This window comes from Rousettus aegyptiacus, unplaced genomic scaffold, assembly GCF_014176215.1.
Source record: "Rousettus aegyptiacus isolate mRouAeg1 unplaced genomic scaffold, mRouAeg1.p scaffold_m13_p_2, whole genome shotgun sequence".
Classification (NCBI taxonomy): Eukaryota; Metazoa; Chordata; class Mammalia; order Chiroptera; family Pteropodidae; genus Rousettus; species Rousettus aegyptiacus.
The window spans coordinates 50,148,110-51,301,542 of record NW_023416295.1 but is presented as its reverse complement, the minus strand read 5'-3'; the positions used below and the strand labels follow the sequence as shown (position 1 = coordinate 51,301,542).

General features: G+C 35.5%; 4 protein-coding genes, 1 long non-coding RNA gene and 2 pseudogenes across 18 annotated transcripts; 6 read left to right on the top strand and 1 right to left on the bottom strand.

The window, feature by feature from the left end:
- The first annotated feature begins 67,652 nt into the window (after positions 1-67,652).
- Positions 67,653-220,267, top strand: LOC107521057. Its single transcript, XM_016165443.2, has 3 exons — positions 67,653-67,752; positions 78,224-78,655; positions 220,109-220,267. Exons 1-3 carry the CDS (start codon positions 67,747-67,749, stop codon positions 220,265-220,267), a joined length of 597 nt encoding a protein of 198 aa, XP_016020929.2. The 5' UTR covers positions 67,653-67,746.
- Positions 220,268-246,989: 26,722 nt separating this feature from the next.
- On the top strand, positions 246,990-312,670 carry XIRP2 (xin actin binding repeat containing 2). The gene is made up of 9 exons (XM_016165442.2): positions 246,990-247,150; positions 269,484-269,644; positions 274,592-274,729; positions 293,180-293,290; positions 293,675-293,747; positions 294,369-294,499; positions 295,153-304,528; positions 306,606-306,739; positions 311,164-312,670. The coding sequence occupies exons 2-8, from the start codon at positions 269,588-269,590 to the stop codon at positions 306,698-306,700; spliced, it is 9,981 nt and encodes a 3,326-aa protein (XP_016020928.2). The 5' UTR covers positions 246,990-247,150; positions 269,484-269,587; the 3' UTR covers positions 306,701-306,739; positions 311,164-312,670.
- Positions 312,671-343,163: 30,493 nt separating this feature from the next.
- On the top strand, positions 343,164-918,066 carry B3GALT1 (beta-1,3-galactosyltransferase 1). 10 transcript variants are annotated; one of them, XR_004955559.1, is made up of 14 exons: positions 343,164-343,257; positions 497,096-497,173; positions 702,872-702,911; positions 706,955-707,047; positions 809,886-809,950; positions 812,507-813,725; positions 829,943-830,010; positions 847,932-848,155; positions 849,521-849,607; positions 850,284-850,343; positions 894,832-894,948; positions 905,347-905,438; positions 912,995-913,030; positions 917,937-918,066. XR_004955559.1 is itself a non-coding variant. In XM_016165373.2 (6 exons), exon 5 carries the CDS (start codon positions 812,732-812,734, stop codon positions 813,710-813,712), a length of 981 nt encoding a protein of 326 aa, XP_016020859.1. In that variant the 5' UTR covers positions 343,164-343,257; positions 497,096-497,173; positions 702,872-702,911; positions 809,886-809,950; positions 812,507-812,731; the 3' UTR covers positions 813,713-813,725; positions 829,943-830,468. The 10 variants fall into 10 exon arrangements, 2 of the variants coding, with proteins under 2 accessions (XP_016020859.1, XP_016020858.1); XR_001599483.2 differs by lacking the exon at positions 706,955-707,047; XR_004955561.1 differs by lacking the exons at positions 343,164-343,257; positions 706,955-707,047 and adding an exon at positions 399,040-399,483.
- On the top strand, positions 840,396-840,513 carry LOC118614169 (annotated as a pseudogene).
- LOC118614014 lies at positions 841,085-841,203 on the top strand (annotated as a pseudogene).
- On the bottom strand, positions 883,797-1,151,162 carry STK39 (serine/threonine kinase 39). Of its 5 annotated transcripts, none has more exons than XM_036236021.1 (20): positions 1,150,749-1,151,073; positions 1,099,701-1,099,813; positions 1,086,177-1,086,285; positions 1,082,869-1,083,010; positions 1,081,603-1,081,658; positions 1,061,065-1,061,174; positions 1,060,715-1,060,816; positions 1,058,479-1,058,612; positions 1,050,706-1,050,754; positions 1,050,538-1,050,603; positions 998,779-998,847; positions 998,168-998,290; positions 998,040-998,069; positions 990,397-990,459; positions 988,542-988,609; positions 944,351-944,403; positions 939,603-939,671; positions 897,029-897,093; positions 885,285-885,343; positions 883,797-884,299 (listed from the first exon to the last, which is right to left on the bottom strand). In XM_036236021.1, exons 1-20 carry the CDS (start codon positions 1,150,945-1,150,947, stop codon positions 884,254-884,256), a joined length of 1,725 nt encoding a protein of 574 aa, XP_036091914.1. In that variant the 5' UTR covers positions 1,150,948-1,151,073; the 3' UTR covers positions 883,797-884,253. The 5 variants fall into 5 exon arrangements, with proteins under 5 accessions (XP_036091914.1, XP_016020854.2, XP_016020851.2 ...); XM_016165368.2 differs by lacking the exon at positions 1,150,749-1,151,073 and adding an exon at positions 1,100,225-1,100,537; XM_016165365.2 differs by lacking the exon at positions 998,779-998,847.
- Positions 1,127,837-1,130,007, top strand: LOC118613621. The gene is made up of 3 exons (XR_004955564.1): positions 1,127,837-1,128,082; positions 1,128,215-1,128,344; positions 1,129,573-1,130,007. It is a non-coding gene; the product is annotated as an uncharacterized LOC118613621 (long non-coding RNA).
- Positions 1,151,163-1,153,433: the final 2,271 nt, after the last annotated feature.

Genomic DNA, 1,153,433 nt, shown 5'->3' with positions numbered 1-1,153,433 from the left:
TTGTTCATTAGATTGTTTTCTTATTTCTTTAAAGACAGGAGCCAAGTGATCACTTAAAACAAGGTTTCATAAACCACAGTGTGCATCTGAATAGCATACAAAACCATAGCCCCTTACCAAACTGTTGCTGTCCTACATAAAGAGATTGAGAGTAAATTGTTACAAATGTTTATAGTGATTGGCATTGCTACAACACTTAAGTTTGTGATCAGTAGATGTATCACACTGAATAGGGTCTAGTATATTCAAATGCTCAACTCTTCTCATATAAACTGTGTACTGGTCATGCATGATAAAACCATATATCTGTTTATGACAGATTTGAATTAATAGAAAGAAAAAAATAACCCTGGTCTTTAACCAAGGTAGGTTTAGAAGCACTGACCTGGGTGATCTGAGAGACTTTGATATCCCAAACTACTTCATAATAGAGTATGAAATGGCTACATTGTTTTCATATTTCTTTCTCGTGTTAAGGCATTTAAGGCTCTTAAAATACAAATTATTTGTAGTTTGGGTCTTAGTAGATGCTCCATGGTGCAGTTGATATAACCCCTCCTCAGGATTAAAGGACAGACCTTCCCACCCCCACCCTGTCACTGCTGGGAAAGTTGACAGCTGTTTGCTGGTAGCTGAGTATTCCCTTCAGGTCTTTGCTCTGGACTGAGAAGAGCTGCCTCATCTAGTAAGTAGCATGCCCTCTTTTCAGGGGCAGGAGTTAAGAGGGGGCAGTAGCTACAGGGCTACTATACTCTTAGTTGGTATAAAAAAGGTATTTTAAGGATACGTACTTTCCTCCTTCATTGCCAGGAATAACCTTTTCTTTTCTACATATTCACAAATTCAGCAATAACTCAATTTTTCCATCATAGAATAGCCAAGGATTTCAGAGCTGGTAGTGGCCCTATTCTGGAGTGAATACTCAGTGATCACAAAGCACTAAAGTCCATTCCAATCTCAGTATATAATCTAAGGAACTGGAATTGTGTGCACTAAAATAATTTTCATTCAAAAGAGCTCAAAAGCATCCCTTCATATTTACAAATCTCTATCTATAATTTATAGAGTCTTATCACATTGCTATGACCAGCCCTGAGAATTCTCCACTTCATAATACCTCAGCTGCTCCAGGGGACTCCAGTCACATAATTTACTTCTGTGCTATGGCAACTGTGCTCTTCAGATAAGCAGTATCAGCGTCACCTGAGAACCTATTAAGTTTTGGAATCCTAGGCCCTTCCCAGACTGATAGAATTGGAATCTGCACTTTAGAAAGATCCCTGAGTATTTCTTATGCATACTGGTGTTGGAGAAACCTTGCTTTATGTGACTGAATCCTCTGGAGTTCTTTATATTTCAGTTTGCATAGCTATACTCAACAACCCTATTAGAGACACATTCTGCAATACTATCTTTCTCGTTCACTCCAACCATCATAGTATTTACTTCATACAAGAAAGTTGGAGGAGTGAACTGAATGATAAAGGCTAGAATGATAAAAAATGCTCTGTCTTCCGTGATCCAAATAAATTAATAAGTGAAGACAAAATACCATATGATACATACACATAAAGAAAAATATCGGTTTATTGAGACATAGTCCAGAATCTGTAAAATAACTCACAAGAACAAACCTGCACAAACCTACTTCCCTTTTCAGCCTTATCTTTTGCTACTCCTACCTCAACTAAACACATGCACGCATGCGTGCACACACACACACACACACACTTAAACTGATAGGCTGATCTATTTTGTTTTATCCTGAGCATTCCATGAGTTGTCTCTTTCTGAAATGTTCTTCTTTTCATATTCTTCTCACCTAAAAATTTATATTCATATTTCAAACTTTATAGTAGATATCATTCCTTCCACAAAGCCTTCCGTAACTCCAACAGAATCCTGTATTTCTTTCAAATTCTTGGATGGTATAGTGAGTGTCTGATCCTTTAGGCTATAAACCTGGGTTCACCATTTGACCCAGCACCCAACAGAGATCTAAGTACATACTGATTGAATCCACAAACAGAATGGAAACAGACTGGTTGCACTCTTATGTAATCGCACGCACTTAATCATGTACATCCCATTAGCTTTCTGCATTTATTTTGTTAGAAACAAGTCACAGGTAATACTCAGACACAAAGGCAAGAAATTACACAGTTGTTAACAAAGAGATAGGGACCATGGGTGCCCTCTTAAAGTCTGTTCCTCACAAAAGTTATTGTTAAATGTTTATTTGTTTTTGTTGTTAATCTTCTAATTTATTTTAAAAATGAAACTTCTCTAATATGAGATTCAAGTTAGTGTTCTATAAAACAATTGTAGGGAGATTTTCTCAATTGTATTTTCTTTAAGTCTATGTTGTTGGATTATATACCCCTGAATAAACCCAATTTTCTCTCTAGAGTTGGTTTCCCTATTCCACAAGAAAACCCGGCTTGCCTGCCAAATGGGTATAACATATTTATCTTCCTGACTTGAGTCTTTGGATATTCTTTATTTCTGCTAAACTTAGTCAATAATCAAGTTGTTTGCTAAGCTGAAGCTTAAAGCATGTTGGCAGCTACATGTAATTCTTATACATTTTTCTTTTTACCTGAGTAGTTTTAATTTTCTCACATTTCTCCAATTTTTTCTAATGAGTTGGTAATACCCGGTCAGGCACCTATGTCTATCAAAAGAAAAGAATTTCAAATTTGCCTCTGCCAAAGGTGCACATTGTCTACATTTTGTGCAACTAAACATCTTCCGTATCTGTAGAAATAGTGTAAGTCTTCTTAAAACCTACTTTAGCTATACTATCCCTTCAAAAAATAATGAGAATTACACCTTTTCACTTCTTTCGCAGAATGATAGGTATTAGGATAAAGAAAGGTAGAATGGATAATAGTTTTTATCATTACATTTAGGATAAACAAATTCTTAGTTTACTTCCTAGTAATATGGTGAATATTTATTCAAGCTATTTGCATCTTCCAATGAGCTTTTTCATATTTATGATATATTCGTATGTGTGTGTGCTTTAATTTTTTTCTTTCCTTCCCAACTTACACTGATATTTCATGGTTTTTAATGTTTTGAATAGGATTTGTGGTTCTTGCCAAGGTTGTCACCACTAATGGAACCATAACTTTTAAAAAGAATAAGAAATTATTGCCAATCCAAACCAAATTTCTAAAGTTAGTAAAATTTAAATATAAGACAGTATAATATAGAAAGTAGAAAGATGATTACACTTAAACAATTAAATATGTTAGTGTTCTTTGATTATGTTGGAAGAGGGGAGAGATTAATTTTTGACTGCTTTAAGACAAGTATTCATGTAAAATTTTGAGGTTAACCACTAAAAATTCAAACACAGTTTACTCTCTAAACAAGGAATGGGGTAAAGGAATTAAAGTTATCTTAATTCAATAAAAGTTGGGCATGAAATATAGAAGAACATGTGGACTAAAAAAGGCAAATTAAAATGATAGCAATAAGTGTAGGCATATAAATAAATGAATTATAATACGATTTGATTATTTTCACCCAATAAACTAGAAGCATTCTACAATTAGATAAAACAAATCGATCCATTATTTTTTATTAAATATACCTAAACTTAATGACCCAGAAAAGGTTAAACTTAAAAAATAAAAAATTAATAGAATACCAGTAAAATCCATGCCTTCATACTCCCCCCCCCCCCCCAAAAAAAAAACCAACTGGGAGTAACATTATCAATCTCAGATAAAATAATACTTAAAGGTTCCTTGGTGTTATGACAGGTTCTAGGAATGGAACAGGAAACATACAAGGTGAACCTGGAGCATCTTATAGTACCAGAAATTAGAAATGAAAATGCTAAAAACAAAACAAAACAAAAACTTCACAAACTATCAAAATAAATAAAGCAGTATTAGATTATGGCCAAAATTATAAAATAAATACCCTTGAGCCCAAACTCATATAAATAAATGACTGGCTAAAAAAACTAAATGAGTGAGAAGAGACAAATATTCCATGCTGAAACTTCTAGATAATTTATATAGGTAGTCTACCCTGCAGGAGGTGGAGTGTAACTCCCCACTGCTTTAGTATGGCTTGTAAATAGTTACTTCCTTCAAAAGAGTGCACTATGGAAAAGGGGAAAAGAGCAAGTTTACAGTGGAGAATTGTGACAAACACTACTTTAACTAATGACCAAAGTCCATATCAACAGTTAAATTTTGTTGATAGTATGTACCTTTGACATGATGTGCTGAAAACAGTACTTTGCTTTTGTGATTTTCCTCCTCAAAACCCATAATCCCAGTCTTATCAAGAAAATATTTCAGACAAATTCTGTATAGCTGGCTAGAACTCCTCAAAACTGTTAAGGTTATCAAAATTAAAGAAATATCTGAGAAACTGTCATAGCCAAAAGAGCCACTATATTTCCAAAAACTGCTTATAACTTTTATTTTTCCTTAAAACAAGCATGCAATTGCCTAACCTTGCCATCTATGCTGGTTAACTCAATATCAGTCAGAGTTGTCCAGAGAGAAAAGAACCAATAGGATTACATATAAAGAGAAAGAGATTTCTTATCAGGAATCAACTTACATGATTATGGAAGGTGACAAGTTCAAAGATCCACAGTCAGCAAGCTGATAGTGTAGTTCACTTAGTCCAAGTCCAAAGGCTTGAGAACCAGGAGAGCCGATGGTGTAATTCTAGTCCAAAGGCCAGCAGACTTGAAACCCAGAAAGAGCTGACATTTAGGTTTGAGTCTAAAGACAGAAAAGAACAACGTCCTAGCTGGAAGGCAGTTAGGCATGAAGAATGAATTCTCTTGTACTTAAGGGAAAGTCAGTCTTTTTGTTCTGTTCAGACTTTTAACTGATTGGACGGAGGCTATCCACATTAGGAAGAGCAATCTACTTTTATTCAGTTTCTCAATTTAAATGTTAAACTATTCCAAAAATATCCTCACAGAAACGCCTAGAATTATGTTTGACCAAATACCTGGCCACCCAGTGGCCCCGTCATATTGATACATAAAATTAACCTTCATACTCTGATTTCTATAAAGCTCTTATATATGCCACTCAAAGGGTACTGATTTTCAAAAAGTTTAGTAATGTACTGTACATATCGTGCTACTATTGGCACATTATAGGATAATTCATGATCATTAAGTTCTCCAACACTGTACTAGAAATATCTAGAAGTTCTACATACAGGAAATCCTCCACAAATTTAGAACCCTATAATCAATTTAGACTGTCTTTCCTTATGACCCATAGTGTCTGGCTTTCTCACAGCTACTCATGTTAACCTATGTTCTGTTGAAGTCCACCTCTAGTCTGGCCATGTTGGTTTAGGCCAAGTGAGTTATAAATATGAAGATCCCAAAGATGACTTTTTCAGTAGGTGCTATTGGTTGCTGTTCTGTTACAGGTGAAATTCCTCAAAGTTACTGGGCCTCAATTAAATAATCTTAACCCCTTTCTTGATGGTATGTATCACTCTTACCACCTACGTCTGTTTCTCCCCAGATCACACCTGTCATTGTGTCAATCCCCTATCTTTTCTTTCTAACTCTAACATAACAGTTAATTTTGGTTTATTCTTGTGTTTCTAAAATCTAATGATGAGAATAATTAGGAAATCAACTATAAAAAGAAAGTTAATAGGCTAAGGTAAACTAGATCCTAATATATAATTACCACTAAAACCCATTACAATACAGCCAATTAAAACTTTAGTTTTTTGTTTCTTTGCTTTTTTTCCCCCTTCATTAAACAAAGAGACTTCATTTGGATGATAATGCTATCTGTGCTGTCTCACATTATGACTTCTTTCTTAACACTAACATGCAATGGTTTTAAACACTCGACTTAATTTCTATTGGAAATGTACTGTGACTTTTTCATCTCAGTAGTCTTCAAGTGCACACAGAAATCCATGAAGCAGTCATTTACAGTGTTTGGTATCCCAGCAATTGCATTCTAGATATGCAAACACTAGAGACAGGGAAACATTTATGGATGAGTTTCACGCAGCTAGAATCATATCAACAACTGACAAGATGAAGATTGAAGTTGTATATCTGTCAGTTCTCAGCAAACTTGCACACATTTAAGGACTAAGTTAACCAAGTCATCTATTTTGTCAAGACATTATCCAGTCTGTCCACTGGCTTCTGGAGAGGCTATGTTTAACACATTCTAGATTGATAGTTTCTATTCTATTTTTTAGCTGTGTCTTCTGATACTGCTAGAAACTCATAGGTTCCAAATTGCTGACTTTCAGTAAAAGGGGCTCCTTACTTCCATTGATAAAATGAATCATTTTGCTTATGCATATGACCTTGAATTCAGTGCCTTTTTCTTCAGAGGAGAGCTATCTATGTCTTACTAGGAACTGAGCATATTTTTTCTCTGTCAACCATAGAAAGAGTTGTTTGCCATGCTCTTTATACCATATGCCTTAGGAATTTGGCTGAATTCTTATCTTTTTCCTGTCATTTAACATTTATGCTTATTCAATACTACAAAGATATTGCTGTAATATTTGCTATCAATTCTGAACTAGAAGAGACATCATATGTGAAAATAACCATCAAGTACAGAATGAATAATACAGGCCTATAAAATGTTAGAGTTAGAAGTAACCCTCCTTTGTCCATCATATCATAAATGAATAAACCGAGACTCAAAAGGGTGAAGTGGCTTGCCCAAGGCCATAATGCTAATTAGGAAGAAGTAGAATTTTGGCTTCTTAACTCATACTACAAACACGATATTGCCTCAAGCATTTATACTTCAGAAAAAAAAGTTCTTAAAAAAGAGAAGAAACTTTTCAATAGAGTATGAAGCAAATCTATTGAACAAGTTAGCGCTTTTTGTCAGTGTCTTATTCCATTTCTTCAAATTAGATAATTAGTCAAATTATAAGATTATAATTTAATTATTATCTAATTAACAGAATTATCTTGATTGCCTACCTATGTAATGGTCAGATTTCTTTGAGATAAATAGGCAGAACTCTGTTAGTTGGACACCCCGATCCACCACAAAAACTCTCCCTGCCAATCTGGGCCCGAGTTCAGCTTTGGTTTGTTCTAGGTTCTGCCATATTTAAAGTGTTATATTAGAAGTCACCCATTATCCAAAAACAATTAAAAGGCTGACTCTGAGGGAGAATGTATTAATAATGGTCTGTGGGGCCACATTCAACTAAGTAGATATAGCATCATGCCCCTTTCTATTAATAAATTCATTTTGCCATTTGAAAATTGATTTTTTAAAACAATTAGAATAGACACTTATTCTCTGACCTCCAGTTGTCACCAAAACTCACAGGAGATTACATATATATATACACACACATATATACATACATATGCATATATATGATATGTATGTATATATGTGTGTATATATATATCTATATATAATCTTTTCTTTGTAAGAGAACATTGATATCAAGTGTATACAATCATGTTACTTTAGCAGGTGATCAGTCACCACTTGGAATAAAGAACACATGAATGATGATAAAAGGACATTTACATGTGCATTATTTAAGTTAATTTGGATAATTTAATACAATTTAAAAAATACACACATTTTATTTAGTGGTAACTATGAAGAATATTCTTTAAGTTCACATTTTTATTTTTTTACTGTTTCCCCTGTGAATTTCCCTATATATCTACAATGTATTTATGCTTCAATTTCTAAATGGTTTACTAGAGAACTTCAAAGCCTAGAAATCTTCCATTTCCTATCTTAAGTTGAATTAGACTCTATATTGATTGATACTTAATCACATAATCACAATTTCTTAACATAGGCATTGTTTATGTTTTAGTTATAAATTAATGCTTAAGTCATCGAATTACTCAGGACATGAATCCTCTTTTTATGAAGTTGTCAATAAACGAAGGGCACTGTTTTTGAAACTTCTAAGGAAGATAACTTTTATAATATTATACATCTAGTATGGTATGGGGCTCAAATTTATAGTCACATGGGACACATAACTGTGGGAATACTCTTAAATAATGTTATCTTCATAAATTGCATATTTTCCAGCTGTGTGCAATTCATGAAAATTTGATATTTATGATCTAGGTTTGAAGTACAATGGATACTAAAGTTGTGATAGAGCAGAGGAAAGTAAAGTCTCCAGGTAGTTTCATGTTAACACGATAATCACATGTAAAATAAATGTGTTTTAGTTCAGTGTCACCAAAATGTCAGGAAGCTACTTGTAAGGTAGTAATTTAGCCACCTTAATAGATATTCAAGAATAAAGCCTAACCCCCAATCTTCATTTTCAGTAAAAGAATGTAGAGATCTCTGAGAGAATTTGAACTTTTAATACTAACATCCAACAGAGAGGATTTTCTGCTTGCAACAAATAGCCAGTAGGCTACCGAAAACACAAACCACTGGGTGACTTGGAAAATCAGGATTCAAAATATGATATCCTCTGGCATAGGTTGTTTATAAAATGTAGAAGGAAAATTCTAGAATAAGATAATAGTCTATTTTGCTAAAGAGATGGTTTCACAGTTAAAGTGTATGACTACATAGCACCTTACCTTGAGGAAGTTAAAGCATTTGCCAATGTAGTTAATAACAAAACTAATTCCAAAGAAAATAGCAATCATATTAATGAAGCTTTGGATTTTATATAGATATTAATATATTTTTCTATCTATAAAAAGTAGTACTATTACAAAGCAATTTATAACCAAGGAGGGTGAATGGAATGATTGTGTGCCTTTTTTCACTCAGCAAAAACGTTTTGAGTATCTATTATGTTCCAAGCACCATGTTAGGTTTTCATTAGCACATTCAGAATATAGTCAATAGATTGTTCTACCCTGGTGAAACACAAAATACTCCTTGGATTGTAGATGCATCCACAAGCAACAGAGGCTGATGTAGTCACATTTCATCCCTTAGGTTTAAAAATCTGCTTAGAAATTTTACTTCAGAAAAAGCACTTTGTTCTTGTTTGCTGCTCAGTGGTACTTCAAAGTGAATCCAAGGCCCGTGTGAGACATACATGAATAATAATTTAGAATTAATTTATTTTACATAACCCTCATTTTTCAAAACATGGCTTCCTTTATATCCCAAATGGTACACAATAAATAATTTAGAGTTAAATAGAACATTGACTCTGCATAAAATGAAGATAAACTTGGCTCTCTCAAGTAGAATAGCTAAGAGATATCATCTGCTACTGATTGCTTCTAAAATATTAAGGAACCTATTCTCAGAATACATGAATGGAATAAAGTTAGGCAAAGGATACAGTTATTTTTCCTGGCAAACCTGACAAAGATAACTGTTTCCTAAGTTGTTGCATATACCCAGGGAAAAACCTATACCTTTCATTTGAAAGGCCTGATTTTGTAGTGGGTTCTTATTTTTGGGCATGTGTGTTTATGCCCATTTGTGAAGAAAATTAGAGTTGGAACAATACAGGAATGGGAAAGGACATGGAAGGATTTTTTTTTTTCTAAAGGGTCACTTTTCCTATTCATTGATTATATTGTCAGAAAGAATAAAATAAAAAAAAATCAAACCTGATCACACAATGCTAGTGCTATAAGGGACATAAACATTGCCTAGATCAATTCTCTAGTGTAAGAATTGAGTATATCAGAATTGAGACTATAAGGTGAACTTATACTTAGTTACTAAGGACAACCAAGTAAATGCTAACAGGGTCAGAACTAGGCTACATTATATCTGAAAATTTATTTTGAAAAAAAAAAAAGTTCTGAAAAAATTTATACTAGTAAGCAACTGAAGCTTGTGACACTATCAGGATTAGTAAAAATATAATATATCCTAGTAAATTATATTTTGGGGGAATGGTTAAAAAAAGAGCCCAATTTGGAATGCATATGTATATATTTTTTTCCAATAATATGAGTAGTTAGTTGATAGATAAATGGATAGAGAGATAGACATATATGTACATATATCCTTATACTTATACATATATACACAGATTTAAGTAAATACTAACAGTAAGGATTTTATCTCTTTTTGGAATTAAGTTTCTTTAAAATAAAAATCTTCCATATTTAAATAATATACACCATTTAAATTGGCATTTAGAAAATGTTATCTGAAAATTAAAATATCACTTGTAAATTACTTAAATTAAAAATAAAATTTAGTGTTCTCCCTACAAGCGTTTAGGTCTAAAAGAAAAAAAAAAAACATACCTGTGTTGAAACTTTTTTGGTAGCTATCTTCTCTTTAGATTTAAGTTTTAATGAACAGATCTAGCATGTAAAAGAGGCATGAAAGGCCAGGATAATATACTGAATAGTTTACAAACATGAATTATTTCTCATAAACATAAAGGAAGAACAAATATTTTAATGTTGAGTTCTATTCACCTAGATGAGAACATTTGTAGCTCCACTATTGTAAAAGTCAATATTGAGCCCTCTTTAGAGATCGTTTTCATTATATTCATTTTCAAAATTGAAAATCTCTCTGGTGAAAATCTATAATCTGTCATTATAGAGGAGATATCTATGCCTCACACCTGGGAACAGAAAGCTCTACTGTTCTAATTTTGGCACAGATGACAACCCCTCCGTTGTCAGCATAGTGATCCATTTTCCTAGCCTCTCTTTCTTTGCCTAGGAAATTTCTTTGCTCTTCTTAAAACCTTTCTGATAAAGATCAGTTTTACAAAATCTGAGAATGCATTTTTCAGATGAAAATATTCTTGATTATTTAGAAGAAATAAGAGCTAAAAAAACCCCTGGTAACTTATTTCAATTGAATAAAGTGCCCAAGGGCCTGAACTCAGGTAAAAGTTTATATGACCTTATCATACATTCCATTCATCAACTCTCTGGGGCCTGGAAATGAAGGAAGAATTTGAATAATTTGAGTCAACAAAGGTTTATTATCAAGACTAAGAAGTAGAATAAATCACTGTGAAATCGTAACATTGCTTTTGATGCATGTATTATACACAGCTTCCATATAAAATATGACAGCAAGTATCATCTTTCACCTCAGAAAATATAAGGGAAAATATTCAGTTTGGATAGAACAATATTATCAAAAAATTACCAATGATTTTTTTTTTTTTTTGATATTTGTGCTTCTCAAATATCATTGTGGCAGGACAAAATGCACTAAATCCCTGATAGCAAATTGACCTCTGGGCTCAACTAGCACCCAGATCTTGGTTTCTAATATCATTCTCCAAGCAAAGGAACCAGAGGTTTTGGATAACAGTCTGACTCTAGGAGATGGACAGGACAATTATAGGAACATGGAGAATCTTATAGTGCCAAGAAGTGTTAAAGGGGGGGAAAAAACATAATTGATGAAAATATGTCAATGGGGGCATAAGAGCCAACTGAAAAGGTTCCCAATGGCCAAATCTGGAACAGTTTGAGCAACAAAATAATATTGAATTATAACACAAAGTATAGCAGGAATATTCATGAGTCCATATGTATTAAATTATTGGATAAATTAATAAATGGAGAGGAGACAAACAACTTATGCAGAAGAATTCCAAATAATTTATTAAAGAAAGGGGAGCATAACTCTTTGCTCCTCAAGTGTGGGTTATGCATAGTAACTGCCTTTCAAGGACAGTATAGAAAGGGGGGGGGGAATAATATTACAGTGGAGAGTTCTGACGTGTACTACCTAAGCCATGTGATCAAGGTCAGCACAAACAGTCACACATCATATTGATAGCATGTACCCTTGATAAGATGCGATGAAAATGTCATTTTACCTGTTTGATCTTTTTTCCAAGTAATCTATACCCCAGTCTAATAATGAGAAAAATATCATACAAACCCCAGTTGAGGGACATTCTACAATACCTGACGAGTATACCTGAAAACTGTCAAGGTCGTCAAAAACAATATAGTTTGAGAAATTGTCAGTTAAGAAGAACCCAAGGAGACATAAATGTAATGTGGAATCCTGGACAGAATTCCACAGTAGAAAAAAGCCATTAATAAAAACTAAGAAAATCTAAATGAATGATAGACTTTAGTTAATAAGATATTAATATCAGTTTGTTAATTATAAGAAATGTAGCATACTAATGGAGCATGTTCAAAATAGGGGAAACTATGGATGCCGTCTGTAGTATCTTCTCAAATTTATCTGTACATCTAAAACTGGTATAAAAGTCTTTTATTATTTTTTTTAAAAAAGTTCTCCTAGAGTAATATATAATGAAGAGATAGGTAAATGTGAACCTAAAGACAAAAGGCCAGAAAAAGCCTCTTAAGCACTGCAGGAGATACATGGGAGAAAAATGTTTATATCCAGAATCATACCCGTTGGCAGGATTTTATGTATTTATTTTACATTTACTCCCTATTTCCAATATGTTTAGTTGCAAACTGTGAGAGAAAAAACTGGCATTGAATTAAATCAAGGTTTCGGTAATGGAGACAGCATAAACTTTTATAGATTATTTAAATCATCTAGTCCTCAATTTTCTGAGAGTGGAATAGTTCACTCGTGAAATAATCTAAGACTCTAATATTTTATATTCTAAATCGCTTGATAGATATTATTAATAGTTTGAAAAATACCTTCTGTTCTGAATCTGCTAATGTAATTTGGGCACGTTATATAAACATGCCTTTTAATTCCTTTTCGACCCTCTTGTTATTATGTTTCTTCATAGGATACAATATTCTAATATTAAAATAAACATTAGTATGAAATATAGTTCACAAAGTAGTGAAACTTCATGTGATGCTTTAGTAGAAAATAACTTTTTACGTAATGAAGAAATAAAATACATTTTGTAGGTATGTCAGTGGGAATTAAAAGTGGTTGAATACAGAATCAGTTTTTATATGTTCACTTCAAGTTGTGAGTGCAAAAAGCAATTTTTGGCTAATTTTTTTCACTGCAATGACACAGTGCCAAAATATAAGAAATCACCCATTATATTCAAAAGGGAAATATTGTCTTTCAGAATTCTCAAATCAAATTAATTTTAACATACTTTTTCTATAACATTCAAAAATATATAATTGATAATTTTAAGTGACATTTTCTGCCTTCAATAATTTCTATGCATGGTAATAAATGCCTTTATAAAATTATTAGAATTTTTTACTAAAATTCCATATTATAAGACAATTATTTTTTTTTATTAACATTAATTTAGAGAGTAACTGAATTAAAGTGGTGATGATAAATGAAGCTGAACTTGTTAGGCATTAAAATTCACTTTATGACAATGAATGATGTGTTTTTAACTATAGGACAGTGCGGACATGTTCTTTTCAGTATGATGAAATTAATTTACAACTGAGAAAGTTCCTCCTAATACTTTTGTTGACCCTCCATTAAAACCGCACCAAAACTCAGATTTCGAATAAGGGTTCATTTGTAAATGGTAGGCTCGCTCTTAAGCAACAAATGAATTCAATTCATACAGGATCATGTGTAGTTCTGAATCTTTCTTCTTCCTCTTCTTTCCCCAACCTACTGGATGCTTATTCTGGATATGTAGTTATCTTTTATTCTCATAATGCTTCTACCGGTACCATGTTCATGGACTTTCTAAATAGCTTTTCCATCATCAGGTTGAATTTCACCACGTATACACCACAGCTTGAATATTGCATTTAATCAAGAACCAATTTTTAAAAATCAACTGTGTTAAATCTAACTATGAATACAGTAAAACACACATTTAAATGTACAGTGTAACGATTAGAAAAATGTATGTGCCTTTGCAACCACTACCACAGTTAACATATACACCACTTCTATCACCTCCAAAAGTTCTCATTATCCCCCTTCCTGACCCCCACCCCCTATCCTGGCCCCAGGCAGATGCTGTTCTGCTTTCTATGACTGTATATTAGATTTTCCTTTCCTATCATTTCATTATGTACATTACGTAGTTTTTTGCTTGATGCTTTTTATGTTTAGCATAATGTATTTTTTTCTTTTAGGTTTATCCATATTGTGAAATATGTGAGTAGTTCATTGATTTTAGTGCTGAGTGGGATTCTATTGTGTGGATATTCCACAATTTGTTTTTTATTCTCCAACTGACAAATAATTAAGCTGTTTCCAGTGTTTGGTCTAATGAATAAATTGTAGCAAACATTTTTTGTGCATTTTTTTGTGCCTTTTACAGATGTATGTTTTTATTTCTCTTGTGTTATACACAGGCTTGATTGCTAGACCAAAGGTAAGAGCCTGCTTAATTTTATAAGAAATTGCCAAAACTTTTCCTAAAGTGGTGGTACCATTTTTACGCTTCTACATATAAGGTATAAGCAGTCCAATTCTGAATTCTCAACAATTGATTTTGGCAATATGTTTAATATTAGGCATTCTAGTTGATATAAAATAATATCCCATAATGTTAACATTTCTCTGATGACTAATGATGCTGAACACCTTTTCATATGCTTATTGGCCATTCTTATATCTTTTTTTGTGAAATGTCTATTCATATCTTTTGTCCATTTTTAAAACTGGGTTTTTAGTCTTTATTAAGAGTTCTTTATATATTTTGGATAGAATTTCATTGACAGACATACATATTGCAAATATTTTCTCCTAATCTATGACTTGCATTTTTATTTTAGTAATGTTGTCTTTCAGATAACAAAAGTTTTTAATTTTTATGATGCTAATTTTATCTATTTTTATTGTTTTTGCTTTTATCTGAGAAATTTTAGCCTACTCCAATGTTGTGAATATCTCATTTTATACTTATAACCTTCATGTTTAGACCTGTATTCTATTTTGAATTAATTTTTGTTTATAGTGAGCAATAAGGCATAGAATTTCTTTTTCACATGAATATACAGTTGTTCTAGCATCTTTTATTGAAAATATTTTTCTTCATTGGATTACTATTGCTTCTTTGTCAAAAATTAATTTACCATAGACATGGGCTATTTCTGCATTCTCTATGCTTTTTCTCTTGATCTATATGAATTTTTTGTCAAAACCATACTAACTTGATTACAATAATCCCCCTTTATCAGAAGAGAACACATTCCAAGACCCCCAGTGGATGCTTATAACTGCAGATACTGCCAACCAGGTATATACTATTTTTTTCTCTACTCATATACTCATGATAAAGTTTAATTAATAAATTAGGCACAGGAAAGGATTAACAATAGTAATAATAAAATAGAACAATTGTAACAATATACTACAATAAACACTATTAAGTAAAATAAGGATTGCTTGAACACCAGCACTGCAATACTGTGACAATCGACCTAATAACTGAGATCACTGCTAAGTGACTAACGGGCAGGTAGTATATACAGTATGGATATGCAGGAGAAAAGGATAATTCACATCTCAGGCAGGATGGATTGAGGCTGTAAGATTTCATAACGATACTCAGAATGACTTGTAACTTAAAACTTATAACTTGTTTATTTCTGGACTTTTCCATTTAATATATTTCTGGGCTGCAGTTGACCACAGATAATTGGAACTGTAAAAGGGGGACTATTGTACTATAGTTTTATAGTAAGACTTGAAATAAAAAATTTTAAAATAGTTTATCTGTTCTAAGTTCTTTGTATGTCCATATATATTTTAGAATCAACTTGTCAATTTCTTCAAAATAACCTGTTATGATTTTTATTGAGACTTTGTTATAACCAATTTGAATTCAAAATAAGTGAGATAAAGTGCTTGCACCCATGGGGTTCATTTGTTTTAACCATGTACCCAACATACAGAAACAAGAGGATTGAGAGAATGATTAAATAATCCCTGCATAATCAGTTATGACAATGCTGGATGATGACAAAGCCTTAAAGTTTGTGTGGTGCTATACAAATTTTAGTTTATGCTCAGTATAAATATATGAAAACATTTATCTACTGGCAAAAACAAAGCATATGTTCTGGAAACAAGTGTAAGTTAAAGTGGCTTGCATAATTTGTGATTCTTTGGACTTGGTTATGAATCTTCATTTCCAAGGAATCTATGCTTTTATGAGGGACACGACTATCACTAAATTGAATTGGAAATTGAGGATTCCATCTGGTAACATTAAGTATCTTGTCCTGAACTGATAGGCAAAGATGATAGATCCCAGCCATCAAGGGGTATTATGGTTTCTGTTACACTAATAGGGACAAGGAAAGTATGTCAAGAACCTAAGGGATTCTTTCAGGCACCTATTATTTCCATTTCCAGTGGTAAAGTTAATGGAGACTGATAGCAATCACATACAGTCAGGGGCACAGGCATCTCAGATCTTCATGAATGAAGATTTTGTTCACCCAACAAGTGAAGAACTGTTAATAGTTGGAGTCTTATGAAAGAAAGTAATATATAGTGAGTAGTGGCAGAAGGAAGACATTCGTAAAATGTTTATGGTGGCACTGAATAATTGCAAAAACAACAGCAGTAGCTAGACATATCTATCATAGATCATCTACTCATCTATCTACAGACACACACACACACAGACTTTTTTCCTCCTTCCTTCAATACTTTAGACAAGATATGGCATTATATTGGCATTTAAATTATATAATATCATTGGATGATTGTGTCTGATCAAGTAAATAGATAAGTATTAGCCAAAAGTTCAGTTATTTATAAAACTTCTTTTCCATATTTTTAAAAATCTCCATTTGTATGATGTACAGTTGCACCCTGTTGTGATCGGTAGTTTAGATATACACAGACGTGTGTTTATGGGAGTAGCTAAAGTACTGAAACAGACTAGACCAAATATTTTCTGTTGATGTTCAGTACCATCTCTACCCTTTTAAGATTTTCTGTCAGCCACAAGGATTGCTATGGATATTACATTTCTAAGATTCTCGTAAATGTTCAACCAGCGCAAGTCGGTGGCCAAATATTTGAAAGGCAGAAAAGCAGTCATTATTTTCTGATGGTGATCATGGGCAGAGGCTCGGGCAAAGGCAAATGGCATGCCAGTTTTTTGCTGCAGGAGGCTGAGATCATTTGTGGTGATATCCTTCTGTTCTGTGTATTTACACTGACTTCCTAAAGGCTAGATCTGGCCTCAATGAACTATGTTTCTCAACTATTCCAGTTATTCTGTAAATTCTATGTAGATATATTTGGGTGAAGTAATGACAAAAATAGAGTATGATGTGGGCTTTTGAGGTATTGAGAATGTTCTATTTTTAAATTTGAGTCCTGGGTCATGGATATGTTTACACTAAGAAAATTCATTGAGTTGTACAGTTATGTGTATAGTATATAGATACACATTATACTTCAATTTTTAGTAACAATTTAAAAATTTTAGTAACAATTTCTGCTCAAAAGATGTAGAATAGCTTCTATTATTCTGGCTGATTCCTGATTGATACACACATATAAATCAGTAAATGGGAGCTATATTATTATTGCATATCTCTTCATCCTCCCCCCCCCCCCTTTTCACATCAGTTTAGGTGTGTTTGGTACCTATTTTCTGAGAAAGATGCCAAGTTTCACTTTGTTTTCTGTGGAAATAAGTCATCTGAGGAAGATATGTATTTGCTTCTTCTTTAGTGCTCTTATGGAAATATTGACTATTTTAAGGTTTTACTCTCTCAAGCATGAACTGACATTAATGTCGAAGTCTTTATCCTGATTTTTTCTGGTGGAAGTAAATATACAATATATCACATATAGTATGAAATAGCTTATAAATCCATCATTGAAAAGATGAGGACTACAACAATATTAAAGGAAGGTATATAAAATAAATATTCAGATACACAAAAAGCAGACTATGCAAGGTGTAGGATGTGCTTTATGATGATTCAGTCTTCTGGAAAAGAAGACCTCTTTTTTTCACATAAGTTATGCAGCTCTATAAGGAGTTGAACCATGACCTAAACTTTTATTGGATAGCTAACATATGTCAGAAGATTTTATTCTTGCTTCCTCAATCCCTAGAGTTTATTAAACAGTAGAGTCAACTTTTCCCAGATTTCCATTAATTGTGTAGCATGACCATGAACTAGAACAGTTAGTCAACTCCTGCACAGTAATCTTCCATATTTGTTCTTCTTTGGAAATTTATGTTTACGATAATATTTTTTCCATGGTATCTTTTTCCCATTAAAAGCCTGTTTCATCTGTACTGTATGCTGGATCTAGGTTATGAATGTTCTCCTCCATATTCTTGTTTAGCTCGAATAGGAAGTTTCTACAATAATATGGTCAGCAGAAGTGATCCAATCTGTAACTTCAACATATAAAACTCGTTCTTCCCATTTTCAAAGAAAACTTAACTTACCACAGGCAATCAGTTATAAACTACTACCTTTTCCTCTGTTTCTTAGTGAAAAATTTTATGTGAATCGGTATTCAATTTTATGTGAATCAGTATTCAATTGAAACAGAACTTTATGGAAAAAGTTAATTATCATTTCCATTTTGACTAAACCTTTTATCCTCCCTGTCTAGAACCATTGCTGAAACATTTCCATCTTTCACTTTTTCCCATTTTTCTGAGAGTGGACTCAATAGTTAAAGCCAGACTGCTGAGGTTCACCTCCCATCTCTGCCACTTATTAGTTGTGTGATCTTCAGTTGTTTGCTCAACCATACTGCTCATTTTCCTCATCTGTAAAATGAATATGATCATAGGGCCTATTTCATGAGGTTGAAGAAGGATTAAATCTTTTATCTTGAACAGTACCTGGCATGGAGTTAATGTTCAAGAAAAAAATTAATTTAAAAGATTGACTGCATTTAAAACCACAAATTTAATAGTATATTCTTATCTTCTCCCAGATTTCCATTTTCTGGCTGAGAACAATTACTGCTTTAGGCTTCTTTGCTTTCTATTTCTTTGCTTTTTATTTCCATGGTAGCACTACTAGCCAATTTCACTTAGGGACTATTTCTTATGCGGGATAAAGACATCACTTCAAAAGAGTTCACTGAATAGGCAACATCAAATAGAAAACAACAAAGTCTTGTTGAAATGGATATGCTATGAGGTCTGCTGTATTTAGTTACCAGCCAAGACCTTCTTCTGCTCCCTGGCTTCAGTGTATGCAATTCAAATGCATGCCTCAAGCAAATGACCTATTCACACATGTCACCTTCAGAATCAGGAGTTAGTTGTCATAAACACAGATGTTAAATTCATTTAGTTTAAGAGTCTACTGGAATTTTAGATTTTTAAGCTAGTTCTGATTTTTAATTTTTCTAAGAAGAATACATGTTCATGAAGATATTCATGTAGCATATAAATATGTATCAACAGATATTAGCATATAAGGAAACAAGAAGAATGAACTTTGCATGAGATAATAGCTTCTTGAGAAAACACAGAGACACCAATGACAGTTATAATTGCTCATCTTGGTGAGTCTCTAAAGAAAGAAATTTACTGAAAAAAATCAAAATACAATATCATATACAGTTAGGAAAATATTTAACATGGGTGGAATTATTGTCATTGAATCTATGTTCCCACTTTCTCTTGATGTGCCAGGTATCTGGACAAGTGAGTCACCTTGATCCTCTGTAATAGATGGTTCTCAGTATTCATTTAAATTAAAATATAGCATTTCCTTTCTTGAAATCAGTTCAAAAGAAAGAAAGGACTCAGTGATTTTTAAGCAAGATGGATGCTTTTCCTGGTTTTGTGGCTAACTCAAATCTGGATCATATGGCCAATCCCAAGCATCAGCTATATCATCAATTTAAAAGATAAAAACTCTGTTAGGGGTAGGGGAGGATCAATTTGGATTGTGTTAAGAATGCATAACCTACCTCCCAAACCCCACTTATTTATAAGATTTAATTATTGCTAATTCTTGTTATGAAGATCAGATAAAATATGTTTTTTCACATTTTGTTTTTCTCATTACTGTTAGTGTTCTGTGCAGAGGTCCCAGTAGGCTATTAGGATATTATGATTGAATCACTGAAAAAGACCATTTTAATTAGCCACCATTTTTTTTAGAGATGGAAAGCTTGGGAAGGATACTTATTCACCTTTAAAAACTCCATGATGTCACACGTAAGAATTTCTAAAATGTTTTCTTTAACTTCTATGTATGGTAAGACATTCACAAAAGGATGTGAAGCAGAGTTGGGGAAAGAAAGACCTAGATCATTAGTATGATACCATATGTTCAAAATATAAACAGCTAACAAAAGTCAGTGTTGAGTGGGAATCTCTAAATCTGGATCATGGTTAGACAGTGGTAAAGGCAGTTCTGAGAAGTTCAATAAACTTAAAGGATTGGTGGGTATGTCAGCTTTGTCTTGAATAAGTTTGAAAGTCCAAAGTAGTAAGCTAAGAATGGGTGTCTATTGGGACTGGGTTCAAGACAGACAGAAAGGCGGGAAGGAATGGAAAGTGAATAGGTGCATGGTGTTTAAAGATGGAACTGGCTCTTTTTGAATGACAACCAGGCAATTGTCAGATGCATAGCTTGATAAATAGACTAAAATAAATGATCTCTTTAGGGATTAGTGAAGCATATCTGTCTATTTCATCTATCAATTTACTCATCCACTAAATTTGACAACATACATTGAATGCCATACCTTCTGTGCACAGATCTTGAAAATACAGAGAGGAATAAAAACACATCTGAGTTTATAGAAGCAAATAATTAGAAATACATAAATAAGTAATTACCAATTATTATATGTAATAGAAAAGAAAATAATTATGTGCTTTGAGATACTATAATAGGGGAGCAGGAATTTAGATTAAGTTATCAGGGAGGGTTTCTCTGAGAAAATGTCATTGAAACTGAGATCTGGAGATGGAATTATCCAAGCCTTGAGTGAGGAGAACAGCCTCTGAGGTAAAGACAGTAACAGGTTCAAAAGCTCCTGAATCAGGAAAAGGCTTGTAAGGTTGTAGGATTCAGCATTGTGAATGAGAGAGAGTAACACAAGGTGAGCATGGTGAGGTAGGTCAGTCTTGAAGGTGTTTGTAGATCATGGTAAATATTACGTTTTATCCTCTGTGCAGGTAAAAACCATTTGACGTTTTGAGAGAGAAGTGATATGACCTGATGTATGTTTCGTTGATATCCTCTGATTGCTTTGAGAAATGAATGGAAAGGATATTAGAAGGTCAAGGAGAAATGCAAGAGCATTTGTCTAAACTAGTGGCAAGGATGAAGGCAGCGTTAATGAGAAATGTTGGCATGTAGACAGAGTCCGTGGTATCTGAGTATACAGAAAGCATCAGGGCAGCCCTCAGACATATGGGGCCACGAATGACATGAGTCTGCTTGGCAGGCTGGACAGCTGCGGCTTTGGAGACTGGTAAGAAGACATGTATAATTAATTTTAAAGCCTGCTGAGATCAAAGAAATAATGAAAATTATTACTAGCATCTACATGTGCCAAAAGGACAGCTGGGATCTGTCTAGGCCTTAAATTTATGAGTTCTAACTACAGTAAATTTTCAGTAAATTGTAGAATCATACAGTTAGTTAGTTATCTAGTAAAATCACTGAATCACAGGTAAATTAGAATTCTCTCAACTGATCTGTGAACCTTTTCACGTTTATGAAATTGTTTCTTTGGAGAAAAAGTTCATTGTACATTGGAAGAAATAGGGCCCTTGTAAAGCAGAAAGGTGTCAAGGAGAATCGGCTTTACAGTTTGATAAATAGATGGTCCAAATAGAGCTGTTCTATCAGAAATAATAACTTAGAAGTTCTACAAAAACAATTTCAGTTGAAAAAAATTTTAAAGGGTGGTATATAAGATGTATACTTGAGTTTAAAACAAACAAATTCTTATAAAACTAGAACTAGATATTAAAACTGAGCATAAGTAACATTTAAGGTAAGAATTGGCATCAGGATGGGGTTTAGGGTTAGAGTAAGAGATGATCTCAAACCAATAACAGTACATTGTTAATAGTGAAAATGTAGATTATTCTTCCTAAAATCAAGATCAAACAAGGATTTTTCACGAAAATTAATTGAACCTTGCTCTGTAAATATTAGCCAATGCAATAAATATATAAAGTTGGGAAAGTTATTTTTATATATTATATAATTACATGTCTAAAAGTTCAAAACAATCACCTAAAAGATTATGAAAACAAATATATATATATATATATATATATATATATTTCTATACACGTTTTCCTAAACCTTGCACAAAAAAATATTTTTGCTGCAGTTATTGTTTTAATCTTTATGTCTTTTCCAAATTAAGGTTGTAGACGTTTAAAATAGATTTATGGGAAATGTTCACCTAATCTAGGCAAAAATATAAAATGACATAAAAACAAAAGAAAAAAATGGTTGTCAGTCTCTATAGGTCTTCCCATTTCCATATATACTTAAAATTATATCAGTTGCTCAAGAAAAAGTAAGTTAAATGAAAATTTATTTGATATGTTTGTGAATAAAAATCTGGAATTGCTTCAAATAAATGGGTCAGTGTTATAGTGACCTATATTAAAATATCTGCAAGTTTTAGAACTATCAAAAAATAATTTGAGTTATATATTCCAACTAAAATATGTTGCTTAGGTGAAGATAATGTAATAACTGTAATTTCCATTGTTTGTCTTTTTGCCTTTTATTTCAATACTAAATTTTTTTACACTCTTAGTTCAATCGTTCCAGCTTCAGAAGCAGCCAAAGAATAAAACTACATATTTCTATGAAATGGGGATATAAATTTCAATTCAGAACTCAATATTACATAAATAAATTCTAAGAATTCCCCTTGATTTTCACTAGAACTATTAGAAATAGCATCTGTAGATTTTAATGAGCATTGGTGGCATTATTTCTGAGAAAGCCTTATATTTAAAGGAAAAATTCATGATCAATTCCATTCAATACTGCACTTAAAATTAGAAATCGAAATAGGTATGTGTATTTGTGTGCATTTTCACATATAGTTTTAAAGATCTATTTTATATTTAAAAAAATTTCTTTCAGAGCATTTCTTTTGAAAAGTAAAACAAAACTAGTAACTACTTTAGCAGTGGTTTTTAAGGGTATTTAATAGTCAATTTATTCTGCCAGACTATATCCTTTCAAAATTATTTGAAGCAGTTATTTTACAATTATTGAGATAACTTCTTTGGTAACAAAGAATAATAAAAATATTCACCTATTACCTGGCTGATACAGAAGAAAAAGGAAGCAGAATTGGACAAGGTTTTTTGAATAATGGTCATAATTCTCAAACCTAATAATATATATTAACACACATCTAGGTCCATAAAAAACAAACACTTCAATTCAGGTAAAAATTTATTAGTCACCTGTAACATAACCTTCTGTCACACAGTATTGGTGCAACCTCAGGCAATTAAATTTTCCTCTCTCACTTTTGGTTTCCTCTTTCGTGAAAATGGTGATAATTTCATTTCTTTTGTAGGACATGTAAGAATTAAATGAGATCAAGCGTGTGAAAGCTTTTAACCAAGCACCTGACAGGGATATTGAGTGATTGCACAGTTAACATAATTTTGCATTCTCCAAAGAAAATGTATACCCTATACAGGAAATATGTGAATAAGTATCTTTCTGAAAGCTTAGATAATGACTTAGATTTTATTTTCAGGCTAAATGTCCATTTAAAAAAGCCTCTACACCATGTAAGAGCAGGGAGTTATTAGAATGATTATTTGGGAGCTGGGTCAGAGATGTCGAAACAAGCTTACGAAACAAAAGAAAACTTTTCATCTTCAAGTCACTTAAATCAAATATCACTTGGCCCTAATTATGGTACCTAAAATTGAAAAGATATAGAGTGTTGAAAAAATTCAGTGTCTTTCTATTTTCTTTTCATCTTTCATGTCTAACCTTGAGTATTTTGGAGCCGAATTATTATTATTATCAAGTGATATTTTGGAGCCCTTTTTAATGGAAAGATCAACAGATTCAAAGTTAAAACTATGTCTTGGTATGGTAAGAACTGCAGTGGAAATTTAATTCATCATTCCTGACAAATGATAGAGAATGTATAGTCAGTAACATCATGAAAAGCACATCTCTCTTGAAAAACAGTGGGGAAAGAGATGAAGGACACCCTAATGTTGAGGTGGTCAAAAAGGAATGAGTGAAGAGTCTTGGGGAGGGGGCAAGTAAAGACAGTAAAACAAGAAAGGAACACAGGCAAACAAAGGTCTGTCTGACTTGGTCAGTCGTACCCTGAGCAGAGTGAAGGGAGGGGTAAGGTCAGGGTAAGGTAAGGTAGCTGCTGGCATAGAGGAGAGCATCAGATAACTCTTAGAATTACCCTGGCTCCTGGGAAACCTGAACTCCAGTGGGAAGCAGGTACATTTAAGGTAGTCCGGGACCTTAAAAAAAAAAATAAAAAAGAAGAATTGGATATCAGAAAACATTTTGTGATGATGTAATGAGATCTCAGTGTTGATGGATTCATGCCCTGAGGAATACAATGCAAGTCCTGTCATTTGAAACATGTTGAATTACAGAGGGAAATCTATTCTAATATTCTGTGAGGACTCGCTCTGATAACATCACATCATTTATGTTATGGTTTAAAAATTTGCAAGTTTTGCTTCATTTTGTGACTCAAGAGCCCACTAAGCAGAGGTACCCGAAGTTAGTCAGAGGTATTATTTTGTGTTTATATTGAACTGGTTTTTTGTTTGTTTTTGTGTTTAAGATCTGATGACTCCACATTTCCTTTCTTTATCTAAACCTAGCCAACTGTGAACTCCGAATCCCTCAGATAACTGGACCATCCAATTAGGGCAGCTATGAAGCCTATGTGAAGCACTTGGGTAATTGGTCCTTTACATTGGACCATGAAAGGGAATAGAGTAGAAGCAGGGAATAAACACCCTTGGCTGCTTCTCATAGTTGACTTGTCATTTTTGCAGCTCTCTGTGGGGCAGGCTGTTACTTTGTGTTAGCTGTCATACTAAGTCAGGGAATGTTTGTCACTCACCATAGTGAGACATTTCCTAGGTATGCATATTTGTGCAGTTTTACATTAACAAAAAGAAACAGTGTTTATAAACATCCTAATATTTTTAAATAGGGGGACAGAAATAAGACAAAGCACCTAAGCAATGCTTAGTTTTTCTTAGCAAACTGAAGCTACCTTGTTTTATTTTGATAAATGATGCTAATGAAGCTTAGAGTCTTTTACAGATGTGTAATTCTTTATTTTACTACACTATTGTTTTCCATTATTTTCTGTTAAGGCACCTGCATGCTTTTAAACACAATCTGTTTGACAGCCAGCGTTCCCACAGCATTGGTTTTGGCACAATATATTTAGAAAATGAATAATCAAAAATGAATCTACCGCAAAACCTTTTTTCCCATAATAGTTCTTATTCTTATTTTTCTTGTTGCAGATAGGACAGTGAAGTATAGGGCATTGTCAAATTTCCCCTGTCAAAACTAGCAAATGTGAACTTGTTGCTTGTAGTAGTAGAATCCATGTTTTTGAATCAGGTTATCCTTACTGACTTACTGGAAAAAAGAGGATATGAAAAAAATACCATAGGTAAGCATAACCTATCCATGCAGTTCGGTCATGGGTAATGTTACTTCTTGAAACTGTAGAGTTTACCAGTTTGCAACAAAAAATATTTTATGAGGTCCTACTAGTAAATCAATCTGTGGAGGTGGAAATACATGACATCAGGGACTACTGTCAACATGGTCTTGACCTTGAAAGTTAGTTGCCTTATGAGCACTCAACAGCTTTCCCTGTCTTTTCCTCTCCATCTTGAGAAATAGGAAACATCAGAAAAGGCTAGCTCAAACAAGCACTCTGTGCTTAGGCTTTGTTCTAAAATGTAACCAAGAATTTGGACTGGGAATAAAATAGGGGCCCTGTTTCTTTTTTTGTTTCTATCTTTTTGGTCCCAAGAATGAATGTGTCTGTTAAGGACTCCTGGTAGCTAACTAGGCTCAAATTTAGAGTCTAATAGTCATTGATAAACAGGGACCTCTCACACTGTGCTTCAGGGAAAAGCTGCATTGAGCTGCAAGCCTCCTGCATTTAGCTCCTGCCATCTGAGCTGATCCTTATAAAGGAGTTTGTGGAATCGTATTTCAACCAATAGGACCGAGACATTCCTCATTTAACCAGAGCTGCCAAAGCTATATCTTCATTTACATCTTCACCGACCAATCAAAGAGCCTCCATCTGACCAATCCAGACAGTGCTTTTTGGACCAATCAAACAGTGAAGACTTGAAGCTCTAATCTGCATAAGCATGGACCAGTAAGAGACTGGGAGCAGGAATCCTTCTCTACATAAGCCAGCTTCACCTTTGTCTCAGTAGTGCACATTTTCCCTTTCCACCCAATACTGTGTTTCCATAGCTGGAGTCGAAACATCAAAGACATCTTGCTAAAAACTAGGGTAGAGAAAAACCATCTGGGCAGACTAGACTAGTACAGAACTGTCCAGTCAGAGAGGCTGAGCTGCAACACTAGGCCAAGTTGTCTGGCTCAAGGGCCACCTTGAGCCCATGGTCACCTCACAGTCATGCTGTTTCATAATTGAACTGTATGTAACACTGTCGAGCTGTTCCACAGCCAAGCTGTCTCACAATTGAGCTGTTTACACTGAGTAGTGTTTCTTCCTTCCTGTACCCCAAATTAGTGATTTCTATTGGCACTGAATTGATACCAATGACCATCAAATGATAATCTCTTAGATTGAGGATATTCACCACAAATACTGGCAAGTTATGGCCACATATATGGACCACATCTGACTTTTTATGTATGTATTTTATGTTGTTTTTGTGTAACTATAGACATATTGCCTACTAATTTTTAAAATTCAAATAGTTAAAACATGAAAAGAGTGAAAATCACCCATTTTTCCTTTTTTGCTCTCTATCCCCAAAGTAAACTGGAATATATCCTTTCAGAAATGTTTTAGGGTATAAATAAACACTGTGTTAGAAATAGTATCAATGTGGCCATGTTTTAAGCCATATTTAAAGTTATAATGTGTTCAGCTTTTCTTTGACCTTTTAATAGATTCATGACCCTGTCAAATTTTCTCATTCAAAATATAAATAAGATGATTCTGTCAACCAATACGCAGCCCATGTTGATAGCTGAACACTGAATATCAACTCTGTTACTTTTCAACTACATTCAAGTTTAGATTTTATGCAGTCTTGGGGATGAGACTGGAAAAGTGTGGTAATAGCATGTCATTCTATTATATTCACTAAACCATGGCTTATTTGGTGTATGGGTACAAAGTTAGAGGCAGTTTGAAATATGAAGTTTCTTATTAGATCCTTTAGCATTTCGCTAAATCACATAACAAAAAAGAACTGCAGCAATTATGTAATGTAACCTCCTCCTCCTACAGATGGGAATACTGAGACATTGAGTGGTCAAGAGACTTGTCTGAGGTTATAAGTGCAGGTCTAGATCAGAGCACTTAGTCTAGGTTATGTCCGATTACACATTATTTTCTGGGATGAATTGATACTTTCAACCGAAGTATCAATTGGGTTATAGTTTGCCTGTATTACCTTTTAAAATCTGTTTTCGATCTTTTTTTTTTATCCTGAAGGAAAACTCCATAAATTTACTCTGCTCCTATAACAGCTCTCTCACAACCATGTAAAATAGCAAGTTCCTTTCATCATAGACCTTCGATTATTGATGGTAGAGCTTTTCTACAAATCTTATGAAATCGCATTTCTTCTGTGCTAATTCTTTTGGTGCACTGTTATTGGCTTATTCTAATCTTACCCTTGGCTCTTAGTTTTATCATTCCAACAACTCTTCTTTGTCTCATTGTCTAAATGGTACATGGATTTAGGCCACAGATTATATAAAATTCATTTCTTCACAAATTTAAAGAATTTAACTTAGTTCAAAATCTTTATCATCTAATATTTCAAGCCCCAAAACTATGTGTTTATAGGAAATGTAATCCTACTTGATACCAGTTTTCTTAAGGTCTCCATGTGTATCTAGCTCCAGACACTGGGTGAGGTGGCATTCTTTATATAAACAGTCTTCAGTGCTTACGTAGTAATGCTCAGAGTCTGTCTATGCAGAAGTCACAAGAAAAAAAATATTCGAGAACTTCATAAATACTTTCAGAATACACTCAGAGGATTTCAAATTATTAAAGCTTTCCTCTCCAACCATGGGACCCTGGTGACGTTATTGGGCTGAGGTCATTTTAAGTAGTGACTGCAAGAATGAACTTGGTAAACTATTGTTCTATCAGGTATGATATTGACATTTTGTTTATCAGAATGTCAAAAGATCTATTCTAAAGAGTCTAGGAAATAAGGCATCTATATTTTATTAATGTGAATCATAGACTTTTCCTTCCAGGCCTGGCTATATTTTGTACTAGTTGCTAACAAGTAATCCAGATCTAAACAGTAATGAAGAATGGGAGAATGCAAATCCCTGTTTATCTTATCTCTGACTTTTAAGTATGAATGCTTTATCCACATGTAATATCACAACTGACATGCTCCAGGCAACAGTAGATGCCAAACTATTTAGAGGCAATTATCATAAATTGAGACTAATTTGACATCAGTTGTTCTTGCCCCTCTTGATTTAAATTTTTTTCACTTTGTATCCTGATTCTCTGTAACTGCTTTTGATGCCTTAAATTTTGGCAGTTAGTTTGAATTATTTTTGATTAATAAAAAGTACTTACCATTCAGCTCTCCTTCATATACTTCTGATTTTGAATCTCTAAAACACATGAGAAATTCTCCTTCCTAGCCCTAATTCTAAGTAACATGAGCGATTGGTTTAATTTCTTCTTGAGAATGACTGGCTAGTCTCAACTTTCTTCAGAAACTACTCTGCCTCTGTCCTTTGGCTTCACCAACACCAATCATCCCCAACAGGTTCAATATGCTCATAATTGTGCCCAAAATGACCTGGAGGTTCACAAACCTGTCATATATTAAATACCTTTGGAGTTACTTCTCTCCCCACTTCCCCTCACCCCCCCCCCCCCCAGTTTATTGTACATTCAAGTAGTACATACAGTACAGGGGGTTAAAATATTTACTGATGTCATTTGCACAAAGATTATAATCATTTTAAAAACAGTTTTATGAACCAAATTTACAACTTCATTTCCTGGAAAATATATCTATTTTAACAAAAAGCAGTATCAGCGAAAACTGCAGAATAAGAAAAATGTCAACCTTGAAATGTGGAGATTCGTTCTTAAAAGCTTAAAAGAATTTAGAGACAGTGGGAGAGTGTTTAGAGAAGTGAGGTCAGGTGAAAGGAGAATCTCAAGAGACCATGTGCACATGAAATAAATATGGCTCTGAAAGAGGAGACCCAGAGCAGGATGATAAATCTGAAGTAGAGAAAGCACCCTGTCACTGCTCTTTCCATGAGCTCAGATCCTTCATAGCAATGTAAAGAACAAGATATGAGAGATCCAGGAAAATTTTCATTTATTCACTTTATCCTTTCTTCTTTTCTTCTTTCTTTTACTTCAAATAGATTATAGGTTTGTTTTCTAGGTAATTTTCTCTAAAATGTGTTTGGAATAAGCCTGAAAATGTAAATATGTAAAACTGGGAAGGTGTAGGAAACAAAAAGTAGGTCAAAAAAGATACAAGCCGTGCTTATTTGTACATTCAACAACTATTTTACTGAGGTCCTACTTGTGCTAGACTTTGTATAGCACCTTAAGCATCCCAAGGTAAATAATACACTCGCCTCAAGGAATATGTAGTTTAAAAGGAAGGGATTCAGATAATTGAGGTCTATAATAGAGAGATATATAGATTACACTGTTGGCAATGAGAAGAGATGAAGTTTTCTTAAGTAGATCAGAGAAAGTTTCATCAGAGAGGTCATGGTAGACATTATATGGGAATGGGGAGGTAGAAATAAGAGAAAAAGAAATTATAGATTTTTTTTGTGTGTATGTGTGTGGGGGAATGTCTGCAATAGGAGCTAAGTATTGGACATCTCAGAAAATCTTGAGTATTTTGGATTTCTGGAAAGTGGAATCAGAGTAGGGTGTAAAGTGAGAAAAAGACTGACATGTTGTCAGAGACCAAGTAATAAAGGACCCTGTTAGCATACCAAAAGTTGGGGATTTATCTTGTGAGTAATGGAAATGATAATTTTGAGCATCAGGATAGAATTTTCTTAGAAAAAGGAAATTTTAGGTGGGCACATATGAAATTTCATCTTTTTGGTCAAAAAAGAATATCACTTAAGATGATATAACAATTTCATAGTGAAAGGAGATAGTGATTTTAACTAGAGTAGAAGTTTTGAAGTAAATAGACAGAACCAACACATAATTAGGATTACCTATAGGAGTAATACTGATTAGTCAAAAGTGAGAAGTTAAGGAAAGAAGGGAATCAAATATCATTTATAAGATTCTTGACTTGAAAGACTGGGTAGTTGATGGTTCAATGCCTAATGATGTATAATAGGCAGTCAGTGCTCAAAAGAGACATCTAGCCTGGAGGTAAAGATTTAGTAGTCATCAGCATATAGATGACTCTGATTTCCTAGGAGTAAATGTGATTGTCAAGGAAGATGATGTAGAATAAGAAAATAATTCTGCAGATTAGACCAGCTATTGGAGAACAAAAGATGGTTACACTGGAAAATATTTCTAGAATTAATAATCACGTACATCTGGAAGATGTCATATGTTTTATTTTATAGACCTTTTAACCACCTGAAGATAGTTAAAAAAAAATTTGCTTCAAAATTATCCAGTCTAAGGATCCAGGAAGCCATTGGTTGAGGAGCATTAGGAGAAGGGACAAGACTGTTAATTCCTCGATATTTTCAGTTGTGTTAAGAAAACAAACAAACAACCCTTCAGGCACAGAAGATACTGATGGTGTCAATCAGAAGATGTGAAGAATATGGGCAAGGCATGGTCAGTCTCTGCTACAAATACCTTTTAATTATATCCTGCTCTATCAACTCTTCATGTTTTTTCTTATTTTTCTGGAAATATGTGTTACATTTGGAAGAAGAAAGTGTTGGGGTGGAAACAGAGATGAATAATAATGATTGGAGATGCATTGGTAGATTGTTGACAAATGGGCTCATTCTAACATTTTTTGGTTGTTGTTGTTAGTAGCTTAAAACTGAACTTGGTGTGAGTCATATGTCTAGGACAGGACCTCTGCACTGACAGATGCAGAGTGTTGTTTACTGCTTTCTCATTTTCCCTTTGGCTTTCTTCTTCCACTGCTGAATACCCGATGTACCTAACTCCTGCATACCTAATGTCTTCACACTGCTCTCTGTTTGCCTAACTGATCATTCCCAGTGTTCTAAAATTATACTGTTTCATATTTCTTCTCTCTTCTCCAATCCCCTGTTCTGTCACTGTCCTCAGCTAAGAAACAATGTAATAGTGATACTACAGTGCACAAAGAGAAGCCCCTACATTAACTCTTAACATTTGCCGATTAAAGCAATTCCCTTCTCAGACTGTATGATAAAAGTGTGACGAGCAGGGGAGGAGATATTTTGGGGAACAGAAGGTGTTCCAGCACCTCTGAAAACATCTCATGAAACCATAACTCATACTCAAATTTGATTCTATTTGAAAATGACCTAGGCTAGAATTTTAGAGAGTAAATAGCAGACTCTGGTGCTCTCCATTCTAGCACAGTCTGTTAAAGATAATTTTAGCCAATTTTTTTTTTTTGTAAAATATTATTATGTTCCATCAGTGAACCCTGGTGAACCTTGACCTTGAACATGTTAATTGTTCATTTAAAAAGTATCTCTGTGTCCCAGTTTGCCTGATAGTGCAGTACCTAGGAGGAAAAACAAATTCTGTGCTTAAGTCTGGCCTCATCAGCATCGTGTGCATGATGTTGAGTAGTTTGACCCTCAATTTTCCATTCTCTAGTAAAAAGGGAAAAGGAAACATTACTTGATTTTTTGTTTGCAGTTCTCTCAGTGTGAGATGGCAACTGTAACTACTTTGACTCAGTCTCCCCAAACTCTACCATCTTCTTGCTCACCCTGTGCTTCTCCTCTACAGATACAGATTACACACACACACACACCATATATATATCATATATATAGATATATATTTTTTTAAGCTGGACTATACTTCTATCTTCTACTTCTCTTTTAAGAATGCATTCAAAAGAGATGAATAAGTAGAGCACAGGGGATATTTTTAGAACAGTGAAACTATTATTGTAATGGTAGACCTGTGTGTCATCATACATTTGTCAAAACCCCTAGAATATACAATACAAGGAGTGAACCCTGATGTAAACCGTGGACATTAATGTTGCCTCTTCATTTGCAACATATTTCTACACTAATACAATATGTTAGAAAATAGGAGAAATTGCAGAAGCCGAGGGGGTGTATGGTACTCTGTACATTTCACTCGATATTTTTCTGCGAACCTGAAACTGCTCCGAAAAAAATCTGTTAATCTAGAAAAAATGTTAAATATACACCAGCCTTTCCACTTCCAGATATTTAAGAGAACTGAAAACATATGTCCACACACAGGCTTAAAAACAAATGTTCATAGCAGTTTCATTTTCAGTAGATCAAACTGGAAACAATCCAAACATCCATCAACAGATGATTGGATAAACAAATTGTGGAAAATACATACAATGGACCACTACTCAGCAATAAAAGCAAAGAACTATCAGATGATTCAGAATAATTATGTGGAGTTAAAGATCAGATGAAATAGAGGGGTTATGAAGGAGATGGAGAGTTTTATGGTGATGACGGTCATGTTCATTATCTTGATGGTTTTATGAACATGGATTGTGTTGAAATCCATCAAATTGTCTACTTTAACTATGTGCACCTTACTGTATGCCAATTGATATATACAATAAAAATATAGAAAGATTCAAAGAACTTAACACTTTCCTCTGTCTTTCCTCCCTACCCTTGTTCTTCCCTATATTTTCTACCCTTCCCAGACCATATACCAGTCCTGAGATGTTTATGTTGCAAAAAAATGTTATCCGTCAGTGTTTTCCTACTTCTTGCTTTATCTATTAAGGGTTACAAAGCACAGAGAAAGAAACATCATTATTATTTCTCAGCACCTACTACTTTTTGAATGTCATCAGTATACATTGTTCCACCCTATGATTACTCTATGAGGTGAGAAAAGATATATGCCTGTGGTCTGCTGACCTGCTCAAATCTTTAACCCACCGCATTACTGCTAAGTTTAGAGTTCTTTGGAGAAGGGCAATATACCACTCAAAGGAAACTTCAAAAGGAAGATAAATTTTAAAAAGTAAGGAGCTTTTTCTGTAGCACCATTTCTCAGTGTAATGCCTTATTGTATATTACTAAGATTCCAACAATACTGTCTAATCCTTTAGAGATCAAACAACATAAAATGTCTAAGCTAGTCATGTCAATAATTCACATTACCTTTTTAAAAAAAGAGAGCCAAAACATATCAGCATAAGTCCAGTCTGTTTCTGTAGGCTAAAGGGAAAATTTTAATCTTCTTACTTTATTGTTATTTTTTTATAAATTCTCTTCTTTCGAAGCAATCTACTTCAACATTACCATTGACAAATAATTTTCAAACTCTAACTCACTATGGGATTTCATGCTAGTTAATAATTGGAGTATTAGCTAGGAGCCCTCCCTAGAAGCAGGCTGCCTGGATTTTTTAAAAATAATTTTCTAAAATTATAGTTGTCATATGCTATTGTACTAGTTTCAAGTGTACAACACAATTATTAAACATTTATATAACTTACAGAGTGATCACCTTGATAAATCTAGTACCCATATGACACCATACATAGTTATTAATTATTATTGACCATATTCCTTACACAATACTTTACATCTCCATAACTATTCTGTGACTACAAATTTGACTTTTTAATCCCTTTCTCTCTTTCACACACCCTTGCAATGCCCTCTCATCTGGCAAACATCAAAATGTTCTATCTATGAGTTACTATTTTGTTTATTTTGTTCTTCAGATTATACATGTAAGTGAAATTATATGGCATTTGTCTTTCTCTGTCTGACCTACTCCATTCAAAGCAATACCGTCTAGGTCCATCCATGTTGTTGCAGATGGCAAGATTTCATTCTTTTTTTTATGGCTAAGTAATATTCCATTGTATATAGGTACGACTTCTGAGGTGAGTCTCTAGTAGGCAGCACATATAAGGGCCTTGTTTTTTATCTATTCAGCCACCTTATCTTTCGATTGGAGCATTTAAACCATTAACATTTAAAGTAATTGTTGATGAATATGTAGTTATTGTTATTTTATTATTTATATTTTCTTATCTTTTTTTTTTTCTTTCTTCTTCTTAAAGAGGTCTCTCTAATATTTCATGTAATACTGGCTGGGTGGTGATGAACTTTTTAGGTTTTTCTTGTCTGGAAATCTCTTTATCTGTCCTTTGATTCTAAATGATAGTTTTGCTAGGTAACCTTTGTTGTAGGTCCTGGGATTTCATCACTTTGAATATTTTCTCCCAAACTCTTCTGGCCTGCAAAGTTTCTGTTGAGAAATCAACTTACAATCTTATAGGCACTCTCTTGTAGGTAATCAACTGCGTTTCTCTTGCAACTTTTAAAATTCTCTGTCTTAAATCTTTGGCATTTTATGATGTGTCTTTGTATCGGCCTCTTTGGTTTTATCTTGTTTGGGACTCCTTATGTTTCCTGGGTTTGTATGTCTATTTCCTTTGCTAGGTTAGGGAAGTTTTCTGTCATTATTTCTTCAATTCCTTGCTCTCTCTCCTCATTCTGGTACACCTAATGATAGAAATGTTGCTATGATTGATGTCCCTCCCAGAGGCCCCTTTTAAACTATCTTTTTTTTTGGATTGAGACCTTTTTTCTTGTTGCTGTTCTGTTTGGGTGTTCTCTGCTACCTTATCTTCTAAATCACTGATTCAATCTTCAGTTTCATCTAATCTGCTGTTGATTTCTTCTAAGGTATTTTTCATTTCAGTTATTATATTCTTAATTTCTGACTGGTTCTTTTTATGTCTTCTATTTCCATTTTTATGTTTTCTATCTCTTTGTTAAAGTTCCGAGTTCATCTACTCTTTCCCTAAGTTCATGGAGCATCCTTATAACCAGTGTTTTGAATTCTGCATCTGATAGATTGCTTGTCTCCATTTTGTTTAGTTCTTTTTCTGGAGCTTTGTTCCCTTCTTTCATTTGTGACACATTTCTTTAGCTTCCATTTTTGGCCGCCTCACTGCATTTGTTTCTATGCATTAGGTAGGGCTGCTATGTCTCCAGGTATTAGTAGAGTGTCCTTATGTAGTAGGTGTACAATGGAGCCCAGTGGAGCAGTCTCCCTGGTCACCAGAGCCAGGTGATCCAGGTATGTCTCTTCTATGGGTTGTGTGTGCCTTCCTGTTGTAGTTAAGGCTTGGTTTCCATTTGCATGTCAATGGGAGGCATTGATCCTCTGGCTGATTGGCTATGAGGACTGGCTGGTGACTGTAGTGGAGGAGCTGTTGTACAGGATCCTACAAAGCAGGATCCACTTTAGCAGGGCACTGGTGCCTGTCCAGTCTGCCCTTGGGTGTGTCATCCTCGGATGTGGCCCCTGGTGGTGCTCCTGCTCCAGCTTAGATTGAAGCCAGTCACTGAGCTTGTAGGCTGGGACCTCCTGGGAGGGGCCCTGCTGCAGGCCAAGTTCGGCCACAGCCTGTACTCTGCCCAGGGTCACCTAGATGGCTGCCACCCATGCTGGGTTGGATGTGCCTTGAGAGGCCAAGGCTGCAAACCAAGTCTGGCTGGTGGCAGCCGGACTTGATTTGCAGCCTTGGCCTCTCAAGGCACAAGCTGGGCTTGAGCCTGCTCAGCAATAGGTATAGGGCATGCCAAGGCCAGATGCTGCTTGTTTCGGTTTTGTGAACCTTTGAGAGATTTTAGGAAAGTCCTCAGCATGAGCCAAGACAGGTTATTTGTGTGGAAAATCTATTAAAAGTGGCTTGAATGGGCCTGCAAATTGAGTGGGGCGGTGTCTCAGAGAATCATCAGGGTAGGATAGCAAAGTTGATGGAGACTCAGATACGGTGGGGGAGGGCTCAACAAAAGACCAATGCCCTCTGCCAGCAGGTCCGGACAAAGCTACCTTTTCAGCCCTTGCTGTGAAGCCAGATAACTCAATTCCTTTTTGTAAATCCCCGATGCCTTTCAAGTTGCTGTACTAGTGCTGGAACTCAGAGTGAGTGAGTCAGTCAGCAAGTAAGTCCATGTATGGGGCCCTTGAAGAGAAATGTTGGTAACTCCAGCTGCCTTTTGTCTCTCTCAGCAACAGTTTCTGCTGATTTCACAGCCAGAAGTTGTGGGTACTTTTCTTCCCAGCACTGGAACCCTGATTGGGGTGCCTGGTGTGGGGCTGAGACGTCTTGCTTCTCTGGGGAGATCTCCGTAGCCAAGATAGCGCTTCCAATTCTCAGCCACCACACACAGATACAGGACCAGCCCATTCCACATCTCCATCATTCTAACCATTTTTGAGGCAGCGTTTGCTGTGTGTTCGCAGTTGTAGGACTTCTATTCAGCTAGACTTAAGGCGACTCCCAATGATGGCTGTTCTGTAGCTTAGTTGTAATTTCGATGTCCAGGCTGCCTGGATTTAATGTCTTTGGTGTTTTAGCTTCTTTATCTGCAAAATACAGGATTTAATAGATGACGTCATAAAAATATTGCATTTGTTGTAAGGATTAAATTAGATGTGTTTAGCACAGTTTTGGGCACATCAAAAGAATAAACATATATTTAGGTGATATTATTATGTTATCATAATGGCATATAACATTAGGCTACTCATGCTCGAAAGACATAATGAAGCTATTTTCTGTGATAATGTGCTGATCAAAGCCATTCGTCTCTGTTCCAAAAATGTTGAGCAGTAAATAACAACTGTCATCATTTCTAAAGAAGTTCAGATGAAATGTTAGTGATGACTAAATAATACAATCATAAACTGAGGATTTAGTGTGATCACACACATTCTTTTATGCATGATTAAATTTGTATAATTGTAAAGTAGCATTATTTGAAAATTATGTTATATCCTGGGAAATCTGCACCCTTTTTAGAGGCTTGCTATCTAATCATTTATTTATTTATTTAACAAATATATTGAGAACTTACTGTATGCTAACCACCATTCTAAAAGTTGAAATACAGTCAGAACAAGATGTACACAGTTCTGCTCTCATGAAACATAGTCCAGCAAGACAGAGAGGGAGAGAGACAATAACAAGTAACTATTTCTAGTGTGATGAGCCATTGAAGAAGTATGGAGTTATAAAAGGGTAAATAGTAAGGGATCCCAACCTAGTCTGTGAGAGTAATGTGATGAGGATAGACTTAGCCCCACGAAATGTGCATTCAAAACTATTACCTCATTAAATCATGTTTAAGATAATACTTCCTGAATTTGGTACTGACTGGCTTTGTGATTTTGGCTAATTTACTTAAATACTCTAGACTTCAATTCCTTTGTTTATAAAACAGGGATAATAGCATTTGTTTTAAAGGATAATCTGATGTTAAGGAAAAAAGTATGAATTACTGGCCAATATTAATTATTGAGTATCTACTTATATATCAAAAGCATAACTGTCATCTATTCTTAGAATCGGAGAGACATTTATATTTTAAAATATTGGATGTTATTGTCATTTATCTAAATTTTATAGAGACAAATATTTATTAGATGGTTATAATTTACACTTTTCAGAATGACTAAAATAGAGGTGCAACATTTGTGTATCTGTGTTCTCATGTGGGGGTGGCTTCTGCTTTTCTTAGTGTTGAGTCTTATACAACTTTGGTAGTAGTAAGTGAATTATTAAGTAGAAATAAGGAGAAACTTGGTTGAACTGTTGAACATGAAGCCCGACTTAATCCTGGTGTGCGCATGCACATATCCTTTCTCTCTCTCTGTCTGTCTCTCTCTCTCTCTGTCTCTCTGTCTGTCTCTGTCTCTCTCTCTGTCTCTCTCTCTGTCTCTCTCTCTCTCTCTCTCTCTCTCTCGTTCTCTATAGAAAAAAATGGGAAAAACTATTTTCCCTGGGATCAGACTTTAAGCCTAAAAGTACATCCAAGAATATCTTTTAAATTAGAAAGACATAATTCTTTCTGATAATAAATAAATACTGTTTTGGTGCAGTCAGCTAGAACAAATAGTATTTAATTAAAATAAAATTGATAGTGTTGTAGAGATTGGGAAGATATATTTTTTCTAGGTGGATAGAATCATTCACATCTTTGAACATATTACATAGGGTTAGGTGAAATTATATATAGGTTATAACTATTAATCAGAAAAGCAGCTATTCCAACATCTAGTCCCTATGATTTAAAAAATATACTTACACTTACTAATTATGACATATTTTCTATGGATTCTAAGATATGCCTACTCACTTTTTTTTTGTCTCACTGAACACTTTCAAATGTTCTTAACTTCCTTTGCCAATACATAGGTCCCCAGTTAGTATTTTCTTTTTACTTTCCCCTACTTCAATATAACCATACTCTTTTTCACATTGTTTATAAATTTATGATTAAAAAGCCATCAGAAATTAGGACTACTCTGGTAGCTAAAAGAAAAAGCAAACATTAAAAAATAAAGTCCTCATAGAATCTTTAAAAGGAGAAACAGCAAATTTATTTTAAAATCACATCTAATGGTTAAAATAATAAGCAAAGCAGAAGCAGTGATTTTCAGAAATAAATGTTAAAACAGGATGCTGTGCTTAATGCAAAAATTATAACATTGGACTGTAAGGTTCATAAGATATATAGATGTAAAATGTATAAAATGAATAGTACAAAAAATGGAGAGGTAGGAGAATTATAGTAATATATTGAGAGAAATACATAAAATCAAGCTCTAAATATATACTGTCTACATAAAATGGGGAAAAAAGTTATATAAAGATTTGGAGAGATTGAAATAAAGGTGCGGAAAGAGATCTGCCATGCAAACAGCATAAAAAAGTGTGGCTATGTTAGTATTAAATAAAGTAGATTTTAAAGATACAAATTTTATTCCCAATGATAAAGAAAGTCATTTGGTTATAATAAAAGATTAAATTAGAAAAATATTACAATTAAAAATGTTTATATATTTAAAATATATCAAGGTATATGAGGCAAAAAACTGAAAGATTTAAAGGTAGAAATAGAAAAATGTTATAATGATTACTGGTGATATTTACGCCCCATTATCACTAATAATTGATAGAATGACTAAGTGAAACATCGATAAGTACATAGAAGATTTTAGTGACATTATCAACTACTTTGACCTATTCGATCTATTTGATATTTTTATAACACCATGATCAGCAATAGACATCCTGTAGAAAAGAATAGATATTATTTTCAAAGGTGTATCAACTAGTTACCAATATAAAACATATAGTAGGCCATAAAATAAGTCTCAACACTTATCAAAAAAAAAAAACTGAAATATTAGAGAGTTTCTTTGATTACCACCAGAACTAACAAAATAGGAAATAGAAAATCTGACTTCTATATAGCTATTAAAGAAATTTAATATGTAGTTATAAACTGTCATTCAAAAAGAATTTGACCATATATCACATACATTAATGATAGAAACACTTAGCAAATTCAGAATAGCTAAGTTAAGAAAATCTATTTTCACCACTTTTATCCTGGCCTGTTCAATAAAAGAGAAGAAATAAAAGATATAAAGATTGGTAAGAAGTAAAATTTTCACTATTGGCTTATTTAAATAAAAAAAAATTCTAAGAAATCTACAAAGTAAACATAGAGTATATAGTTTGTAGTAATTTGTTACACAGCAACAGAAAACAATGTAAAAAATATATTGTGGTCCTATATAGTAGAAGCAAATATTTGGATAATGAAATTAAGAAAAAAAATCTCATTTAAAATAGTGTCAATGAATAGTTGGGAATAAAGTTAACAGAAGAGGTGAAAGACCTTTAAATTAACAGCAAAATATGGCTGAAACTAAAGACTAAACAAATGGCACTATGTATATATATATCATGTTCATGAATTTTGAAAATTAATATTAAAATGTCAATCTCCTCAAAATTAGTCTATAGTTTCACTGTGACCCCATTTAAAATTCCAACAAAAATATTCTAGGTAGAATTTGGCAATTTTTTTTTAACTTACATTGATATGCAAAGGACTGAGAATAGTCAAAACAATCAATAAATTTTTGGAGTCACACTACCTGATTTTAAACTTAATATAAAGCTACTATTTAAAATAACGTGATTTAGACAGAGTATAAATAAATAGCTCAATGGAGAGAAAAGAGGATTTGGGAATAGACCAGGACATAAATGACTTTCAACAAATATGCTAAAACATTTTAATAGTAAAGGATAATCTTTTCAACAAATAATGCTTGATAAAGTGAATAAAGAAGGGGAAAAATTAATCTCCAATCCTACCTCACAATAGTTTAATTTGAAATGGATCATAGACCTAAAGGTAAACACTGAAATTATAATACCTATTGAAAAATATATCAGGGGATGTATCAGGCAAATGTTTTCAGAGGGGACACGAAAAAAGCATCAACCATAAAATGAAATATGATAAACAAGATTTTACAAAAAATTAAATATTCAGCATATTAAATTTAAGAATGATAAAGCAGTACAGACTGGGAGAAGTTATCCCCAGTACATATGTTTGACAAAGACCTCATATTTAGAATATATGAAGAATTCTACAAATCAATAACACTAAATGCAAATAAATCAACTAAAAATCAGCAAATGGAAAAACCACAAAAAAGATGTATCAATGGCTAAATAATCATACAAGAATGTGTTTAAAACATTAGTCATCAGTAAATGTCAAATTAAAACCAAATTAGATACTATATCACATGTACGAAAATGGCTAAAATTCAAGTGATTAAGTAAGCTCTATAAAATTTTGATGAGGGTGCAACGCATCTAAAATGTTTGTTACTGGAGGACATTTAAAATAGTACAACTATTTTGAATGATATTTTGGCAATTTCTTTTAAAATTAAATATGTAGTTATCCTATGACCCAGCAATATCACTCCTAGAGAGAAGTGAAATATATATCCATTAAAAGCAATTTTATTTTTACTGTCTTTAAACAATATAAATGTCTAATTAATATGATCATGAATAAATAAATCATGATACATTTAGAAGAATACAAAGCAATCGGTAAAAATGAATAAACAACAGTTTTATGAAATTACATTAGTTAATCACCAAAACATGTTTGTCTACCATAAAAACAAAAGTCAACTAGGTATTCTGTCCCTCCCTCTCCCCCCAAAAAAACAGATTTATTTAGGAAAAAGAGAAGATTGCAATCCTGTACAAGCAGCCATGATGAGCCACCTGGAGGAAGAGAGAAAGAATCAGCAATCATTGAGGTTAAGGAACTTTTCTAAGAAAATAAGAAAATATGATACTGTCAAGTATCAGAGTCAAGATTAAAAATTAGGTCTTCTCTTTCCATGGTTAGTGCTCCATCCAATGCACCAGATTTGACAAGTGGACAAAAACAAGGTGATTTCTTGACAAACTCATAAAAGCAAGAGAACTGAGAAAATCTCTCTTGTAATAGTTGCCATGTCTTAGGTTGTACACTAACAAAATATTTTTAAAACTTTTAGATGACTTTAATAAAATGTCCATACAAAATAAAAGTGTTTAAACATCTACTGTCTATAATGCTTGTACTAGACAGAGAGGAATTATGCTGAAGGATGTGTGAAGTATATTATAGTTTACACCTCAGAGTTATGAACTCCCTTCACTCTGCTCCATTTACAGCCTCTACATCACAACCTTCTTTTTACCTACTTACATTTTTAAGGTAGACTTTAAGACAGTGAAAGTAGCAGGTACTTCAAGGTGTCCCAGAATTTATTATTCACAGAAATTAGCACATATGTCAAAGTGATGGTAGACCAGAAAATGTCAAATTATGGTTAAAGTAGTTGTAAAATATAATATTGAAAGTGTTGAGAGGAAAAGTCTGATTAAGAATCTCATCAAAATTTAGATCCAACTTCTTTGAAGGGAATGTAGGAATGAGTGGGAAGATTGAAAATTATTTGATCAATGGACAGTAAAAATAAAATTCTGGATTTTTATTTCAGTTCAAAACCTCGAATGCTTCATTGACATGGACCCTTCTCAGCTTCCTGCAGGGTTAGAGTATTTACTCCCTCTTCTTAATATTGTTTGCCAACTAACCATTTCAAAATTACAGCTAAATTAAAGACATTGCCTGTTATTTGCTGTATACTAGAACTCCGATTTCCCCTTGGGGAGCTCTAAACTCATTCAATGAGGCATGCACTTAATTTCATTTGCAGAGTTTCTGCTATCTAACTTTATGCAAATTAAATGAGAGCATTTATTGCTTCTCCTGTATGCTAATGGGACTTATATTGTTTGTCCACATTTAATGCCCTAATATTTCGATTTCATGGTCTAATGTTTAATAACGAAACAGTAATGGATTTGAATGTACTGTAAAGAAAAAAAGTCCTTCAGTTTATTACTTTCCTATGTCTCTACGGAACCTTAGACTTCTAGCTCAGAGTTGCCAGTTTAGGTGCCTACAGAAACCAGACAGGCTATAAATGTGTGAACTAAACTTAAAGTAAGAAAATAGAGTAGGTTGGGTCCTATGATAACCTGAAGAAAAAGATTGTTTTTTTGAGGAGTGAAAATTAACATTAAGAAAAAATATGTAAGGTACACAAACATATCAAGTATCTGTGAATGAAATTTACCCTAAAGCTTCACTAGTTTTCCAACCCAATCTTGCCTATCTCTACCATTTTAAAAGTTAGAAAATAACCAATGAACAAAACACTAATTAGCAAAGTCATTTATGATTCCTAGTTTAGTGCCTGAAAAACGATACCATCAGTCTCTATACGTGAGAGAAATTGCTCATATTTATAATTGTGACCTGGAAGAGGAAGGGAACATGCATCATAGGGGAACAGATTATTGGATTAAGGCAAAGAAACAGAAAGCAGAGATCAGAGTGCAGTGTATATTAATGCACAAAATGATAACCTAATAGAAAATAGATAAATTTATAAGGTGGTTAAGATAGCAGGTATGTTTTAGATGATTGAATTAAAGTAGAAAGTGTCAACTATATAAAGAGAGCAAGACCATACAAGTTAGTAGGAGCATTAGGCGAACTGACAGATATGGTCTTTGTTTTTCTCTATTTTGGTTTGAAGCCTAAAATCTTAGACTTAATAACAGGCATTTTCAAGCCACCAAACTACAGATGAAACTGACAGTGTATATATCTACATACCGCTTATGGTTTTGGTAATTAATTGGAATATGTCTCTTTATGAATTTAGGATTTGGAAAAGAATCACAGGATATTCATATAAATTGTTATAAGCAGTGAAGATTATTTAGAAACAGGAAAACACATCATATATATCATTTTTCTGTGTCTTTGGAAAAAGAAGAGGTGCCAAATGCAAGTACGCTAGCTTATGTAAGCAATATTTGAAAAAAAGAACAGTGATCCAAGGAATTCAGTATATGTTTGGGACACATGATGATTTTAAATATATTAGCTCCTCCATTGTGCGGTTACACCAATTGCTGGAATTCTCTTTGCTACTTTAGAAATAATTCACTCTTTTGGCCAGTGTACTTCTTCAACTAAAAATATGTAAAACATTTTGAATAGGTGACATTTGGCTGGAGTTTTCAAATTTGTGATTTTTAACTCTAGGAGGTGTTCTGAACAATGTGTTTCTAGTTCTATAAAAATCATTTTATTGATGGAGAAAGCAGGCAGGAAATGTCTGACATTTAATATCTGGCATTGTAAAAAGAAGCTTTCTGGAGGCAGATTCATCATATATGAATGGAGAGATGAACTTAAAATTGAGAACTTGTTTAAGTGTAAAATTGAAGAATATGAGCTAAGTAGGTTTCTTTATAAACCTGGGTGAAGGGTTTGAGTAGCAGGTGCAGTTTAATGATTCAAGTAATCAAAGAAGAAATGTTTCAAATGAAGAGGATGTTTCAGATGAAGAGGATGTTTCAGATAAAGGAAACAGTTTGGATGGAAGGAATTAGGTGGAGCTCAAATCATAAATCATATTGTTGATGTCTCTTTCGGAAATTATTCAGAGGGAAAAAGAGGCAAATTGATCTCTCTCAGAAGGAAACTGCCAGGGAGTTGACCTAAAATTCAAAGCTTTTAAGAGCTTCTCCAGGTACTTGATACTATAAACAATGGGGAAAAAAACAACTTCGATGTACTCAATATCTATATTTTAGTATCTGAATATAAACTGAAAATAAACTATTTTAAACAAGTGATGAAAGTGACCTCAAACAATGTAAAACTAGGAGAAAATTGTAACTTTAGAAAAATTCTAAGGCCAAATATGCTATTTGAAATTAAGGTTACTGGTGTTTTTGATTTCTGATAATACTTGCATGCCAAAGATGATTTTCAAGTGCAACTCTTATCTGTTAATCTGATGGATTAATTTCTTAACCTGACAAGTTAAGTTCTCGCGCTTGCTTGTCAGCTGAACAAAATTGCTTGATAAGGTAACACTGAAAAATGTCTTGTCCAGTGCCACATACTCCCAAAGCACTTTTCCATACATCTTCCCTTGATATTTCCCTTGGTGAAAGTAATATTTTTACTACTGAGAAAATAATCAGATTCTAAATTATGAAATTAGTTATTAATGGATTTAAACTTTCTACAATATATTTTTACTTTCAAATATTATATTTAAGTCAAATGACTTCTTATTTGTTAACGTGAGTGCAGAAAACAAGAAAGCACACTTTTAAGTGCTTGTTCTGGCTCACCGTAGTCCATCATAAAAATGCCAGAAGAAATGGGGTCAGTGACTTGGCAAAGCTCATTAAAAGACTTTCCACATAGATTGTTTTATATTTTAAATTTATTATAAACGTAAGTACAAATTTACAATGGATCGTAAGCTTCTCGAAGTCAGGTTTTGTGCTTTGTTTTCCTCAGTAGACCTGTTCCTAGCACAGTACCTAGTTATTAGAATGTCTCTGTAAATACGTTCTAAATAATTATATTTTGTAGAAAAAATAAATTTTTGAGCAATACATAAATGATTTTATAAATGACCAATTTCCAGATTCTATTATTTTAATAGGCATTAAAATGTATAAACATGGTATGTACAATAACTGGCATTTCTAGGGCATTTCCTAAAATTTCAGTATAGTATAAGTGACAGATATATCATACTTGGTAGAGAAAATAACCTTAATTTTGTATAACCCTGAGGGAAGGATAAGATAAAAAATGGATATTCTTAGCCCCTTCAGTGCCCTTCATAATAATTTGAAGTACCATGTTCATAATTCAATCACATACTTCCTTGAGTGATATCTGCTTATAATGATGGTGCTTGCTTTATATTCTGAGAGAACTTGGTTTCTTCCACATTTAATGGTACATATTTTTTTCTCTATGAAAGTAATAACAAAAATAATCAAAAAATCAACAATTATTAATTAAAGCCCTATTCTAGGTGATCTGGGGCCACAAAAAATAACCATAGGACTCTTTCTTTAGGGTACCGCAATGCAACATACAAATTTACAACCAAGATATATAAATTTACATTGTTAATGAAAATATCAGAGTATACATGGAATAATAAATAAAACACCCATGATAAAAGAAATCAGATATAGCAAATGTGGCGCTTTAATTTTGATGGTTTTCTGTTTTTAAATTCAAGTAGAAACAACATCCCATAATACTGGAATCTAAGATGTGTTCCTTGATTTTTCAATAGCATCATAGTCTTCAAAATATTTTAAGCAGAAAATGTGGTTTTAAGGCAATAAAAACCTACTTAACTTAGCCCAAGATGAAGAGATTGTGAAAATGCATATTTTAAAAATTTAGAGAAAAACAGAACTAGATTTCAGCAAAGCTGGAAACATCAAGCTCCAGGGAACTCAGCTGTAGAAGTTCATGGACCTTTACTCTAATGATCTGCCATTACCTCAGCTAGCAATGTATTAGGTATCCACAAATCTTAGTTCAGATTCTCAAAAGGGAATCTGATTAATTCAGATTAGTTTATGGAGTGGTTCCTCTGGGTTTGGATAGCTACTCTTGGTTCAGTCAGCCATGTCAGGGAAATGACATTGCTAATTAAGGATAAGCAAGAGGAAACAACATCTTTCTTTAGTAGAGATATTTTCAATGCCTATACATATTTATTGATATGTAAATGTATAATAGAAAACAGACTATACTAGATATTAATAAAACATAATTATTTTTTTCTAGAAGAGTATATTCATGAATGAATTATTGACAGCTTTTAATGTCTGAGTATTTAACATCAATGCATGGCATATAAGCCGCCAATTGCTTAAGTCAAAACTCAGGTATCCTTCATGACTGGCCCCCTTAACTTACTCCACACATCCAGTCACCAAATTCTAGCTCTTCTATATCCTAAATAACATATTATATTGAAATTGTCTATCCATGAGTGAAACTTTTCCATTATAAGATCCATGCAGGAATGGGTTTTGTTCATCTTTTTTTTTATATTTGTGTCTCTAGTGCCTATCACGATGATTGGTACCAGCAGTCCCAGCTGACACGATTGTTGCCTTGTGGAATTCTACAGTAGGCTCAGCTAAACTGTGACCACAGAAACTGTGTGATTTGGTTAAGCCGCTAAGTTTGTAGTAACATTGTTATGCAGCAATAGATAATATAGCCAACTTTCTTTCTGTATCATATTTTTTAAAATAGTGAAAAAGCCTTGTTTTAAATTCTGAATCTATGGCTTTATTTTCTACAATAACCTAACATTTATTTAGCATTTGGTAACAATTCAGTATTCACCTGGTATGGGGCTTAGAAATAGTGGGATGAGTCAGCAAGACGAAAACCAGATATGGATAAATTATTGATGTTTATCTTTAGGTTCTTCCTCCCTGCTTCCTTTCCACAGTCCGGGACTGACATTGTATGCCATTGCCCCAAACTATCTCAGTTCAAAGGACTTTTTTGTTTTAGTAAGTAATCATCACTGAATCTTTATTTAGCTTCTTTGTCATACGTCTACACCTCTTAATCTTTCCTATAAGATGTCATGGAAATATCAGGTGCCTTGTTTTTGTCTCAAGTTCAGATTAATCTATCATAAGTGTTTCCTTGTTCCGGGAACAAAAGGTACATTCTACTCCTATTCAGAAACTCATAGACAGTTATGGTTCTCAATCTGTAAAGTTCTATAGTGTTATAAAGAAGATAATTCAAAATTATCATTTCTTGATGGTACCAGCAACCGTAATATTCTGAGACATCTTAAAAATCTTGAGACCTAGAAGAAACCCATTCTAAACAATTGGCTTAATGGTATGTGTGGGAAAATGAATGTTACTCAGATACTCAGAAGACATTCAAAACTACATGAAAGATGTTGAAATAAAACTAAAGGTAAGGCTTTTTTACATGCATGTAAGAAGCCCTCCTGATCCTTCATTCTGCACTGCTATATATGTGTATGAGCTTCTGAAGCTATGTGTTGACCTCTCCTCCTATTAGGAGACAATAATCTTTTAGATGGAGGAATTCCTCCTTTTCCTCTGCTTCTGGAGATAACTTAATCCACATTTGTATCATGTTTCCATGTGCTTCTAGAATTCCTGCTTTTAGGAGTGTCAGAAAGCCCTCAGATTACCCTAGAATAAGACTAAGTCTTTAAGATATCATCACCAAAGGCTTGAGCTTTGTAATAGGCCATCTCTAAAAATAAAGGACACAGACCACCCAAGGGAGCATTTAGCTGTTAACAATATTATTCAAGTAATTAGAAATTGATCAAAATGAAATAATTCTGTATTCAGAATAAGCCTAGACTAGACAAAACAAGAAGACAGAGGACATACACTTTAAATTAGGAACCCTAGTCTAGCAAGAGACATTGAGTAGACAGTAAAATTTCAATATGTGTATGTGTAAGCAGCTCTGTTTTTATGTTAGGTAATCTTTGTTTTGGAGATAAAAGATCTGTTCCCTTGAAAAGAAGCTCTGGGTACTACGCTTTATAAAATCACATTGTATAAATTTAATGAATCTTGAAATTTATTCAGCTCTTAGCATCTCAAAAATTATTTGGGGTGGCACCTGCAAACAAAAACGTAAAATACTTGATTGTAAACACCAATTTTATTGTAAAAGAGTAAACAAAAGAAAAAGAACTCATCTGAATAATTTGCTGCAACATATGTTCCCATCTAAAAAGACAGAATGACTCTATAAACATATTTATATGTAAGTAAAAATCCTGAGAATTACCTACTTATAAACCAATAATTACTTCTTTTTCAATAGTGTCAAGCTCATAAAGAAATTCAGCCTTTGAAATTCACAATAGAACATAGGTAGGAAATAAGAGTCTTTATTGCCTAAGGCCAGATAACTTTTAAAAATTATTTAGTAATTGCAATGTTTGTCACTTTTTTCCTAAAACTGTGGAATTTTTAAAAAGATTTAAAGAGGAAAATCTGTGTAAAGTTTTTTTTTTAAAGAGGTAAAGTATTATATAATGAAACAAATGCGAAATTTAACATTACTTTAAAAATCATTTAATTTTATTTTGTATTGATAAATACAGTTACTGCAGAACACAAAACTGTCAACTGATGGCATGGCATCCTTTCTGAGTAATTTTGATTTGTGCACTAAAATGAATGGCTAACCTTTTATGAAAATGTAAAATAGAACCTAATATTTGAAAGAAAAAGGATAGCAATTTAAATGTGTAACAATGATAAAATCTAGTGTTTTCTATTGATGTTTTAATGAACCATATCATCTACATTTTTATGATTCTATGGAAAAAATTATATTTAAAATATTTAGGAAAGTTTCAAGGTATAATTCTTACACATTTTTTGACAATGCTTTACTTTGTCCTTGATAAATACTGTTTATATTTTTCCAATATTTTAATTGAATTTGAGAAATTAAATCTATATGGTTGACCACTAAACAATAGGGATTTGAACTGTGCAGATATAGTGAGCTACTTTTTTCAATAAATACCTTTACTGTTTTCAATTCATTGTTGGGAGTCCATGGATACAGAAAGAAGCACTGTATACATTGTTCTATGCCATCTTATATAAGGGACTTGAGCATCAAGAATTTTGGTATCTTCATTGGGGTCCTGGAACCAATCCACCATGGATACTGAAGGACAACATGCTTTAGGGGAGTCAAAAGTTATATGCAAATTTTTAACTTCTTGGAGGCCATCACCTCTAACCCTTACATTGTTTAAGGTCAACTGTGGATACATTGGAATTTTTCATTAGACTTTATATAGTTCTAAAAATTCTCAATTTTATATATTCACATTTTTGAAGTATAAGATCTCAGACAACTTAAAAAAAATTCATATGTATACTAACTTAATAATAATATGGCATTCCAAGATATTTAGATATCTTCCTCAAAAGCTCCCTGGAACAAAATAAAAAATTGAATGGTACTAAGTGATAATAGTAACTAGGAATAGAATGTATACATTTGTAAGCCTTGGCATAACAGTGCACAGCAAAGGTTGTAAAGGAATATAATGTTTTATAAAAAGAAAGTGACTATAGGCTTATTTAGTGAGGAAGATAAATAAAATAATATATCGGAACAGGATTTTGTAAAGTTAAAATTTAACTGAATGTGAAAACATGTAGATTTTAATATTATTTAAAACAACATAAAGGACAGAATTGTTTTGCTTAGCCTGAAGTTGTACGTGTGAACCTTACATATTTAACCATGTAGTTAACCATGGAAAATAGACCAGATGGTGGCCAAGCAAAACAGTATACAGAACTTTGAAGATTAATCGTGGATTTTTTTTTTTTTTTTGCCTCCACATCTCATAAAGTAGACTGATAAAGCTGATTGCCACTGCTCTCTACCAGAATCCAAATATCAACACCTAAAAAATGACAGTTTCAAAGAATATGAAACTGTCATCTTTTGGAATGGTAACATCATGAATTTGAAATAAACTGCAACAAAGCATACATCAAGTAAATACTTCTGTAGCCCTGTAGGTTAAGTTATGAATGGCTCTGAAACAAAGTAAATTGTATATACATGTCTATTAGAATTCATTACTAGAAGTAGAAAAATCTATATAGGAAACCTCAAACTTAATCCAATAGTTTCATTTTTAACATTAATACGTACTTTATTATTATTTTTGGATTAATACACAAAGAATATTTAAGTATGTTTGTTTTGTCAGAAATATCTTCACTGTAAGTGAAAAGTAGGGCAATTACTGGATTAACTAAAGAAAATTAAGTAGAAGCACCATAGTGTTAGACTTAAGTGGAAATATCCGTATGAAGCACACATTTAGAGAAAATCAAACATTTATTTTGTACCTGTGTACATTGAAATATCTAGAAATACTGTTACCCCAGCAACATGAACCTAATATGCAATCTCAGATCCTTAAATATTATTTCTAATATCATTTTCAAATAAAAGGACACAAAGTGCATTTGAGCAAAGGAAATTTCATATCTGGGTTAAAGAAAATACAAGATAGGTCTGACGTATCTCTGTGTGCACAGAAGAAAGTAAGTTTTCATTACTAGATAGCATAATTTCAGGAGGACACAGGAGTCCTATAAAGAGGTTCCTACTGGCCAATGTTTTAAAAATATAAACATCCAAAAGATGTGGCTGGTTGAAACATATTGAAGAAATGAAAATTAATAAGTCCATAAAGAAAAAGTTAAGTGTATTGAAGTAAAATAAAAAGTATTTCTGTTTTATTTAATCATTTTGATATTATGTCACATTGTATTTTATCTTTCATTCTAAATAAAAAACCTCTGGGGAGCCTGAAGTGATCCAACAATGCTGCTTTTTCTGAAGCACAGCAAAAGCAGATACATCTACTTTCTAGAGAAAAGTGTGCCCAAAATTGTGCCCACAGGACTACCACAGCTAAAATAAAAAGATGTACCCACAAAGATTACTGCATATATGAGAAAGCACTATGAGTATCAACAAAAGCAAGGCACAACCACTTATACACAAGGAATGTTTCAAGAAACAATAGCTGCAGTTGCAAATGTGAGTATACCAATTTTGACAAATACATTTTTATAAAATGAAATTTCAAGAAATGAACATTGTAATGGTGAAAAGTTATACATGCACAGTGAAATCTCAGGGCAATTAATTAATTTAAATTAAAAAATTAGAAATCCTAATACAATAGATAACAAATGGAATAAGAAAATAAAAATTTAAAAGCCAAAAGGAGAAGAAAGAAGTAGGAGAGGAGAATGAGAAAAGGTCAAATGTAAGATGAGAGATACAAGACTTAAATTATCAAATTTCACTAAATGTAAATGGCAAAAAAAATTCACCAGTTAAAGATGAAGCTAATATAGCATAGTAGATAGAATAATGGCCTCCTCAAAAATGTTCAAGTCTGAATTCCCAGAATCTGTTATTATATTAATTTCCACAGCACAAAGACTTTGTAGATATGATTAAGTTAAAGACATTGAGATAGGGAGATAATCTTGCATTACTAGACTGAGCCCAGTGTAATCATAAGGGTCCTTAAAAGAGGAGTCAGGAAGGTCAAGGGTGGGGGTGGTGTGGCCAGAAGTCGAATCTATTGCCAACAGGCAGTGATTTAATCAGTTCTGCCTATGTAATGAAGCCTCCATAAAAACTCAAAAGGGTGGAGTTTAGAGAGCTTCCAGGGTGGTGAACATGTGGAAATGTGAAGAGAATGGTTTAATAGGAGAGAACGTGGAAACTCTGTGCTCTTTCCCCGTGCTTTATTCTATACATCTCTTACATCTGGCTGCTCCTGAGTGATATCCTTTTATAATACTCTAGTAATCTAGTTAGTAAAATGTTTTTGAGTTCTGTGAGCTGCTCTCGTAAATTAATTGAACTGGAGGAAGGAGTCTTGAGAACCTCAGATTTATCGCCAGTCTGTCAGAAGCACAGGTAACAACCTGGATTTGCAACTGTTATCTGAAGTCCGGGGCCGGAATGGGGTGGCAGTTGTCATTGGAACCCCTGATCTGTAGTTGGTAGGTCAGAAGCCATGGCGATAATCTGGGCTAGCAATTAGTATCTAAAGCCAGGTTTGTGTGTTGTGTGGTCAGGGCAAGGGGGTCAGAGTCTTGTACAATTGACTGCTTAACCTGTGAAATCTGATGTTATCTCCAGTAGAGAGTGTCAGAAACGAGTTGAATTTTAGGACACCGAGCTAGCATCATCAGAGAATAGCTCGTTGGTATGGGGGAAATTACCCTGCTTCAAACATTGGAATTGGGTCTGGAAACCAAAAGAATTACATAGACAACAGATTTTTTAAATAAGTGAATAATATTATAATGCCTCAAAAAATTCCTAGAAGATGTATTATCAAACCCAGTGGCATATATGTATGTATATCTATAAGCATAATCACATGTGTATATATCTATACACACACATATATATATATAGTTATCTATATAGCAAAAAATATCAATAATTAAACCAATATTTTAATCTAAACCCAATATGGCATTGGTTTTGTTTCTCAAGAGAATTCTTTAATACTAATATCAGTACCTTCCAGATAGAAAGGGAACATTCTTGAGTGCTATACAGGACAGTCCAGTAAAAGAAAAACACAGAAGTGACCATATGACTTAGCCTGACATAGATGTCATTGTGATCCTTGGTAGCAGCCGTATTGGTGAAGTGTTAGGAGCAAAAGCTTGATTAAAGAGAGTTGAATTAAAAAAATAAAAGTGAATAAATGGAAATGGTGACTATAAATAAATGATTCCCTCTCGTATATATTCAATGCATGTTTCTTAAGTAAATTTTTGCTTCAGGAGTTTAGAACCACATATTTTTATCCCATAGTACCTAATGAAGTCATCTGAACAGTATAGGTACTATCTAATATTTGTTAAATAAAACAATGTATATGATTTTTGTCCAGAAAAATGAATCATATTGCTAATTGGTAGAGAGAAAGACATTCCAATATTTACCTACAAGTAGGGTAGAGAAACCTGTACAAGACATAAAATTTGTTTTGAAAACAGTGTAGAGATCTGCTGTGTCAGTTCAATAATGGCTTCTAAGATATCCATATCCTAATTCCCAGAATCTGTTAACATTACTTTACGTGAGACTTTACTGATGTAATTAAGATGGGAAGATTTCTTTAGGTTACTTGAGTGGACCCTGAATGCAATCACAACTGTTTTGCAAGAGGAAGCACAAGGAGACTTGGCCAGAGAGAAAAAGGCAAAGTGAAGATGAAGAAGAGAGATTTGAAGACGCTGTTAAATGGAAACAAAGTTTTGCCAACTCAAAAATTGTGCCTTTTGGAATATTGATTTTAAACTAGCTATTAAAAAAGAAATGACTCAGAATGAAACTTTGACCATTCCCCTCTTCCTTTCTAAGAGACTGAGAAGAAAAGGCCTACTCCAAGAAGGAAATTTTAGGATGTTCATCTTAGCCTTATTTGAATTAAGGTAGATAATAAGGTACTGAGCAGGGCCTGGTAGCTAAATCACCCACTGTGTCCCATTGAAGCAAGAATTTGCCTGCCATGTATGTTCCACTCTTCCTCAATTACCTGCAAATTGCCCAGTTTCACTTTTGAAATCTAAGATCCTGTTCCCCTCTTTTCTTCTTAGTTCAAAATGTCATGTATACCCAATTTTGCTTCACTGTCTTTGGAATTTTCCTGCTTATGTGAATTACCTGTGTGCACATATTAAAATTTGATTTTCTTCTGTTAACCTATCTTTGTTAATTTGATTATTATCCCAGCTATAAGAACTTAAAAGGTGGAGGAAATGTATTATTATTATTATTATTATTTTTAGCTCCCACATTGTGCTGCTGGCCTTGAAGATAGAAGAATGCAAGGAAAGCAACTCTAGAAGCTGGGAAAGTCAAGGGAACAGATTCTCCTCTACAGTCTGAAAAGAAAGAGTGGCCCTGCTGACACTTAGCTTTTAGCTCCCTTAATTCATTTTGTATTTCTGATCTCCAGACTGTAAAATAACAAATTTTAGTCATTTTAAGCCACTAAATTTGTAGGAATTTGTTGTAGCAGCAATACTAATATACCCACCCTCCTAGTATAGGGGTTCACACTATGGAAGACTTAAAACAAGATTTGATTGACTATGTGGAAGGTTGGGAAGTCATTTGATTTTAAACTGGCTATTAAACACTCTTCTCAGTCTTTGACAGCATAAGGAATCTGAGTCTTATACCTTGACCCCTAAACGAGCACTAATAGTTTTCATATGAAGAATTAACTGGACATGTTTTTCTGATAACGGAAAGGAAAAGAGAATGGGCATCAGAGTTTTAGTGGGTAGCTGAGTGAATCTATGAATGACATGATAAGACATATAGGTAGTGGTAGAGAAAACATGAAAGGGAAAAAGTAATCATTAAAAGGAATTCTTCAAAGTAAGAGTGATCATGATGACAACTCCAAGACAAAGTAAGTAGGCATTAAGTTAAAAAGTTTAAAATGATTCGACAATGTTAAAAATGGGAAACTAGAGGATACTGCTCTTGGCAGAATTGGTAAATAACAGAAACATTAATCAGTCAATCAATCAATCAGTCAGTCAATCTGGTATTGGTGAATACCAGAGACAAACAAAAACAAAAACACAGAACAAGATTATTATGGTGGGAAAGATTAATGAGCCATTGGTTTATTTGTTGCATTCCCCATGAAAAGTCAGTAGAAACTGAAAAATCTTAATTTGCAATTTTGATGAATAAGGCTACAGACAGATTTGTATTCATGAAGCCCTGGCAACAGATGAGCCATTTTAAAGAGACAGACAAAGGTTGAAAAGTTGATGTAGAAGATGAGAGGTAAGAGAAGGAACTAAAGAATAGCTTGGAGAACATCCCATAGCAGAAAGGTGGCTAGCTATATGATTTCTACTTTAGTCTGACAGCCTAGATATATATCAGATTTCATAGAATTAAGCAACACATATTGAAAAGAAAGAAGTGGGTTAACTCTGCATGTTTCTTCCTTATGATTCTTTCCATTTAGGTTACAAATAGCTTTGACTTCTTAATTTTAAGGACCATATACTTGATGGCTTGACATTTCCTTCTCCGGGCATGGGTCTATGATAGACTAATAACTTTTGTTGTTAATGAACTTTAAGTGTTGACTCCATCAATATTGTAAGCTGTAATGTTGGTGTTTCATGATACCAGTCTTATCATCTGTATCTTGGGAGTCCAAAGGACTTATACATTTCCTCTGGTTTCTTTTATGCAAATATTTAGACAGAGATGACTCTTAAGGCTAACTGTATTGCTTCTCTCTTTGCATTTGATTTGGAACAAGATACCCATTGAACTTAATTTTAGAATTCAGGTATTCATATACAGGCTTTGATGAAAGATTCAGTTTTCTTCATTTCCTCTTTCCATTGTCTTATTTGTTTTCTGTTTTTTCTTTCTGCTTAATGGCAAAAAAATGCTGTACTTCAGCTTCCTCAAGCAACATTCCATGATTGGCCAAATCAGATAGCTCTAGTAAGGTTAATTTCAGATCTTCTGGAGTCAAGAGAAGATGAGTGATGCTCCATTGACCATCATTCCATCTACCAAAATAACAATTTTATTTTAATTGTGAAACTGCCAGGTGCAAAATGAATCACCACGTAGTTTAATGAATTTTTACATTCTTCTACTCAAACAGAAATAGAACAACAGATGGCCATAAATTCAGGGAAGCTTAATGAATTGGCAAGTTATGACATAAAGTAACTTGGAAAGGAGTAACTTAAATGAGTATGAACAAAGGAAGAAAACCTTCATATTATTTTGGAAAATAGAACACATTGTGATTTATGATCTGTTTTCTTTTAATATTTCCTTGATATGATTAACTTAAGAAAATCAGATTCAAATGAGTACAACTCCTTTTTTTAAAAAAAAAATTATGTAGCAAAAATTGGTGTTTGATTCTATCTGAACTGCAGGTTAGCCCCTTAACTCTCCAATGTTACCCTCAAGAGGCACAGTGCCATATACGTTTTGGGCCAGGCACCCTGAAAGTTCAAGATTCTATAATAAACAACACTGATGAGGAGAGCCTCTAGGGCAGAAACTGTAATCTAGGACAGGACTGAGTCATAAATTTCTCACTGAAGTTTGCTGTATATCCTAGAATGAAAATAAAGCATAATTCAATATGCAAATGCCAAAGACATAGAAAAGATGAGAGAGCATTCTTCAAGGATTAGATGATTTATGGGGAGTGTTCTTTACCATATATTTTTTAAAAATTACATTTTCTCACATTAAGCATGTATTTATTGACAGACCTTGTCCAATACATACAGAAACTGCAAAAATATCTGATGGTTGTTTCTGTAATCTTTTAAACAAGGCCTTATACCCTCTCCATGTCCAATCAAAAGCAGATTTTTCTGAATAAGGTATATAGTATGAATATAACAAAGAAGTAAAGTCACACAAGTAGCCAAAAATTTTTTGTGGAATGCTGACCTATCTACTTTATAGGTCGACTTTAATTTAAGGGTCCAAACTTAAATTTTGTACAACACAATGAGATGGTTATTATAAAATGACATTGTTATTAAGTATATTCGCTGGGGTGGTGCAGGGGGGAATCCCTAATGAACCTCCAAAAACCAAAAGAGTAATAAAGTGTAACTTGAGAGTTTCCAAAAATTTTTAGCTTCCTAATTAGAAGAACATAGATTTTTTTAAACTTTATTCAACCTACAGCATCAGTTGGATTCAACTATGCGTTTTTTAAGTCCTTATAACATTTTTACAGTGTACAGGGCAATAAAAGTGACTTTTTTTCATATTTTCCTCTGATGTCCAGTTTAAATAAGAATATATTAACAAAAATAAAAGTTAAGAAAGTAGAAGTTACTCAAACCTCTCAGGATATTGGAAAATTTAGAAAAACACAATAAATAAATTTCTTTTATTTAGGCAATTTGTTTTTACAAAAAACATTTCAAATTTAAAACATTCATTTAAATATTAAGATGCAAAATATGATCCTACTAATAAACCTTCTAAAATCTATGTTTCTGATTTTTGAACATTCATAGATATAGTTAAAGTAACATAATACATAACTTAAAAGGGTTCTTTGTCAATCTCCGTAGCCCTATGTCAAAATAACTGTGTTCTATTCTTGTCTGTCATTTGTTATTCATATTATAATTAGAAATCACTAATTCTCTCTGAAATATAATATTCTCATCTGCAAAATGAGAAGACGATATGTTTCTTTAAAAGGATTACTGTGAAGATCTAAGAAAGTGTGAGAGAAATTAATTTCCAAATTACAATTGAAGCATAAGGTATTACTGTTATTAGGACATTTATTAGTTTCTGCCCCCCTCAAAAAATTATTAAAGCATTTACAAATTTGTAAAGTGGCATATAAAATGCCGATACTAAGCATCAGACTTCCATGATGGAAAAACTTATATATTGGAACAGGTTTAAGAAAAAACGTCATCTACTCAACAAGTATTTATGAAATGTCAAGTTCTATGCTGGGAATAGAATAGTGAACAAGATAGAAACAACCCTTTCCCTTATCAAGCTTACATCCTAAAGCAGGGTCTGTAAGACAGGGATCATCTGATACATATTAAAATAGATATTTCTTTCCTTGCTTCAGATTTACTGAATCACAACCTCTGATAATGGAACTTGGGAATCTGCATTTTCAAAAAACATCCTCTTAAAGAAGATGTGGCACATATATACAATGAGATACTACTCAGCCATAAGAAAAGCTGAAATACTGCTATTTATGATGACATAGATGAATCCTGAGTATCATGCTAAGGAAAATAAGTCAAATGGTAGGGGACGAGAACCATATGATTTCACTCATATATGAGACATAAAACAGGAACAAATGAACAAACAAAACAAACTCAGATGACAATATGGCACTTACTAGGAGGGAAGGGGTCTAGGGGAAAGATGAAGAGGGTGAAAGGGATCAAATATACGGTGAAGGTAGGAGACTAAGCTTTGGGTATTGAGCACAAAATGCAATATATAGATGATATATTATAGAATTGTACATTTGAAACTTATGTAATCTTATTAACCAATGTCACTCTAATAAATTTAATACAATTTTAAAAAGACATACTGAGATATTTTTAGGCACACTTAAGTTTGACATCAATACTCCATGGAGTTTGACTTGTATTATTAATAGACCACGAAAGTGCCGGTTGTCATTTTTTTCCTTTGTTGTTTATTTGGTAACTCTGGTTACCAAATGGAAGGAGTATGGCATTGTAGAGAGTGGGTAAGATTTCAAGATACGGATTTTGTTAAAGAAATATTGCACTGGACAAGTTAAATAATCAAGGAAAATTTTATTCAAGACTATTGCAATAGGGAAGAGTTTGGACTCAACTCCACTGGAACAGAAGTGGAAGTTTTAGGTGCTGGCAAGAAACAATTGAAAAGTAATGGAGAATATTGATGGGAGGGTGGTCAATGTGATGAGACCACTTGTGTTTACTAATTGGTGATTATTGACTTTAGGCTCCTATCCTCTCCCAGAGACAAGGAAATAGGGCACTATCTTTCTTAATGATTACATTTCAAAAATATGGCTTCTAGGTCCTTGAGAAACCCATATTCCTGGGTAGTAAAATTGGCAAGATTTAATTCTCAAAAGATCAAAGAAAGGATTTACAGTTGCAAGCTCTCTTAAGTAAAAGCACTAAGAAAAGGAAATTGGGGAACTTAGAGTTAATAAGAAATCTGTCTAAAGTTTAGTCAAGCTGAAGGAAAAGTTAAGGCTGCAATTGGTCAGTTTAACAACTGTCTCTCTCATTAATTGTATGAAATTGAACAGGCCATCTTCCCTCTTATGACCAGGACAATTAAAGTGATTACAGGGCTTCTATTATACCTATAATGCTAAAAGTCTGTGCTTCAAAGGCTATTATTTAGCCATTATGCATTGTTATTGTCTTACTGAGTTTTATAATGTAATAATTTTTTAAAATGAAATTTTAAAATAAATTTCAGGTATACAGTACATTGGTTAGACATCTACAATATTCATAAAACGATCCCCCCAATTGCTCCCTCCCTCCTCTGGCCCTCCTCTTAACTATCATATTAATGCTAACTGTATTCCCTCTGCCATGCTCCCCATGCCCAACTATCAACTACTAATTTTACTTCTTTAATCCTTCGCCTCATTCTCCCAGCCTCCCAAGCCCCCTCCCTTCTGTCTACAAATAAAATATTGTAATAATTTCGAAATTGTGTGTAAATAGCCTTTGGCCCTCCTCCAGACTCCTAGGCCTTCCCTTTCAATACTAGGGTCATGTTCATCTGATATTAGTTGTTAAATAATTTGAATATCACTTCTTTATGTTACAGTCCACTATTCTATAGTTAGTCTGAAAATGACTCTAGTAAGAACTTGGCATTAGCAAAAAAAGAATTCCTAAGATTTCAATATGCCATATTTCTCTAAAATCTATACTAGCCACTGTAATATCTCCATTCTCTCAAAAAGACTCTGGTATTCACTAATATTTGTTTTTCAGACCTTAAAAAAATCTCCCTTTATAGTCAATTGAAATTTATTGATTTTCATCCTGTGCAAAATGTGCAGCAGACTACAAAGGAATTAAAATATTAACTTTCTTTTAAGGTTTCTCATTCTACTAAAGGGAGAAAGATAAGTAACTTATCTAAAAAGTGCTAGGAGAATACCTGATTAATTCTGATTGTAAGTAAAGTAATGGATGAATTAGATCTGAGATGTTTGGGAGATTAAGACCATTTTTAGTAAGGTACATTTGGGGATGGTTTGCTTGGATAGAAGATGATTTAGGGGACCCATTAGAATCCTCTTCAAATATTTAAAGGTTTTTCATGTGGAAGAAGAATTAGACTTGTTCTGTATGGCCCCAAGGCTTAGAACAGACTTATCGGGGGAAAGCTACAGGGATATTTGAGGTTAATGCAAGAAATAATTTTTAAAATTAGAGCTAATGCCCTGTTCTGTCCTTATACAGCACTGCTGCCAGAGTACTTTCAGTGAATTAAGTCAGAGATTAATTCATTAGAGTCTCTCATCAGACTATAAGATCCTGGACAAAGACAGCATGGGATTTAATTCAATATCTGGTGACTTTTTTTTTTTTTTTTTTTTAGCACATATCAAGTATTGATGTATATTAGTGAATGAATTAATAAATAAAAGTAAGTTTTTAAACAATGTTCCAGCCCAGTCTGGAGGGCCCATGCAAAGATATATTGTAGGAGAGATATAGGTATCAAATTATTCTTTAGCCTAGGTGAATTAACAAAGCCCAACAGAAATGTCTCCTTAGAACATGATTCCCTAAAGCAGTGGTCCCCAACATTTTTGGCACCAAGGACCAGTGCTCCTATGAGAATCTAATGCCTGATGATCTGAGGTGGAGCTGAGGCAGTGATGCTAGTTCTGAGGAGTGGCTGCAAATACAGATGAAGCTTCACTCACTCATCCACTGCTCACCTCCTGCTGTGTGGCCGGGTTCCTAGTAAGCCATGGACCAATTCCGGTCCTCTGCCCATGGGTTGGGGACCCTGCAAAGGGGCCTGGATGCACATTCAGCACATTAGGTTTCAGACTTCAGCAACCAGGTTGATGCACACAGATCAGATATGGGTAACAAAACCCAGAGACCCTCTTTAATTCAAGTCTTAAAGAAAATATCAGTGTCTAGTTGAGAATGAATAAATGGATATTCAAGAATGGTTATTCCCTCTAGATTTACTGTACAGTCAAATGTAAGTAGTATAATTAGGCTCTGATGTAAACTTGCAGTCTTTCTCCTTTTAAAAAGAAGGGAAAGTCTTCCATCGCCAAAATTGGATCATCAATGTACTTTTGGTATACTTACTCATCACATCACTCCTTAGAGTAAGGCTAGCTACTATAAATTAGTCAGAGTAGCTATATAAGATGAGAATTATTTTCAAGTCCTGGTCTAAGGAAATACTCTATTTCTAGTCTAGTGTGCACTATTTCAGGTCTTGCTATGTTCATCTCTCTCCCACTCATGAACTTAAGTTGACTAGGCTGGAATGATAATGTTCTTTAGCACTATTTCCAAATAATATCTACTAATATGATTTCTTAAATTCACTTTTAGAATTAATAATTATTAAAATTCATTTTAAATTTAATAATTTCATTTTACCGTATGGCATATTTTAATGCATATTCAGATTTCTGACTTCTTTCTGAGGAACTTAATGTTTCACAAAAATAGGACTCTTTCTCTGGTTTGAGCATACTGTTTTCATTTGTTAAATGTCCTGAGTCTTTGGAGATGGGAAGGATGCATTAAACTCTTCTTGTGGAAAGAAACACTTAGGAGACACGTAAAAATGGATCTCTCACTGGGCAGAAGTGACGACTCAATGGCACATCCGGTTTCATGCCATTAACTTACTCTCCTGGGCCTCTAAACACCAAAAGCTCAGAGAATGATCCCATTACAACATTACACAGACATTATGGTCTTCTACACCCATTCCAGCTGCAAAGCTTTAATTTGATCTTTATAAGTTAACAAAGGTATAAATGAAGTCAAGAGGGAGAGGCATGATGTTCGTAAAAAGTATTATGACTTTTTTTTAAAAGCAGCACAATGATGGCGATTCCCACTTGGTTTTAAATATACTAATACTTTCTTCTCTCTCTCTCTCTCTCTCTCTCTCTCTCTCTCTCTCTCTCTCTCTCTCTCTCTCTCTCTCGTATTAAAATTATAAGAATCAGCCCTGCCACAATTTATTCTTGGACTTTTATCATCTTTATATCTAACCAGTCACCTTACTTGTCCAATATTCTAGTTGAATATCATTTCCAGATATATTAAGCACATCATTTATAGGAGCTCCAAATAAAGTGACACCCAAACTGTCTTTTATTCCTCTATATTATGTAGAACTGTCTCTATATCCTGACCAAAGTCAGGATGTATTTTGTCTATCAAGTTCTCTGTGTCTACTGTTCTTGTCACTCTGTCATAGACGGAAATTAAGTTAATTTGACAGGATTTATTTTCACAATGCCAAGCAGATTTTACCCAGTAGCCCATGATTTTCTAAGTGGCTGCAAATTGATGTTTTGATAATATGTTTCAGTAAGTTTCCAGCTAAATAGCGATGATGACAGGTATATAATTTTTAGGGTTATCTTTTGTTTCTTTAATCTTCCCGCGGTGGGAAAAAAGAAACATGCTAAGTACTGCATTTAGTCTTTCCAATATAGTTAAATCCCCAAGTCCTTTTTTAATTAAAAGATATTGAGTTAATTGTTCTTCACTAACTTTGGCAAACTCTTAAAAAAATGTTGTAAGTCATCAGAACATGCATTTCAGAATGTAACTGGTTTATGAAATTAGTCTTACAATAGAATCTGTATATCATTCCCTATATCTTTTTTCAAATATATTATAACTGTCCTATATTTTAAGCTTTGAAATAAGATTTAAACTTATAATTTGAAGGCTAGCTAAATTTCACAGCTATTTACATAATTTATAGTCCTTTTAATATAAGAATATTCATTGGTTAAACATGTAAGATTTAAGATACATACATTTTAGATAAATCTAAAATGTATTTCTGGCATTGGATTCATTTATTCCCCACAAAACAGGCAACATTGTCCTGAATAATATATCACTGTAAGAATTATATGTGAAAACATCCATCCTGGAATAACATCTCTTAGAAAGACCAAATAAAAGTCAGACAGTTAATTAGAATTTGGTGATTACAGTCTCCGAGGAGAAAGACTTTTAACAAACTCAATTGGAATAATATATAATTTAAATATATAAAATAAAATTATCTCAAAAACAGTGGCCTTTTATAGTCTGTAGCAGAAGATAACTGACATTTTAAAGCACTCTTTGGGTGCCAACCACTTTACTTAAAGACTGCTAACAATTTTAATAATACTTGATTTCCCAGATTTCATTGCCAATAGGACTGGCTATAGGATAAAGTTCTGGCCAATAAGAGGTAGTCAGGAGTTTCTGTGGAGGAAACTAACAGAAAGCATCTTCACTAAGAGAAAGCATTTGGTCCTTCTTCTTTCTTTCTTCTTAGAACATGAATGCAATTTTTAGGAGTGTGCAACTATTTGGTAAACTTGAGGATGAAAGTCACATGCTAAGAATGATAAAGAAAAACTGATGGTATAACTTATCCTGGACTACTTCCGAATTCATATATGCATGAAAATACTATGGTATGGTTTTTTATTTAAGCCACTGTGGCAAGAATTTCTGTAATTTGTAGTCACACGAAATATTAATGGATTTTAAATATTATGATGTACAATGATTCCCAAACATTATTTTAGTCATAATATGATTTCTTTAAATTGCTTTATATAGTATATACACTTTAAGCATAAAAGGATTGAAAGCATTGCTTCTAAGTTGAGGGAAAGGTGTTGAAGGGGCATCCATTCTAAGCACACCTGACTGTCCTGCTTCTGGAAAAAAAATAAACAAGCGATTCAAATTAAAATAAGTCTTTGTTGTTTACTAAAGTTTGAATTGCAGACCAGAAGGAATGGAGTGCTTATCAGTCAGAGGTTGAAAACCACTACATTCTGAACATATCAAAATTTCAGTTTTACTCTTAGAGATGAAGAAATTCCAGAACGCCCTTGACAATTGCCTATATTCCTTTTGAAAGGAAAAGCCTGATAAAACCCAGGTAGGATTGATGATAGCTCAGGATACTCAGTACAAAAGGGGAAAGTTTACCTGACAGTTCTAAGTAAGCAAACCTCAAAAGGGCTAAAAGAGCTTCTAATAAAATATATTTGAAAGAGGTCTTTGTGTTTGTCCAGCAAAATATTAAGGGCTTATTCGTTTGCTAAGACTCCTTTAGCTACTGACATGCAGTGCTGTCTTATGGAGAGGCTAATATCTCTACCACTCTCCTCTAATACAGGTTTCACAGGCAACTCTACTGGACACCCAGGTCCCTACAGAATACAATTTGTGAATTATTGATATTGCCTCTGTTTTATTGAATAAGTAGTAGCAAACCTTATTAGAGAAGTGTCCTACTACAGATTAAACCTGTTCTCGATAGCTAGAGAAGTGACAAGGTTCATCCCAGTGTAGGTGAAAGGCTTATTAAAAGCAATACCCCTCAGCAAGTAAAAATATTAGGAATATCTGTAGAATCTAGAATTCAAAGTTAGTAGTCTCATTTGTTTTGAAGATTTTTTTTTAAAAAAAGAAAAACTGATACACCTCTAAATATAGGCATCAGAGTGAGAAAGGAAAGTATTTCTAAATCCCTGGGATAATTTTGCTGAGACTAGTCCTGACCCAGCACCTATAGGCTGGCTATTGCCAGAGGAAGTGGCTCTGAATGTGAACAAAGTTGTTCTGAGGACCCTGTTCTAATTAGAACAATTCTTGGGGATGACCTTCCTCCAAGACATTGTTGTGAATGGGCATGAGCCTGGAACTCATTTGGACCAAAGCAGAGGACTCTGGACCTGTCTTTGAATTCTGGTCCGAACCACTGTGGACAACTTTTGCCACAGGAACCAGTAAGATGCACTGTCTTGGCAAGTGCATCTTTTCTCCAGCACACACCCAGTCTCATCCTGAGCAGCTCCATGACTTCCAACCAGGATACTTGATTGTAGACCCCCATCACATGAGTGAGTTCCCTAAAGTAAGACCTAGAGTGTTGGACTCACCTCTTAAGCTGAGGATTTCTTGAAAATATAAAAGTGAAGAATTTATAAACTTTCTACTAATCCTTTGGCATTCAGGGAAAGTACTGGGGCACATTTTTGAACCCAAAACTCTACTAAAGACCATCCAATTTATCAATGTCTAAAGAATACAAGGCCCTGAGAGACTGAGTGACTTGACTGAATATCTTTAGGTGCACATTTGCCTCTGGACAAGTGGCTCTCATCTCAGCATTTCTAGTTTTCTAAGCATAATTTTACCATATATTTTCATTTAATCATATGACTTTAAATTTATTTCTGAATATCAGATCTATCTTTAACAGATAATCTCTTTCCACTAAAAATTCAAAATTAATTCAATTCTTTAAAATTCAAAATTAGTTGATAACCTTTGAGAAAAGTTTTCAATATGTTGATTGGTTTTTCCTGTTATACTCTAAAGAAATGTTTCTGTTGAATGTCATTTGTGGTGCCACATAAAGAGATTATTCTGATACTGTGTAACACTTTCAAAGTTCCACATATTCCCTCTAAGAAGTGTTCTATACAACTATCTCAGGGAATTATGAGTCCCATTTTATCTCTGAGGAAACTCAAGTTCAAGGTCATGTGATGGCTGAATAGAACATCTAGGGGAACAATCTTCGTACGCTGAGTGCCAGTTCTATATATTCTTTGCTTCTACACTATAAACAGCATGCACATATTATCACCTCCATCATGCTCCATTCTTGGTCTCTATCACATTCATTTATTGAACAAGAAGGTGATCTTGATGTTGTTTCTGTTGTAGTTCATCTCTTGAGGAAAAATCCTTAGATATTCATTTGCCTCTTTACTTACAGAATTTAAGCAATATCTGAATCTTTCTTCATTTCAGAGGGACCGATGTTTGCATTACATAATGAATTACCAAGTTCCCATTTCCCTTTGATTTGGGTGTGTTTGAGAGTGAGATATGGAAAGGGCCATCAAGTGTGGAAGCACCAGGGATTAGGTTTCTGCCTTCAACACCAGTACAAAAATTCTCTTCACCAAGAAGCCTATTTTAAATTTTTTAATCACAGTAGTCATTTACCAACATACTTTCTATACTTTCTGATTACTATTTGTATGATATTCGTTGACATGTTTTTCTATATTTTTTCATGGTAAAATATACATATAACATAAAATATACCACTTAAACTATTTTTAGGTATATAGCTCAGTGGCATTAAGTTACATTCACATGAGTGTGCAGTCATCACCACCATTCATCTCCCAAATGTTCTCATCGTCTCAAACTCCCAAACTGAAACTCTGTACCCACTAAACAATAACACTCCCTTCTCCTCTCTTAGCCTCTGGTAACCACTATTCAATATTCTATCTCTATAAATTTGACCTTTCTAGTTATCTTAGATAAGTGGAATAGGACAATATTTAACTTTTTGTGACTGACTTCTTTCACTTAGGATAATATCATCCAAATAATGGCATGAACCATATTTTATTTCCTTTTTAAGACAATAATCTTTCATTCTGTGTATATACACATCTTGTTAATGCATTTATTTATTGATGGACATCTGGTTTGCTTCCTCATTTTGGCAATTGTGAATATACTGCTATGAACATAGATGGGCAAATAACCTGTTTGAGTTCCTGCTTTCAATTCTTTTAGGTTATACCCTGAAGTAAAATTGCTGGAATCACATGGTAATTGTACATTTAATATTTTGAAGAACCACCATACTGTTTTCCAGAGCAGCTGCACCATCTACATACCCTCCAGCAACATACAAGCATTCCGGTTTCTCTATATTCTCACTAACTCTTGCTTTTTTCTGTTTTTCTGTATGTTTTATAAATGCTTAATAAGTACTTGGCATAGTGCTGTTCCTACTGTAAACTGTTCCCAAGTATTTATTAAATTAACAAATGCTGTTGCATCTTCTCTAGTTCATTGATATTTCTGTTAATATAGCAAAGTATTTTTTTTTTTAATTTGAGGTCCACGGGCTTCGGGTATCATAAGTGGTGCTTTGCAAGATTCCCAGGCCACAATTCTAGAGCTATTGAATCTGGAATACCATAATCCGGGCCTTAGGAATCTGCAATGTTAACAGCATCTCAGGTGATATTGGTTCATGAAGGTAAGAAGCAGTGCCTTTGACCAGACTGTAAACCCTTGAAGGCAGGGCTTTTCTAATCCTTTGGCAGCTTTTCACAGTAAACTCTAAAACTTCGTTTTTCTTTTTTGTTATTAATATTGAGATTCATATTTTAAAACTTATGAGAGTAGGTTTGGGGTGGTTGTTTTCCTACAGATGTATTCTGTATGTGAGCATAGTAGAAGTTTGCCTGTATTACAGAATATCAGCTTAGTGCTAAGTTACAGGTTTGTCTGGTGCCTGGCCTCTATGGGGTAATCCATAAAACATTTTATGATACCTTCTTTTATTAAATACTAATTTTCCACATCCTAAAGACAGTTTCCTGGGATGCTGTGGGATTGGTCCTTTGACTGAGGATGGGTTTTTGTTCTATAGAATTTGGAAACAAAAGCTGCTTCAATGAGCCTTTACCTGGTAAACCTTGTAAGCTGAGTACCCAGCACAAGCAGGGGTTATGGTCGAAAGTGCACTTCTCCGTTCCATGACTTACTAAATAATGTAGCTCCCAGAGCTATGAGAGATTTGGTGTCTTGTAACCGCTATCTAGCGACGTATGTCCATCATGCTTGATATTCATTAGTTAGATGAGATCAGTGAGTTAAAGAACTGTTAAATTTGTGTTTTCCTTTAATGGATATGTAACTGTGGTAGCCGAGGCACAGAACAGGAACTTAACAGAAAAGGACATGGCGGTAAGATAAGCTTATTGCAAATATACAACTTCATAAATTCTTTTAATAATTTGTCTTAGCAAGGTGCTTTGCCGGTTTTCTTAATAAATGTGAATAAGGAGATAAAAGAAAGAAAAAATAAACAAATGCATTATTCCTATGTATTTCTTCACATATTGAATTATGCATGCATCTTATTAGTGGCAAATTAAGTAATGTACTAATTTTAGGTACGTTTTCAGAAGGAAAACTAATTTAAAATCTGTTTTAATGAAGTTAGAATAGCCATAAAAATTAATAAAATTGGGGACATCTACTATTAAAGCTTTAGTAAGATTTTTAAAATATATGTTGAAAATGCCATTTCTTTGAAACTCTTAGATCGTTTCACATTCTTATCAGGTAGATGTTCAGCAACTATTTGTTAAACTAATTTAAATTTTTCCTGCTCAAAATGATCAATTAATTTTTTTTGACATTTTTAGTTATTGCCTTTAGGATTTTTTTTCTGTGAAAAATAAAAAAAGTTTTGCCTGAGAATATTTTGCAATCACAACAAAAGTATTGATACTTGGTATCAGAAAATGTAACCAAAACAAAAATAAATTAAATTGTACTAATATTGCTATTATAAACCTAATATTTCAAATTCTTATCATTTTTGGAAGGTGCTAATTGCACTTATTTCCCTGACCTTAACTTGTTACAACAGTTGCAAGACTGAGGATTTCCTTGGCAGTGAATCTGGCTCAGTGACAACATAAATTTGGCAGGTTCTCGGAAACCTTTTGTTTTGTAGTTTGAAACTGCAGCTTGCTGATTCTGATATGCCTTACGATCTTCTTGTGTTATGTCATCTTGTTGGAATCATTAGCTACTATTTTAAAGGAGGCTTGCATTATACTGCAAAATATTTTTCCTTTCCATGCACGTGGCTATAGTTACCAATAATGAGACACCTACACTAAAATAAAGTTCTATTCCACAATACATTTTTATTCCACTCTGATGTTTTTTTTATTCTTTAATTGGTAGACCCTTCTCATTTTAACAAAAAAATTCTAATTGTAGTTAGTATTAAAAGTGTTAAACTATATCTGAAAAAAATGTCTATATTATAGTCCTATTAAAAGGGATTTAGGGGACATTCTGATCTTTTAAATGCAATGTTGAAGAGGATGATAGGAAAAGAGAGAACCTGTAGAAACCAGTAGAAATAATGAGAATGGAAACAAGCAATTGGCACTGTTTCAAAAAAAACAAGGTAAATTTATTTATTATTGAAATTATTATATGAAACAGCTCTGTCGTGAAATCCAGGCCCTCTGTTGCATTCTGTTTTCAGAACTTAAAATAAATGATTAAGTAGAGTGAAACACAGTTAAATAGCCCTCTGAAGAACACCCGTTTTCATTTGGCAAAAGGCTTTTCATCCGGGCCCCTATAATAAATATTTTGAGGAGACTTCTCAAGTTTTTGGAGCTGAGTTTGTATTCTTTTCCAAAATAACCTTTGGTGGTTACTTGACAAAGAGTGCCATGAGTTTAGAGCAATGGAAATGACATCACTTGTAGTCAGGCTCAGGTATCATTTCATAGAAGCAATATAAATAAATGTATATATAAAACCACTAGAAGGAAAAAGGAGAGATTGCATGCTGATTCTAGGGAAGGTTTGGTAGTGCTGTAATTTAAAACAAAGATGACTGCAGTAAACTGACTCTTGGGTTTGAATTACCTTCAATGGTCATTCTTTGCTTAGTGAAAATTGAGAATGTTGGAATTTGATGCTATAAATATTTAAGTAATGGTCGGTGGAAAATTTAAAAATATTCCAGAGAAATTCATAATTATTTTAAAAGACATTATTTTTTTTCTTCCATAGAAGAAGATAGTTTGTTGCTGCTAAAGACAGTATTTATTTTTTCTTTAAAAGTGTAGAAAAGTCTATTGCCTTAAATTCCAATACGCTAACAATTATTTTGATCTTTTAAAATGCTTTTAGTTTTAGGACATATGCATGTATTCTAAAATAATGAAATATATTCACTTTTGTGTATTTCTTTGCTTAATATTATACTGTAAATTTATTTCAATATTTCTATGTTTTCTTCATATTTACTAGTCAACATGGCTACCTAATTTTATTTTGTTGCTAGACTATAATTTATTAAAATATTCTTCTTGCTTTTAACTCTAGATTTTTTTAAATGACTATAAAAATGCTGCAAGGGACATTTGTATATAAAGAATGTTCTTCAGTTAAGTTTTTTGTTTAGGATAAACTTTCATTTTTGGAAATACAAGTTTAAGGTGTCAGCATTTTTGTCACTCTTGCCATTTATCAGGCTGTTTAAGACTTTTCACTTGCTATCGTTCTGTGATAATCATGTATTTCTTAGATTTGCAAACGTGTTTCAGATTGATAAATAACTCTGCTTTAAACTAGAAACAGTAGAAAAGTATACCAAATTCAAAGCATGTCTTCAAATATAAAAAAAAAGTTATGATTTACAAGAAGTCTTAGTAAATCAGCCATATAAGACTATTTACAAAGCTTGTTTAAAATTTGACTTCAGGGAATTTCAGTGGAATGGGAAAGCATTTGGTAATTTTCCTTCTCGCCAAGAGTTACTTAGACTTAATTTTTCTTTGAGCAAATTGGCATGCTTGACAGACAAAATCATTGTTGTTCTTGTTGTTTTATGAAATGGGCCACAAACCTTATATTATTATTATAATCAGAAATAAGTTCAATGTTATAATAAGAGAGGCAGGAGATAATTCTTACAATTACAGAGATCACAAAATATAAGGACACCTTTGTGAGAATCAGTATTTAATACACTGACAACTTAGTTTCAGATAAGTCTTTCCTTTCCTTGCTTAAAAATTCTCCCTCTACACACTTGATACTCTTTCACATGAGAGAGCAGGTAATCTGGAGGAACATGAACTAAAGTCTTTAGAATCCTAATGTAAAGTCAGTTTTTATGTATATACTAAATCTTGGCAGATTTTCTCTCCATCAGTCCAGGCAAACAATTACTCTATTAGTATTTCTCAAAGTCTGGATTTCATATCTCATTCTTTAAAATCAACTCAGATGCCTATTGAATAGTGAACTATAGCATCTTCGATAAGTCAGGAATGATTCTCTGAAGGAGTCATGCCTTAAGTTGAGACCAGAGCATAATTAAGAGATACCAGGAGAATAGGAGAGGGACGACTACTAAAGCCAAAGGAACAGAATTTGCAAAGTTCCTCTAGGAGGAAACAAAAAAAAGGAATATATTACACTGAATAGGCAGAGTGATTGATGGAATGGAATCTTTGTTGAAAATCTCTTAAATTACCAAAACCATCCCCCAAACAAGGATAAATATAGAGTTTATTTACTTAGAGTAGACCAAAACGTTTTATGTGTCTTATGTGACCATGCAAAATAGCACATATTTCTGTAGACATGCCAATATTGGTTGTGTGATACCCTGATGCTTTTTTTTTCAGGTCATCAGTTAATCCTGTAGCTTCTATGAACATTTTTCAGTTTTATTCTACCTCAATCTACCTCACTACAACCTCAGTCTCAATGCCTCAACATAGTGAAGGTGCTCACTTGACAGAGGAAACCAAAGTCCAAAATTCCTGAACTCAAGTTGTTCTTGAGCATTACTCACCTGGGTGGTGAAAGTGACAGGCAGGTCCCACCAAACTCAGCAATAAGATTCTAGATATGTGAACAGAAGTAAATGCCATGTGAATTGAAGTTTGTCTTACTGTGTGAAAAAGAGTATGTATGTGTAACCAACTGGCGACATTAGCAGCATGGTCACAGGTTGACCACCTTGGGATCTTCATTGCAACTCAGTTTTCTTTTTTTAATTAAATTATTTTTATTACAAAATATACAGTTACTGAGGAAAGTAACTCCCTGAATGTTGGGAAAGTCTTCTCATTTTATACATAAATGTTTCAACTTACCATGTGTTCTTTAATGGTGCCAGCTGTTTTTTAATAAAATAAAAATACAAAAATGTTATTTGCTAAATGTAATAATTATTAACATACTTTAAAAACTTCTCAAAGTCATGACTTAGATGAATAATTAATCAATTTCTACAGATATATACACTAAGAAGGAATCTAATGCTTGCCTTTTATAATTAGTGATTTTTGCCTTATATTATGATTTTGATAGAAGGCAACTCCTGAGAATGTTATGGACATTTTATGATAAAAGATTCTCCCATTAAATACATTTAGAGCAACAATGAATTATTTGAGCTTCTTTTGGTCTGAAAGACTTAACAAAGTCTTTAAAATGGAATAAGTGCACATTGTAGTTCTCTCAGAATGGGATGAATATTAAATTTCCTAAACTTGTTTAGATAACACTTACTATAATGCTTTCTGAAGAACATCATGGAAAACTAGAGTTTAATAAGACTTTTAGGAAAATACCATTTTCTGCCATATTGTTTGTCATTCCTTGACTAGGTTGTATAGGAAGAAGAGTTGTTTCCAACCACATGTCACACCCCGACAGACTTGATAATAGGAGAACAGTGGCATGCATCATCGTGATAATACTGAAAACGTTTAGCATGACTTACTTTTAGAATTAAGAGTCAACGGCTCTTATTGAACAAGTATATTATAGCAGTCTGGGTCCAATCAGGAAGTAGAAACTACATAGTAAGTTAAACAGGAGAAATGTAACAAAAAGAATTAACAGCTACAATGGAAGTGTAACCATAGTATAGTTGGAAGTACTACATGGTCCCCTGGGGCCAAGGCAGAGTCACCAAGGAAGAACAAATCTACAAAGAGTTAAGACCTCCTGGGAAGAGGCGTGTGGTTCAGCCCCCAGAAAGCAGAGAAATTGCCTGGTTTAGCCAGGCTGGAGCTGGTCTGGAGTTTTCAAACAAGCAATTAGGCCACCCTCTGGGGTTCAGACTTAATAGGTGATTAGCAAAGCCATGCAATGGCAGTCTGAGCGCCTGTCTGGGCAAGAGGACTCCAGGACACTTGAGCTATGCAGGGGCTGGCAGAGGGAGCAGCACATCTGTGTTCATCTCCTGGGCCACAGGCAGGCTGCATGCAGACTGCTCAGAGGCATGCAGAATTTCCAGCTGTTGCCTGTGTGACCCTCCAGGCCACAGGTAACTATAGTTTGTTTTCACGTTGAGAGCGCTATGGAAAGATTATCCCCAGTCCAAAGCATAAAATTATAGATGGGTGGTGTTCAATGCCTGTGGCCGGGAAGATGCCACTGGCTGTTCTCACATCCATAACCCCCTGACACCTCTCCCACGCAGGTAATTTCAAGAAGCCTCTTCCATCTGCAGTGTTCCTCCAGTGCCCCCTGCTGAGAAAGCTAAACATCGAGCACTCTTTAAAGAGAAATGCTTAAAGGGATTTAGTTGTTTATCATGAAGCAAATATTGAAGGGTGCACTTGGAGCTGAGAGACAATAAACTCAGCACTGACACAAGTATGCCATTTATCATTTATAATGATGGACTATGTGGCAGAGTGCCTTACCACCCCATGTCACTACACAACATAAATGCTTATACTACTGTCTGCGTTTCTCACTATTCCTTCCAAATGGAATAAAATGTGAAGGAATGACTATCAAATCACTTGTTTATTTGTTTGGTTTTTAAAAATTTATTTTGAAATAATTATAGATTTGCGGGAAGTTGCAAACAGTGCGGAGAGATCTTGTGTACGTTTTACTCAGTCTCCTTCAATAGTTAACATCTTACGTAACATTCCATTTTTAAAATGAGGAAATCAACATTGATGCCATGCATATCTGTACTTGTGTGCCATTTTATCACATGTGTAGAATGCTACTTTTATTTGTAGTTATTAATTCTTTATAACAATGGCAATTGAGATACAGTACTTTTCTATCCCCACACAGATCTCCTCCCTTTTGCTATCCGTCTGTAGTTAAACCCACCCCAACCCTACATTCATAACCCCTGGCAACTATTACTCTGTCTACATACTATCTATAATTTTTTTCATTTCAAGAATATTATCTAAATGCAATTATACAGTATGTGAACTTTTGAAATTGGCTTTTTTCACTCAATACCTTTTCATATATATGCTAGATAATGATTTTATCTATTCCACAATCTCTGTCCTTTAATTCTTTTTAGACCCTTTGCATTTTATGTAATAATTGATATTAAATTCATGCACTGCTTAACCACAAGGATATGTTTTGAGAAATGTGTCATTAGGCAATTTTGTAGTTTTACCAACATCATAGAGTACACTTACACAAACCTAGATAGTATAGCCTACTCCACACCTAGGCTATCCAGCATAGTCTACTGCTCCTAGTTTACAAGCCTGTACAGCTTGTTACTTACTGCACAAAACAGCATGAGATTAAATTAAATACAAGAGAAAATGATGCAATTAAAACACACTGATAAGTGTGAGATGTATAAGACTGCTGCCAGCATTACACAATATACCGTTTCACAGCAAAATTTTTTTAAAAATAGAAAATAGTACACTCTAAAATAGTGGTAAATAATATAGTAAATACATAAACCAGTAACATAGTCATTTATTGTCATTATCAAGTATTATTACTACACATGATGAAATGTGCTATACTTTTGTGACTGGCAGCACAGTAGGTTCGTTTACACCAGCATCACCACAAACACGTGAGTGATGCATTGCACTCCGACATTACTACAGTTATGACATTGCGAAGTGATAGGAATTTTCCAGCTTCATTATTCTCTGCGGGACCCCATATGTGGTCCATTCTTGACCCAAACGGCATTGTGAGCCTCATGACTATATCGGGCTTAGGCCGCTATTTCAGTTGTGATATCTTTGTTCCACCTTTTTTGTTTCACTCTTTCCTTTGCCATGCCTTCTGTGAGTTACTTGACTATTTCTTAGAATCCATTTTGGTTTATCTGTGGTGCTTTTTAACATAATGCATATATGATGGCTTTTCCGGTGATTTCTGTAGTATCACATTATATGTATGTAACTTATCAGTCTGTTGGTGTCAGCCCATTGCCAGTTTGAATGAAGCATAGAAACTTTACTTTCTTTATCCCTTTACCCTCCCAAGTTTATAATAACTCCTCTTAATATATCGAGAACCATATCAGACAATATTATACTTTTTGCTTCAAATAGCAAACATAATTTAGAAAATCCAAGAGGAGAAAGTCTAGTACATTTATACATGTGTTTACTCTTTCTAGTGTTCTTTTTTCATTCTTAATGTTCCAAGTTTTCTTCTTTACAATTTTCTTTGTATTTCAAGAACTCACTTTTCCATTATTTTAGGATAATTTTGATAGTCAGAAATTATCTTTGTTTTTCTTTGATAATGTCCTCATTTTCCATTTGCTCCTGAGGGATTATTTTTATAAAAATAGAATATAGGGCTGGTAGTTATTTCTAGTAGCACTTGAGAAATATTGTGCCACTTCTTCCTGGCCTCCGTGGTCGCTGATGAGATATTCACTGTCATTCAAATTGTTTTTCCCGTATAGATAAGGTGAATTGTTTGATGTAGGGGGAAGAAGCCCACACATATTGTCGATGTGTTTCAATATTTGCCTGAGGTATGGCAATTGTTTATTAAGTATTTTCTATCTTGCTCAGTTGCCCCTTTCTCACTTATTTGGCTAAAGAAAGCAAGTGTTTCTTGGATAATTTTCTTCGTTCCCATTGGTGTCTTTGGGTTACTGACTCTTCAAGCCACATGTTCTAGATATAAGAGACCAAAAGAAAACCCAGAAAATTCACAACCATATTGTTCTTCAAATCCCAAAGTCCAAAGGCAGTTTGCTTTCTTTCTACCTTTCAATGTACTTTTTTTAATATAAAATTTCTAGAATTTTAAGCTGCTTTTAGTAGAAGAAATAGAGAAAAATATGTTCATTCCATCCTTATATAGAACCAGAAGTTCCAAATCAGTTTTAAGTATGAGGATATTCTTTTCTATAATAGAAAAATGATTTTGCTCCCCCGCTTGCCTATTTTTCTTCCTCTTAGCTTTTCATTCCTAGCTATGCAGGGTTGGCTCAGAAAATTTTTTTTTATTAAATAACCTTGTGAGGTCACTATTGCCAGCTGTGAAAATGTCTCAACCATTCTCTTGTTAATAAGATCTTTTTCAGCATCTATTTACACATGAGACACAGGCATTTCCAGCATATGTTGATTAAATTCTCAGCATATGTTGATCAGTTTCCCAAACAGATATTCAGGTCTTGTTTGGTTCTACTGTTTTACTGAGTCTTTCTATAATAAGTGACTAATCCAAACTTATTAATTAGCAATATTTTTAAAGCCAAATATTTCAGTCTGTTCAACCTGAATTTGTGGCTTAAAATACCCACTTTCTTCTCCAAAGCACTCCAGTAGGAGGCTCATGTGTAACATAAATACTTGAGTGATTAAAATGATGATATTTCAGGCCAGCTATGAGATTGAGAGTGGAATTAACAAATATTGAGGCGTCTAATACACACTAGAAATTTTATATGCATTATCTAATGTATTCTTCAAAATAAAGCAATGATGTATATAAAATCCATTTACCAATGAAGCTTTTGCAAGGTCATACAGTTAGTAAAATCCAACCTGGAATTGAACTCCTGCTATAAATATAGAGCTAGCCAGCAGTTCATGGACCATTAGTAGACCAATAAATCAATTAACTGGATAGGAAACATTTTTTTTTTTAATTGAAGGATGTCAGAGTAGTAAATATCACCAGATATTTTACATAGTAAAGGAAACAAAGTAAAACAATAATTTCTTTTATGTATATATTTATTAATGTTGCATATATACTGATTCCAATGCATAACTTGTTTTTCATAATGTGGTTTGCTAAGAAGTCTGGAATCATTGTATTAGATGACCTTTGAGACATTTCCAGGCCTTAATCTAAGTGAGATTGTTCTCCATACCCACTGGGCTAATACTTTTCCAGGAAAATACATCATCCCTCAAGAGCAAATTTTATTTTTTAAAGCCTCAAAAGTGCAGTGTAGCATCTCTCGGTAAAAACAGTAAGTGTTTCTATGGCAAAAAAATTGTGCTAGTGTGTAACTCTTGCTACTTATGATTTGTGTGTGTATGTGTGTGTTTCTGGTAAGAGTACCTTTATCCATTTGATTTTTTTCCCCTACTAACTTCAAAATCAATAATAAAAGGTATAATTCTAAACAGTTTCACAATGAGATATGAATTGGACCCACAATACAAGAGACATTGCACTTCAGGAATTAAGGGAGCAGATTCTGGAGTCACACAGATATATTTCCAATCTACCTGCTGTCACTAAGAACCCTGGGCAAATTACTTCTAATTTCCTTACCTAGAAAATAGTAATAATAGCAGCAACTAACTCACTGTAATATGTGATATATATATATATATATATATATACACATACATATATGTATACATATACATACATACATATATACACACACATATATATCAATTTAAAAACATATATACATATATATGTATGTTGTTATCAAAGCATTTGCCTTATAGCAAAAAATTTAATAACTGTTAGCTATTAATCTGTTACTTATGAAGTAAGACATTTGCAGAAACCAAAAATTTCGAAGGAAGTTTTGAACTGTTACATCCTTTTCCTTAGGGTTAAACTTATTAAATTGCCCATTTCTCAGAATGTACTAAACAATGAATGAACATTGTTCAAGTTTTACATTGTAAACACTTTTACACTGATTTAACATAGAAGGAAAAGTAAAGAAAGTATTTTCTAGATTTTGTCTCTTTATTTTCAAATGCCCCTGTGTTGGTTTTCAACCAGGGGAGTTCCCTGGGTGGAATTTGAAAATGGTGCCCATACACTGACGGAGACAAAGAAAGACCGAAAAAAGAGGCAGACTGGTCCAGGTTGAGAGATGGTCGTTTAATCAGCACTGGAACCTACATGCGAGACTTGCCTTGCGTTACTGGAAGATTAGTTCATCTCTGCACCCACCTGCCAGAATCTCAAATGTTTATACAGAGGTCTTAATTGAGGTTAGTCATGTATACAGGCCAGCTGGTATCAACAACACATTACTCTCTCAAGGTTACATTCTTGAAATGGCTTCTAGTGCTAAACAGTGAGCTGAATGTACATTCCAAGGACAAGGGAGGGAGTAAAGAACTTCTGGTTGCCCGAGTTCAGTCTGCTGGTTAACTTATGGTCATATCCTCTCAATGACCTCCTCTGACACTGTGACTGTACCAATCAGTCCTTTCCATAATTTGTCCAATTCTAGGCTAACTGACATAACCTTGTAGAGTAAAGTCAAAAGTGAGAAATTATATAGCAAAGCTGTATTTCCACACTGAGACATAAACTTCAAGAGCTAGCATTCCTAAACATAGTGTTTTGAAAATGACTTCTATGCCTGAGCATATCTTTGATTAAAGGACTTTTAATGTTGCAGGACAACCTGGAGCCACCTATGTTCCCAATGCAGAAAGGCTCCCTGAACTTACTGAGGCAGAAATGGGAATCCACTGATTACCAGAAAAGTGAGTGTTGTCACAAAGGCAGTCATTGCAGGCTCTTCCAGCCTCAAGAAAGCAAATTGCTTCAACCTGAACGAGAGGTAGTGTCAGCCCCGGGACCTCCAGATCCAAGTCTGCCCTGCAGTATAGGAGAAGAGATGTTGAGCTCAGAACCTGAAGAGAAGAGCCCTGAGGACAGGGATGACAACTTCAGGGAATACAGCCAGCAAGAAGTGCTGAAGGAGGATTCTTTGAGTGGTCAGCGCAGAATAGAGCGCTTCTCCATCGCCCTTGATGAGCTGAGGAGTGTGTTTGAGGCTCCTAGGAGTGGAAATAGACCTGCTGGACGAGCTGAATATGGCCAAAAGGTAAGGAGCCACTACTGAGACTCGACATTTACAGTTGATGAGCTGGGTGCTTGCCTAGCTTGCCATTTATTTCTAAGTGTATAGTTTCCCCCTTCACCTGTACTCTAGACAGATGTCCTGAATCAACTATATAATATGGCATGAAATGTGGCATCCTCTGTTATTGACTTTCTCTATGGTCTGTTCCAATGGGGACTTGACCTCCTTTCACTCCCACTGAAACTGCTCTGACAGGTTGGTCCTCTTATGCTTATGTTTATGTGCGTGCCTTGTTTCCACAACTAGGTTGTAAGTTCCTTAGAGGCAAGGACAATTCCTTACCGCTCTTTGTATTTTAAACATCTAACAAATGGCGCTGCATTTAGCTAGAGCTCAGTGAGAATTTATCAGTAATGGTGGTGAAATGGAACAAGTGAAGGCTTTGCAACCACAGTGACCTAGATTTTAATCCTAAAATCTGCCATTTATATCCCTAGGTGCATGACACTTAACCTCATGAATACAGATGTCTTAATCTGCTACTTTACAGGGCTCTTGTGAGGATTATTGATAATATATTTAAACCATAAACATAGTGTCTGAAATATTTTTCAATGCATAATGCTCATGCCTCAGTGATTATGGTGTACTATAATGTCATATTTAAAATATGTCTATTAGCTAATGGGGTCATTTCATCAAATGCAGAAAACAGGATTAGCAACATCATTAATGAAGACCACATTTGTATTTCTGTTGTCAGTTAAAAGCAATCACTGTTTAAACTGAAATTGCTTGAATTTATTACTTATTATCGCCTCTACATAGAAGATTATAGTTGAATTTCAGAAATAATAAATGATCTCAGGTTTTCCATTGGGAAGCAAACTCTATGCTTTGTTAAGTTTTTACATAGTGACATTATCAAGAATGTACAGTCCTAGTCATGTTAATAGATAATTAGCCTTCAGAGAAGGCTTTACAGAAGTAGAAATTTTTTCAAAATAAATTATTTTTCTAATACTTTCTTCCAGTTTTCCTGGGACATATATACTAGTTATAGCAAATGACTCCACTTGGTTTAATCAGAATAAGAAATATGAAGTTATATTTATGAGGTTATACCGAAACTAGAGGATTTTCCAAAAATACAACGATTTACCAATCCCTAATTGGAGAATTTTCTTTCCCTCTTTTTTATTCTACAGATGCAATTCTTTTGTTTATAGCTTTATAATATCTTTTAGATGGATGTCTAGGGATTCAGATACAATTAATATATATTTACAATGTCATTTATTTCTTATCTCAATAAGTTAATAACAGTAAAATCATAGAAAAAGGTTTCCATTCAGTTTCTGCTGACTCGTGTGTATAACAGGTTTGGACATTTATCTGAGATAACTGACAAAGAAATTGTCAAAAATAGAAAAAAGTCATCCTTATAAATTATATAATATTACCTATCCTCTTCTGGAGCAGATGTAGTTACTTAAATGCAATGTTGAGAAAATGAATCATCATTAAGAGGTTCTAGTTGAAATGTGAGATTACTACTATTGGTATAGTATGTGATTTTGGATCTAGTGCCCATAAAAATAGTTATGGAAAGAAGCAAATATATGAAAACCTCCATTTGGTTTGCAAAAATGAAATTTTGTTAGCATATTTAATACACTGTGTTCTACGTATTTTAAGGTACTATGTCATAATATGGTATTTTCCTAAGTGTATGAAACATGGATTGTACATTGAAAATTTCTCTTTCACACATGGTTTTAATAATCAGTTTGTATGAATGAGTCTTAGGAATGTTTGCAAAGGTCTCTACATAAATTCCATATGACTTCTAGAACAAGGAGAAAAAAAGAAAAAGAAAAAGGGGAAGCCAATGAGGACTGAACTTGCTTTCTTCCAGTGAAGGATTTTTGTTACTAGGCATCTGAAAAGAATCCTGATTTAACTTAATTCAAAATTGTGTATTTCATGCCAAAGCATAGTAATTATATGCAATATAACCCTTTTCTATTGATCCTTTTCTTCTTTATCTTATCAATATTTATGCCATTATTATAAAGTAATGAGATATTTATTTGCATAAATCATGCAAAAATATTTTAGCTACTTTATAACTATGACACATATTTATGGAGACTCTAGTGGGATATTGATGATGTGAGGCAAAGTATTCAATATTTATGATATTGAAAGCAAGGTCAAAAAATAATTTTAGATAAGAAAAGTTCTTGGAATTAGCAAATCATCTCAACAATAATAAACAATGAACTGCATTTCGATGTTGCTATTGAAGGAAACTCCAACATTGGGCACTTGTTTAAAAAATATTAATATATTGAGGTTTAATCTAAAGTTCGTAGAATTTTTAAAGATGTGAAATATTATATACGTAAATAAATAAGACACACATATTTGTTTAAAGCATTTTCTACAAAAGTAAAAAAATATGTCTGTTTATAAGAATGCCAATTTAAGAATAGTTTGGTTTAGGAAAGTATTTGTTAATTGGAAAAAGGACCTGCAAGAGTCAATATTATTTTCTATAAGTATGAAAATTCATTAAAGAGAAATTATCTCAACCTCCATAAAATATTCACTCTATTATAAAGCTTTTGTTAAAAACAATTTATCCTAATATTATTATAATAGAAAATGAGACATTCTTAAAATAATTTTGCCTGCTGACATTTTATAATTTCTAAAGAAGGATACATCCCATTGTTATCATTTCTAAAACACCCTATAAAAGCAATTTACAATGAACTTTTAAACTGAAGATTTTTATGCTCATGAGGCAGACTCTAATTCAAAGGGATAGATTCACATAGGCATTATTCCAAATAAATGGTGTGGAACATGATTTTAAAAGTTTTTGAGTTTACGAGAATCTATGATTGTAAATTTTGGAGATAATATCAAATTCACTTGCAACACTAAGAAATACATTGTTATTATATAATGCAATGTATCGGTTAGCTTTTGCTGCATAACGAACCACCCCAAAATTAGCAGCTTTAAATATTAAGCATTTATTATTGCTTACAAGTTTCTGCTGAGCTGAGTTCATCTAGTCTTTTCTAGTCTCACTTAATCTGTTCCCAAGTCATTTGAGGTTTGGCTATTCTAAGATAGGTATAGATCTAGGACAGCTCAGCTCCACCCCATGTGATCTCATCTCTTCCAGCATATTGCCTAGATTTATGCACAGGTCATAGGAATTTTAAAAGAGAAAGCAGAAGTGCATCAAACTTCTGCTGAGAACTTGCACCACTTCTCTATGTTCTGTTGGTCAAAATAATCTCAATACAAGCCAGATTAATAATGGGCTGAAATAGACTCTACCTCTTGATGGGGAAGATTGCAAAATCACATTTACAAAGGTAAATAGGTATAAGGAGAGGAATAATTGCAGTCATTTGTAGACAATCTGCCATAGGAAGTTTACTTAAATATATTCAAGAACCAGAATGGTTTAACCTATCATAGATTAGTGCCAAAATCAAAAAGAAGCTCTTATACAAAAGGATCTATGTTATTGGTGGACAAAACTCATGTCTTATTCTTCTTTTAGATTCAATTAAGTAACCACATTGATGATAGTTATTGTGGAAGGAAGAACAATGACCTCCCAAAGATGTCCATATTCTAAGCCCCATGTCACCTGACATGGCAAAAGTGACTTTGCAAGTGTGACTAAGTTAAGGATATTGAGGTGCAAAAATTTTTCTGAATTATCTTAGGTAAGAACTGAGTATTTATAAGAGGGAGTTAAGAATGTCAGAATGAGAGTCAAAATCAGAGGCATGATGACAGAAGCAGAGATAGAAGTGGTGAAGGGCCATGACCCGAGGAATGTGAGTAGCCTCTACAAACTGGAAAAAGCCAGGAAACCAGTTCCCTCCTAGAACATTCGGAAGGAATGCAGCCCTGCCTATACCTTGACTTAAGCACAGTGAATCTGATTTCAGACTTTGACTTCTGAAACTATGAGATAATACATCGGTGTTAAATTTGCCATTAAATTTGTGGCAATTTGTTACAGCAGCAATAGGAAACTAATATAGTTATATTGTAGGTTTTGTTAAAGTGTTAAGAAATGGTTGGGTAGTACATGATTTTGGAGTTTGTCTTTGTTCTTTCCTGATAAACATATTCCCTATTTCAGAATCACATCTTTGACTTTCTTCTATTTATAGTTGATGGTAAGAATGCTTATAATTTTAAGTCATCGAATAGCACTAACAAATTTTAGTTCTCAATGATAAGTATTTTATGTGTAACACAGAGTCACTTAAAATAGTGAATTTCTCAGAAACAGAAGGAGTTTGAGGGAAAAAGAGAGAAAAGGAAAGAAAAGAGAGAAGAAGGGAGGAGGAGTGGAAGGGGTGAGAGACAGAGGGGAAGGTGGAGGGAGAGGGAGAGGGAGAAGGAGAAAGGGAAGAGGAAATGAAAGAACAATTATATAGAGAATATTATAAAAGAACAAATAAACACAAATATTAGTGGGATATACATGCTTACATTCATGTTTCTTCTATGGGTGATATAGTTTATGTGGAATATGCAAGCAATTTTTTTAAAAAATGAACTTAATTCTGGCTGGACAGTTCTGAATAGTAGTTGTATTTATACTAATTTGGAGCAGAACAAGTTGATGTAAATTATTTTTTTCTAGTTCCCAGTTGTTATCCAGGCAGCTGGGACAGTGGGGCCACTGAGAAGTGCCCTAAAGGATCCCTTCAGCCTTCACTGTGATTCCACTGTAAATAAGGAGTTTCTTGATTCAGTTAAATAATTAATTTTACCTTTATTTCATTCATGTCTTTAGACTTCAAATGACAAGTTATCTGATTTTCACAGACTTCCTGTGTTTTCGATTCACAATTATAATCTTTCTCCAAAATTCTACTCACTTGTACAGTCAGATTGAATTTACATAATGCCCCAACAGAGACTGTTCCATTCATTTACTTAGGCCCTAGGTTGACAAAGACCATTCAACATGAGCTTACTTGATAAAAAAAAAAAAAAAAAAAAAAAAAAAAAAAAAAAAAAAGGAAGTGCAATCACCACATCCTAGCCATGTTGCCTTAGAATGCATCGATTCCATCTCTTTTATAATTGGAGACTTGATGAAGAGCATTAATATACAATATTAAGGGACCATGGGACTGTGGATTTATATGTGCATCAACAATTATTAAACATGACATAAATAATTAAATATGGTACAGTTTTCAGAATGTTATTTTCATTTCTTCCAATAATCAAGGGCTCTGGTTTTTCATTTAATGACCAATTTGTCATTTTTACTTTTTACATAAAATCAGGCCTTTAAAAGTACAGGTGAATCATGGCTTGCAGTTTGGCTTCCTCTACAAAATTACTTCATTAGATACTTGAAATTATGTTTGCCTCTTAAACTCAGGCATGTTGGGACTTGGGGATTAATTTATTCCTAATCTCAGAGTAGGAATCACTACTTTTCAGGCAGTTACTTCTGTCACAGCCTTCTGACTCTCCATCTCCGACCCTCCTCTCATTAACGTTTCTGAGATAACTTCTATTCAGCACGATATATTTTGTAAAAGCATTTAACAGGAGATTACAGTCTTGAAATTATTGCTGAAAAATATGTCTACCAAATTCTCAAAAATTAAAAGCTATTTTTTTTCTATGGGAAGAGTTTTGAAGATCTTTGAAGAAATAAAATATTTTTTCTTTGCTTGAAAAATAAGCAAGTAGTTTTTTTATAAAGCCGAAGTAAATATTTTTCTAAGAAAGATTACTACCTTTTTGTGTTATAGGACATATTATACAGAATCATAATTTTTATTTCATCATAGCATATAAAAACATATTTTATGACTATGGGTCAGTTGGAAACCTTGGCTCAGCTACTTCCTCATTGTTTGCATTTGAATGAATTATTTCATCTCATTAATGCTAAATAAATTTCCACAAATATAGAATGAGAAAATTAATACAGCACAGGATTTTTGTCAAGATAAATTATGTAACACCTAAACAGAAAGAGGTATTTAAAAGGTAATGCCAAATTAAAATTAAGAAATAACACCAAAATAGCACCAAATGAATATTTCTTCTGTTCTCTCTTCTCTGATACCATTTCTGTAACTCAGTACATATCCTTGGGGAAAATATTTAGTCTCAATGGACTTCTGTTTTCTCACCTAGAAAGGCAGAGTCTTTCATTATATGGCTTCTAAAAGTAGAAAGTTGCTTTGGGCAAAGCAACTTTTATTTCAAATCTGACTTCTTAGTTTTTTGGGGAGGCCCCACTTAGAAGGGTCTTTATTAAATATTCAGTGGAACAAATGCTAATGAAACTTTCAAAAATGAGTTACGATCTCATTTTGAGATGATGAGACAACCGCCATTTGTTAAACTACAGTTTTCAAAGCTTTACAGAGATATGTTTACCACTTTCATTGTGCTTTCCAATTACAAACTCAAAATTTAAATCTAAAAGAGGTGAGATTTGCAGGGTATAAAAGTATTTATTGTATTTACACAGAGAGAGAGAGAGAGAGAGAGAGAGAGAGAGAGAGAGAGAGAGAGAAATTAAACTTAGACTCAATGACACCACAAGTATGATGTTTTGTTTCATTTTATGCAGCTTTTTCTAATGAATAATTTATTTGTTTTTTCCAAGTAATGTTGTGTTCTTTTATTGTTCATTTCACACACTAGTATGTTTATTTTACGGTCTCTTGTCCAATGTTTAATGTTAGTTGGAAAAAAATAGCTCTGTGATCTGATCGCAAAATTTCCAACAAACACATTTGCAAGGCTTTAGGAGGAAACTACCATCTTGTCTCATTTGTGTCTCACAGTTGTATATGTATATGTATATGTGTATGTGTATGTGTATGTGTAAGTGTATATGTATATATGTATATATGTATATATGTATACATACACACACCCACACAGTCAAATATGATATTGTAGGGGAACATTCTATAAACAGCTGGTCATTGTTCTTCAAAAGTGGTAAGGCCATATTGGGCAAATACTAAAAACTGCCATAGACTGGAGACGTGACAACTAAAGTTAGAATGGGATCTGCTATTGAATCTTGGACCAGAAAAGAGGGCATTAGTGGGAAAAGGGGCAAAATTCTAATAAAGTCTGATTATTACTTGGTTTCAAAATCATAAATTGGTTAAATAAAATGTTGAGAGAAAGCTATAAAAATAGTATGTAGGAATTCTCTGTATTATTTTTGCAAACTTTTTCTAAGTCTAACATTATTTCAAAATAAAAAGTTCAGTAATTGTTATGATCATCGTTGAGGCTTTAGCACTGCGGAGTAGAGGATTGTGGCCTCTTTTATTGTGATTTTCCAAACCTTTTTTTATGATAATTTATTATATTAGAATTATATGTTATTCTTATATCCCCTTGAAGAATGTGATCCTTAGCTCCTTACTCCTGTACTTTTAAAATGTTAGAAGTTTCAGCCTATAATCTCAGGATCTCTGCAATTATTTTCCTAGCAAAGCAAATTTAAGAAGCCTAATCAGTAATTCAGAAACTGAGTGTGTGGACAGCCTATGGTCAGATCTGCTTTAAATTTATATCCAGTTTTCACTCACTGAATTCCACTATATTTTCAGGAGTAGAATTCTTCTCTTTTTGCTGTCGTTGTAATTATCGTTGTTTATACCATTGGTAATGTCTTGACTACAGAGCTTCCAAGTCCTTGCTTCAGTTTTAGTAACTCAAATTATCTTTTATCACCAACTCAAACTCCAGAAGCCATAACTATTGCTTTCTGATGCTGATTTGACAGCGGGCTTTAATCTTTTTAATGCATTGCCATCCACTCCAAAATGCTCACCCTCTTTATTTAGCAGGGATTGGGGGTGGGGGGACATATAATATATTGTCTTTTGATAGATTTCCCAATTGCTCCTAAAGTTTTTTTTCCTACTCTTTGGAGCTAGGTCCTCTGATGGCCAAATTCATTTACTCCATAGATTTTCCTGTCTGGTTTTTCTCACTGCAAACTGAACCTCAGGGTTGATATGTAAAGTTTTCTTTAATGTAATTGCCTTTTGCTATTCCTCAAATGAAGTTCTTTATCTGAACTTAAAAGTCTGAAATCTTTTGTCGGAGTTGAAATTCAAGGTATGCAGTATGGAGAGCAGTGCAGGCCCTGAGAATTCAGAATGGATGTATCTGTAACAACAGGGACAGTGGTACTCTCTTCCTAGACATCAAGCAACGTTTAGATACCAAACTGTATCCTTATTTTAGTATTTGTTTAGCACTCACTATATTGTGCATGGAAAACAAATGGTTAACACATTTTTCTACTAGGAAAAATATTTCCATATCTATTTAATGCATAGTGAGGAGTGAGTGCAATGAGTTCCAAACACCTGAATCAAATTCAAGCTCCATTACTGTTTCTCATCTACAACTACCAAATATGATGATTTATGATACTTAATAGTATACTAACTTGTTTCATGTCAGTGTAAGTCATTTATTGGATGCCATGAGACAAATTGCTTTTAAGCATGGTAATGCATCATAATGTACGCTGTTCTCTTTCCTGCCCCCAACCCTTCATTTGTGGAAGCATGTCAGGAGCATACATTTAAATGAAACAAAATGTTCTGATTTCAGCCTTGAAATCAGAATTTTTTTATTAATGGTAAAGATGATGTAAGATATTTCCATTCTGATCATAATGATTTTATAATTTAATATGTAATCTCTTTCCCATTTACCTTTATTTTTGAGTGTTAGGAAGAAATTTTTCCTTGTGTCTTGACATATATTTGAAATTCTCATAGGAAAAGAAATTCAAGCTATGAAATAATAACAACAAACCAGGAGTTCCACGGACAAATTCTCATTCATTCTCATTCTCATTCTCATTCTCATTCTCATTCTCATTCTCATTCTCATTCTCATTCTCATTCTCATTCATTTTCTCTCTCTCTCTCTCTCTCTCTCTCTCTCTCTCTCTCTCTCTCTCACACTCACACACACACACACACACACAAATGCATAAGTTTTTAAAATATTTCCTATTTAAAAGTAAATTTGAGAGGTTGTGGGACGTATATGTCAATGCCTCTAAAACTTACTTATCCAGCACCAGCAATTATGTTTTTACTGAGATATGATTTGAGTGTGCTCTTTGGTTTATAGCTATGGGCTTTTTTGCAGGGCCCATACATTCTTGAGGTTATCTCTGAATGCCTCACCTCATCCTAATATTGGTCTGCTCCTAGGCCTCTAGAGGAAGAGGCACTGTGCTGCTGCTAATGGCTAGCAAGTAGTAATTATTGAGCACTGAGTATTTGTCAAGCACTGTGCTTCATGGGCATTGCTGCCATTTAATACTCCTAGCTACCTTAGCAGGTAAAAGTTATCATTATTCCCATTTTACAGCTATGGAGTAGAGAAATAAAATAACTTGGTAAGTAATAGAGCAGGGATTTGAACCCATTTCAGAACGTACAATATTTAAATACCACTCTCTGGATTCATGCTGTCCATTTTCATACAGGATCTCACTGCTATGTTTCTGGTACGGATGGGTCCTAGACAGTCATAGAAATCACCAGAACTTTTAAACTTTCATTGCCACAGAAACTACCACGTATACTCAATTCTAAGATACAGGCTTTTTGGCTTGTTAACATCTTTGAAATTGACATGCTTTTTATAGTCGATGGCATTTCATAGTTTGTCAGGATTCCCCCCTTTGCTGGGGGTACATAAAATAGTGATGCCTTTTTACTTTTGATAAAACATGGCATAACTAAAATGCATATTTTGAATACATATAATAAGTTCTCAAACATTTATTGTGCGCCTAAAATGTGCTAAACACTTTACATATATTTTTCTCTTTGTTTTCATAACTACCCTATGAGTTAAGTTAGGTCAGCATCACCGTAGTGCAGATAAGAAAACAGAGGCTTAGTATATCATTTTTGCCTGTGAAGTATACTTACCTCTCTGAAGAAGTGGTTGACGAATCTAACCCAAACAGGCTGAGTCCAGAGACTTTACCCTTAAATTCTGAGGAAGCTAGTTTTTGTATTGTGCTTATTTGGTTAATAGAGTTTTAAGTAAGCTGAAATTTTCTAGTGTACTGGACAAGTAACTTTGTGCAAATTAACTTTCACACTAACAAGGAGTTTTATAAAGAGGTGAAAGCAATCAACGTTGGGTTGTTGAAAGAATAAATATTATATTTCTTTCTTTTTTCAGGGGCTGGGAGTAGAAGCAGAGATTAATTTAGTGCAACCTGACCTAAAGAAAGGTATTTAGAGATATTTGAAGAAAAAGAGAGAGAGAAATAGAGGTTTGAAAAAAAAGAGAACACTTCTTTGGTAGTTTAGTTTATCCTGCTCATTCTCCTTCAACTCCTCATCTCTCAGTTTCTCTTTCCACTTTTCACTTCCTACCTAGCCCTCGTCACTTCCTACCCAGGTTACTACAATATCTTCCTTTCCAGGATCTTAGTCCTGGAGTAAACCCTTTTTGTGCAGGCTTGATCTCAGTGAATTAGTCTCAGCTCCTCTGGTTCCCACAGCTGTGAACTTTGTGTACCATATTATATTCTTGCATATATCATATACATGCATTCTACTTTATAGTGCTTCATTGCCAATTATGTAGTCAGTAGCCACATATAGTTATTTTAATTTCAATTAAAATTAAATTAAATTAAAAATCTACTTCCTTAGTTGCACTAGCCATAGTTCAGGTTCTTAATAGCTCCAGGTGGCTAGTGGGTACTATATTAGATTGCATGGATATAAAACATTTCTATCACTGTAGAAAGTTTTATTGGGCATTGTGCTCTATTGACTCTAATACAGGGCTCCAACTTCCCCACTTAGAATGCTCTTAGTGTTTCTAGGTGCTCTCAAGTCTTTCTGATTTATTTCTGCCTTTTCACTTCATACATACCTCAAGTAGACTATGCCTAGCTTTCTCTTTTTCATTTTGTCCTTAAATGCTCAGATGTACTGTGTTGGTGGAACCTATCCACACAGCAATGCCAAGGGATGGAGAACGCAGTGCAACATGAATCTGCTTGCAATAACTTATTTGTCATGAATGCCAAGCATATTACTGGGACTAATTGTATCCTTTATATAAAGCCCAAAAGGAGCTTCTCAAGCAAGCTTAGATGGATTTTCTTATTTAATGAAAAAAAAAAATTTAATCTATTTCTCTCTTATGGGTCTTTATTCCATACAAACACTTGCTTAGCAGTGCTGCATTGGGCCTCTTTAGGCCTGTACACAGGTTTTTTGGTTTCCTTCAACTATTGTATCATAATAATATTCCAGAGCTTGATGTCTCCTTTTTAAAAAATTTATAGACTTTTTTATAGAGCAGTTTCATGTTTAGAGAAAAATTAGATGAAAAGTATACAGTTCTCACGTGCCCTCTCCCTCCAAGCTCCATTTTCCCCTATTAACATCTTCCATTAGTGAGCTACATTTGTTAAAGTCGATGAGCCATTATCGACACATCATTCTTAACTAAGGTTCATAGTTTACACTAGAGTTCACTCTTTGCGTTGTACATTCTATGGGTTTTGACAAATACATAATGACACGTGTCCACCATTACTATGTCATCTAAAATACTCTCATTGCCCTAAAAATCCTCTGTGTTCTGCCTATTCATCTGTCCTTCCTTCCCCCCTTGGCCCCTGGCAATCACTGACCTTTTTGCTGTCTCCATTGTTTTGCCTTTTCCAGAATGTCATATAGTTGGAATCATACAGTATGTAGCTTTTTAGATTGGCTTTTTTCACTTAGCAATATGCATGTCTTTTTGTAGCTTAATAACTCATTTATTTAGACTGCTGGAAATAATATTTCATTGTATGGATGCACCGTAGTTTGTTTATCCATTCAGCTACTGAAGGACATCTTGGTTGCTTCCAAGTTTTTGCAGTCAGGAATAAAGCTGCTGAAAACATTTGTACATAGGATTTTGTGTGAACATAAGTTTTCAACTGATTCAAACACTAACTAAAGAGTATAATTGCTGGATCATAAGGTAAGAATGTGTAGCTTTTTAAGATACTGCCAAACTCTCTTCCAAAGCGTTTGTACCATTTTGCATTCTCACCAGCAATGAATGAGAATTCTGGTACCTCCATATACTTGCCAGCATTTGGAGTTCTCAGTGTTTTGAATTTTACTCATTCTAATAATCGAATAGTGGTTCGATGTTCCTTTTCTATTTATTATGTCTTGTTGATACTTAAGTGACTTGTTTAATTTTTCACTACTCTTGGTTGGTTCTGATTTGGGGACATAAGCTTGTTTACTTTTGTTTATGAAATATACACTTCTAGTCCTGTCTTATGTATTTTTTTTTTACTCTGTATCCTTTCAATTATAATTCCCCAGACATTTTATCATTTAAGCATAGATTACACATTTCTTTCTTTTCTTTTCTTTCTCTCTCTCTCTCTCTCTCTCTCTCTCTTTCTTTCTTTCTTTCTTTCTTTCTTTCTTTCTTTCTTTCTTCCTTTCTTTCTTTCTTTCTTCTTTCCTTTATTTATTTATTTTTTAAAGAAAGATAACCAGTGGTCTATAGCACTTATATCTAATTGAATGATTTCTAATACTCAAGGTGAAACATTCATAGATATAGTTGTGCTGAATCATATTTTCTTTCTTATTCTTCTTCAGCAAATAAAAGCAAAGTCCCCAAGGATATTCAGCATCTGAGTTTCTTTGCTGCTAAGAGAAAAAAGGAAAAAAAATGTGTAGGTGATATTCCTATCATTTCAAAGAGAATGAGGGGGTGGAAATGAAGCACAGATCCTGTTTTCTTGTAATGCCACTAATAATAACTTAGAAGTGGTAGCTAGAGTATAGATGCTATATAAGCAAAAATAAATCTATACTAAATGATTTCTAATATTTGAAAGGTAAAAGTAACTGAAAAGTGAAAATCAGTTTACTATAAACACCTTCTCATAGCAATGTATTTTGTCTGAGTTTTCCCTGGAGTTTTTCGGCATATTGCTTAGAGAGTTCTCAAAAGAATATATCTAATAAGATCTTTTCCATTTATTATTTTCCACTGAGAGGTGTTTTTCCAAAGGTAGAAATTTAAAAGCTATAAATTCTTCCAAAGAAATTATTTCAATTCCAGTATAAACATTACTAAGTCTTCTCTCAGCATAAGAAAATTATACTGATGTTTAACCAGCAAATGAAGTTCCGAAATAGATAATCATGAAAACAAGAGGCAATCCAGTTTTGGTAAAGATATGACAATTAAACTTACTGAATTGAATGATAAGAATCTTAAAGGATAGAGCCGTCCTCAGATGTCATTGAGTCAAACTCTGTCCCAAAGTTGAAATCCATATTATGTTGTGGACAGGTGACACCTCAGCTTCCCTTTAAATACTTCCAATTTCAATGCGTTCATGATTTTGCATAGCAGTTATTTCTATTGTCAAATGGCTCTTCTCAGAGAGTTAATTCTCATGTTGAATAGAATGTGGCTCCTGGGGATATCCACATTTTGAGTCAAGTTTTGCCCCTTGAAGCAATACAAAAGATTCTCCATTTGTCACTGTGGGAAATGACAGGTTATGTCTAATCTTGAGGGCTCAGAACACAGTTTAGCAGTCAGAGGTGAGGTTGAGATACTCCTGAGTGATTTAGGGAAAGTTAAGGCCAAACCTCTTCCTGACAAGGGCATGATATGACTCAGCAGGTTTCAACTAAGGAAAGACAGATGCCCCAAAACAAAATAAAATAAAACAGAAGATTAAAAATTAATTAAGGTGTCTAATTCATAGGTCAGCCAGTATACATGAGTATCTTTATCTTTTTTTCAGATGTTTTAAAAATCTTTGTTTTGGGTTTTATGTTTTGGGTTTGTTTTTTGTTTTTTGTTTTTGGTAGACATATCAGAAATACATTAGTAGACCCACCTGAGAGTGGCAGCAACTATGACAGAGACAGATGTCATTGGCCGTTTTCTTCCAAGTGTTAAAATAAGCACTTGGGTTAGGAAGGTAGAGGATTTGACAACTGTGGGTTCCATCCAGAATTTTTATTATCTTTCTTGAGTGCAGTTCACACTCTTCAGAACTCTTAGCACCCTGTGGTGCTGACATAATATGTCCCATTTGAGGCTTTGCTTTTTCTGGCTAGGCTTCAAACCAAAGACTTGTAGCAGCTTTATTTGCATAAATAGATACCAAATGTGTCATTTTTGTCTTTTTTACCGCTCTTTTAAAAAAAATCTTTCAATTATAACCACAGTCACAGACATATGTATACTAATTTTTTTTTACTGATTATGCTTGCACACAGCCTCTTCTTCCCATGTCAATGATCTCCTGTCATTACACACAGGTTAAGGACTTGAGATGAAGGAAAGGAGGCTTTCTAAGTGCTTCTACTGCTATAACTCTCTTTGGAGGGATGCCAAATAATAGAACATAATCTTTTCTCCAAGTCATCCCAACCAGCCCACATACAATCAATTCTGTCTCTCAGCATCTAGCTCTTCCCTCCCCCACCCCCAGCTTTATCGAGGGATAATTGACAAAATTATAAGATATTTAAGTATAAAACATGATGATTTGATATGTTTACATTATGAAAGGATTCCTCCACATCAAGTCAGCTCATTATTCACCTCACATATTTACCCCCACTTTTTGATAAACTTAAGTTCTATTTTCTTAGCAAGTTTCAATTATATAATACAATGTTATCAACTATAGTTACTATGTCATATATTATATCCTCAGACTTTATTTATTTTATAATGGAAAGTTTGTACTCTTTTACCAATCTTTCCCTACTCTTTCCTTTCCCCATGATATAGATAGATCACATTTTCTCGACTCATTTATACATTGAGACACTTAGATTGTTTTGATACTTTATATTGTGATAATGCTGCAGTGAATAGGGAGCCCAGATATCTCTTCAAAATAATGGTTTCATTTCTTTTGGCATATACCCAGAAGTGGGATTGCTGAATCATATGGTAGTTCTAGTTTTAATTTCTTGAGGAAACTTTATACTGTTTTCCATAATGGCTGTACTAGTTTACTTTCCCACCAACAGTGTAAAATGTTCCCTTTTCTCCACATCCTCTCCAACATTTGTTATTGCTTGTCTTTTTGATAATAGCCATTCTAACAGGTGTGAATGATATCTCATTGTGATTTTGATTTGCATTTCTGTGATGATCAGGGAGATTGAGCAGCTTTTTATGTACTTGTCCATTTGCATGTCTTTTTTAAATGTCTATTCAGGTCTTTTGCCCATTTTTAATTGGGTTGTTTGTCCTTTGCTATTGAGTTGTATGAGTTTTTGTATATTTTGGATATCAGCTTCTTATTGGCTATGTGGTTTGTACATATTTCCTCCCATACCAGAGATTGCCTTTTCATTTTGTTAAGCAGAAGATTTTTCAGTCCAATGTATTCCCACTTGTTTATTTTTGCTTTAGTTGCTTTTGCTTTTTGTGTCAAATCCAAAAAAACATTGCCAAAACTGATGTAAAGGAGCTTATTCCCTAGATTTTTTTCAAGGAGTTTTATTGCAGGTTTTACATTCGAGTCTGTAATCTATTTTGAGTTTATTTTTATGTATGGTGTAAGATAGGGGTCTAGTTTAATTCTTTTGATGTAGCAATCCAATTTTCTCTGCACCATTTATTTAAGAGACTTTTTTCCCCCACTGTATGTTCTTGGCTCCTTTGTCAAAAACGTAATTAACCATATGTAAATAGGATTATTTCTGGGGTTCCTGTTTTGTTGCATGGATCTATGTGTCTGTTTTTATGCCAATATCTTACTGTGTTGATCACTATAGTTTTGTAATATAGTTTAAATCAAGAAGTGTGATGCCTCAAGTTTTGTTCTTTCTCATGAACATTGCTTTAGCTACTCAAAGTCTGTTGTGGTTTCATACAAATTTTAGGATTGTTTGTCCTATTTCTTTGAAAAATTCCATGGAACTTTGAGGAATTATTTTGAGTCTGTAGATAACTTTTGATCTTAACTGTAGTTTAAGATGCCAATTTTTAAAATGATGGGAGAATAATATTGCAAGATTTAAATGAACCATTTAAATTTAAAAATTATTGAGGGTTCTGTAGAGCTAACATATAGTTGACATTTTGTTTCTTGATCATAAAATGAATTTTTTGTCTGTCGTTTAATATTAAGGATTGTTACAACTTTAATAACATGCAAGCTTTTCTCTCCTCTTTCCCGCTGCCCAATACATTGTGCCAAGCCTGCCCTACTGCATTTTCTCTGCATTAAAAGGATTACAGGCTATACTTATAATAATAACTATATTTATAAAAAAATCTTGTTAACTCTGAAGTTCGACAGCTGTCAGCCTACATTCAACATTGTTCTGTGAAATATCTGAGGGAGGGCTCAATATTAGGCATTGAATACTTGGCATAAAAGATTGATACAGTTTTTATCAAGCCATTTAATTTGATTTCTAAGTTAGAATTTCACTTTTTTAAATCACAAATTCTTCAAGGTCTTGTAATTATTAATGAATGGACATACACTTAGGGATATTATCTTTGCCATTGTCAGATATGTTTGGAAAATTGCAGTCAAAAAGAGCACTAAATTTATATTGCTTTTTAGCTTATAGTGTAATTTAAATTTCTCAGCTGTTGTAATGTAATAGATGCTCCAAGTACCATAATCAACTGAACACATTTGCTGCAACTGCCTACCTTTAAATAAATACATACCCCAGTGTAAATATTTATATATGTGTCTGATTCCTCCCCACTGTTCTCATGGGAAAAGACTATGGCAAAATTCATCTTGCTGTCCCTGGTGCCTAGCAGGATGATAAGCACAGGGCAAGTATGCAATCAATGTTTGTTGAATAAATAAATCTATTTTAAAGCACTCCTATGCCTTTGAAAATGACGTATATAAGATTTGAAGTATAATCCCCTGAGCTTATTTGGTTTTCAGAAGCACTCTTCTATTACCCCATTCATTTGGCGGGGTGGGGATATATTTGCTGATTTTATGTTGAAACACAATTCTCAAATTTATTTGTAAAATGTTTTTTCTGTCTACCTTTCCTTCCCCATTATTACAACTATAAATAATCTACAATTATTGAAATCTGGTCAGGACAATAATCTATACATCCATTACCACCTAAAATGTAGAAAGCCATCTGTCTTGATTTAAAACAGCTACCATTCCAATCTGCTGCCACCTATCATTTTCATCGTTGCCATTAAAGAGATTCTTTGAGCAGTAGTGTCTATTTTATTGTGGCATTCAAAAGGAACAAAAAGCCAACTGTAATAATCTCTTGCTTTTATAACAAATAGCCAGATTGATCTGCCTTATACAACAAAACCGTCTTACTCAATGGCAACATTTTGTTTTCCACATCCACGCTAACATTAGTGTTGCATCTGACAGGACAGTCACATTTTCAATTGGCACCATTTTGCTGTTCAAGCTTTGTGCAGAATTTTTTCCTAACATGAGTCATTTTGAATGTTTACTTCCTGCCAAAGAAATATAATCTCATTGTCTGAGAATTTGCTCAGTGGACAGACTATAGAGCAGAGGAAACATCAGCCCTGAACAGTGTTTTTCATGTTTAAAATGTAGCCCAGGAGTTTACAAATAAAACAGCAGGCATAGTGTACCAGTCATAATATAGTCAGCAATAGCTCAAAACCCTGAGAGCACTGTTTATTTTAAATAGTCAACTCTCAGTTGTTCCTGTTTTGGGGAGGCAAAGATGAGTATGGCTCATTGAATTGAGAATATAATTTTAAAAGACTCATGTTCACCATTAGTTTGAAATGTTTTCCTACTCAATATTATTTTTCTGTATTTATTTTCAAAAAAGAAAAACTAATGTTTTAGTCTTTGTGTTCCTCACTGGTATAAACTTTAAATCTAGGACTTAAAATTAGTAATTAAATAAATAATCACAGTAGAAATAGCATGGGCAAAAAAAAAAAATGCAACAGAGAGATAAGAGGTGTACCACTTTAGGTTGATCAAGGCAATTTCCAATTTAAATAATGATATTAGTTTCCTATTGCTGCTATAACAAATTACCTCACACTAAGTGACTTAAACAATACAGATTTATTATCTTACAGTTCTAGAGGTCAGAAGTCTTACATGAGTCTCATTTGGATAAAATCAGTGTTGAAAGCCCTACATTTATTACTGAGGTTCTAGGGAAAGTATGTTTCTTTGTCTTTTCCAGCCTCCAGTGGCAGCCCATATACCTTGGCTCATGGCCCTTTTCTCCATCTTTAAAGCTATCAACAGTGGGTTGAGTCCTTCTCACATAGTATTATTACGACCTCTTCTCCTGCCCCTCTTTTATCTTTTAAGAACTTTTGATCATATCGGGACAACCCAGATAATTCAGGATAGTCTCCCTATTTTATGGTCATCTGAGTAGCAACATTAATTCTATCTGCAACCTTGATTTCCTTTGCCAATTAGTCTAACATTTTCACAGATTCTAAGGATCAAGACATGGACATCCTTGGAGTCCCTTATTGTACCCATCACAATAGTATAATAAAGGTCACATTAAATCATGAATGTACTTTTTATTTTATCTTTCTAATGTATTACCTTATCACTAGTTGGCTCCTATCATTCATCTAGCTATAGAGGAGATTAGAAATTTTAAAGAATGTTAAAAGAAGGCTTTTTAAAAATCTAACTTCTGATATCAAACATTGAAACCATTGAAAAGAATTTAAAATAAAATCTGCCTCTGCTTTTAGTATATTAAAGTCTAAGTCTAGAAAAACTAACCCAAAGAGTTTTCTCTTCTTACAAGAAGACATTCCTTCTGTCTGTGACAAAAAAGCCGTGACGTTTGTTGCTACAGAGTAGAAGTATATGAAATGGTAGTCATTAAAGAAAAGTTAACCATTCTTCAGACCCAAGTGAGATCTGGAAAAAAAGGAAAAGATAAGATGCATAAGTGTGGGGAGAAGATAGTATGGAAGTCCCAGGGAAGGCTATAAGGAGCTAAGTCAAATGTTTCAGCCAGCAAGCACTACTGACCTCTGAAAAAGTTTGCAAGAGGACAAGAATTTGAATCACATCTGCCCCTAGGGTTCATGGGATATATCTATTAGCAAGAATACCCAGGGCACACTGTGCCTAAGGATTCTGCTCTGACAAGAAGTTTCATAATACACATTCTTCCCTACAGACTTAATATCACCAAAGTGGAAGAGACTAAGGGAAGAGGAGTCCAAAGAGACAGCATTTTATCTAGAAGAAATTGAGCATTACACAAAAGGATTCATTCAATTGTCACAACAGACTATATTTTCAATTAAACACCGCTAAAGAGTATATGGGACTTGTCACAGAACATGAAATTAATTAGGGAAAAAACAATAACAAGAAACAGATTTCCAGTCACACTACATTCAGATATGCAGAGAAAAATGAATCTTTACATTCTTACCTACTGGTTATGAGAAAAAGCAAAGGAGGGGAAATTTTAATTTTAGACCTATTCACTAAAACTTAACTTTTTTGATAGTATAAGCAATTTCTCTTGGGAGAATAAAATTCAACTTCTGTGGGTTCTCATTTCTTAATCCTCCAATCATCTTCTTGCTTCATCTTAAGATTATGTCTATACTAGAAGCAGAGGAACAAATTACCATACTTGTTCATTTGTTCTCCAGAAACATAGCCTATCTCCCCAGACTGCAGGACTACTGTCCTCTGATTCTGTAGTCTGTGCTTGGTTACTTTGCAGTTTATACCTTTGACTAAAATAATGCTCATGGCAAGCAATAGCCATTATCTCTCATTTTGAGTCCTCTTTCCCCTTGAATTCTAATGACCTCAGGTATTCGAGCCTCTCCTTACCTTCCATACAGGTTCTGTGGCCAGAACCCCAGTATCTATGACAGAATGAGGATTTTCTGATTACAGTAGGCCTATGGCAAGTTCACTGCCTTTAAACTATATTATGACAATGATCTTGAATTAACTTCTCTCAGAGTGATTTCCCTTTCTTTGGGAATGGCTAGATTTAAGGGAAGTACCGGAGTGCTAACTAAAGCCCTTTTGTCTCTGACCGTACTGTTCCACTTTTTAACTAGTTTTATATATAGCAAGTTGGTGCTCAATGCACTACAAAGAAGTCTTCTCCAAAGTCTTAAATAAGGAGCAAAAAAACCAAAACAAAACAAAACAAAAAACAAAAAACCACCTTCTTCGATTTTCTCTCATTTACTCATAGATTTATCTTCGATGGAGGAAATAGGAACACAAATCTACGACTCCATTTTCCTCTTTCTGTTACTTCTTTTTCCCACTGTCTCACAAGAGCTTTAACTTAAATGGCTTTTTTTTTTTTTTTCCCAAGCAGCATCCTCTTGACTTAAGCTTAATAACAAGAAGAGTCTCTTGAATTAAATTGCAAGTGATGGCAACCAACTCAAAAACCTAAGCAAATTGGATGCTCAGAGAAGGGTTAAACCGTCAGCTAATAGGATGGAAAGTATGTAATTGAACATCATGAACTACTCTAAATAGATCATTGAGCTCTGCGGGGTCTTCTTCTCTCTCATTTCTTCTCCCTACTATTATATTTTTCCTTCCCAATAATGTCAATGAGTTCTTGATCAGTGTAAGCTATGTTCCACCACATGTTAGGGAATATGACATCTACCCTATTCACCGTGATCATCATGCTGGGAAACACAAGCTCCTTCACTCAGCATCTGAGTTTTATATTTTACAGGAAAGACTGATTCACAGTTCCATTTTAAAATCTAGGAAATATGTACTCATCTGACTTTGATTAAATGTCCATAACAGGATTAATCAAATGTGGCTTAGGGGAAAGGTCAGATAAGAACATGGCTATCAGGGATTCATCCCTTGTTAATATAGGGTGATTCCCAGAGAGGGTGGAATCGCTATGAGAGAAGTTAACCCAAGATTACTGATATCATTTAAGATTCTGGGTGCCCTTGGTCCCATTTGCCTTGTGGAATTCAAATGACTTTGTAAAAATTTTGCTCCTTCCAAAATGTTTAATTTATATTTCTATTTACAGAAGAAAATAAACAGCTGATGCAATAGAATTCTAGTGAACTTTCCTCACCTCCTATCTTGCAGCCAAACATGATTACAGGTCAGCAGGGCAATTCGTGAATGAGAATTGCTCCAGATGGTCAGAATGAAGCAGAGGGCCCCCAGAAGGAATTGCTCTTGGGACTTTATTACCTTGACTCAAGTTCCTTAGAATTGTGGAATTACAAGAGTGAGATTTTCTTAGAATTTCCACTATTTAGTGTAATAGACAGTGGAGAAAGTTGTTCCAGATCGTCATACCTTTGTTTTCTTAAGTCATGAATTTCTTGGTCACTTAAAAAGTCTTTTGAATTTATTATTTTTCATGGATAAATAATTCTCAGTCCTGGAACAGGAATATTTTAAAACTATATAGAGGTCGTCTTATCCTCACCCAACACCAAATTGTTAGGATAGTTAGTGATAGAGACACAAGGAATTACTGTAATTTAACAATGCAAATTTTTAAACAAATGACGAGAATATAAAACTAAGGCTGAGAAACAGGTATGGATTTTCCTTTAGGTTCTAGTTCTTCAGAACATACCTTTAGAGCTAATATACTAGATTCTATTTTTCTGTGCATTGCTAGTGGTAATTTTTCAGAGCTGGTAGAACGTTAGTAATATCTAGATTGTGTTTAACATAAGGTGCCTTTATTATTTTTAATTTGATGCATAACGGTACCCTTCACTTTCTCATATGACATATTTCAGAAGTTAAGGCTATCTGATTGCAACTTTGAACATCATTTATGATAAACCAGTTCTTGAATCTCTTGATTAGCTGGAAAGATTCTCTTCTTTCCTCACTGTTCTAATAAGCAACCCTCCTGAAAAGTACTGATCACAGAAGAACTTTCCTTTTTCGATTGCCATTGCTAATGTTCTTATATCTACTGCTGAAAATGGAAGATGATGGCACATATCTTGGATTTCTGTTTATAGCATATATTTCAATAGTTCATGAGAGACATAGTAGGTGCACAATAAATTATTGAGTGGTTTAATGATTGATATATGTCAATATTGAAATTATTTTGGGATAAAGAAATTTGATTACATGAAGGTATTTTTGTATATATTGTTTTCTATTTATGTAGATCTATTTGAATTAGAAACATGATAAAATGGTATCTGAATACAGTTGCTGACTGACATTCTGTCCATTTTCATACCTCTAAAATAGTGATTCCCCCAAAATTACAGTAGAAGCTTTTCTGCTTTTCTTATACTATACCACTCTTTTTTTCTTCTACTCTGTATAAAGAGTTGCATTATCTCAGAACTTTCCTGGTGGAAAAAAGTAAAAGATTGAGTTGTGGATGTGGGTGTTAGTACACATTTTGAAGGTAGGTAGTTGTGTTCCTTTGTACTCATTACCTAAGCAATTAGACCTTAATTTCCTTAATTGTTAACTAGAAAGAATGGACAAGTTGATGACTAATTCCAGAAGTCAGAATGGATTTGGTAGTGCAGCAGGCACAGTCAGCATCAAAATACGATCCGATGTTTCTTTCCAAGGGAGGAAAAGGCAAATCATAGTACCATGCCATAAAGCCAGTGAAGAGAACTAAAAATTCAGAAACAAGTGGAATATTAAAAAAGAAGATTGCAAATGAAAAATAGTACTAGTAAAGATCAAATAAGATCAAGTACTAATATTAAGATTAGGCAAAGGCCCCAGTATTTGTAATGTGGCTAGATCTGGAGACAGACATTAACGAACAAGGTTTTGCCCTTGGAGTGCCTTTTATTTTGTTACGTTAATTTACATGCAGGAAAGTGTACAAATTTTGGATATACCACTAGGTTTATTTTCAAATGTATATGTTTCTATTTACCCATTTAAGCATCACTAAACCTAAAATTTAACCTCAGGAGCTTCCCTCATGTTCCTTAGTAGTCAGTAGTATGCCCTCCCCAGAGTTAATGACTGTTCTGAGTTCTGTCATTATGGCAGGTTCTAACTTTCTATAAATGAAACCATAGTCATGTATTCTTTGGTGTCTGGCTTTTTTCATTCAACATAATTTTTTGAGCTTTTTTCACTGCGTTTATCATGATAGTTTGTACATTTTTATTGACAAGTTGTAGTCTATTATATAAGTATCTAGAATTTGTTTATCTATTTTCTTGTTGGTATAGATTTGAGTTGTTTTCATTTTTTGACTATTAGTTTTGAATAAAGCTGCCATGAAGCTTTATGGGAGACATGCATTATTTCTCTTGAATAGGAGTGGGAATGCTGGCACAGTTGCTAGCTCACGTTTAGCTTTAATAGATTAAGCCAAATCATTTTCCAAAGTGACTGACCAAATTTACATTTCCACTATCAATGTATGACCGTTTTAGTTATTTAGTAGTCTTGCCATTATTTATGTCTTTCAATATTTTTCATGTTAGCCTTCTAGTGGATGTGTAGTGCTTTAATTATGGTTTTATCTGCAGTTCCCTGATGACTAATGATGTTAACCACCTTGTCAATGTTTACTGGCCATTTGGATATCTTATTTTTGTGTACTGTTCAGGTCTTCTTCCCATAATTTTAAATTGCTTTTTGTGTTTTTCTTGATTCATAGTATTTCTTTTTTTCATATATGCTGGATTCAAGTCTTTTGTCAGTTTACCATCTCTCTATTTGTGTCTTGCATATTTGCATTCTTAATGAAGTCTTTTGCTCTTCAGAAGTGCTTTAGTTTAACAATCTCATGTATACATATTTATTTTAATGTTCTGTTTCAGAAATTTTTTACCTATCTAATATTCTGGTGATATTCCTATGTTTTCTTCTATAAGCTTTATTATTTTCACTTTTAGATCTATGGTTTAATTAATTTTTGTGTATGGTGTGTGGTAGAGGTCAAGACATCTTTTTTTTCCATATAAGCATCTATTTGCTCCAGCACCATTGCTTGAAAAAACCACTCCTGCCCCCTGACCCCCACTGAAATGTTACGGTACATTGGTAAAAAGTCAACTTACCCTCTACATGTGGATCTATTTTTGTACTTACTATTCCATTCCTTTGGTCTATTTGTCTATCTACATGTCAATATCACTGTCATTATTGTAGCTCTCTAATAAATATTAGAATCTAATGAACTTCCTCAACTTAGTTCTTCATCAAGATCATCTTGGCTATACCAATCCTTCATGTTTGCATTTAAGTTTATAGAATCATTTTAAAACAGACACACATACACATACACACACACACCTTCTGGAATTTTAATTAATATACATTAAAACTACAATTTAGGGTAAATCAATATCTAAAAATACATTAAAACTATATATTAACTTAGGGAGAATTGTTACCTAGAAATATTCAATTTTTAAGTTTTTTTTCTTTATTGAAGTATAATTGACATATTAATTTCAGGTATACAATATAAAGATTCAGTATTTGTACATATAGGGAAATAATCTTCATAATGTCTACTTAACATTTATTATCATACATAGTTACAAATTTATTTTCCTTGTAATGAGAACTTTTAAGATTTACTCTCTTAGTAACTTTCAAGTATGCATTACAGCTCATTTACCATAGTCACCATGTTATACATTAAATCCCCATGATTCATTTGTTTTAATCACTGAAAATTTGTACCTTTTGACCCCCTTCATCCATTTAAATCACTCCTCACACCCCCACCCTGCTTCTGGCAACCACTAATCTGTTCTTTGTATCTATGAACTCCAGGGTTTTTTTCTTTTTCTTTTTCTTAGATTCCATGTATAAGTGAGATCATGCAGTATTTGTCTTTGTCTGACTTATTTCACTGAGCATAATGCCTTCAAAGCCCGTCCAAGTTGTCATAAAAGGCAAGATTTTACCCTTTTTTCTAGCTTTTTTAAAAAATATACATACCGGACTATTATATATGCGTACATATTATATATATATATTCAGAAGTAGAATTGCTAGATCATATGGTAGTTCTATTTTTAATTTTTTAAGGAACTTCCATACTCTTTTCCATAGTGGCTGCAATAATTTATTCTCCACCAACAGTGCACAAGGGTTCCCTTTTCTTCACATCTTTGCCAACATTTGTTATTTCTAGTTTTTTGATAAAGCCATTCTAACAGGTGTGAGTTGATATCTTACTATAGTTTTGATTTCCATCTCCCTGATGATTAATGATGCTGAGTTATCTTTTCATGTACCTTTGGACCATTTATAGATCTTCTTTGGAAAAATGTCTATTTAGATCTGATGATTCAAAAAAATTTTTTTGTTTTTTTGCTGTTGAGTTGAATGAGTTCTTTACATGTTCTGAATATTAACTCCTTATCAGATATATCATTGGCAGTTATTTTCTCCGATTCACTAGGATGCTTTTTCATTTTGTTGATGTTTTTATTTTCTGTGCAGAAGATTTTAAGTTCGACATAGTCCCACTTATTTATTTTTGCTTTTGTTACTTTTGATTTTGGTGTCAGAATAAAAAATGTCATCACTAAAACCCATGTCAAGGAGCTTATCGCCTCTGTTTTCTTCTGGGAGTTTTACGGTTTCAGGTCTTACCTTTGGGCTTTTAATTCATCTTGAGTTAATTTTTATGTATGGTATATTATAGTGGTCTAGTTTCATTCTTTTGCATGTGACTGGCTAGTTTTCTGAACACAAGTTATCGAAGAGACTGTCTTTTTTTCCTAATATAAAACATCTCTAATTACTTAGGTCTTTTAAAATTTCTCTCAGTAATATTTTATATTTTTCAGTGTAGGGATCTAATATATTATTTGTCAGATTTACTTCTTCGCGTTTGCTATTTCAGAACCTATATGTGAATGTTATTTTTAAATTTTATCACTTTAACTATTTTAGTGTTGTTTTAAACATAAATTCCTTTGTTCAAAATGAAAAAAATTACCTTTCATCTTATTGCAAACATAATACATGTTTATCATAGAAATTTCGAAATTCACAGAAATGTGGAGACTGATCTTAAGGTGACCCCCAATAATCTCTGCCTTCTAATATTCATGCCCTTGAATGAGGGCGGGACCTCTGATTTGCTGCTGCTGCTTTTTTTCATTCTCTGACTTACTGTTTCCTTTCTTCTCTTAAATGTATTTCCAGTCTCTCCTATAAACATCCCTATGAGTGCTCATGCAAGACCATTTAAGCAAATACTCTCTAAACATTTGCTCAATCTCTAATTTGTCTTAGCATAGAGAACCTAATATATGTATATACTTTCTTTAAATTTTTTTAAACTACAGTTGACACACAATATTATATTACTTTCAGGTGTACAACATAGTGATTAAACATTTATATTACTTATGAAGCAATCACCCCATTAAGTTTAGTATGCATCTGACACCATATATAGCAATCAATAGAATATGGCCAAAAAAGGATGTTGCCCCCATGATTATGTTAGTTATATATATGAATCTAACTTGCTTAAACACTAGAGTCTCTGTTGCTTGCTTAATTTTAAAAGAAGCAAGCTATTATGAAGTAAGTGGTTATATTGGAGAAGCCCAAGTGGCAAGGAACTAACTAACTATAGGCAGCCTCAAAGAGCTGAGGATGGCCGTTAGCAAAACCAACATCTTCACTTCTTCTGCTGCAAGACAGTGAACTTTGCCAGCAAGCCGAAGGATCTTGAAAGTGAATTTTTCCCCCAGTTGAGCTTCTGAGGAGAATGCAGTCCTGACTGGCATACCGAGTACAGCCTGCTAAGACCTGAAAGCAAAGAACCTAGTTAAGTCATACCCAGACTTCTGACCTGCAGAAACTGTGAAATAATAAATCTGTGTTGCTTTGAGCTGCTAATTTTGTAGTAATTTTTTGTCTACCAATGAAAAATGAACACATACCATACAAATGAAGTATACACATTAATTTGGTCCTTTATAAGGCCCTCACCTTTGTCATCTATGGCCACACCTTTTGCCAGTTTCCATTTTAAAATACATAAATTGTGTGTGGATGCTTCAAAAGTCAGCATTTCTCAAATTTCCCTGATTCAGAAGGTGAATCTGGCACTTTTTCTAAATTACAAAGTGTCACCTTAGGATACTTTCAGAGGAGTTCAGTTATAATCAAGGACATGAATGACTCTGAAACTCTTATTGTGCTCATGAAGTTTTTGAAATTCATTATGAAATGTTAAGAAATGTCTAATAGATCATAACAGCAACTATTTTATTCAGGAAATGAGTCTGTTAAATGGGAAAATGGTGATTACATAATGTTCTAAGAAAAAATTACAGCATCTAAAATATATTTTCAACTGTGAAAAATAGATTAATAGGCCAATATATAAATAGAAGACTAGCAGATAGAAGTACAGCTAGCTAGACAGAGAGATGAACTAGAAAGAATATTAAAATGGTAACAATATTTGTATCTGTGTCCTAGAATATTGGGGCTTTTTAAGTGATTTTTATATTATTCTTTATGCCTGACTTTTCAAAAATCTTTGCATGTATTTTTTTATCTCCCCCAAAAAGTCTGAAAAAGAAATGATCAGCAGAACAAATATTCTATAAAAAGAAGAGGAAATCATGAAAACATGTTATATCATGTTTAACATGAAAACATGTTAAAGTTATATCAGGGCAATTAAATATCTTTCTTTAAGAAGAGAATCCTGCCAAATATTTTTACCTTTTGATGCCGGAAGATGTTACTAGAAGATACTACTAATTACATGACATTAGCCTGGCGATAAAGATATAATAAAGGAACAGTAACAAAACACACTTTTCTGATTCTTTTCTCTGTCTTCTCCGTGAAAATTCTAGCTCTTCAAGTTTTTCCCAATTAACTCTGAAATTTTCCAGAAATGATTTAGTTATTCTTTTTAACATTGAGTAGGCACTGCCATCCTCAGCTTGCTGTATCTATGTCAGCAAATGAGGAGATCAATGCTGCTACAAAACTGTCTAGTTCTAGCGAAGCTTCCAAGGCTGCCGAAGGCCCCATGGAGGTGGCAGGGCCACATCCCTCTTCATATCACTTCTGTTCTATATGAAACTGCTCTCTCTCAGCCCAGGCTTGTAAAACTCTTGACGCTGTGGGCATTTTGGAATCCTAGGACAAGGTTAATTTTAGGAGTCATATAAAGATCCCTTCAACAATGTTGTCTTAAAGGTGTATAGCCTTTTGAAAATGTACAGCTTATTTTCACAGATGTCTCACTTTCTTTTTATAAAAAACTTTAAAAGGCACAAAAATGAATTGCCTGATATTATTATTTCCATCCATTTATAAATAAAGAGAGGTCCTTTAAATTGTAGTCAGGTCCAAGGGCACACACCTCATAAACAGTAGAGCCTGAACTCAAACAAGCTGTCAAGTCCAGGAGTGTTCATTACGATCTTTTCATAAAAATCTAGCTATAAGCATCAAATTCTATGTATTATTTAAAGACCATCATGTTATACATATTTCATAAACTAGTACTGATAAACAATTCCTAAGAGGAGACAGGAAATTTCAAAGTCATTACTTTCAAAATATGATCTCTTCATTAAAAAGTTCTGTTTTTCACTTGTATTACAAAAGATATGTGTGTCAGGTATTTTTTAAATGCAAAATAAATGCTTTGAATGTTAAGTCATACAGCATTAACCAAATTGCTGGCATAAGTGTTAAAAAATAATTAACAACATCAAAATATTACCAATTAAATTGAAATTCTCAAATGGTGTCTCTTACGTTAGTAATGAAAATATCAAAATATAAATGAATCATCAGGAATACTATCTAAGGAAAGATGAATAAAATTAAATCATGCTTTCATTAAATTTGAATTTGATACCATCAGATAGAACAACTAAATACTTTTAATCTAAATATTGTACAAGAAACTTTGTTTCTTTTGCTATTCAGAATAAAAACATTTTTTCTTCAGGATTCACATGAGAAAAGTAACAAAAAGAATATAATTTAGATATACTGTATCATTTTCTCTTATCTTAAAAAGTAAAATAAAAGATAACTTAGATGATATATAATTCATTTTTAACTTTAAATACAGTAACTCAAAACATAAAAATTTAAAAGATAGCCAAAACATTCAAAGTGAAAGACTTTTTGAAGACTGTCAAAAATGCCTTTGCTTTCTCTTCACTATGTTGTTGCTCTGAGCAGAGGATTCTTTTGGTCTCACTTTAGAGCCTGTTTGGACATATTACTGCCTTCCCAGGATTAGGCAGAGTATTGAGCCTTTATAATAGTGGACATTTGGAGATTTGGGTCATCGTGTCCTTCTATACACTTCTTATGGCAAACAATACCCTTCCATTTCAGTTCATGTTAGGGTAGATACAATGGGATCCCACCTCTGAAGTGGAACAGGTAAGTAACTCAGTATGGTCGTCCTACATCATAGTGACTGTCTAGTGGTAGGTCAATCAGAATGATGTGCACCTTGTATGGAAACAACCCAAATTAGAATTTTTGAAAGTCTTTAATTTGAGCTGCTTTTTCAAGTTTTATCCAGCTGCTTCTCCAAAAGACGAGCTGGGTCATTGACACGATCTTTAGCCTTGACTTTTCTATCAGGATGATTTTCCCCTAGTGTACAGATTCCTCTTCCATATTGGCTTTGGTTTCATGTCCTGTTCAGTTAGTTTATAAATAGCCCTTAGCAAGAATTCACACACACTAAATGTCCTGATGTATATAATTGGGTAAAATGGCAAATAATGAGAAATGAAATATAGGTGGTGGCAGCCTTTTCTCTTTGACCTTCTGATTTTTTTTTCAACCAAAAAAATGAATAATTGGTACAATTAAGGTTGGCATGAAATTTACTGATTTTTTAAACCACAGTTTCATCTTTAATTTTCCTTTACAAGATTCTTTTAGTTATTGATCTTAATGTGTTTTTATTTTTATTTTTGGTTCAAATTAATGTGTACTACTAATGATTATTTTTTCAAGGTATATGTATTTTTAAAAACTGTCGTTATTCTGTCCATATGTCCTTTAGAAAAAGAATTAAATTTGTTTGTGTTTTCAGTCAGATATCCAAAGCAATAATTGTACTTTCTGTCCACAACGTTATCTGGCGAATGTCAATTTGAGGTCGCCATATGGAATCTAAAAACAAACAAACAAACAAAAAAAACAAACCAAATTTATACCTGGGACAGTGATACAAGCTGCTGCCGGAATAACAGCGATTATGAACTCTGGGATGGTCATTACATTTCATTCCTTCTCAGAAACAGATGCCTTTTAGGAGAGATAATGGGAGTTAATATTCATGTCATAGGAGAGGTGGGACCAAGAGGTGTTTTTGATAATCATGGCCATGTCAACTGCAAGTTATAGAAGCTTAACTCGAACTTAAAAAATTTAAGTTAAAAAAACGCGTATTTCACCATGTAACTGGGATCAAAAATAATATTAACACATATTTAGTATATGCTAATATTTTATGTGCTTTAACTAATCCTATCTTCACGAAAATCCATATGACCCGGTATTATTACTGTTTTCACCATTCTCCTCCTTTTCATTTTGCCATAGAGACATTAGGTAATGTGAATGGGGCACAACAGCTATTAAGCGGCAGAACTGGGATTTCTTTGCAGGCAGCTTGGCTGCAGAGATCACATATTGAATAATCAGGCTAGGGGGCCTCAGTGCTGCTGGTTCCTGAGGGAACTCTCCAGAACCGCTATGGGACCTGCAACCAAACACTTGACAGCAGGACTCTCTTGGTTCATCTCATCAACTCTGTCTCTGCTTCTCTCCCTTTGTGGACTATATTCTCTTCTAGTTAGACTAGCCTTTCTGTCTAGCAAGAACTCCTCCTTCAGGAGCCTCAGGTTACTGACTGAAAGCAGTAAAAGATTGGATCTGAGTGACCTGCCCACTTCTATGGCTTGGAACAAATTACCTGAGGAAAGAGTGTTAGAAAGCCTGCTGAACAAACAAAAACAGCTCCACGTTCCCCTGTAGTTCTCATCTGCAAAAGTTAAGGAGATTTTACTCTGTTTTTTTTTTTTAAGTGAATTTTGCCATTCTTATAGCATAAAAATAGGACTGCATGTCTTACACAGATTTCAAAACCCATAATAGGATGTTTTAACAATTAGTTATTCTAGGAACATAGTTTAGGATCTATGAGCTTTTCGAGTCCCATGGGAAGTTCTGAGAGCTTGAAGAAAACTTTGACTCAAAATAAGAACAAAACATAAAATATGTAAATATCTAATTAAATGTTAATAAAAGTAACCTATTGGAAATATAACTGTAGTCCCACTCAACACATATATAAGTGGATTTTAATAGGTTTGGTATAAAGAGGACTGAGTTCTTCAGAGGTCTAGAGGCTTTGGGGCACTAAATATGGCACTGTTCCTCTAATGTGACTCTTAGAGGAGCAAGGTACCCAAAGGGGTTAGAAAAAAGTGAATGTTGTCACCATCCTATGAATTTCACTTGCCACCCTGGTCTATGTCACCTTAAAACAAATGGAGCTATTTAAACTTTGGTTATCTAAAGTTTCTTCCAACATTCACACAAATGAGAAACTCTTCATCTAGTGTTTACTCAAAGAGTGTAAAAACTGATGATTATGATTTATAGAGCTATTAAGTGTATTTATGTATTTTAAATGAAAGTTCTTGAACTAAAAATAAAGTATCTTGATTATTGTGGTTAGACTTAGAATTATAAATGATTCTGCAGTGTTTAAGAAAACCTAATATTGAAAATGATAAATTGTTCTTCAGTTGTAAGATATGTTATTTTTATAAGAGCCCTCTGTCCTTAGGCTACTAAGCAGACAAACCATCTATTTGCTTATCCTTTTTTCATATTTTACTTAGACAAGGAGAATCTCCTTTCCTTTTATTGTGATGCTTTATTTTATTACTGTGTTGCCGAGTTTTTATGTGTAGTCTAGATAGCTCTTGTTTTAACTTAGGTTTCTGCTTCTTAATGCAGTTATGAAAACAACCAGATATGCAGCAATGATATGTGAAGTGACATGGTATTTATGACCCATTTTCAAAGGACATAATTTTACCCAAGGATTTGAGGGGATTTTTATAAATATACAAACTCATAAATTTTTATGGAGGTAGATAAGGGATTATTTTCTAAAAACGGAAAAATCATGATTCTCATAAAAATATGAAAGGACTATGTGCCGAATATTTTAACTCATTGGTTAATGAGGGAATCAGTAAGATGTCACAATCACTTAAAGAATTCAAAGTACTACATATTGATAGTCAGATAAAAAGTACTTAGATTAATTTATATATATGTGCAAAATTGGTCAATATTCAAAGGGCAATTACCAGATTCCACTGAATACAATTTGGATCTCTATGAGAAAATATTATTTTTATCGCTACCATTTATCTAAAACTTAGGGAGCTGTGAAGTAGCTCAAAAACAGTGAAAAGCACAGTATCCCCCATGGAATCTGGTAACACCAAAGGGTTTGATAGATACCTTGTTTTTACTGCTCCATTTCAAATCTTTCATAATTTTTATTGAAAAAAAAATCTATCAATAAATAGATACAGATAAAAAAATCTATGTATTTTAAAGTAAAATGCCAAATACCAATATTAAATTAATTTTAATTATAAAATATGTGACATCTAAAGCATTTCTAACTTTTGGGCCATGTTTATTGTCTCATTTTTTATAGTTCCTTTAAAACAGAGGTTTCTAACCTGGAATACATGGGCACCACTCATTAATATTTCATGGGAAGAAATAATTTGCTTTCATCAAAGTTTAGAACAGTGTTTGATACACAGTGGTTTGAAACCAGTTCTCTAGGAAGCACTTTGGAAGAAAATTCTGGGATGTGAATTTACTTATCAAGTATTTCATCAAATATAGACTATATAGCAGTTCTACTTTCTTAGTTTAAAATTTATTCATACACTTGAAAACAGAATCTTATTTTCAAAAAAATAATGTTTTCTCATAGCATTTAGTTTTGACATTTGTATTATTTATTTGGTTATTTTCTATTATTTTAAGAGTTGTGTTCAGAAGCCTGTTGTGTGTTGGCAGAACATTATAATATTCACCTGTCTCAGCTTTAAGAAATGGAAGAAAAGGAGCTAAGAATTTTAGAGAGAATATGTCAAACCCAGTTTAGTTATCTCAGGAATATTATTTTTATAATCCTTTCAACACTTCTTATGTGCTAAGAATTATTATCCTCATTTTATAGATATTGAAGCTCAGAGGGATTGCACATTTGTCTGTGTCTGTACTTGTTCCCAAGTGTGTTTAACTCTGATATCTACACACTGTTATTGCTATAGCACAGTGTCTCTTTAAACTTTCCATACTCAAATCTGCCAAGAGAAAGTTGTAAAAAAAAAAAAAAAAAAAAAAAACGTTTTAAAAAACATAAACATGAATAGTGGGCCACATGTCAAAGATTCACTTAATTAATTAATTAATTAATTAATTCATAAATCGACAAAAATACAAGATAGATGGTTCCAAGAGGATCCGAAAAGTACAATTTTGTTGTAGTCAAGAAGTAAAGAAATACCAACATATAATTGTTAAATTGAAAACAAAATAGATTATATCCTACTGGGGAATAAAATAATGACTTTTTGGAGTTATCTTTCCTACTAGTACTCTACCTCGAAAATCATACCTCAGGGGATTTGGATTTGTTTGTTTGTTTGTTTGTTTGTTTTCTCTGAAGATTAATTTCAAACTTATAGGCATGTAAAACATCTGGGCCCTTGTTGGTAAAACAGAATTATATCCTATAACAGAATTAGATAAAAATTAAACAGGTTTATTAGCAAGTGCTCTAGCGTGATATTTAAAAATTAAAAGTTATCATTTTACTTGATTTCCAATTTGAAATAAATTATTATTTTACAGAATACAGTGATCTGAAAGTGTGGGCTCTGGAGCAAACTGCTTTGGTTCATATGCTCCTCCCTCCCACGAGCTCTGTGTCCTTAAGCACCTTACTTAAATTCTTTGTGCCTTCGTTTCCTAATACTTAAATTGGGGAAAATGATAATGGAATTTACCATAGAAAGTGTTATAAGCGTTAAGAATAAAGTGTTATAAGCGTTAAGTGAGACTTGCATGTGGCAAATAATGAACTCAGCAAGGTTGATCATTCGGTTTACTTCATTTTCATCTTTTTCATTGTAGCCACAAGGTGGGGCTTCGGTAGTTACAACTTTGGGGGTTTTGCTTTGTTTTGCTTTCTTCCTTGCTGGTTTCTAGATATTCTTTCATTACCTTATTTTTATTTCTTCATATCAATGCTTCCTTGCACTTAACACTATTACATTTTATGAACCATGTTTCCGGTTGGTCAAATTTATAAGTAGTTATGCTCATGTCAGATAGTCTATCAAGTATGATTAATATAATATCACTACAAATAGAATAAGCATATTTATGATTTCAGGACTAGCTCATCAATCAATGATTATGAAAAATTGGTTCCAGAACCAATACATTGACATAATGTAAAATTCCTTGAATTTCATATACAAATTGTGTTTACAACTATGACATTTCTATAGTTATTTTCTTGACCTTAAAACTATAAAAGTACTTCACCTTAAGTGTGTACTTTAAAAATCTGAATAACTTAGTCTTAAATCCTTGCTTTTTAAAAAATTTTACTCACTTTTTCCACTTTTTTGGAGTAGAAACTGAACTGCAGACTTCACATTTGGATATAAAAAGATATGTCATCTGTACAAATGATTATTAATTACATACAAATAATTGTACAAATGTAATAGCTATCAGTTTCTTAAAACTTCAAGATATTACTCCATGCTGAATAATTTAAATGAGAAATGTAAACCAAATGCTAAAGGTAGCATTGGAAATATTCTTGATTAGAGTATCTGTGTGTAGCATTTGTTTACACAGCAACTGAAGGGCTCTCCCTGGTTGTTTTGCTATTTGAAGAATCTTCAAAGACTCTCAAGTACTTGTTGTCACTGAGGCAAAAAGTAATTTTCTTCTCATTATAATATCTGTCTTTCCATTTGTGTATTTAATTGTGGTGAAGTCTTGGGAGTAGCTTCTGACTTTTATATAAGGAAAAAGTGAGAGTAGAGTTGTTGCTTTTGACAATTCACAGATAAAAAAAAAATGGAAAATAGGTTGAAGGCTGAATTAAACCCAAACTATAAAAGCTTTAATTAGTAGAAGCATAATTATAGGGAGCTATTGTAGAATAAGTCTAAATTGTATTAAAATATTTTTTTCAACTGTTTTGAAGATGGAAAAAGCATGTTTTACACTACAAACAATTTCTGCAAATTACTGCCCATCATTTCATTTCATAAATTAAAACTGAGTGCTAAAATAGAAGCTTGTTACTACCATTCTTTTTGTTTAGTTCAGTTTGGAGTGATATCTTATGGCATTTTTAGAGTGGTAATATTGTTTATTTCTGTTGTATATGATGAAAGCTGTCCAGTCATTTTCAAGGTTAAGGAAATCAATGATTATTAAAATGACTAGATAATACTAAGCTCCCTTTTAAAGAAGCCATTCAGTCATTTGATCAATAAATGAGCAATTATTATATACATTCACAGCACAAAATAGGATCCCAGCATTACTCGTGGTACAACCAGGGATACTAGGAAGAACTAAAATTGATGCTTGGATTTTTCTTTTTTTTTTTTTTAGCCTCTTCTTTCTTTGGTCCCAAACACTTTCCAAAGAGCCATGAATAAACAGGGATATGACAATAAAAGAAGGAATAGAGAATGGAAGATAAAAATATTGAGTTATTACTACACAAACTATTTTAAACACAAATGTCCATATATTTAAGAATATATAATATTATAATTAAGCTTGTTCTTTTTAAAACATTGTCATATTAGAAGTTCCTTTATGAGTTCTTTGTCTGTAATGATGGCTCCTAGATTTTTAGATTCCATAATGCTGTAAAGATGATAGATAGATAGATAGATAGATAGATAGATAGATAGATAGATAGATGATAGATATAGACATATAGACATATAGACACACAGCACATCCTCCAATAATGTCATTTTGTTCAAAGGGGTTTCATTATAATGTTGATGAGAAAAAAATATCCATTCCCAGCCAAGGCCACTGTCTGTGTGGAGTTTGCATGTTCTCCCCATGCCTATGTGAGTTTTCTCCATTTTTCTCCCACATCCAAAAGCTGTGCATGAATTGGTGTGTCCCAGTCTGAGTGAATGTGAGTGTGTGGGACTGTACCCTGCAATGAAAGGGCATCCTGTCCAGAATGGGTTCCCACCTTGTGCCCTGAGCTGCTGAGAGAGGCTGTTTTCCCCAAATAGGAATAAATAAGTTAGAAAATTATTATCTTTTTAAAATGCATGCATAGTTCACATTTATTTCAATGTTTAATATTAGAAGTTTTGGTATTTATTTAGAAGTTTGGTGATGTTTTGGTTACCAGAAATATGCTTAACTCTTATTTCTATCAATTAGGCTATCGTAAAATTGGTTTTGTCATATGTCACTTTGCTTAAATACACAGTTTCCAAGAACCTATCACTTGGTTAAGAGAGGACTTACTGTACACGCACAAACACACACACACACGTTATTTTGCCAAGTAGTAACATTAGGAAAACAACTACAACTCTCCATTCCCTCCATTATTTTACCAAATAAAGTATAATTTTTAAATTTAGAAAGGATATTGTTGCAAATGAAGGGAGAGTCCTTCCAAGGGAGAAAAACTAGTTGACAATTTGAACATGTCATGTACTGAATATATTACACCACTTTTGGATACTTTTTTTTTGTCATCTGTCATAAATTCGTCAAAATTCCATTACTGACTCAGATAAAGGAATCACTAGACCAGAGGTTAAGAAGCATGATGCATGAGCCTTTCATGGTGTAGCTCCAACCTGTGTTTCTACTCTCATCTTTTGCAAAGTTTATCAATGAATTCCAAGCTTCAGCTTTACTGACCCACTTGTCACACCCTGAAAGAGCACATGCTTTGGAAGGTACAGGCTTGAGATCTGACCTCTCTAGAAGCTACTTCACTTTCCTGAGCCTCAGTATTCTCATAAGAGAGGCAGGTCATGATCATAAGGTTGCACTTGGTACTCAGGCTCCACCACTTAGCAGTGTGACTTTGAGAAAGTCACTTAACCTCTGTGTACTTCAGTTTCCTCATCTATAACATGAAGACAATAACAGTACCTGCCCCACTGAATTGTGTGATTAAATGAATACAAGAAATTTCCAATGTATAAGCACATTTATCAGTTTTCTATTGCTGTGCAACAACCCCCCCCCCCCGCCCCAATTTAATGGTTTAAAACAATGATTTAGCATTTTTCACTATCTTTAGGTTCAGTGGGCAGTTCTTCTACTCTACATGTGTCACCTGAGGTCACTCATGGAACTGCATTCAGCTAGTAGATGAGCTGTGCTGGGAGGTTTCAGAAGCCTTCTTTCTCATGTCTGGAGTGTTGATACTAAGAGTCAATGGCTTGCTGACACTTCTCCATATTGCCTTTGCATCATGAGATGTCCTATCTTGCATCATTTTTCCACATAACCTCTCTCTCTCGCAAAACATACTGGACTTCCAAACAGCATGATGGCTAAGTTACAAAAGGATAAAAATGGAAACATCCAGGTACTGTTAAAGACTAAGCCTGAACTGACACAGCTTCACTTCTGCTGCATTCTAGTTGATTATTGCAAGTCACTGAGGGAAGGGGAAAAAGACTTGGCTTTTTGCTAAGAATGCCATGCACATAGAAGATGAGAAAAATTGTGGGCAGGCAAGATAGCAAAGCACATAATAAACTTTAGTTATTATTTATAAAATGAAGTTAATGTTTTGTACCTACTCAGATTGTTGTAAGGATTAAATGATATATATGTCTGCCTGCTATTGTCATTGACATCAATACTAATGATTTTCACTTGTAAAAGATTCTCAGCTCGACTGCATTTTCGCAAGCTATAATAGCTGAAGTTCTGCCATAGATAAATCATCTCAGCACATGATTCTCAGGTCTTGGGCATTGCAGCAACAAGAGACCACCGCTACTCCTTGCCTACTTGGGCCGTCAGAACGTTCCAAGCCACGGATTGTCCTGAAACTTTCAGTTTGTAGAGAGAGAAGTGTAGGAGGGAACTTATATCTGGAAAAGCGGTTTTATGAAATAATGTCTGCTACGAAAACAAAAACAGCTATTATGTTCTCTCAAACTCAAATTCAAATATGTTTTTGGCATTTTAGGCTGATTTGAGAAGTTTAACTTTAAAGTTTTTCTTCCTGACTTGGAAAAATGAAGTTTTGAACCTAAGCTATTTCTGAATTGGGACCTATAATGTCAAGAAGGTAGATTCAGACTTAATTTTTATGGAGACCTAGTTTTAATAGTTAAGTACTGTTTGCAACTTATAATTTACCATTTTCAAAAAGACTAAACCACTAAACCATTAACAAAATCTATATTCCCTGCCTATCCCTTATCTTTTTACCCTTTTCCACACCAAATCTCTTTTATACTGTTAATGTTCACTCAGTTTAAAATGAACAGAAAGCAAATTATAACATATTTTTTTTTAGGTAATAGCTGAATTTCCGAGGTTTTCTTATATTGGTATTTGACTTTATAAAGTAATAGATTTAAGAAACATCCAGTGGAAACATGAGAAAATCCATTCTCCTGGGATTTTTGCAATTAGAAAAAAAGCATGTCTAGAAGTATACATATTTCATACCTCTTTATATCCAGAAAGTAGGTTTTTATCACCATGAATACCAATTATTTTTGGGGATTAATATTAATATTCCCACATGAATCTTGAAATAATAAATTATTATCAGTCTTCCAAAGGTTTAGTTTTTTGATGTAGCAACTTTGATCAGTTCATTGTATTTTAAAATGTAAAAGAACAATTTAAATGCTTGACTTTACTCTGTGTCTTTTTTTGTTCAGATGATCCATGATATAGGTTTAAAATGGCTTATTTCAAATAAAACTCGAATTTTAGACAATAACAGTGTTTCAACAAATGTAATAATGGACTATAATTTTATGCCCTCAACTATGTTCACATCAGTGTAGATTGTAATAAAACAAATGATTAATAAACTCTCCAATTTTATCATGGGACACCTCAATTAAATTGTACATATATGGATAATATCAAATTCAATTTAAAAATTAAGTATTTTTATAAATACTATTATTAGCGCAGATGATGCTAGACATATGTCAAGTAACATGTATTTCATTTAAAGGGCCTAGCTTATTTGTTCCTTAAAATATCATACTGCTTCTGAGACCAACTAAGGTACCCTAGCTCATATATGATGTTCCTGTCCTGTCATGCAAATGTAACATGTATCACATGCTCTTAATAGAAAATGCACAGTGTGCATAAGATTGCTAATTGCAGAATGAAGGCTAATACTATTCTTAAGCCTCTGCAAGAGAAATAATACAATACCACATCAGCATAAATCTAGAAGATCCCTTGGAGATGTAGATTTCTAGGATGTTATCAGCCATGTAAACATGTCTAAATTTTTGGATTTGATTAAATTATAATAGCAACAACAGAATGCAGTTGTCATTCTTCAGGTTTTATTAGTCTGTGCTTGTCTTTGGAAAGGAAGTAGAATGTTCCATCAGCTCTGAAACTAGTCTAGTTTCTGAAGGTGAGGATTCAGGATCACTGCTTCTGGTACACCACCTCCTCAAAAGACTCTTATTTCACACAGGGCTTCAGTACGCTACAGGATGTCCTTATGGCATTCTTATTGTCTCCCTAATGGCCACCCACTTTCCTTCCTTCCTTCCTTCCTTCCTTCCTTCCTTCCTTCCTTCCTTCCTTCCTTCCTTCCTTCCTCTGTCCTAATTCTTACAAAGTGACCATAAATCAGTACCCTCCCTTAGCCTGCTTTCAGTTTTCCAAAGACAAAACATTATTTTATTTTATGCTGATATGTATAAAAGCACTATGAATGATATCTTCATATTAAGATACAAGAAATCATAGAAATTTTTTCCCACATAATTTATTTTTACATTTTATTTTTAATTATAAAAGTAAAAAAATATTAATAGTAGAAAAGTGGTTTATAACCTCATCTTAGGTTACTAATATATTTTTATATAGACCTATTAATCTTCTCTGTGTGTATATGTTTGTGTGTTTGTGTGTATGGGCAGACCTCACTTTGTACAGCAGCGTGAGACAATCTATTAAAATGATCATGCAAGCTAAACCATACAAAGTAATCTTAATGATCAATGGGAAAAATTACAAATGTCCCACAGTCCATAAAATGTTTGTCAAAATATTGAAAACTCTCCTACTATCAATTATAAATGCATGCAGAAATTTAAAATTAATAAAATGCATGTTCAGTAAACTTCAATTTAAAACAGAAATATTAAGAAGTAAAGTGATTATTTCTTTGTAAAACACATAAATTTTCTTACCGAATGTAATAAAAACACACAAATGTTCATAGTGGCATTCTTCATAAGAGCCAAAAATTCGAAACAACCTAATATCCATCAACTGGTGGATGGATAGGCAAATGATTTTGGTATATCTACACAATGGAATATTATTCAGCAATAAAAAAGAATGAGTTACCGATACATGCTATGACTGGGATAAACCTCAAAACCATTATACTGAGTGAAAGAAGACAAACACAGAGACTACATTTCATATGATTACATTTATATAAAATATCCATGAAAGGGAAATCTGTGGGGACAGAAAGATAATTGGTTGCCTAGGGTGGAATTTGAGGGGAACATGAGTAACAGTTAACAAACACGAAAGATTTTAATGAGGTGAGGGAAACATTCTTAAAATTCTAAATGGTGATGGTTGTACAACTTGGTAAATTTACAAAAATCAAAAAATCATTGAATTGTACCCTTAAAGTGAGGGTGCAATTTGATTATAAAATGTTCCTCAATAAAGCTTTATATTTTCGAAAAACCTTATCAAGAGTGGTTTGAATAGTGATTGCCTTCTCATCCATATAACTTATAATATGGAGTAATAATCTTTTCTGTGCCTTGGTAAAATATTATATTCCATTTCAAGTCTGAATCAGCTTCTAGAATTCTATCTTTTTCACTATCAATACTGTGAAATATTTCTGAGTATTATTATTTAACATGAAGATTTGGGGTTTGGGATTTTTTTGTTGTTGTTAGCATCTTCTTTTCTGGGACATCTTCATTCTTTTTATCACAATTATTTCATTTATGTCACTCACTTTCTCTTCACTAAGTAAGTTCGTTCCTCTGGCTGATTATCTAGAGTCTCTCAAAGGGCTGCAGGGTCAACATTCCCACACTTAGCTTTTTTTTTAATATAACTTCATTACATTTGACTGGAATTTTACGTTCAGCATTATCTCTTTTTATTTCTGTGCCGCCTTTCTATTTTTGTTGGCTAATTTCCTCTTTCCATTATCCATTTTGAAAAATGTCCAATGGATTTATCACTGGAAGACAATGCAACTTATACTTTACTGTCTGTGTGCAAAATGAACAATAGATGTGTAGTGAGTAATCGCGAGCAGAGTTTAAAGAAGTAATATGATTCATCATCGATCACAATGAGCATCTGTTTTGCGTGTGTATGTGTGTAGTAATTTATAAACTGAACAGCTAGCAGTGGAGCTTTTTTTTTTTTTCCTACTTAATACAATAACCCACTGCTAATATTCTATAGTAACTGAAATTAGAATTGTGGTTTTGGGGAACTGGTGTCATTTAACTAAGTTATAGTAACTTAAATAACTTCATATTGAGATTCTGCAGAGCAGACTGCCTGCATATTGTGTGTGTGTGTGTGTGTGTGTGTGTGTGTGTGTGTGTGTGTGTGTGTGTTTGAGAGAGAGAGAGAGAGAGAGATATCACTGTTTCATATTATTTGTTATTCTGGCTGTACATTGCATTTAGACTTAAGTAACAAATCGTGAGATAGCCTGAGAAAGAGTGGTAGTTGTGATATATATGTAAATCATTGACTTTATAACCTAGCACAATGTAAGATGCAATTGCACAGAAACATATTCTGCATTATATAAAGCTGATTTTGTTATGGAACAGTGTCAGGAACTTTCTTTGTTATCTTAGATCTATCTCTCTATGTGACTGTTAGCTACTTGCTGAGTGTTGATAATAGCTGAATATAATTGCAAACTAATAAAGGAGGAAAATCTCAAGAATTTAATATAATTGGCAATTTTGGATCTAAGAGTGGTTTATGTCTGCCCTTGAAATATGAGAGACTTTGCAAATTGTGTTTTTTAGACTAAAATAATGATAAATTTCAGTTTGCTGCCTGAGTATTTTCCAGAAATGCACTGATAGAGAAGACCAGATGACATTAGGTAAAGCGACTAGATGCACGCCAGACGGCTGTAGGGGTAGTTGAGAAGTTGTATAAATTGCATATATATGCAGCAATAACCAAGCTGACTCAAGTGCACAGGTAAGGTAAAGCTGTTGGATTTGACAGAGAGAGAAACTGAGGACAGGTTTTATTTTTCTTTGACAATAGATTTTTAAGTGTTTATATTAAAGAGCATTTAAGAGTTTTCGCTAACTTGGAGTCTGGAGCCATACTACCTACATTCTCGTCTTAGGCCCAGCTCTGCAGCGTGTGATCTTGGTGAATTACTATGGCTCTCTGTGCAAAACCATCATATGCTTTAGTGTCTCTCTACACTTATTCTACTAATAATAGCAGCTGCCTCATCGGGTTGTGAGATTAAATGAAAATCCATAGAAAATCTTAGAACAGTGCCATGCAATTGGAAGTGCTTAATAAGTGTTAGAATTATCATCATCATCATCATCATCTTCATCATCATCATCATCATCACTATCATCATCATTGTTTTATTTTGTTTGACAAAAAAGTATCAGGAGTATGCCATCCATCTTTCTGTGGTGAAATTGCTTCTTTCCACGTCTTTCTCTTTCAATGTACATCTTCTTGTTCTGATATCTTAAAAATTAAATTATCTGAACCATAAATGTATTACAACTTGTCACATCATGTGCTCATGTAATTTTAGTAGAAAAAAGGATTTTAGAGGCCATCTTTCCTGTTCCCCATTTTGTCCAAGAAGGTCAGGAGGCCTTCAGGACTGGCTCCTCCATCTTATACAGTGAATCCTCCACTTCCCGTAATACTTTGGCAGGAACATCTCTGTTTCTTCCAACTTCTTAAAGTAGAAACATTCCTGAAAGAAAGCAGACAGTCTCTGTGGTGATTCTTATCCTCTGGATACAGAAGAATCTTTTTTTTTAAATGGAATTTTGACCTGATTGTACTCTTGTTTCTTCTCTTACTGTTGTCTTTAACGTATATCAAAAACAATTTAAAAGCAAGAAAGTGTAAGTGTCCTGGTTATAAGAAATAAATCTGAGCCATTTCTCTAATCAAACCATGAAAAGTTGCCCCTGGAGAAAGCTAGATGAAACAAGGGCAATGGAGACCTTTTGTGGACTGGTGTAATAACTCATTTTTGTGCATTTGCAATGCTAGACTTTACTATGCAATTCTGCAGACACAAGCCAAGAGCAGTGGTGTGATTAGATTTTTAATCCCATTAACTTTAATTGCTTCTCAGAAGATGTATACTTACAGTATGTGTCTGGTTTTAAAAATGCAAGGGAAAGGGAAAGCAATGAAATGTTTCCTTCATTCTAGATTTTTTTAGAAAAATGGAAAAGCAAGGAAAACAGTGCAGAGGCAACCAGTTATATAGAAATGCTAGCAGTTTTTTAAAGACTCTATTTACGACAATGAGATACGCTTTTGAATATAGAAATCCTCCTGACTACTCTGAAACTTCATTGTAGGAGGGCTCATTTCCCTGCTATTCATTCCTTTGGGTTGGACTTTGACAACCTTACTGTGCTTTTGATAGTTTGCCCATAAATAACTGCATTGAAGAAGATGAGGCTTTGAGGTTAAACATCTTCTATTTCAAGGATACAATCCCAGTGACTATCCTTGTGATTCCAAACAAGGTTTATTAAACACAAAGCTGACCTAGTGGAACTGATAAACACAATTGCTTTAAGGAAATAGAGATGAATTGTAGCTGAGGTTTAGGAAAATAGAAAGCATAATTGAGTAAATTAAAAATAATTTAAAATTACAATTGTAATAGTGCTTCATTTATTTTTACCCTGCCAATGGTCTGTAAATATGAGATGTTTCAGTATAGCTAAACTTACTGTTTAATAAATGAGGTTATTAACAAGAAAATCCATCTTATTTTGCAGAATATCTGTTCATTGGAGAACATTGGGCTGAAAGTGGGGTTGTTTTCAACTTAGGAAATCACAACTGTAGCAGTTGGTGAAAAGGGGATATGTTGGTTGAACAATGAGAGAAAAGAAATAAAAAAATGAGTGGAAAAGAAAATCCCAAAACAAAATCCATCCTGTCTAGAGCCCATAGACCAAGTAACAGAAAGAGAGAAAAGAGAAGGGAGAAAAGGTCAAATATGTGAATGTGTCAGTTTAGTTAGCACAACTGTACTCATGAAAAGGGCATGCGGATGTTTCAAAGATAAGGATCCTAGGTCTCCTACCAAGATCAGGTTGGACCCTTTTTGTAACCTTTGATGATACACTACTGGATATTTTCATAAACTCAAGGAATCTTGGATTGAATGAGCCCCCTTCATTTTGAAGCTGTACACTGCTCTTGAGAGGACAAATTTATGAGGATTTGCTTCAGGCATCCTTATGAATCTCAGATAAAAAACAGCATGTAATATTGGAGATAAACTTAGTATGGGATAATAGCCTTCCTTTGGGACTAAGTTAGTTCATCCACACCTACAAATCAGAAAATTGGGATCAATATCATTTATCTCAATAGAAGCAGACATGAGCATAATTAATATTTGCAAAATGCTTGAAAACAAAAGTCAAGTCAGGAGTTTTTTTTAAGGACTTTGTTAGAAAGACTAGAAAAGGTTTTTTTTTCCCAAGCTTCCTACTTTGAAGAACTTACTGGCACATGGTAACCATCCCTCATATTTAACTTCTCCAGATTCGAATTAAACTCTTTGAGAGGACACTAAATCGTGCTCTTTGAGACACATGATTGCCATTAAAAAGCTCAGTTTAAGTGTCATTATTGCATAGATTGCTATACTTGCTCAATTAGCATAACATGAATGTGAAGAGTGCTATTAGTGTAAAGTGCCACTGCATACTTCCCCTCTCTGGGATTCCATGGTATTTTATGGATTTACTGGCAAACCTGCAGCTAGGAGTACAATTTGCAGAGAGCAGAGTTACCCTCACTTCTGGGTGACAGGATCAGAGCCATTAACAACAATGATTGAGTCATTTTGTATTAATTGTCATTTAGGGCTTATTTCTTCCCTTGAAGAGAAAGTGACCTGCCCAGCATCAAAAGGAACTTTGTCAGAGAGCAGAGAAACATGCCTCATATAAACTCATCACAATGGCATCAAATTAAAGCATGCAAAAGTAGAATGGGAAATCCATCTAGGGGATAAGTCTAAGGAACAGCTTAAATAAAACCATAGAAACTATATGTATGGTTTATACCAAAGTGTATGAGAGGGCAACATAATATTGTTTTGCTATACGGTACACTGAGGGCAAATTTATCTTATTAAGACTAGATTGTTATACAAAATCTAAATTATTTCAAGAGGCAGAAACAAATGCCTCATACATCTATAACAGGAAATTATTCATGCAATTCATTATAATCATATGTTCAAAATTTATTTCAGACTTTTTTCAAATGCTAAAAATAATCTAGTAAAAAGCAATTCAAAGATTTTTTTTTTTTTCGGATGTGGTAATGAAAAAAGATAAGACAATAAAAGAATGCCTTGTTAAAGGCATCCGAATGGGAAAATTTATTTGCAAGCAACCACTCTGATAAGGACCTAATATCCAAAATATAAAAAGAACTCATGTGACTCAATAACAACAAAAATCAAATGATACAATCAAAAAATGGGCAAAGAACTGAACAGACACTTCTCCCTAGAGGACATACGAATGACCAACGAATATTTGAAAAGATGCTCAACATCGCTAGCTATTAGGGAAGTGCAAATCAAAACCACAAGGAGATACCATCTCATACCTGTTAGAATAGCTAAAATCAACAGCACAAGTAATAACAAATGTTGGAGACGATGCGGAGAAAAGGGAACCCTCATACACTGCTGACGGGACTGCAAATTGGTACAGACACTATGGAAAACAGTATGGAGGATCCTCAAAAAACTATGAATTGATCAACCAAATGATCCAGCAATCCTTCTACTGAGTATTTACCTCGAAGACTTGAAAACCCATATCCGAAAAGATATTAACACACCTATGTTCATAGCAACATTATTCACAGTGGCCAGGACATGGAAGCAACCAAAATGTCCTACAAATGATGATTGGCTAAAGAAGCTGTAGTACATATATACAATAGAATATTACTCAGCCATAAGAAGAAATGAAATACTGCCTTTTGTAACAACATGCATGGACCTCGAGGTGATCATGCTAAGTGAAATAAGCCAGACAGAAAAAGTTGAAAATCACATGATATCACTTATATGTGGGATATAAACCTAAAAGCAACAAATGAGCAGGACAAACAGAGACTCGTGGACATGGACTATAGCGGGGTGTAAGAGGAGTGGGGAGATACGGTAAAGTGGGTCAAATATAGGGGGGTAGGGTGAAGCAGGTAAAGGGGATCAAATATATGATAACTGAAGGAAACTGAACTTTGGGTGGTAAACAAATAATAGAATATACAGATGTCAAATGATAATGTACACCTGAGAATTATATAATCATATTAACCAATGTTACACCAATAAACTTAATTTTAAAAAATGCCTTGTTAAAGTTTATTAATTTGTCACAGGACTGACCCAAGATCAGTAATTTTTTTGGGGGGGGCGGGGTGATGGTCTTACTCCACCTTCCCTAATGGTATTTGTTTTTCGTTTTAGGGAGGGGAGGGAGGGAGGGAGGGATGGTTTGAGGGGGGAGGTTTCGAGTTGGGTAGTGATTAGGGCTTGGGTTCTGTGCTTTCGTCTTTCTTCTTTCTTTCTTCTTTCTCTCTCTCTCTTCTCCTCCTCGGTGTGGCTTCTTTCTTTCTTTTTAGTTTTTCAAATAGTATTCTTAATCTCATTAAATTCTACTCAGTGTTGTTCAAATATTTATTCAGGAATATTTGTTACTTTCTAGAAGGGATTAAAAATTAGAACAACCCTCAACTTCCTCTCTCAGGCCAATTTTCTTTCTCACATCTAAGTATCTTAATACAATGGCAGCCACTCAATAAAAATGTTAAAAAAAAAAAAAGGTTAAATAAAATTTGTTGAGTAATTCATAAGCAACATAGATCTAAACTCACACCGAATAACTATTTGGTTATTTATATTTTACTTTGACAATTTTTTGATTCATCTTCTTATTCATTTATTTATTCAATCTGTTGGAGATTCACAGATGACAAGTTTATCACTCCCATAGAGTTATATGTCAGGGAGAGGTAGATTGAAACAAGTAAATAAATAAGATAATTTTAAATAGATAGCAATGAGTATTAATGAAAGTAATAAGAAAAGTGTCAATGAAGAATAAAGACATGGGAGAAGAGAGAATATTTTACAAAGGATGGTCATACATGGCATGGGTAAAGGAGAGATATTTGAACAGATGTCTCAGTGGTAAATGAATCATCAGTGAAAAGATTTTGATTATGAGAATTCCAGGAAGAGGGATAAGTTATGGCAAAGGAACTAAGGCAGATGTGGGATGGTTTTAGGAACCTAATAGAAAGAAGGTCCAGCTAGGCTGAAGCAGAGAAAATGAGATTATTCATGGAATAAGAAAGAATGCAGGGAAGTAAGCAAGATCTACATCATGTAGGATTTTGTAATTAATGATAAAAAAATTTTACCTTACTTTTAAATCATTGGAAAGTCCCTGAGCACTTTTAAACAGAAGAAGTCTATGACGATTCTGGCTACTCTAAGGAAAATGGAAGCAACAATGGTGGAGGTAATTACAGTTATCCGTGAAGAAATGATGTGTTCTAAAATTAGGGTTGCAAGAGCAGAGAGAAGTGGTTGGACTCAGGATATGTTTGTAAGGTAGATCTGACAGGAATTGTAGACAAAGCAGATGTGGGACTGAAGGAGAGGAAGTAAAGACGACTGACATGTTTACATTTGGAAGATATAAATAGGTTGGGATTGAGGTGGTCATTGTATTGGGCATTGTAATTTGATTCTACAGATACACTGACTCTAAACATATGGATAAAAATAATTAGGGCTTGAATTTCTACTATAACAGCTATTTTGGATCAATATCATTTAAAATTATATGGTTTCATTTCTATATATTCAATTGGATTAAGCAAACTGTCATTCTGTTAATATATACATGAATTTTGTCTCAGAATATAGAAGGATGTTACAATCAATGAAAGTAAAAAAGTTGAAATTCTGTTAGATGTAATGTTAAGCCATATAAACTATATTTTTTCTTAAAAAGTCAGTATAAGTTTAAATATGAATGACTGATACTAAAATTATCACCTTAAAACATTTCAAATTATATTACCACAAATAGATTTTAAATGACTTTTAATAAAGAGTAAAACTTATCTACTAAAATGCATTTACAAGTCAGTCGAGACTAAGTTTGGTCCTAATTTCCTTTTAGCATTTGTCCACCTAAGTAGATACATGTCTGTAGCTTTAGAACTATTGGCCTGCTATTTACACTGTCCACCTTCATAAGCTAATTGGACAGAGTGAATCTTTTGGGCACTTCTGAATTAGCTGTGCTCGTATATATAGTTAGCCTTCGAATATCTTTCAGGAATGTTAGACAATATTTTGAAGTAGGTTTAGTTTGTCTCCAGCAGTCATCATGACCTCACTCTGATCTACACCTTCTCTTCCTGAATCATTCAGATTAGATTTAATTATGCCACAGAAACAAACAATGCTTATAATCAGAAGTTTGGTCTTGGTTCATGTTCATGCTATATATCCACCTGGTAGTTTCTGCTCATCATAGTCATTAAAAACATGGTCCATCAGAGCAGTAATGACCCTGAACGTTGCCGGTTGACCACCAGAGGGAAAGAACAAGGAGAATCCTATATAAATTATCAAGTACTGCAACTCAAAGGTGATGCATGTATAGTAGTTATACCTACAACTTAATAAACAGAACTAGTCATGTAGCTTAACCCAATCATAAGAGCCAATTTTGACATGTGCTTAGAAGGTTGAGTCAGTGATATTTGATGAATAACTAATATACTGATATTAGTATGGTCATTTCTCTCATCTCTCTCTACTTCTTCCTCTCTCTCCCCCTCTCCCCATCTCTCTCTCTCTCTCTCTCTCTCTCTCTCTCTCTCTCTCTCTCTCATATGTATATACATCTTATTCTGCTTTTTGACAAAGTCCATGCATATATAGATATGATAGTGATATTGGTGATGCAGGTCATAAGGTGTGTTCGTCACTCACCAATAATGCTGATATTACATCTATCTATCAGTTCACCCAGAGGAGAGAGATGATGTTCCTCACATGTGCTCTAGTGGTTTATTCACTTTTATAATTTCACATAGGCAAAAATGAACAGGTTAGAACTTCTGGAAATTATCAGCATCAAAAATAAAAGGCAATACAGAGCTTAATGGATACTCAACAATGACAGATTTGTATAAAATGATGCTATGGCCCCAAAATTACATCATTTGAATTCTACACAAAACTACTTAAGTTAGCATCACAGGTTAATGCATTGAAGATGTTTGATTTATTAATATTTGGCATCTGCACATTTGAGGGTGTCTTTTTATAACTAGATTTTAAAATTCTCATAACCTCAGGAATATGTGCTCAAGGAAGGGAGATAAGAGGTACATTCTGCAAGAGAAAGAGTCTTCTTCTAGCTAGTGAGACTTAGGCGTCCTTTACTTATAAGTCAGACATTATAGTTTACACAGAATAGTAGAGGCTCAGGGTTGTATCCCTGACTCAAGATCCACTCAATATATGGTACACAAGTTCCTTAATCTTAAGGTATGTGTTCTAGCCATACACTCAGATAAGCACACAGCAAAAGTAACAGTTTTCCTCAGAGTCTTCTCCCAACATGTATACCCTTTTTAATTTCCTTTTCTTCCCCTAAAAATTTAAATATAGCACTTTAATTTTTTTGTTTTCCCTTTATTTTATGATTCCACTCCATTGTTAGCCAATCTCTTGAGTGAGTTATTGGTCTTTGTTTGCTCCACCTAAGTCAACTACTGTAAAAAGACATGCAGAGGTTTGGATTGTGAAGGTGGGCAATGAAGAAAGCACAAGCTATCAAAATGTTTTGATGTCAGTGTAAATTACAGATAATCAAACCATTTGCAAACAGAAGCCAATCTACAGTTTGTGCATATTCTAGCTGTCCTGTATTCTAGCACCTTGCTACTCAAAGTATGGTGCTTGCACCAGCAGCATCAACATCACTTAGAACCCTGTTAGAATCTCAGGCCCTTCTCAAATCTACTAAATCTGATTCTGCTTTTTGACAAAGTCTATGCGTAATTTATATTCACCCCAAAGTGAGAGAAGCATTACTTATAGCCAAGTACTGTGCTATATTTCTTTCTCCTTTCCTGCTTTGAGTTATGAAATATTACATTACAAAATATCATTTTCCATTGCCTTACCCTTGATAGTTATCTGGAGTAGTGGGAAGGGAAAAACTCATTCCATTACCCTGAATCTGAAAACATTAAAACTAAAATAAAGTATTTACAGAAACCCTGTAGCAAGTCTTTATAAGAGATGGGCTCACTGTTAAGAGTCAAACTTTCCCCAGGTTAAGGAAAAATTGATTACTTTCACATATTTGAAGTCTTTTGGTTGGGAAGCTAACATTTCTTAAATTATACGTAATTAGTTTAAAGTAACTTTGATGAGCTTATTATTCCAGGGAAATCCCATAAAGCACAAATGACATGTTGCTAAATCATATCAATTCACATTTTGATTCTGTTTTTCAGCACAAAGTAGTCTAGTCACTTCTGGAGGAGTGATAGAGAGATACTTTTATCATTTTCTCTAGCATGTTGGACACTACATGATCAGAAAACTAATGTGAACAAATAAAGGGACGTAAAGGGAGATGCCTTTATCTTATGCAAGGAGGACAGAGGCCTTATGCTTATACATAAATATGTATGGGTATGCAGTTTTCTACCAATAATCATATAATAAGCTCTTATCAGGACTGTGACTATAATCAGTGGAACATTTCGCTACCCAAAAGAATAGTTTTACCATTTTAGTCATGTAGCACATAACTCTATAATAGTAAATAGAAAAGGATTTTTTTTATCTGACTCTAAAAGACAACAATGATGATTTTGAAGTCAATGAATATATAAATATATACTGCTGATATAACTTGTTTGGTCATAAGCCATTAAATTTCTATGTGAATGATTGCATGTTTTAAGAAAATCTCACAAATAAGCACAATCTGATAATTGAATATAACAGATCTTCTTTCCCCAAAAGGATATATTTAACTACAATTACAATAATATGTCACATGAGTTTTTAGAGCTTCAAAGAATATCTGAAGGTTAAATATATAGATGGAGGTACTAACCATTAGAAATGCATGAAAGTGGAATGAGCGTCTTAGTAGCTAATGAATCCTTCACCAACAAAGGAATTCCCAAAGAGACTCAGTGTTGACTTGGAGGACATACTTTGAGGGTTCATCCAATATGAGGAAAGCTTTCTAGTTTTGAACCTTTCAGGGTCCAAGTATTTAAAATCTTTAACATCAAACTAATATTCTTTTATGCATATAAATTGATATGTAGAAATACTTAATGAAGAATATCTGATCCCAGAAAATTTAAATATTATCAAAAAACGTTTTGAGAAAAACCATGCAGAGAACAGAAAATCTGTTCTATTCAAACATCAGGTAATAAACCAATATGACTATTTATAAAAAACAAGAGGATTCCAGCTTTCCTGGTGATCTCCAGGTGCCACACACCTCAAACACTTTCCCCTCAAACTCTTAATGTTTTATTTGCCATAAAATTATAGGACATTCAAGTTGGAAGGAAACTTCTAAATGCTTTGTTGCAAAGTCTTTTCGCATATGAGGAAATATTTGGAAGCTGGTCTATTGCCACAATGTTCCTTTATATTGAATGTTCTCTGTTTTCAAAAACATGTGTAAATCATGCTAGACAGTTAACTCTTTACAAATTTGGTTTTAATATTTTCAATTTTTTTCTACAGACGTTAATATAAAAACATTTTTGACTGACAGAAACAAAGCACACAAAGTATTATGATAGTATTTAGAAGACTGATCAGCATCCAACTTTTAGTTATTAACAAGGTGGTTTCATGTTTAAAATGTCAGCTTTAAGGGCCTGAGCTATGTGAATAGTTCATTTGAATACAAGCAGAGGCAATTAAACAATTTATGCTTTCAAGTGGTTAAATGGTTTCAAAATTAGGGCAATGATATGTGCCAAGGGCAGTTTATATCACTATTAGATCCCATATTTTTGATTTCAAAGGAGCTTAAATAATAAAGATAATTTATTGCCTCACATAACAGTAAAGCCCTGAGACCAAAGTGTCAAGAAGAGTTTTATCAAGTTTGGGTTCCTCTTCTCTGCAATTTTAACAATTACAACATGCCCCATGTGTCCACTTTATCCTTAGTCCTCATGGTAGGGCAATCATTTCCAGAAGTTCCTGGGCCTACACTTTTCCTTATTCCCATCCAGGAAGTGAGTAACATCATTGAATAGAAGTATTAAACATCATTTTGATGAGAACAAATGAGGTAAATGCCAATTTCTGAAGCAATCACAGTAGCAAGGAGATAGGATAATTCCACCCAACCTCAAGACTAGGACCCTTTGAGCAGAAATTCAGAGGGATTGGGAGGACAGCACAATGCTTACCATATAATATAAATTTATGTGTAGTCAATATTCACCAATTATAGAGGTTCCATGTTTCCATGTGTGGAAGTAGTATATAAGAGCTACAGCCTTTTAATGTGATAAATAACTACTTATTAATATGAAATGTAATAATCCATTAAAATAATTCAAAAATCTTGCTGAGTTTTGTAATGTCTTTTGCAGTCTGAGTGAAACTAAAACATATTGCAATAAAAAACTTTTTAATCATTGTTTCTTTAAAAATGATTAGAATTGTAAAGCTTTATGTATAATTTTTTCTAAAAATATTTTAAAGCATCCTAACTGAGAAAGCAATTTCATGCTTGCTTTTTAAAGAATCTATTCAAAGAACTCATTAAAACCATTCATTTAAATAATCTCGTGTATGTTCATTATGCTGTGTCCTTTGGGAGAAAAAAAAAATGTATATGAACTGCTGCCAGAAAGCAAATGAAGGGAATGAATGTTAAACGTAAAAGGTTAGCCCTTCATTAAAACTGTTTAAATAAGCAGTAACTCCTCATGTACCCTTAAAAACCCTTCCAAGAAACATTTGTACACATTTAAGACAGCAAATTAAAAGCAGAGACAAGGAAAAAAGTCTATAGGTCAGTTTCATGAAATGTTAGCATTTGGATCAGTTTTGCTTTTCACTTTTGGTTCTAGATGACTGAAAGGGACACAGTCTGCCTGCATAATATGATATGTTCATGAACAACATGAACCTAACTCTTATGGGGGTCCTATAAATGGCTTTTTTTAGAAATTACTGCTTTGAAAAGCATCTGTATGTTACGTAAAATCCTTTGTCTACTGCATATGCTTCAGGCTTAACATTGTTACCCTTACTCTTTGATAACAATCTTTAGGATCTGAAATGGTCTTGATGAGGGAGACATGAGTAATCTAAAATGATTTGATTTATTGTTTAGTGTTATAATATGGCATTTCTTTTTCCCTTGTTACCTAAGTATGGTAATCACTATAATTTTACCTGATTGTTATATACGTCTCAAATGATATGAGTTCTTGGCAAAGAGATTTCTTATTGCATTTTTGAGGTGATTTGTAATTGTCATTGTTCTTCTTTTTATTATTATCTTCCCCCAATTGAATGTTGGTGATTGACCAAGGGTAATAACATAACAAGTTGGACTTAATATCTGATTCTCAAATAATGTGGTGAACTATTCTTACTTCTAGATTTCATTGAACATAAAGGAGAACACAATGGTTACATTCTCAATGAGTAAATAGGCATTTGAGGGAATCATCAAAGATATAAACAAATGAAAACACATGTGACTTTAGGAATATTCAATCTTGAGGGACACCAATCCTCCCAAATTAACATATAAATCTAAAGTTTTTCCAATAAAAGTATCAACAATATTTTCCTTTTATAGCATAGAGAACTGATTCTGAAGTTTATATTTTAAAATAAATATATAATTATACATTATAAGGTTGTAATAATGAAGACAGTTCACAAATGGAGAAATGACACCAAATACAAAGACTGAAAAAAGGGCCAAATATATATACCAAATATATGGTAAGGTGTCATCCAAATTTTTAGGGGAAAGAGAGATCATTTAATCTAAATGTTGGGACAATGCAATGACAATCTAAAAAATTCAATAGCCTGAGTGAGCAAGTAACTAAGGGGAACATTAAGGGCAGTATGTCTATTGAGATTATTTTTCCACATCCCATACTCTTTTAATAGTAAATCTTTACCTCGTAGTATTTAATACAATCGTAATTTTAATTATTTGATAGTTCTGTCACTCTCTTTTTTCTTCTGGAATATATACTACATCAGAGAAGGCTGTGGATGATTTTGCTGATTGTTTTTTAGAACCTAATACACTGCCTGATTCATTGCAGGTGCTCATCAAATGTTTGTTGAATAAATGAAAGCTAATATTTTAAAAAATCCCAATTGCTTCTAGGAGATAGTTTGAAAAAGGAAAGATGAAGTCTGTAAATTTAAGTAATTTATTGGACTCTAATGATATTAATTTGGGGAGATTTTTTAAACTCAAGTATTTTGGTTCATTGGAACAAAACTTCAATTAATTACTTCTGATATTTTGGACTCCCTACTCAGCTATTCTCTTCCACAAGCTTGTGATTTCTGAGGTAATAAATGAAAACTATTTTTCTTACTAGACATAATTAGTTCCATTTAAAGATACAGCATTATATTCCTATCATGACTTTTTTTAAAGGTAGCCATTTTACAGTGGCTTCTTTCAGTCATTCTACAAAAACAGACATTGACCTACAAGGTTAGATGTAAGATTATGTCAAAAAAACTAATGAGAAATATTTTGTAGATATCTTATGTATCCTTAGAAAATTATTTTTAATTATCAAACTCAGAGAGGATATTTGAACAATGGGGCATACATAGTATTGCAAAACTAATTAACAACTTAGGTGAAGGGCATTGTTTTTGTACAAGTAGTATCCACAATTAATTAGCTTAACATTCGCATGCTAATTTTTAATACAAGTAACAGAAAAATACATAATGTATGTGGAAGTAAACATAAAGAACACTTTCTATGAACTGGATGCATTCTCAAAATTCATATGTTGGACCTCTAATACCCAATATGATGGCATTTGGAGGTGGGGCCTTTGAGAGGTTATTAGGTTTAGATGAAGTCATGAGAACGAACCCTCCATGTTGAGATTAGTGTCATAAGAGGAATGAGAGTCAGAGCCTCCCTCCATATCTCTGCCACGCAAGGATACAGCAAGACCACTGCTATACTGCAAACCAGGAAGAAGGTTGTCATCAGACCTTACATTTGCCAGTGTCTTGATCTTGTACTTTCTAGCCTCCAGAACTATAGAAAATAAATATTTGCTGCTTAAGGCAACCAGTCTATGGTATTTTGTTACAGCCTCCCAAATTGACTTATGCAACTGTTTTATCATGTACTATATGTCAGATAGAATGACCTTCATATGCCTATCTATGAATATTCAACAGCTCAGTGATCTCCAGAGGAAAGCAGCTACCAGCAACGGATGGCTTAAACTAATCAGCATCTATACCTGCTACTGGATCACCTTCCCAGCTTTGCTGAGGAAGATTCTGTCAGGAAGGAAGAAAAAAAAAAAACAGTTTAATGGGCACTGGATAGTTTGCACTAAAACAATAATCCCTTTTGATTCCTTTCTCTCTTGATTCATATTCTGCAAACCCCACCTGTAAAATAATTCTTTGATTGAAAAAAAAATACTTATTATAGATTATGATAAAATGAAGGCATCATAAAATTTAACTATTAAAGCAAACAGTTATTTTCTGACAAAGAACATAGGAATTATACAATCAGAAGAGCTTTTTGCATATACAATTCTGGCACCATTACCAGGTATGGGAAACATAGGAATAGCTAACTGTCTCTGGGGCATAGTTTGAATCTTTATTCCACTATGTCATCATTTAGATTTAGGTATTGGTGGTAAAGAAGAGGGATAAATTCCAGACTAAAATGGGACTTGGCCAAAGACAAGTGGCAATTTTTGTAATCAAATATTTCAAGTTCCAGGTATCTTAATAATGCTTTCTAAATTTATCATTACTCTCCTCACATAATGTGAATTTTGAAAGTACATTTCATGTTTCAAAAGATTTTTCGCAATTTTGTTTTAGCTTAGCTTTTTCTAGGAATGCCTTTTTCTAATTTTATTAGTTTCAAGTATACCGTACATAGGTTAGACATTTATATAGTTTATAAAACAATCCCCCTTGTTGCTCCTTCTTTCTTCTGGTTCTCCACCTAGCCAATACACTAATGTTAACCACATTCCCTATGCCATGTTCCCCATCCCCGTGACCATCTATCAACTGCTAATTGTACTTCTTTAACTCTTCAGCCTATTCCCTCAGTTCCTCAACCCCCTCCCCTCTCTCCATTACCAAATTGTCCTCTATAATCGTGAGCCTGTTTTTGATTAGTTGTTCTTTTTGTTTCACATATAAGTGAAATTATATGGTATTTATCTTTCTCTGTCTGACTCATTTCATTCAGCATAATAGCCTCTAGATCCATCCATATTGTTGCAAATAGTAGGATTTCATTTTTTTAATGGCTGAGTAATATTCCATTGTATATATGAATCATAACTTCTTTATCCAATCATCTGTTGATAGGCATTTAGTTTACTTCCATATCTTGGCTATTGTAAATTGTACTGTCATGGATATTGGAGTGATTTTCGATCTTTACGAATTACTGTTTTGGTTTTCTTTGGATAAATACCCAGAAATGCAATTACTAGGTCAAAAGGTAGATCCATTTTTAATTTTTTGAGAAAACTCCAGATTGTTTTCAATAGCAGCTGTACCAATTTGCAATCCCACCAACAGTGTTATGAGGCTTTCCTTTTCTCCACATCCTTGCCAACACTTACTGTTATTTGACTTATTGACGATAGCCATTCTGACGGATGTGAAGTGATATCTCCTTGTGGTTTTAATTTACATTTCCCTGATGATTAGTGACCTTGAGCATCTTTTAATATGTCTATAAGCCATCTTATTTCCTTTTTGGAGAAGTATCTGTTCAGGTCTTTTGCCCATTTTTAAATTTTTTAATTTTTAATTGTTTGTTTTTGTTGTTGAGTTGTATGAGTTCTTTATATGTTTTGGATATTAGCCTCTTATCAGATGTATCATTAGAGAATATCTTCTCCCAATCAGTCAGTTATCTTTTTATTTTTTTGATTTTATTTATTTATTTATTTTTGCTATGCAAAACCTTTTTAGTTTGATGTAGTCCCATTTGTTTATTTTTTCTTTTGTTTTCCTTGCCTGGGGAGATATATCTGAAAAGATGTTGTTGGCAGTATCAGAGAGTTTATTGCCTATGTTTTCTTCTATAAGTTTTACAGTTTGGGTCTTACATTTAAATCTTTAATCTATTTCGAGTCTATTCTTGTATATGGTATGTGAAGGTGGTACAATTTCTTTTGTTTTCTAGCAAATTCTTTAAAGGGCTGAATCAACATGGCTTGAATTATTGCTTCATAACATACCATTTACATTTTGTTGGCTATTCTCCTTTTGTATGTTTGCCACAGTTTGGCAAGTGAAAAAATTATTTTCAAAAAGGGACAAGTAATTACGAATTTGACAAGGAATATAGTATTTTAAGAAAGAAATATTAAGTGAGAAGTAATTGGTTATGTAGAAATTTGATGTTATTTACAACATTCCAAAAAGTATATTTTTTCTTTTTTCTTTTTTCCCCTCTTTAATTCCCTGCCCCCACTTTCAGAAAATATATTTTTTCTTTAAAAAAGTTTTTTTCCCTTTTTTATTTTTCCACCCCTCTCTTCCACTCCTGGCCCATGGATGTTGCCGTTTCCCCTTAAGAACTGGATCTCTGAAGGTGGGGTGTCTCCCCTATGTGCTCACGGTGAGCACCCGAGCACCTGGGGGCCTGGCGAACCCGGGGTATGGTCGGTCCATGGCTCCACCTGGAGTGCAAACCCAAGACCTTTTTTGTGCAAAGAAGACATGCTAACCAATACGCTACGGAGCCCCCCGTCCCCCAGCAAATGTATTTTTTTCCAAACATAACAACATTTTCTGTGAGAGTTTCTGTTATTAATTTTTAACTTTAGGCTTTGTTCCAAGTTCCTTAAAAACATTGAAGATATAAGTGTGGCAACAGTTTTGTCAGGTGGTATAATTATTCCCTCTTCTCAGATGACTATATATAAAGCTAAAATAGTAAATTTATTCACCCAAAGTCATACACATACAAAGTCACAAATGCAGGTCTGTCTGGCTACAAGATCCAAAATCTAAGCAATGCCACTGTGGAGGAGGGAAAATCCCTCCTTTTCCTTCTTGATTCTTATGTCTGGTCAAATAATTAAAACAACATAAGACAGATTAACAGGGGAAAATTAAGTTTTAATACATATTCATGGGGAATTCATGTAAGTATAAAAATTCCAAATATGTAAGGCAAAATAAAGTATATATGTCATTCTGAACTAAAAAGAAGGAGGTAAAGTCTGAGACATTAAAGGGAAGTCAGGCAATTCACTGGGAGATAAAAAAGAATTAATGTTTAATAAACAAATGTTTGCGGAGCCATCTAAAGACAGTGAGATACAGACAAGACTTTGATCAAAACAAAAGGGCCTTTCTAGATTTCTCCCTGTCTACCCCTGTAGTTCAAATTAAACTATAAACATCGATTGTGATAGCTCATTCCTGGAAGAGGCCTTCTATCTTAAATTCTTTTAGATAGTTAGGGAAGAGGTCAAAGGTTCTTCCTGAGCCTCTGGCCCTGAAAAAATAACTAGCTTAAAATAATATCCCAAGAGAGCACATCTGGAGGTGGCAAACTCTGCTCCCTATCACCACTCTCTGAGGCAGGTTCTCACCAGGTATGTTCCATAGACCAGTAGTTTTGGCATCACGTGGGCACTTCAGAGCACAGCAGAATCTCTGTAGTTTTCATCTGAGAAAACTGAATAGACTCTGCATTCTAGTAACTTTCCATTAAAGTGCTTTAAGGTATTTGTGTCATTGAAGACCAACGTTGGCCCATATAATGCAGGGTCTCAGTTATTTTCCATGTATGGAGTAGTTAAAAAAAAATGAAAATGCCATAATGGGCCTAATCTTATACTCAGATTGTTAGACATGAAGTCATTTGGTAAATCCTTTATTTTACAGAGAAGATACAAAGACTGACAGAGATAAAATGATTTGTCCTATAATCCATAGACATTTAGCCAAAGATGAATCATATAGCTACATATTTATTACTTAATAAATACTCTTGAAAATGTATTTTTATGTACAGATAGGTGTTTCCAATAATTTTTATTAAGTTTTGGATATATTTATTGCTAATGAGTGTTTATAATAGAGAGGCCTATAATGTTATAAAACCGAATTTTAAAATTGAGCAAATGAAGAGGTCTAGTGTAAATAATGGCAGAGTGCCTCATAGCAGACAAACCTATCAGAGATAAAACTTAAGAACCCAAAATACATTGCAAAAGACAACTATTCTAAAGTACCATCAGAACAACCAAATGTGGGCAGAAACAGGAAGCTGTTTTTTCCACTGAAAAAGGAGTATATCCTGAGTGCAATCTGCAGTTATCTGTCTTTTATCCTGAAATTACTCCTAGTCTGCTTAGTGCAAGTTAGCTAGAAGCAAACACAATTTTGCAATCTAACTGGTTTGAAGGTTTCAGAGGACAGAGTTTGTGAAAGACAAATTCTGCAAGAAATAATAAAGGGAATCTTTCAGAATTAAGAAAAATGACATAAAGTAGAAACTCTGCTCCAGACAGAGAAATGAAGATCACCAAAAATGATAATATGTGGATTAAATACAACACTATTATTTTTTCTTTTCTTTCCTTTAAAAAATAAGGAACTATTTAAGCAAAAATAAAACCTTATATTGTCGGGTATATATACACATATATTTAAATATGTGGAATTATATACATATATACGTAGTCCAAGCTTCCTACATTTTATGAGTTGGTACAATAGTAACTCTAAATAAACTGTGATAAGGATAAATATTATAAATAGCAACACTATCACTTGAAAGTAATAACTAAAGAGATAAAGCTAAAAGGAATTAAAGCATACTACCTAAAACTGATTATATCAAAAGAAAGCAGGATAGGAAGAACAAAAGAAGAGCAAAGAAACAGGTTAGACAAGTATAAAAATATTAGAAATATGATAGACCTAAATCCAAACAATAATAATATCAAATAGAAATTGAGTAAACAGATAAATAAAAAGTAAAAGCCATGGAGTCAAAACAGATAAGTAAAAAGTAAATGCCAACAATTTACAGTTGAATCACATTTTAAAATAAAAAAACAACATTGATTGAAAATACAGTGCTAAAAAAGATTCACCATACAAATATTAGACACAAGAAAGCTGGTATAACTATATTAATATCATATAAGATTTCAAGGCGAGAAGTTCTTCCAGAGATCAAAAGTATAGCTTTGTGATGATAAAAGGTCAATACATGAGACATAAATTATTATACATATATATGTATGTAATAAAAGAGCTTCATACTACATGAGGCAGAGACTGACAGAATTAAAGGAAGAAATAGATCCAGAATAGTTGCAGATTTTAACACATTTTTCTCAGGAATTGATAGAAAACCTAGAAAAAAATCGATCAAGACATAAGATTAAACAATACTACTGAAAAACTTACCCTAATTGACATCTATGGAACAATACATAAAATAAGTACAGAATAGACATTCTTATGACGTGCATGTTATATATTCTCTATAGTGTACCATATAGTGGTACAAAATCTAAATAAATTTCAAAATTGAAATCTGAAAAAATATAGTCTGTGACCATAGCTGCTTTAAGTTAGAAAACAATGCAAATTAGAATTCCAAAGTAATGCCAAATATTTAGAAATTAAACTACATCTCTCTGAATAACAAATGTATGAAAGAAAAACTCAAAAAGGAAGATAGACATTATTTTAAATGAAATAAAAATGAAAACATATATAAGAAAATTGTGATATATAGATAATAGAGTTTTTTGAGAAAACTTTATAGCTTTCAATTATGTTAGAAGAGAAACATTTAAAGTTAATTAGGAAATGTTCCACCCTGAAAAGCTAGAAAAAGATGAACAAAATAAAACAAAAGTAAGTACCAGGTAAGAACTTCTAAAGCTAGAAAAGATATTGATGAAAGAGAAAACATATGAACAGGATAAAAATTAAAAGCAAAAGAGTTTTTTGAAAATATTAATAAATTTGATGACAATTTAAGAAGATTGATCAAGAAACAAGGAGAGAATACATAATATTGGGAATGACAATATTATCACAGATCCTACAATATTGAAAAAATAATGTGTATTATGAGAAATCTTTACCAATAAAATTGATAATTTTGAGAAGATGATAAATTTCTTACATAACCAATATATATCAAAACTGATTCAAAATAATAAAAATATGAATCACCCTATATCTATTTTATACATAGAATTTTGTTTATATTAAAAATCCTTTTAATAAATAACATTTCAAACTAAGAAGTTTGCATTTCTGTATTTGATCTTATCCTTTATCTGTAGAAATACCAAGTTCTCCCTGAACTTGATGAAATTCACTCCAAACCTTGTAAATTGTCCCAAGACAAAGAACCAAAGCAGACATGGGACTCGTCTCATGAATTTCCTTCTCACAAATAATGCAGTGTTTTGCCACATGTCATAGAATACCGGTAATATATTGTTTTATGTATTTTGTACATGTTTATAATCATGTATGTCAGGAAGATTGTCTTGTATTGGTTGACCAGATGAAGAAGTCCCTAGTCTACATCTCTACCAATTCCTTCTGTCAACATTTAAATATCGTCATGTCTCTGCCTCAAAAAATAATAACAAACATCGCCCTTAAAATCATATGTTTTCCTCTACTTACCACCTCTTTTCTCTACTTTCCTCTATGACCAATATGATCATCTAAACTCTCTTGATATCCATTCATTTATTATCACACTGTAATCTACCTTCCAGCTTTACCAGAAGACACAAGGGGACATTTTATGATTATCAATTATTTCCTTGTTAGAAGAAATTAAAGAATATTCTAATAGAATATTAGAGGGAAAATATTTCCTCAGATCTTAAGAGGGATTCAACTTGTATTTGAATCTTAACAAACTCTCTCAAATTGGGGAATTCTCTGGTTTATTTAAACAAAAATATTTACTTTGGAGAAGACACATCAGTTTGAAACAACTCTAGTCAATACTAGTTTTGGAGACTCCTCATGGTCAAATGAAATAATCAGTTAAAACATGAATTAAAAATTTAACACAATTATTATGTTATTAGAATAATTACTCCTGGAGACATTTTCTCATAATATTAATGTTTAAATACTTGAAAATAAGCCTTTCAAATGTTACTATAAAAATAATGTTGCAAAATAAAATATAGAGATTACAAATATATATTTACAGGGAAAGTGATTTGTTTAAGAACGGTATTATCCTAAAGTTTTCTTATGAATACTTAAGCATCGGAAACATATTTATTTTTATTTATTTATTTATTTATTTATTTATTTATTTATTTATTTATTATTATAGTGACATTGGTCAATGAAATTCAGTAAGTTTCAAGTGTACAGTTCAACAATAAGTCAGATTTATATTGCATTCTATGTTCATTGCCCATAGATTTCTGTCACATGTATTTGACCCCTTTTTACCTCATATTCCTCTCTCCTTCCTCTGGTAACCACAAGTTTACTGTCCATGTCCATGATTTTCTATTTGTTTATCATATTTGTTTGTTGCTTTTAGATCTATATCCCACGTGATGTGTGGTTTCAGGAAATTCTTTTTTAAATAAAGCAAAATCTGATTCTGTGAATATGAAGACACTCATATCAAGAACGAATGTACAATATTTGAATAAAATTTTGATTGTATAAAATTTGAATAAAATCAGAGTTGGGTTCTATCACTCAAACAAGAGTCCTGACATTGAGATAGGAGAATTGGCTAAGGCTAAGTCATTTATAGGCTAGCGAGTAATTCACGTTGTAAGGCTCAACTCAGATTTCACTTTTCTTTGAAATCAGTTCCAACTTCTGTGCCCTGATCTCTACCCACAAACCAAATGTTCTTATATAATTCAATTTATTCTGATCCGCTGCTTACTTCATTGAGTCGTAAGTTTTTGCCATGTAACCTTTAGAGCTACTATTTGCTTATGTGTTATATAATTCTTTATTTTTATATCTTGCACAAAGTTAGGTTCTTAATACAGTTGGATTGATATAAACACATGCTACAACTCTTCTCCCTTTCTCTTTATTAAAAATGGAAAGCAATTAAAGTAGCAATTAATGCAATTAGGAGTATAGCTAGGTAACTCCAGCTAATAGGCAGGTGGCAGTGGGGAGGGAGGGAGGGAGGGAGAGAGAGAATAAGATAAAAGTAATCTATGTAGTTACAGGAGCTTGTAACCATGTGTACCTGCTCAAACGTAGTTGTTTTTTCACTCACTGGCTAACATTGTCAAAATGTTTTATTTATGAATACTATTTTAATTACATTATTAGTTCAATTTCTTTACCAGATAGTCTTAGTGTTGTTTCTGGGTGTGGAGAGCTGTTAAACATTTCTGATCACTTGGCTCTGAAAACAACAGTAGTATTACTCTTAGGATCCAGTTGCCACCAGGGGGAAGCACATTTCCAAGGTCAAGTAATCTAGTCAGCTGGGAGGAAAAACAACATGGTAGAGAAGGGCTGTTAATTGAGAGAACTGATGGAGCTAGGAAGCCATTCCCATCTTTCCTATAAGGACCAGAGGAGAGGGACAAAGCACCAGACTACACCAGGGAAAGAACACTTGTCCTGAAGGGCCACCCAGATCTGTCAGTAATGTTTGTATGTGATAGAAGAGGTTTTAAAACTGAGATATCACTTTGTATATTTGAATTGACTAGGTTATTTTATGATACTTTGGAATGGCCAGAGGAGTGCTTTGAGATTCCCACCCCTCCCCTGCCACAGCAAGACATTCTAACTCACCCCATGGTGAATTTATTCTCTCATTGTCCTCAGACTTTTATCAACATAGGGTGGGAATCAGCATAGCCAATATCTTCAAATCCCTGTGTAAATGATATAGTGTTGCCACTTGCTAGAGAATTCTCATAAAATATTTTCAGTTCCTTCAAGGCTGCATGAAGTAGCAATGCTATTTCAACTGATACCTTCAATGTGGAATATTTACACATTGTGACATTCATTTTGTTGGCAGTCACTTATCCATGATAGGTAGATACATGTCAAAAGCGAAGAAAGCATCACAAGATAAACAGCATCAAACAAGCCACATTTGCCTTTAGAGTTTGCTTCCTCTCTGGATGTTCATGTCATCAAATAGTCCCTAGATAACAGGGAACTGCTCATTTTGCAATCAATTTTTAAAAAGTTACTTTATGATATTCTGAATGTAAATTTTTAAAACTGGTCATGAGAGATTGACTTGTTAAATGTTCATCCGAGATTTTTGTCCTGAATTACCTTAATTTTTTTGCACTGTGAGATGGTGTTATAAAGCATATGTTTAGATAAATGATTTTATACCAGAGGCTGCACAGCATATATATGTTGTATTCAGATTCTTACTTCTTTCTTTTTACACACTGAGAAAGAAGCAGGATTATCAAGAGTTAGTATTATGCATTTGGGGGATTCTACAGGCATTGTAACATTGTGCAAAATACTTTCCAAGATTTCCAAAATATTTTACTTTATCACCAGGCCTAGAATTCACTGAGTTCATAGTCTCATTTAGACATTAAATAAAACCTGATCATCTAAATGGTGGGTGATATTCAACCTAATATGCCATGTTTAAATCTACTACTTTCCTCTCAATGTCTAGCCCATGTCAGCAATTCTGAGGATTTGGTAATTTTGACTGGGACGAAAAGGGGTGGGGGAAAAGTAGTGTAAAATATGCCTCTGAAAGCAAGATAAACTAATCTGAGTCATCCCTTCGTTAGTTCTGAGTAGTCAGGAGGCAGCATTAGGACAGTGTCTGCCTAAGGGGTGGGACTTGGTATGGGGTAAGTTAGGAATTAAGGCCCAAAGATAGACTGATCTTGATTCAAACAAACAAACAAAAACAAAACAAAACAAAACAAACAAACAAAACACTGGAGGAAGGTGGATGGCAACAACAGGAAGATTATCTAAACTGAAACAGGAAAACCAAGATAATTGCTGGCAACCTGGAAACACCAACATCTACCCACAGGACAGCCCCATATGGAAGTCTTGGCTTGCCAACATCCATACAAACAGTAAGATGTCTGAGGTAAATCTTAAAATATTGTTATGTTTTGATGTCTTCACGTGTTCAGTAATGACATATTCACTAAAGTTAGACCATTTATGAATCATCAGTGAATAATGACATCCTCACCGGTGAATAATATAATTAACATTAAAATCTTTTTTCCACAAAATATTTTAAAAGAATGCATTTAACTAGCATCCAGATTTGATTTCTAAAACACATTTTTCAATTAAAGGAATCAGGACTCCTTGTGGAAATAGTTTGTCCCAGGTATTGGGAAGAGAAAATACAAGGTGTACCTGGAATATTTTGATATACCGGAAAGTAAGTAAGGAAGTGTTCAAAAAATATTGGGATAATACATAAAGTATGTCGTATACTATTTGGAGTTCCCAGTGTCCAAATATAGGACAAACTGAACAATAAAATAAATAACAACAGTAACAGATTATGACCAAAAGAATAAAGTAAATATTCATGCATGAGTCCATATTAATATAAATAAATAATTGAATAGCGTAAAAAATGGGGAGGAATATATCCTTCCATACAGTGGGTTCTAATTAATTAATAGAAAATGTATGGTAGAAGCGTAAACACCCATCAGGCAAACTCCACAGCAATTGTGGCAGGCAAAAAACATTGAACAAAAGTCAGTGAACAAAAGTGTGATGAGAAATACTGGCTCTGCTTCGTCTCAAAGCATCTTCCCATAAGATACTCTTTAATTGCAAAGGAGAAAAGAATAACTTTGCATCAGCAATAATAAAATGTGAACGTCATATGCTTCCTGCTATGACACACCGAAAAAGGCATAACATCACCTCAGTTGTTTTCTTGCCAAATATATCAATCTAATAACTAGAAAACATCAGAAAAACCCAATCTGAGGGGCAGTCTACAAAATAATTGCCAGTATTCTTCAAAAGTGTCAAAACCCAAAAGACAAGGAAAGATTGAGGAACTGTCACAAATTGGAGGAGACAAAGGAAACATGACAACTAAGTACAATGTGAGATACTAGATTGGGCTCTGGACCAGAAAAAGAGCATTAATGAGAAAAATGTTAAAGTTTGAATAAGATCTATAAATTAGTTACTACTACTGTATTCATGTTAATTTCCTGGTTTTAATCATGTACCATGTAGGTTATATAAATGATGCCATTTGAAGAGTTTAGAGTAAATTTGTACTACATTTACAACTTTTCTTTTTAAGTCTACAAATATTACAAAATATGTTAAAATGAGAGATGTGTGCTTTATTTTTTTATTTTAACAAAAGCTTCATTAGAACTTTTAACAGTTGTTTTTAACTTGAATACTTTTATTAACTTTTTAATATTTTTTGAGTTGCCTTCTTACTGCTTCTAGGAAATGGCTAGTGTATATACAATTGTAGAAATGACCATCTGGCATTTGGGTATATGCTTGTCGTGTAGTTAAATTTTACTAAATTTAATTGTTAAGGAAAAAAAAAATTAGTGTTTCCTTTAAATGATGCTTTGCCACAAGTGCTGCCTCTCTAAATTGTTGGATATACTCTCAAGAAATCTTGGCCAGAATCAATTAAGGTTAATAATCAGTTGTGATGTAGCATGATCAATAAGAAACATTTTCTGTAAAAATTGTCATATCATCTCAGATTCCTGAAAATATTTTCTTTTGCTGTAAACCTTAAAGAGATTGAGAACAGGTCTCTTCTGAGTCAATTATAAAATTAAAGAAACGCCAATTAATTTCTCCATTTCTTCTAATGGGGAAATAAAAGAAAAAATAAAAACAATTATAGAGCAGTTTTGTTGTGAAACTGATTTTCAAATTTAAATTTCTTAGCAGGTGTAGCATATCACTGCTGACCTTTTAGGCTGGTATAAAATATGTAGCAGATTGAGACTTGAGGAAAATTCCTTACTTTGTCTGTTTCCCTAAAGAGAATTGACTGTAGTCCTCGTGCCAATTGATCAGATGCCACTTTCTATCTCCAAACCCATGCTTACACTGTCCTGAGGCTTGCTTTCCTCTGTATTCACCAGCCTAATTTGAATCATCCTTTACTTTTCAATTCATTACCTTCATGAACTCTCCTTGATATTTTTTCTCCTTGATGTGACCCTCCTCTCCTCTATACTACCCCCTTCTTTTCTATGCCCTTTGAATAATATGATCAAGTGACCAGCCACTGTGATTTATAATTACTTCATGTTTCAGACTCCCCCACTAACTTGTATGCTCCTTGAGTTTTATTCAAGGGCTGATCTTAATCTTTTCATATTTCTAATCTTTGGGAGAATGCTTGATACATAATAGATGGGCAGGAATTATTTGTAAGAGAAATGAGTGAATTTGTGAATGGTGTGGGAGAAAAGAAGATAATTGGTAACTGTGAAATAATGGATGTATTAATTAGCTTGATTGTGATGATCGTTTCACAATGTCTATTATATATATCACAAAGCATCATGTTGAATATGTTATATAGATATAACTTTTGTCAATCATACCTCAATAAAGCTGGAAAAATAAAATCTATTCTGCTTTACATAAAGAGAAAAATTTTTTTTAAAGGATTAAAAAAAAAGTTTCAGTTCAGGAAGTAAAACAAGCCTAAGTTATAAGCTCATAAAATGTGTAAACCTAAGCAAATTCTACAATTTTTCCTTAGGCATATTTTTTAGTATATTTCAGGATTCCAGGTATCTACCATAATGCAGTAGGATTATAGTCAGCCTAAACCAAAATGATGCTTTGTTGTTCACAGTTTGGCACTCTTTCTTACTACCACCCCAATTCACAGAGAGGTGTGCACATACATGCCCTTGCGTGCGTGCGCGCGCGCACACACACACACACACAACACACACACAAACTCACTTCTCAAATTTAGGAACTCATCCAATCTGTAATTCTGGCCAGATCCCATCTCCAATTTAAAATTAACCTTATCTACTCTCATTCCAAAAAGACAAAATTACTTCAAGAAGTAATATTTTTCATTTCCAGATAACATTTATATATGAATAGGGAGGCCTTAAATAATAATATACCTAAATGAAAATACCTAGATATGACAGGAAAATGAATGAATGTTAGTTTGCTTTGCTTATACTGGGGTGGAGGATGTTCAGTAGTCCTAAATTTAGGATTATCTTTACATTTTGAGGGATGATCAGAACACATATTTTAAAAACATGAAAAGTTATTTTCACAGAATTTTCAAATAATTTCTAGTTTTTTAAAATGCCTTTTATTCTTTACATTCTTAACCTTATTTCCATCATAACTCTGAACTGTGCCTTGCACCTTATAGGCATTTTTTTTTTTTTTTTTTTACTTAAAGAATCTCAGCTTATAATTATGTAAAATTTCCCAGGTTCCAACTCATGTCTTAAGTGCAAACTAATAATTCACATAGCTTAAAAAAGCTATATACACACACACAAAAAAAGCTTAAATAAAGAAGTAGGTTAGTTGCTAAGAAAATCTGGTTCAATATGTCATTCATATAGTCAGTGGTTCCATTTAACTACTTAATGCCTTTCCAGTCTTTGTCACTCCACAAATATAAATTACTCAGAAATGACATTTTGAAGTGACTTTTACAGAAAATGTGTGCTTTGACTTTATAAAAAATGAATTTCTTTATGTTCAGATGGCTGGAGTTTATTGGGAGACTTTTTGGTTTAGAGGTTGATTTCTGTAGGTCACATAAAACAGTTTCAACCTGAGAAATAGGAAGGGATAAAATATGTTACATTATGAAGTACATAAAAACTTTACACATTCCTTATAATTCCTCTATCATACACACCAAATGCATGTGACTCCAAATGCTGTTCTCTTGAATTAACTCAACACTTAGAATATCTTCATAGTTAATTTCTAGAAACTTAAAAATCTCTAAATTTTTAATTCAAATTTGATTTTTAAATTGTTTTTTTTTACCTTTCAGTGAATTTTTGATAAAATGGGCATCTATTCTAGATTTTAAGTTAAATGTTTATTTTTAACTGATTTTATGGTATAAGAAAAATACCTAACTAAAGTGACATATGCACATATGCACATAGAAACCAAAAAATAAATAAGTAAAGCATGGCTATTTTTTATTACAAACTCAAAATAAAAACATATGGATTATTTTACTAAACTCTAGACATAACAGGTTTGTAATAGCCACTATAAGTATATTTGAGTCTCAAGTATAATATTTGCTTGCTCAGGCAAAGTCATATGCTCTAGAATTGAAAAGAGACACAGAAAAGTTGTAAAAAATATTGAATTATAAGTTTCAAACATTTAAAACATCTTAAAGTTAATGTGGTTTGTAAACATATATTGCTTCTAAAACACAACTCTCCTCTATTTTCCCCACCTCAATGACAATAGAACCAATACAGAATAGGTATGTAGAGGGGAAACTTCTAATTTTCCCTCTAAACTGGAAAAGACAGCCATAAAAATATCCACAAATTTCAGAGACATCTCTTTGACACACTGTAGATTACACTAGGTAATGAAAGGGCATGGTCAATTTATAAATCACCTATTAGACCACTGTTACATCAGAAGGAAATCAGTGAAATAATGGACCCCTTAAACAACACTGAACTTGAAGTATCAAAAGTTAGAGTTGGGGTCAAGGGTGGTTCATTAGGCCAGCCAAAAAAACTCAATTTAAATCATTTTTTATAACTGGAAAGAAATATTTTAAGTCATAGGACAACAACAGTCAGGAATCAGTAAACACCTAATGGCCATTATAGTGATTTGAATGAATTTTTCACTGAAATAGTGAAGCTGTTTTTGATAATTCAATTGAGTCCTTGATTAAAAAGTTCCAGTTGACCAGTAAGTAATAGTGATTGCAGAAATCAATCCTGAATATAGTATTTGTGTCAAGGGGAAGTTTACTTGCCTACTATAATAGCAGGAATGCCGTTTCCAGGAATTGATCAGTTTTGGTGATACTGTTAATGACTGTCTTGCAAAACTGGGCTTGGAAACTGTGCATATAAGCTCTGTACCTACTGTTTCATCTAAACTGGACACTTTTGAGAGTAAACGTGCCTGCCGTTAATATGAGATAAGGCTAGCAAGTATAAACAGAAACTCCTGGCAGACCAGACTGTATTGTCACCCTGTCATATCTGGCAGGGGGCCCTGGTCTTTGTGTGGGTCAAGACATAGTAGCTGCCCTTTCAGTGAACTGCCTGCTGAAACATTGAAGTTATTTGTTTCTTTCATTATCTACATTGGACAAAATATGGGAAACTTTTCAAGTATGAAAAATGTGTCACATTGCGTTTGGCACTTTTGAGAATGATTTCACCTAAAAAAAGAGAAGAAACTAAACAAAGATACATTTACTCCTTAAGGATTATTCATGACCTGTCTAATGCATACTTCATTTTGAGAGCTAGGTCTCAAATAGTAAATATCCTCATGTCTTCAATGCTAGGAAAAGGTCTCTAAACCAATTTAAACCAAAGGGTCTGAGGACTGCTCAATTTTTGTAATATAGTTATATCTTTAAAAATCTTATTATAGAATGAGAACTAAAAACAAAGGTAAATAGATAGATTATAGATACATAGATGAATTCAGCACAAAAATATATATAAAAAGGAAATATATATTCAGCACAGAAATATATATAAAAAGAATAAGGAACAAATTCTCAGCGTATTAGTCTCTCTTAGTGGTATGTAACACAAACTTTCTCTGGCTGAGAGAAAAGGCTTTGGGATTTTGGAGGTTATGTTATAGCATATCAAATCGTTAAAAATACTGCAGAACTAGTCTTGGAAAATAGGCAGGGTTTCTAACTTGCAAGAGGACAAGAGAGACATGTTTCATAGGGAGAGGTGAAGACATGTCTCCCACTAAGACCCATAAAAGGTGAATTTCCACCAAAACAGGAAGACTTAGGAGTTAGCTCTCAAATCACCAAGGTCTCTACAGCTTCCATGCAGGGATAAAAAGCAGGTTAATTGAGGGGGGCGGGGAGGAGGGACGGGAAGGAAGGAAGGAAGGAAGGAAGGAAGGAAGGAAGGAAGGAAGGAAGATTAAGTTGGCCTCAGAATTATCTGAAACCAATTATATAAGAGCATGGAAAATGTATAAAACTTTGGGATGAAAAGCCAAAGACCCAAGATTTTTATAGTCGGCCAAGTTGTCATTCACAGAAAACAGCAGCAATACATTTTAAAGTACAAATCTGTCAAGAAACTATCTAACTCTGCACCCTTCATGAAGTCCTGTAGCCTAGTAGGAGATTAACATAGAGAAGTAGTAGCAGTCCTGAAACTTATATTAAGCATGGAATTGCCTTCCTAATTATAAATATAGCTTCAAACTTAGTTAAATTGATAGTTCTTTAAAGACAACACAAATAGTGTAAAATAAAATAATTTTAAATACATGAGATTATAAAAGGAATAAAATTTGAGAAGCAAGAAGGAAGATATATACTAATATAAAGATATATACTAATATATTCTCAGATAAGAATAAATTAATTATTTAAGAAACTAGAAAAATAGATAGTAATATATATAAAATATTTATATATACGTATATTTTTTGAAAAAATTAGGTAAATCAAAAGCTACAATAAATAAACTGAGCTAAGGCTTAGGGATCATATTTAATAAGCAGTTACCTTATTTTGATTCAGTGAGGTCTACAGTCAACAATATTCTCAGTACATCTTTTCTTCTCATTTTTACCTATACAGTAATTTTTAAGCTCTGAACATAAAATTATCATTATTTGTATAAGATAAAGTAGAAAACTAGAGAAAACATGGTATTTGAAGTAATACTATCACCCAATAGTTACCTAATTATTACTCTCAATGAAATCCTTATCAATATCAGCTCTGCCTATTATTAGTTAACTGTGTAAAAATAGAAATGAATTTCATCCTCCAAAATCTAGGATTTTCTAAGTGCCCCTAGTGTAATAATATATCTTTTGACTTTCCGATATTTATATGCTTACTCAGTTTCAATTTATTATGTTTGTGATAATTGTCTTCTCTATGAGACTTTGTAATTCTCCAAATGTCTTGCCAGATCAAAGAATCATAAATGAGACATTAGCAGAGAACATGTCCATTTTTTGTTGATATTTCTAAAATGCTATGCAGCACTTAAATTGATGTCCTTATTTTCTTCATTTTACCTTTCATGTCAATCAGCCATAGTAAAAATTATTCTTTAATTCCAACTACTTTATTTGCAATATTTTAATTTAAAATAAAATATTATTTGAAAAAACTATCACTAAACTTGCTCACTAATGTAATACTCTAATTCTTGGCAAAACCATGTGATTTCTTAGCAATACATATATTTCTCGAAAAACCTGCTAACATACATGGCTTGTTTCAGGTTGAATGTGGCCCAAATATAATTGAATAATTATATGATAATATAATTTTTATAAGGTTTTTATCAAATTTCAGGTATCTAAAATCTTCAGATAAAAATAACTGAACAGCCCCAACTGAGAGAAAGTCAGTCATAAGCCTGAAAAAGTCTGTTAAAAATCTAGTTTTAATAACCCATCATTAGACAAATCAATTAGACTGACTCAACATCTAGTATTCATACAGTAGCTGTCATCATGATGTGAGTCATAATGTTGTTCTTACTGTAATTTAAGTATGTCTAAAGTGATTATGATAGGTTTTTAATGTCTATGAACTATTTTTCACTAAAAATAAAAAAGGACAAATATTGAAATGTTTGAAGGTTTCTATTTTTTTTATCATCACATATGAAAGAATTGTTAATGTCTTAAAGGTACAATTCAATAGTTTTCTCCTCTATTTCTATGAGTATTTACCTTTCCTTACTTTGAACTTTTATTTCATTATTACCTCATGTCGTTTATCATTATCTGTATTATTCATATGCATGACTTATCTTCTTTCCTAGAATTTAAATTCTTTGAGAGTAAGAAATATTTACCAGAGCATTAGGCCTAGTATCTTGCACATAGTAATTTTCACTAGATATTCGTTAAATGAACAAAAAATTAATTAATTAAATTATGTTAGTAAAATAAAAGATGATAATGTCATCTTTGTCTGGTAAACAGCTCTTTAAATAGTCAAATGCAGTTGATATGGTGTTAATGTATTTCAAGACATATTGTGCATCCCATTTGATTCTTGAATTGTCAGATGCTCATGGCTTATTAACCCGGTAGCTTATGAAACTTAAAAAAGAAAAGTCTCTAGGTTATTTGCATATTTCTCAAAGCCATTACTTTTTATATTTCTCCTATTGAATAATTCATAAAATAAACAGTTTTAAGTAGAAATACCAAGAGAAAATAAAATATGTCTATATTAGAAAGAGAAGAAAATAGAGGTATAATTTGACAATAAAAACCATGTAATATTCATTAGTTATGAGTGAACAGTATGTTTAAAAGAGTCTTATTTTTTTAGTCAATGAATGCTTGTGTAGGATTGTCATACATAGGAAGGAATGACCAAAAAACAGAGAACAATTCTCTTGAATTTTCAAGTTATAAGACAGAAGAATAAAACCCTACATATTATGTGATAGATTAAAAGTTCTGTAAAAAGATGACTAAAAAGGGAAAAGGAAATACTCAGAAGGACAGAGGCCACTAAAAATCAGTTGGAGGGGCAGTCAGGAAACTTTGTACTTTAAAGTACAAAATATGTTTTATCTGTCTAGTATCTGTGTGGAGAGAGGCAGTGAGAAGCAATCCAGACACAGAGCCCAAAAGTATAAATCTATGGAAGGATGAAGTATGAAAGATTTAGAGAACAAGCTTTAATTCAGTGTTGTTGGGGTATTGATTATGAATGAATACTTGGAGTAATTGGAGAGTTTGTTCCTAAAGAAAGCAACTTAGAATGACATCAGAAAAAAATGAGACTTTAAAAGAGTTTCTAAACATTAAGTTTTATTGTTAAGGCAATGGAAAACTGTTGGAGATTTTTAGGTGGTAAATAACATAAAGAAATTTGTATTTAAACTAATAACTCCAGTCGATGCTACAATTAAAAATAAAAGAGAAATACAAGAATATATTTAAGCATATATTTTGGCACTTGTCTCAATACATTGTTTTTCTCTTAACATCTTCATCCATACTGGAAAACTGAAATTAAATAAACTGCAAAACATTAAATCACTGGATAGCAAAGCCTAAATTAGGATGCCCCTTTTTATTGTTGGAAAAATTTTAGTTATGAGTTTTCTATTCAGAGCCAAGAAATAAATTTTGTATCCTTTCATTCTAATAAATCTGTTAAATCCCTTCATTCTAATAAATCTGTTAAATCCCTTCATTTCAAAGGTTATATAAGATAAAAGAAAGAAGTCCATGCGATATATATATATATTTTTTTTGTAGAGCATTATAAGGAACACCAAAACCCTTTTAATCTATGAAAATAGTCAGCAATATAAGAAGGCAGAGGCTACCATCATTTATTAAGTGCATATATGTCAGTTACATTTCTACTTGCATTTATGTATATAATTCCATTGATTCTCACCTACCCTGTGAGATGTGCAGATGTGGAATCCGAAGCCAAGAGAAATTTAGTACTTTCCCCAAGTTCATCACAATAGTAGTAGCAGATTTTTTTGACCTCAGAAACAAATCCGGTTAATAAGGTTTAAGTAACAGCTATTTTCAAGATATTCTCTTAGTGAATCTGATCTGGTATAGGTAAATGCATCTAAAATACTTAGAATTGCAATATATTAGACCGCAAATTGCATAGGAACACAGTATAGTTTGTAAAAGAATGATGTTCACTGTCTGGAATAAAACGTGTAGATAGATCCTCACAGGAGTGGGATAATCGAAGGTCCTCCCAGTAGTTCTCCATGTATAATCTTCATCTATAACTGACATATGCCTAGTACGATGTACCAGTGTGTTTCCCAAGTGAATTGAAGGGCCTCTTATCATTATATGGCATTGATGGGGTTCCTATATAGCAGATAGTCCAAGAAATGACAATAAATGCTAAATAAATTTAAAAAAGGAAGCAACTGAAGTATTTTAACAGAAAAAAGTGCCATTGGCAGAAAGATTTTTTTAGCCTGTTTGTTGTGATATGTTTGCAGGTAACAACTTAGAACTATTTTAGGGGCTTTTCCAATTTTTCTGAGCATAAGCCTACATTATAAAATGGTAAGGAAGTGAATTATTTTCCATCCTAAGTATACATACTCTTCCCACTTACTCTTTAGAAGATAAATGAGTGAATTTTATAGCATTATTGAGAGAGTAGATTAGCCTAGAGCATAGGTACTATCTTTTATCTATTTCATTTGCCCTTGCAGTGACTACAAGTGATGAATCATAAGATGATCTAAGTGGAGGGAAACTTCAAGACAATGCTGTAGTTCAAGCTCATCATTCACAGATGAAGGAACTGCAAAATAAAGAGATGAAGGTCACCCAGTAAGTTCATGGGTGATGAAAATATTGAGAATTATTTAGAAAAACTGAAGATTATTTAGAATAATTAAAAATTTCTAGAACAGTTATAAAAATGTTTAGATTATTAAAAGTACAATAAAGAAGGCTGTAGAATGAATGACCCCATAAGTAACATATAGGGATTATTCAGTAGAAATTATGTAGCTGTTATCAATTTACCCAGAAGTTAGCATAAAGCAGAATGAAGTTAAGTTCTTTAGTGGGAGAAAAAAAAACAAAAGCATCTGGAAATATTGGTCAAGTTTTACATATGGCAAGAAGACTCTATTAAAAGAACTAACCAGTTACACAACTATTTTCTAAACCAAGACTAGAATTCAGCCTAAAAATTCGTGACATCTCTTTATCTCTGAGTTAGTATATGTTTGAGGGTGATAATGTGATTGTAACTCTATTTAGTCTGGTGCATGCTACATCAGAATTGTAACTCGACTCAGTTGTAACTATAGAAGTATGTATGTGATAATTTAATGTGTGTTATATTATATTAGCTTACTAGGGCTGTCATAACAAAATCCCACAGTATGGCGGCTTAAATAACAGAAATTTATTTTCTCACAGTTCTGGAGGCTAGAAGTCCAAGATCAAGGTGTTAGCAGATTTAGTTTCTTTTGAGGCCTTTTTCCATTGTTTGCAGATGTGTTCTAAAATAGTTTTTCCTCTGTATATACACAATCCTTGTGTCTCTTTATGTGTCCAAATTTCCTCTTCTTATAAGGACACCAGTCAGATTGTGCACTCTAATGGCCTCATTTTAACTTAATTACCCCTTTAAAGGACCCTGTCTCCAAATATAGTAATATTTGGAGGTATCAGAGGTTAGGGATTCAACATATGAATTTCAGAGAGACACAATTCTGCCAGGATATCTGACTTACCTTTTGAATGTTAAATTTATGAGGTTATATACTATATTAATTTTATTCCTCACTGTATTCCAGAATCTAGCACTATGCCTATCTTGTTTGAGATATTCAGTGTTAGGTTTGAATGAATGAATGCAGATGAGTTTGAAATAGGAGTGACAAAAAGGCATTTTGAGTTGTTTGTAAGATATCTAAATATTATTCAGAAACCTATTTTGTTATCCACAAACTATATATAATGTTAGAAGCTGTCAAGGATTTTTTTTTTTTCCCTAGGAATTATAAAGGACAGTGTACATGACAAAAGAATGCCTAATTCCAGGAAAAAAAAAATGAATGAAGTGTGTAAAAGATTTACATTCTTTGACAAAAAGGAAGAAAAAAATAGCTTGGTATTGCCCAAATGGGAAACGTTAGCTAAAAACTTGTATATGAAGTACTGCTGCATTATTTTTTTAAAAGACCCTTATCACTTATTTATAGAATATTCTTCTCTCAAAATAGAATATGCTCGTGACGTTTCTGCTTTTAAGCTGTACTGCATGGGGGCGTTCAGTTAGCTGATGGGCAAAACAGTCCCTTCTGAGAGTGAAAATGACACTGTGTTGTTACAGTCAAGCTTGTTATGTACAATCCTTTGGGTACAGAGGACACCAAGCATCCCAGAAAAATGCACACGGCTTTCCTGTCAGTTGCTCTATGAAAAATCCTTTGGGTGAATTGAAATCATCATTAAAATCCTATCATATCAGTAAATTTATTTTTTGTGTAATACTTTTTTCTTCTTTGAGTAATAGTCTGACCATTAAAGATTTAAGGCCTATGTGTATTTTACCTTTCACATCCTCTTATAGTCTCATCTTTTCCATTCTTTTTAAGGATGTTTGCTTCGTATTTTACTAATATAGAAAAGTAATTTAAAAATCTATATATAGGAACAATAAATAAATCTTTCATGGATTAAAGAATTGAAAAAATTAGATATACTATACCAAAGGAAAATCACCTCAAACAACTTCACTTTTAATGAGCAACATGTTGTATTAAAAATATCACTTTGTTTCTCTAATTTGTAGATCTTTTGATTCTTCAAAGATGTTGGCAATAATTTCTATAAGAAATATCTAATTAAGACATTTGAAAAAGACTAGATTTTTAGTCTAAATTAATGACACATCTGGAAACCACACTTAAGACTAGGAGCTGAAATGAGATTAGAAGTCATATAGTTCCAGATTCAGAAATCTTAGAGTTAGAAAAAAATGACATTACCGTGAATGAGTTTTGAAACCGATAGAAACATTTCTAAATTATACTTTAAAATCATGCAGTCAACCTTGCTAGAGAAAAAAGTGAGTTATCTTTCTAATACCTAATAGAAAATGATTTTACAAGATCATTACCCAAAAAAGATGTGATGAAGTCTATGCAGTCAAAAGTATAAGGGGGAAAGTATTACAGAAGTGTATCAGGCACTCAACTAACTGAAATATTAGGCTATTTGGGGGGGTTTTATATTTGCTGTATTTGACATCTTTTGAAATGTATATTTTGTTGGATATTTTCTCACTCTAAATATTTACTTCAGTACCTATTTTTATATTCTAGTTATTTATTTCTGTTTGTTTTCTTAAAGATGGTTCCCCAACTTGCAAAAGCTTCAGGCTGGACAAAGCAAGGATCCATTTTTAGATTAAATTTACTTTATCTCTAATGCCATTTTATCATAGGGCATCGAGCTAGAGGTTTTTTTTGTTTTTTGTTTTTTTTATGTTAAACTCAAACTTGACTCGAATCTTTTACTTATAGACCCAGGCTTGATCCTCAGAGGCTAAACACAACAACTTTAATTTTTCTTCCAAAATAGACCTATCACTCTCTTTATTCTATCTCATTTTTGATGGAAAGTATCCTCAATTTCTTCAATTACTTTTAATATGGTCTCTCTTTTCTGTCTGTGCTTTATGTCATTCTTAAAGTATGTTGACTACAACTGTAATAAGCAAGATATAATATGACAAATTAATAATAATCATAAAATACTATTATAATATGACAGTATTTTTGCTACCCCATTTTAGATACTATTCATAATATAACTAAAAAAAAATCATCTTTTATTAGTGAGGATAGCCTCACAATTAACCTCTCTCCCAGGTAAAATTGACTATTCAGCAACATCATTTTTTATATAATCATCTTATTCCCATTAAATAAGGTATAAATCTACCATTATATACTGTTCAATTATCCATAAGAAAATCTTTAGATATACTATGCCTGCCAAATATCTTTACTCTGCACATAATAAAACCGTTCTAAGAGGAAACTCTTGGCTCCATATAGCTAATCTTGGTGAACTCATTTTTTCAGTAATCTTTTTTCAAGTGCTCACAAAATATATTTTAATAATACAGTATGTAACTTTTTATAGGAATGGCACTGTTCATATTTTTTGGACATTTAATAGAATTTACTTCCTCCATATTTCTAATATCAAAATGACATTGTTGGGATATACTCCTTGGATCTCTCATGCTCCTATACATCTTGCTGAGGGTGGGTGTGCAGGAACATAATGCCCTAATTTCTTTACTAAATGTTTATTAAATAAATGAAAACTAATATAAAAAAACCAATTGCTTCTAGAAGATAGCTTGAAGAAATAAAAAGAGTATGTAAATTTAAGTAATTTATTGGGCTCTGCTAATATTCATTTACAGGGGTGTGTTTGCAGCAAGTAACTTTTAAGGATGAAGTAAAGATTTCTGGGACAAAGAACTGGCTTGCTTCCTGGTCTTCTAAAGTAGTGAATTTCTTAGACTCAGTGTTCTTCTCATGTAATATAACATACTGTGCACATAGGTATCCATCTAGACCCATCTGCATTCATCCTTGTTGGAAAAGGGGTGTGGGAAACTGATACAAACACACATCTGAATATATCTTTTGTTGTGAGTAATAAAGTCTTTTGTCTCTGGCCTAGGAAACTTATGTCTGCCAGCACCGTGCATGACACTATGACAGGTTAATTTACCAGTTATAATAGGTCAAATTTCAGACACTTGAGAGTTTGTGACAGTCTTATTTTCATTATGTTTTCTTTTTATCTTCATTTCACAATTTCTCAAAGAGGTTAATAATGGCAGTTGGTAGACTTCTGGTATAAAATGCCTGTGCTAGCCAAAGACTTTCTGTTTTTCCTGGAAATCATCCAAAGGCAACAAGAAAAAAATAAAATAAATATTTAATTTTCATTTGGGATAGAAGTAGAAGACACACGTAATGGCAACTTCCAAAGTACATGTAAAAACTGCCAAAATCAGCAAAAACTGAGCAGAAGTCCTATGGAAAGGAATGAAGTCATGGAGAGTGGTGAGAGAGCCCAGAAACAGTACATCTCAGCAAAAATACTCATCCTAAAAGGGAAAGGTGAGGCACAATGAATATGTTAGGCATTTTATTTTTTGAAAACTGGTATAGGAATGTGGGGATGAACTGGCATGGTGACAGAAGCCTCTGCGAACCAAATTTGGTTTTGAGGAGGTAGAGATACCTAAACAATCATCCAAAAAGGTAGTATATTCAGGAAGCACTCTGTCTATATCTAGATCAGAAATAACCTAGATGACTATCATTAGAGGACTACTTAAGTAAATTATGGTACATCAATACAGTGGGGTAGTATGCATCTGTTTTTAAAAAGACAATGTAATTGAAGATGAAATGCAAGGCGATTAAAGCTTCAATTCAAATATGATTACAGCAAATTTAAATATATAAAAATTCATTAATTCAAAATGATAAAAAAGAATACCCCATCAATCACTATTACAGGATGATGGAATACCAGTTCATTATTGGAAAAAATGACAACTATCCTGTGTTTCCTGTATGTATTTCACAATAACCAAAATGTTTGTGAGTAAAAGTTTTTTTAACACAGAATTACAGCAAATTAAAGCAAGAGGGATGATAGAATTATACAATCATGATTTTGCAACTCTTTATAAAATAAAGGACATAGACAACAATCATCAATAGCTTTCTAAAGGATCAAGAGAGTGTGGAAGGGGAATTTTATACAGCATGAACCAGACTGAGAGCATCTAACCCACTCATGAGTCACTATAAGTGCAACTCTCTCATGATACATGCATCCTGCTAAGATGCATCAGGAAGAAGATAGAATGACTTATGAAGGATGCTTGTAAATAATTACCCTAATAAAGCACCCCACTCTAAAAACACCTTTAGTTCTAACTATTCCTTTATAAGAAGTAGAATGGAAAGAGGACCATGTTAATTACAAGGAGGATACAGTCAACCAAATCTTAATGTAGAAATGGCTAAATCTAAACATGGGAAATTCTACAAGACAAATGATTCTTAGATTTAAAAAAGAAAAAAGATCGGGGCAAAAAAGGAGAAATGTTATAGATTAAAGATTTAAGAGCCTTATCAACCAAATGCAATGTGTAGACTTGCTCAAATAGGGAAACAAGTAAACAAATTATAAAAATTAGTTTTGAGCAAATATAGGGAGGACTTGAATATGATCTAAGTTTTGGATTATATAAATGAATTATTATTAATTTATCTGGGTGTGATAGTGGTATTGTGGTTATGCAAATAAATAAATACCCTTATCTATTAGAGCCGTATACCAAAATATTCATTGGAAATAAAATATCTGAGATTTAAAAAAAATACTCGAAGAAAAAATATGAATGGGGACTAGATGAAGCAAGAGTAGTTGAATATTGATAATTATTACTGGAACTTAATTATACTATTCTTTCTACCTTTATACATTTTGAAAGTGTCCAGAATAAAAAATCAAAACAGAAAATAGGAAATCTCTTTATGTATGTATGTGAAAAAATTACCAAAATACAATGAATAGGAGATAACAAGTTGGCAGAGATTGTATATACTTTGCTCTCATTTGTCTAAAAAGAAGAGAAAGAGCAATAAAAATGTAGATTTGTATTCATGTAGTAATATTTAGAGAAGCAATGGAAATTTACATAAGAAGTTAATAGAATTGGATACCTATGGAAGGGAGCAGAGTAGGAACTTAAACATCATATGAATTTTATTTATATCAACACAAATAAACAAAAGTAAATAAGGTAATTATAAAATTAAATAAGTACATGTTTAATTATGTACCTCTGTAAATTCTGTATTTTCACTATGTTTAATTAATATCTATTCAAATATAAGCAAAATGTATAGAAAAAAGGAAACTTAGAGTTTTATTCTTTATGTTTTCTCAATCACTTTGTATCCATTTAATCAAGACTGTTCAGTAGACTTCCTTTCACCTAATATATAATTTTATAAAATTGTGAAAATATTAAGTCATCATAACAACAATTTTTAAATATATATAAAAATAGTTTTAAGGGATAACTTCTCTTTTACATTAGCAGTTTCTGCAACTCCTTATTGCCAATATTTATCCTTCTCTTCATTCAGAAGAGTTGAATGAGTTTCTATTTTCATTTAATGAGTTTTTACTTTAATAAGTTTATACTATACTCTGGTAATATCAAAATGAATCAGACTAGGTTTATGTCCTCAATTTAGTCAGATGTTTCCAAATAATTATAATACAAGCAAAAAGAGAGAAGCAACGTAAGAGCTAAGTAATTCAGCTTTCTTCTTATGGTTATTAAGATTACACCACAACCTCCACGTATTAATCTATATTTATGGGTCTGTCTAGATTTAAGCTTTACTGTCATTATTTTGACATAACTAAGCCTTGGGTTCATTCTTTATGTCTCCTCATCTCTGTCTTTCTATGTCCTTATAAAGTTTAGTGGTCAGGGCCAATGGTTCACTGGCTACATCTCTCTTCTTTCTTCATTGTAATTGTAAATGACTTCTTTTGTGAGTGCTTCTCCTTTCACCACTTTTAGAGTCTCTCTCAGGCTAAGGGATTGTATCCAACATTATTTCTTTTATTTTGAAATTTACTTCTCATTATCTAGCCTGTTGGTCTATGCCTAGATTTCTTCATTATCACAGATTCTATAATGGCTAACCATAATTCTCCAATGTCCTATTATTTTCAATTCATCAACTGGTCCTAACATGATGGTAAAATAAAACAATAGCAGTAAAACTTCTTGTCAGTTATTTTTTTCTTTTCAGTGGTAAAATCAACATTAAGTCATCAATTAAAATGAAATTTTTTTTTCAGGCATTCTGTTTTTGCACCAAATTATCCAGAAATTGCCTACCTAGTTAAAATGTCTACCATTACATAGCTTATCTCTGATTTAATTTGTCATCTCTAATATGATCATCCCAGTTATTTTCTCTTTCTCTTTGTTTTTACTATAGTTTTTCAGTGCATTTCTGTTCCAAAGGACATGGATTCTTGTGCAAATATGTAACATGAAATACTATTCATTGTTCTCTAAGTTTTTGTTTTCTTTTATGAGTATATTATACCAAAGGTTTTCAGGCTTTTGATTTCCAGTATGATTTTCAATGTAAAACATATTATAAGGAAAATCAGTTCTAGAATAAAGAATAATGACTCAGTTTGATCTTTGCTATTTCCTGGTGCAGACTTTACTGATCATAAGAATCAGCTGGGAACCTTGTTAAAATTCAGATTCTGATTCAGAAAGTCTGGATGGGACTGAGATTCTGCATTTCTAAAAGGCTCCCCGATGATAATGATAATTCTGGTTAGCTTTGTATAGCAAAGCTCATCTTCATATTAAAAAGTGTATAATAAATGCATCGATTATACAAGAAGTACTAACTTAGTATAAAGACTATCTATGTGAAAATATAGATAAATATACTAACTACAATATTATTGTTTTTACTGTTTTTTTAAGACAAATTTGTTTGCCGTGTACAGGTCCTATTGGACATGAAATGCAGATGAAGGCCTATGATTTAATTCATGTGTCATATCCTAAATCATTATTTAAAAATGGCATTCCATCTTTTCAGAGTATTACCTCTAAGCTATTGTTTTACCTGTCCATTTAGGAAGCCATTATGTGCTCTGTAAGTCCCATCGATTCTGGAACTGAGTTAAGTGCTGTGTTATTTTCTTGAGAGTGGCCACCCTTAACCTTCGTTCTTCCATTTTTGCCTTTTTCTTATTGTAGGTGTTTATTTAGCATTCGTTTTAGCTGCCTGTCTAGTTGTCCCAAAGACATTCCGCTCTATGAAATATCTCCAGGGCTCTCTTTGAGTCAAGCCTCCCTGGTTTTCTGTCATTATTTTACATTTTATTTCATTTTAGGTTATTACATTAATTACAGTCTCTTGAATTCTGGCACTTAAGCACTGCCACCTTTCTCCTAACTGGAAGTGAGGACTTACCCTCATGGATATTAATGATCCCAGCTCTGTAACTGCCCCTCCTAGCATCATCCCAGCCTGCAGAGGAAAGATACCAATAAACTCCTTAGTGATACTGGTGTCTCTCTCCCCAGTAAATTCCTGATGGTCTGGATGAATGTTTTGTCCTCTGGGCCTTCCTGTGAAACATAATCCTCTGTTAGGTCCTCTGACCTCACATACTATATTTTAACATGCTAAATTTCCTCACCTGTTTATTTCTCTCCCATCTGCCAATACAACTTAGGCATTTCTGCATGGTTCAGCATAGGGCATAACTTCTTTAGGTCTGTAAGAACCACTCGAGCAGCGAATTTGCCTTATACCCTAGGGTAATCACAGGGTGTTAAATTCTGTGCTCCCCCAAAAGTGCCCCCAAGTGAATGGATCCTTGATTACCTAACCTTACATCTCACCCCATTGATTAGATACTTTTAAAATTCAATTCCAGATTTACTTCCCTTGCTTCTTTCAGTGCATGCTAACTAATGCTCACAACTCCTTCAGTGTGTTCTATCTTTCCTCCCTTAAGAATATCCTCACCTGGATGATGCTGGGATTTAACCCTAGTTAACAGCTTGGCAGTCAGGGAGGAAGTAGGCACAACTTTTGAAAGATGCACCTGTTGCCTTGAGAGAAGAAACCTCTATACCATCTTCTAGCACAGCAGACATCCTACCACTTGCTAGGAAGGGTAAAGCCTGCTCTGCAAGTTCTGATGTTTCAGGGAGTTCTTCAGTGCCAGCACCCTCAAGGGCATTCATCCAGATGTCTCCAATCTATATTGTGGAGTACCAAGATTTTTCAACCAGAGTCTTGACCTCAGCATAAAGGACCTGCCCTGTTTAAGCATTTGGACATCTCTGGAGCTCTATGAATCTAATATCAAGTCATGAGTTTTTGGCTCAGCTGAGTTCATAATGTCACTGTAGGAGCCAAAACATGCTGTAAGTTATCAATGACAACCGTTGGCTCTCACACTTAGTCTGTCACTGCTAACTAATATCCCTCAATTTCTCATTATCCCTTCCAAGAGGTAAATTCAACATGGCAATTACAAGCCAACTCTGAGGTCCTTGTAGGAACTCTTGCTCTAATATTTTTTAAATGCCTGAACCTTTGCACCTATATGGGTCTTTCCCTGTACAAAGACATTTCCCCAGGCCACCTCCAGTGAAATCTTCAGTAATTAGGCCGCTGCTTTTGCTGGGGGCTATCCATACCAAAATATTCAGGATTGTGTCCTCTTCACTTACCCAGAAAAAAAAAAAAAAATGAGCCAGTCCTCAAACTCCATTTTCCTTGGACCACTTTTGGTACCACCTGTGTTAATTCAGGTTTTACAAGAAGCATTCTCCAAAATGGGATTAGTCATGAAAGAGAGATTGTGCAGAAACTAAATAAAAAGGATAAAAGAGAGGAAGAAGAAATAGAGAAAACCTATTTGGTCCATGATAAGAGATCTGACAGCTGAGAAAAGAGAGGGGAAAGGACAAAGGACATGGAAGATTCTCAGATGACAGCACAACAAGCCAAGAGGAGTGGAGCCAAAGTCATCCATTAGAAGAACCCCATATCCCACAAGAATAGGCCAGAACAAGTACCCTTCAGCTCTCAGTTTTTGGCTCAGAGCAGGTCAAGAGAAGAATGGCCTCTCCATGGACAGAGTGATGAGTCCAGCTGGGGCTGTCAGTGAACTACGTTTCCTGCAGCAGGAGACCTGAACAGTATATTTTGTTGGCCTGCAGAGCCCTCAAGCATCATTACCTATCACTTGCTGACATTTACTCATAATTCAAAATTTAGCATAGTGTTTATTTCCACTAGGAAAACGTCCCTTTCCACTTTCTTTATCTTTCTCTGTTTTTGAAACATGCAAAACTTTAATCCATCCCCCAGGTTCTCAGTGTACACCAAATGTCTGATCTTTGATGTTGAGCACCTGGAAGGCAGGGATTTTTTTTTTCTTTTTTAATCTTCGAATTCTTACTGCCTAGCACAGTTCCTAGGATGTAGTAAATACTGAACAAGTGTTTGCTGAACAAATAAATGGTTGCACGAGAGACCAAAGGAGGTCTACTTGGTTAGATGTTAAAAAACCTGTACACCATATCGATGAAAACAAAGTGCTAAGAAAACTCTAAAATCTCTCTGTAAATAGTAAAATATGTTCAACTTCCCAGGCTGTTTAAAGACTTAAAACTTTGAAATGATTTAAGAAGCAAATAACTCCTCAAGGTGCCATTCAGTCCCTACTGTTATCAAAATCTGACAGTCAACCTATTACAAAAAAACAGTTGTAGTTTAAACTAAAAACAAGATATATACTGTAATTACAAAAAGTAGTGACCTGTGCTCACTTCAGCAGCACATATATAAGAAGTAGAGATAATAATAATAATAAAAGAATGAGAAAGATTAGCTGATGAAATAAGTTACCACAGAGAGAGTGAGGAATGGATAATACTATTAAAAAGGGTGAGAATTTAGGAGAAATATAAAGGGACTGACCTCTTTGCTACAAATCTAGTCTCTAGGGCAGTATGGTTGTCAAGAATTTCCGTCTTTATTAAAGAAGAAATTCAAAGTGAAAAAGAACAAGGCTATAAAGCAAATGTCAAACATGCCCAATTAACCAGTTGGGATTAAAACCTTCGGTCTTGCATTTAAACTCAGATTTACAGTGTTTGCATTCATTTTTTTACTGAGAAGTAGCAATGTGGTTAGAAAATTTTCCCATCGATTAAAGCAAATTTAATTTAAAAATATTTTCATAATGTTGAATTTTTATTAATAAGACATATGGTAAAAAAATATTAGGAAATTAGTTATATATTTCAGGCATTATGAATTTTTTAAATTATTACACTTTCTCCATCTAAGAAAAATATCACATTTTGATTAATGCATTAAAACTTGGATACATTTTATAGCAGTCATTCGTATTGCCGATCTAAGTGCTTCTATTTGTACCAAGATGACTTTTTAAAAGCTTGTATTTTTATTTTCTAGTTTTCAATAAACTTTAGCTTTTAGGGGATAGTTGTTAATATCGCTCATTCTTTCAGGCATAATCAAGACCATAATAAAAAAAAAATATCCACAAATCAACTTGTTTCCATCTATATTAGAGCACTTGTTTCAATTTTTCTGTTGATCGTATACAGCCAAAATTGAAAGTGAAAAGAGAAAACCAGGATGAAGGAATGTGTAGATTATCCTAAATATTAATACTAAAATATTCACTTTTATCTCATCTATCTGGATCTTTCAGCAAAAAGTTTATTAATGGATTTTTTTGGTTACTTAAATAGTAGCTAAAAATATGTTTATATAATATTTACACATAATATTTAAATAGTAATGAACATACGTAATAACCAATTAATAGATTTTAAGAGTTCTAAATCTGTATCCTTCCACCATCAACAAAGGCCACAGATTATTATTTAATCTTCTAAAAGTGAACTCGTGTGTATATATATATGCTAGTAAAGTATATTACATATACTGCTATATACACAATATATAACACCCTGTATTATATAAACTGTGTATGTGTATTCTACCTGGAAAGTTCTTTTTTATTATGATTTCTTGAGAGTAGGAATTGAGTCTACTCAGAAATATATCGCTCTAAGTGTCTCATACTGGACAACGCATGTTGTTAATTCAATGGCTGATGCTTTATTTTTACACCTAACTGCCTCAAATGAAGGAATATTTCTCAATATTAGGTGGCTTTCTTCCGTACTTCATAATTATTATTTGTTTTAGCCCACTCTGTTCTGTTTCACGTCATCACATCTTTCTCTGCTCAAACGACTAAGTAACATTTATTATTTTTATCCTCGAACTAACTTTTTAAAAATATAATTTGTTCATTTATTATCAATTAGAAACAAGCTGCAATTGCAGTGGTCTTCAAAACCTATTTCTTTTATTCTTAAGCTTACATGAGTGGTTACCAAGTGGATGGGTCCCCAGGTACCCTTCTGATTCTTCTGAGCCCTCGTCCTCACCCCAGCTACATGTTAGAAGCACATGGGAAAATTATCTTTAATGGTCCGTGTGTGAGGCAGTCTAATCAGCATGCTTTTAAAATTTTCTAGATCATTCTCATATATGATCATTTTGGCACCTATTATTCTAGAGAAGCTATGCTTTTAGATGTATTTTATAGTGTGATTGCTTATAAGGTTTTATTTGGATAAATTGTACTCTACAAAGAAAGCTGAATGTTATGCTTTATTGCTCTATTTGCAATGTAGCTCTTTTGTCAATAACTTCAGTAATTTTTGCAGGAAAAGTTTTACGGTAATATAACTATTTGTTAATTATATACTAATATCTCTGCTCCCAAAGGATGACATTATTTAAATTATATTGCTATACTATAAAAAGTTATTAGCAGTGGTATTGAACTTTATTAAACCTCTTATTTTTTGGGTACTACTTTCAGGCTCTATTTCCCTTTTTTTTAAATAAGTGATTTCTAAATTTTGTTGGAAATTTTTCTTTTAAAAAGTTGTCATATTAGGAATGATTAATTATATGAATAAATCTATAAAATTATTGTCAACTTTCTTAGTTTTTAGATTTATTTTCTATATTTCATCATATTAATGCCTTTTAATTTAAAAATTGTTATTCCTACAAAAGTAAAGTTTTAAAATATAGGATAAAAAGTAAATGTTAATAATTTATTCATATCTAACATGTTAATTACCACTACAGTATTTTTCAATGTTTGAAGAACTTTCCAAAGCAGCTTTAAAATTCTGAGTCAAGATTTTAATATAACTCTTTAATTTTTTCTCCTACAAAACACACACATACACGTACACACATAAACATACACACACATATAAGTGTTATGGTAGAATATTCTTATAGATAACAGAATAGTAATATATGAAATTGTAAGGGTAGCAGTATTTGGGGTTCCAGAGACATCAAAACTTTCCAAGCAGAATGATTAATCAATAGCATAAAAATTTAAAAGCAAATAAGATAACCTGAGAATGGTTTTTGTAATATATGTAAAAGATATATTTATTTTATTAATACCACCTTGTATTTATTAAGTGCATGTTGCTGGATATTATTCTAATTATTAATTTATTTAATTTTTCTACAACATATTGATCACATAATATTACATGCTAATTTTTATAAGTAAGAAAACTGAGTTCTGAACATATTTACAAACAAGTAGAATCATGAGACTAGTAAGTGACAGAGTTGGAGTTTGAACCAAGATGTACAGGTTTTAGTGATTAGATTCTTAATTACTCCACAATCCCACCACTCAGGGAGCACAGATAATCCTCCAAAAATAAGCATAAGCCAACCATAAACATATTTACTGTGATAAATATCTTCTATGACTTTTTTCTATACTTTCATTATTTTTATTTTTTGTACTCCATTCAGATTATATTCTGCTTCTTTAGACTGATTCATGAACTGGAAAAGAGACTTAACTTCTGTGTTCCTCTCCTTTTCTCCATGATTTTAGTATAAAATTCTGGCTGAATTCATACCCCTGAATTTTTTTTCCTCCTTAGAATTGGGAGATTGCTGAAAGCCCTATTGGTCTCTTAGCTTCTTAGCTGCTTCCCTACCCAGCTTCTTGTCTTCTTGTGCTGAACTAAGAGCAAACAAGTGCCTGGAAGTGAAAAATAGTGTGAATAGTTTTGAGCTTACCTCAGAGAGTTCATTTTTCTCCTCTTGAAGTTTTTCTTCTCTATTTCTGGATCTTCAGAAGCTCTAAGACACAAATGTCTCCATACAGACATTTTTCTTTCTTTTAAATCAGACTTGTTTTCAGTGTCATTATTGATTTGGTACAAGCTTTGCCACCTTGGCCAGAAATTGAAGTGCTTTATGATTTTTATATTTATTTTTATATAAAATTTTGTCTATATTTAGTTTACTAGCAAATAAAAGCCAACATTATATTTAGCTGAATAAAAATATTAGATACCCTTTGCTTATGTGTTATCAAAATAAAGTGTTAACAGGATGGAATGCCATAGTTTATATTTATTAACTACATTTGGTTGTTTGTTTCACAGATATATTTTACAAATAATGGAGAGTATACCCATAAAAATGCACATAAATTTTTCAAAGTTTTTAAAATTTTTTTTCAATTACAATTGGCATGCAATATTATATTAGCTTCAAGGGTACAACATAGTGATTAGACGTTTATGTAACTTACCAAATTATCACCCCATCTGACACTATACATAGTTATTACAATATTATTGACTATATTTCCTATGTTGTACTTTACATCACCATGACTGTTTTTATAACTGGCAATTTGAACATCTTAATCCTTTCCCACTATTCACCCATACCTCTTATTCCCCTCTCATCTGGAAACCATCAAAATGTTCTCTGTACCTACATGTTTGTTTCTGTTTTGTTTTTTTTTTATTTATTTTGTTTTTTAAATTTCACATAGACATGAAATCATATGATATTTGTCTTTCTCTGTCTGACTTATTTCATTTAGTTTAATACTCTCTAGGTCCATCTACGTTATCACAAATGGCAAGAGTTCATTCTTTTATATGGCTGAGTAATATTTCATTATATATATGTACTAAATCTTTACCCATTAGTCCACCAATGGATACTTAGGTTGCTTTCATATCTTGGATGTTGTAAATAATGCTGCAATGAACATAGGGATGCATAGGTCTTTTTAAATTAGTATTTTGGATGTTTTAAGATCAATACCTCAAAATGGATTTGCTAAGTCATATGGTAGATCAATTTTCAATTTTTTGAAGAACCTCCATACTGTTTTCCATAGCAGCTGCACCAACTTATCAACAGTACGGGGGGGGGGGGGGAGGGTTCCCTCTTCTACACATCCTTGCCAACACTTGTTATTATGTCTTGATGATAGCCATTATGACAGGTGTGAGGTGATAGCTCATTGTAGTTTTAATATGTATTTCCTTGATGACTGTGAAGTTAAGCAGCTTTTTATGTCTATTGACCATCTGCATGTCTTCTTTGTAAAAATGTCTACTCAGGTCCTCTGCCCATTTTTTAATCAGATAATTTAGTTTTGGGGGTTAAGTTGCATGCGTTCCTTATATATTTTAAATACTAACTTCTTATCATTAATGAATATCTCCTCTTTTCCCATTCAGTAGGTTTTGTTTTGTTGATGATTTCCTTCTCTGTGCAAAACTCTTTACTTTAATGTAGTGCCATTTGTTTATTTTTTCTTTTGTTTCCTGAAAAGAAAAATGCATATAATTAAGAAATGTGTAATATAACTCTGTAGTTCACAATCTATTAAAACGCTTCCATGAATCCTAAATTTATTACCTTTGAAAATACATAGCACAGGAATTATCTTTTTATATCCACAGTAAAGAAACTTAGAATGTTTGAATTAGCTTTTGCCTTTTTATTTGGCATTTGTGCTGGACATTTTTTTAGAAACACTAATTCTTTTCAAAGTGCCAATTTATTTTAAAAGAAGAGAGACTGAGAATTAGAAGACAAATGAAAAATGATAGTGTGAAATAAGTAAAAGTAGTAATGGAAACTATGGTAGAAAGTTCCCTGCTGGGAGACTTTGATGAACATAGTGGTCTTCGTTTTGCTTCAGTTACAGCTGCTATTTACAAGATGAAGGATTTAAGATTTCACATTCCCTCAGGCTTTGATTTGGAAGAAACTATCTCAGGAATGAGTTTTGGATGCTGGCTGAGTTGCCACACATTATGGTTATATGGAATTTTTCTTCCACCTCAATACTTGAAATTTTAACAGCATCTGTCTTATCTACGTGAAACAGCATACAACTATTCATTTTGAAACCAGTTGCCAATTTACTTGATATTTTGCTTTCTTGTAATTCCTAAAGTGACGAGGGATGGAGTAATTGCCACAAACCTGGACTGTTGTTTGAGGTGGAAGCTACCTTTCAGCTGTTGCATCTGACAAAGTATACTCCAGTGATATAGACAGGATTTCAGCAGTGATTCAATCTAAATCTACAAGCGTCTCTAGATACGTCGTTATCACAGATTTACATGATGGTCACAGGAAATCTGTGAACACAGAGTCCTTAATTAATACACGTTTGAGAATTTTGAGCAATATCAATACAGTTAGTTTAATTACTTATCTATTTCATTATCCAAGTGGAATGAAAGTGATAAACAAACCCACAGTATGCAAAGTGGATTGTATACCCGGGAAGCCACTATATGACAAAATGATGTAAAGCAAATGATATTTTGGCAAAGAATTGTTAGAATGGGAGACACGCACAAGACATGATGGCACCATGCAGGCGGTGCTAGAGAGCAGTCTACGGGAAGGAAGTCCTAGGACTGCTTCCTACAGAAAGAGAAAATGTTGGGAAACTGGGACAATTGAACCAAAGACTGGAATCTGGTAAAAGGAATTTGCTAGTGGAACTGGAAGGGTTAAGAAGATAAAACAGGAGAAAAAAGGAAATAGCAACAAGCAGATGTAAAAGAAAAAATGGGTCAAGACTGACAATACAAATATTGAGCATCTGCCAGGACATTTCTTGTGTAATTGCTCTGGCTGCCCATTGGACAGAAGGAAAGAGGCTTGAAGGATATGCACGAGGCCACTGAAATGACACTCTATTGTCTACCATAATTGTTCAAACCTTCCCGGAATTCAAACTTCTTCAGGGTATACACAAAGCTCTTGTTTTTCTAAAGTCTCACAATTTCTCTTCAGGCACTCTGGGCATCAACTAAACTTCATTATCTGTTCATGGAAAACACCCAGTGCCTTCTTCTCTTACAGCCGATTTCATACTGGTCATTCCCCTTCATCCTCATATGTGCATGTCCCAGATCTCCTTTAAATCCCAACCAAATTTTTGCCTTTTCTACCAGCCAGTGTGAGAATTACATGAAGCCTTCTGTATCTCCCATTAGCCAGAAATAATCCATCGGATCCTAGAACTTGTTTGATACTTATTTGTGCCTTTGCACAACTATTCTTTCCTAAATTGCCTTACCATTAATAGTGTGTATGACACCTCCTTTAACTCATTCTAAGTTCTTTGATAACTGACACCATGGATTACACACTTTGCCTTGTGCACAGTACTTATAAAATTAAGTTGAATATAGTGGACGCTGATAAAATGATTTTTAACGTATGAATGGACAGTTAAATCAATTAAACATGATAAACTATTGTGGTTTTTAAGTTTATATATATATCATACTTTATAGTCAGTCTTATAATTTTGTACTTTCACTTAACCTTTTTGAAATATATCAGTTTTAAAAAGTAATCCTAAATCAATAGAGCAAAATATTAATATCTGAATAAACATAGTGGTACATGGTATATTATGTTAGGATTCACATTTACCTGTTTGAACAAAATATTTCATAATGAAATAAATTTTAAAATGCACATAATTATGGTCTACTTAAGAAACTGTGGGAAATACCTATGAAGAAATTTAAATGATGACCATCTGAATCATTAAATAAATTATATAGTCTTTATCTAAGTGTGAACTTGCCTTTAGTAAACAAATGGTAACGTTAATATGAAAGTGAACTATCAGGTTAGAATCTATTTTCTGCAAAGTTGCCATTGTAACTTCCTACTATGAAGGTACTTCATCAGTTTTTTTGCTCTTTGACTTGAAGACTTTGGGGTTGTTATTTTATTGCTTAGAAATAAAAACTAGAATGATGACTATAAGCTAAGGATATAAAAACACTTCAGAAAAAAAGATAAGCAAAACTTTAAACCTACCCTCAAGAATATTACTTTCTGGTAGGGAAAAAATAAATTGCAGTACAATGTAATAACAAAGTTCGTTCTTAAAATAGCCTTGGAGAGTAAATACTCTTGTTCTTCTTTTACATAAATAAGAAAATTGAAGCCCAAGGTAACTACTACTTATGCTCTACAACAAAATTAGTGATATTTAGAGTTTGTTTTATATTATTATTATATAAAAAATTTATGTGGGCTATTCTTAAGCAAAGGATAGATAGTACCTAAACTCTTTCTAATCCAACTAAAATCTTAGTTTATGATATTTCATTTTATTTAATTCATTGCCCTTGCCCTAATATCATAGTACATATGATGGGGTAGGAATAAATATAGATTTTATACTGTTGATTCACTGTATTATGTAAGTGGTTTACTCCACATATGATCTTATTCAAAAATACAAAAGTATTAACCAGTTAATCTACAAGATCACATTTGGTATAAAATACCTACTATTTTCTTCCATGACTGTACATAATAGTACTTTTTAATTTGCAGAATGATGATCCATTTATTTATGGCTGGTTAGGCAAAAGAGAAAATTAGAATAAATTGAGACAGATACAGAGAAGGCACATATACCACTATAAACCAAAATAAGCAGCCTGATCAAAAAGTCATTTTTAAATAATTGATAGTAGAAACGTTAGGATCATTGTTTTATGAGACCTAAAAGACAAAATCATTGTTTCTACCCTGATACCCAAATAACTTCATTACCAGAAATTAAGTATTAAGTGGAGGCAGTTTTCTTAAAAGACATGATCTAATTTTTTTTTTCTTTAAATGCCTATTAAATTACATGTTGGTCTAGGTATCCAAAAATAAGAAGAAACTTTCTTTTGGTAACGCAGCTGGCCCGTATAGTTAAACATGGAGATCCTGTGTGGAACACCCAGACCAAGCAGGTAGTTAATGTGTGGCTCAGAAAGATGCCGCCCATGATGTTTCTACTCTGGTGGCATTCTCCCTCACCCATTCTTCTACTGCCTGTCTCCATCAATCATTGCTGCATTTATATTATCACTATTTTTTATGCAAATGCGTAAATTCTCTGTTTTATTTTCTACATGTTTTCCAAAGTATGCCTTCTAGTCTATAGATATATATAACCAAGAGAATCCATGTCTTCAGTGTGATATGAGGCATATGGAGATTAAACACACTGGTGATTACTTATTGTGTGACTATGTTTACATATGTGTTTATTTTTGTGTATATATACATATACACACAATGTATGTGTTGTGTATTTTATATAAATTTTTTTTTCATTTGACAAAATATGATGTTCAATTGTGTTTCAGTCTATCATTTAACATTTGGGTCTTTTCTCATTGGTATGTTTTAAAATAGCCAATCTTTATGAAGATCCTTTAGGTAAGGATCCTTCACAGAGCCAACTATAACATATCTAATATAATGTAAACCAAGTGCTAAATTCTATTCTTAGATATAAACCTGATTATTGTTATACACAATGGGAAGAAAAAAATTTTTTTACCCAATTTCTTGTTTCATTATGTATTAGTATTTCATACAAATTTGATAATTTATCATGTTTTACTCTAAGTAATTCTGTATGGTAATAGGGTCATTAAACATTTAACTTGAAATTTTCAATTACTGACCTTTGATATCTTACATTCCTCTTTGTTCTCAAAATATCAAACAAAAGAAAAACCCACATTACTCAAGATATGTTCATCATAATAGCAATTTGGTGGAGTCAAATGTTCTTGGTAAGGAGTAGGCTTAGCTAAAAGACACTCTTCTCCTTCTCTCCCTTTTATCCAATCCATATACTCATAGAACTTCAAAGATAATGCTGATATTTGGACTCAACTTTCGCAATTAAAATAGATTATTTTCAACTGTGGTACGTTAGTTTTTATTACAGAAAAAAAAAAAAACAGCTCTGAAACTTTCTGTGTAGCTCACAATTTTATGGATCAGAATTTGTGTCTGAGCTAGCTGTAGTGTTCGGATGTCTGGGATTACCTAGACTCACAAATGATCTGTGCTCATGAAAGGTAGTTAGGGTTGAATCAGAAACCCATTCAAGCTTCACATAGTTTCTATTTTCATGTCCTTTTTGATTGTACCTTAGTGTTTTGTAAAAACTTTGAAAATTTATTCCATTTTTTTAATCTATGCTAAGGCCAACAAAGAGGAAAGCCCTGTGTCTATGCTTAAATAAAAACTGAAGGCAACAAAAAAGAAAAACAGAGACGCATAGACACCAACAACAGTTTAGTGGTTTTCAAAAAGAAAGTGGGGAGAGGAGAGGTAGATAAGGATAGAGAAGTTTGAATATATGGTGATGGAAGGAAATTTAATTTTGGGTGGCGAACACAAAATACAATATATATATATGACATATTGAAACCTATTGTACACTTGAAATTTATATAATTTTATTGACCAATGTCACCCCAATAAATCTGATTTAAAAAATTGTTAAAAAAAAAAAACAGTGTACTTCTGGGGACTAAGTAATGGTAGAGAAAATACGATTCAAGAGCAACAGATGTGGAGTAACTCAGTTCAACTACTCTCTGCCTAGTGATTATCTTTCCAGTAGTAAAATGTTGAGGCTTTATGTGTATATTTTAGTGAAGGAGGCAATTCCTTGCCAGAAGGTGTTTTTCATCTAAGATATTATATGGACCTCTTCATATAATAAAATTATAATCTAAAAATTCTGTGCTATAGGAATAAATATGAAAGAATTTATGTTTCATTTACTGGAGATTATCAGAAATATAAGCCTTTCTCATCAGTGATCATGAAACATACCCCTTGTTTTAGTCGGTTGGGGCTGCTATAACAATGTACTATAGATGGGGTGGCTTATAAACAGAAATTTATTTCACACAGTTCTAGAGACTGGAAGTCTGAGATCAGGGTGTCAGCATGGTCAAATTTTGATGAGAGTCTTCTGACTTTAAATGCCAACTTCTCCATGTATTCTCACAAAGCAGAAAAAGGCAAGAAAGCTCTTTGGGGTCCCTTTTATGAGGACACTAATCTCATTAGATGGGGTTCAACTCTCATCACCTAACCACATCCCAAAGGCCCCGCCACCAAATACCAGCACATTGGGGGTTAGGATTTCAACATATGAATTTTGGAAGGGACACAAACATTCATTCCATTGCATTCCTCTTGGCTAAAAATGTGAAATGATGACGTAGACTCATCTCTGAATATGCTTATTTTACCTAATATTAAGAAATCAAGGTAAATGAACTGATTTATGATACTAGCCTAGTATATTAAAAAATATATATAGGAAAAGAAGGACTGCTTTTAATAAAAGTGAAGAAGTAGTAAATCAATAGAATCTAAAAATCACAATCTAATCTCGGACTAGATAGTTATCTCCATTTATGTATTTTTAGGGTGATAGATTATATTTTTATCTGATATTTTGGACTATAAGTTCTAGAATTTAATTTTATGTGACATGCATTAATATATCAAACATTTGCAAATTTAAATGAGACCTAATTTCATAACTATGTGGTATATACCACAGGCCTTTCTTCATAAATATATCAGAGTCAATAAATACCTTCTATTTTATTTTAATTTTTTTCCTTTCTCACTAATTTTAATTTTGAAAAGTGAAAATGTTCCTTAATAAGGATACAAGAAAAATTAAACCAGTTCTTCTTGGAGAGAACGAAAACCTTACCTGGATTAGAAGTATTTTAATATGAAAAGTAAGCAACAGCTAGGGTGACATTTACTCAGGAAATTGAGTACATATAGGTTTTGTTGCTGGACCTGGACTTTTTGAGTCACTAGGGGAGAATAAAAGTGGGCATTGTTCTCATTTCCTGCTAAGCCTGAAGTTATAAAATCAATGTTGGAACATAAATGTGAAATTACTATTTTTATGGATACATTTCTGCTGATTGATTTAAGTGGTTACTTGTTCATGTCTGTATGTTATCTCTCTATATATTGAACATCTCAACACATATCTCTAGTTATTGAAAGTCTTTCTGTTCAGATTGATAGCAAGAAATGTAAAGTTTTTTTTCTAAATGAATGTTAGAAATTCCCAGTTTATATAAACTCTGTTTTCCTTATATTTTCACTTCCCTAAGGTCTTTTCCAAGAGATATTGTGACAGAAAGATTATGAGTTCAATCTGTACAACTAATCACTCTACTCATAACCACATGATACCTTTGTGAGTTTGGGCAGATTATTTAATATTGCTGAATGTTAGTTTTCTCAGCTATAAGATAGGAACATATATATATATGTGTGTGTGTGTGTGTGTGTGTGTATATATATATATATATATATATATATATATAAAATTTGTTTAGTATAGCAAGATAATGCAGACACAATGGGCCATTTTTAGCCAACTAGCTGGATACACAAGTGAATGCAGATAGCTCTTCCATATCCTCCTTTCCTCCATATCTGCTTTCACTCTGTTACAAGGGATAAGTTCTGGTTACAAAATTGAGGAGAATTGCGGATGGGTTGAAAATGCCTAGTGGCAATTAGACCTGGATAAACTAATAAAATGGGATATGACACCAACAAGGCTCCTCGAACTGGATTTGTTCTCCTAAGATTAGAGGAGACAAACAAAAATTAATGTAATTTCTTGGAAACTTGTTTAATCTTGGGCAATTTAACCTCTAAGTTGGCATTCTCATTCATAAACTAGTGATGAAAATAGTATATTCTATAGAGGTGCTAGGTATATTAAATGACGCTGGATAACAAAGAGTCAATAATTAATAATATCCATTATTGTTGTTATTATTACTTGTATTATCTAATAATAATATGAACTCTTTGTACAAGCTGACCTTCAGGACCCTGATAACAAGCGTGGAAAATAACTGGGTAGGAGGCTATTTTTCCCAGCAATGCTCTTACATCCCAAGCCAAGGAGTTTCAGCCTTTGGGGACATAGGCAGTCTACACTCCCTACATTTTCATGATGGGAAATTATGCTATAAAATTTCAGCAAGTGAATTTGTGAGCAGAGGCATAAATGAGTAGAACTAGGACAGGAGAAGAATAGCATGGTAGCTTCTAAATGATGACCTTCTTTGGTAAGCACAGAATTCTGAGGTCTAGGACACCCGGATTTCATATGTAAAGACTTTAACACAGTGCAGCAAGCATTCAAGAAACAATTGCTGTAATTATTATCTTTGATTCCATTTTCCACTTATTGCAAGAGCTAGATAGCTGAAGAAGAAAATGAACTCCTGAAACAGCTTCAATCATCTACAATAGCTGTTTTCTTGGCATGTCAACAGTCTATGATCACTTGAGTTTAAAATAATGACACAGTATTGTAGTTCTGGCTGGCTAATGAAAATGGAGACAACTATAAATCTTGGGGGATTTTCTCTTTCGTGAGAAGTAAAAAAAAGATAAGCCAAAACATATTAAAATTACAGGATGTCTTTATCACTTTACTCAATACTTAATATCTCAACATCTTGAAGGATGTGTAGAATTATAATAGGCAGAAAGGTAAACATATTCTAGAAAGAAGTAAAAACATAATAAAACCATAGAGGAAGCAAAATGAGAAAGAATTCATGGAAAATATGAGTAGTCAAATTCTTTGGGGGACAGGGCTTCCCTTTATGCATTTTCCAGTTATTACTACATAACAAAACAATCCCGAAACTTAGTGCCTCAAAATAGTGATTTGCTATTTCTTATAATTGACAGGTCAGGTCTTCTGATCTATATAGTCTTGGCTGGGGTCACTCACATGGCTGCATTCAGCAGCAAGTCTAGCTGGAGTGCCTCAGTTCCTCTTGGCACATCCTTTCTCTCAGCCCATGAAGTATCATCCACCAGGGTTTCTCCATGCGACCTCTCTGTCCATTTAAGTCTTGCTTTTTTTCTGAAGTGCTTTTATATTGTTAGCTTATAGTAGTCATTCTAGTTTTTATTTCTGAGCAATGAAATAGCATTTGTGATTTATTTTTGTATTCTTTTGGCACATAGAGTATAAATTAAGCATTGAGGTTCATTCTTTTATGTTAGATATTTAGTTGACCCAATACAATTTGTTGGAACTCTCCAATTTTCTTGGAACTTTTCAGAAATCTTTGATAACACATGTGTGGGTCCATATGGAATCTATTGTGTTTCACGAAACTATATGTTTATCTTCATGCTAACATAACACTCTTAATTACTATAGAATTATAGTATTTTTTGAAATCACATAAGTCCTTTATCAAAATTTTTTTCAAATTTACCATAGTTATCTAAATTTTAGAATTATCAATTTTTTATAGAAAACTTGAAAGAATTTTGATTAAGATAGCCTTGAATTTTTAGATCACTTTGAGAAGAATTTATTTCTGAACTATATTAAGTCTTCCAACCTATGTTTATGCATTGTCTTTATGTATTGAGGTATTCTTTAATTTATCACAGTAATATTTTGCAGTTTTAAAGCATACACTATTTAATATATATTATTAAGTTTATCCTCAATTATTTCATGTTTTATATAATTGAAAATGCCATTCTTTTATATCAAGGTAGCAGGTGACATTTCATCACTGAACTATATATTTCATCTAACTTGTTGAGTTTTTGGATATAAAATTGTTTATAAAATTTCTGTGTAATGCTTTTAATGCCTAAAGAAGTGATATCCTCCTTTCATTCCAATATTAACAATTAGTATCTTTTCTCTTTCTTCTTCATCAGTCTGGGCAGAAGTTTATCAACTTTATTGATCTTTTCGAAGAACCAGCTGTTGGATTTATTGATTTTTATTAATTTTCTGGTTTTCATTTTATTTTGTTCTGTTTTTATCTTTATCATTTTCTCATTTTAAGTTTAATTTCATCTTCTTTTTCCAAGTTCCTAGGCAGAAGCTTCTAACATTGCTTTGAGATCTTTCCTATTTTCTAATATAATAAGCATTAACTGGTCTAAATTTCCCTTCAAGAACTGCTTTAGTTACACCCTTTAAATAATCTTTGTATTTTGGGTCTTCAAAATGTCTAATTTTTCTTGTTAATTTTTCTTTACATAGTTGTTAGTTTACAAATATTTGGATATTTTTCCGGAAATCTTTTTGTTATTGACTTCCAGTTTAGTTTCATTGTGTCCAGAGAATATATTTTTTTATAATTTCAGTCCTCTCATATTTATTGAGATTTAATTAATGATCCATCATATGGTCTATCTTGGAGAATGTCATGTATGCACATGCTTTATTTTCAATATTTTCTATTGCTATATCTTCAAGGTTACTGATCTTTTATTCTGCAATATTTAATTGCTGTTAATTTCACATGTTATGTTTTTTTTATATATAGAACTTCTTATTTTTCTTCCATTTCCTTTTTTCTTGTGCTCATGTTTTTTTCTACTCTTAAAAATATAGAGATATTTATAATATGTATTTCAAAATAATGAAGATATTTGTAATTGCTATGACATGTCTGAGAATTGCTTTTCCTACTCTATTAAAGGACTTTCAAAAGCCTTCTGTAGTTTTTAGTTTTCTTTATTCATGTACAGATCATAAGTTATCCAAAGACTTCAAGACCTTTCTGCACATCTTTATGTGCTCTCCAGACCTACACTCCTTTTATAGTTTGGAAAATTCTCAGTGATTATTTCTTAAAGTTTGCTTTTGTCTATTCTCTTACTTTACTCTGCCTGGAACACCAGTTTTAGTTTAATCCTATTAATCTTTCCCTAAATGTCTTAAGCACTTTTCTACATGTCTTACTTTTTTCGCCTCTATGACTCAATATGGGTATTTTCTAATGTCCTGTATTACACTTCACTAATTCTGCCTTAATATGTTGTTTACCAAGATTTTCCTTAGTAGAGATTTTCATCTCTAGAATTTCCATTAGATTCTTTTCTCTCGTGAAAATCTCCAGCTCACTTTCTATGCTTCCATCTTTTTCTCTAACTTCTTGACTATATTAAGCATAGCGATTTTAAAACCTTCTTCAGCTAATATCAGTATATGAGTCACCTTTATATATCCATTCCAGCTGTTTGTATTTGGTTTTCAGTCATGTGGCTCTTTCTTTTACAAGAATAACTTTCTTTAATTGAATAACAAACTGTGTATAAATAGTTTTGGAAGTTCTAGAGAAGGTAATAGCAAGTAGTTTTGGTTTTGTAGGCCGCACATGGTCTCTGTCTCGTATTTGTCTTTTTCTCTTTCTTTTTGGTAACAACCCTTTCGAAATAAACGTTTTAGCTTGTCGGCTGTAAAAAATAAAAACGGTGTACAGCAGATCTGTCTTAGCAGACAGTTTGCTGAGTTCATGGTGATTGGTACTATATTGGTAGTTCAGTGCTGTGAAATCTTGAAAAGCTGGATTTAGGAGGTGGAAACTAACTGTGAACTAAGAAATAGGATGCCAGTGGTACAGGCGTAGACATCTTTCTGAGAGCAAAGTTAAAGTGGAGGCAGGAAATGAAGTGGTGATTAAGTAATCGACTACTGTAAAAAAAAATTTTTTTTTCAAGAAGATAGTCTAGGGCAAGGTCAAAGGTAGGGTTGAACAAATTAGGACTCTGGATTTTTTATTTTTTTATTTCCCAGATAAATATATCTGGAGGGGAAAAAAACGTATAGTTTATATTGGAGCAGCAAAGCATATTTTATAAACAGCTTTCAAACCACATATTAATAAATAATATGTTTGAGGCTCACTTGTGAATACCTAGGACAGCCCAAGAATAGTATTAAATAAATGACATCTCTTGTGTCCTGTTTCAATACAAAGTCAGCCAGATAATAGCATGCATTGTTTGAAATGACAACCTGTATACTTATATAGATTAAATAATGCAACTTCTTAACCATGGTCCTTTAACCACTATCCGTAACACCTTAAATAGATATTTTTAAATTTAATCTAGAACATACATAGAAAAAAAGTGTTTACCTTTCTTATGTAGAGGTTATTGTAATTAATATTTAGCAGTTGTTGGTAAAAAAAAAAAATAATAATAGTGTTGAATACCATCATTGTAACATATTCTTTTATTGCCGTGCTCCAGAGTCTTATCTTCTATTTGCAGGATTTACCCTTCCTTCTAATTGGCAGGTAGAGTGGTTGATCTTAATTTAAGCAGAGACTGTGCTGAATTGAAGCTGGGTGGAAGCCTGATAATGTTCTCTCTGCTATAACCATGGTCCTCCAGCATTTTAAATTAAAAACATGGTATAATCTGCAGACCACTCTTTCTTATATGCCCTGCATTCTAATCACCATCTTGTCAGAATTCCAACATTTTCACTCTACTTTCCAGAGGCTTTCTGTTCAAATTTTTAGTCTCTCACCTGACACATTCCCAGTATTTGGAAAATATCCTAAAGGGAAAACAGGCTCTATGCTTGAAACCTCCCAAGCCTCTGCTGTCCACCCTCTGCCCTCCACTCCTCAGGGGCCTTTCCCAGGGATTCCGGGCTTTGATCTGAATTCTGTTATCCGCCCATGCCCAGAATTGGTATATACCCCTGAAATAAGCTGGCAAAGGGCAGCTCACTTCTCTAAGTCAATTTCCTCTTTGTCATCTTAGTCTTTATATTTTTCATTGCTTCTGCAACTCTGTCTCCTTCAAACAGATGATTTCTGTTTTTATTTGGCTTTCCTTGTCGAAAGAGTCCTGCCCTGCCATGAGCTACCCAATCTCATTGGAAGCAGAGCTCTTTAAGATGGTTTTATATTTAAGTGAAAAAACAACAATTTAGCCTTACAGAGTCTGAGCTCAATCTATATTCCAATCATATCTCAGCTACACGGTTGAGTGCACATAATGATTCAGTCCTAACTTACTGAATGCTCCAAATATTTTTTTTTAAATTTGTGACTAGAATTCCTTAATCTAACCCCTTTGGATCTCTGCTTGTAGAAGTCAAATCCACTTACCTCTTCTCCATAGTCATATGCTTCTTGAAAATAGGGACCAAGTCTTGCTTATTTTTGGATTCCCTGATCTCTCATAGCTCAGAGCTCAGCAGGAACCCAATAAATATTTGATGACCTTAGTTGAGTAGCTTTTATTTAGTGTTTTGACACCTTTGCCCTTTCTTTCTATGGCCTCCTAATCTAAGAAAGTTCAGTTCCAGGTAAGTTTTTTATTAGCTAGGCTATTTTCCTGGTGAGAACATCAAATTTTGAGCTCACTGACCTTCAGGTTAGCCACGTAGAACCAAATAAACAGAAGATCTAATATCTAAATGAATTTAAGTAACTGAACAGCCTAATAAAATCGAAATCTTTATCTTTGACATATTCTGAATTTAATGACTGAATATAGTTTGAAATTTAAATTTCAGTACATTGTTCTTTAAAATGTCCATAGGACCTCAGATGGCTATTTCTTATCAGTCAATAAAAATAAGCTTTCTTTATTTTTCCCCCAACATTGACTCCTAAAAAAAATGGGCTTTCTTATCATCATTTTTATCTATTCTGTCTTATTATGAGGTTTTATTATAGGGACAGGCAATATATCTGCTAGTGGAAAGTCTGCCATTAAGACTTTTAAAGATTTATTAAATTGAAACGATCTAGGTTCACAGAAAGTTGTTTTATCCATACTGTGATTTTGGCATTTTCCTTTAAAGAACAAGTTTGTCTTGATGACCTTTTGTTAAATTGATTCGGAAAGAAAAAGTATCTTAAAGGTTAATGACAATAGGCAATAGCAACAATGTTGCTTTTAGGAAGTTTCTCATGCTGGCATCACTGTATTAACTGTAGGTCCAAATTACATCTCCTTTAAAATTCGCAGCAACATCATGAGGTGGGTACCTTTACCACCCTTCTTTTGTAACTAAGGCTTGAAAAAATTGAGTAGTTTTCCCAAGACCCAACATCTAGTAAGTGCCAGGATGAGGGTTTTACCAAATTTTGTCTGAATTCCAAGTCTCATTTACTTATGAGTTATTAGCTTTCTTCAATAAGTCACCAATAATGATTTATTAGAAAAGAAGTCAAAATAATAGTCTATGAACATATGTGATTTAAAGTATTGACCTGGATCTTGTTAACATAACATAAATTAATTTTGACTATAAACTGATGTGAATATTTTCTTTAAAGTATCTCCACCAAGAAAATGCCCATTATTAGGAAGTAACATTAGTCACAAATATAAGAATTCCAGGAATATATACTGCTGTGGTTCCAACATATCTGAGCAAGCATGCTTGAGGAACTGGAGAAGATTGTTGTCAGAAGTCTATTTTATTTGGGAACTGAACTATCTTACAAGAACACACTTATAAGAGAACTTGGTCTCATGTTAAAGCTATCATTTTCTGAAGGGAAAGGGGATTCTGAAATAGAGTGGGGTCTGTCACCCAAATGTAGCTCCTGACCCGTTTCCTCATCTATTCTTATCTATAAGAAATAATTTAAATAGCTATTAAATCGCATAAGGTAGCACAACAAAAACATGAGAGGTAAGAAAAAGGGGAGAGTTTTATTAACCCAATTTCCTGTGGAAGGTAATAGGCCGTTATGTAAGCATAGCTCCCAAGAATGCAGTACATTTGCGGTGCCGGTGTCTGATAGATGTGGCATCTCTTGTGAGAAAATGAAGCATCAGCCATTCTCAGTGGGCATAGACACGTGAGTGAAGAATCAGTAGCGTAGATGGGGAACACATTCAGCCACTACAAAAGTGTATTTTGTGAGTGACTTTGCTCATAACTATGTGAGAGACATTATAACTCAGTATTAACAGGAACTTAGCAGTGAACTACTACCATATGGCATGCATGGAATACAGTGTTTAAAATAATGGTCATTTAATATAGCAGCACAATGGGGTAAACAGTTTTTAAATCTATAATGTATATATGTGGACATATGAATTATATATATATAGAGAGACCCATATGTAGGTATATGTATATAGGTATATGTGCATGTATGTGTGATATGAGTGTCTATGTATATATGTGATACATACATATATATTATCCTGTTTATAGAAACTAACATTTACCTCTCTGAAATTGAGTTATATATATTATTTTATAAGAAAATGTATATAGAAAACATTTATATATCATATATTTTGCATACTACCCAGCTAAAAATTTACAATATTAAATTAGCAAATATGTAATTCCTGACTGGATTGTCCTTCCCCCACTTTCTGCCTGGCAGGCTACTTTCACTTCAGATGATAAGGTAGCCTTCACTCTTCAGACTGGGCCAGCTGCTTCTCCAATACTCTGTTTTCCTCTGTCACAGCACTGATTATGTTTCTTCAATTGACATTACCTATGTCACACTATTTGTCACATATAGACTAATAATATATACTCTGTATCCTCCACCCAAGTAGAGTGCCAAGTATCCAATAAATAATTCACTTGTACTATATGTTCTCCTAAATCAAAAACTTCTTCAGAGGAGTATTTAACAATGGTTTGTACACTAACCTGGTTTAGTATTAGGTCAGCTTTCAATCAGTAATTACATTGCGCACATCATTATTTATATTAAAAACATTTATCCTCAAGTAAAATTTTTCCATCCTTCAAAGAATTTAGGAAACATCTGAGAGGCCGAGAGAGTCTTTACTAGCCTCCTAAAAGTCAAATCATGTAAAAGATCACATACTCTGCATAAATTATATACACAACATTTTACAGTACAATTTTAAGTATAAATTGTTGGAAACATTATGCATTTTCCAATTTAGTATTATTCTATTGGTTAACAAAAAAAGGAGAAGAAAAATTTTAAAAACCATAATTCATTCAATAAACCAAAATAATGGTTTTGAAGGTGAATTGAAGATCATTGCAACTCATTTTAAACACATTTTAAATGATCATTAATTCAGCCTTCCAGATTTGAATTACTTCAAAAATAATTTACCTTTTCTTTGAATCACCTTTAATTATTTATGAAACTTGAATTTTGAGCTTTGTTTTTTTATCCTTCACTTTTTCTAACAAGTTATTATTCAGTAAATCAATATTTAAATGTTCTAAAGAAGATATTATTTTTTAAAAATCTGAACAGATTCCTTTGTAATGTAAATAACAATTATTTATTTCATCTTTTATTAAATAGCAAAGATACTATTAAACAAATAAATTTTTATCTCTGAAGGATTCATGTTTCTGATTTGTAAGGACAACCTGTATTTTTTTCAATCTGGCAACCAGATTTCACTGTTGTCACATTCATTATTTAGTGCCTCATTTAGATTCAATTCTCTTTTTTTGCAGCAAATGTCCACCTGTCTCAAACTTCTGGTGAAATTAGAGGCTCAAGTAAAGAAGAAATAAATAAATTAAATTTCGAAAAGAGTTTCCTTGAATGTATCATTCAAAAGCTCTCTATTCTCATAAATATGGAATACTTTGATGGTTATGTGGCCCTAATTAAAAGGGCTGGTTTTCCATTTCCCATTTCTGAAAGTAAATAGCACCCATTATGTTAAGCAGGAAAAAAACATAAACGCTTAGACAGTAAACATCTTAGATGTGAACTTTATCTTTGAATGTTAAAGCAAGTTTAAGTTTTTAATCATGTATTTCGGCTCAGAGTTTTTAAAATATTTTCTTCACTTTAAACCTTCATCTGGCTATTTAGTTGAAAATTTTGTTCCCACTGAAAGTCAGCATGCTTTAGGAGAAAATAAATTGGACCAGGTATCAGAAGTCCCAGTTTACAGTACCAAATTTTTTCCATTTAATTAAAGAAGTAATCTCACACATCTAATTACAAGAGGTTCAAAATTGTCAACTATAAAATGAGGATTAGATATATTATCTTGATGTTTGCTCCCAGCTTTAACATCTACAATTGTGTGTGTGTGTGTGTGTGTGTGTGTGTGTGTGTGTGTGTGTTTTCAATCTAAGTCCTATTATTCATTTTTGTATTCCTAGCACTTAGAACACTGTCGGTCCCTAGTGGTCCTGTATCTGTTTTTGTTTTTTGTTTTTCTGAAGGAAGGAGTCAAAGGCAGAATAGAGGTGGGAAACAAAGGAAGAAGGGAAGGAGGAAGGGAAGAAAGAAGTATTTAGAAATATGGTATAAAAAAAGACTATTGCATACTTAGTAGGCCTTTTATCTAGACACAATATCGAAGAGCTATTTACTTTTTACAATCTAGCCCTTTCCTCCCATATCTGGAACAATTCACTCACTTTGAGTTTCATTATTTCTAATGGTTTCACAGCTGCTATATCTAAATATTGTCATAATTTCTTAGCATCAGCCAATTTTATTAAATCATTTAAGGCTTGCTTTTTACTGCCTCTGGGTTTTATTTCCTCTGTCCTTTTTTTAAACATTATCATTTACATCCAGGATCAAATGTTTTAAAAGGGATTTAGGTATAGTCTTGTCTTTTTTAGGAAAGCTTGGCTTTCAGCAGCATCTAATGAGCATTCACTCTGCTAGTCCAGCAGAATGGGCAGTTCTTTATTTGAATTCTCCTTGAAGGAAAAAATAGATTCCCAGAGTACAATGTCTATACTATGCAGAGGATGATATCATGAGAGTGGGTGACAGATGTTTACTAATTATGAATGAAAAGTGTGGCTCACTCCTCTAGCTTCTATTTTTAAGTGTAAATGATCTAAAATTATTAAGTTTTCAAATGATAGGTGGAAGTTAAGGTAACCTCACCAAAGAAACTTAGAAGCGATTTATATGGCATCCAGGCAATTTCTGCCTTAGAGTATACTCAATCTTTTATTTTAATGCTGACACCTCAAGCTGAAAGTCTCAGTAACTGTTGAAGTTAAAATAACACAGCAGAGGGAGGTGAATAAACGGTTATAAAATACATGATGAATGTTCAGAAAACATTGTTATATGCAAAAGGAAACCCACAGAAAAGAAAAAAATGAACTTGCAAAATGAATCAAGAAATAAAAGACAGACAGCTAGTACACAGAAATGAATGCAAGCTGGAGAGAAAGATTATTAAAGAAAAACGAGGACAGTTTGTTCTTTAGTTATAGTTTATAAGCCTTAAAATATTCTTTTTTAGTTTGTTAGCAGTACTTTATTAGACTTCAGGTTGGCTAGTCTAGGTGAATTGGATACATGTTCAAGTTGTAAAAAATAATTTTATATAAATATATTCATAAGTATTGAATGTATATTCATTTTGTGGGGAAAAGGAGTGCTAAGAAAATATTTTTCTATTTTAAAATAACAGCTACTATGATTATTTATTTTTGCTTTTTTTCTAAATGATTTTTGGGAAAAGAAAAATAATTATTCAATAAAAGAAAATATTTGTGGAAGTGATTATTAACTGAGCTTTATCAGCTTGGATTTAAAAGCTTGTAAAACACTTATTTTAATGGAAGTGTATGCTTCTCTGCTATTATACTAATTGTCACCTTTTTTGGTGTCTATATTGAATTACTTATTTAACAGATAATTATTGAGACTAATTATGTAGCAGGTGCTACTCTTGGCACTGAGGATGGAGCAGTTAAAAAAAAAAGGTAAAATTCTCTTCTTTTTACATCAATTTTCAGGTGAGGAGACATGAAATAAATAAGTAAATACCCATACATCGTGCCCTAAGTGCAATAGAGAAAGAATGGTAAATGCTAACAGCATAGAATCTATAGAGATGGAGAGAGGATTGTGATTTTAAATAGTGTGACCCAGGGAAGTAACTGAAATACGTCTGAGTAAATATCTGAAAGTCAAGAGTCAGTAAACTGTTAAGAATATCTGTGGAAAAAGTGGTTCAGCCACACCAAACATCAAGTAGTAAGGCCCGAAGACCAGAGCATGTCTACAATGTCAGAGAAAATACCTATATGCCACTTTTAAAAGTCTGGCCATTGCCAGAGTGAAATGGGAAGCTGTTGGAAGATTTTGAGCAGAGAAGTAATATCATTTGTTTTAAGTTTCTGCAGGATTATTTTGGTTGTCCTTTTGAAAATAGACTGTTGGTGTCCAAGAGCAAGAAAAACTTGATTGCAATATTCAACCAAGATATAATGGTGGCTTGAACTAAAGTGGTAGCATGGGGGAGAAAATGGCAAAAAATGATTTGATTTTGGCTATGATAATATTGTAATGATGACCGTGGACATTTAAGTCAATTCTGAAATAATAATGCAGGGAGACAAAAGTAAAAATGTTTCTGTGAAAGCTTCAAGGAACTGACTAGATAGAAAGGAATTTCAGAATAAAACCTCAGAGAATCTTAAATCACAGAGAGAGAAAACAGGACACATAAATTTCATTGGCCCAGAATGTACTTGCTGACATTGCTGTCGTAGCTGATATTTTGATGGACTCTCAAGAAAAGAGAGCAGAAATTTATATGGAGTGTACCAAAGGGCAAAAATCCAATGGGATAACTTAAATTAATATGGTAGAAACCTGAAGGGTCAGACCCTTTTTATGGAAAGTATGGCCTGGAAGTTAGGTCACCCACTACAGCAAAGAAAGCAGAGCAAAGGGGTAGAAGGGAGGAAAGTGGGAATATCCCAATTTCATTTTAGGGGTTGAAAAACAAATATATGTATTTCACTAAATGAATTAACTGATGAATTTGTTTTCTATGTGAATATTAGTTTATGCTTTGGAGTCTTGGAATAAAATAATTTTCTGTAAGTTATTATTTCAATGAAACTATATTTAATTTCCCTGTGAAACTATGATTTCAATTTCACTACATGAAAGAACCATTGCTAGAGAGAAATATAGCCATTTTAATGATCACAATTTTTTATTTAACCCTAGTTTATACAAAAATTTAATAAACATGACATTTAGGATTGTATTAAGGAAATATTTTATAATTTTCAAAGTATTTAGATGTGAAAACTTTGAAGCTTTTGAAACAACAATATACAATAACTCTTTGACCTGAATAGATAAAGTTCAATTTAATTAGTTTTTTAAAAAGCGAAGTCACTTGACCAATAAATAATGTAGAATTTGCATTTGAGTCTACTTTTAAATCTATACAGGGAGACAAATGTTTAAATTTCTAAATGAAGTAATATATATATATATATATATATATATATATATATATACTGTTATAGCGCTTTGGAAAGAACTCAAAGAATATATATTCTGATTCCTTTCAGTTAAAAGGAATCAGAATATATATTACATGCTTACTTTTAGTAAAAATATTCTTCTCTTAGTAAAATAGATGAATTGAAGACTGTTCTTGCATGAAGTACTCTCAGTTTCCGAGAATGTCTTATGTTATTTATCTAATGCAAATAAAATAAGCAATCTCTAATTACTGGGTCAGAAGTCAGAAATTATTTAAATATAGATCCTTGAGCTTAAGATTGGAATAAAGCTATTCAAGAATTAACAGAAATGAGCACACAAAAATATATTGCTTGCTTTGATGTGTGATTTGCTTTGAATTTCTTTAAAATATTCAAGGGATATTGTTTGATTCCTTATGTGAGAAAGCATAGATAGCTACAAGTAGTGAAATCATGCAATTATACCTTGATCGTGTATTTTAAGCAATTGAATACAATCACTTAAAAATTATAAGTTTATAAATCCTGTGTCCTATGAAATGTTTTATTGTGTACTATTACATTTATGGCAATAAAAATCTTAAAACTTTTCCTTCAGAAAGAATAGAAATTATAGGTGGGCAAAATCTGCAATGTGTAAAGGTATTAAACATGTTATGAAATTAGATAAAAGTACAGAAATGTTTATCTGGAACTTATTCTACAACATTTTACATGTGCTCACTCCCTTCTCCAACCCCATAAAAGCAAATCAGTCAAAAATCCCCCCTAATCTTTATCCTAGCCAGCTCTTGCATCCATCATGTGTCTGCTCAAACTTTACGTTCACAGCACCTCCATCTAGGTTGCATTTCCATGTTTTAACATCACTGCCATTGTCCCACTAAAAGCCACTTCATCTCTCTCTTACACTGCTGTGTGCCTCTTTGCTGAGGTCTTGGCTTCTGGTTTAGTCACAATGTAATCTACTCTATTATAGCTAAAATGATCTTTTTAAAAGTTAATCTGAATATGTCAAGGACCAACTTTAAAACTACAATAAATTTGTGTACTTTTTAGTATAATGTTTAAAATCTCTAACTTGGCCATAACATTCTAAGATTATAGTGCAACCAGTCACTTCTCCAGCCTCTATGATTGTTCTTTGTACTACAAACATACTGTCTTCCCTAAACTTATTAGCATGTGTTTCCTGCTGTCTAATACTTTCTGGAAACTCTTCCCTATCCTTTATCCTAGCCAACTCTTCCTCATTCTTCAGGATTAGCTTATACTTTACGTTCTCTCAGAAAACTATTCATTACACCCCTGATTAGGTCACATTCCCATAGCACTCTGAATTCTCATCATGCATCTAATTACAAGTTCATTCTCTATCTTCTCGATTAGAATTAACTTCTAGGTGGTGAGGAATTCTGCCATTTTCCCCTGTACCTAACAAGTAATTAGCAGTCAATAAATGTGTTGTAAGTAAATAGATAAATTAATGACCTGATAAAAGTGGAGTAGTAACTTTTGTACCACAATAATGTCGACTCAGTATACCAGCAGTGTGTCACTTAGGATGCTTTGTCCTCAGGTAAGCCACTTTCTACCTTACAAGATGGTTGCCACAATTCTGAGCATCACATGCACAGAAGGTAGTGTCCTGTAGATGAAGAGCAGCTATTAGGGAGTATTTTTTAATAGCAAAGACAACTTTTCCCCAAAACCTGTTATAAGAGTTCTCTTCGTGTTTCATCGGCTAAGCTACCAAATTTCAGAATCTAAATAACTGCAGTCATCTGCTAATTGTTCTTTCGAGTAGCAGTGGTATTCCATGAAGAAGCAATTAGTTCAGCTCACAAATGATACACTCACATAAGTGAATTTCTTTAAGGCAGTCATCATACTTTAGCACGCAAGCAAAATGCCTTATGCTTACTTCTCATTATGTTATGAAGATTACTGAAAAGACGTGTACTCGAGGGTGAAGCTTAAATAAAATCCATAATTTCTACTGCTTCAGCAAGGGCATTCTTAAGTAAACGTGTGTGTGTGTGTGTGTGTGTGTGTGTGTGTGTGTGTGTGTTTACTTTTTACTGCAAATGGGCTTCATAGAACAGAGGTCAGAAAACTATGGCACATATCAAAACCAAACCTACAGCTACTTTTTTAAAAATAACGTTTTATTGAAAGACAGCCATGCCTGTTTATCTACATATTGTTCTCTGATGTTTTTGCATTTCAACTACAGAATTTAGTAACTGAGACAGAGACTGTATGCCCTGCAAAGTTTAAAACATTTCCTATCTGGATCTCTTCAGAAAAAAAAAAAAAAATGCTGACCCCCACCCCCCCCAGCATAGAAAAGTATAATGAAAATTAAGAGATTTTAGTGTCAATGCCTTGAACTGGATTAAGAAGCCAGCACTTTTACTCACCATGGCTTCTGCATAATTGGATTAAATGCCAACTCAGCGAAAAGGACACTCATGAAAGTAATGTTCTCTTTTAGGACCCACTGAAAGGGTCTTGGGGATGACTTAAAACTGTGGACTACAGTTTGAGAATAGCTCTCCGAATCAAAACATGCACTCGTATCCAAATCTAATTTAAATTAATAGTTTTACCTCTTCTAATACAATGCAAACATTTTTTAAAACTTTAATTCCATTTGCCCCACGCATAATTTATACGCTATTGTTGTGATATGAATTCTTTATATAACTCTACAGAACATTATTATTTTCATTTTTGGCAGTTAAGATCACTCAAATATCTTTTCAAATATTGCTTTTTAAATCTCCAAACTTCTGTAGGGGAATACCGACCATCCATCTGAAAAAAAAAAAAAAAAAAACTTTATGGTATTTTGTTTGCTCTGTGGCTGGTAGAGATGATATATGTTCTCTATTTTTATTTGTTTAAAAATATCTTTATTTCACTTTTCTATTGGAAGGATATTTTGCTGAATAAGGCATATCTTTATTATGTGGAAATGAAATAACTAACTCTAAATGTCATTTCATTGCTGTTTGGCTAACATGGGTTCTGATGAGATGTTAACTAACAGTCTTACTGTTGTTGCTTACAATGTGATCCAGAATGTTTTTTCTTTGTTTTTGACTTTCTGTCATTTTTCTATGATGTTTCTTTAGTGTCATTCTCCTTATATCTATAATTCTTAGCTTTATTGTAATTTTTATACCTGTACTTTGATGTCTTTATTGGTTTGCGGAAATTATCAGTCAGTTATCTCTTTCAACTTTGCTTCCCTCATGTTCCCTCTCCCATCCTCTGCTGAGACTCCCGTTATACTTATGGTAGACCTTTTCACAGTGTCCCATATGCTTCTTATGCTCTTATCTGTATTTTGCATCCTTACTTATCTGCATTTTACTTTGTATATTTTTTCTGACTTATTTTCCATAAATTCCCTCTTCAGCTGTTTCTTGTATTATTTAAACCATTATATTAAATTCTTAGTTTTAGATATTGTATTTTTCTTCTTCTAGAATTCTCTTTAGGATCTTTTTAAACATATCTCTCTTGAATTTTTTAAACTTGTCTTTTTGTTTCCTTGACCATATTAAATCATGGCTTGGATTTTGTATCTGATAACTCTAACTTTTCTATTGTTCCTATGGTTTGTTTCTCCTTTGGTCCTGAAGCTTTATATTCTCATGTCCCTAGTTATTTCCAAATTAATTTAGACATCACATATGAAAACTTATAGGCTATAATTATTAAAGTTTTCTTCCTGTGGAAAGAATTAATAATTATATCTGGAAGGCTATTATGGGTACTAGACATTCAAGATCATCATAATCCAATCAGGGATTGAGATAATTTGAAACTGCTTCTAAGTCATTTTTAGTGCTAGTCAATTGTCAATTGTCAATTCATTCTACCCCCCTCCCCACTCTGCATAGTTTGTAGTACCTCAGGGTTCATTCTCAAAGCCTGGGGCATTTACTAGATCATTGTCTCTCCTTGGGGGACTTAGAACTCTAATTATTTGTCACTTTTTCTCCACAGTTTGTCAACAGCCCTGCTCAACCTCTTAGTCTCTCTGCCACTCTTTACTGGATCTTGGCTCTATACATTTACACTACTTTTAAAACTTTCCAATGCTTTTAAACAATTTTTAAATATTTTGTCTGACTTTATAGCTAATGTCTATTGTTTGAAAGATTGCACCAGATTACCTAGTCTACCATTATTGGAAATAAATTTTGGATTGGTAAATCTCTGTCATGGCCCATTCTGCATATTACTCTTCATTAGCTCACTTTGTACATTCTTTGCCTTTGAGTACTACATAGTTCATATCCCATAATATTCTGATACGTTTACTTTTTAATATTGTGGATTTCAATAGTAGCAAAGTTTCTCAGTCTCTCCATTTGCAAGTGAGATTTTCATACTTGAAGAAGAAAGACCTTATCAATTGCACTTTTATGTCTCAAGTACATTCTGATCTTAATTTCGCAGAACTGCACAATATTAACACTAAAAGTGAAATAGTTTATAAAATACATCCCACCAAATAATATACTTTTTAGAGGAGGGATATTTTTTTCCTATGTGCCATTGCAGTTTGCTATGCTTTGTCCCTGTATTGCATTCTGAATTTAGTTTCCATGTTGAATCTAAAAAACATTTTCAACTAGGCAACATTTCTTAAACACTATAATAATTCTTGCCAATTTTCTTTAATGACTATCTTGACTTCTTGACTACACCATGTACAGATTATACAATTAAAAATGCTAATGCCATGGGTCCACTATGGTTTATCCAGGGATTGGCTTTAAGAGAATTACTTAGTAGTAGAAACTGGTAATTATTTGTGAGTTGTAGAGAGATATTTAAGCAAATTACAAGCCAGATACTGATCTAGTAGAAAAGACCTACTAATAAAGAATAGGGAACATAATTGAGATATAAACAGATGATAGCAGCAAATTAAAAAAAATATATGTATATATATAATAAATATGTGTGTGTATATATATATAGTGCCTAGATAAGTAATAAGAATTAAATGCTTTATCAATCTCATATAATAACATGATTGTACAATGATGTTAAAGGAAAACATATTGTGCAAATAGTTATAAAAGTGAAATTGTTTTTTTATTCTATAGTATTCTAGCTTGAACTTGGATCAGAATGTTTCAATTTAAACTTTCAGAAATAATAATGTAATATATAATTAGTAATGTTAATTAGTATTATGATGTAATATAAGTTAATATAATAAATAATGGTAATAAAATATTAAATAAATGATATAATAATATGATCAAATATATATTTGACAATTACATGTATATACTATGTATATCACTGCATATGTTTTTTTTTTAACTCATCAAAACTCTTGTACATATTACCTCATTTACTTCTCACAACAACTCTGAGAATTGAAACTGGGAGAAACATCATAGAAATTACTCTACCAGGAAATAGTTAAATTGAGATATGAACACAGGCTTATCTGAACACCCAAACCATGCTTTCTCATTATAATATACTGTCAAATAGGAGAAAAAATTGTAAAATCAGATATCATAGTAGATTTACAAACATGTAATGTACAAAATACTGTGCAAAGAATTCTGGTTGTGGAGAGGATGGTTAATTTATAAAAAATTCTTTGAGAAATGTTTACTTCTTTAAACTATTTTCAAATCTCTTATATCATCAGGGCGCATAAAATCTCTAAATCTCTGATGTTATATTAATAATAAATAATGTAACAGTTGCATGGAAATTATTATCCTGAGGGTACACTCTCCAATTTAGTAGCACCAAATTTTCCCCAACAGAAGCAGACCACTAAAAACTATGGTACTTCCCCTTGGCCTGAGAAGGAAGCTACATGTAATGTTAATATTTTCAGAAGACTCCTTTAGCAATTACACTCTAATCACTCACCTGGGACTGAGCATATGTCATGCTGAATTGTCATTTGTCTTTCTAGATTAAAAGCAAGTAAGCATCTTGCCTGCAGTAATCACTCAGGAACCACTGGTTGACATGGAATCAAAGAGCTCCCTCTTGTCAGGTCTGTGTAGGCACCTTTGGCCTCAGACCTCTACCTGTCTCTCATTCCTCTCCTCATTAGTAATTTCTTGCTCTCAAGTCCTGGATATAGTCATGTTTTAACACAGTTGTCCTCATTTTTTTTTTTTTTTTGCCAGCAAAATAAGTTATGGAGAAGATAAAATAGAAGTTTATTTCTTACAGGTTCAGATAAAAAATGATTTTTCTTTTCTTACTTATTTTTCTGTTTTTATTGTTCTTTATTCTGTTTTTCTAATATCTTTATCTATCTTTAACCAGATACTCAAGGTCACTGGAAGGATGAGAAAAAAAACTATTAAACATTTCGAGTTTGTAATTTTGCAAAACTGAGATTTATCTTACTCATTTCTTCCCTGTATTCTACTTCTAAAAATAGAGTTAAAAAAAACTATGATAATAATTTCATACATTGAAATACTATTTAGTTGTGAAAATGAATGAAGGTTTATATGTGAAGATAGAAATAATTGACAAGATTTATTGTTAAATAAAAGTTAAGGTATAGGACTGTGTTTAGAGTATAACCTCATTGTAAAAAATAGCGAACTTATTTGAATGTGTACATATATACTTTTATATGCTTTGCCTATTAGTGGAAAAATATGTAAGAGTAGTTTCTGAGTTATCTGGTGGAAAGGAGATTTATGTTTTACTCGTACACTTTCATATCTTTAAAAATTTTTATAAAATGCTTAAGGTAATTGCAATCAAAAAAGTTTATAAAGTGATACAATTCAAGGTTTCTCAAAATATGATTATAAATGATATAGTGCATTCATTTATTCATCTACCCATCCAAGAACCACTTATCAAAACTCCAGAATGAGCTGCCTAATAAACCTGAGTTATTGTTGAGAAAGAATGTGGAGAGTAGAGGAATCAATGTGCTTCTAGGGCACAATCATTAGAGAGTGTGATATCACCATTTCTGAGGTTAAAAATGAATGCTCATCTGGCCAAGATGAATTTCACACTGTGTGCAGGTTGCCCGAGTGTAGATTAGTGGTCTCTACTGAAAGATAATTGCCTGTGTAGGGAAGTAAGTGGTGCCCGTAGAGATGTTGAACGTAAGTAATAAGAACTTGATTGGGATTAGCTGGGACACCAATTCATAGAGAGCAACTTAGAAATATCGGAAACAGAATTGTCAGCATCAGTGACAGGAGGACCACTGCAAAATGTAAGTGCTAGGATGAAATAACCAGGATCCTAGAGCAAAGGAATAATTTGGGATTGTTGCTTTTAAAGCTCATCCTTTCTCAGTGGCCATCACCTCAACATAGCCATGTGTGAACTACTTTCTGTCAAAAAGAATTGCAAAAGTATACATATTGGCCTTCATATAAATAACAAGAAGTAAATATCATAGAGAAGCAACTAACTTCAAGACAACTAAGAATTACAGTTACAGTTTGAAAACATGCTCTATGTGAAAATGATATTTACTCTATCATTAACCTAGATATATTGCTATAAAGAGTTTTATTGAAAATCTAGCATTTAAAATGGTGATGATATCATTCTTAGGTGGAATAAAAATTGTAATAAATGCTCTCCTTTAATCTCCATAAAAGAACCATCTTCAGGAAGATCAGAAAAATGAAGAGAACATTGACTCAGTTTTTATTACACACCTCCTCTGCATTTGAACATGGTTTGATCAGTTCACAGTGCCACATTTATTTTCCCAACTTCCTATCTTTCTACTGCAGTGGTCCCCAACCTTTTTAGCACCAGGGACTGGTGCTCTTATGAGAATCTAATGCCTAATGATCTGAGGTAGAGCTAAGGCAGTGATGCTAGCTCTGGAGAGCAGATGCAAATACAGATGAAGCTTCGCTAGCTAGCTTGCCACTCACCTCCTGCTGTGCAGCCCGGTTCCTAACAGGTCACGAGCCGATACCAGTACTGGTCCATGGCCTGGGGTTTGGGGACGCCGGCTCTACAGGATATAGCAAACTTTGTCGGTAGCAATTTTTTCATTCTACTACTATTTGGTTTCCAAACAAATTCTTTTTTCCCTTTGAGATTCAGGTCATATTCTTTATCTTCTGGGCCATTTTATTAAAATATAATTTTTCTATAACTGTCCTGTCAGACAAAAGATTAATTTCCTGTAAATAAAAAGAATAAAACCCTTGCAATTTTTCCTACTACACTCTACCAGATTAACTTTTTATTATTATTTTCAAAGGAAAAATTGTATTCTATTTTGGGACAGTTCTTGGAGAATTGTTTTTTCTTTTTAAATTAAAAATTATTAGTTATGATATCTGAAGAAGATAATGGTCTATCACAGACAAAACTTGCTATAGCTTTTTTTTTTTCCCTTTGTCACTCTTTTGGATTGGCCTCTTCTGGATTTGCACAGTAAAATCTTTCTCTATTTCATAGCTTACAGACATTTCCAACAAATCTCAAGATTAAAGGGAGTCATCACTGCTTCCAGGAATTTATGATGCCTACAGTCAGCAAACAGACTTAGCTAATATTACAGCAATGCTCTAGGCTACAGAAAAGCTGTTCTTTGACCAGATGTTATTGCAGAGAAGAAAAATAGATTACTCTTTATATCTTGGTTCTACAGAAACCTTTTATAAAGTAGTTATATCTAAGGAAATACAGAAATTTACTTGTCAGAAAACACTTCAACTAAATGGAGTAAAAAACTAGCTATGTCCTTGACCAGCTTTGTAAAAACTCATACTTATGACCTCACAGGAAAAAAAAAAATAGTAAAATGCCAAGGCCAAACTGCAGCTAATTTTAAATGTAGCTGCTCTTGTCACTAGACTCTATTAAGTTACTGCATTATTACCAGCACCAGTTTTTCTGCCCTAATCTGTATTTCTCCTATTGGAAAAAGGAGTCAGCTGACACTCCAATGAAGCCTTGCATATTATAGTTATTGTTAGGGCTCCTTTAGAATTTTTCTTACAAAGTGTTCACTGGGGTTTTGAATGAGAACAACAATCAAGCTACTAGCACATCAGTTGAATGAACTGATGCTTTTCCATGATTAATTATCCTAAATGAGAAGTTATTGTCTTTTATTCTCTTGGTTTTTTAGTATTTTTACTTGGTTGGAATAATCATCTCACTTTTGTAACACAATTTATTTGAGTATTTTTCATGTTACATTCTAATTTTCTAATTTATTCTTTTTTAAATTAGTTAAAAAATGCATCCTGATAAAAATTTCAAAAATACCAACTCATATAGAATATAAGTTATAAGTTTCCCTTCACACTTTCAATAACCCTACATAACAATTTGATTCCTTCTCCCAAAATAACCACTGTCCTTGCAGAATATTCTTAATTTGCATTTATATACACTCACAGATTCTAATTTTCCACTTCTAACACATCAGATGACCAAGCAATTTAAAGTTGTTTCTAAAGTAAAATTAAATGAATAAAGTAATGACCTGAACCAAATACTGTGCTTTATTGTATGAATTTACTGACGTTTCTTGGCTTCTTAGAAATATTTACTTGTTTTTATGTGTCCTTTTGATTTAATAGTTGTAGTTGTCCAATAAGTTACCTCTGGGTACATATTGTGTTTTAGTAGCTTTTTTTTAATGTTGCTTATTTTATTTCTTCCCATGTGAAATTGAGTTTTTGCCATTATTAGTAGTGTTAGACATGTATGAATTAAATCAATTGACACACAGCCATATCCCTAATGTATTTGTATAATCAAAGTTACTTTCAATTTGCTTTCTTGATCACTCACAATATCTATTTATAATAACAATTATCCTTATTCTGCATATACCTTTTACTTCATTTAAGCCACTAGTCTAGATGATGAAGTCATCCAATATAAATGTTTACAAAAAATAAAGCCAAGTTTCTCAATAAAATTTTTCTGCTAAGTTAACCTAGGAATTTATTAAATTAACATATCAATAGCCAATTCTACTTGTGGTTAATAACTGATTACCAAATGAGTTAGTTTTTTTAATCAAAGTTTATTTTGAGATAACTATAGATTCACATGCAGTTGTAGGAAATAGAGATCCTGTCCACCTTTACCCAGTTTCCCACATGGTCACATCTTGCAGAGTTCTAGTACAATATCATAACCAGGATATTCACATTGATGCAAGGTACAGAATATTTCCATCACTGCATAGGTTCTTCTTGTTTCCTTTCATAGTTTCACCCACTTAAATCCCAGTCTTACCACCTCCTCAAATCCTTGGTTACCACTGATCTGTTTTTCATTTCTATAATTTTGTCATTTCAAGAATGTTCTATAAATGGAATCATACCATTTGTGATCTTAAATTGGCTTTTTTTATTCAGCATAATTCTCTGGTGATCCATCCAAGTTGTTGAGTGTATATATAAATAGTTTATTTCTTTTCATTGCTAAAAACTATTTTATGACATGAATGCACCAGATTGTGTTTGAGATTCTTTATATATTCTAGATACCAGTCGCTTGACATATATGTGATTTACAAATACTTTCTGGTTTTTTTTTCTTGTCTCTTCACCCTCTTAACAAAGTCTTTTACTGAACAAATGTTTTGTTTTGTTTTTACTATAGTCTAAATTTTTTTTTCAATTACAGTTGAAGTCTAATTTATCAATATTCATTTTATGGATCATTATTTTGATGTCAAATCTAAAAAATTTTCAGCTGGATCCTGAAGAATTTCTCCTATGTTTATTTTCTAAAAGCTTTATAGTTCTATATTTTACATTTAAGTTCATAATCCATTTTGGTTTAATTTTTTGTAAGATTTGAGGTTTACCTTGAAGTTTTTTATTGTTTTCCCCTGCTATGGATGTCCAGTTGCTCCAGCAATTGTTGAAAAGACTAACAAACTGTTTCCTTCATTGAACTGCTTTTGTACCTTTGACAAATATTATTTAGGCATATTTGCATAGGTCTTTTTCTAGGTTTTATGTTCTGTTCCATAAATATATATGTTTATCTGCTAATACACCACAGTCTTGATTACTGTACCTATATTGTAATTCTTAAAATCAGGTCGATGCTTCCTCTCGCTTTATTTTCTTTTACAAAGTTGTTTTAGCTTTTCTAGTTCCTTGAATTTCCATACAACTTTTAGAGTAATCTTGTATATCTACAAAAAAAAATGTTTTTATTTTATATGAATTTCTTAAACCTGGATGTTATTTTGAGCAGAATTGGCATCTTTGCTGTCTTCTAATTTCTGAGCACAATATGTCTCTCCATTTGTTTAGACCTTTTTATTTTCTTCATGCATGTTTATAGTTTTTAGCATCTGATTCCTGTACACCTTTTCTTATATTTACACTTACACATTTTATTTCTGACAAATTGTAAATCTTCTTGTGTTTTTAATTTCAATGTCCAAGTGTTCATTTCTAGTATAAAGAATATGATATTTTTATTTGTATATCTTGTATCCTGTAACATTGCTTAACTCACTTTTTAATTCTAGGAAACTTTTTGTACATTACTTGGGATTTCTATGTAGATAATTGTGACATCTGGAAACAGGAACAATTTTAATTTTTCCTTTCCAATCTATATGCTTTTAATTCCTTTATTTGCCTTATTACACTGGTTATAACATTCAGTACTATACTGAATCAGGCTGGTGAGAGTAGACATCCTTGCTTTGATCCCAGTCTTGGGTGGGGAAGCATTTAGTCTTCACCATTAAATATTATGTTAACTCTAGATTTTTAGTGGATGTTTTTATCAAGTTGAGTAAAATCCCCTCTATTCCTACTTTTCAAAGATATTTGTATCAGGAACTAGTGCTTAATATTGTCAAAAACTTTTCATTAAATCACATAATCCTAAGATTTATCTTCTTTTATCTATTAATATGGTGGATTTCATGGATTGTTTTTAGAATATTGAACCTGCCTTGCATTCCTATTATAAATCCTACTTGTTCATTGTATAAAATTCTTTTATACATAATAAATTGTTTGTTAATGTTTTGTTAAGAATTTTTATATCTATATTTTTGAAGGATATTATTCTGCAGTTTTGTTTTGGTACTATCTTTGTCTGGTTTTAATATAAGTGTAATACTAACTTTATAAAGTGAATTGAAAGGTGTTTCCTCCTCTTCTCGTTTCCAGAAGAGATTCTGCACATTTTGTGCTAATTTTTCTTGAAGGACTTGGCAGATTTCTCCAGTGAAACTATTTTGTGTTTGAATATTTTTGTGGGGGAGTTTTTAAATGACAATTTTAATTTTCTTAATAATTTTGGAGTTATCCAAATTACCTATTTCATGTTGGATAAGTGTTGGTATTTAGTGCATTTTAAGGAATTAGTCTCTTTCATCTAAACTGCCGTGATGAACAGAGAGATGAACACATAGTATTCCTTTCTTATCCTTCTAGGGAGTCATAAACATAGATGAAATCACAAAGATGAGATTATCTAGATAGATAGATAGATAGATAGATAGATAGATAGATAGATAGATAGATAGATATAGAGAGAAAAGAGGACTATGACAGAACAAGAAAGAAATAAGACCCCTCAAAAAACTAAATAAATAAGAAAGAAATCAAAGAGTAGCTGGAGAGATAGGAGGTAAGTCAGTAGAATGCACTGTCACAGAAGCCCAGGGAAGGAGATGATGTCAAGGGAGGAAGGAGCCTGGAGTCTTAAGTGAGTTAAAGACTGAGACTTGTTCATTGATTTAAGCAGCAAGGAGGATATTGAAGAGATTAATGGCATGGCAAGATCAATGAAGTGAATCAGCGGAAATAGAGCTGGATTGGGATAGGTTGAGAAGAGAGTGAGAAGTAATGAACTAGAGGTAGTGGCAGTAGACAGTTCTTTCAAAGGTTTGCGAAGAGGAGAAAGAAGAGAGGGAGCTCCTGAAAAGTAACCAGGAGAAGATTTCAGTTTTGTTCTTTTATTTTTTAGCATTAGATAAGCACTGGCATCTTGGAATGTTTTTAGGAAGAATCTCTTAGGGAGAAGTTAAATGTATTTAAAATATAATTTTTGAAAGGTAAGATCATAATGGACAAATGAAAATATATAGTCAAAGATTTTATATAATTCATTCATTAATGAAGGAAATGATATGGAATGACCTGTTTCAGCAGCATCTGAGAAACTAAGATATTTATAAAAGATATTTAGAGTAAGACTACTGGGTTAAATATAAAACTTATTCATGACCAAAAAGCCATAATCATTGGAGGTATCAGTTTTACCAGTGAAAACTTTTTTGCATTTCTGTCGAATAAAAATATGCACATTAATATGCCTTCTCTTAGACTTTAGACTTTTGATTAGTAGTAAACATATGAGGTGAATTAAGTACATTCTTCAAGATAATCAATTCATAGCTTAGCTCCAACATGATATTAAAATATGCTTCCCACCTGTCTGGACTTACTCTCAAGTATTAGACAATTTTTCTGACAAAGAACATTAGAGAAGCTAGACACCTATCTTGTAAGATGCGCAGGAAGAGGACAATGTTCTCACCCTGGCCGCACGTTGGAGTTGCCGGAAAAAAGTTTTTAAAAGTACTTAAACCCTACCCCACACTGAAGGATTGTAATTTAATTAGTGCAGAGCGGGGCCCCAGCAACAGTCAGAGGTGAGAACCATGGCAGAGATGTGGCAATAGGGGCACAGGTAAGACAATTAGCCTTAGGAAAAAGGAAGACACAGGTTAGTCCATAGGAAGGGGGAAGGGTGGACTGTAGGTGCAAGTTCATAGATTTGCGAAAAAAAAAAAAAATAGTGCCTGCCTGTTTTATTTCAAATGCTCATGAAAATCCAGTGAAAAAGTGGTTATAATTTCTTTGAAGTAGAATAATATTTGAATTGGGTTAAATAGATTCTCCTCTCTTCCTTTATAGCTTCCTTATGTACATGAACAGAAACAATGTTTCCAGGTAAATCTAACAGTCTTCATAAAATTTTAGTTGTTAAATTCATCCTCTTTAATTTAGCTTCTTAGGTATTCTTTGTTTACAAATGTGATTTCTTAACCCATAGCCAGTTTTGAGAGCAAAACGCCGACTGACAAATGACTGTTTCACCTTTCTGATGTGAGACCAAATAGTCTCCGTGGCCTGACTTCTGAGTGTGCATGATAGATGCTCATCATAGAAATAACGCATTCTCCTAAATCAACTCATGGTTTTCTGCTGCAGTGGTTGGACGTGTACCCCTTTCTAAATTAAGATAATGCTTTGAAATGCAGAGAAATGAGAATAAAATACTATGGGATCTCCATGAAACAAGGAGTCTATGTGACTGACTTGCAGAGTTTAGCACTGAGCACAGTCACATGACTCACCATCTCTGAGAACCATTTTACCAGCCTGTAGGTGCTTCTACCAGCATGGGAGCTCTTGAAGGACAAGTTCTTGACTGTTCATCTTTATAAAATTTTAACGCTGTATTTGACAGATTTTTTGGCACTTGTCAGGTGCTCAATAATGTTTGCTTAATGAATGGATTATGCTTATGAAACCCATAATTGTTCCAAAGGCTACAGAAATAATTACAATTCAAAACACACAGGTTCAGAGTTAAGAAGATTGACTATTTCTTAGTATGGCACATGCTAAAGTTCAGCAATTTATTTATAGGATGATTTCGTTTCTGCTTTTCTCCCTCATTGCTGCAAATGTTAAACATCAATCTGTCACGCATACTAAGTACTGATCTAATTGGTCTGTAAGAGCCCTCTTTTCCCTTTCAGCATTGTAAAGATGTTATATGGATAATCCACTTAGAGCTTTCCTTCTGTGCTACTATATTTAAAATAGCTTGTTGTGTTGTTCATGTGGGTTTATCAAATGAGTTTCTAAGAGATGACAAATCATAGAGTGCTAGTGTGCTTTCTATTTTTCACTGATCCTTCTAAAGGATTTCCCTCAGTCACAGTGGGGCGGATTTCCCTTGACATTCTTTGACCATCTGTATGTAGCCCAGTAATACAAAAATGGGAACTCTCTCAGGAAAAGCTTTAAAAAAGATGAGGTCCTTTCTGCACTTCTTCAGTGCCACTCCATGAACATCTTCTCTCAGGGGCCGTATGTGGCTTCCTAGAGCTCAACATTGTTATTTCTAGCAGACAGCACAATCCTCAAGGGGGGAGAGACTTGAGCAAGCTTTCTTTGCCATCTGTTCCTCTGTGGTATTGAGTCCTATATTCCTTAGAAACAGCAAATAACTATGTTAGAGTGTGCAATACCTTCATGAGTCTCAATATAGCTACCTCCTGATGCAGAACAAGTCTAACTTGGAATGAGAGCACAATGCCTCCAAGGCATTTAAGGCATTTTATAGGTATTATATTAAGTAATTGTTCTAATTAGCATTATACCAGGTCTGAGGTATCCTTGTTTTCAACTATAGTAAAGAAAAAGAGTTACAGGTTGTTTATGATACATCAAAGTTCCCATAGCTCATAAGAGATGAAAGAAAATAAAAGCTCCCTTTCTTTGGTGGGAGGTAGAGGGGGAAATAATTAGAAGACTGTCTTCTATAAAACATGGACAGCCAGAAACTTTATGAGCATATATCTCTGGCTCTTTCCTTAACAAAATCTCAATATGGCATAATTAGCTCATGAATATATATATTTATACCTTATTAGGATCACATTTTCCTGAATATTCAGTTTAAGGTCTATAAAAGAGTTTACAGTCAGAAATCAAATACATTCTTCTAGAAATCTTTTAAATGTCTCTTTAAATTTGGGAAATATCAGTTTCCATCTTAGTGTTCCATTGATGATTGTCAAAATTGTGTACTGAAATATCTATAGAGTAGGTACTACATGTTTAATGCCTACTCTATCCAATGCCGTAGTTTGTTTTCACTCAAAGTAGCAATATTATCATAAAATTACGGATGAAAAAATAGAAACTCATCAAGGTGAAATAATTTTCTCAGTTTCGCTGAAGCTGGAAAGTGGTGAAGTTGGGTTTTAAACCCAGGTCTGACCAGCTCCCAGCTATTTCCACCATGTCACCCTAACTCAACACAATTAGGCAAATATTCTGTCAAGAACATCGTGCTCCTCTGGTAAACATAATTGATTCACTCTGAGCATTGTCAGATCCTCATCCACACAGATATACATTTTTTTCATTATATTCTTTTGCATATCTTTAGTATTTGAATACAGAACATAGTTCGAATACAGAAATTTGCTTTTAACTCGTTCATGAAACTCTAGGGAATATTACTGGGTTATCTCATTTTCAAAAGTGAAGGAAAAGTGAAATAAATGAATGTAATAATAGGAAAAGAAAACACTTTGCATTCTAACACTTAAATCTCAAATGGCACATCAGTTTTAAAATGTGTTAAAGCAGATTAGCTTTAAAAGGTTTAGCCATTAGGGGTTTTTCCTATGCCAGTAATATGGTCAATTGAAACTAGTTAGAATATTTTAATAGAAGTTTTCTTTTCATTAGAATTATTTTAAGCCTAGATATAGCTCAAACTAATAAAGATAATCATGAAATACTTTAGGGCCCTATTTAAGAAAATGAAAGTGATTGGGGCAAGTTGCAGAATTTTATTCTTGACTGAGAAAGGAAAGAAGGCAGTATTTCTGTTTTTTTATGGAAAATTAACTGCCTAAATGTGATGCCAGAATGAAAATAAGGGTACATAGCACTAAAAGTCTGCATCTCATGGGGAATTTGTATTCAGTTCTCCCCGAGCATAAAATGCCACAGGCTTTCTCAGGCATACAGCAAGTCAAATGAACATGGTCTCTAAGGAGGTGAGAAACAAAGGAACATAATGATAAGCACTGCCACTCAAAGCTCAAATAGCAACATGATTTTTTTGTTTTGTTTTGCGCATGTGAGGAACTACAGTGAACTTCGAAACATAACTCTTTCTATTTTGAAGCATCTCTCTGTTAGGTCAGTAGCAAATAGCAAAATAATATGTACATGCCCAGTTTCTAAATGAGAACAGTTAATCTAAAAAAATTAGGAAACATGCACACAAGTCCTGAGTCAACTTTTTCCTTCCCTGAAATCTTTCCTCCAAGAATATTATATAATAGTGCACCCATATTCAGAATATTTTCTTTAAAATTTAGGACACGTGAGTTTTAATTTTGGACCCAACCAAAATGAGGTATGAACTAGGACTCAATTGTAAAGTCTCTGTGTTTAATTTCCTCCACAAAGAAAACGGAGGCAATAACTCTAACCACGTAGGGCACAGTACGGGGATTCATACCCACAAAGTGAATATGTGCTGAATAGTTTTATACCCATTGCACAATCTAGGAAAGGCGAGGAAGGAACAGGCTCATTCTGCAGAGAAATAACATAAAAGTCATGGGAAAGTTTGAAGGCCGACCATAGTTAACAGCAACATTGTTTGTGGCCCCAGAAGCAAAGTAGACGTGACCGTGCTGACGTGAATGTTCAGCCTTGCCAGCCTCTCTAGCAGAGCCACAGGTACCGGAGAGGATCTGGTTCTATCTTTGGGGAAAGCCGAGGTCCCTGTGACTGAGCTCTCCTGAGTCCTGCAGCTGCGTGACAGCCCCACCATTGCATTAGTAAGCAAAAGGACCCTCTTTGAATAAATATATTTGTGAAATTTTTTGAGTGTTATAAGGATTGATAGGTGCATTGCATTAGACAATCTACAGGAATTCAAAAGACTGTCTTTTATTTTGAGAATATTTCTTAGTGCATGCTTTCTCCATTCCTAGCCCTATTTGAGGCACAAGGAAAGAAAGGCAAAAGATTGAGGAGACATTAACTTTGTTCCTGAGGGCAATACTATCCATTTCTGTAATCCTGAAGAAGAAATGTTGGGGAGAAGTGTAGTGCACATCTCAGGTTTAGGGATAATATTAAAGTTTTTTTTTTATATTAAATTTATTGAGTTGACTTTGATTAATAAAATTATATAGGTTTCAAGTGTACAATTCAATAATACATCATCTGTATATTGCATTCACGTTCATCGCCCAAAGTCAAATCTCCTTCATTCTAGAAATAAGTCAAGGTGAAGAATGGCCTTAAGTAATGAATCTAGAATTTAGGAAAAGAAATTAAATGTAACAGAAAATGTAATATAGAGAGAATGACTTTGAGGGTCAATGCTATATATGCATTTATAGTTTCTTGCTTTAGGTCTTTATGCCAGAGAGTTCTATGGGACTTTGTGCCTTAATTTGTGCTGACTTGTCAAGGGCCAGATAAGACTTGCATTCATTTTACTTGAGAACCTAAAAATCTGTCAGAATTTAATAAAATTGACTGAAATGCAGACAGAGTCACAGTGAGAATATATTTGAAAAAGTCTGTGTTTTAAAAATGTTTATCTGTCTTTAATTGGGAGATTATAAAATAGTCTGGAAACCTTTTACCTGTGGCTTTGTCTCAGAATCTAGGGCCTTGCATACTTTATATCACATGTAAGACCCACAATGAAGAATAAATATAGTGAGGTAAATATGCATTCAAAAATTATGAGTGCACAACTACTTTGATAGTTGTTCTGTTAAATGCATCCCATAAGGGTAGCTCAGAATCAGTATTGGTTTGTAAGGAGTTTCCTGTCTGGCTGCAGAGACACAATCAGTTAAATAAATCTATCATTTTTAAAGCTACTAAGATGCTTACTCACTTTAATAGATAGGTTCAATGACCAGTTATATTCTTATTTCCCCGTCTAAGTGTAGTATATTAGTTTGTTAGGGCTGCCATAACAAAATACATAGACCGAGTGACTTAAACAACAGAAATTTATTATCCCACAGTTCTGAAGGTTGGAGTTCATCACCTTGCCAGCAGGGTTGGTAATCTCAGAAGCCTCTCTTCTTGGCTTGCAGATGGCTGCCCTCTTGCTGCCTCTTCACATGGTCATTTCTCTGTGTACATGCATCCCTGTATCTCTTTGTGTGCCCAAAGTTCCTCTTCTTATAAGGACACCAGTCTGATTGGATTAAGGCCCACCCTAATAGTCTCATTTTAACTTAATCACTTCTTTAAAGGCCTTATCTCCAAATACAGTCACATCCCGAGCTACTGGCATTAGAATGTCAACATATGAATTGGAGGGGGCAGGGCAAAAATTCAGACCATAACAGTAGTAAGTAAGAAAAATGAATTAATTAACTTCACTAGATGTGCTGTTCAGTACATAATAGAACAGGAGACTGTAGAACTACTCAGGAAAAGAGCGCCCATAGGAGTGACATAGAAGGCATTGATTTTATAGTTGATTGTACAGTCAATAAAGATTGATAAAAGTATTTTGAAAATCTTAAAAATTATTGATACATTTCCTTCCCTGGAATATTATAGCTTTTATTTTGTTATTTAATATATAAACCCATTCTGAAAGAGCAATAAAAATACCATGAGAACTGATGACCCATTTTTTATAAAATAAATTGTTTTATAGTATTTTCAAAAAACATCTTTTCTTGCTTATGGCTAATAATTTTAGTACTCTAATTATTGCTCTCATGTATCATGATTTTTTAAAGTTTAAAGTTATTAAAATTATGATGAAATGATTTTGCATTAGACTACTAGGAAAATGTAAGTGCTAAGTTCTATCTAAAGAGACATTTAAAAAGTATTGGCAGTGAAGTTCTGGGTTGTTGTCCATAGAGTAAATTTCATTTTCCCTTCTCTCTCCAAGAGAGTTAGCCTGTTCTCTTTATGTGTACCCCTTTCATTCTATGAGACATGTCTTCACAATCTTTGGCCATCTGTAGATTATATTTTCTTCTGAATGCTTTATATGACTATAAAATTCAAATATTATTTGAGTCCATTCAACAAACATTTAGTAAGCATCTGCAGTGTTCAAGAGAAGCAATGTGTTAGATTCTCTGTGGGATATAAAGATGAATTGAGCTTGTCCTAATGAACTGACAGTGTAATGGGGAAATGCGATGTGTCGAAATGACTAGAGTTCAAAATAGAATGAGAAAGGCATTAAGGAGAAGGCAAATATGAAAGTTCTGATGTGGGAGGGATTGCTTTTCACTGTGGCAATCGGAGAAAGCTTTCTAAAGCAAGTAGCACTTAAATCTCATGTGAAAAGACAGTTGGAGTTTCTGTAGGAAAATATGGCAAGTGGGGCATAGGGGTGGGGAGTGTTATTTAGACAGGCGTGTGAATACAAGTTTAGAAGCAGAAAGTTCAGAGATGATTTAAGAAATCCCAGTTGCTCTCCCTTTCGCAACAGCTGGAAAGATAGCCCAGCACAGACTGATGGGACCCAGTAGAGCCATGTTGAAAGGTTCTAAATGTCAAGTTACTAAGAAGTTACTGGAGAATCTTGCAGTCCAGTTGACCCAGCTGATAAACTCAACATCAAAATTCTTTACCAAGTGTGCTTAAATGGGGGAGCTAGCCTCATGGTTTCTTTTGACCCTATTGAGTGATACATGCAGTAGAGTGTAATAAGGTTGTGGCAATCATCATGTTTTCCCCATCGAATTATTGCATTTGCTTATTTTCTTTGCTCCTGTTTCTGGATACTATGTGAATATAACATGTCATTAGACTTTGAAAATTCCACTCAATATTTATTAAATGCCTGCAGTATACAAGACATGATGCTATGAGAAGTATAAAGAGGAATAAGACATGTCTATATCTATTAAGGACTTGATATTTTACCAGTCATCCCATTCTAACCCATGTTATTTCAGTTTCTGAGAGTGATAAATAAATTGCACTAGGAAGACAAGTTAATATAACAATTAAAAATATCAACTTAGATTCAGAAAGACCAGCATTTGAGGCCTAGGTATAGCACTTCCTGTGGACTTCGGCAAGTTACTTAAGTTACTGAGGCTCTCTAACCTTAGTTTCTTCATCGTAAAATAGAAGTAACTGCCTCATAGTATTGTTAAAAGTATTTAAAAAGGATGCAAGTTGAGCAGAGCACTTGGTATTAAGAAACACTGTCTTTATGATTTCTTTAAGAGTATTTCATTTCTCTAGTTTTCTTATTCCTGAGTAGAAAAATGAGGGCCACTGAAGCTGAATGATAGGGTATGTAGTATGTGGAGGTAATGTTTTCTGGTTATTTATAACAAACTAATCCCAAAATTAGCTGACTTAATACAATTTATTTTTATCTCTCATGGTTCTGTGGGTTGCCTTAACTCAAGTAGACAGTTCTTACTCAATCTTTCATGCAGTTTCAATCTAATGTGGCATAGGACAACAGTCCTCTGAACTGAAGAGTCTGCAGGAGCAAACATCCAGGATGGCTCGCACACACTGCAGGCAGTTGATGCTCCTGTCGTGTGGGAAATCAGTTGGGGCTGTAGATTGGAACACCTACAAATGCTCTTTCCGAGAGACTTGAGCTTCTCAAAACATAGTGATGGCCTCTGAAAGGAAGCATTCCCAGAGACTTGGCCAGAGCTGCAAGAACTCTTCACTTGAGTATCTAATCACCTTGTACTGCCCCCTCCCACTTTCCCTCCCTCCATCTGTCCGTGTGTCTCTCTCACGTGCGCTCTCTCTCTCTCTCTTCCTCACTCTCTTGCTCTCTCACTCTCATGTCATTCTCCAGGGCCTTTTGTTCCTAGGTAATCTTAGTTGTATGCATACCTACTATATTCCCTGGGAGAAGTTGCCGCAAGACCTACCCTGACTCAGAGAGGTGCGCAAATCGACTTTACTTTTTGACAGGATATAGAAGATGACATTTCACATGAACATGTGGATGAGGGATGCTGTTGGCACTTTGAGACCATCTTTGTAGAAGTACTGTAAAAATAGTTAAGGTGGACAGTAGTTGTCTTCATTTTTCTGATGAGAAAGTGAAAGATCAGGGATGTTAAAGAATTAGCCAAGATTACTTCATTAAATGGAAGAGCTTAACATTCAACTCTGGTCTTCTGAGTCCAAATTGGGTCTTCTGGGAAAAAGTACCTTCTGCTCATTATAAGCTCCTTCAGAGATGGGAAAGACCATCAAGGCTCAAAACAGTGATCTCCTTCCAGCTCCCTACATATCAAAATATCACCCTCACCTTCTCTATCCGTACCCTTGTCCATCTCCTCCTATAAGCCTCAGTTTCGTCATCTTTAAAATGAGATAATGGTACTTTCTCATAGAGTTGAAATGACAATTACATGAGTTTAATACATGTAAAGTGCTCAAAATGGTGACTAATATGTAATAAAAGTTCAGTTCTTTCTAGCTATTGTCATTATTGCCAGCATCTCTTTCTCCTCATTTTCAATTCTTCCTAAACTAACTCCATTCAACAGGAACAGTTTTACCAAGATTCCTTCCTAACTGCCCATACCAGGAGACTTTTCCATTACTTTTTTTTCCTCTAAATCCCTGATACATTCAAAATGTCCTACATCCTTGGCATTAGTGGGTTTCACTCTCCCGTGGCTGCTTCTGGCAGCCATGTGTAGTAGTAGTGCAGGTTGTAAGCTGCCCAAGGTCACACATCTAAGAGAAAGCAGGGCATGTCAAAAATATAGTCATGTCTATTATAACAATTTTCCAGCAGATGGCAGTAACACGTTCTGGTCTAAGAAAAACAGTATATGATGACAACTTTTTGACAAATAAAGTGTCCTGAAAAAGAGGCCATTTTTTCTAATTCACACAAAGACTCAATGTGGACTGAGAGCGGCCCTACTTCTGACTATTCTTCCTCTTCTACCTTCACTGGATAATCTTCCTTTGCCTGTCTCTTAAATGCCAGTGAGGTTCTTTCCTCAGCTTTCTGACTTACACTACGTACTCTTACTTAGGTAATTTAATAGACTCTTACTGCTGTAATTATCACCTTCTTGTTAATGAGTCCTAAATCGTTTACTCCAGCACAGATTTCTCTTTTGAGTTCCAAAATTCTAGCCACCTTCTGGATATTTTCATATATCACCACGGAAAACTTATGTTCAACATGTCAAAAACTTAATTTACTACCAGGTCCTCAAAAATGAAACCCAAACATCATTTTTTAAAGCTAAACTACTCTGTTGTTCTTTATCAATATTTTCATGAAAAAGTTTAGTTTAACTTTCATGTGTGAAATGTGTATTGGGAGAATCAAATGAATATATATTTGCGGGAATCCTCCTGTGGCTCCATCAAAAAAAAAGCATTGTCCCCAAACTGAGGCTGTGGCATATACTTGATCCCCCAGGATCCCTCCTACATCACATTGCACTGTGTGGTGGGTCTAGAAGGGAATCTAAAATTGGCCTTCACTTCTCTGAGGCACTGCTTGGTTTGGGGAAGAGATTCAGCCTGTTTTATCAATTTCACAGATCCATCTAAATTTGAATGTCTGTGAGTTATGCTAGACTTTATTCACTCCTCCAGTACTTTATTCTACAAAGTACTAAATGCCTAAATATGTTTTAATATACTCTACTCTCTCTATTTTTCTCTAGCCTTCCTATTATAGGCTTTCCTGTTTCTCAGTTGGAAATTTTAAAAAGTCCTTACTATACTTACTACATATGATGTTGCCATCTTATCCCACAATGATATATTTTTCATATAGCTAACAGATGTATCTATCTAAAGTACAAATCTAATATTTTCACCCCTATATAATTCACTTCCAAGGATTCCTGTTACCTACAGGATAAGTTAAACTACAGCCCAAGATTAGGCTGAGATACCTTCAGGATGCTTTCCCTGGCCACGCCTTCCAGGAATCCCCGCACTGTATGTCCAGGATGCCTACATTTTCTTATTATACACACTCCTTTTTGTGCCATAAGGTTCAGTCGATGTCTCTTTCTCTGCCACTAGATTATGAGCTTCTTGAGGGCCCAACTTGCACCTTAATCACCTTTATATTTACAGTACCTAGAACAGTTTTTGAGACATAGTAAGTTTTCAAAAGTGTTTTTGAAGGAATGAAAGATGAATGTCAAATGGAATGATTGAAGGAAGTTTATAAAGGCATTTGCACTGAGGTTGGTTTTAAGATAAGTGATACTTTTAATACATAGAAGGAAGAGGTAAAGCCTTCCTGGAAAGAGATTGGGACAACAGGATTATAAAACTCCAAAGGCATGAATAAACAAGAAAATGGTTCATTCGTAAATTATTCAAGCCATGTCTAGATTTTTCTTTTTTCCTCAACATAGCAAAATTCATTATGGAAAGGTTTCTTCTCTTATCTCTCATATTTTGGTAATTTTCCTTTCTTACTGGCCTTCTTTTTATGTTAGCATAAAATTTCCTGTGTTTGTCTATTTCAATATTTTTATTTCTCTAAAGACAAGAACCCACTGAGTTTGGGAATGTGCCTGAGCAAGCTCAGCATTTTAAATATAGACTAGACAACATTTTTATTTTATTAAGCTGCTCATCTTCTACTCCCTCCCACCTCATGACCTCATCACTCATGGATCCATACCGAGAGGAAAATATATAAAATAATAAGGCAAACCTCTTTCTTTTGAAATTCCTGGTAAGAGTTTCTAACCATTTTAGGTGATCCTGTAGCTTTATGGTTCCTTGTGAAGTAAATGCTAGATCGTGATTAAAGGTTGGCATTTTCCATTCTCATATTTACATATATATGTGTATATATATAATCTAAGATTATAATTATACATTATATTAAAGAAAGAAATGTATATAAATAAAAAAGAAAAGTCATCTCTTTTAAGTTTAATTTTTCCCTATTTTCCATTGTTATCCTGGTTTCAAGGTGAATTAAAGCTAGAAAAGATTGTAAACATTGAGAGATTTTACTTATTTAGATATTATTTAAGCCAGAGCTTCCATCAGTGCTTCTGGAACTATCTCTCCATTATGAGCAACTTCCTTTTTACCCTGAACCTCTTCTCCAAATGCTTCCTCTACCTTCTTGCCTAAACAGAGCACGACTCTCCCCTGAAAACCACCACACCTGAATCCTCCTCTTGTACTTTGAAGCCACTCCTCTCCCACTCTCTTGCTAAAAACTGCTCATTTCAGGCTCATGGCAGTCAGGTATACCACTCTTGTCCCCTTTTATCACTGTTATTTATTAAATTTCAATTAATTTTTTTTTGTTTACCTTTGTTGACACTTGACTTACAGTCTTTTGTAGCCTTCCAAGCTCTTCCATTATACTGATACATCATGAAAGCCTCTGAGCTCTTAGCTTTTCTCCTATATAGCAACTTTCTCCTCTACTTCACTTTCATTTCCATTTTCATGGTCACAACTTGATCTTAGTAATTGTAACTGTTCTACTTCCTAAATCACTAAAGCAAACATCTTGGTCAGCTTTCTGTCCAATTCTCTTTGCCAAGTATTCATAGTTATAAGGATTCTTTAAACTCACCAGGATTCCAGTCTTTTGATCCTCTATTTTCTAATCCTCCTTTCCTTTCCTTTCGTCTCTTTTAATCTATTTTACATTCTATGGTGTATCATTTTAATCATGCCCTTAGTTCTCTTGATGGTAACCTACATTTATTCTCCTGTACTTGTCCCCTCCCATGCTTTAGCCTACCCTGCAATTTGCATTTTATTTTGATTTTTTTCCTCACAAAACCTCTTCCTGGCTGAAGTCAGCTATCGACTTTCTCATTGCCTGAAGTAGAACCATGGAGAATTTTAAAAGTCATTCAACAGGGTCTATCAGTAGCCCTGTAAATTTAATATTACCAACCTCAAATGAGATCTCAATGCTGTATTAGCCATGGTCATCTCTGTCTGCTGATCTCACTTTCCCATTCCCAACGGCAATGAGATTAAACTTTCTTCATTCTCTTCAAATGCGCCTCCCACTTTCATCAGACCCCACATCCTAACGGACAAAAAAAAAAAAAAAATGATTCCAGACTGGAAAGTTTTTATCAAGCTACGAAGCATTCACATTATCTGTTTCTACATTGATTTTACCTTCCTTTCCCTCCATGACAACAGGAATGCTTTATGTTTTCCAATATTTGGGTTGTATTTCTATCTATGCTTTGGGTTCCATCTTCTTCCCCCTCTCAGGAATTTTACATCATTGCTTTTTCCTTCCCTCTTCTATACAGCCAACCTCTCTCACTAAATCCTTCCAAATGGCTTTTCAGCATATGCAGGTCTCTTCCTTTAAAACAAAACACATGTCTCTCAAATTACTGCTCTATTTCTCCTTCTAATGCTAAACTACTCAAGAATTTATCAGTACTTACTATATCCCAGTTAATTCTCTACCCATTTTAATCATCCTTCCCACCATTTTACTTCCACCAAAACAGTTTAGTGCACCAGTTTATATTCATGCTGCTAAACTCAAAGGATGTATTGAAATCCTTACTTAATTTATGCTCTCAGTACGATTTCCGTATTATTAAAGATAGTCTTCCCTTCTGATTTTCTTCCTTTTTCTTGTCTGCTTTTCTCCTCTGCCATAATGTTACATGTCAGCATTTTTCAAGACTTGGTTCTGGTCTTATTCCTCCTCACACGGGAAGCAAGTTGATGGACATTCATTGTTTCCATCACCAGTAAAGGCAGATGACTCACAAATTACTTGTTCAGATAGGACCTCTCCTCTACACTGCAGCACTACATGTCCAACTGCCTTGAGACATGCTGGCACCCATCATAATCTGTCTTCCAAACCAGACTCCTTCTGGTGCTCTGGCATTATTTAATGGTACCACAATCCGTTAGTTGTGTACACCAGAAAGAAAATGAAATTTCTCTCTCTTTCTCACAAACCTTAGATTCAGTCCAGTACCTAGTCCTGTCAGTTTTACATCCTAAATAGCTTTCAGTTTAGTTTACTTCTATTTTCATCACCACCCTTTGTCAAGGAGTGCTGCTAAACATCCTACAGTGCACAGAATAAGCCCCCCACAACAGAGAATTATCTGGTTCAAAATGTCGGTGGTGCTAAGGTCAAGAAAACCTACTTTAGAGGTAGACTGAGGTTTTCACACTGTAGACTGATTCTGTGATGTGTGCAAATGTACACACACACACACACACACACACACACACACAATTCTTCTGAAACTCCCTATTCAGCTAAGACTGGAATAGCTAATATCACCCTCCAAAGCCTTCGTGATCCAGCCTGTACTTACCTTTGCAGCTTATCCCTCACCATGTTCTCTCTCAGGCTCTCTACTCGAGCCACATTTCTATCGACTATGCTTCCTTCCAGCCCAAGACATTTGCACTTGTTGTTTTCTCCACCTGAAAGGTCTTCAATTTGTTAAGCCCCATTTTATCCTTCAACTGTCAGCTGAAGATCGTTTTCCCAGAGGAGCTTTGCATGACCTTCTTCATTAGATTAATTTCCCTATGTTAAATACTCAGATTATGTATCTCTTCTTCTAGATCTATATGTAGTTACCTATTTACATTGATTTATGTGCTTTATTACTCTTTGTTTCCCGCATTAGACTGGAAGGTACAAAAAATAAATATTTTGTTTTATTTTATTTCAAATAAAATTACACTACAAATGTTTGGTTATTGACTGTTAGATGTTTGGTGACTATACTTCTTCACATAATATGAGAAAACTGAGTCTCATACATGTCAAGTAACCTGAGCAAGGCCACACAGCTATAAAGTAGCAAAGGGAGGGCTTCACTTCAGATTTCTCAAGCGCTGCATTGTTTCTCTCTAAACTGGTGTTTTATGCATTTGTCTAAGCCTGTAGATTTTTTTACTCAAAGCAAATCTTTTGTAGATGCACAGTGTATAAAACTGATGAAAAGAGACTAAAGCAGATCACTGCTTTGATTACAGACAGCTCAATTCAACCTCATCTAAGTTCTTTTCATCTGTGTACTGGCCCCTCCTCACTTCTTGCCAGGAGGCTAGGGAACTTGCCTCGTGATGACTTGGGTCTGATGATTGAGGCTTGAAAACAGGTCTACATACTACATTCATGTGTGGACTGTCTGAGGGGTCCCTAACTGCCTCATTATATAATGCACTCTTGATATTTGTGAATTCGAACTTGAGACTGCCAATATCGTATAAGTTAATATCATCACTGGTTGAAATATTTGCTTAAGCAGTTTCACCCAATCAAATTTCCTTGCTTCTATATGAAAGAGAGAGATGATCCTCTCACATCATCAATCAAGTCCATGGACCATGCTCTGCATTCTGCCCTCCGTCAAAACAAATATTTTCTGAAGGGAACCACTATTTTTTAAGCATCTTCATTTTTTCTTTATTTATCTTATTTTATTTTTGCCAAAGCTAGGATTTGGAGTAAATTGCTGAAACAAAAACAGATAAACAGATTATATTCACTTCATAGCAGTCACTTTATATGACAGTGGGAAAGGATACCAGAAAGAACTGAGATGAGAGTGCTGTGCACTTCCAGCAGCTAAGGAGCTCATGCCCACATGCCATGGGATGTCTGACATCGTGGCTAACAACATAAAATGTCACTACTGTTTACAAACCTTTGGGTGTTTGATAATAGTAGGAAACACAAATGTTAACGGCAATGCAATGAAAAAAAAAGTAGAAACCTTTTCCTGTGTGTTTCTCCTATAAATGTTTTTAGTTCCAGTTATAGGTCACAATAATGAAGATAGTATGCATCATATATTTGGGAGGTATTTAAAGATGAGATGATTAGGCACATATGAATATTTTTAAATTATTTATATAATTATGTGTATGTAAATGGACATGAAAATTAGATAATATAAATATGCCTAGGGGTTATTTTTCCAACCATATTATAGATATGGAAAATGTACCTACTCTAAGAAACACTTTAGAAATTTTAGCTGTCTCTCAAATTTGACTTACACAAGTATATTTAAAATGTAACAAAACTGAAGGATAACATCACATCATTGTTTGAATGGCTGTCGTTTAGAAAACACAATCTCATATACAAAACTCCAAAACTTATGAGGAGCTATTGAAAATATTTCAACATATTACTTGAATTAAAAAATATATATATAAATTGTTTCTCAACCTATCTTGGCTTATTTACTTAATTTTTACAGGTTTTATTCAAAATAATCATATAGACTTGTTTTGTTTTTAGTTAGATTACATTACTCAATCTATAAAATGAGAAATATTACACTCCTTATATTTGAAATATCCTCTATACTTATTTTTATTTGAGAAACTTTATCTCTCCAATTTTGAATTAGTATCTCAAAGAAGTAATTTTACAATCTTCATGAGTTGCCAAAATGTACTTACTGTATGTTGGCTGAATGGTTTTGTAATTTGGGAGCTCTATAATTACTAAGATTATCATTATTAAGTGAGCATAACATTTAAAAAAAAACAATTTTTTTTCTGTCTTAAGTATATAATTTTGCTATATTGCTATTTTTTGAAATTCCTCATGAATATTTCTCAGCCCTCAGGAAGTTGCATGTATTAACATATTACATTTTATCGTGACCCTTATTTCTACTTTCTCCCTTTTACAAGAGAAAAAAAACACACACTTGAAAGAAAAGCTAATTCAGAAGTGGAACTAGTGGCAGAAAAGTAAACTAAGCTTCAGGTATGTGTTTGCAGTTCTTCACTAAGTTATCAAAATTTTCCCCAAAGCATATTGGGAAACATCACTCACAGAACTCCCCCCGCACCCCCGCCTCCACTCCCCACTGCTGCCTTCTAAACTCCCTGAAAACCACATCTGTTTCCCACTGATAGCTTTTAACACACATTCCTTTAATGTCTTCTAACAGGAAGTGGAAATAGAGAGAAGTTCGTGTTCACCAACATTTAAGAATCACTTTGGGACCCAGTCCAATGACTCCATAAAAGATTCAGACAAGAAAGGTGAGGAAATATCTTTTGACAAGATGTCACCTGAAAGTGGTCACAGCAACATCTTTGAAGGTTAGCCTAATATTTTGATATGATCTCTTGGTATCATACATTGTACAACATAAATGGTTAATAAATAAATAATATATAAGGGTTTAATTTAAAAATTAGTAAGAAAGAAGATGAGAGAATATAGCTCAAGAAACACAATTTAGGAAAACTAGAGGTATTTTTAAATATCCTTATCTCTATTATATTTGACTTAAAATTTTAAAACTCAGAAAGATATGTTTAATTGATTGTAAACCAATGCAATGAGCACTTTCAGTATTGGGTTTTTGGAACAATGCATTTGACCATCATCTTACATTTCTTTTTGTGAAAAGAAAGGGGACATATTTGTCTTCTTGTCTAAGGGGTAAAAAAATAGATAAAATATAAGTAACTGTCAGGCAAAAGGAAAATTAAAAATGCCTTCAGCATCTCTTTTTCAGACAATTAAACTAAATGTGCTTAATGAATTTGGAATAAAAAGTAACATGATAGTGTCAATTTAAGGGAAAACCTCATAAATTTGATTAAAATTTTACGTTGTTATTAAAAATTTTGTAGCTAATATGTTAGAAATTACACTATTAATATAATTTTTAACTATGACAAAAATGCAAAATATAAATATTTTTTTTCAAAATACAGATATTATTTATCATTTCTGATTAGTCAAATTCTGCATTTTTCCATTTTAGCCAGGTAATGCATAATCTAGAATTTGTGATGGTCATTAAAGATAATAATTAGTACAACTTTTATGACATCATTTTGTGTATATATAGTTATATATATTCAACTGTCAAATTGCCTGTCAACATGAGCAATGTGAAATAGACTCTGGAATATGACAGTTTGCAATTGGAGAAAGCAAATAATATACTCTGCCCTTAAAACTTTACTATTCAGTATCTTTTCTGAATCAGATTATGAGCATCTCCTGGATTCGTATTAGGAATGCAAAGCCTTGGGCCCCGCATCAACCCTATTGAATCAGAATCTGCATTTTAACAAGATCCTCAGATGTCTCAGGGGCACACTAAAGTGTGAGAAGCTATACAGTATTCTATGACATACAAACTGAACAACAGCATAATTTACGTATGATTTGGCCCATTCTGACTCCATTGGTTTAAGCATGTAATTTGGAGTGGGAGGTAGGTATGGGAAAAATAAAAAGGGGTTGCTTTGCTTATGATGAACTGGGCATGAATTTCTAACTGCATCTAAATTGGGATCTCTATCTTTCATTTTCAATTTATTTTCATATGCCCGATTGATATCCTAATATGATTAGTATCAGTCTTGAGGAATTTACTCCACATATTTCTGACCTGTGATTAAACTTTATGTGTACTTGGCTGAATGCAAAAGAATTAGATTAACAGAGGCCAAAAAGGAAGTTTTAGGGAATGATTTATGTTCTGATGATGCTGGCCAGTAGAGATTTTAGAGGGGAAGCAAATATGAGGTTGGCAAACTGATCAAAGTTACATGAAATGAGCAATTCCACTCATCTCACTTCACTTCTCTCCTGTGTTTTCTTTGGTTTCCATGTTAAGATTTCAAAAATCTCTTTATGTTACAAGCTAAGAAAAGGTGTTCTGGAAGGTAACCATTTTTTAGTATCAACATATGACTTAAATTTAAGAGTGACCTCAGATTTAAATGTCCAAGTATTTTGAAAATATCAAGAGTTAAACTTAAAATCACAGGATGGGAATATCACACTAAGGATAAACAGCAGTGTGAAAAATGACATAAATGGAACCATTTTAAAATAGAGCCAGAGCAGCCATTTCAGAGAGATGTCAACGCTTGTCTTGTTCCCCAAAACTCTGAAATGGACCAAAGCATAATTGTTTTACAAACAATTGTTTGTAAAGTCAGAAAGAAATGAGATATCCTGGTAGCAAGAACTGGTGATTATAGTCCTTCTATCTGAAGATAGAATCATTAATTAATCACGTATATATAAGAAGAGCTCACCCTGTCAGCACCAATAGTATTTTTTTCTTTTCTTTATGTAATTATTTCTTTCATTTTTTTCCTCATAAAAACCACTTGCTTTCACTTTGTGATCAGGACACTATTTGGGTTTCCGCCTGAATCTGTGCTTCCAGAATTGATAGCCTCACATACTACTAAAACGTTTGAAGTAGTCTCACGAGTTTCATAATTACTTGAGAGTAGTATGTATTTACTGCCCTTTCATAAACAGTAGAATTTTTAAAAATGGACTTACAATAGATCATTAAAATGTAGCTACATAATGTTCTGCATTTTTAGAATTTAGTAAAATCAATGTAAAAGGACAATTCCATCTGGGAATTTAGGACTAGTGCTGGTCGTAGGATTAGTTCCTGCCCTTTATCCTCAATTGCACATCCCTCGCGGGTAGCAGCACGGAAAGGCACTGGCATTCCTACAGGGCCCTTCCTGTGCCTGCTGAAACACTCCCAGGTTGTGTTTAATTGCTCTCACCTCCAACCCTGATTAGATTTGTTCCACTCTCCTCACCGATGTATTGGTGTCAGATAAATCATAGTGTTTCATGTGCATTCCTTTCACATTTTCTTTGGGATGTATTCTAATGCTTAGTTGTTCCAATGATTCCAGGAAGACTTGGCTCATTGAAAATTAAATATCAAACATGACACATCCACAATTTGACAAATTTGGGTGATGTAATAGATATAAGAGAAAAGATAAATGAATTCATTTAAATGGTTTTGACTAACCGTATTGTAGTTATATAAAAATCTGATCTGTGGAATTTCCTTTAGTTATTCAAAACCAGTAAGATGGAAAGTGAATACTGGGTGTCTTAGGTACTGATGAACATGGTTCGATCTACTTAGGTTTGCTCTACTTGTATGTAGAGTAAAAACCTATTTTTTTTTCTGCTGAAAAAATCTGGTCAAAGGATGTTTCAGATAGCTTCGGTGACTGAGTAATGTTCGTCAAGTTTAAATTACTTGGGATTTTTTAAATATGACAATTACTTGCTTTTCTCTTTTATTCTCTGAACCATAATTTTAATATTAATCTTCCAAGTCATCAAAATGTAAAATGCTAACAGGTAAAATATACATTCAAAGTCACTCTTTCAAGGCTTTTGTAATAAACCTTAGAAATTACCTGCTGTATTTCTCTCTTTATTCTGCTCCATTAAAGCTAAATTCATTCTCTTTTCTTATAATGGCCATTCATCTTCTTTGCAGATTTTACAGAACAAGCTGAGTGTTCTGTTCTTTTTAATTTTCTTCTTCTCTTTAAGTGATAGGATCTTTTCAGTCATTAATGTTTTTAAAATAATTGATCTATGTGCAGCACATGTGTTTGTATGTGATGATAGCTATTTATATATCTTAGTTTTTGCTTAAAATCAGACATTTTAGAGTAATACTTTTGTGACATAGAAGTGATTCATATGTGTGCTGCTCAGTGTGGTAACCACTAGTGGCTATTAAGAACTTGAAAACTTGCTAGTGTGACTAAACAACCTAATTGATAGTTTTATTGAATTTTAATTGACTTAAATGTAAATAGTCACTGTTTTGGACAGCACAGATGTCATTTCTCCAAGGAACTCCTTGTCCAGCCTTCTCATAGGAAGAGACCCAGATCCTAGTTATTCATTTTAATTTATTTTTTTCTCTGTAAATTTGCCTTTATTAAAATGTATGTGGATAAGCATAAAGAGGATTCATGTCAGCAAAATAAACAAGTAACAATAAGCCACATATTATAAAGGTCGTCTAAAGAGTCTCTTCTCTGTAGTATTTACTAGTGAAAGAATAGTTTCACTTGTGTTCCCTTTTCAACATTCTGAAAAATAATAGTTTTATCATAGGGACAGAAATATCTACTGTGAGGCTATGCATTTTCCGTAACATCTTTTCTAATTGTCTTGGGACTATGAATCCTCTAAAGTCAGGAAGGAAACCATGTTCTAAGTACTTAAGATCAACAAAGTTAAATGAAATGTAGTAACAGGATACTATTAAATTAACAGAACCTTTCTTTAATTAAAAAAGGGGGCTTCATTTTGAAACTTATAAATAAATCAGATTTTAGTTATAGAGTGGCTCTAGCAAAGGTCATTAGCACCATTTGTTCTACTCTGAGTGATTTGTTCTCTGTAATGAGACACAGAGGACAGGCTCTGAGACCTAGTCTCTGGACACACCACAGTGGACCCGAGACTCCCAGCACTTACTCTGCTTCCAGACTTGCTGCGTGACCCACCTTCTTTCATGCCTTAGACAATTTCCTATAAAACAGCCATGTTATTTTAATTCACATAGGAGACATTTTATTATTGGAAATATTTTCAGTGAGTTACCATTTTAAATAATCCTGCAGTGACCCCTTTACAACAGGGATCCCCAACCCCAGGGCCACGGACCGGTACTGTCAGTGGCCTGTTAGGAACTGGGCCACACAGCAGGAAGTGAGCAGCAGGCGAGGAGTGAAGCTTCATCTGTATTTGCAGCTGCTCCCCAGCAGTAGCATCACTGCCTCAGGCATTAGATTCTCATGGGAGCACCGGTCCCTGGTGCCAAAAATGTTGGAAACTGCTGCTTTACAAAGTGAAGAACTCTTTTGCCACATCAAAAGTATTTAATACGTTTAATATATTTACTCAATTTGAGGGTGCTTTTTCTCCCTTTCTTAAAGCGGGTTTCACCTGCAGTATTTCAATGACTCCCACATGTTCCCTTTAGTCGCTTTTATAGTCAGTGAGTCAAAATGAATTCCAGAGTTAAATCATGGGCTCTACTGGAAGAGTCAGCTGGGAGTTTGCTATTCTGAGGAAATTGTAATGAAAGGTCTATTCATGAGGTCTTTCACATGGCAGCTATAAATCAGCCCCTTGGAATGTTGGAAAATATCCACTGATTAATATTCAAAATCCCAGGACTTCATTTAGAACTTGCGCATGGTCATACTTAATTTTAAAACATAACGTCATCAAAGAAAGAAAACAAATACAAATATCCCTCTTTGAAACCATTTATTCATTTTACCTCCTTACAATTAAAAAGAACTAAATATTATTTTTAAACATTCCGATTATAGAATCAGAAATGTATATCTATTCCTAGAGATTATTTTTGACATGTTATTTTCATTTGTCCATTTATTCATTCATTTAGCGAGTATTTATTGAATACTTATATGTGCCAGGTACTAATCTAGGTGGTTAGGGACATCAACGAATAAAAGAGACAAAAAAGAGAGAAAAACTCCTGCCCTTGTGCAGTTTGTAGTCTAACAGGGAGAAACAGCATAAACAATACAAATAGTGAAGAAACAGATTCCATAGCAGAAGATAATAAGTGCTATAAAAACTATGGATTAGGGTAGAGGAGATGAGGGATGGTGAGGGTTTGCAATTTTAGTTAGGACGGTCATGATCAGCCACAACAGAAAGATGACATTTAAGTGAAGACTTGAAGAAATTATTTTCACTTTATCTTCATTGTTAGATGCATACAAAGTCATATTTTTAATCTGTTCAAGATAAATATATACAGAAAGATTTAAGGCAGAATCCTTCCTGGGTGATCCCAGGTTCTGTGATTGAAGCAACTATATTGCCAATTTCTCCACAGTTACTTAAATCAGAGGAAAGATATATATCAGTAAAACCCTTATACCTAATGACTGTTACCAGTGCAAAGTGTATGAAACTCTTCCTCCCTTTGTTTCTCAATATGCACCCTATGTATTTAGGATATTTATTGCTCTATTGTAGTCCCTACAGGATAGGCCCAGACAGGAGGCAAGGGATTCAGGCAGAATCACAGGGCTGGCTGAAGACTTGGAGCCTACACATGGGAGCCAAACCAAGAATTGGTTATTCTAGGGAAAGGGACATGAGAATTGTGTTACCTAATAGGTTTGAAATTAGAATGTCAGTAGAGAGATGAAACACAAGAACCTCACATCTTAAACTGAGTTCATGATTCCATGTTCTTATCCAGGTTGGCACAGCTCTGATGGTCGTCAGTCTTCCAAAATAAAGGCAACATTAGAGGCTAACAAATGTGGTAGATCCACACTGGACAAGTTCGTTGACAGGTGTTGGTGATGCAAGCCTAGCAGGGTTTAAGGATTAAAAATGCAGTCACTAAGGATTAGTGCATGACTAAGAAATCTCGTTATTTTGAGGCAGTGATGTTGAATGAAAAGGAAAATGATAAAGGAGGAAGAGATAGGAGGGAGGAAGAGTAAAGGGACAGAGAGACAAAAACAGAAATAGAAGAAGAGAGGAAGGAGGAAAAGAGAAAAAAATAATAAAGTAGTTCTATGAAGTTTTGGGAAGCAGCCAGACTCCAGTTATTAGAGAATTTTTTTTTTAATGTCAGAGACAAACAATGCTGAAGCAATAGCAACACCTATAAATTCAGCAAACATTTTCCGAGCACATATTATGGATCTGCCCCTGTGTTTGGTATTGGAGAGGAGGGTATGTGAAGACACAGACCTTACTCCTAAGTAGCTTATAGTTTAAGAAAGGAGGCAGGTTCATAAACAAATGTCACTGTTGAAGATGAACACTGCTGTAGTAGAAAGACACACAGAAATCAAAAACTCTTTATCTACAGTTATGCTCATAGAAGTGCTGATTTTCTTTTCCTTTTATTTTAACTGTTTCCACTGATTTTGAAGTGTGATAAGAAGTTGAAAAAGAAGAGAAAGAAGAGATGTGTGAGAGGTAGGAATAAGAGGAGAGTGGACATTCCAGGTAGATCTGGCAAAATCATGAAGGGGCTTTGAATTTAAGGAAGTGGGGGTTGGAGAGATAGGGATGCTCACATATGTTTGATGCTTAGCAGTTTATTTCAGCGTATGTCCGTATGTCCCCACGAGCTGGGGTCAGAATGAGTTCTAGATTCTAAGCTGGTAGTGACACAATTCAGGTCGATTAGACTCAGCTGCCAGGTTAAGAAGGATGGTTTGAATGGAAAAAGAAAGACTTGATTTTTGTGCTTTCAGAGTTGATTAAAACGTTCATTGACATATTTGAACAATGTTCACAAAATTGAAAGAGTTGGCTGTTTTTCACCATGATAAGAAGCTAATGTTCTAGAGGCAATCTTAAGCTTTAGATATCTCCAGATATGACAGGAGGGAAAAAAACCTAATTTTCTAAAAATCCATTTTTTGAGGTATATGAAGTTTTAAATGTGTTTATATTTTCCAGTTTTGAGCCAAATACTCTTATTAAAAATGTGTGTTTTCTCCATAACAATTTGTTATGCAGATTTAATATTAGAAGTACCTTATGTAAATATTTAACTTTAAAACATAATTTCTTATTTCTGGTTAGCAGCTTTGGATACCCTTTAAAATACATAGTGTCATGATGAATTATAGAAACAATAATTTATTAATAATAAATGTGAAAACAAATTATAACACATGAACCTTTCTCTTTATGGAGTCACATTTGCAAAGAACTACATATTTCTATATCCGGCTCTTTTTCCACATCTATAAATATGAGGTTAGGGCTAAAATAATGTTCTATGAATAAATTCTGCACGTCACAGTTAGAATTCTTCATTTGCAATTTCTAAACTGATGAAATAGTATATGAGGCCTCAATTAGAAGGTACACAAAGTCCTAGCCAAAGGGTCTCAAGAATTCTTGAAGAACACCACATAACTTTGTATTGCCTAAGACAAAAGGTCAGTTATTCCATTTTGTGAAGATCATTAAAAAAAAAACAGAATCAGTCCTTGCCAAATACAATAGGAAACTCATTCTGTTTAATATTTTATTTGGTCTAATATTTCAGTACTTAATGTTCTAGATAGTTCCAGATTTATAATGAGATATGTAATCATTCTCTAATGACTTGGTAAAGCCATTGCTTTTCTTAAACATCAGGGAAGAATTTGATATATCACCTCCAAACCTATTTTATATCATCATGTCACAATACTTTCGACTCATTGCTTAAATATCTTTACTCCCCATCCCTAATGATGACATATTGCCTTCTGAGAAGATAGTGTCAAATCATGGGGCCTATTGCTTTTCATTGCAGTATAGACCAGAAACTACTAAGGAATTTTAATATTAATTTATAATGGATTTAGATTGCTAAACAGCTGGTAGAAACAAAATATAAATCCCCTCTGGAGGAATGCACTTTCCACTGGGCCTCAATAAAATCCCAGAGATAAAGTTCCAATGAACATGAGCTCACCACCAACAATCACAATATAGACGAGAAACAAGGATATATAAGCATTAACAAGTATATAACAAAGCAAAAGTAAACCAATGTAGACATCAGATATGAATTAGAAATTCTAGAACGAGAACTCTGTAAATTATAGAATTTAGTTTGTAAAATATCTAGCATTCAAGTTAATTGGAAATGGAGGGACTATTTATTACTTGGATAATTGACATTAAAAAGATTAGATCCTCTTTCAATATCCACATAATTTCTTCCAGTTGGTTTAAAGAGATAAACATAAAACTCAAAATTCTAACAAATATTAGAAAAATTCTAGAAAGATATATTTTTTACTTTAGAGTGGAAAGGAATCGATAAGAAACACTAAAAACAGAAACCAGAAAGAGAAAATATAAGAAATCAAATATGATAAAAATGTATAAACTTCTGTTATATTAACTAATTTATTATATTAATATATTATCTTACACTATTACATTAATTTATTATACTATGCTGATATAATATATTAATATATTAACTCATTAAAAGACTAGAAAAGCAGAAAGAAAATATTACAGCACAAATAACCAACAAAATATTAATATCCAGGATATATAGGAAGCACTCAACGAAGAAGAGACAACCAAATTTAAAATTAGGTAAAGCACATGAACCAACATGAAACTCTAAGTGGATAAGAATATGAAAATGTGAATAGCACTACTAATAATTGGGAAAAATAAAAATTAACATAATAATTAGGTATAGTGCTTTCCATCAAAATGAAAAAAGGTTGTATAACAGTTTGCATTTGTAGGATGTATTAAGAAATAGAACCTCATAAATTTTTGTTGGTAGTACAGAAATTATATGGTCTCTTGGATAGGCAATTTAACATGTTAATTAAAATTCAAAATGTCACTCCCAAAATTCCATATCAACTTCTATTTATCTAATATAGCACTGTATGTGAGTACAGTCAGTAAAGAAGGATATTTATGACAGTATTGATTTTATTAGAGAAAAATTAAATACAGCTAATATGTTTATTGATAGCAAAATAATTAAATAAATTCTGGTTCACCCATACCATAAAATATTACATAGAGTTGATAAGAATGAGATAGTTTAGTTGGTACTGCTGTAGAAAGATTTCTAAGGTGTGTTATTAGGTTGTTGTGCTGCTTTAATGTTTTACAGCAAAAAAAATTTCATGTCTTACTTTTAAAATAGAAAATTTTAAATTTAATTTTAAAAGAAAATGATTTTAAAAATAGAAAAAAACTTTTAAAATAGAATTATTTTTAAAAAAGTAGAAAACCTCTTAGAGTAAGGCAACTTTTGATTAAGATATTAAAAATTTTCATGGTACTATGAGTGGCATACATGTGTGTGTAAGAATTGTAAAAAGCTAAGTTTAAATTTTATAATAGCAATATAAACAAAACTATCACATTAAAATATAATCAGTTGGACAGTGAAACTGACCTTGGTTTTTTATTTGATTCCATTTTTTTTAGAGACCACTATTTTTTAAATTTCTTTTCAATTCTCCAGAGGTGTTTTGGAGATTTTTGAGTTTAAAAAATGTTTGTTAGTGAAAATATATCTTAGGGGAGGTTAATATAAAATCATATAATGAGATAAAATCTATTTGGGGGCACAGTTCAATTTATGACATTTCATTGTCTGAAGAACATAGTCTATATTCTTTTACAGGTTTGCAGAGGAACGAATTCAATGTTTATTCATTTATCACTAAGCAATCTGGACTGGGTCCCAGTGGCTATAAGACTTTGCCTAAATTGTTTGATTTCAACTGGCTCTTAATTAACAATTTACATATCTTAAATAATATTGGAAGTTATGAATGGCATGTAAATATATAGATTTAAATATAAATTTATAGGCTGAATTCCTATTGAGGCCAGGCTGCCACATAAGAAAAGAAATAATAGGAAATAAATTTGAAGGCAGAAAAAAATTAACAAAAGAAGACAGATCATGAGAAAACTGATTCTCTAGGGAGCATAGATATCTACGTTTTAACAGAGGGTATTAACACCAATTATGTGTTAGACATAGGCACTGACAATGCAAGGATGCATAAACATCCTCTCTGAACTCTCAAGTCTTGTGATCTAACCCAGTGTTTCTGAAATCACCTTCCTAGTATGATTATTATAATGCAGGTTTCTCAGTGCAACCTACAGTTTAAAGCAAAATGAAGTTTAATCTGTATTTATACTCTCTAAATATCAGTGTATTTTAATTAACTTCCCAAGTGATTTGTTTGCATTCTAGTCTAGTGTGATAAACTATATTATGGTGGATTATTGTTTGCTAAGAGAAATTCTACAGAATTCCAGCAGCTCATTTACACCAAGGTCTGTCCTGTTTGGAGAGAGGCTGGAGTTGGGCTGGAGTGGGATCAAAGTTTTGAGTTTTGGGTAAGGGCCAGTCAACATGAAAATAACTAACAGTAAAAGGCACAAGAACACAAACAAAAAGTACTACACAAATTCAGATTACCAAAAAATTTCCTTAGACATAAGAAATAAGGAAAACAATTTTCAAGTGGACCCCGGGATCCTCCCTCTCTTTCCATTCGTTTAAGGAAATTATAAATCGGAGTTCTGTTAATGAAGCAATGTTGCAACACCTGGGTTGAATTAATTCACTTAACAAACATTGGTTGAGCATTTTTTTATATAGTAGGCTCAGAAAACACAAATATGAGTTAAGAAAAAGCTCACAGTTTAGTGTAGAAGACAGATATAGATATAAAAATACTAAGGTAAATGCTAATAGATCTATAGAAATCACTATTAATTTATTCAAGGACCAAATTTATGAAATGACTACTGGATACCAGTCACCAGATATACCATGGTGAACAAAAACATGGTTGCTGCTCATGTGAGACTTTTATTCTAATGGGGAAAGCAAACAATAAGTATTTAAACTCATAACAAAATAAGTGATTACAAATGGTGGGAGTAAAGGAAGAAAACTGAGTGCATGTGGTTGCTGTGGGATTAGTAGGGACAAAGGAATCATTTAAACATAATCTTTAAAATTCAATTTCTAACTAGATTTTGAAAGAATTAGCTTTTGAGTCTGGCAAGATATTTCCTGTTTATGTGTTAGTAGACTGTCAAACGACTATAGAGGTGACGTCAACTCTCATCCTGTTGTCGTATTTGTCAATTTACAGCAACTCCTGGAGTGAGCTCCTTGTGGCTGACAGTTCTTTCTGTGAGGGGAATGTTCCAACTATGTACTTTCATATCATTCAGCTCGTTTACTTTTGAGACCAGCTGAGTATTATCACTTATGATTTTTACAGTCTTAATTTTTACGTATGTAATATTTTACTTCCTCATAACAGTAAATTTGATGTTTTCTGTGACCAACATAATCTGGATTTGAAGAACAAGAAGACGAATTGAATCATAGTTAAGCTGGACTAGAAAAACAGTGTAAGAGAAATCTCAACTCTAGATATGTGAATAGCTATTTTAATAAGAGAGAACAGAACTATGGTGAATTATTTACCACTTTGATGTCGCCTTAGTGATCACCTTGAAAAGTACAAGATTTTACAAAATGTAAAATGCTTAGATGACTTAAAGGGATGTTAGTGTTCTGAGCAACTGGCATTAAAATAATAGATAAAATGATCTCAGGATATATTCTTCAGATGCTCCCTTAAATGGAACCCCTCCTCCAAATGCACAGGCAACTTCTACATATATCTATACGATGATTCTGGCGTGTTCTACACTATCACGATTTGTCGGTCTTATTCAGAATTACATAGCAATATGTGTCCTGTGTAGTGTATATGTTCAAAATACTTGTTGAATGAATAAATGAATTAATGAGTTTCGAAATATTGGAATCATTGAACATAGTTGTAACTTGTGAGCCTATGAGAATATGTTCTTTCATATATACACACGTGTGCTAGAATAGTTGAGCATGAACTTTAGTGATAGGCAAACCCAGGTTAAATCCTCTGTTTGGCACTTACAAATTGTATGACCTTGAGAAAGTTACTTAACTAAGCTTTACTTTCCCACTCATTAAAATAGTAAAACTAATAATAGCTATCTGTTAGGCATGTTGTGGGTATTGCCTGAAATATTACGTGAAAATAACTTAGTACTCTGCATAGCATTCAAAATGGCACTAGTTTTAATAGAAATTTAAAACAAATTTAGTTTGCCAGCTAGGGGAAGTGCATTCTTTAAAATTTCTATAAGATATAATTAAACTATTTTAAAGCATTTTTCTAAGATGTTTCCTAATTATTTGAATTGAGAAATAACTGTAAGGTCATCTAGTGCAAGGCAAGTTATACTTGTATTCTCAGTGCCTAGAGACATTCCATGAATATTATTTGGGTGAATACATGATTTCCTAGTTTTTGACAAGATGATCAGATATGCATTGCGCTTTGAGAGCATAAACTTAAATAATAAACTCTGCAAAAAAAATACTGTCTCAAACAGAGCCTGCCATATCCATATTTTAATACTCTTTGAACAGAACTTTATTTTATTACTGAGACTTGAAGAGTAAGAGAAACTGACCTGTCAACCTAAAATGACAGTTGAAGCAAAATATGAATAGCTCTTTGGCAGTCAATAAAAATGGATGAGGGGATAGACACTTTTCAGCTAAACTTCAAAGATAATAAAACTAATGGTTCTTAGTTTTCCTCTTCCAAACACCATTGCGTTTTTAGACTTTCTTTTTTCTTGCTTGCTTAATTTTTTTTTTAGTTCATGGTCTAAAAATACACGCATTAAACCATTGCTACATATTTTCCCAATTTCCAGTGTAAACAAATCAAACATTGCTTGTAAAATTTACTTTGCTTTCTTACTTACAACACAACAAAATGCATCGAGTGCAATAAAGGTGAAAACAAGCAGTTTGTGTAGTTTATGACATTCAAATTACATTCTTAAAAATAGTGGTAGACTCATGAGAGAGCCCAGTGTTTCTAGTTATATATTCCAGATCTGTTCCTCATATCCTCTCAACTTTCATTCATTCATTCATTCATTCATTTATTCACTTACCTATTTTTTGTTATTCTATATTTTATAACACAAATATATACTGTGGGTATCCTCTTGACTTAAATTCATTCTTCTTGCTTGGGATAGAATATGATCCTAGTATGTTCACTGGGATGTCCCTATATCTCAGAATCCACATTTACTTTATACAGATGTTGTTCTTTATTTATATGAAGTAAAAGTAAGAAGCCTATGCATAAGTTATACTGTATAAATATACATGAATAATAGTTCAGAGGCTATATTTTGTCTTCATTTTTTAGAAACACCAAACAGATATGAGAGAGAGAGAGAGAGAGTCCGCTAAAAATAAGTGATATTTCATTACTTTTAGCAAAAGTGTTGAGAATCCAGAATCTTTGCCTTTCTTTTCTCCCTACAATCAAAGTAGCTTGTATAGTGTTATAAATCCCATGCTCTTAGAAAGAAAACAATGAAATTCCTTGACAAGGCTGCTGGAGAACATTATGAAAAATGTTGCAACAGGAGGAACAAACAGTATATGAGCATATAAGCCCGTGCACTGATGCAAAAGGAAAAAAAATGTTCGGCTTCATTTTGGCCATAGTAACATATTTTAGTTTGATATCTGTCTAGGCTTTTTGATGAAATATTGTAGGAGAGGCTATTAAGTGTGAAAAAAAAACTATGAAAACTATTTCTCCCTGAAAATAAAGGCCATCCCACGTAAAGTTATTTATCCATTTAATAAATGCTTAAAACAGTGTTCTAGTTATGCTGTAATATAAAGTTTGCCATCAGAACCTATAACTGCATGTAAAGAAAGAAAATTTGTAATCAATTATGTCTCTTACCAAGTAACAAAGTAAATATCCTTACAGAATAAACCTGAAAATAGCTGATTAAACAATGTGACAAAGTTTTCGTCTCTGAAACTACAGTTTTTTACTTATAGCCACTAGTATGTTTACAATATAAGATTTTAGAATATTTCAGGATGCGGTTATGATATAGGATGCTAAGTATATTTTTATCATGTTATTTAGCTTTTGCAAATTTGAAAGCACTAGATTTATTTAAGTGACATTTTGAAATTTAATTTAAATGAACTTAACAAATATGAAATGGAGCAATATCAGTGTTTATGCTTCTATTCATCAAACCAGCATTTATGGAGCACCCACAGTGTCCAAGGCCCTATGAAGGGCACTGGGTACCCAGGAGTGGCAGTGCGGAAATGGCCCCACCCTTACAGAGTTTACCAGTTAGTAATAATAACACAGTTATATTGTGCTTTCACAACATGAAATGCATTTCACAAACATTGCATTATCTACTTCTTATTCTTCGAGATAACTATTATTATTCTCTGCATATATTATTCGAACTTGGAAATTTTAAAACTGGGATATTAAGGAATAGCTGCAAGTACATATAAGAGTTATTCAACCACAAAAAAAAAATCATCATTTATACTTTATTGCACTTAATGGTTTTGTCAGTAAGTTTCCAATTGGAAGACAAGAACCATGTAGTAATTGAACAGAGAAGGTTTAAAATAAAGAATTATTAATTGTAGCAGGAGATAGGAGTAACAGGGAATTGAGGACCAAGAGGTAAAGAAAACTCTAAGGAATGCAGAAATAGCAGATATAGGAAATAGCCATTACTTGTAGGAGTAATGCAGAGCACCCAAAAAAGAAACAAGTCAGTCAGACCTGTTAGAACAGCTTCTTCTTGATGAAGAAGACAAGAAATAACAAGTGGTGATGAGGATATGGAGAAAAGGGGACACTTAGCACTGTTGGTGGGAATGTAAATTGGTTCAGCCACTATGGAAAACAGTATGGAGAGTCTTCAAAAAATTAAAAAGAGAACTGCCACATGACCCAGCAATTCCACTTCTGGGTATATACCAAAAGGGAATGAAAACAGGTTATTGAGGAGAGAGTTGCACTCCCATGTTTATTGCAGCATAATTCACAATAGCCAAAATATGGAAACAACCTAAGTCTGTCGATGGATGAACTGATTAAAAAGATGTGGTATATAGCTACAATGGAATATTATTCAGCCATGAGAAAAAAGGAAATCCTGCCATTTGTGATGACACAAATGGATCTTGAAGACATTAAACTAAGTGAGATAAGTCAGACAGAGAAAAGCAAATGCTGCATAATATCACTTATATATGGCATCTTAAAAACAAAGACAGAGGCTGGGCTATGGGGAAATAGCAAAGACATTTAAGGGTATAAACATACAACTAATGGATAAATAAGTCCTGGAGATCTAATACATAGTATAGTGATTATAGACAACAATATTGTATTATAAATATCAAATTTGCTAAGACTAGATCTTAAATATTTCTACCACACACACGCACACACACACACACAAAATGGTAATTAACAGACTTACAAATATAGTGGACAATTTGGTGATGAGCAAAGAGGAAGGGTGTTGGGGAGCTTGGAGAATGGGGTGAAGAGTTAAAGAAGTACAAATTAGTAGTTTATCGTTGGTCACAGGGATGGGGAGCATGGCATAAGGAATGCAGTTAGCATTAATATAATGGTAGGTGGAGGGCCAAGGGAGGGAGTAGGCAATTGGGGGGATTGCTTTATGAACTATATAGATGCCTAACCAATGTACTGTATACTTGAAACTAATTTAAATAAAAAATTCCAAACAAAACAAAACAAAGAAGTTGTGATTATTATGACATGATAAAAGCGCTAGCTACATTACAATGTAATTATATTACAATATATAAATGTATAAAATCAATATGTACACTTTAAACTTCCACAATGTTATATGTCAAATATATTTTAAGAAGACAAAAAAATCTGTAAATGGGCCCTTACCATGAAAGACTGAGATCCAGACCTATTTGGAGAGGGTCTACTGTGACTCACCAGATGGCAGAGAAGTTTATTGAGGGGCTGCACTGGGAAACTGACTGGGAAATCACTTTCTGAGGTGCTAAGAGATGCCATAGAGAGGTGCTGTGTGCTGCCGGCTGCAGAGAACTACAGAAGAAGCCTGCTGGGAAAGAGGAGGCACAGAAACCAAGAACTCTTTCTCCTCCCGGTTCCCTCCAGCGTCCTCTACTGACGAAGCTTACCATCCTGCCAAATGGCAAGAGAGAAATGTTCCAGCATGGCAAGTAGAGCAACAGAGAGTAGATTTGGAGCTTAGAGGAATAAAATGATCAATGGAGTATTAGTATATCAAGAATATTTAGATAAATTATATCATAACATTTATTTGTCACATCCAAATGATGAGATAAATATTTTATCCTTATAACATGGATAAATTCATTTAAAATATGTTATGTAATCATTTCTAAAAGATAAAGAATTTTGAGATCAAATGTTTTGCCCCTGATTATAAAGAGTAAAAATTACAACCTGGTAATCAAAAACATTGAATTTGACACCAGACTGTTTAGATCCAATTTCTGACTGTTAGAATTTGGATGCAGTATGTTGAGGAAAATATTGAACCTTCCTTTATCTCTGTTTCTTCATAAAAATGAACAAAAAAATTTAAATATTTTTTTCGATTAAAAAAATAAATAAAAATGAACAAAAGAAAGGACTTACCTCATATATTTCTTATGAAGGTTATATTAGATGATGTTTGCCATGTACTTGGAATATATCTGGCAAATATATAATATTTGTAGACTATTATTATTATTATCATCATATTTTAATCATATTTTATTAAGTTAAATCTTCCATTAAAAAATCTTAAATATCTAGGATAAAGAATAAAAATATACAAGCATCTTGAGAAGAAAATCAATCACATACAAAACAACAAAAGTCAGCTACACTGAGTATTTATCCCACCTGTGCAATGCTAGAAAACAGGAGAATGACATTTGCAAGTTTGGAGGAGAAGAGATTATTAATAAATAATTATATAAACAATCTAGTTGTCTATTATTTATGTATGTATATAGGCAACAGAAAAATAAGCCATAAACAATATCTGACCCACAGAAGTTCATCTACTTGTAAATATATATTGTCTTATGACCAATGACAGCATGTTTCTTATTTGAAAAAAATTTAAATGAAGTTTATTGTTTTGTTTCTCTTATAAATCTAATGTGAGATTATAAAATGAAATTTTAAAAAATAAAAATTACGTATTTTCCTACTCAGAGAGAAATGGGTATATTTCCTTGTAGTTTTTTCCCTATGTATGTACGTGTATATAAGCATAAAGAAATATATGTTTTTAAAAATGGGTGTTCTAGATATGTAGTGATATTCTATATTCTACTGGATGTGTGGTGGTATTTGATTTATTAGTTTTAGTAATTTTGGAGGTTTTAAAATATGCTATCTGAAAATAATGTTAATTATACTTCTTCCTCTAATCGTTATATTTCTTTTACTTGCTCTATTACATTGGCAAGACACTCCAGTATGATGCCAAGTGGAAGGAGTGAAAGTAGACATTTTTATCTCACTCTTAACAAAGACTTAACATTTATTTTTTTTATCATTAAATGCTATGTGAGCTCTAGGATTTTCTATACATAGTTTATGAAGTTTAAAAAGTTTCCTTTTATTTTTAGTTGTTAAAAGTTTTAAGTGGTTATTGAATTGTTGTCAAGTATGTTTTTTCAGTTATTGGAATGATAAATGCTTCTTAAAAGTTATAATCTATAGTTATCTTGAATGCTTTGGAGATGGAAGTGAATCTACAGCATTGTTCAGTTAAAAAAAGCACATGTGGACAATTGGGCATATAATTCTCCCATTTGTATAAAAATGAAAAGTATAGTTTTATATATACATATATGTGTTCATGTGTTTTATGCATATATAAATATATATGTGCGCTTTTATATAGAAAGAACATTTCAGGATACATAAAAAACTTAACAGCAATCTGTTGCCCATATGAAAAAGGACTGGCTGGGTGTCTGAGCTAGAGGAAAGGTTTTACATTATACATATTCTCTTATGCTTGTGAAATGCTGACTATATATAACTGGAAAAAAATGCATACCTCTATTTCTTGTAGTTATTAATTGTATTTAAACTTAAATATTCTATTAGCTTGGAATATATTTTGAAGTGAAGTATAAGATGAGCCTTTGAAATAATTTTTTTTTCAATTATTTATTTGAGTTTTCAAACTTTGGGAAATTTCTTCTATATTGTTATGTTTCTTAAGCACTCTGTGATTCAGAATGGTTATTATTATTCCACTAAAAGGAATGTTTATTTTAGTCTTAGTTTCACAGCATTTGAATTAATGTAGCTTCATAAATTGTAATTTTTGTTGGGACTAGTGTACCATATTAGTTATCAAGTCTTTTACCTCACTTTTCTTCTTTTTATATTTATTCTTCTGATGAAATTTAAATTTTGGTCACAACCAATACTTACCTTGACCACATAAGTTAAAGTGTTTACTTTTCTCCTTCATACTACTGATTTCTTCTCCTTCATAAACATCCCACTATATATGAATACTTGTGTATTTACTAGCCCATTAATGTATTGATGTTTTGTTCATCCTATAAATGCTATATCTAGCACAGCACTTGACATACAGTTGCCCCATTAATACTTGATGCCTTACTCACTCAATGAAAAGAAACATGAGTGACTGAATAAATTTATCAAACTCCAAAAAAATACAAATTGATTTTATTTCCCCTGCCTTTCTCCATTCTTAACATTTAATACCACAGAATTTATTTTAATCTGTGATTAGAGCTCTGAGCTATTATATATTAAGACAAGATAAGATCAGGTAAGATAATTTTATGAATACTGAAAATGTATTATTTTTATACATATATTTTTCAAAGTTTTTTTTTTGTATTTACATTCAATTTTGTGTCTATGGCTACAATATTTGTTTGGTTTTAATTAAAATAATTAATCTTTTTATACATTAAATTTCCCATTCTTCTATTCTTGATTTTGAAATCATCTTTTGAAGGCTTGCAGATATATTTTAGTTGCTTCCTCAGTGAGGATATTTTCATCATTTTCTTTGAGAAAATTTTATATATCAAAAAATATGTCTCTATAGCTCTCATACATAAATACAAAAAGCTTGCTATAAAGAGAATCCTTTATTCAAATTTATGTCCATCATAGAACAAACAAAAACAAAACACCTTATACTCAATATTCTACTCTATCAGAGTACACATGTGAAGATTTCTGAGGCTAGCTTATCTTTTTCCTTGTTATTTGTCTTTAAAATTCAAAAATCTATAAGGGCACATCCAGGTGTCTCAATGAGTCTTAGGTTTTGTCCTCTCAGATCTTTCTTGAGCTCAAGATTTTTTTCCTTTTCTTTTAAATTTAATTATTTACGTCCTTGCTATTTTCTCTTTATTCTTCTGAAACAGTAATGTTTCTTTGATCACATCAATATCCTTCACATGTATCATTATCTAGGTCATCAGGGTTTTTTTTCCCTTTGATTTTGTTTCTGTATTATAGAAATAATTCTCAAAATTTTACCGACTTCATTAATTGATTTTATTTAATTATTTCCTTTGTGCTCTTTACTATCTATCTCAAATGCTATTTTAATTTTTCTATTGCATTTTGCATTTTCTTGCAACCTAGTTTAGCTTTCACCTTTTCCACTTTTTTTTTTATTTCATTCTATTCTCTTCTTAACACCTATTACAGTTTTGTAGAAGTTTTTCCTCCTGAATCTTTTTGAGCACATCAAGAATATAACTTGTAAATTTTTCAGCTACTTCAGGAATAAATTAATTTTGAAAACTGTGTCATCAATTTGCTTCATCAAGTCAGTGTCTCTTACCATCCAGCAGTGCTTCTTGATGGCATCTTATTTACTTTACTTGCATTTTGTTCAGATTAATTAGGGCTTGGCATTTCATTCTGATAGGTTGGGTGAATTTTTCTTATTCTGCCATCACTGAACACTTGGCTCTTTTCATTTCTCCCATATTTTTCTCCTTTTTCTCTCTGAACTACATCTGAAATCTTTAATTTTTGGTCCTATCCAAATTTGCTGAATAGAAGCTGAAACTTCTACCGCATTTCTTACAATATTAACTTAGGTTGTCAAATACAATGTGTAAACTTTCCTCTGTATGGTGTCAGGCATGAAAAACTATACAAAGTTCCAGCATAAACTCTCTAACGTGTTTCCTTAGGATCCTAACAACCCCTCCCATCTCCTCCCTTCTGTCCTGACATATGGTACATGGATAGATATATACTGAGAGGGGTAGGGGTGTAGATGAATCAGGACTATAGCTTGGGTTAATCCAGAAGGCATTTCATGTGGTATTGGGGTAAGACCTCCTGGTTTTGGTCATAGCAACATAAAACTATATAATGCATCAAAGTCTTTCTGTGTTATTTGTGAAACTATATATTTACTTCTGATTTGGAGGATACTCTATGCAAGGTATCATCTAAAACTGTTATTCGTGTTTATTATTCTCCATAATAACCAATATTGAAAATTCTGTACAAACTTCAGCATATTTTCTCCTCCATTTTCTCCTTCTTTTTTCTTCTTTTTCACATTTCTCATTTTTGTCTTTGCATTCTTCATCTTCTCGCTCACACGAATACACAAACACATACACAAATAACCTAATTATTAGCAAATGTGTGCTATTTTATGCTATATCTTCTTTTTCTCCTGTACTGTTTTAATTGAAAGTTAATAAGAAGTCTATCAGGAACATCTAGTCTTGCATCATTTTTTAACCAGGTAGCTACATAATATAATTCACCTCTTTTTTTCTGTATCTAATCCATAGATTCCCTAGAGTTCTTTTACTCATTCTAGTCTTTCTTATAAAAGACTTGTCTAATCCAAATTATATTTAAAGGATAAGGATTATTCACATACTGAAGTACATAGTGAAGAACATTTTTTCTTTTTATTTTTTATACTGGGAACCAAGTCAGTAGAAATCCCCTTGAGTGCGAACCCCAATAGCAAGTCAAGAGGGTCCTCATTTAGTTTATTATCAGTTGATTACACATCCCTGTTTGTCTCGAACTGTCCCAGATTGTTCTGTTGTGTTAGCATAGTTATTAATAGTGCCCCTTTCACCCTCAAAAGCACCTGCTTTGCATGATGAATTACATGATCACTCTACAAAAAACTATGAGATATGATTTAAGTATGAGTCATATATGCGTAAACACCTTATTCATGCTTCCTTAATATCATAATCTAATTTTAATGGAATTTAACTTAAATAGGTAAAAATTATAGTTAATTAAATTCAACTACAATTCAGTCACTAATACCCTGATCCTGCTCACACTATAACTGAATGGATCATGCTACCAACAATGTTCAAAGCAGATTGCTAAGCCTTAATTGGTAGGCTATGTATGTTAGATAGTAATGCAGAATTTGAGTATGATATATTTAAGTTCTCTTAAATAAAAAAATAAATTCTAGATTATTTGTTCTTCATTCTTGAAAATCTTAAATGGGCCGCATTGGTCCAGGGATTATATATGAGATGACTAAAATATAGTTTCTCTGGCTTTAAAGTCCTCATTTATCCATTCTTCTTGTCTCTGGGGGTGTCCAGCAATAGTCCACTTTGCTACCAAGAACAAAGAAGGCCTTGACAGAGACTAACTATTGCAGGCCTACACTATGCCTTAACCACAGTATTTATTAATATGTGAAAGAGGTGATTTTTCTTAAAGCCTATCATCCAGCACACTTAATAGTAATTAGATAGAACCTTTAGATGAAGGTCAAGATAAATAATTTATGCCAAATAACCCAAATGTATGGACAGAATTGAGTCAATAAAATTGTGTCCAATCCCACTTTTGCTGATTATTAACTTTTATCTCTGGAGAAGTTACTTAACTTCACTCATCCTGTCTCCTTCTATGAAATGGTGATAGCTCTAACATCTTTGGGTTTCTGTGAAAATAAGAGAAAATAAATGTAAATCACCTAATTAGATCCTTGGTACAATCCTTTTATAAAGTATAGATTTTAATATTAAGAAATTAAAGGGAGAAGAAAGATTTACTGCTTTTCTTAGAAATAATATTAATGAATAAGAAAAAATTGAATAAAGTGAATTCCTAGATATGCATATCTTTTATGTTAAGAATAGGCTTCAGCCAATAAAAGATAGCACCAGCAAAAGTAGAAAAGGTAATAAATTTATGATGACTAATGACCTAGTAAAGAAACATGTAGAATTTTGAACTCACTTAACCAAATACATGTTATTTCAGGTTATCAAGAACACTTACAAATATAGACTCATAAGTGGACCTAAATTCATATAACAGTTTTGCCTCAGAGGAAGGTCTTTAGCAATAGTATGACTTAATATGTTAATGCCTCTTTTGTTAAATATTTTTTTATCATAGATTTAGATAAGATACGAATTTCAACTTATGAAGAGAACTGTACTTGATGGCATAAGCAATATGCAGTGGCACTGTTACCATCCACTTAGTCATAAACTGAACATATATAAAGGAATGTAGATGTGACTTGTCAGTTTCATATGCAAATAAGACAGATTTTGGTGAACAGTAGCTGTATGATTCAACTCTGTCGCATTGCTGCAGAAAATCTAGTGAGTACTTTTTGATATTTAATATAAAACATCTAAACCAAAGCTTTCTATTTTTTATCTGCCTGTCTTCCAGGTTACTAATCTTCTCTATTACTATCTCCAATCTGCTGTAAAACCTGTTATTGAGTTCTTAATTTCTGATATCATATTTTTAAATTCTGAAATGTCCATTTCATTACCATTTTATAATTTTAATTTTCTCATAAAATTCTCTGTATTTTATATACTTTATTTCCTATATTTTCATGAAAATATTAATTATAATTATTTTAAAGTCCTTATCTGCTAATTAAAATCTCTACATCTGTTTCTTTTCCCTGTTTTTCTCTTGATTATCAATAAAAATGTTCTGTCTCTTCACAAGCTTAGTATTTTTTTAAGTAAAAGTCAAGTTTTGTGTTTTTTAAAACAAAAGTGAAAAAGTTTATGATCTTGTTACTTTAATTAGAGAGGTTCAGCCTTTCACCTGCTAGGCAGAGTGAGGGCGGGGAGAGAGAGGTTGATGACCTTAATTTAGGTTTTCATTCCGACTCTGTCAGATCACTTTCTCCTCAGCACTAAGAATATAGTGAAATCTCTGTTCTACTTTTCAGAGGTCTTCAGCATGGATATTTAACCTTATACTCTTAAGCTTCAGATTTTGGCAAATACCTTATGGGGGAGACAGGCTGCGTCAGAGCCTGCTGAAGTAACCAGTTTTATCCTCCTAAGCTTGATCAAGTGCCAGAATCTTTCTGGTTTATCTGTCTCGCATCTGCCAGAGGCCAAGACTGGATCCTTAACTCAGTCTCTAGATAACTCTATACTATAAAACACCTCCAGAGACAGAGCAGTTATTGCAGATATTTTAGAGTCAATTTTTCTTTCCTTTAAGGACTTTTACCTATTACTTGTGCTCCCAATGGATACTTGTCTTCTAAGTATCATGAAAAAAAAAAAATGAGAGCTGTTTCACTTTACTTTTCTATGTTTCATCTTACGATTGTAGCCTGCTATCTTATAAAATCTGGGAACTTAGCAACTATCTAGGGGAGAAAATCAAATTCGAGGTCCCATCTCTCTCCACTTGTCACTCCTCTCTCGTGTAACTGCCAAAAGTTTTCTGTTTTTCTTTACCCCAGCAGCAGAGCTCTTCCTGGGCTGAGCCCAGATTTTCAGCCCTGGCTGCATCTAAAATTGACAGATAACCTCCAGGGACAGCCTCAAAGCCTCAGCTCACATTTGAAATGTTCTTACCTTTCCTGAATTATACTCCCTGTGGTCCTTATTATTTGGCCGATCTCTGATGTCTTACATATATTATTTTCTTGTAATTGATCCAACTTTTCTAATTGCTCTTAGTGGGAGCATTGATCTGATGCTAATTATTCCATCTCACTAGAGGCAACAGTAATGTAGGTTTCAGTTGAGTACAACATAGGTTTTAATAAATAGAGATATCTAGGCACTATGAAAATAAAGTATGTTTATGGATTGGATAGGGAGAAAAATTTTCCATTTAAACTTTCTAAAATTTTTGATACAAGGAATTACCTTTCGTATCTTTCTACCTGTTTATCTATCACCTATCATCCATCTACTATTCATCTAACCATCTGTCCACACATCCATCCATCTTGGTTTCACAGTAATTTCATAGCAATTGATTAGATTTCTATTAAATAAAGAATGAAAATCAGTGTCCAAAATAACTGAAATAATAAATGGTAAGTATTTATGTGCTAATTTTTTTCATTGAATAAAATGAACACATCAGATTGTATAATAACTAATTCTATAACTGAATTTTTTCTTTAATCTTAGGTTAGTCATTTATGTATGCTGCTATAAATCTAACATTTATTGCTCTTAATCCATTATCAACTATTGCATAAAATTCTATCGAGGTTTCTTATTTTATATATTACTTTTTTTCTTTTAAAAATGAAATGGTGATAGTACTAATCATTGAGTCTTTAGACTATTATAAACATTGGAAAATATATAATGAGAAAAATATAAGAAACAATTTATGTATATCTGTTTAAATCAAATATATTTCTTTCCTGAAAGGGCAAAAACAGAAAATTTGAAGTAAGATTATTTTGAGTGAAACTTAAAGAAACATTTGAAGAAAACTGTTCAAACAATGGAATGAAAAAGCAGATACTTTTGAATAAGGAGAGAAAAATGAAGAAGGTAGAAGTCAAATCTTTGAGTAATTAACAATATTTAAAAAGAATAAAACCATTAGCATCTATAGGCAAACACACGAGTAAAGCTGATTTTATTGTAGGACTGACCTCCTCATAACTTAAATTGAACTATTATAATTTTAGATCCAGTGCCATTTTAAGTATATGGTAAGGTAAAGTAATAATAATATTTTAAAAATATTTATCCTAGGTTTAGACTGTAATTAGTATTTTATATATATATATATATATTATGTCACTTAATCTTCACAGCAAACATTTAGAGTAGCTAAACTTAGTCCTGTACAGTCATAGAGGAGTAAAGTGAAGCTTAGACAACCTATGAAATTTGCCAGGTCTCAGAGCTTACTTAGTGTCAAAACAATGCTGAAATCCTGTGCTCTAAATCAGCGAGTTCTTGAAAATGTGGCTAGTGCAATTGAGGAACTGAATTTTTGGTTTTGATCAATTAAAAATTTAAATAGTCACATGTATCTGGTAGCTACTACATGGGACAGCACAACTCTAAAATAATTAGACTATACTGGCTCTCGGTCCTGAAATCTTGTGGAGTATACAGGAACATCGTTTTAGAAACTTTTTCTTAGAGTTAATCAGCTAGAATATCACTCCTTGAACTACTTTTAATAGAAATCAATATTGCCTATGGAAAAGAATATAATGTATACGGTAAATCGCTTATTTGTAAGCATTTTGCATGAAATGAACAGTATATAAGTCTGGTGCTTTCCTTAAGTCGGAGAAAATTTCCTCTTTGTTTGGATTTGTTGTGAGAAAATTTGGATACACACTTAACACCAAACTAGGAAAATAATAAAAGAGAGGAAAGATAGGGGAAGCTGGTTGTTTGATATCGACTTAGAATGTATTAGATATTAATATTATGCAGCCAATTGGCAATTCGGGGTGAATTCCCTTACTTCTTCCAGGCTGGGTTTGCAGGGTGTGCTAAATAGAGTGGCAGCAAAGGACATTTAATATGATTCTCTCAGGAGCATGTGAGGTGATTCCTTTCCCCTTCCTGTGCTTCCTCTTTCCAGGTGATTTAAACATAACATTAATGGACAGAAATCACAGGGCAGGTGTGACCTTCTTTCTCTCTAGAGTGCCTTTTCTCCCCTTCTTCCCTCACTTTTTTGAATGAGAGAACACTTTATTTTCTCTATAAAGACACTATAGTAGTGTTTTGCTTTATACGTGAAGTCTCAAAAAGTAAACTAATGTTTTCTATACTCAAGAATGTTTTGTAGATAAAAAGTGTTTCCTCTTCCTAAGAACCCAAATTCCACCAAAAGAAATTAGAACTTTTTCTACATGTTTAATTTTCATATTTTTGTCTTAAAAGAATGAAAGTATGAAAACAGATGCAAGTAATTCAAGTGTTTTAATCCCTCCTTTTCCTCATTAGTGCCGGTTATTTTTTAGGCTTTGTTGAGAGTTGGCTTGCTGCCAATGGATGTAGAAGAGAGTTTGATTGACTGCACATGTGTTAGAGCCAGGCGTACATACATACATACCGAGGACAGTACAAGGCAGAGTGCCCTCAGAGATGTTCTTCTGAAAAGAGTGGTTGACTCAAGCCCCACCTATACCCAGCTCAGTTCCTAAAAATAGGTTCTAATTTGCATCCTTGAGACGTGGGGCTAAAATAAATTCAGCCGTCTCATGTACTTGCTTGATAGACCCTTCAGTGGAGCTGGCCTCCACTCTACTGATTGCTTTCAGGGGACTGGGAAATTCGCTGTGCACGAAACAAGGGAGGAAACTAGACTGTGAAGAACTGTAAAGATATATGACATTTCCACGAACTTGGGGTTAAGTCTAAATATTACAAAAGGTATGTGTAATATCATCTTGATAAATGTCTGCTTCCAGGGCGGCAAAATGTTCTTACTGATTATTAAGATCGATGAAGACCATAGGTCGAATTGTAATTTTTATAAAGGGAAATATTCAGTCAGATTTTGTTTTTAAGACAACATTTAGTATTATTTTATATTATTAAATTTTGAGTTTCATATATTAATCTCTTTGCAAAATTATCATTTTTCATATTTAGTATTAAAGAATAATGAGCCAAACTTGATAAACAGTCATGAGTGAAAATTATAGTTCAACTTCAGCCAAAAGGGGAAGCTGAAAACAAAGTTTATCTTTTATGATCATAAATTGATAATATGTGCATTGAATGTATTTTAAAATATAAACTATATTTTGTAAAATTTGGTGAGAGAAAGGGTTTGAAATATTTTCAACTGTTCCAGCTTACTCAGAGAAATGTATGAAAATTATTCCTTCTACAGACTTAGTTTGATTTTGCACTTCTTGCTCCAGCCACAGTCTCAGCTCCTCTGGGGGCATTACTGGAGTAAAGATTAAAGAATCAGGTTCTTACATGTTTTGCAGAATTAAGAAAAGCACTGCCAGTTGGATCTGCCAGACCTAATTATAGTAACTACAAACTTAAAGGGAGAAGACTGAGATTTTACTTTAAAAGTATCATGGCCTACATACTATTTCAAGTAGATTTTTTTCTGTCTCCAATTGCCTGTGAACACTTTAATTTGGTCCTGTTGTTCTGTAAGTGTTTAGATGTTAGAGACTGAAGTGATTTGGAAGACACATTATAACAGAATCTCTTAACACGCCAACTAAAAGCAAGGAGACTTTAAGATTACATAATACAGGGTTTAAATTTAGCCAGCTGGTGCTGAACTGAAAGATTTTATTTTTACCAGAGCTCTATTTGGTCACTGATGAGCTATAGGGTGTTTGAATTATTTTAAAATTTCATGTGCGATGTGCCAAAGGACAAGTCAACTATTACCTCAGCTACATTCAAAACCATGAATTTAAACATGAAAGAGCACCTGTTTTGCGTTTTAGAAAATATGACCACTGAGTGGCAAAAATATTGGGTGAGAAATGAGAAAGCCTTGAACTCTATGCTTACATATTTCTCTACTTCCCTGCCTAATATTCTTGCTATCAACACGTAATTGAACAACTAAATCCATTTTTTAAAGTCAGTCAGCATTTCAGATGTCTGCAATATGAAAACGTGCCAGCTGTTTGGGGAAAATGTAGTCTGGAGTTTTGAGTAAATGTTTCTACTTTCAGCCAGTGTTGGGCATCTTTAAGATACAACTTCCCTTAACCACCTGAAAAATAAAAGTAGACATTTTTTAATGATCACAGAGAGCTTTACCTCAGATAATGGTCATGTAAAAATGTCAGCCTGGACCTCAAGTCTTCCATGATTACAGAGGAAGAGAGGGTCATTTGCCTTTCCTCAAATTTACTTTTGTGTGAGAAGCCCACAAAGTTCATGGATAATTTACTGTCGTTTACCATTGGTAGCTGTCTGCTTATTCAGTAGTTCCAGCACTCTGCCTCTCACTTATACATATTATGACTGAAACACTTCTACACATCGGTGTTCTGTTTCGTAAAATATTACTTATGATGCAGTGATAAGGGAGTTGGACTCTGCTGGTAACCATGGTACTGGCAACTGATATTTCCTCTCTTCTCTCTGCCTCAGTCTGCCTCTCTGCCCGCCTCTCTCTCATGTACACATACACGTCTGGGCATTAAGAGACCATTTTGTAAAACCTGTTTGATAGCTGGGAGTCATGTCTAGATTTAGTAATTTATAGAGCAGGGCAGACACTTAATAAGTGCCTGGCAGTGTAATTCCAAGATTTTCGATTGAACAATCTGTGGGGGATAGAACTTAATTGACATTACATTGTCCTTTTAATTTGCTTCCCACCCCCTTTTTTTTTAAAGCATTCAAGTTACACTTTAAAATTTAATTAAATTGTAATTTGTTTTTCCTGCCTCTGAAACAAACCCTTGCTCATTCAAATTATAGGTCCATCTCTTGCAGAGTGGTAGATATCTTCAGAATTTTCTCATTCAGAAATGACTCCTTTAGAACACTGATTTATTCTATGTAAGTGTGTGGTCTTTATATGACTGTGTCATATCTTATGTTTTGTCCTGACACCACGTTTGATGCCAAATGTGTGGTGTTTTCTCACGACAACCAGTTCTCCAATTCTCTGACACCAACTGGTATATAATAATTCAACTCAAATCTGACCCTAACTGCTATAGTTAAAGCAAATCCCACAGATAGCCCTCACTTCGGCTTCCAACCCAGAGTACTACTCAGGAACAGCCAAGATGGGGGATGAGGGGGAATGGAATAGAGCTCCCACGCCCCCTCTGAGCTGGCCACCACCCATCAACACATTCACCAACCTGGAAAGCTCACCAAACCCTATTTTGGATTTTATAAAGGTTTCATCATATAGGATTATTGACTAACTCATTGACCATTGGAAACCAAATTCGATCTCTAGCCCTCTCTTCTTCTTAGAGGAAGGAAGTAGGGTTGAATAATGTTCTAGCTCTCTAATAATTTGATTGGTTTCTCTGACCACAGGCCCCCATCCTGAAGCTATCTCTGCTTCCACCCAACCCTGCCCCCTACCAGGCCCTGAGTCATCTCATTAGCACACAAAAGAAACTATCTATCACTCAGAAAATTCCAAGGGTTTAAGAGCTCTGTGCCAAGAACAGGGGCAAAGACCAAATACTTATTATACTACATGTGTTCATTGTGTCTCTTCTTTGAAATGCTACCTATGAACTCTGGAGTAAAAATTTTATGCTATTTATTTTCCTAATCATTGGACTCTATCTCTTGCAAATTTAACTATACTGTATTTTTTTTTCCTTTGTACAATATAAACAGTGGAATCACAAAGAGTAATGACAATTAGAGAGTTAAGCAATGGAAAAGACTAAGATTTTATTTTCTTTTAAGAAGTTTAAAATCAGCAAATTCAATGAATCATTTGTATGAGTTTTGACACAACAAATGATAGTGTGGCTATGTTTAATGACTCTTAGAAGTTTATGGACTTTATGATGGCATAAAAATAGTCTGCCAGTGAGCAGCACAATAGGTAATCCAAATTCCTGGTAGAGTAGCCATAGTTCTTAAAAGGTCACTATGGATAAAAGGGATTTATTGCATAGATAACAGAAAGAACCTCAGGGGCTATTTGGTTTTACACCTTTAATTTCTAGAAAGAAAACTGAAGCACAGAATCATCAGATTTAAGCAAAAAGATCTAGAAACCATCTCCCCTGACTTACATGTCAGTGCTCTGTGACATTCTGCAAATCTTTGTGCCATAGCATCACCTCCAACCCCATTCCACCCCCTGACTTAGGATATATTTTAAGATAAACCTTGATAAAACTTATTTTTTCCATGTATAGCTTTTGTCACTTTTTAATATGCATCTCATGTTTCTCTGAAAATCAAAATATGTTGTGAAAAAGAAGACCCGATTCACATTTTAGTTAAAACTCAAAAAACGGTGGTCAATTTATTTTTAATTTTACTAAGCATTTAAGTTTTCTCATCTTCTGTGTTAGATGAGCCCTTCCCCTGACCCCACTATCTAGTCATTGGACATAGTATTTTTCGATACTCTTTTTGGCAGACTTTCATGCAGATTTTGATTTCTGTCTTTCATATTTTTCTAATTATATGCAGGATATATTCAGTTTGGTGAACTGAATGCTTTAGGTACATCTGACTGTTCAGAAGTAAATAATTACCAAATTTCTCCAGGCATACATATGACTTAAAATAAATATAATTCTAAAAGAATTTCTTTTGGGAAGTTTCCCTGTTAGTCAATGATCCAATAACATCATCCCTGAAAATCTGAATATATTAGCATGTATATTTCAAATGTGTTAACTTGGTAGTTACCAACACAGAAAAATTCCAAAAAAAAAAAATTCACATTACCATTAATTTTAAAAACAAAGTCCATGTTTTAAATGTTTTCAAAACATGTTCTCAATGTTATTCATTCAAAGTTCAATAAATGCCGAGTATAAAATAATGTTCAAATAACACTTATTTTATTTCGTAATTCACAGGAACTTAATTTCATTATATAAAATGTAGATACACCTCACATTACAAAGTAGCTAGGTTTTTTTAAAAACTATGTATATTAAATTTTGGTATATAAAATCACAGTCCCCTTCCCACCTCCCGCCTTCATCTCCTCACACCCATCGAATTGCATTATAGCTTCTAGGGTTCCTTATCAATGTCTCTGCTTTTTATTATTTTGTTTGTTTTTACTCAGCACTATAATTATAAGCTTTATCTTATCTTACCATTAAGCCTTTTGTCAAATAATTAGAAATTTTTAAGTAACTAGAGTAAATAAGTGGTCCATGGAAACAGTGAAAAATATTTCTGTAAAGCCAAGGATTACCTTTCAATTGATCTGGTTTTTAAGTTAGAATTGTTGACTGTGGACACCAGGGTCATATTGTCAATTTGGAATCTTCTGGGAAAGAGACAAGAATAGAGTTTGTTCCATGGTATTAAAGGGTTATCAATTCCAGCTACAAGCTTTGTTTAAAATATACTGCCTCGCTTCTGTTGGATCCTGAGCCCTTTTCCTGAGAACTGGATAGAGTAGAAGTTGGCTATTTTGCTGTGCAGGGGGGGTAAGCCCTGCAGCAGTTTCCACAGGGAACACAGGGCCTAGAACAAGGGGTGACAAAGGAAAAGCGACTGAGGGCGATCAGCAGCTTGATCTGCTCCTTCTGTCCTCTGTGCCTTCCTGGGGAGATCAGGGTGGGTCAGAACTTCATTACAATCCTGACTTCTTCAGTAGAAACTACGCTAGCCTTCTGAATCCTAAAGGACTTTAAAACATTTATTTTTTGGAATGTAACTGTATTAGTGTATGTCCGCTTTAGTCACTGACTCATATTCTGAAGTGGGAATATTTTCAGGAGTCTCATCATCCATTTGTCATCCAGAGCTGGACAGCAGCCCCAACTTTTATGCTGTAAAATATCAGAGAAATGAAATTTGAAAAGAAGACATGTGTTTGTAATTATTAGTCTTTTTTTTCTGAAAAGATCTAGTCCAGCTACTGCAATTGTCAACTCAAAACTACTATTTACAGTTTGTAATACTCTACCTTTTAAATAGAAGCAACAAATTATCTCGAACTTCAATTTTCACCTTTTTGTATTTACTTCACCATTTCCACCCAACTGTCCCCATTATGTTATGTTATTATCATTTCTTTCCTTTAATCTTATATATACATACATATATGTGTATTTGTATATAAATATGTATATGTGTATATTATTTTCTATAAATTATGATGTTACTTGTGCCTCTATATTACTCTCTGTCTTTCATATTCTCAAAGTCATTTGGATGTTCCAGTAAAGATGAGAAGTCCTCAAGTAACAACCAATGACAATATTGTCTGTCCATAATGACACCTCTTTTTACCCATCATGTAACATTGTGTAGAGAGCCTGACACATAATTTTGTAAATGTTTGTATTGAGAAAGTGTCAAGCTACACTTTATGATAATAATAATAGTAATAGTAGTAGTAGTGGTGGCAATCACCATTTTCTACAGGATTATTCTTCCATGAATAGGTATATAAAAAAAGTTCCAGGAGCTGATAAACATAATTTCATCATTGATACTTACTTTACCTTTTGATCAATCTTAATAGTTCCTGAAATTAGAAAGATTTCACAAATGAAGTGTATGTACTTTCTCTCTCCTTTTCTCCTTCCTTTTTTTTTTTTTTAAAAAAAACTCATTTCTTTTAAAGATGTCTGGAATACATTCCTTAATCCTAGAACTATAACTATCCTTAAGTTATATGAAATGGCCTCAGTTTACCAAAATCAGAAAAACAGCATCTCCTAGGGCCAGAAGCGATTCCAAACAAACCCCACATAACACTTTGCTGGGAAACCAGAAAATGATGTTAAATAAACCGTAATTAGTTGAACATAGACTTTAGAACCAGATTGTCTGGATTTGAATTCTGGCTTCTACATTTACCTACTGGTTGACTTTGGGCAATTACTTATCTCTGAGCCTATTTCCTCCTCTGAAAATGGAGATATTAATAGTATATATCTCATAGGGTCGTTCTGAGTATTAAATAAATTCATATTTGTAGAATAATTAAAACAATAGTGTCTGTTACATAGTGTTTTATGTTTTTTTCTTATTACTATTATTATTATTATTAGTTATGTGTCTAGTATAATATTTATTTTCCAGAGAGCAGTATAAGAATATAAAGTACCAAGTTATCCTAGAGAATACAAAGTTACAAGTTATTTTGGATGTCAAACATTCAAAATAACAGCACATTCAAAAATTGTTTAAGAGAGAAAATTGTCTACCTGATTTAATAGGTTTTGTTGTTAAAGGTATCCTTACCTTGCAAGAGGGCACTTGAGTTAAAATTAAATTTCTGTCCTCTCTGGAGTTATAGAAAGCTATTAAGTGCACTCTTTCCATTATAACTATTCCAACACTTGGAACTAATAACCTTTCTGTCATCCTTAATGGTGTCAACATCACATTACTTCAGGAAACCAAGTTCTTCAATCACCTCAACCCTGATGACAGTTTCCTCTCCAATAGTGCTGCTTGCAGCCACATATTGGACCTTCTCATTACTTTAACTTAGTTCTTAGGCTCTCAAAATATTCTCCCAGAACATTGTTGTTGTTTTTTTTCTTTTCCACTAAAACCGATCTTGACCCTCAGCATAATCTCACCATTCTCAACACATCCAGCCCATCGGCCCCTCTGCCTTTATTTGCCTCCTCTCTCTGTATGTTGGATTCATTCACAGTGTCTGAGTAAAGATGGAAGGAGTGTTCTCGCTCAGGAGGGAGGCTCCAATAGTTGAAGAGAAAGCAAAAAGATCCTGAGCCAGAAACGGTGCAGTGCATTAGGTTTAAGGGATGAAGCTACACCATAAATATAAAAATAAATGAGAAGTTAAGAAGTAAGGAGGACTAGGGACAAGACAGGATGGAGCCTGTGATGGACTAGGGCGTGTATTTCAAAACTAAAGCCAAGAGCAATTCGGGAACGTTGGGGCATAGTGTTAAAGGCTTCTGACTTCAGACTTCAGGGATAGGTCTAAGAGCTTAAAAGAACCATGCAACACCTAGAGCCACTAAGCCTGGGCTCTGTAATTAGCTGTAATAGCTGAAATCGAGTTTCCATTGATGTGTTGTACTATTTGTCCCCATATTCTTGAGCTAAATCTACCTCACCAAAAGCCAATTCAATATTTTTCCAATAAATTGCTATTTTTCTCCCATTCCCAGGCCTGCCTCTCTCCTTCTCTCCCCACTTCTCTCTCTCTCTCTCTCTCTCTCTCTCTCTCTCTCTCTCTCTGAGAGATGATAGAGATATAGAGAGATAGAGAAGAGATATATAGGGATATAAATAATAAATATATATGGTTAAAATAAATGTTTTGCACATATATTAATACTCAACAATCACTTTATTCACTTTTAACTGCCTCCTTATCACATTTACCATTATTTTTGACAAGTTCAGATGTTATCTGTTCCAATATACAACTTGGACATTAGAGAATAGGAATAAATTTGTGGGTAATATTAAAGGGGAAAAAAAAGCCATGGTGAATTTTAGAAGGTTTGGCAACATAAGATTAGGGATTAAATAGTTATCAGAGACATATTTGGAGTGTAATATGGATAAAGCTGAGAGCTAATGGAGGATGTATATAGTAAGACAAAAAAAAGAATACTGGGGATGGAGGCTTGGAGACTATAAATGGTTAGGTGTCAGGAATTGTGTGTGTGCATGTGTGTTTCAGGAGCCTAGTCGTGATAGATGAGTGATATTGATGTCTGGTCTAAACTACTCACCAACTCCACACTCAAGTTTGAAATTTTTTAAAGAGCAATGTGGAAAGTACTTTAATGCTCCAGCATTTTTTTTATTTCGCCTTATAAGATATTTTCTGTAATAGCAGGTGTCAGGTTTGGTGAAATTTATGACATTTTTCTCAACTCTGCACTGCTGGGAAATGGGACCTAGGTCTTTCTGCCACATCTGCTTTGCTTGGTAGGCTTCCAACTCTCGAGTGCAGTAGGACACCCTGAAAAGGTCTTCCCTCTACATCTTGTAAATCAAGTAGGATACTACTTATGATTAAGTGATCCTCCAAGGCGGTGTGTGTGTGTGTGTGTGTGTGTGTGTGTGTGTGTGTGTGTGTGTGTGGTGGTGGTGGTGTTTGAATGTTCTATCTAGGCTTGGCCCACTGGGCTGGAGAGTCTAGTTATTTTCTTCTGGACTGAACTGTGGTGGACACATGAATGTATTTGGAATTTTTTTAGCTACAACACTTTTTAATTGCTTACTGCAGATATGTAAAAAGAGGAGAATTTTTGGCAAAAATTAAATTTGGCAGAAAGCCCAAAGTTGACTGGTTTCACTTTCCAAGCAAACATTTTTTTGTGCAGTTCTAATTTTCACCTGCTCATGTGGTAGTCTTGCTGAGCATTTTTGGTGATGAGCTGGATTTCGTTGTGGGAGACTTACAGGTTCACAGGCAAGAAGTTTATTTTTGCTCCCTCCTGGAAGAACAAATTCCAGATTTCACATAACTTCCCTGTACTGTTTAAATAACTTCTGTTGCAGAATTTGGAATGTGTTTTCTACTATTTAAAAAGAAGTAGAAGAGAGAAGGTAACAAAATTTGTCAGCAGGAGCCGTAAAAAGATGGGCATTAAATTTTGCAATATTATTTTAAGACAAACTCAATCAGTAAATGCTTAATAGGCATCCACTGTGTATAAATCATGATGTTAATGTTAAATATCTGTGAAATTGGCTGTTTTTATCTCAACTGTCTATTTTCTTGTTGGCAATCTAGGAATTTTAGTTCCGGGTAATGATAAAAATTTAGTAACCAATTATGCTAAAATTTTAGGAAAGGCTCTGCCTCTCATTGTTAGAGAAAGTACAAACATAGTCTTAAAAATGATTGATATTTCTCTTAGTCTCACATAAGGTCCTATTAGGGGTATTTCTAGACACTGTGTGATGGCTATCCTTCCATATTCACAAAGTATGTGTTGCCATTTGAGGAACTTATGAAGCTAAGAGATTCTTTTGACTGAAATCGTGGTAGATTATGGTTATGCAGGCTACTAGAAGACTTAAGAGATGGAAACTGATTTTGAGTCCTGGCTTAGTGGCTGCTACTTTGAAGTTATAGCTAAGTGTCTAAAATTTTAAAAAACAATCTTTAAAGACAACCAAGGAGATGCTTAACTTTATGGTCTGAGTTCCCTTTCAGGTGAGTTGTTTTTGTACAGTGGAAGGTCATACTAAGTCCAAGTGACTTCTCCATTTGCCCAAGACTTTTGATGCCTAAAAGAAATAGTCTAGGAAAGTGATTCTGTTTTAAAGCTGTAAAAGCCTAGCTTCATATGGAATTTTACAAAGAAGCTCAATATATATTTTATTAATTGCTTTTTACATTTCACTCTTCCCAACTTTCTTCCTCTCAGCATCTACTAAACTTGAGTTTAAATACCACTGGACTAGGATAACTTTTGTCTGTAAGTTTTAATTAAATTCTTTTTTGTTCACAGATGTTACTGTCTTAATGTGCATGGAAAAAGAGCAAGTTTCAATAACATTTCAAGGCTGTTTTTGACACTTCACCCTTTAAAAACAGGAGTGAAATACGTAGCATAACTGAGTTCCTCCATTTATGGTGCACTTATACGATTAGGTTTTTAATCTAAGGGAAAAGAAACAAATGCCAATGCCAAATTTTTAAAGATAAGTAACTATAAATAAATTAAGGGATGATGAGACTGAAAAACTATGTACTCCATGTGTATCTTAAGCAGGAGAGAATATTAAATTACTTCCACTCTTTGGACTGTTCCTAGAACCAGCATGTCATTAAAAATCTGACATCATCTCTTTCATTTGAAATTACAGGCTGCATTTGTATGCAAAGGGTATTTAGGACATGTTAATTGTGACAAGGAGAATAACCCAGCACCTGACTGATTCAAAGTTTTGATACATTAAAATTATGATAGTTTTAATTTGTAAACATCCCTGTTCTGAATTTAAAAGACTGTTCAAAATGTATACAGCTTTATCTGGTGTCCTCTACAATTATAGGGACAGTAATTAGAAAGCAGTAGTGAGAGTAAAATATTTGAACAAGATACCAATTATCTTTCATTTTTGAGCACATTAGAAGAACCTATAGCTTTGGTAAGAAAACAGTATCTTTTACATGGATTCTTAACATTTCTGCTTCAGTTTTATATTCCTACCCAAGATTAAATGATTAAAGACCACAAAATTTTGAAAGCATTTTGTTCTTTAGGTAGAATGTTGCTAAGTACATCACTGTTATGAAAGAGTGAATTTACTCCAAGGAGATGGTTACTCACCAAACAATATGTTACATTATTTAAGCATTTTCACTTTTCTCTTTGGTTGCTTAGCTTTTCCAAATAATGTTCAGTAAAGAGGTATGTGAAATTAGTGTGGTTTCCCTTCTTTGATCAAGTCTGCCAGCCATAAAAGTTAGGAAAAAAAAATAAAAACAATATGCTGCTGCTTGTGAACTTAGAAAAGCATTTCAAAGAAAGACTTACTTAAGATCATTGAAAAGAGTCTGTGTAAATTCAGAGACTGAATTTTCTAAGACCATAGGCATATTGAATTAAATACATTTATTATTCAAAGGAAACTGACAGTTATTAAGAGAAACGCTTCCACAGCAACAGTTGTCTAAGTCAGTGAGAGTCAGAATTTGATGATTTGGGTTTTCTTTTAATATCCTTTGTCAGAATAAATTTCAGATACTAACCTTAAAAGGAAGGTGAAATGAGGAAAAAGGGTTAAGAATCAAGGAATTCCTAAAAACATATCCAGAAAACCTCAGGCTGTTCCAGAATGCAACTACTGCAGAAATTATTTAAGCTAACAGTAAGTAACTTTGCTGACCTCTGCCTACAGTCAAACAACTTAAAGGTGGGCAGGCCAGCAAGATGTTTTCAAAGCTGCAAAAATATTACAGGTTCCTCTCCATTGCATGACTGTTGCTTATTTTTGATTTGTTAATTGCCAAGAGCATACTTGGAACTAAACAAAACAGTTCAGTAAGTGTGGACTGGCTTTATACGGAGTTTTATAGAGCCTGTGAGGGACAAAAGTGGATCAGTTTAGGGAAAGACAGATACTAGTTTGCATGAGTCATCTCTCTCTCTCTACTAACAAATCGCTTCGACCCTGGAATGAAATCACTTTCTGTGTTTTGGAGGCCCTGACAGTTTTAGAGGTGCTAGTGATGTTTTAACAAGTCTGTTCTGCAGGGCCTCTCAGAGGCAAGTCCGTTTGTGGCTAATAACAGACTAAGCTGGATGACTGTCTCTCTGGTTGAAGGAATAAAGTAAGCACATTTGCTTGTCATTTCTCAAGTTTCAGCCTTAAAAAAAAAAAAAAAAAGATGATCTTCTCACAAAGGTACTGCCCACCTGCCCACTGTAACTGAGTCATATACAAAGGAGGATTTGGATCCTGGGAATCACAGGGAAGTTTTGGGGGAGAGGAAAAGCAGAAATGAAGCAGTAGGGCTAAAGAGAACATGTAGGAAATAAAGAGTGAGAAAAATAAATTATAGCAAAGAAGTAGTAATTTGGGGAAAGGTAGAATAATGTAAAATGATATGAAATTCGGGGATTTTCTAGAACAGAGACTTCAGGGAGAAAGGGATGGAAATCAATTTGAATAGAATACCTATATTCAAATTAACCCAATATAAAAATGCCTCTCCGTTTAGGGGTATACTTCACAATGCAGTTTTGTAATGCTTGGGTATTTAGTAGAGCAACAGTGGACTGATCAAAAATGCGGAATCCAGGACCCTTCTCTGTGCCTTTGGTAGGCAGCGACAAGTGTAGTAGAGAGTAGGGAGTGGCCCAGTCATCCCCACCTGGCCAGTCCGGGCTGGAGTCACTGTGCCAAACCCATTGCTCAGAGGCCCCAAAGGGAAATGAAAAATGTGAATAATTTATGGTTTCATCATGTCACTTAAAATACACAGGACAGGGGAAAATGTAAGGAACCATTTGGGGAGATAAAAGGAGCAGATCTGCCCCTGAAGTGTGATATGTTAAGGTAGCTTTCATGAACTTAACATTTTCAGAGGACTGCCATGTTGTTTGCTGGTAAAAAACTGATAATTCACCAGCTAGTGCCTAAAACATAGGTAAACTAACACTTTTAATGTCATATACAGTGAGTTAGTAATTTATTCCCTTCAATATGCTTTCTCTACCCCTGAGGCCTTATGAGTAGGCCTGTGCCGCCTTCTCCACTCCAGTCCCATTGTGTAGTTATTCACTTTTTTATGATTTATTGTGTTCTCCTTGTTTCAGAAAATGTGGTAGATACTTGGCTTATAAAGAGGAATGGAACGTCCTTACAGGAGGCCTTAGAGTCAGAAGGAACTGAGTCACGAGTACTATCCTTGCTACTCACTAACTTCAAGTTTTGGAAAATTTGTATAACTTTCTAATTCTCAGACTTCTGTCATGTCAGATTATCTAGATGAAAATACCTAGAGTATATAATAGCAACTAGGTGACTGAACGCTAGTGAGCATTCATCATTTACTATGTACAAGATACTATGTAAAAGTCTTTATTTTTATGGGACCTCCTTTAGTCCTCACAGGCAACCGTAGGTTCTATTATCATTCTCATTACATAGGATAAGAAGTAGGAGGCTTAGAGAGGTTAAGCAATCTGCTTAAAGTCAAAAGTAAGTGTCAGAGATAGAAGCTTCTGTGTCCAGAGGTGATGGCTGCTCTCCCTGCAGATCTGCCTCCTCCAGGATAAAGTACCCAAGACAGAACCTGGTGTAAAACATGTTTACAAAATTAAGTTAGCTCTGCCCTGTTTTGGAAGACCTTGCATGTTGGTGGAAGGTGAGAGAAGAGGAGAAGGCAGATGGTCTTAAAGATACACTAAAAAGTAATAAGTAATACAAATAGTAGAATAATATTTAAATGTTGGCAAAGCGTAGCTGAGGGAGCTACTCACTGCCTGGGTTGAGTGGAGACCATCTGAAAAGAAATTAAGTCACTATGAAACTGCATGTAAGTGACTTTTTAAGCCTATCAAACCTGATTGGGCTTTATCTATTTTAATCTGATTTCATCTCGATATAAATAAATGTGGTCTAGGGGGCGGGGATATGAACTGTGAGCCACCAAGTTCCTCAAGATTCCCCTCCTAATGGAGGCTTCATTTTGGTGTTTCTTCAGACGGGTCAACTTCCTTAGCAGATCCAGCCATCTGGGAACTTATTTTATTTAGAAGTCAACATATCGAAATGATGCAAACTATTGTATTTTTGCTTTTAGAGAAAAGGCCAGATCAACCCTTCTTAGAATGCTGTATTTCTTGAGGATCTCTCTGGTGTTTCTCTTTTCTTCCCTTTTCAAGTAGAGCAAGACTGAATATAACAGTGATTAATAATGCCCAGCCCTTGAGCGCTATGCTTGGACAACAGTAAACAGGAAGTAGATGTTTATTGAATGATGACTAAAGCCTTAAGGGAAAGGTTATCAATTACCGTCATTGTATACCTGAGATATAGATTTAAATAAGAGGACACCTTGATGGAAGCAGGACACCACCGCCCATGCCCTGGAGCAGAACAGATCAATAGAAAATAAGAGCATTGGTCCTCGCTTTGCATTTTCCATCCTTTACAGTAAAGTTCATTCTTCTTTCTATTCATTTGTATTCATACCTAACCCTGTCTCAAGTTTGATCTTCATGGTGACCAAAAAACTCTAAACCGAAGAATTGCTTTGATTTCTAATTCTAAACAAAAGCTTATAAGGACGACAAAGGAGCCACTTAGAGCCATAGAAATTCAACTTATTAGTTTCTTTGATTTATCCCTAGATCATTTAAATAAATATTATCCAGAAAAGATCTGTGTGATGTTTAGGAAGCAAAAAGGAGAGTTCATACCCTTAATTAAAATTTTACTCTGTAATAAAATATTAGATTTTAATGAAAATATACTTACATAAGTAACTATGAAGAGTTGAATAACTTTGTATTCAGAAACACCTGAACTTAGTTCCTAGCTCTGCCATTTACTATATGATTTTATCTTTGGAATGTTACTTTCCTCATCAGTAAAATAAAAATAATAGCACTTATTCATATAGTTGTTACAAGAATTAGTGGGATGATAGAGGTAAAATGATTAACACACAATTGACACTGATTAACAAATAGTTATCATGATTATAATGCAACCTAAGTCCAATTGTACTAAGGAAATGTCCAGCAAGAGATTTATGCTGTAAAAATTTGTGTCATCTACGAGCACTTAATGGTTTTAATTTATTTAACCATTGCAAAGAAATTTGTCATTTTATTCGATTATTGATTTTTTAAAAAAATAACTAGTCAATTTGAATTAATTAAGCAATTAATTCAAAAATAGTTGATAGAAATACGATTAAATTTTTAAACGCCCAAACTAGCAATATTAAGGTACTAATGATTACTTAATTTTTGACTGAATTCTGTTCATTCATAACTTCTCCAGTACTATCCTACTAATTCTTGTAACAACCATACTGATAAGTGGTATTATTTCCATTTTACTGATGAGGAAAGTACTAAGAGCACTTCTTTTTAAATGATAGGAGATGCAGAAAACAGAATGCATCGGGCGGAATAGGATCTAGGGAGGATAGTTTAAAAAGTGGAATATGGTTCACTGTGTTCATATGCTGGCTGGATGCCACAGTATAGTTTTTATGCTGTCATGGTATACACTTCCATTCATTTTACTCTTCACCCCTTCCTCTCTATGTTTTTTAAGAACTGTAAATCAATGCCAGATCGAACTATACAGTTGCTCTTTCATTTTATTCTCCATCCATTTCTTGGTTTTATAACATTCAAATGAGGATAAAATATATAAAGCTCAAATTGATTATGAATTTGAATTGGCAGCAGCATTCTGAATGTTTAAAAGAGATGAATTTTATTATTATCTGAGGGATATGCAAATATTTAGAATTATAGGAGATTTATTCATGCTAATGGCTCTGAGCCTAAGATATATCCACTGGTATGATATTCTGTACACAAATCTGAGCTGAGTTATAGATCAAATATTTAAATTTGATAGAATTGAGTTCATCACTCTCCCAATTTAGTTCTAAATCAATTTTCCGAGTACTAAGCAGTCGACTTTTTTATAATGCATCCAGAATATAACAGTGAGGCTATTGATGTGTTGCTGAAAGTCTGCTTGCTTTCTTATAGTGGCGTCTGTATTTGTGTCAGCCTTGCGGGCTTCCGTGTGACATACCAGGTCACTCTCTGCCTATATCTTAGTTTGGATTAAATAAAGGCTTCTTGAATTAATTTTAGAAAATTTTGAAGAGAAAATTATTAAATTCTTGTTTTTCTGCTCAAGAGTTCAAATTACTATTAAACCTTAGAATTTCTCTTGAGTCATAATTATATGCTGGATTAGCAATCTGGGGCTATTTTATATGCATATATTTTTATTGTATATGCAATATAAATCAGTTCTTAACAGAAAAAAATGCACCCCTTTGTTGTTTGAATTTTCCTTCATCTTTTTATTGAGGAAGGTGATTATTTGGGTTTGTTTTCGGTTTTTGGACACTTGTACTTCTTTGAAATAGCATAGAATTGTATTGAAGTCACAAAACCTGGAGCCAGACTGCCGGGCTTCTCCGGCCAGCTCTGTCACTCACCAGCCACCTGACCCCGAGCAAGTTTTATAACGACTCTGTGTCTCTGTTTCCTTATCTGTAAAATGGAGATAAAAAAAATAAAAATAGTCTCTACCTCATAGGGTGGTTGAGAACATTAAATGGATTACTGTCTGACAGATAGAAAGCACTTTATACATATTTGCTTTTATTTTTTACTGTGAATCATTCTTTTGAGTTATTTATTCATTTTTTCAGTAATGTTAAGTTTTGTTTTTATTTTTTTCTGACGAGTTGATGTTCTTTACTGAAAATTAACACTTCAGCCTATCTATCAATGCTGTCCCTCTTTGGTGTTTCTTTTGTCTTATAAATTCCGTTTAAAGAATTTTCTACTTCCAATTTTTTATGCTAAAAAGTTCAACTAAAATTATTTCATGAATTACTTCCACTTCTCTAGAATTCTTTTATCATTTTAAAAAATATTTAAGTCTTTCGGCCATCCATTTGTAATACGTGGTGTGGTTGAGGAGCTCTTAACGTTTTCCTCAGAATCGTTACCCATTTCATTTTTCCCAGCATGATCTGTTGATGCTGCCGGTGTTTCATCCCCCTTCCTGCATCTTTCTATATTCCACATATTCACATGGCCAACTCTCTCATGTTTCAGTGCAGAGTTTCACTTCTCAGGATGCCTTCCCTGCAACCTGCTCATTGTCACACCTGGTGAATTATGTTCCCCCCTGCCCCACCCCCCATAGGCTCCAACCCATCTAGTGTAAAACTAGTAATTCTTGGGTTTTATTTGCCTATCTCTGTCTCCATCTAGACTGAAGGCTCTAGAGCATAGTGGACATGTCTTATGCTTATTATAGATAACCCATATTTACTTAATGATAATAAATATATTAAAATAAACCTATTGATTATATAGTTCAAATCATATTTTTAAATTTCATATGGCAGAGATGGAGAGAGATATGTTAATGTCACCCACAGCAACTATATTCCTATAAAGTCCTCACTCTTTCTTCTTACTGATGGTCCTTATGTGCTTCTGTGCTGTGCTATTCAGCATGTAATGGTTTTGCTGTGCATCTAAGCTAAACAGCTTCATAGTGGGCTGGTATTTTCTATCTATAGGATAGCCATCTATCTCATTTAATATTCTTTGTTTTTAGTCTATTTTGCAAGAAAGGAATGTAGCCATGATGACTTTTATTTATTTATTTTTACCTGATAATTTTTGCCCAATATTTTCTTTAAATTTTGTGGCTTACTTTAGGTTTGTTTCTAGGTATATACTTGGATTTATTTGTCTTTTCCCTTCAGTGTGAAGTATGACTTGTGTTTATTTTCATAATTTTTAATTACATTTGATTTTACTTCTACCTTCTCCTTTTGCTATTGTATTTTGAGACGCTTTGTTTTCTTTTTGGTTAACTTTTGTTACTTAGACTGACTTATGTTGCCTTCTCACATGGGTACCAACTTGGATTCATATAGACTCTAGTTCATAAAATTAAAATTTTAGCAGCCAGTAGGCGATTCTCTAATTCCTTTTAGTTTTCAGTGTTATAGAGAAGATATATGGATGTGTGAATTTTATTACCTTAGCACAGAAACTCTTCATGTATCTGGATAATTATAATTTTTTTTTTTCTTGAACAGAAAATGTTTTACCAGGATTTGGTGACATATTGGTGTTTTAAAATTAATTTTATTCTTGATTATGGTAAATAATTTTTATTTAAGCCCAAATTTTATTTTCCACATTTTTTTCTTCTCTTATATCTTATTGGTTCTGTCTTCTCCCACCCCTCCTACTGAAATACTATATTACCTTATAGTTTGGATTTTTCTATCCTCTCTCCCTGTCATCTTCTTTTATATTGCTGTTAATTTGGTAGTGATTTACTTTCTGCAGTGCATATTATTCTATTTACTGCCTTCAATGTGTATTTTAATTCTTCTAAAAAACATTAATACCTCTTCTTCTTTTCTAATCTCTTACAACTTTCTTTCCTACTGATTTCACTTCAGCCAGATCTCTACTGTGAATCAGACATGGTTAATATCAGTTTCATAACCCAGATATTAGCAAGTAGTCTCTTTATGAAATAAAACTCAAAATATTTTATCCTTTATTCTGTAGATTTTCACATTATTTATATTGGGTAGGCAAAAGGAAAAACAAATAAGAAGACTCATATATTTTTAAACAATATTTGTGTAGGCTGGTTTTAAAGCACCTAGTGTTTAATATCTGTCTTTCATATAATAACATTCATTCTATTGTCACACAATCATCATTTCCATTTATCCACAACTACAGTTTGGGAATGTGCTGACCATACCTTTAAAGTAAAAAGAAATATTTACATTTAGAAAATATGCTGAGTTTGAATATTGCTTTAGGAATAAGATTATGACAAAGTGTTTTACCTTGTAAACCCTGCCATATTAGACATTTTCTGAGTAAATTTTTTCTTGATTTTGACAGTATTTTTTACCAACATACTGATCCTAGCACTATGTGTTAAGCCATTGACTTTTATTTTCAAATTGTTACTCTACGAAGATCTTAGGATTATATTTATAACTTGTTATTTCAGATTTTTAGACAATTATTTAATGAGAAATGAGGATAGATTTGTCATTTCTTACTATTGTAAGAACATTTTTATAAACTATTGAAATTTCCTTAACTGCTAGTTAGTAAAATGGTTCATAACAAATGTACAATGACCTTTTGGAATGTCTCTTGATAATAGTCTATGCATATGTCTAAGAATTCTTTCACTAATAATAGAAATTGTGAAATTAGGAAAAAATTCCAAGGTGTATTAATTATACTTACTATTGCTCATTGTTTTCTGTATCTGACTTCTTAAAGCTATTATTTTAATACCTCTAGGCCAACATGATAGGGTGACTGTACAGTCCCTTCTGTGTGTGATATCAGGCATGTGAATAATTATTTAAGAAAATAAGAGTATTCTGCATTCTATTGTATTACTGTGCTTATTAAAAAATGCTTTATATGTGTACTCTCCAAAGAAAATAAAATTTAAGAAGGTATGATAAATTTTTTGACCTGCATAAATTCGATTGATTTAGTCACTTAGTTACTTCATTTTTAAAAACTACAGAAGAGAACACGTGTTTGGGGATGGAGAAAATAGATCACTAGTTACACAATCTCTCATAATTTAAGAGAATATGAAGTAACTATAAGTTGGATCTATCTGTAGTATATAAATATTTATATTTCAAAAATTATAATATATACTTTTCCCAAAGAATCTCAGAATTCTCATAAAAGACATTCTTAACCCTTGTACTTAATAGTTCTCATGATAACAGCTTGAATTTCTTAGTGCTTTATTTTCTTTCCAAGTGCTTCCCTACATGTTCTTTCTGTTTTATAGGATTTATTCTACCATACAAAGAATTAATATTTTGTATGAATTAGAAATTATTTTCTTATCTTCAAGTAAAAGAAATCATTTAGTATTTAAGATGCAATGGATTCTAGGCCTGGCTATGCAATTAGCTCTGAAAACTTGGGAGAACTCACTGAATTTCTTTGGATTTTTGTTTATTCATCTGCACGATAAATTACCACTAAATCTCAGAAATAAGTAACTTCTAGTACAGTCATTTTGTGATGTTAATATTTATAATGTCTTCTAACAGAAATGGTCATCTGAAATTTTTATTTTTCCTTCCTCTTTTCACAGGCCACTTTAGCCTTATAGAATGTTCCTCTACTGTCTTAAGTTGCATACTTACAGGTTCCATGATTCTCTATTTTTCCAGGCATTTTATGACAATAGCATCTTTATTTGTCCTTCTACATCTCCTTTGTCTTTGAAGATTGCCTGAACACTTTTCACACTATTCTCCAATCTCATTGCATTCAAGCCTTCTGAAATAGCTCATTACGAGGTCAGGCGACCAATGTTCCTATCTTTCCCCACACAGCTCTAAGAAAGGGCTGTCTTATCAACCTTAAAATTTAAGTCAGGTGTCATCAGCATCAAGATAGGGGCACTGCATTATGGTAGACTAGGCAAAAAGCATCACCTTGTTTTTCAAATAAAGAAATTAATAAAACATTGACTTAAGAGGTTAGGAGACAATATGGGCATAGCTTGTTGGCTCAAATAAGTTTTCTATTCCATGACCCTACCTAAGTAGACAAAGTTACGAATGGGACAAAGGGAGAAAGACAGAGAGAGAGAGAGAGAGAGAGAGAGACAGACAGACAGACAGAGACAGAGAGACAGAGAGATATTAAAATGTGGTGTCTTTTCTCTGATCAGAAAGGCCACAAGGCAATGAAATCCAAATCTCATTATACTCAGGACACTGAATTTCTGATCATTGATTTTGTGCATTTCTCAGTGGGATGAAAAAACACAAAAATTGAATATTTGAAAAGTAAATGCTATTTGTAAATTTTAGCAAAAATAAACTCCTGACTTTCTGTTAAGATTAATAAAAGAATGACATGTTTATGAAAAATATACAAAATAAAAGTTAGGGGATCAGGTTTCCATAAAGTCTAAATAATGATTATTCACAACGAAGAAAGAAAAGTACAGTTGAATATAAACTGAACTTATCTGTGCAGATAGATAATCCACAGGGAAAAAAAGAATGAAAATAGATTTTCTTTAACATGTGAAAAACTTTCAGTGGTTTATGTAAGTCTCTGTTTATCAGTATCAACTGGAAGCATGTACTTTTGTCTGGAAATGAGATTTTAGATGACAGGTGAATTTCAAAAAAACTGACATTTTTTGTGAACATATCAGTGTTATACAATCTCAGCATTTATAATATAACTTCTTTTTCATTTTTATTTTGTATCATTTGAAAGTATGTTAATAAATATATTTACAATTTTAATTAAAACATATGGAAATGTTTATTTGAATAAGAAGTCCCTTTGGAAAACCAAAATCTCAAGGAGTCAAAACAAATGATTTTTAATCTTTTCTGGGTCTCAGTTGTTCTCAACTGCTGTTAGGTACAGAAATCTTAAAGAAACTAATAGAAAAAAATAACAATTAAATAAGATATTTCAATGGAGAGGCTAGGGGAGGAGCTAGGAAGAACAGGGAAGGTAAAGGACAGCTCAGCTCTCTGTTACCTGGGGTTCTTCAGGCCTTGGTTCACAGTGATTAAAGCAAATCAATCCAAATAACAAAGTACAGACACCAAAAGAGCCCTACTCTACGAGTCCCAGAAACTACTAGTCCTAATGTGAAAGATGGGGGCGGGGTACATGAATGAGTGATGAGTGTGTGTGTGTGTCTACACACACACACATATATTTACATAGATATACACATCCATCCATCCATATATATACACACATGCATTTGTGTACACACACACACACACACACACGCTCTTATATTTTATACAGCGATCCCAGAGAGAGCCCTTGAAATGAGTTTGGAATTACAATATGCTATAAGAATGAATAGTAAACTATTAAACAAAGTGATAACAGCAAAGAACACTAGAGTAAATATGAAAAACTAGTTTTGAAAGTGGCTCTGGCATATAAAACTAAATAACCATGAAGGATTCTTATGTTCCTTTCACATAAAAGGAGCTGATTAGACTATGTGAGATTATGTAATCTCTAAAATGTTTCTGTTTCCTATGGCTATTATTCTGTGATCATGCAATCAGTCTTTTGCTCTGTTTCCAAGTTTGTAATTCCAACTACCCTGTATTGTCAGGTAGACGGCTTAAATGGGGAAATATCAGACTATCTGAAATGAGTGATTAGTTAAGCTTTTTCTTGTAGTACTATTTCTTTCTTATGTCACACATACCTCTATGAATAAAAGAAATAAAAAACAGTCTATAATTCTCATAGCATTCACATATTTTAGCTAGATCCATCTCGAGCATTGTGGGGTTGGGAGAGAAGGAAAGAACAACTTTTAGACCTGCTAAAGGTGAAGATCAACCATCAAATCTACCACGTGTTAATTGTGTGATCAAGGAAAAGTTTTTTAACTTTGACTCTCTGTTTTCTTATCTATAAATTTTAGAAAATGATACCACCTGCCTCATGAGGTTGTTTGAGAAGTAAATAAGATAATATTCATACAGCATTTAGCATAAAGCCAACACATAATAATGTTTATTATTAACACTATTTATCTCTTAATAAATAACTATTTCTTATCTGCATAACTGGAGTATGAGAATGGGGACAACATTTCTTTTTTTGATGTTCGTATAGCATATGCTCCTATGTAGGCATTTGGTAGCTTTGCTGGAAAGCTTGAAGAAAAGACGGTAACAGTGAAACATAGAAAATATTGTGAAATGTTGAAGTCTGTTTTACGAGACCAGATATTTTAAATGCCTTCATAAGGTGATGCTTTTTTCTATGCAAAGCCTGACACATATCTGAGCATATGCTACGTTTCTTTTCAGTGACTGTTGGCCCTAACAAAACTGCGAGTGGATTTGCAGAAGACAGTGCTTCACTGACTGAGTGTGTGTCAGACCTCCAGGAGGTGCTGTCCTTGAAAGAACGGATGGAGAGGTACCAAGCAGCTGTTTCCAAGGGTGACTGCCGCAGCTTCTCTGCCAATGTAAGCTGCTCCTGGTGGTTTTGTGTTAGACAATATGCTTGTTGTCTGCTCTTTACATACCCTCCTTATGTTGTAATATAAGAAGACTACTGGACAATGGAATACAGTGGAAAAAGCACAGAAATATTGTGAATCAAATTTAGATGATCTGAATTTAAGCTTCAGCTCTGCTTCTTATAAACCGTGTGAATTTGGTCTAGTATCTTCACTCTTCTCAGAGCTTCAGTTTTCTTGACTGAAAAATGGAAATAGCCATCTACAGCAGACTATCTTAGTGTGGAGTTAAAGAGATAATTTATGTGTAAGCCATAAAGCACTGTATAAATGTGTTATTATTGCCATCATTATCATTTAACCTATAGCTATTCTCCTCAGGAAGGTTGGGGATTAATTTCAAATTTTAATAATGTGGGCTTGCATGCCTCTCTCCTTGGTCTCATGTATAGTTCATTTAAATTCACTGGCAGTGTAATTTCTTTTGCTTTTCTCCTTTCTCTGTAGGTACTAAATCCATTAGCAATATCTTAATCAACATAGAAATGAAGGAGATTAGCAATGTAGGCACTCTGCTAAACCAATTATGATTATAGGAAACAGTAGGATTCAGTAAGACCACCAGTTTTTAGAGTTAATGAATAATAAAGTCATATTCAAAGAATTTGTTGGATTCCATATTTTGCAGCCTTCAATCCACAGGACTTGATGAGTCATTTTATTAGTAGCAGCTTTATAGCTTAATGGAATATAAGTATACTATTTTATAATTATAATCTCCAAATTAGCAAAGTTGTTCATTTAACAGAGAGAGAGAGAGAGAAAGAGAGAGAGAGAGAGAGAGAAAGAGAAAGAGAGACAGAGAGAGAGTGAGTGAGAGAAAGAGAGAGAGAGAGAGAGAGAGAGAGAGAGAGAGAGAGAGAGAGAGAGAGAGAGAGAAATAGCCAAAGAGCCAAAATGGGTGTATTCTAAAATAGCTACTCTTAACATTCTTTTTTACAAATTAGAGACAAGGCCAACTGTGCCAAACTCATTAACAATATTGCAATTCTAGATGACATTCAAGTTTTTACATAGTCTTTAAAATATGTTTTAGAAGCAGCATAGATTTTGAATGAATGTACGAAAATGACATAAGTAGGTAGAATACTTCAAAAACTAATAGTATCACCCCAGCATCTCCTGCCAGTCTTCTTAGATAGCACCCCCTGCTGGATCATTAAAGAACTTTACTACAAATTAGTGTTCTAATTAGTGATTAATCTTGGGGAAGCAAGCTAATTTTAAAAATACTTAAAGAATGGTTATTTAACAAACTATCTTTTATTAAGTAAGACATCTATCTTTCCAGGCACTAAAAGAATATACCATAAAAACAAAAGTTTGTATAGGGCATGATTTTTATGTATAAATGCACTAGAAGAGAATAAATTGGGCACATAAGGAAACTAAATTATCATTATCTAATACAAAAAATTTTAATGTAATTTTCTGGAGATAATTTACATGTAGAAACTTAATAATCATCTTTCCTGCCTATATAAAAACTGAGGGAAAGTGATTTATGGAGATCATGTAATTAGTGACAATGCCATGCTAAATTCCTAGCCTCTTTTAACTGTATTCAACTGCCTCCTCTCATACAAGAAAGCATCTTTGGCCCAACAGATGCCCTGGTATTTGGCTTGGCTCTAAGTGAATATTTTGAGAAAAAAAAAAATTTCTGTCTACGCAAATAAACCCAATATTTTATGTGCAAAATCTGGAAGTCACTGATTCGGGCCCAAACTGAATCCATTATAGTTCAGTCACATTGAGATAGCTGACAATGATCAGTTTCTTGTTGTCCTAGACTCCGCCAGATGGCATCCTGTTGAACCTAAATGAAAGCCATGTTCATGAAAAGGCAACAGACTGCAGAATCCCCCTAGAAGAAAAGGGAGAAGTAAAATTTTTAAGAAACAAATTTAAATGCCAGATTCTGTGCTGTTCAACTTTATTTTCTTTCTCTTTTTCGATACTCACAGAAATCTGTGAGAAATATATTGTTATTCCCGGTTTATAAGGAAGAAAAGTGAGGTTCTAGTCCAAGGTTTTAAATATCAGAACTGGGATTAGAATCACTGCCTAACTCCCCAAATTATGTTATTTCTATTCTGCCCTAGAACTTCAAGACAGTTCTTTGTGAAGGAAATTAATAATTATGTAATATGTTTACCTAGGTTTAATTATTAGGTATTTAAATTAAATTATTAAAATAACTTAATATCAGATAAATCCTATGTTAGATATTTAAGTTAATAATATAACTTTATTACTGTATACTCATTAGATTCTAAATCTTATTTCTGAGTCCAAGGATAGGAAAGCTAGAAAAAGGATAAACATGAAAAGGTTTGATACAAAGCAATCTAAGTTACGTGGTCGTTTATAAGAACATAATTAGTTACGATGTTTAGTACATGGTACTAATCAAAGCAAAGTCATGGGAGTGATTTCCATCTAAGCCAGCTCATGGCTGCCGACTGCTCCTGCCAACTCACATATGTAAACCTTCATTTACAAGCTGAGGTGAACAAGAAACCCTTATCACCACCACTAAACGACAGCTGAAAGCAGCGGTCCCCAACCCTTTTGGCACCAGGGACTGGTGCTCCTATGATAATTGAATGCCTGATGATCTGAGGTGGAGCTGAGGTGGTGATGCTAGCGCTGAGGAGAAGCTGCAAATAGAGATGATGCTTCACTTGCTCACCTGCCACTCACCTCCTGTGGTGTGGTCTGGCTCCTAATAGGCCATGGACTGATACCGGTCTGTGGCCAGGGGTTTGGGGACCCCTGGCTTAAAGGACTTGTCTCACTTTTGTGGGCAAGTAGCAGCTGTAGTGTAACAGCAGCACCAGGGATGTTAGGAATAGTGGTAGGTAGTACTAGTAAAACAACCAACCGTATGCATTTTGGTGTGTAGCTTATTCTGATTCCAAAGCACAATGCTAAAGGAAAGGAATGGGTATATCTATTTTTTAAAAAACTATTTGGTAGCTGAGAACCAACTTGTTCAGTGTAGGAACTGATATTTTTGAGAAAATGAACACACTATGAAAGTATCCATTCATCAGCATAATTACTGAGGTTTACTGGATTAATTTCCACATGATTTGGATATTGTTTATAGTTGTTGGAAAGAATTAGGTTCTTCTTAACAATAATTCCCTTAATTTCTATAATTTAAGATTTGTATATTTTCTGTATATGATCGATCAAGGAAGGCTACTTATGTAAATTAAATGAAAGAGGGGTAAAAAAATACTGTAGCCTTAATTCACCCCTCCACTTCATTATCTGAAGTTTCAAAAGAGATGCCATACTTTCTCATGACTTTAACATGTATCAGATGGCAATAATTGACCAGGACTTACATTTGGAGTTTATTGCAGAATCTGATAGACTATATATATCTATTACATATAAGTATACGATCTTATCCCTTCTTTCCATAGAACCAATGTGCATATTCTTAATTATTTAACGGTTCATGTAATTGGGAAAGTTTAGGAAATTGATAAATACAACCACTTGGGTGTTTACTAGTAATTCAGCTAATCTTAAGTATTAATTAAATCTCTAATATTTTGGAGTGTGGGAAACCCCAAGACAGTAATTGTACTTCTAGTATCTGTTTGAAAGAATACAAATTGGTGTAAAGATTTCAGGACTCCAAGAGTCCACAGTCCATGGTATGGAAACCCCAGCTCAGGGGCATTCAGGGCATCCACTTACTTTCATGTCTCAAGGCTTCCAAGGTTATGTCAGGACTGGAACAGACCTCAGAATACCTCCTGTCGTTTGAAGTGTTACTGAGTCTCCCTCCTCCCAGTTTTCAGCAGACCTGTAGGAGGGCAGGTTAACATGAGGCCTGTTTGCTTTCCCATCTGGGCCTGAGTGCCTGCTGAACTGGGGAGTATGCCTGAGTTATCAAAACCCAAACCCTTGAGTTTATAGCACTTCCCACTGGGTTCATAAGATCTCACAAGACTCCTCAGTGTTTTTCAAGTTGCTCCAAATGATGCCTATTAAAATAGACTTTGTCATCTGTAAAATGCAAACGATAGAGTAGAATCCTTCTATTCTTAACTCCTCTCCCCATCTCCCACCAATTCTCACACACCAGTGCTAAGAGCTGAGTCCTGGAGTAGCATAGCTGCTGTTTTTCTACCTGTTCTTTAAGGCTAATGATTATGACAGATAGCTATGATTAAGACAGACAGATAGGAGTTCAAATTCTAGCTCCAACATGCACATCCTAGCTGTGAGAACTTAACAAGCTACCTTACTTTTACAAACCTCAATTGCCTCATTTTAAAATCAGAATAATAAGTGTCCACATCTCATAAAATATAAAGAAGCATCAAATGACAAAATATATATAAGTACATAGCAACTCACTGTGCACTATGTATTAAGTAGTTGTTATTGCTGATATTAATATTTTTGCATAAGAGATACTCTGAGTCTATTTTGTTCATCCTTGATGATTTAAATATATTTTTGGAATGAATCAAATGTTTTTAATATTCTTAATGTGTTGCCTAGATAGACATTTTGGACTTTAATAAAAACTTTATTGTGGGTTACAATTGAATCCATTATTTTAATTTTTACAGTCTGTGTGTTATTAGAGAAATACATTCTAATAGGTCTAATCTCTAGACATCAAAATCTGAGATAAAGAGAATTAATATTTTGAAGATTCTTCTAACTTCTGTCAAAAACTGATAAATGAGAAAACAACATGGAGAGATTATCTTTACTAAGTTTTCTGTAAGAGTCTACTGAAATAATTGTGTATATTGTCTATTTAATGTATCACCCATCAATAATTGAATTGTCAACTATTAAAAAAATAGCATAAGAATACTATCCTGAATATTCCTTTTTCTTAAATCAACCTAGATTATGGAGGAATCAGAAATGTGCACAGTGCCTGGTGGTTTGGCCAGAGTGAAGAAACAATTTGAAAAGGACAAAATTGCTTCTTCCTGTAATACCTTTTCTCAGTACCAATACCAGCACCAGAACAGATCTGAGCAGGTAATACTACTATTGTTAATGGATAAATCATGTATAGTCAAAATGCTTTCATTTCAGTGCCAATGTTGGAATTGCCTCTTTAGTAGTATATTTATTTTCATTACTCATTAACAAAAATGGTACATTTTAAATGTTTTAGAAAGCCATTTTTAAAGCATATCAATTTATTGATTTACTTAGAGTATTTTGCCACATTTCTTGGGAACCATGCTGGAATATTCTTCCTCTCCGGATGTAATTTTGAAATATAAATAAAAATTAAATAGCATCGGTTACTCAACAGGTAAAAAAAAATGTTGACAACAGTGATTATATTGAGCCTGTGCTTCTAAATGATAATTCATGGTAAACTATTCCTGGTTGTTGGCATAGATTAAATTTGAAGCATTATTCAGCTATTTATTGTGTTGAGTTTTCAGTTTTCTTTAAATATCATTATAAATTGAGTAGTAGAACCCAGATGTTATATAAAGCCATATAATGCAACTTTAAAAGTTATCTTACATAAAAGACGTCTTTCCCCATTTCTTTCTTCTATTATCATATATCACCAAATATTGCCATGAGATATAATGATTTTTGAATGTGAGAATCTAAGTAATAAAACTCATTAGACTGAACTTGGCTCTTTGAAAAAAAGTAATTGCACTATAAACAGCTGCACTTTCGTCCATGTTTTCCATGAGGATAAAAGTAAAGAAGATGTCTGAAATTTTGTACTGGGAGAGGTCTGAAATTTTGTACTTTTTTTTTGTTTGTTTTATTTTGTTTTGTTTTTTTTAGAAATCCCTAGGCTTCCTACTTCTTTTCTTCTTTCCTTCCTTCCTTCCTTCTTTCCTTCCTTCCTTCCTTCCTTCCTTCCTTCCTTCCTTCCTTCCTTCCTTCCTTCTTCCCTCCCTCCCTCCCTCCCTCCCTCCCTCCCTCCCTCCTTTCCTTCTTTCCTTTCAACCCATTTTTAAGTACGTATTATCTTACCATTGACATAAAGGCTCAAAGTATGTGTCTAGCATAGTGCTAGACACTATGAGCCAGATCACTTGGATCTAAGTCCCTGCTCCTTCACTTATTAGCTATGTGACATTAGCCAAGTTCCTTAACTTGTCTGTGCCTCAGTTTCCTCAATTATAAAGTCAAGGTTATAATAGTACCCATTTCATAAGTTTGTTAAAAAGATTAAATTAGTTCTGCTTGTAAAGTGCTTAATAACATGGTTGGTCCATTGTAAGTAATACACAAGTGTTTGTTTTAAAAAATTAAGTATCACTTGGATCGTATTTCTTATTTTTAACTTCTCAGCCTCGCTTTCTCTGAACTACCCCCACTGTCACCCAGGTTTCCCCCAGATAGTCATAAAAAATGCAGAGAAAGAGCAAGAACCTTTTTCCTGGAAGTGCCAGGAATAGGCCTTACCACATCTAATTGCTCTAAATGGAACACATATGCTCCCCGAGCGCTGCATAGCCAGAAGAGGATGCTGATTGGCTGAGGCCATTGTACCTGTTGACCTAAGTGGAAATTCTCAGCATATAGTTATCAACAAAGAATAAAAGGATTCTGGGTAAAAACAAAACTAACCAAGCAAACTATACATACACACACACACACACATGCACACACACACACATATATATAGGGGGAGAGAGAGAGAGAGAGAAAGAATTTGCATACCCTAAAATTTACACATTTTAAGTGTACAATTTAATGACTTTAGTATATTTACACAGTTGTGTAATGTCACCACACACACACACACACACACACACACACACACACATAATCTCCATAATAAGATGTAGTTGCCACTCTGTTAATACAAAATAATAATGTGTGTGGGAGTAATAAAAAACCAACCATACACTAGAAGTCAATATCTGCATGACTCTAGTGACCCTTCAGTTTCATTATCTACCTCCAGATGTGCTAATGATACCCAGTAATTCCATGAAGAATTACTAAACCTAATTCATAATGCAATGCAATATAAATAAAATATGAAGAAAACATATACAAGATAAACTAACAAATACTATTCATTCAACTCTATGCTGAAGCCTGAAAGGGGAAGTGAAAGAAAAAAAGTCATCTGCACCTTAGAAAATTAATAATATTCATTTATAATGTTCATTGCAAATTTAAAAATCATATGCAATTTGGTATTACAGTAGAAAATGTAGAAAAATCATGTCTTAAATATTAAATTAAACTTATAAAGCTATTGAAAGTTATTCTAAAAATTGCTTCTTTTATCAGCAGGATTTGAGGATGAGACATTTACTGGTAGAAACAGATAATTTTGTCTTACCTAAGCTATTGTCAACTCTGAGTGTTTTCAATCTCTTGCTTGTTGGAAGTGCTTGAGATTCATCTCTCTGCTAACTCTGCCCCTGGCCAAAAATACATATTTATTTTGTTAACATATAAAATTAATTTGGAAATCAGGTTTAATTAGAGTGAAGGGAAAGGACATTTGTTTTGGATTTCTAACATATTTTATGTCACAATTAGTAATAATTTTATAAGGTGTAATAATAAGTCCAATCTGCCTCTTTCCTTCCTAACGTACTGAAGTCAGATGTTTCAGGGTAATTAGCTGACAATTTGGTAACACTTTTCTGGGAGATCAACAGTAGGCTAAACAAGTTTTGAAAATTAAAGTATCTGTGAGGTTAAAGATCCCTTCTGTTTGCTGATTGGTCAGACTATTTAATGCCTATTGAAAAAGGAGTTCTGAAATAAAAATAAATTGTGGTACACGATATAGAAAAATTAATTTATGCCAGACCTTTTAAACTTGGGATAATATTCTATTTATGTATTCTAGACTTGTCTTGCTTTTATGGCTCTGCGAGTTTAACATTTAGCAGTATCGCCGCTAGCCTGTGGAATATCTTTATGTAAATTAGAAAAGGCCTCTTTGGACAGTAGGGGTCCCTGGATGTGAGAGGCACAGGGAGAGGGGTCAGCTTCTTAAAAGAATGTGTTGGGGAAAATTTATTAGGTGGTTCTGGTAGTTAGTACTAACCATTTTTGACATCACTCATTTAGATTCTGCTTTTCAAAACAGTCATTACTGATTCCAGTAGCTGTGGACAAAAGCCAACCCTGCTTAAAGGATTACAAGCCGCTCAGTTTGTGTCCTGTTGATATTTAGGTTAGAAATATCGCGTCACTTTTGTTTCTGACTTTGCTTTAAGATTGAGTTCTCAGCATTCCATGTTAGTGAAAATCAGTAGGTCCTTAATGTTAAAAAGGAAAGGACCACTTAAGAGGGATGTTTTCAGTCTGCTCACTACAACAGGCTCCATTTGGAAAGACCATTCTGAATAATCTATCCCTCATCCTTACAAGGGTGTCTTGAAATATGCCAGAGAAGATATTAGAATATGTTATTGATGTGCAACTGCCACTGTCTCTTTTGTGAATTCATTTTCACTTGCCCATTTAATGGTTTCTGTTGTTGTTGTTTTTTTTTTTTTAGGTGTTCTTTTTTTCCTTCTTTTTCATTTTTTTAACAGCTTTATTGAGATATAATTTGCATACTCTAAAATTCGCCCATTTTCGGTGTACAATCCAATGACTTTGTATATTCACAAAGTTGTATAGTGTCACCACAGTAGTTTTAGAACATTTCCATTTCCCCTCACAATAAACCTTGGACCCATTAGCAGTCTGAGATCTTCATTCTTTGTGCCATAGCCTACACCTAGGTTTGGTTTTCATCTTTTCTTGTGAATTTCTTTTTTTATTTTAATCTTTATTTTTTCATTAGAATTGACATTCAATATTATATTAGTGTCATGTGTACAGCAGAGTGGTTAGACGTATATAATATATGAAGTGAATCTCCTGATTAGTCTAATCCCCACCTGACATTATGCATAGTTATTACAATATTATTGACTATATTCCCTATGCCGTATATCACATCCCCATAACTATTTTATAATTACCAATTTGAACTTCTTAATCTCTTCACCTTTTTAACCCAGCCCTCCAATACTCTTCCCATCTGGCAATCACCAGTTTGTTGATTTGTTGTTTGTATCTATGAATCTGTTTCCGTTATCTTTGTTCATTTATTTTGTTTTTAAGATTCCACATATAAACGAGATCATACAGTATTTGTCTTTCTCTGACTTATTGCACTCAGCATAATACCCTCTAAGTCCTTCTATGTTGTTGTAAATGGTAAGATTTCATTCTTTTTTATGGCCAGGTAATATTTCACTGCATATACATACCACTTCTTTTTTATCCAATTGTCTATCGATGGGCACTTAGGCTGCTTCCATATCTTGGCTATTATAAATAATGCTGCAGTGAACATAGGGGTGCTGATGTTCATGGGAATTTCTTCTTCAATTTCCTTCTCTCATATTTATGAAGTACTGAGTAGCTCTTTGCTTATTAATTGTGAAGACAAAGCCTTTTTTCTGGAGTTGCTTCCCCCCCCCCCCCCTAAGTAAGGAAAGCACAGGGAGCCCAAAGGTTTTTGGAAGTAACTAGTGTAATACAGAGCTTAGGTCATCGCTTTCATGTGAAAATGGTTGCACTGAATCTATGTCAAAAGTCTGACGTGTTCTCGACCTTCCCTCCTGCTGCCAAATCTGATATGAACTGGGAGGGGAGGGGCCGCAAGACAGTATGTATCTTTCCACATACATCTGCTGTTGTAAAAATCCTAATGTCAACATTAGCACTCTTTAACATTCTTTGGATTTGGAACAATCCCTAGACAATTTTAGGCTGATAAAAATCATTTTTGACAGATTCTGACAGATATAATCTGACATCTGTGTGTTTTAGACTTTTTAAAGGTGACCCATAATTATTTTCTTGCAAACTAAACATATTTTTATCAGCTAAATGTCCACATTGCAAAGCATTTCTCATAAAGGAGATTTAAAACTACCTCCAGCTTTCTGCAAACTCATAATTTTTCAAGGTAACAAACTGCTATTAAAAGCCCCAACCTAACCTAGATTTCTATTGACACATAAGATTATGACCAAAAGCATGTCTTGTTTTGTCTTTTAATTGTGTGCACTAATTTCAAATGACTATTACAACTTAAAGTAACCTCACTCAAAATGAAGCAGTTTAGAAAAATGGTTAGACCTTCCTGCTCCAGGGTCAGACATCTCAGGTTAGAATCTTCTGAGGTAGCCACCTAATCTCTTCTGCAAAATGAGATTGAAGTAACAGATGTGTTTTAAGAACAATATAGGATGGTCCATGTAAAACTCTTACCTGGCATATATGAATTGTTCAATAAACAGTAGCTATTCTCATCAGTAGTATTGCCACTATATCTGAGAGACCATAATCAAGTGGCAATTACTCTCAAAGTAGAATATGATTCATAAACATTCTATGAACATGTAAAAAGACAAAAAAGGATGACATCGTCCTGCACCTCACACCTTAGTTTTCATTTCTTTGGCCTTAGGAGACAGAATCTATTCCCTAGGAGCTCATTAGGTAATTTAAGATTAATTTAAAATTAACATGCTTGTGTACTCTTTGGCCATATCCTGCTCTGGAGTAATCAGTAACTTTAGTGCATATTTTAAAAATTGTAATAGCAGGTCTTCTTTTGAGGAAAAGTGCTTAACCCCAACTCTAGCAAATGACAAGATGAGGAGACCATCTTGGAAGGAGAAGGAAAATAGGTGTAAATATATTTTGTGCAGGTATGCTATAGCTCTGGGATGCCATTATAAATCAAAGTTTGTTTTTAAGTGGGAGCAAATGAATAACACAGCATTTGCTTTCAGAGACTGCTCTATTCACAGTATTGTGACAAGATGTACTGAGAGCAAAATAATATAATTAATATATGAATTGAATCGGGCAGGAGAGAAAAGGCTACGCTGCTTGAATAAATGAGGAAAAGAGGAAGAATTGAGGGAATATTGATTTTTTTTTCAGTTTCTGCAAGTGTTGTGGTTTCTCAGCATATTTTAGCTGATGTATATATAGAAGGGAAAGAAAAATATATGTGAGGAATTGAAATTACCTCATGACATTTTCTGGTTTGTGCAGTTGAAACAATGAAGATAAATATATTTCTACGATTGTCTTAATAAAATATAGTGAATGTGTTTTTTTAACATACAATGTTAATATGTACAAATACTAATAAATAAGGCCCCCTATTTGCCAGAGAACTGTTTATTTTCCTTTGACACAGTCCAAGGAGTCACCCTGACCTTTCTCCAGATAGGGGGATAGATACACTTAAATATTACACAGGCCAGTTGATCACAACAGGACACCAGTGCGTGGGACCTTGATCTTGAGGGAAATACAAACCAGATATGACAAAAGCCTTGTCCTCAAAAAGCTCCCAAGTATGGCTAATACGTAGACTAGACTTAACAGTCATACTCTATCAAAAATTAAAACCCTAACAAATCTTTCACCTCTTTTCCCTTCCGAATCCAGAACCATTAAGTTGTTTATTTTCTGCAACTGTTTCTCAGTGCCCAACCCTAAGTAGACTTTGGTGATGGACAGATCACAATATAAGATTAACTTTTAAATGCTCCAAATCAGGAAACCAACTGTTTGCTAAATAAATTAAATAACAAAACAATGGCCTCAACCAGTTAAAGTCTATAATCTACTTGAGGCCAGACCTATACAAACTGTTTATGCAGAATTCATTTGATTGGTATTATCTATTAAACAAAACATCCCAGTTCCTGACTTTGCCATCTAGTAGGCCAGGTTTGCTCTACACTCATAACTCAATTTTCCTTTCAACTCAGCAAGAAGTGGTAATGCAAACTCTGATCCAATTGTGGGTTTGTAGATGCATATTTCATGAACTGAATTTTTTCCCATCTACTCTTGCATTCAAAACGCTCTGTTATGCTCATGATTACCCATTTAATTACTGCTTTTCACACCTGTGTCCTGGCCGCTGCTGCCTTGCCACTTTGCAGCTGGTGACTTCCTTCCTACTGCTCTATCTCCAACTGTGTCTCTTCTCTTCCTACCCCTGTCTACCTTCCCATAGCTCGGTAGGTAGATCATAATGGAATCCCATGCTTTTTTTCTACAGAAATCAAATAATAAAGAATTATATTTTGCGAAAAATTCCTGCATTTAGTACTGCTTGCACTGGAATGAGGTAAAGCAAAGGCAAAAACACAAACTAAACAACTTGTCTTTCTCGGGATGAAAGAAGAGAGACTTTCTCTACAAGCCCCAACAAACTACTAATTCTTCTGTTTCCATTAAGGTTTGCATGAGCCTGCTGTCTAGAAATGTACCCCTACACCCCTTAAAAACCCCTATTATGTGCCTCCATCCCAGGATTGGGGTACAGGAATGTAGTAGTAGTGGGTTTCAATGAGTCCTCTGACGTTTTCTACATCTCTCCAGACCTGAAGCAGGACACCTTTTCAGAGTCCCTGATATATCGCCTCCTACCTCTTTGACTGGATAAGGATTCAGAATCAAATCACTCTCCCGGTTAGGCTGGGACATGGAATCTCAGTGGGAGCTCTGATCACCTAAGTCATTCACTGAGCCCTTAGTGAAGTAGCCCTCAACTCTGGCAGTACACAAAAATTCCACAGGCAGCCCAAGTAATTCTGATTTAATTGTTCTGTCATATGATCAGGGATCAGCTCTCCAGGTGATTCTAATTTTAACAATGAACATGACAGAGCAAATCTGAGCTAAGATTTGCTGTCCCAGAGATGACCACCTCCCTTTTAATTTCTTATCTGAGACTTCTCAGTTGCCCACTCTATTTTTCTTCACTCTGATAGGAAAACCCTCTGTTTGTATCAATATTTCTCTTGAGATGCCTATTACAGTCAAAAAATAGCACAAGGGGCTGCAGAGAATAGAGGAAGCTAGAGATTAAACAAATCATGGTGAATATAATAAATGTCAATCATCCAAACAACTAATTTACTAGTACCCCAAACCCAGTCAACTCTCATGTTAATGGCAGAAAATATTTAACTCGTGTTTTTGCATATATACAAAGTTATATTTCAATATTAAAAATAAACTAAATAATAGAATGATATAAATAAATACAGCAAAATATTAAAAATAAACCAATTAGAATAAAAATAAACTGAAAAAATAAAGTATTTTTAGGTTAATCCATACTGATACTCATAATTAATTAAAATCGACATTTAAATTATAGATTATTGCAGACATGAATTAAAAAAACTTTGATTGCATAGAATTATATAATCTATACACCTAATGTCTCTTGAGTTTACACCTTTGATACTTCTATACAAATAATTCTATTTTCTGAAAGACACAGCACTTAATTATAAAGTGATAAACCTTATTAAATAATGTAAACATGCACATAGTCCTTTGGTTTTTTACATAACTGAACCAATGTCTGGTCTTCTACCTAGGATACAAGATGTGCTCATAAAATGCAATAAGGCTGTTTTCTTTGATCTACTGACATCAATCACATTACTTTAGAGCCACACACTGTGACTCTCAACCTCTGCTGTCCCCAAATGAAATTGATCGTAATTGCTAACTGTCTGCTGAAATGTGACCATAAAGCCTTGGTAGTGGTCCCCTTGCAACTTCCAATTTCAGCTTCTTTCTGCAGAATCAGTTAGTGTATGAGTTCTGCTCATGCATAAAGGGATTCACTCCTGTCCCACCTGCAGCAGCACTGCAGGCCATCCCAGTGCATCATTATAAAGGGACACATTATAATGTGAAGCTTCTCTCACTGTGAAGACATCCTCGAAATGTTTGGGTCTTTTGCAAAAATTGTATCTTCTTGGTGAAATAATGTAGTCTACCCATTGTGTGCATTAAATCTGTATTCCTCTACTTTGCTGTTAACTAAACAAACTAGTCTGGTGACATGGAGGGGTTTAGAAATATGACCGTCCAAAGGGTCCCCTGTCACTGTTTCTCAGACAGTCAGGGCATTAGTGAGTAGTACAAATACCCATGAGTGAGACTGAATAGCAAGTACAGATTCAAATGCTTTCAAAGAATTTTGAATCAGTGCTTTTCTTTCTACAATTCATCTTACTCATTCTCCAAAATAGAATTTGAAGGAGCAATGTTTACCCTAGTTACTAGAATACCACAAGCACAGCTTTTTGTATTAATGGTATTGTGGGTTTCCGGTTTCTAGAAACCTTTTCTTATAGAACTCACTTTCAATTTCATTGCAGAAGACAAAGGCACTTACAGATACACCCTTCACATCTTTAAAGTAAAATGAATTGGGATTGATTTAGGAAAAAAGGAGTGGCATTGTCCTTCTCAGGGCCCAGAATTGTTGAGAAAGTATCACTTGGATCCTTTCCTCAAAAAACACAAAATTACAGCACAGAGTTTCATGTTCTCAGTGCTTGAACAGATGATCTCAAAAAGTATTTCGTGTTGATAAAGATGTAAAACACAGACATTTTTTAGCATAATGGAATGTCTGTGTTCTTTTATGGGAGAGAGTGGACATTTAGAGAAAGTTGGAATAGAAGAAATATATTTGTATAGCCCCTTCTTCAATAAGAAGTTTCATATTAATTTAAAAATATAAGTGTGCTCTTTGCATAATTGTACTTAAAAGAATTCTCAAGTTTATTGACAATACGTTATACTAACTAAATTTATTTTTAAATTGTTAGAATGGCAAGCTGTAGAATTTTAAGTTCTTAGATTTTGCTAATTTTTGAGGAGCAAGGAAAATTATGATGAAAGAAATCATTAACATCACAGAATCATTATGTTTGTAGGAGTTACTAAAATCTTCAAAATATGTTTTTCCACATACTTACTTTTATGAAAATGGGTGTTTTCCATAAGCATTTGATATTATTAGCTCTTTCTGCTTCTTTCGGGTCTGGCATTTCTAGATAAACCCATCTTCATGGGTCTTTGAAAATGATTAGATTAAGTCGAACTTGTCCATTCTTTTGTATGTTTACTTATTTATTAGTTTGCATAAATACAAATGAATTATCATGTTAAAAAAAAAAACAGAAAAACACAAGGCTTGAGAAAAAGAAGAGATACTAAGAGATTCTATCTTTAGACCATGCTATTACAGAGCTATCATTCAGGAAATTTTTTCAGTTTTTTCCAGCTTCTGTGCAAATCTCGACATCACAGAACATAAGATTACATCTTTTTCTAATGGCCTTTTCTTGTGCATGTTCTTTATTCTTCTCTGTCCTGATTAACCTATGCAGGCATGGTAAGGAGCAAGTTATTGTTCATCTCTTTAGGAAACAGTGGGTGCTACTTCATTTCCAACTCCTTCAGCACAGGACACATTATATATATATACCAGCAACTAGATTCATGACAAAAGGAGGAGGCAAGCACTCAATCCATCTTCTTTATCCTTGGATAAATACTAAGGCCTTCTAATGACATTATCCTGCTATGGCGTTTGAAATTCATTTATTTTCTTCAGAAGACAAATTAAAATAATCAAATGCTACAATCCATTGTATTGCATAGTGTTCAGAAATATTCGGGGGGAGTTTTTGGGACTTTGATTAAAGTCCATTTTAGGCTAGGGTTCAGTTCACAAGCCTATCATAAGCATTTGTACCACTACGCTAAAAATATCAGCAAAGTCCCTCTTTAATTGCTGATATTGATATTTCTATTTGTTGAATCTTTTTACTTGATACCTAATGTGATATTGATAAAAAAAGATGTTTCACTGAGTCACGAACTCTAAAAGAAAGAAAGCAAACTATGTGGTTACTTGATACAGTAGTGAAAATTATATTATGATGAAAAACCCAGTGACCTTGAAAGAATTAATACTCAATAAAAATTACTACACATAATTATTAACTTTTGGATTCTTTGATGGCATTTCAGAACTGTGCAGGTCTATAACATATTTAGCTATTTGAAGATAATGGCCCTCCTTTCTTGTCACTATTTATTTTAGTTATTTTTAACTAAATTTATTGGGATAGCAGTGGTTATATAAGCTTCAGGGGTACAATTTTATAATATATCATCTGTATATTTCATTGTGTGCTCACCACCTAAGGCCTAGTCACCTCTCATCATCACATATTCGATCCTCTTTACCCTCTTCATCCTCTCCTCACAACCTCCCCCTGCCCCGCCCCTTTCCTTCCAATAACCAACATACAGCTGTCTTTGTTCATGAGTTACACTCCACACCCTGGCCAACAAATGTCCCTTTAACAAATTACCTTTCCTGTTTAAATTGGTCAGAACGATGCTTGAAATTGGAATAGTAGATTAAATCCCTGTGAATTAACTGTTCACTAAGTATCAGTCCATGAGAGATGAACAATAAAAGAACTGGATAGGTGATCAAAAAACCACACTCTGATCATGTCTCTGTAGACTCTTTCCATATCTTAGGGACCAGAGTGATTTGGAAGAGTCGGAATATGCATAGGCACCTTTTTGCTTATCTCTCTGAATACCCCTCTACCCCAAATTCAGTACTTCTCTAGTTGGAAAAAAAAAAAATGTTTATATTGGAACCTGCTACTTTTTTTGTTTCTAGGCTTAATTCTATAATGAAAAATTCATGATAAAATTGACTGACGTAGCCACAGACAAACTACTTTTATTCGATCTTTTTATTTTTTCTTTTCTTCTTTTTTGGGGGGGTTGGGGTGGAGAACTTGTGCACTATGTGTCCTGAGTTGCTTGGAATACATTGACACAAAGTAAGTGTGCAATGAATATTTGTTAACTGAAGATAGCAAACACTAACGTAGCCCTTATGAACCAGATTTTCACATATAGTAAATTACTTCCTCCTTACAATAACCTCCTGATATAGTATGATTATTCCTATTTTGTACTAAAAATGTACACATGGAATGTCTAAGTAACTTCCAAAGGAATTAAACGAACATGATCCTAATGAGGAGGGTTGACTCCAGAGGTTGTGGCCTTGAATTTCGGGTGTTTTTTTTTTTTTTTTTTTTTTGAACTGATGGTCATGAAGCATCCACCATATGTCAAGTATAAAAGATTCAATGATGAGTATGATATTTTTCCCTCAAAGAACTCACTGTATCAGAGAGACAGACATATAACAAATAACAAATAATCACAACTGCATTATGGTAGATTCTATGATGGAAAATATAAATGAAATTTGTTGGGACACAAGGAGGTTGTGATAAACTTTCCTCTGGATAAAAATTGTCAAAGAGGACATCTGAAGGCAAACAGAGAATGCTTCAGCTGAAAATTGAAATAATTTTTTACATATGTAAAATTAGATTATAGACAAAAGAAACAATGAGAAATTTTAAATAGCATGACATATTTGTGAATGTAGTGAGGTATGGAGCTGGAGATGTAGGCAAAGGCCAAATAATAGAGAACATTATATGTTATGGTAAAATTTTTAAATTTATTCTAAGATAATCAAGAATCATTGAAAAAACTTGCACAAGGGAGTAATATGAATAGATATACATTTAACAAAGATTTTTATGATTGTATAGGATTGACATAAAGGGAGGCTAGGTTAGGTAAAAGAATATATCTTAGGAGACTACTGAAATATTGGATTAAATATATGAAGACATAAATGGGTCAGAAGTTCTAGAGTAGAGAAGACATTGACTCAGGAGACAATTAAAGATAGAATTGGCCGGGCTTATAAATCAATATAAAATATTGGTGAGGGAGAGGTAATAATGAGGTATAATAATAATTCTGTTTCCCTATTTTTGTTTGCATTAATTAACATAAAATATGTTACCTCTGTTTTCTTTTTCTCTAGAATATTTTTATTTTTTTTGGCAAGCTTTGTATTTGCAATTTCACTGTTCCTTGAGATTTTATTGTACTTCTATGTTTATTTTTATCTCAGTGCCTCTTTGATTTTAAGATGCTTTATATCTATGTTAGATTGAAATATTGCGGGTGTATATATATATTTTTTAACATATATCTACATAAAGTTTCTAGAAGGCGTCTTTTACTGCAAATTGAATGTTTTTATATATCTTGCTTTTTAAGTTTGTCAAATAAATATTATGTATATAACTAATATGTTTGATGGCCCAGTTGAGAGTGCATCTTTTATATGTTATTTTTATGAATCTTCAGCATTTTTTGGACACTTGAGATATGACTGTATAAATAGTACTTTTCAGAAAGAAGAGGACAGAATTCTAGGAGTTAAAGCTGGCACTGCTTATTCAGAAACCAATCTTATTTTGAAGCCAAATATTTCTACTTTTAAATCAAGTATTTTTAAAATGCTAGGTTTTGTTCTTTATAGCTAAATATAACCAAAGCATAATTGTTTTGAGTCAAGAAAAAATTGAAATGAATTAAATGATAAATAACACTTCTCTTAAAAATGTATGCAATAGTTTGATTAGCACCATGAAGATCTATTTATTAAAAAAGCTATTTAAAAATATATTTTCCTATTTTGAAAGGTTTTTTTTTTTGTTGTTGTTTTTTTTTACCATTGTGTAGATATTTGTTGCCTTGTGTGTATTTTGGTTTATTAGTACAGGTTTCTCCTGTGTCTGGTGATGCCAACTACTCATTACAGCATCACAGCACTGCCCATATTCTTTCATGGATGTCCTAAATACTTGGAATGTTGTCAAGAGGCTTCTTTCTGAGGACATTTTGTAAAGCGATTGACATGTTATTGTTATACACAGTATGTCCACCTACTAATTATGAATTATCCAGGATTAATGATTATCAGCCAAAATACCAAAAATGAAAATCCTGGAATTATGTGAAAAAACATTTTAAATCTCAATTTTTAAACTAGATTTTTATAAAATCATAATTTTTTTACATTCCTAGAGGGGAAAAAAACAATATGACTACTTGATCATGCATTCACTCCTTCATATTTTGTCTATCAGAATCTAAATATTGGGATTTGAGGATGCAGGAGTTCAGTTAAAGGATAGTTTCATATTGTTAAATAATGACTGTGAAATGTGATAGGTAGATAATAGAGGTGTGTAGTAACAGTACCGGAATACAAAAAAAAAAAAAAAAAAAGTAACAGGAATAAGTAACTTTGTCTAGAAAAGTTGGGAAAGGTTTCAAAGAGAAAATAATTTTTGAGCCAAGACTTCAAAAGTGTGTAAGCGACTGTGGAAAACACTTAACCAAAAGCTCAAATCCTTGGAATATCAAATTTTATACTGTAAATTTTAAAGTAAATTTTTTTCAAAATAGAGAAAACTCAGAGCAAAAGAAAACATGTTTAAATCTGAATATATTCAAATTTAGACAAACGCAATAAATCAGCCACAAATTTTTATGCTCATCGCTTAAAAGAAAGAACTAATTATTCTTTCAAACCTTGAATCCATTGACTTTTTTTGCTAACAAATGGCATGTTTTCAGTGTTGTTTATGTCTGTTTGACAAAGATGTAAATAACATTAGACATCATAACTCTTTCTAGTTTTATTTAAAATGAGATTAGTGGTGGGTAAAATTGCTTAAATACTAGCATTGAGCATGGACTGTTTTTTCCCACTCTACTGAGGCAGTTATTTACTATTCTGCCAGTCTTTCATCAAATTTTTTTTTCTATTGGCTATACTTCTAAGAGTCACAGTAATAGTGAGTCATCATTTAAAAAAAAAGAAAATCTGTTCTTTTCTTCCCTTACTCATTATTCTAGAATGAGTTTGGATTTTATTGGTAGAAATGTACAATATTTTTTCCTTTAATGATATTAACAATAGATTGTCAGATAGTCAGAATGTCGACTCTTTCCTGTACTATAAATATTTCCTTAGAAGAAGTATATATCAGGGATAAATTTTTGTAATAAACTTGGCCAACATATGAGCTGATGCCAGATTGGCATGAACTATACAAGCACCATAATATTGTTTTGCAAGTGTGCAATGTTTTTTCCTTTAGATTCTAAAATTAGAGCACATGTCATCTTTTTATTTCCTTTAAATGGATGAATGAGATTAATGAACTAAGTTTAACTGCGATTTAGTGACTTATCCAAGAATATGACATACCTAGTGGAGGAGGCAATTAGTACTAATCCCTTATTTCTGACTCCTGGTTAATTCACCTGTGAAAAGAATGGCATTTTGTCTCTTGTAACATTATCTATACATTTGAACTTAATTTTAGGGAGCCAATTTCATGAATTGTTTTGTGTGAATTTATATATGGTGTTCTGGCCGTAATTCTTTATTACATTTTATTTGTGTAATTTAATTTCTTCCTGAGCATTGTGATGGTCCATCCTTTTACATAACTATATAGATATCAGCAATTGGGAAGAATAAAAGTCAGATTTAAAATCCAAACTAAATTAGTCATAAAATATAAAATGGTAAATGATGGAAAGAAAACCTCGGAATATTTTAAAATAGACTTTATATAAATTAAACTAGACGGGGGCAGTAAAATTGATGTGTTGAAACTAACAGCAATTACAGTTCTATTTAGTAATAGCACATAAGTGCTAAAGTAGATTCTCACAACTCTAAATTTATATACCTTTGTACTGTTTTTGTTGTGTCATCTCTTACAAGAAAATATGTTTAGAGATGATAGACACAGATTGTTTTTACTCATGTAGATACATAGTGAGTATAAAACGTTTGCCCCAGAAAATGCTAATTTTTAAATTGTATCCAAAATTTATTGACTGATTTTCTAGTCCCAGTATTTTACTTTTGTCTTTCTCAACACAGATTCATATCGCTAACTGTATTATTTCAGCCTAATTGTTAGCAACAAATATCAGAAACTAAAATTTCTATGGGTTCCAGGCAGGTTTTTAAAAAATGTCAACTTGATCTTAAATATTGGTGAGGTATATGAACGGTGAATACCTGAAAAGTACATGTCCCAAATAAAAATGTTGGCCACTAATTTGTTCAGCAAGCCACCACTGTTTTGGAATGTGAACCCAGTGCTGCCAGATCTTCAAAGTTTTCAAAAGCAGGTGGAAATCTTGATTTTTATAAGTGTTAACCAATTCGAAGCTTTGAAAACACCCAATCGGCCAAATAAGCATGTCTCTGGTCCACAGCTTGTCCCATGGGCCCCTAGGTACAGATGTGATTCGATAGTAATGATCATGGTACCCTTCAGTAAAAATCTGGTCAGGTGTCCACTCTCCTTTGCTCTTTCACTGTCTGTTTAATTAGTACTTCCTATTTCTCAGTGTGTCATAAGAAAGCCATGGAATATTCTCATCATATCCCTAGAGATGGAAAGCCTTGTTATATTTGTAAACAGTTGTCATGCAGAGAGTTGATATTCATGCCTGCGCATTTCTTTTATCTACAGTCTTCAATGATTGTTATTGCTCCCTCCAGTTTAATGTTATTGATATCCTTAAGTAAAACTTGATTATGCAAAGCTTCTATTACATAGAATTCTGATTATTTGAATTGAAAGCAAAAAAATATGGTTTATTTTATTTATTTTCTATGTTCCCTCTTTAGAAAGTAAAGTATGTATTTTGTTCATTGTTCCATCCCCAGTTTCTAGGATGTTCTCTGGCCAATAGCAGGTTGAATTAAATTAATTTATTAATGGAAATTTTCTATTTTGGTCATTTATTCATTAAGTAAAATTTTCCTTAGCACTAACTATGTGTTGAGCACATTATTAAATGTCATTTGATATGTGTGGATCATTAACTTGAGCTAGAAAACCATTCTGCTTAGGAAAAAATTACTCTGGTCTTCAATGTAATGAGATATAATCTACATTTTTTTTTCAGCTTTATTGGGTTATAATTGACAAAATTTTAAAGATATTTGAAGTGTACACTATGATGATTTGACATACATATACATTGTGAAAGGATTCCTCCCATCTAGTTAATTAACATTTCTAATGAAATATAATCTGCAATTTAAAGTGTGAACCTACGTTCTGCCCTCAATTCTCTGTAAAACTTTTAGGAGGGTATCAACTTTTTTTCTTAATTTTCTTTCCTAGAAAAGTGTACTAAATAAGATCATACAATATATCTCTAAGTAAGTGTCTGACTGCCAGTTGGTTAATCAGAATGTCAACCCTTTAAACCAAGTACCCTGGGGGAAAAAAGCCATACACTACAAGTTCACTAGACCCGCCCCCTCACCCCCCGAAAAAAAATCACAAGTCAAAATCTCATGGATTAATTTTAAACTTATTCTTGGTTTAAAGGATTAGAATTTGATGGTGTAAAACTACTTAACTTCATGTAAAAAATAAATAAAACAAAACCTTAGTGTTCCTATTTAAGTAATAGTAATAATGCACCTTTGTTCACTTGACTATTCCCTACTAAGACAAATTTTTAAAAACCATATTTGTTACCATATTTGTTAGTAGATATCAAGATAAAAGTGAACTCCCAACTTCAACAATTTCAAATACATGTGTTCTTGGAAAGTAATCTGTCTATATCCTTATGTTTTGATGTAAAGATTTTTAGCAGTATGTCAGTTGCTTCATCTTATCAATCAATCATATACTTGTGACAGATCACATTCTGTAGTAACAGCAGGGCTGGATCAACAAAATTAAGAACTTCAAGCTTACAACTCAGCTTGAGTCACCTGTGCTAACTTAACCAAAATCAAAAGTATCTTTATGTATGAAGAGGGATACACACTACCATAATACAATCTGTCTATATGGGTTATATTTAATGGTTACATCCTTTCATTGAACTCTGGACTTGTCATTAAGCTAGCTGGCCAACTTGAAGACTGACATGTTTTTCTGTAACATGAAAATTTGGCTTAAAACAACAAATATGTTTTTTTTCATCAAGAATTTTCATTTTCTTTTTGAGGTTCATATTTCTCATATTGGGTACAAGAGTCATCATTAACATTTGTTGCTTACTAAGGGTAGTAGTTAGAATAAAGGCTCCCAAAGTTATCTATGCCCTAATGCCCAGAATTTGTGAATATGTTAAATTACCTGGTGATGGAGAATTAAGATTGCAAATGAAATTAGGGCTGCTGATAGAGATAATTCTGGATTATCCAGATTGGTCCAATGTAAGTACAAGGTTATAAATGGGAGAGGGGATAAGAAATGAGATTCAGAGAGATGATAGTGTGAGAAACTTTCAGCCTGATAGGGGAGAGGGCCCATAAACCAAGGAAAATGGGTGGCTTCTAGAACTGCAAGGCAAGGGAATGGATTCTCCCCTAGAGCTGCAGAAAGGAAAGCACCTTTGTGAAATCTGCCAATACCCAACGAGCCCCATTCAGGGCTCTGACCTACAGAAATGTAGATATTAAATTTGTGTAGTTTAAAGCCACTAAGTTTGTGGCAATTTGTTGCAGCAACCAAAAAAACTAATAGAGCAAGGAATCTTAATTTTTTTTTCAAAAGTATCTGTCATCGAAATTGCACTAATAAAAAAAGTTAAATTTTTCAGACTTTTCTTAAGGTATTATTGTTCATTCATTCATTCATCCATTTTCAGGAGGTAACCCATAACAGCCAGGTCAACATTTCAAGAAGCAGCCAGGAAATGGAAAGAAATGAACAAGAAGTTTCCAAAGCACATAAAATGGATGTTCTTGGAACAGAAATGGTAACTACCTAGAAAGACAACACTTTCCAAATAGCTTTCAGAACTATGTAGAAATTCTGACCTTGTTGTGAGGAATTGCTTTTATTGTCCTTTATATATTTAAGATCAATACATGCCAATGTCTCCCCATTTTGGGGTTCACATTCTTTGAAAAATAAAACAAACACCCTAAATATATGAGTGCATTTTAAGTATAAATTCATATATAGTATGTTATAGCACGGGCACATGCATTAAAATAAGCGATAGAGGTTTAATTATCATCTTTCAGTGTGCACTGAACTCTTGGATGAAAGTCACTGTGAAATAAAGAATATATGTGCAGTACTGAAATAATAGACTTCTTAAGAACAATTATTTATTTAAAATTATCTTTAAATACAGGCCTCTCATCTTGAAGAGCACACCAAGGAAATAAACCAAGCTTCTCAGTTACATCAGTATGTTCAAGAAACGGGTAAGAGTTTCATTACTTGACCCCAATATACCTTTCTTTTATTCATATGTCTGTGTTTGAGTGGAAGACTTCCAAAGCACAGTCCCTCTCACTAAGTAAAGTTAGTAACTGTGACTCATGATCCCAAAGGGGACAGGATAGTATTTCTGTATATAATTAGGTTCTGCCTGTGGTGATATGTGGACTAAGCTTCTAAAATAGTTCATTGCCCATAACTCTATGATGTATTCATCCTAAAAGCCTAGAAAGTGATAAGCCAGTCACCTCTGAACTGCTTTTTGCCTCAGGAAACTATAATGGAATTTAATGTTTATCAAGCTCCCTGAGAACAGAAACATTATCTAAATCATATCATTCTTAATAATAGATTTAAATACTTTTAAGTTCAGTTCTCCAACCTGCAGATAGGAGACTAGGCTACAGGCAAATATGGGTACAGTTTGTCTTGCCTATAAATGGGGAATGAGAAGTTTTGCTGTCCTGGAGAACTAAAAGGGAAGATTTAAGCCAATTGTGACTGAAACATTACTTGGCTATATCTGTATTTTAGTTTTATTTTGGTTTTGCTTATGAAAGTCTATCTTCCTTTTGTGTTCTTTTGCTGTTCTTTTCTGTTTGTAGTCATAGATACACCTGAAGATGAAGAAATTCCAAAAGTTTCAACTAAGTTTTTAAAAGAGCAATTTGAAAAGTCTGCTCAGGAAAAGGTCCTTTATTCTGATAAAGAGACAATCCCAGCCAAGCAGATTAAGGTAAGACAATTTCTCTACACAAAAACATATTAATCATAAAGCCAGATGTAAATGTGTAGCATTTTCAAATTATTGAATGTTCAAGGTGGTTTTTCAACAACAGAAAATATTCTGAAACAGTACTTATTCTGTTCCATAAGATTATTTTTCTATATGGCAAAAGTGATAGAGTTAGAACTTTTCTCACAAGAAAAAATTATGAAGAAAAAATTATGAATGCTCTAAATTTTAATAACTAACATTAGATAAAATAATAAAGTCAAGTTTAAATGTCAGATACTATTTATTCCTGTTTAAAATTCCAAGAAAAACAAAACAACCCTCAAAAGTACGTTAAGACTTATATTTCCCTCTCGATTACTCAGCATAGGCACATTAAGTAAAGGAGGAAAAAGAATCAAGATTATGTGTAAATGTTAAAATACTGAATTGCTGATATATTGAATGATACATTGAATTTTAAAATGCATGTGAATTATAGGAAAGATAGTAACAAACACTGAATATTGCTCCTAACTAGATCTCTAAATAGAATATATCACCTGTTTTTCCCAGTGGAGATGTCATAGCAGGTAGACAGGTGAGGAGTAATGCCTAGGAAGTCTCTTCCACTCCACCCATCTTTATAAGATTTGATTTTCTCTCACTTAAAGATTGAAAGTGAATATGAAGAGATTTTAAAGCCATCGTCTATTGTGAGTACCTCTTCCACTTCTTGCACTTCAACTAGCCAGAGGAAGGAAACATCAACCACAAAAGGTAGTGACCACAGTGCCACTTGCTCAACTCTGGCACAAGTTCATGCCACTCCTTTGGGAAAAACAGAAGAATTTCCTCCTCCTCCACCAGATATACTTCAAACTCCAATAGATGTGACAGCATTTTCCCAGTCCCCTGAATTCACCAGCCCTCCTAGAATATCACCAGTCCCCAAAGAATTATATTCCAAGCAAAGAAATTTGTATGAATTAAACCGCTTATACAAACACATCCATCCTGAGTTAAGAAAAAACTTAGAAAAAGATTATATCAGTGAGGTTTCTGAGATTGTTTCCAGTCAAGCAAACCCAAGGAGCTCAGTTTCAGCCGATGTGCAACGAGCCCGGTATGTTTTTGAAAATACAAATGACAGTTCTCAAAAAGATCTGAACTCAGAAAGAGAACACTTGGAGTGGGATGAAATTCTGAAAGGGGAGGTGCAATCCACAAGATGGATCTTTGAGAATCAGCCATTAGATTCCATCAACAATGACTCTCCAGATGAAGATAACATCTCCAAGGGTATTGCTGATCAAGAAATCATTGCTGGTGGTGATGTGAAATATACCACATGGATGTTCGAAACCCAACCCATAGATACACTGGGGGATCATTCTTCTGGCACTGACGAAAATGCTGAGAAAATTCCTGAGCTAGCCAGAGGAGATGTCCGCACAGCCCGATGGATGTTTGAAACAAAACCATTGGACTCAATGAATCAAATGCATCAGAATCAAGAAGAATCAGTGGTAACTGCCATAAAGGACATAACTGGGGGGGATGTGAAGACCGTGAGATACATGTTTGAAACTCAGCATCTGGATCAACTTGGACAGCTTCATTCAGTGGATGAGGTTCACCTACTGCAGCTAAGGTCTGAGCTCAAAGAAATTAAGGGAGATGTTAAGAGAAGTATAAAATGTTTTGAAACTCAACCATTATATGTTATTAGAGATGGTTTAGGTCAAATGCTCGAAATTAAAACTGTTCAGAGAGAAGATGTTGAAAAGGGAGATGTGAGAACAGCACGTTGGATGTTTGAAACACAGCCCTTGGACACAATTAACAAGGATATTCCAGAAATTAAAGTTGTCCGAGGAATATCCATGGAAGAAAATGTCAAAGGTGGGGTGAGTCGGGCAAAGTGGTTATTTGAAACTCAACCTTTGGAGAAAATCAAAGAAGATTCAGAAGATCTCATCACTGAAAAGGAAACAATAATAGGTACAGATGTCTCCAGAAAGTGTTGGATGTTTGAAACACAGCCGTTAGACATTCTGAAAGAAGTTCCTGATGCAGGTCCTCTAAGATCTGAAGAGATAATAGGGGGTGATGTACAGACTACTAAGCGTCTATTTGAAACACTTCCAATAGAAGCTTTAAAAGATAGTCCTGATGTAGGAAGACTTCAAAAAATTACTGCCTCTGAAGAAGAAAAAGGTGATGTTAGGCACCAAAAATGGGTTTTTGAAACCCAACCTCTAGAAGAGATTAGAGATGATAGAAAAGAGTACATACGAACAGTGAAACTGGAAGAAGTTGACAGAGGAGATGTAAGGAATTACACACATATCTTTGAATCAAACAATTTAATTAAATTTGATGCATCACATAAAATAGAGGTGGAAGGAATCACAAGAGGTGCTGTTGAGTTAAATAAATCACTCTTTGAAACAACACCGCTGTATGCCATCCAAGATCACCTTGGAAAATATCATCAGGTAAAGACAGTCCAACAAGAAGAAATCCTAAGAGGTGACGTAAAAAGCTGTAGGTGGCTTTTTGAAACAAGGCCCATTGACCAGTTCGATGAAAGCATTCATAAATTTCAGATAATTAGAGGAATATCTGCTCAAGAAATACAGACTGGAAATGTGAAATCTGCTAAATGGCTGTTCGAAACCCAACCTCTTGATTCCATTAAATATTTTAGTAATATGGAAGAATTAGAAAGTGAAACCGAGCAAGCTACAGATATTGTGAAAGGGGATGTCAAAACCTGTAGATGGCTTTTTGAAACCCAGCCAATGGAGTCTCTTTATGAAAAAGTCTCATTAACGACTGGCAGTGAAGAAATTCATAAGGGAGATGTCAAAGCCTGTACTTGGCTCTTTGAAACTCAGCCACTTGATACCATAAAAGATGACTCTGAAGCAACAGTCAAATTGCAAACTGTAAAACAGGAGGAGATTCAAGGTAGGGATGTTCGTACAGCATGTTTGCTTTTTGAGACAGAAAATTTGGACAGCATACAAGGAGAAGAAGGAAAGGAAATCAAGGCTGTGCAAATGGATGTCCAAGCTGAGGATGTCTCCAGCATGCGCCATAAATTTGAAAATCAGTCCTTAGATTCCATAAGTTCTAGTTCAGAGGAAGTTTTGAAAAAGATCAAAACCCTAAAGACTGAAGATATTCAGAAAGGCAATGTTTTAAATTGTAGGTGGCTTTTTGAAAACCATCCAATTGATATGATAAAAGAAGACCAAGAAGGTGATAAATTAGTTAAAACAGTGACAGACATACAAGGTGGAGATGTAAGAAAGGGGTGCTTTATTTTCGAGACTTTTTCTTTAGATGAGATTAAAGAAGAATCCGACTATATCAGCACCAAAGAACAAATTACTGAAGAAGTAATAAAGGGTGATGTAAAAAGCTACAGAATGCTCTTTGAAACCCAGCCACTCTATGCAATTCAAGACAGAGAAGGGTATTACCATGAAGTGACAACAGTTAAAAAGGAAGAGGTAATTCATGGAGATGTACGAGGGACAAGGTGGCTTTTTGAAACAAAACCATTAGACTCAATTAATGAATCAGAAACTGTGTATGTTATTAAATCTGTCACGCAAGAAGATATTCAGAAGGGAAATGTTAGTTCTGTCAGATACAGATTTGAAACGCAGCCACTGGATCAGATTTCAGGAGAATCACATGATGTTGTGCCCACTGTAGACTATATTCTAGGTGGGAATGTAAAGACAAGTAAACAGTTTTTCGAGTCTGAAAATGTTGATAAGAATGCTTATATAAGAACAGTAAGTGTCAATGAAACACAAAAGGGCAATGTTAAAACATCTACTTGGCTATTTGAAACCCACACTATAGATGAGCTGAGAGGAGAGGGGTCAGAATATGAAAATGTCAAAACAGTTGCTCAGCAAGATATACAGAAAGGTGATGTTAAGCAGGCAGTGTGGCTTTTTGAAAATCAGACTTTGGATTCTATTAAGGAAGCAGATGAAAGCGTCACAAAAATCACCAAGGAAGAAATTCCTCCTTCTGATGTCAAGACAACTACTTGGCTCTTTGAAACTACACCCCTTCATGAATTTACTGAAAATACAGTGGAAAAGGTAGAAATTATTGGCAAGAGCATTAAAGAAACCTTAGAAGAACTCTACTCCCAAAAAGTTATAGAGGCTCCTGGAATCATCATTGAAGCTGATGAAGTTGGGGATGTTCGAATGGCAAAGTATAAGCTAATGAATCAAACATCTCCTGAAATCCAGAAAGAAGAAATTATCAGGGCTGATCTCAGAAATATAATGGTGAACCTACTTTCCAAAAGAAACTGTACAAAAAGAGAGATTTTGGTTAGTGAAGAAGAGAAAGGAAATGTTAATTGGACCAAAACTCAGTTATTAAACAGATCAACAGAATTTCATGCCGAAAAAGAAGAGATAGTGAGTGGTGATGTAAAACAAGCGATTAAAAACCTGTTCTCTGAGGAAAGATCTGTAAAGAAAGGCATTTTAATTCAGGAGGATGAAAGAGGAGATATTAGCATGACCATCTATTGTCTACTTAATGAAAATGCTGGTGACACAATTGAGCGTGAAGAAGTAATAGGGGGTGATGTGAAACGTACCATTCATAGTCTGCTATCTTCTATATCAAACAATAAAATATCCGAAAAGGCTAAAATCGATGCCTCTGAGAGGGGAAACGTTCAGTTTTTCACAACATGCATAGAAACTGGAGCTTTGGATTATCTCAAACAACTCCAGATGGGGTCAAATGAAACAGTAAGAGCTAGGACACAAGAAAGTGAGGAAGAAATAATTGGCGGTGACGTAGAAGGCACAAAATTGTTATTAAAGAAAAGGCGGTCTCAGGTTGAACATACTGTTAACGAAACTGACATCATCCCAGGAGATGTGCATAATAAAGTTAAGGTTTTCATGGCAGAGCCTCAGAGTACATCTTGTAAGACACCCAAAGAAGAAATTATAAAAGGTGATTTGAAATCAACTCTAAATTCCCTCAGCCAGGCCATAAATCAGAAAACAGAGTCTAAAACAGAAGTTATAAAAGGTGACATGCTGGCCACACTCAAGTCACTTAAGGAGTCAAGCCACCGATGGAAAGAATCTAAACTGCCTAATGTTATCCCTGGTGATTTTGAAAAAGCTATTGAATGCCTTGAAAAGACCACAAACACAAGGACAGAAATCCTGAAAAAGGAGCTTATCCGAGATGACCTTGAAACATCATTAAGGAATCTGAAAGAAGCACAAAGTGCTTTCAAAGGTGTAGATAGAAAAGCCGTAATCAAAGATGATGTGCAAGCTGCGAGGATAGACTCCTCACAAGAGCAGAAAACAGAGATTCATCAGGTGGCTCTCCAAACGGACAAAAAAAGTGTTCTTCAGCCGAGACCAGGACCATTTCAGCCAGCAGCCAGGCGGCAAGGGGGAACAGACACTTTCAACCAAACTACAGGCAAATCTTATCATGGGAATTTAATAGAAGAAAGAACTGAGGTTAACATTTCAAAAGCCCCAAAAGGTACTGTAAAGATTGTTGTAGATCGTGAACAAAACAATGATGCTCTTGAGAAAAGTCTTAGGAGATTATCTGATTCACACCACAAAGGCATTAAAAATGTGTTGGAATCAGAGGACAGAATGGGTGTCTGGATCGATACCACAACACAGCAGCATCTTAGAGATGACCATACGAACAGACAATTGACCTCAACCATGTCAGTGAAGGAAAATCTAAACACGAAGGAATTAGAGACAGTGAGAGAACAGAAAGATGCTGTCCTTAACTCTACCCAATCTATTGATAAAACAATTGGAAAGCAACAGACTCGATCTTGCAAACTGAGGAATGACCACCAAAAAACTGAATCTTCCCCTGTAAACAGTTTTAAAAGTACCCGAAATAATAAAATATCAACAGATATACAAAGCTCTAAGCCTAGTCCAACCCAGGCTCCAGTCAACAAGACAGCTGGAGGAAATTATGAAGTTTCGGGAGACTTCCAGAAGCAAACTTTGTTAAAGCAGGAAATGCAATATTCTAACAAAGATATAAAGAAAAAGAATGTGAACCCTCAACCACTGTGGCAGACTTTGCCTGCAGATCAAGACATATCAAATATAATAGAAGTGAAAGTCTCCGAAAAAAGCCACAATAAACTTAAGGCAACTGACACAAAGCAGAAGACTGATGTCCATCCGAACAGCCAAGACTTTCTAATGAAGACAAATACTTCTACAGACTTAAAAATGGCAATGGAAATGTCCTTTAATCCAATCAACTTGAACCCTGAAAACAATGTAAAAGAAAGTGAGTGCTCTCTTCCACCTCCGTCTCCACCTCCTCCTCCACCTTCCAATGCATCATCTGAAATAGAATTTCCTCTTCCTCCTCCACCTCCTTTAATGATGCTGCCTGAAAAAAATGCATTTCCTCTCTCACTGTCCGCAGAGAAGATAAAGGCTGAATTCGATAATTTCCCAGGCCTCCCTCTTCCTCCACCACCAGAAGATGTGAAATCTGAAAGAGAATGTCTATCAGTGTTTCCACCACCTCCCCCTCCTCCAACTCCATCTCTCAACTCACCGCATCTCCTTTCCTCCTCTGTTCAAGAAAAGCACAGTGGAGCATTTGTACAACATTCCCTAGAGGAAGCCTCAAGCTCTCAGCAAACTCATTCTCAGGCTAAAATCATTAAAGGAAAATCAGGAGTACGTGTGCCACCTCCCACATTACCCAAACCCAAACTTCCCAAGCATATAGAAGATAAAAAGCATCATGGTTCTCCAAAAGTTGAATTGGAAAATTCCCTGACGGATTTGGAATGTAAAATTACTACCTCAAATGATCAAAATGGAGTAATGATGGTGACTAGCAGTGAACACACAGAGACAAAGAAGAATATGTCTAGAAAAAGTCTTGGGGAAAGAAAACAATTATCTATAGACTCTACAATGTCTCTCTCACAGACAGTTCCAGTAACTTCACCACCCAAGGAAAAGCAAGGAAAAACACCTCTCGTAAAATCTCATTCATTTCCTATAGGTTCAGAACAACAAAGTCCAAAACCTTATATGAGAAAATTTAAGACACCTTTAATGATTGCTGAAGAAAAATACAGACAACAAAGAGAAGAGCTTGAAAAACAGAAATACGAGAGTTCTTGTTACAACATAGTTAAAAAAGAATGCCAAAATCAAAACATATCAGAGTTGGAAAAGAAAGTGCTGTTAAAAATAACAAGTGAGGAGGTTCCCCTTCCTGGAATAGATTCAGGGGTCACTGTGGCCCAACACAACCCAAACTCTCAAAGTCATCCTCAACTACTAGGCAGATGTTCAGCTAACCAGCTTTCCACAACACCAGCGGTAACAGTTTCTGGCAAGAGTCCCCAACACATTCTTGCGGCCTCAGAAGACAAAGACACCATGACAAAAGAAGTTTTACAGAGCTCAAGGGACATGATACAATCTAAATCAGCTTGTGAAATTAAACAGAGTTACCAAGAACGTAGTGTACCACTAACACAACAGAAGGAGTATCTGGAACAGTTGAACGTGCCCCAAAATAAACCAGTTTTCCCAAGTTTTAAAGTTAGAACCATCAAGTTTCCAACTCAAGATTATAAATTAAATGAAACAACCCACAGTGATGAAAGCCATAAAAAGCAATCTGAAGTTGATGTTCAAAGCATTAAGAAACAACAGTACCAGGAAACCAAGAACACTGAAGCAAGCACTGAATATAGTAATAAGCAATCTGTGGCTGAAAAATATTACCAATTGCCTAAGAAGGAAAAAAGAGTAACAATAAAATTGCCTACAGAACCTGCAAGGAAAAGCCATGAAATAAAGCTCAATACAGTTCATGAGAAGCAAAGAGATTTTAGAGAATCTGATAGTGGAAAACTTCCAGTAAGTGAAGGAACAATTCAGGGCCCACAAATCACTGGACCAGAAGAAGAGAGACTAATAGTTGAAACAAAACAAGAACATTTAAATAAATCAGAACAGAAGGTAGTCAAGCAAAAGGTTACTGATACGCATCTTGATTCACAAACTAAGAATTTTCAGCAAACACACATACAGATTTCTGAAAGTCAAGTTGAACCTAAAAAATTGCCCCAGCCATATAATAATCTTCAAGAAGAAAAATGTCTTGGAGTCGAGGGCATACAACAGAAACAAGTCTTTTCTAATACTAATGATTCAATACAGGAAATTACACAGAACAAATCTTTATTTTCCTCTGTGAAAGAATCCCAGAAGGATAATGGAAAATGTACTATAAATATATTGGAATTTTTGAGAAAACGTGAAGAATTACAACATATTTTGTCTCGGGTAAAACAATTTGAAGCAGAGCCAAATAAAAATGGCCTTAAAACATTTCAGACACTGTTAAATCTTATTCCAGTATGGCTATTAAGTGAAGAAAAAAGAGAATATGGAGTTCGCATTGCTGTGGAGAATAACATAGAAAAAATCAAGGAAGAAATCACACATATTAAAACTCAAGCAGAGGATATGCTTGCGTCCTGTGAAAATATCATCCAAACAGCCATGATGTCCTCCAAGGCAGGAAAGCAGAGAAATAAACCCAATGGTCTTAATGAAACATCATCTGAAGTGTCTAATGTTAATGTTAGCTATAATAAAAACAATGAACAGAAAGAAAACACCACTGTAGAAAAAACACAGCACCACGAAGTAGCAACCCACCATGAAGCAACTACTCATCATCATGTGAAAACCCATCAGGAAATTAAACTGGATGATCGTAAGATTTCTCCTCCCTCTTTAAAAACACGGTCACCGTCACCAACCTTCATAACAATTGAGTCTACTGCTCGGCGAACGGAAGCCTCTACTAAGGATGAGCTTTCTCAGTCCCCTACAAGGGATAGCGTTGCTGAACCATCACCAAGAAGACCTGTGTCACAAACATCTAGAATTCACATAGCAAATACCTCCTCTTCTCCACCCAGGAGTCGCTCTGAACAACTTGGCAAACTCAAAGACACCACTGCGAAGTTATCCAGAGGGGCCATCCCATGTTCATCAGTAACCCGGGTTCCAATTGTAGAGAAGAGGTCTGAGATCATCACATCTCCCGCAACACTTCGTCGTCAAATTAAGACAGAAACTCGTGGTAGGGTCTCTTCCCCTACAATAACAATACCTATAAGTGTAAATCATGTTGATAATGGTTCCTTCAGAGATTCCATGGAAGCTCAAGAGGAAGTTAGGAAAGTAGAGAAAAGGGCGACTTATGTTCACAAAGATGGAGTAAATTCCACCCAGCACATAATGCCGGAGACAGAAAGTTTCGAGTCAGTCGAAATTATCCGCAAAGTGGAAGTGCCTCGCCCGTCAGAGCACATGCAGAGATATGAAGCCACCAACCAAACTGCTCAAATGGCTGAAAATTTCATGAGTGACCATGAAAATGAAATAAACAGATGGTTCAGGGAATTTGAGGATAGCCCAGTTTTTGAAGCAACGTCAAATACAAGAGTTTATGTAAATGGAGAAGCAAACCATAACGTAAAACAAGAAAGTCATACGTTTTGTAAAGAGGAATTTGGATTAACATCTTTAGAAAATGCTAATTTTACAGGCTTTAATTGTAATCGTCCTAGAGAAAACATTCCTGTTGAGCAGCCCAGTGTACGCTCTGAAACGAAGTCGCTAAGTGAACATTTCTTGGGGATGGATACATTTGATAGTCAAGTAGTTGGGTCGAAGATGACAATGTCTTCATCACATAACTCAGAAGCTGGCAAATCTGGCTTTGACTTCAAGCATGCCCCGCCGACCTATGAAGATGTCATCGCTGGCCATATTTTAGATATTTCTGATTCACCTAAAGAGCTCAGGAGGAATTTTCAAAAGACATGGCAGGAGAGTGAAAGAGTTTTTGAAAGCCTGGGATATGCAACCTCAGATGCTTCTGCAGCTGAGATGAGAACCGCCTTCCAAGAGGAATCTGCATTTATAAGTGGTAAATAAGCTTGCAAGATGTGAAGTAAGATTAACCCATTTAAAAGCATGTGTTCCATATCTAAGATATTTGCAGTTAAGAGTGTGTGGAAGAAACCAAACAATATAACCTATGTCCTCTGTTTACAATGCTTGCTTTTACTACTTTCCCTTTAAAAAAACGTAATATGGTTCACTTGCACTGTGTGAGAATAACAAATAATGTTGCATATGTAGATTATTGAGACCTTTATCAAGGTAAATAAGGCTTTAGATAAAGCAGCAGATATAATAATCGTTACCTTGATAGTATTAATGAATATGTATAACTATATTAACGATTATACACCCGTAACACATAATTATATTCCTTATTAAAAGTTATTTCATCCACTTGTTTGAGACAATATTAGATAATATTCCTTGACCTACTATGATGTATTTTTAATTGCCAGACCAAAATGGTATTTACATTTGAATTCAATACAGCCTGGTAATAATCCAAGAAATAATTTACACTCGTGATATGTGCTTTAAGGATTTTTATTGATTGGTATCTCTGACAAAAGTGTAGGTATAGAATTTGACCTTCTGTATATTTAATTATTGTTATTGAGTTGAAAGGAATTAGCTTTCTCTAATGCCAGATTTGTATGACATTTTTTTACACCTTCCTTAAACTCAGAATGATAGCACAATTGTCTTCATGCACAGATGGACATGGATAATACATTTTAAAATTTTGATTGCATATGGAAGGAGAGAGGTATAAAATACATGAACTTAGTACATCAGAGAATAGCTCATTTATTTATATTTCCCTACATTTTACAATTAATGAGCCTTCATAATAAAAGTATTTGGCATAATTAATGTGCATCATTAGGGTGGTCATTCTTTTACACAGACTGAAAGAAATAGCAAGCTTAAAAATAAAAGCTTCTGAAACTAATAACTATGCCTCCATTCATATTTGCAACATATGTGTCTAGTTTATCGGGTTAATATGATTTCTTAATGTGCTTGCTTCTGGCATAATTAAGCAAAGCTGTCTAATTAATTCTGCATGCTCAGTTTCTGTTACAATAGCTAAAAACATATAGAAAGTATGAAAAAAAAACCTGGTGTTAAATATAGGAATATTTCCTCTGCTAGAAACAAATAAACAAGCGATCTCTCAGTAGCCTTAAATGAGCCTCGAGCACTAAAGTATATATATTTATTTGTATATCGAAACTTGAGCATATACACTTTCATGTATAACTAATAAGAAAGCTTAGTTATTCTCACTGTATCATTGTGAGGATCAAAACAATACTGAGGGGTAAGTTCTGTGTCAGTTTTGAACCACTATGCGAACAGTGGTTAGTAATGTAACTACTATTATTCATAGGAGCTAGCATTCACTTGAGAGCAGCAGCATGTGACCATAGGTACTTGAGAGCAAGGGAAGAGGTAGAGAGACTATAAAAGGCAGACGTGCAAATCCAAAAAGCCCTAAAATCCAAACCCATTTAGATTGAGGACAAATGGTCCTGAACATTTCAATGTAATCAGGAGTCTCATTGGATTAAAGTTAAGAACTGGTGTCACAGAGTCAACATTGTCATTAAGAAAATATTTAAACAAATACAATGTCCTCAGCTGAAAAGATATGTACACATTTTAGAAAAATCTCTCAGAATGCTTTCAAAAATAAAAGCTTTGGAACAAGTTATGTGTAAACCTTTATATATGTGGAAAGTTTAGTTATCTAGAATAAGTGTTCACAGGGCTCCCCATGGGTGAATTTACTATATATTCTTTCTAATATATTAAAGTTAATGAACATATTTTACTCATGTACATTTTATTAAATAATAAAAGTCAACTTGTACAAAGTATGAAATAGTATAGACACTAGAGTAAGGTTGATTGTACCAGAGTCTCAAACCTGGTGGTAGGATGGATTATATCCAGAGAAGCAATTATCAGGACAATAGTCTTAAAGCTTTGTACTTAAACTGCATGGCCAGTTAATATGCTGCTGTTGTTTGTTTTATTTTTACAATGTGATTGAAGGTAACGCTAAATAAGCATTTGTAAATTTTCATTTTTAGAAACTGCTGCTCCAAGACAAGGAAATATGTATACTTTGTCAAAAGACAGTTTATCCAATGGAGTGTCTAACAGCAGACAAGCAGAGTTTTCATAAGTCCTGCTTCCGATGCCACCATTGCAACAGTAAACTGAGGTAAACGTCTTGTGGTCTGTGGCACAAATATTCAAGAGCTTGCAGTGTACTTATAACATCATGTTTCTAAGAAGATGTAGATTTTTCCAGATCTTACTGCCATCAGTTAACATAACCACAAAAGGAATGTGCTCATATTCTGTTATGTTTGCTCAGGATGGCTATGACTGTTTTCCTTTGGAAATATTGCTTTCCTAATCAAATCCAGAAAGGTCCTTTTTGTCCAAACATGGAGATCATATAGATAAGAAAAATTAAGTGTTTCCGTGCAAATCGAAATTATGAAGTTCCTACTTTAGTCTGAAGTCTAGACTCTAGATCAGGATTCAGTAAACTTTTTCTGTAGAAGTCCAGATAGTAAATATTCTCAGCTTTGCAGGGCGTGCTGTTTCTGTTGTTACTCAACTTTCTAATAGAGTGGAAAAGCAACCATAGATCACTGAGCAAACCCATGCGGCTATAAACTAATGGGCCTAGCTGTATTCCAGGAAGACTTCATATACCAAAACAAGTGGTGGGCTCTGGAGTTTACCTATGTTCGGGCTATTCGATCTAAGTTAAAAAAAAAAAAAAAAAGTTAGAATAATGTCAGTGTCAGGTCAAATAAATACTCTGTTCATTCTCTGGTGAAACAGAAGCATCTTATCAACACAATTAGAAAATGTACTCATTTTCCAAAACTCTTGAAGTAAAAACATTTAAATGAATATGGTGTTTATTTGGTATGTCTATAGTCTGGGATTCTGATATGTAATGATTTTGCTAAATCCAATACGCATCTCTCAGACTATATCTTTCCCGACTTTAATTGACAGTGTCAAAAATGTCAGACATCCCTTATTGCAGCATTCTTTTTTCTTGGTTTCCATGACACCAGAGCATAATGGTTCTCCTCCCACTTTCTGGGTGTTCCTTCTCAGATTCCTGTGTGGGTGATTCTTTTCTCTGCCCATTACAGAGATGTTAGACATCCCTAAATTCTGTTACGGACGTTTATTCTTCTCATTGTTTTTATTCTTTCTGGTTTATTGCATCCACTCCCATAACCTTAATCATCATCCTTGTGGCAATAACTCTGAGATCTGTACCACTAGCCCAGCTCTCTTCTCTGTGTATCAGACACTTATATGTCAATGATTAGTATATATCTCCAATTAGATTTCTTGTAAGTACAGCAAATTCAATCTGTCCCTTTTATCTTCTCTCTACCGAAATTCTTTCATGATCTATATGCTACTTTCTGAGTAAATGGCATTAATATTAACTCAATGACTGAAATTTTCTGACTCTTTCCTCTCCCTTCATTCCCTACACCCAAGCAATGACCAAATTCTGTAATTTCTGTCCCATAAATACCTCTTGAGCAGTATACTTCCCTCCATCCCTACAGCCCAGGTATCCTTCAAGCAAGTGTCATTTCTCACTTCTGTACTAATGCAACAGTTTTTCTAAGTAGTCTGTCTCCCTGCCTTCAGCATATCTCATCACCATCACCACCACTACTAACCTGCACCAATACCATGCTCCGTAATGTAATGAGAATCTTTCTAAAATTCAAATCCAAGGTCATATCCCTGTTTAAAACATTTTGTGATCATAGCAGATATTGAAGCTTAATAACTATATTTATTAATTTATGTTTGCAAAATGTTATTATTCTGTTTTTGTTCTTTTTTTTTTTAATCATTATTTAGAGTACTTTTACAGGAGATTCTCCCCCTCATCTACTATTTGGTAACAGAATTGGTGGAGAAAAGACACTATAAACATATAATTCTTTCCTTTTCTTTATAACTTTTGCCAATGTATCAGTTATTTATTTAACAATATAATGAAATGGACTCTTAATCATCCCCTAGAGGAAACCAATTTAAATTTTTTTTAATTATCTTTATAAACTCACAGATTTACATATGATTGGTTTCAATCGGATGCGATTATTGTCATTACTGAAGGTCAAATCAATCTATCTTTGGAGAGTAGAAGCCCCTTCAAGTTGTTTTTTGAGTCCTTGGACAAGATCTTAGTAATATTTGCTAGTTTCTTCATCATCTAAATATTGTGTGCTCACTTGTACATTTACTGCCCCAGGTCTGCAACCAGTCATTTCTCCAGGTCCTGATTTCTTTGTGTGAGAAATGGCATTTCAAGACAAAAATCTCAATGCTCTTTCACTATTTCTAAGATTTTTTAATATTAAGACTACTTAATATATATAAAGAAAGAGTGTATCATGATTTTATAGTGATATTGCAAAATCGATTTCAAAACCGTATTACTTCTGCTTAGTATCTTCTCTATGACATCAATACCTTCTCTCTTCCACTTCAGGATTTCTGGTTCTCAAAGACAAAAGAAGTAACAGATTTAGAATATCTCATATTTGTCTGGACAACAGTTTTGGAATAACAAAACTCTCAGAACCAATAATTTGGTTGTCAAAACATTAAAAAATTGCATTTGTTCCCCAGTCACTCACATCCTATTTTTAACAATTGTTTTATTATCTCTTCAGTGTCATATTACATAGTCATTACATATCATATTATCTTCTTCTTTGCCCTAATGATATTTCATCTTAGTTTATAGGTAACAATATATTTAGTGCTCTTACTATGACTTATATTGATGTTTCTATAGTCATTTTGGTTGTTTGAACTTGTTTTCTAGTAGATTCCTCAGAAAAGTTTCATGGAAATGATATTCCTTGAGTTCTTACATGCTGATAACAATTTGTCTATGATATATAAAATGAAAAGTCAGTTTTGCTGAAAGTAAAATCTTTGGTTTACATTTTGTTTCATTCAAGTATCTTAAATGAATTATTTCATTTTCTTCTGGCATAAAGTGTTGGAAATATCTGAAAATCTAACTTTCTTTTATGAGTCATATGCTCCTTTTTTTTCTTTGTCAATACATAAAAAATTTTTTTTCTTTTTATTAAAAGTCCAATAATTTGACTAGCATAGTTCTTGGAATTGGTCATTCTGGGACAATAGTGTCAGTTATCCAGTGTACACTCTGAGTTTGTAGCTTCATACATTTTTATATCAGGAAAGTTTTTTTTAATTATACCTTTTCATATTTAACCTGTTTCATCGCTTTATTTTCTTCTTTTGGAACTCCTGTTATCTATACATAGGTATTTTGTGCCTATCTTTATATTTATCTTTCTCTCAAATCCTTATCTCTTTTTTCATTTCTGATTGTAAATTTTTATTCTATTTCTTAAGATACTTTCTGTTGTGTTTATTTGCTCATATATATGTGTGTGTGTGTATATATTATATTTATATATATTATATATATATGTTAGTTTAGTTTTTATTGCTGACATTTCTTCTCTTTTATTGCTATTTTTCCCCTGACTCCTGGCACCTTGTTTACAACTTTTTTTAATTCCAATTTATTGTATTCTTTCAGGTCTTTTATAATTTTCTAATGTCTTCTAGATCATTTCAAGATAGATTAAAATGTTAATGTTTTGAGAACATGTTTTCTAATATGTTTCCATTGTCTGCAAGGATATTGTAATGCTTTTTATGTTATTATTTCTTATAATAACTTTGTGTTATATTTGGCTTTGGTTCTTTTCTGTTGCTCCTTTTTATGTGGAATTCGTTTTTCTAGATCTTAGAAGGAGACAAAATTCAGGATAGTTTTTCCCAGTTTTACAAAGCCGCCTCTTCTAATATTCATATTTTGTTCAAAAAACAATGATGGCTTGACTTCTAGGATTTCCTGTGCTGGCTTTTCTCTCCCATGTCAAGACGTACTTTTTCATTTCTGTCATCATTACCCAACTCAGTTTTGGTTCTATGCTTATTTTTTTCCCTCACTATGGAGTCTTGTTCTGAAAAGTGATTTCACTGGGTCAGCTCTAAAAGTTTAACTTCTCCAGTCTTTTCACTCTTTCCTACCACAGGCCCCTGCACTATTGGATAGGGTAAAACCTCTCCCAGTTTCAACTGCTGTGCTCTGATTGGGGTGTGATACTTTCCAGAAAATACTTGGCTATTTTGTGATCTTGTATTTTCAGGTCCATCAGGCACCTTCTTTGCTCCCTCTGCTATCACCCATACAAATGCAACTATTGTGTAACCCCTCACATAAATTATTAAGTTAGCAAAGATTTAGTCCTATCGTTTTGTATCATCCATAACTACATATGCATTATACTATAATACTTGTTATACCAATGCCTGACATAAAGCATGAAATCCTAAGTACTACATGACATGTACCATGTAGGATATTAGTGGTAACTATTATCTAACAGAAATGTTCAATTAATAAGCACATTCCTATTGCCAGTAAGTTAATTGCACTGAATCTCTGACTCTTCCTTGAAATAATTAATTCCCTATGAATTTACAGGGTATATGTAGAATGCTAATTTTTTTTTCTTTTGTTCTTTTTGGCAGTTTGGGAAATTATGCATCACTTCATGGACAAATATATTGTAAACCTCATTTTAAACAACTTTTCAAATCAAAGGGAAATTATGATGAAGGTTTTGGACACAAACAGCATAAAGATCGATGGAATTACAAAAATCAAAGCAGCTCAGTGGATTTTATTTCTAATGAAGAACCAAATGTGTATAAAAACAGTGCGGAAAACACCCCCGTACCTGGAGATCTTAATAAACATATAGATGCCGGTGACAGTGGAAGGCAAACAGATGATTTCAGAAAATTCCGGGAAAGGGGCAAATTAAAAATCATTTGGCCCCCTTCTAGGGAGATGCCTAAGAAAACCCTTCCCCTTGAAGAAGAGCTCAAACTGAGTAAACCTAAATGGCCTCCTGAAATGACAACCACTACATCCCCTGAATTTAAAAGTGAATCACCTATAGAGCACATTAGAACTCTGGAAAATAAAGGACAAGAGCAAGATAACATTTATTTCCTGCAGCCATATCTGCAGTCCATCCATATGTGTCAGAAAGAGGATGTTATAGGAATCATGGAAAAGGAAATGTATGAAACAAGAAAAGATGAGAAGAAAGGAGGAAATAAGCATGTGCAAGATAAGCTGAATGAGGCTGAAGAGACAAAGAACAAGAGGAAAAGTGAAATGGATCTTAATGACAACAATAATGTGGTTGTGCAGAGTGCTGAGGAGAAAAATGAAAAAACTAATGAACCTGATGGTGCAGAAGTTTTACAGGTTACTAACACTGATGATGAGGTGGTGCCAGAAAATCATAAAGGGAACTTGAATAAGAATAATAACAACAATTATGTAGCAGTCTCATATCTGAATAATTACAAGCAGAAGACATCTACTTTAGAATTTTCTAATCTATTACCACTGTCAAGTGAAGCAAACTACACTGCAAGTGAATATCAAATTGAAAATTTAGCAAATGCATCTAGAATCTCAGAATTACTTGGTTTATTTGAATCTGAAAAGACTTACTCAAGGAATGGACTAACTATGGCTCTCAATAAACAGACTGACAGAGCTACTGCTGGCAGTCCTGTGCAGTCTGCTCCCACATCAGGCCTTAATGGTGAGTTAATAGTAAAGGCAAAAACTTCTATAGTCTCTTCTGACACAAACATCCTAAACATCAAAGGAAATCACTCAAACAACAAAACTCTTCACTTTTTCTTTTCTAACACTGTGAAAATCTCTGCTTTTTCCAAGAAGAATGAGAACATTTTAAAGCATGATTTCACAGATTCTGTAGATCAAATTAAAAATATGCCATGTTTGTATTTAAGAGAATTTGGGAAGGAAATCAAACATTGGCATGGTGGACTAGGAGCAGCCCACATTAATGGAAAAACAAGTTTTCGTGCTCTGAGCAATGAATGTGCAGCTAAGCCTACATTTCCCAAAGTGGACATCCAATCTGAACAACTCACTGTGGAAGAGCAAATTAAAAGAAATAGGTGCTACAGTGACACTGAGTAAAACAACTTTGGCTACGTGCAATCTATACTCAGGCACTAAGATATGTCGGTGTCCTAAAAGAAGACTTTGGGGATTTTTATAACATTCGTTGACCTCGTAATGTTCAGAAATCTCATATCTATCACAATGGGATATTCTTTGTATTACACTGTATAATGTTTTTCGTAATTGGTATGAATCTACTTTTATCCTGAATGAAATGAAGAGATGAAACAATATGACTGTGTTTTCCTGTCAGGTGACATTTAAGTCTATCACTCTGTTTTTCAACATACCAGAAAACATCATTGATGAGATTCTGCACTGCTGATATTTATCATAATTCTTATACTTTCTCTATAATTTATGCTGAAATAAAATTAAATGACCTGAGGTGCAAACAAAATACTTCTGTTACTTTTTACCGTATATGTTGTCATTCTAAGTATATATGTTTTCAATGATTTAGGAAGTATTTGTCTTGGGGCAAATATTTAGTACACATGCATGCTCACACATACACTTGATCCTGGAAAAAATAAAATAATGAACCAAAGCCACAGTATTATTAGAAAATACAGCATTTTCTTTCTTTCTTTGCTCTCTTTTATAAACACAAAAGGATTATTATAGTTCTTTAAATAATTGCCTATATTAAACTACCATGGACCACATCTACAAAATTTAATAAAAAATATCACTTTTCCTCCAGAATAACATAGAGTCCATACTCAGAAACTAACTGAACTGGAAAGAGTTTGGAAGTTATATAGATTATGCATTGCATTTTTTATTGCTTACTATATCCAATTGATATATATATACAAATCATATACTATATTTTGTCAGGTTTCTTTTTATATTTAATGGGTATAAAATATTTCCATTAGGGAAACAAAGTCTTCTGAAAATTTGGTTCCTGAATTTTTTGCTCATTTCGACTTTCTTCAAATATATTTGATAATTCTGAGAAAAATAACATGCTTATAACTGAGTGGCTTCTCAATTTACATATGTGAAAACAGTTCATATTTTATTTTCTCTTACATAAACACAAACCATTTCTATTAAGTATGAAACCAAAATCCAATAGTTGAAATAGTTGAAAACTATTTCTTTTTAGAAATTATAACAAATTCTCTCTTGTTAGTATGTTCTCAACAGACATCTAAGACCTACATTATTAGTATGCTAGGACTCCCATTCAAAATACTACAGTCCAAATGGCTTAAACAGCAGAAGGTTATTTTCTCATAATTCTGAAGGCTGAAAGTCCAAGATCGAGGTGCGGCAGGGATGGTTTCTCCTGAGGCCTCTCTTCTTGAGTTGCAGACAGCTGCCTTCTCGTGTCCTCACGTGGTCTTTCCTCTGTGCATGCACATTCCTGATGTCTCTTCCTCTTCTTACGTGGTCACCAGTCCTATTAGATTAGGGCCCCACTCATATGACCTCATTAACCTTAATTAGCTCTATAACATTATCTATAACATTATCTATTATCTATATCTCCAAACATTGTCACATTGGGGATTAGGACCTCAATGTATGACTTTTGTGGGGACACAACTTAGTTCATAACATACATTTTTTTTCCAATTTAATTGAATATTCTGAAAGTCTGCCAAGAAAATGGCAAACTATGGGGCTACAAATTTTTATTTAAATTGAATTACCGTACTTTTGTACTACTCCTTATATATTATTAATGACGGCATTATTTCTATAATTATTTATGGTAAGATAACACAAAATTTCCACAAAGATGATTTATAACATTCATGACATAATAATTTAATGTATAGTTTCTTAATGTCAGTTGCCCTTTTACAAAAGTGGCTCTTGCTTTATAAGAATTCTTCCTTGGGACTCTGCCCACTTAATGTTGGTAGCCCAGTCTACTGTTCGATTATATTAAAACTTAGAATTCAAATACACTAATAAACACATTAGAGAGAACAATGTAAAAATATGAACTGTGTTTATCATTTATTTAATCAACAAAGTTATTTTAAAATCTTTATTAGAAATAATATTTTGTTTGAAATAGTATCATATCATAATTGTTGGCTCCATCACTTTTCTTGTGTGACATGTAAGAGTTAAAAAAAATCAAATATGCTTAAGAAACCAAATATTGTTTTAATTTAATAATAGTTATTGCTGCACTCTAATTATGACAAATTTTCCAGCTAAATAAATAGCAATTTTTAGGTACTAAAGTATAGCTAACTACACAAATCAAAAAATCCAGTAAATTTTTTTATTATTGTAGAAATGAATGTGTTTGCTTGAGCTGGCCATCTTCTCTTTGTATACAGTCTTCCTGTCATATGGATCTGTATCCAGATTTTTTCCTCTTATAATGACACCAGTCCTATTGGATTAGGGTCCACTATAATGACCTCATTTTACCTTAATTACCTCTTTTAAAACTCTATCTCCAAATATAGTTATGTTCTGAGACTGAGTGTTATGACTTGAACATACTAATTTTAGGAAGACAATTCAGCCCATAACAGCAGTAATCACATTTCACCTTCAGTTTTTTTAAAATACATATCTGTTAATATTATGAAACAACTAATAATATAAAAATTAATATTTTCAGAACATAATTCTCTTTCAAAGGAATCAAGAAAGGCCCATGATAGATGATATGCTTTACCAGAGGCGGCTGTGTGGTGACAGAGCTTAGCATGTAAGGGGTTTTGAATTATTTATTCAAGACTGGGCCTTTCAATGAATCTTGCAAAAATGTTCTATTCCAAAGAAAATTGTGCTGAATTGTCTTTTACAGCTTTCACGCAATCAATCCTTGTGACAGATTTGGGGCTCTGGACAGCATGTTCTTTGGATTGAGACAATGGTTTTCCCATAGTATATATAGTAAAACTGCAGAGTGCAAACCTACCACCAATTTACTAGTGTGCAACCAAATGTGCATCTGGCATATTTTTTCCTAAGCTGACAATTTTCTATAAACATCTCTAGAGTAATTTCTAAAAGCACATTGTTTTTTTAAAGAACTGAAAGATAGAAAAAGAATATTTTCTCTGCTGTGTTTGGATAATTCCTGACTGCTAGTTATTATCTGATTGAGGAGTAGCAAAGTTTTCCCATTGCTAAGAAAATGAACTTAAAGAAAGACAATCACAGATGTTGAAGTGAAAGAGAAGAGCAATGCATTTTTTTTTAATCTCTGGAAATGTTATTGAGAACCAAGGGCGATTTCCAAATCCAATGTAAAATTTTGAAATCTACAGGTTTTAACAGTAATGTGAAATCATATTTTAGAAAAATTGAATTTATGTGGAGATCAAAAATAGATAAGGAACATGATTCAAAGTAAGAGCCATGAGAGCATGTGAGAGATACTGAAGAATGCAGTCTCAATCCCCTGGAAATTAACCTGAATAGGAGACAAGAAATAACTTTTGGTTAAATATAATCCAAAAGTAATTTAATCTCACCTTTTATGAAGTCCTTTAGAAAGGCTCATTTAAGCTACCTAACAAGGTCCATTTAGCAAGGATATTTCCCCTAAAATACTATGAGAAATTTTAAAACCTTAGGTATTTGTATGCAAATAAAGTGGTAGAGAGAAAATAATGGTAGTAAAATGTCAACATTGTGATCATTGTTTTTAAATATAGTATATTTTTGTAAAAAGTCAACCGATCTATAGAAAGCTTGACAAATAAACACTGTCAACAGCCATTCCACAGACATTATAAAGACTTTGGTATATGTTGGAAGAATGATTTTTTAAAAAGATAAATCATGTTATCTTCCATATAAGTTGGCCGACTAGAAAGAGAGCCATTCAAAAAAAAAAAAAAATTACAGTTGATGCTTATGGATGTGGAGAAAACCAATCCAGGAAAATGTATAACCATGGAGAATTCTCTTAAATTCAAAGACCTCAAAATAACAGTAAATAAACAAGTGGAAAATTTTTCAAGTTTGAAAACTAAACTGTCTCCATTTACCACAGTCATAATTTACTTAGATGTAATTTTGTGGTCGAGAACTATAACTCACAGCCAAGTACCCCCTTCAGGAATGAATGATTTACTTCCCCAGGTGCTGAAAGTGCTGCCCACAGAAAACCCTCAACTTTCAGCCACCTACCAGGATTGCTTAGATGAAGAGATCCACTTTCCCCAACAGGGAATATTCAATAAGTGATCAATGAAAGTATAATTTGGCACAACTCTGAAGGGTTACTCTAGTGTCAGTTACCCTATAGGGTTGGCTGAGGCCTCCACTGAACCTGCATCACAACTCAATTTCTCCTTCTGCCCAATCCTGCTTCTTCACCATTTCTTCCATTCTCTTGATGCCAAGAGCACACCCTGATAAACTTCCTCCACATTCATTTCTGTCTCAGAATCTACTTCATTGAGAACCCGAAGGTGAAGAACCAGCTGGTGCTAGGAGTGGCCCAAGAAAGCAGACACTGGGATGATGTTTTAGAGCTGAATTATTTGCTGTCCAGCTGACAGTGGCACAAGATGGCAGTGCAATTGTCAAAATTCTCAGCAGTGGTGAACTAGGATGGCTACACTGGTTGAAGCGAATGCATAGCTAGTGCTATGTACCAAATATTTGAGACATGCAGGAGAAATAGCAATTACAATGAAAATGGAATTGAACAGCCATTGCTAAACTCTATCACTCTGGAAAAAAATTAACAAGAAGCTGAAAGTATTAATCGACAAGGTTAAAGCTAGTAGAATTGGAAGTGTAGCTGAGGCCCATGGAAATTTCAAGTTTTTGCCAAGGTAAGGGACTTGTTTGGAAAAGAATGGGATCCAGAACAAGTGACCGATGCAACTAAAAACATTGAAAGTCCAGATTCTTCTGAACTCTCTAAGCCTATAAAAGTGTTGCACTGCTTCCTGTCAAGAGTTAGCACCTATACGTTTGCTCAAAGATGATACAGATGCCTCTCTTCAACTCAGCTGGGTACTTCTGCTGGTCTCAGCTATCCTCACTCAAACATCAGCAAGTCTACTGGGAACTATGCTCTAAAGCTGTGCTTGCTTGGAGTACTGTAGCTGGGACAGCTCTGCACTAGGTGATTTTCATCCTCCTCCTGAGACCAACTATTCTGAACACACTCTTCCCATGGTGATGCCAGATTAAAAGAGAAGAAGGAGAGACACTGGGACACTATTACTTCAGCCTCATTCTAATGGCTGAACCAAGTCTTGTAGTCAGTCAGTGAGAGCACTGAAAGGCTCAAGTGGTACAGTATTTACTTACAGCAAGAGAAGAGAGAGTACACAAGATCTAGCCCCTTTCAATGCATTGGGTCCCCTAGGCCTGATAGATCACTCCACAGCTGACACGGGCAGTAGGGCCACACTCATCTCACTGCATACTGCCCCTTGCCCAAAGAACCATTCGTGCACCGTAGCTAAGCAGTTCCAATAAAAGTTGGCACGTGCCTGATACACAGATAACAGGGGATATACGTACTGATGATGCTTTGAGCTCTTTGCACGCAATGTGATTTTTGAGCTTGCCAGCTTGTCTTTTACCAAACACAAGGTTCTTTTGGGGAACAAAGGAGAGATGTCTAGCTGTGCTTGGACCCATCCCACACATTATCATTTTAATTTAACATCATTTCTGATGAATGAGGATTTAAAAGATTCAAATAAACAATAATTGGTAATGACTACTACTGTATCCACCCTCTAATTGTATGTTTCGTAAGATAGTGGCACATGTTTACTTATTAATTTTTATGGTGTTCCTTTCATCCTCATTAAACTATTTTCTTTATGAGGAGGATAAACCAATTAAATGATATTTCTGGAAAGTATGCCTGTCTATATTGTCTTTATTTGCCCATATAGAAATTTCCTCAAACAAATTAGTTAAAAAAACAGTTCCAAAATAATTCACTATTTCCTGAACTCTCTAAAATATTTATTGTTCAATAAGTTTCAATGATTTTGTAAGTAAGATGAAGTATAAACACAATTAGCACTGCAATGTCTCAGAACAAATAATGAAAAAAATATATTAAATTCTATGCCCTGTCATTAACTGATATCTTCTCAATCTTAATCTCTGAATTTCATACTCTAAGTATGCATGTTTGTGTGTGTAAATGTGACTATCAGTATGTATTAATGTCCAAACTATGAAAAAATCAATATCAGAAGTTTTCCATTCTACTCAGGATGTTTTTAGCAAACCAATACATTCAATCTTAATGTCATCAAAATCATCAACTCTGAATACATATTCAAGAGTTAATAACATTTGGATAAATGGATAATATTTATGTTACCAATTGTAATATTCAAATTATTCATTTTACTCCTCTCAGTTTTATTAATACCAGCATTAATTTGTTGTTGTTGATGTAGTTATAGTACTTATAAGCAAATGCGCATCCATTAACATAATTTCTTATAACTATATTACAGTTATTCAAAACATTAATCTCTTTTACTTTCTCATCTGTACTATTCCTTGCAATTTATCTATGCCCAGGGCTCTAATTATCTCCTTAATACCAATAACTCCCAAATGTACACCCCTCTCCTGAGCTCTCTTCTAAATGCTAGAATCATATAGACAACTGCCGACTTCACAGTTTTTCTTAGATGTTTCAATGGCACCTTAAAGTAAATGTGCCTGAATTTAAAAATCACTCACTCTCATCTCCAACCTCAAACTTGGGCCTCTTTCAGCATTTCCTATCTCAGACACTGTAATCCATCCAGTTGCTAAAACCATAAAACTGGGAGTCATATTTTATACCCTATTTCTTTTATCCATTCCCAATGAAAATCTCTTACCAAATCCAGGTGATTTTTACTACTCAAATAACTCTCATCTTTTCTTCCTAGCACATAACACATCTTTAATTTTACATGTTTTTGTAAATTAATTACTGCCAGTAACACTCTACCACTCCTGCTTGCTCTCCTACTCCCCATTTGACCCCCCACCCTGCCATACTGACTGGAAGGAAGCTTTACAAAGACAGGGACTGGTTCTGATTTTACTCTCCATATTTCCCCAATTCCCAAGAAAAAGTTTCAGATGGTAGGCATTTGATAAATTGTGTTGAAAGAGTCAATCACTATGTAAATGGGAAATTTGAGCCACTATATACATTATCTTAGAGTAACATATGAATATTGATAAAGATACCTACTGGAATAATTTTTGGATCATATGCAAAGTATCAATCACAGACCATGTTGCTAGTACATAAAAATAATACTTCTAAAAGAACTGCAGTTATACTCCCAGACTGTACATCTGAGACCAGTGTCACCCTTGGGTATTCCAGAAAAATGGCCGAATGGGTAGATTTTATTATTACTAATAGGGCTAAGCAGATTTTACAGAAAAACATGTGTATTATCTTAAAGATTGCCAATATTAATCTAGTACCTAAGGACAAATTTATATAAGCATACACATATATATGAAATTCATATTAATATTTATTACGATAGCCTTAAAGTATATATTTTTCCAGATATAAAAAGTTAACTCTTTCTGTAAAATAACTTGATAGAACATTTAGGTTGGATAGTTAAAAGTTAGAATAATGATCTGGTGATAGTAAGTTACCCTTTGATTTGTTGATCACATTTCAAAAAAATCTACCCACATACAAATAACATGGTGTTATAGATGGAATTTTAAAGGAGCTATTCTTCTAGTTATTCAAAGTATAAAAATTTGAATGGTAATACCTCTATTATTTTTACTAACAATAAGTTTACATATCGCTTTGTAGTTTATAAAGCATGTTGATGTGCTTTATCTCACTCAATCTTCACAACAATCCTACACTGTATGTAAATCTTTATCTCATTTGACATACAATGTAACTGGGGCTCAGAGAGGTTAAGTATTTATTCCAAGATTACTCAGTGAACTAGAATAGGAGAGATTTTAGTATTCCTAGTTTATATGAGAAAAACAAGATTTAGAGGTAGTAAATTGCCCAAGATCACATTTTTAAGTACTGTGACACAAAGACATGAAAAAGAGTTACTGTTTCAAGTTCCATACCCTTTCTTCTTTTTAAGCATCTCTGTGAAAGTATTGTAATTTTGCTATCATGCATTTAACTATTATTCTCCGGCTTGTGCTTTGCTCTCACATTATCATTGTATATAACTGTGCTGTATGTATATGTGCATATCTCACTTATGCATATATGTACATATATTTGTACATATACACATATATGCAAGCACACTATTCTAAAATTAAATAAGCACCATTGCTTAATCAGGAAAGATCCTACTCATAATTTGACTGAAAAAAATCATAATTTATTGGTTTTTACACATGCACATTCATAATTTCAATGTACTTAGAAATTTAGCACATCCATCATTTTAATGAACATAGATAACCTGTGGAGTCCAATGGTCTGGAAAGATTTTTAACAAGAATTGAAAAAAAAATCTGGATTAACCATTACTTAACCAAAAATTATAGATAAGCAGAAAACCAATTGCTGTTAGAGAATGCCTATGCATTTCCATACAAAAATCATGTAAATCAGTAAACTGTAGCAATTAGCTTTTGCTGTATTCTAAGCTTATAGCAAGGGCAACCACTGTGTTCCTTGATCTTTTTTAATCTCACAAATATTCCATGAGTATGATATGAGATAAGGTTTTATTATTCCTGGTGAAGAGTCTGTGGATTAGGGAAGTTAAATTACTTGATCGAATTTACCAAGTTACTCAGTTTATAAGTGCCAAGGCACAGACTGAAATCACTTCTAACTGACCAAAATGTCCATTAATTATGGCTTTTCCATATTCATCTCTCAACATTTCATTTTGTGGGTAAAAATATATATACGTGAAATGTTCACACACACATATATGTGTGTGTGTATATACATATACACACACATACACATGCACACACACACACACATATACACACAAGTACTTTAAGGGTGGGAAATTTTCAAATGGCCAACTTTTGCTTCCATTGTTTAATGTTAAACAGGGTGTAGTTCTAGGAGATATTCTGTGCAAAGATATGCTAATGATAAGAGTGTAGTTATCCTGTGTAAAGATATGTTAATGGACAGCCTCTGCTCCTGTAAACCTGCTTGCTTGCTAGAGGGGGTTCTGGGGCTTTTAAAGCTATCCTTTCTGGAGGCTTGGGACTGATCTCTTTCTAACCCTGCATGGTAGAGTCGGTTGCCAGCCGGCTAAATAAAGGCTCACAATTCATCTCAATTGGCTCTGTGGGTCTTAGATTTGATCGCACTACAACAGTATGTATCAGTAACGTGCCTATAAGTGTACAGATTTATCTGTTTTACTGAAGACACATATATAATGTTTATACATTTTGTGTATAAGTGTATCCATACTCATATGCGTGTTTGTATACACATACACACGAGTATATTATACCATGAATACAGCTGGGCAGCTATGCCCATACAGTCCAAACACATTTATAATGCTAAGTAGAGGACGAAAAAATAAGATTATTTATTGAAAATGTCATCGACCTCAGGGAATGGAAGTGAAGGAAATATATCAATCCTCACGCCTACCTTAAAGGCAAGTAAAAAGAAGAACTGCTCTTTTTAAATTGATGAAATTAACAAAAACAATTGAATATGGCAAAGAAGAGATGTCAGGTAGGAATCAGCACATGTGGGACCTGGAGGCTGTGAATAACTTAGAGAAAGACATCAATGCCTCTGCTGCTAGTAATTACCTCATTTTCTATGTGGCCGTGAAACAGGGCGGCATCTGTCTCTGTGCCAGGAAATGTCAAGATATTAAAGGTTCAACCCTAGTTATATGAAACAGGACAGAAACTCTTCACCCTAAATACTAAACCTTTTAATTTTCAAAAGTTCGAAAGTTCTGAAATATTTAGGCTAGAAATACTTCCAACACTGCAAGATGTTTAAATGGCTACTTTATAAAGAAGAAAGGAAAGGCTTATGCCTGTTTTTTAATTCATAAGAAAATTATTAGATCACTAGCATTTCAAAGAACCCACTTTCATTTACCTGTAAAGAGATTGTCTGCAGAAAATGTTAAATTCCAGGCTGGCATCTCCGACTTACCCAGGCACTGCCTCCCCTTCACCCTCACCTGTGTCCTAGGGGAATAGGAATGAACTTCAATATCAGCAGAAGTAAAACATAATGGCTACATTTACAGAATAATTTCCTATGATATTTTTATTCCGAGGCAGAAAGAAAGGAATTATGAGCATAAATGGCATACCCTAGATTTCTGAGGCTTCTGCTTTCAATGGCAATATCCTACAAGATCCAACTAAAGACCTTCCCTGAGGTCCTCCTTTTCATCTTTCTCCTACCCTCAGGGTATGCAGCCACTTTCACACCGGCGTTTTTAGCTTTTTTATTAGCTATGAAATCCTGCCTCTGTTTCTCTTAACACTAGCATATGATGAGTACTCAATGACTATTTGATAAGTGAATGAATGAATGAATGAATGAATGTCATAGGTGCCTATGCATACCAAACGGCAGCACTTTGCAGAAGCATCTTCAGTCCTTTGTTTCCTAATCATAGCTAATAACAGAGGGTAAAGGGATAAGAAAGCAAGGAGGGAGCTTATATGGAATGACTACATTTTGCCAAAGTTTTTCAAAACAGAGATCTATTAATAGCCATTTGATACTTACATTATGTACATGGCATGTACTTTAACATCATGAATTTTTAATTGAAGTGATTTATGTTCATTTAGTTTTGACAAACATAATTCTGAAATAAGATATTATCTCCATGCAGAGAATTTGAGTCTTAAAGAAGTTAAACTATTTTCCCAAGACCATTCAGCCAGAAAGTGATAATTCCTAATAAATCGTGGGAGATCATTGGAAAACTGCCCAAGACTTAGTATACCTAAATTAACATGGGAAATTTGGGAAGGAAAGACACGTGAGAAGTAGTAAAAGAGAAAACTGAATAGAGAAACTGCTTCAAAGAATGTTTTTGATTTTTACTTTTATCGTTACTTTAAATGAAGGTGGTAATGATCAAATGAAGAAAAGTAAAGGGTGTATCAGCATAACTGGATCTCCATCAGTGAGAACAGGTAAAAATGGATTGGTTCGAATTTTAAGATTGAAACTCTGGAGGGAAAGAAGGCAGTTAGATGTAAAGTATTGGTTATGGGCAGTAACTCCACACATAATAGACTAACTCTGAAATCTCAGTGGCTTAAGACAAGAAAATTTTAATTCTCGCTCAAATCACAATGCACTGTGGGTTGGTGAGAAAGTGACTCTGCTCCTCAAAGTCTTTCAGGAACTCAGTCCTCCCGTGTGGTGTCTCTGCCTTCCTCTGAGGCTCTGGAGTCTCGTCGGGTGACAGGCAGAGACAAAGAAAATGAGGCTAACCAGTGGAGGTTTCTCCCAGGCCTGGAAGTGGGGCACATCACTTCTGTCTACATTTCATTGTCCAGAACTCAGTGGCACAGCCACACTTACCTGCACAGGAGCCTGGGAAATTTAGTCAATGTCAGGCCTCAGAAGAAAATAAAAATATGTGTAGAACTGAACCTCTGCCACAAGGAGGTAAAATCAAGTCCAGACTTTCAGATGCCCAATCACATCTATTTTTTGGTAAACTTTCACTTAATATTATTCTTTAAAATGTGCACTTGTATGATTTATAGTTTTATTTTTATTTAAAAGCTTCCTTCCATAGATATTTTAAATATGTATAATGAATCAAAGCAGGCATGTAGGCAATATCTAGGAGGTTGAGCACTAGGCTGAGGAATATCCAAAAGGCTGGGAGCACACAGATTCAGGAGTTAGCACCGGGAGAAGAGACCAGGCAGGCAGATACTTTACATGACAGAACCAAAGGGAGGAAGACTGGGGGATTTCAATCAAACTCGAATCTCTGGAAGACCTGAGTTCAAAGCAGCCTCCGGTCATAAAAGGGTTAAGAGGCTTCCCAGGTGGTAGGCATGTGGCAGAAAGAGGCTGTAATAATGACTCAGCTAGGACAGCTGAGATGTAAAGCGCAGTATCGCTCACTTAGAACTAGGTGAGAGTCCAGGCTGACTTGGTTGCTGTCCTCGGCCTCACCTGCAGAAGTTTTTCAAGACGCACTGCCGGAGACAAGAAAATTTCTACTAAATCTGTAAGAATGTGCAAAGAAGAAAAATGGTAAGAACAGAGATTATGAATGGGTTGGCAAAGATACGGATCCAGCTTCGAATTCTGAGTGAAAAGGGGACAAGGTCCAAAGCTGATCATTAGTGTTCTTAGGTAAATGTGCTGGGGGAAAGGCATTCTAAATCTGAACATGAATAAGTTTGCCGCTGGCATTATCTACTGCTTTGTGTTTTCTGTGACCTATGCTTTTTTGCTAGAGTAGATTGTGGGAAAATTCACATTTTTGGAGGCAGACACTGGCTCGTGACAGATCCATGAATCACATAACGTTACTGAAGTTGCCACCAACTGCTGTAGCTCTGCCCCTTCTACAAGGATAGTACTTGGTAGTTGGCCATCTAAGACAATTTAATTGGACTACATAGTTTTTTTTTCTGTGATTTTGTGTGTTTCCTCACGTTTTTTGGGGAGGGAATTGTTCAAATTGGGTGCCAATTTAAGCATTTAAGCTTAGGGAGAGCAATGCAAAAATCTAGGACTACTTTAACAGATATGGTTTTTACTTTCAATCTGAGGTCTTCATGTATGGCAAAAGAAGAATTTTGTTCTTGTGAAGAGAAAAAGAAAGTGTTCTTTTAGAGCCTGGGTGCATGGAGCAGAATTGACATTTGACATATAAATGGATAAGTTATTTTTTCTTTCAAGAATTAAAACGAAGTTGTATTTATAGAGATACCTGGTTTGGATGCCTAATCAGACACAGGTGTTTTCTAAAGCCTATTTGAATTCTAATTGTTGAAATACACTTCAAATAAATTAACAAGTTAATTCTATGGCTATAAGATGACTAGCATCTACTATGAGTAATAGGTTGAAATAATTTAGTGAAAACAAAGAAAGGAATTTTGCCTGTGAAGGAGTTGTTTCTTTTTCCCCATCAAATAAATGACTTATAATGCACTAAATAGGAATATAAATAGATTCAGGTGTCACCTTACCTTTCAGTTGACTTTTTCAATGCCAATTTTAACAATAAGCTGTTAAATTCTCATACTAATGAGCTTAGATTTTTGGAAAATGTGTTGTACTCTATCTACCGGTATAAACATGTTGTGCTTAAACTTCTCTCATACTATGTGCAACCAGGCTCTCATATTATGCTTTAAATTTTACTTAATTTCATCATTATTATGTACAAAATAGAAATGCAAGTTTCTTTTTTAACCCCCTCTATAAAAAGTCTCGGAAGCTAAATGTGGCTAAACTTTTTTCCTTTTTTCTGGATTTTATACTCTTGCCTGTTGTGGGACCTTGTTCCATCAATTGTACTTCTTGTCTTCCAGAACTGCTACCTGTTCTTTTCCATGTTCTGATCACTTTTACTTTAAAGAAAAACAACACTTTTTAGATTATGCATTCTCCTTTAGCTACACTGTATCTCTTCTTCACACTGATGCTGCCTGAAAACATATTGTTTTTAGTTGCAGTTGATTATTCTCTATTTTTCCTATACAGTTCAACCAACTATAAACTAGAATTGCCCAACCTTTACTAGTGGCATCCTCATTAGAGAACCTAATGACCACTTCTTAATCTGTGTGATTCTGGCCCTTTAACACCAGTTCAGCATGACTGTTTCCAGGTACTGTTAATGCTTTTTCTTGTCCTCCTGACTCAATAACTGTATTTTCATACTCTATTGACCTCTCTGGACCTGATAATGGTTTCATTCTCCCCTTGACATTTTGAAACTTTGTGTTTCACATGATCTTTGGCCTTACCTTTTTTTTTATGTCTTGGAGATCTTTTTTTTTTTTCTTTTTTTTCTTCAGGCAGGGATCACTGACCAAGTTCCTTAAATTATGGAAACTCTTTGCAAAGCTGGTTATTTGGAAGTAGCTCCTGAAGGAGAAGGATTATCTAACACTGTTGGCTATTCCCTCATTGAAACCATCTTCTACCTTAGCTCCTCTGATATGCATTTCCTCTGGTTCTACTCCAACTTTATTTATTTATTTTCTGCCTTTTCCATGTATAGCTTCTCTATCTTTCCCTGGAATGTGTATTCTCCAGATTCTTCTTTTTCAGCTCTCTCTCCTTATTATTATACTCTACCTAGGTAATCTTATTCACATCCACATTCATCTCATATGAATAAATTCCACTGCTGTCTCTCTAGCCGTCAAGACTGGACCTTTCTCCTGAGCTCCATTTCTTTGTTTCTAATTGTTTGTTCTTCCACAAAGAATTTAAACACGGCAAATTGACGTGTTCTCCACAAGCATTACCCTTTCGTGGATTTATTTGTGTGTCTGTATGTTCTGGTACTGTAGGATAGCCACAGTACTAAATTCAGCAAACTGGTGATCATCCTTAATTTCCTTCTTTAACTCTTTGTTTCTGTGTGTTCTCTCTCTCTCTCTCTCTCTCTCTCTCTCTCTCTCTCTCTCTCTCTCTCTCTCTCTCTCCCCCCCCTCTCCCTCCCTCCCCCTCTCCCCCCTCCCCCCCTTTTATTCTTGAAGCCCTTTCTCTTGCTTTGACTAAGTTAACTTGTATCCCATCTGTGCCTTTCAACATCAATTGAAGCATCACTTCATTTTGAAAATATTCTTACCCCTCTAGACTGACTTAGTTGCCTATCTTCTATACATTCTATTGCCTTTATGCGCAGAATTATAACAAATTGTAAAAGATCTTGAAGTTGAAAATGTGTGTGTCTATTATGTCTGTGTTCTCAGTTATAGGAAAAAAGTAAGTCAAGGCTAAAAAACTAGAGGCATAAACTTGGACTTCATCCGCACAAAGTAAATATGGGTAAGGATGAAATTGCCTAGGCAGAATGTATAAGGGCTAATGAGTTGAAAACATCAGAATTGGCAAGAGCATAACAATACATTTAGTTTGCTAAATAAATGATTGAACTTTGTAGGGAACTTTGAGTTCAGAATTTAAGACCAACAACATTTGATGCTGACAAATTAATAAACGACCACAACCAAATAAAACAGAAGCATAAAAATACATGCTCGAGGAGTAACATAAGCTGAAAAAAAAAAAATGAGAGCAACCCAAAGGCTTTTGGAGATGATTTCACTCAGACAAAATAAGAAGCAAATTTTGAGAAAATATTTGAATACACCAAGAACAGAATCGAATAAGATACTGGAGAAGAGAAATAATGCCAGAATAATATGTTGATTATAAAAATTGGAGCAGGATAATCAGATAAAGAATAATATGCTGAAGTAGATGTACCCGATGCATGTGGGACTAGAATTAAGAGAATAGCAATTAAATTTCCAAATCACACAGAAAAGGAGATATTGCTTATGGCATAATCTCTCTTATTTTTAATGTTTAGACTCTGATTGCTATGAAGATGTATTAGTTTCCTATTGCTGCTCTGACAAATAACCACGAATTTAGTAGCTTAAAACAACACATTTATAATCTTACACTTTGGGAGGTAAAAAGTCCCCAAATTAAGATATCCACAGGACATTATTTCTTCTAGTAGTTCTGGGTGAAAATCAGTTTCCTTGATTTTCCTGACTTCTTAGAGGCCTCTTGCAATCCTTGGTACACATGTGCCAGCATAGTAGCAATCCAGGATAATCACATCATCCCAATATCTTTAACTTACTCATATTTGATAGGTCCTCGAGCCATGTAAGTATCATACTTACAGATTCTGAAGATGAGAATCTGTATATCTTTGGGGGTAGAAATATATTCTAACACTGGTAGTCAAAATTAGGCAAATATTTGAATTTCATTTCCTTGTTAACATTTGAGAGTCTATTTTCCATTTAAAAACAATCCCTTACATTAAGAGCTTCATACTTTCTTAAGGTATTTTCACATTCATAATCACACTGGAGCCCTAAAACAACCCTGTGAGAGAGATAAGAGTGATATTATATCCATTTTATAGATGAATTTATACACATGTTCATGAGTTTAGTGGCTTGTCCCAAGGCATGTGACTAGTGAATACCAGATTTAAAATATAACACCAGGTTTTCTAACTATAAACCTAGTGTTCTCTCCACAGGATTCAAGGAACATTCCACAACAGAAAGAAACAAATAAAACAGTAATTTAGATGTTGATCCAGCATTATATCTTTCCTAAGTACATGCCTCATCTTGAATATAAGTGAGAAACTCGAACACATTATCCCTTTCAAATTTTGGAATAGGGCTGAAGAACAGAGTGGTCTGGCAGACAGAGGACATAGAAACTGGTATAGACTTAGTATACTGCTTGTTTCTGTCCCGAGTAGCAAATACAAATACCCCTGGAGTTGAGGAGGGCTTCTAAACATGGAAAGTAGATTGAGTATAGAATACAAGCTCAATCATAAGTAGTTACTATCGCTCATCTTCCTTGACAAGGAAGAAAGAGGAGCAGGGGGGCCTGGAGCAAAATGAATTACACTTAGCTTTTCAGAAGGGTCAGCTTCTTCACAATACCAGACAATTGTTGCTTTGGAGAAATGTAAACATGATGTTGCTGGATAATTATCTTTCATAAAGGGATAAGACAGACATTTGAATTTTTATATTAAATCTCAAAAATTTTAAAGATTAGCATTTTAAACTGCATAAAGACTAAATGGCCAGAGAAAACATGTATGAAGACCAGTATATGATTTATAGCCTAAACACATCAATACTACTATACTTTTCTGTCCAAAAATTATTTGAACATAAAAGGATGGAAGTTATTGAGAGGTAGCCCCCAAAAATATAGAGCATAGAATATTGTCTTAATTGTTCTTTACACATTCTAAAAAATGACATCTGCCCCTTCATATCTCCTTTTTAAAATTTATTGATGGAAACATTGATGATAGCATTAATAATTATTTCATAGCAAAACAAAGGAAAGAGGGCGTAAGTGTAGAAATAAGAATTTTTTTTTCTATACTCACCAAAAAAAAATTATCAAATCACCAAAAAAAGATTTTAGTCTTAACAATATGATGAGCAATTCTGGAGCAATAGATCCCTCATTTTAGTGGGAGGTTATTTTTACACTCCAACTCCCAAATCAGCATTATTTTTAAGTGATAAGAGTAAAATAGAAGAAATATCAAGTGAATCTTATATTCTATAAGTTAAGAGGACATTTAGGATCAAGTGAGGATCCCCTTTGCCAAAAGCTGCCAGATCAGAGCAGGGAGATGTTCATAAGTTCAGGCATCAAGGAAAACATGGATGACCTTGACAGCAACTGTTTGCTGCTATGCAGCAGATACCATCTGGAAAACTAGTAAGAACTTACTTGGTAGGTAAAGGACAATGGCCTCAGCTGACAAGAGTTGGCAACATCCAGAAGGAAGATGACTTCCCGGATTGTAATTTTCGAAATGTAGACAATAAAATGAGGTGTGTGGTGGTTCTGATTATTGAAACTCACTTTGAGTCTTTGGTCTTCTTGGTGAGGAAGGTGTTAAATGTGTTATACTTGAATGTTCATGGGTTCGGAAAGTCTCCATAAGCCTGAATTTTGAGTGGTAGAAGTTGTGTAACCCAAGAAATGCCTCAAGTAAAGTTTAGATTTTTTTAAATAGCACCTGTTCCTCCCATTTTTACACAATTAAAATAACTATTGAAAAAAATCAATGTAATTTCATAACTGAAAGATAATCATTGCTATTTCCAGGTATATATTTATATACCTTTCTTCCAGGTAGGTATATATTTATATACCTTTCTTCCAGGTAGGATCCCATTTAAGGGATCCATTGACCCCCTTAAATAATTTACTTTTAGTTTTTCATATTGAGATTCACTCCATCTGTTATAAAGTTCTGTGAGTTTTGAGAAATGCACATGTCATATATCCACCATTGTAGAATTGCAAATACTAGTTTTACTACCTTAAAAAATCCAGTGTGTTTCATCTATTTATAACCCCCCAACTTAAACCCCTGGCAGCCACTCATCTGTTTAATATCTCTGTAGTTTTGCCTCTTCTAGAATGTCATACAAATGGAATAACACAGTAGGTAATCTTTGCAGACTGGCTTCTTTCACTTATTATTATGCATTTAAAATTCATCCATGTATTTGTGTATCTTGATAGCTCATTACTTTTACTTTCCTCTCTGAATAATATTCAATTGTATGGATTACTACAGTTTATTTATTCACCTATTGAAGGCCATGTTGGTTGCTTTAGTTTTTGTGATTATGAACAAAGTTACTTTCAACATTTGCATTTGGGCATAAACATTTGTGTGGCCAGAACTTTTCAAATCAGTTGGGTGGATTCACAGAACATAGTTGCTAGATGGTATGATTTGCCATGTCATCTAATAAAGCATAGCGACGGTTAATTTTGGAAGAAACTGCCAAACTGTCTTCTAAAGTGGCTGCACCATTTTACATTCCCACCAGTAATAAATAAGAGTTACTGTCGCACCACATCTTCAATAGCAGTCTTTTATTTAAAGCTATTTTAATATGTGTGTAGTGGCATCTCGCTGTTACTTTAATTCACATTCCTTAATGACATATGATTTGAGCATATTTTTATATGTTCATTTGCCGTCTGAATATCTTCTTTGGTGAGATGTCTGTTTAAATCTTTTGTCAATTTTTAAATTAAGTTGTTTGTTGTTGAGTTTTAAGAGTTTTTTTATATTTTGCATATTAGCTTTTTATCAGATATATGTTTAACATTTTCTCCCACTGTGTGGCTTGTCTTTTCATTCTCTTTACTGGGTCATTCACAGAGTAGAGTTTTTAAATTTAATAAAGTGCAACTTATAATTTTTCACTTTTGTGGATCAAGTTTGTTATGTTTAACCTGCTATTTCCACTTAACAATACAGTAGTGCCTCTTTATCCATGAAAGATACGTTCTAAGTCCTCCAGTAGATCCTGAAACCGCAAGTAATACCAAACCCTATACATACTATGTTTTTTCCTGTATATACATACCTATAATATAGGTTAATTTATAAATTAAGCACAGTAAGAGATTAGCATCAATAACTAATAATAAAATAGAACAATTATAATAATATATTCTAATAGAAGTCATGTGAATGAGGTCTCTCTCTCAAAATATCTTATTTTACTGTACTCACCCTTTTTCTTGTGATGATGTGAAAAGATAGGATGCCTACATATATAATGAGATAAAGTGAGCTGAATAATGTAGGCATCGTGAAATAATGTTAGGCCACTCTCAGGGTTAGTTGAACAAAACACTGTGATACTGCGACAGTTGATCTGATAATCAAGAAGGCTACTAGGTGACTAAAAGGCGGGGAGTGTATGCAGTGTGGATACACTGGACAAAGGGATGAATCATGTTCCAGGCAGAAAGGAGCAGGATGGTGCAAGATTTCATTGCACTACTCAGAATAGCCCACTATTTAAAACATATGAATTGTTTATTTCTGGAATTTTCCATTTAATATTTTCAGACTGTAGTCGACAGCAGGAAATTGAAACCACAGAAAGCAAAGCCATAGATTAGGAGGTTCTACTGTAGGTTTTGAACATATTTCTTGCTAATAAACATACATTTATAGTTTCAAAAAACAGAAAAATACAGAGAAAAGAAACAGGAACATTTTCTAATTGTTCATTAAGCATAACATTAGTACAAAAAGTTGGTTTTGGTCTTATGAATAAATGAATGTGTTTTTTGAAACAACTTCCATTATATTCTCTGCATTTTTTGATTATCTCTTCTTAATTTAATTTCTGTTCTGCTACTACCACTGTTGCATTGTCAAGGCTGATGCTTACAGATAATCTGAATGTCAACATGTCTTCAGTTATGCTACTTAAGTGATAAACTAGTTCTTTGTGATATAAAATAAAAAGCTTTAACATTTAAAAAGGGACTTCAAAGAGGAAAGACTTCATTGAAAGTAAATTTAAATTATAGACTCACTGACTTTAAAGATGAAATCTATAAGCAAGATTAAGATTATGGGTGCTTCAAGTCCCTTGGATCATCTTTGATTAATAATAATCTGGATAAGGAGATTCTATAAATTAAAGGCTTAAATTTAATATTCAATTCTAGAATTTGTACACAAATTGCCTTTCAATTCTGATCATGTTAATCAAGTAAATTAATATGTGATATGTACCTGGGGAAAAAATACCTTACTTAATGTCATTATATGCTTTAATCTTCATAATTTTCTTGCAAAGTAGCCACTATTATTCCCATTTTATAATTAGTGGAATTTATTTGTTGAACAGCTCAGTGAGAAGTAGTAAGCTGTTCAAGAAACCAATTTCCCTTTTCTTCTGGACTAGAGTATATTTCTCAACCTATCTTACAGTTAATTTGGCCATAACTGTATATTATTTCCAGGCCTGGCCCATAAAAAATCACCTACATAATCTTCTCTTTCTTTCCCTGGGCTTCTATCAGCCTCAATGGCTGAATGTAGTCAGTACTTCCTACCACTAAAGGACTTTATGAGAACAAGGAATAAACTTTTAGTAACTTAAGCCAATAATATTTCTAGATTTATCTGTCACAGCAGCTAGTGTTTCCTTGATTAATACATAAATTGATACTGAAATTGGGATGCTACAAAACAAAAACCTAAAATATGTGGCAATGGCTTAGTAGTTTGGCAGTAGGCTGTAAGAAAGTTAATATTGTGAGTCCGAAAGATGTAGAATGGTGACATATAGAGGCACAATATTTGAAAAAAATGTCAGCAATAAACTGAATGATACCAAATACTCATTGAACCTTTAGAACTAGAGGAAAAAGTTGGAAAATGAATTTGTAACAGTACACATTATTGGCTAAAAGCTAAATTAGGCAAGATGTTAAAAAAAAATGAGGTGAGGCCAGTCAAGAATTGACTGGTTTACAAGCAGAAATCAAAGAGAACAGTACAAAAACTAAAAAATCGGGGACTTAAAGTGTTGACAAATGTGACTGATGCTGGTCCTCACATACTGGGGAATACGATAAAAAAAATACATTGAACAACTTGATGCATTTGATTTAAAATGCATTCACCTCACCCATTTTTGTTATTTTCAAAGAAGTTTCTATTGGATTGAAGGGCAGGTGACAGAAGGGCAAGGATAAAAACGAATCAATTAAGCTTGAGAATTACGTCTAAGAAAGAATTTCAAGTGTGAACAGTAACACACAGGAGTTTCTGAAAACAAATAAGACAATATTCTATTAAAATTTTGATGAATCATGTTGTCAAATACATCAGAAGTTCGGGCTTTAAAAACAAGAGCAACACGGAACGGCATAGGGAATGCAGTTGGCATTAATGTAACGGCTGGGTGTAGGGCCAGAGGAAAGAAAGAGCAATCGGGAATCATTTTATAAACTTTATAGATGTCTAACCAATGTATCGCATACTTGACACTAATAATAAAATTAAATCAAAAAAAAAAAACACACACACAAGTACAACAACATCAATGACAACAAAACTTGTATTCTTTAGGGTTTGCAACAACCGATGGTTTTCCAAACTTATACATGTAAGAGGCAGAGGAGAGCAGATTCCCCAGCATCAGCTTCACATGGGACCGTGGAGAATTTTTGTAAGGGAAAATTCTTCCTGCAGGTGATAGTGAAGTCATGTAGAAATGTGCACAAGAGAGTTCCTTTCAGAAATTAGAATCAAGGCCTCATTAAGGAACGTCCTCTCACCCAGACAGGGGGCCTTCACAAGGCCTACAGTAAAGTTTTCTTGATTACTAGGAACCAGTGTCTCCTTGTTATCTCCCATTATTCTCATTTCTAAGATAGTTTAATCGCTACATATTTATCATTGTTCATTGGGAATGGGGGGTGGTAGATAACTAGTCTTTTAGTTTATAGTTTATGAGGAAACACATCAAATTCTAATGGAAAAGAATATGTAGCACACTAAAAGCCTGATTTGGAACCAGTTGCATTATCTGGTCGGGAACTGGTTAATTTTTCTGACTATTGGGGGTGGGTGGAGGGATAAATAAAATAAAAAAAAAAAAGAGGAGCTTGTAGTAGAAACTGACAAGCTGTTCACTAAAAGCATTTCTGTTTTCTCCAAGTACTCAGTTAGTTAGGCTGCTGTTCCCAGTCTCCCATGCAGTTGACGTGGCCATGTCACTGAGTTTTAGCCAGAAAAACATAAGTGGAAATGATGCATGCCACTCCTAAGTAATCCTTCTTGCTTTCATATTCCATCTTTCATCTCGATGTTGATTCCCAGAATCATTTCGAAATCTATGTGTTGAAGATAAAAGAGCCTAAATAACTGTGTGGAGCAAATCCCTTTGTTTCTGCTTCTCACCACTCCAATAGGATAAGAACAAGTGGCAAATACATTTCTGTTGTATGAAGCCATTGGTATATTGGGGTTTATCTGTTGCAGGGTAACTATCCTAACAAATACTTTAAGAAAGACTTTTCAGAAAAAAAGGATACAGTGAAATGGCCCCTGGAATTCACTTGCAATGAAAAAACATGTCTGCTTAGTGGGAAAATCATAAGCAAAAATTTAAGACTGAATTGAGCTTTAAAAGAATGAATGGAGGTTGAGGCAAGTCAACTACCACAGTCTGTGATTACTTCTGCTCTAACATATTTATTCATAATACTGAAAATTATCTACATAGCTAATGTTCATTGAGCTGTTATCGTTTAGATATTGAACCAAGCACTTAGATTATATTATCTCAGAACTAGATAGCATTACCCTCATTGTATAAAGTGAGGAAACTGAGGCACAGAGAGATAAGTAACTTGGTTAGATCATACATCTAATAAGAGGCAGACCAAGAATTTTAACTCAGGTTGGTCTGTCTCCAGATCTCCATTCTTAATTACTTCATTCTATTGCTTAGAAAACAAAACACTACAAAGCATTCCTGTCATTAGCCATTTGATATAAGTGAAAATGCATATAGATTGGTGGAGGTTTGGTAGCCGAGTTTCCAAAATGATTCAAACAATGCTTCTGTTAAACACATATTCAATTAATCATTAAAACCAGCACTCATTGTACTACTGTCACTCAGTTAATGTTCAGAAGAAAAGATAAAATATATATTTCACTTATGTTTATGTCATTGTAGACTAGCCACTCTATTCCAGTGAATATAGACATAACACAGTAATGACTTAGTGGTTAATTTTCATTAGTTTCTCATTAAAAGTCAATCAAAAACTGATATTTGTACATTTTCTAGTCTTCCCTTTTATTTTCTTCTTTTGGCGGATCTGAAATTGTGCTTCATGCAATTATCCTCTTCAGAAAATTATGATGTTCTTGCCCCTAGAGGCTAAAGCCTTACAAAGAGGATCTGTGTTCTAGTGCCAAGACCAGTTTGTGGAAATTATCTTCCATCTATTGCTTTTAGATTCCAGGGTCTTGTGTTTAATTGCAGAAATAACAGGGTTTGTTTTTTTTTTTTTTCATGGACTAAAAGGACACTCATTAGTTACATTAAAATACTTGATTTAAATGCTATGTTAAGATGTTTCCAAGTTACCACAACTTCTTGAGACTTTATATAACAGCCATGCGTTGTCCTATTACATTTTTATATACTCGACTAGGGAATACAACCTTGAGGTGCTATTAGAAGGGCTGAGATTTATTCAGGGAGATTTGCAGTTAAGAATTAAAAACCGCAGGGCCATGGCTTTATGAGGGCTGACCATCCTGGAAGCACTGAAAAGACAGTTAAATATAAAGTAAAATACATTGTCACCTATCTTTCTTATGCATGTTAACAGTAATTCTAATATAACTTTTTCAAGACTACTTAAGCCTAATAGAGATGTTATAAATGTATCACATGGAGAATCTGACTTATCTTACCTCATGCAGCCACATTTTGCAATGTCCTTTTCATAAATATTTATAATTAATGTCTCAATTGAAAAGTACTTGTTAATACTCAGAATTGCTTTTCTAAGAATAAAGTACTCAAGTACATGACTCAAGTCATGTACTTGAGTACTTCAAGTACTATATAGGTCTAACTTGTGAGTATAATTAAGAAAAAAACTGAATGCAGTGTATACACATAAAATCTCAATCAAAACAGTAAAGGATACAAAAATAGAAGCCATTTTTATTATGAATTTTTAAGATTAAATGAAATAATGAGTTTTTTTATTCAAAGACATTCACATAAACTTAAGAATTCACATTTTGTTGAGAAAAAATCATCTGTAGAGGAATAGAATTATAAATATTTTAGAAAGGATTATAAGCCTGGAACATACATATCTATCTAGACTATAAAATTTCTAATATTCTACTTTAGGTAAGCTAGATTTTAAGAAAATTCTAAAATGTGAAACCAGATTTTCACTTCAATTAAATGAATCCTAATAAGAATATTAGGTTTTTCTACTACTCTTTAAGAATTGATTTCCACTTTCTCTTTCTAATCACATCTAAAAGCCTTTTCTGCTAGCAGCTAAAGGCAAATGATCTTGACTGACTCTAGTAACTTAAGTTTTATGGTATTACACTCATAAACACAAGCTCTCAACTCCCTGGTTTATTTTAAAGCCTCAAAAATTCTTGATATAGTAAGGGTATAAAATATTTTGTTTAGTATTTTTATTTAAGGACTTCAACACTGAGATGTGCAAGTCTATTATATTTTTCCTCATTGATGTAAAGTGTTCCATGGCACTCACTGGGTCTCTGTGTAGTTGACATGCAATAAAGGCAAAGCAGCAATGGCTTACCTGCTTCACTTACCGACTAAACAACATAGCCCACCACCCCGGCACTGTCAGGTCAACAGCCAGTATACTAGCAGATGGCTAGCAAAGTACTGCAATATGCTTGTGATTTGGTGTTACAGACATTTAGAGAAGTGTATTTTAAATATCGATTCTGTTAATAAATATTAGTCCACTGTTAAATAGACACCAAAAGTTACTGAATATAAACTGCGTGTGGCCAATCTCCACAATAATGTGACAACAACAACAAAAAATTGCTTAAGGAAAATGTTATAGGTACAAAGATTAAGGTAAGTTTTTAAAACAGAGAATATTTTTTAAGGAACAAAAAAGCTTTACAAAATAAATTTTTAGAAAGTAATTATCAAGCTGCATGGTAGCATAAAGTCCTATTGATCAAAATTTCTCTTTCTGTATGAACTTCACAGACTTGCATGACTTGGCATTAGTAAAAGCTAATGATGATTCATGCCATTAGCTCCAGCGGCCCCAGTTCCCTAGGAACTTAGCTTTGACCTTTTATTAGCACTTTTCTTCCTAGCAAGTAGGAACTTTCTGCAGGCACACTTCCCAATCCCCTTAAATCGCCTGGAGGTTCAGTTAAAAGCATGACTGGGTTATGGACTAGAATGCTAAAGGAAAATGAAGATTCAGTCTAAGGAGAGAACGCATCTGATGTGAAATCTGACTATCATCCTGGCAAACCCTGGAAAATAAAACTACATGTTAGGTTTTCATATGTAGTAGAAATACTCATAATTACAAGAAGCATGTTAAATGTTATCAGTTGGCTTCAATTTTAGCAGCAGTTTCTCCTCTCCTACCTCAAAACCCCATGCAATATTTATACATTCATTTTGTTCTTTATCAAAACTTTATTGACCTCTTAGCACTATGTTATGCACTTAAATAGCATTCTATTGTGGTTACCTGGAATTCATTATTTTTTGTTTAAATTATTTAGTGTCTTTTGCTTTAAATGACTTCTGAAAGAAGTCTTGATCAATGAACCCACGGAGAACCAACATGCAAAAAACACGAAAACGCTGTTCCTTCTTTCCTTACTCTTTCCACCTCTCACTGATCCTCTCACACTTGCATACCCCAAACCCTAAAGTACACAAAGTACACATACACGTTTCCTTTCCACTTTTCTACTTTATGCTGGACCCGTGTAATATACAGCTGCTCTGTAGTGATTGGGGCTGAACGATAAATCCTGATTATTAAAAGAGTTTGTGTTATCTTATTCAAGAAAAGAACCTAATTCTAAATTGAAGATGGATTCTGTAGAGTATTTTAAGAAATATAATTTCTTTAATTTTGGTAATGGGTTGATTTCTATAATATACACACGGAGGGGTTGCAAATCTTTGTAAATAATTTTGTTTAGATAATAAATACTCAATAATTTAAGAGTTTATAAGACTTTATGTCATAGTTCTTTATACAGCCTTTTACATAAAACATGACTCCACCTCTATTTCAAAATACTGAGCTGAAAATTACATAACTCTTTTCCAATATTATAGAAATATACCCACTTGAACTATCCTTTCCTCCTTCTGTGTGGATCAAATTGTTTTACCCTAATCACACTACGATAACATCCTCTCAAAAGAAATCAAAGATATCACTCAATCCACCATCTTTTGTCAATACTTAATTGAGGGCTGATAGAATCCACCTTTGCTCTCCCCCTAAATACCCCACTATCTTAATTATATAAATGGTCTTCTAGGTGTGTTGTTTCTGTCTACACATTGTCCTTGGATATCTTTTACATTCTCTTAGTTTCAGTAACTCCCACTCTATTGATAATCCTCAAATCTCAGAAGAAAATTATAATGTGCTGGGAAAGGTATAGGGCTAGAAGTCTCAACTTTAATAAGTGACTTTATTTTGTTTACTCATGTGTGGGGGAGTGGGGGAGAACCCTGGTACTGGTATATAGATTATAATATATATATATTAGTTATGATAAACCGAATAGGATCCAATTGCACTCTGGTGGTTTTCATTTTTTGGGGGGTCTAGATTTGCTTCAATCTTTTAACATAAGAGACTCATACAGTAATATTTCAACATGGGCATAAGTAATACTCATTTTTATCAATGTTTTAGAGTTTTGAATATGAGAAGAGTGGTTTTATGTGTTTGAAGTTATCTAATCAATTATGTTATGTGGGGGAAATAGCTTTATTCCAGATGCAATTGACATTCAATATTAAACCAAGCAGGTTATCCTTTATTTGAATCATGTTTTCAGCCTTTCAACTATGGGAAAAACATTCTTACTGGACAATATCAACAAAATAGTGCACCTGACAGTCAATTTATCATAAAATTAGTAAAAGAACCTCTTTGGAATTTCATATGTTCATATGTTGCAATAGGCATTCTGTATCCATAATACACAGGGCTATTGTGGAATTAAAGTAAATCACATTCAAGAGAGGGTAATATTATCATGAAATTCCAGTGTTCTACCTTTTTGGAAGGGTTTTCTGCAAAAAAGCCTATTGTGGCTTGCAGTTCCAATTATAAGTTAATCCTCACATCTAAGAAAGGCAGCTAAAGGTTTGATTTTGTTTTTAATCTCTATTTTGCAGATAAGGAATGCTGGGAAAGTTTAAGTGACTGACCTGCAATTATTCACCCGGTCATAACTAGAGCTGGAACTAGACTATTTCTTTTCTCTTTATTCAGTGTTCTGCTTGTTAGATGTAGCTTTTGACAGAACTGACTCTGAAGTATTCAGTTTATATTCTTGATAATATAGATGTTTTGCATCAATTAATACAAAATTATTTAATATATTTTCAAGATTAGGCAAGTGGTTATTAATTTAAGCAGTGTCTAAGCAAATCTCTTCCTCCACGAACAAGCTGAGTGAGCTCTATCATTACAGGTGGCGGAAAGGGGGCATATCTAAGTAGGCAAAATAAAAGTTACTTAATTAAATATAATTATCTCATTAAATAGTCATATAATTAAATAACACTGTACTTTCTGCCCAATACATAAATTTCTGCCCATGAAATTCACAGCAGTGCAAAAAACCTAACATCAGCATGCCATCTTTTCAGTTGCTTCTAAAATTTTCTTTAATTTTCCATCTTCATTGATTTTCAATATTTCATGGTTTTTATTGTTAGCAGGTTGTCCATTGTGCAAGTTTGTTTTGCTTGGAGCTGCTATGCATAGTAGTAGTCATATGAGACATTGCTGTTATATTTGTATGCATGCTGTCAATTTTCTTTAACTTTTTTTTTGCTTCTGTAAGATAGTCATTTGATTATCTTAATCAGTAAGGAATTTGGTACATAGGACCCACACATTTTCAGGATTAGCTGTTGCAAAATATCAGGTAACATGAAAAAATCTTACAAAATACTGGAGAATAGTACATTTAGCAGGGCCCAGAGGAGAGGTTAGAAAAATCATGTGGCTATTTTTGTATGCACATCTCTGAAAGTTTCTAAATAGCTTAGAACATTCTAAAGTTTGATAACATTTTCATATTTTACATGCTTTCTTTAGTCAAGGTTAGCCTTTTGATTGAGAGCATTCTAAACTAATCTTTTATCAGGTATATTTCTAAATTGTCATTGCAATTACATTTTCCAGTTTTAGAATTTAAGTTTTGATATTCCTACTTTTTGCAAATATCAATTTCCCTTTCCCTCATGAAGTTTGAATAAAACACTATTTTTTCTTTCTTTCCGGGATTTAAACTCCATTCCTCTATTGATAACCTCATGCAGTTAATGAAGGTGTTGATTTCAAGTTACACAATAAAAAAAAATAGTTTAAAAAAACTAAACAATAAGCACAAAAAATGTTTCTAGATTAAAAATTCAAAGTGATGTGGTACATATCTGTGATGTGGTACATATTATTTGTTTTAGCATGGTTGATTCCTGAAGAAGAGTTGGTCAAACTCCCAAACTAGATTGGTCAAATGACTGAAAGGGGAAGGGCACATGATAATTGGGAAGAATGGTGGTGATGTGCACACATTTTCTCTAGTACTAAAAGATGGCAGTACACAAGTGTACTCTGCAATCAAATTTTTCTCATAGTGTTCATAAAACTTAGGGTTTATTAGGGGTATCAACAGGATACATGCACTTATCTTAGAAGGTAAATGAAGAAAGGAGTGATCATTGCAAAATGAAAAGGGTCACTTAAAATATAATTAGAAACGGCAGCAGCCGCATAGCTAACACATACTGAATTCCAACTGTGCGTCAGACAACTATGTAGGTGACATATGCACTTGATTTTTGACCCTCACAATAACCTTGAAAGATAGGTATGACTAGCTCCATCAAAGAAAGGTTATTTGGGGAAAGACCCACACCTATTAAAGCCTTCGTGTAGAACTTGGTTTACTTTTTAAATGCAATGTAGGTTAAAGACTCATTACAACTCTGGACCACTCAGACATATTGGCACTTGAAGAGACTTAAAATGCTTCATAAGGTAAGATCACTACAGTGTTGTGAAGAGAATGGTGTGGGAAAAGTTTGCCACTTTTGTTTTCTTTCCCTTTCCTTGCTAAATAACATCACTCTTTGGTGTCTGAGTCACACACACTCCCCAAACAAGTAAAAAATCTATTGTTATCATTCAAGGGAGGTGGGGTGGGGGTGGGAGAGAGCAAACCAATTAGGATGCCTGCTTAAGCTTTTTCTCAATTGTTTCGTAAGGTGTTTTGTTTTGTTGGGTAGGTGTGAGCGTGTGTGTATGTGTGTGAAAGTGGAGGAATTTATTTGGAGGGTAGGGAGAAAAGGTCTATTCTACCGATAACTTTAAGAACATTTCTCCATGTGCATCTTTCATTGCTCGGGCACACTTCTGTTATGATTACTATAAGGAGTGGTTCGGAAGCTCATAAGTAGCACTCTTCAGCTGCAAAACCTGCCAAAGGGAGAAGGACGGGGGCGCTGTCTGGTGACTGTTCGCGTGATTCCTTCAAGGCGGCGACCACCTCTAAGGATTCTCTCTCCAACAACGCCGTTTGTACACGGGTCCCACAACCGCTGCGCAGGGATGCCAAGAGGCTGAATCGCCGCACGGAGGCTCTGGGGACAGAGTCACCCCGGGGCGCCCTTCTCTGCCAAGCCGCGGGCTCCCGGCAGTGAGTAAACGCCCCAGGCCCACCTCGATGGGCCGGGCGGTCTCACAGCACCTAAGGTTCCGGAACCAGGAGTCTTCCACCCTGCGCCCCTCCCACGCCTCCCCCATCCCAAACCCCAACAGCATCACCGCCTCTCCCGGAAACAAGCCTGCTGAGCAAAGGCGGAGGAAAACCTTGGGCCTTCCGCTCTGATTGGTCTCCCCCCGCCGCGCGGGGCGAGGCAGCGATTGGCTGCCGGGCGTTGTCAGTCGCCGAGGCCAGAGCCTTCGCCGGGGAAGCGCAGCCCGGCTCGGGTGCTCCGGTTGCCGCCGCGGCAGCTTGAGCTGGTGCAGCTGGGCGAGCTCGCGCGGGTGCTGCTGCCGCCGCCGCCGCCGCCGCTGCTGCTGCCCACTCCATCGCGCCGCCAGCGCGGCCAGTCTCGCAGGCGGCCGCCGGGGAAGGGCGGCCGAGAGAACAGAGCACGAGGAGGTGGAGGCGGAGGCAGAGGCGGCGCAGAAGTGATGCTGGAGCCAGGCATCCGGACAGCGGAGCATCAGCATCTCCGGGACCCCAGCTGCAGCGTCCCTGTGGCCCGCGGGCCAGCCGAGCGGCGGGAGACTACGCGCTCCGCGGGTAAGGTCCGGCCCCGCAGCTCCCATGCAGCCCCCGGGACGACTGGTGTTACCTTTGGGTATTAAGACGCTCGTTGTGCCCGGAGCATCCTGACAAGGGTGTTTGGGACCCGAACAGCGAGTCCGGACGCACGGCTAGGCTGATGCCCGCGCCGGTGCCACTCCTGCTCGTGTGTTCTCCCCTCCGCGCTGGCGGACTTTGATAGTGTGGGGATGGCATTGTGTGCGTAACATGCATGTGTGGGCGCGCGGTTTGGGGCACTTTACAGGGAGCGCGATGGGTTCCCTCTCAGCCGACGTCTTTCAGGGATCCAGCTGGGATGGAGTGAGTAGGATGCTCTTGGCTCAGCGGGAGGGAGAGCGCACGCTACGCACGGGAAAGTCTCGTGGCTCATTACGAGCAGGGCAAATTGAACTTTATTGCCTTAATGAAAACAGCTGTGGACCCAGCAGACCAGGAGAAGGCGCATTTACTGAATCTTCCCAAAGTCTCACTTTGCGCTGGGGACTTCGGGAGGGAGGGTAGGGAAAGGGAAAGTAACAATTGGTCCACCTCGCTTAAGGAAGAAAGAGAAGGGGAGTGGAACTACGCTTTAAGAGTGGCGACCTTTTTATGTCTGACGTCCCTTGTGGGAAGCTCGCTGCACTTTTCAGGAGCGCAGATTTGGGGATGGAGAGAGGACATCGTTAAGGGGATGACCGAGGCTGCTCTTGACCCACGTCAGCTTGGGGCAGGGGTGTGGGTTGTAGGACTGCGCGGCCGAAGCGGGGTCGGGTGCGCATCCAGGTGGAACCACTTCCCAGTGATGGGGATCCGGACCGGCGCGCCTCGGGCAACTGCGTACAGCCCCGCGGCTCCGCCCTCGGAGAAAGTTCCGGCCCGCGGGGGCTTGGCAACCAGACCTAGAGCACGTTAACCACCAAGTGTGGTCCCGTTTACGTTCCCAGATTACTCTGGTGCCTACACTGTTTTTATTTTGTATTTTATTTTGTAAAGCCTTTGGGAATCAACACCCGCGCTCGAACCTTTCCGTAGAAGGCCAATTTTGTGCGCTTGCTGCAAATGGGTGGTGTGGCAGGGCGCAATCGGAATTGCCGTGGTTCAGTGCAGTAGTTTCTCGATTCCTTCTCAGGACGAACAAAGTTACTCTTGGAGATTGTTTTGCATGTGGCCACTGTCTCGTAGAAGTCGCTGCTTGGCAAAGTTGTTGAAATAGCCACTAAGGAACTGTCCCCACTCTTGTACAGATGAAGATAGGTTGTGGTCCTTGACAGAGGCGATGGGATTGCGATGGGAAATGGAAGTGGACAGGACAGCCTTCTGCTTGCCAGCTAGAATCTTTGGGAAAATAAAAATTGACTCAATACAGGGAGCACTTTCCATGTTATGTGGCTCCTTAATCTTTTTTCACTGGAGGAATCTTTTGCCCCAAAATACAACGCAACAAAAATTAAACCCGAACCACAGAAACCACTTTGATTGGACTCATTTCTGATTTGGTAAAGCAGAAAAAGTGAAAGTAAGACACCTAATAGAAGTACTGTAGAAAAATCAGAAAGGAGCTGTCCAAAATGTCAGCATTTTCAACCATTTTTTTTTTAATTGTAAAAGTTTCATTTTCTCACAATTGAGAAATGTAAATTATCCTGAATAACTTACTGGCAAACTAGCAGTGACGTTAGTTGTGTCCGAGGATAGTTGCACGTTTTTTTCATCACTTAATTCATGAACTGTAAAATGGAATTTTGAGTTCTATTTTAATGGAACACATATATTGGATTTGGATTAGTGAAAAAAAAAAAGGTAGTAGAGATAGTCTCCTTAGCAGTCATCACATATATGGTTTACAAGTCTCGTTTTCTGATATAGGTAAAGTATAGCTTGTGGTTGTTACACTTCCATACAAAATTTACCTGCTGCCGGGTGATTATTTTAATGTTGTAGTAGTTGTTGTAACTTTCAGGACTTTATTAAGATTATTAAACACGTTAAATAGTTGACTTTAGTTTTGAGTTTTACTTATGCAATGCTATGAGCCTGTAAAAACTATTTTCCCCTATAGGTTGATATGGGGGAAATAGGATTAAAATGTGTTATCCATTATTAATCAATAATTTTAAAATAAACTTTAAAACAAGTTACCAGAAACAGCCAATAATAAAAGTAGAACTTATAAAGAAAATTTTAACTACTTGGCTCAGGAAGTGGTTTTTCACATTGCTATCAAGTAACATCTTGTCAATCCACTGCATTATGTATTGAGGTAAGCCACAAGTCTTTAAACAGAAACAGAGCCTTTTTACTCATTTATAGATTTTTTTTTTTTTTTGGAGGGGAGACTTTTACTTTGGGATTTTTTTTTCTCCAGAAAATTATATGTTCAAAACTACGAAGGCAAAATGTAATCCAAGAGAAATGTTTCAGTGAGATAAATATTAGAAGTATGCGGTAGGGTCTATGTTTGAGTGAAAGCAGATATGATGCAGGGTGTTTTTTTGGGAAGAGGGAGGCACAGGCTTAAGAGAGTAATAGATAGTGTTAGCCACTTAGTTTATGCAAGCAATTCAAGTTCTGCTACTTCTGCAAATTTACTTCAGTTTTGACTTGTTTTCTGCAGGGCAGCCCATAAGTTTAGACTCCCATGTTTTCTAGATGGATTTTAGTAAGTCAAGTAAATGTCAACTGGTCAGGATTCTAGACCACTAAATTCACTTTTTGATCTATACCAGATTTTAATTTCAATACTGCATAACTTCTGTAAAAAGATCACATATACTATAGATAGCAATGCAAGAAACAACATGATCTTATTAAATAAAAACAGTCATGACTAGAATTTCTACATTGTTATATAAGATAGTGAAACTTATTTAATAATAATTTGTTTTCATTTAAATAATACTGAAATTGTTTGTATGTGTGTGTGAAAACTAAAATCTTTAGAGGAATTAAAAACCTCAAACAGACCAGTAAGTCAGAAACTCATTCTTATATTCTCTGTCTTGCTCTCTTTCATTCGAAAAGCTGTAAGAAGGAATGCAACCACCCTGTATTTAAAACAAATTTACCAACCCGTCTTGAATGATGATTGTACTTCATAAGGCAAAATTCTCATCATCTTAAGTAATCTACTAAATAATTATGGTTTATTCAAGTACAGTTTAACACATTGTACCACATTCCTACTATGTGCAAGACACTGATCTAGTTGCTTTGACTATATCAGAGAATAAATCAGACAGACCTCTGCTCTCATTAAGCCTATATTTAATTGGTGTGAAATAACTCATAGACAAAAAAAAAAATAAGTAAATAACTCATATAGACTATCTCCTACTAACCTGTTTTATATACCACACCCCATCCCCCATCCCATGGCGTAGTCTCTTTCTATCTCATTTTTCTCTCTGATCAATACATACCCACCCACAAAACAACACAGATATATTCAAATTAATCTAAGAGTGAAAAGTAATCATGGGGATATTCTAATATATTGTTAGTCCCGAGGCTGCAGATCTGAACAGCACTGCATATGATGAGGATTAAAGGCACAGAAGGGATTCAAAGATGATTAATCAATGAAGTGACAGATACCTACTCTTTAATCTTTAAAATATATTTGTAATATTTTTCAGAGGAGCCTAAGTGGAAAATATTTATCCTATAACATTCGTTTCAAATTAATAAATTTTAAACATTTTTAATGACTATCCAAGATTAAATCTACATAATCTCATTTAAAGGGGATGAGCGAATTGAGAGTAGTAAGAAAGAATCTAAAAGCATAATTTTAATGACAAACATTCTGCTTCTTCCACGTTCACAGTGATGAATTCATGAACTTTTGTAAAAGCTGATCAAAAACCCTAGGGTCTGAGCTAAAAGTTTCCCTAAAGTTTTCATGATATGATCTAATATGATCTAAAATACTTCCAGATTTCAAAATAAGTTTTTCTTTAATTCAAAATCAATTTGGTTATTTAGTCAGTCCAACGGCAGGTAAAACCGTGCAATATTTTCCCAGGTTCTTTTCTCTTAATGCATGAAACAGTGTGCAATGATGATGATTTCAGTTTCATTTTCTGTGCTATTTCATTATTTCCTATAGGGTCTTTAGCTTGCATCTGAAAGGAATTGTTATATTTTTTTACCCTTGTATGAAGAATGGAACCTAGCTTGACTTTCAAAAATTGGTTTGTGAACTATATTTTCGTATTTGAGGAAGTTGAAATTGTACTCCCAAGAAGTCATGCCACATAATGAATTAATGCCAACTTATCCACGGGTTCTATTATAACAGGATATTAGTGCAGGACACATGATGCTAAGTCATTTCTGAATGGATTTCCATCATTCAAGAAAAATTTTCAAGGTTGGTGCTATACAGTTCAGTTTTAGAAGATGGGGACAGACATTCTTATAATGCCATCTCAATATTTTATTTATCTCTATTCAAGAATACATGGACTAACCACTTAATCCTATTAAAAAGATCCCCTTTTGGTTTTTCTCCTTTTTATCCAAAATGCAAAACTTTAGGAAAACAACATTTTTAAAAAGCAAGGAAACTGACCGTTACCATATCTAGCACACAAAGTGAACTCTTGCTGATTATGAAACTCTCAGATGAGAGCTAAGCAAGAATCGTATACTTGGAGCTGGAAAGAACCTAGGCCATTAGTCAAGTTTCTCTTTGTATAAGGAAGAACTTTATTCCTGAAAGTTAATATTACTTATCCAAAGTCAGTTGAAAGTAGACCTGGGTCTGGAAACATTAACTACTAAGTGTATAAGTTAACCCCATGACAGTAGTCCATGAAATAGTTCTACATTTTGTAAAATAGTAATGTAAGAAGAAATACTGTATCTACCCGTTTGTGTATATACTTATTTTACTACCTGGCACAGTATTGTTTTAGTATTATGTTGAAATCAAGAAAATGATGAACTGGGATGCATTTTGAAATGTCATCTAAGATTTATAGGGTTAGAGGTAAGTTTGCATGTAAAATATTTGTACTTAATTCAGTCATTATGTCTGTAGAATTTCTTTTAATTATTTACTAGTGTCTCTGAAACAGGATTTCTTATTTCCAGAGGTCTGTAGGCTTCAAAGTGATTGCTAGGTGAGTGTCAAGAACTCCAAGAAATACCAAATTTTTCTGCAAGCTTTTCCCATTCTTAAATATTCCAGAGTAAGAAAAATTTGTTTAAAAAAGCTTAAGAGCTAAAGCTCTAATTTAGCTTAGAAGAAAACCAAAAAAAAAAAAAAAAAAAAAAAAATGCAGAGAGAGGGAACCTGCATGGACATGGAAAGGATTTTAAGAATTACTGTCTCTCTTATCGCTCAAGGAAACAACAACAACAACTTTTGCTAGTTTCTATCAGAAAACAACCCCACAGTGGTTGGAAGAGACATTTCATTGTCTTAAAATGTAAATTTGCAACTGAAGAGATGGTTTATAGCTGATATACAACACTTCGTTCTGAGTTGCTCCAGTTAGCATTTTGTTTGCTCTTTACTATGAAGTGTTTTCATGACATATATAGATTATATCAGAGCTGTATCAATTATTCACTGAACAACAAAATTTGTGGGTGACTTCTTCAGGGCCCTAGCACTCAAAGATAATTGCCAGAGGTAGAGGTTGATTGTATACAATTAGTTGTAAATTTAAATACTACTAGACAAAAAGAATTGCATTAAGGGTATACAAAAACACTATGGCTACATGAATAGAGAGTATAAACCAATAGATTTCTCCATTCTGCATCTGTCTGTGCCAGTCGGTGCTGGTGAATTTCCACGATAGCCCATCACTATTTTAGTTTCTATATCTATAAAATGAGGATAGCATCTCTGATTTCTTGAATTCCAATTTTTGAGTTAGGTGAATTAATATAAGTAATATATGTTGACTTCTCTGAGTGAACACAGCTATCTAATTACAGGAGAGGTGCTTTATTTTATAACAACTAATAAATAATGGATTGCATTGATAAAGTTATTTTATTGATAATTTTGGTTTAATTTCCTTTATTCAAAGAGATTAATGATAATCGTTAGTTTCTAATCTTGCTGACCAAAATACAAAACGGTCTGATCCTGAAATTTCTTGAAGGCAGCTAAACATAGTCATTTTCCCCCCATTGTTGGTTTCTTCTCTCTGTGTATGATTCTGTCTATCTCTGTCTCTGTCTGTCTGTCTGTCTCTCTCTGTCTCTCTCTGTCTCTCTCTGTCTCTCTCTGTCTCTCTCTCTCTCTCTCTCTCTCTATACACACACACACACACACACACACATATGTATATATGGAATGTACATTTAAAAAAAATAATTACTCAATTTTCCCAACACCATACATATATTTTTCCACAGATTTTTCATTATTGTATATTTTATGCTTTATTTTCACATATCTTAGGGTTTGTGTCTGAGCTTTTACTTTCTTCTGCTTGTTTGCATGTTAATATATTGTATTAATTACTGCCATTTTTAATATCTTTAAATGGTTGACAGTACAAATTCCTCTAAAAACAAATAGAGGGAAAATATAAAGGTTTGACCTTATAAAAATTAATTTAATTTTTCATCAAATATGTCATAAGTAAATAAAGGAAGTATTTTCACCACAAATTACTAATAATAGTTTAATATTCACTCTTACAAAAACCATTCAATGTTTTCTTCTGTTATAGGACTTATCTCAAAATATTGTGATTCCCCAGTTTATATCCAATACCTGCTAGACTAAAAACTTGGAGAAACTCATAGTCATCATTTTATCTTTAGTTCCTTCAGCATAGCTGAGATACAATAGGCATTATTTGTAGCTAATAAAAAATTAGTATATCACCAGAAAAAAAGATGAAGAAATAAATTGGTAACCTATGAAAACTAGAAATATGCAAAGCCAATAAGCATCTAAAATTTTTAGTGATAAAAAGTAAAGTAAATTTTTTTTAAAAAAAATGATAGCACTTTTGAGTTTATCAAAATAGCAAATATTACAAGTGAAGGTTGATTCATTTATGTAAGTTGATGAGCATGATAAAGATCAGGTGAACTACAGATTCTCTTAAACTGATAAAGCTATTCATTGTTGTTCACAGAATTCTGTTACATGTTACAGTAATTAATTCCGAGTAACTTAAAGAATAAGATCCACAGTAAAAGACAAGTATTCATAGCTTACAGAATCTAAAGAAAAGGAAACAGAATAACTACAGAGCCATGGAAGCAACTGATGAAATCTTTGCCAGTTACTGTCCATGTGCCAATTTGTTCTAGACCCAAATTTCCAGAATGAAAAGTATGACTGACAGGTGTCATGTCTGTGCTTTAGTCAGTGGGTCACTAGGGCACCTTCCTTGCAACTCCTACTAAGACCATATTCAAAGGGAAACCGAGGAACTTTTCCCAGGAGAAGGGAAAATGGAGCTGGATAGGTAAAAACAAGATACCCACTATATCGAAAGCCTTAAAAATATTCCCCTTATTTCAGTAATACCACTGCTAGAAATTAATTCCATGTAATTAATCAGAAATACACACAGTTTTATTAAAATGTCATTTGTAGTAGTTTGATAGTAAATAATCTCTTTGACCAATCATAGGGGAATAATTACATTATGATATATACCATAAAAACCATGATTTTGAGAGGCCGGTAATCACACTGAAAAATGCCGATGAAATAATAGTGAATAAAGCAAAATACAAGATTTAATATGAAGCAGGAACTACATTCACATATACAAAAGGCTTAGATAAAATATTAACATTTGAGGGGCTAATATGGGGATTTTATTTTTAAGTATATAAATTTTTTTTGCTAATAACAAGCATTACTATTACATAAAAACCTATACTAAATCAACAAAAGAATAGAGAAATGATAGTGCCTTTGGCTTCTGGACAACTATATTGGAAGCAAAGGATTGGATTGATATACATAATTTTGGAAGGAAAGGAGTTAATTGTACAATATTCTTTTTTTCCACAGTAAGTTACTATATGTCAAGCAAAATTTGGCTAGTTTCCGATTTGGAATACCTTTTAGGAGTCATTTTGAACTTTGTTTTTCAATTCTTTATTTCAATGTAATAGACTTTGAAATGTATTTTCATTTTATAATTCAATTGAAGGTTTATCATTGGCATAGCAGGTTTAAAAAGAATAAAAATAGTTACATGTATTGATATGTGTGAGTATCTCCCCAGTTACCCTGCTAGTTCTCATTAGCTCAGCTGAAATTGAGACAATATGAGCTATTATGTCTTGAAGTAAATTCTAGTTTGGCCCAGTTATTTATGAAACACAAGTAAATATTCTATTAAATTTGAGTATTAAATATTTTCTCCTAAAAAAGGAGAAAACCATGTTTCCTTATATAAATCAGGAAGCAAATATAGCTGAATGTTTTGAATATTTTTTTCCTTTTGGTTCATACGTACAGTTCAGAAATTATAACTGCCAAAAAACAAAAAGATCTGGATATAGGAATCAATAGAATTTTCCTAAAAGCACAAATGCATTCATACTGTAAGACATTTTTACGTTTCAGTTTATTCCTCCATATTGGCGGAGCTCTGTACAGGATGATTTTGATGATCTCATGAATTTTACTTAAATAAATAATGCAATTACTGGAAAAGAACAAAAGAGGAAAAAGAAAACCGGTTGATCATTGGTTCCCTCTAATGTCCATTGCCTTCTTGTAGCTCATGGAATTGTGCAATCTGACAGCTAGTCAAAGCACTAAATTTTTAAACTTTTTTTTTCTCTTTTTCTTCAGTTTTTATACAAATGATAACATTTTATATACATGTTTTTCTTACTGCTTTTTAAACTCAATAATCTTGGAAGACTGTCAAAATTGATACATACAGACTATCCTCATTCATTTTTAAAACTCTATGTATTACATTTGTTGAAAGTACCATAATTTATTTGACAGTTCCCTTCTGATGAACAATTATATTTTTTCAAATCTTTTGGCTAACATAACCAATGCTGTCATGAATATTCTTGTACACATTATTTCACATGTGAACAATCTGTAGGACCTAGAATTAGAGTTGCTGGATTACTTCGGAAGTGTATGTTATTTATTTTCACATTTGAAGATATTTCTTTCCTTGTCCTCAGTTGTATGACTAATAGTGCTGAGTTAGACTGGACCAAAGACTTGAATTCATGACATTTCCCTGGAGACCCCTGCCCAGGTTTACACTTATCAGCACGCTGTGTGTGTCCGCAGTTTATTCAGAATGCGTTTGCTGATCTTCCATCATCTACTTAAGCATCTTGACCACAAAGACAGCCACTGGAAGAGGGAGCTTTTGTCAGATTGTTGCTTACTTTCAGCTATTCTCCTTTCCCATCCTCTGGCCTAATGGACTAAAAAACCATACGAACAACATGGAGCTTGTTATTTATCTACTAAATGACAATATCAAAAATAACTGTGTCCCCATTAGCAAGGATGCAGTGAATCTGGTGCTTTTGAAACCTGTTTGTCTCAATTAAAATTGGCACAACCCGTTGGAAAAGCAATTTAGCAGTATATGGGGGGGGGGACTATAAAAATATTCATACTATCTGATCCATTAATATTCCACCTGGGAATCTATCCTAAAGAAACAGTATAAAATGTGGGAAAGGTCATATGTTTAAAGATGTTGATGGATGTATTATGTGCAGTAAAAAATCAGAAGCAATTCAAATGGCCAATAATACACTTAGGCATGTACATTTGAAGATAATATGCAACCATTAAAAGTAAATATGAAGATTATAATAAAAATACATAAGTTATAATGTCTCTTGGGGAAATATGGTACTAAATTATATACAAATCCTACTATAGCTAGATAAAAACTAAACACATGAACACCGAAATTATAAATGTATTATAAAATGGTGAGAAAATAGGTGATTCCTTCTCTTTCTTTTTTCTCCAGTTTTCAAGAATATTTTATGATATTTGAAAATTAAAAAAAAAAATCAATGTTCTTTTTCATCTTTAATATTTTGCATTAAATATATGAAATAACTTTTGATGGTTCTAACTTCTTTGCCACTAGTCAGTGTTGTGAGATTTTGCATCTTTTTGTACAGTTGAGTTCATCCTAGAGTTTGCACTGTAATGCATATACTCTTCAAAAGTGCTCTCTCTCTTATATATCAACACATTGTAATTATTGAACTTTCTTTCAGATTTATTCCTCATGATAGATATTTCTTCTCTTTTCTAAAAACAGAAATTCTAATGTTTTAAACCATCCTGAACTTGCCTCTTGCCTATTTCTCATACTTAGTTCCATAGTACTGTCCCATATGCTCTTATCGTACTGATTTTCTCTAGCTCAAAAACACTAAGCTTAATCAGCCTGCCTCCTAATTCTTTATTAAATTTACATATTTCATTAAAACATACTCTGTGAAAGCTAATAACATGACCAAATATCATACATATAAATATACTTACTCCATGGAAGATGTTAACACTAGATAAGATTGCCCATAGTAATTGTTTATCTTTAAGAAAAAATAACTAAGTATAATGAGATAAAGACCCTTATTTGTTACCTTGAAGAAGGAGGGAACAATGTGAGGTGTGTATTTTTCCCAACTGACTCTGGAAAATGAATGCAGTGGTGTTATCTGTCTTTATTAAAATGCATATTTCATATCATAGACTATCTTGTTATCTTTGCCTAGTCGATTATCACATTATCTTCTTAAGCACAAGTTAATTTCAAAGAGACTGCAATGAGAAGAAGAGTGTCATCTCATGTGTAAAGTACTTCGTTTTACAGTTCTATCTTCTTATCTTTCCTGTCAAGTGAACTGATTTTGAATTTCCCTGTAAGAAAGATGTTATTTTCTGAGACAGTACACCGGTGATTAGATAGAGTCATTCTGAAGTCACCGCCGAGGCAGTGGTGTAGCTAGCCGTTTAAGGGACTTGTTTTGGACAATGCCCTGTTCATGGTCTGCCAGAACATATTTTAAAGAATCAGTCTGTTTTGTTCATGTAGTGATAAAACTCCTCTTTCTCTTTCCACTGTAAGTCTTAGGTATATTACTGTCAAAATCATGCCTGCCCTTATCTTCTCCTACTCGAACTCAGAGATTTCACTCAGCTATTCCAAAGTCTCCAAGAACACCAATTGATAGTTGAAAACTTTGTGGGTATCTTCATTAAAAAGATCTTCGACAGCCTCTTATGCTCTAAAAATATATTTATTTAAAATTGCATTTATAGCTAAATGTTTAGTTCATGATTAGGAATAGGTTTGACATATCAAAATTTGAAAACGTAGTTAAAATATCATTTTAGTAAATGAGACAAGTGTTCCTATCTCATTAAGATTTTTATTGAGAATAATATTAATGACAGTAAATAATTTTGGAGTGTTACTACATTAGATATATAACAGTTAATCATTTTATGAGAGTTATATGATTTAATACTTAGTAAAACCTTGTGAGGGATTTGTTATCTCCATTTTATAGACATTGAAACTGAGAACAGAATATAGGTTAGGTAACATTTCCAAAGCTCAAAATTGAGTGTTTCATAGAGCCAAGTCTCTTTTTGGGGAGTGTGAATAAGAGTTGGGAGTTGAGTACATTTATTAAATTTCTATAACCAATTTCCTGTTTAGAAAAAAAAGTGCAGCTCACTGTCAGCGTTAATTTAATTTTACATAAACACGCTCTTTGAGTCTGAAGCAAATCGCATTTTCAATTTGAAAACAAAATATAGAAACTTTTCTTGGAATTATTTCTAAACAGAACTTCTCTCTCTCTAATCCTAATGTAACAAGTGTATATGATGAGCAGTATTTAATAATTTAATAATTTTTTTGTGTGTGGTAAATGTTAAAGCATGGAACAATACAAAGCAGAACATCACATTCAGCACGAAATTATTGCTTTTTCTTTCCAGACCTTCTCGCCATTATTTGTTTCCAAAGACTATCAATATTGTAGAGTGGTGCAATAATAATAATAAAAGTGAGATATTTTGTGGCAAACTTTGGAGGTAAGGTTAGGACTGTAGTCTGCGAGTTATCTTGTAGTAAATGCTACAGCCAAAAGTGCCATGAGCAAGTATTCTTGGTGCAAGCCAGAAATGGGTTAAGGCTCACTTTAAGGTGATAGTTTATTTTCCTTTTTTAGTTGGTGATGGGAAAATGATATCCTTTACTTGATTTTCCCCTGTAACTTGAATAAGATGTGAGAACTGTCTTATACCATCAGTGGCGTGACAAATATTTATAATGACTACTTTTTTCATCTACATAAAATCATGAAGAATAACCAAAAATATCTAAAGCAGTGATTTCAGTTTTCAGAAACTCAATGATTAACTCCTGTTTGAACTGGGAATTTGAACCTAAAGCTTTGTTTCCTGAATATTTTAAAGTGATATTTATTGCCGTATTTATATCTACACCTTTACCAGTTGCAATTGATTTACCCAGGAGGATCTGGCTTAACATCTAAGAAACCATGAATTATAATCGTGGACATTTTTTTTTTGACTAAATCTATTAAAACTGTATTTGAAGAAACTGACTTCTAATAGTTTAAGATTGAAGAAGACTATCAAATGTAACATGGTCTCTATTTGGCTCTATGTGCTCCAGACCTAAAGGTTAGATTGGGCCTTAATCATTATTACTCAGTTTTCCTTTCCTTACATTTCCTTTGCTTCTTTTAAGTTAGTTTTTACACATCCAGTGTTCACTCAGAACTAATGTACTCTAAACTCCCAAATAAATAGCAAGATTTCAGAATATATGAGAATAATGAAATAGATAATACACAAACATAGGAAAGATGAAAACTTACATTTTATGTACCTTAGATACCCACTTCTTTTGTATTACTTTATATTCACAAAACTTTTTTTGTTTGATAGAATTACTGTGTTTTGCACATGATTATATGATCTAGTAGGCCTCCACAGCTGCATTTACCTACTCCTTAAAAATTAGTCTATTTCCTAATCTCAGTCATCTCATGATTTAGAAAATATGTAGCATTTATAGTCTCTTATGCCTGTCAAATCCAAGAGCACAATTCATTAACAATGAGGGATGAAATGATAAAAATAATTTGTAACAAATTTAAGTTCATAATTTCGAAAAAATTTAATTAGGAAAGTACAGATTTTGCAAAGTTGATATTATGTTTTTATTTTAATTTTTCAAATAGAATTCCACAATTAGGAAAAGTGTTTAGAGACTTTTTATATGTTTTATTCAAATTTTGTTTCTTAGCAGATGATGTCCAAAACAGGCAAAAACTATAACTCAGCTAATCTAATAATAAACAGGATAAATTAATTTTTGGATATTGTACATGTGCAATACCTATTACTTTTAATAGAAATGTCATGTACATACCACAAAAACAACAGACAAGAATATATAAGAGATTATCTGAGTACACATCGGAAACAAATTTAGCAATGTATAATATTGTTTATGATTTATTTTTTCAATGGAATGCATTATTTTTACTCAGCAACTTGTATGTGGATTGGTGAGCTGTTATATTCCTTGTATAGTGCTTATTTGTCCTTTTCGGTGAGGGGCTAGCTTAAAAGGAAACAGTTCAAAAATATTTGCCATTATTTGTTTAGTGTCTATGATGTGCTAGGTATTGGGAACTGGGAATACAGCAGTGAGTAAAATAAAACCCCTCATGGAACTTTAATAGGGAGTGGGTGTTGAGAGAAAGAGAGAGGAGGATGGGCAATAGGAAAGGGAAAGAAGGCGGAGGGAGTGGGGGAGGGGAGAGAAGAAACAGATAACAATATAACATAAAATATCAGGTAGTGTGAGTGCCATGAATGAAAACAAGGCAGAGGAAGGGCATAAAGTCTGGTGGAAGAAGAGTTACAGTATGTTTTAAGTAGGGTGGTTAAGCAAGGTTTTTTAGAGGATGTGATATTTGAGCAGAAACCTGAATTGAATAAAGGAGCACACCATGTGACTATTTGGGGAAGAATCATTCAGTCAGAGGTGCTACAGAAGGAATGAACCCGGTGTGTCAGAGACACTTCAAGAACCCAGTGCTTCTGAAAGGAGTGAGTGAGGAATAGTAGTAGGAGACGAGGTTAGAGAGTTAGCCAGTATCCTCCAGTGAGCCCTTTGTAGTCTGTAGAAAGGATTATAGAGTTTGAAGAATCAAGGGTTGAATGGTTTTGGTTGGGAAGGTGGGTGATATGTTTTCTGGCTGCCATGTGTAGAACTGACAATAGGAAAAAAAAAGCCTGCTAGGGAATGAGTTAGAGGCTATTTCTGAGAATCAGTTGAGAGGAAGCAGTGGCCTTGAGGCATGGAATAGAACTCAGCTGTGTTCAAGGACTCCTGGAAATGACTTATTTTGTTTGCTTATGTCTCACTTTTGATTGTACATGTAATATAAGGTAATGGATGAAACCAAGATTCTGTGGACCTATTTGGGAGCAGTGTTGTACACTTATCATATATGTGTATTTTATTTTTCCTAAGGCAACTTATTAATAAAAACACTAAAAGATTTGACCATGTGAAAATTAAATATGTTCATTAGCATTTCCATCTTCTTAGATTTAATTCTTACTACACAATTATCATTTTATATGCTTTCTTCTCATTTGGTTATTGCTCATTGAGAGGAGAGATACTCTAGAGTTATACACAAAATTTTATTGTGTACTTAGATTAAAAAAATTAATCAGTTTAGACTGAGTTGTAAGAGACAGAAATCCAATTAACAAAGGCTTAGGATAATTGATTGGCTTGCATAATTGAGCAATCCAGGGGGTAAATTTAAGTATATCAGGATCAGAGGTTTCCACCAATGATATGGGTGTATTCTCTAACCCTACATCTTTGTATACTGGCTAGCTTTTGTGTGGCTTCATTCTGAGGCAGTTTTTCTCTCTCTTCTACTTCACTTTCCCCACCCCAAAACTGGCAATCTTCAAATTAAAATGCCAGAAAGTGAGTAAGGTTCTTTACTGATAACTCTGGGAAAGGCCACAGATTGAGTCATGTAACCTAATCAATGTGGCCTGCAGAAGACAGTGCCGACTCACTCATCTGCACATTTCTTTTTGGAACTTCATATAAGGGCTGATCATGACCCTGAGGAAAATTAATGGGAGTCAAAAAAAATTATGCCCACTTCATTTGACTTACTTGAAATAAATTTCAGGGTTTCTGGATTTCTTGGAAGCTGCCACTCTATATGGGGTTAACTTATATGAGAAGAGGTTTTTAAAGTCTGAGGTGACAGGATAAACCTCATTGTCCTTTGGATGAATACATTGCTTAGTGGCCATTAGTTAACAATGAATGCTCATCTTCTGTTAAACATTGCTTCCAGTAATAATAGACACATTAATTGGAACCACCCTTTCCACCAAGAGCAACAAGAAAAGTTGGATGGAATTTTAAAAATGTAAAATTTTTTGAAAGACAGTAAAGATCATGAAGAATAATCTGGGAAAGGACAAAACCCAGCATTTGAGGATATTTTAATTGTCAGGAAGAAATGACAAAGAGGCTGATTTACACTTTCATGGTGTTGTGTGTCTGGGTAAAATTCAAGAATCTTCAAAGGGTATTCACTGGCTAACCATCCTCGTGTAGGACCGGACTTCTAAAAAGCTGCACCTTAGGAGTAGGCTTGTTGTAAGCAGACTAGTTTCTGCGTGGACTTGAAACCCACTTCCATGTCTTATGGGCAGGCAGCCTGGAAAACCACAGGGTTTGAAATCAGATTAAGGTGGTTCAAGCTGGCTAGTACCTTGAGTGCTTGAAAGAAGAAAATGAAAAGCCTCTCCGGGGGAAATGCATCATCCTAGGGTTGAAATGCTTTCACAAATAAGTTTACATGTATGATATGCAGTATACATTCAAACCAGATGTTGACCAAGTGATTGAAATTAATATTGTCAATGAAGGATAGACAGTCATGTGTCTTCATATATGATGCCCTGAGAGGAAGACAGTATTTATGTAGTGTTTTGTAGTGTTATGGTTGAAAATGTATAATTTGAATCTAATCATTAGGAAGCAAGAGGTAAACCTTAATGAGATTATTCTATTTAAAGAGAGCAATACTGCATTGTTCAAATATGTTAGTGTCATAAAAGACAAAGACAGAATGAGAAATCTTCCAAATTAAAGGAAACAAAAGAGACATGATAACTAAACATTCTACATGGTCGTAAATTGGATTCTGTACCGGAGGGAAAGTATGCAAAAAAAATGACATTATTGGCTCAATTCCTAAAATAAGATATTGAATGAAGACTGTATTAAAATCTTTTTCTTAGTTTGGGCTGCTACAACAAAGTGCCAGACTGGGTGGCTTGAAAAGGACAAATATTTATTTCTCAAAGTTCTAGAGACTAAAAATCTGAGATCAGAGTTCCAGTGTGGTCAGGGTCTGGTGATAGACATTCTCTAGGTTGCAGACTGCCGACTTCTCATCATATCCCCACATAATGGAAAGAACCAGCTAGCTCTCTGGCCTCTTCTTATGAGGGCACTAATCTCGTTTATGAGGGCTCTCCTCTCATGATCTAATTACCTCCCCAAATCCTCACCTCTAAATTCTGTTACATTGGGATTAAAGTGGCAACATATGAATTTCGAGGGTATACAAATATTCAATCCATTGCAGTGTTATAACAATGTTAAGTTAAAATTGCTAACCGTCTTGTGATTATATAGGGTAATATGATATCCTTTTCTTAGAAAATAAACACTAAAGATTTTTTGAGTTAAAGAGTCAGATATGCAAATTTTTCTCAAATTGTTCATTTTCCAAGTCGTTTCATTTTCTAAATGAACAGTTAAAAAGAAAAATTAGGCCCACTGAGACCTAAGATGTTTAAGTTATTAAATGCAACCTGTAATACCACTAAATTGAGTATATACACATATATGTACACACACACACACACACACACACACTTATACACATTATTTTCATTGAGTTAGGCTAAATTTGAAATTTTATGTAAAGGTGACAAAGCCAATTGAAAAAGTCATATTGAAATTACAAATTGAAAATATAATAATTGAAACTAAGAATTTGTTGAATAAGTTTAAAAGCAAATTAGATGGAGAAGGAGGGATTTAGCAAGCTGGAAGATGGGACATAAGAAACCAACATGATTGTAAGATGAAGATATAAAAGGAGGATAAAAAAAGAAACAGTGTGGGAAACCTACATGCATTTAATTGAAGTTCGAGAAGAAAGAGACAGAGGCAGAAGCAATATTTGATCAGAGAATGCCTGAAAATTTTCCAGAACTCACTAAAATTTCTAATCCAAAGATTTAAAGAGTCCAAGGAGTTCCAAGTAAGTTAATAAATAAATAATAGTTAGACATGTCATAACGAAAGTGCAAAACAGAAATGCAAGAGGAAAAAGGAAGGTTTTCTTTAACAGATTTGAACAACATCAAGAACATCAATGAAAGCCAGAAGACAGTGAAATGTTATAGTCAGTGTATTGAATGAAAAAGAAAACCTCTTATCTATTAATTAACTCAGTGGAAATATTCCTAAAAGAAGAATGGAATAAAAGTAGTTTTCAGATTAAAAAAAAAAAGTCAGACAGAAACTAAGTTTATCAACAGCAATCTGCTGTATGAGGCAAGAAACACTGAAGAGCAGAGAGGATGATAAATGTAAAGATAATTCTAAATAAAATTTGGCTTTATAAAATATTAATGAAAATTAATAAATCGAATCAAAATAATTAAAATATGAGTTAAAGGGAAGTTAAATGAACTTAAATTGTTTTTTTTTTTTTTTTTTTGATCATTGACTTGTCTGAGGAGAAACATAAGACTTAGTTAAGATGGAGGCTCTAAATAAGATGAACTCAAATAAAGTAGATGGCGGTTGCCAGAGTTTGGGGTATAGTGGAAATGGGGGGCTCTTGATCAAAGGTACAGTCTTTCAGTTATAACATGAGGTTCTGGGGATGTAATGTACAGAACAGTGACTATAGTTAATAATGCTGTATTTTTAAAAATTTAATAAATTACTCAACTTATTTAAATTAAAAAAGAACCAGTTCGTTCATTTCACCCACCCCCACCTCTGCCTCTGGCAGCTATCAATCTGCTCTATTTATGAGCTTGGCTTTTTGTTTTTTTTATATTTTAGATAACACATATAAGAGAGATCATATGGAATTTGTCCTTTTGTATCTGATTTATTTCATTCAGCATAATGCCCTTGAGCTCCATCCATGTTGTCACAAATGACAAGGTTTCATTTTTTTATGGATGAATTATATGAATGATATTCTATTGTGTATATATGTAGATATAGAGATACATATCACAATTTCTTTATTCATTTATCCACTTACATGGTTTCCATATCTTGGCTATTATAAATTATACTTCCATGAACATGGGGGTGCATATCTTTTTGAATTAGTATTTTTCTTTTCTTTGGATAAATACCCAGAAGTGGAATTGCTGGATCATAGTTCTATTTTTAAGTTTTTGAGGAACCTTCATACTGTTTTCCATAATAATTGCATCAATTTACATTCCCACCATCAGTGCACAAGGGTTCCCTCTTTCCCACATCCTTGCTAATATGTGTTATTTCTTGTTATTTTTTATAATAGCCATTTTAGCTGGTGTGAGGTGATATCTCATTGTGGTTTTGATTTGCATTTCCTTGATGATTATGATGTCAAGCATCTTTTCATGTACTTGTTTTACAGTATGTACATTTGTAAAATCATCACATTGTACACCTTAAATTTACAAAATGGTATATGCTAATTATACCTCAGCGAAGCTGGATAAACTATTTGTGATAAAACAGTAGATGTTATTCACGTAATATGTGTAAATAGGTTAATTTAAAAATAGCACAAAGAACAGACATAAAAATGTACCATTAAACTGTAACTACAGTACTACAGTAGTATTCTATTTGGGAATTTTGTTTGCTTTCTCTCTCACTTCCTCAAAGTACACTCAATTGTGTTAAGCAGTGTCTCAATATAGTGATCTGGTAATTAATGTGCTAAATTCTGCAATATCTTGGATTTTCTTCTTCTTTTATGGAAAAGCCAGTATACCATCACTTTGCCATTATCTGTGGAGAGTTTACTAAACTCACTCTCTTTTCAGGTTAATTTAGAACATATATTTTGCCTGCCTTTTCTCTAATTTTTATGGAGAAAGGCATAGAGCATATGTTGAAGTCCACATCCCAATCTCTAAATCGTCTTTTAGTAAATGACATAGTGTCATTTAAATAACTTTACCTAAAAAATTGACAGACTACTACTCTTGATCAATATGTTAAATGATTTAATGTAACAATTTTAATTTAAACATAAGTAGGTGCCTGTATATAGAAGTATTAAGGGTATCATTAAAGTCTAAATTTAGGCTGGATCTCCCAATCCAACAGTATTCTAAGTACTCTGGTACTTTAATGACTCTAATGTAAGAGGCTAGATAAAGTTCCCCTCCAATGCAAAGGATTCAATTTTTTTTTTCACCTGGTAAAGACAGAAAGAGAAAACAGTTTTCTGTTTAGTCAATCTGAATGCTGTCATTTGCAATTTCTTGATTTGGGACTATCTCTTTGTAGAAGGTGGTCTCTAGTCCTATTTCTGTCAATTGAGAAAATAACTTATTGCTATTATCAGATGACAATTGAAATAATTGTGTATCCGATGAATGCATAGCAAGGTAGTCTACCCAACAAAAAATATCCTTTCTTTGCAGACTTGTCAAACCCTGATCCCTTTAAGTCACTTAGACTTTCTTCATCATAGTTTCTCTTGGCCAAAGAAAGTGCCCTTGTCTGTTTTGAATGCATTTCTTAAATCTTGAAATACGTTAAGAGTGTCCCTTTTCATGCACCCGCCGAGAGTAACATGGCTTTGCCATTAGGTTAAAATACTCAGACCATTTCCTATTACATGAATCTTAATCCTTAACAAAAAATATGTTGTCAACAATATTAGCCAGATGAGATTTTGAACAGAACTTATAGTGAACATTATAAAATATTCTCTACTCATGTGTGTATTAATACTTCTTGGGATTGGTTTCCAGATTTAAAATGTGGAAGAATGAAATTTTTTAAAAAGGCATTTGGGAAAAATTGTCCTAGATGCCTAGGAATCTAAAAGTCCTTTGGGAAGAGAGAAAATTGCTCGAATGATGTCTTTGCCATATAATAATATAACCTGGCTTCCTACCAGGTAACTAGCAACAACAATTTTACTTAAAATTGTTGTGAATATTATAAACTAATTGGTATGTTGCCAATGTGTTCTTTAATACATATTCCTTTGGATGTTCATTAGCTCCTCCAATAAAGACATAATTTGTGCCAGGAGTTGATGTGTCATTTGTGCTTTTACCAAATTAATTGTATGTAATCAAACTATAGCTTTATTTTGTTGTTTTTATATGTCAAAATATTTAAAACTATTAATAGTGATTTTTTTTATCCTTTTAAATTGTCATTTTTATTCAGAATCTGTATTTTGTCTTGGCTTGCATGCAAATAGGATAGATTTCTATATAGACAGTTTTTATGAGCATGACAATGCTCTTCACTTGGCCTGCTAAAATGTTTTGATACATTTCTAATGACTAAATTAATGCTGTTTTGTGTTTTAAAGCCTTACAGGATTCCAGACCTCCCCTTTCTCTTATGACAAATAAAGGTCAAAGAGATATTTTATATAAATTATATAGATCTACAATCTCATATCTCAATAATACTCTCTTAAATTTACATAAATAGGTTATATAAATGTTATTGACTGTCCATTTCTAGAGAGCTATTTCATGACTCGGTGTGTCTTTTAGATCGAAAAATATCTCCAGAACAGGAATATTTAATAAATTATATCTTTTAAACATTATTATAATAAATCATGCATATTTAGTAAGAACTATGTTATAGTGGTGATAGTAATATATATCCATTGATTTTTTGAAACTTAATTGAAATATCAGTTCAATTAAAGGCTTTAGGAGAACTTGTTCTATATAATAAGAGCCAAAAAGTAATAAACTATGCTTTTGTTCCATATCAACCCATATTTAAAATACCCGTTCACTATCGTAATATACATCTACCTACATGAAGATGTTCCCAGAATAGTTGCTGATCTAGATACAAAATGAAGTTAGAATTGTTTATGTTATGTTTATATGTCAGCAGGAAACTGAACTTTTTCAGTCCTGGTGGAATTCTTTCAGAGTGCATTACCCAGGGGCCTGTGGCATAATGTTTGGTTTTCTATGACAAAGGGAGGATAGGAAAGAGCTGCTTCCACCAACTTCATCATGCCCTACCTACTTTCTCATTCTTTTTTTTTCCAGGGCTTGCAGGGAGATGTTCACAGCTTGTCATATTTTCTATCTGGAAAATGGAGGGAAAGTTGTACTTTACTTAGCTCAGAAGAGTTACATGAGGGTAAAATTTGTATCTTGAAAGCTTAGATTGACATAATACTTTATAATTACTATGAAATTCAAAATGTTTCCACCTCCCTCTTATCTTTCCATTGCCAAACAATCCCATTTAAGCGCAGTCAGTTAAGCAGAATTAAGTCTTCCCTGCAGACCTGACTTCACCGACTTCCTGTTTACTTCTAAGGCAACAAGTTAATGTGGAGAGATCTTTTGAAAATGTAATGAGAGTTTTGTTTCCACACAGGTAGAGAAAATGTTCTATTGGCTTGACATGATAGAATATATTTTAAAGCTTTCCTATCCATTATATCATATTTAAAAGTCATTTTATACATTTTATCTATTAATAAAATGCAAGTGTTTTTCAATACCTGGTCCTTTATGTATTTATATAATTCCTCACAATATGAGAAGAAATGCAAAGCATTTGACCAGAATTTTCTTTTACGTTTAACCAGGCCCTGGAAATAAAAATAAAAATTTTAAAAATTCTGCTGAATTTCTCCTTTTACTAAGATTGTAAGAAATTATGGAGATAGACGGGAGGTTGGGAGAGCTATGATATTTGGTCCAAAAGGTGCCATACCAACCTCTTTAGAATTTTTTATTTCTTGGGAGGAAATGGTAAGGAATACTTTATATACACCTAAAATATTAAAACGCATGTATGACAAGAATAACAAAAACTAAATGAGGTTTGGCATTCTTTCACAAAAACCTTTACCATATAATTCTTGCATAGCTCAGTTCCTGGCTATGCAAGGCAATTCCTTGCCCACAGCAGGCAATTGAAAAATAATTGTTGCATATATAACAGCCTTGCTATTATCACTTGAAGTGTGACTTAAAATATTTTGGCATCACATTCGCTATGTAAAGGGGAGTTATATCCACCCTTTATTTTTGCCTGTAACCCATTGGCCATACTGGCACATGCCATTACTGTAAGTCTTGTCACTCTCCAACTGAGAGTTTTCAAACGCCATGCCGGGCAGATTGGACATGCCCAGAGGTTACTGCCCCTAGAAACATCCTTAGCTAATAGCAGAATAGAGTTACAGATAAATACTTATCTTTTTTGCTCCCCAGGAGGGTAAATCTGAGTTATGTTCTGTGTTGTCTCTGCATTGTCTAGCAAGGCAGTTGCATAAAGCAGTAACCTACTCAAAGACACTTCCACTCTTCTTGTATCTCATTTGTTCCCTTGTTGGTGCTTCCTGAGATCAGCCCCTACATAAACTATTTTCTCTCAAATCTTCCTCACAGGCTCTGATTCTGAGAAATCCAAATTAACATAAGCACTTTCCACAACATTCTAAGGACAGTTATAAGGGAAAAATCATAGCACAGCTGCTGAAGGGATACACTAGTCAATTTTTTTTTGTTTTATCAATCTTCAGTTTGTGTTAATCCTCTGAGACTTGGTAATGTAACTAATCTATTTTCTCAGACCACAAGGATCAAGTGGGGTAGATATCTGATGATGGGGGAAACAAACAAAAAGAACAGCTCCAATTATTTCATTGTGAAGCACTATAGGCATTTAGAGAGCTACATAAATAATGTGTGTGTGTGTCAGAAAATAGACTGAAACATGTGGGCTGTTCAGCATTGATCAAAACATAAATGAACATTGCAGACAATGTTAGAGTCTGGATAATCAGCTCAGCTACCTGAGATGGCAGTTGAACTGACAGATGACTGCTTTAAAGGAAAGCATGTGCTAATAGGACTCTGCCAGCCTCTGGTGCCCTCCAGGTGTGAAGAAAAAAGCCAGGGTGATTTAACTCTTTTAACACAGTGCAGTCACATTGTTCCTAGGGGTGATTTGAGAACACATTTAAAAACACACAAACCTTTTGAGCACCAAATCATGGTGGTCTGGTGTACTTTTTATAATTGAGTAATGAAGCCTACCATCATATTGAAATTTCAAAAGAAACTTTCATGTTATCCTCAAATAACATCACAATATTGAATGAATATATATTTCATATTTGCAATCCAGTATATAAACGAATTCCTTAAAATAATCAAAAGTCAGATAATTAAGGATAACTTTTGTCATAGCAATTATAGTAAAATATATCATTGTATTATGATTTTTATGCAAAACGTCACTGCTTCTTGCTCATAAAGAGAATGATAGGATTTTTTATTAAACAAACTGCTGAATTTAAATCCTGAGATTATTTCACTTAAAAGTGAGAAAAACATTTTCAGAATTCCTGGAGGTGAGTTTTCGCATGACAAGTATTCTCAATTCCAACCTAAAGACCTAAAATTCATTATTAGAAGTTGAATAAAATTTGCAAAAACATTTTTTGAGTATACTCAAAATCAGTTGGTTATACCCATTACCCAAATTATTATGCTATGTGTTTAGTTTTTTTTGAAAATTAAATATTCTGATGATTACATCAAGAAAAAAAAATACTGTTGAAACCCAAATAGTAGCAAACATTTACCCAAGTTTCATTCTCTAAGCAAATCTAAATATAAGACAGGGGTTTTTTCTTATTTTTTAGACAAACAAATGAGTCATTTTTACTTGTGATTCTACTCTCTAACTAGGTCCTTATCCTATTAAGAAATTTGATGTTTAGGAGGGGAACAAATACCCAACTTGTGTTTCTGTAGTTATTTTCTGTAAAATATTTTTTTAAATGTTCATTAAGATTTCATAATTATTTAAGTTTAACATTTGTTGATCTTAATTATCCAATTTGGGTTCAGAAATGCAAGCCAACTGCACTCCTTGGCTAAGGAGACGAAAAAATCCCTTCTCCAATCTCCTGGATTCCCTGAGGTGCCTGGGCTTACAGCCAGCCTCCCTGGGAGAAATGCTCAGCTGCTGTGGCAGATAGACTACTGTCTTCATGGAGGCGGAGAAAAGTCTCTCTTACAAGCTGAAAATCAGCCACAGAGAGCCAGTTGCAAATAGGACAGCAGGGTCCCTGGGAAGCTGGGAGGCTCTAGCCTATTGGAGCCTGCAGGGTGCCATTTCCTGTGAGAAACACCTTTTTTTTTTTGTCACCTTTGCTCTCAAAGGAGCTTGAGCCACTTCTTTTTATAGCTGTGAAGAAGAAGAATGACTTTCCGAGGTGCCTTAGATGGGTCAAATAGGCATTAGAGTATTCAGCATTAGATGCCATTGCCTTGCTTTGTGATGGGTTTTAGGATTCTTTGTGAGGAATAATAATGGTTAGGGCAAATTGAAGATTGACCTTTTTTTGCTCATGTTGTCTGTCTGGAGCGCATTAGAGGCCAAGCTACCATTAATCTCCATGCCCTTGATCTCATTTCTACAATAGGCCAGTCTGCATGCAAACATTTCTAAAGTCTTCTGACCTCTAATGGTCTAGACATGGCACTCATGCACAAATGCAGCAAAAGCTTCAAATGGTTTTCAGTTATCAAATACCTGTACAAAGGTACAAGTGATAATAAAATTTCTATAAACTTTGGCCACTAATTAGAAAATAGAAGAGCATACAGAAGCTCTATAAGTCACACACTGGACTTTCTAAGAATTCTCTTACAAGAATAACACCACCAGCCTGATTACTTTTGACATGAAGGGCAAAATAACAAAAAAGCAAAAAACAGAAAAAAAAAAAGCACATATATTCTCTTTAGTTGAAACTCAAATGAAGAAACTTTTCTCCCTGTTATTTAAAAGAGGGGCATAAAAAGACAATACATATGATTGTGATTCCTCAGATATAGGTACTTTATCACACACAAAGAAAAATCTATTAATAATTAATAATACTGGCTAATGCCATTGAGTGTTTACTGTGTGGCATAGCCCTATGCTCGCCCTTTGTTATGGTTATTCATTGGATTCTAAGAGGTTACTATGTAGATGCATTATCTATCTCCATTTCCATATGAAAATATTGTGGCTGGATAATGACCTGGCTACTTATGTGCCTTAGGTTTCGTACCTTGGAAGTGATTACAATTTGAACCCAGATCTATTAGAATCCTATGTTGGTGCGATTAATCACTATCTTATATTGCTCGTCTTTTTTAAAATGGTGTACAACATGATTTAGTATATGTATATGTTGTAAAATGATTACCACAATCAAGTTAATTAACACACCCATCACTTCACATTGATACCATGTGTTTCTGTTTGTGGCGAGAACACTTAAGATCTATGAATTTCAAATTCACAGTACAGCATTATTAACTATAGTCACCCTGGTGTATATTACATCTCCAAAACTTATCCATCTTATAACTGAAATTTTGTACCCTTTGAATTGTCTTATCTATCTATCTATCTATCTTTATTTTCTGAAACACAAAAATACAGGCCTTTTCCAGCTAGGTTAAAGAGTGTGAATATTATGAATTTTTTAAGTGTTTCTTAATTTATGCAATTCAACATCCTGGACTATTTTTTAAGACTCTACCTCTAGCACTCTAGATCTAGGCTTTACACTTTCACTGCCATCTCTTTGTTCTTCTCTTCAAAACCTCCTTACCCCAGTCCTTATGAGCATAAAAACATTTTCAAAGCATTTCAAATAATGTTTCCTGTATAGATTATAAGCTGATGTTATTTGGCCATATTTTTAGAAAACAAATTTTTAAAAAATCAATTGAAAATGTTTAAGTGGAAAAATGAGAAGCAATTCAGGAGTGGGCATTGTGCCTGTTATAATGGCTCTTGAAGAAAAATATTCACCTAAGGTTTGCTTTTTACAATAAAAGGAAGATTTCTGAATTTAAATCCATCAATTGCCATAAAACATAATCTTTACTTTCAAATATTTTAAACAATGAACAACATAAAATCACATTTTTAAGGAATTTTGGTAACTGGGGCAGAAAAGAAATCATTACAAAGATCAAAGATTGAAAAGAGAAATGAACTCAGGTTAAAAAGCTATTATGCATTAAAAAATAGAGAAAAAGCTAAAATATAAGAATAAAATTAAGCCAAGGCCTTTATGTTACTTTTTAAAAAGGTACTTTTATTTTTTAGAGCAGATTTAAGTTTATAACAAAATAAGAGGATGGTAAAGAGATTTCCCGTATAACCTCTGCCCACACATAAACAACCTCCCCATTATCAACATCATCACCAAAATGGTACGTATTCTTACCCTAGATGAACCTATATTGGTACATCATAATTGTCCAAAGCCTATAGTTTATATTCCATTGTCTAGATGTACCAGAGTTTATCCACTTACTGATGAATATCTTGGTTTGCTTCAATTATGAGGAAAATTGCTATAAATATCCCATGTGCAGGTTTTTGTGTGGACATGGTTTCAACTCCCTTGTGTAAATACCATGTTCCATGATTGCTGGATCATATGGTAAAATTATGTTTAGTTTTGTACAAATTTACCAAGCTGTTTTCTCAAGTGGCTATACTATTTTGCACTCCCACCAGCAACAAATGAAAGTTTCTGTTGCTTCACATCCTTGCCCACATTTGTCAGTGTACTGTATTTTGGCCATTCTAATATGTGTGTAGTGATACCTCGTTTTAATTTGCATTTCCCTGATGGCATATGATGTGAAGCATCTTTTCATATGCTTATTTGCCATGGGTATATCTTCTTTGGTGAGATGTCTCTTAAGGTCTTTGGGTCATCTTTTAAAATTGGGTTATTACTGTTGAGTTATAAGAGTTCTTTGTATATTTTGCATAACTGTCCTTTCTTAGATGTTTCTTTTGCAAATATTTTCTCCCAGTTCGTGGCTTGTCTTCTAATTCTCTTGATCATTCCTTTTCTTTCTTTCCAGCTTTACTGAGGTGTAATCAACATATAATATTGTGTAACTTTAAAGTGTTTGATGTGTTTATTTGATGCACTTGGATATTACAGTGATTATCACCAGAAGGTTAACTAACACCTCCACCATATTACATAATTATAACTTCTTTTTGGCAGTGAGAACATTTAAGATCTATTTTTGTAGCAACTCTCAAATATATAACAGGGTTATCTATAACCGCAATACCGTGCATCAGAACTTATTTATCTTCTAACTGGAAGTTTGTACCCTTTGACTAAAATCTACACATTTGCTCAATTCCTCAGCCTCTGGTAACCACCATTCTACTTTCGGTTTCTATGAGTTCAGCTTTTTGAAATTGCATGTATTAGTAAGATTATACCTATTTCTTTTTCTCTGCCTGACTTATTTCACTTAACATAATGTCTTCAATGACCATCTATATTATCACAATTGACAGGATTTTATTCTTCCTCTTAGCTGAATAATAGTTCATTATATGTAAATACATCTTTATCCATTCATCCATTGGCAATTAGGTTTTTTCCATTTCTTGACTATTGTGAATAATGCTGCAATAAACATGGGAGTGCAGATATCTCTTTGACATCCTGTTTTTATTTCTTTTTATGTATTTCAAGAAATGGAATTGCTGCATCATATGGCAGTTCTATTTTTAATTTTTTGAGGCACTTCCATACTATTTTCCATAGTGGATATACTAATTAACATTCCCATCAGCAGTTCACAGGGTTTCCTTTTCTCGACATTCTCACCAAATATTGTTATCCTTTGTCTTTTTGTTGATAGCCATTTGACAGGTGATATCTCATTGTGGTTTTGATTTGCATTTCCCTGATAATTAGTAATACTAAGTATCTTTTCATATACTTGTTGGCCATCTGTATGTTGTTTTTGGAAAAAATGCTTATTCAGTTCCTCTGCCAAATTTCAAATCAGATTTTTTTCATTATTGATTTATATAAGTACTTTATATATTTTGGATATTAACCCTTATGGTCTGCAAATATTTTCTTATTCTTTAGGTTCCCTTTTAATTTGTCGATTATTTCTTTTTCTGTGCAGCAGCTTTTTTGTTTGATGTAATCCCACTAAGTGAATTTTGCCTTCGTTGCTTGTTGTCATATCCAACAAATTGTTGCCAAGACCCATGTCAAAGAGCTTTTTCTATATTCTTTCTCTTAGGAATTTTATATTCGTTGGTCTGTCATTTAAATCATTAATTCATTTTGAGTGGTATAAGATATGGTCTAATTTCATTTTTCTATATACGGTTACTCAGTTTTCCCAACATCATTTACAGAAAAGACTATTCATTCCACATTAAGTATAATAGGTTCCCTTGCTAAAATATTAGTTGACAATATATGCGAGGAGCTATTTCTGGGTTCTTGATTCTGTTCCATTGTTCTATATGTCTGTATTTATGATAGTATCATATGGCTTTGATTGATACAGCTTTATTTTTTTGTTTGAAATCAGGAAGTATGGCGATTCTAGATTTGCTTTTCTTTCTCAGGATTGATTTAGGTGTTTGAGGCTGTGATTCCATACAAATTTTAGAAATTTTTTTTTTCCTCCTTCTGTGAGAAATATCATTGGAATATGGTAGGGATTACATTGAATCTATAGGTGACTTTGGGGAATATGGACATTTTAACAATATTATTCTCTGCCTGACTTATTATTCTCTTCTTCCAGTGCGTGAACACAGGGTATTTTTCCATTTCTTTGTGTCTACTTCACTTTCTTTTATTAGAGCATTATTGTTTTAAATGTACAGATTTTTCACCTTCTTGTTTAAATTTATTCCTCAGTGTTTTATTGTTCAATGCATTCTTTTTAAATATGGAATTTTCTGTTTTAACAGATGATGGCGTAACCCTCAAAACCTATTAACGTATACTATACTCTCAAAGTTAAAAATACGAAGGATGCATAGTTATTGAAGTGTAGTGAATAAATTCTGAAAAATTAGTACTTATAAACCTATTAGAGAAAATAAATCTCTGAGCATTTTCATTTATACAAAAAATAGTCTTAGAAAAACATGTGCTAGCATATATAAAGTTATTGGTTTTAGCATACCAACTGTTAGACTAAGTGTCTTAAACCATAAAGTTGAATATTTGCTATAGATGATATCTATTTTTCCTCTCATACTATCTCCTTATGTAGCATTAAATTCCACCTTTCCACTATTCTCGGCTTCTAACATTTCCTATCAATGTGCAGAGAAAACAGAGGATCACCTCAATATCCAGATACCACAACTAGTGAAACCTCTGCCTATTCCCACCAATAGACTGATTCTTTAACTAGGTCAGGGTGGAAGAAGCATTCCTGCATTTTACCGTTAAGATTTTTTTCCTTCATATCTTTCAGGAATTTTACCTCCCTCTTTATTGGCACTTCTCAATGCACATTTAAAGATTTCTTTCTATCTTAAAAATAATAACAGCCACAAAGTACCTGCCTGTCTCATAACTCATTTTAACTGCCACCATTTTTCCTTTCACTTTCTGAACTTGTCGAAGTGATCATCTAAACTTGGACCAGTATTCCCAACTTCTGTTCACTTCTCAACTAATTCTAATCCAACTTTTGTAGTTAGGACTCACTTGAAAACCTTTCAAGCCTTTCAACATTAACACCCAAGGTGCTAAATATACAGGGTACTTGTTGGTCCAAGATTCTTGCTTGAAATCTTAGCATCTTCCATTGCCTTTTACTGCTTTTTTCTTACTGTACATGATAGATAATTTCACAGCTTTTATATACACATTAACTTTGACTAGGTGGCACAAGGTTTAAGAAATAACAGACCCAAAGTAGAAAAACTGAAGTTGTATCCTTGTGCTTCTAAGGACATGGTGATTGTTTTTTCTCCTTTCATATTTTTATGGAAAGCATTTACATTGTAAAAGGATGATAAAATGCCATTTTATAGGATTGCATTTTCTGCCAGAGAACTGGCATGCAAAGCTATTAAGCTATTTTATTGTAATAGAATTGAAAACAATAAAAGAAACACTTATAGAATTAAATCTTGAGGTAACTGTTACTTCTGTCTTTTATATTTTTCAAAAGTTAAATTGAATTTTTTTTGTATGAACTAAAAAATGATCTAAGTCTAATTATTAACTATTCTACCCATGAGCAGCGGTATACTGTATCCCGAGATGTTTGCTCCTAAAGAGAGATGGTTATACATAAAATAATCCATAAAGAATTGATCATGTCTTTCAAAGACTCCAACGTAACAAAGACTTAGCATATTTCATTAGATTGAACCATCTGGGGATAATGTAATATGTTTACAGGTTAAAAAATGTATGCTATCTAATACATATAAGCTTTCTAATAAAAGAAAGAACACTAATATTGAGTGACAAATTATAGAAATGGTTCATTTCTCAAATGAACTATTTCTGAGGCAGAGGAATCTAATTTTTAAAATTTTAAAATTTGAGTGGTCTAAGAATTTAGCCAGTGATCCAGTTGCTCTTGGTGAGTGAGGAACTAAAAGGTGAGACTTGCTGCTCTTGTGTATTACCTACATGAAATAAAGATATATATTCTCAGAAAAGTTAGAACCTAGTTATTCGAACATTTAAACAAATTAATGGTTAAATTTATTGCCTAATTTCTATAAAGAGAAGAGTTCTTCCTAACATATTTTTAAAGTGATTATTCTGATACAAGCTCTCTACTACTTTCCAATTGAAACATTCCTGAAAATATATTTAATACGTGAATATCTGAAATAAAAACAGTAGAACCTCATAAATGAACTTCAGCTCCCAGAAAGTTAAAGAGATAAAATCCATAACTATTCTATAAATACTAGAATTTTATGGCATAGAATTTATAACATTTTTTAAAATTAAAAACTGGATTAAACACTAAATATAGAGAAATATGTCTAAAATTTACCTGATCTACTTCTCTAAAGGCATGAATATGCTTTATTTTTCCTATAATGTGCTAGATAATTTAACAGCTTACTTGAATGATGTTTAGGAAAATAAAGTTATTTGGAAATTGAAGTATTTGGTGATGATTTTACAAAGGAAAGAATAACAGATTCTGGTGCTCACTTTGATGGCTTCTTATCAACTTCCTTGAAGAGTCTGTCAGAAGAAATATGCCCTGCAAGTTTTCTTCTCTTGGTAAAAGAGCCTCTAACAACTATAGATACACGATTGCACACCAATCATCTTGGGATTCATCACTTTTGGCACAACTAACCATTTCTGTTTTGTATTATTTCCAAAACAATGGCTTTATTTTCTATTTTCTGGCCATTTTTAATGAAACAAAGGCAAGGAGCAATAAAACATTTATTATTATTGCTTAAACAGTCATTGCTGTATAGATGGATATTTTTGTGTGAGCACAGCCATGCAAGCAGGCAGGCAGATAGTCCCACATTCAATAGCTTGAAATATTAGTTCACCAGATGATGTTATAAAGGTCATAATTTAGCAGAGGAAACAAAATTTAAGAGTGTGAGTATATAAGGTGTAAAACTGTATGTGACACGCATGTTGGATATGTGAAAGATTCATTTTAGGTGATGAAATATACCCTAATTACAAGTTGGTTTCTATTATAGAAAATCCTTGGTCAAGGCTTCTGTGGTCTTATTTCTGTATTGAACTGTATTTATTCTATCACTTTGAATAGATTGGTGCTCAGAAAATGTTTAATGTATGTGTGATTATATAAATGAATGGATTAATGAATGAATGAATGGCTACATTGTTGAAATGCCAGGTTATTAGGAAACTCAATAACTGAGCAAGATAGGGAGCCACACTAAACTTAGAAAATACAGAAGGGATGTGAATAGTGAGCATATACAGACAGGATGTAAGAGTAATAGAGCTTTTTTAGGAAGGAATGTAATGCGGGAGAAAGCATATTGCAGCGATGAACACCTATGTTTATATTCTGCTTATGGCATTTTAAACAATGAGAATGTCAACCAATTATTTACAATTTATGTCTTTTCACTCATAAAACTGGCCCTCAGTTTTCTCATTCATAAAATGGGAACAATTATTTTTTTTTTCATCAGGTTTTGTGTATAAAATGTTTAGTTCAGTGCTTCACATTTTGTAGACATTCAAAAACTCTAGGTTTTTCTTTCCTTCATTTGAGAAGTTGTACTTGTCCTTTGCCCAAGGCATCTGGGACCTAGTGCCCCACAGTTTCATTTTGAGTCTAGAATTTAGCATTGGCTCAGTTTCTTGGTTCCTTTTTGAAATATGGCCAATGATATTGTCTTACTAGTGGGGGCTTGATAGAAACAATCCAGGCCACCGGCATTCTCCATGATGGCTTATTACTTTGTGGCTTATATGTAACTGTGATTAATGAGTACTGTTTCAGCAGGCACAAAATTTGGCTACACTATCTTGGCTGGAAATGCACTAGTACCCTGCTTCAGCGTGAACACTAATATTGATTCAAAATGCAATTCAAGTTATCACTATAGGTTTTGAAATTCCTATGGACATGGGCCAGAATTACCACACCTATGATTCTTTTCTTGGATGTTAGTCTAAAGCTGAAATTAACAATAAGTTTTGTAAAACTCTCCAGAAATGTAGGTGGCAAATCTATATCTATGGAATTCTCTAGTTGTTCTTATTGCTTTAGTTTATTACAGTTAATTCACAGTACAAGGCACATGACTTTATGATAGATGATGTAATATAAGGATAATAATTATGAGTAATCAATTATTTATAGCTTGTCCACATGGCACTAAAATATGTGCTTAAATTTGTTGCCTGGTGCTGACTTGTATTTGTTATTGTTTCTAAAGCTTCCTTTTTTTTTTTTTAAGGTTAAGTTTAACTAATAGCATGTTTTAATTTACTCATACCTATGGCTTTTATTTTATTAGGACCTGAAGCCACCAAAAGTAATTTTTGCCTAGTAAATATAACACAAATTTGCTGTGCAGAAATTCTTGAAGCAATATTATGAAAATGTAAAATTATATGGTCATCTATTGCACCAACAGGGGCAGTTAAATAGTGTTAGCTTGCTAGAGAAGAGTCACAGGATACAAAAAGGTAACACATGCAAATCTACAATTTATTGCATGAAAAATGACAAAATAAAACAATAGCATGTAATTAAGTATAGGCATCACATCCAAAGGCTGTTTCACAGCAAGGACTCAGCAAAGGGAAAGTGCCAATTTCAATTGTTGTCCTTAATAAAGACCATACTAGATGCACTTTTTGTCTTGTTGAGTCCCAACCCCAAGAGCTCCCTCGGTGAAATCTGAAATTGGCCATTCCTACATGGAGGGCAAGGAGAGACCAAAGAAGAAGGCATACCACTCCAGACTGATACGTGGCATTTTTAATAAGGGAACTTATATATGAGGATTTGTCTTGGGTGCTGTAAGACTAGTAGATCTCCTCACCCACATGCCACAATCTTAAAGTTTATGTAGAGGCCTTAACTGGGTATCATCACATATACCTTCTAGATCAGTGGTCCTCAACCGTTTTGGCACCAGGGACCAGTGTCCTATGAGAGACCAATGCCTGATGATCTGAGGTGGAGCTGAGGCAGTGATGCTAGCTCTGGGGAGCCTCTGCAAATACACTTGAAACTTCCCTTACTTGTCAGCCACTCACCTCCTGCTCTGCAGCCCGGTTCCTAACAGGCTACAGACCTGTACCGGTCCTCAGCCTGGGGATTAGGGACCCCTGGTCCAGATATCTCAAAAACATATTACTCTCAAGTTTGAATCCCTGAAGCCAGCTCCTAGTGCTCAATAGTGGGCCAAACTTACATTTCAAAGATGGAGGGTGCGTGAGGAGGAGCCTCTGATTGTCTACGTTCAGCCCACAGGTAACTGGTAATCATGTCCTCTCAATGACCTTCAACATCTCTTAGATCAGAATACCTTTGGAACCAGGGAGTCTGAAGTGGAGACTTAGCCCAGATGACTCTGTTGGTCACACAGGCAGATAGATTTTTGCTACATAACTAGCCCAATTGCAGGCTCTATAATTGTCTCATGTAGGCTAAGCACAAATTATAAATGTCATTATTACCAATAATCAATGCTGACAAGCTGGTACAAACCTTCGAATTCCTTAAATCTATGGTTACAAAACAGCATTATTAATTGATACATTTCACACCTTAACCAGGTGTCAGTCCTGTGTAGGTATATTTAGTAACACAGCTCAGGCCAACTTCAGGTCTGCTGATATTAGCCCTTATAGCATACCCTTCTGAAACATGTTTAAGAAAATTAATTCTAGTTAGTGATGGCAAATTGGACATGTGCATTTACTTTCACTCTTCTCTGAAATCCTGTTAAAGTGATAGAAAGGGTAATTTTTAGAAAGGCATGAACTCACAAGGACAAAAACCAGAAAAGGAGATAACAACAACAGAATTTTGGAAATTAAAAGTGGATGGACAAATGGTAGCTAACCTAGCAGCCCTAAAAAAAGTTAAATCCTAAGGTAATTGCACAGAAAGCCAGGAAGCTAAATAGCTTATTTCACAGCTCTCCAAAAGGCTTCAATTGGTGCTAAAAGGTGCCTTTGGAAATAAGTATAAAACAGAGCTAAAACCAGGAGAAATTAGTCCAAATTCTGTTTAAGTTAAATCCTCAGATCTTTTACTGCTTTCTGCCTGCCAAAATACTCTACAGATATAGAATTTTATCCTCAAAAGCAGTGTTAGATTGGTATTTGAGGCATGAGACTGGTGCCTTTTTCAAGTTCAGATTGCTAGTTCTTTACTGAGGCTTCATTAGAACTTGGTTCCGAATTTCTTTCTACCCACACTTAAGCCACCTTAGAACCTAGAATGATTCTGCAAGGGAATTATTGGGGCCTATAGGTGTATATCCTATCTGTAATGAGATATGCAGCTCAAGATTTGGAGGTGGACAGTTTCGTGACAAATCATTGGTTGGTGGTTTGTAGAAATCAATAGATGAGATTTAGATAATAAGATAAATTATTTAAGTTATTATAATATTTCAGGGAAGTAAACTAGCTTAGCTCAAACTGTGGTGTTACTGGTAGTGGAAGGACAAGGGCGTATTCGAAAGACTTAAAAACGGCATCTCTTCTTAGTTGTTCGGTGGCACTAAGAAACTTTCCTATTTAGGTTTAAGGAGCTTTAAAAAAAGCTTTGTAGTGTGAGAACACTGCATTTCTTGTCTCATAATTTTCCTACATTCTGGATGGTAGTTTACTAAAACTTTTATTCTGCTGCTTATTTTTATTTTATTATGTCAATCAGCATCATTATAATTGAATACAATTTAGCACATGGCCCTATTTATATTGGATAATAAATAAATACAATGCAATTAAACAAGTATTTTAGGTATTTACTATAGTTAAGTCTACCAGTGACCCTCAAAATGACTTATATACTATGCACAAAAGAATTTAGTAATAATATGGATCATTTGATATTTGACTACCTTTAAAATTAGTATGCATGGACAGCTAACCATCTGGTATCTCCTCCTAATCTTCCTCAAAGAGGAATAATAAGTTGGAAAGTAAAGGGACTCTATTCATTTTTAAATAGTCCCTGCAAGGTGATTTAATCGTGCTTTTTAATTCATTATGTTAAAGACAGCTGATGAAGCATGAAGCAGTCATTTCTGAAGTTAGTTTTAAAGGAGGTCATGAGCTGTTTCATTCACGTTTACAATTCCCTTTGAAACTAACTTTGAACCAGACATGTTTTGGGCAATTGTCTGTCTGCTTGTCTGTCTCTCTGTCTTTCTGTAGCTATATAGTAATATTGAAAGATTCTCTGCTGTTACTTGAATACTTATTGAAGGACACAGAAGGTGAAATGGGCAATAAAAAGAAGTTTTCAATGCTTATATGAAAGATACTAATATCACTTGTCTTCATTAAAAAAAAAAACAGGATAGAATTTTAGAGTGCTAATCTTTATGAGAACAAATTTTATTTATAAGAACAAATAAAATATAGTGAATAAGGTGAATGCAGAGATTTTAACAATTGAAAATATTCAAACATAATTAAAATTTTATTGGTACTGACTAATTCTGGTATCATCTCTTAAGAATTATGTGTTCTAGACATGGGGTAACTTTTCTTTGATTGTGGCAAAATAATTTTCTAAGATCTTTTTCTCCTCTTAGGTTCAAAGTAATTACATGCTGTAGTCTAATTTTTAATGTTTTAGTATTCTTAGTTCATATTCTTAGTTTCTCAGATGTTTTGTGAAGCTCTACTATTATTGCTTTCTTACTTGAGATACTCAAGCATTTTATTTCCTCTTTTATATTTCACCATTTGGAGTAATTTGTAGCTTTGCTACATGCCTGGGTCTCTAGGTTAAGCTCCATTCTCTTAAAAAAAAAAAAAAAAAAGAAAAAAAGAAAGAAAAAAAACCCCTAAATATTTCTCTTTATCTCTCAGTTGGTGTTTTCTCCAAAACCTTTTCAAAAGAAAAACAAACACAACAAAAATAGCAACACAGCTCATTTTTATTCCAAAAAGTAAACCGACTTATCTTTCTAATGACCAGTGCTTTATTTCTGGCCATTTATTGATTTACTATAGAAGTCCTATTTGTATACTGATAACCACTTCTATTTTCTCCCCTTTCCTACCGGCTTTTCATGCTGGCAGAAACAGACTGCGCTCACGTGTTCATTCGCTGCGGATGCGTACAACTCCCCGCTAGTGAGAGCCTAAGCCGGTAATGATACATCTGTTCTTCTTACCAGAAGTCGATGTAGACAAGCTAATTTAGCCAATGAAATAAAAGCCGATAGCAACTGCAGGTTGTAAAGATATTTTCTTCCTTAATAAGGCATATGGATAACCACTTATTAATATACTGTCCACCTTTCTCAGCTCGACATCTTAGAAATAACTATTGATAAACATTCTCTACTTAACCTACAATTACATTTTTTTAATAGGTAGGAATAATAGGAAGCATATAATTCCAGTATATCTTTAAGAACTGTAGAGTTTTAGTGCCGTGTTGATTTTTAGAAATTATCTAATCATTTAACACCTTCATTTTAGAAATGAGAAAATGGCCTGAATTTTATCCAGATTTCCCCAACTAAATGGTAGAAATTTCTAATTCATTTGTTAGTTTATTGCTGACTACATTGTTGTGAGAGAATAAGTTTTGGTTTAAAAAAAAACTAGATAATTTGCATTAATTATTGATTAGTCTTGCTTTATTGAAATTATAGTTACCAGGGAATGGATTATTTGCTAATATTCTGTTGGTGGGAATCCCAGAGGAAAACCTGACAGAGTTCACCCTACTTCCACAAATTACAGCTAAATCACAGACTGAAGCAGTTTTGTACATGTCAACCTGAATCCTACTGCCTTAGGCCATCTAAAATAACTATGAAAGTAAGCATCACGAAATGGAGTCCTTAAAAACTGCATACATTTCCCTTACCTTTAGAGGGTGGGCATTGGGATTCATGGTTGGTGAGTCTTAGGGTTTACCCAGAATGACAGGATTATCATCCAGAAGGCATTCACACTAATGTCATCAACAAAGATGCTGGTCAGACTAAATAATTAGTTGACATTCAAGTTAATCTCTGAAAGATGTTGCTGTTGCAGTACTGTAGCACAGTGTAAGGTCAACTAGGGCATTCTTAACAGGAAAAAAAGCATAGATTAGTCTAGCGTGGCAGGCTGATTATTGTTCTCTGTTCCATTCTTTTCTTGGTGCTTGACTATTGATTGGTGTTTTTTTTTTTCCTTAGTCCTTTTTCTAGGTGTAGAAGTTGGGTGTCTCCATTTCCTAGGTCCACTCTTTATCTCCTTAAAATATACATACTTGTTAGTAATTCTTTTTTTTTTTGTTTTAGCTCTTTACCAGTCTATCATAAAGTCTCTAAACTGATGAATGCAGCAGGCTTTATAGTAATTTTAGTTTTTTCTAATCAATAAATGACCTATAATAATTTTAAAGGTTCTAAACCTTCCCCACAAGTGTCCATATCCTGATTTTGTCCTTCATTTGTCCCATGAAGCCCAGTCAATTGTAACCTCAGTGTGTAATCACATTTGAGAATAGAGTTATATTTGGAAATCTCTTCCTCAACTAGTATGGCTAGGTAGAAACAACAGAATTTACACAGTTCTCCGCCAGGTTTCCAAGGTTTACCTTTCTTCTTTACCTTCCTGCTCCTTTTCCATGGATAGAATTAGGATGTAGAAAAGCCAGGAGTGGTTAGAGCAAGGTCAGAATGTTGAACAATACCAATATTACATTAGGGCTGGTTCAGACCTATAGTTGGAGGTGAAGTCCTTTAATTTTAACTGATAAATACACTCCACTATGGAAGAGTCAAAAGATACCATTTTTTTGTGGCTTCTTATAAGGAGATGTAGGTAACACAATGTGAGGATTGTAATATATACAATTATGTCTAGAGAGTATCCATCTATCATCCATTCCTTTGCTGCACTCCTCACACACATGCACACACACGTATACATGCTCATATCACCACACGCACATGCATACTTACATGAACACACACATACACCACAATAAAACATTTCTCAGAGTACTTTGCTTTGTGAAGAAATATCTGAGCAGCTGGGTTTCCTGTGTGATTTGTTTTCTAGCAGTAACTTTAGTATTTCGGGTATATAATTAATTCTTTCAGACTACTGAAATAGACTTGTATATTCATTTGCTAACTGTCATCCTAACAATTTAAAAAAAAAAACAGCAAAAGAATGCATCTTCTTTGGTTTCAGATGTCCCCTGAGAAATTTATTCTTAGAGACAATGTTGTTAGTTGCATAGTTGCTGCATGGGATATCTTTATTTAAATTATAAACCTTAGGTAAAACTAATATTCCTTTGTATTCAGTGGTTTTTTAGTACTATGTAAAAAGTATGAAAAGTAGTCTGTTAAAGAAGCAATCGTTCATGTGAATTTGTTTTCTCAGGTTACTGCTAACAAAGAGTAATCAGTGTCATTTCTTTTATTGGACCAGTTCTCTGGGTTCCCAGAAACCAATTAAAAGAGGCTTTTCAAGTGTATAGTACTCCCTTCCTTTGACTGCCACATGGGAAAAACTCTGACAACCAAGCAGACAATTGGTCTAGCAGCTTTTGCTGTATTCTCCTGCATGAATAAGGGAAACACTGAATGTTATGGACTGAAAAGGTGATAGAATTGCATATTTCAAAGATACTTTTGAAGGAAATGACCTAATTTTTTGTTTTAAGAAAATTAAATAGGGCAAAATGGTTATATACAGAACACAGAAACCATCATTTCTTATATCATATATAAAAGTATACAAGAGTCATCAAAGGTGTTAAACTAGAGTAAATAGACTTTTAGTCATCTAATGTTTGGTCTTGGCACACATAGCTTGGCAGATTCTCAATAACAGACTATCAAAGTTTGTGGAGGGAATGCATCAGTGTGCAAAATTAAATCATTGGCTCTATAGCTGTTTAGCTAATGTTATTTCTTTGTAAGCAGGAATTTGCTAAATAAAATATAAATAAATTAAAGATATACTACATTTATAAGCAGATATATTCATTGTTAAAAATATCAATTATATCTTCTTTCATCATTACTTTTCAACATTGTACTGGAAGTTCCACTTAATGAAATATGACAAGAATAGGAAATAAAATGTATTGAGATTGGGAAGGAAGAAATACATTTTTTCTCCCTCACAGATGACATGATTATATATATAAAAAATCCAAAAGAGTCAACCAAAAACCTGGAATTAATAAGCTATTATAGCAAAGTTGCAAGATACAAGGTTAGTATATGAAAGTTGATTGTTTTCTTATATACCAACAACGTAAAAGTGGAATTTGGAATTGAAAACACAATGTCATTTGCATTAGTACTCTCAAAAATAGAATACTTAGGTATAAAGCTAAAAAATATGTAATACTTACCTGAGAAAAACTATAAAAGTCTGATGAAAGAAATCAAAGAACTAAATAAATGGAGAGAGATTCCATATTCATGGATAGAAAGACTCAAGATTGCCATGATGTCGGTTATTTCAAGCTTGTTCATTAGACTTAATACAATCTCAATTAAAATCTCAGCATTATTTTGTGGATATTAACAAACTGACTGTAGAGTTTATATGGAGAGGCAGAAGACCTAGAATAGTCAACACAATATTGAAAGAGAAGAATAAAATTGGAGGAATAATGCTACCCAACTTTAAGACTTACTATTAAGTTACAGTAATCAAGACAGTGTAGTATTGGTAAAAGAACAGACAAGTAGATCAATGAAACCAAATAGCCCAGAAATAGAGCCATACAAATATAGTCAACTGGTCTTTGACAAAGGAATGAAGGCAACACAATAGAGCAAAGATAGTATTTTCAATAAATGATATGGGAACAACTAGACATTCACATGCAAAAAAGAAAAAAGAAAAAAAATTAGACACAGACTTTACACCATCACAAAAATTACTCTAAATGGATCATATACCTAAATTTAGAATATAAAAACATAAAATTCTTAGAATATAGCATAGAATGAAATGTTTATGATCTTGGGTACAGTGATGACTTTTTAGATACCACACTAATGTCATGATTCATGAAAAAGTAATAAGCTAGACCTTATTAAAATTAAAAATGTCTGCTCTAAGAAAGAAAATGTCAGGAATGAGAAGACATGCCACAGACTGGAAGAAAATATTTGCAAGACATATTTGTTGAAGGACAGCTACCCAAAATATACCAAAAAACAAACAAAACAAAAAACAAACCCAAAACAAAACAAAAACTCCTCCAAACAAACAAACAAAAAGTCTTACAACTTAATAAGAAAACAAACAACCTGATTAAATAATGGGCCAAAGACCTTAATAGACATCTCACCAAAGAAGATATGCACATGGCAAATAAGCATATGAAAAGATACTTCACATTATATGTAATAAAGGAAATGCAAATTAAATAACACATGTATTAGAATGGCCAAATTCAGGAACAGACAACACTAAATAATTGGTGAGAATGTGGAGCAACAGGAACTCTCATTCATTACTTGTGGGAATTCAAATTGGTACGACCACTTTGGAAGAGTTTGGTGATTTCTTATAAAACTAAACAAACTCTTACATATGACCTAGCAATCACACTCCTTGGTATTTATGCAAAGGAGTTGAAAACTTATATCCACACAAGAACTTCACAGGGAGGTTTGTAGTAGCATTATTCATAATTGCCAAAATTTGGAAACAAATCAAGATGTCCTTCAGTAAGTGAATGGATAAATTGTGGCACATTCAGACAATGGAATATTATTTAGCACTAAAAAAAAAAAAAAGAGCTATCAAGCCATGAAAAGACATGGAGGAACCTAAATTGCATATTTCTAAGTGCATGAAGCCAATCTGAAAAAGGCTGTATACTACGATTCCAACTTCATGACATTCTGGAAAAGGCAAAACTATGGCGACAATAAAAATATCAGTGGTTCCCAAGGATTAGGTTGTGGGAGGGATGAACAGGCGGAGCACAGAGGCTTTTTAGAACATTGAAAATATCCGGTATAATATCATAATGATTGATATATGTCATTATACTTTTGTCCAAACCCATAAAGTATACAACACTAAGAGTGAACTGTAATGTAAACTGGTTGGATGATTATGGTGTATCAGTGTATGTTCATTAATTAAAACAAATGTTCTACTCCGGTGGGGGATATTGATCATCTTAATTATCATGGGGAAGGCTATGCATGTGTCAGGGCAGGGGCCATAGGGAAATCTCTGCATCTTCCCTTCAGTTTTGCTGTGAACCTAAAACTACTCTGAAATATTAGTCTTAATTTTAAAAAATCAATTGTCTTAAAATTAATCTTAATTCAGTGAAATAGAATTAAAATGACAATGGGTTTTGGATGAATGTTTATACATGTCACAGAAAGGATAGATCTTTACATTTCCCAGTGTCCCAAACAGTTGGTTTGGAAGGTGATTAGTAGTAGTCAATAGAACAGGAGGAGAAATGATATCCATCAGCATGACCTTGAAGCCACTTGATGACCATGAGACCAGAGATGAAGTAACCTAGATTCCTGATTCACTGCTTGAAGGACAGCCACATTTTTTAAGCCACTAAAATTTTGCGAGGATTTTTTGCTTATAGAGCATAGCTTCACCTATCTAGATAAATAGAACTAATATTAAGAATTTCTGCAAAGCAGCAAAATGCCAATAACAGGCAGTTAATTTTGAAGGCAGACAGATATAAAGTGAGAGAACAGATAGATAAATGGAATTAAATGGACATTCAAAAACAATACATGTATACTGAAAATTTAGTAGATGATATAGATAACATTGCAGATCAGTAAAGAAGTGCAGAGTACATTGGCTACACATATGAAAAATTAAAATTGGACACTGAGCTCATACCTTATTTAGGTATTGATTTAAGATGGATTAAAAACCCAATATGTATAAAACAAGCATGTGACATTTAGAAGAAAATTTAGAGATAGGATTTCATTCTTAAAAAACACATGTATGTTTAAAAATATATATACAAGCCATAAAAAAGTGATAAAAATGAATATATTGAAAGACCAAATAAATAAAAGGAAAAGGAAAAACTACATACAGAGAATAGGTTTTGCAATACATATAATCAAAAAAGCACCAATATTTGGCATATATAAAAAATCCTTCAATAAATAAGAAAATCTAATTTAAAAGTATCAGAATGAGACATCCAATGTTTATAACATTGGATTGCCAAATTATAAAGGCTAAATAATCAAGTATTAGGATGTAGAGGAACAGAAGTTCACATGAAATGTGGATGGCATTTAAATTAGTATTAACACCTTGGAGAACAGTTACCTCAGTTTGAAGATGTGCATAACACTTGACCCAAGAATTCTTCTAGGTACGTATTCTAGAGAAATTCTTGAACATATGAAAGGAGAAACTGCATAACAGTATTCAAAGTAATATTGATTACAGTTGCAAGAGAACAGAAAACATTCAAATCTTCTGTGAAGGGATATAACAAAAACTGCATATATCAACACATTCAATTCCCAAATAAGAATGTTGAAACTTTAAAAAGCAAGTTATACAATGTAATACAATGTATGATGCCATTTATATAAAGTTTAGAGACATACAAAAAATACTAAGTAGTAATTTAAGAATTTGAATTCCTATGTGTAGAGGGTTGGGGATGTGTGGATATGAATGTGGGTGGATGTAAATAAAGGACATGAAAATGATGTAAGAATTATAAATATGCAATTCAAGAAAATAACGGAAGAGAGAATTATGTACATGGACCTTCTCTTGTACTTGCAGGGATTTATTAAGTTAGGAAATGGGTGATTTGCAAACATTTATTTCTTAAGCTGTGTGGAAGATTCACTGGTGTTTGATACATTATTCTGTTTATGTCTTTTGATAGTCTTAAAAGTACTTTATAAGCAAATGAGAGTTTCAATTGGGTAATGGAAATTCAAAACAAGGGGAGCTTTCCATTTCCAAGAAAGATGAAATATTTCATCTCACTAAAAACAAATAAAGAAGCCAATTAATTACAGAAATGATATATTTGAAGGTATTAGAGAGCAATGGAAACAATGAGAACTAAAATAAGTAAAATTCCAGGCAGGGAGAACCTTTCAGAAGTGAGCTAAGGATCTGTAGTTCACCTGGGGGCAGTCATTGAACCTGCATACAGACTGCAGGTTCAGTTGCCAGTATGGGCGAGGCTCAGACAGAAGGTCATTGCTAGAAATGAAGAATCTAGCAGAACTTCATATAACCTCATATAGAGTAACAAAATTGGAACTTGAGGAGTCTCAAAGGCATGTACAATTTCCAACTCTAACATTTGCCTAATTTTGAGCAAAAATTAAGCTTTGAGCAAAAACTTTGTATAAGGAGAATGAGTTTCTTTTGTTTGTGTTTGGGGAATAAAGACCTGCCAAAGGTGGAGGCAAAAAGAGGTACATGAAAACAGGAAGTGAGAGTTGAAAGTATTTGAGGGAATGGCAAATTGATTTTGATAACCTTCTCAATCTTTTTATTCTTAGGGTAGCTTAAAAATTCTGATATAATTAAAGGCCGATGATACAGGTTTGACCCATGAAGGAGGATCGCTCTGTGGGACAGAAAAAAACAACAGAAAAACAAAACACAGAGCATTTGACAATGGAGCAGAGCTGGTATTACAAAACCAGGGACTTAAGGGACCTCAGAACAACACGCAGTCTCCTCAAGACATTTGTCAAAATCTGAACATATATGTGCAAGGTAGGAGCTACAAAGTAGGCCATAAAAGGTGAAATTTTTTAGTCTTTTGTTGCTGCAGAGACAAAGATTTGCAAGGATTTCCAAGGAGAGCCATAAAGGGACGTCTGTAAGAACAAAGGAAACCAGGGCATCCAGAGTCCTAGCAAAGTAGCCTCCTCACCTTGACATAACTCTCTCAATGACTACATTAAAGTTATCAGCATCACCTCACACCTACCCCACTCTTTCTACCTAGCAGAAGAAAATAAACCTCTAGTTGAAGATAGCATCATCAGGAGCCTCTAGCATTAAAAAAAAAAAAAAAAAAAAAAAGTCTATCATTCAAACAAAAATTACTAGGCATGGAAAGAAAACATAGAACCATGAAATTGATTTTAGTTTTTATTTTTTATTTTCTATGGGGACATTGGTTAACAAAATCCAATAAGTTTTAGATGCACACTTTGACAGTAAGGCATATACATTTACACTGTGTTCACCTCCCATAGTTAGATTTCTTTCTGTCACCACATATTTGATCCCCTTTACCCTATCTACTTTCCCCCTCCCCCCACCCTCTGGTAATGACTGGTCTCTTGTTCATGTCCATGAGTTTCTGTTCATTTGTTGCTTTTAGGTTATGAAATTGATTTTAAAAGAAACACAATAGACGAATCATTTGTGTTGGCAGATATTCACCTGAAAATAACTGTGTTCAATATGTTTAAGATAACAGAAAAATGGGAACAAAGTAAATTAAAAGCTATCAATAAAATCAAACAAATTCTACAACTGAAAACTGACATTAAGATTTAAAGGATGGATTTGACAGCAAGCAACAGAACAAAGAATCACAGAACTTAATCCAGGACATTAGAAAATATGCAAATTGAACAAGAGATAAAACAGCATGGATAAATAGGAAAGACAGATCTAGAATATGGAGACAAATAAAAGACCTCCCCCCCCTCCCAAAACAATTCAACTAAGGCAAGGAAATAGAGGTCGTTTGTTTGTTTCTTTGTTTGTTTTTTGGTTGGTTCATTCCAGGACTTCACTGGAATTTGAGGATGTTCTGATCAGACTAATGATTTGAAGTCTCATTCACTTAAAATATTTGTTCACCATTATTTTAGAAGATAGGTTGATATCAGAAAAAGGCAAAAATGAAGATGTCTTCTCAGCCTTTCTCTCTTTTAGTGACCAATTAATTCAGCTCTGGTTCCAAATACACATTCTTTTCTCAGCTCTGTAAATGTACTTCTTCAGACTAACTTTCTTTGGAAGGATATTCAGCAGACCCTGCTGTTACATGAGCATGACTTTTATAATTTTACTGCTTATCCAAGGAGCTTACAAATATTTATTCTAATCACGTGGAATATTCTTTCAGAGAGGAGTTCTGAAAAATTAGAATTTTCTTCATCTTATTAAAATTCTAGTAAATTTGGGTGTTGTTTAAATAAATTAATGGATGTAGCTTGGCTGGCTGGATCATCACTTCTTAGTTCTGTTTTTCTTGAGCTCAGTGATATTTGGTCAAACCATATAAAACTTGTGTTGAGCCATATCAGAAATAACCAAAATAATCAAAGTCAGAAAGTCTTTTAAAGCATCTGAAAGGTATTGCTTTAAGCAATAGAGAATTGTAAGGTTTTTAAAATATAAGATTCCGAGGAGAATTAAAGTGAATAACATGAAATAAATATTAACAAAATGTACATCTTAAAGATGTCTAAAAAGATAAAGGTCTTGGAATCAGTGTTTCCAATGGAGTTTAACAACAGGGAAAAAATAACTTCTAAGTTACTTCTGGAAATGAGTCGATGTCACATTTTCTGGCTCTTTAGTTCTCTTTTTGTTTTCCTCCTCTTGTAATGTCTCTTTTGAATTTCCTATCCCTTGAACTATAATTCCATTTCTGGCATACATAGCCTGGTATGTATATTGAACATACAGTTTTTGACTGGTCATGGGACATTTTTTCTGTGCCCATTGTCACAGTGTTTAACACCTACTTTTACTGCTTTCTTTTTCATTGTCTCAACAATTAGCTGCTGGGTTCCTAAGAATGTGTTCAAAGGACAAAAATCACAAAAGCAACTGAGCTCTTAAGGTGGTCCAAACATATCACCCCAAGGGGACATTCAAGATTTATTTTTCTTTCTCAAAAGAGGTTTCTTGTCCTTCCTATTGTAATGTCTGTGAATATTGTAAATCAAAAAAAAAAAAAAATCCTGTAAAGGTTAAGAACTAGCTTCATTTTCATACTAAGTGTGAAGCTGGTTGAATGAAAAATGAAATCCATATCCAGGAAAGGAGCAAAAGAGCAAACTTGCTTTATGACATTTGACAAGTTTTGGTCAGATATATCCATATTTTTGTGAACATGCTAACAGTGATTTCCTTTGTTGAAACTCAGACTAAAGGAGGATTTTTATTCTAAAGCAGAAAGATATAATTGATGTTAAATAAAAATGATTAATCTGTTAGAATATCTTTTTCTAAATCTGGCAAGCTGGAGGGAAAAATAAAACCTGTCCACTCACCCTCCAAACAAACTCACTTTCACTTCCAAAAGTGAAAAAGAGTCAAGAAAAGCAGCATAACTGAGAAACTATTTCATATCATTTAAATTCATTTAACATCCTATTGTGCTGATATTTTATTTTGATCATGTGCTTACAATCAACATTTTTTTCCTCCCTCAAACTAATCAAACACTCTGAAATTAAATTAAACTTGAGGCTAGATGAATGCAATGACAATTTACAAACTCTCCTTCGGGATGTAAATCGAGTTCAGAGCAACATGCTAAGTGAAAAAGGGAAATATTTCTGAGTCTCATGGAGATAAGGACAAATCTAAAAAGTAGGTCCTGATATTGAGTGAAAATAAGACTTCTGGATCAAGACAAGTGCTCAACACTATCTGTTTTGGATGGTTTATTATTTCCTTTTAAATAGAATTAAATCTTACTAGATTAACTATGAGCTTTATAGTCGAACCTCAAGGGGCATAGAAATATCATATTAATATTGATTAAAAAGAATGCATGATTACATCTGAAAATAATGTAATCTTGCAAGTCAACTATAATTGAAAAATTTAAAAAATATTTTTAAAAGAATGCATGATAAGTTTAAGATTCATTAAATTACTTTAGCAAATTTCCTCAAATTATATTCGATAAATATGGATTGAAAAAGAATAAAAACCTCAATATTTTACTTAGAGAAAACTGAAAGATTAAGCTATAAATTGAATTGTAACTTTAGTGAAATATTTATATCAACTTCAAAAATAAGGTAGTCAATTTTAATAAGAAAGTAGTAATGTAACATAATTTAAAAATATAAAATTTTCATCATGCCTTAGGATTTAACCAAAAGACGTTTCCTGAAACATTGAGACAGTTTCAAATGAACGTTCTAAGTTATCCAAAATCAAGTTCAAAATCACCTCTGTTGTAAGAAAATATAGACAAAAGTGTTAATTATGGAATTTTTGCAGCAATAATGTTGTTTGGGAGCTATCTTCAATACTTAAACCACGGCCAGGAGTAAGCCATTAAGTCAAAGTCCTTGGGATCCTCCAGTTGTAATTTAAATTATGTAGCCATTTGATTGTGGTTTGTCATGTCTTAGTCCTTTCAGGCTAATATAAACAAAAACACCATAGATGGAATGGCTTATAAACAACAGAAATTTATTTCTCACATTTCTGGTGGCTGGGAAGTCTAAAGTCAAGGTGCTGGCAGATTCAATGTCTGATGAGAGTCTGCTTCCTGGTTCATAGAGAGCCGTCCTCTTGCTGTGTCCTTACAAGCTGGAAGGTGTGAGGGAGCTCTCTGGAGTATCATAAAGAAATCATTCATCTTATAGGGGACTTCTTTCCCATTCATGAGGGTGGATCCATCACTAATGGACTTAGAAGCCTAGAGATGGAAAAGGATGAACCTAACTGGATGAAACTATAGGAAGCTTCTTTTTACTTTATTGACCATTAGGAATTCCTAAAGCAAATTCAGTTTTGCAAGAAATGCCCTTTGCCAAGGGGGCTTCTAACCAGCGCTGTCTCTCCGATTATCAGATTATCTTCCCAAATGGTTTCTAGGAATTGTTTTTGAGGTTTTGCATCACAAGGTTTTTTGTTATTATTGTTGTTTTTGCTTTCTTTCATAGGAAAATTAAATTTTGTGTGTACTGTATCACTCTTCAAACTCTGTGACTTGAGATTCACAAGAACTGATTATACTTGAAATTGGCTTTACATTTTTCAATATCACTGTCAGTGCCAGTAGAGTTTATATAAAAGTATGGATAGAATGGATTCCTACAAAATCTGTAATTCTGTTTTGTCTTGGGTTTAGTATCCATAGGCTTTCTGCTTTTCCTTAAAAGTATCACTTATGTCTGTGACCAGGTAAAAAAAGAAAATAGAAAATAATTCATGTATCTTTTTTCCTGGAAGAGTTGAATTAGTATCTAGAAGACTCAAACGTATTAATATCTCCAGAAATGAGGTATAGTTTAGAAACACTAATTTAGCGTTTAGGGCTGTAGAAAGAATTGACACTGGTTTTATAGTGTGGATGACCTGGGTAATCATCTCATGCCCAACACTTACTTTATTGTGTGATCTTGGGCATTTCTGAATCTTAATTTCTTCTTCTCTAAAACAGTATTAGTCATTCCCGAATTACAGAGCTGCTGAGATGATCAAAGTTGGCATAGGTAAACCCAAATTTAGCATATCACCTGGCATGTAATATATATTCTGAAAAAGTTAACCCGTAATATTAGGAACAGTAATAGATTTTAAGACAAAAATTTCAGTAAAATTAATACAAGTTTTAAATCACATTGGCACACATGCACACATTTAGCCAGGTTTTTTTTCCTGATGCCTTTTTTATAATTTTATATTGTTTCTTCTGTGTTATGCAACAACACATGAGATGCACCAGAACAATGTTTTGGCAATAAATTCATTTTTTATATTCTTAAAGGACTCTGCTATCTTTAATTGCATACAGTATCTTCATACATAGAAATCAATAAGATAAATTTTATTGACAAAGATCTCATAGGTTAAGATTTGCCAGAAAACAGAGTCAATTGATGGAATCTGGCATGCTTAACCATGTTAACTGAGCTAAATTCAAATTTCTTAGTCTGTTGTTCGATGTCTTCTACGAACTGTTTTCTTCTGCCTCAAACTTATTTTCTAATTCACTTCTTATGTAGACTGAACTTCAGTTTCTAGCAAAATAAATTATTTTTTATTCACTTAGGATATAAGGCAGTTCTACCCCACTCTATTTAACTCATTCTAAAAGGCATTTCTCAAGGTCATCTATTTCAGCAAACCTTTCCAGATTCCTTTACTAAAAGCACTTACTCTTCCTCTAATCCCCATTGTTATTTTTCTATAGAGGTTTTATAATATCTCTCTTTCTACACTGCAGTATAATTATATTTCCCATGTCTCATCTTTCCAGGTATATTAAAAGCCCCTTAAAAGTGGGATCCATGCTTGATTAGTTTTTGTGTTCCTGCAATAATGAGCAGAGGGCTTTACACCTGATAGGTATACCATACTTATTTGTTGAACTGGTCATTCAAAGTTTTCTGTTCAGGATATAGCTATTGAAATATACTAAATGACAGTTGATGAGTTAGATAACTCAGTATGAAGACACAGCCTTATAACTTCTTATATGATTTGTTTTACATTTAATTTATTAAAATAACATAATTGAGGAACCATAAGATAACTGTATTTTTTCAGGCACAATAAAAACAAAACTAAAACCCAAATCATCAAGAAAACTTGTATTTCTGGCTTCCTTGCATGCCTATGATTTTTACATTAATTTCTAATGGAGCATTCTATACTTAAAGCATTAAACAGTTTATCTTTAAAACTCTTCATTTTCCACTATAAATAATATTCAAGAACACAAACCTTAATTCCAATCAGTGTAGTTTATAAATGAAATATAAAAATAGAACTCCATTTATAAAATGCTTTTTACAAAGGGTATGATATCAGTGCAAAGAACTTTAAACGTATCTTTCTACTTGTAATTTCCAATAAAAACTAATCAGCATTTTCACAGGGATAATTTTCAATAAAAACTAATCAGCATTTTCACAGGGATAGCAAGCAAAGTATTATTTTCAGTTTTTTAAATCTTCAGTAGAACATAGTAGTTGAAAAGATTTTAAATGCATGCCAAAGTAACCAGAATCATAATGTAGGTAATTCCACTACTCATTTACGGTGGGCTTTTTGGTAGATTCCTACATCTCTTTGACTTACAGTTTATTCTTCATTTGAAAATGAGGGTAATAACACATTGTCTGCCTACTCTGTGGTTGTTGAGAAGATCACCTTTGATTATAAAAGCAAAGAAATTTTTAATCTTTGAATTGTTTATCAAATATAAATATTATAATTGATTGTAATACTTGTTTGCAGTCTTTTTAAAAAAATTATATCAGTGTGGGTACGGTTCAGGGGCAATTGGACACCTTCCACATGTTCTCAAGAAAAACCTTGTGCTTGATAAAGAACATGCTGGAATGCTCACAAATCTCATTGCATGAAAGAAGCTCAGAGACAGACAATACATATACCCCATTCCCTCTGTATTTGGCACATGTGGACTTTTCTTGGAATTGCCTAGCTATGAGCTACTATGGCCCTTGCGCCTGCGGGCACTTTTCTGTAGTTCAGACCCCACAGAACAAGGGTCAGGGTGCTTCTACTGCAGTATGAAGCAGGGTGCATGCAGCCACACTGTCCACGTGGGTGCCGAGGGTGCCGAGTGGATCCACCAGCAACGGCTGACTGATGCATATGTGAGAGGCTGGATCTTGCATATCTTTCTCCTCTCACTGTAAATAAACACCATACCATTTGAGCTTGGTAAGTGCGTTGTCTATTCTCAGAGACCTTGAATCATGTACTGATCTCTTCCCTGAGTGGCACTTATCTGCCTTTCAACCTTGGCTATACTTGTTATATTCTATCCTGGAGTACAGCCTGACCAGTTAGTGAACCAATATCATTTCAAGTTTTATTGTCATACTGGAGGTGTATTATAACTTCTCCATGTTGTTGCAGATTAAGAAGCTATTCTACAGCAAAAATGTACCTCATGACAATAAAATCAGCCTTTGCAATTTTGCATTAATTCTTGTTTATGGCATAAAACATAAAAAGCAGTTTTGCCTTGGAAGGCTGACTTAGCTTTATGAAAAGAGATTTGGTATGGCAAATCAAATAAAGTATACAAGTATGTGTGGAAGAATGGTCAAGATGAAAAGCTTACTTAGGGTTTAGGAATATTGTTATATTTCTGAAGTTTGCATGTGTAATGAGGAACATAGTGATAACAGAAAATAAGATGGAGGTCACGGGCACTGAAAACTTTGAGGAATATGAACCGATCCACTTCTTTTTCTCCCTTTCCATGCCTCCCTCTGTTGTTTTGAAGTGTTATCTATGTTCACTAACATGGGTATAAAGACATGTACAATTGCTACTCTATTTGATTTTGATCTTTGACACAGCTAATGAGCCGATGTTGTGGATTAATAGCTATAACTAGTGTGACTGGCAGAATCTTCCATTTCTATGAGATAAGAAAGTTCTTTATGGGTTTTGTTAAAAGACCATTGCTATTTGCTTCTCTTCATTATCAATGTATTAAGCAATATGTGAATATTTTGTTTCTCTCTTTGATATAGACAAGTCTATAGGGTTTGTTTATATAAGTCGATCAGGAGTATGTGAGATAGTTCACAAAATGTGCACTGTACCAAGAGGAGGAAGGATGTATGCAATAAGTACTAGTGGTTATATTTAATAATCTGGTATAGATAGTCCAAAGAATATATGAAAGTGATGGATTACCCACAGTATCAAAGGGAGAACTGACTATTAAGCAGACATCTTTCATCTTCTGGGAAACAAGAATTAGTGCAAAATTGTAAAAGCTGATTTTTATTGTCATGAGATACATTTTTGCTGTAGAATAGCTTCTTAATCTGCAACAACATGGAGAAGTTATAATACACCTCCAGTATGACAATAAAACTTGAAATGATATTGGTTCACTAACTGGTCAGGCCGTACTCCAGGATAGAATATAACAAGTATAGCCAAGGTTGAAAGGCAGATAAGTGCCACTCAGGGAAGAGATCAGTACATGATTCAAGGTCTCTGAGAATAGACAATGCACTTACCAAGCTCAAATGGTATGGTGTTTATTTACAGTGAGAGGAGAAAGATATGTAAGATCCAGCCCCTCATATATACATCAGTCAGCCATTGCTGGTGGATCCACTCGGCACCCTCGGCACCCACGTGGACAGTGTGGCTGCATGCACCCTGCTTCATACTGCAGTAGAAGCACCCTGACCCTTGTTCTGTGGGGTCTGAACTACAGAAAAGTGCCCGCAGGCTCAAGGGCCATAGTAGCTCATAGCTAGGCAATTCCAAGAAAAGTTCACATGTGCCAAAGAATCTTACGACAGTAATTATAATATTCTGGTAATGAGACATAATGTAATAAATAGTAAACAGTGAGATTTTTGGGTGCTAATCAATTATTACTAATGGAGACTTAAAAAGAAGCCCTCTGGGGGAAAGTTAAGGGCGAGGAAGCAGAAATGACAGCGATTATATCTCTGTATTGTAAGTATGTAAGATTTTCACCAGTTTATCATTATTGATCAAACTGTGAGAATAAATGAGTTTCCTTCAGAGGCTAGGGTTTCACTCAAATGGTAATAAGGTAAAAGTAGTCTGCCTCTTTTATTTCCTCTCTCAATTGGGGAAGAGAACTAATTGTATGAGATGAGGGGAAACATTGATTTTCAAGAATTTTATTTGGGGTTTGCGATTTGAGGTCTCGATGTGGTATATTTTGGGTGCAAGATTATTGGTCAGGGTTGCAAGTGTAGGATCAACAATTTGTTCATAGTGTCCACCAAAACTTAAGCCATATATATATATATATATATAAAATATATATATATATATTATATATATATAATATATATATATATTTTTTCCTAAGGTGGTGGAATATCTTATCCATTCTCTCTCTCTCTCTCTCTTTCTACACACACACACACACACACACACACACACACACACGTTATATAAATATATATACAAGTTATATATATATATATACAAGTTATATATATATATACACAAGTTTTATATATATATATATACACACACACACACACACACACACACACAGGATATATGTGTGTGTGTGTGTATGTGCGTGTATATATATACCTGATAGCCAAATCAGGACAAATATGAATATCATGAGGGGTAATCTTTTTTATTACTATAGCTAGTATCGTTGCAAAATCTGAGTACATTAGATAATTAGCAGTATAAAATATATATTCTGAAATTTTGAAATGTATCAGTTTTGGAGATTTGCATGATTTTTTTAATTTCCTGTGTTTCACTGTTCGTACCTGGCTAAGTCACTTGGAATACCTAATATATGCCTAATATGTGCTATGTTTGCTGTTTATCTGATACCTTCTAGAGTTTAGGGGCAAGAATTTAGCATTGCAGTTTCGAATGATGGAATGCCAAGCCTCCTTTTATTTCCTGTGATAATAAAGGATGGCATAGTCATAACTATGGTTCATCAATGAGAACAGTGAAATCTTACAGAGCTAGTTCAATTCATAAAAGCATGAAATGTGGATGTGGATATACTTTTCTAGTATTTTTCTTGTTTTGGAAAGATGCTGCCATTTTGACACATAGTCTCAGGATGTAATAAGTCATGAGGAAGTTTTCACTAACTGTGTTTCAGCTTCTTTGGTAGGCACATTTTAGAACAATGCCCTGCTCAAGTTGTCAAGCTATGTAATAGCTCTTAGTTTTGTATACATATTTTCCTGACTTGTCGTCAAGCCATAGTACCATCCTTTCTTTAAAATAGCTAAAGCCTCTTCAAGTTATTGTCAACTTTTCTTATTTCTTCCCTCTCATAGTAATATATCCACAAGTATAATTGTTTTTTTCTTTGTGAAATCTTTTGCGACTGTTCTTTTCTTTCTACTTCCTTTGCCACTGCTTAGGCTAAGACCCTTATAACGTAGTTTATTAAGAACCCATTAACAGGACTATATGCGTCATCTATCATAATATTCCATGAAAATTATTCTGTACTTCAAAATCTTTCAATTGCCTCCCATTGCCTGTACCACATTTACTGTCTGCCTGTGCAGTTTAACTCTAACTTATTTTTCCGTCTTTATTGCTTATAATGTCATTATACCAACCATCGATTCCCAGTAAATTGATGCACTAGAACATACCACAAAGTCTAGATTGTCACCACGTTTTTTGTTCATTCAGTTCTTTCTCTTCTTCCTTTTCTTAAAAAATCTAAATTCTTCCCTCTCCTTCGTGGCTAACCTCAAGTCTTATCTCCTCTATAAAGTCTTGCTAAATTCATCAGTGTTGCCCCAACAATAACTACAGTTATGAGGCTTTAAATTATATAATGTAGGAGACTAGCTAAATTTATCATGTAGAACATGGTCAGTAAACATGAGTTTCTTTACTTCCACTCTTTTCAACATATGTCTCAGGACGATAATGCATTTTCAATTTAACCTTGCAGGTAACTATCTCAAGGACTATCGAAAGTTCTCAGAGCCCTACAAGTAATTTGCAAATTACAGTTAGTCTAAAAGTGGAAACTGGGTTGATTAAAATTGTATTGCATAGGTGAGGAACTGAGGGTTGAATGGGCTCAATGCTCTCATGAGCTATGCTAACTTGCAAAGTTGAATTTGTTGAGTAACTGTAAAATGTACCTATGTATTATATTAACAACTTTACAGGGTCAATAAGTACAGAATATTGTCTAGAAATATTAGTCTTTTGCTTTCAGGAAATCTGAGATATGTATAATGTTTAAAGATAATGTCATTTTATATATACTTCTGGATTTACTGTTCAATATTAGCCTCCTACCATTTATCTTTCATGAAAAATATTTATTGAACTATTTAAGGTATGAAACTATTTACTAAAACTAGTTCTTGACCTTGTTTTTTATATTTCTGAAATTCAGAATACCTTTTCTTTATAATTATTTTTCAGTCTTATGATTTTTAGTCCAAATGATTTTTCTCAAACGCTAAGTTTAAAATGTGTGCAATTATTTTGAACATTTGTACTGAATTCCAGTTATCAATGATGGACATTTTTAATGTAATAAAATGTAGAAAAATGAGCATTCACAGCTTTCTTTCCTTAAAAAGGAAAACTCATGATAACTCTCCTGAGACATTTTCAGTGTTGAAGAAAGAGACCAAGCCCTAACATGAAGGGTGACTCGTACAATACAGTGTTTCCAGGTTTGCCGCAGTAATGTGTACAGCAACTGAGTATATCGAATTTTCCAGGGAAAATGAGAAACGAGGCACAACTGGTGGAGTGTGAAATCCTAGATTGGTTAAACCTCCTCCAGCAGGATAGTCACCACCCTACTGCTCACCTCCGCTCACTGAAGGAGTTGCTCTAGATCTGATGGTAAGGTCGATAGTTCATTTACAACACATTGTGAGCAGTGGCGTCTGAAATGGACATTTTGTGCACATAGCTCAGTACTTGTTGTTACTTTGCTTTTGTACTGACTCCACCAACTAATGAAAATGAAATAAACCCTCAATACACACATATGTCCTTGGCCAAAATTTGGGGAATGACAGATGGATGAGGATGCAGATTAGAGTGATGCATTTGACTTTTTAATGTATCATTGTTCTAAAACTGTAGCGTAAGGTGTATGATTTTTCATAGCAGATATAAATGTATTAATGTAATTGTGCTAAATTACATTTCTTCTATCATTCTAATTTTAAATTTCTGTGTTCTAACACTGAGTGGGTTGGAGTATGTAAAAAATGCATACTATTGAAAGTCATATTTAAAGAAAGCTGATTTTGAATCTTTTTGTAAAGTGAAATTTTTGGTAATCTAAAAAATGTAATTTTTTTTAACATGTTCTAGAATTAGAACATAGTGGTTCTAATTTTATTTATATTCTAGAATTTAAGAATTTTCTAATAGATGTGAATAAGGTAACTGCTAAAGTTTGGTTTTAATAAAATATACATAGTCATGTATTTGTTAAATGTATTATATATATTCATTTATATAAACTACTACACTTGTGATGCATGTTTCAATGATTTGCAAGGATAGTGGGTTATCACAACTTCAGAGTACTATTACACTAGCATTAGATTTTTAATAAATGTGCTTAATAGAGGTCTTGGACTACTATTTGATTTGGGCAGTGGTTGCAATACTAGACCAAATTAGAATTCGTGTATTCTGTAATGTTACCAATATCAAGTAAAACTCTTCTATTTTTGTGCAACTTGGGTTCATCTTTCATTTTTTCCATTGAACCCCTGGAACAGCTTTCATGCCAAGTCTAGAATTAGCAAATGAAGTGTAAATAAACTTTGAACAGTAAATTAAAACACACACACACACACACACACACACACACACACAACAGCAGCAGCAGCATATTGGTAGTTTGCAAATAATAACTTATATGAGTCAAGCATCATTAGATTGGCATTTCAGTTCACTGATCATCACACAACAGATAACTCTCAGATGGTTTCATAATTTAAATGTAAGAAAGAAAACCATAGAAATACTGAACAAAAACAAATAGATACACTATTAACCTTGTGTGTAACATGACTTGCAAATAATTTCCTCAGTTTAAATTGTGTATATACATATGTATAACCATGATCATGTACCTGGGAATATACATCTGTACAGAATTATACAGCACTTTTTTAGTGCTTCTAGGACTTTGCATTGCATACAAGTTATATAAAGTGTATAATAAGTACACAACCACATTTACATTTAATACTATTCAAAATTTGTATTTTAATATTTATCTTGACAGTTCTTTGACTTTTCCAAGTTTCATCAATTAACTTGCATTTCTTTTGTATTCTTTTTTTTAAGTAGAATAGGTGCAAAATATTTAATTCATGTCAGAAATCCAGGAGAAAAATTTGTGATTAAATAAGAAAGGCAAACATTTAATTTTTTTTTCTTTTGGAAGTTGGTTTCAGTGTTGTTGTTATTATTATTAGTAGTAGTATTTTAAATGCCAAAACATAATAGCACTGGTATCTATGTTAGCTTTACTCTAAAATAGAACATTTGCTGTACTAAGTCACATTTGGATACAATTTGTCACTCGGATAGTTTGTTAAAGAGGAATTTTCTTCTTTTTTAAATCTCTGCCACTACAACTTTGTGTCAAATAGCCAATCAATTCTGTCAGAGACCAAGATGGTGCTTAAGAAATTGAAAACAGTTCTGCTGACAGGTTCACTATTCATTTCTGACACCTGACTGGTACAATATTGAGCACTTTAATTTATTGAAGTTGCTATTCGGAAAATAAAAGCCAGACATTTTCCTCATGGAACCTATTTCAACATTTCTTTATATCTGTTTGGATACAGTTCATAGCTCTTTAATAAAACATTGAACATTCATCTTTTTAAACTGCAATCTAAATGATAGGCAAAGCTATTAACTAATTTGAATCCAAGATTCATTTTTAACATTTATAGAAATCATGGGATATCAAAAACTAAGCATTTTTAAAGTGTGATCAAATGAATTTTGTTTTATTTGGTTATGTCTTCAAAATGTGGGTATTTTGAACAGGTTTTAAAATGCAAATACCTATTTTTTAAAAGCCCCTTTCACTTATTTCATATAAAAATTATTATTAGGCTTCTTTTTGCAGGGGGTGGGGTAAAACCTATAGATATGTTGATCACTTGGATAAATGCTGGGAACCAGAGCTAAGATGATCAGGAATTGAGTCTGAGCCAATTACCTTAGAAAGAACCAAGATCAAGCAGGAGAAGCAAAATAAGCCCATAAACCCAGAGTCCTAGGAATGGAAGCATGTATGAGGAGCAAGTACAATTTTAGAAAGGAGTGAGAGAAAAAGCATTCTGGGTGATTTTAATGAACCGCATTGAAGTTTAGGACTTACCTTTTTGGCCTGTTCCTTAGAGGTACACTGTTAGATTAAGCTGGTGGAATGACAAAACCTCCATTCTCCCTGATGGATTTTGTTTGGTTCTGTTGGAGACAGTATGTGTAAAGATTTTTTTATCATAGTTTTTAAATTATGAATAAAGCTAAGAAAATTTATCCAGTTTTGTAGAACATGTTGGTAGACTTTTTTCTCAGTAATAATTTTGTTTAACAAAAGGCTCCATTTGAAATTGTCAAACCTTATACTCATTAAATCATACGTTAATAGTCTTTTATTTTGGTGTGGTACCTGACTCACAAACACTACTTTGCACTCCATACACTACTATTATGCTAGAGGATTTTAATAAATTTTACTTGTACAGGTTGTTAATTTCTAGTAAACTAGACATTACTGTTCTTATTGACTATGTAAGCTAACAAAGAATTGCTTTAGCTACAATCATTATTTTAATTCATACTTTACATGCAAAAATCTATTAAAATATTGTAAATTAAAGTAGCTCAAAAATTTGTTATTGCCATTAATTAGTGTCATCTTTAATTGCACACTGAGCCTACATAATAGATTTTAGAATATCCGAAGGCAAAAAATCTTGAATATAACACCCTCCCCAAAACAAAAGCTGCATACTGCTTCCTTCTGTGTTACCCACAGTAAATCTCTGCCATTACCCACAACTGAAGTGATTCTGAAAATTTAGGGTACATACTTTCAGGTACAGTTTAAAAATGTTCATTCCTGACACAGTATGCTTTACACATACACATTGTTTGCATACATCCTGTATAATTCTGACATAAGAGTTCCACAGCTCACATTTTGAGATTGTCATAGTACTGGCTACAGAGGGCAGCTAAGCTGTTGGTGCCAACAGTGCAGCCTGGTGGGAAAGATTTAACTAAAGTTTGGACATTTAGCAGCTTTTTCCTTTTGTCCATTCAGGAATAAAATTTGCACACACTCCCAAAAGAATTTGGCTAAATTCATCTTAAGAAATATGTTTATTGGTCTATACATCTTTGTCCTAAATCTTTTTCTACTGAAGCATTTCTGTGGTTAAACCAAGGAAACATTATGTTCTAATTTCCATGGTAAAAAAAAAAAAAAAAAAAAAAAAAAGCAATCTTTACCACAACAGGAAAACATAATTACTGTTAGTATTAAAATCTTATTAGGAAAACATAGAGCCTTACACTTTGAAAAGAATTAAGATATAATAATCAAGTACTGCCATAAAGAAGCACTCAAAATTCTCTTTCAAATTTCCGTGGACGTTTCTATCTAACTTCTCCATGCATATCTGCTTTTCTTAGAGATGATAGAAAATAAGAGTTAAAACATCCAGACAATGATTCAAATTTAATTTACAAAAGTTTTTCTTTTTTTTTTTTTAAGTCAAAATCAACTAGAATATCAGACGGTTGTATATGAGGAAATGTGAGATATAAAACCTTGATTTTTATATATTTTGACATACAGAATTTGTAGGTTAGCAACTGTAATATTCTGCCAGACAAATAGGTATGTGTGGTAAGCAACTATTTTGCTATTAATAGTGGTGAGGAGTATTTCAAGCATTCTGCTGAATTAAAATTTGGGCAGAGAATATTATTGCTAATAAGGGACTTATTAGCAATAAAGTTCATTTACTATTATTCTAGATACAGGATTAAGTGGTTTGAGAAACACTTCATTGGAACAATTCCTTTAGTAGGAATGATTTTCATCAGTGGTTCCCAGAGTATGCTCTCCCGATCAGCAGCATTGCGTCACCCTGGAACTTCTTAGAACTGCAAATTCCAGGGCCTCACTTTAGAGCTACTGAATCAAACTGTAGGAGATACTTGTGGTTTTCTATGCATTTTTTAAATTTAAGACCACTGATATGCATACATGGAGATGCCATTTGTGGAGGGTCACATATGACCAGTTGCACCATAAGAAAATTCTATATGAATCATCTCTTCCAAATGATACAGAGAAAATTCTTCAATAAGGAAGAAAAAATAAAGTGATCCAGCAAAAACTGACAATGCATGGTAGTGTGGAAACCACAAGATGCAAATGGAACAGAGATTAAAGTCAGGTGTTTAGTCAGGGTGCTGGCAGTGGCTGTGCTTCTGTATACACGGCAGATTGTGATCCATGAACAAAAATCCAAAAGGACAAATCGAAAGAAAAAAAATCTGTGCTTATCCTTTGTCAGAACATCTTACTACTTAGCATTCTTGGTGACTATTCATCTGTTTCCTTCTTGTCAGCATGCTGACAACCAGCACCAATCAACACTTATTCCTGTTTCCTTGTTTTTCTCCTCTGTTTTTCTTTCTAAAATCTTCTTTGTCTCAAATTAGAGTTTCAGATTCTAAGAAAATTACCTGTAGCAGAGTTAAAAAAAAAAAAAACCCCACATATTTCACAGTTTAAGCTATATGGTTTATTGTAAGTCCTCTTTTTACATAAAATTATGTAAAGTTATACATAGATTCTTTATAATGAATAAACTATTCCACTTTTGACTTTAAAAAGTCTTTAGACTTTGCATGACTGACAAAAATAATGTTACATAAGAATACGAAGAAAATGTAATTAGTGCCATGAGATAGATCTATATTCCACCTCTTTTTCTATCTGGCTTTATTCTCTTTTCTTACTTTTCTTATTTCTGCCTATCTGTACACATTAACTTCTTGTAACTCTAAAATGTTACATTTCATTTTTCACTTCATTATCCATGTCCTTACTTTCCTTCTTTTCCAAGTTTTCTGTTTTAAAAGGAGCATTTGTTCCCCAAATCTTGGGTATAAGATCCCTTTTCAATTCATTTTCTCATTCACTCATTCACGTATTCATTTTTTGTTTCTCCAGGTTTATTTAATTACACTGCTATTTTTTCATCCACATCCTTTTGTCTCTTTGCTGTGGTCTGTCCTTTTTTTTTTTTTCCTGCTGGGCAGTACTTAACTGTCTTTTGATCTCGCCCATCTGAGCACCTTCTAATATTGTAATTTTTTCTTTCACTTTCTTCTCATTTTCAGTCTTTTTTCAATAAAGTAGTTAATGCTTTGAGAAAAGTACATACTATATGTGAAGTTCTAAACATATGCTCATCGTAGCAAGATGAGTAAATTATGGTTCTTGCCCACAAAAAGGGAAGCATGCACAATGACTTTTGACTCAGATCTAAAATGTATCCTGTCCAGTATCAGCTGAGCCCTCAATATTTGATGATAATGATTTTACTCATCCTTACTTTTAACACTTTTATACTTGCCTCGTTTTCCTCCCTCAAAGCCCTGTCTAGTGTTCTCTATCGTTAGAAGATAGCCTTGCCTCCAGATTTACAGATATCATTAGTCATACAATTTCTTATTTTTTCAAATCCCTCCCCTTCTTCCTCCTCAAGTCCATGGTTCTCCTGGTAAACCTTGCAGTCCATCTAAAGGTGGATGCCTTCCTCCTTATTTCTGTTGTTTCTCTTACTGTTCTTATACACGCATGTACACTTAGACAGCACTTGTGCTTTGTATTTACCGTCAGTGTGGATAATAGCTGATATCTTCGTTGTGTTTGTCCTTTCAAGTGTGCACAACACGTATATTGCTAGACTAGGTGCAGTCAAAATATGCATGACATCCTCTTAAAACCCACTGTTATTTCCGGGAGCATTGGGGTATTATTTGGACGAAAAATCTGAATGGCTTAAAATTACTTTTAAGAGTGCCTCATTAGTAGGTGGAAAATTTTTTCTTGGGTTTTAAATGTCTGAAGTGTAATGACAGTAACAAAATGTGAGCTATAGGATTTCGCTTTCTCAGATGGGCATTGCACTATGTCTGATTTTTTGATATTAATACAGACTCCAAAATAGTTTTAGAATTTCTTGATACAGGTGGTTTCTGGGGCTTCAGAGAATGAATTACAATTCAGGAGTTAGACCTAGAGAATTGCATTTAGGACCTTCCCCCACCTTCCTTCATTAGATCAGGAACTGAAATCTAAGAATAGTCTTGGAGTGGGAAGAGATCAGGAAGAGTTATGTTCTTCCTGCCCTTTCAGTTTGGAGCATTTGGTAAAGCTACCAAAACAAAAAACAAAAAAACTGGAAACCTGGCTTCAAAAACTAGCTTAACACATAGGTTATGTATCATTTGGTCTCACTAAAGTTTGAAGAGTTTATTCCATTATGAAAGGAACAGAGATACTGGCTCCTACATATCTATTGTTGTTATTGCTGCTGCTGTTACTGTCACGATATTTTTCTTAATCACCCATAGTTTACAAGATGCTGAAAAGAAGATATAAGAAGATTATATCTCTTTCCTTAGGGAGCTTATATTCATAATATGATATAAACACACACACACACGTAAAATGCCTTTTTCAAAATTCTTGAGGAGAAAAAAAATCTGCCGTGTTTTGCTGTTTTGAATCTCTTGTTTCTTTCATTTTATTTCTTCTGAGTGGAAATATAAAAACAAATTGCCCTAAAATCTCTAAACCATAAAAATGAAGGCATACTTACTAATATGGCATGCAAAAGAAATCAGGGTGATAATAGTGATAATAACTTCCATTTATTGAATGCCTTTGTAGTGCCTGTAACTATAAGTACTTACACAAAACAGCATGGAGGAAGTAGTTATCCCTAACTTATGTAGAATGAAACTGAATCTCAGAATGATTAAGTGACTGGCCAAAGGCTACATACATGTGAGATTCTTGTGTTCCTTTTGTATAGCAATTTAGAAAGCATCAGAAGAAAGAGCAAAATTACTCTCAGAGAACAACATTGAAGAATGTAGTATCAAAGACACATTGTAAAGTTTGAGAAAATTTTTTGAAAGACCAGTAAGTTTGAAGTACTTCGTAATTGCTTCTCTAAAATGAAAACAGTTCCATTCTGTGTACAAACTGCTGGCAACTGTGGCTCACCAACTTGAAATCATGTACAAAATTCAGTATATTGGTGCAAAAAATTTAAGTTACCTCTTTGGTTCCAAAAGGTTACTTTCATGTAGGTAGTAATAAAAAGAAATTAGAATTGGGAGTTAAAAGTAATATGCTAACAGTAAATAGGTTCAGGTCTGTAGAGAATTTTTTAAAGCACTGTGTTTTATGGCATTCGATTTGTACAACAATCCTGTGGGATAGTCAGGATTTAAACATGTGGAAATTGAGACTATGAATAGCCAAGGAACCATACCACACATAAATGGTGGGTCTGGGACAAGAGTCCACATCTTCCGATATCCACTCTTGTGTTCTTCAAAACATATCACGATCCATTAGGAAAAGATCAAGTACAGTGTTTCACCTGACCATTTGTTATCTCGTTATCTTAAAACATAATGACTTAAAACAATAGCAGTTATTTACTTGCTGATATGCCTGCAGTTTGGGCATCACTTTAGGGAGTAGTTCATCTCTATTTTATGGGGCATTAACTGGGGCTGGAGGATCCACTCAAAGGTGGTTCACTTGTATGTGTGCCAAGTTGGTTTAGCTGTTGGTTGGAAGGTCAGCAGGGGCTGTTAGCCAGGGGCTTCAGACCTCCTCATTGTGGGCTCTCCGTGAGGCTCAGAGTAATTGAATTTCTTATTGGGTATCTGGCTTTCTCTAGAGTACAAAAGCAGAGGCTTCCAGGCCTTCTTAAGTCCTTGGCCTAGAACTAGTACAGTATCATGTTCATCACATTCTATTGGTTAATACCAGTCACAGGTCTAGTCTAGACTTAAAAGGGAAGAGGCTACACCTTGCATAAATAATGGGAAGCATAGTCCACTGGGGGCTACTGATGTAACTGACTTTAATATTATGTAGAATTCAGAATATTATGACAAAAGACAGACACAGTACACATTTTCGAAAGGTTTCCACCAAGTCAGGCATTTGTAAAAATAAATTTCAGTTAATGGGAAATATTCTTTAATTCCTCCAGTGAGCCAGATAAAGAATCCACTGTAATTTGAAAAGAATTCTAAAATAATAACTGTATATTTTTCTTTTAGCAATTTGGTAATCTGACTTGTTAGATCTTTTCAGTGATGATATGATTCACTACCCATTGCTTAGTATTGGATCTTTTTTGGGAAAGTGTCCAACATTTTCTACCATTCTCTGCTGGGTATAGAGCCAAGAGAGTAGCCCCTCATTCATATCACTGCGTTATCTTGGAGAAATCACTTATGTTTCATAGAGGAACATTTTTGAAGAATCTGCTAATAAAATATTTTAGAGATGAGCTGTAGATTCATGTCTAATGTATCCGGTTCTCTTCAGGAAGAGGAACCTGCAATCCTATTAAGAACTGAAAAATCAACTATTGTCTCCAACTTTACATCTGGGAAAGGCAATGAAGTTCTTTTCAGTTAAACATATAGATTGGCCCAAAAGAAGTTTGATCAAAAATTTGAACATTTATTTGCCCGCTAAATAAAATGCCACATACAACTCTCCCCTGAGTAAGACTAGCCTCTTTCATGGGATGTGTATTAAATACTATGTATTCCTTGCTAACATCCCCTTACACTAGTCTAGTAGTCATTCTTTAAATCATAAATAAGAATCTCTTAGGTATTTCAAGGGATAGTAAATCAAATATAACAGGACTTCAAAAGCAAGAATTTTCCCATTTATTCTTCTAACAATCTCAGCACAAAAAGGAATTTTCTGTCCATGAACACTAAACCGTAGCACTCTATGAATGCTCCTTCATGTAGCAGCCAGGCTAAACAGCCAAAAGACCAAATAGCTATAAGGAATACTTTTTTCTAAGAATGAGAAGACCAGAAAATGCGAGGGCTCTGGAAGCAGTTAAATTGGAGCCAAGGAAAACTAATTTGAGGGAAAAATTGTCTTTTGGAGCATGTGACCAGAGTGCTCAAGTTCACACAAGTTGATAGGTGCCTTGAAGTTTTGTTCCATTTTTTTCCTTTATTACTTTACTTAACAAGTAAGGGATGTGTACTTTAAGTCCAGAGGCTATTAATAAAAATGAAATTTCGTTTAGTCATTATTGCACTGAAACATAGATCCTGAGTCTTCAGATTTTAGAAGCCTTAAGCTTCACCGTTTCCACACCATGATTTCTATTGTTCCTTGTCTTTATGTCCTTCACCTGGTTCCCTAGATGGTAGGAGTAGCTAAGACAGATATTATCACTTCATGGTTTAACAGAAATTATGTGAATAAAATGAAACTCTCAGCCAGAATTTGCCACATATGATCCAGACAACCCTCGTTTTTCAATTCTGCAAAAGTCTGACACTTTTGTTGCTCCTACTTAAGCAGTTTTCAGAGAGGAATCACACTCACCTGAAACATCTGATGAGGAAACATTAATTAAGACTTTATATGATTCACAATTAAGTCTCTAAATTTAACCTTGTCTGTGTTCAAATAAATATTATCCTTACTATTGATAGGTCTGTTATCAATCCATGCTCTTTTGAGTCCGGATCCTTGACTCTCCTTGGTTCCACTGCAAAATGCTGCAGTTTTGATTTTTTTTTTTAATATGCAAGTTATGGCTTTTCTTCCCAACTCCACCCTTATCAGTATTCTTAAGATGGGATGCAAAGCAACCAGTTTAAAATGAGGAATTTATCACTAAATCAATTATTCATAGGGAATCAGCTTGACTGTCTTTTATCAAAAAATTTACTTTTTTAATCCAAAGGGAATAAGATCTTTTTGTATTGGGTAGATACAACTCATATCGTATGTGTGTTTGTGTATAACTCAGTATTTTTGAACAGGACAGAGATCAGTCTATTTTCATGCATGCTGAGCTTTGCATAGTAAGACCTCTATGTACTGATATGTGCATGACAAAATAGAGTGAAGTCGGTTTGGAGGCCTTGCCTTTTACTATCCGCATATTCAGAAGAGTAGGAAAGAGTAAGGGAGTACAATACTCTATGACTTCAAACCACAACATGGGGAAATCAAATGAAAATTTGCTAAGAATGATAGTGTTTGAAATATTTTGTATTTATTAGTTGTGTGAAAGATGGGAGAGGTTTTCAGGGAATGGCAGTAGCATAGAGGTTTTATTTTAAATGATATCAGACAATATTAAAGTTTGAAGTATTGCACTGAATAAACTAGAGATAGGAAAATATTTGACATCAGCTCACTACTAAGTCAACTGAGCTGTGAAACAGTTGAGTAAAAATATATACCTTACAAAGGTAGTGGTAGTAATACTCAATTTTGTTTTAACCATTCAAGCATGGATGGGAGTACATTAAGTGGAGGAAATGAGGCTAGGGTGATTTTATAGGTCTGGAACAGGATTGCTTTTAGCTTCAGTACAGCATGTACAGCAGCCAACAAGGAAAGGGATATGTGACATTAAGTACTATAGTGGTTATGATTAAATAAGAACTAAGTTTTAGAGGGTATCTTAGCAGGATCACATTGGACCAATGAACAAAGTGAAATTCAACATAGTACAGATAAAAAATACTATCCTTTATTAAAATTATTTTTACTTATTTTTGGAAGGCGCTAAAGATTGTGTGTGTGTGTGTATGACAGTTAAATTAACAAAATAAGCTGGAAGACTTACTTTCATTACTGAGACTTTGTAATCCTCTATGTTTTTATTTTGTTTGTTTCTTTTTTTTTTTTTTTTAATAATGGAAGCAGTGATGGCTGAAATTAACTGTAATTAAATGCAAAGCAAATTGGTGTTCATTTTTTTAAGCCAAAGTTTTTATTGCTATACAAATGTTAGTGCATTCCCATTGCTTGTATTATGAGATTTTAATATACTTTACAATGATCATGCAAATACCTCATTACCGTATATACATAGGAGTTTAGTTTAGATTTCAGTTTCTTAAAGGGCCAAGATTGTATTCATTTAACTACTGAGCCTGTGTATATGATGGTTAATTTTGTTAAGCATATTTCTTGCAGAGGCATATTTAATACCTCATGATAATGTTTGCAAGGACAGAGTGACAGAACCAGGAATTCCTATAACATTAACATTCAATGAACAGTGACTAAACATATACTCTGTGCCAGTTCAATGCTAGGCCCTGTGGAAAGAAAATGAAGAAGATAGAGCCTAAACTCCAGCAGAGTTACATACACTCAAACTCAATTTTGGTGATTTTGTGATAGGAAGATTAATCTCCTGGAGGAATTAGAGAATTAAAGAATGGCTACTTCTGATGGAAAGGCATTGAGGTGGGATAAGAAGGTAGAAAACATAGGTAGATATAATTAATTGGTGATATTCTAATTATTTATTTGGGTTCTACATGGTATTTGTTATTTTTTAAAATAAAGATACCTTATTTATCGATTTTGTGTACCTAATATCCTCATAAGGAAGTGGAGCAATAGTGATGTAATAGAGATGGAAGGAATAAGAAGGCACAGCAATCAATGGGAAGAACTATTGCAAAATTTCTTCTAATTTGTATTCACAAGAATAGTTGCTCTATGAGGGCGGAGTTTTTGGTGTGCATATTTTTGTTCACTGCCATATCTTTGGTGCCTTGTACACAGTATGCGCTTAAAAACATTTTTTAATGTTGACATAGTATGTCATAAAATTCTAGTCATTTAAGTCACACATCTTTAATTTCTTTCAAAATTTTATAACTATGTTTCTATACTAAAGAGTATATATTACTGAAAGGGAAACAAGTTCTTTAAGATCTAAATGTTGTATTTTTGTTATCAATTCTAAAATTTCTAATGAGAGATGAACTTTTAGGCAAATATTAGAGATTTTAAAACATTTGTTAACAAAATAAAATGGATTTAGTCATTTAACTTTAAAATATATATTTGCCATAATTTTTAAAATTGGTAATCTACAAAAATGTGTTAAAACATTCAAATGATAAATTACAGTTTTTAAAAATTTTAAATAGTACTATATCAAAGAAATTAATTTTGTAATAAAAATATTCCCACAAAATCTGGATAGTTTTATTAGTTAATTCTCTTGTGCATTTAAAGAAGAAATAAAATCAATCTTATATGAACTTTTGTAACAAACCATGATCAAATCATTAAAAGAAAGGAAAATTATAAACCAATATTTCTCATGAGTATAAATGGGAAAACTTGTAACAGGATGTTAGCAGATTGAATCCAGCAATGCATAAAAAGATAAAACATTGTGACCAAGTGGGCTTTATCTCAGAAATGAAAAGCTAATTTAACATTCAATGTTATCACTTCCTATAGTTTACTGTATTTACAGAATAAGGGGAAAATATCAATAAATGCTGAAGCAGCATTTAACCAAATTACCCATTTATGATTAAAAAAAAAAAAAACTCAGAAAACTCAGACTAGATAGAAATATCCTAAATTTTATAAAGGAAATCTATGAAAAACCTTTAACATCTTACAGTACTGAAATATTAAATGATTTTTGTAGGACTGGGGACAAAACAAAGAAACTCACTCTTAACCACTCCTACGTTTTGTGGAGGCTCAAGTCAATAAGGGGAGAAATAATGAGAAAAGGTCTAAAGATTAGAAATGAAGAAGAATGAAAACATGCTTATTTAGAAAATGCTAAAGAGTCTAAAGAATAACTTCTAAAATTAATTTAGCAAGATCACATTTTAACAAGTAAATATACAACAGTCAATTATATTTCAGTATGTCAAAAGCAAACAATTAGAAAGTGAAAATTTAAAAATTTATGATAAAATCAAAGCAAAAAATCTTTAGAGAAAAATTGAAGATGTGAAAGGCCTGTAAACTAAAAACTATAAAACATTGCTGAAAGGAATTAAGGTAGACCTAAATAAATGGAGAGATGTATCATGTTCATGGATTCAGAGACTCCGTCTTGTTAAGATGTCAGTTCCCCTCAAACTGATTTACAAATTCAAATCATTCTCAATTATAATCTCATTGCAGACCTTTTTTTTTAGAAATTTATGTCTAAAATTTATATGGAAATACAAATAACTTGACCTAGGATAGCTAAAACAATTTTGCAAAAGAAGAAAGCTATAGGATTCATACTACCTGATCTCAAGAAATACTATAAAGGTATGATATTGAAGACAGAGTGATATTTGCGTGAAGATAGACAAACAGATCAATGGAATATAACATAGAACACAGAAATAGATCTACATGTTGTAGCCGATTGATACTTGAATTAGGTTCTAAAGTAATTCTACCGCTAAAAGAACTCTTTTCAAGAAATAATTTTGAAGCAATCGAATAAGTTTATGGGGGAAAAATGAGCCCCAACTCTCACTCTTCTATACATTTTAATATAAAAACTAACTTAAGATGGAGCATAAACCTAAATTTAAAAGCTGATGATTTTGAAGCTTCTAGAAGAAAATATAGAATATATTTAAAACCTTTTAGGTAGACAGGACACAAAGCAGAAAATCTACAAGAACATAATAAATTGGACTCCATCTAAATTTAAAACATCTGTTCTTTGAAAGGAAAAATTGAAAAAGCGACAGGCTGAAAAAAGTATTCTCAATAATTATGTCAAAGAACTCAATATATACATCAAAGAAAGGACTGGTATCCAGACTGTATAAATAATTTATATAAATCACTAAGAAAAACAAAGACAAATAAAAAGAAAGCAAAAGACTTGAAAAAATACTTCATAAAATATCATCATGGTTTGAGGAAGCAAAATGATAAAATTAGCATTTAAATGTTGACTTGTAAATGCTTTTGTTTTAAAGTAATTTTTTTCCAAATTATACTCCGATTTATCAGAAATATCTAAATGAATGATTTTCATTGTAGGCTGCATATTGGAATTACTTCGGCAGCCTTTCAAGACAGCTATGTTCAGCCTCCATCGCTGACCAGAATCACCTGCGTTAGGGACCTGGGATATCAGTATTATATGAAAGCTTTTTAGTGACTGTAATGTGCTGTCAGAGTTGAGAACCAACACTCTGATATTTACATGATGTTACACTTCTGACTCTAGGTTTGAGGGATGCTTACATAAACCATGCTGAATTTGTACCATGAAAATCTGATTTACCATTGCCAACTTTATGAAGATGTATTAGGCATTTTACAAGAGGAATCTATGGGGACCAAGTAATACTAACTGTTAACGAGAGTATGACTTGTTTTAAGGATCCAGCTGTTTTTAAGGATTGTCTAAAAAGCCTTTGGGGAATTGAGGCTGCAAAATTGGCAACCAACATCTCATTTAATGGTTTATTTACCTACAATTTTGATCAATTTTTCTTCTTTCTTCGATGATATAGATAGCAGGATCCTTTTAAATTTGGATCCGGTGTGTTGGGCATAGCCTATTACCTCAGGAACCGGTGCTGCCAACCATGTTTTATTAGAGGTTGATGGCATGAGGCAAAGGTGGCTGGTTGTAACAATAGTAGCAAGAATAAGTTATTGAGCTTAAATTGAGGCCATTCATTTTACAGTTGCAGGATGTCATTTTCTCATATCTCCATTAACAGACTTAGCAAGTCACCTTTAAATCCCATTTGCATGGTGCCAGTGATTCCACCATTGAAGATCGGGACAGTACTAGGGAGCATTTCTCTCCCCGAGGATAGTACAGGTACATACTGGATGACCCTTATGGAATGACACACAGTACTTTCCGTGAAAAAACTGACATGTTATGTGCTGAATATGTGCGCTCTCTTGGGGGAAGCTCATGGGATCCTGTAGGAAGCTTGGGTGGTTTAAATTCTAAACTCTTGTTTTTGAAATCTCTCGACTCTTATCCACTCATTCCCTCACACACGCTCTTATGTTCCCTGATTTATGTGTCAGAAATCATTCAGTTAGCTGCTCAACCTAGAAACCTCTGATTTGTCTCTCCTTTCTCCCCACATGCTGATACTCACCCAGTTTCTCCAGAATATCTCATATTGTCTCACATTCTCCGTGCTCACTGCCACTGCTCTGGAGCCAGACCTCTGCATCTCTTTCCTACGCCATTGCCGTAGCCCCTGCTCATGCCTCTGAGCAGCTGGCCCGGGCTGGCTTTCTTTTTTCTCATCTAAATCATCATCCACACTTCACACCTCTTACCAATGGATAAAACCTTTATCTTGTCAGTTTTTGAAGGCTAAAATCCCAATCTTCGCTAGCTAGACCAAAAGTCCCCAAGGGAACATTGATTAATTCTCTTTGTACTTTCTTAGCCCCATCTTTCTTTAAGTCTTCCTCAATATCATCGTCATCATCCCCACCACCACCACAGTAACAACTTCCTATGTGCCAAACACTGTGCTAAGAACCAGATTATCTCATTTAATCTTTACCATAGTCAAATGCAGTGGTGATGCAGAAAAGGAAATAGAGGTTTGGAGTAGCTCAGTAAAATATAGGAAGCCAGGACTCCAATTCAGGACCACTGAGACCCCAGAGTCAAAGTTTTCAACCACTGTTTCCTTGCCATTCTTCCCTAAAAGCAAGGCAGTCTTATCCCCAACTATTTATCCATGCTGTTCTTTCTGCCCCAGACACTCTTTTCTGCCTGCCAATTTCCAACTCTTTCTTGAAAGATACTACCCAAAGTCCACCTTCCTCATTCAAAGGGGTTGTGGAAGATTTTAAAGACCACTCTGTTGGAAAATAATATGATTAGGATTGAAATGACGTAACTACTGCTCTTCTTTCATCAAAATTGTTGCTTTGATAGACATCACTAGCATAGGTTTGGGAATCTATCCAAGATAGCTCATTGACTGCCAAAATTCCTCTTCGCAGCCTCATCTCAAGTTTCTTGGAAGATGACTGTTTAAAGAGTTCTATCAGCCTATATCTCAATTGTCCATCCAGCAAACATAGTAATCATTAGAAAGAAAATTCTTTACAAATTTCTATTTATATTCTTGGGGACTATATTCCATGTAAAGCCAATGATACCTAGTTTCTTTGGTCTCTTCTTTCCTTTCTTATTTGTCTTACAGGCTGCAGCTGTTAAGTCCAAGCAGATTGATGTCCTACAAGGAGACTCTAAACCTTTAGTGGCTTTTGCTAATTGATATGGACTGCAGTTGAAATAGATACACAGTGGGAAGTCCAGTTATCTTTTCTTCAGCAAAAACCTAGCACTTTTCCATAAAAGATGCTAATGAAGTTCAGCTAGATTTTGAGAGCTCTCTGGGTGCCTGGGCAGGCCATGTTGTGTATGATCGCACTACTCACTCTTTATGAAGGAATTTCTTTAATGCAAAATGAAAATTCTACTTCCCAAACTTAGTTGATTTGATTACTGCAAATAGCGGTATTAATTTTATGGTGAGAAATCAAATGGAAAACTAAAAAGTGAAAACATATAAAACAACAGTGTAAATAATGGTTTTTAAATCAAAGTGAGCAGTGGAATAAATTGGGAACATGTTTTCAAATATATACCAACATAGCCATCTCCCATTTCCTTCAGACTCTGACTCGGTACACCTGGGATGTTGCTAGGTATTTAAATTTTTTTTTTCCTCCAAAGCTTTTCAAGAAATTTCAATGTGCTATACTGGATTACGAGTGGAGTGGTAGTTTCAAACCATGTTAATAGCCTTACACAGCCATAGATTTCATTCGCTAATATCCAAGTCTAATACTGTGTCACCGTCTGATGTGCAAATTCAAACTTCCAGTCAGAGGCTTAGGACACATGACCTAGGAGCTTAGCTCCTATTGTAAAGTGTTCTTTCACTTCAGGAATTAGATACGACCTTGACCAATCTTTATTTCAGTGGTGTTTCAAACTAGTTTTAGGAAACTGAAACTTCCCCTCTTCACCCTCCCCTGCCCTCCCCCACCCCCCCACACACAGTAGAAGTAGCCCTAACTATAAAATAGATTAAAGAGAAAAGCAATTGGATGAAGTGAGGACTGTTTAACTAACCCCCACTTCCTCTGAGCCTTGAGTGACCTCCTAGGTTCCCTTAGGGATTCATGGTTTTAACCAGTGGTCGTCTAACTATCCTACTTCACAGATAAAGAAACTGAGGCGCAGTGAAGTGGCTTGCCTTGGAAACCAGTGTTGGGACACGAGAATCCTCACTGCCAATCTAATACGCTTTTCATTACTGTATATATTTACTTCTTTCAAGGGAGGGTGTTTAAACAATATACTGGTCTGCTACTATCCTCATTAACGTTTTGATCAACAGCACGCCATTTTTTAATTCAGCATTATGATTACTAAAATAAAAGGGAAAATACATGTAAAATCAAATTAGTTTTATTATCCCATTAAAGGAACCATTTGATTTTGTCAGTTGGGAAAAATCTAATAAAATCAGATGTATTAATTAAGTAGAGTAATATAATGAAGCTCAAAATAGTAAAATTGGATCTGGAAAGGACCCCATAGAGGAAATGATATGTTATTTCATCATGTGAAATCTCGTGGGGGTTTCTCTTATATTTTTTCAACTGCAAAATGTAGAAATTATTTGAGCCCCCTGCCCCATGGTCAAAACAAACAAACAAACAAACAAACAAACAAACAAAACTAAGAGGCATTACAAAAGGAAATTATAATGGTAAAGAAAAACAAACTTTAAGTCAATGTTATTGCCTTACTTTAGCAAGTACTAGGCTTACCTTAACAATCTCTAAAGAAAGGCTGATTCAGTTTAAGTTGTCACTAAACTCACACATTTTAGTTTTAAATATGTCTGTTTACTAGTTAAATCATAGACTGTATTGATTTACATGCGTTGAAATTAGGTCGAATAACTAAAACATATAATACTGTAGACATATTTTATTTAGAAAAAGAAAAAAGAGAATGCAAATCTTGACTGCCAGCCCACACCCAAATAGCTAATAATGCCTTATTTTCTACAACTGGCAGAACACAGAATATTGCATTTCAAAATTCAATTTTCTTCATTTCATGATACCATTGAAGTATATTTGAAAGGAACATATGTAACGTAATGGAATGACACTTATTACATCACTAGTGGCATTTCTTAAAGAGCAAAACTTGAATAAAACTGTAAAACAAATATTGAATATTTTTGAATAGCAGGTGATATTGGGCAGAAAGATAGATTTCTTCTTGGCAGCATGAAATATAATTTTTAAAGGGAGCATTTTAGATGGGGGAGAACTTCTGGGGCATTATAATACTAAAACCTGCATTTATTGGGAGGTGCAAGATGATGAAATAAATATATATAACAAAATAAAGGGAGAATAGACTTAGAGCTATGTAATTCACTGAGGAGGGTAGAATAAGCTTTACCTGGAAGGATTTAAGATTTCCTTGAAACCCATTGAAAGCTTCTGTGCAATCTGAGGGAAGAATTTGGCTTTAAATCATCAAACAAATTAAAAATAACATAAAGTTTTGTTAAGTAAACCGTCTGTTTCAAAGCATCAGGAGAGAGACTGAGGAAATCTCCAGGAAGGCTCTTGGGGTTTAGGAGTAGGATAGTCACACTGCAACTGATGCTCCTCTGTGCTTGACTCAAGTTTGTTATTGACCCCAACCTAGCCAGACTTGAAGGTCATATCTGTGGATTAGAAAGTGAAAATGCCTGAGGTCTGTATTCTATCTGGGTAACTGGGATACCAGTGCTCAATAACAAAGAAAAACAGACAAACTCATCTGTAGCCATGGTTCTAGACCCTGGCTGCACACCAGGATTGCCTGGGGCACTTTGAAAAAAGTCCCAATGCCTGGGCCCCTCCTCAGGTCAATTTTAATCAAAGTCCCCAGGAATGATGCAGAGCACTAGAAGGAATTGTTAAAAACTCTGCAGGTGATTTAATGTGCAACCAGCCTTGAGAACTTCTGTAATAAGGATACTGTAGCAATACTTCCTATAGAAACAAGGAGAGACATCTCCCTTATGTTGATACTTGGCAAATTTGACTTCTGTAAATAGAAAGACAAGGAGGTCTTCACACTTAAGGGCAAATGCATGTTTTTTTGTGGACAGAATAATTTCCTAGAATGTAAATTATCTTTAAAAAAAATCTGGAAGAGACATTTCCAAGAATATATCAGATTTTTGGCTGGCAGGAAGAAGTCACAATCTGGTTACAGAGAGAGCCAGTGTATTATATAAGAAGAACATCTTGTTATAGACTTAATTCTGTGATTCTCATGTGCCTGCAAACATTTTTGATGGTGAAGGCAAGACTTAGGTTATTTTTCCCATAGCCAAAAGTATATAAAGCATATTGTATATGAGGAATTTGAGATTTGTATCTATGTTCAGCATTCTAGTTCTTCTATTTGCAAATCAGAAAATAAATTCAGATGTATGGCCTTTAGTAGTTTCATTCAGTAGAAAGTTGAGAAAATTAAAATTGTTAATGAACTGACCACTGATAAGACCAAAGTGATTTTCAGTGATTTGGTGTCATTTTACTGTTTCAGCGTCAGCTTGAGTAACTGGCATGCCTGTAGGAAACAACTATCCTAAAAATAAGAAGACGTACCATTAAGAGTATCACCATTAAGAGTGTCTGCTGTAGATAGTGTGAATAAATCACCTTCCTGATGCTACCTTGTTTATGGTTGGCCAAATACTTCAGGGCCTAAAGAAGGCAGCATACATATCTCATGCATCAACAAAACCCCGAAATGGGAAAGTCTAGGTGATTGTACAGTGAAGTAGAATTGCATGGTGGTGTAGGAAATTTGCTTATTTACAAAAGGACCCTGGTCAGAGACCTGTGGTATGAGAAGCAATGTCCAGACACCTACAGGGAAAGGTGATCACCAGATGAGTTACAACCTCATGAGAAGAAGTTCTAGAAATAGCCCCGTTCTGAGAGGGACACCAGCCATATTACAGAGGGATCAAGGCAGAAGCCCAGACCTATACACTGGGCCACTGTGGAGGAAAGAGGATGAAATATCAGCTAAGTCAGGCCCCAGGACTAAGCTATCGGTGCTCTCTATTGATAGGCTCCAAGTCCCAACAGAAAGTAAGACTAAAGCTGTTCAAGTACTTACTGCGCCAACTAGGATTTATACTGGGACTGGAGCTAGACTGGTATGCAGATGTGGCTAAATAAGTTGACTCAAATCGGGGTGGAGGGGAGCTATAGAGATGCTGGAAAAATGAGGCCAGAGCTGATGGAATTGCTCCCAGGGTACATAATGCTGCTCTTGCCGCTTTCAGAAATTGCCACCAGTGATCCACCATACTTCCTTAAAGATGAGCTCGTTCTCACTTGGCAAAATAATTCTTTCCTCTCCTACTCTCTCATTGCCATTGGAGATGGAGCACCAGATATATTGGAAACAGAAGGTTCTCTTTAAAGCTCTCAGACTTTGACGTAGGTCTAAGCAGAGACCATCAACTGGAGTGCACACAATAGCATCATCTTTGGAGCTTTTTCAAACTAAATGTACTACTACCTTCTCTTTATCTCCATATTTTCCTGAAAATTCTGATTATGTCCTCTCTGTTGCCTTAAATTATTGATGGACAAAGAATATGCCTACTATGTGAAGGAATCTGGTTTGTTGCCTTCCTACATGGAGATTATGCTCTTGGTCCTATTATCTACTGTCGTTGTCATGGCTAGGTATCTTTACTGTATTATAGAAAGTCTCTTAGAACACAGCGATACTATGCAAATGAGTAAGTGAACTGGATAACGGTACATTTATATGACAGTCTTAATTATAGTTCCAGGGTTACTATATCATGATTCTTTTTCAACTTGTGAGCTCCCTGGAGCTTGTTTTTGTTCCTTTATTGTAGCTCACTTATTATTCAGAAACTTTTACATAACAGTTTTGCTGCTTTGATAAGATTTAGAATTACCTTATAATATTGGATTTTAGGCCTAATAAATCAGTAGATGAAGAACACTTGTATGAATCATGGAAATAACTGATGAAAGAATAATGAATGCTCTTACACCCACTGCTGGTTGCTTTAATGATAGCTTTCATTGGGTAGGTGTAATTCTGTTCAAGATCAATCTGGATTAACCTGATCTAATAGATTTTTATGGCAGATATGGGCTTTCAGAATTTCCTGTTTTTAGAGGATCAGTAATGTAAGAGCATTGTCCTCCCAACTACCATTATATTTTTCGGTTCTTTATCTATGAGGACTTAATCCAATTTCTCCCTTCAATGCCAGTTTTTGCAATTTATTTTTCATCCTGCTATACATGAAAGGTGACTAATATAAGGAGAGCAGGTTGTCTACTTTGTTTCAACTTTTGATTTTTGGGACCTAAAGCAGAGCCTAGGACAACGAAAGTATGTAGTAAATCCCTGTTGAGTCATTAAATGATATAACCTTAACTACCATCCCTTGATATAAGGTGAGGGTGAATCTGATTAGCAAGTGCACACGTTTTAAAAGTGACTAAATATTGAATCTATCCTACAACCTTATCAGACTTGACTTTTTGGTCTCTGAGGAGCTCCATAGTCTTCACCACTTCTATGCATGTAATAGTCTTCTGTGGCATTTGAACTATCAAGTCACTGTTGTTACTTTCCTGTGACCTTATTCATCTTTTCTTACCCCTTGGGTCCTACCAGTAAACTAGATCAGAAATACTTTTTCCTCCCTTATCTGCAAATTGTTCCTTCACATGACTTCTATAAATTTTAACAATCATCTAACTAGGGAAGTTTTCTCTCAAGGACAAGAGGGTTGGTAATGTGTTAGAATCTGAAAAAGGGCCAAGCCAAGAAAAAAAGGACAAATCCCCCCAAAGATGCTGCTCTTCTAGAGATAGATACTTCTTTTTAGCCTGCTTCTTTTATCTCTTTTGTTTAGAATGTAAGCCCTTCGAGTACAGTAGTGTAATCCATTATATCTCAAACTGCTCCAGGTAATTTTGATGCTCAAAAATAATACACTCTCACTCATCATGGCTTTAGTATGATCCATGGTGGGAAAGGTCAGAGTTAACAGAATTATTTTGATTTTGATTTTTAAAACTTATTTTGAGATGTATTGTTGTTTTAAGGTTGACTTACTTTTAAAATTAAATAAGATATAATTACCATTTCTTGGTTAATAGTAGCTACTCTATTTGAGAATTTTGTTTTTTAGAAAACAACAAAATAGCACAAAGAACATTATAACTTAAAGATAACAGAAACAGTATTTTAATATTTACTTGACTCTATATTATTATTTTAATTCAACAAAAGTTAGTCATGCCAAAAGCAGTTTATAATCCACATAATATATGACATCCATTGATATATATCATAACACATTCTTCTTTACAATGAACACTTCTGAGAAAAACATATATTTCTAGGCTGGATGTGAACCATGAATATTTCTGTTGGTGGTTTATCGGGGTTTTGTTTGCTTTATAATCACATCTGTGATTTGGTGGAACCCCACCTGAACACCAAGGTTCATTAACGCAGATTTGGGCAACACCAGGAAGTTCCAAGGGAAGGGAGTGTGTAGATGCTAAGACTGGGGATTCTGGGGATTCTGGGGATTCTGAGGAGAGCATCGAAGGCCGCATGGATCTGTTCCATGTTTTGTTTCTTTCCTAATAGACACACAACATGACACACAAAGACATAGGAGAAAACAAACCAACCAAAGGTCAATTTACATAGCCCTTACTTTTCTTAAAAATCAGTGCTGCTGTATAAGACTTTTTCAAAAGGTAAGTGATTATGAAAACCTTTTAACTTCCTGTATTTCTCCTTTCAAAATTAGAGATTGGTCTATCTCAGTAAAGATGCCCTGCTTTCAATGAGACACAGATCCACTGTTTAACATTTTAGAGGTCATCTCAACAAAATCTTTCAACATAATGGAATTTTTTTTTTCAACCGCAGGCCTACATATGTCACCTATTAATGCTCATTACATAAGGGGGAGTTTAAGGCAATAAATGGAGCAGAACTTGCCTCATGTTTTAGAGCCCTTGTTTTCTTGTCTGACTTTGCTTTAATTTATTATAAATTGGATATGGAGCAAACAATATTCTTTATCATTATATTTAAATATAATAATTTTTACAACTTATTCCTCTGAATTTGTCATCTAGCTAAATTTCCCCCTCCATTATTGGAGCTAGTTTGTTGAATTGGAGGCAGAGATAGTTTACAGTCCAAAGGCACCACAACTTTGTTATAGTTAACATTCTTACCTAAAATAAATCAAAGCTGTGAAACTAATCCAAAATAAATAGCAAAAAACTTACTGCCTTGCTGTGTACCGTTTAACAATGAATTCTCCATCAACCTTTGGATTATAATGATTTCCAATGAGTTTGTGTCCAACAAAAATTTGGGGTCAGGAAAAGATTGAAAACTAACCACTTCTACTGATTTAAGCATTCATGGTTTTAAGTCAGAACACACTTTATTTTCTACATCGATGCAGGAGAAATTTGGCAGTTCTAAATTTCATCTCTCTTTACCAAAGCCAGATTATCTCAAGGTTAGTCACTCTGTTTAGTTCATAAACAAAACTGCCCTAAACAAAATTTTGATTATATACAATGTTCTCTGTTGTATTTCTGAAATTATAGCAACAGAATTTTTTAAATACTCCAGATTTATACATGATATTTTGATATTGCAGTTTGATGCAGCCCTATTGTAGCAAGGTTCTTTTTTATTTTGGCATGCCTTGAAGTAGTCTTTTTGGTAGGAGCAATTTGATGTGAGGACATTTTTATAAACTATATATATATTTTTAAAAATTATCTTCAGCAAGTCATTTCTAAGTGCTAGGCAAAATAGATATTTTTTCCTCTAGTCTTGAGAAGCACTCCACCAATTACTTCCTACTTCCTGCATCATGGAAATTGGAAATAAGGAAGTTTAGGGGTGGAGTGAAGTCTCTGAGGGCAGAACTGCAAACCACAGAAAATTACTCTCAGGTACTGAAACCTAATGGTGTTTACCCAATTGGATTTGACATTGTTTAGAACCAGTGATTCTTTTTCTTCCTTCCATTGTCTTTTCTTTGGAATGTAATATCTATGAGTATTATCGTAGGCCATCCCACTATTGTATTTTTGGGAGCAGATAATTTATTCTCTAATAAATTTACCAATCCACAGATGAGGGGAATTTTGCCCCAGAATGACTCATATCTAGAGTCTCATCCACACCTGGTTAAGATGATATTTGTGACTTTTGAGCTGATGATATATAGGTGAGAGTTTTTACTTTGAACTGATGCTGTAAATGGGTTGAAACTCATGGGTATTAGGATGGGATAAATGTATTTTGCGTATGAGACAGATGTGAATCTTTGGTGGGGGTGGGAAGGCTAGAAGGTAGACTATAGTAGGCTGAATAATAACATATGCCTATGTCCTAGTCCCTGAAACTTGTGAAGGTTACTTTATAAAGCAAAGGAACTTTTGAAAGTAATCAAGTTAAGAGGTTTGAGAGTGGGAGATTATTCTAGATTATATGGCTGAGCCTGATGTAATCACAAGGTTCCATAGAAAAGGGGCATAAGAGGAGTCAGAGTTACCTGAGAAGGTGATGTGGTCATTGAGGCAGAGATTGAAATACCATGTAAAGATGGAGAAAGAGGCTACAAGCCAAGGAATATAAGTGGCAACAAGAAGCTGGGAAAGGCAAGAAAACCAGTTTCCTCTCAGAGACTCCAGAAAGAATGCAGCCCTGCTGACAGTTTAACCGCAGCCCAGTGAAACTGACATCAGAGTTCAAAAATAATAAAAGCGATGTTGTTTTATGCCACTAATTTGTAGTAATTTCTTACAACAGCAATGGGGTTAATACACAGGGTCTATATAAAACTGCTATATAATGATTGATATTGGTGAAAAACTGATGATTCTTTGGATATTAAATTCATACTTCTTGAGAAAATTCAAACTAGTACAGAAAATAAAGCTATATAATTGAGGTTGGAGTTGAAGGTCAGAAATGTCTGCTGTATACATTAATGGGTAATAAAGCAGAGAAATTTTTGATAAAGCCATTTTGACTAGTATCCAAAAAATTGCATCAGAAACCGTTTTCATTGGTCTTCCGGAATATTTTCTCTCCTTGTCGCCCACCCCCACTTCTCCAGAGCATTTCAAGTTAGACCCGCAGAGACCTTGTTGAAGGTTAAATGAAGTTCAAGGGCTTCAATTCTTAGTTTCCCTGCTGAGACAAAAGATACATTAATTAATGGCTTTTATGACTACTTGGCTTTTACTGGAAATAAAACCAAATATTTCCTCTGAAAATTTTATAACTAATTGCTGTTTAGCATAATTTGATTTAAATTTCTTATGGAAAACAGTTGAATGGAAACAGAGTAGATTATTATAAATTTAAAAGTTTCTTCATTTTAAGATTAGTCATTATATGACTAAAAGCCTGTATATCATTTATAAATATTATTTTACAGTATATTTTCTGTTTTGCTGTACTTTACTGGTTGAGATACCTGTTAAATAGAATGAGCCTTTGGAGGAACAAAAAACTTACTTCATTAAATAGACTAAAATCTTTACCACCAGCAAGTCTCAGAAAAATAATTTTTTCCAGACTGAAACATTTTCTAGAGACTTATATCTATCTATATCTATACCTATACCTATGTCTATATCTACATCTATCTCCTATTGTATATTTGCATGTTTTTTTTTATTTTGAACATCGTAGAAGGAAAATCTTACAATATATATATCATATTTATTTTGATTTTTAAATAATATGTGTAATATAAATTAATTTTTTCTTAGTGATAAAGTATTAGCAATAATTTCCCTAGCCAAAGCACAAAAACACAAGAATGAGCCCCTTGAGATTATTAAACCCGATTGTACATGAGGTCCAAGATATGCCCAAGGAGAGTCATAGGTATGGCTATGTGAACTTTCTGAAAAGTAATTTTAAAAAGGGTGGTATCATCCCTTACATGACTTAGTGTGTATGAAGGAAAAGGAAAAATGCAACTTGTCTTGTTACTGCAAAGTGGAAAAATTCCTTCAGAACGTCCTCGTGAAGTTGCATGCTCTAACGCAATGAAGAAAGCCCTCAACAGTCCTCAATAACCTTATGGTTATTGCTACAATAATTTTACAAGACTTTTTTAAAATAAAGAGCATTCAAATTGGTTAATGATGTAAAGCCACGTAAAGTTTGAATAAAAAAATTGTAATCAGAATCTGCCAAGTCTAGTCCAAGACTTCTTGAAAAACTTCGAAACTGTGCTTTTTAAAAATCAATACAATGTTTAGAATAAGATTTGTGTTTGTTACAATCCTAGGTGAAATCCGATTTTTGTATCATTAATCATCTTTTATTTGGATGGATATCCCTTCTTTCCTTCCTTCCTCCCTCCATCCTTCCCTCCTTCCCTTCCTTCTCCTTTTCTTCTTCCTTCTCCTTTTCCCCCCTTTTATTTAACTCCCTCCCTCCCATTCTTCCTTTTGGCCTTGGTTCTACCCTCCCTAGCTTTCTTTCTCCCTTCCTGTCCTTTCCCCGCCTCTTCTAGTCCTCCTTCTTTTACTACCTAACAGGACAAATAAGTTGAATGTAAAATGCTGAGGCCATTTTCTGGCGCAAATATGAAGAAAACTTTTAAAATGATTCTCAGGTTGTTGAAAAGATGAAGGGAAAACCTCTTCCTCTCAACCTAAAAGGCACTATGTTGAAATGTCATTAATATAATTTGAAAACATCTTATTCTCACTGGCTCCCTAATTGTACTGACCAGCCCTTAATGCAAACAGACTCTTGGACATTTAAGAAAGGGAATGGAAGATATTTAAGAGGGGAGTGATCATTTTCTACTCAAATGTTACATATTACATATGTAACAAATGAGATGTTAAGAAATGTGTCATGTCTTTTCTTGATATTATAGATTTATTACCTAAAGAATAAAAAGTTGTTTTTCCCTGCATGCCTTTGTGTTCTCAGGTTCTGGATTTTGTCTTCCCATGGGTGAGTGGAGTTTATCCTCATTCCATCTAAGAACATCTTCATAAATTAAATATAGCAGATCAATAAGCAGAGTGCTCTGTCTCCCATTTTGCAGGCAGTAATAGCCTATGTTCTGCCGCAATCTAACAAAGAAAGCAAGAAACTCTAAGATTAGAATTATTAAACTAGGTGAATGGCTTCATTCCAACTTTGATTTGTACAAAAGCAAAGCAATATGACATTTCTTGCACCTTTAGTATTGTGAAACAATTAATCTTTATGGCCCATACAAAATAATAAGAAAAATTTTAATATACAGTAGTCCCTCCTTCTCCATGTGGGATATATTCTTAGATCCCCAATGAATGCCTGAAACTGGATAGGACCAAACCCCATGTATATTATGTTTTTTCCTATACACTTAAAAGAAACACTTTATGGCTTCTCTTTGGCATATCTGAATTGCCAGCATAACTACTCTTGCGCTTTGGGGTCTATAAGTAAAATAGGGGTTACTTGAACATAAGCACTGTGATACTGTGACAGTGGATCTAATGACCAAGACAGCTCCGAAGTCACTAAAGGGTGGGAAATGTACACAGTGTGGATGCGCTGGACAAAGGGGTAATTCACATTCCGGGCAGAATGGAATAGGGGCTGCACAAGGCTTGATCGTGCTACTCAGAATGGTAAGCAGTTTAAAACTTGTGAATTGTTTATTTCTGGAATTTTCCATTTCATATTTTAAGAATGCAGTTGACTAAGGGTACCTGAAATTGGAAGCAAAACTGTGAATAAGAGGCAACTAATATATCTCTGTATTTGAAATCTAGTTCACTGGTTTACAACTGTAAATAATGTGTTTTATTCACTAACTCGAACAAGTCTATGGTTTAGTCTTTGAGGATATAATCAAAGTCAGTTCAAGTTAGTAGTTGTGCAATTGAATGAATAGGTTCCAAGGAATGACCAAAAATCCTAAATCTTCACCTTGTTGGTTCAGGCTCGGCAGTTACATTTTCCATTAGGTAATAGGAAAAATACTTGATTCGATTTTGCCTTTCTAGTCTCTCTCTTCTCTGTCACTTGCTCTGTTGCTAGAGCTATACCTCTCTAGCTCTACCTCTACCTTTATTTTTATTGCTACTTCTGTCTATTATTCTCCAACTCTTAAAAAATAATATTTAATAGCTAATTTTTACAAAGTGTTTAATGTGTGCCAGGTACAAATCTACGTCAATCTTATTTAGATTTGAAAGGAGGGTAAAATTGAGAACAAAGCAGTTGTACTTTAAAGTGTTATAAAAAATAAACTTTGATATATATTTTAAAGCATTAACCATTCATGAGAGGAATACCCGCTAAGAATATTCATGAAAGAAATATCCATTGAGATGATAAGTCTGACTAAACTAACTCATCAGGATATCATTTACTCAGTCACTCATTTAATTTATCCTTCCCTTTCTTCATAAAGTATTATCTTAGGTGCCTACTGTATATCAAGAGTTATTCCAATAGTTTTAGCTACAAAACAAAAGAAACTTAGTTTTCATCCACAATAACCTGTGACCTATAGTGGATGTTGCATTTTTATTCTAGAGCTCTGTCTTAAGGGATTTGTATTCTGACACCATTATATCTAATGCCAAGATGACATTTTCCAGCATGGACTTTCATATGCTAAGACTTTACTGACTGCAATCAGTCGGCGGGGTTCACAGCTTCCAGCAATTTGAGTAACCCTAGATGTGGCAAACAGTCATGGCCATATCTGACAGAAGCATATTTACAGCCATGACAGGGCAGACTTCACATTTAACTGAGATGCCTTGGATAGCAGTGGTGCAGGTGGCTTCACTGGGCGTGTTATATAGAATGCAGTCAGCCATAGCCCTCTAGAATTCTAGAAACACATGGACCAGCAGGAGCAGTGCATCTTAGTAATTGAGTTGAAAACCTCCTATCAGGAATCTCTTGCAAAATAAGTAACGAGAGTTCCTTAGAGTGTATCACATATCTTTGGTCTCCTAGAGATCAGAATAGTCGTTAATTTATAGCATGGATAGAAATAAATTGGTTAAAACAAAGTTTAAATACCCCCCCTTTTCCCTCTAAAGTACGAATGAAGCAATGTAAGTCTAATGTAATAACACCTGTGCCACTTGAAAGTACATATTTCTGCCACCAAGGCCAGATGGCTCGTATTCATTCTCTCTCTCCTTTCTTTTTTTCTTTTATCTTCAATTGCTTAAAATTTCGATGTAATTGTTTCATATTTTAACATTTACTGTTTGCTCTGTTTTTCCTGAGATTTTTTATTGCCTTTGTTTTTGCTGGTTCACAGAAGCAGTGTATTTCTTTATGCTTTGAAATTATTAAGTTTTTCAGTTATGTAAGGAATTATTTTTCCTCCTAGTGAGATTCTTCCCACAGTCCTTGATCTTCTGCTCTACTATGGATTATTTGTTTTCTACACATGCTTTACAGTTGTCTTTATGAGACTTCTCTTAGATGTACTTCTGTGTTAGAGGCAGTGTTTTCTGAGATTTTATAACTTCTTGTTTGGCCCTCATGTTGCTTGAATACATATATTGGTTTTTCAGAAGCAGGAATTGAAGAGTAAGGAAGTACAAGTTAAGAGTTGAATGAGAGGAAATGTGTTTATTGTACTTTGATCCTTGATTAATACTTCATTGGGCATGAAAATAAATCCAAAATTATTGTTCTTTAAAATTTGAACATGTCACACCAGTATTATCTAACATTTATGTTTGCTCATCAGAAGTCTGATAACAGTGATTCTTGTTCTATTACCAGAGATCTGATTTTTAGTCTTTATGGGTTGTGAGAGTTTTCTCTTTCTCTTTGGATTTGTAAAATTTCATTGATATGTGTTAGGACAGGAATTGCCTCATCCATTCTGCTTAGTAGTAGGTGAGCCGTTTCAATCTAAGGACTTAACTTTCTTCAGTGCTGTGTAAATGTTTCTGTTACATTTTTGGTAATTTCACCCCCTCAATTTCGTCTGTCTTTTTTTTTGAAATCTTTTTAGTTGGCTCTCTGTTCTTGAATGAACTCTATTTTTATATTTTGCTCACATTTTTCTATCTCCTTTACCATCTTGATACAAAATCTACTGTGATGCTTTATGCATCAGCACACCGCCCTCTGCTTCCTATCCGCTTTTCCGGCTGAATCTGTTGGGTTTTTTACATTGGAGGTGGGGGTCATGGGATCCTGTTCTCTGACTAGACCCTGGAGATATGCCATTTTCAGAAATTAGTTGTAAACTCATTCTGTTTTCTTCACTGTTGTAGATTTATGCTGTTCCTTGTGCATATTCACCGTCAATTCAGTGGGATTTGGAAAGGGCTAGAGGGAAAACTTACGCAGCAGTTTTACCATCTTGAATTAAACAGGATGCACATTCTCAATAGCTTAATTGCATGAAGAACCTCCTAAAAATCTGGCTTTGTGGAGGAAATCTATCCCAAAAGATTGTCATCACAGACAGGAAACAAACTGCAGCCTAAACTTCCATATACCTGAATTAAATAGGAAATTCTACTCTTCAGTCCAACATCTAGAACTCCTAGTAGGCTTGCCAGTGAGTGATACAGGGAGAGAATTTTATTTTGCTTCAGTCTAATTTTTTACTTTTTTTTTTAAATGCACACATATGTAATCAATTTGAGTAGGCAGGTCTCAAAGGATAGAGTTAGAAATCATTGTCACTTTTGTCTTCTACTGTCTTCTTAAAGCCGTTTGGTGAGTGAATATATGTTTCTTCACTGGAAAGCCCAAGCCAAACCAAGAGTTATTACTAAAAGAGTCTCGATTAAATAAATTAAGTCGCCTGGGTCCCATATAATACATAAAATTTGAAACTTTATTTAAAATTAGTCTTCCATCTTTTCTTGCTCTTCTCTCAGCAGGGTGACCTCTATTTTCATCCCAGCTGTAGTTAGAAGAAAGCAAAGGAAGGATGATCTTGTGTTCTCTGTTTAGCAGATGTTTAAAACTGACTCCTGTTGGGACTTTTGTGAATTCTTTGAAGAATTCTCTATTAAGTTTCTCTCTCTGCAATGGTCTTGAGGTGGGCATGGCCCTTCCTTCGCTAGGCTCTCCTGAGCTCCCTAGCTTCAGTTTCTACACACAGGCTCTTACCACTGAGGTCCTCTTGTCCTGGCGGGCTTCTTCCTTTAGCAGGATCTGTTTAACAATGACTCTCTCTCTCGCTAACACAGTGCATCTGTTGCACATCAGGTTCTCTGAGTAATCCCTTGGAATTCTTTGTTACTTTTGTTCGTGGTTAGAAGATTGTACCCTCCTGAACCTTCTTTCTCAGAGATGGATTTCAACCCCAGTTCTCTTCAAATAAATCTTACTATCAACTTCCAGCAGTCATGGTGATCACTCTCAGAATTCTCCTTGATGAGCATCTTCACACCTCAGCCAAAAACAAGGAGAAGAAAGTCACATTTTAACAGCATGTTAAACATCAGTTAATACTTTTTAGGATACAGTATTGAGGACAAATTCAACTACTTTTTGTAAAAATCTGTGAACTAAGGAAAATTACTCAGACTTGAATTCTATAACTGTTATAGAATTTTGTTAAATGCAATGAATTTACTGGAAATTAATGTGTTGTTACCAATAAATGGTTTGAGATACTAATTTGGTGGTAAAAGTTTCTGAGTGAAAGCTGACAATGTACTGGTTTTTAAGTAACAGCATGTATTTGAGTAGAAATTGGTTTGGAGTTAAATAATAAAAATATAAACAGTTTCATTAAGGGACCTAAATGGAAGGAATTGTTAAAATGCCTACAAATCAATTTTATTATTAATATGATAAAATAATTTTAGTTTCTCAAAAAAGTTCATAAATAACTATAGATAATTTTGATCTTTATGAATAATGGAAAATCATTAATTTAAAGAAGTATAACAAAAAATTTCTGTTGATTATCTTACATGCCTGTATATCCCACTTAAAAAAGTCAAAGACCTAACAATTCAGATGTAACCCGGAAATGTGCATCTAAGCACAGTGATTTATACACATAATAAATGTAGAAAAACTACTGCCTGATGGAATATATACCTGGACCACTATTCTGATCTCAGTTCTGACAAATTGGTTGTAAGTTAACAGCCAAACAACTAGTAAGGCTTGCTATGTACTAAGTGTTTTCTTGGTAACTAATGTACTCTAATTAAATGAGCCCCCCCCCCCCCACACAAAACTAAGGTAGATATTATTATCATTTCCATTGTACAGACAAAGAAGGCATAGGGAGTTTAACTTCTCAAGATCACACTGCTAACAAATAGCAGAATTTGGATTAAACATCAGGTTGTCCAGTGCCAGAGTTCTGCTTTTAAGGGACAAGATCCTTCCCATGAACTTCCCAGTGAAAAGTGGAAGTTAGCATGATGTTTGAGTTGACCAATAAATACATAGGAGTCATAACATGAGATTTCTGAAGTTCCATAGTTATTCACATTTCCATTGCACCAGGGTTTGGGAGATGATCAGAAGGTATTGGGAAGTGCTTAGCAATGCAATTTTGATAGTGTGATTAAAATTCAAAAATTTTTAATAAGTACAAGATGGAATAATAGGAAGACCCACCACACATTGCATTTGCCTTTAAATAATGAATGAGATTTGGCTAACTAAAAGCATTTTTTTTTTTAAGACTAAGATTTGTTTGCACAAATATGGTTTTAGTTGAATCAGGGTGAAGCTAGAGAGTTATGCGATTAACAGTATGATGTGACCAATGAATTTCTGATTGTGGCCGTATAAAAAGTGGCTAGAACCAAGAAATAGAAGCCCTGCTCTAATCTACACTGGAATGACCCAATTAGGATTCTGCACGCAATTATGAGCAAACCGGACACATTTATAAGGGATACAAGTTAATGTGTAAAAATCCAGACCCACTTCTGAGGAAGATGGCATTTAATATGGGCCTTGTAGGAAGAGGAGAAGGAGAGTGGAAAGGGGACTCACATCTGAGTTGTGGATCAGGTTGATGAGGAATAGTTGACTATTATCTTGGAAAGAGAGAAAGGAAAATGGGGGACATGATTTTTTTTTTTTAATATAAAGGTTAAGGTCTCTTCATAAAAAGGGATGAGAAATTTTTTTTTGCTTAATCACAAGAGGCAGGGACAGATGTGTATAAACAGAAGGTTTCAGGACTATATAAAGAAGTACTTTGTCACAGAGTTGGCAAAAATACAATGGACTACTCTGAAATTAGTGATCAAAGATTGAACTAGAAAAATTTTAATTAACGAGTTGTTCTGTTTTGTTGTTTTGTTTCTCCACTGTTCAGTATGACTTGTTTGCATGGTATTTTGGCTGATGTACCCAACTTGACTAATAATTTTGAAATCGTGCAGTTGTGTCATAGTCAGTATAAAATATTTACTATAACATAAGTCCTCTTTTCATAGTGAAACAATGTTAGACGGCACAGTCATTGTTCACTCTATGTAGTTTGCTTGAAGACATTTCCATTAACCAGAATGCTTTACCTTTGTGTAGATTTCAAGTGCTTTGATGATTTGTACTATGCTTAAATAAAGCACATCCTGTCACGAAAATGAATGAATGCCTCCTGGCACTCTTCATGTATTCCTCAGAGTTTACAATAATTAGGATGCTTGTTTAATTGCTATCCTTTTATTTCCACTGGGTTGTGGCAGTTAAAGAGCAGCATTTAAAACATGTGTGTTAACACACAGGTAATTTATAAACTCGTTTTTGAGGTATGAGCACAGGAAAATATTCAGAATGTCAGTAGGTCAATATTTTAATAATTTCGTGCCCACTCTTACTAAAGATGTATTTGTTTTGCTCCTTAGACAGGAAGGATGACCCTGTGAGTGACTGCGCTTTGTGACTCTGTTCACTTTAGCCACAATAAGTGTGCATCATGTTATTATAATTCAATTTTTAGAATAAGACCCTGTGAGATTTCTTATAGATGCAAACGGTTTATAGATGCAGTTATTTAAATATCTATATGTGTCGTTTTTCAATTATCAGGAATAAATATTTTATATCAATATTATTAAATAATTACTTAAAAGGACTAATAATGCCTTTAGCAATTCTAAGTACATCCATTTTATTACATTAGGAAAGTTTAAAGGATATTGAATTTCTGAAGGTTGTTAATGTTAATAATTACAGTACAATAATTGTTTTCTAAATGCTGTTTTTATTATAGCGATCCTTTTTTTAATTATAATGAGCCTTTTTCTTGGGGTGTTATTACTGTGTCAGAATGGGTCAGAAGGCGAGGTGGTATTATTCCTTATAAGGAATTAATTTGCATGTTCATGTTAAAGGCAGGATGCACTTAAAATAAAGAGAATCTGCTTTGTTACATTATCAAAGGGGCTTCTTCACATATCCATTTGGAGCTATAGAATTACTTAATCATTAGATTCTTCATGCCTTCCTATTTTATGTGAAATGTAAAATATTGAATGTATTGTGTGGCTTGATTCTGTCTCATTTATTTTAAACCTTATTATGCTTTCAGCTATTTCTTAAATTAAACTTCCCTATGGAGAATTATGGAATAAATAAGTCTGACTGTTATCTTGAGAAGTTCAAGAAAGCTATAGTGAAATGTACACTCTAGGACTCAAATAGAATTACATTTAAAAAAACTATGAACAAATGAAGTATTAAACCTATATTGATACGTAAAAAGTAAAAATAGTGGAAGAAATATTGAGAAATAGAGCAGCTATAAGGATGGATGGTATTTGGGGAAGTGTTATTTTGTTAAGTTTTGACATAATTGAAATATTTTAAATTAATCATTTAAAATGGGCACCCAATGCAAATTCTTGCCTTTAACCAGGATAGCATAAAAATATGCAAGGAGGGAAAAGATTAAAATTGGAAGGAAAGCTCTTAGCAGGAACCTGGATCAAAACTGACACGTATTATTAGTTATGAAGAATGATGTCCTGAAACTGATATGCTTAAATTTGACAGCTGTGGTAGATGAAAGATCACCTGATTTTCATTCCAACATACTACAACATGTCATTGTTCAAAGAATACTTTTTTGAGATCATTTCTAGGTTTAAGCTATTTTTTAAAGTTATTTTATATTGGTGGTACTATTTAGTATTTGCTTCCCACGGGAAGATAATATTTAAAGCTATGACCCAACTTCAGAAAAAAAAAGTTTTTAAAAAAGAGGTATATTGACTTTATACCATATGCAAAAAGAAACTGCATATTGATCGTAGGAACAAATGTGAAAGACAAATCAAAAAGGCTTTTAAAACAAATCATATGGGACTCTTTGTATGATATGGTGTTGGCAGGGATTATGTAAATAGCATATGAAAAGTACCATGTAGGAAAAAATGAAAAATAAGAAAACCAGGTTACATTTTAACTACAAATTTCTGTTCATGAGATGATGTCATTTAGTAAAGAAACCAGCCATAGAGTTAGAGAACATATTTGCAACACTTTGATCTGCCAAAGGACTTGTATCGAGAATATGTAAAGAATTTCTATAAATCAATAATCAGAACACAATCAAACATAGAAGTAGGCAAAAGTCTTAAACAAGCACTTTGTAAAAGAAATATCCAAGTGACCAATAAAAATATGCAAATGTGTTCAACTTCATTGTAGAAATAAAAATTGAATTTGTAACATAACATACATTTTCACCAAGTGGCTACTATAAAAAAGAAAAACCACACCAAGTATCGGCAAAGGTATGAATGAGGCAACTGATACTCTCATATGTTCGTAATGGGTTTGTAAATTTGTACAACCACTTTGGAATATTGTTTAGTAATAATTACTAAAGTTTAACATATGCATACCTTATAATGCAGCAATTGCATACCTACTATAGAGGTAAAAAAATGTGTACATTTCTTCACCAAATGTCATGTACAGACTTATTTTTGGAAGCACTGGAACTGGAAATAGCTACAAAGAACTCAAATGTCCATAAATACTGGAGTATATTGGAATGCCTTACAAAAAACGAGAAGATGATAGAAAAAAATAAGAATACTACAAACTAGATGGATCTCTCAAGCCTAATATTGAACAAAAGACAGCATACACAAAAGAATACATATAATTCCACTGTGTTAGAAATAAGGATGTCTTTGCAAAGGGATAACATCTGGAAAAGGACAAGAAGGAACTTTGTGGATTCTGGTAATATTCTATATCTTCTTCGAAGAACAGATTATACAGTATGTTCACTTTGTGAACACTGAGTATACAGTCTGTGATTTGTATGCTTTTCTACATGTAGATCATGGTACAATAAAACTTAGAGGAAGGGAGGAAGGGAGAGAGAGATAGATACAGACAGACAGAGACAGAGAATAGATAGGAATGGAAAAAATTGGAGAACACAGTTAGCATTGTATTGACCCTTTGGAATTTACTGAGGCTTTCTTTTTGACCTTATATATGGTCAATTTCGTAGATTTTTACATGTACTTAAGCAGATTATGTATTTGGCTTCAGTAGACAGGATTTCATGTGTCTAATGGCTCAAACCTAGAAATGGTTGTAAAATTGTTTTGTTAAGCTTTTTCTCTATCACTACATTTTTTTTTTTTTTTTGCATGAGCTACATTTTCTGAGAGGAGTGTGATAAAATCTTCAATCCAAAATTTTTATTGATGATTTCCTCTTGTTTTGTCAAATAATCTTTTATATATTTTCAAGGTACATTGTTAGAGGTATATGTATTTATGATAAATGTATCTTGTTCATCTGTTGCTCATTTTAACGAATGTAACAACTTCTTTGTACTCCATTTTTTTTCCTTAAAGTTTTCAAATGTTAATATTACTGGAGCTTTCTCTGGGTTCATATTTGCCCGGTATATCTTCCTCCATTTTATTAATATCATAATTTCTTGTCTTTTTGTTTAGTGTCATTTACATGTGTAGTAACTCTTTTTTATGACTTAGCTTTATCTTCTTATCCATGTTTTCAACTTTTTATACTTTGATTTTGTTTTATTTTTATTGATTATTGCTTTCTTAGACTATAAAGGGTTTTTTTCCTGATGGTTTAAAAGTTACGTATTCTAATTTTGTTTGTTATTGTAGTTGCTATAAACATAAGAATCATATTCAGGTTATTTACCCCAATTGTTGTATTTAACGTATCAATATCTCCCCTCTGACAAGACAAGCACTTTAATAGATGAAGTAAATTATTCTTTAGTGATTTACTATTAATGTGTGTGTATTAGATCAAGAGGTGAGATCTATTTTTTATTGTGACTGATTAAAAATATTGGAAGCCGTCAGTCTGTTCTATAGGCCCCTTTTTAAAGGTTAGCATATTTCTTTTAGATCTTCAGTTTATTTCCCTGCCCCAGTGCATTACCAAGATCATTTTTATTCAGGTATTTACTTCGGCACACATCCAGCAGGGGGTGGTTCTCAGAATGACTGAAGAACATTCAGGTATAAAACTTAAAATAGGAATATCTCAGCAATCAATCTGCTGTGTTCCTTTAACCAAGCTCTGAACATTCTAAGCATAATGACAAGTTATTATAATGTTTGGAAATGGTTTCAAAAGAGACAAAGAAAAGAAAAATATTAAAAATTAAAATGATTTTACTTCTTATGTTTCTTTTAAGAAAAAAATACCTGCCAATGATCTGAAAGAGTGGGAAAGAGAGAGCCAAACTCCTCATGTATAGTCAGTTAATGCTAATGGAAGCGAGCATCCATTAAGGTTAAAGAGTAATTTTGATGAAAGAGGGACGAGAAAGACTTACTGTTGATACCTAACCTTTATGCTTCCATTGATTTCTCATTTTGCAACATCATTTTTTAAATCTTATCTATATCTATACCATAGTTTATTGCACTTTATATAACTCATCGACTTTAGAAACTGGTAAGACTAATTAAAAATTAGAACAATTAGAGTTTTTTTGAGAGGTGATAAAGTTATTGTTCACTCTGTAGTGCTTATGATGTACAGCCATTATCTATTTTGATTGGCCAGTGTTCCTACCGTACATGTTTTAAAATATTTTTTACTAACATGAGTGATTTAAAGTTGTCTCTGCAAATTAATTTCACAATATCCTTTGATATAGGTTAACATTTATTAAATAGGGGATGGAAGTAAAAGAGATTCAATTTTTTAAAGAAGAGCCTTGCTTTACATATAGACAATACAAAGAGTAAAGACAACTTTTTTTTTTTTTTTTTTTTTTGCCTAACCTCTGATCAATGAATCCTAGCAATTTTGATGAAAACCTAAAGACCACTAGTTTCTTCTTACTACTTCTTGAGAGAACGCAAATAGAATATTAACTTTGAATTAAGAAGACTTGAGCTTAAATCTTGACTTGACAATTGACTGATTATGTAATTCAGGCCAAGCATGTAACAACTCTAAGATACAATTTTTTTTTTTTTTTTTTTTTTTTTTTTTTGCTAATTAGCTCTGATTTATAAGGTGCAAGTAACCAATTAGGTTATAATGTTCACTTTATGAAAGTCATTTTTGTTCACTGTGTGTTACATTTCTCCTAAAGTGGCACATAATTAACCATGTGTCTTCTTCTTGGTTCAGTGCTTTTTATAATAACCACAATAAATTAAAGGTTCCAAATCATAGATTTCAGTGCAGAAAAATAAAGTGTGCTTTGTCCATAAAAGTCATTTATGTGAATTCCAAATTTACATGTGGAATCTTTAAAAGATTAAGTTATGGTAAAGATTTGTTACATTCAAAATGAATGCTTGTTCACTCTTATGAATGTAGGGTAATTCTCAGTGTAAACACTATTGGAAACAATCAGCCAACTCTTTTAATGCCACTAAAAAGTTGACAGTGCTATGGATTAATTAAATATGTTTTCATCTCTCACTGGGCTTTCACAAATATTGTTTTAAAAATCTTGACCAACATCAATATGAGGAGTATGAAGTACATTCTTTTAATGCGTGGTCCAGACTTCTGTTTTAATTTTTTAACAGGTATTTTTCAAACTAATATACATTTAATGCTTTTCAAGTGAGAAATCTATGTTTATTGAGTGTTTACTACATGTCTTACGTGCATTATCTCATTAAATTTTGTAGCAACTCAATGAGATAAATATATTTTACCCCCCTTTACAGATTAGAAACTGCATCTCACAGTGGTTAAGTCAGTGGCCAAATTTACATGGCCAGTCAATTTCCCAGTCAAGACGTGTGCTCTCTTAAGAAGTAGTTAAAGGAAACAAATATTATTTAAGGTTTTACTAGAAATTTCTAGTACTCACTGGCCCACCATTGAGAGGTGGCCCCGGGAAGAATGGCTTGTCTACAAATGAATAGTTTCATGATTTTACTTAATCCATTAGGACCAATGAATCACAAACTATCATAGTCATGGTTGTTGAAAGTACAATAGTCCCCCCTTTTCAGTGGTTTTGCTTTTTGTGATTTCAGTTAGCCATAGTTATTGATGGTCCAAAAATATTAAATGGAAAATTCCAGAAATAAGCAATTCATTTTTCAATCGCACGTCATTATAACTAGCTTGATGAAATCTCTCACAACCCGCTCCGTTCTGCAGAATGTGAATCATCCCTTTCTCCAGCATAGTCACACTATGTATGACCTCCACTCATTAGTCACTTAGTAGCTGTCTTGGTTATCACTGCGGTGATATTGCAGTTCTTGTGTTTATGTAACCATTATTTTACGTAATAAAGGCCCCAGCAAGGTGGCAATTTGGATTTACCAAAAAAGAAGCTGTAAAGTGCTTCCCTTGAGTGAAAAGGTGAAAGTTCTTGACTTAATAAGGAAAAAAATTCTATAATGAGGTTGCTAAGATCTATGGTAAGAAGGAATCTTCTCTCCTTGAAATTATGAAGAAGGAAAAAGAAATTCATTCTAATTTTGTTAACGCTGTGTCAGAGTGCCTGTGCTGTTCACTTCACTTCATTTTATCATGTAGGCTTTTTATCATTTGACATCATCACAAGAAGAAGGCTGAGTACTGTACAATAAAATACAGTGAGAAAGAGACCACATTCACATAACTTTTATTCCAGTGTGTTATAATTGTTTTATTATTATTACTTTTAATTGTTATTAGTTGTATTTAATAGTTATTGTTTTACTGTGCCCAATTTATAAATTAAACTATTATAGGTATATATTTATAGGAAAAAACAGTGTATCTAGGATTCAGTACTATTTATGGCTTCAGGCATCTGGGGGAGGGGGTCTTGGAGCATACATACCATCATGGATAAAAGGGGGCTACTGTTTTTAATACAAAAACAAACCCTTGGTTCTCTGGCAAAATACTAGTTTTCCTATTGCAACGGTGACTCCGACACTATAATGAGCATTGTGCAGATCTTGATCCAGTAATTGTACAATATGAATTTCACGGCACAATCAGGTTGGTGTATTACAGTAGTAGTTCCCGGCACTTTTATGATGTTAAACACTATTTATCGTGTTGCAGAAGTTCCACTGTGTTTTGCAGTTTAAAAGAGTTTCTTAGCTCTTGAAAATGGCATATTTTGATCAGAGTTTAACTTTCACTTAGAGTTTGTGTGTGACTTATTTCCACTTGGATGTCCTACCTTGTGATTTTATTCTCCTTTGATTGAAAGCAATTTCAGGAATCACTTATATTTTCATCATGCCACTGACTTCCAAAGTGGCACATAGCTCGCAGTTACCTTGCTTTTTAAGCATTTCTAGAAAGCTCAGATCTCCAGATATCTGTGAATTAACTTTAACCATTCCTACTTTCTTTCATTTTCTCTCTTTGGATATGGGTATAAAAGCTATGACTTACTTAGGGGAAAAAAACAGCCTGATGCAAAGTCTTATGTCCTCAAAACCTTGGAGGAAGCAAAAGTCATGATATAAAGACTGAGTGTGGGGAAAGGATTATGAAAAAGGAGAGCTAATGGTTTTTCCTATGGCAGTTTAAGGAAACATCAGAAAAAAAGCCAATTGCCTCAGTGTCATGGAAAAACAATTTCCCATTATCTTTCTATGTTAAATGATATTGCAAAGCTCATGCAGAACCTCAACAGACCTAAAGGCAATTGTAGAATGGAGTTTGTACTTAGTGGAGAGAGACCTTCCTCAGCCTTTTCTCATAAACAGGACTGTTAGCTTACCTAAGGTTACATCTGAAGCCACTTTCCTAATTTCTTCCTTCTCCCCTTTGCTTTTTTCTTCCCATCTGAACAGGAAATGCAGAATGCTTAACTGAGGGGTCAAGTTGCTCTGGTGGCTGTTACTCCCTTAGAGAATACTCTGTGTTCGCTTTTGATGAGTGCCATAGAATCTACTATCCTCTATGTGCTGCCGTTGTTGCCTTCATTAGTGTCCTACTGTGGGAATGACATAGTTCTGTGTTAAATAGTTTTCTTTCTTTTCCAGAAAAAAAAAAATCATTAGGAAACCGACTTTGTGCCCTCTGGTTTAGGAATGCTACAATAACATGAATATATATATATACATATATATATATATATAGAAAAAATATAAATATATATATATCTATATCTTGACTATATATATCTAAATGAAAAAGAGCAAAATATATCTAAATGAAAAAGAGGTCCATCGTCATATCAAATAAAGAACTAATAAGTAAGCCTCAGAATTTAACCTGTTGGGAGCTACTGTGCTTTATAATAGGATCACAAAAAGAGGACAGAGTACCTTACCAGAGTAAATGAGATGTTAGTGCTCAGTCCCTGCTCATGAAATATAACAACCTTTAAATCTAGTTTCTCCTTCCCTAGAATGATTGGCATTATACTTACTACAGATGCATAAGTATTTATGAGATGACTTCTAATTGCCTAGCACCATGCTAGGCAGTGTGAAAAATATAGGAAATGTGCGAGGCATGTTTCCTGTCCATAAGCATAGCCTGTGTGTGAGAGGTAATAACAGAAGAGGTCATTAAATTGCCAAATCAGGTATTAGCAGCAAATACCCATAGGAATTTAGAAAAAGTAAAAAACTAATACAAGATAAAGCCTCTACATGGTCTATACTAGGGGGAAGTTGGGACAGAATGACTTCATTCATATCATCATTCAGAATCAGAGAATGAAGAATTTAAAATTATACCTGAGTTTATGTGCTTTAACGCACCAAGATGCATTCTGGTAGCTTCTTCAAACCTGAAAATACACAGTGATGATTGTGCTCACTATTTTCAGTGGCTGTCGGCTTTAGTCACCACCTTTAATCAGAAACAGTTCCATGGGTCTAATAGTGTCGAAACCAGTAAGCCTGATAATAGTGTTATTTCCCAGCATATCCCGATGATACTATAACATGAAGTAATTGAGTCGACTAAAACCACTGCTAAAATCAGAATAGCTGGTTTAAGCAAAATATATTTTTTCCTTTAGAATTGGAAATTATATAAATATATATGATTCAGGAATGATTCAGAACTCACATATGACTCCTGTGCATTGGCATCATCAATATTGCTTCTGTGCAATTTATTGTTTCAAATGACAAAATCAATAACCAACAAACAAAATCTGGAGTGTGCCTACAGCATACCTTCTGAAGCTCAGTGTCAGTAATGAATAATGGATAGAATAATAGTGAAGAATGTATAGAAACTGGATGGCGTGGCAAACTAATGAACAGTAACTACAAAAAATAACAAGAAGCAGAAAATATAGTAAATTTCTAGATGAGCTAAAAGTAATGTGGGAGTTCCTGATAAACCTGAGGATTAGCTAGTACAATATAAAGTTGAGTTATCAAGTTGTTACAGTTTTGTTTGTATAGACACACTGTGTATTTCAAGAAACAAAGACAGATCCATAAACCAGAAAAACTTACGGCACACTGGGGTTAAGCCATATCACTGCATGACTTCAGCATGTCTGTTGCATCTCTAAAAGTGTTTTGAAATAGTATAAATGACTGCATGCCCAGTGTGGCCGTTACAGTCTATGTCTTCTATTATGACTGGCCTTGAAAACAGTGTGACCCATTATATACCTGTGTCCATTCTATCATTTGTACATAGATTCAGTCTTAGAACATACATAGTAATTACTCTAAAGCTTCTTTGAAGCACAAATGATGTACACTTAAGTCCTATCCTCCAAAATTATTTTGATGCATGAAGTAGAAGAAAGGCATAGCGATAGTTACAATAGCAAATAGAAAGGGACATTATTTGGTATTGGAATGTTATCAAAAGCGACCTATACTAACATCACCAACTAGACATATTTAAGTGGTAATCTTTGCTAATGTGAAAATGATAGAATAGAGACATTTAGTATTTATTGAGTAGAATAATATAATACACTATAAATATGACATCATTATGGATATTGTACAAAGAAAAAAATTAAAGATCAAGCTCCTAATCATTTGACACTATGGTATCCAAAGTGGTAGGTTCTAAACACATATGGCTATTCAAATTTAAAGTTAAAGTTAATTAACTTTGTAATTTAATTCGATTTAAATGTAATTTAATTTTAAATTTAAATTAATTCAAATTAAATTGAATTTAGTGTTCAGATCTATAGTTGCACTAGCCACATTACAAGTTCTCAGTGGTCAAAGATGGATGTTGGCTACCATATCGGACAGGGCAGAACTTTTCATTATCTCAAAGTTTTTTGAACTTTAGAGCTAAATGATTTTAAAATACATGAAGACAGGGTACAGAAAACAATAAAGCAGATGCAAACAGTTACTATCACAGTATAAGAACATTTAGTAATCTCTTGGGTTCCGCTGAATTTTATTTAGTTATTCTTTGTGTAGTTTGTCATTGAAGACTTCATGAAGGAGGAGGCAAATGGAAGAAAGATGTTAGTTTCTCAAGCATTCACATATTTAAAAGGATGTTCAAATGTTATTCTTCCTGTCTCAGCATTTCAGCTGAATCCACAAAGCTAAGAAAAATGAGTCTAATGCTCCCACTGAAACGGAGTGCCTAAATTACACATGCACTTTTCTAAAAGGGGTGGCCAAAGATGTTTTCATGAGTGTTGGCACATTACCATCTGCTATGGCATGAATCATGATCCCCTCTCCCCAATTCATATGTTGAAGACTTTAACCCCTAGTGTGAAGATGGTATTTGGAGATGGAGCCTTTGGGAGTAATTAGGTTATGGTGGGGGAGCCTTCCATGATGGGATTAGTGCCTTTATAAGAAGAAACACAGGAGAAGTCTCTCCTATGAGGATACAGTGAGAGGGTGGCCATCTGCAGGTCATCAAGAGGGCACTCACTCACCGAGAACTGAATCTGCTGGTACCTTGATTTTGGACTTCACAGCCTCTAAAACTGGGAAATCCTTATTAAATATGTGTTGTTGAAGCCACTCAGTCTGCGGTGTTTTGTTATGGTCCTGAGTCAAGGCAACCTCCTTTCAGCTTGCAGGTTGATGAAGCATGGTAAATAGCCGGGATTTCTTCAGAGACAAGCTATATGAAATGCTGTGTCACTTCCTGTCTTTAGTGGAGGGAAAGAGGATTCTTTCCCCTTCACTTCGTGCCACATGAGGGAGACTCCTAAAGAAACCTTGGACATGCTTTGGTTGAGTCTTCTGGAGATTTGGGGATGAGATTATGGATACCTGATTTATGCCCATTAAAATGTAAAGGTCAGTGGCTGGCAGCTGGGCAGGGTTACCTTTGACAGCAGAGCTAAGAGCATTGCTCAGGGAATGGCCTCTTCTTCCAGATATTGGCAGAGCAGAGGTGCATTTTCCCCACAAGTATGGTGTGGACTCCATGTAAGAGCCAGGCTCATCTCGATACAAGCCAAGAGTCATGTGGTGTATCACTTTCAAGGGTGAGACGATTTACTGAGGAAGTCATGTGAAGTAAGTTATTGCAAAAAAGGATTGAGGAAAGACAGAAGCATTAGCCAGAGGAAGCATCACTCATGTCAAAGTATTGCAGATGGAAAACCCTCAACAACAGGAGTCTAAAAATACCTCAAAAGCATCCCAGAAAATAAAAAGCAGCATCGGGACATCAAAATTTGTAAGGCACCAATAATTGGTTAGACTTACATTAGTCAAGTGAGACCATCTACTTTTTGCTTCGCCTTTGTCTTCGCATTCCAACCTGGGGAATCAAGAGTCAGTGCTACAATTGAGGAAAAAGAGCTGTGAGTGGAGATGAAAGAAGTTGACTACATCCCCTGTTCTTATGGGGGTGTGGGGCCCAGGCTTCAGCTGGAAGTAGGGAGAAATTTTCAACTAGATGAGTGATCACATTAAACTGGACTAACCTTTGACATACCGGAAAGCAGCTTAAAAAAGCAGGAGAAAGGAAATGTCATCTCGTTTGAAAAAAGAATCTGTTTGCTTCCTACTCACAACGCTCGAGGATAAGATTATATAATAAAACATAACATATACCAAAAATATTTATCCCCAATATACTTAATAATTAAAACTCTTTTTTAGTATAAAGAGCCTTTAAAAGTGCACATGACATATTATTGTCCAAATCAAGCTGAGGGTTTCCATTCAAATTAACAAACTAAATATTTCTGCTCAGGGTTTATCACCATTGTTCTTTGCAGCAATTGGTACCTACACAAAAAGGTGTGTGAGTAATCTGCGATTTGGGCAGGACCCAGAAGTCCTGATTTCTAATCGTGTTCCCGAAGCTGCTTGCCTTTAATTCTTGATACTTCTTTTTCCACATTTGCAGATTAGCAATGTTAACATCCAGAGTATAATCCTTTTCCCTTAAAACAGGAAAGTTCCCTTTATTTATCTCTTTATTGTCTGTGCCAAGAACAGTACCTAGTGCATACTCAATAAGCAGTGAATAAATGCCTTTCCTGCCTAGCTCACAATACTGTGAAGATCAGATGAGGTGATAGACATGACAATATGTTTTAAGCACTACACCAAAGACAGAGGTATATACAAAGTAGCATTTTGCAAGATGGAAATGCTTTGAAATGTCCAGATGCTGTCTTTCCCAGGCACATTTGGCATCTCTAATCATTCAATTACAATTTACTAAGTGCCTAACATGTTATGTGTTTTGATGTGTCTATTCCAGTCTGTCTGGAGTACGATACATGCCATAAGTGAAAGGGTTTTAAAAAGGAACCAAAGAGATAAAGAAAAAGAAATTTTGGAAGAAAAAATGTCTCCCTAAGAATAAAATATAAGGAAATTCGGGATAACTCTCATCCTACAAAATGAGGATAGGTGCCAGAAGATCTGGTTTTTATAGGCATCTAAAAATGATGGTGACAATAATGTAATTCTAGATCAGTGGACTGGCAGACTAGCATAATATACAAGAAAACCAGATGCCAGAGCTTCATTGATCACTGAAATGTCACCTGCTAAAATGCCAGAAGGAAGACATAATTAAAATTATGTAATCCAAGGAAGAGCCTTTTTTCCCCCAACTTGAAACTTTCAAAAGTGTTTTCTACATTAATGTGTGTGTTGATTTCCAAAATGATGAAGCAGAAACTAGTTTGCAAGTCATGTTTAGATTGCAGCAAGTCTGTAAGTCCTAGGGCTCTCTCATCCTCTACTCATTTTTCTGTAGCTGATAATGAGAATATATACTTTTGTAATAGCTATTCCCTTTTACAGCCAAGGGGGTCCTTGTGAAGGATTGTGTACTGACAGCAATAATAGGAGACTTACCTATACGACACCTGATTTTCAGCAGCAGGCAGACAGTGAAATTTGAAAGTATCCTGTTTAGATTTTGTGCCTCGGGGTGAGCATAGAAGGAAGAGAATTATTTTTCCCATCATTTTGTAGTCAACATTGCATTTTAACCAAATGCACACACATATGCCTGTACTTCTTTCCCCAGCTGCTCCTTCTGGTTAATTTGTTTACTTCTACAAGCTGCATCTTGCCAGTGGTTTTATCAGCCTCTCCTGCTACTATAAATCTACCCTATTACTTATTATGCTACAGTAAGTAATTTGTATTTGTGACTGTAAGCAGTGTTGGCAACCTCTCTGGATGACAGGCACTTGATGATGCCTGCAGTCTTTATTTGTCCATGGCAGACAGAGCCCTGCTGTTTGTGTCCTGCACTGAGTGCAAATCCAAACCCCAAGATTTACACATTCCGTTGGCAGTTGCTATTTACCTCTTGAAAGGAATTTGAAGTCTACGACTGCTTTAATTGTTGTTTTGTATGTGATTAATACTTTTTTCATATTTTTCATGTTTCTTTGACATAATGCAGTGACAAGTTGCATAGAATTATCAAGAGATTCTACACAGATTTAAGTGCCCGCCATGGAATACTAAAGAATGGATCCCACCAAAGGCGGGGACGGGGACCCTCACTAATTTAAAAGAAACATTTATCTTAAATAAGATGAGTTTTAAAGGATTAAGAGCTGTGTGGTAATATAGCTGAGAAAAGCTACTTTTTCATACATCTCCAAATGATGTATAATTCTCCAATTGCATGCTCTGCGAACCACTGCCAGACTTGGGTTATCAGAATTAACTCCTCTGGCAAATTAGTATGGGAATAAGAGAATTACTATACTGTATAGTCTTTCACTTGATATTCAGCACCTGAATTGCTCAGGTTCTTTTCTTTTTCCTTTTCATTCTTCGTTTATGCACACAAATGTATATTTGTATCTGAGTACCAAAGCTATAATGATTCGAAACTTTTGTGTATGATTCATATGCACTAACTTTGTAATTATGACCACAGTAGATGCATGTGCAAAAACAGAGGCACTGAGAAAAGTGTGTCAGTTGAATTTAAATGAAATTAGATTTTCTATTTAAAAATCGACTGCTAAAATATTATCCTGACATGAGAATAGCATATCATTTGTTGCTGTTTTGAGGCAACTTTTCTTCCTTCCATCAGTAATTTGACCTATAAGCCCCAAAGCAACAATTCGGAAATTGTTTCCTGTGACATCAAAGAAAGCTCTTCCCCATGTAAGATGCATGTCTCAAACCAATAAAATAGAAATGAAGCAACTTGAACTGCTGTTTAATTTGATCTCTAATCATTACCAATATGATGCACTAAAGTCTTTACCTCTATTCAGGATGCTTTCCTGAAAAATCATGTTCATAGTTTATTGGTCCACTGGCGTGCTGACAAAAATGTAAATCCTGAGGGGCACTCAAGATTTGTTTATCATTATTTCAGTTTATAATGGGCACAGTGAAACAGTGTCTCTTGTATTCTCTTTTGTGTTCTCAGTTTTGTGTTCTTTAGCACAGTGACTGGTATGTAGAAAATCTTAAAAATTATCGAATGAATGGATAGATGGATGAGTGAATGAGTATAAAATACTAAGTGATCTGACAAATTTATGCAATTAGGTAATGACAAAGTTATCAGGGTTACTCACTCACTGCTGATAATTATGAAAATTGGCAAAACCACTTTGAAAATGATATAGCATTATCTAGTTAAGTTGATGATATGAAGAATTTGGTGTAGAAGTTCTTGAACATCAGGAAGCTCATTAGATAAGAAGCTAAGGTTGGAATTAATAGATTGAGATTAGACCTGACATCTTTCCTTATTAACAAATATCCATAAGATTCTGGTGCTGTAGCCCAAAGGAAGCACAGATTGGGTGTAATTGGCATGAAACACATGGGTTGAAAACCCACCATGAACAAAAAGTTTCTGTTTCTGAGTTATTGAAAATTTTGCCAGAACCTTTTATGAGTTTATAAAAAACCTAAAGAATTTTGCTTTTTTCTTTTTTAGTGTGAATTTTGACTTATTTTTTAATCTCAAAAAATATATAATATGACATTCTAAATGTTAACATTTACAAAAGGCATATACCATAGAAACTACAAACAACTCTTGTTTTACACTACAATAGCTCCTCTAGAATTTCTATAAATAAAAGCATTTAGATCTAAAACCATAACTACTTTGGGTGTTTTTATAAAGCCTTCATATAACATTAATTAGTTTTTCAGTTCAGCTATTTAATCAAAGAAAACTAAATTTTAAAATGACACAATAAACTCTACCTGAAAGCCTGTTTATTCTAATACTTTTTGTAATCTGGAAATCAATATAGGATGTTTTGGGAGTATTGTACAAGAAAGTGGATCTTCATTTTCCTTAAAGAGAATTATGGGCACCAGTAAGAGGACAGTGTCATGGTAATTACATTTTTCAATCCCACATCCCTAAGTAAGCTCAGGGAACAAGGCTCATTGTCCTGATAGGACCAGTGGGAAAAGCAGATTTTTTTTTTGTGACTCTCCATTCTGGGAACATGCTTCTCCTGTTTAATGGAAATGGTCCAGATTTCAGATATAATAGCCCAGACTTAAGCTGGAAGTGGGGTTGGAAAGACACTAGAAAGGCTATCATGAGTTTGCAAGATGTATTTATTCTGCACATACAGGAGACCAATGTTTATGTAAGCACTTTCATAGCAAAGTCTACATTACTTTGTGATAAAATCATTATCATCCACTTTTTATTCTGTTACCAGTCTTTTATGAGAAGAAAAGAAATAGCACCTGAAGACTATGCTTCAAAATTCAGATTACAGAATTGAAAATACATAAGTAATAATAGCAATAACTACCATTTACCAACGACTTAGACTAATAAAGCACTTCATATTAGATTATTGGTTATTCTTCACATTATGCATTAAGATGTATAACCTACCTTGCAGGAAAGAGAAATTTGCTAGAACAGATTTTAATTCAGCCTTCAGGGTATCAATAGCAAGATCATTTGAATATTATTTAGATATTATACTTGAAACTTTGAACATAATATTCTAATTCCAAATTCTTTTTCATTCGTATTTCTTTATTTGTATGTGTTCTCCTTGGTTAATGTGTTTGTTGTTGGGTTGATTGGTTAGTTTGGACTGTGGTTTCAAAAGGAACTTGAAGCAGCTTACATATGTATAGATTAACAAACACAATTTGCAGAAGTATCACTTTTTACAAAATTATTTTCTCTGACTCAGCTCAGTTTCTGATCCTGATCCCCAGGAGCTGGTAGAAAAATTAATCACAGTGCTTCCTACATTCTTACTCATTGCTGGAATGGTTCCACAGCTCTTGTGTCTTTTAGAATGCCATGGCCATTTTTTTTTTTTTTTTTTTTTTTTTAGCTCATCATCTAAACAGATGACTTCAGGGAAGCTCTACTGCCTCTGGCTTCGGAACCCCTCACTCTCCACCACTTCTGGGCTAACCTGGGGACCCTCAGGCTTTTTGTGAGACTACCTATGATCTAACCTGACGCATAGGCTCTCAAGGGTCTGACTACCTCCTAGTAATACTGCCAAAGTCAGGACTCATCATTTCCGTTCTGGGTCCATTGGCTATTCTCTGATTTTCCTCATTCTCCCCTATTCATCCATAAAGGCCTTCTCTCTTCCTTTTCATTCTTCTACAAACCCCTTTTACATTCTTTTAAGGATATAAGCATTTGGAAAGTAAAAACAAGTAATATTTGCATGCTATTTGTGTTTTATGGATGCTTCTAATAGTATCACACCCACAATATAAGCTGAGAACATAACACTAAAGGACAACTGAAAAATAAGCAGTTTTATAAAAGTTTAAAGCAATTTGTACAAGAACTCAACTCTTTGATTTAATTTATAAATAAGTATATTCATATCCATGTCATCACATTCCAAAAGAGTTTGGGGCGTTTACACAAATACAATGCACTACAAAATGTAAAACACATAATGAAGGGAATCTGAATGTGTATGAAGATGGGGGTTTTTATAAAGTAGTATAAACAGGGTTAGGATTAGTACCCAATATTATATGCTAAAACTGAGTTCAAATTTCTGAGTTTCCACCCAGGTGGAAATACCAACACTCAAATACTTCACAATATCCAAAAGATAAAAATGAGCCAGGTATCTAGAGAAGCATAACTGGCTGTTCTTGAGACCTGAGAGAAATTTCTTCCATGGATCAACATAAAAGAGAAACTCTCAAATAACGAACAGTGTCCTCTACTTAAAAAATAAAGTATTTCTGATGAAAGCAAGTACAAAACACCAACTTCATTGTGAGCATAAAGAATTGCTGTAAAGACAATCACTGGCCAATAAGAAAAGGAAATTTATGTTAGCCTCTGATGTTGCCATTATTCTCCATAATTATTTATTCAACACATATTTATTGAGTGCTTGCTATATGCAAGGCACCAGGTAGACCCTGGGAATGCAACACTGAACAAACAGATCAAAGTCCCTGTTCACAGAGAACTTGAATTAAACGAAGAGGAGGCAGACAACAATAAAAGTAATTAAGTAAAATGTGTAGTATGGTAGGAGACCATAAATGCGATATATATATATAAAAAAATAGGAATGAAGATAAACAATGCCAAGGGTGAGTGTGGGTGATCTCAATTTTAAATAAGGCTGAGAGAGGCCTCTCCTGGAGGGTTAGAGAGAAGGACGAATATATCTGAAGTAAGGCAAACCAGATAGAGGGAGCAGAATAGCTGTTCATTAGTGTTCTCAGAATAACAAATGGATCATTTTGACTGAAGCAAGAAAATGAGGAGGAGAGTGACAGGAGGTGAGGTCAGGGAGTTAATGAGGGGCCAGACCCAGTAGGACGTTGTAAACCCCTTGTTGCCTTCTCAATGTAGTAGGGTCTACAGAAGAATTTGAGCATAAGAGTGATATGATCTAACTTACATTTTAATGAGGTCATCTGATTCCTCTGTTAGGAGGTTCTTGGATTTATCCAAGTGAGTAGTAATAGTACCTTATATCCTGATGATAGCAACAGAGGTGGTATAAGTGAGTCAGCACTTGTATATATATGTATATATGTATAATTTGTTTTTGAGGTTAAAGACAACAAAATGTGATGAAGGATTACTTATGGGATATCAGAGGAAAAGAGGAGGCAGCGTTGGCCCCAGAGTTGTGTGGTCTGAGCAAATGGAAAGATGACGTTGATACTAAGTGAATAAAGTGAGAGAGGTACTAGGGGAAGATTATATTAGTAGCCGGTTTCAGGGAGAATAATATCAGCATCAGCATCAGCATTGTTGTTGTTGATACTGGTTTCCTCAGAGCAAAGTGATGGCACACCTCCAGAATGTAATTCAGAGAAAGCGCTTCAATGAGAATCCGTGAGAATGCAGTGTAAGTGTGCAGATTGTCGATGCTCTAACTAAAGGAAGGAAAATATTTAGGATATGAGGAGAAATTAATGAAGTGCTTATCCTTTGGGCAGCCTTCCACTTATTTCTTACAACTGCAATGTTGATAATATTTGGACAACAGAATTCTTTGGCATGAAACTGTCATGTTCTTTATGCTGCTGCCTAGGGAAAAATCCATGTGCTTAGTCAATTAAGCGGGTAGTGTAATTAATTATCTGCAATGAAAATGAAAAAAGAGTTGTAGTTGAAGAGATAATCATTTCACCTTCACGTAGAGGAAGGTGAGGGAGTAAGTGGTTGGGGTAAATATTTTCCTCAGAAAACAATACTTAGACAAATGGGAAAAGAAAAGGCCCCCAAATTTTTTTCCAAGGAGCATTGCTTTAATAATTTTGGCCTGGCAAAATTTTAAAACAGTATTATTATTCACCTGAAATAGAAACATTTTATTAATGGACCTATGAGAGTTTAAATTTTAAAATAATATAACTTGATGAATTATGCAAAACTAATTAAGTTGCAAAATTGCATTTCCAAGTAGCTAAGTGGGTTAACCTTCTATAAGATGTTATGGTTACAAGACAGTTTCATGTTGGAGGACATCTCCTTCAAATAGAGATGTTTTGATTTTAGAATTTTATTCCTTAAATCATTTTTCTTGACAATAATTGGACATCATGTTCAGTTGTCTATTGAGACTTCTCTTTGAGTTAATGAAAATACATCATTGGCAAGTTTCTATTTATTGTTACTGTTTAAACACGCTTCCATACAAATCAGCCAAAAGCAGTTTCAAGTCCTTAGGGTACTTGTTAAGCCAAGATGGGCAAAGCCTACTCCTTTTTGAAACCCCTAAAAATTTTCATTTGAAATTTAGTCAGTCTTTCTGGAAAAGATGATTGCTTGAGAATTTCAAGGGGACAGTATTCCTCCTCAATCTAAAAAGGATATCTAGAAAATATAAAATTCGGGGGAAATTTGCAGCAACACTGGAAACTAGGGAATAAAACCATAAAATGCCACTAAATTAAAATGCTTTCTGCTAGAATCAGTGTAGATGAGCTTGAATAAGGAAGAACCTACTTGTAAATCACTGGCCCAGAAAGGAAGGATTATCTCACAGGAAGTACGCAATCACTGTCCTAAAGGACGTAAGCCTTCCTGGGCTTGAAGAAGTGAACTGAGACTGACCAGGCAAACTCCATGGGTCAGTAGAAATCCATTACATTGTAATATCACTGGAGCTGAGAACTCAGAAAAGTAAAAGGAACTGAAAAGCTGCATTAATGATGAAAGCAATGATTTGGGTCAGCATGCTAGTAACTTACAAGATGGAATTGAATTGGAACTCAGGAGCCATTGGTCTGAAGAAATAACACTATTCGTGTACCTAGAAGAAAGTTGAGTCTCACTAAATCTAGCTGCTGACCCAGAGGATTCTGCAAAGATAGAAGAGAAAGCATGCAGAAACGAAGTTGGCCTACTAGGATCATTTTTGCCTTAGTGGCCCCACTTCTCTCACATACTATGTCAACCCATTAGCAGCAAATCCTCCAGTTTGATCTTCAAAAGAATTTCTCCAACAGCATGCAAGTGGAAAATAGAGCCTAAGAAGGATCCCCTAGCATAGATAGGCTTGTCACCTTTGAAAAATAATTCAAAGAGGAACATATGAAAAGATTTTATAATAAAATAGAGCATAAATTATTTAAGAGGCAGAAGAAAAACATTTTTAAAGAAATAGACTTTACTTTTTAGAGCAGCAAAATTGAGCAGAAAGTACAGAGATTTCCCGTATACCCACTGGCCCCACACATGCCCCACTTCTTGTTAACGACACTCCCACAAGAATGCTGCATCTATCACAATCAATGAACCTGCACTGACACATCAGTATCACTCAAAGTTCATAGTTTACATTACTATTTATTCTTGGTATTAGTATATACTGTGGGTTTGGAGAAATGTAAATGACATGTATCCATCATTATGGGAATATTTCTATTACCTTAAAAATTTTCTGTTCTGCTCCTCTTCATCCCTCTCTATACCCTTCCTCATCCCCTGGCAACCACACTGATCTTTTTACTGTCTCCATAGTTTTGCCTGTGCTAGAATGTCATGAAGTTGGAATCAGATTGTGTTGACTTCTATCACTTAGTAATAAAATTTAAATTTCCTCCAGGTTTTTCCATTGCATGATATCTCATTTACTTTTAGTGCTGAATAATATTCCATTGTCTGGATGAACCACAGTTTATTTATCCATTTACCTATGAAGGACATTCTTTGTTGCTTCCAAGTTTTGGCAATTATGAATAAAGCTGCTATAAGCATCCAGAAACATTTTCTTTAAAAAGGTTTTATATATGGAGAAAAAAATTCTAACTTCTATTTGCTTTGCCCTTTTGACAAAGGAAGAAAATGTAGACTAAAGCAAGAGATAAAAGGTGAAACAAAACAGATTATTAAGATGGATCTGTCAAAGAGGCAAACAGAAGTTTGAAGAGAGATCAGTAATATAAAAAAGTAAGGTTATGAAGTTATAGAAGAATTTTTAAATGTTTTAAAGCCAATTACGAGCAGAAATTGTACAACAGAAAACTGAACATGTTATAGATCTCAGAATGTGAGTAATAATAACAAAACATTTAACTGAGCAGAAAAAAGATGTGATGTGGAAAACAATTGTTGAATTCAGAATATATTAAAAATGATATTAAATATAATAGATGAAAATATTTCATAGTTAAAGATATGTGTTAATTAACAAAATTTATAGAATTAATTTTAAAAGATTAAGACTTGAATATATTAAAAATACTGAAACATAAGCAAAAGGAATCCAACAAGCATTCCAGAAAGAAATAGTGAATAAGTAACACTTTTCTTCCCAAGGCCACTGTATTCTTCAATCTCTTTTCCACAATTGAAGAAAAGAATAAAATAATTAGCCTTTTGTTGCCTTTCCTGTTTTATTTTGAAAAATTTCAAATATATACAAAAGTAGAGAAACTCATATAATAAACTCATATGTACCTATTCCCCAGCTCAGCATTTATCACCTCATGTCAGACTGGTTTCATCTATATCTCTACCCACTCCTCCCGCCCCAGTCTTGGAAGCAATTCCAAGATATTGTGTCACTTCTTTGATAAATACATCAATCCATATCTCTAAATACAAGGACTCGAAAAAAAAAAAAGCAAAAAAACCAGAACTACAAACCATTACCATACCTAAAACTTAAAACTGCTATAATATAATTCAGTAGCCAATGAGTGTATTACTCTTCCTCAATTTTATGTATTTACATTTGGTTTATTCAGATCAGGATCCCAAATACATTCACAAATTGTTTGGTTGATTAAATCTCTAAAGAACAATTGAATCTAAAAATGTCCCCTCATTCTTTTTTCCTTACGATGTTATTTTTTGAGGAAACTGTTATTTCTCCATTCTACAGAGTTTGAGAGAAATCACATTTAAAAATTCTAAATTTAGTCATCTAGTCATTATTTGTGTGTGAGATTAGAAAATGTGTTACCCATGTACCTTTTATGAAATGTAAGCAAACAATAAAATCTATGAAAGTAATCTCAAATTAGAAATGTTGTGATATAGAACTGACAATAAAAATAGGATTATGTCTTAAAATTACAAGCCTGTTTTACAAAGTGGAATGAAAATAATTGGTTTTTAAAAGCAAGGATAGATAATGTATGCGTCTATAATCCTAGATGATTTCAATAAAACCATATTAAATTGATTTTTTTCTTTCATAGTGATAACTCAATACATTTTTCTTCATTGTTAAAGTAGGTAATTAGAAAAGCAAATGTTAAGAAATTGAAAGCAAATTTTAAGATGTATACCATTAAGTGTTTTCAACAACTTTTGCTTAATAGTAATCACAAGTACAAATATATTGAAGAAGGCTTATCTGTTTATTACTCATTACCAAATTCTGGACTCAACATTTCCAAGAGTACCATATCTTTTTTAATTAATAGGTCATTCAACAAAAGTCTGACTTTTTTTGCTCATTAGGGTGCCAAATGGTTTTTCGTTACGTATCTTCCTAGTATAAATATTCTGATGTGAATTCCAACTGTATTTTTTCTCCTTTTATTTTAAGATCGATATATTCTCAATGTGAGACCTTTCAATGTTAGCTAAGGAATGAATAAGTGATCTTAAAGAATCCTTTTATTTATGACACTTGAGAGTGTTTTATAACGTGAGAATCCTCACATGTATTACAAGTATTGCTCCGTGAGTAATGGGTTTTCAATGTTTACTTCATTCAGTTGCTTCCCTCGTATGAATTATATGTTCTCCAAGAGGATTCCCTCCTCTGGTAAAAATTCACATAGGAGAGAGTCCATGTCTAATCAGTGTGGTAGAGACTTCAGTAACCATTCATCCCGCAAGTGATGTAGTGAATTTATGCTGGAGAAAAACCATTACGAGTCTCTATGTGGGAAAGGCTTTGATGCATACTCTAGCCTTAGACAACATCAGAAACTTCATACTGGTGAGAAACTCTATAAATGAAGGCGAATGGGATGTCATCCAGAATGTGCATCTACATAGACACTAGAAAATTCACACAGGGGGAAAAGCTATATAAATATAATGAAGATGTCAACCAGGGAGCTAACCTTTATTCATTCCAAAGAACACATGGTAAAAAAAACTCCACATCTGTAATCATTGTTGAAAGGCCTTCATTGTTATCTTTTAAGATTCACATTGGAGAGCAGCCCCAGTTCTGTAATCACTGTGGTGGGGCCTTCAGTTGAGCTCTAGCCTTGGTGTGCACAGGAAGACCCTGAATTGGAGTAACACATGAAATAGGAAGAAGGCAGAAAAGCCTCTACCATCTACCAAAAGACAGCTGCTTTAAGAGTATATACTTACTCCAAAGGATATGTATACTTTAAAAAATACTGGGATATAGGATGTGGAGAGAAATCCTAAGAAGTCCTGGACTCAGGGAAGAATTTTTTTCTGAGACACAGATCTGAGAAATGTAAGCCTTCTAGTTTTGCAATCTTACTTTATGCCTGGGCAAACAAGGGGAATGTCCACATAGGTACTAGTTTAATAAGGACTGTCAGGTAATAATCTAAAAGTTATACCAAGGGCTTTAAAATATTTGCAGTGGGTTAGATTTCTTGACTACTGTATCCCTGTTAATATAGAATTTAATTTTGTTGTGATTGAAAAATGTTGCCTGTTTCCATGCTTCTTTTGAGAATTGATTGAGTTTTAATTGGTATTCTAGTAAATGATTTATTTTTATAAATATCTCAGTTGATTGAAAAGATTATGTGGTCTCTGTTTGATGGGTATAAATTGCTGTGCCTTTTTGTCTTGGTCTCCCTCTTTCTCCATCTCTACCCTCTAAGTGCACATGCATGTACAGGTGTGTGTTCTGTACACATACACATTAGTCCAGGTCACCATTATGTCCCATCTTGATGACTGCAGTAGTACTTAAATAACCTGCCTTCCCAACACCTGTATTCTACATGGTCAGAATAATCCTTTTGAGTGACTCATGCCATGTCTTCTCTGCTCAAAACCTTCATCTCACTCAAAACAAAATTTAAAGTGCTTCCCGAGGCCTAGACCAACTTACACCATCTGGCCCTAGACAACCCCTCTGACCTCTCCTACTTTTCTCCTTTTTCTAACTGCTCTGCTAACACCAGCCTCTTTGTCCTTCCTTCAACCTGCCAATTATAGGCTCACCTCAGATGTTTTCCATGTACTACCCACTCACTGCTACGTTCTTCCCCAGAGATGTGTATGACTTGCTCTCATCACTTTCAAGTCTCTGCTAATAGATGTCCTTATTCAGAGGTCCTTTGGCCAACCGAATAGAAGTGACACGTATCCATTCTCTTGCCCTTATTTGATTTTCTTTGTTGTTCTTAACTGCCACTTAGAACACTGCATATTTCTTTATTGCCCACATATTTATTATTGATTTAATGTATTTGCTCATTGTCTGTCTCCCTCCACTGGACTAAAAACTACACTGCAACATCCCCAGGTCCTGGAACAGTGGATTTACTCATAAATATTTGGTTAGTGAATGCGCTCCACTGTCATCTCTCACTTTTCATAGAGGTATAATCTACACCACCCGAAAATGAAACATGATGTGGGCTTCTAATAGTCATTCATCTTGCTTTTACCCTGCAGTTTCCAACTGAGGAGCATTCACTCTAGTTTGGTACCGTTGGTTAAATAGCCTAGCTTCTATGTTAGTACTGAGAGGTATTATTTCTGAAATTTGTCCCTGAGGTTAGCTGCATACTGGTTTTTGGATTATAATCTCCATCTCTTGCATTATACAGAGATAAATGGTAGTCGAGGTATGTTTCCCAGTATGAAAAACAGAGGGAAAACCAACGGCACAGTTCTCATGGTATTATGGGGGAACACACTATATTTTCTTGGGGAGTGTATCCTCCAGATATTTAGTAGATTTTAATTAAATCTCTCTTTTTGAGCGTTTCTTGTTGAGGATGGAAGGTTCTGGATTTCTGAACTCCCACAAGGTGGAGCACTTTCCATATCAAGGGGTTCTCGAATTCCTTCCCTAATTGAGGTAACGGAAGCTCATACAGTGCAAATGAGAAACATTGCCTTCTGATCTTGGGGGGATAAGTTGGGCCTAAAAGGTGAAATGGGTAGCCTTGCATGTGTATTCCCCAGTTTAACACAAAAGTCTGTGAACATTAATTCCAGTACTTCCTGTTTGAATTGTCTTCCAGTTAAGCTGCCTGTGTGGGCAAAGCATTCTTCTAGAAGCAGCAGGCACATGTTTTCCATTTGGATATGATAACTTATACACTTTGGGAGGTAGAAGGGGTGGAAATCATTGTCTAGGTTAGTTTTAATATTTGTGTCCTCATTCAGCTATCCGAAGTCATCATGCAATGTTCGCAAAATCAGAGAGATTCTCATGGAGTGAAGTCAGTTGTATCCTCTGATTTTGAACTGAGAGAACCATACTTTATTAAAGAACTCACTATCTAAGTATGATTTTAAGGCTTGGAGGTGGGCTTGGTCTGTATGTTCAAATAGCTTTTGCTCTTCCTCATCATTTCAAGTGATGGAGACAATGAATATTTCCCCAGTGTCACATGTTTCTCAGTCACATTCAAATCACAAATGCTCAGCCATTTCTTTTTCAAGAGTATTTTATGCCACCATTGGGTCCCAGATTGCCTTGACTGTCATAAGAAACAATGTCTATGACTTGCATTGGAGCAATTCACATTTTCATTGCTGATATCTGATCTATGACAGACACTGGAAAATTGTAGTCCATGAAGGTAGACCTGTTGCCCTTAGTGCCACCTCACTGTGTAGCAGTATGTTAAATGGGTTGTTAGTGAGGCTGAAATAACAGAGTAGGAAAAAAAAATAGGTGACAACTTCTCCTGTGTCGTAAAGGTGATAGAACATACCTGCCTTGCAAAGGAGATTTTCAACTTTGAGTCAGCACCTGCAAAAAAGATAGAAATGAAGAAAAGAGGTTAGAGGTTTAGAGAAAATTTCTTTATAACAAGTCGTTAGAATGCTGTGGCAAATTCCCACATATAAGGTGAAGAGGGGCGAGGGTGCTTCTCCTGTAACCTCAGATTGGGGAAAAGTATATACATATATACCCACATCCAGCAACTAAATACAAAATAACATATATTTGAAAATAAAGAAATGTAAAATATAGAAAAATATTAATAGAGTTGAAATATTTATATGAAAATTAGGATTCAAAGGAATTAAAGTGGTCTTAGATGATACAGTAACCACAAACCTTTATATATCAAGCAATATAACTTTAAAGTGTAGAAAGTACAATCTATTAGTATAGATGAAAAATCGACAAGACAATGATCACATTAAATTTAACACTACTATCTCAGATATCAGAATATGAAGGCAAAAACCTATTTAGGATGTAAAGGATTTGAATAGCAAAATGAACACTGATTACATACATATATGTATTATATATAATATATAATATATAAAGTATAATATTAAATGTGTATATATAATATGTATGTGTATATTATATATTATATATATACATAATATATGTAGTATTCAAGGAGCAGAAGGAAGTAACAAAATAAGGCAACTTTGTTATCTCCATCTGGAAAGACCATTTTACTGGTTATTAGATCTCTTAAATTGATCCTCCGTATCTAGTCCTAACCATTATTTTACTCAGCTTTCTTCTTGAAACTTTAAAATGAGTGATCATGATTAATTTTTGATAATTCTAATTAAACATAATTGGTCACTGATTAAAAAGGATAGAGTCTAGATTGACCTGTACTAGTTGTTAGATTGGGTTTATTTATCTCCAATAGCCCTCAAGGATAGTGAATCTAGAATCTGATTGCAGGATCCCTGGCCAACATGGGTTTGATTGGGCATATGTTTGGTCAAATGAGCTCTAATAGTATATGTCATGAATAGTTGAATTCCAAGGTTCCTGAAGAGATCTGGAAACTGCCTGGGCCATGATTCTGCCTGGGCCATGATTCCACTTTTGGCCTTTGTCCTAGCACCCGCAGTATGAATCAGTGGTGGAGAATTGTTCATGTTAGAGGGCTGTTCTTTTTTCTTTATTTGGATCAAACTACAGAGCTAGCAATTCTGCGAGCAGGGGAATTAAACAGGTTTGTACAGCCTTTTTATTAATGAGCCCACTCACTGTTTACCCTTCAGCCTTGCTCCCAGTTCTGCTGCTTCAAGTCTTGTGTTTGTTAAAAGTGAGAAAACTCACTTTTTGGCAGTTTTGTCTTTATAGGATTGTGAGTTCTTAAATTTTTCATGGATTTTTCATTAATTTTGTACCATACATATAATTTCTTTCAGAAATTCTTCAAGATTTGATTTGACGACACCCTTTCCTGTTAACCACCATTATAATACTGGACTAAGTCTTACTTTTATTTCCATTCTAACATTTCAATGAGATTTGGGATGAACAAATATAATCAGATGCCCTTCTGATTTTAATCATCAAGATTATTGAATTTTGATATTTTATTATTAAAAAGCAATACATCTTTTTTTTTTAATGTAAGGTGTCTTTTAATATTTACAAAATAATCACTTGGGACAACTGTGATTCTGATACCCAGTTCTATAAATTACTTGTAAGTAGTTGAAGTAGGATATTTTGCTATTTATGGCTTCTCTATTTCACATTTTTAACTTTTACTGAAGAGATATATTGAAAATCTGCCAGGATAACACATTCAGAAGCAGAGATTCTCAGGAAGAATATCAGCTGCTTTGTCTTCACTTCCTGAATTCTGATCAAAGTTTTCAGACAGATGCTCTCACATCCTACTCAAACAAAAGTCATTGCCAGAGTTTGTAAAGGGGAGAGAATCCATCCTTCTTTTGACACTACTAGCAAATAATGATAGTGACCCCTCCTCATATCTGCATCTTGTAAGTTATTAAAAAAAAAAAAACATTACAGATATGATTTAAGGAGGGGACTATACTGGGAAGAGGTCATGGTGTGGCATCTTAAACATGACTATTTTGTTATCAAGCAATTGTGTTTGGGGGAATCATACCTGCAAAGCTTGTTTTCAAGTCATTCTCTAATTGTAGCTCTTTCGGAAATACTCCGTGGGTCAGGACCACGAACTCTTTTGATGACTAGGTATTTTCCACCTTTAACTTCTCCTCTAAATGATAAAAGGATCTTTTATTCCTTTGCTCTATAAGAATGTAGCATATAGGGACTTTTATCTACCAAAGAAGAAAGAAAAATGAATGTGCAGTGGGTAATTTAATTCCTAAAGCATTTCATCCTTTTCCTGGGAGAAACTCTCAGCCATGCAACCTTCAGAATATAAACAAAAATGAATGAATGATTTAGCAGTAATATTGTTTTCAATTTTGACGTGAATTAAAAACTGAATGTTATTCAGAATATTCTTTCATTCAAATTAATGTTCCCTGGATCCCTCATACATTATTCAGAATGTTGTGGTACAATGACCAGTTCCATCTGAATGCTATATGGTTTATTTTTCTCTAAATAGAGCCCCTACCAGCTGCATGAATAGCCATAACTCAATGACACATTTCTTTTTAATGTAAAATCATTTTTAAAAATATTTTTTCTACTTATTTTTAGTTACTGTTTTTATTGCCTTGCTGGTTTCTAAGTGGCTGAATAACAGCATAGATTCATCAAAGAGAGAATTACTACTCTTCTCATATTTTTGGACTAGATGATTAATTTTAAAATAGTTCATACTCTGTAAACAATTCATGATCATATTATCTGTGTCTCTCAGGAGCATTTGAACTATTTATTGATAATAAAAGAGACAGAAGAGGCAAAGAAGTCATAGCAGTGAGCTGCCTAGCTGCACACTCATTGTTTTCAGTCTGGGTAAAGCCCAGAAATGGACATTTTGTAGCATCTTTCAGATATACAGGTGTAAGATTTATGCTTTGGAAATGTTAAATCACAGGGTTTTTCAAACTTTAATGGGAAAGTAATCAACTAAATATCTTATTAAAATATAGATTTTGATTCAGTAGTCATTAGAACAGCCCTAAGATTCTAAATTTCTAAAAAGCTTCCAGATAATGCCAGTGCTGCTGGTTCAGAAAACCAAACTTCGAGAAGCAAAAAGTCCACAGACTGATCTTCAACCTTGCAAATCCAAAGTCACAATTTTGCTAATTCACATAGAATTTGATCATGAAAAGATGACATACAATAACAAAAGAGACAGGAGGCTGATATATAATTGCTGGTTTAATTATCGCTTTGGTTCTTAATCTTGAGTGCCATGAGAATCATTTATAGAATTTCATAGTTCAGACCAAATTCAGGAAGTTCAGATTTACTAGGTCTCAAATGGTTCTGACATCAGTAGTTGTTCACATTTCCCAAGTGATTTTAATATGCAGCCACATTGAGGATAACTGATTTACACTGACAGTTATAATTTCATATAGATCAAATCCCAATGTTAGCTGAACAGCACACTCTCCTTCCTGAAGAGAGGTCTGTATAGGGAGCCAGAATGAGGTGGGTGGCTTGCCTGGGGTATGTAGAATCTCAAGGGAAGGGGTTAATAACCCGAGTGGCTCTCCTAATCAAGCCTGATAGGTACACCACCAGAGGAGATCTCACTCCTATTTTCTACAGTAAGGCAGACTATCCCACCTCTCTTATTTTTCCTTATTCTTCAAAACGATTTCACACAAAGACTTAGACATTATTCACTTATTCATGTTTACCTTAATCATCTATTTCCAGATCCCTAAAATTCTCCTCTCCCTTGATTGAAAGTGGATGTCTCAGTATCTCCTCCTCGGTTCACTTCATAGTTTATGCCTTAGAATAGATTTTCTTTATATCTGTCTGATATTTCCTGTTATATTTCTTGCTTTTTAAATTTCTTTCTTGGAGAGTAAGCCTTATTTCCAAATTATTTGACAGCCCTGCCGACTTTATATTTCCTAAATCATTTGTTCAGTATCAATCAGATGAATATATGAAATGCAATGTATACATTCTGCTAATTTTCACAAAGCTGATGCATGAGTTATATTTGAAGACAAACTGAAATGAAATTAAATAGAGACATTTTGGTTTAGAGTAATAGAACAATGCTATATTTTTTGTCATTTAAGTAAAAGTATTTACATGAAATTGAAATCATATGTACAAAGACACTTCAACTTGAAAACTAGACAAGGACAGATGGAGTGTTTAACTGACTTTCTATTTTAAGTGAAGAAATCATTGACCAAGTACTATTCTTTTTTTGGAGGGGGTAAACTTTTAGTATCATTAAACTCAATGGAAATTTGAACAACACATCATCTTGAAAACATGTAAAAGGAAGGAGTTAGTAATCAGGATTTCTTTGTAAAGTTTTGTCAGACTAATTGAATTTTCCTTTCTGTCAGAATGATAGGACTGATACCTCCATAGAAATAACAGCTGTAATTTACCTTGACTTTAAATGAGCTTCAGCTTCTATTTGTTTGGCATACAGATTACAGATTTTTTTAAAAGTAGTCTAGACTAGAATCTTCTTGCATCATTAGAGTTTTATTTATCTACACCAAAGACTTATCCAAAATTATCTATGATTTTTGTATCTGTGCACTAAAGTTTTATTAATATCATAATCATGTCTATGTTATATTTATATATTCTCAACACACAACCGCATATAAACCGCAGTTATCAGATATAATAATAATAATGACAGGAATATTGCATGTATGTATGTATGTGTGCATGTGTGTTTGTGTAAACTACGGACAGAGCCAAAAATCTTCAAGTGGATGTCAAGACTGACCTCTGGATAAGCCCTTACTTAGAGCAATATCACTTAAAATGGATAGCAAATTTAATCAGGTTCCTCCAGAGAACTGAGCCAGTAGTATATACATATGATGGAACAATGGCATTGTTATTTTGCTCCCCTATCTTGAAGCCCACCAAAATCAACAAAACTAAATATATGGATCCTTAGGGGTGATTGAGGCCTGAACATTGCCTAAATAGTGCCAGAGATTATATATATATATATATAAAGGTATTTATTAAGAAATTTACTCACGTGGTGATTATGGAGGCCGAAAAGTCCCACAGTGTACCATTAGAAATCCGAAGATCCAGGAAAGCCAATGGTGTAATTCTGTCCAAGTCCAAAGACCGAGAACCAGGGTTGCAGATGGCTTAAGTCCCAGCCAGAGGGTGGAAGAAGACTGATAACACAACTCAAGCAGTCGGGCTGAGACAACAAATTCTCCCTTCCTCCACCTTTTTGTTCTATTCAGGCTCTTAGTGGATTGGATGATGCCCACTCATATCTGGTAGGGCAATCTGCTTTACTCACTTCACCAATTCAAATCCTAATCTCATCTGGAAATACCCTCACAGACACACTCAGAAAAAATGATTAGCCCAGTATCTAGGCACTCTATCGTCCAATAAACTTGACACATAAAATTCACTGTCACAGGTAGCCATTTCCATCCCAGTCCTTCCCACCCAGTGCCCTTCCACTCTATTAACTGCCAGCCCTGGAAGACCTAGAATCAACATCATTTCAGGAGAAGAGAAGAGAAAAGAAAAAGGAATCTGGGGAAATATATGGAAGGAAAAATGCTTTAAAAGTTCAGAGACCAATTTCTCAAATATAATTATACAGCAGGAGAGATTTGGTTTGGATTTGTGCCTCAGGTAAATATCATCTGCTTAGTTAAGTGTCAACCTTGTTCTCCTGGAAAACTGAATATGCTAAGAGAGAAAAGCAATGTTAAAAATAATAACCCCCTTAAATAAGATTTTGTAATAATAAACCAAAGTCCCATCTGTTATCTCATTTGCTACTCAGCACATCCCTCAGAAGTAAGATGGCAGTTGTCATTGTAATACTAGGTTTTCACATGAGAAAATCATGTTTAATAAATGTTAGTCTTTACCATGCTAAAAACAGTCAATTTAACATACATGTACTGAATACTTGCCATTTCCATGCAACATTCAGGCCTCACCTACCCCAAGGATCCAGAGACATATACTGTACCTAAGACCAAATAAAGGACAGCAATAAGTCAGGGGAATCTCTCCTTGAAGAACATGTTTCAAAACATCAACCCTTTATTACAGCTTACTAACAACATTTGCAAGAATTTTTTGCATGTAAGTTCAGCATTTCAAATAAAAACCTATCCACACATAGGGTTCCATGCATGAAACATTTCCTACTTTTTCCCTGATTCCTTTAAATTGAGAACCTCTGAAAAATGTGCTTCTACGTTGGATTTTTCATAATGTTGATGCTTGCTTTTAGGGAAATTCTGACTGGATTAATGTTGGCTTTCAGTGGTTTCCAAGTTTCACCAGGTTTGAAAACATATACTTAATATTGTTTGGGGGATAAGGCAATTTCCTTATTTCATTTATATATATGGTATATATGATATATTATATATTTATTATATGTATATATTTTTTAGTTTTGTTGATTTTGACAGGCTTCATATAGGGGACAAAATAAGATGCCATTGCCCTCTCCTCTTGCAGCAGAATTCAGTCTTCTACTCTTTTTTTCTCCTCAAATCATGGAGTCTTTTATTGAAGTGATATGAGCAGGAATTTATAACTACCTAACAATGGTATGCTGGATTTTAACTTTTTCTGTGAATGTGAGAATTTGTATTTGAAAAAGTATAGGCTTATATTCAATGAGAAGTATCTAAACTGTATAAAGTATTGCTTTTCTTTTTTTGTACAAAATGTATAAACATATCAACAAGTACATGTTTTAAAAATAAATATAATTTGTAATAGTTTGTTCCTACTGAAATGCATTTGTGCAAAGGAAGTATAATTTATCCAGAAAATCATTTAGAATTTCCCCCAAATATTCAATTTTAATAGTGAAGTAACACGTTTTATAAAATATCTTTTGTCTGTATGTAAATTTGATACAGTGCTTTATATAAACACCTTCCATCCCAAAAGACACTAATAATAAGTTATGAAAGGTAGCAAACTCCTTGACATTAAAATTTCTATATCAGTTTTTTATATATATTAATCCCATCCTTTTAGCAAAATAAAGGTTAATGGTTTATGGCTTCTCCCACTCCACAGTGTTTACAAAGTAAAATTTCTAGTCAAGATATAAATTTTTAGAACAAATAATCGAAAACAGACCCACAAATATAGAGGACAATCCAGTGATGGCCAGAGGGGAGGGGGGTTGTGGGGGCTGGGAGAAAGGGGTGAAGGCTTAAAGAATCAACTTCAAATTAGCAGTTGATTGATCGTCATGGGAATGGGGAGCTCGGCATAGGGAATGGAGTCAGCAGTAATATAATGGCTGGGTGGAGAGCCAGAGGAGAGAAAGAGTAATCATGGAGATCATTTCATAAACTATATAAATGCCTAACCAATGTACCGTATACTCAAAACTACTAATAAAATAAATTTTTTTAAAAAGATACAACATACCTGGAAGTAACTTACGGTAAAGTAATAGAAACTCTATGACACTGAGCTAAGTCTGCCAATAAATACAAATAAACAGCATATTTAAGAACTTGGGAACACCAAATAATACAATTCAGATTTAGACGGGATAGTTTAATATCGCTAAATTCTTTCTGATTTTTTTAAACATGCTTCACCACCACAAGTTGAACAGCACCAAAACAGAACCTAGCAAAATGAAGAGCACTCATATATGTTAGACAGAGATATTGCCTCTCTTGGAACTTTAAATGCCAACTTTAGTTGGGCTTTTCTAAGAAACTATACGAATGAATCAAGGACATAAAACAGAACTTTGAAGGAAATCAAACATTAGCTTCCTGTAATTACATGATGAGAAAAGGATTCAGAAATGGACATTTCAGTTTTAAAATAAATGAACTATGATTAATATTTCAAATGTTCTTTTACAATTTTAAATGTATATTAAAAAAAACTTTCATAAACATTAAAGTCTTTGGTATAAAAGTCATAGCAATTAATAGCTTGTTTCTTAGTCTCTCCATAATCTTAGTCTCTCTCATAATCAATGAACCAAAGATTTTCTCCCAGTTATGCAAAGCCAAATAGTCAATGGAATTGATTTCAGATTTAGCATTTTTAAAAAATAATTGCTCAAACATATACGAAGTTATTGTAATATTTTTAAAGACTTATAGGACTATGAAAAAAATTAAATTCTTGCACTTTTACTAGTAGAGAATTCCGACATTACAAAGTATTTTTCTTTTTAACCCATTTAAGAATTATAACGTGCAGAAAGATGAGAGATTTTTGTTATGCAGGTATATAATTGTGCTTCAGCCTGTAATTGCTTTTGAATTTGTTATCTTCCCTCTGAAAAGAAAATAAGAAGACAATCCTGTGAAACTGATAAGATACCCCAGGTGCTTTCAAGCGATTCTTTTTCATACAGAAACTTCTAAGCAAGCAGACCATTGTGTGGGTGGGTAGGTATCCTTCCTTCACTCCTTTTCTTTTTATCTGGCAGACTGGATGAAGTTAGCTAGAGAAGACCTGAGGGAAAGGGCACTTGTGAATGGAGAGGTGTAATCTCCTCTGATAGAAGCTGAGTCTCTGCAGTTTTCCTCTCATTGTCACGTTAGCTGGTCTCTATCCATTGATAAGAAGACTCATCATAAAAATAAAAAATACAAAAAGAATTGTTGAAATTTTATTTTTCTGCCACGCTAAAGTGGAACAATAGCTTTCAACATAAACCCAACAACTTTGAATAGCCCGTGCAATATCTTTGTGGCTCTTCTCACATTCTAAGGACAAGTCTCAGAAAACAGTCAGCTGCGTTTTTTAAAGTTAATGATCACGTCACACAAGGTTACTGGTACACTGTGCTGGGGTCAGAGCCTCCCTTGGCCTCAAGCCAGTCCTCCCTCCCTTCCCTATGTCACTCCTCTTTATTTCTAATATTGGTGAAATACAAAATTTAGGTGTGCTGTAAATTCAGTAGAAGTCTACTCTGGAAGCTCTTAGGAGGGACTGACTTAATTCAATCTCAGGCCTTTATTCTTAATGGATTATTCTAAATGTTCTACTCTGAATAAATATCTACAGAGTCAAAGATTTCAACTCGTCACATTTCCTTAAAAATGAGGTCCAGTGAACACATATATAGATCACCTGATTTATGGCAGAGACCATACAGTGCATTGAAGAAAAGATGATCTTTTCAATAAATCATCAATTGAATATTAGAGAAATAAATCTAACACCTAACTCATACTATACATATAAATCAACTGCAGATAATATCAGATCTATGTGTGATAATTAAAACAATAAGATTCTCAGAAGAAAACACACAAAACATCTTGCTAACCATGGAATAGGCAAGGTTTTCTTAAATAGGAAACAAAAGTGCTAATAATAAAATAAAAATAATAAATAGGACTATATTAAGGTAAAGAACTTTGGTTCATCAAAATATACCACTAAGAAAGTGAAAAAGCAAGGCATAGACTGGAAGATTATATTTGTGTGTGTGTGTGTGTGTGTGCGTGCGCGCGTGCGCGCGCACGTGCGTGTGTTTAGAGAGAGAGAGTGCACTCCCGCATCCACAAAAGTACACGCTTGTGAGCTATAGTTTGCTGATCCCGGTATAGAAAGTGGAGGCTGAGAGACAGAATCATTTTATCAAAAAAAAAAAAAAAAAAAAAAAAGACAATTTCCCATTAAGCCTTTGGAAGAGAGTCAGACTTTGAAAGGACTGGTTCATCACATATAAGCCCATTGGTCTGTCAAGAAAAAAAAACTTCCCGAATTTCAAAGGTTACCAGATTTATGATCAGTCTGTTCATAGTGGGAATTTAATATTCCCCCATCCTCCAAAAATATGATTATATTTGATCAAGACATATCTTAAGAAAACAGCATTGCATCAGCCAGAGGTTAAAATGTTTTATTAGAGTATGTACTACTTAAGTTTTCATTTATTTGGGGGACTTTAAATCAGATGACCTTGTTTATTTTCTTTGTTTTTGCTTTTTTCTTGGAATGCAAAATTCAGATTCCTGGTTAGAATGTGATGTGCATATTTTTCCTTAACAGCAGCAAGATAGAGTATTAGTTTTGCATCCACTTATGAAGGGTTCCCTACAATCTCAGTTCATAGAGATTATTGTAAAAAGCATAATGGTTTTGTATATATTTCTAGAGATTTTTAAATATTTCGCTTCATCAAGGGTATAGGTGTATTAGTGAAGATGGTTTTCTCTATAAGGGAAAGAAAATTTAACTCAAACCAGCTTAGAAATATTGAGAATTCTGAGGGTTTCTATTAGCTAAATAAATTCAGAGGTGGTTCAGGAATTAAGTTCATTTCTATTTCCTTCTGTGGCTCTGCCTTCTCTGTGTGTAGGTTTCATCATGAGGCTCTTTATAGAATGCCCACTGTACTTCTTGTTTCACATTTATAAGTAGATCAAAGGCAAAGAAAGTGACTTTGAAAATTTGGCCCATAAATGAAGTTGCTTTCCCAGGAGCCATCATCAAACATGCCTTACATGTCTTTGGTCTGAACTATTTCATACATCCATTTCTTGAGCAAATCCTTGTTGCTAGGGGAATAGTCCTGGCTTAAGCTGTACATTTTGAATGAATCTTGAATGAATCACTGCGGCAGGTAGTCTGGAGTTACCTTGGGTAACCTAGCCAAACAATTCTCAAAGTATGGTCCCTGAACCTGAGAATGGCACCTAGAATATATTAGAAATGTAATTTCCTAGACCTCATTCTAGACCAGTTGAATTAGGAAACTCCAAGGGAAGGCCCCAGTAATCTGTATGTTAATAGAGTCCTCCAGGAAAGTCTCTGCACATTAAAACTTGAGAACCCCTGTTTGTTGACTAATCAGAGGCTACATGTAGAGCTAGAGACAAACCCTCAAACTACCTAGCTACTAATTAATTGGAAAAATGTGAAATGTATTACAGATATAGCCATAAAGTCAACCCCATACCAAGCATATAAAGTATATTTATTTGATAGTGAAAAATTTTCAAAAGCATGTTAAAAGTTGTAAAATGTCATTCCTTAGAGTGTGTTTATATGTATACACACACACACATATGTATATATACATATTCTAAACCATTTTTTTTTGTCTTGGTATTTTCTTTTCTTTCTTTTTATACTTGCTTTATTTATTTTTCTTATGGTGACATTAGTTAACAAAATCCAGTAAATTTCAGGTGTACAATTTAACAGTAAGTTATATATATTTTTCATTGTGTGTTCACCACCCTTAGTTAGATTTCTTTCTGTCACCACATATTTGACCTGTTTTACCCCATATACCTTCTCCCTCTTTTCTTCCCCTCTGGTAACCACTAGTCTATTGTCCATGTCCATGAGTCTCTGTTTATTTGTCCTGTTCATTTGTTGCTCTTAGGTTTATATCCCACATATAAGTGATATTATGTGGTTTTCAGTTTTTCCTCCCTGGCCCATTTCACTTGGCATGATTATCTCAAGGTCCATCATGTCACAAATGGCAGTATTTCATCTCATCTTATGCATTCCATTGTATCTGTGTACAATAACTTCTTTATTTAGTCATCTATTATAGAACACTTCGGTTGCATCCATGTACTGGCGACTGTGAATAATGCTGCTATGAACTTTGGTGTGCAAATATCTTTTCGGATATATGTTTTCAAATCTTTGGGGTAAATACCCAGTGGAAGGATTGCTGGATCATATGGTAGATAAATTCTTAGTTTTTTGAGGAACCTCCACATTGTTTTCCATAGTGGCTGTACCAACTTGCAGTCCCACAAACAGTATATGAGGGTTCCTATTTTTCTGCATCCTTTTCAACACTTGTTATTACTTGTCCTGTTGCTAACAACTTTTTAATAGGTGTGAGATAGTATCTCATTGTAGTTTTCATTTTCATTTCCCTAATAGCTAATTATGTTGAGCATCCTTTCATATGTTGTTTGGCCATTTGTATGTCTTCTTAGAAGTGTCTGTTCAAGTCATCTGCCCATTTTTTGATTAGATCTTTTGGTTTTTTGTTGTTATTGAGTTGTATGAGCTCTTTGTATATTTTGGATATTTAGACCCTTATCGGAGGCATTACTTGCAAGTATATTTTCCCATTAGGATTATTGTCTAGAGTATATTTTAAATGAGATAAATGCTTATCTATTTAGATTGGTTTGTTTTTCATTCTTTAGATTGGTATCCTTTTATGTGATTGTAGAAGTTACTTTATTTAATGTGACCAGATTTTTAAATTGTGTTAGATTTAATATAGAGAATAGAATAGCATGCAGCAATGTGAAACTTTGATTTGAATGTATATTTACATGCATAAATATGTATATGCTACTGTGTTGAAATATAAGATGCTTAACAACTAGCTGTCTAGGAGCAAGCTATTCTGGTTTATAGTTTGCCACTTTCCATGGTGTAAATACTACACCACCTTCCTACCCTTATCAGATGCCAAGCTACCAATGCGACACTATTGAAGGTAGAGTTGGGCAAGATGTGCAGTGTACACCATTATATAGTATTTCAACTGAACGATGTAAGATATGTAAATAATGTAAAGACCATATAGTAAATTTATTAGAACTTGATACATTTTGAATGTTTATTACCTTTATTTTTAATATAGTTCATTTTATTTTAAATCGTGTAATGTTTAATAATGGCCATTTTTAACCACTGTTTTACGGCATTCCTGAATGTTTAGCAATCAAGCTCTTGTGAGCTGGTATGAGCCAAATCAAACACACCACTAGATTGTGTGATAAAGTCTGAATGCCACTGTGTTAGCCATTCTCATGCTTATTGCTAACTCAGAATTAATGAGAGAAAATGGCAAATGTAATAAGCCTTTTCAAGACCTTTGTTCTTTCTCTGGACTACCTAAACTTCTATTAAGAGAAAAATTCATCCACTCCCATTTTCTGTAGTCAAATTATTTTCTCCCTAAAAGTTGGCAACTATATTCATCTTTGACTTGCAATTTATACTCCTCTTGATCTACATTTGGGCACTGAAGAGAGGAGTTGAAAACCATCTGATAGCTAAAGGTTGGTGTAATTTTGTCATTAACTGCAGTGAGGAGATAGGAATAATAATAATTTAAATGTAGTTAGCTCTGTTGACTGTTTCATGTTCACCATTCTAAAAATTCTTTCAATATAAGCTTTTCTAATAGTAATCTTTATCTCACCATAGTATATTATAAAAAATAAATATTCATTAAACCCTTGCTGCCTATGTATTGTCTCTAATAGTTAATTAAAAGATATTAAAGGAGGTATCTTATTCAGGGGACAAACTTCTAAATATGACAAAAGGGTAAGTTCATTCTGTGACACTTTTCCTGAGTTTTTTTGAACATGTTAATAATAAATGAATTTATTTAAAAGTAGAACTTAATTATTTTACTTTTATTCTTCAATGTAATTTCTAAGAAAAGTCAAACTAAAAGAGAAAGACTTTCTAAAACATAGTTCACTTAAATGATTTATATGAGGAATTCATTATTAGGTACCAAAAGTCCGTGATTTCTAAAACATATATGTCTTTCTATTTAAAATAATGGGTTGAAAAACCCAAAGCATCAAGGGGATAATCATATAATACCATTATTGCACTGCTTCAGTTATTTTCTTAAATATGGTAACCTAAAAATAAACAATAAAAATGAAAGTTCTTGGCCTCAGTGAAATAAACATTCTTTTTAGGCAAGAATAAAATTTATACTATTTAAAATAGCCTTTTTTTCTTTCTAAGAAGTTAAAATTGTTCTTTCCTGCAGCAGATTTTATTTGGCCATCTGAAAGTTCCATGACATTCCAATTAAGAAGAAAAATATAATTCAACCTATATCTTAAAAAAAAAAAAGCATTTTGTGTGCTAGTAGCAGCCAGTCCTTATGTTTAGTAGAATCAAAATTCACCTGATATAAAGAAGGACAAGGGAACACTGAATAATGGTTATGAATAGGGGATGTTAAAGTCAAATAATCCTAAATTAGAAACTCAGTTTTTCTGATTATTATTTGAATAACCTTAAGTTACCTAATTTTCCTTAATCTAAACCATCAAATCTCTGACCTGGATATGAATGGAAATATTTATTTAAAGATTCATTGCAGGAAATTGATGCTCTAATAGATATGAAGCGTCAAGTGCAATAAATGGGAGTTACAATGTTATAATATGAACTCAACACTCTGATTTTTATTTGTGTATTATTCATAGCATAATTGACCACAAGAACATTTTCCAAATTTGTATTGGCATTTTGGTTTATTCTGTTCAATTCTTTATGTGTTGACAGAACACATAAAGAATTGAACAGAATAGACTAAAGTAAAGTATCTAAATGATTCTCAAGAGGGAGAGTCTTTTATGCATAGAGATAGATGGATGATAGATAGATAGATAGATAGATAGATACATACATACATACATACATACATACATACATACATACATACATACATACATAAAAAGAAAAATAGATAGCTTGTTTTTCCAGGCACAGCATTCTACAGTTATTTTGGAGGTACCTGCTAACTGCTCTTAGTCCTTTGTATGAATCTTAAGATTTTATTTCCGTTCTGGAATGTGAAGAAGAAAGTATTTACGAAATATTTAAGTATTAAGAAAGAGGAAAGTAAGAGAAAAAAATCAGTCTATTGAACTTGAGTATGTATTTTTGATATGATTAATAAAGTGTTCATAACAAAATCAAAGATGAGTATATTCAAATGTATTTTAGAAAGCATTCCAAAAAGCAAATATAGATTATTTTTAATTACCTAAAAAATATTGTCAAGTATTTGAGATTAAACTGTAAAACAGAATAATGCCATGATAAAAAATAACTTTACATCACATAAAGGGAAAGTGAACAATTTAATTAAGATGTGACTAGATTTCTTTTTTCCTCCCTTCAATAAGGTTACTTCTTTCCATCTCTATGGGCCTTTCTCACAATGACCTTTGTGAAAGAAAAGCTCAATGACATTGCCTGCGGAAATCATCTGTTACTTCCAAGTCAGTCACAGGTTTTGCTTCAAGGCAAGAAAACACTTTGCTCCCAATCACACCTCAGCTGGCTGCCTTCAGAAAGCCTCGCCCCTATAAATGCAGCAACTCCATCTCTTACAGTCAAACAAATATTTTAATGAATTCCTCAAGGAAATGTTACTTATGTCCTGGTTTTATTGATATGTCCAGGGAGCTGTAGAGTTTTGTTTGTTTGTTTTTTGGAAAAGAAATAAGATGCTAAGATATCAAAAATAGAATAAATTTGATAAATATGGCTATATTCAACATATACATTAAGAAATATACATGCTATTTATAAATAGGGTGGTCTTGAAAATATTTTTCTGTAAACGCTATTCACTTGGTCTCAGTAAGATGTGTACCTTCTTGTATAACTATTAACTACTATTATGTTCCATTATATGAAAAAAATAACACCACTATGTTGTGGCAGTAGCCCTTTGGATGCAAGCAAATTTATTTACACTTCCCTTTTGTCAATCTAATGACCAACAAAAACAGGAGACATTCACATTCTAGAAATGAGAGGGCAAATTTTAAGGAAAAGAGGAGGCATGCTTAAGAAGGAAAAGATCAAAGCCAACGTACCTACTCAGGGCTTCATTAATATCATGCATCTTTATCTGGGATAGTCTATAATTATTCTTTATTATCCTGGAGAAAAGTAAAAACAAAAGTACAGAAGCTCATTTATTCTCTTGACTTATTACTTAATGTAGGGCCTCCCCTAGGCATTACTTTGAAAACTTATAAATAGTCTTTAGCACCCTTGTTGAGTTATAATATTACTTAGTAGAGCAAATAGTAAAGAACAAAACTGTCACATTAAGATTCTCAAAAGAAGACTTTTATTTATTTGAATTTTTATTCCTACATATTTGTAAACTCCACGATATAAAGTGTTGACTGGTGATTCTTTGTTTTGTCCTGTCAGCTAGAGTTTTGACGTGATGACATATAACTGGCAGGGTTGTGTTCCTTATAGAGAATGGGAGCAGAAGGCCATTCCATGGTAAAGATAACGAGATTAATAAACTGGCTTTTAACTCACAATGCCATTTTGTGTAGCATTTGTATTTTGTCAAAAATATTTGTTTTTCATGACTGGAAAAAAGCAATCAAGTAAGCAAATTAATTTAGCATACACTTTATAAACTTAATAAAATATACATACATATAGACAAGCTAGATTATACAATATGAGATTAATGTGTTCATTTATTCAGCATTTATTAAATGTTTAGTGTTCGTCAGACACTGTTTAAAGCATTAGAGTAAACCAAAGACCCTACTTTATGCAGCTTATATTCCAGCAGTGGAAAATAGACAGTTAATAAACATCCAAACAAATAACATGTATAATATGTTAATTAGTCTACCCTGTGCCACCCTGAACATGCCCAATCCGTCCGATCTCAGAAGCTAAGCAGGGTCAGGCCAGGTTAGTACTTGGATGGGAGACCACCTAGGAAGACCAGATGCTGTAAGTGTAAAAAAAAAAAAAATGTTAGTTGGCGATAAGTGCCTAGAAGATATATAAAGCATAGTAAGAAGGTAGAAAGGAACAGAGAGTGATGTATTTGTTGTTCATTTGGAGTCTCAAGGGCCATTAAATTGTGCTTTCTGGAATGATGTCAATCTTTGTAAAATTCTATAGATGACTGATTTTCACAATCCAAAGGACTATAATGTCATTAAAAAATATTTATGATTTTAGGTCTGTGATAAACAGTTTTTCAATATAAATTACTTTGAGGTGGACTGTAAAATGGTTTTTTAATCAAATCTAATCGAAATATAATGGGGACCTGACAAGAAAAGATAATTACAGACTACTCTTTCTCATTACATAAATGCAAAAATCTTACCCAAAATATTAGCAAACCAAATTCTATGACATATAAACAGGATAATGCATAATGATTCAATTGGGTTTATTTCAGTGATGCAAGATTCAAAAATTAAATCAATATAACTTACCATATTTGCAAAATAAAAGAAGAAATGAGAAGTTCATCTCAATAAATACAGAAAAGGAATTTGATAAAATTCAACATCCTTTGTAATTAAAAAATAAAACTCTTAAACTAATAATAGGAAAGATTTTCCCAATCTGACAAAGTATTTTTGATATTATACTTAATGATGAAATGCTTAATACTTACTCCATCAGAACCAGAACAAGGTAAGGATTTCATTATAGCCACTTCTGTTTAGCATTGTATTTAGAAGACCTAGCCAATTAATAAAATGAAAAGAAACAAATATCAAGGGTTTAGGGAAAAAAATGACATGGTAGTATATAAGGACAGGACAAAAGAATCTACAGAAAAATTGTTAGATTAATAAGTGAAATTAGCAAAATCTTCAGACCTGAAGTCAACATTTTCAAAAAATGTATAATATTGTGGTAGATTTGAAAAGGTAGTTACTAAATATAGATAGATCAATAAACATGTGACATATACAAGAATTTTGTTATAGGTTGAATTATATTTCATTGAAAAACAAAAACAAAACAAAAAAATATGTTGAACCCCTAACTCATAGTACCTCAGAATGTGACTTTATTTGGAAATAGGGTCTTTGCACTGGTAATCAATTTAAAGAGATGTCAGTAGGTAAGCCCAATGAAATATGACTGGTTTTCTTATAAAAAGGGGAAATTTGGACACAGAGACAGACACACACAGAAGGAAGTTGATGTGAATACACACAGGGAGAAGATGGTCATGTCACTGGGGTGTTGCATCTACATGCCAAGGAATGCCAAAGATTGCACACAAACCTCCAGAAGTGAGGAAGGCAAGGACGGATTCCTTGAGAGTTTTCAAAAGGAACATAACCTTACCGATAACCTTCAGAACTGTGTGATAATCAATTTGTTTTAAACCAACCAGTGTTTGGGACTTTGTTACAGTAGCCCTAGGAAACCAATATGGTTCATAGCAACATTATTTATTTAGCTAAAATATTTAGAAATAATCCAAATATCCATCAATAATAGCAAGGATTTTTTTTTTAATGTGGTATGGTCACATTGAAATAATAAATTTATGCATTGGAATAGAAATAAAAATGAAGAGAACACTGCTACAACCAGATACAAATAGATAAATATGATAGATACATATAAAGAATTAAAAAAACAGTTAAACTAATCTCTGGTTTTAGAAGTCAGAATAATGATTACCTGTTTGGAAGAAAGAGATAAAGTGATTTGAGAAGATACGAAGAGGTCTTCTGTGGCACTGTCATTCCTGAAATAGTCTGAAATACTCATTCTACTACTTAGAGGACTATAGAAGCTAAATCTATAACATAAGCTACTTAGTGGTATCTTGAGAAACATAGTGTCATCATTATAATTGTGGACTCTGGAGACAGCCTACCGAAATGTAAAAGCCCAGCCCTACCACTCGCTAGTTAAATAACTCTGGGTAAGTTACTTCTCTGTGCTTCAGCTTCCATCTGTCAAATAAATAACATTATCTATCTTAGGGGATTGTTATGAGGATTAAATAGGTTAATGCTTTTAAAACATTTAGAATAGTGCTTATGTATTTATTTAATATGTTATTGTAAGTATCAAATATTTAAATGTATGTACAACATGTATTTATTATATATGTATTATATATATGATATATATTAAATAAGAAAAACAAAAAAATTGAACTATAGAATTTTAAGATTTCACATTTAGAATTAAAATGCTTTTCTCCATTTATACTAAGTCTGTACTAACTAGTAAGTAGTACATGGGCACATACACTAAAGCGTTAAGCAGTACATATGAACAAATCTGTCCATGATAAGAACACATTCTGAATCTTAATAAAATGGATTTTAAATAACAATAGTACTGAAAATGTGATCTAATAGACACTTGCAGTCATTGTAAAATAAAAAAGTTAAGTTAAAAATATTATCTATAAAGAGACTTTAATAACATACTGTCAAACCATAGTTATCTTCCTAGAAACATGAAACTATACTGAAAAGCAGTTTCTAATTATCATTCATATTTTTAGATCTCAATACATGATTTTAATTCATATGTATGATCATTAAAAATTCATGGCAGATAAGTAAAACAGTTGTTAGCATTGAAAAGTAACTAGTCCTATGTATCTCCAAAACTTATGCAAATTGTCCAGTGTTCTTTATTTCTATATTAGTAGCAAATTTTATAAAATTATTTTCATAGGATTTGCAACAAAAGGCTGTCTTCCTAGAGTGTTAATTCTCAAGAATAGAATTGTTATTTTATTCTGAACACTCATTTGTCCACTTTCAAAAATAAACTCCCATCACAGTAGCTTTTCTCTGAACCATAATTCTGATATATATATTCATGAGTTCTAGGACCAAAGACTCAGCAGTACATCTCACCAACTTCAAACTCAGTGTCTCTTTATTTGATTCTTGCTTTATCCCAAAGGGAATTTATTTGATGCCATTTTTTCATAATACCAAGAAGGTCCATTAAGTCCACTGGCATAAGCATCCCAGAGAATGGTCTTATTAATCATTTTCTGCTGTCAGATCAATCCAGAAAGTACTAAAAATTGGTTAACTTATTTTTCTGAGTTGTAGTAATTAAAGATTCAATAGAAATAGTATTCGAATATGTTCTTCCTTTTCTTTTATTAATGGATTTTAATCTCAGTATCCTAACTTTAAATTGTAAATAATACTTAGATATATTTGTAATCTCATGTAGTTCTTGGAATGTGTAAAGATTTGGATATTAAAGGATACTGTACAGAGTGATGTCAGATTATTTTAATAACTATATTAGCTATTAGGTATTCTGTTTTCTTTTATTTAAATGTTAATATCTACATTGTTGGAAACAGAAGAAGCTGGAGAGAAATTGAAACTCTATGAGCTGAAGTCGCCCATACCCCTGTAACCTCTACAGCCCACTTTTACTCTACTGACTGCACAGTATTATGATCCATTCAACCTATATTGAAGACTTTACCATGTTACTTAAGATTATATTCAGCAGTCTTTCAGTTTTATTTTACTTTGTGAGATACAGAAGGCCAGTTTCCAGGAGCTTCTTCCTATTTAAAGAATTTCGAAAAGCATTGAGGAAATGTAAAAGTACATGAACCTACTTTTCCATGTAGCTTGATCAATTTCATGTAGCTATTGTAAGGGAGCATTCAGAGACTCTATCCTAAGGATTCATTATTCTACACAGAAAATAGGCTTCATGACTTTGGCAGCTTGATATTTTGTTATCCTTTATACAGGTAGGAAAGAACAGGTTGATTGAAGAGATTCATTATAAAATGTAGTTTCAGCTCCTTGATCCTGTCCAATGGGGAACAGTGAAGAAGAATCTGCTAAAAATAGATAAGCAGAATGCTAGATAAACAAAATGAAGAGACTCTCTCTTGTTTAGGTTTCTTTCCTAAAAGAGCCTGTGGGAACTGTTATATCTGAACAGGACCTGCTAATTAATTAGCACATATTAAATATATGTGCATTTTGAAAATAAAAATTGACATTTGGTTTATTAAAGCCACATAAATAGAACTAAGACTTGGTGAAAAGACACATTCACATATTCAAATTATTCTTTCATAGATGGAATAGTTTTGTCCCTTCAAAATATAGCTGAGAGGAGAAAAAAAAAAGTTAATATACCAAACTCCATCTCCTAAATTACTCCCACTGAAATTGAAAGATGGGTTTTGGAGTCGAAGGCGTAAGAGAGCAGATGTAGAAACTGAGATTTTGGCAGGCTGTGTCAGAAACTAATGAGCTTCAGGGAAATCCAGCTGATACAGAGTTTGGGTAGATTACTATCAAAACTATAGGATGTCTTAAAAAAAAAACAAAAACTATACAGTGTCTTAATGCCTACAGTGAGCCAGCTTCTAGGTGGTACATGGAAACTGACCAGAGATAGCTTTTCCAGATTACTTATCGGATTATTCAGCATTACAAAAACTATCCACTATAGTATTATTCAATATATCTAGAATTAACTTCATATGTATGTGTGCATGTATGTATATACACACATGCATACATACATACACACATACCACACATACTTCTTTTGAAGCAGGAGTAAAAGTTCACAGTACTTTAAACTCTTAGTGGGTGCCTTATATGGTCCATCAGTCACCATAAAACTATAGATGGCCTTTTCTTCATTGTACCTACCTAAACCAAGCCTGTGGATAATATTCAGCTTAAGGGCTCACCAGGAGAGCTGAGAACCTCTAGCCAGATGTGAGAAGAGTAGAAGGATAGTATGAACCACTATAGTAGGAGATAGTGCTAGCAGACCATGGAAAATAGGGGTTTATACACCTGAGGCAAGCGACTTCCTTTCTGTAATTGGTCCTCTGATGGTTTTGCTATTCACTTCCTTGCTATGATTGTCTGTATACTAACTAGGTAATTTCAATGTGTTCAGTATTTCTCTGTGTGTTTCAGTATTGTTTTCAGTGTGTAAGTATAATTAGTACATGTTTGTTATTTTTACACATCTGGCTATAGCTTTAACAGGATATACATATTAATCAATCTTTATATGTTGATGCTGATGAGATCCCACAATAAGAGTTCAAGTCAGAATTCATACATATACATTTTTCAGTTAGTCCTGTTATATCAATATGTGTATTGGGAAGAGTGGGAAATAAAAGTGGAGGTGGGAGATGTTAACAGGAAGAGTAGAAATCCCTTTATCAAAGATGGTAGCCCCCAAGTATATTATATTTTCAAACTACCTCAGCACCCTTTCAATTTATGAGTCTAATGTAGTATTTCCTATTAAATCTAATCTCACTGTAAGCTCTCTATCTTGGGTCCAGTGGATCCAACTTGATGACTCACACCCTGCTGAACCTTCATTGACTTCCCATGACACTGTAGGATAAAGTTAAACCTCTGGTTATAATCTAAGAAATCCTATCACAAATTTATCCCTGTCTACTAACTGCTAACTGTTGTCTAAGAAACACTCATGTATCTTTTCTCTGAACTTTCCAAGTTCCTCCTCTTTTAAAGCCTTTGCTTTGTTCTTTCCTGTGTTTATTGTGCTATTCTTCACTCTTTATTTTTGTAACTTAAATATAGTCTTTATTTGGCAGTATCCAAGGAGTAAAGCTGTCAAATGTGAAGTGAAACATGGTAAAAATGGCAATCACCTGCAGTGATGTCAGTATTTTAATTTGTTTGGAATTCTTTATTACAAATTGCCATGTACATGTGGGTGAGGTCTAAATGTCCTTCCTATTTTCTGTGAAAAAAGTAAATGAATGTTAACTCATTTTCTTTGTGGAACATTAAAATCGCCAAAACCAAAATTGGACTGAATTTGACTACCTAATTGTATAATTAATTTAGACACCTGTATCAGATACATTATATATTCAGAAATCTCCAATGAGTTTTACTTAAAACCTTAAAGTCTATTTGTGGAGGCTAATTAGTCACAAGTTCAGATCTTATAACTTTATTTTTTCAATCAGTAAACATTTATTGAGCAACTGCTATATACCAATCACTGTAAAAGTTAGCGCACCACATTTCCAATTATTATGTAGATTCTAAAGAAACATGACCCAAGGATAGACACATTTGGAATAATCTGTAAAGATATTTCACTTGCAAACTTTACCTGAGAAGATGCTATGTGCTCATCGCTGTGCTAGGCACTGAGAATATAGAGCCCCTGATTTAAGAAGTTTGTACTCTTTGGCAGAAATCCACTTTAAAAAATTTGATATATTATCATAAGTACAATAAACATGTTAAAGGTACAGAGGTCATAAAAATAAAAAGGAAGGGAGAGTAATCAATTAATAGTGAGAGAGGTGGCAGCAGGTCAAATAGGGTGGTTTTCCTTGTGTCTGAGAGTATTTCAGCTTTGAAAAGAGAAGCAGTGCGTATTATGAACATAGAATCTATTCAGTCTTTCTCTTCCACCTGAAACTAGAGTTGGTTTTCTTAGTTTTTTCTCTCCACTGCTTTTCTAGAAAGATTTTGCCTTTGGCTGATCAGTTCTTTGATTATACAAGTTAAGAGAAGGAAGAAGGGGAATACGTGAGTGAACTAGGACTGGGTGAGAAGTTTCTCGATAATTTAGAAGGAATGTTGAGAAGGGGCTTTTCTGGTACATGAGGAAAATAAACAGGAGAGAAAGGTGGAGACTTTTTAAAGTATGGCTCTTCTTAGACTGTATATCACATTTATGGGTTTAAGAACATAACTATTCTTGGAGTAATGTAGAGTAATGGATCCTGAACCCATTATGTTGAGGTCTGGGACTAAACCATATGGGACACAGAAAAATAAGTTTACTGGGAAGACAAGAGACATACATCGAAATAGAGAAACAAGACAGAGGTAGAAATGCATGAAATAGCACAGGGTCTTGAGCTGACTCTAAAAAACTCAGTACTGAATATTGTACAGAGGGAATGGAAATGTTACAGAATGGAGATGTTAGTATATGAAGCTGTGTGTATATGATTTACCACTGGAATATTCTAATCAATCAATTGTTCATACGTCAGTAGCTGTTTTGACTTACTGTTTGTATTAAATTGGCAAACTGGCCAGCTAGTTGATTTGATTTCTCATTAACACAACCTTTTTCATTGCCTATACAGTACGTTTGCTTGTAGAGAAATGCCGACGTGAAATTAGAACAGATTGATCTGTCTAGAACACTTGCGGTATCTTTGAGCATCATTATCTGTCTTTTTCCTTGTGTTTCAACTTCTATTTATTTTGCCGTGATAGTCTAGCAAAATTTTGTTAATATAAGCATCACTTCATCCCTGTGAAACTGATTGTATTATCTCTGGGCTGTGTTATCACTATCTTATGGCCAGTGGTAGATTTCAAGTGAAATTAAGACTAAGCTTCAGTGCCTATCACTTACATGGGCCTGTTGCATATAAATCTGGTTTTTGACTGTAATCTTGTCTTCTTAAATAGAGATTCCAAAGTTGTATAAGACTTAGGCTTCATAAAAGCTGAATCTACTCCTGCAGTTTTCTCAGTTATAAATGATGTGACACAAGTTGAAATAGCTATCAATAGTACTTTAGTCAGTTCTTGAAGCTGCATTGTAGGTTCTTATTATCACTATTTGATAGACTCCTAAAATTTGATGTGCTTTTGACCCAGATATTAAAATGTAAATTATTCATCAGGTAGTTTGTTCTCCAAAAGGAGTATATAAATGTGATTCTGAAGTGATTCTAAAAATTTGAATTGCCAATTCAGATATAATTACTGGATGATTAAAGATTTTCTCTCTTCATAGTAACAAATAAATATACATGCAATACCTTGTAAATATCATATCAAATTTTATATATCGTCTTACTAAACAACTGTATTAGTTTGCTAGGACTCTCATAACAAAGTACCACAAATTGGGTGGCTCAAAAAACAGAAATTTTTTGGATCACATTCCTGGAGGCTAGTAATCTGAGCTCAAGATGGCAGGGTTGGTTCTTTCTGAAGGCTGTGAAGAAGAATCTGTTCTATGCCTCTCTTCTAGCTTTTGGGAGGTTATTGGCAATCTCTGTTGTCCCTTGGTTTATGCTGCATCACTTTGATCTCTGCCCTCATCTTCATATGGTGTACTCCTTGTGTGTGTCTGTGTCCAAATTTTTCCATATTAAAAGGACAGGAGTCATATTCGCTTAGGGGCTCACCATATTCCAGTATGGCCTCATCTTAATTAATTACATGGACAATAATTGTATTTCCCAATAAACTCATATTCTGAGGTACTAGGAGTTAGGTCTTCAACATGTGAATTTTAGGAACATGCAGTTCAATCCATAAAACTCATAATCATAAATGGATCAGAAAGAACACTATGACATTCATGCAATTGCTTTGCTTCTGTTGTGGACAGAATTTAGAACTCAAGTTGGTAGCTCTAGGTATTTATCTTGAGTAGATACAGCCAGGAGTAGGACAGCTAAAAGTACTGAGCGTTTTTTAGAATGTCAGTGGACATAGTTATAGGTATTCATTATTTTTATGGCCTGGAATTCAGGAAATGTCATATATTGCCCACTAGGTTTTGACCTCAAGTCACATTTCAATTCAGGGGACTGCAGATTTACAAAACGACTGATTCTAAAGTATACAAAACATGATGCATTTTGTCCTATTAAACCTCGACAGCTTTGGGGGCTTTTCCTTGAAGAGAGTAATACTATTTACAGTTTTGAAATTCTTTCAAATGTTTTAGGGTCTCAGTATTTTAATAATCATTTGATGTAAAAGTCTACTCTCTCATTTAAAAATAGACGTACCTCATTCAAAATAAATTTTAAAAAATTTTTATCTGCACTTCTCCCTGAGATAATTTGGCTTCCTTAAATATTTGAGCAAAGCTGAGCAATGTATTTCATCATCTATAGTCCATATTTAATTTAAGTTGATAAAATGGAATCATTTAATCATTTAAAAGAAGGAAATTAAGAAAGAAGAGGCAAAGAAGAAGGAAAAAAAGAAATGACAATGACCAAATGTGAAGACAAGAAAGAAAAAAGTCTTTCTTCTGAATTTTTAGAAAGCCTCTCAAGTATTGTAGTCCCGTACATAGTTCTTTCTGCAGAAGATAAAAGGAGCAGATTGGCCAATTACTTTTAAACTGTTTGATCACATCCATGTCTTCATTAATTATTCAAGCTTTAGGAGTCATCAAAGAATTCTAAAGCATAGCTCAAAAAGAGCAAAAACTAAGACATTGGCAAATGCTTTTTATGTTTAAGAGTTCTCTCACTTATGAGCATGTGTGCTTTTGAATGTTGGGCTGATTTAAACTCTGTAACATAGGGATAAGGTTGACAGTTTAGCCTTTTGGAGAAAGGGGAAGAACATAAATTAAAGATACTTAAAAAGTCATATCCTCAAGTAGAGCTAGAGGTATAGGATGAAATGACATCCTTAGTGTTATGTGACCCACTCTCAGCTTGTCCCTGTTATGCGATCATCCTTGCCCCAGCTGCACATTTGTTGCTCTAGGCCAAGAAGTAACTGACCATATACAATAATAGAGCCTGTGTCTTTAAATAAAAACTAACTGCAAGAACAATTTAAGGATCATAAGAAGAATGGAATGCAATGACTGAACAGAAAAAAAAAAAAAGAAGGGACGGTGCAGTGAAATCCTATAATAATGTGAAAGCGAGTTCCAAAGAAACATTTTTATGAAGTTTGAAATATATTACTTTAGTTTTATCCCAATTACAAGTTATCAGACCATTTTATGGGCACTATAATGTCACTGGAAGTGCATGTCTAACAAAATAATAGAGTGCGTTACCAATTCTTCGGTGATGACCACAGCAAGCTATTAGACCCATTCGTCAATGTACCTTGGTGCCCAATAGTTTTAAAGAATAGATGGTTGTGGACATAATTCAGTATTTTAAATATATAATTTCTCCTCATACACACATTCCATTGAATCATCAGTTCTGAGTACATGCATTTGTCCACCCATGCCTTTTCAGTAAGCTCACTAAAAACTCAACAACAAAAACACCTTTTGAATGACAGAATAGAAAATACTAGCAGTATATGATTAGCATTTGGAAAGCCTATTTATCATTTTAAACAATTGATATTTTTATATATTTTGGGTATTGTGCAAGTTGGCCCAGAACATAAAAATATACTACTATATACAAAGTAGACCTTTAAAATAGGAAAATCTGCTTTGCAATAAAATGGCTTAGAGGTCAGAGATAGTAGTATTCATGCCAGTATAAAGAAATCCTTTACAATGGATACATTTAACAAGCTCTGTAAAAGCATTGATTTCGATATTGTTTATAGCACTATCTTTATGCAGAGGGGCTTGCTTTCCCAATTTTAGCTTCGACCTTCATTGACCGATCTTGTGTTGCCAGTCCTAAACACCACTACTCTTCATGTTTTCAGCTAATTTAATAACTATTAAAATGAGTGAGAAAAAAAAAAAAAAACCTAAAGGAAAAAGAGGAACGCAAGAGAGTTTTTCTAAAGAAAGAATTACACTTGACCCTTGAACAATATGAGTTTGAATTGTACCAGTCCACTTATATGTGGATTTTTAAAAATAAATGCCTGTATTGTTTTTGATCTGAGGTTGGGAGTATGGTAAGGGCTGCCTATATGCATTGATCTACGGATTCTATACAGGGGACTTGAGCATCCATGGATTTTAGTATCCATGGGGTGTTCTGGAATCAATCCCTCTATTAATACCAAGGGGACAATTCAATTTTGGTGGAGTCAGAAGTTACACACAGATTTTTTACTGAGAGTGAGTGGTTCAAGGATCATCTGTACTAGCTTGCTGTCTGCCTTTGAATGAGTTGACTCCATGGACTGAACTAGGTGATCTGTAAAACCTCCTTGCCCAGATCTAAAGTGATGTAATGCTAAGTGAGGGGACTAAAATAAAAATTGTAAATGACAAGTAAGAGCAAATGATGGTGTAAACTTTCCAAAATCGCTTAAAATTAAAAACTACTTTTAAAATTTAGATTCAGAATTGCAGTGTTTTGGATTTTGCATTTTTAAATCTCAGACATACTACTTACCAGTTCTGGGACCTTAGGCAAATTATTTACCCCTATAAACCATAATTTCCTACTCTGTTAAATAAGAATAACAATACTACTATATAAATATATGAGAATTAAAGGAAATTATATAGGCAACAGTTTAATACCAACCAAGTGATCAATAACATTAGCAGTTATTATCCAGATGTAGATTGGCAATGATTAACATATTCAATTACTTATTCAAAAATACTCATGTGTATTTTATGTCAACCATTGTACTAAATGCTGGGGCTCCAGTAATTGCAGAACAATCTTTTCTTCCCCCTGCTGGTTATTATTTGATTATTTGAATGTGGATTGTCAAGTGTTCATAGGAGAGCATATATTTTGTATGTATTAGCTTTTGTTTTTAAAATATATCTGACTGAGAAGGCAATGTAACAAGTCACAGGCTCAAGTGTATAAGAAAGCAACTCTCATTTGTCTACCACTAAGCATAACCCAACTCTCTAGTCCTTTTTTGATTGGTAGCAGAAAATATAATCTTGCCTTTTGAAGGTAATTTGGCAACTTCTTGTCTCAGGCTTACTCACTTTTGGTTGAATTCAGGATTTTCCACCACCACGTTTTTTCTAACCCCTGCTTTCTTCTTCCTGTTGAGTTCTTATGTATTATCCTAAAATCAGGGTGTTTGATATGTGGTTGCATATCTGTCATCTGCAGTCATGGTTGCCATTTGATTTCTGTCCTGTAGGCATTGATAAAATAGAAGTTACTCTTTGAGACCATGGAGTTCTGCCACTGCTGATCCAGGCCCCTGATTGGCTCTCACTGACTATATGGTCCTCTGAAGTTTAACAACATCCTTTATCTGACTCCTAGCTAGAGCTGCTTATCCTACTACCTTTGTACACCTATGGAATTCTCTTGCATCAAGCTAGAGTAGCCCTTTAGGCTCACTGATTCTTAGCTCTTAACTCTCTTTTGTTCCTCATCCATGGTATTGAGAATTTCTGTTATTTCCTCTGTACTTATGAGAACTGAAGAAAACTTGCAAAGGATAGGGGTCCACCGCAAGCTTTCTCTTTACCTAGATCTGCCTGGCTGACATTTCTACCTACTGCAGCTGACTAGTTTGATGAAAAGTAATCAGCAAGGATTCATGACTTTCAGAGTAGATGGGGGTTGAGGAAGAGCCCGGTTGGGACCACTATAGCAGAGGCTTCACAGCTTCTCCAGCTTCGCTTTTCCTTGCCCTGTACCTTAACAATAGATTGTCCCCTGAAACTTGACCCAGAGCTTGGAACGTCCCCTGCTGAAGAAAGTTGCCTTGAAACTTTCAATTAATGCCCTTATGTTTACTAGTCACAATTCTTCTGGTCTAGAATTCTTTCTAGACTACTCCCATCTTTGCTCTTGGGTTGCTAATGCCACCGGAAGACCACGTTACCAGAAGGAAGGCTCCATAAAGCATAACAGACCACCACTCCTCCATCCCCTGCCCCCGAAACCATCATACAGCGTCTAGAATAATACCCTAATTTTCCCTTAAGTACTCTAAGCTGGACTGAGAAAGTAAGACAGTTTTTGAACCTATTCTCAGATCACCAGTGCTCTGACAATAAATGCTTATTCTAAATAGCCCAAATCTTGTGTTGGTATATTGGCTGAGCCCTAGACTGGGTTGCCCTCCAGTTTCAGGGTGAGTCACCAGTGCAACAGTTACTAATATTTGGGGGAGTTTCTGTCAACCAACTCTCCAGAGCTTTAGTCCCAAAGTAGGTTTAGGGACCCCCATACTATCTATACTCTTTTTCTTCTCCCTTCCCTCTTTTTTTCTAGTCCAGAAAGGACTTTAATTTTTATTTTCTCTTCTTTTTTCTTTTTGGTAATAAAATTGCTCCTCTGGCATCACTAATTTTTTTTTTTTTTTTTTTTTTTTACCCTCTCTGTGGTCTAAATGCTTTGCTCCAAGTCCTGCAGGATTTAGCTCTTGATATTTAAATCCAAGCTTTTGGAATTTTTTTTCTCTTAAGCTGCTGGTACTTGCAATTCGAAGCCATCATTTTAAAGACTATTGTCTGCACTGTTGACATACAAAGGTCAAATTAATTGCTCAAAGGCCAAAAATGTGATTCTTTGTTCTTTCCAAGCAACTATACCCTGAGGCATAGAGAAAATCCTCTTTGCTACTTAAATACAGTAGAAAAATAGAACTAAAAGAAATTGAAAAATCAGCACTTAGCTTAATGGCAAAATACCCTACAATGGAAAGAAATCCACAATGAAATAAAATGATAGGTGTACTGTGTATTTAACTATATTCAGCTGTCTCCATAAGCTAAAACAAAAGCAGAAAAAAAATATGCCGATTATATGTCTTTGTATTCTAACTTAAATATTGTTCACCGAATAACACACTGTTAAATTGTTTTTGCTGTAATAGATGCCTTTACTGAATCCGTTTTTAAAAATCTTTTAACATGAGCACGCCATCTTGGTCAAAACCTTCTACCTATAAACATCATTGATTCATTTATTGAGTGCCTACTATATGCCTTAAACTAAGGATAAATAAGTGAAAAAGAACAATACATGCATCCCTAATCTACTAAATACTGAGAATCCCTCAATTCACAAGTGAACATCAGAAATCCTCAAATTTATATCCCATAGAGTAGAACCTCCCAAAACCCTACCTTTCCAAGAAGTTCAAGGTCATACCTGGAGTCTTCACTTGTTCTATCTGGTTGTAGAATTAACTTTTTTTTTTTTTTTTTTTTTGATATTTCCTTCTCCATTGCTATGTTACTGCTGAGGGGATGTGAAATCCGTCGCCCCAGTGGCATGGGGTTGGGGGTGGTTCGGTTCTTCCCCATCCACACAGCAAAGATTTTACAGGTCAGTGAGATTTAGAAGAGGTAAGATTTATTGAAAGTACATTTTAGAAAGAAATGGGCCATGCTAAGGAAGGCTGAAAAGATAGAGGACAGAGTACACTCAAAGGAAGGAGCAGGTTTTCAGGGAAGAAAGCCATAACCATACAGAAGTGGAAAGTTCTGTTTTATATTAGGGCCAGTGATGGGAGGTGCTAGATGATCCTCACGTGAGGTCATCTTAACTGATAGTTGGCTGCCATATAACACTTTGCCTACTGTGCATGTGCTTACCCAGAATTCAGTCTGTTATAATTAGATTCATGAACTTCCAGGCACAGGCATGACATTATAATGAGGCTGAGGTTATGGGCAGGTTGGGGTAGTACCTTCTGTGCAAGCATTTGTGGCTGGTTTAGCCAGCAGCTTTTATGGTTTTCCAGCTCTAGGATTTAGGTTAATTTAGAACTCTAAAAGGAGTGTGTTTCTGGAAGGTCCTTAAGGAAGATCTTCAAAGGAGGGTTCTATGGTTACAGGGCGGGGCCTTTGCTTCTGTCATTCATGCCTGCCTAACTACCTAACAACTAGAGAGAACATTCTGTTAGATCCCCAAAGAGTTAATTTAAAATATACAATTTTAAGGCTGATTTCTATAAAAGGTTTTGTTAAATGAATAATATACAGAAAGAAATGTGTTTTTAAATAATTAAAATACTTCCCACCTAATAGCTATCATTTCCCAAGATGCAACTGGTTTTTAGAAGAGTAAAAGATGATGTCATTAGTTTAAAGAAGACATTTGGCATAATTTCTTTCTTTAGGAGTTTAAAATGGATGCAATACAAATCCATTTCTTCTTTCATTTCTTCGTTAATAAAATAATCTAATAATTGGATTCTGATATTACTAAACTCAAATTAATAATATATCACAATCTGAAGAGATGAGTGATATTTTACAGCTATACTTTCAAAGTTCCAGTAGGACTAGGCTTTTTTTTTTTTAAACAATGACATTTATTTTGAGCCTTCTTTATTCTTATAGCACATGATCTGATGGGAAGTCAGGATGAATTAAAGATGATCATGAAATTGAAATAACTTAACTCTTACAGGATACCATAGCTTTATCTCTTAGACACTAAATGTACACAAATGCAAAATTTGAAATACATTTTTCACAATCTTTTAGGCCAGTTTGTATATTATATAGAGTCTTTTAAAGGGGAAGACAGAAACAAGGAGAAAAATTTTCTCTTTGAACCCCAGCATTAAATCATTTTCATTACAGTTACTTAAAATTACTTTAAAAGTATGCAAACATAAAACCAGCATAAACACCTTATCCCTATACCTCTTACAAAATATAATTACAAATAAAATACAGAAATATTTAAAAACCTGAGAAATTCAGTTTCACAGTACTGGTTTTTAATGTAGAAGGAGATATTTTGTTGAAATGGATTATCTGTTCACCACATGAATATGCATTGGATTGCTATACACAGGTTCTTAAATTCAGTATGTCAATATGGTATGCACTATAGTGATAATTCTCCTAATATTTTGTTGAATTCTCTTTGTGCAGTGTCATCATTAGCCTTTTTCCATCTCTGTTCTTATTTATACCTCTTGGTGCCAACATGATTGTATCTATAAACATGAGCACTGGGTTCATTTTAGAGTACATGATTATAAGATAGTGCTTGAGAAGACCCCCCCCCCCGCCCCCAAATCATTTAGATTATTATCATGAGACTCAAAACAAAAATATAAAATTAGAGGATAATTTTTAAAAAGACAAACTCAAGATTGTTATACAAACATGAAAAAAAATGCTATCAAAATTTTAACTTGATTATTAATGTAGAAACTAATAAGATGTTATCAATTGGCTCAAGAGGGAATTCAAAATACCACACATACATGGTTGAGCCAAAAATGTTTAATTAGATCTACAGATATATGCGAAACTGCCCTTTTTCCCCTTGGAATGGGAGAAATCAATTTTCCCTCCACCAGAAGAAATTTTCTTGTCTTTGGATAAGTATTATTTAATTCCTATCAGTTATCCATAATTTATAGCTTTGTAACAGCTCAATTGCACTCCCAAAGAATCACATAGCCAAGAAGAGTGTGCCAGATAATGCATTCTCCCCATTAAAGATACTCAGTTCATTTCAAAGTCTTTCATAATTTGTTCATTTGGTGTATTTAAGAGGAATATGCAGACCATGTAGAACCTATCCATTATCTCTGTGAACACCTTGAAGATCTCCTCAGCTCAGTCATCTCCCTTGAGAACTGACCTCTAGCTACAGATATGTGTCTCATATGAGCCTTAGTCTTAAAGGAGTATGTGGCTTTCCCCTCAGATATAAACATCAAGCAACCTGTTTGGATGAGTTGAATGACTTCTAAGTGAAAAAGAACTGTGATAACTAATCCTAGATGTTTTATACATAAAAGTTTTGCCCAAGGGCAGAGAGTTACAACAAAAAGCCAAAACTTCAGTAGGAATGATTGAACTTTTTTGTTTTTGTTTTTGAGGGGAAGGGCAATTACCACATACCAGGTAGTGTAATAAATAATTTATATATTTTTTATTAAATATCACAATAACCCTATAGGTATGTTCATTTTATGGGTGATAAAATTCTGCCTGAACTAGCCATAGGGTAACTATTAAAGAAAAGCTCATTATATGAAAAACAGAGCAAACCCAAGAATATGAGTATTTAATGAATTCTGCAACTAATAATCAGGATAGAATCTTAACGACTGTGTTAGGTAACACATGTCCCAAAATTACATACTCAGTTAATACATATGAAACACATCCTAGTCCTTTCCACCTCATCTGGAAAATTAAATCTACAACCTACATTTTTTCCATAGCCTGACATATATATTTGTCTTAGCACTTGCCAAATGACATTAAGTTATCTTTTTATGTGTTTATATCTCCTTACATTCATTGGCTAAGCTATGAGTTACTTTAGAGGAAGGGTTATGTTTTATTATGTGTCCGTTGTGCCTTGCACAGTGATTGCCCATATTAGGAGCTAAATATATACTTTTGAACTTATCTAAAGTATGCATATGCAGTAAAGCTAATTCTTCAAATTAAACCTCCAGAAAGGGTCAATTCTAAATCATTAGTTGCAACAATTTTATTTCCTTTTTCAAAATGTTTCAGTACTATTAGATAAATTTTACTGTATAATAGATTCATTAAATTTGGAACTGCTTAATATTTGCTCTAAGGACACATGGGAAAGGTTTGTCTTATCAGTGGATACAGACCTGCAGACTGAATGTCATGATGTGACATCTTTGAGAGTTAGTGGGAGAGAAAACTGTAACAATTCAAAAACCATTAGAAATTATCTAGACCACAATTATGTATCCAATAGATTGAGATTGAGAAGTCTTAATTTCAGTGCTTATAAGTTTCTTCAGATCTCACAAACTCAATACCACATTTTCCCTTAACATATTTCTTAAAATACCAGTAAATATCAAAGAATGACTAAGGAACTGGGAACACAGAGAACTGATGTTCACACTGGCAGAAAGAAAGAATAGAAACCAAAACTAAAGTGAGATTGGGAGAGTAAAAATTGGAAAAGTGGAAGGAAAAATTACACTAAAATGCTAGGAAAATGTTCCATTGCGTTAACATTCTAGTTATCAAGTATTTGGTTGGAGAATAAAAATAAAACATAGAATTAAAAAAATATATATTACTTGGTATATATGTACATAAACATATTTTTAAACCATTAAATATATTAAACCTCTGCAAACAGAAACTATATTTTCCTAATCAGCAGTAGAGGATTTCTTTTGAATTTATCCCTGACCAGAGTAAGAAAGTAATTAAAGTGTCATTCTACAGTTTGGATTTCAATCCAACAGTATTTTCTGTGAATATATGGAATAGTTCCCATGTGTAAGTTATCTAGATTCCCAGTTCCTTCAGAGCTTTAGTGGCCATTCTCTGTCCTGCCGGTAGAATGCAACCCACACACAAAGTTTTCTGGTCAGAGACTGAGAAGGACAGTAGAGACCAGTAAGAGGCAATGCTGTGGATGCTTGGCTGGTTAAATATAGAGCACTCATTTATCCATTATAGCCTTGGTGTAAAGTAAACTTGTCATTCCAAGGCTAATTTCTGAAATACTCAATATTTCCTAACATGTTTCCTTTAAGAGCAATATCTTAAAAATCATGTTGGTTTCTTTCCAGAGATATCACAAAATAAAATAAACATGATTCATGTTTGGAATTTTTTTTAATTATATTTTTTCATTTTATAAATCTTATAAATGACTCCTCCCATTTTGGAAAGAATTTTGAACAAATAGGTTAGAAAGCCATAAAAGGGAATGTGATGATTTCTTTTACCAGTTAAGCTAAGAAAAATTTTTATGTGCTTTAAAAATTGGAATGTCCACAGGGGGAACTTTGCTTTTAATATATTTGCGAACACTTTATATTGGAATGCTGGTCTATTTGTGGTTATACTTAATAAGTCAAATATTGTACCTGTTACAGGCTTGGGTTTGTATGCATAATGAGAATGCATAATGCTTGTTGCTGGGAGAGCCTGCAGATCCCTTGCTGGCAGCAGAGTCACCAGAGGTAGATACACCTGTCTTCCCAGCTGGGATTTGCTCATGGGAAAGAGGGCCATTTAACACCATGTTATCCTCATGGACAGCTGTATATATAAGCTGCCTTAGAGTGTAAGAGTCCTAAATTTTGTTTTAAGGAAAAAAAAAAAAAAAACAGACTTCAACGTCCCAGTGAAATTTGACATGAAAAGTATTTTGATGTTTTGATTCAGTAAATTTAGAGGATATATAGGCTTGGTTTGTTTTGGTCTGATCACTCTAACAGCTTTTAATATATCTGCGAACACCAATATTTTCAGCTCAGCATAAAGTAATTCATTCTGATTTGATGCAAGCTCTTAGTTCAAACATGGAACTTCTCTCAATGCTATAGTCATAAATCTTTGTTTTTGTCCATTTTAGTTGTCTCTTTTCCCCCAACAGAATCAAAGCCCATAACAGGGGCCATGTCTATATTGCTTGCACTGTTTCCTCTAACACACTGCCGCTGTGTTAGATCTGGATATACATTCATGCTTAACAAGTTATTGTTAAGTGGATACATGCATAAAGAATTAGGAGGTTTTTTTACTGCCCAGAAGGAGATATAAATATTTCTTTTAAACACTCCCTGATTCAAAATCATTCCAAAACTGAGAGGTCACCTTGAACCCCTTTCTTTGTTTTTTTTTGTTTTTGTTTTTTTGTTTTTTTTATTGAGGTATAATTTACTTACCATAAAATGTAGATTTTTAAGGGCATAGTTCCATGGAGTTTTTTCAAGTGCAAATACTCGTGTAACTATTACCCAATCAAGATGTAGAATTTTTTTTATTATTTGAGAAAGTTCCCTCATGCTGCTTCACAGTTAATCTCTTACAACCACTGTGCTGATTGTCACCATAGTCTTCTTTTCCCCCTTTTCTCGACTGTCATATAAATGTAACCATACAATATGTACTTTTCGTGTCTGGATTATGTCACTTAACTTTAAAGTTTTTAGATTTATCCATATTGTTCCCATTGATATTTAATAGGAATAATGGGAGTTAGGAAATTACCGTGTTAAAAATAGTAAAATTAATAAGGAAAAACTGACTATATTATATTAAAAAACTACTGTGTACCTCTCTTTGAAAGATATATTAGTACCGTCGTCTTCAATCTCCAATCACTTGCTCTTAAGAATTCCGAAGATATAAAGAATCAGATTCTTAGAAGTAGACAGTTTAGAAGTGCCATTCAATTTACATCATTGTCCTACAAGTCTCCGTGGGTAGATTATTTGGCAAGACAAACTGACCTAGTGGGGCCCAGGCTTCTGACTTCTCTGATTTTTACACAACACTATGCCATTGGTTTACCTTAGGATAGTTCTGTGGGTAAGCAACATCTGCAAAACAGGTGATAGAGGTTAAGAAGGAGCTCTCAAATTAGATATTTCTCCTAAAAGTCTGATTTAAAATATATTTTCAGCAACATATAATTCTTTGGGTTGTAGAGAGTAGTGTTTGAGTAGAATTTCAAAGAAGGTTTGCAAAGAATAGTAGTCAGTTTGCAGGCAGTGGAAAGAGGCTTGCCAAGAAAAGCCTGTAGAAAATGGATTCATCGAATTACAGCAGTTCGTGATCGACTGCCAAAGCCAGCTTATTTTCTTTCCTAGTTCCAAAAAAGAACGCCTAACACTTTGTGGTGATGGAAGCCTATCTTATAGAACATGCTGACAGAGCATACTTTTTCCTGGCTCAGGTCAGTGTTATTATAAATTTGATGGGGTGTTTAGGGCTCTAGTAGAGATTTTTAGGTCAAAAAAAAAAAAATTAGACATTAGAGATTAGGGACCAAAATGTGTTAGTTTATTTTGTAAAGCAATAAATCAGTCTTAGTGAAGCCATAGAAAGGACGATATAAGCCTAATAATTTCTGACTTCTCTTGTGGAAACATTTGCTGTTACTAATGAGATAAAGAATAAAAATGTGATCTAGGTGACTAGATAAAGAAAGAAAATGTAAACAATTATGGAAAATACTTAATATGATATTATAACAGGTGAAGACACCGTCCATTCCAGGATGGATAAAAGAGAAATTAGAAAGGATTTAAAGAAAGAAAATTCCCTTTTCAAATGAAGTGTTCTTTAAATACTGATTATTTTGTCCAAGATAGTTTGATGCAAGATATGTGGAAATTTCATGAAATGGCAAAAAGAGAATCTGAACAACTTGAAATGGAATTTAATGTTAGCTGAAGCACACCAAAAAGATTATTTATATATTTTTATTTCCCCTCAGACCTGGTAGAGACACTTCAAGAACTGCTCAGGCCCAGAGTGGAGGGATTGTGTGAAGGCATGGACGTTCTACCCTGAGGTAAGTACAGAAGTTTTCATTATAAGTTAACAGCTGATTCCTACTTTTGGTTTTATGGACTTTGAAAATGAATGAAAATCTTATGTAAAAATAGGTAGTATTATCAGAAGTATTACAGAAACTCTGAATTTGTTGATAGCTTTGTAGTAAGTAGTTCAGGCTTTATACCTTTCATGTGAAGTATGTTCAGAAATAATTCCTTGGCAAATATTATTTTTGTGTGCAAAGTAGAATAATATGTAAAAGCAGTAGAAATTTCCAAACACTGATCTAGCCATTTTGGTTTAAAACGTCGTTAGCAGACATGCTCTCGTGAGATGCTTCTCAGCCTTTTTCCTATCAGGTGCATGTAGACAGTGATGATATTCCTATAATACACTGCAGAGGCTGCTCACAGCCAGAGACGACTGGCGCTGCCATGCAGCTCCAGAGCAGCTCCAGCCTGAAGGGACTGAATCGTAGTACAGCCGTACACCGCGGTTTGAAGGATCTGCAGGGGAGCGGTGGAAGCATTCCATCTCGAAAGCCCTAAAGTTTCACCTGCTTTTTATGCCTCCTTACTACCAGAGTCTGTGTTTAGAGAAGCTTTTTTGTAGAAAAGAAAGATTCTTTGAGTCCTAAATTTTCACTTGGAGTTAATTTTAAAGATTTACCAGTATTTCCAATTTTAGTAATTCTTATTCAATATCAATAAACTTGAACTCAGAGTATTTTCCTCCTCCGTCTCCATTAGCTCTCTCTAGGAAGATCAACAGGAAGATCTAAATTGTGGTAAAACTCCTTGTTGTCTTAGGGCTTTGGGGAGGTTTATCTAAGACAAAATCTTCCCAAGGGTCAAAAGAACACCCCATGGTCTGAAGTAATTGTTTAGCGTTGGGCTCACTTCAGTGTTCGGGCTGGTCCAGCAAGTCCTGATTTCATTATCTTAGTAGTCATTCAAAATATGATTAAGAATTCAACAGATTCGGAGCTTGACTCAAACCCAGACTGAATGTAGCAGAATCATAGTTTCTAGCTAATGGGACCTGGATGAGTCTCTGGTATTTCTTTGCGCTTTATTCTAATATATCATTGTCTCGGGTACCATCATAGTTACCACCTCAAGAATAAGAGGTGACAGCTCAGATGTGTCACTATGAAAACTCTGGTCACAAAGCTGTCTTATTTTACCATGATTTTTGTCTTGTTTTTGTTTGGTTTGGTTTGGTTTGATTTGGTTTGGTTTTATAACTTCTGTCTTAGGTTTTGCTTTTTTTTTTTAATTACCAAAATTTTTAGAGAAGTTTAAGTTTACAGAAAAATTAATTGAAATTTTAAAAATTAATTGAAAACTACAGAGTTCTACATACCTCTCTCCAAAAACATATATAATTTCCCCTATTATTAACATCTATTATTAGTGTGGTACATTTGTTATAATTGATAAAACAATATTGTTACATTATTATTAACCAAAATTTATTACGTAAGGATTCACTCTTTGTATGTTACATTATGTGGGTTTTGAGAAATGTATGATATGTTTCCATTGTTATTGTATCACATGGAATATTTTCACTGCCTATTCATATTTTTCTCCCCTTGATGAAACCCTGGCAACCTCTGATCATTTTACTGCCTCCAGAGTTTCACCTTTTCAAGAATATCATATAATTGGAATCATATAGTACAGAGCCTTTTCAGATTGGCTTCTTTCACTTAGCAATATGATTTTAAAGTTCCTCCATGTCCTTTTATGGCTAGATAGCTCGTTTATTATTATTATTATTTTTTATTGCTGAATAATATTTTATTATATGGATGTACCACAGTTTGTTTATCCATTCATTTGTTGAAGGACATCTTAGTTGCTTTCAGGATGGATAGCTACAAAAAAAAAAAAAAAAGCTGCTATAAACATTTCTCTGACAACTTTTGTGGGACATAAGTTTTCTGCTTCTTTTGGTATAAGCAAGAAATGTGATTACTGGATCGTATGGTAAGAGTATGTTTAGTTTTGTAAGAAACTGCCAAAATGTATTTCAAAGAGGCTATACCATTTTGCATTCTCATCAAGCAATGGGTGAAAGTTCCTTATCAGCATTTGGTTTTGTCATTGTTTTGAACTCTAGCCATTCTGATAGGTGTGCAGTGTTTGCTCATTGTTTTCGGTTTTTAACACAATTAATTACAAAAGAAATCTTGAGTGCCCTGTAATCTGGACACTTAGCCACTAGAAATGTCTTCGGTATTTACTTGGTAATGACATTGATTAAGAACCTGAGCTTTCCCCTGGCAATATCCACTGTGGTAACACAGTTTTATGAGATAAGTATATATGTATACCAAGTATGTCTGTGTGTCTATGTATAACCACTGTAAGCCAAAATAAATTTTAAACTGTAGAAAAGAATTTAAAAAATGTACACTTATTTGAACAAAAAGCACTGCAGCCCAAGAGACACAGAGTCAGGTAGCAACCTAAATTGTGTGCCATTGAGACAAAGGGGAGACCATCTTTTATAGCAAAAGTATTTGCCAAGGTTCCCAATTAGGTCCATTTTATGTAAACGAGGTATCCAAATTCATACACTTCTGATTTTTCCAAATCATGCAGTTCTGATTGGTTGTTATAGAGCAGTTCTGACTGGATGGGGTAGGTCTTAGTCCATTGGTCGAAACACAAAATCAAGAATTCCCTTATAATAGTTGACTCAGATGGCATTAACAAGGATGGTTTGGGAAGCCAAGAGTTCAGTCTGAGGTCTTGCCAGTATACAGAGTACATGAGAACCCCCTGTCAGCAAATAGCCACTAGGCTTTTATTAGTTATTAAATTTGGGCCCTCAGTTGACCATGGAGAGTCCATCTTAGCAGATAAGAATTCCTTCTTAGGATTCACATAAATGATTCTTTCTTCTTAGAGTCCACATTACTATTCTGTATTATAGGTAGAGATCATAAAAAGCAAAGAATTTTCTAGTAAAACACCATTAAAACGAAAATACGAAGAGAATATCAAGGATTGTTTCTAAAAAAAATATGTGTATTCTATAATTGTATATTAAAACAGGTCATGCTTGATATTATTTAAAGCTAGCTTTCTGGCATGAACAACCGTTTTATATATAACTGACATCAAATTAGGCATTTCTAATTTTTCTATTTAGTTAAATTCAGCCATACAAATAAAACCATAGGAAGAAAGTCTTCATAATCTTTTCAAATTATAGCAATTGTTCCGTATGCTTGCTCCATGTTTCTGCTTTAGATTTGGTTGTATTACTTTATAAATATTTTTTACAAGAAAACTTTCATATTAGAGAGTTACTTTTTCCAATAGAAGGGCTACTACTTTCATATTTCTATCTTCAAAACATAGTAGAATGTATTAAAGAAAAATTTTTCATGGCAGTTGTTAAAGACAGAAAGGAAGACTTTTCAAGACAGACTATTGCAATAGAATTCTATAGTAGGGGAGAGAGAGTGGACTCGACTCTAAATACAACAAGGACAAGTGGATATTTACAGTCAAGAAACAGGGCGGGGATGTATGGATGGAAAATTGCTAAGAGTCCAGGAGATCCTCACTAGACTGACTCTACAGGATTCTTGAGGAGGGCAAGCCGGGGTGAAAAGATATGGAGGGCGGGGAATGGGGAATGTGATCAGACATCAAGAGAAGGTGATTTTCTCTAAAGTGACTTCAAAGGATTCTTGCTAAAGCTGGACTAAGCAGGCCAAGGAGAAAGCCCAAGGTCAGAGCCTAGTAAAAAAAGAGGATTCAAGGCAGCCTGACTCAGATAAAATATACAGATTTTCTACTTTGTAAAAAAGTTTAACTCTAGTGGAGGAGGAGTTGAATAGAGGGGAAAAGATATTGTGCTGTATTAGTGATCACAGATTAAATATATATCCAAATTTTATAGAGAAGTAGAATGGTAAGAGGCGTGTTGGCATTAGATTACTTTAAATCTAGGTTACTAATTCATTGATATTCCTGGTATATATAGAAGACTGGCTTTTCAAACACCTAAATATCTGAGTAATTTGAAGGGTCTCTGATTCTTCACTTTTAATTAGCACCCAGATTATTCCATTACAGGTGATCTGTAGACCATACTTTAAAACACTTATTTGTACCTTTTACGGTTCTCCGTGCAATATAATTGATTTTCAAAAGTACCCCTGAGAATACGGTGACAGAGAGGTCAGGCCTAATTGTGGGAACCAAGAGAATGTGCCAAGAAGACTGAGTAATTTCATGGGACCTTACGATAATACAGTTGATGGAGAATTTTTCTAAGAATCTGAAGATGAGAAAGCAAGCTAAAGAGATCATCACAAAAATTGTGTCCAAGATAAGAAGAGTTCAAGAGCAAAATGTGTATTTTGTAAATAGAATAAGTATTTTCTAAATAGATAAACTATCATACCATTATATCAATATTCAGTGAATTGTTTATTACAAAGGTGTCAATTATAATATTTACAACCTTATGGAAAGTGATAAATACCCAACAAGTCCAAAAGTGTAGAAATGATGAAGTCAATCAATATTGTCTTCCCGATGGAATATTATTTTCTCTGCTTTGAAGAATAATAACTTTAGGAAGTATCTGATATATGTTATATCAAAAGAAAAACGAGAATCCACAACTATATGTTATATATGACTCTTTTCACATAAATATGTATGTACATGTGAAATTTCAGGTGTTTTAAATTCTAAAAATTTCTTAGTATTTGGTACTCACAAATCCGATGCTAGAATCTAAAACCTAATTAAGCTGAATCAATAATATTTAGAATCAGAAGCTTTGGTCATTAATTTTTAATAGTCAAAAGTAAATAGTGTTCAAGCGAAAAGGTATTTTAAGATTATGCTACTACTGAGCCCCAAGTAAATTATCTAAAGCAGTGATACCCACATCTTGCCAGTTATCGGAATAATTTGGGAGACTTTTTGAACATATGAAGTTCTTAGAAACTAGAAAAATGATTCAGTTTTTGCAACTCTGAGTAGAGCCCCTGAAATTTGAATTTTTCAAATGCTCTACTGGTGACTTCATCAATTAGCAAAGCTTGGCAACCACTGCTGTGGGGAAGACAGCTTATATCTACAACAATTTCTGCAGTGATCACTACCCCCCGCCCCACCACCACCAAGAAAAAAAGCAAAATAATGTCAAATTCTAGAATATTTAATGTCTGTAACATGGTAAATGAAGTTCCAAGGATGGTAAAGTAACTAGGATTATTTGAGAGGGCCTTCTGGAACAGGAACCTTATAAGTGTTGGTGTCAGAGGTAAGATGATGCTACAAAAACCAAAAGCTTATCATCATCTTAACAACCTTCATATTAAAACAGAAAGTAGTGAGAAAATGAGACCTCGAAACACTTAGAGATGGCAGTGAAAGAGTGACACCATTTTGGGATGCCATCTCTTTTTTTCTCACCAATCCAAAGTATAAGCTCTATACCTCTTCCCTAGAGGCTGGGTCCCTTTCCAGACTTTTCCTCTCAAGTTAGATACTGGCTTTGAGGTGAGGAATGCCATCTGGGAGAAGAGGCTTTTTAGCAGTTTGGAATGGAAAGGCTTGTATAGTTTATAAAACAGCATTTCTTAAGAGGAAGAGGAGAAATGTGAGGAAAGGCACATCAGAATATTTGTGGAAGTACAAAACATTTATTATTTATGTTTATTAAAATAAATTATGGCTTTTAAGGCAGAAGATCAATCACAGAATAAATTAAATTTGCACCTTTACAAATATCTTTGCTTTCCTAGAAAATGAAAGGTGGAGGGGAGAGGCATTTCATTGATGCGGACTACATGTACTGGACCAAGCTGGCTAAGCTTCTTTCTTCTGTGGACTCGATTTTGTCTCCAGTACAAATGCTGTTTAAACTTACATTTCTCTAGCTCATGTTGCCCAAACTGACAGTAAATAAGTTTTATGTCACATAGGATCTAGAACTTAGGAGGTCATCAAATTTTCTTAAATGAAAAAAGTCTTTACCAGCTTGACTAGAATCAATTGAAGAGTGGGTGTAGATGAGGCTAGATGTGATTGGTAATCATATTGAGCAGGGCCTCAAGTCCCAGAATAAGGAGTTTTAAGTTGATATTAAAGGTTCCTGAGGATATTAAGAAGATAAATTTGGATTTTGAAGAAGAAAATCAGCTTACGGTAAAGGAGATGGATTAAAGAGAGGGGGAACAGGAAATGCAATTACCATGCTAATTAGCTAATTACCATGAGAGGCAACCTGGAGTAGGCTTTTGGCAGTGAAAAGAAAAAGAAGGTAGTAGATAATATAGGAAAGCTTTTTCAACTCAGAGTAATATTAATTAATCATCTACTAAGTGCCAGTCACTATTCTAGGCCACTGGGACATCAATGCACAAAATAGAGTGTATATTCTATTAGGGGAAAGCTAGATAAGGAACATAACTAATAAATATAATAAGTAATATATATAGCACATAAGAAGTTGGAAATGTTATGGGAAAATATAAATTTTAGCAGAGTAAGGGGAATTAAGGTAGATAACGGCAGCAATTTGCAATACTAACAAGAACTGATGGTCAGCGGGCCTCATTGAGAAGGTGAGATCTGAGCAAAGATTTTAGGAAGGTGAGTGAGCCAGTACCTTGATGGAAAGGCATTCCAGGTAGAAGGAAACGGAAAAACGAAGACCCCAAAGTGGGAACGAGCCTCGGCATTCCAAGAACAGCCATGTTTTGATTTTAAAATCTTTCTCAAGGGATGATGCTCAATTGTACCAATCTCCACTACTGAAATGCAGGATTTTGCTGCAGGAAAGAATCCTCCTCCTTTGCAGTTTTGCTTCAGGCCAGATTGGATTAAATTTCTAAAGGACAAAAGAGATACAAAGAAGAGTGAAGTAGGCCTTGGGTTATACCTGTAGATAAATCAATGAGATGAACTGAAGGAGATTGAAGAAATCAGAGGAAAAAAAATAGGATAGTGTTTGTTTTTAAAGCTGTGTAAAGAAGCTTGACTAAGAAAAGGAAGCTCCGGGATGCCAAATGCAGCAAAAAGATTAAGGGGGTATAAAGATTGGAAAGACAAAAATCAATCCAATAGGGTTGAGAGAAGGGGTATCGAGGTACTAAGGCCATTGATGATCCTAGAGAGAACAGTTTTAGTTGACTGAGAGCACAGGTTTACAAAGTATACAACTGGCCATGTTTCCTATACCAGACACAATGAAAAATCAGTGCTGTTAAAAATTAGTATCTGAGACAAGTAATATATTAGTTTCCAGCTATCCATTAAAGATATTTTAATAATGTTTTGAAATCTGTCTGTGATAAAAAGTGTTGACAAGTTAGAAAGAGTAAAATTAAATGTGTTAGGCTTCCAACTAAAGATGTGCGCAACTTCTCCATCCCCTTTGCTCTTCCTGTCTGCTCTGATTTCATAACGAGGCACAGTACTGACATGTTGAAGAACTGAGGGCTCTCTCCACATGCTTTGATGAAGTGATGTTGCACTATCACTCAATTTGCAGAAATTCTGTAGCCCGAAGTGTGGTTTTCATTAGCTCATCACCAAAGCTTGTATTTTATTAATGCATCAAGGCTGTTTTTAGGACACGATGATGTTCTGGTTTCAAAAAGCCAGCAGAAACACATGGTTATCACAGGGTAAAGAGCAGAGCCTGTCAGTATTTGATAGCCTCTTCAATAGATTACTTACTGGATTTTTTTTTTAAAGTTTGTAAGAATTAAAACAACAAAAAGTAATGACTCAGTACACTTCTGTCAGAATGTTAATAAAAAGGTGTACAGAAGTCAGAGACTTATAAAATTGGTAGAGTCGGCTGTGGTTCCTGCTCTCTGCTATGACCTAGAATTCATTGTTTCAAATATCTTTTTATGTTATGTAGTGAGTCTGCCAGAAAAAAAAAAAAGTTGAAAGCAATAGGAGATTCGACATTTAAAGAATGAAGAAAAGACATTTTAATATAAGAAAAGGGATGATATTGTTATTCAAGGGAACAAATTGGGAAAATGTGTTAAAGTTGATGTGAGAGATGGTGGCAGTTATTTAGAATTTCAGGATTGATTGCAAGGAACTTTCCGAAGGAGGTCAGATTCATATTTAAAGTCAGTCCCTTGCCCCCTATTCTCTTCTTTCCTCTTCCTTCCAGATTCCCATCATCCTGCCACTATTAAAATCTACTCTCAGGAAAGGATCCACTGTCAGTCTTTTTACTTCACATGAATTTAATTAAGTGTGTTACTTCTTTTAAGTGTAAGGTTGTGTCTCTATTCAAAATAGTTACAAAACAGCCTGCTCTGTCTGTATGTAAGAATTGGGGAGTTTTATGCGTTGTTTTTTTTTTTTGAACTGGCGATTGTACTTTTATATTTATTTTTTTGCTTCTGTTTTATATTTAAAAAATATGTAGTTCTCATAATTACAACATAATGATAGTTTCCTTGCTTTTAATTAACCTTTTCCTTTTAAACTCCACAATTAATTTGGCTGAATTTGTTAAAAAAATGAAAAATGCTAACTATACTAGTTCTATGTATTTTTACTATTTACTGTTTGATATAATCATCATTATATTTAAAATAAAATTAAAAAAATAAAATCTCAATTTTATATTCTGTGATAAAAACCACCGCAGTTTTCTTGAAGGCATTGTCACAGAAATGATCTTTTGGTTTTATTTCTTGGAAGGGAAAAAGCATCAGTCAGAGTAGTAAGATAACAATCTAATATATTTGGTCTTGTGAGACTCAGTGATTTATCAGTAAAAAGAAATGTTTACCAAAGAAAAAAAATGAGCATATTTTGTTAAGAATACGAGTGTTGAATTCCTATATTTGACTGTGAATCTGGCAACACTAGAAGTAGTTACTTAGAAATAAAAGCTTTTGTAAAGCTTTTTATTTGAATTATTTATCCTAATTGCATAAATAACAGAATTCTTAATTTTTATAAGCACAGAAGTATGCATGTTATTAATCCTTCAAGATCTGAAAATAATGACATATGCTTTATAGAAACAAAGATAAAAAATAATGTTTTATCAAAGTATATCAAAGCTCTACATTAAAGGATGAAAGAAATAATGTTTTTTCTCTTCCCTAGCAAAGAGCAGCAAGAGAAAAATATGGGTGGAAGAAATAAGCAAAACAAGTAAGAATGTGTGACTGGGCTAGACATGGAGATACCATAGTTACATTAACTTGATTATCCGCTTCCTCTATGACTAGAGTAATTTAAGTAAATCTTGAGGATGGTAGGGAGGGGTTAAGGAGAGAGTGTTTGTGTGCACACATACACACGTGTGTGGAAGAGAGAATGTCAAAGAGATAGACAATGAGAACAAGCTTAGATGGAAGAATTGGGATTTAAAGAGATGGAGGTACTTGATTACCTTTCAGGTTTATAGTTTGACACTCTCGATGGTTTTCGTTGTTTTGGAAACCATTTTACCTTCTTGCATCTGTTTTTTTTTTTTTTTTTTTTTTTTTTTAGAAAAACATTCACTAAATGTCACAATAGCCTCACAGAAACAATTTAATAGTTCCTGCTAAAAGCTTGTAAGAGCTCTCAGAATAGAAGATGCAGTTTTGCAAAGGCTTTCTCAGACTCTGTCAATTTTAATTTAACAGATAGAGAACATGATGGGTTCATTTACCAAACCATCATTTGTAGAGAATAGAAAGCAAGAATAATTCTTTAGAAACTGTTAAAATTCTAGTTAAATAATGGCCAGAAAATTACAAGTTCACCTTCTACTGTGGCACTTGAAAATTGTAGCTTCAGTATGCTCAGTTTTATTTCACTACTTTTAAATGATAAAAAAAAAAAAATCAGAAAAAAATTCCCCTGGGGTACCTTTGACAAGATCTCTGAAGAAATTTCTCTTTCTCTATACTTGTTTTATGAGTCGTGGGATTTCCTCTCCGTTTGACCATATCTGAACAATCTGGCTAGAGCCATCACTAGAGTAACTGCAAGAGACTCTTTGCCACACTAGGATCCCAGACAGAACTTAGCAGGAAAAATAAATGCCCATATTGTGCTTTTTATGAAAGCAGGAGTATTTGCCTATAGCCACATTTTTGTGTGTGTGAGCATCAGTAATTCATAAATACATTGCTAACACATAAATATAAAGACCAATATGGCTGATGATTTTTTGGCCATTGTTATTGGAACTTTCAATTCACTTGCTGATTCTAACTATTCCTACTGAGAGTAGAAATAGTTTCTTGAAGAAAGATCCATAGGAAGAGATTAATGCCAATGAGATAATTATAGGCTGTTTAATAATAGTTGATTGTTTGTACCACAATCCTTTACTGATAGCAGGTCTATCATACTATCTGGGAGAGTGAAAGTATTAACCTTATTGAATAATTCAATTATTTCATTGGTTTGCTCCTAAACTCCTAAAGTAGAATTCAAAATTGACATGTAAGGAATACTGACGTAAAAAACTTCATGATATGTAAATTTTAATTAAAGTGCCATGATCATTAAGTTATTGCCCTCTTAATTAACTTTATAAGAAGCTCTGTGGTAAAAGTAAATGGAAATGGGCCTCAAATTCATAAAACTAAAATACTCCTTAAAGTGGATATTTTGAACTAATTTATTTTTACCTTCTGATAATATATTCATTAAATCGTAAATGAAAACAACTAGAAAAAGGCTTATTTACTAAAAATTCTAAAATATATTAATCACTTTATAATTATAAAAATATTATAATGTTTTAATAATGCTAATACATAAGACATCCAATAACTAATTCTAGTTTTCAAATCTCCTTTTCAGTTTTTCCACTTAAGCTTTTAAATGTATTTTTAAATATTTCCTGATTTTAGCTTGAAGACAGCAGTTAACCAAAGTAAAAGACACCAATACATTTTATGCACAAAACAAAACCAATGTTTTAAACAGTATGAAATAGATTATAGTTGCCTCTTAGTTGTAATATAAATGTAAAATTAATTAGATTTTTTTCCCAAATTTGGAAACTTTTTTGCCCCTAAAGACAGCTCTCAGAAATATTAATTCACTCATCCATGGCAGCAAAAGAATGTCAGCGAAGTTGGGCCACCATGGGGCTGCTCTTGCAGTAATTAATTAAATACCTTGGACTTTACCTTGAAGTGCCTGGCATTTAGCCTTCAAAGTAGTGTTGAGTTTGAGACAAGTACATGAATGAATTACATGTGACATTTATGGCAAGACTCTAGAGTCCATTTCTGCTCTAAACTCTTCAAGTGTTAATTCCTTGGAAGTTTTAAGTGTCCTATTGAAATAAACTTGTCTTATGTTGCTTCTACATTACATTTTTCTCTTTCAATAGAAACAAAAGACAAAGGACTATGACTGGTTCATTCATCTAAGGAACATTTACTAAAAGTCTTCTTGTGTTAGGAAATAAACAAGATTTAAATTTTAGTAATGGACACCACACATTAAACATAACGTTTTAGTAGTGGAGATACACATTAAACACATTTCACCAATCTTCCCATAGGTACAATTATAAGGAACACCATAAAGAAAAGAACAGGGTGAGATGAGTACATATAACAATGCCTTAACATAGATAGTTCAGGAGACAGGTGAAGATAAGGGGAACATCCTAGTAAAAGCAACCAGAATGTTATAAGGAAATAGTCATTAGGATGTTTCCTGGACAAAACTGTAAGACCACAAATTTAATTGTGTAGGATTTTAATTAATACTTTATGTTATAAAGTATTGATTATTTCATAATACACTTAAATTTAAGGTTATCAACATACCACCTGCTGAAACTTCTTAAATTTCTCTTTAGAATCTTTCTTCCTACTCTATCTCATGGATTGACTCAACTAGTACAGAGGTGTTTACAAGCAGAGAATAGACTTAGTGGATATTCATGTGTGATTATTTGTGGGAAATTCAGGGGTCCATATACTTCAAATCAAGATCCGCAGATATGGCTGCCACGAGGCTTCCCTTCACTTTATTGCCACCTAGGCTACTACTGAATCTGTAACACTTGCTAATGTAAAAATGATGTTACTTTTTTTTTTCATGTTAGACTCTTTAATATTCTAATAGTTTATATATTTTATATGATAATGTCAAAATGTCATAGGTTGACACTGAAAATTAACTATCAACGCAATCTCCAACCTGCATTTCCAGCATCATCATCTACTACTTCCTGACACAAATGCTATGCTTGGGCCAAAGTAGTTGTTTTTTTTTTTTCCCTCTAACAATACATTAAGTTATTTCACTTGCAAGAAATTTTCCCTATCTTAAATGCCTACCCAATTTCTCTTCTTCAAAAGCCTACTCAGTCTTCATAAGATCACTGACAACTTTACTCTGGAGTGCTTTTTTACCTGAGCTCCAATTTTAGAAATCATACAAGCTCTCTAACACTCTTTCATATTTCTGGATGCTCATTTACGTGGTAATATTTAGGAAACCGTGATTGCCTTCCTTGTGTTAGAATTTCAAATGCCCTTTATTTTGTGCATGGGTTCCATTTACCTCACATATCTATATAGTGTCCTATATTCTAGGTATCCTTTTTGTTTCAAATTCACCTTTGTAGTTTAAATCCTTAAAGTCAAGGTGCTTTGCCCAAATCAGTGTCCAATAAATGCTTGTTGGTGGGTTGCTGAAAAAGAATAGAAACTTAGTAATAACCACCAAGCAAAAGAGCTGCTGTATCATCACCAGGAACTTTTTGGCTCCCTGGATTAATATGCAGTGGGTATAATTTCATAATAGATTAATTGCTACCATCATGAAGCAATTAAAATACCCTCAGATTTTAGAAGCTACACTTGAATTATAATGAATTTTCTTAATTCTGTGTCAAGCCCATAGGTTGAGTATCTACTATTATTTAATTAGCCTTATTTATTTAGTGGTAATCATCTCCTGAGACTATGCAGAACATCGAATTAGAATAGATACAATTCTAGCCTATAGTTCATATCCTAATATTAGTTACAAGTAGTTAAACATTAGATATTGTATGCAAGTATGCATCAGTCATGAAAATAAGCTCTAGCCAGTATCCAAGATCTCAAAATAAATCCTCTTAAATTTAAGGTATTCCTTTTTTCTGTTATCATCGTGATTGATGTTCATGGGAAGGCAAATTATAGGACTATTTGCTATATAAAGATGCCTCTTTTAAACCAGTGATGAAGGAAAAAAATAGAAAGAAAGTGACTTATCGGAGAGTAGTATCTTCTTTCAATTTCCATTGATAGCTGGCTGATTAAATTATGGTACATCTATGTAACATAATACAGCCATAAGAAAGAACAAATATGTAATTCTGTACATACTGATATAAGGAGAGCACCAGAATATATAAAGCGAAGAAAACAAGATGCAGATCATTCTGCATAATATGCTACCATTTGTATAAATATAAATAAAAAGGAATATGGAAGAGTCTACATGAATGTGCAAAGATGTATCAGGATGATTATGCAATGGGCTGATTATGAAAATGACTTTGGAGGAGAGGGTAGATGACTAAAATGAAGAAATTAGAAGGAAACTTTCCACTGAATAACTTTGTATTTTCCAAAATTGGAACCACCTGAATGAGTTAACTATTAAAAAATAAATAATATTAAAAATTTTAAAATAAAAATATCTAGGGAGAAACAAAAGAAAGGAATAATTTTCCTAAGTGTGATGGAGTCAGTGAAAGTTTTCTGAAAAAAGACTTCTGTCAAGCCTCTAAGAATCTGAAAAACATCTTCCAATCTCCTCTTTTTGATATTGTTAATACTCACAAGTGCTACAGTGCCAGGCTCAAGAAATATGATTAGGGATTCCAAGGAAAGAGAAATGGAGTGAAATCTCCTGACTCCATGGAAGTGGTCATCTATAAAGTCAGTGTTTTTGCTCATGAGATGTTCAGTCAGCTTGGAGTTCATGCACATTTTCAAGGGATGATGGAGAGCTGCCCAGAACTCATCACCTCCCCCCTCCCCGCCCCACCCCACACATACACACTTCATAAGAATGCACTTTAGATCCAAGTGTATCGAGCACCCTCTATATACCATGTACTTTTCTGGAATCTGAAAATAACATATATTACAGCAAACAACAAATAACAAAAATCCCTGCTTTCAAGAATCTTACATTGTAGTAAGAGAGACAGATAGCAAATATGCTATGTAGGGAAATATAAGATATATTAAATGGCAATGATGGCTAAGAAAAAAAAAACTGGGAAAATAGAAAGGAAATATCAAAGGTAGAATTGCAATATTATTAAGATGTCCAGAAAGACCTTTCTGAGAGGGTAATGTTTAGTTGAAGTCCTGAAGGAATTGAGAAATAAGCAAGCAATGTAGAGATCCAACTAAGAGCATTAACAAGTGCAAAGACCTTGACATGAGAGAATACCTGGTAAGGTCAATGAACGGTAAATGTGTCTGGAGCTGAGTGAAGAGCAATAGAAAAATGAATTCAGGAAAGTGAAGGGAAGAGAGGTTGCAAATCATATAGGACTTTGTGATTCTTTGACGGGAACTTGGCTTTTACTGAGAGAGATGAGAAGCATTTGTAAGGTTTTAGAACAAAAGATTGATGTGATCCATTTACATTTTTTAAGGATTATGGCCCAGACTTGTGTAGAGAATAGAATAAAAGAGGTTGAGAGCAGAAGTAAGGATGAGACTTAGAAAACTAATAAAAGTGGAGAGAAGTAGGAGACTAGCAGATATTTTGAAAGTAGATCCACTAGGATGGGCTGACTACAGATGTAGAAAGTGAGATAAAATTAAGAGTCAGATTGTCAAAGCAGATTCAAGATAAATTGTAGATCTTACCCAGTATTAAGTTAGCTAATGATTCATAAAAATAGGTAATAAATAAACACAAGCCAAGCATTCTTCCCTTGGAAAGGTATGAAGCCATTAGTGCAGGTGTCCATAAAGTGTTCTTTTCATGCATGATGACGTGCTGTGGTTCAGGTTTAACGTGAGAGGTTTAAATAAAGTATGTGATACATTGCTTACACAGGAGTCATCTCAGTTATGAAACATCTTCTTTTTATATCTCTTTAATTACATACCATGGTATATTTCATGGACCCATGCCTTATAAGTTCATAAATGCCAAGGTGGTGGTGGTCGTTTTGGTGGTGGTGGTGGTCGTTTTGGTGGTGGTGGTGGTGGTGGTGGTGGTGGTAGTGGTAGTTTTTGCAACATAAAAAATTCTGGACAGGCCAGATGCATCCTACTAAAACCATTCCATAGATGATTCTTCACTCTTCCACTAGTGAATATTATTTGTATATTTGCTAAGATTATCATTGACATGTTTAGAGAAGTTAACAGGATCATCTCTTTCTTTCCTAGATAGGTTAAGAGAGAAAACAGATTGCAAGTCTGCTGCTAACCCTTGCCTTTCTGGAGAGTCAAAGATAATGTTCAGGGGTTTTCACCTGAACAAGGACAGAGTTGTCATTAACTTTGATGGGAGAGACAGTGAGAAGAGCAGTCCCTGTGGATTAAAACTGTAGGAGCTTGATTTTGTGCACGCTCTGTATAAAATGGTAGTTTGGCATTTAGGTAGAAATGAAAATTAGTCAATTAGCTGTATGAATCTGGAATTCAGGGAGAAATCTGGAATGTAGATACAAATTTGAGAAGTATTAGCGTAAAGACAGTACTTAAAGCCATGAGGTGTGATCATCAGAAGAATAATAGAAGAATAAAACTTAAAATAACAACATTAAAATTAATTTTAAAATATTAAGAGCCTTAAAATCTACATACAATTTCATTAAGAAATTTTATTTTAATTATTCACCCTGTGGGATAATCACCCTGTAGGATGTTTACTGTCATGTTATTTTAATGAAAAGACACTGAAAACAATAAGTAATGGAAAATAAATTAATTGTATTCATTTATCCATTAAAAATAAAGGACAAATACATGAAAAATAAAAACAAATAAAATAGATTAATAATCTAATTGATTTAGAAAAAAACAAAGATATTATTTGCATAGATTTTTTTTTTTAATCAAGAAAGTCTTCCTAATGTTGGCAAATAATTATCTCTGAATGGCATGTTTTTCTTTTTCTACTTTTCAGCATTTTTAAATTTTTCTGAATATATTATATATTCAGAAAAAAATAAATCATCTGTAAGGAAGGAAGCAATGAATTATATGGAAAACATAAGACAACTAATAATGTAGACTTGAACTTTAATATAAAGAACATTTTTAAACTTATTACTTTCATTCTCTCCAAACACATTTATTATGAAACTGCCACCATGAACCAGCACAAGGATACATCAGCAAATACATGACAAGTCTCTTCCCACATGGAGCTCACATTCCAATAATAAAGAAACATAAAAATAAATATAAGATCTGTTGGCAAGTGATAGATACTATGAAGACTTATGGAGCAGGAAAGAGGGCAAATTGTCATATTGATGATATACTTTGAACTAAAAGTATATAGCTGTGATAGCAGGTATCCTTTTCTAATTCCCCAGGTTAGGTGAAGAGATTTCAGTATTTCAAAATTAGTATGATACTTGCTACAGATATTTTTATAGACAGTTTTTATTGCTTATAGAATATCCCTTATATTCCTAGTGTTCTATGAGTTATGAATAGATTTTGAATTTTATCAAGTCTTTTGATGTATTTATTGAGATAATTATTTTTTCTTTATTAATGTGGTGAAATGTATTAATTTTCAAGCACTAAACCAACAGTCCACTCCTGGAATAACCCATTTGGGTTTTTATTTATTATATAAATTCTTATAATATTATATATATATTTGTTATAAACGCAAATTTGTATTTCTATAAATCTATGTTATTTATATACACATATTTATAATTTCTTTAAATATATTTATATTCAGTGGCAAAAAATTGAGACAATTGCTGTTATTTCTTTTTTAAAAGTTTGGAAGAATTTATAGCACCATCTACTGAGTAAAATTGCCACGCTCCCCCCCAAAGTTAGAATAGAACCTATTCAAAACTCTAGATATAACTACCAGTTCACAGAAAACTTGGGAGTTTCAGGAACAGTTAAATGACACATGAAGAAGCAATCAGCCATCTGTCAAATAACAAATTTTACAGGATAGATGACCTAATTTCTCTATCATATTTAATGGTGAAATATTGAAGTCTTGCTGTCACAATTTCTGTTTCCAATTTTATTTTCTACTTCTTGGCATAAAAAGGTAGTCCATCATAAAGAGTTAATTTTTTAAAAAAATAAAAAGATATCGTTAGTTTACAAATGTACAATCTTTGCTTCAATTTTGTTTCTGCTGCTGTTATGCTAATATACCTTGCTTTTTCCTGCTGTGCACGGTTTACTTTAACCTTTGAGAAAATTTTCAGAATTGGTATATATTTTACTAGATACTTTTAAAAGACATTTTAACTGCATTTTAAAGAGTATATCAATCATCCTGTTTTGTTAAAAAAATGTTTAGAACTAAATGAGCAAAATCATGGCAGTTTTAAAAAATATTTATTTTTGAACATTAGATGATTGTCACCTAGCAACAATTCCCTGTAGGAAACAGGAATAAGAATTGTCCTTTTTCTTTCTTCTTGCCTTCCAATCTCTCTTTAATTAATGTTCCTTATTCAGAGACATTGGAAGCATGTGGCAATGAAGAAATAAAGTTCAGAGTCCCAACCCCAGCCTCGCTGAAACAAATATAAATGAATAAATTTGGGGCTGTCACATAGTAACAACTGGCAACCTAAGTATTAATTACTTTATGAACTAAATTTAAACCTAGTATTATTTTTTATTTGTAGTCAAATAATATAAACTATATAGAATAATGACTAAGTAGACTTTTTTTTTTTTCGTAGCTAAAGCCTTCTGTCTACCTATGGTAATAAGGGTAAAATTACTAAAACTCTCCCAGTCACAGTCTTTTCATCCATAACCTTGGAATAATAATTAGACCTACTTCATAAAGTTGTAGTGAAGAAAAGGTGAAATGTAAAATGAGTAGCTGGTCACATAATACCTGGTTAATAAATATAAACTACTATTAAATTTTTTATAATCTTCATCTTGCTACCATTATTATCATTGTGATTTGTATTTTCTACTTAAAAATATACCAAAACTCAATTAAGAAAATAATAAGAGCATGAATATTTCAATAAGTTAGAAACTAATTTGACTATTTTTAATATTGTCATTCAGTCATTTTACAAGTTAACACCTTTAATGATATTGCATTTCCTAATCAAAATAATACTGAGCAATAAAAATAATGTTTTCAGCATGAGCTAACATAATATAGCTTAGAAAATCCAGAAATAACATAAGATATTTTCCTCTGGAGGTAAGGAGATACATAGATTTTAGTTAGATACCTTTAGAATTGATGTACATCTACTTCAGTGTTGTTATTTCATTCAATATGTTGAAGGCCAACCAAGCATCTTTTAAGAAACACACTTGAAATGGAGAAAGTGTTCACTTCACATTATCTCATATTTATATTGGAGTTTACAAAAGAATTTTTAGTAATGTGGCACTGGATGATGTAAATTAACATAGTCCTACTGATTAAGCATCAGCTGAGAAACCATTAAATTAGAGTGAATAGTAAATTGAAATGCTGAAAGGTGCCTCTTCGAACAGATTACTATCTCAAGGACGATGTACAGCTATTTATTGTTTTGTCTTTATAATAAGTGTAAAGCTACCTCCATTATTGTTTATTAGGATGGAATATTTATATTGGCTTTGTTTTTGATCTCACTACCTTAAATTACTTTATTTTCCTGGGGAAATAAAACCTATCATAAAGCAAGTCCATCTAAAAATTTTACTCAAAAATGCATGATGATAGAGTGGTTTAAATTTTGGATCCTCTTTAGGACATATTTAATGAATCTCCCCAATCTTATTGGGCAGTCAAGATATTATTAAGTGACTTTTATGCTGTGGTTGAAGAATATACTAGTCAAATAAGTGACTTTTAAAAATCAGCTTTATTTGATCACAAGACAAACTGTATCAATTTTCCCGGCCTGCTTATATATTCAGTGTACTCTAGTGGTACCTATTATGAAGCAAAGGTTAGGCAGAATTTACTATTAATTTTAATCATATTTGCTCATTCAGGGTTTTCCTCTTTTTCTCTACTATCTTTTCTATACAACCTCCTGCATTTAAAACTGCCTGTGTATATAGCAAGAAGATTCTGTTCAATATGGTGAAAAATTTAACAATATTTTTTCTACCAAGGAACAGTTGTCATCTGTCTTCCGTCTTCTATCATGCCTTTATTATTTCTTGTTTGGACTGATGCAAGAAATTCTGTAATGATTGCTCTGCTGGTGTCTTGCTTCCTTTCAAGCCATCCTTAACACTTGTGCCTGAGAGAGTTCTCTAAATCTGAATTTGTTTTTTGCTTAAAATTTTCCAGTGGTTTCATATCACCCTCAGAATTAATTCCAAACTTTACTGTGATACACAAGACCATGTTTACTATTCTAATTTTGAATTCTGACCAACATGTCAGTGAGTTTATATTCCAGTTCAGTAATTAGTTATTCAGATCACCTTTGGCAAGGCATTTAATCTCTGTGGGACTGAAATTTCTCATTTGTAAAATGTTGGGAATACTAGTATTATTATTGAGAAGGATTATTGCTGGAGATTGAGTTAATCCGTAAAATGCTTAGATGCTTAGAAGAATGCCCAACATGAAGTAGAAATTATATAATTTGAGCTATTATCATTATTTGTTGTTACTTTTGTTATATATTTGATCCAGCTCTAGCAAGCCCATGTACAAATACTATGCTGCAACCATAATGATCTGATTATACTCACTGAGCACTCCTTTTTCTGTCTCTACAACTTCTACTTTCTTTTCAAGATTTATCTTATCCTTTGACCATGTGACTACCCGCATATAGATTACCTTGTCCTAGATGCTATCTAAATATTTCTTTATATATATAAAATTTAATCTTCTTGACTATGTAAACTACAAAATCATAAGTGCTTTCAAGGCAGGAATTGGCTGTTTTCGATTTTTTAAAATCTATGCACCTCTAACAGAACAGAAACTAACATAAATTAGGTTCCTGATAAATAATTGAATAATTGTGAAATGGAGACAAAGAGGAAAGCTCTCCTCAAGTAGATTTTCTTTGTCAAAACATGAAGTTATCACTTTCTACTTTATGTTATTATTGATATTTTGATTCTGTGCATTTAAAGAGAAATAAACTAATCCGATATGAGGAAGCTGTCTTTCCCTTAGTGCCAATAAATTAGTAGCAGCAACCCTAGGTCATACACAAACAAGATTTTGTATTTTCTAAGGGAGACACTATTTGTTTAAAAGAATCATAAAAAATTTCTTAAAGCAAAATAGTTTTTAGTCTAGAAAGAGTTAAACATATTGCAAATAGTATACCGAAGTAATTTCTAATGTTAACCAGTTCTAGCCAGCTAGTATAGTGCCCATGTAATCAAGAACGGCTTTTCTGAAATTATGTATACTTTTTATTTTCCATTTAATAAGTAAGCCTCTTACTTTTGCATTGATTTCCATTATTGTGAGAAGAGCAGTGGTCCAGAAACAACCCACAAATTACATTATCTAATTTAATTAAGGTGAACTGGAAATTTCTCTAAAAAATTCAAGTCACCAGACAACTGAAAATGAAACTTTAAACTAGCTTCGTAGTAGACATAAGCTTCTGCCATTTACCATCATTATCCACTCTTACATTCTTTGACAGAATTTATGAATAATTTCACTGATACAACGATGCTGGATTTACATAAGCAAAGCAGGTGTTTCCAAATGTTAGTCTATTGCTTAGTCCCAAACAATGCTAGGGGAAAATCATTACCTCTAATTTTATGAACCATACCTCTGATAGTATGGCATTCAGGTCTATAAAAGCTATTTTATTAGACCAATATAATTTAATTTGATCCACATATCTGTGAACTCTCCTTGCCATAGGTTTTCCTGGTCAGAGGATGCAATGTGCTTCCAATAATAGAACTTTGATATTAAGTGGCTTTCTGGGAACAGATAAGAGCCTGGGGCAAGGAGAAAGGTTAAGACTGTAAGAAAAGATCAGGCATTAACTATTTTCCTTCAAGTGAGTTGTAGCAAGTTGGCACACCTAGGAGATCCTAATGTGGAAAATGAGAAGCTGACTGACTGACTGTGAATCAAGAGATTTTATTCTAGATTTTCCTCTGAATATCTCAATCACCCATCTTTCATGCAAAGACAAAACATTGTGAAAACAGCTCCGAAGTTGATGTTGATACCAGCTACTGAATCCTGAATTCTTACCAATCATTTGCTTTCTGTTACCTAGATTGTGAGTATTTAATATTCAGTACTTATTTGTCTTACCTCTCTCACCTTTTACCCTAGTATACCAAAGATTTCTCTTCCTTATTTGATTATTCTTTAAATCAGTTTTGACACTTATTTCACATAAGGCTCCAAACTGTGTGTGAAAGGGTCTGGTAAGTTCAGTATCTTACATTATTGTAAGCCCCCCCCCTTTTTTTTTTCTGGAAAGAAGAAAATGAGCAGTGTGAGTTTACATTAAGCTTAAGAAAATAAATTTCCATTTGCTGATTTTTGAATAAGTCAAGAGTCAGCTAAGTTGGTTAGAATATGATGCTAATGAGATTAAAATTGCAGGTTTGATTCCATATAGTGTAATTAGTCTTATGTAGAGGAAGAAAACTGTTCAAAGGCCATAATTTTGATCCCCAGAGGAATTCTTATGAAAGGAAGATCAGGATATGAGTTTTTAAGAGCTCGTGGCAAAGTGAGCTTTCTTCCTTGGGTAAAAAAAAAAGGACAGATGAAAAATTTAAAATAATTTAGAGCATGTAGTTTGTCAGCTGGCCAATAACATCATCATTTTATATGAGGCTGTATATCATCATTTAAATGGGCACTTAAATGGAGTGTGAACTCAGCTTATTTCTGCTTTAGCTCCACATCATTGGAAATCACTTAGAATCAGTGGGAATACTGAGCACAGATCAGGGCTATAGAACGTAAAGAATAATTGAGAAATGGTCCCCTGCTAGAAAATTATTAAGAATTATTCTGTAATTGCTGTAAATGTTCTATCAAACTGAGCAATACCAACTTGAAAAATATTTATATTTGTATTAGCTACATATACTAAGATAAGCAATTATACTAAATGTAATTTTACCTTGTTCATTTCTGTTATTGCAAATCTTAATTAACGTGGATATATGAATATATTTTACATATGCCATATGTTTTCTTTACATTAGCTAGCTATTGGGGTATTAAAAGTAAAATTAAAAACCCAACCTAATTTTAAGCTTATTGAATATATTAAATTACTTTTCAATTATTTGATATTTTAATTAAAAACTGTATAGCTTTTTTTTTAATGGAAATATGTGGTCATTGTAGAGAATTTGGAAAATATATAAAAGTTCAAATGAAATGAACGTATAAAGTACTTACCTCATTCACTAAAAACAAACATGTCTTAGGAGGTCCTTTTATGTTTCTTTTTCTTTTCTTAGAAAAATGTATTAATATGAAAAAAAAGAAATATATGTGCAAAATTGTAGCCTGTTTTTTTCTCCCCACTTTCCTGTCAGCTGTTCAAAAACAAGTTTAATGACTGTATATATTCCCTCTTAGGTATATACTATAATTTATTTGTTATCTAAGTCTTAAAATTTATGGTTATTTATATATTTTATTATTATATATTTATATTTTTTTAATGCTGCAGTGAACATATTTATCTACATATCTGGCTAATTTGTAGACCATATATTCTACATGGGGTCTTCAGATAGTCTTAGGACTGAGATTGTTAGGTAAGAAGCTTCGAATATTTTCAAATCTTTTACAAATTGCCAGATTTCTTCTCTCTCTGCTAAATTGCCACAATTTATCCTGCCGCCATCAGAACATAAGGCACTCAATTAGTCACTGTCTTACCATATCTACTATTATAGAATCATAATTACTACAGTTTTATGTAATTCCTAGAATTTGTTTTCCAAAACCCTCTTTATTTTTAGGCCAATTTGTGTTTTAAAAGACATAATTCATATATATTTATTATGTTATATAAAAATTATAAGGTATTGTTTAGAAAGATCTATTCTAGCCACAAAGCAACATTAGTTTTTTTGTAAATTGATGAATATAGACAAATTATCAACATAAAAAATATGAGTTTGAAAAGGTAAAATTGTTTAAATGTTGACCAAAATATATATCATTAACATGGTCATTTTAAGACACAAATGACAGGTAGTAATGTGACTTCTGTCATAAGATTTCTAGAAAGGAAGTGACAATCCAACTGTTACACTTTTACTAAAGAGTAGAGCTGTTAAATACTTCGCTTCTTGGAGGACAAGTCTGAGAAGTCTGTTAGGAAGGAGTCTTCGAAGGGGCAGAGTAAACTCTCTCAAGAGTTGTTTGATCACATGTTCCTTGGGTTTGTCTCTTCTCCCAGTTTTCTTCGTTTTAGCTTAAAAGCATACTCAATTAAAAATGCTTAATTAGCAGCAGATTGACAAAATTTCCAGATTTCTCTAGATTTTATTCATAGCTATAGCCTAAAATGTTCATGAAATTTCATGAATGTTCATGGACTAATTTTTTACTATCAAAAGACATTTGATCAGATGGAAGAAAGAATACCCAGTAATATGTTTTTCAGTGTTTCTTATGTATTAAATTCACAGATTAAAATACATTGCTAATTACCAATTTTTAAAAGTTTCTCTCAAATGAAACCTAAAAAGGTTTTTAAATTCTGAAGTAGAAAAGCATAGTGCACATTGAAATGAACAGACTAAATCCTTACCTGATCTTCCTGAGTTCGAAATGAAATATGTTTCCCTTCATTGTTATTAATGTGAAATTTTAAATGGTATCCATTGGAGTTTCAAATTAAATAATGAGTTTTCTTTACCAAGAATAGAGTTCATTCACTGGAGTTCCTCAGGTGTGCTTATAGATTCCCATGGAATGTATAGTAAAAGTACTACAAAGCAGGAAAGTACTTTCAAGTACAAAGAACTCTATAAATATTTTAGAGTGATTTTCAGTCTAGGATTATCCCAAAGCATAATGGTAAACCAGGGATGTTCATGGTGGTGGTCCCTTGGCCCTTCCTCCCTTTTAGATGCCTTTGAATACTGTGACACCCTCCGAAAAGTACCTTCTGTTCCATGAGCATTCATACACCAGACTTTCTTTATTTTACCCTAGGCTTAACTCTAGTTCCAATTTAATCTCACTTACAGTTCTATGCTATTAAAACTGAGGTTATCATAGACTTTTAGAAAGAACATCTTAACTCCAAAAGAACGACTTCCATGATGGGAATTATGATCTTGTAGTCGAAGATATATCTTGTACCAATATTTGAAATCATACCAATTAACACAAGAGTGTGTAAGTGAAAAGTAATTCTCTTTTCCTCTCTTGTTCCTCAGTCACTCATTTCCCTTCCTTAAGAACAACCATTATTAGAAGTTTCTTGCGTATCCTTTCAAAGATAGACCACTCATTTGTAAACATTTATGTGAATTCCTAATAATTTTTACACATGTAAGACCAGCATAAACACAGTATCCTGTACTTTGCCATTTAAAAATTACATATAGAGCTGCCTTACTCTTTTTAATAGCTTCATGGTCCATTAGATGGATGCAGCATCATTGATTTAATCAATCACTATTTTTGTTATTTAGGGTATTTTCAAACTTTTATTTTTAAACAATGCTTAATAATTATTCTTGTGTGTATGTAGGATTTTCTTAACTATAGACTACGAACATCTTTAAAACTTTTATTATGAAATGCCAAATTGCCCTCCATAGATATTGCACCAAGAGATCACCACATAGTTGTTCTTTACCTTCACTAATTCGGCATATCACACATTTTTATTTTTTCCACTGAGAAGCAAAAATTATGACATCTTTAAAGTATGAATTTCTTAGATTATTTGCAAACATCAGATATTGCTAAAAATGCTGTAATGAATTTTCATACACATATGCTATTTCCTAAATTTACATGGATTTCTATAGTATAAATTATTAGCAGAATTCCTAGGTAAAATAGTAACTGCATTTTTAGTTTATGCATGTTGCCAAATTGCTTTCCATGACACTTTATGTTAATTATATTTCCACTTCCACATGTCTCTAAATGAGAATGCATGGTTTTCCATATCCTTTAACAACTCAAGGTTATCAACATGTTGATATTTGTCATTTTTACAGAAAGAAAATTGTGTTTTGCTGTATTATTTGATTGTTCATTTTGGTATATTTCCTTTTTATTTTCTAAATTGGAATCATATTCTTTAGTTTCTCAGTCTAGTTTTATTCATTTGACAAAATATTGAGAACATTTTCCATTTATTATATATTCTTTATTTTGAAATAATTTTAAACTTACAGAAGCATTGAAAACATATTACATTTGTATTTTTTCCTTCATTTATGTATTAATATCAGTATGGACTCATGTATATTCTAAATTTTGGAATGTAATTCAACAATATTATTTACTTTTTACTCAAATTCCTCCAGACTTAGCCATTGGGAGCTCTTTCCCTTTGGTTTCTGTGTCCCTTTATCATAGGCCCCAACCTTTTATTACTTGAGCATATTGGTACAAGATGCTCCAGGATCATCTCGTATTTTCCTTGGCCAAACCTAGAATCAGCCATTTCTCCAAAGACCCTCAATTCCTTCATTGGACAATAGTATTTAGAAATGAAGATCTAGGAACTGAGTATGTTTGTTGCTGTTGAAGTGTCAATGCTTCAAGGCTCTCTCAGCGGACAGAATTAGGTAACACACACACACACACACACACATACACACACTCACACTCACATACATCTGTAATTATGTCTTTATCCCTCTGTACACATATTAAGGTAAACAGGAGTTTGCAATTGTCTCCAACTCTAATCCAGTAGCGAAGGGTTTATTCTAGTCTTCCTTTCTTATTTATCTGTAACTTCCCGTTACAACAGTGTAAATAACCTGGCTTCCAACATCCACCATTCATTTACTTATTTGTTCAACCCCAGAGTCCATGCAAAGTGTTTCAGAATTATTACCCTATACCTATAGGAGAAACAAATTTATGTCTAAGAAATGTTTGATTTTTTTCACTTACGTGTCATATTCTTGAGATATTTGAAAATTGAGTTATTAGCCTAATCTTATTTATTTATTTATTTATTTATTTATTTATTTATTTATTTATTTACAAGTACCGTTTACACTAAGGAATTAGCCCTTAATTCATAATGTGAGTTGCAAATGTTTTTCTAGCTCGACATTTGACTGTACATGTGTGTGTATTATTTATACACATGCTTTTATTTTAAGAAATTGAATATGTCAATTTCTTCTTTTATGCCTTGTGGATAAAAGATTTTTTTAAACTTATTTTTTTTTTCACTTGGAGAATATGTTTATACACAACCCTCTGTGTGGCTTAGCAAAACAACTACATGCAATATTAAAAAATAATAATATAAAAGGATGATTTCACCTCACTTGTATATCCAAATCTATATATTCACAGATGTACCCTAAATCCCATTTATGTAAGTGGAAACCAGTGTTCAACTATTTTGTAGTTTGGTTTTATTTACTCTGTTCTTAGCAGAATTTGGCTTAAAAAGAGTATAGATTTCCTGCAAAACTCTTTTAAAGAAACATTCAACCAACATCATAACTGGCCTAACTCAAAGCACATAATGGGATTGTTTCATTTCTAGAGGGAAAACATCTGAAAGTCTTCATTTGTAGGTTTTTCTTCGACACACAAAATTCTTAGGACCAGTCACAGCATCTTCTGCGAATTGGTTGCTCCTCAATTACATACTGAAGTTACTCTACTTTATAGTGCAGATTCTACACCTGTTTTGGCACTGAGTTTTTATTACAAAAGGACTAAGCTGTGGTGAACCACTGGGAGAATTCTTGTTTGACAAGTGTATTAATATTTTAGGTGTATCTGCTATGTTCAGCACTCCCATAACTATAATAGATTTTAAAACTTAGTTTTATAATAAACAAGAAAATCCCAGCTCTTATATAAGAAGTATATAGGCTTTTTTTTTACATCTCAGGCAACAACACTATGTTTCTGTCTAGTGTTTATTTAAGGCACAAACAGAAATAGGTATAGACAAATAATTAGGTTAATTGCTAATCGTGAGTTATCTATTATCTCTTTTCCCATTGACTTTTTTAAAACATGACTTATATTGTACACAGTCTTGAAAGTTTCACAGTATAGACACTTAATTTAAATTTCCCTATTTCCCCTCAAGAATAAAAACTATTAATAAACTAGCTAGCATGGAGTTGCTTAATTCTCTAATTATTTAGTATTCACCTATTTCATTTTTTAGTCCACTGTTTAATTTTTAAAAACAAACTTTGCTTTTCAAATTTATGGATATGATGCAAAATGAATGTTTTATTTTTATCATGATTCATTTAAATTTTTCTCCATTGCAAAAGCAAAATACATTCATAATGATATATTTAAGAAAAGTTCCTTAAAATTAGAAAAAAGAGAAATCGCTCATATTCTCACCTTTTTCTATTTATAGGGTTATTTATCTTTTTCTTCTGTTATGTATAGAATATATTCACTTTTTAACTTAATATTAGCATATAAATATTTCTCATGTTGTTATAACTATTCATTATTTTAATTGGCATAAAATATAAATCATCTGAAATATTTTAGTAAAAACTAATATTAATTTTTAATATTATTTAAGTTTTGGAGGCTATAAAGTATTCATCACAGCTGCTCAACTCTGCTGATATAGTGTAAAAGTAGATATAGACAATATATAAACAAGCCATAAAATAGGTTTAGAACACGGGCCATAGTTTACCAAGGCCTGTATTAGACTATTAGACAAACTCAGTAAACAGAAGCTGAGAAATAGATTTTTATTCAAAAATAAGTAAACCTACTTTCTTCATTTAAATGTCTGTAAATATTTATTGTATTATATTGTATCATTTTGTTACACACTGTGAGTATATGTGTCTCTTTCTCTTTGTCTCATAGGCACAAATACCCAAGAATTCATGCTCATATACATGTAGACACAAACATAATTTGCATTTTTATCTTTAGGGATCTTCCAGTGGAGGAATTCAATTTGGACAATTTAGATCTTGAAACACAGAATATTTTGGCTGCTTCATTTTATTTTGGAATTTATAATAATACACACCGTTTTTTTCTTACTGATTATAAAAACAATACACGATCATTGTTAATATTTAAAAAAATATTGCAGGTAGTCATTATTAACATTTTATTGTATTTTCTTCCTGATTTTTTTCTACGAATATATATTTGGGTAAGTTTTTTTATATTACAAAATTTATATCCAACTATATATATTTAGCTTGTATATGCTATTTCTAATTGATGTTAAAGAACATTTTTTGTCCCGCCAGCGGGACCGGTTATTTGGTGGGAGAACCGAGGAGAACCCAACCTAAAGAGGGGTGACACGGACGAGAGAAAAGAGTGGAGGCAAGACAGTATTCTGATCAAGCCTCAAATTTTATTTTTGGATAACAAACATATTTATACGGCAAGAACAAAGGGGGGCAGGCAAAGGGTACCTGTTGCAATATGATTGGTCTTCAGCTGGTGGTGTGAGGAGCGGTAAGGACAGGGGGAAGTACGAGGTGGGGGGGAGAGCAGGAGACTATCAGCACCTTTGGTGGTCAGCCAGCTTCTCGGAAAGACTTGTTTATCATGGGTTTGGTTCTCACAGCCTGAGGGCTTGAGAAACCAAGGGCGCAGCTCCCAACATCTCCTCCCTTTCTATTTTAGAAAGGTGGGCCTTAACCGAGTGGGGGAACATTGACCTGGTTCCTCCCGTGGGCTATATACGCCCATCTATTGTTGGCTCTTGGTATCTTTTGGGGAGGAGAGGCAGAGCCGGTTTTAGATTGTGATTTGGATACCAACCTCTATGCAAACCAGGTATGTTCTCAGGGAAGGACAGAGGGGACCGTCTAGTGGGTCTTCCCTTGCAGTAGCTTTGCATCTGCACCCATCTCGATGCCCATACCTTCCCTTGGTCTATCAAAGGTGAAGGTAGACATTTCTCTGTCCCTTATGTCGTCCCCATAGGGAGAGGGGTATTTACCGCCAACCAAACCTGCTGTACCAAGGTCGAGGTCCCTCTTGGGCCAAGGTGGAGAAATTTAGGGCTGCGCCGACTTCTTCCGAGGGCTCTGTCATTGAGATTTGTTGGTAGTATACCGTGGGCCCTTTTGACAGTGCCGAGTCAACCTGTCTTTTGATTAAATCTGTTATTCTCCTGAACACCCAGGGGCCAAAAGTGAGCAATAAGAGCAAGCCTATGAAAGGTCCTAACAGACTAGGGAGCACTGTGGTAAGCCAAGGGGAGGCAGAGAACCAGTTTTGGTACCAAGACTCTTGTTGTTCCCTAGCTCTTTTTCTATTTTCTAGACTCTTTTTTACCTTGTCAAGGCTATTTTGCACAAGGCCTGTCTTATCAGAATAAAAACAGCATTCTTCTCTGAGGGCCACGCAAAGGCCCCCTTCTTTGAGGAAGAGGAGATCAAGCCCTCTTCTGTTTTGCAAAACTACCTCTGAGAGGGACGCTACAGAGTCTTTTAGGTCTTGTATTCCTTCTCTGAGGTTATTAAGGTCTTTGTCAATAAGAGATTGAAGTTGTAAGTATTGGTTGTTGGAAGTGACTAAGGAAGCAATGCCAGTGCCTGCTCCTATGGCACTGACACCTAACAAGACAGAAAGGGTGATAGCAGTGAGAGGCTCACACTTGTTACGAGACGTGGCATCTGGATCTATGAATTGAAGGAAAGTATTAGGGTCGTGGAGAAAAAATCGGGGGAATAAAACAACAACTACACAGTAATCGCGAGAGGTCAAAAAGTGGGATGTAAAAACGTATGGGGTTAAGCCAGAGGAGCAAGCAAAATAAGTGCCACTAGCAGCAAGCACATATGAGAATGTGTGATTGATTGTCATGGTTTGGTTACATATGGGAATTAGGCTGGTCGGGGGACGCATTGCTGGTCCTATGAGACAGAGGCCTAAGCTGGAGATAGATGTTAGGGTGAGGGCTGTAAAGGGGTCTTGAGTATGTAATAAAGCACCGCTATCATTTGTAAAAAGGGGAGGTTCAAGGGTCGCTATGCCTTCATAAAAAGGAGGGATAGGCGAGAAGCAAATCCAACATTCTTGATGGGCTGTGCTGTTTTTGTCTCTGAGAGCCTCTAATGAGGCATTGATCAAGTCAACTATAAGTTGTGAAGAATCAGGAGGCCCAGGCAGGATGGTAGGCTGAAAAAGGGTGGTTTTTTTATGGCTGGGCTGGGGTGTGGCTGTAAGCTTAGGAGCAGAGCGTTTAGGTTTTGGAGCAGTGCCTTCTATTTTGGATTGGCGCAGGACTGGGTTAGGTCCCAGGTAAGCCGCATTTCTGTTGGGACTTTCTTTAGAAAGTTCAATAGAGAAAAGCATTCCTTTCTCTTTCCCTGAAAAATAGCCACGAATGCCCCAATGTCTTTTCCGGGTGGTTTGCCAATCATTCAGGTCGGCCTTAATGATAGATATTTGGAGGGGGTTGCACCACCCTGGGTCGCTACAGGCTTTATAGACTGATGTCGGGATGTTGTTTAGATCATTTTCAGGAGAGGGAGGATTAAGCCTCTCTACTTGTATGAACTTGTCAGAGGCAGGCTTCCAGCTTACATCTCCAGTGGTTTCACAGCCCCAAGAGGCACAATAATAATCAGCCTGGAGACCACATTTATAATCTAACCCTCGTGGCCTATGAGCGCCGGGACAGACATAGTATCCCCCTTGTTGCAGCCAAAGAGAAGTGCGACCCCAAGGGGAATCGCAGGCTGGAACGGTGTGATAATGGTCCGAATTATTGGGTGCCTTGACTAGCGGAAGGAAATCTGTGGCAAGTCCCCATAAAGGGTCCCCTCCAGCTGCCAGTTGGCAAAGATCTACTTGAAGGGAGGCTTTCTGCGGTTGGGGGGCTAGGGAAGAAGAGGTGTTGACAATATCTCCTGCCTGATTTCTGATGATCCAGGTGAAGTTGTAGAGTGTGTAGCTTGAGGAGGCGCTTACGGTTTGGAGTGCCCCAAAGATGGCGAGCCATATCGCAGAGAATGGAGACATTTTTGTAAAGTACCTGGAAAAGAACACATTTATACATTTTTCTCAGGGGACAGTTCCCCTGGTGGGTTGATGAGTTTTATTAGCCTCCCAGGCAGCCATCGGGCATTTTGTGTTTTAGAATCATAGATACATGCATGTCCCTTGCCCCAGATAAGGACAGGGTCGGGACCATTCCATTTTGATGTCAGAGGATCTTTCCACAGGGCTTGTGCATAAGAGTTTGCAGTAGTAGGGTGCCAAAATCGGTCGGCTGCAGACTTTCCATCATTATCGAGTGTCAGGAAATTAAGGACAAAAAGGGCATGATTTAGCAAGGTCTTATTATTGTTGTGTGGGGGGTATAGGATACCTTTGGAGTGTTGAAGTTTTGTAAGCATATTCTTCAAAGTCTGGTGTGCTCTTTCAACAATGCCCTGGCCCTGGGGGTTGTACGGAATGCCTGTAATATGTTTGATATTTAGTTGAGCACAAAATTGTTTAAAGGAAGTACTGGTGTAGCCTGGGCCGTTATCAGTCTTGAGAGTTTTAGGTAATGGTAGAAAGGCAAGGCATGAAATCATATGACTGATAACATGTTTGGTGGCTTCTCCAGACTGTAGGGTTGCACAGAGAAAGCCACTGAAGGTATCTATAGAAACATGTATATATTTCAGTTTACCAAAAGGGCTGAAATGAGTAACATCCATTTGCCACAGTTCTCCAGGAGTAAGGCCGCGAGGATTGACGCCAAGATGGGGTTCAGGTAGTAGGGTAAGACACCCCTGACATTGGCGCACTATTTGGCGTGCCTGTTCCCTAGTAATGGAGAATAAAAGGCGAAGAGTCCGGGCATTTAGGTGGTGTATCTGATGAGCCTGTTGAGCTTGTTGAATGGGGTCAGTAGAAGATATAGCCATAACAAGGTTGGAAACTTCTCGAGAGGCTCTATCAACAAGATCATTACCAGTACTTAGGGGGCCAGGGAGACCTGAGTGAGCACGGATGTGCCCTATAAAAAAGGGATGAGATCTGGCGAGGATGAGGTTTTGGAGTTCTGAGAATAAGGGGGAGGCATTAGTGGAGGGTCGAATAAAAGGGACGGTCTCCAGAAGGGGAACTGATTGACTTATATAAGCACTATCGGTGAACAAATTAAAAGGACTATTAGGGAGAGTCTTAAAGACTTGAACAACTGCAAAAAGTTCTACAAGCTGTGCGGACAAGTAGTCGGTCCTGATCTTAGTAAGCTGTCCATTAATACTAAAGGCAGCAATTCCTGAAGAGGAGCCATCTGTGAAAACAGAAGGGGCTTGTGGAATAGGACGGCTCTTGGTCAGGGAAGGGAAAACTACAGCCTGGTTTTTAAGGAATTGTATGAGTTTGTCAGCAGGGTAATGATTATCTATCTTTCCTTGAAATGAAATACAATTGACAGCCCATTCATCTGATGTTTGTAGTAGCCATTTGACCTGAGCTGCTTCATAGGGCACAACAATGATATCAGGGTCTTTGTTAAAAGCTTTAGGGAGCTTTCGCGCCCCATTTTAAGTATTTGTGCGATAAGAGAGGGGTAGACAGGGAGTATCTTAGAAGGAGTTGCTGGCAGATGAAGCCAATATAGGGGTTTGTTTTGCCACAGGACACCCGTAGGTGTGAAGGTTGTGGGAAGAATTAGTAGCCACAGGGCACAGGCAGGGGAATAATATGAGATATTTTGATTTAAAATGGCCTTTTCAACTAAGTTTAAGGCCGAGGCTGCCTCAGGCGTCAGGGTGCGTGGAGAAGAGGGATCAGGATCTCCTCGGAGAATGTCAAAGAGGGGCTTTAGATCTCCGGTGGTCAACTTTAGATATGGGCGAAGCCAGTTGATATCACCTAACAGGCGTTGGAAATCATTGAGGGTCTGTAAAGAGTCTTTCCTTAATTCAACCTTTTGTGAAAGGACCTTAGAAGGGTGTAACTCGAAACCTAAGAAGAGGAAAGGGGGCTGTAATTGGACCTTTTCTGGGGAAATCTGTAGTCCTAGATCTTGAAGAGCATCAACTAATTTATGGCTGGTTTCAAGCAAGATGGCAATATCAGAGCCTGCCAGGAGAATATCATCCATATAATGGACAATGTATAGGTCGGGATGTGTAAGGCGAAACGGATCAATGGCCTGGGCAACAAATTTTTGACAAAGGGTAGGACTGTTTGCCATACCCTGAGGCAAAACCTTCCATTGAAATCTTGGGGAGGGTCCTATGCAGTTAACAACTGGGAGGCTAAAGGCGAAACGTTTTCTGTCCTCTGGATGTAAAGGGATACAGAAAAAACAGTCTTTTAGATCTATGACTATCTTATGATATCCTGCAGGTATTGCAACGGGGGACGGCAGCCCTGGTTGGAGCGCCCCCATGGGAACCATGGTCTTATTGATTTCTCTGAGATCTTGAAGAAGTCTCCATTTACCCCCTTTCTTTTGTATAACAAAGATGGGAGTGTTCCAAGGGGAGGTAGATGGTTCAATGTGGCCAACATCTAACTGTTCCTGCACTAACTGTGTGGCCGCTGAAAGTTTATGACGGGGCAAGGGCCATTGATCGATCCAGACAGGGTGGTTGCTCTTCCACGTGATTTTATCTGCCTGGAGTGCAGGGGGAGCAACGGCCCTCACGAAAAATTTTTGATGTCGTACCCTAAGCCTGTCCGTGGGGCCCTGTGTTCGGCCTCTATGGGAACGGTAATACCCTGATTATTTTTTCCAAGGCCCTTGCCCGGGATGAACCCTTGGTTTAGCATTTGATGAGTAACGGTAGCTGAGGGACTGAACATTAAAACTCCCATCTGGCTCAATATGTCGCGACCCCACAGATTCACGGGAAGCCCGGGGACAATAAAGGGGCGGACCGGACCAGTGTTTCCATCAGGGTCTTCCCAGGTGAGGAGTTGAGAGCTTTGTAAGGTGTTTTGAGAGTGTCCTATGCCTTGGAGATGAGTAAGAGAGGGCTGGCAAGGCCAGGAAGAAGGCCAGGAGGCCTTTGCAAGCACTGTAGAATCAGCGCCCGTGTCAAGGATGCCCTTGAATTCTTTGCCATTGATTTTGAGTGTGTGGTATGGGCGTTCCCGAGAAAGTTGCTGGATCCAGAAAATATCAGAGGAACCAGGCGTAGACGTCCCTCGGGAAGGCCCTAGGGAAGGATTAGATGTGTCGAGGGGTAGGGGTAGAGCCTGAGCAAGGCGTTGACCTTGGTGTATATAAAGTGGGCCTCTGGAGCTACTGGCTAATATCTTTATCTCCCCGGAATAATCACTGTCAACAATAGAGGGAAAAATGGTGATGCCCTGCAAGGTAGAGGAGGCCCTTCCAAGGATAAGAAAAAATGTTTTAGGGGGAGGGGGCCCAAAAACGCCTGTGGGGATCACCTGAGTCCCGCTATCGGGCTCTAATATGATGTCGGAGGAGGCACAGAGGTCCAGTCCTGCGCTTCCTGGGGTGGCCCTGTAAAGGGAATGGACTGATTTTGGGGAAGGGTGGGTAGGGGCTGAGTATGTTCTATCTGGCTGTTCCCCGAGGCCCTGAGAAAAGGGATTGGCTGAGGGGCCCGGGGCTGGCCCCTCTGCCCGTTTCCCTGCTGGCGAGTGATGGGGTTACCGAGTATGTCGGTGGTGGAGCGGCAGTCTCTAGCCCAGTGTCGGCCCTTTTTGCAAACAGGGCAAGGTGTCGAGGGAAGAGAAGGTCCTTTATTATAAGGGCCCTGAACCCTGGGTTTGTCATGGGAACCGTGGCATTGACGGGCAAAGTGCCCTGGCTGACCGCATTTGAAACAATTTTTTTGTTGGCCAGGGTTGGCCTGGATTACAGCACCAACCGCTAGATGAATGGCCTGAGATACCTTGGAAGTAAATGGATCAACGTCTCGGCACAAGCGAAGCATTTCATCGAGCGTCTTGTCCCGGGTCTTACCCCTGAGGACGGCTCGGCAGGAGGCGTTAGCATTTTCAAAAGCCAATTGTTTGACTAACCTGTCATTAGTGGCGTCGCTTCCTAGAGCGCGCTCAGCAGCCTCTAGAAGGCGACTGACAAATTCACTGTAATCTTCCTGGGGACCTTGGATAACCTTGGTGAGTGGTGTGGTGGGGGTGCCAGAACTAGGAAGAGTTCTCCAGGCCCCAAGAGCGGCATTATGTGTCTGAGAAAGGAGTCCAATAGGGAGATTTCGTTGTCGCTCTTCAGTGGCATATGTCCCCTGACCAGTAAGTTTTTCAAAGGTCCAAGAATGAGAGCGGGGATTTTTAAGATTATTAGCGGCTATAGTCTGGCAGCGGTCACAGAAATCAGCCCGCCAAGTTAGATATTGGCCACGGGTGAGGACAGCCTGGACTATGCGGAGCCATTCACAAGGGAGAAGGTGTCCCCCTCGAGACAGTGTTTCGAGGACAGATAAGGTGTAAGGAGCATTAGGTCCATAAGTCCTGACAGCTGTATTTAGTTCTTTTAAGTTTTTGAACTGTAATTTATGGAACTCTTTACGCTCCGGGGCGGGGGGAGGGAGTTCGTCGTCACTGCTTTCTTCCTCATCATTATTGTCAGCAGTGTCCTCTCCACCTTCAGGGGCATCAGGGGGATCAGCGGTGTTAGAGGTAGGAGATTCAGGTCGTTGGGATCGGGTGATGACAGGGAAGGTGAGGGTTTTTGGTTTGGGGTTTTTGGAGGGTTTTATGGGCAAGCGTTGGGCGGTAAGGACAGTCTCTTGTAAAGCAGCCTGAAAGGAGGCTAGTTTGCTCTCTATCTCGGCCATCTGTGCAGCAAGCTTATCTTTGGTTTGTGAAAGATTGTTGCCGTTGGAGGCGGGGAATGGCAGAACAGGCGCACAGAACTGTGGATTGTAGGGTGGGCAAGTAGAAGGCCAATCTGGGTTACGATATCGTACGGCCTCATCTTCTAAGGTGGCGGCATCACCAGGATCTAAGGGGTCATTGAGTGGTCTTTTAGTCAGTAAGGGATTGGTAAGAGGACTTTTAGGAGAAGGGGGATGTTCTGTGGGCAAAGAAGGGTATATGCCTTTAGTTGGAGAGGGATCGCTCATGTCTATAACGACTGAGGGACATCTAGAGGGGGGCTTCTCAGTGGGAAGAGGAGCAACGGATGCTGAGCGAGACAGCGGTTTAAGGCAGTACTCCGTTACTGACAAGAGTTGTCGTTTTTCGGGGTCATCGGAGGCGGTTTCTACAATATCTCGAATTAGTCCCCAATAAGAGAAAGCAGCGACGGGGACGGCATCAGGGCCTTCCTTTTGTAACTTATCGTTTAAGTCTCTGCCTACCTTTTGCCATTTTTTTGGATGGATTTCAGGTCCATTAACTATGAACCAGGGACAGACTTCATCAATGAAGAGAAAAAATTTGACTAAATCCTTCTTTTTTACTCGGATTCCTCGCTCCTTGAATGAGCATTTTAAGTCTTTTATGAATTGTGCTTCTCTGGACAAGGTTTGTCCCATTTTTCTTTGTTTTATTTATCTAAAAAGAAAGAGGGATAGGAACTGAGGAAGTGAACATAGGTATCAAGGCAAAAAGGAGGAGAAGGGAACTTAACTTCTCTCCCGCGTGGGCAGCCGGTTAGTACAATCCGCTAACACGGACCCCCTGGGGTGCGTTGCCTACGGACGTCCCGCCGGCTGTGCCTTTGGGCATAGACAAGGCTCTTTTACAGAGGCGGCAGAGGAGGGATTATACCAGAGGTCTCGATGTGGGCAGTCGGTTGGTATAATCCGCCAACACGGCTCTCAAGAGGCGAATCGCAGACCTACCGCTCTCTCCAGGGCGGAGGGAGAGGTCTACGACCGGGATGCCCTCTGAGTGGACGACTTCTGCCTTAAAGTCGACTGACACACTGTATTCTCCCAACTCAGAAAAAGCAGCCTCTAACCTCAGGGGTGGACGGCTTGTGCCGAGAAGCGGGCTAGAGAGAAAAGTCCCAAATCCTTTGAAAAAAAAGGAAAAGACAAGAGGACCAAGAGAAGACAGAGGGAGTTTATGCTCAACTCTTTTCTCCGTTTAAAATTTGTTACTTATGATCCTAGCAGTCCGTGCCGAAACTAAACTAAGGCGGATGAACACTCACCGAAGACGGCGATCTCCGGTGAGCCGAAGACGAGGACCTTCCATGAGCGGTGAAAGGCAGTCTTCCCTGAAAAACTTCTTCTCTGAAAAACTTCTCCTTAACGAGCTGCAGCCTCTGTTATTTCGTAGTCCGCCTGGGTAAGGGTTCTGCACTCGGGCCCCACGTTGGGCGCCACCTGTCCCGCCAGCGGGACCGGTTATTTGGTGGGAGAACCGAGGAGAACCCAACCTAAAGAGGGGTGACACGGACGAGAGAAAAGAGTGGAGGCAAGACAGTATTCTGATCAAGCCTCAAATTTTATTTTTGGATAACAAACATATTTATACGGCAAGAACAAAGGGGGGCAGGCAAAGGGTACCTGTTGCAATATGATTGGTCTTCAGCTGGTGGTGTGAGGAGCGGTAAGGACAGGGGGAAGTACGAGGTGGGGGGGAGAGCAGGAGACTATCAGCACCTTTGGTGGTCAGCCAGCTTCTCGGAAAGACTTGTTTATCATGGGTTTGGTTCTCACAGCCTGAGGGCTTGAGAAACCAAGGGCGCAGCTCCCAACAACTATATATATTTAGCTTGTATATGCTATTTCTAATTGATGTTAAAGAACATTTTTCTATTTTGTTCTAACATTTCTTTAATCTGGGGATTTTATTACATTTTATGAATTTATTATAATTTAATCATATCCTATAATGTGATGTTTATATTCCTTCCACATTTTGTTTTTTCATTTCTGACTTATTTGGGGGAAATTCCTAAATGTAAAATTATTATGGTCAAGTAAATGAAAGAATCTTATCTTTTATATAGATCGTAACAGTTTATTATAAAAAAAGTTTCAAAGTTTCAATTTACAACCATGTCAATTGTTTTTAAGTTGCCCATCTCACATAACTCTTTCAACATTATGAACTTGAAAAAGATCTATTATATCTTTTGTCCATTTTTTCTACTAGAGTTTGGGTTATTTGGTTGATTTTAATCAATTTAAGGATATTAAATTTTTATTCACTATATTTGATATAAATAAGTGTCTTCATTTTGTGACTTATACTTTCATTTTACAGTCATGGAAAAGAATAATAAATTTATGATTACTTTTCCAGACTAAAATCAAAAGTCATATTTTGTCATTTCGTTATAAAAGTTTCACTTATTCAGATGAGTTTGGTTAGTAAATTAACTGGCTTATTTTTTCACAAAACCACAAATAATAGAACTTTATTTCCAAACTCCAGTGTATTCATAAAAAAATCAGACCTATATTACATGATGCTTTGTAGCACAATAATAATATATATTTGTATATAATTTTTAAAATATTTTTTATTTAGAATTTTATCCTATTCACTTACAACCTTATCCTCTTCCTTTCTAAAATTGAAGAAATCAAAGGCATTTTAAGATCAAGTGGCTTTCCAAGGATTAGCTGCCTTTGCAATGGCAACACCAAATTTAGAACCTAAAGTCTATCCACTTTAATCAGAAAATATATTTTTAAAGACATTTGTGTTAAATTACTCCCAGAATTGTTTTTAAAAAGAAAACAATTTGAGAAATTGTTCTCCTTTGATTTTCGGTGAAGGAAGAAATTAAATGAGTGTGAAAGCTATGATTAAGTCAGATACGAGGTTAAAAAAACAGAAACTATGTTGCAAAATGCTATATCCAGTGATGAGATGGGCCATGCATTTTGTTTTCGTTCATAGCAGCCAGCACAAAGAAGTGAACATTTCACCCAGACTTAGAATACAAACCACATTGGAAGTCATTTGGAAGTGCATGAGGCCAGACATGATCTAGTCCCTACGTGTCTCTCTAACCTCATTTGTTCCACTCTTTCACTGCACTTGTATTGTTTTTTTCAAGCACCCTGCACTGGCCTCCACTCTATTAGGAGAAAACATCAGCATTTTTCCTGTCATGGACTTTGCCTTTGCATTTCTTCAGACAACTCTACTCTCAGGCTCCTGCATATCTGGCTCCTTTTTATCCTGATATCTATTTTGTGCTTCTGGAGTCCTGTTGCCCTGTTAAGGGAACCTCTCCTCCTCCATTTATTCACTATCACATTGCCCAGCTCATTCCTTCACAGCACTTTCTGTGATCAGTTGGCAAGAGACCATGCTTACTCCTTCAGGGAGACAATATTGATTAGTGTCAAGACTGTATACTGTTAGACAACCTAAGTTGAATTCTACTTTGCTGCTTATGGTTGTGTAACAGTAGTCAAGCCACCTTCTCTAAGCCCGAGTTTTCTCAGGTATAAAATGTCCTTAACTAAATACTTTTACACAAAATACAACTACATACTGTATATAGTTCTTTTGTTGTTGTTGTTAATTCTTCTTTCATCAATGCAGGTCTGTGGAGTAATGGAAAATAAAATAAATTAAAATAATGCATTTTACATCAAATAATGCACGAATTCTTGCAGTAACTTTTGTTTTGTTTTCTAAACATAAATCCTAGGATTCCTAGGCGATTTCCTGTTTTTCAGCTTTGTGCTTTTGACTCTCATTCCACTTCTTTCTTCTCTGACCCCTTTTACAATAAAACTCTTCCAAAGGGCTGTTTATACTCTGTCATCTGCCTTTAAGTTTTGGTCACATTTCAGTTGGATTATCTTTCCTCCCACTGCATGGAAACTCCTTTAATCAATGTCTCCAGTGGTCTCCACCTCATTAAACCCAAATCATTTCTCGGTTTTCCTCATACTTGACCTGTCAGCGAGATTTGGCACATTGATCACTGCATCCTTAATGAACACACCCTTCATTTAGCCACCAGGACACATAAATTCCTGGTTTTCCTCCTATTCCACCAGCTTTTCCTTCTCTGTTGTTATGACTAGTTTCTCCTCATCTTCCCAACTCTAAATGCTAGGATATCTCAAGAGTAAACTTGATTTCATGTATTTCTACACTTATTGCTAGGGGGTTTCCTTGTCACATGTTTGAAAATACTACCCTACCCTGGCAATCTCCGAATTAATCCTTCTGGTGTAGAGGCCAAACCTCTACACCAGTGCCACGTTCTTAACATTTACTTCCTTGACATCTCCAGGGGGACATCAAATAGAAGTTTTAGGCTCAGCACAAGCAAAACTTAGTTCCTAATCTCACTCTCCTCCCAAATGAGCATCACCAATAGCTGCCCCATCTCAGTGGCAGCCACTCCATCCCTTCAGTAGGTCAAGCCAAAACGCTCGGAATCATCTTCAGGTCCTCTCTCTTCTCATCCTATCTTTTAGTAATTTCTGTTGATTATATCTTCAAATACATCTAGAAACTAAGCACTTGTCATTCCACTTCGTCGCCACCACTCTCACCACTTTGTCACTGCCACTCTTAGTATAACCCACTACCATCTCTCACCTGGATTATTTTAATAGCCTCTAATGTAGTCCCCCTGTCTCCACTCTTACCCTCCAAATCTATTCTCCATTATAGTGGTCAAAGCAATTCTTTAAAATCATAAATCAGATTATGTCACTCTCCTTCTCTCAGCTCTCTAAAAGAGTCTGCTTATATTTAAAATAATACAAAAAACATCTTTACTATGGCCTATAGACTTTTCTTGATCTAGTTTACTTCTCTGAGCTCATTTCCTACCAGTCTCTCCTTGCTCATTTCTTCTTTGAACATGAAAGCCCATCCAGTCTCTGTGACGCTGATCTTGCTGTTTCTTCTGCTTGGTCTTCCTTTAGACATTTGTATAGTTTGCTTCTTCATTTTATTTAAGTCTCTGCTCAAATACTACCTTCTCAAATAGGTATTACCTCTCTACTGCCTATTGCTAACTAAAATAGTACTTATGTTTTCCTCTGTCTCTTACCTGGATTTTTTGTTTGTTTGTTTATACTTAGTACCTTACATATTATGATTTTTTGTTTGTCTCTTTTATTTTCTGTTTTCTTTGCTAGAATGTACATTTCATGAAGGCATAGGCTTTCTAAAATTTCCCAACTCCTAAATTGGGGCCTGGAACTCAAAGCATCACTAAACATCTTCTAAAAGAAAGAAATAATGAATGCCCTCTTTGCAAATGTATTATATACATGCTGCTATAATAATTCCTTAAATAAAATTTAATTTTTTTGTATGTTGGATTGGACCGATTAATCCATTTTCTTTGAGAGTAGTTTTAAGTGAGACCATGAAACAGCTACTAAATAATATGAGAATCAAGGGTGGAATATAACCCCACAGCTCATTTGAATCATCCGCCACCCTCTAGTCTGCCTAACACTCAAGCAACCATTCATCTTTATTGAAAGTTTGCCTTATTTTTACGACTTTTTCAGTATTTCACAACTTTGATCAGATACCTTTTTCAATATTTACTTATTCTTTCAATTTAACATCTATTTTTTAAGCCAAATCAGATTTGATAATAACAGTTTAAGCTCATCTTTTGGAAATCTTCTGGGAAAATAGAAAATTAATTCGTATATAAAATGCTTAAGTTGATTAACCTGCATATCGAGTATAGGGGTACATAGGAAGAACACCAGTGCTTTTTGAATGTTGTCAAATGGATCACATGTGAATAGAAAGGATTTTTTTAGCCATTTTAAGTACTTTATGGTTTTTATCATGAAACTTGTTTTTATCCATTTAATTTTTTAAAACTCAGTGTTATATAGTCTGTTCATTCTCCTACTGAAACCCAGACACCAAAGTTCACATAGCAAATGAGCAATAGTAACTTTAAAATATTAATTCCAAGGTCTTGTATGTCAAAGTAGTAATTCATCTCAATGTCATGTTATAGTTTTAAATAATAGCTTTTCTATTTGGCTCATGGAAGAGCTCAACATAAATCCGTTTGGGCATGAGTTGGGGTGAAAATGGCAAAAGAAAGGGAAGGGAGCAAAACAGAAAGAAAGATATTTTAGAGATTGGTGGCGATTTTTATGTTTGTTACCCTGAAAAAGATTAAGGGAAGGGTGAGAACTCTTAAAAAAATTTTTTTTTCCCATACTGTGTTAGACTAAGCAAAATAATTGATTAGCCATCAATAAGAAGATTGAAGCTAGCAGTGAGGGTAGGGTTACCCTTCAGAGAATGCATCATTAAAGCCAGGCACAAAGGCATATCACGCAAATTAGGAAAGTCTAAAGCAATTATTCAATTTAAATATTGCATGACTTACTTCAGATAAATAAGTAAACATACTAATGTAAAAATAATACATTGTATTATAAACAAGTAAAAACATAAATTTTAAAAAAGAAAAGTAAACACCATGGTACCACTATCTAAATGGAATCATTATTAATATTTTTAAACTTCCTTCCTCTGTTCTATGCATTTTAACATATTAGCGAGAGTATAGTATTAATTGCACTATAATTAAGTATCACACCTTTTAATAATATTATAATACACCTCCATTCCTTAAAAATGCCTAAATTTAAATATCACACAATCATATCTCATACTTTAGCAAGATATGTTAATTTATTTAGCCATTTAATTATTTTGAATATTTTGGTTACTTGTAACAGTCAATGTTATATATTTTACAGAAAATTTTAAAATATTTTTTGGAGAGAATGTCCTTTTTTAAAAAAAAAATGAAGCAAATATCCTGAAAACTTGTGTGCTTACCAGTAGTGGAAGGGAAGGAGGAAGAAGAAGAGGAAGAAGAGGAAGAAGAAGAAGAAGAAAAGATTATCTTATTATCTTAGAATAAGTAATTAGAGAGTGTCATAAGCTATAGATTTTCTTTGTATTGGAAGATACTTCCATTTATGGTAGGGATGAATTGGCTAAAAGGCCCCAGGATGGGCATGACTGCACAGGTTGGACTTTGTACACCTCTGGGGATGTGACAGCAATGGTGCTCCCTTGAATTCTCTAGTCCACAACCTACACAACACAACAACCCATCATGTGAAAATTGTGGCCCTCTGGTCTTCCTAGCTCCGAGGTGCAATCTGCAATGTAATTTCGGGAATTTATTAGAAGTGAGGATACCGAATCTCAGAGAAAATCAAGCTTGGTCAGCAGACAGAATTAAATTAGTGCTTCAGCATTTTACTAGTCAGGTTTTATAGAAAGAGGTGACTTTCTCTTTTGAATTTGTTCAGTCTAGAAGAAAGAGAAAATGACAGCAGCAGCAGCAGCAACAACAAACAGACAAAAAGCATAGCAGTATGGAAGAGGCAAACCTTGTCATCCCCTGGCTTTAACTAATGCTATTTTACTTCTCAGGAATAAATGGCTGGCATAAATTATGTTTTCAAAGCAATTAGATTAGGGAATTTTTCTTCTATATTAAAACAAAAAGATGTTGTTTGTATCATTTCTATTAGACAATTCATATTAGTAGAATACAATAGTAATAAGAGCTTTGATTATTCTTTAAACTAGGTTTGCTTTCCTCACCAACATGAAAAATTTAAAAAGAAAACAATTTTAGTTCATTCTTGAATAACCCAAATAGTATTTTAGAACATTATGTAAATCATAGAAAATACTGAATTAAATATGATGCTAAAGAGATTTTTAGCAGGAAATTCTTAAAAATACTTAACTGAGGATTCTTAGCTTTCACAAAAAAAAACCTATACCTGCATCATCTAGAGTACCAATAGATAATATAATTTATGGTAGACTAAAGAATGTGAAAAAATTTAATTTATCCATCAGATCTAATTGTACCTTGGAATCTATGTGACAAATATTTTGTGTACTCCAAATTATTGACTTATTACTGGTAAAAAGAATCTGAAGGTAACAGATCTGATTATAATAGTTTATTATTGTTAATGTAAAAATGGTAAAAAGATAAATATATGGGGCTTTTTTTGCTAATTGTTAAAGACACTGTACTAAAAATTAATGACAAATAGTTCAATAAGAGTAATGGAAGTATGTTAATAGCACTAAGTTCATATGAATTAGTCAGCCTCTATTATTTCTCCAATAGTGTAAGCATGATTAGAATTCTCAAAAAAAGCTTAAGAAGAATATAGTCACTTTTATTTTTATTAAAAAAAAAAATGAGGGCTAGACCAGAGTTAGCTTTATCAATAAAAAAAAAAAAATCTTTGTAATTCCATACAAAGAATACAAATGAGACCTCCAAGGACGAAGAAAAGAAACATCCAAATATGCAAATATTTGTAATTTCCTAGGTGGTACAGATATCCACTTTCAGCAAAGGTTAGACAAAAATTATTCATTATTCCAAATAAACCAGAACAATGCATTAGTTCACAAAGACAGGTTGCCTTCTTTAAACAAAGTGATGTATTTTAAACCTTAACCTGATATGATTTATGGTACTTATGTTTTATAAAAAGACAGGAAAGGGCTGATAATTCCTTGACATTACAGCATAAACTGTAGGTCATATAAACATGTAGAAATTGAATTATAGTAAAATTACTTGCAGAGCTATACTTTCTCCTCTAATATAGCTCTGTTCATAGTTAAGCAAAAATCGCTTTCATTCTCTTTTCAGAGCTTTATTTTTGAAATGTACAGAAGGTAAGCTGAAACAAAGATAACATGATTTGGTTTACACAAAATAAAAATGAAAATAGGAAATCATCAGATGTGATTTTAAATTAAATTTAATTCCAACAGCTTTTTGGAAAGCCTTAATTCTTTTCTATTTTTTAAACTTTGGCTAATAGTCAAATCAATAATGAATTCCTCTTTCTCCAACTGTTAAAAAAAAACTCTTTCTTAAAGGAGAAAAGTCATATTGAATATGTCTCAGATTTTGTTAGGAAAAAGTAGAATCCATTAAAACAAATTAGGCTAAAACAATTACAAAATGGTTGGTTCCCCCATTTTGTGTTTGGTAGAACACTAGTCATCTGTCATCTTTTCTAGTTCCAAAAGAATCCTGCTGACTCTATACTTGTCTCTCCTCAAGGTTTTCCAGTCACGCTAGGGTGATGTCAGATAGGAAGAAAACCATTTAGGCCAGAAGTTGCTTGAATTGCCTCTATCCTAGGCCACTCATTCAACCTGTGGACCAAAAACACCTACACCATGTAATTGAGCCCTGCTACTCAAAATGGTTTCTAGACCAGCCCCATCTTTCTCTCCTGAAAGCTTGTTGGAGAAACAAAAATCTCAGGCCCCACCCCAGACATAAGGAATCAGGATCTACATCCACATTCTAAGTGGATGATTCATATGCACATTAATGGTTGAGAGATGCTGCTGTAGGCTATTTATTTGATGCCTGAGCACTCTTTTTAGTAATCCTAATGCTCTTTGGTTTTCTTTTAAGTATTGAAACTATGGATCACGCCCTTTTGATTCAAATTATGTCAAAAACCAGATGTTTATTTTCCGTTACATCTTAGAGATGCCAGTTAGTGTTAAACCAACTTATCTGGTTTTTATGATTGTTTTGTTGTCCTTACATTGTTGACTCTCTTTGGTGAGCAAGTGTGTTTCACCTCACACATGTCTGTTTTTCTACTGTAACATTAAATTAGCTCTTATTTTATCACATTCCCTATTAAATCTAATTCTAAGGAATTAAATTATTTCCTCTATCAAACCTTGAGAAAGAGGAATCAGGGGTATGAGGAATATGAAGTGACCTCATTCAAACAAGGCTACCAACCAAATGACAACAGTGGATACTCATGTAATATCATTGAAATGATCACTCTTCAGTCTTGGCACATATAAATCAATCATCAAAACAACCCAAAATAAAAGCATTACTCATGCTTTGTTTGGGTGAAATTCTGAAATTACTTTAAAATAGAGGTATTTGTTCTTGCCAAGCAGTAGCATTTATATAATTAATGGTGTGTTCTTATTTTTTTAATAGTTTCTTCATGCTTGTGCTTTTTTTTTTTTTTTTTTTTTTTTTTTTTACTGAAGAGTAAGTTCTGAGACTGAAGTTTTCAAATGGGCTACTCCTTTTTCCCTTTAAGGTAAAAAATTTTATATATATATACACACACACACACACACACACACACACACCTACATACATACATACTCCTTTCTGATTTTATTCTGATTATATGATCAGGAAGTTAGACTGTCAGTTCTAGCTTTTCAGACTCATTTCAATTCAAGATACTGCTCTTGCCCAAGCCATGTTTCTTTCATTTCTGTTTTCCTCCTTATCTCTAAGTCTAATTTATTTTACAGCAACCAAATTATATATAAACAATATCAAATGAGAAAATTGAAAAATTTTATAGGTAAATTGAAGTTATAAAAGTTTTGCGGGTGACCTTTTTCCTGTTTCACCTCTTTCTTATAGGTATTTAAAAATGTCTCACACAAGATTGAAACTATCTGCACACAGTAGAGTAGATTAAGCTTTGGAACAATTGAAGTTTTTCTAGAGTAATCTGGATATTTCAGTTTTAATTTTCGGAAAAGCCTGATATACTTAGAAATCACCTTAATTCTCCACTTTCTTTTAATTCCTACAGTAAGATTTTTCTACAGCTACCATAGTAGTCCAGGAGAACAGTTACCGAGGGTCTGTTAGATGTTTACATGTGACAGTTATTATCATCCTCCTTGAATGTCTCTAGGATCAGCAAGCTCCTACTTGTTGGCTACATAAGGCTGTAATTATTCAACTCATTTCTAATTAACCTATGCTTCAAATTTCCATAGTGGTCAATGTCTTTAATATAACCATTTCCCTTAAAAAACAAATCTAGTGGAAATGGAATTGGGTTCAGATTCAAGGCTTTTTGTCCTGAATCTGCTTGCTGTTTGCTGACTGACATCCTAGAAGAAGCTACTTGAGCTCAATTATTATTATTTTTTTTTATGGCAGTGTTAATACTGACACTGAACTTAGAGGTTTATTTTGAAAGGACATTAAATGCTTTTTTGTAAGTTCTTCTGAACTAACATTTAAATAAATCTATTAACTGTTTTCAGCTTTTATTTACTCTTTTAAATTTTTTTCTTTATATCCTTTTAATTTGTGAGACAAACATGTTTCAGCTGTTATCTTGTATAAATGAGGTGAAAATGATTTTTCTGCCTGTTTTGATAAGAGAAAGGATCTGCCTTTTTTATAATTTGCCTATACTCTCTTTGTGTTTTCAGTAATTTCCCTCAGTTGTATTTAATTTTCCTTTCTAAGATAAGTTTCAAGATTTAAATTAAGGCTTAAAAAGTGATTCTATTTTGAGGTGTCCTACAAAACATAATTCTCTGTGATGGGGAACTCAGATGGTTTTGCTATATGCTTGTTTGGTGAAAATGTGAGCAAGTCCATGTCTTATCTTTTCCACCTGAAAAATCTCTTTATTTGGAAGAAGTAAAAAGCACTGGCACAGCTTCTTCCTTACAACAAAAGTACATATAGTGATAAAGAAGCCTTTGCTTGTTTTTATGCCAATAAAATGAAATCTAAATTCATCAGAATGCATTTACAAAGGAATGAAAAAGTATTTGGAATGACTCTAGTAATCACTGGTCTACTTGTACTTTATTCATAAAGATGTGGACAAGATGCGATGGAAACTCAATAAGTGAAATTCTCCTCCTGTCTTATTTTGAAATGCATAGGTTACATAGGATAGGCAGAATCTTTGCAGTACTGTAATATTCTAGGGATCTGTATGCGATTTGGCGTTAAGACTTTTTCTTTTGTAAAATGAAAGTCAGATAAATTAAAAAAAACTTACAGTGACATTCTGTACATGCATACTGTCTCTTACTTTTTATACTATACATTTTTAAAAATTATTGCAGAATAAATTGAATATTTTGAAGTATGAGTTTAAAGTTTTTGGTGTGAAACAATAGCTTTTTATAGTTTCATGGGAGGTTTCCTAATTAAACATTCATTTTAAGAGATTAGAGAGACTGAAAAGTGATTGATTTATTAGTTGTCACTTAGTTCGGACATTTTGGAGGGAAATATATACTAAAAATCGGCTGGGTCTATAACAGAGAGAAATCTTAATTTATAGGATTTATCCTATAGAGCAGGAGTGCTTGTTTTTGTAAATAAGCAAGCAAAACAGGTCAAGGAATTCTATTTAGTACTTATTTAGAAATTCATTGAATTTTATATTTATTTTAAATCAAATAAGAGACAAATTCATTTTGAGCAAGGACTGTATGCTCTCAGGAAGCCAACATCAGATAAGCTTTTTGAAGTTTCTTAAAAGTATTAATGCTTTGGTAAATGAGATAAAACTATTTTAATACGAATAGATATAGCATGATTCTGCACCACATATGAACACATTGGGAATTTGATGGGATGGGAGTTGGTAAAAGTCAAGAGAAAAAAGATGTATTTAAAACAATTAAAATTATGAAAAAAGCAAATTGATCATTTCAATTTAAAGTGTTGTTTTGAGAGTCTGGAAATGGAACATTAAGTTGCACATTCATCTTAAATAAGCTTCTGTTAATGGAAGTTTATTTCATTTACAGAATAGTATTTAGAACTTTAAGCTCATTATCATTAACAAGATAAAGGACAAAATAGAAAAAGAAGTGCTGGGAAAGATGTTGGGATCGGAGTCAGAAGAATAGGGCACAGTCTCGGTATAACATGACTTTGAACATGGTGCTTCACCTCTTCCTTATTTCTTTGGAGACTTATACCTATTATAAGTGTATTTAGCTATAAACAGCAGAGAACCAGTTATATACTGGCTATAAACAAATACAAGCTTATTTTTCTTACTTAGCAAGAAGTCCTTAAATACATAGCCCAAGGCTAATACAGTGGCTCAAAAATGTCATGAATTCTCAGGTTCAATCAGCTCTCCTTAGTTTGTAGGCTTGTAACCTTATGGTTTGCCCTCCAGGCAATGTGTCACATTCAAGAAAGACAAACCAGCAATAGATGAAAAGCTATGTGTACCCTCTTATCAGGAAGGCATGCACCTGTATAGGGCTCAATGGCCAACATATGGAGACTCATAGATTAAAGGGAGAACAGAAAGCAGAATTGTCATGGTTGACTTTGACTAAATTTTATCCAACATCTGGCCCAGATAAGTACACTGGCTGTCCTCAAAAATACCAAGGAAAGGAAAATGGATTGTGAATGGCTTACTAACAGTGTCAACCACAAGGGTCCAACAGACCCTAAAGAGGAAGATTTTAAATGAGGGGTACTCAGAGTTATTCAAACTCATGTTAAGGGCACAGGCCTCCAGATAGCCACATCAACAGAAGACACCTGACACCAATGGCAATAAGATTGTCAAACAACAAGGCGAAGGGCATAGCCCTCCATAAGACTGCTCTCAGATCAGACACCAGCTACAAATTTGGAAGTCTTCAGGACCACCCTAACTTCAGACCAGCTGGCAACAAATTTAGAGTCCCCAAAGACTACCTTGGGTTCAGTAATTCACAGAATGATTTAAAGAACTCAAAAATGCCATAGTTAATATTGCAGTTTTATTATAGTAAAAGGATACAAATTAGAACCAGCCAGAGGAAGAGACATAGAGCAAAATTAGAGAGAGTTACAAACACAGAGCTTCCACTCATCTTCTCCCGTAGAGTCCTCCTGGATAACATCACCTGGTCCCAGCTACAACTTGAGACTCAATGCTGAGACTGAATGACTCTAAGAGTATTGCCAACCAGGGAAGCTCACTATAGCGTTTGGTGCCCAGAATTTTTATTGGAGCTCAATCACATGCTGCTCATATGCCTGCCCTTTAATCTTCAACTCCTTTAGTTTCTAGTCCCTCCAGAGGTCAAAACTGCTATCGAGATTTCTAAGCCCCCATTATATATCACATTCTTACACTGCCTGACAACCAAAGGCTCCAGGAAAACAAACAAACACCTATCCATCAGGACATTTCAGGAGCCTAGAGATCACTTTCAGTAACTAAGAGCAAAAGCCAGACCTCTTTGGCTTAAAGAAAATCTTCACTATGCAAAGGGGTTGAAAAGAAGTTCTGACACAGCTCTCATATAATTCTGGTATCCAAATTATCACCAATTTACAGCATTAGGTTCCTGCTTAATATGGAACACCTCTATAATTATTTTTTGACCTCGAATTTTTCTCCCACTCACATCTTCTCTTGTGGTGCAGTCAAGGATCTTCCAACACCAACCTAGAGTAGTATGAAGCATTCCTAGCACCAGAAAACTGTCATTTCTCCACTGCTTCTGCATTGAGCCAAGCCTTCTCAAGGTCAAGATGCATCCTTATCCTTTACATTCCTTCACTCTACCATGACCCCTGGATGTTCCCCAGCATTCAGCATTGCATCCTGGATTTTACTATTCAGTGTCTGTGAGCCGAGCACACAGGCTGCTGGACAATGATCCCTCACTAGCTCAGGAAATACCATACAGTTTCTCTGCCTCAGATGCTATCGTGCTGTCATTGTTGCTGCTGCTGCTGCTACTACTGGAACCTTCCATGTGGAGAGCAGCTACATGTTTCACCAGACCGTTTAGTGGTCATTTTATTGCCCACATGGCTAGCTCACGTGGTATATCTGCACATTAAAATCTTTGTCAAATTCCTGAGTGGGAGAGTGAGAGACTTCTGGGTCTCTCCATTATTTTATTGGGGTACATACAAATATTGTGAATTTAATAAAACTCGAGAGGCAAAGAAATTAAATGATGGGGTGAAAGTCCCAGAGGTAGTGAGTGGCCAAGCCAGGACAGGAATCAAGGCCCTCTAACTTCTTCCCTGATTTTCCTAAGTTGCCTGCCAAAAAGAATTGGATCCAGCAGACTTGCTGCATGAAATTTTCTGCTTACAGAAGCTCATGAGCATCAAATCAACAACAATTTCTGTGGCTGTACCAGGATCAAAATCTCTGAGGAAGGAGTCCCCTCCCTTCATGACTCTGGGGTCATAAACCCTTCTTTAGATCAGTGACCTAATCTAATCTTTTAAGTGTTAAACTCTTGAACCTTTTTCATTTTATAAAGTCACTGGGTCTAGCTCCATCAGTCTGCTTTTACCCATGATAGAATTATGGAGTTTCAGATCAGTTAAGGAGCTAACTCTCTTTTTCCAACTGAGAAAAGGAAGTAGAGAGAGATGCAGTAAGGAGCTCATGTCTCCTTCCTCTCTGCCCACTGTCTACTAGGGGCATGTTTTATTTTTCTGCATAGAGAAGGAAAAATGGAATAGAAATAAAGCTTATCAGAGATTCATCATTCCTTTTAACCCCCACCAGGCCATTCAATATCCATCCTTTTTTCTCTAATAAATGCTTAGACTCCAGTTCCCAGAAGCCCTGCATCTCGGTATGTCCACATGACTAAATTCTGACAATGAGAAGTAAATGGAAATACAGTTTGCTATTTCTAGAATGTCTTCCCAAAAGAGGTGGTGTGGGCCCTTCTTTGCCCTTCCTTCTTTCCTGCCGCCTGTAATATAGATCATGGCTGGAGCTCTAACATATGTTAGATCAGGGGCATGGAAATAGAAGCATCAAGCTAGAGAGAACCTTGGTTCTGACACTGAGAAGATGTCACAGCAGCTCTGGATTGCCTATCCAGAGGTGTGTGTGTGTGTGTGTGTGTGTGTGTGTGTGTGTGTGTGTGTGAGAGAGAGAGAGAGAGAGAGAGAGAGAGACAGACAGACAGACAGACAGACAGACAGACAGACAGAGAGACAGGGGAATGAGACAGAGAAACAAACAGAGACATGGGGAAAGAAATTTTTGTCCTAAATCTGAAATTAAATTACTCCTATTTGGGTTTTGTGTCACATGCAGCTAAACCTATTCAACTAAATTTCTAAGACTGAAGTGAATCTAAAAGGACTTAGCTTGAATGGACTCTTTTAAATATATATTTGTATTTTGCTTCTTTAATATATCTTGTTCAGGAATATATTTCACCCAGTTCAAGTTCCTGGGGAGAGTGTCAGAAATGGCTTAGCTATACTCAGCAAGTGTGCTTCTGTTCCCTTAGTGTGGAGTTGCCACTGGAAGGGTGGCCATCAGCTTCTCTTTGTGCCTGCGATGACATCTAGCCAGTAGGGTTTCATTCTCTGCACCAAGGTGTCTGGGGGTCCAAATGGTTTCCTGGACTTCACAGTCTACCTAAGTGCCAATCAGCGAGTATTTTTATGTAGTCAGAGAATATGAATCTGTATGATTTGAAACCTTCAAGAAACTTGCTACCTTCTCCAAACCTAATTTTATTACCATTAAAAGCTTATAATTTCATTTTCTCTTTTATTGTCTATGTTAGGTTATCCCAAGACAGAGTAGTTCCACTCTTAATGCTTGATCTGATGAATAGCTGTACCACACATACCTTGTGATTTGATATATTCTCAGTATTTTTTAAGATTCTTGGTTTTAAAGGTCTCAATTTTTAACTTGTGTCTTTGATTATCTACAGTAGTATTTTCTTCCAGTTTCTACCTTATGAATCTACTTATCTTACCACCAATTCAAAATTAATTATAGTAGGTGGTTTTAATCTCAAAAGTAAATATCTTTCCCATCTCTGTATCACTATCCACTAAGAGAGTGAGGGGAAAGCAGATGGAGTCTGGAAGTTAATCTTAGATAATGAAGTAATTTTGTGCAGTACCTACATCTTTTTTTAAAAAAATTAACCACATTTATTATCCTTTAGATGAAAGTCTAAGTACTTGATTGGGAAGTCATAAGAATTGAAAGCAAATAGATCAGATTTTGTAATCTGAAATGCAATAAGTCTCTGGAAATTTAGTTTTCTTTCAAAAGTAGCCTGCCTGCGGCAGTATGACTAAGAACAGAAAACAAACTCCATATGTTTTTTTACAGTAATAGGGAAGGTATCTCAAACCCAGAAAGCTGAGTCAACTTTATGACATCAACATGGAAGGGTAGAAATTGTGTGATGATCACCTCAATTTTGGTAAGCGAGCACTCTCTATTATCCTGAAGGCTTGATGTATTTGGGGGTACAGTGAGAAGGCATGATAGCATTGAATTTCCTGTATCCCATAAAGGATAGCTGCCCCTAGAGGTCGTGTGACTCCTATCTAGAGCCTAACCAATGTTGGAAAGTGCGCGTTTTGCAGTGGGACTTGGTGGCCTACTGTGACAAACAACTGCCAAATCTCAACTTAATCCAAAAACTTTCTCATTTTAGTTATAGTCTAGTGAGGGTTGGGATAGCTGGTCAACTCTTTAATTAGTTGTTCAGGTACCTAGTTTCTCTGATCAAATGACCTTATTCTCCCCCAAGGTCCACTGATCTCTCCTGGATCTGCTGCATTTAAAAAAAGATGGAGAACATGGAGGATTACACAGAAAGTTTTGTAGACTAGATCCATATATAGTTTATTAATTTTAGTCTACCTGCCCAATTGCCAGATCTTAGAAAGCACACCTGGCTGTAAGGGAGGCTGGAAAATGTGGTATCCATGTGAGCCACAGAGGAAAAGGAAAGCATTTTAGAAAACAGCTAGCTAGAATAATTACAAATGAGAGAGGAGACAGGATACAAAAAGGTAAAGAACAAAAAGCAAATATATACTGTTTCAGTTGAGAGGAAATGAGATTGAAGACATTGGTAGAGATATTGCTTTTGAACAAGGGGTAGAAAAACTCATTCTCTGAGACTAGAGAGAAGGCAATATAGGTGTTAAAAAGCATTAATAGAGAACTTTACAACCATATTTCATTATAATTTCTAGGGGAACTCATGAGACAGTAGATCCAAGAGCAAGAACATCACATAAAGTACCAAGAAAGCAGGAAGGGATGAATATCAGCTCTTGGTTGGCTCTCTAAAACAGTGTGCTCTGGGGGCCTCTGTATTTTCCTGGAAAAGGGGTAACTTTTTTTTGGCACAGAGTCATCTTGTGCCTAAAGGGCTGCAGATCACCCCGATGAGGTGCCTTTTTCTAATTCGACCATCCAGAGTGAGCATCTTTTCCTAAATTCCACAAAGGTATCATGTGGATTAACAGTGGCCCCTCTCAACATTAGGGGTGACTTGGACCAGACCAAAGCAGATATATGAGAAGTGGTGCTGTGCCTCCCCTGGGTGGAGCTTTGGAGCATGCTAGAAGGGACATTAGAGAACTGTTCTCAGGTCCCCAGAGCTGGGTCTTTGCATTCATTATGACTGCTATTTTATTTAAAATTACTCTTTATCCCAGTATTTTAAAGAGACAGTAGAACATTTCTGTCATGTCCTAGGGTTTTAAAGACTTATTGTAGTGAGGCTGTCAGTTCTTCTTAGAACCTTACCTTCATTACTAGTTAACTGCTGAGGACTTGCAGCTACATGGATTTTGCTTATGCGGAAAATTGTCAATGCTGCAAGCAAAGAAAGGTATATCTAACTTTACCCTTAACTAACTAGATGACCTTGAGAGTCTTTTTACATCTTGGACCCTGCATTGCCTCAGCTGTAAAATGCTCTCATTTTGTTAGTGCTGATGGTTCCTTTAATACATGATGACCAATTTCCCTTTCAGTTCTGACATTTATAGATTCTAGGATATGTAGCAAGCACAATATTTTAGACAAAGACATTTTCATGTAAAAATTTAGGAAACCCAGGAAGATACAACCTTGCATTTATCAGTTTTAATGAAAATAAACAAGACTACTTATTTAGAATGTAAATGTAAAATATCTTTATAAAACTTTTGTAAACTACTCAGTAGCACTATTATAAAGCAGATAAACAAATTTATAACATAAACCTGTATTATTTTGTATTAGAACAGTGCTTGTCACATAGTAAACACAATATAGGTGTATGTTATTATCACCTTCATTACTATTATTAATATCCTTTCCTCAGTGGGAGCAATATAGATTAGTAGTCCAACTTTATTAAAGATAAAAAATTCTTAAAAGCTAAGGTTGCATTTTAGTGGAGTTTGAAATGTGTGTATAGGCCCCTTCATTCTGGTGTAGCTTTGGCCTTCCAGAAGGAACACTAATGAGTCTTTACTGAAATATTTTCCTTTGTGAAAACCTATTGGAATAACAAAGAATAGTAAAATTGCATGGAATTCCTGGCAAGATAGTCTTTTTATGGTTTTAGTCAAACAGTATATCACATTTTGTTGTTTTTTTAAAAATGTGTTTTGAGTCCTTGAGTTTTTCCAGTGGTCACCTTTGTCTCTCATTTCTTATTTCTTAATAGCAGTCTTAATCAAGCTTTCAGTACTAGAATGTATTGTTAAACATTTTGGGAGGGTGTATCCCTGATTATATGACCAAAACATATCATCAAGTATTTATTGTATCATTATTGAGATACTTAATCCCTATGCAGAGAAGAATTTTTAAGATACCCTAGTAGATTTTTATAAAGATTTCAAGGATAACCAAATCCAAAACAAAATTTAGGTCTTAGCATAAAAACTATTCATATCAGAAGAGAAAATGAGGGCAGTATCTGCATTCTGAATTAGAATGGTAGTAGGCTGAAAAGTGAGTCAATAATAACAGTGTTTATCTGGCTTAACCAAATTGACCATCATGATGTACTGATACTTAGGATAATAATAGAATTAAATTAGAAGCAAACTAAGAAATCAAAAAGTAAGAAACCTTTCTTTTCGCATGAGGAAATTGAGACCCAGAGAGCATAAATGACTATCAGAAGGGAGCACACCATTTATGGCAGAACTTGGACTGAGGAGGCCCTTGACTACAAGCCAATTTTTCTTTCTGTTTTATATGTCTCCAAGAAAACGTGCAGAACCCTATGGCTGCGTTCCATTCCCAGCTCCACCTAACAGTGAGACCTGGCAACAATCAAGGACCCTTCAGGCCTTCCATTCTTATCTGTAAAATGATAAGGCTGTACCAGACAAGCACTTAGATCTTTGATAGCCCTATATTGCTTAGATTGCCCTGCAATGGGTCATTTTTCTTAGTAATATAAACTAGATCTTTTTCTTGGGAACAATTTAAACTTATAATTTTGCAACTGTAACTATGGATATGAGGCTCTTAATCATCAAGGCATTTTTTTCCTAAACACTTAAGCTGATGCAATTTTCAGAAATTCAGAAAACAAATTTTGCAATCACTTTTCATAGTGATTGAAAGAAGGTAAAAGGACAGATATGAGAGACATAATTATATGGTACATTTAGTCAACGAATATGCAGGCAAAATGTCAAAAAATAAGGGCATCCATCAGACACTTTAACTACCACGACTCACTGCAGTATGGATTTTCCTCCTTGGAATCTATGTTTGTTAGCAGCATGACCTCTGTTCACTGGCCTTGATTCTAATTCTGACCCTTTTGCCTGCAAAAAATATGACTTTGAGCAAGTGATGTTTCTAAATCTCAGTTTTCTCATGTGTGAAATGAGAATAAGAATAGTTCTTACCTCATGTTGGTAAAGGAAATAAGTGACAATCACGTATATAATTGTTTAGTAGCATACTTGACATATAGCAAACACTTAAGAAATATCCTTTCTGAATAGTTAATTCCTAAGCTGTACAAGTTGTTAAATAATTTGAACATCACTTCTGTCTACAATGAAGCATGATTGGGAAGAAAGACAACATCACCAAGTGGAGAGACACCTGGACTGCTGCCAGCCCACTGAGGGAGTGCTTAGGAGGTAGTGGCTGGATGAACCAATGTTTAGATGCCAGATATCAGACTAAGATAACACTAAAGACTGCTTCGAAACTGAAACTCTTTTAGGAACCAATATTATGCAGATAATCTGCCTACTATCTTCCTCCTTAGTATATAAAACTCTTAGTGTTCTTCTTTTCCCTTCTCTTCAGTTACAGGGCTGGTATGAAGAAAATTGAATATATGGAATGAGAAAATATAACACTTTATAAATGTGCATTTCACTTTTGATTTTCATTGCTAATCCATAAAAGTCATAGCAAATCTTCCATGAAATGTTTTTTTGCGTATTTGCCTGAAGATTACTTTAAGCTTATTCTTTATTTTTTCTTACCAAAGTATAAAGCTATACTGCTAGTAAAATTATGTTTTGAATTACTTGCAAGGTACTTAGAACCTTTAGTACACTGAGATAATTCCTTGTGTTCTTTCATAGTATTTTTTTTATATGTCTTGACATTTGGTTGCCATAAAAAAAGATCATGCAGCTCGTCATATAACTTTTATTAAATAATCATATACATGATATAGGACAAGGAAATACAAGGTAAGACGTGCCTACCTTTTGAGTTCCTATCATAAATGACACGATAATGACATAAAGTGCCGAGTGATATACAAATCCAAATTGGTATGATAGACTTATATTTCGACTCACTGAACTAAGCCAATGCAACACATAAAGGACTTCTATTATGTGTATGCTTCAGTTTTCAAAGTCACAGCTTCTATCTGATCTATCTGGGAAATCTCAGGAAGGCATTAGGTTGTGGAGAAGGCATAAGAACAGATGGCTACTGAATGTATTACGCTTGAATCTTGTGCCATGGCACCATGCTCTGGGAATTTCGGACATATTATCTTTTGTAAATCTCATCACAATCTCATGAAGTGAGTGTTCTCTTCTCAGTTCAGAGGTAACTTTCCCCTGCGTCACACAAGGAGTCATAAGCTGAGAAAGAACTGCAAAGTCCTTGTTTCCACTATCCCACTTTTCTAGGATAAAGTAAAATTCAATCTTTTACAGACACTTTTTTCTTACCAGTATATAGCCCAACTACTTGTCACTGAATTACCACATCTGGAGCTATTTTATCTTTTTGCTTACATTTTACTTTTATACACTTATGAAAAAGCTGCATTCTAAAAAGAAACACAGGCTTTTATTCAGACATAAAAATAGGCTAATAGCAATGACAGGGATGACTGTGAAAGGAGAAGAAAAGCAAATGATATTGCCAAATCTATATTAGGAGTTACAGTGTTCATCAGAAAAGAACTTGAGCATGTCATATTGTGAAGTAGCATATGATAGAGGACACAATGTGGTGCTGTGACTGATTTCATTTAGCATATGGTGTGTTGACATATCCTATTTCCTTGGGGGAACGCACTGAGGATGAAAGGAATCCTTCGAAAGTGTATTGAATAATCATCGGAGTCTGAATGGATTTTCATTATACCACCATGCACAATGACTCTGTGAGGCTAATGAAATACCAGACTCTGAATGTATGCTGTACCATCCACCAGTTATTGACATCAGTCAAATATGAATTATTTCAGCAGGATGGACTCTCCCAGGGGTATTCCATTGTTCCTAGGGACGGTATGGAGGGGACCAAGGCCAAGTGCCACTTATTTGTGAATTGCCGTTTTTGTAATTATAACACAATAACGCTTCACATTTTCATCAGTAATTTGAGGGACCAGTAATGAAAATTAAGTATACAAAATAAGTTCTCTCTCTATGGATGGATTCAGCAACATTATCAAGAGTGTGCTTAAATACATAATTATGGAGCATTCGCCTACTCAGAGGTTAGATAAAGAGAATACTGATTTAATCATGATGCTTAAAATTTAGCACAAATGAGGCATTGGAAGAGAAGCAACTGAACACTTAAATAAGAACCAAACAAAGCACTAATTTTTCATCTGAAAAGGCCCTGCTTACTCATTTATCTATCTACACAAAGTGCAATATACAGTTTTTGGAAACAATTATTGTCAAGCATGCAAGCCGAAGTATTAAAAATGTAATATAAGGACACCATAGGGAGATTAAAGTAACATAAGGAAGTCTTTATAGAATCTTTCACAAGTTCTACTCTTTTTTTTTATTTCAATAAAAAATGGTTTTATTTTGACTAAAATATTTAAACTGAAGAGTCTCACTGCTTTATTAAAACCTGGAGCTAAGACAACAAGGGAATGTTCACCAAAGCATCGCAGAAACAGACATAGTGAGTAGACTTTTTGTCCTTTATCTTCACTAGTCAGTGACGTCTATAGCTGGGAAATTTTCCTTCACTGTAGCTTTAGTGAGTAATGAAATTCTAGGTATGCTTCTCTCTTCAGGGTGCCATTTAGAAATAATTGTTCTCTTATGGAAAAACTGATTTACTCCTTACTATGTACAAGGCTTTTATAGGTAATAGTGTGCCTCTTTTATAGTTGAAGCTTAGGGAGGTGAAAAGGCTTGGGGAAGGGAGGAAGCGTGCCCTTGGGTCAGGCCAGAGCCCATTGTAATTCCAGAGCTCATCTCTTAAAATAAGCCATTTGACTACGCATTGTAGATCACTCTATATTGTAGAATAATAATATATACTACTGCTAGAATTACTAATGGTACAAGCTAGCTAGCTATATAAAGCACACAACTCTTTTTCTTCATATATCACAATGTTAATAGTAAAGTGAGTTTGGAGATTGATTATGTGATCGAAAACTTTTTAATATGAACACCTTATTTTGTATATTTTTTTGAATTATGAACACAGACAGATGAGTAGTGTTTGTTGCCAAGAATTCTACCTTTCCTAATAAAAAGTTATGGATATTTTTTACCTTCTAAATGAAAACCATATCTTAATACAAATAATAAAATCTTGGTTGCAGAGTCGAAGTTATTCTACCTTATTGAAATTTTGTTTGTTATGTATCATTTAATATCTAAAAGTTTCTGTTAAACAGAGAAATGTTATATTTTAGATTTCAAGAACAAACCAATATTTGGCAGGACACAGGGCAGAGCCTGTTTTTTCTTCTCTTTAAAAGACAGAATACAAGAGCAGAGAGCCCTATGTTCTGCCACTGTTTGTCAGGGTGATCATGGACAACACCCCATCCGACAGCCCACAAATGACGATTTTCTTTAGTAGCTGGTGTAGGCATGCGTTGGTTTCTTTAACCCACCCAACACAAATGAACTTGACGTGCATCTAGTCCTGTTCCACATAAACAAACATCATTGGTTTGATTGGAGACCAAAAGAGTGTGTAGTGAAATTTCATCCTTGGAAAGGAAGAATCAAACCTATTCACTGGTGTCACTTTCATAGTAGTTTTATATTCAGTCTAAATCTTTTGAAAACTATGCAGTTGCACCTACGTTTATTTAATTACTTTGCCCATAAGAGAAAAAGGGAGGAAAAACCTTCAATGCATTCAGTCACTTTTTTTGTTTGTTTCCTGCTTCAGGATGTAAAACAAGTGGGGTCAAGAGGAGTAACACTGAGTTCTGGTTAAAGTTACAGTGCTCATTAATTTTTTACATTTTTTTATGCCTCATCTTTGCAAAAAAGTGGAGACAGTGTCTGGTACTGTGAAAAAAACAAGTCAGTTATCGGGGAAAAAATTGCCTTTAAAGCTCATTTTTGAAAAAAGTATAGCTTAGATAAAATAACATGGAAAGAAAATAAAAAGGAAAATCAAGGTCTACACCTGATTCACAGAACTGTGAAGATGATCGTGATTTTTATAATGATGTAATCCAATCTGCTCTGTGAAAATACATGAAGTTTAGTGGAATTATGGGATTTGCTGTTTAATAGCATTACTGAGGCTAGACCCCACATGTCTAGTGGCTGAATAAAATGTACTTGAGTATGGATAGAATAGAAGTTAGAACTTAACAAAGGAAGGGTGTGCCTTTCTATGCTGAAGTTCTGAGTGATCCATAAGGACTTTCCCAAGCAGTGCCAGTGGGTAAGCCTTCTTGGAGTGGGAGGGAATTTGAGTGTGAATACAGCCAAGATTGATCTGTCCCGGGAATATGCTTTTTCAACAGCAATTTTTGAATATTGGACCATAGACCCTCATCTGAATCACCTGAGGCACTTCTTAAAGTTGGAGATGCTAGGGCCTCACACACTACTATTGAATCAGAATCTCTGGGAAATGAACCAGAGAACGGACATTTTAAACAAGCTCTTTGGTTTTTTTATGTGGACTCAGGTTTGTGAAAGCACTTGTAAAGAAGCTGAATTAAAGTGAAATGATGTCCCCATCCCTGCATGAAACTTGAATATACCCTTTTTTTTAACTGAAGAGATTGTGGGGCTATATTAAATTGATATTAGGACAGTGGCTTTGATTAGAAAGCTGAATTTTAAAATTAAAAAAAAATAAGATAGAATTAATCTGCAAGACTGTAGATATTAATACCTGATTATTTTTCAAATAGTGTTCAAATGAAGATAATCCTTTGATTTAAATATAGGAGTTGTCTTTTATTATGCATGGAATTTTCATTTGATTTTGATAATCCAAGGCCATTTCAAGGATGTATTAAGCTTTCTGTATCATTTGAACAAAGAGATCATTCTTGAAGTTATGTATTTTAAACAAAGTGAAATGATAGTAACAGGATGAGTACATTGATTTTTGAAAAAGATTTGCTCTGACTATATATGTTTCTTTGTAGTGTTTTTAATAATGCTGTGTTTTTAAACTTCATGCATTTATACTTTATTTGCTTCCAAGATATTTAATTGATAATAATAAGTGATATAATTTTAATGTAATGAAGGAATTATATTAACTAAAGAGGCATTTTGGATACTCTGAGTGGTATATTTAGTTTTGTATTTTTTTACCAGTTGTCAAAAAAGAAATGCAAAAAAAAAAATTACATCCTAGCATTCAAAAGTTGTTTTTTGATTTTTCTTTAATTTAGCTCTTTAATTTAGCTCTTTAATTTTTCAGAGAGATTTTAATAGTGGTCTGAGAACAAGGATTATATCTTCTAGTGATCTTGGGAAATGTGGCTGTTAAATCTTGGAGACTCTTGGTACACATTACCAAATCAAAGTCTAGAGGGTATTCCACAGTTAAAAATAAACCTGTTCAATTTTTGAATCTCAGTTCAATTGTTAAACAAATTTAATTTTACAGGCATAGACATTTTAATAATTTTCTTTGAAAACTATTTTGGAAACAACATAATTCTCATTCTGGTGAAAAGAGCATCTATTTCTTCAAGAAATACATTCTCCCAGGTATCACATTACGAAAGAAATTCACCTTGGGGGAAATGAGGCTTTTACAGGGGACATTAAATCACACAACAGATAGGAACTTCAACAGAAAACACAGAAGAATTCTTTGTAAAATCATTTCTTGTATCTACCCTCAATGAATGTCTCTGCATTTAAATTAAAGTAGACTTCTATATCAGTGATTCTATAGTAGAAAAATCTCATGTCTTTCAGATGTGCACCTTTCCAATCATGTGGCTTGACACAGACTGGAGCTCAGGCTACCTAGGAACAGGATTTCCTTTAACTCTCTTTATTAAGTATCACTTCTGGCAGCCAGACTTTTGATAGCCCTGGAGAGAGCAAATAGGAGATTATACTCTTTGAGTGCTCTGTGTTTCTGATTGAAGGGTAACAAGCATAAAAAGGCAGGATTCATACTTGATTAGAAATGAAGAGAAATCTCTTTTTTAAAAGTGATTTTTTACTTTTGAGTTACAGTTAACATATTATATTACACTAATTTCAGGTGTACAGCACAGTGATTAGACATTTATATAACTTACAAGGTGATCACCCCAATAAATCCAGTACCCATCTGACACCATACATAGTTATTACAATACTATTGACTACATTCCCTGTGCTATACTTTACATCCCCATGACTACTTGGTAACCACCAATTTGTGTTTCTTAATCCCTTCTTTTCCTCCCACCCCCCCAAACTCCTCCTCCTGTCTGGCAGCCATCAAAATGTTCTCTGTGAGTATCTGTGAGATTGCTTCTGTTTGTTCATTTATTTTGTTTTCTTAAATTCCACATATAAGAAAAATCATATATTTATCTTGCTCTATCTGACTTATTTCAGTTAGCATAATACCCTCTAGGTCCATCCTATGTCTCCCAGTCTTGGTAAAGCAGCCTTATATAGTAGGTATCCTCTGGAACCCAGTGGCACAGTCTCCCTGGTCACCTGAGCCAGGTGCTGCAGGTGTGTTCTTTGCGTGGGTTGTGTATGCTTTCCTGTTGTAGTTGATTGCTATTGGCATGTCAATGGGAGGAGTCGACCCTCGGGCTGATTGGTTGTGAGGACTGGCGGTGACAACAGTGGAGGAGCAGTTGTACAAGGCTGACCCTACAGAGCAGGATTTGCTTTGGTGGGGCTCTGGTGCCTGCCAATTCTGTCCTTCAGGTGTGTCTTTGTGGAGGTAGTTGGTGGTTCTCTGATACAGTCTGAAGCTGGCCCTGGGTGTATTGGTTCTGGGGCCTATTGAGAAAGTCTCCGTTGCTGTCCAAGATCAGCCACTCGCTGCCTGTGCTCTGCCTGAAGCCACTTAGTATGAACTACAAAGTGATCTGCAGATGGTTTCTACCTCCGTTAGGCTTGGGGGTGACTGAGAGAGGCTAAGCTGCAAGCTGAGACCAGCTTGCAGACAAATCCCACTTGGGTCTTACCCAGAGTGCCTCACACAGAGTTTTGCTGCAAAGTTTTCTCCCAAAGCACGTGATCTCTGATCAGGTACCTGAATTAGGGTTCGGTTAAAACTCTAAAGTTTAAACTGTGGAACAAGATTTTTCAACCTGGACTTTTCAAAGATCAAGAGTAACTAGCAGTTCTAATCAACTATAAGACTTTTATTACTACTCTTATGGCTCTTTTGAGTTTAAGCAAGTTTTCTTTGCAGTATACATGAGTAAGCCAAAACATACAACCTTAGGCAACTAAAAATAATTGACCTGCTAATTGAGTCATTTAGACACTTGAAATTTTATAAAATTATAGTTATGAACATAGTACAAGACAGAAAGAAGAAAAAAGGAATTCAAAATCAGGGTAGAACTTAAATAGCTTTTGCAAGAAATGAATAAGATGTCATGACCTAGTTGTGACAGAACTATTGATAACAAGAAAGAAGGTTATTTTACAGATGCAACTTGAAAAAAATATGGAATCTAAGTCCTAATCATTACCTAACTATAAGTCAGTAATGAACATTAAAAATAAAAATAAAAGAAATATTTCATTCGGACAGCCAATATTGTAAAACCAGACTGTAAGTAAAAAATAATAGTAATAACGAACATAAATGCAATTAGTAGAAGCAGAAGTAAAGGTCATTCATTTACATTATTAATAAGTATAGGCAATTAGTATAATGGTCTTTCCTTCTGTAAGTATCTGCTTGCTAGTAAGTTCTTTCACTTTAATAACATTTCATGAAATATACAAATGCCGTGCGTTTAGAAATATTTCTAAATAAGTAAGTTTGATATGTCTATTCAGATTTTTTAATTAGAGGCATAAATCCTTTTTCATTTTTAAGTTTTTGACAGATTCAGCTTTATGGAAGACCCTTCCAGAAAACATTTTTCAGATTTGGAGTACTTTCTCTCTTAGTTTTTTAAGGATTAACTATCCCATTACATTAAATTTGCCACAAACTGTACACATATAAAATGAAACTAGTCTTTCTTGTATAGTCATGTCTCACTAACCAAACAAGAGTTGAGATTCATGAATATTTAAGAAATGCCAGTGTATCTGCCTGAATATCTGGTACACATCCACCTATTAAGGTCACAACCTCCACTTTGCACAGAGTGCTTCATCCATCTGGGATTGGATCTTTTGTTGTTAATACAGTCCTTGATGTTATCATCTGGTAGGCAGCACAGCTCAGTTTATAGCAAATACATTCATATATTTCAGTCCCTCCACTGACTTTTGAACAGACCCAATTGGTTGCTGAGTTATATTGGTGTGTGGATGCCTTAGGTTAGAGGGAAGGAACATTGCTAGTTGCCTGTTAATTAGAAATAATGAGGGAAAGGAAATTAAATCCTGCTGCCTCCTTGCCCCAATTCAAAGAGACATTGATCAATTCATGCTTCTAAAAGTTCCCTCTCAAATTATCTCAAGTCCTTAATGGTGCTTACACTAGTTCCTGCTTGCAAGAGTTTCATATTTGCATTTTCTGCTTTGCCCAAAGGTGATCTAGGAGTCAAAAAGATGTGCTGAGATAAGGCAGGTGGGAGGCGAGGTGAGGAGCTGTTCCTAGTCTTCAAAGACACAGATTTGTCCTGAAAGTAAATTCAGAAAAATAAAGAAAAGCTTTTTAAGCTAAGAAAATACAATATTTGTATTTTACATAAATTCACTTTCGGTGTCATTTGATTATCCAAGGAAACTGCTTTTGGTTTTGATTAAGTGAATTGGAACATAAAAGGTGAAAACTTTTAAAAACTATTTAGAATATTATTGAATTTTGTTTGACACCAGAGATGACAGCAAATGTGATTAATTGCCACTCCTAACTGCAGTTTCATCCCACTGGTTATTGCTTGTCAGTATCAATTAATAGCTCAACCAAAACCTCATTCATTCCAAAATATTAAAGAATGATGGCTTGTGGGAATTATGCTAAACTAGCACTTTCAATTAGATTTTGAATTTTATCGGATACTGAATAATAGTTTATGAGTTTGTAATAGTACCAGTAAGTTGTTGTTGAATGGTAATTACTATAATTATGTGTGTTTATCTAGAGATTCATAATTAGTATTATCTTCATGTTTAAAAATAGACTATTGTACTTAAATTTTCACTTAATGTATAGTTTCTGAAGATTATTATATAAAAGAATGGGCTTCAAAATTATCAGTTCCCATATAATCAGGCATAAGTGTAATGATCACGACTATCCGCTTATCTGGAGGGAAAATGGTTGAAGGTAAACAACCCGATGAGGTGCAATTTGAAAGATGAAGCTTCTGTATATTCTATAAGTGGTCTGAACTTTATGTTCAGGTTTTTTTCTAAAATGTAAAGAATCGGCCATGTGGGGTTATAAAAACAAGGATATCTAAGAGTAGCAAAATTGAATGAGTCCTGTTTTAAGGATTTAAAGTACAGGTAAACAACTTTATAATTGAAAGGATCGAACCTTGAATTTCATTTTACTTTCAGAACCTTTTTGAATTTGCTTCCAAAATTATTTTTTTTCATAGTATTTGTTTCCATTAATCCTTAGAATAGTAGAGAAAGCATGTACATTTCAAATTTGATGTCATAAAATATAAGCTTTGCACTTTTGCAGTGATAATGTATACACCAGTTCTGGTCTGTGGCCTGTTAGAAACCGGGCTCCACAGCAGGAGGTGAGTGGCGGGCAGTAAGCAAAGCTTCATCTGTATTTGCAGCTGCCCCCGGCACTAGCATCACTACTTCAGCTCTGCCTCAGATCATCAGGCATTAGACTTCTCATAGGAACACTGGTCCTTGGTGCGAAAAAGGTTGAGGACTGCTGGTCTAAAGTTAACAATCTACTAGGACAAATAGCATTTATATAATATCTTCCAAAAGTAGATTTCAGAGAGTTTAGCAATCCAGTCCTGAATTTAAAAGCTTAAAACTGAGATCTGATAAAATCGTTAATCTGGAATACTTAAGTAGATTGAAGCCAACAAAATGTAGCTTCAATTCCTTTTTTCTTAGCATAATTAAATCAGTGCAGTTAACTGAAAATTAAAGAAAAATTAGGGACTGTATGTTCAAATGAAGTGAATGTTGAAAGAAGGTCTGGTTGTTTGGGAAACATGAGGATTGTCCCAACTCATTCAGTTGATCCGAATGACTATGTGGTAATTGTACATTAATATGATTGAAAAATAAATGAATAGACTAAGTCACAGGCTTCAGTTTCACTTTTATAGATTGCTGTTTTCATCAATTTGATTTATTGAACAATTGTTCAGATTGTTTCAAAATTTTGTATATTGAGCTCAAATTATATTTTGTTCTGTGTTATTATTTCTTCATTCATGAGTTGCGTACCTTTATCAGTGTCGATACAAACACAGGAAATATGGAGAGCATAAAATTAGGTAATGAATAGATTTGAAGCAGATGACACCATATGAAAGAACAAGAATGTTATCTCTCTTGTTCTAGATACATTTCTTCCACAAATGCTGCTGGAAAAACCATTAACCATTCTGCCAACACTTATACTTATGTTGAATTCTATGTCAAAGAAAAGTTTCACTTATGGGTTGTTAAACAATGTTTCTTCTAGCAACCTGTGCTATGTATTTGTTTTCTGAAACCTTTTTTGAAACCTAAGTGCAGAATTTATAACAATGCTTTTTGAATTAGATGGCCTGTGCTCTATTCTCAACCCCTCTCTACTTATTAGCTCTGTGACTTACAGAAAGTAACTTTACTTCCCTTTGCCTTGGTTTTCTCATTTGTATAGTGGGAATGGACAGTATATCACAGTCCTGTTTTAAGGGTTAAAAGTACAGATAAACACTTAGAGAGTACCTATACACAGTAAGGACTAACATAAAAGTTGTCATTATTATTATTGCCTTTGTTCTGTTTATATTAAGGATCGACTTGTCAAATACTGACTACAGTCTTGGCTTAAGTGTGGATATGGACTCTCATAGAACACTGGTATACTCTTTTAATTTCAGCCAGTCATTCCAGCCTATCAATTTGCTTTAGGACCCCAATGCTGTTTTACAGTTTTTAGGTATGTAAGATCTGCAAATATGACAGGTTTGCCTTCACATCTTCATATAAGCCATTCATAATAACATTCAGCAAGTCACGCTGAGTGTAGAGCTCTTTGGCACGTCAACAGGGGTCTCCTTGCCAGGGTGAAACTGATCCACTAATCTTACACTCTTTATACAGTGGTTCAACCAGCTTTGCATCTGCTTAGCTAGATTATCATTCTGCTCACACATCTCTATCCTGTGTATGAGAATATCATGACAGAGATTGTAGAATGGCTTCTGAAATACTTATAAAACTAACAATGTCTCAACATTGAATTATATTAATTGAATTTTAATATAGACAACCTGTAGGCTTACTCAATTATCTCACTCCTTGCAGAATACCTATAGCTGTATCCCCCACATATAAAGAACTAAGGGAGGTGAACCAATGGAATAGTCATTGTTATTCTAATTATTATAACTTTACCGTCATGGCTTTCCAAATGTTTTTTAAAAAAGAGTTTATATTTTTTTTAATTTCTAAGATATATAGGAAATACATCTGAATATCTCTTTGTTTTGTAGTCACCCCTTCAACTGTGTATAATTGTCTCTAAATAATCCTATACTTTTAATAAATCCCATAAATGAAAATCCCCATGCTGCCCAAGTATGATGGTACCTATCCTTAAACTGCATATACACAGTTTATAAGGAGAAATCGCTGGAGAGAACAGCAATAAGTATCCTACCTCTCATTCTCTCATTGACCATTATTCCTAGGAGCACCAGGCTTAATGTATTCAGAGACTTTCATCATGTCCTGTCTCCTCTCTCCTTTCTTCCTCCTTTCATACATTAAGCACTCTCCTCTTGAGCAGACAAGTACTTGGGCAAATGAACAGCTCGAGAAGCTGATGGTTCTTTGGCATCAATGAATATGAAATCTTAATAACTTCAAAGGGCAATTATGAAATCTCCTCTGTCTTGGTATGATATATAATACTTCCACGACCTTCTGCACTCTACTCACCTCACCACAATATTTAATAAATGCCTGGGACTAGGAGAACCTGTATCATGGGAAGACAGTTAAATTGAAACCAAGGGACTAAAATTCAAATACTGATACTATCGTATCTCGATTGCATTGAAAAAGTTCCTTCTTTGTGGCTCAGGATACTCATTTTTAAACTGGAAAGATAAGACTAGATTAATAATTGTATACTGACGGGGAACAGAGTTTGCCATCCCCAAATATGCCTTTTAGGATACTGATTATTTTAAGCTGGTTATTTTTAGGAAACAAAAGACTGAAAAGGGACCTTCTACCCTCTGCTTTCACCTGTCTAAAGGAGTTCAGATAGGAAAGCCTGCTCCAGGAAGCTTTAGCATATTCACCTCTACGTAATCACCTTAGTATATATAAATTGAGTGTGGCAGACAGGAAGCATCCAAGCAAGTCTGTCTTTAGGTTCGCCTCTGTGTCCCATTGGTTCTAGGTGGCCCAGTGAGAATTTTTGTCTACTATGTTTGCTATTTCCCATCTACCTGTGAAATGCCTATTTACCATTTGAAATGCTGGACCCTTTCCTCCCTCTCCTTAGTCTAGAATGACACACAAGCCTCAACTGCCCAGTGATTCCACAGGTCTCATTCTTATGGAACCCTTGTATATATGTACATGACAAATTTCATCATTTTCTTCTATTAGTCTGTTTCATGGTAATTTAGCTGTTAGTCCACCCAGAATAATTTAGAAAGGTGGGAGGAAAATTATTCTTTCTGCCCCTACAATTTCAGTCAGTTAAAAGCAAACACTTTTATTTTTAGTTTGATCATCAGCATCTGTACAAAGTAATGGAATGATACCCTGAGCCTTATGAATGGTGGAGCAATAAGGCATTGCTTTCAATTAATCGATCCATACGAATTAATTGATCTTTTAATTTGTGCTTCATGATGCCTTTCATAAAGAATGTTTCCTTTCCTGACTCACCTGTACCTCTTTAAGCTACATCACACTTCTGATTTGTAGATAACAGCAATATTTTTCATATCGAATATGGTTTCAGGTATTATAAACATTGAAATGAATTTCCTACAGGTCCTAAAATGTCTGGGGAGAAATATCAAGCAGCATACTTCATCCAAGGACATTCTTAATCTGTAAAATTAAATTAGAGTCCCCATAGTAATTTGCTGAAAAATATTAAGAGAAGTCAAGCAAGATGTTCCCCAGTGAAAAACAACAACAAGAAAATCTACCCCTATAGTCCTATGATACACTTACCTTTTCAAATTTGCCTTTGAAAATGAGTATATATAAACCATGGTAAATGAACCAATCAAAATGTATTCTTTATCTCATGTCATTCTATTTACAAATTTATTATCTACTATAAACCTTAAGCAACAGAAATGTTAGTGAATACATTTTATTATTTTATTTTGATTTTTATGAGTACTCAACATTATATCGGCATGTGAACAATCACCCTTATATGGTTGTAAAGCACAGCGCTGAGTTGTGGAAGGGGCCATGTGGATTCTACCTAGTTTATCTCCCTGGCAAGAAGAGCATACCCAAATTATCTCAATGGAATAAGAAGAAAATTGCCCAATTATAGATGTGAAAACTTAGTTAATGAAAAATTCTAAGTGTTTTTAAGGATAAATCAAAATGCAGTGGTGTCGATACGATAGGTGGTGTCCATGCTGTGGGTTCCCCAGACCCATGCTTGCTCCATTAGCATTACTTCTGATGAGAAACTGAATTTTAAAATGCCACTGGAATGATGTGTTAGGCCAGGATTTTTCCTATTTGCATCACTATATTCAAAGAAAAATTTTCTTGCAGTTATTTGGGGCACTTTGAATATCAAGCACAGGTATCTTCAGCTTCTGTAATAAGTGTATTTTCTTCAAAGAACTGAGCAACTGAAATCAGATGTTCTAATAAGAGCTCTTCTAACATCATAACAGGTGTCCTGATAGAGATGAAGAAACAAAAATAGTCTGGGTTGGGAAGGTACGTATACTCATGAGCTTTAACATAGTCTTTTTTCTCATTTCAACAAGTTTCAGGGAAATCCCAGAAGTTGAAAATTAGCAATGCTCTCAAAGTTAACAAGTAGTGAGAGTTGTGGGGACATTTGGAGGGCAGATGTGCTTTTTACTTGCAAAACTCTGATATTCAAACCACAGGATGGGATGTGTATAATAGGAAATCTAATAATATAGTAGGAAGCATTTCCTTTCAGCAGAAAAAGAGGAACATACAAAAGGAACAGATGGTGATAAGTTTGGTAATAGGGCAAAGCACTAAATAGTCTTTGACAGAGCTTGCCCCCAGATAGAATGGCAGTGGTGGGACTTAAATCATTTTTCACATTGCTCATTGACTTTCTTTGCCTACTAATAAGCCTTTGGAGAATGAATTTAGTTTGCAGCCTGACTTTGCCTTTCTCTGTTAAAGTTACATGTCTTATACTGAATTTGTTTAACCCTATGACCCCAATTTTGGTTTCAGGGCCCTCTTTTCAATCCTTTCCTCTTTAAAAGGTAATTTTATAGAAAGCAACTATTGCTATCAACTATTCTTTTTTTAAATTTTGCATAACAACCAGGAAAATCTGAAGAAGGAAGTGATTCTCAGCTTTAACTGCATAGCAGAGTTCGTCAGGGATTTTTTTGTTTTTCCTTTAAATGGTGATGCTCTGTTTCCACCCCCAGAAAAATTAAATATCTATAAATATCTAAATTTCTCTCTAGCCTGAGCAATCTGTCCTCAAGGAGTACTGATGCTCAGTATGAGCTGATAACCTGTAGGTTAAAGCCCTCAAGAATAGGAAGGTTTTTACACAAGCTATGGTAACTTGCCATTTGATGCACTGCCGAGAAAAGAAGGAATTTAGCTGAATTGGGAGCTATCTATTCTCCCCTGATGCTACAGTACCATGGGCTTATTTTATCACCGTGCTTATCCTATTTTATCATAATCGTGGCTTTCTTTGTCTCTCTCTTTCTTCCAGTCATAGAGGGCAGGGAGTAGATTTTAATATCTTTGTCTCTCAAGTTCCTAGTCTTTATATAATACATTGTTGAAAACCAACTTCTGAAGAGAATAGGCTTTTTTTTCCTAATATATTTGTCAAGTTTCTAGCCTTTCTGTAGTTATCAATAGTAAGTGACTGAAAAATAGTAGAGTTCAATATTTTATTAACTGAACTTAACCTGTTGCAGTGGCAAATTAGATTAGTGCCTCACAAATTTTAATCATTCTTGTATCTTCTTTACAATTTGGGACACACAGTGTTGAATAAAATACAGATATTTTGATGTAATTCCTCAGGATTGTACTGCATCTTCTGCAGACAGGCAAGGCCTATGGTAAGCCACAATGGGCTCATGAAAGGATAACTTTTAAAGTCTGTTTCTGCTTTTATCTAGATTAAATAGGACACTAAAATTTGTAATTTGTTTACATGATGAAAATGGAACTAAATGCTTTAAGAAACATATTTTGCTGTTGTTTCTCTAAAATAAAACCTTATCTTTAAAACAAAAGTAGCCCATTGACCTAACAATCTCCTTCCCCTGATTTCTCTTATCTAACTGGGCTTTTATTTAACTGCCCATTCTTCCTCTCTCTGGGTGTTAGGAACAAAGGTCAAACTCGCCCCTTCCTTTTCTTACACAGTTCCTCAGCCTTGGAACTTTGAGGAGAAAGTCATTTTAGCTACAATAAGAAATTGTATGTAACTTCACAAGGAAACAGAAACTTCTGCATCCTCCCCATCCAACCACTTTGTGGAAGTGCAAACTATTCTTTGTTGGGCTTGTCTTTACATCACCATATTATATAAGTGTTTCCAAATTTCATTTATGGAATTTCAGTTATACTAGTTTCATTTCAAACTACTAAAAAAATTTGCTTTCTAATATCCAGGGTCACAGTGGGAGAGATTGGATTTTGTTTGTCAAATTTCTGTAGTCTTATTTGCAGGATACAGTATCCAGATGAAGATACAGTAAGAGATCTTTCTAGGAACTTTCTAGCCTTGCAGTGATGGGGCAGGATGAGGTTGGAGGCTGCAAGGGTCTAAAGAGAAGGGTCTGTAGAGACACTGATATATGTTCACTGTAGTTTCTATTATTAGACATCCAATTTAAAAATTGGGGGTGGGGAATCAGAATGACCTCTTAAATCTTTTATTACAAAACGTACTCCATTCACCCCGTTCTAAGCTCAATATAAGAAATACTATGTTCTATTTATCCCAAAACATTTCATCCTAATAAGCTCTTAAAATTAGTCAGTAGTATTCCAATTTGATTCATCTTTCTGGTTTCTATTCTACAGAGTAAAGGATTACTTATTATCAATCAATAGCATTGAATGCCAGCATCATAATAAGATTTTAAAAACTATTCCTGCCAAAAACATGCATACAATTAGTGATGGAAACATATATTAAACAAGTAATCTCAGTGTAACATATTACGTGCTATAGTTGAGAACATACAATATGTTTAAGAGTGTTATGCCTTAGAAGTGCTAGAATAAATTGTTAATAATCATTACGATACTTCTTCAACTGAGTGATCTATTATTAATTTATTCAATAATTTATAATCATTCCCTATTCTTCCTCTGAGATTTTTAATCCATTAGAAAACATACTTGCCTTGAATGCAACTGTAATAAACTAAATACCACTGCTGGACCGTTGCTTTAAAACAGTTCTTATGCAGATACATTTGAATGTTACTAGACCTCAAAGTACTTGTGAACCGAGTATTTTCTGATTCCAGCCCTGCCGAGCTTTCCTGATCCATTCATGCAATTCCATCGAGTGAAAATCATGGATCACAAAGTAGTGAAAAAGAACTGTATTGTAAGACCAACATAATGTCCATTAAATCAGAACATTAATTTCAGAAACACAGAGGCTTTTGAAAAACCATAAAGGGGTTTACAAATTGTTCGAGAAGCCACACTCCAAATATTTCCAGAAGGTAGCTACCATTCCTATTTATGTATTTGTCTTTTGGGAGCCACGTGGGCACAGCAAATTGGAGTGCCCAGAAATTGTTTCCTGGGTCTGCATTATGTTTCCGTTTATTAATAACTGTTGGACTCGATGTGCTTTCTCTGCCGTGCATATATATTATGATGATACAGTAGTACTCCTTCTGCCACAGGTTATCAGCAGCTTGCAGGGTGATAGTACAAGATAGAAGGATAGTTCTTCTCCAGTGAACTGATTTAAAATGCAGGGAAAACCAAATCCAAGTTTTTTGATCTATCTCCTAGATTATAGAAACTAAATATCTCTTTAGTGATTAAAACAGCAGCTGTTAATGTCTTGGAGTCAGTTGACCACCTTAATTATCTTGCAATCTGGCTAGATTCCTCTTCTTTTAGCCAATGTGGGGAATTCATTCTCTCCAAACTAACTACAAAGCCAAAAAATTTTAAATGGTCCTGAAAAGTGAGTGTTGCAGTCTGCCATGGGTTTAAGGACTTGGTATGCTATTGTTTTAGTAGTAGTAGTAAGTGTTATGAGGCTAGCTTTGTGGTTAATATTGCAGTGGCATCATAAATTTACTCACACTACACTCAGATGTGCCAGAAAAATGTAATGCCATTATTCTGTAAAAGAACTCTTATCTCTTTCACTAGCCTCCATACACTGAATAACAGAAAGTAGAGACATGCTAAAGTTAATCCGAACATAGCTTGAGCCAATAATTTACTTTCTCTAGATTAACTTTCTTTTATTTCAACATTTTCTCTTTTTTGTATTTTGATCCTTTCTAAGATGATGTTTGGGCCAAGGGAGGACTAGAGGTCCTCCAGGCCCTCTGATGATCCTTGGGTTTGTGCTGGCAGAAGACTACAAACAAATGACTCATCCAGGCCCATCTCTGGGCATTCTACAGGGACATGCTGCTTAACTTAGAGAATGGTACATCCATGGTCTAACTTCTCAGGTTTAGATCAAAGGCTAGGGATGACTCAAGGCTAGCTCTGTCTCATACTTATATGGCCCACTGGCTCTCACTCAGCATTCCTGCCATGTGGACACTGAAAGACCTGGAGGCTGCAGTGTACTCTCTGCCAGATCATTAACTCACCCTAGTGACTTAGCTGTGGCATCTCCCTCTTGGACGATATTCTTTTCTCAGGGCAACTCTGCTCTCAGTGTTGCCTAAAACTTCTGTAACACACCTGTAGCTTCAGCTAAAGAAGCAAGGGCTCAGGATCTGACACTCTTCCACCTTTATCACTGTTTTTTTCTTTTTTTTTTTTTTTCACAATCCCATAAGTGGCAAGGGGGAGGCTCTTCTTTTATTTGCTTGTGTCATTTCTCCTTCTACCATATGACTGCAAGCTTCACAATGTAGTTGGCAAAAGGGGCATCTTCTTTACATTAAGGAAAAAATTCTATGATCTATCACTCTCATGATTAAATGTTGTTATTCATATGTAAAGAAATTTAAGAAATGCATTCCCTCTTCTCTCTCCCTTCCTTCTTTTTCTCCCTCTCCTTACTCTTTCTTTCTTGTCAAAGTCCGTTGTTGTTTTTAAAAGCATGGAATACCTGTCACTTCTCTGGGATGTTAGATGTCTGTGGGAATGTTTTTTAAGGTAAATTACAATGGACTAGTATATATTTACAAACATTTTTTATATATCTCTGCTTTCAACATCCATCTCAATATGCCCACATCTCAAACTATTGTGCATTTCTTCAGTTAGTGTGAATATCATCCGTGATGTTTAATATTTTAAAACTTGATAGCAGTATACTTGGGATATTATATTTGGTATTAGAGATGAGGAAAAAATATTGCTCTCTACTAGTTTCTCCAACTCAGGCTCTGGAAATAAGACTGATAGAAACAGATTAATAAGAGAAGATAAAGTCTTACTATAAGTGCAGTATGCATACGCATGGAAAAAAGAACTCGGTGATGAATAACTCAAAGGGATGATTAGAACTCGAGGTTTATATAATACCTAAGCAAAGAACAATACTTTATTAGAGATATGACAAGACAAAGGAAAAAGGTTTTGGCTGGTAAACTGTGGAAAGATAAATATATAGGAAAACTAATGGAAGATAAGGGTTGTTATAGTAAGGTTTGTTATGTAGATTCCTCTCCTTGCTGTCTCTGGGGTGATAAGTAAGAGTCTACAGTTGCCTTTAGTGATTAATAAACATCCTTCCCTTCCTGGTAGAAAGAGGGATGACAAAAAGGTGCGCCCGCACGCGAGTGTGTGTGTGTGTGTGTGTGTGTGTGTGTGTGTGTGTGTGTGTTCAGTTGCCTTTAGCTTAAAATAATCCTCATGTCAGGGTGTCGTATTTTGGTGTGGCATACTCTGAACCCTTCACTCCCCTATTTGAAATTCTAAAAAGCATCATATATTAAAAATCATGTTGGTAGCCAGAGAGAGAGAGATCTGGGTTAGAAGTTGTGATAATGTAGGGAGGAGGCAAGAGAACTAAAATGTTAAATCAGGCTATATTCAGAGACTGCAATAGGCCGACCAGCCCTGCAGCCAGGCCACAGGGAAACCTGCAGAACAAAGGGAGATTTCTGCTCAGACTGCTAACAACCCATTTCCCCACACCCTGAAGGGAAAACAGGAAAATAGAGTCTTTAAGTGGTGCACTACATAAAATAAAACTATTCATTCCCTATGGCCAAAACCATGGGGAACCTATGGATCAAAGGCTGGAAATTGCCAGCAGGCCTTTCATGCTACATATTCTTACCTTCTCATGCTACATACACTTATCCTTCCTCACTGTATGTCCATATCAAAGGGAAATGAGTCAGCAAAGTATTTAAACTATAACTTATAGGAACTAAAGAATGATATATAAACTGAATTCCTGAACACTCGGGGGTCTCTCACTGTCCTCATCTTTCTCTATTATCTCTGTCCTTCTGAGTCACTTTGGCTCTCTCATTCTCTGCCTCTGAGAGGAGACCATGCTCTGTCTATGGAGTGTTACGCCTTCGCTAATAAACTTTCCTTTTGATGCTAACATGCATTTGAATTATTTCTTACACTCTGCCAAGAACCCTTTTCTCAGTACAGGGCTTCAGTCTCAGGCTCCCGCACCCCCCCCCTTTCCCTTCCCCTCCCCTCTGTTCCCCCCACCCCCGCATGCCTCTCTACTTGGGGGAATTTGCCCTGCCCTGCATCAGTGAGATAAAAGATCTGTAAAGGAGGAGAAAAACATAAATTGGAACAAGTGTAAAATAACAAATTTAAGCAAATTGCTCTACATCGTACTGAACCAGTCTCAGTCCTGTGAATAGGTCAGTCTAGATAAACAGTCCTGTCTCATTTCTGGAGGCAGAAATATGGTTAGGAAAGGGCAGCTGTTTAAGGTAGGCCTCTGTGGTGTGAGCGCTGAGGCATTTAATGATGGGACTTGCTGTGGAAACAAAAGGAAAACAAACTTTAATGGTTAGAATAAACTATAAACCCAGTTTTTGAGCAGTCAGTTTAGATTTCTAGATGTTAGACTTCAAACATATTTTGATAGTAGAATGAGAGCCAGCAGAGGTAAATTTCCTGTTTTGTAGCATGAATGTCTCTGCTGATGGTATATACAGCAGTGTCACAGTCATGATTATTTTTCGGAGTAGAGCATGGGAGCTTCCAACTTCAGCTTGCAGTGCTTTATCAGACTGTCTTAATAAGGATCCCTATAGTCAGAGTTTAATTCTCAATGATGCACCTGGTGGTGGGCCAGGGAAAATTGGAGACCTTAATGACTGACATATGTATAAAAATACAAGACCCAGTTAACAAAGAGATGAAGATAGTGCAAAGATAATGAACATACAAAAGGGTGGGTTATATTTTTTCACCAAAACAGAATTTCTTCCCATTTCTAGCGAAGATAATCAAAATAAGGCTCACTTGTTTACAAAATAAGTCTAGTCTCATTAAACTTGGCTGATTATTTACATAAGCAATGCAAGAATAGTGATTGACCATGCAGGCTTTTTTTTTTTTTTTTTTTTATGTCTGCTTTACCGGAACTTTTAATAAAGAATCTCAGGGCTAGAAAGTCAAGCCAAGAACTTGCCATTAGACATTTCCTTCAATACCTGTAGATTTACTGAATTTCTCTCTTCCTGAGATTTCTAAAATGTATTAAGATTCCTGAGCCTGACAGTAAATGATCTTTTTTATTCACCTTTAAGTCTGGGAACTCTGTAAGCCATATACCAGATCAAGTTTTTCAAGGAGCTTTATAAACATTGGCTCCATAAAGTCAATTTAATTCCTTAAATCTGTCCAGTCATATCTGATTTTATGCACATCATTCTCAAGTGTGACATTCCCATCAAAGCCTCCATAATATAACCAATGTTTTCAATTTTGTCCTACTACAAGGAGAACAGATTCTCATTGAACTTGTGCAAACAACTATACTATCATGAAAATAATAATATTCAATAAAGGTTTTCCAAATTTTAGAGAAATTGGATAGAAAAATAAATATTTCATTTTTATTATAAAAGCATAATCTACCAGTTTTCTGTAAGCCATAGATAGTTTAAGAAAAAAGAGAAAAAGTGTTTCCTAAATATGGAAAACAAAACATTAAAGAGCCAATAGTTTCAAAGAAAACATCATAAAGAGTATAATTCTCTTCTATTCATTCAGATTCATGTAATTAATCTTTGTTCTCCTTGATCTTCAGTTAGTGGTTTTATGACTCCATCAGTTTCTCCACTACAGTTCTGGAAATTCTTAGTCCAGTGGCATAATCATAAAAGTTATCAGAAATCTGTATTCCAGAATACTTGTCAGAGTTTTTTTCATCGCCCTCTTTGAAGACAAACACTTTTGGACTATAACTGATTGCAAATGCTTTCAGAGAAGAATCAAAGTAAAGCAGTAACTATAAGTCACAAAAGACAAAGTGGTCATGGTTAAAGATCTGATGAGAGTTCATTACAATGCAGTTGATGAGGAAATTTAGTTCTGTAACACAACATTTTAAGGTAATAACTAACATTATGACTGATAATCTTATATCAGGAAAAATGGACAGTTAGGAACATTGACAAATTTCTAGGAATTTCATAAGACTTTGGAAATACTTGTATTAACAACATATATTTATACACATATAACCTAAGGAAGGTCAAACATTTTTTTTCTGCTTTCAGATGTTGTGTTCAGAATTTTCACTTTATTTAAAATTTTTTTGAAGCTTTCAATTAAATTTAATATACAGTATTATATTAGTTTCAGGTGTACAACATAGTAATTAGACATTTATAAAACTTATAATCACCTCAATAAATCTAGTACTCATCTGACACCATACATAGTTATTACAGTATTATTGACTATATTCTGTATGCTATACTTTACATCCCCATGACTATTTTGTAATTACCAATTTGTACTTCTTAATCCCTTCCTCTTTTTAACTCAGCCCCCTAAATGTTCTCTGGCAACCATCAAAAAGTTCTCTGTACCTACGAGTTTGTTTCTGTTTTGTTCATTCTTTTATTTTTAAACATCACTTATTTGATAATGCTTACCATATAATTTAATATATCAAATAAACCTAATCAGTTTTAAAATTTCTTTTTTTACAAAGTGAACGAACAAATCCTCTGAAATTTTCCAAGGGCTCTTATGGAAATTTCAGTTTGTTCAAGGTCAAAAAAGACTTCATTTAGAATTTGATTATGTCAAAATTTAGCATTAGAAGTTTGAAAAATCACAGATCACTATGAGACAATACTTGGTTATTTAAAAAAAGGAATAATAAAGAGTTAAAATGCTAATATAGTAAGCCACTTACTTGAAAAGAAAAACAAAACAAAAACAAAACCTTAGCTCTTTCAATATTGAGCCTACTCAATTTGCTTCAGTAATCAAAGACCTGATAAAGACAACATGAAATACAGGAAATTATCCTGATAAGACAAATAATTTTTTTTCTAGGCAGATTATTCAACAGGTAAAGGGGAAAAAAAATAGTTATATTCTGGCAGATGAAACAATTTAGCTGTTTTGTAAGGACTAAAGCTTTTTACCAATATTTGTGGAGAAGACTTTTAAGATTTTCATTTTCCCTAATATGTAATCTTATGAAAACTGTGGACTAAAATTTGGGCTAAGGGCCCTTTAGAAATACCAAGTAGCAGGTTTTCTCCAAAAACCTCTTTTTTCCTTTTTTTAAAAAATTTTTTTCCTTCAATTTCAGGCAGTTTAAAGTAGCTGCTTTAACCAGGAGTTGTCTCCTTGGATGTTTACATTTTAAAGATACAATAAGGTTTACATCGAAAGGGATAGAGAAAGGATCTAGGTTTTTTTTCTAAGAAGGAATTCAGAAGCATGTTTGCTTATTATCAGAAATTTTAAGCAATTGCTATTGATGGTTTTCTTTTCCTTAAGTATGGATAGTCCAGTAAATAATTTGTGGTGGGGGATTCAATATACATTCATAAAGAGCTTGTATGGGAAAGCCTCAAGCTACTGGGGTCTGATTATAAAATACGGGACAGTAAACCCAGGATTACTGTGTGCTCCCAGGATCTTTGCTAAAGCTATTTTCTGGCTATCAGTGTTTACTTAAGTCTCACAACTGCTAAGTGCCTTTTATAGTTCTTAACTTCTGTTATAAATCCACTTCCTAATCTTTTTAAGGATGGGGAAAGAAACTCTCTTTCTTCTTTTAATTTAATCTACCCATAAAAACCAATAGGACATATGTTTAGGATGAGAGCTCTCAAAAAATCATTTTAGATATTTTCCAAGTCAAAAATCCTTCATTAGAACTTCAGTGGGTAGGATCTCCAAAGGTATCCTCATTCCAAAATGTGGTACAAACCAGAATGCCTTCTCGTGGAAAAACCAAGGCAACTTTTCAGACATAGAGTAAATTTTTACCTTGGACACAAGAGGCATCCCTGGAGTGGATGCAGATGATGTAGCCCTCATGATCCGAAAAGGTTACTACCAAAGTCAGTAAAAGAAAGCAGAGACCTTCATTGTCAAAGGCAGTAAGGAAACTCAGGTTTCCCACAAAAACGAGCTGCCTTCAGACTCTTTATGATACCAGGTAGTTGATATGGGATCACATGTTCCCAGCACTGACAAGGCAAGGAAGGGATAAAATAACAGAGGCTCCTTATTGGCTGAGACCCCTTGTTTGGATGGGTTCTCTTGAGAGCTGGCACAATCAGTAGGGATATGTTTTGGGTCCCCAGCCTGACGGATGATTGCCTGCAGATTCAGCCCGACAACCTGTGGCTCCTAGCAAGCAGAAAAATCAGGGAGAGTATGCTCTCACTGGATCTAAGACAACTTCTCAAGGCCCAAAACAAGACAAAAAAAAATCTCTCTTTCTCATTCTCTCTCTCTCTCTCTCTCTTTTTTTTTTCTTTTGATATGAAACTAGTGACTCACAGAGAAGTTTATTTAAACATACTGGTATGATGAAAACTATAAACTCACCAGTCTTTAAGGCCAGCTCAAATAACATGTTAATAGGATTTATGCCTAGATTTTACCCTATGATTTTCACCCTTATGAAACCGGAACAAAAGATGGAGGCAAAGGGAAATTGTTGCCACAGGAAAGAGAAGCACACCGATGAGAAATAGCCAAGCGACACACACTTAAAGAAATAGTTTACACAAGTGTTTTGTCCTGTTAATCTAATTTTGGAAAGGAGAAATTTTTACCACTCTTTCTTGACCAGATCCTACAGACAGATCTAGGAGGCTAATTTTGGTAAGAATTCTTAACTTTTTTTTCCAGTTTGGTCAGTTGTCCCAAGATCTAGATTGTAGCCTGTAAGGATGAGTCAGGTATTTCTCTCATCTGAGTCACCAAAACTATAAAAAAGGAAAAAGTTCTTCTATCTTCTTAGATTCAGTGGCTGGGCCTTCAAAATAAAATAACAAAAGACAGATTAGTGGGAGAAAAACAAATGTACTTTAAAATGTGTGTTACACAAGCATATGGGAGAACTCAGTGATGAGTATCTCAAATGGGCAGTTAGAATTTAGGCTTATACAGTATGTGAACAAAGAACAATAAATTTTTAGAGAAGTGACAAGACAAAGGAAAAGAGGTTTAGGCTCTTCTGGGTGTGAAAAAAATAATGAGAGCTAAGAGCTAATTAGTAAGGTTTGTTATTCAGATTATTCTGGTGCTGTCTTCAGGCTGATATGAATCTATAGTTGTCTCTGATGATTAAGGATCATCTTGTTCTTTCTGATAGAAACAGAGAAGGGAGCTTTTCCTATATCTACTTCTTTTCAGTTTGCTTTAGCTCAAAAGAATCTTTATGTTAGAGCAGCATATTTTGGAGGGGCACACTCAGAACCCCTTCAGTACTGATCATGAATATTAGGTTTGTGATATCTTAATGATTCACTTTTAATATCCATAGCCTTAATTCTTAATTTTTTAAATATCATAGTGTTTTTAAGAATCTGATTTAAAAATTATGGATTTTTATCCCCCTCCACCCCCAATATTTTTGTACTCACAAAATTCTGCTTAAAGAAAACCCAGATTACAAGTTTTACATCTAGAGTTACCTTTCAGTCATGACAGAATAGCTTATATCAAACTAACCATTGCTGGAAAACAGCCATAATAACAAACTAGCAATACTAACAAAATAACCAGCTGTCCGAAGACATTGGAGAGCAACCAAGACAACCAGGGACATGGATACTAAGATCCCACAGGGAAGGGAAATGTATTCAAGTAAACTTGAAATTTGTTTTTTACTTTCCAACCCAAGATTCTTGTCATTCCTTAAGTGTCATGGGCTGAGAGGCTGAGCAGAATGTGGTAACCTGGGGCTTTCATTTCATAAGGCTAAGGATGTGAAAATTCTGATTAAGAGTCACCATATTGCCAAAATCTTTAGCACCAAGATTTTCTGGGAAAAAGCGGCGTAGTGCCCGCCTTTACCTGAGGCATTTGCTAAGAACTAAGCTTAAAGGCAAGTAGCACTCTTAGTAGTGCCGTGGTTCTGAGCAAAATGAATTTAGAGTTCAGGGCTTATATTCAGGGTGGACAGAGAATTCATGTACAAAATACAGATGTAGGTCCTACAAATCAATTAAACGAAAAATAGAAAACCCCTTTTAAACATTAGGTAACTAATTTGACCAGGCACTTCACAAAAGAGGCTGTTTAAATCGTTTAAAAAATAGAGGAGGGTGCCCATCTCATTACCTCATTGGTCATTGGAAAATTATAAATTCAATTCATATTACATACAACTAAATACCCACCATAATGGCTAAATGTTTGAAAAATGACAATTGCAAGGATTTGAAACAAGTTGACACTTATACACTACTGGTAGGATTTAAATTTGTATATCAACTTTAGAAAACTATTTTGCCAAATCTATCAAAACTGAACATTCATTCTATCTAACACAATATTGTACCCAATACCAATGAATAGCTCCAAAAGATAGATATAAGAAGTTTGTAACAGCATTATTTGTAATATTGAAAAATTAGAAATAACTCAAATATCCACAAATAATAGCGTAAATGAATAAATTTTGATATATTCATCTATGGAAGAATATACAATAAAAAATAATATAAATACTTCTTGAACATAGTGTTCAAGTTAAGCAGGCACAAAAAAATGTGTAGTGAGTGTGTGTGTGTGTGTGTGTGTGTGTGTGTGTGTGTGTGTGTTTGTGAGAAAGAGAGAACTCAAAAACAGACAAAACTGATCTATGATGAGAGGTCAGAATAGTAGTTAAGTAGGAAGTAGTTATAACAAGTGCATTTGCTTGTATTCACAAATGAAGCTGTACACTTTTTTATATTATAAAAATAATATATTATTGTATTTATGTTATTCTTTAGTTTTTAAAAAGTTCACCTAAAAGAGGTATTCAATTTATGAGAGACTATTGGTTTTGAACAAAATCTCATAATCCTTCCTTATTCCAGACAGCAATGAGCAAAGTCCAAAAGGCCCCTTTAGGTTATCCTGCACGATAATAAAAGAAGTCACATTTTATAGATGCTTCTGAACTACACATTTACAGTTGGTCATAACCAATAGCCCAGTGTTTGAAGTTATATGCTAATCGATATGCCTTATGGAACAAGAATGTCGGAATATTCATAACCAGTTTGAGGCTGAGTTAAGGAATATGAGGGTCCATTATACTATTTTTCTACCTGTGTATATATTTGAAATTTTTCATAAGTTTTTTTAAGGAATGAAAATACAAGCATCCGCCAGTTTAGTAACAAAAATACAAATTATATTACAAGTGGATTCCTATGGAGTAGGAGAAAGAAGAGTCAGAAAAAAAATTATCTACAGTATTGGATGATAAAATATGGTTTGCTTCAGCTACAAATTTTAGTTAAAGATCTTGTACTTCTACCTTCTTTCTAACAAACTAAATCCTATTTCTATTTCTAGAGCTTAGCCTAACCCCACATTCTCTAAGAAGCCTTAATTACTACTCTTGCCTCTGAACTCCAGTTGCTCAAATATTATTTGTTATCATTTAATTGATTCTCATTATATTCTGTGTTGTCTCAGTTGTTCTGTTTTTATGCATGTTATTTTTTCTTTGAGATATTTTATTGCATGCCTGGGAAACTTATCATCTCTAGGAGTATTAAAGATTCAATATGTTTTTATTTATAATTTACTATTCTTACATTAACATTTTATTAATTTTTTATTTGTTGAATACTTATTTGTCAAAACCTTTTTAAACATGGCTTGCTCTTCTTAGAAACTACTTATTAAATATGCTCATTAACTTAGATAGTCTTTGGAAAATCCATATGAACTTGCTATTTTATGAATCAGGTAATTTAGGCAGAGAGAGAGGTTACAGGATGGTTACAGAATATCAGATAGTAAGAATGGGAGCTCCAAACTGAAATTCTTAAATCCACCTCATGTTGCCACTTAATTGTTTTTTGGGCCTAGCATAGTACGATAGGAAAATAAACCTTCCAAGGTGCTTCAGGAATCTAAAGCATTTTCTTTAGAGTATTGACTTTTTCTTAATGAAAGCAGAATTTTCTTTATTTTAGAATCCATGTGACATAAAGTCTGTTCTCATTGAAACTGAATTTGTATTTTCTTTACAATACTATTTGAATTGTATCATTAAAATTTAGACCTAAATTTCTACAAGTAATATTAAACTGTTCACCGCTATTTGCAAATTCTTTAGCCTGGTACTTCAATTTATTTATGTTAGCTTAGAAAAAAAAATACAACCTCATGAGATTAATGAAGAGAGAATCTTAACTAATTCTTATTCTTTGAAAATAGAATTCAGGTCCCATTGTGGAGTCAGAGAAATAGCTGCCATGTTGTGTCACAAAGGCTCATTAGATGGAAGGTTGGTGCACCAGAGATGAATGCTGTTGTTTCTAAATAGGGCTTCTAATCAAAACATTTGGGCAGATGAACAGAAAACTAATTTAAATCACTTGAGAATTCAAAAGCCCATAATCATCACTGATAACATTGTGGTATATGTTTCCTATTTCTTTTTTCCTATTCAAATACTAACTGACCTTTGTGTTAAACTAAAAAGAAAAACAAATACTATCATAGAAAGAAAAAACAAATACTATCATAGATTTCACATATTTGCATAATTGACAAAATATTGTGTGTATTAAATGCTGAAAAGACTTGAAAGAAATAGTGAAATCTTAGACTTTTTTTATATACTGTTAAATTGCTTTCTTGAAATTTTTAACCAATTTCCACTCCCCATATAGCATATAAAGGTGACAGTTTTCCATATCCATTCAACAATAGCTATTATTTTTCAATCTTTATCAAATTTAATGGCACCTCAATATTTTACTTTGTTTTTATGTAATTACTGAGGTAGTTGAATATTTCCATGTGTTTATTGACATTTGAATTTCTTTTGAGAAGATTTATTTCTTTATGACATTTCCCCCCTATTATGCTTTTCAGGTTTTTTGAAATCAGTTTATAAGTTCACTGCTGCTCTCTCATGCTTTCTCATGATTTTATTTTTATTTTAAAAATCTAGCCTGACTAAAATTAATTTTGTTACAAGATGTAAGGTAGGGATCAAAAAAATTTTTTTTAAATAACTACTTTATTTCAAACTAATATGAGGGAGGCAGATTTAATTTGTGGATGGAGCAGTTTAGTCATGGTTGTTGGGCCTGGGTAATAGCTCCTGGTGGGGAGGGGGTTACAGTGGTTTGTATACTTTTTGTATATTAAAAAATAAAAGTTTAAAATAAAATATCTATTTATTCTAATACCATTTGTTAAATACCCTATACTTTCCCCCACAAATTTAATATCTCGATTTTATTACATACTATTGATATAATTGGGTCTCTTTCTAGACTTTTATTCCATTCCATTAATCTCTCTTCCCTTCCTATCCTGACACTAGTACCACTTGTTAAGAATTTTATTAGATTGCATTAAAATTATATATCATTTTGGAAAAACATTACTGTAATCTACTTAAAATTTCTATTACAGATACAATAAAACACCGGCAGTTTTCTAATAGCATAAAATTAAGAGTTTTATTTTTATTTAATTAGTACTGAAAGGCAGAGTGCTCTGAAGAATAAGCTCAGAAATAAAATTTGGGCTCATCTCCAAGGAGCCCACAGAGCTTTAAGGGACACATTTTGTATATCGAATTTATCCTTAATTTTATCACTTTCCCTGGCTTTATTTCCTGTCTTCCCGGCCTAGTTTGATTACCTTTAAAAGTCTTTTGAATTGTGTTTACATCTGCTAACCACCTTGCCTCCTGTTTTGAAATGACTTGGAAGTATAAATAAAAGCTTTCAATAGATTCTCAAAGGAATTTATGATCATAAATATTAAGAACCACTGTTCTAGACCATTTAAAATGACTCATTATTGGCCAAAATTGAATACAATTTTATAAGTTTCCTGACACCACATTATTTAAAAAGCACATGACTCAAATGGCACTAATATTATTTGAAGAAATATGTGTGAAATTAAAATGTTAATATCTAGAAGGCTGACGTGAGATAAAGTAACACTGGCAAAGTCCATAGCGTAATGCTGATGTTGCAGATTAACTGCAATAAAAACGCTCAACCAAAAAAACAGAGAACAGGAAACAACAGATAATGGTATCTGGTCATACCAGATACCATAACCTCATTGACAGAACTAACTAATTAACTTCCTTCCTTCCTTCCTTCCTTCCTTCCTTCCTTCCTTCCTTCCTTCCTTCCATGCATCCATCCATCCATCCATCCATCCATCCATCCATCCATCCAAAACTTGTTGAGTTCTTGTGTGCTAAGCACTGTGATAGGCACTGGATTTATAGCAATGAACAAAGCAGACAAAAATCTCTGTCTTCTTGGAGCGTACACTCTCATGTGAGGACAGAAAGAATAAAAAAGATAAATACTAAACTAGATGTTGCTAAGTGTAATGGAAAATTGGCAAGTGTATATGAAAGTATTTGAATTTTAGAGAGGGTAGCCCAGAAAGTCTCACTGTAAAGGTGATGTTTGAGTTGAAATTTGCTACCTAAAATCTCTTACTTGGGAGCATATCAAACATGTCCAAGACAGCAAAGAGGTGGTAAGTCTAAGTGAAGTAAGGTAGGGAGAGAGAGAGAGAGAGAGTAAAAGTGATGAGATTAGACAGTGAGGGGTATTGATGACCATTGTAAATTCTCTATCTCTTACAGAAACACTGGAAGATGTATAGTAGGGGAGCGACTTGATCTGACATGTTCTAACAGGCTTATTCTAGCTGTTGTTTTGAGAGTAAGTAGAGAGGAACAAGGTCAGAGATAGATGGACCAGTAGGGAGCCTATATCTATCTATATGTATGGATGGATATGTATGTATGTGTCTCTATGAATGAATCTAAAGATATTGAAGTGAAAAAAAATTGCAGAAATACATATATACAACAATACCATTTATATTAAATGTAGACATTCACTTGTAATAATTCCATCTATTTTGTATGGCTACAAGGTTTGTTGGTTTAAAATAATTTTTAAAAGTCTAAAAGTGTACCATAAAATTCATAATAATGCTTATAGGGATTGGGCAAGGGAACAAGGTTTGGAATATTAGTCAAAAAATTTCAGCTTTGTTGATATACTTGGAATTTTAAAAAAAGAACAATGAATTCATGTGTGCTTTTGTGACTGAAAATTAATCAGAAATAAAATCGTTGACATAAATTGATGAATGTAAAAAAGAGGTACAAGAAGCAGTTCAAATCAAAATCCTTTGGCATGAGGTGATGTAGGTAAAGAAGGGGATAAAATCAAGGGCAGTGCCAAGGTCTCCATATTGGATGATGGGTGCTGAGGTTAAACCACAGTGAGTTTGGGAGGAACTCGATTTGGCAAAGGAATTTTCGGGAATGATGAATTTAAGGCACAGTCACAGAGTAAAACTACAGTAGATTGAAGGTGAGGGAGGGAGTGAAGTATAAATTGAGAAGTTACAATCAAGACATAGGCTGAAACCATGAAAATGGATGAACCATCCAAGGGACGGAGTTGAACACAAACAAATGAAAAATCAAATTTTTCACTTACTTTTCTTTGACCATATCTGTATATTTACAAGATAAACATGAATGTTTATTATATACCAACTCTCTCTCTCTCGCTCGCGCGCGCTCTCTCTCTCTCTCTCTCTCTCTACCAAGCTCTCTCTCTCTCTCTCTCTCGCTCGCGCTCGCTTGCTCTCTCTCTCTCTCTCTCACACACACACACACACACACACACACACACACACCCCCCCCCCAAGAAGACTGGAAGGATGGAATGCAGTATGTTAACGGTGCTTATCTTGGGTGAGGTAACTTTTGCTTTGAAAAGTGATATAGTATACATGTCAGAATCATAGACTTTGCTACTTCCTGCTTGAGTGGCATTAGACAAATGGGCGCAGAGTCAGTCTTTAGCACAGAGTGCTCAATAAATTGTAGATTCTTTACTTTACTGGATATGTTGTATATTTCTGTAAGTTTCTTTTCTAATCAGGACAGTATTATTATAAATAATATTCTGGATCAGTTGATTGACTCAGATACTAAGACTATATAGTAAATAATGCATATATTTCCTGGTGTGTGACATGACCAGACTATTATTTAATGTATAACATAGAACCTGATTTGTCATCATATTAAGACAATTTTTTCCAGTATTTTTTAAACCTTCTGAAATCAAATAGCTATAGAATCTTTTATGCCTTCATAGCCTTACATTATAAATGTGCATGAATAATGAACTAAGGTATAGGGATCTACTTGCTCTGAAATTAATGGTGGAACTAGAAGTCAGGCATACAGCAGAGGATGCAGCACGTTAGGAGTTAGAGGTGAAGAAGGGGAGATAGGGCAGGACGCCCATATTGTGAAAGCAGAGAAAGAGTTAGGATGAAGACAACACTGAAAGATAAACATTAGGAGACTAAAACTGGTTGTAAAGCTCTTTGGGAATTATAGGGCAAAAAATAGACAAAAATAAGTCATTATGTCTGCTCTAGACCACCCACTCACTTCACATGTGTCTCATTAATCTATTTTGCTATTTTAATTCTTCTTGGAATTAAGAATGATTGGAGCAAAGGTGGTTCTGGTAAATTATAGAGAAGTAAAGCCTTCAGATTGTCCAAGAATATTTTGAAATACTCTGTCTTTATCTACATGTGTGTGTATATACACAGAGGAATTTATAAAAATATTATACTCTTTATTCTGTTTTACATTTAAAAAATAAACTGGAGTCCCAAGCTCAAAGTCCTATGGAAATTCCTAGCAATGGCCAGTGTCTTTCACTTATGACTTCATCATGGGGGAGAGCCCACAAAAAAATGTAGCTAGCACACAATTCAGTACTTATGTGAATTGGAATATAAGCTTATATATTTCAATAGAATAAAAATAAAAATTGTTTCTCTATTTTAAAATATCAAAGACCCATGCTAGAGAGATTAAAGGGCTGTTTTGTCTCTTTCTATGTTGTTATATGCATGAAATGGTTATTTTCTTTTATTTCGGAAGGAGTCAAGCTTTTCAACTCTTTCGACTTTATCTTCTTACCTTCTAATTCTGCTCTTTTGCAAGAGAAGAAAATGTTCCTAGGAGCCTTCTTAGAAGAGATAATTTCACAGGACTCCCAGAATTTTAATTATTATGGAGATCCAACTAATTTCTCTGCTCCTTATTTTCTCTATAATATATAAAAATTCTCAGCAAATATTGTTGAAAACCATAACACAATTAAATAATATGTGTTAAGATAACCATATTAGTAGCAGTTGAATAATTTTAAAGGAAACATGAATGACATTTTTTTTACAAGGTTTTCTTGGGGAAGCCTCAATGTAGTTTTTTGTAAAATAGGGATGGTATAAATAAACAGTTGTATGAACTAGCTGGTATCAGGTTTATAGAAATATGTTGCAGGCTATAAAAAATTATGCAAATGTCCAGTTGGTCCTGAAAAACACATTAAAGTTCAACCAAAACCCTTGCTTTAAGGATGATAAAAGTGAGAATGAGAGTACATATGACTTACACAAGGGTGCACAATTAGTGAGTGGCAGAACAAAACTCTAGATTTAGTGACTACTATTCCAAAACATCATTCACTAATGTTGATAATATGTGTCCATTGTCATGTTTTAATGGACCATTTAATACCCTTCTAATTCTCTATTACTCAATGACTATAGCTACTATCCAGGGGAATGTGTAAAATCAGTATGAAATAATGCTGGCAACTGACATTGAAGATCTGTTTCTGTCTTAGAGAAATGTGAGAACTGTGGGATTTCTAGGTCTTGTCACATCACTCATCTCCGAATTAGCTCAGCTTGCAGTCATTGCCATGTGTTCTCTGGTACTGTTTTAAGTAAGGTATTTTTGAAGCTAAAGCCCTAGGATTCTGTAAGTTTCATTCAGGAGAAATATTTGATTCCAAATCTAGACAGTCATTTTGTAGATACATGTTGAAGTCACTCTGCTATTGGGGGGAGGCACATAAAAATAAGTCCAATAATGCCATCTTTGACTATTAAGAACAACTTTGCCTCCATAAAAATAGCACCCCCAAGCTATGTTCAGAAACTTAAATCTCATCAGATTTCCCGATATTTATATGTGGGAGTAAGTGACAGTGAGAGGGTAGACTATAAAATAGACCTGCTTACTAAGGGGTGCCTACATGAAGTAGACAATTCTAACAGATATTCAGATTTAGACTGACAGATGGAATTACATAAATTTCATTATTGCTGAATTGACGCAAAACTGAAATAGAGAGTAATCAATCAAAGTAAGCCACTTTTATGTTCAAATGCTCAATTCTAGTTTTGCATCTCTCTCTCTCTCTCTCTCTCTCTCTCTCTCTCTCTCTCTCTCTCTCTCTCTCTCTCTCTCTTTCTCTTTCTCTTCTCTTTCTCTTGCATATGTGATGTATATATCGATTAGGGAGACACAGCCATGTAACTTGTAAAAAGAATCAATGTAAAATGCCTCAGATGTTTGGTGTTATGCAAAATTTAAGTTTTATCACTAATAAAGAACAATACTCTTAAAATGGAAAGAGAAAACCCTACCAAAAAAAAAGTTAAAAAAGCAATATTTGGAAAATTTTTATGTTATAGACTCAGATTTAGACTCAAGCATAATTAACTTAGTCTACCATGAAGAACTAAAATAAACTTTTCTCTAACACATTCTCAAACAGTGTATCCAGTATTTGTGCTTTGTGGAATAGGATTTCCTTTATCAGCTTTAGGTGTTTATTAACATATATAATAGGCCTCTTTCCAACAATTCCTGAACCGGCTCCAATTATTCTTTTATTGGCTTAAAATCAGAACTGCTTAAAACTCTTAGCAGATAAACTCTAATATAAAGGTGACTTAATTAAAATGTGGTAGAAAAGGCATACATTCTATAATTTCTTTTAATGTTTTGGACAATCCTATGCCATATCATAGAATATTAGTGTTAAAGTTTAAAAAAAAAATGTTAGATAGATTGAGGCTATCTGGTCCAAATGGCCTTTTCTTTACAAGTGGGAAGAATGAGGCTAAGAGAGTGACAGATTGCTAAAGGTGAGCCACACGACAAGTAAAATTAGGGCTCTTTGGTTTACGATTCTCAATATTACGCCATGTTTCCTGTATCTGTGTTTGCTTTTGATATTGGTTATTAGCTATAAAGTATTCAGTTCACTCTGATTCAGAAATTACTATAACTAATAACATTTTATGATGAACAGAATTTCATTATTTTTCATTGTGTTTTGTCTGACTTTTAGAGTCTAGAATATAACACATTCATAACTGAAGATAAAATAATCAAGGAAGTGAAAAATAATGCAATTCCATTTTATGAAGAGAGCAAATCTAAAAACAAATAGCATTTTTGCTTTTGGTTTTCAATGATGTTATCAAAATCTTCATCTATACTGCACATTGAGGAGCCTATTACAAGCTTTGTTAGAAAATAGACTTCACATTGCATATGTGGCAAAAGGCGGGCAATTTTTCATGATGCATGTGTTGGAAGAAGCTGTGATTTTATGGGTGTTATTTTTTCTCCATGTGTCATAAGAATATCCCCAAATTAAATATTTTTGTCATGTGTCACCAAACTATGTGTCAGTTTGTAGTAGAACATTTCATTTTACATCTTATGTAGTCCTAACTTTAGATAAACATAAACTAAAATCAGATTCTTTGTCACTGCTTTACTGCTAAAATTGATGTTGCTACAGAACTGAACAATACTGATGCAGTACCAACTGCACATGTGTTTTTTCCCATTTCTGACAGGTTATTTCTGTCAGAAAGTTAGTTGTATCCAGGGTATTAAACACTTGGTTGTTGATCATTAATTATAGATATGGAAAAAGACAGCAATAAGCAAAAATAGGACATTTATCTCATTTTTATCTGTATGTAGCAGAAATGTGTCTCCATATGGATGTATGCCTTTGTAAGCATTTGATGTTATACATTCCCAATCTACTTTCGTGTCACTTGCTGCATTATTTATTTCTCTTCTGTATGGAGGCAGCCAATTTAAGATAATAACAATTCTTAAAGGAAAAAAATTCTCAAGTATTATCAAGAGTGAAATGATCTTTAAAACCAAAGTAAGACAAAATTCAGCTAAAACCTAAGAAATAACCAGTATTCCAGAATTAGTCATCACCCCTCTTTTACAACTCCAAGGCCGCAATTTTATTGAGAGGCCAGCCTCACTGTTCACCATCTATTTCCTCATCCTAAGAGCAAACTATTTTCTATACTTAAATGACTCTTTCCTCATTAGATATAGTTTACTGGAGTCACAAGGAAAGGCCTTGCTGTCCCATGATGAAACACATACCCCTGTATGACCTCCATGGAATCTGTATCTTGAATAGAGAGAAAATAAGTAAAGACTTGGTGTTCTTTCATGTCCTGACCACAGTGTTCCACTCAAAGGCCATTTCTATGGCTTCCTGTCCCTGACACTAAGGCTCTGCGCTTTTTGCTCACTCTCAAATTTAGGTCTCTCTCTACCTCCCATTGATTCTGTAAATCCCAAATATCCCTCAAATGCATTTCCTTTTGCCTAAAATAAACAGAATAGATTTCTGTTTTTAGTAACTTATATACTGATACATAACCAATTTAACTGAAAACAATAAAAACAACTTCAACATAAGCCACATTTGCCTTCTAGATAATTAGAATTATACTGTTGAACAATAATGTTGATAAAGAAGTTTTGAATTAAAAAAGAAGCAAGAGAGAGGCCAGCCCCATAAAGTAATAAGATTTCATAGCTTTTGTAGCCTTTTTCAATGTTTAGCCACAATTTTTTAACAACTTTATTGAATTATAATTGACATATCATGTAATTCACCCATTTAAAAGGTACAATTCAATGATTATCATATATTTACAGAGTTGTACAAACATCACTATAATCAATTTTCGACCATTTTCATCACCTCAAAAAGATACCTGTACCATTTCACTATTATACCCTAAACCCCCCATCCCCTGGTTTCCTATCTATAAGCAACCACAAATCTACTTTTTATCTCTACAGATTTGCCTATATTGGGCATTTTATAAATGGAATCATATAATATATAGTCTTTTGCGACTGACTTCTTTACTTAACATAATGTTTTCAAGGTCTTAGTTTCATTTATAGCATTTATCAGCATGTCATTTCTTTCTTTAGCCAAATAATATTCTGTTATATGAATATACCATATTTTCTTTAACCAACCCATTGTTTATTTATTCAAAAGGTGTTATCACCATGTGGTTACTATAAATAATGTTGCTGTAAGCACATGTACAAGTTTCTCTGTGAACTTATGTTTTCATTTCTCTTGATTATACATTTATATAATAAGGAGTGGAATTGCTGGATTGTTTAGCCACTTTTAATTTTTAAATAAAATTTATTTTTATTTCTAACTAGATTCTCTTACTGTCAGAATATGTTATTTTGACTTCTGTGGAAGACAACTAGATCCTTTTTGTAATTGACTCCCAGGTCGTAGAGAAGATTAACTTATCTCATGGTTTTAATTCCAGTTTAAATAATTCGGATTCCCTAAATATTTCACACTTTTAAAATCTACAGATCTGGTCACAATTACTTTAATCTGAAACTGTTCTAATATCTTCATAACTTATATTTATACTTTGTATAAACTAGACTTCCACGGTTAGAATTTTAGTGTTCATTTATTGATCACTTTCTGTGTACATGTACTATGCTAAGTGTTCTGTGTACATTTTTCTAATCCTTAAAACAGCCAAGTGAGATAAATATTATTTATTATCCCAGTATTACAGGTGAGGGAACTAAGGCTCAAAGAAATTAAGTAACTTTCTCTTGACAGTAAATAAGAATTGCACACAGGGGTAGTTTTCAATGTATATGCCATCAATTTAATTAAGTGTTTACAAAACATACCTCCTATTAAGATAACCAATTCTAATTCTTCCTTAGGATTGGGCAGTTGTGATCTTTTATGTGTTTTTTTAAACCTTATCCCCCTCTACTCACAACTTTATGTATCTCAAAATTTGAGCCACAGAATGATGTAGTGGAAGGACCTAAAGCCCAGGAGTCAGAACACAGAGATAAATGCCAGCTCTGTCTTTTTAGCTGTGTCTTGGATTACTTCCTGTTGGAAATCCTATTAGGAAAGTCAGTAGTGTTTTTAGAACCTTGGATTCCTCATAGGTGAAAAAGAGGAAACTACTGTCTGGGCCTCAATCATGAGGTAGTTGTAAAAACTGAAGGAAATAAGGGATGTGGAAGTTCTTTGTCAGTTGAACATTACTACACAAATGTAAAGATGAAAGGAACCTTCTTAGGCAGTCCCTTCTTTTGCACCTGTGATCCCTACAAGCCAGTCATCTATATATTTTTGCCCACGGTACTAACAAGTTGTTAGAACTGCTTTCTTTGACTCCTTGTTCAAGTTCATATTTGAGAGCTATTTGTCTCTGAATGTGATCCTTACCTCTTCGCCTCTCTGAGTCTCAGCTTGAATCCCTTTTCCTTGTGGTTCGAAATGTCTTCACTAGATACATTCTATTGTGAAATGCAAAAGATTGCTACCATGATTGAGGCATCCAAGGAATACATAGCTGAGGAGTAAATGAGCAAAACATTTCTTCAAATTCAAGTCTTTAAAGAAAAATATTTCAAATCCACATAGAACAGAACTTGCTGGAATTTTGAATAATTTAAAATTTCTATGGCTTAATTGAGTTATCTCGATTAAAACAACATAATAAGAAAATTTCAGTAGAAAAATTGCCAGTAGAGAAATAATGAAAATAATTACTATGTTTAAGAAGAAATTTCCTGAACTGAGTGTATTGTTCATACTAAAAATCTGAAATCATTATAATCTACAATAATCTTTTTCTTCACATTGCAGATACACAATAAATACTCTGTTCCGTAATGGGTTGTGACCTCTTTTGGTAAAGAATGGTAGCTCCCCAAAACAAAGCAAGCATGCCATGATAATTGCTCAGCTATCCCTGTATATTATATTTGATTACAAACCCCACCAAAATGCCAACAATCTGCTCCCCTGGAAGTAGGAACTTTCAAAGGATTTGGAAGCTTGGCTAAATATCAAAAACAGAGTATGATCGGTTACTGAATGTTTGGCTGTATATTTTGATACTGTCACCTCTGTTAGGAAATATACCTAGAATCACGTAACCATTTTGTTTTGTAGCTTACTGTAATTTTCATTCATTTATGTCCTGGACAAAGAAGGCATTGTACATTTATACATTACACCTGCAATTAAGATAATACCATATCTAGTGTCACACTGGGCATAGCAACAATGATTCAGAGTAGGGCAAAAAAGGCCAAGGCTGGAAATTTAAAACAAATGTCCATTAGATGTAACAGATCTAGGGAGATAATTAGTCAAGTTCAAGGATAGGAGAAGTAGACAGTAAGCATAGGAGAAATATAAAAAAAAATATAAGGAAAATACAGGAAGTGTACAAAAGTAGGAAATGGGGGCAGATAGGAAACTTTGGTGCTAGGTCTGTGATGTTCACAAAGAAAGATGGGACGAGGAGCAAGAAGGCAGACAATATAAATTTGGGAAGGACATAGGCAAAGAAGAGTGAGTGAGTTTTTGAGACCTGTGCCCTCTAAATAGGTTGTAGTATTTGGTTTTAGAGCAAACATATTCAATGTCTTGCAATCATAGTTATATCAATGCACAGGTGTGTGTGACATGATGAGAGGATACACACTACAGTGAAGATTACTTTAAAAAAAGCACTAGTCTTTCTAGAGGTCTTTTATGTAAGTAAAATTTTCCTTTTTATTTTTTTGGCAAAGAGCCTACTTTTTGTATCCCCAATGCTCGGAAAAGAGTGGCAGTACAGAATGTATTGACTCGGAAGTCTCTAAGTAGAGCAAAAAGCACCAGTGTATGCTGTTTTCCCTCATCACTGGGGAAAAATATTAATAATTGCTCCATTTATTGAGCACTGTTTTGGCTGTATATTGCTATGCAACAAACTGCCCCAAAACTTAAAAATTTAATGACTTAACTTAGAACTTCGTAGCTTACATAAACAAAACTATTATCTCTTGAATCTGTGAGTTGATTATGCACAGCTGAGGGTTTTCCTTTTCCATGTAGTGTTATCTAAGGTTGCAGTGATCTGAAGGTTTTGACTGGCCTGGAGTGTCCAAGATGACCCACTCACGTGGCTGGTATTTGCTCTTGACCATTAACTGAAATGAGACTGTCAACTCAAGTACCTTGAGTCTCCTCCACATGGCCTTTGTATGTGGCTTGGAGTTTTCATGGCTTATTGGCTGCATTTAAAGGAGTATTCTCATCGTGAGAGTGAAAGCTACATATCTCTTAAGGTCCAACCTTGGAAGTTATTCAGCAACATTGATGCTGCATTCTTTTGATTAAGGCAAGTCTTAGGATGGGCCCAGATTCAAGGTGATGAGAAATAGATGGGGAGGAGTGGCAAAGAATGTGCAGCCATCTTTATTTCACCACAATTGCCCACTATGTTCTAGGCACTGTGATAACTGCTTTATCTATTGTATCTTATACAAACCTCTGAACCACAGAGAAAGTTAAATATCATCAATATCCTGTTTGTCAATTAAGAAAATTGATAATGAAAGCTATTAAATTATGGAGTTCATAAGTGGACGAAGGAGAATTTGGATCCAAGTCTGTCTATCTCTACAGCCCTAATTAGCCATAGAGAAAGAGTATAGGGATGGCAGCTTATGCGTTTATTAAGTAAATTGTATAGCTCTATTAGTGGATCTAAAGTTGTTGGTTTGGTTCCCTCCGCCATTCCTTAAGATTATTATTTTAAGATTATTCATATGTTTTTAAGCCTGTGAGGCTAAATTGATTAAATTGTCTAAAAATCCCCATGGTACAATTTTCTGTGTTAGTTTGCTTTGCTTCTTCCAAGTAAATGGGTATATTGAGTTCTTATCACTTGGGCAGTTACAAAGATAAGATTAGGACAAATATGCCTCTGAGTTTTTTCAGTCTTGTCCAGTTCTGGTCTGATCAACTATGTTTAATTGATAGAAACGTAGGAGGAAGTACCTAACTGAATTGAAAGTAACTATTATTACAACTAGATTAAATCTTAAAGAATTGTACTGTAAAATATGCATAGACACCTCACACTTTAAACCATAAAAATGTATTTCCTTACAGTCATTTATTATAGTTTTCCTTGAGTATTCTGTCTTTTTCCGATTCTGTGCTTTAAGGCTGTAAAAACTATTTGACTAAAAAAAGTATTCAATCAGAAGCAGTGTTGTCTGTATAAACAGCTGGTTGGATGGATTTCTTTTCTGCTTCAGTTTACTTTTCCACCAAATAGACCAATTATGTGACTATGGCTTATAAAAGAGAGATATAGAAAAGTTAGAACTGTTTGAAGTTTTGAAATTCATTTGTAAGGAAAGATTAAAAGGCCGGTGTGATTTATTTTTGCCTAGAAAAAAGAAAATTGAGGAAACCTTAAAGTATTCTCAGTGATAGGAAGAACAATATGCTTGAAAGTAAGACAAATGTGAATGTGTTGAAATGACAGTTACGGGGTAGTTAGACTCTTTACAGGTAAATTTCACCAAGAACAATCTTGTAAATGTAGGATTAGACTTTGAAATAAGGCTGCAGACTCTTTTGCCATAAGTTCCTTTAATAATGCTGAAGATTCTTACATAGTTTATAGCATTGAGGGGACAGATTCTATATGAAAGCATGGAAATGAAGGAGCTTACTTGCAAAAGGTCTTATAGGTTATGATTTTATGAAATGCTTTAGTATGTATTCTTGGGTTGATGCTTAGGAATATGAAGCCAGACAAAGTTTAGTAGCTTAATCAAGGTTATTGACTGAATCAATGATAACAAAACAAGGTATTAGAAGATAATATTTCCTTTTGTAAGTAGATTCTACCCTTTGTAGAAAGATAAAAGGGAAAAGGGAAGGAAGGAAAGAAGAAATGAAGAAAGAAGAGAAAATCAGGATGATCTAACTACATTGCAATCAGTCTTATATTCTCAGAAATTTAACACTATAATTTTTTCTTTTTTGCTCACCAAGAATTTAGTATGGGCATTCAGCAAGCATCAGACCTTGGAGTCCTCTTCTAAGTCTTCGGTTTCATGCAAAGATAATAGAAGAGAACATAGAGAATCATAGAGCAGCTTTTTGTGGGTCATGACTTTTGCCCACATTTATTAGTCATATGACCCTACCTTACTGCAAAGGAGGCTAATACATATAAGTTAGCTGTGTGCCCAGGAGAGAGAGAGGGAGAGAGAGGGAGAGGGAGAGACTAAGAACAGATCCAGACTTTCTTTAAAAGCACTTCTGAAGCATGAACTATGGCACTGCCAGTGTAATACTGGAATGCATTAATGATTCGAGCACAAGACCATTTTTAATTTTTTTAACAATATACTTTATGAACAAATGTTGAACTTTTTGTATGGACTTCTATTATAATTTCACTCAATATCAAACTTACTGTGAACTCTACAAGAAATTCTTAGAGCTGAGCAATGAAATAGTGTAATTTTTAGCAAGTGCCAACAATTTCCATGTGAATGGGGCCTTTATTAAACATATTTTAACACTCCTGTGGATTAATAATGTGTTAGCAGAAAAAGACATGTTGAGCTTAGTGCAATTATCCTTCCATCCCAATTATACTATGACATTAAATCCTGTGACATTTAATAAGAAAGGCCATTTCACCCATGGCTACCTCTAATGCAGACGATTTATGCAACAGTATTCCCATAGAAAAAATTATGAAAAGAAGGCATTCCAACATGCTGATCTGTCTAACTGCCCATGTAAATTAAATAAGGTGTAGCAAAATATATAAATTGTTAATATTATGATTACCTGGTACCTGAGACAAAGAAAGTAAAATTAACAACACCAGCTTTTAATTCATCAAAATTAAACAAATGTAGATGGATAACTAATAGGGGAGAAAGGTGCTTAGTAAATAGGAATTCAGGAAGTTATTTTTTCCCATGGAAGGCATTTAAAGCTTTTTTATATAATGTGTATCTGGCATATTTGGCCTATAACATAGCTTAATATTTGTTGAGACAAATTAATTTGACATGACAGTCATAAAATCTCTTAATTACCGTAGGAGTTGAAACTCATATTTGAGGTTGAATTTTTATTTTTTAATTTAAGGCATTTTGATGTCTTAAATGTTCAATTTCATTTTTTTGTGTGTATGCTTAACCTGCCGGAGATTGTATAACATATCTCCTTCCAAAGATTTATGTCTGACATTGATTTTGAATTTATTAGGAGTTTTACTATCGAATTATGGGATTAATTCATATGAGATCAAGTACTAAGGAAGAGAGAAGTATAAGAAGTGTCGAAAAATATTTGTTAAGGTACTTATTCATTTACCTTTGTTTCTGATATTACACTATCGACATGATGAAAAACATCAAATGCAAAAGAAAACAAACCATCAAATCAGATACTTATATGGCTACACTAGATTTGAAATGACCAGAATGAATTTTTTATTTACATAAATAAATTTCTCAGTTGTTTTGTTTTTAAATACAGAAACATAAAGTTTTCAAGAGAAACTGCCATATTTACAAAGAGCCACATTTTTGGTAAGCTGAGAGATGTAAGGGAAGATTTTTTCCCTCTGCCCTCTTAAACTCTATGACTAGATCTAAGAATTAAACTGACCAAAAAAAAAAAAAAGATTAACAGGAGCAAAGCATGCAAATTTTATACATGTTAATATTTGAATGTGTTTGCAGAAGGGTTCATATGTAAGAAATAAAAGTCCAAAGAAGTAGGTAGGCCTGAGAGCTGACATATTTTAACAAAGAATGGTATATTGTGGAGATATGACAAGACAATGGAAAAAGGGGTTTGGGCTAAAGGCAATAAGTTGTGGGAAAGCGACTGGGAAATTAATGGAAAATAATGGTTATTTTAGTAGATTTGTTTGTACAGACTCATCTCAGGGTCAGCTTTCTGTCCTCAGTGATAAAATATCCTCCTCTTCTGAGTACAGGGAAGGAATCTTTCTTGTGGGAAATTTGTGTCCTGCTTTTAGGTAGAAGGGGAGAGATCAGAGAGCCCTTCCTGCATCTGCTGTTTCTGAATCACCCTCATCTCAAAATAGTCAGTATGCCAACGTGGCATATTTTGGAATGGCATGTTCTGATCTCCTTCAGAGCTTTGTATTAGTTAGTATTTGTATGTATGTAATTATACATACATATAAGTAAATAATTAGGAAAAATAGCTGAATCATGGTACATTTTAATCAAATGGTCTGAAAAATTATGACTTTTTAAATCAGGGTTTTTAAGACTTTTAATACTCAGATCCATATTTAAGAAATGGTCCTAATCACAGAATACTGGAATGGAAATAGCTCTAATAACCCCAAGGATGTTCACTATTCTGAAGACAGCCCATATCTATGATAGAAGTAAATGTAAAGGACCATAATCTTTAGATTAAGAACTGCCCCCCAATATCAATAATGTTAACTCAGAATCCCTCTTTCTCATAAATGTAAGTATTACTGTGTTCTCTAGACCAAGGGTCCCAATCCCAAGGCCATAGACCAGTACCTGTACGTGACCTGTTAGGAACCCAGCTACGTAGCAGGAGATGAGTGGCGAACTAGTGAGCGAAGCTTCATCTGTGTTTGCAGCCTCTCCCCAGTGCTAGCATCACTGCCTCAGCTCCACCTCAAATCAACAGGCTTTAGATTCTCATAGGAGCACTGGTCCCCGATGCCAAAAAGTTTGGGGACCACTGCTCTAGATGGATGTGGTTTCATCTGGCAGGTAAAAGGCCCTCATTAACTCAGTGATAGGATTGACTCCTAAGGATCTTAGAGTAGTTTATCGTTAGAGGAACAATATTATATGTATTATCTCCTGCCCATTTTCATCCTAAGTGTTGCTTCTTAAGAGTAGGACCCATGGCTTATTTATCTTTATAACTTCATGGCTACTGTGTGGTTTATTACTGTTGACCTAACTGGCAGCTAATCAGTTGTTATGATCATATAAATATTTATATAGAGACCCTAGAGGCCAATACTAATCTATTTTCTTCTGTGTTTTCATGACTTAGATTTAAAGGGAAACTACAAAAAAGTAAAATCCTAGCTCTCACTGGAGACCGTCTTTACCAAAGGAATAGTTTTTACTCTTTCAACTAATAATATTTGGAGCAAAGTGTGCCAGTTTGTATGCTTTGGACTACAAGTAACAGAAAAGCCAACTCAAGCTGATAGAAGCAATAAGCGAGCAGAGCATAAGATAAGATGGATCCAGTCAATCAGTAATGTCCTCAGATCCTAGAGTTTTTCTCCCGCTGCTCTACCATCCAGAATGTTTTCATTCTGAAGCTGTTTTCTCTTTGATTTAGAATGACTTCCAGTGGCTACTACATACCACCTTGCTCAAGTCAAGAGGGAAATAGAAAGCTTAGCATTAACTGTTTTCTAGAAAGAGATAGAACATTCTCAGAGGTCATCATCACATATCTTCGTATATCCCATTATCCATCATTGTATCTTGTACTATTCTTAAACTAATCACTCCAAAGAAGATGGAATGTCCAAAGGCCGATCCCCCCAATCACTCTTTCCCTTATCCATGGAAAAGGAATAGAGTGGATTGTCAAAGCCAATCATACACAGTGTTGCCACAATGGAGTAAGTGCAAGAAAGATGATCAGGGAGATAAATGAGAAGTAGACATGGAAAGAAGGCACTAGAGACCAAATGGGACCACTCTTTTGCCAGAGAGAAATAGAAACAGTACAAGCCAAGCAAGTCAGTGAAGTTAAAAGAGGAAAAGAAATGACAAATCAAAAATAGATAGAAACCATTTTATTAAAAAAAAAAATTAGAGTGCTCAACATTTGCAAAAAAAATAATAGAGATATTTTTCTGAGAGGAAGATAAGGATATTCTTAAAGAAAATAGGACAAAAATAGATTGACAGACTGTCTTTTAATTAATGTTAACTCATGATTTGAGATAAGGGTTACATATGAGAAAGACTAACCTATTGATCCTGTTTGCATGGATATGTTTTGTTGGTATGGAAATATTTAACCACCCAAGTGTTGACATATTGGATGGTTTGTTACATGTAGGCAGAATATAGACAATGAGAAATTCAACTGTCCTTAAAATCAATGGTCTTATCTTTGTGATGGGCCACAATGGGCCTTCTCTGTGCACATTGGAAAATGCAAGTTCTTTATTTTATTATCAAACTTATGTGCAACTACCAGCTCCAAAACTGACACTTTTACTATCCAAACATGTCAATATGTAGCCCTAGGAGACTGACAAATTCCCCTGATCCAAGGAGGAACTGTCACTAAGGCAAGCTATCATTAAATATAGATAACAATAAGGTGTCCTCTAATAGCATTTCAAGTGGAAAATAAGAATCACTCCTGGTAGTGATTCCAAAATGTCTGCCTCTTTAACAAGTTTCATTTTGACCAACTCAGATCTCAAAATCTAGGGAGTGTGGCAGATCTCTGTGTTTAGAACAAGTGTCTGTAGTGATGATGGGATCAGAGAGAAAACTACATCTGGATCAAGACAGAATCTAGGAACTAAAATCGGTGTCACATGCCAAGCGAAATATAAGATGTTGGAGTCATAGAGCCAATCTTGGTTCAAAAGTTGTTTTAAGGGATCCTCTTTTCGATTTATTTGGACAAAAAAGAAGAACCTACTATCAAGACTTCAGTCATCTGCTTATTTTTTATGTTGATTGAGTTTGCGTCACAAGTGCTTCACTTATCATATTTCCTAGACAATAGAACAATCCTGGGCATAGGTACAATTTCTCAAAATATGTTTGTTTTTAAGAACTGAGTCTCTTATGATATAACATTCTATATCTGTTCAAGTATAGCAAACTGTCCTTTTAGGAATTTACCTGAAGCCCTTCATCATTTTCTTTCATTTTTCTCAAAATTCTCCTTCCGGCCAAATCCAGACTGCATATTGGAGTTTCACTTATGATAAGTGTTGAAAAGTCACATAAAGTCATTTTTGCATTAAGGCCCTGGCAAGATAGTTGCTTTCTGAAATAAATAAGTCCACACACACACACACACACACACACACACACACACACACACACACACATTATTTATGGTATAAATAGATATTGCCAGGGAGTTGTAGTTAAGAAACTGTGTGGCCTGAAGTGCTCTGTAAGAAGGATGTCTGTGAGAATTTCAGTGTACCAAGCAGATTTTGAGGCAAAGCAGTGCCCTGGAGTCACAGTTTCATCTTGGCCAAACAAGCTCAAGCTTTGTGGAAATGAATTAACAACAGTATCACTGACCTGTAATTCACCAAAAGGCAGTTTTCTTCACCTAGTAAAGCCTAATCTTTTAATGTTTGAAATCCACAGTTTTAAAATGACCATCTGATATCCACCTCTTAGTCCTCTCATATTCCACTGCTGCTGTAAGAAAATTGGGCCAGTGTACCTGGAGCACATCTACTTTAACCTTAAGGATGAATTTGCCTTATGAAAGTTATTTTTTCTCCCTTGTCAAGTTTAAGCAGAAACATGTCAGACACAGAGACTCAAAAATCATTTACAGTCTGGGAAGTAAAATCCATCATATTTCTTCTCTGATGGAAAAGAATATCTACAGATTGTTTAATTTAAAAAAGAGAACAAGTGGCCTGTTGAATTGCTTTGGTTCTTAACATTACTGGAAGAAGGCTGATGAAAGTGTCTTCATATATAATCATCAACAGTGGGACTTTTTTAGGAAGTTGGTGATAACTTGTCAATAAACAAAAGAATTCACTTCATTCTAAAGCAGTATGCGGATCTATCTTTCATTGTTAAAGGACAGTTAAGAAAATTACCAATTTCTATGAATGATCTAGTTTATAGCTTTTATTACTGGATAGTTAACTTGTGAATAGTGGACTTAAAAAACCAATATTTTCTTCCCTATGGTAATATGTTTGTAATAAATGAGATATAAATCTTTTACATTTTTTTCCTGAAATCAGAAGTTGAATAGTTTAAACAGACATTACTGGGGCCATTTCTTTTTTTTAAATGATGAAGTGTGCTTCATCATTTTGCATTTTGCATTCTGAATCATCATAGAATTGCATAATGCAAACTAACCAGTTCTCTGTCCTCTATTTTGTAATTTACCTTAAAACATTGACTCTACTGGACTCTATACTGTTTTGCATCCGGAAGGTGATCCAGGTTTCTTCATGTCTTGATGTCTAATATTTAAAATTTCTATATCCTTTTCATAGCTTTTCAAAAATATTAAATTATTATTGCTATTTCTCATATGTGAGTTTTACAATAGAAGATTTTTTAAAAATCTTCTTTATCTTGAAGAATAAAGTTATTGATAATAATGCCAGACTCTAATGGTGAATTATGGAAGAATTTATGAAGATTTAACAACTTGAGCAATTCTAGGCCTTTTTACACTTTTGACAATAACTCTTATCTTTCATCCTATCGAGAAAGCAGGATATGAAAGATATAGTTCTGTTTAAAATGTATTTATATACATGTATTAGGAAGAGGAAAGAAAATATAGGTAAAACAAATACCAAATATCGACTAGTAATTATCTCTTATTTATGAACATATGTGTTTTTGTTTTTGTTTTGTCTTATTTACATTTCTAATTTTTAAAATAATATATGTTACTTCTATAAGAGGAAATGTTTTAAAAATAATCTTAAGCACTTTTCTTCTGAGGATGTCTGTCTAGATATTTTGGAAGGGAAGCCCAGATTTGACAAACCTGGTAATTGGCAATTAACTGAGTTTTTTCAGTGGTTTATCTTTTGGAAGGCACAATAAAAAATAGGTTAAAATAGTGCAGAACTTCTCAATATTTTTTTTTGTTTTTAGAAATATTTACTATATAAAAAAATCTAAGAATTTAAAAATAATTAAACATCAAGGATTTTTTTAGTATAAAAACACCATTTTCAATAATTCTTAATATAAGAGTTTTTTTGAAAGTATAATCTACCAGAAACAAAAAACAGGGAAATATTGAAGCCGTGTTCATTAAAGGTAAGAGGAAGACCAAGTTCCCACTAACAGTTTTATTCAGTATTTTTGTGGAAGTTCTAGCAAATGAAATAAAATAATATTAATGGATACATGTATAAATATTGGAAAAGAAGAGGCAAAATATTCAAACATATATATGATACAAATATCTACTGATGAAAACCTAACTAAATCAGCAAATAAATGCTTTATAAAGTAACTTAGTAAAGTCACTTTACTAAGGACAGACATTAAAAAACAAACTGGATGGAAAATCTAAATATTTAAAAGTTAGCAATTTTCCTCGAATCCATTTATAAATCTAATGAAATCTTCATGAACATTTAATAAGATCATGAGGAAGTGTAGATTCTTAGAAAAAGAAAATGAGTCTAAAATTCATCCAGCAAAATAAATATTAAAATATTCTAAACATTCTAAAAATAAGGTTAATAATGTATATGGGCTCATTAAAATGGAGTCCAGAGTTCTAATAATTAAAACTATGTGAAACTGTTAGATATTCAAGAAATTTATATAGTTCAGTGGGACATAATGCAATGTCCAAAAGCTGATCGAAGTTCAAATACAAATTGATAAACATATTTTAAATATATTAGAGAAAGATAAAATATTTAGTGTATCAGACAATTGGCTAACAGTGGAAAGAGAAAGACAGAGACAGAGAGAGTCAGAGATAGGGAGAGAGGAATTCTAGACATAGATATACCCACAGGTTACTCCTAAATAAGCTCCAATGGATTTGAATGTGAAAAATAACATATAGATACTAAAAGAAAACATAGGAACATAAGTGTTTCAAGTGTATTAACTTAATCCTCCTAAGAGCTCAATGTGAAGGTGCTGTATTATCTTCATTTCACACGCAATGAAATCGAAATCTAAAAGGTTTTTAGTTGCCCAAAGTCAGACAGTTAGTGTATCTGGAATTAGAACCCGTGTTGATTGAGTATTGAGACTGTGCTCTTCCCACTCTGATGTAGACCACTCAGCACTTAAAGAGCAATAAGATAAAGGTTCACATTCAAATAGAATAACAGACAGAAAAGGGTGTTTACAAAAGAAATACTACAGTCAATAAGCACTCAGAAAATGTTAACTAATAATGGTAATCAAAGAATGAAAAATAGAAGGGGATTGAATATTTAATTTTTCATACCAATAATGATTAAAACATTGATTAAATCTCCTGAGGAGTTAGGTGTTGGGGAACAAGAACTCTTATGGGTGTTGATAGATGACATTTCTAGAGGGCAATTTTGCAAACTATATAAAAAAGTTTTTAATCACATACTTTGACCCAGTAATTATCACCCTAAGGAAACTATTAAGTGTTTGCTTATGTGCATGTGTATACAGCATTAAAATGAGTTTGAATTATATTGACTGAATTATATTTACTGATATAAGCAACAGAAGTTTATTTCTCATAGTGTTGGAGACTGGGAAGTACAAGAGCAAGGCACTGGCAGATTTGGTGTCTGGTGAAAGCTTGCTTCCTGCTTCTTAGATGGCTTTATTCTCACTGTGTCCTTACATGTCAGAAGGGGCAAGGTTGCTCTCTGGGATTCCTTTAAGCAGGGCAAGAATTTCATTCATGAGGCTTCCACCCTCATAATCAAATCACCTCCTGATGCAATCACACTGGGGGTTAGGATTTCAATATGTGAAACTCGTAGGGACACAAACATTCAATACATAACACCAGGCATTTTCTGTTTTTCTATCTCTCACTCTCAATATGTTGGTTTTGCTACTTTCAACTTAAAGCCTCATAGTCTTAAAACGGTGGCCCCATCTCTTACAATCACATTCAGACATCCACATTATTTCTCCAGAAGCAGGAGAAATAATGGGGAGGAGGGACAAATGTTTCCACTGATATATTTTCCTCTTTATATCTGAAAAGAAATTTTTTGGATTCTCAGTATTGCAACATTGTTTAATCCTTTATCATAGGGCTAGTGAACTGTAGCTTTAAAAATGTGATTCCTTTGTAATACTTTTTATTATAATCTCAGTTTCATAACATTTGATGACATGTTAATTCAGCCTATGTGTATGCGCGTGTTCACACACACACACACACCCACATATACCTCAATAAGAAAATGGCAGAAAATCTCAGTTTTCAGATGATTAATGATTTGTTTCAATCACTGAAGATTATGAGTTGTACTATCAGCAGTCATTGATCTTAGGACAGCACAGTACAGAACTGGAAAGGAAACTGCCACTAAACACACGTAGTAATTATGCTTAAAACAAAAACCAGACCAACAGTTCTCTTATGTGCCAGAACTGTGCTGAGCATTTTACAGTTTTTTTTTTTAATTTAATGGCATAGATATGACCTTCTTTTTATTTGTGAGAAAATTGTTTAAGTACCTGGCCCAAGGTCAAATAGCTATTATTAAATAAGAGTTGGAATTTGACTCCAGATCTGACTAACTCTAAAATTTTAATTTTCATTCACTATATCCTTATGTCAGACTGCCTTTCAATCTCATTTTAACCATGGCTTAAACTATGTGGAATTAGTTTTTCGGTTTGCCAAGTTAGAAAAGAAATTTGAAAGAATTTTTCTCTTTTTGGTTAAGGGTTTGGAGGTATTTTTTTTCTCTTAGTTTATTTCTTCTTCTTGCAAAGTCCTGTTTGCTTTAGTGTGTTATTTTCATTAAACCATATTAAGAATATTCATGAGGAACATCAAATATTTATTACTAGGAAGTAGCCTATAATTACCTGTTTTGTTAAAAAAAAATTACTGAATAGCTGTCTAAAGACTGGTCAATCTCAACTAATAAACCAGCTAGTGATTTTCTATCAGGTTAAAGTATTTACTGTTCCCTTGGGCCAAATTTCATTCCATAAGGAACAAAGGGCCAAGCCAAATTGGAGAATAACTCTCAGGCACGCATCATGAGGAATATAGATTTTAGTTTATTTTCTACAAATAACTTCTTGTGGAGATACCTTTAACTTCAGAAAAATTTTGGAATTCTATAGACAGAAGTGCAAGTAAAATAGAAAAGTATAAACCCTTCCTTCCATCTCTTTCTTTCAAACAGTTTAAAATCCAGGTCATGTACCTTTATCTTTCCTTCTTCCTTCTTCCTTCCTTCCTTCCTTCCTTCCTTCCTTCCTTCCTTCCTTCCTTCCTTCCTTCCTTCCTTCCTTCCTCCTTCCTTCCTTTCCTTTCCTTTCCTTTCCTTTCCTTTCCTTTCCTTCTTTCCCTTTCCCTTTCCTTTCCCTTTCCCTTTTCCTTTCCCTTTCCCTTTCCCTTTTCCTTCCCTTTCTTTTTCTTTCTTTCCTTCTTTTCTTTCTTTCTTTTAGTGTAGCCCAGTCTGCAACTTGAAAGGCCACAAAATGCTATAGAAATAAAAATGGATGGCTATCCCTTGAGGCAATGCCAACCTGACCCTAATTATACCTTCACCAGTATAATTTTTTAATAATTGCTTTGTTATTCCTTTATTTGAAGTGCTTTTAAATATATAATAAGCTAAAAACATTTGTTTTTAAACAAATTTAATGGAACAGTACAAAGCAGATAGCTGTGCTCATCTTATACGATTATTTGAGCAATAAAATAAAACTAAAAAAAGGCTAAATATCAGAAGAAGAAATTGGATATTAAACGTTAAACCAAACCAACCCACACACTGATTTGTATTTTCACATTCAGAAGTAAAAATCCACTAACACTCTATTTTTCATGTCAAAGGAGAGCTTTTGATTAGTGTTACAATTAACTCTATGGCATGATTCATTCCAAACTATAGTTTCTCTGTACTTTGCTTGTAATTAATTTTCTTTTTAATCTTTGGAAACAGGCTTTGTTTTCTTTTTCCATTTAATTTCTCCATCTTATACAATAACTACCTTTTGACTTCAGAATTATCTGTAGGTGTGACAAATTAAGGTGAGGCTGTAGAAATTAAGGAGTGTAGAGATTTTCGTAATATTTGCTTTCTGCTTGAATCCAGGTCATAAAAATTAGAAACCACACAGATGACAGAAAAAACGACGTGTAGGCTCTTGTATACTTCTTTTTTTCTTCCGCATCAGGAATTTCAAAATCTAAGTCATGGCACTGGTTGCTGAAAACTCTAAAACAATTTTACTTTGAAGGGAACAATTTTCAGCTCAACTAAAACTATAGCAATAGGGTTAAGAAAAGGAAAAAGAAAAAGTAATTTGAAAAGAAATGTAAAGTTGGTCATGAGCAGAATAAACAATATTTTAGTCAATATCATATTTTTCCTTATTTTTTAAATTGACAATGATCCCTAGCCATATTAAAAACATTTTAAAATTATAAATTCATAGAATTGCTCTACATGGTCTTCTCTGCCTTCCCACATTAAGAAGATATATGTATCTTCTTTATCCCAAAGTAAGAACCTTCGCATTGAACAATCTCAATATAGTTAAAATAACTTATTTGCTGCTTTTAAGAGATTCACTTCAGATTAAAAGACACATACTAAAAGGAAGGGGATGGAAAAAGATACTGTCTTGTTGGACCTAGAGGGTATTGTGCTGAATGAAATAAGTTAGATAGAGAAAGACAAATATTGCATGATTTCACATACATGTGGAATCTAAAGAACAAAATCAACAACAAAAGTGGAAATAAACTCATAGATACAGAGAATATTTAGAGGGATGCTAGATGAGAGGAGAGTTAGGGGAGGAAAAAAGGCAGAGGGATTAAGAGGTACAAATGGATAGTTGCAGAATAGACATGGAGATATAGAGTATAGTATGAGGAAGATTGTTAATAATGTTGGAATAAATATGTAAGGGGGAAAAGGGATACTAGATTTAGTGGAGTGATCACTTTGTGAGTTATGTGGAACTCTGATCACTATGCTATACAACTGAAACTGGTATATTATTGTATGCCAATTATAATTGAAAAAAAACCTCACTGAATTGTATAATGTAAATACAAGCAACTTATTGTCTATTATATTTCAATAAAGATGGAAAAAAAATTTATTCGTTCCATCCCGAAGATTTCTTTATGGTTCTATGTCAAGATATTTAATGTCTGGATATTTTATTTGGAAGCTGAAAATGTTTCCAAACAGGTAGCTTTCATCAGAAATAGATCTGGAGGAAGCACACAGTTCTTTTTTATTTCCTGGTTCACTTTATTAAAAGACCAAAAAACAGAGAAATATTTAACAAAGCTATATTTTAGTAAGAACTTTGTGCATTGTTTCTTGTCATTTTATCTCCAGTATCATTAATCACAAGTGCAGGATACATGATGACTTCATGATACAGCTTTGTAATACCCATCTCCACCCACTGGCTCTCCCTACCCCTTTTCTCTGCTTTTCCAGCTTCCTCCATTGCATTGAAGACCATCTAACATATATTATTTAAATGTATCTTATCTAGCTCATTGTTCATTTTGTGATCTCTAACTAAAAACTGTGCCCATGAAAGTAGAGGTTTTTGTCTGCTATGTTCATTCTGCCACTTAGCATTAAAACAGAGCCTGACACGTAGTAAGTCCTCAATAATATTGTTTAACACTATACCCTCTCTTTTCATCCATTTGGCCTGAAAAAGGACCTTCTATATTACTAATATTCCCCTAGTTCCTTTCGTAACATTGAACAATAGTTTCCCCCTTGATCAGAAAACATTCCAGTCTTAGGCAAATAATGACATTGATGTTGTTGGTCTATTTTTGGTTTGTGGTCAACAAGGTTCTAATCGCAATAATACAAGTATATCCATTCACCTGTGATGTGTGTGTTTGTGTTTGTCATGTATTTTAGGTATAATTTATATATAATACTGTTACTGACACTTAGGTGTCTATGGTGTATGAGAGTTCGGGGCTTGGTCCTTGGATCCCCCACAAAAGCTTTGCATGGAGGTCCAATGCTCAGAGAAGAAAGAGTAGATGAAAAGTAGCAAACAGGAGTGACTGTATTAAGTAATGCAAGTGAAGTAAAGTACACTGGAAGAAAGTCCAAGTGGGCAGCTTGACACGAATCGAGTGCTCTAAGAAATTGGAGTTCAGAGTTTATGGGCCATAGTGTTGCTTTGTCCTCCCTTTGTCCCTCCTACCTCAAATGGCATAAATTCCCAGCTCCTCCTTCAGACCCTCCTAATTCTGGCCCGGGCATACACAGTGTGTGCCCCTAGATGAGAAGTCGCATCCTGCACCTTGGGGACTTTGAGGGTAGGTGCATGCTCAGTTAACTAATTTCACTCATCCAGTTGAGCACCCCCAGAGGAAGGTCATATAGTGGTCATCTGCAGTTAAATGGCTGTAGTTGGGCTAGGGGAATCCAGGGGAACCACGGGGAAGCGAGGAAGGCACCAGGCACCATCAGGCACCATCAGGCACCGCCAGGTACCCTGTTGTGTACATTCTCCTGCCGAGGCGATCTTGGGGACTTGTTAACCCTTCTTTGTCTTTCTCCCTATGGCTCATATCTCCCTATCTATTTACCCTGTCAATACTATTTGCCATTTAAAAAAAATTATTTATTAAAATTAATTTCAAGTATACAGTACATGGGTTAGACATCTATATAGTTCATAAAACAATCCCCCAGATGCTCCCTCCCTCCTCTGGCCCTCCACCTAGCCATCATTTAATACTAATTGCATTTCCTCTGCCGTGCTCCCCATCCCTGTGACCAACTATCAGCTATCAATACTATTGCTTTTTATGTCATTGTTAATGTTTTTGTTTTATTATTAGTTTCAAGTATACAGTACATTGGTTAGACATTTATATAGTTTATGCAACAATCCCCCTGATTGCTTTTCCTCTCCCCTGGCTCTACATCTAGCCATTACATTAATGCTAACTGCATTCCCTCTTCCATTGTCCCCATCCCTGTGACCAACTATCAAGTACTAATTTGTACTTCTTTACCCTTCACCCCATTCTCCCAGCTCCCCAACCCCCCCTCTTCTCCGTTTGTCACCAAATTGTCCACTATTTTTGTGAGTCTGTTTTTTATTAGTTTGTTCTTTTTGTTCCTTAGATATCACATATAAGTGAAATCATATGGGATTTATCTTTGTCTGACTTATTTCACTCAGCATAATAACCTCTAGGTCCATCCATGTTGTCGCAAATGGTAGAGTTTCATTTTTTTAATGGCTGAGTAATATTCCACAATTTCTTTATTTATTCGTCTTTCGGTGGGCATTTAGGTTGCTTCCTTATCTTGGCTATTGTAAATTGTGCTGCCATGAATATTGGCATAGATCTTTACAAATTATTGTTTTGGTTTTCTTTGGATAAATACCCAGAAGTGCAATTGCTTGGTCAAAAGGCAGATCCATTTTTAATTTTTTGAGAAACTTCCATGCTGTTTTCCATAGCAGGTGTACCAATTTGAAATCCCACCAACAATGTATGATGGTTCCCTTTTCTCTGCATCCTTGCCAACACTTGCTGTTTTTTGATTTATTGATGATAGCCATTCTGACAGGTATGAGGTGATATCTCATTGTAGTTTTAATTTGCATTTCTCTAATGATTAGTGACATTGAGCACCTTTTCTATGTCTGTTAGCCATCTGTATTTCCTCTTTGGAGAAGTATCTGTTCTGGTCTTCTGCCCATTTTTTAACTGGATTGTTCGTTTTTTTGTTGTTGAGTTGTTGCTCTTTTTTAATTAATGCATGTTTCTGTAAGTTTTGACTAACCTATATAGTTCGGTAGTCATCCCCACCATCAAGATCTAGTATTTCCATCACCCCCCCAAATTCCCTCATGCTTCTTTATCACTCCTTCCCACCCCAGACAGATACTGCTATTAGATTTGTATCCCTATGATTTTTCCTTTTCTAGAGTGACCATATAAATAGGATCATACAGCGTGTATCCTTTTGAGTTTGGCTTCTTTCTTCTAACATAATGCACTTGAGATTTATCCATATTGCTCTCAGCAGTTTATCCTTTTTATTGCAAAGTAGTATACCATGTATGAATGTGAAAGTTTGTTGATGCCTTCACCAGTTAATGACATCCAAATTGTTTCCTGTTTTTGACAATTAAGAATAAAGCTACTATAAACATATGTAGATAGGTTTTGTGTGGATGTATATCTTCATTTCTCCTGCATAACATTTGGCAGTAAAATGGCTAGGTCATATGATAACTGTATGCTTAACTTTTAAAATAAACTGTCAAAACACTTTCTAATGTGGCTGTACTACTTTATATTCCCATCACTAGCAATGCATGGAAGTTCCAGTTGCTCTGCATTCTTGCCAGCATTTGGTATTGTCAGAATTTTTATTTTGAGACATTCTAATAGGTGTATGGTAGTATCTTGTGATTTGAATTTACATTCCTCTAGTGAATGATAATTTTGAATAACTTTTCATGTGCTTATTTTCCATTTGCATCTATTCTTCCGTGAAGTTTGTTTATTTGGCCATTTTGTAAAAAATTGAGATTTTTAAATTATTATTGAGATTTGAGAGTTCTTTATGTATTCTGATGAGCAATCCTTTATCACATATGTGATTTTAAAATATTTTCTCTTAGTCTATGGCTTGTCTTTTCATTCTTTTAACAGTATCCATTGTGTATTTGACCCCAAATGCTTTTTCTAACATGATATCCTATTGTGAATTGGCAATAATAACCTAAAACTCTTTTAGTAGAAATGGCCCTTTCTACATCAATACACATATTGATTCTACTTTAACTCCATCGAAGTCTATGAAAGTAAACTTTTGGGGAACAGAGTTATTTGCTTTTACAATCATTCTCCATATTTAGAAATGTGGCTTTCTGTACCATTCAATCAAAAACTCAAGATTGTATCTCTAACTCCTACCCTGCACATAGCTGAATATATGGCTGATCTTTGAAGATGTAAACTTTGAAGATGGACATACCTGGCCTTCCGATTTCATCTGAATCCACAGTTACCAACATGACTTAACTAGAATGGTACAAATAAAAGGCAAACTCGCTAGTGGATTTTAAAATCCTCATATTTAGACCCGCTGCATGGGTATAAATTGTTAGAATTCACTCAAAAGCTTATATCACTGATATCACTGAAGTAGGTGAATACAACAAAAACATAGAGGGAGGGAGGTTAGCTAGGAACAAATTAGTTAAACTTTGTGAGACTTTTGTAGCAAGACACTATGCTTCTATCTTTATCGTTTTGTTGTTTGTTTATTTGTTTGTTTTTAATGCCTACAGCACCTGGACCATCTTTATTCTTTTAACTATAAGAAGTAGGGGCCTATATTTTACTATTATACATTTTGCTTATTCTAAAGGTATTCAAAAGAGTAAAGAGATAATCAGTCATATCAGGGATTTTATAGGTTTCAGATCCCTTAGAATGCAAAATATTATTTGTTCTGAGGTAATTATGTGGATAGTGTTAAGTAATATACAAGAAGATGTACAGGGCAAAAAGAAAAAAAGTTGACAATCTATGCTATGATCAGTAGCAACAATCAGTGTTTGGAGACTTCCACGAATTAAACATAAAAAGAAGTAAAAATAATCTCTCTGAGTTACATTGTATATCTAGCAGATGATAGATTGGAGCAGATGTATATTATGATTCCTTAAAAAGACAGTCTTCCCAGACATGACTTCCAAGTAACCATACTGGATGTGAGTATATCTAATCAACCTGAAAAGAGAATTGGCCATCTTGTAATGTCTAAGAGATAGGAAATTTTGGACACTGGAACTTCACCGCAAAGGTTTTATTGGCAAGGCTGTCAGTGTTCTGAAGATGGATGCACTGGACATATATTGAAGTTATTAAGCCTAAGAATCATTTAAATAATTTTGTTTTAATTTTAAGGTCTGTATATAGCTGGTGATTTACTTGTCACATAGATGAGAGTTCCAATGCACGCAACTATTTTATTTCTCATCCTGAATTAATAAATAGACATTCTGGTTCTATCATGAGTTAGGATAATATGAGTTTACCCTGAAAGACAGAGCTCCTCTATGGAGTCATGATTTATTTGTCCTAACTTAAGCCCTCTATACCATTATTTTACCAACATTTTTCTTTAGGTTGATTTTAAAGTAACTCACTTTTATTTTTAACTGAGCCTTGGGCTAAAGATGATTCCTGGAGTTAATGTACTAGTTATATTATTTCCCTAAGATGCACTAAAATAAATAACTATAGAAATGAAAACTGTTTGTGCAGGGACCTAAAATTACCTTGCACATCACACTGTAAACACTGCTCTGTACCTTGGCAGATTTACGAATATAATGCCACCCTGTGAGAAGCCAGCTGACCTTCCCCAGTGACACAAGCTCATTAAATGTTTTTTACATTTGAAAATTGTGTACTTAATAATTACATGACTCGGCATATCACACAACTGGTCTCTCTGAGCCTCTTTTTCTTCTACGTAAAATTAAGTCTTTTCTAACTCTAAGTGTTACAGTGCTAGACAAAACTATGTGAGACACATATGAAGAACAGGGAAGAAAATACAGACAATTTGTGAGTTTAGAGAATTGGGTTAACCTCTCTAACCTCCATTTTCTTACCAGTAAAATAGATGTACTAGTATTACTAATGCCTTAGGGTTGTTATAAGGATTAAATGAGGTTAAGTGCATAAAATGCACTTATAGCTTTCATGAAATGTAGACATATTGGTTAATTATAAAGAAGACGAGTGAGTAGGAGAACAAATTAAACAATATCCTGAGGAAACAACCAGTTGTATCTCTTCATAATGTCAGTGTACAAGTCTCCACTTATCACTTTCTGTGGTTTAAGTTACCCACAGTCAGCTGTGGTCCACAAATATTAAATGAAAAATTCCAGAAATAAACAATTTGTAAGTTTTAAATTGCACACCTTTCTAAACACCATGATGAAGTCTCGCATGACCCAGTTCATACTGTTGGACATGAATCATCCCTTTGTCTAGCGTATTCAAGCTGTATATATTACTTGCCCGTTAGTCACTTAGTAGCCATCTTGGTTATCAGGTCAACTATTGTAGTATCACAGTGCTTCTGTTCAGGTAATCCTTAGTTTATTTAATAATGACCCAAAAGTACAAGAGTAGTGATGCTGGCAATTCAGACATGTCAAAGAGAAGTCATAAAGTATATCCTTTAAGTGAAAAAGTTAAAGAAGAATAGAAAAAAAAAAAGGTCGTATGTGGAGGTTGCTAAGATCTCCAGTAAGAACAAATGCTCCATCTGTGAAATTGTGAAGAAGGAAAAAAAAAATTCATGCTACTTTTGACTCCTTCTGACGTATCATTGGAAGGTCGGTAGTACCCTAATGCTACATCATAAAGCCTGCATCATTTATTTCCCTCATCTCCTCACATAGGTGTTATATCATCTTTTATTATCACAAGAAGGGCAAATGCAGTACAATAAGATATTTTGAGAGAGAGAGGCCATATTCACATAACTTTTTTTATAGTATATTGTTAAAATTGTTCTATTATTAATCATTGTTAATTTACTGAACCTAATTTATAAATTAAACTTTATCATAGCTATGTATGTATAGGGCAAAAACACGGTACTAGATGGTTTAGTACTATTTGTGACTTCAGGCATCCACTGGGAGGGAGTCTTGGAACATATTCCCTGTGGATAAGGAAGAACTACTATGATTTTTTTGAAAAAGCATAGAGGAGAGCATTGTTTTAGATTATAAGAGACTTTACATTCACATTCAAGGGGCGATTCTTAATTAAATACAAGTTTCCTCCAAAAAAAATCTATTCATGACATTTGGAAAATAATTCAACATGTTTTAGTAGTTACTGAATATCATGTTATATTTGAGAATTGTTGATTTTGTTATGTATGAAAAGGGCTGTGAAGTATAATGTTCTTGTCCAGTAAGTATCCAAGGACAAAGTGTCATGATAATCAGTTTACTTTGAAATGATTCAGCATAAAAAAAATATAGATAATTGAAAGACAGAATAAGCAAATTGAGCAAAATGTTAACCATCTTAATTAAAATGGGGCTATGTGGCGCTTATTGTACCAGAAAACTTTATTCCTTTTTGTATATTTGAAAATTCTCATAACAGAAACTTAAAAAAAAGATCTAAATATGGAAAGAGTTCTAAGATATGCTATAGAGTAAATAAAGTCAATGCTAACGATTACACAGAATAATCCCAATGTACACTTCTTTCTTTCCTTCTTTTCATTTTTTTTTTTTTTTGCCTTATTCTGGAAGCCAGAATAAGAAACTTTAAATCATGATACATTTTTTAAAAAAGAACTAGAATTGGGGAAAGGAGATTTTACTTTTTATTTTATTTTTTTCAATATTGTTTGAATCTTTACCATATTTACATATTGATTACCTTTATTTTAATGTTTAAATAAAATAGTCACAGCCAAAAAAAAAAAAAGTTTAAGTTAATTTTCATTAGCTATTTATCCAAAATTATTAGTGTTTCTCTGAACTAGAATCTGTTTAGGAGACTAAAATATTATGGGGATTCTTCTATCACCAATATCCTGATTGCCCCAGCCACCACTAACACCAGACTGATGCCCAGAGCAGTGAGATGCCCCCACCTTTGATTCATTCCTGGTTTGCATGCCTACTCTTCACCCTCTCTAAAATCTCCACCCATAATCACTAGGCCAATATCGAAAGTAAATTTAGATCATTCGATAAAAGTGGCAATGGTGATGATGGCAGAAAGTCAGCATCAAACAAGCTACTTTCTTTATCAACCTGTGACAAGTATTTGTTATGTGCAGGTTACTATATAATACTTCTTTGGATACAGAATAAGAGCAATAAATGGTATATCTGTAAATTCTAGACCTACAGATGTGCCGTTGAAGTGGGTCTATGGGTAGAGCAACCTGTAAGACCTTATGTAATCAATTTCAAAATTAAGCTTGAGATCTATAATTTCAAAAACATTTCAACAAAATGTAAATAAAATGTGTTTTCTGCTATTGTATTATAAAGAGACATTGTTATAACTTCACTGATAAAACAAAATTGCATTGGCATGGCAGTCATATTTCATAAATGAAGATAATTTAATGAAATGACATTTTCTGAACTTAAAGCAAATTGGTTTTTAAATTATCTTATTTAAAGCAAGCTGTCTGGCTCTTTGGCTTTCCATAGTCAGCCGCTGTCTTCTTTTATGTCTTGCTGTACAGTGCAATGAGATTTATGTTTGAAGCTTCATAAGTCAAAGACAGAGGAAAACAAAAGAGGGTACACATATTTGAATGACACAAATGCATGATGTGGTTGTTAGGGCTCAGTGTAGAATAAACTTGCCATCTTCCAAGATGATGGTGATGTAAGATCCTAAACTTTTGTGGTTTTGATCTATAGTTTTGAAATTAACACTGAATCCATTAACTTTTATGATGTTTTTGTGCAAATTCGTGCTTTTATTAACAAAACAATTTAGGCTAATATCCATAGCAAATAAAAAAATTAAATTAGGATCTTATTTATAGTTTTCAGGTCTTACTTGAATGTCATCCTTTTAATTATAAAAAAGTGTCAATTAATACATTAAAATTAACACCAATTTAGGATTCTAGTTACAACCCTGCCATTGATTAGCTTTAGAAACAGGCAAGTTACTTTCTGGCCCTTGGTTTCTTGGTATAATAATTCACTTCTAACATTCTATGATAATGTTTTTAATTCCATAGACCTTCCTATGGTGAGAGCAAGAAACTATGCTTAGTTAATATTCTTACAAGTTTAAACTTCTAATTAAGACATAAATTTTACATATGCTTAAAAATGATTAGAAGTAAGAAATGTTTACAGGAACCCAAATAAGAAGTTTGTATGTATTCTCTTTCTATGACATGTATTATCTCTGGGAGAGATACAGATAGAGATACATACTGTAAATTAGTCAAAGTCATTTTATATAATATTAGACCTAAGAAATGTTATGTTGTAAATTTGACTGTCACAGTACTATACAAAGTATCAAATTCCTGGTTTATCTATGATTTAAGAATTAATTTACATTTTACAAATCAGTTTGCCTTCTTAATGTGAACTTTGAGGCTTATTGGAATTGTTCTTAAATTTCAAGTAACAAACACATTAAAGAAAGAAAACTCATTCTTTTGGATAACTTCATAAGTTCTTCACTCATAATAAATTTTTGAGTAAATTGAAATTCCATGTTTATTTGTTCATGTACTGTGATTGGTTCAGTTTAATCCAGGAACTATATATAAAGCAGCTACTGTAGGCTTAGACAGAAGGATAGATAGACAATATTAGAGTTAATCAGCTTCTCACTAACTTATTCTTATGCAAATAAAGTTAATTTGCAGCACCAATATACTTGAAAAAGTATATGTAATCTTTCTTTGGTCTATCTGTGTGTAAATGATATATCATTCTGTGGATCCAGACAACAAAGCACTTTACTGCCTCGTTGATCAAAAGAAATAATTTAGTTGACATACAGGTCATTGAAGAATTAGCTAGTTTCTGCATATAACACTTCAGTTCCACACTCCCTTGATATCAAACCCCAAAGACCCTACCAAGAGAAATGGTGCTATGTGTGAAAGTGAATGAAAATTTCTTTCAAGGTTACCTGGGAGACAATGTAATTCGAGATGCTAAAATAATTTATTTTAAGAATATATAATGAATTAGAATGTTATTTGTCAGCGTTGCAACAGGCAATAGTTTTATATAATATGGTGTTCCAGATGACATCTCTGTAGACATATTCTTTGGATCTAAACAGTATATTATGAAATATGCCAAACAGTTATAAAATATTTACCTAACTATAGAAGATATTTCTTCCCTTAGAAAAAATTGACCTCATCCCCTCCACTGCTATGAATGCTGCCAAAGGCTATCACCTCAGCTGGAAGAGAGGTATACTACATTGTCCACCATACAGTGGGCCTTAGAACCTTCCCCATGCATTAGATTTTCCTTGAATTACAGTTTTTCAGGCACATCCACTTTAAAAACTAATTGTGACTAGTTACTTATGTTTCTCTTTTCTTATTGAGGGACTTGAAATATATACTTTTTTCCTATGGCTTTATTTTTAAACTGTCTGCTGTCCTTTTAATATTCTGATAAACTCTGTAAAAAATTTTTTTAATTCATTTGTTTTAATATAAATTTGACTTATTTCCCCCCATAATTAACTCTTCTTATTAGCTGAGTTGGCATTGTGAAGATCAGAGGTCATAAATTAGTGCCCCTTGGACTAGGTATGTCCCACAGATGTGTTCCATTTCCACTGAACAGTATTATCAAAAAAAATATTAGATACCAGAATTAAAAAATGGGAGAGATTTCATATAAAAATTTTCAATTTCCAGCTTATCTCCAGTATGCCCCAGTCTTCTTATTACAAAGCTTATGACCGGCATGTTTTACTCATTTCCGTTGCAGCCTGATCTCTGTAAGCTTATGAGCACTGGACCTCTGATCTAGACAGACAGACCTATCATCCCATACATAAACATTTTGAACAAATTATTGACTTAACATTTCATAAAATGTTCTATATTAACAGCAATGGTCTCAGCATCTTTGGTGATATTATACTTAACCTTTCTATCCATTAAAGCTCTACCTATCTATAGAGCCATTTTAAAATGAATTTCTTCCATTAATCTCTTTTTTATCTTAACCCTAATCAACACTAATTGAACACTTAACAGATGAGAGAAATTGGGGTAAGGGCTGAAGTACAGATATTGAAAAATACAACATGTACTCTGAGAGTGCTCATAGTTCAGCAGGAAAGTCAGTTATCTGAAAGAATAATTGCAGTAAAATATCATCAGTACTATTTAAATAGTAGTCATCAATTATTGAATATTCTAAGTGCTAGGCATAGTAATAGTGTACATGTCTGTATCCTCTATCTTTAATTTCTCATTTCCCATTAGCTCTTCAAACCACTCTAGTCAGTCCAGGTTCTACGCTGCTGTACTGAAACTGTTCTGTTTAAGGCCATTAACTGTCTCGATCTTCCTAAATCCAGCAGCCAAACTGCACGACCAATGGGCAAGTTCTTAATATTCTATTTCACAGCCTTGTCTTCTGTAAAATTATGACAGTACTCACCATGTATGTTGTATAGGATAATTCATGTGAGGAAGTATTCTATGGGATTGTAGTGATAATCTATGTAAACCTTTAAAACAATATTTGGGTGCAATTCATGTTAGCTGTTTTATTATTTATTATTATACTGCTACTACTTCTCTTACTGGTTATTTTTGCAGCAGTAATTGACAAAAATAGACATTTCCTTCTTTTCGGAACACTTTCTGCCCTCGTTTGCCTTTCCTCACATCATACTCTCTTGGTTTCCCTGTAATGTGACTATCTTTGGTTTTCTTTGCTGGCTCCTTCTCCTTGTGAGATCTACAAATACTGGAGAGCTCTAGAATTTGGTACTGGGTCTTCTTCTTTTTTCTGTCTACTGTCTTTCCATGGTAATCAGATCTAGTCTGTGGCTGTAGATGTCATCTGTGCTCTTATGACTATAAAACTTATATATATCCATCTCTTACTTGTTCCCTAAACTCCAGGCTTGCATAGCCAAGTGCCTTATTAATCTATTTATTAGGCATCTGCAACTTGAATTCTTGATTCCCTTCATACAGCTATTTTTCCCATTCTGACTCTCTTCTGAGTGTCAATTCTCCACAAATTAGTGAATTATTATTATTATTTTTTAGTTCCAAATCACTCATTGCATCTCCATTTGTTGACTGATTTCTGTAAGCACAGTCTAGTTTGTTGATATCCCTTCCGGTGCCTGACAACTACTTACTCTCACTGCATACTTGGAGAGACAGAGTACAACAGCAATCTCTGTTTCCAACTACTTTCTGGATTTATAACTTCTAGAATTCTAGAATAAAAAAGAATAATAATCATCAAAGATGATTAACCATCATCCAGCAAGAAATTTTATTTTTTCCAGAGAGTCAGTGAATCTAAGGCCACATCCTACTTTGTATTCATGTACCATAAAATCAGCTGGTATAAGGAGTGAAAAATTTAGACTGCAAGGTACTTATTTTGTTCGTGTTTATTAGACCAAATAGTTGATTTAATTTTTTTTATTGCCTTGTTAGTGTTGTGTAAATACAAACTATCAGAAGGTAAACCTTCTTTAAGTGATTCTTAAACTTGTTCTTCCTGAGGCCTTTCAAGACTGCTCCAGTGCCACTCTATTAGGAAAGTCATCCCTGATGACCGGATCTGAAATAGCACCCATCACTCTGTGCTGACCCTCCCTGTTTTGTCTTCATATATATGTTTTTTGTTGAGTTGTTCGTCACTACAGTTGTGGTTATTGTTGTTTTCTGTCTCCTTCCTCAAGAATAAAAGGTCCATAAGGAGGGAAGCATCATGTTCTGTGCTGCTTTTATATCCCAGCACCTAAAACATTGGCTCATATTAAGCATTCAGTAAATAAGTATGGATATTTATAAATGAATATTATTAATGTTCAAAATTAGTGCTCTTAGAGGGCTCATCCTGCATCATTTCTCCACATAAGAATCTAAGGTTATATTAAGTAAGAATAAAAGGAACCTATTCATTATAGAGTTGGTTGGGGCTACAGTTTACTTCACAGTATTTTTTAAATATACCTTATAACCATGGAATGAGTTATATGAAAATAATTCTTCATATAATAAGCTTTGTGGACAAACCATTCCTAAAATTCTCACAAAGAAAATATGAAGCTAATGTACATTAAACGTGTCTTTGAGATTGTGGGGAAATGATTTACCTACATTAAAAATGAGAAATTCAAAGCCTATTCTTCACCTTTTGTTGATGACTCAAATATTATTGATACACAATCTCTGTTTATCACTGCCGTCACTAATCCCACTGACAGGTGGTGTGTAATACAGGTTAGGATTGGATCAAAATCCATGACATCCATGGTTTACAACTTTTCCCATCTGTTGGAATTGCTGAAGATGGAGGTGCACTGACATGACTTGCAATTTCATGCCCCCTTCTCTTGTGAAGTGGTAGAGGCAAGGAAAGAAAAAGCATAAAATTAAAGTTATCTGTGGAGAATTAGGATGATCATACCAAAACCTGAAATTGGAATGTGGACCCAGGCGACTGATGAGAAAAAGACAGGTAAACAAAGGGGTAATAATGCCATAGTACTCAAGACTTACACAAACATGTCAGAATTCCATTCCCAAAAATCATCATTTTAAATGGAAGAGTTCCTCATGCATACCTAACTCTTCCAAATATAACACATTTTTTATGAGATTCATCTTAATTGAACCTTATCTGCTTACAAATGTGTAAGCTATGGATAACTGGCAATATGATTTATAGGTCTGAGAACCTCAGGTGACATGCGCAGACTGGTCTGAATTATAAAAATTATTTATGGTTATAATTCTTTGTGCAAAGTGAACTAGAGGACCGAAGTAATTGTTTTGAATTGTCTTGTCATCATTACCTCCATCTATCTTAGATATATAGACACTGTTAGTGTCTGTAAATTGGGTGGAATTATCTATACAGGAAGAAGAGAGAGCAAAATACAACCTAAAATCAAAGTTTAAAGTAAAAGAGCTCAAAATAACCACTCGAGTCCAGGGTTCACAGTTCTGAAGGTGCTGTTTAGAATCAATAGCAATAATTATTTTTATCATTGATTATTTGTTTTAATATTGGTAGACGTGAACAGTCATTGAAATCTAAATTTTGCAGTGAATGATCAAATGTTGAAAAGTTGGATCCAAAGTGAGAATGAGTACGAATGAGTTTATGAGATGTTTCAGATGGGAGAGAACAAGTTCTAAAACACCCAACCAAAAACCCTTATTATCTGGTTAGAAAAAGGAAGAGGCTATTTTCCAGATGGCTTGAAACAAGTATCATAATGATTTGACTTCATCATTTTCCAATAAAAGCTGTGAAGACCCGGTACACAAGGTAACTAAAATAAATAAGATCACATATTGAACTAATCTTAAAAAACATTTTACCAGCTTTTATTCTGACTGATATATTGCTAAGAGATTTTCTTTTACACTTCCAAACAGGAGACATCTTTCCATAATTTACCATATTGACTTTGTTATCTAAGCTTCAGCACCACTCAGACTCAGAGCATGTTTATCTAAAGTGCTTAATTACAACTGGATATTTACTGGAGAAAGTTTGAAATTTCACTTTCAGAATATTTTCCAATATGTTTTCCATTCATTCTGAGTACAATACTACAAAGAGTACTAGGCCAAGAGTTTTCTTTATCTCTCACCATAATCCACTCCTCTTGCTATCTTTAAGCAAAACTTCTGTTGAAGCAAGTAAGGCTTAAGGGGCTGCCTTAAATTAGACTCGGCCGTCCACCACTGTTTAGGAAAGGTTGCCTACAGATTTGACCACCATATGCACATTACCTGATTTATTTTTTATAGCTCTTCTGGATCTTTTCTAGAAATATATATTTTTAAAGGAATTAAAATTCCTTTAAAAATTTAAAATTTAAAATTTAAAATTCTTAGCAATATTTTGCATACATTCTCTAAAATGTCACTAACAGCTTTTTGGAGAAGCAGGGTAATGGACACAAGATATAATATTTATTTAACTGTCAAATTATGAACTCAGAAGGGGAAATCTGTGGACATTATCAAAAATAACAGGCACTGCTCCACAACCTAAGTTGTCAGCAAGTTTCATAATGCTTCAGTGGTTTTAAAGTGTTCGCACTTATTCTACTTTTGACCACTACCGATAAAAATTAGTAATTGGGGGTTTTGTAACAGTTATGACATCGTAGCCTTACTCAAAATTCTCTAATAGAGCCCACCTGCATGTAAGATACTCTCCACACTCTTCGTATCAGCCTTAAGGACTGCATTTGTCAGGACCTAAGTTACATATCCAATTTTAATTCTTTCCCGTACAACATAAACCATTACATTTAACAAAGTTCTCAGTGTCTCATCTATTCTCCCTGCCATGTCCATTTTATCTGCTCCTCGCTTCCAATATAATGTCTCTACCCATCCCATTTGCGACCTGCCCATTCTTTAGGATACAATATAAATCCCATTTACCATACAAAATATTCTCAAATGTCTATTACCCCATGCTAATGTATGCTTTCCTCTTGCATTCGCCTTCGAAGACATCTGGCCCCAGGCTTTTCTTTGTTGGAAGGTTTTTGATTACTGATTCAATCTCTTGAAGGTCTGTTCAGATTTTCTATTTCTCTTAAGCTCATTTGGTAGTTTCCATGTTTCTTGAATTTCTTGTTTAATCACATTTTATTTCTCTTTCTGTTTTCTGAAGTTAAATAGCTGAAATTCAGGGGAAAGATATTCACTTTTTGAACGTAAATCTAAACGGAAATAAATAACTAGGGTTAAGCTACTTTCTTCATCAAAACTGAGTCAAGAAAATATCTCTACCTTCCATATAACAAGTGACCCTTCATTGTGTTTCCCATGTTTTGAAACAAAATTCCTATTGAAAACAGGTGTTGGTTTTGACCTCCTAAAGCCTTTTCTAAATCTATTTTTTTTTTTCAGGAAGGTAAATTGTCTTGAGATTCAAAGTAAGAAAAGTGCTCTTAGTATTTTACATAGTGAACTTTTGCTAGGGAAAAGTTCAATAGGGAAAAGTTCAATAAGGTTGTTGCCATCCTTATTTTATGTTCCTTCTCTTAGAAATTGTGTATTTCTGGAAGAGCAGACAAAGTGTGCATGCGTGAGAGGAAAAAGAGAGAAAGAGAGAGAGAGAAAGAGAAAGAGAGAAATAGCCACTTTATTTGTGATTATTAGTTGCTCTGAAAGAAGGATAAAATTACCCACAACCTAAAATGTCATCTAATCTAACCTGCATCTTCATTACTTTTCCTATATATCTATTAGCTCTTATTATCTGAGTACCCTAAATTATCTTTTAGTCTGTGCAGTCAGCCTAGATAATTATGCTTTTCCATTTAAGGGAAGAAAGAGCTATCTGCTGAAATACACACATACACACCAGCTGCTTCTCCAAGTTCATTTATTCAATAAGCATTTATTGAACACCTACTATGTGTAACATATGTATTATTTTGGACTTTTAAGTACACAGTGTGAACAAAGCAGACATGGTTTATCAAAGATTCAGGTCGTGATTCCTTTTGTCAAAGACCCAGTTCATGAGAATCCTACTTTTATCACATGGAGAGTTCAGTAGTGCAATTGAACAAAGCAATTGAAGGCTCACATACCAGTGGAAGTTAAATGATAATTCAGCAATGACCCAGAGCTTCTGCTGCCTGGGAAACATTTAATGATGTTACCCAGGAAATATCATGACACCGTACAAAGGGGCATCTGTTTGCAACTCTAACCTTGACAAAGCAGCAATTGTTCTTGCCAGAGGGAGTAGAATAAATCCCTTCACTTTGCCCCAGCATGCCCCACACCGCTGATCCAGCAGAGAATGCTGAACACTCACAATAGACAGAACGCTGCTGGGTCAACCAAACCAACAAGAGCCACACCAGGGGTTAACAAGGAAAGCAGGAAGCCAACACTTTGCTGAGCATATTGGGGGGAAGCAAAACTTTGACACCATTCATGGAGGCGATACCCAGCACAGCCTCAATAGCCAAGGGTGAGATGCCCTACCAATACAGAGTGCATAAACGAAAAGGCAGCCAGTCTCACTCAGAGCAGACAGCCTGGGAAAAAGAGTGGCCCTGGCTACTGAAAAGAGGATCAGCAGAGCCAAAGCAAGACAAGCTTGTTCTTGCTTTAGCCGTGTGGAATTGTGGTTAGACCTAGGATTGAATTCCAGCTCTCTGTATCCTACTGTGACATTGTGTAAGTCACTAAATCTTTCTGAAACTTAGATATTTTTGCATGTAAAATAAGCTTACAAGATTGTGAGAATTAGAGAAAATGAATGTAAAGTAGGCATTCAATAAGTGGCAGCTACTTTTAATTTGAAGTGTGTATTCAGTCATCATAAATGACTCCCTTGATAGTCTTCTTTAAAAGTTCTAACATGTCTTTTGCTGTTAAGAGTCTGGTGTCAGATGAGGATGCCTGCTTTGTAGATACTTCTTAAATGGCTTATTTGTGCCTAAATGTGGTACACTTGATGATACCTTTATTACATGTTACAGCAGACCCTTGAACAACACAGGTTTGAATTGCACAGATCCACATATACACAGATTTTTTAAAAATAAATACATACAGTACTGTAAATGTATTTTCTCTGCCTTATAATTTTCTTAATAAAATTTTCTTTTTTCTAGCTTACTTTACTGTAAGAATACAGTATATATTACATATAACATATAATATATGTCAATTAGTCATTTATATTATTAGTAAGACTTCCAGTCAACAGTAGGCTATTAGTAGTTAAATTTGTGAGAGTCAAAAGTTAAACATAGATTTTTGACTGCACCATGTCTTGGCACACACTAACCATCGCATTGTTCAAGGGTCAACTGTATTTATAGATTTTTTATTTGTCTCTTTCATATCTCTTCCCTCTGCTCCCTCTATACCAGAAGCTCTTTGGGGACACACCCATGCCTTATTCATCTTTGCCCCCCCCCCCCGTGACTGTCACAGTTTTTACACAAATTAGGTACTCAATAAAATTTAATACTGCGTTTGCCTTTGTTTCATCACTTTCTGCCGTATCATCATACGTATTTCACTTGAAAGGTCAGATTATAAGAAAAGTGAAGTATTTATGTGTTATGTGTATATGGACACATGTATGTATGTATATAGGTACATTTGTATGTATCCATGTGTAGAAAATGGGAAACCACCTCATCTTTGTTAATTAGCTGGGTGTCTACATGTGCTAAGGATTTGTGAAGAGCACCTTTCTACTTATTGAAGGGAATACTTACAAATGAGACTTTTTAAAATGTTTCTATATAACTGCTAAAACAGTAAAAGTGTATGAAGACGACTCTGCTGCTGTGCTTGAAAAATAAAATGCAGTCCTTTAATCTGTGTGACAATTTGTGTATTTATGTCCTGAATTATTTAATACAAGAAGATTTTAAAAGATTAGGATTCAAAAGCAGGTAGATACCCAATTGTGGCCAATGTGGATATTAACCACTGTGTCTCATTTTCTGTTCATTGGTGCTTATTTTAGTCTTCATGCTCACATATAGCAGTTTTGAAATGCTGAAAATTCCATGAGCTCTTTTGTTAAAACCCAGCCTCTTCTGTGATGATCTCATTGTTAATTATTTTTATTAAGTACCTTCATTTCAGCATCCAAGAACCTGTTTGACCTGCCAAAATTAAAAAATAGAAACTGTAGAAAGAACAAGAATATCTCCCTGGAATCACAGAATTATCAAGCCTCCGAAATGCAAGAGATTTAAAAGTCAGCAGGCTCAGCTTCCCACCCTCCTCTCCAATACCCCCTTCTAGGTTATTTACAGGAGATGTGGCAGTCAGCCTTCTAAACAGCATTCCCATTTGCTGAACAGTACCCAATGTTGAGGTCCTATGCTTCAGTCTCCTTGAAACCATGAGAATTAAAGTATCAAAACTATTTTAGTAGCCAAAAGTGTGTGCTGCTACTGCCATTGACCAGGTAGGAGTTTATCGGTCCTCTTCCTCTTTGCCCAGTTCTTCACCACTCCCAGTTATCCAAGGTTCCACCCTGTCGTATTTTGGGGGCTTATCAGTGATTGTCATAGGCTGTAATGGGAGCTTTCTACACACAATAGACAACGTGTGGCCTTGGGTATCGCTTCTACTGGACAATAATTAGGTGACACACAGGCTGGCTACTTGAATGGACCATCCCGAAAGAGCAGTAGAGTGGTGTTTGTGTGGCCTCTGGAGTCGGACTGGCTGGTTGACATCCTAGCTTCAGCATTTATTAGTTGTGTGATCTTTGATGTGTCACTTTTTGTGCCTCTATTCCCCCTTCCAAAAAATGGAAATAATAGTAACAATACTTGGTATAGGATTCTTGTGAGGATTAAATGAATTAATAGTCATAACACACTTAGACTGCATGATGTTTAGGATATGCTTAATAACAGTATTAGCTGTATTAACCTCACCAAATGGAGCCAAGAACAACCATATAGCTCCTTATTAACAATTTCTGTTCTGTTGGCAAGCTGTGAGGCTGGCTATTTAGGCTGAACTCTGAGGTCTGACCCTGCAAAGTCCTTTCTAGTCCTCCTTCTTCCCACCTCTTCAAGCCCAGGAATGAATTAGAAGTGCAAGCTTAGAAACTTACTTTGCAAGTCTGCATCAGAATTTTCTTTCTTGACGAACTCCTTTTTTTTTTTTTAACTTAAAACTTAGTCTTTTTTGACTCTCAGGTTTTGTAATGACACCTTTCATATTCATCCTACCCCAAGTAATCAATCAGTAGCTCTGTCTAATTGTCTGGGGGAAGATAGAGAAGGCCTCCATTGTAGAATTAATGAACAAATTCCATGAGTAAAGGGAGGCTAAAGGAATTAATATTCTTGGAAATAGTATTATGTTATATAAATCTGGAACTATACTTCTTATCTAGAGATTTATACTAGTATCTTATTTGTATCTAAAAACTTTTTTTTTTTTTTTTACCATACTCAGACACACAAATTCTATTTGAATGCTGGCAAAACAATTGACTATACGTGTTTTTAAGTTGGAGCTTAAAACAAGCAAGAAGATTAACAAGACTACTTAGCTCTGTAATTTAGAATCTCAACTTAAACAGTATTCACACCTAAGGCAGGCTGGCATGTATTGTGATACCATAATATGACTCAGGAGAGGAGAAATTATAAACTGACTTGAAGAAGGTGAACATTCAAGAATTCACACAAAAAAAGTAAAACTGAAGAAATATTCCATTGACCTAATCTTTTGTTTCTCAACTACAAACAGCACTGACTAAATTGGATTATGCAGTCATAAAAAATAATTTAGGTCCTGAAAATCAACATTATATATATATATATATATATATATATACACACACACACACACACACACACACACACACACACACACAAATTATGGAATCACTTAGAAATAAAGTACCTAGTAAGAGAATTCAGTAAAACATTTTGGGCATTGGAAATCTTATTTTGGGATGAGAACATGAGAATACATTTAAAATTGTTTATGGACAGTCGGTTAATTTTTCTCCATTTTTCTCTGCATAGTGCAGATGGGAGGCTAACATCTTCCAAATTCTTTTCTCAGTTATACATATGTGTAAATTAGCCTGTGCAAATTACAAGTTTTCTTTGTGTGCTTTATTAAATCCCATCGAAGCTGTTAATAGGACTGATTTTGTATTGTCTAGTAGTTGCGAAAAATGACTGTAGTTTTGTGAGTCACTCCAAAAGATTTTAAAATATCTAATCAAATGTCACCAAACTGATAAAAATGCTTGAGTGTATAAATATCCATATTCACACACCACTAACATTTTCAATCATATAAATACAGTGCTCAATTTAGAAAGAATCAAAGTATTCTCCTACATTGGGCCAGCCACTCCCCCTGATAACACAGAGTCTCACTGCTAGTTTAAATATTAGACCGTCTAGTTGACTCAAATAACCCTGCTATTGTCTTCTATTCTCATCTCATACATATTTTCTAGATTTAGATACAGGAAGAATGTTAGGCTTCCTAAGACAGTAGAGGTCTTCAAACAGAAGACCACTTATCACTCTTCCTCTTGCCTATAATTTCTCTATTCAGATGGTGTTCTCCTACTCACCCCAGGTTATAGAGCCCATTTTCAGTTTAAGAAATGAATTATTCTTAGGTCTCTTTCATGGTTCAACACTTGTGTCTAATCACACAATGGCTAAATGGCAACTTTATGATAACACAAAAACAAGGAAAGTAATCTCAACAAGATTAAGCATAGAGCTTATTGTTAAATAGATAAATTTTTAGGGTCTAACATTTTTCTTTTAGAATTGCACTTAGCCGAGTTGAATTTTCATGTAAAGTATTCACTTTTTCAATCCTCTTCTATATGCATGTCCCCTAAAATTCTAAGGAATCTAAATTTAAACCATTATGATATTAAATAAAAAGAATTGTACTTCAGTGCGTTGTACTTCAAGCAAGTAATTGGAAAGAAAAAGGCATCAAAAATGAAAATAATGACAAGGCACTCAGACATTGAATTGGCGTATTTGAAAGTTGTGACTTATACTGGGTTAGGCATCTTAAAGCTTATTATTAGTGCAGCAAAGGGAAAACTGATTACATTGTATAATCTATACAGAATTTGGCCACATTCACTTAATAAATACTCAATTTTGGCACTTCCCTACTAGATGTAGTGTCTGGATTTTGGAGAGGTACGGAAGCCTAAAAGGATCCATAGATCTTTTTCTAATACCATAAAGAAAAAACAGTTTCAATAAATACTTACTGAGAGCCTGTATTTGTTAAGTACAGTGGTGGGTACTGGAGAGAGCACAATGAAGAAGACAGAGTTCACCCTCTAGTGAGGGAGATAATAAGGAAGGGGGCAACTCAAGAGTGTTGTAATGTCTATGATAGGGGAGAAAATGTTTTTTTCAGCTGGATGGAGCGTGGTACTATTTTCTGAGATAGGCAAAGTTGGTAGATAAAAGTGTGCTTAGTGGGAAGTCGAGGGAGATATGTTCATTTTGGTACCAGTTCCTTTGAGATACCCACGGATTATTCAAATGAAGATGTCTGCTGGACAGTTGATTTGGCAAATTTTGAAGCTCAAGAGAAATACTCATTCTGGAGAGTAAGATCTAGGGAGTTGTCAGCTTTTGATCATTGAAACCTTAGGACTGACCGAAATAAATAGGGGAGAGTATGCAGAGAGAAAACAGCAGAGAGTCCAGGGAAGAAACCTTAAGGTTTAGGGGCTCAAGCAGGGACACTTGTACAACAACATCCTGAGAGGGGCGATATCAATTATGAAAGATAAAAGCCAGCACGTGTCCTCAGCAAAAAGGGAGGAGGGTTCATCTTGATGAGTTATGTGTCATCAGTCACCAAATTGTTCAAGAAAGATCATCTGCTGTGAATTTATATAAAATTTTATCAGTTAAATTTAGTTTCTAATGTGAAAATATATCACATTAAATTTGGGCAAATATTTCGTAATTAATTTAGCAAGGATTATAACCAAGAAGTAAGTAGTAAGGTTTTTTAGAGACCCCTTCCTTAACAGTAATGGTCAGGATATTTATCAATAAACAACAATTAATGTGTATATTTTATAAGGCTATATAATGTAAAAATAACTAAGCATGTATTTATTACTTTCAAACTGATATGAGTCCCTCAAGTAATTGGTTAAAGTATTTTGATGATCTATGCATACATTAGCCTTTCTCTTCTCTTTAGAGAACCAGCACACAAACTCTGTTAATTTGTCTTAATAATCAGGGCATAAATGAGACCAGCAGGTAGAATTAGGAGAAGGCTCATCCCTATCAATGTAAAGAAGAAATTTCTAACTTGCTATCAGAAACAAAAGGGTGTCCTATGAAGTTTCCTATTGTTTCCATAAATCATTAACTATTTGGTAAGTATGTACTGTGTTCCTAGAACTATTGTAGGTTCTGGAGATAAGCCATGAGTAAGACAAAGCCTCTGAATTTGCAAGGCTTCCATTCTAATTGAGGGAAACAGAATATAAATATAATTGAAAAAATTTAAATATACAAGAAAATTTATCAAGTTGTAATGGGTGCTATTGAAAGAGTAAATAATGTGCTGTGATCATACATATCATGATAGATGCTGGTAGAAAATTCCTCCAGAAATGAATAAATTGATGACTTGGGAGAGAGGAAGTGTAACTGTGAGTGAAATTTTGAGAAAATAAGAAGGAATTAGACCTAGAACTAAAGTCGAGAGTGGCTTTTGATAGAGTGGCTTTCGATAGTGGCTTTTGTTACTTTTCATCAAAGTAACAAAAGGGAAGGAGTATTTGCTCATGAAAACAGGTTATGTATGTGTCTTACCAACTCTGCTGTCAGAGTACCTGATCATCAGTATTTACACCATGGGAATTGGCAAATGATACAAATCAAGGCTCCTCCCCTCCCCGCCATGGGCTACTGTTTGGCAAATATTTACCAGCACATCACTGACAAGGTATATGAATAGGTTGGCATATTTAATCTTAGGAAAATATGGCATTCCTGCTTGATATCTGTTTACATCTATCAAGCATGAAGCAAAGTCATCCACAGAATAAAATGTAGGAGATATGAGACACTTAAAATCTGAGTGGCTGCTCCTATTGGATACTATGTAGGTTCATGTATCTGGTTGAGTGGCTGCTCTGATTGGATACTATGTATGTTCATATATCTGGTTGAACTAGATGATCCCAAAATTCCTATCCAACTCTAAGAGTACATAATAATAATATAAAAGTGCTAAGGAGCAACAAATTCTAATTCACATTTCTCATTTTATTTTCTCCAAGAGTTGTAGATATGAATATAAGAATTTCTTGTCATTTTTCTTATTTTAGTTATTTTTTATCACTACTATTCAATTGCTCATTAAGTTTCATTTTGAAAAGTCTATAATTCTATGATTAAGAACTTGATTGCAATTTGGAAAGTCAAAGGAACCAAATCGGAGATGGAGACAGGAAGTATATCTGAATGGTTAAAATTGTGGCACTAGTAAAAAAGCTTTAATTGGGAAAGCATCCTGAGTTAGTTCCATATACGTTTTGTTTGTAATTTAACTTTTTTTTTACATTTTAATTTTTGGCCTTTATCAACAGTTGTTCTTTTATGCTTCTTTGGCTCAAATTTGCAATACATGTACTATAGAGTAGTTCAATATATACAACTAGACAGAAAGAAGCCTTTTAGCAAATGACCAGTCAAATGAAAACTTCAATACTGAAATCTCATTAGATAAAAGAATTGAAATTTTATCAAAATAAACCATAAGAGAAACCTTAAAAATTAACACTATGCATATTAGAATTTTTCTTCATATTATGGGATGTTTATTTAACTTATTAGTTCTTCAACACTGTCTAGATGACCTTTGTTTCTCAGATATTTGCAAAAAATGTACAGATATTAGCAAAAATTCTAAAGCCAAATAATGTGGACTGCAGGTGATGATGCAAATACTAAAAATCCACCTGTGCTGGGTCCTCTCTTCTTGCTCAATTACCAGCCAATAGTAAAGCCAGGAAATAATTTAACCACTCCAGTCGTAAAATATTTCTGTAATCTGATGTGGATTTCTAATGTAAGGGCACTTTTGCAGAGAGACAGTAAGGAGTTACTATCTCTGCCAGATCATTGATAAATGAGTCTTAGGGCATTTCAGAGAGAGAATTTCCTCCCTTCTTTCTACAGTAGGGAAAAAAATTTCACTCATACCCCAAAGCCAGAGCCTCGGCTTCCCCTGAGGGCAGTTAGTGAATGATGACTAGTAATGATGGTTCCCCAATTCCAGAAGGGAGTGGTACTCAATTCCAATTTTCCTCCCAGTTTCAAGAAGTCTGTTTGTATTGCTCTGAGTATGGTCTTCCCCAAGAAGGTTATTTCCTATAAAGAGCCCTTGACTCTTTCCAAATACCAGTCTTTTCCATATCATTGTCCCAACTCCAAATAAATCTTATCTGTAAACTATTTCATAAACATAGCAATGCTCTTTGGCAGGAAACTTTAAAGTTTACAAAGCATATTTGGTAAGTGGGTTTTGTCACTCAAGCTTCCAGAGCTCTCTCCTTACAGCTGTTCCTAAGTCATAGCAAATATGCAAACCCTGAAACTGCCTCTGGTTGTTCCGTAGAAGGATCAAACTTGCTGTTCTCTACAATCCAAAGGTATCTTGAGAGAACTTTCTATTACTGTGATTTGGCTGTTCAGGTCTCAGAGGCCTGAGTACTTTACATATTCTAATTGCTTGCTTACTATTTCTAGAATAATTCATGAAGGAATTGTGTAAATTAATACCGGTGAAGAATCTTCCAAAATGCTGTTTGTGAAGATGTGGATCCTTCTTTCATTATGCATGTGTGTCTCATTGTGTCTAGAAGGTGTTGGCTATGCCTCTGTGAGCAGACTGCTAGGGAACCACTCTTACTTTATCAAATGAAGGATACACTGATGGTGACATTTCCTTTATCTTATCAGGTTTTCACATAACTGAAGCATAACTGCTACCTGGCTGACAGTGATTGCACAGTGCATTGCAATGTAAGATAAATCTTATTTCAGAAAGGTTAAAAAGTGAATATATGTGCAGCTGAGAATCGATGAAATAAGGTAATAAGGGAGAATTTCCAGGACCGCCCCATCACATTTACACATTTGATAAATAGCCTTTGGAAAATTGTTCCTCATAGTTTGTCATTGTTAATGCAATTTGTAGTCTTCAGATGCGTGTTTGATTAACTGGAAGAAAAAAAAAAGGAAAGGCTATAATTTCTGGATTTTCTTCATTGTGCAGTGGAGCTAAATCCTCATTGCAGGATGGACATTTACCATCTTCACTCAGGCTGCAAAAGAAGTTAATTGAATAAGTGGAAAAATATTCCTTTAAACCTGGAGAACAATGCTGTCACCCTCTCATCTCTCAATTACAATGTGCAAAATCTTGTTATTATTTTATTAAAGATGGTTTTATAGCTCTTTGTGTTTCATTAAACTCTAAAGCAATTTCTATAACATACTATGACAGGTGCTGAACTTCTGCTTGAGTTACTCTATGGAAAAGCCCATTGTAGATGAGCATTAACTTGCTCTAGCCCCAGGAGGACCAATCTGTACAGTTTGATTTCTTCAATCTGATGAAAGGTTCTGTCTGCTTAGAAAATTATCTACCCTATTCAAGTGCTTCTAAGCTGTTGTACTACAGCAGTGTTTCACAGTCTCACTACTGTCAACATTTGGGACTGGATAATTCTGTGTAGAAGGAGCTGTCTAGTACTCTACAGGACGTTTGGCAGAATCCCTAGCCCTAGGTGCCAGAGGTACCCTATCCCTAAAAGTACAATGTCTCTTGGGCATAAAATTGCCTTGGTTGAGAACCATTGTTCTAGAATGCTCTTTTTTGAGCTAGAGATGCCCTGGAAGGACTATTAGATGCTTTGAGAATTAGTTCTCAACCATGCTATTATGGTGATCAAATGTGAAGCCAAATAATGAATTAGCCAGAGGGTTATATAGCAGCCATAAAAGCAGTAAAACAGATGCTTTCAGCTTATGGACTCAATATTGTAATATGAAACAACACTTTGAGATAATTTAGTGTCAGGGGTGGGTTTGAAGACAGGAAGGATGGCATATACTTCTCTCCCTCTCACACAATTTCTGTAAAGGAAAAGCTAAAACTTTCAAAAGTGTGAGGAAACTGTCAAAAACACATAAAATCAGATTATTCATTGTAGACTATGTCTTGGCTCTTTTTTAAAGAGACAGTAAAAACTTAATTTTTCATAAAGATAAAAAATGAAAACAGAAAAATAACAAATTCTATGGTATAAGTCAAATGAAAAGGTTATTATAATAACACTACTCCCACCCCATTTGTGCTTTACCTGTACTCATGAAAATATTTGTCACTTAGATGCCTGCCCAGAAGTACAGTTTTTGTACTTCTATGGCCTATTCTTTAGTATTCTTTAGTAATTCAGTAGCTTACTATTACATCCATGATTAGTTGTGGTTTCCTTTTAAAATAACTCTTTTAAAAATATGTCCAAACAAAAAACTACAGTCTCATTTTCACACAGGAAGAAAAATCTCCAAGAGTTTGCCTAAAGAGAGTACTGTCTCTAATGCCGCCATATGAAAAACCAAGTGTGTCATCATCTTTAACAGTCATGCTCACTTGGCACCAATATGGAAGTCAGTCACCCTATATCACATAGATTACTGCAATAGCCCATTCACTTGTGTCCTTGCATCTACTTTACCCTTTAAAGTCTATTCACTCTCCTGTAACAGACAGAGCGATCCTATTGAGCATCACAGAGATCATAGAAATCCTCTTCTCAAAGCCCTTTGTGGTTCCCAATTTGAATGAAAGCTAAAGACCACAGAATGGCCTGCAAGGCCCCCACCACTCAGATTTTATCTTCTGTTCCTCTACTCCCTCCTCAGTCTATCAACTACATTGGCCTGCGGGATGTTCTGAAAAATTTTCAGCACTTTCTCAGGAATTTTGTACCTGCTGTTTCTTTTGCCTGCAACACTCTTCGAGGATGTGTATCTTCATCACTCATCACTTTCAAGTTGGCTTCAATATTACTTCTTTTCTTTCTTTCTTTCTTTCTTTCTTTCTTTCTTTCTTTCTTTCTTTCTTTCTTTCTTACATAAAAAAAATTTATTTTTTACACCTACAGCACCTGGTCTTCCTAGGTGGTCTCCCATCCAAGTACTAACCAGGCTTGACCCTCCTTAGCTTTCGAGATCAGATCAATGTTACCTTTTCAATAAAGCCGCCTCTAACTGTTTAAAGTTGCTCTTTCATTGCCCTCCCCACTCCATTACCTTTCCTTCTCTTTATTTTTCGTCAGAACATGTATTTTCTAATAATTCTTTTTTCTTTTGGTGTATATTCTCCACTCCTCTGAGGGGAAAAAAAAAAATCAATGCAGATAAGGTTTTTTACTGTTTGATTTTCTATTATATCACAAAGAACTAGTAAGGACCATTGATATTTATATTTATTAAATGGATCCATGATCATGAAAATAAGTAATAGATATCATAACCAAAATTTATTTTTAAAGTATAAGTTCGAAGATCATGAAGATATCTTGAAACTCAGTATTCTTAAAGAGCAAAGTTTCAAACTATATTGTATATGGTCTGTTTTTTATCCCTATTTTCTTGAGAAACAAAGCAATCAGTTGTGGAGAGGACTAATTTACAATTCAAAGAATTTCTCATTATGAAATATGAAGTTTATTCACTGTTTTTTAAGTCATCATGATTTTAAAGTGGATATAAATTTTATGGGGAAATGCAATGATTAGATTATTATAATTTGGCTTGAATCAAATTGAGGAAAAAGTGATGGATCTATAATTTATTGTTTTAAATATTTAGTTAAAAACACATTATGAGATGATGACCAATTTATTCAATATAGGTATAATATATTTAATATATATAGTAAAATCACTTTAAACATCAAATTAGTTAATGACTCAAAGGATTTTCTGTCAATGATACCAAATTTTAATTTATATTATATTAGTCAAAGTTCTTTAGAGAAACATAACCGACAAGGTACATATAATCCCCATAATGTTATTTATATCTATAAATAGATATAAGGAATTGGCTCATACAATTATAGAGGCTGAGAAATCTCAAGATGTGCAGTCAGCAAACTGGAAACTCAAGAGAGCCAATGGTGTTAATTCTAGTTGGAAATCCAATAGGTTTGAGACCTCCCCCTGCCACCCCCCCCCCCCAAAAAAAAATGGTGTTTCAATTCAAATCTGAAGGCAGGAAAAAAAGCAAAGATCAATATCCTAGCTCAAGACCTCAGGCAGGAGGGATCTTGTCTTACTTGAGGAAGGGCTTTTTTATTCCATTCAGGCCATCAACTTATCGAGTGAGGGCCACCCCCGTTAGGGAGGGTGATCTGCTTTACTCAGTTTACATATTAAATGTTATTCTCATTCGCACTGACACACCTAAAATGTTTGACCAAATATCTGGGCACCCTGTGGCCTCGTCAATTTGAAAAATAAAATGTACCATCACATTGTGTTCCAAATTTCTTTACAATTTCTTTTGTAAAGATTTTTTTTATAATAATGACTTTAGCATAAAACTAAATACATCCTCTTTGTTAAAGTAAAAGCAATATGTTGCTTATTGTGTAAAGGAACAACGAATATTTTAAAACCTATTTGAGATAATGTCAAAATTTCTATTTTTAAAAATCTCTAAAGGTTTTTTTTTTTTAATTGAAAACCTTCCATTTAAAGAAAAAAGAAAATTCTGAGGGGAAGGATTACAACAACTTTGAGTGAATTTCTATTTCATTTTTAAAATAGTATGACTGTAACATTTTATTGAACCAGAGGCTTCTATAAAATTAAATTTCATTTTAATGTTTTATACAATGATTGAATGGAAATGAAATATTTCGGAACTACTTTTTTAAAGCAATGACAGTCAAATATATGAAAGGATGTAATGGCCTCAAAACACATGTATTCCTACAAGTTTGATTTTATCAGAACTACACAAAGCTCACCTTCATCTATGAGTATATTATCTTCAGTACTCTTTCTGTTTGTTCAGTTGATACAGTTTCTTCATAAAGTCTCATAGTCTTAGAGTAACTATAAGCTGTTTTGGCTGAGTTAACCCTACAAAGAGAATTGAGTGCTTATTTTCTTCTCTGTATTACCCAGTAGTATACCCAATGTCACAGTGAGAAAAGAGATGCTGTGACTTGACACAGAAGCAAGAGTTGATTTATGAAGGGCAGTATTCAAACTACTTAACAACTGGTAAGCCGCTGATACCAGCCAAGCAGAACACATGCCATCAATGTCATCACTAAATGGATGTGCCCAAAGTTCTCAGTGAAATTGTGGAGGCAACTGTCATGTAATAAACCAATGATATTTACTAAGTTAACAACCACGCCTGTAAAATCTTACACTCTGGTATGTCATCACATTTTTGCACTTCAAACTCTGTAGGTCCTAAAGCTTTCAGATGTAGTAGCTTAAGTATTGATATTGACATTGTTGTTGAATTTGTCATGGAAATTGGTATTTTATAAAAATATTTTATACTAAGTAATAAATATAAAAAATTTTAACCTGAAATTTCTCATAAAGGTTTAGTAAAACACCAGTAGAGTTTAAAGAGAATGGAATAGCAGTGCATGTGTGTGTGTGTGTGTGTGTGTGTGTGTGTGTGTGTGTGTGTGTGTGGTTGGGCGGGGGTACACAATAAAAAAAGCCCACACCTCAGAAATGTAACAGAGTTAGGAGTTGGGAACTACATATACATAAAGAGTTAGAAAACTAGATTAGATATGTGGTATTGCCTATGAAGACACATAGAACATTATGGAACATTGAAGGAGAAAGATCCTTCTGTACTAGAAGACCTCAGAAAAGGCTTCACAGAGAAAATGATGACAAGGAGCATGAAAGGAAAAGAGGAAAGCGAATGAAAAGCAAGTGTAGGGAAGGAAATGGGTAAAGGGGGTCAAATGTACAGTGATGGATGGAAACGAGACTTTTGGAGGTGAGGATGTAATAGTGTATACAGATACACTGTAATTGCCCATTTCCCTTCACATTTTTTTGTTGGTCGGATATTAAATTGATATGATAGGTTGACAGGAAAAAAATAAATGTAATTTTGTACATATAGAAGGCCAAAAGATATGAGGCTCAGAGAATTGACCAGACCAGGCAGCTTTTTACCTTTAGACAAAGAAATAAGAAAGTTATAAAAAATTGACAAAAGAGTTTGGACTTAGGGTAGAAAATTAGTGAGGAAGTAACCAGGTTTATACAGAATTCTTAGCCCTAAATTTCCTACCCCTAGCAATAGAGATAACTTTTACCCTTCTGGTATAGGGAAGGTACCTTCATGTGGGAGATTCAGTTTCTCTTTCAGGGTGACAAAGGAGGATTAGTGTATCCTTTTAAATAAAATTATTGAGGTGATACTGGTTAATAAAATCAAATAGGTACAATTCAATAATACGTCGTATGTGTGTGTGTGTATTGCTTTGTGTCTTCACCACCCAAAGTTAAATGTCCTTCTGTCACCAAATATTTGACCCCCTTTCCCCCTAACTATCTAACCTTTCCCCACTTCCCTTTGGTAACCACTAATTACCTGTCTGTGTCCATGAGTCTCTGTTTGTCATGTTTGTTGCTTTCAGTTTTATAACCCACATATGAGTGAAAGCATATGGTTCTCAACTTTTTCTGACTTACTTTGCTCAGCATGATAATCTCAAAATCCATTCATGTTGTTGCAAATGGCAATACTTCATCTTTTTTATGGCTGAGTAGTATTCCATTTCATATACATACCACATCTTCTTTATCCAGTCATCTGTCAAAGGACCCTTTGGTTACTTCCATGCCTTAGCCACCGTGAATAATGTTACTATGAACATCGGGATGCATATATGTTTATGAATAAATATTTTCAGTTCTTTTGGGGTAAATATCCATAAGAAGGATGGCTGGGTCATATGGCAAATTCTATTTTTATTTTTTGAGGGACTGCCATACTGTTTTGCATTAGTGGTTGTACCAATTTGCACTCCCACCAGCTGTGTATGAGGGTTCCTTTTATTCCTACAACTTCTCCAACACTTATTACTTGTCTTGTTGATGATAGCCATTCTAACAAGTGTGAGGTGGTATTTCATTGTGGTTTTGATTTGAATTTCCCTAATAGCTAGTGAAGTTGAGTATCTTTTCATATGTCTGTTGGCCGTCTGTATGTCTTCTTGGGAGAAGTGTCTGTTTAGGTCCTCTGCCCTTCTTGCACCTGCTGTTTCTTAAGTAATTTTGATCAAAATAATTAATATGTCAAAGTGGTTTTGGATCATCCTGTTGTGAGCTCTAAATGGTAAATGAAGGCACTGTACTTGTTAATTGGAAATACAAAGAAAAGTGAAGGATAGGAAAAGTGTTATCTTAGAAGAAAGTAATTAAAGCCTGCAACAAGAAAACCCAATACTAACTCGTACGAGGAATAAGGGTGATACTTAGACACTATGATCCTTGGAAAAAGTAATTGCTGTTTATCGGATTAAGTTCCATAGCTTTTCCTCATTTACTCCCAATGAGCCAAGCACTTAGGGATATACTTGAACAAGATTAGCATCTTGCACACTATCTTGTTCGTAGTGAAAAATACTTTGAAAATACATGTTTATAAAATAAAGACCAAAATCTTTATGTTGAGAGCCCAAAACATATCTAGCAAATATTTTTCAAGATATCAAATTATCTAATTAGAATTCTTAAGATTCACAAGAAATATCTACTTCAGAATTATCTAGTTAGATATTTAGAATATACTTACAATATAGATATTATTATTTAGTTATTTTAGGGAAGCCTTTTGGGGTGATCTATTTTTAAGGATCTCTGAATAATCAGAAAATGTGTCCCCCTCATTACATTGCTGAACAAAAATTAAAAAGTAATTACCGATTATTGTAACATTTCCTTTGCATGATTAATCCAAATAGATAAATTGGAAGATTGATATTAATCAGTTCTGAACTAAGCTTTGCTATTCTATTTATCCAAGGAGATTTTTGTTTTAACTAAAGACTCAACCACAGTAGATACCAATAAGTGGCCTCAGGATCTATACAAACTATTTATTACCAGGATTTAGTAAATATTAGATACAACTTATGTTGATATTAAAAGAGGAAGAAAATTTACATTCATATTTAGGACCTCTAGGACTATGAATCAATATTTGTACTTGTTGTTAAGAAGGTGTCTGCCAACAAGCTGTTCAGAAATACACATTAGAGTTATAAAGCAAGAATTTATCTTAGCTTATTAATGGAAAGTTAGTAAGTAGAAAGCATGGTCTCATTCTCTCCCTTTCCCTGCTTACTATCTCATTATAGATACACATCTCTTTTTCATTTTATTTGAAAAAAATTTAATACATATTCCAATTTATTTTTTGTATGCAAAAGATTAACACTCAGAAATGTATTTGTAACAAAAAATGACCAGTTATCGAACACGTCTAGACTGAAAAACATTTAGATGCAGCCTCCAGAGAAGCTTTTGTCAAAGAATAACAAGCATATGAAGAACCAAATAGTCCATGCTGAGTTCAATTTGTTCAGAGATGTATAGACCCAGGTTGACTCAAAAGATTTGACAAAATCCTGCTTCAAACATGTGTAAATGATATGCTGGCAAATGCATTACTGATAATACAGTTTGATGAAATCTTTGGCCAAAGAGATGAAGCACCATGTAATAAAATCAAGATTTGTCTGGTTTTTAAGACATGGTAATATTAAAAAGAATTTATATTTGACCTTTTTTTTCCTTTTTTTATTGAGGTAACATTTGATAATAACATTATATAACTTTCAGGTGTACGATATTACTTCAATATCTGTATACACTATAGCATGCTCACCACCAAAAGTCTTGTTTCCATCCATCACTGTACATTTGACCCCCTTTACCCATTTCACCCTCTCCACACTCCCCTTCTCCTTTGGTAACCACCAATCTGTTGTCTGCATCTATGAGTCTATTTTTGTTTTGTTTTGTTTGTTTATTTGTTTCCTTCTTGTTTTATATTCCACATATGAGCAACATTATATGGTTTTTGTCTTTTTCCATCTAACTCATTTCACTTAGTATAATATCTTCAAGGTCCATCTATATTGTTGTTGCAGATGGCAAGATTTCATCTTTTTATGGCTGAGTAATATTCCATTGTATATATGTACGATATTTTCTTTATTTAGTCATTTGTCAATAGACACTTAGGTTGCTTCCATATCTCAGCTATTGCAAATAATGCTGCAGTGAACATAGGGGTGCATATATCTTTTCAAATTAGTGTTTTCATGTTCTTCGAATGAATGCTCAGAAGTAGAATTGCTGGATCATATGGTAGTTCTATTTTTAATTTTTTGAGGCACCACCATACTGTTTTCCATAGTGGATGTGTCAGTTGACAATCCCACTAGCAGTGCATGAGTATTCCCTTTTCTCCAAATCCTTTCCAACACCTGTTATTTTTTCTCTTTTTGATAATAACCATTCTAGTTGCAATATCTCATTGTGGTTTTGATTTACAATTCCCTAATAATTAGTGATGCTGAATATCTTTTCAAGTGCCTTTTGACCATCTGTATGTCTTCCTTGGGAAAATGTTCATTCAGATCCTCTGCCCATTTTTTAATCTGGTTGTTTAGTCTATTGTTATTGATGTTTATGAGTTCTTTATATATTTTTGGATATTAACCTTTTATTGGAAATTTCATTTTCAGGTACCTTCTATTTCATTGGTTGCCCTTTTGTTTTGTTTATGGTTTCCTTTGCTGTGCAGAAGCTTTTTGGTTTGATGTAATCCAATTTGTTTTTTTTGGTTTTTGTTTCCTTGTCATGGGAGTCAAATCCACAAAAGCATCATTAAGACCAATGTCTAGAAGCTTAGCATTTATGTTTTCTTGTATGTATTTAGTTGTTTCTGGACTTACATTCAAGCCTTTAATCCGTTTTGAGTTAACTTTTATGTATGGCATAACATAGTGGTCTGATTTTAATGGGGGCTGTTCAATTTCCCCAGTTCCGTTTATTGAAGAGACTTTCTTTTCATCCTTGTTTGATCTTGGCTCTTTGTCATAAATTAGTTGCCTGTGTGTGTGTGGGTTTATTTCTGGGCTCTTGGTTCTGTTCCATTGGTCTGTGTGTGTAGTTTGACTATTTTTAAATGCTGGTCAATTTGATATTAAATGAAATGAATAGTTGCTCCACAAACCCTTCTTTACCGTAGATATTCTCAGACTATAGCATACAACCATACCTTGCAAGGGGCAGTTCACTAAATACCTTCAAATGTTTCCTGCCTTGTATCTTCGATTATACTTCTCCTTTTCTCCTGGACCCCTCTTATCACCAATCACCCAGGTGGATGCCTACCCATCTTCTATTAGCTGTCATCTCTCTGGGATATTTTTCTTAAATCTAGATAATTAGGCTCTTTATACTTTGTGTTCCCATCCCTCTCTATTCTGCCATCTGTCATTGGTTTAATAATGAAAGCTAGCATTGATTGCTTGCAATGTTCCAGGATCTTTTCTAACACCTTTCCTGTTTTAACACAATACTTTCTCATAATAACTCTATGATATAGGTACTAATAGTGTCTCCTCTTTATTGATGAGGAAACTGAGGCCTAAAAAAGCTGAACAACCTTCCTTCTGTTGTTCATGAGTAGGAAGTAGAGGTACCACAATCTGAATTGAGGCGGTCTGCTTAATCAGTTTATCATGCCTTTTTTTTCTACATTCACTGTCTTTTTCTACACTGAAAACTCCTTGAAGCGCAAGTCAAATCTTATTCATCTTCCTATACCCTATGCTCAATGAGCATTAAAAAGTTCAGTCGAAGGAATCAAAATGAATGATTTCTTCATGAGTTCAACCTAGTGAGAGACTTTAACTCAAACATTCATAAAATGTTTATTGTCTTTCCTATAATGATGTCTCCATTTTTTCTGCTTTCTTTATTTCCTTTTAAGCTGATAAAACTAACAATATTAGATTACAGTACAACAGCATACAGATCAAATGGTGATGGAAATTGAAAATATTTGACAATAAATTCAATTAATAAATTTATACCTTTTCTGAACAAACCTTATGTTACTGTCTTAAACATGTTTATTCAGTAGGGAATTGTTTTACGTAATATACATTTTTCATGTCACTAGATTAAATGGGCTTTTTCTATAAGATATTGTAAAATAAGGAGTGGATGTATTTCTATTTCTATTTCTACAAAGATTCTTTATCTTTGTGTGTGTAATATCAACCTTCGAAACTTTTATACCTGCTCTTTTACTTATGACAATTATATTCCTTTGTCCCCAGCATATCTTAATTCAGGTCTTTGTAGAGATCTCTAAGACTTTTTCAGATCTTGAGATTTTAGAACTTTCAGTAGTTAAGACTATGTGTTTGGAATCTGTCGGCCTCTGCCTCTGCCTTTTACTAGTGGATGACACGTAAAAGTTACCCATCATCTTGGAGCATCAGTTTTTCTCATCTGTAAAACTGGATTATAATAATCTCTACCGCAATGTCTTTAAAATGCTCAACTCATACTATAGTGGCTCATACTATATATATGTTCAGTAAATGTTAGTTATTTTTAACTTTCATATTTATCTGGGGGAAAACTCTGCTTTTTAAAAATAAGTGTCTCAACTTTCTATTAGACTGTTTACATATCCGTTTTCACTTCCTTATGGCAAATATCATATATTTCTTTCCTATTTTTCTTTTATTGTCAGAATATGTTATTTGATATTAGTCTTGCTAACTCATAAACATATGAGTTCTCTCTACTTAATAAACCATATCAATGTCTAAAAAATTTTTATTTTTTTTATTTTTATTTTTTACTGCTCTTTGGTGAAACCTAGCCTAGCATTTTCTAAATGCTAATTTCTTTCTTTTCTCACTCTGTTAATTCATTCCAAATACATACTTTGATGAAGAATTAGCTCTAAATAAATATTTTGTGAATGAAAAATACCATGTAAAAAGTTAAACCTTTGCTTTGGATGTATAGAACAGCTTTATAAATATGCATCAATGGTTTAGAGTCACCTTATTATCAAAAGCCCAGGAAGGGGACATTTGTTTCTTCAGTTCAGGAAGCTGAGATGTAAAAAGTTACTTAAAACAAGCCAATCCGTTAAGATGTTTTTTGTTAAAATCCAGAAATAAACTAAAAATTTTAATACACATACACACGATAGTGCTTTACAGACCCTCATAAGCAGACACCGAAGTCTGCTGCTGGTATGCATGATGTATGGGAGTGGGTGAGAAAGCAGGCTTTCAGATGACTAAATAACTGAGTAACAAGGTCTCTAAAGCATTCGGGTCATTGGAAGAGGGTTTAAAAAAAAAAAAAAGGAGGGAGTGATTCAAAGCCTATTTCTTCCATTTTTATCTTATATTTTATGTAGTCAAAATGGTTTTTCAATATTCTCTAAGTTCACAGATTTCAAAGATATAGGTATTTATGATTCATGTGGTTTTTAGTGAGTGAAGTAGGTATCTCAAGAGGTTAAGGAATTTGTCTAAGCCAAGGCCACAGAAAATGTCAGGGGCAATGTTAGAATTCAGTCTTGGAGACATTTCTAGTGTCTTCTCAGATTATTGGTGCAGAATTTACTTTTTTCAAAGAACCGAAAGCATTAAGAAATTTTTCTCATTATACTTCTAGTAAAATAAAATTAAATATAATACAAGTAAGTTGCACTTATTTACAGAACTCTGATATAATATATAGAATACTTTTAACTTTTTTATGTTTTCAGTCATTTAAAAAAATTTAAAGCTAAATATTTTTAAAATTTTATAATTGCAAGGCTGTTACTGTTGCTTAACCTAAAGGCATAAAACTTAACCCTCCCCCCCCAAAAAAAAAAGGCCATGACAAGGAGCCCTACATAACTAGAAGTGAGATTAGTCAGGGAATGGTTTGCAAATGAGGACAAGAGATTCAGTGGACTATATACTGTGACAAGTACACAGCTTGGGAGATGGCCATATGTTGTGGAAGTAGTAACCCAATCATATCATTTTGCTTTTAAGTAGTGAAGTTGCAGCCACCAGATAAAATATTTTTCCATCCATCCTAAAAGTCTGTTTTACACTGGCATTTTCTACTGGAGAAAGCAGAGAATTTGAGTCAAATTATTTTTCTCTATCTCTGTTTTAATGATCCATACAGTCTGTGAAACCACCTTTATTGTGAAACACCCCTCTCTCTCACTTGCCATAAACATTGTTGAACATCTGAGAAAAGATTCTCATGGTAGCCCTTGAACTTCACAGGAGTTTCCATAAAGGGGCTATGGCTCCAGACCATCAGGCAAGCTCTGTGACTTTTTAGTGGTATGACCTTGGCAAGGTATTTAATATTTCTTAGCATCAGTTTTTTAATACGTGTAGAGAGTATAATCTTACTTACCTCATAGAGTCACCACAAAGATTAAATACAAAAATATGTGTGAAAGCCTTAGCACTAACATTTAGACAAATGGTAGCTACAAATGCTTTTCACTAAATCAAGATTATTCTCATTGAATAGTCATTTTCATTGAACCATAGAAGTTTCTTTCTCATTTCTACTGTGTACCATGGGAATAATTGATTTACATAGAAATGGACTTAGTATTCAACAAATAATCAATAATGATATTTGCTGGTTTATATTAGAGTCACTTCATTTAACTGAATTTTATCAATTGCAAATCATGGAGAAAATAGAGATAAGCACCAAAGAAATAGAAGGAATTTAAGAAGAAATGTACAGTAGGTATAAATGAGTGAGTAAAATAAGCACTTAATCAAAATAAACCTAGAGCAGAATTCTTATACATTGGACAAGCTACCTCAAGAACTGAATTCTAAACCTCCGCACCAGCCACAGTCTTTACACATCTCACACAGCTTTAACGGATCATAGTTTTCCGATTTATAAGACAGGCACTGGACTAAATTATCATGCAGTTCTCATTCAGTGGTAACACCTTAGCATTGTCTTGAATTGGAGAATGTTAGCAACTGAAATTTCAAAAGCAAATCTAAAGTTTAAAAAATTCCTATTAATTAAAAAAAATTCTATTAAGCAACTACAACCATAATCTTTATATTTATAAATAGCAGTACTTTTACTCTTTTATGCAAAAGCTTTACAGAATTCAAGCTGAAAGGACATGGGTAAACTCAGGTCATTTCTCCAAAGTCAAACTGATGGCAGCTGTTCACCAGGAAAAACATCTGGAAAGCCATCTGCTACAGTTCACACAGGGGCTCTCAGACTCAAGCTATTCCCCAATAAGACATAGAACATCCTTTCATTTGAATTTTCCAGTGCGAGAATATGGCCAGAGGACAGTGTGTTTAGGATTGGCCTTGTTGGAAAGGGAGGCATGCACTAAGGGTTCTCTGGAAGTTATTTTAAGCCAGAAAGTGCTACTTCCAATCAGCTCCACAATTAATTAATAAATACACTCTGAAACCAACTTTGTGGGAGTCATTGTAGCAAAATAAAAGACCATGTATCCTACCCCAAGGTGCTCATAGCCCAGTGCAAGGCACACAAGCATACTGTTACAGCACAGTGTGATAAGACCTAAAGCAGGGGAGTGAGACTTAAATACAAAGATGATACATAGTCTCTTTACTATCAGTGTGATTTGTTTCAGAACAGGGAAGGATGATGCTGAGCTGGACTTTGTTTTGGCCTGCTTGCCATTGAACGAAATTCATAAAGTGATCTCCTTAAGGTAACTCATATTAAATCAGTTCCACATTCCCATGGTTTCAAAATAATGAATTTTATTTTTAACAAGGCACAGCTAGTTTTGCTTCTTGTCTTCTTCATCCAGTTGGAGACCAAGTCTGCTAATTTCTTCCTCGTTGTTAAATGACTCTCTTCCCCCCATCCTGTTCCTATTGCCATAGTTTTCATCCTCTTCATCTCTAATTTTGACTGTTGTGCCCTGCCTGTCTCTGTGCTTTCGAACTCCAGTTCGTTGTTGCCCTTGTTATCTGATATTTTAGCTCAAGCATTTTGATCCAATGGAGTATGCTTTTATAAAAAGATAAAATAAATATTAAACTTTCAACTAATTAAAATTATCAAGTGGAGTATGAAATGAATTCTTCATCCAAGTCCTAAATATTATTTATCTCTGTGTATAACCCCAACTTTCATCCCATAATCGATGCCATGTTATCAAAATGGTCCAGTTTGAACTGCAAAATTAAAATGCCCCCCTTCCCTCTACACTAAAACACTAACTCCTTACCCTTCTCTTTTGCTTGAACTTCTTCAGTGACCGCCTAGTGCCAAAGCAAAGGTTCTCAAATTTGAACATGTATGGGAATAACCTGAAGAGTTTTTTAAAAATGCAAATTCTCAAGGCCAAACCCTTCTGAGGTTCTGATTGAGTAGTTCTGGGGCAGAGAGCCTACCGGATCCAGCCCACCATAGCAGGGGACCTTCTTTCCTCTATTCTACTCTCCCCTATTCTCTCCTCCTTGCTGTAAATTCCATGAAGATTGAAACTTATGTTCCTAGTACCAGCAGAGTACTTAGGAAATTGATGGCTCTCTATAATACTTTTAAGTGAAGGGTAGAAGCATTATGTATATTCAGAATTATTTAGCCTTATTTGATACAACTAGAAATGTGAAATTTTGATAAATATCTGAAATGAATGCACCAATTGGTTAAAGACTGAAAGAAAACATACAGAACATTCAGCTTTGATTTTGATTAACATCTATTTCTGATTATTCTTAGAGAAGAAAATTCTAATTTATGACTATAACAATTATTGTGAAGATGATTTATAAGCATGCAGATTTTTATAAAAACAATTCACTTGCTTTTACTTTTCAGGTTTGTTAATTTACAAAGGCACAGATTCTCTAAATGCTTTAAGGCAGTTAGAACAAGAATAAAATTATGTTGCTCATTTGTGACAATGTATTAATATTGTCAGACACAATGCTTCTTTAATGTGTTTATTTTAAATTACTAAATGATTGTAGGCACCAAAGACTTTCTGAGGACAGAGTGGGGTGATCTAGATGAATCTTCAAAGTTCATAAAAGCCCCATCCCTCTGCAGTTCCAGCCAGTGGAATCTTACTAACCCCCCGTTGCCAGGGCGTTGAATATATATGGTGATAATCCAGATAAAAACACACCCAAGGTGATTCAGGTATTAAAGTGCTGTGTGTGGTTCCTCACAAGGAACTGCGGTTCAAAAGATCATAGAAGAATACTGTTATTTTGTTTTTGTGTTTTGGCCATGGTAGATAAGATACACTGATGCATCCACATCGACACACATGGTCTTTTCTCTACCTAAAATGTTTTCCCTCTTCACACAACTATTTCTTGCTCATCCTTCACATCTCAGCTTGAAAGCAGTATGTTGCAGGGACCTTCTTGGCTTCCAACACCTGAGTGAGATGCCACCTCTCTGTGTTCCCCGGTTCTTGTCTTTATCACAGCAACCAACACAGTCCATTGAACTTACACCTTTACTGGTCAATCTCTCATTTGACCATGAGAGAGAAATGCTATCATATTTTCCATTGTACCTCTAGGGCCTAGAATAGAGCCTACAATGAAATAGGCAAGGGATAAACATTTGTCAAGCGAATCAGTGATTTATGTGTATTTATTTAATATGAATCTGAGTATCATCACAGTTTACAAATTACTTAAATTTTTATCTTGTTCTCCTTGTTTTCATACCTCAAAGCTCTGAAAAATTACCTGGTGTCTGATTTAATTTCAAAAGTCATGAAATGTATAGAGTAGAAGGACTAGAAGGGCAACAAGGTGTTTAATCCTATCTCTACCACTAACTCGCTAAATGATCTTTTACAGATCTCTGTGCCTTTCTGTTCCTTATTTTTTTTCACCAAGAAGAGCTCATGTCCAACCCAAACATTCCGAGAGTCCAAAAAGAAAATCTTTATATTTCAGGCAAAATAGCTTCTCCAATAACCCTCCATTGTTCTTCTAAGGTGCGATAGAAGGTCTTTTGATGATATTTTGTAACACTAATACATATCCAATAACTATAAATACATATTGTTTTTTTCTTCATTCTAAGCTGAATTAGTATGAAAGAAGGAAAAGATGGCTTTGTGCTGACTGATGATAGCAACAGCTTGGTGGTCAGATCAGGTAGCACTAGTGCCAAATGTGGGTGGATTGGTGAACAGAGTCCACACAGACAGACACCTGTAGTCCATGTATTGCTGTCCCATAAGTTAATCAGCCATCTGGGGCTCCTAAAAAGTAAACGAATGACAGTGAAGGGCATGAAATCAACATTAACCACACCACTTAAATCTGAATATGAGTCAAAACATGACCATTCCGTGCTCTAAACTGTAGAAATTAAAATAACATCACCTTACCTTAATTTCCTCTCAGATTGTATGACGTTCTAAGAATATAAGAAAATACTATACATAGAAATCTTGGTAAGTTGTAAAGTATTATATAAATATTAATTCTTCAACAGATTTAGACTGTCACAGAACCTATATTTGACATAACTTGAGGGTTGGTCAATCTATAAATATTTATTCAGATAATATGTGTCAGACACAATTTTGAGTATGGTTCTAAAAGAAGCTTATTCATTATTCTAATTAGAATAACAGAAAACAAACAGAGGAAAATAAATAAGTTATGAAAATAATATTTAGGGCACCTGAGATGATACTTTAGCAATGAAGCTTAGGAGAGACCTGAAAGGTATTTGGTCTGAGGCTTATAAAGAGCTGTGGAAGAGCATCCTGGGCAGATACAACGGCCTTGAGGCAGGAAGGAGCTTGATGTGTTTAAGGAATGTGATGCACAGGAGGTAGAATATGAGTCAGAGAGGGGAGCAGAGGCAAAAGGAAAGTGTTGGAGCTTTATTCCGGTGGACCACCACCAGAAAATTCTAAGGCAGTGTAGTCATATGTTCAGTGGTCTCAAACTATTGTTCTTTAAGTCACTCTCTCCCTTCAGAGGAAAGTACTAAGCAGGCAAAGTAGTCTTTTAGGCGAATTTAAACCAACAAAGACACACAGTATTTTGTTTGCTTTTTTAAGTGTGCTAAATATTTTACGGTGCCTGCTTCACTTAAATGAAAAGGTCACTTTTAATTTATTTATTATTGGTTTGCTTTACTGAAAACCAAAATGAGATGAGGAGTCATTTGCAAGTAGTGACTGTCCGTCTGTGATCCTGAAATTCAAAGTGAAGGATTATTAGAATTCTTTCCCTGGTTTGACTTGTTAATTACTTTTAGTAGTCTGTTTTAAGAGAAACTGGAGGGAGGAAGATTAGATAGTACATTAGAATTATGAACAGCTCATTTTAATAAAAATTTGTAATATTTTATGCAAATATAATAATATGCAAAATTAGGTTTACTAATGAAAACATATGCTGCAGGTCATCCCAATATTTCCATACGTTTATCCACAATTGTTTACTGGGCTTACAATTTTATAGTTATTTAGAATTCAATCTTGTAGTTTTCACCTAGATTTAAACCACATCTATTTAAATAGTCAATGAATGAAATGTGATATTAACAAATTTAGCAATTCTTATTAGTTCATGTTCATTTCTATCTGAATAGACATTTGAAGAATTTAGATATATTCATTGCATTTTAGTGTTATAAAATTTGAAGTAGCATTATTTTAAAAGTCAGTTCTAAAGAGTTATCAGGATTCAATTTTTTCTCTTTTTTATATTGTTTTTAAGGATTTTGTTTTTGTTTTCAATTGGAAAGAACAATATTTAAATGAGATTAAACTCCTCAGTCAGATTTTTAAACATTAGTATTTAACGTCTGGAGTGTGCAAAATCACATGTTGGCCCTATACAATACTCATTCCAAAATGCCTGCACACACACACACACACACACACACACACACACACGCATACACACACACAGTAAATTCATATCTTCACTCTCTAATATATGAGACTCCCAGAAAAGATGTAGGCAAGTGTAAACTTTTGGGTGCTGACTGCTTTTCATTTAGGGCTACTGCTTTCGCTCTCTGCAAAGCTCACCCCTGAGTCAGTGTAGGATTGTGACAATTGCAACAGTCACACCTTCACATAGAGACAGTGTGAAGGGGGACTGTGTCTAGACAGACATTTCTAAATCAACCAGGAAGAGACTTTTGTTGTCACTTCAGGGTTTTTAAAATATTCTAGTATGGATGTGTGGATGTGTTTAAGAAGTCTCAATATCAACCCGGACATCTTAGAATTTAAGAAAAGCTTTCTGATTTATTTTATGACATTCATAAATTTAGCTCTGTACCTGAATAACAAATTTTTATACAGAACTTGAAAAGCTCTCTTAGACAAGTGTTGGCCTTTTGTTAAAACTGCTTTTGGAGAAATTATGAAACAGAATAGTTCTTCTGTAGCCAGCAACTCTCTGACACTGTTCTCATTTTTCAAAGAGTGAACTTGAGACATCATAAAACCAATGTTTTAAACAAAAATTATAAACTATCTCAAATTGTTTAAGCTGCATTTCTAATTTAACACTGAGCATATTTAAATGAGCTAAAGGGTTTAGTAGTCATGGCAACAGGATGTGAAAATATACCATGTCATTCAAGTCTATTAGAAAAAATATATTATCATTCCAAAGGTTTTTGTTGCTACTTTAAATACTGACTGTAGAGGAGGAAAGAAGAATATAAAAGAGTGGAGGGGCCATGGGATATATTTAATTCTTTTCATTACAAAAATGTTGGTTTGAAAATAATGTGATTTAAATTTTAAATAAATATAACTGCAGACACAAATGATATTAAAAATAAAAAAACATGCGAAAATAAACAAAAATCAAATTTACTGCCTTACAAAAATGTAGTAAATCTATTTCCTGCAAATAAGAGTCTAGGAGAGAAATGTTATATTTTTTAACATTGAAGTGAGTTGCTTTTAGAGCACATAATTTACGACTATTCATGTAAGCAACAAAATCTCAAAAACACAACTTTAAAGAGTTTAAACAAACATGCAAGATATTTAGAGCTTTATTCAAAATCTTAAGATAGGTGACTAAATTGAGATTATTGTGGATAATTTAAGGCACAGAGACAAAAATAGAAATCATCCAAATATTATATTCATTAAAACTGCCAGCCAACATTTTGAGATCTGTTTTTAACTTTTTTTCTATGCTGGAAATCCACACCTAGTTGTGCATTTTCTTTTTGCAAAAAGAGAATCATACTATACAAATTTACCTACCATTCGAGAGCTTAAGAACCTGGCTTTGGTGTCAGACACACTTAGATTCTAGTTTCAGCTCTCAGCCACATTTCCAAAGGTGTGTCTAGAAGCCCATCTGAGCCTCTTTTCCCTTTTGTGAAAAACAGAATAAAAGCACCTCTAGCAATGAACCATTGTCAGACCAGGAGATATCAAACCGAATGGAAAAAAAAAAAAAAAAAACACAATCAATAGATAGCAACATAGATCATGGATTTTCTGCCAAAGATTTTAACACAGCTATCATAAAAATGCTTCAACAAGCAATTATGAGTACACGTAAAACAAGTGAAAAAAAAGTCTCAGCAAAGAAAAAATATATAAAGAATAACCGAGGGAAATTTTAGAACTAAAGATTACAATAATTGAAATTTAAAAGACTCGGTAGGTGGACTTAACAATAGAATAGAGGGGGCAGAGAAGAAAAAAAAGTAAGTGAACTGGAAGAATAGAAATTACTAATTCTGAACAATAGAGAGGAAGTTGACTTAAAAAAAAATAAACAGAGCCTCAGGGACCATAGAAATAATATGTAACATTTAACACCTATATGATCACAGTCCTAGAAGGAGAGGAGAAAGAGAGCAGTAGTGAAAAAGAATTAGAAGAAGCAATGGCTGAAAATTTCCCAAATTTGACAAGAAAGGGAGGGAGGGAGGAAAGAAAAGAAAGAGAAAACCCCATAAACCTACAGACTCAAGAAGCTGAGTAAATCACAAATAGAATAAGCCTTAAAAAGTCCATACCAGAAACATCAGAGTCAAACTTTTCAAAAATAAAGACCAAAAAAAAAAAAATCTTGAAAGCAGCAAGAGAGAATCACCTTACTTTTAGAGGTGTTTTGAATGAGAGTGGACTTATCAGAAACCATGATGGCTAGGAGTAAATACATTTTTAAAGCACTGAAAGAGTTATTAACCCAGAATCCTATATTCAGCAAAAAATATTCTTCAGGAATAAAGGGATAAACAAGACATTCCCAGATGAAGGAAAACCAAGGAAACTTATCGCCAGCAGACCTACCTTAAAAGAATGGCTACTGGAAATTCTCTAAACAGGAAGGAAATTGAGAAATCTTGGAACATCAGGAAGGGTGAAAGAATATGGTAAGCAAACATAAGGGTAAATACAACAGACTTATTTTTTCCTCTTGAGTCTTCCGCAAGGAGTAAGAGCTAATCTCCTTGAAAGATACAGGGAGCTATTGGAAGGTCTGGCACTGACTGACGTGATGTGATCTGACATTTAAGAGGATCTTCCGGGCTTCTGTAGGGACACCAAAGTAAAAGCAGGGACCTGGGATGTGGTGATCCAGAAAGAAACGATGGAGACCTAGAGCAGGGCATCTGCAGAAAAGGTGATGAGAAGTGGTCTATTTCTGGATATGTTTCAAAGGTACAGTTAACAGGATTTGCTATTGATGATTGAATAGTAAGAGGGAAGGAGCAATTTCATCAAGGACAGTACCAAGATTTCTGTTCTCAACAACTGGAAGCACAAGGTTGCTATCAACTCTTGGAAATGGATACTGGTAGAGCAGATATGGGGGAAGATCATGAGTTTAATTATAAGCCAATGAAAATTAAAATTTGAGAACAATTAAATTCTCTGATTATCTTCTCATACAAACATCCAAAAACATTATCTGTTTGTGTATTAGTGTCACCCTCAAATCTGGAGATTTGGAAATATCAAGACCATTAACTGTGACTTGGGCAGTATAAGATAAAAATGACAAAACTATCATCTAAAACTGTTCAGAATTTATGATTTTTCAAAAATGTGAAAATAATATACAAAATGAAAATTTATAAACATAAAACATTAAATATAACAACTATAAAATGTGAGTGATAGGCATACCTTAACATGCCAATGAAAATAATTACTAGTTAAAAGTAATAATAATAAAATGTTTAAAAATAAACTCTTTAATATGTAAAAATATATAAAATTCAACAAATATTTTTCAAAAAGCGAAATCCTTCAGAAACAAAGGGTATTGATAGTTATTTTTGAGTTTTTAGTCTATTATTGGTGCACAACTTTCTAGCTCCTAAAAAATGTATATCTGAGACTAGAAGGGTTTGGAGAAGAGTGAGGACATAATTATAAATCAATTCCAAATCGTCTCCTTTTACTCTTATTTTCAAACAATTTTGTGCCTTGACACCTTTGAAGATTTTTTTAACAATCTTTTTTTTTTTTTTATTTGCAAGAGCTGAAATGTTTTTATTGGGTGGAAGCTACAATTTGTGTTTCAAAGAATATGTTACCAATTTATCGTTCTTTAGTTTCATCATTTCCAGATGGATATTCCACTTTTCAGAAAGTCTTTGAACTAAAATAAGATTTATTTGTACAATAGAAGCTTTGTGCTGTCAGTTTTTATTGTTCTCTTCCTTTTGGAAATTATTTACATATGTAAGAATGCTTTCTGAGCAGGTGTACCTTTGTTATATAACACTTTAATCATTTAAAAACTGACTAAATTGTAAAATGGAAATGATTCACATCAGATTCTTTTAAAGATCCGAAATAACAATAAGAACACCAACAAAAATATCAGAATTTCACTTCTTTAAAATAGCACAAAATACCAGAATACCTGAATATAGAAAATTGATATTTAAATTCACTAATAAGTAACTTTCTAGTCTAGTGCTTTTTAAAATAGCTACAACTAAGTTCTAAAAACCTGAAGTTCTCACAGGTAGTTTAAGATCATATTCCTGTGTTATTTTTTTTCCTCTTCATAGCCACTCAGAGTTTACCTTTAAATCTGCATCAGTATTACTTTTGCTCCAAAGTATATTAAATTTAAACTGGCCCATTTAATCCTTCTCATGTGATATGGTGACTCTTTTCTAATCAAAGCTAAACATCCCATCTGCAAGTGTTATGATTACCTATATTGCTTATAGGTAATATTGAAAAGTTGCATTTTATTTTAATTGCGCAATCACTGTTTTCATCATGAAAACATACTCAAAATATAATTATAGGCTCACTTGTACTTTTGTAAAGGTTAATACAAACAAAATAAAGACCATTGCAAGAAAATCTTTTTTTTTCCACTGCCCAAAATTTACTCACATTCCTTTCACTAGCAGCCAGGATACTGGGAGATGTGATTTTTATTCTGGCTAGGCATGTGCTTAGCTAAAGGTAGAGGCTCTGTTACTAAAGGAAGTGTAGATACCGGAAAACGACTAGTAGTCTTCAGTGGGGAGTGACAATCCTATTTGCCTTTTAGAAAGATCTACTTTGGGAAAGGTGGAGAATGGACTAGATGATAAAATTTCAGAGCCAAGGAAGTAATTCAAATGAGAGTTACTGTGGCCTCAACCCAGGCAGGACATCTGGGGAGGAGGAAGTGGACAGAGACATAGGAGATACTTGGAAGGTGAGTAGATAGGGCATGATGACCAATTGACTGTACTTCTGATTTACTGTACTTATCCTAATACTGTGCCTACCACAGTGCTTGGCATACAATTAGTGCTTATGAGTTAGTGAGTATATGAGGTGAAAGGAGTGAATGGATGAGGTAAAAGAGGAGCAGTCAAGGATAATGATGATGATGATGAGGAGGAGGAGGAGGAGGAGGTGGTGGTGGTCGATGTCTCCTGGAACTAGGGTGATTGAGAAATATCAAAATTTAAAGATAAATATCAAGTCTTTAAAAAAAATAACTTCTACCAACTGTAATCTGTCATTTTCCCTTTGTTGATGGGCATTTGGCCCCTTCGATGATATCTAGCTGGGTCTAAAACATTCAGTCATTTTTAGTTATTAATGTAGTCTCTTATTTCAGGCATTCATGTGGTCTCTCCATTTGTTCCCATTCATCCCTCAACCTTCTCCCCTTTGACAACAATCGGCTTTTTCTCTTTATGTTCTGTCTTGTTTTTTAAAATTTATTTTGTTGTTTCTTTTTTAGCTTCCATATATAAGGGAAATTAAATAGTGTTTGTCTTTCTCTAACTTATCTCACTTAGCGTAATACATCCTAGGTCCATCCATGTTGTCACAAATGGCAAGATTTCAGTCATTTTATGGCTGAGTAATATTCCAGAGTGTGTGTATGTGTGTGCGCGCACGCATTCATGTGCATGTTTGCTACATCTTCTACTGATGGACTCTTAGGTTGCTTTCATATCTTGGCTGTTGTAAGTAATGCTGCAATGAACACAGGGGTGCATATATCTTTTTTAAATTAGTGTTTTTGTTTTCTGGGGATAAATACCCAGAAATGGAATAGCTGGGTCTTATAGCAGTTCTATTTTTAATTTTTTGAGGAATCTGCATCTTGTTTTCTTTAGTGGCTGCACCAATTTACAATCCCACCAACAGTACACAAGGGTTTCCTTTTCTCCACATTTTCACCAGCACTTGTTATTTGTTGATTTTTTTTTATGATAATCATTCTGACTGGTATGAGGTGATATCTCATTGTGATTTCAATTTACATTTCCCTGTTTAGTTATATTGAGCATCTTTTTATATGTCTGTTGGCCTTCTATATGTCCTCCTTGGAGAAATGTCTATTAAGGTCTCTGTCCATTTTTTAATTGGTTTGTTAGTGGTTTTTTGGTGTTAAGTTGTATGAGTTCTTTATATATTTTTAGATATTAACCCCTTTGTCAAATGTATTACTTGTGAATATCTTCTCCCATTCAGTAGGTTATCTTTTTGTTTTGTTGATGATTTCTTTTGCTGTGCAAAAACTTTTAGGTTTTACATAGTCTCATTTTTTAATTTTTTTATGTTGTTGCTCTTGCCTGAGAGACATATCCAAAGATATTGTTAAGACAGATATCAGAGTTTAATATCTATGTTTTCTTCTAGAAGTTTTATGGAATCAAATGTTATATTTAAGTCTTTAATCCGTTTGAGTTTATTTTTGTATATGGTGTAAGAAAGTGGTCCAGTTTTATTTTTTTACATGTATCTGTCCAATTTTCCCAATGTGTATTGAGGAGACTGTCTTTACCCTATTGTGTATTCTTGTCTCCTTTGTCATATACTAATTGACCATATAAGCAAGAATTTATTTGTCAACTCTATTCCATATATATATATATATATATATATAACGTTTTTATGTCACTCGTACTGTTTCATTATTGAAGCTTTGTAGTATAGTTTGAAATCAGGGAGCGTGATACTACCCACTTAGTTCTTTCTCAAGGTTTTTTTAGCTATCTGGGGTCTTTTGTGATTCTATATAATTTTTAGGATTAGTTGTTCTAGTTCTGAGAAGGATGCCATTGGTATTTTAAGAGGGATTGCATTGAATCTGAAAAACATTTAAAAAAAAAATATATTGTAGCATCACTATGAATAAAAAGTTTGGCCACTCAAAATTCATTAGCAATTTTTTCTCTTGTTTTCTGCTGAACAAGCAGATTTTTTTTTTTTTTTTTTGGCTATTTTGTTCTCTGCTATATCACCAGCACTTGACTTTTGCCTACTACACAGTAGATGTTCAGAGAACGTCTGCTAAATAAATGTGTAGTGGGCATTTGCTGTATTTGAGAATATTTTATTTGGCTATGGAAAACAAAATTAGATGGCTATATTAAGTGGAGATAACAAATAACTTAATATCTTATAAGGCATAGGCAATATTCACAGGCTGTGCTAGGTAAAGATAATGAATACGCAAGTAGCTTATGAATCGGAGGCAGAGCTTTTATAGATACAGATATAGACATTGATATAGATATCAGATACCTATGAGACACGTTGGTTATGGATAAAGTAAAGCACGTATGTACTAAGTACCTAATATGCCTCATCTCCTATATATATGTGAGGCATATTGGGTACTCAACATTCAGGTGTAGTAAGTCTGCCACCTTTTAATGACATACAGTCTGACAAATAAAACCTATTGCTGCTCATCAGGCTAATTGGTAACCTTTAACTGAAGCCAGGTGTGACTGCTTCTGTTATAAAGTATGTGTGTTTGTCCAGGCACTTGCCATCTGCCAAGACTTTATTCTCAAACATCACTCTTGGTCCTCATAACCACAGCAGCAGCCCAAAACAGAGATAGTATGTACAACTTTGCATAATCCAGAATTCAAGTAGAAAACTCCTGTGTTTTACTTTTCCTATCATATTTTTTATCTTTTTTTCTTACTATCTGTTTAAATTGATTTAATGAACCAAGTAATTCAAGCTTCTTAATTTGGTCTGTGAGCTTTTCTGTTCCATAGCCTTTGGGTAATTTACTTAATCATGTACTTAGAGTCTGCCTTGCATCATGTCCGTATGGCATAATTTTCATAATATTATTATATGTGAGAATATGTATTACTTTATAGTAAAAGGAGCATGCATACTCATTTTTAAAAATTTAGAGCTTAGTAAAATTCCTTCTTCTTCTCCCCAGTGAGCTGGTTTCTAGATCCAAAATGTGTTTATTGTTAATGTAGTTGGTACAAGCTTCTCTAGTTCTCCATAATTTAAATTTTATATATTTATTTTCATTTAAACGGTTATTTTTACTTTAATGGATTTGGACATATTTCTGATCAATAATAATTTAAAATTTTTTTAAAAGTTTTAAAATTATCCCAGATCATAAAAATCAAATGCCAAATGGCATCTATTTGATAATGTAACTATAAATAAATGATTCTAAAACATAATAATATCTTCTTTTTAATCATTGGGCTCTGCTATTTTAACTCAGTAAAAACATCATAGCCTGGGAGTAATCTAGGGAAAAAACTGATGAGATGTGCTCTTCTTTCAAGTTCTCTAGATATGCAATTCAGGCCAATTTTCAACAAGTTTGATGAGCCAAGAAAAGTAAGGAGGTCTGCAAGAGCACAGACTGACAACATGATAAGTAATATTATAGCTATTAAGAAAGCAAGAGCAACATAAAGGGTTGCTGAACTTGTGATTGAATTGGCTGGGGCTCTCAGTGGGAACATTGAGATGTTGGTGAGCCAAATGAGAATTCACAACACAGGAGTTCCCAAGGTTCTGGTACAAAACCCTCTACAGAATATGGGTAATCTTAGTAATTTCAAAAGACCTTTTTCTTTTAAGAGCCACACTTGCAATTGAATACCTACTTGAAAATCAGCGGGAGATAGAAAAAAGAGAGATTAGTAGCTGTAATACCAGATGCTAATGAGTATAGTAGGCTCTCTAACCACAGGAAGCACAATACTGATATTTAAAAGGCACAGACCCTTAGTTGGAAGACTATGAGTAAACTTGAGCAACCTTGAATAGACAAAAAAATTAATAGAACTTTAGGTTTCATCCAGCTTTATGAAGAGTGGCAAATAAATAAAAGGACAATCTCCTTTAGGATACTCTATCTACAAATATTCTCTTTTGAAAAGAGTACCATAATTTGGAGGAAAGGAATTCTTACAGTGTTGATTTATTCAGTATGTGAAAAATGCCCCTTTATAAGAAGAATACACTAATGACCAGCTCAGATATTTCACTTTGCTTTTTGGCACTACAAATATTACCTACACTTTTTAAATGTAAGATGCTGCCCGATTTCTTCACAGTTGGTACTGTGGATTGTTCCCTATTTGAAACGGTCTCTTTCCTCTGCTTCCATAATATTACAAGATTCTGATCATTTTCCAGCCTTCCTAGATTTTTGTTTCTTCATCTGTATCACTTAGCTATTATTGCATAACAAACTACCCCAAACACATAGAGGCTTAAAATAATTTTTCCTTTCTTACAAAACTATTGGTTAGCTGGTCTAAAATGTGGTTCTTCTTTTCCATGTGATATTGATTGGGCTTCCTTCTGCAGCTATAAGAAGTTCAGCTGGAACTGGGACATCTAAGTTGGCCTCACGTATCTTTGGAACCTTATCTATGGGGACTGGAACTTTCCTGGCTAATCAGGGTATCAGGCATAGTGATGCAGGCCTCTAAGATGTCAAAAATGAAAGCTGTAAGAGCTTCCAAAGTCTAGGTCTGAAAATCCTCCAGTGTCATTTCTACCATATTCTCCTGATAAAAGTAAGTGACCAATTTCAAGAGACAGCTAAGTTTCAAGGTAAGGAGTCATAAACTGTATATTTTAATAAGAAGAATGTCAAAGAATTTGTAGGCCTCTTCAATACAGGACATTCATTCCTCCTTATCTTCCCAACCAGTAAGTATTTCTATTGCTGAAGAGTTGGACCTTAGCTTTCTACTTCTCTCTTTAGAATTCTTCATTTAAAGAACTTCATCTGAAGGCTCTTCAAGTACCCTGACCCCCTCTACACTTTCTATATTCTGACCCTCCTGAATTGCTCCTCCCCCCAGAATGAGCAATGCTGTCTCATGTGACCTCTGCTCAAAACATGCTCTACCATCAAACTCCTCTCCTAATCTGATTTACTCCAGATCACTCTATAGGTCTCAAATTAAGCCTTTTCTAGAATGTGTTCTCTGATCATCCAAGTTAGAGTTAAGTTTTATCCAATGCGCTCCAGTAACATTCCTTTTCAACTCTGTGGTGAAAGTTTGTAATTTGTATATCAGCACTCCCTTGTAAATATCATTTGTATCTGGCTATTAATCACCCAACTTTCATTCCTATTTCCTGGCTATTGAAGTATTTTGATCAACTGTTTGTATATGTATATTTATTAATTTATTAACTCCCTCCTTCAGCAAATATATATATATATATATTAGAGAACAGGTTTTATTATAGCACACAGCATAGATCATCAGCATATTTTTGCTGAATGAGGGAGTTAATGGCCTAATAAACATACAAATACTTGCTCAAAACACTTCAATTGCTCTTATTTACTAAAATGTACATCCACAGCCTGACCTAGGAAATTTCTTTACAATCTGATCCCCATGTATATCTAAGAATATTTATTGGCGTTTATCAAATGCAACTTTGGCATAATTTTTTCCCCAAAATAATTATGTTTATTACTACTTCTGCCTCTTATCCTTTGTTTTCCCATTCAATGAGTTATTTTAGATAGAATATTATTTAAAATATTAAATATTTAACACTTTATATTTTATGTTTATATTTAATATTTTAGATTTAATGGTGTTGGATACCAATCTTCCTCCCACCATTCTCAATATGTTGCTTTCATCTCACAACCTAAGATGGCTTCCCTGGATCCCCCACTATGTCCACCTTGCAGCCATGGAGGAAGAAGTTAGACAACACAAAGGAAAGCAACGTTCAAATCCCAGCTCTGCCTCTTACTCGTTGTGTGACCTTTGGCAAGTGATTTAACCTTTTTTAGTCTGATTGGCAAATGTAAAAAGTCGTACCTACCAGTCAAGGCTATGGAGAGGAATATCATGTAAAACATCTCATGCAGTATCTGACATGTACTGGGTGCTCAATAATTGATAGTTACCTTGGAGATTATGTTATACTACTACTTCCTTCCTTAAAACTCACTTAGTTCCTTGTTTTTACATCCAGTTTCACACAAGTAGCAATCAGTTCCATTCCATCAAACAGGTTTGCTTTTATTTCCTATATAGTGTTAGTATCTCCAACTAAGAACAGAAACCATGTCTAATTGGTTCCATAGACTTTCCCCACATTGTCCAACCTCACATATAATAAAATAATTGATCAAATATTTTTATAATTAAGGTCATTGTAGAGCAACTTCAAGCTGGTATCAAGAGACAAGAATATCATCTATATTATAAGTTTTCCATATTATGCTGAATAACATGTTGACATTATTTAAATGGGAACATAAGAACAAAATCGTACAGCAGGTTTTTATAGATAATAACACATTCAAGATATCTTGCCCATCTCTTTTATCAAGAGATAAGAAGTCTTGGCAAATGGCCTTTGATTTACTTAATCTGATTTTAATACAGTATTGTGTCTAACCATCGGGATTTACTTAATATCTCTGGGCCACTATTTTATAATCTATAAAATCAGATATGGTGATTCCTATACATGGGGTTGTTGTGAGGGTTCAGTGAGATAAATAAATTATTTAATATGGTCCCTTGAACACAATGAGGGCTTAATATTACTGAGCAGTTATTGCTGCTGATGGTGGTATTCATGCATTGCCCTTATGATAGATACTGCCTTCATTGAGTGATTCAGGTGCTATAGATTAAAAAAAAAACAAACAAAAAAAACAACTAGAGAATTGCCATGAATCAAATTGCCATGGATCAAATTGGACATAGTACATGGAAATGAGTATATTATGAAATTAAATAACTGTAACAATTATACACCCATTTGTAAAGTTTAAATATGATCATTGGAGTCACTCATGATTGAAGAATTAATAGAGATGAGTAGCAAGGAGTCAGTCAGCTGGGAGAAGCAAACAGTGCCTAGAATACCCATGTAATTGTGAATGACCAACCATTTTATCCTAGCACCAGAGGTCCACACCTAGGCTGTAGTGGTTGTTTGCACTCCAATACGATGGTTGCACTGGGCAATTTATGGTCCTGCTCAGTAGGGAAACCACTGTCTCTCTCTCTCTCTCTCTTTTTTTTTTTTTTAATTTGAGAAATGTTCTGAGTCCCCTGTGCTGATGGATTCTTCCAAAGAACACAACTTGCTATTTCTTATAGTGGTTTCTCAGTGTCTCCTATTTGACCTGCTCATTTGGGTAACAACTATTCTATTTGTCATTAAAGTTAAGACATCAAGTTAAGAGATAACTAGATGTGAGTGTTATGATGTAAGTGTTATAATAAAGGTAGATGTTTGTTGTCTGGGAAGTAAAAAGAATGTCAGAGGTAAGGTACCCCATTTTTCCCAGGAGAGTCTAGTTCAAGAAGGAAATAGATGAAGGAATTGATTAGATTGACACTGAAAAACAAATAAACAAATCTACCTCACCCCACCCAAAATATTAGAACCTAGCTTGGAAATCATTAGAAGACACAGTTTTACCATTGAATTTATATTTCATCTACCAGTATCAATACATTTGCTTTAGAAACACTTAAGTTGTGCAATTTCTGTTTTGCTGTATCTTCTAGGGGAAAGCATTGAAATTTTAATATATAGCGTTGAATATATATTCATTTGCTGGGTGTTATAATGATTACATTTCATAACTGAATTTTTAAAAGACCATGTTTATTTATGCCTGAGGTTCTTGGGCTGGTCTTAAAAAGCTTCGCAGTTTTATAGGTAATTAGTTACATTACTTAACCATGTGGTTTTGTAAATTAGTAGTCTTTATGGAAATAGGAAAATACTCTAACCCATCTTGATCATTGTAGATCATTTATTCATAAGCAACTCAAAGTTTTGTGGTTCAAATTTTATTTATGCTCATTGAGCCATACTTTCAGGTTCAAGAATGCTCTGTAAAATAAACTTAATGAGAAAAAAAATAGAAAATAATTTTGAAAGCACTTATTTTAAGGTCATCTGCTTTCTATTCTGTAACTTATTAGTGTGTAAATAGATTTAGATTATAAAAAGTTATTAAAAATGGGGCAGTAGGGATTATGTTCCTCTAAATCCTTCATTTTACAAATTATCTCAGTAATTCAAAGTCAAGGGACCCATCCAATCCAGGTAGAGACAGGAGTTAAAAACCAAGATCACCACCTCCCAGTCTCTGCTGGGCTTTTCCCAACACCAAATCATCAATCCTGATTAAGGAAGAAAGAAAAGTAAAATGAACCCAGTGGCTTTCATTTTAGAGCTTTTAAAAGTTATAAAAAGGACAGGACTTTCACAAGTTTATTCAAGGTTAAACCACTAAAAGAAAATCTTGAAACAAATGTTAGGAAATGGTTATTAACAATTTTAAAAAACAAACAAAACTTCTGTTCAATAAATCTTTGGCCTTTGGGGGTATAGCATTTGTACTTTTGACCCTGTAAGCCCATAACATGGTCTAAGGCAGGAATTTGAGTCCATTCAAATAGGGCTATTTTTTCTCTATTTATCTTTGAATATATAATATCTTCTGAGGATATCATTTGTGTTATTTCCAACCCCAAAGGAAATCCATCTTTAATGTTTAGAATGAAAATGAAAGCAGAGTAAGGAGATCTAAGAAAAAAATTTTTCATAGCTTTAAAATAACTTTAAATTATTTTATTCTGTATTTAAGGAGTCATCAGAAGCCAAAGGCAATTCCTAACATTTTCAGTAATGGGGAAAATAATATGCCATAGAGTTATTGTGAATTTGCAAATATCTGGATTTTTTTTTTCGTTTTAGATTTAAGCATTCACTGTGTTTATAATGGTAATTAAAAAATAAGGCATGTCTATATAAGGATAGATCTGTAAGCATCATTTATATGATATTGCCTTACTGAAGTTGTGGCCAGAATGGGCACGATACATAGGTGTTCTGTTGTTGCTTTATCTGGCCATTATTCCGATTTTTTTGAACTATTAACTGAAAACACAGTTAACCAGAGTATGCTCTACTCTGCTTTTAGGTAAAAGGGTAAATGACCAAAAAAAAGTGAATAGGAAACTTTTGCAAAAATTAAATTTCACAAAAATATCATCACTAGAACATATTTAATCTGATATAATTTCTGTGTCTTAGTCTTTAAAAGTAAGATTGAATTTTATGAAAAATTACTTTTAGTCACTGTAGGCTAAATTATTAAACAAATATTAAGGAACATTCATTACACTTAGAAAGGCAAGATTATGAACCAACGTATTTTAGACAAATTTTTAATTAGAATTTAATACAGAATTATTGTTACCTAATATTTTATCATATATAACAGAGTAAGTATCAATATGGGGAAGTTTAGCTTTTCTTGATCATTTAGATTTTTTTTTGTTTGTTGCCTTAGCTTGTTGTCACTATAGAAATAATCTAGAAAAATAACTCCATTCAGAAGGAAAAGTATTATCTTTATTGTTGTTCATGTAAAAGATACCTTCTTCCAAAATAACAACTTTGGGAGCTGAAATACCTAGGAAAAAAAATGTCCTTTTTCTGAGATTTAACATCTAATTCTTAATGGATAAGGTTCTAAAATGTATCAGGGTCATAAAAATGTATCTATTCAAAGAGAAACAGGAAACAATAGATTACTCATTTACTGTCATAATTTAGGTGAGTTCAAAAGCGTGTTGGTTTCTCATTAGAGAGCCAAAAAGGACAGCGACCCACAAGCTAAATCAGGGACTGAGTCTGGATCCAGGTTGACACTGATAAGGGATGCACTGAGGGTTAGAGGTAGAAGTGAAGAGGATTTCAGAAGATGGCATCCCCAAGGAAGTATGGCATTTGTAATCATATAAGTCATATGTGTTTGTTTTCAATGAAAACATTCCTTATTGATAAGCAGATACTTAATACTTTTTGATTACATACATGCAAAACAGTTGACCTCACACGTGGTTGTCTGACTGCTCAGCGTGACAACTTTTTTTGAGATGATTATACATTTTAAAAGTTACAGTGACTTCAGTATAAAAAGAATTCAGGAAAATGACTCTAAATGAAGCAAAACACTGTGCAGCATCATGATTCAACAGATTGGCTTTTTCTTAGAATCAAGATCAAAGCACTTGCCTTCCTAATAATAATAATTCCTTGAATGTTAACTATGCACTATGGATTGTGCCTATCTCTTATATGAATTTAACCACAGAAGCCTTATAGACAAATACTTCTTAGGATATTTGGTCTTTATTTTATAGATGGCAGAAAACATACAAACAAAAAGACAGGGAACCACCATTAAGGAGAGGAGCAAACAAGAATCACACAGCTTGGCAAAATCCCACTAGTGCAGTGAGTTCTACCAGGGCTGGGCTTGATGGAGATTCAGAAATATCTGGGGGCTGGTGGGGAATGGAGGTAGCAAATGCTAAAGCACTGATTCCTCACCCTTGCTTATGGAAGGATGAGGCATTTGGCCATCAGAGATGGTGAGCTGGTAGGAGTGCCTCAGAAATAGCCATGGTACTAAGTGTGGTGGAGTAACTACCCGAGCCTGTGGGCAAAGAAGCCACAGGCACTGGGGCTTATTTATAGTAGTTAATATTTTAAGAAAATTAGCAGCTTCCTATGAAGATCCCTATAATGGTCATAAAATTTCCTTTCTAAGTACATCAGTCGAGTAATAAATGTTGGGTTTCATAATAATAAAAATAAGTTATGTAATGAACCTGATTTTTTTCCCCCTAAGGATGGTCATATTGAAAACAAATGTAAAAGTCTTATGACTTCTTTATGTTCTTTTGTTTTTACTGAAGGAGATGTTCTTGTTCAAAAATTAACTGGTTACAGTATAAATCTTTGGGTTATGATAACTACAGATAACATGCAGTATACAAGGCTGTCTCTTTCTTTGACTAAAATTCAGATAGGCTTTTAATTTGGTATAAAATTTTCCAACCAGCCATTTCGAGGACAGATGGTATTTGGCAGGCACCAGCACACCATATCAAGCCTCTTTCAAGTCCTCTGTGAAAGCTTTGGTGCTTTACTATTGCATCGCATTTGGATCTGTTACCACCTGTGATAATTTCTCATCCTTTTCAAATTATGCCTACTAGAATTTGGCATGTCAGCTACCAGCCTGAGTTATAATTGAGTTTTAAAAAGAGTCAAGGCTCTTTGGAATCCTTTGCAAAATAAATATTATGCATTCATAACATTAGGACCTGAGATTGTTTGAACTAAACTCCATAGCGGTGGCTTCTACAAGTCTCTATTTAATTAATTCTCTCTTCACCAAAAGTACCCTCGTAGTGACTTCTTGAGGAACTCATAGCCCACTCTCTACTCCAGTATGCCAAAAGCTCCAAATCTTCCATGATCCTTCACCAGCAACCTTGTGAAAAAGTAACTGTGGCAGATGAGAAAAGGTTTCATTTGATAAGCCTAAGTCAGATCCATTTCTGTATCCACTGAATAGCAGATATTATCTCTATTATATTGTTTTTTTCTGAGAAATGTTCTACTCATTGAAGCAATAGTCTTTTATCTTTAGTTTCTGGGAGAGTGTGACTAAAATAATGTGCATATATGTTGAAGGGCAGAAGAAGGTATTATACAATATAGATGAAATAGTCATCAGTTTGTTTTACATTCTATGCATTTTTAATAAGAAAATTCCCATTTACAGGAATTTAATTCTCATTTACAGGAATTAAATGTTCCAGATATTGATTACAGAGGGATAGTATATAATATGAAAATAAAATTCAATAACATTATGTGATGATGTGTAATTCAATATAGCTAGAACCCTGGAAAGTGAAAAATGATCCTTTTCCTATTGAAATATTTAAGAAAATTAAATTCATTCCCTGAAGTACATTATAATAAAATTGGAACAATGTTACATGATTTATAATCTTCTAATTACGGTTTTTAAACTGAAATTTCATGTCCAAAAAAGGAACTCTTTGCCTCCTTTTGTACTCACTCATGTATGTATTCTGTCACGGCATAAGAAAAATCTAAAAAAGAAGCATTATAAAACAGATGTGCCCCAATTTTGCTCTTATACAAATTTCAGTTTTAAGCAACCTATGAATGTGAAATAATTATATAAATTGTGTAAGTGGATCTAGTTTAGATCCCAGTCACTCACAGATTTTCTCACAAAGTAGCATACTGTACGAGATCCTATTTATTTTTGGAGAGTAAAGATTCACCTGGTAGATTTATACTAATTCTTTTAGGCATTAGGGGAACAGTTAATCAGTGGAGAAGCATTAGGAGGGCGAAGTTTTATTGGGTATCCCTCCAGCCTAGATCCTTTCACATGCTCTCTTGTGTTATCCTCACAGGACCTCATGATGTGTGTGTGTCATTTTATCTTCACTGTGCTAGAAAAGATAATAAAGCTCATAAGGGTTTAGTTACTTGTTAGGGGTTATACAGTACGGTAATGGCTTCAAATTCCGGAATCAAAGGGCCTGCTCTCTAACCACTGGGTCATTCTCCTTACCATTAGACACACATAAAGTATGCAAATAGCTGGAGTGAAGGAACCAACTTCCCCAAAGGGTCATGGATTTGATTTATGAAACTTTGACAGTTGCTAAAGTAAGGCAGAAGGAGCCTGGTCCTGGGAAATTTGTGTTTTGTAATATTTTTCTCTTTGGGATTGAGATTATTTTAAGGGAAAAACAGGAATATCTGAGTGAAGTTAAAAGCTCTTGCTGTTAAAATAGATGACATCTGTTGCCTCACTACAATTCATTTTAAGATGGCACAAATCGATGTTACAGAGATCATGGAGCTTTCATAAGAAAACAGAAACTCTTGTTCACTTTTCCTCTAAGTGACTTCCATTTATGGGAAGCTGAGCAATCTGGAATGCTTAGAAATGGTTGCAAAGGCAAGTTATTTTAGAGTAAGAGATATTTAGAAATCAAGAACTAAAGAAAAACTCAATTGGAACTAGAGCAATACAAAATTTAAAAGCTCATGCTGAACCCTGAAAGATTGCTACTGACCCTTAAAAACCACCCACACCTTTTTCTCTCCTCCTCTGAAAAGGTAACTCAAAATTAGGAACTTGTAAATAATGAAAATATGAGGGATTTTTTCTATCCTGCCAGCTTTGACAGCCTGTCAAAATATTTGAGGTATAATGATATGGTTTTTATTTTTAACATCATTTTTTGGCATAAAAATAACACTTAACTTACTGAATAATAATCGAACAATATAATAGTATGTAAGGGATAAAGTGAAAATGAGACATCACTACCCCTCCCCAGTGATAACCTAGCCTTCCTGATCTCATCTAAGCACATATAAAGGCAAATATTTATTTATATAATAGTATCTTTGTATCAATGTATCTAATCCTCTATCCTACTTTTTAAAAATAACAATATATTATTAATATTAAAGATTTGGCTTCTAAATTTTTTGAATAATTTAGACAAAGCTAAAATGAGTCCTCCAAGTAGAATAACTGTAGCGAGATCAGGTATTAAATTGTGGGTTTGTTTTCAACTAAATGAACATCAAAGGCTAAGAAAAAGAGAAAATGTAACAAAATTGTTGCTTTAAGACTGATTGTTCTGTCACGTCACATTGAGAATATCAAATAAGTTGTTAAAGATCCCGATTGGTAAACCAATTTTCAGATAAATTTGCTGATATATTTGCCATAAGAAAAAGGGACTAAAGTAATGTTTTTCAAAAATGGAAGTGAAACAGAGAGTAGTAGAGCATCGTCTCTCCAGAGCTTTTAGAAGGCATTGATTTTATTAGACTATCAGAAAAATAAGTGTATGGGGGGAGGTAGAGGGGCAGAGAGTAAGTCAATGTAGATGTGGTAAATTAAGTTACTGTTTTCAGTTCTTCACTGTCTTGTAGCAGTGTTCTCCATCCATACCTTCTCCGTGGCCTCAGAGTGGGAAGAGTGTACTTCCCACCCTTTGATTCTTGGCTCGGCTATATGACTTCCTTTGGCCAATGGGATGTTAACCTATGCATCTTGAAATGTGCTTTTAAGACTAGGCTTTCTCTCTTGAGCTTCTAATTGTCTCTATGAAAACCTGTACTAAAATATACAGAGCAGGCCTATACCTATTCTGTACCCTGGAGGCAAACTCAGGGGCACTCAGCCTGGATCAGCTGAACCCAGAGAACCTATACTTGTTTCTGTTGTAAGCCACTAAGATTTCTTACACCGAATCATTGTTTCAATACCTATTTATTGGCAGTTATAGCTGACCCAAAGTAAAAACTTGTCTCTGCTTTAAGCCTTGAAGAGCTCTTCTGTTGGACTCTACTGAGCTATTCATCATGTTGGAAAAAAATGAGAGAAAGGTAATGCAGGCCTGCAGGGCAGACTTTGCCAATATCAAAGCAAGATTTGGCAAGTCTCATGAGAGCAATCAGGATGCTCTTTCTAGTAAAAATGGCCATAAGGTTCGTGATCATAAGATAATTGGCATAGCTATGTCTTTGGTGAATGAAGCTAACCGTATAAAATAAAACTATTCAGGGATAAAGCCAAAGTCCAGGCCTGTTCCTCATGCCTTTAAGTTTAGTGACACAACTAGAATTATAACCATATATAACAGGCTTATATGCTCCCAAATCTTACTGGGGCTCTGATTTCTTCAAACCTCCTTCCTTGGCTGTGAGGGAGCTTTCAGAAGCTGAAGACCTGGAAGTCACAGTAGGATTTCATCATTTGGAGGCATACTGTTCAATATAGTCGCTACTAACCTCGTGTGGCTATTTACCTTTAAATTAAATTGGATTAAATTAAAAATTCAATTGTTCAGTCACAGTAGCCACATTTCAAATGCCTAATAGTGACATGTCGCTAGTGGTTACCATTATTGGACAGCTCAGATATAGAGCACTTTCATCATCACAAAAATTTCTGTTGGACAGTATTGACTACAACAAGCAAGGCCCATTCATTAGGCATCCCCTACAGTCAGGAGGTTGAAGCCATTTGGGATGGGGGCCAAAATTTTGCAGGCCCTTATTTGAAAAGAAAAAAAAAAAAGAACTAGGCAGTTATAAAGTGTGAGATCTCCATATGGTAGCTACTTAATTGATATTAAAAAGCACAGGATATAGAAAATTTAACATCTTTCAGTTTACCTATTTTGTCTGTCATTTAACCAAGCTTAGTCTTCCACATGAGAAAGACAGAAAGAAAGATATTGTGGCAAAAAAGGCAGAAACCTTAATCCATGTGATTGCCAATCAGCTAAGACTATGTGGGATTATGTACCTTGAATAATTAATATTTCCAAAGGCTGTTGAAATTGTAATTCCGTTATTGTGAGTCTGAACCTAATATAGATATTTCAGAATACAATTAGGTCTTGACTTGCTAGATTCCATTTGAGGAGCTTCTTAAAGAACTAGTGTCCTACTTGGACATTCCTTAACAGTGTAATACTGGAAGCAGACACCGAAAGCTGTCATTCCTCTTTTGTACAGCCTAAGCATTTTGCCTTCTCAAGGGTGGCAGTGCAGCGAGAATAACAACAAACCTTCCATCACCCAGAAGATGCAGCTGTACTCAGAACAGAGGCAGGAAACAAGCGAAGAGAAATAAAACTGCAAATATCAGGTGGTAAATACAAAGCTTATTTTAAAACACACATGAGAAATGTGCTGTGGTCTTCCAGAAATAATTTTGGGAGTTAGAGCACAAAAGGCTGAGATTTCACATAAGTGAGTGTTGCAGATTGTATCTTTCAAGGATGACCTCACTAATAGCTCCCATCTCACATGTTCTACTAGAAACTTTTCACTCCCTTTCTGAAGATGAATCTATGTCCCCTCCTTTTAAGCCTGAGTAGGAGGAGTATGGCAGAAATGAAATGTTACTTACCAAGCTAAGTCATGACAATGTCACATACTTCTGCTTTGTTCTTTCTCCTTTGTTCTCTTGGGATGCTTGATCTTGCAATCATCTTTCATCATACTCTGAGGAAACCCACACAGCCTGTGGAGAGACATATGTGGGATGGGAATGAGTTCCCAAGCTCACAGCCTCAGCTGGGATCTCATCCAAGCTCCAGCTAACCCCTAATACGTATTCAGCTATGAGAGTGAGCCATCTTGAACATATACTCTCCATCCGCCGAAAGAAATACCAAGTTGATGGTGTATAGAACTGAGACAAACTGCCCTATTGAACCCAGGCTAAATTATAAATTCCCAAACAAAGTAAATTATCATTATTGTTTATGTCACTGTATTTTCAGATGGTTTATTGTGTGGCAATAGATAACTAACAGATACAAGTACACTTTTTATGCCATAACAAACTTAGTGGCTTAAAACAACACAAATTTGTTATCTAAGATTTCTGTAGAAGTCCAACATGGTCTCACTGGCCTAAAATCAAGATGTTGGCAGTGCTGAGTTTCTTTCTGGATGCTCAGGGGAGAATCTATTTCCTTATATTTCCCACCTTCTAGAAGCTGCCCACATTCCTTGGCTCATGTCTCCCTTTCTTCATCATGAAAACCAGAAATAGTGTGGAGTCCTTCTGTTAGAACACCACCCTGACCCTTGCTTCTGCCTCCCTCTTCTACTTTTAAGGACCCTAGTGATCACTTTGGGTCTACCCGGGTAATTCAGGATAATCTCCCTATTTTTAGGTCAGCTTATTAGTAACCTTAATTCCACCAGCAACCTTAAATCTCCTTTGCCATCTAACCCAACATATCCAAAGCTTCTGGGGATTAGGATGTGGGCATCTTGGCAGGGCGGTTGGGAGGGGCTGTTATTCTGTTTCCACTGCAACTACAAAAAGAATCGATGAAATCTGCATTATAGTTTTAAAATAGCAGTTGCATTGGTTAATGGCCTCTAGATATCAGATGAGGCACCCCCCATCCATTGAGATTTAAAAGTAGTTGGTTCAAACATGTTTGGTGAGGGCTTCCTATTTTTTCCAATCATGCCAAGAATTCTGGTGGAGGACAGGAAGGCTTACATTGTTCAGAGTCACTTCTATTTCTATACTCCCACATCTCCTAAATTTGTTAAGTTTATGAATTTTCTCACCATCCCACACATAATGTCCCTTCCCTGTACTATATCTCACTTAGATATAATATCCCTCCTTGCCACAAAAGAGCAAATCAAATCAAACTAAGCATAAGAATTAAAGCACTAAGAAAGTTTTTACTAAAGTGTGAGAAGATAGAGAGTGTGCACAGCACAAAAGAAATGTACAGTTAACACTTTAGACATTCTGGTCAAATGCCAGTTCTGCCAACTCAGGTCAGCCTGCCCACATAGCATAGCTCTCTCTTCCTGGAGCAAAGCAAAAGAAAATGGAATCATCTTAGTGCTTCATGCAGAATGTGGCAACCCCCTCCAGCCTCTGACCCCAAGCTTGGCTGCAGCCGTCCCATTATATACACAAAGTTCATTGATGTGCCTCATTTCTCATTTCTCCTTCCCTTATCAGTGTCTGCAAGAGGAAGGGAAGGGGGGATTGACTGATTTCCAGAGTAATGCAAACAATACTTCTACTTCCCTCTACCCCTACAGAAAACAGTAGTAAAGGTTTCTATCTGTTTTGCTTTAAAATATGTTTTCCCTCTGTTCGGTTATATAAACATAAAGAAAATACTTATGTAATGCTGATATTGAGAACATCTTGTGAATTCCGGGATCTGGGGACCTCGGGATAAATGTTTTTTCTGTTTTTGTTTTTGGATTTTTTTTGTTTTGTTTTTTTTTTTTTTGGCTTTTTGCTCCTGACCACCTCATGCCCTGCTGTGACCTGGAGATCAAAAAGCAGTCAAAGCAAGCCAACCATGCAGGCTTCTCATCAAGAAGGCAAAGTACCTGGTAATGTGTGCTTAGAAACAAAAGAAACACTCTTGCCAAGGAGCTGGCCTTGACCCAGAGCAGCAGGGTGCCAAAGGCAGGAAGGATACAAGCCCACATGTAACCAGAGTTTGCAGGAGCCCTTCAGACTTTCTGAGGAAAATTAAAAACTAATAACCAGATAATACATTCTGAGCTCTGTGCCCTGTGGACTTCTGCTGAATTTTGGATAAGGTGAGAAACAGGGGAAGGGAATGTGACTAGGGAAAGAAAGAAATCTTTCACAAAGGCAACCGGTGTAGTGTAAACCTTTCTTTTAACTGGTGCTGGGAGGCTCAAGAAGGCACTGGGGTTTTGCCTATGCTAAAGTTGTGTTAATATTTGTTTGGGAAGATGTACTCGACTTTGCTAGAAAATTTTAATGAGACCTATTTATGAATAATTTGAAAATTTTTGACAGACTGCAGCCTCAGATAGCATGAAGGGCGTAAGTGATGGCAGGATGCTGTGGGAACAGCTGGGGGATTCTGTCTTGGGGGCAATTAGCCTGGACCAAGGAGTCCGGCAGAACTGTCGTGAAATCCTAGCTCTACCAAATGCTAAGGTGAAGTGAACTCGTTGATGAAATGGGATAAAATATACCAATGACTTCTCGTTGTGAGGGTTTAATTAGTTCATATGTTAAAATCACTTATCACACTATGACATTTATCACAGTGTATGCTCCATAATGGCAAATATATGTTACATGTATAATATAATGGGTATTTATGTATAATATGTATTTTTCACTCTGGGGAGTTGATCTTGCAAGAAAAAATTTGCTTACTCTAGAATACAGGGAAACATTCCAACTAGAGTTTATGTACCTCAAAAGAAAATAGTTGTGTCCCCGGTTCCAAGAACAGACTTACTATTCGAGCAAAAAGGATTTTACTTGCTATCACATCAGAAGAGCTATAAATTCTAAACCAAAACAAACAAAGACATTTTTAAAGTTCAGAATTAAGTGTAGAAATGAGACAATAAAAAACACCTGAAGTATCTTTATTACTGTAATTTACTTATTGTGTGTGGCTTAAACACTCAAGATTCCTAGAATGAACCCAGCAGGGTTTTAAGACAGAATCTTAAAATTGGAAGCAAGGGAAGAGAACACATAATTTAAAACTCCTTATTTTATAGACAAAGAAACTGTGGCTCTGCAACAGTGAAACTCCTAGCTGTGCTCCAAAGCTACCCTTGGGGTGTTGAAACTGCTGGAGTTAGGACCTTGCCTGCCTGCTTTTTAGAGTCGGCTGCGCTGCTCGAGGTGTTGTCTGTGGGTCCTCCTCAGCAGAGGACATACAAGCCAACCTCTTGGGGCATTAATGTGTAGAATGGAATACACACACCTGAGGCAATTCAGTTATCACTTCGCAGGAATTTCATCAAGTGCAGCTTCCCCATTCCCATTAGTTTTAGGACGTTGGGATTTTTTAAAATCAACCGGCAAACCCTACTGAGTCTGTCTTTAAAATACATGACAAAACCATCCCCTCCATTCCTACCTCCTTAGGGGTCAGCCACCAAAGTCGAAGATGCCATCATCTCCCACCTGCTCTAAGGCAGTGGCCTCCCAGAAGTTATCCTTATTTTCATCTCATCTCCTCCAATGGCAACAATTTTCTAAGTGGAGATCAGATTGTGGTAACTCTGCATAGTGGCCCATGCATAAAGCCCTCCAGGGTTTATTATTACCTTTAGAATAATACTCAAATCCCTCCCGCTGCCTATAAGACCCTATGCAATCTGACCCCTGTCTTCCTCCTCAAACTCACCTGCCACCCATCTTCCACTGGGTCCTGCGCTCCAACCATACTTGCCTTTATTCTCTACCTTGGACACCTCCAGTTTCTTCCCACCTTATGGCTCTAGTGCTGTATTGCTTCTACTTGGAATGCTATTTCACCGTCTCCCATATTTAATTACTTGTTGTTAATCACGTCTCCACTTACAAGCGAACTCCTCAAAGATGCCTTTGCTAACTATCCAGCCTCAATAAGACCTTAGTCACACTCTGTTTTATTTTCATTGTAGCATTTAATATCTTCGTGTTTAATCTTTTTGGTTTATCATTGTAATACTAGCACCTAAATCACTGTCTAACAATAGCAGATATTCAGTAAATGTTTGAAATGAGAGAATGAATGAGTAAATGGCAGTAGCAGTAGGAAAGGTGGTCCATTCATCTACTGATGGACATCTTGGTTGCTTCCAAGTTTTGGCAATTATAAATATAATTATTATAACAGACGTGCAGGTTTTTATGTGGACACAACTTTTCATCCCTTTTGGGTAAATATCAAGGAGCACAATTGGTGGATTACATGATAAAAGTATATTTACTTTTGTAAGAAACTGCCAAACTGTCTTCCAAGTGACTGTACCATTTTGCATTTTCATGAGCAATTAACATGAGTTGCTCCACATTCTCACCAGCGTTTGGTGGTATTCTGGATTTTGCCAATTCTCATAGGTGTGTAGTGGTATCTCATTGTTTTAATATGAATTTTACCGATGACATATGATGTATCTTTTCATATGCTTACATGCCATCTGTAGATCTTCTTGGTAAGGTATCTGTTTAGGACTTTGGCCCATTTTAAAAAATCAGGATGTTTGTCCTTTTTTCTTAGTTTTAAGATTTCTTTGTATATTTGGGTAACATTCTTTATCAGAAGTATCTTTTGCGAATATACTCTGCGAAAGTCTCTGACAATGTCTTAGAGAGAAGTTTTTAGTTTTCATGAACTACAGCTCATTAATTATTTTTTCCATGGAGCATGTCTTTGATGTCTTAGCTAAAAGTCATCGCTATATCCAAGATCATCTAGGTTTTCTCCTGTTATCTTCTAGGAGTTGCAGGGTTTTGCATTTTACATTTAGGTCTATGACTCATTTTGAATTAATTTTTGTGAAGGGTATAAGGTCTACGTCTAGATTCATTTTTTTTTCCAATTGTTCAAGCACCATTTGTTGAAAAAATTATCTTTGTGTCATTATATTGCATTTATTCCTTTGTCAATTGACTGTATTTATGTGAGTCTATCTCTGGGCTCTGTTTTCTGTTTGATCCCTTTGTTCTTTCACTGATGCCATGCGGTCTTAATTATTGCAGTTTTATAGTAAATCTTGAAATCAGATAGTGTCAGCCAACTTTGATCTTCCCTTCAATATTGTGTTGGCTATTCTGTGTCTTTTTGCATATCCATATAAACTTTAGAATCAATTTATCAATACCCATGGAAGAACTTGCTGGAAGTTTGGTTGGAATTGCATTGAATCTTTGATCAAGTTTAGAATGAATTTTCCTGCCAGAAAACATGGACTGTCTCTCCATTTTTTAGTTCTTTGATTTTGTTCACCAGAGTATTGCAACTTTCCTCATATATATCCTATACATATTTTGTTAAATTTATACCTTGATATTTCATTTTCATGGCGCTACTATAAATAATATTGTTTTTTTTTTTTCAAATTCCACTTGTTCATTGTTGGGATATAGGAAAGCAATCAACTTGCATATTAACCTCATATTCTGCAACCTTGTTATTCCTCATTAGTTCTAGGAGTTTTTTTGTCAGTTTTTTCAGATTTTCTATATAGATATTTATGTAATCTGTAAACAAAGATGATTTTATTTCTTTCTTTCAAATATGTATGCCTTTTATTTCCTTTATTTTTCTTATTGCATTAGCTAGAACTTTTTAGTACAGTGTTGAAAAGAACCGGTGAGATGGGACACACTTTGTACTTGATATTAGTGAGAAATCTTCAAGTTTCTCACCATTAAGTGTGCTAGCTATGAGGTTTTTGTGGGTATTCTTCATAAGGTTGAAGATGTTCTCTCTTCCTAGTTCCTGAGAGTTTTTATCATTAACAAGTGTTGATTTTATCAAATGCTTTTTCTGCATGCATTGATATGAGCATGTAGTTTTTCTTTTTAGGTTGTCGATCTGGATTACATTAACTGATTTTCAAATACTGAACCAGCCTTGCATACCTGGAATAAATCTCACTTTTAAAAAAACTCTTTTTAAATCTGAAGTTGCTTGAATAATAACTCACTAGCTATGTTGGTCTAAGTCTCTAGCAAACCGGATTACTCTGTGCTTAATCAGGAGAACTTGGACTCGAAACAAGGGCTTTTCCCTTTTGTTCTTCTTCCAGATCCTCTTGTAAATTCTGTTGCAAATGCATTTCTTTGAACCATGAAGATTGCCTGGGTTGAGGGGTGGTGGTGTCTCTGCTTCAAACTCTAGGAAAAATTATTGCTTTCTGTGACCCTGTCTCTAACAGCAAAGATTTAGGAAAATACTGTATTCAAAGTTGAATTTTTTTAAATAACTGTGGCGAATAATTTCTTTGCTGTCAATATAAAAAAATAAAAGGGTGAAATTAGTTACCATTTTCAAAAGAGAATATGAAAATTTAGATAATATGAAATTTCCATGCAGAAACTCCATATGAAAATATTAGATCATATTTAGTCATTGGAGAAGGAGACCCTATGAATTTTGCAGGTGTTTAACATGGCATTTATTATCACTTCTAAGCAGAATAGAAAAACGAATATATGCATCTTCAAATTTTCATCACAATACTTACTATTAATGAAACCCAGGATCCATTTACAAACTCGTATGCTCATTTCCAAAATCTAGGACCAAATTAATGCACAGCTTATTAGTTTATTGCAAGTAAACTCATAACTATAATTCAAGAACATATTAAAGTCCCAAAATAAGATGTAAATGAGGTGTTATGAAAGCTTTCTTGGAAGGGGGGCTATTTATAATGGGAGTTAAAAAATGAATTTCAATTATTATAATTATTGTTATAAAATGGCATGAAAATGTTATACAGTGTTTGGAAAATACACTGAAAACACACTTAATTCCATCATACTAACAAGCCTATTATCTGTGTTACATGTCTTTCAAGCATTTTTTTACATGTATACATATTGTATATAGTAATAATCATATTGCATTTATGCTTTTTAAACTTTGTATCTTATCAAAAGAATTTTTGTTGCTTAATTTGTCCTCATAATTATAACTTTTTTAGTTGTAACATAATATTGTATCAGAGAGCTCTACCATAATTTAATTAATATTTCCACTTTGATATTCAAGTTTCTTTTAGTATCAAAAATGATATTGGAAGTGGACATCTTTATCTTATTGGTAAGATATGTTTTTCTCCTTCTTTGGTTTCTTTCCTTAGGATGAAATTTACAAAAGTGGGATTATCAAATCTATGCTTCTAAATTTTTTTTTTTTACAACTCAGCATATTATTCCAACTTATTTTACAAAGGCAAAATAATCTTTTCTTCAGCCATATAAGATGGCTTTAGATTCACCCCAGCCTCACCAGCAAAGGGTCATCTATACATGTCTCTGCAATTTAATAGGTAAAAATGTGTTTTTTTATTTATACTTTCATTTCCATTTTTCTGATTATTAGTGAGACCATTTTAACATGTTAAGTAAAAACTGTACTTCCTCCTTTAGTCTATTACAGTTTTTAAATGAGCTTGTCTAATTGTGTGTGTCTGGGGGGGATCTTTTCAACAGAAAATTCACGTTAGTGAAGGCACAAGTTCATAAATTCCAAATATGTGGATTTGTTTGGATTATAGCATGCACAACAGGGAGGGTAGAAAACAAAGATACTTATTAAGCTGTGATCAAATTGCAGAGGTCAGAGAAGGGAAAAACTCCTCAATAAGACTTAAGGAATCTTTTCTTCCAAGAGTTGTGTCAGATATAAATTAATCATTCTTAAAAAGGATTTATCCACATAGGCTTATAAACCAAAAAAGCTAATAAAGACCTAGTTTCCTCTCCCACAATTCTTGAAACAAATATGTTTTTTGTTCTCGAGGACAAAGTTGTTATAAAAATATGTTCATGCCGTTCTGCATATGGTGAATGTATTCTTAATAAATATTATTTCAGAATGTCAGTGTTAGTTTAAATGTAGGATAAAATGAGAATTCTACCTCCCAGTTGACAATATAAACTAAGTTATGTAACATATTTGAGTAATGCAATATCATCCTAGTAGTATATTAATTATCGATATACAAATCAACTTTAAAAATAGCATTAGTTACAGCAGTCAGGGTTCAGCAAAACAGTGCCATTTCAGCATGACTACTAAAGCCACCCCTACTCAGAGAGAATTTGAAATTTTCCCAGGCTCCATGACTATAATTTAACTTGATTTTACTCACTTTCTGTGGGTTTTTTTTTGTCCTTTCTGTTTGTCTATCTGTCTCTCTCCCCTTCTCCCTCTCTCTCTCTCTCCGACTCCCTCTGTTTCTGTCTATCTGTCTGTCTGTCCCTTTGTCCCTCTCTCTCTCTCTCTCTCTCTGTGTATCTGAGTCTAAGTATTGTTACTTTAGTTATTAATTTTATCAAGTAGTGTTTGGTGTACATGCAGATTTAGTGAATTTGTTCTTGATGTGCTATAACAGTAATAATAAATATTAAATGATTACAAGTATTATATTACACTCAAGTTTGCATAATATAATTTAACATAAGCTTATCTAATCTATGGAAAATAGGATTCATTTCCATGATTGTCATCTATTACAGGAGAATCATAATCTATATACCTATAGTGGAAAATTTTGTTGATCACTAAATACAACGGCTTTATATGAGAGGCAAGGTACTTTATCAAAGCATTGGGTGATAAAAGTGATAAGAAAGTATAAGAAGTCTGGTCTGGTGAGTTTTCTTGGTGAATAGGAAAAACCTACTGCTACTCTAGAGCAAAGTAAGTCATCTATCTGCTCTTGATTTGCCCAGTGATATAATTATCAAAACAGCTGCTTTATTGAAACTCATGCATATAAAACGTTATCCCTTGTCTAAAATTCTAGCTCCCTAATATCCTTTTCCATCCTAAATTGTTGTTATGGTTTAATAACAGGTTTTGTTGATAATGCATTTCTGCAGATATAACAGAATAGACCGTTTTGGTTAAAATTCTACTTGTTTTAGCTCAACATTTGCTATTTAAGAATTGTTTTTTATGGTAAAATTGTTTTTTGTTTGCTTATTTATTTCTGTGGTTTCATATTGGTTATTTATTAACTTATTCACTTATCTGGCCTTTGCTGGAGAGGATGCATTATGAAGATACCAGCTAAAACATCTGGATATAAGTTAAACATTCAAAACCTAAATGTTTCATCTATCTCATACCAAATATCTGGACCCTGAAAATTGTTCTCAATTTCTGTTCAGATGATTATAAATGGTCATTATGAATATTACCAAACTCAATCACAGTCAATAAACACTGCTTGCATTAAAATACCAGGGTCATTCAACTTGCAAGGCATTCATAAAATGGATCCCAGTTGGGGACTTTGCAGAGAGAAGGCTACTCAACAGCCACATAGTCACCAAGGAAGAATTCCTGAGACAGGATTTGGAATTCTTAGGAATTCTTGGTTCTTGCTCCATTCACTAACTCATTCACTCCCTCATACATTCAATAAATATATTCAGTGCTGTTGAGATCAGACTTTGGTATTGGAAACGATGCATTGGATTGTGGCATTATTTAAATTTCTTTCAAGAGAAAATTCCTCTGCTACACATTTACCATCTTAATTACCATTCTTGAACTTTTGGTTGGTTAATTTTTGACTGAATAGATTACATGAGGTTGTTTGACTGACAGGCTCCTGTCTTTTATGCATTGAGAATAAATAAATACATTATTCTAAAAATTACCATAAAAAGAATAACAAAGAATACATCATCCACTTGGAGGAAGTATTGGGAATCATCATATAGGATTAACTTTCTATTGTGTTTTGTTTTTATTGTTATTGTTGGGCATTACACCCCCCACTGCCATGTCTCAGCCAGAAAATGCTGTGCAGATATTATCCATGATTGTAAATGCACTTTTACAGACAATTTATGTGTTAGAGTGAATACACACAGTTACACATGATTTATTTAATGCAACCAGGAAGTTTTGGTATCTGATCATAGCTCCTTGTTGGAGCAACAGAAGCTAAGGAAAACAGGAAAGAAAAGGATTTAGCAGGTTTACATACAATTAAAGCAGAGGAAATGGAAACAATTTATGAGCAGCCGAAGCAGTGCAGCAAAGGGAGAGTCTGTACTGCCTTTGATAGTTCTCTATTGTAGAAATTCCTCTTGTGGACAGCCAAGGACAGAAACAGAAAATAACAACATAAATTAGAATTTTTTCTCTATCAGAGAGTGACAGGTATGTCTTAAGAGAAGTACAACAGTGTGTTGCCTAGATGAGTGGCATATAGGGACAAGAATTCAGGCAGCCGCTAGGAATTGGTAGGACAAGAAGCAGACCTCAAATGTGGAAGGGAGAAGAAAATTGGGAAAAGGTTGGCAGAGCCCTAGTGCACAAGCCAGTGTTTTAAAATAGGAAAGATCCTACTCAGGACAGAAGAAGAAATCAAGGTGCAGCCTCAGGGATCCACCTGTGGCTGACACATCTCAAAGACTCATAGCTGCCCAAAGCTCCACACACACTGACCATCAGGTAACAATGGCTCTGAACATGGGCAGGGCTGGTCCTGCAGGCAGATGAAATCCTGTCCTACAAGTAGAGGTGGAGAGCGGGCAGGGACTTGCATTTGTCATATTAGTAGCATTATTTTCTTTTCAATTTCTGACCTCTTTTGTGCCCTTGATTTTTCTCTAATGATAAATCCCATATTTTTCACGTAATTTGATTGGCTTCTTCAAGAATATTATCCTTGGTTTTAGGATTTTCTGTTACTTTTGTTGAAAACTAGATCTGTTTTGTGTAAAGAAGATAAAGGAGTCAACTGATTACTCTTCTCAAATGTTAATCGTAGTAGCAATACTTGTTTACTTGGAATCTTTGTATATTAATCATAGGCTTTGATGTACACCACAGTATGAATGTACTATAATGTAAATATAAATTCAATTTTTTAGAGAATTCCCTGTACAGATCCCCTGAAATTAATGAATTTGTTCAGTACATTACAGACTAAGTATTTCTTCCTTCTTCTGATATTATGTGAGTGGATTATGCATTATGTAAACAATTAATCCCTCTTTTCAAACAAAGTCAAGCAGCTGAAATTGCCCCCAGAAAAAGACTTTAGTGTCTTTTACTTGACATTGACCACAGTTTTCAATTTTCCAGATGACCAGAATAAGTAGAGAATATCAGATATTCAAAAATTTGTATCCCTTTTAATTAGCTTTTAATTAACTTTCTGTGCCCTTTAATGAAGATTTAAGTTTTTTGTAATCATACAAAGTTCATGACTTCTGCATATCCTTAATGCCACTGAAGCCAGAATTTTAAATGATAATTGGTTACTTAAAATGCAATAGCATGGCAGACAAGCTATAAGCTGATGACTTTGAATTAGCACAGTCTTTGATTTGTATTCTGCTGTCTTGGGAATCATACACTTTAGGAAAGAGTTACTTGAACTATTTAAAACCCAGGAGTAGTGAAAACTGAAATTCCTAAATCAAGTGACACAAATTTTAGTGACCCAGAGAAATAGAAGTTAAATGGCCCAAGAGTATTCCTAACCCTCTCCTCTATCTTTGCTCCCCTCCCACCACCACCAAGACAACCCAGCGAAATGTGTGATGGAAAAAGAATTATGTTATTGCAATATCTAAATTGTTATGTTATTGAAATATCTAAATTCTTAAGAGTAAAAATTCTACTCTTGCTTGAAATACCATACTTTTCTGTGAAGATAGTCTTGAGATCTTCAACAAAATGTCACTAAATTGTGATGATTAATCTAAGGTTGTAATAAAGTTCGCCTTTGAACTTTAAAGCAATAATAGTTTATAAGGTAAACAAACAAATTATAAAATAACAGGTGACATGTTTTATAACCTGAGAGAACAAAATATACTTAAGAAACCTACTCTGTTTATGGCTTGAATGTGAATAAATGTTAGAGTTGGTGATTATTGATGCATTCTCCTAATTTAGTATATGTAAAAAGAGACTGACTTGCTAAAAATCGCAATTGTTTTCATTAAAGTAAGTCCAGTAATACATGAATTTTTTAATTCCATTATGTATTAGCTGGAATATGACATATTATAAAACATTAAAATATTATATTTAATTTATTTGAAAGTATTCTATTCTAAGTTTATTTTTATGTATTTAGTTTGGATTTTATCTCAATTAGCTAGTTTACTGAGTTTTGCCATAAATAAAGCTTAACAGTATTGTTTACTGTTTCCAGTAAACTACACTACAGTGATATATTGAAAGATATATTTAATATACTTAAGTAATGAAGTTTCAACCAGTTACCTAGAAATAAGATTTTAAAATGTAATGTTAATCACCAACGTCAGTAGAGAAGTTTTTCTTGCATTTATCCTGTTTTTGTTTTTGTTTTTGTTTTTCATTTAGTTTAATCGTGCCTGATTGCAGGACACTTTCTTTCATCATTCGTTTATTCCAGAAGCTGAAATGTGGGTGAATAGGGTAATGCCTACTAGTTTGTTGAAGGAAGTGACACCCAACAGAGGAAATTGGACACTCAGACAACTTCTTAAGAGGAAGGAGAATTTATTAGGCCAGCGGAGCACGTGAGACTACAAAAACAGGAACTCCTTCTCATTAGATTTCTTACAGCTTATATACCCCAGCAGTGTCCATGCAAGGGGTACGTGATTCCTTTGTCTAAGGGTCTACACGCACTTCCTAACTCAGTATGGGAGGGGGACTTTCAGGCGGGGGCTGCAAGGGGTAAGGAATTTCTGGACCACCAGTCCTATGTATTTACAGATCGTTTCTCCTGTAGGTATGACAAGTTTCTAGAAGGCCATTTAGAGATCTACAGGTTGTAGTTAATCGGTCACTTCTGCAAGCCCTTTCCTTTGCATTTTTCAGATGCCTCCTCTCTTAGTATTACCTGTCATGTCCTACTCCAAAGCTCAAAGCCAGCCCAAGGTGGAAGCAGTCAGACCCCCGAAGGGGGAACCTTGCATGCTGAGGGCAGCTCCCATATCTCCCAAACAACTTAACATCTCATAGAAACTCAGAAACCAAGGGTCATTGCTCACTTTACTGTTACTAAGATCTTGATTACCGAGTCACAAAAAGTTGAATTCTTATGCCTCTGCAATAGGGGTTGTCAAACATTTTGATCTCATTACACTCAAAAACTTATTGGAGACCTCCAAAGGGCTTTTTATTATGAAGGTTATATTTATCGATATTTATGATATTAGAAATCAAAACAGATTTACAATTTTATTTAATTAACCTTTAAGAAGCAATGAAGTCATTCTATATGAAAAATAAATATACTTTTAAGAATATAACTACATTTTTCAAAGCAAATTAGTAAGAAGATGAAACTGTTTATATATTTTTGCAAATCTAGTTACTATCTGACCCAACAGACAACAACTAGATTCTCATATTTGCTTTTCCAGCCAATTGGTTGTGATCTATTCTTTTGGCTGAAGTATAAGAAGAAAATCAGGCCTCTTGGAGATGTATAGTTGGAAAGGGAGAATATTATAGACTTCCTAAAATGGTATCAGAAACATATCGAGGTCCAAGGACCACACTTTGATAATTTTCTACTCCAGAAAATACAAGGCCTTATTTCATGCAGTGCTTAGAGAACATGACAACTGAGAAATCCTGATTTCATATTCAGAAATGACAATGAGATTCCTTTTTCAAAAAAAAAAAAAAAAAGCATAAAAGCTCATCAGCCAAACTCTGCTCTTTGGAGGGGTTCCTATAATTCAAAGTTTGCGCATCCCAGCAGGGTCATTTTAGCCCTCAACTCTCTCCTGTATTCTGATGCACTGCCCTTCGGACATTTTGGACTTCATAAAACTCTACATTCTGTCATCTGGAAGTTTTGGAACTTGGAGGACAACTACCAGTTCAAAGCTGTGTTTTTACCAGTTCCTGGTGTAGAAGTTCTGCTCAACCCCTGTCCCAATTCTAAGCCACCATAGTACTTTGCAACTAAGTTCTTATAGCCCCTCACTAATGATAGCTTGATTTTCTTGTCCTGGAACTGCTTGGTTGAATCCAGTTTGATATACCTTTGCAGCTGTTCTCTTTTTCCTCAGGGATATATTTTGTATCTCTGGAGTCTCTGAACTAACAATTTTAAGCCAAATACTCCAAATTACTTCATCTTTGGTAATGGCACTTCTTATCTTTCCCTATGATATTATAGTTCAATCATTTTGTATTTTAGATAAGATAACAGACAACAAGAAGGACTAAATGACTTTCCCAGGGGTACACAGAAAATAGAGCAGAATTTATATTCACCCCTTTATGGACCTTTAACAACAGTTGACTAGACTATCTAATGGACTAGGATAAATATGGCCCTAGACCTTTACACCTGGGAGCACTTTCCTGTACTCACGACCTCACATAATTGAAACATTCTACAGTTGACCCAACACCACCCCCAAACTTCAACATCATAGTTGTGTGAAGGGAGTTGGGGACCTTTCTGATAGAACCAAAGGTTAGCTCAGAATCTCCAAGAATGAAGATAAACCTCAAGCCAAACCAAGTAAGGTCACAGTAGATCTCCTTTTCTGTGAGGAAGAACCAGTTCTGAACAGTTCTGTCCAGACATTATGCTATTGCTAACCTATATTTGGAAGTATTAAAAATATAAAAATTTCCTCTGGTGTTGGGGATCAAATACGCCCTAATAGATCTTGGTCTTTGAAGGCAGAGAGATGTTGGCTTATCTTTAAAATTGATTTGAGTAATCCTGAGTTGCCTCCTTTTCAGGAAGGAAGAAATGGCCTCACTTGGAGCTGTCCACTGTGCCTATCTTGGGGCATCATTTTTAGCTGTTTTTCAGCCTGTTTTGCTAGCTTAGGTCTGGCCTGCTTCCAAGTATTTATAGAACACCAAGCTTCATTGTGAGACTTGCTATGATTATTTCTTGAAACAATGCCTATGTTTTTCTTACCCAGTAACCCTATCCTACAAGTTAATATTGCCAGTCCTACTCCCTATCCATTCCTTTGAATCTTTGTGGTAGCCTTATCTTTGTCAGGAATCTGCCCACAAACCTCCTCTCCTTGGACTCCACTAGTTCAAGGCATTGACTTGCCTGAGCGAGAGCACCAACCAGGACTTACTTTAAAAAGCATGAAGCGTGATTTAAGGATAACAGGAATATCTTCCTTTTCCAAAGCATTTCGCTTTTGTTGACTTGCAATGTAACAAAACGCACATTTGATGATGTCGTATCAAAGAATAATAGTGACCGGATTTACGTAGAGCAGTGGAGTAAATATTTTAGATATTTGACTAATTAACATTCACAAAATCCCCACGGGATAGATAGCATTATCCTCCAATTTATGGTCAAGAGAACCAAGACTCAAAGAAGTAAATAACATGACCAATTAAGTACAACTAATATGCAGCAGAGGCAGTTTCATCCTTAGAGGTATCTGACTGTACACTCAGTGCATTCAGTCTTGCACAATGGAGTTTGGAAGAACCAAGACTCAAAGAAGTAAATAACATGACCAATTAAGTACAACTAATATGCAGCAGAGGCAGTTTCATCCTTAGAGGTATCTGACTGTACACTCAGTGCATTCAGTCTTGCACAATGGAGTTTGGAAGAACCTCGGGCATCCTTAAATTCATTGCTGTTAACATGTAAGCAACATTTGTCAATTGGCCTTTAATATCTCTTGGATTTAGGCACTTTATCATTTCTGTGTCATATGTTCATTCACCCTTGACTGAGAGTAGGGAAGATATATGTTCTTTACGAACCAACTGATTGCATGCAGGTATAAAGCTATGTCATCATTTCATGTAACCCCTTTCTCTGTGATAGGTAACAGGCAATTAAATCAGAGTGATTTGCTCCAGGCCAGAAGCTCACTGACCAGCACAAGGCATCTGTATTTTTTTGAACTTAGAGATACCATAAATACCACAAAGCCCCATAACCAGAGTAAAGGAAAGTTTTGCGAGTGATGGATTTAAATTTTGTCCTTTGGGAATTAGATGTGATTATCTCCATCAGCTTTTGTTCACACTTTTACAGTTCATTTTCTTGTTTCACTTAATCTTCAGCCTCTTCTAATTTCAAAACCCCAGGGCTCAGAGAAGTAACTCTGGGTGAAGCATTTTCTTGACCAGCCAGCTATTATTTTAACCAATGATGTGAGACTATTGGTGAAGAGTTTTCTTCATTTTTTCTTTTAAAATATTCAATAAATGGCTTTTGGTAGATTTATAGAATCTTCTTTTACCTCAATATATGACTTTTCTTTCTTATACTGTAAAAAAAAAAAAAAATGTAAAAGAAGGCATCCATCCTCCACTATCCTGAGTTGAGACTTCATTACAACTGCCAAGTACCACAGTCCAAGGAGGTCCTTACCACCTGCATAATACCCAAAGGTTCTCCTTACTCTTAAGTCCCTGGGTTTGTCCTAGCGTCCTTGGATGGTAGTGGGGCAGGGACTTTTGGTATCTATCTGGCATGGCTCCTACGCCTGTGATAGAATACGTACCCAAAGACCTTGGAACCTACCATCTAGACCTGACTTGCTCTCCTTTTACCTTTCTTCCTCAGTCTTCTTTATTCATACTTTCATCCCTTCCCATAAAAGTTCTATTTTCTTATTATTAAAATTTACTAAAACAAGAGTTCACTAGTAACAGCAGAAAAAAAAAAAATGATTCCTCCTTCTTAAGGGCTGTAAAATCTTCAGAATATAACCTTTATTCCTTATAAATTCCCTTTTTTTTTTGCTTGAATTATATTCCACACCCTGAATAAGTCAAATGATCAAGAGTAAGAGTTATTTTCATATTTATATTCCTCTGCTTCCAGAAATACCATATTATATGGTATTGTGTCCCCCCAAAAAATGTATATGTTGAGACTAACTCCAATGTGATGATAGTAGAAAATTGGACCTTTGGGAGGTAATTAGGTTTAGATGAAGCAGTAAAGGGTGGAGCCCTCATAATGGGATTAGTGAATTTATAATAAGAGGAAGAGAGATCAGAGCTCTCTTTCTCTTCACCATATGAAGATTCAGTAAGAAGACTGCAAGCCAGGAAGAGAGCTCTCTCTAGAACCCAACCATGCTAGCATCCTGATCTCAGACGTCCATCCTCCAGAACAGAATTTTTTTTCCTCTCAGTGCTCCTCCATCATTTTGCTAGTACCTGTCACCACCTGCCTATTCAACAAAAGCTCATCTTCTAATGATTCTTAGGTGACCCTCTGAGTGGGCAGGACCGACTTTCATTGACATTCCCCCATGCCTTTCCCTTTAATCTCTCCTCTCCCACAGTCCTGATAATGCCATACCATATTATCATACACCTCTGTCTTTTGCATTAGTTTCCTGGGGCTGCCAAAACAAATTACCACAAACTTGATAGTTTAAAACAACAGAAATTTTTTTACCTCAAAGGTCTGGAGGCCAGAAGTCTGAAATCAAGTTTTTGGCAAGATCACACTTTCTGCTGAGTTTCTAAGCAGAATCTGTTTCTTGCCTCTTCTAGCTTGTGGTGACTACAGGTGTTCCTTAGACTGTGGCCGCATCACTTCAGTCACTTCCTTCATTTTCATAATGCCTTCTCCATTATATCATGTGCGTGTGTCTATCCTAAAATCCCCTCTGCCCCTCTCTTGTAAGTATATTTGTGAATGGATTTAGAGCTTACTCGGATAACCCAGTCTAAAAGCCTACTCACAAGATCCGTAACTTAATCACATTGTTTGACATATAAGGTAATAGTCACTCTTTGGCCACATAAGGGAATATTCACAGGTTCTGAGGATTAGAAAGAAAATATACCTTTTTTGAGGTGCATTTTTTTCAGTCTACCAAGTTTCATACTCTGGTCCCCAAAGATTCACATCCATCCCATATGCAAAAACATCCCATCCCAGCACCAACTCAAGCCCCAAATCTCATTTGAATATTATTGGCTCAGAAGTTCCAAATCTCATCATATAAATCATTTAAATCAGGTCTATGAGGACTGGGTATGTTCTGTGTTGGGGCAAATTCCTCTCCCTTGATGGACCTGTGAAACTAGAAAACAAGTTATCAGCTTCCAAAATACCATAGTAAGATAGGCATAGGGTAACAGTTATAGATGTTCCCATTACAAAAGGGAAAAAAACGGAAAGAATTGTGGTTTAAGTCAGTTATAGTCGTAAGTTTTTGCTCACCACACTGGCCACCAACAATTTGATGTTGCTTCCCAGTTACAACACACAAGATCTTTATCTTGACATCCTCCCACTTTCAGGGTTGATATTAAAAAATTTGAAGCACATCAAAGGACCCCAAACTTCTCATAAGCTTTTGCTTTTTTTGTTGTTTATTGTTAGATTCAGTTTTGTTTTTGGCTTAATTGTATTATAAAAGTATGAAAGTTAAATAGTGTTTCTTGAAAGTCAGCCAGAAGCTTTGATATGTTGGGGACTCAGTGAGAATCCTTCATAATGTGTGAATCAGTCACACTAGCTTCCCCTGTCTTTGAAAATCCTGTAATCTATTCCTGGAGATTTGGCTATTCCTAGCGCTTTTAACTGCATTGTCTGGCATGCGACAAACACTATCGTCTGCATACAGAATATTTTTCATGTTAGAGCTGTATGAAAATGTATTTTAAGACAATTAAAGTGACAACTAAAATGACAATAAGAAGTATGAAGTTAAAATTCAACATATATGGTTGAACCATTACAGATAACTAAATTGAGGTGACACAGCTAAACAGAAACCTTTCTCTTTATATATAGCTACATTCGCAACACAGGCAACATCTTATGTCACAACTTACTCATCTGCTTAATAACTATTGAATTGTTTGAACATTGGTTGTGATACATCCTAATTTCAGTAATGTTAAAAACAAACCATATGTATCTTAGACTAAGGCGATATGGTATATTGTATTTCTATATAATTAAATATTCTTTTAGAGTATTATTTTTTATGGCTCCATATTTGCTGTAAGGATATATACAACCAGCACCTTCCTATTGAACAATTAGTTGGTTTCCAATATTTCTTTAATTGAGGTTTGTAATAAATATCCTGGTACTGAAAAGGAGTTCAGATATTTAGCATTTATTCCAGGAAGTAGCTCAATGGGAATTAAGAATATATCCTGCATTAATATATAAATGAAAATGCCATTGTTTTTTTTAATCTCAATTTCTTACCTGTTTTTTTTACCCTTATTTTAACTTGCCAGTGTATTCTTTGTTTGAATAAATTAACTAGCTAGCCCATAAAGTTATTATCAGTCATTAGCATCTTGTTTATGTACCTGTTTGTTAGATTAGTTTTAATGCACTAGAAAAAAAAAAAAAAAACAGAGAAAGTTGGACTTGGCCAGGGTGACTGTGGGAGAGGAGAGATTAAAGGGAAAGGCATGAGGGAATGTCAATGAAAGTCAGTCCTGCCCACTCAGAGGGCCATCTAAGAATCATTAGAAGATGTGCTTGTTGAATAGGCAGGTGGTAACAGGTGCTAGCAAAATTATGGAGGAAGATCGAGAGGAAACGTTGCCTATGTCTTAATATACTCTAGGGATTCAGGTGATCAGCATGCATAATCTGACACCATTACTCTTTCTCTACTATAAAATGCAGGAGCAAATAGTGAACACAAGGCTGATATCGGGTGTAAATAGTGAACAGAAGGCTGATGTAAAAATGGAAGGTGTGTGTAAGCCCCTGAAGCATCCATTCAGTGATTATATTCATAAGTATGGGAGAAAAAATGACAGCCTGGGATTTTGTACTGGGACACACCTCACCACGGAAGCTGTGGAACTTTCGTTGACAGTAAAACTTGTCTGATCTATATTTTTTCCCTATTCCTATTATTTAAGGCTCTTCTTTAAATCTTTATAAAAAAATGAAGTCTGAGTTTATTCTTCAACATGTTGCGCTACCAGATATTATGATTTATTTTTATCAATCACCATGTCCTTTCCGTCCCTTCTAATGTATTCTCAGTGGTCTCCTCTTTCCTACCCTCATTCTGTACACTTAGTCTCACATTAGAAACAAACAGATCCAAAAGAATCCTGCACAGAGGTGAAGTAGGCAAAATCCCTTTGCAGAAAGCATGAAAAGAACAAGGGGCATTCCACAGACCTGCAAAGCTGCAAGTGGTGGCCAAACCCTCCCCAGGTCTTCCTACTCAAATTAGACCCATTTCTCCTTTATAGACAGAATCCCATGGAGGTGAAGTGTGTGTGCGTGTGCGTCTGATGAATGAGGCCTGCATACACAGGTCTTAGAGCTGACCTGCAGTGCCTGGTGGGATGCTCAGCCAGCATTGTCCTGGCTCCAAAAGGAAGAAAGGAGCCCATTGTCTCTTGATAAAAGCCTAGAATAGAACTGTCCTTTTAAATGCTGAATGATACTGTAAAAGCTCAGATCTATTTTCTGACTTACTATAACCACTGGGTTGTTCATCCATAATGTTGCTCTCTAGTTTTCTCTGAATCTATTTCAGAATCTTTCTTCATGTGTACCAAGTTACATTTTTTCCAGGTTGAATCACATTTTTTTTTTTGTTTTAAACTAAATTTAGTCGTGTGTTGTAGTTCTTAATAATGTCAATTCCCAAATTAGAAAGCTCTTCAGCAATGTGTTGGGGTTTTTTTTTTTTTGCTTTTTTTCAAACTTTCTCACTGTGTTAACACAAAAACTAATATTTGTACAGTCCTTTATAGTTTACAAAATACTTTCAAACTCATCATCTCCTGAAAGTGGGTATTATTTGGAACTCTTTTACCAAAGCAGAGACTGAGGCTGATATAACTGGTTTGTCAGAGGTCACACAGCTGTCAATGGAGTTAGCTTGAAGCTGATCTTCTGGCTCTAAAGCCCATACCGTGAATACCATGCAGTGCTGCTTCTAGTACCGTCCATATGTTTCCACATAAGAAATAATGGATAGCAAATGTAAGTGTTATTATTTATAGGGAAGAGAATAAGTCACAGTGTCTAAAAAGATGTTCCAACTATTGGTTTTGGTCAAAAATGTGTCATTTTGTTCCTGTCAACATGAAAGCAATCCACATAAAAGCAGTAGCTGGTGCTTTTAAGGATATTAATAGCCAACATTTATTAAGTGTTACCTTTGCGGCAATTTGAACTTTGGTGTTGCCCCAGTGGCTGGGTTGCCGGGGGCAGTGCAGAAGCATAGCTTAGCATTTTTCTCGGTTCTTCCTCATTGACTCAGTGAAGGATCACAGGGCAGTGAGATTTAGAAAAGTTGTATTAAAAGTATATTTTATGAAGACAAAGCACATCCTAAGGAGGCACATAATTTCAGCAAAGAGCTGTAGCCCAAAACCGTAACAACAACCAACAACAACAAAGACCACCAAAGCCCCCAGAAGTGGGAATGCCTGCATTATACTTGGGCTGGAATGGGTGGTTCCAAAAACATTCTTAGGTAATTGGCAAGTGAGATCATTTTGATTGACACTTGGCTGTCGTATAACTCTTTGCCTAGTGCATATGTGCTTACTCATTGTTCTACTACCATTGGGTGTTCTTTGGGCAGTCTCTAGGCCAGACCCCTATTCTTTGTTCCCCTGTTGCTCATGTCTAACTAGCTACCTAACATAAGTACTTACAATGCCCCATACTGTATACTCAGTACTTTCTAAATACTATCTCAATTAATCTTCTTAACAAACCAGTGAAAGAAGGTACTAGGGGCTCAGTCAACTGAGGCTCCTGTAACAGAATACTTTGGACTGAATGGCATACACAACGATCTGTTTTTCACAGTCTGGAGCCTGAAAGTCCTCCATGAGAGCGCCAGTGTGATTGGGAATTTGGTGCGGGCCCTCTTCTTAGTTCACAGACAGCTACCTTCTTACTGTATTCTCAGTAAGAGGTCATTTCTTCTTGTAAGGATAGTAATCCTATATTGGGGCTCCAACCTAATAATTCCATCTAAGCCTTATTGCTTCCCAAAAGTTCTACCTCCAAATATAATCATATTGGAGATAAAGGCTTCAACAAATGTATTGGGTGAATGGGGGCACAAGCAGTTGATAGCAACTAGTATCATCCCCATTATGTAGATGAGGAAACAGAATTGTAAGATTATGTAAATCACTCAAGCTAGTAAGTGATGTGGTAAGGACTTGAAACCAGGAAAATAAATGGCTCCAGTGAGTGAGTACATTCTCAACCACTAAACTATAGGAATTCACATGTCTGGTTCTATAATCAACTAGGTTAGAATTTCTGCCATACCGGTGGCTACATTAAATTGGGAAAATATTTAATATCTCCGAAACTCAACTTTTCCATCTGTAAAATGATTAAATAAGTTAACAAAAATTGGCACCTAATTAGTAGTCAAATGTTAGCCAATATTGTTACTGATGCTACACACAGCTTCACTTATTTCTTTATTTCTCCAAAATATATTGAACACCTGCTGTGTGACTCTGTATGTCTCTGCACACATAGTTTTTAGAAGTTTCATCTCCTTTCTACCTCCAAGATCAACAACCTTCAAGGTTAACTAGACACCTTCCATCTTTTCTGCGTTTAAACAGTTCTCTTGCTATATGAAGTCAGGATTACTCACTTTTAACCTGGTATTGTTGCTGTTGTTTCACATAAGCTTGTAATTCCAGCGTCTTTTGTTTTGCAACATTAGTACCACTCTATCTCTTCTCTTTCAAAATGCCAAAATTCATTTGTGTATTTTAGGGCTGTTTGAGGATACCCCCTCTGGTGCATGAAGACTGCCAATCTTTTTCACTGCAAACGTCTCCCATTTAAACAACATGATTTAAAATCAAAGGCTTTCATCTCCAGGCCCCTCCCCACCCCCCACCTTTTTTTTTTTTTTTTGTCTCACTTTTTCTGATTATAGACCGCATCAGGGGCTAATTCTTTGGAATCAGAACGTTGGTGCTTGATGATTCTCTACATGTGAGTGGATTTGTTTCCAGGCTCCTTTGCCCTGACAAGTGTCTTTCCCCAAAATTTTGTTTTCCCTAGTCCTCAGCCCTTTGAACTTACTTGACAAATTTTCACTTTGCTTTTGACCTAGGATAATTTGGTGAAACGCTATTGTTAATCTTTGCTATACTCAGTTAAAGGGCAATGTTTTGAATACAGTATTGCAACTCACATCATCCTTTTCTATATATGAATATGGCCAAGAATCAAAACTCTAGGCTCAATGTCATACCTGATGCCATTGTGATAAAAACAAATGCAAAATGCCTTTCATTGGAACAGACATTTTATGATCTGGATATTTCTCTAAACTCAGCCCACATAGTCAATGTAGCCAAAATTATAATACATTAAGAGGCATAAAATTGTAAATTAGACATGTGGATAAGCTTTATTGATATTATAATATATTATGATAGAACTTTCTGTCAAATCTTCTCATTTAGGGGCCCCACATTGAAAAGAAAAACATTAAGAGCTGTGAGTAGTACTGACGTAATTAGAAGTTGAACCTGTTTGGATTCACGGCACTCACTCCAGACAATTAAAGTTTTCAACTTAGAGCAGATGGCCAGAATTAAGTCCTGGTGAGCCTTTCCATAGTATTGGAGCCGACATGCAGTAAAATCTAGCGTTGGTAAGGGTTTGACTTTACCTTGAAATAACTAATGGGATGGAATGTGATGGCATGGCTGTAACTTCAGCAGACCAGCTGCTTCCATTGTAAGTCCCTAGTGTTTCTGTGGAAAACTAAAACAGTTGTCAGTTTGGTGGGAAACCCATGATTGAATAGAGTAGAGGGAAAGACATAGAAAAGGACAGAGTGAACTGGTCAAATTCGTTATTTACTTTGTGTAAGGAATTGTTCTTAAACATGTAGTACTGGTGCTCTGTAGACATAATAATAATCTATCACAGCCCTATGTTGAAGATAATTAAATGAAAGGAAAAGGAGAGAGCAAAGAATATTCTCTGGGAGATTCATGAAAATTATGCTGTGGTAATAGCCAACACCTTTTGAAAATTTACTGTATTTGGGGATAGTATAAGTAAGCACTTTAGATATGGTACCTTTTTTAATCCTCGTAACACACTGTGAGATAGATACTGGTTTTTTTTTTTTTTTTTTAATAGACTTTATTTTTAGAGCAGTTTTAGATTTACGGCAAAATTTAGCAGACAGTACAAAGATTTCCCATATGCTCTGCCCCCACCATATGCACAGCCTCCTCATTACCGCATCCCCATACCAGAGGGGTTCATTTTCCACAACTTGTTGAACCTACATTGGCACATCATTATTATCCCAAACCCATAGTTTACATAGGGTCCACTCTTAATGGTGTGCATTCTATGGGTTTGGACAAATGTATGTCACATATACACCATTATTAGAAACAACTTTTATCCCCATTTTACTCCTGAAGAGACAAAGGCAAAGAGAGGTCACATGGCTGGTAAGTGGCAGAGCTGGACTAAAAAGGGTCTGCTGATCTAGCCATTAGGAGGCTTGCATGTGACCCCTGTGAGGGCAGTTTTAGAGGTGTTGGGCAGAGGTGGGAAGAGAACCTAATTTTCTTATTAGCAGGATCTCTGGAGGCGGGCATGTGAGGGATGTCAATGGGCACCTGCACATTCACTTACATCGATGACACTCTGGACCTCTCATCCAAGCATTTTGGCTTCAGTGTGCTCCTAACCATTCTAGTAACCTACTTCTTGGTGCCTCGTTTATTTAGGTAGTTCCTAACTTTCTAAAACCACTTCATTAAATACAGTGTGATTACCACAACAATCCTGTAAGACATACTATCTCCATTTCATAGACTGGCATCAGAGGCACAGAGAGATTTCAAATGAATTGCCAAGAGTGCAAGGCTGTCTGCTGGTAAAGTCAGTATGAGAACTTAGGAACAACATTCTGCTACTGAACTTAACATCCTTCAGAGCCATTCATCTTTAGCTCAGCTTTCCACAAACAGGATGATGGGCATGCTTCATCGTGTCTCTAATGGTCTTGAGGAGAGCTTTTGTAGTGAGATCCATGAGACTCTGTCATTCCCTCCCCTCCCCCAGTGTGCTAGGCAAAGGCCATTGATATGGTGTGTTATTAGGCCAACTTCACTTGATAGCACCAGGCATTTTTCCATTTCCTAGTTTAACCTAGGTAATATTATTCAGCTTGCAAGGTTAGGAAAGTAAGGAGCAGGCAGTGTGGGTTCAAGGTCATAAATTAACAAGAGAGAAGAGCCCAGGCTGCTAAAGTCCAGTGAAATTTTCTTGAACCAATCAGTAAGGAAGTAAACATGTTTGTCCAGTTGTTATTTACCCAAGCCAGGATATAAAGGGGGAAAAAAGTAGCAGTGATCTCTGATTTCATTTCCTACCAGTTTACAAGTTTGTTTTCTTGTGGCTGCTGCTATAACACCAAGTTAAAGCAATTTTCAGGCCATTATTACTCTAAGGCAATAGCAACTTTTCAGTTGCTATTGACATGACATTGCCTGAATGTGGGAAACTTCAGAGATTACTCAGACATCAGCAAAAACAAATTATGTGAGTGAGAGTCCCATGCATCATATGAGTTCTTGCCGGGAAATCAGCAGCATGATCCGTTTGTTCCTGAGTACACTAGAAGTGGTACAGGCAGTCACAAAAGCCAAAATGGTCACTTCTAAAAAGTACTCAAATATGGACAGCAGAGAACTAAGAATAAATTATGAAAATTTAAAATTTCTTTTTCTTTAACAATCTAGTTCTTCAAGTATTACTCCTGGACCTCTTTTCTACTAAATCAAGCAGATAATGTAAAGAAGGGACAGAAAGATGTACTCAGAGTCAGCTGACTTATTTTTATCATGTTTCTTCATCTTTGAGTTTTCCAGTTTTTCCTCTTTTCTATGTGTTTTTCCATCCATTTTTCTTTGCTTGATTTTCAACTGTTTTTAAATACCTTTTCAAATAATTGACATTTTCCTGCACCTTCTCACTTTCAATATGTTCAGTGTTTTATCTCTCTTCCTTTGCTGCTTATGCTACCATCATCTTCTCACTCATTCTTCAAGTAACTGAGTTTGCATATGGTTTTATATTTTTAAACAAATCACACTAACAAAGCTCCAGCTGTCTCTGGAGAAAAGAATACAATCTTAAATATAAATCATCCTGAGCCAAGTGATAGCATGCTCAAGAGAGGCATTAAATCCCCCTTTCCAGTTTTTAAACCACACTGAGAAATAGCTTAGGTCAGCTAGAGAGGATGTGGCAAAGGTGAAAAATGATAGTGTGAAGAGCCCCAGGTTATAACAGATTTTGCTTTTTTATTACTTTGGACTTGCCAATAAATTCTTGGAGCCATGCCTTTATAATATATTTCCTTGGTCTCTGCTAACTCCAGCATTTGGCAGATGAAATTCCAATAGACTGTCTGGAGACCTCTTGCCCCAATAGCAGCTAAACATCTCAATTGGCCAACCACAAAGCAAGGGCAATGAGAATGTGAATTTCAATCTATTTCTGTCTTTGCAGTCTTAGCAGGAACTGCTTCTATTTTATAATACATAGCATAATATTTGAGAATCATTTTACTGGCTCAAAGCTAGTTGTGCAAAAATAAGGAAACAAACACACCTATGTGTCAGTGAAGAATGAAAAAGTGTTGAGGACAGGAAGGGAACAAAATAATGTATGATGATTCACTGAGCCTCTACTCCATCCCAACTGCTTTATATATATTCATTTAACTTTACAATTATCCTATGAAGAACTTACTAGTGTACTAAGCGTTCATATACATTATTTCATTTACAGCAACTTTCTAAAGTACGTAATATTATTACTTTCATTTTTTTGATGAGAGACCAAAGGATAGCATAGGTAAAATAATTTATCCAAGTTACAGAGCTAGTGGGTGAAAGCTCCAGGATGTGAACCATTGCCAACTGACTTCAGATCCCCCACTGACAACTCGAAGTCCACATACATTTCACTATATAACCATGTCTTTTGAGACATTCGAAATGGAAATTCAACACAAAAAATATATTTTAGTGCCAAATTTAATAATAATAAAAATTCTGTTTTAATCCAAAAATAGACTCATAGATAACAGTGAACAAATTGGTGCTTTCCAAATAGGAGGGGAGTCAGGGGACTGAGTGAAAAAGGTGAAGGGATTAAGAAGTACAAATTGGTAGTTACAAAAGTCACGGCAATGTAAAGTTCAGCATAGGGAATATAGTCAGTAATAATTCTGTAATAGCTATGTATGGTGCCAGGGGAGGAGGGAGGAACTAGACTACCTGGAGATCACTTCATTAATTATATAAATGTCCAACCGCAATGCTATACATCTGAAGCTAATATAAAATAATATTGAATGTTAACTGTAATTGAAAAATAAAAAAACATATAAGAGCGTCAAAGAAAAAAATTAAGAATTTGAGTAGTAAAGTAAAAAATCAAAATAAAAAAAAATTTATTTCATTCAGGATGTGAATAGTGTGCCTATGTAACTCAAGTACTGGAAGGGCTAGGTCAAAAGACAGTTCAGCATGCCTGGAAGGTTTTTGCCATCTTGTCATCATTGCAGTACATGTAGGATTCCTTCAGAATTTGTTGGGGGTTCAAGGTAGTACTGCTGGGAGAAGGAGCGTGCCATCTTAAAATTTTAGGGTCAGCACATACAGTTAACTGTATCATTCATGCAGAATTAGCAGATTGCTATCCAACTGGATTAATAAATACAAACAGTTAAGACCCTAAACTGAGTAAAACCAATTCACTCATTTTAATAATTTCCTTTAAAAGGGTTAAATCAATTAATGATGTCTCCTCTTTTCTTTGATAAAACTATTCCTATAAGCAAGGCAGATTAAAAAATATGTTATAATATAATTATTTCCCTTTTAACTCTTTAGATCTCTTTGTTTCTCAAAATATCAATTTTGAATAGGTAGAAAACTATGGATTTGCAGGAACTTACGTTAATTGAGTATTTACTACGTGGCAGACATCATGCTATATACTTTGCTTGCATTCTGTTATGTGAAGTAGGTACTGTGTAATCTCTATTAAGTAGATGGGGAAACAATGTCTGAATGAGATTAGTTAATTTTCCTGTGTCACATAACTAATAAGAAGCTTGGCTTCAAACTCAGGTCTTTGTCACTACAGAGCCTGCGCTCTTAATTAGTGTTCATTGAATTCATAGCTGGTCAAATGATCATAGTCAAAAAAATACATATGGCATGATAGTGTTTAAGAGAAGCATCTAAAGTAGTCAAACTCTTAGAAACAGAAATGTGGTTGCCAGAGGTTGTAGGGAGGTGGGAAGGGGAGTTGTTATTCAAAGTGTATGGAGTTTATTTTGCAAAATGAAAAATTTCAGAGATCTGTTGCACAACAGTACAAATGTACTTGACACTCTTGAACTGTTCACTTAAAAACAATTATGATGGCAAATTTATTGTTACATGTTTTTTACCACAATAAAAAAAGAATACATGTGAGAAGTGAAATAACTCATAAGAAAATGTTTTGAAAAGAACAAAACTCCATGTTTTAGGGAATATAATAATATCAACAAATTAGAGAGATGACATTCCTAATTGATAGGAAATCTTTCTTGGTTAAATGAAACTATGTATAGGTGAGAGTTAATGAGTGAAACATTCAAAACAATTGATAAGATCATAAGATCAAATGCATTTTAAAAATACAGTAAAATTAGTCTTAATGATGAACACAATGAGATTTATAGGAACAACTCAATAAAGATTCTGAATCTGGGGTCAATTTTATTTTTAGCTTTTCTCAAGTGATATTTTACAAAAAAGTCACTACAGTGGTGTTCTTTTTACACTTTTTTCTTCTTTCAAACTCAAATAAACCCAGTGCCTTCTATATGATCACATACACATTGATACAGGATTACAATTCAAACCTCTGAAAGAAAGGTTTCAAACAGCACCTTGAGATTTCTTAGACTTTCAGAATAGCTGGAAGTTTCAGAGGAAAGTTAAATGCTCCCTTCTTTTGTTGTTTGTTGTTTCCATTATGGGACCAATATTTTCCTATGTTCAAAACCAAGAAACAATTGCCTTTGAACTCCATATGTCCTTAACATCTTCCATTTTTCTGACATTCACTATTTCTAGGTTTCCTTTGAGAACTATTAGATTGAAATGTATAACTATTAAGACTGTATTATAAGCAGTCAATACTTTATGGTAGGATGTGAATTAGTCTAAGTTCAACCTAACCTGTTTTTCAGTTTTCTGATGGTTAATTCCAGTCCAGATTCCATTCCACCTGCCCTTCTTGCCCTACATTGGATTGATTTATTTTCAACTGCTTAAACAATAACAACTTGGGAGTGTGTGATGAAGGATAAAGTTGTTGTGATTCTAAATGGCATTCTGTTAAATGGAAGTATTTTTAAATTGTTGTTTCTAACTTCTAAGTAAATGTAATTTCTAAATTTATAACTCACACATAGCTCTGGTGTAGCATATAGGATAGCTTGATCTAATGATGAAAAGTTTAATCCCTAAGATAAAAGGTCAGCAAGCTATTCATAAGATGTAATAGCTTCCTTGGTGCAAAGAGGGAAAGCATGGGGGAATACAATAGAGACAGGAATCAGGAAACATTCATTGGCCAAGGCTAAGGACTTTGGCCGAAATCTGCTGTCAAACGGATTGTGGTCCAAGTGGCTTTATTTGATTTGTGTTCTCTTCAACTACATATTTTCTAGGTATTTAGCATTTTTCTTCTTTCCGATTCTAGTTTACCTTATTTTCTCCATAGTGCTTTTTTCTACCTATTATATAATATATTTATAGATTATCAACCTCCATATCACTAGACAGTAAGTTCCTCATCATTTCAATAAATATTTATAAAATAAAGGAATGAGTAAATAGTGAGACAGCCTTTTTTAATTATAATCCACAATCCATTAAAAGTAATTCTATTGGGGAAATGTATGAAGCAAAATTTTTGGTACTACTCAGATTAGGGCAAATGGAACATATTTAATGATTTCTCTCAAGTATCCAATTTTTGCACCAGTAAAGGTAGATGATTGCTACAATCTCTCTAATTTCATGCCAGAAACTGAAATATCTATTTTAATGTATACAGAATTTTCAGAGTCACTTGCCTTATTTCTCTTCAGAGATGTTAGTACGTACTACTCTTGAATATCAGTGAAAACATTTTTTAGTGAGATATCCTTAGCCCATCCATCTTGCCTTCTTCCATGCAAAATAATCCTGAATAAAACACTTTTGTGGGCTTTCTTTTAATCACAGTCAAATCTGGCAAGTAAAACAGTATTATTATATAATGCTGATGAATACTTTATAATTTTTTGAGTCTTTGCAAATGTACTATAGAGTAGTCACATAGTAAATTAAAATAAAAAATAGTACAGAATAGGAATATCTTTCTTGGCTACCCTTCTGAATGATAACAGAGAAGAGATAAGATAATCTTGATGCAAATACTCTGAAAAATAAAATATTAGCAATAAAAATAACCAAATATATAAATAAAAATTTTACTAGAAATGGTAAAATGTTTGATCATTTTTAGACTTTGCCCAATATCATAAGTTCTGTTCAAATCTGAAACCTGCCTTCGACCCCATTACATAACCAATTCATACTTTATTCTTTTGGCAGATATGTGGTGGCCTCTCAACTTTCATTCCCACTTCACCTGGTAAGTCTTCCAGTTTTTCTTCCAGTCTCTGGGAGGAGTTTCCTTCCTCCTTGGCAATAGATGCCTTTGAATGAGAAGTGAGTACGTGACCCAGGTCAGGGCAATGAGAAAGGAGAATAAGATATGGAAAAGAAGCTTCCTCGCTCTGTGGCATAGCTTCTGGAATTACTCTTATTTATTTCTCTTTGTCATGGACAAAGACTTCTGTAGCCTCTGGAGTTGTTGGCAGCCGGTTTGTATCTTTGTGAGTCATCTGACACCCCAGAAGGTAGAGTGGAACTTTTAATATTGAGTATTGCTTTAAATGAAAATGCCTTTATTTTATCCTTATTCTAAAAGATAGTTTATATTTATGTTGAAAATTATTTTTCCTTAGCACTTTGAAGGTATTATTCTGTTGGCTTATGGGTTTCATTGTTGCTTAAGAATCTTACGGTCAAATTTTCATCCTTTATAGCTGTTCTGTCTTCTCCCTCTGGCTATGTTGAAGAACTTCTCTTATTCTTTGGTGTTCTGCAGTTTTGCTAGATATGTCTATTCGCGAATTTCTAAAAATTTATTTTCATAACATATGGTGTGCCTCTATTATATGTTGATTAATATTTTTTCATCAGTTCTGAATTTTTTTTCAACCAAATATTGAATTTAAATATCACATCCCCTTTGCTATATCTAAGTTATCTAACTGGGACTACAATTGCATATGTATGATTAATTTTTTCATATTAGTCTCCATGTGTCTTAACTTCTCTTTAATAATTTCCATCTTCTTGTGTCTACATAATTATATCAGATCTAATTCTTCATCTGCATCTAATCTCCTAAATCCCATAAATTGGCCGTAGATGGAAATGGAGGCGTAAAGGATGATTTAGGAGGTAGTAGAGTGATTTCAGAGATAGATAGGGAGACAGATTAATTCCTTTCCTTGATGTGGGATCATCTCCTAAACGTTCCTGAGCCACATCTGTAAGAGAGCATGCATGATGTCACCAAAGGCCAGCACAATGTTCCATGAATATGTGATTTATTCTTTTCTAAAAATATCAATGAAGTCACAAGTTCAACAAATACGGTTAAATTCTCATGCCACTGAGGAAATTTATTTCCTAGTGAATTTCTTCAAAAATATGTGACTATAGAACTGCTTTTCTATTGTTCTTAGCAGTGACAAATTGGTCTTACACTTCAGTTAATAATAATTTGGTAAATAGCCCTGAGGTACCTGTTTATCAAAATTAATATTTTTGTTATACACTAACTTGAGATACAGAGCTACAACTATAAAATTTGTTTTTCAATTTTGGCAAATTATGTTTAAATTTGTTGTGTCTTATAAGTCCTCCTTCCCCACATGTTTAAAATCAATCTTTTTTAAATAAAATAGTTGTATTAAGACATACAATTCGATATCAGAAGTTGTGTTAAAAACACATTCTATATATTTAGTAATATATTGAATAACATTCAGATAAAAGAGATACTTCTTTCATTCCCTATATAGATGCTTCTTCTCCTTTCCCGTGTTTCTCCCTCCCTTCCTGCTTTCCTTTTTTATTCTTTCTCCTCCCATCAAATATGAAAGTTATTTGGAGCCACCGTGTTGACATTTTTCTGTTTTATAATGAGTTCAGCGTTTGCCACTGTCAGCATTTGGGGCTTGTATATATAATAACTTCTTGATTATTCATGGTGATAAAGGGGGACAGCACTGAGGGAGTAGAAGTCCTCTGCACGGTTAGAGCTGGGAGCCGATATGATGAGGTTGGAAGACTTTCTGACCCTTGATGCCATCATCCCTGAAAACTTAAATTCTACCATTAGCAATTTGATCTTTTGGGTTAGGGCATTGCCCCTTATCAAAATGCAAATCCCTCTGGGTCAGAAAATGCCTTAAGCTGCTGTCATTTATTAACATCATATGACTAATTCATATATTGGAATCTTTCCAGCAGAACTAGCCTGAGGGCAGATTTTGTAAGGAGAACTAGAGAGATTCAGTTTGAAAGAGGTTCAGGACTAGATGAGGTCACAGAACATCCAAAGAGCAGTAGGAGGCCATTGCAGGTAGAAGAGAAAGAACAACTAGAGGTTGGAGAGGCTCAGGAGAAACTCATCTAATTCCCATTTTTGCCCATCCTTACTCCTACTTGTGAATTTTTTAAATATTAATTTTAAAATACCTACATAAACATCCTATGAACCTAGAGCAGGAAATATAGTTTCCTGAATAATTTAATCTGGGGTCACATTAGGCAAGAATCATGGAGAGTGGGAGGCATTAATAGAAATTAACTATTAGGTGATCAGAAGCAATTCTGATAATCACTATTAAAAATAGCACAAAAACTGGTCAAAAGTCTCATCTCAATCCAATAGTAAATATTCATTTCTCTAAACTACAGTTATATATGTTTGTATATGCTTCCTTTGTCTCTTCTTATATTTAGTAAGCGTTTCTAGTGTCCTTCCTTGTATGACTTTATTGGTAGTGTTCTGTATAATACAGTGAATAAGAAAAAAAAGCTGTCCCCAAATAGCTATCTCAGGGCTTTAAGAAGGAAATAAAGCAATAAATGTAATGCAAGGTAGACTGAGATACAGAGAGCTCTCTAGGAAGTACAGATGAAGCAGAGTGCCATATACCGAGAGTGTTAAATAATGCTCAACCCTTTAGTTATAAATAATCAGTTCAGTCATTCCTATAAGGATTGGCATTTGGTAGTGACAGTTACTTTCATGCGGATTACCTAAGGCAAGCCATCAGTTATCCACTGAGATAAGTGTTGACCAGAAAATCTTGGGAATTCATCATTGATGAAAAGAGTCTCTACTCTCACCTTTGCTAGACATTCTCAAAGATAAAGCTTCAAGGAAAGAAACAGAAATTAAAATATCTCTTGAAGCTTTTTCTGATATTATTCACTGGGTCAGGATTCCACCTTGTTACAGTAGAATAGGGTTGGGGATTGGGAGATGCCAAAGTGCTAAAAGTTAGAGCAAGGACTTTTGGAACTGAGATGGAAGAAGGTACCATGGCTACGGGGAGGTTCAGGTGGATAACTACGTGGCAGTGCATGATCCAGAATTTCAGAAAGAGAAACTTAATGGACCACAAATTAGAAGGAACGAGAGGCAGGTGCTGAAATCAGGCTATGAAGCCCAAATTCTATAAGTTGGACCCCATAATGAATATTGCTGTTTGTAACTTTTATGGAGTATATGAGGAAAGGTCTGAGGTCAAACTTATTGGGCTAGAGACAGAGCAGATATTGCCAGATATTGCCAAAGCCAGTCTTTCTTGGACAGGTCGGCATCTCTATCTTTGTGTTCTCACACTCCTTAATTATAAGTGAGGACAATCATTCTTTCAGTCATCTATGCCACATGCATTTATTAAGCGATTTCATACCGAGTATTCTGGATTTCATACTGAGTGTACAAGGACAGTCAAGTGGAAGTTGTTGGGACTCCAGAACCTAGAGTCCAAATGGCATGTATAAAACACCTGCAAGCCAGATATAGCTAAATTGCATGTATTTCTGTGAGGCTGACCAAGGGCTGGACTTAGAAAACCAGCTTCAACTTTTAAATAGTCATGATTAAGCCTCCCACAGAACTCACATGATTATCATAAAATCACGGTTCACAACCTTTTTCTTAGGCTAATGTATTATTATAACAAGTTGTCCTCGAGCACGCGTGCCTTTAAAGGACTGATGAACAGAAAAATAGGCTGTTTTCAGGTAACATTCAAAGAACTTTTGAATTGTATCTGTTTTCTTGCACCTACATGTCCCATCCTGCTGCCCATCTGTTCCTTTCACTCAAGGTTCTGGAATCCTACGCCATGGGCAGGATTTTCACTTCTCAATATAGAACTATGTACCTTACCTCGTGGTTCAACTGACTTCCTGAGAATAAATCATTGTCCTTATATTTTGTAAGACACAACGAACATTGATTTTGTTGTTAGCATATGTGAGCTTCTGTTCATTCAACAGGCTATATATTTTACCTACCAATGTGTCCTAAAATTTCAGATTATAATGCCCTGATAGATCAACTTTTAATCAGTTATTGATTACAACTTGAGGGGCCGTGTCCAGATTAAAAGCACTGTGACTTATCCTATGGTAAGTAATTACTCTTCATTTGAAGTTTTGAAGTTGTTTTAAGTGCCTTAAACCAAGTTTCTCCAACAGCAGTGTCTCAGGATTGTGACATTTTATGCTAGTTTTACAGGATGCTTTAGCAATGTGTTGAAAGGCAACATGAGTTCACTCTGAGTCTTTGATTATGTTTAATAGCTTTGCTGTCAGACGATGAGTCATGATCTTTTTCTTCTGCTTTACAGTTTGTATTTACACCTCCTTGCATTTGATAAAAGCAATGTAACAGGCTCTGTGCATTGACAATAATGACTATTTTAATCAGTGCAGAGGGAAAAAAAATAAAATTTGGTCCAATAGGGTATAAAACCCCTTTCTTCAACTATTTTAAATGTTAGTAGTTATATGTGTACCCTTATAGAATGACTACTTTGTGAAAATAAATGTCAGCATATTCAGTCATTTGATTTACATGAGAAATTTTGCTTTCTTTCCGCCAGGTTCAATTTAGCAAATAAGATCAAGAAATTTTTTATCTTATCTGTTTGCAAGCCTTGGTGGCATAACTATTTAGAAGTATGCCTCTATATAATGTTATTTAATGGGAGAAAATCAATGCTAATTCTCTCTTCAATCCAGTGGGGCTCATTTTGTCTAGCCCTACTAGGGTGTGGTCAGAGTAAATGAACTGCAAAGAAAGCAGGCACTAAGGAGTGGGATTGTTATTTCTAAATCCCTATTGGACTACAACAATTGTTCATTTGTCTCTCAAGTTTGCTTTTCTCTAGGCTGTATTTTTAAAAAACTTTTATTTCAATTATAGTTGATATACAATATTATATTAGTTTCAGGTGTAAAATATGATTAGACTTTCACATAACTTGCAAAGTGATCACCCCCAATAAATCTAGTACCAGTCTACTACCATACATACTCATTACAATATTATTGACTTTATTCCTTATGATATACTTTACATCCTCATGACTTGTAACATAGTTTGATAATAGGTATTGTGATGCCTCCAACTTTGCTCTTCTTTCTCAAGATTGCTGTGGCCATTCAAGGTCTTTTGTTGTTCCATATAAAATTTAATATTATTTTTGCTAGTTCTGTGAAAAATGTCATTGATGTCTGCATAGCAATTGCATCAAATCTATAGATTGCTTGGGCAGTACAGACATTTTAATGATGTTAATTCTTCCTATACATGAGCACAGTATATGCTTCCATTTAATTGTATCTTCAGTTTCTTTCATTGATGGCTTATAGTTTTCTGAGTATAGGCCTTTTACCTCCTTAGTTAAATTTATTCCTAGGAATTGTTTTGATGCAATTATAAATGAGATTGTTCCCTCAAATTCTCTTTCCGACAGTTCATTATTATATAAAAATGCAACTGATTTCTGAATATTAATTTTTTACCTTGCTACTTTACTGAATTTATTTATCAATTCGAATTGTTTTATCCTGGGTTCTTTGGAGTATGCCATCTATGAATTAAAGTTTTACTTCTTCCTTTTCAACTTGGATGCCTTTTATTTCTTGTTATTGTCTGATTGTTGTGGCTAGGACTTGCAATACTGTGTTGAATAAAAGTGGTGAAAGTGGACATCATTGTCTTGTTCCTTATTGTAAGGAAAATGCTTTTAGTTTTTTACTGTCGAGTATGATGTTAGCTGGGGGTTTTCATATTGGGCTTTTATTGTGTTGAAGTATGTTCCCTCTGTTCCTACTGTGGCAAGAGTTTTTAATCATAAATGGAGCTGGATTTTGTCAGATGCTTTTTTTTGCATCTATTGATATGATTACATGGTTTTTATCCTTCATTCATTAGTTGGTATATCATTCTAATTGATTTGCAGATATTGAACCAAATTTGAATCCCAAGAATAAATCCCACTTGATCATGATGTATAATCTTTTTTAATGTATTGGTGAATTCATTTCCTAATAGTTTGCTGAGGATTTTTGTATCTATTTTTATCATGGGCTTATAATTTTCTTCCTTCCTTCCTTCCTTCCTTCCTTCCTTCCATCTTTCTTCTTTCTTTCTTTTTATCTTTTATCTTTTTTTTTCTTTTCTTTTCTTTTCTTTCTTTTTTTTTTTGTAGAGTATCTGTCTGGTTTTGCTATCAGGATAATTCCGACCTCATAAAATGAATTTGGGAGCCTTCCTTCCTCTTCAATTTATTTGAAATTGTTTGAGTATATGTATTAATTCTTCTTTGAATGTTTGGTAAATCACTTGCGAAGCCATCTGGTCCAGACTTCTGTTTATTGGGAGTTTTTTTTTTTATTACCAATTCAATTTCATTTCTAGTAATTGGTCCGTTCAAATGTTGTGTTCCATCCAGATTTGGCCATGGAAGATTGTATCTTTCTAGGAATTGATTCATTTTTTTCCATGCTGTCCAATTTGTTGGCGAATAATTGATCATAGTATTTTGTTATAGTCTTTGGTATTTCTGTGGTGTCAGTTGTCATTTCTCCACTTTCATATCCTGTTTTATTTAATTTGGGCCTGTCTCTTTTTTTCTTGATGAGTCTGGCTAAAGGTTTATTGATTGTATTTACCCTTTCAATGAATTAGCTCTTAGTTTTATTAATCTTTTCTATTGTTTTTTTAAGACTCTTTTCTTTATCTTCTCTCTGATACTCATTATTTCCTTCCTTCTACTCACGTTGGGCTTTGTTCTTTTTCTAGTTCCTTTAATGTAAGATTAGATTGTTTATTTGAGATTTTTCTTGTTTCCTGATGTATGCTTATATTGCCAGGAATTTCCCTCTTAGAACTGCTTTGACTGAGTCCCATAGATTTTAGGTCATTTTCGTTTTATTTGTCTTATGAAATCTTTCGATTTTTTTTGAACTTGCTGTTAACCCATTCATTGTTTAGTAGCATGTTATTTAGCCTCCATGTGTTTGTGTGTTTTTCAATTTTCTTCTTGAAATTGATTTCTAATGTCATACCACTGTAATTAGAGAAGATGCTTAATATTATTTCGATCTTTTTAAATTTATTGAGACTTGTTTTTTGGCCTAACATGTGGCCTATCCTGGAGTATGTTCCATATGCACTTGAAAAGAATGTATATTCTGCTACTTTGAGTGAAATGTCCCAAAAATATCAATTAAATCCATTTGGTCTAAGGTGTCATTTAAACCCACAATTTCCTTGTTGATTTTCTATCTGGATGGTCTATCCATTGATGTCAGTGGGGTGTTAAAGTCCCCTGCTATTACTGTATTACTGTTGATCTCTCCTTTTATGTTCTTAAGTATTTGCTTTACATTTACATTTAGGTACTCCTAAAGTTGGGTGCATAAATGTTTATAGGAGCTATATCCTTTTTTGTTGGACTGATCCCTTTATCATTATGAAATGTTGTTCTTTGTCTTTTGTTATAGCTTTTGTTTTAAAATCTGTTTGTCTGATGTAAGTATTGCCACACCAGCTTTTTATTCCCTTTCTATTTGCATGAAATATCTTTTTCTATACCTTTATTTTCATTCTGTGTTTCTTTCGATCTGAAGCGGGTCTCTTGTAGGTAGCTTATTTGAAAGTCTAGCTTCCTTATTTATTCAGCCACCCTGTATGTTTTGAGTGGAGCATTTAGTTAACTTGCATTTAAAGTAATTATTGATAGGTACATAGTTATAACCATTTAATTGTTTTCTGATTGTTTTTATAGTATTCTATTTTTCTTATTCTTTTGCTCTCTTCTCATATATTGATGACTTTCTATAGAGTTGTCGGTATTCCTTTCTCATTATTTCTTGTATATCTCTTGTAGACTTTCGGTTTGTGTTATAATGTGCTTCCTGTATGTCAACCTATGTTTAGAGCAGTCTATTTTAAGTTGATGGTCGCTGAAGTTTGAACACATTCTAAAATCACTACCATTTTCACTTACCCTGTCCACATTTATGGTTTTGTCATTATTTCTTCTTTTTGGGTGTTTGTATATATCCTTTAATTTATTGTTGTAATTACACATGATCTTCCTGCTTTTGCCTTTTAACCTTTGTAGTAGCTTCATAGTTAGTTGATTTACTGCTTTTACTAATTGTTTGCTTTTGTCAATGATAATTTTTTTCTTCTCTGTATTTTCTTATTCATAGTTTTGATCTTCTTAAAGAATTTCTTTAATATTTGTTGTAATACAAGCTTAGTGGTGATGAACCCCTTTAAATTTTTCTTGTCTTGGAAACTCTTTATCTCTTTTTGATTCTAAATAATACCTTTGCTGGGTAGACTAATCTTGGTTATAGGTTCATACTTTTAATTACTTTGAATATTTTGTGTCAGTCTGTTCTGACCCGCAGAGTTTCTGTTGAGAAATCAGCTGATGGTCTTATGGGGACTCTCTTGTAGGTAACTAACTGCTTTTTCTCTTGCTGCTCTTAAGATTCTCTTTTTGTCTTTAAGCTTTGGCATTTTAATTATGATGTGTATTTGTGTGGGCCTTCTTGGGTTCAACTTTTTTGGGACTCTCTGTGCTTCCTGAACTTGTCTGTCTGTTTTCTTCTCTAGATTAGGGGAATTTCCCATCATTATTTCTCCAATAGACTTTCAATCCCTTTCTCTCTCTCTCTCTTTTCCTCCAGGCACCCCTATAATATTAATGTTGTTACATTTGATGTTGTCCCAGAGGTTCCTTAAACTAGTCTCATTTTTTTTAATTCATTTTTCTTTTCGCTGTTCCAATAGGGTATTTTCTGCTATCTTATCTTCTAGATTGTTGATTTAGTCCTCTACCTCATCTAATCTGTTATTGATTCACTCTAATGTATTCTTTTCAGTTATTGCATTCTTTATTTCTGACTTTTTCTTTATGTTTTCTATATCCCTTTGTATGGTTTTTGACTCTTTGTTGAATTTCTCACTGAGTACATCTATTCTTACCCTAATTTTATTGAGCATCCTTGTAACCAGTGTTTTGAACTCTGTATTTGGTTGATTGCTTGTCTCTATTTCCTATACTTATTTTTCTTTCATTTAAGACATATTTATTTCCTCATTTTCAATGATTCCCTGTGTTTGTTTTTATATATTATGTAGATCAGCTACATCTCCCTGTCTTCGCAGAGTGGTCTTATGTGGTAAGGTGTCCTGTGGGGCCCAATAGCATGGTTTCCTAGGCCATCTGAGCTAAGTGCTCCAGAAATGTCTCTTGCATGAGTTGTGTATGCCCTGCTGCTGTTATTGAACTTTTATTGCTGTTGGCACCTTAGCGAGGCATTGTCCCTCAGGCTGACTGGTTGTTAGGGTTGGCCATAACTACACCAGATGAGCTGTTGTGAGGGGCTTAACTCACAGAGCAAGAATCACTTTCTCAGGGCTCTGGTGCTAGCTAAGCCCACCCATCAGGTGTGTCATTTGTGGAGATGATCAGGTGGGGCTCTGATGTGATCTGAACCAGGCCAGCAGGTGTGTTGGTTATAGAGCCTCTTGGGAAGGGGTTCTCCAAGCCAAAGTTAGCTGCTGCTTGCATCAAACTTAGGACCATCTGTTAGGAGCTACAAAATGATCTATGGTTGGTTGCCACTTGTGCCAGGCTTGGGACTATTTAGTAGGTACCATGATGTGAGCTAAGACCAGCTGCCACTTGTTACTGCTTAGTTGCAGTTACAATCCAAGCCAAGATGGGCCTTCACTTATGCCAGGCTTGGGGACACCTAATGAGAGTTATAGCACAGGTTGAGACTGGTTACCACTTGTACTGGGCTTGGGGCTGCTTAGCAAGAGGTACAGGGCACACTGAGGCCAGCTGCTGCTTGTTTGGGGTTTGTGGACCTTCGAGAGAATTTAGGAAGGTCCACAGTGCAAGGTGAGGCAGGCCGCTCCTGTGGAAAAGCCACCGTGGAAGTGGCTAGGACTTTGTTCATGAGTTATATTGGGCGGGGTCTCAGGGAATCACCAGGGCAGGATGAAGAGTGTTAACCAGGTTAACAGAAAGCAGTTCAGGTGTCTGCCTATGCTGGTCTAGCTGGGTGGGAAGAGAGACTAACAAAAGCACAATGGTACCTGCTGGCACTTCTTTCCCAGTAGAATGCTGCCCCAACCCCTGCCCCTCCAGCACTTTCCCTAAATCTAGGCAATTTAGTTCCCCTCTGTATGTTCCTGGAGCTTTTAGATCTGCTGTCCCTGCACCGAGGCATAGAGAGAATGAGTTTGTGAGTGAGTAAGTTTGTTATTGACCCCTCAATAGGGGCACCTATGTCTCGAGCAGTCCTCCATCTCACTTTGCACAATCCCCACTGATTTTCACAGATAGATGTTATGGGGGCTCCTCTTCTTGGCAATGGTGCCCCAGGCTAGGGAGTTTGGTGTCAGCCTGTGACCCCTCGCCCCTCAGGGGAGACCTCCACAGCTGAGATGTCCTTCCTGATACTTAATCGCCACACTATGGGTGTGAGAACTTCACACTCCATGTGTCTGCTCCTCCTTCCACTCTCAACATGGCTTCTTCTTCTTTTTAGATCCTTCGTTATAGGACTTCTGTTTAGCTAGTCTTCAGGTAGTTCGCAATGATAATTTTCATCATTCTGTAATTTTGTTGTAATTTTGATGAGGTCATGGGACGAGGCAAGCACAACATTTACCTACTCTGCCATCTTGACCAGAAGTGTTAGGCTGCATTTTTAAAGTAATCTTCTAGATATCTTTGAGCTTAGCTTTGTGTTTTGTTGTTTCCTGCCGCCCCGCCCCCCATATGCTAGCTAATATCACTTATCTGAAAATAAGTTTCATCCTCTTTGGTTAAAATAATTTGCAGTTCAATAAAGTGGATGTCTGAGTAGCTGGTTACTTACCCCTCAGATAGGAATCTATTTAGCATCTAAACAAAGAGATGAAATAATGAATGACTATAAGGTGGAGGTTGGCAAACGTTTTCTATAAAGGGTCAGATAGTAAATATTTTTGGCTTTTTGAGCAATATGGTCTCTGCCACGACTCTTCAGCTCTGCAAGTAGCACAAACACAGGCATAAGCAACACATAAACAAATGAGCAGTGATCATGGCTGTGTTCTAATAAAACTTTATTTATAAAAACAAGGAGAAGAATAGATTTGGTCTATGCACCTAGTTTGCCAAACCCTCTGGGAATCGTATTTTGCCACATTACAAAAGAAATAGTGACTACATTAATTTTTTTATATATCCATACAGAAAGAGTTTTGGAGTTCCTTTGGAAACTGAAAAGTTGTTTTAAATGTGTCCTAACACCAGCAAGCCCTTGCTCGAGGCTTGCAGGGCCCTAGGCAACCAATGCTTTAGTAAATGGCAGAAGAGAACTGGATGAGACCTGGGCAGAGGCACCAGACAGTCATACCCACCTGGTATGTTTTTTCACATTAATAATATGGGGTAGAATCCATTGAAGTGGAAATAAAGGAAGAAGTCTGGCTGTGGGAAAAGTTCCAGCGAGGGACCTTTCTTACCAGCATGTTCTTTGCAAATCAGAATCCATCCAGAGGCTAACGAAGTAGGAGTTATCAAGATAATTGGTCTCTAGCCTAACAGACAGTTCAGAGAAGAAAGTCAATCCTGATACAAGTATTGGACTGCTTGGTAAGCACCAGTTTGGACTGATAGAGGTATCTGTATTGGGAGAAATGTTAAAGGAGCAGATGGAGGAGAAGCATAAGAGGAAGCAGGGAGCAGTTGATGAGACATTTAGAAAAGAAGAAACTTGTGTTATTCAGCCGCTAACTTAGACACCTAAGTTTTTCCCAGATGATGTAATTCCTTGGATATTGCAACATTTCATTAAGGTACCTCTGGAATATATGACTAAGTTTCTGACCTATAGATCAGGTAGATGTCTGCAGAGAACACTGCAGAAGCTGGAGAAAGTGATCATCGAGACCCAAGAATTAAGCAGCAACTGAATAATTTGGGTGGTATGCGTTATGCTCACATTCTATAAAAACTATGAGGGCCATAAATGAACTCTTTCTTTATAAAGTCTCATTTATACTTCCATAGGAAAATCAGATACTATGCCTAACACTGTATTGTTTCCTGAGAGTCTTAACTAAAAGTCATATTGTCTACCTTTTTTTTTTGTTTGACACAGAAAGAACTTTTACATTGTAAAAAGATTTTAAAAGATGCAGTGAGAATTTAACTGGAAAGTGGAAGCATTTTCAAGATGAAGAGTAGTAACAAAGAACAGCATAATAGGTATTATGTTCAGTAGATATTTCAAGTTAAGATGAGTTATTGTATTATAGAAATTTTTTAAAAAATAGAACAATACTTTTACCTTTATGTGTATATTCATATACTCATAAAACATTTTTTGCTTTTTATGAAAAGAATTCCAATGTACTTACAAATGAAAGTAAAGAAGAATGGTTCATATTAATTGTATAAAGACAATGTAAAAGTAAAGCATATTGCCTTTCTAGCCATAAGGAGACCCATGTGACTTTGTATACTATTTGTATAGGTTTATTGTACATTTTGCACAAAGAGGTACTCTATTTGTTCTCTAGTAAAGTGCAGGATTTGCCATCGGTGGAGAATAATAGCCACCCTTTAACTTCACAATTAGTGGCTTCTCTAGATAAGATATGCCTGAGAGGAAAAATACATTCTAGTTCCAAGAAATTAACATCTCCTAGGTGAACAGAGCTCTAAAAAGGAAAAAAAAAAAATCCTTAGCTCAGAACCTCACAGTAGTTGGAGACAACAAAACTGATACCTTACTTTCACGGCTCTTTGGCAGCCACATTTTGGGAGCTGTTATTTGACTGACAGAAATAGAGGAGCTGAATTTGATATAAACAGAACTGAGATGCTTCCTAATTGAGCCAGGATTGACAAGACAGCTAAATGCAAGCAGCACTGATTATATTCAGCATCCTCAACTCCCAGTATAAATCTGCTTATGAAAAGTGAGGTCTGGGTAGAAGCCTTGTTAGAATATCTACCAACCTACACACAGCTCCAAGACTGATTCTGGAAAACTACCATGTACTGGGTAGCCCATCAGCTCTGATGAAGGTCCCACTGCATGAAGAACATTGGAGAGAGGGCCCATTTCATGAAAACTGACAGCCCAAATCCAACTAGTCACCTTTGAAACAGGAATGTAATAGCACTCATTTTAAGAAGAAAATAGGAAAACTAAAGGATTGGCAAAGACCAGAGGTCCAGACTAGAGGAATATCCAGAACCTTGTTGTCTGCAGAAATTGCTAGCAAGCCCTGGGTCCCTCATTCTATGCTGCCTATTAGTCTAAACTCATGCTAGGCTATGAGAATCTCTGATGTGTAGGTAAAACCCAACCAACCTGCTGAGAAATGAAACCTTGGGTCTGGCTCCGAGGTTCCTGGTCCTTAAGCCACTTGTTTGCCCTCCGACTTTCCATATAGAGAGTTTAGTTCAGACACTAAAAAACTCCCTTGTGAAGCTTTTCATTTTCAGGAGGGCTCGTGTCTCTACTAAGCCGACCTCCTGCAGAGATTCCGAAATGCACTCTGTCCCCACAGTTTTCATATCTCTCCCTCTGCCTTTCCTGTGAAAATGTGGAAAAATTTATTAACTCACCAGGTGGTGTGTCTTGATGCCAAACAACTCACTTGGTAATTGGTTTAATTGCAGTAAATAGCTTATCAATGATTTTAGAAGAGTTATTACTCTATGTTGCAGACCTTCTTCGCTCAGACAATGTGGGGGCTCTTAGAGAAGATGAATTCTTCTAGTTGCTAATCTAAGGGGAAAATTCACTAGAAGGCATTCACTTAGCTTCTCCAGTCAATTTGCACTGTGATAAACTGAGGTTCGCTAGTTGTGTGCCTGCTTTATTACAATAGGGATAATGGAAATAAAATGAATACTTCAGAACAAAGGCAATAAAGTATTATTATGGCTAACGAAGGAGTGATTTGTTTTGAATGCCAGTTGCTTAGAAGCAAGGATTTTGTAAAAATCAAATAATGAATGATTATCATATTGGCAGTATAAATATTCTGTTACTGATCTTCTATGGAAATCTGATTTCAGATAGAAAAACGCCTGACATACTTAAAAATAGATTCTAGAGCAAGTATCTGATGAATTGTTATCAAGTTCTTAACTTGCTTACATTACATTTTCAGAAGCATTCTGATACTTAGATTTATAACTTTTCCAGTTACTTTGATTTCTAGACTCTATAGGTTAATAAAATTGTAGAATGAAAGTTTCATGAGTCAGAAGAAACAGAACAAGGCTGTAAAGCAGCAGTTCCCTTAAGTCTTCACTACACTCGCTTGGAGAGTTTGTTTAAAAGACGGATTCCCAGTACATACCCTGCAGAGACTTTGAGTTGGAAGATCTGGGATGGCCTAGGAATCAGCATTCAATAGATACCTCACATATTTCTTTTTTCTTTTTTTCCCCCACATGTTTCTATAACTGTGGACTTTGATTGTATTTTGAGAAAAACTGCAGTAGATGGCTTTTAATCAAAACTGCTTTTGATTTGGCTTTAACAGAACACATATAAGAAAGAAAACAGAAAGTTAAGAGGCTTAAAATAACTAAAATCAGAGCTAAGATCAAGCTTCTGGTTCAGAGTAGAGTGCCAAAAGGGAGGAAAGGATAAAACGGAATATATATAGCCAGGCCACTCACCTCGCTCCCCTTTTCCTGATCCACAAGTCCACATCTTACAAGAGTACCTAAAGCTAATCCCCCACCGTCTCCAATGCACCCACTGAGTTCAACACTCCTTGTTTCTCAGGAATAAAGGCAGATTTTAGTAAGTAACACTGCAGTTATAAAAACGAGGGGTACTCAATACCAAAAGAAAAGGGTAAAAGCATCAATCACAAATGTATTGTCTGCCCTACAAATTATTTTAAAACATTTGTATAGCATACCTACTCTACAGTTTATCTAGGTGTTTTCGTTTTATGTACAGAGCCAAGCAATGCATTCAAGCCTTCTGTTTTAATATATGTTAGCATTGCTTGAACAGACAGTGTCTGATGAACATGTTGCGGGATATAGAGTGAAGATACAGCCTGGAACCATGCATAGACAGTCCCCAATTTTAAACAGACTCTGTCCCAAAGGTCGGTTTGTAATTTAGATGTTTAATATTCAGAGCACAGTTTCCTCTGGAAATTATGTTACACACATTGGTTAATTGCTCAAGCCAGTCCACAAACTTATGAATCCATAACATAGCTAAAGTCGGGTATTGATTAAGTTACTTTGCTGAGTTATTGAAGTAGCATGACTCCACGAAGCCTTCTGGAAGAGGAAGAGTAGAGGAAGAATCTTTTCTCCATCCTGGATTTAAGGATGACCTTGGGCTACAAAATTTACTGCCTCCCTCCCCCATCCCCAGTCAAAACACACCTTCCTAAATTCAGTTGATCTGAATTAAACATATGGAAAAGAAATTTGGACAGATTTGATAAAGTGGATAAATGAGCAATAACCCCTTAACTTTCCCAGAGATATTTGCCTTTTAAAAGAGGTTTTAAAAAAATTGTCGAAATGGCAGACAGTGTAGCATAATAAAAACTACATGAACATAAAAGAGTACTTACTATTCAGATTATTTTGGAGAAAGGAGGATTATAAGCAAGCTGGATTTGTCTAGAAATCCTCTACTAGTGTGTCCCCTAGGATGCTTCTCACAGTTATACCAACAATTTTTATTTCTGCACTTCCAAATACTCAGATGTTCCAAAAGTTGTATTATACATTATACTTTGAAGCAGCCAATATGGAGGCAGTTAGGCCACCAATGTTTTTGTGGTGGGCAGGGGTTGGGTATAGAAGCAAAGTGGACAAGCATTTGAAAATGTGATCATTTCTGAGATGAGTTCTGCGAATACTGAAAAACGTATTGGCCTATGTCGACAAATACCCATACTGATTATATATAAATATACCTAGTGTTGATGGCGAATCATGTTAATTAACACAAACTTACACTTCTTAGTGATATGCTATAATCAGTACTGTTCTATTACGATATTCATCTCTAATTAATTTTGGCAGGCTAAAGCCATGGTTACTCAGGGAATGGAATTTGAAATATCCATTGCTTTAACTGTGCACTAAACTCGTGAATGACTAAGCTTTAGGGGATGGAAGAAATCATTTCACATCACTGCTCTCTGTCGATGTATATCAACCAGAGAATCTCTGCAGAGACAATAATTAATAATATAATAATTACTGTAGAGTTCCAAAGATGGAAAGAGAAAGAAAAGATGTAGATGTCCGAGAGACATCTTGGGCTTGAGTAGGACTGGAAGGACTGGCCAGTTTATTGGCATTTACTGCAGAGGCTGGACACATCAGTTTCACTCTATTCTCTTTCTAATGTTAGAAAACAGTGTATTCATGCAGTAAATAGAAGGACTTCTCAGTTTCAAATGAATGAGTTCAAATCTCATCTTTCACTACAGATTGGCCATGGTGTTTGGGAAAAGTTATTTATTTTCTCAAGCATCTTTCTCCTCATCTCTAACATAGGACTAATAGTAGTTATTATCATTACCTCAGAGGAAGTGGTAAAGAAGAAGACATGCCTTCAAGGGGCCTGGCACCACATAAGTATTCACAAAGTGTAAGCTGTTATTAGGTGAAGGGACATAATTTGCTTTCAGGGCCATTCAGTTTAGTGTAATAACAGGCTCTGTTTAATAGCATCCGAGTCTACCCATCCCAACAAAATCATTATACTATAGGCCAGCTCTGTGACACCTGTGACTCTAGGAGTCTAGAATAGCAAGATACACTATTTTTTCAAAGCCACCCTTCAGTGACCTCAAATTTTGGACTATGTAAGTAGCTTGGTCATGGGCTGGTAAAGAATAACCAGTTAAGATTCTGGAAGGATGTGGCTACCTTCATTGTAATCTTAGGACAGGACTGACGACAGTCAGAAAAAGAAGGGCCCTCTCTTACCCAGGCTTTGTGTACACACGGGGTCAGGCTGTGGTTGATTTAATTTCATTTCCTATTTATTTTGAAATTGTGGGCCAGGTCCAGCACTGAGACATCCGATGAGCACATTATTTAGATCAGCCCACAATTCACAGTGTGATTTCAGTTTCCCCAGGTGAAGGAGAGGAGCATGTTCCCCTGCTCAGGACTGAAGAAGTTGTCACAGGTTCTCTCTTCATTATGCAGTGCTATAGCTCATTTGCTATTTGTCCCTCAGTATAATGAGCACCGAACTCACTCAAAATACACTGAGAGATAGTTTTTATTAAACATGATATTAAGAAAAAGGTTAGGTTCTCTTTTAGCACTGCAGGCAATTACTGAAATATATGAATTCAAATGGGAGCAGAATTATAATAGATTTTTGCTTCTTGAGTCTTCCCAGATCCCACCCTTTCCCTTCCTCTTCTCTCTCTCTCTAGTCTCAGCTCTGTCAAATAAGCCTGTAATAAGAACATGTAACAATACCCCAGGAACCTCTTTAAGAGAGCCCTCTGATATACAGTCTAGCCCGTCCAAGCATAGTTAGTCTCGGATTATAATCACCCTTGAACATCCCCCTCTGCCTCATTAGATCATAGCTCCTTGAGGATTGGGATCATGTGTTGTCATTATTTTTTACCCCCAGCCTGCACCCGTCTCTACCTTGGAAACTGTCTCTGAGACATTTTGAGATGATCTCAGTAATGAAGATACAAAAGAAGGACGGAAGCCCAATAGGTGGGTCCAATAGCCTATAGTCTGGTGCTTCATGGAGAATGGGTTCATCTTAGGGACACTCCAACAATTCTGGGGGGCCAGTAACTCCGCCCTCTTTGTTGATTTTGCTGCCTCCACCACTGCTCCCCACCACTGTTCTGGCCTCTGCCCAAACTCCAGCTCTCTCATGTCTTCTGCTGACTCCTGACCTCTGTTTAGTGCTTTTTTCTGTGTCTGTCTTGATATTCGTGCCATCTCTGCAATTCTCACATTCAAAGTCTCAGGGAGAAGATGCGATTAATTTAATTATTACACAGGGCTCTCACATCAAGTTATTCATAGGCCAGTGGCTGGTCTACAGATATCCAAGCACATAGATCCCCGACCCAGTCAGCTATGTTGCCTGCAACAAAACATATCCACCTAGGCACAGTGCACCTGACAGTGCTCTACAGAGAGGAGAGGTCCTCAGCCTTACAGCACCTTTCCTCCATCAAAGAAAAATAAGCCCGCCAAAAATGTTTCCTGAGTGGTGAGCTGGCTCTGGCAGCTGAGTTTTTGCCTTAGGCATAGCAAAAAATAGATTATTTCTTTTAGGATGACCACAAACCTGGATATAATTGCTAAATTCCATCACTATACAGGATGCGAAGGAGAAAATGATTGACTAAAATGCTATTCTCATTCTAAAGGTGCCCAGACTAGGAGCAACAGAACAGATATATAAGCCACTAAGAACAGCAACATATGACAATAGCTAAGAGTATGGGCTTTAGACACCAGTTTAAATCACAGGTTTTCCACTTACTGACTCAGTGACTTTAACATCCCTGAGATTCAGTTTTCTGTTTCCTCATTTTTAAGTTACAACTTTGAACTAGGAATATACAGGGGAGGAAGGATGCCCTGGAAATGGGTTCAACAGCTCCATAGCCTGGTGCTTTGCAGAGAACTGGAATATGGAGATAGTAATTTCTTACTCGCACAATGTTATATAAATCTGTACATAAATCACTTAGCACAATGCCTGGCACACAGAGACCTCTTACTGAAGGATAACTATATATTTTTCTATTGCAACCTAAATATTAAAATGGAAGTATCCACAAATTTACAGGGAAGGGAAAAAAAAGAGAAAGTGGAAATCAGAAGCACCTACTGAGAGGAAGTTGTTCAGAGCAAGCCAGTAGTGTGCGGAGCCAAAACACAGTGGTGGTTTTTACCCCTGTGCCATCCTGAGCTGCTGCACCTTTTCTCTCCACCCTGATGGAAAGTGAGAGGCAATCCCACAGAAAAAAAATCTGTGGCATGCCAGTGTACTAAGGCATCAGGGGCCGGGGCTCCTGTGGAATCTAATGCCTGATGATCTGAGGCAGTGATGCAACCAGCACTGGGGAGCAGCTGCACAGAAAGGTGAAGCTTCGCTTTCTCACCAGCCACTCATCTGCTGCTGTGCAGCCTGGTTCCTAACAGGCCACGGACCAGTACTAGTCTGTGCCCTCGAGGCTGGGGACCTCTCTACTAAGGGACAGCTACAATGATGTCTGTAATAAGCTACTCTGTTATTTTGCAAAAGGCATATTCTGGTATAGTGGGAGAGCTCAAAATTTCTACATATTTACATTAATTTTTTGTTCATCTAGGCCTATTAGGATGTTAGAGCTGAGACACCATTTCAATGGTTTGTTTACTTAAATTTAACAGCTCCTGGGAAAGTATAGTATGAAAATTATATGACTGTGTTCTTGAATTTAGCTAACTCAAGTTTTTCTATCATCATTGGAGTCTCAACCCAAGATACTAGTTTGAAAATCTAATGAACAGCTAAGAAGGTCATTAGAGAAGTTCATTTAAAGGTGCAGCCATACTTGGTTCACTTCACATGAAAAATTAAACACAAAAGTAATAGCCACAAAGATTTGCTTTTGCTATGTGCTTGTTTTAGACCAGAGGAGGGGAATTTTTATACTTGTTTAAGTTTCTGATTAGAGTTAAATATCCTCTTTCAAAATAAATGAAGAAAACTAATTTTGACTAGAGGTCACAATTCATAATATTTTCTAGAATTATGATGACAGTGACACTTCTGTGAATCACTCAGAGTATATGGACCCTGGAAATGAGAAAGTGATTTGTTCTGATGAATGAAGAAAGCTAGATATCACAGCAGCCATTGTCCTCCAAAATAATCAGGCCAACCTACTGTTTGCAACACCTTGAGCGGGGACAGTGCCATGCATTAAAATGACAGGAAGGACCTGCTAAAAATCTGACCCACGTCACAGTTATCACAGTTATCCTTTTTTTTTCTGAGATAAAATGAAATGCTAAACATTTTCAGTTTTTATAGTCTTCTTTTTAGACATAAGGAAATTATCTTCTATTACCAGATTAATTTTTCCTTATAAATTTTTTGAGATATAGGCTGATCTAAAGAACAGCAGTTGGCATTTGCATGCCTTTGACTTCTCCAATAGTTTCTTAAGCCACCTAATAAATATAACTCATTTTTTATCATCTGCGCATTTGGATGCAACATAAATACCATGTGACATTCTACAAAGAGAAGAAAAAGGGATAAAGATGTCACCCATGTCCTTGGCATTCATGTTACAGTGTTTATAACATTTTTACTATATGCATCATTGCATGCACTGGGCACAGGATTTGGGAAGTAGCATATTTGAACCTGAAATTTAGTGGGGTGCTTTATAATTCAGCATTACAATTGATTATTTGACCTAAAGTTTCCTGAGAACAGCCTCTTATCAGTGGCATATTCCTTGACAATATTGTTCCAAGGCTCTAGGTAACTTTTCCAAATGAAAAAGTAATCAGTATACTGAAATAGTGCTCACCTAGTGACAATTTAGTCCATTATCAGCACTCTCTTTGTAATAATAAAAACAAGTAAAGTTTGAATTTCAGTAGCAGTTTTTCCTTCTGTAGCAAAAGATAAATTTTTCAAATGGTGATGCTGAATTTTTACAAAGCACCATTTCCCTCATAACATTGCTGCTTTGCCATTATCAGATCCTCGCTCCTTGGGGAAATGACATTTATGTGGAAAAAGAGTACATTTTTAAAAGCTAGAAATACAGTTATAAATTGGACACGTGTTCCTAGGAAGAATACATTTCAAGTCAGTAGATTCACAGCATTTTTTTTTCTGTATATGTATTTAATTTTACCCATTCTTCTGGTATTGTGTGGTAATGTTCTAAATCAAGGCATTTTTCTACTTATCCACTGGATTTTTAAGGGGAAGCTGAAACATGGAGAGAGGAGAGATTGTTTGAAAGAGGTCTTATATGGTAACCCAAAGCAATGAACCAATACTTCATAGATCTGTAACTAGCCAGGGCAAGCAAAACACTGCTCTTTCATAAGCATCTTTCTGGTTCTTTGTTTAGGAGTTTAAGTCTTTCCAAAGCAATGAAGTTCCAACATCTAGAAATAGAGATAGAAAATTGATTCTCTCCCACCTCCCAGCATCACCATAGGTTAAAAAGTCTTACTCCTACAGGGTCAGGTTAAATATCCAAGTTTTAAACAATCTACCTTTGGTTCATGGATGACTCCTCACCACAGTGCTTGGCACATAGAGGCACACAGTCAATGTTAATTGAGTTGACCCGAAACATTAAGAAAGTAAGGGAGCCCAGATTTGCAAGGGAAATGATCAAATTCCAACTTCCCACTTTTCCTTTATTAATTAAAAAAATGTATATGTACTTAGAGAAAGGTACATAAAATATATGTACCATTTAATAAGTAATTAGAAAGTAACACCTTTGTAAATACCACTCAGTAGTTTTCAACCTCTTCATTTTGGATTCCAAATGGTTTTCTTTTATTCCTTACAATTCTTAGCACAATGACATCTCATAATTTAATGAAAATAAAATTTAAAAATATTTTCATGTAAATCCATTCAAAATATCAAGCTTGTCAACACATGAAATTCAGATAACTAGACCAAGAATATGGAATTTCGAAAGAGCACTGCCCTTTCTCTACTCTGATTTCTTAGCAGTTGAGAGAAAATATACCATCCCCCATGACAATGCTCAGATTATAACTTCAGAAATTTCCAAAAAAAATGAAAATAGGTCTTCTTCCTCTGGAGCAGACCACTATTCCTGCTACTCAGGTCAACTAAATGCCATAAAAATCTTAAGACATTTTTAAAGAAAGAAATTGATTTCTGAATACAAAAAAAGTCTGTACTGAAAAAAAGCTAATGAACCAAAAACATTAAATTTAAGAAGACACCTATTTCTTGCTTAATGATTCATTTATATGCTGATTGAGCTGATACCCCTTCATGCTTAGAGTTTGGGATGTGTCCAGACTCCTTTGTGAAGAAAGAACCCCACCAAATTTTTCCTGAGAGGCTAGAGAGGAATTTAGGTTGAATATTTTGTGTGAAGGTCTTCAGAAGTGGCTCAGTTTAGCTAAATTAAGATTGAAATAGTGAGAGAAATAATAAAATTTCAAAGGCAAAACTATTTCTTTTGTAAAAAATTATCTTTTAGCAAAAAATTCTTGCTTTAGTGCACAAAAAGTATTCTGTTAAAATTGTGATTTTAAAACAGTTGTTATTATTCTTGCCCAGATGGTGAATAAACCTGAAACTCTTTAGCCATGTAGTAAAATTACATCTGTTAACAAAATGCATTTTTCTTCATAGGAAGTACTAATATATATTTTATAAGTGATTCTAAGTTTCATAATAACTAAGCCACATTTGTGGTTAAAACCTTTTAAAGTGTTGAACACTTATCAAGTACCTAGGTTGTACACAAAATGATCTTCGGTATTCTGAAAATGTCATAGCAGAAAACTATGTAGACTCTTCTTGAAATATAAAATAAATGCTGAAAATATTCATAAAAGTGAAGATTAGGGAAACTAATATTTTCTTTCAACTTTTAGTTGACTTTTTCTGTTAATAGCGATCAGAAGGGCATGAAGGAACAACTTTGGTTTAATAAGTTTATCTGCAAAAAAGTAAACACTTTGGAATGTATATAAGAGCTGCGTATTTTAAACCAAACATAGACTGGACATCTTCTGTGGAGACAAAGAGGGAACAAATTATGGTCTGTTCTTCCTTCTCAGTAGCCTACTCTATGTCCAACAGAGTCATTTTGAGAGCTCTAGTAAACTAAAAATAGAAGCTGGTGTATTTGTGTTAAAAAATAGAAGATTTTTGATTACTGGACTCATCTCTAGTTCCTAAAGTAAAATACTAGATAGTCTTAAGAGGAAAAAAGGAAAACATGAGCCGCAAGCATATTCTTAAAGACAACAGACCCTAGTCCTGATGAAGTCTCACACAGAACCAAAGGTTTGGGATAAAACACAGCCAAGAGTCATTTATAAGGAAGTATAGGAGATGCCCTTGGAAAAGAAATCACTCTATGCTTAAAAGGTGTGGAATATAAAGGACTTAAATTTTATGTGCTATGGGAAAAGATGCCCTGCATTTAAGCATATGATTACATTAATTTCCAATAGAAAGATTCGTTAAAATGGAGAAGTTCCCTCTGTTTAGGTTAAGAGCTCCATATAGCACTATCGTCTACGGTACACATGAAGTACCCTTTTCCTTCACAAAACTCCCCTGGTATATTCAGGTCATTGAATTCCAAATCTTCCTCATTGGTGTACCAGCATTAGTCCCCATTATTATATTAATAAACTAGTCTTAAATGGATTGTAATCCTGAGAAGTTGGCTTCTCGTTTTTTCCTTTCAATTGTATGACATAGTCTATACTTTTCACTAAATAGTGTTATTAATGATATGAGTATAGGGTATTAATTGGCTACATAGCTGAGGAGGCAGTGGATACTCAAGTGTAGGTAAGCACATGCTTACTGAAGCCCAAAGACATGATTGAGTTAGTTCCAGAAATAGTCCTACCTTGTTATTGTTTTATAAATGTCTAAATTAGGTCAGCATAAAGACAAAAAAGCATTTGTTTTCATTTATACATCTTGAATACATTTTATAAATTTGTAACATAAACATGTTTTGAGAGTTTAATGAGTTTTATAATTCTATTCCTAAATGCACTTTCTGAGAAAAAATAATTTCTTGATTTATTCCAAATTACCTAAAAGGCCCAAAACATAATAAGCAAATAATGAGTACAAATAATAAGAGTCTGCATTTTGCTTTCCTTGAGCTGCAGATTTATTAGAATGTAAGTACATGAAAATAAGTAATGGCTTTCTATGCTTGATACTGACCTAAGCTGGTAGACAGACTGGTTAGGTGTGAACCAAGAAAGCCTTGGTAGTCTACGCCTTACAAAGGCCAGAAAAAACAAGTTGAGGACGTAGTTGTATGGGCTTGCTCTTTGGGTATTGCTGGCACTCCATGCCTTAGAGTGACCCATCACCAGGTAATATGAAGGCAGAAACCTTGACCCACTTCATAAAAAAATGCTTTCAACTGGCATTTTGAAAGGAGCAGAGATCATATCCAGTTCTGAGCTTGCCAAACTTGGTTTAATATCACCCTTTGATCAGCAAGACTATGTGTTATGGCTTAGTACAAAATGCAGCCTGATGACCCAGCATGGTGTAGGGTGATTCCTATCTGCAACTGGACTGTCTCACGATTCATGATTCATTGTGGAATTATTATATGGCTTTGTGTAATCATTGTTTGCATTTGCATGTAGAAGATGAACAGTTACACTGAAAGGAAACAGAAGCCCAGGTAGAAAGTTTAATGAGAACCTTCTCTCTTCTCATTCCATTTGGAGCTGTGGTAAATTTGTGAGTCTAAAAGGAAGTGGGAGCCCTTGGGTGTAAGTTCTGTCAAGGGTAGTTGGAACAAATGACATGTTGCTAGTGAGAAAATAGAAACAATCAATAAATCTTTGTTCTTGATCCAAGGTAATTCATAATAGATTTTATTTCTAAACATTTGAGTTTATAACCAGAATTCACCTATTGGCCTAATGAAACTTATTCTTTTGTTTTTTGGCTTGCTTATTTTGTATCAAATAAAAATATAATTTGCATGAGGAACAAATAGTACTTTCTTGACAATGTAACAAGATACCAACTTTGACTTGACAGTACAATGCATATACTTAAAAATGCTTTAAACCATAAGTTTAGACTCAAGTTAATGAATCTTAGAAAATGCCTTTTCTTAATTGGACAAAGATAAAACTAACAAATTGTGTGCATTGATTTTAGTCTAAAACATCGTTTGCTGACAAATCTCGTAGTGCTCTGAATTTACACCTACTTGATACCTTTGTCATAATCTAGCTAAAGATCTTCCAGAAATATTCAAACTGTTGCCATCTATTAACATATTACTTGAGAAGTAAATGACACCTTTGTGATTGTGTCAATTAGTTTGCTAGCCCCCTCTGCCCAATAATGGGCAGCAGTGGTGCAAGGAGGAGTTATTGAATAGGATTCTCCTAAATATTCAGTGGTGTTTTCTATGACCCTCCCATGCAACACCCTCAACACACACACACACACACACACACACACACACACACAGGCTGGATGCAAAGTGGTTTGATCGGTTAGGTCATGGCCAATGCTCTAAAGGTCTTTTCACCTATTTGGTCTTGTATCCTAAGAAGGACAGTACACATGAACACATGCCTAGGTCAGACAGATCTATTAATGGGAAATCAAAGTTAGAACCAGTGTTATAGAAGGTATTTCCATTTGGCAGGGGCATAATTTAAAATTTGATGGTGTGAACACTCCAATGGTACAGGAATCTCTTAGCATTACTTCTGTTGGTTACTCCTAGGAAATAAAATAAAACTTGGGGAAATAAACCTTTCTACAGAAACCTCAGCCATATGGCAAAATTACATTTATGTGTTATCTTGCAAAGTTGAGGAGAAAAGCAAGCAATTTAGTTAAATGTAGCCATAATTAAGTAAATTTTATTATGAAATATCTTCTCAAAGGGAGAATTGTATGGAAAAAAATTATAAATATTTACAGTTCTAACTAGGAAGGCATTCTTTAAATGTGTGTGTGTGTGTGTGTGTGTGTGTGTGTGTGTGTGTGTGTGTGATATTTATTCCACGCCTCCCTGCAACTAAAATTTTTCTCTGCTCCAAATAGTAGGACTGGGTTTATTTGTATCTGGCTGTAGTTATTTGGGTTTTTTTGTTTTTGTTTTTGTTTGTTTGTTTGTTTGTTTTTCTTAAAGAATATAGTCATTGTGGTCTGAAAAATGGTGGGCAGAAAGATCTCCATGCTCAGTGTTTATGATATGTCCTTCTGATGAAAGCCTGTTACCTTATGTGGCACATCCACTCTAGGTTAGAGAATGTGGAATGAAGAAGCAGTTACAAGTTTCATTCACAGTAGAAACAATTATTTTGATCATAGGGACACATTTGTTATCAAATATATTAGCATATAAATTAAAACATTAAATACTCAAACTGGCATTTAGAAAAATAAAGGCTTTTTCCCATGTGTAAAGTGGACATTAGCCTCTGACAAGTTCATAAAATGCATCTTTTTCTTGGTGTGGTCACCAGCAGCTCACCCAGACACCTAAAATTTCTCAACCTTTAAAATACACTTATGGTTACCTGAAGTATATGACAGACTTTAGGAAATCTCAAGGTTTAACTGTACTTTGTAGCAATTGTGGGATGATTCTAACAGTAGCCAACATGCCTTTGGATCTTATTTGCCTTTACTAATGCCTTGATCATAAATTAGAATCTTGTTACCTTTGCTATTACATTTAGGAAATTATTGCTTAATAGGATCCTACTCATCTTAAAAAGGTAATATACTTGCAAAATTGCCTGATTTTCTCACCTCTAAAGGATTAAGTAATACAAGAATTTTTTTTTTTTTATATTAAACGTGTTTAAAGAACAATAGAAAAAAGGTCTGAGACTGCACTGAGTTGGCTGGATTCTCCTTAGGGTACCTGGTGTCCATGGACAAGCAGCCCAGCAGCTCTGGGGATCCTGGGCCAGGCCCCGTAGTAGCAGATAAACCTCTGATATTCTTATGAGCTTTGACAAATGTGATCATGTAACCACTACCACGGTTAAGATACAGAATAATTCCATTATCCTATCCCTCAGAAAATCCATGCTACCCTTTTGTTGTCAAACTCTCCCTTATCCTTAACAGGGAAAAGAACTATCCTGTCTCTGTAGTTTCATCATTTTCAGAATATCATATAAATGGAATCATATCATATGTAGCCTTTGAGTCTGACTTCTTTTGCTTGGCATAATGCATTTGAGATTGATTCATACGTATTGTATGTTATAGATATGTAACATTATATATATATATCATAATAGATATACACACACATAGTTATATGCTCTTGCACATATCAACAGTTCATCCCTTTTATTGCTGAGTAGTATTTGTTATAATGGTGTATCACAGTATTTTTATCTGTTTCTCAGGTGAGGGACATTGGATTGTTGCCAAATTTAGGTAAATATGAACAATATATTTCAGGTTTTGTGAGAAAATGGATTTTATTTCATTTGAAATTTCCAGGAGTGGAATTTATGGCTCATATGTTAAGTACATGCTTAACTTTGCTAGAAACTGCCAAACTGTCCAATTTATCAACTTTTTTCTTTCATGGATTATGCTATTGATACTAAACCTAAGAAAATTTTTACCTAACAGAAGGTCACCAAGATTTTCTTTTATGTTTCCTTTAAAGGTTTATAGTTTTTTTTTTTTTTATCAGTGTTGCCTTTTAATGAGGCCATTAAGTACTTTGTGAATTCTGAGTATTGTAAATGGACATAGAAAAGTTAAGATATCAGATAAATCTCTAAATTCCTGCTTAGATTTTTAGCTCCTTGAAGGTAAAGTCTACATCTCACAGTGATATCACTGTGCCCTTCACCCTAACCCTATTCTTGTCATCAGCTAGGCATTCAATAAACACTTATTAAGAATTGATAAATCCTCTTGGAGAAGTGAACTTATTATTTTGCATTATGTAATACCAGAAAGATAGGCTTTGCAGTCATTTCTGTATTCAAATTACAGATCTACGTCTTGCTGGCTCCATGACCTTGGGCAAGCATTACTTAAGTTCTTTGGACAGTGTTTCCTGTCCTAAGTGGGGGAGGAGGAGGTAGAGAGGTAGGTGGGGTAAAGAAGGTCAAATATAAGGGGATAGGGGGAGGGTGAAGTGGGGAAAGGTGATCAAATATATAGTACCTGAAGGAAAATGGACTTTGGGTGGTAAACACACAATAGAATATACAGATGTCAAATTATAATGTACACCTGAAAATTATATAGTTGTATTAATCAGTGTTACCCCAATAAACTTAATAAAAATTAAAATATATTAAAAAATAATTAAACTCAACAACAACAACAAAAATATATGGACTAATAATACATTCTAAGATTTTGTGAGGATTAAGTGTGCTAATGCGAGAAAGGGTCTTCGTAGTGCCTGGTAGATATCGGGAACTCTGTGAACAGTTATTTTCTCATCTCTTTCTTTTTCTTGCAATCCTAAATATGTATATGTGCAACAATCAAGTAGCTCTGGTTCTGAAAAACTGAAACCTTTATCGTGATGTGAATCAATACATTCCATAAATGCTGTTCGAATATGTTCTTTCATGCATGCATGAATTTTTAGCAAAGATGGCTAAAATGGTTCTAGATGGCCATTTTCAACAGGTTCTGTTCTTAGAACTGTTCTTTTACTGTACACAAGTAAAGGCAACGAAAGAGGGCCAGACCGGGGTAGAGAGTAGGCACAGGGAAAACCCTGGAGTGTTCTTGGCAGATTTCCCTTTCACACATACTGGAATTTGGCAAGGCAGTCTTAATCAGAACCTGGTAATCTATAAGCTAAATATTAGTTAAATACAAACCAGAGAAAAATGGTTCTGCTCTTGATTTGCTTATTAGATCATGACGAATAACTTTAAATCATGCTGTATTTTATCGCTACCTCAAATTCTCATTGAAGCAAAAAGATTTTTTATTTTTAAAATAGCCCATTAATAACTAGCTGAGGGAATTAAAAGGCTGGCAGAATCCCTATGTTCATGGCAGCACTATTTACAATAGCCAAGAACTGGAAGTGACCTGAATGCCCATGAACAGACAATTGGATAAAGAAGTTATGGTTCATATATACAATGGACTTTTTCTTAGCCATTAAAAAATGAAATCCTACCATTTGTAATGACATGGACAGACCTACAGGTTATTATACTGAGTGAAATAAATCAGAGAATAATAAATACCATATGATTTCACTTATATGCAAAATCTAAAGAACCAAAATAACAAACTAATCAAAAACAGACTCACAAAAAGGACAATCTGGTGACAGCCAGAGGGGAGGAGTGGTTAGAGGGCTGGGAGAAAGTAGTGGAAGGTTAAAGTACTACAAATTAGTAGTCGATAGATGGTCACAGGGATGGAGAGCATGGCATAGGGAATGCAGTTAGCAGTAATGTACTGGCTAGGTATAGAGCCAGAGGAGAGAAAGAGTAATCAGGAGATAGTTTCATAAATTATATAAATGTCTAACCAATGTACTGTACACTTGAAACGAAGAATAAAACAAATACTTTTTAAAAGGTGGCAGAGTTTCTAGTTCCAGAGGTTATGTTGGTAAACTGGTTAATCATGTTGCTTGATTGACAAGCTACAAAGTAAACCCCCAAATTAGTTAGTTTAGAAGCACAGGTTCATGTAATTTCTTTAGGTGCTCATAAAATTGGTTTTTTGAGAAATGACCCTAAAAAGAAAATCATGATGATATTTTTACTAATAATATTGCTGTTAATTAAGCATTTGTTCAGTGTCATTGGGGCATTTTGTACATTGTTTGCTTTAATTCTCATAACATCCCCATGAAGTGGGTGTTTTTATTCTCATTTCATGAACAAAGCAACTTCAGGTTAGGTTAAATATCTACCTGCAGGTCACACTACTAATAAATGACAAACTAAGCTTTTGAATTCAAGTCTATGTAACTGGAAAGCCCTGTTTTTAACTGCTCTACATTATCACCTTATGCTGCATGGTTTACAACTTGTCCAAATGCTCTCTAAAACACGCATTCTCAATTTTGGAGACTCAGTGAATCAGTAATGTTCCTAACTTTTAGATATGCAGCACAGGGCCTTTTAATTAGGTGCATATGTATTTCAGTTCATAATTACAAGATTAAAGGTCACTCAACTTTTATGTTTCCTTTTTAATCTCTTAAAAAGTTTAGTATGTTCAAATGCAGAACATACAAAGTGTTATTCTTCTCAGGCTCATCTAAACATATGCAGTGATTAAACTTTATTGATACCTGTCAAGAGGTAATTATCATTTAATAGGGCTGTCTAAATGTTTCCTAATTTCCTAAATGCAGACTTTTCCCAGCGAAAAGAAAATATTTCCTTAACTCCTTAAGCAGAAAAGATCTGGAAACCTCTAATATCACTTTTATCAAAAATTTCTACCAGCTTCTTAGAGAAAGAACAATATGCTAGGCACCATAATACAGTGCATGACTTTGAGGAGATAAATATTTATTGGGTTGATAAATGAGTAAACGAATAAATGAATGAGTCTGTCAGCAAACGCAACCCAATAAATATTTTTAGAATAGACAAATAAATTAATTAATCTGTTTATAAAGTTTAGCTCATAGGGCAATCGTCTTGCCTACTTAAAATGAATTTTAGAACTAGATAATTTAGAAGCAACTTTTGATATTATATATTATATTTGAAAGCATAGCAACAACTATATATTATGTATATATATATGTGTGTGTGTGTACATATATACACTGTTTTAATTTTATTAAATTTATTGAGGTTACATTGGTTAATACAATTACATAGATCTCAAGTGTACAATGTTATAATGCATCATCTGTACATTGACCTGTGTGTTCACCACCCAAAGTCAGATCCCCTTCCGTCACCACGTGTTTCGCCTCCTTCACCCTGTTCCACCTCTCCCTGTTCCCTTTCCCTCCAGTAACCACCATACTGTTGTCTGTGTATGAGTTTTTGTTTTTTTGTCTTATTCATTTATTGCTTTCAATTTTATGTCCTTGTTGTGAGTGAATTCGTATGGTTCCTGACTTTTTTCATCTAACTTATTTAGATTAGCATGATAGTCTCAAGATCCATCCATGTTGTTGCAAATGGCAGTGTTTCATCTCTTCTTATGGCTGAATAATATTGATTGTATATATTGTTTTCATGTCTTGGCCACCATGAATAATGCTGCAGTGAACATCAGAGTGCATATTTCTTTACAAATAAATATTTTCAAATTTTTCAGTTAGATACCCAGAAGAGGGATTGCTGGGTCATATGGTAACTCTATTTTTAATTTTTTGAGGAGCCTCTATACTGTTTTCCACAGTAGCTGTACCAATTTACATTCCCCATCAGCATGTTGTGAGGGTTTCTTTTTATCCACAGCCTCTCCAACACTTGTTATTACTTGTCTTTTTGATAATAGCCATTCAAATATGTATGAGGTGGTGTCTCATTGTGGTTTTGATTTGCATTTCCCTAATAGCTAGTGAAATTGAGCATCTTTTCATATGTCTTTTGGCCACTTGTACGTTTTCTTGAAAGAAGTGTCTGTTCAGGTCCTATGCCCAGTTTTCAATGAGATTGTTTTTTTATCATTAAGTTGTATGAGTTCTTTATGTATTTTGGATACTAACCCCTAGTCAGAGGTGTTATTTGCAAATATCTTCTCTCATTTGGTTGGTTCCCTTTTTGTTTTGTGGATGGTTTCTTTTGCTATGTAGAAAGTTTTTAGTTTGACGTAGTCCCATTCATTTATTTTTGTTTTTACTTCCCTTGCCTTTAAGGTACAATTCATAAAATCCTTTCTAAAAACATAGTCCATAGATTAGTACCCATATTTTCTTCTATGTATTTTATTGTTTCAGGTCTTATATTTAGGTCTTTAATGCATTTTAAGTTAATTTTTGTGTCTGGTGACAAATAGCAGTCTAGTTTCACTCTTTTGCCTGTGGGTTTCCAATTTTCCAAACACCATTCTTTGAAGAGGCTTTCTTTTCTCTATTATATATTTTTGGCTATTTTGTCAAAAATTATTTGCCCATATATATGTGGGTTTATTTCTGAGCTCTCAATTCTGTTCCATTGGTATGTGTGTCTGTTTTTCTGCCAATACCATGCTGTTTTAATTATTGTCACTTAGTAGTATAATTTGAAGTCAGGGAGTATGATACTTTTGGCTTTGTTCTTTTCTCTCATGATTGCTTTGGCTATTTTGGATCTTTTGTGGTTCCATACAAATATGATGATTTTTTGTTCTATTTCTTTATAAAATGTTGTTAGGATTTTGATGGGGGTTGCATGAAATCTGTATATTCCTTTGGGTAATATGGCCGTTTTAGCTATATTGATTCTTCCAGTCTATGAACACAGAGTATCTTTCCATTTCTTTGTGTCTTCATTGATTTCTTTTAATAATGTCTTATAGTTTTCACTGTATAGGACTTTCACATCCCTTGGTTATGCATAGATATTGCATACTTTTATTGCAATTTCAAAAAGAATTGGTTTGTTTTTTCCCTGAAATTTCATTGTTAGTATATAGGAATGAAATGAATGTTTGAACATTGATTTTTGTATCCTGTAACTTTACTATATTTCTTTATATTTCTAATATTTTTTAGTGGAGTCTTTAAGGTTTTTTATATACAGAATCATGTCATCTGCAAAAAGTGACACTTTTATTTTGTTCTCCATTTGGATGCCACTTATTTCTTTCTCTGCCTAATTGCTCAGACTAGGACTTCCAGTACTATGTTGAATAATAGTGGGGAGACTAGACGTCCTCTTCTTGTTTCTGATCTTGGAAGAATAGCTTTCACTTTTTCATTATTGAGAATGATATTAGCTAAGGGTTTGTCATATATGTCTTTATTGTGTTGAGGTACTTTCCTTCTGTACTCATTTTATTGAGTAATTAATTAATACATCTTGTCAGATGCTTTTTCTGCATTTATTGATGTGCTCATATGATTTTTATCCTTTATTTTGTTAATGTGCTATATCACATCTTTGCTCCCCTGGAATGACCCCACTTGACTGTGATGTATTATCTTTTTAATGTATTATTGTCTTCAGTTTGCTACTATTTTGTTTAAGATACTCGCCTCTGTATTACATATATATTTAAGGAAAACAGTATCATTTACCCTAATTTATTATACATTTTCATTATGTTAAATTTATAGCTCATGGATATGTCTTCATAACTAGTACTTTTAAATGGTTTACTAAAAACTAGACCACTCTACAAAGGACTGCATAAAAGATACATGAAATAATGAAGTCACAAGCAACAGATAAAATTGAGGTTTTGAACCTTGTATAGGCCTACTGATAAGTCAGAAATAGAAGGAGGAAAAAATTAACCGCAAAAGAGCAAGATATAGCCATTATGGTAGTGGTCAGAGGCTTCGATTCTACACAATCCTGCCTAAGCTAAAGTTATACAAGTCAGTGAGCACATAATTCTAGGCCCTGTTGGCAGATTTTTCACTCCACAGAGCCTGCTCAACTACTATACTTAAATGTTTCTAGAAAGAATTCCAAAGGCAGTGAGAGCCACATCCAATTACATGTATTTTGATCTCTCATTTCTCTTCTGCTTACTTGTTAGCTCGTTCCTAAGTAAAACGATGAGAGGCAGACATAACCAAGCCCAAGTGCTCATTCATTCTTGCCATTGCCAATCTACTAATCTAGAGGAGCCTTAATCTTCTGACCTGAAGGAAATCGGCCCCAAAACTAGATGTATTAGGAATGAGCTAATTGAAAAGTTAAACCAATAACCAGATCTTTTGAGTGCTTAATTTAAAGATTTATGCATTATTCACATTAATAAAATTATTTTTTACAAATCAAACTCACTAACAATCAAAGGAATATAAATTAAAGTAGCAATAGGATATTATCATTTGCTTCTCAGAGCAAAAGCACTAATTTTTAAATGATAATATTTAATGCTGATCAGATTCCTTTAGATCATCATTCCCATATGCAACTGTAGCAGTAAATTTTAGCCTTCCTAGAAGTGCCTTAAAGCCTTTGTGCATTTTTACCCGATTACCTGAGGTTTGGAACTCTATTAGAAGGAAGATAAATATAGATATAAAGTATTTAAGAATAAGAAAATTCTTTACAGGGTTATTTGAAACAAAAATTTTAAATTAGTTAAATGTTCACTACATAAAATTAGATTATAGTACAAAAAATGATGGCATATTTTTTTATCCAGCAAAAGATGTTTTTACAAAAATAATGAAGTCCTCGTCATCTGTTATCTAAAAATATGAACTATAAAGAGTGTAATTTCATTTTATTTTTGATAGTATACCCAGAGAAAAAGAGGGAGGCGGAGGAGGGAAGAAGGGAGGGAGGGAAGAGAGAGAAAGTAAGAGAAAGAGAGAGATTATATGTACATATGCACATGGCAATCGGACTCTAAAACAAACCCCCCAAAACAGTAATAGTGGCTATCCCTGAGTTTTAGCTGTTAGTATTTTGTTTCTTAAATTTTTCTATAACTTCTGTACCTTCTGCAATAAATGTGTAACACATAATTTTTTAAAAAAACCATTATGGAGATTAACATGGTATAGAGGAAATACCCTGAATTAGAAGAACCTTGACCACATTCCAGTTCTGCCACTGCGTTTCTTGGACATGGGAAAATTACTTAATTTTACTAAACTTGTCTAAAGTATGAATGACAGAACACAAGGTTTTCTGAGCAGTAAATTAGAGAACCCAGTTGATGAGCTAGGAACAGCGCTGACCCATTGTAGGCACTCAATAAGCTTAACTGGTATTGGATTCACGCCTGGATGTGGATTAACCAGCAGTGTGGCAGGCCAAGAACTCTGCTTGCATTGGTTCTCTGTATTTCACGTACTTCTCGATAAACATGAATTTATTTCCATCTGTCTCCTGCCTTATTTTCCTGGTCTATGAAATTGAAACATTACATAACTTCAACCTCTGCTTTTTAAACATCTGAGGGACTACAATGACAGATATGATTTAGAGAAAGTGAAAGTAACATTTAGAAAACCTTTCTGAATTCTTCTTACAGTTGTACCCCTTGAATTTGGTGTTATTTGGCTTTGGTTTAGCTTTGAAAAAACTTCCATTTAAAATTTTGTTCTTTGGTTTTGGTCTCCACTTACGTGTGTTACTTCTCTATGTATACACTGACTAAAGGTTTTTTCGTTTTGTTTTTTGTTTGTTTGTTTTTAAGGTCAAATAATGACCTACAAACATAGAATGAAAATAGATCACAGTAACTTCCCAATGACTATTGGTGAGAAGAATGAGAGACAATTAAAATCACATTTAATTTTTCTGAGTATCAGATATGTACCAGATTTAACTTGGAACTACAAATATCTAGTCTCAGTGTTGAATAGAGTTTAGGGAAGAGTTTATAATAGAGATTTTGTAATACTAGAAATGCAAAACAAACAAGTAGATAAGCCACATATATAATATGGACATGACACTTGATAATGTTTATCAATATACCAGTTATGAATGATCATTATGAATTATGTCTATCAACTAAATGATTTTCTTTAAAAAGAAAAAAACCCTCTTATAATATTGTTATAGCATTCCTCCAAAGGAGGATCTTGACAATCCCCTGAAAACAATTAAGTACCTTAATTTTTCAAGTATAATGTGATGTTTTATAGAGTTTATTGTCATTAATTACTAAGTACATCGTGTAGCACTGAGTAGGTATATTCCAGTGTGTCTGTATGTCTACAACAATGGTCATTAACCACGAGTAATTATACCCTCAGGGGACACTTGGCAATGTCTGGAACCATTTTTGTTTGTCACACTGTCCAGGGAGCATGATGCTATTGATTCTAGTAAGTAGAGGCCAGAGATGCTGCTAAATATTGTCCAATGCACAAGTCAGTCCCCACACAGAAGAATTATCTGGCCCATATTATTAATAGCTCTTAGGTTGAAAAACACTCACCTAGAATAAGAATGAATTTAGCGATGATCTGTGACATATGTATTTATTCACTTCACATGCATCGAATACCAATGCAAGGTATGACAGTTAAACATTTGTGAATGAAATTTTTCAGTTGAATAAGAAAACAGTACACAGGTTTTTCTCCTCAACTCTGAATCAGTACACTATTTTACTCACTTTATCTTTCTTGTTCTACTTTACTCCTCTCTACTTTCTCCTCTGTATTGCATTTCTCCTTTTCCTTCTTCTACTTCCTTTCATCAGCTCCTTCATGTCCATTTTCTTTTGTTTCCCTACAACCTTCTCCTGTAATTTTCATTTTCCCATCCTTTTTTTCTTTTCTATACTGTTGAAGTGTTTAAACATTCTTTCATTCTATCATAAGTTCCATCAACATGTAAAATAGAGACCAAACAATTACTTCAATACTTTGCCTGTTTTTTCCTTGTGTTAGGATTTTGAGAAAACTTTACATTTATACATAACTTATGTTCTTAAATCCCTTCAATAAACAGACTCTTGTGTTTTCTTATAGACCACATTTTCACAAAGAAAAGAGAACTAACTCATAAAGGAGTGTCAAGCTGCACCAATGGGTATGGGTGGCAAATTCTTTATCATTAAATTTTCTAGGGATTGATAAAAATGATAAACCATTTTCTCTAACTTTCCCCATTCTGCTGGACTGAAGGGTAGGCCCAGTCAGAGCAAGTCTCTAGTACCTCCTTGGAAAGACAGGGTACATGGGCTGATTCTTACAACCATCATCTACTTACCACTTGATGAGATACCTGTCAATTAACAATGACATCAAATACAAAGATGTCAGACACAGAATTGGTAGAAGGCTAAATCTATGCAGATATACTATCACCTAAAACTCAAGAAAAGTACTGAGGGCTTTACGAAGCAGAAATGCATCTTTTTTTCATTCACTTTTTTTTATCCATTCATTGAATGTTACTATATGCCAGGCATAAGTGAAGTGTTTTGATACTATATCCAAGTTACTTTTTTTTTTCTCTTCACACATTTTTTTCAGGCTTTTTAAACAAGCCACGTAGCTCCATTTGGAGCCACTTGGAATTGCTTGCCATGTGTAGATAATCTGAATTTAATGACCTGCATGATGAGAAGGGAATGGCAGACTCATCAGGAAGGTAGTGGAAATATTTCAGGCTGGTAAATATTTTAAGAACAACAGATTTCTTTAAGTTACCTGCTATGATAGGTACATTTTCTTTTTGTGTGGAAAGGCTCTGACTTGCCTAAAATAAATCCACAGTGATTTCCTGTTTTTCTGATGCAGTTAGCCGTGATCGATAAACATTTTTTTTCATTGTTTGGTGTTTATTGATCATAGCTACTATACTGAGAATGACTGTTGAAACACAACCCTCTTGGTATGCATGTTCTGAAGGGCTATTAGTGCCTTTCACTAATTTGTAGAGATTAGTCATTTCATGTGTGTGGGAGTTCTGTGGTTCAGTGCGTAATAGGCAGGGCCATATCTGAATGTCTGTTTATGAAAAAAAAAAATCAAAAAACACAGTAAGGACTGGAGCATCACATATTGTATTGTTCTCGCTGTGCCACTCAAACACAAAGCTGTTATTAATTTCAGAGTAATCACTGGATGATAGAGTTCTGTTCATCTGTTCAGAGAATTGTGGAACACTGTTAAAAGATTTACCGCATATATAGTACCTTCCACTTAATATCAGATATCCTAAAACCATTCAATGTTTAAAACTTTTAAATCAAAATGCCAATGTGAATATTAGGAAAATTATTTGATTTCTAACTGCCAAGGTCTGTCTCGCTGCATGGATCAAAAACCTCAGTGAAGTTTCAAAGAAGTCAAGAAAATATGAGTTTATTTTCTATCTTTGCCATGTTAGCTCCACTGTATTTGAGACAGTGGTTTAAAATGGTGGACCAAGGCTTCAAAGCAGTTTTTGCAAAAACAGACTTTCTGCAACTAAAATAATTGTGTTTTATATTTTCTTTTGTCTTAAATAAATCGACCCCCTTCACCCATTTTTCCCACCCCTTGCATCTCACCTCTAGCAACCACAAGCCTATTCTCTTTATCTATGAGCTTGTTTTTTGTTTTGTTTTGTTTTTGTCTTTGGGGCATTTTATTTTATTTTATTTTATTTCCAGGTTCTGCATTAAGAGAGATGATACAGTGATTGTCTTTCTCTGTCTGAGTTATTTCACTTACATAGTGCCCTCAAGGTCCATGCATGTTTTCAGAAATGGCAAGATTTCATTCCTTTTTACAGATGAACAGTATTCTTTTGTATTTATACAAAATCTCCTAATCCACTTATTCATCAATGGACACTTACATTGTTTCCGTACCTTGGCTATTGTAAATAATGCTTCCATGAACATGGGAGTACATATATTTTTTCAAGTTAGCATTTTCATTTTCTTTCGATTAGTACCCAGGAGTACAATTGCTGGATTATATCGTATTTCTATTTTAAATTTTTTGAGGAACTTCCATACTATTTTCCACAGTGGCTGCACCAATATACAATCTCACCAACAGTGCACGAGGGTTCTGTTTTCTTTACATCCTTGCAAACACTTGTTACTTCTTGTGTTTTTGATAACAGCCATTCTAACAGGTGCTGGATGATATCTCATAAGGCTTTGATTTACATTTCCCTACTGATTAGTGATGTTGAGCATCTTTTCATGTACATGTTGGCCATCCGTGTGTCTTCTAAGAGAATCTTTAATGCCAAATACTTAGGGATGATACCGAATTGCACATAATACTTTAGATCAGAGTCTCCAAGCTAGTGTGCTGAGATATTGAACTCTGAGCCCTAGGAGTGGCTCATGGGGCCTGGAATGCCCAAACCCCTGATCCAGTCATCTTCATGCATGATAAGCTTTGACCAATGACCCCAATGTGTTATTCTAATAAAATTTTCTGTGTGTTTATTGGTATAAAGGTTGAAAAGGTTGAGAGCACTGCTATCAATAATCAGCTTTAGTAATCATCCTATAAGAAAAGCATTTTGTACTCTTTAAGATCCACTAAAATCATAAGAACTCACTAACAAAGAGAAGGCAACTGCTATGATGACATCTATACACAGCTGTTTGTTGCCAGGCACTTCCAAATAAACAGTCAATTCTAACAGCGGAGCTCTGTTCATAAAGATTCTAGGGACTCTTTCTTATCTTTTTGTTAGTACATCTTGACATGCTCTTACAGATGTACACTTTGTTGACAAAGCCCTACTTGTTGACAGGATTGCTATATTTTGGAAGTACAAGTAGCCCCCTGGGATTTTTTTCCCCCAACACTACCAAAATACCACTTTTCTAAAACCAGAGAAAGGGTCCCTGCTGAAGTTTCTGTGATGGACTTCAACTCCGTGCCAGCTCTGCAGGTGTTACTGTGCCTGATGGGCAGCCTGAGTGAATGGGGAAGGTGTCACTTTATGGCCATGGACAGAATACACCAAAAGGAACTAGAGTTACCTACAAAAAGTGCTGTGTTCTCATATGTATATCACAGGGCTGAAGACCATGAAAGAAACTTCTTTCAAATAAAAGGAGAATTTCAAAGTTGAAGATCTCAAACAGGCTATAGGCCATTCATTTCTTTCAATAACACCAGGAATGGCCCAACACATGGGATGGCATACGATGGAGGGAAGCATCCTGCAGCTTTTGAATAAAGTATTTGGGTTTTCTAGAAGGTGAATACAAAATATGACCCCATGAGTCTATCATCTTATGCATTTATTTTTCATGCCATGTCTTGAAAGAATTAGTCTTATGCTATTGAAAGCAGATATGGAAATGAACTAATGATATATACTACAACATGGACGAAGCTTGAAAACATTTTGCTGAGTGAAAGAAGTCATACACAAATGGTCATATATTTTTTTATTCCATTTATATGTAATATCTATAATAAGTGAATCTATTGAAAGAGAAAGCCAGTTGGTGGTTGCCAGGGAACAAGGGAGGTGAGAATGGAGAATGGCCTCTTAATGGGCACAAGGGTTTCCTTTTGGAGTGATGAAAATATTTTGGAAGTCGGTAGAGGTGGTGGTGCACAACATTGTGAATGTACTAAATGCCACTGAATTGTTCACTTCAAAATGGTTCATTTTATGTTATGTGAATTTCATTTCAATTCTAAAAATGAAAATTAAAAACACATGTGTAATCAAAGAAACAATATTAGAGCTGAAAGCCCACCTAACATAGTACATAGTTGATAAAGAAGATCTCTGAGGATAACTAATGTTATACACAATTTAAAAAAAAAAAACCATTGATAAATAAGCATTAGAAAGTTTATCAGTCTTCTATATAAATGAATGGCTGTAAATAAGCCCTATTAAGGCTTTGTTAGTATTTTTTAGCACCCAGAGTTCTATAATATTATTCACCCTAGTGATAAAAAAAGATAATCGTTTGACCATTTTGGGAATTAAGCAAAGAATAATATTTTTCAAAATATTTTAGGCAGTGATTCTTAGAAGATACAGTGACATCGATTCTTCCCTGGCAAAATCTAATTGGTTTCTTTGCAAGCTCATTCCCAGAGCTAGGGTTTTGTCTCCTGTTTCTATTTGAAGTTGAAGTCTATCATAAGTATAACACTCCATTTAAGAAGGCACATTGTCATTCCCTTGGGAGTTATGTCTCTATATAAAGCTTCAAATACTGAAGACAAAGATGAAAATACCAAGCATCTGAAAAAAATCATAAGAATTTTGACTCAAACTCTAGTGTTTCTTTCCGCTGTTTTCAGCTTATTTCTGAGTGTCTACCTCCCTTCCCCTTTCAGGTATGGAATGGACTATGGTTGATTTCTCCCAGTGTGGACACCTGGGCTGTAGGGGGTGTTGGCTGCCTCTTGCCAGTGACTGTGATGGGGGAAGCCAGAGATAAGAGACCAGAAGCTATGAAGGCTACAGAGTGCAAAAAGCTAAAACTAGAATAGCAAGTCTCATACTAGGCCCAGAATTTAGGGCCTATGTAGAGTATATGAACCCAGATTCCAGGCTTAAACAAGAAGCTGAGAAGATGAGAGAGCAGCAGTGGAGCAGGCCAATGAAGGTGGCTGGGAAATCTTAAAAGGAATGGTGATGCTCCTGGTAACTTTTTTAACATCCCTTGCATGGGTCTGGGTAGATGCACAGGGCTTGTTTAAAGAGGCCAAGGAGAATAGACATGGGGAACTCTCAGACCCAGCAAAGGGGCCAGGAAGCAAGACATGGCATCTTCTAAGTAAACATCAAGAAATGTCAGCATCTATCTGATAAGAGAAGGCACAGCCCTTGATATTCTAGGCAAATAGTTCACCTATTTGAGTAATATGAGTCCCACCTTATAAATATCCTTTCTAAACAAAATCAACTCTAGACTCAAATACAAAAACACAACAAAGAGATCTCATTTAATGAATGTGGTGTGTTACCTCACTTATTCCACAAACAAAATAGGTAATTATATACCCTTCCCAACTCTTGGAGGGCAAGTTATTTTAACAGAGCATGCACTTTAAGACTCTCAGTAGAAAAATATGCAAGTATTTTTCTAAGTATAATTTCTAAAAGCCTTGAACTGTTTGTGAAACTTTCTGAAAAATGTGAGGAGACAAAGCCCCTTCGAAAGCTATCTTTATAGGGTTATGAAATTATCTTAATAGTAAGAATAAAGAGAATAATAAAAACATATTTAAAAAATAAACATCTTATTTTAAATACTAGACACAGCTTCTGACTGTATGGTTACTGGAGAGTTCTCCCAAATGTGTGGACACAGAGTCTTTTGGGACATTTAGTTTATGGTGGTTTGGCAGAGAACAAGAAAGCAGCCTGTCTGCTACAGTTCTGCACTCATGGAGGAATAAGGTAGACAATTTTAAATTTACTACATCTGCCTTCTGTTATGCCCCTGATCTCATACCAAACAAGTAAAGCTGAAAGAAAAGAAGTGATTAGTTTAAAGAAGGTACAAAATGTAATAAGTCTTTCAAAGAGGTTTAATCATTGAACTCAACAGGAGTACACAGAGGGGGAAAAAAAGCCAGATGTTTTGGCCCACCAGAGAGCATTTTTCTATTTATCTTTGTGTCAGCTACAGCTAATGATTGTGAGGGAGAAGATGGTAAAATATGAGAGTCCATGCAATTATTATTTCCTTGAGCCAAGTAAGTAAGATATTAGATCCATTATAGTCCCTTCCCCTACCTGATACCTGGCTCTGAGTCACTATTTGATGCTTTTACCAGCAGAGTGGAAGCTATTTTTTTTAGAATGTGAAAGAAAAACTAAAAAAGCATAGTCATTTTCCACACATTTTCTTACAGTGAAACTAGTCGGTAATTTATTTTCTTATCTCCAACAGAGCTGATGCCTTTAAGAGCAAATAATAAAGAAGAGCGAGGTGACTACTTAGCATGGGGTAGAGGAAAGGGAGAAGAAACTCTATGATCCTGTCCATACAACTCCCCAGAAACTCTAGGGAGTTAAGGAATAGAGGTCAAAGAGACAGTGTGCCCTTCTGGCTAATCTTGGTTTCAAATGCCAACTCCTGCAGTCAGGTGAAATGGGAGTCAGCAAAGTTTCTGTGTTCATTAACTTCCTCTGTCTTGAGGACAACACCCATCTCATTAAATTTAAAAGCAGTTTCTACAAGCCAGTAATCTCTGGCAGAAGCCAGGGCAGATGACTTCATACAGCAGAAATAGGTATGACCATTCGCAGTGGCAGTAGTTGGAGCGTCGGTGTGGGGAGGAACCAACATTGGTAGCTGTAAATGTGTATGAAATAGAATGTATAAAGAATTTGAAGCTGGGAGTACTGAGAAAATTCCAAGTCACTTTAGCCTGTTTCCTGCATAAATTCTGAACCATTACTTTCTGATTTTGTTCCCCAAGCTGTCCCCAGAGTACTGAATTCCAGCAAGCCAGCTACAATGTACCAAGGGTGTGAGGCCAAGTGACCAGCCCATCACTGGGCTACAGATTGGTGGCCAGCTTAAGGAGACATATGCACCTCTGAGGAGTCCTGTGGGCACACTTGGCTGCAGAAAATGTTCACAACTATTATTTTTATCAAGATCTGAAGCCATGTCAGTTTTTTTAAATGACATTGTAAACATTCATGGAAGTAAAAAAGGATGGAGATGCCCAGGCACCCTCTTTCATTGACAGTAGCACTGCTAATCTAGTATCTTATTTTTAGAAGATTCTGACACTGCAAAGCTAAATAAAATGAGCGATCATGTCTTTTGAGCTAGTATCCCTGCCTGCAGGGGTGGGGTAGGGGAGGAATTATCTAAAGAAAATAGTTTTTAAGTCTACTTGTACAAAGATGTTTATAGTGACCTTATTTGTAACAGCACAAAACTGGGAACAACCCCAATGCCCAACAATTACAGAGTGATTAAACAAACTTATGAACTTTAATTTGGTGATAAATTATGTGGCAATGACATTGACAAATATCAGGACTATGTAAATATTTAGAAAGCCTGTGTAAAACAATGCTATGTTAAAAAGGATAGTACAGTATTCCAAGCACAATATGATAAAATGTTATTAAGACAATGTGAAAACCACATCTGAACAATAAGAACAGAAGAGACTACCTTTTTCTCTATAAGTAGTGCTCAGCATGAATAAGAACTTTGTATTTTTATGGTAGTTTAAGGTTGGTTGTTTTTAAATATAAAACTATAAAACTATTTTAAAACACAATATTTAAAGATAGTATTTATTATTGGAGTTTAAAAAGTATCTACATGCATTATCTGCCCATTCATATGATGTATACTTCTGACTTACACAAGATCAACATAAATTGGTGGCCCTGGAAAAGTCAATGCATTAAAACAATGTAAATTGGCCTTATCTAAAAGTAAGTGCTAATTTTGCTTCCAGTAATGGTCACCATTTGAATCAAGATATAAGTCAAGGTCAAGAATTCCATGGCCAAATAGTCAAACAAAGGGAGAATCAGAACCAGAAGACCGAAGCTGAGTTAGAAGCACAGGTGAGGGATATGTGGGAAGATGGTCAGGATCATGGAAGCGTTGAACAGAGGGAGAACAGCCATACACACAGACAGGAAGGGATAATTGAATGGGAAGCAGGTCCCAAAAAAGTTTAGTACCAGGTTAATATCCCAGGGGCAGCTTTTATTCTAAAGAGACGGATGATAGTGACACAGGCAGGAACCCTTGGGCAGGAACCATCTTAGATTTTCTGGGAAGAGTGTAAGTACCATTCCAGTCAGGTCGCATTGCAGTTAAGAAGTCATGCATTTTCTGAGTTCCAAATAAACAGTATAATTTTTGATGATAACACAATGCACTGACCTCGGTCATATTATTGGAAATATTTTATTTCCTATTGCTGGAATAAATCAAGTAGTTAATTGAAGCAAAATGTATAAAATATGTGAATGCCTCGCTGTGCTGAGCATTTAACAGGAATACGTCGGTATAGAATTATTTGTGTAAGAATTTCTTTATGAATTTAGTGGCCAAACCCCAGATTCCTTCTTGCTGCGGGGCTCTCGTTTAGAGAGCCGAATCTGTTTTTACTCTACTCACTGTTCATGAAGTCAAATGAGAAGTCAGAAGACTCCAGTGAAGGGTGACAAAGCTCTGCTCACCCTTAGGGCTCTTCTACAACTGCTTTTCCAATTTCAAATCAGTTAACTTTTTCCAACTGTTCAAATCAGCAAGAACCATTGATTCATGGGTCCTACATTGCAAGCAATTTCCACTGCTCATTTCCAGTCATTCCCACTAGTCAGCTTTTCTGAATCACTATAGCTATTAAATCAACACATGCAAGTGGCAGGTCTACCTCTCACTCTGTGAATTTGAATTGGCTCTGACATCACTAAATATCTGCTGCATCTAGATCATTTCTGTTAGTGTGAAGTAGTGAAAAGAGGATGGTTTTCAGCCAGAAAACTTGGGTTTTAATTCCACCTTGGATAAGTTGTTCACAGGTGGAATCTTAGGATCTTCACCTGTTTCATAGAAGTTATAGCATAACTTGCCTTCCCGGGATGTTATGAGGATCAATTTAGATGTTAATTAATAGGGAAATGGTAATTAATCTCTACAGTCTTATTTTCTTTAAAGGATTGGTACCTTGGTAGTTAATGTATTCATTTTCTTTGTTGGATGCATTCTTACTACCCTTATTCCCAGCTTATTTAATAATATGACCTCAGGTTATTGCCAGAAAAACCTCGCTTCTGTTTTGGTCTTTATGTTAGTAAGTTAAATGGTAACTTGAAGTAAGTTAAGTGGCAGGCACTAACAAGTACAAGTGTATCTTCAATCCTTTATCACATGTATTAGCATAGATGGCAGTTAAGAACATGGAATATTTATAACGAAAATATCCAGGATGCACTGTTTTTGTAACTTTTGATTATGTAGAAGTATTTCTTTTCCAAACTTCTTGTCTGCTTTCTTAAACAGTGATTCTCACCTATAACCTAGGCAAGTACTTAAAGTAAATTTTATCTCTTTGTGTAAATGAGTGGTTCTCAGCCCGGGGCTGCAGTTAGAAACACCTGGAGAGCATACAAAAGCCCATTCCCAGCCCCAGGGATTCTGATTTCATTGGCTGGGGATTAGTCTCAGGCATGTCTTTTTTTTTTTTTTTTAAGGCCCCTCCCCATTCCCATGATTGAAATGTAACAATCAGAGCTGAGAGTCACTGCTTCACACTTTAACTAGAAGAAAGAAATCCTTGGGCCATGATTATTTGTGTTCACTTTGACATCCATATTTAGCCCAGCCAGAAGACCATCACAACCACACTACCTAAATTTTGCTATGGACACACAATGTGAAATATCAAGAAAAACACATGTTGGAACCAGCATGCAGCAAAATCTGGCTTTGCCCCATTATGTTACTCTCAGTGAGTGACATGACCTCCATGTCCTTGTCTGTCACATGGAGATAAGAGCACCTATCATACAAGGCTGATGTAAGGTTTATATCAGGAAATATACTAACTAGTAGAGTAGTCAAAAATGATAGCTCTGATGATAATTAATGCAAAAAAAAAAAAAAAAGCCCCCTGTTTTCTCATTAGAGGTGAACAAACTGAATAAAGAAGGTCAGAAGAATTACCTTGATGCCGATACTGCGGAATAGGGTCTATCAGCTAAATCAAATGAAAACTTTCTGGTTCCATGGTATTTGATCCTAAGTCTCTTGAAATAAGAGATTAATTGGAACTTTTCCCATTGTCTTAAGTCTCTGATGAGGGCCAGAAGCTGACCCACTGGGAACCATGTACCATCACATTTCAAAGAGAGGTGCTTCCCCATCCATGCAAGACATGCGAAGATATAGTGAACTTGGGTCTATGACCCCTTACCCCAGCACCCATTCCAGAACACGGCATGTTACTAAATGCTGCTGTACTACAGCCATCTTTAAAGGATCTTTCCCAAGAGGCTCCCTTGAGGGCAGAGTAGCCTTAGTCCAAAGATTAGGAGTAGGAGTTAAAAGGAAGTCAGCAAAATGGTATGTCACCAATGTCAATAATGACTACTGGTCCAGGAGGTCCTGGTGGTGAGGAATGAGGTAATAGATAGAGACATGAGGAAATCATGAACCTGCCCCCATGAGCCAACATTTGCGCATCTGCCATTCCAAAGAGTATCTATGTCAGATCACAGTAGCCTCATTCAGGTGAGACTTTGCTATCTTTCTCTCATTTCTCTCTTCCCTCTTGACCCTGGCAGAGCCAGGGGCAGCACTGTGAGTGGAGTCCACAGGAGAGGAAAGTACTGAAAGAACAAAGTGAAGGAAAAGATGATGTTCGTACCTCTGCCTGACCGCCTGTCAGGTCTGAGTTGGAAAATAGTTTCTTTAAATTGGATGAGAGATTAGAGTTTTGATTTTGATGACACTGGACTTTTCAATAACCAGAAAATGAAACTTTCTACTGCCCCAAAGTGGAATCTATGGAATAAAATAGTAAACCTAGGGAATGAACCCAAGATAATGATGAGGGGAAGGGAGAACCAAATTTGAGGAAATGACGTGAGAAAAATTAAATACTGCCTCCTTCCCATACCAGCTCATGTCATATTTCTGTGTATATTTCCTCCTGTGCAGAGGATCTAATGCCCCCCCTGCCAGCGCCAGAATCTGCATGCGCAGATGACTTGAAATGGCATCAGGGCTCTTCTGACATAGATCATCCTAGTCCTGTAATGGATTCTTCTGTTTCTTTTAAGCTAAAGAGTTTCTGACATTTTTTAAATTGGTGCCAGCCGTTAGCTCGCATGTCATATCACTTGTTCAATTCCTATGACAGATCAAGAGACAGGTCATAGAATCACTTCTTGTTTTCCTGCAGTCTCAGCAGAAAGATACCTCCATGCCTTTATGGCTTTGTCATATAAAACATTTCTCCTGATGGTCCTGACTCCCTAATATGTATATAGGAGTGTTGAGAATGTTAGGAGCATAGGCTTGAGTGTCAGATTGATCAGAGTTTTAATCCTGGCTCTGTCAGTAACAATATAACACTAGTATGTTTCTTAACATCTCTGGCCTTGGTTTTCTCAACAAAATGGGCATAAATTAGCTTTACAGGATTATTTTAAGGATTAAATGAAAGAGTAAAAATAAAGCCATTACCATGGTGCCTGCCACATAAGTTCTTAATAATCATAGATTCTAACATAATGATAGTGACAGTGATGATTACATTAATATACATTATATTGAAAGAATCTTTTCAAAGCAAACTGTTATATTTAGTACGGGGTAATGATACATATTATTACTCTAACACAAAATGAACACCTTCCTCTAGTATAAATTAGGAAAGAGGAATGTTGTCATGGATTCCTCCAGATTTTTGATTTCTCTTCACGGCTTCTCTACATACCCTGCTCCTCCCACAGCTCCCAGCTCCCCCATGTAGTTACACTGTGGAAATTATAGACACAGGCCCCTTGGCACAATGTTATCAAATCTGCAGAAATACAGAGGAGTAAATGTGAGACAGGCCCACCTCCCCTTTGCTTTATTCCTTTATCTCCTTCACAACCACCACGTGCAAGAATGGACAAGTGGTTCCAACTTCTCTGGGTGTTAGCAATAGCTAAAGAGAATTAAAAAAGAGTCAAGGATTTCTTTTTAACTATACGCTTCATCAGACTACTCCCTAGTATAACAAAAGCTCCTGAAGAAATCGGTCCTTTCATTGCTATCTTTTTGAAGACACCCTCAACTTGCTAATCTTGCTTTCTTGATCTCAGATTTGTCCACCACCCCGTCTGAACACCTACTAAGAACATTTCAACTCACCATTTGGGAAAACGAATTCTAAACAGTGAGTTGATCTCAACTGAGGTTTCAGCACCTTTTTCTGAAGGAATATTTCCCAAAGGCTTTGTTCAGTCTAGACTAACACTCCACTAGGGCTCAAATAGGGCAATCAGAGTGGATTTAGACACTACGTCCACTGGCCTCCTAGGCCAGAATGAATACTGTAAGTCTTATGTCATTCGGTATCTCTACACCTAGGCAAGCTGTGGCCAGGCCTTCCTATTCTTTTGAGTATCTAAGAGGAAACAGTTGGACCACCCACACCAGCTCACCCACGACCCATACAACCACACACTTCCCAAGCACAAACTCAGAGGTGGGGCTTTGAAACTGACACAAAGAAAGAAAAGCATTTTTCTAGCTGAAAGACTCCGTCTGTCTCACACACCCCCCAGAGTGGGGTCAGCAACCACATGCTTGTGATCTCCTTCCGTCAAACTTCTGTTCCTCCTTTTCCTGTCTAATTGTGCCAATCCTTATTCTATCGGGAATTGTTTAAAATATTAATTTTCTACCTTTTAATGCCTGTTCCCCTACTGCAAAAACACCCAGCCAAAGCTTTGAAATTACCATTTATATTGACATAATTAAATTCTTAAACAAGATGCCTCCCTTTTCTCCTAGCCACATTATTACATTATTTTCTTCTTGTTGTTTTGTGTGTGTGTGTGTGTGTGTGTGTGTGTGTGTGCACGCGCGCGCGTGTGTGTAAATGTGGTGTAAATGCAAAGATCTCTACTTTAGATATATTTATTTGCTAAAACTGTGTCAGGAGATGAATACAAATTACTGTTTTTCCACCAAACACTTACATAGCACTTCCTGTGTGCCAGCCAGTGTTCTATGTGTTTTACAAACATTAGCATATTTAATCCTCATGATAACTCTATAGTTAGGCATTATGTTCACCTCCACTTACATGTGGGGAACGCAGCACAGAGAGAATAAGTAACTGAATCAAGGACGCACAGCTAGTGAGTAGTAGGATTCATACCCAGGCAGCCTTGCTCTGGGGACAGTGCTTTCACCAATAGGCCATTCTTCCTGATCATGTCATACAAGCCATTTTGTCATTTCTATGTCACTAGGGGAAAAAATTGGTGCCTTAAGTGACTTTATTATAATTTTTAGATCTGGAAGGAACTGGGTTCTAAATGGCTATGTGATTTTTCCAAGTCACAATTAGACAGATCTCAAATTCAGACCAGTCTTGTAAGTCCAAACTCTGGTTACAATATACTACTTTCTACCTGCTTGGGTCTACTCAGGTGGTCCCTGAAGGATAAACATGAAAGAATTTTTACTATAAAATTTTATTTCCTCACTGACTTTGCCATCAGTATGATCATTTCTTCAGGCCTCTAACAAAGAACACATGTACCCAGAGGGTCTATAATAAACCCATTTTGTAAATTACAGAAAAAGCCATAAGTTATCTCCATATAAAGTAAGCACAATCAAGGCTGCCATATTTCTATGAACATTGTGATACACCTTAACCAGAATTGTTTTTTCTCCCTATAAATGGGGATAAAACTTGCATTGTCTTAATCTGTTGATCATTGGATCTTGTATTTATTTTATATATTTCTCAAAAGAGTTTGCAGAGATCAACAGTCATTTAACCTGCTCTTAGGAAAAATATAAAAAGGCAAAAATATTGGACATACAGTAGACAGGCAGTAACCACTTCTTTATGAATTGAACTATTGAACTGTTCATGTTTTGATCATTATTTAGTGCAATTTGTGACTCCTCAGAGGACATTTATCAATAGCTCTGATTTTTTTTGATGGGATCCTGGATATTATAATATTAAACTCCCCATATCATGACATTATTAATTATTAGCTCAAAGTATAGATAGCATTTCTCACACTGAAACTTAAGCTTTCTTGAGTTAAAATGTCCTATCTTTGTACTATAGACCTCTCTCCAGAATCAGTCACAATATACTTAGTAAACACCTAGTGTGGGCAAATCACTGGATTGAAAACTAGAGATTCAGAAATAAATTAAGCATGGCCCCTGGCTTCAAGGAGTTTGTGGTTTATTGAAGCAGGCAGACTTACAAACAAAGACAAAAAATACCATGGGGTAAGTATTAGTAAAGTTACCTACAAGATATTCAAGTGGCACAAAGAGCGAGTAATTAAGTGACCAGAATGGGTCAGCAGTAGCACAGAAGGGACTTCTTGCTTTTTAGCTAGGTTTTGAAAAATAAGTAGGAGTCAGTTGAACAATGCCTAAAAAAGTGTATTTCAGGATAGAAAACTTGGGAAGACCCAGATTATAGAATATCTTGAAAACATAAAAATAGTTTGGACTTCTCTTTGCTATTTTCAACAGTGAGACACTGTTAAATAATTAAGTGGGAGAATAAAGTGATTTAGTTTCTCTTCTAGAAAGGGTAGGATGGTTGCCATCTGCTGGATATATCCAGAGACCAAGGCTGAAGACATGGAGGTCAATCAGAAATTATTGTAAGAGTCCATAAGAAAGACATTAGGAACAAAACCAAGACAGGAAGGCAGAATTTAGATGGATGGATGGATGGATGGATGGATGGATGGATGGATGGATGAATAGGTAGGTAGATAGGTAGATAGATGATAGGTAGATTAGATAGATAGATAGATAGATAGATAGATAGATAGATAGATAGATAGATAGATGATAGAAAGAAAAGAAGGAAGAAATTGGGATAGAGGACAGGAAAGAAATAGAAATTGATTACTTGTGTAGTTGAGGGGAATAGAAATTTATTAATTAAGGTACTTTCAGGGATTTTATTACCTCAGATAACTACAAGTGTGGAAGTCAGGTAAACTCAGGATTGGCCAATTCAACCATATCCATCAGAGCCCAGGTTTACTTTCCATCCTTGTTTCCGCCCTCCCTACCTCTCAAAAGCACAACGGAGTGCTCCCGCACTGTTGCAAGCATTACATGTGGCAGCATAAAAGGGAGGAGGTACACCCGAATGCCTTTTTTTTTTTTTTTTTTAATGAGGGAAGCCATTCCTAGAAGCCCTCAGCAGATCTCCTCTCAAGTCTCATAGCCAGAAATGAGTCAAATGCCACTGCCTAACCCAATCACTGACAGAGGAAATGAAGCCGCTATGGAACAGCTTAGATCAATAAGGCAACTGGGCTGTGGTCTGCTTTTCCTTGAGCAGGGGAGGATACAGATGAACAAAATGCTGTTACTAGGGAAAAGTCAAAAAAGAATGGGAACCAAATGGAAACTAACCTCGTCTACTGCAGAGATTAGTTTGGCTTTTCTTCCACAGGCGAGGCATGTTGGGGAAAGAAGCTATACAAATAAGGTTGTAAGTAAAATTTCCCAAGTATAAATAACCTGAATGGTCACTGTTTTAGAGACCAGAGGATAAAGCAGATATTTTCTATCTTTTTATTTATTTATTTGGGAATGAAAAATTCAACTCCCAACCGGTTTGACCTGCATGGCATGTAGCCCATCTGAATGATGGATTTTCATTCGTCTTTTTCTTCAAATGTTAGGATTTTCAGGCTACACACTGTCTCTCTGAATTCCCTGCGCGCCTTTCCTTTTAAACATAGTGCCTTCATTCCCTCTCCACGGGGGGGTGGATGAAGAAATCGGACCTGACACATAACTTCTCAGCTGATTTACATTTTACTTTAATACCAGCCTGTTTTTCAAATGAGATTTTTCAAAAAGAGGAAATTTTGAAGATATTACACTGCCAGATATTTTAGTAGGAAGTAGACTCAGCAAACATATTATGCGCTTTTTGCTGCTTAAAGCCCCAGTCCTACGTGTTTGTCTCATATGCTGGAGGTCCGTCTCTAACTGCTTAGAAATATTTCTAATGTTTCTTGAAATATGAATGTGTTCTTCCGTGTTTAACACTAATTCGACTCACTTATTTTTCAGCTTTATTATCACTGAGTAAACTACAACCTTACAGTGAGCCTAATGAATGTATATCTTGTTCAGATAAATCTAGTTGAATTTGATGTTTTTAATAAAGAAACACATACTCTGGAACATGTTACCTTAGTTCATAAAGTAAAAGAATAAAATTCTTTCTGTTGATTCACTGTTGCATAAAAAAACCATAGGAGGAATGTCAGCTCCTTTGTTGTACTTCGCAAAACATTTAAGCAGAGCATTTAATAAGCAAACTGTATGTTGAATATTCCTTCATTTAGCAGCCACCTGATTTAATCAGTAGTTTAAGCCTTTGACCCTTCTCTAAGTGAACCAAAAGAAATAAAAGAAAAAAAGAAAAAAAATAGAAAGCTTTGCTGTGTATTGGTTATTTCCCTCAACCTTGAAATTTATCCCTAAGGCACTTAGTAAAGCCCCTTTGTTGTTAACAAAGGTCAACTTCATTGTCATTGTTTTTCTAACATGCTATTTGTTGAACAAATCCTTTACATTTCCCTCTTTAAAAAGTTTAAGTTGGGATGCACTAATGTGATAAACTGTTGACTTTCATCCTGGTCACCCAGTTCTACAAAGTCAAAATGATCAAAGACTAAGCTATTTTTCACCTTGCTTTAATCTTACTGCTTTCACAGAAGATGGAAGTAAACAGTCACGCAGAGCTCCAATTACTAATATCAAGATAAAAAAGAAATGACTTTCCTTTTCTGCCTTTGAAATTATAAATGGATTGATGTAAAATAAATTTCAGAGCCTCAAGTACTCACTTGCTTTCTGATTGCAAACAATAGATCCTGAATAAGGAGAAATTACTAGGTGAAGAAGGAGAGATAATCTGGCTACACAGTCTCAGTGAGTTCCATGACAGCACAGACAGGTTTTCACTATCAAACTCAATTTCCTTTGCTTTTCATCTATTTAGATTAAAATTCTATATGCAAGCTATAATTTGTATTTTCTCAAGTACCTGTGTAGCAGATATATGGTTAAGAGAATTAAACAATTACTAAAAGAGATTTAAATTATAAGAAAAGGTAGACGCAGAACAGAACCTATGGGGAAGAATATCCAAGGCCATATGACACCCCCACTCCCTTTTGAAAATTTTAACTGGGGCGTGGGGAATCTCTGAACCTCTTTTGTATGTGGTCTGCTTTTTTTCTGTCCTGGTTGGGGTCATCACTAACTCTTTGGCACAATTGCCCTTTTATTTGCATGATTTATGGAAAATAATTGGTTGTTTTATATGTTTTAAAAATAACTCCCCCATAATAGCTTATTTTTCTCTGCCCACTGTAATATTTAAGATATTTATTTAAATCTTAGAATCAGTCCTATGCTGTATCTGAGAGAAATCCTGATTCCTTAACTCATGTCTATGCTAAGATGGAGTGCCCCCCACATCCTGTACAAGTAGAGATTCCTGCTGGATTGTTTTCTCATCTTTCATAGTAAACTGACAATTCTACTACTGGTTGATTTAAATTTCAAAATTTATAGACCACCCATCTACCATCAATCAGCATTATAGAAAACCAGCTCTCCAAGGTTTTTTCCACAGAGTTAACCTTGAATTGTCAGTGATGCAGATATTTCTAATGCCAGATGAAAGAATGATTTGAAGGAAAATGGAGGGCAATTGATCTATACAGAAATTCATATCGTGGGCCACACGATTATATCATAATGATCTGCTTCTTTCTGGAGTTGCCTTCATTAAATTGTGCTTTAATATTTGTCTTTGGCTTTTACTGGACTTGATTTAATAACTTGCATGAAATATGCTTCAACATTTTGACAGTGACCACTGTATAATTTACTCTCCCTTTCCATGTAAAAGTTATTCTAGTTTAATGTAAAAAATAACTTGATCTCCCCTGAGAAACTGGTATGTTTATTCCTTTCATGTTTAAAAAAAATTATGTAACTTGTCATGTTCTTCATCTTTGCACTGGTTGCCAGGAAGCTCAAATACAAATCTAAATAATGCCTCCAGCTATTATTAAAAATAACTTTATGGTTTAGCTTATCTGATTGTTTATAACTTGGGCCAATTTTTTCATTTCTTTTTAATTCGCTTTATGATTATATCTTCTGCTTTATGCCTCAGAAATATTTGCTGGGAGGAGATAGTATAAAAGTAAATTCTACAATTAAAATATTCTTGTTTTGATATAGTAATTTTCAGATTTTAAAACGTATGAAGGACTTTATAAACAAATGGTAATCAGATAGTTTATCTTTTTCTCTGAGAACAGGGTAAAACAGAAATGAATATAATGGATTGCAATGATATTAAACAGTAAGTAGTAAAAATAAAGGTTTTTGTCTAGTGAGGTAGGTCGATGAGGGAGATTACAGAAACATATTTGAGACACCATGAAATGGGGGGACAATTTTGGCAATTTCTTCATATTCTTTAAATATGCCATCATTATAACTTAGTAATGGTTAGATTTTCTATACTTCTAACACCTCCTTAGCCGTTGATTTTTTTGAAAATATGATTCATGATTTAATCATTCCCAGTATCTAGCACAATATCTGACCTATAGTAGGGCTTCAAAAATATTTTCGAATGCCAAATGAGTTTATCTACTCAGAAGCATTTCTGTATGAAGAAATATTTCAAGGTGTTTTTCCAATCTTATGATGTCAATGAAAGCAATTTCGTTTACTTTGCCATAGACAGCATTTTCTAATATGGTACTTAATGAAGCCTCTTGATTCTGTAATCATTTATCTGTGAATGGAACATACATTATCTGATTAAAATAAACCTATATTCAGCCATTTGTCTTGCTGTTGATAAAATATATCAAAATCAACTCTCAAAAATAGATCATCACTTACAGAAACCAAGAAAAATCAACATAATATATTGGGAATATTTTTTTTAATTTACTGACTTTTGATAAAAAAGATAGTCCAGCAAATATAAAGAAAAAGTTTGAACAGGTGTTTCAAAACAAATTGTTTAACTTGATTTTAAATGTTTTTATTTGAGGTGTGATTGACATATAACATTAATTTCCATTGTACAACATAATGATTCGATATTTGTGTACACTGCAAAATGATCACCACAATAAATCTTCTTACCATATGTCATCATGCAAAGCAACAAGTACTTTTTTTTCTCGTGTTGAGAACTTTGAAGATTTATTCTCTCATTAACTATCAAATACATGCTGTGCTGATACTGACTATAGTCACCATGTTGTCCATTACTCCCAGGACCTTTATTTTGTAACTGGAAATTTGTACCTCTTGACCCCCTTCACCCATTCGCCAATGTCCCACACCACCTCCCATCATGTAAACACCATGTAATCTCTATATTTATGAGTTTTGTTTTGTTTTGTTCTATTTGTTCATTTGTTTTTAGGTTCCACCTATAAGTCAAATCATTTGATGTTTGTCTTTCTCTGTTTGGCTTATTTCACCTAGCATAATACACTCCATTCATAAGGTCCATCTATGTCAAGGGTCCCTAACCCCCAGCTACAGACTGGTACTGGGCCGTGGCCTGTTAGGAACTAGGCCACACAGCAGGAGGTGAGCAACAGGTGAGCAGAGAAGCTAAATCCGTATTTGCAGCCACTCCCTAGTGCTAGCATCATCACCTCAGCTCCACCTCAGATCATCAGGCATTAGATTCTCATAGAAATAGTGCTTCCTGGTGCCAAAAAGGTTGGGGACCACTGATCTATGTTATCACAAATAGCAAGGTTTCATTCTTTGTTATGGCTTAATAGCATTACTTTGTGTATATATATCACATCTTCTTTATACTTTCATCCATGATGGACACGTAGATGATTTCCATATCTTGGCTAATGTAAATAATCCTTCAATGAACATGGGGGTGCATATCTTTTTGAGTTAGTGTTTTCATTTTCTTTGGATAGATACCCAGAAGTGGAACTACTGGATCATATGGTAGTCCTATTTTTAATTTTTGAGGAATCTTCATGCTGTTTTCCATAGTGGCTGCACCAATTTACATTCCCACTAACAGTGCATAAAGGTTCCCTTTTCTCCACATTCTTGCAAATACTTATTTTTTATCTTTTTTATAATAGTCATTCTAGCAGGTGTGAGGTGATATCTCTTTGTGGTTTTGATTTTCATTTGCCTAATTAGTGATATTGAGCATCTTTTGAAGTACCTGTTGGCCTTCCGTATACCTTCTTTGTAAATTTTGAATCAGATTGTTTGGGGGGTTTTGCTACTGAGTTGTGTGAATTCTTTATATATTTTGGATATTACCCACTATGTTTTGCAAATATTTTCTCTCATCCAGGAGGTTGCCTTTTCATTTTGTTGGTGGTTTCCTTTGCTATGTAGAAGCTTTCTAGTTTGATGTAGTCTCACTCATTTATTTTTGCTTTTGTCGCCTTTGCTTTGGGAGTCAGATCCAAAAAAATCATCATTAAGATTAATGTCAAGGAACTATATATGTTATCTTCTAGGAGTTTTATTGTTATAGGTCTTACATTCAAGACTTTAATCCATTGTGTGTTAATTTTTGTGCGTGGTGTTAGACAGTAGTATAATTTCATTCTTTTGCATGGTTGTTCAGTTTTGTAAGCACCATTTATTGAAGAGACTGTTCTTTCCTCATTTTATATTCTTGCCTCCTTTGTTGTAATTTAATTGACTATACATGCATGTGTTTATTTCTAGACTGTCTATTCTGTTTTATCAATCTACGTGTCTGTTTTTATGCCAGTATTATACTGTTTTAATTACTTTTAATGGCTTTGTAATATAGTTTGAAATCAAGGAGCCATTGCTTTGTCTGTTCAGGGTCTTTTGTGATTCCATATAAATTTTAAGATTATTCTATTTCTGTAGAAATAGCATTGGAATTTTTGTCAGGATTGCATTGAGTCTATAGGTTGCTTTGAGTAATGTGGACATTTCAACAATGTTAATTCTTCCAATTCATAAGCATGGAATATCTATCCATTTATTTGTATTTTCTTCAATTTCTTTCACCAATGTCCAGTCATTTTCGGTGTATAGGCTTTCAGTTTTTTGGTAAAATTTATTACTAGGTATTTTATTCTTCTTGATGTAATTGTAAATGGATTGTTTTCTTAATTTATCTTTCTAGTAGTTCATTGTTAGTATGCGGAAACCCAGCCAACTTTTGAATATTGCTTTTGTACCCTGCAGCTTTACTGGATTCGTTTATTATTTCTAACACTTTTTTGGTGGCGTCTTTAGGATTTCTATATAAAATTATATTGTCTATATAGCAACTGTTTTACTTCTTATTTTCCTATTTAGATTTTTTATTGCCCAATTACTCTTGCTAGAACTTCCAATATGATGTTGAATGAAAGTGGCAAGAAGTGGGCTTTCATGTCTTATTCCTGAAAAGCTTTGAGCTTTTACCATTATGATGTTGGCTGTTGGTTTGTCATATATGGCCTTTACTATGTTGAGGTACATTCCTCTATACCCACTTTGTTGGGATTTTCTTTATCATAAATAGATATTGAATTTTTCAAATGTTTTTTCTGCACCTATCAAGATGACCATTTGATTTGTACCCTTCATTTTGTTAATATGGTGAATCATATTGATTGATTCGTGGATGTCAAACCATCCTTCCACCCATGGAATAAATCCCAATCAATCATGGTGTATGATTCTTTTAATGTATTGTTGAATTCCATTTGCTAATATTTTGTTGAGGATTTTTTATCTTCATTTATTAGGGATATTAGTGTATAGCCTATAATTTTTTTTTCCTCCTCCTTTTTTTTTTTTTTTTTTTTTTGGTGGTGTCTTTGTCTGGTTTGGGGATTAGAGTAATACTGGCCTTATAAAATGAGCTTAAAAGCTTTCCCTCCTGTTCAATTTTTTGAAAGAGTTTGAAAAGCAAAGGTATTAAATTTACTTCGAATGTTTGGTAAAATTCACCAGTGAAGATACCTGGTCCTGGACTTTTGTTTGTTGAGATTTTTGATTACTGATTCAGTCTCCTTACTAATAATCAGTCTGGTCACATTTTCTGTTTCTTCATGATTCAGAGATTGTATATTTCTAGGAATTTATACATTTTTTTTTAGATTGTCTAGTTTATTGGCATATACAGTTGCCCCTTGAATAACATCAGATTGAACTGTGTGGATCCATTTACATGCAGATTTTTTTCAGTAAGTACAGCCAGCCCTCTGTATCTGCTGATTTCACATCTGCAGATTCAACCAAACACTAATTGAAGACAGGATTTTTGATCCATAGTTGGAAATCTGCAGATGTGGAGGGCCAACTATACACAGTATTCTGTACCATTTTATGTAAGATACTTGAATATCTGCAGATTTTGGCATCTGCAAGGAGTCTTGGAGCTGATCCCTCACAGATATTGCAAACCAACTGCAGTTAAGTTTTGGGGGTGTTAAAATTTATACATAGATTTTCATTTATTAGGGATATTAGTGCATAGAGTTGGTACCACTACCCTCCACATTGTTGAAAGGTAAACTGTCATTTCTCATACTAGTCCCTTATGAATCTTTGCATTTCTTTGCTATCAGTTGTAACTTTTTCTTTTTAATTTCCGATCACATTTATGTGAGCCCTCTCTTTTTTTCTTGGTGAGTCTAGCTAAACTGTTGTCAGTTTCGTTTATCTTTTCAAAAAACCAGCTCTTTTGTCTATTGTCTTTTTGGTCTCTATTTCACTTTTTTCTGTTCAGATATTTATTTCCTTCTTCTGCTAACTTTGGGCTTTGTTTGTTCTTTATCTAGTTCCTTTAGATATAAAATAATATTGCTTACTTGAGATTTTTCTCATTTTTGAGGTAGGCCTGAATTTCCCTCTTGAAATTGTATCACTGTTAATTTCCCTGTTAGAACTGCTCTGCTGTATCCCATAGATTTTGGTATGTTGTATTTCCATGTTCAACTGTCTCAAAGTAATTTTTGATTTCTCCTTTTATTTCTTCATTTTTGTTCAGTAGCATGTTGTTTAATCTTCATATATTTTTAATTTTCCAGTTTTCTTCTTATAATTAATTTTGCTTTCATACCATTGTGGTCAGAAAAGCTGCTTGATATGATTTCAGTCTTCTGATATTTATTGTGTCTTATTTTGTGGCCTAACATACAATCAGTCCTGGAGAATTTTCCACATGTACTTGATAAGAATGTGTATTCTGATGCTTTTGGATGGAAAGTTCCCTAAATTTCTGTTAAGTCTAACTGATTTTATTTGTTTGTTTATTTGTTTGTTTGTTTGAATATTTACTCTGCATAGGCATTATACTAAGTACTTTATTTATTTGTTTGTTTGTTCGTTTGTTTTACATTAAGTCCAACTGATTTAATGTGTCACTTAAGGCCAGTGTTTCCTTATTGATTTTCTGTCTTGAGTGATCTATTCATTGATGTAAGTGGGGTATTAAAGTGTTTATCAGGTAAATTACTTATTTCCATTTCATTAAGGTTTTTTCCTTGAGATTTTATCTTGTGCTTTTGTTTGTGTTATGGTATTGCTCTCAGTTTTTCTCTTTAGATCTGTTAATATTGGCTTTGTATATTTAATCATGCCAATGTTGAGTGTATAAATATTTACAAATGTTATATCCTCTTGTTGGATATACCGTTTTATCATTATATAATGCCCTTCTCTTCTTTTCACAGTCTTTTTTAAAAGTCAGTTTTATCTAACATAAGTATAGCTACCCCAGCTCTCTTTCAGTTTCTATTTGCATACAACATCTTTTTCCATATCTTCACTTTTGGTCTGTGTGTGCCCTGTATCTGAAGTGAGTTTCTTGTAGACAGCATGTAGATGGCTCCTTTTTATTATTATTATTATTATTATTATTATTCATTCATTCATTCATTCATTCATCCACTCTCTGTCTTTCGATTGGAGAAATTTTTCATTTACATTTAAAGTAACTATGTATAGGTACGTACTTATTGCCATTTTATTCATTGTTTTCTAGCTGTTTTTATAGTTTCTCTGTTTCGTCTCTTGCTCTCTTGTGGTTTGATAGCTTTCTTTAGTGTTATGCTTAGATCTTTCTTTTGTTTACTATAGATTTTTACTTTGCAATTACCATGAGATTTACATATAACAGCACGTGTGTATGTATATACAGCAATTCAAGTTTGAACATATCCTAAAACTATGTTTTTACTTCCCACCCCACCATGTTTATGTTTTTGATTTTACATCATTTTATTTTATATATGTCTTAACTAATTATTGCAGTTATAGTTACATTAACCTTCATGCTAGCTTTATACATGATTAATATACTACCTTTATTATATATTTGTATTTCCAGTGAGACCGTTCTTTCATATGTACTCTTGTTACTAATTAGTGCCCTTTTTTTCAACTTGAAATGCCTTTACCATTTCTTATAAGGCCAATTTAGTGCTGAGAAACTCCTTTAGTTTTTGCTAGTCTGGAAAACATTTTATCTCTCCTTCACTTCTGGATGATAACTTGTCAGGTAGAGTATTCCTGGTAGGAAGTTTTTTCTTTCAGCACTTTGGGCATATTCTACCACTCCCTTCCTGCCTGCAAGGTTTGTGCTGAAAAATCTGCTGACAGTATTATGGAGGTCCCCTTGTACATAACAAGTTGTTTTTCTCATGTTGCTTTTAAGCTATTTTCACTTAAAAAAATTTTTTTTCTGTGCTTTTTGGGTGAGTTCCACTTCTCTGTCTTCTAAATCACTAATCCTTTCTTCTGCTTCATTCAGTCTGATGTCGAACCCCTCTGGTGTATTTTTCAGTTCGTTTATTTGTATTGTCTGCTCTTTAACTTCTGTTTAGTACTTTCTTAAATTTTCTCTTTGTTGAAGTTCTCACTATGTTCATCCATTCTTCTCCAAGAGCATCTTTATAACCATTACTTCAAACTCTTTATCAGGTAAATTACTTATTTCCATTTTATTAAGGTTTTTTTGTTTGTTTTCCTTGAGGTTTTTTTCTTGTTCTTTTGTTTGGAGCATATGCCTTTCTTTCTTCATTTTATTTGACTCTCTGGGTTTGCTTATTGCTATGTATTATATAAAACAGCTATCTCTCCCAGTCTTAAAGGAGTGGCCTTGTGTGATAAAACTTATTATTTAACATTGCCCTTGCTTTTGATTATTTCTCAAATCTTTTGATTGTCTCTGTTGTCTTTTGATAGGTCTCTGTTGTTTAGAGTGTGCCAAGACTTGTCAATTTTTCAAAGGGAGGGATATCAGTCAGCACCCAGTTCAGGCTGATTGGAAGCTAGACCCTCAAGCAACAACTTTCAAATTGTGCCAATATATACATTCCTGTGAAACCATAATCATAAACCCTGTTGGCCTCTGAACCAAGTGATCTGGAGATGTCCCCTGGGCAATAGTTGCAAAAATCGGGGCTTCACATAAGTGTATAATCTTCTATCTGGGAGGTGCCTGCAAACTATAGCAAGGCAAAGGGAGAACACAAAGATGGCATCCCCTGGCCCACTTTCCCTGAGAGCACCTCTGTAGCTTCTAGATTTGTGGCAAACTGAAAGCCTCACCCTGAGGCTGAAGCTCTAGGATAAGTAAATAGGCCTTTTTTACAGAAATACTGAGGATATCTTTCAATCTGCTGTCTGTGTAGTGCCCTGGATTGGTAGCCTCCCAAGAACTGTCTCTCTGATTGTTACAGTTCTGTGGGACCCAGGAATGCAAGTCCCCCCTGGCCACCAGAGCCACGCTATCAAGAAGCATCCCATGTAGGCTGCATAATCCAGCCAAATTTAGTGAGGTAGCCGAAGAGCTCAGCAAAGCAGTGGGAGTGTGTAGGGTCCTGGCACACTTACCAGCTTTAGCTGGGCAGCAGGAGAGCACAGAGATCATGTGTGCCCACCTACACTAAAGTAGAGGATAAGCGCAAAAATGGTGCTTGCCAATTCTTCTACCCCTGGAGGAACCAAACAGGACCTTACTCCTCTTGTAGATGCTTCAAGATTAGCAAAGAGTCTTCACAACTAGTCTAGGAGCTTTTCAAACCGCTGCTTTTGCATGTCCCCTAAGGCAGGTGAAAGGCAGGTGAGTCTGCATGTGAGCCTTTTAAGAAATTTCAGTTCCCAAGCCCTTTGAATCTCCTACATGTAAGCCCTGTTTGTTTTCAAAAACAGATGTTTTGGGGTCTTGTCTGTCTCACACAGGTCCCAAGGGTTTTAGTGCCTGATGTGGGCACAAACCTCTTTCTCCTCAGAGAGAATCTCTGGAATTTTGAGATCTCTCCCAATTGTAGGTCATCACACCAGGAAATAAGATTTTTAGCAAGACCACATTTCTGTCTTACCTACCCGTCTCAGTGTGGCCCTTTTATTATTGATAGTGAAGGAGCTATTCAGCTAGTTTTCAGGTCTTTTTCAGAGCAAATATTTCCATATATAGCTGTAGATTTGATGTGTCCATGAGAGGTGAGTTCAGGATCTTTCTATGCCAACATCTCAGACACACACCTAAGTTTTGAGAAGTCATGCTTTCTGGAACACTGTAAATGGCTCATCGTGGTTTTATTTCATGTGGCTGGTACCTGCTCTTGTCAAACTGTGAAGAGATTGTAATCTTATTTGGAGACAAGGGGGAAATTTTAAAGCAAATGTTAAAGGGCAATCTAATTATTTTTTGAATTCTGGAATGTGTACAAGACCCACAGACTAAGGTTCTTAGTTTTAACAAAATTTCTGTCTGACCTCAATAAAAGTTCTATTAATGAATTATGTATATATAGATATAGTTTCTCCTCCTTAGAGCATAGGCTCCACCAGAACAGGGATTTTTATCCATTTTGTGCACTGATATATTTCTAAGAGGGCTAAAATAATGCTCAACAAAAATCTGTTTTCCTTAGACATTTGTTGAATGAATATAAAAAGTTCATGCTGAGGGAATGATAGCACTTCATATTTAGCTCTATTTCAGTCCAATTAAATTTTTTCCATTATTTCACAGACATAAATCATTGAGACAGGAAGCCAAGAGAAGAACATGGGCCATGCAAACAGCTTCCAGCATAGGCAGCACTGAACATCCTCGTGTAATTCATTCTAAACTTTGGAATCTCAATATTATTTATTCTCTTGACCAAACAACTTCAGGAATCTTTGCTTACCATTAAATCAAATGTTTATGAAAAGAAAACTGCTACCTCTACCATTCTCCCCATGACCTATTATCTCCCCACGCTTTCCCTAAATCCTTCTCCTCAACAGAGCAAAATCAAAACCAAAAATAAAGATATGCAAATATAGGTTCCAAACTGAAATGAAAGTAGTAAATATCCTAAAAGCATTATATGCAACCCAGCTACCCTACCTAACCATAGGTCTATGAGATTTTGGAATTATTACTTTGCATTGAAAAACTCTCTGGAAATACTTGGCCTCACACCATATTTCAACTTATCTTTTTACCTTCATGAAAGAGAGGTTTTTGTTGGAGAACCAAAGAGTCTGTTGATTCTTATCTTTGTCTGTGCCTGGGGATGGAAAATTGTGTGAATGAGACCTACCGTGATGTGTCCACATAGAGCTTAGATACACAGCATTTCTGCCCTAATCTAGGGGCCATCTATTCACTTAGCTTTGAAAGGTGTAGTCTAGAGAAAGCAGCTGTGTAAAGGAAATATGCTCTGGATATGAGTTTAGAAACCACACATGAAAAACTATTTCAAAAGAGCTACTCACTGACTATATTTATTGAGGGTTGTTTTTGTATGACACAGTTTCATCAGGGTAAAAGGTGAAATAGACAGTTAAACATGTGAATAATGAGTTGATCCATTGGCTACTTGACAATACATGCTCTTGGCTAGGTTATGAAATCATACACTAGAGAGAGAGAGAGAGAGAGAGAGAGAGAGAGAGAGAAAAGGAGAGGGAGGGGGGAGAGGACGGGAGAGAGGGAGGAGAGGGGGGAGAGGAGGGAGAGGAGGGAGAGGAGAGAGAGGGAGGGAGAGAAAGAGAGAGAGAGAGAGAGAGAGAGAGAGAGAGAGAGAGAGAGAGAGAGAGAGAGAGAGATGGGGCAGGGAGAAAGGGAATTGATGGATCAAGGCCTGAGGCTCTGATTCAGTCCTAAAAAGCTATAGTGAAAACAAAGCCAGTTGGTGTATTAGTCCTAAACCAAAAAAACATCAGTCAGGAAAATTACCTCATATTGTTGTCCTCTCTTTGAATAAATAAGGAAAATTATTGTAGACATTGGAGACAGAAGAGAAAATGTAAACCTTAGATTTAAATAATTCTCTTTACTCAGGACAATTTAAAGGTCTACTTTATGCATAAGATGAAAAGCCAGAGTCTTGTATTTGTGATGTTTCATCCACTTCACATAAACATTACTAAAACTGAACTAAATTCCTTAGAAAAAATAATAGTATATCTGCTTTCCATGAAATCTCCCTAAAGGATATTGATGTGTTTATTTGCTACAATGAACTACCTGAATGTCATGCCATAATACAACATGACAATACTTAACCTGGGGTAATTCAGCATGACGGCACTTTTTTGGACAGAATTTGAAGTATTTTTAGATTAACTTAACCATATTAGCGAGCATTGCACGGAATCTGCTACAGCTTTTTGAGTCTAAACGCATTAAATATCACATGATTCCTGTGTATCACTAACACCAAATACCAGCTCTCATGGGAAAAGACACCATGGATCAGCCAGCTGTAATCTCTTCCTGGTACAGGACAGAGTGAGGTTTTATAAACACTCCCCAGGGTGTCCCAGCACATGTTTGATGGCAGGAGGCAAGGATCATTTTTCTCTCTGCACCCACAAGCAGCTGACTGCTAAATACAGTTGGGTGGGAATTTCCTGTAGTCCTATAGCACCCAAACATGTGGCCACATTGATGCAGCAGCTTGCTCTCTAGTCCTTCCTGTGAGCTCAGATTTCATATGAAGCATGTAGCCCAGTGTCCAGCAGAGGGCTTTAGCATGTGGCGGACATGATTGTCAGGTTGGCAGCAGCCTTCAAATATAACAAGGAATGAGCAGTAACGCTCAGTCTCCTAATGCAGGCCCCGTGGAAGAGAAGGGATGTGCGAGAGGAACCTAGGAGCCAGCACCTTGCTGGGCTTTTTTATATTTTAATATTTTTTTTTAACATAAAAGTAATATTTGTTGTAAACCATTCAAATATAGAGGCATACAGAATAGAAGTAAGTGCCTTTGTACAGGCCGCTCACACTTCCCACATCTATCCCCAGACGCGATGGCTGTTAATTGTTTTCTGAATATTTTATTTTGGGGCTAGGCCCAAACATCTCAACTTGATAGAACCAAATGGTTAATGATTCTTATAATGGGACTCATTCATAATTGAAAATCCCATTACATCCATCATATCCCTCATTATATATCTCCAATAGGTTCTTATCGTAACTATTTTATCAATAACTCTTGAAATACCTTACAATAATGCATCTAACCAGGAAGGAGAACTCCTTAACATTTAAAATGCTGTGGTTGTCTATAGTTAATTGCTATGTGTTTATTATCCATGGATTTAAAAATAGTAATAACAAAAAAAAAAAAAAGAGAAAAAAACAAAAATCCACTATGAAATCAACAACAATTTAAAATGAATTCACATTATTTTTTATCACAAGAGCATATATAAACATTTGAAAAATAATACCTGCATGTACAACACATTGTTTATTTAGGCTGCACATGGATATGTGGATCAGATCATTTGAGAAAATTAATTCATCACTGCTGACCATCTCCACTCACCCCCAACACACACACACACACACACACACACACACACACACACACACACACACACACACACACACACACACACACACACACACCCTACCCCACCCCCCAGGTTTTGGATTATAGAAACTTTTTATCCATCAGGGAAGTTCACCTAAAGTAAACTCTTTAAAACAATAATGTGAAGCAATACTGTTCTAAATGGGTCATTTAATTTTTAGATATTTATGTGTTTTGAAGAGCAAATAGGCTTTCTGTTCCAAAATAGCTCAATTATATTTTGACTGCAACATCAGATTTTCCTAGGATCTTGGATTTCAAACACTGTAATCATTTATACATAAGTCGATAATTACTTTACAAAAATAAAAACTGTTGCTGTGGTGGTGGTATGGTGTGGGCATATGTGGTGTTTTCTATCATCTTAGAAGTTTCACAATGTGCTCAGCTCTATTGATTTCGGAAAATATGTTGTTTGCTTCTGCATGATTTTCAGGATCTGCATCCTCCAGGTGAGGAAGAGGAGAAAATGGGCGGGTGACTATACCTCAGGCAGGGCCTTGCCCAAGCCAGGGCTTACAGCAGCTCACCCATCTCTGTGACCTTTAGCAGATAATTTTGCTCTGAGTACTTGGCTTCATGGGCAAAGGCCTCAGAAATGAATATTCAGTCCATTTATCCAACATTTCCTCAAGGAATACATTTTTTTAAATAAAGTACACTCTGAATGACCCATTTACACTCTCATTCCATCAGAGTATCACAATCCCACAGAGTAGTGAGCAGTCCTACGTATGCATTTAGTCCCATGAAAAAGCTGTACTTTAACGGAAGCATATTTCATAGGTCCTTTGTGTTTATTATCATTTTTTTCCCTGGGGAAACTGTATTACAAGGAACACACACATAGTTGCCATTATGTGTGACTTTTCTCAAAATTTCTTTTTCATTTTTTACTAAAGAGAAAAATGAATGAGTTGGTCTTTAGGAGCCTGACCAAAAAAGGTTTTAATAGAAGCAACAGAATGGACCACTTAAGATACCAAGTCTTTGGTGCTACTATCGCACCAAATTTAGTGAAGATAGCAAAACGAGGTAATTCTTAGTATACAGTAGTCTACCCTCTGTTTCACTTTCCACAGTTTCAGTGGCTGGAGGTCAGTGGCAGTCCAGAAACATTAAACAGAAATTTCCAGAAATTACCAATTCATAAGTTTTAAATTCAGCACAGTTCTGAGGAGTGTGTTAAAATCTCACACCATACAGCCCTGTCCCACCTGGGGCATGAATCCATAATATCCACACTGTGTAGGCTACCTGTCCATTTGTCACTTAGTAGGCGTCTTCATTATCAGGTGACGGTCACGGTATTGCTGTTCTTATGGTTCAAGTAACCTTTATTTTACTTAATAATGCCCCCAAAGCCATTCACATAGCTTTTATTACGGTGTATTGTTATAGTTGTTCTATTTTATTATCAGTTATTGTTGATAATCTCTTACTGTGTCTAATTCATAAATTAAATTTATCATAGATGTATATGTATAGTAAAAAACATAGTACAGTAAGTCCTCATAATAGCTTCTGCAACTTTAAGCAAAAGGTTATACAACAAAACCAATTTTACCTTAGGCTAATTGATATATTCCTGTGTCATCTCATCAACACTATAACAAAGTGACATTGAACAAGTGATATTATTCAAGGACATGCTGTATAGGTAGCATTCAGTACCATTCAGTTTCAGGCATTCACTCAGGGTCTTGAAACATATCTCCCCCAGGTAATGGGGGACTACTGTAACTTTAACTCTGAAACTGAGCATTCCAATCATCTATGCACTACAGAGTATGTCTTTGTTTATTGCTAAAAGTTAGACATCCAAGCTTGCACTGAAAGTGAAGAAGGAAGACCCTGCCCCTTCTAAAGCCGAAACCAAAGCAAAGGCTTTGAAGGCAAAGAAAGCAGTGCTGAAAGGCATCCACAGCCACAAAAAATAAGAAGATATGCACATCATCCACCTTCCGATGGCCCAAGACACTACAGCTCCGAAGGCAACCCAAATATCCTCAGAAGAGCGCCCCCCGGAGACACGAACTTGACTACTATGCTATCATCAAGTTTCCCCTGACTACTAAGTCAACCGTGAAAAAGATAGAAAACAACAGTACACTTGTGTTTATTGTGGATGTCAAGGCCAACAAGCACCAGATCAAGCAGGCTGTGAAGAAGCTCTATGACATGGATGTGGCCAAAGTTAACACCCTGCTCAGCTTAGTAGGTCCTACTTTTTGCCCCACACAAAGAGAACAACACAGAGACCTAAAGGCAGGCTCGTCAGATAATTTTTAATAGAATTTGAGAAAACTCTGAACATGTTACCCAAGGTCATCAAATGCTATCTAGGGAGAAAAAATAGTTTATTTTCCCCATATCTGCGTGGTTAAAATGTACAGCTTCCTCCTGGGAAGAAATCATGCAAAAATAATAGCACAAGAAAAAACATGCGGATGTAGGATGTAGATCACTCACCCTGTTCTCAGTGCCAGAATGGGCTCCCTAAAGATCAGAGAAGTTCAAGATGATGAACAATGGTAGCCAGCCCCAGTGATTTTGCTGTCAAGGGAGTGAGGTGTAAGTGGCTTCCAGAACCCTTACTGAGCCAGAAAATTTGGGGGGAAAATAACATTAATCAAAGTACTAGAATAACAGCTATAAAACAGCATTCATGTAGCATAATTGCAGTGAAAATTGTAAAACTTCTCTTAGGAACCTATTTCTTGAGAATCCGACATTCATATTTAGTCTTTCTATGAGAAATCTGAAAGCTTCAGTTATCTTTGTTATCCAAATAAAAGGACTTGTGTTTTCACTGTGAGTTCTAACCATTTTCCTATTCACTTATGACATCTCTAAACCGATTTCTCTCACAACTTGGCCAAGACATAGAAAACACTTTCACAGTGGCAGGTTTAACTCCCCATTCCTTTGAAAGGTCTACTAAGGAAAATTTGCCCAGCTTAGAAGTAATAGATGTGCATTTTCTTTTCGCATCTAAGTGCCCTTCCATAAAAACCTAGGGTGAGAGAAGAGCCCTATGTTTCAGAGGAAAAGATGCTCCCCTACTATACTGGGCCTTTTGCTTGCCATGCCACAACTTCAAGTCTCACTGGTCTTGGAATATAGAAATCCCCATTATGTATGATTCATTGAGGGCAAAGGAGAATCTCTGTAAGTCCTACCTCCCAACCTCCCATTCTCTGCAGGAGCTGCTGCAGGGGTTCTATTATGCCTCTCTCTGGTCAACATGGCTGCTGGCATCCTCACCCAATGTGCGTGGCTATGATGGGGAACCTTTTAAGTCAGGAGGAGGATCCTTTCCCAGGCACATGTCAGGTCAAGATGCTACCCTTTAAATTAAGAGATACTGCCCTTTAAATTAAGAGAGATTGCTGCTCCAGTCATCTGTAGGGCATGCACTTTAGGCTGTTGGTTTTCTTTTGCTGTTTTTAACGATGTGATGTATTTGTAGACACTGGCCTGTCCTCTCACTCATTGTCTCCAGTGACAGATGTCATATCCATTTCTAAAAAGACTAATCTAGAATAAAATCCATAGAGAAAAGGACAAAATAAAGCAAAGCAACTGCCCACAGATGGGTCATATTCAATTCTCATTAAAGCTAACTGGCTGGAGACAGTCTATGTCAAAATAAGAAGTAATGTTCAAATTCCGTGAGCTTACATGGTATGATTTACTATAACAATATTTTCAAGATAATATGAGCATGACCTGAAAAATCAAACAAAGCAGTAGTTGACTCAGTCAATATGTAAGCTTTGCAAAATTCCTTTGCACATATACCCTGGAATGGCCTTAATTTATAGAACCAGCTTCTGCCATCTATAAAGGCAGAGACCTAGAGCTGTAGCTAAAATGTCTGACAAAGAAAAATCTATTCCATTGTTTCATGTTTGCTTGTTACAAAGGTAAATTCATGTTCTACCAAAATCGTTTGTGAAACAACTTGTTTATTCAGGCTAAAATTTTATATAAGTAGATATAAATTCGAATATTTGTATTCCTGAAAGTATCATGAAATTATATCGAACTTTTAAAAGGCTCAAAGCATATCAGATATTTGGAATTTTTTGCTTAGTAAGACTTTGAAAGTAATTTGGATTTTCTTTATTCTTCTTTAAATCCCCAGAACCTAGTATGTGAGTTGCACTTAAAAGGGAACTAAAAATATTGTTGAACTTTTGAAAGACTAACTCAGATGTATTCAGCTTAAAATCAGGAAAAATAGGCTAGGTTATTCTTAGAGCTCCATGCTACTATATTCCTCATCCTCACGATATCCCCTATTTGATTAACAGAAACAGCTGCATTTAGATTTTACAGTCAGAAAAAATGAAGTTATTGCTATTAATTATGAATATTCTGGACACTTCATTCAAGAGAAAAATGGATTTGATTACACACAAAGACACACACACACATGCACACACTCGTGTCGGGGTCTCTCCTGTATGCTTCAACATCTCTGTTACTATATTTAATTGTCTGAATTTTATCTGTCTCAAGAAGGACCTGAATTCCTCTGTATTTCCAGCTCCTAGTAAAATAGCACAGTATAGAATATACTCAACACAGTTTTATAGAATAAAACAATGGATATTATAAGAGGAATTAACAAGCTGATTATAGAATCTGAATGTGGCCCTAGCTATATTTCATCAGATCATCTAAGAGCAAGATACTGAGAGAGTGAGTTCCTACCATGTGCAAGGCTCTGTGCTAAGTTGTGATGTATAAGAAAGAGTTTGCACCCGATGATTTTATGTCATGAAAGAACATTTGTTAGAAACTGCTCTTCCTGTCTGCTTTGAGGACTGTTCCAGAAATGTGATAGGTGATAGAATAGATATAGTCAATTCTGAGTCACTTTTTAATCATTGAATTTCAGAATCATCCACACTTTTCTGAGTTTTCTAATTCTAGCCTCATGTAATAAAATTATGACAATTTTCCTCCACTTGCTGTCTGTTTTTTCCTAAATTGAATGCCTGGATGGTATTTTTGCAATTGCCACATTGTTAAGGTTTAGTGTGATTGTAGAATGTAAGGCGCAAAGCTGAGAAAATTTTCTGTATAATCTCTGTCAAATCTCAGATCTTCCCTTATTGTCTTTTTCTATGGAGGAAAGGATGCAGAAGAAAAAAGAACTTTGAGAGACATACAGCTTTGTTCAGAATGGTCTCCTTCGAAGTTTCTGTGACTCCAGCTAATGGTGAACTCACTTGCATCAATTCTTTCCGTTTTCTAAAGATATTGATATTTGCAAACAGAAATTGGCTTATTTTATCTTCTCAGGAATTAACTTTTTGAAAAGCCGGAATGATTTTTACCCACATTCTTTGTGTGGCTTCACTAATGTATTCAAACGTATCTCCCATCAATTGTATTCATTCTAAACTGGCTCCAGAAATATTTTACAACTTCATTAAACAAAGACATACTGCAGTTATTATCATTCTAATTTATTGGGATGAATGACCATGTTTACAAGCTAAGAAATGGCATGACTTTTAAAGTCATTTCAGTTAACATTTTTCTAAGTATTTTACTCAGGATAATGTTCATTCATTGTCAGTACTTACTCCTTTGATAACTCTGACTTAGACTCCAGCAGTCATATCACCAACTTGTATCTTATAGGGATGGTTCCATTTTCATGGGAACTGGGTTACTTCCTCCAGAAAGGTAACAATAAAGATCACTGACAACACAGCAGAGCCAAAAATCCTGGAGTTAGAATATATTCTGTGTAGCATAGAGGACACCTTGCCAGGGGAAGTTGCGGCAATATAAGACCTAGGAGTACAGTATAGCATTCATTCTGTATAGCACCATATGCAATTAAGATTTATCACATGGATTTGGACAGAGAGGTGTGGAAATTAATCTTCCTTAACTAGAGGTTTGCTGGTAAGCCAGCTTTCCAGAGGGTGAGCACTTGGGAGAAAGGAGTGACAGAAGCTCTGATTTCTAGAATTTACCAGTTACCACATCGTAAATACCCTACACACAAGCCTCCAAATTCAAGGTATCAATGTGATGTCACTGACTGTGCAGTTAGGAAGACATGCAAATTCAGCCCCGCCCAAACCCATTCGAACCAGCTCCGGCACAGACCGGACCTCCATAGGCCCATCCCAGCTCCAGGGCTCCCTAGGGGTCAGCTCAGGCCTCTGCTGCCACCGCATCACGTTTCAATCTCCCCCACCCACCCCTGCTTCGACCTTCTTCCCTCTGAACAGATGTTGCTCCTGAGAACATGCTCCGATAAACTTTGTGCATGGGTTATCTCAGAGTCTTAAAGTCTGTTTTCCTAGGACCTGACCTATGACAAAGAGAAATAGAAAGTTCATTATCATTGAAACTAAGAGAGGAAAACCTCTGTTCTCTCTCCTAAATCCATTAGCTAAGTCGATCAACTATAACCTCTACTTGATTTCCTAATAAATCACAGAATTTACCTTGATAAATTAATAAATAGGGAACTCTTCTGTTCTTTCTCCTTTGTTCTGTCAGTGTTTATTCAAGTCTTTGGTTGCAGACCAACCACACACAAACCGGGTCAAATATGGCCAGTTGCTGACATTTGAGATTCACAGTGCAAATTTCTTTATTATCACAAAAAAGAGTTATTGTAAAACTGCGAAGACAATTTCATGTTCAAATATTATTACTATCTTATTTGTTCTATTCTGTCACTAAAATACTTCATAGCTAACTCTAGTGTGGAGGCACACAAAATGAATGGATTTCTTAGCCATAAATGGCACTGGCAAAATTCCTTTCCGCCATGTGAAGCTAAAAAGAAGAGAAGATATTAATGAAATGAAATAGAATAATGTACCAGTAGCTATAATTCTTAGCCTGGTAAATTGTAACTTAGATTAAAATGTAGGTGAAAAATTTTGAGTCAAGACTGTTTCCCCAGAAAAACATGAAAATTTATATCGTCAGTTTTCAGTTATCTACTCAAGGAGAAATAGCAATAATGGCAATTATCGAAAAGAGTAGATAGTGAACAAACTCATTTCTATTTGACTTTAAAATATTGTTTTGTATTCTAAAACCAACATTTGAATGTGGATGCACTTTATATTCTAGAAAGTTGCAATGCCTCTAACTTAAATACTGAAATTATACTTTAGAATCAGACTAAAGAAAGCAGCTTATATTTTTCATCATGTCTTGTATAATATGTTCTTTGCTGCCTATATTATGCTGAGAATAGATGTCATTATGTCTTAGGATAATGTTAAGTTCATCCTAAAGCAGAGAAAATTTGCATCTATAAGCTTTCTAGTTCATATTTTCCCAGCATTGATGATAATTAAATATTTTGGTTCAATGAACACCCTGGTTTTCTGCCCTTCCTTTTAATTTAAAAGTATTTTGTATCAGTAAATAAATAAACAAACAAACGAATAAAACAAAATGAGTGGTCAAGGTAGAAGTTGCGTCTAAATAAGGTTTGAGATATTTGAACTGAAATATCTGCCCATGGAAATTGAGTTGGCTGTATATACATTTTCCACATGTATTTTGGCCTTGGTTTGGTTATTTTTCATTCAGTAAATGCTAATATGTATGTAACAAGACCTGGCTCATGTTAGCAGTCAGTAACTACTCATTTCCTTCATTCCTTCTTTCTTTCTTTCTTTTCACCTTCAATAATGTTTTATATAAGATGCTTCATGTTAATGTTTCATGTATTTTAATGTTAATATTTTATTCCACTCTTTCTTTGTATAGAAAATTCTATAAAAGCGAAAACTTTAAAACAATATGTGATAGGGTAAAACCTTCCAGGTTTATTTTCTCAGTGTCAACATTCAATACATGTTTCAATTCCTAAAAGCTGCCTCTTTTGGATTTGGTTTATCAATATTAAGCAATAATTTATTAAGAGCCATAGCATTTTAAAGGATAAGAATGAGGAGGTAAGAATGAGGGCTTCTGTAGACTGAAATTTACCACATGATCTCCCGCCTCACTCTGCCCCGGTGGCTTATCCAAGTCTTCTTCTTAGTCATGTGGCACACTTCCATTCCAGGACAATACGTTTTTACATAAGGCAAAAGATTATCAAGTATGCATAGTTTTTTGTTGTTTGCTTTGGGACTCGTTTGCTTTGGTGTTTCACTTGATAAGTATTTGGTATTTGACCAAAGTTGATTTTCTTTCCCTTTAAAGATCTAAATAGTACCTTCAGTTGAACACTGACAAGGCAGTGGAAAGGTAGGTTAAACAACTGGCTAAGCTATGTAGACCAAGTTCAAACACTGGGTCCACTGCATACCAGGGTGACATTAGACAAGAGACTTGGTCTCTCAATGTTATGATTTTCTCATTATTACAGTGAAGCTAATAATATAAAATGAAGAGGATTGTGGTGATGGCTATAGATAATAAATGTAAGTAAATTAGTGTATAGTAGTTACTCAATAAATGTTGGCATTTTTTACAAATACTAGCAAACATTTTCTGAGTGCCTACCCTGGGAAAATACCATTCTAAGCACTTTATATGCTTTGATTCATTGAAACCTCAGTACAACTTTACAGTTTTGGTACTGTTGTTATCACTATTTCACACATGGGATCTAAAAAGCTTAAGTCACAGTAAGCAGCTGAGTCAATATTTAAATCCATTTCATACACTTAACCACTACCTTCATATAAACAGAGCAGTATTTTAGCAAAAACCAGAACCAGCAAATAAATTTAGTGGGGCCCGCTCATGCCTCTGCCCATACCCCCCACTGCCACACTTCACATCAGACCACACTGCTTAAACACCATCCCAAACAAATGCCTGTAACCAGAGTACTATTTCCTGTGAGAGACCATTGTATTTCAGTGACTCAGCTTTTCATAATATGACTAGTGAAAATAGAAAATTAGACCTCTCATTATGAAGTTTATGTAAATACAGCTTGAGACCCAAGGATCAGGTCAACTGGAAGCAGTTTCTGGTTGGCTTCCAATCTGTTATTTAAACAGATCTGATTGGATTCAGCCAGTCTTAGAATGATCATAGGTGAAAGTGAAGGTCTTAAGTGAAAGAGAAGATACTCATGCCTAGAAACCCCAGCTCAACCATGAATGAGCAGAGTGTCTTTGTCCAAGTGGCTCTAACCCTTTGGACCTTTTTTCATCATTTGGAAATTAAAGATGTTGTCCTAGATCTTAAGTAAAAGCTACCATCCATAGGCTAATCCTAACCCTCAGGTAGGCTTTCACACTAGCCTTGTTTGACCTGTATGAAGTTTTGTCTTGTTTAATTAAATTCTAAATATAAATTTAAGAGATTTCGCATAAAAATCTGTATTTCTGTCTTCCCTTGAAAATCTGCAGTTGTGGCATTACTGAGCTTGTTTTTCCTTATGGCATCAATGAAAACCATCCACTCAACCTAAGCAATGGCTGTCCACTTCAGATGAGACATGTGCTCACTAGTTTACCACAGCCCTGCTATTCCCTATTGTCTCACACCCAGTCTGCTCCCTCATTCACCCTACTTGCGTGGTCTTGTAGTCATGTGGGTTTGTAATCTTAGGACCAGCTCTGATCTTCATGTATTCATTTATTCATTCTCTTTCATTTGATCAACCTCCATTTAGCACTTACCCACATGCCGTTCTATGTATCATACTCATAGACTAAATATGTCTTTTTTTAATGACAAAACACTGTCTTTATTTCTCAGAACCTGATTAATTTCCATTGCTTCTAATGTTTTGCCTCTTCTCGATATCCAAATAGGATTCTGCAGTAGCTTCTCTTGGCACGAGCCACTACAAATTTTCTCATCAGGCAGATTGAGACCACACTTTGTTCTCTGCACCTATAGTATGAAGAACATAGCAAGCTCAGTATAACAAGTAGGAGGAGAACATACTTACTCATCAATTATGTAGCCTGTCGGTGTGGGAAAATAACAGCAATTCTGTAAAATCTAACATTTAAGGACTAATGAGTAGAAAGAATAGGTTTTTTTTTCTTTTATTAAGGTATACCCGCTATAGTATGTAAAATAATACCCTTGCCATAAAAGCCTTGTTTCTGAGTGATACAGAAGAAAATAACATGATTGCTTACCAAAAATAAAGTGCTTTTTTAAAAGTCACATTTACAAATGTCTATGAAACCTTGACTGATTTTAGTGGTGGCCTCTTTTAAGATGAAATAGGGAACTAAGGACATGCCTTAGGTGACCTGAGACGATGCCTATTTAAAAATCCATTTCTCCAAGGCCATAGTTAATTGATTCTTGAATTTTCTTTGCTGAAATAACCTTGTCCCACAGGCAATTGTACTTCAATTAATTCTTATTTTGCTTGAAAATAATAGTGTTTCATATAGAAAATGATGGTATAGTTATAAAGAAGTGTCTAGTATAACAATCATTAAAATGTTTTTGTTTAAAATGATAAAAGACAAGACAAATACCCAGAATATTTCTTTATACACTTACTTTTTGCCCTAAATAATGTGATATGTTTAAAAAATGATTGCAGCCTCCCTGTTTTGTGATTCGTCAGGGGGGGCCGGGGGAAGCATTACACTGGTGAGAAGAGACTTGAATCCAACTTTTGTCTTTCCCACTATCACCTCTGTGAGTTGGGTCAATAACTTACTCTCTTTCAAGTAAAGTTTTTGCCCATAAAAAAAGACAGTTATCTGAGAGTGCCTTCTAAATAACAGGCTCAGTTTGACAATGAAGTACATCTGTTAGTGGATAGTGAGAAGGTAGCTCTGAGCTAATTTCCTGCAAGCTAATTTACTAAATAAAATGCCAATTCACCGAATTTCCTTCTTCTCATTAATTACAAAGTTTACAATGCTTTACATTGGATATTTTGGGTTTTACCACCTCTGGAGATTTCTGTGAGGTTTTAGTTGATAGTTTTCCAATTCGCTTCATAACAGTATTCGAAGGAATACCCACTTTGTCTTTGCCTTAGCTCCTGCCATTGAGCAGAGAGAGTATGCTCTGATAAGGAGTGATGAAGAGACATGAGCACACAGCCGGAAAGGACTTCGACAGAGAGACATGAGATTATAGCCATAAGGATTCTCCAAGTTCTAGACAAATATATTCAGTATTTAAATACATTAGGTAGATAGGTCAGTTTTGACAACTGTTTCATAGAATTAGCCTGCTGACATGATCCTTCCTTTTAAGGATCTTATTTTATAGTTCAATAGTGGAATCGACTAAAAACAAAACAAAATAAATAATGCGGTTACAAATTAATAAACACTATGAACAATACAAAAGCTGTGCTAAGGCAGGGAAGAGCTAGAAGCTGCTTCATAAAGGGTGGTCAGAGGAGGTGTGAGAGTTACAGAGCTGTTTCCATACCCTTCCTTTCCCAGGCACGTGACAGGATTGCATTGCCCTGGTCTCCCTGAGGTTTCATGGGGCCAAGGGATTTGGCAAAGGCCATGAGTTATACTTAGAAATGTGTCATTTTCATGCTGGAGCATTTAATTGCCGTTGTCTAGCTCCCTTTCCCTGTGGCATTCTGACTGGTCGTGTGGTTCAAGATGTGGTTGCTCGCTTAGCTGAGAACTTGCGTGACTTCAAAAAATGAAGACCCCTCAGCCAACCCACCCTGGGCATGTAGCATGAACAAACAACAAACTTTCATTGTCTTAAGCCACTGAGATATGGAAGCTATTTGTTAATACAGCTTAATGGAGACAATCCTGACTATTACAAGAGGGATCTCTGAAGAGGCAAAAGGATGATTTATAAAGGCTTTCAGACAAGAGGCATTGAACTTGGCTTGTTTATAGAACTGGAAGGCCAATACGGCTGGATTACAGTAAATCATGGAAAAATAGCAAATAATCTTTAGAGTTCCTTCTACTCTCTCAATTTTTTCCTGTTTTGGCTCCTAGGCTGTTCTGATGTTTATATTCCTGGCAATGCTTTAAGAGATTTAGTAGCTTGACTCTAAATGCCTTTGATTTGTTTACACAAATCAAACTCTCATATTTTATCTCTTGCCTCAGGAGTATGATTGTTTTTTTATTGAGAACTTTGCATGTGGGCTATTGATATGCTAATGTAATCCTAATGCCTTCTCAGGAGCTTGAGGGCTTCTATCCTTTCAGTCAATATGGTGATGCACTTGAGTGTATAGGCCATTCATAGCTGAGCTGAGACTTGGGATGGGCAGCAATTTTGCATTTTGAAATGGAATAATATGTAATATTGTATAACTTTTAAGCTCTCAGCTTTTCATATTAATTTCTAATATTCTGGCAACAGAATATAGGGAAAAGCCCAAACTTTTATTGGACTCATCATAGCCCTTTGAATGTATATGTAGGAGAGTTCATCTTCTGTACTGAAGATCTTGTTTGAAAACAAAACGAGAACCACCTAGCAAAAATCAAAGTGCATGAGATGCAGTTTATCTTCTTTGGAAGAAAGGAAAAGCTGAGTCAGCCCTCCTTGGATTTGCCAACTAAGATATTCCTTTATCCTTGACACTGCTCAGCTAGAGCCACCGATATTATAACTTGCCTTTATTGAAGTTGGTAGACTTAGAGGAAGTACATCCATTCGATATTACAGTCATTCTTGTACAGTTCTTAAAGTCTTAAGGATTTTTATTGAGGTGAATGAAATCCTGCTTTAAAAAAAGGAAGTAGGAGAGAGAAGGGAAATGGATCTAAAATTTTAAAAATAGGTTTTTAATATGTATTATCTGCATTCAGAGGAAGCAGCTCAGAGGGGTTATGATCAGCCATCCAATGAGTGTCAGACCAAGGGAGGGACAGAGTTTTTCTTCTTCTAAAGACACTGCTCTTTCTTCTGTAGCACTTAGACTAGAGTGTAGAAGCTTCACTATACCATCACCACAATCAAATCCAAAATGGCTGAGCCCTACATTTCTAAAACCTCCAGGGCTGTCCTCTAAAAGAGTACTAGATCCCTCTTAACTTATTATGTACCTAGATTCAGAAGAGCCTCTAAACAGAGCTGGTTGTAAAGGCTGTGCTCTGCTAATTGTATTCATTCCTTTGTTCAGCCCCATCCTATATAATTACCACAGTCTTGAAAATAGAAGTTTTCCATGACATTAAAATTTTTACACAGCACACCCTCTAATTATTTCATATCTTCACATTAGAGACAAAGATACTCATGGTAGAGGGGGTAATTTCGTTTGTTATTTAATTACTTATAGAAGGAGTTCAAGAAAACCAGGAAAAAGAGATTATTGAAACAATTTTAACTCAATGCTGGGATATGTACACATAGTCTAAGGCACAAGCATGCATTTTTTTCTCACATTCTTACTTCCCTCTGACTTCAGACCTCACCATTTTTGGTACTGGTCTCGGTTACACGAGGATCTCTTTCTATCAAGGACTTACATATCCTTCAAGATCTACTAAAAATCTCCTCCTCCAAAGGCCTTTCCAATTGTCCACTGTTCAAATCAAGTTCCATCTTCCCATATCCCAGGGCACTACGTACTAATTTTATAGCATCTCTCTGCTTTATATTATGGACATGGAAGGTGGGACAGAGGTGGTTGCTGACTCATTCAAATATGTTTTCTCTCTTTTCTTCCTGGGCATATAACTAAACAGCATTTCCTTGCCCTCCTTAGAGTTGGGTGTGACCACATGATCAATTTGTAGCAATGGAATATGAGTGGAAGTGATGTGCTTTATTTGGGGGGCAAGATTTTTAGGAAGTAGGCGTGCCTTCTCCATGTTTGCTCTCCCTTATTGCCACCTGGGTGAGAGAACTCTGAGGCCCTCAGGGACAGAGGGAGCCTGGGCTCCTGAATCATCAGGTAGCAAGTCGTCTGGCCAAGCGGAAACACCCCCATCAGGTTGTTACCCCAATGAGAAATAACTATCTATTTTGTAAACTCAGAAATGTAGCATTTATTTGTTACAGCTGCTTGTATGAACTTATCTAACATAGCATGTGTATATTTGTGTGTGTCTGTATGTGTGTGACTCCGTCTATTTTAGAAGCCTCAGAAAAACTGGTACAAAAAAAAAATCATCCTTCGCTGTGAGCAAAATTAAGCTAAATTGCTGCCTCATTTGGAAATGGAGCAGATGGTCATCAAAATGAGGAGTGGAGGGTACTCTACAACATCTCTAGTATTGGGGATGCTATTTTTTCATTTGCAAGCAACTGTCTAGAATTTGTAACTAATCTTATAGGCCACTAATTCAGAGTAGAGAGTAAAGGGATACCCAGTTAGTTTCAGTATTAAAATGTGTCCTGTTTCACTACTCATTCAATCATTATTTCAGTCAACAAGTAGATATTTAATACATTCCATGTGCCAGGCCATCCTCTAACAGTGCCGATCAATAACACATTTGGTTCCAGCTCACTCCAAGTACACATTCCAGTGGGAGAGTTAAATATCCACCAAGTCATCGTAATACTGAATATGCATTTAGCTTTCCATCCAGGTTCTCAATGTTCCTTATCTGTAAAAGAGAATAATATTACATACTTCTCAGATTTTGTCATAATTTTAGTTAGGTAATATTTAAATATAATGATTATAAAATATTTAGCATTGTACTTGACACTTGACCTTGATAAGCACTCAGTAAATCGTAGCTGTTATTATTCATATTAATTTAGAAAAAATATTGTAAGATTGGATAATAAAGGAATCTAACTAGACTGAGGGAGGAATGTGTGGGACACAACAGTTTCACCTTGAAGTGACACCTGATGTAAAAGTTGAGAGGTTGAGACTAATGCTCTACATTTAAAAATAAAAACAACTTGTGCAAAGGACCAGTGATGTGTGGAAGCATTTTCAAGGAACTGAATAAAGAAAACGTTAGGTGGAGGATAGAGAACTAGGAGGAAATTGCTTCAGGATGAGCCCACACAGAGCCTTGAGAACCACCATGTAGTTTAGCCTTCTTCCTGAGCACAATTAAAAGGCATTGAATGATTTCAAACAGGTAGTGACACAGAATGATATGATCAGCTTTATTTTTTACAAAGATCACTGTTACTGGAGTGCGAAAAGAAAAGATTAAAGGGGAAACAGAGAATGGGCAGCTAGACCACTTGAACAGTTGCCATAGGAGTCAAGATAAGAAATATCCATAGGCCGACTGGTAGTATGGAGATAGAAGTAAAAAGATATCAGAAGTTTCTGAAGTGACACTGGTAGGACATGGCGACGGATTAGGTAGGGAGATAAGGGAGAGGCAACATTTAGGAATGGTTCCTGGTCTTTCAGATAGATACAGGTACATTTCACAAAGCTAGAGAACCATGAAAGAGAATCAGGGTTGCAAGATCACGAATTTACTTTTGTATGTGCTGCATTCAGGTGCCTCTCAGATATCCAAGAACACATGCTAAGTACACAGTTGAATACATAGGTCTAAAGCTCCATAGATACATCTGAGCTAGAGTATAAATGTAAGAGTCATTGATATATAGATGGTAACTGAGGCCATGGACAGGAAAAAATTGTTTAGAAAATAAACAACTGAAACTGAGAAGAAAAAAGGGCCTCACACCTAACTTTGAGAAACATGTTACTTAGCAAAGGAGGCTGTATTAATCGGGGCTCTCAAGACAAACAGAACCAGTAGGATGTGTGTATAAGAAGAGTTTTATTTTAGGGAATGGCTCATACAGTTGTGGAGGCCTGGCAAGTCCCAAAGCTAATAGAGGAGATGGGCAGGCTGGAGACTCAGGAAGGAGTTGCAGCTGGAGTTCAAAGACAGTCCTCTGGAGAATTCCTTCTTGCTCAGGAAAGATCACCCTTTTGCTCTACTCAGGACTTTATCTAATTGGATGAGGCCCACTAACATTATGGGTAGCAAACTGCTTTACTCAAGGTCCACTGATTTAAATATAAATCTCATTTAAACAGACCATCACAGAAATATCTAAAATAATGTTTGACCAAATATCTTGGCACTCTGGCCCATCTTTTGACCCATAAAGTTAGCCATCACAAAGACATAAAAGGAGAATCAGAAATTGTGACTGTTTCCCAGGTACTGTACTAGGTACTTGGAATACAATCTGTATCATAGTTTACAGTGTGAACCTGGGAGTTGGACAGCTTGGGTTTGAATCCTAGCTCTACCATTTATACTTACCCTGGGATCTTAAATAGATGTGCAACGACTTCATGCCTAATCTTTAAAATGGGCATATAATTGCCTATCTCAATAACTGTAAAAACAAAATTAGTTAATCATTATAAAGGGCTTAGAAAACTGAGTGAACACAGTATGTACTTTATAAATATTCTCCCTTACTTTTAAGACAGAAATGGTCCTTTTCATCACACAGTTACAGGGTGCTGAAAAGCATCACAAGCTGACAGCAAGGACAAGGAAGGTGAAGGCAGCAGAAATAAATGCCCATTCTCATCTTAGATGAGGCCCGATCTATAGAGGGAGCAGACAGCTGTCCACCTGCAGTGATTTAAAGAATACTGAAACTTACTGTCCTTCTCCTCTATTAGAGATACCTGCCATGAGAATGGCTTGTGGCACTTGTGAAATAAAAGCCTCCTTCCCTCTTTTCTGATAAGGCCCTGAAGGATTCCCTGGTAAAATACAAATGTTACCTAATGGACTGCCATATCAGCCTCCAGTAGCTCATGTGAATTCTTTTTCAGATAAACTATTCGGTTCTGATAGAACAAGGCCCTCATCACTTTGAAATGTAACACAGGACCAACGAGGCTGCTGGTAGCTAAGAAGTAGTTGGGGGAGACCGAAGAAGATAGATGGGAAGGAAAGAGGAGAGAAGGAACAAAGAATGTGTTAAGGAAAGCCAGAGGACAGCAGAGACCCTCCTGGTCCCTTACCTCGGTTTCCCCTGGTGTTCACACTCCTCCAAGCCTCACGCCCACTCATGCCTGGGGCCCCCTGAAATATTTTTCTTAATTCTTATATATATTTGCTTGTTTTAAATAAACATTAATTTTCAGAGTTGGATTTTTTTTTTCTCTACTATGGGCCAAAGTAGTTTGTCCAGAGATAGGCTGACAATGGAAGACAATTCTCTTGCTAATTCCATGTAAAAATATTCAGAGTACACCATAGATAATTGTCGCCCATAGCATATTTTTTCATTTTCACTTCTATAAGGGGATCCACTCCTTCTCTTTGCCCTACCCAGGCAGTTGTTCAGAAAGTGCATTACCCTTCACTCTGGCCCCTGTCATAACTGGAGAATTCATGATTGTGCAATTGCTCCTCCATCTTTTCCTAGGTTTGAGCACAGGATTCTGTGCAATAGCACTTGGATTCATTCCCTAATCTCTTTAGACTTTGCTAAGGTGTTTGATGAATTAGCCAGTTTATAATTCAGTACCCACTGTGAGGTTGGCACATTGTTTTATTTTTCTTTTTATGCGAAACACTATAAAGATTTTGGACCACGGAGAATTCAGAGCTAAGTCTTCAAATATTTTCCCTCTGCTTTGTTCTCTTTTAGTCCTGCAAACTGAGACATTAATTTAAACATCATTTTTTTTATTTACATAGAGCTTGGGGCCATGCAGTTTTCTGCCAGTTGGGCTTTTCATAATATTCTTCAGTTGGGCAGAGTGGGAAGCCCCATCTGCCTCAGTGGCCTTGGTCACACAGGTGGGGATGGGTCTTGTCTCTTGACACTCTCCCACTCTGCCCTATGGGGCTCACAGCACAGCCTCTCCTGCCTGAAAACCTGCACCCAGAAAGATTTCGCCTGGGGCCTCCAGAGCCCTGGGGAAAGGAACTGATGGGAAGGGCAGGAGCCAGTGTCCTTTGGTCTCTGGCGGACCTCTTCCAGGATAACTCCCCAAGCAGTTGAGGCAAAGCCAAGGAAGAGGAGAGACAGGAGATACTGGAGTAGACTCAAGCTGCTATATTCTAGCTCAGTGGCCTGTTGCCTCTCTGGGTCGGTAGGGTGGTTTCTGAATCCCAGATCCTCAAAAAAACTGATTAGGAGACACTCTGTCAGGATTAGGGCGAGGGTAAGAGGATGAGGCTCAGAGGAAAGGATGGGGGAAGAGTCAGGGATGCCTATAGCACACATAATATTAGTCAAGAAAACACATAGTTTTACACTGTGGTATCCCAGATGTCCTCTATGCTAAAACAATCAGGCTTTATGTTTAGAGGCACAACCCCAGGCCTCAAGAATGTGACAGAAACATACAAAGGTCAATATTCAAACAATACAAATTGTGCATCTTCCTCATACCAAGTGCTCACAGGTCATCTCATTTATTGTTAAAAACAGTCCCACAAGTAGGCATTTACACATTCACCTGACAGTTGAAACAAGGCCCTGGAGCGTGAGGTACCCAGAACAAGGCAGGTGCCAGTTAGAGTAAACAGGATATAGAATGATTCAGTTTGTCAAAAAGAACGAAACAAAAGGTAATTAGCTTCTCTCCAAGAGGCTGAGCATATAGTCAGCTGGGAGTCTGAGGAGATCCTCAGCCGCTGTGTTTACTTGGACCCGGGTGAGACCGAATGAACTGTGGACACTGGAGAGCTGAGGAGTCAGAAGCTAGGCATGTTCTCCACAAATCTCACCCTGCCCTTTCCCTGGCCGTGGACATGGTGGTTCCTCTTCACTGCATGGCTGCTGCCCAGGAGTTTGCTTTTCTGATTCTGTGTTTGTTTATGGCCTTGGATGCTCCATAACTAAAGTCCTTCCCCAGCTGTGCCTCAGCTACTAACAGGCTGGAATGGAAACCAGAATCTTACACAATTCCTAGTTTAGAAAAATGAAGAAAGAGAGAAGTCCCCAAGGGTGAAAGCTGGGCTTCAGGTTGGCCACATCACAGTGCTCTTTCCTGGGACTTGGTGGCAGGTGTTCCCAATGGATTTTACCGAGCCCTGGAGAGACAGCACAGAGGGATGTTAAAGCACAGAAAGAACTTCTCCAGGCAGCAAACCTGTCACAACCCAGAGTTGTTAGTCCCTCCCTTACCCTCCTGGGGGTACTTTGTTTTTAGTGCTCCTAAAGGACAGCCTTTATGATTAAGTAAAGGCTGATTTCCCAGTTTCCTCAACAAATATTCGTTCAGCTGTATGCAAGGCCCTGTGCTTTCTCACCTCACCAGGCTGTCACTTGTCAAATACGCCTTTGACTCTCTAGTACCCAGCCCAGACCTGGAGATATCTCTGTAGATATTGGTCAAAAGAATTAGGACAAACCATATAGTTCCAGGATTTGGAAAATGCCCTACAATATGAAATGGTCAACAAATTCTCCTTCACTAGTAAAGTCTACCTGCTATCCCACAAATAGCTTCTCATATCTTTCCTAATAGCACAAAATATCCCTTGGACCTTAGTGAAGTAAGTCTAGCAAATGGTGAACTGCCCTATGAATTAATGAACACCACCCTGTAGAAAAATGTTTTATAGGCATTTGAAATAGCCAGAAATATGATAGGCAGGTGTCATATAGTTGATGAGAAAGCTACAATAATAGCTCCTGATATTTTTCCTGCCATAATCCATATAAGAGATGAATTTCTCATGGGTCACAGGCTCCTAAAGAGTTAGTTAAGCCAAGCCCCTTTCTTTGTTTCTCAAGAAAGTCAGTCAGAAGGCAAGTGAGTAAAATCAGTGTTTAACAAGGATAAACTTGAATCTGCACTAATTAAAAACTGCATCCCAATGGTAGACAGCCTTATTGAGTGTTTATTATGTGCTAAGCACTGTACCACGAGCTTTGCACATATGATCCCATTAGGGCTGGAAACAGCCCCGTGTGGCTGATTCTAGGATCTTTCTCTCGCAGATTAGGAAATAAAAGCCTGTAGAGGTTACAGAACGTTTCCAAGACCAATACATGTCTAGGACTGGAGTCCAGTCTTTACATTTATACCCTCCTGTCTCCAAAATCATCATATTAAAATTTTATTACTTAGTGACCATTATTATAAATGTACTGACATCCCTCACAACTGACTGTCACGAGCTGTATGTTATAACATAGAGAACCAAGAAAACAGTGCTGCCTCTATCTAAATTAGATTTTGCTCAATGGTTGAACGCAATTTTCCTGTATTTATTTAAGTTATTTTGGGTCTTAAAAAGCAATAAGGTAATAATCATCTTATTGAGAGTATATTATGTTCTACTTGCTATGGCAGACATTTCAAAACAATTATTTCTAATATTAATTACTATTTTTAATTATTTCTAACATATTAACCTACTTTTGTTATATTTATTAATATATTTCTAATATAACAGACATACAAACTGTTTTATATGAAGTTAGAGCAGGACAGAAAAGCCTAGTCTTACTCCGCTTATTAGTTTTATTTTTAGGCTCCAGGGGCCTCTATTTTTCTTTCCCCATTCTTTGCAAGTCTCATTTGATGCCTTTCCTCCTCCTCTGTTGGTTTCCTTCTCCACCAGCCTCTTCTCTACCTCTCCCCTCAACTGATGCATTGGCTAACTAACTCATGGATCCTGATGAGAGTCTGGGAGAACAGTCCTCAGCTATATAGGAGAAAGATGAGAAAAAAACATAATAGAAATTATCGGAAAGAGAAACCATAGGAGGATAAATGTTCCAAGGAGGAATACAAATCCCAAATAGGATTAATAAAGGAAAAAGGAGAGTGGGCTGACAGGTAAGTAGGGAGAGAGCATAGTGGGCCAGCTGGCTCTTCCAGATGAGAAAATAGAAAAGAGAGAAGAGGCTAAAAGCTACCGCAGTCTTTTGGGAGGAAAGGGAAAGGAAACAAATCTAGAGAGCACTATTGATTTTTTACAAAGGAGAGCCACGCAGAAAGAGAAAAGGCAGCCTTTCCCAGCCAAGCTCTGACATTTGTGTGGGAGTCCTAGTGACAGACAACCAGATCATCGCTCTCTCATTCTAGCCAATCAGCACCTGTATCTGGAAGCAAGCTCCAGGGAAATGCCTTCAAAGACTAAGTGAATTCTCTCAAGCTCTTGCCACCTGAGCAGTCCTTGGAATGACAAGCCTCACTAAGGCCAGGCCTTTTTCACAGACCAGGAGCTGGGGTCAGCAGTGGGCACGCTGTTGGGCAGGTTTGGATGAAGAAAGACATACGCTATAGTGGGGTAGCATAGAGATCAATTTGTGCTAAAAATAATGATAAAAACGTCAGAAAGGAAGAGGAATGAAAGGAAAGTCAGAAAGGAAAATGAGGACCTGTGCAAGTTATTCCAATCCTTCAGCAAAATGCTATTAAGATTTCAACTGAGTTTGTAAATTCTTTTATTTCAAACCTGCTCATAATTTTAAATCATCAATATTAGTATGGGTTGATTGTTCTACATGTTTGAAGATGATGATGCTACTAGTGGTGATTATCCTGGATGTATATGGATATAATTGAAAAACGTGTGCTTGTCTAGTGGTCTCCTATGTCATACAAAGAATTGATTTCAAACTGTAGCTATTTGAAGATATAATACAAAACCAAGAGTTTGATTTAAAAATAAACAAACACTTCTTAACCTGTATTTTCACAAACAAGTGATTCAATCACTTTGATTTAAAATTAACAAAAGGTCAATCAATTTGTTTAAAAACACAAGCACCATCTAATCGATTTATTGCCTGAACTATTTGCTTGAAGAAGCATCGTGGTATAATAAGGGACTTGGGAGTCAGGCAGCCTGGATTTGGGCTCCACTATACACCCACTGTAAGAACTTAGGTGACCTCTGAGCCTCAGGACACAAAAGCCTACGTCCTGGACTTCAGTGATAATCAAGTGAGATAACGTAGATAGAAATAAGTTTGTACACTGAAAAGTTCTCTATAAAATTCAGTCATTACTATTGGCAACTGTCACATAACCCTAAAGCCAAGTATTTGTCAACACTTTAAAATGCTGATACTATATTTGAAACATTTACTCATGGGAACTTTCCCATATTTGAGAACTTCTGTCCCTCTCCTGTCTGAATTATACATTCTAATAGTTTTCAACAGTGCCCTCTATTATCAATGTCATTCAGCACTACTGAAGATAAGCCTGACTACTGCTATAGTTAATAGAAATTCTCCCTTAAATGAGGTGCATCTGCTGTGACATCTGTTTAAAACCCATGAAGAAGATTCAATGTTCACAAGCAAATTGAGTAATTACTGTGTAATTACACTATAATTTGTATAGTCATTGATTCGCTTTCAAAATTCATATATTTTGAATATACTAAATATGAAAACCACCTGGGTTCTTCCAAAATGTGTATGTTCTTAAAATGGTCAATATAGGGACTCGAGCTAAACACCTGTGGCCAAAAAAATTTATTTTCCCTAGAAGAGAGAAAATTTTAGAATGGGAAGAAATGAAAGTGTGGAACAGAGATGATAATTGAGTGAGCAAGAAAGGGGAGGATATTTTGAAGGCATATTATATAAGTGCTTTCTCAGTCACTTCATAAAACCTGTGAAATCGCTAAATCTCACTGGTAAGAGAAAACACAGGAGGAAGAGAGATCAGAGAAGCAGGATTTCACCCATTCCAAAAAAAAACCCATCATTGGTAATAGCTATTTAGGTGTTGGGAAACTGTACCCAATGTAGAAGGTAGCAGAAATAATGATTCAAGAGATAGTATCTAATAGTACTTTATAATCACCCAGATTTACAGCTGTAAATACTGAGATACTGAATACTTCGCTAAGTGGTTGCAAAACATAGCTCCATGGTGCTTCCTCTAAATTTATTTTTAAAAAGCCAATCCACATATTATATTGAGCATGTAATGTGTACATGACTAGATATTTGGAGCAGCACAAGAATATAAACAAACAAGGCAGCAGCAGAGGATAGTGGAAGGAAGGCCGACTTGAGCCTGGCTGACATGAGTTTGAATCCTGCCTCTCCTGAATAGTTTTTGGGTTGAGCCAATAAAGCTGCTGATGGCCAACCATATTTAGGATACATAAACGGCAATTTTATGTTGTTCAAGAAAAAGGAATTGGAAAAGTCTCTTAAATACTCGGGGCCTCAGTTTCCTCATTGCTAAAAAGGAGGATGATTACTTGAGAATTAGAGAAAATGTTTATAATATGTGTTTATATAAATGCTTAGAAACTGTTTATGGTAGAAGGGATATAGACACCTTCTACCCTTGGTCCCCCCAGAGAATGCACTAAACAACACCATTGCTTTACAGATGGGAATGGGGACAAAGATGAGACAATGTTGCATAAATCAAAGCTGTGGGAGTCTCCCTCTGACCACTATATATTTAAAAATACAAAGTTCACTAAACATTTAACATTAGGAGCTTTATTAAAATGAGAGGACCCACATGTTAAAACAAAAGCATTTGCTGCTGCATAAACATGCAAGCAGATATATGTCCAGTCTCTAAAACCAAAATTCTATGCTGAACACCCACCTTCAATAAACAGCCTATTAAATTGAGTTACACTACAATTATATTAACAACCAAAGGTTCAATTTTAACAGTACACTACTTTCCAAACATATATGTTCTTCCACAGTCTTCAAAAGGTAAGTCCTATTTAGCAGCGAGACGCAACTTTAAGAAATGAAATTAAAATAATAATGCACCCCAAATCAGCTGGTCACATTTCTATCAGTGCCTTTGCTTTGCGGGAGGAGCAGCTGCATTCAGCAGCAACAGGGGAAGAGCCAGTGCCATTAGTCAGTTTGCTAGGTGGAAAGAAACAAGTTCAGTGGAGCAGAAAGGTCCCTGCCTCTCTGGAGTTGATGGAGAGAAGGAATGTGATTGGTTTCTAAAGGGGCAAGCAGAGGGGTGATGCATAATTTCACCTCCCCTCACTAAACATGCCTGTCTATCAGAGTTGAACCAACACCTTAGATTACACATTATGCAAATGACAGTGGCAATTTGGCACTTAATGCAATCTTCCTGCCAGAATTTAGATTCCCTCCCACTGTGGTGTGTAAAAAATGAAAATAAACTGTCCCCCTTTCCTTCGTTGTCTTCCTTGTCCTTGAAATATACTTCCTCCAAGCCCGCAGCTCAGAGGTTAAGCTATATGGCAGATGGCCATATCTTCTTGTAGAGGTCATGAGCTCAAAATTTCCAGAATAGGATATTAATTTGACAAAAACAAAAATAAAGGCAGCAATGACTCTTGTGGATTATACTGTGAGGATCTCAAGGAAATTCAGTTCCTTAAATGAAATTTAAAGATACTGCTGTTTCCTGCCAATGAGTCAGATGAAAACCACTACCCAGAGGAAACTTTCCTGATTTGCTCATTGAAAGTGACACTGGACAACATTGAGACCAACTATGTATGATATAAATTCATCTTTTCTCCCACCATTGAAATGAGCATGTCTTAATCTGGGGAAAGGAAAGCTAAAAGTTACTGATCTATCCTCACATAAGTACTACAAAAAATAATCGATTTGACTCCCACCAAGTCCCAGAGTAAACTGGAAGGTACATGCTGAAATTATAGGAATATAGCTAGTCTATAGATGAAAAATGTCATTTTTAAGTGAACATGATCAGGTCCTAGTACAAATTTCTAAGGAAATCCTGGGAACTCTCTTCCTGTAGTTTCTAAGATACATTTATATCTAAGATGTTGTGATTTATCCCTGGGGTAGATGATTGTCTGAAGTCATCTTTTAAGAATACTTCTAACGTTAAAACTTAGAATGTAAGGATGAAATCAGATTTTTTAACAAAAACAAACTCAATCTTGGACTTCTATATCAGTGAATAAATGAACTTTATTGGAGAGTTGATTATCTAAAAAGAGCATTTTCCTGGGCAAAATAGGGTCTCCATTTCAAAAAGACTCTCTGACACAAATGAAAACTCAAAAATAAAGAGAATTCAGGCCAGGGCAATGGAGTTCTGGGGAGTCATAGGATCTTTGTATCTACTCAGACTAAAAGGAACCTTCATTTTGTATCATGAAGACTTAATGCATGTAACCATCTTCTATATAAACACATGCCCACATTAGAAAACTTAAGCTTGATGTTAGTAAAGAGATGGCACCCAAATTTTTCTTTGTAAAAGTCAGCCCTATCTGAATAATGGTCTCCTTAGTGTATGTCCTTTGTAAGGGTATAATGTGGGAAGATGGAGGAAGATCAGCTTACACTGGCTTGTCTGTCCTTGAAAGGCACAGTGGGTCTCTTTTCCAGAAGATAACAAGTCTCTTAATAGATTCAGAGACTCAAGTTCTAGCTTTATATTCTACTGGTTCTTTTACTTTGATTATACATGGTTAATCTTTGCATAGACTTTCTCCTTACAAACTGTAGTAATAAAGTTTCTAAACTAATTGTGCTTATAAACACATCAAAATCCTAAGAAGCTATGCCATTGCCTTACATATTGCCATTTATTTCACTGAGAATGACAGATTGATAAACAAACCTGTGTGTGATACTCAGAACCTCTTTGAACAGCTTTTTTAAAAAGCCACTGCAGAGCAATCTCCTCCATCCATTGTCAAAACACAATATGGATCCAGTCAAGTTTTTCACCCTTAAGACAAGAAGGCTGACTTTTGTGGTTCATTCACATATCACATTTAATCATTGTGAGCTACTCCGTCTGAAAGGAGACCAAATATTTGAGACAATACCTTTCTATTCCTTTTTAGGATCATAAAGACAGTGGAATTAAACCTTTAATTTGGCATATTCCCCAGAGACACTGATATTATATGAATGCTCTTTTACATTCTCCAAGAAGCAATATGTATGGCCATAGTGACTTTGCCATACTTGCCTGAGCAGCCTCTGCAAAATGTGCAAATGAAACATATCAGCCATCTAATGAGGAGCAAAAGTCTTCTCCAAGCTCCCTCTTTTCTGAACAGAGGGTGAGAAGCGATACCAGGCTGTGTTAGCCAGCAGCCACTGAAGCCGTGTTTCTAATTAAGCAAGTAAAAAGCCCCAGACACAAAGAAATCTGAATGGTTACTGTGAATACAGATTTTTAAATTCTGTATTTGCTACTCAGAGCATATCTCAGGGAGAAGGGAAAATATGATAAACCACAGGAAATAAAGATGGAAGGCTAATATATTTAAGTTATTTTCCCTACCATAATGTATTTCCTTTAAAATATAATTGTCCCCCCTTTTTTTTTTTTTTTCTGGTTGTTTTGCTTAATCAAACACCAGAACTATTACCTTGACTTGTTCCAGGTTTTTAAACATATTGAACAAATGTGCTTTGGTGTTAAATGTTAAAGAACCTGAAAAAGAAAACCCAAATGAATTAAAATTTATTCCCTGAACTAAGCTTTATAAAGATACATATTATCACAAAAGTTACCCTCTACAAAGAATAGTAGGGACTTATTTTATCACCTCTTCTTCTAGACAATAAAAGCCAATGGTCAAAACAAAACAAAAACACTTGAGGTCTCTCCAGTGCCCATGCCATGTAACTCCAGCAAGTTCTTCCTACATCTGTCTGTACTGAGCAACAAATCTTTACAATAGCTATACATCCTTTATGGCATTTATATCATCACTTACAACACCATATTGAATTAAACTGCAGGTGACTACTCTCTAGACTTCAACTCCTTAGAGGACAGTATGTTAGTCAACATTCTATCCCCAGAAATGAGCATGGTGCCTGCACATAGTAGAGATGATAATAGCATTCTTATTGATAATAAATCTTATTAAAATTTTTGAATGTAGTTATAATTTTCTTTAAGTATTAAAATTAATATAATAGTATATTTAATCAATAACATGCCAAGACAGCTTTCCTGATATTTCTTTCATGTCCTTTTCATGAATGTGAAGTAAGCACTGTTTTTCTGTCTTCTGGCTGAGGAAATGATTGCGAAACAGGCATACAACTAGCAAATGGCATTTGAACTCAAGTTGTCTGTCTACCTGAGCTAGGGTTTTAACACCTCACAGTACTGACTCCTGATAGAAGTCCTTTAACAAAGGCTTTCCAGAGTTACAGTCAAAATCCAAAATCCTGGAAATTAAAACAAAATTTTGTAGCTGCAAATTTTCATAAACCTTTGATTCAGAGGTAGTTGAGGTACTTCCAGTCCAATTTGACTTCCTTTATATGAAATATTACTTCAAGGTGCATTACAGTTAGGGAAATTAGGATAAAAGGCAGTATCTTATCCTCCCAAGACAACATGCCTGGAGTAGAGCTTCATTTAGACCAGGGACATCCAGCCCGCCAAACTCCCTCATGTCACACCTGACCAGATGCCCAGAACTTCTATGGTGAATCTCCAGATCCAGTTCCTCAGCACCTGGCAGTCAGCTCAAATCATTATTGGGGTTGGCTCATCAAACAGACTGCCAAGAATGTGCTGATTCCCACCTCTTAATAAGTGCCCCTGTGGTGCCAAAGATACTATCTATGACGTAAATTATATGTGGCCATTCAAGAACAAGCTCTAAGATAAATAGCCTGGAAGACTTTAAGCAAAAGGCCCCCAGATCCCACACTATTCTCCTCTGCGTGTCAGAAGATTTGACTTAGTCCCGTTTTGTGGATTTGACCCATATGGCAAGTTTCAATTGCTCATATTGTTCCTCTGAAATATTAGTGGCCCAAGAATCAGTTGTAGTTGCAGAGTGACAAGCAGATTGGGAAGTTATGACTGTCAGCAGTGCCATGAGTATAATCTCGGGGACACTGGACAGCAGACTGTTATTGGTGCCTTTGTTTTCTGACACCTTAGTTGAGACATGCGAAGCTTCTAAGAAAAGGCTTTATAGTACCAAGAACACTGTCATCTGTTCTAATATTCACATCATGGGACTCTGAAAATGCCAACAGAGTAAACTTGGGAAGAACAGGAAGCCTGTTAGACTAAATATCCAACAGTGGAGGGATGATTGAAAACATCGAAATAAGGCAGACACTGGAAACCAAGTGGCAGGAGAGTAGCTAATAGCAAGCAAAAGTGCTGATGATGCTTGCTAAGTGGGAAAAAGTATGCGAAAATGTCCATACGACATGAGCCTATATTTATAAATTAAAATTTATAGACTGTAAATAGAGAAAAGGTCTACATCTGCTTGTCAACTGTGCTTATATCTGCTTGATAGAATTATGGGTGATTTTTATTTTCTTCTTTTTGCTTATGTTGATCCTCTAAATTCTCTGTCTTAAGTATGCATTGCACTAGTAAAACAAACACTTTCTGAAAAGCAATAATTTTTTTAAATACCCTGTTAGAAAAAGGAAAGTTAAGAAAATCAAGAGTAATAAGGTACTAGAATTACACAATTTTTTTTTAAAAACATGCTTTAATAGGCTTATGTTTATCTCATAAAGTAACCTAAAGACTGTGACCAGTCTGCCTTTTTCTAGATCACTTTTTTAAGAAACAAAAATATATACCAAAAATGCAGTGATAGTCATTTATAATTCCGAAAGGAAAGTAATGGAGCATCTTAAATATCTAATAGGGTATGACAGCCCAAACTGGGTTTCCAAGAAGCTCCTACTAACAAAATTCTGTGAGACATGTTATATCTCTGTCTGAGATTCTTAAAGGAATAGGTCATTTGTTTACTTAGTAAACATGTATGCAGTAAACACATCTGAAGAATTTTGTTTAACTCATTGTTTCCACTCATTGACATCTCACAACCCAGAGCGCTAAGGATTTGGACACACACTTTGACCATTCACGTGGTCTTTTTTTAGACTATGTGAATACATTACTCTTATTGAATATTTACTTATTTACTTAACTCTATGACCCAAATGGAAGATAAATAATAATCCTAATTTCAGACAATTGCCCAAAATCCATACTCTAGAGCTCCCCAGGAACTCAAAAGCATCTGTTAGTCTTCTGAGACTGCCATATGCCCAGAGAACCATGGAACCCATTATTGCTATTGTGTTTCATGCCTCGAAAATTTTCCAGTTTATAACAAGGTTATTCCTTATCCCATTCCTATTGCCGAAAAATGCAAATTATCCTCTTGAATCTGGCAACATATGGTCTCTGTAAGGAGTTTCCAAGCCTATTAAAACCGACCTAAAGTATCTCTAAAAATAATCTCATGGAAAGACAGTTTTGGCAGTGAAGTTGAATTGGCTCTGAACTTTTCAATGTACATACTCTTATCAATAGCTTGAATGTGACATAAGGTGGAGCATTTTGTTAGGAGATTCCACAGAAGAACATGGCACAGTAGCTACTACAAATAATGACTGTGGCTATGGCAACACAAGGTGAAAAGCACTATTTGCATCACTTTGTCGTTCCTTAGAGATCTAATTTACACATGTTCCTGCTGTAACTGGACAAGATGGATGGAATCATAAATGACCCACCACAACAGCAAGCCAGATAATTTATAAAAAATCGGTTCAGAGACATTCAGGAAAGAATAATTCAAGGATTTGACAGTTGACAACTTGTGAAAAACTTTGAAAAATGTTCACCTCAAAAAAGGTTCACATTCTGCATTATGTTTCCTGTTTTTCTTTTTTATTAGTGCTGAGTGTATGTTTGTGCATATGTGTGTATGTTTATTGTCTTCCACAGAAAATTGTATCCAGAAAATTTATTTTTAATCTAGAAACATTATAACAAAGTCATGAGTTCAGAAATTAAATCAGAGGCCAAAATTTGCTTGAATGGCATAGTGAAAAGGGCCAGGCATGGAAGAAAATATCATACACTCAAATGACAAAACACCTCTCGGTGTATCTTTCCAGCACATCACATAAATACTTCCTGTAGAACAGGGTCTGCTTCTCTATGATATCTCAACAAAAGGCTCTTACAGATGCTACTATTGGATGACAGATTTCTGCTTATGGCTATCTGGAAGACATTTACTCAACAATTATTTTTTCCATCAAGTATAGTATTTCTTGCACCCTAAAATTATGCTTAGGCATAGTGCTAAAGATAGACAGACATAATAATGACAGTAATAAAATAGTGATAAAGCCAGATAAAATCTTTTCTCTTACAGGGATTACAGTTTATCAAAGAGATGGAGTTAAAAGCAGTTGAGGAAACTAGCCTATCGATGAAGAGGTCTTTCCATATGAATTAAGGAAACAATAGACCTAAAATACAATTATGAAAGGAAAGTTATGAAAGTAGATTGAAAATGAAGAAACAATGACTGTATGGTGAAAAAAAACATACATACTCATGAGCAACGACTCCCTTTGCATTCTCAATTTCAACTACAGTTTACCATGAATCCAACACTCTGCCAAACTGAACAGTTCCCTGCTCTTCAAATGAATAAAGTAACACCTTTGTTTCTTTGCATATGCTTTCATCTTACCATTGAATGTCTCTCCCCACAATTAATTTTTCTGCATGAGATTTCTCTATCCATTCTTTCAAATTTGAGATCCAAGTCAAATTTTATATCTTCATGAACCTAATACAATCATTGCCATTAAGAACTAATTATTTCAGTTATAGTAGCATACTTCTAATTATTCCTTATTTCTACCCACATAGATTATAGTTAATATAGCTATATACTCCTAAAAGACAGGGAATTTGCATTTAGTTTGTACATTTAATTTAACATTTATAAATTTTAATTTCACTATTATCAAATATAATGAAGAGTAAATTCAAGGAAAAGCATAGTGGTCCTTTCTCAGTACCAAAAAGAAAACAAGTACAGAGAATAATAAGTTGTGTGCATGTCTCCAAATTCAACAGTAGGAACAGGTATGATGACTTATAATTTTAGAAATGAAATGAATATTACAAAAAAAGAACCAATGAATTCTCAGCAGTTTCTGAATGTGTACTTATGGTGGCCTGTTTTTAAAAGAAGGCTGCCTAGTTACCAGTGAATTTACCTAGTAGAAAGGCACAAGAGTTCTCTGAAAGAGATAATCAGTTGTCATCCAGGACATTTTGTCCTAAGCAAGATAACAATAAGAGGGCCATGTGATGTTCAGTCAAAAGACATATGCCATTCATTTTAGACGGCATAGAGAAAATAGAGCTTTTAAATTTAATCTTCAGTAGGCTACTTCTCACATGAGCAATGCCATGTAGCATTTTCCAAGATGAGTACAGCAGGGGCTTATTTATTTATTTTGTGATAGTTGGTAGTTCTCTCAAGCAATGCTTAATTGGCCAGCAATTAATAATAAAAATTAAATTCTATTTTTAAAGTTTATGTACCTCTCAATCAGCCTGAAAACTAGATTATCATTATTTTATTTTGTACTTAAAGAAGTAGAAAGAATGGTATATGGCTTTGGGTTTTTAGTTGCAAACAATAGAATCTACCATGTTTAAAAGAATTTGTTGAAAGGCATTAAGTAGTTCACGGAATCTTGGCGAAGGCAAGTTCCAGATTTGGTTACTAACCAGCTAAAAGAACATGATCATGAACCATGCAGCCCAAATAGTGTCTGACAATTCTTTGGAGCTGCTTGGAGTTGTACTGGTCTGTAGCCTGTAACCACAAAAGCAGGAGGTGAGCTGCTGGCCATCGAATGAAACTTCATCTATATTTGCAGCCGCTCCCTAGTGCTAGCATCACTCACTGCCTCAGCTCCACCTCAGATCATCAGGCATTAGTTCTCATAGGAGCACTGGTCCCTGGTGCCAAAAAAGTCGAGGACTGCTGCTCTACATCATTAATCATTAAGGAAATGGAAATGGAAATCAAAGCCACAATGAGATATTACCTCACACCCGTTAGAATAGCTATTGTCTAAAAGACTAGAAATAACAGGTGTTGGCGAGGCTATGGAGAAAAGGGAATCCTTCTGCACTGTTGGTGGGAGTATAAATTGGTGCAGTCACTTGAAAAACAGTCTGGCGTTTCCTCAAAAAATAGAACTGCCATATGACCCATTAATGCGACTGCTGGTTACTATCCAAAAAAAAAAAAAGAAAAGAAAAACAGCAACCTAAAAAGATATATATACCCCCTTGTTCATTGCAGCATTATTAACAATAGCTAAGCTATGGAAATAACTTCAATGTCTATTGATTTATGAATGGATAAAGAAATCATGGTATACATATCCAATGCAATATTACTCAGCCATTAAAAAAATGAAATCTTGCCATTTGTGAAAACATGGATGGAGCTCAAGGGCATTAAGCTAAGTAAAATAAATTGGATGGATAAAAACAAATACTACATGATCGCTTTTATATATGAAGTCTAAAAAAAATTAAGCAAACAAATTCATAGATACAGAGAATAGATTGGTAGTTGCCAGAGGGAGGTGTGGAGTGTGGGAGAAATGGGTGAACTGTTTTTTTTTTTTTTATTTTTAGTTTAAAAATATCGAATAACATAAAAATATTATTTTAAAACAATTAGTTACTGAATGTCATAATCTCGATTTAACAAATCTTAATAATGATGTGCCTTGATAATCTACACAGTCATGAAAATGATTACATTTTTGATTGAGGATAAATGGTAGAGAATGGAAAGTGAGAATTTTTTTCCCTCTAATCTGATTATTCTACATTTGTGTGGTTCCATGTGGTTTTTTTTAAAGATTATTATTTCCTTTCAAAACTGACTTGTTTCTAAGTGTACTTAGAGACCTTTTCTAAATTCTGCTTGAACAAAACTTTCAAACTGTCTTATGCACTTCAAATTATTCAAGCAAATATCTTGAAATCTCTTAGAAAAGTCACCTGTACCATCTGTCCAGGACTTAATGAAAAAAAAAAAAATGACTATTCAAATCTAGTTCTTACAATAGTATGGTGGTTACCAGAGGGGAAGGGGAATGGGGGAAGGTGGAAGAGGATAAAGGGGTCAAATACATAGTGATGGGAGGAGATAATATAATATTCACACAATATAATATTCAGATGATGTATCATAATATTGTACACTTGAAACACATAACCTTATTAACCAATATCACCTCAATAAATTTAATTTTTAAAAAAATCTAGTCATAAAACAAAATGTAGCTTCAGAATTTCATGAAAGGTCATCTCTAAAGGGTCAAGTAAAACATGCTTTGAATGGGACTTTACAATGTTTCAACGGTTTCAGAAACAGCCTGATGTTTCACATATAAAGAAACATAAAACTTTCATATATGTAGGTGAACAAAAAGCACAGAATCATTGTTTATTTTTTGTTGTCATTAACAAAACCTGTCCTTTATCCCTGATAATTTTGTCTACTATGCCGACATCTTAATTTAAGAAACTGGATTCAAAAGCTTATGTTTGGAAATATATTTTGTACAAGGAAAAAACAAAAAAGCAGAAGGAAGGCAAATGTCTCCTGTTTTGGTATAAGCTTACCTTAATATCCCATCTGCCCTGTCTGAGAGAGAGAACAGTGCTGAAATGGAAAGAGATGCAAAGCTCATTGATCTCTGATTTACCTTTCTAGTTAACAGTGTTCAAAGATGATAGAATGTGAAGAGCAGGTAGAAACGTAGTGAAAAGAAGAAAACACAAATGACCACCAGAAAGGTGAGCAGAGCAACATGTGAGTGCAGTAGGAAGGAATCCTAGACAAGAGTTGAAAAAAGAGAGTGACCAAGTGTGTCAAAGCAGCTGAGAGCAGGGAAGCTTAAGCTGGGAAGGTCTCATGTCCTTACTCAGAATGGCATCATGTGCCCTGCTGATAGACAGCAAGAATTCGATAGGCAAGGAAATAGAGAAAAGCAGGAGAATACACTCATTTAGGGGCCCCAGATATTAAACAAAGGAGAAAACTATGACAATAATTGAAAGCAATGCCACAATCAAGAGAAGGCTTTGCTGCTGTCATTCTTGTTGTTTGTCTAAGCAGAGACAGACAAGAACTTCTGGAGAAAATAGAAAAGCCAGTGGGAATAGGGAGACTGAAATTCCAAACCTAGAAGAGGCCTTTGTCAAGTGGCTTGAGAAAACAGACTCGTGACAGAATTTCTGTCAGTGAAGGTTAATGCAAATTTAAAACTAAGAGAGATTTTAGTAAGGAAAATGTTTCCAAAAAGATCTCGTGGCAGAACTACATCTTGAATCTTTTTTATTGATTGTCAATCCTGTGCTTTGTCCAGGAGACCAAATTGTCTCAGGCTCTTTGATAATGAGACCTTACCCTACAATGTTTAAAAGCTCAGGAGGAAGAATAAAGGTGGTAGACAATGATGGAGAATTTATGCAGTGGAGCAGAGAGAATGGAAGTGACACAGGAATGAGAATTGAACTGCAAAGTCCTTAGGAGAGATTAATATTGTTATTTCAGCCCATGTAATCCAAGTTAGAGGAGGGCAAAGGTAGCCTCAGACCAATTCAAGTGCTATATAAAGCTGACCGTGTGTGGTGAAGAGTTCAAGGCACCAGTAGGATGCAAACTGGTAGGTTCAGTGTCAAACCATTAGGAAAACAAGAAAGAAGGGAACATGTAGAAATTGAAATCTCAAGCTCAAAATTAGTGTCTGGTGAGGGTGAAGCTGAGTAAGCACATGTTTGGTGAATAACGTGTGGGGAGAGATGCTAGGGATTGGCAGAGGAGAGGCCTGTGAAGAATCAACTAGATGACCCAAGATGAGAATAAAATAAATGGCAGTACTTCCGTCTTATTGGCCAATGGTTACTAATTGAAGAAAATTGTACAAAACCCGCCCACAGATTTCAAAACAAATGGGCATGTTTTAAAAGCTACTCTGCCAAACAAAACTATCATTGTCACCCAAGCTTTGTTTTGGGTGTATTTCTAGACCAATTCATAAAGATGATCTTAATGGTAAATATTTATAAGTCCCTTAGTTAAATAATGGAATGATGATATACTTTGTTACATATTTTGGATAGGTGCTATTATAACCCTGACAATCCTGTGAATTAAAAAAATGATGAACCTTGTATTGGCTTTGTCTTAAACATCTGTAAAATAATCATGGTGTAGCCATTCAGGCTTAGTGTACATACAATGTTAATTCTGGCTTTGTATATGCTACTCAGAGGCCTATTAAATCTGGTAGATTTTTGATATTCTAAAGTTATATTTGAAAAAGTTCTAATTTTATATTACACTAATATTAATAATAATAGTCATAATGGCATTTCCTCTAACTTGTGTAACCCCTTTTTTAACTGAAATATAAAACCTTTTTATATAGATATTATAAAATGCAATCAAAACTTCTTATGAAAACAGTCAACTGGGAATGCCAGCCTTTTGGTGGGGGGGAGGCAACAGCCAAAGTAAAAAAAAAAAAACTGCTTTTGCACTAACTTGTCAGGATGCATTGACTGACCATTTTCATGAAATATTTTATAAGTGATCATCTCTGGATTTGTCTTTATCATGTTTATATTAATAATACTTTTCATTCAGGTAGCAGTATTCAGTTTAAAAAGTATTTTCATGTTCAGTATTTTGTATGATCCTTACAATGACCCTGCAAAGTGTGGCCAGGTGTTATTCTCATTTTATAGGTGAGGAAACAAGGCAGAGAGGTACACTGAGTTCAGAATCAATGACTAAAAATCAAGACGTTGAATCCAGGTCTCCCAGGGCTGGAAAATTGGCTGCCTACAAAATCATTTCCCTTGACATCATCTACATAAAATTATTTTGGGCTGTTATGTATTCCAATAAATTGATATTGTATAAAGGAGCATTAGAGTTAGAAAAGAAAAAAAGGAAAACAAAAATTGTAAATTAGCTTCTGTATGTTATCAGTTGCTGCATGATACTAATATCATTCTTTTAAAAATGGCCTAAAATAATAGTATCTCTCTCTGTGATAAGCTAAGAAATACCACCTTAGACTTTGTAAATTTTAGATAGCAAATATATTAACATCTTTCTGGTTTCTAAAAATATCTATTCATATTAGCTTCCTCCCAAAATAATGGGCCAAATGAATACTCTTTTTGGTATCACCATAATTCATCATTTTTAAATTCTCCCAGCAGCTGATTTCATTAGTGAAATGCCTTTCCTCTCATCCTTTTCCACATCTGTACTAAAAAAATCTTGGCATATCCTTTCCCAGTGGAGAAGTCCTACCCAACCACATTGCCAGGCTTCCAGACTCTTATGCTTAAATAAGTGATTGCTTTGCCCATCTTTTAAAATTTACCTTGTACAAGGCCATCGAGGTACAATATTCAACACTGCAAAGGAAGCCAAGCATTTATTTAAACTAATGAGATACTTTCATTTTCATTTTTCCCTGAGAGGATTGCAGTGATGTTTAAAACGTCTCTGAATTCTAGAACTAGGGCAACATATTGATTTGAAGAAAGCTATAATCATCCCTTCTAATTTGAAGTGCACTTTTTCTGCAGTGAAACAGAGTGTAGCTTTCAGAATCACAAGGGCCCTAAACCCACACAACGATATCCTCATCCTAACCACTTCTCTTTCAAGCTGGTCCCATCCTTCTGAATGCAGGGATTTATAAAGACCTTTTCAATAAATTTCAAGGTATATTGAACTAAAAGGAGAAAGGTTCAAATAATTTCTTCCAGATTTAGGAGGGAAATGATTTCAACTGCCAAGTCATGATGAATATCACCTTTTGCTTTCCGCCACTGCCTCATTGCAGATGATCTGTTAGGCAAGTTCAATTATGGGGTCTCATAAAAGGATTCATAATTAAATTTTTAAAGGAACAAATTAGCTCTTTGTCTTTCTGTAGCAGAAGAGTCAAAACACTTACTTCTATGAACAGTGAGGAATTTTGACTTCTATGGGTATAATGCCTTCCACAGCCCAGAGAGGCTTACTTCAAAGAAAGGCTAGGAGAGAAAGCCAGCCCTCTGGGTTTTGGAGAGATAATAAGTTAGCAAGCTGTATAACATGATGGTTTACGAAATTCTTCCTTCAAGGACCATTATCTAGTGCTAATAGTGCTTTATTTCTTCCTCTCCTGTGCTTATTTAGAACATAATTACAAGAGCAAGAGGATGGGAGGGAGTTGGGCATCAAGATAATCATTCGCCAAATTAATGCAGCCAAGTAGAATCTCTGGCCTTTGGGGCTCATTTATCAATTAGTTCTACTGCTGTCTGAGTTCCTATATTTCCCTGTAGAATGAAGGGGTTTTTTTCACTCACACACCAGCTCTGAGGAAAGTCATTTGAGACCAAAACATTTTTCAGAAAGAATCCCTTTTACCCTACTTAATATCATGATATACTATACGGCCAGCTTCTCATCCATTTTAAGAGCATTTCATAAGCACTAGTAGTTAGCCCTTCCTTTCTCTTTCTTTTTTCTGAATTTCTATTTTCCTTTCTTTCTTCTCTTTTTATTAATTAAAATTATTTTTTTCCCCCAAGCTGGCTTATCTTTCTGCACCATGTTTTCAAAGTTATTGTGTGGGTTTTAATGTTAAAACCACTTTCTGAGTGCCCTGTGGTCTTGGACTATTTAAAATTGGCTATGAATAATAGAAATATTGGCAGTGTTTCATACCTGTGGGGGTGACAGGAGTATTGTTTTTATTCCTCAGATGCTAGCTGGTATCTCAGGAACTATTGGCCCCAGCCTTTTGGGAAATGTACCACAGTTCTGGCTTATCTTTCTCAACTAATTAGTGTTTCTAAAAGGAAAGAGAAAGTGTCAGGAGTGGAGGACTACTTAAAACTATGCCATATTCTTCACGTGGTTTTAAAAACATTATCTGAACTAGCTTTTTTTTTTAATCTAAAAATAAACCAAACTTTTTGTCCATTTACACACTCATGTTTTATTCTTCTTTGAACACTAATTACAAATGTTTCATCCTTGAAAATTTGGCTTACCAAAACCTAAGAATTTACTTGCTCAAATCAAGAAAATAAAATGTGGAGGAAAGAGGTCTTATGAAACAAAGTATTTCATTTTTCTGATTCCCAAGAAAGTAGGTGTTACGGTTTGAATTGTGTCCCCCCGAAAAGATATATTCGAGTCCCAACTGCCAGGAATTCAGAATGTGACATTAATTGGAAATAGGGTTCTTTAGAGGAGTAATCAAATTTAAATGAGGTCATTAGGGTGGGTCCCAATCTAATATGACTGGTGTCCTTATTAAAAAGGGAAATTCGGACACAGAAACACACAGTGAGAAGATGAGGCCAGAGATCTGTGTGATGATCTGTAAGCCAGAAGTGCCAAAGATTACCAGAAAACCCCCAGAAGCTAGGAGAGAAACATGGAACAAGTTCTCCCTCACAGCCCTTAGAAAAAACCAGCCCTGTCAACATCGTCTTTGACTTCTAGCCTTCAGAACTGTTAGAAAACACATCTGTGTTGTTTAAGATACCTAGTTTGTGGAACTTTGTTACAGCAGTTCTAGAAAACTAATTCAGTGCATAGCCTATGTCTCTAGTAGCTAAGGGCATCTGCAGGAGTGGTTGGATGGCCACAACTGGAAAACAGGAAGCCAAGAAGATCCAAAAGATCACGGAGGGGCAGAGGTCAAAACCAAAAGGATGTTTCTCACAAAGCATTAATTTCAAGGAGCCAAGCAAAGAAATAAGACCTAAGCAAAGAAATAAGACCTTAGTTAAAAACTCAAAGATTGAACCAGAATTTGCAAGGCATTCTGTTCTCAGCTCAGATGTCACCTCCTCGGAGAATGATCAGTTTATCTAAAGTGGCCCCCTTCACCTCTGTTCAGTCTCTATCCCATTGCCCCCACTTTATTTACACCACAGTACTTACTGCTACCCAAAATTATTTTTGCGATCATTTATCATGTGTTTCATTTTCTGCCTCCCTCCTCTAGAAAAGCTCTAGTGTCTTACAGCTTGTAGAACAGTGCCTGGCATCTAACAGGTGTTCAGTACATCTTTGATGAACAAATGAAGTATATTTGAAAGCCACAGGGGAATCATAACCTGGAGGTATTATATTTCTGAGACACCTGAGAGTCCAAGCAGGCCGTTTGGTGGGGCCCTGCAGCCTTTCCTGTGGATGTAAGGAAGATGGAATATTTGCCAAACCAACTAAGTGACAACCAAGGCATAGGAAATCAGTATGGACTTGTACCTGCCTGAACCCTGATGGAAGAAAACATGAACTTGGCACCCCAAATTATGCATAGGCTACCCAGAAGACAACCCACCCGCTCCGAGTCTTACCTCTGGTGATACAACAAGATAACTTTAACAAATTTAGGGATGTCTTTAAAAAAAAAAACAAATTAAAATAACAGAGTCCACCATGCAATTTCTAAAAGAAACAAGTGCTTCTTAAATTGAAAATTCTGCCCCATTAACTTCCTGAAAGGTGAAGGTGGATAGTTTCTGGAGAGTTCTGCGAATAAGGCAATCTGCGATGAAGCAAGGCCCTTGGGGGAAAAATCTTTCGAGTGTTCTAGCGAATGTTTCTGTTTAGATGTATGGCAACTTCATGTGTCATCAGTGTCCATGGTTGTGGAAAGACTCCTAAAAGGAATGACAAATGCTGGATGTGCAACTTTCTGTTTTACTGCTACATTAACATGTTAGTTAAACAAGATTTAAAAAAAAAAAAATCCTCCAGAGGATTGTGCTTTGTGACACTTAGCTCCTTCCCCAGAACTTTTCAGTTGACATCTTTGCCTTTCAGTGGACCTTTGGCTTTGAGTTTTCCAGAAAGAAAATAGAATTATCTACCAGGAAAATCTGTACAGTATAGTTACTAACCTTAGGCAAACAAACCCAAAGCAAACAAACCCCAAAATTTATGCCAATCCTATGTATTTAGAAGAATATATGTGCTCTGGATACCAAATCATGAACTGATGACCTGACATAATCCCCTCATCCCCATAGATCCTCCTTTTTGTATTGTAACACCCTCTGCCTGTATCACACCATTTCCCCAGAAACTCAAATAATTGGTGATGGTCATTAATACCTATAACATATTTGGTGATAAAACAGATGTTATTTTTGCCCTTATTGTATACTAAGGCTACTAAGGTTCAGAAATGCACATTGCAAGTTAGGATTACTCAAAGAGTAAAACACAGACATCTGGCCTGTTACCAACTACTTCATCCAACATATGTGAAATTACTCTTTAGAGTTAAATGCACCATGCTACTCTCTCATCTTTTTACTTATATTACTAGTTTTGATCAAGGCATATTTTCGTGTTTCTTTGGCCACCTGAAAAATCTGTTTTGCTGTAAGCAAAAAGGACAATTTTAGCACCCTTTTATCATTATCTTTGGCCACTCTTTAGCTTCTAGGCTGATTCCTTTTCCTATTTCAAATCCTCTGTTTTGTAGCTGATGACTTGCGTTTACTAGTAACCAAGATATAACACTGTGTCTACTTTTGTTCTCATGTTTGAAAAAAATAAAAAGGTCAATAGAAAGAGTGATTCTTTCTGTGTATGCGTGTATGTGTTTCAGGAGGTCAGAGAAAGGGAATAGAAAGGTTTTTCTGAACTTCTTCAGCAGTTGCAGCTCTCCGCCCCGCCCCCGCCCCCGCCCCACTCCCAAGTATCTTTAAGTTTTAAAATGCTCTTTGCAAATCATCATTTGTTTGTAATTAAGAATCCCCACAGAATTGCTGTAGTGCGGTGTGTAGCATACCAAAACAAATTAGAAAAAGTCCAAGCCATGAACACATGTAAGGAAATGAATGTGTGGATCCCTGAGAGACTAGCAGCCTGAGATACTCCCTGCTACCCAGGGCTTTCCCATCCAAGACTTTGCCTGTTGTCCTAATAGGACTTAGAAAGTTTGAAATGACTAATAACTACTTATTCAATAGCTGTGTGATCTTGAGCAAGCTACTTAATATTTCTGAATTTTCATTCCATCATCTGTAAAACTGAGAAAATACCTCTCTTGCAACACAGTAGGAAATGAAGCTCTGTAAAATGTGTGCCATAGAATACAGCAGAGAGCACAGCGCGTGGTGTACATATTCATTTTAAAATGAGGCCTATAATAACAGTGATATGAAGTATCATGTTTGTTATGTCTAGAGAAGAATGCTTATTCTTCAATGAAAAGTGTTTATAAATACATAAACTTAATCTCGATCTCACCTATTTCTCTTCTATTTCTCCCTCTTTTAGCTCTGTCTAAATATTCTGGTACCTGTGTCTACGGAGTCCCTCCCCCCAGAAAATCACACAGAAAGGTATTGGAGAAAAATCATCACTTATTCTTCTGGGGCATAGAACTATGAGAGAAAGAAATCCTTAATATGGAAGAATGAATGGCTATTGAAATCAGTGGACGAGATTTGGGGGAGGTAAAAACCTCCCTTCCACCCTGTAGACTGCAAAGATGGGTAACCAGCTACTCAGCTCAGAACCATTTCCAGATGCCACTCACCGACTCCCACTTGTCTAATTAGCCCCGAACCATACCACTCCCCGGCTCCTCCTCCTCCTCATCCTGTCCTCTTCTCTTATTCTACTGTTTGCAGTCCTGGCACACACCATGCACTCTCATTTTATGACTTTGCACGTACTGTTCCCTTTGCCTGGAATGTCCAACTCTCATCCAGATAATTCTTAGTTGTCCTTGAAGATTCAGCTTAGATAACTTTTCTGAACTTTTCATGGCATCTTCCTAAGAGTTAACTCATCATCTGACTCTGCGATGGGATGGAGGAATGGGATTCACAATGCAGCCTATGAGAATGGTGCCCTGTGGAGTTGTACTGTGCACAGTCTGCAGAACTGTGCCTGCTTCTCTCACATCTTGACCACCAGCCCACCTCTATGTCCTCCAGTAGCCTCGTGATAGAAATTTTTATTCCACGTTTTAATCATTTACTTGAAGTCTTTTCTCATAGACAGAGTTCCTTAAGGAGGAGTACGGGTTCTATTTCTGTTTTTTCCAATACTTTTCACACACCAGCAACCCTCCATTAACAGCCTGGTTAGTGGCTACAGTAGAGACCTTGGTCAAGAGCCTCTTCTCTTTGCATCGCTTAATGGCTTAGTCATAAGTGGCTCACAGTTTAGTTGGAAAGTATGAAAGGTAACAAGGGCTATATGATGACAAAGACAGGCTAATAAGAATCAGCTAAGTAGACTAGAATAATGGTAGAGAAAGTTTGGTTTCTAGTGCCATCTTGAGACTCACTCACATTCTTTTGGAATTCAAATGGAGGTGATATCTGTATACACGAAAGCTGAGAAGTCCCTTTCTAAACTCTATTGCTGGTTTCTCTCACTTCCTTTTGCCTACTGTTTAAAGTTTCAAAGCTTACTGCACATTGCATCCTTTTTTATTAGCTTTGGAATACCTCAGAGCAGAAATTTCCTCCAGGAGGCCAAGGATACTGGAGCCTATATTTAGAGAGTACTTATTATGGGTTGGATGAAGGCTGTATGGATTGAACTATACCTAGAGTCATGCTGCTTGAAACTGTTCTAATATTCAGTTTGAACCACACTGAGTTATTGCTGGCCTCATGTATGGATCATATATTCACAATCAGCTCTTGGCTTAGACAAGAGGATATATGTATTATCTCTGCTGTTGCCCATCATGTCTTCATTTCATATGACTTTTGTGCTTAGAAGCATGATTTTCAATCTGTAATCCCAGCTAAATTCCTTCAACACAGTCTGTACACTTAAGTGTATGGTTTTCTTTGAAGCAGACTTTGTTGAAATTGTCATCTATTATCTGCTCGCTCTGTCTTCCAGGACTACCACATTTTGCTGTAACTAGGAAGGAGAGACAATTTTTTACATGAGTGAACTTTGTAACTGGGCACTTATTTTTAACTGGCATGACAGCAGCTGAAGTTCTAGAAAAGATTTGAGTTCTGAAGGACAACTCTTTTATTTGAACACCAATTAAAGTGCCCTGTGACATCTTCATTGAAGTTGTGGCTCCCAAGCTCAGTTGTCTCTTATTATACTTTTGCTATGTTTACACGCAAGTGTAACAAAACAAAAAGAACTAAAAGGGGAGTATAATTTCATCAAGGGGACATAAAGGTGAATTGTTGAAAACCACAAAGAATACCATTACTTAGATCAACTCCAAAATGAATGCTGCCAGCCATCTGAAAAGACACTTGTATGATGGTCTTCACGCATGAGGAGTAAGGATATCCTCCATATAAAGCTTCATAGAACTCTGAGAAGTAGGAGCTAATATCTGTGACAGCCAAAGTAAAGAAAAAGTGAGGAAAAGTTGAGAATTACTTCTAAGTCTGAACTAAAGGAAACAATTCTAGCAGAGATTTTCCAGTACTGATTGACACACTTTCAAATACGGGGGTAGAAAAAGCAAAGAGATGTTGAGAACCAATTACATCATTAGAAACAAACAAACAAAAACTCAGTCTTGGAAAAATGGAAAAGAGATACAAGGCCATGTGTGAGACTTTCCCACTTGAAAGAAGACCTTAATGTCAGATAGTGTTTAACTACAAAAAAAGGCCTCTTGTAAAGAAGGGTAAACTTGTCTTAGTTACCAATGTTCAGTTTACTTTATATTTATCTAGAGTTTATATTCTGTATGCTCGTTAATTGGGTATGAATATACATAAACAACTTCTGTCAAAGGAAGAAAAGGGAGGATGGTTGTGTCGGGAAGTTTTCAGTACTGATGGAAATAAATGATTATGTTTATTTTAGTCATCATGGGTAATTCTTATACCGTTATTATGTGTATTTGAGGATGTGAAATGACTACATAAATCTGAACAACTTTATTGATTTTGCAGAGTTAAGAGGAAGATTTATGAGACATGGAAACTTCCATCAGGTTTGGAAGAAAGTAGAGCGAATGTAGAGATACCAGACTGTTGCTAAGACCAATGAACAATCCCACACTCACACTTCTCTATCGAACTTTAAGATTAGTAATATGCTGCCTTTGCAAGATGAAAAGAAACTAGTGCCAAGAAGGCATATTCTTCAGTATTTGGAATAGACGTGCTCTCAAGACCATGGCTTCAAAAGTCTCCTGTTTGTATGTTTTGACGGTTGTGTGCTGGGCCAGCGCTCTCTGGTACTTGAGCGTAACTCGTCCTACTTCTTCCTACACTGGCACAAAGCCATTCAGCCACCTGACAGTTGCCAGGAAAAACTTCACGTTTGGCAACATAAGAACTCGACCTATAAACCCACATTCTTTTGAATTTCTTATAAATGAGCCCAACAAATGTGAGAAAAACATTCCTTTTCTCGTTATCCTCATCAGCACCACCCACAAAGAATTCGATGCTCGCCAGGCAATCCGAGAGACGTGGGGTGATGAGAACAACTTTAAAGGGATCAAGATAGCCACTCTTTTCCTTCTGGGCAAGAACGCCGATCCTGTTCTGAACCAGATGGTGGAGCAAGAGAGCCAAATCTTCCATGACATTATCGTGGAGGACTTTATTGATTCCTACCATAACCTTACCCTCAAAACATTAATGGGGATGAGATGGGTGGCCACTTTTTGTTCAAAAGCCAAGTATGTCATGAAAACAGACAGTGACATTTTTGTAAACATGGACAACCTTATTTATAAACTACTAAAACCCTCCACCAAGCCAAGAAGAAGGTATTTTACAGGCTATGTCATCAATGGAGGGCCAATCCGGGATGTCCGCAGTAAGTGGTATATGCCCAGGGATTTGTACCCCGACAGTAACTACCCGCCGTTCTGTTCGGGGACTGGCTATATCTTTTCAGCCGATGTGGCCGAACTCATTTATAAGACCTCACTCCACACAAGGCTGCTTCACCTTGAAGATGTATATGTAGGACTGTGTCTTCGAAAGCTGGGCATACATCCTTTCCAGAACAGTGGCTTCAATCATTGGAAAATGGCCTACAGTTTGTGTCGGTATCGCCGAGTTATCACTGTGCATCAGATCTCTCCAGAAGAAATGCACAGAATCTGGAATGACATGTCAAGCAAGAAGCATCTCAGATGTTAGGATTTTTACCAGTGTAAATACATTTCTTTTCTTTTTTAAGAAATGGGGCCTGGGGTGTTGGTATTTTACAGGTGTCACCAGAAGAAATGAACTGGTGAAGGGGTTTTGTAAAAAGCTTTTTCTTCCCGCTCCTAGTTCCTTTCTTGGATTACCAATTTACAAATGTTAGGCTCTGGTCTTAGAAATAATACATAAGTTAAAAGGGCCAGATTTCATTCTCAGGTCCTAAGGCATTGCGTTTATCTCAAAAAATAACTTTCTAACAACGGTTAGGATTTACACACTGTGCATCTGAGATAAAAATCTGGTCCTGAGAAACTGAAACTCATGGTAATGTCTTTATATCATCACTGCAAAAATAAATAACTCTTTCAAAAACAATTCAGAAATCATGCACAGGCAGGAAGACTCACTGGATGTGATTATTAACATTGTGTATGCTGTTACATTGAATTTTTACATATATTGCCACATGTATACAGTATTTGTGGTTCCAACCAGAAATGAACTTCGTACTGGCAGGGAGGCCGCAATTAAATAAATGGAAACTTAAACGTGAGAATCAAATATTCTGTATGTTTGGAAGACAATTCCGCTTGCTTATTCAACAAGCATTACCTGGTGCCTCCAAGGAGGCTTTGCCAAATGTAATCTCACCTGCTACCCTCCGTACCATGTTGCTAAGTGCATTTTATGGCTTCTGGCTCATGTAGGCACATGCGTAGAAATAAGTTGGTAGGAGGCCAGAGGAACAATAACTCACACAGAGAAAATACAAATTTATGTATGCATTACAATTAACATAAGCTTAGCAATAGTATAGGATGCCCCACCCACACATTTACAAAGCATGCAAGAAAGTCTTTTAATTGGTACCAATGTAATTGGATGACTTAGCCCTCCAGTTGATAAATGGAATACCTCTAATATCCGAAACACCCAAGTACCTCTAGTGGCAATGCTGGTAGGAGGTGCTCTGGAGGCTGTGTAATTGAGGTTCATGGGAAAGAAGAGAGGGAGCTTGGATTCAGGTTCTACCGCTGCATCAGACTTGTTGAGTCATGTGAGCAGGCATCTTGGCCTTGCTGTGCTTCGATATGCTCATTTATAAAATGGCTAGAAAAAACACCTACCTCACAGGTGCTGTGAGAGCAAATTGCATTTGCTAAGTATTAGTTTTAAAGGTGCTATGTAATGCAACGTATCATGCATTATACTAAATGCTAAAATAATTACATAATTGCAGTGATGGCCATCAGTAGTAGTAACATCTTAATATAAAATCTGCCAAAATAAAAATCAAATATGGACTATTAGTGCACCTGATATTTCCAAAACTTGGACTTTTCCTTGGAAATGTTAGATGTTTGGGGAAGCTTCAATTTCTCTGTCATTTTTTCTGGTTTCAATAAATAAGTTATTATTTCAGTGCATTGCCTTGATATTCTAGGGTGCTGAAGGTAAAGGCACCTTGGGGAGGAGCCTCTGTCTGTGGGTGTATTAGAGTAATGGAAGCACATGCTTTGCAAAATGTATCACATCAACTTAGATCTCAGGAAACCCTTAATCTGAATTCTCAGTAAGAACTTTGAGGACCAATAGAACTAGGTCACTTATATCAGGAGAAGAATAGGTAGGTGCTCAGCAAATCCATACATCGTACATCTTCTACCATTCATTAGAGGTATTGTTTGTTTTCATTCAGAGCCCCACATCTGAAAGTGTACCTTTTTTTTAACTTGACCTTTCAAGCCCCCCTAGAAGTTGATAGCAAACAGGTAAAGTCTATTTCTTCAAAACACTGGATCTTTCATCCCTAGCCCAAAAGAACCCAAATATGATACAGGCCTCCACGTCCCTTAATATATTTCCATCATACAGGCAGCAGCACTGCAGAGTTGGGTTAGAAAACAGCATTAGGTAGCCTGGGAACATGGATCAGCACAAGGTGAGCCACCCTCCAACCCCAACCTACAACCGCTGTGAGTTTGAATACTGGAAAAGTCTCATGACTTCTTACTTAGTTTGCCTTTCAGTCATGTGGCCAGGTCGGGCCTCTGTCTCATGATATCGTCTTGCATTTACCTTATGCCCAGTCAAGCTACCTTTGGTGCCAAGGAACTGCACATTGTAAACATCATATGTGTACATGTATGAATTGGTTTGTGTGTGTGCGTACACTATGAATAGAGCCCTGATCTTTAAAAGGAGCAAAAATCAGAGATTCATGTCTTAAAGAACTATTTCCTAACTTTTTTATGCTAGGTAGTATCCATGTAACAAACATGTAAATATTCATCAAAGGCCATATGTACATATTTTAAAGGCATTTTTTTTTCTCTTCTTCCCGACTGTACGTATAGCTAGAATGTGCTTGCTGTGTACATTTTCTTCTGCATGGAGCTTGGTGAGGCAAAGTCATTTGTCCGGTGTTTCAATAGCCTAAAGCATGTTTGCCCTTTGTTTTTTGAATGTTCAAAAATGTTTGAGCAAAGTTAGATCAAAAAGCTCTAATTTTCTACTTTTGTTAATTTTATGACACTGGCCAAATCATGGTTTCAATTCTTTGTTATGCCAACTTAAAAAATGTATTATCATTTCTCCGGCATAAAATAATGTTTCAGACAGTACAATACTAGAGTCATTCAATTTTTATGAAAACCTTCTGACTGTCCTCCCATCTGTTGTGTTCGTTTTGCATTGGGTAGCAAAGGTATCAATAATTAGTGTCTGTATTTTTAAATTTTCTTCTTTAATTTATTTTTGGAAGAAAAATTTTATCTTTAGTGGCTAGTTTGTGTGGCCTTGTGTCTTTTTATATTGGCACAAATGCCAGTTTCAATATATAATATTGTATTTTTAAATAACAAAAATAAAAAATTAAGATCATTTTTTATTTGAATTAAATTCAGAAGAACAAAAACCCTTTGCTTAATATGATATGGGGAAAACAAACTCTTTACAAAGAAGTTAAGGAAGGAGTTTTTCACACAAATCTCTTCTATCAAAAGACAATGGAATATTTACATAAAGTGTCTGGGATTCGTTTTCTACCTTTCCTAACATGTGGGTTTAGTGGGGAAATCGATTATGTCATTTCTTCTGTAAAGGTGAAGATAGTTTTTATAAGCAACAAAGTAACTTGTGAATGAAAGAAGTAATTTACTAGAAATGCTTGTTGATGATAATTGACATTTAGGTATATCGTTATATATGAATGATTGTATTTATGTATTTATTTGTCAAAATTGTACATACTTTTTTCGCCAAACGTGATTGTCTGTAAAAGTGCACTCTCCAGGTTTGTAGTACTGTTTAAGGTTACATGGGTTGCCAATCAAGCTGCTAATCAGAATACTATTTTTTGTATCAATGTTATAAAACCGAAAATGACAAATAGATGCTGAAGATGTCTTTACATTTAATTTCTTCACCTTCCTCTTAAAATGTAAACTGTTGATTGAAAGCACGATGCTAATGTATAAGCCCATCTGTCATGAGGAAGATTATGGTTCCATAATGCTGATTTTTTAAACCGTTGGGACAAATAAACAGAAGGAAAACCTGTCTTCATTCCACTTTGCTTCTTTTCCAAAAGAATTTCTTTGGTGTGATGTGATCATTACAATTAGCCAATGCCTCGTCATTTCTCGTTAAGCTTCTCCACAGCTTCAGTATATGTAATAGTTCAGACCACTCAGGGCTCATCTGTGAGAGCCCAGTGTAACTTGACTCATTCAACTTAGAGATGATTTGGTCTAGTAGGCCATGGGCTACTCCAGAACTTAGGAAACTCATATTTCCCTTGGCCCTTGGCAGCCTCAGGAGAGTCTGTGTTAAATTCTATGGTTTGAACATGCCAACAAATTCTCTCAGAAGAGTGTTATATTGATAACGTGTTTGGTGAAATAGGACCTGTTAAATCTAAGGCAATACTGTCGTTCTTATGTTTCACCCACATATATCCTTTGGAATATTGCATACTATTTAAAAAGTTTGGTCAGACTGGAAAATGCTATTCAGGCATTCTTTATAGCAGACAAATAGATGCTGATTGCTGATGCCTGACTTTGTAAGCAAGAGACTGATAGCTATTTAAGAGATAGAAGTTCCTTTTATTATCAATCCTGCTCTAGCTAAATAGGTCTTCAATTTTTAACTTTGGATCTACTAACCCTGTACCTCGGAGTTCAAAGAAGCAAAATCTCTCAGATGAACTGAAATATGTGAGCAAACGATGAAACATATAAAATATATAGATTTGTATTCACTGTGACTTTTAGAGGACCAGCATCAAATGCAGTGTTCCAAAAGTATGGTTTCCTACCAAGGACACCAGCGTCAAATGGGAATTCATTAGAAATGCAAACTTGTGGGCACCACTGGAAACTTGGGGTGTGGCTCAGAGATCTGTTGTAACAAGCCCAGTGGGTGATTTTGAGGTACATTAAAGTTGAGATCAAGAGCATGGATTGGCAAACTGTACCCTGTGAACCACAGGAGCTAAGAATGGTCTTGCGATGAACATTTGCAAAGACTTGGTAATAGGGGACACCGACATCGAAACTCAGCTAAGCAAAATATTAAGGCAGCAGTAAGAATTCTACCCTTCTCATTAGTAGATGTGTAATACAAAATAAAAGTTGTACTCAATTATTATTTTGTTATAGTTTTAATTCCATCAATGCAGAAACTGTGGAAATTTGTTGTGTAAGTTCTTTTGTATATTTTCAACTTTGTCTCTTGGCCTGCAAAGCTTAAAGTATTTATTATCTGGTCCTTTACAAGAAAAGTTTGCCGATCTCCAGCTTAGATAAACAGGAAAACATCTGAAAAAGTTGCTACATACAAAATTCCTCCAGTTGTAAGTAAGAAGTCACAGCAAAAAAACGCACTGAAACTGTCTCCATGCATCCAGGAAATAACAATGTAGTCTCGATAATGAATTGCATTAAAAACCAACAACTGCATATGTTTTTCAAATATTTCCTTTTTCTCTCTCAGAGTGATTTTTAAAATTACAAAAGCTTGATTCTGATTGTAACAATTACCCAAAACTTAATTAATATATTGCTTAAAGATGTATGGGTATTAAACCTAAGAGGGTGGGTTTCATATAGCTTGATTATCATAATTACAAGCATTCTATTCTCATTCACTTAATTGATTGTCATAGCTTTCCAGATGAATTCACGTTGCTGGAAGAAAATTGAATACATTTCTGAGAGAAAAAAAAAAAAAACTACAGAAATGGGGCTATTCAGAAGAGCAATGTCCCAGAATATAATCCATGAGAGAATGAAAAATTGTCTTTGATAATATCTCCTTACCTCTTTGCTGGCTAAAATAGGCATTTTTGTGAAATGAAAAAGAAATGAATGAAAAAGTATTATTGATTCAACTACATCTATAATAACACTGGCTTCACTGTCTCTTCAGCCAGAGGTGCCTAGAGCTCCAGAAAAATTTTCCATTTAGTTTTCCTTATAGAATCTATTAGTTTGGTACATTATGTCGACTATTTGTTATGCCTCTTGCAATGACCTCAGTCCTCACCTGGAGGGAACATGGCACGAGAGGTGATTTATTTTCAATCTGAGGTTTATTCCAGAGCATTTACTCAGCAGTGGCTGCCTAACATGGCAGGCTGGGCAGAGTTACGTGTGTGGGGGGATTTGTGATGAAGACTATTTTTCAGCGGGGACAAGGATGACCTCACCAAGAGTGAGGGGGCGGGGGGAAGAAAGCCTCAGAGACTTTCTCTCATTACAAAGCCTTAAATTTTCAGTGCCTGTTCCTCTGTTTTGTTGTTCTTGTTGTTTAATATTACCAGTAGCCCCATGAGGTAGATACTGCTGTTAACTCAATTGACAGGTTAGGAAACTGAGGCAACAGATAATTCTAGCTCTAAAGGCTATATTCTTAACCAAAACAACATTCTGACTCTAATAAAATAAGAACATATACTGCCACTACCACCTCCCCACCGTCACTCCCATTCCTATAAAACTCAGTGTAGTTATTTTGTTTTCAGATTGGAAACACCCCCTTTCTTACTGAGTTATAATTTACATACTTTAAAATTCATCCTTTTTAAGTGTACAGTTCTATGAGTTTTGACAAATGTGTACATTTGGGTAACCACCACCATAATCAAGATATAGAACAGTTCTTTCACTTCCGCTCCCAGATTCTCTCATGTCCCTTTATAATCAGCCCCTCCCCCACCTTCTGCCTCTGGCATTCACTGATCTCTTTTCAAACCTCTATTTTACATGAGATTTGCATCATATATAATAGTCATCATAGATAATGTTTAATGCTTAGGAAAATGTTCTTGGGATAACCCATTATGACAACTTAGTACAAAGAAAAGGAAAAATCTGAAAAGGAAGAAAATAGAAAAAAAAATCAAAAAAATAGTTAAACAGTATAAAAGTACAAGCAAAAGGTTCAGGAGTTTTAACATAAACCACCATTGATTTCATAATATCCAAATCTAATGAATATTAATAAGATAATACAAGTCAAAAATTTATAACCCTGCTCACTGAGAGTCTAGCCAGCTCACTAGGAACTTTAATAGAGCTTCTGTCCTTCAGAGCTCACACACATTTCTGTGGAGTAGAAAGAACAATCTATAAGTTCAATTATACTTTTTTTCCCTCTTGGAGGCAAAGGATCCTCTAGAGAGGCATCCATCACCCACTAGCTCATTAAAAGGCAAGCCCTCTGTACACCTGGGGATTTGTTTCCACACCTGTCTCACACCACACTCAGAGGAGCTCTACTCCTGTACCTGCCTGTGCATCCTTTCTTTTGGTTTCTTCAACATATGCTAGTTTACATCTCCTTTAGGGAAAAATAATTACATGCTTCTCTTCAAACTTTATTGACAGAAGTATCTGAGTTCACTTGGAAAGCGTATCATTGTAATGTGCCTTGTAGTTACCTGAAAATCTTGTGAAAATGCAGATTGGTTGTTCAGGGTACAATCCAAGGTTCTGATTTTCTTATAAGCTCTCAGACAATACTGATGTTCTTTGTACATGGCCTGTCCTTAGTGTCAAGACTCTAATATTCAAGGCTAGATTCTAGAAAAATATACTAGAATTCAGTAAGTTATCTATGATGGACCATACCAGGGGCTTTTGCATATATTGCCTCAAAATCTTTGCAAAAACTTGCTAGAAGGTATTTAAAATTAAGGTGAGGTTTGAGTCTCTAGGATAGTCTTGGGTTAGCACTCATTCTTTTAATTTCTTGTATGCAGGTTTTTCTAAGACTTTATGGGAGAAGGTTGAAGTCTTAGAGGAGCAATAGACCCAAGAAACAAAAACAAAGGGAAGCAAAATACCAGACTATTACTTTGTTGACACAGTGTCCAGTAGCCCAGTACTACAGGATTCTATCTTAAAATCAAGTTGGAATTCATAGCGTAGGTTCAGGTCAAAGATGCCTTCATTTTCCCACCAAACACCAAACTCTGACTAAGCCTAGGGTAGGAATACTACATAGCTCATGGGGGAGGACAACAGGAGAAGTATGTGTTGTGGCCAGGCTTCCGGGCTCCTGGTACTAGAACATGGAAACAACAGGACAGAAGGAAAGTAGCAGAGAGAGAGAGAGAAACACACACGTATATCATCTGTTGACAAATAGTGACCCTGCACAGACAAAACTGTGACCAAATCATTGTCACAGAATGACCATTCAGATTAGTAATCCAACCTCTTAAAGAGGAGCAATGATTAGTGGGGGAGAAAGGAAGCTTTGAGGCATGAAATAAGAAACTAGGTGGTGTCTCCCAAGTAAGGATTCCAGTATTATTGGTACAATTTGGGGCTTGAAAAATCCAGGAGTCAGATTTTAATCCAAAGATTAAATGACAGTATTCAAACCCAGGTCCTTTGACAGGAGTCCAGTTGCTTTTTTTTTTTTTTTTTGCTTTTTTTTTTTTTTTTTATGTCATACTGCTCTCAAGTCCATTCACAATGCTGGAAACAAAGTACAGGCACACCTCAAAGACACTGCAGGTTTGTTTTTGTTTTTTTTAATTGACAACTTGATCCTAAGAGTTTTATGGAGATGCAAAGAACCCAGCATAGCTGACTATTTTGGAAAAGAAAAGAGGGAGAAGGAGAGGGAGAGAGAGAGGGAGAGAGGGGGAGAGGGAGAGAGGGAGGGAAGGAAGGAAGGAAGGAAGGAAGGAAGGAAGGAAGGAAGGAAGGAAGGAAGGAAGGAAGGAAGGAAGAGGAGGGAGAAAAAGAACCTGGAGGACTTACATCAACGAATTTCAAAACTTAATACAAAGTGAATCACAATAATGTGATTCCAATATAAGGACAGAAATATAGATCAATGAAATATAATCGAGAGTTTAGAAATAAATCTTCACCTTTATGGTCCACTGATGTTTAACAAAGGTGACAAGGCAATTCAATAGGGAAAGGATAGTCTTCTTAGTAAATGATCTACCACAATTGAAGATGCTCATGCAAAAAATTTTTTAAAAAGATGTTAGACAAGTAACTCACACCATACACAATAATTAAGTCAAAATGGATCATAGACTTAGATGTAAGAGCTAAAACATATAGCTCTGAAGATACAGATCTATGAATTATTGAACTGGGTTGACATTTTGGTTGTGTTGATAAGATATTGCTACCAAGGAATTCGAGAACACTCAAACCCTGCCCCATTAATAGTATTCTGGGGAAAACAAAAGCACAAGGAGAAAGAGCTGAAGAAATGACAGCACCATAGTGTAGTTACGTGGATACGGGTCCCAGATCTGAACTGTAAAATGAATTGGAAAGCCTGGAACTCAACCCCCTTCTTCGTCGGCATATTGCCATTTTAAGACAGATGCTCTCATCTAAACTGGCATAAGAAAAGAGAATTTATCTGGTTGTAAATTAAAAGTTCAAGGGTGGGGCTGAATTCAGGGATATTTTGTCTTGTAGCTCAATCTCCAAGAATCTTTCTATCTATATCTTAATAGATCTCTGTGCTTTGGCTCCATTCTCAGGCAGGCTGTCCCACTGTGATTAAAGATAGCTGCCAGAACATCACATGCTCCCACCTCAAGTCTAGTGGAAAAGAGCATTTTCCTAACATTCCCAGAAAAAGTCCTTCTGGTTTCTGGTCCCCGAAACAAGCCCTGTGGCCAGAGCAATGCAATGCTGATTGCCTGGGCCTGACCCACAGTCTCCATGGGACAGGAACATGAATTGAGGGTGAGCAAGAGGGTAGCTTCCCAGAGAAAACTGGGTAACTCTTTCCAGGAGTAGAGTAAAAGGATGCTAGGAGGTAAAAACAACAAAGGTCCGCTACAACCTTCTATTTCTAAGCTAACAAATCTCGATTTGCTTCATGCAAAATACAGCTAGAAAATAATCCAGCAGATTTAGAGGGAGAGAAAAAGAGTCAGGAGTAAAAAGTACATTTAAAAAATCAATCGAATAAATAATAAATATTTATAAAGGACATTTGTTCTCACGTCCTGTTGCTTAAGGCCCAAGGCCCCAACTACAGCAGTTTTCATAGCTCAGCTGCTACATGGGAGAAGAGAAGAAACGGAGGGAGAAGTAGAGAAAGAAGTAGAGTGCTGAATCTTTACTCCATGCAAAGTGGGCCCTGGCCTTAATCGTACTCACTATGGTGTGAACAGAGAGAAGGCAATCCAGGAAAAATCAATAGCAGCAGATGGTGGCCAGGTCTACTTGGACGCAGCAGACCCTGGAGCAGCCAACCAGGACAGCTGCATGGAAAGAAGAGGCAGAGCAAGGTGGCAGAGCCTCCTCTCATGAATGATTGCAAATGGTCTTTAATATTCAAGCTGGGAGAAAGAAACAAGTGAAAGAGGCATGCCCGTGAATGATCTTTCAATATGCAGCTGTGAGATCATAGAAAATATATATATTGGTCTCTGCCACGATTTCTAGCACTGAGCTCCTAAAACCCCTGTAATTTCCTAAGAACCCAAGAAGCATTTTTTATTCTCATGAGGTGACTCTGGGTGGTCTGGATGGACCTTAGAGGGGGCTAGTCACCAGACAGACCAAATCACAGTTAGAAGCTTGGCATTTTCAGCCCCACCCCCACTTCTCTAGGGAGGAGAAAGGGAGCTGGAAATCGAGTTAATGAGCAATCATGCCTATCATGTGATGAAGCCTCCATAAAATCCCGATTGCAGGGGGTTTGGAGAACTTTAGTGGTCATGAGCATAACCACACTAGGAGATTAATTCACCCCAGCTCCACGGGGACAGAAGCTTCTGTACTCAGGACCCTCCCACGATGTTGCCCTGTGGATCTGTGCATCTGGCTGTTCATCTGCATCCTTTATCTCTGTATCCTTTATCGCATCCTTTAATAGACTGGTAAACATTGTTTCTCTGAGTTCCGTGAGCCACACTAACAAATTAATCAAATCCAAAGTGGGGAGAGGGTCATGACAACCTCAGATTTATAGCCGAGTGGTCGGAGCACAGGTGACAACCTGGACTTGCAATTGACGTCTGAAGTTGGGGCAGTCTCATGGGCCTAGGCCCTTAATCTGTGACATCTGATGCTATCACCAGGTAGATAGTATCAGAACTGAGTTGAATCGTGGGACACTCAGCTGGTGAAGAATTGTTTCATGGTAGGGGAAAGCCACTCCAGAACCCAAACAGCAGTGATTCTGCCTATTTTTCAAGGGGGCCATTCATCATATGAGTATTCCTCTGACTTAGAGAGGAATTAAAACAGGGTGGAGACCACCTTCTCCTAGATATCTACAAGTTTAGAGATGGTTTTTGAAGCCATGAATGTGAATATAGTACTAAGGAGTGTATAACACGAAGAGATGGGAGGAGAGGAAAGAAATGGAGGGAGATAGAGATGAGCCTAGGCTGGATCTTGGAGAAGCACCAGTCTTTAAGGAAAGGGCGGACTTTCTTTTCCTTCACAAGTTTTGTTGGCATTAGTTTGCAGAGTCTGTGAATATTAGTAGCAGGCTGGACACAGGCTTTTCTTTTTAACCTGATACTGAACTGCCAAGGACTCAAAGTTTCAACGGTTCAGCAAATAGGTGAATTGCCACAAATGTTCAAGACTGAAGACATAATGGCCCGTATAGCTAGTGGAGAACACTAATTGCATTTTCTGGGTTTGAGAGGAAGTATTTTTCTTTTTGAAATCTGGTTTGACCATTACAAACCTCTTAATAATATAACACTTTGAGAAAGTTACCAATTAAGTTCTCTCCAGAATCCTTCACACAGATTTCCCCAGTTAGCAATTATTGTGAGGTGCTAGGGGAAGATTAGCTGTAGACAGAAATATTCTCACTCTGTGTTGGAGTCTAAGGATTTAATGCTCTCAAGAAGAGTGAACCTAGGCATCTAAGCTAACTACTTTCTCCCAAGGAGATACAGTGCCTGATCAATGAGAAGAGAGTAAGAATGAAAACTGATTGCTTTCTCGATCCACTGTCAATTACATGTAGACAGATCATACTGGCTTTGGGGAATCTTTCCTCTAAAATCCTCGATCAAATTATTTTGAAGCTAAGAAGACATGGTGAGAAGAAAATTGATGAGGATCTCATTCCTTAAAACCCCAAATCACTCACCCCCTTTGCCAGGCATTGTTATAGTGCTTTACGTACATTACCTTGGTTCCCATTAAAATCCTTAGTTCCCATTAAAAAGGGCTATTATCATCATTCATATGTACAGAACGCCAAGGCTGAGAGAAACGATATAGCTTGTCCAAGGTCACGAGGCTAGTTAAAGATGGAGCTAAGATTAGAACCCAGGCAGTCCTTGATTTTCAAGGGTCGAAGCCTGAAACCAATGTACTAATCAAGCCTGAGGTCCGCTTAGGGGCTTTTCTATCAAACCTAATTTCAGAGACACTGTGGACTGAGTGGACACCTGTCCACACCCAGCAAATATTTCTTGGCTGCATGCAGAGTTTGCATACCTCGGAGCAGCTCGTCTGAGGGTGATAGACTGTTGGAGAAGGAGTTTTGTAGGGTGGGGTGAGGTGACTTGAGGTGGAGAGTGGAAGGTAGATAATGATCCCAGCATTGAAGAATAGGATGCATTTCACGCAAGGCACCAGGGAATAAGACCTACATCTTCCTTTCAAGATCCGTTTTCTCCTCACTGAGCACACTTAAAGCGAAGAAAATGAATTCTACCCGTTGAAAAAGGGCAGACTGTAATGAAAAACAACTTCAAAGACCCTTCAGCACATAAAGTCTTTGAGCTACATCACTGACAATGGTTTACAAGTTTATTTTCAATTTGTGGTTATGCTGAGCAGACATTTTGGGAAGTGCAGCAGTAATTCAGGCGGCACACGGCAGCATCATCTGCTACGCGTCCATCTGTACAGGAGGGCATTGCCACAGACGATCAGGTACAGATTTATCCAGATGTGTCATCTGCAAAATGGCCAGCCAGGACAGTTTTCAAAATTATTTTCCTCACCATTTTTGCTAAGTATACAATTCTAAGAAAGCAGATTTCTTAGAAAAGACATTTTTTCCCGTCGAAGAAAAAACTTGACTTCAAACAGAGCAAAGGAAGTGCAGGCTTTAGGTCCATGTTTGAATCCCAGTGCTGGCATTTGCTAATTCACAACCTCGAGAAAATTATTAAACCCTCTGAACTTGACTTCCTTATTTATAACATGAGGAGACTTCATTTATAAAATGGGGCTGTGGGGGAAATTAAAAAAGATGATAGCCATTATCTTCTTTCATTACATGAAAACAAAAGATATTTTTGGTTCTCTATTGTGCTTCCAGCACCTAGCATGGCAATTGCACGTTAAATGTGTGTAATAAATAGATGGTGAGTAAATGATGAGTAAATTGTAATTTAGGGGTGTATCAGATCTAATTTCTCCTTAATTATTTCTCCCAAAGGGGGGGAGGAAGCTTGCCGCCTTAGCCCCTGCTCCTTTCTAAGGTGATTACATCTCATTACTGTTCATATCTGTTGTCCTAGGAATTTCTTTAAATCCTTTCTTATTTTAGGTTTTTTGTTTGTTTCTTACAACCTGTGTTTTGCGTCATTGGTTTATTCTCTTGTTTTGTAATAATTATTTTCACTGAACTACCTAAAAAGGACAAATTGAAGCTACATTTCTTTACTACTTTGCCTTACCTGTCTTTATCCTATCCTACTATTGATAATTAATTAGATAGGCATAGGCATAAATTCTCCTCAGAATTTTAAAGGCAATAAGTCAGTGTTTTCTATCATTTGGTACTGCTTATTGAAGAAAATTTGGAAAATGTGGGTAAGTGTATGAAAGATGATTAAAAGCATCAGTAATCCTACCACCCAGACACATCCTGTTAACACTGCTATGTATACCTTCCCACTTTTCAGGACACACCACAAACACATATGCACGCATACACACACATACACACAGCCACATTGTATATATAGTTTCACATCATGACTGTTTAATTTTATATCATGCTATCTTCATATCATACATAACTAACTTACTTTTAAGGTATTTTTCAACCTGAAGGATCAATGATTCTATGACTTGTTAAGGAGAGATTGTGACATGGATGCTTTCAGTGAAAGTAGCAGACGGTTTAGAAGTTGGTTTCATTGATACAAGCATGAAATGGAACTGTGGCGAAGGAAGATAAGGTTAACTACCTGCCAAGTGCTTTTCATTTAGGGACTCAGAAGGTTCTCAGTGAGTATAAGGGAATCAAAGACATATTACAAACAAGTCTCAATAAATCATATGAGTATAACCTACAGTGAGGAAAAGCATGTTAAGATGGAGAAAAGGGCACAGCAGGGCCTCCTGGAAAGAACAACGTGCGCAGCCTTTACGATGAAAGGGGACTACATATAAGCGAAGTACTCAAGGTTCTGCGTGGGAGACAGGCGACCACTGCCAGTTTCAACGGCCTGCAATTAAAGATGACAAGTAAAAACAACATAGTTCCCCAACTGAACACAGAAAGTCTTTGGTGCCATAGGAGCAAATAGCCAGGGTGGGCTTTAGAAAGAAATAGAAAGTCAAGAAGAAGAAGTAAGGAAGATAAATCGAGTAGCTAGGGAAAAGTGGTATGCAGAAATGATGGCCCCAGCCGAGACGAGAACAAGATCTTATGCAGTGAAGATATCTTTGCAGTGCTGACTTCTGGGTTATGATGGTGGTGCCAATTCATCCTCTCATCTGTCCTATTGCAATAACAATGAAAGGGTACTATGAGTTACAAAGTTATGGCAGCACTGAAAATTGGAAATAGATAGTAACAATTTGATACTCTGAAAGGAATTTCTATTAAACAAAGCCCAGGTTATCCAGGTGGTAAAAATAACAGTAGCAAGCAAATGCTTCACCATGTGAGACAGAACCAGGTCTTACAGGGGAAAGGGGTGGAGGGGAGGAAAAAGGAGAGACTTCTATCTATGCTCTTTGTCTTATATGGATCCTTACTTCAAAAATACAAGTCCTACAACAGAGAGCAAAGCATGCACACACACACACACACACACACACACACACACACACACACACACACACAGACATTTATAGATTTGGTCCCATGATACCTCTTTTGCATATACTTAGAGATGCCCTATTGTACAATGAGGCAATGGTAAAAGCAGACAGCTGGTAGATGGCATTGTCATATTTGGAGGGAATATAAACAGGAAGCTTCAGAGATTAATGCGCTCTGGGGACTGTATTTTTTCATGCATTTGCTTGAAATTTCAGAAAAATTCCAGAGATCAATTTCAGAAAATGACAAATTTCTTTCCAGTGAATCAGAAGAGCAGGAAACAGTGGACATTTCTTCCTCAGTTCTAGTGAGCTGCATTAGACCACATTTGTCAGAATCCACACTAGTTACCCCCTCCAAGTCTAGGTCTGTGGAGGAGATGCCACCACTCTTCATGTGGAAAGCGAGAGAACCATGAGTTCCTAACATTTTGTACGGATAGAGCTATCTTTTGTAGATTGTAAAACCCAGCAGAAGGAAAATGGTGCCATGGATGTGAAGGTGAAAGGGGGCGGAATCTGTTAGAAAACAGAAGAAAAAATTAGAAAGCACTTACTTTTTGTTTTCTTGTGTTTCTAGGGATGAAAGAGAAAATAAACTCAAAAAATTATTTGAGATGATCAAGATTTTTAAAAAGCCAAATTAAAACACACACACACATACACACACACACACACACACACAAGGACACTGGAAGTCCAATAGTATTTTAACATCTACATTAAAAGTAGTAAAGAACAGAGATGATGTTAGAAAGATGGGGATTAATGATGTGAAAGACAGAATGTGCAGAGAAAAGTAATGTAATGAAATCTATAAACAAGAAATACTATCGAGGTTACATGGGCACACGTGGAGGGCACGCTCCTGAAGGACAGCCAGAAGGACATAGAGCCGAGCATGAGAGCAGAGAACCCCAATGGTTAGGAATGTGGGCCCTTAAGTCAACAGTCTGGTACAGAACTGATTAGCTTGGAAAAATTACTCAACTTTTTAAAATTGTGGTCTTATCACCTATGAAATGGAGATGCTAATCATTCCTGCCTGATGTGGTAATTTTCAGAATGGAAGCATTGTCCTTGACCCCATGGAAAAAAACTCTGAAATAGCTAAATTTGTTGGGGGAAAAATCCCTACCTAGACATGTACTGATTTATTTTTTAATTTCAAGAGTGATTCTTGTTTCTTTATATTTTCTATTTTATGATTGGGTAATGACATATTTTTTTTTTTCAAGGAGGAAGAAAAATCACACAATTAGGAAAAAAGAAAAATATGTTACTTTCAAAAGAAGAAAATCATTCTGATTATAGTACTCTTTCCCGTATTAAATAATAAATGATGATGTGCCAATTTCCTTGGAGGTTTACCTTTTTTTTTTTCATCTTTATCCAAATTTAATTCAGAAAGTGAAGAAACAATTAGGGTTTTAGAGAGACTAATTGGGGTTTGATTATTTCGTTCCTAGTAATCTCCTCAGCCCACTTCACAGTCACTATATCTTATTAATGTTGTAACAAATGACCATAAACTTAGTAGTTTAAAACAAAACAAATTTATCATTTTACAGTTTTGTAGGTCAAAAGTCCTATGCAGTTCTCATTGAGCTAAAATCAAGGTGTTGGCAGGTCTGCGTTCCTTCTGGAAACTCTAGAGAAGAATCAGTTTCCTGTTCTTTTCCAGCTTCTAGAGGTCCCCACATCCCTTGGATTACGGCCTCCTTCTGCCATCTTCAAAGCCAGCAACAGCAGGTAAAGTCTTTCTCACATCACATCACTCTGACTTCCTCCCCTGCCTTTCTTTTTGCATTTTAAGAGCCCTTGTGATGATAGTGAGCCTACCAGATAACCCAGAATAACCTCCCAATCTTAAAGTCAGCTGATTAGTAAACTTAATTTTACCTGCAACCTTAATTCTCCTGTGCCATCTAAAATAACATATTCACATGTCCTAGCTATTAGGTTGAGAACATCTTTGGGGGGCCATTATTCTGCCTACCATAGCCACTAAACAAATTATAGCAGTAAGAAGAAACATTTGAGACCTTGGGAATGGGGTCTTCAAGAAGCATTCCCTCCCTATCAGGTACACGGCCTCTCTAACTAAAAAGTAGGAGATTGATTTTGGAGATCATAAATTCCAACACCATCTACTCACTGTTTGGGTTTGTTCATTTCGTTTTAAATGAATTAGTAATAAGTTCTCAGAGTCGAAAATAGAATATAAAAACAAATATCAAATGAACAATCTTCATCTTAATGCCGATTCACACATCTACATATTCCAAACTTTTATCTACTTATAACCACTATTGATATATTCATGTGTGTACTATACCATTTGTGCATATTCAAGTAATTACAAATACATGTATTTTTTTTACTTTTTTTACCCTGATGTTTTTATACTCTGTACCATGATTTTCTTTTATTGTGGTAAAAAAGTTATGACAAAACATTTACTCTCTTAAACATGTCTAAGTGTACAGTTTGGTAGCATTACATATATCCCCATTGTATAACCAATCTCCAGAATTTTTTCACCTTACAAAACTGAAACTCCACACCCATTAAACAACAATTCCCCACTCCCCACTTCCTCCAGTGCCAGGGACTACCATTTTACTTTCCATTACTATGCATTTCACTACTGTAGTTATCTATAAATATAATCAAAGTATTTGTCTTCTCATGACTAGCTTACTTCATTTAGTATAATGTACTCAAGATTCATGTTATAGCATGTGTCAGAATTTCCTCCTTTTAAGACTGAATGATATTCCAGTGTATGCATATACCACATTTGTTTATCCATTCATATATTAAGGGTGGATACTTGGGTCGCTTCCACTGCTTACCTATTACAATAGTGCTGCTATGAACATGGGTATGCAATGGACCATAATGTTTTCATTTTATCAGCTATAACTTGGATATCTTTCATATTATGTAGGAAAAGCTGTTTCTTTCTTTAAAGACAACAGTATCATTGTATTTTGTTGTATTAATGGACCACTATATAGCTAGCTAACCCCACGCTGATGAACATCTGTGTTGTTTTCACTTAGTAGAGTTGTCAAGGTGAAAATTTGTATTCTACAAAGTCTATTTATATCCATCTTGTATTTCTTAGGAGAAGTCAAGAGTAAGAGATTTTCAGATATTTTGACTGAATTTCTCAGATAAAATTAAAGATATATTCAAGTTGATCTAGGGATGAATAAAAGTATTTAATTCAGGATAGGGAAAGTCTCGATGGTTAGTATTGAAAGTGTTTAAACAAAGGATTAAATAAAATATTTGTTATAATATGGCTAAATACATATTTAAAATAGAAATTAAGAAAGACACAATGTTAAATTAATAATGAATTGAAAAATAATTTGAATGAAAGAGTTCAGATATTACACCAAACACTAGAATATATTTTTAAAAGATGAAGGGAGACAAAAGTTTGCTAAATTCCTTTGCCTACGTAGACAAGAATAAAGGTTTTTATGTTTTTCATGGTTTTGGCAATTTAAGAAATATAAATCAAAACATGTTCCTTATAAAGATTACCAGTAATAGAATTTTAAATGATAGGCATGCATCACAAGTTACCAAAGGATAGAGAGGCATCTTCACCTGAAATCCTGAGGGGAGGAAGAAACAGCAAGAGCATCAAGGAAAATGTCAAAGAAAATGAAAACAATAGGCAGACTGTAAAAGAAATTCAAACACAAGAGAAGGGAATAATACAGCACCCTTAATAAGGTCAAGAGTTAGAACTCAAGGAGTCAAAAGAAAAGAGTGAAGTCTAAGGAAATCTTAACCAAATAAATAAAAATCACCTAAACTGGAAAAAGATTATAAACTGAGAAAGGAAGCTAAAAACTGCCAGTGCTATCTGACTATGAGAAAAGAAAGTGGCAAATATCCTATTCGAGAAGGAAGACAAAAATTTACTGGATATGAGGAAATGAGGGACTGGTATTTGCACCTCCTCCAAAAGTATATTAGGAAAAGAGGAACATAGGGGGCTTTATTGCTTTGTGAAGTTTTGGATTATCGATCAGATAGTGAAAGATCCACGAGGTCTGTATTGGAAAGAGAAAGTACGGATGTGAATTGGGCCAGGCATGAGATCAAATTTGTAAAGCCCATGTACTCCCAAAAGAAACAAGAAGAGACAGTTATTTAAGGCTGTGGTACCCTCTCTGCATACAAGCAAGATGCATAAGGATTCCACTGCCTGGAGAAAAATCTGGATAGGAACAAAAGTAACTTACAAAGTTAAATATTTAAAACCAGCGTGTAAGATACACTTTTTGTAAATGACACATTTTTAGGTAGATACTTTATGGGTCTAGAACAAAATCACTTTTTAAATTGTTGGCTGGTAGCATTGATACAATTAATTTGCAAGGTAGGAGAGAAGTAAAATGCAAAGTGAAAGTCACATGCTTTTTCTTTTTCTTTCTTTTTTTTTTTTTTTTTGACGATGCTATGAAAATAACCAAAATTAATTTATTAAAAGCTAGGAATGCAATCAAAATGTATATGGAAGAGAAGCAATTCCTTGTAATCATACTATTTCAGAACTAAATGGGACCTCAAAGAACTTTCTATACTACTACATTAGAAAATGAAGACATAAGACATTCTATGAGGAACAAAGGGGTAAAAACCAAATCGGCTTTAAAAAGAGACTGCAGTGGTTGGAAGTGTCAAAAACATTTCATTTTCTCAAAGGAAAAAGTAAAAACAAAGGCTCAAAGATCTGAATCAAATATTCTTATTTACAAATAAATTTAATATGTATATAAATAGAAAAAAACACACGAAGTTCAAGAATAAATATAGGAATTTGTTTTAAATAGGAGGTACTTCTTGTTTCCAGATTATTACAAAAAAAAGAAAAGAAAAAATAGAAGGAAACAAAAACAAATACTTTTACATTTAGACATATGAAAATTAAAAAGCACCATCTACACAAGAATTAAAAATAAATGCTTTCAGAAGGCACAGAAAGAGAAGCCACAGATGAGGTTGGAGGTCACCAACCACAGATGAGAGGAAGGGGCTAAGACAAGAGATGTGACGGGCATCCGTGGCATGGACAGCTTATGTGACAAGAAATAAAAGGATTGATGAGCTAGGGCAGAGGCACAGGTGGACTGAGGCTGAAATTTTAATGATCTGCAGTTTGATATCTTTTTCTTTTCCTAGCAATGTACAGAGGCCCAGAAGCTGGAGTAGAGAGAAATTGGAAAGAGTTTCCAAAATGCCACTGAGATTTTCCCCAGAACAGGAGGATTTCAAAATAACTTTGCCACTGTTCCCTCATGCAGACCACCTCATTAGGACTGATGGATCAGATCTCCAGGACTGACAGTTCCTTCTCTCCTGGCTCCATACCCTGCAATTTTAGAAACAATCAAGCTTCAAAAGTCATCAGAATAGGCACCTGGCTCCTTGTAATGAGGACTGGGAATTATTCCAACCTGAAATCTCTCCCACATCTTTGAAATCCCCATCAGAGATTCATCATTCAGATCTGGAAGATTGCTCTGCCTGGCTTCACACACGCTCTTCCTAAGACCTAGGAAGCTCCATTCTCTCCCTAATCTGTCTGACTGAGGCCTACTTATCCTCCACAGATTAGCTTTAGGTCATTCCTCAAGAAAACCATATCTGAATACTGTTCACAACAGGGTCACAGTTGTAATTATACATCTTTGTAAAAAGTAAATAAAATTTAATTTTTTTGCCCGATTATCACTATAAGAGCCATACATATGTGATCACTAATGAATCTTCAATACAAAGCAAAGCACTTTAACTAAATGTCGACTAAATGAATGAGCGAGTGAATGAATATATAGCTATCCCATAAAGGAGCATTACCTTAGCAGTGGTTCTCATAGTGTGCTCCTTGGAACAACAGTGTCTATCACCTAAGAATTTGTTAGCATGCAATTTCTGAGGCCTCCTCTTGAGATCTACTGAATGGGGATTGAGTCCAGCCATCCATGTCTTAAACTCTTTGTATGATTTTGATACATGCTAAAGTTTAAGAACCACAACCTTAGATTTAAGTCTTAGTCAGTTTCTGCTTTAGGGGAGGGAACACAGACTCAAATGCCTTCAGGAAAAATGAAAGTTGCATAAATGAGTAACATAAAAGGAGCCAGTACAAAACAACAATGAGTGGTGGGAATCTTTGCAAAACAGAGAGCAAGAATACATGCCCAGCCTAAAGAGTGAGCTGCAAGTGGCATCACCAAGAAGGCAGAGTAGGAGATCCCACTCTGTGTCCACCTGCAAAGAACAGCAATTAGCTATTCATAAATAAAAATATCTCCAAGAGAGCTTAAAAGTCCACTTAAGCTTCTACAACACAGTGGAGCAAAAATCTCAGAATAACCACACTAAAGAGGTAGGAAGAACAGTTTCATTTTCCTGCATCAGCTCATCCCTCCGACTGGCACAGCTCAGGGCCAAGAGAAAGCTCTTCTCACCAGGAAAAGGAAAGCAGGGTGAGCGACCAGCTTCCCCAGCATTCTGGGGCACTGCACAAAGGACTTACTTTGGTTTCACCTCACCCAGAGACCAGCATAGCTGAGACATCTAGATAACTAGGAATAAAGATCAGTCAGTTGGAAGGAATGACCACAGTTCCCAGTGACTTGCTCTTCACAGGAACCTACCAGCTTTCACTGCTGAGAATCTCAACAGCCCTTGCGGACACTGTGGACTCCTGCAGCTTTCACCACTGAGGATCCAGTCAGGGACCTCTGCAGAGTGCTCTGCAGCAGATCACCGTCGCTAAGGAACCGACAGCCAGCACGGCTGCTGTAGACTCACTGTCGAAGGCTGCACAGGTTTTTGTGTTCACAGACTCCAGCTGCCTGAGTCCCTCCCTGCCTCCCACCCTCATCAGAGTCACCCTGGCCAATACTACTGTGAACAGCGTAGGCCTGGATCCAGCACAGCCTCCCAACCTGCAGCTGGCCCCAGCTTCCACAGCTGTGTGTGTGCATGCCAACCCAGGTCCACACACCTGCTCCAGTGCCCAGAGCAGGTTCTGACACCTGTCACTATCATTAAAACTGAACCCTTGTCTTACACCATACACAAAAATCAACTAAAATTGATTAAAGACTTAAACATAATGCCTGACACCATAAAACTCTTAGAAGAAAACATAGGGAGAAAGCTCTTTGACATTGGTCTTGGCAATGATTTTTTGGAATTGACACCAAAAGTACAGGCAACAAAAGCAAAAATAAACAAGTGGGACTACATCAAACTACAATATTTCTGCACAGCAAAGGAAATAATCAACAAAATGAAAAGGAAACCTATGAAGTGATAAATTGCAAACCATGTATCTTATAAGGAGTTAATATCCAAAATATACAAGTAATTTCTACAACTCAATAGCATAAAGACAAGTAACCGGATTTAAAAATAGGCAAAGCACTCGAATAGATATTTTTCCAAAGAAGACTTACAAATCATTAACAGACTACTTTAAAAAATTTACTCAATGTCACTTCATCAGAGAAATGTAAATCGATACCACAATGAGGTATCACCTCACTCCTGTTAGGACGGCTGTTATCAAAAAGTCAAATTAACAAGTGCTGGAGAGATTATGAGAGAAAGGGAACCCTTGTACTCTGCTGGTGAGAATGTACATTTGTATCGCCATTATGAAAAACATTATTGAAGTTCCTCAAAAAAATTAAACATACCATATGATCCAGCAATCTCGCTTCTGGGTATATATCTGAAGGAAATGAAATTCCTATCTTGAAGAGATATCTACACTCCTGTGTTCATTGAAGCATTATTCTCAGTTATCAAGATATGGAAACAACCTAAGTGTCCCTCAACAGATGAATAAAGAAAATATACTGTAGAATATTATTCAATCTTAAAAAAATAAAAAGAAAAGAAAAGAAATTCTGCCATTTACAACAACATGGATGAAACTGGAGGACAGGTTCTAAGTGAAATAAGCCAGACACAGAAAGATAAATATTGCATGGTCTTACTTGTATGGAATCTAAATTTAAAAAAAAAAAAAAAAAAGTTGAGCTTATACTAACTGAGAGTAGAACGAGAAAATAAATGATATTGATCAAATATAAGATGAATAAATTCTATAGGCTAATTTACATCATAGTGTTTATGGTTAATAATAATAATAACAACAAAAACTTGATATTTGCTAAGAAAGTAAATAGTGTTCTCACCACACACAAAAATAAGTAACTATGAGAGATGATGGATACATTGGTTTCACTGTGATAATCATTTTATAATGTATACATATATCAAGATATCCCATTATATACTTCAAATATATATAATTTTTGTCAAATATAAATAGCAGTATCAAAAAATTCAAAAAGAAGAAGTGAGCTACTATTCTGCAGAACTCTAGGTCAAGTTCTTAGTTTTCCAAGAGATTCTGATACTTGAATTTTGATGTGAAATTTACCAATTGTTAATGGTGTACACAAAATATATCTGCCAAACAAATGTACCCTATAGGAAGTGTTTGCTTCAGGTAGGTCTTTTAAGGCAACACAGATGGTTGGGATTTATTGCTGGGAACTCCATGCAAGAACCAACACAGGAGAAGAGACAATAACACTCTGTGCCTACTTGACATTTTTTTTCTAGAATTGGCCCTGGTTGTGACAAAAAGAAGGAAGTATTTGGTTTTATCAGCTAGGTCAGATTTATCTCAGTCTAGCAGTAGATTTGATATAAAAACCTAATCAATACAGCAATTGCTTTAAGAACTCACTGGGAAATTGGACATAGAAATTTAACAGGAGGAAGGAGTATAATACACTTACAACAAAATTACAGGTTTTTACTCTGAATATCATCTCAACCCCAAATTATATTGCGAGAAGTTAAAATTAATGGTTTGAAGGATTGCATTTTGCTTTGTCTAGTTTTGTTTTTAGACAGTTCTCCTTTAGTGGTTATATAATTGCCCAAACCTTTATGGAAATAGCCACATCTTTAAAAACAAAATAAGAGCAAAAATTTAAAACAACAACAAAAAAATATACTGCAAGTGCTTTCACAACACCCCTCCCCAAAATAGAAGTACATCCAAAGTACTAGCAAACTTAATTTCAGTCTCAGAAACTGACAAATGAAGAATTTAATCAGAGAAGTTCTGCGTGAGATATAAAACACACATCTTGAGAGTTCTTTATGGAGATTGTTTCAGAGAAATGGTTTTAATTTCTTAAGAGGCTTTATAATGATAGCTTGTGTCTCCACATCAATGATAAAAGGACAACAAAAACTCAAAGGAATTCTCTTAAAATCCACACATAAAAACACTAATGAGACAGTTAAATTACCCATTGAAGGAACTGAAAAACAAAATGCACTGGTTTTAGTCAAAAGAATGTTCATGTCTCCCAAGTAAACAAAGACTAGTGAACAAATGAAGAAGAAGAATGTCCTGTTCTTCTGAGAATGAGTCTGTGAGGAATTATTGAGAAGGAAGGGTGATAGAAACCCGTAGGTAAAATGTGGTTATACGCCCTGGGCCTGAAGGAAAATGGGGACCCTGGGAGAGGAATAGGCCACCTCCCCCCATTCCAGGCAGTCAAACAGAGCATCCAGGAGAGTGAGGACAGTGACTGAATTTCCTTCAGGTGCTGAGTCTTGAACACTCTAGTCAAGGAAAACCATATACTTTTTAGATCTCTGCCAGAATGCTGGGGTGTATGGCAGGTAATGAGGAGGCCTGTTGTTAACCATGCCAGGATCCTCATGTCAAATAATTAGATGATGAGATTTTTTTCCTACTGCATTTTTAGGGGGAAAAAATCACATTTTGAGAGGTTATAAAAATAATATATGTAAGTATTAAAACCAGAAAATACAGAAAAGCACAAAGAAGAAAATTAAAACAACTACAATATTATCACTTGAGTGTAACAATTATTAATATTTTACACATATCTTGCAGTCTTTATATGGTATATTTTTATAGATATTAAGTACAAAGATGGAAAAGAATATCAATGTTGGGATCAAACTACACAATCTGTTAATTGGCTTTATCACTTAATATATTTTATATAGCATATGAAATATCTTTATATTTTAAACATTTTAAACCATTATTTTTATTCAATCTGACTTTCACTTTATATTATTACATATTTTGAGTAAAGAATAATTTATTTAATCAACCCCCCCATTACAAGTGAATCTTTGTACAGTCATTTGCCATATAATGACATTTCAGTCAACTGTGAACCACATATATGACAGTGGTCTCATAAGATTATAATGGAGGTGAATTTCCTCCAAGAAATAGAAAGGATATGTAGCTCAGGAGGGATTTTTTTTTTCTCTGATGGCAGCAATATCTGTGGGGCTTGGGAATAGATTCCCTCTCACTCACAGCACTTCAATTTTGAGTGCACAGATTATATCCCATTCTGTCAGCCACTGACCTGTCACAGCACAGAAAAGTCTGTCCCCCCAGCACAATATATTTAGAGGGTGCTACAGCTCTCCCAGATGTAGATCATGGTCTTCAGAGGACATTGTTGTAAACTCTTTGTTGAGATTCTAAGATCCTGTACAAGGATGCAGGTCCACAGGAGCTACTTTAACAAGTAGTAAGTGCCAGGGCCATTTTAGTAAAAGCTTCCTGTGGTACTCTTGAGCCAGCCTGTCCTTGTATTTTGGAAAAATTTTCAAGTCGTAATGATGGAAAGCACAGATAAATTTTATTTCTTCCATCGTAATGCCAGAGAGAGCCTTTATGCCAGATATGGTCAATGGAACAAAAACCATATTTCCAAAGTCAAAAATAATCAGTCCTCAGTTCTACCCCTTCTCCATGTTAAATACCGTCTTTTTTTTTTTATGACTACCGCAAATTTCCTTAATTTGACCACTGCTCCAACATGCGATAGCCAAGCCACAATGCCATGATAACCCCCTATGTTTCTTTATCTCTGCATCTTGATTCCTTATTCCTACTGATCTTCAAGCCACCTTGCAGTCCCTCCTGACAGTCACCATTGTAACGATCTATGCCATATCCAGCCAGTGTTTACGAGATATTTCCAATTAATACAGCTTACATTCCTGTACATAGAGCATTATTGCCAGCTTTGATGCTCTATTTCTGACCCTATCGGAAGGAAGCAGAGTCAGGGCTTGTGAGACAATGTTTATAAAGTCTACAGTAGTATACTGTAATGTCCTTGGCCTTTACATTTATTCACCACTAACTCACTGACTCACCAAGACCAACCTCCAATCCTGACAGCTCCATTATAAAGCCTGTTAAGTGCCCTGTCCAGGTGTGCCATTTTTTATCTTTTTACCATATTCTACTATAACTTTTCTACGTTTAGATACATAAATATTTATCATCGTATTATAATTACTTATAGTATTCAGCACAGTAACATGCTGTACAGGTTTGTAGCCTAGAACAGTAGGCTATACTGTATAGCTTAGTGTGCAGTAGGCTATTGCCATTATGTTTGTGTAAGTGAACTCTTTGATGTTCATATAATGATGAAATCACCTAATAACGTATTTCTCAGAACATACCCCTATCATTATGGATGCATGACTGTAAAAACCTCTGTGTTTTTTTTTTTTTTTTTTTTTTTTTTGCTAAATCATTTGAAATGGAATTGCTAAACCAAACTCAAATTCTGTGCTGAAGATTTAAGAAATATTTCTTTCAAAAAAATAGTTTAAACAAATCAAAAATGAAAGAATTGACAACGGAAGAGTACAAACACAAAGAAAAAGAAAGCAAGGGTCACAATCTTAATATCAGAGAAGGTATAATTCAAGACCAAAAGCAATAATTAGGACACAGATGGCTACGTTATAATATTAAAGGTTCCTGATAAAGTGGTAATAAATATGAATACCTATGAAGCAAGCAACTTGGAAGCAACATTCATAAATCATAATCTTTAGAAATTAAAGGTGATAAAGACAAATACACTAAAAAGAAAACTAATTTATTTCTCTCAGGTAATGAATGAGCAAGTGGATAAAACAATAAATATGGATATCATACTCTATACTTGAAACACAGAATATTTCTACTCTTCATTAATCTATAAGTCTACAGCCATGCTACCCTGAACAAGCCTGATCTCATCGATATCGGAAGCTAAGGAAGGTCAGACTTGGTTAGTGCTTGGATGGGAGACCACCTAGGAAAACCAAGTGCTGTAGACATAAAAAACAAAAAATAAGGCATTGTAAACTGACAAGTTCCTTGCAATCTGTGAGGTCAATCAAGGGTCGCCTTGCCTAAAAAAAGAAGCTATAGAATGGCTATAAAACTGATTAAGTCATGAAGAAAAACTCTTTATGTTCCAAAGGTAGAGGTAGTATAATCATGACCATAATGTATTAAAACTTAAAATTGATAAAAAACAGAAAACTACACGAAGTGCCTTTTAACCAACTACAAGGAAAGAGAAACTCCAAAACCAATTTTAGAATATCTCAAAAAATAATAACAATAAAAATTCTACATGTCAGAATCTGTGTGATTGGACTCAGAAGGAAAGCAGAATTAAACACTCAATAAAGATAAATGCAGAAAGTAATAAATTAAGAAACAGACAATATAACTAAATACGTAAATAAATACGAAAGCCAGTTACATTATTTAGAAAAATAAAACAGGTAAGCCCAAAATAAATATAATCAAAAGGATGTGGTTCCGTAGTGTAGCGGTTAGCATATCTGTTTTACATGCAGAAAATCCTGGGTTCGTGCCCCAGTGGAGCCACGGTCCATGGTCTATGGCCATGCCACCCTGAACAAGTCCAATCCTGTCTGATCTTGGAAGCTAGGCAGAGTCGGGCCTGATCAGTACGGGGATGGGAGACCACCTAGGAAGACCAGGTGTTGTAGGCATAAATAATAATAATAAATTTTAAAAATATATATAATTAATAAAATAGGAGGAAACATAAATACATAGTAAGGAATATTAAAAGACAGGACATTGTATTTACAGAAATAATTAAAGTAGTCACAAAATAAAACTTTACTCAATTTCACTCAATTAAATTTGAAAATCCAGAAAAAAATAGATAATTTTCTGGGCAAATATAATTTTTATATCAAAACATATTTAAATATAGATAAAATATATAAACGTATTAATTAAACAAAAGAATTAGAAAACGTTTCAAGGAGCTATCCCCATCTCCCTCCCCAGAAGCCCAAGGATCAAATGGTTGTAGTAGATTTCTTACAAATCTTCAAAGAACAAATAATTCTGTAATGTTGGAAAGCTTCATGTTTTATGAAGCAAGAATTTATACCAAAATTCAATAAAACTTTCACAAAAAGTCTTGATAAGCCAATCTCTAATGATTATCAATGCAAAATACTTCTAAATAAAATATGAGAGGACTTGAACATCACTTTAAAAACATCTCCAGATTTTCTGGAAATACATTTGATAAGTTTCAAAGTCTATTTGTGATATTAAAAAAACTTTAATATACTAGAAATAGATGAATATTTCTTTAACGAATTAAAATTATCTACCATTAGGCCAATAGAGAAATGCTAAAGTCATTCCCATTAAATTTAGAAATAAAACAAATGTTTTCATTATCATCATTATTATTTAACATTTGCACAGGTATTAGCCAATGAAACTAGAGTTGAAAAATAAATTAGGTGTATAAAAACTAGACAGTAAGAGATAAAACTAAATATAGATGACATAATTTATACCTGGAAAACACAATAAACTGAACTCTGACTACAAACAATAAGAGTATTCAGTAAGATGTCTGACAAAATTAACATACAGAATTTAAGTGCCTTTGGATAATAGATAAGAACTATATATAAAATATAATGGAAGTAAAGATCCCATTTATAATTTCAATGTAAGGTTGAAAATTAAAGTTACTGACAAAAATTAAAATTAAAAACATTAATTAGCAGTATAATAAATGATAAATGTGTAAAATCTCTGAATAAAACTTGAAGATTCTTTTAAGAGAAACATACATTGTTTGAACTAAGAGAAAAGTATAACTTGTTCTTAGCTACAAGAGTCAACATCATAAATAAAGATATTGATTTACTCTTAATTAATAAGTTTAATGTGATCCCAACATAATTTGGGGGAGAGCAAATTAGGGCATAAATTAGTTTCTATAAAGTTCAAATGTAAAAATGAACGATCAGAATATCAATGAAAATTCTGGGGGAAACAAGAGCAAAAACAGCAAAGCAGTAGTGAGGGAAGAGTAGCTCTACATATCTAAAAGAGTAGACCTGTAATCACAAAGACATTATGGGATGTATGGATGGTTAAAATTATCAGGAGTTCAGAAGCAGAAAATAATATGTAGAGAGAGTTCATATATTATAAAGGTGGTATCTCAAATCAGTGGAGAAGGGAGGAAGTTATTTTCAAATGTTATTTGAACAGCAGCTGATAAACCATTTGAGAAACAATAGACCTAAAATCATACTTTACACCAAGATAAATTCAAAAAGCACCTAATGTTTAAATGCTTTTTTTTTTTTTTAATGAAGCTATAAAATCACTACAAAAGCTATGGAATTTTTAAAGGAAATAATGTTAGAGTGGAAGACCTTCCTCATTATGAAATAAAACCTAGAAATCAAAAAATACTGATAAATTCGAGTACTTAAAAATCAGAAATGTCTGTATGGAAAATGAAGTATCATTTAAAAAGGCAAAAGATAAACTTGAAAAAACAGGCAGAAAAAGTAGTTTCCCTAATAAATAAATAAAAAACTCACAAGTCCATTACTTAAAAGACACAATAAGGATATAAGAGAATTCATAGGGAAAAAAAATTATATGAAAAGATGTTCAACCTCATTCATAATAAGAGCATGGACTATGGAGCCAAACCTAATCCTGGTTCTAATCCTGGTTTTACCTCTTACTAGTTGTGTGACCATGCGCAAATTACTTAATTTCAATGTGCCTCAGTTTTCATATCGATACATTAGGGACAGCAGTAGAACCCACCTCTTTAGGTAGTTATGAATATTAAATGAATTGCTTGATACTTGCAAAGTGCTTATAACAGTGCCTGTTACATACTAAGAGCCATATAAATGTTATAGAAATTAAATAAATGCAAATTAAAATTATATTGATATGCCATTGTTTTTCCTATTAGATATGCAAAGGTTAAAGCATTTGCTAGTGTATTGTGTTAATGAGGGTTGAGGAAACAGGCATTCTCATACATTGCCCAACTCCATGGAAGACAATTTGGCCACATGCATAAAAATTACAGGTATACATAATCTGGTGAACTAGCAATTTCACTTCTAGGAATTCATTGTATATATAAAGTCACATGTGATGAAATGAGGCAAGTACAAGATTATTCATTGTAGCAGTGTTTGTAATAGCAAATGGTTGGGGGAAAAAAAACACTAATATTTACCAATAGGTAATGGGTTAAGTAATTCATTATACAGCCACATAAAATGCTATCCTAAAAAAAAAAAAAAATGAAGACACTTCCTTGAAAACGGACATAAACGAAAATGAATATATTTTAAGTGAAAAGAGCAAGAGCAGAATAATATGTATAGTATGCTACCATTTGTGTAAAGAGGAAAATAATATCTATAGATTTTTATTGCTTAAATATCATGAGACATCTTTAGAAAACCAAGAGAAAGTGATTAACATTGGTTACCTCTGAAGGAGGTAACTTGGTGCCTGGGGGACATGAGTAGAGAGGAGACTATTCTTTATATATCTGTACTGGATGCTGTGGTGTGCCACCAAATTCCTTTCATAAAAGAGGGAGTCATTTCCCCAGCTGCTGGAAGTATCTGCTCCTCAGTTAAGTCCCTTTCTGGGAATTACCCTCAGCTGGCTGAGGCCGCCTGACCTCACGAAATCCATGTAGAGAGGGAGTTAGTTATAAAATCTGGCCCTCTTACCTCAATTCGGGACAAATCTGAAGCAACATCTCAGCTGCAGGATTCCTCATGGGTTATGGAGTTGTGTTATCAGCTGAGGACTTTGTTTTTAATACATCACTGTTTTTTTTAGCTTTTTTTCTCTGCCTAAACCCATTTCCTTTACCCCACCCCCAACTGATGCAGATACCCAGGGCCATCCGCAGTAAACTGCCTACAAGCAAATTTCTACTAATGAGTCTTTCCCTACCCTAAGAAAATGTTCATCTGAACCTTTTGAATTTTGAAATTTTTTGACCATTTATATAAATGAATTAATAACAATACATTTTAAACTTTAAATTTTTAAAGTTTTTTCCTTTATATAACTCTTGTTCTTTTCAATTTGACAACAAAGTTCCCATTTTTACAGTTTTCTAATTTTATTCATGGTTTTTTATGTTTGAAATTTTAATTTTTGGCAGCATGTCTTTCATACAGCAACATTTTTGCGTGCTAACTATATCAAGAGCTGTGCTGGGTATCATGGAGTTTACAGGGGGATATAAAATTGTATCATTGCCCTTAAGGCTGTTGAAAGGACATGATGTGGTACCACAGAAAGAGAATGGGCCCCAGAGTCAAACTCCCTGGGTAAAACCTCTGTTTAGATTCATGTTAGCAGCTTCCTTCGCCCATTTACTTAACCTCTCAGAGACCTGATTGCCTTATCTATAAAATACCTACTTTTCAAGATTATTGCTAAAATATGGTGACTTTAAAATACCTAATATTTTACCCAGACTCTAACAACTGCTTGATGTGTTTTTAAAAAATAGTCAGAGAGGAAATACATATCACATGAAAATATAGGTAGGAAATGCTAAGTTCTAAATTGATAGCATAAATGATTGTTACCATAAAATTCAGAGGAAGGAGATCATTTCTAGGAGGATGTGGTCATAATATATTAACTGAAGGAATGAGAGCTCAAACTGGATCCTGAAAGGTAAGTAATCTGTGAAGACCGAGGGTTCCAGGGAGAGAGAGCAATGGTGTGGACACAAGAGTGAGCTGAAAATGGATACAGGTGAGAGCTTACCTGGAGAAGAGAGAACTAGAAGATAAATTGTGGTTAGATTAGAGAGGGAATTAAAGGCCAGACTAATGAGTTTGGTTTTGCTCATAGGGAACCACTTTAGATTTATGAGCAGGATAATAGCATGATGAAAATAGTGTTTTAGATGACATTTTGGCAGCCAGCCATATAGACTAGGGTCAGCAAGAGAGGCAAGAAGGTCAGAGACTGGCCTAAGCTGTAGATGAAGCATTAAATAATCAGGGCATTCATTAGTTTCTAGCAGAATGGAATAGGGGAGAAAAGTGTGAGAATTAAGAAAGAAAGAGCTGAAAAGACTTAATATTTATTAGATAATGCTGAATGGTGATGACAAGGGAGTCTTCAGAGATGGCATCGCCATCTCGAGCCTGAGTGACTGGCTAAAAATAGTACCATGGAATAAAAGCAGAGAAGGAAAGCAGAGGAGAAAAATGTCCTAGTAAATGGGGAAAAACAGGGTTCATCTGTATTAACCCATACTGAATTTGAAGTGAAGGTGAGATAATTGAGTGGAAAAGTCCACCATGCAGTTGGAAATCCAAGCCTGGAACCAGGAAGGACAATGAGGTTGGAGCTATAGAACCGAGATTCACCAACAGATGGCACAATTAGAGACACGGGGCAGGAGGCTTTATCTGGAGCATGGCAAAGTCTTAATGATGAAAACATGGGCCACGCTCATATTTACTAACAGAAATAGAGCTAGTGAGGAAGTCAGAGAAAGTTCAGAGAGAGTGGATAAAAACTCCACGAACCAAAGAACATTAGAAGTCAAAAAAAAGATGAGGACAGAAGATCAACCCTATCAGAGACTGCAGAAAGGTCAAGGAGAACAAAAAAATTAATAACGTCAATGGATTCAGCTCTTGTGAGGTCGGTGCGCTTTCTGCTTTTGGGTTCAGGATGCTGGAAGGGCTGAGTGCAGAAGGAGAGAAAACAGGAGTACAAGATAGTGGTGTAAACTGTGGGCTCTGGGATCAGACTACCTGGGTTTCAATCCTCTCTCGCCATGTGGTCTTGTGCAGGATGTTCAAGTCCTTAATGCTTCCCCTTCCCTTATCTTTAAAAGGGAAATAATAAGGAATAACAGTAGCTACTACCTCTTAGGGGCTGAAGGACAATGTATGAAAATTGTTCGACACAGTGTAAGCACAAAATAGGCACTCAAATGTTATATATCATTTCTTGTTGTTATTATTATTATTGCTGGATGGCATTTGACCAAGGGTCTTGGTACGACAGAGTAGAAGGAAACTAGCAGAATAGCTTGCAAAATCTTCCCAGGCACAGGTGTGTGCATACCTGCAGGCAATTGGAAAGGGGAGCTGAGAGCAAGAGGAATGAATGTAAAGGAGCAAATCACTAAGGGAAAATGAGGAGAGCATGGGTTTAAGAATTCAGGTTGACTAATTAGCCTGGGGGGCGGGCAGACACCAGAGAAGAGGATTCATATGGAAATTCTGAAGACACCAGAAGGAGAACAAGAAAACACACACCTGAGGACTTTTTTCCTCCCAGTAAAGGAAGCAAAGAAGCCATTGGCCAAAAGTGAGAGGACCTGAGTGGGATGGAGGTCTCTATAAGCATTTGCAATGTTTCATAACAAATTTTTTTTTCAAGTTTAAACTTCCTTCAGATTTCGTTTTTTAATCCCATCGTGGCTCCAAGAAGGTAAAGAACAGAGAGTCAGAAGCAATTGTGAAATATTGTGGGCTTTACCTGGGAGCTGGCAGTGGAAACCAGCTCTCAACCTGAGAAGCCAGCTTGCCTCGTGTTGGAAGAAAAGCCACAGCAGACCATGGCTCAATGACTGAAGTCAAATATACAAATACCTTCTATCTAATGGTTTGAACAATAAGCCAGCAACCTGGGAAGTCTGACTTCTCAAGGCCTCTTCAAGGTCCTTTTAGATCTGTGGCTTTTGAAAGCTTCCCCTTTTTACCTAGAATATCATTTCCTACTGGTTGGTCTTCCAGGTTTAATTTCTCTTTGGAACCCCAAATCATCAAAAGCTAGTTGCCCTCTCAATTAAAAAATCATTTTCACCAGAGTTTATATCTAGTCTGAACAGGCCAACTAAATCTGATGGTTTGTTCCTTTGTTCCCCAAATGCTATTTGGCCAGTTGGAAAGGAGCATACGGTCCTTCTCAGGAATGGTGCTGGTAAAGCCAAAATGTCATCCATGTGCGCCTTCATCTGCCTTCCGAGGTCTTTCTATGCAACAGTTACTCTTGGTGCAACAACTTCAAATGTTAACCTAGAAAATGTGGTGGGAAGAGTTTGTCCTGCAGGGTTATAAGCCTGTTGATCCCAAGGGAATATGGGCATTTCAGATGCTTTAAACAAGCAGAGGGAAAAATCCGATGAAGATAAAGTACTATGTGCCATAGCTCATTATTCTGAGCAGCTTTGAGGCTGCCAAGCCATTAGACTAGCTTCTGTTTTTGCCATCAGAATCGCTCTGGAGATGGTTAATTTGTAAAAGGAGCAGGATCTAGGATATGCATTCATTTGTAAAAGATACCACGAAACACATTCTGTAGCTAATACCGTGTTCATGAACTTTACCTGTGACTAAGTACATTTCATTTCTTACAGCTGAGCTTCAGTAATTGGTTTTTGCAGCCACAAATTCATCCAGCAAGGAAAATGTGAGAAGCCTAGCTCTCTCCCTGCTTTTTGAAATGGCTTCTGCTGCAGATGGAAAAAGCCATCCCAGCTCTGAGTTGGCAGTTCCCAAGGTCAAATCTTAGAGACCTGGCACCTGGAAACTCAAAAGCGAGAAGGAGCAGGTGGCTTTGGAAGAGTAAATGGCCCTGAAGGTAGGCAGCCCAGGGGAGGGGAGAGGCAAATGACAGTGGAAGGAAGGTGGTGCTGAGGGAGTGGGAAAACTGGAGTCCCTGCAGGAATAAAGTTCATATCCACACTTCACAGTAGCTCAGTGCGGTTTGCTTTGCCAGATCTAATGCAGTCATGGAGGTCTCTTGAAATGCTTAATAAGCCACCAAATCGCATAGCACAACCGATTCCAGAGTAAACAACCACTGGGGGCTAGAGAATCATTATCAAGTTATGTGGAATTTGGCCGTGAAAAGGAAATGTGGGTTCATCCAGTAGGTTGATTAGTTAATTTATTCAGAGAAAGGAAGGCTCAATATGCAGCATTTGCTTTGGCCTTGAAAGCACTAAATTATACTCTTTAATAGTTTGGTTCCTTGGGTCCCACATTGCCAAGAAAATTAGACTAGTTGGTGTAGCTCTGATATCTACACACAAACTTGATACGAAAATAAGTACCAGGATTCCCAAAATGCATCAATGGAATATGTGGAAGAATAATATTTTTTTTCCTTCTGGGCTAGTTCTAGAGACATTTATGACATAAAGAGATTTCTCTAAAACCCTCTTTCTCCTTCCTTTACCTTTCTTTTACCTGCTGAGAAACTCAGTGTCTCTGGCTTTTTCCCTTATGCCTGGGACAACTATTGCGGGCACCATCACATCCCAGTATCTTTCTTCCCTGAAACATCTTTTTTAAAATCATTCCCCATTTAATACCTATAGGCTGATGAAGAATTAATTATTTTCCCAATGCTATTTATATTTGACAACTCCTTGATTATGGTAGAATGTCATATATGGGAGCAGGTTTAGAGAGGTGATTTTGGGGGACAGAAGAGTTATTCTCAGGACATCCTGAATCATAACCATGTTGGTGCCTTTATCTGCCTCTGATTCTCACTTTCTATTCTTTTGTTTTTTTTTCGTTAACCATAGGACCTAGTATCTGTAAGGCACTCTTATTAGGGTGCCTTAGACATAGTTGGTCCTATGGGTGCTCAGTGTAGATGCCCAAATATGGATAAAGCACAGTCCTGGCCTTTGAGAGGCTCATAATCTGGTAAAAGAACAAGTATGTAAGTAATTACAATGCAGTTTAGTCAGTTCTAAAGTAAAGCTATGGTCAAGGTGCTGTGAAAATTTCAGAACAGGGATTCTGCCTGTTGCAAAAGAAAAAGTTATCACAGAGTTGGTAAGGTCTGAGTTGGTATTTTAAAAATAAGTAGAAAATTGCCCTGGTTGCAACAGACATAAATATGGATTTAGCAAATAAGAATTCACAATCATTCTGAAAGAAAACACATGGATGGCCTTTGATCAGCTGTGCCAAATTTTCTCCCATCTAGTGATAAAAGCTGTTGATGCTAGAACTGGCTATCAGGCAGCTTCTGGATGAAGACAGAGAACTTCACCAGCTCCGTCAGAGTGCACAGGTAAGACTGGCTGCACCAAGGTCTTGACCCTGGTGACAGATTCCTCTTTGAGTGATGTGTAATTAGAACCCCAGTAGCAACCTAGAACCAGAGATAATTCTCCCTGCTGTTCAGCAGCTTATAAATGAAAGTTCCTGGTCTAATTCAAAACTGAGTCCAGCACTCCAGACTCATCACCTTAGACTTGTATTCGATTCCATTCTGTCCCTGGTACATGAGGTCCTGATGAATTTGGGTAGGTGGTGTAAAGGCACAGAAAGAAAATCAAGTTAATTCTTCTCCAATTCTATTTGCTTCAGTGTCAGGTGCTGCAAATAGATAGGTATGTAATACCGAGCCCTCTCTTTTCCTCACATTCTTGGGAATAGCTATACCCCAGAACTCAGATTTGAACCTTGGCCCCCTATTTGAGATGTTACGATGCCATGTTTAAGACTGCAGGCTTTTGGAGTCAGGTGTCCTGGTTTAAATCCGAGCTCTTCCAGTTACTAGATATGACCTTGGCAAGTTACTAAATACCTGCTGCCTAAGTTCCCTCAGCTGTAACATGAGGGTAATATTAGTACCTGTCTTACTATTCATGTATAAAAAGCACCTAAAGGTGTACCTGGCACATTATAAATTATCTATAAACATTAGCTATTATTAACACACATTCTCTCATATTTCTTTTCAGCTTTCAGGAAAGGGGAGCTATTATAAATTGCAAGAACCTTCAAAGACATCCTGGATTCAGGTAGGGTCCACCACTCTAACCAGTGACTCCCTTATTTCTGTCCCAAGACTGGGAGGCAGGGCCTTCCCATGGGATTATAATGCAGACAGACTGAAGGGAACAACTCTTTCCTCTGTTATTTAGTGGTAAAATATGGCCAAGTGTGCCCTCTGTTTCAGGTCCTTCAGTGTAGGGAGTAGATTGGGGGTGGGGATAATTAGGTTCTGAGGAAAGAAGCATGAGGTCTTGCTACAGGTAGTTTTGCAAAACAAGCCATAATAAGGATAGTACATGTGCAGACTTGGGCTGCGCTCTGAGCCATGGTTTTCTGTAATTATTACAGCATTGGTAACTAAGATTTAGGTATTATAATTTTTTAATTTTATTAGTCTCAAGTATACAGTACATTGGTTAGACATTTATGTAGTTTATGAAATGATCTCCCTGGTTGCTCTTTCTCTCCTCCGGCCGTACACCTAGCCATTGCATTACTGCTGACTACATTCCCTATGCTGTGCTCTCCATCCCTATGACCATCTATCGATTACAAATTTGTACTTTTTTCTAACCCTTCACTCCTTTCTCCCAGCCCTCCAACCCAGCTGCCCTCTGGCTGTCACCAGATTGTCCTCTATATCTGTGAGTCTGTTTTTGATCAGTTTGTTCTTTGTGTTCCTTAGGTTCTGCATATAAGTGAAATCATATGGCATTTATCTTTCTGTCTGACTTATTTCACTTAGCATAATAACATCCAGGTTCATCTGTGTCATTGCAAATGGTGGGATTTCATTTTTTTAATGGCTGCATAATATTCTATTGTATATATGAACCATAACTTTATCCGATCACCCATTGATGGGCATTTAGGTTGTTTCTATATCGTGACTATTGTAAATAATGCTGTCATAAACATAGGGGTGCATAGATCTTTACAAATTATTGTCCAATATTTTCAATTCACTCTGCTCCTCCCACCCTCCTCCATTGACCTAATCCAGACTCCTCATCAAATCTCCTAGAATCTTATGGTAGCTTCACAGCTGCTTGGCTCTTCCATTACTAGCCTCTTTCCTTTCTAGTGTCCACTTCCCTGGGACTGTCAGATTGATCTTCCTGGAGCATAGCTCTGATCACATCACTTTCCTGCCACAAAACCTCCATAGGCTCTCCATTGGCTCATTTACCTACTGGGTCCTTCCTTGTTTTATATCACTTAATTGTGCTTCATAGATGTTGCTTTCCTCCCCGCTCCCCCACCCCAAATCAAAGGTAAGACTGTCCACTAGCAAAAAAAGAAAAAAAAAAATCTTGGCTTTATTGTGGTACTTGCTTTACTGCAGTGGACTAGAAACAACCCTGCAGTGTCTCTAAGGTATGTCTGTACCATAAACGAACAAGATGGAACAGGCACACTTTGGATTTGAAAGCCTGGAAACATTCGTAACTTCTATAAAGAAATGTCTTTGCTCTATTTATCTTGAAAATGGAGGTTTTCTAAATTTGTTTGCTTCACACTTTTAGTTTAGACTTGGTACAAGAAATATCACTTCACTCTTACCTCTGTTTTAAGAAAAAACACCCTGCCAGTCAAATGATTGTCTTAGCTAGGATGCTGGTTTGACTACCTACCCAAAGATCAAAGTACAGTGGCTTAGTTAAGACAGAAGATTTATTTATCATTCATGTGAAGGTCTATATTGGTTAGATCTTCTGTTCCAGTCACATAGGGGCCCCCGTCTTTTCTATCTTGTCCTCAGCAGTGGTCCTCAGGGTCTGGTCTAAGGACTCTTGGGGAATCCCTCAGACTCTTTCGGGGTCTACAAGGTCAAAATTATTTTCATAAGAAAGTAAAGCATTTTTACCTTATTTTCATTTTCTCATGATATATAGTGAAGTATTCTACAAGCCACATGACATGATATTACAACAAATACAAAGGCAGATATGAGAATCTAGCTGTCTTTTATTGTCAGACTTTAAAGAGATTTACAAAAATGCAAAACAATGCTATACTTTTCAGTAAATTTTTTTAAAGTATTATCTTTAAAAATTATTTATATCATCATATATTGGGTTTATTTCTATTTTAAAATAAATATATTTAAATATTATTTTAATTTAAAATATGATAAGTATCAATAGATATAACCCACATAAATAAAAGTCCTTTGGAGTTCTCAAATTTTAAGAGTATAACGGAGTCCAGAAAACAGTTTGAGAACCCCTGCCCTAGGGTGTTGCCTTCATCTGTAAGGATGACGCTGACTCATACCACGTCCATGTTCCAGCTGCAGAGAAGGGGGCAGGAAGCGGAGGGCAAGCAGCTTTCATTAAGGATGTTGCCCAGAACCTGCTCTCATTGCTCTGCTCACATGTCATTGGCCACGGTATCCTTACAGGGCCATGCCCTGCAAGGAAGAATGGCACAGATTGTCAGCAGGCTACCACAAGGTAGGAAAAAGGCAAGGAACAGATTCTCCTTCATAGCCCATAGAAGGAACCAACCCAGATGATATGTTGATCTAGGACGTCTAGCCTCCCAAACTACGAGAAAATGAATTTCTGTTGTGTAAGCCACCCAGTTTGTGATACTTTATGGCAGACCTGGCAAACTAATACAGAAGATAAAATGACTTCATAAAACTGGTCACTGATGAAAATGACCATATGTGGCAGAAATGCACTGGAGGAAAAAGATACCTTCCATATTAAAAAAAAAAAAAAAAAAAAAAAAAAAAGTTCTGTCGTAACACTTACATGGGTTCAACTGATTTTATTGGTGCCAAAAAGGCAGCTAAACATCACACCACTACCAATCAGGCATATTTATATTTATGTGCATTGCTTTGCTTTTTCTGTCTCCCAGACAATAAATTCAGGAATTTGGCATTTCCTTAAGGTCTCATTTATCTGTGCTCAATTCACTGTCAGGAATATAATGGCTGACACATGCTAATACATTAACTTGTATAATATAGTTGTCTCACTATAAACATTCTACGCTAAACAAGCATAACTGAGCTTTCAAAGGAAAAAAAATCATCTTTCTCCACATCAAAATGTGCTTGGTAAAATGTTACTTGGTAAAATGCTACTTTAGCACTGTCATTTTGAAACCAATAATACTTCTTCATAGCGTATTTATTTTCTTTGGGGTTGAACCTTGTGAAATTATAAGCCATCATAAAAAAGTTTACCATGTTATTATTTCACAATGTATACATGTATCAAAACACCAAGCTGCATGCCTTTTAGATACATACAATTTTTGTTAATTATATTTCATTAAAGCTGGAAAAGAAAAAGAAAAATTTTTTACCATGTAGTCAGCTACAAAAAATCAAAATGTAAATCGATCATGTACCAGTATTCATATTGGTGGATCCATTCAATGGCCTGGCCAACATTCAGGACTCGAGAAGAATTACTGCTAACATGATGCAGAATTATACATTGCCTCAATGTATATAATTGAGGTGTTCCTTTACAGATTCCTCCAATGAGTTAGCATTTACAGAGAGCCAAGAAGTGATTGGAAGTATGGGAGGGATAATGTAGTTAAGGCTGCCACGCCAGTCACAGTAAAGAGGAGGCAGCCTGACAGAGGGGAAAAGCAGGAGCCAGGGGATAGTTACTTGAGTTCTAGTCTTGGGTCTGGTACTACCAAACTGTTAGATGCGGCAATGAGCTTCACCTTCTGGTCCTAGCTTTCTTCATATGTGAACAGACATGACTGGAACGTAAAATTTCTTGAGTTCATGACTTCTGTCAAAATGTTCTGAGTCTAAGCTCACAGATATTATGAGTGTCTACTATTTTCAAGAGCCAAGAAATGGGGGAAGGCACATTGTTTTCAAGAGCTTAGTGTGACTCTAGCATTGTGTTCACTTTACTCACAAATATTTGTTGAGTATCTACTTATTTAGCTTAGCCATAGTTAGCCTGGTAACACTTGATTACTGACAATGCAAAGAATCTCTATCGTCTCTAGTTTGCCTTGGTTCTGTGTCGGTAATTGAGATTGCAGTGAGAAAGTAGATGTCTAGCTTCAGTACCATTCATGTGTGATTCCAGCAAGACAGCTTGAACAGATAAGCAGGCTTATTGTGGAATATGTCTAATTTAGAATACATTCTTTCCCTACTTTTTCAATCAAAATTGAAAATCCTGATCTTTTATGTTCCTTTTAATTAAATGGAGAGCTTCACTAGCTAGGTAGTCTGTATTTCCTAGTGTCTTAGATGTTGATTTCTTTTTAAGCATCAAGAATTAACTGACACTCAGTTTGGGTGCCATTATAAAAATAATTGTTAGCTACATACTTTGTATTATCAGCAAAAAAGAGGAAGTATTGACCAAGATATACATAGACCTAATTTTAAGCTAGGATTGCAAGAATAAGGTAGGCGTGAACAAAGTTCTCCATTTAGGATTGCCATAAAGGACTTAATTTCCTCACTAGAGAACAGTATTTCACTAGCCTCTGGTTTGACCATTTGTTGGAGTTTAGAAATATACTACATATGTGTTCACTTTTCAGAAAAATTAATATACTTGGCAATATGTTTCATTTCTGGGTTGTGGGATTTTGTGGTTTTCATTATGGATTGGTTTTAAGACTTGTTTTTAGTAGTGAAAAAGCATCTGTGGCAGTGATACCCTGTAAATAGTACCAAGAAAGTATATGAAGTAAAGATATTTTTTGAGAAACAGTCAAATGGATCAAGAGCATTTCATGGGTAAAAAAAAGATTAAGAGAAAATTTCTACTCTTTATTTTCTCTTTCTCTCATGTGTTATTTTATAGCCTTTCTAATTCAACTTCCCTTTCGTGGTACCCAATGGCATAAGTACTAATAAAGTTTACCATAAAAACTGAATATATACTTTATTTTTAAAGACATGGCTCTTCTCCAGAAGCTCTTCCAAATTATAGTGCATTTGGGTTCTTACATTCAGTCCCTGTTCAATCAAAGGGAAGCATTTATCTTAGATATTTTCCTAATTTTTACCCGAATTATTTTCACATCCCCAAACACATTTGGCAACAGAAAAATATAATGTTCACTCACAGTAACCCATTTTAAAACACTTAAGGAGACAACGTGAGGTCTCCTAATACCCATATCAGTGTCATACCAACTAATGACAACTCTCCAGATTCTCGCTTCAGAAGAGAAAACAGTTGGTTCATTTTGTGAAGGAAACAAACCGAGACCTTGCCTCATCTGCTGTCCCTTTTGTTCCTTAAAGCTTTCAGGGACCAATGGTGAGAATGCATTGCTAAATGAAAGGCAACTCTGGAAATGTTAATTTCATGCCTTGATGGGGAAGCTGGACAGACCTTCCTAATCATGAACAGTCTACATTAACCTAAGAAAAAACACTTTTATTTAAAAAAAAAAAAATCCTCTTCTTACTTTTCCTATATTAGTGGAGTGTACACCCTAGTGAATTCAATCATTTTTAATATGAATCACTTTGTCCCCCACCAAACACACACCACTCCCTTTTTATTTATTCAACTCGGGTTTTTTTCCTGTTTTAAGAAATAATATGCATCACTCTATAGGATTTAAAAATGGGGTACAGAGTTACTGATTTTCATATATTGTAACATGAGTACTATAATAAGTTTAGTTAACATCCATTATCTCATAGAAATACAATAAAAAGAAAATTTAAAAATTTCTCCTTGCGATGAGAATTCAATTCTTTCCTAATACAGCAGTGTTAAACTATTGTCGCCATGTCGTACATCACATCCCTAGTACTTATTTATCTTATAACTGGAAGTTTGTGCCTTTTGACCACCTTCCTTCGATTTTCTCTCCCTCCATACCCTACCTCTGTTAACCACAAATCTGATCTCATTTTCTATGAGTTTGGGGTTTTTAAGGTTCACATATAATTGAAATTACACAGTATTTGTCTTTCCCTGACTTATTTCACTTAGCATAATGCCTTCAAAGTCTATCCATATTGTCACAAATTATAGGATTTCCTTGTTTTTTTTTTATGGTTGAATAATATTCCATTGTATGCGTGTATACCATGACTTTAGTTTTTAAGTCTAGTTGACACGCAATGTATATCAGTATCAGTTTCAGATATATAACATAATTAGGTATTTATATGCCTTAGGTGATCACCATGATAAATCTGGCACCATATATAGTTATTACAATATTACTGACTATATTTTCACCCATCCCACCATTCCCCTTTCATCTGGCAATCATCAGTTTGTTCTCCATATCTAAGTTTGTCTCTATTTTATTTTGTTAATTTTTGTTTTTCAGATTCCACATATAAGTAAAATTGTATTTGTCTTTCTCTAACTTATTTTACTTAGCATAATATACTCTAGGTCCATTTGTGTTGTCAAAATGGCAAAATTTTATTCTTTTGTGGGAAGTAATATTTCAGTGTGTGTGTGTGTACGTGTGTGTGTGCCATATCCTCTTTATCCATTCATCTATCGATGAACATGTAGATTGTTTCCAAATAGTGGCTGTTGTAAATAAAGCTATAATAAAACTAGAGTTCATATCTCTTCTTGAATTAGTGCTTTTATTTTCTTCAAATACCCAGAAATGGAATTTCTTGGTCATATAGTAATTCTATTCTTAATTTTTTGAGGAACTTCTATGCTATTCCAGATAGTGGCTACAGCAGTTCACAATCCCATCAATAGTGCACAAGGATTTTTTTTTTCCTTGACATCCTAACAACACATATTTATTTATTTATTTTTATAGTAGCCATTCTGACAGTTCTGTGGCTTTGATTTCCATTTCCCTAATTATTACTGATGTTGAGCATCTTTTATGTGTCTGATGGCCATCTGTATGTCATGTTTAATGTCTACTCAGGTCCTCTGCCCATTTTTAAATCAAATTTTTTATGTTATTTTTGATGTTGAATTGTTTGAGTTCTTTATATATATTTTGGATATTAACCCCTTATTGGTTAGGTATTAAAGCTTTTTTGAATGGTAGAATTCACCTTTGCAGCTGTCTGGTCTAGACCTTTTGTTTCTTGGGAGTTTTTTGATAATTGATTTAATTTCATTACTGATGGTTGGTTTAGATTTTCTGTTTCTTCCTGATTCATTCTTGGAAGGTTTTATGTTTCTAGAAATTTATCCATTTCTTCTATGTTGTTCAGTTTGTTGGCATATAATTTTTCATTGTATTCCCTTTAATCCTTTGTATTTCTGTAATGTTGACTTTCACTTCTCTTTCATTTCAGATCATATTTATTTAAGCTCTCTTTCTTGATACATCTGGCTAAAGGTTTATCTATTTTATCTTTTCAAATCACCAGCTTTTAGACTTATTGATCTTATCTTTCTTTTTAGATTCTATTTTTATTTATTTCTGCTCTTTATTATTTTCTACTCACTTTGGCCTTTTTTGTTCTTCTTTTCTATTTTCTTTAGGTATAAGGTTAGATTGTGTATTTGAGATTATTCTTGCTTCTTGAGGTAGGCCTGCTTTGCTATGCATTTCCCTCTTAGAACTACTTCTGCCCTTCCCCACAGATTTTGGTCATTGTGTTTGTTTTCATTTGTCTCAAGATTTTTTAAATTTCCTTCTTAATTTCTTCATTAACCCATTCATTGTTTAGTAGCACGTTGTTTAGCCTCCACATGTTTGTGTATTTTCCAGGTTTTTTTCTAGAAACTGATTTCTAATTTTGTACCATAGTGATCAGAAATAAAGCTTGGTATGATTTCAGTCTTCTTAAGTTTATTGGGACTTATTTTGTAGCCTAACATGAGGTCTATCCTTAAAAATATTCACATGTACTTGAATATGTATTCTGCTGTTTTGGGGTGAAATGTCCTATAAATATTAAATCCATCTGGCCTAATGTGTCATTTAAAGCTACTATTTTCTTGTTGATTTTCTGTCTGGATGATCTACCCATTGATGTAAATGTGGAGTTAAGTCCCCTACTATAATTGAATAACTGTCAATCTCTACTTTTATTTCTGTTTTTATTTGCTTTGTGTATTTAGATGCTCCTACATTGGGTGTATAGATGTTTATAAGACTTAAATCTTCTTGTTGGATCAAAACCTTTATCATTATGTAATATTCTTTCTTTTGTCTCTTGTTATAGCCTTTGTTTTAAAGTCCATTTTGTCTAAGTATTGCTACCTCAGATTTTTTTGTTCATTTCTATTTGTATGAAGTACTTTTTTCATCTCTTCACTTTTGGTCCGTGTTTGCCTTTTAATCTGAAGTTAGTCTCTTGTAGATAGCAGATGTATGGGTGTTGTTGGGTTATCCATTCAGCTACTCTATGACTTTTGATTAGGGCATTTAGTCCATTTACATTTTAAGTAATCAGTATGTAGTTATTGCCATTTTATTGTTTGCTGGTTTGTGTCCCTCCCCGCCCCCCTTTTTCTGCTTTCTTACATACTGATAACTTTCTATAGTTTGAATTCTATTTATTTTTGATGTATCTATTCTGTTTTTTTTTTGTTTGTGTTTACTATGAAATTCATAACAAACTATTTTTATAGCAGTTATTTTAAGTTGATGGTCATTTAAATTCAAACACATTTTAGAAGCACTACATTTTACTCATTGTCTAAGTTTATGTTTTTGTCATCATATTTTACATTGTGTGTGTATCTCTCTTAATTTATTATTGCAGTTATATGTGATCTCACTACTTTGTCTTTTAACCTTAATTCTAGCTTTAAAATTGGTTGAACTACTACTTTTACTGTTTGCCTTTATCAATGAGATTTTTCCTGTATTTTTTTATTTATAATTTTGGCCTTTCTTTTCCTCTTAAATTCCCTTTAATATTTCTTATAATTATAGTTTAGTGATAATGTTCTTTAGCTTTTGCTTGTCTTGGAAACTCTAAATGTCTTCTTCAGTTATGAATGATAATATTTTTAGGTAGAATATTCTTTCATCACTTTGAATATACTATGCCATTATTTCTGGCCAGCAAAATCCACTAATAGTGTTATGGGGGCTTCCTTGTAGGTAAATGTCTGCTTTGTTCTTTCTACTTCTAAGATTCTCTATTTTTAATTTTTGGCATTTTATTTTGCTTTATCTTGGTGTAGGTCTCTTTGGATCCATCTTTTGGGAGACTCTCTATGCTTCCTGGACTTGGATATCTACTCCCTTTACCAAGTTGAGAAGTTTTTAGACATTAATTTTTCAAATAGTTTTTTTGTAATCTATTTTTCTTTCCTCTTTCATGCAAATGTTAAGGTTGATTTTGTCCCAGAGGTCCCTTAAACTATCCTCATTTAATATTTTTTCTTTTTGCCTTTCCGATGATGATTTCTACTATCCTGTGTTTCAGATTGCTGATTTATTTTTCTGCACCATTCAGTCTGTTATCCATTCCCTCTAGTGTATTTTTCATTTCAGTTATTCTTCAGTTCTGATTGTTTTTTTAAAATATTTCTCCTTTTTGAAGTTCTCACTGAGTTCATCTATTCTTATCCTGAGTTTGAGTAGCATCTTCAATCCATGTTTTGAACTTTTATGAGGTAGGTTGCTTGATATCATTTTAATTATTTTTCTTGAATATTGATCTATTTCATTTGGAACATGTTTTTTTGTTTCTTCCTTTGGCTGTCTCTTTCTATGTAGGTAGACCTTCCCGGGTTTTGATATAGTGACCTTATGTACAAAGTGTCCTGTGGGGCCTAGTTATGCAATGACCCCTGGTCACTAGAGCCAGATGCTTCACGAATATCCCCTGGGTGGGTTGCATGTGCCCTCCTGTTCCAGTTGGGCTATGATTACTGTAGGCTCTCAGTAGATGGGCTTGACTCTCGGGCTGACTGGCTGTGCAGACTAGCCATGACTACAGCAGATGAGCTGCTGTGCGGGGGCTGACCCCACAGAGTAGAAGTCACTTTAGCAGGGTTTCAGTGCTAGCTGAGTGTGCCCTTAGATGTGTCAGTTGTGGAGTTACTTGGGTGGGACTCTGGTGCAGTCCCAGGCTAGCTGCCTGGTGTGTCATGTCTGAGCCTCTTTGGAGGGTCTTTAGTGCAGGCCGAGGGTGTCCACCACTTATGCTAGACTTGGGGCCACTTGCTAGGATCTGTGATGCGAGCTGTGGTCAATCACCTCTTGCGCCAGGCTTAGAGGCATTTGAGAGAGGCTACAGTGTACGTTGACACTGGCTGCCACTTGGTAGAAACTACAATGAGAGATAAGTCCAGCCACCATTTATGCCAGGCTTGCGTCCCCTTGGTAGGAGATAAAATGTGAGCCAAGGCTGGCTGCCTCTTCTGGCAAGCTTGAGGGCACTTGGAAGAGGCTGCAGTGCTACAATGTGAGCTAAAGCTGGCTCTCACAGCAGACTTGAGGCTGTTTGGCAGGAGCTACAACATGAGCCAAGGTCGGCTGCCACTTATGCAGAGCTTGAGGACATTTGAAAGAGACTGTGGTATGTGCTGAGGTCAGATGCCGCTTGTACAGAGAGTCTGGAGCCACTGGAAGACTCCTAAGTGAACAGGTTGGGTGGAGTGGGGTCTCAGGGAGATCTGTGGATGGGGTGAATAGTATTATCCAGGTTAATGAAGAGCGAAATATTTTGTACTCACCAGCACTAGCCAGTTAGGTGGGAGGAGAGCTCCACAAAGGAACAATATCGCCAGCCAGTGCTTCCATCCCCACTGATCCCTGACCCTCCAGCCTTCACCCTAAAGTCGGTCAATTTACTTTCTCCCCATAAGACCTAGGTGCTTCTTGAACTGCTGCCTCTGCACTCAAACTTGGAATGAGTTTGTGCACGAATGCTTTAAGAATAGCGTCTCAGTCCCCACTGCCCTTTGACTCTTGGGCATAATACCTGGTGGTATTCAAAGCCAGGTGTTATGCAGATTCCTCTTCCCAGCACAGATATCCTGGTCAGGGGAGCCCAGTGTGGGGCTGGAATACCTTGCTCCTCAAGGGGGAACCTCTGCAGCCAAGGTATCCATCCTGTTTATTAATTGTCATACCATAGGTGTGGGACCTGCCTGGATCATGTCCCTGCTCCTCTCACCTGTCTCATGGAGACTGCTTTATATCTTTAGTTATAAGAATTCTGGTCAGCCCGTCTTCAGGTAGTTCTCAGTGATATTTGTTCTGTAATTTCATTGTGATTTTGATGTGTTCCTAGGAGGTGGTGAGTCAAGAATTTACCTACTCTGCCGTCTTGACTTCTCCCCACAGCTGCTTCATCCATTCGTACATTGATAGACACTTCAGTTGTTTCCATATCTTGGCTATTATAAACAATGCCACTATGAACATGGGGGTGCAGATATCTTTCTGAGTTAGTGTTTTTGTTTCCTTTGGTTATACTTCCAGAATTGGAATTGCTGGGTCATATGGTAGTTCAATTTAATTTGGAGGGATCCTCCATACTATTTTGCATGGTGGCTGCACCAATTTACAATTCTCTACCAACAGTACACAAGAGCGCCCTTTTCTCCACATCCCCAGCAGCATTTGTTATCTCTTGTCTTTTGTGTTATGGCCATTATAACAGGCATAAAATGATATCTCGTTGTGGTTTTAATTTGCATTTCCCTAATGACTCATAGTGTTGAGCATTTTTTCGTATGCTCGTTGGCCATTTGTATATCTTTTAAAAAATGACTTTCAGGTCCTTTGCCCATTTTTAATGGGATTATTTGGGTTTTTTGTTTGTTTGTTTTGCTATTGAGTTGTAGAGTTTTTGTGTACATTTTTGATCAAATATACAGTTTGCAAATATTTTTCCTATTCCACAGGTTGTCATTTCACTTAGTTGATGGTTTATTTTGTGGTGCAGGAGCATTTTAGTTTGATGTAATCCCATTTGTTTATTTTTTATTTTGTTATTTGTGCTTTGGGTGTGATTTCCAAAAAGAAAAGGAAAAGTTATTACCATGACTCATGTCAGAAACTTTTTTCTTATGTTTTCTTCTATGTGTTCATGGTTTCAAGTCTTACATTTAAGTCTTTAATCCATTTAAAGGTAATTTTTGTCAGTGGTATATGTAAATATCCATTTATATGTAAATATCCATTTTTCCCAGCATTATTTATTGAGGAGACTGTTTTTATCGTGTATTCTCTGCTCCCTTGTCAAATATTAGTTGACCATATGTACTTGAGTTTATTTCTGGGCTCTCTGTTCTATTGGTCTATGTGTTTTTATTTCAGCACTATATTATTTTAATTACTGTAGTTTTATAGTATAGAATAAAATCAGGAAGTGTGATACCTTCTCTTTTGTTCTTCTTTCTCGGGTATTTGGCTATTTGGGGTCTTTTGTGGTTCCATATAAATTTTAGGAGTGTTTTTTTCTATTTCTTTAAAAAATGCCATTGGACTCTTGATTGAGATGACATTGAATTATAGATGACTTTTGTTATAGTGACATTTTAATGTTCTTAATTCTTCCAATCCACAATCATGGGATACCTTTCCACTTAATGTATCCTCAATTTTTTTTTTTATCAGTGCCTTATATTTACAAAGTAGAGATTTGTCACTTCCTTGGTTAAATTTATTCTAAATATTTTAGCATTTTTATGCTATTAAAAAACTTAATTTTTTTTTCAGAAAATTTGTTAACATAGAAATGCTACTAATTTTGTTTGTTAATTTTGTATTCTGCAACTTTACTAAATTTGTTGATTAGGCCTAACAATTTTTGTGTTGAATCTTTTCAAAGAACCAACTCTTAGTTTGGTTAATCTTTTCCATTGTTTTCCTGTTCTCTGTTTCATTTATTTCTACTCTAATCTTTACTGTTTCCTTCCTTATGATAACTTTGGGTTTGGTTGTTCTTCCTGTTCTAGTTTCTTAAGGCATAGAGTTAGGTTGTTTGTTTGGAATCTTTCTTGTTTCATAATGTAGGCTTTTATTACTATAAATATCCCTCTTAGAACTGCTTTTGCTGCATCCCATAAGTTCTGGTATGTTGTATTATTTTCATTTGTCTTAAGAAATTTTTTTATTTCCCTTTTTAATTTCTTTGATCCATTGGGTATTCAAGAGATATTGTTTTATTTCCATGTATTCATAAATTTTCCAGTTATCCTTTGGTTATCAATTTTTGTTCCATGCCATGTGGTCAGAGAAGATACCTCGCATGGATTTTAGCATTCTTGAATTTGCTAATACTTGTTTTGTGGCCTAACATATGGTCTATTCTAGAAAATATTCTTTGTGTACTTGAGAAAAATGTGTATTCCACTAGTGTTGAATAAAATGTTTTATATATGTCTTTAGATCCAGATAGTCAATAGTGTTGTTCAAATATGCTGCTGCTTTATTGATTCTTTGTCTCAATGACCTATCCATCGTTAAGTTTCAAGTGTTAAAGTCTCCAACTATTAATGTATTGCTCTTTATTTGTCCTTTTTAGCTCTGTTAGTTAATGCTTTATATATTTAGGTGCTCCAATATTAAGGGCATAAATATTTACAATTGTTATATCTTCTTGATGTGTAGACCCCTTTATTATAAAATAACCTTCTTTGTCCTCTAAAAATGTTTTAGTTCAAAGTTTATTTTGAATGATATAAATATAACTATCTTTTTCGTTGTTGTTACTATTTGCTTGAAATATCTTTTTCTATCCCTTCACTCTCAGTCTGTGTATGTCTTTAAAACTAAAATGACTCTGTTGTAGGTAGTATACTGTTGGATCTTATTTTTTAAATTCAGCCATTCTTTGTCTTTTGATTAGATATTTTAATCCCTTGACATATAAAGTAATTATTGATAGGTAAGAACTTACCATTGCCATTTTGATAATTGTTTTCTGATTGTTCTGTAGGGTCCATTGTTTCTTACTCTATATCCTGCTGTCTTTTTTTTTTTTTCTTTTCATGTTTTGATGTATTTTGATATTAGTATGGTTTGACTTCTTTATCAGGTTCTTTTTTTTTTTTTTTGGAATTATTACAGATTTTCCCTTGTAGTTACCATGAGGCTTACATAAAACATCTTAAAATTATAGCACCCTACTTTAAGCTGACAACAACTTAATTTCAATAGTATGTCTAAACTTTAAAGTTTTATTTTACCTCCCCCTCACATTTTAGGTTACTGCTGTTATAATTTACATATACTTATATTGCATAATCAACAACATATTAATATGGTTATTTTTACTACATATATATTTTAAAATTTTTAAACCAGAGATGTAAGTGAATTATGCATCACTATTACCATATTGCAGAATCTAATTTTGACTATATATTTACCATTACCAGTGAGTTTTATGCCACCTTTTTATATTTTATGATGTTCATTAGTATCCTTTTACTTTCTCCCAAGGAACTTCCTTTAGCATTTCCTGTGTAAAGGAGGTGTAGTGGTACTGAATTTCCTGGTCAGATGAAGCCATTGATTTTGCTGTACAGATGGGGAAGCCATGCGGTGTACTCTGTTCCAGGGTCCCTGTACATAGGACTGTTGAATGGGCTCTGGAGCTTTCCATGTACTCTGGTTTGGTTCCCTGGTTGTGTTGCAAATTTTGGCCTGTGATTCCGGAAGAACCAAGCAACACTCAATGAACTAAGAATCAAAGGAGGTTTATTTACACCAGAGGGCTCAGAGGAGTCACTTCCCAGAGTCTGAACCCTGAACAAAGATAGGCAGGTAGATTTATACATTGATTACTTCCACATACTTTGCAGTATTTTGTTTCGTGATCTTTTGTTCTGCCCATGGGAGAAAGGTAGTGCTCCCGTGAGAGGAGGTTATTAAAATTCCTCCGGGATAGGATAGCTATATTAGATTTCTTAACATTTCCCATATCAGTTGAGAAAATTGAAGCCCATATTCAGCAGTGAGTGGTACTATGAATTAGTTTCCTTTACTGATCACAGTGGGAGAAGCAGCTCTAAAGCCAGTAAAGCTCCTTGTTCCTTGTCTTAACTCAATCACATTCATGTCGCAAGATTCCTGGTCAAACAGAACCATTGGCTTTTCTCTGCAGACTATTGGTTATGCCCGCCTATCTGTCTTATGCAGCTTCCAAGTGTTTTTGACAGCCCTCATGGTCACATGGGGCTGAGAGATACAGCAGCTGGGTTATGTCTCAGTTCCTTTGGGTAGGATGGGGAGGGGCCACTCCAGGCTTCACCCAATTTTTCCCAAATGGGCTTTCTGGTTGGGAGAGGCCAGGAGCTACCTTCAGTCCAGCTATCAACTAATCCCCCTGGGTGTAGCAGGAGAATACTCTCTGCCTGTACTGATTTTGCTCTGGAGCCAATCAGCTTTTCCTGACTGCATCTCAACTTGAGCATTTTGGGGATTACACCACTTCCATATGCTCTGACCAGCCCCTCTGGCCAGAGGAGATCAGGAGACATTCTCCCCAATGTGTAGGGCTGTGACTCAGTTCCTTGTCAGGGTGTGGGCAAACAAGCCTCCAAGGTCCACAAAGCTCTTCCTTTGAGGATTCTGATCAGGAAGATCTATACCCCAGCCTACTGAATTCCCTGATCAGAATGTACCAGCAAGTTGGTTCTGCAGATGAGCAAAGCCATTGGTTGAAATATCTACTTGAGCACTCCAAGTATTACCTCAGTCTGCCGAGATCCATTTGCTGGTTGTTGAAAGCCCTTACCACCTTCTCCATCACAGTCAGATTCCCAGTGGTTGAGTCTCATTGATTCTACTGCAATCTCCATAGGATAAGACCAGAGTAGGGGTTCCCACAAAATGACCCACAACACCAGGGTAACTGGTTGTTCCCTTGGGCTCTCTTTTCCCACTGTAGGAACTGAAGGCTCGAGAGACCTCTCCATATGGTGTTGTGCTGGCCTGGGGAAGGGGCAGTGAGGTCAGCATGTAGACATTTCTCTTTCCCTTCCAATGCAGTTCTTCTTGGTCTCTGGGTGCAGGGAAGTACTTCAGCCTCACCCCTGTGCTCTAGGACTGACTCAGTGCTGTCTTGTTCATGAATAATTGTCACTTTTCTTGTGAGGGGCAGTGAAGGCAAAAACGTTCTATGTTGCCATCTTGGTGACTTCATTCTCTAAATATAATTCATAGTCCTGGCCATGTGAAGCTAATGGCCCTTAGCAGCAGAGAAGAATATATGCTTTCTGTGGGCAGTTGGATGTCTGGTTGGGAAGAAGCCGAGTTCACACAACTCTTTGAGTCACAGAGCTTAATTAAAAAACAAGGATGAAGGGAATTCTCATTCTCAAACCTTACACCAAGCTCTGATGGAAATTTCTGATGTAAAATAAATCTTTTAAAATACTCTGCTCAGACAGAGTCAAGAGACCTAGATACCCCTTCGTGGTCCCTGTGCGGAGACAGTATAATAAAGAAGGGTATGAATAGTAGCTCAGCCACTAGCATAGGTCCTGATTTTACCCCTTCCTCTCTTTAGGAACCAGAGCAGATATCCAATGGGCCTGAACTTGTTTTTTTCATCTGTAGAACATAGAACAAGGATAACACTTGTCTCTAGGGGCTATTAGGATCAAATACAGTACTTGGCAAGGAGTAAGCATTCAGTAAGTGGTGGTGGTGGTGGTGGTGGTAGTAGTAGTTGTTGTTGTTGTTATTTATTGCAGAAGACTTTCAATTCAAAGAGTTTGTAGAAGAATTTTCAACTTTTCCCTCCATTTCACTGACAAGGACACAATGCCCTGAAAGTCTATAGGTTTCTCATCCTATTCTCTCTTTCTGTGTTCTTAAAATTCTCAAATTATTCAACAGATAGTTAATTATTTACCAGAAAGGATGAGAGGGAAAAAATTAAGTTTCTGCAGCCCTATAGAGTATATATAACTGTAACAACCATAAACTTTCTAGCCTGAGCTCTTCAATGCATTATTGCTTATCCCAACTGCACCCAGCCCCTCACCATCATTTCAAAGTTGTTTAGTTCAGGTCTTTGAATCAGTTCGAAATCTCTGGACACTAAAGGATAATGGGTTGACTCTGAAAACAGCTTGACCATCAACAATCTAACAATCGTAAAATAGCCATAAAGTAGTGTTTGTGTGGGCTGTCATATTGGTGTTATTCGTGGTGGCCAAATAAATTATGGAAGTGCCACAGTGTTAGGCAATGAAACCTGGATAGCTAATCAGCTGGACCAGCCTGAAGAGAGCTGCAGGGGAAACACAGAACTATTCTTTCTAGATGAAACAAATCTGATGAGCATTTTCAGTCTCTTGGAGAGGGATACATCAAGAGATCCAGGAAGCCAAATGTTCATCCCTGTTCCCATTTACTCCTTTATATGACTTCCTACTGGGCACATTTTGGGAAGTAGGCTACACTTCGCCAACAGGCATTATTGATCTAAGGGAGGTCACTGATCTAAACAAGCTTTTCTTGGAGGGATTTTGAAAAGATCATCACAGAGCTAAACATTAATATGTAAATGTGGCATTACCATTTCCATCTCTCCAGGCTGAGCCCTGTTGCATTGCCTTGAGCCTCCCTACTCTGGCTCCCACCCAGGATTTCCACATTGCCTATAGTGCTCAGTGTTCTAAAGTGTCCTAGCTTCCTCTATCATTCTTGTTCTCATCAGGAAGCTGGTCTCTGTTAGAGACTGGGAGACAATGATAAGCTCAAATAGATTCACAATAATGTGTTAGTAACTAACAGTCCTTAGCAACACTACCATAGTATTTACATTTTGAAAGATAATGTTTTTTTTTAAGTCAAATAAATTGATAATTGGTAAAATTTCAGGCTGAGTGACAAGGAAAAATAAAAAGCTCCAGGAGGTAGCGTTCTTGGTTAGCATCTCTGAGTTATTGCCATTGTTTTCACAATTTTTCCTATGTTTTCCCTTAATTAAGAATTCAACAAGTACTTTTTTTTATTGAGAAACTACAATATCCCTGTTACTGTTCTAGAAGTCGAAATATATCAGTAAATAAAATATCTCTAAACTTGTGGAGCAGAATGAGAGACTATATACTAGATATAATAAGTATATTTTATAGATCTTCAGAAAGTGATTAGTGCTTTGGAAAAAGAAAACAATAGGAGAGTAAGTGGGTATAAGAGTGCTGGATAGATGAGTTGAAGGTTATAATTTTAAATGAGTTTAGGGAGGCCTCCTTGAAGTAGTAACATTAATGAAAACACTTGGTGGAGAAGGAATTAATCCAAGGAGATCTGAGAGAAGCTTGTCTTTGAGAGAATAGCTAAAGTAGTGCTGGTGTCTTGAAGAGCAAGGAGGCCAGTATGGCTGAAGTTAAGAGAACATAGAGGGGAGTATTAGGAGTTGAGATCATAAAGGTAATGGGGAGTCAGACAACTTAAAGATCCCTAGCTCTCTACCATTATTCCCAGGACAACAAGGGGTCCTTGGTAAAAGATAAGGAAAGGAAGACAGAGTTCAGCTTGCTTGTACATAAGAATTTTCTGCAGACCAGGAACTGATTGCACTTTTTCAAGATCAATACAAGGCTCTACAAAGCTTCATATTCAAATAAGAAAAAAAAGTTGAAAGAATTGTTGAAACCTATATCCTCATCCTCATGTGTTTTGAGCAAGATGGACAAAATGCTGCTCTTTGGAGAATGTATTCGAAGGAAAAAGTCATCATAGTTGAGTGCTTGGCTCTCTTTCCTCATTTTAGATGGGCTTTGGTCAAAGGGCTTCTTTTTGAGGTTGACTTTCCAAATATGGGCACCTCCTAGATATCAGTCGCCAACTCAAGGACAAGGGGTGAATATGGAGCCTCAAGAATCGTCAACAGACGAATGTGAGGGTGATCTGGCAGTGACATCTCTCACCTCATTGATCACCAGGGTTGATTCGGCTGATCTGGCTAGCTAGGAGGGTGTCCCCTTCCTCCCTAACCACTCCACGTGTGTCCCTCCTGAAGCTGCATGCTCGGTGGAAGAGGACCATTCTTTGGTCAAGGGTATACGAGTATCTGCGCTCCACTGCTAGAACCTCCAAACAAACTCTTAAGAATCTTTAACAGAGAACACAGGAGTGGACGAATTTCTCTGGTTCGGCCATTATTGATAGTTTAATCATTTCTCTGAAGTTAAGAACTTCAGGGTGATTTGGTGAAATTTTAAGTCACATATCAAACATTTCCTTGTGTACTCATGTGTTCATTCCAGACCATGTGTCTGAGTATTATAGTTTTAGGATCATTCTACATTTAATATATTATCTCTGTGATTAAAAACTTAAGAAACACAAACCTTCTTTACCCTACTCCGAAAACTATCTAGTCTCATATGATATTTCTCCAATGACAATAAGAGAATTTCTTTCTGTGAAGAGTGTAAGAAATACAAAGCTAGGAGTTAGAAAGCTTGGGTTCCGAGGAAGATTGCCAGGAGCTTAGATCAGGTGATCTCTTAAATCCTGTTATCTTTTAAAAAATTATATTCAATGAGTCTAAATTTGAGGGAATTGGTAGAAATCAGGCATGCCATATATTCATTCAACAATTATTGTGTAATTATTCTAAGCTAAGTCCTGTGTATATGGTTGTTAATAAAGTAGACATGAGGCTCTTGTTTTCATAGCTTAGTTCTTTTCACAAGCACTTAATTCGATGTTTTTTGTTCTGGATTTCTGTGTTTGAAAAATACTGAGGCCCAGGAAGAATGTTGGCTGTGATTGCTTGGCCGTGTCTACCCTGAGCAAATGCATAGTCTCCTTGCACAAATGGAACATAGACACTGATGATACTGATTTAAACAGGTAACTCTGAACTACTTAAAATTTCAGGGCTTTACAATGTAAATTTCAGGGCATTACATTTTGGAGGCTAAAAAATTAATACTTTTCCTCCCACCTTCTAAGTTCTTCTAGCTGGGCTAATAATAAAATGAACAGACAGATTAACAGAAAACCTCATTTTTAATACATGTGCATGGGGAATTCACATAACTATGAAAATTCCAAAGACAGTGAGGCAATCTTGGGTATATATGACATTTTTGGACAAAGAAGAAAGGGTGTGGGGTGGGGACCAGGGCATTAGATTTAAGACATGAGAATGGGTGATACAGGTAGTTTAGGAAGAGAAAAACATACATGGTAGGAAAATTCTTGCTGAGCAACTCAAACAAGGGGGCACAGAGGGTATCTATCTAATAGGCCCCTGCCTAAAGCCTTCTTTTTTTGCCATACTTAATTCAAATTAGGCTAAAGCAAACATCCTAAATACCCTTCCCACAGCAGGTTTTTCTGTCAGTTTCTTGGGCAGGAAAGGGGGAAGGGTTGAAAAGTTCCTTCTAAGACTTGTATCCTAATAAACAGCTCAAAATCAGTAACCCCAAAGGCAGCTTCTGAGTGGCAAAACTTCGGTTTCCTTTGGTATCACTATTTAAAAACAAGCGTCCTATTTTCCTGATGGAGGGCAAAAAGCTCTAGTATTAAATGAGAGACAGAAAGGATTTAGACTCAAAGGTGATCTTTTTATGATTGTATTGTCCAAATGATACTTCAAGGAGAAGGTTAACCTTATCCTATACCATGCTGGCACTGAGAAGTTCAAGAAATACTCGACTGGATCCCCAAGGTGGCTCTAGTGATAGGCAAATCAACCTTTTCTTTTTTAACCTGCACTAAAGTATCATTCTGTATTTCATAGTTCTAGGCTAATCTTTTTAGCGATTTGCTACTTCAAATCTACTTATCTGTCAATCACTTTTAAATTCATTTTGCACTGCTGACTATGGTGTTAACACAGTCTTCCTTATTCTAACGCATTTAATAACCGCGTGGCTTTGAAAGGTTGCCAACACAGGGAAACAGCTGAAAATGACACTCAGCCAGACTGTCTTTTTCTTGATTGGCTTAACAACTACCATTTGCAATTTTTGTAGCCTGAATTCTTTGCCAGTCTGATTGCAGTCATTGGTTTTCAATGTATTTCTCCTAAAAGATTTTTTTTTTTTTGGCCAGTTATATTATTGGATTTTTCCAATACGTATTGAGTAAGAATCTGGTACCATACAATTTAACAGTACCAAGTTTCATTTGAAACAGATCCTGGAGAAACTCTTACTCTATTGGTGGGTTGAAAGTCAATCATATAATATAAATATAGGGAAAATGCAGATTTAAGTGGGACACAATATATTATGGTAGAAAGACATTACATGTAAAAGTTTAGATTCTAGTCCTGCCATTTACTTACTAGCTGTTCATCTTGGATAAGTTACCTAACGGCTCTGAACTTTTATCTGTAAGTTGGACAACTATACCTACTTTGCACTTTGCATAGCTATGGTAATTAAGAATATAATATATATAAAAAATACCTAGAATACGGTAGGTACTCTGGTAGTTAATTATTAATGATTCACTAAACAAAAATACTAGAAATACTAGGAATATGCAATTCCCAAGATTTGGGTTCTGACCTAGATCCCAGGAATCAATAAGGACACTGTGGAAGCTTTTATCCTCTTGGGTTAGGACTATTTGTCAGTTGTCTCCCTCCTTGACTCTCACTTCCTCAATGCACTTCCTGCCATTCTTCCTGGGGCAGGAGCTCTGGTGGGGATGGCGGGGAGGTGAGGCAGGGGGGTGGGGAGGAGGAGCTTGAAGGAATGGCGAGTGCTATGTACTTAGGGTATACCCCCAGAAATAGAAATATTTTAAATATTTTAAGACTGTCAAAAGCTAATATACCATCCAGAGAAAATACCTATGAACATAAGGAGCCCAGACCTGTCTGATGCTTCCTGCAGCCATAAGACTGCCATTTCTCCTTCCTGCCCTTTCTCTTCCCTCCCACCATCTTTCTTCAAGGCTCCAGGGGAAGAAGCAGAAAGCAATAAAGCTTCTTATTCCTCCCAGGTATAACTGACAAGAATCATTTATGTTTAAGGTATAGAATGGTTTTGATATACATTGTGAAATAGTCACTGCAATCAAGCAAGCAAATTAACATACCCATCCTTTTAACTTCCCCTGGTGGGTCCTGACTCACCCTGTACAACTCTTTGTATAACAAAAGTTCCTAATTAGCTGATTATAATTTCTAAAACCCAATTCAGCAAGGGCTCAACCATACAACTGAATGGATTGTACGGTTCAGTCAAGTAGCAACCAGTTTGTTACTTGCTCAATTAGGCCCCTAGAATGTCCCTGTTGGAAAGGAAGTTAATAATCAACTAATTAAACCCCTTCAATCTAAAAATGGTACACGAAGCTTAGGGAACTTGTGTGAGGTCACACAACAGCAACAAAGCCTTAGCAGAAGCCATTTTTATTTTACAATTACCAAAGAATGTAATTTGTTTATTTTTTATTTAAATTCTTTTTTTTTTTTTTTTTAAGGCATTTAAAACCATCCCTTCTCAAACAATTATTTCTGGTTCTTTGAGCTTGGGAAAATTACTTACCTTCCTGGATAACAAAAGGTTCTGATTTACCCAATAGTTGTAATATAGACTTTGAAATGAAACAAATACAACATCTGTGGTTCAGTGACAATTACCAGGCATCGTCTTCAGGTTGCCTTCCAAAACTCAGTACCTAATTTTCTATGAATAATACCATACCCAAAACTTAGAGAGTTCCCTACCCTAAACTATAAAAGTGTCAGGCTCCACAAAACCTGGATTTGCCCTCAGAGAGGCAGCTTTCTAAGGTAGAGTGGAAATGCTTTGGAGTCAGATTGACTTGGGTGCAGTACCCCTCTGTCACCTTCTAGCTGGCTGACTTGGAAAATTTACCTAAGATTTCTGTACATCTATTTTTCATCTATAAAATACAGATTTAAAAAAATGATTTCCTAGAGTTGTTGTGAGGCTTAAGATAACATCAGAAAAGTCTTTGGTTTAGTTCCTGGTCTAGAGAAAACCTGAAATAAAGTGCATCTTGTAGTATGTAAGGAAGCTGTCTAAATAATTAAGGGCATAGGCTTTATAACCAAATATATCTACATTCAAATTCTTGCTTCATATTCTGTATTACCCTGGGCACCTTACTCTTTCTGAACCTTAATTTTCTCATCTTTAAAATAGGGTAATAAAATCTAACCAATAGAGTTGTTTAGGGTTAAATGAAATGATGTAAAGTGCTTAGCAGAGTGATCGCTTTTGGCTGAAAGTAACAACAGCAGCAACAACAAAACATTCAAAGTACCTTAAAGCAATGGCTTTCGAACTTTTCGGCTCTAACCCACAGTAAGAGATAGATCTTACATTGTTACTCAGTACATGTATACACATTCCACAGAGCTATTGTGTGAATCAAATTTGACAATATATATGGCCAGGCTTCATGCAGCATTCTACAATGGGAAAATAAAGAGCGTTGGCTTGGAATTCAGGCTTTCCCAATACTGTGCATGAACACCATTGGCATCTCAGTTTGGCCACACACTTGTACCTTTCCTCAATTTTCCATGTCATTTTGATTCACTTCCTTTTTCAGAATCCCTTGGAATTTAAAGAAGAAAAGACTTATTTGGAAAAACCTACATGTTCTTCCACTGGAATGGACAGATAAGCCATAATGCTCTAAATGTGTGCATTATGTACCGAATGTACATGTTACTGAATGTACTAAACCTTATCACCTGTTTATTTTGAACCAAATGCCACTTAACACATCTAAGCACTGCTGCAAGAATTGTCTAATACCAAACTGTTCATCCGGGGGAAAGGTGGACCAGAGCACTTTCTACACCATTTTTTAAAGAAGGGCACTACCTTCTCTCAGATTATGACCCATTTATTTACTGAACATTCTACCTAAACATTAAGCTGGTTGCCTCTGTGTCAAATTACAAGTCTTGGTTTCTCAATCCAGTATTCTACATGAGGAATAAATACACTCTAGGAATAATTATTACTGCCCTTTCAACATTCTATAGCAAATTCAAATAACAGCAGCACAAGACAATAACTTTTAATAATATTCCTTGCCCTTTGATGAGTTATGAGCCAAATTTAACAAAAGGTTCAACAAGTCTCCAGCAAATGAGGCTTGTTTTGTCGACTACAGCTCATATATGTGTTTTGTCTGTCTTAGTTCATTCACCTGGGAATGCATCCATTGGTTTGGCACAAAATGGACAGTAGCCAATAACCTACTTTTGCATTTTTTCTTTGACTGCTCTTAGATCCCCAAACTAGCCCTGGCTAGATTTGATGAGCACAATGCAAGAAGGCAGATAAAGGGAACATCACTGTTATCAGGACATACATTTTCTCTGTGGCAAATTAGCATCTAGGTAATCACTGGGACATTTTGGAAACAGGTACTTTTTACCAGTTTTTTATGGTTTACCTGTCCATTACAGTGGAATGACAACCCTTTTTTTTTGTGGCATTTTGAGGGTTGCTAGATATTGCGTCTAGAGCCGTTAAGTGAGTCAGTTACTTTGTCATATTTAAACATATGCTCTTGTAGTCTATACACTTTCATGTATTAAACATTTTAATCTTTCCCACGGTGCACGTCCCAAGCAGCAAACTCCAGAAAGTATTGCATCAGCTGAAAGGTAACACTTTCTTAGAGTTTCTACACTTGCATTTTTAGTTCTGGCCAATACACAGTGGGCATTGTTACTTGAAAGCCATTTGTTTGTGGCTAGTAAGCCTAGTAATAGACCTCTTGAAACTTAGAAATCTGGAAAGCATTACCTGGTTCTAGGTTGGAATATTCTAGTACGTCCAGCCCTGGCACATAGCTTATACCCAACCTGCTCTTTCATATCCTGGTGAGAGTCATAATTATTAGATAAGATTTCATAACAGATTTGACAAAAAAAAAATGTGTGCAGCAGAAAAACAGGAGTATATCTGAATTCCCTTTAAGCTGATTTGTAATTATATAAAGGCACTTTTGATTTAGCTAGAAGCATGCTCTCGGCAATAAGGAATGGATAAACATTTTGTTTTAAACTGATCATATTATTTTATTATCAAACTAAATAGGCCTCACTAAGCAACAGCTCCTCTTATCAAATATACTTCCAAGAAAAAAAGACCTAAGATTATATATATTACTGCATGCAAATCCAAATCTCTGACAGAAGCCCTCCATTGTTAATTGGCTCATTTTTATCATCCCTGTAATTTAATTACTTAGTGGTAGATTCTGCTTGTTAATTTTAATTTTAATTTTAATTGAAAATCCTGATATGAAAGTTTTCCATGCTAATATCATTGTATATAGGACTACATTTTGTTTTTTGGTGTAATTCTTGGTTCTTCCTCTAATAACTACTACTTTACCCTACTCAGACATAAGATAAAGTGGCCATCTAACACAATTATTAGTACATGATATAGAACCTATAGGGAACTTTACAACTTTACAAGGATAATTTTCTTAAATTTTCATCACATGATTTATAGGCATATTGAAAAGTATGTAAATACAGAAAACCATTTCGTTCATGTAAGAACAATATCTCAGAGTTAAAATGAGATAAAAGGAAACTTCTTTTCATTTTAAATCTTTGCCAGTCGACCAGAGGCACAATGAATGTAGAACATTTTTTGCATGTTTTTAGGTATGAGATGTAGGTGTCTCGATTTTACTAAAAGGTTGTGAACCCTCCTGTTTGTCAAAGCGTATGAATCTGCACAAATATATAATGCCAAATATCTGTGTTTAGTGAAGTTTAAGTCCTTGCTAATCAATAGAACCTCAACATGGCATAGCTGCATGTCATCTTTAATCATAAGCTTGGTTAAGGGAAATAGAGGATTGGCTAAAGAATATGTAGTCCACTTATTCCTTTCAACTTTGATTCCTCTACCTTCTTAAGCCACAACTGCTTAGATCATGCTATTAGCTCCCTGCTGACTAGCATTTCCTCTCACGTAACCTACCTGAGACCTAGAAAAGGAAAGTGTTCAAAACTTACTGCGTGTGTATTTTATAAATATTTTGACAGTTAAGTTTCTAGAATTTCAACTTCCTAGAAGAATTTTCTTTCAGGCTTTAGTACTAGGGAAAATCATTTTTCTCCTAACTTTACAAAAATAAAATGTCACAGAGTAGGCTGTATCTGATCATACATACCTTTTCTCTATTGGTGGGTCGGAAGCTCTAACCCAAATCTGTGTACTCCTCTAGCAATTATGCAGGACCTCTGGTTAATTTCTGTATACTAACTTCCTCTCTACATTCATCTGGTTAACCAGTTCTTATTGTCTCTTCATCCTAATTTCTTTATATATTTCTAAATCTTTATTCTAATTTATGAATATAGATAAACTTACTCAAATATAATTAGAAAAAATATGGGAACATGGGCATAAATTATAGATATTAAATGATACCAACAACATTGCAAAATAAGGGTTCTCCAATTAGTCATGTACTTCTACACTTTGAGTAGAAGACAAGGGTCTTTCCTTATACCGTTTCTGCCCAAAAGTTGCACAGAAGGGTATTAAGAGCGTTCTCTAGGTGTCAGGAAAACAGGGCCCTGGGAGTCTAGTTCTACAGATTGCTCCGTGGAGTCCTGAACAAGTCATTTGCCACTGCAAACCTCAGTGCCCACAGCAGCAAACTGAAGTAGGTAGAACAATTTTTCTCTTGTTCTCTGCAGCCCTATGGTCTTGGGGTTTTTAACCCATTTCCCATTTGCCCCGAGAATTCTTGCTGGTGATGCTTGCGGCTGCAGTGTTCACTCTGAAATAACTCAGGGATTACAGTTCTAACCTTATTCCCAAAGTTTGCCAGGAACTATCTCACTTTTATTATTTTCATATCACTTTAGTATATATGGCCTTATGTGTCATTTGTCTTTGGAAACAAATTACATTATTCTATTTATAGCATCGTTTTTAGTAGCATTTTATAAGTATTTGTTTAGTATCTATTTAGTCGTTATAAGTATCTGTTTAATAGTAGTTTTATAAGTATTTTCATTTATAAAATATAGTAATTCTCGATTCCTGAAAATCTTAAATCTTAGAAAATGTAGTATTCCTACATGTGATGTTAACATTATTCTCCACCAGTTGTTAGCCTAAGATTCATTTGATGAATCTGATTTATGTATACATTTCTGTTATATTAGGATTAAAGACAAGTTCTGTTTAGAAATAACTCCAAGAACAGGTTTTATATATTTTTTTCACATTGAAAACCAGTCAGATTTGCTTTAGCCTCAAAGAGTGTGTTTATGTAAAATTAAATTAATGCTGGCAGTGAGCCACATGTTTTTTCCTAAACGAGAAATGGTTTAAAAAAATTATTTTTAATTAGAGTTGACATAAAATATTAGTTTCAGATATATAACATAAGGATTCAACATTTACATACCTTACAAAGTGATTACCACAATAAATCTAGTAACCATTTGTCACCATACATACTTATCATATTATTGACTATAATCCTTATGTTGTGCTTTATATCCCAATGACTTAGTTTGTCACTAGAAGTTTGTACTTCTTAATCCCCTTCCACTTTTACAACACTTCCCTTCTGGCCACTATCAGTTTGTTCTCTAAGTTTGATTCTTTTTCTTTTCTTTTTTTTTAGTTTCTGTATATAAATGAAATCAGGCAGTATTTGTCCATCTCTGCCCGACTTGTTTCACTTGACATAATACTCTAGTTCCATCCATGTTGTCAGAAATGGCAAGATTTCATTTTTATGGCAGAGTAATAGTCCATTGTGTATATGTTCTATTTCTTTATCCATTCATATATATGGAATCTGGTTGCTTCCATTTCTTTGCTATTATAAACAATGCTGCAATGAACATAGGGGTTTATCTTTACAAATTAGTTTTCGGGGTTTTTTTGGGGGGGGGATACGTATCCAGAAATAGAATTAGTGGGTCATGATAGTTCTATTTTTAATATTTTGAGGAACCTCCATACTATTTTCCACAGCGGCTACACCAGTTTACAGTATCACCAAGAGAGCACCTGTTTGCTTTTCTCCACATCCTTGCCAACACTTATACTTTGTTGACTTTTTGATAATACCCACTCTGACAAGTGTGAGGTGATATCTCATTGTGGATTTGATTTATATTTCCTTGATGATTAGTGATGTTGAACATCTTTTCTTGTGTCTCTTGGCTGTCTGTATATCCTTTTTGGAGAAATGTCTATTCAGGTCCTCTGTCCATTTTTTAATGGTATTATTTGTTTTTGTTGTTGAGTTGTATGAGTTCTTTATATATTTTGGGAGATTAACCCTTTATCAGATACATAATTTGTAAATATCCTCTTCACTCCAGAAAAGGTTTCCTTTTCGTTTTGTTGATGGTTGTCTCACTAAAAGATTTTAGTTTGATTCATTTAGTCCCATTTAATTTGTTACTGTTGTCTTCGCCTGAGGAGACATATACAAATAAATTACACACACACACACACACACACACACACACACACACACACACACACAGCTAAAGAATGATGTCAAAGTTTATGACCTGTTTTCTACGCAACTTATAATTTCAGGTCATACTTTTAAGTCTAATCCATTTTGACTTTTTTTGTATATGGTGTACAAAAGGGTTCTAGCTCCATTTTTTTTTTTGCATGTATCTGTCCAGTTTTCCCAACACCATTTATTAAGAAGTTTATAATTTCCCCCAGTGTATATTCTTGCCTTCTTCGTCATAGATTAATTGACTATATAAGTGTGGGTTTATTTCTGGACTCTATTCTGTTAGATTGATCTATATGTATTTGTTTTATGCCAATACCATACTGTTTTAATTACTAGAGCTTTGAAGTATAGTTTGAAATTGAGGAGCATGATATCTTCAGCTTTGTTGTTCTTTCTCAAGATTGTTTTGATTATTTGGGGTCTTTTGTGGTTCCACATAAATTTTAAGATTATTCTAGTTTTAGGGGAAAAAATGCCATTGGTATTTTGATAGAGATTGCATTGAATCTGCAGATTACCTTGGGTAATATAGACATTTTAATGATATTCTTTCAATTCAGGATCATGGTATATCTTCCCATTTATTTACTTCTTCCTCAGTTTCTTTCCTCAATGTCTTATCATTTTCAGAGTACAGTTCTTTTATCTCCTTAGTAAAATTTATTCCTAGGTATTTTATTATTTCCAATTCAATTTTAAATGGGATTGTTTTCTTAAATTCTCCTGACAGTTCATTATTGTGTAAAATGTAACTGATTTCTGAATTTTGTATCCTGCAACTTTATTGAATTCATTTGTTAGTTCTGATAGTTTTATGTGGAATATTTAGGATTTTCTGTATGTAGTATCATGTCATTTCCAAAGAATGACAGCTTTACTTCCTCCTTTCCAATTTGAATACCTTTTATTTCTTGTCTAATGCTGTGGCCAAGACTATGTTCAATGAGAATGGTGAGAGTGAGCATTTTGTCTTCTTACTCATCTTAGAGAAAAAGCTTTCAGCTTTTCATCACCAGGTATGATGTTAGCTGTTGGTCTGTCATATAATATCTTCATTATGCTTACGTATGTTCACTCAATTCTCTTTGTTGAGTTTTTATCATAAATGGATTTTGAATTTTGTCAAATGCTTTTTCTGCACCTTTTGATATATGATTTTTATCCTTCATTTGTTTACGTGGTATATCATGTTAATTGATTTGCAGATATTGAACCATTCTTGCATCCCTGGAATAAATCTCACTTGATCATAGTATAGATCTTTTTAATGTATTGCTAAATTTGATTGTTAATATTTTGTTGTGGATTTTTGCATGTATGTTTCTCAGGGATATTAGCCTGTAATTTTTTCTGTACTGTTTTTGTCTGGTTTTGGTATCAGGATAATGCTGGCCTTGTAGAATGAGTTGGGTGCTTTCTCTCCACTTCAATCTTTTGGAACAGTTGGAGAAGGATAAGTATTCTGAAATTTTGGTTGAATTTACCAATGAAGCGATTTGGTCTTGGAATTTTGTTGGGGTTTTTTGATTACTGATTTGATTTCATTAGTATTTATCTGTTCAGATTTTGTTTCTTTCTGATTCAGTCTTGAAAGATTGTTTCTAGGAATTTGTTTCCTCTAGGTTGTCCAATTTATTGTTGTAGAATTGCTTATATGTTCTCTTATAATGCTTTATATTTCTGTGGTGTCCATTTACACTTCTCTTTCATTTCTTATTTTATTTGGGCCCTCTTTTTTTCTTGTTGAGTCTGGCTAAAGATTCATATATTTTATTTTTTTCAAAGAACCAGCTTTTAGTTTCATTAATCTTTTCTATTGTTGTTAGTCTCTATTTCATTTATTTTCTCTGTGATTTTTATTATTTCCTTCCTTCATCTCTGGGCTTTGTTTGTTCTTTATAATTCCTTTTGGTATAAATTTAGATTGTTTATTTGAGATTATTCTTGTTTCTTGAGGTAGGCCTGTAGCACTATGGACTTCCCTCTCAGAACTGCTTTTGTTGTATCCCAAAGATTTTAGATCATTGTGTTTCTATTTTCATTTGTTTCAAGATTTTTTTTATTTCCTCTTTGATTTCTTAACTGTTTAGTGGCATGTTGCTTAGCCTCTATGTGTTTATTTTTTCCATTTTTCTTCTAGTAATTGATTTCTAGTTTCGTACCATTGCGGTCAAAGGTGATGCTTGATATGATTTCTATCGTAAATTCACTGAGACTTTTTATGTGAGATATCATATGGTCTATCCTGGAAAAAGTTCTATGTGCACTTGAAAAGAATGTATATTCTGCCGTTTTAGAGTAGAATGTTCCATAAATATCTGTTAAGTCCATTTGACCTTATGTGTCATTTAAGGTGAGTTTTCTTGTTGATTTTTCTGTCTAGATGATCTATCCATTGATGTCAGTGGGGTGTTAAAGTGACCTTTCATTGTATTACTGTCAATCTCTCACTTTAGATCTAATACATATATATATTAAATATTTGTTTCAAGTTTTTAGGTGGTCTTATGTAAGATTCATATTATAAAATGCCCTACTTTGTCTCTTGTTACAGTCTCTGTTTTAAAGTCCATTTTGCCTAAGTATTGATACCCCAGCTCTTTTTATTTGCACTTTCATAAAGTGTATTTCTGCATTTCTTCACTTTCAGTCTGAGTTTTTCAATCTGAAGTCTTTTGTAGGCAGCATATGTATAGGTCTTTTTATCAATCAGCCTCTTTGTGTGTTTTGATTGGAACATTTAGTCCTTTCACATTTAAAGCAATATGGATAGTTATATACATGTCACTATATCGTTGATTTCTGATACTTTTGTAGTTCTCTGTTTCTTTCTTCTTTTGCTCTCTTCTCGTGTATTGAATGCTTTTTTTTTTAGTGATAGTTTGGGTTCCTTTTTCTTTTTGTATATTATTAAGGGTTTTATATATACTCATGTTATATATGATCTTGAGAATCATGTACAACAAGCTGTTTATAGCAGTCTATTTAAGTTGATAGTTGCTTAAGTTGAAATGCATTCTAAAGCAATACATTTTTTGTCATTGATATTACATTTTACATCTTTTGTATGTATCTCTTTATTACTGTATTTATATACAACCTTCTACTTTTGTCCTTCATACTAGCTTTATAATTGCATGAACCACTACTTTCACTAAATTTTTGCCTTTATCAGTGACATTTTTTCTTTCATATATTTTCTCATTTTTAGTTTTGGCCTTTTTCCCTTAAAGAAGTTTATTTAACATTTCTTGTGCTGATGGTTTAGTGGTGATGAAGTTCTGTAGCTTTTGCTTGTCTGGGAAACTATCTCCTTCAGTTCCGAATGATGACCTCGCTGGGCAGAGTATTCTTGGTTGTAGTTTCCCTTTCATCACTCTGAATATATTGTGCCCCTTCTTCTGTCCTACAATTTCTGCTGAAAAATGACCGATGGTATTATCGGGGATTCCTTGTATATAACTAGCTGCTTTTTCTCTTGCTACTTTAAATATTCTCTCTGTATTTTTTACTTTTGGCATTTTAATTATGCTATTAAATATATGGGTCTGTTTGGGACTCTGTGCTTCTCGTACTTGATGTCTGTTCTCTTTCATAAGGTGAGGGAAGTTTCAGTTATTTCTTCAAATAGGTTTTCTATCTCTTTCTCCCTCTCTTCTCCTTCTAGGACTCCTATGATGCAAATGTTGGTATGCTCGATGTTGTCCCAGAGGTCCCTTAAACTATCCTCATTTTTTAAAAATTCTTTTTCCTTGTGCCGTTCCTATTGGGTGATTTCCACTACCATGTCTTCCAGCTTGCTGACTGGTTCTTCTGTATCATCTAAGATGTTGATTCTCTCTAGTGTGTTTTTCACTTAAGTTGTTCTTCGGTTCTAATTGGTCCTTTTTTATATTTTCTACCAATCTGTTGAAGTTCTGAGTTCATCTTGTTTTCCCTTGAGTTCATCGAGCATCCTTATAACCCTCATTTTAAACTCTATCTGGTAGTTTGCTTATCTCTGCTTCATTTAGTTCCCTTTCTGAAGTCTTATCCTGGCCTTTCATTTGGAAAGTATGTCTCTTATCTCCTCATTTCGGCAGTCTCTGTGTTTATGTCTATGAATTAGGTGAAACAGCAACCTCTCCAAGTCTTGAAAGAGCGGCCTTGTGTAGGAGCTTCCCCTTTGTAGACTGTGTGCCACATAACTTTGGTAGGCCAGCTGGAGTTGGAGCTGGAACAAAAATGGGCTTTGGCTACAGGAAGTTCAGGAGCAAGTCATGCCAGGGCCTAGAGCAGTAGCTATAGTGGGAATAGGTTGTAGGGAGTACCAGGTACAAGCCGTGTCAGGGCTGCCTTAGCAGGATTGTGGAGCTATAGTTGGAGGAGGCTCAAGATATGGAGAGTTCTGGGGGGCAAGGTGCACTGGAGCCTGGATGTGTAGCTGAAGCAGGCATGTGCGGTAGGACGTCCCTGTGCAAGCCTGGGAGCTGGTGTGAGCCTGTGGCACTCCTGGATAGCCTTAATCAGCTGGTTAGAGCACCTGGATTCATGCTCTTGCTAGAGTGAGCAAGGTAAAGGGAGAGCCCAACAAATGGTGCTTTCTGGTACCTCTGGTAATGAAGAGTTCCCTCCTGTTTGGCAGATGCTCTTTGCTTAGTAGATGCATTTCCTTCCCATATAGTTTAGGTGCCCTTTAAACCACTTTTTGCTATGTCCCAGGGCATGTGAATCTATGCACAGGCCTTTTAGTGATCCTTCCCTACTGTGTTGGTATGTTGGGAGTAGGGTTCCTACAATACTGTGTATCCATCTCTCCTACTCATTTCTATGTGGTCTCTCTTGTGCAGAAGTTGTTCAGCCAGCCCTCAGCTCTTCAAGGGGAATTACTCTGTAGGTATAGATTTGATGTGTTAACGGGAGGAGGGGAGTTCAGGGTCTTTCTACTCCACCATCCTGTACCCCTCCTTGTGCCTATGGTTTTAATTCAAAGAGTCTGTCTGCATAAAGTGTGAATGTTTCTCTTTCATTGTCTCCTCAAGCTAATTCAAGTTACTTGCCAAACCTGATTCTCTTACTAGGTATTTTTATGAAAGTACTGAGTATCACTGCAGCAATGCAGATAATACCTAAAGGAGGGAAAAAAAACCAATATGACACAATTTCTTTGTGCAATACACTTTTATTTTCCTTTTACCTTTGTAGTCATCTTTGAGTAATCATTGTGTAAACAATAGAATGGAATGAAATTACATTAAATTGTATGCAAATGGCTCTAGAACACCTTAACAATTATGACAAGGCAATTATAAATAACTTTGTTTTCCTTAGTAATATATATATTTGCTTTTTAAAGTACATTAAAGAGCTGCCATATCTAGGGTTAGCAAGGAAAGAGCAAATGGTACCATCCCGGGAGCCCACCTCCCTGAAAGTTTAGATTCCAATTTTGAAAATCCTAAGGTTTACTATTCCATAATATATAGTCAAGCAGAGGGCTACTTGGGTTGAAAGTATTTATTCTTGAAAGTTAACAGCATTTACCTTTTAGTCATTGCACAAAACCCTTTCTATTATTTTTCACTCCATCTGGGTATTCTGCAGAATTTCAAGTAAAACTCAGATTCTGGTATTTTCAAGTTTATCGCCTTTGGGACAACAAATCCTATCATTTAAAGAGAAGTCAAATCAGAGATGGGTACATAATTAGCAATCTAATAGAATGGCAACATTTTATATAGCATTCTAAATGTTCCAATGAAGCAAAACTTACATATACCACTTTATGTAGAGGAAATTTTAGATCTGAGACTATTCCAGAGTAAAGCAGCCTCAGGCACATTCTTAATATGAAAGTTTACAAGGCACCTCCCTCTCCCAAGAGACAATCAGATTGTAGATTGGTTTTTAGGCAAACAAACTGAAAGAATAAGCATCCTAGTTCCTAATTCAGTCATTTCAAAAATCAAAAGTTATAAATACTCCAAAGATAGACCTGAAAATTTTTGTTTAAATAACAAGAGATTAACGGCAAGAAGCATATAATCAAAAACTTTTCTTCTCATAGCTAAGGTGTGTAATGCATAAATATATGAAAAATAAAATTCACAGTCAGTTTTAAAACTAGAATTCAAGTTTGGCTAATAAATCTTAATTTTATAAGTATATTATTAATTTCTAAATACAACATAAAAGAGGCAGCATTGTCAGATTACAGTTAAAGTATAACAGAAACAACAATGAAAGAAGAAATAGCTTCTGATAGAAAAAATTCCTTTTGTTGCCAATAAATAGGACCACCTGAGTGTATTTCAGATTCTTTTCACTTAAGGGATATCCAAATTAATTGCTAAGAATATTAAATAGCGTTTGGAAAAATTAGCAACATTCGTGCAGCTGTGGCATTTGCTTGTTCTCATACTGTGGATTGCTAGAGAATAAAGCAGAACTCGGAGTGTTAAGTTTAAAAAAAAATTATTTTTTATCCCATTTTGTCGAAGCCAGCCTCTTCACAATCTTCTGATTTTGCTGGGAACTGGGAGTGAGGGGGTGGGAGGATGTGGGGAGAGGAAGGTTGAGGGGGAGTGTGGTAAGGGGAGGCATGACAGATCAGGGCTACATCAAGGGACATGTATCAGCTGACACTCAACTGAGCAAACCCAATCAGCTTCACTTCATCAGGAATCTCCGACCCATCACAGCCAGAAGCCTGAAAATGTAAAACACAAAACAAAACAAAAACGTTTAGTGCTTGTCTGTTGCTGCTGGTTTTTACAGACTTATTCATGTGATGGCAGATCTCAGCAAAGGCATAGTCAGTATGGGGACATGTGGCCCATCTCTTCTAGGAGAGATCCTAAGAATCATTCTCTTAAAGGACTACTGGGTGCTAACTGCTGTGAGAAATCTGGTTGTCATATGCCATCAAAAAACAAGGAAGGGATTTGTTACCCATTAAAACACCACTCTGCTCAGTCTTTCAGCTTTGGAGCTGCCAATGAACCATATGACTGCCGAGATATAATGTACAAATTTTCTCAACAACTAAGGTGATTTTTAAATATACTTTTAAATGAGAGCTCTTTAATAATACTTTTGAAAAGAATATTATGGAAATGAGCAGAAGGGATCTAACAGGTCAATCAGGGGGTAATCTGGGTTTAACCAAAATCATCTCTATAAAACTGGCCAGAAAAAATAAAGTGATCACCAAGTAGTGGAATGGCCCATCTTAGATAACTTTTATTTAAATACCAGCAAGTAATTTTTTTTATAGAAAAGGTACCATAAAAGATATTTTTCTGTAACAGAATTTTGTTTAATAATTTAGGACATATTTATCGCTGAAAACTGGCCCAAATTATAGTGTGTCAAATACTTTATTTTTCTTCAAAATCAAAAGGAATGGAAAATAAGCCATTGCCTATCAAACCTCCCACTGATCCTAATTCATAAGTTATTTTTATTTTCTTTCTTACCTCCCTCTTTCTCTCTCACACACACGCATGCACGTACACATGCAGTAGTTGGCTCACCATTCTAAGTTGCTGCTTCTCTCAACAGTACAAAAATCAGAATTGGACATTATATGTAAGTACCACAGCGGGGAGAAAAAAAATCTGATGAAATGATTGGAAATGGGAAACTAATTACCAACGGGCTATCCAAACCTTTCCTTGGCCCAATTCTTGCTAAATTGTCAAAATAATTAGTTTCCTATGGGAAAGAAAAAGCACTTTCCAATCATCACAATGAGCCCTGTTAGCACTGCTCCACAAAGCAGTACATAAACTCAGCCCTTTGTCAACCCCAGCATTTTCCTTTAAAATGAGCTGCTAATTAGAACATGTAACTTGAATATTTTAAAATAATTACCTTTAAAGTAACATTCAGTGTGAGTAGTTATGCTTATGTAAGAAAATCAGTAGCCTAAAGGGTAGGAACATTAGCATTTAAAGAATTTACTTTGCGCCTGTCCAATGTTTTACTTGACAGATAAGATATTCAGTAAAGTGTAATTTTTACTGTTTGCATTGCCAGAGGCAGATCAGAAACATTCCTTATCACTTCTAACAAAGTAGTATAGGCATAGAAGGCTTTTCAGCTGAGATATTTTCTGATGGGTGTTTTTCATACTTGATACTGTAATATTCACCTCTCCTACCAATTTTCTCATTCCACTATCACTGTTTCTTTATCAGTTTCCCTAAACGTTCCCTTCTTCTTTCCTGCTAAGCTATTGATAACAATGTCATTACTCAACCGACCCAATGAGGGCAGAGACAGCCTGTATAATGAGTAGGCAACTGACAAACATCTAAGGACAAATTACTGCTGCTGAGGGTGGCGAAAAGGTCTGACTGGCAAGTGTGGAGCACACCAGGAATTTCGTAATGTGAATAGCAGGAGGTTAAAATGATTAGAAATAAAGTATCCAGTAGTGATTAAACCGACTAGAAATAGAAGGAAAATATTAAACCCTTCTTGTGAAGAGTAACGCAAGTGAGAATTTACAATGAGAGTGGGTGATCAAACCAGTGGTTATTTTGGGCACACTGCACAGGGAATCTTCAGGAAGGCTATCTCTCTCCTGCAGCAACACTGGGATATTCTGTTTCGTGACAGAGGCACAGGCCAGGTTGTTAGGCTCTGCTTCAAGGCACTCAGCCTCCCCCTACCCTTCTTCTCTTTGAACCAAGTCTGAGTTCTTGTCTCTCACTGTAGCCTATAAAACACTAATATGCAAAAGATTCGGAAATCTAGAGAAAAGGGACCAGAAACACTTAAAGCCTAATTCTCTAACTTTTCGGTCTCAGGATCCCTTCACAGTCTTAAAAATTATTGAGGATTTCAAAAGCTTATGTTGGACTGTATTTATTATACTAATTGTCTTAAAACTTAAAACAAAATTTTAAAATATTTTAAACATTTTAAAGTATTAAAATATGTTTAAAAACATAAAACATGTTTATGTAGGTTATATATATTATACTGACTTAGAAATCAAAACTGAAGTTTCTAAAGTATTAATTTGTTAATTCCTTAAACAAAATAAACACATTATATGCTAACGTCAATAAAATCTACATGAAAAATAACTAGTTCACCAAAAGAAAAAACTGAGATTGGCACTCCTTTTACATATCTTTTTAATATCTTGCTTAATAGAAGATGGCTAGATTCTCATACCAGCTTCTGCATTCAATCTATAGCTTTATGCTGTTTTTCTTTGAAGTATATAAAGAAAATCCAGCCTGACACAAATATGTAGTTGAAAAAGAAGAATATTTTAATAGCCTTTCCAAATAGTTGTGAATATTGTTACTATACTTAAACTTGACGAGTGGTAGTTTCTTAAAGCTTAGTCAAATGTGGAATCTGAAACCAGAGCTGTGAACTTTTCAGTTATATTAAAATCCATTGTTCTATCTTGTAGTTTGAATGGATAGTTTTAATTTAAAATTTTTGTTTCTATTACAGTTGACATTTTATTAGTTTCGGTGTACAACACAGTGTTTAGGCATTTATGATAACTTATGAAGTGATCACCTCGATAAGTCTAGTACCAATCTGATACCATATATATATTCCCTATGCTGTACTTTACATCCTTGTGACTGTTTTGATAACTGGCAATTTGTTCTTAATCCCATCACCTTTTTCTCCCATCCTAATACCCTTTCCATCTGGCAACCATCAAATCATTCTCTGCATTTGAGTTTGTTTTGTTCATTTTATTTTTTAGACTTCATATATAAGTGAAATCATATGGTATTCGTCTTTCTCTGACAAATTTCACTTAGCGCAATACCTTCTAGGTCCATCCATGTTGTCACAAATGGTAATATTTCATTTTTTTTATGGCTGAGTAATACTGCATTGTCTATGTATACCACAGCTTCTTTCTCTATTTGTTAATTGATGGACACTTAGGTTGCTTCTATATCTTGGCTACTGTAAGTAATTGTAAATAATACTGTGATAAACATTGGGGAGCATATATCTTAACGAATTAGTGTTTGGGTTCCTCAGAAAAATACCTAGAGGCGGGATTGTGAGGTCTTATGGTAGGTGGTTTTATGTTTAATTTTTTGCGAACCTCCATACAGTTTTCCATGCTGGCTACACCAATTTGTTATCCCATCAACAGCACATGAGGATTCCCTTCTCTTCACAACCTTACCAGAACTTGCTTTATTGATGACAGCCATTCTCACAGATGTGAGGTAATATCTCATTGTAATTTTGATTTACATTTCCCTAATTATTAGTGACTTTGAAACTCTTTTCATGTGTCTGTTGGCCATCTGTATGTCCTCTTTGGAGAAATGTATATTCATGTCCTCTACCCATTTTATTTAAAACAAACTGTTTTTTGGTGGTAAGTTGTATGAATATCTTCTCCCATTCAGTAGGTTTGGTTGTGTCTTTTCATTGTGTTGATGATTTCCTTTGCTGTGCAAAAACTCTAGTTTGATGTAGACCCATTTATTTTTTTATTTTGTTTCTCTTGCCCAAAGGGAGAAACATTTCTTTTGTTTCCGTTGCCTGAAGGGAGATAACCAAAAATATATTAAGAACAATGTCGATAGTTTACTGCCTATGTTTTCTAAGTTTTATGGTTTCAGGTCTTACATTTGTCTTTAATTTATTTTGAATTTATTCTTGTATATATGGTATGAGAAAGTGATCCAGTTTCGTTCTTTTGCATGTACTTGTACAGTTTTCCCAACACCATTTATTGAAGAGATTGTCTTTAGTCCATTGAATATTCTTGCATCATTTGTCATAGATTAATTGACCATATAGGTATGGGTTTATTTCTGGATTTTGTTTGTTGGGTGTTTTTGATTACTAATTCAATTTTGGTAGTTGGTCTGTTCAGATTTTCTGTTTTCATCCTGATTCAGCCTTGGAAGATTGTGTGGTTCTAGGAATTTATCCACTTCTTACAGGTTGTCTAATTTGTTGACATATAATTATTTGTAGTATTTCCTTATACTCCTTGGTATCTCTGTGTAGTCAATTGTCATTTCTATTACATTTCTGATTTTATTTATTTGGGCCCTCTTTTTCTTGAGTCTGGCTAAATAAAGGTTTATTAATTTTGCTTATTTTTTCAATGAACCAAGTCTTGGTTCCATTGATTTTTTTCTGTTGTTCTCTTTTTCTTCAAGACCTTATTTCATTTATTTCCACACTGATCTTTATTTTTTTCCCTCCTCTTACTTACTATGGGCTCATTTGTTCTTTTTCTAGTTCTTTTAGGGATAAGATTAGACTGAGATTTTTGTTTCTTGAGGTAGGCTTGTATTGCCATGAATTTTATTTACTCTTAGAACTGCTTTACCTGTGTCCTATAGATTTGGGGTCATTGTGTTTTCAGTTTCATTTGTCTCAAGGTCTCCTTTGATTTCTTCCTTGATCTTATTGTTAACCCATTCGTTGTTTAGTAGCATGTTATTTTAGCCTCCACATGTTTGTGTGATTATTTTCTTCTTGTAACTGCTTTCTGGTTTCGTACCATTGTGACTGAAGAAGATGCTTGACATGATTTATCTTCTTAAATTTACTGAGACTCATTTTGTGGCCTAACATATATGTAGTCTATCCTGGAAAATGTTCCATGTGCACTAGAAAAGAATGTGTATTCTTGTTTTGGAGTGGAAGGTTGTAAAGATCTGTTAAGTCCATTTGGCTGTCATTTAAGACCACTTATTGATTTTCCATCCTGTCTAAATGATCTATCCATTGATGTCAACAGAGTGTTAAAGTTCTCTACTACTGTCAATCTCTCCCTTTATGTCAGTTAATATTTGCTGTTATGTAGGTGCTCCTATTTTGGGTGCATAGATGCTTACGACAGTTACATCCTCATGTTAGATTAATCCATTTATCATTATAAATGTCCTTATTTGTCTCTTGTTATAGATCTTGTTTTAAAATCTATTTTGTCTTATGTAAGTATTACTACTCCAGCTTTTTCATTTCCATGAAATATCTTTTTTCATCCCTTTACTTTGAGTCTGTGTGTCTTTCAATCTGAAGTGGGTCTCCGGTACGCAGCAGATGTATGGATCTGTTTTTAAATCCATTCAGCTACCCTATGTCTTTTGATTGGAGTATTTAGTCCATTTACATTTAATTATTGATAGGTATGTAGGCATTGGCATTTTATTGTTTTTTTTTTCTCTGATTATTTCTGTACTTCTCTATTCCTTATTCTCTTGCTCTCTTGTATGTTGATGACTTTCTACAATGTTTGGTTTCCTTTCTCTATTTCTTGTCTATCTCTTGTAAATGACTTTTGTTTTAAGGTTACAATGTGCTTCCTATATACCAAGCCTTTATAGCAGTCTATTTTAAGTTGATGGTCACTTAAGTTCAAACACATTCTAAAATCACTATAATTTTTACTTACCCCTTCCACATTTGTTTTCATTATTTTTTACTACTTTTTTATGTGTATATTTGTGTTTCCCTTGATTTACTGTTGTAATTACACATGATCTTTCTACTTTTGTCCTTTAACCTTTGTACTACCTTTATAGTTGGTTGATCCACTGCTTTTACTGTTTGCTTTCTTCAGCAATTTTTTCTTTCCTATATTTTCTTATTCCTATTTTTTTTCTTTTCTACTTAAAGAAGTCACTTTAACATTTCTTATAATACTGATTTAGTGGTGATGAACTCCTACAGCTTTTTCTTATCTGAGAAACTGTTTCTCTTTCCTTACATTCTAAATGAAAGCTTTGCTGAGTAGAGTTATCTTGGTTGTTAGTCCTTAATGTTCATCACATGGACTATTTCAGGTCACTCTCTTCTGCCCTGCAAAGTCTGTTGAGAAATCAACTGACAGTCTTATGGGAGTTCTCTTGTACATAAGTAACTGCCTTTCTCTTTCTAACTTCCTGTTTTTTTCCTCATCTTTAAACTTTGGCATTTTCATGATGATCAGTCTTGGTCTTGGCTTCTTTGGGTTCATTCTGTTTGGGACTCTCTATGTTTCCTGGACTTGTATGTCTATTTCCTTTAATAGGTTAGGGACATTCTGAGTCATTATTTCTTCAAATAGGTTTTCAATCCCCTCTCTCTCCTCCTCCTATGCCTGAGATGTGAATGTTGTTATACTTGATGTTATTTCAGAGGTCACTTTAACTATCGTCATTTAAAAAAAATTTTCCAATTAGGTGTTTTTGCTACCTTGTCTTCAAGATCACTGATTCAATAACCTCTGCTTCATCTAATCTGCTATTGATTCCCTCAAAATATTCTTTATTTCAGTTATCTTATTCTTCATTTCTGACTGATTCTTTTTTATGGTTTATCTCTTTGTTGAGGTTCTCACTAAGCTTATCTATTCTTTCCCTAAGTTCACTGAATATCATTATGATCAGTGTTTTAGACTCTGGCAGATTGCTTGTCTCCATTTCACTGGAGTTTTTTTTCCTGGAGTTTTGTCCTGTTCTTTTGTTTGGGACATGTTTCTTTGTCTCCCCATTTTAGCTGACTCCCTGGGTTTGTTTCTTTGTTTTAAGCAGATTGATTGTATCGCCTGGTCTTGGCAAAGTGACCTTACATAGTAGGTGTCCTGTGGGCCTAGTGGTGCAGTCTCCCTGGCCACCTGGACTGGGTATTCCAAGGGTTTCCCTTGTGTGGGTTGTCTGTGCCCTCCTGTTGTAGTTGAGCCTTGGTTGCTGTTGGCATGTCAGTGGTGGGGCTGACCCTACGGGGCAGAAGTAGCTCAAGCTGGGCTCGGATGCCAGCTGAGTCGGCCCTTTGGGTATATTATTTGTGGAGATGGTTGGGTGGTGCTCTGAAAATAGCCCCTGTATATATGTATATATGTGTATATATATATGTATATAACGTTTGTTCTGGAGCCTCTTGGGAGGGTCACCAGTGCAGGCCAAGGACAGCTGCCATTTGTGCCCAGCTTGGAGCCATATGGTGGGAGCTACAATGTGATCTGTGACTGGCTGTCCCTTGTGCTGGGCTTGTGACCACTTAATTGAAGCTATAGTCCAAGCTGGTGCTTATGCCAAGTTTGGGACCACCTAATAGAAGATACAAAGCAAGCTGAAACTGGTTGCTGTTTGTGCTGGGCTTGGGGCAGCTGAGTAAGAGGTAGGAGACATGCTGAGGCCAGCTGCTGCTTGTTTTGGGTTTGTAGACCTTTGAGAGATTTTAGGAAAGTCCACGTTGTGAGCCAAGGCAGACTGCTTGTATGGAAATAGCCACTGGAATACTTAGACCGAATGTTTGAGTTCAGTGGGGGTCTTGTGGAATCATCAAGATGAGAGAAATGATGTTAGCTAGGTTAATGGAGAGCTCAGACTTGGTACCTACTGTCTGGGCAGGGTACAAACTCAAAAAAGAAGCAATAATGCCTGCTGGTGCTTCCATCCACTGAGAGAGCTACCCCTCCAGCCCTTTCCCTGAATCTAGTCAATATAGTTCCTCCCTGGATGTTCTTAGTGCTTTTTGATCTGCTGTCCCTGCATTGGTATGCAGAGCAAGTGAGTTTGCAAGAGAGATGTCCATGCATGGGCTCTTTAAGAGGAACACCTAGGACTCCAGCATCCCTCTGTGTCTCACTTGAATATCAGTCCCTGCTGGTTTTCAGAGCCAGATGCTCTGGGGACTCTTATTCCCGGCACTGGTACCCTCACTCCTCAGTGGGGTCCTCTACAGACAAGATATCTCTCCAGATTATTAATCACCACACTATGGGTAAGGGATCAGCCCATTCTATGTCTCTGACCCTCCTGCCAGTCTCGTTGTGGCTTCTTTATAGCCTTAGTTACAGAACATCTGTTCATCTAGTCATCAGCTGATTCTATAATTTAGTTGTAATTCTGATGTGGTCATGGGAGGAGGCGAACACAGCATTCACCTATTCTATCACCTTAACCAGAAGTCTGAATGGATATTTTACTGACGCATGATTTTTCAGCATGACTGAGTTAGGCAGATTTTGCAAAGTTTACATATCATATTCATTAAGTACTGGGGTGGGGTGGGGGGCTGTCAGACTTATAGTGACAGATGCAAGTTTTTCAAAATCCTATTTTTGCTCAAAAGCTAAAAGTTATTGCCAGTATCTTGAATTGCCAGGCTTACTTGGTTTATTTTGGAAAAAATATCTGCCAAATCTCTCATCTGAATAATCATAGTTTGTCAGTTATTCTTCCAAGTAAAACTATATTACATTAAAAAAAAAAAGAAAATGGCTAGTTTAGCTCACAACCCAAACAATCTCACAAGCACTTTTTCTGGCAACGACCAACTGTACTTCAGTATACTGAAGAAATACTTTCTCATTTCATCACACAGAGTGTTAAAGATGTGTCCCCAAGTAGAGATTTAATCAACAACATTTGCCTTTTTAGAAAAATTAACTTTTTATAATGACGATGTGTGCATGATGAAGATGATGGCTACTAATACTGTTCAGTGTTCCAGCCTCGATTTATGCTGACATTAGCAGTTTTACCCACTATGGCTTTCCTGCCATTGTCAACACAATGGAAAAGGGAAGTAACATTTTAATATTATGAAGTGTGTCGATATGCGCAATCTCCTAAAAAGGGCCCCAAAGAACCCCAGAAGTCCAAAACTCAGAGAAAAATGTACACATTATCAGCACTTAGCATGACAGTATAATGGATGTATGCTTTCACTCAGAGTCTGTACTCCTGGAAGCTCACCCTTTCTGCCAGTCCAGTAGGTGTGGCCTGCTTCCTATTGAGGAGCTGAATCCTTCAGTGTCAACCACAAAGTTTCCCTTCACCCCCAAACTAGGTGTATTTTAGAACCACATGGAGAGCTTGAAAACATACCAATGCCCATGTCCACCACAGAGGCTGTGACTGGGATATTTTGAGCTCCCCTGGTGACTCAAAAACAAAAACCTCGTCTACCTACCCCTAGCCAGAAACCTTGCACATGCCAGAGCCTCTGTGGACCTAACAATTTTCTCTCTTTACTTGGCAGGTGTCTTGTCAGTTTTAGGTGCTATTATCACTACAATTATCAATATGAAACCACCAGCTCTCTCTCAATACCAAACACCACTATTTGTGTGATCAGTACTAATCACAGCCAGATTACTTCTATCCCTCCCAGTCCTGACTGCTGGAATTACCATGCTACTAACCGATCATTATCTAAACACCACTTTTTTCAACCCTGCAGGAAGAGGAGACCCTATCCTATATCAACACCTGCTCTGGTTCTTTGGCCACCCAGAGGTCTCCAATCTCATTCTACCAAGCTTTGGAATAATTTCACACATTGTTACCTATTAATCAGGTAAGAAAGAACCCTTCGGATACATAGGCATGGTCTGAACTACAATAATGTCTATTGGTTTCCTAGGGTTTATTGTATGGAAGAGAGTTTAAGAAACACTGTTCTACCCTAGTGCTTCTTGAGATATGAACCTCCAAGTTTCCTTCAGAGCAGTGGTTCTCAAACTTTAGCTTACATCATATGACCTCCAGGTCATCACTTGGAGACCTTGTTAAAAAAGACTCCTGTGCCCTACCCACCAGAGACGGGGCCCTAGAATTTGTTTTTATCAAGTTTCCAGGTGGAGCTGACACTCATTCTCAGGACTTCTCTTGGAGAACTATTGTTTCAGACCTGGAGCAGGAGGTGCTGGGTTACTACATGAACTTCTTAAATTGACAGTTTCCCTGCTTTACCTGTTCTTGGGTAAATGTCGCCTTAGTCATGCCTAAGCAGAAAGCCTCTAAAAATAAAAGCCCTTTAGTTAATTACCAAAATGCTTACAAAATTGCTATCTGCAATGCATGTTCTTCAACTTCAGTAACTAAAATCTATAATGCTCATGTAAATGTGTACCAATTGGATGTTAATTACATGTACTTACAATTTATATTCTATCTTCGAGGGCCAATTACATATCTTACTTCGTATTTTTGCTAACGCAGTTTCGAAAATTCCCCACTGAAAGCAGCAGTGCTCATTTACTTTACAAAATTGCAAGGTAGAAAATTAAAAAATGACTTAAACATTTATGAAGACTCATCTCAAGGCATACGACAAAACAATACTGATATGTCAAACCCAAAGCACATTATACTTGAGCTGAAATGCCTGAACCACTTTGTTCAAAGTGCTAAAAAAAAAAGAACAAATTCTGATCTCCTTGCTCATGTCAACAATGGAAATCATACTTATTACCTGTCAAATGAAGCTAAAGGTTAGGTGGAGAAAAAAAGTAAATGCACTTCTTTATGTAATCAATATCCTTGCCTCTTGGGCTACTGTTTTTCTTTCAGTGGATATACAAGATAAGATTGGACACCTTTTCAAACATGAGCCAAATATTTCTAATAGTGGTGGGAGTGAGAAGAGGAAAGAGATTGGAGAAGGGGCCATCTTATAAACAATGCTTTCCAGCCTCAGCTAAACACTGTAATCACCAGAGGGTGCCTTCCTAATCTTCAAAGTCTAGGTTGCACCAAGAGCAATTAAAGTTTTCAGAAAAACAGTGACTTTTGACTATTTGGGCTTCTCCAATTCTGGTTATGATCACCATCTCATGGTTTCACAATGATCCCAGAATGCTCAATATTCTGTATCTAAGTGGCCATTCCAGTTCCTAAATTAAAAATCTACTTGTACAGAAAAACTGCTGGAATATTTACTCTTAATGAAAAACTGTTACTGTGATTTGAAATGAATTCAAAAGTTACATTTGTTCACTAGCTGTTCTATAATTGCTTCTAATTACCTAAACCATTTCTACAATAATCAGCCTCAATTTTTAAAAAGTTAGAACTGCTTGACTTTCACTTCAGGAATGCTTTAATAAGTTTTAGCAAACAGTACACTGACTCATTTTAAAATTAAAAATCTCATCAAGGGCCAGTCACAATGGTATAGGTCTATATGACCTATACATTGCTATGTACAACATATATTGATGTCTAATAACTGTTGTACACCTGAAACTAACGTATCATTGTATGTCAACTGTAATTGAAAAAATAAAAATGTTCTCGAATTACTGAAAAATGTCTTAATCCTAAAAAAAAATAAAAAAGTTGCTTGGAATTTAATTTTGTTCTATAATATGGTCAAGTTGCCATACAAACTGGAAGCAAAATGGTGTGGTGCTCAAGATTTCTCAAATGGCTACTCTTAGTTAAAGGTGGAGTGGTAAAAGAACAAGCTATGTTCATGGAAGAGGAACTTCTGGTCATGATCAGAAAATGTTCCCAAATACTGAATAGGCAAATGACGAATGCAAGAATGGATTACCAAATAAAGTAACAAAATTACAGAGCAGGTTATGAAACTATATTTCTTGATGGCATAGCATGGCAAAATATTTACCTACTTTCCATAACTTTCCACTTACCAACTTAAATGTCAAGGTTTTCAAAGCTTTGGGATCATCTACAATCTTCTGTAAATTAGCAGCCACTGTAAAATACAAACATGGAGAGAGTGTGTCCAAATTATTTCCAATAACATTAGATTTTCACATCAATGATTCAGAAAATTTGACTAATGATGCAATTAGCTGCAAAATCACTTCTCTCACAGACATTATGAAGTCCATATAAATGACCAAATTACTCATCCAGAAATTTTTCTATACCAATTTATATCTTCAGCACATCTGAATTAATGTATAGTTAATTTGTTAACTATACATTGACCTCACATTTCAGAAAAAGAGAAATTACTTTCTAATGGAAAGAAGAAATGATAGCAGTCTACAGTGTTTTCACTTCAGATTTCTCAACACTCTATTAGCCAGGAGAGGGCAGTACAAAATGAAGTATTGCAAGGAATCGTTTGTTTGGCAATAATAGGTCAGCACATTCGAACTCTTGTTCCATAAATTCACTCAATTCTCTGCACCCATTTTTATCAAAGCAGCAAAATGCAGTGGATAACCTTTACGACTTGGGCACATGTTTTGATGTTTTCAGAGCACAATGATCTGTCAAACCAGTGAAGTGCCACCTTCAACAATTCCCGAGTCGGCTGAACAGGGTCAAGCACTAGAGGCTGTCAGTTGGGAGCTCCATAGTGAAGAAATGTTTTCACTCTTAGCAGGGTTCATCAGAGACCTGTCCCACTCTCCATGGTGTCATGATATATTTGATACTCTAGCAGAGAAGTCAGCTTTTCCTGCTTATTCCTCTGGCTTAGGGTACTGATTACAAACAAAATTACAAAAGGTAATGGTGAAGGAAATTTAATATCTTGCTCTTTCCATAACCAAATCTAAAGTATAAAGTACTGAAAATCAAGTAAAAGCTATTAGGGAAAGAGAAGTTAATATTGAAGAAATTATAAGGATCCTATTAATCATTATTCAAATTATCTGCTGCTTCCGTAATTAGGTATTTGAAAAGTTATCTGAGTATTTTAAGGTAAAAACATTTATGATAAATAAACATATGGGCATTTTGTTTCAAGTAGAAAATTTACAAGTAGAAATCTGTGCAAATTTAATTTTTCTCTAAGGTTGACTGAAAACCTAGATACATGGAGTTTATGCAGATTATTTTATTTCATTTAATCCAACAGCTGCAGAGAAGAAACAATTAAAATTATATACAGTAGTCTCCCCTTATCCACAGGGAATATGTTTCCAGACTCCCAGTGAATGTATAAAACTGTGGATAGTACTGAACCCTATATACACTGTTTTTTTAATTTAAAGGAAGCACTTTACAGCTTCTCTTTGGCATATCCGAATTTCCAGTGTCACAACTCGTTTTGGGGTCATTATTGAGTAAAATAAGGGTGACGTGAACACAAGCACTGTGATACCGAGACAGCCGATATGATAACCAGGACAGCTACTAAGTGACTAACAGGTGGGAGCATATACAGTGTGGGTCCACTAGACAAAATGATGAATCACATCAGGGGCTGGATGGTGCAAGATTTCATCACCCTGCTCAGAATAGCGTGCAATTTAAAACTTATGAATTGAAACAATAGAAAAAATAAATGCAACAAAGAGCTGGTTCTTTGAGAAGGTTAATAAAATTGACAACGCCCTGGCTAGACTCACTAAAGAAAAAAAAGAAAGGGCAGAAATAAACAAAACCAGGGATGGAAGAGGAGAAATTATAACAGATACTGCAGAAATACTAAGGATCATACAACAATACAATACCCAATTTAATAACATAGAAGAAATAGACAAGTACTTAGAAAGATACGACCTTCCTAGACTGAATTGGGAAGAACTGGAAAATCTAAATAGACTGATCAGCAATATGAAAATCGAAAAATCATCAAAAACCTACCAAAAAGTAAAAGTCCAGGACCATATGGCTTTACCAGTGAATTCTAGCAAACGTTCAAAGAAGATTTAATACCTATTCTCTCCAAATTCTTTGAAAAAATCTAAGAGGAGGCAATAATTCTTAACGCATTTTATGAGGCCAATATTACCCTAATACCAAAACCTGGTAAAGATAATACAAAAAAGGAAAATTACAGACCAATATCTCTCATGAATACAGATGCAAAAATCCTAAATAAGATACTAGTGAACCAAATACAGCAACATATTAAAAGGATTATACACCATGACCAAGTGGGCTTCATCCCAGGGGCACAGGGATGGTTCAACATACACAAATCGATTAATGTGACACACCACATAAATAAATTAAAAAATAATCATATGATCCTATCAATAGAGAAAAAGCCTCTGACAAGATACAGCACCCATTTACAATCAAAATACTTAATAGGTATAGAAGGAAAGAACCTTAATGTAATAAAGGCCATATACGATAAACCCTCAGCCAACATTATACTTAATGTTGAAAAACTAAAAACCTTCCAAGATTAAGAACAAGGCATGGCTGTCCATTATCACCACTGTTATTCAATATAACATTGGAGGTCCTAGTGAGTGTAATCAGACAAGAGAACAATATAAAAGGCATCCAAATAGGAAATGAATTAAATTATCACCATTTGAGGATAACATAATTCTCTATATAGAAAATCCTAAAGACTCCATAAGAACACTATAGAAACAATAAGCAAATACAGTAAAGTTTCTGGATACAAAATCAACGTTCAAAAATCTATAGCATTCCTATACTCAACGAATTGTCAGAAAAAAAAGTGAAAAAAATAATTCCTTTTGCAATTGCAAGGAAAAGAATAAAATAGCTAGGAATAAACCTAACAAAACATGTGAAAGACTTATGTAATGAAAACTATAAGACCTCATTACAAGAAATCAAAGAAGATACAATATTCTGTGTTCTTGGATTGGAAGAATCAATATAGCTAAAATGACCTAATTACCTAAAACATTACATAGATTTAATGCAATCCCCATCAAAATCCCATTGGCATTTTTTAAAGAAATAGAACAAAAAAAATCATCAGATTTGTAAGGAAGCATAAAAGACCCAGATTTGCCAAAGCCATCCTGAGAAAAAAAAGAGGCATCACTCTGCCGACTTCAAATTATACTACAAAGTCAAAATAATCAAAACACCATGGTATTGACCAAAAAAACCAGAGAGTCCAGAAGTAAATCCATATTTATATTTGCAAATTATTTTCAACAAAAGAGCCAAAAACATACAGTGGAGAAAGGAAAGCCTCTTCAATAAACAATGCTGGGAAAACTGGAAAGCCACCTGCAAAAGAATGAAACTAGACTATTGTCTATCACCCACACACCAAAATTAACACAAAATGGATTAAGGAAGACTGGAAACAATAAATTGCATAGAAGAAAACATAGGAACTAAACTCATGGACCTTGGACTTAAAGAGGATTTTATGAATTTGACCTCGAAGGCAAGAGAACTAAAAGCAAAAATAAATGAAATGGGACTACATCAAACTAAAAAGCTTCTGCACGGCAAAAGAAACCATCAAGAAGGAAAGAGACAACCATCGAATGAGAGAAGATATTTGCGAGCAACACCTCTGATAAGGGACTAATATCCAAAACATACAAAGAACTCAAACAACTCAATAACAACAAAAAACCAAACAATCCAATTAAAAAATGGGCAGAGGACCCAAACAGACACTTCTCCCAAGACATACAAATGGCCAAAAAACATGAAAAGATGTGCAATCTTGCTAGCTATTAGGGAAATACAAGTCAAAATCACAATGTGATACCATCTCACACTTACTAGAATAGTGTTATCAACAGGGCAAGTAATAACAAATGTTGAAGAGGACGCGGAGAAAAAGGAACCCTCATACACTGCTGGTGGGACCGCAAATTGGTACAGCCGTTATGGAAAACAGTATGGAGGTTCCTCGAACAACTAAGAATTGATCTATCATATGATCCAGCAATGCCTATACTGGGTATTTACTCCAAAGATTTGAAAACCCATATCTGAAAAGATATTTGCACACCGATGTTCATAGCAGCATTATTCACAGTGGCCAGGACATGGAAGCAACCAAGGTGTCTTACAAAAGATGGTTGGATAAAGAAGCTGTGGTACATATATAAAATGGAATATTACTCAGCCATAAGAAGAGATGAAATACTGCCATTTGGGACAACATGAACGGACCTCAAAATCATCACGCTAAGCGAAATAAGCCAGACAGAAAAAGTTGAAAACCACATGATATCACTTATATGTAGGGTTTACACCTAAAAGCAACAAATGAACAGGACAAACAAACAGAGCCTCATGGACATGGACAACGGACTAGTGGTTACCAGAGGGGAGAGAGGAGGCAGACAGGGTGGAAAGGGTCAAATATGTGGTGACAGAAAGAAATCTAACTGTAAGTCGTGAACACACAATGCAAAATATATATGCCTCACTATTAAATTGCATACCTGACACTGGATTTCATTAACCAATGTCACCATAATAAAAAAAATTTTTAAAGAAAAAAATAAAAGCTACCATAGGACACAAAATATTATAATAGTGGATATATGTTATCGGTATAATTCTGGCTTCACATAATGGTATCTCTATTCCGGTTTGTCTTATTAGCAGATATAACCTTTTGAAAAGCAAAGTAGAAGTGAACATGACCAACTGAATGACAATTGGATTCCCACAGGTTTTCTAGTTTGTGACTAGTAGGACTCAAAGCCAATCAAATAAAAAAATAAAACTTATGAATTGTTTGTTTCTGGAATCTTCCATTTAATATTTTCAGACTACGGCTGACTGAAGGTAACTGAAACTGTGGAAAGCAAAACCACAATTAAGGAGGACACCTGTACTCAACATGGCCTATTTCTCTTTATATACCATAATTACAAGCATCATTTTATCTCCTCTGTTGCCCTTTTAAGACTTCCATTCTGAGTAATCTACAAAGTTTCATGTATGGTAAGAGCCCTCCCTCCCTCATCTTTTTCTTTTCTTTCTTTTGCTCCCACAAGCAAACTTACACATCAGGTACTATCCTTGGCCACCAACCTCAGCTGAGTCATCACCAAGCTTCTTTTGGTCTCCCCAGCAGTTTCCTGGCATATTTCAGATACTAAAATCATCTAGCAATCTCAGTAAGAAACATAGGCTCACAGAGTGAAGAGCTCTGCTGTACAGATCTGTCTACCAATGCCAGTATTTATGACATCAGGGCATTCCGACTAGATGCAAACTGCAGCAACTGAACACAGCCAACCATTTTCTTAAAACGTGAATGTGTTTTCTAATATTTCCTCTGCTTTAGGCTGATTTCATGAGTGGCCATAAAGTCTTCATATGAATTTCAGTCCTTTCATTAGTCTCAGTTAATGTGGATGATTTACTGCTTTGTTCCGAGTCATCTCTTTCCAGCCTACTCTCTCATGTGCCACCAAAAGCAGAGCTCTGTCCTATACTAATTCACAACTCTCTCTGGGGTACACGCGTATTTGCTAGGGCCAATTTCCAGGGAACGTGGCTAAGCAAGTTGTAGACTGGAGGGCAAGACTGAGCTGCTAGCACCTTAAACAATCATTCCAGAAACCACAATTGTGAATCCTACACCTCAGGGACATTAGAAATTCAAATTCTGTCTTCGGCTCGAAGCAAAAATAGCAAAACTGGCCTCTTACCTGATTACTTATGCCAGCTGCTAGGCTTATTTTCAATTTAGTTGATTCTAATTTGTTGTAAAGTGCTATAAAATACCTTCACTTAACTGACATCACATAAAATTTAGAGTGATGCTAATTTCTCATCCAGTAGCAATGTTCATTAAAAAGATGGGTGTCACTGTTTTCTTCCTTCTGACTGTGCACCTGGATTTCAAAAATAAAAATTTTCCTTACCTGGAACGTGAGCCGAAAAGGAAGGGCTGGCTGTTACTTGTATGTGTTCGTAACACTGAACATTATGTTTAAAGGTGCTCTAGTTTCCAAAAAATACGGGGCTTCTGAACCCTACTTACTTAATGGACATTAACTCATTTCCAATCTTTCCAATCCCTCCTGGCTTTCCCAAAATAAAACATTTTCCTCTAGTTTCTTATGCAAACTCTGTGTTATCCTTCTTGAGCTTGTGAACCTCTTCCTCCCCAGCCCACTGTCATTGGTCACAAGTGCCTTCTCTGTCTCTTGGCCACACTGGACATAGATGATACTGAGGCCCCAGGGATTGTGGCCCTCTTGCCCTACCACTGGGGCTACATGATACCTTTGTGTGAACAAGCTATTTCTTGCTATTTTTGTGTCCCTGTGTCATGCTTTAGGTTTGAATCCTTGTCAATGCTAAAAGTTTCTATTGGCTATTTTGGATAACATTTGGCCTAAGGTACAGTAACTATTATGCTTTATGAAACTGTATTAATATTAACAACTGCATGGAAAAAAAAATGCTGATGCTCAATACATCCCTGAATCTAATCAGAGGCAGCAGAGCTGACATTTCTTAGGCAAACTAAGTCAGGCATTCTCCAGTTTTCTCTATAAAACTCTTGCACTACTCAAATTCTCCACATTTTGAGTTAGAAAGGTAACAGTCATATAATGACTATTTTACAGTCTGTGTTTGTATTCTGAGTGATAAGTCAAAAGATACACTTTTCTCCCCAGATACTAGTGTATTTCACAACAACCCCATATAATACTGATGTTCCAGTGGCAGTAAGTTAATTTAATTTGAGCTATTCCCAAACAAAAGCTGTGGGGGGAAAGCACACCAACGAACGCCAGACTAAGTCTGATGTATTCCCCTCGTAAGACATTCTGAGACAAGACAAAAGCACAGACGTGCGTTACCTGACAAGGTGAAGATGTCACAATATTGTTTTATCCCAAGCTATATCCTGAACACCTGCTCTGTACATAGACAGCGTTGCTACAGAAAGGCAGCATGAGGCTGCACAGAAAGAAAAACGGTGCCGAAAAAGAATGTAAGCTCTGAGTAAGGAGATGACATGAAGGTGGGTTTCTTACGGAAACTGCTATAACTCTAATGCAAAATCCAGTTTTGGCCTACCTCTTTAGTTTATTTTTTGTTATTTCCTACACTAGATTTTCCCAAGAAGGGCTCCATAACACCCACTGTCCTCTAGCTCTCTACCACTGCTCTTACCACTGTGTCCTGAGATAATCTATTACCAACCTGATTCAAACTCCTTTACAACTCAGACAAAATCTTATTTACCTCTGAAAAAGGTTAATTTTTAAAATACATCCACATACACAGAAACTGATGACTTCCCAACACCTCCGCTGCTGCTGACCACGTACGCCCGCCACCACTGCTTGTCTAGAGTCATGCAAGCAGCCTGTCGTCTCCCTGCTTCCATTCTTGTCCCTCGACGGCTTAGTTTCCACCCCACAGTCAGATGAGCCTTCTAACATGGAATTGGACCATATTACTTCTCTATTCAAAACCCTCTCATGGCGTTCCAGCTCAGAATAAAAGCCACAGTCTCTATAACGGTCTACGAAACCCATCTGATCAGCCTCCTGCTCCCTTTCCGACCTCATCCCTCACCATTCTGACCAGCTGCAGAATGATGATCCTTGAACATTCAAAACAGGCTGCTACCCGAGAACCTCTGTACCTGCCCTTCCCTGGGCCAGAAATGCTGCTTCTCCATGGCTGGCCCCCTCTTTTCCTTCTGCCTTCTGCTCAAATGTCCCTGGCTTATCCTAACATCACCCCCACTATCACCTCACTCTCTACTTCTTTTCCTATCCCACCAGACAGGCTATATAGTCATGAATAAATTTTAGAGGTGGCCCTTCACTTACTCCCACATATCCAGAACGTAAGCTCCAATGAATACAGGAACTTTGTCTTGTTCACCGCTATGTTCCTGGTGTCTGACATGGAGCACGTCAATTTAGAGGGTTCCATGATTCTAAAACACCCAGGTTAATCAAGACCCTCTTATAGAAGAATTATTCATATCTTAGACTTTCCAAAAATGTGTCTCCTAAGCCACAATTCCATTTAGGTTTCCCAAAGCAAATTCATTCTGGGCTCATCTCAAATGAGTATTAGGCATCCTAGGCAACTATGACTTTAAATGTTGGCCATATTTCAATCAGGTTTTTCAGAGATGAGGGTCTAGGTCACATCCCAGGTTCTACCTAGACTGGCACAGGTGGCAGCCAAGACAAAGGGAATCTATAGTGGGTAGTAAAGGATGAGCAAGGTGAGTACCAGCATGGCCTCAAGATGCCACTAGACGCAGCAATGGAGGTTAAAAGTCATATTAACCCAACCTTCCCTCTTACAGCTTTCCTCAGGAAAAGGGACCAGTCACTCCTGCAGGAACTATTCCCAGGTGGATCCATGCAGTGCAGGGGGCGGACTGGAGTGGATACTATGGTATGCAGCCCAGATCTCCTCTTTAGGAATGAGGCAACTGTTTTCCCATTGGCTGGGGTTATGGTGGCTGATGACTCTCAGCCTCATTCCTCTTCAGGAATTCCTTTTGGGCAGAGTGCTGTCTCAGCTAAGTTCGGGCCCTTTCCCCAAAGGCAGCCTGCATCCAATGACTGGCAATGAGAACAGAAAGACCCTGTTGCCTCAGGGCAGGACAACCCTAAGGGTCATCTCTGATCCACAACTCCCCGAAGGATTAGCTGAGGTGTTTGCTGTGGTTCAGTGGCAATTTAATTCCTCCATTTGCCGAATTCTTTTATTCCCTCACAGACGCTGATCATGAAAGCACTTCTCAAAAAACTGCCTACGTGCATATCTGTCTGAGTCTTGTCCCTGGGAAAACGTAGGACTCTGTCCAATGATGAACTCGGTACAATCACCTTGAAAGGCATTTCCATGACCAAATGTATAAAACAGTGCAAATTGAAAGTAAAATATTAGAGGAAAAGGGGGAATGTGTATATCACATGACATTTTTCTTTGCGTTTCCCTCAAAATTCTAGATGGTGAGAAAAAAGCAGTAGTTCGGAGAGATTTTAGGAGTGTTACAGGTACTATAAGCAAGCAGCCTTTGAGACTAAAATGTCACACAGACTTCAGTGTTAGTATTATTTACATGTAGCAGGAAGGGAATATGGGAAATAAAAAGAAATACCCCTGCTATTCTCCTTAAGGTTCGGGTAAATTTCAGTTCATTAGTGTTATCTCATTAGCATAATGAAAAATTGTGAAACAGGTTGGAACAGCTAAACTGGCTGGTATTAAATGTGTCCTTTAAAATAGATATTTTCATCTTGAATTTCCTTTACTGTCGTTAAGGTAGAGTTTTATGAACTGGACCACAGTGTGGTAATGGAAGTATCCAATAATCCCTATGCTACCTATTATTGCTCGTTTTGAAAGGAATGAAATGGTATAATTAATAAAATTATAGCCTCATTAGCTGGTGAAGGTAATATACTAGTGTGTGTAAAGTTTAATTCTTCTTTAGAATGAGGATAAAAAAGGTAAATAAAATAAAATAAAAATACTGTATGCGGACTGGCTAAATTTTAAAGTCATGCTTGCCAAGAATCTCTACAACGTTCATCTGAGATGAAGGGAAGAATTAATTTATTTGCTTTGGTAAATAAAGAGGATTATTGGTTGGGGGACACAGCTATTGAAAAGTACTTTAGTTCTTTAAAAAATATAGAGAATTCTTGCATGTCTCTATGCAAGTATTAGTGTTGTAATACTCTAAATTATAGGCAAACTCTGCACATTTCTGGACAGAGGATGTGAAACTTTTACCAGATTCTCAATAGGGTCACGTCCTTTATATTCTTAACAATCGCTGTTCCAAATGCTTACCAACATTTTCTCTTACACTGATATAAGCAGCTTAGAGGTGGAGGTCTTATGCTAGTTTATAACAATCTTACTGAAGTATAATTGACATATAATAAACTGTACATATTTAAAGTATACAATTTGGTAAGTTTTGACATATGTATATACTAGTGAAACCATCACCACAAGCAAGATAATGAACACATCTATCACATTCAAACATTTCCTCAGGTCCTTTGTAACTACCTCCCCCCGCCGCTCCCTGCCCATTCTTTCTACTCTCTTAAAGAAACCACTTTTTCTGTCACTACAGATTAGTTTGCATTTTCTAAAATTTTATAAAAATGTAGTCATATAGTGTATGCTCACTTTGCCTGGCTTTTCTCACACATTATAATTACTTTGAAATCCATCTGTGCTGTAGCGTGTATCAACGATTCATTCTTGTTTATTGCTAAGTAGCATTCCATCGTGTGGATGTACTAGTCCGTTTACGTGTTCACCTCCCGATGGACATAGGGATTGTTTAGAACTTTTGCTGTTACAATAAAGCTGTTACCAACATTCACGTATAAGTCTTCACATATATAGAAATACTTTTTCCTTTCACTCGTATAATTACCTAGGAGTAGAATGGCTGGATCATATGATAGATGTACATTTAACTTTTTTAAATTGCTGAAATGTTTTCTAGGGTGATTGTACCATTTTTATATTTCCACCAGCAGGTATGAGAGCTTCAGTTTCTTACATATTTGCCAACACTTGGTATGATCAGTTGTTTTAATTTTAGCCATTCTAAAATGCATTTTAATTTGCATTTCCCTAATAGAGCAGGCATATTATGGTGGAGTCTTTTTATAGCTGCTTTCTGACAACAACAACAACAACAACAACAACAAAAAAAAAAAAAAAGGAAAAGGGTACTGAAAGTGTGAAGTAAAAGGGTATATGATAGTATTAAGGGTTTCCATAAATGCAAGTGCTGTTTTTCTGGATTAAGTAGAAGGCTTTTTCTAAAAAAAAAACTAGATGCCTTTCTTAAGGAACCACGGTAATTCTTCATCTGAGAGGTAAGAAATTTAGAGAGTGCCTATCAGATCTTTTCTAGCTCATCTAGTAAATGAACATACACATGCACCAAACAGAACTCAAGCAACTTTAGCCCATATCTTGGCAAAATGCTTAGAGCTTCCCATATAGTTCAAAAACTCAACTCTCTTCTGCTAGGGCTTTTAAAATGTGTAGGTTATGACTTTGGGTAGAATAAAGAGAGGGAAATGATCATATCGTGGAAGGCACAAGAGATAAGACATAAGAAATCCATCCGACTTTGATTTCTAGAGGCACAAAAAAAGCCTTTCCAGGTCTTTGCTGTCTACAGCGATAAGGTATTATTTAATTCATGTAGCTGTGTGGGTTCCAAGAAGATACTTACACCAAAGAGCACATTCTGGAAATAGTAACGAGACTATATGTATATAAGGCATGAGGGTTAAACATACCCCAGTATTCTACTGACAGTCCCACAACCATTGTTGAGGGAAAACTTACATGCAGCAGGTACTACAAATTAAGAAAACAGGGCAAATGCTCTCCGGTATACTCTAAATAAGACTAAAAACAATTTGTGTCTTCTTCAATGCCTTTAATCGCTTAATTAAAAACATAAACACTTTGTTTTTAATCAGCTTTAAGCTGTCTTTATGACTTTGTAAAACCATACAAATTCTAGGAAAGTTCTAATTAGAGAAAATATGCCAAAGGGAAATGAAACACTTCACTTTATTGGGTCAGTTTTTCTTATTGTCACTCTTGCTTTACCTTGATCTGTTTTATGGAGGCTTTTTTAATACTCACATATTAATAGGACACACACAGTTTGCGATATAACCTAGTGGCTTCTACTGGGAGAAGCTTTGGAAAAGTTAAAATTAATGAGAAGTAAATACGCCAATATGAGAAATGTTACTTAAATTATGGGCCAACGCAGCCAACTAAGGCAGAGCCATCTGGCATAAGCACAAAGAACAGCAAAACCTGAAGGACACTGAGCCTGGCATGTGTTGGCAGCCTTCCAAAGAGACGCACTCCTCACACATGTGGCCAGCCTCCGTGGAGGAGGAGAGAGCTGGGCTTCTGTTTACATTATAGGGCAATGCCTCGGAGGACACCTATTTTATCTTCATTTCTTATTTTTTTTTCTTTACTTGTAGTAAATTCCAAAGCATTTAAAGTAAGGTTCACTAGCCAGTAAAAGGTACAGAGCAAGGCTGAATAATTCACTTCTTTAATAAGTCAAGTCAATTCAACGGTTGACTGGGACTTCACTCTAGGTTAGGCCCTAGCCTAAAAAATAAAAGACTTGAAATCTAATCCTGTTTATAATGCTTTACATGAGACTAGAAAACCACCTTTCTTGTGCCAAAGACCAGTGAAACTCAAAGTAGCCAGTTGCCAACGCGTCTACCCATCGAAGTGAGGTAAAAAGTGTGCACCAGTGTGTCAGTCATCCACCGCTTTCTTCACTGAGAAAGTCTTGCTACCAAAAATAAACAAAAGCCCCCAAACAAGTCAGCTATCCTATGCGACGGGCTTAATAATGCAGTTGGCTGACAGTGCAGAACAGGACAGGACACGGGTCACACTGAGCGTAGTACTATTTTAGACTGTTTCCAAAGTAATAGTAACCCACTCTTCCTTTTCCACACCATCCTTGATGGATTGGTTTGGATCGAGTATAAGGAAACTGGCTGACTATGTTATATAGTATCTCTAACAATAAGGTAAAATATTTAAATGGACCTTTTTGGAGAAACTTCATTATCAGTGGTAGTATAAGAGATGATGAGAGATTTATAGGAATGTGGAAAAGAGCTTATGAAATACAAAAATCAAAAATTAAATATTTTATAAAGAAGCTTCTTGTCCCAGTGTTGTTGCATTCAATTTCACATTTGTTCTGTATTTTTATTTTTATTTTTAAACAAATTATTGTTCATTGTTATGTGAAAATAAGCTGGGTTGGGTTCGGCAGACATTTACTTTGTACCTGAAACTTTTGTCTAATCCAGTCAAGTGTGAGACACAATTGCACTGAACAAAGGTCTCACTTTAACACATGGTTAAATCTGAAAGGCCATTTCCACAATCTTCTCCTCTACCCCCGCCCCCGCCTTCCCTGATGCAAGGTGACTCTTCCTGTCTTCGAAGACAGCAGACAGAGCTTACTGATAACATAAAGGGATGGCCACGGATAGCTAATGTCTCTTGTTGGGGTGGTGGGAGAAATAGTCAATGCTGATGCTCCTGCCAGAAATTTGAGGTACCAGCTCATCACGTGGAGGTCCACTGGGTAGCCCACAAAATACAGAAGCTGTTAGACCAACAGTTGGTGGAATTACCAGGAAATTAGAGGTTAGAGAACGTAAAATATGTGCAGAATTAAAAGCTGACCAGTCCTGCCATATTGTAGAGAGAGGGCAGGGTAGTTTGAACATTCTTACTATAGTGGTTCTGAGATTTGTTGTAGGAGATCTGTCTGCAACTATTTATTTATTTTCTTATTTAGTGATCCTTTTTTATTTTGCATTAAACCCTATTGGCACCAATGAGCTTTTTTTAAAAAGTGCATGTTTAATAACAAGTTAAGTTCTTAATTTGTTTCTCCACTAAGTCATGTAACCCATTCAAAATGTCAGTACTTACCACCCATCCTGGGGGTTGTGGTTCTATCACTGACCCTGAGAATGGCAGGAGACACGAGCTGGCTGAAGAAGCATCGAGCTCTCCTTCAAGAGGTGGCAGTTACTTTTAAAGGCTTTTATTGAAGAAAATGACGTAAAAGGGGCAGCTGCAGAAGGTATCGCCCTGTGAGTGGTGCCTTTTCGTCGGTATGCTCAGAAACGTCCTGGTTTACATGATACAATGACACGGTCATCCTACTCATTAGGTAGCTAGCCTAAGGCTCCTGGGAAGTGGACACCATCTGTCAGCTCTAGATTTTCAGTCAGTATCCAACACTGAACCCAGCATCCAGTAGATGCTAAATTAATTAACAAATGAAAGATCTGTGAGTACTTCGCTGCCAAGGACAAGAAGAACTTTTTCAGAAGCTGATATTTTCCCTTCACAAAGATGAAGATGAGTAGAGCGGATCAGGGTGAAGTTACAAAAGCTTGTCTTTTCGGACCTCCCTCCAACTTCTAGTTTACATTGTCCCCTCCCCCCTGCCATCCTGCAGAAGTAACCTCCTCGACTTTATAAGATGCTTAAAAAACTCTTCCCCCTCGCCAACTGGCACAGGCCACGGTAGCAAGAAGACAGAGTCAAGGTCTGTTCAGCTCACTGTTGCACACCGATACTCAGCACAGGGTCTGGCTCACAGAAGGTGTACACAAATAATAATGGAATGAATGAATGAAAAGTAACTGGTTTATTTTGTCAAAGACTCTATATTAACTTATCCAGACATCTGCAATTAAACCTGAGCCTTGATCTCTCATTATGTATAAAAGGATAGATTTCAGAATAAAGAAATTTTAGACAATTAGAAACTAGTGGAGATGGAATTATTTTCCTTTATTGTGGAAGGAATTGAAGAGCCTCCTTTTGTCCCTAAATTCACCTAAACCTGTAAGGAGAGTTCAGGCATTCAAGCATACCTTCTGGTTATGGTACATGGAACCCGAGGCATCCTCATCCCTCCCTTCTGTATTAGGTCTCTTAGATGCTAGAAGCTGGGTATGGAGCGCTCACTCTTGTAAGAGTATCCCCCCTTCTACCCTGACAACATGCCTTGGGTCTTCTTTCCCTAAACTATAATATAGAACTTGGGCTTCTACCTTCCTGTACCTGCTCCAACTTGAAAACTCAAAGCCTCCTGGAGTGCAGTTTCTGCTGTTTCCGACTATCTAGAGTCTCGAGGGGAATGGAAAGGGGTACTTATTCAAAATGTATAAAATTTATAAAAATATATTATGAGAAAATAGTTTAGGAGGAGACAACAGAGAATTTGGCCCCTCTGTGTTGTGGGACAAAGGTTGGGGATTAGGGGGCTAGAATGTTGAGAAGTTGTGTACTAGGACATTTAAGCTATTGCATATTAGGATCCATGACTTTTTTTTACAGCAGGTGTGTGTTTCAATATGTACACTGTGATAATTCAGCTATTACACAAATTCGTACAAAAGTGTGTACCAAAAGCTGGTATTCCTGCTAGATGCTGGGGAGATACAAACACAAGAAACACAAACTTTGCCTGTGTCGTGTGTGGCAAGATTTGTAAACAAAGGATTACAGCCCAATCTCATAAGCGATGTTCCAAGGGTAGGAATAAGGTGCAAGGACAGCGCAGAGGCACACTGCTTGGAGAGTTCTGGGTGGGCTTCCAGGAAGAGGTGATAATCTATGCCTTAAAAGAAGACTAAGAGTTTGCCAGGTGAATGGGAGCATACCAGGTAGAGGAAGAGCATGAAAGGCTAAAGCAGTTGAGCACGTTTGAGAGCTTCACTGCAGGGGTTCAGCATATTGGAGTGAGACTGGAAGTGAGGGGTCACGGGAGACAGAGGTGAGGAAGGTGGCAGGGCCACTCATCTAGGCCTCGTCCGCCAAACAGTGTGGATTCTATCTTATAGGAAAAAGGTTTTAAATGTGACACCAGTTAATAATGGTGTTAACTGTACACACTGAAAAACATTATCAATAAAACTTTGGAGAAAAAAATCTTGAATTTTAATTTAGTTTTATAAAAACAAAAATATTTTAACAATCATGCTGATCGAAATTGAACTATCATTAAATATGTCAATATTTTCATATATTATAAAGTGAAAGCTTTATATATGTACAGCCACGTTTATATCTAGTGTCCACATAAAATGTTTTCCCATAGAATGTGAAAAAAATAAAGTATGCTGCCTGGATTAAGATGAAATACCTGACTTTAATGCTCTCATGCAGGCCTCATATATTTTAAGGCACCTACATGCATTGGGTGTGAGGTCTAACACAACTAACCTTATGTAGAGAAGCCTTTCTCCTCAGGTGATTCGTTAATTGAGAAATCACTGCATCTCACTATATTAGTTGACCTAATTGAACAGATAAGAAACCCCCTATCAGAAAATTCATTTTTCTTTCCTGATACTGTTCTCTTTTACCACCAGGGTAATGGAGAAAGAAGAGCCATTACTACAAAGAAGGTAAAAACAACACTGGTAAAAAACCATCTTCAGTGGAAAAACTTCTGAATTGATTGTTTGTTTGTCTGTATGTTTGTTTGTTTCCCCACAACACTGTATGAATAAAATTAGCAATGGAAAAGCAGTTTATGATCTCCTAATATTAGAAGGGACATCCAGGGGTTAATGACCATGACCTTTCTTCTTCAGGCAGGACTGTCTGAACATCATTCAAGACCAAGAAGAAATTGTTTATGCTACATCTGAGATTGTCTCTAGAAGGAAGTTCCAATCCTTCCCTTCCTTCACTACCCATGTCCATAACACACTGGTTACTTCTTTATTACCTGGTAGTGTATCTTATCAAAACCGCTAGCCTTACTGAACTCTTGGTGGATACAAGACATCAATTTAAGGGGAAAATCAGTTACCTAAACAGTGAAACACAGCCTCAAAGACTCTGCATATGCATTACTATTATTATACTAAATGTTAACTTGCATGTTTTAGGTTCTTGAGACATTCATTCAGCACCTGCTACAAGCCATAAAAAGGTATTTTCAGAAAATAAATAGCCTAAAAATTCAATAGCTTCAAAACAACCTCATCTTTAAAACTCTTAGCAGCCTAAGACTCACTGTTGTAACGGGCCTGTGCTTTTGTCTTATCCATTATATAAAACGCAGTATTTTGGGAAGAAAGGAAATACTCAGGTCATAGTGTCCACAGTAACAGCTTTTTAAGTTTTTATTCCACTGATATTTCTCTAAATCAAAATTCAACAGTTATATGTATTTGGCCAACACACTGTCAGCTTGCATACAGTAAACTGATTTCTTGGAAATTCCAATCTTGTTTGGGGTGGGGAAAGCAGAGATGATCTTAAGTGTGCTTCCAGAGCATTGCCCTTACATGCCAGACATAGTCGAGATAATTATCGAGAAGATTTTTTTTGGACACTATTACCAGAAATTATTTGAAAGAAGACAGGGGAAATAAAGACAGCCTGTAGTGAGGTTGTGCTGGGTCTCTAAGGACTGATGAGAGACCAAATTATTCTTATGCTTAAAAAAGAGGAGCCCAAAGCAAGCTGGGGAGCAGCTACTACAATTTTTGCTTTGGTCCCTGCAATGATATTGGAATTTCTAAACTAGAAGATTATCATGAACAAAATTAGCAATGGAAAAGCAGTTTATAATGTCCTAATATTAGAAGGGACATCCAGGGGTTAATGACCATGACCTTTCTTCTTCAGGCTGGACTGTCTGAACATGTATTTATAAGGGGGTCAGATATCACAGGTTCCTCTCAAGTACATGAAACATCATAAAACTATTCGAATTTCAGATTTCCAGTCCCTTCCTAATAGATAAAGAGAGAAGATAGCAATTTGCTGTCTTTCGGCCTTAGATACTTGAGCACAACAAATGGATTTAGACTTCGTACAACAGGTAGCAGGTAAAAAAAATAAGTAGAATAGATGTCACATTGATTTGGGGAATAAAATACAGAAGGAGGCAAACAAAACACTTCTGGCAAGGAAAGAGACAAGAAAGGAACACCGTGAGGTTATTATGAGGCACAGGTAGTTTGCTCTCCATGTAAATAAAGCTGTTGATTATCTTAGGGAAGGGAGCTGTTCTGGGGAGGATGTGGAGAAGGGGCTCATGCCGCGTGCAATAATGAGATCGAAGACTAAGAGGAGTCACAAGCAATCAAAATACAGAAAGAAGCTAGAAAAGAGATGCTGACTCGGGGATGATCATCAATAATGCACTAAGGGAATAAAAATCAGAAGAACGTTTGACAGCAGTGAAAAGGGCAAACAAGACTGTGGGCTGGATGTGTAGCCTCAGAAAGAACAAGTCAGCACTGCTTATTCTGATGCTATTTAAGGCAACAAGATCTCATTAACTCTGGGCAGATCTGTCTTTTCCTACTCATTGGAAGAAATCAAATTAAAAGCTGTGAGATGCAACTAAAGTTGATTCCTGGTTCAAAAGACAGGGTACAAGCAAAGACAATGCAGTTCCCAGACCCATTGCAGTTCCACTACAAAACTAATGCTCTCCCTTCTCTACCCCTTTCCCCAGGCTTATCATAATCCTATACTTGTAGGGTGTTAAGAAGAGGATTAACAGACTTAGATTAGCCAACAGAGAAGAGCGAGGATGTACAGACGCTGCAGCCTTTTTAAACTCTGATAACATCACTCCTCTTCATAAAAATCACTATGGCAGCAGAGAACTATGGAAGGCTGCAGAGCATTTATGAAAAAAATAGAGATATGCTAAGCCTGAGTGAGACAAAAGGCAAATAATATTTCTCTTTTATTGATGGATTTTGTTCATGGCTGTCCAATCATTTAATAAAACAGATCATTAAGGATATGATCCCTGAAATTCTAATCAGATCCTAGAAATGGCATGGTAGAGGTAATCCCAGCTGGCCTGAGATTCTGATGATTTCACAATCCAAGACCATGACGCACTAAGCCGCCCAGGGAATACTGAAACCCCAAAGTAAGCCCCCAGGTAATTATGTCTTTCTTTTAATGTGCTCCTTTTAATGAGATTTTAATTTAATGATTGCTAATGACCACTGGTTGAGCAAGTCCCTGAGTTGACAGTTCCTCATTCTGACTTTGAGGAATCCTGCAAACTGGAATAAATAAAACTATTATTAATGACTAATGATAATGACCAGGACTTAGCATGCTTTATATGTATCAGCTTGTAATCCTTATAGTCACACTATGAGGTTATAACTAGCATTTGCCTCATCTTACAGAGGAAATTGAGGCACAGAAAGATGAAGCATCTTGCTTAAGCCCACACAGCTAGTCAGGGGCTGAGGCAGGATCTGAACGCAGGCAGTCTGGCTCTCCAGAGCTTGTAAACACAACCATAGTGCATGCTACCTCTCAGATATCTACCTTCTTAAAATACAGAGTTACTGTTTCAAGGCAGACACTTAAAATAAAAATCAGGAATCAAGAGGCGATATTGGTGCCCCTGTGTATGGGGTCCCCTCCCTTAAATCAATGAGCAGGTGTCAGTGCTGCTTCCCTCTTGTCTAGAAGCTAATTTTGCTACTGCAAAGCAGTCACAAGGCTTATATGAAGATCCCCTTGAGGACCTGAATAGAGAATGAACCAAGGGAGGAAGTGAAACACACATCAAACAGACCTCCATGTTCTCCAGCATGACCATTTTAGGAAGAACTGGAGCTAATACTTCTCAACATAAAATACCATCATCTTTTTTATCGTAGTGCCTTTCAGGCAAGATTCTACAAACACATCAACACTCAAAAACTTGACAGCTGGTCCCAGTTAAAAATGTAGAAAAGTAAAGCTGCTTTGAGGATTATTTTGTTGTTGATGCTTCTATATCTTTTTTCCTGCTTTAAGAAAAAAAAAAAATACAACACTTTTTTCCTTAGGTGAAGGCTTCATCTTGATATTAACATAAGGGAGGAAAAAGTGTTGCTGGAAGAGAAGATGATGACAAAACTGATTTGGTTTACATCAAATGACGATTTTAGAAATTCCCATGTAAAATTTCTGAGAGATCATGAGCATGTTTAAAACCACCTAAAAAACTATGTATTTGGGTATATTCCGAAAAAAAAAAAATGCCTCTTAGCAGGTAAAAGAGGGTAAGAAGATGCACAGCTTAACTGCTGGCGTTTGCTTTATGCTTTGTGTGAAGGACAGCCACAGTGATAAATAGGGAGCGATCAATGACCTATGTTTTTAGCCAAGAGCAGTACTAAAGACACTCACCATCCTCAGACCAGAGGGCTGGGTCCCCACAGACTATGGATAAGCGGCCCTCCCAGCTGTCACTTTTGTCCTTACTGCTCACATCATTAGTTGGTATAGTAGAGATGGGACTAGAGACCCATTCCAAGTCATCATAAGGAACCACCACCTAGATCATCCTCTATGCAATACAGCTTGTCATTCTGCCACACATGGAATAATAAAATGGTGGTGAGTGTAGGACCACACGTGGGATTTGAAAAGTCCAATGCTTGATACTAACATCAGAAAATTAATCCTTACAGTGAATCATCACATAAATTGTCTTCACTAAATGGCTATTCTCAAGTGGAATTGACCTTTTATCCAAGGCATTCCTGTCCCTTGTCATCAGTGAATGAATCAACAGTACCTGGCTCAGAGAATTCATTTGATTTTTATGCAAGGAGAAAAACAAAATCAAGATGCTAATATTCAATCAATGCTGGAAGAGAGGTGGGAAATTTGATACCTCAAGTCCCTGATAAGGACAGCCAGGCAGCAGTGGGTGATGAAATTAATGGGGACAAGCTGAAGATTTGGACTCTAGGTGCAGAATAATTTATTCAAGAGCTTTAAAAAGGATATTGTTTTTAAGTTTTCATCCCTCTGCATATATCCAGAAACAGAGATGCTTTTCTAGAAGAGCAAAAATGAAAGAGTCACTTAGTCTAATTAAGTGTTATTTACATCGTATACGTTACAGATAGGGAATTTTTTAAATTGCTGGAAATTCTGAAAAAAACAAAAACAGATCAATTGGCCATTAGAAGCACAGCTAGATAAATAGGGTGTCAAGCAATAGAAAATCATGATCAAAGTTGTTCACTCAGATGCATAAGAGATCTTATTTTTAAATGCAGTGGAGGTAGATTAAGATTTCTGGTTGCTACGAGAATAGAACTTAATGTCACATATAACACCAAGGCTAACTGAAAAGAAGCAATAGTTTGAAAATTTAATACCGAATTAGAAACATAGTTAAACATCAACTAAATGGTTATTAGAAACTAAACTAAACAAATAAACAAAAAAACCTCCTCCAACAGATGTTTCAATAAGGTGAGAATGCCGCTAATGACAAAGTAAAGGATAACAATTATATTTCTTCACCTTATCAAGGATGCAGCTGCCTGGGAGAACAAAAGAGAAGCAGGAGAGACTGCAGTGGCCTGGCCCTTGGTATGCAGGCTCTCGTAAGACGAATGAGGTGCCCTGTTCACAACCAAATGACATTTTGGCAAGATCATGCAGAAGATTTATTTCTGACTGACTGGAGGTGAGTCAAATATATATTTTTTCCATTTCCAAAGAGTTAATCTGCCACAGGCCCACAGTGTGCTGTTTAAACATATATTCACTTCTCAGTTTTGCAGAATGCAAAATTTGGCACCGTTCTGGATAAGATATTGGCATTAGACTGTTAATGAGAAATGGTGAGATAAAAATGATGAATTCATTCTTGCCTGGGTAATGTAGTAAAAAACGATTACATTCCAGTTTCTAGTTTCTGAGACATAATTCTGGGAGACAGAAATCTCTGGAATGCCCATGCAGTTAAATCTATAAATCTGAACAATACAAACATGAACCCCCAATTTTTGCTGCTACGCATGCAAGTGATTCGATTAAGACCAACAAAACCCAATAGCAAAAAGAACCCCTTACATTTTTATAGTATGTACAATTGTGTTTTAAGTTAACGCCATCATTCATTCACTCAAGTATTTATTGAGCATTTACTAAGCACTCAATATTATTCTATTCTTCTAGTTTGTATATACCAGTAAGCAAAGCAGACGGAAAAACCCTGTGTGCATGGAGCTTAGTCCAGTCACAACGTAAACTTTGTCAACGAAGCCATTGAATGATCAGCATTTTCCAGAAATTACATTTTACCAGGCATTATAAGTCAGAGTGCTCAAATAGAGTCCAAAGTGACATTAATCTATTAGGAATCTGGACTAGGAGGGGATGCCATAGTGAAACAATACAGAGTAACAAGTTTCAGTTTACAGGACAACTCAAATGACCTAGTTGGGTAAAGGAACAAACTCTATATGTGAATGCTTAGCAGATGTTAATGAACACTGTTCGAAACTTGCTAGTCTGCAAAATCCTATTTATTAGAAAAATGTTATAATGGACAGCTAAATCACTACTGAGAAAATACAAGTGTTTCTTGCAACCTACAAACTTTCCCAACAATGGAATTTCCCACGGTAAACATCTAGGTCAGACTAGGACAACTAAGCCAAGAACAGAACATATATATACTTTGCGTGTCTGATCTGAGGTGATCATGAGTATTGGAATATTCAGCCTTGGGCAGCACCCTGGTATTCAGAAGAGGAGATGAGGTGACAATGGCAACCTAAGAAGTGATAACCTTAAAAAAGGTAAAAGAATGAGAGTTTTAAAATGAGTCTGTCTGTTGGGGGTAGGAGAGGTCTTGAACTTAGGTCATAATTATAACCCTTAAGAGGCTTAAGGGGATGTTAGGATATGATAATAATTTTTGAGCAAGAAGACCGTGTATTGCCACTGCTGCTTTATTATCCAATCAGATGAATATGGCCTGCATGTTAATGCTTTAGTTTTACATGTTAGGTGCGGAGCACGTACTGATTGAATTTAGCACTAATGAGCTTTATCAATAAAATATTAATAAATGACCAGGGAATCTGTATAGGAGACAGAATAGCAGCAGGAGTGACCCTCACAGTTGGTATCCTTAAGGGGGGTGGCTCCTGTAGGCACCCAAGCTACAACTAAGGGCCTGGCTCCCTGAGAACTCGGTTTCTCTCTGGCTTTATATGACCAATCCATGTGGGTACCTGTGATTCCTCCTCCCTCACAGGAAACAGCTTAAAACTTTACGTTCTACTGATCTGGTAGTAAACTTGTTCCAAAACTGAACAATTAAGTGGAGACTGAATTCTTCTATTCCAAGATCTTGTCTAAGGAAACTCGTGATTTCCAATGAATTATAAGGAGGATGGGAGTCTTTAAAAAGTTATAGAGTCTTACACCAACAGCCTGATCAAAGAGGGAACAATTATATTTGTGGTTTGCTTAGAAAACTATTCCTTAACTTTATCTAGTCTATAGAGATGGCATACTATATATTTAGAAAGAAAACTGGAAGGCATCAGTTAGAATTAAGATATTCTACAGGGGACCAGAAACTCAAATGCCTTCAGGGCCAGGGAGATAATGCAAATCAGAGAAGAGAGATCAGAATTTTTGCCATTTAGGATTTTATGCCCAGTTGTTTTCAGATCTCCTGGTTTTTCTAAGAAAAGCCAGAACTGAATTCTAAGTCAACTCTCTCACTTTCTAAATGTTGGCAATTAATTCCATAATTTAAAGACTTTGTCCAAGCCAAACAAAATAAATTTGTAGACAGGATCCAGCCTTGAATCACTAGGCTGCAACTTCTGCACTATAGCAAAAACAAAACAAAACAAAACAAAAAACAAAAAAACCAAAACACAAAACAACAAAAAAAAACCCAGAAGGAACTGTTGGGAACTGGAGTCAGAGCAGAAAAAAGGATGTGGGATGGATTATTAACTAAAATGTGGTTTAGAGGCTTTGCGTTAAAAACTTGAGAAGCTCAACAGATTTCAATTTTGGTGTGCCAACAGAGGAAAAGAATTCCACAGGCATAAAGACAAGCAATTAAGACTGCCTAGGTTCATTGCCTCAAGAGCTGTGATTAAATTAACACTGAGCAGGAAAATGTGGGCTGAAGTAATTTTAAAAATCAGTTTTTCACAGTTTGGGATTTATTTTTTCAACATATTCAAACAAAAGAAGTCATGGCTTAAAGTCAGGGGAAAGACTACAATATGTAATTAAGGTTGAATTTTTGCATACAAAATATAGTTAAGAAAAAAATGGAACAAAACAACACAATGGGCAAAGTGGCACCAAGCATACACCAACTGTAAAAGAGGGTTGTCTATTAAAAACAAACCTACATAGCATGCAAAATCAAAAAAAATAAAAGGTGCATAAACAAACTAAATTTTGCTTTATTGTCAAGTATGAGACTCACCAATGAAATATAAGCGCAAATGCAGACATGTGTTGGTTTTTCCTTTTTAATATTCCTCTCTTTTGAAAATGGGCTGCAAATAAGCACATCTCAATAGCACATTTGAAAGATACATTACACTACGATGGCCCATGAAAACATGATACTCTGAAGACCTGTCTACACCTAGAATGTAGACAACTTAAAAGGAAGACAATTTAAAAAGCAGAATTAAGACTACTGAACAAGAATATTAAATATTATGGGGCCAGCAGTGGAGATTGTGGCTGCAGCCCCACAATAAGTTCCTGGGGATCTCACTCCCCTCACCTGTGCTGGGCCTGTTTGCGGATGCGCAGTAAGCCAATATGGACTAAGGACAGAGAAGGAAAAGCCTGTTGCAGGCTTCTAAGAGAACCTTTTTTTGGCTCCTTAGTAGGACCTCAAAAAGCCACATGGGAATTAGGAAACATGTAGCACCTTTTGCCCCTGGCAGCTAGGGGATGAGCCTTGGTCCCAAGTCAAAGCTGTGGAGAACCAGGCGATGAGAGGAAAGACCTCAGGTCCTGATGGACGCCTCCGAGGTGCTACACCACCCTGAAGCCTTCCCTTCCTCCAGATTTCCAGTTTTGTGAGCTAAAAGTCCTTCTCATTTAAATTGTTTTAAAAGAATTTTATGTTGCTCGTAGCTTCAATCACTCCAACCGAAAATGCACTTTCTCCTGGAGAATCAAATTTTCCAAAATGTTGAGAAAAAAATCACTATGGTTTTCTAACGGGCATTGATTGTGTTCATACAAAAACATAGAATTAGAAGATTCCCTTTGCCTTGTCTTATTGGTTTTTTAAAACACCATAATCTGCTAAGAATATATTTTATTTGGAAATGACTATTAACAGGCTAAATACAAATGGAGCAATGTTTACAATTCTGTGCAAGAGGTGTTCCTTTGGAGTCTCCCTAAAGGAAAACTTTTAGGTTTGACCCAGCCATTTGCCATTCCAGAATACAGTCTTACACCAACCATTGAGCAATTTAGGACAACGCCAGGACATTACTAAAAAGTTACAGAACTTGCCATTGCAGTGAGCACAGTCTCAAATATTATATGAACTTAATTTGTTCTTAAAACATTATCTGCAAGGATTGCTACACTGTCGACCACCATCCCGCCTACTAAGAAAAAGTACTTCAGGTTGGGTATGTAGTAAACAATACTCACAGTTACTAGTAAAGAAATATCAACACTATTGGCTCCGATATTTATATACAGTGCTAAATTCCAAATATTTGAATATCATTTCATCAAATGTTTTTCATTGAGATGAAATTTACATAATATAAAAGTAACTCTTTTTAAAGCGAACAATTCAGTGGCACTTAGATTAAAAAAAAAAAAAGTTGTGCAACCACCACCTCTACCTAGTTCCAAAATACTTTCATCTGTCCAAGAGAAAACCCATCAAGCAGTCACGCCCATTCCCGCCTTCCTCCAGCTCGCAGCAACCACCAATCTGTTTTCTGTCTCCAAGGATTTACCTATTCCAGATATTTCATATAAGTGGAATCATGCAATATGTGACCTTTTGCGCCTAGCTTCTTTCAGTTAGCATAATGCTTTCGAGGTTCATTTCATAGAATTTTAATAAACTTAAAAAATCATGCCCAAAAGAGTGTTGGTTTTCGAACTCCCTGTAAAGAAGTCTCTAGTACAGCTACAGAGACTCTGTATGGACCCAAAGAATAATAATATCAGACAAAGTTAGACTCTAGGACACAAGACTAAACTATACAAATGCAGAATAAGAGTACACGGGGTAAGTAGCAGCCGGCTGGAAAAAAGATTTTAAAAGGGTATGTGGGAAGGGGAGGGGGATCTGTAGCAAACATGCTAATAACAACAAAATCTCAACAAGTGTGTAAGTCTATGGCATTTTACATGCTTTTCTGTAAATCTGAATTATTTCATAATGAAATATTTAAAGATTTTAAATAGGAAGTGGTTTTCTTTGCTTATATAAGTTCAGTATAAAAATGGTATTTATATTATCTAACATTCTAATATAGTATTTGATGCCATTAGTGGAAATGTAGTATCCCCACCATGAAGGAGGAGTCCCCATGCTTTGCAACCCCATATCACATTAGGAATTTGGTGTTTGTATATGATAATGAGGGCACTGTCCCTCAGCAGGATATAGAAAAACTAGAGAGTATTAAGAGAGATGAGATGAAGGAGGTTTAAAAAAATATATGGCCACCTAAGAAAGTTCATTAAGAGGAGGAGATAAGGGGAAGCTTTGGTAGTTTTCGAATATTCGAATACTTGAAAAAGAGATTAGATATGTTCTGCATTATTTCAGAAGATGGTATTAGAGTGGATTTGGCTCATTATAAGGACCTTCTAACCAACAATTCACCAACAGGCATGTGCCTCCCACAGGGAGGCGCTCCTTGGCACGAGAAATAGAGCTAGACAGCCCAAACACCTCTCCTACCCAGCCCCTTCATCTGTGGGCAGGGTTGACTTCCTGGATTTCAGCCTGTGCAGACACAGGACCTCGGGTTAGAAGGGCTCTGCACTTATTTTAGTGCTCTGCTATCACCACTTTGAATTGAATAATTTTAGAACAAGGGACCCTGTATTTTCATCTTGTACTGGGCCTGGCAGATTATGGGGCCAGTCCTGTGTGCAGGTGTAGAAGAAACACTCATTATCTGATGAAGATGGAAGTGATATTTTGTTGGTTAATGTAAAAAGACAGTTTGAGCAGGGAAACATAAAGCTGTGATCCAAATAAGTCTTAAGTTTAATGTTTTAAGTTAAATCACTAATTTACGTTCATTTACCAATATTGTGATGTAGGGTCAAGGTCATTAAACATTTTTTTTTTAATCTATTTTTTATGGCTCTCTTTTCCAAAACTAATTTAGCAACAGCTTGTATTTATTTTAACAATCCAGGTTTATCATTAGATTTCCCAAAGCATCCTACTTGTTTTTTTGAAACAATTTTTGACCTCATGTTTTATCAACTATTAAATGATATATAATTTAAAAAAGATATAAGCCTGCATATACAAATTTGGGAACAAACTCTTGTTTAACACAGAATGTATCTGGTGGGAGCAGACATGAAGGTGGGAGGCACGCCAGAGCGTCAACCTCCCAGCAGTGGGCGTCCAGCATGCCCTGGGCATCACCACTATAATTCAGTGGGTCGAGCTCATGGAGGCTGGTCTGTTTGGCTTGTCTGGGGTTTCTGGTTGAGGCCGATGAGCACAGCCACATTGTTATGGGAAAGAAGTGTGAGCTTCCTTGAGAGGGGTGTAAACTCCTCCTGAAGCTGGTGGACATTCCTGTTGCCAAGTATCAGAGAAAGAGGGAAGTCTTTGGTCAAAGAATTAGCACTCAAAAGGTGAGAGGGAAAAAGGTAGATCACTGGCTGTGGAACTAAAGTGCAAAAGGTGAGCCACAGAAGGATGAAAGAATTCTTGTTTCTGTCTGTACCACTCTTTTTAGGCCAAGCAGTACACACACAGTGGATGTCCACCCAGGCAGTAGGAAAGGGCAACCTCAGCCACAGGGAGGCAGGCAGAAAACTAAACAAGGTGTCTCCAGAATCACCGCCAGGATGACCACAAGTAAACTAGTTCTAATTATGTAACTGCCTATTCCTGAGTATCCATTTTCCTTTTGTTGTTTTTATACCACTTCCCAGCACTGTGTGGGCCAGAGCAGTAACAGGGGAAAGTAACTCCCACTGCTAGCACGGAGACAGCAGAGGTAAATGTGGTGAATCTTGTGGACTAGAGTACTTCGGTCATTCTTCCCCATGTAGAGTTTCCACCTCCACTCCTGCTAAGGACCTGAGTCTCATTTTACTTAGAGGAACTGCAGGCTGCCTTCCATTCTCTGACTGGTATTTCATAAAAGGAGTATTACAATGGATAGGAGGCCAGATGAATTGGCTTCAAAATAGAAGAATTATCACTTACTGAGTGCCTCTTACGGACCTGCTGTAATAAGAACCACTCCATGTAATCAATAGACTCAAATGACTCTATGAGTTTAAGTGGGTCACTTCATGGAGTAAAGAAGAAACTGAGGATTAGAGAGAGGAGGAATTTCCCAAAGTCACATCTATTAACAGAGTTGGGATCTGAACCTGCATCTGTCTGATTCAAAAGCCAGCACTGCTTCCCTACACAAGGTCTCTACATGTTTCAGATTTTGAGTCTAAGAAATAAGATGGGGATGTCTTATCAGTTTAATTACAAAAAGCAATAAACACTGTGGAATGCCATGCAGCTACTCAAGAGACACACAACTGATTTTGCTAAAATTTACCAATAACCAATCAATCTGAAATCAGTTATTTAAATAATTACAAGAGATATCAAATAATGGAGCCTGTATAGTAATTTCTATACCATTTACTATTTTTACTAAACCTCTACTCCTCACAAGTTTGGAAGGCTGCTTTTTTTTCCCCCAGAAAGAAAATATTGCATGGAGAATAAGGCCAATAAACGGACAGTATAAAAAGAATGACCAGCACTATCAAGAGCTTTACTAGTTTATCAACACTCCAGAAATCACCACTGTGAGAAAACACTGTCTCAGCTCTATATCTGGTTCACCAGAACGAAGGCAGCCAAACAAGGACCTATTTGACTATGCCTGCATTCTGAACATGAGGCCATGTGAATGCCTAATTTAACTTGGGTAATTAGAGTCTTCGTCCCTGAAAGAAAATTCACTAAATTCAACTGCAATTAATGGACTTGAAATGGCAGAGTTTGCTTTAACCTGATGAATGTTAATATTTTATGTCTTCTGTATTATCATAATAGTCCTACTGTATGTATAGTGCTACCTTAATCCACACCATAATTTATGTAAGAATAAAAGCAATATTATGAAATAGAAAATATACTCTGTCCTTCTTGGGAATATATAAAGGGTTTTCGGTTACTAATATAAAAAAAATATGCCTGCAATTAATGTCCAAATTTGTGCCTTTTCTAGGAATCCTAATTTCCTTTTGATATAATAATTGAAATCAGAATTACTGAAAGGTATCTATGAATTTCTCCTGGTCCCCAAACATTAAATTACAAGTCACTTTCCAATGCCCTTGAACTTAAAATGAACTAGAGTGTTGAAACACCATTTCAGCTTTTATTTCTCAAGTCCCCCCAGGCCTAATGTCCTGTCCTCCTGTGGTTCCTGCTCACCTCAGTCAAGTGGGAATCAAGTCCAGGCAGCAGAAGGGTCTGAGCCTGTATAAAGACTCAACTGAAATTAAAAAACTAAAATTTGGTTTTCGCAAAGCATTATAGCAAATGGCTATTTACAAGGTCCTATACTATTTGGCTCCTGCTTCCCACCTGGCTTTATTTCATGTCACCCTCTCCTCATTCATCTATTCTGGCCACACTCGTCTCTTGCACAAAGTTCAATATCTCTGTACAAGCTGTGCTTCTGCCGAGCATGGACAGGCTAAATCTAAGACTTCGCTCAGATGTTTCTTCTTCAGAGGGGCTTATCCTGCTCTGGAATCTAAATGAGAACCCCCTGTTTATTACTGTCTTCTTTAAAGCACATTGTTTTGCCTTTAGGGTACTTCTCAAAAGTTGTAATTTCACTTGTATCTGAGTATTGACTTAACTAATGTCTGCCTCTCGTGGTAGACTGGAAGCGTCAGGGGAGCAAGAACCCTGTCTGCTTTGTGCACCTGGTGTACCCAGTGCAGAGGAGATGAGATGATGTATTAAATAAATGAAGTAGGGCAGCTTCGGCACCAGGATGACAAAGTGTGGTGGAAGGCCCTTCTCCCTACTTCTACGTGGAAGCAGGGATTACTCTAGCCCAATAGCAGGAAGCACCCTGGGATCTCCCAGAAGCAGCACCACCGTTGCGGGTACAGGGTCCCTCATGCTGGTTAGGAACTAGTGAGGATCCTTCAGGCAGGGAACACGGGGGAGCCAGCACTGACAAAGTCATTTACCGACCCTGGAGCATATCCCTTTGGGGACTCCCAGGATATCCCAAGGGGGTATCTGTTATTACTGGCTAAGAAATATTTAGTTGGCAGACATTTGAACTGTATAAGTATTTCAGATTATGCCTAGAAGCCTGAGCTGTTAAATGTGATTGTTGCTAATTAACCATGTAAAGCCACTGTTTAGTTAAGTGCAGAGTTCTATATTTTTGACATTAAAAAATTCCATCCTAAAAAATAACAAAATTAATTTATTGTAGCCATTCCTTACCTAATAATTATCATAAACGCTAAATAAAAAAGCCAACATTTTTTTGAAAGAAATCCTGAGCGCTTCAGCATACTGCACCAGTGCGGGAGAAGCCCATGAGTCAGAATAATCTAGAGCATTTTTATGCTTCCCGAGAGTAGTGCTGTCTAAATCAAGTCCCCTAATCTGTACTCTACCTTTCTATTAGATGTTAAATTTCCAGTGTACGTCATTCTTAACTTATCTCTCAGTTCCAACAACAACTGCAAGTATTAGAAGCAAAACAGTGAGAAGGATGAGGAATTAATAGTCAACTCACAGGGAAGGAAAGCCAGCCTAATGCCTAAACTATTTGGAAGTCCTTTCCACTCCATCCGACACCGCATATTATAGACAGACAAGTTGTACAAGAGATCTGGAAATAGATTCTGACCCTGGATCCACGCGTCCAATGAAGAAATGAATCACCAGCATATTGAGTTTCTAAAGACCCGACTAACAATCACAAACTGTTAAAATCTCAAAATCTGTTATAAATTAGCCCTCCTGGAGTGTGTGTGTGGGGGGTGGGGGTGGGGAGGGGGTGTCTATTTCTAAAAAGATACCTTGAATTTGACATCCTTATTTCAACAAATTTTTCATGGTTGAGTTCCATGAGAAATTTCCCTAAGGTTGAAGATTAAGGCATTTTACTATTAAAAAATTAGACCAAAAAAAAAAAAAAATCTGCCTGCCAAGTTGAAAGGACAGCTCCTTTTCACTTCCTCTAGATAGTGTCCTCTATCCAGAAGGTGTGTATAGCCTGGACCATGAGTATGCACTCAAGACTATTCAAATGCTTCCTTGACTATAAATTCCCTCTGGGTGGTTCTACGGCTCATCAGACATGGATCCTTCAGGAAAACCTGAATTTAAGGAATGCTTGCCTTGGGTTACACAGTATGGTGGGAATTCTGAAACACATTAGTTCAAGAACAAAATTAGGCACAAATGTCAATGATACAATGGAGAAACTGTAAACCTGATGAAAAGAACATGTTTCTCAATTTATTAGAATGTGACCAGTCAAGGTCTTTTTGTCTTAAAATAAATCCAGGGTGAAAGCATTCATTCTTATATACCATTTGGATGCTAAACTTAAGGAGCACAAAATTAAGAACTAAGTTTTCTTAGGTTGGCAAAAAGGTCCTATTTGTTTTTTAAAAAAATGGTAACCAAATGCAAGATACAGGATCAAATTTAAGATTGTAATTAGACATGAAGCCAAAAATAATGGTAATAAGCCCACATTACATCAAAAATGTTGACCTAATTTTGTTTGACTTAAAATTTTTTTGGTCGAGTAAACAAGTTCTATTTTCTGGTATATAAGAAATTAGGAGACAGTGACTTCTCTTTTATCTCACTTAAGAGTGAAAAACAAACAAACAAAACAGTAGAGAGATTTGTTTTAGGATTAAGAGATCTGTGCGTCAATCTGTCAACAAAGCACAACTGGGCATCTACTTACATTTACAGTACTGTACTATACTACTGATGGAATAGTTGAAACTTACGTAGGCCCAGAGATTTCTGAAGCAGGTGAACACACATACACACTATAACTATAGCTGAAGACCGATCAATCTACCAATGGGGCAGGAAAAGAGCTATTTAAGTTATATCCTACATACCTGTTAGTATTAGAGAAATGTATATTATCATAAAGACTAGGTTTCCTGAGCCCAAATCAATTTACTTTACTTCCACTGGAAAGATACTGTTACCAATAGGGAATAGTAATTCAGGGCTTATTGTAACTCCATAGTCAGAAAGTTTGGCTGGGTTGAGTGTAATCTTCAGGCATATCTGATTCTACAGTTAAAAGGCAGATTAACATAAATTAAAACTGGCGAATTTAAAGTAACTGAAAAAAGCAAAACTCTACTGACTGAATATCTAAGACTAATCCACTAGCTTGCTCTAGTTTCACGTCAGTGAAATTAAGTATATAGATTTTAACTGGTCTATCTATGTCAATGGTTTTAAAGAGGATCCACTACTTCTAACTAAATAAAAAGTGACAAAGTTAATTAGAAAATCAGAGCTTACAGTGTGGTTTACTGCTGCACTAATTCATAATCATGTAACACAGAAACTGAGAACATCTTTGGGGACATTACAGATGTTATTTTATGATTTTTATTTAGAACGTCCCAGAAATAACATTTGCCTTCATTTGAATTGTTCCCTTCCCCTCCAAAACAGAATGTCTTTAAAAACAATTCTGCCAACTCTTATTTAGAGAGTCAATCATTTTCCATTAGAACTGGAAGATAAGTAAGCCCAGGGGTGGGTGGCTGGGGCTGTCAGTGGATTCAATCACAGGAGTGGGCAGCTTATTTTAAGTTCTGACATGGTTTCTTAGTAAAACATTTCTTCTGTTTAAGTGCCTTGAATTTGGGGGAACAGGGGAGTATGATCACCAGATTATAAAAATGATAATCTTTTAAAACAAGAAATCTATTTCACTTCAGTTTGTCTTTCTGTTGCAATTGAATAAACTGAAACATATATTAACCCTTAGGCCATTACTTTGATATTAATGCTGGGGGTGGGTGAGGGAGCGAGAAAGGACGATAGGGGCAAGAGAGGGCAAGCTCTTTGCACATTTGCTCAGGTCTTGTTCCCAGCATTCCACCAAGCAAATGAGTCTTTGGATATTTAAATAGCAATACTGTGATTCTATCATCTCTTCAGAGTTCAAGTGCTGAATATTTTAATTCATCTAGAAATGGTGGTCATGCATGGTATTTTTATATTAGATGGTCCGGACTATCATTTGCAAATATTTAAAAATAATTTTGTATACTAATTTTTAATATTAAAAAAATATTAAAATTTCCTATTTAGGGAATAAATACTTCAATAAAGATTTTTTTTTTTAAAGAAAAGATATTTGAGAAACCAGAAACAATGAGCTACAATCAAATTGGCTATGTTACATTTTTGAAAATGGTAACTCTCTGGAATATAAAACTGTTTGACATTTATTTCTGCTAAAAATATACAAGGAAAGTAATCAGTATAGTAGTCCCAAGACACTTCTAGTCCCTAGTTCCCCAGACTATTAAAATTAACATACAGACAACTTTTAATCAGGAATCATTCGACTGTATTTATCGCTATCATTCAACTAACCCCAAGCCTATCTAAAACCAAAAAAGGGTTTAAGGAGTTTTCTTCTTTTTTTATTTTATTATCCATCACAATTTTAAAATCATAGTACATATGACTGTGTAAGAGAGACACTATTTCGTGAACAAAAGTTTTCTTTCAGTGAATTTCAAAATCAGTAAACGACACAGCACAATCATCGAACTGAATATAAGAGAGAATATGTTTACTTTTTTACAACACTTTCATTGTAAAAGAGGATTGCCAGTCAATAAATCTCAGATCACTCACAACAAACAGACTTAAATATCCCTGACTATAGCTGGGGGAACGAAGCACTTCACACATGCAACCACATGCTCAGGAATGAGCAAAGATTCTGTCGCCTGCATACTTTGAAGCCTAAAGATATTTTGCTATTATATAGAAATATAAAAGCCAAAGGCCACCTGCAGGATCTACTGCACTGAGCAGCAATGGTAGCATTAATAAAAACTGTAATGACTCATCATGTAAAAATTTATACCAGCGATGATCTTCCGCACATCTATACCATTTATATGAGCATGATTTAAAAAGTTAACTGGCACAGTTTGAAAATAGACTCCTAAAGAGAGAAGAGAATCACGGAAGGCAGAAAAGCAAAGGAAATTAGTGAACTCAGAAAGAAGATATAGATGATAAAATGAGCTAAACAGTTATAAGTAGAAACTAAAGAAGTGGCCCTGAAATTCTATTGTGTATAAGAATCACCTGGAATGCTTATTAAATGTGCAAATTTCCACACTCTATGTCCAAGACTCCAAATTTTGTAAATCTAAGCTGGAACTCAGAAGTGTGCATTTTTAATAAGCACCCAAGACAATATTCTGATGCAGGCATCTCACAGACAATATTTGAGAAAAACAGTGTACCTCAGTAAGCACTAAAGGACAGGGGCCTTCTAGACCAACTACAGTTCCTTCTCAAGAGACAAGACTCAAAGGTCATGTGGAAAGTCAACAAGGAAGGGAGGGAAGAAGGAAAAGGGGAAGAGTGGCAAAGGGAGAGAGAAAAATCAATCACGATAAAACATTCTTCAATTTTGAGAGGGTACAACAATATTTGTATTGTCCAAATCGATTCATGAACTATTCTAGTATTCGACTTACCAAACACAATTAAATGTATTCATTTATCCATAGTCATATTTATTAAGTGCCTATGTGTGCCAAGTAAGGTAGAGATTCAATAAAATAGAAGATGGGCCTTGCTCTAAAGCTGCCCTCAATCTCCACACAGAGAGAAGACAGGCACCAGAAAGTACGGCAGGATGAAAGCCATATATCACTAAAAATGATAAAAATACAGTTGTCTGGCATTCAAGACAAGGAAAAGCTGTCCTCCAGAATTTGTTAGGGAGGGGTAAGCAACGGAGAAGGCTTCATGGCGGTGGCATTTATAATGGCTCTTGAAGGGTAGGCAGGTGCTGGATAGGACTGTCCATGTGTAGGAAAATAGCACTTCAGGGACATGAACAAACAGTATGCCAAAATGTTAGGTAGTCAGGCAGACATGAGTGATGGAGGAATAAAGGAACAAAATCCCAGCCTACAGACCTTTCTTAGGACCTCCCTGGAATACCCACTTTATAGTTATAAACCACCCCTGCATCCTGAGGAATAAAAGAATAAAGGGCCATAAACCTACAGCTGGTTTATTCTGGCCACAGACGCTTGCACAGTAAGGACTACTCTTACCCTCTCTTCACCCCAGCCTCATTATGCCATCATTATAATATCATGCCTATGCCTGGAAGTTCATGAATCTAATTATAACAGACTGAATTCTGAGTGACCGCATGCGCAGTAGGCAGGGTCATAACAGCCAAACGTCAATCAAAATGACGTCATGTGCCTATCATCTAGGAACGCCCTAGTAACCTTCCATCATGCCCTAATATTAATATAGATCTCCCACTTCTACAAGGTTACAGCTCTTGCCATAACTCACCCCCTCCCTTAGAGCTACTCTATCCTTTGTCTTTTTGCCTTTTGAATTCCACAGGGCTGCAACCTTCTTTGGTATGGCCCATCTCCTAAAAATGTAGTTTTAATAAATCTTACTCTTTCTAAATCTCGCTGAGCTGTAATTCTTTACTGCATTAGGGAAAAGAACCGAGGTGCCCCTCAGCACTGTTGGGGCAGGACTGATTTCAGATTGTCCCAAAACAGTGACCAAAAAGTCCACTGAGAACGTCTATGAGAATATGGACAGCTAATATCAGCTTCTAGTGCAGTGATAACTAGTCAGCCAGGCTCTAAATCCACCAGAAGAAAATTATACAAACGAATGCAGAAACACAGCTCCCTTCTCAGGAAACAGAGATTCCAACATCTGGTTCTAAACTCCACTTAAAAGAAAAAAATAGAGATGTGTTGTTACAAAGCCAGGAAATGGCAGTATAAAAACCCAGCAAAAAGCAGTCAGTAGTTACTTCTCCAGAAGGTAGCTGCCAAGTGGCTTCTCCCATGTTCAGTAGCCCCCTGGCCCCTGGAGGTGGCACTGCAGAACCGAGCTCAGCAGCTGTGTGGGAGCTAGGAGCAGGCCACGCTACACCTACAGGTATTCTTTCTATGGCTAAGGTGCTAACATCCATTTAAGGGAGATTAACAAATATGTATCACAAGGCCCAGATAGAATTCAGAACTTTGTTGTCTTTTGTACGTGAGTTTGTTTGTTTTTCTCCCTTGTGCTTGCTTCTGTTGCAGAGAAAACTTGTGATTGGTGTTTTTTCACTAGCAGGCTAAAGAAACAAGTTTCTCTGCTGCCTCACTATATTAGTCATTTTTGGGATCCCTCTTTGAAACAATTGGAATAGGAACTCAGATTTGTCTATTTCCATTTGTTGGCCATCCCAGCCAGGTGAGATAAGCAAATTTATACATGTGTACCACCAAGTTGTGCATCTTGCCAAGTTAACTTATTTTTTTTAAACCAACATCCACCCAGGAGGCCTTACCAACCTATCAGTTTCCATTTTATACAATGCCTAAAAATGTCTCCTGTTTCTTGCCTAAGGTAGTACTACATTTAAACACAATTGAAGTGGGTTTATGATTTCAATTGAAAGGACCAATGGTTTGCCTCTCCAAAATGTGTCTTTTGGGATATTGATTTTAAGCTGGGTATTAAGAAACAAAAGACTCAAAAGAATCTTTGACCTGCCTGCTCTCGTAAGAGATTCAGATGGAAAGGCCTGCTCCAGGAAAGGAATCTTAGATAGAAAGGATCTAAGCGGGGGCTGTATTCCCCATAGGATCCCATTATTTCTGGATTGCCTAGCAGGAATTTGTTTACCAAGTGTTCAGCTCTGTCTTGGCTACCTGTAAATTGCCTAGTTCCCCTCTGAAATCCCAGACCCCTGTTCCCCTTTTCTCCTTTGTCCATAATGGCATAGAAGCCTCAACTGCCCAGTTCATTTCAGGTCTCTTTCTTATGGCATCTTTGCATATGCATTCGTATGGGACATTTTCTCCTGCTAATTTATCTCTGTAAATTTGATTATCGGCGCAGCTAGAAGAACTTATGGGAAAAAAATTATTTTTTTTGCCACCCCTACCAGTCTAAAAAAGCTGCATTTAATTTCTGCACTGCTTTGTTTCTGCATGAAAACAATCACTCAGTGTCACTGCACTGGGTCCTTCTTGAGTCCAAACTTTGCTTTGTAAAGGTTCCCACACTGAAGGCAGATTATCCTGAAGCTAGGTACTGAAGATTTTTTTTGTAACGTTTGCTACATTATAGTAAACATCATAATATCCACTGCTCCAGAACATATACTATTGCTTTTTTTCAGGTTTTTCATGTTGCCCTAAGCATTTATTCCAATTTAAGTGAAAATTCTGATGGGAGGAAAAAAGATTTTTAATCTATTTAAATGTTAGTTGTTTTATATTATAGAAGCTAAAAAAAAAAATACGCATATAAGGAATCATTCAAACCTCTATATGCCAATGTTCTAAGTTAAATTGGATTTTTTCATGCATGGCTTTTGTCAAGTAAATGCATTTCATATTTATAAAATGCTACTTAAAATCTGCACCTTTTAAAGTAAGATTCTTAAAATATTATACTCAAAATAATCTGTTTGTAAAGTAAATGTTATGAGATAGCAGTATATTTCAAAATGGAATTTGTTTATATCTAACAAGTGTTTATGTTGTGCCCAGTATGGGAAATGCAACATTTTGGGCACTAGGAACAACAGTTAACAACAGATAAAAATCCTGACTTTCAAGAAATGTATTCTCAAGGGAAAATCCAATATAGGTGACAATATAGATTCATGAAATATACAGCCTGTTAGATGGGAAGAGACTAGGTAAAGCAGTAAAGGAAGAAGGGTAAAGAGTTGGGAGTGGGTTGCAATTTTAACTAGGCTGGTCGGGGAAAGTCCCTTTGAGAGGCAGTATTTAAACATTAGGAGATGCACGAGTGTACCCGAGGAAGGACCATTCTGGCAGAAGGAACAGAAAGTACAGAAGCCACTGTGGTTGGGGTAGAAAAAACAAAGGGGAAGAGAAGAAGATAGAAAGGATGTCTGAAAAGTGACAGGGGACAGATCATGTGTGGGTTTGCAGGCCACTGACATGCGGGATGGAAAGCCATTAGAGAGTTTCATCTAAAGCATTAATATGATCTGGCTTACTTTTCCTGAAATAATTTGATATCATAAAATTTACCCTTTTAGGATGAACAATTCACTGGGTTTTAGTACAGTCAGAAGGTTGTGCAACCACTACCACATTTAATTCTGGAATATATATTTTTTAAGATGGGAGAAATAAAAATATATTCATATGCTGGTAGGACAACTTCAGTAAGAGGGAAATAGATGATTTGTGAGGAAGCAGAGAATTGCTGAAATAGGTTAGAGGGAACAGAATTAAACATATTTTATCTGTTTGTCTAGAAGCCAACAATTAAAACAGAAATCATTTACAGATGCAGAAAAATCAAGTAGGGACAAGCAAATTTTTTCCCCAGGAGACACAAAAACTACCATCATTTAGATTTATCTGAATCTACTTTTCAAGGCCGAAGATAATGGATTAATTGTACATAGAGTGTCAGGGCTCGTAGTCATAAGATTCAAGTTAAAGCACTATGACAAGTTGCAATATTCCAGAAAATTTTGACCTCCCTTTTTTAACCATAATATACTGACTAAAAACAATCTTTCCTCTCTACCTTATAGAACTGATGTGATGATCAAATAAACTAAGCAAACATTTGTAACTCAAGTATGATGTCCCTATAAGGTCATTTTAGTGCTACTAAAGAAGGAGGAATTGCACATGCTGGATCTTATTCCAATACTAGACTCTTTAGCTCTAAGAAGAGGAAAAGCAAAATGAAATAATTTAGAAGAATAATTAAATCATGGAAAAATAGAAGCTTTCTGGTTATGTACTGTAATGAAAATACACTCATGAAGTTGTTGGTAAAGTACGCCTTAATTTTCCCTTCCTTTAAAAAACTCATCATTTAAAAAAAATGTTTACTTTTGTAAACATTTACCTGGGGAGATATATCCAAGAAAATATTGCTAAGACTGATGTCAAAAAGTTTACTGCCTATGTTTTTTTTTAAAGTTTTATGGTTTCAAGTCTTATATATCTCTTTAATTCATTCTGAATTTATTTTTTGTGTAGTGAAAAATGTGGTCCATTTTTTTTTGCATGTATCTGTCCAGTTTTCCCATATTTACTGAAGAGACTCATTTTCTCATTGTATATTCTTGCCTCCTTTGTCATATATTAACTGATCATATAAATGTTCATTTATTTCTGGGCTCTCTGGTCTGTTCTATTGACCTATGAGTCTGTTTTTGTATGAGTATCATACTATTTTGATTACTGTAGACTTGTAGCATAGATTGAAATCAGAGAGAATGACGATACCTACAACTTTGTTCGTCTTTAAGGTTACTTTAGCTATTCGAGGTCTTTTGTGGTTCCATGTAAATTTTAGGATTATTTGTTTTAGTTCTGTGAAAAATACCATTGATGTTTTGATAGGAACTGCACTGAATCTGTAGATTGCTTTGGGTGGTATGGACATTTTAAAGATATTAATCCTTCAAATCCATGAGCCAAGTATATGCTTTCATTTATTTGTGCTGTCTTCATCAGTGTCTTATAGTTTTCAGAGTACAGGTCGTTTGCCTCCTTAAATTTATTCCTAGGTATTTTATTCTTTTTGATGCAATTGTAAATGGAATTGTTTTCTTAATTTTTCTTTGACAGTACATTATTAGTGTAGAGAATACACTAATAGAACAAATTTCTGCATCAAACTAAAAAGATTTTGCATAGCAAAGGAAACATTAACTAAATAAAAAGACAACCTACTGAATGGGAGGAAATATTTGCAAATTACATATCCAATAAGGGGTTAATAACCAAAGCATATAAAAAAAACTTGTACAACTCAATAGCAAAAAACAAAACAAAACAAAAACAATCTGATTAAAAAATGGGTAGGAGACGACATACAGATGGCCAACAAACATATGAAAAGATGCTCAACATCACTAATCATCAGGTAAATGCAAATCAAAACCACACTGAGCTATCTATTGCTTTACAGCTGTCAGAATGGCTATTAGCAAAAGACAACAAATAAGTGTTGGCAAGAATGTGGAGAAAAGGGAAACTTCATGCACTGTTGGTGAGATTGTAAATTGTGGTAGACATTATGAAAAACAGTATGGAGGTTCCTCAAAAAATAAACTACCATATGACCCAGCAATTCCACTTCTAGATATTTAACCAAAGAAAACAAAAACACGGATTCAAAAAGATATATGTGCCCTTATGTTCACTAAAGCATTATTTACAATAGCCAAGATGTGGAATTAATCTAGTCTCTTCAATAGATGAATAGATAAAGAAGATGTGTGTGTGTGTGTGTACGCACACATAATGGAATACTACTCAGCCATAAAAAGAATGAAATCTTTCCATTTGCAACAACCTTGATGAACCTAGAGGGTATTACACTAAGTGAAAAAAGTCAGACAAAGACAAATACTGATCACTTCACTCACATGTGGAATCTAAACCAAAAAAAAAAAAAAAAATGAACAAACAAAACAGAAACAGACTCATAGATACAGAGAACAAACTTATGGTTGCCAGAGGGAAGGGGCAGGTGGGGAAATGGGTGAAGAAGTGAAGGGGAAGAAGAGGTACAAACTTCCAGTTATAAAATAAGTAAGTCCCAGGGATGTAATGTACAGCATAGGGAATACAGTAGATACTATCATAGTACAGTGATGGATGGTTTGGATGTTTTCTAGGCTTGTGATCACAACATAAGGCATATGAATACTAAATCACTATGTTGTACACCTGAAACTGATACAATATTGTATGTCAACTCTAGTTTAATAAAAAAATAAAACAATGACCACAACAAAACAACTCAACAAACAAAAAATCCTCCAGTTTAGAGACAGTTAAGTATGGGGCAAAAAAAGAAGTTACACTAAATTTGACTATAGGCCCGAAGCAACACCATGCTTAGAAAGAAGATGTAGCTTAATATCTTTTCATGAATTTTTTAATCTCCATGTTCCCTACCACCTGCCAGGATCAACTCAAATCAAAAGATTATTTGATCTTCAACTTTTTGCCCAATAGGAGATATTAATAGGCATTTAAAAGAAGTTTTTTTCTTTCATCTATTATTTTACCTAGGAATATTAACATAAAGACTCTGATATGAAATTTACAGATACCAAAGTTGAACTTATTACTCAGCTACTCCTCACATTTATTCAGAAAGTTTAGCTAAAAACTGTATTGGCCATGAGACCTCACAAGATTTCAAAGGAAAGTTGAAAGGATATAAAGGAGATACACACACTTTCCTTTAAAATATGTCTCTAATCTCCTTATATGTGTACCACTTGGCAGAGGGATCAGAGCTTCCTTGTGAAGTCAATGTGTACACATATAATCAATAGGGAAAAGGTTAACTTTTTTCTAATTATAAAGTTATTTTTGTATTTTTATGTTTATGAAATATTGTTTATATATCAACATATTAGATATTGATTCTTTAGTCAGAATTTTAATCTCCCCCCTACTAAAACCTCAGTTACTTAAATAAAATAATTCACTTTATAATTATCAACATCACAGTTTTTAGGAACGAATTATTCTAATGGGTGAGTATATTTGCCTCGAGCTCCCTCTCAGTCACATACTCTAACATTTCTGAGGAAAGACTTATTTCGAATAAGTGATGCTTAGTTAAAACCTATCATTTACAGGGGCAAGTCATTTCAAGCACTGGTTTTGATTTGAATATTTTTGAAGAAAGTTTTATCATACTACATATTTCTCTAATATAGTATTATAGTTAACAACGTAATTAACATAATGCCATAATTAATATTGTATAATGTTAACTAATCTGGATTACTTAGGGTCGTCATTATCAATATTCAGTAATAGACTAAAATATAAAATTTTCATAACTACGAATCTGCTGAGGAATGCAGAGCTATTCACTCTCACCCTAGGTAGACGAGGCTAGATGGTGGTGTCTGCCTTTTACAGCCTTTCTGCCTGCCTTGCCTTGTCAGGAGGCCACCAGTCATTTCTTGTTGCTATTAGGATGCCTGTTATCTAGCAGGCTCTCTGGTCCCCATGCAGCTACCTTTTGATTCTAAAAGTGGGAGGAAGAGCCACAGTCTCAAAGTGAAGTGGGTCTGCCACAACCTGGCAGCATAGCCCTGGACAAACCACTGAATCGCTTTAGGAATTAATCTCCTTGTCTACACAATGAAAGAGCTGGCCTGAATGATCTTTAAGTCCAATCTTAAGATCTTATGAGGAATCTTGCTAAGGGCTGAAAAAACAAATTTCTAAGTTTATTAGAACTGTGTCCAAAGTAAAAAAAAAACAAAAACAAAAACAGAGAAACTCTAATAAAAGGATCTCAGAGGTTCCCGTACATTGGTGCATAGAATTTATAGTATCTTATTTTTACTATGTCATGGATTTTGGGTCTTACGTCTAGATCCTTTTAGTTCTAACAAATGAGGTTCCTTACTGGATAAATCACCTCCAAATAAATGGATCAGAATTACATTAGGAGCTTCTTAAAAAAGATTAAATTTGACTCAAATATACTTCCTTCACTTAAAAGATGAGAATTCAAAAAGAAATTTTCAAAAACCTATGAATACATTATTCCTTTATGAAAATTTTTGTTGCTAAATGCATTTCCATCTGATATATCAATCAAATGACACTGCATACTAAAATATGATTTACCTATAACTACATCATGACCATCAACCAAGCCAGCAGAGAAGAGCTCCTGAGAAACGCCATCTGCCGTATCTGTCCAAATGTGAAATGAATATGTATTAGTAACCAAAAAATAAAAATCAGCAACCAGTACAAAGTAAACTATGTATTTTTCATTTACAAAATTTACCTGCATGTGTTTTAATTCAACAATTCAGATTCTTTCAGGATGGAAAATTAGAAACAATGTGAAATATATTTTGCCATGTACAGTTTGCATCATGCTATTTATTCAACAGAAGTTATACAAAATTATTATTTTATTTTTGGTGAAGCAAGAAACAATCGCCCTTGGCTACTGTCTGAATTAATCCTCAAATGCACCTTTAGAAGTTATCTCATAACTGGTCCCTATGACGCCACTTTTCTTTCTTTCCAAGGTCAATTCCAGGCATAATCAATTGTTTTCTATTATCGGTAGCTACTGAATCAGAATTTATGGAGAAGACTTATGATACACCTTATATTTGGTACAGTTGGCCTATGAGCTTATTGGACTAGTAAGATGAGTCATTTAAATGTGTGCTATTAAGAAACTCCTTTAACATGACATTGGTCATTTGATAGCAACAGATTCATTCCCTTAGAAAATGTGGTTGAATAAAAGAATGAAGTTCTCAATGGTAAGTGACAGGAGTTAGCAGTCTCATAAAGATGGGACTGAACAGGCTGTAGTAAGTGCTGTCCAAATGTGAAATGAAAGGTTATAAATGAGTATGATAATAGTGAGAAGTCTGTTGAAGACCTTTTAAAGAGAAATTGATAAACTGCAATGTGCCCAAAAGAGCATTATGAACCCTTATCTTTTTACAAGGGGGAAGACATGGTCTCCCTGGCCTTCTGATCCTCTCACAAACCTCCAGAACCATAGCTAGATAAGAAGAAACCAGCTCAGTAGCTGACAAAAACCTGGATCAGGGGCCCCAACCTACGGGCTGTGGACAGGTACTGGTCTGTGGCCTGTTAGGAACTGGGCCACATAGCAGGTGAGAGGCCGAAAAGTGAGCGAAGCTTCATCTGTATTTGCAGCTACTCCTCGGAGCTAAAATCACCGCCTCGGCTCCACTTCAGATCATCAGGTATTAGATTCTCATAGGAGCACCAGGCCCAGGTGCCAAAAAGGTTGGGGACCACTGACCTAGATGGATGTTTGACTGTAAGTGTCTTCCAGAGTTAGGGAAGTAAACCTGCTGAATCAAACAAGCAACTAAACTGAACTGCAGTTTGCTATGCCAAAGGCTGCCCTCAGCATAGACTGGGTTTCCTTGCTTAATCTGTATTTCGGATATGGTGACTTTGTATTTGTGACTGTGTGTGGGAGAGAGTTCATGCATGCACACATGCATACAAACATGTAACTGGATGTACAATTACCTTTCGTAATTCTTGGGCTTTAAAGGGCTTAGCCCAATGTCTGACACATAGTAACTACTCAATAAATGGTAATTATGGTGATAATGGAGCAACCAAGATTATCTGAGATTCACCTTACAGTCTTTTACACTCTCTTTCTCCCTTTCATATATGGACCAATTTCCCAAATCTCTAATGAAAATTTGAGAAAAAATGTATACTCTTTGTACTTCTAAGAAACTGTAGTACTCTATCGTTTCACTCATTCCATTTCATAATTAATGAAGTAAAACAATTTACCTATAGCTAGATCATGGAAAATAAACACATAGGAATCTTACTAAACTATAAAATTCCATATAACATAGGTTTCTCTTGGGGCTTGTCCTTACCACTAGAAGTCTGAAAACACTTTACAAAATTCTCTTAGGAATAAATTGATCCTCTAGCATGAAATCTAAGGTAGCACAATGAAAGGCTCTACTCTGAATGTGATTCAGCTTTATGAAGTCAGTTAGAACAGGAGTCCGCAACCCACAGCCACAGACCAGTACCAGTCTGTGGCCTGTTAGGAACCGGGACGGACAGCAGGAGGTGAGCGGCAGGAGACGGAGGGAAGTGTCATCTGTATTTGCAGCCATTCTCCAGTGCTAGCATCACCACCTCAGCTCCACCTCAGACCATCAGACATTAGATTCTCATAGAAGCACCAGTCCCTGGTGCCAAAAAGATTGGGAACTACTGAGCTAGAAAATTCAGTCTCACAATCTGTATCTTCCTAGATGCCACTGGAAACTTCAGGAAGAAGAGCATTGAATTTAAAGGGCCTACTAGGGCACACAGCAGGCAGTCATTGTATTTCTATTGATTGATCATCTGTTAAAGCATCTGAATGTTACCATCATCTCTAAAGCATCAGTAAGATCTTATACTTAAGTAAGGAGCTACAATCACAGAATGTAGTTGAAAATGGAATAATCAAAGCCACATTGAGGGTTAGTACTCAAACAGTACCAAAGCAGATGACATCAACGAGTGATTAAAGTATATAGTATCTCCTACTCTTGGGACTCCTGGGTACCAAATGAGTCATATTAAAATATCAGAAAGGTCACGCTGGCTGGCCCAAAATGGAAATAATCTATGTGTGTGTGTGTGTTAGTCTATGTACCATTAAGCAGTTACTCCATATTCACACAGTAATAAATACATTAGTAATTGTTTAGAACAGAAATATGAAGGTAATTGGTAATTTGTTTTTCCTTAAGCTGTTTAACATTCCTGATGTGTAAACAAGTTAAATAATCATATATACTCTGATTTCCAGAGCATACTGCAACATAATAAACACAAAGGGGTTACCCTCAAATGAGGACCCAGAATATTGGATACATTTGTGTTACATATTCTACCCTTACATACATTTTATGTGTATATACAGCACAGACAGTAGGCCTATAGTGTGCATGTGCAGATGTGGTAGGGACAATACCTGAAAAGCAGACAGCATCAGTAATCACTGAGGTACAATGATATATTCATCATGTTTCCGTTACTAACGGGCCTGTGCTTGCTGCCCAGGGAAGGTCAGTTATCATCTAGAAGCCAATGCTATTTTGTCTGAGCAAGAAAAGCAGGGACTCTTGATCTAACTATGACAAATGAGGCTGCCAAAGCCAGCACAAAGGGTCAGGTAATGCTGAAACGGCAGTCTTATGCCCAAAAGTCTTCACTCGGAAACTCATTTCTTTGTTAGCTCTTTAAATTAAAACTGATTTCTCTTACCATCATCAATTTTAAATAATCAGATAAAAAGAACAAACCTTAAAATAAGAATCTGTTCTTTTACTTACTGTACCCGAATCATTATATAATTACCATATTTTATCACAGCATTGACTGGTCAATATTATTTTTTTGTGACAAAATAAATAGCTTTTTGATAACAGTTAACAGGCATTGTACAATTTCACAGACTGACTCTAAATTCTCAGCAAATTCCTTAGGGCCTTACTTAAATTTTATAAAAGGTACTTAATACGTTAGTTTAATTCAAATGTACAATAAACCATTAAATCTTTGTGTGTACAGGGGAGTAGAGATCAGTGCCAGTGAGTCTATGACCACGTGTGGCCCAAGAACATATTTTGTTTGGCTAGTGGTATTTTCTAAAAACTGAACCTGAATTTATTGAAACAAAACTCTTTAGTGTCCTGATGTTCCCCACCACTAACTCTGGCTCCTGTAAGCATTTGAGTTTGTTTTCTTACAGATATAATAGCGAGGATGACAAGCAATTAACTGAATGACCAGATACCAAGCTAGAAAGTCTCGTACTTCAGGGTTTGCAAAATTTTAGCAAATACAATTTATTTAATCAAATCAAAATTTACATGGAGCTCTAATACGTAAATATAGTACTTGAATACATCACATGATAATATATTCAAACATAGGAGACTAATGTATTTTAGAAAGATATTTAGTATAGGCATCGAAGCTGTTTCCATGTGCATAAGAAGCTGAAACCAGAGGTCAGGGATGACAATTATAGTCTTAGTATAAGCATTTGATTTTCACTTCTCCAGGTTGTTTTGGTTATAAACTAAATAGCAGAAATAACAATTTTTGTTGAACAACTAGTTTCGTGATCTTCAAAGCCTCTTCATATGTTACTTATCCATTAATTAACCAAAATAACTTGAAATTCTCATGCATACCAGGCTCTTGCCAGGGTGATAAAGATGCCAAGAAATATGACATGGTCTATGACTTCCAGGCATCCAGGAGCTAAAAAAAACAACAGTCTGGCCCTTAATAACTATTTAAATTACTAAAATTGCTTTCAGCTGCAAGACTGGCATCACTCCTACCCAGCTTACCAGTGGTGCCTGCAGCAAATAGAGGCCATGGACATCCCCTAACCCAGGCTTCGTGTAATCTGAACAGGCTTCGTGAATATAGAGGCAACGTATGTCACATTTTTGCATGATGTCAGTATTTGCTGCTGTATACTTTTCGCTACACTCGTCATAAAATCTGTTAGGCCCTACATCACCAAGCCAGTACTTCCTTTCATGGTTGAGCTAATGTATTAATTTGTGTGTGGGTGTCCACATGCGTGCGCGCGCACCCACAGAAAACTGCGCAGCATATCTCTGGAATTCATATAGTCAGTAGTGGTTAGGTTTGGATTTCCTATAGTTATGATAAGTCCTTCCTTCCCTCCCTACCGCCCTCCTTCCTTTCTTTGTTTTTAGAGAAAGCATCTTTGAATAGCAAATTATAAATACACTCTTGCAATCAATTTCTGAAATGTTCTTTGTAGCAATAAAATAATAATTTCAATTAAAACTCACCTCTTCCTGGAGTAAACTCAAATCGTATATCATTAAGTTCCTTTCGGGAGTTTCTGAAATACATAACATACAGCACATTAAAGTCTAATGAAGCAGGGTTTAATCAAACTAAAGGTGTTCCAATTTTTACAAGATGCTACTAACATGTAGATAGCATTTTTACAGTTTTGTGTTACTGCCGACCAGAAGTGATAGTTATAACAATAATAAAGGGAGACATTTGTTTAACTGATTAAATTTACCTTATATAAACATGTTCGTATCACAATTCCAAAAAGAAATGTTTTTTATAAATCTACACTAAATCAGTAACCGTAAGTATAATTTCATAATTAAAAATTTTCAAAAGCTTTTGGTTTATATAATAAATGATATTCAATACATTTTTCAAATTTTTTCCTGAGAAAATAATATTTTATCAAACTATATTTTTAAATGAAACAAATAAGGAAGATAGTTGCAACAATAAAGTTCACGACAGCATTAAATCATACAACAAAATGCCCAGAATAAGGTATGTATTCTGTAGTCAAAATTTTTAAATAAATAGAGATGGATCTCTGAATATTATGAAATTACCCACTGAATAAATTTTTATAATGTATATATGTATATTCAATCCAAAAATTAAGTGACACTGGGGAAATATGGAACAAATAAATATCTAAGATATGAATTTTCCATTCACATTAATTTCAAGAAATGATAATATGGGGCAGTGAGCTATAATTAGAATGATTTTAAATTTTCATAAGAACACTTAAATATTATGAATAACTCAACAGATGCTAAATTAGAGTTAATAAAAACACCGTAAGAAACTGAACTAGGAAACATGAAATAGTAATTTCATAAGCACTCAACTACTTGCTCAGCGCTGAGGGTGTCCAAGACAGAGACAGAAATAGCCTGAGTACCGATTCCTGAACATCGTTGTTCTAGTGCCTGAAGTGTGGTCAAATCCTGTTTAGTACTCCAGCTTTGGTACTCTAAAACTCCGGGTACTATCTCCTGGTCTCCATGTACAGTGCCCAGATAATGATGACGCCAGCCAGTCTCTGGGCCTTTTCTGGCCCATAGGCTGATCTTGGTTCTTTATGTCCTGTCACATCCTGCCACAATAAGTACGAGGAGCTCAGAAAGATACCAATGGTCCCGATGGAGAGAATGCCTCTCTCCCAAGTGCCTAGAGGAGCTAGCCCAAGTCTAACACTTTTCCACAAGCAGAGAAGTAAAGAGTCTAGAGGTCAAGAGACGCCAAGCCTAGGCCACAGACACGAGAGCCTTGGACCACATTTATATAGTGTTTTCATATGTTTCAGCAGTTCTTAAATTTTCTAGTCTTAGAATCTCTTTCAGTTCTTAAAAGGTATTAAAGACCCCTCAGGAGCTTTTGCTTATGTTGGTTATATCTATCATGAAAAAGATAAAATTTAAAATACATATTACTTTATTTGAAAATGATAATAATCAACCCATCACATACTCATATAAATGATTTTATGAAAAATTACTTTTTCAAAGAACAAATCAGAGAGGTGTGCATTGTTTTTTTAATTTTGTAAATCTCTGTAATGTCTGGCTTTAGCTGGATTCTTACATTTGCTTCTGAATTCAATCTGTCCCCATATCACATATTATGTAGCCAGCCACTGGAAAATACCACTGCGTGTGTGTAAAAGGAAAATAAAAAGGGCAAATGATTTCTTAATACTATTATATAAATAGCTTTGATTTCGTGGGTTCCCTGCAAGGGTCCCAAAGACCCCTAGGGGTCAGAGGACCACCCTTTGAGAAACACTGATACAAAGTCTCATTAATCAAATCTCACTTTTCCAACAATCAACCTTTGAGATATACAAAGTGGGTGTTGCTTGTTTTCCATTTTTTAAGTATGTTCAAGGCCTTTCCAAGTTTACAAATTCAGTGAGTGGCAAAATGAGGTTCGATACTAATTTATGTCATTGTTCCTTTCCTCTCTTTCCTTTGATCAGTCTTGTCTGAATTATTTTGCTCTACTAAAGCCATAAGAAGAGAGGTAAAAGACTGTACCCAAAATTATCATCATGTACACCCTGATTCTTTAAATGTTAATACCACACAAGTAAGATCCAACACCTATAACCTCTTATCTACATCTGTGGCTCAAGTTATAGAGGTTGCCTAGTCAAGCCATTTTTTTTTTTTTTTTTTTTTTATAACTCTGAAGCTAAAATACCCACCTTTGAAAAGATCACAGTGATTGATTGTGAGTGGTAGACTTGTCCCATCAGGATGAAACATGGCTGAGAAAATGCCTAATTGGATCTAACTACTGAAGGTCACCCTTTTATAAAGGATTAATCTTTTCAGACTCATACTTAACACCTTTAATTGAAAGTACATTTACTTTAATTGATATGGTACAGGGTACCCTTGATTTCAGGGAAGCTGAAAATACGTATGATTTAAAGCCAGAAACTAAGTCCATGTAATTTTATAGAGGGAATATTAAAAACTTGTGAGTAACAGCTTTCAAGACCCAGGCCACCTTTGATAACTCTTATTACAAACACTTAAAACCTTAAAAAAAAAAAAATTCAATAAGGCACAACCCCTTATTTCTCATTGTATGTATATATTGCATCACAAATGCAAATGGCTATATGGATCTGGCAAGAATTTTATTTTTTAAAAAGGTGAAACAATTACATGGTTTAAAAACCAGAAAATATAACAGGATATTCTGTAAAAACTAGCCCTCCCACTGCTGTCACTCAAGTTACCTTCTTCCCCTCAAAGAGGTGATCAGTGCCACAGGCAGGCCCTCTGCGCATCCTTCCTGAGGTATTTTATGTGCAAACAAGCAAATGGACACACATAATTCCCTAGAGCCTGTTTAATAAAAATGGTCATGTTCTATCTATCCACTGTTTTGGACCTCGCCTTGTTTTTAATTTAGTAATATACCTTGGAATTTCTGAATATTGGTTCACAGCATTCTCATTTTTTATAGCCATATAGTATTCCATTATATACTATATCCTTTTTTTTAAAACCTGTTCCTATTCTACGAACAGACTGTTTCTAGTCTTTGACTACTATAAACAACACTTCAATTAATAATCTTGTTCTTCTGTCATTTTGGAAATATATGAGTATGAAAACAAATCTCTAGAGGCAAATTGCTCAAAGGATATATGCATTTGCAACCTGATAGATATTGTCCAACTCTCCTTCATTTAAGTTGTACCAATTTACACTCTCACAAGCTATTTGTAAGCACCACAGCAGGAACTTTAAATGAGTAAAGTAGGAAGTGTATTTTTTAAAAAACAGGGAGACATGGGACCTCTGCCACCTGGAAAGTTTATTAGCCATTTAAAGGGGCAATCATGACTCAGGACCAGCTAGTTAGGTCAGGCAGGAATTTGGGCTCAATTTTGTTAAAAAAAATATATATATATATATATATATATATATATATATATAAAAATATATATATGTGTGTGTGTATATACATGTATATATACGTGTATGTGTGTGTGTGTATCTTGCTATGTCTATTCAAAGTGAAGAGATACAAATTGTCATGTGTAAGGTTTTCTTTCTTGCTCTTTCAATTCATCTGCAAGAGACACAGTGAATATTTGAATAAGGCAGTTGTCTAAGGGGGTGGTAATGATGAACACTTGAGTGAACACATAACCCTTTCTGGTGGTAGAGGTGCAGAAGACCCATGCAGTTAAAGTACATTTTTCTGTACCTCTTAATACACCATGTCAGGACGATCTGGTAGAGTTATTGCTCCTGGAGGGCTCAGGCTCCAAAGCCAAAATGCTGGATCAGGACTATCTGCATTCCTCGGCTTCACATTGGTTGCCCGTGTCAACTAATGTAAGGGGGCACCCACACTTTAAGAGTCAGATATGATCAAAAGGCTTGGAAGTCCAAAGCCCACACATTGTCAAAAGGCGTCATAAAGTTTGTCATTGGCACTGCAGACCCACCACCACAGGGGTGCTCTGGAGTGAGGATGAAAGTCAACTACTTTCCCAAGCTCCAAAGTGGAAGGATGCAGCCGGGTAACACCGCCCACGGCCCTCCAAGGCTGGTAGGTGCAATTTTTCCCAGGGGTCTGGACGCAGCCCCGCCCTCCTAAGCTACTGAGAGTTTTCTCCGCCAATAGTCCTTTTTTTTCTTACTTTAACATGAGATTCCAAGTTAGGGCACAGCTGTTGGTGTCTAAGGAAGTCCAGAGGGACTCCCATACAATCCTGGACTGTCTTCCCCTATCTGGAGCTGGACAGGGACCTTTCAAACAGGCTGGGCCAGGAATCAGTCAGAACACCATTTTTAGTTCAGCTTGCTTCTTTCCTGCTCTTGGCAATGGAGCCCCTTTCCCACAGATTTAGGAACAGAAATGGACTACGGCTCTCACTGAGCTAGCTGGGCACTTCTTTCCACACCAGGGAGTAGCCTGGTGCAGAATGAGGAGATAGCATGAGTTGTGGGGAGAGAGGTCTGTGGTCAAGTCCACTCGCTCCTTGTTTGGCCTCTGTAATCTGTTTCCTCAACTGTGATATGGGGAAAATAATAATAGCATTTACTATGTGCTGGTCATATTCAGTGCTTCACATATGTTATCTTATTCCATGCTCAAAACAACCCTGGAAGTAGGGTTGATTGTGACCCCCTATTATTTTACAGATGAGGAAACTGAGGCTTAGGAAAGGTAAAACATGTACCCCAAACCATGTGGCTGACAGCAAATCTAAACTAGTTAGAATTTAATAGGTGTTGCCCATTGTCTTCCTCAGTGCACCTCCTTCCCCGAGGTACTACTGGCCTCTCCCCAAACATCTTCACATGCTCCTAACGGGTCTCTGCATTCAAGGCTCACACTGTCTGCAGAGGAGCCGGTCGGCTTGTTCCCTGGAAATCTGATTACATTTCAGCTTGCTCATGCCGGAAGACTGCCCGCCTGCCACACTTCTTCTTAAAACAAAATTCAAAACCTTAGCATGTACCTCTAAGATCTGCTTCTACCTGTCTCCCCACCCTCATCTCTCCCAGTCTGTCTCCTGCTCACCTTGCTGCCAGCTCCTGGCCTGCCCTCCTTTCCCAGATATGACATTGCCAAGAACAGTTTGGATGGGGTGGGGAGGTCACAGCCTGACAGGAGTGGGCTTAGGAGATCATGGTAGGAAAAGAATTGAAGTCAGGGGCAATTCTTTTGAGCAGTTTAGCTGTAAGCAGATGGAGTGAAGCAGCTGTAATAATAGGTGAGATAAAGAGAGGGCTTTTTTTTTTAAGATGGGAGAAGACAAACACATTTGTGTGCCAGGGGGACATATCTAGTAAAGAGAGAAATAGATGAAGAGGGAGGAAACAGCGCTCCTGGAGGCTGTGGCATCTGGAGGACGCCAGCTTCTCCCCCTGCTTGGAAATTTGTCACTCTCACTTTCCCTCCACCTGACTGATTCCAACCATGCTCTGGGGCCTGGCTGTGTCTTTCCTGGGAGGCCAGAAAAGGAGGGTTAAGGGCGGCCAGACAAGGGCAAGCCCCTTTCCTGTTTGCTCTCCCAGCCTCCAGTTCTGTGCTTGGTATTTCACTTTTTGCATAAATGTAACCATATGGTTATTACTTTAATGTCTATCTCATCCACTAGAAAATAAGTTCCAAAAGAGAAAAGCCCCTCATCTGGCCTTGTTCATTCTTCTTCCCCTCAGCACCCAGCACAGTGCCCAGGAAGTGTATGGATAGTATTTGTTCAATGAATCAATACATGAATAAATAGATGAATGAAGAGTTTACAGGTCTGGCTTTCATGAAGCACCTCTTCGGCCTCTGTGACATCGCCTTCTTCCGGTCTTTCCCAGTTCTCTGGCTGCCCTTCCTCTGTATGCCCCGAACGCCCCCCTATCTCTGTCTGCCCGTGCCTTCAATGCTAATGTTCCATCCCCCACCATTTTCTCTCTCATTCTCTCCTTGGATGACTAATTCTAAGTCCGGAGCTCAAACCCAGGTGCTGCCTCAGAATTATAAACCCATCGTCCAACTGCCTATATGGCACCTCTCCATGCAGTGTCCAAACAGACACCAGAAAACTCAGTATATCCAAAATGGAATGCATCATTTTTCCATGATTTGCTTCCTGTGGCAGTAAACAATGGTGATAGCCAACTACCATGAACTTAAGATTTCTCAAATCATCCATTTCTCTAAAACTCTACTAAGACTGACCAAGGCCAGCTCACCATTATCTGCTATAGACGAGAATAAGTGATTTAATGAACACAGAACTATTTTATCCACACTCACACAGCATCCATATACATATAGAAAATGCTGTTGCTAAAGTTAAAGATGCACAGGAAAAGGGGAGAGGACCAGAAAAGGCTGAGGGAGCTACTGCTCAGGGTGTAATCCTTGGCAGATGAATGTGTTATACGACAGGAAGAAAATTCTTGGACCTAATGAGATGTGAAAAATGATGTCATTCTAACGATAAGTGGAGAGACATCAACAATGTTAATACCAGAAACAAAAGAATGAAAAACAGAAAAAAAACCTCTTGTGGCCAGGCCAATGGCTGCTCTGACAAAGTGTTTACATTCACCTCTGGGCTTTCCTAGAGCCAAGTCTTTAAGTCAGCTAACTAGACTCTCTCCTGGAAATTGGTCATCTGAGCTCAACTGCAGTGCAGCCACTCACCAGTGATGACACTTAGTTAGCCACTTCACCACGTTTAAACTTCAGCCTTCTCTGCAGGAGAAAGAGGAAATGCTGCTTCCCTCACAGATTAGATGAGCTGTGGGTAAACCCCCTCACATTGCTGTATGGCATTATGAAGCCTTGTATTCTGTGGCACACAGAATTAGGGGGGAAAGTCATGGTTCCTGTTCTTAAAGAGTTTACAGTCTTCCCAGAAAAAGACAGCTGATATATGTAAACAACCTGGAAAACCCCAAGTTAAGTAAGTGCTTAAAAAAATAGTAATCGAGAAGGAAATATTAGAGCAAGTCACAGAAAGGAGCATTTCCCCTTTCTTGGCTCTCACTTTATCTCATTCTTGTCAAGTTAATCTTCTGAGGTAAAGGTCCAATCACAGGATCATAGAATTTCACAACTGAAAGGGGCCCTAGAGGTCACCTAATCCCTTTTTCTCATTCTGCAGGTGAAGAAAAGGAAGCCAAAGAAACTAAATGGATTGCTTAAGGTTACACAGCTGGTTAATTCACACCACACCATAAACATTTATGGATCACCTACTAGGTGTCAGGCCTACCCTAGGAGCCATTAATGGCAGAAATGACACGCAAGCCTTGCACAAAGACTTCTAGATGACTGCGTTTTATTCTCAATGTGGTTCCCAAAGTATAGGCAGGGCGAGTTAAGGTGCAATCTCTGAAGAAAAAAATTATCCCCCATGACACCCTTGCCCCTAGTTAAGAAGTACTCCATGCAATGAGAGATGTTGCAATTGAGAACGTGTTTCACATAGGATTGATGATGTGATGGCAGAAATGAAAGTTGAGAGCCACCGCTGTACCCATCGGCACCGTGCCCCAAAGCCCTGCCTGAAAGGGAAACTCTCCTAAAAGTGTGTATCTCCATATGCCGTGAGCCATAGGCTTCAGGAGTGTCAGAATAACTGAATCATATACCTACCCCTCCCTGAAACCCTTAGCATTGCATTTTACTTGCTTAAGAAGAGCTTTATGGATGAGTGAACTTCCTAAAAAGTGAGAGTGAATATTCCTTTCAGTGTTGGACTTCCAGACACCCAGAAATATGCCTATGGCCTAGAAATTATAAGTTGGTAGCATCCAGAATTCTAGTCTATACCAAGTCATGCAGCATCACACAGCCCATGATTAATGTCAAATAGATCAGAAAGTCCCACCGTTCCCATTAACAAACAAGCAAACAAACAAAAAAGTGTTGACTGATCAACATACCTATGTGTGCACATGCACAAAAATAAGGTATCCTGACATATCTTAAGGAATTTGACCTTACACGTTGGTTGCCTGCAGGTTTTTCTGCAATTAAAACTTCAAGTTAAGGACTGACGCATCATCCCATTGGCCACTGAGCAGCCTGAGGGACCCTTTTAGATTGTAACCTGTAGGGAGCAAACAGTCTGGCTGCACATGATTTCACACGGCTGACACCTAAATTAGAGGTGCATGTGCAGAGCCTCCGTACAGAAAATGATTCTCTGTAAAATGTGGACACCTATGAATAAATAAAACACAAAAAATATTATCATAAATAACTGGCTTTACGGCTTACAAAAAAATAGTTTTTCATCGGGAAATAATCTAAACCTAGTTCAGGTTTTATTTCTTTAACTGAAACCTCTTGAAAATCTCTATCTGCCAGGCAGAGGACATAGCTGTTTCCTCTCCCTCACTCTACCCACTCTCCAACCTAAACAAACATGTTCTTTTTTTCTCAAGTACATTCTTTGGAAAGTCTCAGGAGAAACATCTCAACATAAAGGAAAGTGAAAAGTGTAATAAAACAGATACACATGACCTATCATCCAGAACTTTTAAAATGGTAACATTTTGTCATATTTACTTCAGAGCTTAATACATAAAATTTTAATACTGTTTTACCTACACAGTACAAAATCGATTGCGTTACATCCCAGCTGTGGTAAATCAGAGTGAACAGATTATTGTATAAGGGCTCTGCTTCCTGTCAAGATTATAGAAGTATAATTTCATGGGTAGCAGTCCTTTTTGGGATTAAGGATGTCCAGCAAGTATATTTATTGAACTGATTTTTTTTTTTTTTTTTTTTTTTTTTTTTTTTTTTTACCTAAAGGCCAAAAAGGAACTGGAGTGGCCACATAAAAACTAGAATCATCTGTACTGCCAGTAGGAGCTGAAAGATTATAGTTTAGGCAAAGTTCACATTTTTTAATCTCAGGAAAATTGTTAAGTACATTTAATAGTTAGGGCTTTTGGGGTTTGCCTCTTGATAGAAATCCACTGACGTAAGTACAGAAACCACCTTTATTAATATCATCCATGCTTCAAAGTTTGGAGTTACTGTGTTAGGTCTAGACTCATTAATATTTCCATGATGGATATTCTCCTCAATGCATCAGGCCCCAAGTCAACATGCCAAGTACATTATGCTAAAAATGTAAAGGTACCTCTAAGACATGGATTCAATAAATGTCCATTTGGGCTCGAGACATCATGCCACGGTAGGGATACTTATGTAGATCGATACGGTAATAAGGAGAAAGGTGGTGCTGCATGAGTAAGTTTTCGAGATAATGGACATTTACTTCTTATGGTACAAACTGTTACAAACTCTATTATGAGCAATCATCACCTTCATTGCCAAGGATTTATTTGGTTTTATTCTTGCAAAAAAAGAAGGGTAAGTAGTTTCGAAATTAAATCAAATACACGACTGAACATTCGATTATTAAAAATAACCAATTAGTTAAGGGGAATGGAGAAAGATACCACGCATTCTGGGGATGTCAGTTCCTCCCACTGAGCTCTGAATTTAGCTTTGTTTGCTTAGAGCTAAGGAAAAAATGGGGCGGGGGGAGACTGCATGATCCATTTCTTACTTTATCAAAAAAGAAACATGCGAGGCAGATTTTTTCCCTTGGCATTAATACAAAGAAGAAACTTTTTATGGAAGCTACTTTATAAAAGACGCTGAGTAATGTCTTCAACTCTATGTTATAAAAGACAGAAACTTTTTTTCATATAAACATCTTCAACTATGTGGTGCAAAAGATGGGAATTTTTTTCTCCCTTGTGCTGAAGGCACAATATTAAATCTTACCTGAGTGATGGAATTTCTGCTGGGAGCAGAAATAATATAGCTGAGGTACATTGTTTCCTAATGATTTACCTCAACAGAAAAAGCTCAAAGAATCTGGAGAAATGAATGGCCTACACAGATTACTTCCTGATGCCCCAAAAGGATCTTTGTCAAGTGCTGCAAGGGGTGATTTCATGACTGAACTCTGACAAGTATTTGAAAGTCTGATAGTCTGTGTGTTGATAGATCTTTCACCTTAGCTAAAACATACATGAGAAGGAAAGGTAACACTCTGCTGTGAACATGCAGGAGACCGACTTATGTCCTCCTCTACAGAGCTCAGTTTAAGTTCAGACACCCTGCTTGGGGAATGAGCTACAGGGTGTCCGAACTTCAAAAGGAAGCTCTGTGTCTGGCCAAGAACTTGGACATGTGCTCAGCTGAACACCAAACTTTGTTGCTTCAGAATAGAGAAAGGATAACTTTTTGCTTAAAAGTTTTAAAGAATGCATGTTACTAAGCAAGAGAGTTAGCTTAGAACTTCAGTATACGTGAATTACGTAAAGGGAGTAGATATCAAGAAAAGTCTTTAAATTTTACCTAGGTGATCGCAAAAGTAGTAGGAACCATACTTTAATCTTCCTATTCTTGTAATTTTCCTATTAACTTATATCTATAATCAAATCCAGGGAAAGCTATATTAAAAATCAGCAAATTTAAAGAGAAAATGATCACTTTCAACTAGATTTAACTGCCGCAAATGGAGAAACTTATGAAGGACTAATGAATAATCAGTGGCCCTCAGGTTAGAAAAGTAAGCAGAATCTGCCAGGTTTTTCCTAAGGTGGATTCCTATGACAATTAAATTTAATTATAAATGAGAATAAGGAAGTATTTTCCCTTTTGATCTATTTCAGAGAAATGGCCTATAAGTAAATGTATGTCTAGTGTGGATGACCCTTTGGCAAAGACATCATAAATCCTCAAGCTGGACTTTTCTGAAATTACTTCAGCAAATGGCTGTTTATAAAATACCGCTGCACAGAAAATGACCTTGTTACTAGGCATTTGATAGGTTGTTGATGGGCATCAGGAGGAAATATACATATATTAGAGCACATCACGCCGCACTTGTCAGGAGGCTGGATTAGGACAGGACTTATTCCAAATAATGTAAAAACGAAAATAAAAATCCAAAAACTTTCTTGAGGAATCTCCCTCCCCCAACCCCACACATGCCAAACCCCCAAAACAACAAACAAGCAAAAGACCATAGATTTGTTTCAAGTTTTGTGACTCTCCAATACTGACTGCTACTGATACTACCAGCGCTAAAAAAGCACTAAGAGCAAGGTGGCCACCTGAGAGCAGAGCGTGGGAAGCTTTCTTTGGTTTAACACATCCCAGAAAGGCAAGAGGATATAAAGGAGTTCATTATTTGCATGATATAATTTAAACTGAGGGCTAATGCCTGAAAATGTTTCCTGGTATTTTTACAAAATTGATTTTCTTTTTACATCTGAAGATCGCCACAAGTGAGAAAAGGGAAATTTGAATTTTGGTCCTCTCAGCTTCTCAGGGATGCCCTTTCAAAAGCCCCACTGCTGATCTCAGTGTATAATTCGTTATTCTAAAGTGGTCCTTAAAATGCAACCACCGTGTGATGCCTTCTTCCTCCTCGTCCGATCCTGGCAAGTTTTTAAAAGTCAACATTTATACATTTAGCAAAGACTCAATTCATTCTAGGTCTCTAGAACACTAATTTATGGCACTCATTATTATAATGTTTTGAGAAGAAACCATCCCTTCAACAGGTACCAGATAAAGTAAATAAAATGGCATCAACCATTTGGAATGGAAATTAACCCATCCTAAAAGGGAAATTCTAAGTACCAATAGTTCAATAAAATTGGGAAAACCCTTGGCTTAATCATGAAGCTAACTCTGCAACGTTGCAACACCACCTCCACCATGAATGGCGTGGCTGGGGACAAGACAAAAGCTGTCTAGTATAATATATGATCTTATTCCAGATGCCAAAAATGATTGTTTGCCTGTGTTAAAACACACACTCTATGGTTGTCAAATAAAAAAAATTGATTTTCAAGCGTGAGTCATGGATTCCATATTTTAGGGCCATATTGACATTCTGATGATTTTCAAAGACATGCTTGAGAATGTTTATTTAATAAGCGACGCTCATGTGTGTAACTGCACCACAAAGTGAAGGCCTTACCAAGACTGTGGGGATCATGGTTTTTTCTTACCTAAGAATCGCTAAAAAAAAAAAAAAGGTTTACCCAACAATTCCCTTAATGATGGATTTTCCAATGACTGACCTTTATACTCAGTCCATTGATCTCTGACAAGTTTTAAGACTTGCTTAGATTTCTACATCTCTTGACCTAAGCAAAAATTTAATAAAGGAGATCAGACTGGATAAAGAAAAGTTAGTCTACAGAAATGATGATACAGTGCATCCTGCAAACTACTTTCTCTTTGCTCATGTACTGTAAATTGATAGATGCGCTTTTCAAACAGGAAGTATATATAAGAAAAAAAAAACTGCTGCTAGACTAGGGAATGGGAGAGGGTTCAGAAGGAAAAGTCAAGGGGACCGTTTCCAAAATAATTAACGGAACAGTAGAACCTTTTTTGATTTGAGGCAAAAATAAAATAACCACTGATTATTTATCAAATTTAAGAGAATTGATTGATAAAAAATTAAGCATGCCACTGAACAACCATAAAAAAGTTAAAGGACGGTAAAGGTGAACAATTATGAGCATTCTAAATAAGTACACAGAATTCAAAAGACAGGCCATAGGAGCTATGAGCCCATGTTGTGCTTCTCCCCAGACTGCCTAGCACAGGGTCTGGCACATAAGGAAGCTCTCATTAAATATTCAAGAAATCGAATTGGGTCAGCAGTACATTATTCCTCCTTACCTGTTGTATGACATTATATTAAATGTAAGCACACTTGACTATGAAGGTAACCAATCCTATATAAATACCTAAATAACGACAATAACAAGTTTCTGGAATGAGGGCATTTAAGTTGACACATGAGCCAGATGTCACAATAGGAATGAACCTGAGAAAGATAACCAAGGTCCGTTATACTGAAGAGATATCTGGCCAAGATGCTATTCCCTGTGAGCAAGGAGCCAACATTCAGCATCTGGGGGGTTGAGGCTGGGGGTGGGAACTCAAACTGAACAAGACTCATACTTAAATATAAGCCATGGACCTGTCTGCCTGACACAGAGGCTCTGGGTGGCTACAGTTAGGGAATGCTGCTGCTGTGCACTGGGCTCCGAGCTATTCTAATGTCTACAACACACTCATTTTTATTTAATTATAGAAGTCAAGAGAGCATGTCTTCCTAAAACAGGCTTCTTTTTCATCTCCTCTCCTCCCCTCTCCTATCCTTTACGTCTAATCTTTGAGTTGGTTTTATGAGAAGTCAAAGGAGAACAAAACATACTTTTTTGTTAGATCCATTCATTCTGTTACAGTTTGGTTTCTGAAGAGAACATTCTTGAGTTTAAATACCAATTGTAACATGGACTAACTATGAGACCATCCAGCAATTTACATAACTTTTTGCATCTTAGTATCTCTATCTATAAGATAAGGTAGTAACAGCAGCAACTTCATAGGTAGCTAAGAGGTTTAGCTGAAAAGGTCATAATAGTGCCTGGCACACAGTAAGCATTCATTCAGTATTAGTTGAACAAGAATAAATATAATCTTTAGCCATTGAGCTCACAATGTCAGATACTGGCCCCCGACCTGATATTCATTCTTTCTCATCCTCTCACCTAACCTGAGAAGGAACGTGGGAAATTCAATCCTCCACTGAATCCTATAGTAGCTTCTAACTATAAACCCACAGATATAACAAGATTTCAGGGGTTACAGGTCTCTCTGTCTCCTTCAGAATCCCAATAATGCCTGAATGAATGGGGCCTGGTCATTTACAGTTGGAGAATGGTGCTCCCCAGATGAGAGTTTGAAGAAAACAGAGACTGATAACTGGGGCTGCTTTGAATCCTTGGAAACACTCATGGAGTACAATAAATCTATAAGGATCTTGGTAATCTGTCCCATGCTCCTTTCCCTTATGAATAATTTAAATTCTCTGCTTTGTTTGGTCAAATCAAAGATCATAGTTTATGTGAAGGTAGAAAGGTACAGCAGTTAGGAGTGAAACATGCCTAAGGTATGTAATGCTATCTGCCCAATTAGCAGAATTCCCTGAGAAGACAGACACAAGAAAAGAGCCCATTTTGTCAGTGGTTCAGCCAGCGCTTGCTTCCTTTGCACCAGAGGACAGTACAGCGCCCACACATCATTTATAATATATACTCTCTACCATCCAGGGTCTCTTCGGACTCAAGAAGGCCTGAAGGAACAGTGCTCCAAGCTCAGAGTGCCATTTAATCGTGCCTCTTCTCATCACTGTTATTACGGATCTGTCATTCGGAACCGCTCTCGGCTATCAGTGATAGCATGAAGTGTTCCGAAGATGACATTTCCATGTTTTGTATTCTGAACATTAAAAACCATTTTGGCTCACCAAATGAGCAGCGGGTGCCATGCTAATTATTTAACATTTTAGAACACTAATAGGATCTCCCACTGAGCTGACTGGGAGGAAAAAAATATATAATACTCATTTTTATCTATGCCTCAGCGTCCTGACCTCCTTCAGCCTGTTGATGTGGCCATTAATAAAACATTTAAAAATGACCTGAAAAGGCTTTTTATGAACTAGAGCCTGGGTCCGGCTGCCAAACAGCTGTGTACTTGAGAGACTTGGAGTTGGTATCGAAGTCAGCTGTTGGTGATTCAAGCTTGGCCTGAGAACCTCCTGTATCCAAAATGTTGTTCACACTTTTGATCTGTTCCACTCTTGAGTTTTGAAAGCCAGAAATAAGGATGCTTGCGACAAATGGCCTTGCTTTGCTTTGGACACATACAGACTTGGTTTAATTTCACTTCTGTATGTGATGCGGGATCACCAACATTTTTCCTACAAGGTCCTTTAAATTAGTATTAGAATAATAATTTAAAATAAAAATATTACTACACTTGCAATTCTAAAATACACTAAAAGGTGGCTCTTGAAAGCATATTAGAGACAAGAGTTTGATATTTTCTTACTTTGCCTTTCCTGTCTCCTGACAAAAACAGCATTAATAAAAATATGCATCAAATATAATTCTTTAAACTTCAAAGAAAATACGTAACAGGCCACTGAATTGAGGAGATGTGATAAAATCTGGGAACTAAGACAGATATTAGACTGATGGGTGAGTTAAAAATGAGGTAAGCAGAGAAACTCCTTCGCCTCAGATTCACATAGGACACATATATACAACGTGGAAGGGGAGAAGATGAAGAGATGAAATAATGCAGAGACTGAGCTCTATGAGCTTATGAACTATCATAGAATTCAGAACTGGAAAGAAATTCTACAGGTGAACAAGCTGAGCATCAAAGGTGTTTGGTGTACTGTCCTTAGAATTCTCATCTCAAACATTGGGACCATGAATGCCTCCTTCCTTACCTTTGAAATGTCTAACATTTCACATCCTGCTACTCCCCATCCCCACCATCCTCTCCTTAAACACACATACTTAAAGAGCAAGGAAACTGCTTATATCACGAAGGAAGCAGTAACAGAACTAAGGTCATCCCAGACTCATTTCCTAAAACAAACTTGTAGAACATGCTTAGCATAGGGAAAATTCAAGTCTATCGAACTGGGGGAAAATGACTGAGGAATTCAGCGTCATTTTACAGGTTTAAGACAGATGAGAACAGGTTTACTAAAGAACAATTCATAACTCAGAATATTTTTCTGTGGGATTAGCCTAAATCCATGAGGCTACTCTGCCAATACCAAAACGGCAGAACTGCAAGGCTGTACAGGGAAAGGACTTGCCTCCTTGGTCAAAAGATGGCAAAGCTGGTGAAGAAGGCTCAAGGAGCAGGCTCCCGTCCTTGTCCAGTCTATAATTTTTAATCATAAGAAGGTTCTATTATAGAACTCCAGAGTCAGAAATACATCACCATGTCCATTTGGGGAAAAACAGGTATCATACCACTGGTTTCTTCCTGATATCAGGCAAGCCTAATGATTCTGGCCCTAGAATTGAGAAAACAGTATTTGCCCAATAGCTTTGCTAAGCTCTCTAAAAATGGGCTTTACTGTTTTTAAATGGAGCAAGAATGTTTAATCATATAAGAAGATAACAGGATCAAGAGCAGAGATTTTAAGGGGAGAAGGTGACATATATTTCTAGACGTATCTGCTGGTCGCACTCTCAGACGAGCAGTATCCACTGGACATTCATGAGTCAAGGGTTTTCCTCCAGTGCCTTGCTTCTGCTTTCTACAAGCCAGTTAGGAAACCCAGCAACAGGATTCCTATTGGCCACTGGTAGAGCAAGGGTGAAGTCAAGAGCATGCACAAAGCCTTTTTTAAAAAAAGTGAGGAAAGGAGAAGCAGCAAAGAATTGACCACAAGGCTGCTCTTCAGCATCTCATTATTAAAGGGATAGCCTGAGAGCTCTCAAAAGAGGAAATAATGATCACTGGACTTAAGCAGGTAACCACCAAGAGCAAGTAAGTTCAAATAACCTAATTTCTTTCATTGCTATTGTGATACACTTGAATTTCAAGGGAAAGCCTTAGGCTTGCTTTGTTAAGACTAACGCACATTTTGGAACACGGTGTGAATTCTTTTAGAGTAATAATAGAAATATCAATTTCTTCTTACATTGGGTAAGTTATTTTACTGGGCTTAGAAACCCTATATCAAAGGGTCTTTTCATGCCCTCCCTGACTCTGTCCACATGGAGATTTCGAGATACAGCTTAGCATAAGTACAAACTAAAAATATAATCACTACTTTTTAATCTACCAAATTAAATTAGTAAAGATTAGAAAAAGATAATAAGAAATGTGAAATGCTCACAAGGATACAGTCCATTATCAGACCTTCCTTCACAGCTGTCAGGAGCATAAATTGATACTACCTTTGAGAGCATTGTTTGACAGTATGTTTCCACCATTTTAAGTGCCATACCCATTGATATACCAATTCTACATCTATGAATCTAACATTTAAAAAACCTCAAGTTTTCTATATAAGACTAGTCTTTAGAGCATTTCTTTTGTAGCAAAAATCTGGAACCAAATTTCTCCAATGATAGAGAAACAGTTAAATAAATCACAGTGGAATATCTACAGGATGCAATATTATATAGCTATGAAACTGCTATTTATAAAAGGTTTTTAATGACATGAGAAAATGGTTATAATGTAATACTAAGTGTAAAAACAGGGCACAAAATGCATATGTAATATAATTGAAACAATAAAAGAAATATGCAGAGCAAAACAAACAGAAGAAAACATACTGAAATGTTAATCTTGCTTATCCCTGAATGATGTTTTGATGGGTAATTTTCTTTTTTATAATTGTCTCTTTTTCAAATTTCCTCTAATGAACATCTATTCCTTTTATAATGCAGGGGAATAAAAAGTTTCTTTCAAAAGATCCACTAAGATTTGAAAGAGATGACTCATCACCATTTGGGTAAAAAAAAGACTTAAAAAGAAAAGGCAAAAAACTGAGCTAAAACTTAAAAAAAAATAAAAGTACACAAAACAAGTGTTTTGGTCACCAACGAGCAGGAGGTAGGACAGACAGTGAAACAGGGAATCCTTGAGAGAGGTTTAGATGATAATCTGAAACATTTAAAGAAATGATATCTGAATATAGCTAGACTAGGTTACAGAACCTCATCTATGGGATATTTACCAACAAACATGCAAGCATGGAGGAAATGCTTGAAAGACACCAAAATATTAAAAGGTGAATTGCTTAGGTGGGAGAATCTCTCGGAGTTTATTCTTTTGAACTCCTGTCCCTACCCCGGCAAAAAAAAAAAAAAAAAAAAAAAAAAAATCTTTATTATAACAAATTTGTTTCAAATGTTCAGCTCATTGAACAAATGAGGCCAGAACAACTGAATGTCTCTAAGGAAAAACAATGAACAATATTGACTTTTACCTTATCCCGTACACAAACATTAACTTAAAATAGTCAAAGACCTAAATGTAAAAGCTAAAATGATAAAATTTCTAGAAGAAAATACAGGGAAAAAAATAGGAAATCATTAGAACCTTAAGATAGGTAAAAACATCTTAAATAACAAACAAAAAGTAAAAACCACAAAAAGTTGTTAAACTCTTAATCAAGACTTAAAACTCGTTATTCAAACTTGTTATTGGTTTTTTTAAGAAACCGAAATGCAAGCCATCCTATGAAAGAAAATATTCACTATATATATATATATATATATATATATATATATATATATATATATATATATCTGACAAAGGACTTATAGTCAGGATATATAAAGAATCCCCACAATTCGGTAATAAGACAATTCAATATTGACAAGATCTGAATGACTACTAAACACAGGAGAAAATGCTCAAGGTCACTAATTAGAGAAATATAAGTTAAAACCATAATGAGATACCACGTGTGTAGTGATACCACCCACGTGTATCTCATTACGGTTTTACGGGTAAAATGGGGAAAATGGAAAAGAATACCAAGTCCTGACACAAGTGTGGTGCAACTAGAACTCTCATACACTGCGGCTGGGAGCATAAAATGGAAAATTAACTTTTGAAAACTGTTTGGCAGTTTCTTAAAAAGTTAAACACAAACCTATCATCTGTACCAGCTATTTCACAACTAGATTTCCTAAGAGAAGTCAAAATACAGTCCATGTAAAGACTTGTAGATGAACTTTCATAGCAACATAATTCATAATAGTAAAAAAATTGGGAAAAAAATATGTCTATCAATGTGAATGAAGCAACAAAATATGGTAAGTCCATATAATGAAATACTACTCGGCAATAAAAAGGAATGAGCTATTCATAAATGCAACACAGATGAAATCTCCAAATAATTCAGCTGAGTGAAAAAGAGCTCTCTTTAGTTCATAAAAATAAAGCTGCACAAGTCCCATGCGCATGCCCCTTTAAATTTTATGCATTATGGGAAGTGAGGGCATGATATATCTTCTAATATATCCTAACATGTCAATTCTACATTCAAAAGGCTTCTTTCCAATTTCTCATTCATTAATACATCTAAATAATGTCTTGGTTTTTCATTTACTTAGTGTTATGCCTATTTAGCATATAGGAAGGTAAGAATGTGCTTCATTTATTTTTTTTATCAGTTGTTTACTAAGCTCTTCTGTGGCAGGAACTGTGTCAGGCACAGGACTGATCATTTTCACTTTGTTTTTAACAAGTAAAATATTACCATGCTAAAACCAACATTATTGTTTTTGATAAACATTTGCTAGCACATGAAAAATATCCAATCTTTCCAACTCTTAAAGCCAAACTCTTAGAGATATATTTTGAATGCAACATTTACTATAATCGAAGTTCCAAAGGATATAACTTAGGTTTATGGAAGAGGAAGCCATCGATCACATCTACTTGAATAGGGATTTGTCCAAGCTAAAAGCATTTCTCCTATATTATGTGGTTTACAATTATGAGGTATAAACTGAATACTTGAAAAAAGTATTAGAGGCTCTTTTTGTTTTTTTAAAATGCATGATATATCACCAGAGTTCCTTCTCTGCAGCACTTTTGCAAATGGGGGCTCCTCCATTTGGGTGGGGAAAAAAATCACCTTCTTGAATGTTCCTATGAGAGCTGCTAGTTACTCACCTAATATCTATACATAAGATTTCCTGCAAAAGGGCATTGTGGTTGTCAGAACCCTTAACTTTGATTAACTATTATCCTCTCCCTGCCAGAAGCATTCCCTTAACACATCTAAGTTCAGTCCCTCTCTGAGTCGATGAGCAGGGGAGAAAAAAAAAAAAAAAAAAAAAGGCAGACATGAGCCTAGTTTAGTTGTTGAATAACTTTATGCTGTTAATTCAAAGAGGATAAGCCCTTGACTCCTAAGGAAGATCAATATAAGAAAAAAAAAATCACTTTTTGCAAAATTACTATAGGTCAAATTTTCTGCTGTTATCCAAGGTTCTTTACAGAAAGAATGATGAGATAAATTCCTCCTGAATTTAGTTTCAGGGAAAAGCCTGCCTCTCTGTACAATCTTCTAATCGTACAGGTTGACTTTTATCAGGAGAGGAGACCTATACAGATAACTATAATTTCCTGGTTGCTAAGAAGCTGAGAGCTAAATTTACTTCTCAATGATTATAATTATATCACTTTGGGTTCCTGGTTCAATTCTCTTTCCACTCTCAAAATAGTTTTAATATCTCATTTGGCTTCTCTTTCTCCTATGTTTTCATATTATAAGTTACCTCAAATCTTCTCCAGAAAAAGGTAAAGCGGAAATAATAAATCATTCTCTTACATCATGTGGTTAAATTAATGCTTACTTAAGTTTTGGTTCCTCTACATATCCCTGTGGTGTGTCACATCAACTCCTTTTTTCCAAGTCATTATCCAATATATTTTCTATGCATATTACAAAACTCCTTTAATTAAGTATGCCTTGCTTAGTTTAAAACATCATTATGTTAAATTTTTTTTTTACCCGATTTCCAATAGGCAGCATACTCTCAAAACACACAGAATGTGGAGCATGTGACCCTTGCCATAATTTTTCACAAATTATATGTCCACGCCCACGAGTCATCCTTCAGAGAGAGCCTGGGGAACTGGCTCAAGTGAGATACTTCTGGCCTCTGGCAAAGGAAGACACAGATCCAAATACAGAGAAGATAGTAGAGCCAAGAATTATGCAGAAACCAAAAGACACTCAGGAATGTAATCCAAGGGGTTCACCAAACCAAATCAGTCAAAAATAAGAAGCCAGAGTATGACTTAGGATTCTGGGAATGGCGACAAGGAAGCAAGCAAGAGACAAAGACCAATGCAGGTGGATTCTGGGCAAAAGCTTAAAGAGAGACTGCTGGCTGTGGCTTGTGGGGTTTCAGCAGGTACCTGAGTTAAATGCCTGTGTTTTACTTGAGGTATTTTGTTTTAATCTTCTTTTGTTTCTGTAAGCTTAAATTTGTTCTCACCAACTACCTCGCTCCATTTTTTCACAAATATCTAATTATTTCAATGATCAATGAGCAGAAGTTAGAACTGCAAAGGGGTCAAATGCATAGAAATTGTTTTTTAAACATTTATGGCAGTTTTCATTCTTCCGCTCTGCCACTGAATTAGTATCAGCTCCACCTATCTGTTCTCTCTTCAGAAATCATTGCACACAGCCTACACTCTTCCATAGACATGAGCAATCTTCCTTTTGCATATTCAATATGGCAAACGAATGTGACAACCCAAATTCATATTTCAGGTCAGGTTAGCACATTTCCAAGGTATAAGTTATGATGACTCTGGGCATTCATGGAAAAACAATAACAATAACAACATATTAAAAGGCTCTTAATTCTTAATCTAATCTCTTCCTTTCAGGAAGCTTTTTTGGGGTCTGTGGATGGGTTTGTGAGGGTCAGCAAACCCACCAAAAGTGCACACAAAATGCTGTGTAAATGTTAAATGTGCACTTTTGGGCAGGGTGGGCATGGGGTGTGGGCAGGACATAACTTAATCTGAGTTTTTAAAGTCTATAGCCATCCCCCACAAAGGTTAAGAACTAGTACCTTTTCTGTCTGTCTGTCTCCACTGCCCAAATCCACAATCTGGACTAGAATTGCGGACAGAATCTGGACCATAAATATAAACACAATTCAAAGGCCACTTTCACTCTGAAAATAGAGCACCTTTATCTTTATCTTTTAATTTGTTTTATTCATTTTTATACCCCAAACACAGTGCTTAACATATGGTGGGCACTAAAAATATTGTTTGTTGACAAACAATTTGAGAAATTCTATGTTAGTCGTTGATAACAAAAAACACTCACCACTAACTAACAGAGACAAGTCTAACCTGGAGGCTAATGATTCCTAATTCTTAAGTGAAAATAAATATAAACTGCAGTAATGAGAACAATTAAGTGTGTATATACAGTAAAAAAGGCAAACAAGCAACCCTCGAATATAGCTAAACAATATTTCTTTGCTTGATTAAATCATGTTGCAGCTGCTTCCAAAACTTTAAAACACAGAATCAACACACATTTAAATTTTCTCTGCAAATTCTCCTTGCAGAAGTGACGCTGCAGGAAGGGATACATCAGCTTACAAACGTATAGACGTCAAAAGCACAAAACAGGCACAACCTCTGACCACTGTCAAAGATGCAGGCCACTGCTAACACCACCACTGTCCTTTTTCAGTCCTTTTCCAGGTTTTTCCCCTGAACTTTGCGAAGATTTTTCTCACAATTTCTGACCTTGTACTTTTGGCGGCATGATATATACTTGAAACATAAAGGGTTCTAATTTCCATTTTTTACATGAGCTCAAGGGGGTGCTGATTATCCAGTAGAGAAATCCCCTAGAGTGTGAATCACTTTATGTAAAATAATTCTCACATCGTTCTTTATATAAGAGCAATAATAAACATGGAAATTATTATTGAGGGTTTAGCTAGTGGAAAGCAACCTCTCAAATAGGGGAGAGAAGAACATTTTATAAAAATAATTATTCAGTTCTCTGGAGATGTTTTAAAGCCCTTGTTCATATCTGCAACATAGTAAAATGTATCATTTTAATTTATTTTACTCATTGCCTCAAGTTTCTAAAAAAAAAATTATATTCAATTTATTTAAACAAACAAAAAACTGTTCACCCATTTCTTACTTTCCTCCACATCCCATTTTTGTAATCACCAATCTGTTCTCTGGCATCAATGAGCTTAGTGTGTTTTGTTTTAGACTTCATATTCAAGAGAAATCACATGGCATTTATCTTTCTCTATTTCACTTAGTATCATGTCCTTGAGGTTCATCTGCACAAATGGCAAGATTTCATTTTTTATTACATATATACATTGCAATATAATATTATTCAATATAATATTGCAATGTATATATATCTCACCATTTCTTTACCATTCATCCTTTGATGAACATTTAGCTTTTCCATATCTTGGCTATTGTAAATAATGCTGCAATAAACATGGTGGTGCAGATATCTTTTTGAATTAAGGCTTTTTGTTTTCTTTGAAGAAATACCCAGAGTAGAACTGCTGGGCCATATGATAGTTCATTTTTAATATTTTCAGGAACCTCCACACTGTTTTCCATAGTAACCATACCAATTTATATTCCCAACAGTGCACAAGGGTTCCCTTTTCTCCACATCCTCTCCAACACTTATTTCAGGTCTTTTTGATGACAGACATTCTAACAGGAATGAGATGATAGCTCACTGTGGTTCTGGTTTGCATTTTCCTGATGATTAATGATGGAGAGCAACTTTTTATGTACCTGTTGGCCATCTTATATCTTCTTTGGAAAAATGTCTATTCGGATCATCCGCTCCTTTTCTTTTTTCTTTTTGCTCTTGAGTTGTGTGAGTTCTTTGTATATTTTGGGTATCAGGTTTGATTTCCAAATATTTTCTCCCATTCCATAGGGTGACTTTTCATTTTGTTGATGGTTTCCTTTGATGTGCAGAAGCTTCTTAGTTTGACATAGTTCCACATGTTTACTTTTTGTTTATACTGCTTTACTTTTGATGTCAGATTTTTAAAAAATCATCTCCAAGATCTATGTCAAGGAACTTACTACCTATGTGTCCTTCCAGAAGTTTTATGATTTCAGATCTTATATTCAAATTTTTACCTATTTTAATTTTTTTGTGTGAGGTAAAATGGTGGTCCAATTTCCCCAATACCATTTTTTTGTGAGACTATCATTTCCCCATTGTATATTATTAGCTCCTTTGTTACAAATAATGACCATATATACACATGAGTTTATTTCTGGGCTCTATTCTGTTCCAATGATCTATGTCTATTTTTATGCCAACATCATATTGTTTTAATTACTATAGTTTTGTATATAGTTTGAAATCAGGGAACATGATGCTTTGGCTTTATTCTTTTTCAAGATTGCTTTGGCTATGCTATTTGAGGCTTTTTATGGTTCTGTACAAATTTTAGGATTGTTTGCTGTATTTCTGTGAAAAATACCATCGGGTTTGATAGAAGTTGAATTGAATCTGTAGATTGCTTTGGATAGTATGGACATTTTAACAATACTAATTCTTCCAATCCACGAGCATAGAATGAATACCTTTCCAATTACTTTTGCCTTCAATTTCTTTCATCAATGCTTTGTAGTTTTCAATATGTCTTTCAACTCCTTGGTTAAGATTATCCTAGGTATTTAATCTTTCTGATGTATTTGTAAATGGGATTATTTTTATAATTTCTCTTTCTGATAATGTTTTATTGTATAGAAGTACAACGGATCGTAGTCTATTGATTTTGTATCCTGCAACTTTACTGAATTCATTTATTAGGTCTAATAGGTTTTTTTGGTGGAGTCTTTAGGGTTTTGGATATATATAAAATAATCTGATCTGCAAATAGTGACAGTTTACTTCTGCCTTTCCAGTTTAGATGCCTTTTACTTTTTCAAATTGCTCTGGCTAGGACCTCCAATACAATGTTAAATAAAAGAAACAAGAGTGAATATCCTTGCCTTGTTCCTGATCATACAGAAAACCTTTCAGCTTTTCATTGTTGAGTATGATGTTAGCTGTGAGCTTGATATATATGGCATTTATTATATTGAGGTATATTTCTTCTCTATTTTGTTGAACATTTTTATAATAAATGTATGCTGAATTTTGTCAAATGCTTTTTCTACAGCTAATATTTTTTAACTTTCATTTTGTTAATGTGGTACATCACTTTGATTTGGGGATGTTGAGCCACCTTGTGTCCCTGGATTCAATCCCACTTGGTCATGGTGAATGATCATTTAATGTATTGTAGAATTAGGTTTGCTAAAATTCTGCTGAGGCTTTTGGCATCTATGTTCATCAAGGATACTGGCCTGTAATTTTCTTTTTTTGTGGAATCCTTGTCTTGTTTTGGTATCATGTAATGTTGACCTCATAAAATGTGTTTAGAAGAGTCCCACCATTTTCTATGTTTTGGAAGAGTTTAAGATTGATACTAACTCTTATTTGAATGTCTGGTAGAATTCAGTGATGGTGTCTACTCCTAGATGAAGCCAAAGAAAGAACCAGTCAACTCGAAGATAGAGCAGTGGAAGTACCAAATCAGGGCAAAAAAAAAGGAAAAAAGGATTTAAAAATATAAAGATAGCTTGGAAGGCTTATGGGGCAATATCACATGGATTAACATTTGCATTATTGGGGTCCCAGAATAAGAGGAAGGGGCAGAACTCTAATTTGAAGAAATAATGGCTAAAAACTTCCTAACTTGGGGAAGAAAGCAGACTTCCAGGAAGTCCAGAGAGTCCCAAGTAAGATGAACCCAGTCTTGAAGGAGTGGCCTTGTGTAGGTGGTAGATCTCTTTGATCAGCCCTGCCACAACTCTTGCTCTCCTCTCAAGTCTCTGTGTTTGCCTAAGCAGTCTATTATATGTTTAATAGCTCCCAATATTTGAGGATGTGCCAAGACGTGTCAGGGTCCCAAAGAGAAAGATCCTAACATCTAGATTCAGGCTGACTGCAAGCCAGACCTTCAGGCAGCAGCTTTTAAAAGTTTGCAATTATATATGTAATCCTTAGAGGCCACAAATGTAAGCCCCACAGGCCACCAATATCAGATGATCTGAAGGTGTCCCTAGGTGGCAATTGCAAAAATCAGGGCTCCAGAAGAGTGTATAAGCTCCTTTTTTGGGGGAGACACTGGCAAGATGGAACTAGGCAGAGGGAGAAGACCACGATGGTGTCCACAGCCTATGTTCCTTGAGAGCAGCTTCATAGGCTACTAAATATATCCATAAGCCATTTAAAATGCATCATCTTTATGTGGCTCCTTTTTTTTCTGAGTTATACAGGGTCATCATTAATAACAATAGCTGACTTTTGAAGAATAGACAATGGTCTATGCACTACTATTGAGTATGTGAAGGGTATTGTCAACTGAATGGCAGTTACCTTTTAGGTAACCTTATACTTAATGTACTTTTCCACAGTTTCAATAGTAATAATACAGTAGAGAATGAAAGGGGAAAAAAAGTCTTTTTATCTCACTCAGTATGTAACTTGAAGTCCAAGGTACTGTGAAAGTTTTGGATTCCTTAAACACGGTGATCTCATGAACTCCATAAAGTCAGTTGTTACCTTAAGAGAAGTTACTGAGCATCAGCTTGATTTGTCATTAAAGTAATCTTGATAAAATACTGAAATTTGACCCTGTCTCTTTATAGAAAAGGTGAAAACACAGAAAAGAATAGCCTCTAGTGATTCTTTAAGAAACAAAGTATAAAAAGACAGAGAATTTACAAAAAGAGAAGCAAGTAGAAGATTAAAATGTACACACCGCCAAATCTACCAAAACCCAAATTCAGAAACTCTCTGCTGCAATCTGGTGGGGTTGACCCGGTGAAATCAATGAGAGCCTTTTGGGGCTGTGAGTGAAGGCTTCTAGAGTGAAAGGAGAGAGTGATAAGTACGTTGGGCATGGGTCATAGAAGACACGAGACAGAGGAGGGAGGCTGAGAATGCAGCATACCCCAAACCTGAGGCAACCATATCTAAAAGCTCAAGCACGGTAACAAATCTAACAGGACCGCTACCAAAAAAGGTGATTATTTTAAATTCTCCTTGCAAGTAAACATAGGGGGAAAAAATGAATCAGTACACTGAAAAGTAAGAAACCTGATAACAAAGATAAGAAAAGCAGTTAGAAACAGCAAACTCCTTACAATTTCTATTTAATACTTAAAAGTAAAGTCACTATTCTCAAATATGCATTGCTCACTTAAACCTTAGAAACTATATCTATCCCCAATAAAAAGTTATAAAAATAATATTTCAAAAATCAGTCTGATAAAAAGAAAATTAGTCCTGAAACTGTGCATTATTCGTTACCCTTTCACATTTCTTCTTTCATTTCTCCTGTTCCTTATACTCTGCATAGCACAGCTGGAAAACACCAGTTGCCTCCTGACTCATCCACACCTACAGCCCTCACAATAGGTTAGAGAGGCAGGCTTGCTAGGCTACTCCAGTGGACATTGATATTTGAAAAACTATATTATCCATCATATTTATTTGAGCAATTCATCACATTCTGCTTGATATAACTATTTAATATTTTCTATGTTCATATCTTTATTTCCTTAAGCTATAATGTATTATGAACCTTAAAAGCCAAGAGATATGCTGCATGATATTCCCCTTGGTAACATGCCCAGAAGTAGTTCGATTTACATGGGGATGAATAACTATCAGTGAACACCAACTAGATCTTTTCCTATTGCCCCAGCATTGGTTCCCAGGATGGTAAGCTAAACATAAACAGGCACCAGGTACCCTATAGTAAGAAAGAATGCTGCAGATATTAGAGGTTGGACACTCAAACGGTTATTAATAAGTGGCCAAAATAGCTGTACTAGCTCCAATCATGACCCCTAATTCCCTCAGCACCTATCTATAAAAGCGAAATTGGGGGTCTGGGGTACAGAATGACAAAGAATCTTCAGTTATAAATTACTGGTCCAGGAAGTGTGCTAGGATTCCCCGCTGTCAAGCCTACTGCAAGAGTCCCTAAAGAATCACTAACACTTCGGGGGCACCTGCAAGGAGGGAAGGCTGGCATCTCACTCTCTAGATGCTTATCTACTTATGGAGAAAATTTAGTGATTGGCCCTACCCCTAACTACCTAAATGAGGGAAAGGAAATTGTTAAGACATGGAGTAGACAGAAGGAACTGCTGTAGAGCCTGCATACATACTCACGGCTTGCTGTGCTAAAGGAGTCAACTGAAAGGTAGCCAAAAATTAAGCCATCTTGCCATTTTCCTACTCCTGAGGACCTCCTGCCCACCTGCCCAGGTGAAAGGAAGAAGTGGAACTGGCCCAGAACTCTTTAGAGAGTCCCACGTAGGTCCCCACCAAAGAGCTAGGTTTGCACAATTGCCCCAGAAGACAGTGGCAGGTAGTTTCTGAGAAAAAGTGACAAACGAGAGGAGAAAAGAGCACAGAAAGGGGACAGTGGAAAAGGATGAAAGAGATGACTGTGTTCCCTTCTCCACCAGAGGGGCAGGTGGTGTGACATAGGGGAGGAGATTAAAGCTAAATTGAATATAACGTTTAAGTTTAGATTAGACTCAACTTTTTAATATCCTAAAGGACTGGAAAAGTATGGCCTAATGCCCAATGTGCCATTAAAAGATGGCAAAGGAAGATTCAACAAAGCTCTCTGAAGACAATGACTAGAGAAAAATAAAACTTTCATTTTTTTTATGCCCGAAAGTACAGCTTATTTAATAAACTGATCATAAAGGAATAAATGAAGAATTATTAAATGTCTTCTAGCCCTGGTTCTTTTCAGCTCTTCATTTTCCTTTAGATCTTCTTGGAGCAGGGAGGTGAGGGAGACAATATTTTGAGAAACAAAAAAGGTTCATCTTAGCTATCTGGACATTGCTAAAAAAACAAACACACACACACACACACACACACACACAAACAACGAAAAAAAACACAACTAACCAAACGCTACACTTTCCTGCAACACAGCAGTAAGCCTAAGGCAGTTAAAAGGTCAACGTAACAAGGATCCTTGGTGTGATTTACAATGTAGGAGTTTACAATGGTGTAGCCCATGCTGTGGTAATAAACATTCATTTTAAGCCTTTTAAAGTACTAATGCTTCATCTGAACATTCTGAGAAAAAGTTCTCTTTGTAGGAGGGACAAAATGGTACAATCAAGCCATAAAAAGGGAATATATCAAAGTACAAAAAGCCAACAGCTTTTTCACTGAGCCGACCTCATATCCACTCCACTGAAAGAAAATCTAGAACCAACTCCAGACAAATGTGCAGAGTTTGATTTTATTGAATCCTCAGAGCTTCTCCATTAAGACAACAATGGAAATTAGCTGGCACACTGATAAATTCTCCACATAAGAAATCAAAAAGTCATCTTAAAATACCCACCACAGGGTGCTCTGACTTACACAATCAGTGCAGACGCCTGGCCCCAACAGATGGTTGGGGGAGAGCAAACCCCAACTCCCTGGGGCTCCCTAAGTTAGAGCAAGTGGTTTGCTTTCTTACCCGGTCAGAAGCCTTTTAGCACTTTCTTGAAAAGATATATATTTCTGCAAATAAAAATGAGCTGAAGGGTTCTGAAGAAGACAATGTAAATATTCTGGGGCCAGGTATGCTTTACTGCATCTCCAGTATCCAAATTCATTAAAAACTCCATCAAAATTCATATTTTCTTTTGGTGATTAGTTATTCAACTACTTATCTCACTGGGAAACTCATTGACATAAGTAGATTGCAAGAGGAGAATGCAGAGCTTTATTTTCTAAAAGCTTTACAAAGAGTAGTTCTCATATTTGTGTGATAGTCTGATTTCCATGTGGCTCAGAGGTGGGGAGCTCATAAGATGATCTCTAGTTGCCCTATGCAGCTAAATTTTGATATAATTAAGATCTTTATCAAGTGATAGGTTTTTATTTTGCTACAGTTCCCTAAATACAGTGGCTATTTTCTACCTCTTCTTCGCACTATGCTTTCAAGTTCAAGTATGTTCATGATAAAAAACACTCAGGAAACTAAGAATGGAGAGGAACTTCCTGACCTTGATAAAAAATATCTAAGAAAATCTACAGTAAATATCATACTTAATGGTGAGAAATCGGAAGCTTTCTCAGTAAGATCAGGTAGAAGGCAAGGATGTTCCCTCTCACCACTTCTTTTCAACATCACACTGGAAGTGCTAGGTAATGCATTAAGAAATGGAAATAAGTACACAGACTGGGAAGAAAGAAAGAAAAGTGTCTTTCTTCATAGAAGACATAATCACCTATGTAGAAAATTTTAAAAAATAATAAACAAAAAAAATCCTACTGGAACTAATAAGTAATAACAAGGCTGCAAGATTTATGTAAAAGTCAATTGCTTTCCTGTATACCGGCAAGGAACAAGTAAAACTAGAAATTAAAAACATAATATCGTTTACACTAGCATTCCCACCCCTCCCCCCCACATACACAAAAGGACTACTTAGGTACAAACTAACAAAAGATGTAGAAGAGTCATGAGGGAAACTACGAAACTATGAAAAAAGAAATCGAAGAAGAACTAAATAAATGGAGAGGTAGTCCTTGTTCATAAATAGGAAGTCCCAAATTGTCAAGATGTCAGTTCTTCCCAACTTGACTATAGATTCAATCTTGATCAAAATACCAGCAAATAAATTGGTATAGCCACTATCGAAAACAGTATAGAGGTTTCTTAAAAAACTAAGAATTGATCTACATACAATATGATCCAGCAATCCCTCTACTGGGATTTACCCCAAAGATTTGAAAACCCGTATCCGAAAAGTTATTTGCACATTGATGTTCATAGCAGCATTATCTACAGAGGCCAGGACATGGAAGCAACTAAAGTGTCCTAGGAAAGATTATTGGCTAAAGAAGCTGTGGTACATATATATAATGGAATATCACTCAGCCATAAGAAGAGATGAAATACTGCCATTTGAGACAACCTGGATGGACCTTGAGATAATCACGCTAAGCAAAATAAGCCAGACAGAAAAAGTTGAATACCACATGATAGAATTTATATGTGGGCTAAAAACCTAAAAGCAACAAATGAATAGCACAGAGACTCAGGAACACTGACAATGGACTAGTGGTTACCAGAGGGTAGGGGGTGGAGGAAGAGGTAGACAGGGTAAAGGGAGTCAAATATAGGGGGATTGGGAGAGAGTGAAGTAAGTAAAGGGGATAAAATATATGGTAGCTGAGAGAAACTAAATTCTGGGTGGTAATCACACAATAGAATATATAGATGTCAAAATATAATGTACACCTGAAAATTATATAATTGTATTAGCCAATATTACCCCCAATAAACTTTAAAAAGATAAAAATAAAATTGCAAATGAGACAAAAAAAAAAAATACCAGCAAGTTATTTTGTAGATATCAACGAACTTACTCCAAAGTTTATATGGAGAGGCAAAAGACCCAGAATAGCCAACACATCAAAGGAGAAGAACAAATTTGGAGAACTATCACTACCCAACTTTAAGACTTATTATAAAGCTGCAGCAATCAAGACAGTGTGGTATTGGGGAATGAAAAAAAAAAATAGATCAATAGGACAGAATAGGAAGCCCAGAAATAACTTTATAAATATAATCAACTGATCTTTGACAAAGGGGCAAAGATCCTTTGTGGAAAAGATAGTCTTTTCAACAAATGGTGCTTAAACAACAAGACAGCCACACGCAAAAGAATAAATCTAGACACAGACCTTAGATCCTTCATAAAAGTTAACTTGAAATGAATTACAGACTTAAGCATAAAATGCAAAACTATAAAACTAGTAAGAGAAAACACAGATGAGCTTGGAAATAGTAATGCCTTTTCAGATACACCAAAGGCACAATCCATGAAAGAAATTATTGGTAATCTGGACTTCATTAAATAAAAAAAACTTCTGTTCCGTGAAAGGTAATATCAAGAGAATGAGAAGATAAGCCACAGACTGAGAAAAAACATTTGCAAGAGACATATATGATAAAAGACTGTTGTCTAAAATATGCAAACAATCTTTGAAACTCAACAAGAAGAAAACAAACAAAAAAATATCGAGCCCAAAACCTTAACAGACATCTCACCAAAGATTATATACAGATAGCAAATAAGCATAGGAAAAGACGTTCCACATATATCATCAGGGAAATGCAAACTAAAAAAATAATGAGATACCACTACACACCTATTACAAAGACCAAAATCTGGAACACTGACAACTTCAAATGCTGACGAGGATGTGAAGCAACAGGAACTCTCAATCATTGCTGGTGGGAATGCAAAAATGGTACAGCCACTTTGAAAGACAGGTATCAATTTCTCAACAAAACTAAACACACTCTAACCATACAATCTTACAATCGTGCACCTTACCCAAAGGAACTGAAAACTTATGTCCGCACAAAAACCTGCACACAAGTGTTTATAAACAGCTTTATTCATAACTGCCACAGATTGAAAGCAAAGCAAGATGTCCTTCAGTAGGTGAATGAATAAACTGTGAAACATACAGACAACGCCTCTTACTCATAGCTAAAAGGAAATGAGCTATCAGGACATGAAAAGACATGGAGGAACCTTAAATGCATATTACTAAATGAAAGAAGCCAATCTAAAAAAAACCAATATATTGTATGTTTCCAAATATATGACATCCTGGGAACAGCAAATTATGGAGACAGTACAAAGGTCATTGGCTGCCAGGACTGTGGAAGGGGGTTAACGGGCAGAGCATGGAGGATTTTTAGGGCAGTGAAAACATTGTACGATACTATAATGTTGGATATATGTTATTATACATTCGTCTAAACCCATAGAATGTACAAAACCAAGAGTGAGCCATAATGTAAACTGTGGACTTTGGGTAATAAAGACATATCAATATAGGTTCATAGATTGTGACAAATATACCACTCTGTTGGAGCTGATAATGAGGAAGCTATGAAAATGTGGGGGCAGGGGGTAAGTGGGAAATCTCTGTACCTTCTTCTTAATTTTGCAGTGAAACTAAAACTGCTCTAAAAAAATAAAGTCTTTGAAATAAAGTTAACAGATTCTCCCATAGGGTTTGGAGAAAGGGACTCAACCCTGTCAACACCTTAATTTCCATGCACTGAGACCCATGTTAGACTCTTAAACTGATTAAAATGAATAAATTTGTGCTGTTTTAAGCTAGGTATGTGGTAATCTCTTTACAGCAGAGATAGAAAATTAATACAAAGACCAACCAAGGAAATTCACTGAGTGGCAGAGATTTCCCACTATATTACCAGTTAACAACTGTGAGAAGAACAAAGTTTTCTAGTACTCTGGGAATTGCAAAATAAGTCGAATGTATATTCCGGGAAGTCTGGTTTCCATGGGGAAGGAAAAGTTAATGCAAAGAAAGCCTCCAAACTGAAATATGCTTGTTACCTTCAACATCTGGAGGAAGGAGTCTTACCCACTCATTATCTCCAGGGATTTGGTAACTGAGAACTGAAATAACTTTGCAAACAGTCCTCAAAATTATTCAGCTCTGATCAAGAGAGGACAAGACCTAAGAGACAACCTGTCCCTATAAAACTGGAGAAGAGAATTTTTATAAGGCTGAGAGCAACATTACCTTATCAGGAGCTAGGAAAGGTGGGATATAAAAAAAGGGGGGGGGGGCGGGGCGGGGTAAGGGAGACAGCCTCAGCATTGTGACAGAAAGGATAACTTAAAATATTAAGGCATTTGTTAAAATTTCAAGCTATTACTACCCAAGGTATCAGGTAATTAGCATTGACTCAAATACGACCAAAGCTTTTTGAAGTATCCACTATTTTTAAGACATTTCCTCTTCATGCATAGCTGTGTAATGATATTACAAAGCTCATAAGAAGTAAGAGTTCAGGGAAGATATGAAAGTTCCAGGAATGTGACAATGCAATTACTCCATCGAGTTAAGATCAGCAGGCCAGACCACTGGGGAACTGATAACGAGAGAGAGGAGAGCAAGGAGGCTGCCTCTATGCAGGTTGATATTGAGGTGCTGTTCTTGGCGCTGACAGTCACTGGCCATGTGACATTGCACAATTCACTGTAGTTCTCTGAGGTTAGGTGAGATCTCCCCTGGAAATACCTTGTGTCAGAGCTGCATTTATGGGTAAGCTCCACGGAGGCAAGCCAGCTTCCGCCTTTAAACAGCCTAAGGAGTCGGACTTTTTTTTTTTTTTTTTTTTTTTTTTTTTTTTTTTTTTTACTAGATAACCTTCTAACAGAGAGGGGTCTGGAAGCTGGGTATATAGGAGGGCAGAGAACACTCCTATACGGATCCTTGTTCAGCATGACTTCTATATCTCTGCCACAGAAATTATGTCTGCCAGTTCTTACAGCATGGAAGCTGTATGTGTTTTAAAAAATGAGATAAAGAGATTACATCCAAAGTATTACCTTACTTGGGCATTTTTGTAGAAGAAAGTAAACAGCATTTTTCCTTCACATTTCCACTATAACATAAAAAAAAAAATCTACACACACACACACACACACACAAAAAAAAAATATCTTGTGGGGCATCTTGATATTAAAAGTTTGTGAAACATACCTTTAGCTAAGACTCCTTCGGTTGGCACACTGTGTAACAGACACTGTGTAACAGGCTCTACAAGCATAATGACAATCTCTCCTCTCTCCCTCCTTTATGGCCCACACGTCACTTCCTCTAACCCCAGCAAGCAGCCAAGGGAGGATTTCTTAAAGAATATAGACTAGAAGGAAAAAGCCAAAAGTACAGTGGCAAAATGGAACCCTATATTTGTGTTCTGTCACTGGTGAGCAGGTTACACTCAGGAATCATTCATCTTTGTGGCTTCTCATTACAGTGCCTTAGTTAAATCGCTGCTCTAAGAACTCAACCCTAACACAGAGTGAAGATCTGTGTCAGCAGTTACCCAAGAGCCACGCAATCAGCCCTTAGAATCCCTACATGCTTTGAAACTGGGCTTACTCAATTATATATCTCCAGGTTCTCAATGTTTGAGAGTGTTTCACCAAGGTCAAAATTCAATGATAACAGGAATTTTTTTTACTGGGAAGCTTTCAAACATCATTTTTGCACACATGAGCTTTTATATGCTGCTCTACTTAAAACTGAGAATTCTGTAACTATCGAACAATACTTTTTAAGTAATATGTTTTGGCACATTCAGTCAAAATATAAGGCAGCCACTTAAAAGGACTGTGTAGACTTATATGCATTGATATAAAAAGATATCAAAAACATTACCAATCAAAGCAGATTAATAAAAATCAGTAAAATATGTATATGATAACACTTAAAAATTATATATTAAAGTATATATTAACATAAGGATAGTAAAAAGACTAGAAAATATTTATCGAGAGGCTAATACAATTGTATCTCAGGGTAGGATTATGGATGATTTTATTTTTTGTTCTTATTTTCTTTTAATTAATACTCCAAATTTCTAGGATGACCATATATCACTTAGAAATAAAGAACTCCATACATTCCCTATTGCTTAAAGTATTTATACTCAAACTTCTTGATCCATTGTCAAAAAAAAAAAAAATGACATCTCAAAATGAATAGTTTTCAATTCATCTATTTTGCTTCTCTCTTTTACAATATCACATTTTTCCAAATATAAATCTGCCTTTTTAGCATGTTTACCAGCAGGAAAATTCTGTATCTGCAAAAAGCCTATATACCCTATACTACCCTACATCATCTATACTTAAATTATCTCATCAAACCATACCATCGAACCAAACCATACCACCGAAAACATGAAATTAACATTCGAAAACCCAATCTCGAGCCTGGGTGTATTAGCTCTGTGACTGTAGGAAAGATAGTTAGCATTTTCAATCATTCTTTTTTATCTGTGGGCAACAAACACAGAATGAAAGGAAAAATTAAATCGGGCAAGTGATGTGACAGCACTTTCAAAAATTAAAATAAAAACACTGAAAATGCTGGCTGCTATTTGCATCACCATCTTCAGCATCTCCTCCAAAATATTTCCAGGTATTCTTGTCACAATATTTAATAATGAGATTTATCAGGTAACATTGTTAAAAGAACATTTATGTAAAATGCTAATGAAAAGACAGGTAAATGTAACAATCCATTTCAAACCCATATTCAAAATTGAACTGAATAAAGCACAGATACCGGGTCAAGTGAAGAAGAGCAAGGGCCAGCGTGTTAAACAGACCTGGGTTCAAGACCCATTTCTACTTCTTCTGAGCTGTACAGCATCAGAAAAATTATTGCCATGCCTTTACACCTTCATCTCCTCAGCTATGAAATGTCAGTTAACAGTACTGATGTTGTGGAGGTCTTAAGATGATTAAACCAGACAAAGTACACATAGTGCTTGTCACAGTGCCTGGTACACAGTAAGAACGTCATCTTTTGAAGGACCTCACTGACAACAAAGCCAAGATGTGCAATGATAATTCTAATTCTCAGAGAAGGGGAAATAACCAAAAGAGAACATTCAAAAAATTAAGGAAAATGCCAAATACTTTTTTGTATTTCTAGTAACTTGTTGCCTACATAATAATACGTACCACTACTGAAAAACAAGCAGGGTTTTGTCAGACATAATTTAATCTGATAAGGCCTTTATCAAAGACCATAGTCCACCCCTTCCCCTGGATTCAACCTAACCATTACTCTTCTCAAAATCTGGATGTTGAAAAAAAAAAATAATGAACACTGGATACTATGGAAACTAGTAACCCAAAAGTAACTTTCAGACTAAAGGGCTCTCACCCTCCTGTAACTTCTCACAGCTGTTCTTTCTATCTGTCTTCTTGCTGCATTTATCACTTTCCACCTTGTGTTAGAGTCGTTTGTGCAGGGTCTGCTCTCTCTGCCTACATGGTAAGCTCTTTGAGTGCAGAAACCCTGTCTTATTCATCTTTGAATTTTCCACAAAGACTTGCACAAAGGAAGCCATAAATAAGTAGTTTGTTGAGGGGAAAAAAAAGAACACAGACTAAAAAGCATTGCCACAATTGAGCAATATGCCTACACTGTTTAACCTTGTGGGGGAAAATTAATCAAGGCTCCAAAACACTCAACCAGTAAGAATTATGCAATTAACGTGATTTTACAGGCTAGAGAACGATTTAAGAATTCTAATCCCTCCTGAATGATGATTATATGAAATTAGAATTCAGGCATACTGATGCTAAAACAGTGTTCAATGTTGTTTTTATCAACTGCGGCTTTCTTTATGAAACTATAATTTACCAATAGCTAGGTTCATCGTTTAATAAACTAAAATAAGTCAAATTGGGCACTACTGTCATGCTAAAAGATTTTTGTTAAAATAAAAACCCTGGTCTCATTTTTTCCTATAAGCAGGAGAGCCATTTGTTGCTCTGGAGTCTTTAACTGTCCCATCTAAGTCTAATGATGCTGCTACGTAACATCAAGGTAAATCTATTATGAGCAAATTGAAAGGCTACACCATATAGAGCATCTATCTATGACAAGTGTCATGGTTGCCTTCAGCAAAACCACAACCGCAATCCATAGGGCTGAACTGTCAAGGTATGAACGGCATCTGATACAAAGGAATTAACAATGTAACTAATAAGTTCATAGCTTCCCAAATTGGTGAGTCTGATTCCAAAAAACATGTTTTATGTCAAATACATAATTATTCTATTTTATGAAAAATATACTAAAGGCAAAATATATGTATAATGTTTAGCTCAAACCAGAACTGTTACTACTGTCTGCTGACGGTATGTAAATTATAAGGTGGCCCACTTGGTTTTTTCTAAGATGCATTTAAGAGGATTTGCTTATCTTGTATCTAAGTTTATGATGCTCAGTTGTTTTTTTTTTTTGATAACATAGATGACTTTACCATATACACAATGAATAAGAGAACATTTGCAGAAAAGTACATAAAAGGAAAAAGAAAAATCTACATTTTAATCATCTCCATCCAGCATTTAACTTTGAGACCTAAGGTCTAATCCTTTTTCTTCAACCTTACATATAACAGGTCACTTTTAAAAGCAAGTTAAAGCAATATTATACTTTTTCAGGGAAGGAATTAGCCTTTGTTTCCTTAGTCTTTTGTCTATGATCACCAAAACTAATAATGGGGAAATAAATATATGACTTTTAGCCATTGACTTTTTGTGTAGAATGCAACATTTTGAAAAGTAAAATATTTTCCAGTTTCCTACTTGCAGAATGAAGGTGAGGTTTACCTAGCAACTGGAGGTGGATGTAGGGGTGGGAGAGCCACATTCCTAGCAGGTAGGTCTATAAAATGTTATGTCAAGAAGAAAGTCAGAATGACCTTTCCAAGAAGTGGAGAAGGCAGCCATCCACATAGCATTACTCAAGGACCTATGAAAAGCCAGCTTGAAATGAAGTCTCTATCCACTAGCCTGTGGAGCACAATACATGTCCATGTCATGCCCAGATGATCTCAGGGGATAAGAAAGGCAAGCACATTTTTTTCTCAATACCCTATAGTTGCACACTGTCCAGATGAGAGATTCACAGAGACAGAGCGAGGGTAAATTTGTGTGTATGTGTATCTGTGTGTGTGTATACACGTACACACACCTCAGAATCTGGATGTGGATATTGGGAAGAATGAGAAGGGTACAAAAGAGGGCATGGATTTTCTAAAATCTGATAAATACTGGCAAGAATAACCTTCCAGCTTCCTCTCATACCAATTAGTCTAGGAGATAACTTTTCTGGGTCCAAAGATGGTACAAGTGACCTAGAGCAAATTTCAAATAGGGAATGAGGTATGAAGAAATTCTATGGCAGGGCCGACAACAGGTGGCAGGTTTCTGATACTCAACAAGTACGTAACTTTAAGGTTCTAAGAGAAAGAAGTCGGATGTATGAGGCGGTGCTGGTGGTGAGAAAAGAAGGCAGGAGACTGCAACCCTGTGCTCAAGAGATCTCTGAGGGCAATTCTATGACCCATATTGATGATTTAAACAGTGATTCTAAAACGGGGGCCCACGGGTATGCTCACAGCATCCCCTATGAATGTTTTTAAATGTTGTGTTTCCATTTCAATTACATTCACACTCACATACACATTTATATTCTGGGACTTCATGATAATATAATGTCCTTAAATTCACAACTGCAAGTGATCACTGGTGCAGCCTGTTCATCCTATCACATTTCCCTGGTAAATCTACTCTCCAGCTCTCCCATACAATTATCCCTTCGTTTCTCAAACCTGAAACATTTTCCCTCCTTACTCTCAACAGATGACACACCTTGTTTTACTGAGAAAACAAACGGATGAGGGCTTCCACTCACCCCCCCCCCCACCTCCATTATGATGGCTACACTGTTCAACAGGTGACCTCTCCACTCTCCTAAGGCTAACATCTACATGGATGCCTGGGCATCATCCCTTCCCACCCACCTGAGCACGTCGGTCTTACAACATTCTGTTCTATTGGATCATTCCCATATGAATAATACTTTTTTAAAAAGACCTCTCTTCACCCCACATTCTCATTGAGCCATCATCCCAATTCTTTGCTCCTCGGATATAGCAAACTTCTAGCAAGACAAGTCATTTATCCTTCTTACCTCACATTCTCTCTTGCTACTCTGTCTTGAATCCAGTTCATTCAAGTTTTGTCCCCATCAATCCACTGAAATAACTCATGCCAAAGTCAAGAATGTGCTACATTTTGCCAAATACAATGGTGAATTCTTAGTTCCCATTGTACTTGATCGCTAATAGCAGTTAATGAAACTTTTCACTCCTTTCTTGAGCCAATTCTTCTGTTCAGTTTACAGGACCACCGTTCTCTCCTCTGCTGCACCAACCTCTTCTTATCAATCAGTTGTTTACGCCTCATCCATGCACCACCGGAGTGTGTGCCAGGCCAATTCTCTTCTTTACCTTCATCACTCCCCAAGGGATCTCTTATAATTGTATAGCTTTAAATATCATACACACCAACATTCTCCAATTTATATCTCTAGCTCAGAAACAGATTTCCTTTGCAATCCAGACTCATGCCCCCTACTTGAGCTCATCACAGAGATATCCACTAGACAACCCAAACTTAACATGTTCAAAACTGAACTCCTGATTCCACCCCAACCTGCAACTCCAACTCTCCCATCTCAGGAAACAGCAACTCCATTCATCCATATTTTCAGACCCAATCCTTAAGTAATTTTTGAGTTCTTGTTCCTCCATCCAGAGTCCAGTAATTGCTGGTCACTTCCACCCTGGTCCAGGTCACATTATTACTCTGTGCATCTCTGTGAGAGTCTAGCAACTCTGTTTCTACCCTAAATGGTCTTTCTGTGGTCTATTTTCCACAACGCAAACACAGTGCTCATTTTAAAACTTAATTCACATCATATCATTCTTCTGCTCACAAACCTCCAACAGTTTCCACCTATAGTGAAATCCAAAGTCTTCACCACAAGCTACACGGCCCTACGTGATTCAGCTCCTGCTAACTCTTTGACCTCATCTCCTAACAAGCTGTCCACACTGGTCCCTGGCTGTTTTTATAACTGCTTATGCTTCCCACTCAGAATCTTTGCAATCACTGTTTGCTCTGCCTAGGACTCTCTACCTCCAAACGACCTCATGGCTTGAATCCTCACTTCCATCAGTGGTCAGCTCAACTATCACTTTATTTAGAGAGCCCCTTCATGGTAGGCAGTTTTATGATGGTGTCCAGTATTCCTGTCCCCAGGTGTACATGTCCTGCATAATCCTCTCCCACGTGCGAAGGGGACCTTTAGATATAATGGGCTATCACTCCCAGGATTAAGTTATGTTATATGGAAAAGGTGAAGGGGTTTTGCAAATATAACTTGCAAATATAATTTTGCAAATATAAAGTTCCAAAACAACTGATTTTGACTTAATCTAAAGGGAGATTAGCCTAGATGGGACTGGCTTAGTCAGGTGAAAAACCTTTAACAGAGGGGCTGAGGCCTTGGAGGGAAAGGGAGATAGTCTCCTGTTGCCCCTGAAAAAAGCAAACTCATGTCGGAATGGTCTGTCGAGCGGGGTGGTCTGATGGAGTGGAGGACTGATCCAATAGAACAGAATGTTGTAAGGACTGAATTCTGACAACACCCCAGTGAGCCTGTAAGAAGGCCTAGAGCTCCAGATGAGCATGCCTTAATTGCAGGCTTGTAAGACATAGCAGAGAACTCAAAAGTGGTGCCCAGACTTCTCACCAAAAAAAAAACTGTGAGATAGTAAAAGTATGTTGTTTTAAGCCTCTAAGTTTATGGCAACTTGTTACACAGCAGTGGAAAACTAATATGACTTCCTTAATATAGAATAGCATCCCCTACACTTTCTATCTTGGTGTAGCTTTTCTTTCAGATAACTTGATATATCGTTATATATCATGTAAGTAATATGAATATTTGAATTGTTCCTCTGCCTGCCTCCAGCATGTAAGCTCCTGGAGGACAAGAAATGTCTTGTCCTCCAGGACATTTGAAACGTATATCCCACATGCACATAGTAGGTGCTCAATAAATATTTATAAAATGATTGTATTTTCTGTATTACACTTACATCAGCACAGAGTGATCACAAAAATTTAATAGCATTTAATTTTTAACTTTTGAAAGCTATTTTTCAAATTAAAGTACAAGGATGCCCTTTGAGGAGTCCAACAGTATATTCTGAGAAAGTCACAAGTTCTTAAATATGAAAAACACTAGCTTAAGCAAAAACCTTTTTAAAATATAGGGTAAACATGTATACAAACAATTGGGCATCGACATATGTTCACTGAAAATAAGTTACACTAAAAATCATTTCCATATTTTGAAGGTGTTTCTAGGTGATTAGATTTAGGAAAATACCATTGTTATGTCCTAATTTCAGCAACACTTTCTGTGGATCCTTTTATAATATCCTTCTGAATGGTTAATGTTCACTAAAAGGCATGGGAGTAAATAGGATTTGTTTTTGGTTGAACAATGATACCATAAAATACTAATCATTCAAAGCCATTTAGAAAGTGAGCAGTTTCCAACAGATACCAGAGGCTCTCTCCTACTTGAATTTCTGAACATGTTAATCAGTGTTTTGGATAAAGATGTCAAAGATAGGTTCATCAGACTGGCAAGTGATATATATCCAAGCACCATAACTAATATGACACATTGACAATCACGAGTAAGATGTATGGTGGGCAAGCAACAAGTCAAAACCAGCAGATTCATTATTATAGTTATAAATATTAAGACAGAGAGTTATAACACACACACTGAATGAAGTTCAGAATTAGGCTTGATAATCCTTCAAATGAAAAAAATAAAATAAAATCAGGTTTAGTTTGACTGTTACGTCATGCTAAATTTGCCAACAAGGCATGTGGATATTTCAAAAGGCAATGAAAATGAGATGATTTAGGAGAAATAACAGAAAGTGATTTCGAAAATCACATCATCTTACTACTGTATTCAAGTGGCTGAGACCACATTTAAAGGCCTGCATTTAACTAAGGGTGCTACTTTTACGTTTCAAAACTGGAAAACAATTCCAGGAAAAGAGTTCTGAGGTCAAATAGGTTTTAGAGTGAACAACTTCCTTTCCTGCAGGACTTCTTAGAACCTTTAATGTTAATGTTCCTTTCTATTTCCAAAAATAGGGAGGGTATGAGGGGGAAGGAGGGAGGGTGTGTGTATCTGTGTGTGTGTGTGTGTGTGTGTGTGTGTGTGTGCGCGTGCGCACACAAAAGATGGATACCACGCACTACTGTTTCTTAACATTTTTGAACATGGAACTCTTTCTTCTCAGAGAATCCTGTAGGACTAGTGGTCTAAGCCACAAACTCAGGAAAACGACCACCCAGACCCACGAGGAAAATGGGAACAAAAGCAGGTGCAGACAAAACGTCAATAAAAGTGACCAACCAGGATTATGGGGGGGATACAGTATGAGAAGCACAGCTAAAGTTATTTGCACTGATTTGCCTAGAAAAAGAGAAGAATAAGCCTTGCAAATATACAAATGGCTCTCAGAAAAATGAGGAAATGCATTTGTTTTCACATTGTTCTACTGCCTAGAGCAAAACAATATTTGAAGATAAGGCTTGAAATATGCTTTTTAAAGACACTTTTCAGGTCTTTTATCCAGAGAACCTGATATTTACTCTGAGGGCCAGATTTTGAGCCCATAGGAGCCCAGAATAGGAAGGTCAGTTGAATCTTCAAGAGGAAGATAAACTATAACAATTAAAGCTTTTCAGTATCATAAAGGTGATCATGGAAAAAGGTGACCCGTAGTATGCAAACAGCCTGGGTAAATATCCAGCAGATAGACTAAAGAAAAGATTCCTGTGTATATTAAATAAAAGATTGCATGACTAGATTCTAAAGGTCACTTCCAACACTGCACACTCAGTGGACTGACTGCAATCTCCACCACAGTCTCGCTCATCCCTGCAAACTAATGACAAGCACTGAGCCTGGTACAGAGTGGGTTTCTCATAAACACCGGTGGATTGAATGAATAAACCAACAAATGAAAAATAAATGAAAGGAGTACCTGGTTCTAAAGTCAAATGAGAAGGAAATGGGCCATTTCATTCTTTGGAGATTGTGAAATATGCTAATTGTGACTCATAATCAAGGCTACTTTCAAATATAAGGAAAACAGTCTTGTAATAATTTCGCTTCTTGACTGAAAAATCAACTCTGAATTAAATCACACCAAGGGTTGTTGTGAGGGTCCCCTGGTAAGTATGTGAAAATGAACTGCAGATTGTAAATGACCATCACAAGGAAGGGGTGATTATGGCAATGATAATCTACCCTGACAGACTACGATAACTCAGAGGGCTGGAAACTAACCTTGAAAATGAACCTGCCTTTTATAGCCACAGCTTCGAAAATGGTCCATTAGCCATGTGTTTCATTTGTTTAATTGTCAAAGGAGAACATGTATAACTTTTTTTAGAACACCTTCAAAAACATGACCATATTCTGATCGACGTGGTAAATTAAGCTGTTTACAATTAAGCTGAAGCGAATTTCTTTTATCTTGAGATACCAAATTCTTAACAAAGACTATACATTAAGATAGACATTAAAATTTAAAAATCCTTGAAGCAGAAAGAGCTTTCAGTCATTAGATACAAAGACTATACTGTTAGGCACCAAATTTGTATCCATTTCCTAGAAGACTGAGGGTTCTTTCAAAATATATGCCATTTCTCCACAGTGGCTGATCAAATCTATCACTGAAAAATGTTCTGAACAGGCAACTTGTAGTACAAGCATGGTTTATTTCTGACAGAGACCAACTGCTGAAGTGTGAAAGAAACTCATTAAAAATCTTACTGTGATCTCACATTGTAAAAAAGTAAAAAACAAACAAACAAACAAAACCCCCTAAGAATGAAAAGGCAAGGAAAAAACACTTAATGAAGGGTACACTGAGCCTGCAGACACACTCAGCTGGTGCTTTTCTTTCTTACTCTTCTTTAGTAAGCGGCTAAAAGAGAGCAGTTAGTTCTAGAAATACAGCATACACTAGCTATTTTAGGAAATCAAATAAGCTTAAAATTTTATTTTATTTTACACTAATAGTATAAAAAGCTAATGAAGGTGATCAGGATTTTGTACTATAGGGAAAGTGATGTAAAATAAACAACAATGTCATTTACCTTAATCTTAAAACGAGGTTCACAGCACAAGAAGCTTCTCTATAGTCCTCACTAGCATTGGGTTGGCCCTTTAAAAAAAAAAAAAAACAGCAAAAGAGTGTTATTTATAAACCCAGGAAACACACAAATAAAATCATGACATCCTTCGATTCATACAGTCCTTTCTTTCTGGAAATTTCAAAACTAGGTTTTTATACATGCTGGTCTTATTTTGCCACCTAACACCTCTGTGTGAAGGTTGTCTAATTCCCATCACAATTGTGAATACGAGTATTTCATATAGGAAATCAACATATACAATGAGTGCTATAAGCAACTGGTATAAGATTCAATAAGTCTGAAGAAGAAGGCTCAGCCATCTAAATGAGCATCTTGCAACCAGAGCCATGGACTGTTTCCCCTGAGCCTTGGTGATGCACAGGGGTTTGTTTGGGTACCTTAAACTTCAAGATGCAGAGGAAGGTGAAACCCAGTAGATTCAGCCACTGTTTATCTTTCCTGCCTTTCTTACCTAGCGCCTATTTCCTTGAATACAGATCGTCAGCCATGAATGCCTCCACTACATAGTCCCTCCCTACTCCCATGAATCACTGGACATGAGTAGGCCTTCCTATTGGAGTAGGGCAGTAAGGGATTTCAGGTCAGGCCTTGACTCTGCTACTGACCAGCTATGCAACTGTGGGCAAGTCAGTCTCTGAACCTTTTCTCCTATTTATAAAATGGGGATAATACCTGCTGCAAAAGGTTGCTGGGAGAACAAAATAATACATATGAAAATGAGTCATAAACTGCAACATATCATACAACACTAGTTTTCCTAATCCCTTTTCCTGTTTACTCTCTTTGCCTTCGGGCTCATCATTATTCCTAACTTGCCTTCAATCATTTAACCAATCCCTACAGTTTATCTCCAGGTGTTTTACTGAGTTGCCTGATACAGTTTAAAAGACCTAAACTGAATCCTGCCTCTTCCTCCAACCTGCCGTGCGACCTGGCGTGAGCCACTTAACCTCTGCAAATCTTTGCTTCTTCAGCTGTCACAGAAAGGCCAAGGACTAGATATTTGACCTCAAACAGGCTTCCTGCAACCATGAAATCACATTCTGTTTCCTCAACATACAGATGTTTCATAAAACACAGATCAGGTAGGATAGAAATGAATTTAAATGGAATGTGCAGATTTTGTAAAACAAATCATGATCTCAAGGCTAGTGATGCTTGATAGTATAACTACCTTGAGAGCAGAGGGCTTGTCTATTAATTATACAGCAAAACCACAATGGCAGCATGCATTCTGGCTCCATGTGCATCGTTTCTCCCATGTATTGCTCATCACCTTTCATCAGCAACCAATACAACTCATGTCCCATGTCTTCTGTCATATAAATTTTGATATAAATGCATTTTGCACTTGCTGAATTATTATTTTTACAAGGCAGGTTGCGAAGATAAATTGACCCATAAAATTTAATGATAAAAGAATTATAAAAACAGGTTATAGAAATCCAACCAGGAGCAAAAAAAAGAAAAGTACCAATTAACTACAATGTTTTCTGGCTGGAATCTAACAGAATGGTGAGTCATTTTCTTTCCTTTTCTTATTTCACACAGTACCAGCAATTTCAGAAGCAGTCTGGTAATCAATTCTTGCTCTTGAACCCATCATTTAAAGGTTGGAGGTCCTGAAAATCATGGGCAATAGTGACAGTACTCTTTTCTCCATACCTATTAAAAAAGAGAGTTTACAAGCCTCTGATTTGGAAGCACTAACCTGAAATTGTCTTTCTAAAATGTTTTTTTTTTTTTAAGCTGTCTACAAAGCATTTCAGACATAAATGACTTTGGGGAAACATACCTGAGAGTCCTGCATGGAAAGGGACTGGATTTGCTCGGGTATGCTGCTGGCATTCACCGCAATCTGTTAAGAGAGCCAATGTTACAGCACTTAAGGAAACCAAAATGAGACATTAAGGTCAGTGTTGTGAAACTGAGTCCCAATTATCAGAGACAAAAATTTTAAACAATTTAAGAAATTTTCAAGCAGTATTTCCCAAAGTATGATTCTCTGCCACGCTGCGCTGGAATCACAAAGGACATGTGTTAAGGATTCCTGGGCCCCACCGAACCTTATTCAGAATTCTGTGGAGATGGAAGAGAATCTGTATTTTTAACAAGTGCCCTGGGTGATCCTTATGCTTTTAGAGCTACAGTGAAAGGCATGGATTATTGGATATTTTAAACTTGGTAACAGAAAGATGCCCTAGGACCATTTTGTTCTTGTCCCATAACTTCATCTAAAGTTAAGGGCCTTCTATGAAAGGACGTTAGGATTAGTAAAACCTGCCCCTTTCATGATTACTGTGAACAAATTAGTCACTGGATTTCAGAAACATAAATGGTGGGTGAGCTTTTAAAACATTTTCACAAACAGAAATGCCACAGTGATAGGTTATATATTTTCCTCCCGAAGTTTGAAATCCAATCCTAATGTGATATCCAAAATATTTTCACTTCCAACTCTACTTCTGTGAACTCTGCCCTGAACAAAAATTGAGAGACAAAAAAACTCAAAGAGAAGTCAATGAAAAAGATTAAAAGAAGTTCCCATTTCTAAACTTGCTATCAATTCTTAAATAATCAGAAGTCACCAGAAGCTCTTTGTGACAAGAGTTTTCTACAGTTTAAGAGCATAACATTTTTACTCTGTGTGATTCCTCAAAAATAACTATGCTAGAAATGAAGAGGGGGAAGTATACTGATGTTTACAGTTTACTTTGAAATACATAAAAAATGAAGATGGACTGATGGACGAATAGAAAGATGTGCATGTGACAAACCAAATACAGTAATAATAGGACCTACGTGATAGGTATGTGGGTGTTCACTATTACACGTTTTTAATGTTACTGTATTTTTGAAATTTTTCATAGTAAATTGCTTGGAGAAAATGACTGTAAAACAACCAACCTGTGTTCCTTAACCAGCCAGAGGGTCTATGCCTACACCAAACAATCTCTTATAAAGAATCTTTCGGGCTGACCCCACAATCTTAAGGTTTGAGATGCAACCAAAAGCCACATCAGCACTTAAGAGAACATCCTACATCGAAAGAAAAATGTAATCTGAAAAACTTTAATGGCATTACTAGAGGCAACAGCTTCTCTTTCCCCTAGGGAGCACCCTTATTCCTAGGGGATTGATTATCAGGATGGAGAGCTAATTAACTGGACTGGGGGCTGAAACCTCATATACCCTACAAGCTCAGTGTGTAGGTGTAACCCTGCATGCAATAAAGAGACCAGCCTCAGCCTCTTGCTGGTTCACAAGCATTAAAGGTGATTCCTCAGAAAATGTGCGGAGATGCACAGGAGTGGTGCAGAGGGAGATTCCCTCCACAAGACACCTTCACTGACAACTAATCATAGCCACCCAAAATTTCGCCATTACGGACTCCATTCTATCCATTAAGGCATGTCTTTTGGGTATGTATTTTTACATATAAAAACTTACACGAAAATAACATGTTAAGTAGCTGCCATTCGGCAACCGTATAATATAAATCTGACTGTTGGAATTTTTTTGTGTTAAATAGTTTACTATAAGAAGACTTGAGAGAATATTGTTTTGATTGGGCGAGGTTGAAGGAAGGGTATAATTAATGTTGGACACCACCATGGAAAAGGGCCTTTGGTACTGAGTGAAAAAGAGGCAAAGATCTTGGGTTGGAGAGAAAAGACAATGTCTGCTTTCCAGTTTTTCACAGGGCTCTGCCTAATCTTCTCATTTTTCTATTTTTAAAAATACTGTGGCTAAATGCAATCTGTTACTCTCAATTGGGTCCTGGAACAGAAAAAGAGTGTTAGTGGGCAAACTAGTGAAATACAAACTGTCTGAGGTTTACTTGATAGTAATGCCGCTCTGTTGGTTTCGTAGTTGTGACAAATGTACCAGGATGACATAAATCAGAGTGGCAGAGGAACCTTGGTGAGGAGTATATGGAAACTCTCAACTATCTTTGCAACATTTCCGTAAATCTAAAATTATTCCAAAGCAAAATATCTTCAGAAATACAGAAGATTTCTGATCACAAATCTAACTCGTCACAACTAGTCGAAAGTCGGTCACCTACAACAAGAACACCTTTTAAAAAGTGGTATCATAAAATTATCAAGTTAAGCTATTTGTGATGACTAAGGGTATGTATAATAAATTGGGAAGAAGAAATCAAATCTTTCTCTCCATCTACAAATGGATATAAAACAAACATGCTGAGAGTTAACAGGCATCTGGAAAACACAATGTCATCAGACATTTTTAAAAGCTAACGGCAGTTTTAACAATCACCAGGCAATAGCAATGAGTACCATAAGCAATAAATTTAGCTTGCACATTGTGACTAATCTCTAGTAAAATTAACTCAACCTAAATTCACACCCAACGTATTTTTTCTCCTTAGTAGAAAATATCAGTTAAGAAACATGCACAATTAACTTTGCCTAGACTTCATAACAAAATTCTTCGATAAACCTCTTGTGCATGCACATTGCTGGTGTCTCTTATGTGTCCAAATTTCCTCTTCTTATATGGATAACAGATTCAATTAGGCCCCACACTAAGGCCCTATTTTATTTTTTTTTAAAGCGCTCAGAGAGGAAAGACCGTGTGAGGACACTATAAGACAGCTATGTGCAAACCAAGCAGAGAGGCCTCACCTGCTGACACCTTGATTCTGGACTTCTAGCCTCCAGAACTGAGAAAATAAATTTCTGTTGCTGAGACGCCTCCTCCCTCCCAGGACCACCAGATATATACATACATCTCTTGTGGGCTCTATAGGGCTTCAGGTCAACAAACCTTCCCACCTGGCTTCATTACACTCCATTAAATAAGGACAACTTTCCCATGAGGTTTCTGAAACATCTTAATGTTGTTTGTTTATTTGTTTGTTTATTTATTTGAGATTTCTTAGAGACATATTTAAAACAAATCTTCAGGAAGTTTGAGCACACGGTGTTCTTGGATTCCAATCTGGACTTCTGGATTCAGAGCATTTGGTGCGGTTTTCCTAGTCAGTGGTCCTTTATTCTAGCCATGTATCGGAATCATGTAAGCAGTGTTTTAAAAACCAGAGTTGCCTGGACATCACCCCAAACTATCAAATTGTAACTTCAGGGCTGGGTATAGGCATCTACACTTTTAAAGCTCTGGTTTTTCTGACGTGGAGCCAGGCTTGTAAACTATTTGTTCTCATGTCACCTACTGGAGGGGCTGCTATAAAACGAATGCTTCTTTAATAGAAGCCTTAGCAAATGTCTTCTTCGATTAAATGAAACCAAAAGAAACTGGATTTAAAGACAAAATCGATTTCTCTTTTATACAGAAAATTAGAGTATAAAGCAAAATTGACCCAAAAAATCATAAAACATGTACTGATTATTTCAGTGTCTGACAAAAAGATTCCAAAATCACAGGTCAAAAAGAAGATCAATAACAAGATAATAGTTGAATAGTAGGCTATACAGCAACCCAGCTAGGTTTTACATAAGCTAGGATGCTACGTGAGCTAGGAAACCTCACCTAAGGAATCTAGTCCTTGTAAAGACCACCCTGACCACCCCTCTGCCCAGAGATGAGAAGCGTCTAGAGATCAGGCTCTCTTCTTTGCTTTTGTATAATTCCCACAATGCTACAGTGTCTAACAAAGCACTATGTAAAAAAAAAAAAAATCAGGCACACATTAATATTTATTCAATTAACTTTATTTTTACTATTTTTAACCTTTAATCTCCACTGGCTTCCACCATCCACATAGAACAAAATAATAAAAAAGTGAAAGGTACATGAATTATCTACTCGCTACAAACTATTAATTACTAGTGGGTGAATAACGTTTTGCAAGGCTATTTCTAAAAACAGGACAAATTTTTCAACGGGTTTGACTATGAATCTTAAGTTGTGTAACTCTAGAACTTTACAGTTTACACAGGAAATTCCTTTAGTCTTAAGGGGATCTCCAAATATGGTCCAGTACCAGGCACATCTGTCTGATGTCCCTCTGACAAAACCTAGCCTTCTCAATTTGCTCCAAATAATGCTGTATTACCTTGACATTCAGCCTTATACTTCCCAGGAAGCCAAACGGCACCTCACAAGTATTGCTAAAATACCTCCCCTCTACTGCAGCATTTTACTTGGTCTAAACATGGAACTACTATGGTGACTTTTACTGAACTTCACCTCAATTATATAATTTCTCATGATCTTTTCCCCCCCACTTATGACCTACTCATATATACAATATGCCTATTCATGCACTTGGTTTAATGTACATATTTCATTGTGTGGGTATTCATGTTCCCAACAAACATGTATAGAGTGTCTGTTAGATACCACAGGGATACAAACATAAGCAAAATACTAACCCAGTCTTTTAGTGGCTTATAGTCAATTGGAATTTAATTGACAAGAATTATCAAAAACCTTATTAAAATGTAAACACTCTGCCATTCAAATGTGCCATTTGGCAGAGATAAGCATTTTCTTTCTCAAAGATGTTTAAAGGAACATGTACAATGTCGGTGGCTGTATACATTGGTATATCTTTTTTCCCTTAGCTTTGCTGAGGTATAACTGAGAAATAAAACTGAAAGATATTTAAAGTGCAATTATTTTTATATTTGATAGCAACTATAAAAAACTTTGAAATCAGCAGATACTTCTAAGCAATCACAATTTTACATACCTATATTTTACTCGTATATGTGCTCCCTCAAAATGCATCTACAAAAATTTTAATGGAATGCAGTTTGTAACAGCAACTTAAATGCTCACCAAGAAGGAAATGATTAAACAAACCATTTCGATCCAATCATCATACTATGCAGCAGTTGAAACTAAAGAGCCAGATCTACAACAACTAATGTGAAGAAAATTTGTAGACATAAAGCAAGCTGAAAAAAATTTTTTAGTTTTATAATCCCATTGTTTTTAAAATAATATGCTAGATTTCTTTTGTATGTAATGTGCAGGAAAAGGTCTGAAAGAAAACAATGCAAAATGATAACCTTTGTGGAAACAAGCAATTGTCCCTGGGACGAGAGGCGTAGCAAGATAACAGTGATCTTTTAGTTTTTACTATACTTAATTCTTTCATAACTTTTATAATTCTTTACTCTACACCCCTTTTCAATAAGGCCTACCCTGACCGACCCATTTAAAATTACAGCCCCCCGTGTGTGACACTACCTGTACCCTCTACCCATTCTGTTTTTTTCCATTACTTCTACTGCACTGTATCAAATCACATTATTTATTTACTTAGGAAGTTACTGTATGTTGTTTGTGTACTACTCCCTTTAGAATGTAAACTCCACAAGGATATAAAATTTCACTGTTTTTCTCATGGATATATCCTCAACAGCTATGAAAACAATGCTTATAGTAGATACAGTGCACACACACAAATATATACATATATATATATATTTGTTGAATACATACATATCCAACATATTTATTTGCTTTTATAATAAGTAAATAAAATACCTTCTGCTTTGCTTACCAAAAATAAATTAGGGTGATTGGCAAATCAAGGGACTACTTTAATTAAAAGCTGAAAAGACAGAGGGACCATCATTGTATCTGCTCTAAACACAACTCAAGATACTTAAATGCTAGGTTTGCAAAAAAAAAAAAAAAAAAAATTGTCTTAGAAGCTGCATCTTAGCAGGTGGGCTGGTTATTCTTAAAATTTGGTGGCAGTGTTCTCAAAACACATGCATCTTTCACAAAAATAAGAAACCTATCTACATGCTTCCTTAATTATATAACAGTATGGGAACAGACATATGCCACTGGGAAATCAAATAAGTCTAGATATAGTGAAGTACCTAAGACTTTCAAGCCCTGATCAAAAAGGTCAATAGTGATACCTGATTATTAACTGACAGATGCTATGCATTATTCTCTTTCCTGTCTATGAAGAAAATATTCATGCCAAAAAGATGCTACTATCCAAATTACACATCGGTTACAGTTAGAGCATCTTCAACAAGCACATGGTAAAATATTGTCACAACAAACTTAAACCCTCATAAGGGAACTCCTCATGAGGAAAATCCTCAGTACTAGTAAGAAAAGATTCACTGAATATTATCCAATGAAGATATCTTGTAATGAACCAATAATGACTGGCATTTGAGTCAATGATGCTACTTGAATCCTGTTATTTTGTTGTATTTCTAAGCAGAACTGATAATTCTAGTTACAAATACTCTTAGAAATAGATGAAAAAACTTGACCCTGTACTTTAGATACAATGGGAAAGTGGGCAAGAGGAGGGCAGAGTTCAAGACACCTGGTTAAGATCATTCTAAACACCCAGCACAGCATCTGTGTAGTCAACATGCCCTAATGTAGGGTTCATCACCCTTGTTCCTAATGCAGTTTATATTTTATGTATGAAATGGAAAGATGAATTCATAAGATAAACATAGAGGGAAACAAGATCTGAAAGAGTTACCCAAGGGAGGCCAGCTAACTTAAAAATCCCTTGAAAAGGCCTATCAACACGGCATGAAGGAAGACAAGAACACAGAGGGAGGGACAAAATAACCAAGGAAGGAGTGGCTTCTAGCTCTGATGCTATCTTTTTAGAAGGTCCAGCTGGCCACTGCCACTTAAAGCAGAATGATAATATTTACTCCATTTAAACAAAAGAAAATGTCTACTAATTTAAAGAAAGTTGGGATGGATATCATTTATAACCCAAAGTCGTCTGTTTCCTTAATGAGAATTTATCAAGGTACATATTAATAACTAGGTCTATAAAATATTTGGAGCTATTTTAAATATGCTCAAATTTCCTCTAGGAGAATTAGCAAATCCTTTGAACTACAGTCATCATTAGGCATTAGGCATTAGGATAATTAACCAGATAGAGGAAATATAGTCAAAAGATGACTGAAGAGTGTCCTTGCCTACTTAGTTACTTAGGAGATTCAAAAATCAAGACCAAAAGATTCAACCTAGAATTGCTAACGATTTTAATATATTACTTTATTGAAAACTATAACACTAAAAGAAAATTTTCTCGTATGTTCTCTAATGACTAAGAGTAATATCAAGAGTTAAGATTAGTTGTGTAACTAGTCTGTACCAAGGACTCCACTGAGTGCTTTATGTAGGTGATTTCATCAATCCTTGGGGCAATTTTATAAGCACTGTGATCATCCTCATTTAACAGAGGAAAACACTGAGGCTCAGAGAGTAAAGTAACCTGCCCCAATTCATACAGCTCGAAAGTAACTCAGACAGAATCGGGGCCTGCGAAGTCTATGCCCATTTTCCTTTTTTCCACAGCATGAGAACAAAATTTTGAAGTCTCTTTCCCAAAATGATCAGACTCTGATATTACAAGAGGTAGGGATTTGGGGGGGAGGGAGCAGAAATGAAATAGTGAAAAAAAAAAAATAATATCAATAAATAAACACCACTCACCTCTGGATTTTCTTCTTTCACTCTTCGTGACTGTAAAACATTATGTATCCATTAATATATACACAAACACAAATTACAACAAAAGTAGAATTTACACAGGTTAGCTTATCATCATCAATGTCATTTACCTTTTCTTGAGAAAAAGCTGCTTTTCCTTCTTCACTTTTTTCATCCATCTCGTCGTCACTCCACTCCCAGTCACCGTCTTCGGTTTTATGAAGGTGACCACTTGACCCAGGAACTCTTCTTACCTGAATCAAAAGAAACCCACCCAGTTCTTCAGTAGTCGAATGTGAACAGTGCTCGCTGGTGCTGCTACTTTGGTTACCCAGCACACACACCATCCTGAAAATAACCTAAGTGGTTATGAATTCAGGGATAACTAGCAGTTAATACCCAAACACACTACACAGCCTCCAGACTCCCGCACTCATCCTCTTTCCAAAGATATTGTGTTCTTGAAATGCGTGACTATATACATGTAGAACAGAATATTTTGGAAGAATATCACACACATCGGCCATCGAGGATCAAGCTCATCTTTCACTTTTGCTTCAGTTAACACTTTATTAATTACTACACATAAAAGGCCATGTGGTAAGCTTCAAAATTGCCTAAGGAAATGCATGCAAGCAACAGACTGCTGACTGAGCGAAGACAGGAGAATTAGGCAGCCTAATGAAGCATACTAGACTAGAGGTATCAGCGATCTAAGACCTAAGTCAAAAAAAGCAAATACCCTTCTGTTGCCACCTTGCTCTTTTTCAGAACCTGATATCATGCTTGTTTTCCCAGGATTCTGCTCAACCTACTTAAGCAAAACAAAACGGCGTCAGACTATTCTTAACATACCTTGTAAAACACTTTAAGACTTAAAAGATTGCTAGAAATACAGCAAGATAATAAGCAGCTATGCCAGATAATCTAAAGAGATTATAATCAGTCTTCATCAATTATTTCAATTATTTTTTTTTTAAACTAGGGTTAGAGATGTAATCCATGGGCATACTTTTCAAATGTCTTTGTGGTTGTAAAAGCAAAACTTTAAAAAAAAATAGGATGATTGAGAATGATGAGCTTCTTAGCCTTAAAACATGGACTGAGACATAATTAAGCAAAGCAATGTACCAGATGAACATGATGTGGACGTAACAGCCAGGGATCCACTGATTCAGAGAAACTTCAAGTGGAAAGGGACGTTGAAGTCTGTCTAGTTTAGCCCCTCCACCACCCTGTTTTACCGAGAAGACGAAGGCCCAGAAGGTGACCCAAGGCCACAGCTTCCAAGGCAAAATTAAGGCAAGGAAAAAAGCCTTCAGACTCCAATTCGAATTCGAGAGTTTTCTTATCCCATTGAATTGTGAAAAGAGTCCAAAAATGTCCTGCAAAAACCTTAAGAGACTGTGATGTAAAGTAAGGCTATTTTCTATAACAGAAACTACTTAGTTATAGAACAGGCTCTTCATTAACCCCAAGGGAAATGCCACAGACCTTAAAGGTAATGTAAGCATTTACACATGTCTGATTAATGTAAACAATGCAGGCTCAGGGTTTGCCTGGAGGACATTACCATGTGGAACCTGTAAAACTAAGCCTGGCTACTTTTCTAGGAGATCTGAGCTCCAACATGGAAAGTTAAAAAGCAGGTGAAAATTCTTAATCATAATTGCAAACAGTTATGCTCAATTTAAAAAGAAAAAGCTTTTTTCTCCACTCCAAAAAAAAAAATATTTTCTAAACTAATTCTCCTTTGAAACACTAAGCACTTAGTACAACCCCTTCTGTGCTTGGCAAAAGTTATTTTTTCCACTTGCATTTTGAGTCATTGGAGAGACTTATTCTAATGATAGTGATTTTAATGGTGCTTATAGATGCTGGTAAAGTACAGTAGGAAAAAATGCTGAAATGCACTTCAGGATTTTTGGAACAGATTGCTCTTTTTAAAGCTACAAATAATAGAAGAGAAAATAATTTTCTTTTGATGTATACAATAAAATTAATTATTTTCTTAGCAACTCTAATTGATAGCAACATACAGGAAAATTCGTTAACAAGTACATTCAAAAGAATATAAAGACACAGCTATTACAAAACGTTATTAACTAAAAAATGAGAAAACAAGTAAAATTGTGCATTAAAAACAGAACTGCTTTGACTGAAACTGTAAACCCAAGCATGGTTGATGAATTAGTACTCTTCAAGTGCTCATCCAAAAGATAACACCAAAAAAATCTTTCTTTCTGAAAATAGAGATAGTGTGGCCTCACACTCCAACATTTAGTTTATGCTCTTTTCCCTCTCACTGTTTATAAAATCTATCAGCTTTTTGTTTCTACAAGCAAGAGCCAAGCACAAACAATAAAATGGCTATCTTCTATTTCTATTTCATTTTGGAACCCTGGTTGTCTCCCTCTTGGTTTTATTTTCAGTAAGAGAGAAAGATAAAGCAAAATGTCTAGGATTTATAAGCTCAGACAGAGAAATGGTGGGGTGGACCTTTAAGTAATAAATATTGATTGAACAAATATATGTAGAAATTAAGACGAAGAACATTCAAAAATCTATGTAGCATAAAATATTGGTATAATAGGAGCAAGAAGAATACAAATTTGTTCATTAAGAACAAATTTGTTCTTCAGTTTACTGAAAGAGAAAAAACTTGCCACAAAATTTGAAACCCAGGTTTCATGGTGAAGCTGACCTCTACTGAATAGATCAGAAGCAATTTTACCAAGTTGCGACCTTGCAGTTTACAGGGAAGACAGGAAACGACTTCTACCTTTTAGAGCCAAGGCAACTAAGTTTCACTAAGTTTAACAAATGGAGTATCTAGAAATTTAAGAATACAAAAAAAAAAAAAGAAAGAAAAAAGTGTAACATTTTCTATTGTCCCTTCAACCCCTACAATGACTAGAATGGGTTATTCACTCTCAGAACTCTAAATTACTTTTACATTGCCCTTAATCCATTAAATAATTTACTCAGTTAATAAAACCAAAAAAGAGATGGTAGAATGATTTTTCTCTGCCATGAGTTTAAAAATATAGCCCAATGATTCTCAGAGAAGTGAGTTCAATTTAAGTGATAGCTAGAGGTATTCACAAGCCCACAAACTCCTAGGTAAGAGCTGACGATAGTGAGGTTACGAAAGTTTTTTTGTGTGCAGTAACATTTATTCCTAATGTTAGGTAGCCCATCCGACATGAGTGACCAGGGAACCAAGGAAGAGAGGCCCAGCCTAGAAACCACTCAAAGAACACCCCAGAGACAAAAGACAGGAGGACCATAATCTGTAGCTGGTTTAATCTGGCCACTGAAGGTACTACACTCATACCGCAGGAACCAATCTCCTAGGACCTTCCCATTTCTGCCCTGTCACAGCTCTCCTTGCGGAAAACCCCGCTCTTCCCTTGGGGCGTACTGTCTTATCTCTTCACCTCCCAAGTTCCACAGGGCTGCAGTCCTTCTCAGCGAGGCCCATCTCCTTTTAAAATGTACTTTCAATAAATCTTACTTTTTCTAGATCTCACCGACCTGTAATTCTTTGCTGCATCGGGGGCGGGAGGTGGGGGGGGGGGGTGTGAGAGGGGAGGTTAGGGCTAGGGTAGAACCGGGGACAACACACAGTGCCACTGTCCTTCCCCGTGGCGCTGGGGCGACACCGGCTTTCACATCACACCAGCGGTAATGCTAAGACTGGGAATCAATATAATTGAGGAGTTCTACATATACACACCTCTGAAAAGCAAACTAATATTTTCTTTTCTTTTTCCAAATAACATCTTTATGAAGACCCCCTGAAGCAATGAAGTCCTGATTCCCACAAGAAAAAGAAGTCAGGCTCAGCCAGACTGAGGAACGGTGTGGTTCACTGGCTGGTTCTGGTGGCCGTGGGGTCAGATACCAGAGGCAGAGCCAGGACGAAGCAGCCAAAAAGGGAGAATGAATTAAAAACCAGTCCCTGGAACAATCTGAGTAGTCCTCCCCAGTGGTGCTCCTCTGAACAGGAGCTTTCTATAAATATATAGCAAGACCCAGACCCAGGGGCTCTGTAACACATGTTAGGCTGCCACCCAGCCCCTGACAACAGAACAGGAAGAAGGATGTGAGAGAGTGTGTAAGAGCCAGTGGATGAACTATCTATACGGGGCGTTAGAAACGTGTTAGAGATTGAAGCTTGTTTCTCTAACACAGTCTAAACAAGGGGAAAATGTGATTTCTTTGCTGTTGTTGCTTGTTTAAAGATTGTACTGCTCATCCTAGGAAGAGAAAATAAAGAAATACTGACCTAAAAACTTAGTAGCATTTGTCCAGTTGTGCGTGCCCACTCCTTCCGAAGCCTGCCCGCAGCTTCCGCTGCCACGTTAACTCTCCCTGGACGTGGGGTTTCAGAATCTCCTTGGAATAATCCACCCCACCCCCCCCCCCCACTGGGAATCCCACACTCCACTTCCCCTCTGCTGGTTGCACACACTGCATGCCTCGCCTCACTGCAGCCCGAGCCTAAGTGATCCAGGAAGCCCACCCGTCTCACGTCTACCCACCAAGGACAGACTGGACGTGGCAGAAAACAACACCCAGTACTTTCTCTTATCAGGCATTCTACTGACCAGAAGTATAAAAAATGTTTCTCATCAACTGGTGTTTATAATGTCCTTGAGGCACTACCAAGCAAACAAAAAGCCTTCTAAATCATCAAAAATTTTAAAATAAAATTAGACCCAGTAAGGTTTCAGCAGTAAACATTTTACTGTCCCCATACCTTACACTCTGACATTCCCCCCATGACCACCACCCCTCTGGCACCTTTGTCCCATACTTACTGCCTGGCCTGACTGTGTTCTCCGGGCCTCAGTCCTCTTCTGCCTCTACCATCAGCCCCTCCTGCCTTTACCCCGTCATATAAGGTCTCGAGAGCACAGCTGATTCCCTTGATGCTGCACTTATTAGTGCACCACACTCCTGGGCCCCCTCCTGTCCAATCTGCATCTGGGAGGAAAGCCACGGGCTCAGCCCAAACATCCATTCTCCATTCCTGAACGAGTGGAGAACAGCCACGCTGCCGGGTGCAGTCACAGATGACCACTGGCCGCTCCTAGTTGAGGCATTAATACTGCTATTAATACTCTTAAAGTGTGGTCCTTGGGCCAGCAGCAACAGCATCACCTGGGAGCTTGTCAGAAATGCTAAATCTTGGGCCCCGCCCAGGACCCACTAAATCCGAATCCTTTTAGCAAGATCCCCAGGTGATTCAAATTCTCATGCGGGTTAGAGAAGATGGCTAGACAACACTTTCGCTCATTGTTAGCCTATTCCCTCTCCCCAGGCCATAATACCACTGTGTTCTATATAAGACAGTTAACATGCTCTGAGCACATTAAGTATGTACACGTTAAGTATACTAGCTAATTGAACCACCACAGTATCTTGTGAGCTGAGAATCATTTTATCCCTCAAAGGGAAAACTGAGGTGTGGCTCACACTAGCTCAAGCTTACACAACTGGAAGAGACTGGGAGCATGTGAGATCAGGAGTCTGACCCTAACCCCATTGCTAGCCACTGCTCCTCACAGGAGAGCCCTATCTCATCCAGACCTAATCACTTCAAATAACTTCACATGCTATCCCGAGAGCACCAACTTCTACCCAGTCCTTCTGTTCCTCATAAACTTGTTCACCCTCTTCCTGCTTAGCCTCTTTTCTTTCTGTGTGTAAGGAAAATGGATTCTTTTTCCTTTAAAGACTAATGCCTCCGTCTGTGCTCCTCATTTATCTATTTACTTATTTATTCCTTCAAGACACTGAAAGCCAGGCTCTAGTTCCTCTACATCCACCATAAACATGTTTAATTCTCTCCTAGACTTCTACTCACAAAAAGGGGAGGTAGGGGTTCGGATTTTGCTTCTTTCTAAAGCAGTAACTCAGTCACGCTTCTCTTTCATTGTCAATATTTTTCTAAAGATCATCTCGAGTTGCTGCCCTCATTTCCTTAGTCCATCCTCGCTCTCATACAAAAAGTTATCTGTCCCCAATAACTCACCACAACTGCTCTCTCTCTCCCTAAGATTTAGTGACTTCACAATTGTGTAGTTCAAAGCTCCTCTCTGTTGCCAAAATACTACCATGTAGACACACCTGAATCTCATTCTTTACTTCACGCTCTCTCCAAACCTGTGTTCACAACGTTTCTCCTACTTCACTCATCCTTCCATCTCCTATTGTTCTTTCTTCTCTGTCTTAACCATAAACATGGCTGCTCTCAGGCAACTGCATGCTCTTAGCTCACTAGGTACTATTTCTCCGAGTGAACACACATTCTCCATGGCCTCTCCTCACTCATCTAAGCTTAGAAACTTCATCTCTTAGTCTGTTTTCCAAGTGCTCTTTTGGATATAAACATCTGATCAATTTCTAGTTCACCATCTCCAACACATTTGTTAAGGCTCCATCTCCAGGCTCTTTCTGAAACTTCTCTAGTGCCTTGTATCTTAGTCAGCACCTCCCTGCTGGAGTTGGCTCACACTGGCTCAGGAGAGATCATTGTTAAAATTGCAGAAACTTTACCAGACAGTTGACTTTACATTAGTCACTTAAAATTGGCCAGGGCAGGAGTATTAACACAATGTAAATCGGAAAATGCTGTAGTACAAATTAGGGTTTGAACTCGCCCTCACTGCCTGAGTGCCAGTTTTCGGTGTTTGCCAGCGCACCAGTGATGACAGGACTCAGCTCATGGAAACATCATAAAATTTAACGTGAATTTAGTAGTTATTTCAGGGAATAACTTTACAATGGCAAATATCTCAATTTTCTTGTACAAGACTCTCAAATTTCACCTTTAAAGCAATAAACTATTTGATTTTTATGCACCAAATATATACCAATATAAGTAGTGATGGAGGGAGTATATTAATATTCAAACTGATACACACAGCTTGGGGTAACATTTCTTATAAAAGCAACATGAGGAAATTTTTTTTTTAAGGTTATGGATTTTTTCACCCCTTCCCTCCCCCGCACCACCGACTTCCACCTCTGACCCATGGTTGTTGCTGTTTGCCCTTAAGAGCTGGATCTCTGAAGGCGGGGCATCCGCACGCTTGCAGAGTGCAACCAGAGCCTGGCACACCCGGCCTGACATGCCTGGCACACTTCGGGGGCCTATGCACCTGGGGGCTGGTGCAGATTAAAGTGAAAAGAGTGTCCCGCTGAAAAACTGCATTAGGTTATGCAGAAATTGATGATTGATGCCAATACTGCAAGTCAAGAGCTTAAATAATATTGCTTAATATAAAGTAAGAAAAACTAATGATGTATTGCTAAATAAGAATGTTTTGCATACATTACTTAACATAGTCACACATAATTATACTAATAAATTATCAGTACATATTTTATTTCATGTATGTCTCTAAGGGTTCATATGTTCAAAATGACCAGAAAATTTTTTGTTCTAATCTTTAGCTATGGAAAACAAAGTATCATATTATTTTCAAATTTCCTTTATAATTAGGAATACAAAATAAATTTGTAAACAGGATCGAGAATTTTATATCTGATAATTTTTCTGTAAAATGGAAATATAGATTCTTGGCAGTTAAGTCATGAAATTAATTAGGTTCTCCGACTTCCTATAAGTATTAATATAACACTATATTGATAGTAAACACAAATGTCATTGAAAAATTATTCATTTTGTTTATAACAATATGGCACATTGATTATTTGATAGAATATTGGGGAGAATTAGAATATTAAAGATGGAGAACTACTAGTTTGATTGACATTACTGTTTGTACCTTCTAACTCTGAAAAACAGAAATACATAAATATATTACTCCTACTAAGTATGTCACTATATACATACAGGGTTATAGTAATTGTCTGCATGTAACATTCACTGGATATTGTTTTAACAAGGCACATATTTCCTATAAATTGTTTTAATCACAAAGCACTTAAAATAAAATTCTGTTTTGGGTTAAAAAAAAAAAAGACCCTCTAAACCCCCCTACACCTGTCATCTTGGCAAAAGGCACTGTCATATAAAGTCCTTAAAATGACACCTAGCACACAATTAACTCTCAAGACATGACAGGTGCTTTTATAATACATTTCATCTTTCTCACACCCAAATCTATCAAACGTTATATTTTGCACATTTTACCTCCTTGGTTGCCATTGTGGTAGGTCAAATTCCCTTCAATATTGATCTTGTGTCTCCTAATAAAACAAACTGCTAATCAATCATATGGCTTCTAAATCTCTTGCCTATTTTATCCTTCATACTGCCACCGGTTACACATTAGCACTTTCTCAAAAAAACCAACAAGAGTTCACTATTGCCTACAGAATGAGTTCAAATTCCTTAATATCCAAGTCTCTCCACACTCTGGCTCCAAATTACCTTTTCAAGACATATTTGCTATCATATTCCTTTAGACACCCACAATCCAACTGTGTATAAATTACATACTTTTATGACTCTACCTTTTTATGTATGTATTACATACATACCTGGGCCTGATCTGCCCTTTCACATACTCTACTTATTTCTAATCAATGAGGCCTTTTGCCATTCTCCCAATTGGTATTTTGCCTGCAGCTCTGTATCATTCCACTCTGTGTTACAGCTACCGAATGACATTCTGAACTGTATACTCCTTTAGGGCAGAGAGCTAGCCTTAGTCTTTTTGAAGAATCAATCACCTATTTATTCATTCAGTCAACAAATTTATATTTAATACGTTTCTAGAACCTTGGTAATAGTTCTAGACAAAAAACAAATAAAAGAAAAGCCTAAACCATGGACTGTCCAGAGAGGTGGACAGTCATTTAATCTAATAATTTCAATAAAGTGTGAAGGCTGTATTACAAGAAGTATACAAAAGCCATGAGATCGCAGAAGCGAGGATAACCATCTGTCACGGACAGCATGGAGGGCTGGTTACTGAGGGACAGTAAGAGCTCACCAAGCAAAGAAAGCGGAAAAGTTATTCCACCCAGAGAGGAGTTAAGAATGTATTGAGTTCTACTGACTCATGGAACGTGGCTGGGTCACAAAGTTCTGGGGTCTAAGGGCTGGGTTTAAGAAAATGGCTAAGAATAAGGGTGAAAAAACTGTGTAAAGAATCTGCACAATAAGAATGGCAAATTCAAAGACTTATAGAAGCCTGACAGGAAAGAGAAAGCAGACCCAGTGAGGACCCGGGTGGTCCAGGCAGAACCCGCCCCACCTAAGCGCTTGCCCAGCTCTAGCTGACTACTGCTGCGGGAAGGCAGCCCCAGTGCTGTCATATCTGCTGATTCATCCAGAGCAGTGGGAAATTTGGATTTTTTTAAATGTTAACAAGTATGTCAAGTTAAGAAAAATTCCTAACTTGCACAGCCTAAAAAGATGATGTGTTTGTATGACAAACTTGGCTTGTGAGTTTGCACCCTCAGCTGTACATCAAATCAGAGGGCTTGGAATTGAGACAACAGAAAAACACAGAAAGGGAATGATCATATTTGAATTCCTTAAAGCAGAGCTAAATATGTACTGAGGCTCAAGCATGACAAAGGCCACACTGTTCATTGTTCTGGTTACTAATGACATGTAAGTAATTACCCCCAAACTGCGTGACTTAAAGCAACGACAATCACAGAAGCCCCATGGCAGTCGGACCTGCTTCCCCAGTGGCTGGGGCCCCAGCATGTGTGCTCCAGCTCTACTCTGACCGCAAATGCAAGAGGACCCCCGAGTCAGGACAAGACCTTCCCAAATTCCTGACACACAAAAACAGCGCAAGATAATGAAAGGACTGTTGTGTTAAGAAGGTTGTTGGTGAGAGCTTAACGGAAAGTGAGGAAAATATTATTGGAAGCTAGAGGACAAAAGGAGTCTACTAGGCAGTGACAGTTTGGCAATGCTGAGATCTATGCTAAAGTAGGAAATAGAAATGTACAAGATGAACTCAATGATGTAGCTAAAGAGATTTCCAGGCAGAATACTTAAAGTGACACCTGGGTTCTGCTGGCTGCCTATGATAAAATGTGGGCAGAAAGAGAAAAGCCAAAGAACACACTGTTAAATATAAAACTGTTTCTCATTCTCAGCCTTTCCAGATGTCAAGCAATTCTCGGATCAAGAAATGGCTTCAGAGCAAGGATCAAATCCCGGGTGTGACTGTGTGACACTTTAAGACATCAGAACAATTTAAGGAAGTGCCTCCTAGACATTTTCAAACTGACCTAAGGCCTTCTAAGGATCTTAAAAGCATAGCTTGCAGAAATTCTACATTAAATAATAAAGCTTCTAAGATTCTTAAGGTTGTTATCGGTCAGCAGTTTCACAAGGATCCCAAGGTAGACAAAGCATCTTGGGGTCATGGCTCTTGTCGAATGGCATGACCCAAGATTCACAGAAAACCCACAAGTTGTTTAGATATTTGTACTATGAAATTATTGCCAGGATAGACTAAAAGAAACAGAGAGAATACAAAATGAAAAGAGCGTCTGGATCTCCAAACTTACTGGCAGAAAGCAGTCTGAGAAGGCTACTCCGCTGCAAATGCTGGCTCTTTCTTATGTAAAAGGGTGACTTAAAAAGCAGAACCAAAAGCCCAGAGAGTGGAAGTAAAAGCTACAGAAAACATGGGCACAGGAACTGACAACAAGGACCAGGTTAGAATCCAGAACTGCCATGGACAGTGTGCCTCCCATTTCCCCATGTTGGGGAAGGCCTTTAAGATGCCTGTATCCTGTTGTGTTTTGGGTGTGCATCAGGCAGATAATTGAGAAGAGCACTCAAAGGAGCTATACCCAAGGAACTGGTTCTTAGGAGCTTCCTTCATTCAGACTTGATTTAGATGGCAGGTCTTTGACTTTGAGCCTGAGCCTGAAGCCATTATAGGATGAAACTTCTGGGTCTTGGAAGCACAAGAATATATTTTGCACATGGAGAGATGTGAATTATTGGGGCCAGACAGTAGACCACAGCAGATTGTTTTTTCCTAAGACGTCCAAAACAATATCTTCTTTCCCAGGTATTCTTCCAGAAACTTGCCACTCCACTCTTGGTGCCCTCTCCATAAATCTAGGTGAGTTTGTGACTCGCCTCTAACCAAAAGAACTAAGCAATGTGGCTTCTGGGACCAGGTCCACCTTGCTCACTGGAATTCTCACAGTTAATGCCTTCAGCTATCACATAAACAGTCTGTCCAGAAGCCTCCTTGCTATCAGTCCAGGCTAGGCCCCCATGAAGAAGCAGCCTGACCATCTGAATGCAGACCAGAAACCAGCCTGCCAAGGCACTCTCCCGAAACCCCGACTCACAAAAACCTAATAAAATGACGGTTGTTTTACGCTGCTAAATTTAGGGTGATTTGTTACACAGAGGTAGATAATCAAAATAAAGATGATATTAAGGTGATTTATTCATTCTTGTATACTTAGTAGTTCTTTGAAAATTAGTAGGTCATATATGACAACTCTTACCATGAACGAAACAGAATCTATCACACTTTGCTCCTTGGTCAGTGCTTTCTGAATGTGGACATTATGGGCCTCTGAACACTCAGATTTTAATTTATACTTAAAATTCTTCCATCTGACTATATTATTACTCATTAAATACCAAGAAGAAAAAAGTCCATTTCTATTAATCATAGATAAGCAGCTAGCTACAGCTAAATCCTAAACCTTTTGCCCGTGATTCGTGTTAACACATTTTTTGACCTCTTGAAATTCAGTGCTTACCTAGTTCTGCTAAAACATGGCATTTACTTTTTCTACAAGGTAAAAGGACAAAATAAAGAAATGAGGATATTACAATGTTCTGTAGGCAGTTAGAAAAAATTTTAGAGAAAAAAGACTTTTATAACTCAATAATAATTCAAAACGCTGGGCTAGTTCAGTGAAGAATATACTTGTAGCAACTTTCCTATAATACTTTAAGGCTTTCTAATGTGAAAAGAATCAAATTTGATAAATGTTCTTCAGATAATGATAATAGAATTCGGTAACCTTGAAAATCCAACATGAAAGGGCAATGTGTTGAAAGAGAACATTCTGGAAGCTATGCTGAAGAAGCAGCACAAAACACAGAGAAGCAATTAGATTCTTTATTCTGTTTTAGTCCTATCAAACCTCCAATATGGCATTTCCCCTATTTAGGGTGACAAAGAACAATGACAACAGCTAGAATCCAGGAAAGCAGCATCCAATTTTGGGACTATTGCCTTTGAGAACTAAAGCTCCAGCTGGAATGGGTGCCAAGCTGACCTGCAACTTTCGCTAATAACAGAAACAGTGGGCATGTTCTGTCCTGGTTAGATAAATAACACAAATGAGAAAACACACTTCATGTAAAATCAAAGAAAAGAAAGAGAAATGTTTGGCATTGGAACAGAGTGGAAGCTGCTCTGGATAGAGCAATAAGTTACTAAGTTAATTGCAGGAAAAAGAGGGGTAGATGAGAAAGGAAAGCACACAGCCAACTGAACATGACTCCAGGCAGGCAGCATAAATAACTATTAGGACCAGAGAAATTCTAACAAGCAACAGAGAAAAACATTGTGCTGGTCAGTTTTGGGTGTCAACTTGGCTATGCTACAGTCCACAGTTAATCAAGCAAATACTAATTTGTAGATATGACTGAAGTCTATAACTGACTTTAAACACGAGATATTATTCCCGATAATCTGGGTTGGCCTGATTAATTCAGTTGAAATGCCTTAACAGTTGAACTGAGGTTTCTCTGAAGAAACTGCACCCTTCCTGACCACGTGCCCCATGGATTTCAAACTTGCCTAGCCTGTCCCCATAATCATGTAAGCCAATTCCTTGCAATAAATCTTTTTATATATCTCCTATTGGTTCTGTATTTCTGGTTGAAGCCGGATTGATACACACAGTAAATTCAGCAGCCTCACTATTGGTATTAAAAAAAAAACAAAAGGCAAATTAGCTAACAGAAGAGCAATACCAATAACAGCATCCATTGGTATTTTGGTCTATGTTAATGTCCCCAGACGAAATAAAAAAGAGAATTGAACAGAAAGGACAATAAAACAAAAAGCGAAGAGGATATGAACTACCATAACTTAATACAAACTGGATTCTTACCTTGTAGGAACACACAACATAAAGGTTAGGGGTTAGCGTTTAAACATCACTCATGTTAACACCGAGAAACAGAATCGACACCACCACCTTGGAAAACATACTGGCGAGAACTAAATCTGCTTAGGGAATAATGACTCATGAAAGGTACCAAAATGCAGAGTTCTGTAGAATAGAAACGGCATCCAGCCTCTAAGACTCTTACACTAACTATAACACAGAAAATATTTATAATATTATAATTTCATTAAGATATCTGATTTTTAAAGTATGCACACTTATACAAACCTTTCATTTTTTAAACATTTTAGAAGAGCTTTCTGATGTCAGTACCAAGGAGTTTCTTCATATAAAAGTATTACTAACTGCCTTAATGGCATATTTTAGCTATTACTCAGCTTATAGTTCCCAGTTAAACGACAGCAATAGGCTCTCTGACAAAATAGGTGCCCACATAAAAGATTTCCAGCAAGCCCTCCATTTTCACCTTGAGATACATAACGTGCCTCTTCCATATGAGAAAAAAATCACAGAAAGCAGCTGCTATCCCTGCCGGCCAGCAGCAGAGCTTTATGGTTTCTCACTGTTTATCAGAGTGTGAGGCTCAACTGGAGGCATGTTTATTCTTTCTGGTTGTAAAATCAATACATATCATGGAATAGTATGCAGCCAGGAACGAGTATTGAATAGATTATCAAAATATAGGATGTGAAAAATGCTAGTAGAAAACAGAACATTCACCACCATTTAAAATAAAAAGATACATCTGTACCTGCATAGAGCATTTCAGGGATGACTTATAGGAGTTGGTGATAACTTCTGGGTTGAGGGGGGCCTTCCTTCCCCCCAATAAATAACACACCTAGTTCTGAACTAATTTAGGAATAAGACCAATAAGCATAGAGGGGTCAAAACATCACCCTTATTCCTTATAAAGGTGATATTTGAGAATATGGCTGAAACGTTGAGCAAATAGTCTTCTGTGATGAACTGACCCCTAGGTTAGACAAGACTTACATACCTAGATCCCAGCAAGGATGACCATCACATTCCTCCCACAGGCAGGGCCGTAGTGACCTAGAGCGCCTACCTCTATGAGCAGGCTGGCTGGCTCCAGGAGAAAGGGAGGGGAAGGGGCTGGGCCACGCATGCCCTATTTTTCCTTCCAAACTCACCAATCAGATAAGTCAATGGGCAAAGAGGAGCCAAGAATGTTTTGCTAAAGAAATATCAGCAGTGAAGAAGAAACATTCCCTCTGCCTCCTCACCCAGTATATCAGTTGAATTTTTATCATTATTATATAGAATGCTGTCAGTCAAAAAACAAGTATTTAAAAATTAAAGACATACATACCTCTTTTAAAAAATTCAGACAATATGGTAGTATATAGAAGAGTACATAAAAGTCATCACTTCTTACTACTAAATAATTTTCAAAGATTGTGACTTTTCCAAGAGTGGAGGGAGTGATAAAAAGAAGAGTTGCCTAACAAATTTTCAAGAACTAAACGAACAAACAAGCAAACAAACAAAAAATTTCTAAAACCTTGACATGACAAGAACAAAAATATAAGACCAATAAACACAGACTGGTCGAAACCAGAACATCAACTTATATTCACCTGCATATACTAAAATAAGTGTAACAATTTATAATTCCCAATATTTTTTATTTAAATTATTGGCGTGACATTGGTTAATGAAATCAAATAGGTTTCAAGTGTACAATTCAATAGTACATCGTTTGTATATTGCATTGTGTGTTCACCACCTAAAGTTAAGTTGAATTTCCTTCTGTCACCAAATATTTAATATTTGATTTTTATGCAACAAATTCTTAAATGAAGACTCATTGCAATAAACTATTGGTCCAGTCAATAAAACTATCATTAAATTTTTGAACACAGAAGAAATGTAATGAGAGGAATTCATGCTTATTAATGCTCTAACTTTATGTTTTTCTTAGCCAGGTAGATGAGCATGTGTTCTATATTATGTTTACAGAATAATGGATTCTACTGTTTTTGTTAATCTGGTATTTGCTACAAAATTCCAAAGATATTAAGAAAATGTTCTGGCATGTAAGAATATTGGAGCTGGGAAATCACATGTCCTGGGGGGTAAAATGTAGTTAAATCTATTCGGAGTCCTTATATTTAAAATATCTTATATTTAGCAAGTACTAAATATATATTTGTTGAATAAATGAATAACATTTTTTCTGCTTCCTTCCGAAAAAAGCTTTGCCAAAAGCAAACCTGCACCAGGAGGGAACTTCTCCCCATCCTTTTCCCACCATTTCCTCTTGGAGAGGGACGTCAGAGGCTCAAGACAAAGCATCGTAGAGTTGAAGGGATACTGGAGGAAGGAAAGGTAGGGTAAGACCCCATTACTTCCTAAAACCCTTTCAGCTTCTCATGTTCATAATCCTCAGATCCAGAAAATAATTCAAATTTTCTGCCATGAACAGAAAACCTTGCTCTGTGAACCAGCACCCAATACAGACTACTAATGCATAATAGATACTTAAGAAATGTTAGTTGGACAAATGAACAAATAAGCAATCCTAGGCTAAAACATAAAGACACAGGAAAGTTCTGGGCCAAGATATCTCAACCTGCAACTCAAAGGCATTTTATCATGTCCTCAGAAAACCACTACCTTTTCCCATCACAGGCCATAGCAGAGACGAGTATAGGGAGGCTACAGGGCTTACTTTATTCCACCTGCTTAAGCAAAGCAGCAGTTGGTGTCAGGAAAACTCTGGGCCTTCCTCTAAGCATCTGAAGATCCTGAGAGGAAAGGCATAGTTCTAAATGCCAAATAAGAGCAAAGATGATGATCAAAACGGATGGGTCCACATGCCTTTGAGATGACACATTAATATCTTACTGTGCTGGGAATAATTCAAAGAAGCAAACAAGTCCAGGCTGCTTTGCTGAAATCATGTTCCCTTTGTAACCAACTCATTTCATTATCCTCCTGTCTGCAAAGGGCAGAGACTTCAGATTAGAGTGTAGTTAGAAAAAACCACCCACAGACTTACACCTGGGCTTGAAAGAGCGCAGGGTCTGATTCTAGTACACATTTGAACTAATAAGAGCACATGATTACATCGCAAGGTCTACACGTGGAAACATGCCTACTTAAATTTCTATTCTCTCCTCTCCCACCTCTCTTTACGGATCACTCCACCCAAGTTATCATCCCATGTCTCACTCATTCAACTATCTCAAAAATGCAAGAAGACAAATAATCCTCTACATGGTGATTTCCAATGGAGTCTCAAGCCTCTGAGAAGGATGAAATAGGCACTGCCCAGAACACCTCCCAATTCCTGGGTGGACAGCGTTCTTATCATAGAAAATGCAATTTGGCTGTGGTGCCACATACCTCAATTTGTGGGTCAGAAAGGCATAAAGATCATCACTCTCCATGAAGAAAAGGTGACATGTATGTCCTAGAAGTGTCAAAACAGGCAAGAAACAGACCTTCGACTCCCTCCTGTTCCTGGCTAGTACATTATATTACATTCTCTTATGTTAAGCCTTTTAAAAATGGAACTGTTAATACATGCATAAAAGGTGAGAACAGTATAATGAACCTATTCACCCACTTCAACAATGATCAACATTTCTGCCATTGAAATTTCATCTTTACATCCCAACTCGTTTTACTTCAGTGTTTTTAAAGCAAATCTTAGACATCACACCATTTTGCTCGTAAATTCTTCAGCACATCTCTAATTGATAAGAACATTTTAAAACACGATCACGGTATCGCTTTCACAAAAAAAAAAAAAAAAAATCATCAATAATTCCTCAGTAGAATTTATTATCAGCCTATGTTCGATCTTGTCCCACTGTATCAAAAATGTCTTTTTCAGTTTATTTATTCAAAACAGTATCTAAACAAGATCCACATTCAAACTCTTAAATCTATGACGGGTCTTTTTAGGATCTCTCTTAAGAAGGTGGCCATCATACCCACTTAAGCAAGTTCTGATTTAGACATTGCTTTTTCAACTACGAGGATGATATAAGAGCTTCGTTGTTTCCCTGTTGCTAATAGGAAAAATCACTCCTTGGGGATAACACTCATGTTCTTTACATCACTGAGAAAATAAGTTCTCAGTAATAAATGAAACCTATGATGAGGGCTCCCATTTAAAAATGCTTCAGACAGGAGTTTTATTTCTGTGGCAGTGTCTCCATTGTGCTTCATTCAATTCAATACTGAAAAGAGCCATGCATTCTATTTTGTTAGTTGATTTAGTACTAAATAGAGATTGCCAGAGCAGCAAAATAAGTAACATAGATTTCCTTGTAAAAGATTCTGAAGAATTATATATTCTGATTTAGATATTTTCCAAACAAGGCAATATCTGTCCCTTCACTGTTTTAAAAAACAACACAACAAAAAAACAAAAAGCAAGAAATAACACAGTTGTGTATTTTCCTTGGAGTTGTTATTATTATTATTTTTTAAATCAGAGCTTCAGAGTCCTTGGTAGGGGGTGAGGGAGAGCACTTGTCAACACATAAATGAGTTTCACAAGTAACCCAAGTCTCACTGTGGGGTGTGAGCCTCTTCTAAGGATCTAATCCTCTCCTCACATCTGCTAATCAGTAGTAAAACTAAATATATTTGCGTACCACCATCTTTCTCTTTTTCTGCCTAATCTCAGGCAGAAGTACTCAGAAAATACAGAAATGGATCATTAGCACTTGAGTCAAGGGGCTGTGTGTGTGTGCCTGTGTGTGTATAGACTACACACTCCCAGGACATCTCTTGCACACACTGGTCAGAGCTATCATTCTTGTGCTGAGGAGTCCATGTTCCCCTCTCCAGGCCAAAACATCCCATTATTTTCATACATATACACTTGTCTGCTCTCCATCTCCATTTGGCATCTCATGAGCACCTCGGGCCTAACACATTCAGAAAATTCAGCATCTACCCCAGTAAAGGTTCCTTCCCACCTTCCAGTGTTAGAAAGCAGGAAGGACATCAACCTCGGCTTTTCTCGAAATCTCCTATCCTCACGAAAAGCTTTTAAAACCTTAGTCATGTCAATTCTTTTCCCCAAATATCTCTTCTGCCTAATATCTGCCTGTTCTACCTAAGCTCTCCTCTAATCCTCACCTGGACTGCACACCAGCCTACCAACCTAGCTGCCATTCCCAGTCCTGGGTCTCCACTCTACCTCCTGGGTAGTCTTTTGAAAGACAAACTAGATCATCACACCTCTCTGCTTAAAACCTTATCGCAGTTCCCCCAGAGTTTTCAGGAAAAACAAAAAGCTAAAAAAAAGACTTAAACTCATCAAGAGACAGAGATATTTTTTGTTTTGGCTCCTGCTCATCCCTATAGCCTCGCCTGATTATCTTCCCTCTGCTTCGGTCATACAAACAATTGTTCTTCCAATACATTTCCAAGTATTTGCCCATGCTGGTCTCCCTAACTTGAAATAAGCTTCCTTGCCTCTGGAGAAGGAAGAGTGCCACATACCTTGCACAGGACAACTAAAGCACCATGTCCTTGATTAAGGCCTTGTCCACCTCACCCTCTGCCCTCCTCTATATGCCCCAGCTCTGTGCATCATTTCATCATAGCATTTATCCTGATGCGCAACTGTGGTTTTCGAGTCCTCCCCTAGTCTATGGGGCCTCCATCCCAGAGTCATTCAGACTCAAATCCATACTGCCAACTTTCATTTTCTCTGGGGTTACTTACAGAATAAGACTGAATCTTATCTCTGCAGTCCTAGTGCAGTCCTGGAACTTGACGCATGAAGAGGAGGCGTGCAGCAAATGAGTAACTGCCTTTGTGAACCAGTGCCCTCCAGACTCCTCCACGACACAAGCCCTACCTCACTCATCTTTCTCCTCCTTCACACTGAGCTTCTGAATATACGCAAGTCTCCGCTGCCCTCAAAATCCTTCTCACAAAGGTCTCTTCCTGCCCTTTCCCATCAAACTTTGAAAAATTACTCACTTGCACTTCCTCATCATCTCTTTACCCATTCAATCTGGCTGTCTAGCTACTTCCCTTATTAAAACTGAGCAAAATCCAATGTCCCTTTATAAAATCTCAATTTCCTTACCCTCTCTGCAACATTCAGAATGCTGACCTCCTCCACCCTCTCAGTTCCTGTGATAGCACTTTCTTTTTGTCCTCTAACAGTTCTCTCCATCCCCCACCTACCCCATAACGATTCCCCTAGGACTTCTCCATCCTCTCTGTAATGTCCTACTCGGCAACCTCCTCATATCACGTGGTTTCCAAAATCATCTAAATCACTAAATATAGTTCTCTTCAGTCACAGTCTCTCGTGAGCTACACATTTCCATTGGCCTACTGGACACCACACATGGAAGTCTCGGTGGAACTTCAAACTCAAATACACGTCAACAAACTTGCATTCATCTTCCCTCCTAAACGCCTCCCTACTAACACCCTCCTTTCCAGATAGATTCCAACTCTTCCTGCTGTCTCCTTCCTGTGCTTCTGCCTTCTACATCCAGCCACTTGCCAGGCTCTTTCGAGTCTAGCACTTCACTAGCACTCAATGTCCCTGCCTCCCCACAGTTCTAGTTCAGACTCTCATTACCGCAAATATAGATGTCTTTAATAATTTCCACCAGCCCATATCTACTCCTTCGGATCGCCCCCTACTCTCCAGCCCTTCTAATTTAACTTCTATAGTTGCTTCTTCTCTGCTTGTGCAGTGCCCACCATCAGCTCCCCACAGCTTCTGGCATCAGGTCCTAAACCCATGGCTTACGATCTAAAGCTCTTTACATTCTGGACCAATCCAGCTTTAAAAGTTCATTTCTTATTGCGTCGCATCATGCATGCTTTACTCTAGCCCAAGAGTTCTCAAATATGTCTGATTGTATAAACTTACCTAGGTCATTTGTTAGAAAATCAGATTTCCAGGTCCTACCCAAGACCCACTGACATAAACCTTTAAAGCATCTTTGGTACAAGCTCAAGGCCAAAAAGGAAGGCACTTTGGGGAGGAGGTGTATGGGGCATAATGGAGAAGAGAGAGGAAGAACTAAAGAAACAGCCTAAAATTAGTTGATTTAATTACCTAAATTAATTTGTCTCCCATAGTACTGATAGCTGAGCCTGAAATCAAATTATGATGGGGGTGGGGGGCAGAGGGGCAGAGAAAAAGAAGGGGAAAAAAGTTTAAATCCCCGCTACCATCAGAAACCCTTACTGTAGCCCCTCAGGTATTTCTCTCTTCCTTTAATCATCAAACCTTTCTATAGACATAAATGCCTATGAAAATAAAGAGTATGCTTTTCTTGTCCTTGTCAAAAGACAATCCCCTCATCATGTTGACAAAGAAATAAAATCAATTTAGAATCTAAGACTAAAGATCTTAAATCAATAGGTATTATCTTCCCAAGAAAAATAACTGAAACAGAAACCTTAATAAATACAATACTTGTCTGTTGCATTTCACTTTAAACGTTAATTATAATATCTCTTTAATTGCTAAACATAGGAATATAGAGTTCAGGTTCATGTAGTTTTATGTTTTTCATACCAAACAAAAAATACTTTTTAAAAACTAACTATATCACAACACATTTTAAACTATATTGGTTGATATTTTTGAAATATAAAGTTGATTCGTATTTATTATAGAAAATTTAGGAAAGAAGGAAGAGAATAAGGAGAAAATTTGAATCCTTCTACAGTACAACATAGCGATTACCAATAAAAAGTCTTTTGCATCAGACAGACTTGACATTAAATTCCAACTTGACCACTAACCAGACTTTGTTATGGAGCCCCAGTCTTGGTTTCTTCATCTGTAAAACTGAGTGATAATACCTACCGCAACAAGTTATTACGAGGACAAACGAGATAATGTATGTAAAACTCTTAGTCTAGTACCCAAAATTTAGTATGTGTTCAAAAAATGCTGATTTGTACTGAATTCCACTCTAGAAAAAAACAAAAACAGGGTATGTCCTCAGCTTTAATAACTCACAGAGAATGAATCATTGTTAACTATATTCAAATAAATGGAGTTTAAAAACCTGCTGCATACGTATTTTCTCAGAAATATGTGGCCTAATAGAGCTATTTTTGGATATCTGAGATCATTATTATGAACCCTGATAACAAATGAATAGATGGAGATGGCATCAGGCCACAATTTTTCTCTAAGATCTCCATACAGGAAGAAGGATGTGGCACTCAGGTTACAATGTTATAATGAGATTTAAAGTATTAATGATATAATATCTGAGTTAAAGATAAACTTCCTTATGAGATCTTCTCCATATTTATATTCTGAATTATACTTTTATAAATATATATGTAAACACACACATATATAAATACATTAAATCAGTGAGCATAGAAAAAAACCTTACAATAGATATAATTATGCTCAACATACTACAGGAGAGGAAAGAACAAGCTGTTAACTTATTATTCTAGGACCCATTCTTACTGCATGCTACTTGTCCTACTAAACTTGATTTCCTAACACTGGCCTGGGTTAAAGTTGACAAGCACCACCAAGAAGACCATTTCATTTATTTTGGCACTCCAAAACTATTCAGGCAATACGATGCACTTAGAAATGACTTCTTTGAAAATGCTAGTTCTACTGCATCATCGCTGACTACTTTTTAGCCACTTAAAACACCATATCTATTTGCAATATAAGTACCGCATCTGAAAATGCACAGGTGATTCTATTTCCTTATGTATCCATTTTACCTTTCATTAAGTCCTAAGCATTTTCAGATCTTTTTCGCAGAGGAACCCTCCTCATGTAGGTTCCACAGAACAGAGACTTTGTCCAGCTTGTTAATTCTCAAATCCCAGAGCCTGCTACACTAACTAGCACATTCTAGGTGTTCAATTAAGACTGAGGAGACAAATGAACGCATGCTATCATCAAATGCTTGAATTTATACCAGTATGTCACACGATTCTGCTTTACAATACCTGATTGAATCACAGTTTATAAAGGTATTAAAATTCAGTATTTATGAAGTGTCTCCTATGTGCTTTTCATTTCACAAACATGTTTCCAATACCTACAAGTGAAGAGGAATTTTCACTCAAAAGGCTAATCAGCTTTTTGTTCTGCCTCTGTAGATATGCTTGCTGCATAGGCCATACTTGAAATTAACTAAAGACTCATCTTCCCTTTTGCTTGTTCTGTCTAAGCAATAACTGTAACTGCCTGCAACCCATAGCAACTCCTGCGCTTTGTAACCATCTAAGGACAAATTAACCAATCAGCCCATTCCAAATAAGTTCTATATAAGGAATGTTGCAACTGAGCTCCAGGCACAGATCTTCAAGAGCACAAGCTCCTCTGGGACCGCAGGTGTCATAAACCTGAGTTCAACTCTCTGAGTGCTGCTTGGTTTCTCGCCAATCTGATTTTTGCAACTTTTCTGCAACACAAGAACTGCACAAATGGGTATTAAAGATAGTCTGAAAAAAAGAGTCTTTTAAAGGCTAAATGATTTACTGGATGCCTCTGAGCAAGCTAACACTAACCCTTTCTCAGAATTCATAAAAGGTAAATGAAACAATTGTATAGAACAATACTAAATAATCACTAGATTTATCCTTAACCCTTTAATCAAATACCTCCGCCTCAAAGAATGCATAGAATATGGTAAGTGCCCAATAAATATTTGACTTTTTAATCAAGTGTACATATTTGAATAGTCAAAATAAATATATTTTGCAAGTGAAGGAGGAAATGAGAAAGGACAACTGTAGGTGTCCATTTTTTCACTCAAGTGCTACACAATCATTTACACTACTTCCCACATAGGAAGACTGGAAATCTATTTCAATCGCAAGATGATTTTGACACTTTGCCTATGGTACTTTACCATGTGCTATCCTGGCCAGCTTATTAGGGCAACTAGAGTGACTCTACTGTGTTCTAGATGCTGAATGTGTTTGTTTAATATGCCTTGTACTCCTTACCAGAATACTGTCAAGGGCACAATCTTGGGTATAATTCCTGTGACTATAGGCCCAATAAGCCTCAGAGATACCTTCACCAGGAGCTGTCTGCCCTGCCTTCCCCACACCTCCAGCTGAGCTATTCTGTCACCTGCCTTTATCTCCTTTTTGCTGTCGGTAGCTCACTATCGCCATTCTACTACCAACCCCATGGGATTCTTTTCCTCTTTATTTCTTTTCTTGTCTCCTCCTATTATTGCCTTTTACTCAAAAAGTGAGTGCTCATATTGTGTTTGCCAAGATAATCACAAGATCTCCCACTTTTGACAATGTGTCCTTGACACTTAACTCATTGATATGGTTCGAATCTATATTCCCTCCTCTTAAATCTGGGTAAGCCTGTAATTACAGAGGAAGTGATGCCCGTATTTTTAATCCAGTGAAACTGACAAGGTTTGAGATAATTTGAGTTATATTAGTTTGCTACAGATTCCAAGGCAAGGTCATAAAAGGCCACAGAGTTTCGGCCCGGTCCACTTGGGAAGCTCACTCTTGGAACCCAGTCAGTATGCTGTGAAGTAGAAAAACCACATGGCGAGGCCATATGTAGTTGTCTAGCCAACTCTCCCAGTTGAGATGCCAGACAACAGCCATCTTCAATTGCCCCCAGCTATGTGAGTGGAGCTAGCCTCAGGAAGTCACCAGTCACTCAAGGCTGCAACTACATTAGATAGCTCAAGCAAGATCTAACAAGCTGAGCCCAGTCATGCTCCAGGACCATGAGAGATAATAATAAAATGACTGTTGTGGAGTTAACCCACTAAGTTTTGGGGTGATTCACTGCATAGCAACAGAAAAACAATAGACAATAATCAGTATGACCTAATACATCAGAGTATGCTTTAATATCTACAGAGTGAAATTACTAATCCAAACACGTCGGGCTGTTAATGTTAAGAGTTAATCGCTTTGTTAACTTTGTATTAATGTTTATTACTTGGTGACTACTTTTATGCTCCAAGAGGGGTCCTATTACTTTATTCTCTGACTGCTCCTAAAGAGAGAGCTATTCTCAAAACCTAAGTATTCCTGAAATCTAATTTTCAGAAACTTTACATTTTACAATAATATTTGTCAAACCCTCAGCTATACATACTTTTAGGGCAGTAGCCTTTTTATAAAGTTAAATATACACATTATTTAGGTTGTTGAAAATGTATGTGTTTCTTAACACCAACCTATAGCACACTAATATAACTCTAATTATCTAAAAACCCTACCAATTTCACTGGATTAAAAATACCAGGTTGATACTGACTTCATATTTTCTGTGGCCGAAGTTATTTTTTTAAATACCACAACAAGAACATAACAAAAAAATATGTAACAGGAAACCCAAATTTCCCTTCACACCAATGCTACAAATTTCAAAGTTATGAATTGCTTTTGAGATTTGCTTCTGAGAAAACTCAAGAAACGGGGGTCTCCACTGCTTTTGATTGCCCCATCTATTTCAAGTAGAAAAGTTTGAAAAGTGAAATGGCCATAGACAGGACCCATGGAGAAAAAGGAAAACAGTAAAGCGCCTGGGTAATTCTTAGATGGGTTAATCAGTCTCTAAAAAGTCAATAGCACGCAGGGCCACGAATCAATTTTTCAAACAGTTTATCGTGGCTAATTGGAAAACTTTGCTGACTATTTCGGTTTCTAATGCATCAAAATTTAGAAACTTGAAAATCTTTACAGTGAAAAGGTTTAAGACCAAACGAAGGTCAACTGAAGTCAGAAACAATTGAGGACCACATTAGATGGGAAAGCAAACATAATGCCAGCCTTTGCAGCTGCCCTCCTCAGGGGAGGGGTGTGCCGATTTGGTCTTTAGGAGAACTAGGGCCTCATTTTGACCAACAGAGCCACATGATCAAGATAAGGCATTTTACATCTCTGGGCCTCAGTTTCATCATTTGTAAAAAAAAAGAAAAAACTACACTTATCGAGTACTTTCATAGTATATTACTTATTGAGTTATACTAAGAACTCTGCAATGTACCATTTTTATATATATACAGCTTTACCGAGATATAATTCACCTACCATACGGTACACCTATTTAAAGTGCACAAGCCAATGGTTTTTAGCATATTCACACAGAATTGTGCAATCACCATCATAATCAATGCTATAAAAATGTTATCACCCCAAAAAGAAACCCCCTGTCCATTAGCAATTGCTCCCCATTTCCCCTGAGCCTCTGGTCCTAGGCAAACACTAATTTACTTTCTGTCTCTATGGATTGGCCTATTCTAGACATTTTATATAAATAGAATCATGCAACATAATACCCCTTCTTCCATTCATTAGTTGATGATATTTTAATTGTTTCTACTTTTGGCTCTTATGAATAATGATGTTGTGAACACTCGTGTACAAGTTTTGGTATTTTCTCCTCAGTATATACATAGGAGTGGAATTTCTGAGTCACATGTTAACCTTTTGAGGAACTGCCAGACTTTTTTTCCAAAGCAGATACACCATTTTACATTCCCGCCAGCAACGTATGAGGGTTCCAATTTCTCCACATCTTCACCAACACTTATTATTGTCTGTCTTTTTTGATTATGGTCAACCAAGTGGGTATAAAGTAGTATCTCACTGCGGTTTTGATTGCATTCCCCTCCCTTGCATTATCTTATTTAATCCTTATGACAACCTTATGAAATAAAAGCCAATCCTTATTCCTATTTGGTAAACAAGGAAATTGGATTGAGAGTTTAAGCAACTGACAAGGTCAGAGTCATATGCAGACTCTGCAGTCCACAGAGACCCTTCCAGTGCACTGCACAACTACAAGGCCTCACACAATCCTAAGAGGGTTTTTAGGACAAGCCCTCGAGGCCCTCCCAGCTATGGCTTTCTAGGATCCTGAGATGATACTGTTTAAAATCTCTTCTCTAGGTGAATCTTCAATTTGGCCTAAATATCAGGAATATTTGGACTTCTGTTCTAATCATAACAGTGATGAAGCTACCATCCCGTAATGCTGGCTCACCAGATTTGAGGTTCGCCTCAAGGAAGTACAAAGAACTTAATATTGTGGTTAAATCATAGAAAATTGCCCATATTCAACCTTTTTGGAACTCCAAAGATGGCAACTTTATATTTCATGTGCATTTTGTGAACTAACCTTACTCTTGGCTTTCTTTTACTTTCTTATCCTTATTTTCTCTTTACCTCCTTTTTCTCATCTATCAAATAAATTTTATCCAGCCCATTGCTTGCCTCTTAGTAAACCATCTAAAATCTTTTCTGAAATAAAGTAGAATAGTAAAGAAACAAACACACCAAAATGTTTCAAGTGGGCTTCAAAATAGCCCCCAGCTATAGGAGTTTTTATTAGTGTGTACTTTCCTAAGCAAACTGTTCTCTAAGAAAACGAGATTACTCTCCTCTGTACCCTGGCAGGAGGGAAAATGCTTTTATAATATCCTAAATTAGACAAGCTTTCCAAACTTGTTTGGGAAAGGAGAAAGACAGGTAGTTGCCACCTAGCAGGATAAAAGGAAAAAGCAATGATTCATCTTTATCCTCATAAATACATGCAAAGGTTACTTCTCCTAGAGTATCTCTTTAAGACTTTTTTCTTTTTATTTATGTAATAAAATTTCTGGGTACTTTTTGATGACTGATTACTGTTACTGAAGGGCACAGCTAACTATGAGAGTTTGACAGAATTCCACCTAAGAAAAAGTACTCAACACTTTTGTAAACTTTCTTCTCTTTTATAAGTACTTGCTTAGATCCCACTGAAGAAGGAAATGAAGAAAAATATAATTCAAAATGCTAACCAGCTCTCTGTTCTGCTTCTGTAAATATGCTTGCTGTATGCAGGAACTCTTGCAAGAACTCACTCGCACTTTGCTAGACTTGTAAATGTAACCGTTTATACCCCTAGCAGATCCTATCTCTTATAGCACCGGGGAACCCCTGGAAGCTCCTACTTGCTGCAACAATTTGTATCACTTTGTACCAGCTGTAACCAATAACAAACAACTCCTGCCCTTCTGCCACTGTTACTATTCACAATCATAGCAACTCCTGCCATTTGTAACAGTCTGAGTTCAAACTAACCAATTAGCTTGTGTAAAATTTCTGTATGTAAGGAATGTTGCAACTGTGCTCTTGACCCAGATCTTCAGAGCACTAGCTCCTCTGGGACTCTGTATAAGAAACCTGAGTTCTCCTGAGTTAGTGCTTGGTTTTTCCCTGGTCTGACTTTGGAACTTTTCCGCAACACCACAACATGTGCCCATGCCTAACACAACTCTTTCATGTCTAAGATTATAGAAGAGATAATTGCACTAGTGTCAATGGATGCATTGACTGAAATGGAAAAGTATACATCACAAATGTCAATGAGTTCAGCACTGGTTTGTGTATAGAAACAACCAGTATGTATCCATTAAAAATTATATAGAACAGTATCAGCTGAGATGGGGAAAGATCTAAGTCTTTCACTGAAGAAAAGCAAGGTATCTAACAGTTGGAACAGTGTGAGGTCATGTGTAAAACTGTACACATCTAACTTAATATATGTATATATATTAATAAAGAGATAACTGGAAGGCCGTGGAACAAAATGTCGAGAGTAGTTATGTCAGGGTAGTGATATTTTGGGGAATTTTGCATACCTGGCACTATTATATATCTTTTTTTCCTCATAATAAGTATGTGTTTTGTTTTGCTTTGTTTTGTTTTACCAAAACAATAAAGCTATTTTCCTCAGAAGATTAAGAAAGAAACCTGCAATGTGCAAAGCGCTGTCAAAGGCATTAAGAAGAAATACAAAATAAGAAAAAAAAAGCAAAGAGCTCTCAAACAGTTGATAATCCTGATGGAAAGGCCAGACATTCCAAAAGAAAACAATTAAGTTGCAAGTAATGTTAGATGAAGTTTCAACACAAGTACAGTATGTACAGGCCATAAAAACTCAAACAGGAAAAGCGGCATACACTGTATAGTTGTGGGCCCATAAGAGAGGAGTTTCCTGTGCGTTTGGGAAGGATTTATAAAGGTATAGAATGAACTAGAAGAAAGTAATGTTTTCAGAAATTCAGAAAAACAGGTGAAAATCTGTATCATATTTTCCAGGGCCACTAATTAGGGCTCCTAATTAGTTTAGCTGAAATTTAGCATTCTGATTAAAAAGTAGTGGGAGAGGAGGGTTTGAGAAACCATGATGTTTTAGAAGAAAATTTGACAACATCTACCCAAATTATATATGCACACACCCTTTGATCATCCATTACTAGTTTATTTATCCTACAGAAAAACTTAAACACATGCAAAATGACAAGTATACAAGAATAATTAATGAAGCAATGCTTGTGATTACAAAAGTCTGGAAACACGCAGATGCCCAACAGTAAGGAACTGGTTAAATAAATTATAATCAATAGACTATTGGGTAGCAATAAAGAAGAATGGGGAAGGTTGCATAGACATGGAAATATTTTCAGTGGAAAAAAAGGAAGGCAAAGAACTGTATAATATGTTGCCTTTTGGGGTTAAAATGAGTAAAACCAAGATAGTATGTTCATATCAGGCAGATAAATGTGAAAAAACAGTTTCAAAAAGGTGATCGTGGCAGTGGTAGCAGGCTAGATTTTCAAAGTGCTTCTTCATTATAACCTCTAGTTACTGCCCGAGTATTTGTTAATTCCAGAATGAAAGAGAACTCAGGCCACCCTACTCATTCTGATGAACTTCAGATTCCCCACGCTCTCTTCCAACCTGATGTTCACTGGGAACAAAACAAGGCCTCTGCTCCCTTAGGTACAGCATAACTCAATGATTCAGCAAACTGCAAACCAGCTCCAGCCCATGCAGGTACCTTGAAGTTATTTTATACAACAACAAAGTCAGCAGATCAGGCCTCCGAAAGGCAGACTATGCCCTTCTTTCAGTGGGCACACTTCAGAAAATCCCCACAGTGTGATGCGATCTAACTGGAAGAGAAATAAAGGGTCTTGGGAAAGGGAATCTGTGCTTGTAAATCAATTTCAAATGTAAGCTTGGACTGACAAGGTGCAGCCAAAAAAACCTGGAAAATTAAAGGGAACATTTTAAATAAGCAAACACCATTTCTTAGAGCTTACATCTGCAGGAAAAAACAATCATGTATTTTAAAAGGATTGTGTGCAGCTGTACACATTTAATTGAGATTTTTAAAGCCAGGGTTTGCAGGATTCATAACCAAAAGGGCAAGACCATGTGTGAGTAATGACTCCAATTCTGGGAGATTTGAAATGGGCTGTGTCCTACTGAAGGGCTATATTGATTCTAGAACCTCACTTTAGTATTGAAATTTAAGATAAGAATTCTATCTTCCTTTAAAGAACAAGGAGGGTTTTGTTCAAGGCAGTCTTACCTTGCAGTCCCAGTATACAGATTTTGAGAACAGTATATATCAAGACTCCAATGTATTTTTAAAGTAACAATACTCAGTGTTAACACGGGATTGCAGATTTTAAAACACTAGCTTTAGAATCAGACTGCCTTTGTACATATCCCCAATCTAATACAACTCCCCTCTGAGACTCCAGATAAATTACTTACATTCTATAAACTCAGTTTCCATATCTACAGTATGGAGATGTATTAGTATTTGCCTTATAAGAATCCTATAAAGATTCAATGAGAAAATGTCAATCAAGGACTTAGCACAGAATTTCATCTAGTTTAAGCTCAATAAAGATGAGCTATTACTATTATTCTCCTATTGATTATACATGTTAGCACTAAAATTTAAAAGAACAGATTATATTCCAGATTAAGCTGCACCTGAGTTAAAGCTTTACTATAATCCAGAATTATGTAGGATACATGATAATATAAAACTCACTCAATAATAATCCAGAAATAGTTTTGATGATCTGCTGTTTTTATAATAGATGAGTGACCTGCAGAATGGCAGCTGTTTCATATGAAATGGCTTTAAATTTTAAAAAATATCTGAGTTGGTTATATTACCATAAGCATTTATTTAGCATTAATGGCACTGCTTATAAAGTACTTTAAAAATAATCATTAGTTAACTTCATGGATATTAAATTGAAAATCAGAGGGTGTCTGTGATTTCATCCTCAGGCTTTACTCTCAAATATTGTAAGCTTCTTGCTTTTTTCTGATTTTGATTCCCAGATGAATAACTTCACCGCATGGTGAATTGGTCTTTTAAAAACTCTTAGGTCTTGAACTTGGGGGTTATTCTGCAATACAGCTGGCTATAGGAAAGCTTTTTGAGAATCTGGAGCTTTCCAGAACAGTATTTCATCTCAATTACCATGTACACACTTGAAAGAAAAAAGCATCTGTCCTAAAAGACACTAGAATAATTATGCTCAGTGCATGGCAAGTACCATCTCTGTCTGTCAGCTTCTGTAAAGCACTTAAATGTGGAATTAACTTGAACATTTCTTATCAGGGAGTTGCCATCAAAAGAAATCTGGATTCAGTAACTCACTACTTGACCTTAAAAAAACCCACTTCATGTCTATGCTCCTACGTTCAACTTTGTAACATACAGACTTCGCTGTGAAATATCTGGCCTTTTGTTTGTCTCATAGCTACACTGAATAGTAAAATTAAAATACATGTGAACAAAACCCAAACTGCGGGAATTGCATTTTCACATTCTTCATGAATCTACCGTAAATGGTAACAGCTACTGTGACACTGTTCACAGTGACTATGTCCTTTGGCCACACATAAAGAAAACACTTTATACTTTCCTAAACTTTGGGTAAAAAGCCAAAGAATCATTCACTCAATAGTGACTCCTCCTCCAGCACCAATACCACCACCATTGACAAATCCAGTTAGCATTTCCCAACATGTGCAGTCAAAATTTTAAATGTTCACTTCCTAATTCCAACACAACTGCTGTTTCAACAACCCTTGGAAAAACCTGCCTTCTACAGAATGTGTCAGAGGAGATATTCAAGAGGACCTAACCGCCAGCTGGCCTGTGAGCAGCATCCGGGCAATGAGGCCCCGTGCCCCGGCCCTGTGCTTGGAGTGTCTGCTCTCCCACCGTCCCCACAGTGGGAGCACTTTCCAAGGACACAGCTTTGAAAGAGTATGTGTTGTTGAGACTATCTAGATGGTATACGTGACTGACTAAGGCCTCTTATGTAAATTTTTTTTTTCTTAGTAAATGTAAAATTTTATTACCCTACATGTACTTCTAGTACTGGGGAACACCAGTGCTGGGCTACAGGTGAGAATGCACTATTAAAACTCTTACATAAACATTTAAGGTTCTGGCAGGCAGGAGCGGGAAACTTCTCATCATGTGGCCACTTAAGACAAGCCTCAGAAGTTAAATTTATGAGACTGCCGCCTACCAATCTGCAGTGGTCTGCCTCTTTCTTCCATCTCTCCCTACCCTCTGAGTACAGGGGCCACTTTTAGATTATACCCAGGGAGCTCCTGGAAGCAGCAACATGTCACTTTAAATTATCTACAGTTCACTTTCTAAAACGCCTCTGGTTACTGAGCTGCATTCATAACTGCTGGAGTTAAATCTGATGACCTCTAAGTCAAGGTCACCAACAGGTGGGAAATGTCTTGAGCCTCTGGTATAGCAGTCTCTGACCCGCTTCTAGAAAACTGCCCTTCTCCAGTGTTTGACTATCATCAAGCAATGAGGGAACACCTTTGCTAATATTCCAGAATTTAAAAGACCTAGGAGGCATAAAGCTTGCTCCTCCCTCCAGAAGTCCTTTTCTTTGGTCTGTCAGAAGCAAGGAATCTCTTCTAAACTCATTAACGCTTCTGAATAAATCAATATGTATTATTTATGCACATTTAAATGCATATCGTGAACATACCTCTATCACACAATCAGAACAGCGGTGGTGCATTCTGCAGGAGCACGATCTCCTTTAATTCTAGTTGAAGTAAACAGTATCACACATCATATTTTAAGGAAAAAGCTAATGCAATAACAAAAGCTACATATGCTGTGCACTCACTCTGTATCAGGCACTAACTTCAGCCTTTTGCGTGGCCCATTTAATAATCACAATGACTCACAGATGTACTATTGCTATCATCCCACTTTTCAGATAAGGAACTTGAGCTTTGAAGAGGTTAGGTAACTGGTAGGTTATTGAACCTTTAGTGACTGACTATGTTGATGTTATATGATATTTGAGACATATAAATGAATATACATACATGTAAATTATGAAACATAATACTAATACCTAACATACAACTTTGCTACATGAACACATGTGTTCCTCCCCTGTTCCAGTCCTGGCCAATACTATGAATTTTCTGTTTGTCGATTACATCTTTTATAAAAAATAATATCATCTGAAATACATATACCTTAATATTTTATCGCTCATTTTTCAGCTTTACAAAAATGGTATTCTGATACAGACTTCTTCAGTTTGCGTATTTTCACTCAGTATTACATTTCTGAGGCTTACCTGTTCATTTTCACTCGTGTTTGAAATTCTAATGTATAGATAAACAACATTTAATCATTCTCCTTCATAAAGATATCTGGGTTTTCTTACATTTATAATTGCAAACATCGCTGTTCTGAACATTCTCATAAATGTCTCCTGGCATGGTATGCAAAAGTTTCTCTGGATATAGAATTCTCTAAGTGTAAAATTGCTCATCTATAAGACATAGAAATATCTTTTATAAGCAGGTGCCACATTCTCATCCAAATTGGTTGTACTACTTTTCACCCCCAGCAGCTATTTATAAGAAGTCTACATCCTGAACAAGATATTGTTATGATCAGATTCCTAATTTTTGCTGATCTTATAGGGGTAAAATGGTACCATGTTTTTCTGGTTTACATTTTGTTGAATACTAATGATGTTGATATGTTTGATATTATCTAGTTTCTTTTTTTTTTAAATCTCTGCTGAAACTAGTTTGTTTATGATATCCTTCTGTTGTTTTGAATTTCACCAATTTTTGCTCACAACTTTATCAACTCCTTCCTTCCATTTTCTTCAGATTAACATTGTTCTTTTTCTAATTCAAATACATCACTGATAGCATCTCATGACATGTTTCTGGGCAATTTGTATTTCTTCACCTGGAAAGTACCTGTTTGTGTATTTATGTTCATTTTTCTGTCTATCTGAAGAAGTTCTTTATATATTTTATATATTCAATCACTTTCCTGTTGTATGCCTTAAAAATACCTTTTCCCAGTTCAAGTTTTTTCTTTCTACTACATTAATGGTGTCCTCTCTGATGTAGAGCTGTCCTTAACTTTAATGAAGGTGACTTTAGCACACTTTTCTTTCACAGACAGATCTTCTGGATCTTGTTTAAGAAAACCTTTCCTGCTCCAAAGTAATATATTTCCTTTCTCTAATAGTTTTCAAGTTTTGCCTTTACATTACATTTTATGAAATGACACTATATGTATGGTATAGGATAGGAATTTTTTTACATATGAATGTATATTTTGTCCCAGAACTATTTACTCAGCACAACAGTCCCTCCCCCCGCCCACAGATCTGCAAAACATCTCTGCCATATATCAAGGCTCTGTTTCTGTGTTATTTTATTCCACTGATGATTTGTCTATCCCCACAATCACAAAGTCTTAAGGGGTGACACTGTATTTTTAAGCCCTTAGTCTACAATTAAATTTTAGAATTAGCTTGTCAAGCATCTCAAAAGTCTTTGTAGAAAATATGCTTTAGGACAGCATTGACTCTGTCAATCAACTTGAGAATAACTAACTTCCTTACGATACTGAGTCTTCTGATCAATGAGTATGGTTTTTCTGTCTGATTATTAGATTTTCAATATCTCCTTAATAAGTTTTATACTATTTCTACCTAAAATTCTTATATTCCTTTTGTGAGATTTAATAATTTGTTAAGTTTATTTATTATTACTAGAAATAATAAAAAAATATCCTCTTTTGTCTGTTAACCTATAGGACTACTCAGTTTTTTTTTTTTTTACTTGGTTTTGGTTAGTTATAGTTTTCCTATCATTTATCCATCTTCTTTAGCTATTTGGCATAGAGTAATTCATAGCATTATTATAGTTTCTTTTTATTCTCTGTTGTAACTGTAATTTGTTCGTATTATCTTTTTTGTTGTTTCAAATTTCACTAATTTTTGCTCATATCTTTATCAATTGCCTTCTTCCACTTTCTTCAGATTAACATTGTTATTTTTCTAATTCAAGTTAAATGCTTAGCTTCTTAATTTTCACTTTCCTTCTTCTTGAAGTTTCCTTTAATGCAGGCTTACCATTAAGTATAAATTTTCCCAATTCTTTAATCTTAAAATGCCTATTTGATCCTCAGCCTTGAAAATTTTAATTTTCTCTTAGAACTTTAAATATATTATTCCTCTGTTTCAGGCTTTGATTGTTGCTACTGAGATATCTGTTGTCAGTCTGGTTAGTATTCCCTTATAGGTGATCTGTTCTACTTTACTACTTGGTTATAGAACCTCCTTTTATCTCTGGATTTCTGCAGTTTTACTTCGAAATGCCAAAGTGCAGATTTTTTTTTTTTATCTTGATTGTTCACAATATTTTTCTTGTTTCTGTGGACTGTTCTTTCACAAATTCTTGAAAATTATTCAAATATTACCTTATCTATATATTCTCTACTATGTTCCCCCTGAAACTATAATGAGATTTATATCATTTCTCATTCTGCCTTCTAAATCTATTAATATCTTCCTTTCTCACTCTGTCATAAATATTCATCTTCCTGCCTCTCTGTGCTGCATTCTTGATACTTTCTTCTATTCACCAATTCTCTTTTCATTGGTGTCTAATCACATTTTATTCATTAACGCCTTCCATTGAGGGTTTTTTGCTGCTGTTGTTTTTATTTTTACTATTTTAACAGTTATAAAATGCATTTCTAAAAGCTGTTTCTTTTTCGAATCTGGCTGGTCAGTTTCAATATTCTGTCACTTGTTCATTTTTATGATTCTATCCTTTATTTAAATATTTCGTATATTGTTTTTTATATAGAATACATCATATAGATAATTCCAACACCTGAATTTCTTGAAGGTATACCTAAATTAGTTGTGTTGTTCTAAAGTTTTATTTATCTTTGGAGGAGTGTTCCCTCAAAGAATATGTGTGTTTTCTTCTACCGGAAGCCAAGAGGCACCATCCACTTAGGGATATTTTAGCCATCTTCTCGATCAGCTTAATTCAGGAGTCTCGGGCTCAACTTTTAATAGTCAACTTAAATAAAATAAAATGAAATAAAACATCACTGCATGTGTTCAAAAACAGGTTGGACACAACTCTCTTCCCTTGAAGCTGCAGAGCTGAATCGGCATTTACCCTCACATATAACAAACATACCACTCACATTTCAGCCTCCAGTTTCTGTTTTCTTTTGGGCCTTTCCATACTGTCTTCACTTTCCATGAACCCAGAAATACAATGTAATCTATGTCTAAGGCAGGATCTAGTTATTGGGAAGCTCAACTTATTTCATTTCTCACATGTACACAGTGAGGGGGGAAAGTATTCTAAAACAAGCAAAATTCATTCCAAAAAATTGAGCGATTAATTGTCTCTTTGTAAGTTGAAAGAGAAATTTTCAATAACGATGTGAATTTCCACTTCCATATTCTTCTGTACTTCCTAAGTCTCTTGGAAGTTTAAATGTGATATGCAGTGTAAGAGCTTTTGCTATCTATTCCAACAGAAAAAAAAAAAACCTACCCTCCTTCCTTCTAAACACCGATAAGAAACACAAACTTCACTGAAACCTTTATTGAAGAATGGCTGAAGGACATTGTAGCCCAACTTCCCAGTAGAGAAAAAAATAAATTCTGTCACACTCATCCATGGGACCAATATCTAAGAAGCACCTATTTTGTCACAGAACATGGTAAGCACTGAAGATGACCGAGTAAGCTTCTTCCTGCTCTTCAACAAACTTATAATCCATTAATTCTTCTTATTCGTGTTGCCTAGCTTCAGCTTAAACAATATAAAAATACGGCACTTAATCAGGAGCCAAAGGTAGTGACTGGTCATTGATTTAAAATCCATTCACTCTCCACAGAGCTCAGGATCTGCTCGCTACACCAGGAGGATAGGTTCAGACCAGTGGTCTTCAGAGTAAACTCTGAACTCCTACGCATTCTCAAAATCTCTTATAATCAAATTTTTGGACTTCTGGGTGAGATTTTTTTTGAAGGTGCACAGAATTTTAATACAAGTGGTTTGGAAGATTATTTCACAAACTTATGCACTTCAAAGAAAATGATAATATTTGTACAGCATACTGGGATAATCTGTTAAAACGATTCACAGCAACTGGCCCCAGAACTCCAGCCATACCAAACGCTGTTCGACCAACCTGAGAAATGAGGGGATCAATACTGTGGCTCGCCTATAACCCGCACACCGTCCATTTGTGTGCTCTGGCCACTGGCTGGGAAGCTCTAGTTGAGATGACAGTCCTGCAGATCCTTCATGATTTTTTTATTTGTCTACTTAATCTTTGGACAGTTTCCATTATTAGAAACTTTCCTATAAGCTCAAAGCTGTTTCCCGACAGTCTCTTCATTGTCCAAATATAAACTCTCCATCAACGTCACTGTATCCCCTATTCTGCACGAGGGCATTCCCAAGGCTCATTCATCCAGCTTACCACCCCAACATGTTAGACTGCCACACACCTTCCTACAGTATGCATCACAGAAAGTAGCATTATGAGGATGGTAAAAATAAGTGCCTATATTAACAATGCTAGTAAAGTCAGTGCACTCTGACGACAGAAGTGGCCCACTTTAACAATGACTACAAGATCTATTAAGCGATACCAAGAGAAGCCATAATTTAAGAAGATATTGCAGCTCTGCTTCACATTATATAGCTCATCTTGCAACTGCTGGAATGCAGATAAGATAGATCTCACAAGCGACAACTAGTGCAAATGACAGAGGAAGGAATAGCATTGCCCAAAGGCCAGGAGACAAAGGGAGGAAAGCGGTAGATGAAATACAGCCATTTTAGTTATAGTTATATAATTTAAAACAGGATTACTAATTTTTGGTAAACTGAGTTAGCAATATGGTTTCCTTACAAACCTGGAAACATACCTGAAGGTCTGTCTCAATGACTTGCACTACTATCAACTGACCTCCTTATTAACAATGCAGAGTCGTGGATCATGGTTGTAGCCCTAATGAATGTGAATCTTTGGTCAAGAGGCCTAAGTATCTACACAGTAAGTTTCAGAACAACTAGGCCTTAAGCTTCTATAAGGAAAGGGGACAGGAGAATATCTCTCAAAGTGGTAAATAACAGAAAAGCAAGAGGTATCCCATAGAAATACCATCATATTACAGAAAACGTCAGTGGGGAAGGGACTGATTTAGTGGTCATTTATTTCAGGAAACTTTAACTCTAACAGATAAGTTCATTCATTCTAACTGTTAAATATACATTGAACAGGGAACCTTTCTAACTATAACTTAAAAATCATAAATAAATGAAAAAATCCGAAATCTTAACAATTAAAACAGAAATAAACAATAGAGGAAAAAAAAAAAAAAAAACTTCAATAGTTTGAAGTCCTGTAAGGAAACTAGCAAGACTAAGTGCTGGCAGAAAAGTGAGAACAAACAGTTCTATTTGAAGAACAAGGATTAGCTGCTGGGGCTCTTCAGAGACAGGAAGAGAGAAGAAAAGAGTGGGATGAAATTCACTAACCTTAGACATTAATTTCCTTAAGAAAATAAAAGACAATCCTCACATGACATTTAAACACTTCCTTATGCTCTCTTGTATAACACACAACTCCTTCCTTACAAAATGTTCCCTGATGAGCAAAGAGGGAAAAGAGAAGGCAAAAGCATTTATAGACTCCCTGTTTTGTTCCAGATGCTGCATAAGCATTCGATATAAGCTATCAAGTTGAAACTTCACAAAAACTCTTGGAAGTTGGGAAGGTGAGGGAATTGGGGCTTGGAGAAGCTGGGAGACTCGCTCGAGGTTCAAGGCCAGTCAAGTGGCAGTGAGGATGTAACCTCAAGGTTATATTTTATACCTTTTAAAAATATCCTATGCAATGATTCAGAAAAATGCGGTTTTCAACTCTAAAAGCTATAAACGGTTAGGATCACAGGGGATCTGAACCAGGACACCAGTATATAACAAAAGAAAATGAGAGAAGAAACGCTTAACATCCAGACTGTGCGGTGCTGTCCTTTGACTGGAGGTGCTGGGCAAGACCAGCACCTGATGCAGCACAAATAGCTGACATCGAACCTCCATAACGAGCGCTCTAAAACCATAAACCAAGAGATGATGAAAATGGTTTGATCGTTACTCTCAGGCTGGCAGCTGGTGTATCATTTGTTTGTTCTGAACAGAAGAGATTACAGTGACAGAATAATGGACAAAAACACCTAGTAACTGTATGCTCGGCCCAGTGCCCACTCTAAAAATAATTCTTTATCCAAGAACAGGCTGCAGGACAATAGGGCTCCTCATATTTCTCATCATCGATGGCTCTCTAACTACTCTTAGAGGCCCTAAGAGTTCAGGACCCCAACCTCGGACCTCAATAATAGGCTCTATATCGATCAGCTTTTAGTACATGGTGCTTTCTTATCTCTCCTGAAGTTACTGAAAGACTCAAGCTTGCAAAAACTGCTGAAAGACATGGAATGTTCTTTACAAAATAGCTAACTGCAGACCTAGTAAAAAATGACAGAAAACAAGTGTATGTGAATAACATTTCAATACCAAAAATAAAAAATATTAAATACCACACACTACGCACTGAATGCGTGTATGCATGTGTGTGTGATTTATGTTATTCTACAGGTGAAAGACCAGAGACTCAGGCTAGGATTTGAAAACAGTTATCTCCCATTTTAAACCTTAGTAAGTCAGTATGCATCAATAATGATAAGGCATATATTTATACTCTTTGACCAAGCACTTCCATTCCTAGGAACATATCCTAACAAAATAACGAACACTATATGCAATAACACACATACAATGATGTTCATCCCAGTGCATTTAACAATTTAAAAATTGTAAACAATAGAAATGTCCATTGAGAACTATTACCTATAGTCATTCTTGCAATAGAATATTACACAGCCATTAAAAATGGTTGAGTAAATCTGTTTCTTGACACAAAAAGATGTCCACAGGTATCTCAGATGAAAATGGAGTTAGATCAGAGAGCAACAAATACAGTATGATTCCAATTTTGTTTTCTGGAGAAGGACTCTTTGAGCCAGAATTGGGGTCTGCAGAGGATGGAGAGGAAGTATCTGCTTACACTTCCAAACGGAGGGGAGAGACCCTGTGCAAGACCCTGTGCAAGTGGACACCTGGAGAACTGGGGGTGAAGGGTATGAGAGGGGTCTGAAGATGAGGAAGGGACTAGACCGTGCCAAATACTGGAGGCCCAATTAAGGGTTTGATTTTCACCCTAGAGGATCAATGAGAAGTCACTGAACAATCTGCATTTCACAGATGAGGCAAACGTGGGGGTAGGAAGGGTCAGCTGATGCTCAAGGTTACCCAGTAGGCGACTAGTAGAGCCACTGTCTGGCTGGGGCCTGCAGGGAGAGCCCAAGCTTGGCCTCACCTTTGAGCACAGACTTGTGAATCCCAGCTTCTGCACCAAGAGCTCCCCTGGGGCCTTTTCCACCTCTTTCCAGGCTCAGTGTCTCATTTTCCTCTTCCCTTCTCTCCTCCTCACCTCCTCCTGCTTTCTACAAAGTCACAGGGAAAGCCCACCCCTCAGTACTTTGTCCTTAACCCTGAAGGGGACCTTCCAGTCTTGAAAAAACAGGATCTTCCCAGTTCCTCCCCAATTGAATTGTATCAACGAAGGACCTGGGTTGTTTTTTTTTTTTTAACAACTAAAATAATTTCAAGTGGACTTTTAAATTTGGGTTAAAGATGTCATTTGGATGTCTTAGCTCTATTATTGCTTTGTAAGTTGTACAAGGGCTCATTTCCTTTCCGTATGTGAGGGAAAAAAGTTAAAAGTTATTATACACTCTTCTAAACCATTATTTGAATTTGTGAGAAGTATTTTAATGGGAAGCTTGGAAAATCCTAATATCAAAGTGCAACCTTAACTGGGTGTCCTTTCATTTGTTTTAAAACTACTTAATTTCAAAATTAAAAGTAGAAAAAAAAAAAGTCTGGCCTTTACAAAAAAAAAAAAAAAACAAGAGTCATGCACCTCTATTATAACAATCAAATGCAATTAATGTAAAACAAGCAGAGCCCCCTACCACACTCACACAATGAATTTTTAAGCGTGTGTACCACGCCCTCTGCTGGCCTTACCGCATCTCCTGACCACAACGTTAGGGGCGAGGAGTGAGGAAGGAGGGAAAAACATCTGGATTCCTTCCCCTGGCAGGGATTTCTTCCTTTCCTAATCATGCGCAACAATTCCCTTACTTTGCATCTCCTTTACCTTCCCTTCTCTAAAATGTCATACTCCTTTAAAAAATTTATAGGATCATAATAAAAAGTTTAAAGAGTTCAGTTTAAATTACTTCCCGAAACGAGGGGATAAATAACAGGTAATCCAAAATTAGAGAGTACTAAAACCTAATTTAAATCTGGTTTTGAAATAGCTTCCTAATTAGATGTGGCTTCAGGTGACAGGAAAACATGTTCCTGCTGGCTGCTAGAAGAAAATGCCAATACAGAATATGCTGAGTGCTAGGGGCTAAATTTCGGTGTCAAATAACACAAAGTGGATAATGCACAACTATTAAGTAATAAAATCTAATTGTTCTAGTTTACAATAAGGTGGTAAAGTTGAGTCAAAAAACTGGTTCACCCCAGGCTCTTAGCAAGTTGGTGATAACCTAAACTGAGTCTTGGATGTGAAATACAAGAATACAGCACCAACTGAAAATACATCTTAACTATTCTTTTTTAAACCTAAAAGCAGATTTGCTTCGCACTCCCTGCCCAGGCGCCCTCTTCTTCCCCCGCCACACCTCTCCCATCGAAGCCCATAAAGGCTATGATCATGACTCTGCAGTTTTGCTCACTGAACTCCAATTCCAGAAACAGTTATTGATTGACCAAGATCCTGTGCTAGGTACTGTGGACACAGGGAATACTATGACACCATTCCGGCATCCAGGGAGCTAACACAGTCTGGTACAGAAGGCAAAAGTGTGAGAAAATAAATGATGTATGACACTAAATGCAACAAGGGAATCATGTCCAAGGCACAGAATCAGTACAGATGAAGAGTGATGAACAGCCTGAGGTGCAACAGGGATGATGACACGAGACAGCTTCACAGAAGAGGTGCTAACTTGGATAGAAACAAGTTTGAGGAGACGCCTTTAAACAGAGGGACCAGCATAAGTACCTTCATGGAAAACACATGTGGGAATTTCAGGAATGCATTGGTAGAAAAGTAGAATCAGTAATTCTATAAGGATGGTGTTATGGGTGACATGGTGAGTGGCCAAAGGAAAGGCTCGAGAGATGGCTCAAACAGAGATCATGGGAGCCTTGCATGATCCTTACCCTTGCAAGTGACTGGACCTCATCCTATCGGTGGCAGGAACTTGGAACTTACTCTATAATCAACAAAAAGCCATGGAAGGGTTTTAAACCAGAGAGAAGGCACAATATTATTAGAGTTTTCACAAGATCTAAAAGGCATCTAACAATTTATATTAATTTTTCTGCAACTTTAGCAAATTTCCTTTCCATTTTCTGTGATGTACTTACTTTTAAAAGACATGGTATGCTAGTATTAGAGTGACTTGGAAAGGTGAATAAAGACAAACGACCTTCATAGCAGTCAGTACCTCATTCGTTATCAGTGATGCTCAGGGAACACTGGATTAGCAGTCAGTTCAGGACTTCTCTGGGCATATGTATGCCAGTTAAGTTTTAGAAAAGTTAGCTGATGCAGTCAAGCCTTGGGAAGAGTTAGCAAACTTCCCAAAGGCAAAAACAAAACAAACAAAACGTGAAGCACATAATGCATTTGAACAGGCAGATATCAAAAATGTAACTGGAGGTAAATAAGGCCATCGATTTGGCCTATTTGGTTCCAGTAAAAGAAAATGATCTGTTCTCTACAAACTAAAGTTGTACAAAGAGTATCTCTCACAATATCTGCAAAGTGAATGTCATTATGTTTAAATTTCTAAAAGTGTTTAAGATCTGTAAAAGTTGAAAAGCTCTCTTAAGAGATTGGTGTCTTTAAAAGATACCTCAATCTGAAAAAAAAGATATTCCCCCTAAGTGGGGCTACCAGAATTAACCAATCTCAATTTCCAGAGTGGATCGTTTTGGCTCAAAGTCAAAATGCCATCAGACAGAGGCCATATATGCATTTTTTACTCAACTTGCCAATTGAGCTGAAAGTAATTTATGATGATTTTTTCTCTTATGTTTCCTCTATCCTCCCCTCTGCTTAATTCACCCCAGCATGAACCAGTCAGGCTCCTTACAGCAGGCACAGTGCAAAAGAAAAAATTCTACAACTGAAAGGGGGTTTTTTTGTAGACTATTAAGCAATTCCTGTCCAGTCTTAGAGTAAATGAACCATTCTGATAGCACCACCTAGTGTCCAAAAGCACTTTTCTGACGAAATGAACTCAACATTCTAAACTCACTAAAATAATGCATTTAAAATAAAAAATTAATGAAAACATCCATGAGCTTATACTCGGGGAACATCTGTCTCAGTTACAGACCCAGTTATACCAATGACTTTAACCTCTCTGCCCAACTGTTCTCTCAGCTCCAATATAGGAAAAATAACACACTCAACCACCATGGTTCTTTCCTCCCTTTGAGCATGTGCGTTCCTCAAATAAGATATATTACCAATACATACGGCTGTTTTTATTTTGTTGTTGTTGTTGTTTTTAAATATTTTTTCTGTTCTTTTCTATTACATACATGGCTGTTTTTAAACAATAGGACGGGGAAAAGAAACACAAAACAATAAGAGAACATGCACCCTCAGACCTACCTGAATACTCAGGAGCATTTTATATTAAGTCCCATAATAAATGTGGTAGTTATAGAGGTCAGTTCACTTGTCCTTCAGAGTTATCATACACTTTGGCTCCTTCCTTTATTTACCTGACCTGAGGAGAACTGGAGGAACTAAAGAACTTTCTGGAAATAGCCTGACACCATCCAGAACAGCGTTAATTTGACCACATAATACTAGAAACTCTCCAATCCCAACTTCAAAATTGAGATTTTACAAAACTGAATTATGTAAAATACAAATGTTAGATTACTTTTGATTTGTAATTTAAAATGAAAGCAGTAGTATTAAAAAGCACTTAAACCATTACCCTTCAACTTCCTGCTCAGTTAAAAAAAAAAATCCCAACTGACAAAAGTGCCTTTTCCAAATCTGAGGCTTTCAACAAAGCCAAAAACTTGCTCATTTTGCTTTGCATCGCCTCACAGAATTAAAACCCATTGTTGCCCTCTACTGGGCAAACTTGGAACGAAACTAAAATCCATTTATAAAGCATTCGAAATCTCCTTATTTCTTCTCCAGTTTCTGGACAATGTACATAACCTTCAATGTCTTAGAAATTAATTATAAGATTGTGGGGGGAAATTTTTCAGAAATTCAGAGTGATTTTCCCCCTTTATTGGCTGAAAGAAGAGAATAAACAGTAGCAAACTGGGAAATTGGCTTCAGACTCTCACTCTATGACGATGTGGCCTTGGGTCGAGGCCCAACCTCCCCAACAATCAATTTTCAGGTCTTCGAACTAAAGGATTATGAAGACATTTATGATCCTAGTTGCTCTTTTGCACTCATAGTTCAAAATATTTATAGCTTTTTTAAAAAAACAGTCCTAATAACCTAACAGATCTTATCCTGTCCTGTAACTCAGTACTTCATTGATTGTTATGAGGCTGCCGTAACTAAGGTCAGTGTAAACCAAGCACCTAGCATGGTGCATGAAGGTGCACAGTGAGCATGAGGTTTGCTCTCTCTCTCCTCTCCCCATACTCCCCCGTCCATCAGCTCCATGGCCTTTCCCATCCCTGTAGTACATATTCTATGTCCGTATCTTACAACACTTATTCTCTGCTATGCTGTGAGTTTTACACGTCTTGCGATGCTTGTACTGTGTTCTCCGCTGAAAGACGAGCTTCACTGCCTGGACTGTGCCCTTGATCTGCATCTCAGTGCGCATTACTGGCAGCAGTGGTTGTAATGGTAGCAGCTGTTACAGCAGCAGCAGTAACAGGAACTGATGCAGTGGTGCCCGCAGCAGCAACGAAAAGTGTTACAAAAATAATTACATTATAATATCAAAACTGTAATAATAAAGCAAAACATGTGATTATAAAAAATAAAATTTACTATAATTATAGAGTTCTCATTTATTATTTTGTGCCAATCATTGCGCTATATGTTTCCTATGCTTTACCTAATGTAGTCCTCGAAAATATAGATGGGTAGTATGACTGCCCCATTTTATGAATGAGAAGTCGAGCTTCTGGCAGATTATAATAACTACCAATGCTGCCAAACTCTCACTAGCCATCTCTTTTCCCTTCACAATCTCCAAAGCCCTTTTATCCCCTTATTCCCTCCACATCTGCTAGAACCTTAGCAAACTTCCAGGTTCCAACAATGATGCTCATGGTGTCTCTGAGTGTCAGTGAATGGCATGGATACCCCCATCATATGTGTTAAATGCCATACTACTGGTTCTAAGAATAACAAATGTAACCCTCCTTATCCAACTCATGGCGTTAAACTCAGCTTATTCCTCTCCATCTATAATTCCTTCCTTCCTACCCTCTGCCTTCTTTTTTCTCAGGCATAATTTAGTGAAAAGAGCATGGAACCAGAAATAAGAATTGCCTCTTATTAGCCATGTGACTTTAGGCAAGCCATTTCAGCTCTCACACTTTCGTCTGTAACATGCGATAATAATACCCTCTGTACATGTTTCCGAGCACAACTGTTCAGAATAAATAAGGAAGCTTATATGAAAGAGTTCTAAAAGCTGTAAAAGAATATCAGCCATGTGTATATTTAACTCGTACTATTCTTAGGCTCTTCACAAACACAAACCCGCACTTTCCACAGCAGAGAGGGTGGCTGCAGTGAGAAAAAATCCTGGCTATTACCCACTTCCAGCACCTTGAACAAAAACAAAACAAAACAAAACATGAAGATAAGTGAAGAGGTGACAACGACGTCATTCTTTTCCTTCTTTTTGTAAGTCTCCATGCCTTTTTTCTCTATTCTATCCAAAGCAACAGCCACAGAATCAACTTTCATCACCCACCTCCACCTGGCCCAACACCAGGACTCTTTCCTCACTCACGATCTCAATGTGTACTTTTAAAACATCCATCTTCTGTAACCACAATAATTACTCTCCTTATTTTCATGATAGTCACAGCAGCCACTTTTAGACTGAGCACGCTCTACCTGCCAAACACAGAGCCAGACATCCTGCATGGACCGTCTCTCATCCTTCGTGGACTGTCTCTCATCCTCCAGGCAGCACAATGTCAGTATCCTTGGCTCCATTTGACAGATTAGGCTCAGAGATTAGACAGCTCTCCAAAAGAAGGACACAGATCCAGCTATTGCCGCTTCCAGACTAGATACAGAGGACATTCCCACTTCCAATCCAAATCCGAACATCACACTCTAACAAAGTGTTCCTCATCTGCAACATCACTTAGAAATCATAGGAAAATCCTAGCGATAATACCCCATGAACGTACAACCAGAATGACATAAATTATAAATGTTTCCTCAAAAAAAGACTACCGGTCCTATACAGTAAGTACACTCATTTTCCCTTTTAATGTTTAGTATCATGTAGGAATGTACTAGTAATGAATCCCTCCTATTAAGAAGTAATTGTGTTTACAATGAAGTGTTTATAATGGCAGATACCACCTTAAACATGTGGTTAAAGTTAATATCGCCAGTAAAGGAAGAAATCAACACCATGTGCCTCTCAACATGATTCACTGAGAGGAACAGAGCATCACATTCCTGTCAGAAAATGCATAAACTGAATCTAATCATGAAGAAATATCAGACAAACCCAGATCGCGGGCCACCCTACAAAGTAATTTCCCTGTACTCTTCAAAAATTTCAGTCATGAAGGAAAACAAAGACTACATCAGAGTAAAGGAGACTAACGGAGACATAACAACTAAATGATTCTGGATTGAATCCTGAGCCAGGCTAGTGGCAAAATTGGCAAAATTTGTATAAGATCTAAAAATTAAATACTAGTATTGTGTTAATGTTACCTTCCTCACTTTGATAATTATACTGTTATATAAGAGAATGTCCTCTTTTTTTCAGGAAATATAAACTGAAGTACATTTAAAGATAAAGGAGATCATATCTACACCCTAAAATGTTTCAAAAGAAAGCCTGAAAGAGAAAATATATACAGAAATTTTGTGCACTATTCTTGTAACTTTTTTATAGGTCTGAAGTTATTTGAAAATAAAAAGCAAAACCAGAAAGGACAAATATTGAACACATGTTAAGTACAGTCAGTCCTCGATATCCATGGATTCCCACCCGTGGATTGAAAATAAGTACTGTTTTTGACCCGATGTTGATTGAATTTGTGGATGCAAAACCTATGGAGAGGGAGGATTTAATGTATATTTACTGAACAAAAATCGTGTATAAGTGGACCTGCAAAGTTTAAGCTCATGTTCATCAAGGGTCAACCGTGCTAAATAAATGCGAGCTTTAATATTCCTACCATTTATTCTTAAGCATGTAGAAGGATCAAAAAAAATTTAATACCTTGGGTCCTCAATATGAAACCAATATTATAGCCTGATATAAGAAATTCTAGGACTCACAAAAACTATCCTGGTTGTTTCAATTCACAATGGTCCCCCACCAAGGTAGTAGTGCTATAATATGCTGTTCCTCCTTCTGATAACGACTAACTTCTCGATTTCATGATTAAGAAAATTCAAGCAAAAATCCTCCAGTGATTCAACTTCCCATGGAAACACAGACAACTGCAATAAAAAGAACTGTGTATTACATTACTCTACTTCGCCCCTTCTTTAGCCAATGTGCTTATTGGCTGCACAGTTGGCATTCAGACATCTATGCAGCTACTAACCCTTTGCCCCTGTCCTGCCATCAGTGGGTTTTGGCAACAGAAAGTGTATGAATATAAGTGTGAATGTGGTGACTCAAGGCTGTGTCAGGTGACACGAAGTGGAGCCATCAGCCAACTCTGATGCTTAGATGCTCCGACAGAAAATGCACACAGCCCTAAGCATTTGATTTTAACAGAACAATTTATGCCCTTCCCCACCCAGTGAATCCAATAGAGTAAATGGTGTAACAAGACATGGTCAAGCTTTCAAATCCCAAAAGATGGCTGGAGACTTAAGAAGTCCCTTAAGGAGGAAGAATGGTTATGATGTCTTTTCTTCTCACACACAAGGATAGGTAAGAAATTGAAAAGAAGTTATACAGCTGCACTTAACCCTGTTCCCGTGGGTCATTATTAGCATCACGTCCTCATTTATAATTTTCAAGAGTGTCTTATGGTCCAGGATCATAAAATCTCTCATTACCTTCACCCCATGCCTGGAGTCAGACAGAATTTCCATTTCACAGACACAAAAATCAGGGCAAAAGAAAATCAAGATGATCCTTAAACCACGCTATCAGCAAAAGAATCTAGAATGGACCAACTATTCTGCGACTCCAGGAAGAATATGAATATCCCTAATTTCTGCAATTATTATACATACAAAAATCGTTTGACATCACTAAATTGCCAGGGAAGCCACGCTAGTCTGTTCCTATTTTTTTAATGTTTTGTTCCCCACCCCACTCCCTACCCCCAACTCTGATTTAAAAGAGTCAGTCTGGATGAAGACAAGATCACCTACCCACGTGGAATTATGTGGCTCCCAACTAACGTTTCTCATTCTGGCCAAACAAGAGTATGACAGGCCTCTGCCTCTCTCAAGCCATGGGACTTCCTGAGAACAGTTACAGTATCAGCCCCTCTCTCTTTTAAACATGAGAACTGCTCATGGTAGAGAAAAATACAGACTGAAAAATTTCTCTTAATTTTGGTTACCATAAGGGAAGAGAAGAGGCTGTTGTTTATGACAGAAATTTTTAAATCGATATGGCTGCCTAAGTGTCCAGAGATAGGTCAACAGTCCCAGTTGTCATATAAACACTGGTATATCAACGGACTGTCTGTTTCTATTGTAAAAAACAACAAACCGAGAAGACAAAAACCAAAGGACTAACATTAACAAGTAGCTTCTGAGGAATAAATCTACACCAGGAAACTAGAGCACGAATAACTAGGAGGTACCACAGCAAACACGGAAGTAAACAGTAAGCAGATGTCACTGAAGAGAAGTCCAAACTGAGTTAACAAAGCACTAAAGGCTCCTTTGCACCCCCTTTTAAAATAAATTTACTTAAACACTGTAAGAACCTAAGACAAGCAAAGACATCCTACAACAAAGGTTTTCACTGCACATGGTGATTAAAATAATATTTACTTCCTAGAGGCCAAGCCTGCATGAGAAGTTTAAATAAAGACCAGCATGACTGGTTAACAACATCAGAGAGGAAGGAAGAGTCGTCTGCTATTAATGGGAATCCTAGGAACAAGTGTATGCCAAGCATTTTGGAGGTTTAGTGAGTGAAAAACAGTTTCAAATGGCCTTTCCTTGGTACACTCAAGCACATACGTTCACCGAGTCAGCAGATATCTGCGGGCACCTACTATGGACAAGACGTGCACTGTGGGGAGAAGATATTTGCCTATGATACACCCGATAAGTGATAAGTGGTTAATATCAAAAATTTATGAAGAATTCATACAACTCCACGATTAACAAATGGGCAGAAGACCTGAATAGGTAGTTCCCCAAAGAGGAAATACAGATGGCCAACTGACATATGAAAAGATACTCAAGGTAACTGATCAGCAGGGAATTGCAAATTAAAACCATAATGAGATGCCACCTCATACCTGTCAGAATGGCTATTTTCAATAAATCAAAAAACAAGTGCTGGTGAGGATGTGGAGAAAAGGGAACCCTTGTACCCTGTTGGTGGGACTGCAAATTGGTGCAGCCATTCTGGAAAACAGTTTGGAGGTTCCTCAAAAAACTAAAAATAAAACTATCTTTTGACCCAGCAATTGCACTTCTGGGTATCTATCCAAAGAAAAACCAAAACACTAATTCGTAAAGATCTATGCACCCCTATGTTCACCGCGGCTCTATTCACAATAGCCAAAATCCAGAAGCAACCTAAGTGCCCATCAATAGATGACTAGATAAAAAAGTTATGGTACATATCGACAATGAAATATTACTCGGCCATAAAACAATAATGAAATCACACCACCTGCAACAACACATATGGACCTGGAGGGTACTTTGCTGAATGAAATAAGTCAGACAGAGAAAGATAAACACCACATGATTTTACTTACATGAGGAGTCTGAGGAACTAAAGGAACAAACTAATAAAAACAGACTCAAAGGTACAGAGGACAAACTGATGGTAGCCAGAGGGAGGGGCGTGGGGGTGGTGGCCTTGTGAAAAAGGGGAAGGGATGAAGAAATACAATGAGAAGTTCCAAAATAGTCACTGGGACTTAGAGTACCGCATAAGGAATTAGCCAATATTATTGCAATGACTACATGGAGAGCCAGATGGGTGCTAGAGTAATTGTGGAGATGACCTCATAAACTATATAAATGTCTACACAATGTACTGTGTACCTGAAACTAATTTAAAAAAATGCACTTTGACCAATGTTGATCTGTTCAGTGGACCTGCCATGGAAGCTAGGGACAAGGACTGGAGTGGAGCTGATCACCAAAGTGCCCTTTAAAATGAGAATTATGACAGGAAAACAGCCAACTTACTGAAGCCAGAGAGCCAAGATAAGATTACAGTGGGTCACTCCCTTTTCTATGGTTGTTTAAGCAACTAATTTACATTCTCTCTTCACTCTTCTGTGTGACTGAGATGTGAGGCCATTTTCCATCTGAAGAGATGGACGAAGGAACAAACCCTAAGGTTTAAGTCTAAAATCAAAGAGCAAGGAAATGACAGGTGACAAAGTTGAAAAATCACATCTCCCCAAATTCTAGCTGCTTATTGTTTAAAATACATTCAAAATGGGATCTGAAATGCACAGCACGCTAATATGTGATCAATCATTTAAATATTTTTTTTAAAAGAAAGGAAATAAAGTCACGACCTGAACAAGTTCTTCATTTTCTCAAGCTGATGAAAGGAGTTCCAAGTAAGGTATGGGTTGTGCAGTGAGAACTTTAAGTGGTTCTATTCAGCTGGGGTTTAGAATATAAGGTTGAAATCTGAAACAGTGCTATGAGTTCAAGGCTAAGGAACTTGGCCTTTATTTGAAATAAGTCTTCCCCCCACCCACCCATGTATTTGGCATTAGTTTTTGTTAAATTTTGAAAACCACTTTTGAGTAATTAAGTGACATGATCAGAAAGTTAATCTTGCACTAGTGTCTAAGAAGTAACAGTAAGAAGAAATGGAGGGCGAACAGTTAGAACTCTACTGCAATTGTCCAGTTAAAAACGGGAGGAAAATGTTCTGAGCAATGTTGCAAAAGGAAATGTGCAGAGAAGAATCTGGAGAGGGATGAGATGGGGAAGACAAAGGGGGAAGGGCGTCTCAAATAGTAAAATAATCCCAGTGTTCTGAGGTTGGGTGACTTGGAAAGAAACACGGAGCACGGGAAGATCGGGGCTGGGAGAGGAGGAGAACCCTTTGGAGACACTGCACCTGAGAAGCTGGTCGGCTACTTAACAAGGAGCTGCAGGTGTGCAGCTAACGTTGTGCGGAGGAAGCAGGCCTGGAAACTCCCTTCTCCGGGCACAGCTACTGTATGAGATCAGATAAAACTTCTAGCAAAAAAAGCAAAGACGAAAAAAAAAAAATGTTCTTTGGGGACAAATACTGTACGAGCCAATGCTGTCTAACAGCTTTTTTCGGCTCTGGCTGACATTTTAGATATCTGATCGAAAGACCTCATGCTCGACTCCAACACCCCAGGGAATCTCTCCAGGCTTCTCCTTCAGCCTACTTGGTGGAGCCCTCAGATACTGGTCAACCACGTCTAGTTTCTGTTTCCTCAAACTGAAGCTTCGACTCTCTCTGCTACACCTGGAGATGTGCTGCTCTGATGGACTATCTGCCAAACTTTCACTTTTTCCTGAGAGACCTCTCACAGACCAACCTTGCTCAGGTCTCTGCTGTCAACACGGCTACCCCCTAGCCCTAGCTCAGGCCCACTGCCGAGGAACCAGCCCACCCCACAGAAGTCTGCTGGTGCAGGAGAAGCACTCAGATACCTGTACAGAGTGGGTCATTTACTGAATTCTATTTAAAATCATATAAAACAATTCTAAAGCATGAGTTACATGCATTTCATACAAAATGTTTTAGAAAAGGCAATGTCTGGAAGTTAATAAAGTTACTTATAGCTAGGATGATGAGACACAATCAGTAATGAATACATCTTTGCCAATTTTACTTACAGAGCAGACAACTCAAACAGATTCTTATCAGTTTTCACTATAGCTATCAACTGCAAAAAAGGGAGAAAAGAGGACCTTCCTTTCTAAATCTTTGACTACATGTTTTTAATTATAAATATCTAATATAATTTTTAAAACAAACTAAACCAAATTGAACCAGGGGTTAAATTTTGTTAGATATCATACCATAATGAAATCAGTAATCACAGATAAATAAAACTCTGGATAACTACATAAGTAAATACACACATACACACCATTTTAAAAATCTCAAAGCTAGAATGGAAAGTTTTTCAAGTAATCACTAAAATAATTTAATTAACATAAGGTAGACTACAAAAGGGTCCATGGGTCTTTTATGAAGAAAGAACCTATATCCCACAGATATTCCAAACAACCATTAAAAACAAAAGTTTTGTTTTTCCTTTTGCAATTTTAGACTGCTTAAAAAAGAACATTCCTCTTCTAAAAAATCCAAAGGAAAAAGATTCAAGGACATTTTACCTACCCAGTGTTCAAAGTTCACGGCAGTCCCCTCCCCTCTGACCTGCTTTAAGTAAAACTAATAAATGGAAATATGAAATCATTTGAGTTTCACGTTGTTTGCACACTTAAACGCGTAACAGCAAGGTGAGATAACCAAAAGGGAGAATGTAGTTATCTGAGTAATCACTAATCAGTGAACCTCTACATAATTATTATACCCTGAGTATGTGGAACTCTGTTTCCTCCTTTTTCTACAGGTTGCACTTCCCTGGGAGGGGAGCAGCTCCTGGTGGCACGTACCTTTTTGGCTCTTTGGGCTATGTCTGGTGTTCTTGTAAGCAGCTTCTCAATCAGGTACTCTCTGTTCTGCAAAACAAATATTCCCAACAGTTTAACAGCAAATACAAGACATAGAAATTCATAGTGATTTCAAAATAGCAGATTTACTTGGGTTTTTAAGCATGTTACCTTGGCTTTCTGGAAGAATTTGCATTTTAAAAGTTCTGCTGCTGTGGGCCTGAAAGATCAATAATAAATTAGAGTTGAAACAATGACCACTCGATAAATACACTGCCTTGATGAAACAACTTAATCCTAGAGTATTTCTGGAAGACCAGTTTTAGGAATAGCAAAAACCAGACACTAAATTAATCACAAGCTGGTACCAAATAAAATAGTGCCAATTTTCCAGTCCTTTCCAAACTCCTTTACTGCAAAACACACAAACTCCTCAAAGTTAAATACTTGGGGCATGATCAATTTCCATCCTTCTTCCTTACACTTCACTAAGTGAATTCAGTGTTTCTAAAAGGTGGTAGACTAACACGTCTGTGAGCTAAATTCCTATATTTATTAAGAAGCCGTACAAGCTGCAATATGATCCTGTCAAGAAACTAGATAGTCTACAGCACTCTGTGATTCTCCAGGCGAGGCAGTAACTGCAAGGGGTCCGCACATTATGTGTAGAACCTCTGTCTGCCCACTGAGTAATCCTGTGTCGGGTGTGCACAGACAACTGTTTTTCAGGGGAAGGTAAATCTGACAATGATTAGTAAAAGGCAAATTCATTTAAAAGCATTACTAGATTGCTCTGTTTCCTCATGGTGTCATTTAACTTGTTCCTCTATCTTATATTTCCTATTAACCGAAAGTTAGGTCTGAAGGCTTGACTAGGTTGAATCAAGTATTTGGGGGAAGAATACTGCACAGAAGACACTGTGCCCATCTTACAGCAGCACATCAGAGGTGCATAGTGTTAGGAAATTTCACTGGGAGTGAGGCTAAGTTTAACTACTTGTCCCCGAGCCTGACATCTCACCATTATGAAGGTATGTTGTCCTATACCGCAACTGGCAAATATTCTGTTGGGTAATACTTCGGCATTATGTGAATATCCTATTCCCAAAAACCTTTAACCTGATGGTTTTAGCACTTTTGCTTTAAATAATTATTTCACAAGAGGTGGAAGAATACTGGTTTTCTACGTCTGTCATTCCTTCTATGTTGATTAACTGGCATTCTTACATGTAGAATAGCTTCCTTCATTGAAAGCTCCTTTTAAAACCAGCAGCAATACAGAAAAAAAAAATTACATAAATCTTGAATATAGGACAGTCAGCAAGACAAGTGGCCTGATCACCTCAAAAAGTCAGTGTCAAAGAGGAAAAGGGAAGATGCGAGGGCACTGTTCTAAATTTGAAAAGACTTGAAGAAACCATAAAACCAAATGCAACATGTGACCCTTGCCTGAATCCTGTGTTTGAAAGGGAAGGAGGAAAAGTTACACAAGACATTCGGAAATAATTAGAGATAGTGAATATGCTAGGTATTAGACAATTTTAGGAAATTACCGCTCATTTTCTTAGGTGTGGAAAGTTCTGTGGTTATGTAGGAACACATCTCTATTTGTGGAGAATGCAAGCTGAAGCATTAAGTCTGTTACCTATTTTCAAACTGTTCAGCAAATAAAATATAAATAAGCAGATATAGTAGATATGGAAAATGTTAATAACTGTTGAATCTAGTGGTATAGAAGTAAGCATATACTATTTTTTTTTTTTACCTTTTCTGTATGTTTTAAATTTTTCATAATAAAAAAATAGGAGGACGGAGAGAATCATTATTGAGTATCATTAGGTATTCTCTCCGGCAATGATTAGTAAAGGTACAAATAGTATTATGTTGAGAGGGGTGCAAGTTTAAAAGGAGTCCTCATATTTGAAGAGATCAGAAACCACTTTCTTGAAACCAGAAAGCTCCACTTAAATGTTTCCAGGGACCAAACCCAAGCATATCAATGAATTAGGAAATGTCACTAAGTGCCATGATATACAGACTGTGTACGTTAACAGGAGCCCTGAACTGTTTTTCTGTGCAAATAAATTTGCTGTTTAAATCGTTATTGCTTTTTCCCTCAGTTTCAAGTGGAACATTGGTTACAGGTACCAGAAAAGAACTCCAAATGGCCTTATCCACTGCCACAAACAGCCACTAATTGCTAACTGCTTTGAGTAAATAAAAGTCTAAGCAACAGGTGGGCCAGGGTACACATTTTATGTGACATATCCCTTGTAAGCTTATTAAAATTCGTGAATTTGTACCTTGTTAAACAGGCACTAAAACTAAAAATGATACTATTCTTTTACATGATTTAACATTGGTTGTTATTTCAATGTGTACTCTTAACTGATTATCAGCAATGGTTTTGGCCTCCAGTTACTCCAAATTCATCCTTTCATTCTTTCAGTAAATATTTATTGAGCATTTACTATTTGTCAGGCATGATGCTGGATGCTAGGCACATTGTAGTGAATATGACAGATATAAACAGTTCCTTCAGCAACTTACATCTAGTAGATAAGAAAGTATGACGTTAAACTGGAAGAGGAGCGTCGGAAGAGTCAAACGCTTTTGAATTCTGTTTGGGTGGAAGGGAAGGGCCACTGAGAACGCCTAGAAGAACCATTCACCACACAACAGACTGAGTAAGACTTGGTGCCACGTGTGGTACCTCACAACACGAAACACATTTTTAAAAATCCAAGGGTCCCACAAAATTCAATTTAGGTTGAATTTTTTTTTTAAGTGAAAAGAAACCTAAGAAAGTCAAGACGGTGAAGGGACTCAAGGCCGCTGTTTTGGTTGAAATCCTCATGGCTTCTGGCCCGTACAGACACAACGGCCTCCCAATTAGTCTCCCTGCCACTTCTCTCTTCTTCATGCCAATCCATCATCCACACTGCTCTCAAGCTGGCTTCTAAAAAGACCTAATTTCTTATCTATCTTAATGGATTTCAGTGGCCTGAGAGATCCTGACTTCATAAGCATTTCCCGTCACATTGCCACGTGAACCCTGTCATCCACCTTCAGTGATGTTCTCACCCATGTCTTGCTCTCTCATGACAAAGCACACATTGCTTTTCTTGCTTTGAAATTTATTTGTAAATAACTGGCACACCCTCATTCATAGGCCAAAAACAATTTAAATGTCAGCCATCTGCAGAGATACTCCTCCCAACTCCTACAAGCCAAATTTACTGCTCCCTACTCAATGCTCACAAACCAATCCACCCACATCCCTATTCTGTAGCTATCTGTTCCTATGTCTCTCGACTTCCCCCCCGCACTAAGTTTACAAGCCCTTCCAAGACAGGGACCATACGATATTCATTTTTATATATCCAATGTAAAACACAGACCAGAAGACCGCTGCAGCTCGATTTCATATCACAATCAAAGATGAGGTAAAATTGATGCTACAGGACATTTGGACACAGAACCATAACTCCTAGGGCTAGGTTTAGTTAACACTTAGAGTCTAAGTACCTGTTCAAAACATTAGGGAGCAGCAGAAGGATGTAATGAAAATAAGACTCATGCAAGCCCTCCCCTCCTCTCCCCCCCCCCCCACAAAAAAAAGAGGAAAGGGGAAAAGTCTGTATACAGTGGAGGCACTGAGGTGGACAGCCGAAAGCTTCAGTCTCTCCTCTGTACTCACACCTCCTTCTTCTGCCCACTAAGGGTCAAGTGTAGGACCAGTGTAGAGAGAAGGCTGGGAAATGCCAGATACACCTTGAGATTCTGGGCTGGGAAAATACTTTCACTTCCCCAGCAAGGTCATTTCCACGGTAACCGAAACTGTAACGGGGAAACACATGCTACAGAGAAAAGTCCTTTCTCTGCACTCCAATTTTAGCCTGCACCAATAAATACACAAAAGACTGAGGAATGGTTTAAAGAAGCCACACCCTTTTTTTATAGGCTTAATATTTATGTTAAATAATAGGTGATTTCTACTCTGTATGTAGAGAGAACTAAATGGCAGGACTTTTCGGTGTTCGAATTAGCTCAAGCATCTATAGCTTTGGCGTAGAATCCCACATGTGCCAAAGTAACTCCATAAGAAAGCATAAAAAAACAGAATTGGCAAGAATAAGGAAAATGAGAGAGGTTAGAAAGTGACAGAAGATATGAAAAAAGCTGAGCTGCGTGCTACCCACCTAGCTTTAGTTTTTCTGTGTTAAATGTTTGTTTTAGCTTCATGCCATAGCAACTGCCACTGCAGGGCTAATGTGGAACTATTAATGCTGCCCGCCTCTCAGTCAGGAACTACAGGGGAAAAAAATTCTGCAAGCACAGCGATGTCTTGTATGGACACCATCAATTATCAAGCAATACAATGTAGTATATAGTAACAAACACTATTTTACAGGAAATGTTATATCCGCAACCAAAATAATGGTCACGGTTTTGAATGATGACTCAATTGTAAATCCTTAAAAACAACGCAGTAGTCTGCAAGTACTGACGTTCTCAAAGAAAATCTCTTAAAGGATTCGGTTAATACATATGGATGAACTAAAGTCCACTGAGATTTAAAATAATTTTCAAAGGATTCGGAATGAATATAACACAGTTTAAATAGTTGCATTATAATTCCTAATAGCTCACTGACTTCAGGCGGAGCTGCATTTCTCACCCTATCTCTCCTCCCAAAGGAAATATCCAAGTTTAATTCATTTCTAATGGATTTCTCTATGCAACCTACACCCCCTTGTTGCCCATAGAAAATGGTGGTTCCTTTTATAGTCGCATCCATAGGAAGCATGTAATCCACAGGATGAAAGCTCATTTTTTTAAGAAACATCAAAATGTTCTGCTATACAAATATGAGCAATTCTCTGTGCCAATGCAGAGCGCAGACCACCCTGAGGCACACGGCTCTGACAGCCCAGCTATCACTTTTTAGGAAAGTTCCGTGAGCTCTCAAGGTTGGAGGAAAGCACAACCCCTTCTCGGCTAGCCTGAGGGCTCCTGCGCAGGAGTGAATGGGTCCTGATCACTGTTGCCCTGTGATGTGTCTTTATTCATTGCTAAAAATGTACTTAGCAAGACCTGGGTTTTGGTACAGTTGAACTGCTTTCAGACTGCAAGTATATGATCTATATGCAGGCAACAGAAATACATATAAATGATCAAAAATCTTGCATTCACTCCTCAACCCACTCGAATCTCGTTTGTTCCTTGAAACTCTTTTCAATGAGTCCAGATCATCCTCAGGTTGCAAGCATCCAGTTGTCTCCAGTTATTCAGGAAATACCACTGAGTATGTAAGATAGACCAATTACTATGGATAAAAGATATAAAGACGAGTGGCAAGGTTCTCCTTCTAAACACAAACTCATGAAGAAATGGGATATGTAAGTCAATATAAGTATACAGTGTGATAAGGGCTACAAGGGACATGTATTCAACATATGGTCGAAAAACTAAAATTTGCCAAAATTCCATTTGGTCAGGAAGGAGGCAAATAATGAATAGCAATCCCAATTTGTTGAATTTTTAGAAACCCCCAGGCACTGTGTTATCCATTTTAAGTGTATTATCTTACTCTATGCTCATAGTAGGTGTTATTAGGCCCATTTTACAGAAAAGGAAACTAAGTAATGCAGATGGTGATAAAGTAGAGCTAGGAATCCCACCCAGAGGTATCTAACTCTAAGGAGATGGAACCTTTGAACTAAGTGTTGAAAGACAGGTGGAAGGGGAAAAAGGAAGAGGAAGAACTCTTGGACAACATAAGCAAAGGCAGAAAAGACAGGAAATAGTCATGGTTCCTTTCAGAATTGCGCAACAATTAAATGTTTACTTATTAATTCAGAAAAAAATACATATTTTAAGATTGCATCCTGCATAATAATTGGACAATATTGCCTTTTTTCCATTCTCACATTTCATGAAGTTTTTTTAACCCTCAACCTTCCCACGTCCATGTCTTTCCGTTAAAAGGAGTCACGTGGGAAGTTCATGCACCAGTAACACTCCGTCATAGAGGACAATGGTACAATAGTGAGAATAGGTTATATTACAGAAAAAAAATATCTAAAAGAAGTCCTTAAACTATTAATACTCTGTTGATCAATAATGTAACTAAGAAAGTACTCTGAAGGAAAGACTGTAAAAATCTGAGTATGTGAGTCTCTTCTAAAAAAATTTTTTGGGGTTGGGATAGTGGGAACCTGACATTTGAATTCATATCAAAATAAAACCTGGAAGGACCGTCAAGATTATTAAGAAACAAGGATGGTTTGTTAAATATATGATAATCTAATCTAATTTATTTTGACCAAATTAAAAATTTCCTAAAGAAAGATATTGTTATATCATTAAGTACACTAACAACTCTACCCTGAAGGATCATTTTCTGAAAGAGCTGGAATTGTGTGACATTACACATCACCACCACTAGGTGGGATCTCTACTAGTTCAAGAATCACAAAGACCATCAGTGCTAACCTGGAAGACAAGTACTTTCCTCATTGGGCTTTGGAGGACCGAATTGTTTCCCTGGCAATGCCAAGAACTTATGTTTGGAGATGATACCAACTACAAGCGGAAGGCAAGCAAGTATTGCGTTACAAAATTAGAATCTAAGAGCACTTTCACTCAACAGGAGAGTGAAGAAGTCATGTTAATGAAAGGTCGGTATGACTTCAGAGAAGAAACAAGCCCTACGAATCAAATATAAAGGGCAATTGAGATGTTTAAGCGGGAACAGCCTACAGGTGTAACAAAATGATCATCCCTTTTGCAATTAATAATTTTGAGATGCTTAATAGCAAACAGTCTTTAGACCTGGCTCCATGATGAAGGTGATTGATACAGAAAAGATTCAAGGCAAATTCAGTAAAATGTAAAGGAATGAAGAGAGTAGCTACAAAGAATGGGTAAAATAACAGAAACAAGTTTAATGGCAAGAAGGGTAGCCGACTCAAACAGGAGATTACCGTGTCAAGGCGAAAGGCTTAAGTGTCACAAAGAATTTAAGATAAGAAGGAATCCTTCAAAAAGCAGAGACCTTCCCCGAAAAATAAGTTTCAGAGGAGAAGCCAGTTTTTAGGTTTTGAAAAATAAATATCAAATTGGACCCTAGGGTGGATGAAGATAGTGGTAACTTCTCAGAGTCAGTCCCCTCCAGGTTGTGTGTCACTGTATGTCAGGACAGGCCACACACAGTCAAGCCCAGGCCAGACTTGTGTGTGGTTCATATCACTGACATCCTCCTCTAAGTGATGAAGGGTACCTGCTCCATTATCATCAGCAAGGCTGTTTCAAAGTCACAGAAATTAAGGGAGAAACAAACTCAGAAAACACAAACACTACATACAGCGTAGGGCAACGGCCCATGAATAAAGAGGAAATTCTAAAGTTAATTTAAAACAATTTGCTTCTGCTTATATGATTAATCTTTCTAATGTAAAAATTTTAATCTTCTCTACTTAAACAGTACAAATAACTTGTTCTGCAACTAAAAGGAAGCTCATGTAAAATTCAATAGCTCTGCCTGGTTTAGACTGGAATGAACAGGATATTCAAATCCTGAGAGGTCAGCTCAACCTACACAGTGCAGAATATTAGTTCAAGCTTCCGAATGCACCACTGCCAATTTCTTTTGTTTTACTTCATTTCCTTTGATGACAAAGCCCACACCTAACAAGTACAGTGAATCTTATTAACACTAAAATTTTCCTCTGCCTCTTCCCCATCCTCACTCGCTTCTTTCCCTTTTGGACCCTTGCTGTCTTCCCCTAACAGGCTGGCAATGTGGGGGCCACAGCAGGATTTCCCTGGAACTGGATAGAGGTACTTTGCAGTGTCCTCACACAGCCTTCCCTCATGGACAAACAAAGCTTTGTCATGACTCAAACCAGGTCAGTTACTCATCCACCAAGTTTGACATACCTTTTGGAAGGATCTTTCTGAAGACACAGTGAAAGTAATTTTCTAAAGGACTTGCCGTACTTTTTCATCATTTCCTTATCCTCCACTCCTGTTTCTAAAGTGGGTGGATCATTTTGCAAAGTCAACATTAACACCTGCAGCAGAAACAAACATAAAGACGGAACCTCAGTATAGCAATTGCTACCAGTTGAGCTTTTAATTTTTCACAAAAGCTTCAAAGACCAACCTTCGGTAGGTACAATCGTGCTTTCCCATGATTTTAACTTTCCAGAAAGTGTGTACTCAAAGTATTCATTTCCCTTTGCAAATCTGTTCATGTGCCCTTTAACTTTTTCGTTATTCCATTGACAGAACTTACGAAATGTGCTGTATGTATTAAGAATGATCTCCCAAAGCGAAGGGGACAGAGCTTCCTGGGAACTGGCTCTTCCACAGCCTCGAGGAGCACGTAGCTCTAGCACGGGCTTGGCAAAGACGGGGGCTCTGGCTGGGAAAGGGGGTGGTGGACGGGAGAGAAAGGAAGGGCCGGAGCAGCAGTGAATGTTCAAGTGCACAGCTCACTTCCAAGCAAGGAACCTCCTGTACTCAAGGCTTCTGTAAAATTGCTGACCCTAAAAATAAATTCACAACATCCCAGGAGGTATCATATGATTTCCCCCTCCCTTTTTTTTTTTTATGGAAAAACATAGAGAAAATTGCTTAAAGTCTTGGCAAAACTAAGAGAATTAAAGACTCTGAAATACAACTGAGTCGCTAAAAACCATAATCAGAGCTAAAAGCCATGCTGCTCTTGGAGCAGGACGAAACAAAATAAAGCCAAAAAAAAAAAAAAGGGTAAAAAGTCTACTCTTTCATACTAACATCAAAATTATTTGCTTTAAAAAAATAGAATCTGTGGTAAACTATTGACCTATAATATGAAGAAACCTCATTAATTTAAAAAGGAGCCTCAATTTATGTAAATACTATGCATGCCAAGACGGTTTTCAAACACTTTCAGATGTGTGAATAGATGAAGGATGAAAGTGGCAGTATATTGTCTGTGGAGGACAACAGCAAACAGAAGAAAGTCGGAGAACTGTAAAGTCTGAGGGAAAGTCTTGCATGAGTTCAGGCTGGGATTAGCAATGTGACCGTGGGTTCAGGTGGGAAACACTAAGTAGGAAGACAAGAAATAAAAAAATAATAATACAGAAAAACCAATTGGAATAAAAAGTCCTGAGCTGCTTCAGTGATTTTCCTCTGAAGTCACTTTGATTGTGTACACCTCAGTTCACTAAAAAAATCAAGTATGTATAGACACAGACCACCCCCCCCATCTTAATTATGGTTAAAAAAAAAAAGTGTGTGCACACACACATACACTCAAAATGTAATAAACTATATCACAACTTTAATAGGGATTATCTGTAGTTGGTGAGATTGCAGATGATTATTTTCTTCTTTATTCTTATTTGTACTTTCAGAATTTCAAAAATAAGATTATATTAACTTTTTAATCAGTGAAAATATTTAATTTTTTTAATCCTCATTTTTTTAATCCTCCTAAATTTTTCCAATATTTTCCTGGGGAAAAGTTGAAACAAACATAGACCATATTCTCTGTAAAATACCTTCATAATTTCCACTTAACTATTTCAGCCTCAAAACAAAATTTGGTTGGGCAAATTAGCTCTGATATTACCATCTCAAAAACGAAGAAAAATAATGATGTAGGCCAGTTACAAGAAGAACAAAACTCTAAAAATAGTATCCAAAAGTATGTTATTTCCTAAAAATACTAGGCTCACTTATTTTAGAGGAGTCACTATGAAAACAGGTGAAATGTTACAGACCACTTTAAAAAAAAAAAAGTCCTGAAAATTTGGGAAATCCATCTGCAAAGATGATATCTGTATAATCTATTTTAGATTTTCCTGGGGGTGCAAGGGATATTCTGCTATCAAAAGAGTAACGGCCAGCATTTGTCACAGCTGTCAACCCCCATCAACCAATCTGATCACATTCTTTAGTCAGCTCTGTGCTAAGAATGTAATGCAAGTTTCAAAGTGGGGCACTGTACTACTTTTGTCCTGTTCTGTCCACCGAGAACATCAGAAAACATTTAACCGGGCTGCATTCCTCCATTAATTCTCCCCAGGTCTAAGAGAAAAATGACTATGCTTAAGGGAACTAAAGAATAGATTTTGTTAAATCAGATTTCAAACCCAACATTATTATTTACAAGAGTAATTACTTTCATAGGAGGATATTTATGATAAGGCGCTGCTCCTGTTGCTAGTTCAATGGCAGTTATTCCAAAACTCCACATGTCAGCCTTGAAGTCATAGCCTCTCACCTAAGAAAGAAACCAGGAAAAGAACAAGATTATACAGCAGGCATGCCATACACCATGAAGTCCACAGTACATGCTAAGTCCACAGCTGTGTATACACAACTTTGCTATCGGAATGCTAAGGCCCAGCAATCAGGAATTAAACCTTAGGTACATGATATATTCTAAAACAATTTGAATGAAATGGTAATGAATTAATGATATGTACTACTGTACCATGTCAATTGAAACATCATTTTTTGTTTTTTTACCTGTTCCATGACTTCAGGGGCCATCCAACACGGGGTGCCAACAAAGGTTTTTCTTACTTTATTCCGGGTAACATCGCCCCCTGTTGCTAAGAATGCACTTACCCCAAAATCTGAAAGGAGAAAAAAGAAATCACCTTTATTTTATATAAGATATTATCGTTTACAAAGTCTGACTTTATGAACATTTCTCTTCCCAGTGATCTTCACACTGGTGATGGATTGTCGCAGACACTGCGGAGCTCTCGCAGGTAGACACACCGGGCGGCCCTGTCATCCGCCATCCACTACACTTTAGAGAACAGCATCATGGCCAGGGGTCAGCACGCTACCAGTGCAGAAGCTCAGCATACCAAATAATATTTCCCACCAAAAAGGTGTCAAAAGTCATAACTAACCACAAATAATTACACTGACAAAAAATATAAACACATTCCCAAAGCTCTAAATATAAAGGATCTTAGCTTTTAGCTATGATTCATTTTAGAAAATAATTTATAAGCATTGGAGGCAGTAAAACTAGTAAGTCATGTAGGTTTCTTTTGTTTTTCTTTTATTATGATTATTTTCTAGCCTCTTTGATTCCATGTCAGTATCTTTTTCAGAGTGGATTTTTTTCCTTAATAAAGGATGAATAACATCCGTCTTCCGCATTCCCATGCCTTTCCTTCAACAGTATTCTCTAAAACCTTAGCCAAGATCATAATGACAAACCCACAAACCAAGTACACAGAGCCTGCATGCCCAGGTTTGACCACATGTACCAATCAACACAAAGGAAAAGCTCAACCAGGAGCAAGTTTTTTTTTTTTTTTCCAATGTTTGTTTTCTGGATGATTTTCCTAGTTATAGATGGAGTAGTTAGTATAATGAAGTAATTAATACTGTTCTTAACATTCATTATATACTAGAAGTCCTTTTTCTGGGAAAATGACTCAATTGGGCATGTTGAGTCATTTTTGCATACCTGCACATATGCAAAAATGATGTTTTTTTGGTGACAGGAGAGAAGGGAATACCCAATGATTATTAATACATGCATTTCTTAAAATTTTATTAAAGGTTAAAATTGTTGATAAGTTGATAAGCATCAACTTCTTAGGGCTAGTGTAAACCTAGGAGCCAACTCAAAGAAAGCTCAATAGTAAGCTGGTAAATAGTAATTTAAAAAAGGTAGTCAATGCCTCAGAATGATGCAGCAGACTATGTAGTGTGAGCCCCTTTGAACTGCTCTCATATAATTTTTTGCTGGTCCCCTTTGTTGATTGCCAGGATGACAGCAATTACCAAAGAATGACATCAAGTAAAAACCAAGGTCAAATGTATCAGCATCTGCTTTACATTTACAATATTAAATTATGCAATAACGCTGTTCCCTGAGTTGAATATGTTCACTGTTTCATTTTATTTACATTTAAATTTACTCAACTCCCAACAGATCTCAACTATAAGCAAAATGAATAAATACTGACAAATGGAGTCTGTTCTAACTGCTACTTTCACATTAATATTGAAAAGTATATTTTGAAAATGCTATATAATTTAATTTGTACATATGTGAACAAACTCTAAAACACTTTGAATTTTTATGTTGTGGTCAGAAAAATGAAGCCCTGTTGGGGAGAAAAAAAAAGTCCCCGGAACCTATGAACCAGTCTCCTGCAGAGAAATTCACTGTCTTATAGAAAAGCTAGGCGAACTGAATCATTCATTTGGCTGGAGGAAAAGACAACATGACAACACTTTCAAAAATATTAATTTCAACTTAATTTATATTTCTGAAAAGTGGTTCAACAATGAATCCAACCTTCTATTTTCATCGAAATCATTTTGTAACATAATATATAAATATATTAATATCTGTAAATAATTAAGGATATGGGTAAAAGCTGCTTTAAAGAAAAATAGATTCTTTAAAAGCACTGAAGCAACCCTAAAGTCTCCTCCTAAAAGATATGGTCTAGATGAAAAATACATATTTAATATTTTATTTTTTAAATTCCTTAAAAATACCATCTGATATCATTAGAACTTTTTAAAGCTTCAAAGCAGCTGAGAAAGATGTATAGTAGCAACTCATTATTGACAATACCCTTCCAATATATCTGTCATGATTCACATAATTATTTAAAGCCTCTACTTAGAACACTCACTTTAAAGTCTTAAACAGATGGTTACATGTCTTTAAAACTCAAAGCAAAAATTCCATAAGCAGAAAACACCAATCTTAACATCTACTCAACCTTATGACTATAGAATTAATATACAATTAGCTCCTATTTATGGCCAGTGTGTATCCAGAAAGACTTATATGTACTGAGGAAGAGAACATTTCAACCAAAGTACATAGTGTGCTTGTGTAAACAAGGAAGTTGGTATATTCTGTGGAGACGGTTTACATATGACAGTGAGAAGGAGGTGGCGGAGCAGGAACAGTGAAAAGTGTCTTTGTTTCCTAAGGGGTACATCTATACAGCCAAAGGGAGTGGAGCCAGAGACACCTAAGTCAGAAACCATGAACGCTTCTCTGGAAAAATGGCGTTAAAGGCTACACACAAGTTAGGTAGCCCATCTTCCTATCTCCGGGAATAACTGCATCTCACCCTAGAAAGAATGCTGTCACCCTAGTAACTTTTTAAAAGCTTGACATGTTTCGAATCCATCTACTTCTCTCCTTGTCCATGGCCACTGCCTTGGGTTAAGCCAAGATTCCTGTGGCAGCCTACTAAGTCACCACCTCCTTGTTTTCCCCAGGGCCATGCTCCAGTAACCAGACCTGACTCCTCATAAAAGGTCTTTAAAGGTTCTCTGCCCGGCCAGGATAAAGTCAAAACCTCTCAGCACAACATGCAAATCTGATTCCCTTACCTCTCCTGCCTTGAGCTCTAGCCCTTATTTTTCATTCTCGAATCCTCACCAGGGCTGCCTTTGCACCCGATGCTCTGTCACTGCCCAGTTCAGTCCACATTACTTCCTCCACGAAGTGTAGCATCATCGGTAGAGGACATTCTGCTTGTCCTTATTAACGATGAAGGCAGCTCTGACATCCTGACTCTTGGTGCCTTGGGCTTTTCACAGCGCCCTTTGTGTCAGGGTGTTGTTAGTTGACGTGCATCCATCCCCTTTGCCTAATCTGTGGTGTACTATTTAAGTAACTTTGGGAATTGCCTTATTTTGATGCGTGAATGCTAAGCCTTCATATATCAAATGCCATGTAGCTACCTGATTTGGTGAGTGGTAGATCTTCTAGGAAATAGCACGGCCTAACTGGCAAGGGCAGGTATCACAGTGGTTAGACCAAAGACTAGGCTATTCCCCAACCGTGTGACCCAGCAAGGCTCTTAACCTTTCTGGCCTCTGTTTCCTTATCAGCCTTCTTGGTTACATCTATTTTTATATTACTTTCATATTTATAACACACTCCTACTTCTTTTCACTACATACAAATATGCTTTATGATAACTGTTAGGTAGATCAATGAGCTACTGTTCTCCTTTTAAAAAGTGAGGTAACTAGGCTAAGCATTAACATTTTTATAGTGGTAAATATAAAATTTGAGAAAGGTATGTTGTCTGCCCTTACGAATATTATCTTTTAGGTGGGAGAAGAGGTGAAACAATAAACTGTGTAAAATCAAATGCTGTACACCATGCTGTCCTGTGTAGAAACACAGGAGACAGAACCATAACAGCCATGAGAGACTCTACATCCGAGTGGGCTTTGGACCTGGCCTTGAAGATGAGGTTAAGATTTGGACAGGCAAGCGTAAAAGGAAATGACATTGCAAAGAAACAACGTGAGCAAAGCACAAGTGCCGAGCCAACAAGAAAAGCTGTCTGACAGCTGCAAGGGTCAAAAACTCAAGTACCTACAGGGACCAGGCAGGAATATAAAGGGGGGCAGGGGTCCTGAAAAACAATAGCATGATCTCAATGATTAAGGACACCTGATACTCGGTCTCAGCAAAGGAAGACACGAGAAGTAGAGCCCTTCCCAGGAGCCCATTCCCACCCCAGGTCTACAGCAGGCTTCTGCTATTCAGCTGGAAGAGAAAGTTGCCAAAAAGGAATACAGACGTGGTGTTGCAGATGTCCCAAATTTCCCAGAGAAGGCCAAACATCAAGATTTTATGAAAAACCTTTCTTTTTGTTGCTGTTGCTGCAATAAATTCATTTGTTTTAAAGTGAAAAAGCAAAATGAAGCAATTCCGCCTGCCTGATTTAGCCTACAAAACTAGTCTGCCAACTATGTTATGATGTCTAAAATTTACCTAAAATACTTCAACATACACCATGCCATATTATTGTTGTGATCCTACGCCCCAAGTAGTCAACTGGCATTCTGACCCAGGATGCCAGAGGCAGCTGCTGGAAGTATTTCTGCTATCCATATCTAAGTATTGATAAGTATGATGAGTCAAGTGAATGCCCCAAAGGGGCTGCTATTAGGGAAAAGTCACCTATATTGATAGGCATGATACATGTTAGGAATGGGCTTTCACTGGTGAAAATAAAGGTAGTGAGCACACAGAAAAGTGACTAAAATATCTTAGATAGATACACCTCTACTCTTGCATAAATAGAAAGAATCCAGCTAGGCCCAAGTGTAAGCTAAATCCCTAACCAATTCTATATCTAGTTAGCTTCTAGATGTCAAGTACAGGTATATAAGAAAACTGCATCTGGAATTTGGCATGTCTGCCTCAAGTGAATTTTTCATTCACCTGAAGAACAGAGAGCAGGGATTTCCTTAAGTTTACAGAACAAATTGTGAGAATTCTTTAGGGTTTTGCTTGCTAATTAAATGGCAAAATTTGGTCTGAAACCTGATTTTCTTAAAACTTGGAAGTGACATTGTGGCTGAGCAGTCAACCCCTACTTACCTAAAACATCTACTATATCTACTAATATCTGTGAGTTGTACATTAAAAAACATGGCTTAAGTCAATTCAACACCTGACTGTTCAGATCTTCTAAAAATGTATTAAACATGGGTTACAAAAGATACCGATCCCTTGAGACCTTCAACTGACCTGCTGCCTGGGGCAGTGAAAGCCACCGTACCTGCAGAGGCCTCTGACAGCTCCCTCCTAGAAGCAGCTTCTTCTCCCCAGAGGTCATTTTCTAGAAACTCGAGGAAGCACTGCCGACTGTTAAGAACTCAACCACAGAGTCTGCGTACCAAGTAAGCAAAGCTCTACATGATCCAGTTAGCACCCTGTACCAGATTGGTGCCCACCCTCCAGTGAAGAGAATTTGGGGAAAGCAACTGTGCAGGGATGTTCAGGAAAGGAGGAAGACCAGAGGCAGAGAGCACAGCTACGGCCCAGCACTGAAATCAGCAGGGCTCGTATCTGAATAGAGACTCTGGAAATGGAAAGGACTGACAAATTCTTGAGAAAATATGATGATTTAGTAGTTATTAGAACTGAAAAAGAGAAAGGAATTAAAAAGAGTACATGACTTGCCAAAGACCACACAGCAAGTTACTAAGAGTCTGAATAAAATCCACAGTCCTTCAAGGAGTTAGCCACTTAGCCTCAGTCTTTTTGGAAATGTCAGTGTTATTTTTCTGCACTGTAAAGGAAATGGAAACTAGAAAAATGAGGTTAATCCTCCACAACTCCTAAGTTCTTCCCTGAGTAAAGATCAATTTGTGATTACCCAACACAGAAAAACTAGTTTGAGTGTCTCTAGTTAATTTTAAATGTCATTTATGACATCAAAAAACAATCCCTTCATAATTTGGTTTGATTCCATGTTTTTTTTTGTTTGTTTGTTTTTTCATGAAAGACTCTCAAAACTTTATTGGCAGAACTGAAATGTACTGCTAAACACCCAGAAACATTTTTAGAGCTGCCAGCATTCGGCCTTCCTGACCCTACAGGTTTCCTTAAAACGCTATGCCACCAATGTTGAATGAACAAAGCAGCATATTAAGAAGTATATTACGGCTTAAATTGTGCAAACTAATAATGAGTATAAAACAGAAGCAAATATGTTCTTAATTCTGATAGGAACAGACTATGGAACTTTATTTTCCTTTAAACAATGTATTTTGTTCTTCTTCTGTTGTGTCTGTAGTAGAATGTGTCAGTGTAACATCCCACTTTTCTTTAGCCAGCATGGGGTATGCACAACAGCATCTAAACGCTATGGGTTTACACACCACGGGACTTATGGAGCTTTGATTTGGACACAATCCTAGCCTTCTAGTAAGAGCTAACATGGGAAATTATGATCTTAAACAGACTGATGATTACATGAGTAGAAGAAATATGCTAATATGTCCCATATATTAAACTCAGAACTAAAAGTGTCATCTTCAGTTGCTGGTGATTCCTAGATGCCCTCCCCTCCCCCCGCTGCCCCCAATTCTTTCCACAGAGAAGGAAAACACAGACAGGGTAAGTCACGGCTTTTGCAGTTACAAAATTGGAGGTATGCCTCATCCAGCTGCAATCCAGACTCCTTATTCTATCCAGATTAATCTTCCCAAAGTCTAATTTTGATCATAGTGCTCTCTGGTCAAAATCTCTCTCCCCACAAGGCATATGATGAATAGCAAGGGAGCCCCGCCCTGGCCACAAGTCGTCATGTATGTGGAAGCTAAGGGGCTGTCGGGATCATTTCCTCCTGACTGCAATGCTTACCTGATTATCACATCTTTTACTGGAATGCTTTTAGCTTTTTGTAAATGGCCAAATCACCATTTCTCAACTTTATTTTTCTAAGGTATAATTAAACCTAGTCTTTTCTACCAGATTTTTCGTTTACTTTTGTTTTTAAATTAAATAGAAACAACTCCTCATTGTCCTAGAGCCTTGTCAGCCTCAGAACGCCATCAGACCGCTAGGCATGAAGAGTCTGCGTGGAAACAGGGAGGGCTGTCCCTCATGCCCACTGGGAATCCCTGCAAACTGAGGTGGGGGAGAGCAAGGTGCAGTGCTGAGAGGTGGCAGAGGGGATGTATCGAGTCTTCCAGGTGGATGCCACACCTCTGGGTACCTGTGCTCTTCTTCAGCAGAACTCAGCAAACCCAGAGCAAGAAGCAGACCCCAGAGCACAGGGGGCCCGGTCAGGATGTGGCAACGGGTAGGATGGCAGCTGCCAGCACTCGCTGGGCTCGTTTCCTCTTGAAATAATGCCACTTTGATAGGAGCAGTTTTCTAACTATCCTGATAGTGATACTTCATTTAGTGTTGAAAGTGAGCATTAACTATCAGGAGGCCAAATGGTGCCAGGCTTGGTGCGGCCCCCGTGCAGAGCCACACCCTGGAGTCCTTCCTGATTTTCTCTAGGGAGGCTCCCACCACCAATCTATGAAACTAAAAGGAAGAGGAGCATTTCCCCCTGGGAGGCACTCTGCAATCAAACAGGCCCGTGTGTGATCCCAGTTATACTCCTTGCTAATTTACTTAGCTTCTTGGAGCAACAGTTTCAGAAGCTATAAAATGAGGAGCTGAAAAAATATATATAGTAGGTTCTTAATAACATTAGTTCTTGTAGAACAGTTGGTTGTCTACTCAAAACCGTACCCTGTTTTTCTCTACGAGGATCCTGATTTTGTTTGCCAGGCCTCAGGGAATTAATTGTACCAATGTAAACCAATGAAGATGCTTGGTTCCTCCCACCAGTGAATGGTCTGAGGGTCTGCCCCACTCTCAGCCCATGAGATCCAAGGGAAGTATGGTGAAGGCTCTTGTGGAGAAATTTTCCACCTGAATACAAGAACCACTCTCTAAGGCTCCTCTGCTCCCCACTCTCTTGCCTGTTTGGGACACTGTCATGTGAGGATGTGATGCTGGGAGCAAGAGCAGCCTATAGGGACACATGCTGCCTGACAGTACCAAGGTACAGAATAAGAAGTAGGAAAGACCCCATGACCTCTGTGATATCCCTGGACTTCTGCACCAACCCTGGAAACAAATGCCCCAGACTTCTGTTATGTGAGATAATTAAATGTCTGAATTGCTTAATTACCTGTCTGTCAAGCACTCTGGTATTTATAACCAAAGGCTTCTTAACTCTTACAGCCCCTGTCTTTCCCCAGGCCAGCCATCTTTATTCATACTTCCTGACTGGTAAGGGTTAACCATTGCATCAGAAGCCAAAGCAGTTGCAATCTCCAAAAGGAGTTGGTAAAAAATCGGCAATTTAGCATACAGTGCAATTTTGCAGTTTTAAACAGCTCCAACATTAAGCATGGCTTTTAATGCTGGGGCAAAACTGAAGCAAATAAATGCATAAGCATCTCAAGGGGGAAAAACATACTACGAGAAGAGTCTAATTCACTTTTTTTGCCAACAGTTTCTGTTTGGGGCTTTGCTTACATAAACGTTCCAGAAACAGAACAACACACTTCTAGGAAAACAGAAGTATCTTCAACATTCTAGTCTAGACCCTTGCTTCTCAAAGTGGGGTTCTCAGCCCAGAACCATCAGTATCATCTGAGAGCCTTGGAGAAATGCAAAATTTGGGTTCCCGCCTTAGTCCTATCGAATCAAGATCTTCCTTGTAGCAAGATCCCCAGCTGAGTCAATGTGCAGGTTGGAGACGCACTGTGCAGGAGCGCTCTCTCCCTTCCAGGTGCTATGGCATGATTTAGTATGACTTGGAGACAAAGTACAGCCCAGCCACAGCTTCCATCTTTCACCTCTGAGATGGAGAGAGACACAGTAGTAGGAGAGTAGCAGGGAAAAAGTTTGGTGCACATTCATGTATCTTATGACGCAGTAACTAAATACAAGGGCAAAGCAGGAGTCCCCGCTTATCCCAGATTTCACTTTCCACGATTTCAGTAACCTGTGGTCAACCACAGTCTGAAAATGTTAAATGAAAAATGCCAGAAATAAACAATTCATAATTTTAAAATTGTGCACTGTCCTGAGTAGTGTGACAAAATCTCTTGCCATCCTACTCTGTACCCCCTAGGACGTGGGTCATTCCTTTGTCTAGTGCATTCACACTGCATACACTGCCTACCCATTAGCCATTTCGTAGCCATCTTGATGATCGGATTCACTGTTAGCGGTGTCACAGTGTTTGTTGTGAAAATAATTGAAAATCATAATACTTATTAACTATCCATTAGTAACAGCTGCTCACTGGAGGTGCCAGGGCACAGAGGAGATAAACTGCAGTAAGCATCATTTTCGGCACAGATGTGTGTAACAGTACTCTTTTCTTTCCCACTCATGAGAACCTCTGAAATGCAACTGTGTGCAGGTTATATTACATTCTTAAAGTGATAACAAGTCAATAATAAATATGTAGGCACCTTATCTACTATTAGTAATCAATTACTCATATACCACTTCACTATGGATTGGACATATCGCCTGCCCTGCTCAGGTGGGAGGGACCCCAAGAGGAATCAGACAAAAAAAAGGGAATTTTCTGAAATTCTACCCATTCTCCTTTCCCCCTTCAGATTTCTGGTTTTCAATTCCGTTTATTCCTCCTTGCATACAAATGGTGCTCAAGGAGCTCAGTTAGCGCTCTAGGCTGCAGTACCCCCCTCACCCACCAACGACAAGGTATCCAAGGCAGTCATGGTCAGAAAACATGATCTGCCATATTCCCAGATCTGAGCCCTCAAGAGTCACTTCTCAGCTGCTTTAGACAAATTCATTTTTCCAGTCTATTAATGAGAGAGAAACAGTCCTGACTTTCTTTGGAACATCGGAGAATGACAATTTCACAGCCTTTTCTGAAAGTAAAAGAAGAAATCAGAAGACATCATCTTTTTATTCTCTAAAAGTAGAGTTTCACTCCACACAATAAAAAACAAAGGAAATATTCCCATGATTGGTCTCATGTGGGTAGACTCTCAAAATTGCCCTCAACTGGTTTCTTCAAAGATGCCATATTTTTACTTATAAGGAAGAAGTTCTTAGCACTCGCTTGCACTTTGTACATAGAATCAACATCAATTCACAATGACACAGACAAATTATAAGAAAAATTCCACAGGAAGATTCTTGGTAAAAATGCCAAGGCTGTACAAGCTGCCACTCCCTCCCTCAACACACGATCAAGACAGAACAGGCTCAAAAGAGACAAAAAGAAAGGAGAATAAGCGGTAGTTGATGTCACTTCACATTTGGCTCATAGTTCCGTTGACTAATCAACAATTAGAAACAGTGTGAAGGAGAGCACTAATTTAAGATAACAGCAAACTGCAGGTAATCTGCCCCTCTATGTAAGAGCCACAGGACCCTTTCCCAAAACAGGTGAATTTCCTAGAAGTGGAACCAGAGGCCACACCTGAGGGGTGGGATGGGGCGAGGGGTGCGGTGGGGGAGGCAACAGCAGAAGGAAGAGGGGACAGGAAAGATGGAGCAGGAATCCCAGGCCAGCTGGTCTAAAGGTACCAGGCAAGAGCCAGCTTTCTCAAGTCCAATAATAGACATGGCCAAGAACTCACGAGTGGTCAACTGTCTATCAAACATGGCAAAGGAAAACTACAGATAATCCCCAAATCACAAATCCATTTTTCACTGACTCCCCAGTGCGAGGCAGGAAGGCTATTTCTAAAGTTGCTCTGGTAAAAGTAGCCATGGGGCACTTGGCTTACTCTCCCCTCAATGCCCAAGACCATCCTCTACTCTGAATGCTTTCAAATATGACAGAGAATGTCTTAGTGACCAAGGCTAATGAAGGGACACTCAGAACATTTTGGATGCAAGATAACCTTGGAAAAAGTCTTGTCACCCTTCATTATTTTAGACCAAAAAAAACTGAGCCCCAGGGTGGCTGAACTGTCAAAAGGCATAGAATTAAGAGGCAATGGGGTGGGGTGCAGGCGTTCGGGGGCCAGGAAGTGAAATAAGGCCTGAAAGTAAAGTCAGCAGATTTCAGAGTGACCTGTGTTTGCAATCTTCAGAATGACCTTAAACAAGTCCCCAATAGCTCAGCAGTCCTCAGTCCCCTCATCTATAAAACCTACTCAACCTACTCAGCTAAACTGACAGAGTTGCTGTAAGGACAGCACTAGGTGAGCATAATATACAGGTATCATTTCCCAAGCCAAAGGCATGCTCAGTAGTCAATGGGGACTTCCTGAATGGCCACATCCACAAAGACAGCCACAAGAAACTTAGATCAAATATTAATGTCTAAATTTCCAATGCAATATTCATATACCTGTAGGAGGTCTTTTTCATACAATTCTCCACTCAACTAGATCTACTATCAGAAGCTTCCAATAAACCAGAATGACCTACCCGTATACTTTTAAAGACAGAGCCTCTATGGGAAGTGATTAAAATAGCACAATTCCAGTTGCCACAGTATTAAAAGCAACCATTTACATCATTTCCACAAAGTTTTAAGAAAGATTAGTCAGGGCTAACACAATCTTCAAAGAATCTACAGATTTTTTAATCTGTGATAAGGAAAACCTGACATTTAAAACTCCTAACACTGAAAAGTCACTAAAATATGAGAGCCATACATTAAACTCGGTTGCTCAATTCTCTAAATCTAAATTTACTACACAGTCGTGTGTTCATTAATTCATTCAGAACTATTTACTGAGCTCTTACTAAGTGTCATTTCCGGTTGTAAACACTGGGACAATAGAGCAGAAACCCCTACCTTCATGGAGATGAAGTTTAAATAGGGGCAGGGGTGGACGAGGCAGGTAAATACAGATAATAATCAAAATCATGAAGTATAATATACAGCAGTTGTCAGAATTTAGTGTGTATCACAATCATTAGAGGCCTTCTTAAAATATGAATTTCTGGGTCTTACCTTCAGAGTTTCTGATTCAGCTGGTCCAGGGACGAAAAGCACAAGAATTTGCATTTTCATCAAGTTCCCAAAGTGCTGGTGATAGTGCTGATCTAGGAGCATACCTTGCGAACCACCAGTATAGAGTACACTGATGTGTACAATAAAGAAAAATTGATCCGGGGTTAGAGATATGGAGAAGGGAGCCGCAATTTACCACAGGATGGCCACAGAAGCCTCACTGATGTGACACTTGAGCAGAGAATCTAAAGGGGAGGTACTGAACAAGAGTATCCCAGATAGAGGGAACAGCCAGCGCAAAGGTCCTGAGGCAGGCGCATGCATGACGAGGTGTCCAGTTTGACTGAAATGGAGTGAGGGAGCGGGAGGAAGAAGAAAATGAAGTTAACATGATAATGAGGAGCCAGATCTCACAAGAGCCAGTAGGCCACCGTACGGATTTTTACTTTACTCTGCAATGGGAAAGCATTGGAGGGTTTTGAATAAAGGCATGATACAAGCCTTTAATTTAGTTTAACAGTATCACTCTGGATGCTATGTGGGGAACTGAGTGCAGAAGGAAAGTCAGTCACTTCTTAGGAAGCAACTACAGTAATCCAGGCAAGAGCTGATGGTGGCTTGGACCAGGATGATAGTAGGGTAGGTGGTATGACATTGTTAACAGTAGGATCTGCTGACGAATTGGACCAGAGGTAGGGTATAAGAGTAAGAGAAGGTTCAAGGACCACCAGACTTCTGGCCTAGTCAATGAAAGGATAAAGCTGCCATTAAAAGAAGTGGGGAAGACTGTGAGAAGGGCAGTTTGTTAGGGAGTGCCTAGAAGTTATAGAGTTCTTCTGTATGGCAGTTATACAATCTGTAGAGTTGAAAGGAAATTTGAGAACCCAAGAACATCGTTTCACAGGTGATAGATACGTGGCCAGCAAAGACCTTGGCAGAGGGTATGAGGTAAGTTAGTGACCCAGGATAACTGGATAACCCTGGCTACTGGTGTCCTCAAGAGTACTCTGTGAAAACAAATGTTAAACTATATTCTACAGAGTATAAAAACAAGTTAACTCTATTTAAAATTCCTAAAAATCTCTAATCTATGTATCATGCAGTAAGTTATACAGTTCCACGTTTCACTTTTCACCAGGGAAGGATCATTTTTTGTTATAACAAATGGAGGTTCTGGGAAACAAAAAAATAAATCAAAAAAAAAAAAAAAAAAGATCCAGCAAAGAACTGACTTGAATTGCTCTGCTCTCAATCTAAAAACCGTTGTTTTTCCCAGACCTTAACAGCTTGTGGTAATATATAAAATTTAATTTAATAATGACACAGAAGGCCTTTAAAAGCAGGAAGAAAGAATGGGAGGGAGAGAGAGGAGGGAAGGAAGAAGGGAGGGAAGAAGCAAGGGAGAAGGAAGACTGAGGCCATCTGCCTCATGTCCTCCTAGACACTCTTCCTTGATGCTCAGCCCTGTCCCCCTGCAGCTCAATGTGCACAGCTGAGGAAAAAATTCCAGGAGGAGAGCGAAGTGATTCTCCCCATTGGGATCACCCAGTAAGACCTTCTAAAGTTGTTGCTCAAACAACTGCTCGCAGCTGTTAGAGAATGGGAAGCTGTTTGAAATCTCCCCAAGTGCTTCTTAGGGATGGTGTACAGATGGGATGGAAAACTAAGTTTCCAGAACTGACTGCTTCCTCAGTTCATGCTAGTTTCACAAATGTTACCATTTATCAAGATGCCAAGATCCATGGGGCCACATTAATGTGCTGTCCTTATTAAACCAAAAAAAAAAGAACACATGGGAATTTTGCCATAGTTTGTTAAACCATAATTCATGCAATTATAAACTTCCTGAGACTCAAACCACAAATGTTTAGTTCACTATAAAGCCTCCTAAAGATTTTAATTTCATTTATACTCTATTTTTTTTTAGTGTGCCCAATGTCTCTTAATTTGTGTGCTCTGCTTCACTCTTCCTTGGCATTATTAATCATTTCCCTGTCAGCCGGCTAAGGCAGGGCTTGCCTAAAATCAGAGCTGAAAATGTTTATTAAAAAATTATCTTCAGCCTTTAAAACTATGCACTAGTTTATGCAGCTACATATTTTAAATATTTTCACTTCCCTCTCTATTAAGCTGATATATTCCTCCTCATCTGAGCTTTCAGCTACGCCTTACACACACACCATCTACCACCATCAGGCCCGGGCACAGGCACAGCCTGCTGAGACAGGGTGTCCAGCCACCTGCAGTTCAGCTCACACTGACCAAAAGTTCACGAACACCTGCCATGCGTCAGGCACTACTGGGAGGTGTTGAGATGAAAACCACATAGCTTCTACTGCTATTAAGTATATGGCCTGGAAGGAAGAGCGGAACATAGAGACCCAATTTCAGTACCATGTCATAGGCCATGCCCTAAATCGAGTTGTGAAAGAGAAGTGAGCCAGATAAAGAAGGGGGATCGTGAAGAAGCACCAGAGAGCACTGGTGGAGGAGGCTGCAAAAGCAGGCAGGGCCTTCGTATGCTGCATGCGGGAGCTGGGGGCTTCAGCAAGTTTTAAACTTTATGCCCTGGTCAGATCTGCATTGTCGATTTTCCACTCTGGTGATATTAAGGAAATCGAAGGAGTAAAGAAGGAGGGAGAACAGAACGATATGGCAGAAGGTCAGATAGGTGCTCAAAGTCTGGCCCCCCAAGTCACCTTGCAATCTTATAACGCCCTAAATAATTAAAGAGCGCATCCCTATTTTAATATGAAAGCAATAGAACCTAACTAATCCTAAACTGTAATGTGCATTAACTCCTTTAACCCTACAGTATTCTCCCATTGCACAGATGTGGAACCTGAGGTGCAGAGGTTAAATATCTTGGTTATAGGAACAGAAGGAAAGTGCCAGCAAGAGGACCCACACTCTCGTTCGTAAGACGTTATGTCATCGATTCCTGATCTGGAGGTCTCAGGGGCTTTCAGAGCTTTCTGATACTAATCAGAGAGCACACAGGGTGCCTATATCACCTGCTTGAAGCAGACACAAGAAATGCTTTTTTTTCCCCATCAAAGTGCACTTTACCAAGAGCCAAAAATTAGAGGACAACAAAAGGACCTAGCAGCTATGGGAATAAAAACTCCACCACCTTGCACACCTCAGTCTGGCCCTTTGAGAATAATATCTGAACAATGGAAGCAAGTTAAGTATAGTGAAAAATCCAGGCCTTAAGTATGATGTGAATGGCCTCAGATGATACACTGAGATAAATGTGGTAATAGCTTTCTAGAGTCCTAGGCTGCCTCAGCTGAGTACCAGATTTAATTTGTTAGAAATACTAGGGGTGAGAAATTCACATTTGCATATACACATACCTCTAAAAGGCAAAAGTAAGTGAAAATGAGCATAAGCTCTACCTTATATAATGCAGGTATACTTCTAGAAAGTTCTTTAGAAAACGAATGTTTTGAAATCAGTATTTTTAAAGTACATTAGGAGCAGTCAATATTTAGAAGAATTCTAAGATAAATATATCTGTAGTGGGTACCCCACAAGGACCTGTCTTATGTAAATTTCTGTTTGCTTAGAATAGCATCTCTCATTAATTCTGGACAAACAGGCTTAGTCACTTGCCAAAGTGCTAAGCTCTTCCTGACAATATGATAGAGCATCAGATTGGAAAATAAAATGCCAGGCCACAAGAAGAGCATGACATTCAAATAGCCACTCCTTCTATCACGTATTATAGCAAAAAGTATTACACTTACCAAGGTATCCTACCCAAGTTTATTATGAGGAAGTCATACCTACAGGTTGTCTGAGCACAGAAGAAATAATAAGAAGTAAAGCAGTCTTCAGGTTTCTATTCACTACATCAAACTTGAAATTTTACAGTCTGAAAAGAGTGTGCTTAACCCTGTACCAAATGATACCTAAGATGATTGCTTCTCCTATCCCCTAAAACCTTACCAGTGATGCTATGTGTCTCAACTTGAAAAAGGAGAAAAGGTGCTGAATATGTTCCCTGGCACAAAATATCCAGATTTAGAAGTCTCTTTCTGAAAACCCCACAGATGTGGGGTTACAGGCTCTGGAGCCAGACTGCCTGAATCTGAAGCCTGACTCCATCCCTTATTCTACATGTGACCTGGGCACCTGCCTTCCCCTCCCTGAACCTTAGCTTCTATCTGTAAAATGAGCATAAAAACAGCACCTTCCCCATGGGGCTATGGTAAGGACCTAATAAGTCACAGAATGCTCAGCACATGAACTTGGCCTGGCACACAGGACGCACTCAATATACATACATTAGTTACTAATCTTATAACCACGGTCAATAAAAATGTATACAATTCCCACAGAATTTGTACTGTTGGAAACAGATGCATGCATATTAGCCTTATTCACTAAACTGGCTGCATAATAAGGTTAGAGAATTCGTTTTCCCTTTCCTAACAAAAAATTCTGAGAAAGGGAATATATATGCAGTAGAGTGAGTGATATTTTCTGAATAAAAAGTATGTTTTCTATTAGAACGGCAAAAATGCTCTTTTTAAAAACAATGCTTATAATAATACTCTCAAGGCAAACAAACATTACACTCAAAGAAACAAATGCAAACTTCTCCCCTGCTTAACTTTTATTTCAAAAATCAAGGCCTAAAGAGCATAAAGATATAAAAAGAAGAGGGTGCAAAGAGTCTGAGTAAAAACAATGCATCATTTGTCCAAATGTAATAGGTAGTAACAAAAAGAGACGGTTTAGCTCTGCTGTAGCTGTGAGTCTCTGCTTCCAACTCTCTTGCCCACCTCCTCTATTTCCCCTGCCAGATAAAGATGCCAGCAAAAGACTGGAAGACTCCTAGTCCTAGTTTTTATTTGGCGAGTGACCAACTGCCTGACCGAGTAGTCAAACTCCTATAAAACAAGGGTAGCAGAAGCATCTACCTGTTCCAAGGAAACATTCCAAATGCTTTGAAAGCAAAAATCTTATTTTATATTTAAAACTAAAAGAAAATTAATTTTAAATACTGTATGAATTCAAAGTTGTGCATAGGTCAGAGAATACTGAGAAAATTAAATGTGAATTCTAAAAAGCTATAGCTCCCAAGATATAGAGACAGCAATTTAAATGCGTGCTAATCCACCATTATGGGTTGCCATCTGGAAATGGCAATTCCAGTTTGTGTTATTTGTTACATAAGCATCAAGTCACAGACACACAAAAAAGGTACCAATAAACCCCAGGCTGTACACAAAGTCCTTACTATGTGCCAGGCACTGTTCAAAGCACTTTACACACTGACTCGTTCAATCCTCACGACAACCAGGCAGTGACTTCTGCATGTGCCCTTCAGGAACCCAGCAGCACCCACAGTGCAAGTGCAAACTGGATTACACTAAACACCACCACCCACAGTGAGGAAAAATCCCCAGAGGCCTGAGAGGGGGAGACAAAGTCAGGAAATCTTACCTCATGGGATCCTAACTAGAAAAGAAAAGGACAAGGTGCTCCGGAAGGTACTCAAGTCATTAATCTGAGAAGAATAATGGGATAGGGTGACTGGTAGAGGAAGACAGGGGTTGACCCACCTCCATGTTTCAGAGGCAGTTCACTGCTGTTTTGATCCTCTTAGTGAGAAATGACCATTTTAGCACAAAACGGAGAAAATTAGTGGCTGTTCCTTGTCATCTTAGAGCAAGATTGATGGCAAGTTAACTTCTAAGTTCTATAATTGGTAAGCCTGACCTTTTTATAACTCATAAAGCCCCTAGGAGCTGAACATCTCACAAGATAAATCTGAGGTGCATGCGATCTCCAGGCAGGGCAAGGGAGAGTGGGTGTGACCCTGCTGGTGGTAGCAACAGGAGCCACAGTAGTAGTAGTATTCGAAGTAGCAGCAACAGCCACAGTAGAGCAGCAGCTGTCGATATTTACTGCATGCCTATTATATGCTGGATATAAAGAGCCTCCTTTGATTTCACAAAAATGATGAGGTGGGTTATAATGGTATTCCCTTTTAAGGAAACTGAGTCCTAAAGGGGTTAGGTAAATTGACCAAGGTCACAGAACTTGGGTGGTGATCTGGGAATTTCAACCAAGCCTGATGATCCCAGAGCTTGTGCTCTTAACATTCAGACTACTCCAGTGCTGAATGGTTTGAAGCTTTTGTCCACAAATTTTCTCAGTTGTCACTTGTTTAGTTGAAGTACTTTTTTCGAAGTGCCCCTAATCTCTATTGAAAGAAGACAAGATATACATACATAAGGCACTAACTTAGATGCCTCAAGAATGAAATTCAACATTAATAATAAAAGCCACCAAAGTAGGGAGAGAGAAGACAGATGAATCAAGAATGGCCAAAGACTGATAATTGCTGAAGCCAGGTGATGGGTACAAGAGGCTTCTTCCAATATTCTCTCTACTCCGGGCTGTGTTTGAAATTTTTCATAATAAGAGGTTCAAAAAAAATGGCATTGGCTACTGAGAATTCAAGTTTACTGAGTCATTTCCTTTCATTTGTTTTACTAGGTTTAAAGTTCAAAATGTTATAAAAGGTATACACTAGGCAGTCTACCACCTGTCCCATCATCCTTCTAGTGTTTCTTTGTACAAATACATGAAGATATTCTTATTTCTCATTTCTTTCGCAAGAAGTAGCAGACTACACACGCTGTATTCCACTTTATTGTATTCATTGAACCAAGTCATGCATAGAAACTGTTTTGTCCTCCATAACACAGATCATTCCATAATGTAGATATACCATACACCATATTTAACTGGGACACCTAAGTTGTTTCCAGTCTTTCGCTGTCACAAACAATGCTCCAATAAACTTACGCTGTCTGTTCCTATTTACTGCCCACGTTTTTGCTTGTACTAATAAGCATTTCTCACATTTATGTACTTGTTGTAACAACCCTATAAGCAGGGGAGGATCCAGGTTTCACGGAACCTCAAGTTTATACAATTTGGAAGACTCTCTTTAAAACAGAGAAAAGAAAATTATAAATACAAAATTAGGTACAAATGTGTCTACTTCTTTAAAATTAAAAAATCGTATCAATTCACTGGAGTCTTAAAAGATTCACAGACTTTCTTCTGGGACATTTTCAGAAAATTTAACAAAAATGCTTACATAGAAATACTTTCAGATCACAGACTGATTTCTCCTCTCCACCTAGAACATTCTGTAACTCCCAGAAGCACACTTCACTTACAGGATCCTGAATCTTGAGTTTCAACAGCTGCAGAGAAAATCTGTATCTCCTTGAATGATAGGCATTATCATCACCACCTCACAGGTGGGGAAACTGAGATTTAGAGATGCAATCGCTTGCCCCACGTTGCACAGTGGGTATTAAGTCAGGCCAGTTGGAGTCCAACGCCTTCATGCTTCACTGATATGCAGAGTGCCTCCCCAGTGATCTTAAACCATGGCTGTATTTGACCAAATTTGTCTTTTTAGAGGGGAGAATTAATAAAATATCACAGTTCTTCAGAGAAGAAACATTTGATTTGAACCAAATTCTCAGTTTCTCTTCTGTATTTTCAAAACATCTTTGCTCTCCTTTAAAAAATAAAATAAAATAAAGTCCCCTTAAATGTATCTAACTAACTAAATACAGAGCCAAACATCAGCACTTGCGCTTGTCATACAGGGCAGGGCAGCACCTGACAGGTTCTCTGGCACCCGGAGAGGGGTAAACAATGAATCAATGGGATGACTCGAGGCTTTTCCTTTTGTTGAGCATATGTTTGTTTTCTACGGAAACGCTTGCATTTCTAATAATAACCCCAGACCCTCGAATTTGTTTAGAAACAAGACTAGGACCAAGGACTGTGATCAACTTTGCTCGAATAACTAAATTCATGTGAAGACCCTAAACTGATGCTAAAAGATAGGACTCTTCCACTCCAACTCAAAAAGAAACACATTAGGCTGATTCAACATTTGCGGCAAACTTCAACATTCTTCAACAATAGATGCCAGATCAGTGATTCTCACCAAGGATGCTGCTAGTAATATTTAATGTCTGGAGCCAGATGGCTGAACGCCCTGCAATGACAGGGACAGTGCACTACAAGGAAGTACTGTCCAATCAAAAATGTCAAAAGCAGTGATGGCTGAAAGGATTGCTGAGACAGACCTTCATGGACATGGGATAAAACAAGAGTCATTATGGATATGGCCACATTTTATTCCCGGTCATTCAGGTTATTCTGGGAACAATAACAAAATGTACATAGAGGGCCCTTGTCTGATGCATTCTCTCAGCAGACATTTATTTGTCTGCATGCCTACCACCTGTCAAGAATATTGCTGGGTAGGGTCAGATTCAAGAGAAAAGTAAGCCCTATATTTTAAGAGCTCACAATTCTTTCAGGCACCTTTTTGTAAATAAAAGGTTTTAAATTAATGTGTATGATGTTTTAAACTTTCAAATTCATCAAAAAAACTCAAAAGTACTTTTCTACAGTTATATAAACATCACCATTATTCACTCTGAAAGGTAAAAAAATATATATGATAAAATTTAAAGTAAAATTATTCTTAACCAAAAAGTTATGTTCTAAAACTGCATTTACTAATAGGATGATCCAACAAAGATATATCAAAACAATACGAAAACATGTTCTATCTCAGAACCAAACATTCTATAACAGGGCAGCCAGGTACATTCTTAAAACGAATTACATGCATTTATTTATTTCTTAGAAACAATTCTACATTCCCTGGAACTGTAACACTTCTATAAATAAGTAAAGAATTTTTCATCTTAATCAGGTATACCTGCTATTTGCACTGAACCATCCTCACCCAGAAGGATATTACCAGCTTTCAAATCCCTATTAGAAAAAAAAAAAAAAATGAAGAATGAATTGTGGGGTACAGATATTACATTACAAAAATTCACTCAGAAAGATTTTAAAACATATTTAATGCAGCTATTTAACATTATTATTGAAAAATACTGAAATTATACCATAGGTTTTAAACGTTACAAGAATACATTGTGATTTTATAGTGTGCTCCTGAAGGGTGGTTAGGATTTTAGTAACAAATATTTTATGTGAAATCATTACCCAGGTTTAATTAAATCAATAGTGAGTAGATTCTTTATGTTACACAGTTAGAGATTATCCATACATTCACAAGACTATCAATTTATAAAGAATTAAAACCCAATCTATAGTAAACTAATCTAGTTTCACTTAAATTCGTCTGTAGTGTAATTCCAAATTAATCCTATCGGTGTGTTTAAACAACGGATTTGATCAGTCTCTCCTCTGGAAAGATATTGATTACAAATACTGATTATAATATTTTATAATATATTACTTAACTATATAGAAGTGTGCTGAGTAGTCTTAACACTTAAAAAATGGACAATTTACAATTTATAAATTTGATTTCCAAAGTAATATTTTTTTCTAATTATTGAAAGACAAAGTAAATAGTAAACATATAGCTCACTTATAGTTCAGGGTAGGAGAATTACAATATTAGTATTACTGGTAAATGCTTATCTACTTGCAACTATTCCTAAGACCCCCAAATAACGCTAACCCACTTGAAATACCAGGCACTCATATTCTATGCTATTTGGCTATCTAAAGAATAGGCATTTTATTCACAAAAGAAGATGAAATTAGTGCCTCCTTCCTTCTTACCACCATGTAGAAACTAATTACCATATTACAATGTTTGAAAGAGTCTTGCCTGTATTAGAAAGGTAGAAATGCTATCCAGTTCAAATGAACATACTTCAAGAGCAGTATGTTAACTGATTTTTTAAATGAGTACGCTCAATACTTTTTATGTTCTGCTCTTATTCAGTGAAAGCAGATAAACCAATCTTGAGGACACCAATATAATTCATCGATATTTACTTTCTCATTTCTTTCTTAAGTACTTTTTCCCCATCCACTCAGCTGGTCTAAGTTAAAAATAATGTCAATACCAACCTACCTGCGATGTGTGTTTCCTTAACATTCTTTATTAATTAGGCCTAAAGACACAAACAGCTGAATTTAAACATTTCTGCAGAGGCCATACCTATGAATCTGACCATTTCTGTGTAGATAGTCTAAGCCTTCCAAAACTTCTTTAAGAATTGTTGCTATTATTGCCTCTTCCAGAACTCCATTCTTATGTTCTCCTCGGTTGACGATGTATTTTATGATATCCAACATTGAACCTAAGTGGATGGACAGAAGAACTGAAAAAATTGGATAAGCAACCTTCATTACCTTTCCAGAATAGGGCTCCCTATTTAGAAAACTAAATGAAAACATCAAAATGTCAGAGGATTTTTGTTTGTTTGTTTAACACAACTGTTCCCAAGGCACACGAATGATTGCATGGCAGCCCATGACCGGAAACACTAAATGCGAGTGTATAAGCGTACTTTCGGTGGAACTAAATGAGGAAGATTCTGGGTCAAGAACCAGAAGACTGTCAAGGGACACTTCACAGTGAGTCCCTTTTGCCTGAACATACAGTTGGTTTCAGACTTAAAAGAGGGTTCAAGATGTCTGAACTGAAAAAGAAAGGAACTGGAGGCCAGGAGAAAGCCAGCACTGAACTGCTGAGAGTGAGCGGCATAGCTCTTCTGGGAAGTCTGAAACAGGTGGGAGGGGAGGAAAAAAAGTATGTTGCTTCTAGACCTCTGCTTACAACCAGAAGGTTCCTTTGTGTGACTCTAGGCAATCTTTATTTTCACCTACTTGTTGCTTGATGTCTTGACTTTTATAATAGAGAAATAAATATACAATACTTAGTTACTATAAATAGATTAGCACTGTAAATTTTGTAAATTTGGCACTGTAAATTCATGCTTCAACACATATTAATTAATAATCCAGACCTCTGGGTTATTTTAAAAACCATAAATACCTGGGGGCTCAACATTTCTGAAGAGCTAACAAATAGCTTACCTCAGGACCTGAATTTGGCTCTAGGCCTTCTATGATTAACTAAGCGGAGTAGGTTTCCTCATCAGATATAACTACGCCAGACTAGCCACCCACCCTTCATTAAGAGATTTAATGTGATAAAATATCATAGAAGAAAACAAGTGCATATTTTCTAATTCAGAGAGAAACAAAACGACCATTTATTCATTGACTCTTGAATTTCTGGATCATTTAGAAAGTGATGCTTCCAAAAATATCGTATTTTTACCTTATAAGGCTATTCCACACCAGGCATATGTGTAAGGCATATCAGGCATACATGTATGCTGAAAGACAAGTGAGCAAAAGTCCACATCTGCCCATATCCCCTTCCCTGTAGAAACCTGTTTAAAATCTGTTCCTCTTACCTACTTAAGCCCAGGAGGCTAAACTGTACTCTTAAAGACACTGAAATTTCCTATCAAGTCCTTGGGAAAGGGGACAGGGGATATTCTCACACTTACAACAGGTTAATTAGAATAAAAGTAAAGAACGTAAGTAAAACCTTCAGCTTGAACAAAGTATTTGGGGCTATCCAGGGTCCTAGGTTACCAGAATTTCTCATTTCCTCAGAGTTGGTGGACCCCTACAGGAAGAGATTAGGTTAAGATCATCTTATTCATAAAGAAACATCCTTCCCAGGATCAAAAAACCAGGCCTGACACTGGACACTGCAGTCCAGTTCCAACAGGCTTCCGTTAGCTTTTTTCCTTCCTTTTTTTCTTTTCTTTTTTAATTAAAGACCAAAGTAGGCACTCAAGGAAACAGTGACTAATAAGATTGACAAGACTGGGAACAGAACTGAACTAAGAGCTACAGACTTCCTGCTGAGGCCCACACAGGCAGACCCAAGGCAATTATAATGCGTTCCTCATCTCATTTCTGGGCCTCTGCTTGATCCAAGATAGTTTGTTTAAAAAAAAAAAAAAAATTAAATGCCTCCCTGGTTCAGCCTTAGCTGGAAACGGGCCTGCAGATAAAAATGGGCTCTACAATATAAATCCTGCCACGCCAGTTTTGGCTTCATCTAGGCACTGCAAAATGTTCTCCTCTGCTCCTAAACCATACTTCATGTCTCAGGAAGATGCACAGGAATGACGCTCTGAGAAGGGAGCACGCTAGAGAAGCAGGTATGCTAGATGTTAGGAAGGCCATCGCTCAGGCTTTCTGAGCTTCAGTTTTCCAGTCTGTAAAATGAAGATGATAATACTTCCAGCATAGCTTTTAAGTCACAAATTCCAGCACTAATAGTTACTATGAGTGTGACGTTGGGCCAGCTGCTTAACTCTCTTGAGCGTTGATGTACTTCCTGAAAAACAAGGATGGTGACACCTGCCATTCAAGGATTTTGTGCACATTAAAGGAAATAAAGTAAGTAAATCACTTTGAACACAGTCTAGCCACAGAGTAAGTGCTCAATAAAGTTAATGGTTATCATTATCATTCCCTATCAAACGGTGACATTAAAAGATTAAAAGAAATAAAATACAGGAATGAAAAAGTACCTTAAAATTAAATCGTCCATAGCTTTTATAACTTCAGTGATCTGAAGCTTGTGAAGGAAAATTAGTTTTCCTTCCCAAGTGCAAACATAAGATGAAAATAGTTCTACTTCTGATCAATACTTCTGAGCACGTAATTTAGCGTGCAGCAAGTTTCTCTCCATTTCAGTTGACACAACATTTACTGAGTGCCCACTGCGTACCAGGTTCAATAAATTAGAAGTTCAATAGCCTGTGCTTTCTTCATAAAGTCCACAATCTAAATCTGCACTGTCCGACACTGCAGCCACTAGCTGCTTGAGTTATTTAAACATAAGCTCATTAAAATTGGATAGAAATTCAGTCTCTCAGTAACACTAGACACGTGTCAAGTGCCCAAAAGCCACGTGGAACTAGTAGAAACTAGACAGTGCAGCTACAGAACATGTCCATCACCATGGAACTTTTTATTATCAATATATTGCAATGTGTTAAGGACTTGAAGTGTTAAAAATTAAGGGTTTAAAGAAAAAAGACTGGTTAGCTTTTTGGAGAGAAAAGGGGTGGCTGCAGAGAGGAGGTGACCTTTTAGGACTTGAAAATATGGAGGGGGACGGATAGATAGATCTAGGGCTGAGGAGTAGCACAAGTGAGGGCGCAGAGATATCAGAGTACGCAGGTATTTAGGGAGTCTAACCTACACCAAGAAAACCAGAGTAGATGACTCGTATTCTAGAAGTTAGGCTGAGTTATGAAGGGCTTTGAGAATATCAAGGTGAAAAAATCTGGACTTTATTCTCTAAGCAAATAATAAACCAAACAAAACTTTTAAATATGAGTGTGAGAGGGTCAAATCTTATTCAATATGCGGGCTCACACAAAAGGAAAACAAACAAACAAATAAGCAACAATAATAAAATCCACTTACCTCCACTTAGTAATTTCATGACCAGCCAAAGTTCATCTTTTACCACAAAAGAGGTGTAATAGGTCACTACGTTAGGATGGCTGCACTGACTCATGGCTTGAATTTCTTTCTACAAGGAGAACAAAATGTGACATAGCACCATGGGATGAAGATCAGGAAGCAAAACACAAGTAAACCATAGTTGAGTATCTGGTTAACTTTCCTACTTAAAAGCATACTGGGCAGGGGGACGGGGGAAGGCGTTGCCTAAACCATTACTTCAAAGAAGCTACATAAGAACTGGCCCTCTCACCCTCCTCACCAACTTACTAGAATTAGAAAGGCCTCTACAGGAGGACACAGAGCCCAGTAGACCAGCCATAGCACAGAGGAACTGCAAATGAGCACATCGTCCAAACGACCCCTGCTCAGCCACCACAGAGCCCGCCACACATGACTAAGTGCCTCCGACCTACACTGAAAGCCCCTACAGAGAGATAAAAACCTGGTTGAGTTATTGGGAGACATGGGTTCCGGAGCCAGCCTGAACTCTGGTGGGTCTTAGCTCCTCCCTCAGGCAAAAGAGGACAACAAGACTATTTCTGTTTCTCAGGACTGCTGTGATGGTCAGTGAAAAAATCCACGCGAAAGTGCTAGAGTATCATTTGCCAAACTATCTTCCATACAGATATTCTATCAAGAAAAAAATGAAAGAGAGCAGAGGGGGATTGGTAAAGTGAAATAAGCTTGAGAAACATCAGATACCAAATCTCACTCTAAATATTAGTATGGTCAGAAGCTCTGAAAAGTCCTACAGTGGATAAACTGTCATAGTTAAATCTATATTTACGGTGTACAAAAACAACGCCTTGTGTGTGTCACAGTTTAGGAAACACTTAAGTAGAGGAAAAAATTTTATGGAAAGACATAAAACAACAAAGCTTTGAGATCAAACAAATGGGAAACTTCAATAAATCACATTTTTCTGCAATAGTCAAGTTCATATTGGTTTTGGTCTGTCATTTTAAGTTATTGCCAGATGACTCCTATAAAGCTTCAGTCAAGTGCTAACCTTCAATCAAAGGTATCGGACCAGCATAATTCTCTTTCAAGGTTCTGTCCAATAACCACAAGAATAACCTAAGGCATTAAAAGAAATCTGATTTATGCTATTATGTATTTATAATACAAGAAAAGTTTATTTATGCATCCTATAAATATTTTCAATAACAATGAGCATCTTGTTAACTTCAAGTTAACTTAAAATTGCCTGACTATACTATTCCAATTTGAGCTGCAATCTTTGCATATTCAGTATTAAGTAATCTTCAAATTACCAAGACCCTATATATCAGATAACTTGGCCAAAATACCATGACATGTAACACATATCTTTAATATATATACTTACTTATATGCTTTGAACCATAGATAAACTCCTAAGAAAATCACTAATTTTTGTATTTTCTTTCCACTGTTTAACCACATTTTCCTTTCATCATTTCCCTCATCCATCTAACTGATTACACAGGTTTTTTCTAAATCTGACTCTCTTCAATTCGGCAGCTCCTGTCCTTCGAACAAGATCTGAAACCCGAGTTCCAGTTTCCATCTGTCTCTGGTGTTAGGTTTGATACCATGAGATGCTTCTGAAGGAGAAATGGAACACTGCCCAGGCCATTCCTATTTCAAGTCACTAGCATCTGTTCTTTGTGGGGATGGCCCACTTTGAAGGCCTGCGGCATTAGGTAGGGTCCTGTTTAAATAGATGTCTCCGTTGCTCACAGAAATGGGAATAATGTTCCTTGAAAAAAATGACTGTTTTACATCTCGACACTTTATATTCAATGTAAATGAATGCCTTTCTAGCTTTCAAATATCAAACTTTTAAATCATTAATCAAAATGCACAACAGACAACCAATGCCCATATGAAAGGAAATTCTTTTGCACTGATGTAAAGTTGGATCAGAGTCTGGAAAAACACGTTCTTTAGCCCTTTGCATTTAGATGGCCTGTATCACTTCCTACCTAGATCAGGTTCTCTGGTACAGCAGTGAGCAGACTGTGTGTGTGGGGGGGGGGGGAGGCGGGGGGAGGGAGGAGCAGGGGCAGTATATGTGCCAGGGGTCGGGGGAGATGCCAGGAGGGAGAGAAACTCTTTTAATTAACCTAGGGAAATATTCTTTTAGATGATTTATGAATATAACTTAAATTCTATTATTTCAAAATTTGGGGTCTTAGAGGTACCAGCTGGACATTTAAAGGTCCTGAGAATGTAAAATGAAAAAAGGGGGAAGGACCCGACACCACACCTACTAACACACCCCCAGGAGCAGTGTAAGGGAAGATGAACGCGGAGGCCAGCGAGTGGACTTGCATCAGTATGGCCGCTCGCCTTCACATTCTCCTTCCGTGCGGCCTCATTGCTCCTCTTCACACCTTGGCCATGGGGTCCATACCCTCCACTCCTACACGGTCTGTTTTGCTGCACAACCTTTCCATGTAGTACAGCCTCTAATACTTAAAACATGATGAAACTTGCCTTGGGGAAAAACACTAGCCTGCCTTGTGCTATCACTGAACCCTTGCGATAAGTAATATTTCTACAAATGGGATGGAAAGACATTTAAAGAAGAGCGACGTGCTCTACCTGCCTATTCAATCCTTATTTTGGTTTATATTTAAACCTTTTGTTTAGTTGCCTTCTATAGAGGTGTAAAATTTATATATTTATATTTTTGCTATGGTTTGAATGTCTGCATCCCCCCCCCCAAAATTCTTAAGTTTATGGTATCAGGAGTTGGGGCCCTTGGAATGTGATTGGATCATAAGTGTGGAGTCCTCATAAATGAGATTAGTGCCCTTATAAGAGAGACCCCAGAGAACTCACTCACCCCTTCTTCCATGGAAGGAAGCAGTGAGAAGTCTGCAAGCTGGAAGACAGCCCCATCCAACCACACTGGAACCCTGAAGTCAGACTTCCAGCCTCCAGAACTATGACTAATAAATTTCTGTTGCTTATAAGCCACCCGGTCTGTGGTGTTTTTGTATCAGCCCAAACTAATTGAGACAATTTTATATATTTTTTAATATTCTCTATTTTGAAAAATACAAATGTCTCTTGAATCAAACAGTCCTTTCGACAGAACTACCTTCTCCATTTCTTTTCGAAACAGTGGTGATGGCCATTTGAGTCCTTCCTTGGTAAGAGTCTATCAGCTAAATTACCCAAGCTTTTCCTAATGCCTTAATTCACTCATCAGGAAGGTGAAGCCATTCATTCCCAAACATAGTCATTTCTTCCTAGCTGTAAAAGTGACAAAAGTACTGGCCAAAGATGAATAAACGGATATGATTTAAAAAAAAAAACAAAAAAAAACAACTTTTAATCCAATTCTTCTACCCTATTCCCTTAATTAGGGCATGATCCATGGAAGAAGTGTGATTTACAGCAACACTTCTCAAACTCAAACATGCACACAGATAACTTAAACCTTGTGAAAATGCAGATTCTGATGCAGTAGGTCTGGGGTGGGGCCTGAAATTCTGCATGTCTAACAGGCTTCCAACTGATGTTGATGCTTCATGTCCAGATACCAGACTATGCGTGGCAAAGTAGTAGAAAGGAGGCCGAGAGGCACATGAATGGAGAGAATGTGAAAGCACAGCCCGAGTGGGAGAGCAGGCCCAGAGGCACCACCCAGCCGAGTCTGACCTAAAGAAACCAAAGTTGGAAATAAGGGAGACTGTAGCATTAACGTGGTTTGCATTTCACAAATATGGGAAAGGGTAAAAAATTTAAAGGAAGAAAAAAAAAACACAAGGTCAAAGTTGGAAGAACTCAAAGAACTCTGAAATCCATGCAGCACATTTCCTAGAACTATAATCAAGGACTGTAACACTGTGACTCCCTCGGTAATCCAATGAAATAAGACTCAGACATGTCGCCAAGTGCCAAACCAAGCAAAGGCACAGTATTTAATTTTCCCTGTGGCTTAAAGAGCTGGATCTGCTCATGCAATTCATCTGAAACATGTCACAAGTGAGATTTCACAAGAGTGGGGAAATTGACCTAAAATGGGGTAGCAAGTAAAAGGCCTTTCTATCTGCTAAAACCGAAGTGGCAGCCACAGCAGCATCCCTCTGCTAGGAACAATGTGGGCGGAAGAGAAATGAAAGAGGGACACCCACATACTGCCACCATGTCAACCGAGCCAAATTTGCCAAACCAAGGCATGACTGACACAGGCTTCTCATGTGGGACACACTAGGTTTGGTGGAAGATACAAAAAAACATGAGTATCCTACCCTGGAAATACGATGACTTGGGAAGAAAAACACTGCCAAAAAAACAAAACCTGGAAAAATGAAAAAAAAAAAAGTGTATAAATAGTTATAAGAGCTTTTCTATAACTGTTATGTGGTGTTTATCCCTCCCCACCAAAAAAAAAAAAAAAAATTTGTTTTCCTATAAATAGTACTGAGGATAAGCAGGAACTGTGATCAACAGGGATGTGACCCAGCAGGAGCCACTTAAGAAGGGCTACAGCTAAGACACAGCTGGCTTCGAAGCTGGCTGTGCACTGACCAGTTTGATAACTTGGGCAAGTTATCCAATATCTTTGAGCCTCAGTCTCCTTTCTGTAAAAGGAGCCTAATAATGCCATCTACACAGGATTGCTGCGACACAAGCAAAATGAGATCTATAAAACTCCCTGCAGAATGCTTAACACAATACAAATGTTAAAAGTCAGTCTCTCAATGTCTCACTTCCCTCTTAGCCTGTGAGCATCTCCATATTGATCACTAACCTCGAGTGTCCCAAGTTCCTGACTGAGCCTCAAAGGCTCAGAGACAGATCCTGGCAGCGGCACTCACCTTTTCCTACAGAAATATCACATAACGCACTCAGTGTGCCCAGCTGGCTCAGGGAGTATCCTGTAATGTGTGAACAAGTCATTGGGCCATAAATGTTTAGCTGTGTTCCTGAGTCTACATTGTCCCCATCTGCATTTTCCTATTTATCTCACTCTCTGTTTAACTTACATCACCTTGTCATACTCCATGAATCCCTTCTGTAATAACGAATCTAAACATGTATTTATGCAAAGGGCTCAGAACAACAAAAAATAAATAAAATAAAATAAGAATTTGGAGATGTAAGAACTAGAAAAAAGTTAAAGCCTAATTTCTTTTGTCCTTTAAGACAAGATTCACATTGAAGAAAAAAAAGCTTAAATGAATTCTGAATTCAAAATATTAAACTATACTTAACAAATTAGCATATTTTCACAAGTTATGTAAATCCTAAGTAGATTCTTTTTTATCTGATATCGGTGGAAAAATATGCTCCTCAGCCTTAGTTCAGAAATCAAACCTACTCAAGCTCTAATATTATGTGCAATTAAATCTGAGGAGATGCTAGATCTACCTTTATTCTAAAGCAGAGGTTCTCCGCCTTGGCTGCACACTGAAATGGCATGGGGAGCTTTAAAAGGTACTAACGCCCGGATCCTGGCCCCAGGGATGCTGATGTAAATTGGTTTAGGATACAGCCTGAGAATGAAAATTTTCAAAAGCTCCTGGAAGATTCTAATGTGCAGCCGAAGTTGAAAACCACTGCTTTCAAGCTAAGCACTAAGATGCATTATTCTTTCAATGAAATGCTGAGAGAAACATCTAGCTCCCAGGCACATTTCCATATTACAAATTAATCTAAAAAGGAAAAAACAGATATGATATACAAATACTATCAAATGAAATATGTATTTCCAAATACAAGAGATAACCAAATACATCTTTAAAATGAATTCAACTCCCTCCAAACATTTAAATAGTTCCTTAAAGTATATGGAGGTAACCATGTTAAATACAAACACTTTGCAGAAATTCATTCTCCAGCTTGTACTTCCATAACATCAGCATCATTAAAAAGGGTAAACTAATCCATATTCATAAATATTTCAATACTTCAAGTAGATTTAAAGAAAGAAAGAAAGAAAGAAAGAAAGAAAAAGAAAGAAAGAAAGAAAGAAAGAAAGAAAGAAAGAAAGAAAGAAAGAAAGAAAGAAAGAAAGAAAGAAAGAAAGAAAACCCAGAGACTTCAATGATTTCAAATGTCAGCCAAGAAAGGGAAGAAAAAAGATTGACAAAGCTCTTATAATAGCAGTACATTTTTCTGGACTGTCATTTTCAATCATGAAAAATGTCATTGAGAGTTTTTTTAAATTATGAAAAATTATACATCGCATATGCAGAAACCTCTTGCCTCTTTTAGATTAAGAGAAGCAATAGGGAAAAACCTACTCAAGGAAGAGTAAGTCCAATATTCTGACTGTACCACTTACTAATGAATCGAGCAATGTCCCTTGCCATTTAGTTAAGATAAATTTCAAGGGAGTTGAAGGTCTGGAAAATCCCTCGACATCAGCAGGGATCACAATGGGTAAATATCTACTTGCTGACAGAACAGAATGTACATCCCAGGGCCTTGGTTATGTCACAAAATTGGGCACTCTGCAAAAAATGTCTTTAAAAAAGCTAAAGAATTTTGCTTAGAAGTGTAGAAGTCACTGGTATAGGTATTTCTTTGAATAGAAACAAGGAAGGAAAAGAAAGAAAAGAATAAAAAAAGTGATGTTGAAAGTAGTATAAGAAAACTCAATTGGAAAGAGCCATTTTCTTTTAGAGTTGGCTACAAAAGATCTTCAGTGGACAGCCATGAAGATGCCTCACGGGTTCTGAAGGCTCTCAGTTGGCCATCACAGAATCTGAACTAGACTCAGCCATCAACAACTGTTATTTGGTCATTTAATTGTCAATAATTAGGAATACTGGAAAAAATAAAGTTGAAGGCTTCATTAATAACAGAATCACAAAACATTTTTCTCATCAGCCAATTGATGCTGCTGGAAACCGCCAGACCACCGTGTAGCACTAATGCGGTATTTGGCTTTATCACCAAAAGATGAGAATGTGAAGTGAAGGGTAATTTTTTGTGTGTATGTGTGGTGCCCCTTCCCATGACTGGGTACAATCTGCAGTCTGGGGTTCTGCCCGGGAACAACCCTCCTGCAAAAGTGGCAGAAACCCCACCTAATACTCTCCCCCAAACATCTTCCTGAATATTACAAAGTCCTTCTTTTTCAGCAGCAGCTTAATTAATTGTGGAAGTAACCAACTCAACATAAGAAAGAAGATAATCTAGGAAAGAACAAAATCATTTGCCTCGACCTTAGTAACAACATTTTCCAGAAGTCTACGAAGATAGCAAAAGTGAGGTATAAAAAAAATGAGATGTAACTAAACTTGTATTCAACATGGGAATGTTTTCCTTACTTTCTCCTACTCTGAAAATGAGTATGTGCTGGGTCTCTGTGTTACTGAGCTCATGTAAGTCCAGAAACAAGTGTCCTTGCAAGGTCAACTTTTTACTTTTTGGAAGAAAAAAAAATGAAATGTAAAACATCTTAGCAAGCCACAATTAATAAATGTATAAAAACACTTAAAAGTAAATTCAATTAGTATATTTAATTATCTGAATCAACTACATAACTTTTACATTTGATGTTCCAAAAATGAAAATTGTTTTCTCCAACCAAATCATACACATTCCTAAGCTAATGTAACTTTAGAGCCGTAAAAATAAATTAGTTTTACATATACATATATAGTATTTATTCTTTGATGTCTTAAAAATGTTTGTCTTCCAAAATATTCAAAAATTTCCCATTTCTAATTCTGCCCTCAATCGGACTGTATTTGGATAAACACAAACATCAAATCATATGAAAATAATTACAAAGCTAAGTGGCAAGGCACAAAATTCAATGGCTGAGAACCTGAAATGGCCAAAACTACCACATTCTGTGAAGTAGGCTTGCATTTTAATGCTATAGCCTTAGGATAAAAGATTCTACATGAAATGACCAAATGTAACTTGTTACCACATATGATAAGGCAGGTGCTGGGATATGAATAATTAATTTACTATTTAAAAAATCTTTAGTTCGAAAAGAAGGGAAAATACTTTCACTGATACAATAAAGAAAACCCATAATATGGCTTCCAGTTTTTTAAGCTGACATCCTCAAAATGGCATAATTTTTTCTGCAATCAACAATATTTGTAAAACTACTGACACAATTACAGCAGTAAAACAGCATAAAAAAGATTTTTACAAAAATTTTAAACCTTAATTAAAAGGGGGAAAAAAAGATCTTCTGAGTAGAGGAATGCTCAGAGGTCCCCAAATATTATAAATTAATTTTAAAAGGATGCGAGATGCTTGTGTCAGTAACGATTAGTGAATAATTATTTTCTCAAATTATCATTAGGCAAAGTAAATACCTAGTCTCCATAATAACCTACATAGCATAGCTAATTCATTCCTCTAAAAAGAAGAAAGGAAAGTAGAAAGAAAAGAAGGAAGGGAGGCAGTGGGGGAGAAGGAGGGAAAGGGAGTAGGGAAGGAACAGAAGATCAAGAGAAATGAAAAATAATAAAATAACACTATAGCAGAAAGCAAAATGAGGGCAGTGGCTTTGTTCTGAGTAAAGAAAGCTCTTCATTTATCCACCAATACTGTCAGTAAGATGAATAAAATATCTTTATAAAAATGATATAGAAGGGCATATACCAGAATTTTTCTAGTTCAAGACTGAGAAACTCTTTCATAGGAGAAACAGATGGCACACTCCGTACTCAAATCTACGAATTCATAGTGAGTTTTGTTACACCGCAGTACTGGAGTCACTTGACTCCATCCTAAATTATAAAGCATAATTTGCTAACTAGTAATTAGCATTTTGAAAAGCTCCAGTCATTTTAAAGTGATTTTGCTAAAAGAATTAATATTTAAATACACAGTCATAGAACACTGGTGATGAAAATAAGTTTTTACCATGGAGTAGATTCCTTATTGAATGAACGAGGAGACTGAGGACCAGAGGTGCAACAGACTCATGCAAAGACCGTGACCCCTGCGAAGAACACAGGCCCTCTGACCCAGGGAGCAACTTCCCCTCTAGCACAGTTTTGGCATTCATCACTTTTGTGCAGCCGCTGTTTTTTGAAATGACTTTGTTCATGTTTGTCATCCATCCCAAACTAAATTATTGTAATGATAATTACATATTATTTCATGATCACTTAATAGACTTTTTTTGTGTTCCTTTCATTTACTTTTTAAAGAAACAAGTACTCTGCCTGGCTCCAAGCCCATGACTTCTCTTATACATAGAGTTTGCCTGCTCCTAAGAATGAAACTATAAGTTTTGATGGTATTGATATATGTGAAAGAATAACAAAAATGCTACTCAGTTTTCTATGACTAGGAACCAAAGACAAACTAAAAGTATAGAACTCAAGTCTAGAGAAAAAAAAAATTAAGAATGATATGGTTAAAGTCTGAAAAACCATAAATAAGGTCAAGTACGATTATGAACCAAAATGTTCATTGATACCTGGGTAAAAATAAAGGAGAGTATCACAAAAGTTGGAAAAGTAGGTTTTAGGATAAATAAAAGGAAGGACTATTCACATTTATGCAATTCATTGTACCTGGTGATAGAGATTGAAAAGACAGATGACTTTCAGAAAAAGCAGATTAATTTCTCACTCATGTAACAAATTTTAAGGGAAGCCAAGTGAGCCCTGGAGTCACATCCCTAACCTTTGAGGTTGACCACAAACAGGAGAAGCAGCTTTTTCAAGAAACCTCAAGGCCGTCTTCACACAGAACATACGAATCTGCACGACAGCGGGTCAGACCCATTTAGCAAGTCTTAAATTCCTACTGGAAAGCGAGAACTCCTTCAATGGAATAGACATTAGGAAATCTATCAATCTCCTAAACCATTTCCAGGAAAATAAAAGGAAAAGGTGCAGAAATATCTCCCTAGCTCAAAAAAATCTCACCAACTCAATATAAAAATGAATAGACTCATTTTCTGGTCCAAGGGCTCCCCAAGGAACAGGCAGCCTCTTTGTTGTCCCATCAGCTAGCTCAGTGCCTACCATCTAGTAGGGTTTAATAATTATGGAATTAATAAGTTCTGCTCTAAAATTAGAAATATCTCTCAGAGTGTGTTAAGTTAACTATACTTAGTCATTTACACCATTGTAGGGTTAAAATATACAGGGTTAACAACAAATGTGAGATTAACAAATCTCAGAAATTACCCAAACATCTAGGTTGGGCTGGTCAGAAATACAGACCAGACCAATAACACCCCTTTGGCTCCTGGAAATTAACCACCAAGATCATACCTAGAGATATTAGAATACAGTTAAAGGCCAAAGTGTAAAATATATATGAAAATTTAAAAGAATGCATAGGAAAATAATTAGATTAACTAAATGCTTTTCATGTGATGCCACAGAAAACATTTATTCTCGGGTGTTTTAACTACTGTTAAATAAAATGAATTTTTAGTGAGCATATATCTTTGTCCTCCAATAAATACACCCAAACTAGCCCTTTTTATAGGTCTAAGCACAATGTAGAAACTTATTAAGTACTTACCAAATAAGTTAACATATATTAGATCTGAAATCAAACCGTCTTTGAGGAATTACGGTACTCATATCAATAGCATAAATTTTATTTAAATTAACAATTTTTTGATACCAATGATTTCATCTATCATTTCTTCCCTTTATTCTCAGGGAATCTGGCACTGTAATTTTCACTTTGCTTCAGAAATCATAAAATCATTCAAATCCTTCTTCATTCAAACCTGAAATAAATTCCATGACCACAGGAAAATCTATTAATAGTCTCCCCTCTGTAAAGAAGCAAAGTCCAGGGCAAGCTGTCCAAAACTGTTCTGTACTATCACATCTGACCTCTGTATGTAAATCTCACCTTTCTATGGGAGTCAAGAGAACTAGGGTAGGGACAAAGCTCAAAGCAGGGGGTGGGAGGTAATACATTTTCAGCAGGGGAGGCAGATATTCCAATAGCCAACAAATAGTTGATAATTGTGACTTCTATGACATAACACTCTCACAAGATAAGAATTCTAGTGACCATTGTTTCTTACAAGAACAATGGTTTCCAGTTAACACATGGCAAAGAGTATAAAATGATGCAGAGCACTGACCTGTATAAAATACACATACACATGGAATTAAAGGATTATTAGGATACCAGATGTCTAAACACTGCCAAAATGTGACCCCACAGAGATAATAAAAGTGCAAGCAACAGCAGTATTAGAAATTGAAAAGATCACAGCAACTTTGCTTCACACAATCTCATGTGTCAACAGCTAGGCAACATTAGACAACCTATACCGTGAATTCTCTTTCTTTTTGTTTGAAAAGGACCTAGGAGTAATACATCCTAAAGAACCACAGCCAATCCCCTCCATTTCTAGAAATATCGAGACATCAAAAGGTCGAAGGCGAGATCAAAGCACTAAAACAATATATATTTTTAAATGAAAAATAGATAATTATGCACACATACTTTATTAATACAACATGGGCATTAGGGGAGAAAAAAGAATGAAAGATATAAATAACTGCTAAGAAGCAAACTCATAAATCCTAAGACTTCTGAATAATGGAGCCAAGCACAAAGCCATAAAAGCACCGATCCTTACATTGACAGCTCTACCTAAATTATGAGGACCTCCAAATTACACTGATAGGTTTCTTGTTCCCATGGAAACAGAGGAAAGGACCGGGAATGACTCTCTCCCTCTGACCTCCACTTGCCCCTTATACAGCTATCATCACTTACAGCCCAGTGCTGATAAAAGCCAGCAGCGGGAAAACGTGGAGGTTTGAGGTAATTGTGAGGGCTTGGTAGAGACCAGGGGCCACAGCATTGATCCAGAACTGTCAGACACAATACAAACAAGCCCTACACACACTCTGTGTAGTATTCTGCTGGTGGCAAAACAATGGCTATGACACCTCCAACAGAGCTCCGCAATCAAATACATGGAGGCAAAGTCTTCAGTGATATTTCCAACCAGCACATAAATTTAAACTATACTCCAAGTTTTTTAAAAAGTTAATGTATACTTAGTACAGCCACATACTTTGAGAACTAAGGGATCTCAGAGAGAGTCCAATTCGACTCTTTTTAAATAGGGCAGAGCTGTTAGGTAACTTGACTAAAGTTAAAAGACAAGTCAGTGGCAGAAGCAGGACCTGACTCTTCCCACAATCTGTTCAACACTTTTTCCACTCACAGAAAGTGACCCTGAAAACTGGTCAGATGAGAAAGGCACAATTATTGGTCATGGCGACAGCAAGCAACAGAAGTACGCAGTAATAGTTTCAGTAAAAGCAAAGCACAGCTGAAATTCTGATGAAGGTAAAAGACTTAAATGTATGCAATTTTTTTTTAATTAACATTAAATTGTGGAAGCCCATGTTTAATCAGTGTTTTAGCTGGCAATCTGTTGCTTCAATCCCAGTGAAATCAATGCCTTGTGTAGTCTAATTTAAAATGTAAGGCCAAAGAGATCTGGAAAAGTACAGCTTTATCCTTGTGCTTAATTTATACTATAGTGTGCCGTAATTAAGCCCGAAATAAAAGCTATATTCTGAGTAAAGACAAAAAGCTCTTGTTAAAACATCCCATTCCCAATGTAGAACATAACAAAAGCCTTCTTCATTTGGAGCCAACTGTCACTATACTTTGTTGCTTGTATGAGGCTATTGGACTGATATTTGTACTGGGGTTAGCATTGGGATAACCAATCAGTTAACTCCTCCACTGCGGTCTTCTGTTATCCTCAGATAAATGGCCAAAAGGCAAAAAAGAAAACTGGCAGGCAGAACGACAACTATATTTATGAGATTAAACTCTCAAACCCTTCACAGTTTGCTGGGCAACTAACAACCATTTGCCAAGCTGTTCATTTAATAATGAGTCAGTTAAGCCAAAAGCAAATGTTCCTTCAACCCACCAATGCTACTAGAGTCATATCCACACTGACAAGCTCCAATTATTTATGTGATGCACTTCGTTTACAGTAAGAAGTACAAGTAGCCGTGTATAAAAAACAAAAACTCCTCTTTCTAGCTAAATGCAAGCTACCCTGCAGTATTGTAAATGACTGGAATTTGTAAGTGATTTTGTCATTTATGAAAGCCAAAATGACCTATGAATTACTTGGGGAGCAATTCTTATTGGTGTCATTATTCTAGACCAGGGAACAGAAGCTCCCCATCCAATCCTTCACTCACTCTCACATAACCTTAGCGTCATCTGAGTCTGTTTCCCTTGTTTTCTAAAATAGTGTGTCAATACTGAGATCATCCCCAACTGGAAATTATGACAAAAATACTGTTTGTCAGAAGAGGTAAGTTGTACACTACACAACACAATCATAATGTACAGCATAATTAATTAATCAGGGGAGGAAAAAGTGGACTGTGTTCCAAGAAATGTTGTATGTCAAAAACAGGAGATAAAACCAAGTTGTCTTAGCTCTCTCTTCTGCTTCTCCCATTCATCTCCATATACCTATACCCGTAAATTAAGAAACAACCAGCAGGTATCCCCTTCACTTTTACTTACTAATAGTTCATCCATACTGGTCTGGCATTTCTCCAAGTTGATCCGCTTTATGGCCACACGTTCTTGCCTGGGTTTGCACAGGGCAGCCTGGACCACAGCAGTAGCTCCGCTGCCTGAAATGAAGTAGAAACAACATCAGCTATCAAATGGCACACTTTCTGGTTATCATGCATGACCGCCTTCATAAATATCTGTTTGTTTGTTTGTTTGTTTTAAAAAAGGTCTTCTACTCAAGGTATTCAAAACATTATCACCATTTGACATCTTTTTAAAAAGATTTCTTAAAGTCTGAAAATAATTATCTGGAAGGGAAAAAAAGAAAAACTGGACTTTTTACAGGATACAAAGACAGTCTCCGTGCTCCAGAGGCTCACAATCCAGGAAGGTGACCCACATCAAAAGAGCTCACTGCAATATGACGTGTTTACTGCCCCTCAGAACAAGGGCTGAGAGAGTGGCGGGTCTGAGGATATGGGGACAAGGGACATGAGCATCCAAATACAACCCTGCATGGAACCCATTACCATCCGCAGGTCCTGATATTTTCTAACGTAAGCGCTTTTAAAATATCTCAGGCTCTTCTTCCACTTCAGAGCAAACCAAACCACTCCAGCCTGAGCTACTTCAGGGATTCCATGAGATGCTGTAACAACTTATCTGTTCTGAGAACTCTTTGAGCTTACTTCTGAGCTTGCTCTGCAATTAGAAAAACAGATCAACCTGAGTATTCTCATGTTGAAAGCACAACTTTCAAGGATGCCAAGCAAAATGATGCAAATGTGTAATTACAAAAGCTCTTGGCATTCATATGAATTTCTCATTTCTAAGGTTTCATGATCATTAGCTAATGCACTCTAACTCTTAGGAGACAGAGTCATGTCATTATCCATATTTTATAAGAGACTAATGTAGACATGTAATGATTTGTGGTAGAACACAAAGAGCTCCTAATCGAATTTATATTCCATAGGGGCAAAAAGACCTCTAACATTAAGGCATCTCAATTCTGCAAAGAATATCTGAAAGCTCCTTGTAATCATATAAATCCTCCACCACTGCAAGACTACCAATGAGTAAACAGCCTGTACTCAGGACTGTGCAAAAGAGGAACAGATGTGGCACTATGTTTTTTTTTTTTTTTTCAGGTACCACTCGACACATGAATCATCGAATATCATCAACAGGGAGAGGGGGCATCTTTAGGCAATAAGAGAGATCAGTATTAGCTTTCCTTACATATGTGATAGAAAGGCATGACATTTCTGGCACGGATCAAAGCTTTCCCACCCCAAGGAAGTACCCAAAAGTTCTGCCCTTTCGTCTACTATGGTCTCATCACCAGCTCTGGCCCCCTGACCTAGTAACCCAAGCAGATCACCCTAATGCTTCAAATCTAGGTCTGTGCCTTCAAGACTCCTGTTCCAGGAAGTCCATCCTGTGTTCACTGGGCAAGGAAATCCATACTTACTGACCACCCACTGTACAGTTGGCACTCTACTCATATAATTCTCCTTACAAGCCTGTACATTCTTTATTATTAGCCTCATTTTATACATGAGAAAACTGGCTCTTGGAAAACTTGCCCACGCAGCTGATAAGTAAGTACCTGAGCTGGGACCTGAGTCAGGTCTGCCAGACCCAGGCTTCGTGCTTTTTCCTACTTCCCACAAGCCAGCATGCTCTTCTCTTCCTCATTTGTTTTGGCCTTGCTAAGAAAATATTTTCTTCTGTCAGAAATGGTTGAAGAAAAGAGAAATAACCTAGAGGGAAGGTTTGAGTGAGCCTCACTCTCTCTAGAGTTCATTTCCAGGAGAGAGTGCTATTCTCAGAGGTTGTTTAAGAGGGCCTCCCTGTCCCTTCCCTCGCTGCTCCATTAGCTGCTACTCCAAGTCCCACTGGATTGGCTTCATTGGCCCTGCAGATTGCACCATGTTGGGCTCAATCCAGAATGTTCCAGATACCAGAGCCAAACGCTACAAAGAGCCCTGCTGACAGCAAAGTGTATTTTCCAGTCAAGGTCTCCAGAACAGACAACATCACTGAAGGAGCCACACAGAAAGTGATAAGTAGCTAGGCAGCATTGGGCCTGGTACCCCACAGAGAAATCAACAAACGTCTGTGACTAGCTGTTGATGGCAAGCCATTCTCAGCCCTTCCAAATGTAAATCTCCCCAAAATGCCATCCCTCCAACCTCAATCTACATTCCAGAAAATTCTCAAATGGGGAAAGTCTTTTATTAGAGCTTTACAACTAGCGAATTGTTATTGCTTCACAACTACAGCTGACTAAAGAACAAATGGCAGGTTCTCATGTCCAGAGAGAATATATATGAAACTATACAACCTGAGACTATTGCTAAGCATGAACGGGTTTAACCATTCATTGAATCATTCTGGAGATTCTGCTTTAAATCCTAAGATTTTCCTCAACTACGATGAAGATCAGGAACAAGATCAGATGTTGCTGGGAGCTTTAAAGAACATCAAGTCCAACCCCTCACTTTACGAATGAGGGAGGGAAGGGAAGAGAGCTCTCACCAGGAACCCAATCGGCCACCGCCTTGATCAAGACTCTGCAGCCGCCAAAACTGTGAGAATCCGTTCTGTGGTATTTTGTTATGGCAGCCAGAGCTGGCTAATACAAAAGCCTTCCCTTGTCTATTCTAAGTCACTGCCCACTAGCACCTCTGGTAAATAATGCCCTACAAATTACAAGTTCCAAAAAACTTCCTAATTAAGTTTATAACAATAAGAGGCAGGATCCAATCAAAGGGGCTCTGGTTGGCCACTGTTTCCAAGCCTTAGGTGAGCAAGATCCCTGAAAAGAAGGTTAGACAGGAATCCCATCCAATCCTGGTGCTGATTCCCTCTGTGATACCGGGCCCAGTTCCTCAGATCCCTTAATGGGCATAATGAAATCTACTGGTAAGGCCGAAAAACATCATGTGCCTCACATTCCTGGAAACATCGACTCAGTTAATATTAGGATCTCTCTCTGGGACTCATTTCTCCATCTGTAAGCTTAAGGAGGGAGACTATATCTGTAGTTTATATGGCACCCAAGGGGAAAGAGGGCAAAGTAGCTCCAAGTCATGACTAAGTTTCATGTTGCTTACCAAAAAGATTCAGTTGGTTTAAAAGGGGAAAGAGGAAAGCGAAACTGGAAAACCAGAAGACTAAATAATTTCTAAGGTCTGATATAGCATGACTGAAGAGTCTAAGAGACTAAAATGTAAGAGAATAAGCCAGAGAATTCAGGACCAGCTATGAATTAATATTCTATAGTTAAACTTCTCACTGAAAATGTACTTCGCTAGCCTAAAAAAAAAATGATTCTAAAAAATTACTTTGTTCCTCCATATTACATGAATTCATACCTTAGCCCTGCCACATAGCAACCAACTGCTTATCCTTGGATGACTTTCTTCACTTCTCCATGCCTTGATTTCTTCACTTATATGATGGAGAAAACAGCACTGAGATCACAGGGTGGCCGTGAGGATCAAATGAGTTAATATGCTGAAAGCCCTTGGAACTGTGCCTAGCACATAGGATGCACTAATTAAATCTTAGCTAGTATTACTCTTCAAGGAAATCTCTCTAGGTCAACTGTTGTCCTGCCAATATGTCATTTTAATGCCACCTAATATTTCATGATGTTGATGTATCACAATTTATTCAGCCCTTCTTTTATTGATGAGTATTCTTTCTTTCCAGGCCCACCCCCCTGTCCCTACCAGAACAATGTGGCAATAAACATCTGGTACTTTTTAAAATATAGATTAGTCTATGAACTTTTCGTTATGTTAAAGTTAGGACATAAAGTGGTCAACTGTCCAGGAACTCCTTCTCATAAATGTGAGGATTTTAAAAATAAAAACCATCAGCCTGACATGAATGGTAGTCAGTGGAAGGAAGTTCTGTCATCACATCCCACTTAACTGAGGAGCTCCAGGCCAAAACTTTAACAAGAATTTGCCCATTTCCTCACCACGGTTAATTATATGCTTACTTGTCCTTTGTCAGTAAATAGTCCAGATCTGTATCAAGCTTTCATTTTGGAGGTGCTGGCTGGTGGTATGCAGTAAACAAAAGCAATGGCTTTGGTCCAGCTGATGGTTTCCTCCGAGTCTCTATCCAACTTACTCTGTGTGCTCTCCTTATACCGTGTGTCCAGCCTCGAAGCCCCTGCAACCAGTCAGGTCACATGAGGGCCAGAAGCTGACCAGGGTGTGAATGGACACACAGGTGAGCTCTGCAGGAGTGCGGCTGCCACTCTACCTCTGCCCATTGTTGCTGTGTGAGATGGCTGACTTAGCATGGCAAATGCTGCTTTTTGCAAAAAAAAAAAAAAAAAAAAAAAAAAAGCTGAAATTCCAGAATTTTGTGTGAGACCTCCTAAAATGATATCATTAGCGATTAATTTTCTTCACAATATGGTGAGTCACACAAACGCTTGCTGTGGGCCGCGATTTGCCTCCCTGCATCCCTGCTGTTTGGCTTTAGAGGTGGACTCTTCCTTACCGAATGGTCTAAATTTTAAATTATTTATCACATTATGCATATGAAGTTGCCACACTTCTAGTCATTTAGTGCCTTCTATGTAAAAGGAACTTGTGCACAGTAAACTCTCATGTCAAATGCAAAGAATAAAAACAGTGAGACAGGTGTTATATGCAACTTGCTATATGGAGTCCTTTACAAAACAGACACTACTGCTGCCCTGTCTAGATAAATGGTACACAGATCCCGTGCATACGACAGGCTGGGCACAGGACAGTCACATTTCTCTAGGCAACTACAAACATGTGACTCTCCTGAGTGGCCTGGTTTGTGTTACAGCCAAGCTGCCTGAGTTATGTCCTTCTTTCTCCATCAAAAGGACCCGTTAGTAGAGCCTCCTTCTGAGGTTGCTGGAACAGATTTAGAGCTTCCTAAACATACACACACACACACACACACACAGAGTGAAGTGGACACATAGCCACTCAGTGAATGTACTTACATTTCACCACTGACCCGCATAAACCACCTTACTTGGGAAAGCATGGTTTGTTAAAACCTTTAGAGGTCACAGACCTCACCAAAGAAAATTGGCACTTGTATATAACTCAGCAAGAACCATCTGATAATAACACAGAAAAACAAAAAGTAGCCCGAGGTTCTGATTGTTAAGAAAGATAGAGAGAAACTGGTGTGTGGAATCAAAGTGGAATGAATGTCAATAAACTCACCTTGGACCTCAAGCTACATCTAAAGCAACAATTAAAAAATAAAAATGAAAATAAAAACCCTATTCTACACTTACTAAAATCAGAAGAGGGTAGATTGGAATTATCTAGCATAAAGAAAATCAATAATGAAGTTACTAGGGGGTACAGGGAAATTCTAAGTACTTGTTACAGAGGAGTGGTTTATCTGTGATAGAGCTGTTAAATAACAGACTTTAATTTCCAACTAATTCAATGTAATTAATATTAAGACTTACTCTAGTCATTTTGTTTTCTTAATGATACACAGTAGCTAAAAAAAAAAAAATCACACTGTGAATATGTTTACTTGCTAGTCCAAAAAAAAAAAAAAATTAACAATTAGTCTAAAGAGCACTCAGAAGTTAGACCCCTCAAAGCTGAAATTGTATTCTAGGAGTCTAGTCCTAATGTTGACAATGACCAACATGAAACTTGGAATAAACATATAATGGCTCTGTCAGTGAATGTGTGTTTATTCTTGAAGAAAAAGTCTACCTTATTTGAATAGGGGTCCCAAGGATTGGCTATGACTCACTTGAGATGCTACTACCTTCTTTAACAACCCCAAGCAGAGTTAGTCACTTCCTCTCTGCCCCCAAAGATTCACTACTGCCTCTTCACAGCACTTAGATGCTCATAGTCTCTCTCAGCCCTGTTACCCTAAAATTGGCCCTTTCACCCAAGACCCTGCCTGAAATGCAGAAGGCCCTAGTAAGTGTTTGCTAAGTGAATGAAACTCTGATAAACCCATCCCTGGGGAGGCCACCTGTAGACAGAGAGGTGAAACTGTGCTCAAAGCTAGGAGAGTATATCTTGATATAGGCTACATAACCTAGAAACAAAGAAGAAGAACACTTTTACTCAATATGCTATCTCTGTCTGGATGGCTCACTGTGTGTGTTTTTAAGTTAGTTGGTGGGTGTGGCAGTTAACTTCATGAAATGAGCCTAGGAAGGCCATCTGCCTGAAGGTGTTTATAAAGTGCAGAACATCCCTTTCAATTCTGGAGTAAAGAGCTAACGAAAGCTCTAATGTGAAGAGCAATGTTCCACTGGAACAGGTCGGGGACCTCGATTTTTAAAAATTAAATCCCCTGGCCACTGCTCAGCATGTAAGAACCACACAAAATGTGGCAGGCTAAAATAAAGCAGGGGCTTCTGTGATTGTACTTGAGTCTAAAGTGGTGATACAAAACACCTAACAACGTGAAGAGGTAACTGACAGGAGCCGATGACAGCCCTCCAAATCCACCTCAGGAAACACGCATCAGGCCCTGAACTGTAGGAGGGACACATTCTCACAGAGCAAACTGGATTTTTATATTCAGTTAAAGGTCACTTTGAAGTTCTTGCGCTCTACAAACTCAAAGTCCCATGATCTGGCAGGATTGAAAAACTTCCTGTTCTTCTCTGAGGGGGAAGCAACAACTCCTAGCAAAACCCACTAGTTTTACTGATAAAATCGACCAAACAGAAGCCAACATTCCACAAAGGCATGTCCATTGCTATTCACACAGATAAACAGATACACCCACTGGCAAAGGCCAAAAGACACAAGCGGCCTGGTTCCAATATGGTGCTCTAATATAGTCTGGAGGCAGTCTCCAACTCCTTACTCTTCCAACCTTAAGCCACCTGGAAATGGGAAGGGCTCGAAATCCAAAAAGAACCAGTATCTACTTTGATATCAGTCCCACTCATTCCATCTCAGCCACATGCCTGTTGCCTTTGTATGAGAAGAAAAAGTCGCCTCTCTGAATGGACAGCAACCTGGGCGTGTAAGGCCTGGCAATCAGACAGTACACAGTTAGGGGAAAAGCTCCTCTCTCCAGCTAATTGAATCAGAGCTTGCTGAGCTGGATGTCTGGCCTCCAGGGGCGATGTACAACATTGGTGGCCTTTGGTCAAAATACTAGCATATGTGTAGACCACATTCTATAAAAAATAAATAAATAAATAAAATTAATTAAAATACATAGAATTTGTTTCTAAGTCTCGGGACAACAACTCCGGACTCAGGAAATAGCCCTGTAAGAATGCCCTCGATTGGGGCAGATTTTCTCAAAGCTTCTGAGACTAGATAATTACATTAGAAATGCCTAAGATGTCTATTTATAAAGTAAATTCTTGAGCCCATATTCAACCTATTGAATCAGAATTATTGCAACCAGAGGCCTGGAATCTACACTTTTAATAAGCTTTTCCAGCAATTCCCCTATATTCTTGAAAACCAGGGATCCTGGGTATCAGCTTTTCTGACTCCTTCCCTGCCAGGACACCAGGACTTGGGAACATTTATCAGCCAGGGGCCAGTTGGGAAAACTAGGTACAGAAGGTATGGCAACAGATTTATTTAATATAAAGAATTGGTTCGATAGGTGCTAGGGAACTGAAAAGATAGTGTGATACAGAGTAACTGTAGGAAGCAGCTACCAGCCCTAGGACAGGAGGGAATAAAAGAGTGGGGATGGGGCTATCAGAATCTAACATTTTAGCGGAGGCAATCCACAGAGCTGAGACCAGACCTCCGAGGGGCAGGTGTTGGCCCCTCAGGACCCCTGAGGAAGGACTCTCAGTGAAGGACCACATGGGGCCAGGACTCAAACTTCTGACGACTGGCTGATGGCATCTCTGAGGGACACCAGGAGGATGCATTCAGGATGTAGAAAGAAGCTAGAGACCAGAACCAACTGCTGTGAGCAGAGTAAAAGACCCTTTCCGGAAAGAAGCTGACAAGAACAGTAAGCAAACAGGATGAAGCATGTCTCTTCTCCTTCCTCCAGCATCCCACAATCCCCCTAGCACCCCTCATAAGCAGAACAGGGAAAGAGCAGACAAAGAGGAAACATACTTTGCCTAGTACCATACCAATACAGAAGCCAGTCTAGAAAGGCGCACCTAGACAAACGCTTCGAGACAATCACTTAATAAGGAGCCAAGGAAGCATGATGAGCATTAGCTCCAACAAGACACTGGGGTCTGTTCCAAGCTCCACCTAACAAAGGTCAGGCTTTTTTTTTTTTCCTCATTGTACTCTGTTTTTAAACATAATTCCTAACATGACCCTTTTTAATGCCTAACACTCCCGAAACATTCACCCTGTACTTCCAAACCCAGCCCAGCCCCACTGTACTTCCTCTTGGTCATGTAGTAGTTATGAGTAGGAGTCTGAGGCCAGACAGTTGTAATGGCCACGTGACCTTGGGCAAGTTGCCTGTGCATTTGTGCCTCAGTCTTCTCAATTATAAAAAGGGAACAAAAAAATAATATCTACCTCACAGGATGGCTGAAAATATTAAATGAGAAAACACATGGACATGTAATAATATAAATGAACATGTCTGACACTTAAGTGTTTAATTATGTTTTGACTATTAATATTGATATTATAAACAATATCCTAGATACCTACATGGAAACTAGAACTAGGTCTGCTACAAGCTTCTAAAAACAATGTCTTTTTACCCCACGCCCCCATCACTTCAGCTCCCAAGGAGCCCCAGTTCCTGTCCCTTCGAACCTTGCTCCTGGCAGCCAGCACTGACAACTAACTTCTATTCCACAATGACTGGGTGTACAGAAAATTATGCAGGGAAATGATTCAGTGTTCCAGATCCACTTCTCCAGTAATAAAATATCCTTGGCTACCACATCCGTGAAACAGCAAGTAACTCAAAAATGTCTCCTAGCTCAAGGACAGAGAGGGAGAAAATCCATTCACATTAACGTCACCCACCCCTCCCTATCTCACCATCTGATTTGATTTTACTTATAATCAAATTCTTGTTCATCTGGTCTCCCCTGGCAACCTGAAACTCTCCCCCAAGTTACAACCGCACAATGGAAGGGCAACCAACACAGTGTAGAAGTCCTCTTTAGCCCCCTCTTTGACACCCAGAGGCAGGGGAACGATGCCAGTCTGAAATGACAGCAGAAAAGAAGAGGCGCGGGGAAGAGGAGTGCTGATTACAGGAACACCAATGTCCAGGGCAGTGGAGAGCGGTGTCGTGGCAACCCCAGGGGGCCCTGACAGCAAGGCTGGGTAAGAAGGAAGATGAAAAAGCACCCCATGAGGGACCCCTATAAGCCACTGGGCCCTGACGGAAGCAACAGCATGCTGTCAGTTCCTGTGACACTAGCCTGCCCTGTGGGTCGTCCTAATGGAGGCCGCCAGAAAGATCCCACCTTGCCATCAGTAGGAGCCTAGCAGGACATCAGGAGAACTCTCCCTCCCACAGTCTTAGGGGTAGGGGCTAAAGTGTTAGGACTATATAGGAACTGGAAGATGTGCTCAGAACATAAAGGGTAACCTGGGTATCCTGTGAAAATGCAGATGCTGACTTCACAGGTCTGTGTGGGGTCTGAGAGTCTGTTTCTGCACACTGCCAGGCGACCCAACGCAGCCGGCTCATGGACCACACTTTAAATTGCTAGAGCATAGAGGATACGGTTAATGCAAATCACCCAAAAGGCTCAAGGTACTTACCTCCAAACAAAGGCTAGAAAGTTTAGAAACTTCTTGACCCACCTCATACATAGCCCCCTGTGGCTGGCAAGGGAGGCTTGAGCCCTGGGAAACCGGATGTCCAGAGAGTCGCGAATGAGGGGCGCCCACAGGGGCAGCGCTCCCTTGCTTGCGAGCATCTAAAAGGAGTAAATTCCTCTCCAAGGAACCATACTTAGGAATTTTATGTGCATTTAGCCCTTCAAAAATGAAGATTCAACACTCTTCTCCTTAACATGTAAGTTTACTACGTCATTTTTAAGGTACATTTTCATAAATTCACTACAAATGAAAGATGAGGGCAATTATACTTTCCTGCCTCAATAGACAAAATGCAATTAAACTTCCAAATTACTTCCAGCAACTATGGTTGAAATTTATACTTGGGCTTTAGTCATCTGGAAATTTATTTTATTAATTCAGAAAACATGATTCTTCAACTATCATGGGTAAATAGAGATATACAGCCAGATGAATATATGCTTGTAATTTAACACATACTGAGCCCCTGGTCACACTCACGCAAAACAAACTTCATCATAGAAATACTGTGTCTAAGTTAAACATATACAGATTACCTAGTATGATATTTCGAGGAAAAGAGTTATCACAAATATTGACTTTTTAATGAAAACTACTTTCTTACAGCATGAGGCCCAGGTCCCCAAACCTGTAACCATATCTCTAAATGGGCAGTAGATATGTATTCTTTGCACAGCTGTTTAGGAAGGCATGAGCTTCAATATGACTTGTAGTACCTCATTTGTTACCTTTTTTAATAGCTACACTGATTAGATCGGTAAGTACTTGTTAAACTGATCTTTTAACAGATAAACTTATTTCTTCTGTTTCATTTATTCTACAAATGATAGTATTCACCTTTATGTCTTTGCTGTCAAGTTTTTGGTTAACTAATGTTTTTACCTTAAACTCTATAACTCTCAGAAGGCAGGTACCTACACCCTTGGTTTACCTTGTTCACTGGCAAGATGACCCCCACCTGCACGTAATATAATAAAAACCTGTTGGTGATATTGGCCAGGCTCCCAGGTCTAGGCTCTGGGCTGTGGCCTACTAGGTACAGTGTATGAACCAAAATCCTTAAAAAGCTCAAGTTTCAGATTCAGTCTCCTTACGTGTCAATTAGTTTTACTTTGTTACTTCAGCCCATCCAGCCCCAGTAAGGGGAACAAAATGGATAGAGCCGTGTAACAACTCCACCATCATTAATAGAGAGGGGCACTGAGAAGGGACCAAAGTATATAATCTATGGGCTACATAAAAATTGTAACAATGTCTTCAACATACAAAGAATAACCATATCTTAGAGTTGGAAGGAACTTCAACTTAAAGCTCAGAGGATTATATAATGTCAGAGAATATGTACTTGTTTATTCATTCGGTAGATTTTATTGAGCTTCTTGAATGTGTCAGGTACTACTTACAATGCTGGAAAAGAGACAAAGAGCAAAATGTACCTGTCCTGTTGAGTTTACATTTTAACAACTGGGGAGGAGAGGCAGATTTTAAATAATGATAAATAAGATCATCTCATTTTGTGATAAGTGCTATGACAAAAATAAAACTAAGGTATGATAGCGATTGGTGGGGGCAGCAATTGAGCTATGATGGTCAGGGAAGTATCTCTGAGGTGGTGACATCAGGGCTGATAAGAAAGGGCTGCCCTGCAAGAACATCCATGGGTGGAGAATTCCAAGAAGAGGGGCAGCACATGTAAAGGGCCTGAGGCAGGAATGGGTTTGGAGAGCTCGAGGGACAAAGACAGGGCTGGGTAGCTAGAGCTTATTGACTGAGAGGGCAGGTGGAAAGACTGATGGCCAGACAGGTAGGAAGGGGACTGCACACAGGGAGAGAGCCCTGCGGGCTAAAATAAGTGCTCTGGAGAATTTTGAGAAGAAGAATTACATGATCTGGTGCACATTTTACAGAGTTCACTCTGGCTGCTCTGCAGAGCGAAGGTTGTACATGGGGCAAGAGTGGAAGCAGCATGCTTGGTTAGGGAGATGCTGCAGACGTGCAGGCACAAAGTCATGATCACCGGCTAGGGTGACTGAGCGGAGAGGGGCAAAGTAGTTGGATTAGGGATATATCTGGCAGTAGAGCCACAGGATTTGCTGACGGATCGGAAATTTTCTGAGGGGAAAACACATTTAGGTACTAAAATTAAATATGTAATCACCTCTACTATAATCATCATTATATTTTATAATGAATAGCCCTTTCCAAAACTCTGCCATCAGAGCTGATCCATACACTAGAATATACTCTTATTGCTCCAGATGACAATATAATAGGCTTGAGCTATCATGCATTGTTCAGTCAACCTCCAACATCAAGCTTGTTCTCAGCTTTAAAAAAAAAAAAAAAAAAAAGATACAGGAGAAGGAGATCTGAAAACCAAGTTGCTGTTATCTCCCTTTTACTAAGTGAGAGGAGGCAAGCAAAAAGGAGGATATGTTTCCTCATATTCAAGAGATATTCCTGGGAAAAAAAGAATTGTTCGGTCACTTCTTACAAATGAATATTTATGTGCACTTCCTCCTACGAAGAAGCATTTTATAAAACCAAAGGAGGAAATATAAATATTTGGTATTTGAAAGCATTTTTTTCCATCCCACTCTTTTACTTTTGGAGGCATAAAAGAAATAATTAACCAGTCAAATGAAAGCTCTTTGCCTCCCTTCCTTAAAATTAAACCATACTAAACAACGACAGAGTGTTTTAAATACATTTTTAAAAATTCCATTACCCAAACACAACTATTTTCATGATAATATATTACATTCTAATCCTTATTTGTACACAGACACACATACTTATATACACTCACATATGTAGTCATAATAATTATGGCTCTGCATTCTGCTATTTGCATTGTGAATTAAGATTGTAAACATTTTTCATAAGTCTAAAATGTTTATATTAGTTGAAACAACATTCCCACATGTTACTGAACCATAAGTTATTGCCTTTAACCTTAAATTGGGCACTTGAATCCTCCTTGCTCTCAGTTTTGTATAATAATTTTAAAGGGATAGCTAGCCCACCTTTCGTGCAAATAAAAGCTAAAGCAATGTCAAGTACATAAGGCTCTTGTAAAGTCACTGTATTTGGTAACTCATTTAATTGCTTATGAAATCATTTATTTGTCAATGATTTCCCAAACCAAGTGAACAAAAAGAAAGACATACACTTCACTAGGGGATTATTTACCTAGGATACTAGAATAACTCACAAAGCACAACAGAAAATCAGCTGAACCTGCGCCAGAGAGTGTGAACTTTTTTTTTCAATGAATAAATGGAATATGGGCTTACATAGGACATCACATTCTCTGCACTATAATTTCGCCTAAGTGTTAGCCTTTGCCAGGTGGCTAAGTAATAATAAGAGTCCACAGATGAAACACTGCAAGGGACAATTCTCTGAATGTTTTAAGAATAGTACTACATTAAAATAGTTTACTATATTTAAACATGTGTGGGTAATTTATAAATATATATAACATACTGATACATGTTATATATAGACAGAATACTACACTATGTTCTAAAGGTGTCTTTCCTTTAAAGCTTCCTAACTACTCACTGCATGTCTAAGAAAAGTCACATACTCATGCAATCGCCAGTTTCCCAGCTGTTCTCCAGATTCTTCACTACGGCATCATATTTTAGGCAACGCTAAAAGTAGCAGAAGGGCAAGGGACCTTCAGGGGCTTTAGCTTCAAGAAATGTTTAAGAGGAAAATCCCATATCCCTGGAGACCCTGATACTTTAACAGTAATACCGTTCAGCAGACATGAGGCTGACACCACTGAAGTTTGTTCTCAGCTTAAAAAAAAAAAAAAAAAAAAAAAAGGCCAGCAGCAGCCTCTCTAAAACTTTCATGGGCCTTAGAGACCAAAATGGGTCACCTCTCCCATATTTTAATGTACTATCCTTAACCTGTGAGTCCAACCATTTCAGGAGAATGACTGAAGGAGAATATATGATAGTTATCTACAGATCAGATCCCATCATGGGAGAACATGGACTCCATCCTGGAAAACTGAGGCACTTGCTCAGTTTTGCAAACTGTATCATATTTCAAAATCACTGGAAAAGCGCCACTTACAAGAATCCCATGATGATTCTCTTTCTAAAGGGAAATGGTGACTCTATATTTTAATATTATGTCAGTGCAGACTTTCATATCTTCTGCCAGAGCTTGCGCTGAATAAAGACTCAAAAAAAAAAAAAAGTGCAAATTCTTGACAACTGTTATTCAGTGCTATCAAACACTGCTTGAAATAATTAAGCTGTCAGCAAGGCCTTGGAAATGTCTGGCTGAAAGAGTATCTAGATGTCATATTATGTTTCATGATTAATATCTGACCTGCATCACCATTCCTCACACTCTCTGGCCAGAACCAAAATGAATAAACAGGGCCAATAAATGTTTATTTTCCATTCACCATCATTTCTCTCTTGAACTTTAAAATAACATTTCCACGCTTTTTTTTCATCCGTGTATCAAAAACTATACATCAAATTACTTAAGAACTGGGGAAAGGTTATGATTAATTAGACCAAAAAAAAAAAAATCCACAAAAATATCAAACACTGTGCCATTAGTCTTAGAAAGCAGCACACTTTAAATTTACAAGACACATGCATACCCAACTACCATCTCACCCCACTCAACTCTTAAACCAGATGTATTTAAAGGATACCAATAACTAAAATTGGAAATAAAAACTATCCATTTGAGTAAATTCCTTCTTGTTTTTCACTATCATTTTTAATATTTAACCATTAAACATTCACATTTTATATTTTTACCAGTTTATAAATAATTGTATGTCCTCTACGTGGTTTTATTATGATGAAATCCATAGAAATGTCTACCTGTTCTGGGCTCAGGGAACCAACAATAACAAAAAGAACAATCTCTTAACTCAGGCTAGGCCTTATTTAACAAACACTTTGTATGTGGGAATGCAAAATAGCAACCAAGAACAACCTGACTTTGATTTATATACTTTTCATGTAAGATTCACATTCACAGTCATTAAACTCAACTGACAGGGCTTTCAAGAGAGTTCTTGGGGAAGGAAATTACCAGAAAGGAGTTAACACTTTCAAGGCACGTCTCACATGGTTTACATTTTCCAACTACACTCCCCAGTTTTAATTTCTACCTCACACTTTCATTTATTAAATAAATGATATTCCAACCAAGATTTTTTAAAAATGTTTTGGATTCACAGCCCACATTGCAGAGGCCAAACCTTAGCTGGCAGCAAGACTCTGTGCCTGACAGAAAAGTGTGGGCAAAACATACCCCACAGAAAATGATCTCTCTGAGAACACACGCAGACCCAGAACTGCGGCACAGGAGAAGCACTAAAATATATTTCTGGGCAAGCCTGGGATGTTTATTTTGTCCCCATGTCAGGAAATTAGAAACATTCGTCTCAGGAGTCAGCAGGCTCTGGTCATCACAGGCCCACTCAGTGAGCCAGCCTCCCATCCCTCAAACCTCAACTGCCAAAAGAAACTCTTTAAAATACTAATCCAGTCAATAGTCTCGATTGCCAGGCGCAATTCAATGAGAGAAGAGATAAACAACACAAATAATTTGTAAGTGGATGGAATATGGTCATTTTCATACCATTCCTAAAGGAATGAAATTTGGAGCTGAGAGAAATCCTGTCCATGTTTCACCTCTTTTTTCCCCCAAGCCTTCCAAAGCCCCCACTGAGAATAAACATCGCCTCTGTCCAACCTCACCTAGCCCCACCCCAAATCACGATTCCAATAGCCAATGAACAAGGAGAATTTTCCCAGCCTGGGTTCCTGAGCTGGTTCCCAAAAGACTTAGGACTCTAAGTCAAAGTAATGTTCAAGGAAACTATCCAATAAAAAGATATCTCTAGTTGTCATTAAAAACAAGAACAAAGAACAGTTTTGTCTTGCTTGCAATAGCTCTAAAATGTTATTCTCTGTCAATGGCCCCAGAAAAACAGAAAACAACTAGCCAGAGATGGTTTCGTGAGAGGGCTGAGGACCCTCCTACTCTAGTGGAAATCGTGGACCCAGTAGATTAAAACACCAAGTCCCTGCCTAGTCACATGTGCTAATGATCATTAGTACACACAGTCCCATTCATTTTATACTTGCAACAACCCTATAAAGTATTTTATCCCCATTTTATGCCTGAGAAAACTGAGGCCCAAGGTCACTTTTCATAAGTGGCAATGTGAAGCTTTATATTCAGATCTCTCCAAAAGGGATAAGTTTTTCTCTCCACACAATTCCTCTACTATTCTCCTGCTCTCATAATGGTCATTTACATAGTTAGTCATGATGCCCCTCCCCCACTCCACCCAAAGATAACCACTTCCATCATATGGGCAGTGGCCAAACTAGAATGCTGTCTCTGGATTGGGTCACTAAAATTTAAGAGACATCGTACATGAAAAACTTGGAAAACATCTTAAAAGATTAAAAGAGAGAAAAGTGCTCGTTTCAGTAGCACGAATACTGAAAAGAGAGAGGAGAGGAGAGGAGAGGAGAGGAGAGGAGAGGAGAGGAGAGGAGAGGAGAGGAGAGGAGAGGAGAGGAGAGGAGAGGAGAGAACAGAGGCTATAATAGAATTCATTTTAAAAGTTAACTGAGATCAGGTTGGGAAAATGTGATCATATGCAGAGATGGCGAGCACACATTTTTCATCTCCACTTCAGAGCAACTGACTGAAGCTTAAGGGACTTAGGTAAAATGTGCAGATGAACTTCCTGATAGAGAATAGTGTTAATACTGGCATGGAGGTTATATAATGCCATTGATGGGAAGATTTTCAAAAACAGCACCTTTATATCTAGGGAAGGATTTCTCAACCTCAGTACTATTGACATTTTGGGCCGGATAATTCTTTGTCATGGGGGCCTGTCCTATGTAGTGTAGGATGTTTACCAGCATCCCTGGCCTCTAACCATTAGAGGCCAAGAGCATTCCCTCACCCCTCCCCGATTATGACAACCGAAGCTGTCTCCAAATACTGACAAATGTCCCAGAGGGTCGAAGGAAAGGTCAAAATCTCCCTCAGCTGAGAATCACAATTCTAAGAATTAGAGGGGGGTTCTGCCAGAAAGAAGGTGGAGAATGAGAGAAATCAGATAACCTATCCAAGTAGCAAGGTCCTGGCCAGCCCAGTCATTAAGAATTGAAACTGCCTGAGGGAATAAGTGAGGAACCTGGATAACCCAGAAACTGGATGATCTGCCTGAGATGGCCAAGAATAGAATGTCCTCGGGAAAACAACGAAAAGGAAGAGATGGAGACCAAACAAGGGAAGAGGACTCACTTTGCCTGTGGGACCCCATGATGTAAAGCCAGGCAGGGTTCCACAGACCTCAGTTCTTAGGTAAGCGTTTTAGCCAAGGTTGAGTTTATGAGAAAGAACATGTCAGAGCTGTCGCCATTGTCAGAGTTGAGGCTTCTCATCGTTTTAAATGGCGCTGACATGACACCGAGATTGAAAACCCGGAATGTGAAACATGGGAAAAGAAGAAGCGGGAGAAACATAGAACCTGCTCTCTCTTAAGGGCCCACAGCCACCTGAAAACAAGAAAATGTTATACAATTTGGAGAACCAATGTATATTCTTGAAATGCTTGTGAAAGGCAGCCCGTGCTCGCAGAGAAGAACTACAGAGATTCTGGAGGGCTTGTCAGGGGCAGGCTACTCGTCAGTCAGCATTTATTAAGTCCCTAAATACAGAAGGTGCCATGATGTGAACTGTACACAAATCAAGGTCACCACACCTGGCCTTGCCCCTTGGAATATAAAGCTGAGGTCAACTTTTAAAGTGGGCTCTGGAGAGATATGGCAAGAGCTGTTTTCTGTGCATATCTAGGTTGTCCCACGCTGGCGCTTTAACATTTCACCACCGTCATCAAAACAAGAAACAACTGTCACTCACATGGGTAAACTGGCAGGAAATCGGTCCACAGCAGATATAAGAGTAAAGTTACAGAGCACAGCAACAGTACCTCAATCTCCTGCCCAGGGAACTCAAGGAGAAAGAAAGCAGGGGAGACAGGACCCCGGGTCCACAGGGCAGTTGGAAGTCAACTGCTCCACCAGAGGGCTGGTAGAAACCAAGCTGAAGTGCTTTTCCTACCAAAAAGTCGGTTTCTAACAGAATTGAAAATGAAAGGAGGGAAGTATTAGCCCCCCTAAGGATTTTCCTTCTCCCCATGATTAAGGCTGAATTAGACATAAAAGCAGATGAGTGAACAGACCACTCTTCCTGGTTCTTTATTTGCCACCTCAGATGCTAATGATGCATACTCAGCTCAGCAAATTTTAAATCCCTGGATGTCCTTTCTCATTACAACCAACTAAATTTTCTTGGCAAGTTTTCTCAGCTTTCCTTGGTGTGTGCTCAGAGAATAATAGACATCCCCTTGAATATTGGGGTGAACCAAACAGAATGATGAAGGTAAATGAGCTCTGTTAAAAGAAACATACCCCACTAAAATTTACTTTGAAATCAGGAAAAAGGCACTAAGATAGATTAATAGATAGATAGACAGGGTGGGTAGTTTGTAGGATATAAGTAATGGACTTACAGGTTTTCACTATAAATTTCTTCTAACTTTGCTTCATGTTTCAAAATTTTTCATGAGAAAATATTGAAAGCAATTTTTAAATACTCTGGATTTGTCTTAGAATAATATGTAATGACAAGGGGAAAATTAATAATATACTTAATAAAATTAACAGGTTATAAAACATGTATAATATAATCACAACTATGTGAATACACAATAAACATTAAAACATTGTTTTCTCTTTTGGGGATGGGATTATGGGTGACTTTTCTATTCTGTGTGTTTTTCTTCAATGAGCATGCATGGTTTTGCAACAAAAAATTTACATTTTTAAAGTTCAAAAAGACAAAAATTTTAAAGCCAAATCTAAATTACTTACTATTGAGAATTATAGGGGCTATAGTAAGTTTTATTAAAAATATAAAGGTTCAATTCCTTTAGTAACAGATTTTTGAAAAAGCAACTCAGTCAAAGACAATCCTATAAGCCCTACTCTTGACCACTAAAGCAAGAAAATGAAGAAATGTTTTAGCACTCAGTTCCATTTAAGCTGATTTTCAAGTCAAAGCCCCCAGTTTGTATAATTCTACTAGCCCCACAACATCCATATGGTTTACCAACATATACCAATGGCCTCATGCGGGCCTCCTGTGGTCTCTGCAAAAGCCCACAGCTGGCATGTCTACCTTTATCTGTCCAGTGTGTAGAACACAATACCTACCTCCTGGCACAAGGATATGCCTGATAAGTCAAGTGTTATCGCAGAAATGAGATCAAGACTCTTGATTCCTTGGGTGACTTTAAACAAATCACATGACCCCTAACTGTAAAATGAGAATGTCTGTCTCAGCATACTAAGGTCTCTCTACATTCCTTAACACTTTATAATGCTCTATAAAATGCTCTATGAGACAGTACCCAAATTCCACTCACTTCTGGGAGAGAATAAAGGAATGAAAAAACAAGGATTTTCTCTAGGATATCTTTAAGGACTCAGTGTTCAAAAATGGTGATCAATCTGAGATAGGTAAGGAGGGGAGAAAGAACTCACACATAAGCTTCTAGTGATGCTTTTGGGGCAGAGATGGGAACACCAACCACGCCTTTCCAGAGGAAGGGACACCAACTCCATTAACGCGAGTTGGGTCCACAATACGAGCGTTAACTCCAGGTAAATGCATGCACCTTATAAGACTCCAACTTCAGGAGAGATTCATTTAGTACCCCTCTTTTGCCTTATCAGGTATGACTTACCATATGCAGAACCAGTCAGAAAGTTGTGAGCCTTGCAAGCTACTGAGCACAGAGAAATGAAAGCACCTCCTCAGCTATATAAATGACCAAGGCCATATTAAGTTTTCCTCTGAGAGCTTGTGAACTGCTACTTTGTTATAATCTTTTGCACTATTTGCATGGTTTTCATTATTTCCTTAATTTTCCTTTTTTTGTGTATTGCATTAAAGTTTCAATTCATAAACAGTGAGAATCATACATATATACTCTAACCGGGAAGTAATTGAGTACTAATTCAAGAGTATTTATATTTTCTAACTTATGAGAATTCATCCAAATAGTGAGACTATTTTATAAATATATTAGAGCTCTCTCCCCTTATATTTCATTTTTACTCAATTTAACCTTTAATTGAGCACCTATTACTTTCACCAAGTAAAGAAGGCAATACAGGAGATACAGCAAGGAGTGAAGGATGCCCTGTAAGATGTTAAGTCTCAGTACATAGTGTGTGTGTGTGTGTGTGTGTGTGTGTGTGTGTGTGTAAAAGAATACCACAAAATGTCAGTGAAGATCCAAAGTGCTTTGACAGCTTAATGGAATAAATCATATTCACTGTCTAGTGAAATAAGAAAAAATTTTCAGGAAAGAATTATTTAAGATGTGTCTTGAAATATGGGAAATTACAATAATATTAATCATAGCTAATATTTGTTGAGCAATTTAAATGTACCAGGCATTGTAGTACTTTGCTTACATTACTAAATACTAAGGCAGGTATTTAGCCCCATGTTACAGATAAGGACACTGAAACTTGAAAGTGATTTGCTCATTGTCAAAAAGCTAGTCACAGAAACAAGCTCCAAATCCAGGTCGGCCTGCTCCCCCAAAACGATGGAGGGAAGAGTAAACAGGAAGAAATGCTGAGAAGGAAGAAAAGGGTGGGAAAGGCAAGATGAGGGAAGAAAACCAGGGCAGGAAATACCTAATGGTCCCCAACCTTTTGGGCACTAGGGACCAGTGCTTCTATGAGAATCTAATGCCTGATGATGTGATGGGGAGCTGAGGTGGTGATACTAGCGTTGAGGAGCAGCTGCAGATACAGATAAAGCTTCGCTTGCTGGCCCACCACTCACCTGCTGTGTGGCCTGGTTCCTAACAGGCCACAGACTCATACCAGTCTGCAGCCCATCGTCTGACCCAGTAAGTCACTTCTTGGTGGATGTTCTGGGTATAGTAGCAGAAACAGTATGATCACACACTGCAATGTCAACATCAAGTAACGAACACTCTTGGGAAAAAAAATAGAAAGCCAGCGTTGTCATAATGTTTAATATGCACGTGAGTACAAACTCTCTCCTAATTCCACTGAGATTAAAAATAATAATAATAAGCATTTTTACCACCTCAGCACCAATGTTCTGTCCAAGACAATCTGTGGTCATTAAGATTTAAGAATCTGATAACCTGTAAAAGCCCACCACCATGAAATGATCAATCAACCAAGTGCAAATACACTTTTGGAGGCAAATAATGTCAACATAGGGTGAAAATCAAGTACAGGACCAACAAAACCTTTCAAGCTTTCCTGACAGCAGCGATAGCTTTTCTTATGCTTTTCTAGAGCACCATACTGCCTGGGTTGTGAAGAAAGCTATGTGCAGAGAAACAGTCACGGAAAATTGAACCCTCTCTAAGTGAAAACTTTCCCTTATAAATTCACTCCACCATTTCCTTTATGGTAAATGACTTCTCTCAAATCTTCATCTCTAGTTCCAATCTCTCTTCTAAGCTCCCAACCCTCAATTCGACACATGTGATAGACACTAACAGGGCTCACCAATATCTCCACTGCAAGCACAAAAGAGTTGCATTACCTTGCAAATGACAAGGTTATGTAAATGGCCAGGGCAATGAAATGTGAGCAGTGACGAGTGACTCTTCATCACTGAGGCAGAGGAAAGCTACCTGCAACTCTTCCTCTCCTGCAGCAATCAGATGACAAAGCCACAAGACTGATGCAGCCTAGATCACTGAGTTGCTGCAGGAAGGACAGTTGACCCAGAACATCTCGCAGACTCACAGAGGACTCTGAAAGCAAGAAATACACTTTTGTTGTGTTAAGCTCCTGTGATTTGGCAGGGGGTATTCGTTACCACACCAAAGCCCAGTCCAACTGACAGAAGGAGCTTGGTGGATAGTTCAAGAATACCAAAAATCCATCTAAAATCAAATTCTCCACCTACTCCCACCTAAATCCAGAGAAGTCTACCCACCTCCTATTTTGGTGAACCCCAGAATCTTAGGTTTTGTCCCTCTCCTATGTATCCCTAGGCGTGGATGAAGAAATTGCAGAGAAGTAGTTTGACAAATTTTTATTGATGGTGACGAAAGTCTTAAGTAAAAGTCAAACAAATTTTAATAGGTTAGACTTTAAAAAGAATAATGGAAATTATCAAGAGACCACCAGAAAAACATCTATTTGGGGGGATAAAAAAGGCCGAAGGTTTCCTTAAGATATATATCTTTGAGACTTTTCTCTTACCATAAGATTCTAATAAAATATAATTGAAAAAACCTCAATTCCCACCCAGGCTGTAAAGGTATGCCAACTCTGAAGACATAAGAACAGATAAAATAGGCATACACTTACATTTTTTTAAGGGTCATAGTGCCACTATTCAGAACATACTAGAAACTGACACTCTTTACAAATATCACCTACAACCATAAAAATTGAAAGCTTAAACCCACAGAATGGTAATGCAAATATCAAAAGTTCTTTTCAAAAGTCATTTATCACCATTTCTTCCTACCTCTTCTTGAAAGAGACTCAAAGATACAGGCTCAGAAAATAGCTATGAAAGAAAATACATGTTGTGATTTCAAAAAAAATTCTCACTGAGAAGTGCTGCAAATTTCATTGCCAGTTCTCAGATCATACATGCTACACAGAATGTCAAGACACACACTGCCATTTATCTACCAGTTCAGCAAATTATCATACTTTGAATAATGGTTCTAAAGACTACACTCAGAAAAAAAATTTAATCTCCTTCTTGTTATCTGAAAAATAATCTATATGAAATGATATACAAGTTAATTATTATTCCACTTGTCTCTCTCTGAAATAAGGCAAAAATATGCTCACCAAAATGTCAATAATGAGCAAACATTATATATTTTTAAAAGGGAAGGTAATGAATTAGCCCATTTTCTCAACGGTCATATAATCACACTGAAGAAACTGAAACTTCAGCTCCTCTCAACCCAACTTAAAAATCTTGCACCATCAATATTCTAGGGCAAAGATTATCAAGTAGCTGTAAATTGAGACAATATAAAGGTTTTAACTTAGATTCACCCAAAAGGCAAACCATGACAAACCTACCTATTTCATCTCTAGAGTATTACCAAATGTGGCAGGATTGCTTAACTTCCCTACTCGAGAACAAGTATACAGTGCAATCAGAGCGACTATCCTTTATTTCAACCATCTGAGTCAAGAGGAAGTGGTATTAATTATTTATTGGTTAGCACACATCCATCAGGTATTTACCACACATACACACCTGTTTATAAGGGTCATTGCTCTTCAAGAGTTTACAGAGTTCACCAACCCTGAGAACAATAGCTATGCCAGAAGTTCTGCTTTCTTAACCATGTTTTTGTGTCTTTAACCTCTAAACCAGTGAGTTTCGGGTAATACTACGTGGTAGGAAACATTCCTGTCTTAAAGATATGACTTTTTATCTAAATCTGCCTTCTAATTTATTTTTATTTTTTAATTTTACTTAGTTGTAAGCAGCAAATACATGTCTACTTCATAAAGCATCATCAACATCCTGTCTTCTGTCTCCTAAGTAGCTCATCAGAGGAAACCTAAATGATCACTGGGCAAGAGTGAAAAAAAAACCTAGCAGTGTAGCTTTGTGCAAATACCTCTTCTTTTAGCACAGTGCATTTCTGTAAATATTCCTATTCTTAGTTGTGAATGTAAAATTCAGACAAACATTCACTGGTTCTGTTATAAACCATGTTATGCACCATTATCAGGGTATGGTGAAAATGATGGGACCAGGAACTAGAGAGGGCCTTGTACATAACTGTCCTGCTCTATTATGGTTAATTTAAAAAGTAACATTGATTTTTCTTCATTTGAGCTCCGTAAAAAGAATGAGGCATCTCGATCGAAACTAATATCCAAGAGAAAACTGAATGGCACCTTTAAAAAGTATCTCTTCAGTAAAGGAGAACCTTTATCTCTCTCACTTTAGAAGAGGTGAAAAGAAAAAAGCTTGGGCCCTGACTTGAAGGCCATGTGCTTTCCTTTTACAGAAAAGCCCTTGTCAAAGATTATCTTAATCTTTGGCAAAGATTATCTTAATACCTTGTGCTTAGTAAACAGACCAAATACATTTGTTCTGTTAAGTGTTTGCACAAGGAAGTTACTGAAACTTACTGTTCTTGAGAATGTTTCCTCCCCATCTCACCTACAGGAAAAGGGCACTGACTTCCTCCCCAACCTTGATTTCCAATCACAAAGGCCTCCAGAAAGATGTCTTCTACTCTGGTCCACCTCTCCAACATCACCTCTCCACACCAAACTTGGCCAGCTCTCCCGATCTTGTGCCCTTGGGAATATCACAACCTCTCTGAACCATCTGACATGCTGCGGACCTGAATTAAATGTCTAAAGAAGGCTTACAGATATCAATAGGATAACTGTTCAGAGCATGTCTCAAAAAGCACTAAGCTACAGAAGAACTCACCCTATCTTGACCTAAGCATTCACAATTCCAAATGTGTTGATGAAAAATTGTAAACTTTAGGTAAAGGTCATCTTTCCGGACCTTTTTTTAACTCATTTTCCATTTAAGGAAAAAGAAGTACAGCTTGCTGCCAGCATTAATTTAATTTTACATAAACACAATCTTTGAGGCTGAAGCAAATCTGACTGGTTTTCAACATAAAAATAAAATATAAAAAACTTTTCTTGGAGTTATTTCTAAATAGAACTTATCTCTAATCCTAATGTAACCAAAATGTACACATAAATTGAATTCATCAAATGAATTTTAGGCTAACAACTGTTCAAGAATGATATTAACATCCCATGTACAAATGCTGCACTTTCTAGCATTTGACATTTTCAGCGATAATCACTATATTTTGTAAATGGAAACACCACTACTAAAGACAGAATGCTATAAATAGAATGATGTCATTTGTTTCCAAAGACTACAAATATACTAGAGCAATGTGAAAATAATAATAAAAGAGAGATTTCAAGGCAAACTTTGGGGGTTAGTGTAGGACCGTAATCCGCGAGTTACCTTGGGGTAAACACTGCAGCCGCAAGAGCCGCTGGCGAGTGCTCTCGGGACAAGTGGGAAACGGATTAAACAATAAATTATAATGACAATTTATTATACTCAAAGACATTCTCCTTATAACACTTCAAATCATGACCAACAAGGCTCCAGGACCATCTGACCATCATCTCCCCTCTGGTCCCCTTGTGCACGTCCCAATGTTGCCATTTAGGTGTATATCCTTCTGGTCCATTTTCTAGGCATTTACGCACATACCTTCGAAACCACAGAAAAAGTATAGCATAGGAGTGTAGACTCTAGCACAGCCATTTTTGGAGAAGAATCTGCCTCTGTCAATACTTAGTCACAAGTGTGTGTGTGTGTGTGTATTCATTCTCATGATCCACTCTTCCTGTCTCTGGACATATAGCCCAGTGGCTCCTCCCACAGGTCCATAGGGCATGGACAAGGATGTTCAGTGTAGTCCTATGCATGCAGCTGGAGGAAAAGACAAGAAAATCCATGATGGGAACCAATGTTAGATAAACATAGGACTGAATTTAAAAAATAAGAAATAGTAAGAACTAGAGCACAAAACAATTTATGTAAATTTAAAACATATAAATCTCCTCACCTGCTATAACCACACACACCTCACGACTCCTGTGAAATGGTGTAAAACACTTAAAATAGTCCCTGTCATATTTTAAGCACTGAGTATTCAATATTATTAGATAAAAAGATGTTCACAGTATATTGTAAACCTTCTATTACCAAACTCCACTTACAGCGTTCTCCTAAAGGGCCTTCTTTTTCCCCTATTTAAAAAAAAGAATAAAAAAAAAGGTGTATAAAAGACACTGGAAAGCTATATTAAAAATGTTTAAGGTAGTTACCTCTGAGGGGAATCATATATGTGTTTTAGCTTATCCTCCATGGTTGGCCATATTTCTATACTGAATAAATATTACTTTAGACCCTTCCTTGGTCTTTAATGTTTCATAATTCATGACAAAAAATACATAACTTAATAAAAATATATAATTCATGAGCAAAAAAAATAAAATAAAATAAAAAACCCTCAAATCCACCAATGGGGAAATGGTTCAATTATGGCACATACACATAGGAGAATAGTCTATGGACACTGTTTATCGACATGGGAAAACAGCATACGGTTGGCTGTACAGGAAAAAGCAAGCTCTGAGACTGCACATATAAACAACTGGAGAGGCCGTGGGCAATAATGTTCAGCAGTGTGGACTCTGAAGCCAGCCTCTGTGCAACCTCAGGCAAACCACTCAGCTTCCTGAACCTCAGTCCTCATCCTCAAAAAGAACATGATGATAATGTCCCTTCACGAAGTTGCTGTAAATAAATGTGAAAGATGCAAAACAACAAAAAAGAAAACCTAGCCATAAGGCCCACTAAAAAGGTGTGCTTTTTATTTATGTAAATTAAACCTCAATAAAGTCGATTTTAAAATACATGCACGCAAAAGGTCACATATTGTATAATTCCATTTATATGAAATATCCAGAATACATTAATCCTTAGCAATAGAAAGCAGACTGGTGCTTGCCAGAGGCTGGGGAAAAGGGAGGTTGGAGAGTAATTGCTGATGGGTCCAGAGTTTTATTACAGAATGACAGAAGTTTTGGAACCAGATAGAGGTGGTGGTTGTATAACATTGCAAATGTACTAAATGCAACTGAATTGTTTGCTTTAAAAGGGTTAATTTTATGTTACCTGAATTTCACCAAAGAGAAAACACACATGCATGTAAAACAACATGTTGTACAAGAATATATACAAATTAAAGGATAAGCATAAACATTCAAAAAGGCTGAAAGAAGGAAAAGCATGAGTATGGGGAACACACATAAATGAAAGCTGAAAAAAGTCACATGGCAATTCTAAGAGCACTGCCCGGTCCACTGATGACAGTGTGAACTGGTATGGAAGTGGATGAACACTCAACACCTGGGGGCCAAAACATTGTCTTGGTTTGCTGCCTTTTCATTAAAAAAAAAAAAAAAAAAATAGTATTCACCTTTATTTGTTGCCATTTGCTATTTTTACCCCCTGGGACACCATTTGCTATTTTTACCCCCTGGGACATATCCTGGAGCTCTCTTTATGTTAGTACATACCATCCTTTATCACTAGGGGGGAACCGCATGTTTTCAACTTGCTTTACTTGATCATTTATAATTCGCACTTGATCACACATAACATGCCAATAAATGAAAGTTTCATAATGAAGTATCAAATATGATATGCAACTGCCTATATCAAAATAAAACCCTATTCTGAAATAAGTTGAATTTTTAGTACTATTTTACATTCATCTTTCATAGCCAAACCCCTCCCACAAACCACTACTGCTACCATCAAACAGCCAAAATAATGCAATGATACCCCCTCTATTTCCACACCCTCCAAACGAAAGTTGATTTAATTTGATTTTACAGGGGGTAAAAAATGTTAGCTACATAGGACTTTACTGTATGATTCTTTGCTCCAAGATGTCCCTTCCCTAAGCCCGGTGACTGCCTGGCCTGGCTGTTTGGTATTAAGTTTAAAGGCCTGGAATTAGTTCAGAGGATACACACAGTGTTGGCAGTAAGTCCATGAGGTTCGCCTTGGAGCTTCTGGTTCCTCCAACTACCATGCCAAAAACTACCTTTTCTGGATCGATTTTCCAAACCCCAAACACCAACATGTCACCTGCTCAATTACAGTGCATCTAACAGAGTTCTCTGGGATTTTATTTTCACAAAATAAACTAAAAGGCTGCCCTTTTTAATAATTAGTCATGAACGTCAGTTGCCTCAAGGTGACACAGGAGAGAGAAATTTGACATTTGTGAAAAAACAGCAGCTGGAAAGAATCACACAGAGAAAACAGACACACAGGGAAACATTCCCCTCTGGGCTAAGGAAACACAAGCATTTCAGAAATCTAAAATAAGCCTTTTATCGGAGCTGGGGTAAAGGTCATCCCCGTGGTATTAGGGTGGAGGACAGAGCCACCTCTCAGATGCACTGCGCCTGGCTTTCACAGGACCTGCCAGAGAGGAGGGTCTGCTCCAGTGCCAAGGGCGATCTGGCATCTCTAAGGACTGGGCAGTTATGCAATACAATTATTTTTTTTTGCATAGCATCCCTCCCACAGGGCATTCCAATAAGCTTGACAAAGGGAGTCATTCATACACTTGATAAAAGCAAAGTGAGGAGAAACTTTGTAACATGGAGGAAAGAAGAGAAATAAACAGTTGAGTTATGGAAAGCGCTCCCAGCCAATAAGGCAGAGGCAGTAAGGAACAAGGCGACCAAAGAAAGATGGAAGAGGAACAGTGAATAAAATCAGAGAGTGACAGAAGAAAGGCTTCCTGTCTCCCAGAGAAGGTACATCCTCGCTGTTGACAAACAGTAAAATGATCTGTCAAGCAAGCCCAAGGTTGGTTTGGATTTTTGTTTTTGTTTGGTTTGGTTTTTTAGGCCAGCTATTTTTTCCACTTGTTAAATAATAAACACAAGCCACAAAATATTTTCCTAATTTATGACTTACCAGCTTAATTTATTTTGACAGAACAGAAGTGTGCCTACACACCAAGGCACAAGTTGTGTTTGGCTGTTTAACGATCTCCTTGGAATTCCTGCAAGAAATTCCTGGGTCGGTGTGGTCAAGGAGTAGGAGCCGAATGTCATTTTTCAGTGAGGTGAGTTATCTAATGAAGCGATGAATTCCCATTCTCAACTTGAGTAAACCTTACAGAAATTCGAGTCTTTAGGCAGAGAAACATCATTATAAGCCCATTCAAAAGAAGACATTATTCCTATGCTTTCAACCTTCTGAAGGCAAAGCTCACTCCAGCAAGGTATCTCTTATCCAGGGATGATCTCAAGAACAGGAGAAAGCTTGAATCGCCCAAGGAGGTCTCTATCATGTCTGCATCAAGCGCTTCCAGGGCTTGGTGGCTACCTCCACAGCCTGCTCCTTCTCATAAAAGGGAAGTTTCCCCCAACAAGGTCTGGGGACAAAGCTCTTTAAAAAGTCAGCCCGTGTGCCCAGGGGGCTAGCTGAGATAAGTAAGGTCAGCTCCAGCCCTGAATCCTTAGCAGCAACAACTGCAAGGGAAGGGGACTGTTCTTAGGCCTGCTGGAGGTGCATTGCCACAAGGCATTTTCTTATGAATCTGAACAAACTCCCAAAATCCAAAAGGGAGACTATGTGTTTCACTGCGGCTCTACCAATTTAGCTAAGAACATTTCACAAAGGGTTTCTGAAAAGTAATCTGTTGGAATTCCTTAAGTCACACAGGGAACACACTTCATTATAGATCTACCTTGTTTAATTTCCTATTGATCACCATTATCAGAAAAGGAGATTCATACATAGGGGATAAATAGATATAGATACATAGATCTCAAAGCCATCCCTGGAAACTAATGTGTTAAAAAAAAAAAATTAACTACTTATTTCAAGGTCACGTTCATATTAGCATCACGATTTAGACAGAAACCACTTAGTAGCACCAAGTTACCACTTTGAAAATACTAAACTATATAAGGATCACATAAATGTTTTGTGATATGGTGTTATTATTAAGGAGGCAATAAATGGGAGTACTAGTTTGATTCTTGGTGATGGGAGTTCTGAGAGAGAAAGGATTTAAGCAGCACCAGGCCATAGAAATGGAAGCGGGTGCCCTGCCCAACAAAGCCTTTCTCTTCTGAACCATCAGTGCTGCTGCTGCCATTCCCTGAAGGCCCACAGGACAGCAGAGGATTTTGTTTCATTTTTATAGCAGGTCCAGCAGCCTGCCCTGGATGCCCAAAGTGGGCAGATAACATATACAGAACCACAAAAGCTGAGAAAATTCCCAAAATACTATCTTAGGAAAATTCACTTTCACAGTGTCTACATGTATTTATTATCTCTTCCAGGAAAAAAGTCCTCCGGTCGAAAAGAGTGAGTGCAGACGTACCACATGCACCAGCTAAGGGTAGAGGTACCCATGTCCTCTACTCTCCCAGTTCCTCACAGCAAACCCTCAAATAAGGTAATGGTTTCATTAGAGCAAGGCCACCTAAAGAACATGACCATCCTAAGAGAAACTTGAATGTTACACTGGAAAGGCTGAGACAAAATTAAAAGGATGTCACATTTCTCCAAAGGTAATTCCAGCCACAGAGAGCAAAAGAAGAGCACAGAAGAGACCTCTCAGAAAAAGAAAACAAATTGAAATGTAGGTGTGAAATACTTGGCAGAGTAGCTATTAATTCAGCACCAATGAAGTGTAAGCAATGACCAGCAACACAGATACAGTGCTCTTCTCTCAGAGATGACACGTACATGCAATGCCAAAAGAGACATCAAAATCAAAGGCAAGACATTTCTACTGGATCAAGAAAAACAGTCCATAAAATGAAAGCCAGTATTTCCAAGGGAAGTTCTATTCTGCACTCAATGCTTTAGCTTCTTCTGGAACTTTTTGATTTAAATAGTTAAGTAATATAATTGTACACGTGTGCAATTGAGGAGTTTAAGATTATACACCCTGACTCACTGCCAAACAGCACCTCCAATTAAATCTAGGTTGCACTGAAAGGGTTATATTTTAAAGTGGGCCATCTGACATAGAAAAATATTTTTCCATTAAACGGTAAAAATCTTTGATTTCAAATGCTGATCTAGAAGACAGAGTCAGGAATAACAGTTCCTTTTGTTTCTCACATCCATTTCTTTTGTACTGAAATTATTATTTGTTAACTTGGTTAAATCCTAGTAAACTGTTCATTTCAGCACAGGGAGATATATGTGAACAGGATAATGGGGAGTAAAAAATTCCACTACAACCAGGATACTTTGTTCAAAGGCACAACTTGATTAAATTCACATCCTGTGGTCACTTGTTGAGTTCTCAGAACAATGGTAAATTTAGTTACTGGGAAAACAAAAAACCATTGTTCCTTTTCATTATTTCTCTTCCTTGTTGAAAGTTTAAACACTGTCTCAGAGTCTACAGTTTCCATGTAAGATAAAAGCATGTTAATCATACGTGCACATCAAAACGCCATATATACATATACACAGTTACATATATATTCAACTATTGTTAGCATTTAACCACGTTTGTACAGAGAGCACTAAATTTCAGAAATCGTTCTTGTGAGGAGAATTACCAAGACTGATGAAAACATTAGTCCTGTCTCTCCTTTCGATTCTCCCTCTGCCTACAAACAAACTTTCCAACACACAGCATGTGGCAGGGATTTCACGAATTGGATTTGAAATCTCTTCCTTTAGGATTCTGACAAGAAATATGTGAGACCCTGCTGATGAAAGACAGAGGACTTTGAAGATGGAGCGATGAGCTCTAAACTTTAGTTGCATACCTCCACTAGAGAATTTTTTCACTGGGGTGTAATTGTTTCCCTGTCTGCTTTCTCCTAGAGATGGTCTAAGTTCTTCAAGATCAGACTGCAAAAGGGGCTTCCTCTTTATACCACCAAAACATAGCAATGCCTGATACAAAATACACCAAAGCAGGGAGGTATAAATTCTGCCCATCAGCCAGCTCACAGATGCTCAAGTCTTTCTAAAGAATTAGACTCCTTACTCTCCCCATCCTCTTTTTCATGTTCTGAGAAGTGGGGTTCCACTTTTTCCAACTTTCTTAATCAATAAAAACTTTCTTAATCAATACAAATCTTGTTCTACCAGTGAGGAAATTTCAGGATATTACAGGAGTGTTTAGAAAGGTGTGTTTGTATGATTTTTTCTTTTCAATGGTTAATAGCCTGGAGTTTAGGCTGAATTTTTTAGCCTGGTTTCAATGCTGGGAAGTACATGAGCAAAGCCCTATGATTTTCTTTCTTCCATAATGAAATGTATTTGTGTCCACTGAGAGAATTCTGTGTTCTTTACCGTTGTCAACACTTTCACATTACTGTTAATAACTTTTTAAACCTCCCAATGTTCCCATGACAGGCCACAAGGACAGATGTTTTCTGCAACTATTTATTGATTAAATTCTTAGATACTATGATAGAGAAAAAAGGATGAGAGGTCAAATAGTAGAGGGCCTTTTAAAAGATTCCTCATACTCTCATATAATCTCCAGAGCGCTTTCTACCAAGGTAGTAGTAGCATGAGTTTATTTTAAGGACACATAAAAATTGTTTTCGAATGTAGGCACTTCTGTCCACGATTTTCCTGTTTATGAAATGTTTATATCAGGTGCTTGAGTTATCATAAGATTCACTCTTTTTAATAACACAAAAGAAACCTGTTCAAATTGTAGTTATATATGTAAAAAGTTATTGTTAAAATAAAAAGCTTGGTGGGAGGAACTTCATCTTAATGACCACACAGTGTTAAGTGTTAGAGTTTACTGAATGCCAGTGAATTCTCTAAGTCAGTGAATACTTAATTACCCATACCAATGGAAGGTAGGCTGGTATGGAAAATATAAATAAAAACAGCCTTCACATACTGAGGTTTCTGTGTGTAAAACAGGGATGAAGGGAACCTGCTTTGTCCCTGGGTTGTTGTGAGGATTAAAAAATAAACTATGAAAAGCTTTTAGCCTAGGAGTTGTTGACACATAATAGCTCCTCCCTGCCAACTGCTATTATTATAATCATAATCATTATTATTTATTATGCATTGTTATTTATTATGCTTTATGTTATCCTGCAAGGCCAATATGATAGTCCTGAATTTGATGATGAGACACCATGAAGCACAATGAGGCCAAGAAACTGGCTCAAAGTTGCAAAGCTAGTAAATGATGCCAAAGGTATCCAAGCCTGGGTCGATCTGATGTACAGGCTTCAGCTCTAACTGCCCTGAGATGCTGCTTTAAAAATAGGGACCTTTCTTCTAAAAATTACCTCGTTGCTCTGCCAGCTTGAGAATCCTAAAGGCAGGTCATATAGCAAAAGCAGAGAAAGCAAAGGGAACCCTGAAAAGAGCAGGGGGTTTGCAACCAGACATCGCTGCATTCAGACCAGCTGTGTCACCCTCAAAACATTATTTGGTCGCCCAGGTCTTTATTTCCTAAAATTGGGATAATCATACCAATCCCGGCAGGAGCAAGGTTAAGGATAAGACATAAAGTACTTAAAGTACTTGGTCCAGATCTTGGCTGGAACACAGCAGGTGCTCTATAAATTTATATCAGAATCATCCTGTCCGCTTGAATCGCCTTTACATGTCCTCAAGTGTTCAAGGCAAAGAGAAAAAAAACTCCCAGAATTTTAATTCTCAACTTTTTCCCCCAAAGATTACTATATCTCAAGAGATATACTAAAGTTCTCCCCCAAGAGTCAAGTAACTTTTATTACCCATAAATTTTCTTTGGTCATATATAATTTTATACATGTGTATCTTTCACTTCTTTACACATAAAATGCTATAGTTATATATATATATATAATCACATTTACACACACTTTGGCACTTCCAAAGGGAGAAAGAAAAGAGTGTAATGAAAATTAAATCTAAATAGAAAAGAATGGGAAATACTTTTTTAAAAAATTCACTTTTCTAGAGCACTATCATGATACAAAGTAAATGATAAAAGGACAGTTTGCTATACATATACACACATCAGCATTTTAAAGAAAAGGGTAAACAAAAGGACATAAAAGAAAAAAGGTTAAACTTTTTATTTAAATCCAGTACTCAGATATACAGTCAAATCTATATTAAGAGAATATTCGGGAAAATTCACTTTATTTCACGAAATGAAAACCCAAAAAAAAAAAAGTATAACTACGAATGCACTGTATGCCAAGCGCTAGATGATTTCAACTCCTCACCAAAGCAATCAAATAGAGATTAACATACCTATCAGCTAAGACCAGGCTGTCAAAATATAAGCTCTAAATTACACATGTCCTTACCAAAAAAAATAATTAAAAGATTTGTCTCCTAAATAATAAAGGGCATTGTATGAACTTTAATGAAATAATGTTTAATTTTGCTTATGTGCTAAAAGGCATTTTTAAGCAGATTAAAACACAGAATTCAAGACCACCATAAGAAACTTTCCAAAATAAAGTAAGACCAAAGGCAAAATGTGTTGTTCATCTCCATTTCGCCCAACAAAAATTCCCACAAAACGATAATCAAAACCTTTTGTTAAACAGGAGTGTAAATGCTGCCTCTCAAATCAGATTACATTTCAAGTGATCTGAAACCAAGCCTGGGATAGCATTTTATGAACATGGTTCTCATTTTTTAAAATAACTAAGAAACTGCCTTTGAAGGGAAACTGCCCTTTGAGATACTGTGAAACATATACACCAAAGTTAAGGATCCAAGAATTCAAGAGTCATTGAAACATTCAACCCGCTAGCCATCACTTTGAAAGAGAAGCAGACTAGGGTTGAGGAGGAAATAGAACGGGGCGGAGGGGGGGTGGTGGTAAAAAGGGGTATATCTGCTTGATTGTGACCCTCAGGAACAAAGCAGCTTAGAGAAATCTTCCAGAGAAATATTAACTTAACAACCCTTCATCTCAAACACTGGAGAGCCAAACACCTAAGAAAATTAGGGACAACCAGATACTCTCCCCAACACACATGGAGAAGATACATCTGAGATAAAAACTACTCACATAGGAAAATGAGTTGTTCCAGCAGTATCGGATTCCAAGTATATTTTTCAGAACTTCATTGTCATTATGTAAACAAGATGAACTACTTCACAGTACTTTCAAGTCCAGCAGAAAAGGCATGACCATATTTCACGATACAGGCATTGGTAGGTATTTCAGAACTGAAGACAATGCCCAATGGAGACGAGGCACAAGTTTTTCCAATCTACACTCCATACAGAAAAGGGAAAGCTGCTTCCCAGGTAAGTATTTATTGACTTAAAAGAATAAACTACTTCTTAAGCACACCATTAAGTATATATATTTTTAACAACAAAGCACATTAATCAGGATTAGATTTTGGATAGGTCCCTTACCTAAGGGTAATGTTACATAAATACTAACTCATGGTACCTGCCACAATACCCAAGTTCCCTTCTTAGTAAGAAGCTTCCAATATTACACCCTTATTAACCCTTATCGGAGGAGAGCACCAGGGCTTAGGGAAGCATAGGTTGACAGGCGTCCTATGCAGAAATCCTGGTAGAAACTGGATTCTCAATCTGTGGGATAAAAATTGAGAAATAAAGAGAGAATCTGGCAATTAGCATCCAGAGCTATGGCTAAAATGGAAAGAGGAAGAGAGAAGCTGAAAGAGCCATAAGGGCTATGAATGAGCCAAAATTCTGACTCAGCAGAAATAACAGGACAGAGAAACGATGAACAGTTAGGAAGCCATGAACAAAAGCAGACGCCTGCTGACTGGCTAAGTCACACCAAGGTTAGAGGACCCAGAAGTGAGGATCCAAAAACTCCTATTGCTGAGGACTTGTTTGCATCCAGGGTTTAGGAGAACACATTTGACTACACTTCACAAAGACCTGGATACTCAGATTTTCCTGGATTGCTGTAAAGCCTGGGATTAAAGATGAGAATCCTGTCTCCCTTGTCCCACATTGATCTTTATAAATAATGCCCTATTATTTGAGAGTAATTTTAGTGAGTCTCTGGTCTTTGTAACAAAAAGGATATATTCATCAATTTTGTTACATTCCACACTAGACTTTTCACCAATTCAGAAAAACCTTTCCATAAATTTGTTCATAGTATTAAACTTTACGACATTTCATTTTTTAGCCCATAAAATGATGCAACTGCTGTTTCCTGATTTTTCTCTTTTCCAGTCCATTACCACCCTACCCCACCTACCATCTCCTCCTCTTGGTCTTAGATATTTCAGGTCTGGGTCAAGTAGGGGATAATAAGGCAAGATACCTTCTCAGTCTAACTCTCTTCTACCTTTAAGGCAGAAATGGGAACAACTAAGAAACCAATTAATTAGCAAAATAATTGGAGGAAGTTTTCACATTATTTATCAAAAGCACCAATGCAATATCATTTGTCCCTGCAATCCCATTGCTGGATATCGTCCTACGTAAATATGGAAACCTGGAGACAACCAATAAGTTAATAAAGAGTTAGTTAAATAAAGTACATCCACGGAACAGAAATAGACCCAGAATAGAAACAAACTGGCATATTTTTAAATGAGGTACATCTATGAGAAATGACCTAGAATGACAACTGTGAACGTGTATGACATATATATTTTACTACAAATATATTCAGAAAATACATAGAAGTAAAACATACATGTAATATATATTACTTTGTAGAAGTGAAATTTATTAAGTTGAAGAATAATATGCACAGTTACCAGATTACATATATAATAATTACATTTTGGAAAAATCTACACACAGGCATGCGCGCATGCGCACATGCACGCACACACACACACAGAAAAACATCTGGAATGATACATAACAAAATCGCCATATGGGAATTTCTGGGAAATGAAAATTAAAGGTTTTTATTTTCACCTACTTGAAACGAAAGTATTTACTACATCTTTGTAGCTTACAAACTTTTTAAATAAAGACTAGTTACGTCAATAGTTATTTTGTTTAAAGTGCTATGAAATCCTTCAAATTTATAAGACAAAAAAATTCAACATTTAGATTAGTAAATTAAATTCGTAGAGGTTCATTTCTCCCCTATGCCCATGAAATCAACAGCCAGTTCTACAAAAATATATCATATTCAACCAACCTAGAAAATTCTACCACTGCCAGGCCAGTTCTAGGTTTGATATAAAAGGTCAGTGTGAAATCTCAGACATTACTGAGCTCAAACACATCCACAAACAATGAGAAAGTTACCTACTCTTAACATCACCCTTTCCCAGAACTTTCTATAAAATGTTTTCACTTCCAATCACCAAAGTATCAAATATCAGAATAAGGTGATCTACAGCACTCAGAGGACAAAGGCAAAATCCAACAGACCCTTCTAATACTAAATTGTAACATAGGCATTAAGATTAGAATATAAATGTATTCTAGGATTCTGCAAACATTTAAGTATAAGAAAAATACACATGCATACTCTTCCAGTAATCATAACGTATGCTTGACTCTCAGTGTGTGTACCAAGTTCTCAGAAAACAAATCACTTTTGCCAAGCAAGTATTAGTTTAAGACTGGTTTATTTTTCTTACTCCAAACAAATTAAATGTGAAAGTACTGGGAACGCTAAAAAGCATCCATTTCCAAAAATATAAATTTATTTTTTTTAAAGTCTTATCCCACTTGAACTTAACATTCCTAAACCAAAATTCAAACAGTATCTACCCCTGCATGATGAGGTAACGGGTGACTTTTCCCCCTTTTTACTCATCTGTATGATATAAATTTTCTATAATGATCATCTATTATTACTTGTAAATATTTGGTAAGTTTAAAATAAATAAGCTTGGGGTTTTTTTTTTCAATAACTCGGGGGTCTATGTAACACCCTTTTCTCAGTCGTTCTTCCTCACGTGAAAAAGAGGCATCAGTCAACCACAGAGAGGACACTCCACAATTCTAACCCGCGTGTAGTTCTATCTCCCTTTCGGAATAAACGGCAAGTCCCTTAGCATTTAAATCTGTAAATTTATAAAGATAACACTCAACTCTCTCTTCAAATCTAAAAACATATATTTTATGATATAGTTTTACCAGAAACTTGCAATTAATCAATGTATACAGCACATTCCTCATCCTTTTACTATTTCTGCCACTAGTATATGATAAACTAAAGAAAATGGGTAAATTCTGTCATTATCTATTACCAGGTTTCTCATTATTTTACTCTAATAGGCTGGCAAGTCTTTTTTTAAAAACCGACTATCAAAATGGCAGTAAAATACTGCTGGAATGACTTCAAAGTAATGTTCAAGATTGTCTAAGCAACAATCTACCCTTAAACTGAGAGATGATACATGGGCAACATGTTATTTTTTAGGGCTGTGATAGATCTAGTTCACTGACTTCTAGGTGGTGGGAGAAATAATTACATACGTATGCTAACAATCTATATTTTAAATGTGGTGTTGAGTTTTAAAGTCAGCCTGAAATAAAACACCCCAGGGCTAAAAAGGATCAGCACTACACACACGCGCGTGCGCACACACCTCTGCCCTGCGAATGTCACATAAGAATTGACATCTTTTTAGCTAGTTATACATTTCTAAAGTCACTTTTTGAGCAAAAATCATTCTCATGGATAGGATCACACAGCAAATTTGTTTACAAAACCTAAAATCAACCACACTACAACAACCAGGATGAAGATCATTGGGTATTTAGCTCCCCCACAAGTTGGAAAAAAAGTTAAATGAATGACAAACACTGTATATTCATCACCATTGAGCTAAATAAAGCTGCTGTGGTAGACAGTTTGCAAAAATGGCTATGAGAATTCCTCCCACCCCTGTAAGCATGTCCCTTTGCCATGTGATTTTACTGCTCCTCCCAACAAGTAGGGAAATCAATTTCCCTTAAATCTGAGCTGGCCTTGTGATTTGCTCTGACCGACTGAATGAGGTAGAGTGGCACTATGTGACTACCAAGCCTAGGCCTCGAGAGTCCTTGCAACTCAACTTCAGCTATCTTGGAACACTGCTACAGGCAAGGGATATAGTACAGGCAAGCATCCTTGATAATGAGGAATCAGTGGAATGAGAGGCCATCTAACTGCCAGTACCACCCACCATGCACACAAATGAGACCATTTTAAAATTGGTCGCCCCAGCTCAGCTGGCCATAGACTGGCCCTAGGCGAGACCAGAACTGCCTAGTCTAGCCAAGCCCAAATTGCCAATCCACAGAATTGTCAGCAAATAAAATGGTCGTTCTTTTGAGCCATTAAATTTGGGGGTGGTTTGTTACATGGCTATACATAGCTCATACAAAGACCATCAGAATCCATACTCAGAAAACTGAGGCTTTCCATTTGTCAGAAGCACCCCTGAAGGCAAAGCTTCAAATGAGGTGCCCACTTTAATAAGATGCTACCACGGAAACCTTCTGGAAAAAATTACATTGTCCCTTCTTGCCTTAACCCCTTGCCGAACCCCTGCAAACTATAAACTTGGATATGCCCCTGATTTCTTTCTTACTCACTCCTGCTCAGGTCTGAGGTCTTCCGCTGGCTTGTGTCAGTATCTGCCTTTCAGTGATCTCATCTTGTCTCTGGCTTTACAGACCTGATTTTGGAATCCGACCCCCAACTCTCTCACACATCATCTCAGTCCACCAACAGTTTTGCTTTTGCTATCCCTACCTCTAGGCAAACTGCTCATTGTAATCTCAAACCATAGTCCTGGATAAATCTCCTTACTTCCATAAAGTAGTGATGCAGAATTCATTAAAAATAACAGTAAACAGAACTGACTTTAAATAGCTAACAGCTCTGTTCAGGCTAAGGTCATTTTGTAAAGTTAAGTAATTATTCCAATAAAGCTGCAACCGCATAAAACATGTTTAGAAATACCTTAAGAACAAATTAATGTCACATTAGAAAACTGGTCTCATTTCTTCATAGGAGGGCTGATGGAAATGGGTAATTTCTTAAATTTAAAATAAAATTAGCTATAAAATCTAAGAGGGCACCCTCCCATCATGTCTCCTTGAAGGAAAAAAACATTCGCATATATAATAAATGCTGATATGATCAATTTTAAAGTCAGTCATACCTCATAAAGGTCACCTTTCATATTTTTGTCACTCTCTTGCTTCCAAGTAGCTCCAAGAGACAAAAGAGTATTTAATTTTTAAGCAACAAAGAGTTGAAAACAATTGACTCTGAAGATGGGAGACTAAATGGACTATAACCTAGAAGCACAAGCAAAAACAAGTGCCTGACTTTTACCTATCCTGGTGACTACACATTAGTTACCCCCCTTTGCTTTTACGACTATTTAATCAAATATATAAGCGACAAAGCAGCCCATATTGTCTGTTTCTGAAGGCCAGTACAGAGGAGGACATGAAATTATAGCCCTTAAAAAGTCTTGCTGCTTCTATGGAAACAGGAAGATGGCTATAGATGAACTAAGAGGCTCATTATCTCTTAGCCCTAGAGATAGTCACTTTTTAAACAACTGATGAATAATTATTTTAGTAAAGATACATAAGCTAGCCCTGATCTTACCTCATGTCAAAAATACTCAGTTTGTCCTAATGATCACAATTTGAAACTACACAGAAACACTTTTCCTAGCCCTATTTCAGCCACCCAAGTGCCCAGGAAGGGTACCACATTAAAAATGTTTCCACAACAACCCCTGTTGAAGGTCAGGCACTGGATTTAGGACTCCAGAAGCTTGAAAGGGCATCTACAAGAAAAAATAGAAAAGGATCACATAGTAAAGCATTCTCTTTTACAGCCCTAGTCGCCCTGGGGACACTAAACGTGAGAAAGTACAGACTGTTCCTGAATTGCCCCAAATTAAACCCAGTTAATCTCCCTACAAGATTTTTTTTCAACCTTCAGTCATGAATTCCCTTTCCTAACAAAGCAGGTACCCTCCTCAGTTTGAATTTGAATTTGAGTTTGAATTTCTATTAAGGTACTGGCTTGATAACAATGGATGTTTTATTTACTTTGTGATATATAACTTAGGCTAAATCATTAATTCTTTAATTACTCAAACACCAAAATGTTCTAAACTAAGGGAAAAGGAGGGACTATGATTCAAACACACAGTTTAAGTGACTAAAATTGATGCGGTATTTTTTTTCCTAAGTAGAGTTAATTTCACAACTTCTTTGAAATTTTATCAAAAAAAAAAAAAAAAGTCAGTTCCTTCTTCAGAACATAAAAGATAAACTGAAGCGATTCTGTCTACTACAACCGACTCCAACAAGACTCTGAAGTGATTTCTTAAGGAGATGTAACATTTTGATACTTCAGAAAATACCGGATTTCATTTGAGAGGATGTTCTCTGTGTTTACAGTAATCACAAGAACATCCCAGAATGTTAAGTGGGTAAGATAAAAACTCATGCTTCAAAACCGTCTTCCTACGTCAACAGGGGTATCTGTTTCACCACACACAAAAAAGAACTGTTCCTCTGAAAATATGAATTAATTAGTTTTCAAATAGAGCACAGAGTAAAAATGAAAGAATATTTAATCAGGCCAGCATTGCCTGTTTCCTTCTAAGTAGTGGCAATGCCTTAGCATGTTATCAGGAAGTGGCCTCACACCATTTACAGCCATCGTAACAACATTTAGTAAGTTTATTTTACATTTCTGAGAAATTAACATCTGGCACTGTCTAATAAAACTTTTTGTGGTGCTGGAAATAGTCTGTATCTGCACTATCCAATAAAGTACCTTATTGGATAATGTGGATTACAGACGTAAAATTAAACAAAATATTATAGTTCCTTGGCTGCACTAGCCACAACTGGCTACTGAGCACCAGAAACATGGCTAGTGCAACTGAGGTACTGTGTTTTTTTTTTTTAAATAGTTTATTTTTTTTAAATCAGTTTTATGTTCACAGCAAAATTGAGAAGAAGGCAGAGATATTCCATACACCTTCTGCACCCAACACATGCATAGCTTCCCCCACTATCAACATCTCTCCCACACACACACACACAACAGGTGGGACATTTGTTACAACCAATGAACCTACCTTGACGTATCGTTATCACCCAAAGTCCATAGTTTGCATTAGGGTTCACTTTTGGTGTCAGACAATCTATGACAAATGCATAATGACATGTATCCGCCATTATAATAACAGAATAGGTTCACTGCCCTAGACATCCTCTATGCTCTGCCTACACACCTGTCTTGCCCCAGTAATTTATTTCATTTTAATTAATTTAAATAGCCACATGTGGCTAGTGGCTACCATACTGGAGAGCATAGAGCTAGACACTCTGATAGGAATGGTATTGTCACTCTTGCTGTTATAGTTATCAGCCTGGCAAAAGGGACCTGGCTCTAGTGCAGAAACTTTGCACTGGTAATGACCCATCATGAAGCACATCTACTTCATATGCTTTCTTTGTATGCCCTCAACTTGCTGCTCCACAACTTTTTACTTTCCAACACACACACACACACACACACACACACACACACACACACCCCTACCTCCAGCTCCTTGACAGGTCAAAACCAAAGATTAAAAATATAGTCTATTGTAACAGACCAAGTAAAGACGATGGTTGAAATGAAGCTATTTTGTATTTATACATCGCCTGGTTTATGTATTAGATAAACATGCTCTAATGAAAAACATATATATATGTAAAGATCATTTTAACGCCCCTAAAAAAATACATAAAACTTTTATATGATATCTACATGGTAACTATAGTCCCAGATATATTCACTTTATTAAAATGGTAGTTATAAAATTCACTGAGTCAACAGAATTCTAACTTCTTCCTTCCCACCAAAGAGGAATCAATGTAATGTAAATCAGCGAAAATAGTGAACTAGGTAGAAATCATGGGCCTGAGAGTCTAAGAACTTTTGGACCACAGGCAAATTACTTCAGCTTAGGCTGTTAAGCGTCTTCAGTTGTAAAACAAAGGAGCAGGAATATATTTTCCCTCAGTCTCTTCCAAAATTAAATTTCATTATTCACCCTATGTTGTTATGCGATTCCTCACTCAGAAACTGACATAAAAGCTGCCGCTGATCTATCATTCCTTCCCATGAGCACGCTCTTTCCCTGATTTCTGGAGGCACCCCATAATTAAGCAAAGGGGATGGTGACACTGCCAATTAAGATGGAAGGAAAGAAGAAAAAGGAAGGAAGGAAGGAAGGAAGGAAGGAAGGAAGGAAGGAAGGAAGGAAGGAAGGAAGGAAGGAAGGAAGGAAGGAAGGAAGGAAAGGAGCGAGGAAAGATGGACCAGTTAATTCAAGATAAAATATAAGCAACACAAGGCAGGCCAATAGGCACCAATTTAGAAAATATAATCCTTTTTCAATCCTCAAACTAAACAGGGCAAGAATGAAAGCAACTGGAATGCCCCTTGTTATAAACCCTACTGGTTCAAAACAAGATCACAAATTCTTCCAAGCCCTCAACCGTCAATAAATTGACTGTGAGAAGTCTCAGAATTGTCAGAAGTCACTGGCTTCCAAAATACTCTCCAAATAAAGATCTATAATTCACATGAACGCCATCAATGTCTACCCACCATACCAGTTCTTCCAGTAAATAGCTCTAGTAGTACTAAAGGTGGGAAAACCTAAACCTCAATAATGTCACCAAAATGTATATTTTCACCTAAGGGATGAAATGAATGAGCACTCCCAGTACTAGGCCTCTGAGAGTTATACCAAAAGCCATTTATTAGGAAAAAGTAAAATCATCTATCTTAAAATGATGTTTTAGGCTCTATCTTAAAATGATGTGTTCTCATATATCAAAATATACAATCAGCTTAAAAGGTCGATTCATCTAATTCCTCAATACCCAAGAAGTTTCTTAAAGCTAAGCCAGAGTTTACTCTCAAATAACTGTTTGGCAAGTGAGAAGAAACTTGAAATACATCAGCATTTACTCACATCAGATTCCAAAGTGTTTATCTAAATCAATTTTAGAATTAAAGCACTGCCAACCCATTCTCTAAAGGACTGTTATTTTTCCTCTGCTTTCCAGTTAAGCCAAATCTAAAATGACTTTTTAATTAATATATTGAATTCTTCTTTAGTAGCAAAAACTCGACCAATGAATAGCAGATTTGGAAAAAGAAACACTTGAAACACGTGAATCACTTCAACCATCTCGGAGCTGTTTTGTTATAATTTAAACAAAGCTGTCCTTGGGGGAATGTAAAATCTCACATAAGTACATGGAGAATTCTACTTAAATAGAAAAGAAAAAGTTCCCCAAATAATATGCCATAAAAGGAATTATAACACCTATTAGATTGATTTTGACTTAAAAAGATCCAGTTCCACGGTTTGAACATGTACCACACCAATCCTATCACCCTCGGTCCCTTGTCATTTATAAAAATGCAACTCCTGTCATCATAACAACCTTTAAAAACCAGCTGTTCTGACACTCTGTCACCGTTTCGCCTGATCTTCTCCAGCAATCCCAATTTCTACACAGCAAGAGATCCCACAAACCTCTTCGAGGAAGGTTATATATAAATACATAAATGAGAGGGAGAGCACAGACATATTCAAGAAAGAGGAGAGCAATGTTGGGACTTCCCCATCCTGCTTTATAATGACCAAATAGAAAATTGCCACAACTGCAGCAAGGAGCTCCAGGTCCGTTAACCCAGAGAGGCCACCTTGCAGTCCAATAACCTCAGGAAAGCCAGGCCTCTGCCTGCCTACCTGCACAACACAGGCAAGTGGAAGCACTCAAAGTGCTTACTCTTGATCTGAGAGGATTAATGAGCTAATTTCTACAGAGCCCTTTAAGCTGATTGGCCCAAACGCAACTAAATAAGCACCATCATTAACCATAGGCAAGATCAAATCTTCAGGATCCGGGGAAGCAAATTTTTAGAAGTCAGGCAATGTTCTTCTCCCACAAGGCAGGAGGGAGTAGCTGTCCCCAGAATTCAGGCTTTCATCCAGAAAACATTTATCAAGTAGATAATATGGGGTGTAGCGTATGGAGGCAGAAGACACTGTCCTCAAGGAGGAATTAACATCTAGCACCAGGATGGGCAAGAAGGCAAACTATTTTCATATAGTGTGAGGACTGCCAGGGGGTGAAATACACAACAGAACAGGAGCCAAAAGGGAAGTAGGCTTGGGGGCAGATATTATTTCTGTGAAGAGAGATCATTTATTCCAAGTCTCAAAGGGAGCCAGATTAGGGTGTGTTCAATTTATGAACATGCATCGAGCTATGCATTTATGATGTGTACACTTTTCCACATGCATATCATACTTCAGTAAAGAAGAGACTTAAAAGAACACAGAGCTCTCTGTTAAATAGATGAAAATGGAAGGGAAGGGTAGTGGAAGGGTTTTCTAAGCAGAGGGAAAATCTACCTAGCAGAAGCTAGGAAAGCATGAAGCATTTCAGCAAAGGCAGAAGGTTGCTACTGGCTGGGAGTCTGTGCTGAGGATGGAAATGACTGGAAAGGGAGGCAAGAGGCAATTCCCAAAAGGCCTTAAACACCGTGCTTAGAGTTAATTTTGAGTATGATGGGAGACCCACTAAAGGTGTTTAAGCCTGAGGGATAGCTAATACAAATTTGGGTATAGCAGCATCACTTTGGTAGCAATGCATACCAGAGGTGGAAGCAAGAATGGAGACAAAGGACCTGGTTAGGAAGTTATTACAGTAATCCAAATAAGAACTGATAAGGGTCCTAACTAAACTGGTGATGGCCAAGAGGAAGAGTTAGAGACAGATCAAAGAAGACATCAAGTATGCAGAATACTTAGAACTGATGACCAATCAGATGTGGAAAGAAGGAAGATGGGAAAGCAGATGACCACGCATGCTTCTGTTTTGCACCCAAGTGTCTTAGGAAAGATGGAAAATGTTGAAGGAGTAGAATTAGGATTGAAGCAAAAGTAGACATAATGAGCTTAATTTTGAGTATGAAGTTTATGGACTATCTAAACAAAGGCATATAAAGAATGGCCCACACACCAGGCCAAAGATCATGGAGAGCCTCAGCATTTTAGGTGGTGGTGAAGCTTCTAACATATAGAGAAGTGGAACCTGGAGCAGGGGCAGGCAGAAAAGCACACGGAGAAATGACAGATGGTGCCAAATTGTGCAGAGAAGAAGAGAAAGAGAGGACTTCAGTGGCTCTGGCCACAGAAGAGGTCACAGTGATTGTGGAGACTGCAACTTTGGTTTCTTAGCAAAAGAGCAGAAGCCAGATTGCACTGTACTGAGAAGTGAATGGGAGGTTCTTTCAAACAGCTTAGCTGTGAAAGCAAGAAGGTAGAAGCTTGAGGAGGAAGGAGTAGTAAGAGTGTCTTGTTTTGTTCTCTTTTGCTGTTCAAGATAAAGAGCCTTGAGAATACCTATAAGCTGAGAGAAAAGCAAAGAAGGAAGGAGACAGAGGAGCAATAGTGATGACTTTATCTGAAAACAAATGCCCCTGTCCTCTCACTCACTAGGATGGTGACTATTCCTTTTAGTCAGCAGCATTTCCTGCCAGCATGGCAGCCTCCGCAGGGCAAACTCAGAGGTGGAAGAAAAGTGCCGTCTTAGCAGGTTGTTCCCAGAGCCCTTTCATAATGGGCTGTTCCTCCCAGCAACCTTCCCGCAGGATGCTCTCACCACTTGTCAGAGGGCCATTTGGCACATAAACCCCTGAGCTGTCCAAATCACCAGGAGCTCCACAGGCCTCTCCAGCTTCCTCCTACAACGGAGGTGCAGAGGTGTGAAAAAGAAGCTAAGTTATCGTGGGCCTCCGACTCCCCCTGCAAGCCATCTTCTAGCTACCCAAAAGGAGGAAACTAGCAGGCAACCTCTACCCCCTCCAGCTCCCCCCTCCCCCATTTCCTCCCTGCTTGAGACCAAGCAGAGGAAACTCTTCAAGGTATTTCAAAATCTTGCCAGAGACACAGTGTGTTCTCTCCTGATAACCTGAATCTGATTAGCAAATCAGGTTTATAGTAGTTATGGCTAAGACTAATTGAGAGCATGCCCTGTGCCAGGCACTATTCTAAGTACTTTACATTCTCTCAATCCTCACAACCTTATTTTTATCATCTCAATGTTATAAATGAGGAAACTGGATGCAGACACATCTAAGTAATTTGCTCAAGGTCGCAAGGCCAATGACTGCCATTGCCAAGATATGAAATAGACCAGGCTGTCTGACTCCACAGCTCAGAATGTTTCAATTTATTCTCAAACACCATCAAAAAATGTAGTCTACAACAGACTATTAGAGTCAGGGAAATTTTCATAATGTTATCAGTCACAAATCAAATGTATAAAGCAAGTTTCCTAGTAATTCTATCATAAGTTTCTTTTTACCTGCAGAGTTTTCCCATGGTAGTTGATATGAAAATCAAAAGGCCAAGTATCTAAGGCCTCTTGTAGTTTTAAAAAAAAACCAAAAGCCAAATTAACAAACTGACAGCAAGAGCAAAACAAGCCCAGTTTAAAGGTCTGGGAGACCAGAATACACACTCAGTGCTATGGTCCTCTGAGGTGCTACAAAAACAACTGTGACCAAGTGTAGCTCTCACTGTCCTCAAGATCCCTCTAGAATATCTATAAAACCTGTTCTAATCCCTAAACCACAGAACTCCACAGAAACTCTAAGAGCACAGAGCAAAGCTCTCGGCTACTGTGGATCTTATGCTGGGAAAGGCTGTTACTCCTTGAAAACCTGGCCATATGCCTATACTTGGGTGGGCATGGGGAAAACACACCTGAATGGTTAAACAAAACTTCAGAGGAGAGAACTAAGAAAGTACTCAGAGGTCCCTTGGTCCCTTGGTCAAACTATGGCTAGGAGCCTAGGAATCAAATTCTTAATTAAGTAGGTGTTACTTTTAGATAATTCTAAATGACCACCCAGGACCAAAGTGAAACAACTCATCTTGCAAAAAAATCTAAGAAAATCAAACATACTAGGAGGCATGACACCATTTAGTGTTTCATTGAGAAAAATCAGCTGAGATAACAGGCCTTTCTAGACTTATCTGATTCAAATAAAGGCAGGTATTGCCATGACTACCACTCTTTGACAGAAAAGCTCCTTGAGATTGTTCACTTCCATTACAGATGACCAAGTCAACATTTACATGATTCACTTCTTGGCCTTGGGTTAGGGGAGTCACAGCAATACTATTAATATCGCCAACAAATAAGCTAATTTTTCAGTTGGCATATCTGTGAGTGCCCCTTATACTTCTAAAGAAAGAAACTGAGGATGAGATGGTAGGGAGGGGAAAAGGTGAGAACAAAGATTAATGAGCCTGAAGAATATAAACAGGCTAGAAGGCCTCCAAAGGGCAGTTACTTGTATAGGAGACAGAAATATTTGATATCTACGAAGACAACAATACCGATGGCTAAAAGAAAGAATTCAATAATTTCACATCAATAACTTCTCTAAGGACAAAGCTCCCGCCAAAAGAGTTTACATTTCCAGGTTATGCATAATTTTCTGAACCAGATTACTCCTGAGAGCGTTATCAATTCTCCATTGGTCTTTTATAACACAAGAACAACACAACAAAGAGAAAACTTTATTTTTAGACTTGCAAAATCCTGTGTTTATTTTTCTGCAACAGAAGTCAAACAACTGAACCTGCTTTGGTTGGATTTTAATGAACCTCTCCTCTCCTAATCTTGAGGCCCCAACCTCTGCCCAGAAGGAAATGAAGAAAAAGTGTTCCATGTCACGCTGGAAAAGTTAAAACATCTTGGCCTTCTGCTCAGGCATATCTATCTGAGCCTCCTGCTGGTCACTGTTCCCAATGCGGCAGACCTATCAGATGACACGTACTATATGGCGGGGAGAGGCAAAGGTTGTCCACCCACATTCATGTCCAAACTGGTTCAGTGTTTGAACTACTAACTCTGCGTGTAATGTTTAAGCAAAAGTGCTTAACCACAGTTCACTTTTAATTACTCAAAGAGCATTAAACAGTAAATAGAATGGGTTTGTAATTTTCTATAAATATTAGGCCCTTGCAAAATCCTATTCCAACAATTTATTTGTTCAATAACATGGCCTCCACAATAACAAGGCCATCTCTTTTAGTTGGAAAAATGAGATAAATTTAAAATGTAGGAAAGTTCTTCCACACTGTAAACATGCAAAAGTCAAGTAGAAGTAATGAGCAGATATTTGTTCTCGAATTCCTCAGTTAAATTACTTTTTAAAATGTTGATTAAATTGGCCAACTATAATTAACAATCTTGTTACTGTACACAGAAAAAAGCCCTACAATTAATACCATCACTTAAACTAAACTAAGATTTTATTTATTAGTTCACAAAATTGGTCAACTCCAAATATTATGTTTTCCAAAGGAAGTTTGTGTTTTTGCCCTATTAACAAAATAAACAGACAAATTGATTATAAGTAAATTCTGATCCCAACCCTACAGAAAACTAAGTGGCAGATACCCTCATTCAACTTTTATGGACCATCCCTATGTGCTGGGGACAGGAAGATAAATCCTGGAGTTCACAGATGGTTAGGGAAGGTAGCAAAGGAAATAATTAAGCACCTTACAAACTCTTACTCAGACCTCAAAATCCAACTTAAATACAAAGTCTTCTGTGGACTGTCCTGCTTCTCTTTCTCCGGGCAGTCACACCCTCCTTTGTGCTCTCCCTGTGCTCACTCATCACAGCCTATGGAACTTTTCCATAAATTCCTGAAGTCCTTCAGGGCAGAGACTATTTTTATTAATTTCTCTACTGTGAGCACCTAGCACAGTGCTTGAGATAGAGTAGGCCCTCAGATTTTACAGAACAAATAAAAACTTTAGGGTTACATGCTATGAGGCATGTAAAAAGAGAAGTAATCACAATACTTTGCCTGGGGAGAAGCAGAAGGCTTCTCAAGAACAAGCATTTTGGCCATTATTGGAAGCTGAGTGAGATTCATTACAAAAATGGGTGGTACTTAAAAAAAGAGCCTGTGCAAAGGCAGCAAGCAATGGAAGACCAGATGTGTCCTAGGACAGCTGACTATTCGGGGTACAATTAATGTTAAGGCAAACAGGTTGAGGGAAGGCAATAAAACTGGAAAGATGAAGGAAGTTATGTGCCAGGTTTAAGGGAGTTTTCATTGAATACTATAGGCCTTCACATGCCCTTGAAGTTACTTAATCCAGGCAGTGGCACCAAGACTCATCCCTTTAGAGCTTTTGGCCAAGTTATGAAGCTCTGAGTTTTCAAAGAATTTTATATAAAGAATGTCACTTTAGATTATTCGAAGCTTTTATATCCTAGGTTACTGTTCTGCACATCATTCATTCATTCATTCATTCACTCATGTCTGCAGTTTCATTCGCACGGCAGCAAGTGATAAAGGCTCATTTAGACACGAGATTCTTATGATTAACTTTTATAAAGGGTCGAGAATTTTTTTAATGAAAAGTAAGAATTTACGACAAATATCCTGAATTCCTTTTTCATCTCTGTCCTTAAATATCGAGATGTGGGAAGGCAGCATCCCATCCCAGTGCCAGTAAGAAACGAAACTTAGGGCCCATTTTACCCGAAGTCTTCCCTATGTGGGTTTAACAAGCCTCTCGAACTGGATGATCCAATAAGGAAGGTTCTAAGTGAAAAGGCCAACACATATCTCCTGGCCCATCACGTGCCTGGCCAAAGGAAAAGTAACTCCGGCTTCTTGCCGTTTGACTTCGCTGGGTTTTTAAAAATGTAAGATAAGGTGATACTGGTGAGCCGACTAAAAGGCACCAAAAGACACGGAGCGGATCACCGACAGCCTCGGGTTTCGCTCTTGCAGCTCGGCCCTGGACCAGAGGCAAGCATCGGCCCAGTGCAGGGCAGGAGGCCAGGGCGCCTGCTTTCCCCCGGCGGCCGGGCTGGGCTGGGCAGCAGGCGGCGCGCCCCGGCTTTGAGAGAGGCGGGTACCCGGGCGGCGCGGAGGGGCGGGCTGCACAGCGGGCGTGGAGCAGCCGCTGTCAGGGAGAAAGGCCAGCATCCTCCCAGCCTCGAGTAAGAACCTGCGCCTCCGCGACTTCTACGTGGCCCCGTTACCCACGGCGTGTGGCTGCTGACGAGGAGCAGAGGCGCGGCTGCGCCGGCAGGGTCCCCCAGGGCGCGGCGCGGGGACGCTGGAAGCCCAGGGCGGCGCCCCCGCAACCCGACCCCTCCCGCGCTGCCTGTCCGCGTGGCCACCGGCCACGGGCTACGGCTCCCGCGCGGGCGGAGGGGGATGCGGCGGCGTTGCCGGCCCCCCAGCTCTGCTGCCCTGGCGATGTGGGAGATAAAAGTTTGCAGCATGCGGCTCGTCTGCAGTGCGAGTCACATCCGCCGCGCCGCCTTCTGCAGCTCTAGCGCTCATAGACGAACAAATAAATTAAAAAAAAAAAAAAAAAACTGTTGAAGCCGGTAGGCCCCGAAGCCGGCCGCTCTGCCTCCCAGGCGTGCATGCAGGCGAGCCTAGAATCCGGCGCCCCCTCCCAGCCCCGGCCGCGCCCGCCGCACTGACCGATAACCTCCTGCAGCTCGTACGCGTCCCTGCAGATGGGCCAGCCGACTGCCTGCGCCGCCGGGGCCGCAGCCGGAGCCGCGGGCGCCGCCGAAGCCGGCGCTGCTGTCGCGGCCGCCGGCGCCGCGGCTGCTGCTGTCACCGGGGCTGCCTGCTGGGGCTGCTGGACGTGCACGGGCGAGCCGCTCGGCTCCGCCATGATGCTGCCGGAGCGGAGCAGGAGGACGCACCGGCCGGCGGACGACCTTCCACTTGAAACTTCCCTTCCCTTGCCGCCGACACCTCTCGGCCGGCGCACGCCCTCCCCGCCCGCCGCCGCCGCCGGAGCCAGCCACGAGGGGAGGGAGCGAGGGAGGCCGAGCCCGGCGGAGGGAGGAGGCAGCGCAGGCGGAGGCGGGGAGGGGAGGAGGCGGCGGCCGCCACGCTCGCCGCGCGCCCCGAGCCTCGCGCGCGCCGTTCTCTGCCTCGCCGAGGGGAACCGCCGCCCCGCCGCCCCCTCCGGCTCTGCTCGCGGCCAGGGAAGTTTCCACCCAAGGGGAGTGAGGCCGATTTGCGTTTGCTCTCAGGGCCCGTGTCCCTCGCTCCCTGGAATTCCTGTTTTCCCTGCGCCTTCGCCCCCAGACAATCAGGGCCCTCCAGAAGATGCCCCCTGGGGACCCCGAGGGCGGGGTCGTTGAACCGCCGCCAGGTTCTCAGATCCTGCAGTCTTCCCGACTAAAGAGAACCTGAAGTTCATTTACAAGTTAGCGAGTGAGACACCTACACACTGGCCGTTTGTAGGACGCCAGTTAAAAAATAACCCAAGTTGTAACTTTCCGATGCTTTACCTGCCAATATCCTTTTCCCACCTTGCCTAATCTAATCGCCGCCCTTCTATTTTTTCTTAGTGAAACATGATTCCTTAAGCCCCTGGCATGTTTCACAGACTTTATTCGTTTGTTCTAAGCCGCCCCGATCCCAGGGAGGTGATGTAAGGGCCTGTGAAGTAAGAATAAGAAATGTAAAAGAGATTTGGACACTTTATTTCAAGTTCTATACCCTTAATTACATGCCGCATTAACCCATTAAGACAATGGGTTAATTTTAGGGTTAGGTTTCTTGTACAGAACGTACAGAATGTCAATGAATATACTGCGGCATAAATAAACTGTATTAAAAACTTAATTAATTGCTGCTTTTTCAACACCCTCCCAAATTACCTCATCTTTAAAACTGGTATGGTGTAACCATAGGTCCTCCTAATTACAGGTGTCATATTTAACACTGAAAGTTCTCTGTGTTCGCTTGGTTAAAATGACCAAGATTACACCATTCTTGTCTTAAACTGAAATGGTGTAGTGAACCAATGTTCATATTGGTTATTTGGTCAAAATTATCTTGTGTAGTTTTCAATGGTGAATACTACTGAATAAATGAGTAAGAATAATGAACATTAAAAAATAAATAAATAAATAAATAAACTCTTTGTCTTCTGCATTTATGCACAAAAATCACCTTAAACTTTGTAAAGATAATCAGGAAACCCAGAACTTTATTAGGAGAAATATTCTCCATCTAATAAAAACATTGATGGAAACTGAAAATGAATGTTCTTAGTCTCTTACAGCATTATAGAACAGTTGGCATGAAGCACCTATGGTACTCTGGTCTATGAGCAGAAATGTATGCTGAATTAAGAAAGTGTACATTCTTTTATGCACGAGCGTTCAAAAACTTGATTTTAATGGCGGTCAAGAAACACAGCTTCATGAACCAATAAAGTCTAGGCCTCTAATGTTTTAAGTGGGAAAGAATAGGGAACAGGAGTCATTCCATATTCGCTCACTTCTTCAAGTGCTGCTTCCCCACCCCAAATAACTTGACTATTTTTAAGGGAACAGAAAAAATGATTAAATAAATATGACTTCGATTTTGTCATATGAATTGACATTTTGACTTTCAAACCATGAAGTGGGACTGTGAAGGCCAGAAACATCCTTGGAACTTGAAAACATGATGCTGTCAAGATCAATGGTGCAAATTTGAATCAAACACAGATCACTTAGTTTCCCACAAAGAACAACTGTTCTGCAGTCACATACCAGATATCTGTACCCGGCCGACCACTTTCCAAGTGGTTGCCAGGATGACAACTTGCAAGAACTGATGACCCACTGCAGACCCATCACTACTACAGTAAATCATTTTAAAGAAGACTGTCTACTCTCAGTGGCCTTAGGCATCATTTTATATATGAAGAACATAATATAAATTATATTTTTAAATTATATAAAAATGTTGTGTTAGAATTTTAAGTTAATGTTTCCATAAACAATTAAGTAAAATAGTACTTAAAACATGCAATTATATGTATATAGATAGTATTCAACCTATATGCAGTTTTTCCTGAAAACCCATTACTAACTTTAAACTGAAAGATGGCAGGGAAGAAAACCTTTAAAATATAAACAAGGTTTATTTCAATACATAAAGAATATAGTTAGTCAAACTTTAAAACATAGAAAGAAAAAATAAGTCTAAATGTTAAGTATATACAACTGCCTCATTATATGTCAGGCTTCCTCAATTTCGGCATTCTTGATATTTTGTGCCAGATAATTCTCTGTATTGAGAGATCTGTTCTGGCCTGTATTCACTAGTGCCAGTAGCAACCCCATTCTCAGTCGTGCTAAAAATGTCTCCGGA

Bases quoted from the DNA above. Each gene is read 5' to 3' on its own strand.
- XIRP2 (XM_016165442.2), top strand. From the start codon at position 269,588: ATGGAGAGGTACCAAGCAGCTGTTTCCAAGGGTGACTGCCGCAGCTTC. The intron at 293,291-293,674 runs GTAACTACCTAG...CTTTAAATACAG, and splicing joins ATGTTCTTGGAACAGAAATG to GCCTCTCATCTTGAAGAGCA. The intron at 294,500-295,152 runs GTAAGACAATTT...TCTCACTTAAAG, and splicing joins TCCCAGCCAAGCAGATTAAG to ATTGAAAGTGAATATGAAGA.
- LOC107521057 (XM_016165443.2), top strand. The intron at 78,656-220,108 runs GTAAGGAGCCAC...GTCTTCTAACAG, and splicing joins GAGCTGAATATGGCCAAAAG to GAAGTGGAAATAGAGAGAAG.
- B3GALT1 (XM_016165373.2), top strand. From the start codon at position 812,732: ATGGCTTCAAAAGTCTCCTGTTTGTATGTTTTGACGGTTGTGTGCTGG.
- STK39 (XM_036236021.1), bottom strand. From the start codon at position 1,150,947: ATGGCGGAGCCGAGCGGCTCGCCCGTGCACGTCCAGCAGCCCCAGCAG. The intron at 1,050,604-1,050,705 runs GTAACATGCTTA...TTTGTTTTGCAG, and splicing joins AATTCTTCCAGAAAGCCAAG to AACAGAGAGTACCTGATTGA. The intron at 998,291-998,778 runs GTATTTGCTTTT...CTTTTGATTCAG, and splicing joins AGCAAGGTGGCAACAGAAGG to GTAAGAAGAGTTCCTGGGTC.